Source organism: Eubalaena glacialis, chromosome 1 (assembly GCF_028564815.1).
Source record: "Eubalaena glacialis isolate mEubGla1 chromosome 1, mEubGla1.1.hap2.+ XY, whole genome shotgun sequence".
NCBI lineage: Eukaryota > Metazoa > Chordata > Mammalia > Artiodactyla > Balaenidae > Eubalaena > Eubalaena glacialis.
Window position 1 is genome coordinate 57,099,540 of NC_083716.1, and position 1,153,433 is coordinate 58,252,972.

A 1,153,433-nucleotide genomic window follows, 5' to 3' on the forward strand; every position below is an offset into this window, starting at 1 on the left:
CCTGCTTTCACATACCTTCTCCCATTCTCACTCTCCCATCCATGCTGCAAGGGAGGCTCATTTCTATTTTGTATGGTCTAGAAATTAACCAACAGATGCACGCCTGTCCATTACCCCATCTTCATTGGTGCCCCTCCTTACTTTTTATTCTCTTTTGCTAACCTCTCCTCCCTTCTAATTTTTACCAACATGTCTCTTCGCTTTAGATTTCTCCTCTTGTCCTGAGTCTGCCTGTCTCCTCCTCCTCACTGCCCCCACTCCATCTCCTTTCCTTCCTCTCCCTTTTCCTTTGTGGCTCCTGTGCCCTTTTCTGACTCCTCTTTCTCCTCTCCTCTCTCTTTTCTTTCCCTTTCTCTCTCATTCAGCAGTCCCTACTTCCCAAGGTCAACAAGCAACTCTGCGGAGATCTTCACTCAAAAGAGCTTGCTTGGCTTTAATTAGGATCCTTTCAGAAACCCTGACCTCAGAGAAAACCCTGCACTCAAGCTGCAGGTTTCCTTTGCTCCGTCTTACCTCCCTCCTCCATGCCTTTAAGAGCAATAAAAGAGATGTAGAATAGACATCTGGAGGAGGAAAGGACTGAAGGCATCCCACCTTCTCTTCCTCAGTTGTATAGATGAGAAAACTGAGGCTCCGAGAGGGACCACGACGCTCCACGTCATATAGCCAGTGAGACAGAGGTATAGTGTCAGAACCGTGGCTCCCCAAGCACCACCTCCATCAACTTGCCCCTGGACCTGGCCACAGAGGGACTCCAGAGAGCACTAAGAGAACACCTCCCAGGACCAGACTCTGCTTAGCAACAAGTGCTGACATTTTCCCAGACATGCCCCGAGGCATCCTGGGAAGAAGCTACAAAGCTAAACAAAAACAAAGGGGGGGCTTCCCTGGTGGCGCAGTGGTTGAGAGTCTGCCTGCCAAAGCAGGGGACACGGGTTCGAGCCCTGGTCTGGGAAGATCCCACATGCCGCGGAGCAACTAGGCCCGTGAGCCACAACTACTGAGCCTGCGCGTCTGGAGCCTGTGCTCCGCAGCAAGAGAGGCCGCGATAGTTAGAGGCCCGCGCACCGCGATGAAGAGTGGCCCCCACTTGCCGCAACTGGAGAAAGCCCTCGCACAGAAACGAAGACCCAACACGGCCAAAAAAAATAAATAAATAATAATAATAATAAATCGTTACCTTGTTAAAAAAAAAACAAAAACACAAAGGGTGAACTTAGTAATTGCATACACTCTTATTTTCTTAACAAACCAGCTAGATCTCGTTAAGGGAGGCTTCTGAATGTAGACAGAGAGAACCTTGTCGTCACCCATTAAGTATGTCTAATTTCACACACTGTCATGTAGCTCTCCATCCAGCTGGCTCTCTGCTGAAAAGGAGTAAAAGATTGCGTCCTGGCCCATTTCTTAGCACATAGGGATCTTTCACAGGGAATATGAGGGACCCTGCTGTCATTGTCTAGCATTGGTAATCTTGCATAGTTGGCATCCTCGGCAGGCTTTTAATTTATCGAAAACAGAGACCTGGCTATTTCAGATAATGTCATCTGCCCAATGCAGACATGGCAGTTTATCTTACCTGAGTGCTGCCCCATCTCCTGTCCTCAGTTTCCCCAACTGTAACACAAGAATGGACTAGAACCTCCAAGGGCCCTTCCAGTGCTAAGCTTTGTTGTTGCCCAGACTCTCTCTACATTTGCCAAGACCTTAATTGCATAAAAATGTGAAGCAAAGTCTGGTTTTTGTTACGGCCTTTGCTTATAGAGCCGTCTTCCAAATCAAGGACCTTCCTGATGCCTCTTAATATGCCGATACCTTAAAGAAAAATGGAAATTAAAATATTGAACCTCTGGGTGCACTCTGCTCCCTGTAATGAAATATGTGTGGAGGACATGCATCCGGTTCAAGGACTTCATACAAAGTTATAATAACTTAACAGTAATAAGCTAATAGTCAAATGGAATTAATAACAGCAATGTGGCCATTTAAGCAGTGAGATGGCCCCGTGTCGTGCAATTTTTGAAGCTAAACCCTCTTGAGTTTCTATAAGCTAATAGCAATTAGCTCCTGAGTTAATGGCAGCTGCGGTCATAATGAGATTGGAATTGATCATTTAGAAGCGGGCTCCCGTAAGCTGGTCTTATGAGGCATTTCGGTCATAAAGCACAGCCTTGACCCCTTCTTCTCATACCTTTCATCATGACCCCATCTTCTTTAAGGCTTTCTGGATCAGTGTGCTCCTTTCCCCATTCAGCACACAGCTCACCAGGGCTCCAGGAGTGAAGCATTAAGGTGGGTTGTGCAGCCTGCAGACCAAGAATTCTGAGTCTTCAAAGGACAGAATCCACTCCTGCTGCCCAAACCCTTCCCTTAGCAGGTTAAGTCCATCTTAGCTTCAGATTCTATTCCTGGCTCCACTAATTCTCTGAACTGGCCAGTGGAGCAACTTCTCTGAGCCTCAGTTTCCTCAACTGTAAAGTGGGGAGCATATTATCTACCTCTTGGAGTCATAGTAATAATGTAATAAGGAAATCTATAGAAAAGGTCTTGTGTAGTACCTTTCATAGAGAGAGGCTCAATAAATGTCTTCTTTTCTGTATTGGTTAGCTTTTGCTGTGTAACAAATCATCCCCAAAATTAATGGCTTAATACAACATAACAATTATTTTATGTAGCTCATGATTAGATGGGTTTGCTGGGTACTTTTCTGGTCTGGGCTGATATAGCTGATCTCTGCTGGGCTTTCTCATGTGACTGTGGTCAGTCGATGGGTTGGCTGATGGCTGGATGGTCCACACATGCTGGTGGTTGGCAGGCTGTCAGCGTGGGTCAGAGGGGTAACTGGACCACATGAATCTCATCCTCCAGCAGGCTAGGCTGGGCTTATTCACCTAGTGGTCTCAGAAATCCAAGCACAGAAAGAAAATGCAAGTCCCAGTGTTCAGGCAAGTGCTTTACAAGTCTCTGCTTAAGTCACAGTTACTATCGTCCCACTGGCCAAAGAAGTCACATGATCAAGCCTAGAAACGCTCTACTTCTTGATGTAAAGAGAATCTATTCAGAGATGGAAAGAATATATGGTCTTTTTTCCAGTCTCCCATACTTCATTTTCCTTTCATTAGTATTGTTTATCTACATACTGTGTCTGGTAGCTAGTAGGTGTTTAGTAAGTGGTTATTGAGTGAATGAATGAATGAATAGGTGAAACCAGCCTTCTGACAGTAAAACTGAGACGCCAAGACATGACATGGCTTGCCCAAGACATCCCTGCAATTTGGTGGTAGCAGCAGTACTCAGACCCCACTCTCCTGACCTCCAGCCAGACAATTTTCTTTACGTGGGTGAGGAAATCAGTTAAAATAAGAGATATGAATATGCTTTATAAAACATAAAGTGCTCCAGCACTTCAAGATATTTTTGGTATGTGCCTTTTCTGAGCAACAGTTTTCCTCATATATTCATAGGCATGGGTTGGTATCAGTGATCCTCCCACTCTGTTGTCCGGGGTGATTTGGAAGGTGTTGTGGTCCAGAAGCAGCTTTCTGTCTCATGCTTCTCCAAGGAGGGGAGGGGGGAGTGGCAATAACGCTCCCTATGCCCCTTCTGTCTTTGGACATTGTTGGGAATTCAGTACATGAGTCAATATTTAGATCCTCCTTGAGCTAGCTCTGAAGAGTTTGAACAAAAGGTGATTGAATCACTTAGGAATCAGTTCCAAAGCTGTTTCCCTTTTCTATTTAAATAGCACAAATGATTTTCTCCTGAGGATGAAAATCAGTATTTGAGGAAAAATTGGGCCGTATACCATCCCTATCAAAGGCTCCAAATTTATGGCTGGGGGAGATGCGGGGAAATTGAGGCAAATGCCAACTTTACCTTCCTGTTTGAAGTCAGTGAAGGCTGCAGAGGGAAGTTGGGGGAACAAAGCTCCCATCTCTGGGTTTACCTGCAGGTACTTTCTCTCTCTTCCCATACTTCCTGGGATATTTGATCTGAAGGGACCTCAGTGCAATATACCATCTCCTGCCATGTCTGGTGCATGAGTCAGCATAGTCTAAGTTATGCTGCAGTAACAAATATCTCCCAATTCTCAGTGGCCTACAGCAACAAAGGTTTACTTCTCACTCACATTATATGTCCTTTAAGATCAGCTGCAGCTAAGTTCTAGGCCATCTTCCTCCTAGTACCAGGCTAAGAGAGCAGCCCCTATCCGGGGCATTGTTAGTCTCAGGTCTGGGGGAGAACAGAGTAGAACTCAATAGCTCTTAATGCTCCTGTTCAGAAGTGGCACAATCCACTTCTGTTCATATTTCATTGGCTAAATCAAATCAAATGGCCAAGCCTAATGGGGTAAGGAGGAATAATCTTCCATGGAAAAGACCAGCGAATATTTTAAACAATAATATAATCTAACACATATGGCCTCTGCATGGGTCTGCTTGGTGCTGGTGTTTAGATAAGGGTATGTGTTTTCCAGGGCTGGGCTGGGAGGGAGGGAGAATGAGACCCAGGAGGAGCGTGGGGGGCGGTGGGAGGCCCACTGGCTTTTGCTCTGTCTACTTCGGTCTCAGCAGAGGAAATTTTAATAGGTGCTTCCATAGAGCCATTTGCTCATGAACTCCACACATTTCCAGACACTTCTCCTTGAAGTAGCCCCAAGAATTGCTGAAGGAAAGCCAGCAGCCTGGGCTATCTGGCCCTATTCTGAAGAAAAAAATGTCCCCTCCTCCAAAGGTCACACAAGGTAGAGGCTGAGTGCTATTTGGAAAAGGTGTGATGGGGCCAAGTTCCATGTCTCGCCATGGGTCATCCCAGAACCCCTTGCAACTGACCCCTCAGCCCCACACGGAATCAGAGAGCCTTGGACTGGAGAGCAATCACTTAAAATCTCAGCTCAGCTTCTTCAACTTGTCAGTCATGTGGTTTTTGACAGTCAGTTCTCCACTCTGTACTTCTAATCAATAAAACGAGGATGAGAGCACCAGACCTGCCTTCCTTTGTTAAGAGATGGGAAATTTCCATGGAAGAGAGTGAACAGCAGTTTGCTTTATGGTCCCTAGAGGTGTGGGAAAGGTGATGCATCTCAAGTCTGCTGTCACCACGTGTCTCATGAGGACTCAGAGAGCGGGAAAGCCTTCACCTCCAAGATCTCCTTTGAAGGGTGGTCGTGGGGTGGGGAGAGTGGGTGCAGCCCCAAGAAGGCAGAGGTTGTAGCTCACACGAGAAACACTGTCTAACAAGGCCAGAGCCATAGGGAGGGGGAATGGGCAGACATGGGGGATAATGGTTCTTCATCATAAGATGTGTGCAGGTAGGGCTAATGTCCGCTTCCCAAGGATGCTGTAAATGATGGTAAGCATTGGATAGATGTGGAGACACAATGCCTGAGGATCACAGACTCTCAGAATTGAAGGATATCTAGCAAACTCAGGGCATAGGAATATGACCTCATGGATGAAACCATGAAAGACCATGTAGCATTAGGCGTAGCACATGCTCTTGCCTGACCTCACTTTGGTCCTTTTGAGGCTCCATCCTCCCTGACAATTCCAGGAAGCTTAGACTGTTATTAATGCTCCAGCCCCTTAGTATTTCCTGCAGGTCTCATGGAAACAAGGCATCAGTCTTCTGCCCCCAGGAGCCAGGATATGCCATTTGAGCTGCACCCAGGGAACAGTGAGGGGATACACTGCGGCCCCTGATGGCCAGGGAGCAGTGGTGCCCCAGTGCCCAAGGCACTGTACTGGCCCCGGACTGAAGGACAGTGGCAGAACCATGAAGGTGTGCGAGGGTGAGGAGGGGAAGTGGGGAGGGAGGGGAAAGGTGTTGTTAGGGAATGGATTGTGTCACCAGCCTTGGACAGGCCGGGCTTATAGAAGAGTTCAGGGTTGGGGTTTTATAATGATCACTTTCTTGGACTTGGGGCAATTTGGTTCTCTCCTCCCTCTCCTCCTATATCGCCATCTTCTTCTTTCTTACCACTGAAAATGACTTTGGCATTCCCCAAGGGCTGTCAAGTTCACATCCTCCTGAAGGGCTCGTGTGGCAGCCAGAGTCAGGAGCACAGTCCTCTTCTGGTCAAGAAGACAGCTGTGGCTGGGAGGATGTGAGACTTCCCTACTCGAACCCTGGACCGGCACCAAGCCTTGAGTAAGTCCGCGGCCCGGAAGCCGGCCACTCCATTGGGGAGCATCCTCTCAGACACCCAGGCAGCCCTTCCCTCCTCCGCTGGAGGTGGGAACCATCAGGGCTGCTGGGACTGGTTGCTGCACTGCAGCATGACCGTGGGTGTGGCCCTCAGGTCACTGCCTGCTGCGGAGTCCCCAGCCCCGGCCTGGATGCACACTTCAGGCTGCTCTCTGGTCTCCACAGGCGATGTGGTGGTGTCCTTCCATGGGTGAGCCTGTACCCAGCCACACCAGCCTGGGGGCTGCACTGAGCACTCTTGGACTTGCCTGAGCAGTCCTTACAGCCAGGGATGGGGTAGGCATGCTGCCATGTTCTCGGCTTGCCCCCAGTACCCCTGAAAAGAGGAGTGTTGGTCTCCATTTCACGGATGAGGAAATTGAGATTCAGACAAGTAACTTGATCAGGGTCACCCAGGGATCAGTGACCAATGCCCCTCCCAGGGTTACGGAGTGCGGACCCCCAGGCCAAGAGATCTCCAGCCTGTTCACATACGGAACATACAGGGGAGCCCTGGAGCCACTCGGATGCCTGGACCCCCATGCAGACCTACCCACCAGGTCACACTGGGGTGGGGGAAACTGCCGCCCAGGTGACCCTGATGCAACAGAGGTCTGGGAACTTCTACACCACACGCCCCCTCTGCTGGTCTAACCTGGCCTGGTCCACTGGGGATGGACCTGCAATGACAAACATGCCCCTTCCAAAGTGCAGAGTTTGAGGCAAAGAGAGCAAGGCCCTGAGTGGTACAGCTCCTCCTGGGAATGCATCTTAGGTGCTCAGGAAGATGGGGAAAAAACAAGGCTTCGCTCCACTCCAGCATCTAATTTGCTATGTGAACTTCAGCAAGTTCCTTCCCCTCTCTGGGCCTCAGTTTTCCCACCTATAAAATTAGGGTATGAAGGGCTATAGGCTGGAGTTGCCCTAAGCTGGAAATATCTGGACATTTTCCCCATTCCCCCAGCCCGAGAAGGAGGGGTCACTGCAGAGAAATTAATGTTGTCGGCCCTGCTCAAGCCCCATTGGTGTCTCTACTTGCTCTGGGCCTCCCACTTGGTAATAATGACATCTATCTTCAACTGTCCTCAGGTACTGTGTTAAGCACTTTATATAATTGGCTGTATTTAATCTTCGACCACTATGTGGTCGTATACTCCCATTTTACAGCCCAGAAAACTGAGGCTCAGCAAGGTGAAGTGATCTCTCCAAAGTCAAACAGCTGGGAAGTAGCAGAGCTGAGATTCAAACCCAGGGCAGTGATGGGCTGTGCATCCTGCCTCGAGCCAGCACTGCTGCTTTGCTATCCCAGCTAATCGTGGACAGTTCCTCCCTGAGGACGGGTACAGCTGAGCTGCCTCTCTCCTCCTTTCTTCTGAGCCTGCCATGAATCAGGAGAGACAGAGCAACAAAATAAACTGAGACGGATTGGAGCAGAGGGTTTCAAATGGAATCATTTTGCAGAACTGCCTTTTTCTGCAAGCTGCCCCTCTTAGGAGGTTCAAAGAGAAACCTGCTCCCAAGCAGGATCTTTTGCCTGAGCCAGAAGCCATTTATCTGGAATACTAATATGCCAGCAGCTGCCTGTGACGGTGCCTGCCGCTGAGCACACACTCCCAGCAAAGATTCCTCCTGGGAATGCTCCGGGAGGCTCCAGGAAGCTAATGGGCCCCCTGTGGCACATTCTAGTTACCTTTTGTTTGGCTTTCCCAGAGCCTCAGATGGGACCTCTGGGTAAGACAAGGCCTCTGGCAGCACAACCACGCCCACTGCACAGCAGGCAGAGGCCCGCCTTGCTCACGGCATTATGCTTGGAAAATAAGAACAGAAAGACCCTCCAGATCCGACCCCCATGCTACATCTAGCACCAGAAAGAGTCAGGCTGGGGACCAGCCTCATCTTGAAGTAAGGGGGGTTGAATTTAGAGGAGGAGACCCAGCTTCCAGCCATACCTCAGCCACGTCAGTGCTGGACAACCTTAAGCCAGCCACAGGGCCCTCGGACCGCAGTCTCCTCTCCGTAAACTGAGCAGGTTGTACTTGATGCTCTCCAAGAGTCCTCTGGATGGAACACATGCTAATGATGTGCTAGGAAAACAAGGCAGAGACTGAGGCCTTGGGTTCGAATCCCAACTCTGCCACAGGGAATCTTTGTTAATTTACTGAGGCCCCTATGTCATTGTCGTGACACAAACGGAATTGAGATTATCGCTGCAAGGGCCAGAGAAGGGCCTGGTCTGTAGAATCAGAGGGCATTTGCTGAACCTGAAGCTGAGACTTCATTCACTACCTAAAGCCAATGCAGAAAATCCAGCTGGAATGATTCTACTTCCTCTGAGCTCCTCACTTCACAAGACCGGTGGTTCTTAATTAACCACCATGAACAGTAATGAAAAGATGTTTCCTGGAATGTCACAGTGCAAAACATCTCCTCCCACGGGAATGTCTTGAATCAGATGGCAAAATTTTATGACACCAATTCACATACCCACCCCTGGCAACTATGTGACCCAGTCCTTGTCACATAGTAGGTCTCAGTAACTGTTGCCCTACTTTGCCCTTTTAGTGGAAATTCAGAGAAACTACTAGATAATGGTAAACACTCACTGGCAATTAACACATTGCATTACTGTTCCAAGTGCTTTGTATATTTAAATTCACTTAATGCTTATGACAACCTTGTGAGATGGGTACTATTTCACAGAGAGAGTTTAAGAAATGCACCTAAGGTCACCAAGGTGCTAAGTAGCAGAGGTGGAATTTAAATCCAGGGAATGTGGCTTGAGTTTGTTTCTTACGCAACAGGTCAGTGGTTCTGCTGAGAACTTGCAATTCCAAAAAATTCCTAGATGATGTTGGTCTGGGGACCACACTCTGCGAGCTACTGCTTTAAGCCATGCTGCCTCAGAGTTAAAGGGAAACTGAACTCCATGTGAACCTCATGGTCTCTGGGGGCTCCTGGATCCCAGTCTTTCCTGAAGTGTTATCCACAGAAAATTCTCCCACAAGTTGCTGATCAGCATTATACGGGGAAAAGGGGGATGAGACCCGCAGTCAAGTATGTTTGAGAAATTTAGGTTCAATAGATTTAAAAAGGTTGCTTTGCTGGCTTTCTGCTTTGTGTTTGTTTATGTAACATCTGAATGTACACTGACATAGTTTGGCAAGTTTTCTAAACATATTTGACCTTGGTGTCTTTTTTGCACAAAGTAGCTCATGGGAACAATGTTCCCCAGAAGACCCCTGGAAAAACGCTGGCCCAGACTGATGCTCACCATCCTCAGTAGGGGAGGCCTTGGAGGCCTTCCATGGGAGGCCTAGAATCGAAGCTGACTATTTTGGGTCTACTAAGATGGTCTTCCAGATAGACTCCTAGACGTGGGTCAGAACCAATATGGATTACACAAGACAAAGACTCTACCTCTCTTCTCCAGCCCAAAGGATCACACTTACACCTTCTGCAAGTCCCTGAAGCAAATACTCTTAACTGCAGAGATGTTTAGGGACAACTCCATCTCAACTTCCACCTATTGCAAATGCAAAGGCCTTCAGGACCCAAGGTTAGAACACAAGTACCATTCCCTATGAAAGGGGAAGGCCAGTGTTTTACTCAAACCAGCAGGAAGAAAAGATGAGCTCCATTTCCCAAGTCTCTAATGAAGATTTATGCAGTTCTAGGCACTGGGAAAACACAGTGTGGTGAGGGAGGCCACCCCAAAACCAAATAATCCATGTCAAGGTAGGCTGTGATCAGAGACCTCCAGAACATTTGGAGGACAGGGAGTCACTTCTCACCAGGGATCAAGGAGTTATGTCAAGAGATAGATGGTAGTCTAGAAAGGAAGTGGCTTCCCTCTCCATCTAATCCAACCACAACTCCTTCTCCAGAGGTAATGAGTGCTGGAGTCAGTAAGCAGCAGGATCTGCAAACTGGGAGCAAATTCCCAAGGTTTGACAGTGAGCACAGAATTTCATTTCCTCTCTGGTCCAGGCAAGAGTTTGGGTCTCAGCAGCCAAGAACACCGAGAAGAAGATCAGAGCAATAGCAGGTCTTGGAGAGACCTCAAACTTTGGAGATGCCAGAAGAAGAACCTCATAGGCCAGCCTGAGTGTTCCTGAGAACATCTGCTGGTCTTCCTGGCCACCTGAATAGGTGGGCTGAACAGGTGGACTGGGTCCTCACCAATCCTGTGGCTGAGGAGATAACAGGAAGATGAAGACAATTCTCCTGGGTGCCTCAACATGGGGTCTGCAATTTGGCAGCTGCAGTGATCTGAAGACTTGACTGGGACTGATTGGGGGCCTGCTTCCAAGATGACACACTCCCATGGCTGATAGCAAGAGAACTCCATTTCTCACCATGCAGATGTCTCCATAGGGCTGCTTGAGAGTCCTCAAAATACAGCAACTGGCTTCTTCCAAAATAGTGATCCAAAAGAGACAGCAAGAAGGAAGCCACAGTGCTTTTTACGGCCTCATCTCAGAAGCCACACAGTGTTGCTTTTTACATTCTACTCACTAGAAGCAAGTCCAGCCCTACACAAAGGGAGGGAATGAAGCTCCACCTCATTAAGGGAGGCATATCAAAGGATTTTTGGACTTATTTTAAAACTACCACATCATCTAAGGACAACAATTAAGGAAGAATTCAGACCATAAAAATGAATCAAAACAGAGACTGGTGGGAGACTGCAAAAAGGGAGAGACAGAGAGAGAGAGAGATAGAAACAGCAGTGAGGAATTAACCTATATATAGTTCAGTTTAAATGGATAATTATAGAGTTTCTTGGAATGTGTAATGAAAGTGCTAAATAAAGATCTTAAAACAGAAATGACACAATATTAGAGGAAAAACCTAATAACGATCTGGAACTAATTATAATAAAACTATCTTGGGAAAAACTAGGACTTGGTGAAGGGGGGAAAAGGGAAAGATGGTACAAGAAAAAGGGTTCTGAAGGTCCCATCTGTAGGAATAGGAGGGAATTAAAAGAGTTTTAAAGGCCATACAATATTGGAATGAGGAGAAAAGCAGTAGGGGTAATATTTGGCATTTTGTTTTCACAGAATATAGAAGTGTGTATTTAATTATGAGTGTGGGGAAACAGAAGGAAACTGTTAGTAGAATAGAAAAATTGAGTCAAAATTACAAAGGGGAAAGGAGAATGAAGAATCACAAAAACTAAAAAAAAATAAGAAAAAGGAAAAAGAAGAAACAAAATAAAATAAGTGGTAAATATAAAGTGAACTGTAAGAATAAAATTATGTAAAAATGTTGCTACACTAAATGTGAATGGACAAAATCTTCCTATTAAAAGGTAGGGGGGGAGCTTCAAGATGGCGGAAGAGTAAGACGTGGAGATCACCTTCCTCCCCACAAATATATCAGAAATACATCTACATGTGGAACAACTCCTACAGAACACCTACTGAACACTGGCAGAAGACCTCGAACCTCCCAAAAGGCAAGAAACTCCCCACGTACCTGGGTAGGGCAAAAGAAAAAAGAAAAAACAGAGACAAAAGAATAGGGATGGGACCTGCACCAGTGGGAGAGAGCTGTGAAGGAGGAAAGGTTGCCACACACTAGGAAGCCCCTTCACTGGCGGAGACAGCTGGTGGAGGAGGGGGGGAAGCTTCGGAGCCACGGAGGAGAGCACAGCAACAGGGGTGCGGAGGGCAAAGTGGAGAGATTCCCGCACAGAGGATTGCTGCCGACCAGCACTCACCAGCCCGAGAGGCTTGTCTGCTCACCCGCCAGGGCAGGTGGGGGCTGGGAGCTGAGGCTTGGGCTTCGGAGGTCAGATCCCAGGGAGAGGACTGGGGTTGGCAGCGTGAACACAGCCTGAACGGGGCTAGTGCGCCACAGCTAGCTGGGAGGGAGTCCGGGAAAAAGTCTGGAGCTGTCAAAGAGGCAAGAGACTTTTTCTTGGCTCTTTGTTTCCTGGTGCACGAGGAGAGGGGATTAAGAGCACCGCTTAAAGGAGCTCCAGAGACGGGCGCAAGCCACATCTATCAGCGCGGACCCCAGAGACGGGCATGAGATGCTAAGGCTGCTGCTGCAGCCACCAAGAAGCCTGTGTGCAAGCACAGGTCACTAACCACACCTACCCTCCTGGGAGCCTGTGCAGCCCGCCACTGCCAGGGTCCCGTGATCCAGGGACAACATCCCAGGGAGAACACACGGTGCGCCTCAGGCTGGTGCAATGTCACGCCGGTCTCTGCCACCACAGGCTCACCCCACATCCGTACCCCTCCCTCCCCCCGGCCTGAGTGAGCCAGAGCCCCCGAATCAGCTGCTCCTTTAATCCCGTCCTGTCTGAGTGAAGAACAGACACGCTCAGGTGACCTACACGCAGAGGCGGGGCCAAATCCAAGGCTGAACCCTGGAGCTGTGCGAACAAAGAAGAGAAAGGGAAATCTCTCCCAGCAGCCTCAGGAGCAGCGGATTAAATCTCCACAATCAACTTGATGTACCTGCATCTGTGGAATACCTGAATAGACAACGAATCATCCCAAATTGAGGTGGTGGACTTTGGGAGCAACGACATATGTATTTTTTCCCCTTTTTCTCTTTTTGTGAGTATGTATGTGTATGATTCTGTGTGTGACTTTGTATAGCTTTGCTTTTACCACTTGTCCTAGGGTTCTCTCTGTCCATTTTTTTTTTTCTTTTTTTTAGTATAGTTTTTAGCCCTTGTTATCATTGGTGGATTTGTTTTTTGGTGTGGTTGCTCTCTTCTTTCTTTCTTTCTTATTTTTTATTAGTTTTTAATTTTTTTTAATAATTATTTTTTATTTTAGTAACTATTTTATTTTATCTTTTTCTTTCTTTCTTTTTTTCTCCCTTTTATTCTGAGCCGTGTGGATGACAGGCTCTTAGTGTTCCAGCCAGGCATCAGGGCTGTGCCTCTGAGGTGGCAGAGCCAAGTTCAGGACATTGGTGTACCAGGGATGTCCCAGCTCCACGTAATATCAAATGGCAAAAATCTCCCAGAGATCTCCATCTCAACGCCAAGACCCAGCTCCACTCAACGACCAGCAAGCTACAGTGCTGGACACCCTATGCCAAACAACTAGCAAGACAGGAACACAACCCCACCCATTAGCAGAGAGGCTGCCTAAAATCATAATAAGGTCACAGACACCCCAAAACACACCACCAGACGTGGACCTGCCCACCAGAAATACAAGATCCAGCCTCATCCACCAGAACACAGGCACCAGTCCCCTCCACCAGGAAGCCTACACAACCCACTGAACCAACCTTAGCCACTGGGGCCAGACACCAAGAAAAACAGGAACTACGAACCTGCAGCCTGAGAAAAGGAGACCCCAAACACAGTAAGTTAAGCAAAATGAGAAGACAGAGAAATATGCAGTAGATGAAGAAGCAAGGTAAAAACCCACCAGAACTAACAAATGAAGAGGAAATAGGCAGTCTACCTGAAAAAGAATTCAGAATAATGATAGTAAAGATGATCCAAAATCTTGGAAATGGAATGGAGAAATTACGAGAAACGTTTAACAAGGACCTAGAAGAACTAAAGAGCAAACAAACAGTGATGAACAACACAATAAATGAAATTAAAAATTTTCTAGAAGGGAGCAATAACAGAATAACTGAGGCAGAAGAACGGATAAGTGACCTGAAAGATAAAATAGTGGAAATAACTAGTGCAAAGCAGAATAAAGAAAAAAGAATGAAAAGAATTGAGGACAGTCTCAGAGACCTCTGGGACAATATTAAACACACCAGCATTTGAATTATAGGAGTCCGAGAAGAAGAAGAGAAAAAGAAAGGGACTGGGAAAATATTTGAAGAGATTATAGTTGAAAACTTCCCTAATATGGGAAAGGAAATAGTTAATCAAGTCCTGGAAGCATAGAGAGTCCCATACAGGATAAATCCAAGGAGAAGCACGCCAAGACACATATTAATCAAACTAACAAAAATTAAATACAAAGAAAAAATATTAAAAGCAGCAAGGGAAAAACAGCAAATAACATACAAGGGAATCCCCATAAGGTAAACAGCTGATCTTTCAGCAGAAACTCTGCAAGCCAGAAGGGAGTGGCAGGACATATTTAAAGTGATGAAAGGGAAAAACCTACAACCAAGATTACTCTACCCAGCAAGGATCTCATTCAGATTTGACGGAGAAATTAAAACCTTTACAGACAAGCAAAAGCTAAGAGAATTCAGCACCACCAAACCAGCTTTACAACAAATGCTAAAGGAACTTCTCTAGGCAAGAAACACAAGAGAAGGAAAACACCTACAATAACAAACCCAAAACATTTAAGAAAATGGTAATAGGAACATACATATGGATAATTACCTTAAATGTAAATGGATTAAATGCTCCAACCAAAAGACACAGACTGGCTGAATGGATACAAAAACAAGACCCGTATATAGGTTGTCTACAAGAGACCCACTTCAGACCTAGGGACACATGCAGACTGAATGTGAGGGGATGGAAAAAGATATTCCATGCAAATGGAAATCAAAAGAAAGCTGGAGTAGCAATTCTCATAACAGACAAAATAGACTTTGAAACAAAGACTACTACAAGAGACAAAGAAGGACACTACAGAATGATCAAGGGATCAATCCAAGAAGATGTAACGATTGTAAATATGTATGCACCCAACATAGGAACACCTCAATACATAAGGCAAATATTAACAGCCATAAAAGGGGAAATTGACAGTAACACAATCATAGTAGGGGACTTTAACACCCCACTTTCGCAAATGGACAGATCAACCAAAATGAAAATAAATAAGGAAACACAAGCTTTAAATGATACATTAAACAAGATGGACTTAATTGATATTTACAGGACATTCCATCCAAAAACAACAGAATACACTTTCTTCTCAAGTGCTCATGGAACATTCTCCAGGACAGATCATATCTTGGGTCACAAATCAAGCCTTGGTAAATTTAAGAAAATTGAAATCGTATCAAGTATCTTTTCTGACCACAACGCTATGAGACTAGATATCAATTACAGGAAAAAATCTGTAAAAAATACAAACACATGGAGGCTAAACAATACACTACTTAATAACCAAGAGATCACTGAAGAAATCAAAGAGGAAATCAAAACATACCTAGAAACAAATGACAATGAAAACACGATGACCCAAAACCTATCGGATGCAGCAAAAGCAGTTCTAAGAGGGAAGTTTATAGCAATACAATCCTACCTTAAGAAACAAGAAACATCTCAAATAAACAACAGAACCTTACACCTAAAGCAATTAGAGAAAGAAGAACAAAAAAACCCCAAAGTTAGCAGAAGGAAAGAAATCCAAAAGATCAGATCAGAAATAAATAAAAAAGAAATGAAGGAAACGATAGCAAAGATCAATAAAACTAAAAGCTGGTTCTTTGAGAAGATAAACAAAACTGATAAACCATTAGCCAGACTCATCAAGAAAAAAAGGGAGAAGACTCAAATCAATAGAATTAGAAATGAAAAAGGAGAAGTAACAACTGACACTGCAGAAATACAAAGGATCATGAGAGATTACTACAAGCAACTATATGCCAATAAAATGGACAACCTGGAAGAAATGGACAAATTCTTAGCAATGCACAACCTTCTGAGACTGAACCAGGAAGAAATAGAAAATATGAACAGACCAATCACAAGCACTGAAATTGAAACTGTGATTAAAAATCTTCCAGCAAACAAAAGCCCAGGACCAGATGGCTTCACAGGCGAATTCTCTCAAACATTTAGAGAAGAGCTAACACCTATCCTTCTCAAACTCTTCCAAAATATAGCAGAGGGAGGAACCCTCCCAAACTCATTCTACGAGGCCACCATCACCCTGATACCAAAACCGGACAAAGATGTCACAAAGAAAGAAAACTACAGGCCAATATCACTGATGAACATAGATGCAAAAATCCTCAACAAAATACTAGCAAACAGAAGCCAACAGCACATTAAAAGGATCATACACCATGATCAAGTGGGGTTTATCCCAGGAATTCAAGGATTCTTCAATATATGCAAATCAATCAATGTGGTACACCATATTAACAAATTGAAGGAGAAAAACCATATGATCATCTCAGTAGATGCAGAGAAAGCTTTCGACAAAATTCAACACCCATTTATGACAAAAACCCTCCAGAAAGTAGGCATAGAGGGAACTTCCCTCAACATAATAAAGGCCATATATGACAAACCCACAGCCAACATCGTCCTCAATGGTGAAAAACTGAAACCATTTCCACTAAGATCAGGAACAAGACAAGGTTGCCCACTCTCACCACTATTATTCAACATAGTTTTGGAAGTTTTAGCCACAGCAATCAGAGAAGAAAAAGAAATAAAAGGAATCCAAATTGGAAAAGAAAAAGTAAAGCTGTCACTGTTTGCAGATGACATGATATTATACATAGAGAATCCTAAAGAAGCAACCAGAAAACTACTAGAGCTAATCAACGAATTTGGTAAAGTAGCAGGATACAAAATTAATGCACAGAAATCTCTTGCATTCCTATACACTAATGATGAAAAATATGAAAGTGAAATTAAGAAAACACTCCCATTTACCATTGCAACAAAAAGAATAACATACCTAGGAATAAACCTACCTAAGGAGACAAAAGACCTGTATGCAGAAAATTATAAGACACTGATGAAAGAAATTAAAGATGATACAAATAGATGGAGAGATATACCATGTTCTTGGATTGGAAGAATCAACATTGTGAAAATGACTATACTACCCAAAGCAATCTAGATTCAATGCAATCCCTATCAAACTACCACTGGCATTTTTCACAGAACTAGAATAAAAAATTTCACAATTTGTATGGAAACACAAAAGATCCCGAATAGCCAAAGCAATCTTGAGAAAGAAAAACAGAGCTGGAGGAATCAGGCTCCCAAACTTCAGATGATACTACAAAGCTACAGTAATCAAGACAGTATAGTACTGGCACAAAAACAGAAATATAGATCAATGGAACAGGATAGAAAGCCCAGAGATAAACCCACGCACATATGGTCACCTTATCTTTGATAAAGGAGGCAAGAATATACAATAGAGAAAAGACAGCCTCTTCAATAAGTGGTGCTGGGAAAACTGGACAGCTACATGTAAAAGAATGAAATTAGAACACTCCCTAACACCATACACAAAAATAAACTCAAAATGGATTAAAGACCTAAATGTAAGGCCAGACACTATCAAACTCTTAGAGGAAAACATAGGCAGGACACTCTATGACATAAATCACAGCAAGATCCTTTTTGACCCACCTCCTAGAGAAATGGAAATAAAAACAAAAATAAACAAATGGGACCTAATGAAACTTAAAAGCTTTTGCACAGCAAAGGAAACCATAAACAAGATGAAAAGACAACCCTCAGAATGGGAGAAAATACTTGCAAATGAAGCAACTGACAAAGGATTAATCGCCAAAATTTACAAGCAGCTCACACAGCTCAATACCCAAAAAACAAACAACCCAATCCAAAAATGGGCAGAAGACCTAAATAGACATTTCTCCAAAGAAGATACACAGATTGCCAACAAACACATGAAAGAATGCTCAACATCATTAATCATTAGAGAAATGCAAATCAAAACTACAATGAGATATCATCTCACACCAGTCAGAATGGTCATCATCAGAAAATCTACAAACAATAAATGCTGGAGAGGGTGTGGAGAAAAGGGAACCCTCTTGCACTGTTGGTGGGAATGTAAACTGATACAGCCACTATGGAGAACAGTATGGAGGTTCCTTAAAAAACTAAAACTAAAACTACCATATGACCCAGCAATCCCACTACTGGGCATATACCCTGAGAAAACCATAATTCAAAAAGAGTCATGTAGCACAATGTTCATTGCAGCTCTATTTACAATAGCCAGGACATGGAAGCAACCTTAGTGTCCACTGATAGATGAATGGGTAAAGAAGATGTGGCATATATATACAATGGAATATTACTCAGCCATAAAAAGAAACGAAATTGAGTTATTTGTAGTGAGGTGGATGGACCTAGAGTCTGTCATACAGAGTGAAGTAAGTCAGAAAGAGAAAAACAAATACCGTATGCTAACACATATATATGGAATCTAAAAAACAAACAAAAAACAATGGTCATGAAGAACCTAGGGGCAAGACGGGAATAAAGACGCAGACCTACTAGAGAATGGACTTTAGGACACGGGGAGGGGGAAGGGGAAGCTGGGACAAAGTGAGAGAGTGGCATGGACATATATACACTACCAAATGTAAAATAGATAGCTAGTGGGAAGCAGCCGCATAGCACAGGGAGATCAGCTCGGTGCTTTGTGACCACCTAGAGGGGTGGGATAGGGAGGGTGGGAGGGAGGGAGACGCAAGAGGGAAGAGATATGGAGATATATGTATATGTATAACTGATTCACTTTGTTACAGAGCAGAAACTAACACACTAGTGTAAAGCAATTATGCTCCAATAAAGATGTTAAAATAAATAAATAAAAAATAAAAGATAGGGACGCTCCAGTTCGTTTTCAGAAATCAACAGGAGGAAATTAAAAAGCTTTCTATATGACAGGAAGACTTTGAATAAAGGTAAAGATGAACAAAAACAGAACAAAGGTGGGGGCAGTCTCTATGGCACATGTGGGGACCTGAAAACCTGTCACTACTTTTGCCAGTACTGTTTCTTCAATAGTTCCTTGCCCTACTGCTGCCATTAGTGTCAAAAGTGAACAAATAACCAGGAAAGAACTCTATTTAAACTGAAGGCTCACAGTTGTTATAAACATCCCAGAAATTAATACCACAGAAGAGTTGCAGAAAATTGCTTATTTCATTTCTTTCAACCCCAGCTGTGGTTGAAGATTGCTTCATTTTTAATTTTTCTAGCTCATCAAAAAGAACTGGAAGTTCAATATCACAGAATATAGTTATTCATTCATAGATGTTTGTTAGGCAGCTGCGAAGTGCTAGGCACTACAGCAGTCTTTTGTGGACATAGAAGTCAACAAAACAGAGAAAGCCACTGCCCTTGTGAGGCTTACATTTCAATAAAGGTAACAGACAATAAATAATATAATATAATATAATATAACATAATCTAATATAATATAATAATGAAATACTGGTGGTTTTCAGTGCCATAAAGAAAAATAAAGCAGGACAGGAGAGCAGGGACTGTGTATTATTTTAACCCATCAACCATATGCTCATTAAGGGTAAAGTTTGTTTACCTCCGTGCCTATAGGGCCTCAGTCCAGACAGAGATGGTATATAATAATGAAGAGAAAAGCAAATATAGATAAAGAGCAAAGGTAGTTTTAGATTTGTGCTTATTTATGTGGCAGATAACAGGTAAGAGAGAATCAGTAAAGGTTTGGGACTGGTGTGATCAATATGTACCTCCAGGAGGTTTGATTCAACCTCAGTATACAGGATGAGTGAGAGTTGGGGGATGGGGAGTGGGGGGATCCACACCAGAAGTGAGGACACCAGCTTTCTTGAGCAACATCGTCCAATAGAACTTTCTGCAATGATGGAAATGCTCTATGCCCTGATGTCCAATACGGTAAACACCCGTAGTTCTGAAGCACTTGAAATGAAGTGACTGAGGTGCTAAATGTTTTATTTTAGTAAATGTAAATGTAAATATCCACAGGTACCTAGTGGCTGCCACGTTGGACAAGGTGGTTCTAGGGCGATCCAAGCCAGATCCTGGGTGCTGATGGTGTGACTAGAATGGGGAGCCAGTAGAGAGGCTAGATTAAGTTTAAGATCTTGGGCAAGTCACTCAATCTCTCTGAGCCTCAGTCCCCTCCTGAGAAAATGGAGCTAATTAGACTTATCTTCCATCTACGAGAACTCACCCAGAACTGTGAGAAAATAAATTTCTGTAGTTTGAGCCATGCAAAAAAAAAAACTCACAAACCACAAAGACTGTCAACTATCAAATGATGCCTTGTGATCAGCATCTGAGTCTACATTGCACTAGAAGTGTAATTGTACAATCTTCTTGGGGGGCAATTTGGAGATAGATAGATAGACAAATATATTTATTTATCTATCATCTATTTATTTATTTACTTTATATTGTCTCTTATATATGCATTAAAAATGTTGATGGCCTTTGATACAGTAAGTTTCCTTACTTAAATATATCCTAAAGAAATAATCAGACACTCAGGCAAATATGTAGGCGGAAAGATGTTTATTAAAGTGTTATATATAGTAGCAAAGTTAGATGGAACCTAAATCTTGAACTATAGATTACCTCAAGAAGTAAAGCCTCATCCATATATTAGAATACATACACTAACAAAATGGTGATGTCAAATAATATTTAATAAGATGCCTGTGGAATATTATTGCTAATTATATAGCTCTATGTATTGACAAAAGACTGAGAGGAAAGCAATCCAACTACCAGCGGTGGTTATCATTAGGTGATGGGATTACAATTCGTTTTATTTTTTTCTTGTATCTTTTCATATTTTCCAAGCTCTCCATGATGAGCTTGCATTGTTTTCTTTTGTAATGAAGTAGCGGGGGTGGGAAAAGATTTTTAAAAGAGGAAAAGTAACATTTAAAAAAAATTCTTTTTTAAGATTTTTTGATGTGGACCATTTTTTTAAAAAGTCTTTATTGAATTTTTTACAATATTGCTTCTGTTTTATGTTTTTTAGGTTTTTGGCCATGAGGCATGTGGGATCTTAGCTCCCCAACCAGGGATTGAACCCGCACCCCCTGCATTGGAAGGCAGTCTTAACCACTGGACCGCCAGGGAAGTCACAACATTTTATTTTTAAAGAGATACTCTTTTTGAAATAAATAGCACCACCCAGAGCCCCCAAATCTTGACATCAGGATGAAGGCAACTTCCCAGAGCTAGAGACAAGGGATACGGGTCCCAAAACCTCTGTAGGTTCCAGAGGTCCAGGAATTTATTGTGGCCACTGGCCTGGCATGAGGCACCTCTCTCCCTTCTCCCCCGCTGGGCCAGGAGCTGGGCTTCCAGGCAGGAGAGCTGTCTGCAGGACATGGGGAGGGCCCAAGGGAGGGTGAAAGTGACAGAGGACAAATTGTTTGGCATGTCCATCTCCACCTGTCTCCATCAGCCACCCCCTCTGACGTCCTGTGTCCCTGTGCCTCGCTATCCACATCTCTCTCTGCCTCGTGCCCCTGTCTCTGCTCTCTGCACCTTCTAACTCTGCCTCTCTCTGTGTCTGTCTTTAGCCCCCATCCCCAGGCAGCCTCTGCCTCCCCACCCTCCGCCCCCTCCCGCCTAGGGACGCTGCTGAGCTTGGCAGGGTGCTGAAGGTTCTGGGACCTGTTGCAGACCTGGGAGCTGTTACTATTACTGGGAGCTGCTTCTGTCAAAAGCACGTTCTCACCTGTTACGAATCAGAAGAGGGTGTCTTGCTTCGTTCTGCCTGATCTCAACAAATTCTACATATAGTCCCCACACTGCTCCCCGCTACCCGCAACTGCAAGGAGCAAGGCAGGAGGCATTCTGAAGGCTGTCCTAGAACATGTCAAGTCACTGAGGGCACGGAGTGGGGAGTCACATCTGAATTCTGAATGGAGAGATCTGCCCTCACCCACCCTCGCCTGCCCTTGCTGAGCGTTCTCTGCTGAAAACATTTCCCCGGGCCGAGAACAGCAGGCCTTGGTCCAGAAGCTGAGCCACTCGTTAAGCACTCCCCAGAAGACCTGATGCTGGGAAGGAAGCTGCCAGGGCACAGGGCATGGCTGGGCTTGGAGGAGGGGGAGGGATCTCACATCTGGGCTGGGCAGCCTCCTCTTCTGCTGATAAAAACTCAATGCCATCCACCTAGGGACCCCAAGAGCACATCTGCAGCTCCCCTGCCTGCTCCCCAGCGGCCAAGTGGGGTGGTCGAGGGAGGGTGGCCCAGTGGGCAGACCCTTGTCTGGGAGAATGATCCTCAGAGGCAATGAACAGACCAGGTGAAGCAGGCCTTTAGGTCCCAGGGGTTCTTCAAAGAACTGCTCCCCTGTGAACACAGGGCCATATTCTGTTTTACTGGATTTTATTTTGCTTTTCCTTTGCTGCCCTTCCCCTCACCCCTTACCTTCCCTCCTGCCCATGAACTTGCAGTGACTCTGGACAAAGAGCTACCCTCTCTTGGTCCTTTAGTGTCCCCACCTGCAGGGTGACGGAATTGGAGCCTCATGGTCCTGGCCCCATAGTGAGGGCACGTCCCTGCCCCAGCCCCCAGGCCTTGCATTGTAAATACTGGGCTTCTGCACTTCGTTGGGGGAAATCTGCTGCTAGAGTGTTAGAACTAGACGGTTCTTCAGCCTCCACAGCTTCACCTTGCCCTTCTTCTGAAGAGCCTCCTCTGTGTCTCACCACAGTGCGTCTCGGGGGCAAAGGACCTCACTCTCTAGAAAGAGTTGTCATCTGTTTTAACCTTTGTTACTCCAACTGTGAAATGAAAGCAGCCTGGGCTAGAGGATCAAAGCAGGACTGAAGATGGAGGGTTTGCCCCAGGGCAGAAAGCCACTGACTGTCAGCCGATTTGAATTAGAAAGTGCTGGGTGACTGACTTCTGGGTTTCCTTTCAAACAACCGAGTTGGTTCTGTGGGCCTGTGCGCTGGTGGCAGCAGGGGCGCACGCTAACTCAGGGAATCCTTTGGGAGGCTGCGCAGTGAAATGAAATTGGTCAAATCAGTTTTCAAGTTATTAAGTGGGTACTTTAAACATTTACTTCTCTGAGAGTGGAGTACAATAGCAGACACAGAGAAGCTGTTTGTTGGATGAATTGAATGAATGAAACAATCATTGAATCAGTGAATCCACAAGCAGTACTAGGCATGGTGCTGTCATATCAAATCATCCAGGATTTGGGACAAATTTTGAGCTGGAAGAAGATCTAGAAGTGGCCCAAGGCAGTTTCCCTTTCACAGACCAGCAAACTGTGGCTATGTGAAGTGGAACCTCTGGCCTGGGGGTCACACGCCTAGCGATATCAGCACCAAAATATGTGGCCAGTGTCTTTTCTCTTACCTGCTATCTTCAAAAGACAGCATGTTAACAAGACTCATTGTGTTGAGTTTCTCCAAATTTGCCTTGGAATTTCCAGGACAGACACCTAGGAGAAGGTGACAGTCTTATGCCCCAGGGAGTTGGTAGCATCCTGGCACTGGAGAGAAAGTTTTTAAGTTGGTCATCTGGAGTCACAAAACCCATCAATGAGGGCTTTGGAACCAGACCCCTGGGGTGAGTCCTGGCATCACTCATTTAGGAACTGTGTGACCTTGGACAGGTTGTGGACTGTCTCTGAGTCTTCAATTTCTTAACTAAAAAATGGAGAAAAATAGTCCACTGAGCTGTTGGGAAGATTCACTGATATAATTTGCAAGACACTCAGAACAGTTCCTGAGTGAGAGGAAGTCCTCAATCACCGCTGACTGCTAGAGTGGTGCTGCTCTAGCCCTTACGTGAGCTCTGAACATCAGCACGCTCAGAATCACCTGGAGAGCATTTCAAAGCAGAGCTCCCTGGGTCTCTGCAAGGGAACAAGGGGGTCAAGCATCTGGATTTTTAACAAACACCTGTGTCTAGGTGTCTAGACACCTCATGTTTCACACGAGTCTGATGTAGGCAGCTCTCTGTGCCCACATCTGAAAAAATCAAGTCCACACCTACGCTTTGTACTGTGATATGAGTTGCCTTCCCTGCAAGATGGAATGCCAGGAGGGCAGGAATCAGGTCCACGGCTACATGGTTTTCACAGCACGTACATTATATGGTCATCAGTCAGTTGAAAGGTAACATTTGGTCCCAAGGACTGCCACTAATTTCAGGGGCCAGAGGCTCTGGAAACCAGGTTTTCAGCTACGTATATAAAATCCTGAGCTGTTTCTGCATCTTCTTCCAACTGGCTCTTGATGACATCGTCTGTTTCAGTCAACGTGCAATGACTGTTCTCTAGAAGGGATGCCACATAATTCATCTTACAAGTTCAGTCCTAGAAAAATGTCATTCCTCCTGACAAATGTATATGCTTCCTTTTATCCTGCTGTGGCAGATTATTTTTCCAAAGATGGTCACAAAAATATCTCCCACTCCACATGCTCTTCGGCAATGTGACCTGCTCCTCCAGCTCAGTCAGGATGTGGAGTCCACTTCTTGAATCTGGGCAGGTTCTCTGGCTGCTTTGACCAAGAGAATCTGGTAGAAGTGATGTCGTACCAGTTCTGGGCATGGCCCTTAACTGGTCTTGCAGCTTCTTCTTCCTATCTCTGAGAAACCAGTTGCCATGTTAAAAGTGTAACTACTCTGAGACCATCATGAGGTGAGAAGCCCAAACCCCGTGGAGAGGCCCTGGAGGATGAGATGCATGGAGAGGGAAGCCAAGGAGCAATGATGCAGCAACACAGGACTAAAGAAGCCATTCTTGGAAGTCAATCCTACAGCTCCAGCCACCCCACCTGCTGCTGTGCATCTCAGAGATCAACTGCCCAGCGAGATGCTCCCCCAATTCCTAACCCATAAAATTTTGAGCAAAGTAAAATGATATTTTAGGCCACTAAGTTTTGAGGCAGTTTGTTATGCAACAATGGATACCCAAAACATATGCTATGAGAAAAGGTAACCATCATGTTTTCCTTTTTTCCTTGGCTGCCAGGAAGCTCAGAGCTAGATTTCTGACTCAACTGTACCAATCACCCTTAACTTATCCCTACCTCTTGCTTTATGTATATAACATTTGATATTTTAACCCTACGGTAATTAGATTAGATTTGTATCTTTTATTATAAAACTCTCCCACATTCTTTTGATAAAGAAATGGGAGGATGTTGGGAATTTTATTGCTTCCTCCACCCCTTCTATGTATTTAAAACCTCCCATGTGTCAAAGTTCTATTTAATTTCCAGAGCTGGCCCTGGGTACAGAACTAGTGCTGTTGCCCAGTGGGTCACATTTTCACCTCCGTGATTCCCTGTCTTGCCCCCATCCTTCTCTGGTTCTGGTTTATGAGTACCTCTCACTCTCAACATTCAATCAACCAATTTTCAATTTTCATCTTTACAAGTGGTCTCTCAAGAACCAAAGAGCTTGAAATATCTAAAGAAATGGATTTCTTTTGAGGAAGTTCAAGTTGAATAGTCAAAGAGATATTTTTGGTCAAGGTCATGGTTATAGAATAAATAATACCTGAGGACAGTGTCATATGCAAACAAGTCTCTGTGTGTCCTTGGGCAAATCCCTGAAGCAGAACTGATGATGGCTCTCAAGTACTGAGCAGTTAACACAGCCAGATCCTCTACAGGTCCACAATCCTTTGCATGAAATCTTTAGAGCTATATGCATTTTGGAAATCAAACCATTATAGATTTTAGAAAGGTTATAGATTTTAAAATTTATAACCATTATAGATTTTAGGGTACATATAGCATTTAGCTTACGTTACCTAACACTCCCAGTGGATACTGAGGTATTACCCTGTGATCAAACGCATCAATATTTCTACAGCAAAATACATGAATAGTCACAGTAACAACTCTAAATAGTTTAACTTAAGTTCAGGTCAGATTTTTGTTGCCAAGTGAGTTCAAGTGAGATCAGATTTTACTGCCAAATGAGTTATGAAAAATGCTTTCAGTTCTCAGAACTTTCCAAGTTTGGCATTGTGGATGGAGTTTGTGGTTTCATACTAAATACTTGCTTGTACTGATCTCACTATCTCATAAAACTGCCAAATGATTAATATTAGTATTATCCCCATTGTATAGATGAGAAAATGGAGACTCAGAGACATTAAGTCATTTGGTAGAGGTCAAAGAGCTCATAAATGGCAAGGCTGGGTTTAAGCTCAGATGTGCCTGATTTTTAAACCTAGATTCTTAATTATTATCCTATCCTGTCTCCTTTGCTCTGTGCCCCTGGTCACATGAGAAGAAACCTTCCGATAGAGGTCTCTGGGAAGCTAATTTGTTAGGTTGAGGGATTACTAGGGAAGAAGAAGGAAACAGGGAGAGAGAAATTTCCTTTTACAAAGTAAATAGAATATAACCTTTCCTCTCCAACCCCAGTCCTCAATGGAAAAGCTAAGCAACCTGAATCAACATACAAAAGAGAAGAGTCTTCCAGAAATGCTCCAATTCTTTTCCCCAACTTCTTTTGGCTTGTGGACATTGGACTTTTATCCCACTGCTGCCACCACATGTAAAGAAATAGGTACTTTAAAATGGGCTTTGCTTTATAGAAAAATGAAAGTCCTAAATCTTTATTAAAACATAATGCTTAGAAAGAGCTCTGGGGGACTTCCCTGGTAGTGCAGTGGTTAAGAATCCACCTGCCAGTGCAGGGGACATGGGTTTGATCCTTGGTCCAGGAAGATCCCACATGCCGTGGAGCAACTAAGCCCGTGCGCCACCACTACTGAGCCTGCGCTCTAGAGCCCATGAGCCACAACTACTGAGCCCACGTGCCACAACTACTGAAGCCCGCATGCCTAGAGCCCATGCTCCGCAACAAGAGAAGCCACCACAATGAGAAGCCCACGTGCCACAACAAAGAGTAGCCCCCGCTCGCCACAACTAGAGAAAGCCCACGCGCAGCAACAAAGACCCAATGCAGCCAAAAATGAAATAAAATTTTAAAAAATACATTAAAAAAAAAAAGAGCCCTGCACTTAAGGCCCATAAAGATGTGGCTTCCAATATCAGTAATGTCATTCACTGGCTCTAAGGTTTGAGAATGTTTTCTCCTACCTAAAGGGCCTGCCTAGAGAAATCCCTTCTTTGCCTCTACCTCTTGGTCCACATGAAAGGTTGGGCCTGGGACAAGCCCTCTAGGCCTTCAGACAGCCTGCAGGAGAGAGGGGATGTGTGTGCTCTGGGCTGAGGGAGCGGAGCCTCACACTTCCCCATGGTCATTCATTCAAAGTAATCCTCTTACGGAAGTACCCTCTCTGGACCTCTCACCCTCGGTCCCACAGTCACAAAACAAGTCTTACCTCTCCGTCCAGTGTCAGGACAGACCTCTTTAGAGCCAACTGAGCTGTGGACACCTTTGTACTTCAGCCTGTCAAGCAATCCATCCTAATGAGCTTTCACTGTCCAGACTTTATGCCAAAACAGAAAAATCTCCCTTCGACCTTACATTCACTTGAAACAAAATTGATTGTTCATCATGCACCAGACACTGTGTTAAGCATGGGGAATTCATTTCTTCATTCATTCATTCATTTAAAGGACATTTATTGAGAATCTTCTATGTGCCTGGCAATGTACATGGCACTCTGAATACAGCTGTCAATGACAGAGAAAACAATCCCTGTCCTCACGGAGCTTAGATCTTAAGTAAGTCAGGCATGGTCTCTGACAACCCAGAGCTCATTGTTTTGTAGAGAAACTCTCAAAATACAGTGTGATGTCTAGTACAATTGATGTAGCACAGGACTCTATAGAAATGTAGACATCCAACCTGGACATGGGGGACAGATATAGACACAATATCTTTCTGGGGAAATGACAGAGACTCTCAATCTGAAGACTGAGTAAGGACTATGGTCAAGAGCAGAGAAGAGTGTTTTAGGCAGAAGCAATGTGTGCAAATAGAAGAAATATCATGGCTCACACAGGGAACAGAGTGTAGCCCTCTGAGGTCAGGGCAGAGGGTTTGGGGTAGAAATTAATGGACTTGTGGCTAGAGGATAAGGAGGAGTACATCCCGCATGGCCTTTTCTGACAGCAGTGGAGAACTTGGAGCAGGTTACATGTAGAGGCAGGACAGAAAGAAACGGGTTCTTTGTTATGATTGTTACAAAGCTTCACTAATGACACATTTGGAGAATGACCTCACCCTCATGTGGAATGGGCAAGGGGGAACCTCCTGACACCTACCTGGACCGCTGATGCCCTTGGGGATCCTCTGCCTGAATTTGAGGCCCTGAAACAAAGCTGTAGCCTGCAAAGGTGGTGGCTGTGACTGAAGCTGTGGCGTGTGCATTCCTCTAATCATTAAGATGAGTTTCCGAGCTGCTGGGTAGCTAACTCTAGTTGGTGTCAGGGTAATTAACCAAGCTGCCTGAACTTTATTCACAGCCTGACAAGGTGCACTCCTGGGACTTGTCACTGTGGTTAGTCGTGGGGCGGGGGACTTGACATAGGCTGATTAGGGAGTGTTTTACACAGCAAGAAGCTCTCTGATCTTCAGCTGAGTGGGGCTCCCCCCTCCTACCTCATACCAGAGATGCCTGCGAGGCTAGAGAATAAAGATCATCCAGTCCAACCCCCTCATTTTCAGATGAGAGAACAGCCGTTCTGAGCATGGCTGTGGTTTTCCCAAGGCTGCACGGCGAGTTTGTCCTGGAGATGAGATTACCACCAGATCCTCAAGTTTCTGCTCACAGCCTTTTCTCCGTTGTGTCCTTGCTTTATTTTTTTTTTTTTAAGGCTATTTCTTAAATCACTGCTTCTCAAACCTAATGTACATAGGAATCGCTGGGGAACTTGTGAAAATGCAAATTCTGATTCAGGAGGTCTGGGTGTGGCCGAGGCTCTACACCTCCAACGACCCCCAGATATTGATGCTGCTGGTCCAAGGACCATATTATGAGCATCAAGCTGCCCAAAGACCCTTTCCCAGAGACCACCTGCATTTTCAGTGAAACTGGCATGAGTTACCTGTGCTTATGGCTCACTAGCTCCAATAGGCCCTGAACCCCAAGACCCCTGAAATCAGACTACCTCTGGTTAAAGGGTTCTCAGAGGCCCTACAGTCCAGCTCCTGTGCACAGCTGAGTCCCCTTGTTCTGGTCAGGGCTTTTCTATGTTTCAACAAATCAACTCAGTTCATTCCACTAAAGCAGGGTTTAAGGGACTGCAGGGAAGCCAGGGCACGAAAGGCATCTCTGCTCACCTGCCCTACTCCCAGCTCTCTAAAGACTTACGTACTCATCAGTTTATTCATCCCAGCAAAAGCAAACAAACAAACAAAATCTGCCACCCAAGTTCTCAAGGCTGTGTGACCTTCAAAACCCAGTGCCCGTCATAGCTGGAAACTTTCCTCTCTACTCCTTGTTTCCTTTCTGAACGAGAGAATCTGATGGGCACACCTCATCTGTTTGAGTCTCTTTTCTTCTCTGGGTCTCAGAAACACCTGCAACAAAGTGACAGGACTTGACTAGGTGGTCTTCCAGGTACTCCCAGGTGTTGATTCTCTGTGACTCTAAGGTTTTTTGCAACCAGGTACTTTAGGAAAACACCTTTATCCTGCTCGCTGGGGAGGACATTCACTCAAAGGAACTGCATGGGGTACTGTTCTCTCCAACTGGTGAAGTAATGACAACAGGTACCCAAGAAAATGGGAAGTTTTCATATTTCATTTACATGACTGATGCCAGGATACCATTCCCAAGTGGTGACCATCCCAGCAAGAATATGAGGAGATACAATTCTCAAGGCTCAATTCTCAGACAGGGGGTCAAAGGGCTTGGGCATTACCTCTGTGGGTAAGTCTTGTCCCCTTTCCAGGCCACTGAGACCATTCTCATCCAAGTCACGTTTTCACAGCTGAGAAAACCAAAGTTCTTCTTAGAGCTGGTCTTCAATGACTCCATCATAATTCTTATTTTACTTTTAAATTCTAAGTCCTTTCTTAATTGAAAGAAGTTTGAAGAGAAGGCAGATATTGCTACTCCCACCACCTCTATGCCCATCTTTGGCTCAGGCCCTATTGGGTTCCCACAGGCCACAGTTGCCGGGGGATGTTTGAATATGTGACACAGGAAGTGTCATGGCACTCCCCAATGGCGGATTATTTTTCAGGTTGCACTTAAGAAGAAAGGCTTCTTTGTGTCAATACCACAGAGGGTTTAAACCTCCTTTTTTCAGCCCTCTGCCTTCATATTTCCACTGCAGCCCCTCATCCCCAGCACAACGGAGAGTGACTGTCCCACAGAAAGAACACAGTTACTAGAAAAAAATGACAAAGAACTTTCAGCAGCCAAGGTCACCCAGCCATGACCAAGGCTTTCAACACTTCAGTTTTTGAAGTCAGAAGAGACACTCCAGCTCAGACTGTGTTATACGGAACCAGGACACTGTGAGACACCTGAGGAGGATAAAGACAGAGCTAGGATGATGCCTTTAGATAGCTACATTATGGCTTCTTAAACTTCCGATTATTCAGAGTTGAAAATTTAATGAAAGATAGGGACTTGTTCCCAGATAAAAGCCCATGCATAAACATGGGTAAGGTGTTCCCTGCAATTTCAGAAGCTTTATACCCACCCTAAGCCAACTCGAGAATCTACCCATGGACCACCATACTTCAGGATGGCCACTTTTTTATCTATAGCCAGCCGTGTTGGACTTGACTTTTAGATGCAGATGCTACAGCCCAGTCAGCAGCTGTCCCCCAGGATTATCTCAGGCTGTGCACACGTGACACTCCATTGGATATCCTTGGTCTTCACCATTCAACCAAGCGTTGACTAACAGGAGAATGTATGACTGACTGGTGTTAAGAGAGCCAGGCCAAGCAGGGGCTGCTTCATACAAACTGACTTCGCTGTTCAACAAATCTCGCCCAGTGGCTGAAACCTGCTTTGGCCGGACGTGTGTGTGAGCATCAGCTTACAGGAAGGAACGGCACTCAGCAGGATCACAAGGAGTGTGAAGGAGGCCAGAGGTAGGTGGGCTGTGGCTTGGCCTGCGACATGGTGACAAAGAGCTGGGAACTTTGATTTGTGTCTCTTTTCTCAGTCCCCATGAGCAGTGGACTGAGAATCTGGAGACCTGGTTCCAAGCCTCATGTGTGACACTCTCTGATGCCCAGAGGTAAGTCTCCTGATGCTGCAGCGTCTCGATTTTCCTGTCCACGAAACAGGGAGCAAGTGGGTTACCCAGTCTCCACCCCTAGCCTGAGCATGTCCTAATTCTGTGTGGAGAAGGACAGTACGAGATAAGATAAGAGGTCCCACTCCAGCAGTTTCCTCCTCCAGAGTCTGGTCTGGGACCCTTGATACCCAATACCAATGGTCCCTCTTACCCCCTCCCCTAGGCATGAAAGTTGAAGCTTTGTGGCAGGTAACACAACTTGCCTTGTGTTCTGCACTTGAGTGCTCTTGAGTTTCTGCTCCCCAGAAAGATCAGTTTCTTGCCAATGTCATCACTTTTAGCCAGCAGGGACCTATCAGTGGCTCCATCAGGCGCTGGAGGCCCCAACCCCCCTTGGCTTTAAGTCTGAGCCCTGGGAACACCGGGGAAACTTAATTCTCGAACACCTTCCACTGAAAGAGACACTGTTCTGCAAAACCAGTGCTGGCCCCTGCATTTCAACAGCTTTCGGGTGGGTTTCCCACCCCAGACGTCGATAGGGCCTAAAACGCCTGTGAATGTGTTGACCTGACTTCAACCGCAGGTTCGGTTTCAAAGGGTTGGCTGAAATCTTAGCCCGCCCTCATTCCGTGTGAGGCTTGCTCCTGGAAGCCTCAGGCTGGATCTCAGTTACTGGGAAGGCTTTCCCTGAATGTGGGTTTTCACCCAGTGGCTCCTGATGAGCCATTTCTCGTGGCAGGATGCCCACCTCGTAGGGGAAGCAGCCTTGGTTCTGGGAATTTCTTGCCTCATTCCTCCTTCTTTCTGTGCCACAGGTTGATAGGAAAGCGCACCAGATGTGCCATCAGAGGAACTGGGGTGCAGCCCTGCCTACCCTTCCTACTTGCCATGCAACCTTGGACAAGTCATTTCTCCTCTGTGGGTCTCGGTTTCCCCTCTGCGCTAAGAGTATCTGGTCTGCCTTCCTCATGGGGAGGAATAAAAGTGCTTTGTAAACAGGAAGCACTACAGAGTGCTATCAGGGAACCCACTCAAGGACTATTTTGGACTTTTTGCTATTTCCCTTCCTGCGCCTGAGAAATTAGTAGGCAGATTGTGAAAAACCAGCCCTGACTTTGTAATTACAAATGTGCACACGTCCCACTGAGCATCATTTTCAAAAGGCATATTAAGCAGCGCAGACCGCAGGGGGGACCCATGTAAACAGGCCTCCTCAGATCCTGGCAGAAAGGGCCCGGAGAACGCAGTGGTCCCCGGGAGCGGCTGGCTGTCCCTGCAATCCCAGCCCCGCCTTGCAGCCCTAGCAGCTGTATGTTTATCTCCCGTGAGCAGGGTTCTGGTCCACGGCGAGGGGGTGGGATCCTGGTACTCCGCAGGATTCGTGCTGCTCCAAGTCCACACCATGCCTTCCAGATTCAAATCCCCCAGACTAGAAGTCTTCCAGGAGCTCGCCCTCAGAAAACTCTCCCAAAGCCCCAGTGGCGCCCCTCTGCAGGACTGGTCATTTACCACTTTGTATCGTAAGTTTGCATGTCCAAGTGTCACTTCTTATACTAGACTGGGAGCTTTCGAGAGCAGGCTGTGTTTTCTTCCTGTTTTCTCCCTCATGGAGCCCAGCATACAGTTGGCATTTGGTACATTTTGAATTGAGGAAGAAAGAGAGGCGGGGCAGAATCAAGGCTGCATTAAGTCTCTCATTTATGTTATCTCATGTGACTGCCATGCCAGCCCATGGGGAATGTTGCCTCTGCTTGGCCAGTTAGCACACTGATGCCCCATGAGTTTATGTCACTAGCTGAAGACCACAGGGCTTGTCGTGATGTTGGGATTTGATGCCACATCTACTCAAAGTCCTTGCTGTTCCTTGCACTCTCTCGTCAAGCTGTCCAGAGGCAGGAACGTAGGCTGTGAAGTGTGGGCAGCAAAGAGCCTTAACCAATGAAGCCAAGTGTCAACTAAACCCAGGAGTCCTGCCCTGACACAAGGGCAGGGTCTTCTCAGATATCAAGGCACCATGGCTATGCTGGCTGGACCACCTCTGCTTTTTAGCAAGGATTTCGGGAGCTATCGCCATGTGCTCCCAGAGCCCTAGGGACCATAGGGATGCAGGACGTGAGGGCACACTGCGCTTGCCTGAGCTGCTGAGGGCCATGCTGGGCAGGCCTCTCCTCCCTCCCATGGTGACACTCCACATGACTAGTTTTACAAGCCAGCTCTCCTGAATGGCTGAGGGGGTGAGAGGGTCTCATCAAAGGTGGGGACACTGCCTAGGATATCCAGGAAGCCGCCGAGAGTCAAGACACAGCGCCACCACCTTGCTCCCACGGGAGGAAGGAAAGGAGAATGTAATTCAACTTGGGGGTGGTTAATGGAAGGCTTCCCAGATGATGGGAGGGTGAAGATTAATTCTGAAGCGGGCATAGATGTTATTCAGGACGGGAAGGGCATTCAAGGCAGAGATGAGGTGAAAGACGGCATCGATCATTCACCGACGACAAACAGTTGGATCTGACTGCGGTAGAAAATGAAGGGAGCAGGGCTGGAGGAGAGGGGAGGGGCAGCGGGTAGCAGAGGCAAGGGAGCAGGCAGAGGCCGACTGTGATGGTCCTTGTGAGCCATGCTGAGGAGCTGGATCCCCAAGGCAGGGAGGTGTAAGGAGAGTTTTGAACAAGGAGTGGTGTGCTCAGAGGCAGGTTCTAGAAAGATCACTCTGGGAGTTGGTGGGAGATGCTGGTCCCTGGGAGCCAGTCTTGGTTCTGTGGACAAAGGGTGTCCCTCTAATGAAGTGCTAATTGCAAACTGGTCAGTCACACTTTGGAATGCTCTGGGTCCCAAGACCCCAGGTCTAGCTATGCTCATATGAGTGTGGATGTTGACCAGGAAGCGGGGCCAGCTCGTTTTCTCGGAAAGAAGCAGTAATTAAAATGCAATCCTAAGACATCAAGGACCCCTCGAGCTCTGTTTATTTTCGCGTGCTGATAGAATCCTCAGAAAGAGAAGCCAAGCCTTTCAGAGCCTGCCTGGATTGCTGCAGGTCTGCGAGAAGTCCGACTGCGAAGTGTGGGTGACGATTTCAGAGGGGATGGAATATGAGCCGGCCTGAGGAAGTGGGCACATGGGGTTGAAGGAGTTCTGAACACAACTGCACAGCTCAGGGTCCCCAGAGCTGCAGCTGCAGCCAGTTCAACTCCGCCAGCATGGCAGAGAGTACCTACTGTGTGCAGAGACCTTTCAACATACGGGTGCGGAGCCAGGGAGCACTGGGGGAGAGGAAAGGGCCATTCTGCAGTGCGTGCCTTTTGGAAGGGATGACCAGCTCATCCTCTTAGTGTGGGTCAAACTGGGCTTCTCTACGTGCGTTTATAATAAATTCTGCCCTGGAGTTCCCACCAAAGGAACCTACACATCAGATTCCCATCCCCCTTACCCATTTCTTGCTGGAACAAAAATTCCCAATAATTTAGGAGGTCATGCGGGGTAGGCAGCCTCTGAGATGGCCTCTCTGATCCCCGTTTCATGTATTCACACCTGTGTGTCGTCCCCTCCACATTGTACCAGGGTTGGTCTATGTGACCAATTGCATCCAGTGGAAGTGAAGGCATGTCACTTCCAAAGTAAGTTACAAAAGACACTTGGCATCTCTCTCTGTCTTGGATCACTTGTCCTGGGGGAAGCAGCCACATCACAAGCAGTCCTAGAGAGAGCCGACATCAGGAGGAACAGAGCCTGCCAACAAAAGCCGCCTGAGTGAGCCTAATCCAGCTTTTAAATGACTGCAGCCTCGGCTGACATTGTGACGGCAATTTCATGAGAGAGCCTAATATTCTCTCTCTAGAGAGAGAAGAGACCTGGGTCTGAGTCCACACCAACCTTACGATCTTGGTCAAGTTACTTAACCTCAGTGATAGTATTTCCATCCCTAACATGGAGGTGACAACAGTACCTACCTCAAAATGCTGTGATGAACAGATCAGTTATCAGGGGTAGTGCAATTAGCCCAGGGCCTAGTATTTACTAAGCTTTCAATAACCAGGACTAAACACCCTCACTGCTTTTCCAGCCCCTCCTCCCAGACTTTCTGTGGCTGCTTCTGCTGGAGACTCTTTCCTGCGTCTCTCCACCTGTCACCCTCACCCATCAGGCTTACTCAGGTGTCTCTTTTGCTCCACCCCCAGTTCCTCTAGGTAGATAATCACTCCCTCTTCGGGGCTCCTACCACGCATTGAAGATTGTCCTGTTGTTGTTGTTTTTAATCATATTTTACTGTCATTTTTCTGGGTCTGCAAGAGCATTTGTATCCCCAGGGACACGCACATAGTAGGCATTCGGGAGAAACGCATTAACTGAATGGCTTTCTTGGCCTTAGGTAAAAACGCCCAGGAGGGAAGGAAGGTTGCTCTTCTGCTGACTTGAATATTCGCTTGCAGCCTACTGCAGCGATAATTAGGGGGATGTTTTTCACTCTCATGTGTTCCTTTTACCACCACAGACAGCTCTTGCTATTTCATCCAGTTCCTTTTTGAATAATATCTTCGATTTGCTTTTATTTTATCTCTTCTCATAATTTCGTCTCCCCTTTCAACCTTATCTTTTAAATGGAGACAGCAAGTGCCCGTATAATTGAGACCGTAAATGCACACATTCATTAAAGCAGTTGACACAACTTTACTCCTTCAATTTGGGGTCTCAACCTGGCCCGGGTTAATCCCTTCATGTGAAGTCGATCAAAGGTGGAGACTCTTACTCCCAAATCCTTGTGCCACCTCCCCCATACTTGCCCTAGATGCAGAGAACACCCCGTGGAGGCACCACGTCATGTGGCTTCTTCACCTCAAGACAACTCTGCTTCTCAGAGAGGAAGTCGGAGCTCCAAGAGCTGTGGCCTCAAACGCAGGACCACATGCTCCCCAGCAAGCGGAATGCCAGGAGTCACCCACCTTGGGCTTTGGCCCAGGCACCATCTCTAACTCACTGGGGACACAGGACACATAGCCTGGCCTCCGTCACCCTCCATTTCTTTGTCTGTGTGCTAGGGACAATGACACCACCCTCTTGGGATTTGTTCACCCAGTATTTCTTGGGTGCAGACTCTGGGCCCTGCTCTGTGCGAGGTCCAGCAACTGCCTGGGGCAGGGGGACACTTCCCTGCGCTCCAAGGGCCTCTCAACCTTGACAGGAGAAGGTCTGTCATCAGACCCTCTGCAAGGAGACAGTGGGTGCATTGACTTGAGGTCCAGAGGACACCAGAGAACAGGGAAGAGGGACAGCCAGCCAAGGCAGGAGCCCTCAGGGAGTGGGTCAGGAGGTGGCGGCACCAGAGCTGAAGGCAGTCTGAAAGGAGGAGGAGGAGGAGCCGGAGGCCACGGGAGGCATTGCGGGCGCGGGGCTGAGGAACAGGAAGGTGGATTCGCATGTATGCATCTGTCTGCGTGTGTGCAGGGCAGAGCTAGGGTACAAGACAACCGCAGTGTGGTGTCCCAAGTACGTGAAGCAGGAGTGGGGAGGGAGAGAGGGAGCCCGAGAGCCTGGCACCAGCCAGAACACTGGACAAAGATAACACAGATGAAAGTGCTTTGGGAACTCTGATGTGTGGGCCATCGTCTGTTCCAGAACACTTTTCTTTCCAGCTGCCCATTCTCACAAAAACATGCTGAAGCCAGCAATTTTTTTAAAAAAAAGCAGTCATCCTTCCTACAGATTTGCAGAGGACAATGAATTACGTGAATGTTCACGAGTTGTCATATAATCAAATGATTGGTGATTTTCTTTCTAATTTCCCTTTCTTTCCCCAGTTGTGTTTCTACTGATTTCATGTTTCAGGAACATAAACGCCACTTCTCTGTGTTTTTAGGAATAAACCGAGAGGCACCCATTTAATTCCATTATCCAAGAAACAAAATCACTCTCCCTCCGTCCAGTCCTGCAATCCAATCACCTGCACAGGAGATGAGAAAGGAAATCATTCTGTCTTTCTTTTGCTTTTTTTCCTAACTAGTGGTATTTGAGAAAATTGAGTATGTTGTGCTTGATATTCAGGGCCCAGGTCCTCAGACAGAGCTGGGGATTGAAATGGGAGAATGTTGGTTGGTTATAGAGGCAAGTATTTCACAGCATCCTTCAACCCCTATGAATGTCTTTGTAGATGAAATAATCCATTTTGTTGTGACACTACCTTAAATATTTCCGTTCAGGTAAGACTCAGAGCATTGTAAATAGTCCCTTTTTATCACACATGTGAAAATTTCACTTTTCTTGTTGGGATTGTGAAAGCAGGATGCCTCACCCCAGTAACCCAGTACTGTTGGCTTGAGTCCTGGCTCTGTTCGTGGTATGACCTCCATCATAGACTCCTGGGTCAAGTGGGGACAGCTGGAGGCAGTAGAAAGAGCACTGGACTTGGAAGTGGACAGACTGGATTTGAACCACAACTCTGCTGTTTACTAGCTGTGACTTTAAGGCAATTTACTGAAATTTTATAAGCCTTAGTTTTCTCATTTTGTCAAGCAGGGATAATAACCAGCCCACTGGATCACTGCAGCAACTAAAAGAAAGAGATGGCACATGCAAAGGTCTGAGATAGTGCTCGGCACATGGGGATGCTACATACAGTCGCATGGTTTCTACCCTGCCCAAAGATGCCCAGCCGAGGGGCACGTGGAGCTGACATCCTGCCTCACTTTTTAAACCTGCTGGTCACTCATACAGGGTTCTTTAAAAAAAATTCATCCACCCAGAGAACTTGCGGATGATTCACCCCCAGAGAGAGAGCTTCTTTGTAATTTACACGAAAGTGCAATGTGGAGAGAGCGGTCCCTGAATACAGGAGGTGAATCTCCACTCCACTCCGTTGGTTTCTGCTCCACCATCCTCCTGCCAAAAACCATCCAGCCTCAGCTACAAATCTGTGCAAAAGCAGACTTCGCACCACGTCCTGAAACAGCCCAGCTCATCTTCAGATGTCTCCATTAAAAAAGTATTATCTTAGAGTTTCAGTTTTGCAAGATAAAAAGAGTTCTGGAGGTAGATGGTGGTAATGGTTACACAACATTTAAAAATGCTTAAGTTGGTAAATTTTAAATTATGTGTATTTTATCACAATTTAAAATAATAATTTTTAATTTTAAAAATATTCAACTATTTAAAAAAAGAGTCTACCTCCATTTGGTGCTGAGAGGCAATAAACTGATACTTGGCATAGCAGGGGAGTGGGGACTTGCCCTCTGATAGTCAGAATTGTGTACCTATGCAGGGGAAAAAGTACTTTCTTATGTTTGAGCTGAAATCTGTTTTCATGTAACTTTTCTCCATGGTGGTCTTTGGGGCGCTAAAGAACAAATGAATCAGTAAATATCGTGGGCTCACTGGGCTAATTTAGTGTACTGTTTAGGTTAGGTTAGGCTGTATTATGCTGCAGAAAAAAAATCTTTGGGGCTTAACACAGCAAAAATATATTTCTATCCCACACTGTGAGTCTGTGATGTGTGTGTGTGGTGCAGAGGTGGGGGAACCTATGCAAGACCCACACGCAGGGAGTTTTCACTCTGTGGGCCACCGTTCCCAGTCGTGGCCGTGGGAGAGAGCCTGGGGAGTCCTGCACGGGCCTTTCCCTACTACAGCCAGCAAGGGGCACCTTTCCCTCCAGTGGACTTTTCCTTGGCCAGTCACATGACCTTGCCACTTACAAGGGGTCCAGGAAATGTCGGGGAGCAGATGGCCACTCCAGGGAGCATTGCCTTCTCTGTGACTGATAACTGTGGGCTGATCTGGCTGGGATCTTAGACAAGGTGCTGTCCTCAGGCTCTGGTGCTGGCCTGGGTCCTGCAGGCAACCCCCCATCCCATTGCCAGGACTCAGTTTTCCCATCAGAGAACAAAGTTATTAACTACCACCTTGGCTATAGATGGGGGATAGAGCTTGGGTGTTCCACACCCCATGGTTCTCTAACATGTGCCCCCGTGGGCTTGAGGCATTTGAAAGCACAGTTGGGAAAGACCCCAAAGAATATGGGAACATATGAAAAACAGAAATCTGTCCAAGAAGCCAGGGCCCTTTTTCAAATGTTTGGCCCTAGATCCCTCCGAAGCAAATTATGAGTGTGAAGAGAGACCGCATTTCCGTTCCTATTTTACCCCAGCCTGTGACGCCTACAGCCTACAGAATCGCCCCACTTTTAATAGTGCCTGGGGTGGAAGGAAAGGCCTGGTCTGTGGCCACAGAGAGAACCTTTGTCTCCAGGGGTGTCTGACCTGCCTCCATCCTGAGGGTTACTATAACTTTTTTAATTAAGGCAAAGTTTGTAGGGAGTTCGCTCTTTTGATGTGGCAGCTGTAGCTGGAAAACAGGCCTATGTATAAGAGTTTACTGCCTGCCGGTGGCCCAGCAGCCTGCCACCCACATATCAGAGCCCACACCCCATAAACAGCCCAGATCATCTTTCTTTAGAACAGGGTGTGTGAGATGGGCCTGGGACCACCATGGCATTGAAGGACCACCTGTGCTGACAGTCTCATGGGGCCTGGACCACCCAAGGGTCCCCCCCAAAATGGGGGTAGTGTTTTGAGGTGGCAGAGGAGTGGATAAGGTGACCTCTAGAGACCCGTGACTAAGTGTTTATTCTTGACCTTGATGTTCTACAAGACCCAGGCAAGAACCGAGTGAGGAGGGGCACGGAGCCAGAACGATATTTCAGCATCATCCAATCAGAGCACACGTTTCTGGCCCTGCTCAATGGCGGGAGGGTAGAGGGGGCTCCTTCGGGCATCTTTATATCCCAGAATCCCACATGCAGTAGGCTGGTAACTTAGATGTGAACAGAACTGACAGCTGTATCTTTGGGGAGAGTGATGAATAGAGTGAATTTTGAGCATGTTGTTCTGTTATATTCAATACCCATTTAGGAGCCCCTACTATGTACCAGGTATTTGTCCTAGGCACTGACAATTCATCAGTAAATAGTAACCCTGCCCAATTAGAGCTCATATTCTGGCGGATCTGAAGTTTATGGCAGGCAGGTCACACAGTTAACCAGTGGCAGACCTGAGACAAGAACAGGTTTGCCAGCTCCCATGACAGCAGTGCTTCTCAAGCTTTCCCATTAAAGAGACCCCCATGGGGTGTCTGGAGGCAGAGCCCAAAGCAGCCAAATACAGATGTGACATTTCTTTGACTTTCCAATGCTTTACTTTAAAAATTCATACAAATGGTGACGTCTATGCCATTTCATATCCATGTTTGTTTTACTATAAAGTAATGGTGTAGGTTACTTAGTATATACATGTATATATATATATATATATATATATATTTATTTATATATATTTTAAGTTTCCACCTTGTTGATCCTGCATCTCTGTATTTCCCTTGGCACACAAACGTACACTCCTGGGGATCCACAGGGAGGGAAGTACATTTCCAGCTCACGTGGACTCTTCTAAATGTCTACAGGCCTTATGACCTGGCTCCTCTTTGCTTTTGTTTTTAAAATGAATTGCATCATAAGCAAAGTTAAAAACAAATGACACACTGGGGAAAAAAGTTTTGCAAATTATATTGCCTTGGTCTCCCAAATATATACCCTACAAATCAATGAAGAAAAAGGACCACCAGCTCAATACCATCTATAACCATTTACATAGAAAGATATACAAATGGCTGTTAAACATAGAAGACTGTACTTAGCCTAATTCATAATAAGTGCAAATTTAAATTATGTTGAGATACTAATTTTTAGCTCTCAGACTGGCAAAAATCCAAATGTTGGCTAACACACTGTATTGGTGAAAGTTGCAGAAATGGTCGTGTTCACCCGCTCCCGCTGTTGGGATGGAGAATGGCTCAGGCCCTGTGGAGGGCAATTTGGCAATATTATAGAGCAAGCACATTCATGAACAAGATTCTTGTATTAAGTCAACCACTTCCTTCTGAGTGTCAGTTATATTTTTAGCGCTGGCTAGAAACTTTATGAGAATAATGAGGTGTACACACAGAGCCTGACCCCAAGGAGCTTGTGACCCTACTTAGAGACATTGGAGATAGGACATAGTAAAAATAACAATATTTTAACTCTTGTTTATCAAGAACTTCCACATGTAATATAGGTCATCGAGCATCACAGAAATCCTGCAAGGTAAGTATTTTTCTTTCTATTTTTCAGCACAGAAAACTGAAGTAGAGCATAATTTGCCCACGGCCACGATAAGGTAATCCCAGAGCTAAATAATCCCAGAGCTAAAGTAACCCCAGAGCTAGAGGAAGATTCTGGGATCCCCATGTTCTTTCCACTGGGCCAAGTAGCCGGCCCAAAGGACGACATGGCCACCAGCAGTACCCAGTGTGTGAAGCGTCCTGAGAAATGGCAGGGAAGGTGAACCCGCGTAGGGGCATGTTAAGAGATGGCATTTGCATTGCTCTAACCTGAATCTGAGGTTTCTCTCTATTACTTGCTTACGAGTATGATCCTAGATGAGTTGCGAAACCTCTCTGAGCCCTAGAACTTTCCTCCATAACGTGCAGGTGATAATAAGATTTTTGTGGGGATTAACTGAGAAAATGTCTTTAAGGTACTTCACCTATTGCCTGCCACGCCGTTTGCACTCAATAAGTAGTGGTAACGAAGGAGGAGGAGCTAGTGGTGGTGATTAGAGGCTTCATGAGCAGGGGCAGACCTGGATGGAATTCAAGTTTGTGGCACACACGTGAGCTTGTGCATCAGGAACGAGAGGCTCTTCTCTGAGTTGAGTTCCTGTTGTTGCCCAAACACAACCCAAGAAGGAACCATTCTGTCACCCTCAGCAATGTTTTAGGAAGGTCATGGCAGTTGGTCCATGAGATCAAGGAATCACAGTGTTTCCAAGCTGGGAGGACCGAGGCTCTCAGTGCTAGTCTGGTCAGACCTCTGCTTGTCACAGATGGACAATGTGAGACTTCGCCCCAAGTGGCATCGTCTCCCCCAGCCAGCCCTCGGACCCCTTCCTCCAGCTCATCCCAGGGCCCACGGGCTGCAGACGGCCTTGGCCTTGATGCTGGAGGAACAGCTCTGCATTTGGGAAGCTGATTCCCCTTCACCCTCAGGTCTCCTAGAGCCCAGCAGTCGAGCTACTTAGAGGGGAAGTCACATTATTGTTAGGAGAAAGGGGGAAATATCTTTCTTTATGACTTCCCACGAAGGGTTAAGCGCTAATGCGGATTCGAGAGGCTTCTGGTGGAGTCCCCAGAATTGCACTATATCCCTGAACCTCTGCCTCGAGGTGAACTTTTAACTCCCAGAATGATCCCTGAAAGCTCTTTTTTCCTCCCTGTCTCGGCTGCCAAATTGACTCCCCAAGTCTGCCCTCCGCGTAAAAACACAATGAAACCTTATACAATCAGGAAGGTATTCAAGGCTCGTAATAAGTAATTGCCCTAGGACCAGCGTTTTGGATCCCCCGGCACACCCTCAGTGGGCCTTTTTCTTTAACAGAACAAGTAAAAGGAACAGACGCAGGGCCTTCCGTGCCAACACCGCAGTGGCCTCGTGCGGGCCTGACAAGGGTCCCTGGGGGAGCATCATTCCCACGCTAACAAACACACATGGGGAACAGCGGCACAGCATCCGCCCCAGAACACTGCTCTGGGGACACCAACGCACCTTTGGCCAGTGGCAACACTTCCTTCCTGTGTGCTCCTGACCTGTCCTCCTCCCTTGCTGATGGGGGAGCAGGTCCACAGAAGAATCACCATGGCCCAAGTGGAATTCCGATATTCCATGACTAACTCCTCTTTCCCCTTACACCCCCTTTGATATCTTTTATCTCTGTCCCATTTCTGCCCCCTCCTCTTCTTTCTGCCTGCTTCTTCCTCTCTCTCACCCTCGTCAGACTGTAAGCTCTTCCCAGGTGAAGTCCACACCTGATTATACTCGGGACCCTGGCATAGTGCCTGGACACACTAGGAACCCAGTAAATGTCGGTCAGATCAATACATGAAACGAAAAGCACGGTGTTGTTGAAAAATAGGAAACGGAAGTCTACTTTACCAGACGCCGGGATATTCTTTTCGAGATCAATTTCGCTGCGTTTTGCAGATTTCGAGGTCTTTGCTTCTATTCCCCAAGTGGTTGGTGACAATGTCCGCCAGCCTGGCTCTTCCAAGAGGAGTCCTGTGAGACAGAGTGCAAGGCATTTCTGAATCTGCTGTTAACAGCACGTAATGATTGTGGGAGGACACATGTTGGCTCTGCCCACCCAGTGCACAGCCCCCTTCTGCTCAGAGCACCTCTGTTTTCCTCTCCGAGGCTGGCCCCCTGCCCCTCACATGCAGGTCTGGAAGCACCTGACCTCTGGCCAGCGTGGGCCCAGCCCAGGGCAGCCAATCAGACTCTCTCTCCCAGGCATCTACATCCCCTTGCTAGTGATGAAAGGGCAGGAACTGGTGAGCCTTCAGTGGCACTTGGAGGAGACTGGCCTAAAGTCCCTTCCTGCTCCACACTGGAGAGGCCTCATCCCTACTCTTTGCAAGATCTGGTACATCACCACTTCCCTCTATTCTGTCTACTAACCCCTCCCCTTCCAGTAAGTTCCCTTTTATATTTAGGTTGGCTGGGGTGGTTTCTGTTGCTTGGAACCCCAGCACTCTAATCAGGTTTTCTCAACCTCGACACGATGGACATTTGGGACTGGGTACTTCTTTGCTGTAGGCATCTTGTTGGGAGCCAATGTGGCAGATATCCAGTGGACGGTGGGTCACATCGGTATCCTAATGCAGCCTAAGCCTCTACCCTGGGTTTCTCAACCTCAGCACTACTGATATTTTAGACTGGATAGCTCTTTGTTATGGGCACTGACCTGGGCACTGTAGGATGTTTATCAGCATCCCTGGCCTCTAGCCACCAGATGCCAATTGCAGCCCCCTGGTTGTGACACATGTCTCCAAATACAGCAATACTGTCCCTGGGAGGTAAAACCACTGCTGTAAACTGATTTAGTGGTTGAGAACCAGTTCGATGAGGCATTGAGTCAGAAGTCAGAGGGTCTGGGATTTATCTGGCCCTGAGCCCCTTGCACTGTCCTTCTCCCAGGTCCACAGCCCAGCACCAGCATAAGTTTGAAGAAATCCAAAGAGCTGCACAAAAGATGACGTTGGAAGATACGTTACCACCTCACAGTGGGTCTTTACTTGTCAAAGAAGTTAAAACCTGCTCCTTGGCCAGCTGGCTGAATTTGATGATAACTAAAGAAAGTGAATAAATATCCTGACCAGTGGAGTCTGAAGTATCGACATTTCACTTATCATATTGGGTGGCATTCTACAGACAACAGAGAAATTGTTCTTGCAGGGACAGACCTGTCTTTCTTCCATCAAGTGCTCTTTTTGCTATAATGACTAGCACGGCCGGGGTGGGAGGCAAAACAAGGTGAAATTATAAACCTTGGAGATATGAAGGCTCAGAAGCTGCCCTTTCAAACAAAACCAAGCTCCGACCCTTTCTCACACTTCAAATTGAAACCTCTTTGAGCTTTGATAAAACATCAACAGACATTTTGTTCCTCCCTTCTCGGGCAAGGTCTGCTCACCTCCATGCTTTCTGAGACCACTAGAGCACAGGTCTGCCAAGGACAGCCTGGCCGGTCCAGCTCCAAACAGGTAACACTTAATATGCTGATCTTTGAGCTCCGTGCTTTACCAGCACTGGAGGAACAGCTCAGGCTAATGTGGGGGACAAGATTTAGTGTAAACTGGGAGTCTGGAGACTGGAGAAGGCTTCCAGCTCCACCACTCACATGAAGCTTGGGAACCCTTTTTTCCCGCCTTGGTATCAGTTTCCCCATTTACGAACTGGTGTTGGAATAGATCAGTGAGTCACAAGCTTATTTTGGTTTCTCTTTGTTAATCTGAACCCACCCCCAAGAATAGACCCTTGGCCACACTCCCATAGACACATCATTTCATAAAATGTATGAAGGTTCTTGGAGTCCTCCACAGCCATGAAGTCCAGGGTGAGGCCATCAGACCAGATGGTCCTTAAGGAGCCAGCCCTTTCTTGACCCTACTTTGCAGTAGCCCAAGCCCATGGTTAGTTTCATGCTAAGACAGACATGAATTCTAAACACATCTGGCTTGGAATCCCAGCTCCTTCTCTCATCAGCTGTGAGATACTGAGCAAGTTTTCTAAACTTTCTGAGTCTATTTTCTTTGTTTACAAAACAGTGAGATAATATCCCCCAGTAGTTAGTTCTAAGCATTAACTACGTATTATATGACACCTAGAAAACGCTCGATTCATTTTTGCTTTCCAATCCTCTCCCTCTTCCTCCCTTGACCCCTTATTGGTATTAAGTTCCTCTTAAAACAGGAGCAGAAAAGCAGTTCATCAGATTATTTTGGTATCTGGGCAGGTCTGGGGGAAGGCATGATTACGTATCAATTGTTTACAGAGAAAAGAACTCCACAGTGGTCCCCCCAGAGATGAACTGAGATCGTAGGAAGCAACTCTTTATAGGCTGTGTGGCTTTAGTTAATTGGCTTAACCTCTCTGAGCCTCCCATCTGTAAACAAGGATGAGGATAACACCTCCTTGGTTACCATCCACTCCACTCAGAGAATCTCTCCTGGATGCCAGGCAACGTACTGAGCACTTCACATAGAGTCCATCATGAACGTCAGGTCTATTGGAAAATGACGTGAAATAACGTACTTGGAAGGGCTTTATAAACAGTGAAACATGAGGCAGACACTTCATTTTCACCATGATCAGGGAGTCTCAAGAGCTTGTTTTCTATTGTGAAAATAGGAGTGGCTTTTCCAACCAGAAGATCAAGCACATAGAGCAGAAAGTGACAAGTGACATGGAGTTAGGCCGTCTCAAAAACAAAAGGTGAGCGCCAGTTGTAAGCTTCTTTCCTGGAAACTTGGTGAGAAATACAAGGAGGACAGAAGGCAATGCGATTTCTTTTCCTGTGTGTTTCACATGACATACGTCTCTCCTCACTGAAGCTCCAATTCGCCCATTTCTCATTTAGCACTTGATTTATTGGATGCTGCAGCAAATGCCGGGTGAAATGGTAAATCTAGTAATAAAATATCTAAATGATTTATAAATATGGTTTAGAGAGGCTTGGGTAGGTAAGGTGGCACACGGCTAGTCTAACGAAATCCCTGTGCTTCAGAAACCCTCCCCCAGACACCTACATCCAACGCACAGAGCTTTTTGTCTCTATTGAGTGGAGCTGACAACTCCAACGTGTGCAAATACAGATTTAACAGGCAAACGTGCAGCCAAGCCCAGGACTGTAAGTGTTTGAAAAGGCAGATCTGTTTGATGAGCAAATAATGCGTCATCAATAAAGACTTGTCGAGATGAAATGAATGAGAGCAGCTGTCGCTGAACATCTAGTCTGGGGTAGAGAGGATGCAAACTGAAGGAGGAAAAGACAGTGTGGGTGGGGGTGGGGATGGGACGTGGGAGGCCTAAGCAGCATGTTTTAGAAAGATCATGCTGGTGTTCTTGACCAATGTGGGCCACCTGGACTGAGTGGGGTAGGCTGTACTAGAAGAAGGCCCTACCTGGAGGCACCCGGTGTCTTACTACCAAGGAAAGAAAGATGATCGGGAAATGCCAAGAGAGCAAGGCCAGGCTTTGCAGAAATTAACATCTTAATTCATATAATATGATATCTCTTATATGTGGAATCTTATAAAATGATCCAATTGAACTTACTTACAAAACAGAAATAGACTCACAGACATAGAAAGCAAATTTATGGTTACCAAAGGGGAAAGGGGAGGGGAGGAGTAAATTAGGAGTTTGGAGTTAGCAGGTACACACTACTATATATAAAACAGATAAACAATAAGGACCTACTGTATAGCACAGGGAACTATATTCAATATCTTGTTAATACTCTATAATAGAAAAGAATCAAAAAAGAATATTGAGCTCCCCTGGTGGCGCAGTGGTTAAGAATCCGCCTGGCAATGCAGGGGACACGGGTTCGAGCCCTGGTCTGGGAAGATCCCACATGCCATTGAGCAACGAAGCCCATGCACCGCAACTACTGAGTCTGTGCTCTAGAGCCCGCGAGCCACAGCTACAGAAGCCCGAGCGCCTGGAGCCTGTGCTCCGCAACAGGAAAGCCACCACAATGAGAAGCCCGTGCACCACAACGAAGAGTAGCCCCCGCTTGCTGCAACTAGAGAAAAGCCCATGCGCAGCAACGAAGACCCAACACAGCCAAAAATAAAAACAAATAAATAAAATAAAATAAAATAGGAACATTAGGACACGGAGAGAAGGGGGTTGTCTGTAAGCCAAAGAGAGAGATCTCCAAAAAAAAAAAAAAGAATATATATGTATATATATATGTGTATATATAACTGAATCACTTTGCTGTACAGCTGAAACTAACACACATTGTAAATCAACTATGCTTCAAAAAAAAATTTTTTTTAAATAAAGTCTAGGAAAGAGCTGAAAAAAAATCTTAATTCACAACAGCCAAATGGTGGAAGCAAGCTAGGTGTCTGTGGATGGATGAATGGATAAACAAACAAGAGGTGGTATAGCCATACACTGGACTATTATTCAGCCCTAAAAAGGAAGGAAATTCTCACTCATGCTACAACATGGGTCACCCTTGAAAACAGTGCTAAGTGAAATAAGTCAGTTACAAAAGGCCATTTATTATATGATTCTACTTATATGAGGTACTTAGAATCATCGAATTCAGAGAGACAGAAAGTAGAATGGTGGTTACCAGGGGCTGGGGGTGGGAGAAATAAGGAGTTATTGTTTAATGGAGACAGAGTTTCAGCTTGGGAAAATGAAAAATTTCTGTGGATGGATGGTGGTGATGGTTGCACAACACTGGGAATATACTTATGCCACTAAACTATAAAATTTAAATGGTTAAAACGGTAAATTTTATGATATGCACATTCTCCCACAATAAAAAAATTAACATCTTTTAGTATTTGTCCCGTTTGGACTTGGATTTCAGTTGCCAGCATTTCAAGCTCCAACAATAGATGATGAATAATTTGATGTCAAGAACTGGATCTGACTTATCTATGAATCCCCCACTGCATCTAATACAGTAGTTCTCAAAATGCAGTCTGTGGGCCACTGGGGGTCTCCAGGACCCTTTCAGGATGTCCACAAAATCAAATGCTTTTCATAATGTTACTAAGCCATGGTTTGCTGTTTGCTATGATGGTGTTACAGTTTGCACTGATGCTACAAAAGTAATGGTGGGTAAAATTTCTGGTGCCTTCACGAACCAAGGCAGTGGCACCAAACTGGACCAGCAGTCATGTTATTCTGATGCACTCACAATTAAAAAAGAAATTGTGCTTACGAATGTCCTTGATGAAGCAGTACAAATTATTAATTTAATTAAAGCTCAACCCTTGAACATACATATTTTTAACATTTTGTATGACAAAATGGGAAATCTTTAAAAAGCACATCTGTTACATACTGAAGTACAGTGCCCACATCAAGGAAAAGCACTTGTGTGATGGTTTGTGTGTCAAGCAGAAATAGCCGCTTTTTTTTCATGGAACATCATTCTTACTTGAAAGCACAACTGACAGACAAACAAAGGTTATTCAGATGGGGGTATCTGGTAGACATTTCCTCAAAAATGAATGAAGCAAGCCCGTCACTTCAAGGAAAACAACTGACCATATGGTTGCCAAATCTAAAATCCAAGCTGTCGAATGAAACTTAGGAATTTGGACAACGCATCTCCACCACTGTGAGCTCGAGCGTTTCCAAATACTTAACGGCTTACCAATACATCATACTCCAAAATCACATGTAGGTAAAAGATCTATTTAAAGCCCAAGACAGATCAATGAATTTTAATGTAGCCAGGTACCAAAAGTTCACTAACATGGTTTCAGATTCCACATCACAACTAAACTTTAAGAGACTTCCACTTGTTGAGTTTTGGTGTAGGATCAAAGAAGACTACCCACAATTATCTGAAAAGGCTCTTCTCTTTTCCAGCTACAACTCTGAGTGAGGCACGAGTTTCTCCACACACTTCAACCAAAGCAACATATCACAACAGACTGAATGCAGAAGCAGATACAAGGATAATTTGTCTTATTGCATTTGGCAAATATTGCATTTTTTATAAATTGAAGGTTTGTGGCAACCCTGCATTGTCAAATGATGGTTAGCATTTTTGGGCAATAAAGTATTTTTTAATTAAGGTATGTAAATTGGTTTTTTAGACATAGTGCTATTGCACACTTAATAGACTACAGTATAATGTAAACATTAACTTTTATATGCACTGGGAAACCAAAAAATATGTGTGACTCACTCTATTGCAAAATTTGCTTTATTGCAGTGGTCTGGAACCAAACCCACAATATCTCCAAGGTAAGCCAGTATAAGAATCCAGCTGTCTTCTATTAAGCCAAATATCAAAGGGATTTACAAAGGCATCAATGCCATTCTTTTTTTTTAAGTTTTTTTAAAATTTTATTTATTTTATTTATTTATTTTTGGCTGGGTTGGGTCTTCGTTGCTGCACGTGAGCTTTCTCTAGTTGCAGTGAGCGGGGGCTACTCTTCATCGCGGTGTGCAGGCTTCTCATTGCGGTGGCCTCTCTTTGCTGCAGAGCACAGACTCTAGGTGCGCGGGCTGCAGTAGCTGTGGCTCGCGGGCTCTAGAGCGCAGGCTCAGTAGTTGTGGCGCACGGGCTTAGTTGCTCCGTGGCATGTGGGATCTTCCCGGACCAGGGCTCGAACCCGCGTCCCCTGCATTGGCAGGCGGATTCTTAACCACTGTGCCACCAGGGAAGACCATCAATGCCATTCTTCTCACTAACTTTTTTTTTCTGTTTTGGAAAATAGTTGCTTTTAAGAAAAAAATGTTTATGTTAACATGCGATAGATTTTTTTATTGCTATTGTTAAATGCATTCTTAGATAAGTATTATTAACATTTCTCAGTATTCATTTTCCATATCAATAGATATAACCTACATAAGCAAAAGCTCTTTGGGTTCCTTGGTAATTTTTAGGAATGAAAATGGATTCTGAGATCCAAAAGTTTGAGATCCTCTGGTATAACACAAAGTCTTTAATAAACATCTTAATAAGAAAATAAATGAATGAATGTACAAATGAATGAGTGAATGAGGATGTTGCTGGCAAAAAAATATGGTTATGAGCGGTGTAAAGGAAAGAGGTGGGTTGATGACCCTTCCAAAGGGTCAACCAAGGTAGGAGAGTTAGTTGTTCTTGATTTGAGCATTTCACAGGTGGATAAAATTTTCAAACCATTTTGAGAACCCACATAGAATGGCCAACTTTTTATTTGGCCAAGTAAAAACATTTGGAAAAATAACTGCAGTTTACCATCACCATTATTTTGTAAAAGTCAAGGCATTTTAACAGAAAAAAAAAAAAAAAGGAAGGATATAATCTTGGTATAAAGGGCAGTCTCTATATTGAGTAAATTGAGCTTTTTTGGAAGCTCACCTTCTGGTCCTTGATTTTCCTGCTTTGCTCTGGACCAGTGGACACTTTCCCCTGCACCAGACTTTGTAAGCATCAACCTAGAGCAGGGGTTGGTACAATTTTTTATAAAGGACCAGACAGGAAAGATTCTAGGTTTTGCAGGCCATTACATTCTCTGCTGTTGCTGCTCAACTCTACTGTTACAGCATGAGAGCAGCCACAGACAGCACATAAATGAATAAGCACGGCCGTGTGCCAAGGTAATTTTATTTACAGAACCCATGGTGGCCGGATTTGGCTCACTGGTTGTTGTTTGCTGACCCTGATCTAGAGAGCTGGGTAGAGATGCGTGGGAGACTAGAGCGAGGCCATTCCTGCTCGGTCACCATGGACTTTAGAACTGTCAAGATGACCAGCATTACCATTTCCCTGACCAGCAGACCAGGAATATCTGCTCAAAAAGCTGGCTGTCCTACAAGGATACACTGAGCCTGTCCTTTCTGGCATCTGAGCAGTAGGGGGGTTGACAAAGTCATCAAACCTCCCCTGGAAGAGCAGTATTGAAGCACAGTGACACAGCCCACCACACTGGCATCCAGGGACAGTAGCCAAATAAAGAAATGGAAGAAAGGCAGGTGAGATGGCCTGTCCACAGTGACACGGGAAGGGAGGTCAGTGACAGACTGGCACTTGAACCAGAGCTCTCTACCACACGTCACCATAGTTCTAGCAAGGGACACTTACATCTTGCTCCACAGTGTGGGAAACAAACAGAATCTTCGCTTGATTTAGAGGTGTGTTTAAATGCCTTAATCTCCAGAAAACCCCAAATCCTTTCTTTCAGAATAGAGGGATGCAGTTTTAGAATGGAATCTCCATTGCCCATCTTCTCCCTTGCAAGATGTCAAGATTTGCCAGGCAGCCCTCTGCCAGCCATGGGCACATCCTCCGCCCCCCCAGCTGCCGATCTGCCCGTCAGATTAGGGGTGTGCGCATATGGTGGCAAAGGCAGGGAGAATGAGCTCCATCGTTTCTGACATGTGAGCACCAGAGCTGTGAGCATATGGCCTGGAAGACTCTCCAGGAATTTCACGGGACATTTCATGCAAGTTGAGACTGAGGCATTCAGGAACCCAGATCCAGAGAGAAAAAGAGAAACTGCAGAAAATATTTTCCTCTGAAATATTTACAACAAATGTGACAGAGAAGAGTTAATTTCTGTAATGTACAAAGCTCATTTGAATCATTTAAGAAAAAGGTGAAAACCCCAAAAGAAAATCGGAAAATGACACGAACCAATAATTCATAAAATAACCACCAATGGCCACTAAACTAAAAATGAAATTTATCTTTACTGGTAATAAACAAATGCAAATTGCAATGTGACACATTTTTACTTATGTTTTAAAAGGATAATACTTAATGCTGGTGTGAGTGCAGTGAGAAGGACAGTCTTTGCATATTGCTGGTGGGCATGTAACTGGGTCGGGGACACACCAGCTGGAAATCAATCTGGTAATACAGGCAGAGAATTATAAACACATTCATAATCTTTAACTCAGCAATCCCACTTCTATGAATATGCAAAATAAACTAACGTCATCACTTCCCTCTGATGGAATATCTACCTCTATTAGCAGAATCCATACTGCTAATAACTTTTTCTGACAGTTTCACAAGTCATTCATTTTGAACTACAAATTAAAACTTGAATGCCTCCTTTTTTCCCTCCAAAAATGTTGCTATAAACTCATATACTCATAGCTGCCTTCCTATGCAGGTATAGGTTTGGGAGATTTCCCTGAATAGAACTCGGCCTTTATTCTTGGTTGAGTCAGCCCGTCACTCAATCATTGGGATCCACACCTGTCATACAAAACAGCCTCAGCTTCTCCCAGCTAAATGTCATCTGCAAATGACAGCCAGCCCTCCTGCTCCCGCACTGCAGTCCACATTCCCAGGAGGTGGTGTGGCAGGACACGGCTGAGGATGGTGCCTGGTGGCCAGCCACTAGACAACTCCTTCCGTGTTGTTTCTGATCCATTATCAGCAGTTGGAGTTGTTCAACCCGTTACAAATCTGCTTTGTTTAACTGGGATTTGGACACAGTCCTCTGTCTTACCCACCCAGTAATCATGAAAGGTAATGTCAAATGTCTTACAGAAGTCTAGGAGAACAACTGCAAAGGGGATGAGGGGACAGTGCTTCCCTGGGAGAAATCTCCCCAGCTCTGCCTGACTCTGTGACACCAGCTTGTCTGCGCCCCCACCTGCCCAGAAGCCCCGCTTCCTCTCTCTCCAGCTATCACCTCCTGGCCTCCCCTCTGGGCCTGGCTCACAGCTCCCTTTGGCATCACCGTAAGTAGCTCACCCTGGCTAGATGAGCAGAAGCGTGTCTGGAATGGGGGTTCAGGCTCAGGGATGAGAGACCTTGTTTTACGATTTATTACCCATACGACGTGTCACTTCACCTGTCTGATCCTGAAGTTCCTCACCTGTAAAATAGACATAATACACCCTGTGCGCCCCACCCCCAAGGGTGCTTGTAGAGCTCAATGAGACAGTGGACGGCAACGTGCCTTGGAAACCAAAGGCCTGCACAGGAAGACGCTAATTTGTCAGGGTACCACTAGTACTACTAATAAATTGTATTCATCCTATTTGGTGCAGGGAAAGGGCAAAGCTTCTCTAGAATGCTCTAGGACCTGTGATGGGATCCGACCAGTGGTGCAGCAGCCGGAGACTTCCTAGGGTACCGCTAGTACTACTAATAAATTGTATTCATCCTATTTGGTGCAGGGAAAGGGCAAAGCTTCTCTAGAATGCTCTAGGACATGTGATGGGATCCGACCAGTGGTGCAGCAGCCGGAGACTTCCTGGTGATTTCCTAAACAAAAGGGGTCAGACACCTGAGAAATGACTGGGCCATGGTTCTGGAATCCTCGAAAATGGGCCCCTCGAGACCCAGCCTAGCCCCCAGTCCCTGTAGGTGTCTCAGAAGCGTGAGCCCTAAGGGAGGAGGGGACATGTCAGAGGTCACACCGCCAGTAAGTGGAAGGTGAGGCCGGGTCCTCTCACAGCGTCCAATACTGCTCTCCCTGTCACTCGCCTCCTACAATACTCATTTGAAGGACCTGGAAGGAAGTTCTGGGAGATGAAATTAGAAGCCACTAAAATGCTGATTTAAAATATGTGTGTGTGTATATATATATATATATATATATATATATATATATATATATATATATATATATATATAAATAAAATCCAAGGGAACAAAGCCACCCTTGCAGCCTCCACTGGCCACTCATCACTATTTGCCTGGTGGCCTGTCTCAGGAGATGCCATCCTGAAGGTGGTGGAGAAGGGGAGGTCTGTGCGGTGCATTTCCAGTGAACCCAGCAATCTTGAATTTGCCCGGGAGACCTCCAGCCCCGGTCCTATTTCCAGATGAGGAAGCTTCGGGTCGTCCTATTTCCCCCTTTTTCTCTCACACCACAAGGCAGGGACCTTGGACTGTTGTTCTGACTGTTGTGGTTTCTGAACGAATGAACTAGTCCTAAGGGTGAGCTGACTTTCCCAAGAACGCCGGTACCAGGGGCAAGGGCTGGGATGAACTGCTCCCCGCTCCCTCCTGTCTCCTGCACTCACTTTGTAGAATCACAGGGTACAAACGGACCCAAGGAGAGCACATCCTCTCCCAACAGCCTTTGAACCCTTGCGTTTCCACGTGTACTTTTCTTGGCCGCCACACCCAATATATTCAGCCTCTCATCATTCAACGATGAGGACTGCTTATTTTATACAAAGCAGTGAGTTAAGGACTATCACATCTCTGACCTCCAAATCCCTTCCCACCTCCGATTCTGAGGTGGAAATCCCACTGGACATGGCAACCTGCCCTTGGCAACCAGGCACAACACGGGACCCCCAGCAGGCATGTTGTTCTGTCTCTTGTCAAGCTCCCATTTTCCAGGGAGGATATTTTGACAAGAAATCCCCCCTGGCCTAAGATGCCAAACCGCACATAGGGACGAGGGTGCAGCTGTGTCACAGCTATCGGAGTTTTAGAGAGGAGGAGATGGGATCCGACAGACCTGTCACGGGTTCAGCCTGGGAACACAGCATCCCCCAGGACTTGGGAGTGTCAACATAGGTGCACTGAATTCCTCACAATAACACAGCTCACGCCACAGAGGCACCTCCTCCTGTAGCCTGGTTGGGAAGCCAGGTTTAGCTATCAGCATCCTTCACAGGGAAAGAACTTCAGCAAACCTTCTTGTCTTAGAAAGGAGGAAACTGATGCCCAGTGATATTAAACAGCACATGCTGGGTCACAGCTGGAGCAATGACAGTGACAAGAACTTAGACCTCTGGGGCATTTGGGCCACTGCTATATCAAATGCCACCAGGACACACACGTTTCAGGGTTCATCTGCTGTATGGTTTCACCCCAAGTTATGTGAGTCAATTCTCTCACATGTGTGGTTGAGAAATCTTGTTCTTCAGTATGGAAAGGATTGAGTCCAAATGGAGACATCCTTAGGATGGAATATTATGTAGCCAGTAAACCTCATATCTTCAGAGCATATTTCAAGGCATGTGGCAATATTCATAATGTAATGTTAAATGAAAGTTGCAGGAGATCGATTATTTATGCACAAAGAACCCTAATATTCTAGCGTTATACTACAGTATTTCCTCTACAATGGTAGTGATTTTAAGATGCACCACTGACTTAAAAATATTTCAAAAAAGGAAACATTAACTATAAGAAGCACATTGATTTCAGAAACATTAAAGATGAAACATGTGTATCCAAGAAGAAAGGAAATGTGACATAAATTTAACACACAAATGTCGTGTGTGTGTGTGCACGCACACACATGCGTATTAGACCAAGAAGTGCATTAAACATTAATACTGGTTATCTCTGAGGGGAGATTTTAATTTTTATTTTATCTATTCTTTTCAGTATTTTTCAATTTTGTCTCTAATGTGGAGATACTAATTTTATAATCCTAAAAAATAAACTCTGCATGTAGAACATTAAAAGCAAATGTAAGAAAAACGCACGTTACTTTTTGACTCACACAAGGACTGCAATTTCCATTCCCCAGTCTCGACACATTTTTAGCCCTTCTTTGTTTTGCTATGTTTCTCCCCTCTGGTTTCTAAGCACAGTTTAACATTCCATCTTCCATGAACCATTAGAAGGCTGCCGTCGTGCTCTCCCCACTCAGCTGCATTTTAATGGGATGCCCTCGGTCTTCAAGGAACGACTCTCAGGAAAGTCAGGTATAATTTCTTGGTGCAGGTGCCACAGGCACGTCTAAGATGCCACCCTGCACTGCAAGCAAAGATCTCTGTAAAAAATGCCTCCTGGGAAAAAATTGTTTAGACTCTAGTGCTAAGAGAACCTTTGCTTTCCTTTGAGATAATGGTATGCTTCGGTTTTTTACTCTAAAAATCATGAATATTATCTTAACTGTATATTATTTCCCTTTTTCCCTACCTGCTAAGAAACTCAACTATGATAACTCTGTTGGTCCCTAGGGTGGGGCTTTGCATGCTTTTTTTTCCCCTTTGGTTCTGATTCTTCAAATAAAATCTTTGATTGTACTGTTGGTGTTCTTTTGTAAGAAGTCGCAAATCATTGGTGGCAGCAGCATAGAGTAAATAAATACGTGCACTCAGTGAAATCTTTTTCTGAGTTCACCTTCGACTTCTCCCCCACCCCGTACCCACTGTATCCAATCTATCAACAAATCTTGTCAGTGATGCTTCTAAAATATGTCCCACATCTGTCTGCTTCCCCCGCCTCCACTGTCACCTTCCTGGCCCAAGGCACTGGTCAGGGACAACAACCTCCTGGCCTTTCTGCATCTTCTCTCATCCCTCCTCTGTTCCATTTACTCCCTCAAAGTGTACCTTTGCCCACTGGATAAAAGCTGCCCTCTCCCACTCATCCTCCATCTCATCACCCTATTTTACTTCCCTTACAGCGCTTAGGATGCTGGAAATAACCTTCATGTATTCACTTGTTTGTTTTTATCTCTCCCTTTCCCCATCCCCAAAGTGAAAGCCCCATCTTGTTCCCTGCTGCATCATCAGTGCCTGGGACTGCCTGGCACATTGTAAGTCCTCAAAATATGTTGGAAAAATGAAATCCTGGCTCATCTCCAACATGCTCCTAACTGCTGGTGCTTGCACAGGGCCCTAACTCCCCATGCCGGTGTTTGCATTTTCAAACAATGAACATATGCCATCCTACAAAGCCCTTCGGCTCTCAGCATGGGGCTCACCTAACCTGTGCGCCAGTGGTGAGGGGGTGGGCAGCTGCTGAGATCCCATCCACCTCCTGGGAGGTGGGAAGGAAGGGCTGGGAGGGAAGAAGACTGCAGGGGTGATGAGAGCCTGCCCAGGACAATCGTCAGCAAGATCAGGGTCACTGCTGAAAGGTCCAGAGAGTCGTGCAGCCCCACAAGTTGTCCCAAGGGTTATTCTCTGTCCGTCCCTTTGGATTACTTCATTTGCCAGACATTCAAATACCATATTAAAATTCTTTGCCCTGAAGGAGCAAAGCTTCCCCAAAAGCCCTCACACACTCTAAGAGGCTTGTTCCTGGAGATGAATTTTCTCCTAGGCAATAAGAAACCACGTTCTTCTTTTCTCTGGCTGTGTCCTCCCTACAAATTAGACACATGGGTCCAACTGAGGCCAGAGCTCATGCCTTCACATTCTCTTTTTTCCAAGAAGTCTTGCTGGCTCCCCAGACTGCAGGAACCCCTCTCTGCTCTTCATGCCTTGGCCCCAGGAAGGTCTCACTGGCCCCAGAAAGACATTTATTGGCATGCCGGGTAGAAGCCCCCGCCCCTTTCAGAAGAGGTTCTACCCAGTTATTCTAGGCACTGGTGACAATCCCTAATTCCTCGTTCCATCACCACCTAGTCCGGTCACCAATGTAAATCAAGGCCAAGGAATAGCCCCTGGGAACCTATGGTTTTTAAGCTCAAAAAGCAAATCGCTCTGGTTTCTCCAGATGGGTAACTTCATTGAGAGTTTGCTGGGGCAGGGATAGGTCTGGTGGGTGCAGGCCCTGGGAAAATGCGCCATCCTCCATGCTCCAGGAATATCATCACTCAGAGCAAAGCCAGAGCAGCTGGAAGGGGAAGAAAGTGCTAGATGGTAGTCCGGTGAGGGTACAAAGGAGGTGGGGTGGGAGAGGGGTACCTCCTCGTCCTGGTGGGATTGAGGCTTGGAGAATTTGAGTCTCAGAGACTTTGGTTTATGTATCCCAGTCCCAGTGGGACCCCCCCCCACCCCTGCCCTCAGGCCCCAGACACTGCCCAGAGCTCCTGGGAATCTGGGAAGGGGACCCCAATCCAGGCTGATTTGGGGGGACTTCCAAAAAATTCTAGGAGACTAGTCATAAACACCCTTTTCCCCATTTTACAGCTAAGGAAGCTGAGGCAGAGAAGGTTATGCAGCAGCATGTAAAATCAGCCCATCCTCTGGCCTCCATCTGCCACATTCCAAGGCTACGCTGAATCTGGGTATAAGATTCCCATTCCCTGCCCGCTTCCTGCAGGGCCCAGGTGAAATCTATGTCATACACACATATGAAATATTCAAGCCTCTCCCGAGGAGCCTTGTGTCACTTCTAAATCAATTTATTCTAATCTAATCTTCATCTGCCATGTTTTTCTGGGCCAGCGCCATCAAGGAAACTTCTTGGCAGGTGAGAGAGACTGAAAACACAGAACGTTTGTTTTTAGCAGTGCCTCCATAGCCAGCAGTTTCCAATACGGCGAAGTCCACGCAAACCATGAAATATGACTGGTCCTTGGAAATGACCCCTGATGCACTCTGAGATCCATGCAGATGGGTGCTAGCCAAACTGCAAGCATAAAGTTGTCAGGAGCCCCCGAAAACTCTAACAGGCACCGAGGTGAAGTCAGGAAGGTCCAAGAGCCAAGGGAAGGCCGGGAGGAATCCTGGCAGGAAGGCAAGTCGCAGCCAGCCATCGTGTTCTTAAGTGGACTTTTAATAGCTTCAGCCATAAAAGGCACAGTTTTCTCCATCTCTGCCTGGGCTTCAACAGTATTCACTTTCCCCCAGCTCCTTTTATTTTGATAGCAACAGTCCAAAATGCAGAAACTGGCCTTCCCTTGCTTTTCCATCAGGCTCAGCTGTGGAACTCCAGAAGAAAACTCCAGAAGAAGGTGGGCACAGGGCCCAGGAAGCCTCAGGAGTCCTTCTGGTGGCTGCAGTGCCCAGATTGTAATGTGCCAGGAAGGGACGCATGGACACCTCTCCTATGAGACACAGGAACCTCCAACCTCTGTCTGATGCTTTCCTGCCATATCGAACTGTCAGCTTCCTGCTTGCTGCCAGGCCCTCCCAGCCAGAATTCCCACCAGGTCCCCGTCCCTGGGCCAGGGCAGGAAGTGCATCCACAGCTCTGCTCCAGGGGGCCTTGGCCTCCAACCTGAGAGCCTGGCAAAAATAAGCTGGGACTTTTGAGTCCAACTTTCCACCCTCGGTCAGTCCTGCCCAAAAGTGGTGGGGTTTCTCCAATACTTCTCCCACCCTGAATTCTCTACCTCTGGGCTGTGGAGTGAGGTCTCACCTTGAACCCAACCTGAGGGAGTGGCTGTGTCTCCAACATTCACTGTTGCAGGCTCAGGGACTATCACAAACGGTCAGGAACCCAATGCTTCCCATCTGCCTGGGATTTAGTGTTGGAGAATGCAGGCTTGAACAGAGTGGAGTAAGGCAGAATAGTGTTCAAATTCATCTCTGGCACATCTTAGTCATGTGACATCAGAAAATCAGTCTACCTCTATGTGCCTTAGTTTGCCTATCTGGAAAATGGGTATAATAATGATAATCCCTACCCGAGAAGTAAATGAGATTGTTCACATAGAGCATACTGCACACGTCCATATACGGCAGTTGTTGTGAGTATCCCTTCATGGTCCTAGATGTGGTTCTCCTTTTTATAGGCACAAGGAGGACATTTCTGCCTCTTACCGTCAGTGACTACTGGCCAACTGGCAGTGAGCAGAAGTGTAGGACAGGTAAGAACAGGCTTGCTTTTAACAGTCTCTCCCCTTCTTTGGTGAGCCCTGAAGGCTCCTGTTGCAATGGCAGCTTCGCTAGATGATGGGGCCTTCACCAGCCTGGGTCTCTGACAGAATGTGTGGAGCAGAGCCCTCCACCAGCCCCTGCAGTGCCTGACGTGTGAGCCAGAAACAAACCTATATTGTGTTAAGCCACCAAGACTGGTGACCTCAGTATAACTCAGTGCATCCTGACAAATACACCATCCAACTCTCCCCGCCCCTGCGTCAGCACCAGGCCTAAGGTCTTCATTCTGCATTTCGGACATGGTGTTTGGATTTGGGATGCCCTGCACCTTCTCTCTCCCGCTCCTGGCAGTGAACGGCAGCCTTCAGCCGCCCCCAACCCCACTGCCTCCCATCCCTCTGGCCCACAGTGCTGAGGACTGTAGCCCAGACCAGGGTGGGGGCAGTAGGAGAAGCCAGGGAGGGAGAGAGCTGTCTGGAGCTCCAGATGGATCTGCCCCCTTGGGGGCCAAGGTGGTCTGCTTTGACTCAAAGCCCAGAGGTGCCCCACACAGGCTGGCTATAGCTGCAGCCCCCCTGCCCACTCCCCCAGCTCCATGGCCCTAAACTCCTTTCCAAGGATATTCAGAGAAAGGGCACCCTAACATTGGGTTTCCTCTGACTCGGCCAGATTTTCAGGCCTCTGGAATGAGAATCTGGAAGCTAAAACAGGCAAAAATTTCCATAAGGTTGTAGAAAGTCAGAGCTAGAAGGACCATGCACACCAACCTCATCGTGCAGAGCAGGAAACAAGGACCAGTCCTGCACAGCAGTACAGCAAGGCAGTGACAGCGGTGAAACAGAATCCTGCTGTCAGCTTAGATACTGAGCACACATGTCATCAAATCTGATTCTTCTCAAATCTAATGTCCCCTGGCCCCAGCTAAGCAGTCTGGCCAAGGAGGCAGCCTCCACCGATCAGGGATGTTCATTCCCAGAGACCAAAGATTCCTCCTAGACAGAGAGAGGACCCAGAGAGGCTGCCTGCGTGGCTGTGCCTGCCTGGGTATCCAGCAGGGGGTGAGATTTCCGTGTGTGCAGAAGGGAGGCCTCCTGGCAGGTCCACGGCCCTCCCCTCCCATCAGTCTCCACCCAGGCTCTGACCCTGACCCAAGTGCAGAAATGAAAGACCCCAAGGATCCAAGAGTCTGGGGCAGGGAGGGGCCTTGAAGGCTGTGGATGGATGACCACACCCAGGCCCTCTCCCTGAGGGATCATCCGGCCCCTGGTGAGAGCCCCGTTGTGATGCTGGGATGGGCAGCACACCACCTCCTACGGCAATCGTTTTTCATCTTGAACTTTGTCTCAGTACTTGATGGTACGTCTCCTTCTACCCCAGACCTGCCCTGGGGGGCCATGCTGAACCTCCCTATCCCACGGCAGCCCTCTACAAGGGGAAGTTCCCCTGTGAATCCTCTTCTCTCTGGTACGGACAGTCCAAGGCAATCATGGAACTTGCGGTCCTATCCCCTCACCTCCCAACCCCTTACTACTCAAAGTGTGCTCCAGCACATGGACATCACCTGAGAAACGCAGAGAATCAGTTCCACCCCAGACCTGTGAGAGTTCCAAATGAGTTGGCACCTGCATTTTAACAAGATCCGCAGCTGCTTCTTGGGCACTTTAAGTTTGGGAAACTCAGGCCTAGACATACCTCACACTATCCACATACCTCTTAGAGGAGAGGACTCAGAACTCAGGTGTGTAGGACAGGACTCCCACCTCTCTTCTCCTAAGGCTTCTTTACATCTCGAAGACCCTGATAACACAAAGTATCCTGGGTCCACTCAGATCCCTGAATCTCCTTCACAGGAACTTCTCTCAAGCCGCATCTCCCAGAGTGGGAAGGAGCTGGTGTGTGCCAATTCAGGGACAGAAACTTCCATTTAGCCAACTTAATCATTGTTCTTTCAGCTGTGTCTGGTCTACTACTTAATCCACAAGTTTTCAAACCTGCCTGCACATCAGGATCACCTGGTGGGCTTTTTAAAAAATGCTGATGCCAAGACCACATGGCAGAAGAATTGAATAGACCCTCTGGGGAGAGTTCTGGGTGTCTAGCTTTGTTATGCTCCCTAGGAAATTCTAATATGCAGTCAGGATAGAGAGCCACTGGTTTAATACATAGAGTAAGGAGTGGATTTTTTTGGTCAACTTGAGGCTCTAGGGTCCATTGGTGTGGGCAGCTCACCTCCCACAGTGACCCTGAGTTCATGGCAATATATCTGTTAGCTATTGCCACAATACTGTTGTGTAACAAATAATCACAAAGTCAGAGAGGATGCAATAAGAAACACTCATGTAGATGACACATCTGTGGGTCAGCTGAGACAGCTCTGCCTGCCTATGCATTGCCCAATCAAGGCTGTAGTGGCATGGTGGCCCTCTTCAGATTGCAGCTGGGTTGGCCATGCTTCTCTTGGCAAGTGTGTGGCTAGGGTGACTGGCTCGTACTGGTTTTCCCAGGACTTTCTCAATTTTGGTGCTGAAAGTCCCACATCCCAGCATACCTCACAGTCCTGGGAAAACTGGGACCGTTGGACATCCTATCTGTGGTCAGCTTGGGTAGCCCTGCTCTCCATTCTCTCATCCTCCTTAGACCAGCAGAATAACTGGGGCAGTTACCTTTCAAGACTTCGGCAGAGACTCAAGACAGCCAGCAGAAACAAGGGAGACTCAGGCCCAGACTGGCATGCTGTCACTTTCCATCATGTGTCAGCTTTGTCCACCATGTTGGACAGAAGTCTCCAGTCCCAATTAAACTTCCTCCTATTAGATTTAGCCTCACTCCAGGCCGTCACCATCTTTCTGAATCTTTATTCAGGCATCTGGTACATTGGCCAAAACAAGTTTCACAGCTGAGCCCAAAGTTAAGGGGCATGAAAAAATACTCTTCCCACGATGAGGTCATGGCAGGCGTCTGGCTGCAGAGAGGGGTGCATAATTGGGGCCAATCATCCCACCTCCCACAGGATTCTGGCTTCCAAATGCAGATGACCTAATTCCTTCCTGGCTACTGACTCTCCCCAGGGAGCCCAGTTCCAGGGCCCATGACCCTCTCAACCCCAGTTTGAATCCAGCTCCTACAGCGCAGATCTGCTCCGGTACCCAGTCTCCTGTGGCTTCCACTCTGTCTCCCCCTTCCCCTCCTTCTGCTCTTCCTCCTACTCCATCAAGCATCTGGAAAGGGAGGGATGATCTCGCATCAGCCTCGTCATCTATCTTGACAAGATATCTCCTGTGCAAATAAACGTCAGCTTCCCAGGCTCAGTCTCACTTCACCCTGGCAGGATCTCTTAGATCCTGATTCACTATCCAATACATTCCCCAGCCTCCAGCTCTGCATCCTGGGCCATATTTTTTGCATATCCATAACCCAGATGTCAGCTAGGGCCTCCGAGCCCTGAATATTGAGGCACGCTTGGGTGGAACCCCCAACTCCAGCATCAGTGAGCACACAGATCCCTGCCCTTGGCTTTTTCCGCTCTCTCAACAACTTCATGCAGATATCTGTGAACCAACCTGGTGCCCACACATACACAACCAACGAGTAAGAAGTTAGTGACTTTGATGAAGCCATCAGGGGGCGGGGCGGCTCACATCACAAACCTCACAGTCCGCACGATGCCCTGATGCCTGGCCCCCCACCTGCTCCCTTCCTTCCTCCTCGTCCCCCGCCTCACCACACACAGCCCTGCCCTGTACCTCTTGTTGGGTCCTTCTGCCTCCACTGGGACCCATAGGGATCTAAGCTTTTGCCTCAAGAGGAATGTAGGAGAATGTACCCCCATCTCATTGCATGTTAATCATTTCTGACTCAATTTTAGGTCCCAGGGCTCTTTTTTTCCCCCAGCCACCCAGCAAGCAACTGGGCTCTGATCCCAGTTAAGTGCAGTAGAGCACAAAGAATGAGTAGGGCTTCAAGGGACAAAATTTAAAACACCTTCATTGCTTGAAAAATTATGTAGGCTGACTCACCCCACATCCCTAAATGTATGATGCAGACTCCACAAAATAGGAGAAAAAGAACTCCTGACCTTGTACCCAGCCTCGCTCTGCAGCCCACCCACAGTCTGGCCCCCCTAACTGGTCAGCCATGATGGGACTATAGAGTTCCAGGGGCCAGCGTGGGGCTCTGTACCTGCTAATGGGATTCAGCTCCTGGCGCTGACACTTAGAAGTTGACCGTGCCTAGACACCTCCCTTACCTCCTGGGCCCCCGCTTTCTGCTGCGCTGACACCCAGTGAGCAGGGATGTTATGGAAAGTGCATCAAAGGAAAGCATCATCGGGGAGGTGCCTCAAACCCAGAAGACACTGCCCCAGAGTGAAGCGCTGTTCTTATTTGTGGAGCTCAGAAAATGCCACTGATTTCGACACACGTCTCAGTAAGTCTCTAATTAGAAAGGAGATCCACTGTCACGAAAACCACGTCTCATCCCCAAGCCAAATGGAATGGGTTTCTGCATGGGTCCCACCGGTGGAATATGAAGGGTTGCCTCCCTCTCCGGCAGAGATGACCTCCGGAGGCCCGGCTTTGCCACTGGCTCCCCCAGCTCCCTTTCTCAGCACGTGAAGGGGGACTGGGGGCTGCAAGCAACAGAACAAGAGGGCTGGAGCAGCTGAGCTTGGGTTAGGTGCAGGGGCTTGGGCTCAGCAGAGACAGCCAAATGCACAGCCCAGCTGCCACCGCCCCATGCTGGGGCCCTACGCTGGGCCAGTCCCTCACGGCCAGGCTGGCAGGCTCCCCTCTGCAGCTGCGAGGCTGCCTGGACCCCGCCTGCCACCTCCAGCTTGTTTTCCCTCCCCTCCCCTGGCTGTCTCTTGCTTTGCCTCTCTGCCTGTATCTCCTCACTCTCTGTTTTACTTTGTTCCTTTTCTCTCTCTGTCTCTCTTTGTCTCTCCATGTTTGTCTGTCTCTGTCTCATCCTATGTCTCTTTTTGGCATTTTTCTCTTCTTCTTTGTTTCTTGGCCTCACTCCATCTCTCTATCTATCTCTCTGTCTCTGGAGTAGAGGGTCAGGGAGAGGAGATGGGGCAGGGCTCAAGAGGAATCCCAGACAAAATTGAGCAGGGATCTCATTCCCTCCCATTCAAAACTCAGGCAGGAGGGGTGTTGGGGTCCCGGGAGCAGACTGAACTTGAGTTGGGAGGAATATGGGGCCTTGGGTCTTTTAGACATCCTCACAGAATGAGGCCAGGGCCCTGCGCCGTCTTCCAGGGCGGCAAGGGAAGCCCAGCACTCACTTCTCACTGATGTCACAAGGATCTTCCCTGCAGCAAATGTTCTTGGGGCTGGGGCTGGGGAAAAGGAGGACTGAGGCAGGGAGGCTGCTCTGATGGAGCTCCATGCACGCAGGTAAAGGGTTAAATAAGCTACTACACAGTTCTGCACCCTGTAGCCAAGGGGCACCCAGAGGGGAGGACCATGGGTCCAGCAACTCTGCTCACTGGAGAGGCAAAGGTAGAGCTGCGCCTGGAATAACTTAGAGCTTCCTGGGCTAAGGAGGAGGGAGGATGCTCTAGAGGGTGTGTCTGGGAGCAAAGGGCATGCTCCAGCCTAAGTGCAGGAGGAGCACGGGGTTATGGGGAAGGCGACACTGCACTGGGAAGGGGATCAAAGTCCATCCTGCATTAAGAGTTTCCTGAACCAGCGGCAGGGGCGGTCCTCCGATGCTGGAAGGCTTTGTCCTTCTGTGAAATTGGGAAGATGACCCTTCCCTCTCCCCTGCCTTCTGTGGAGAAGGGGAACTGGAGGAAGAGGTCATGTGGACAGCGCTGTCTGTCGCCAAGCAGAAGGGGGAAGGCGTCTGCCTGGCTCTCAGTGCTGGCAAAGGGCGTCACGACGAGCTAGTTGTACTCATAAGGGAGGTTGTGGTGGACCACACACTGGGGCTGAGTTTCTAAGAGCAGAACCTTATTTAATGCAATTTCTTCTGTAATGGGGCAGAGGCGGTAGCGGCTCTGAGGCCAGGGGACAGAATATTAGTGGAGGATGAAATAAAGTGGTGCCTTTGGCAATTGGAGTTGACGCTCACTTTGGGGTCATTAGGCCACCCTGCCACGCCTTTCCCGGCTCAGTCACACCCTCAGAGTGCTGTGAGACTGAAGATATCCAGCTGCCACTGTGCAAGTGGGGAAACCGAGGGCAAGGTGGGGAAGGTGCTCGCCGAAGGTCACGGCATCTGCTGGAACTGAGTCAGGGCTCCTGGCTCTGCAACGCCCATGTGCACCCGTCCACTCCTGGCTTCCCTGGGGGGTTGGAGGTGTGTGGCCCGCAGGTGGATCCCGAGCGTGAGCTGGTGACCTGTACGTCATCCGTGCACAGGAGAGGCTGGGAAATCCAATCGCAGGAGAAGAGCAGCTTCTGAAGACCATCTCTCACGCCCACGGCAGGTCCCCTTTGCTACCACTCTCACTGCCACTTTGGTCTGTGAGGATAGTCAACATGTCTGCATCCCCGATGAGGAAACTGAGGCTCAAGGAGGGCAGGGGTCTTGATTAAATGCTGAGGCCCAAACCAGAGTCTCCAAGCTCTAAAGCTGATGCTTTTTCTCCATCCTGTCAGACGTATGTAGATACTTGCACTTGAACACTGCCACATGATGTGGGCGTGGATGGTGTGTAGGTATGTGTAGTATATGCACACACACCTAGGCACACACAGGCACAGGCAACATACACGTACACAATTTTTTTTTAATCTGTACTGCCTCTTCTTGCCCTGTGCTGCATGGAAAATTAGTATATTGCTGCAGTCACTAATCGCTTTCATTTGGATCCAAGCAAATGACAGGATCAGTCTCCATCACTGCCATGGCTAAACCCCAGGGCTCTCCCTGGTGCCTTGAATAAGAGTCAAGATGACCCACTTTCCCCAGCTATCCCCTGTCTCCAGGCTGCTTTGTCTGGGAAACTGTCAGCCTGGTAAATATCACGGGCTTAGCAGGCTGGTTCCAGCTTCCAAGCCTGCCCTCCTTTTGGCTGCCCAGCCTGGCTTATGGGACCAAGCCCCGGGGTCCTGCTCCAAATGCCAGGGTTCAGCTGCCCATACACAGACAGGACCTGTCTGTGCAGCATGCCAGCATCCACAGAGCTGCTGTGCGCTAGCACAGACCAAGGGCACTCACTGCCTCAACCAGCATTTCCTGGGTGCCTGGTCTGCATCAGGCACATGATGAGCCCAGGCTAGGGGCTTACAAAGACGCAAGCTCTGCCCTTGTGAAGATTCCAGTTTGGAAGGAGCTGGTCATGAAAACAAACCCAGAAATAAATAGCAGAACAAGCCAAGTTTTCTCTGAGCTCAGAGAAGGGAACAATTACTTCTGCTGGGAGGATCAAGGAAGGCTTTTAAGAAATCTCTAGAGTTGAGACTAGAATGAAAATTAGAATACACCACATTGAAAAGTGAGGTAGGGCCCTCCAGGTGGCAGGGACAGCATGAGCAAAGGCAATGTAAACAAGAGTGGCAGGAAGGTCAGCTGGAGCCAGACCCCGACTGACCTTGGATCCCAGAGCAGGGGACACCTTTGTCCTTCACACCAGGGTCAGAGGAAGCAAAGCAGAGTTTTAAGAGAAGGCACTGCAAGATCCAGACAGCCTATCAAGCGGGCTTGCCCTCACTTTGGACCATCGTGCCACCCCATACCTGAGACTTTTCCACCTCCCAGTGATCTCACTCCCTACTGATGGGTGCCCTGCCCCTCTCTTCTCTCTTCCTGGGATTTTCCTTCCCATCGAGTGTAGAACATTTTCTCCAGACAGCAAACACCACTCAGTGTGAATGTTGGTAACTGCAACCTTCCTTGCACGGCCAGTTGCTGGAGGCGGGAGAGAGGGAAGGATGCTCAGAATTCACAAAGGCTGCCACCGCCAGGGGTACAAAGCCAGCCTTGCAGGGAAACAGACCCTAAGGCTGACCTTTGACTTTGCCCTCAAACCTCTAGGAGCCAAGGTTGATGGAGGGCTCTGCCTGCCTCTGTGTTACTGGGGCCCTCTGGAGCAGGGACCAGCTACACCTAAGAGCCCAGATTATTCAGGGGATGGGCAGCCACCTCTGAGCCTGGAGCCAGAGTAGTCTCAAAGCAGGTGACAGTAAAAGCTGTTGCTTTCTGCAAGGCCTCCTCACCAGGGTGGACACGGAGACGTGGAAGTACAAATGGGAACAGGCTGGGAAGGCAGCCACAGATACAGCCTCAGTGCCTCCCTGGCTCTGAGATCCTCACACACAAGCAAAGCCCTAGAGGTGCTCTGGGTCAGGGCTTCCCACTCCCAGTTAGGTGGGTGGCCATGGGCCCCACTCATCTCCCTGGTTCTGGGGGCCACAGGGAGCCAGGATGAGCTGCAGGTGGCCTGGAGGAGGAATCAGTTGATCTCTTACATTGATGTGATGGGGAGATGTACTTTTAGTATAATAAACCACAGCCACCCAAAGGTATACTGTGACAAGTTTGGATAAATGCAACCACTAGCACAATTAGGATTCAGAGCATCTCCATCACCCCCTAAAGCTTCCTCCTCCCCCTTTGCATTTGCTCTCTCTCTACACCTCCAGCTCCAGGCAACCATGTTCTGCTTTCTGTCATTATAGATTAGACTCTTCTAGAGTTTCATATAAATGGCAAAATATGCTATAGTTTCTGTCCTTTCGTATCTGGCTTCTTACGCTCAGTATTCTGTTTTTGAGAGCCATCCTTTTTGCCTGTATCAGTTACTCACTCCTTTTCACTGAGAGACACTTGGGTTGTTTATAGTTTTTTTGGCTTTTTTGAATCAAGCAGCTATGAACATTCATGAACAAAATTTTGTGCAAACACATTTTTCTTCCTCTTGGGTAAATACTTAGGAGTGGATTTCTGGAGCATATGGTAACTGCCATGCTGTTTTCCAAGTGACTGTGCCATTTTACATACCCACCAGCAGCGTAGGAGAGTTCCCTTTCCTCCACATTCTTGCCAACACTTGTTATGATCAGTCTTTTTAGTTCTAGCCATTCTATTGGGTGTATTTCACTGTAGGTTTGATTTGCATTTCCCTGATAACTAGTTATGTTAAGTGTCTTCTCACATCCTGATTTGAGTCCTGAGTCTGCCACTTGCCAACTCCACCCTTGCATAAGGCACTGCATTCACCTCTCTGGATCTTAATTTCTGAGTCTGGAAAAGCTGAGTACCATCCCTGCCCTGCCCCCATCCCCAGGCCTTTGTAAAGATGGCATCAGATAATGTACCTGTATATCAAAGTGCACTGCAATATTTGCAATATGTAAAGCTCTAAGTTGCCACTTCTCATAGCCCTCAGTTCGTTGGTCTTTCATTTCACCTTCATCATTTCATTGCAGCAGCCTCCTTACTAGCTCTCCCGACTCTAGTCTTCCCTCCATCTCATCCTCCACGTGGCAGCCAGGTGGTTCATCTAAAGCACCACCAGAACCTGACCTTTTGTGCTTAAAGCCATTCCCAGGTCCTGCCATAGGATCCATTTCATTCTTTCAATTAATAATAACCTTGATCAAAACCTGTTACATGCCAGGCACTGCTTCAGTGCTGGGCTTAAGGGCTAAACAGAGCAAACAGTCCCTGCCCTCACAGAAGGAAAACCCATTTTCCTTATTTTATAAAGGCAACAGAGGCCCAGAGAGATGAATAGACTACCCAGAGTCACACAGCAAGCTAGCAACAGAGCAGAGATTAGAACCAGAGAACTTTCTATCACTTCCAGCAGCCTCCCTCTCCTCGGGTTGTTTTCTCAGAGCCACATTGCCCAGAGCTAAGGGGAAGCAGCCTGCAGGGGACACCATAGACATCCACCCCCCTCCTTGTGGGGAGCCCAGGAGAAAGCTCCACTGGGGCCCTGAGCCCAGCTGCCCCTTTCTTCAGGAGCCTTGTCTTGAATAACTGCTTCTTGTCAGAGCCCAGACCTGTGACTAGTTGGTAAATGGTGCAGTCTGCTCCCGCCTCCCTTTCCCAAGGCACCTCTTGATTTCCAGCTTGTTGAGATGCTCTGTCTGCTAAGAGGAGGAGCAGAGCGGCAATCTTGTTAGGTTGCTTGTGGCTGTCAATCTCCCTTTAAATGGTAAAGCCTTGCACCGTGACATTTAAAGAGGGCTCTGCTGAAAATCCCAGCCTGCGTCCCACCCCCTACAAGCTCCCTCGGTTATTTCAGACCCAATGCCACAGAATGTCAGGGTTAAGAGTAAGACCAATTGAGACGCCTGAGTTCAAGAAAGGGCAACAGACTCACCAAAGTTCGCGCATCGAGCAAAGAGAAGAGAGGCAGCTAGGGACTCAGATCTTCTACCTTCCAGCTCAGTATCTTTTCTGTACCCCATCGTGGCTCTCAAGAGAAATACTGGCGGCGTTCTCACGGCCCTCCCCTCCGCAGGACCCCAGATCCCTGCCCACAACCTGCCCCTGGGCTGGGAAGGAACCTCCCCCAGCTGCTTCCCCCCCACCCCCTTGCTCCCCTTCCTTGCCGGGCATGTATCAATCAGTATGCCGCAACAGATCATAGACACCACTCTGGCTGGATTAAGCAGAGAGGGATTTAATACAGGGATTGGTGCTTACAACATCCTGGAAGGGCTGGAGGAGAGGCTGCAGGCTCAGCTCCCAGGAATGAGTCTCAGACACCACCACTGACAGAGGAGCTGCTGCCCACGCCATAATCAGAAAGCTGGAGGCCCCAGCTGCTGTCTCAGTGAGCCACACTCTCTCTGCTGTGACCTGGAGATCACAGGCCACTGTCCCACATGTCTGCTCCAGGACTGCACTGCCTCAGAGCCCAAGGCTGGGGGGCCTGGGACGGAGGTACATGAGCCCATCTGTGACATCTGTCCCAGGAGCTCACGGCGGCTTCGTCTAGAAAAAGCTCATCCCTTTTGCTACGTTAAACAAATCTCTTTGCTCTACCTAGGTTCAAGCTATGGTGCCGGGCTTTCTTTTATTTATTCTCAGGCTGTATCTTGGGCTGTAAACTTGTAAAAGGAGATGAGGTACAGGGAAGAGCTTAGGAGAGAGCTCAGGACAGAGCCGGAAACCTGGATTCACGCCCGAGCCCCTCAGAGAAGTGCAGCCTAGTGGTGGAGAGCGCAGACGCTGGAGACTCTTGCTTGGTGTACACCCTGGTTGCACCCCCATACCCTTGTCATCCCAGGTAAGTCACTGGTCCTTCCCTTCATCTCGATTTCCATGTCTGTCACGGGGTGATAATAACAGCACCCATAAAGTCCTCAGAACAATGTCTGGCACGGAGAGAGCAATTGATATGGATGGATTTTGTCTCCCCAAAATCCATATGTCGAAGCCCTAACCCCTAATGCGACTGAATTTGGAGATGGGGGCTTTAGGAAGTAATTAAGGTAAAACAAGGTCATAAGTGTGGGGCCCTGGTCCATAGGATGAGTGTCCTTGTAAGAGGAGACACCAGAGCTCTCACATTCATGTTCATGCTCACCATCTCTCTCTCTCCCTCCCCCCCCCAACAAGCACACACAGAAGAAAGGCCATGTGAGGACACGGTGAGAAGGTGGCTGTCTGCAAGCCAGGAAGAGTCCTCACCAGAAACTGACCATGTTGGTACCTTGATCTTGGACTTCTAGGCTCCAGACAATGAGAAAGTAATTTTCTGTTGTTTAAACCACCCAGCCTGTGGAATTTTGTTATGGCAGCTCAAGCAGTGTAATACAGCTATTAATCAATGTGAATTATCATTGTTATTCCTAATTGTCCAGCTCTGCAAAGTAACACAGATAATTTGAAGTCTCTAAGCCTCAGTCACCTACCCTAGATCAGGGTTTCTCAACCCTGGTACTATTAACATTTGGGGCTGAATAACTCTTTGCTCTGGGGCCTGTTCTGAGCATCACGGGACGTTTAGCAGCGTCCTTGGCCTCTACACACTAGACACCAGTAACACCCTCCCCCACCCAGGTTGTGACGGTCACAAATGCCTCCGCACATCAGCTTACATCCTCTGGAGGTCAGAATCACCCCTGACTGAGAACCGCTGCTCCAGAGATGAGGACAGTTTTATTTGTTCAGAGCTCTGTCACGTAGATTAAACAAGGCAAGAGATGTGACTAGCTGTGTGTGAACTAGAGGTCACCTCACCCCTAGAGTAGTAAATAAAGTTAGCTCAAACCTTACCTCATGTCCTGTGGGAGCTTCAACGTCCCCCGCAAGATTTCAGAAAATTCTTGGGAGTCGACATTCAGTTTCCTGCTCCAGTTTTCTGTTTCTGAAATATTATTGATGTTGCTACTTTTGTCTTTGCATTACGGGTGGCCCCTAATGAGAAAGATGGACTCTTTTCCTTAATTTCCTCAAAATACCACTCAAAGAAGGCAGTTGAGCACATCAGTGCTGTTCCTGGAGGTTCATGGTAACCACAGCCCAGTTGCACAGATGACCGGGGTTTGTGTGTTAGCCGTCCCCAAATCGACCCACCGTGCAGAAGTTCTCATGTCCACTATGTCACTCATCTCTATCCCTTGGAGTCGTCTCCCAGGTTTCCCTTCTCAGGCTCCTCCAGGACTTCTGCATTTAGCACTCTTGCTAGCTGCGCAGGCCCGAGGGCCAGCCCTTATAGCCAGAATCACCACCACCTTCTGCTCTCTACGGAGCACGAAGCTGCTGCGGAAAGCATCCTCGCCACCTGCACCAAAACCATCACACCCCCTACAAACATGAAGAGATGCTGGCTAAAATATAACATGAGCAAATTTACAACCACATCGATGAACTCGAATGCAAGAAGGGAAAATCCTCCCATGCCAGAAACAAAAGAAAATTCAAAGCCAGAGCAGTGAGCAGGAGCTAACACAAAATAGCCCGCAGGGGCGTAAGAACTGGACGGAATCGCTCATGTTTTAGTACCCAGGAGGGATGAGGAGGTGAGGCACCAGGCCCTGTGCACAAAAGAGGCTAGGAATGATCTTTCTGCTTAGAGCCAGGAGCCTGGGAGAGCCGTCCCTTCAGTAAAACTAAAACAAGAAAACCACCACCCATCTGCTCACAAAAGTGGGCCCACCTCCCCAGGCCATGAATGAGAAAGGAGACACCTGAGGCAAGTCAGAACTCTAAACCTGCTCCATATGCAATGTAGGGTCCCAAAGCTGCACCACTCACCAGGTACAAGACCCTGAGGAAAATATTTACATCAAAGCTTGCCCAGGCCCAGGGAAATCCCTAGGCTGGGGTGGAGGCAACTGTGAAACCAGAAATTCCCATATGGGAAACAGCACTTTCTGGAGATGAGCTCGGAATAAAACACAACAAAGCAGGTGAGGAAAGTGGAGCCCATGACCAGCATCTCCCACCTGGTCAAACAGGAGTAATAGGAGGAGTAAAGAGGATGGGGAGAGACAGTATTTGAGGAGAGAGCCGATGGTCCTCGAGAATTGAAGATATCTATTAGGTCTTAGGTCAAACATGTAGAGTAAGTTCCAAGCAGGATAAATATGAACACATACTCACGTATGAAGAAAAGCGTCAACACATCTGAAGCTGATAAACCAAGCAACTGATGTACTGTAGAAGGATATTATGTAAAGTATAAAAGAACTAATAATAATAATAATAGTAATATACCCAAAGAGAAATGGGAGAAAGTGAAGTAGAGGAAGGAAACTAACTTGCTTGCTTTTTATGGTGGGAAAACCTCTTAAGTTATAATTCGAGAAGTAAGACATAAAAGAATATTGTATATAGTTACAAAGTAACCACTGAAGGAAATAAAAATACTCCACAAACCTTCCAAATTATTAGAGGGAAAACTAATACGCAAAGCAAACCATGGAAATACAGACCATGAAGTAAAAGACTTTTAAAGGAAGCATTAAAATCAGAAAGCATGATATAAAATAATATGACAGAACTGAGACCAAATGTACCCTATAATATCATTAAATATAATGGGATAAACTCATCTATTATTTATTTTAAAAACTCTCATTTTTGGATCAAAGAGTGAAACAACAAATATAAGCTTGTTGAAGATACCTCTGATTCCCCAACTGAAATCTTCTCAGCGTCTCCCCTGATTTCAGCCATGCCAGGGTAGACAGTTCTATGGGGCTTGGGCTGACTTCAAGCTGACAGAATCTGGATGTAGCAGGCATGTGCATCTTTTCCCTCTGACCCTGGGCTCCTCCAGTGTAAGTGGGAGCTCTCTGGGTCCACACATATGTGAAGCTTGAAAGTGCAGGAAAATCAACACCTTCAGGGAAACACCCACCCAATTTTAAATGAAGCCCATTTGTGAAAAGGTGTTCAGCCCCCTTAAGCCATCAGGGAAATGAAAAGTAAGCCCCAGCCAAGATGTGATATCATTTTATACTCATTTTAGGGGCAAAAATCATAGTCCATCAGTGCAAAGGGATGGAGAGAATATACAGCAACAAAGCCTTTTATATGTTACTAATGGATACGTACATTTGTAGAATCACATTAGAAAACAACTTGACATTATCTTATAAAATTGAATATTCCCATAGCAAGTCCATGCCTAGGTATATTCCCAAGAGAAATTCTTTCAAATTTACCCTAAGAGATATTGATAAGTATAATCATGGCAACGATCTTCATAATAGCAAAACCATGGAAACAATCAAGTTATCCATAGACGGGATAATGGTTAAATAAGTTGTGTCATATTTACACAATGAAATAGTATATAGCAGCCAAAATGAATGAACCACAGCCACATGCAGCAATACGGCCATATCTACAAAATAGCATATCAAGAAAAGTAGGTACCAGAGGTGATATACTGCCTGATACCCGTTTTATAAAGTTACTAAAAGCAAATACTGAACAATATAAGTTTTAGAAGAATATAGATACAACAGAACTACATTGAAATAGGTCTGGACAGCTAAAATTATACTTAATGGTGAAAGACTGGATGCTTTTCCTTAAAATCAGGGACAAGACAAGGATTCTCCTTTCAACACTTCATTCAACATTGTACTGGAGGTTCCAGCCAGAGCAATTAAGCAAGAAAAGGAAAAAAATGACACCATATTGGAAAGGAAAAAGTAAAATAATTTCTATTTGCCTATGACATGATCTTGTATTTAGAAAGTCATAAGGAATTCACTAAAAACCTATTCGAATTAATAAATGAGTTCAGAAATGTTGCAGGATACATGACCAATATAAAAATCTACTATATTTCTATAAACTAGCAACAAACGATACAAAAATGAAATTAGGAAAATAATTCCATTTGCAAGAGCATCAAAAAGAACAAAATACTTAAGAATAAATTAAACAGAAGACTGTAAGACTTGTACACTGAAACTTCAAAATACTGTTGAAAGAAATTAAAGATCTAAATAAATGGAGAGATATTTTATGTTCACAGATTGTAAGATTTAATATAGATAAGATGGCAATATTCCCCAAATTGATCTACAGAATCAACACAATCCTTATAAAAATCCTAGCTTTTTTTTGGTAAGGGACTAAGAATAGTCAAAGCAATCTTGATCAACAATTTATTTCTGGACTCTCAATTCTGTTCCACTGATCAAGATTGCTTTGACTATTTTCAGTCTCTTGCATTTCCATATGAATTTTAAGATCAACTTTTCAATTGATTCCCAACAAGTTTACCAAGACAGTAAAGTGGGAAAAAAATAGTCTTTTCAACAAATGGCACTGGGACAATTGGATACGCAAATGTAAAAGAAGGAAATTAAGCCCCTTGCTGACACCATACACAAACATTAACTCAAAATGGATCACAGACCTAAACGTAAGAGCTAAAACTATTAACCTCTTAGAATAAAACATAGGAGTAAATCTTTATGATCTTGGGTTAGGCAATGGTTTCTTAGATATACTACCAAAAGCACAAGCAACAAAAGAAAAAATAGATAAGCTTTTGTGATACCAATGATAACATCAAGAAAGTAAAAAGACAACCCCTGGGATGGGAAGAAATATTTTCAAATCATATACTTGATAAAGGACTTGTATCCAGAAAACAAAGAACTCTCACAACTCAACAATAAAAAAATAATAATAACCCAACTAAAATTGGGCAAAGGGTCTTAATAGACTTTTCTCTAAAGAAGATACACAAATGACTAATAAGCACATGAAAAGATGCTCAATATCATTAGTTATTAAGGAAATGAACATCAAAAGCACAATAAAATACTTTACATCCACTAAGATGGCTAAAATATAATAGATAGAGAATAACAAGTGCTGACAAGGATATGGAAAAATCGGAACCCTCATACATTGCTAAAGGGAATGTAAAACAGCGCTGCCACTTGGGGACACAGTTTGGCAGTTCCTCAAAATGTTAAACATTGGGTTACTGTATGACCCAGCAATTCCACTCCTAGACGTATACTCAAGCAAAATGAAAACATGTCTCCACAAAAATTTGTATATGAATGTCCATGACAGCATTATTCATAGATGCAAAAAATGAAAGCAACTCAAATGTCCATCAACTCATGAATGAATAAAATGTTATATATCCACACAATGGAGTATTATCCATCCATAAGAAGAAATGAACTTCTGATACATGCTACAATATGACTGTTCAAAATAGGCAAATCCTTAGAGACAGAAAGTAGACTAGTTGTTGCCAACTAGTGAAAGGAGGGGAGAACTGGGAGTGACTGATAATGGGTATGGGTGTTCTTTCTAGAGTGACAAAAATAATCTAAAATTAGATTTGAGTATGGTTGCACAATCCTGAATATACAAAAAGTATTGATTTGTACACTTTAAACTGGTGAATTGTATGGTATGTGAATTATATCTCAATAAAGCTTTTTTTAAAAAAAAAAAACAGGTGGGGAAGCAAGAAAACATCCACACAAGATTTATAATGATGGATAACTGAGGTGAAAAGAAGAAGGAGGATGTCTATGACAGGACCGCAAAAGTGGATACAAGTTATAAAATTCTAGTTTTTCACTATGTAATAGATCCACAGATCTTTATTATCAAAAGCAAACAAACAAATATCCAACAAAGAAATACAGAACAGAAGAGAGCTATGCATGGACCAATAATGGAGTATGTAATAAACCAAGGAGGTGATTGATTCACTTCTGAACACCTATAGTCCAAGCAAAAAAATTAAAATGAATATCTAGGAAATAGCAATAATATACACATTGCCAATCATGACCCATGCGTACAGCTCAAACAGTGCCCATAAGAAACTTTACAGCCTTAATGAAGTTATTTTACCAAATAAGAACAAATGAAAATAAGTCAATGTAAAAGTTAGGCAAAGAACAAAATATTGGGCATGAGAAAAGCCTAAGGAAGAAATTAGTAAAGATAAAAGCACAAATTAATCAATTATAAAATATGACACAGAGTAAATAGCACAGACAAAAGTAGGCCCTTAAAAAAGCAAAATCTAGTTTTTTAAAAAAGAAAAGCTAGCCAGACTAATAAGGGGAAAAAAGGAGTGAAATCACAAATACACAAAAGTAGAAATGAAAACGGAGACATAACCACGGGTACAAAGAAAAGTAAACAAACCATAGAGATTAATGTCAACCCTGGTCCCTCTTTGCCTGTAATAATTTCCAATGCTCTGGAGCCTCCTTTATCTGATATTAATATATCAATAGCTAGTCCTGCTTTTTTAAATTAATATTTGTATGGCATAACTTTTCAATTCTTTATTTCCAGCCTATCAGTGTTTTTGTATTTGTGGTCAGTTTCTTCTAGGCAGGATATTATTTGATCATGTTTTTTAATCCACTTGCCAATCTCTGTCTTTAATTGGTATATTTAGACCATTTATATTTAAAGTAATTATTAATACATTAGAGTCCAAGTCTTCCATTTTATTAACTTGTTTCCTGTTTCTCATGTCTCTGTTTTACTTTTATCACCTTCTTGTAGATTATTTAAACATTTTTTAAATTCCATCTTGATTTATTTATAATTTTTTTTAGTGTCACTTTGTGTAGTTATTTTAGTGGCTGCTCTAGGGATTACAATATACATGTATAGCTTATCACATACTACTTGGAATGAACTTACAATTAGGCCTATTTACCATCCCCACATTTAACTATATTTTTGTATTTCTTCGGCATACATTGATCCCCACATCAGATGGTATCATATTTTTTGCTTCAAATGTCACACATGACTTAAGAAACTCATGAGAAGTAGTATAGCCTATTTTTACCAATCCAACGTTCTTGTTTCTTTTCTGAAGTTCCAAAACTTCCATTATTACTTCCTTTCTGTTTAGAAAAATTCCTCTAGTCATTCTCTATGGGTAGGCTTGCTACCAAAAATTCTTAGTTTTCCTACATCTGAGAATCTTTATTTGCCCCTTCATTTCTAAAGGATACTTTCTGTAGATATAGAAGTTGCTGATGACCATTCTTTTCTTTCAATACTTGAAAAATGCTGTGTTCTTCTGGCCTCCATGATTCAGATGAGAAATTCTCTGTTGTTCATATTGGTGTTCTCTTATACATTGTTTCTCTCTGGATATTTCTGAGATTTTGTTTCTTTGTCTTTAGTTTTCAGAAGTTTAATTGTCATGTATCTTGTTATATATTTCTTTCAGCTTCTATTCGGGATCCAGTCTGCTTCTTGAATCTATACCTTTCTGTTTTTCACCAAATTTAGGAAGTATTTGGCTCTTTACTTCTTTGAGTTTGGTTTTTTGTTTTTTTTTTCAGGTCTTATCTCTCTCTCTTTTCTGGGACTCCAATGAAACAAATATTAGTTCTTCTGTTATTGTCACCCAAGTCCCTCAGACCAGACCGTTACTTTTTTTCTCCAGTCTATTTTCTCTCTGTTGATTAGATTGGGTAAATTCTATTGATCTGTTCTCAAGTTCTCTGATTCTATCTTGTGTCATCTTGACACTACTACTGAGCCCAACTAGTGAGTTTTTACTTGTTATTGTATTTTTCACTTCTATAATTTCCACTTAATTCTTTTTTATATGTTCTATTTCTTTAATGCGATTTTCTATTTTTTCATTTGCTTTAAGAGAATTCTTAATTGCTTGTTGAAGCATGTTTATGACGGCTGCTTCAAAATCCTTGTCAGATAATTCCAACACCTGATCATCTCAGTGTTGACGGTCTATTCTCATTCATAGTGTGGCTTTCCTGGTTCTTGGTATATGAATGATCTTTTCATTGTATCCTGAATATTTTGGACATTATGTTATGAGTCTCTTTATCCTATTAATCTTCTTTGTTCAGCAGGCAATCCCTCTGTTAAGGTGCAGCAGAGGGATGGGTGGGTGTCTAGTTCAGCTTCCTCCTGTGCCCCACAGTCACCAAGGATCAGGAAAGCACAGGGCTGACTCATACTGTGTTGTTGCTGCAGGCTGGGGGAGGAAGCTTAGTTATTACTCCCACCGGCTGGGCCCTCCTGACACGATGACATCAGGGAGGGGAGGGAGAGAATGGAAGTGCCATGTAGCCCCGCCTACCACTACCTCATTCTCCCTAATGATGCTGAGTAGCCATGGAGGCTCACCTCCTCACCGGACCCCACTGACACCCTCCTGGTGGGAGTTTCAGAGCACTGACTGCTTCTACCAGGCAGGGGATAGAAGACCAGCTCCCTGCTCTGCCCGGCCAGCACGGGAGCATGGGAGTCCCACCCAGTTCTACTGGGGAGAAGTGGAAGATTACCTGTCTACTCGGCACCACGAGGAGGAGGGATCGCGTGCCATCTGCTTCAGTGAAGTGGAGGGGATGCGTGGGTGTGTGTGGACGTTCAATTCCTGGCTCAGCCCTGCAAAAACCACAGCTGTGGGTGGGTAAGGTTTTTTCACTGGTGTTTAGCTGGAATAAGACAAGTATTGCCAAAAGGGTTTCCTGTTGTTAGGTCATCCCTATCCCAGTCCTTTGGCTAGGGATAACAGTTTTTCTTGGAGCTTTTTTTTTTTGGCCTATGTCTGTTGGTGGTTCAGGGTTGGAGGCTTCTGTGGCACCCTGATGGTGATACATGAGAGGCAACAAGGAAACCCAACGAACTCTCTGCCATGTTGTTCCTCAAGGATCCATCTTCCTTCCACCTTCCAGAGTCTTTCTGTGCTTCTTTGCTATGTTAGGGCAACAGTATTTTAGTTGTAAGAGGGAGGACCTGGGAAGAACAGAACTACTCTATCTTGACACAACTGGAACTAAGGGATTTTTTTTTTTTTAATGTGGACTTTGTTTTGAAGAATAATCTACTTATGGAAAAAGGTACAAATCATAACTGTCCAGCTGGATGATATTTTGCACACTGAACACATCTGGGTAACTAACAGCCAGTTCAAATAACAGAACATGACCGCACCCTCCGAAGTTCATTTTCTGTCCCTATTAATCACTACGCTTCCCCAAAGCTAACTTCTCTCTTGACTTCTCATAGATTAGTTTTGCCTGAGAGCTCTCATCCTTTCTTCTAATAAGCAATAGAATAGTGACTGATTATCTATTTCAGTCCAGGGTGAAGGCTGGATATCAGCTCTGCTGTGGCTCAGTCTGCCTCTAGTCTGCCCTTGCTTCTTGGGAATAGTTAGCTCTCTGTATGAGAGGCTTTTCTCCCTGACACCAAATACGTGTTGTCTTTTCCAGCATCGGTTCTCTGATTCTCCAACACCAACTGGGTATCCAATGACTCAACTCAATTCTGACGCTATCTGGACTTGGCGCAGGCCCCAGAGGTCAAGGGTTCAGTTGCACAGACTGCCGTCACTACAGAAGCCAGTAGCAAGTCCCAGTACTTCTGACCAAATGCCTATAAGTGTGGGGATTTCCACACCTACTCCTTAAGGTTCAATAACTCGCTTGAACAACTCACCGAACTCAGGAAAATGCTTTACTTACATTTTCCTGTTTATTATAAAAGATATATCTCAGGAACAGCCAAATGGAAGAGATGCATAGGGCATAGTATGGGGGCGAGGGCAGTGGTGTGGAGCTTCCGTGTCCTCCCCAGGCATGTCACCCTCTCAGCTCCTCAATATGTGCCACCTGGCCGGATAGAGGTCTGCAGGTGGGTGGAGCTGAAAGTTCCAACCCTCTAATCAAGGCTTGATCTTTCTTGACCAACCCCCATTCTGAAGCTTTTTAGGGGTTCTCAGCCACCAGTCATCTCTTTAGACACAAAAGACACTAATATCACTCAGGAAGTTCCAAGGGTAGTAGGAGCTCTGTGTCAGGAACTGGGGACAAAAACAAAATATATATATATTTTTTAACACACCACACCATGGTTCCCAACTAAGAGCTGCCTGATGGATCTCAAACGCTCATCTTTGTGTTGCAAGACTGGCAAAGCTCTGCTGCTCTGTATAGCCTTTCTACTTAGGTTCTTAACCTAGTTTTTACTAGGTTAAACCTCCTCCAAAGTCTCTGTCAAAATTTCTTTGCTTTCAGCAGCATCCCTCTACCTAGATTACCAGCCTAGATTACTAGCCTCCTGTCCATACCCAGAATTAGCAAATGCCCCTGCTGTAAAAAGGATGAAAAGAGTCAGCTCACTTTTCCAAAACCATCCCTTCTCCAGAGCTTCGGCTTCTCTACTTTTGTTGCCTCAATGTCCTCTGACACCTTTCAAAGAAATTATGTCCGTATTTTTCAGCCATTATTGATGTTCTTGGTGAGACAAGAACATGTTGTTCTTGGTGAGACAAGAACATGTTGTTCTCGGTGAGACAAGAACATGTTGTTCTCGGTGAGACAAGAACATGTTGTTCTTGGTGAGACAAGAACATGTTCTAGTTTGCCACAAGTTATTTCATCCCACCTGGAAGATAATCCCATTGCTATTTCAACTGCTCCAAAATTCTTCATTCATTAGACTAGGACATAACTAAAGCGGCACAAAACAAATACCAGGTAAAACTTATTTATGAATTTTGATGCAAAACTACTACTAATATTTTCAAATAAAATCTAGCAGCACATTAAAAGTACAACACAACATGGCAAAACACGAATAATGGCAGGAATGCAAAGGTGGTTCAAATTTACCGTAATAATAAGTAAGTTAAGGGAGAGGAAAAAAACATATGTTTATCCATACAGATAAAATAATAATGATTATTACAAAGGCAGCATCCAAGCATGAAAAAACTCAGTAAAATAGGAATATTTTAACACTTCCTTTATATAATAAGCCAAAAGTCAGCATTGTACTTAATGTATAAAGTTGTGAAAAAGAAATATTCCCAGGATCATGATATTATTTACTATTCTACCAGAAGTAATTATGCATTGAAATTTTGTTAGAGAAATATATAAGATATAAAAATCAGAAAGAAGAGGTTTAAAAATTAGCCTTTTTGTAGATGCTATAATTTTTTATCTGGAGATCTCAAAAGAATGAACTGAAAAACTATTAGAAAGAATAAGAGAATCTGCAAAATGGCTGGTTACAAAGTTAATATGTCAAATCAGTAGACTTCCTATATATAATCAACAAACACTTAGAAAATATAATGGGATAATAGATCCCATTTACCAAACAGGAAAAATGAACATATAAAGGAATAAACATAACAAGAAATTTTGAAGATCCATATAAAGGAAGCTTTAAAATAGCAGAAGACATGAAAGAATGCTTAACAAATGGGAATATATATCTTTTCAGTTCATCAAAAATGCAGTATTGTAAACATGTCAATCCTCCTATAACCTATAAATTTAACACAATTCTAATAAAAATGACCATGTGATTTTTTTCCTGACTAGACAGTGTGACTTTTGTATTTTTTATTTTTGAAACAATCTCAAATTTTCAAAAAGTGAAAAGTGCCCTGCAAAGAACTCTTATCTTAACCATTTGAAAATAAACTGCTGAACTTACGACCTACCACTCTTGAATACTTTGGTGTGTTTTGTGTGTATGTATTCTTGTAAAAACCACAATAGTGTCACTCTAATCAGGAAATGAACATTTTTCATTACTACCATCAAACCCTCAGATCCCATTCAAGCTTTACCACTTGTCTCAATAATATTCTTTACAGCAAAAGGATATAGTTCAGAATAGCATGTTGCATTTAATTGTCATGTTTTGTTAGTCTCTTTCAATATAGCATTGTTCCTTAGTCTTTCCCTGAGTTTGATGATCTTAAACTCTAAAAGATTACAGGCCATTAATTTTTTTAGAATATTTCTCAACTTTGGATTGGCTGCTTTTCCTCATAATTAGATTTAGATTACGTATCTTTTATATGAATCTTCCAGATGTAATGCTGTTTTCTTATTGCATCTTATCACATGGCATTTAATTTCAATTTGCCCCATTATTGAAGATACTCACGTTGATCACTTGATTAAGGTGGTGTCTCCAGGCTTTCCCACCATGAAACTACTTTTTTCCTCTTTGTAATTAATACATATTTTGAGGGAAGATACTTTGAAACTATATAAATATTTCATTCCTCATCAAAGCTTATATTTATTCAAGCATTTATATCAGTATATATTCCTATTTTATTTAATGCATTATAATCTGTAACTGTCGTTATTTATTTTGGCCTTTGGGAGTCCCTTCAAGCTGGCCTATGTGTCCTTTAGAAAAGCCCCCATTATTCTTTGAATCCTTTCTTATTTTCTGGCACAAGATGCTCTGACCCTTCAATCAATCATTTCTCCAAGGACCCTAATTCCTTTAGTGGAGAATGGTGTGGTAGGCAGAATACAGTGCCTAAAGATGTCCACATCCTAATCCCCAGAGCCTGTGACTATGTTACCTTACATGGCAAAGGGACTTTGCAGATGTGATTAAGGACAATGAAATGGGGAGTTTATTCTGGACTATCCAGGCAGGCCCTAATTGTCATCATAAGAACGCTTATAAGTGATAGAAGAAAGCAAGAAATTCAGAGTCAGAGAAAGAGGAGTGAAGATGAAAGCAGAGGTCAGAGTGATGCGATTGCTGGCATGAAAGATGGAAGGGGCCGTGAACCAAGGAAGGCAGGCAGCCTCTGGAAGCAGGACAAGCAAGGAAACGGATTCTTCCCTAGAGCTTCCAGAGTGAACTGATGTCCTCTAGCCCTGCCGACATCTTGGTTTTTAGTTCTATGAGAACTATTTCAGATTTCTAACCTCCATAATCGTAAAATGATAAACAACAGTTTAAAGCCACTAAGTGTGTGGTAATTTGTTATAGCAGCAGTAGGGCACTAATACCAATGGATGTACTCATGGCTATTGGAGTGTCACTGCTCCCAGGCCCTTTCAGTAAACAGAGCTAGAGTACAGTCCCTATACACACATTTTCATGTATGTTTATTTCTATAGACCGAGATCTAAAAAACCATGAATTCACAGCGATACCTTCAATTCTGTCCAACACCACAAGATCCATTCCAGTTTTCTCCCTTTCTGTATTTGCAACTCCCTGCTCCAACAGACAGAAGCCTGGCTTCCGTTATCCTAACAATTTCACTTCTTTGACCAATCCTCCTGTGTGTAACCGATCTCTTACTTTGGCCACCACCTCCTCCCTGCATGAGCACCTTCCTCGCCCAGCTTGAGCAGTGTTTCCCCATGGCAGGCCAGCCTCCTGCACGGATGTCCTCCTCACATTCCTTGAGCTAAACAATATGATTTGAAAATATATGGAAAAATAAACTTTCAAGAAGAACCACAAAAATTATGAAACTAGGAGTGCTAAGAAGGAACTAATCTAATTATATCATAAAGCTAGGATGATTAAGTATTAGATATTGGTACATTAACAAAGAGACAGATCAATGATAAAAGAATAAAAATTCCAATTTTTAGAAAGCTCCCAAATAGTTTAGTATATAGTAAATGTGACATTCTAAATCAGCAGGAAAAAGAGTAATACAAAAAATAATTTTGGGACAACTGACTAAATATAAGAAAACATAAAGTTTCTGGATCTCTACTTCTTAACCCAAAGCAAATTCCAGATAGATTTAATTTAAACTTAAAAATAAAACCATGAAAATTGTATATAAACATTATATTGTTGATAAAACACAAGTGATCTAGATATAGACACAGTATAAAAAGATAGAGATAGAGATATATCTAGCTAGCTTTAGACTTATAGAACTTATGGAAAAGAACTAACATTCTTAATAAGTAAAGATTACTTGCAAATTAATAAGAAAAAGGCCAACTGCCAAGAGTAATATGAATGGCTTATGATCACGTGGAAAAAATATGCAAAGCTACTTATAATTAAGTAAATAAAAATTTAAATCATGAATAAAATTTTTCATCTACCAGCATAGAAAAAATTTTAAATTTTAATAATACACAATGTTGGCAAGAATGTGAGTATAAACTGATGCAGGTGTAATTTGACAATTTCTCTTTAAATATATATATACATATCACTCTAGCAATGCTACTTCTAGGAATTTAACCTACTGATATACATTGTGCAATGATAAATATACAAGAATATCCACTGCACTACTGTTTATAAGAAAAAAGAACATAGTGAACAATCTAAATACCCACCAAAATCTGACTACTAAATATACTATGATATAACTGTAAAATCTAATACTATGTACATGTAATGCTATCCAATGATACAGGCTCAGTGCCTTGGGAAGTCTTCCAAAGGCATAAGAAAATGTCTGAGACCTGGGGGCGGGGGGGAAAGGTTTTTTAAATGTGTAAAGAAAACTGCAAACTCAAAATTAAAGGTTCAGTTTTTTATGAAACATGGCAACAAACAAATCAAGTTTAACTCAACTCATATATAAATGTAATGACGTTTAAATCAAAGAACAAAATGAATTATTCATCTATTGATTGATTTCTCGCTCCTCAGGGGCAGAGGTTTGAGTTTATCACACTCCTCAGATCAGGGAAGACTCTCCCCATTTGCCTGGCCATCGAGCTTCTCTTGTTTTGTTTTCCATCCATAATGGGTTCCCTTCCCATTACCTTTTCCACAGTAGGAGTGCTTCTAACGTGTTTGATGTATCACTCTCCAGTAGGTAGTGAATTTTGTGATTGTATGTGTTTTAACTGTACATAAAAGTTAGCATGCTAGATACCTCATTCCTCTTTAATTTTTATTCGCTCAACGCTATTTTTTTAGGATCTATCCATGTTGCTCTACGTACATTTGGTTCATTGTTTCTAACAGCTGCATAGCGTTTCTTAGTAAATCTATTCATTTCCCTGGTGGTGGATCCCTAAAGAGCCTCCACCACCCCACTCCCACAAACATACAGCAATGAACAGCTTCCAGGATGAGTGGGAGCTCTGGAGAGGATTCTAGATCGTGAAGTATCTGAACATTGAATTTCCCTACTACCAGACTGCTCTCCAGTCACATTTCCCAGAACAGTGGATTAGAGGTCTCAGTTTCCTGTGTCTTTGGTCAAACTTAATGATGGCCAACTTTTGACATTTTGGCCAGCTCACGTGGATGAAGTCACACCATGTTCTAATGTGCATTGTGCTGTTAGGAGTGATACACACTTCTTTGTCTCCTTCTTTGTCTCCTGGATTTCTCCTTTTGTGAATTGCCTACTCATAGTCTGTGCCCATTTATTCTTCTTGGATTTCCTATCTTTTTTGCAATGATATACAAGGATTTGCTTGTACAGCGTTGATATTGATTACTTGTCAGGTGTTGTTAATTTTGTCTATGGTGACCTTTATTGAACAGAAATCCTTAATTTTGATTTTGTCACACCCGTGCATTTTTTTCCCTTGTGGTTGTGATTTTCTGGTCTTGTTTAATACATCCTTCCCCATCTCAAAATACATAAAGATATTTGTCTATATTTTTATTTATATTTTATCTTTCACATTAAGGTCTTTAATCTATTTTGAATTCACCTTTGTTTATGTTGTGAGATAGAAATTCAATTTTATTTTTCTCCACGTAATAAATAATTTTTCCCACAGTCACCTAATAAACAAAAATCTTTCCCCTAATTTGTAGGCACCTTTATCATGTATCATTCCACATACATGGGTCTGGTTTCTGAGCTCTGGGTTCTGTTCCAATGCTTTGTGATTATTGTCACTAATATACCTTCTTTCCACTTGTTACTACAGCATTGTGACATGGCTAATCTATGGTAGGGGAAATCCCTTCTCTTTGATTTTAGTGTTCAAAATTGACTTAGTTCTTTGTATACCTATACTCTTACACATAAATTTTTGAAGAAGGTTATCAGTTCCTTAAAATTTGTGATGAGTATTTTTATTTGGAATTGTATTGAATGTACAGATTTATTTGAAGAACACTGACATAATTATAAAGCTGTCCAATCTATGAATAGGGTTCACATATATAATTGTGCATGTTTTCATTTACACCTTCTAATAGAATTTTTACATTTTTTTCTCCATTAAGCCCTTGTACAACATTTTGAGGCCAAATTCTAAATATTTTATAGTTATTATTGTTATAGTGAAAATTATAATATTTTATAACCAGTCATTGTAGGAGAACATTATTTATTAGAGTAAGTTGTGCTATTTATTTTTGTAAGCACATGTATAGACTGTGTCTGAAAGTATACCTAAGAAGTTTATTGGCATTGTTGCCTGTGGGGAGAAAGGTCTGGGGATCGGGTATAAAAGGGAGACCTACTTTTTTTTTTTTTTTAATTAATTTATTTATTTTTGGCTGTGTTGGGTCTTCGTTTCTGTGTGAGGGCTTTCTCTAGTTGCGGCGAGCGGGGGCCACTCTTCATCGCGGTGCGCGGGCCTCTCACTGTCGCGGCCTCTCCCGTTGCGGAGCACAGGCTCCAGACGCGCAGGCTCAGTAGTTGTGGCTCACGGGCTTAGTTGCTCCGCGGCATGTGGGATCTTCCCAGACCAGGGCTCGAACCCGTGTCCCCTGCATTGGCAGGCAGATTCTTAACCACTGCGCCACCAGGGAAGCCCGGGAGACCTACTTTTAATTGTATATACTTTGGGACTATTTGAATTACTCATTCAATGAGAGATTAGAATATATATTATTAACATATTAGTGTATATATTAAGTATAATGAATGTGCGTGTACTGTATCTATCTCTCTATGTATGTGATATATCTATATCTGTATCAGTATCAAGAGGGAGAGAGAAAGAGATAAGAGATCCACAGTGGGTGAAAGTGAAAGTCTGCATACCCCATAAGTTTTCCCCGTCGGTGCAAAATTCATCACCAGCTACACGAAGATATAGAACTGTGTGCTGTCTGTCATTCGCTTGAATTCGAGAAGCCTGCATCTTATTCTCATCTGAGCGACGCCTTTTGCTACCTACTTCATTTTTTTCCCAATATTTCTGCATCTGGCAAAACAACTGAGAAAATGTATGTGAATAGGAATTACTCTCTAATCTTTTGTCTTAGCAACCACCAAAGAATTATTTGCATACTTTCCTTCTCTAATTGTCTCCGTGTCAGAGATGAATAGTTTTTTTTAATAAAATTTATATCATACATGCACTTAAGAATTGCCAATCCATCTCACCTGTTAGAGTTTCACACTGGAGAATCTAGAATTCCAGTTCATATATGCTGAGTGATATATATGGTACAAGGGATGAGGGCATGAACTGAGACAAGGTTAGAAAGTGCTCATGGGTCATCTATTCTTTTGGAAATGAGTAATGGAATATCAGTGCTCTTGACTATTTAAAAAAAGGACTGAACAGATATGACACCATAAAGCTTCTAGAGGAGAACATAGACAAAACATTCTCAGACATAAATCGTAGCAATATTTTCTTGGATCAGTCTCCCAAGGCAAAAGAAACAAAAGCAAAAATAAACAAATGGGACCTAATCAAACTTAAAAGCTTTTGCACAGCAAAGGAAATCATCAACAAAATGAAACGACAACCTACGGAATAGGGGAAAATATTTGCAAACGATGCCACCGATGATAACTCAGATGTTGACAACATTTGATAACTCAGATGAAATGAGCCAACTCCTTCAAAGACATAAATTATCAAAACCCACACAAAGAGAAATAGATTACCTGAATAGTCCTATATCTATTTAAAAATTTTAATCTTTCTAAAAAGAAAGCTCCAAAGGGTTTCACTGATGCGTGCTTCCAAACCATTAAGGAAAATATAATATTAATTATCCAGAACCTTTTCCAAGAATAAAAGCAGATTATACATTACAAGAAAAGAAAGCTACAGACCCATCAATATGTTAGATGAACATAAGTGGAAAAGCCTCAACAAAATATTAGCAAATTGATTCCAACAATGTATAAAAAGAAGTATACACCACTACCAAGTGGGACTTATTCAAGATATGCAAGGCTGATTCAACATTTGAAAATCAATCATGTACTCCACTACACCAACAGGCTAAAGAAAAAAATTCATATCATACCAATTGATGCCAAAACATTTTGCAAAACTCAACACCCATTCATGATTTAAGAAAAAAAAAAAAAAAAACTCTCAGCCAACTAGGAACATTGGCAAAATTTCACAACTTAATAAAGAACATCTACAAAAAACCTATAGCAAACATCACACTTTATGGTGAGAAACTAGATGCTTTCTCCCTTAAATTTGGAACAAGCAAGAATGTCCTTTCTCAGCACTACTATTCAACACTGTACTGGAAGTTCTTGCTGGTTCAATAAGACAAGGAAAAAAAATGTATGTATTGAAAAGGAAGAAATCAAGTTGTCTTTATTACCAGATGACATGATTGTCTAGGTAGAAAACCCCAATGGATCTACCAAAAAACTCCTGGAAAAAATAAGTGGTAAAGAAAAGTCACAGGACTCAAGGTCAATGGACAAAGTCAATTGCTCTTGTATACCAGTACTGAGTGACTGGAATTGAAAATTTTAAAAACACAGCAGGCTCAAAAATCTCTTTGCATCTTTTAGTTTTAATACTCCATAATGCTACATTTTAAATATCCCATCACTGTATATTCTACGTGTTTGATTTTTTTGGCATCCCAGAAATCAGATAAAGTTGTCTTATATCCTTTGAGATGCAAATAAATTTGGCTGAAACTCCTTTCCACATATAGGGTTCCCTGCATCCTTCTTGATATCTCTAGGAATTCCAAAGAAGGGGTGTACTAATCTTGACTCTTTGGATTGCATGTGAAAGAAACATAACTCAAACAAAGATCAAATACTATGGGGCTTAGGAAAGGACCTTTGGATTTAGCAAGGGCACTGTGTGACCTTGACAAAGTGGTGCAAAAGGCTGAATGAAATCCTCCAGGACTCAGTCTCTTCTCTTTTGTTTTCAGTCTACTCTCACTACCTTAGAAATCTCAGAGATGGAATTGAAGAAAGCCTCATCTCAGGGTTTTAAAACCCTCATCTCAGGGTTTTAAATTCCATCTATAGGTTGATGATTCCCAAATTCATGTCTACACCCTGGAATTTTCTCCTGAATTCCAGACCTCCATACCCACTGCCTCCTTGATATTCCATAATAATAATCTATAATCCTATAATCATGTTACCCCCCTTCCAAGTAGCCTACCCAGGATATAGGAAGCAATAGCTTCCTAATTGGTCCATCTGCTTCCACCCTTATGTCCCTCACAATCTATTGTCATGCTAGCATCCAGGCAGATCCAGAACTGCAAGAGCAGCTCCTTCCTTTGCTCAGACCCCTGCAGTGGTTCCTCATCTCACTCAGAACAAAGTCTTAATAAAAGCACAAAAGATGATGTAGGGACACCATCCGCCTGCTACCTCTGTTGCTGCCCTGACCTCATCTATTACCTTCTACAAAGTAGTTGCTCACTAACTATTTCTTGGAAGAATGATTCAATGGTTAGGCAGGCAAAAGCAATCAGTGCTCTCCATGGTGGCTGATAATTTTGCTAGTCATGTCTATCTGGAAGATTTTGCTTTCCTTAAATTAGGTTGTGTAGGGATATTCTTACAACATCACCCAGAGAGAAAAACATCTCCTTCCTTTGGTACACATACATGTACACACATACACACACACACACACACACACAAAGGCAGACATGACTGAGATTAAGAAAGAAGGGCTTGGGATGACAGCATATCACAATAATACAGGGAAAAAATGAAGCAAATACTAGATTTATCTTTTAAAGGATTTCATGATCATTTCTGGCAATGTATTGGTAGGCTGGTCTCCGTTCCCCTTTATTTTCTTTCTCTTTTCCTCTCTCCCCACAACGAAAACTCCTAATCTTTTTTTGCCATGCAGTGGTTTAGCTTCTCTATGTTTCTTCCTCTCTTTCCAACTCATACTCTTAGAGTTTTACCTTCTTCAGTCAAGCAAGTTACTACTTTTTTATTAAACCAAGAGAGTCTTCTCCATGAGAGGAATTCCTGCATCAGGTGTTAAGACGACAAACATTCTTTTCACCCCATCACACTTTCTCTTCATTTCTAAAGCCAATGAGTCTACATGCCACTTTGAGTATCGTGTGGTTTTTTCCACTAATTTTTAAATTGAGATATAATTAACATATAACATTATATTAGTTTCAGGTCTACAACATAATTATCCGATGTTTATATATATTGCAAAATGATCAACACAAGAAATCTAGTCAACATCTGACACCATACATAGTTACAAAGTTTATTTTCTTGTGATGAGAACTTTTAAGTTCTACTCTCCTAGGAACTTCCAAACATGCAATACAGCATTATTAACTATCGCCCTGTGTGTTCTAAAGGGAAGAATTAGATAACATTTTCCCCTAAAGACATGTTAATGTTCATTTTGTGGCTTCCCCTTTGCTTTATGCCTTAGTTTTGCCTGTTTCTATATTTGTTCATTTAAAACCATAGGCGTGTTATTTCATTAGAAGTCAGTTTTTCTGCGGATTTTCCTCGACTGACGTCTGTAGAATTACTTTTGATAAAAATGAACTTTGCCATCTAAAATGGTTCTTACAGGTTAAGACTCCCACATATCTGTCTTTTAGAAGGACACCTATATCTTTAAAAGAAAAACGTCATCATTAGGTACCTTAACTGTTATTTCTTCGTGGTATGAAACTAGGCAGTTTGCTTTACTTTTCCAAGTTCCAGGAGCCACTTACCTCTCAGAAGTGTTATGAAGTAGTTAGAAAAAGCCTCTGGTAAAAGGTATTTAAAGACCAACTAATACTATTGGTCATTTGCCTGAGCTTGGAGCTTCAAAAAAAAATATTTGAAAGAACTATGTGATGTAGTAAGATGTCGTTTGGTGCTGTTTATCACAGGAATCAGTGATTGTTTAAAACATTTAACTTGCTCTAAGCGGTTTATGCCAAGAATGGACTTAAATGTTATTTCTATTAGACCCACGTTTTACCCGTTAAGCTTATAAATGTCCAGCTTTCTGTTTTCTGTCTCATTTAAGAGACAGTACACTTCTAAAAATAATACCTATAGTTTAGGATAAATTTTTGGCCAGCCAGTTTTTGGTAAAAGGCAAGTACGTTATACTAGAACCTACTTCAAGAAATGTCTTTTTATAAAGGAAAGGTCTTTTTCGACTGTGAAGAAAAGTACCTGAAGTCAGAGATACACAGTTGCTGGTCATTTTGATTGGAAGGTTCCAGATATTAGATTAATTTTATCTTTATAAAATCATGTATTTTCACAAAGAGTCTTACTACCTGAAAATAATAAAGTCCCTGCACCTATACAGTGCAGTTTGGAAATAAAATTTCAACTCACCTATATATCATAAATCTGTAATAATTCACAGTCACCATCAAATGTTAGAATCATTAGGTTGACTTGCATACTTGTCACTCATTCTGGCCACATATCACGGAGAGTTTAAAAGATTTTACTTGTTGTTGTCTCTAATGCAGTTGTGTTGTCTTTGTTGCTTTTAATAATGATGTTAAGTGAGTTTCGTTCATGCACATTCCATGCTAATAATCATACTTTTAAAAGAAGAAATCCATGTATTCCAAAATCCAGGAGTCCAAACAAAAAAGCCCTACTCCCATGTAAAATGTATACAGAAATAGAAGAAGTAAGAGTTCAGCATTCCAGGGTTGCCTTGTTGAACCAGCACAGACATCTGGCTCTATGCTTCCAAGATTGGAAGTGTTTCTCTTTATTGTACTCTCAATTGTGTTCTCTTCAATAAATCTCTTACAGAAGCCTCTACCTCAGGCACTAAGTGTTAGATATGATTGGCATATTGATACCGAAAAACTTAGCTAAGACTTCCAACTTTTTAAGATAATTTAAATGTAACATTCAACTGTTAAGCAGCAACTTAATGTCATGTGATGTGCGGTTTGGATATTGTATGAACAGCTAAGGAGTTACCCATTCTAGTGTCAAAGATCACTCGTTGCTAATTTTGTTCTGTACAGTTGATAATAAAACTTTATGGTGGGGACACTCTGCTCAGGGCCTTGTCTCTAGGAAGATTTTTGTCAGTTCCAAATACAGTTTAGAGGATTCAAAAAATAAAAAATAAAAATAAATAAAATAAAATGAGTGACTTTGCAATTCTGTCTTCCCTTCCAAGTGGGATGTCTGGGGTGGCAATCCACACAGGTATCCATCACAGGAACTGATCTACAGGTAACTGAGTGTCCACAACAGCTTTTCTCTTGCCTGGTGCAGCCTCAGATGTCCGGGGAACCCCTTTATGTGCAAATTCTCTACGTAGACAGTGTGCAGGAGAAGGGAGGGGCACGGGCCGTGGATCCAGATGCCCAGGCTTGAGCCCTGGCTCTGCTGTTTACAATCTGTGTCAGATGTTGAGCAAGCTCGTTAACTTCACTGGCCACAGTGTGGTCATCTTTGAAGAGGAGGTAGCAACAGTGCCTACATCACAGAATTGCTGTAAAGACCCAATGAAATAACAGATGCAAACACTTAGAAAAGTGCCTGGTAGACAGTGAATACCCAATAAACAGTAACCATGGTGACCTGTATCAGTTCCTCGGACAGGGTTGGGATAATCATAGAGACTCATCATATTTGGCAAAGGTGAGACATCAGCCCCAGGTCCTCCCACACTAGCTTTGTGCTTTTCTCAATGCCAAGTAGCATATGTAGCTGAAATGCCCTGCCATGTCGTGTTGATTTATCTCTGACACCTCTATATGATCTTGGATAAGCTGCTTTCCTCCTCTGGGCTTCAGTTCCTCCATCTACAAGATGAGCAGTTGGGACTAGATTAGCTCCAAGGGTCCTGCTAGTTTTGACCTTAGGTATGTACAACCTGAAAGAAATAAAAACTGGTCTGTGCAATATCTTTATAGAAGATGTCTCCATGCAGAGCCTCGGGGCTGATGGGATGGCTCTAACACAGGGATTTTGTAGGGCTGAGAAGACTCTTCTGGAAGAGTTGGCATTGAATGCAATAGTGCATGTTGCAAAGCCTGGTGCTTCTCAATGTAATGTGCACCCGACTCACCTGGGGATCCCAGGTAAGGACTTAGTGTTACCAGGACTTGGCAGCTGAGCCTGAACTGGGAGAGAGGGGGTGTGCTCTAAGGGGCTCCCTGGACTCCTGGACTTCAGAGCCCCTTCTCATAAGGCCCAGGAACTGGACACTCCTCGTAAACCCTGCAGCTCGGGAGCCTACTTGAAGACCAGCGAGGTCCATGCAGCAAACAAGGCTGAGAGCTGGAAAGGGCGTGCAGAGCCCAGCACCTCCACCCAAAGGCTTGCTGTTAGGAGGGGCCTGGGCACAGTGGGTGTGCACACAGAGAGCGGTGCATCAGCTGTGCACGGGCTGCTCTCTACACCGGGAACACTCTCCCCGGGGGCGTCTGAACCTGGCTCCAGAAGTCACTTAATTCTAAGGTCAACCTCCAGGTGCTCAGTGACCTCCCTTGACTCCTCAGGTGAAAGTGGCTCCCGTTGTATCTGTCTGTTTTCCTGTCTTTATAAAACTTTCCACAAACCAAATCATCGTGGTATCTAGTTGTCTATTGGGTGGTTGGTTGCCTGCCCCCACTAATGTGTGAGCCCCATGCCATCATCAAATCCCTGAAACTTGGGACAGGGCTCCCCCAGCAAGGAGACACTCCATCCATTCTTGTTGAGTTAATTTTCTCAACAGTCATTTATTGAGTACCTGCTAGATACAACACAAAAGCCAAGAGCTGGATGAGGAGAAAAGGGTTCATAGGAGCCCACTGCTCCCCTTTGCAGGTCACAGTCCAGTGGCAGGGAGGGTCTCATGCAAACCTCATAAACAGGATGCAGATTCAGCTAGGCTGGGTCAGATCTCTGGGATGTACCTGGTGCTGTCACATTGTCACACTGACCCTCTTGTGTCTTCCCCATTGTACAAAGAAGGACAGAATCTGAAGCTTGGTGCTTTGCTCAAGGTCATACAGCCAGTAAGTGTCCACACACACACACACACACAGACACAATTTGAACCAGATCCCTCTGATGCCAAGCCCAGGGTTTCCTCCACCAGACCAAGCTGCCTGGTGACCAACTGCCACTAAGATAGTGTGATGAGCCTGAGGAAAACAGACAAAGTTTCACCTGAGCTGAGAGGCCATCCTGGGCCATGAGTGATGGGTCTGAGGGGCCACCAGGGGCTCCATCCAGGGTCCAGTAAGACCCTTCCAAGTTCAGTGGTTCTGTGCATCATGCTAACCCCAGACATCCCTGGACCCTAATACATGTGTCCAGAGGACATGAGCTGGGAGGGTGTCTACTGCACGAGTGCAGGCGAACAAGGATGAGGGCCTTTGCTAAGGACGAGGGGAGAGACAGGGGAGGGAGGGAGGGGGTGGCAGAGGTGATGCAGCAAGACACAGACGTGGGGATGGGAACTCAAGGAACGACTTCCCAGAGGAGCTGGACAGGGTACTTCTTCAGCCCCAGTGGCTCCCGTTGAGGTCCTACACTGCACTGAAAACCTTCCCTCTTCAGGTGGTCCAGAGGCCCCTGGACTCCTCAACCAGCAGCCATGGCTTTCCCAGCTCTCTCTCCAGGAGTGGGGTCTAGCAGGGTGGGAGGCCTCAACAAAGTGCGAGGAAATTGCCAAGGTTGATGGCTGCCAGTGCTCAGACGATGGGGCCGTGAAGGTAACACTTCCTCCCTTACACTGGCTTTTCAAGAAAAACAGAGGTGATACTGTGCCACATTTCATGAAATGGAAAATGTTTGCCTGAATTCACGGAGATCTGCTTGTATGAGTCACAGTTGCTGGGAGATCTCGGATACTTTCTGCTCTGTCAATCCTACTGCAACTCAGGTTCATTTATGCAGGATCTTGCCCATTGCATAGGCCGGGTCAGGGCAGTGTAAGCACCGAGCTACGTCAGGTCACCAGCAAGGTGCAAAGAGCACTGAGCAGGGTTCAGGAGACCGATCGAGACTCTGAGGCCAGCAATTTCAGGGTTGAAGGAAACCTAGATCATTTAGCCCATCAATATCCCTGTCAAGTGGTCATCCAGTATCAGCTTACATGCCTCCAGGGACAAGGAGCTCACTACCTCTCAAGCACCTGGTTTCCTTCATTACACAGTTAAAACTTGGACGTTTTTTCTCATGTCAAACAGAAACCCATCTTTATTGAGGTTCTATCCATCCATCCCAGCACTACCCTTTGGTGAGCTACTTCTTCACCAGAGTCACATGTGGAAATGTGGAGGCAGCTCTCCGCTCCCACCCACCCCACACCTCTTCTCGCAGGCCAGAGCCCAGTTCCTACAGCCACCATCCTAGGACAGACAGGGCAGACTCCCCATCTGCAGAGGCGACTGACCCACTCACCACTGCTTTCCTTACAGTGGGCTGTGATGGCCATCTAGCAGGGGTATGGTGAGGGGCCAGTGAGACAGCAAGTCCACAAGACCTTCACAGCCAGGGAACCCCCATCAGATGCATGCCCCGGGGCAGCGTGGGATTACCCAACTTACACAGAGGGAGGGGTGAGAAGTCATTGCTACATCACTGATCCCGCCAGGGCAGGTTGAAGGCAGTTAAAAAGCCGTGTGCCCTGAAAAGATTATGGTTCTCCCCTACATAACGTAACATGAAGTTAGTTCTAATCTGTGAATTATATGCAAGGATGTCCAACAGTGTTACGATTTTTAATTTAAAGACTACTTCAGTGGTTTTTGTGAAATTAACAAACATCAAATTCTTCCCAAAATGGCTTCATATTTTTCTAAATTTGTTTCTTTTGGTTTTGGTGCCCCTGCTTTGCTGAGGCCCTGTTAAGTTCTAAGTCTTCTATTCAGCCAAAGAGTTTAAAACATAGAATCAAAATGTGCACAACGTATCTTAGAATTTAGCGCTCAGAACAGGCGTTCTTATCAGGATTCTTGGGCCTGGGTGAGTTTCACAGGCTCTATGAAGCTACTGAAATCAGATGCAAAATTCTGAGTTTATTTCTGGGAGAAAATTCTTCAGCTTCCATCAGATTATCGAAGGGTCTATAACATCAAAAAGCCCAGGACCAGTGACAGAGGTTCACGGAATTGAAGGCACTCCTACAGAGACCTGAGTCTCCCAAAAACTAGTGATAGAAGTTAGTGCAACCACTTTGGAAAACTGTCTATCAATAGCTCCTAAAGCTGGGCATACATAGATGTGATGTTTCCACTCCAAGGTTTGTAGCCATCAGAAATGTGTACATAGGCACAAAAACAACATGTACAAGAATATCCATAGCAGCTTTATTCATGAAAGCCCACAACTTGAAACTGGCCAAATGCTCATCTATGATGAATGGATTCATGAACTGCAGTATCTCCATGCAATGGAATATCATGCACTAGTGAAAACAAACAATCAGCAATCGCATACATGATATTGATAAATATCATGCATAATACTGAGTGAAAGGAGCCAGACACAAGAGTGTATATGATTCCATTCCCATAAAATACAAAAGAGGCAGCACTAGTCCATGTTGTTGGAAGTCAAGGTAGTGGTCACTGAGGGGGAAGGAGGTACAGAGGGCCTTTTGTTTCTTAATCTGGGGGCTGGTTACATGGCTGTGTTCAGTTTGAGAAAATTCATCAAGCTGTGTCCTTACACAGCTTATATAAGGTGTCCATACACCTTATATGCACACACTTCAACGCACAGTTGAAAGAGATTGTGATATCTGCGATGAAATCCAAACTCATCAAAATGGCATTTCAGACCTTCCCCAAACTAACCTCAACTTTCAAGCTGAGGGCCTCCCAGCCCGCACTGCCTGGGGATGAAATGAGCTGGCTAAGGGCCTGTCTTCACCCTCTGACTTGGAGCCGGGTGAATGTGAAGAGCCCCTCTTCTCCCTCTGACATGCCCAGAGCCTGTCCCCAGAAGGTGCCTGGCCACATCTGCTGGAAAAAATGTGTTGCTAATGTTATCCCTTCTTGAGGACATGGGAAAAGCAGAACCTGGGAGTCCCGGGCTGGCCCCTCCACCCCAGCTGGGAGTCACCGGGCCTTTGACCTCCTCGGATTACAGACAAGGACTCAAATGAAATCACAGCTGGAAAAACACTTTGTGCACCCACTGTAAACCAGCCTCCCGTGTGCGGGATTATTGGTATTGTTATTGTTGTGGCTAATGATAATAATAATAATTATTATTATTATAATAAATTAAAACAGCATATTTTGTTCCCCTAACTGTGAAAACTATTTGGAGCCCAAGAGGAATAGCATGCAGATGACTTTCATTTTTTTCCAATTTGGCTTTAGAAAAATTCAGCATGAAGAGATAGATTGGTCTGGGCAGTGGTGTAGACATCACCCCCAAAAAAACAGAGTGGGGGCTGAGGGGAGGGCTGGGATCCCTGCTTGGTTTTCAATCATCCTGCTGCTGCGGGCCCAGAAGCCAGCGCCTGATTTCCAAGGGCTGCAAAACCTGCCCGCTCATTAGCGCAGGCATCCAAGTCTGGCTCCAAGGCTCAGAGTGGACTACTGTTCTCTGCTCTCCGTGCAAGAGGTAGAGGAGATTGGTCATTACTGGGCTCAGAAACTGGCCCTGAGTGGCCTCCGATGGATGGGCAGCAAGCTCATGGTCCCTGGGGTGCTGGGGTGACTCTTGGCTGTTCAAGAGCCATTTGTTTTGGTGATGGACGTCAGTGGGAGGGGACAGGCCTCAGGCTGCCCTGTATGAAGGCCTGGAAGTTGCCTGTCTCAGAAGACAGATCCCAGGCCCTGCTTTCCCTCTTGAATGAGCCAGAGGTGGCTCTGAGTGTGGGGGAAGGGAGGAGGTGATGGGAGGAGAGAGGGACAAATGGGAGGCCCAGACTCAGCCTCAGACCTTGGCACAGGCCAAGAGGCTCAGAATCCAGCAGGTTTACTCAGGCTGCCAGGGCCCCAGTGACGCCGTGAGTCAGATCAGAGCAATGAGCATTGCACTCAGGCCCAGGCACCAGGAGGGCTTCCTGGGGTCGGCTCAGGGGTGGGGCGAGGTTATCAGTGCTAGGAGACAGGGAGGAAAAGAGGGAGGGAAGAAAAGAAGGAAGGAGGAAGAAAAGAGGAGGAAAGGAAGGCAGAGGGGAGGGAAAGAAGGGGGAGAAGAAAAGGAAAGAGGGGAGAGGAGGGATGAAGAGGCTGGACTTTCAGTCTTGTGGACTATATGACTTGAGACAGCTCACTTATTCCCTCTGACCTTCATTTTTTTTTTTTTTTCCATCTTTAAAATGAGAGCTGGAGTTTACTGAGCCAGATACTGCCCTACATGTTCTATGAATTACCTCATTTAATGCCATAAACTGGATGCCAGTCATTCCTATTGGACAGGGGAGGAAATTAAGGCACAGCAAGGTGAAGTGATGTGCTCAGGGTCTGGCAGTTAGTAACTTACAGGGCTGGGATCCAGCCTGGGCCCAGGCACCCTGGTCCCAGACCCCCCATCTTCACCACCACACCACACCCTCTGTCAGCACAAGGCTGGGGAACAGCTTCCCGCCTCTGCCCAATTCTCCTCCACGGTGTTTCTGCCACAGAGCACAAGACCAAGGCCCTCTGCCTGGAGCGCCTTCCTCTGGCGCCCAGCCCTCCACCTCCTCCTCCAGGACCCAGCTCACCTGACGTCCCCTCTGCAAAGCCTTCCTTGACATCCCAGGCTCAGGCTGTGTGCCCACGTGGCCCTTCCTCACCTTCTAACAGTGCCCTCACGCTGCAGGACGGTCATTTGCACATCTGGTCCCCCTGCTGGATTAGGAGATGCCGGAGCTATGGATCCTGTCTTGGCCTCTTTAATATCCCCAGTACTAGCACAGCAGTGAATTAATGACTACACGCCCAAAGTCACAGAGTTAGGATAAGAGCCCCAGGCCTGCAGATGGCCAGTGTCCATCAAGCTGCTCCTCCCTGCCCTCTCCTCTAGAAGCAACAGCAGATTCTAGAAGTGAAAAGGAAGCAGTAGGTCATCGTGTTCAATGCCTCGGGTTTGCAGATGGAGAAACTAAGGCCCAGACAGGGCAAGAGCCATGCCCAAGCCCTCCCGATGGCCTGCCCATCCTTCTGCAATCTTGTGGAGCCAGATCCCGATGCTGCCTGCAGGGGACTAAGGAAGTGCCTGTGTTTGGCTACAGCTGTGTGGTTTTACAGAGGATGCGGCTAGAAGCTGGCCGCTGTGGCCCCCACTCAGAAGGCTCTTTGCCCATGGGTAGCTTCGTATGAGAGTGTGTTATCAAAGCGTTTGACCTGGACTGAACCAGTGGTCAATTACAATTTCCCATGGTGGGCTGGGCTTACTCAAGGCAGACAGGCTGGTGGGAAAACAACAGTGAATGGGCATGCGATCCAATGACTACACCTATTCGTGCCTGGCATGTGTCCAGGGATCCATTAGCCGTGTTACTCACTGGCTCTCCTTCAACTCTGACAATAACTCTGGGAGGTACACATTATTACCCCAGTTTTAAAGATGAGAACAAATACAATTCAGATTGGGTCAGGAAGCTACCTGAAGTTACACAGCTGGTCACTGGATAAGGAGGGATGTAAAACCAGGCCTGTCGATTGCAAACCCATACTCTTCCCACTTGACAGAAATCCCTACATTCTGTAAGAGAGACACTGGCCCCCTTCATCTGAGCTTTATAGATCATATTGCCGCGAAGAATGCCATGAGCTTCCTTGTACTCTGATAAGGGTCTCTACTCACTGCACAGATGAGAAAACTGAGGCACAACAGAATGGGAGACAACTCCTTCTGGAGCCAGCAGTCAAAGCTGAGACCCCGACAGGCTGAACAGTGTGCCCCCAACGCTCACCACCCTCTCCTGCCCGTAGCAGTATCAGTAACACGTACCTCCGGTCCATGTAGAACCAAGGCAGTGACCTGCCAAGCCCATTCCTGGGGAATCCTCTCCCCCAGGAACTGTTCGCCAAGGCTTCCCCTTCCTCAGGGCACACAATCTCTGATGGGTCCCTACCTCTGTTCCCTCCCTCACCCTCGCCTCCCAGAAAACAGGGCTCAGAGCTCTGTAACTGTAGCTCCTGTTTGTGTAACTCTTCATAGGTGCAAACCACTTGCCCACACATTCTCATTTAACCCTCAGAGAGCCAGGTGACAGGAGAAGCCATAACTCCATTTCACAGTTGAGGCTGCCAAGACCAGAGAGGTTAAGTCATGTGCACAGCTGGGAAGTGATAAGTGAAGCTGGGCTTCTCTAAACCCATTCACATCCTTCTCCCATTTCAATCCACTGCCCTGCCCACCTCTTTGGGGGGTCCTCCCTGGATCATACGGCCCCCTCTGACCTTCCTTCTCAGGGAGAAGAACCATGCCAACATACGTCTTCTACCCCACCCTACAGAGTTACCCCTGACAGCAGCCATGGCCCACGAGCCTATGGAATGTGAGCTGCCCTTTCCAAGCAGGGACCTCCCTGAGAGATATGGGTGTTCCCAGCCCTGGTGCCAGCCCCGTAGCCCACTGTAGGAACGATGGGCCGGACGTTGGGTACCGTCCCAGACCCTCTGCACCTTATTGTGCTGAGAATGTCACAGGTTTCACAACAACCTTCCCCTGTTTGGAAAACAGCCTCTCCTCGGAGTCACCTGTGAACTGGCTCTTCTATCAACCGGGAAAATACTCGTGGCCAGCCACGGCAAGGCACTAGTGGGGGCTGAAGGGGCGTGAACCCCCATCAGAAGCCCTCCCTTCATCTCCGAGGGGCGCAGTGTCAGCTACCAGGCTCAGCGATCATTTGTCCAACTGAAAGCCTGTTCACCAAGGCCCAGTAAGGATCTGGATGCCCAGGGGAAAACCCAGCCTGGATGGAGGAAACGCTGTGTCAGAGAGTCACAGAACCAGTAAGCATGGAACAGCAAGTCAGGTGCGAGGTCCCCCGTCAGCATCACCAAGAGTGCATGCAGTGGAAATATCCAGTCCTCCAGTGTTAGGTAAAGGGAAATGCAGATGAAATGCAGATTCTGTGGACAATTGGTTTAGGGAAACCCTGAGCTGAATAAAGCTAAACAGGTGACTGTAGAACTTTTCAGAGCCTTTAAAATGCTAATATGCCTCACAGCTCTCCAAGACAAGGATAATGTGCAATATTTTCTGAACGTGCAGTTTTCCAGAAGATTTCAAAAGAACAATGTGGAATTCCCTTTAGAAAACACTATGCTGTGGGTCCTCTGAGGAGGAATAAAGCAGGACTAGCTACGTGGGAAGGTGGCCTTTAAAGTCTCTACTTAATTGATGGTGCTGGGACAGGTGACTAAGAGGAGGTCATACATTACCAAATGGGGGTTTGGTGTTTGCAAAAATGCAGCACTGAAAATGCACAGGCTGCGTTCAGGCAGTAAGGGTTCCTCCAAACATACCCTCCTACAAGCTGGCATCCCCAGAGCAGCCCCACTTGTTATTTGGTTTGCATGCCTGGCTTCCCAGTAAGATTTTACTTGACCAAAGCGTTCTGCGGCAGAAGGGGACATCTGTTGTTTTTCCTGCCCAACATCCATTCTCCCTGCTTATGGTAACAGAACTTCCATTTTCTTTGGGGAACGCACCCTCTTCTGCTCCCAGCACATGTGGTTCGGGGGTATTCCAAGCCCCAAGCTTCTGGCGCTGCCAGTCAACGTATTACATCTCTTAACACCATCTGACACCCACCTTGGTGATTGGCTTACAGGTGGGCAGATGATCAGTGGTCCAATGAGACCCAAGCCAGGACTTCTGCTGGGATTATTAGGAAAGAGGTAAGCTTATTGCCCGGGTTCCTAAACTGGGAGCTGCTGGAGGCCGTCTCTGCCACCTCTTAGGGACAGCTTGCCTGAAAATGAAACCCTCATAATGGCAAACAGAGCCTAGAGATGGAGTGAAATGGATTTCTATCAACATCCTATGGGTCCCTGCTCCCAGCCACACCTGAAGTTTGACTGTACCTCTGGGGCCTGGACTTTTTAGTTACAGGCAATAATAAATTATCTTGTTTCTGAAGCCAATTTGAATTAGGATTCTGTCACTTGCAATTCACAGAATTAACAATAGTTGAAACCTGTACAGATTCTTTTGCTATTAAACAAATTATTCTTCATGCATGTTTTTCATTTAGTCATTCAGAAGAAGATATATTAGGCATATATCACGTACATGTAAGCTGTACAGGTAAGGCTGCCACGTACAGCCCTTCAGCTTGTGCACTACACAACTCCTCAAGTGGTTCCCTTTCACATGGCAGCACCCTGGGGTGACACAGTGCAGCAACCTAGGGTCTGTGGGATACAAGAAGATATACATCAGCCCACAACCCAGAAGGGTCCATGTCTCACTCACACCCACTGTCCCTGCCACTCTCTGAATGACAACAATCTTCCTCCTCTCCCTGTGGAATTCTTCCCACCCTTCAAAGCCCAACACGACTGCCACCTCCTCCAAGAAGCCTTGCCCGATTGCCTCACTGATCACAAAGTGGTGACTACGGAGGAAAACAGAGGGGAGGAAAAGTACATCAAGAATGAAGAAACGGCCTGGGAAGCTGAAATCCGAGCCCAGCTAATGCAGCCTATTTTTCTTAGTACTTTCTCAAAGCAGGGTGGAGGTAGGAAGAACAGGTTCTGAGCTCTGCCATGGGATGATTTGCATAGTACCTCCCGACACCCCAGAGCGCTGCCTTGAGTTAGGGAAGGACAGCTGTGCTCTTGTCTACACCTCCAGAGTGACAGGGAGGCCTCTCTGTCACCTGTGCCACCAAAACCCAAGCACTCATCAACTCTGGCGGCAGTGCCTGTACTCGCCACCCAGACAGGAGCTAATTCCCCAGGGCACCAGGCTGCATTCTTCTCATTTCTGCCTGTTTTTCCCATGGTTGGGGGAGGGAGGTGACCTGTGGGGGGCAGAGATGTCACATCTGGCTTGTCATTCTCCCCCAGGTTTCAGGGCAGAGCGACTCCCCAGTCACCCAACCTGCATTCCCCCTGGGACCCCCCCTCCCATCCAGGCTCACCAGCTTGCTTCTGGGCAAGACAGAAAACACCATTCCAGTCCCTGGGATTTGTTCCTTTCCTTCCCCCTCCATTGGGACACAGCATGCCTCCAGTCCAGCTCGTGTTCCAGAGCCTTCCAGACTCCCTGATGTCTGCATTTACATGGAATCCAATCTTCCACACCCCCTCCCTCCCAGCCCAGCCCTTTCTTCAAATCCCCAACCTAGGTAAACAGCGAATAACCCTCATTAACATTTCGTAGATGTTGTATTATGCTTTTTTCCCTTGTATAAAACATGATACAAAAGACATTCTAAAAAGAAACAAAATGCCCTTCTTGTGTGTTATTTACAGCAGGGCTGCTTCTAATCTAATCATCTTTCTTCTCTCCCCCTCCACCCAATACTCCCCCCTCCCAGGGCACTGCAACTTTGCAGGCGTGTTATTAAAATGAACACGTTGTTTCTGCAGCCCAGCTCCCTCCCTTTCAGGCCTGGCATAAATAATTTATCTGAAAGCTGATTTGGTTGGCTACGCTTCTGTAATTGAAGGCCGTCCCCCACAGTTTACTGGCGAGCGCCGGGCCCAGCCACTCAGAGCTCAGGCCCCAGATGGAGCAATTCAAAGGCCCACCGTGGGCCCCTTCAAAGCCTGGGGAGGCCCTGCTCATTGATGCTGGCTCCCGCCCCGCCTCCCTTTGCAGCCCACTCAGCCCCAGCAGCCCTCAATCTGTCAGGAGGTCAGGCTGCCAGGCTCTTCCCCAGCCGAGCATGCTCAGCTGGCCACAAACCGCCCTGCGTCGTGGACTCCCGTGGCCCACAGTGCAGCCCTGCCTCAGCATCATCCAGCCTGCTGGGCAACCTCGGTGGCCAGCATGTGCCACGAGTGAGCCCTGGGGCGCAGGACAGGCCTGGAGACACTAAGGAGAAGCAAAGGAAAAGCAATCTAGACTTTGAACTCATGGCCTCGAGTCTTAAGTGGGCCCTGCGCTGCCAGGCAATGCCCCAGTGCTTCCCTCCTGGCTCATGGAGCATCTCCCCTGCAAACTGCCAGCAACCCCTCCACCCCCTCACTCAGGGGAGGGCTGTGCTGATCTTAGGAACTGGCACAACAGCCTACAGCATCCTGCCCTGTGCCTGCCTGCCTGTGCTCCCAGCTAGGACAACTCCTCCATTTGCCCACCCAGCCCCATCCATCTTGCGTTTCTCAAGGACGACATTCCAGCAAGCCTCCCCTCGCTAGCCTGTGTCATTGATTTTCCCCTCTCTCCTTGAATTCCTATCAGGTGGAAAGATGCACGTAGCAAGGTGGTTAAGGTACAGCCACAGAGTCATATTGCCAAGGTTCAAATCCTGGCTCTGCCACTAAACTGTCATGTGACCTTAGGCAAGTTACTTAACCTCTCTGTACCTCGGTTTCCTCATCAGCAAATTGATGAGAAGAAATAGTAACTACCTCACGGTGTTGGTGGTGGATTAAGTGAGTTAATATGTACGAGGTACTTAAGGCAATGTTCATCCATAGAAAGTGGTCCATAAATGTTTACCATCCACATTATGTCAAAAATAAAACTGCTCTTTACCCCACCTTCCCCTCCAGCTATCACCCCAACTTTCCTGCTATCCATTCATAGCAAAACTCCTAGAAAGAGACATCTGTATGCCTGTCCCCAGCTGCGTTCCCCTCATTCCCTCTTGAAGCCACTCTGATCAGGCTTCCCACCTCCCTCACAGCTCCAGAGCAGTTCTCCTCACATCCGGGTGACCTTCACCTTGCCCAATGAACCCCAGGCTCACGTGCAAGTCCCCTCCGTTCAGACCTGCAGCAGTTACCTGACGCGGGTGGCGGGGGGGTGGGGGGTCAGTCTCCTCCTCAAACCTCTAAATGTCAGATGCCACAAGGGCTCAGTGCTGTGACTTCACTGCCTGGGTCAGCACTGTCCAGTGGAAATACAGTACAAGCCACAGACGCGATTTGAAATTGTCTAGTAGCTACGCTAAAGGCGTAACAAGGAACAGGTGAGATTAATCGTGATAATAGACTTCATCTAATCCAATATAGTCAAAATATTGTCAGTTCCACATGTTAGCAATCTAGTTATTATCAATGAGATATTTTACATTTTTTGTTCTAAGTCTTTCAAATCTGGTGTGTATGTAACCTTTCAGCACATCTCCATTAGGACCAACTATGTTTCATGGGCTCAATGGCCAGGTGTGGCTAGGAGCCACCATGCTGGACAGTGCAGCCCTAGGGGATCTGCTCCGTCCTCATAGCATGAATGCCATTGGTACTACCAGGACTCAGGGATTTTTTTTTTCACCAGTCTGGACCTCTCCCTCAAGCTCCAGATTCTTGGATCCACTTGGGTGCCTCAAAGACATTTCAAACACAAAGGATCCCCATAGAACTCTTCGAAAGACTTTTGAACCACCCTGACTCCTCTGGTTCTCTCAAAGCCCACATTCCATCCAAATCCTGTGGGCTCCACCTTAAAAACAGACCTGGAATCTAAGCCTTGATGCCTTCCCTCCTCCTCTCCTTTGTCCACGCTCCCACCATCGTTCCCAGGTTTACTGCAATAGCCTCCAGCCTCATCCCCCAGCTTTCTTCTCAGCCTGTGGTCCATCCCCCACCCTGAGCCAGAGGATCATTTTAGAGAAGTCAGATGCTGTGCTTCCTCCACCCAGACCCCCAGTGGCTTCCTCAGCTCTCTCAGACCAAGAACCAAAGCCTCGCCTGGCTCCCTCCCCCACCCCTTCCCATTCCTTGGACATGGACGGGCCAGACTCACTCCCAACCCAAGGTCATTGCACCTGTCCTTTTATCTGCCTATAATGCTTTCCTCCCAGACATCTGCAGGGCTTCCTCCCTCCCTGCCTTCATGTTGTTGCTCAAATATCATTTTCATCCAGTGTCCTTCCCTGTCCACACTACAGAAAATTACAAACCCAGCCCCACACAGTATTCCCTACTCCCCTTCTCTGCTTTCTTTTTCTTGACGGCATTTAATACCAGCTTATATACTGGACGTTTGTTTGTTGTCTCTCCCCCTATTAAAACATAAGCCCAGTGGAGGCAGGTCTATTTTGTTCCTGCTGTTTTCTCTTGCACCAGAAGAGTCACTGGCACATAGAGTGTGCTTGATAAATTCTGTTGAATAAATAAATGAGTGAATGCTTGGAATAGTAAGGGAGGAAGGAAGAGGAGTCAGAGGCCTTTTCACCACTGAAAAAAAGATCACAGCTATCTTTGCTCTACCTGTAGGGTGTACCTTCCCCCCAAATGTCTTGGGAGCTCAATCAGCATCTTCAGTAAGATAACCAATGAATACTCCTGCTGAGGTGTCAATCCCTGCCCTGCCCAGTCCACTCCACTGCATGGAATAATGGTGATAATTGTAACCACCAGCACCGAGATGCTTACTGAGGGCTAAGGACTTTCCATGCTTTAACTCATTTGAGTCTTCACAACAAATCTCTATCATGACCTAGGCCAGTAGCGGGGAGAATCTGAACCACCACCCAATCCCATCCTCCCCCAGAGAGAGGGGTCTGGAGTCATCCTGGGCTCCCCAACACTGGCCTTCTGCCCAGTCTTTGTCCTGTTCCTTGGTTTGCAGCCCTTGGACCAGCCACGTAGAGGGAACAGTAAATGTTAGTTCTCCTTGCTCCTCCCCAGCCCTCCCCAGAATCCCATCCAGCTCGCCTGGAACTCCACTTAGTCTTCGCTACTCCTTGCCCTTCCCTGGAGAGCTGACCCTATCCTTAGCCCTCTGATTGCTGTTTGGAATCTTGTTTGAACTTAAGGAAAGCCCCACCCCTCTCAATTTCATTTCAGAATCAGGACCCGGTTTCCAATCTTGGGAGGATATTCATTACACGTGAAGGTGTGCCACCTACATCTCCCTGCAAGGAAGGACTCTGTTCCAGCTGTTGGGAGTGCAGTCCTCAGCTGTCAGCCCCCTCGGGGCTGCGTGAGCTTCAGAGAGCTGCCTTGCCCAAGGTCATGACCTTTCCGGGATGCCCTGTACCAATGACTGATAGAGGTAAGGTGCAGAAAGCTGGCTGTTTGAGCCCACGCGGATGACTCTGGTGGGCATCTGAGCTCAGATGATTCTGGGACTGTCAGGACTGTCACCAAGCCTGCATCACAGCTCAGCTTCTCCCCTGCCCTGGCCTGCCACCTGCTTTCCCTCCCGCAGGAATTTGTCACAAGTGCCCCCTGAGATGCATTCCGCACAGTAAATCCCTTCTCGGAGACTGCTTCCTGGGGAACCCAACCTACGTCACCCACCCCCCACCAGATCCAATTCACAAATTCTCCTGGACAAAGCAAAGGGGCAGTGGGCCTTTCTCCCTGGCCCCAGCACATGGGCCAGCCAGGCCCTGACACCCACACAGTTGACTCCTGGCTTTGACCCCCTCCTTTTACCAGAGGCCCACATATGCTGAAGGCTTTGGAAGCGATGATCAGTAAAGACTCTTAAAACCTACCACCTTGGCTTTTGTCATTATCAACTAAATTTCAGGGGTCATGATGCCCAAGGCCTATGGACACTGAGGGCCCAGAGATAAGAGGTCCCCTGTCACTGTGCCCCAAGAACAACTGGCCCAAGCCCCAGGCAGCCCCTCTTCCTCCAGCAGAGACTGTTGCTGCCTTTTGCCCTGACAAAGGATATCATCTGACCCACAGAAGTGCAGGAGGCCAGACTGCAGCATGGCCAAGCAGAACCTGGAGACCGCAATGAATTTACATTTCTAACGAGTGCTCCCCTCCTGCTGGAGGAGAAGCTTACACTGGGATTGCCAGTAAAAGGGTCTGCTAAGACCAATCCGAGTGAGTAATTGCATCTGGGAATCTGTCCAGTCTTCTAGACTTTCTCAGGAGACAGCACAGGCTTGTTTTGAAGAAAGAACTAAAGACAGAAGAAGTTAGACAGGGCCCTTGCTGGGCAGATGGTGACTTTCTGCCAGCATTGCAATCCACAGAGAGGACTTCCATGAGACCAAAGGGCCACAGTCTAGGGACAACGGGCAGGTAGGCCAGGGAGGGGAGGCCTCAGTGAGTTAATTCACAGATACTCACTGGCCATCTACCCTGGGCCAGCAGCTGCTCATGGAGGAACTGCTGGGGGGAGTGGGGATAAAAGTACCTCTGCAAAGAGCAGGGCAGGGGGCTGGGATTCCAGAAACCATGGCCAATTCCCAGAGCGGAGCTGAGCACAACCTATAAAACACAAAGAGCAAGAGAGCTGGGGCCGGAATGCTGAGTGAGGCAGGCCTGCTGTTCTTGAAAGCCCAGGCCCCTGGGGACCCTATACCCAGTGATACAAGGCCCCTGTCACTCAGGACCAAGAACAACTGAATACAAGCCCTGGGCGGCCCCGGACAGGACAGATACTCTGGGCTTTGGCTATCAAACGAGGAGTGACACAGAGTCCCCAGGAGTACTACGGCATCCTTAGGGTGCCACCTTAGGGAATCCCTGTGCGATCTTTCCCCCTCATCCACCCTCTACACATAGTAGCCCATTTTAAAAAATGAAAGCATCCAGTAGGCTATAGGACCCAATAATTGGCTCGATTCATGGACCAGGAACCCCTCAAAAGCAAAGAAGTGTCTCCCCCTTTGTAGCTCCAGCAACTAGCAGGGTTCTCTTGCAGTTGAACAAGCATAGCCGGGCTTGCATTCACCTGCTTGTTCCCGAGTTCTCCTGAGACACAGTGTTGGACTGGTGGGCACTCGTATAGTCTATGCACAAATGCTGGAATAGCGCTATTTCAAACAGCTTAATGATAGTTGTACATGTGCCCTGAGCAAGGCTGCATGAATAACTAAAATGTCACATGTCTTTGTTTTAGCTGCTATTCTATCAACTCTGCAGGTCTCATAAGCATGAGCCACATGCCAGTTAGAAACTCTGATGGTTAAGTATAAATGTCTTTGTTTCATAAAAATGAAAGAATGAGTTCATTATTACTTAAACTCTCTCTCGAAGAAAAAATCTTTTAAAAACTTAAGATCCATGAGTAGTAGGAGGGAGGGTTGTTAAAGGGGCCCCTTCCTAAAGATTATTTCCTTGCATTTGAATAGAACAAATCCAAGGGCAGAGTTCCCTAGGTCTGAACTGGAATTCCCCTCTGGAGCCCAAACCCCAGAGAGCCCTGGACATCTCTCTATTTGTCAAAGCTGCAGACACAGACACACATCAAGCCTGGAGAAGGGAGGATCTCAAGAGTGATGGTGTCCACAGGGGCTTCTGAGATAAGACGAGGAGTCTTTATGGTTTCCAAAGGGAGGAAGCCCAGCTACAATCTCCCTGGCACCAAGAATTGGAGAGGTCAGCGGTCAAGGGCCCAGGGAGACAGCTGCTCTCTGAAGACCCTTCCCTAATGATCTGTGCCTCAGCTACAAAAAAATACAACCACAAATCCTGTGTTTCTAACACAGTTCCAATTCCAGGAAATTTCATTCTCTTTAATCAATGAAAGTATATATGTTGCACATACATACATGTATGCATTTGATACACATATATGCATATATGTGTGCATATATGGGTACCATCCTCTTTCACCAAGGGAAGTCTATTACATACATACAAATATATACATGCATATGCAGGGATATACTTGTATATACAGACACATATATACATGTGTGTGCATAAAATGATTTGAGTTATAGACTTATACCTGTCTTTTCACCAAACAAATAAATAAGTAAACATGAATTGATCCATCGGGAAAATTCAGTTGTCAGGATCCTTGTTCAGCTTTTACTTGGGAAAATATCACTTGTCATTTTGTGGGAGGGGTGTTGTCTAGAGCTGAGCAGAGGGCTGATGTGGGTCACTGGAGGCATGGCAAGGATGAATCAAGGCTGTTCTACTTTCCCCAGGACTCTGCTCTGTTGCCGGGTATGTGTGTGGGTGAGGGTGGGGAGAGGAGGTGCGGGTCCCAAGACCTGGGTCCCTCAGGGAACTGTGGCGCTCCAGGAAAAGCCTCAGTCCTGCGAATCACTGCCATGTGGTGCCTGTGGGATCAGACCGCCTGCCTTCTAGGCCCATCTCCTCACTCACTAGCTGTGTACCTGGGTCTCAGTTTCCCCATCTGTCCATTGAGGACAGTCATACTGACCTCGTGGAATGGTCAGGTGAAGTCAGTGTGAAAATGACCAAAATGCAAGACAATTAGTGGTGATGATCAGATGAAGTCTAGAGGGAGGCACTGACCCACAGAACACAGTTGGTCAACAAAGGACCTACAATTGAAATCTACCCTTGGATTCTCAGACCAGAGCTCTTTTAAATGTACCAGGGATTTCAAAGTGGGATCCACAAATATACCATTAGAGGTTTCTCGGTGGTATGAGAAATTTTTTTAATTTGATGTTTTCATTTCAAAAATGGAACAATGTTAGTGTGACCTTATTGGGGTTGATGTGGATGATCATGTAACCAAATAAAGCCTCGGGAATTCAGAGCTCAAGTTTACATTTGGGTTTACGATCACGTTTTTGCAAAATGAAGGCCAAATAACTTCAAGGGCTGCCGTGCAAACAAAGGTTTAGAGATTGTTCAAATAGAGACAAGTAGAGGGAGGATTGAGTCATCAAACAGTAGAGGGGACGCTGACAGGCCACGTGCAATCAGCTCTGTGTGCTGAAGGGGGCAGAATCATAGTCACCACTTTGCAAGCAGGTGCTGGAGCGAATGCCATCTTAGTTTATAATGACCTGCAAGACAGTACTAGCAGTAAAGGTACACAACTGAAACTGTCTTGCTAAATGGGATATATTTAATATTTTTAAGTTGTTATATTTTCGGGTGCTCTATTAAATTGATGGGCCCACCAAAATCCTAGGTCTGTGGTTAAAAGTTTCTCCACTGTAACATATGAGAAATGATAATATTGATAAAATTTCTATATTAAAATACTAATAATATTGACAATCACTCTAATGACAGCCCAGCATGTTCAAACATCAAGACAATCTAGTTGATAACAAGCAGAACTTAAAATGGGAAGACATCCTCCTTCTATTATTAAACCCAACATTGGTTATTTTACTCTCAGCAAAACATCATCTGTCACATTAAATTAATGCCATTAATTTGAATTTTAATCGTTTTGTGGTTTTGTTTGCATTAAATCTGTAATTGTGTTTTGGTTTTATAGCTGGGTAAGAGCTAAAAGCATAAGGAATTTATACTTACTTTTATGTTTATATATATTTAACTAACAATATGATCAAAATAATTTTAGTCAACACTGGGGGTCTGTGATAATGTTTTCCCTTTAAAATGCATATATTAGTCAATTTTAAGAATTATTGAGCCTGCACCATAGCACACTGCTAAATGCACAAGAACGATTTAATTTAAAAAGTCATGGGTGAGTGACTTCCCTGGTAGCGCAGTGGTTAGGAATCCACCTGTCAACGCAGGGGACACGGGTTCGAGCCCTGGTCCGGGAAGATCCCACATGCCGCGGAGCAGCTAAGCCTGTGCACCACAACTACTGATCCTGCGCTCTAGAGCCCGCAAGCCAGAACTACTGAGCCTGCGCTCTAGAGCCCGTGCGCCACAACTACTGAGCCCACGTGCCACAACTACTGAAGCCCGCGCGCCTAGAGCCCGTGCTCCACAACAAGAGAAGCCACCACAGTGAGAAGCCCACGCACTGCAATGAAGAGTAGCCCCCGCTCGCCGCAACCAGAGAAAAGCCCGCGCGCAGCAACAAAGACCCAACGCAGCCAAAAATGAATCAATCAATAAATAAATTTATTTAAAAAAAAAAAAAAGTCCTGGGTGAGATTGCATTTGGCCCAATGCATTGTGGGACGGGGGTGTGGGGCAAAAATTCCTCAGGAATTTAGACGTGAGCTTTTCAAAGTGCTAAGCCAGTTAGTCCTCATCTCAGATGGCTCAAGGATCCTAATAGGCTACTGATATCTTTTTGGCCTCTTTCTGCTGTTCCTTTCCTGAACAGTTCAGAGCAATTCCATGCAATTTGGTGATCAGCTGTAGAGCGCCCAGAAACTCATAACCTGAATCATATATGACAAACTTTGCATACATGCACTTTGCTGGAGGAGAAGGTCCACAGCACTCGCCAGTGTCAGGTCCACACTTCCAACATCCTTGGAGGTTGGTGACCAACTCCAAACACAGAGGGCAGTGGCTGGGCTCCCCTTGCCTGACTCCACCACAGACCTTTCTTCATTACCCTCCATTCCCACATGAAAGCTGAGGAAACAGAGGTTTGGAAAGGCTGGGTTGCTTACCTGAGACCCAAAGCTGACTAAGTGTGAGCAGGGACTTGAACTTGTGTCCCTATGATTCCAGAGCCTGGACTCCTAGCCCCTTGGCTTCACTGCCTCCCTCTCTCCCAGTGGCTGTAGGTGAAAGTAGAAAAAAGTAGAGATGGGGGCCCTTGTGCTCAGGAAGGAGCTAATCTCATGCACACACAGTACTTGCTCAACTATGTAAAGGGTGGTAAGAGCAGTCCTTCACTGAAACCCCAAAGCCAGGGGCCGGTGACAAATATCCCCATATTCCAAACGGTAGTTGCCAGAGTCCTGCCCCCATGTTTGTTGAGAAGTGTCTACCATGTTTTCCTCCTCACTTCCTCAGCCCACATACAGCCTATTTAAGGGAAGAAAGGGAACTGGTGTGAGCATGTGAGGGCAATTCTATGTTAGGTAAGGTGCCACGACATTACTGCTCCCCGCACCACCGTAGCTTTCAGCAGGGGCTCTGGAGAACCTCTTGTAGAGATGAGGAGACACAAATGCATTCCCCAGTTGGAGGCCCACGGCGCTGAGGAAACCCCAGCCCCAGCCCCGGGCACAGATACTTCCCAGAGAGTTTATCACACAGCCCCCCAGGTTGGCGTGGAGGGCACCTCTCTGAGTAGGGACTGAGCCTTTCCTGCTGAGAGCGCCCAGGACAAGAGCTTGTCTGGAGGATGGTAAGGTCAAGGGCAAGCTGCACAGCCTGCAGGCCCCCCTTGGCCTGTGGAATGAGAATGTGAGTTTCTCCAGGACCAAGAGGAGGCCACAGAAGGTAACCCAGTTCTAACACTGTGATGGGGACCACCCCAGAGACAGCAGAGGACCACCAAGGGAACACCTGCACCCCACAAAATACCCAGCATTGACAGACACCTTGAAAGCCAGGCAAGAATTCAGGCAGCCCTGGCCATCTGAAAAGATAGGGCCCCCTCTCCTCCATTCCCCCCTCATTTTGCCTGGGCCCTGGAGAAACCAGAAGCAGAAAGATGGGTGTAATCGTTTCCTAGAGCTTCCATAAAAAAATACCACAAACTTGGTGGCTTAAAAAAAAAGAAATCAATTGTCTCACAGCTCTGAAGGCTAGAAGTACGAGATCAAGGTATCAGCAGGGCTGTGTTCCCTCTGATGGCTCTCAGGGATAATCCTCCCTTGGCTCTTCCAGCTTCTGGCGGTGAGTGGCAATCCTTGGTGTTCTTTGGCTTGTAAACACATCACTCCAGTCACACAGTCATCTTCTCCCTGTGTGCCTTCAGGTCATCTTCCCTCTGTGTATATGTTTCTGAGTCCAACTATCCCCATTTTATAAGGGAACAAGTCATATTGGATTAGGGCCCATCCTAATGACCTCACTTTAACTTGCTTGCCTCTGTAAAGACTCCATTTTCAAACAAGGTCACACTTTCAGGGAGCAGTTATTAGGGTTTCAACATATCATTTGGGGGGGCCAGCAGGGGGAGGCTACAATTCAACCCATAACAGCAAACAAGGAAGAAGAAAGAAAGAATGGACAACCCATCCCCAGGCCACTGCAGGGCTCCACCCATCCACATGGTCAGGCCTGAGCTGCAGGGAGAGAGAAACTATGAGCTGGATGGAGAGGGAGGCTATGCATGGGCTGGGCTGGACCTTTTGAATATGTGAGAGTAAAATTTGTTCTGTGCCTGAAAATGATTGGGATGCTCCAGTATGTGCCTGCCATATCATCAAGGGGATGTAAAGGAGATCCAGCCTGGCATGCTGGAAAGCACTGAAGGGAGAAAAATAAAGCCATTTCCTGTTCGTACCCCATCGAGTTCAGCCCATTCAATATATGGTTATATATACAAGAGGCGACTAGGGACCAAGGCAGAACAATATAACACCAAGTGAATTAAAAAATGCACAGAGAGAAAGTACTAAGATAAGGAAGAAAGACTCGGTGTGGGTCCTTGCAAGAGACAGGTCTGGATGAGCCTTCAAAGATGGGGTAGATTCTGCCCAGTGGGCAGAGAGACAGGTGAGGGCAGGATCCGTGTGAGCAGAGGCCCAGGAGCCAGCCCCTGTGCCAGAGCTGGAGACGGCCTGGATTCCATCCCAGGAAGGTCTACGACCCTCTTAAAGAACTTTTATGTCCCCCATCCTGGGCGGCGGATGCAGATTTTATGTGTGTCTGCAGCAGGCTAAAACTGTCTTCAAACACAAAATTATAATGATCAGATGTCTGTCTCGGGGATGGGAGCATTTCCTTGAGCTGAAAGAGCACACAGACAGTGCCAGAAGTGGATTATAAATAACCCACTACCACTTCGTTCTTTCCGACCACCGAGTCTCCCGGCCCTGAGTCTCTTTCTCCCACTTGGCAAGAACCCAGATTGATTTTAATTAACAGTTTTGCTTTCTCAGCTGCATGCATCCAGGTTTCTTCGGATCGAAAAGATGTGCTTCTGCCTCCTCTTGTCTCCTGGCTTTCAAGCAAAGCAGAGGCTCTTTGGGGGTCTTAGAAAGTTGGAGAGAATAGAAGGGTACCACTCACCCGTCAGGAAGGAGTGTTTAGAGGGAACTACCCTATGAAGAGGAGGCCTGAGGTTTCGCAGAGAGGTTCTCAGCCAGGCGCTCACCTTCATGTCTGAATTCAGTGGGTCACAGGAAATCAATGGCAAGGTGTCTCTAAATGGAGGCTCCCACGCTAAGCCCCCGAATTCTGCTGTGATCAGACCCAAGCCGGAAGAACTGATCTAGCCTCTTTTTTCAACCCTATGTCTGTTCTCCCTTTTAAGCCTGCTAGGTAGATTCAGCCAAATGGGCCATGTCCTTTTCACACCCACTGTCCTTGAAGGCCCCACCCTCTACAGTTGGGTCTAGCTTTTCTGCAAGACCCTTCTCCCACCCAGGTCCCCACCTCCAACTCTAAGCCTCCCTCCAAGCCCAGGACTCACACAGCCAGAAGCTGCCTCCCTGGACCCAAGACCCCATCTCCTGTGCAGACCCAGCATCTTTATCTGTTGTCCTTCCTAGGGAGTCTTTTCTACTGGCCATCAGAGCCTTGTTTCCCAAAAGGGGTACTGCTGCAGACATAGAATGCCCTTTGCATTGCAGAGGGGAGGGGGCATTTAGGAGGAAGTGAAGTAGAGAGCCCAGATTCTACAGCCCCCTCGGGAGAGTAACAAAGCACGATGCATATTGAAGCCTCTAAAGATTCTTGCATAGGAAACACACTTAACCCCATTTGAGTCAGTATTTCCCAGGCTCTTTTATTTTTTTTAATTAATTTATTAACTTATTTATTTTTGGCTGCATTGGGTCTTCACTGCTGGGCGCTGGCTTTCTCTAGTTGAGGCGAGCGGGGGCTCCTCTTGTTGCAGAGCATGGGCTCTAGGCACATGGGCTTCAGTAGTTGTGGCACACAGGCTCAGTAGATGTGGCTCACGGGCTCTAGAGCGCAGGCTCAGTAGTTGTGGCACACGGGCTTAGTTGCTCCGCGGCATGTGGGATCTTCCTGGACCAGGGATCGAATCTGTGTCCCCTGCATTGGCAGGCAGACTCTTAACCACTGCGCCACCAGGGAAGTCCCGTCCCAGGCTCTCTGATCATGGAAACCTCTGTTCCCATAACGTCTACCAAAGGCCCCCAGGTGTGGCATGTGGTGTGTCACGGACCCCACTTTCAGAAGAGCCACATGAGGGTCTGTGGTACAGCACAGCCCACCCTCCCCTGGCAGGTCCCTGAAGGCAGTGGGGTCCAGGGGTATGAATCCATGCCCTGTGTCTGATCGGCCTTTCTCCTGACACCATGCCCTGCACCCATGCAGCAAGCGGACACAGGGAGATGTTAGCTTGGGTGCTGAGGTAGAAAGAAGGCATGGGCTCCCCTTTTGCCTTTTAAGCCCACTCCGCAGTACCTTGTCATGTGTCCCCTCTCTTCTCCACAATCAGAAGGACACTGAACCTCGCCAAAAGGTGGCCAGTTTTTAGTAACCACATAAAACCTCTCAGATGATGAGGTGTAGAGGGAAAACCATGGGCTCTGGGACCAGACAGACCAGACCCTGCTCTTCTCATTTGGACAAATTACTTCACCCCTCTGAGCCTCAGTTTCCTGATCTGTAAAAGAACCACTGTCACACCAGCTGCACCAGGTCAGCATGAGGTCTACCAAGATACTCTACAGGTGGGAATGGGCACCAAGTCTGGCACAGGGGGGAGGTGGGGCCCACAACATGCTGTGATTCTGGATCTTGTCTGTTGGCAGACTCCCTTTTGCTGACACACAGGGTGTACATTTGGGTCTTCAATACTCCCCTTAGAGTCTCACTTAAATTAGCAACAGATTTGGTGGCTCCAGAGCTGATTTGGGGCCCTGGTGACATTGTGGGGATCTCCTTCTGTTTGCCAGGCCTGCTGGAATGGAACAGATCAGAGGTGCCATGGGAGCACATCTGAGCCCTGGATGAGGGGGCCATGGCCCTGGGATGGAGATCTGGAGAAGATGTTGGTTCGGCAGCTCTGTCTCCATGGGCCCGGCATGGTTCCTCCCTCGAGCCTCTGCCTCTGTCTACATACACAGTGTTCTCCAGGTAGAAGCTCTTTCACCTAAGCCCTGGAGGTCTGTCTAACTGCCTCGGGGAGAGGATGGAGCTGGAGGAAACAGAGACTGGACATCTCTTTCTAGTGTGGAACTCCAGAGAGCCATCCCATCAGAAACCAGAAAGACTAATGGTCTCTGATAAAGGCAGTGGAGGATACACAGTGAATCAGAGCCAGAGTTCCCAGATCCCATGTCTGGGTCTCCCTGGACACAGAGGGGAAGGGGAAACTGTAGGGAGTGATATCAAAAGAGTCGTCACTAGGTCCCAGAGAGATGAGCCCTACATACCCCCATTCCCCCACCAGGAAGGCAGCAAAATTCCCACATCGATTCATGGGATCAAGAAGACAAAAGCCTGGGCCCCATGGCCAGAAAGACCTGGGGAGGAGGAAAGGTTCTGGAAAATAAATGGTTATAGGATATGTCTAGGCAGATGGGGCGTCAGGCAGCCTCACAGGTTTTCAGGCCCCAATGGATATCAGAAAGAGCACATTGGTTCTGTGAGTGCCCAAGCCTGGTGAGAAAGCGGCAGAGGACACTGCCAGGCTGCAGGCGGCTTACAGACCATGCAGCCACATCTCAGCACCACCTACAGTGAACACACCTGAGGCCCCGTTGCCTGAAGGACATGTCCAGGAAGCCAGGTGTCCCACCCACCCCATCACCTTCATAGGCTCCCAGGACTCACACATCCCAAGGAAGGAAAGGGCCGCAAATGCACAGGGCCCTGTGTGTATCCCCTTGGTGGAATGGGAACCAGACACAGAAATTGAATTGTTACAGGAAATTTGAGGAAATTCCATTTCTGGCACACCTGAGCAATTTGACTGACGTTCCCAGCCACTGAACCTGCTCTGGTTTCAGAACCATCCCCCCATGACCATCAAAGACACACAGATCCAGAAGGGGATGGGCCGGGGTCTAGCTGGGAGCACGGAGCACTCTCTCCAACACTGTCTACCTCCTGGGGGCCTGGAGAAGAGCAGCGGCCGGTTTCTTCAGGGCCTTGCACTGCAGCCTCACTCCACCTTCTGACTCCCTGAGCCTTGGGTCACAGGTCCTTGTTGTGGATGAAACGAGATGCTGTGTAATGTTAAGTCCTTAGTACTGTGCCTAGTGCAGATTAAGAGGCCCTTGGTCAGCGGTGCCTATTGTTCTTATGATCACAGAAGATACCCCTGTGCCTCTCCCTCTCCTTGGCATTTTGCTCACCTCCCCACCCCACCCTCCTAAAATGGGCCACCACTAGTCGGTTCAATTTGTGCTTGGTGGGTGATTGCTAACGTTTCTCTTCTCTCCTGGCTGTCATTTTCCACTGAGGACAAGTCATGGCCATCACAGCCCCCATCCATAGCACCTGTCGGCAGGGAGGGAGAGGGGACCTGAGCGGATGTGGAAGCGAGCCCCAGCTGGCCCATTTGGGGGCAGAACCGGTCGCCTCTGGTCCCTCACTGTCACCTGTTGGAGGATGGGACCTGGAAGGACCCCCGGATAGAAGGGCGCTCACACTGGTTCTACAGATGGGAAGGCAGCCAGGAGGACGCAGGGCATGTCCCTGGTCACACTCGGGGCAAAAGCAGAGCCCGGGCTGGAAGCCAGAGCTGCAGGCCCAGCCCACCGCCTTTTACCCGGGCTCACGGAGGAGAAGGAGGGAAGGACTGCTGACGCCTCACATCTAATGACGGCATCACTCACTTCCTTGGATCGAGTCCCAAAGGGGTGGTCTTGGGAAGTCAGCAGGTGGCAAAGCAGCCAGTTAATCCCCCCGCCTGCCCTCCAGAGACTAGCACTGAGCTAATGGACTCAAGTCTGCCTCCTTCCCCATGCCCTGCCAAGCAACAGCCCAGACCCTGCAGCTGCCTGGCAGCTTGTACGACCCGGAGGCCCCATCAGTGGGCAGGTGGGAGAGACACTGTCCCCACCTGCTCTGCAGGCCCTGCCATGGAAATTCCACCTGAGAGGGATGTCACCTGTTTTCATTAACACTGCCAGTGGGCCTGCCCTGTGCCAGGCACGGAAGGGCTAAGAGGGAAGGAGAGGGGGCCCTGCTTGGGAGACCCCCACCGGGAGCCCCCGTTTCTGTAGACGGCTGCACCTCCGCCACGCCCTTTCTCATTCTCCTCTTTGCTTTCCCATCCTGTCCCCACACTGGCCCTAACCATCTGACTGCTTCAGTATCCTGCAGCCATCTGCACACTCAGGGCCACAGTATCTTGTGCCTGCAGGTGACAGCCCACCTCGCCCTCCTCTCTACTCATCCTGGCCCGTACACACCTTCCTTTGCCAGGTGGCCAGAAGTCTGACATCCAGGTGATGTCTCCCCTTACACGATCATAGGCGCTCCAAGGAGCCCTAGCCACCAACCTCTGTGGCAGTGATGGAGCCCAGATCAGCTTATTCCAGACCTGAGGGGGGCCACATTCTCTCCAACCCTCTGCTCCATTCCCCACCCCCAAAGGGTGTTACTAATTTGGTTTTAGCGCATCAAGCTCATGGCTCTGGCCTTTGCCTCCTCCCTCTAATAGTTTTGCTGCCTGTGATAGATCATGCTCAGGCCTCCTGTGAGCTTGAGGATCCAGTAAGAGGTAGGATGCAGAAGAGCGTAACTACAGGGCAGCAAGGCATTGCCTTACAGGTGATAGGTAGACCTTGGACCACTGATATCAGCCTAAGCTATAAAAGGCAGTGACACGCAAGGGAGCACCAACAACAGTGAGAAGGAGTCAAGTACAACCAGACTCAACAACCTAGAGACATCTCACAATATTGAGACAGAAGCCAGACACAAAGGAGCACCGCGATCCCTGGAATGCTGGCCGCAATCTGTTTCCGTTCTGTTTCGTGTTCTGGATCTCAGTACCGGTTACACGGGTGCATTCACTCTGTGAAATTCCATCAAGGTGGACATTTGCTATTCATGACCTGTTCTGGAAGTATACTGTACTTGAGTAATAAGTCTATAGAAAAGGCAGTGAACCTGCAGTTCTGGGCTCCTAGGGCCTGGCAGATCCCCTACTTCGTGCAGGATGTGCTGAGTTCTGTACTTCGGGCACACTTCCAAAGTAAGGATGCCAGGGACCCATGCTCACCTCTGCAGCCTGCTCTGGGTCCAGCCTCAGCACTGCTTGCTTGCTGTTCAGCAGCAAACTCAGGTGAGAGCATCCAGGAACCGAGTCCAAGTGATTCTCACCAACCTTTTCATCTAGACCCGGCAGCCTGGCTTAGATCACCAGCAGGCCAACCTCAAAATCTCAAAGGCAGGACCGTTTCCTGTGTGTGAGGACAAAAGTCATGCCACTCAGCTCCCCTCTAACTATCAAACCAATTAACTATATTAATCACTCAGTATCTCATGCCCACTCTTGTATAAAATATGATCTGTCCAAACTCCTTCCCTATTACAGGTGGGGAAACTAAGGCAAAGAGGGAGGAAGGATCTTGCCCAAGGTCATCCTGTAACTCTTCTGCAGGCATGTCCAGGGTCCTCGTCAAGGGCTCAGACTGGGTCTCTCACCCCAGCAGCCGCCACGTGCCCAGCATATGATTGCCCTTCAGTGATTGGGAGTGGGGTTAGTTAGAGGCTTCCTTCTTTTAAAAGAAGACTTCTTAGAGGGCGAGGCTTAAGCCACAAAGGGAACCTCACTGGGTGGATTCCAGGCATCGGGGAGATAGTGGTGGGGAAAGGGCATTTCCGGGGCATCTAAGGGGACCCACAGCAGGCTGGCAGCCTTCATCCCTCTCTGCAAGAGGCAGGCACAGACACGATCAGCCCCAGACTACGATTTGCAAGGTTGTTCAACACTGCAGGCTGCTGTCCGAGGGAAGGAAAGGCAGTCCCTCCCCAGCCTGTGCTCCAGGCCCCAGTGGCCCTGGAGAGGACGCTCCTGCAGCAACCACCCAGCGGCTGCTCGGTGCAATTCTTGGGATAAATGTAGCCTGATTGGAGGTGGTGAGGGGAAGAAAAGGAGAGAAACTTTGCTTGCTGTCCTTCCAAAGCAAATGAGGACCAATGCCCTCCCTCCTCTGCTTCTCCATTCTCACTTCTGCTCATCCATTCACCCCTCACCCACTCTTGGCTCCATCCTTTAGGCCACACTCATCCATTATTAGTCCTTCATTCACTCATTCAGTCACTAGTTCATTCACTCCTTCATTTCTCCTTTCACTCCTTGATCGCCCTCTCCTCATTCTCCCCTCCCTTCCTTCAATCGTGCCCTTGACCCATCTCTTCTTCCCATCCCTCTTCTTCATATCCTATGATGGGCATTACTACATTCAGATATGCCCAGCTCTCCCGCTTCCAGGCAGGCAGTGGACTTTCACTTGCTGGGTCCCTTATGGTAGATGATCAGCTCTGGCCGATGGGCTACCAGTGGAGTTGACATGCATCTCCTCTGAACTAGAGCCTTTAGTTGCCAGTGGGAGGCCCCCCCCCCCCGACCAGGGTATCTTTTTAACTCTGTCCCGGTGACCAACGACACTCCAGACAGTGGCTTCTCCAAAGAGCCTGGGTTCAGAGTGTGGAGTGCATGGATACTTGCTAGTATCCATGTCTGGGATACTAGAACTGGGCCATTCCTGCCCAATGTGGGATTCCACTGATGGGCACCTTGGGGTTTGGGGCTCCCCATCAGCCTGCTCCAGACTTTCTTGGTCCTGCCCTGTAGTCAGGCTCTTCCTGCCCAATCTTTCCTTACCTCTCCTTTCACAGGTCTCAGACCTGCATCATAGTTGCCGGTTCTCTCCGCCTTCTCCTGCCCCCTCCACCTTCATCTTCCATAGGCATGACCCTCAGTAAAGTCCTATCCAGTCCCATCCTGGAGTTCCAACCGAAACAGGCACCCAAGCTCACAAAGGACACGTAGCGCAAGCGAGAACTAACCCTCACTCTTTGTCACTGCAGCATGATGTAGCCTTACTCACTCCTCGTTCTCTCCACCAGCCACTCAGCCTACACTCCTCAGCTGGCGTTTCCCAGCTCTACCCAATCCCCCCGCCCCCTCCCCGTTCACTGACTCCCCTCTCACATCCACATGCACCTGTCATGGGTGCAGCTCTGGCTCTTGGTGTGGAGGCTCCAGTGGTAGCCCAGGTTCCTGATAAATGTGAGCCCTCTGTCTGCCCCACTCCCAGCCCTTTCTAACGTCTATGGGACATGGTCAGGGTGAAGCCAGTGCTTGACTCCACTGAGTGGAGCACAGGACATCAATCCTCCTAGACATAACCACCCATGAGAAAACTTAAACCATGTCAACCCCGTCCCAAGCAGCGAAGGGACCTTGCCTCATGTTGGAGATGGAGCAAGCAGCGATTGAGACACAGCAGCGATTACTGCCATTAAATCAGCCCCTCATTCCCGACCCCTTCCTCCCTCCAAGTGATAGATATCTATGGCCCCACCACACACGTCACAGGCTCCGTGCCCTTCATCAGCCTGTGAGGTGAGTTTTCATAGGGTGAGTATTTGGGAATCCAGCCACCTTACCAAGGCCCTTGGGACCTGGATCCCCCTTTTTTTGCCATCCTTTCCTGGGGGTGATAACTGGGGTCAGGGGATCAAACAGATGAGTGACTACTGACCCTTCTTGCCCTGATCCATCCTCCAGATGCCTCCAGAGCATTCCCCTAAAGATCCATTCATATCCCATTAAGCACCCTAAAGAGCTCCCCTCACCCTAAGGAGCTCCCCTCACCTTAAGCAGTTCCCCTCCCCGAACTGCTTAGAAGGATGGTTCACAGCCCTCCTCCTGCCGGCTCCCCTCCTGCCCCTTCCCCTGCACACACTACGCGTGTCCCATCGCCCCGGCCGCCTCCCTTTGCTGAGGGAACATGGATTTGGTGGACTTCTGCCCTTCTGACTTTGCTCCTTCCTTCTCTCCGCCTGAAGTATCTTTCCCACTGCTTCTCCACCTGGCACAGTCCACCTTGTTCCTAAGGACACCATTCAAGGATGAGCTTCTTTGTGACCCTTGACTCAGCTGCCCTGAAGTGAGTGCAATGGTCTGGCCCCTGTCGGGTGTGGTTAAGTGCTGGAACAATCCCTTGTTTGCCCACCCGGCTCCCTCCTAGACATCAACGTTGAGAAAGAGCTCTGGACTTGCTATCAACCTGGCTTGGTGTTGCATCACAGTCCTACGACCTTGAGAAAGTTACCCCACCTCTTTTGAGTCTCTATTTTTCCATCTCTAAGGTGAAAATAATGACACTAACAACCTCATAGAGTGGTTGCGAAGACTGAGAAAGATAAATAGTATATACGATCCTGTTTTAGTTCTATGTTTAAGTATGCATAACTGTAGTCACAGGAAATGGTCTGGAAGAATACATACCATAGCACGAACCCTGGTTGTCTCTGGATGGGTGAGATTTATGGGGATCATTTCTGCCTTTGTTTTCCTTAGCTGAGTCTTCTGTATATATTTTTAAGATAATAAGCATGAACTGCTTTCATAACGAGAAAAATATAAAAGAAATATATTTCAGGGGGTAAAATTAGTAAGTGAACGTGCCTGGCTTGCAGCAGGTTACCTGCCTGCAGGAAGGCTGTGGGCTCATCTTCCTGGCTTTGACCCTCAGCACCTCCCCTAGTGGCTGGTACCTAGTGGGCACCGATGAACTCATCTGGTCCACCTCCCTCATTTAGACGATGGGGAGTCTGAGGTCCAGAGAGGGAAGAGATTCACCCAAAGCCACGTGTGAAATGAGTCTCTGAGAAGGGGCTGAACCCCAGACCTTAAGTCCCCCAGCCTAGGCTCTTCTTCCACTGACAGAAACCAAGCTGAGGGGGTTGATTGATAGAAGCCCATTAGCCCCTTTCCTCCTGCACCACCTGCTCTCCAGTTGAGTCATCAGGTCCCGTCTGGCCAAGGTTGGGCTGATTCTAGCTTTGGAATGATTGCAGCCTATGTCCTAAATCTGACGGCAAGATCATAAGACCCACCAAGGTGTTGGAGCACATCCATGGGGGCAAAATCACTGAGACGTGCCGAGGCTCGTGTCAGGATTGGAGACCCCAGAGGAGGCAAAGCCACCACACCACAGGGCAGGACAAAAGGGAATCTAACTCAGAGATCCAGCCTTGCCTTGTCCTGCCCCCACTGCTACCTCCCCTTCCCCTCCTCCTCTTCCTCCCCTTCCTCCTCCTCCTCTCCCTTCTCCACTTCCTCCTCCTCTCCCTCCTCCCCTTCCTCCTCCTCTCCCTCCTCTTCCTCCTCCTCCTCCTCCTCTTTCTCCTCTTCCTCATTTTTAGATTAACCTCAGGAAGACCCATTTAAAATAAAGGCCAATTTTACGAAGTTCATATAAATACCCACACTTGAAAGTAGCATTTAATTTTCAAGGGCAGCAGAATAGCTCTCCGGTGACATTGAAACAGGAGTGGCTGGGCGCTCTCACCCTGAGTCTCTAATTCCCCTTTCATGATAAAATCCTAGTAAAACATCAAGGATTCCCAGCATTCAGGAGACTAAGACCTGCTTGGATCCGCTACTTTTTCAATCCTAAGGAAATGGAGCCATTTTAATATCAAGACCCCCATTCTGGTCTACCCCATATAGTTGAAGGTGGCTGGGATGGGGTGGAGAGCGCTGGAGCTGGTGGGGAAGAGTTCTCTAATGTCTGGGTCTTGTTGTGGGAGAGGAAGCCCACATATGTGGATATTATACATACACGATCATCTCCCAATAATCCCAGAATTCCAATACTGCCCACCTTGAATGTAGTTGGATCAAACCCTGGCATCCAAAGGTAGAGGAAGCACCAGTGTCCACTCTATAGCACTAGTGCCCTTTGTATTCCTTCTAGCAGCTTAAACCTGCCCAGAGCCCAGCACTGGACAGCACCAGTACCACAGCTCTGCAGAGCGAACAGAGGACTAGGAAGGGCTCCATGTGAGAGCAGGTGTCTCTTAAGCAGGGCATGTTCCATTTAGAGCCCTTCTCTTTTTGAAAGAGAGTGAGAGTGAGGAAAGAAAGAAGGGAGGGAGGGAAGAAGGAGAGAGGGAGGGAAGAGGGAAGGAGGGAGGGAAGGAGGAGGGAGGGAGGGAGGGAGGGAGGGAGGGAGGGAAGGAAGACAGGCAGTTGCAAGGAAAAGAGCATGAACTCAAGTGAGAAGACTGTTAAGGACTGAATCGTGTCCCCTCCAAGTTTATAGTTGAAGTCCTAATCCCCAGTACTTCATAACAGACTGTATTTGTACATAGGATATTTAAAGAGGTAATTTAGTTAAAATGTGGTCATTAGGGTGGGCCTTAATCCTAACCAGTATAACTGATGCCCTTATAAGAACAGATGATTAGGACAGAGACAGGTACAGAGGGAAGACCATGTGAAAACACAGGGAGAAGGCAGACACCTGCAAGACAAGGAGAGGGGCGTCAGAAGAACCCACCCTACCCACACCTTGATCTCAGACTTCCAGCTTCCAAACTGGGAGAAAATAAGTTTCTGTTATTTAAGCCACCCAGTCAGTGGTATCTGTTATGGCAGCCCTAGCAACTAAGCAAGATCTGAAGACCACTATCACTTACCCAGGAACACACCAAGACGCCATCATAACTTTGGTGGGCACTTTTTCTCTTCATGGGCCCCTTCATATATATATATATATAAATATTAATTATAATACTGATTATATACTTATATATAATTAATATTAATGTATTAATAATAAATATTGATATTATATCATTATTTTGCAATGCATTGGTATAAAGATTTCATATATTAATATGATATACTGAAAGATTTTCTTCAGCCTAAAAGTTTTTCTTTTCTTCTGATTTTAAAAGAAATTTAAGCATTTTTGTGAGCGCCTGAGAGTACCATGGGCCCCAAGCACCGTGCCCACTTGCCTGTTGGAGCAGTGGTCCTGCACAGCCCTCTTTGAAGCGCCTGGTGCTAAATCCATACCACTGGCTGGGCTGAGACCCAGCTCGGGCAGCTAGCGGGGAGAGAGCTGAGCTTTTGCGCGAAGGTGGCCCAGTGCGGGTGGCCGGAGCCGGGCCTGCGCCTCGGCAGAGTGCACAGAACACGTTCCACCTCCCAGGCAGGCTGCCTGCCTCCTGGTTCCTCGCCAGTGAGCTGACCCAGAGTTAGAGAAGCACACTTTGTGTGGCTCCTGGCCGCATCGTTGACTGTTTCCAGGACTTTTTCTCCCGGGTCACAGCAGGCAAAGCCAACAGGGAGAATGAACCGCTGCCTCTCGGCAGGCTGCCCTTGCACTCCCCAACCCTGACCCAGCCCCTCCTGCTCCGGTCCAGTTCTCCCTCCAATGATCCCAGAGCAGTGTTGGGAGGAGAGGTCCCAGTCTCCTCCTCTGCAAAATGCACGGCTGGACAACATCAGTGGTTTTAGACTTTTTTTCCTGCCACAAAGCCTTTTCTCCCAGTGAATTCCTATGTGGGAACCCAGTGGACAAAAAGAGTAAATAGAGAGCTGTCCTGGTTGAATCAGCGGCACACTCCCTAAGGGGCTCCCTCAGAACCCCAAAGGCCCTAAGGGACACTTTTTGAAAACCACTGCGCTGGATAATCTCTGGGCCCCAGAGTGGGGAGGGAATGGCCTAAGTCTCACACCTAGTGGCCAGCAGAGTCCTCCTACTTCTGGGCCAGGGAGACCAAGGCTGCAGCAGGAGTGGGAACAGGAGGCCAAGGCAAATTGATAGGGGTGGGGCCCCAGAGGGCTGAGCAGGGGAACTAGAGCGAGGGTGGGACCTTGTTCTGGGGAGTCCAGAGGGTCTGAGCCTCTGTACACAGCGGTCATGGGTACAGTGGTCATGGACACAGAGGTCACAGACATAGCAGTCACTGGCACAACAGTCATGGACACAGTGGTCATGGGTACAGGGGTCACTGACACAGTGGTTATGGACAGAGCAGTCATGGACACTGGGTTCACGGTCACTGCAGTCAAGAGCACAGGGGTCATGGGACAGCAGTCATGGACACAGTGGTCATGCACACAGCAGTCATGGACACAGAGGTCATGGGCCAGAGGTCATGGCCACAGTGGTCATGGGCACAGTTTTCGTGCACACAGCAGTCACGGACGCAGAAGTCATGCACACAGAGGTCAGAGGCACAGCGGTCTTGCAAACAGCGGTCGTGGGCATTGCACTCACTCATGCACACTGCAGTCATGCACACGCAGTCATGCACAGCCCACAGGGGCACTTCTGCAGAATCCATTAGCAGACTGGCGGCAAGTCCCCACCCCTCCTTGGGAGCTTTCTGGCAAGCTAATCCCCACATAGCTGGGATGTTAAATCATTGCTTCTTCGGCCTGTGGGCTGGCCAGGTACATCTGGCTTCATTTAGTCTCCCCCATCGAACAGAAACACATGTGGGTCCTGGCGCGCCTCTGAGGGGAGTCTGTGTGTCAGGGCTCCCGGGGTAGGCAGGGCGGTGGAGCTATGAGGAGGGATCCAAGGCATCCCTTTCAAAAGTGTGGGTTTTGGCACACAAGTGTCCTGCCAGATGTTAATTAGGTACTATGGAAAAAAGGTTTCCTCGGTCAAGTAAATTTGGCAAACTCTGCATTGAACAAAAGTAAGCAGAGAATTGTGGGATTTCTCAGAGACTTTGATAGGTGACCCTAAGCAGAGGAGAGAAAGTACAGTGTTTCCCAAGCATCTTCTGCTGGGGTATCAGGTAGGATGCTTTCTGGCTGCAGGTAATAGGAAATCCACTTCTAAACAGGTTAAACTCTCCGGGAAGGTATTCGTTCGTGCAACAGGAAATCCGAGGCAGGCACCAAACAATATCCCCAAAGCCAGAGCCCCTGCATCTTCCCCCTCTGCCACCCTCAGAGCGTTCTCCTTCGGGTAGTTACCCTCACGGGACCAAGATGGCAGCTGCAAGTCCAGAACTCCCACCGCGTGGACATTATAACCACCAGCAGTAGAGGGAGACGTCTCCTTCCCAAATGTGTTTATGAGTGAGGTAAGCCTTTCCCACAAACCTCCTAAGACCTTCCTTCCCATTTCATTGGCCAGAGTCGTGACACATGCTCCTGCCCAAACCAATGGCTGATTGCTTTAGAGCCATCATTCCCAAACTGTGGGCTGAGGCACTCCAGACCACCACAAAAAACTCAGGGGTGCTGCAGGATATTTAAAATTTTCAAGGGAAACACAGCAATACTGGCCACCACGTGAGCTACTAGTTCACGTTACTTCATAGTTTCCACGTTAGCTCACGCTGCATTCCTCTGATGATACTATAGCCTTGAGAAGCAGTTTTTGGTGGTTGCTGTGATAAAAATCAAGCCCTGTATGAAAACCAATGTGGAACAGAAAATGGTGGTGATGTCCAATCCAAATCCAAAGTTTGAGACGTTGTGCAGTGCCCAACAGGTGCACCCATCCCCTTAGCACGTAACTGTAGTTTTAAAAATAAATTTAAATGATTACTTTTTCTTTCCATTCATGTACTTTGTTTTTTCAGTTGGCTAATAAGTTGTTCCAGCATAAATATTAAGTTGTTTGAGCCTAGCTAAGCAGGCACACTGTGAAAAAAAATCACCGAGACAAAGGACCAATGAACAAAGTTTGGGAACTTACAGCTTAAACTTATCATGGTTTATTCCTTGTGACGGGGCTGGGGCTCAAACCTGCCTACCTGAAACCCATGAAAGGTTTATATCTGCGCAAACCCTCATAAAGAAAGAGAAGGGGTATGTGTTAGGAATGCAACCGCCAAGGGCTACTAAGCTAGGGCATTGTTCCTGCCCCGTGCAGGGAACTGGTGTTCAGCAGAGCACGCTTTCAGAATTGCTGATCCAAGCAAGCAACTCTGTTCTGTAGGTTTCTCTCTTCCCTCTGCAATGTCACTCCTGGGACTTGGTGTTCCCCGCCACCCCAAGAAAGCCTGTGACGTGTTAGGAGCTCCAGGGGCAGCTGACTGCAGCAATTCTCATCCCTCCATCCTTCAGCCTCACCAGCTCTGCTCTAGCCTCCTTAATCCTTCCCTCCATCCACCAGAGGCAGACTGAGACCTCACAGCCCCCCAGACATGCTCAAACACCAGCTCCCATCTTCCCTCCAGGCCTGGACCGGACCCCTGTGCTCTGACAGAGGCTACACGCTAGCCTGTGCTGCCCACACTCCTGCCTGAGCTTGCAAAGTGTGGGGTACCCACGGTGGCTCCCCTTAGCCTCCTCCTATGTCAGATCGAGCCTGAGCACATTTGAGCATCCACTACTGGCCGGGCCCGGCTCAGCCCTCATAACTGGCCCCAATACTTCTCCACCGCATCCCTCCCCACCCCCGGTGCACACCAGCTGCTGGCCTCGTTCCTGCCCCAGGATCTTGACACTTGCAATTTCCACAACCTAGGATGCATTATACATCCCTGCCTCCCTCTCATCCCAAAACGGCTCCTAACCCACCCAGGAAATTCGCTTGTGTTCACATTGCTCTGTTATATCATAATCTCAGTGTGAAGGGATCCTCTTTATTTCTTTTTTGCTTGTCTTTTGGCTGTCTGCTCTGCTAGAGAGGGAGCCTTGTGAGGATGGATCCCCGATCTAGATCACACCAGTTCCCCTTTCTGGAGCAGCACCTGGCACTAGACGATACCGCTCCAATCTCTGTTCGATGAATGTCTGATGCACACAACAGCCCTAGGAGGTCAGAGTCATGCCCCCATTTCACAGATGAGGCAGGTAAAGCCCAGGAAGTAAAGCCACATGAGCCACGCCACAGCCTAGACAGGCGAAGCTGGGTCTCTTCCTCCTCTCCCAGGTAATCTGGGAGCCCCCTCTCCGCTGTCCAGTTGACCCCAGTGCCTGTGGTCACTTTTATAGGGAAATGCAGAGGACAGGCCAAGGAGGCAAAACATTCTGGACTCCTACAGCCATCTGCAGGCCAAGTGCCCTCACAGGCGGAGTCCAGGAAACTGGCAGGTCAGGCCTGACTCGGCCACTTCCCTTTCTGTGGCCTTGAACAGACGCGTACCACCCCACCCCCGCACGGTGGGCCTCGGTTTCCCGATCTTAGCAATAAGGGTGCTAGCTTGACTTCATGAATCACTGGCTTCCCCTCCTGATACCAGATCCCCAAGTCCAGGAGAACACAGTGGATTGGCAGCAGGAGGAAATGAGAAGAATCTGCCCCTACCAGCCCCTTGACACTCCACTCTCTTTTCTTTTCCCAGGGCCATTCCTTCACTCTGCCTAAGATCCAAGAACCAGCTGTGCTTTGTTCCTACCCACTCAACTATACCTTCTTGAGGACAAGGTCATACATGACCAGCCCCATTTGCCAACAAGGACCTCAAAGCCCAGGGGGGACCCAGCTTTCCTAAGGTCATACGGCAGTAGGTGGCACAGCCAGAGTTTGAACCCAAATCCGGGGATGGCACCCGTGAGCTCTGACTGCCGCCGTCTGTGTCTGCTACCAACTCCTAGGCATCCCCGCATCCTGCACGCCACACTGCCCTCTTTGAGCTTCTCCGGATGCCAAACTGCCTGACGTATGGACTATTTTCTCTGTAGGTGGCAAGTATCAGGCAGAAATGTTTCCCAGCAAGTTATTTATAGAGCTTCTCGCAAAGGCAGAGCTTGGAAGAGTTTTCTTAAAAAAAAAAAAAAAAAAAAAGTACTTCCACGAGGGGCTATAATGAAAGAGGACGTGGAGCTCACTGGGCCACGTTCCTCACTTGAACCCAGAGGGGACAGCCGGCCCCTCCCACAGGCATCTCTGCCAGTCCCCAGGCCACTAGGCCAGACTGATATAATTTTGGAAACATTGCTGGCAATTCAGATGGTCTCTGCATCTGCTTTGCTGAGTGATCTGGGCTTCCTCTGTGGGTAGGGGGATTGCTGAGCTGTGTCTGCTTTTTCTCTCCTCAGACATGCTTTGCTGGGCTGCAGGGCCTTCAGGGGCTGCTGTAAGCCGATTTTCACATCCGCTTTAGATCCTGGCCAGGTGGACAAAGGCCCAGTGTGTCTGTGGCCCAGGGAAGCCCCAGTGGTCCTGCTGCAATTTCTGTGTTCTCAACAAGGACACCCCACAATGGACACAGCACTAAGTCATCAATCATGTCAGCCACGGGCCCTTTCCCCACCTGATGAGCCAGCTGGTCACCACAGAGGTTCTCAGGGAAGGAATCAGGGCCAGAGGCCAGAGTCTGGATTTCCAAGACTGGCCTGACTACCAAGTGCTGTGTGACCTTACACATGTTACTTGAACTCTCTGTGTCTCCAAGATCATTTCCCGGTTTTACTGGAGAGGAAATAAATGTACCTTCCTACTTTAAAAAATACAGTTGCTCCACAGTAGTCTGGGAATGGGGAAGTGGGGTCAGGGAAATGACATTGTTTGTGTGTTTTCTCCTGGACTGGGCAATCCTGGGGCATGGCTGGGCTTCAGCATGGGTTTCCCACCAAGGAAGGGGGTCCTTTGTCATGTGCTGAGTCCTGGAAGAGAAGCCAGAGAAGGAAATGGGGAGAGGCATATACAGACCCTCCAAGGGCCACGAGGGAGCAGGGCAGCAGGACTAGGGCAGGAAGAACGCTGGGCCTGTCTTCAAACCTCTGGTGGCCCATCGCCAAGCAGGGGGACCCACAGGACACAAACAAGATAAATGTGCAGAAGCTAAAAGGAGGCAGACGCTCTGCTCCACGGAAGGAAGACCTTTCTAGCGCCTGCACAGTGCAGAGTCGGGGGGAAGTGGACTCGGGGATTGTGCCCAACGCCACCCCATCCTTCATATGTGCACACGAGGTCCACAGCAAATCGGCCACCACATGGCAGCCGCCGTGGCAGAGGGCCCCGTGGCTGTTGCTGCTGTTGCTGCTGCTGCTGTAGGACACTGCGGAGCAGAGCAAGTCACCCTGAAGCTTCTCCCCGAGACCAGAGAGTTTGCGTGCGCCTGGCCCAGGCTGATAGTGCTGCACCCCCTCTCCAAACTGCTAAGTGACGGCGCTCAGGCCCAGGCAAGTGAGCCACAGACGCCTGGAACAAAACACCCAGCGCCCCCAACTCTCAGCAGCCTTTTCCTGGTAACATGTCCCGCCCAGGCCATCGGAAGACATTCAGCAAGTACATTTTATGCTGCCACTTGGGTTCTAGGTACCTGGCTTTGTCAGGAGTTAGAGATACCCTGTCCCTGTCCCTGTCCTGGGGAAGCTTCCCCGGCATGGTACCCTGGATAGTTACAGGTGGGGCGGAGAAGCAGAGCAAACGAGGTCAGAGTCGGCAGGGCCCACCCCCAGCCTAGTGAGCCCTTTGATGCCGTTTGGGGAGGGGGGTGCCGAGGCTGGCAGGGCTGGGCTCCTCACTCCATGTCTCCCAGCTGAGAAGTAGAGTAACCAGCCCCCGAGCCCTAGGCTGTCAGACTCCAAAGCCTTCCAATGGCCAGGCTGCCTCGTGTCAGAGACAAAGTCCCATCGGCTGGGGGCTGGATGGGGAGGGAAGAGGGGGCAGGTGGGCATATGCCTCGCCCATCAGCTGGGGACAGGAAACCCCCAGGCTTTCTCTACAGGGGTCCTCTGCGTCACACCTCTAGGACCGGGAAGTGCGCCCCTGCCCCCTCTCCTACAGCGTGCTCAAATCCCCCACATCATCTCCACGGAGCAGGTTCTGCCCAGGCAGCAGCTTGTCCCACAAAGAGCGATGATTTGCATTCTGCTTCTGCCAGTCATTCGAGGTTTACGCAGCCTGACCTCTACCTCAGCCTCCCGTCTAGAATACAAACGCGCGAAAACCCACGTGGATGAACTGGAGGCTTACAGGAGGGTCCAGCATGCCAAGGACAGGCCCAGAACACATTCGGCGGGTGCACAATAAACACACACTCGCACACTCCCTGCCACCTGTCCAATGACGGGGAACTCGCTCCATTTACAGGGCCACCCTTCCAACATTTCACCTGATTCTGATGGATAGTGACGTCATCTGAGCGTAGAAAGAGGCCTCTCTTTTCCATCTTTGGTACAACATACACTCCTTAAGGACAGTCTTTCCCCCCTGCTCCACGATGACCCTGCAAATGGGCCAAGATGAGACAGGGCTTGGCTCCCCCTGTGTCAGTACTCCCCCCCGCACTGCCTCAGGCTAAGCGCCCCTGGATCCTACCATCCACCTTCCAAACATGTGGCTTTTAGGACCTGCACCAGCCTGAGCACCTTCTTTTGGACTTCACATCACATACCCCCCTCCACCCTGCGCCCCCAGTGTGCATGAGGCTCTCACCCGTGACGCCCTGCTCCACGCACAGCCTGCCCAGGGCCGAGGAGAGGGCAGGGGTGCCCTGAGCAGGACCGGGGAGAAGCTGGGGGGCTCCACTGCAGCCCCAACTGCTGAGAAGAGGGACTCTCCGTCTGCTCTGAGAGCCTGCACATGCTCCCTGAGTCTGGAGCCAGGGCCCCAATTCTCCACACAGCCATCTTTCTGAGAAGCCAGATGCTCTGCTGCCTGCCTGCCTGCCTGTGCTTCATCAGAATTCAGCAAAAGGGACGTAAATAAATAAAGGAAACTCTGCTTAGTTCTTTCCTCCTAACGATCACCAACATGCAGACGCTTAAAGAGACAACTTTTTTCCAAAGGAACAATGGGTGAAAAGCATCCAGACCGGGGAAGAATTTGCTGTCAGATATTATTGTTAGCTGCATTTTTTTTACAACAGGATGAAGCAGGGGGTGGGGGGACATCACTGAGATTTCCATCAGACCCAGGAGGCCTCCTGCATTTCAACTTTTGTTTATTTGTTTGTTTTTGTCAATACGTTAGCGTCTGAAATTTGTAACACACCCGCTCGCAGCTAGAAAAATTCCCTAGTCGGAGGGCAGTGTTTGAAAACACCATCTTTTTAATTTCTTTCAGCTGGGCCTCTGTCGCTGGCTCTTTGGTTAATACGGATTCTTTATTCATGATCTTTCCCCCTCCCCATCTCTGTGCGGCTAATCAGCCGTTGGACATATGGGATTGTTCATGCTCAAAGCGGTTCTCAACACCCCAGGCCAGAATGGCTTCAGACCAATGTGTCACTCACCTTTGGGCAGAGGCCCTCAGACCCTGTTAGGCCTTCTTGGGCAGGAACCCCCATAGCCGCAAACAGAACCCTCAGAGAAGACTGTGCAGGGCCGGGAGCATGTTTTCCCAGGGGGCACAGGGCAGGGCATTGGGTGGCTGGAGGGCTGCTTCTGGCTCCCCACTGCATGCTGTGTGACCATGGCAATCCTCTTTCCCTCTCTGGCCTCCTTCTGCGGCAGTCAAGGGCAAGGTTGAACTAGAAGCAGGGAAAACATTGAGAGGGACAGACAGCCCAGAATTTCTTTGTAGGGGGACCTCTGGTGACCTAGGACTATCCCTGTGCAGGTTCTCTCATGTAATGACAGCCAGTGGCTCACTCAGGCTGACCTGTTCCATCGGGGAGAGATAAAAATGGGGGTCTCACAAGAGCAGGTCTGACTCATCGAACACCCAGACTTTTCTCCATACACTTTGAAGGCATCAATCCTGCCCATCAGGTGGTACTGAGCCAGGGGCTAGTATGAAACAGGCAGTCTGCCCTCCATGGAGGTGGAAGGTCCTTGGCTCTCACTGGCCCCCCTCCTCACCTTAGTGGTGCTGATGAAGCAACAGACTCCCAGAGAGGGTCTGCCATACACTTGCCCAGACCATAGGATTGCCAGACAAAACACAGGGTGCCCAGTTAAGTCTTAATTTCAGATACAGAACAAATAATTTTTTAGTATAAGTATGTCCCAAATATTGCAAGGGACAAACTTATTCTAAATAATTTTCACTGTTTATCTGACACATAAATTTACTTGGGAGTCCCGTTTTTGCTTTGTTTTTGCCAAATCTGGCAACCTTACCAGGACATAGAGTGTGTAGGCACCAGACCTGGGGCCAGAACTCAGGCCCCACCCCCAGCTCTTACCTCTTTCCCCAGCACCTCCCACCCCCTCCCTTCTTATATCCTCTGCCCCCAAAGCTCTGCAGGGAGCAGGTCACTATAATGATGCTTGGGAGGAATTGTCCGCATCCTCCCCAGCAGTCAATTCTTAAAACTCTGGAGCCAGAATTGGGTTCTGAACAAATCCAATGGTTCTTTATTCATCTTGAATAAATGATGGGGCCCTGCCAGGGCCTAGAACAGGTTCTAGGATGCTATAAGCATCAAGAGAGGTTTATGGAATGAATGAGGGGGATGTATGGATAGAGGGAGGGGCTGAGTTGCAGTACCTCTGACTGGCTCTTGGGAATGGAATTTATAGAGCCAAGGAGGATGCTCACATCAGTGGAATTTTCTCACTAGGCACAGCATCAGCCTCCCCCATCCTGTGACCTTCCTGCCTCCCAGGCCTTAGGACCTGGGCAGCACAGACATGAGTTCTCTTCAATGAGAGTCTGATCATGGTGAGGGGGCAAAGCTCTACCATGGCCCAGTCCTGTGCCTGAGGCCCCTGCCTGTCACCCCTAATGCTTCTCCATCCTGGCCCAGCACTCCTTTCAGAGTCCATAGAGCCAGTGAAGCAGAGAAGGAGGGGAAGAGAAGGTTGGAAGTGAGCACTGGGCCGTGTCCTAAAGTGCCAGCCAGATGGCCATCTGTGCAGCTTGGCCTCCCCAGGCCTGCAGGGGAAGGAAGTATGAAACCAGAGCCAGACGAGGGTGGGGATCCAGCCGAGTGCCTCTCTGCAGGCTCCTCCAAGCACATGCCACTTCCTCGCCCTGCAGACGTGCACACACACGTGTGCACACATGCCACTCGGTCACCTAGCTGTTCGACACTGATGGGTCTGGGGGAGGGCCCCTCCTCTGCCCAACCCACCCAAGATCATGGTCCACCCTGCAGGAGCATGGGGAATGCTCGAGGGCTTTCCAGAGCACCTACTGAGTCTTAGGCACTGTTCACCATGGCTGGAGATGAGTCAGATATGGGAGGACAGGCCCCAAAGACAGGATGGTGTCATGGAATAGCCCAGAACTCAGGAGTGGGAAAGCCTGATTCTTTCTGGAATCATTTGCGCTCCCCAGAGAAGGCCATAACCCCTTTCTCTTTCAGGCCTCAGCTGCAGCATCTGTAAAATGGAGACCTCCCCTCCAACCCTTATTCTCCCCACCTCTGTAGAAAGGAAACTCCTTGTAGACTAGAAAGGACCAGCAGAACTCACAATCTCTGCTTTCTGCGTGTGCTTCCAGGACTGAAAGGAGGCTTTTCTATTTTCGTTGGGTGTGGTATGTCTCCACTCAGCCCAGGGTCTAGTGCTTGTACAAACAGTCAGGGCCAGAAGAGCTCAGATACTGAAGTTGCTATAGGCTGGTCTCGTGTGTCACACCAGCCTATCCCTCCTTCTGCCCACTGGACCTCTATTAATGTAGCCCCTGACTCTCACAGAACTTATTGTCAGCTTCAACCCTATGCCTGTTTCCCATGCTCTGCTGCTAGCATTCCAGCTCTGGCTTGGGTGGGCCTGGGGCCGCATGGAGCTCTGTTCCCAGGCCTGCACAAATCCTCTCTGGGGGCACCTCCAGTAGGCCTGGGCTGAACCACGTTCCTGAGCCAGGAGGGGATTAGAGGCCCCCACTGAGCCAGAGCTGGGGATTTGGCAACGAAAACCCGTCCCTTTCAGCTGGGCAGAAAGGAGAGGGAGCAGCGCCAATAGCCCCAGGGCTTCCTGAAGAGACTTTGTACCAGAAGCCTCCTGTTTCCTGAGTTTCTGCTGATGGAGCTCACTTCCCTCAGCCCGTAGCTGCCCGGCTCCTGAAACAGGCTGCCCTGCAAACAGGTACCGCATGGGGGCCCAGGGCAAGGCTAGGATGGCAGGGACAGGGCTCCGGCTCAGGTCACCCCTCCCACCTCACCACCCACCCAACTTTTTGCTCAGTGGCCCCCAACAGCCCCTTCCGTCCCTGAGGCCTTGATTTGCTCAGCTGTAGAATGGAGCAGGGAAATAGGGCTGTCCAGTGAAATTCCAGAATTGAATGGGTCTTAGAGAAGCAGATTCTATATGGGGAAGGGGTCTCGGGTGCCACCATCTCCCCTCTCACTTCTACTCCCCTTCAAGTTGCCCCCTCTCACAGCCTGGCCCTTGCTGCCCCGAGGTGAACTCTGGGCTTTCATAAACCCTGGCCACAGGTCCAAAGGACAGAGGAAACAACCTGAAAGGCCAAGGCTGGGACAATGTGAGCAATAAAATAAATAATGAGAATACCAAATTATAACTCATTCATCAACTAAATACCCACAAGTCCATATGGTTATAAATAAATAACTGAATCGATAAGTAAATGGGGGCAGCTCTTTCTTATGGAAGAATTCCAATTAATAAATGTAGAATGGATGAGGGAAATTTAAGTATTCACCATTGCAACACCACAGTAATAATTATTACAGACAAGGTGCTAAAATTAATGGGTGAAAATTTGAGGAGAAATAGAATATTTGAATTATCTCAAAGTATCTCCTCCAAGATATTTATCAATACAAAGGCCAAAACACACACAGTAATCTGCAGTGGAGAAACCCAGCCAACCCCACTTTTACCACGTGATCAAGGTTAACATCACCAGTAATGGGACATATAGACACCACCTGGCCCCTGATATGATGCACTAAGAAAGGTGCATCACATATGTGGTATTCTTGCCAAAAAAATATAACCTCAATCTAATCATGAGGGGAAAATCAGACAAATGCAAATTGAGGGGCATCCTATAAAATAACTGCTCAGTACCCTTCTAAAAGGTCAAGGTCATGAACAGCAAGGGCACACTGAGGCACTGTCACAGATTGGAAGGAACTAAGGAGACGTGACAACTAAATACCACGTGGGGTCTTGGACTGAATCCTGGAACAGAGAAAGGACATGAATGAAAAATACAGTGATATCTGAAAGAAATCTATAGTTTAGTATTAGTGTTTCCCAATACTAATTTATTGGTTTTAGTAATTATAAATTATGTAAGATGCTAACATTGGGAAAAGCTAGTAGGGTACACAGAAACTTTCTGTACTATATTTGCAAATTTGTATTTCAAATAAAAAGTTAAAAATAAAACATCTGCCCATATTCCATTCTCTGGGGCTCTTCACTGATGCCAATCAGCAGATCACAGTGCTTCCTCCCGTGGTTCCATCCCTTAATAAATGGTGGGTCCTCTGTGCCAGGTGTTTTACATACACAATTTCACTGAATCCTTACGATGATCCTCTGAAGGAGGTATTAGCAGCCCCATTTTACAGATAAGGAAGCTGAGGTCCAAGGCCACAAATTAGAAAGTAGAGGACTTCTGCATTCAGAGTCCATCTGAATGCAGAAACTATAAGTGATGCCTTATTCAAATGCAGGAGCTCATAGAGGAGGTTGTAGACATATGACAGGGCATCAGGGGCAATGCCTTTTGGTCCTTCAAAGCATGGCATTCAGATGCCACCTACTTAATCCAAACACAGGGCTGTCCTCTGACAGTCAGGTAGTGGTTTAGATCAAGTCTCTAAGCTTTAGTTAAGAACTGTTTCGGTACAAATCCCAGGTCTGCTACTTATCTATCATGTTCTTTCAAAAGTTACTTAATCCCTCTGTGCCTGAGTCTCCTCCTGTATAAAAGGAGGGTAATGTTTAGTGCCTGTCTATAGTCTGGCTCTGAGGGTCAAGCACTTAAAACAGTTATACACACTTCATAAGTGTTAACCATCACTTTTTGTTTTCACTCTCTGCATCTGTCTTCAGCCACCTGTAAAATGCCAGCTTGATGAGTGGGTTTGTCTAAGCCAAACAGTGAGTCAAAGCCCAAGCAAAAGCTAAGAGTGTGCTGTGGAGAGAGGAGCAGAGAGGGGAGTCATCTGGCTGCTATTATCAGCCTAAAATCTGAAACTGGGTATCAGCCAAGAATCATCTAGGGGCGTTATGGAATTAGAAAAAATGTCAAGGCAGGAAAGGAGCACTTAATAATCCAGTTCCCTACTAACTTGCATGTGGTCCCCAGGCAGAGGCGTCTCACCACTCCAGGTGTGACCAACCTAGGGTTAACTTTAAAAAGAGAAAGAAGAAAGAGAGGGAAGCAGAGAGAGAAAGAGAAAAAAGGGGGAAAGGAGGGGAAGAGAAGGAGGGAAAAAGGGAAAGAAAAAATTCTCACCTAAGGATCTCACCAAAGAATCCTATATAGAATCCCTGAAATTTTGAACATGAATCAATAAATCTCAGAATGCTACTCAGTATCAAAATCTAGATAATATTTGCCTCCTGCTGGTTCAGTGAAAGCACTATTTTTTTAATGCATAGAATGATTGAAACCAAGCTGAGAACATCTTTGCTAATGTAAACCTGGAGATGGAATTGATAGGAACACTGGCAGAATATGCCCTGGGGTTCTCCAGAGTGCTGAAGTCTGTTAAATAGCAGAATTCTCATCAACTTGATCAAAACCAATCAATGACTCATACCAGGTCTATATGTGGGCACTGCAGTGGTAATAGGCTGATTTAAATGATTTGGGGACTGCAGAAATCCATAGTTTTTGTATAGCTAATGGGTTGGCCTTAGCTACTATGTTTGGAGGATGTACATCTTGAATTCAAATGCACTGCAGACCTCCTGACACAATTGCAAATACCTGGATGCCAAGAGACAATCTCCTGGGAGGAGATAAGGTATTATACATATCCTGTACTCTGTTTTAGGTGGGCTTTGCAACAGACTGTGATCTCATCTACACTTGCTTCTAACCATTCTTTGCTTCGGTGGCCTCAGCTCTAACTTGGGAAGGTTGGATGAGGTCAGTGGCTTTCAACCCTGCGTGCACATTAGAACTAACTGGGAAAATTTTTTAAATACTAACGCTCCTACTCTGACCAATTAAGTCAGAATATTTGGAGTGGGTCACACTCCAGTATTAAGTTTTCTACCAAATGTGTAATTTGGAGTCCCCAAAGAAAAAGCACACAAAAATTATTTGAAGAAGTAATAGCTGAAAGTTTTCTAAATTTCATTAAAAATATAAATTGACATATCCAAAAACTTCAGCAAACCCCAAGGTAGGATAAATACAAAGAAAATCACATCAAGGCCTATCATAATCAAATTTAAGAACACCAATGTTAAAGAGAAAATCTTCAGAGAAAAAATACTCATTGCTTACAGGGAAACATAACTAAAAATTACAAAGACTACTCAAGTGAAACTATGCAAGCCAGAAGACAATGGAATGACATCTCTAATGTATAAAGAGCAAGGGGACTTCCCTGGTGGTTCAGTGGTTGAGAATCCGCCTGCCAATGCAGGGCACACGGTTTCAAGCCCTGGTCCAGGAAGATCCCACATGCCGCGGAGCAACTAAGCCCATGCGCCACCACTACTGAGCCTGCGCTCTAGAGCCCATGAGCCACAACTACTGAGCCCACGTGCCACAACTACTGAAGCCCGCGTGCCTAGAGTCCGTGCTCCACAACAAGAGAAGCCACCTCAATGAGAAGCCTGTGCACTGCATCGAAGAGTAGACCCTGCTCACCGCAACTAGAGAAAGCCCACGCACAGCAACGAAGACCGAATGCAGCCATAAATAAATAAATAAATATTTTAAAAAATGTATGAAGAGGAAGGAAAAATGACTATCAACCTAGAATTCTATATCAAGTGACAGAATCCTTCAAAAGTAAAGGCAAGGGGCTTCCCTGGTGGCGCAGTGGTTGAGAATCTGCCTGCCAATGCCGGGGACACAGGTTCGAGCCCTGGTCTGGGAAGATCCCACATGCCGCGGAGTAACTAGGCCCGTGAGCCACAGCTACTGAGCCTGCGCGTCTGGAGCCTGTGCTCCCAACAAGAGAGGCCGCAATAGTGAGAGGCCTGCGCACTGCGATGAAGAGTGGCCCCCGCTTGCCACAACTAGAGAAAGCCCTTGCACAGAAACGAAGACCCAACACAGCCAAAAAATAAATAAATTAATTAATTAATTTTTAAAAAAAAAAGGCAAAATAAAGAATTTTCAGATTAAAAAAAAAACTGAGAGAATTCATTACCACTAGCAGACCTGCATTATAAGAATTATTAACTAAAGCTCTTCTGGCTAAAGGAAAATATCAGATGGAAATCAGGTCTACACAAGCAAATGAAGAGTCTTGGAAATTCTAAATATGTGGGTAGATAAAAATGTACATGTTTTCTCATTTTTTTAAAGGTAGCTGACTACTTAATATAAAAATAACTGTATACTGTGGGGTTTATAATGTATGTATAAGTAAAATATATAACAACACTGGCACAAAGGACAGGAAGGGAAGAGGAATTATACTGTCGTAAGATTCTCACATCAAACGTAAATTGGTATAATATTAATGGAAAGTAGACTTGGTAAGTTAAACGTATATTACAAACACTAGAGCAATCACTGAAAACATAAAATGAAGAGGTACAGCTACTAAACTTACAGAGAAGATAGAATGGAATTCTAAAAAGTACTGAACTCATACACAATAAGGCAGGGAAAAAGTGAAACAAGGAACAGATGGAAAAAATAGAAAATAAATAGCAAGATGATATATTTGAACCCAATCTACCAATGACCATTCCAATTCAAAGGCCCAAGATTGATAGACTAGATAAAATTCAAGACCAAAATACATGCTGTCTACAAGATATACACTTTAAATACACAGACACAGATAGATTAAAAATAAAGGATGGAATAAAATATACCACCCAAACACTAATTATAAGAAAGTTCTATTCAGCATGGGGTATATAGTCAATAATACCGTAATAAATTTGTATGGTGACAGGTGGTAACTAGGCTTATCATGATGACCATTTTGTAATGTACATAAATACCAAATCACTGTGTTGTACACCTGGAACTGACATAGGTAAATTATACTTAAATTTGTTTAAAGTAGCAGCAAAAAAAAAGTTCTATTGTCAATATAGCTTAATAAAATAATAACAAAATAATTGTTTTAATTTTTATAAAGGAAGTTCTATTGACTATATTGATATCAAGTAAAATAGACTTCATAAAAAGGGATAAAAAGGAACATTACATAATGATAAGGGGTATGGTAAAGATAAACAGTATAAACAATTTTACACCATAAACTCAAGAGCTTAGAGAAAAATGCACAAATTCCTTGAAGGGTACAAACTACCAAAATTCACTCAAGAAGAAACAGAAGGACTGAATAATCCTATATCTACAAAGTAAACTGAATTTATAGTTATAATTTTCCTTCAAAGAAAGTATCAGTTCCAATAGCTTCACTGGTAGATTCTATTTTTAAAAATTAGAAATTTTTAAATTGGAAAAAAAATACCAACTCTGTCAAACGCTTTCAGAAAACAGAGAAAGAGAAAACTCTTTACAACTCATTTTATGAAGCCAACTTATCTTGATGCCAAAACCAGAAAAAAAAAATTATTAAAATAGAAAACTACAGACCAATACTCTTCATGGGACAAAAATACTTTTAAAATATGAGCAAACTGCATTCAATGATATATAAAAAGGATAATATACCATGACTCACAGGGATTTATCCTAGGAACAAAAAGTTAGTTTAATATTCCAATATCTGTGAAATCATGATTATCTCAAAATAAAATTTTTTTAACTCATTTGACACAATTCAACATCATTTATGGTAAAAACTCACCATATAGCAGGAATATATGCATTCACTTGCCGGACACTTGTCTTTGCATGAGGCCCAGGACCTTGCTTTCCTCCCTGAACTGGCCCTTCTCCCCAGGTTTCAATCATGCTGAGGCCCAGCAGTCCAATGTCAGCCCTGGGGGAAAAAAAAAGGGCAGCTGAACACTTAACTGGGATCATTTTCCAAGTCAGAGGCTGAGTCTTAGAACAGCTCAGAAGTGGCCCAACAGGCCCTAACCTAAGGCTCCGGGGTGGGGAGAGCAGACTGGGAGTTCCAAAGCTCTTTCTATTGATATTCTAGAATTTCCAGTGCACTTCAGAAACTGTTCACTGACCCACAGAGCCTCTGAGTGTGGCAGATCTCAGAAATCTGAAACAAAGCTGTCCTTCATTTACAAGCAGAGAAACTGAGGCCCTGACAGTTTTGCAAAGTCACACACAATTTGGAGGCAAGGCCAGAGCTCCAGCCAGGGACAGAAAGAAGTAGCCACCACCCAGTCACCAAACACAAACAGATCCCAGCATCACCCTGGGTCTTCTTTTTGATTATGAACATTTTCAAACTTACCAAAAGCTAGAGATAACAGAATTAACACCCACAGATATATATCTGTCATCTAGATTGAACAACTGCTAACATTTTGTACTATTTGCTTCATCCTTTTTTTTTTTTTGCTAAAATATTTTACATTACAAATATCACTACCTTTCACGCTTAAATTCTTCATAACCCATTTCTTTAAAAAATAAGAGCATATTCTTATGTTTATTGCAATGTCATTAAGGTGCCTAGCAAAATTTTTTAAAATTCCTTAATAATGCCCAGTCTCAATTTGTAGCAGATCCTGCTGGTGTCCATCCCACCTCTCCCGGCCCTCCTCTCTGGAAGGCAGCTGCTGCAGCAGTGGGATGCACCCTTACACACTGACACTTCCAGCTCAAGCACCTGCATGTCCATCTGAGGGCAAGCTAGCGCTGCAAGACTTTTCACCATAATGGGGCAGGCTCAGAGTGCTAGGCAGTTAAACCCCAGGAGGGACAGGACTTGTTCATTAGATAGCCAAGCTTCCTTGCCCCTTGGAGGAACCCTTCTGAGTGTGCAGTCACTAAGGGGGTCCCAATGCAACTGAATTCCCATGGCCCACAGCAGGAACCCACCCACTAGCTCAGCCTGCACTAGTTTTCCTCCGGAGCTTCCCTGTGTCACTCTGCAGCCCTTACTGTGCTTCGTGGGGTAACTTCCCAGGCAAACATCTCACACCCTGATTCTAGTCTCAGCATCCACTTTTAGGGACCCCAAACTAAGACAATGTTCAAGTTTTCCAATCGTCTTAATCATCCTGTGTTTTCAATAGGTCAAAACCAAGAGCCTAAGCAATGTGGGGTTTGGAGGGGGCAGGAGTGCGGTCAGGGAAGATAAGAAGCCACCCTAAGTTCTGTCCCTGGGCCTGGGCTCCTTGACCAGCGGGACTGGACATGTCTTGGGTTTGCCCACTCAGCTTCTGAGCCGCCTTCCTACAGAAACCACCCCTCCCTGACTCTCTACTCCTGGCCCTGGGGTGGGCAAGTGAGCCAGGCCTGGACGGTCGGGGTTCCCCACTCCCCAGACCACAGGCATTTGTTCAGGGAGGAGCAACGACCCTGGTGAACCAAGGAGAGTCACTACTAGGCTTTGGTTGCCACTGGGGAAGAGAGGTTTACTGCCTATCAGGCAGGATGTGAGCCTGGAGCTGCTGGGGCCATTTCTGCCACCCTGTGGGGACAGCTAGCCTGAGGATGAAGTCGACACAGAGGAACAAAGGCTGAGAGATGGAGCTGACAATTCCATACAAAACCTGGGCCCAGTCATGCCTGACTCCTGGTATGTGAGTCAATCACCTCCCCTTCTGCTTAAGCCAGGCTGAGCTGGATTTCTCTCCCTCCCCGACAAAAAGCGAGTGCTGACTGCTACACAATCAGAGTTCTCCATTCGCTGGGAACCCCTGATTCCCGAGCTCAGTGGCTGCGCCTGTGTCATGCACCAGGTGTTCACCAAGGTGGTAAAGAAGATTGTTTTGAATGGACAAGGACCTGCAAAAAAGGCAGGTCAAATTCTCTCCATCATTGTCCCTTGCCTCCTTCCAGCCTGTTGTCTGCACTGCCTACGAGAATGGCCCGTGTGTGCCCACCACTGTGCTTTACAGGAAAGCAAAACCTTGATGCTGGAAGGTATTATAATTTCAATAATTTGTGAATTCCCTGAAGGCCCATAACAGATACTAGTTTATACTATGCTGAAGCCCAATTTGTTTTAAATACAATAATAGCTGGTGAACGGAGCAAGTCACTTCCCTGGGGAGTGAGCCTAGCCTACTGCCTACATCCACGTCTCTTGAAGGGGAAATTACACGCTCTGGGAATGGCCAGCTGCTTGGGGACTCACAGAAGCCCAGGAACTGTCCCTGTAGGGCTGCTGTGGGTTTCCTCTGGCAGGAACAGGCTACTGCTGGTTGAGCACCTACTTCTGTGTCAGGCATTGTACCAAGTGTTCCACGTACACACCATGTATGTCTCCTCAAGACAGTCTGGAGAGAGGGACCACTGTCCTCATGGGACAATTGAGGGAACGCAGGGCCAGAGAGGTAAGTGACTTCCCAAGGTCACGAAGCATTTGTGATGGAGCTGGTATTCATTTCTAGGTCTAGAAAACATGCTTTTCCCGTAACTCCTCTATCTTTTCCCACTAACTTTAGTAGGGGTTCAATAAGCACGTATAGGGCTATGAACAGAATTTCAATTGTCTGCACACTGACCCTCTGGCCAGTGAATTGGGAGATGAGACCACACAGATGTTGTCCACATACAGAGAGCGTGTTTAGAGAAACAGGGCTTCCTGAACTGGCTGGGCTTCTTTTCAGTAAGTCTGGAGCAGGTACTGAGCATCCCTACTTTTTTAACGAGAGTCCTAGGTGGTTCTTGTGATTAAGCACTGTTGACAGCTGTGCCATGGGGAGCTATGACAGACAGAAAGTGGCTGTGACACTCCTCTTACTCAGATTGAAGTGGAGGGAGTAGCAGTGCCTAGTTACCGATCAAGGTGAGTGCAAGTGGGGGCGAGTGAGGGCGGGACCAGAAATCAAGGAATTTTACTCCTGCCCATGACAGCGAACAGAGTGGTTTTTTTCTCCTCCAACCCTGAGGGTTTTAGAGGGTTTTTATCTGTACTGAGACTACAGCCAGGGCCATGGGTATGGGGCTGTTGAGCGGCTCACACTATTCAGGAAAATAAGACATTTGCATTTTTTATTACTATTTCACTCTCCAAGTCACCTCTGCTGCAAAGCTGATGAACAGAGCCTTCAAGACATCAGCTCAAAGCTCAGAGAAGAGAAAGCCCAGGAATGCCTTAAATGTCTGCTGCCAACTTCCACACCCTGGTCCCCTGGTCGGGCCAGGGAGCCATGTGGTAGCGTGTGACTCTTCCAGAACCAGTGAGGGCCCTGGGAGAACCCTGGGCTGGGCAGGTCAGGGCAGCCTTACCTGGAGTTATTCACCCGGAAAGGAGGGAAAGTCTGTGGACTGGGAATTATGGCACCATGGAAGGGCATAAGCCTCCATTTCTACAACTGAAAATGGGGATAACTATATTTTTTCATATGCTATCTGTTGTTAGTATTCTCACCTCATCTAAATGCAGATTCTACCTTCAAAGATCCATTCATTTTTCACCTGACTCTGAGCACATAATTATATAGTGTCAGGACTGGAAGAGCCTTCTAGAGATCCCCCATCTAGTCAAAACCATTTATGCCATAGATGGAGAAAAAAAACAGAGAGGTTCAAACACTTAAGAAGGTCACACAGAAGTTGGTCTAGAGCCAAGACAAGCCCCAGCCCACCCAGCTCCCGGTTCCTCACCACCCCACCAGCAGGCTTGGCAGTTTCTCATACTGCAGACATGGTGAGTCTAACAAAAATTTTGGTGTATCTAAAAGAAAAAAAAAAAGATTGATTTTGATGTTTTGAGGCTTCGTGAAACCAGCAATTTTAATCAATTTTTCAAAATTGCTAATTCCATCCATCCAAGGAACTCACACACAAACAGAAGGGCTGATTGAAATTTAAATGGCGGCTGGCTTGTTAGCTGCAGGCACCAGGCTGGGTATCTTCATATGCAAGTCTGCAACTGTGTCCCGGCCTGGCAGCAAGAAGAAGCAATCTCCCTGAGACACTAGAAGGCATTAAGAATTCAGGCAGCCAAAACGAGAAGCAACAACATGAAATGATAAAACAAAGACAGATCATTATTAGCGCCAACATAATGTGTTCCCGTGTCCTCCGATCTCATTTAGAGCCCTGCCCGTCGTCTATTGAAACTATAATTAGGCTGATAGGAACCAGAGGATTAAAGTAACTTTCTCCCCCGAATTGCGAGGATTTCAAACAAGCAAAGAGGGGGAGGAGATAAACCTGAGAATGATTTTAATATTCTGGGCTGCTGCTCCCACAACAGCACAGGTTGACAAACAATGGCCGGTTCCTTCCCGAGGTGGCCTGGGGAGGGATGTTACATCATTGTCCAGCCCACCTCAGGGATGGCAAGCCCACCTCCCTCCCTAGCCAAACCTTCGCCTTTGTCCTTGACACCTCGCGCTTAGTGACCCCTTCTAGGGTCTGACTCAGAAACCCTTTGCCAGTCCGTCCTCCTCTCACTTCTCACAGCCTCTGCTGGTGTGACCTCATCCTAACACACCTGCCACAGCTACTGCATCAAACTCCTGTCTGGCCTGGAAGATCCAGAGGGCAGGGACCCCTGATCTCTTACTTCAGTCTCTGGTGCCTTTAGTTAGATGCCACTTTCCCGCCTTAGTCGGGCTCCTCATGGCCACCAAGGTCACCTTTCTCATCCCTTCTATCTATAAACCAATTACGGGACCCACTCCCCCACCCACGAAATAGCACCAACCCCAGCAAACATTGAAGCCCCTTCCCATCTGTCCCCACGCTGACTCTCTGGCCCCTCCTATCCCTGGCTCTGGTGGCATGGGACCACTTGCCCACCAGAATATGCTGCACACTTTGCCCCTCAGGCCAGCGCACACACACAGCTCCAGCCCACCGCTCCTTTATGTGGCAAAATTCTACATGTCCTTCCCTATTCCCTTCTCTTCACCAGAGCCCCTTGGGAGTCTATCATTCCCTCCTCAGAGCACCCACGGGACTGTCCTCACCCTCCTCCCAGATGTGGCCCTCAGTGTTAGTGACCCCGTGGTGACCCTCCAGTGGACTTTAGCTCTGCAAGGGGAAGGACCAGACCATGCTCAGGCTCACATTGGTGGAATCCAGTGCTTGGCTGGAATCATGGGATCAAAGTTCATTTTAACACTGATCAACCTGGACATGCTATTTGGGACCCCAGAAGCACTCAGCCTGGAAAACTCTTACTGCCCCTCCCTGTATCCTCTTTTCCCTGCAGGTCTCATCAACTGGAGAGTGTTTCCTGTGTGAGTGTGAATGCATGTGCAACAGAGTATGCGGGAGTATGTGTGCATGTGTGTGTACCTGGGGTGGGTGCACAAACATGCACATGGAGAGTCCGGACGAGCTGGGTGAAGAGGAACTCTCACCTCCTGACTGAGGCGTCTGTACAAGGGAGGAAGAGCGACTGTCCTCACCTGGGATCAGAGGAGCAGGTCAGCATCCAAATTTCCCACAATCACTTGCACAAAATGTAATATTGCCTCATCCAGGCCTTCACATTCCAAGTTCTCAGATGCCTCAAGAGCTGATTCGAAAGTGGTAAAACAGCAGCATCTGACAGTCCTTCACCAAGTGTCCACTGAGCAACTAGGAAGTGCCAGTCATGGTGCTAAGCGCCCAGTCCTTCCCTTCCCAGCCTCAGTTCCCCCACCTGTGAAATAAGGGGGAATCTAAATAGCTAAGGGCCTGTGCAGCCAGGAAAATCTGACCTCTACTTACTGCCCCTTGAGGGTGTGACTGCTGCATTCCATCACCTGGGCCAGCAGGGGAAAAGCTTTGTGGCCCATCAGGGAGAACTGGGCCTTTCTAAATGGCCTCCACATGCCTGCACTTAGAGGGGCCGAATAAAGGGGGTGGAAGTGCTTCATCCCCACTTGAGTGATGTGGAAACTGAAATCCAGGGAGGTAAAGGTGAGGACCAGTTCATCCCTGGAGAGGTCCAACCAGGCCCTCAGGCCCCTCCCACCTGCCCTTTTTCTTTTGTTTCCCTGCATAAAACTACTCATTGTCTCTGAGAGTTGTGGGGAGGGCAGAAAGCAGCTGAGAACTGTTGGCTCACTTTCCTCATCCCCTCCTTTAAAAGATAAGATTTCTTTGCTCAGAGAAAAAGCATGTGCAAATGTGAGTTTTCCATCTATGCTTGATGTGTATGCGGGTGAGCGTGTCCACGAGAGGGAATGTGTGTGTGTGAAGGCAATTTGATGTGGGTTGTGTGCATGAAATCAAGTCACATGGGTACACGTGTGTGCATGTGAGTACACCAGCAGGTGCATGTGGGCGTGTCATTGTGTGAGCATCGTGACTGTATTTCAGATGTACAAGTACGAATATGTGTACCCACGTAGGTGTATGCGTGTGTGTGCTGTGTTACACAAATATGTTGTATTTTGGATTGAGGAGAATAAAAGGCCATAAAACACACATGCTTCCAGAGATGAAAACCACATAGCCTGATCCCAATGACAAGTGTCGATGGCTTTTCCCAAGACCTCTGTCAAATAAAATCATCCTCATTTAGGCTAACTTACGATTCCCACATGACCCCAAAGATCAGACAAGTAGCATCAGCTAATGTCACATGCAGGCTCCCACTTCCTGGATGGGTTCATTGGATTCAGGGTACCAAGGAAATCATAATGCGGTTTCCTTAGAGTTTTATTAGAGGTAGATTTCCTTACAGTCAGGCTGATCCAGAGGCAGCTTCTTCATCTGCAAACTGGATGGATGGTGCCTGCCTGGTGGGGGTGTTGTGAGGGTGAAGTGGGGTAGCAGATGTGTGAGGCCCAAGGCCAGCACCTGGCACATAGTAGGTGCTCAGCCCACGTCACCTGTACTTCATTCTGACAGCTAAGGGGACTGCGCTTTGGCTGCCAGGCATCATTAATGCCCGCTCCTCTTGTGCTGGACCAAACAGGCTTTGGCAGGGTCACCCCCGCCCAGCAGCCCCTCATTGTACATGCCCCATTAGTTGCACAGTGCCCCAAAGTACAACGGGAATGCTTCCTACACTGTTTCCTCTGCTAAATACCTCTGTGACAGCTTCTTGGCAGGAGCAGAGTGCCAAGGTTAACATATGTTAAGAATATGTGCTGCAGGCATCCCACCTCAACGTGGAAGCAAGAGAGATCCACACCTCATCAGGGCCATCCCTGAGCCCGCAGCCTGGAAATTTGGTTTCCCCAGTGCCCCATGCAGCCTCACCCAGGAGCCCCCAGGGGAATCTCAGCCTGGGACAAATCTTGGTTATCTCATCTGCCCTTCTCAGAGTTCAGAACACCCTCTCCTGCATCCCTGCCTAGTGACCAACCAGCCTCAGCTTACACAACCACCAACAGGACACTCACCACCCCCAGGGGAAGCCGAGTACCCTTCCAATACTTCCTCTGGGTCAGGCTCTGAATAGGACACTGGGATGAGACTGTGAAAAAGTTACAGCCATGCCCCCAAAGGGCTTACAGTCAAATGGAAATTTCTAACCAATATCATTGTGAGGGTAGGGATTGCTGGTATACTCTCCCTTCAGGGGTCCTGCCCCACCTTTCCAGCATGTCCTCCAATCCCAGAAAAGGCAGTGACTAGACATATGGCAGGCCAGTCTGAAGCTTCATGGCCCCAAGAAGGGCCTCTCCCTGCTACATCACAATGTTACCTTCTTTACATCTAATATCCAGGAGCTGGGGGAAGCTGGGTATCACACCTACAGAGCCACAGTAGCATTTGGCCCCAGAAGCCCCCGTCTTCTGGGGAACATGCTGGTCTTCCTAGAAGGGCAGAACTGGGGAGTTCCAGGTCCCTGGAGCAGACATAATTTGGTCATTTTGTGGGTGATTAACTCAAGGCTTTGAGAGGACATGTGATTATTCCAAAGTCATACAGCTACGGGGATCCCACGTCTGGTTTTACATCTAGGTCAGCATGCTACAGGGTTCCAGGCTTTGGTCAGTGAGGTCAGTGGATGGTGGCCTTTCCAGGAGGCTAAGTTCAAGGGTGGTTTTTACTGGGCATGGTGCTGCTGAGAGCATCCTCTTAAGTTGTTCCATTTATGAGTTCCATGTCTCAGTTACCATCCCATGAAATTCATCATTTAGACTAAAAACCCTCACTGACTGAATCTATACTAGGTGACATCTGTGCTCAGAGCTTCCAGGAAGAGGGACGTGAAGATGGTTGGGAAGCGGAACAACAAAGGAGATGTACTGTTAATGTTAAACAATGCTAGCTGCTGCATCAGAAAAATCCCCAAATCTCAGAGACTTAACAGGATGAAGTCTGTTTCTTGATCATATTACATGTCTAATGCAGTGCAGTAGGAAGCTCTGATCCATGCAGTCATGCAGGGAACCAGGCTGCCAGAGGATCTGTCATCATGTAGCTGTGCCACCTGGATCACACAGCATCTGTGGTTGCTGCAGAAGGGGAAGAAAGGGATGGAGGACTTCTGCCAGCTCTTAACTGCCTCCACCAGGAAGTGACACATGTCACTTCTGCTCACAGCCTAGAACTAGTCACATGGCCCCACTTTCCAGCCAGGGAGGCTGGAAATGTAAGGGATGACATGGGATCTTTGGTGAGCACTCACTGTCTCTGACACAGACATTTTGGCCTCACTCCTCCAGGGGCTTACAAATTGGCCAGGGAGAAAAGAAACGTCTTCTGGGGAAGAGAAACTGGTCCATGGGTTTGTGTGACACTGGAGGCCAGAGAAGGGAGAAGTCCATGAAGAGGATAAAGATAATCAAGGAAGGCTTCCTGCAGGAGGTTGACCTAGAAAGAGGTATTTATTCAACACCAAGGTGGGAACAGATAGAATCTTTCACTAGTCTCAGAAGAAGGAAGGTGGAGGCCCTGGAGAGAGGGAGTTTGGTCAAATCTTTGGGGCCAAAGAGAGGCCCCTGATGAACAGCCTGGGGAACTGGATTGGGAGGGGGTGGGCAATTAGTATGAAATAGGCATCAAGGGAAGGAGAGGCTTCCTAGGGAAGGATTAGAAGCAAGGGACATTTAAAGGGCTCTTCTGGGAATCCTGGAGAGGGGAAATGAAGACAGAGAGGATGGCATTGAGCAGGGATCAGACAGGAGAGACATCTTACATGGAGCCAGCTAGTCTCCAGGACAATCACCCAGCTGGTGATGGAAATGCCTCTGAGCCTATAAAATCCTGACCTCCATCCCACACAAGGAGCTTCTAGAAAAGCTGCAGCATTAACCCCACGAGAATGTCTGTTCAACAACTGTGCTGAAAATGATATGATTTGATTTCGGGTGGTAAAGCACATCTTGAAGTTAAACTCTTGGCTCTACTTTTAAACCCTCTCAAGTGGGTTAGAATAGCTGGCTCATCCTTAATGGATGGAGCTGGGCACTCCCTTCCCCTACCAGCCACTCGAGAGGGTGTGAAGACACACAAGGTCTCCCTTTTGATAGCACATTTCTCCCCTGCATGGGGGTCACATTGCACTAGAGCTTGGAGGCAGGGAGGGGAAATGCTTGAGGACCTGGATTCTGGAAGGCAAGAGGGAGCAGGCCCATCTCCTCTGCACAGGAGTCTCTCATACCTCAAGTTAAGCTTCTGTTCTGGAGCCAATGACCCTCCTCTACCAGCACCTGGACTATGTCCTGAGGTCACAGGTGGGAAAGGAGGGTGAGAGGACGTGAAGTCATGACCAGCAACGACCTGGGAGGTTGCTTGGAGGGTACGTGGTCAGGCTTCAGTGGTCTGATTAGCTGATCAATATCATATGCTTGGCTCCGCAGGGTAAAATTCCAACTGACAAGTGGTTCATGGGATTTACAGGGAGGCCCAATTTTCTGACAGTCAAACTTACCAATGAAATGTGCCGCCTCAAGGAAAAGACTGTGGTCTCTATCACTGGAAAGCCCAGACAACCACCAATTTCTCAGCTGGTATAAAAAGGGGTCAGACAGGAGTGAATCTAATGCCCTGGCAATTCTGACGTACTAAGCGGCTTATTCACAATCCCGGTTACCTGACAAGTCTGCACATTGTCGTAGGGTGGTTAGTTTGACTCAGTTTGCCCAGAACATTCCCAACTTTAGTATTGAAAACCCTTAGTCCCAGGCAAACCGAGACAACTGATCACCCTACTTTGTAGGCCCCATAGGTGACAGCCTTGAAACTCACATTTAATCCTTTAGGACCGGGTAATTCAATGGTTCAAGGTTGTGACGTGCCATGCGTCACCATCATTTGTTATGCATGCTAAGGTTGAAAAAAGGATCAAAGTTTGCAAAGATTTTTTTTTAATGAGTGGATTCAAGGTTGTTCATAGACGAATACCATTCTAACCTACACGCATCCTAACGTGCTTTCTTGTATGGGATGAAAAGAAGCAAAACTCTGGGTAGTTAGCGTGCCAGAGCGCTGCTTTATCAGCAGCTGAAGTGAGCAGCCAATCCTGATATGAGCCGGTTGGGAAATCACTACAGAGCGTTACTACCTTGAAAATAAGAAAGGAAGCACCACCCGTGAAGCATTCTTGGCAAAAGAAATGAACCTGAATCTGGAGAAGCCTTTAGATCTAGACTCTAGTGTAACAGATACCAAGGAGAGAGGAACCAGTTCTGCCACCACAAGAAAGAAGGCAACCAAATCCTGAACGTGGGACATTCTATTCTTCATCAAGCCAAAAGCAGGAGAAATAAGGGGGTGGGAGAAGGGGGCAGAGAAGCTGCTCTGTTTAGAGCCATGAAAACCAAATACAAAGAGAGGGTTGAGTTTGGACAGGAGTCAAACAAACTGACTGAAAACAAGGACATATTTTCTGGACTTAGCAGAAATATTTGAATACGGATGGGACATTAGAGTAGTAAACTCAATGCCTTCTGAGCTGTGAGTTTTCCAGGCTGGCTGGTGGGAACAGAAACTATAATCATCCCTGTGCAAGCTCCATGCTCTATTCCCGCTAATCCTCTGGGTGTTCCCCCTCACCCCCCCAGGTAATTGCCTCACGTGCATATGCTGATGAGAACTCTGCCAGTACTGGAGGGGGACCTGGTGCAGCTCTATCAACTGCAGTCTCCCTGCACCCTTGGCTCCATCCCCTCCAATCAGGGAGTCCACCAGGCTCCTTGGGCCCCCCTCCTTGTGCTGCAGGCTGGGATTCACTCCAGGCAGGTAACCAGGGACAATCATAGGGCTCACCTCACTTGTCTCCCATCTCTCGTAGATCACAGCACTTTGCTTCCTGATGCCCACCGTCTTGAAAACCGTGGTTCTTATGTTCTGTTTTTTCTTCAGACAGGAGGCTAGATCCAGTGCCTGTTATTCCATGTGGGCCAGAAATGAAGTCCTCCCAACAGCTTCGACAGGTGGACAGAGCAGGAAGGACCATGTCCATTTCACAGACCGGGACCCCGGGGCTCTGAGAAGCGGACCAGCCTGCCAGCTCTAACTTGCTATGGACTTTAGCCCTGGGCTCTAATTTCAGGGCACTTTCAGCAGGCTCCTCAGGTAGGCTATCCTGGCAGGCCTCAAGCACCCAAGTTTGGGCCGGGCCTGGCCTGCTGGGGGGAGGCACTTTCTAGCTCTTTCCACTGGGGTCTGAAGAGCTGGCGCTAGCCTGTGCTAGTTGTGAGTTTCCGTCAGCATTTTTTCCCCTGTTATCAACACTATATAAAATAAACATTTGTCTGACTTGAGGTTTTTGGCTTTCATGGACTGTTTCCCATCTGTTTCTTTTTTTCCTTCCCTCTGCCCCACTCCCTAACTCTCATTCTCACCTCCTGGCCCCGCAGGCCCAGGAACGCCATTCCCACTCACCCCTAACACAACACACACTCACACACACACTCACACACTCACACTCTCTCTCACTGGACTATGTTCTTTGTTTTGGGAAGCACTGGTAGTCTCTTTCCCTTCTTCGCATTGCTTTGCTTTCTTTTGCCCTTTCTCCCATATCCCAGCTCTTCTCTGAGCATCTTTCTATATTCTGGTGTGAAGCACCACCGTTCTACTTCCAGCTCTGCTCCTTGCTGTGTGGCCTTGAGCGAATCACAAAACGCTCTAAGCTCTTATTCTCTCTGAGCCGTAAACCCCCACCAGGTCCTGAGGGTGTGCGTCCCAGAGCACCTTCTGCTGACCGCCAGAGGCGGCACGGCATGAGGCACGCTGGGGCTGGAGGTCCGAGGACCTGGGCTTGAGCCCAGGTCCTGCTGCTCCTGACCGTGTGGCCCTGCAGAGATGCCCAGGCTCCCCAAGTCTCTGGTTCTAACCTGTAAAGTGGAGACAAGGATCCTGCACAGCTGGCATTGTGGGCGGGGTGTGAGGGCTCTCTGCTTCCCTGGGGCAACTCTCACATTTGACACGAACGGTTCATGGGGTTCTGGCGGCACGTGGACACATATGGCAATGAGATGACCCCAATCAAGCATGCTCAGAGAATGGAGGGGACTCTCTGGCGACACAGACCCTGGCCTAAAGCCTTGCTGTTACCCAGCACACATCACCTACTGGCCCTATTTCCCTGACACGAAGAACATAGTTCATAGCTAAGAAAGAATACAGATATATAATTATTTTATCTTTTTGATCATCTTCACTTGAGAAAATTAGAAAGATACAGTAGAGTATATTAAGGAAAATTTTTTAAATAGCTCACAGCCCCTTCACCCAGAGATAACCAATAAACTGATCTATTTTTTCTTTCAATTTTTAGAAGGAAAACATGTAGATGCATGCCGTGGTAAGAATTTCATAAGCCACATAGGCATGTATGCAAAAAATATCATTTTCATGATATTTTTCTACATGTGCAGTTCATTTCTTCCTTGAGTCCCATTTTCCCTGACAGCAGAAGTGATAACCCAGTCAGTCCTGGGTGAATTCAGTCACTTCAGGTTTTCTCCTCAGTAAATGCAGATTTCAATGCAGTCAGCTCAGAACTTTTCTCCCTCCGTCTCACCATTCCTAAAAGGCTGGTCTAAGGTACCCATGAGGCTAGGATGGGGGCTTTGGACAGGGGTCCAGAGAAGGCACCTGGTCAGCTGTCCTGCACTGGTGCTCGGCTGTGGACATCCATCAGGCCATCCACACGTCCCCTCTGACCCGGGCCACTTGGTCCCTCAGCTCAGTCCCAAGTCCCCTTCATGGCTGCTGCCTCCGTCTCCTCGTGTCACCTCTCAACGAATATACACTACACACCTTGCTCGAAGGAACAGGAAAATTCAGCGGCCCTTGGGTGTCCCACTGGGCTGTGGGAGAGGCCATGGAGCCGAGGCGCACAGAAAGAAGACAATGCACTGCTCCTTGCTTTACAAGGCCAATTCGTCACGTACCCTTAACGACATACCTATCCATCTATCCAGCTCCCTCCATCTCTGTTTACTAATTACAACAGCAAACACTTATCTAGTGCTCACTAGGGCAGGTGCTGTACTACGTACTTTATGTGTACTAACTCATTTCATCCCCACAACCACCCTGTCAAACAGATATTGTTATTATCCCTCTGTTACAGAAAAGGAAACTTAGCCCTCGAGAATTTAGGCATCTCACCCCAAATCACACAGCTGGAAAGATGCAGAACTAGGATTCCCCCCAAAATAGCAGGACCCAGAGCTCACACTCATGACCAACATGTCACTGTGTCCATGACTCCCCTGCACAGACACACGTGCACACACACACACACACTTTAGGTTCTACTTTCTCATTTAAGATTATAACAGTAGAGCAAGTGTCCTCAAATTAGGCCGATGAGAAGGGTCAGAGTCCCAGAGACTCCCTTATCCTCCCTTTGTTTGGTCGACCAGCATGGAGCACCCACCAGGGGCCGCAGTACAGAGTGGAACCAGGCATGGTCCCTGCCTGCCCAGGCAACTCCAAGCCCCCAGTGAGGGAGCCAGACGTGGAGACAAATGAGATTTCCCCCGGTAAGACAGGGAGGGTGATCGTCGTGCCTCTCTCAAAGGGCTGGTGTGCAGACGAGATTAGATAATTTGCCTAAGTGTGCACTGCATTGCCTGCATGTGCCACTGGATAAATGTCCGCTATTAACAGTATTTTAAAATGTCACCACCCCATGATCCAGGGCAAAGGAGAAGGGCATGTTTCCCTAAATAGGCCCAGTTGAGGGATAACCTAGGGAGGGCCTCGTGGGAACCAGCGCTCCCGCCCGGGAGCCGCCCAGGGCTCGCCCTGGCCTCCATGCTGTGATGTGATGTGAGCAAGGCAGGTCAGACAGCGCTCCAGCCACGGGTCTGCCGCAGCACCGGGAATCCCGTGGTCACTCAAGGGTTCCTCCTCAAGGCCTTGCACAGTACCAGGCAGGCAGGTGACCTTGGTTCCTGGGCATCCCCTCCTGTGTCTGCATAGCATGAACCGAGCGAACACACAGGAGTGCCTCCTAAAAGTTAAAAGCTCTGTGCAGGTTCCCTCCCTGGGGGCAGCTAGCTGGGCATTGGTGGAGAGGAGTTCTGGCCTGTCCCACAGGACGTGGAGCAGCTAGTCCTGTGTGTGGATCTGGAAGCACCAACCACGCACCCCGTTTCACAGCTGGGGCGAAGCAGACAGAGGCCAGTTGCTGGGTCTCTTCCAGCCCCCATGAAGTCGGTCTTCCGGCTGCTGCTGAGAAGTGCTCAACACAGAACGCCTGGAGGCCCTCCAGAGGCTGAGGCGGAGCCTGCTTGGCACCAGCTCCTGGGAAAGAAAGCTGCAGATAGCAGCCGATTCCCAGAAACTGGAGACTGGGGTCTTCTGCGAGGGCCAGACTGCTTTCCCGAGCTACAGGCCTGGGAGACAGGGTGCTGTGAGTGGCACATCCAGGCCTGAGAGTGGCTGTGCCAGAGCCCCCCAGGGGAACAGCGCTCCTGCCACCTGGCACAAGCCCGGCCCCCTGCCCGTCCCCAAGTCCTAGCAGCTTGCAGGCCACGCAGGGCTTTGGCCCTGGGGCACTGGCCGAGGCTGACCTCCGCGCAGGGGCTTCATAGCAGGAAAGAAAATCTGCCCCTGCCCATCTGCAGAGCTGGTCCCACACTACGTCTTTGTCCTCAAGGAGAGCTGGTCACAGATTCCTGTCCCCAACTGACACCTAAGGAAGTAGAGGCTCAGAGGGTGGAGGTGAATTGCCCAAGTTCACAGTAACAGGACAGGCCTCGAAGCTCAGCCTCCTGCCTCACCCCTCACTGCCCTCTTCTCCCGCGGTCCATCCACACTAGTTCTCTGGACCAGGTGTTAAGGCCACATGGAAAGCTTTATGTGATTAGCTAGAAGTGGCACAGAGTGGAATGAGCACCTGAAAGGGACTCAGAGAACCTGGCTTCCGATCCTGGTTCTACCACCCAGCTGCTGTGTGGACCCGGGAAAGTTTATTCACCTCTCTGATCTGTCTCGTCATCTATTATAGGAGAATGATACTTGGGACCGGCCACACAGACGAGGCTGTGGTGGAGAGTGAAGGAGCCCAGGCATAGAACAGTCTTGGCCAAAATCACTCTTTCGTGCTCCGTGATCCTAAAGAGAGGCAGGACCGCCCAGCCAGAGCCAGCTGGGGCCTAAGCCATAAAAACACAGGCAAGCTCTCCACTTCCTCAGCAGGAGATGATGAGCCCAGCCACTCACCTTTCTGGACACCAGTTTTGTAAATGGAGACAATAACACTCAGAAGGTCACTTATGATTAAAGAGCACGTATAAAACAGCCTCAAGAAGGGGAGCTATTAGCATCAATATTATCCCATTTGAGATAGCTCAGTAGCCCCATTTGACTTCTTGAGGCTGTGAATATAACAAACATCTTGTGACACTGAGTTTAATATTTAAAAGGTTGTCCTAGGCCAAGGCCACCCCATTCCCACCCTGTGAGGCAGGTAGATGAACCCGATCATCTTCAGTTTCCTCAGTTTCCAAAATTGAAGACTGAGGCCCAAACTCCGGGGGATGACTAAGCAAGCCCGGAGACTAGGATTCCCTTGTCTCAGGTGAGAGGAGTGCACCGACTTCATACAAGACAGGGAGACCTGGGGTACACTGGCCCCATGCACACAGGGAAGGGGACCCAGGGTCACACTGGCCCCATGCACACAGGGAGGGGGACCCAGGGGTGCACTGGCTTCAGGTAGACTGGTTGCAGGGGAGAGGAGCTTTTCAGAGCAGCTTCACAATGAGCTAAGTTGGAGACAGAGAACCACCCAATCCCCCACGTGGCACAGGCAGGCCCAGCCAAAGCCCCTCCCCCCACCCCCTGTGGCTCAAGCCCATCTGGCAATCCCCTAAATGGGGCAGGAATGTTTACAGGCCAAAGGCCCTGGCCCAGAAGCCTGTAACTCCTCTGCCTCCTCAAGGCATCCGGCAGCCAGGTGGGGTGGATCCAGGGCGGCGGGATGCAGTGAGAAGACCCTGCTGGGCCCAGGCCCTCCCTAGGTAGAAATCAGGCCCGCTATTGCCCCTAGTTGGTTCTTATATTGTGACACTCTGAGAGGTCATGGGGGAGGGGAGCAGCAGAGAGCTGGGTAGGGATGCGGAAAACCTAGGGTGGCAGGCGGAGCTAAGCAGCTCATTGGCCTGCGGGTGTGTCGATCATCACTGCCCTGTAAGGAGGTGAAGAGGAGCCACAGGAAGGAGGGCAGGCACCTGGGAAGCTTTGCACGAAAAAGGCTTCTGGGAGCTGTTGGGAGGAGCAGAAGAGCAGCTGGACCCAGGTCCTAGGCCTGCCCGGGAAGACACACGGGTGCAGAAGCCTTCACTCAGGTATGGGGGCAGCTTTGCCAGCCCTGCTGTGAGGTGCCCCACGACTGGCACCCTCACCCAGTGCTCGAACCAGCCACCTAGGGGTCCACCTTTGTCACCTTCCTCTCCCTCGCCTACCTGCCACAGCCAAGCTTGCCGAGTTTTCCTACTACCTGCTCTTTGGATCGGTCTACTTTTCCTGGCCCCGTTGCCACCTTCCCTGCCCACCCCCGCATCATCTCCAACCTGGACACTGCCCTGACTTCCCAGCGTTTCCTCCCACCCCCTACAATCCATCCATCCCTCCCCTCTTCCACCCTGCGGGGGTTCCCCACTGCATTTATTTTGCTCACCCCCGGGTCCTCCAAGACTTAGCACATTGCCCAGCATAGTAGATACTCAATAAACATTTGCTGACTGAATGGAAGGAAGAAGGAAAGGGAGGGAGGGAAGAGCAGCAAGGCCTCTTGCCCAAGAGAAGTCAGACACCGAAGGGGCAGAGTAGAGGAAAGCTGGGAGGTTGGCATGAGCACCAGGTCAGCCAGAATATCTTAATCCCCTCATTTTAACCCAGGTGGCAAACCGTGCTGGGCCAGGCTGGGCTTGTTCCTTCTCAGAGCCTGTGAACCAAGCATTATAAGGGGTCCCTGCAGTTTCCTGGTCCCTTCTCCTTCTGTGACAGGCCACTCCACAGAGCCACATGGGCAGTCAGGTCTGCTCAGACACCTCCAGTGGCAGCGTGCTCACTACCCATCAGGACGGCCCATGCTGAGGGTTATTAAGATCACTGGGCAAAGGGCAGTGATGCGTTCAAGCTGACCGGCACTCTCACGGTAGAGGCCGGCTCTCCAGGCCCCCGGCCTCCTCGCCCCACAGACCCGGGCCTCTGCTTTGCCACGGTCAGCGCCCCTCCCCACACACCCTGGCTGCCCGCTCTGGCCTCGCGCCAGTTGGTTAACGCCACTGCTTGAGTTTGGAGCCCAGAACTAAACACAGCTCTCCCAGGAGCCCCGGAGGGAAGCTGGCCAAACGTGGGGAAGCTGATGAGGAGAATGAACGCACCCACATCCGTGCCAGGGGCGGACGCCATGGGCTGGGGATTTAGATGTTCTCTAGAGCTGCCCCTGGGTGTGGGGAAGCTCGACCTCAGGCAGGGGTTGGGGCTTGTCCCATGCCAGGGCTAAGGATCTGTCTTCACTGTTTTCCAACCCCACCATCGGCTCCATCTGGAAAGAATGGAGAGGGACCCACGCTACAGCCCTCTTCTGGTCCCACCTCTTCTCTTCGCACCTGCAGGCAGTCCCTCGCCCCACAATTCCTCCTATCAAAACAGACTCCCAGGGGAGAAACTGGACCTCACTGCAACCAGGGTGAGCGGTTAACAACATCTTAATGCATCTTCCTTCCAGAGGGATTAGCATTGGCAGGATCCAGGATTTAACCCAAAGCAGCAAAGCAACAGTGAGGGGATTTCAGGCTCTGGCCAACAGATCGGGACTGAAGAGAGGACCTGGGAACCCTCCCAGCACGCGCGAGACCATTCCAACATTATCAGCAGGACAGACGCAGGCCTGGGCTTTGTCAGCTTCACTATTTGCTTGCTGTGTGGACCCATCACTGAACATTTCTGACCCAGTTTTCTCATCTGTACAATGGGAGTAACGCTCCCACTTTTATCAAATTGTTGTGAAGGGCAAGAAAATAATGAGGTCAGCCCCCTGGCACAGAGTGGGCGCTCCATCGCCATTTTCCTTCCTCCTGCCACGTTTCAAGCATCTAGGCCATTTTTCTGGAGGAGTGGACAGAGAACAGGCTGGGGCAGGATGTGGGCAAAAGCATTGTATCTGTGCACTTGAATCGTGGTTATTTCCTACAGCCTAAGGTAATCCCAACCCTCCCTCTACCTTCTGCCCCAGGGCAGTCTGCAGAGGCTAAGGGGGCCTTGGAGATCAAAGGTGTCCCACCCCCTAGTTCCTTCTTCCACATCCTGAAAACTCAAAGGCCAGAGGCCCTCTGGAGTCGTCCCCAGAGACAGGGCTCAGCAGTCATGTCCTCGTCCTCCTCCAGTCAGCACCGAGTCCAACATTCCGTTAATCTAACCGCCACCCCAAAGCTCAGTGACTGAAAACAAGCATGTATCATCACCTCTCATGTTCCTGTGGATTGACTGGGCTCAGCTGGGCAGTTCCCACCCCAGGTCCCAGATGGGACTGCAGTCAGATGTCCTCTGGGGCTGAAGTCATCTGAAGGTTTGACTGCTTGGACGTCCCAGATGGCTCCCTCACATGGCCGGGCTGTCACCTGGGAGCTCAGCTGAGGCCGTCCGCCAAAGCACCCGCACGTGGCCTCTCCATGTGGCTTGGCCATCTCATAGCATGGCAACTGGCTTCCCAGAGGGTGCGTCACATCCGAGGAAGCCAGGCAGAAGCTGCAAGGCTTCTTGTTGCCTATTCTTGGAAGTTTTGGTACATCACTTTCGTCACATCCTATTGGTCAAGCAGGCCAAGCCCAGCCCAGATTCAAAGCAAGCAGGATAGGAGTCCACCTCCTGATGGGGGATGGGCAAGGTCACACAGCAGAAGAGCATGTGGCATGGAGATAGTGTGATGGGCATCTCTGGAAAATACAGTTTTTGCGCCCCAGCAAAGGAACTTGTGCTAATGGGGGAGGAGAATCAGCGCTGTCCCAGGGGTCAGAGGGAGCTGGGCCTTACTTGCAGTCCCCCCAGAGGCCAGCCAGCTGTCACTCACACTGCCAAGGCAGCAGGTCTGTCCCAGCTAGCTTCGAGTGTTTCCCCATCTGGGTTAGCGGTGGTTGTAAAGATGAAATGAGATCTCCTGCTTCTTCATTCTAGTCCAACAGGTGTTCATCAAGCGCCTTGTTTATTCATTCATTCAACAACCATTTGCTGAGGGTCGACTTGTACCAGCCCAGAGAGGAAGCCAGCATGGCCAGGGTTCGATGGAAGACACGCGCTTGCTCAGACAACTACAAAACACTGCTCAACCCAGCAGAGCCAGGGTGGACAGAGTTGATGGGGTGCAGGCAAGAGAAAGGCTGGCTTTGGTTGGGGAAGGAGAAATCGGGGAGGGCTCCTACCTTCAAACACAGACCTGAACCTCTTCTTGACAGACCCATGCAGGTCTCCCAGGAGGTAAGGAGGGAAGAGGAAAGGTCCCCAGATGGAGCAGGGTATGAGAAAGTATAGCAGGTTTAGCAAATGGCAGGCCACCTGGATGGCTGTAACGCAGGGAGAGGAGAGGAGTGGGTGTGGGGATGCAGTTGGGAAATGTGATGGGGGTGGGGATAGAAAAGCAGGGGTCTGATGGTCATGCAAAAGTTTAGACTTTAAACCAAGGGGAAATCCATGAATGACTTTATCATAATCAGACCTATCTTCTAGAAAGTTCAAAAGGATACATTGCATAGAATGGATTAGAAGAGAGTGACACAAAAAGTAGCACGATGATGTTACTTACTATTCGATCATTTAATTACCAGGTTCCAGGCCCTGCTCCAAGCTCTTTATACTCACTAGTCTAACAAACTTCATGACAACTGCATAATCTAGGTAATATGATAATCCCCATCTTATAGATGAGAACACTGAGGCACAGAGAGGGAAAGTTTCCTGCCCAAAGTCACCAGGCAGGGAAGCGGCAGAGCTGAGAGCTAACCCAGGTGTCTGGCTCCGGGGTCTGCCTGTTTCAACACGGGCTTGCTCTGCTTTGCCATAATCCGGGTGAGAAACACAGCAGGGCCTCAGCAAAGGGGATGGAAGGGGCAGGGCAGGTGTTTCCTGCCCACCACTGAGTCCCCAGGGGCTGGCCCAGAGCCTGGCAGGGAATAGGTGCTCAATGACTACATGTGGGCACAGAATAAGTGAAAGGAAGGAACCCCACAACCCATTCTGAATCTCCACATCACAAGGATTACTAGCCTTCCGTTCATGAGGCAACATGACCGTCACACCCACCACCAGCCCAGCCCACTGGGCACCGGAGATGCTGATTGAGAAATAGGGTGCTGAGCCGGCCTGCAGACTGACAGGCAAGGCCCCTCGGATACCCGGGCAGACAGATGCAGGCTCGTTTTGCACTGTCTGCCGCAGCATCCAGGGACCCCAGAACCAAGCGGCACCTCCTCCACAGGGAGCCCTGGCCCCCTCCTCCATCCCCCCCACCCACCTCTGTCCCCTCCCGTCCCCTGTGGAGAATGCTAACAAAAGCACTGAAATGAAGCCCATTTTAGGCTTAGAAAGAGTCCCCTGCTGGAAGGCTGTTTGCAGCCGCGCTGGGGAGCCGGGGAGGCTTCACTCTGCGGCACACACAGAGGGTCTGCTGGGAATTTCCTGAGGGGCTGGTGCTGAGGGAAGCAAAACAGATGCTCAGTGGGGACAAATTGCACTTCACAAATACTTAGCACCGTCTGGGTACAGAGACGGGCTCTCACTGGCGCCGCGAATTGGAGGCACCTGACTGGTCGTCTCATGAAATCCTCAGTGGCTGTCCCGCCCCATCAGGGCTCCAGCAACCGCTCAGCTCTCTGGCTCCGGCTCTTCTGTCCTCCTTCTCGCAAGAAGTGCCAGTGGGCCCCAGCCCATCAGGCCTCATCACCTGCTCTGTGCCCGGAGCCTTTGCACACTGCCTTGCCCCTTACATCTAGCTGCCCAACAAGCCAGGGTGAGAGAGGTATAATTGGCTCCATGCAACAGGTCAGAGAAGCCAAGGAGGTGAAGCAACCTGGCTCAGTGAATACATGGCCAAATCAGGATTTCCAACCTGTCTTCTGACTCCAAGTGCAGTGCCCTGTCCCCCTCACCCCTTTCTTTCTCGTGGTGTGGGACCTTCACATGAACCATGTCTTATTATACACCTCTAGAGAGACACCACTTCTGGCTGAAGATCTCACAGAGGGCCAGGCCATGGGCATGGGGGAATGGAGGAGGATGTACTGCAGAGAAAGGCTCAAAAGGGGAAGGTACAGACACAGTGCTTGGGGTTGGTGAGCAGAGAATGCCTGGGCGGGTCAGAGCATCCTTCCATTCTGAGGTCAGCAGAATGGAGGAGTGATGGAGGGAGGGAAGAGGAGGACTTTTTCATCCTTGACCAGCTACCTGGAAGAGTGATCAGAACCTCACAGAGCATGGCCCAGCAGAGGGTCTATTAAAAAGCCTCTAGTTTATTCCTTTGGCCCTGGGGGGAATTTACTGCATGGACCATTCATATATTTTTTTCTTTGAAGCAAGTTCTGCATCTACAAAAAAGGAGGTCTAGGAGAGAAGACAGACCTGGATTTTATAGCTGAGCTCGTGAAGCAGAGTATAAATATTCAAAAATGCAAGAAGCAAGTTCCAGAATCTCCTCCAAAGATGCATGTCACCGAATCTAACCCTTTTATATTTTTAAATACACTTGGATAAGATGCCACAGAGCAATATCCATCAGACCTATGGATCCCCCCTGTCATATAGGTCTGACCCTGGGACACCATTTAGCTCCTGGGACGCTGTCCAGGGTCACTTGCCGAGGACACTGATGGACCAGCAGGAAGCAGTGTGACTGCTAGCAGCAGCGGTGGGAGCTCCTGAGCCTGGATTTCCTGAGTGTTACCATGGCCAGGACACAGCAGCTGCATGGCTGTGAGATCATGGCCAAGTGTCTTCATCTCATACACTCATCTCCACTCTAGGTCTCAAAGATTCCTCTAGACACTAACATTCAATGATTCTTATCACATAGCCCTGGTCAACCCTAAATCTCCAGAGAGATGTCCAGAAAAGAGACTGTGAGCTGGACCCCAGGGCATCAGTTTGGCCCAGAGATCAGGGTGGGGCATTTCTGGGCCTGACCAAGAAAGGAGTTCAAGTGCTGGAGGCTGGTCCAGGTGCCAGCCAGGGATGGGACTCATCTCATCCAGCTGGCCATTTGGGCTTATACGCTGCCCCCCCAGAGCCTGAAGGAGCCAAGTTAACATGGCCTTGATGTTCTAATCTGTAAAATAGAGTTTTATATCTTTGTTTTATCATAAAACGGAGTTACTGTGCCTGTCAGGCTCCACCAGTTATGTGTTCCTAAGCTTCCTGTCCTTTCTGGGTTACCTATTTTTCCACATGGTGGGTGGAAAGGCTTCCAGACAGGAGTCAGAGTTGGGGGGAGCCTTCTCGAAGGTCTAGCCCTGGCTGACTGTGGACCACAGCAGGTCATTGGATTCTCACAACCCAGAAGGAGGCCAAGCAAGGATTATCAGCCCCATCGCTTAGTCAGAGCCCCTTCAGCTGCTATAAAAACTTAAGAGAACCAACTTTTTCAAAAAGAGGAGAGATCTGGCTGGCCACAGGAACAGTGGGATCCAGGCACTCAAATGCCCCAGGATACTCTCTCTCCTTCCTCCATCTCCATCCTCTGTGCTTCTCTGAGTATTCACTTTATTCTCCCATTTTCAGGTTTTCAGGAGGATGAAATACTGGCCACAGGCATCTCTGGCTTATATCTAAGCAAATTGGTATCAAAAAAGGATTAAACATTCTTCTAGGCCAGCTCGAGTAGCAAAAATCCTGGGGAAGGGCTCTGATTGGCCTGGCTTGTAGCACACAGCCACCACAGAGCCCAGGAGGAGTAGACGGGCAGTGACCAGGAGAAGGCAAGGTTAGGGGTCAGGGCAAAGGCAGTAGCCACCATACCCCAATCGGCAAAGGAGGCTAAAGAGGGTAAGGAAGGAGGAAATACTCTGAAAAGTGGCAAATGCTGCTCAGATGCCAGCAGGCTGTGCCAGCAGGTGCCACACTTGGCCTGGAGGAGTATACTGTCTTTTAAGTGCTGGGCCAGTCCGTTAGAGGGTGCAATTCACCTCCTCTCTCAAGTGTCCCCAGTATTATATCCCCAAAGTGGTGACCAATATGAGGGTAACTTATTTTCTCAATTTCAGCATCCACAAGGTCCCCCCAGGATCTGAATAGAGCAGCCCAGGGGAGAGGCTGCCCTCAGCCCTGCAAATGAGCAAAAGAAAGATTTCTGGCCAACAGGGACACTCTGGGGATCATGCAGGCAGAGGGAATGGCAGGTGCAGAGGCAGGACGCAGCAAGTACTCTGAGGCTAGCTCCCCAGGATTTTTCAGCATTCTCTGCTGCTGGCCCCAGGCAAGCAGAGCTGGATCTCAGCCCCGCCACGGGTCTGTGCCTCTGTGCTGATGGGTCCTTATCAGATAGAAATGTGATTGCCACTAGCATGCTCACTTCTTGCTTCTCCTACCATCCACCCAACATTCAGACAAATTCTTCTCTCTGCTTCATGTTAATTCTTTCTCCTGGTCCTCATTGGTCCCAACTCATCAGAGGCAGTGGGGTATAGTGGAAAGACTACGGGTAGAGGATCCAGGAGCCTTGTTTTTCATTCCGCCTCCAATTTACTGTGTATCCTAAGACAGGAGTCACACCCTCTCTGGGCCCTACCTACTTCCTCTGCAAACCAATGGAGTTGAACCATTCAGTGTTAGAGGCCCTTCCGGCTCTTTCTGGAAGAACGTGGCATAGCTGGGCCTGGCATTGCCACTTTTAACCCCTCTCCATCTCACTTCATCCCCACATGTCAACTCAGCCACACTTAATTCCAGCCAATTAGCCCCTTACAAGTTGGGCCACTGACAGACGAGCCACAGGCAAGGACATTACCAAGGCAGTGCTGAAAGGGAGAGATACAGCAACACTCTAGTTCATCCATACCAAACCTCTGGGCAGGAAGCATCTCAACTTAGGGCAGCTGTAGACCAGGTTGGTCACCAGAAGGGGGTACCTCTCTCCCATCAAGGGTTCTCTCCCAGGGTTTGGTACATTAAGCAATCCCCAAGGATACCATCAAAGGGCCTACATACTTGGAGCTGTTTTTGCGCTAAGTTACCCATTGTACAACTACAGCATTGAGCCTCAAGGAAAGTGACATGACCAAGATCACACGGCACACTGACGTCAGAGCCAGGCTCAATCTTAGGGTTCTCAAGCCTTGGTTTCCATTCTGGGCTAAAACCCAAGATGCCTTTTAGATGGACTGTGATATAACCAGAGAGCAAGCCAGCCCATCCCTGGAATCGGCTCCCTCTCTTCTTCTGTCTTGCTCCGCAACACACCCATTTGCTCTGTAGAGCCAGCCCCGACGCTGGTGCCTTTTTCCTGCTGCTGCTCCCACGTGGCTTGCTTCCCTCTGCGGTCTCAGTTTATGCAGATTCTCCCTGCAGGATTCCACTCAATTCCTGGACTTTCAAGACACCTTCTGTGTCTCCTCCAGCTCTCAATAACCTTTTTATTTCCACTCTCTAAGCCCTCCAGCGACTTGCATCACACTCAGGATAAAAGCCACAGTTCTTCCTGTGGCCACTGAACCCCATGGCCTGGGCTCTTTCCAACGCTGCAGCTTTCCCACCCTTCTCTGCGTCCATCTCCTGTTCCAGCCACACTGGCCTGCCTGCAGTTCCCCAAACCCTGGAGACTCTTCCCACCCATGGCCTTGCACCTGTTGTCATCCTCCTCTGGCTCTCCACTCAGCCCATCCCACACTTCACTCTGTCCCCAAGCCACCTCATTAGAGAGGCCTTCCCCACCACCCCATTTCATCTGCCTTCGTGCCCTTCAACTCCCTAACCTAAGGCTAATTCATTTTCTTTCAAAGCACTTGTGATCGCCTGAGATTATATTAAATACTTAGCTACTTGGTTTATTATCTGCCTTCCCCATTAGAATACAAGCTCCATAAGGGCAAACAGATGCTTTGTCCACTGATATACCCATCGCTCTTAATACAGTGTCTTGCCCATGGGGGTCCTTAACTAATAAATCAGTGAATGAATAAATGAACTGTTGTAATAAAATAACAACTCAGAATTAGAAAGAGCTAGGATGCCCCTAGTGTGTTCAAGGTAAATCTTTTTCAGGAAGTCCTTGTCTATATAAATAATTTGAGTCATTCAAAATCAGTGTGTCAGCACCATTCTGATGACCCAATCATCATGTAATCCCACAAAAGAAATACCGTGTAATGAAGAATCTGAAGATGAAACTAAGAAAACAATTCCATGTGACACTATTCTGCAATAGTGTCAAAAGGAATACTTAGGAATACATTTAACAAAAGAAATACAAAACTTATACTCTCAAAACTATAAAACATTGTTGAAGGAAATTAAAGCTCTAAATAAATGGAAAGACATCACATGTTCATAGATCAGAACACTTAATATTGTTAACATGGAAACATTCCTCAAATTGATCTACAGATTCAATGAGATTCCTATCGAAATTCAAACTGGCTTCTTTGCAGAAATGGATAAGATGATCCTCAAATTCATATGGAAATTCAAGGGACCCAGCATAGCGAAAACAATCTTGAAAAAGAAGAAGAAAGTTGGAGGAATCATTCTTCCCAATTTCAAAACTTACTTCAAAATTACAATAATCAAGATAGTATGGTACTGGTATAGGATAATTATATAAATTAGTGGATTAGAATTGAGAATCCAGAAATAAACCCTCACATTTATAGTTAACTCATTTTTTAACAAGCATGCCAAAATAACTCAAAGGAGAAAGAACAGTCTTTTCCACAAAATGGTGCTGGGACAACATGCAGAAGAATGGAATTGGATCCCTACCTCACACCATAAACAAAAATTAACTAAAAGTGGACCAAAACCCCAAATGTAAGAGCTAATACTATAAAACTCTTAGAAGAAAACATACGGATAAAATTTTTGTGATCTTGGATTGGACAATGGTTTCTTAGATGTGACCCCAAAAGCACAAATGACAATAGAAAAAATTAAAAATTGGACTTCATCAAAATTGAAAACTTTTCTGCTTTAAATGACACCATCAAGAAACCGAAAAGACAACCCACCCAATAGGAGGAAATATTTGCAAATCATATATCTGATAATGGACTTGTATGTGGAATACATAAAGAACTCTTATAACTCAATAATAAAATGAAAAATAATTAAAAATGAGTAAAGGATCTGAATAGACATTCCTCCAAAGAAGGCGTAAAACGGCCAAGAAACATATGAAGAGATACTCAATATCATTAGCCATTAGGGAAATGTAGATCAAAACCACAATGAAAGAGATCTTCACACCCACTAGGATGGCTAGAATCAAAAAGTCAGATAATAACAAGTGTTGGTGAGTATGTAGAAAATTAGAACCCTAATACACCACTGGCAAGAAAGGAAAATGGGACATTTTCCAAATGGCCACTTCGGAAAAGAGTCTGACAGTTCCTCAAACAATTAAACATAGAGTTACCATATGACCCAACAATTCCACTCTTAGGTATACACACAAGAGAAATAAAAATATATGTCCATAGACATATGCACACAAGTGTTCATAGAAATATTGTTCATAATAGCCAAAAGGTGAAAACAACACAAAGGTCCATCTATGGAGGAATGGATAAACAAAATGTGACATTTCCCCACAATGGAATATTATTTAGCCATAAAAAAGAATGGAGTACTGATACATACTATCACACGGATGAACCTTGAAAATATTATGCTAAGTGACAAGTAAGTCACAAAAGACCCCATGTTATATGATTCCATTCATATGAAATGTCCAGAACAGGCAACTCTACAGACAGAACATAGATTAGTGGTTGCTTAGGGCTGGGGGAGATAGGAGAAATTGGAGGATAACAGCTAAATGGTACAGGATTTCATTTGGGGTGATGGAAATGTCCTAAAATTTATTCTGGGGATGGTTGCACAACTCTGAATTAATACTAAAAACCATTGAATTACACACTTTAAATGGGTGACTATATGGTATGTGAACTATATCTTAATAATACTGCTATTAAAAAAGTAAAATAGAAAAGAAATACCATGCTGGCCAATGTAAGTAATCCACTCGACAGATGGCCCTCCCAGAATTAGGCTCTGGTCAGCCTCATAGGCCTGAGTCCTGCAGCCTACCTAACCTACCTGACGTGGGGAGAGTCCCAAGTGGAGAAATTGGGACCAGGGTCACCGTACATTTCCTGAAAACTTCAAGGAAGACACTGCAGAGCATGGGGCCTGGGCAGGAGCCAAGCTTGTCCAGGTCTAAGGACAGGAGTATCCCAGGGTATTCTGAGCATTTTCAAAATACTAAATTATTTCTTCCCCACAATAACCCTGGGGTGGTATACTAGAGCCAACTCATATCAGCTCCTAGGAGCCAGTTGTTACATTTCCAGGAATTCTACAGGATGTGTATTAAATACAGCTATTATTTAAAAATTAAATTACACAAATTCAAAACCCATCATTTCCTAATTATCTTACTACATTTTATTGTTATCTATGCTTTTCGAGGTTATTGTATTACATCTGTGGGGTGGAAATACTATATAATGGTGGCTATCAAGTCTCTCTTCCCAATTCTGCTTTAGGTGATGTCACACGGAAATCGTTAAGGGCTGCAAATCAGGACTTGATTATTTTCTTTGTTGATTTCCTAGACTTAAGAAAGTGATAGAGAAAATATTAATCATGCAAATGAAACTTAAAGGTGTACCTGAGTCTGCAGCTGTTGCTTTGTGACTAGCACCCAAAAAAAGAGAAATATTCTTCTATATTCAAAAACAATCATCCGATTCATCAAAGAGGTCCCTCAGGTCTTTGAAGGATGAGTGAAGTTTGTATATACCTTTCACTGTTTCACTTTCACCTTACCCATTACTGTAAACAAAAGTGCCAACCAACTTTCCGGCTGGAACTACACCTGGAGAGTCGGCTGTTAAGTGTTTACCGGCACACAATGCCTCCGAGGTAGGTGCTATCTGTAAGCCCACTTTACAGACGAGAAACTGGTTGGGGGTGGGGGCAGAGCAGGACTCCTACCAGGCAGCCTAGGCTCAGAGTCTGAGCTCTGAAGCACACGGAAGGGGAAGGGGCATCCCAGACAGTCCCCGGCAAGGCCCAGGGAGAGCCTGCTTCTGATCCAGGATGTCTGATTCCCCCACCCCAGACAAGGAGCACAGGACAGACACAGGGATGGGCAGGACATGCCAAGGGCAGCGAGGGTGTCTTGAGGGCCAGAGGAAAAAAGGAAGCTGAGTCAAGCAGCATCAGGCCTGGGCTGAGATGGCACTTGCTGGAACGAAGCCGTGGGTGTGCATTCAGGAAAGCAGGGAGTGGGAGTTGGGGCTGCCTGAGACTCCCAGAGCAGAGGCCAAGGGCCTCAGTCACTTTTCCGGGGCCTGTGGGCATGAACAGGAGGGTCCTGCCATGATGCCAACCAGGTTCAGAAACTCTCCCATCTCCTGGGCCATTTCAGGTGCCTGTGACGTGCCCTCCACAAAGAGCAGCCTCCCCGCAGGACCATGAGCAGACAAAGATAAAGGGAGCAGATTCGGGGCCATTGCAGGGGTAAGCAGGGCTGGCCCTGGCACCTCGTTCTCACCACAACGATGGAGCCAAACTTGCCGGGCCTCTGAGGCCTATCCCCCACCACTCAGCTCCCTTTCCAGCCTCTCCCCATAGTGCATTCGACACCCTGGCCACACAAACCTCCTACTGTCTCCCAATGAGCAGGGCCCTTTCCTGCCTCTGCGCCCTTACACGGGTGGATGCCTCTGTTGGGGAAGTCAAGGAAGGCTTCATGGAGGAGGGGTATCTAAACTGGATACTGAAGGAGTGAGCTAAGGTTTGGGGGAAAGGTATTTAAAATAGCCCATGGCTCCCTCTTCCACGTGCACACAGCACCTATAGTATGAACAGCCCCGCTGTGATGCTGTAAGTGCTGTAACGGAGGTGCAGTCTCTCCAGCACACAGTAGGCGCTCAGTAAATGTGCAGGCTGCACAGCTCAGGCAGGTTGCCCAGCTGTGAGACCCGCAGTCGTACTAGCTGGGAGCCACATGCATTTGCTGATACAGAACAATGTTTGGCCTACAAAAGTAGCAATTTCATGTTTTCCAACCTAATAGCCTCTCTGTGACTCTGTAAGTGGGGTTAATTGCAGTACCACTCTCATAGGATTGATGGAGGGATGAAATGAATTAACACCTGTGCATACACCTGGCCGGTGCCTGGACCAGAAAAGGAGGTGCTCACAGCAACCACTCACACTTCGTGGCTCCCACTCTATGCTGGGCAGGGTCCTAAGTGTGCTGCCTTGTTAACCCATGAGCTCCTCCAACACTCAGGGCCAAGTCCTATTTTTAGCCCCATTCACAGAGGGGCTTACCCAGTCGTGGGTGCAGCTGGACACGTGAAAATCTGGGAGAGGACCCAAGGGAGGCTTCCGTAGCCCAAAGCACTGGCACAAGTGGGTGCTGGCGGGAAACCACAGCGCATCTGGCTACTGAACGGGGAGCTCACAGAGAGGCTGCCGCCTCTGGGGGATCTTCTGTCCAGCACTTGGTGGGGGGCTTGGGGCCGCCAATGATCCCACTGGCAAGGCCGGGTGTCAGACAAATGAACTGGAATTTGACGTATCTGGGTCTGTCTGTCATCATATCTGATCACCACAACCTGCTGAGAAGGATGAATTCTTCTTCGCTTCCACCTTCCAAATCTCACACAATTCTACTTTTGGCCAATCCTAACTCAGAACCCCACAGAGAAGGGGATTCTGGGAAATGCAGGTCCCCTCCTTGGCCAAGCCGGCAGAACCCAACCCAGCACAGATGGCGATTCCAGGAATAGCATTATGGAGTGAATGGAGGTGGGGTGGTGTGGGCCTGCCCCGCACGCTTCCCGTTTCCCCTTCTCCTGGTAACAGAAACCCACCGTCCCGGGGAGAGCCCGCTCCCCACAGGGCCAGGGCGTTCAGACTCTGCCACCATTGGGCGGCTGCTGCTCAGCCCCCTCTCTAGCTACCCCCCACCCACCTGGCTCCTGCCACCCCCAAACACACGATGCCCATTCCCAACACCACAACTTGGCATCGATGGTTTCCCCAGCCAAAAAGGCCTGCCCATGCATCTTCCCCTCCCAACCCCCCACCTCTGTGTGGGCTCTCTTCATTGCCTACCCATCTCCCATTCCTCCTAGCCTCAATTTGGAGCTGGTATCCTGTCCTTTTCACAAAGTCCAGTGGCTCAAGGGACGTGGAGCTCATTCTCCCCAGGCATGGTTCCTAGTAGTCTAAGCCAGTTAACACAGGGGATCGCCATGGTGACTCACTGGTCCAGGGCAGGTTCATCTCTGAAGTTGCCCCAATTGAGTTACAACCCATGCTTGGGGGAGTTATTTCTCCCTCTCCCACTAGACCAGAACAAGAACACACACAGCCTCCAAAGTTGCTCACAGCCATCTTCTGACTATGGACTGAAACCAACACAGTGGATGACAGTGTGGAGAGAGAGAAATAACCTGAGTCCCAGGTGACACGACAGAGATGCTGAATCAACCAGCCCTGAAGCCTGAACTGCCTCTGTTTAAGATAACAAATTTTTTTTCTGTCGCTTGTAAATCTAAAAGCATCCTGACAGATATACCTGCTTCTTGACCAGATGTACTCTTATTCACCCCCTCCAAGCCCAGTACAAAGGTACTTCTCCTTCTGGAAAGTCTCTTCCAGCCTCTGAGTGGAGTCCCTCCCTGGAGTGCCCACGGCACCCTGAGCCTCCATCTATTCCAGCACTTTGTTACATCCTTCATTCCAGTCCCTGAGCTGTCGTCTCCCCTATGAGTTGCTGAGCTCTTTAAAAGTGAATCATCTCACTGAGACTAGAGCAAGATAAGCGTATCCATTTAATCTCATTCACTCCACATTCACTCAGCAAACATTTGCTGAGAGCCTGGAAGACAGTACTGGTTTTGCATATACTTTGGGGGTGGGAGGATGGAGTACATTCATTGCTGGAGAGAGGGAAACAGACAGACAGACAGACTAAAGGGCAGGATTAAGATACCAGCAGAGACTTCACTTGAACCATGGACTTGGCTCAGTGGTAGGGAGGAGTCACCCTTGGGACTTGGGGTCTTGACCCTCCTCCTATGTGTCTCCTCCTGAGTGTGTGTGTGTGTGTGTGTGTGTGTGTAGGTGGGGGGGTTGGGGGAGAGGGGGTTGAGAAAGCTTTGGGAAGAAACACAGCACCGAAGCCAAGATCGCTAGGACACCTGTGAGAGGCAGCATCCTTCCCCACAGCTTTGAGCCAAGAGTGAGCTCAGAGGATTCAAGCATTCATGCATTCAGCTCACATTATAGCGTCTCCTGTGTGCCAGGCACTGTACTCAGTACTTCGGATTAATCCATGAACACGGAGTCAGTTGACCCTGCTCTGGCTCAGGGGGTCAGAAACTCCCTTCCCTGAGATCTGGAGATATTCCTGTTCACCCTCCAAGGTAAAGACAGAGATGCTGGAATCAGAATCAGCTTTTGGGGTCCAACCCCAGACACAGAGCTAGGTGACATCTGGGGGTCCCTTCACATCTCTGAGAGTCTATGATAAGCTCGTACAAACCTATCCTCTCCAGATGGCTCCTGTCTGCACCCCAAATCTCTGAACAGAGCCTCCCTGCCCCCCCTGCCCCATGCCCTTGCAGCTGTGAGGAATGCCAGGAACACAGAGCAAGCCCTGTAAATATTTCATTCCTGTATGATGGCAAATGCTCCCTCATGAACCACATGTCATAGTCAGGACTCGTGCTGCCAGTGACAGAAACCCAACCTGAACCAGCTGAAGCCAGAAGGGGAATTAACTCTCTCACGGAATCCAAAAGAAGACTGATGACAAAATTGAGAAAAGGCAGGACCCAGCCGGACCTCAGAACAACGGGAACCCAAACTGGACCAGAACCTTCTCTCTCCATCTCTCACCTCTACCTCTCTCTGCACAAGGCTTCATTCTCTCTTCTCAACATGGCTCAAAACCCCGAGGCTGAGTGCTCCTGGCTTTTACCATCCAAGAGACTTCACTGGAGACTTCTTTCCAGTTCCATCCTGAAAAATCCCAGGCAGAGACTCTGATAGGCCCAGTGTGGGTGCAATGCCCACGCCAGAGAAACTGAGTCCTCTAAAAACACAGCAGCATCTACAGGAGTCTAGTGGCGGGAGCAAAGAGAATAGAAACTTCCAGAAGTTGGAGAATGCTTACAAGAAGGGAGGTGTCCCAAATAAAGGGAGCAGACACTGGTGGATGACGCAGTAGTTGTCCACTGTAGTCCAGAAGCTGAATCAGAGAAAAGATTTCTAGGGAGTCACTTGCAAAGCCATTCACCTCCCTTGCAGTCTCCCGGTCTCCAGTATCTAATAACAGAATTAGCTGGTTACGTTAAAAAGTTCATTGAACCTAGAGCCAAAGAACTAAGCTTAAAACAGAACTCTGCCACTTACTAGCTAGGGCAGGTCGCTTAACTTCTCTCCACCTTGATGTCCTCATCCATTAAACAAGTACAGGTTCATGTGGGTCATGTGCAAGAATGTTATCAGCAGCTGCTTCCCTCATCAATGGTGGTGAAAGACCCCAATCAGAACATCAGTTCCGGGTCAGCCACATGGACTCCAAGGCTCCTAGTTCAGTTTAGCTCCACGGAGCTACACGTATCAGCCCCAACAAGGAAACCTGGGAACCCTCTGCTCACTGCATCTGGGACATCCATCCCCCTTCTCCTAAGCGTCCTCCAGCTTCCAGAAGTCTTTGTTCTCCTTGCTCCCACCACTAGACTCCTGCAGATGCTTCCAGGTTTTTCAAGGACTCCATTGCTCTGGACTTGAATGACTGCTTGGTAAGTGGGAGTAGGAAGGTAAGTGATCAGCTTCCCCTACCCCCTGGGCCAGGGTGTGCACCTGGAGAGGGTCCCCTTTCTTGCAGTTACCAGGCTGCCACAAATAGCAACACTGCCTCCTTTGTCCTGCTCAACTTGGCTGACTAAAATACAGATTTTCCCATGTCATTCTCCTGCTCGGGGACAACAATGGCTCCCACTGCTACCGGCTCTACCCAGATTCCCAGGCCCTCCAGGGTCAGGTACCAGACTCGGCACTCAGCTCCACGTCCTCACTCTCCTCAATCACACGCTTATGCCCCACTCGACACTCTGCTTCCTGATATGCCCTCCCCTCTGCCCTCCACCCGCCCCATCTTGCCTATCCCCCAGGCACCTGATGGGCCCTCCCCACCTCAGGAAGCTGCTCACTGCACGCTCTCGCTGACTTCTGATGCCCCACCTTCTTTCCTCCTGAACTCTGCACGTAATTAAAGGCTAGACTGGGCCATGCTCCTGAGAGTCCTCATCTTTGAGTTCTTACACACAGTGACTAGAATACCTACTCTCCTGAAACTTAAAATCTGGCCAGGAAAATAAGTTTCTTTTTACTGGATCCTTTTCTCCCACCTTCTCCTCCAGCAGTTAGTGTAAGCTGATCTTAGCATAGACCCTTGGAGAAGTTATGTACCTTGATCACAGGTTAGAGGGCAAAATTCAAAAAGATAAGAAGATCCTAATTGGAAAACAGATGCCAGATAAAGAGATCTCCCTTCTTTAGGAATCGCCAGTACATGGCACACATGCTACTGAGGCCTCCTATATCACCTGCAGCAGACATCACCAATGGATGTCTTTTCCAGTGAACTTGCACCCAGCCTCAGTATCTACAACATTGCTCTCAGAGTAGGTATGACCAATCAATGGGATTTGGGAAATGAATTGAAACTCATTTGCCAATTGTTGTATAATTTAAAATATATATATATATATATATATATATATATATATATATATATATATATATATATATATTTGGTCTTTGTCCCCCATTCCTGACTCAGAGTTTCAAAAGCTCTTAGATTTTCTGAATGAGAGGAGTATCTTTTGTTACTCACGATGAGCACCTTTGGGTGATACCTGAGTTTATGCGAATGAGATGACTCCTTGTGGGCTCCTAGATCATTTCCAAGGAGGGACTGGCCACACCAGAAATACCAAGCATGTAACTACAGGGATGGAACTTTCAGCCCTACCGCCCAACCTCCGGTGGGGGGAGCGGCTGGACATTGTGTTCAATCACCTAGCCAATGATGGAATCAATCATGGTGACCTAATAAAACCCTAGATAAAAACAAAAACAACAGAAGACATACAGATGGCCAAAAAGCACATGAAAAGATGCTCAACATCACTAACTGTTAGATAAATGCAAGTCAAAACTACAGTGAGGTATCACCTCACACCAGTCAGAATGGCCATCATCAAAAAAATCTACAAACAGTAAATACTAGAGAGGGTGTGGAGAAAAGGGAACCCTCCTACACTGTTGGTGGGAATGTAAATTGGTATAGCCACTATGGAGAACAATATGGAAGTTTCTTAAAAAACTAAAAATAGAGTTACCATATGATCCAGCAACCCCATTCCTGGGCATATACCTGGAGAAAACCGTAATTCGAAAAGATACATGCACCCCAATGTTCATTGCAGCACTATTTACAATAGCCAGGACATGGAAGCAACCTAAATCTCCACTGACAGAAGAATGGATAAAGAAGATGTGGTACATATATACAATGGAATATTACTCAGCCATAAAAAAAGAATGAAATAATGCCATTTGCAGCAACATGGATAGACCTAGATTGTCATACTGAGTGAAGTAAGTCAGACAGAGAAAGACAAATATCATATGATATGGCAAATGAACTTATTTACAAAACAGACTCAACAGACATAGAAAACAAACTTATAGTTACCAGGGGATAAGCAGCAGGAGGGATAAATTGGGAGATTGGGATTGACATATACACACTACTATATATAAAATAGGTAACTAATAAGGACCTACTGTATAGCACAGGGAACTCTACTCAATACTCTGTAATGGCCTATATGGGAAAAGAATCTAAAGAAGAGTGGATATATGTATATGTATAACTGATTCACTCTGCTGTACACCTGAAACTAACACAACATTGTAAATCAACTATACTTCAATAAAAATTTTTTAAATAAATTAAATAAACAAACAAACGTTTATGGAAATGAAAATTTAAAGAAACAAAAACAGGCACTTTCCTGGTGGCGCAGTGGTTAAGAATCCTGCTGCCAATGCAGGGGACACGGGTTCAATCCCTGGTCCGGGAAGATCCCACATGCCACGGAGCAACTAAGCCCGTGTGCCACAACTACTGAGCCTGCACTCTAGAGCCCGCGAGCCACAGCTACTGAGCCCACGTGCCGCAACTACTGAAGCCCACGCGCCTAGAGCCCATGCTCCATAACAAGAGAAGCCACCGCAATGAGAAGCCTGTGCACCACAACGAAGAGTAGTCCCCGCTCTCCGCAACTAGAGAAAGCCCGCGCGCAGCTATGAAGACCCAATGCAGGCAAAATATAAATAAATTAATTAATTTAAAAATAAAATAAAAATAAAAAAACAAAAACAGCAAGGCTCAGGGAGCTTCCAGATTGGTGAACACATCGATGTGCTGGGAGGGTGGTGCACTGGGATTCCTGGAAGAGAGGGTATAAAAGCCTGCAAACCCCCCACCAAAGACCTTGCTCCTGTGACTCTTTATCTCGCTGTTCATTTGTATCCTTTATAATAAAATTATAAGTACAGGGCTCTCCTGAGTTCTCTGAATCATTCTAGCAAACTTGAACAGGGTTGGGGGAGGGTAGTCTTGTGAGACTCTAAGCCTTTAACTTCTGGAGTCTGTGCTAACTCTAGATAGTTTGTATCAAAATTGAATTGAATTATGATATACCCAGTTGGCGTCAGAGAGTTGGTGTTGGAAAGTTCCACCTTCACCCCCCACACACTGCTCTCAGACTTGTTTACTAAGGAACCTCTAAGACAAAGCAGAGTGCCCACACAGACTGAGAGCAGGGCTCAGCAACTCTGGCCCCTGAACCAAGTCCAGCCCACCTCCTATTTTTGTAAAAAAAAGTTTTATTGGAACACAGCCATACCCATTCCTTTCCATGTTGTCTATGGCTGCTTTCAAGTTACAAAAGCAGTGTTGAGCAGTTGCAACAGAGACTAGACAGCCTGCTGAGCCTGAAATAGCTACCTCTTCCTTTATAGAAAAAGTTTGATGACCCCTGACCCAGAACACCAGGAGATGTTATCCAAGCCAACATTATAACCCCCAAATCCCTTTCAAGTCTCATGTTTTATGGTGAAGACTCGGGTTAATGTTGCATTCTTTCTGTTTTATATGTCTATGTGTACACATTTCACATGAAAGTAATTTTTTAATTACCACCAGGTATATAAACATGCCAGGAAGATGCTCCACATTTTAAAGACGCTCCAAATTTGGGTCAAACCACAGTTTAGGAGGCACCATCCACAGCAACAAGCTCTGTTTGCTTGGTGAGTGGGAGTCAGTCTTCAATTTCCAAAAAGTTTGTGATTCCAAGATGGGAGATAGAGGGCTGAGTGAGGCTGAGGCTCAGGGTGTTGCTTGGACACACATCAGAAGCTTCACACTTTGGGTTCTTCTAGGAAAAAATGTAGAAGTGACGAGAAGATGCAAACCACGGGCTTAAGCACTGACTCAGATACTCATTTTCTATGTGAGCATGAGCAAGTCAGTTGTCCTCTCTAGGCTTCCCCTGGAGCCTCTAAGGGCTTCTCAAACTCTGCTGGTCTTGACCTCCAAGGTGTTGGTTCCAGGCAGGGCATCTTCTGTTGAATTTCTGGGGTCCATAGGATGTTGCCACTTATTTGTTCTCCGTGAAAACCATTTGTAAACCATGTTCTGTGGGCTTTCCACAAATTTCAAAGGACTACTGGGATGGGAGGTAGAGTCCAAGTGAGGGGAATCCCAAGTCCACACCAACCTTAACCATGAGATTCCCTATCACCTGCTTTATAGTTTGAGAAAAAGGATCTGCTGATAAAATAAGATTTGAAAATCACAAATCTAAATGACAAACTCAAACACTTATGGGGACAGACAGATAATACAAATTAGCAAATTAGGCAAAGCGTGGGACAATAGGGAGCAGTGAGGCTTGTGGCAAACTGTCTAAAAAAAGCAAGTGGCCCTGAGATCTAGCCGTGTGGGGCAACAAATTTAGTGTGTCCGGGTTCTTCAAATTTTCAGTAAATCTGAAATTTTATGTGGATATTTTATAGTTATTAAGACATGTGTGGGCCAAACAGATTCATAGCTGTGAACCACATAAGGCCAGTGGACAGTAAGACTGCAACTCTTGGCTTGGGCATTGTCTTTGAGAAAAGCCAGCCAGGAAGAGTTGTTATTTCCTCGAATTCATTCCTGACATTATGGGGCAGCAGGAAGACACACCAAAAAGACAGAAATTACAGTCCTGGCACTGGCCCTTATGGCTGTGTGAACTTGGATAAGGTCCTGGAACTTTAGCAGGTTTCTGCGCAAATGTGATGATAATAGCAACCAAGGCAAGAGGTAGGGAGGGAAGAACAGAGAACACGGTAGGTAAAGGCACCTCCTGGGACATGTGGTACAGGGAGGGTACCCAACGAAGGGTGTGCTCCCTGTTTTCCTTTACTGGGTGGAGCAGGGTTGCTCAGTATGAATGGAACAGGGGCATGGGTGGGGGTTCTCCAGATCAGCCCCAGGGGCGCTGCCAGCCCAGAAAGCCCCAGTCCACCTACTAAGAGGGATGAGAAATGGCCATCTTCCGTCTCTGCTCATCAGTAAACAGATGAGATGCGAGAGCCCCATTGGAGTGGAGCTGGGCGCCTGGGCCCGCGGCTGTCTGGAGGGATCATTAATAAGATAGATGCTCCTAATGGCTCCAAGAAGGATCATGGAGCTACTCATTATCAGGGACTGAAATTGCTAATTATTCGTTTCTCTGCAGCTGTCACTGGCCGCACCCACCCAAACCATGAGGCCCCAGCAAAGGTCCTTTCTCCCGTGGCCAACAGGGGGCTGTGAGCACGCACGGCGGCCTCAGGGCTAGGGGCAAAGTCTTCTTCCTGCATTAAATACTTATTAAAGTTGATTAGAACTCAATGCACCATAAAATCTCTTTCAAGTCAGTGAAATGCCTTTGGCTACAGATTTTTTTTCCCCCAATTCTATCCAAAAGAAACTCCCAAGCACTCAGAGAGTATTGGAAAAATTAGATGAGGGTTGAGGAGGGGGAGTGTGGCATTCCAGATGGGGAGGAGGGGAGGTGATTTAGAAGAGTTATGGGAGAAGATAGCAATGCCTGGAATGAGGGGCATCCAGGACCAAAAAGGGAGTGCGGATTCAGGCGGGGTGGGAAGGCTGCCGGATGCATGTATTTTTAGGAATGATATTACCCTGGACCTAAAAATATGAGACATGGCTTTCTTTAAAAGCGATCTAGGCCCTATTTACATTTCAGAGCAAACAGCATATTGTTTTCATCAGGGGGAAATAAGCACTCATGTTTACCTTATGTTTCCTTCAAAATATTTGCATTTCAAAGCCTTCTGAGTTTTAAGTTTCAGAGCTGTTCAAAACGTGGCACCTGGGCTTCTCCCAGATGGGCCATGTTTACGGCAGAAATCCATACCACCCAGCCAGGATGGCACCCCAGAAAAGGGCAGTGCCCCCGTTAAGACCCATGGTGCATGCCCAGGGGCACCGCAGCTGTGACCAAAGGTGGTGGCCAGATGAGGGATGGAAGGGCCAGGCAGCCCAGGCACAAAGCTTCTGTGTGTCCGCAAGTCTTCCTTTGTGGACTGTGAAGGAGAGAGGAGCCTTGGGGGCCTGAGCTAGAGAAGGAGGAAAGGGGACGTCCTGGAGCCCTCGGGAGACGTTACAAGTGAGGCCGTACCGAATGAACAGAGTAGCCATCCCACTGCCAGTGGGTTGGACCAAATGACCTCAACCACCTCCTCTTCCCCCAAACTTTCATTCATTCATTCAACAAACAATTAGTGAGGGCCCACTGTGTGCTGCGCCTCACGCTAGGGACTAGAGTCACAATGAGAAACAAAGTAATCAGACGTAATAACATTTATTAGAAGTTACTCTGTGTCAGGCACTGTCCTCTGCTATACATTAAAATCAACTAGAGGGCTTTTAAAAATCCCAATACCCGAGCCACACCCCAGACCAGTTAGACTTGAGTCTCTGCAGGTGGGCCCAGGCATCAGTAATTTTTAAAACTGACTATGTGACTCCAGTGCACAGCCAAATTTGAGAACCAGCATTCTAAGCATTCCACACACAGGAACTCATTCAATCCTCAAACAACCTTCTGAGGCAGGTAAGAATTACCATCCCCTGTTTAACGATGGAGCACAGAGATACTAATTCAGCCATGGCAGAGGAGAAGAGCCAGAATTTGAACCCAGTAGTCGGGTTCCAGACGCTGCCATCCTAACAGCTCTGCTGTAATATCTCCTGGTAACACTCGCTGTCTTCACAGAGCTCCTGCTTTGGAGAGAAGCCAACAGACAGTTGATCCCAGTGTCGGAAAAGCAGTGCCCAGAGGGGCAATGTGGAAGGCACCGTGGGTTGTCCAGCCATCAGCCATTTCCACCTGCCTCCCACTATAGAGGCTGAAACTCCAGACTCCCTGTCCCAGCCTCTCTTGCATCTAGGGTTCTGGCCAATGAGATGCCATGGGAAGTCAGCTTGGGTGCTTTTGGGAAGGGTTTTCCTCCAAGGTAATGGGACAGGTGTGTGAGGAGCACTCCTATCACCTTTTAACCCATCCTCATCCTTCTGCCTGGGACGTTGCTGCTGTGTGAGGACACCAGGTTTGGAGCTGCTGAAGCCGTCCTGTGACCAAGAGAATCGCAGAGACAGTGATCCAGGCTGCGGAAGCAACCATGGAAGCTCCTCCCTCCAGATTTCTTGTTAAAGGAGATAACTAAAAAGTCTTCCTCGCTTTCAGGTATTCAGTTACTTGCACCTGCATCAATTAGAATGAGCTCTGATAGAAGCTTACTTCTCTTTCATATAAAAGAAATCTGAAGATAAGCAGTCCAGAGTGATAGACAAGCATTAAAGTCATCAGAGAGCCAAGCAACTTTTCTCTTGTTCCCCTGACATTTTTAGCCTGTGACTACAACTCACGTGGATCAAAGATAGCTGCCCAAGCTCCAGGCATCACATTTGCATTCCAGCTAGCAGGAAGGAAGAGGAGAGGTGGAAGAAGGGGGTGCACCCATCCTTTAAAAAACACTTCCCAGAGCTCTTCTGTTTATATCCCATTGGCTAGAATTTAGTGACATGGCTACATCTGAGGTTGGGGACCATGTTTATTCTAGGTAACCATCAGCTTAACCAAAATGAGAGATTCCACTGATGAGAAAGGAAGGAAGGATATTTGGGAGCAGTAAGCAGTCCCTGCCATCCAGCCAACTAATTAATCCAGGTGGTTGGCTGACACTTGGGTGAGGAAGGGCTCAGAGATCCTTCTCTGATGAGGAAGGACGAGGACTTGGGAGTTAGCCAGGCCAAAGGTAGGGAGAAGAGGGTTCCAGATGGGAGCAACAGTTGGGGCGGAGGCCAAGAAGTGAGAGAAAACTTAGTACCTTTGGAGAACTGAAAGAAATCCCATCACTCGATGATAAAATCAAGGTGGGTGAGAGGCAAGGAGGCTCGAGGCAGCAGGGGACCAAGTTGTGCAGGAGCCTTTTCCTACATGGAGGAACTTGGGCTTGACCCTAAGGGTAACAGAGACCCACTGGAAAGTATTTGGCAGGAAAGTGACGTGACCAAGGCTGCACTTTGGAAAACTCATTCTAGCTTCAGGGTGGAGGATGCATGGGGGTGGAGGAGGGTAAATCTAGAGGCAGGAGACCCACTGGGAGGCTCCTGGAGGCCAATATGCAGGTGATATTGGCTTGAAACAGCACTGGGGCAGGTCCTGTCTCACACTGGGAGGCAGATGAGGGATGGTGTCAAGAGTGCTGCTCAGCGGGCTTGTCTGCAGTGAGATTCCCACCTTGCACTAGAACATAAGTCAACACACTGCTTCCTTCATTGAGAAAGTCTTACTTCAAATATTTCACAAATATTTTATATACGTGTGCTTTGTGTTGTATTTGCTTTACACTCTGGTGCAAGCTCCTTCCTTCTTTGTGAACCATTAACACTTTGCAGAACAGCACTGATCTCTGCAACCAGGCCACACTTCGAACATCACTGGTTTCAGGCGAGAGGACCCTGAATTCTTCATGTTAGGCTGCCCTCCTCAACCAGGGAAAAGACTGGTTTCTCTGTGTCACACACAAACCATACTAATTCTTAATTGCTCCAGTGTCCAATGCCAACCCACGAGCCTAGACTAAAGGCAACCAGGTCCTCGTGTAGAGATTCATCCTCATGTCAGCACAGACTTCCCTGCAATATCCTGGCCGCCAATGTGTCAGTCAAGGTACCTGGGAGAGGGGCTCTGGAACCTCTAAGCAGGACTCCAAGGAGAGGTGGGGTATGGAACCCCACCAGAGTGTAAGGGACAGATTCTCAGAGCAGGATCTTCCAAGAGCATCCAGCCTGACCTGCTCATTGGACAGATGGCATATCTGAGGCCAAGAGGGGGAAGTAGCACAAGGTGACAAGTAGAACCCAAGGTGACTCCAAGGATGGCAGGTCTGAGGCCAGGTATTGTCCCCAAAAAACTTCACATCTTCATGCACTGGCTCCCCCTCAATGCCCAGAACAGTGCTACACAGGGAAGAAGCCCACACAGTTCTGCTGAACACATGGGGTGATCCAAAGGGGACACCAACCCCTCGCTGAGGCCCTTTGGTAGCACTGACCAAGGAGGAGGGCTGGAATGTCCATGATCTTTACTTCTAAATGCTACCCTGAGAAATCAGGTCAGTGACTGGGAAGCAAGCCAAGGAACATCAGAGGACAGACCAGCCACCCTCCCTGCTGGCTGACCTCTCAGTCAGAGGCCAAGGCACCCACCCCTGACCTGGCCTCCTAGTCCCTCTGCTGTAGGGGAAAGCCAGCTCTGCACACTTCCACCCTGGCCAGTTGAGCCCTGCCCTCCCCGCAGCTCCTGGTCTCCAGCTTCATGTTTTATGTAAAGGAGACTGGGACTTGGGAGGGGTGGGTAGCCAGTGGCAGGCCAGAGAGGCAGGAGAGAGGCAATGAATGAAATTCTTTGTTTAAGAAAGGCATGAGCCACACGTCGGCAAGCCCGGGAGAAGCATGTCATTTTGCTGGAAATGCGATTTTCCCTAACAAGTACAGAATTCTACATGACATGTTGAAAAGTGTATCTCTTTGAGAAGCTGCTCTGTATCTCAGAGGCATCGCCAGTACAGAACCATGTAATGTGGCAGTTGCCATGGCAACGCCTCGTTTCCCATAGACAGGAAAATCAGAGTGGCTGAGTCGATTGAGAGGCCCCAAATAATGCCTTGAGAGCAGGCTGAGATGTGGTGTAGGCTTTCATGGCGTCTGGGGTGCTATTTGGTGGTCTCACGGCCACCTTATATATGCTTCATGGACAATCCCCAGGATAATGCTGAGCGCCTCCTCCTCTTTTGTCGGGGGCTTGGAGATTGTAGAAGAGGTTGCCTAAGGCCACCAGGCAAGGTGGTGACAGGGCCAGGATGACCAGGCCCCTGCCTCCTCGGGCAGGCAATGCTCACAGCGAGGGGACACTGGCCTCCACCCTCCCTCCCACCAGTGTCCCCTTCAACCACTGGCTCAGCAGAACTTTCCTCTGTTGTCCTGAAGACAGTCATTGCCCCTTGGTACCAGCTGAGTTCGATGAAAACATGCCCCCAGCATCTCACTCATGCATGCCCATGGACACACATGCTCCCAGTGTGAGCTCTCCGAGCACAGGGACGGGCCACAGCACAGGTCATATGTACCCAAATACACCCTGGGGAGACCTTAAGCTCAGAGGCCACAGCTCCATCACCCCAGGACCTGGCACAGTGTCTTACAAGGGGTGGACATGCATGGATGTGACACCTTGAACTCCACAAACACACACACGCTGCTGCCCCTGCCCATTAGTGTCATGCCCGTACTTCACAAGGCATCAGCATAAAGCAATGTACCCCTTGTTCCTCCCTGAGCACAGTGCTTTGAGGTTCACAAAGGGAAGAGATGGGATGCTCAGAGGGAATCAGACCAATTTGGAGCCCATGGATGAAGCATCTTGACCCCTATGGATTCCTGAGTGTACAGGGCTTGGCCCGGTGGTCCTCTCCACTCTCCAATGTTCAGGGCTCCTTCACGTATCTGTAGGTTGTGTACTTCACCCTCCTCCTTCCCAGGGGGTGGCTGGCAGCTAACATGGGGGCAGGACAAGAAAAGCAACCTTACTGTTCTTTCCTCTCCAAATACAAGTTAGCATGGGAAACCGGGGACTAATGGGGGGGGGACGGGCAGGGGGAAGACGCACGCCCCCTTCTCAACTTCCCAGAGGAAAAATTTTATAAAACTGTCAGAGATGCAATAGAACTGTCAGAAGTACAGGGAAATCAGCTACACAGATTACAAAAACATATGTCAGGGACCTATTGGTTTCATGACAGTGTGAAAAATCACAATTTTTCTGTCAAGATAGAAAATAGAAACAGAGAAAAACCAGGAACACTTTAGCATACACCAGCTGACAGTGGCAAGTGCAACCTGCCGTCATGACCAGAGATCCCCAGGCACAGAAACAAGTGATCCAAGCTCCCCAGCCCTAACCCCAGGGAAAAGCCACACTGCCTTCCGTCCCCTGTCTCCCTCCTTCTGAGTAAGTAGAACTGGTTCCTCCCCGCGGCCCTGACAGCTCCTCCCCGTTGCCCCACCTCCAGCTAGTAGCCGTCCTCCAAAGACAGGCCTCTGAGGTTCGGAGAATCCCAGACAGTAACTGGGTCACATGCCAGCCTGGCTGCCTGCAGTGGAAAAGCCAGCCATGAACTCAGGCCTCCTTGCTTTTCCCTTTTGGGGTCAGTGGGCCCCTGGGAGTGCGGAGGAGGGTGAGGCAGGGTCTTGGGGGAACCCACGGTGCTATGACAGTCACCACTGGCAGGTCCCTTGGCCTCCTAGTGTGGGGCTTTAGAATCCTCTTTTCTCTAAAAATCTTCACATCCCAGGCTGACCAGCAGCATTCCTGGGGTTGTAACCAGGGTTTGGGTGGAAGCATCCTCCTCTCAGAGCCCACAGGAGGTGACGAATGTTGGTTGTGCATCAGCACATGGACAGTGAAGAAATACCTCAGAGCAAACGCTGAGATGCGCTTTACGGTCGGACAGACCTGGGTTCGAATCCCAGACCTAGAGTCGGTGTGCCCTTGGCCAAAGCACTTGACATCTCCCAGCCCAATTTCCTCCAATGTTCATGGAGACAAGAGCGCAGTACCTTCCGGATCCACTGGGTGGGTTTCGGGAGGTAGCAAATGCGTACTCCGGTTCCCAGCAAGGGCTTGGCCTAATCCCTAACCCCTGCAACAGCAGTCGACACGGCCCCGTCTCTGAACACCACGCGGCAATTGGAAAAGCGTTTTACATCTAGAACTCTGCAAGATGACAGTTCCACTCTCACGCTTTCCCACGAAACTGAAATGAACCCTCAGTTCCCGAAGCACTTCCTGCTTGTGATCATCGCGGCCTTGCGCACGCAAACACCACATGGGATTCAACACGCCAGGGATTTATTAGGGAACCCTCCTCCTCGTGAGAAAAAATGCAGAGGGAGACAGGAAAGCTGGGCGAGCCCTCAGATCACAGCGCAGGTCCGACCATGAGCAAAGGAGAGAAGGAGGGCACTACGCAGGCGGAAGAAGGTTGCCTCCTGGGCGCCCCTGCCGCACTCAGCCGCAGACACAGCCATGGAGGTCAGAGCGCAGACCCCGGGGCCCAGGGTGGTTCTGCCCCCGCAGTGGGAGGTGTGCAAGGCTTCTCCTTGCCACTCTCACAGCCCTCTTCCCACGCACTGTCCCCCTCTGCCTGCAATACTCTCGTCTCCTCATGGCCTGACCAATCTCAGCTTGTCCAGTGAGAGTCTTGCAGTAGAGGTCCCTTCCTCCAGGCAGGCTTCTCGGATCTCTGCCCCTTCCCCCTGGGCCGGAGACTATGCCAGAACTTGTGAATATTTCTGAATGGTGAGAACGGATAAATGGCCCAGGGGCTAGCAAGGGAATTTGAATTTGGAAGTGCTGATTCCAGAACCCCTCACCTGCCCCAGTGTGAAGCCCCCTGCTCAGGGAGATATGCAAATGATTAGTAACAGGAAGAGCATAGGTACCAGCCAGCCAGAATGGCACTAGACATCGGTAGGCATTTGCCCCGCCTCTGCCTGAGCCCAAATCCAGAATGCTGGGGTCCATGCACTCATGTGCCAGGACATAAACAGGTACTTAGGACCTTTCTTAATGCTGGCTCAGTAAAGACAGCATCCAGGAAGCAGGCATTCCCATCAACGAGCTGGGAGACACTTAGAGTCACCAGGCATCACCCTAACAGGCACGTCTGGCTCATCTACTTGACACTCCCCGCTGCTGTGCCAAGGGTGAGCGAGTTACTACCTTTCTGAGAACGTCGATCTCCTTACCCTCTTGAGGGCCAGAGCATCCCTGGGGCGTCCACAGCCCCCAAGCTGGCCTCTCCTAGCTGTAAGCAGCCTTGCTTGTTGACCCTATATACTGCACAAAGTTTATTCTTCTCTATGTGTACCATGACATTAATTACCAAAAGGTCAGGAGGCACTAATTCTAGTCCAATCCTAATATACAGACGAGAAAACTAAGGCCCAAGAAGAGAAATGGCACTTCCTCAGAGGCACCAAGAATGAGGATTCTGGTTAAACTGACTTGGCAGGATTCTTGCTAAAATTGGACGATGCAGAGATGAACACGAAAGCCCAAAAGCTGAGGTCTAGCTGGGAGGAAGATTCAGAAGAGCCCGGCTAGAATATGGCCAAGGAGAGAATCTCTCTTCTGGGTTCTCATCCCAGGGCTGTCACTGGGTCCACCATCCCAACTCAGTAGGGCACCTCAACTCTGCTCCTACCAATCCCAGGTCCTTGTCCACTCCAGATCCATCCGGGCCTTCATCCCCAAAGCAGCTCCCCTTCTTCCACGAGGGCCTGGAGATCCCTGAGTCCCTGCTGAGAGCCTCCCCAAAGAGAAAGCTCAACTCTCGGCAGCTACCTCCACCTCCGGTTTCCCTCTCATTGGGGAAGGCATCACACGGAGTAGGATGTTCAGCTAATACATATGTATGCAGGATTTTTATTACTTAATAGTTGTAAGGTTAATCGTCGTGGTGAACGCCTATATTTAATATGTCAATGGAGCTGCAAAATGCCAAACTGAATAGCTTTAACACACATTAGTTCTACCTGTGAATCTACAAATAGGAAGCTTGTCAGAAAAGTATTCAAACCAAGATCAGTATTGATTTCGGTCCTCGGGAAAGGCACTGGACTGTGACAGTTTAAAATGATAAATGTCTAGAGAATTATTTGCCCGTATTGATAAAAAGAAGCAGATATAAAGCTGACAGTCTCAGAGGCGTCGCCACTGAGTGAGGGCAGCACGTGTAACATTGTTAGGGGCTCTGAGCTAATCTCCCCTTTGATATGGAGAAGATCCTCATCTGATCTGGCCCTGCCCTGAGACCGGGCTTGTAATTGCAGAGGAGGGGGCCCTCTGAGCGTGTTCAGTCGGCTCCAGGCTCCCGCCCAGACCACCCCCACCATATTTTTGGAAGGTAGCATTCTGCAGGGGCCCAGGTACCTTTCATTCCATCCCTTCCCTCCTGCTCAGTAACCTTCTGTGGCTCAGAATGCAAAACTGAGGTCCTCAGCCTGGTCTTTAACTCTCATCCCAAATGACACCACCTCCCTCCCAACCTCAGTACTCAAAGCTCACCCTATAGACCCTCCGTGCCAGCCAAGCTGGCGGGTTGCAGCTCCTGTCAACTCCCCTCAAAGGCTTGGCTCACACCGTTTCTCTCGCCTGGAATGTGCCCCTCATCCATTTCAGCTGTCTGAAGTCGATGTTTTCTTCAGGATAACGCAACCCCACATTCTCTTCATTCTTTACTCCGGTGCCACCAGTACTTGAGCAAGAGAGGGCACAGACCAAGGTTCTCTCCTTGGCCAGATTCTAGTCAGGCTCTTCTGAATCTTCCTCCCAACTAGACCTCAGCTTTTGGGCTTTCGTGTTCATCTCTGCATCGTCCAATTTTAGCAAGAATCCTGCTAAGTCAGTTTAACCAGAATCCCCCATCCTTGGGCTTCCCTGGTGGCGCAGTGGTTAAGAATCTGCCTGCCAATGCAGGGAACACGGGTTCGAGCCCTGGTCCGGGAAGATCCCACAGGCCATGGAGCAACTAAGCCCGTGGGCCACAACTACTGAGCTTGAGCTCTAGAGCCCACGAGCCGCAACTACTGAAGCCCGCGCACCCAGAGTACGAGCTCCGCAACAAGAGAAGCCACCCCAATGAGAAGCCCGCGCACCGCAGTGAAGAGTAGCCCCCACTCGTCACAACGAGAGAAAGCCCGCACGCAGCAACGAAGACCCAACACAGCCAAAAATAAATAAATTAAATAAATTAAAAAAAAAAAAAAAAAAAAGAATCCCCCATCCTTGATATCTGATCACCCTGCATATCTGATCAGGTTCCTCATCCTCCATCATTCTCCCGCCCCCCCCCCCTCCCAGTGATGTCTGACCACCCTGGCCTGCCTGCAACAAGAATCCTGCTGCAGGTTAGTTTAGTCAGATCACCCTCGTCCCTGATGTTTCCTCTCAGTAATTTTCCATCCATTGACCCCCACCCTGCTCCTTGCCCATAAATCCCCACTTTTCCTTGTTGTATTTGGCATTAAGCCCGATCTCTGTCCCCTACTACAAAACCCCTTTGTGGTAGCCATATCCCCGAATAAAGTCTGCCTTACCTTCTTTAACAAGTGTCATGAATAAATTTTTCTTTAACACTGGACCCCCAAGCAAAAAGAGCATCCCTCCCATTCTCAGTCTCCTTACTCTACTGAATTTTTCTTCTGAGCCTGTTTCACCACCTGGTAGATATGTTTATATGTTGGTTAATTTCTGTCCTCTCCCCCAACCACCTGTAAAGACAGACACTTTATTTTCTTCATCGCTGTGCAATTGTGTCTGGCTCTTGGAAGGTTTGAGATAAGTATTTGTTGAGTGAATGAATGAATGAATGAATGAGTCCTTCAAGAAGCCTTCCAGACACCCTCCAGCTCAGTGTTTATCTATTCCTCTCTATTCTTCAAGCGGACCAGGATATTTCCAGTTCTCTCACCACCCACTCCTCTGCTCAAAAACCTTCCATGGCTCCCTACGACCTAAGGACCAGGTGTGAACTCCTCAACCTGAACTGCAAAACCATGCCCCATCATGGGGCCACTCCCCAAGCCCCACCTCTTCCCTTCTCTTCTGAATCTCAGGCTGCTGCCCAGGACCTGGCTGCCCCCTCTCTGCAGGGCACCTTGAGACTGCGGCTTCTGGTGGACATCCTGCTTGGTCTGAGTGTGGCTTCATGATGTTTTGCCTTAATGGACAGCTCCCAGTTATGCAGCCAAGGACCTGTGCTGTCCTGTGTCCACTCCAGGGCCTGGGCCAGAACAGCAGAATCCAGCCCATGTCTGAGCTCCTCTTGTTTCACGGGGACCTTAGTCATGAGCCCAGTCACAGGCACTCATGTTCCCATATGTTTCCACCAAATGGTGTGCCTGGCTGCTATTTTAAAACACCAACTCATGGAATCTTTTCCTTCCTGAATTTTCTGCTTTCCTTTCCCTGCCCCTGGTCTCTGTACATCCTTACTTCACAAGAGGATTGCTGCACAGCAGAAAGCAGAAGCTGCCTCCGGACATCCAGACTTTTGCTTCCCAAAGCATAAATCCATTAGAAGAATGTGGAGGGTTTGCAGAGAAAAAAAGAGGGAGAATCACATTCTCAGCAAGAGATCTTGGAAGAATCATGAAAGGGGAAGGGTTTCTCCCCAAATCCATGGAGATTTCTCCAAGCTGGAGGGAGGAGGGCAATGAAAGTTGTTCCTCCAGGAGAGGGGACCTGCACGCTGCTTCCTGGTGCTGCCCCCAGGGAGCAAGAAAGAGCCCAGGGCAGCAGCTCCATGGGGGTCAGGACCATGACAGCCCCAAAAAGAAGCCCTTGACCTAGACACGACTTCTACTAGAAGGTGGCAGACAGCAGGTTGTGCCCTGAAGTGACCATGCAGGCAGGGCGAGGGGCAGGTCCTAGGTGCCTGGGGGTGATGACCAGAGGGCCCTCCCTCTGATGTCTGGGCACACTGGATGGTGCCCTCACCTGGGAGGCAGGAGAAACCCAGAAGAGCTGAGGTGAAGCGTTTCTGCTAGGCCCACAGGATGAGCGGAAGAGGAAGCCATGAGCTCTAGGGAACAGGGACAGGTGATTTGCCTAAGCCAGCTAAGTGTGGATGAAGACTCATAACCACGGTGACAGTACTGCCAGCTCCCCCACCAAACTAGGCATCTCTGGGGGCAGGAGCCGAGTTCCTTCCTCCCTGTCACGTCATACCTGTGCAGCCAGGTGCCCAACAAGAACAGGTGGGACTGCCTCATCCAGAGTGCCGGCTCCCTTGCACTTTGGGAGATGGTTCATGCCCACTTCCCATCAAGAAGAGCCCATGAGTAGGTGTCACCGGCAGATTCCCAGGAAGAACAGTGGGACAAAGACACAGGGCAAGATGTTGCTCACTGAGCCAGCTGGGGGCAACGGGCAGACCCACATGCCGTGCTCCCTCCAGGGCCCCCAAGACAGGGAGGCAGTGAGGAATTCCTCCACGTCCTCACGCTCTCTACCGGAAGCTTCTCCCTTGTCCCTCGGGAAAGAGCCTGACATTACCTAGAGCAGGGGTCCCTGAAGAGACCTTGAGAGATCCCAGCGTCAGACCGCTCGCTGCACAACTACGGCGCTGCGGGTGAGAGGAGAGGGCAAGCTTCTCACTCGTCATCACGCAGTGGCTGAGCAGATCTGACACCGCAAGGCCAGGCTCTGGCGGCCCAGGAAGTGACTCCTTCTAGCACCCTCAGTACCTCACAGGAGAGTGCTTGTGTCCCCACGTGACTTTGACCTCCACAGCCACAACCAGCCAATATAACAACTGCCAAGGGCACGCAGCTTAGCTGGGCTGATGAGAACTGCACGGAGAATCGGAGACCTGGGTTCCAGCACCACCTCTGGCTCTTTCCCTTTCTGGGCCTCCAGGACCTTAGAAGCCTGGTTTTCTCAAGTGGGAAGGGAAGGTCATGGAGTAGGTCAAAGGGAACGTGTGTGTGTGTGTGTGTGTGTGTGTGTGTGTGTGTGTTGGGGGGGAAGGGAGTGCATCATAAGAAAGGAACCCAGAATCCCACCCCGCTGCTTTCACCCAAGCAGCTCTGCTTTCAAACGTCTTACATCTGGAGCCTCTGCTTAGAGTCCTTAGAAAAGGGATTCCACTACTAAATAAATGCGTGACACTCCCCTGTCCCAACACACGTCCCACCTCTCGTCCCCAAGGAGGCAGACTCTTTAAGAGGCTACACTGTGGCTCCGTGGGAGGAACTTCACATGGGCAAAGGGTCCCCCAACAGCCTCTCACCAGGGGCGCCCTCAGCTTCCGAGCCATCCACTGACCCAAGGCAGTTTTGAGAAGAACCTTGGACAACAGGCGCTCGTTACAGGTGACACGTGAGCTCTAAGGAGCTCTTTATGAGAGGTAGCAGTGTGTCCTGGGAAGAGAGGTACTGTCACTCCTTCTTTGCCACATCCAGAGCCTTTGGCCTGGTCAGAAACAGCTGCGCAGCCGCAGGGCTTGCTGGGAGCTGCTGCCAAGGAGAACAGGAGAGTGCAGCAGAGACCAGGGAGAGAAATCCGGCCAAGCAGGGGGCTCGAGGGAAACGGGCATGGTCCTGGGTAACCAGATGAGCAAACTCCCTGAGGCCCGGCCTGAAACAGACATGGAGGGTCAGACGGGCAGAAGTTTCAAAGATTCCAAAGCTGGGAATTACGGGAGCCCTGGAATCTGAAATGCCCTGCAATTTAGGTGGAGGAGATGGTGAGTCTTGTCATCATGAGGGCCTGAGGCCCCCACCCCAGAGGAATACAGGGAGATGGCAGTGGGATCAGAGAGAGACAAATGGCCAGGAGCCTTCAAGTGGCCAAGAGCAAGAGGTCAACAGCAGAGAGTCTGCAGCTGGGCTCCCCCATCAGCCCAGGAGGCTGATGGACCCCAGGAGCAGCCCCAAACAGTTCCCAGACTCGGGCCGGTGTCCTCACTCCCTGCTTGTAATTACCCTGTGATAGACATTGGCATTGCTGCTAAAGGTATCTGCGTGTAGCCTTTATGGTCATTTTCCAACAGCCCAGACCTTTACTCTCTTGTGGGAGCAGGTTAAGATGATTATGCAGATAGATGGACCCCAGTGCAATATTATGTCAGCAATGGAGATGTAGGAGCTGCAGTCAGGGCACGATTACCACCAAGAAGAGGCTGCCGCCACTGGTGCGAGACAGAGGGAACCTGCACGGGAACCCTGGGCTCCTGAGCATTACACACTCACACACACATACTCACACACTCACACCTCAGCCTCTATGGTTAGTTCTCTGGCTACAGCTGGACTCTGTTCCCATGGAAACATGAAATGTCAGCCACGTCTGTTGGGATGCCGGGAAGGCAAAGGTCTGCGGGGAGGAGAGGCAGCCAGGACCCAAGGAAGACCTGCTCCCAAGCTTGCTTGGCAGGGATGGGGAGAACGAGGTCACATGAGTAGGCAGACCCCCAAAGGACTGCCCAAAGTGTCACCCAAAGGGACCAGCACGCTCCCTTCAAGCCCTAGGCAAGGGTGAGGTCGGCACACAGAAGTGTTGACGCTATAGTTCTGGGCACCTCCTAGAGAGGGCTGCACGGCTCTGTGCTTCCCTGAAGACAAAGCAAGGACGAAGAAACAATCAAGTCCAGACTCATTCCACTAGACAATAAGAAACTCCCCGTGATCCACCCTCCTTTTCCAGGTTCTAAGAGTGAGAGAAATGCCTCCCAACAACTTCCTTGGCAGGACCCCTCCTAGAGAAGCACAATAACTAGCTTCTTAGGGCTGGTTCTCCTAACACTCTGCCTTCAGCACAAGCCAACAGCCGAACACCAGTGTGGAGCTCAACAAGGCAGTTCTATTGGAAATGACACAGGCAGTGGGACAGGGAATGGTCTGCAATGAAGGTGGAGCACAGATGCCCCTGGGGGACAAACTGAAGCACAACCTTCCACAACCCTCCAGAAACAGTATCTTCTCCAGACTGCAAAGGGCTCACAATCGTCCTGAGAGGAGCCAACAGGGCAAATATCCTGTGTGCCAATGAAGGGTGGAGCCGTACCTTCTGACATCACCAAGCAGAGAGTATGAACTACCTGTATAAAGCACCTGGCACATAATGGGGGTCCAAAACAGCAAACATTATTAACAGCAGAAGAAGTATTTACAAGCCTGGCTGCCCGTGGCCCGCCCTGGACTTGGGCCTTGTAACTAATCCTAAGACCACCGTGAATCAGGTGGAGGCTGCTTCTCTGCTGACAGCCCATGTCTAGGCTAAGTTGAGCCTGAGCCGGAGAGGGAACAGCCACAGGGAGCTGGGGGACAGGGGCAGGGGAGCAAGGACTGGGTTGGTGCTGCATTTCCCATATGGATTCCATTCCCTGGGTCTGAGTATAGAAGCATAAGCCACGACCTGTATTTTCTAAAGCTGGGAATTGGAAGCCGGTAAGAGAAATGGATTCTTTGTAAGAATAGGAAGCAGAAACCTAGCACCAACTCACATCACCACTTACTACTATTAGAAGCTCTTACTGGCCAAGCACCCACTAGTGCCAGGCCTGAGTAATTTACGTTCATCCTCCCCACTCCTCACTACAAACCTGCAAAGGATGTGTAATTACCCTCTTTTTACAGGTGGAGGATACTGCGGCTCAGACAAGCAGTGTGACTTCGCCAGGGTCACCCAAGGAGGAAGGGGTCAGGCCCGGCACATCGTCTGCAGAGCTGCCCAATAGACCAAAAGAATCAGCATCGGAGGGCCCAGCCTTTGGAGCCAAACACATCTGGGCTTGAATCCCAGTATAGCTGCTTCCTTAACTGTGTGACCTTAGCTGAGTGATTTAACTGCTCTGAGCCTCCAGTTCTTCATCCATAAGTTGGTGTTAATAATGCACGTCTCCAAGAGTCATTGTCAAGACTAATGAGAGTGTGTACAAAGTGCGGCCAGACCACAGCCATGCCCACTAACTGGGAGACAGTACCACCCTCTGGGACGTAAGGGCCAGCTTGTCACATGTACCACGGGATCCACGGGGTTTTGAAAGACCTGGCACTGAATAAATAGCTGTGGAATGAATGTGGGCTTTTTCCCCATTGAAAAGCAGCATATGCTCATAGGACACATGAGAAATGGAAACTTGTTTTCAAAATGTCACACCTAAGTCCCACCTCTGCAAAAATAATTGCTTTTCTGCTTTTTCTTTTAGGTAAATCATTTGAGTCTTATGAATTCCTCACCTCCCAGCCAAGTTTTCTGCTGCTCAGATTTCAGCCAAAGACTCCCCAAACTGAGCCAGTGATTGTCCAGATGCTTGGGCCTCCTCCCGTGCGAGCCCATCTGAATTAGGATGGAAAGGGAGCTGTTTCTTCCTGGGCCCTGCCCAGTCTCCGCCGTCCACCGTCCCCCAGCCCTGCTGCAATCAAGATGGAAGACTCCTCTCAGGAACGGTGGCCACTCAAGGTGGCCCAAGCTCAGGAGTGGGGCTTTAGAGCTGCCACTGTGTGAAGAAAGTGGGCAACCAGACCCTTCAGAACAGAAGGCTTGGGGTGGAGGGAGGGGTGTTTAACCAGATCCCCTGAAGGTGCTTCTGAGAAGTGGTCCTGGCCCCTAGCATGGTCAACATACAAGGCCCTTCATGACCTGGTCCCTGCCTGTCCCTCACTCCTTCCTGCCATCTCCTCGATGCTCCAGTCACACCAAACAACCACACAGGTCCCCAAACAATCAGCTTCCCTTTTGTGTTTATTCCCTCAATTTAAAGGGTTTTTCTATTCATCCTTTAAGATCCCACTCAGATACCACCTCTTCCAAGCCAGAAAGCTTTCCATAAGCCTGCAAAGTTGGTGAGGTGGCCCTGTCCTGTGTTCCCTCACCCCTAGGCTTGCCTCCACTACAGGCTGACCATGTCATTGTCACAGCCTGGTCACTTGTCAGACCAGGAGCACCTGGAGGGCAGGAGATGGTGTTGGTGACAGTAGGATAGTTCTGCCATCTCTCAGTGAGTCCAGGGGGATAGGGGGAGCTGTCCAGCCCCAATTCCTTAAAGACAGGTCTATACCTCCCAGTATCTAGAAGTGGGCCTGGGAGGCAGTCAGGCTCACTGAATGTCCAGGGTAGGAAGGAAGAGATGACAGAAAGCAGAGAAGGATAAGGGGTGAGTTAATAACAGGATGCTGGTTGGGACTTGCCCATGGGTCTGGGGTGGCCGCTCGGGCTCATCCATGGAGGTGATACAGGAGGACCAACGACACCACACAGAGAAAGCTGCTGACAAGCTAGCCAGGTCCCCACAGGACTGCCACCAATCATCCTCCCCTTCTTCTCACCCTGTCTTCCATCTAGGAGCCTCAGAGAGGGGGGTGGGGACTGCTGAGACCCTTGGCCTGTGGAAGAGCAGAATCCTCTCCTCTGCCAAGCCAAGGGGAAGAAAAGTCTCCAGGAGAATCACTCCGAGAGACAGGGATGCCTGCAAGAAGAGGAGACTAGCATTTCCCCCCAGCTGGATGCTGGCTGAATGCAGAAGTGTGAAGCATGGGATGAGGGCAGTCCTTGGAGGGCTTAAAATATGTCCCTTGGAATTCAAGGGAAGCGTGAATACAGGAAGTGGTATCTTACTTGTCTGGGGGTGGCCGCAGAGCCCTGTACTTGCCAAGGGAAAAGGGGCCAGGGCTTAGAGGGTTGGGAGAAAGATGGGGGACCACTGACCCCATCCAGGCTTTCCCAAGTCCTAAAGAGCGCAGAAGAGGACCTCAGGGCTCCACACACGTGAGCACAGAGGTTCAAGGACAGGGCAGGGTCATGGGCTTCCCCGGGTGGCTGCCACCCAGATGAGGCCACACCTGCCCAGCCAGGGAGATAGAAGTGTGGACCTCTGGTGGCTGGAAAGGAGGCTCCCCGGCCCTTCCTTGGGAGCATCTCAGGGATGGAGGGGGCCAGGGTAATCTGGACACTGCCCCTGAGGCATTCGGATTCACCTTCTACCCCGAGACCACCTCTAGGGAGGAGGCCGCCACTGGGAGGTGCCCACACACAGCAGGGAGGCGGAGTTTATGGAGCCAAAGCAAAGCCAGTCCATCTCACTGACAGGAGATGAATGAAGCAGGGACGTCTCACACCTCCCTTCCGGGAGACACAGGAGGAGGAAGAAATGTTGCAGATGAGAAGGTCATTCCTCCCTCCCACTCAAGGAGAGAGCTTTGACACAGCTGCGAGACTGATGTTTCCAACCAGGCCAGAGGAGGTTCTAACAACTGAAAGTGGCCAGAGGTCATGAGACTGCCCATGACATTGTAAGTGACAAAGAGCGAGATGCAGCAGAGGAAAGGGGTAGGAGAAAAAGAAAGCCGTGGAATGACTCCACTCCACACAGCTGGGGTCCTTCACTGAACTAGCTGCAGGAGACAGAAAGGGAGGGAGGGAGGGAGGGGAGAGGGGAGTCCCAGGAAAGGAAAAGAAGGAGAGAAGAAGGACAGGCAGACTTGGCATCAGAAGCCAAGACCAGGAAGCTGGTACCTAGGCGTCCTCATCCTATTACTCCCCGGCCTTCTTACTCCTATTCAAGCTGAGCTTCTCAGAGACTGGACAAGGGCTCCTCTGATCCCTAGAAAGTGGGTCCTTGTGTGCCAGGAAAGGGCCTGGCTGGTGTTCTCACCCCCAGCTGCGCATCCGAATCACCAGCAGAGTCTTTTCTAAATATCCACCGCATGACCCTCTCCAGACCAGGGGACCCTCGCTTGGGGAACAGGCTGGAAACTGACGGTTTTTAAAGCTCCCCAGGTGATTCTCATGTGCAGCCAGGGATGGGAACCAGTGGACAAGGAAGTTCTCAAAAGGTGGTCTTTGGACCAGCAGCAGCGGCAGCACCTGGGAATTGGTAGGAATGCAGATTTTCAGGCCCTACCCCTTACCCATGGAATCAGACACCCTGGAAATAGGGCCCAGTGATGTGCTGGTAAGCACTCCAGGTGAGTCTAAGCCCGGTCAGTGTTGAGACCCACTGGAGTAGAGTATATCTGAAGAGAGGGTGAGGGAGGAGGAGGTGGTAGATGGACTGAGGGGTAAAGAGGACATGGGGGTGGGAGCGGTAAGGGCCTCTGCAGCCAGCACCCAGGACCCTGACATCCCATCCAGGCCACGTCCCTCCTCCCCAGCTCTTCAGCTCCCGGGAGACACATGGGCACTAGGTGCCATGCACCCCAGAGGGGCTCACTACAGCACAAAATGCTGAGCTCCCCAGAGCACCATCTATTTACTCACTCTTGGTTTCCCAGGCGTGTGGGGAGTGAGGGGAGCTGCTTGTGCTCCCATTAACCAGCCCTGATTAAATCAGCTGGGCTCCTCAAAGGACAGCACCACACAAATGGAAACTAATAATAATAATTTACTAATTGTCTCCAAGCTGGAGTCACTCTAATCGCCCACGGACAAAAGAGAACAATTAAAAGTCTCCCAAATTCCAGGAACCAAGGCTGTGCCCCTCCCCCAGCTAGATGGCCTGCAGGAGGAGTGTGCAGGTGGCAGGGGTTCTGTGCTGAGGAGTCAAGATGCAGAGCAGAGGGAAGTGTACAGGGAGGGGTGCATCCTGGATGGTGAGAAGGGGACAATGAGTGAACCCAGGGAACCAAGGCTGGGAATGGACTCACCCATACCCCGCAACCTTCCCCTACCCCACCCCCCTCCTTCGTCGCAGCTTGCTGCTGCTGAGAGACACACAGAAGCTCAGCCTGCAGTGGTTGAACTCCCAGCTTCATCTTTTATCCAGCAACCCCCTTCTGTACCTCCTCCTCCAGGAAGCCCTCCCAGGCTCCTGTGTGAGGAGATGGGCTGAGCACACAGGTGTGGAGCTACACAGCAGGAATGATCTGTTCCCATGACCAGTAAGCCTTAACTCTATTTTACACATTAGGAATCTGGGGCTCAGAGAGGTGCAGTGACTCAGCCAAGGTCACACAATAAACTGATTAAAACCCAGGTCTGCAAACACAAGCCTCTTCCCAGACACAGAGCCAGAGGAACAGGCAGGAAAAGTAGCTGTTCTTTCTAAGCGCTTTCTCCCCAGATGTCATCTTTTCAGCTATTTTTAAGGTAATAAGTTGACAAGAGAGTTGTTTTCACTGTGGTGAAAAGTCATTAAAGAAAACGGTAAAAACAAGCCTGTAAGTCATAGAGAGCAGGCTGGCTGAGGGGTCGGTGCTTTCCACAGGCTCTCTTCCCCAGGCAATAAACAGGCCCAGCCCTCCCCACCTGGACCGCCCCCAGCTCCCTCCTGCCCTGTCTAAAGCCCTCCTCCTCTCTAGGAGCCCCCTAATCTCCTATTACCAGCTCCCAGACCCACTTATGTGAGACTTAACAGCTCCCTGTCTAGACTGCAGACTCCAAAAGTCTTAATTGCTCTTTCATCAGCGGAGAAGGGCTGCTTCTTCGTCAAACAGCCAACCACTCAGTGAGTCCTTGTTGAGCTCCTACGGGGTACCAGGTCGTGCAAGGGATTCACAGATGTCTGAGGATTTGATGGATCATCCAGGGTCAGAAGAGGACAGCTGCCTGGGCTGGGCCTCACGCCAGATGTTAGGCCTCCAACAAAAGGGAGAGCCAAGTCATCCAGGAGCTCCACTAGCTGGAGAGGGAAGGCAGGGGGAGACACCCGGGCTGCAAATGGCCTCCCTAAGCTGCCTTTCCACAACCTGGTCCCAAGACAGCATGGCCTGGGAGTGCTCCAGACTGATGCTTGGGCACTACTCCCCTCAACAGGGATTCTGAGAACTTACTGTGTGCTGGGCACATGCTCTACAGAGGGAGAGTAGACACAATGTACGTGCTCCTTGACCAGGTAGCGTTTATCCTCTAGTTGTGGCCAGATAACTTGTCCTGACTCTCATTCCCGCCCTGCCCCAGTGATAGGCGGATTTAAGGGTAGGTGTTAATGGGTGATGATGGCTTCGTGGGTCCAGCTCCTGCTAGCTGTCTGCTCTCTCTGACATCTCCCTGTGAATGGGTTCCAGCCTGTCCCGCCCTCTGAGCCCATCTACGTGGCTCTCCTCCCACAGCACTCTGCTCTGGGTACCAGCGCTGCCTTTTCTCCCACCAGGCCCCTCGCACACGATTTTGGTTGTCCTCCTCAGGCTCCATGAGCTGTAGCTACGGCCAAGTGATGTTCCCACATCTCCTGGGGACAACTAAGGCCGGAGGTCCGTGGGCGCCTGTGATGCTGGTCCCCAAAGGACAGTTCTGAGGGGCTCAGTGGAAGAACAACCTCTCCTTGGCATTCAGCACAGAAGAGAAGAGCCCTCCTTTGTCATCATTCTGGAAAGAATGGCCCCCTGGGAGCAAGGCTCTGGGTTGTCACAAACAGGATTGTCAAACTGAGAGCCATTTATTCATCCCACGATCTCCTAAGTGCCTCTGTTGTTGTTTTTTTTTTTTTTTAATCATCGATTGTGTGCAACATGCCAACCCTTGCTTCTGCCTCAAACCCCCACCACCACCCCCTACAGGGAGGAAGCTGGGCTCAGAGAAGGGAAGGGACTCGTTCAGGGCACCCAGCAAGTTAGGGCACTCTGGAACCCAGCCCCCCTGGCTCCAGGTCCAGGGCCCTGGGCACCCTGCCTGCAGTGGCTGCCTCTGCCGCTGCTCCCGGCCCCTCCAGGCAGGGGAACACATCAGCCCTGCTGCAGGCGCCAGGGGACCTCGCGGTGGATTAACTACCTGAGGTCGTGCCTCGCTCTCTACCAGCCGCCACTGCGGCAACTGCAGTCAGGATGAAATAGAGCTGCAGAAAAACCAGCAGAGCCTCGGCCATAAACCATCTCTCTCTGCCAGGAATGGCCCAGTGCCTCTCACGGGAAGGGGGGGACAACGGTCTCCGGATATGGCAGCTAGGATGGAAGAGGGGAGGGTGAGGGGTCACTTCTAGGTCCACATTGCACCCTGGGAGGTTGGAAGCCAAGCCAGGAGGGGAAAAAGGATGTTCTGCTAGACAGAGGCCAGGTGCTGTTCTATTGCGGGAGGGGGGCAGTCCCATCTGAGTGGGGACCGTATTTTCCCCATGACATTGGTCGTATTTCTGTAGGGGAGCCCCACGGTGGCCTCGTGATGGAAAAGTTAGGGCTCTGCTGTGCTGATATGTCCATCAAATCTGCCCCTGAGGGGAGACATTGTGCCTTCCAGAGCAGAGAACAATGGACACCCAGCTGTGGGTGTGTGTGTGTACATGTGAGCGTTCTCCCAGACATCTCAAAGGAAGAGATCAATTTAGAGAATTAGAGGCCAGCTCACTTTGCATGGCTTCTAGGAGGCTTGTATGGTAAATAAGGATTCAAGAAAAGAAATGTTGCATCATTCAATTAATTTCAGCCTTGAATCGCAGTGGCTGGGTGGGGATGGGGGGGGATTGTGGGGGGAGTGTAATCAATACCAAGCATTCAGCTTGCTAACATGAAGCACATTTCATACAAAGCTGGACATTTTTCTCCTTGTCATACAGAATTATCTTAATTATTGTTTCAAGGAACAGCCTTATATAGCATCATCTAGTAGTCCAGGAGGCGGCTCAGAAACTCGTCACTGGAATAATTTATGATTTTTCTTTCTAACATCTTGGTCTTGTTTGATATGCTTGCCATTTCTCCCTGACAGGGAGGTCGATTAAATCACATTTATATTGTAAACGTATGCATTGCTTTTTACCCAAGGCGCTGGATGAAGAGATACAGGGGCCCCGAGGGAGGGAGAAGCCAATCCACTTTCATATTGCAAATTTCTGCTGTTCGGAAGAAATGAATGGTTGCCAGGGAGAACTGGGAATTACTTGAGGATGCAAAATGTTATTTTAGAATCCTTTTGAGAGGGTTTTTTCCCCCTCCCCCACCTCTTCCAGAATTTTCACTTCTCTGGCTGCTAATGGAGGTCAGGACCAGTCTCTGTGCAAACGCCGAAGGAATGCACTTCACCGGCATTCTTCAGGGGATCGGCCGGAGCCAAATTTCGTGCTGGCCAACCTTAAGCAGACTGCTTCTTGGCCTCAAAGGAGAGTGGGGGACACGTTTAGAAAAAAGGAGCTATTCACATTTTGCAAAGCACTTCATCCTCCCGTCTGGGGCTAGATGGGGCCCCTCTGGAAGCTGGTTGGATTTGATGGAGGTTTTTGGAAATTACAGAAAGTGTTCAAAATCAAGAGGGGAAAGGTCATTAGCAGAGACCAGGAAGAAGGGACACTGCACCATCATTAACCTAACCGAACTAATTAGGAAACATTCAGGTTTTATAAATTATGCAAGACGCTCAATTTATACTTTTTCAAATTCCTACCATAACATAGATAATGAGGGAACATTTACAGTAACAGCGTAACCTAATCAAGAAACCCTTTCATTAGCATGAAATCTTCCAACACGGTGTTTGCGAGCACAACAAACGGAATTACAGATGTTGGGGGAGGCTGGGGGAGGCGCAGGCTGCATGCAGGGAAGGTGGAAGGGGGCTGCTGATTTCCCTTCTGGCCAGGCCTGTGGTTCTAAGAAACCTCCCCCACCCACCCCCAGCATGAAACAGATCTTCCCCAGGGCTCAGTCTTGCAAAAGGGCCAGAGAGGTATATCTGGAAGGTCCCTGTGACTCCCCAGCAGCCCATCCTGGGGTGTGAGTCAGCCAGTGGATGATTTATATAAGCACCTCTGTCTTGACCCTCTAATCCTGGAAGAGTGATAACCAGGGAGCATGGCAAACCAGCCCTTTCTTCCAGTGGAAATACCCGCCCACCCCCAGAGGGCATGAGTCAGGCTCCTGTTGACAGTACTGTCCTCTGTAAATATTGGACAAACATCTTAAATGCCATTCACCAGGTGACTTTGCCTGGTACTTCTGAGATCACTGCCAGTGGACAGAAGACAAAGAGCACACTCCAGGCACCATGAGGAAATCCCAGGACTCAAAGGACATTTTCCGAGATCAACAGAGCCAGTTGAATCCCTACGGTAAGAACTCACTACCTCCTAGCGAAGTACCTTCCATGCTAATAGTGACAAAGCCTTTCAAAGGCTCTCATAGGCTGCATACCATGGACGGGGCAGCTTAAACAACAGAAATTGATCCCTCCCAGTTAGGAGGCTGGGAAGTCGAAGATCAAGGTGCCAGCAAGGTAGGTTTCATTCTGAGGCCTCTTCTTATGGCTTATAGGCACCCACCATCTCACTGTGTGCACACATGACCTCTTCTTTGTGTGGGCAGAGAGAGAGAGTGAGAGAGACAGCGAGAGAGAGAGTGAGAGAGACAGCGAGCTCTGGTGTGTCTTCTTATAAGGGCACAAATCCCCTCATGAGGGGCCCACTCTCATGACCTCATTTAGCCCTATTTCCACTCCAAAGGTCCCATTTCCAAATACCATCACTTTAGGGGTTAGGACTTTAACATAGGGATTTGGGGGAGACACAAATATTCAGTCCATAATACCCCCCAAATGGTATGTCTACCCAGAACGTGTGAATGTGACCTTATTTGGACTAAAGGTCTTCCCAGATGTAATGAAATTAAGGATCTTAAGATATCACTCTGGTTCTAACCCTCCAGTGCCAGGGATAACAGCCTGCTCCCCATCCTGCCTTCAGAAACCTGAAGTCGGGGGTACTTTATGCTCACAGATAGAGACCCCTCCCCTCGTTCTTTCTACTGTTTCCTATACAACATAGTTGTATATGACCTCACGATTCTGGTAGCTATCTTTTGGGCAAACCAAGGCACAAGCCATGAGATGAACATGGGTGCAATATAGTGGAGCTGTCACATCACTTATTCCAGAACCATTCATGTAGTCACTCATCATTCATTCATGCATGTGTGCATTCATTCATTGAACAAGAAATTTTAAGGAACTCCTAAGCATGAGGGCCCATGCTTGGAGCTAAGGGTATGGTGGTGAAAAGACACAGTCCCTACTCTCAAGGAGTTTTCAGACTAGCTTGCACCCAACTTCTACCCACCCAGCCAGGACTCCATTGTGTGGGAAAGGGCCCAATGGGGGCAAGCCCTGCCTTAGTTCTGAGTTCCTTGAGACCCAAGGGCCTTGTATGAGTCCAAGCCAAGGGCTCCCTGGTTCTGTCCCTCATCCAAGTCTGGCTTCCCCAGCTCTGCAGTCTTCCCAGTGCAGTGGGGATATTTGAAACACCGTCATGGAAATTACCTTTGCTATAACCATTCAGAGCATGAGCTTCAATTACCCAATCTCTGGTTCTCTGGTGCAGGGAAACCCACGACAGTGCAGGAAATGTTCTCCCCTATCATGACCCACATTTCTATATTCCCTCCAGTCATTTGCAAGCAGCAGACTGTAAATTCTGCCAGGAAGAGGCCAGAGGCGATGGTGTCCGCTTTACCTTCATAGCTGTGTGGGAGGGATGGTTCTCGGGCTTCTCCCCTCTGGTTTTACCACTTGCAAAGCAAAGAGAAAGGAGCAAATGTGTCCAAATTACTCCCAAATGTTCCTCTGAAAACCTTAGGCTGACCCTGGCTGCCAGTGAACTAGTCGTAGGGTGACAATTTCGTTACATCTTGGTCAGTGAGCATAAACCTCTGGTTGGAGGGTGGGGTGATGGTGACTCCAGTTTGGGCAAGCTCTCACGCAGATGTTCCCAAACATCCAGCTGTTTGGCACCAGAATGGCGCATCTGGATAAGAAGCTAGAGGTTTCGTACCCAGCAGTTTGGGGGTCAGGCCAAGATAGTGCCAACGAGGGGCTGGGATGACTGCTTTCTAAAGGTGGTCGTTGGAAGAAGAGCCCGGGCAATCCACATCCAGCCGCAGTTCCCACTGCCCACAGACCCAGTTAGCGGAAAAAAAACTTCTGTTTTACAGAGGAGGGAACCAAGGGCCCCAGAGGCCAAAGAAGAAAAGAGCTTAGAATTAACAGATTTGGGATTAGATTATTTTTGAGGCTAGATGGAATGATTCAAGCACCGGGCCTATCCAGTGGGGTCAGCAAGACACAATGACCATCTCCATCCTATGTCAGGGCAAATAGAGGCCAGAAGAGGTGAAGCCCAGGACTCAGGGTCCTGGTCAGTCAGGGTAGAACCAGGTAGGTATTCAGACTCCAGTCCGTTGCTCATACATATACCCCAGTAGCAGCCTCTTCCTACACCAGGCTAGACCGAGCTGGAATGTGTGCCTAGCTCCAAAGGAGATAAGAAAAGTCACACAGCCACATCTGGAAGTTATATCTTAGATATTTCATGACCATAAGTAAAAATTCAAGGGGAAACATATGTTTTGATTACATCATTTTAGTACCTAAGATTTAACAAGAGGAAGAGGTGAGGGTGTGGAGTGACAGGGAGTATGAGGAAAGAAAGAGGAGGGCAGAGCCAATGTGTGGGGAGAAGCAGGAACACCATACAAAGAGGCTGCTCCCTGCAGCTCCATATTAAATATAATCACCCTTTGGGCTCAATTCCCATGAGGCCCCACCAGGGTACAAGTCCTGTTTCTGGAGCTCCATGAAAGCCTGTATCCTTCAATAAGCCCTTTTTAAGAGCTGCTTGAGCAGGCCTCTATTCTTGGCAATTAAATGGACCCAACTGAAGGCGTCGGTGACCATCTCCCCTACCAGCCCTTGTCAATGCACAGTTTTCATCCTTCCTTCCTCCCAGATGCACATGAGCATCAACCCTCCAATGGACAGCCCTCTCCTCTGGGGCCTGTGTCCAGATCCACTCCTAAAGTCATTCACTGCAGTGTTTTTTCAACAGTTACAACTAACTCGAGTCAAACTCCCCTGATGGTGAGATGCTAGTTGCTGCATCATGGTGGACATACGCTGTGCTATTGAATTTTTGTTACAGGCCAGGGATGCAAAGGTAAACAACATTGAAGATGGAACAGAGGGGCAAGCAGAGTTTATTGGTAACCAGAAGAGATATCAGACAGTGGAGTCAAGGTGGCTTCCCAGAGGGGATGCCGCGGAGATGGACCTTGATGGAATGTCCGCTTGTAGGAAGGGTGGGGAGAAGGTGGGAATGGCATAAGGTAAGGGCACAGGACCATGAATGCATCTAGCTCATTTGGAGGATGCTGATGTTTCTTTTCCTACTGACCTTAGCTGGTCTCATCAGCTATCAGCCGTGGCCACTAATACCTCTGGGGCACGTGGGTGGTAGGGGACAGGGAGGAAACACAGACATATTTTCTTTCTAATTTCCTGCTTTACTCCTATCAGTTAAAGGCCAATGGTGTCACCAGATGTTATTATTACATGATGAGATATCCTGGGGATGGGGCTCTCTCCGAATTTCACAGATGAGGCTCAGAAAGGTGAAGCAATTTACCTGATGTCACCCAGCAAGATCATGAAATAGCCATAACAAGGATCCATTTTTGCTGACCCCAGACCCCTGGCATCTTCCACTGCACCCTTCTCAGGGCAGCCAGCTGTGAACATCTTTTGATTCTCTCCCCAGTGGACTCTACGGCAAGGCCTTCCAGGGCCTGGCCTATCATTATTTTTAATGCTGTTTACATATGAGAGAGAGGTAAGACACATGGGCAGTCAGAAGGTACAAAAGGGCACCCGGTCAAATTTAAAGCCCTGGGGGCCACAGCGCCCTTCTCTCCCCTCTCTACCTCTCCACCAAACCCCTCTGATTGTTAGGAAAATAACTGAGGCTGCCATCTGACTCCCAGCTGAGGGGCTGAGGCTGGGTCAGGGAATTGATGGCCTCTCCTGGCAGTGATGGAGGGGCTGGAGGCAGCCAAGGTTAGAAATGCAATTTCACAGAGGAGTTGAAGATGCAATATGGGGGGTGAGGGGGGGGGGCGGAGAGGAGACATCATGGTTGCAGGAGGAGGGAGAGATTCGTGTGGAGAGCTGTTGAGGGCTGGTGGCAGGCTTCCCCAGCCAAGCGTGGGGCTCCCCAGGGGGCCTGTGGGAATATGAACACTCTCTGCTGGTTTCTAGAGAGAGTTCCTTCTTAGGGGACTAGCTTTTCCCTCTTCTAAGTCTCTCTGTCCTTTAAGACTCAGCTCACCTCCCCCAGGAAGCCCCCTTGAGCTCCCTCAAGACTAAGCTATAAACACCTTCTCTCCACAATCCCATATAATCCCTCTATCTCAGCGCTTATGGCTTGGTACCAGGAGTGTGTGTGTGTGTGTGTGTGTGTGTGTGTGTGTGTGTTTCTACATGTGTGTATGTGTCTACATATGCATGTGTTTGTGTGTGTTGTGTGTTTGTGGGTGTGTTATTATATGTTTGTGTGTACATGTATTTGTGCATGCCTGTATGTACACAGTAAAATCTCAACACGTGAACGCTGAATGAGTGAATGAATCCATTGAATGAATGAACTAACAAATGAGCTGTCTCTGGGACACAACTTGGAGGACGGGACCTGCCTCGCTGATTGTCCACCTCCCCCACTAGGATCTAGCCTCCTGGAGGGTAGGGACTTGGTCTGGATTGCACACCACTGGGAGCCCAGAGTCCTGAGCAAGGTTTCTCAGCCTCAGCACTACTGCCACTTGGGGCAGATAATTCTTTGCTGTGGGGGCCATTTTGTGCCCTGCAGAATATTTACCAGCATCTCCAGCCTCTACACACTTGATGCCAATAGCAGGCCCCGCCTCCCAGTTGTGACAATCAAAAATGTCTCCAACATTGCCAAATGTCCCCTGGAGGGCAAAGGAGCCCCCGGTTGAGAACCATAGAGGGATGCTTGGCACAGGGTCAGCACTAACTAGTATTGATGACTAACTAGCTGGCCTTCCTCAGCCTTGCAGCTACCTCTGGCTTGCCCAGGATGACTGCCAGCCCAGGGGCATTGACTCTTGGGTCAGGGGTGAAATGCCAGAAGAGTGTGAGGGCAGGACTTCAGTCCCCCACCAGCAGGATCAGTGGGCAGCACTGCAACAGGATAGGCTGTGGACTCTAGGCTCACTGCTTTCCCCCTGCAGGCAGAAGCCGTCTTTAACATCCTCCCATCCTGGGCCTGGGATGTTAAGGATGTCACTTCCTGCCCCAAGTGCTCAGCACCCATGTACCTAACAGGAACTGGATTCCAGCTCTTGAATAGAGAATAAACCATCCCTCACAACCTCTCCGTGGAGCCTACTTATCCAACAGTGCCGAAGGCAACACCCAGTTCCTGCATGAGCTCAGTTAAACCAGGCCAAATCTCTTGGCCTTTTTCCACAATGGCATCCATCTGAGACCAACGTGGAAATGTAGTTTCATGAAGAGGCTATCAAATTCTCCAATCCCTACGCCACAGTGGGTAACAAGGACGTGACCTGGAGGTTTTTCACTGGTGGGAGAATTGTGATTGTGTGTGTGTGTGTGTGTGTGTGTGTGTGTGTGTCCCATCTACCTTCCCCAGGGGATTAGAAGATTGAGACCAGAGGCTGGTGAAGGCAACCAGGACAATGTCCCACAGGTCTTGATGGGAAATGCGTGCAGGGAAACAGTTATGACTTGGCCAAGACAGACAACTGCAGATATACAAGGTAGAATGAAGCTGGAGCATTTTGGAAATTGGACCACCCACCAAAAAAAGTGGAGAACAAGAGAAGTCTAGAGGGCTAAGGGGCTTTCATACATAGTCCCTGCACCAATTGGCATCAGCATGCTGGACACTCTTACTGGACCAAGAATATAAGAACAACGATAGTCATCATTATGGGGCTGAGACAGAGAGGACATTTGAGGACTCGCTCAACTGAATCTGCTGGGTTTTTTCCACTGACTACATTGTTAAGTGTTTCAAGGGCAGGGACCAAGGGCCTTACGTTCCATTATACTCCACAATGCCTTGCATATGGTGCAGAGTGCAATAAGTATTGTGCATTTGTGGCTGATGGTTAAGATAACCGATGCACATTGACTTAGAAAAGTGGACTTTCAAATAAAACAGTTTGCTCCCTTTAGTTCTCTCACTTCAGACCAGGTCTGCCTGCTGGTTGCTGGGAGACAAAAACCAAGAGGCAGCTCTGACCATTCTTTCATTCAACAAATAATCCTGAGAACTCCCAGGCCACCTCAACCCTGGCCATACACATACATGCTCTAAAGGGCACTGGGGGTAAATGAAAACAAGACAGAGGGATTTCTTTCCCTCATGGAGCTAAACAAGACCCAGAGCCCTAGGGGCACAGCCACCATTTGGGAGAGAGGGTGGATGGAAGAAGGGCCAAGGGGGTACCAGCCTAGCTACTGAGTAACAGTCCTTTTGCACAGAATTGGTATACATGCTCATCCCTCTCACTTAAGCTCCCTAAAAGCCCAGGCTGCACACTGCTGTCCCAGAACTTCTCCCAACCCTGCCTGCTGTGCTCACCATGCACACCCACATGCAGAGTCTTCTCCAGCCTCTGGTGGACTAATCTGCCCACATCACAGCTTGCCCTCAGCCTAACCCATGTGGATACCCAACCAGAAGTTCCCTGCTGTGGCACCAGGGACTCACCAGTGACCACAATCACCCATGGAGACTTGGGTCCCTGAGATGCCTTTGGCTGTGGAAGGGCCCACACCCAAAACTATATTCCCTCTATGGACAATCTGAATAGACCTATAACAAATGAAGAGTTTGAATCAGTAATTTTGAAACTATTTTACAAAGAAAACCTCAGTCCCTGATACCTTCACTGCTATATTCTAAGAATTAATACTAATTCTTCATAAATTCTTCCAAAAAATAAAAGAGGTGAGAATACTTCTCAACTCTTTTTATAAAACTGGTATTACCCTGATACCAAAACCAGACAAAGACATTACAAGAAAAGAAAATTACAGGTTAATATCTCTTACGAATATGGGCACAATAATCCTCAACAAAATACTAGCAAACTGAATCCAGAAAGATATAAAACATATATCCTGCAACATATAAAAAGAATTATACACCATGACCAAGTGAGACTTATCCCAGAGAGGCAAGGTTGGTTTACCATTCAAAAGTCAATTGATCATCATATCAATAGAATAAAAATGAAAATCACATGATTATCTCAGTAGATGCAGAAAAGGCATTTGATAAAATCCAGCAGCTTTTCCAGTCAACAAACGAGAAATAGAAGAAAACTTCCTCAACCTGATAAAGGGCACCTATAAAAAATACAAACGCTAACATCATACCTAATAGTGAAAGACTTATCTTCCCCATAAGATCAGGAACAAGACAAAGATCTCCAAACTCACCATCTGGATTGGAAAGGAAAGAGTAAAACTATTTCTATTTGCAGATGAAATAACCTTGTATCTTAAAAAATCCTAATGAATTCACTAAAAAGCTGTTAAAACTAATAAGCAAGTTCAGCAAGGTTGTAGGATACAAGGTCAATATACAAAAGTCAATTCTTTCTACACTCACAATGGACAATCCAAAAATGAAATTAAGAAAACTCCACTCACAATAGTATCAAAAAGCATAAAATACTTAGAAATAAATTTAACAAAAGAAGTACAAAATTTATACTCTGAAACTATAAAATACTGTTGAGAGAAGATAAACGGGGGAAAAAATCTCATGTTCTTAATTTTGTTAAGATGGCAATTTCCTTCAAACTGATCTACAGATACAGCATAATCCTGATCAGAATCCCAGCTGACTTCTTTGTAGAGCTTGACAAGCTGATTCTAAAATTCATATAGAATTGCATGAAACTCAGAATAGCTAGAATAATCTTGAAAAAGAAAAAGTTGAAGGACTCATATTTCTCAATTTCAAATCTTACTACAAAACAACAGTAATCAAGACAGTGCGGTATTGGCACAAGGACAGAGGTATAGATCAATGAAATGGAGAAGCCAGAAAGAAACTCATATGTCTACGGTCACTGATTTTAAACAAGGGTGCCAAGACCATTTAATGGGGAAAAGATAGTCTTTTCCACAAATTATGTGTGGACAAGTGGTTAACTATATGCAAAAGAATGTAGTTGTACCCCTACCTCATACCATATACAAAAATTAACTCAAAATTGATCAAATACCTCTGTAAGAGAAAAAACTAGAAAACTCTTAGAAGAAAACATAGGGGTGAATCTTCATAACCTTGGATTTAGCAAAGAATTCTTAGATATGACACCCAAAGCACATCAACAGAAGAAATATAGTAGAATTAGACTTTATCAAAATTAAAAATTTTTGTGCTTCAAAGGACACCATTAAGAAAGTGAAAGGACAGCCCACACAATGGGAGGGAATATTTGCAAATCATATATATGATAAGGGTTTTTATCTAGAACATACAAAGAAGTCTTACAACTCAATAATAATAATAATTTTTTAAAAAACAAATAGCTCAGTTGAAAAATGGGTGAAGGATCTGAATAGACATTTCTCCAAAGAGATATACAAATGGCCTATTGGCCTACTGGCACATGAAAAGATGCACAGTATCATTAGTCATCAAGGAAATGCAAATCTAAACCACAGTGAGATACAACTTCATACCCACTAGGATGGCTAAAATCAAAGTCAGATAACAACAAGTGTTGACAAGGATGTGGCATAATTGAAGGCTTCATACACTGCTGGTGGGACTATAAAATGGTACAGCCACTTTGGGAAACGGTCTGGCAGTTCCTCAAAAGCTTAAACATAGAGTTACTATATGTCCCAGAAGTTCCACTTCTAGGTATATACCCAAGAGAAATGAAAACCTATATCCACACAGAAACATGTACAGAAATGTTTATAACATCATTATTCATAAAAGCCAAAAGGTGGAAACAACTCAAATGTCCATCAACAGCCAAACAGCTAAACAAAATGTGATATATACATACAGTGGAATGCTATTCAGCCATAAAATGGAATAAAGAAGTATTGACACAAGGTACAACATGGTTGAACCTTGAAATCATTATGCTAAGTGAAAGAAGATAGTCACAAAAGACCACATTCTATATGATTTCATTCACATGCAAGTCCAGAATAGGCAAATCTATACAGAGAGAAAGTAGATTAGTGGTTTATTAGGACTGGGGGTGAAGGCCAGGGGTGTGATAGCTAAAGAGTATGGGGTTTCTTTTTGAGGTGATGAAGATTTTCTAAAATTGACTATGGTGATGGTTGCACATATTTGTGAGTATACAAAAACCATTGAAGTCTCAAAGTGGGTTTTTTTTTAAATCTTAAAAAAAAAAACCTATATGTCCTCTAAAACATTGGACTGGTTAGAATTTTAGAAAAGCCATCATCCAGGACCTGTAGATTATCATACTAAGTGAAGTAAGTCAGACAGAGAGAGACAAATATCATATGATAGTACTTACATGCAGAATCTTTAAAAAAAAATGATAAAAATGAACTTATTTACAAAACAGAAACAGACTTACAGACATAGAAAACAAACTTATGATTACAAAAGGGAAAAGGTGGGGGGAGGGATAAATTGGGAGTTTGGGATTGACATATACACACTACTATATTTCAAATAGATAACCAACAAGGACCTACTGTATAGCACAGGGAACTCTGCTCAATAATCTGTAATAACCTAAATGGGAAAAGAATTTGAAAAAGAATAGATATATGTATATGTATAACTGAGTCACTTTGCTATACACTTGAAACTAACACGACATTGTAAATCAACTATAGTGCAATTGAAAATAAAAAATAAAAGAAAATAAACAAAAACAAAGAAAGAGGGACTTCCCTGGTGGTGCCGTGGTTAAGAATCCGCCTGCCAATGCAGGGGACACGGGTTCAATCCCTGGTCCAGGAAGACCCCACATGCCGCGGAGCAACTAAGCCCGTGCGCCACAACTACTGAGCCTGAGCTCTAGAGCCCGTGAGCCACAACGACTGAGCCCACGTGCCACAACTACTGAAGCCCACACGCCTAGAGCCCGTGCTCCGCAACAAGAGAAGCCACGGCAATGAGAAGCCCGCGCACAGCAATGAAGAGTAGCCCGCGCTCGCCGCAACTAGAGAAAGCCCGCGCGCAGCAATGAAGACCCAATGCAGGGGAAAAAAAGAAAGGGAGGGAGGGAGGGAGGGAGGGAAGAAAAAAATAAAAGACATCCTCCACTGTAACTCTCTCATTTTACAAATGTAGACACTCTGGCCCAGAAAGGGGTGTTAACCGTCACAGAGCACATAAGTGAGAGGGCCAGAACTAGAGCTGTGCTCCAACTGCCACAGATTGGAGGCTGCACTAAGCCTCTGACTCAGTTTTTTCATTCTCAACCTGGGAGCTCCCCCTCATCCCTTATTCCCCAAACCCCGGCCCTAGTGCATAAGACGAGAGGATGTGCATAATGGTTCAGGAATTCCAGGAGAGGAGGAACACTGCTCCCTGTAGCATGTTTTGGGATGTCATTCTTATCTCTGGTGAGTCTGATGGCCCCCATTAGCCTGGGCCTCTGTCCTGGCTCTGCTAAGCCCCAGGATGAAAGCCCAGAGCCTGGGTCTTTCCATCAGCATCTCACAGACTCTCTGGGTTACTGCTTCTGGAGAATGGCTGTGATGGATTGGTGATGACTGGAAGCACTTTGCAACCAGCGACAAATCACGCTTAATTCCTCTAGCGTTCATTAGTGTGACATTAATCCTGATGGACTCATTTGGGGTATGAGGTGAGAGCAATATGCATGCCCAGTTCCCCTGAACATCTCAGGCTGTTGAGTTTCATTCTGGACTAGCTGGGACACCCTTTTCTAAGAGCCCCCCAGAATTCTTCATCAGGGGCTGGGGATGTGATTGGAAAGATGCTAGTGTCTCAGTGTCCCACTAGGGACAGAGTGGAGGAGAGAGGCTTAGGACCCCTAGGTGTGGGTGGGAAGCCAACGCTGGCTGCAGTGAGCCGGCCACAGTCTGGGAAGCCTGCGCATACTGGGGAGCTGCAGGGCTCTGGTGACCAGACACCAGCCTGGACTTAAGCCACAGTGTGGGCTGCAGGACCCACAGCTTCCTGCCTGTATGATGCCCAGGCCCCCAAGGCCTCACTGCCCTGCTCTGGGGTTTGCAGGGGCTCCCCATTATCCACACGGCCCTGCCCAAGCTCCTCCAGGAGCCCTGGACCAGGCAACACCAACCTGGGATGGAATCATGCTGCACCTCTAACTCTGTGTGTAGTTGGAGCAAATTATTTCCACTCTCGGGACCCCGATCCCCTCACTCTGAAAACTGAAATAGACGCTTGATTGAGAGCACGGACCAGGTAAGCAACGTAATGAGTAGAGTAGAGGGGACTGGGGAAACTGGGAAATGCAGGCTGTATCTAAAAGATTTTGAAAATTAACAAAATAATAATAATTAACACTCAATGGACCAAACAAAATATCTGCAATGTACATTATCTGGCCCAGGACCACCAACCAGTTGGTGACCCCCACTCTAGACATTTCCCAAGGTCCCTTAAAACATTGATGCTCTATGGTGTTAAAAACAATCTATTGCACGAGCCTCCCCCCACCTCCTGCCTCATTCCCTCCCTCACTCCCCTGCCACAGGCTGACTTTTTCACCATGACCCTCTGCGCCAAGCTTGCCACCAACTCTTGTTTTTGCACACGTTGTCCACACCCCTTCTCTCTACCATCTCTCTCCAAACCCTCCCACCCTCCCAGTCCCGGTCAAGGCTGACCTTGTCCTATTGACCTCCCATGGCCAGAGTAGCCTTTCCCTTTCCTGTTCCACACAGCTGTGCCCCTGCAGATGTGGCCTCCAGGGGCTGATTCATGACTGAAGCCTTCTGATAGCACTTGTGTGGACTGCCAGCAATGTGACGGCAGGGACCACGTGCTGGGGCATGCACCAAGATGGCATTGAGGCCCGAGGTGCTGCCCATCACTGTGGCAAGGAAGAGGAAGGGGCACCAAACTCCCATCAGGCAGCTTCCCGGTGTGAGACACGGGTCTGTGTGATCATCTACGTGAGCCCCCTTCACCCTCACAACAGCATCTGTTCCGTGACTCCCATTTTACTTATGAGAAGACTGAGATCCTAAGAAGACGTAACAGAGACCAAAGGGGATAGTGGTTTAGATCAATATTTGCCTCTGTTTTTTGGAAAAACAAAATGGTCACAATCTCCTCTTCTCCACTAGAGTAGGGAAAGGGGTGGGAATGGAAGAACGGAATTCTCACTGGGGCAGCCAAAGTCATCAATATCCTGTTTAAGAGGGAAATATGGTTGACAAATTATGACATGTGAAAAAGGGAATGGAAACAACAGCATCCAACTCTCCTTAGCAATCCCTTCTCCCACATCATCAAAACATTTTGGCATCTTTAAGATTAAGGCAGGAGATAGCCCCTGGCCTCTAATTGCTCTCAAAGACTGTAGCTAACATGTTATTAAATATGTAAATAATATGAAAGCCAGAAGAGAATTAATATTTCATATATAATGAAGTTAAGATGAATCCTCCTGTGTCTAATTTTCTGTTTTTAAATACATAATGCACTGTGGAGTCCAAAGTGATTCATGGTATTTTATATTGGTTAAAGATGTTCAAGGTTTCTCTAAAGCAGCTTCCTAAATGATTAACCTGAATATTACTATGACAAATAGGATTTGTTTTTTAAAAAATTAATTTTGTAGTTAATCAGAATGAAAAGCATGGAGTTCTTTGTTGGTGGGCCTACTTTAATGGGGAAAAGGAACTGAGATAGGGGTTGCAAATACTAATGCCTACAGGGGTCTGGCAAGTAGATGAATGAGGCCGGCTGGGTGGCAATAGGGAGAGGTGGGGACTGCAGCAAACTGTGAGAGCCCAAGCCCCATCTAGAGGAAGAACCACAGTTGCCCATCAGAAATAGGAGCCAGAAGTTCAGATTTTTATGTGAAACTTACTGATTTATCAAGTTGGTTCCTAATTCAAATATTTTTAAACATCGTGGATTCAAAAGAAGATGATCTGGGGGCTGCCAGATTGCCACCTCCAGACTGAGACATGTAGCTTGAGGGAAAGTTGCCACCAAATCCAGGTCCTTTAGGTTCAGTGGAAACAGTTTGCTCTCACCTTGCCTAGATGGTGAACTAGTGAATATAAAATCTGATTAGTCAGGCTTTGGAGAGGGCAATTTGGCAAGATGTGAACAAAGAGTAAATCCTTCAACCTACCAGTTCTACTTCTAAGAATTCATCCTAAAGAAATAATTAAGAATTGCCAAACAACAAGGTACTACTGTATAGCACAGGGAACTACATTCAATATCTTGTAATAAACTACAATGGAAAAGAATACGAAAAAGAAATACATATATATATATATACACATATATGTATAACTGAATCACTTTGCTTATACCAGAAACTAACACAACACTGTAAATAAACTATACATCAATTTTTTAAAAAAAGAATTGGCCAAAACTTCAACTATAATCATGTTCTTCATAGTACTGTTTATAATAGCAATGTTGTTGCTAAAAAAAAAAAGGAACCAACCTTAAGGTCCAACACTCATATGTGATTACTGAATTATATTATGGTGCACCTAAGAACATTACATTACAAATATGCAGTCTTTGACAAACATGAATAGGCATTCAAAAACAAATTTAAAAAGCATGGATGAAATATATTTTAGTATAATCATAATACTGTTTTTTAAAATGGACATACATTTAATCTGCCCAGGGAGAAGGTGGGAAGGTGATAGACCATGCAATCAGCAATGGTCATCTCTGGCTGGGTGGTGTAATTGCTAGGTGAATTCCATGTGTTTCTGTTTGCTTGTCTGTATTTTGTGAATGATTTCAACTGAACGTTCAGGGCTTCTATATAAAATCAATAAAAGCAATAAACTCCGTATGACATGGTATGATGTAAAGAACACTGGCCTTTGGAAGTTCCCCCACCTATATCCCCATCTTCACTCTGTTGATGACTCTGTGTGGACCAATGAGGGCTTTCACTCCCTGAACGTTACAGTCCTTATCTATGTAATGAATGGTTGAGCTACATCATTTCCAAGGCCCCTCTACAATTTGAGACCACAGTCAAGGGACTCTGGGGACATGGCAGCTCACCTATCTATTTCTTCACAAGAATGATGGACTGCTAGATGGATGCCAAGCCTTGGGCTGGGCTGTGGACCTGACACTGTTTTCTATGAACACCCAGGTGGGAGGCAGACAGGTATAAGTAAGCATCACTCGCCTGTACCTTACCACGCTGTGTTTATACACAGGATTCTATAGAAGCACAGAGGAGGGGCACCTACTTTTAGGACTAGTCAGAGAAGATTTCCCAAAAGAAATGATACTTGAGCTGAGTCATAAAAGATGAGTAGGAATTAGCCATTCAGATAAGGAGACAGAGAAAGGCCTTCCAGGTAAAAGAAAGAGTGCGTACAAAGGTAGAGGTGAGGGTGGGGTGCTGAGGTGGGGGAGATGAGGCAGGGGCTGATCAAAAAGGTGCTCTGTTCCCTGCTTACGAGTTTGGATTTTAAACTGGGGTGAAGGGAGCCTTAAAGATTTTAAGAATGAAGGAATTCATATGGCCAGATATTTAGAAATCCCCGTGGCAGCAGGAAGATGGATTGGAGGGAACAGGCACAAAAGAGCCTGTTGTAATAGTCCAGGTTAGAAACGGTGGCGATGGAGGGGTCAGACTTCAGGACCCACTGTGTCGGGGAGGCAGAGGAAAGAAGCTAAGATGACTCCCAGGCTTCTGGCTTTGATGGTTAGTGGATGGGTACGCCATTCACCAGGACAGGAATAACTGGAGAAAATGCAAATTTGGGGAAAAATCCCCCGTTAAGTTGTAGGAGTTTATGAAACATCCAAGTGGATGTGTCAACTAGGCAAATGGATGAAAGCAGCTGGAATTCAAAAAAGGTCTAGCTTTGGGATTCATCAAAAGATTGGTTACAGTAAATATGAGGGATGACATGGCCTAAGAGGAGAGAAAAGTGAGCTGTGCCCAGAGCCCGGAAACCACAAGCACAGAGGGACCAGCTGGAGAAAGAGGACGAAGATGAAGGAGGCTGAAAAGGAGGATTCAGAGAGGCTAGAGGAGAGTGTGGCAGCAAAGAAGCCCCAGGGGAAGATCATTCCAGGAAGAGGAAACGGTGTCCAATGCTTCTGCAAGGTCACGTAAGATGAAGCCACTGGTGGCTTAGGGGAGGAAGTGGCGTCCGTGGGGAAGGGAAGAAACTCTCTCAAGAATATCGGAAGTGTGTGAGATGGGGTGGTTGGGCAGGTGTGAGTAACAGGAGATAATGCACGTGCAAGCAACCAGCAAGGGCTGTGTGCCTCCCAGGGCCAGGCACAGAGCTGGGCTCCAGGAAAAGGGACTGGCTTTCTCCCTCTGCTGAGTTCCTACGTAAAAGCACACTCCTCTGTTTCCTGAAATTGTGCCACTGAATTGGGATCATAGGGCAGCAATTCCATCGGGATGCAATCGGGGGTCATGGAAGGAAAAGGGGCCGCGCTGCCAGTTTTCCAGCAGCCTGAGTAAGTGACTTCATCTGGCCCTTCAGGACACGCTTCCCAGCCTTCCAAGAGCACTCACAGCTGGGAAGACAGCATCGGAAAAGGATCCCTCCTACAAAACAGTGAAGGGTTTTCCATGTGTGGGAAAGCGGGTCGGGGAAAGTGAAGGACAGAAACCCAGGGTCCTGAAGGCCAGTGGGGCACCAGACCCCTCTCTCCTGCCCTCAGCACTCTCTGCCTCATCTTCTAAATTGGCTCATACCACCCAGGCACGTCTTTCTCGAGAACCGCTGGTTTCCCTGGCATCCTGCTTAGGTGGTCTCCGAACAAGACCTTCAGGAAATCTGAGACAGCTGCTGTTCCAGGCTTTTCCCATTCTGTTCTGATGCTCCTTCAGCCTCTGCTGGAATAGGGCACCCCCGGAGCAGTGGGAAGAGCTCTCAACCTGGAGTTTCCTAGGCCTGAAATAAACCCATGGCTCATGTATTGTAGCCAACAATGCTGTTCATCAAACACTTCCAGCTCTCCACCTTCCGGACACACACTAAGATCGCCCACCCTGGCCCCTCAGCTTGGCTAGGGTCATGTAACCAACTGAGTCAATGAGTTGTGAGCAGAAATAAGATGTGCAACTTCCAGGCCAAGCACTTCCTCTCCAGTGTGAGCCCCCATGGAAGGTCTCTCTTCCCTCTGCCGTGGGAACCAGTAATGCATCAGATGATGGCTGCTTTGACAGTCTAGGTCCCAGAGCGAGGGAGACGAGAAAGCAGAGTTCCAGCCGACCCCAGATGGCTTTGTAACATGAGCATGAACTAAATCTTTGTTGTCTGGAGCCACAGCGGGGTGTTACAGCAGCAAAACCTAGCCTATCCTGATTGCTACAGCTTGGCTCCAGGCGACCCTGGACAAGTGGCCTCCCCACTCTGAGGCCAGCATCCTCACCTGCAAAACTGGGAAGTAACCACCAATCTCCCTGGGACACTGGTGAGGATTAGAGGAGGGGGAGCACACAGATGCATGTAGCAGGCCCTCATGCACGGTAGGTGCGCATTAAAAGAGCTCAGCGCCTCCCGTGACAGAGCTCAGTGCCTCTGGAGCAAGCCAACTCCAGGATCCGTGGAATTCTGCCAGCTACACAATTTGTCCTCAGGCTTCCCCTCAGCCCTCCCAGAACATGCTTGCTCTGTCTTCCTTCTGACAGCCATTCAGAGAATTGAGAAATGTGGGGTGCGTGTGTGTGTGTGTGTGTGTGTGTGTTTGTGTGTGTGTGTGTGTGAGAGAGAGAGAGAGACAGAGACAGAGAGACAGACAGAGACAGAGAGAGACTCAGAGTTGGAGCTACCGACTGTCAGGCTGTCACATTCCAGCGCCTGTGCTGGGACTTTCACACTCCTTATCAATAACCCTCCTTCCGAGCGTGTGGTGGTCCCACTGCAGGGAAAGAGGAGTGCACTAGTGATTGTTTGCCCCGCCTGCCCCATCCATTCACCACCCTCCACTGCCCTGCTCTGGCCTGGGAGGCGGGCCCTACTGAGTGCACCAGCCGCCCTGTGCCAGCTGGCAAGAGTCTGGAGGGAGAGGAGAGAGGGTGGGTGTCTCTCCCCCACTCCCTTCTCGCTCAGGCCGCCTCCCGGCCGTCACTCCAGGCAGCCCTCCTCTGTGAGTCCAGCCCTCACAGCCCTCTGCCGGCACTGTCTCCCAACCCCCGGTCCCTTCAGCCTCGGGGACGGTCATGACGTCCGCTGGCACTAGTCGCTGAGAGCATCATGATCTCTCGTGTGTTCCCCTAACGCTGCCGACAGCGCAGTTCTCTCTTCACTGGAACCATCTGGGGTGAAATCTGTTTCCTGACAGAGCCCTGAATTCACACCCAGGCCTCTAACGCCAGGCCCTGACTCTCCTATGACCCCACCACACCTCTCAGAGCCCCTATGCCTCCCCTTGTCACCGACACCTCCCTGCACCCCCTCTTCTGCACATGGCAGTCTGGAGGCCCCTCACCTCCACCCCGCTCCCCAGGCATGTCAAATGCGGAAGGAGGACGCCCAGCAGCAGCCCGGGGCACAGCCTCTGCTCCGTGAACCCCCGCTGAGTTGCTCCTCCTGGCTCCCTCCCTGGCTCACGCCCAGACTGGCGAGGTGCCGTGGGGCGCTTCCTCCACTCTGGCTGACCTTGGTGCTCCGGGATGCCAGGATCCCGGCCTGGCGGTGGCAGGCTGAGAAGGACCTGTGGACGCAGATTTATGGGAACCCTCAGAGCCAAGACAGCCCAGGGCCGGGGCACCCAGCCCTTCTCCAGTTTGGGCTTCCTTTGTTTCACTCCGGTTTCTACTGTGGCAAGTGTGTCAGATCCTTGTCACCCTTAAACCAACAGCGCTCATGGAGCAATGGCCCCCAGTGACCATCAATTACCACAGGCCTGTCACCTTTGAAAACATCACCAGGCCGGCAGCATCTGCCCTGGCCACCTGCACCCTGCAGCTGAGCAAACACGGAGTGACCAGAACTGGCCAGGGTCAGCCAGGGGTGGCTTTGTCTTCCTCTCCCTCCACGGCTGATCCCTAAACCAAGGCAACAGAAAGCTGGCCTCCTTGTGAGAAAGGCCCAAAACACCTCCAGGAAAGCAGGTATCTGAGCAACTCTTGGAGTAAAGGGAACAGTTACTTCGGGAAGAGATTTCTGGGTCGGGCGGGTCTCTGTCACTATCAGCAGTGGGATCCAGAGCAAGTCCCTCCACTTCCGAGCCTTGTCCTCATCCCCATGTCACTGCTAAGGAACGAAGTCCTGACTCGGAGGCTGGCGTAAGGTGCACATGCAATCAACAAAATAATGCAAACACTTCCGGAAAGCCTCCTGTGTGCCCAGCCCTGGGCTAAGCACTTTGATTCTACCATGTCATTCCTCTGCCATCCTATGAGGTTTCATGTAGTGATACCTCCATTGGGCAGGGGAAACCAAGGCTCAGTGTGGTTAAGTAACTCGTCCAAGGTTACACAGCTAAAAAGAATAAAGCTGAGATCCGAACCCCGGAATCTCTGATCCTAGAGCTCTCATGCTTTATTTTTTCATTTATTATTATTTTTTAAATTTTGGATCTCTATGGCTTTCCTTTTTAATTTTTAAGTATGGAAATTTTCAAACATACACAAAAGTAAAAAGAGTGATACAATGGAGCCCCATTGCCCATCACCCAGTTTCAACAATTATCAACATCCTGCTGTTTCTGGTTCACCTATCCCTAACCCCACAACTTGTTTTTTTTCTTTTGGAGAATTTTAAAACAAATGCCAGGCATGGGATTTCATTAGTAAATAGCTGAGTGAACATCTGCAGAGCCCTTATTCCTCATCATCACTTGACCACCTTGATTACACTTCATAAAGGACAATGAACAATTCAAAAGGCTGGGCCCTTTCTTGAAAGGCAGGGTAGACAGGGCAGGGGCCAAGTCAGACCTGGGCTCAAATCCCAGCCTTGTTACTGTGCCTCTGTGGACCTCTCTGACCATCCAACTCTTCTGTAAAATGGAGATTGTAATTGGAACTTCAGTGACTTGTCATCTAATTGAGATAATGACTGCTGGTGACCAGGAGATGGGATGGGCTCAGAACGCTGGGTTCCCCTACCTAGGCCCAACATATTCATTTCCTAAGGGTGCCACAACAAAGTACCACAAACTGGGTGCCTTAAAACAAGAGAAATTCATTCTCTTACAATTTGGAAGCTAGAAGTCCAAAATCAAGGTACTGGCAGGGTCATGCTCTCACCGAAGACTCTAGAGAAAGATTTATTACAAGCCTCTCTCTTAGCCTCTGGTGGTTGTTGGCAATCCTTGGCATTCCTTGGCTTGTGGCAGCATAATTTCAGTCTCTGTGTCCCTCTTCACATGGCCTTCCCCTCTGTGTGTGTGTCTGTATTCAAATTCCCCTTTTCTTTAAAGATGCTAGTCATTGGATTAGGGTCCACCCTAGTCCAGTGTGACCTCATCTTAACCTGACCACATCTGCGAAGACCATATGTGGAAATAAGGTCACATCTGCAGGTTTTGGGTGGCCGTGAGTGGGAGCGGCAGGGACACAGTTCAGCTCAGGACACTCGAGCTGCTGTCTGCTGCTCAGGGCTGGGCGTGGCTGCCCAGGGCAGGTCCAGGAAGCAGCTGCTTCTCCTGCTGCTCACCTGAGGCTGAAGAAGCCGACTCCTGGGAAAGGAAAGAAGATTCTCCCTGATACCATTTGCCCTACACCAACCATCCTGGCTCCTAGTTGCTCAGAAATCAAGCACTGAGCCCTGGCACTTTGGAGAAGGAAACCCATCCTGAAGGATGTCCACCTGCCGCCTGCTTCCTGCTGCACGCAGAACAAAATCCTGCTCTCTGGCCCTGCCACCCTGGCTGGGCTCACCCCAGCCCACCCTTTGCTCCCTGCCACCCACCCCCGACCTTCCTCAGTCAGTGACCCTCCTCGGGTGCCTGAATGCACTAAGGCTGTCTGCCTCTGCGCCCTCATTCATGCTCTCTGTCTCTGCGACCCTTTGCCTGGGTAATTCCGATCACACTTGGGTCTCATTTTCACCATCAGCCCCCCATCCTGAAGCCTTCCTGACCCCTCGTGCTAGTCTCTCTTGCAGCGCCCTGCTCTTCCCCTCCAAAGCACTGAGAACAGTATATATTTATTTCATCGTCTGATTACTTGTGTCCTGACTTGCTCCCCACTGCAAGCCCCGCGTGGGCACTGACCAGATGTGTTTCATCTGCCTTTGTATCCCCAAGACTCAGCACAAGGTCTGCACCTAGCAGGTGCTCAATAAATACATGTTGACTAAATCAATAATGAGGTTACCTCTTCAGAAACATCTAATTGTGCAAGGAGAGAGTTCAGATCAAAGAGAGAGGGGCTTCTTCTCCTCCTGACAAGATAGATCCTCCATCTGGAGGCCATTAACACTCCCTTGTTATAAAGCTCCACCTCCCTTTGGCCTCCACACGGCTCTAGGCTTGACCTCCGCATCACACGGAGCCCGCATGCCTCTGCCCATCTCCTCCTTTCCCTCAGGTGATACTGGCTCTCACGGTCCTCCACGTGGGTCTCCTCTTTCCCCAGCAGGCTGGCTCCATGCATCAGGGTCGAGGCCTCAGCCCCCTCTCCACTGCTCCATCTCATCCAAGCCCCTCCTCAGGTTCTACCTCCAGGTCTAAGACCTCAAGGGGAGGCATTCCAGGCTGTCAAGGATGGGGGATGCCTCAACCTGAGCCACCACCCCTGGCTGGCCTGGCACTTATCTCAGGCTGGCCTCCCATTGCTGATGTGTAGGATTCGTGGTTAGAAGCCCTGGATCCGAATCATGAAGTTAGCCGTAGGGTTGGCCCTCGACATGAAGATGAGTGGGAGGTGCCCGTGGCCCACGCAGCCAAGGCATGGGGGCCACGTCACAGTGTGACCCGCCCGCACGCAGCACAGGACAGCCTCGCCTCCCCTGCACCCAGTGTTACACTCGATTGATGTCGCTGATTTGGCCGCCGCACAACACAAGAGCTCACGGGAACCGCCAGCTAGAACCCTAAAGAGAGAAGGCAAAGAAGCGCCTATCCCTGAGGACAGACCCTGTCCTTTATGATCCAGGTTTGACCAGCAGGGCCTGGCCTGGGCCGAGTTCTACATTCCTGGGGGAAAGGCCTGCACTCTGATGACTAGGAAGAACCTAGGGGTGTGATCACCCAAACTCAAGGCATGAAAGGAAAATGCCTGCTAGAAACCACGAGCTGGAAAACACAGGTAGCAACATTAGACGCAGCTACCTGCCTGCAGGCAAGCGAGGGATACTCCTGAGACTCCTGACACCTCAACTGGGGAATCGTCTTGGCCAAGTTTCCCAGCAAGGCAGGCTGAGAACCAGGTCTGGCGAGCCCTGGGCTAATTGGCCCCCTGCTCCTGCAGGAAAAGGCACCGGGATCCCACACCAAGGAGGAGGCAGGACAAGCAGAGGAACAGGTAGCACCTTGGTCACACCTGTGCTGCCTCCCTGGAAAGGGTCCCCACCTCCTCTAACCCGACAAGCCCACTTCCCCATGCTCTGAAGGCTGCCCCCGGTGCTACTCTCTTCCAGTAAATGAAGGTGACCACTGCATGTTAAGAATCTAAAAATCCAAGGAAACAACAAAGAGATCCAGACTTTGGCCCGTGCTTAAATAAACAGAACCAGACCTTGCATCCTGGCCTGCACTGTTTCCCTCTTCCCTGGTGACGGCATCTCCAGCCCAGCTCTCTTGCCCTGACTGTGCCGTGGCTGGCACTGGAAAACCTGGGCTGTTTTGGAAAAGAGCCAGCCCTCCCCAGCTGCACCCCGTGGGGCAGATGTGGACGAGTCAGAGCAGGCGTCATGGAAACGTTCCTTCCGCCAGCTGTGCCCCTCCTGCTCACCCCCACACGGCAGGTCCCTTCTCCCCAATGTCGCCTGTCTGAAATGGGAGGCCAGCCCTGGAACTTCTCAGTCAGAGAGAATTCCCACTGCTCCAGTGTTGTTTAATTTTTTCTTTCTCTTTCTCCTCCACTATGAGTAATAACTGGCTCCGATGCCTGCATGAGTCAGCCTTGCTAGAGGCCCAATTAGCTCACGCACATGCACCCATGAACTCTCCCCTGGACCCCGGGTATCAGGCAGCAGGCACCTCTCTTCATGAGCCTGGAGCCTGGCACATTCAGAGGCTCCTCCCTCTGCAGCCACACACATCCACCCCATCCCCCTCACCTCCTGCCACTGCCCAGATCCGGCCTCATCACCTCTCTTGACTTGTTCCCACCTTCTAACAGGTCTCCCTGCCTCTGAGAGCAGGTCTGTCCCCTCCCCAGCTGCTTGCAGGGTGACTGTCTGAAACCAGACCTACCCAGGTCACTACCATGCTCAAGAACCTTCCATGGCTCCCCATTGCCCTAAAAGATAAAATTCACTCTCACTGGACTTGCACTTAAGGCCTTCTCTAGAGTCTGGCCTCTTCGTCCTCTACAGCCCTCCCCAGAGCTCTTCTTCCCTGAACTAAACACCTAGCCCCATCCCCAGGCTCTGCACTTTTGCTATGGCCAGTCTTCCTCCTGTGAATATACTCTCTTAACAGGTTAATCCAGCCCCTCCCTGCTCAGGCCTGGTTCCCACCCTCCCTCCTCCTGAAAGCCTCCCTCCACTGGCTCTTTCAAGGGCAACTCCGTCCCTCCAGAAATTCTGTTTCATCTCTGTCACTCGGCCACAGGCACGTTCCAACTGCACTTTCATCTAACTATTTTTTATAGGCCTAATCGTCTTCTCAACAACATTGTAACCTCTTAGAATAAACCTAAGTAACCAACAATGGGGGACTGTTTAAATAAATTACAGAATATCCACATAATAGATGACTAGGTAACCACTAAAAATAAGTGGTGGGAAGAAAGACTGATATGAAAAGATAATGATTATACATTAACCTTGGGGGAAAAGGGTTACAAAACCAGATGCACCCGGAGTGACCATTTTTGTTTCCGATATACGCTTGCATAGGAAAAGAATCTGAAAGGTTCTACCACAAAATGCTGATCACTGTTTTTTTTCACTTGGGTAGTGGGATTATGAGTAATTTTTATTTCTTCTTCTTACTTGTATTTTCAATAGTCAATGTGTATAACTGTATAATAAAAAAAACAATAAAACATGTATTTTAAAGATTGGTTGGTTATATATTTTAAAGCATTTTGGAACAAGGCAGGTTAGTTCTTCACCGTTTTCTATGTTCATCATAGGACTGGCGTGCAGAGAACACACACAGTGTGTGTGTGTGTGTGTGAGAATGAGGATGGAAGGCTATGAAGATCTACACCTTTCCGTGTTCATCACTCCCAACCCCTTCCTTCCCCATAGGAGGAAGCTGCTGCTGAGAATTCCTCGGGACATGGCCCTCTGCAGGGCGGCCTTCACCCCTAGTCCCAAATCCACTGCTCAGGAGTGCCTCGTGGCTTTGAGAAAGCTACTTCCCTCCCCCACACTTTCCTTTAGGTTTTTCATCTGTAAAATGGGGGAAATGACAGTACCAGCCTTTTTTCAGGATCAAAAGAAGCAGCACAAGCAAAATACAGCTGAGGACACAGTAAATATGTAATAAATGTTTGCTCTTGTTACTATAATATAGTCGTGTGGCCATTACAATCCTGTAAGCAGGCACTATCACCACCCCCATGTCACACTTAAGGAAATTAAGAGGATTGGAGAATTTAACACACACACACACCAACAACAAAACACAAAAACCTGCTCAAGGCACCGTATCTAGGAGATGGAAGGGCAGAATTCAAATTCGGGTCTGTTCCCTCCATAGCCCATGCTTCCAGCACTAACTGCTCTGATACTGAGGTATGACGTGACCCAAGGTCACACAACTAGTTGGGGCAGAGCTGGGATTAAACCCAACATATACTTCAGAAAGTCATGGATCGTCATAAATCTTTTGTTTTTGTTTTGTTTTATTTTTGTTTGTTTTTTTAATAGATCTTCATTGGAGTATAATTGCTTCACAATACTGTGTTAGTTTCTGTTGTACAACAAAGTGAATCAGCCATATGCATACATATGTCCCCATATCCCCGCCCTCTTGAGCCTCCCTCCCATCCTCCCTATCCCACCCCTCTAGGTGATCACAAATCACCAAGCCGATCACCCTGTGCTATGCTGCTGCTTCCCACTAGCTGTCTATTTTACATTCGGCAGTGTATATACGTCGATGCTACTCTCGCTTTGCCCCAGCTTCCCCCTCACACCCCGTGTCCTCAAGTCCATTCTCTATGTCTACATCTTTATTCCTGCCCTGCAACTAGGTTCATCAGTACCATTTTTTTTTTTTTAGATTCCATATATATGCGTTAGCATACAGTATTTGTTTTCCTCTTTCTGACTTACTTCACTCTGTATGACAGAGTCTAGGTCCATCCACCTCACTACAAATAATTCAGTTTCATTCCCTTTTATGGCTGAGTAATATTCCATTGTATATATGTGCCACATCTTCTTTATCCATTCATCTGTCGATGGACATTTAAGTTGATTCCATGTCCTGGCTATTGTAAATAGTGCTGCAATGAACACTGTGGTACATGTCTCTTTTTGAATTATGGTTTTCTCAGGGTATATGCCCAGTAGTGGGATTGCTGGGTCATACGGTAGTTCTATTTTTAGTTTTTTAAGGAAACTCCATACAGTTTTCCATAGTGGTTGTATCAATTTACATTCGCACCAACAGTGCAGGAGGGTTCCCTTTTCACCACACCCTTTCCAGCATTTATTGTTTCTAGATTTTTTGATAATGGCCATTCTGACCCGCGTGAGGTGATACCTCATTGTAGTTTTGGTTTGCATTTCTCTAATAATTAGTGATGTTGAGCAGCTTTTCATGTGCCTCTTGGCCATCTGTATGTCTTTCTTGGTGAAATGTTTATTTAGGTCTTCTGCCCATTTTTTAATTGGATTGTTTGTTTTTTTGATATTGAGCTCCATGAGCTGTTTGTATATTTTGGAGATTAATCCTTTGTCTGTTGTTTCATTTGCAAATATTTTCTCCCATTCTGAGGGTTGTCTTTTTGTCTTGTTTATGGTTTCCTTTGCTGTGCAAACGCTTTTAAGTTTAATTAAGTCCCCTTTGTTTATTTTTGTTTTTATTTCCGTTACTCTAGGAGATGGGTCAAAAAAGATCTTGCTGTGGTTTATGTCAAAGAGTGTTTTTCCTATGTTTTCCTCTAAGAGTTTTATAGTGTCTGGTCTTACATTTAGGTCTTTAATCCATTTGGAGTTTATTTTTGTGTATGGTGTTAGGGAGTGTTCTAATTTCATTCTTTTACGTGTAGCTGTCCCGTTTTCCCAGCACCATTTATTGAAGAGGCTGTCTTTTCTCCATTGTATGTTCTTGCCTCTTGTCATAATTAGGTGCCCATATATGCATGGGTTTATCTCTGGGCATTCTATCCTGTACCATTGATCTATATTTCTGTTTTTGTGCCAGTACTACACTGTCTTGATTACTGTAGCTTTGTGGTATAGTTTGAAGTCAGGGAGCCTGATTCCTCCAACTCCATTTTTCTTTCTCAAGATTGCTTTGGTTCTTTGGGGTCTTTTGTGTTTCCATACGAATTGCAGGATTTTTCTGCTCTAATTCTGTGAAGAATGCCATTGGTAGTTTGATAGGGATTGCATCGAATTTGTAGATTGCTTTGGGTAGTATAGTCATTTTCACAATATTGATTCTTCCAATCCAAGAACATGGTATATTTCTCCATCTGTTTATGTCACCTTTAATTCCTTTCATCAGTGTTTTATAGTTTTCTGAGTACAAGTCTTTCGCCTCCTTTGGCAGGTTTATTCCTAGGTATTTTATTCTTTTTGTTGCAATGGTAAATGGGAGTGTTTCCTTAATTTCTCTTTCTGATTTTTCATTGTTGGTGTATAGGAATGCCAGAGATTTCTGTGCATTAATTTTGTATCCTGCAACCTTATCAAATTCATTGATTAGTTCTAGTAGTTTTCTGGTGGCATCTTTAGGATTTTCTATGTATAGTATCATGCATGTCATCTGCAAACAGTGACAGTTCTACTTCTTCTTTTCCAATTTGTATTCCTTTTATTTCTTTTTCTTCTCTGATTGCCGTGGCTAGGACTTCCAAAACTATGTTGAATAAGAGTGGCGAGAGTGGACATCCTTGTCTTGTTCCTGATCTTAGTGGAAATGCTTTCAGTTTTTCACCATTGAGTATGATGTTTGCTGTGGGTTTGTCATATATGGCCTTTATTATGTTGAGGTAGGTTCCCTCTATGCCCATTTTCTGGAGAGATTTATCATAAATGGGTTTTGAATTTTGTCAAAAGCTTCTTCTGTATCTATTGAGATGATCATATGGTTTTTATTCCTTAATTTGTTAATGTCACGTATCACATTGATTGATTTGCTTGTATTGAAGAATGCTTGCATCCCTGGGATAAATCTCACTTGATTATGGTGTATGATCCTTTTAATGTGTTGTTGGATTCTGTTTGCTAGTATTTTGTTCAGGACTTTTGCATCTATGTTTATCAGTGATATTGGTCTGTAATTTTCTTTTTTTGTGATCTCTTTTTCTGGTTTTGGTATCAGGGTGATGGTGGCCTCATAGAATGAATTTGGGAGTGTTTCTCCCTCTGCAATTTTTTGGAACAGTTTGAGGAGGATCGGTGTTAGGTCTTCTCTAAATGTTTGATAGAATTCACCTGTGAAGCCATCTGGTCCTGGACTTTTGTTTGTTGGAAGATTTGTAATTACGGTTTCAATTTCATTACTTGTGATAGGTCTGTCTATATTTTCTAATTCTTCCTGGTTCAGTCTTGGAAAATTGTATCTTTCCAAGAATTTGTCCATTTCTTCGTGGTTGTCCATTTATTGGCATCTAGTTGTTTGTAGTAATCTCTTATAATCCTTTGTATTTCTGCAGCGTCAGAAATATGTTGGATTAAACCCAACATATACTTCAGAAAGTCATGGACCTTCATACATCTTTTAAAGCGTTAACAAAATAATCATTGTCACCCTTTTCATGGAAAGCTGCTCTTTCAAAAACATGGCTGCCAAGAGCTGATTCTGGATTTTCCAGAAATGAGTTTGAACTGAGCCAGATCCCCAAGGGTTGGCTGAAAGGCTGGTGAGCACCATGCTTCAGACGGGGCTCAAGGAAGCACTCCTTTGGGAACCATGGAGCCAACGGACAAGCATTGCCAGGGCTGGACACTACAAGATACGGCAGGGGGTAGACATGCCCCCCCCCCCCGCAGTGCCACCTGTTTCTCAGGAGGTCTGCACACAGTTCAGGGTCCATGCAGCCTGCAGGAAGTAAGGAGCCCTCCATGTCAATGGGAACTGCATGCAGGCTGCCTTTTCAGGCTGGTAGAGGGGCTATGTCTTTACTCAAGAGTCTACCAATGACCACCATGAGAGAATGGTCTTGCTCTGCCACAATGACCTACTTCTGCCCTCAGTTTCTGGCTGCATCAGTCATGGCCAGTCCAGGTTGGTTGGAACATCGGGTTGACTCTGCCGCTAGCCCTTTTGGGGCAAGAGAAGGAGCAAATAAGATACCCCTGAGATCTCTTGTGTGAGAAACTGTGAAGCAGTGAAACTTGCTTTCCAGCCCCCAGTCACTTCTTGGGACACAGCACTGTTCCCCCCTGCTGCCCACCCCTGCTCTGTCTCCCCAGCTCATTTCTGAAAACCACAGCACAATAGAGTCACACACACACTGTGCGAGCCCAGCCACCAGGGGTCCAGGTCCATGGCCTGGATCCACTCTTGAAGCTTTCTCTCTCACCATTAACTGTAAGCCTGCCAAATAAATTTCACAGCAACCAGGAGGCGAATGGATACATACAGTCACGTGTTCCTGAAATACTCTATCATTCAGGATGCTATACTAGGTATAGGGAGGAAAACTTTCATTTGTCAGACTTTGATTGAGCACCTGATGGGTACAAGACACCAGAAGCAGCCATTCTTGTCCTGCCTGGAAACCTCACCAGGAGGAAGTCAGATGCCACCTCCATCAGTCTTGATACTTCTTGGAGTTACCCTCGGTTGTGAGAACAATGCCCACAGGGGTGTGAATTGCCCACACAACATTAAAGATTCCCACTTTTTAAAATAAAAACTGTGATTTGAGAAGTAAGCTTCGGCACACAGGACATGGGTAACACATCTTACAATCTGATACACTCAGCGTCCTTGCATCTCCTTCTGATGACCAAGTCACCACATTATCATCCTTTCCTGTTTCTCTCATGAAGACAAGAATGTCCTTGTGGGGCAAGTAATTGCTGTTCACTCCACACTGAACAGCCCAGGGTGCCTGAGTTTCTTCTGTCTCCCCTCACGGTCTGACTCTGCTATTCTGACAGGTTTTCTGACGCCCCAACAAGGAACCAAAGTACATAATCCCTGCCATCTTCTGATCATACAAGTCCTATAGTCATCATTCACTCATTCGTGCATTCATTCATTTACTCATTCAACAAAGGTTCTCTGAGCACCTGCTCTGTACCAGGTTCTAAGGTCTCTGCATAAGAGGTCAGAAATGAATTAAGCCTGTCCCTACTTTCTTCTGGACATGTTTGCTGACCTGCGGAAAACCCACCTAACAAGGTGAAGAATTAGGGTTGGAACAGTCTTTAGAGATGATCTAATTCAAGGGTCAGCAAAATACAGTCCTCTAGCCAAATCTAGCCTTCCATCTGTTTTTGTACAGACTGGAAGCTAAATATGGTTTTCACATTTTTAAATGGTTGAGGGAAAAAAGGAATGTTTCATGACACATGAAAATTGTATGAAATTCAAATTCCAGTGCCATGCTCATTCATTTACCTATCGTCTGTGGCTGCCTGTCTCGCTGCCACAGCAGAACTGAAGACTTGCAAGAGAAATCGTATGGCTCACAAAGCCAAAATCATTTTCTTTATAGAAAAAGTTTGCTGGCCCTGCTCTAGTCTGGTGTTATATGATTCATCCAACTCCACCTCCTCCCAAAGCACCAGCTCACCCCAGAGGACCAAAGATGGCCCACAGAAACTAAGCAGCAAGCCCCAGGGTTGGGGGTGCATGTGCACAGACAGGCCCTGGAACTTGAGAACCACAGTCCTCTCCCAGGGAGCCAAGTTTGCTTAGCGAGCCCTCTTCCCAATCCTGCCCAGAGACTCGCAGGTCTCCACACTCCTTCTTCGAGAGGCCTGGGTGCCCTCATGCTGGGCTGCCAGGGCCCCAGGAAATGCAGCCCAGTCCCAAAGCCGAGCCCTGGGTCATGCTGAGCGTCGGTCGCTTTGGCTCACGGGCTCCCTGGGAAGCTCCCTGGGCGCAGCTGCCATTCTGGCACCACAACTTCCACTCCCATGGGCCAGGTCTCCTGCTCTCCTGTTTTTACCCCATTAAAGCCTTCACGTTGAAGCTTTATGGAATCAAGAAAAGTTAACAAGACCTACATCATCAAAGAACACACAGCTCCTCCTAACTCCTAGGTGGCCACTTCTGCACGGCCCTCAGGCTTCCTCTGTGGACCTGGGGACCTGAGTCCTCTGCCATGTGGCACCACAGCCAGGCGACAAGGAGGCAGCGGGGGGTACTATCTTGCTCCAAATTGTATTCCTGGAACCCAGACGCCTGCCCTCCTGCTGCAGGCCCTTTGCCCTTCCTTTGGCACCTTAAATCTTAAGGTCTGCCCATACCTGACAACTCAACCACCTTCCTGTCACCTGAGATCTCACGCTGCCTTAGTCCCATGTGCCACACCCATTCTCTCTGGGATAAAACTGCAGCCAGAGAGACAAAGAGGTGAGAAAGGGCATCCCAACAGGGAACTCTACTCGGTGCTCTGTGATGACCTAAATGGGAAGGAAACCCAAAAAAGAGGGGCTATATGTATACGTATAGCTGATTCACTTTGCTGTACAGCAGAAACTGACACAGCAGTGTAAAGGAACTATACTCCAATAAAAAAAAAAAAAGGAAAGAAAGAAAGGAAAGGAAGGGAGGAAAGGAGGAAGGGAGGAAGGAAGGAAGGAAGGAAGGAAGGAAGGAAGGAAGGAAGGAAGGAAGGAAGGAGGGAGGGAGGGAGGGAGGGAGGGAGGGAGGGAGGGAGGGAGGGAGGGAGGGAGGGAAGGAAGGAAGGAAGGAAGGAAGGAAGGAAAGAAGGAAGGAAGGAAGGAAGGAAGAAAGAAAGAAAGAAAGAAAGAAAGGGAAAGAAAGTAACGGCATCCCAACCCATTACATCAGGAATGACCGGGAGGGGGCTTATTTTATAATCTCATCAAGTAAAGAAACAGACCTCTACTCCCCAAAACACACTGGCCCAGAGTTGGAAGGGGGCTGGTGCATGAAACCACTGGAAGCACTGGCAGCACCCCAAACAAAGTCCTGTGCTTTCAGCCACCTACAGAGCAGACAGAAATCAAATAAATAAACTCCAGAATGGACAAGGCAGTTTCAGGTGGGGATGAGTTCTGTGAAGGAAACAAGACATGTGGACGTGGTTGTGCAGCAGAGAGTACGTTAGATTTGATCATCAGAGATGACGTTTGAGCAGAGAAGGAGCCAGCTTTGAGGACATCTGGAGAAACACCTGCAGACAGAGGGTGCAGCAAGTGCAAAGGCCCTGAGACAACATGGTGAACACTCAATCTGGGGTCCCAGGGCCCACTTCCTTCCAGAGGACGTAAAGTGTCAGATATTTGCTCATCAGCCTCCCTTGCAGCCAGCACATGGCTCCTGTAGGCTCCTCAGTCAGATATACTGACCCCAGACTTTGAGTCAGAAGTGAGTGACACACAGAAATGGGGGCTGGGCAGAACGCAGGCTGGCAAGGGTGTCCCCAGTACAGTGGTCATCCTGTCTCTAGGAGGGTAGCTGTGGTTATGGCTCTAGCGGCAGAATCCACATCCAGTGCCAGCACTGTTGGTGGGGCCTGTGCCCGGAAGCAGCCTCTCAGAGGTGCCCTGCAGCATGATTTGGGGCGTGATTTCTAGTTGCATACCCTCTGATCTTAGTTTTCTGGCCCTCCAGAAAATTCACTGCACTCCATAATACTGTTTTATTAAATTTCTTTTCTGCTTACAACACTGGAAGTCACTTTCTGTTGCTTGCTACTCAGAGCCGTGACTGGTACAGGCAAGTATGGCAGGGACAGTAGTGCCCACTGAATATCCATGTGCTCCCTTCCATTGCCCAGCCTCCCTTCTGTTTATGTTGGGACCATGTGATTAGTTCTAGCCAACAGACTGTGAGGACCGGTGACAAGTGTCATTTCAGGGTCTAATATATTTACCACCATGGCCACTTTGGAAGCTACCAGTTGAGACAGCAGCATCATGAAATGGAGGGAGCCTGGATCCCTGGGTCACCAGATGAAGAAAAGCCCTGCCAGCCCATGTCAGATATTGCATAAAGAAGAAACAAGTGCATAGGAGCTGAGCCACTGAGATTTCGGGGTTTGTTACTGAAGCACAGCCCAGTCTATCCTAACTATTACAGCAAGTTTGAAGATCAGATAAAAAAAGGCACGTGGCATGAAGCATAATGAATACTGGAAAGAGGAGAATAGGTGGGAGAATGGTCTGAAATAACATTGAAGTTATTAATAATATGAGAAGTTTTTCATGATTTTATTCTAAGTGTGATGAAAAGGCACTGGAGGGCTTTAAACAGAAACTGACATAGCCAAACGCTGGGGCAGACTGCCTTTCCCACAGCTTGTAGGAATGAGGAGCTTGAGGTGGGTGAAGGTGTCTCAAAAGACATCTAATCAACCCTCAGCCACTGTCACACACTCCCCCACTTTGATGCTCTTAAGGAGAGACCTGGCCTCTTCTTGCATATTTTCATTGACAGGAAATGCACTTCCTTCTAGGATGCTCATTTTATTCTGGGACTTCCCTGACCTTTTTCATTTTCCTGTAGCCTCTCTCTCCTGGTAAACCCCAACAAGTGTGAACACACTTCCCATTCCTCAGAGGTCCCCTCAGAGCTCGCTGCCCTGGTCATGCTCTGCTGAACACACAGCCCCTGGACACTGGCCTCCCGAAGTTTGTAGAAGAACTGGATTCTGAAAGCAGAGTTAGAGTATGGGCTTATGGATCCAGGATCTCTGCACTGAGAGTATGATCAGCCCAGCAGGAGAGTAGAGCATGCCAGGAGTGGGTTCACACAATCTGCTATGTTCTCATCATGCTCCTCACATGTCCCCCTAGAGAGAGCACAGGGAACATTTGAACCTCTGGGCCTGACTGCCTCTGCCTGCCCTTGTCTACATCCCCAGCCTAACCTTCAGCTCCATGAGCTGATGCAGCAGGAATTTATTTACAAGCTCATTATCCCTGTGAATCATGTCCAGCTTGAGTCGGGGCTTAACAAGGAGCTAAGGGGTGGTCCTTCAAACAGCTGTGCCCATGCAGCCTGGGGAGGGGATGGGCCAGGACAAGTAGGGCCTCACTGTGCCAAGAGCCAAGAGGGCAGATGGAAGCAGGGGATGGAAGATGGCTTGTGCCAGCCCTGGGGTTTGTTCTGGCTCCAGCAATTGTAGGGCTTTTCCAAACTCTGGCTTAATTCCAACACAGAGGTCCCAGATGGAAGATCTGGCTTGCAGTCATTCTTGACTCCTAAGTCCCAAAATGTACCAGCGTACTTGAGAGGGTAGAGAAGCAGCAACCCAACATCCTTCTGACTTCTATCTCATCAGGAGTGCCCCTGCTCCACCAGCCCCTAGAGTGGAAGGTTTTATACTATAGTGTTATTCAAATGCAAATGATGACCATTAACTTATTCAAACTTCTCTTACAACCAGCATTTTATTTGATCACTGCACATAAGTTTATCCATCTCCATTTGAGAGAAAAGGGTTCAAGGCTCTGAAAGGTGAAGAAAGTGGCCCAAGGTTGACTACAGTAAATGGTGCAGTCCAAGACTTAAAGCCAAATCCTTAACTCCACATCCACATTAATCCAAATCTTAATACCTGCTTCTGCTTTCTGATCGCCTTCTGAAGTGCAGAATGATGCTATAACTGTCACAGTTTACTCAGGGAAACAGAAACTCTCCAGGTCTTTCAAGCAGAAAGGGATTTAGTTCAAGAAATAGATGCCATGGAAGATTGTTTGCAACACTGGCCATGATTATTCTCCTCCCTGTATCCAAATGATGTGGCTTTGAATTTGGGCTGGTCTTATAGCTTAGTTTGGTCAACAGAATATGGCAGAAGTGATGTTGCTCCACTTTCAAGCCTAACCTTCAAGAAATCTTGCATTCTTGTACCTGCTTTCTTAGAACCCTGCACAGTCACCATGCATACAAGAATGAGAGACCATGTGGAGTATAGACTAGTCATTCCAGTTAAGGTCACTCTGGACCAACCAGCCTGTAGACCACCTTGCACCTGACTTCAGATGCATGAGAGAGCCCAACCAAGACCAGAAGAACCGCCCAGCTGAGCTGGCTCAAATCCTGATCCACAACTTTGTGAGCTAAATATATCATTGTTGCTTTAAATGACAAACTTTGGGGGCTACTTGTTATTCAGCAAAAGCCAACTGATACAATACTTACAAAACTTTTGGAACAGCTAAAAAATGAAGGCTATTGGATACTTAAAGAGTGAAGTTTCTCTGCGAGCTTTCAGAAGTAAAGAAGTTGGAGGATCTGCTGGAAGTACTACAGTGCTCACAGATGCTCCCAACATTGCTGACTCATAGGAAAATTCTGAGGTTGTTTTAAAACCTCACATCTGCCAAAGACCACCAATCTACCCACCACAGTTAGAGAACAATGATATGGCTTCTGCTTCTTTCCTTCTGAATCTCAATTACCTCTCATTGAAAGAACCTGGAAACTGTTTGGTAAGTGTTCTCCGAAATGTAGTTCTCAGGCTTCCATCCCCTGGTATAGAAAAGAGAGTATGGAAGCAGAAAAGTGAAACTAGGTTGCCAAAAGCACAGGGGTCTACTCTGCCTCAGACATTGCTTCTGAAGATACTTAATATCAGGAAGGACTTCTTTTTCCACTGCTCCCCATTGGCACTAGTTCTACCTTTGGCATCACACAGGCATTATTGGCTCATTTCATTCTCATTTAAGGTCTGCAATGAAGGAATGGCTGAACGTTCAGGTACCTGAAATTACAGAAGGATAAGTCCCTTCTGTAATGAAGACAATCCTCAACTTCCCCAACTACCACTCTGATGACTCCATTCTTCTTGTGTCTATATCAGCAACTTTGGGATGGACGAAGGTGACAAAATCCACTTCTCCCTATTGTAGAGATGGGAAAACTGGTCCAGGAGCATTGACAAAGCATAGCGATGACAAGGTAAAAGTAAAGAGCTTGGGACCCTGGGTTTTCTCTCTCTACCTCTAAGTCATTAAGTTATGCTGGGGCCTAATTATAACAGCCCATGTTTGAAACAGACAGAGAGGAAGGAGTTGAGGGTTTCCGCCACGGAAACCAGTTCCTCTGAAAATTTGAATTTATGAGAATTTGAAATTCTAAGTCCCTGCAGAATCTCTGCTCTAGCAGGAGGATTCTCTTTCCTGCCTCCCCTCAGGGGTCAAGCTCCCCAGGTTGCCTTGGTCTTGACCCTCTTTGAACAATCCCATTCACTCTTATGGATTCAATTTCCATTGAAATACTGATGGCTCCTTGATCTCAGTCTCCAAGCCCATACATCCAACCGCCTATTGACTACTGCTACTTGGACTGCCCACAGGGTCCTCCACCCTGTGGAGGTCCTTCCCTCTAACCCAGCACCAATCACCATCAATTCAGTTGGTGGCATCACCAAGTCACCCAAACCAAGAATTTCCCCATCTCCTAGTTTGATTTCATAACCAGCTCCCTGCCTGGTCTCTTGGTCTCCAGTCTTGTGTCTCCTCAACCAATGAGTCCCACAGCTGCCAGAGGGAGCTTCCCAATCACACATCTGCCATGACACTTTCTAGGTTGAAACACTTTATTAGCAACCTGTGACCTATAGAATAATATCCCAACTTCTTGGTCTGGCATTCAAGGCCTTCCCTGTGCTGATCCCTGCCAACATCTTCAACACTATCAATCTCACGTTATCCCCCAGCCACACTGAACTGTCTGGGATACCCAAAGCTGTCAAGCACCTTCATGCCTTTAGTCTGCAACACTCTACCTCCACGCCCCTCTGTCCAGGCTCGGAGCTCTTCCTGTGGGCTGTCACAGTACCATGCTCTTAACATCCCTCTTTGTAATTACCTATTAACTGTATCTACCCCACAAGATTGGAAACTCCATGAAGGCTGAGGCCATACAACCAGATTCATCTTTATATCTCAGTCCCCATTGGGAGTGGACACCTGTAAATGACTGTTAAACAGATCCATGAGCTCCGCCAGAGGCTGTGAAGTGCACAGCAGCGAGTGTGTTCAATCCATCATAACACAATAACAACAGTAATAGCTAAATATTTTTAGCACTTACTTTGGACCGGAGAGTTTACAGGCCTTATTAGCGCATTTAATCCTCCTCGAAACCTCAAGAGATATTACTGTTATTATCCTGATTTGTAGATTAAAAAACTGAGATTTAAAGAGGTTAAATAACTTGCCCAAATCATTCAGCTAGCATGTGGTGAAATCAGACACTAGTTCTCCATTTGGGATCACACAGGCATTATTAGCTCATTTAATCCTCATTTAAACCCATCCGCGGGCTCCAACCCTGGGTGATCCCGGTGGAGATAAGAAGATTTCACCTGTATGCCTGCACTTCTCCAGGCGTAAGAATAAAAGGAAGGGACAGAGGACCTGGATGTGTTGGCTCAATGCTGTGCAGTGGGATCTCCTCACACCCTCCCTCACCAGGCTAGCCTAGTGCTCACTCCAAGTCAGGTGGTCCACACCCTCGACCACTAGACATACGGCCTCTATAGTGTATCCCCTTCACAGTAAAGTCATCTCCATCATGACAGGGTGAGGGCCGGGGTGACATGGAATCCCGTCTTCTTTGGTCACATTGTTAACAAGTACAGTCAGCCTCCATATCCATGGGCTTCACATCTGCTGATTCAACCAACGGCAGATCGAATTAACAGTCTGCGGAGCCCATGGATATGGAGGGCCAACTGTATACCTTACTCTACAAATATCTGGGGGAAGTGCTTAGCTAATTAAAAAATCTTTCTTGCTGCAGGACTTACCAGAGGCTTTAATATGCCGGTGTATCTTAAACAAAAGATATGTAGCATTTCCTAAACTCATTGGACCACAGTGCTCTTCATTTCCTCAGGCATCTGCCAGGACTAGGGACCCATGGAACACATTTTGGCAGACACTGATTCCGGGTTCCTATCCCTCCAGAGGCCTGGCTGCACTTGTCTTCATGAGATAAACCAGATTCTTTCCAATGAATTTTCTTCCCTGCTGAAGTTAACTCAGGTCAGTTTCCATAACTTGCAACAATAGACCTTGACTGAGACATGTCCTCACTTGCCCTCAGAAAGGCCATACCTTTGGCGACTGCTGGGATTTACACTCAGAGGTGGAACATGAGAGGAGGATTTGGGGAGGCCCAACCAGTCAGATGTGGTCATGGCAGACTGCAACTGACACCCACCACTGACAGGTCATCCTCAGAAAAGCATGCTAAAGGGCTCCTAGCACTTTTTTTGTTTTCAATGTCCTTCCTGATTAGAAATTTGCCATTTTTAAATAAAGAGAACTGTGACTTACGTTTTTGGATTCCTGTGGCTGAGTTCATGTACTTTTGATCTTTCTATCATGTTTCTGGCTGTTGCAGAGTTGCCCTTCTTCCAGGATGTTGAGGTAGGGAGTCACAGGTCCCTTCCAATCTCCACTCACCCCAACTCTGACACATATACACACAAGCAACCTACTTCTACTTAATTTCTCCCAAGTCCACTCTCTGGGCTGAGGAAGGGTTTATGGGTAGAGACAGTGCCCATCCTTGACCAGTGAATGCTCCATATTGGTTTCTAGGAGAATCAGAAGCCCTGGCTTGCAGAATATCCCCCCTTCTCCTCACCATGCCCCCACCCCAGGTGAGCTGAAGCTGTGTTTTCTTAGCTGACAGAGCCCATTTAGAATGTGAATGGAGATGGGCTGGTTGCCACCAAAATGTCATCAAGGGTGGACAGAATTGTACTAGGTTTCTCCAACTCTCCTCCTGCAAACTGTCCTCACTGCCTGAGCCATGCTGCATGGCCACGCTAAGAGAAAAGGGGGTGACTTGGAGATACAGCCAGACGTGGTTACTCCATGTGGGAGGAGACGCTGTTCCCCAGAGCCCTGGGCAGCAAAGACCACTCATTCCCATGCTCCCCAAATCGCAGGCTGGGAACAGGTCCATCCTGTCTCTCACTCCACACCATGACTCACCACCACATGTGAAAGCCCCCTGCTCCTTGAGGCTTGTGCCACCTGGCGACAGTACCACACTGCACACATCCTATGTGAGTCATCCACCATCCTTCCAGTCCGTCACCAAGATCATTGAAGGCTTTGGCACTGGGATGCAGCCCCCATCTCCACCCAGACCTTACCCTGGTGACTTCAGTTCCCACATGAATGTCCCATCCAATACCTTGGATGCTCGGTTCCTTAATCTCATCCATGATGACCTTCTCCCTCTCTCCACTCCAGCCAGCCACCACATATTTGGCCATACGCTGGGCTTTGTCATCACCTCAAACTGGCCTACTTCTACTACTCTGAAATCATAAATTCAGCCCAGCCCATTCTTTCTGTTTTGCAATTTTTTGTTATGATAAAATACACATAACATAAAATTTACCATCTTAATGATTTTTAAGTGTACAGTTCAGTGGTATTATATATATATTCATATTGTTATACAACCATCCTCTGTAACACTTGTTATTTTCTGGGGTTTTTCTGGTTCTTTTCTTTTTAAGATAACAGTCATCATATGGGTGTAGGGTAGTATCTTATTATGGTTTTGATTTGCATTTCCCTAATGATTAATAATATTGTGCATCATTTCATGTGTTTATTAGCCATTTGCATATCTCCTTTGAAGAAATGCCTATTCAAGTCCTTTGCCCATTTTTGAATAGGATTGTATGGGTTTTTGTTGTTGTTGAGTTTTAGGAGTTCTCTATATGCTCTGGATACTAATCCCTTACCAGGTATATGATTTGCAAATATTTTCTCACATTCTGTGTGTTGCCTTTTTATTCTATCACTAGTATCTTTTGATGCACAGAGTTTTTTAATTTTCAGGAAGTCCAACATGTTTATTGTTTTGTTGTGGGTGCCTTTGGTGTCATGTCCAAGAAATTACTGACAAACCCAACATGATGAAGCTCTTGTCCTATGTTTTCTTCTAAGAGTTTTAGACGAAAACTCTTAGAAGAAAGAGTTAGTGAGTGCTCCAGCTTTGTTCTCCTTTTTCAAGATTGTTTTGTCTATTTGGGGTCCCTTGAAATTCCATATGAATTTTAGGATGGATTATTCCATTTCTGCAAAAAACATTCATTGGAATTTTGATACGGATTGACTTGAATCTGTGGATCATTTTGGTACTGTGAACATCTTAACAATATTAAGCTTTCCAATCCATGAACATGATATGTCTTTCCACGTAAGAGTTTTCATTCTTAAGTATTTTTATGCTATTATAAATAAAATTGTTTTTTTAATTTCCTTTTCTAATTGTTCATTGTTAGTGTGTAGAACTACAACTGATTTTTGTGTGTTGACTTTATTGAATTTGTGTACTAGTTCTAACAAATTTTTGTGGGATATTTAGTGTTTTCTACATATAATTCATATCATCTGTGAACAGAGATGATTTTACTTCTTCCTTGCTGATTTGGTTGTCTTTATTTTTCTTGCCTAATTGCAGTGACTAGAACTCCTAGTACTGTGTTGAAGAGAAATGGTAAAAGTGAGCCTCCTTACCTTGCTGCTAATCTTAGAGGAAATGCTTTCAGTTTTACACTATTGAGTATATGCTCACTGTGGGTTTTTCAAATAAGGCTTTTAGAATGTTGAGGTAGTTTTCCTCTATTCTGGTTTGTTGAGTGTTTTTATCATAAAAGGGTGTTGAATTTTATCAAATGTTTTTTCTGCGTCAATCGAGATGATCATGTAGGGTTTTTTACCCTTCATTCTGTTAATGTGGTGTATTACATTGATCCATTTTCATATATAGAACCATCCTTGCATTCTAGGAATAAATCCCACTTGGTCATGGTCTATAATCCTTTTAATATGCTGCTGAATTTAGTTTCTTAGTATTTTATCAAGGATTTTTGCTGCAGTGTTCATAGGATACCAGCACATTCTTTAATGAGCATCTCCAATTCTTCTGCATCTCTCCCTCACAAATGCTCTAGGAAAATTTTTAACCTCATAGAAGCCTATTTTCTCTTGATCCATCTACATTCTCCCAAACTATCCCCCTTTTGGCCTTATACTTTTCTCTACCCATTGAAGGCCCCAAGGTTCATTATTTTATCCATTCTCTTGTCAATATTGTTTACTTTTTGACTCTTCTCATTCCTAATAAAACCCCAACCCCATATATATTTCATTCTCTGATATTTTTCACTTCAACACTTGGGGACACAGAGCATAACCAGAAAAAAATCATATACAACCATGACTGTGAGTGTCATTGTAAATTTTGGGGCTCTAACTTTGAGTGAGCCTCATTATCCTGGTTCTAGTCATTTATTTCTCCCTCTCCCTGCAACTCTCTATAAACTCCACCATGAGCCCTCTTGTGTAAGCAGAAGACCATATTTCCTTGAAAATCAGAAGCATCAGACATTCCCTTTCAGGCCCCATTCATTCCCACTTGAACCCACCCTTGCCTTTTTCCTCCCTCTTCCAATAAGAGAGGTGCTCATTCCTGCCCAAAACTATTCCCACCCCTATGTTCTGGATTCCAACCTTGTTGGCCTTCACCAAAAAAAAACCACTTTCTTGATGATCCCTTGTAGTAGCCAGACTTCAAAGATATGTCCCACCACCAATGAACTATTCCTTCTGGTATTCAGACCCTTATGTAGCCCCTGCCACACTAAATTTGTCCTGGCCACATATAACTAAAAGAATGCAATGAAAGTAACTCTACATGACTTCCAAGGCTAGGTCATAAGAACCTTGTGACTTTTGCCCTGAGTTCTTGGGACACCTGATCTTGGGAACCCTGAGCCACCATGTAAGAATTCTACTACTCTGAGACCACCATGCTGTTAGGAAGCCCAAGTTAGCTATGTGAAGAGGCCACATGGAGAATGAGTGATGCTGGCCAGATTCCTGGCTGTTCCAGCCACCCCAGCCAAGATGTCAGACATGTGAGTAAAGAAGCCATCTTACACATAGAGGACTGAGGTCCCACACAGCCCCAGCTGACAAAGGCCATCTTCTTTCCGCAAGGCCATCTTCTGCTGCAAGTCTCCAAGCCTTTATCTAAATCCTTAATCTCTCTGTAGTATTCCATGCCGTGAGCCACTCCCCCTTTCTTGAAATGTTCTCTTTGCCTGGCTCCTCCAGTGCCATTCTCTTCTAGCTTTCTAAGAATCTGACTGCTTGTTCTTAGTCTCCATCATGGCCTCCTTATCTTCTGCCACTCTCTTTTTTATTTTTGTGGGGGAGCATATAGAAGTAATATGTTTTGAACATTCAAAAGATGTAAAAGTGTGTACAGTGAAAAGTTTTCTTTCTCACTCCTATCTCTCAACCACAAGATTCTTCTCCCTGGAGGCAATCTTTTTCAAATATTTGTCCACAGACATATTAGGTATAAACATGCATATATCTACAAATTCTCCCTCCACTACACACACACACCTTTTTTCCCCACAAGACTGGCAGCATTCTATATACAATAAAATACACCTTGCTTTCTTCACAACAATATATCTTAGAGGTCTTTCCATATCAGTACGTCACAAATGTCTTCATCCCGTCTATTATACCTACATAGTATACTTTTGTATGCATGTACCTGATTTATCTCATCATCCCTCTTTTTGTGCCTGTTTGGGGTGCTTTCCATCTTTTGCTATTGCAAGCAATGTTGTAATAACTAATTTCATATGCATCATTTTTCATGTGTGAGAATCTTTCCATAGGATAAATTCTTAGAAGTGGTTAGGTCAAAAGCATTTGCAATGTCAGAAGATATTGCCAAATTTCCCTCCACTGAGCTGTACCATTTCCACTCGCATCACCAATGCATGAGCGTCTGTTTCCCCATACAGTGTGTTATCAAACGTTTTGATCTTGGCCAAACTGAGAGATGAAATGATGTCTAAGTGAAACTTTAATTATATTTCTCCTATTATGAATAATGGGGCATCTTTTCTTAGGTGTCAGTAACTCTGTACACCTTGTCCATCTTCCTTCTGTGTTGTTGATCTGTTTTATATTGATTTGTGGAAATTCTTTATATAACAGGGAAATAAATTCTGTCAGTGGAGTTGTAAATACTTCCCAAGTTTGTCTTTTGACTTTGTGTATGTTGGGTTTTGCTGTACGGAAGTTTTGTTTTAATAGTTAAAATTATCAGTCTTTAGTTTTATGGCTTCTGAGTTGTGTGTTGTGTTTAGAAAGCTTTAAAACTCTCTCATGTTTCTGGTACATTTAAGGTTTCATTTTGTTACATTTACATCTTTGTTTCATATGGAATTTATTCTACTATAAAGTATGAGGTATGGATCCAACTTTTTTTCCAGATGGTACTCCAGTTGCCCCAACCCCATTTATTGAATAACGCATTTTCCCACTCAATTTGAAATGCCATATTTACCTTAGACAATATTCTCCTGTATAATTTCTGGAATTATATTTTATTCCACTGAGTTGTCCAGTACTATGGTTTATTCAATATAGCTTTATAATACAATTTAATTTCTGATAGGGCTAGTTATCCCTCTTTACTATTCTTTTCCAGAAATTTTGTGGCCATTATTGCTGTCAAGGAACATGAAGAGTCTGAGGGAGCTTTTACTCTGCTTGCAAGCCAACAAGTTAGCCTGCCCTGTTTCCTGGATGCTGGCAGAAGACATGAGACTTCTGGGTCAGAGACAGAGGACTTTATTACTCACGACAATAGCAGCAGCCAGAGTATCAGCGTTTGTGACAGTCCCATGAGCCCCAGTTCTCACAGGGTGTCATAACAAAGTCCAGGTGATGCCTGCACATGCAGCGGGTTGTGTTATAGGAGAAGAAACTTGAGTTTAGGGAACCCAAATCTTCTATAATGGGCAGTAAGCCTGCCTGGGTTTTGCTCCAGAGGGAGACCTTATCTTTATTCTACTGGCCAGTAAGCAAATTTGCCCAGTTCTCCAGAGGGAGACACTACCTCTACTTTCCAAGTGTGTTCAGTACACAAACATCCCTGAAGAGACAGTCTGGAACAGAGGTAGTCACTGCTTCTGCTCACCCAGAAACATGAGAAGCCCATGGAGAATCGTCTTTTCAACACTTGTTTATTTTTCCATATGAACTTGAGGATCAGTTTGTCTAAAAACAACAAAGGCTTCGTTTTTATGGAGAATCCTATTGAATTCTAAAATTATCTGAGGGAGAAAGGACAATTTTATGATGTGAGTTTTTCCTATCCAAAAACATTCAAATGCTTTTTTGTCCCTTGGAAGCATTTTAATGCTTTCTCCACTTAGATTTTGCACATTTCTTGTTATGTTTATTCCTAGGATTTTTAAATCTTTTTTTTGTTGCTATTGTCAATGTTTTCAATTCCCATCTTGTCTCTAACGGGTTGTCATTAATTCCTGCTCTTTAAATGAATGGTTTTCCTCCAGGGTCCCTTCTCGAACTTCTTCTCTTCTTACTAAAAGACTTCCCTGGATGGTCTCATTCTCTCCCAAAACTTCAATGAGCATCTGGCAGCCGATGCCTCTCGTTCTGTCATCTCCAGCCCTGGTCACTCTCAGGAGCTCCTGATACATATGCTGTGGATGCCCCCTGAGTACTTCACACCCAGCCAATGGTGAAAGTAAACTTCTCATCCTTCTCCCCAAACCAGCTCCTCCTCTTTTACTCTAGCCTCAGTCAATGGCACCAGCATTCCCCCAGGTGTCTCCCAGCAGAAGGGGGAGGCTTTCCTTCACCCTCTTTTCCAATCAGTCGCCAAGTCCTGTCTATTCTTCCTCCTCAGTTCCTCTTTAACCTGTGCCCTTACCTCCATCCTCACTGCCATGACCTGAGCTCCTCGCAAATGACTGGGGAGCCCACTAAGTGACCACTTGGTCTTGCATCTCCTCTCTGGTATCCATTCCTATCCTGCTGCAGGAGTGGCCCACAGTTTGGATCACGCCATCTGCCAGAGGTTCCAGGATAATATAGAGACCACCATCCCTCCCTGCCAGCTTGGTATCCCCTGGCCATTAGCGACCTGGCCCCTCCCACCTTCTTGAACTTCAAGTCTTCCATTCCCACGCTATCCTGCACCCATGCATTTGCACATCCCTGTGCCTTAGCCCCAGCCTTCACCTGGAATATCCTAACCCACCATGACCCTCTTTACCCGACTACCTCCTACCTCTCCCTAAGGTTTCAATTCAGACATCAGCTCCTCCAGACTTCCTGACACCCTCATCTGCATGAGATGCTTTCATTCATTCATTTATTTCCTCATTTCAGCAGGCATTTATTTGGTTCCCCACTTGCCAGCTCGGTACCACAGATACTAAGATGAACTGAGAACACGTCACTGCCATCTCGGAATTCACTATCTCAGTTATTGTCATTCAGAATATAGTCTGGAATCAGCATACCAGGGAGCTCATTAGAAGTTAGAAAACAGAGACTCAGGCCCCATCCTAGACCTGCTGAAGGCAATCTGCATTTGGACAAGATCCCCAAGTGATTCAGGTGCAAAATAAAGTTGAGAAGCACTGATCCAGGTGACATGTAAACAGAGAAATACAATAAACACAATAAACGAGGTAAGTGTAACCTTAGAGCAATGCAGAGGGTGTTCTGAGAACATGGGGAGAGAAAACTGACTGAACATGGAGGGAGGGAGGGAGAGAGGGAGGGGCTGGAGAGGTGAGCTCAGGACGGAAAAGCAAGTTGAAGTTGGCGAGAGGGGTCTTCCAGGCAGAGGACACAGCTTGTGCAAAGGCATGGAGGGAGGGAAGTGTGTATGCTGGATTGGGAATGCAGGAACCATTGGGTGCTAAGTGCAAGGTCCTAACACAGACTCCTGAGAGAAAAAGCACACTCCAGCTTCACTTCCTAACACTCCACCCTAAACTCATGGCCCATCCCTTCAACCACCCACGGCTGGGGGCGGCGGGGTGGGAGGGGGGTAGGTACCACTTCCTCAACTGCCAGGCCAAGGAGCTTAGGCATGCACTATTAAATCCCTGCCAAATAAAACAGTTTGCATTTCAAAGGCACAATTTGCTGGATTTGAGTGTGAGGTGTCTTCAGCGGGGAACCTGATTAGGGATCACAGCTGTGCAGGCCAGGGGTGACACCAAACCAAACTCAGGCAGAGGCAATTTGGGTGGAGAGGAGAAAACAGATTCCAGAAAGATTTAAGAGGTCAAGTGGTAGGGATGGATGTGGGAACGATGCAAAGAAAGGAGCAGGTATAATTCTCATGACACAGGTTTGTGTTCATGAAAGTAAAAACCAACCAAGGCAGGGGCAATAGGAGAAAGAACCAGCATGGGAGCGAAGTTAATAAGTGCCAGTATTTACTGGTCCAGTGTTGAGCACCAAAATCAGTACTTTGCATGGATTTCCTCGCAGCAGGGACTATTACTGTCCTCAGTTTACTGAGGAGGAAACAGACACAGAGAAGTTAAATTATTTTTCCAGAATCACACAGCAAGAAGTAGCGGAGCTGGGATCTGAGATGGGGCCATGACCACTTTGTCACCCTACTTTGTGGACTGCTGACGTGCTGGGAGCTAAGGGCCTGCAGACTTGCAGCGGGAGAAGGATGAGAGGGACAGAGGCTCAGGTGGGCCATCCGGTAGGGTGTCAACCCACAAAGGTTGCCAGAGCCCTTGAGTGGATGGACAGGACGATGCAGGAAGTGGATGAGGGCGTGCTAGGGTTGGTGACAGTGGGTGGGGCTCCACAACCACAAGGCTTCTCAGTGCCCCTTGTGCTGCCGTTTGCTGGTTTAGCCAGAGCCCAGCATTAGGCAGATAACCCAGGAAACTTAGAAACCAGCCTCTCCTTCTGGGACCCAGGGCAGAGACTAGGGAGAGCAGGAGATCCTTATCAAAGAAGGGAGACAGATGAGCCAGAGCCAAGCAGGAGATGGGCTTCAGGGGTCAGAAAGCAGACATAACACTTCACAGACCCTTCACCTCCCACCTCCCACCTCCCACCGCAGGGATTCCACAATAGTGGCACTCTGCCCCCACCCACCCCACCCCAGCTGTGTTGACAGCAAACCCTTTCTGTACTTTCTGACTAGGTAGTAATACCACCTCCAGACCACCATCTTCTCAACTGTAAGACAAAGGCTGTGACACCCTCCTCTCAGTAGGACCAAATGGTCCCTCCACAAAGAAGGTACTAGACAGATTGCAGGGAGTTTCCACATCACCGGCAGTACCCTCAACACCCCGCAGTGGGGAAGGTCTCTTCACTGTGGGTATCAGGGCCAAAGCTAGCCAGGAGAACCAAGGCCCTCGCACTCCCAGCTCAGGCCCCAGTGGCTGGGCGTCCAGGCTGGGACTCCTGGCTAGCTGACAAGGGCTCCCCAGGGAGCCCCTGCCTCTCACCTGGGCTGGCAGCCTCAAATATTCATTGAGGGGGGCGGGACAGCTGAGGGGGGAGAGCACAGCCTGAAGGGGCCCCTGCGGTTCAGCCCCAGCCCATTACAGCCGCCTGAAACAGGCCTCAAATTGCCAGAGCTTCTGGTTTTGCAAGGAAATGCAGAAATTCAAATCTTTATGTGAATCACCAGGTTTTTAAACGTAGACAACTAATTTATAAATAGTGTAAACATTGGGGTGGCTAGTCTAGTCTAGATCATGTCTAGGATTTGAATTAGGTCTTACGTCACCTCAGCCTTTGGCAAGGACAAGGATGGCACCTGGCCGTGCCTCTGAGTGTGCACGGACACGGCCATGTGTGTTCCCACATATGAGCATGTGAGTAGGGCATGGCCACAGAGTCCACAGTGATGGGTGTGTCTGTCATCACACGCAGAGATGTGTTATAGGTAAGCCCGTGAGTGAGCACGTGTGCTCGGTTCTCACGTGCGCATCTGTGAACCGCATGAACAAGCACAGGCTTAAAATGTGTGACAGCACGTGTGACCATGAGCTCGTGTGTTCGTGTGAGTGCGCACATGTGTGTTAATGCACTTGCACGTGCACTCCAGAGTGGGCCCGTGTTTGCACACGTGAATGAGCCACTACCCCAGAGGGGAGCTGCGAGCACACGGGTGGCCACAGGAGCGCGCTCGGGGACGCACGTGCGCGCTCCCGCGGCGGGGGCGGCGGCTTGGCCTTGCGAAAAGCAGAGCCTCCCTCCTACCCCGCCTGGGTGTCCCGCGCCGGCCGGCTGGGAGGAGGGGAGGGGCGGCATGACAGCTGCGCCCCAGGCGCTGCGGGAGGGAGGAGCGCAGCGCGCAGCCGCGGCCATTAGTCACCAGATGTCACCTTCTGCTGCCAAGGCGGCGCCGGGCGCAGACAATGGCCTCGCGGGCCGAGGGGCGGGCCGGGCTGGCCCCCGACCGACCCCAAAGCCGCGGCTCTGCTGACACCTACAGCCCCGTGACCACCCTCGGCCTGCCTCTCTGCGCTCCGCGACGCCGGGCTGCCGCTGCCGAACCCCTCGGCTCTTTGCCTTACCGCCAACCACCTTCTCCACGTCTGCTCCCGTTGTCTGCTTTACGCCTCATTTTTCACGATGGCAGGACAGGTGTCACCTCCTCCAGGAAGCATTTCCTGGCCTGCCCCTCTCTAGTTCTCACAGCCCTCTCTCCCCCCCGCCCCAACTTGGATACCAGTCTTGGGGCCAGCCCTGTCCTCCCAGACTGGCTCTGTGAGGTCAGCACAGACTATCCTTTCTTCCCCTGTGTCTGGCACAGCGCCTGGCACTCAGGGCTGAGTGCCTGGAGTGACATTTGGTGCCTTCTAATTTGCAGGGGAATCATGCGAGATGTTGAAGATCACTGCCATCCACGCATTGGTGCACTAGACCCTTCATCCCAGAAATCCAACCAGGGAATCACTGAGCTTTTCCCTGGGCACAGATACCCCCCGAAATTAAAGTGGTGGCGTGAGGCTACCTCCTTTGCAGCAGGGGCCTAAGCGGTGGCAGAATTTTGGGGTATCATTTTTAAATGCCCACCACTGCCACAGTCACAGCTTTTGGTACACAGCCTCTGCTCACTGGTGACATTGGGATAGCCAAGCGTGGAGGATGAGGTTGCAGGCCCAGAGAATCCTCCTTGGACCTCAGGATCCTAGGCCAGAGGTGCTCAAACTTCCTCCGTAAAGGGCCAGAAGGTAATTAGCTTAAGACTTTGCCAGCCACTCTTTCTCTGTCACTTATTTTTCCTTATGTAAAAATCATTCTGAGCTCTGAAGCCCTACCAAAACAGGCTGCATTCTGAGTTCTGAGGTCCTACCAAAACAGACTGCAGGCTGGAGTTGGCCCTAGTTTTGCGATAGTTTGCCGCAGCTGTCCTAGCCCTGCAGAATATCAGTTGCCAGGGAAGCGTGGTAGCATGGCAGAATGCTTGGGTCAGGATCAGGGCCAAACCAACCCAAACTGGAATCCCAGTTTTTACTCCTTGAGTGAATCCCTTCACTGGCCAAGCCTCAGGAGTAAATGGGAATGTCATTAGAACCGACTATGCAGGTTTGCTAGAAGCAGAGCATGGGTTCTAGCACGGTGCCTGGCACGTGGGCACCCGCCAACTGCTGCCCTCCCCCTCCCCTACTGCACTCACCCAGTACATGTGTGTGTGAATGTGCACGCACGCACGCGTGCACACACACACACACACACGGCCCTCTAGCAAGAAGAGGCTGACCCATGATCTCTGGAGATATTGCCACAAGGTGAGGATGTCATTCGAGCCAGGCAGACTGGGGTTGGAATCCTGGCTGTGTGACCTCCAGCAAAATAGTGAACCTTTCTGAGCCACAGTTTCCCCATTTAAAACCAAGATAATATCAGTACCAACTTCCTGGCATTGTCATGGCGACTCGCTGAAGTTACCAGTAAAGGCACTCAACAGAGTACCTGACATAGGTTAAGCTGGACAAGTGCAACAGTGTCATTGTGGCTACTGTGGTGTTCCCTGATGGGAAAGCAGACTGCTTGAGAAGAGGTATGGGATCCTCAGCCCCATGAACAGGGCAGGTGAGGGGCAATGACAAACCAGTCAGGGGAGGCTGCCTGGAGGAGGTGCCAGCACTACCTCAGCCCTTGTCTTGGAGTCACCTGGACTCCTTCAGTCAAAGGAGCAGTGACTGGATGGGAAGGATGGTGGATTTGTGGAGCCATTTCTTTCCCTTGGGGACAAGAAACCCCAGAAACAGTGATAGGGAAGAGGCCTCCATTTCTGATCAGTTGGGATCAGACTAGCTGAACTGTGCGAGTTAAAAAGCCAGACAACTAGTAGAGTAGTTTTGGTTTGGTTTCTTTCTTTTTTCTTCATTACAAAAGTAATTCTTGTCCATTGCAGAAGATATAGATAAGCCAAAAGAAGAAAACAAGTAACACCCAGTCACACCATAAAGAGACACCATCATTAGAACCTTGCACCAAAGCTCCTCTTAGGTCAAGAAATGGGAAGAAGACCTAAACAGACATTTTTCCAAAGAAGACATACAGATGGCCAACAGGCACATAAAAAGATGCTCAACAGTGCTAATTACTAGAGAAATGCAAAGCAAAATTGTAATGAAGTACCACCTCATATCGGTCAGAATGGCCATCATCAAAAAGTCTGCAAATAATAAATGCTGGAGAGGGTGTGGAGAAAAGGGAACACTCCTACCCTGTTAATAGGACTGTAAATTGGTGCAGCCACTATGGAGAACAGTACAGAGGTTCCTTAAAAAACTAAAAATAGAGTTACCATATGATCCAGCAATCCCACTCCTGGGCATATATCCAGAAAAGACAAAAACTCTAATTCGAAAAGATACATGCACCCCAATGTTCACAGCAGCACTATTTACAATAGCAAAGACATGGAAGCAACCTAAATGTCCATCGACAGATGAATGGATAAAGAAGATGTGGTGTGTATATATATATATATATATATATCACAATGGAATATTACTCAGCCATAAAAAAGAGTGAAATAATGCCATTTACAGCAACATGGATGGACCTAGAGATTATCACACTAAGTGAAGTAAGTCAGACAAAGACAAATATCACATGATATCACTTATATGTGGAATCTAAAAAAATGACACCAGTGAACTTATTTACAAAACAGAAACAGACTCACAAACATAGAAAACAAACTTATGGTTACCAAAGAGGAAAGAGGGGAGGGATAAATTAGGAGTTTGGGATTAACAGATACACACTACTATATATAAAATAGATCACCAACAAGGTCCTACTGTATAGCACAGGGAACTATATTCGATGCCTTGTAATAACCTATAATGGAAAAGAATCTGAAAAAGGATATATATATGTAATATATATACATAGTATATATATATACTATACATATAAAAAATATATATATAAAACTGAGGGCTTCCCTGGTGGCGCAGTGGTTGAGAATCTGCCTGCCAATGCAGGGGACACGGGTTCGAGCCCTGGTCTGGGAAGATCCCACATGCCGCGGAGCAACTAGGCCCGTGAGCCACAACTACTGAGCCTGCGCGTCTGGAGCCTGTGCTCCGCAACAAGAGAGGCCGCGATAGTGAGAGGCCCGCGCACCGCGATGAAGAGTGGCCCCCACTTGCCGCAACTAGAGAAAGCCCTCGCACAGAAACGAAGACCCAACACAGCCATAAATAAATAAATAAATAAAACTGAATCACTCTGCTGTGTACCAGAAACTAACACAACCTTGTAAATCAACTACACTTCAATTTAAAAAAAAAATGAAGGTTGGCAATAGTGAAAATAAATGATATTCCATTAAATCTAAAAATAAATTAAAATTAAAAATAAAAATTCAAAGCACTATAGCTAAAAAACCAAATAATCATATTAAAATGGAATTTTGAAACAGTCACTCTGACTCCTGGGTGGACTGCAGGGGAGAAGGGTGAGATCAGGGAGACCAGTTAGGAAGTCACTGACATAATCCAGGAAAGTGATAATGTTGGCTTGGACAAGGATGGAAGCACTGGAGGTGGTGAGAAATGTCAAGATTCTGGGTGTGTTCTGAAGGCAGAGCCGAAAGGATTTGTTAATGGGTCGGATTTGTGGTGTGAGAGAAAGAGCCAAGGGTGACCCTAAGGCCTGTGATCTGAGCTATAGGGATGGAGTTACCATTTACTGCAATTCCAGCGAAGGTTCTTCTCCTGCCCGCCCTCCCCACTCCTCTGTGGTATCTGAGAGTTGAAGCAGCCCCTGTGCTTGGAAGCCGAGTTGGGCTGGAGGCCATGTGTGGAAGGAGACGAGGACAGAGTCATATGCCATCCACAGTAGCCCTCAGGTTGGATTGGGGAGGATGGGGCATATGTGCCTTTCAAGGTTCACGCCAGATCAAAAAAGTCATACTTATGGCTTCTTCCATAAGGAATTCTTGGGGATGGGGCTTCTTCCAGCTTACAGAGCCCCAACCCCAAGAATTGCTTTCCAGTTGGGAAGTAATTGAGAATAATTGCTAATATTTCACAGAGATGGCAGAAGCCTCAGCCCCAGCTTCTGGTGAAACAAATTAGAGATGAAGACGAGGTTTAGCCCTGCTTCTCACTAGCAATTGCAAATAAGATTACGGGGAAAATGTTTCTGCCATGAGGATGGTGTCTGCCTGGAAAAAATTAAACTCATTTTAGGGGTCAAGTGGAGACCCTGGACCAGGATTCAGGAATCTGGGTCTAGAGTAAGGCTCTAGGATTGACTTGCCCCAAGTCACAGGGCAGCTTTGCCACAACCTGTCTGAGCCTCAGTTTCCAAGTCTGTTAAATGGAAAGAGGCTGCAGGACTCAACTCTGGAGCTGGACAGTCATTTCTCCTCCATGTGAGATGCTTTTTGCAGCCAGACAGCCTGGGCCCACCAGCTCAGGCCCACAGAGCTGGATCGTGAGGAGTGAGGAGAGAGCCGAGAGCACTGGCTTAGAGATCTACGCCTCACCGCGGCCTTCCCCAGTCTGGCCTAGTTCCTGTATCCGCCTCCACCCCAAGTAGCAAAGGCTGACACTTACTGAGAGATGGGCATTGTTCTAAATTTTCTAATCTGTGTTCATTCATTTAATCCTCACAACAACCCTAAGAGGTAGGTACTACTGTTATTCCCATGTTACAGAGGAAGAAAGTGAGGCACAAAGAGGCCAACCGACTTGGCCAAGTCCACAGAGCAAGCCTGTTGCAGAGCCAGGATAGTGAACCCAGTCTGACTTTCAAACCTGTGCCCCTAACCATCATACCATCCTGCCTTTCAAGGCTCGTGAGTCTCCTTAACTCTGCCCCAGACTTCCAGAGCTGAGGGGGTTTTGGCAGTTAGCCCATAAAAGGATCCCAGACTCTGACATCCCACAGACTTGGGTGTGAATCTGAACTCTACCACTGGTGGCTGCGTGACTGAGCCTGTCTTCGCTGTGTATGTTTTTAAATTGGTTATAGATTCGGCACAGATTTGCTCTAAGGAAGAAAGCAGGCCTGGGTATAAGATACCAGGCTCTGTCTGAGGGTCAGTTCCTCTCCCCTCCTCTGCAGCCCCATCTCCAGCCTGGGGCTAAGGGATACTCAGGACTCCTTGAAACGCTCTCTCCCTCCAGGCTTCTCTGTCGTTTTCCTGACCCAGCACCAAGGCCACCTCCTGCTGAGCAGCTCTCCTATTCCCACTCCTTTTGCCTGTGCATCGGTGCTCCGTCCTGGGCCTCTGTGGCTTCAAGTGTTGCCACCTGCGTGGCCCCCTTTTCCACCCATAAATGCAGACCGTGGCTACTTGGTCCTTGGGGGTTCTCCGTTCCCTGTTGCCACTAAAAGTGGTGTTTGAGGAAGACCAAGTTCTTCAGCCTGGCATTCAAGACCTTCCCTACCCCTGCACTCTGGAATGCTGACCTCATTTTGGTAACCTCTCCAGGCTGCATTTTCCCTACACACACAAGAGCCTTTGTCCAAACTGTGCTCCCCCCAGCCCATACCCAGGGGCCAGGAGACAGGGGTGAAATCTGAAATAAAGGATATTCTGGCCAGAGCTGCCCTGGGGACAGGCTGTGAAAGAGAGTCCTGAGGCCAAGGCAGAGGGGTCAGGTTACTGGAGAGATAATCTGATTATATCTAGTCAAGGGAGGAGGGGAATGGGGGTGGGGGAGATCCTTGAGCCTAGAAAAATGGAGAAAGAGACAAACCAGGATGCTGAAGCCAGAAGTGGGAGCCGAAAAACAAGAGGACAGAAGAGAACACAGAAGGAACAAACGGTCCTGGGTTCCAATCCCAGCTCCACCACCTACCTCTACCTGCCAACTGGGTGACCCTGCACAGGTCACCTAACCTCTCTGAGGCCTAGTGTCTTATTCTAAAGTCAGGCCAACCCACTCGGTGACCCAGGCTTGTTGGGGTGATTCCAAGAGAAAGCATAGGAAAAAAGAGACCAGGGGCTGTGCTTTCTAAGTATCTCTTCCCCTTGTCCCCCTCTCCATGCACAGAGCCTTCAAAGTGGGCCCACCCCACCCTGGGGGCTAGCAAGTACCCACACAGCGTCCACTGGCAGCTGGCCTGTCAGCCTGAGCGAGAATCTGCCCCCGGGGAGGCTCCTAATTTAATCAGCTTCACAAATCAGCTCGATGGGCTTAATTGATCTTTTTCACTCCTAATATTGTCACTGTCACTTTCTGAGCTGTGCCTCCTCCAGCCACCCCATGCGCCCGTGCTCAGCCAGCTGGAGAGGGAGAGGAAATACTGCGAGTACACAGCCGAGGGAGGGAGCTGGAGCACAGGAAGGTGAGAAGGGTGGGTTCGTGGGGAGGGTCAGGACTGACATCCCGAGCCAGACCTCGTGGACCAACCACGCCGCGCCCACAGTGGCCATGGTGGGAGTGCCGAGCAGAAGGGGTCCTAGTGAGTCATTGGCTGGAACCTCAGGAAAACCACTCTAGGGCCCCTCTGGGCCTTAGTTTCCTCATCTGTACAGATCACAGCAATACTCTGCCCTTCACGATTTATTCATTTGGCAAGTGCTTATGGAACGCCTCCATATCTCAGGCACGTGCTGGGTGTAAGGAACAATGGCAAGCCAAAACGAACCTGTTCCAGCCCTCATGGGGTGCTCTAGACAGGCTGTCCTTCCCTGGGTGACTCCCCCCATGGAGCACATAGACTAATGGGGGGGCGACTGACATTGATTCAATAGCACATGAACCAATGTCAAATTGCAACAGGGAGGATAAAAGCTGGAAGAGGAGGTCCATGGTGCCATGGACGCAGATAACTGGGGGGCTCCCTGAGGAAGCCACGCTTGAGTTGAAATGCAAAGGATGAGGTAGAGTGAGCTCAATGAAGAGGCAGGAGGAACATTCCAGGAAAAAGCCCTGTGTCTTTGACTGAAAGCTGAACACACTTACAGCTGACCGCTGTGGCTAGGGGCGGAGAGCGAAGGGCGTGGGCAAGATGAGGCTAGACCAGGAGCTCCTAACCCAAGCTTGGCTTCCCGAGTCGTTGACATTGCCATAAGGAAAACATTTTGCATGGTGACCCGGACCACAGAACACACACGGGTGCACACATACATTACCTGCATATATCAATTTTTAAAAATTGGTACAACAAAGTTTCTTTTGCCACATTAAATGTGATCCACTCTGAGAGTTTCTATTTCTATTCTCCTGTTCTACTTCTTTGACTTAAGAAATCGCAGGTCACCAACCACTACATTGATTTCCCAGCCCCCTAATGGGCCACGGCTTTAGGTTAAGAGACACAGTGCTTTGCGGGGCCTTGGGGGCTGCGTTCAGGAGCTGTTTCTTTACCCCACAAGCAATGGGAAGCCCCAGTTCTCTTCTGCGGGGCAACACAATGAGACTTGCATTTTGGAAAGGTCTCCCTGGGTGCTTCATGGGAGTCCATTGGACGGGGCAGGAGCAGAGGCAAGGAGACCAGAGAGGAGGCTGCTAATAGCCAGGATAGAGATGGTGGCGGCTTGGATTTGACAGTTTTCCAAAGCAAATAAGGTAATAAGTATGACAAATTTTTGAGCCATTTTATAAAATGTTTTATGAAAAGTTGCACAATGAAACGGCAAAATCTCCAAATCTAGATCCAGGCAACCTGGGTACAAACAGCAGCTGCATCACTTCCCAGTTATACCATCTTGGGGGAATACTTTGCCCCAAAGGGTCTCAGTTTGCTAACTGTAAAATGGATCATAAGAGTCCCTACCCACTAGAGCCATTGCCAGGTTTGGATTCAACGGTGCATATCCTCAGCCAAATGCCTGACCTGTAGCAAGAACTCGATAAGTCCGTTATAAATATGAAGAAAAAAAAAAAAGCTAGAACTTACTCACTCATCGATATGCATTCAGTCCCTGTTCAGTGCTAGGCATGGGGGATATGGTGGGGAATAAAATCACACAGCACCTGCCCTGTGGGAACTCCTGGTCCAAGAGGAATTTCCAGAGCCATAACAGATTTATCAGGGTTCAAATTAATTTTGAATCTCTGACTGAGCTGCCAAGCTCACCTGGTCAAGCTCTCCCATTTACAGGTGAGCAAACTGAGGTCCAGGCCAGCTAAGGTTCATTTTTAAACAGGTTATACCTTCAGACAAACAGTTATCTGGAGCCTATTACCTGAGCCCAGTTCACTTCTGCAGGGAATTGTGCCCTCCCTGGTATATCTGGTACACCTGTGTGGTATCTCTTAAATATACAGCTCCCCACTCATTCCCTCTCCCTCAGAGGCTTCCTTGGGGCAGATTTAGGGACAGGCCAGAGCAACAGCAGGCTGTGCAGCCAGAAGCTGGCACAACCGGCTAGGCTGTCTGTTCCCTGCAAGCCAAACTCAAGCGAGCAGACGGGGGTGTGGCTGGGAACTCCCTGAGGGTGAGCATCACCACCTCCCCTTATACTTCTGGGGCTCCATTAAATGGCCCTGGGCAGGTGGATACAGGTCTGTACTGCCCACCTTGGGCTGGGCTCTGAGCACCTGCCGGGCATGCAGAGAAAAGGTACATCTTCACCACAGCACCCTCTCGGCAGCCAAGACTCACTGGCCCTGAGCGAGCCATGTGGCCACTGAGCATCAGGCGACTCTAGCTGAGAGCCTGCCAGGTCTGCATCTGACTTTCTCTGCTCTTTGGCCCGATGCCTGGGACTAGGGGAGAGACTCTCAGGTGTGTACGGCTGGCTCTGTCTCTCTCCCAATACCACGGTCTTCACTCCTCCATAGCCATGTGTTAATGTCCCCTCTGTGTCTCTGCCTCCTTGGGTCTCTGAATGCATCTCTCTGGCCTGTCTCTCTAAGTCCGGGCAGATCTCTCGGGCTCTGTCTTGGGGTGTTTGTCTCTGGCTTGCATCTCTGTGGATGTTTGGGACCGACCCTCTTGGTTGTCCCTGGTGGCTCTCTGTGCATTTTGGATTGCCCTCAGCTTTCCTTTTTGTGCTTTCTTGTCTCTGTGTTTATCTCTTTCTTTGTGTGGCTGAGTGAGTCTCTCTGTCACCTACCCGGGTCGGGGGAGTGGGAGGTGCCTCTCTCCAGGTCTCAAAGCACCTGCATTTGAGTGAAGGGCTGTCTTTGGAATGAGCCAGTCAGACTGTAAAAGTCACTTCCCTGCCTGCCCATCTGGCCCTCCAGCCCCACCAACACACACCTGCTTCCCTAAGCTTTGTACCAGCAAAACGCCTGGGAGACACTGACTCTGCACAGCAAATCACCCCCCTCCACACTCCTCACAGTCAACATCCTAATTCTACTGCTCTCAACCAGCCTTAGATGCTGCTCCCACACACCTCAGCTGTGTGACCTTGAGCAAGTTACTTAACCTCTCTGTGCCACCCCCCCACCCCCCGCAGAGGTTCTCTACACAGCATCATGCTGCCTTCTCAACTGACTCCTCATGTAGAGGATAATTAGCACTAATTACCCTTGGAAGGCCTCTTCATTAAAGGAGGAAAACCTAAATTTGCCAGTGTGTGATCTCCTCTCCCCTCCCCAAGAGGAATCTCTGCACTGGGGCAGTAATAGCGCTCTCTGTATCAGGAGTGGGATCAACCACTTTACCTGGAGAAGAGCCTGGCTGTCTTTCAGCTCTTTGCTAAACAAGAGAGAAAGACTTCTTCCTTAAGAAGCTGTTGCTCTGTGAAAAATAAAACTAAATAGAGCCACAGATAGCACACTGACAGTGGGAAAATCTTATTTGATCACCCCGATGCCATGCCTTTCCAAGGGCAGGAGCAAAATGGGAGCAGCCTTATCTGATGGTTTGTGTCTGCAGAGGGAGGAAAATGCCAGCTGGTAATAGGCCTCTACTTGTTTACAGACATCCCCACAGATGCTCCCAGCATCCAGGAGAGGCCGTGGAGGGTGATGCATGTGGTCTGCGTGGGCAGGCTTTCTGGACGAGGGGGCCTGGGCTACTTGGTCAGCAGAGCTGTAGCGGGCATTTGCGGACACCATGCTCTGGACCAGGGGCTGCACTGAAGCCAAAGACAGACAAGGTCCCTGCCCCCGCCCATGACAGGGAAAGCTTTAGAGCACAGCCTGATACCAGGCACTTGACCTAGGATGCTTCATTAGTGCTCACAACCTCTAATGACGTGAGTGTTTGTATTAGCCCCCGTTTTACAGATGGAGAAGAGGAGGCACAGCAAGGGTAAGAAACTGGCCCAGAGCCACCCAGTCACCCAGCTAGACTTGAACCCAGGCAGTCTGGTTCCAGAGTTTGTGCTCTCACCTACTGTGGAGTAAATACAGACTACAAGGTACAGCAGAAAACTGAGCCAGTAAATTCACAGGGTGGGGTGCAGGCACCTGTCAGGACTTCTTGGGGATAAAGGGAGGACCTTGCTATCCTCACGTTTTGGTTCTCCTAATACAATGTCTTAAATAGTCAAAACAGGGTTACCAAAACTGTGGATGGTTTTAACTGTTTACATCTCACAAATTAATGCTTTTAGTCCTCGAAGTACGATGCAATAAAAATTAGACTCTTTCCCAGATAGTTACATTACCTGCAAAAATAATGTGATTTCATAGTGCATTACAAGCACTGTGGGCTGGTAAGGGGGCAGAAGAAATTTTGGATGATGATTTCCCTTTGAGGTTGCTTTGAGGCCACTAGTCTGACCGCTTTAGGGGATAACATTGTAAATCTAATCTGGGAGGAATCAGCCCAATTTTGCTAGCTCTGAAGTTGGAGGAAAGCGGCCATGAGCCAGAAATCCAAGGAATGGATTTCTGATCTACCAAAAATGGAATGGGACACTGAAGTGGTAATGAGTTCCCCAGCACTGGAGGTATTTAAGCAGAAGCCAAGGGCCATCTGGCAGAGATGTTGACAGGAGATTCAAACATCAGGTAAGAGCTGGACTAGTTAATTTCTGAGTTTTCTTCCAGCCCTGAAAATCTCAGATACTATTTTGTCTTTGTATTAGAATAGATTCAAGATGTTGCCTTTGGGGGGAAAATAGTAATCAAAATGTAAATACCATGGGAATAATAGATTTGGCCTAATTATCAGCGATTACTCAGAGTTTGTCATTATTTCCGTACAATATATCCCAAAGTTCCGGAAAACAAATCAAAGAAACTACCACGGGCCAATGCCATTAATAGAAGCAAAACACTTCAAGATGAGAATTTAATTTACTGGGTGAGTTCTTGAGGCACGTTTTTGTTGATGAATATTTATAAAAGTGGGTTAGGCTGGACTTGGTAAAGATTGCAAAAAATTTTAATGCTGTCCCCCTCATTAATTTACTTTTAATGAATGACTTGGTAAAGCGTAACCATTCGTACGTAATGATTTCATTAATGGCTGTGGCATATGCAACCGTTTTTTCACACGTTTGAATGTCACTTGAATAAAATGATACCTTAAATTATACAGTATAATAAAGTATGTTTGTTGAAACATGACAAGCTTCTGCCTCTTTGTACTCAGGCTCCAAGGACTCCTTGCATTTGGAATGGCAACAGTTTAACGGAACTGGAGTGATGGATTTCTTCTTCCATATCTGAGGTTTCTCTCAAAACTAGACGCTGGGCTTCCGCCCTAAAAAAACCCTGTGCATGAAAACTTGGAGCCAGAGAGCGCAGTGAGTCCCTCATACCCCTGCAACACCACTCTCCTCGCCTCAGCCGGTAGGATTTGCTTAAAACTGCCCCTCGGAGCAGAGACTCAGCCAGACTATCCCATGAAAGAAGGGCATCTGTGGGCAGGACCCAGCTAGGGGCGGTGCCAGGCCTGGGGAGGGGCCAGGAGAGGGGCGTGGTCAGGAGAGGGGCGTGGTCTGGTGGGTGGAGTCTTGGCTATTAGTTGGTTGGGGGAGGAGCACAGGTGAGAGCTGACTTTCCAGCGTTGGTCAAAAGGGCTGCCAGGCCAACATACTTCCTCAAGCTTTGTTGAAGCCAGTTTAGGAGAACAGAGAGGCCTCGTCCTATTTAAAATGGGTACCCTTGATAATTTCTTAGCTTAGTCCTGTGTCTGTTTCCACAGAGTGCTGATCCAGTTTATAAGTATTTCATTTAGCTGTTTATTTCTTTAGGGCAGGGACCATACCACTGTGTTCACTATTGTATCCCCACCCCTAGAACGTTAACAAGTGGTCAGAAAAAAAAAAATTTTTTAACATCTTTATTGGAGTATAACTGCTTTACAATCGCGTGTTAGTTTCTGCTGTGTAACAAAGTGAATCAGCTATATGTATACATATATCCCCATATCTCCTCCATCTTGCATCTCTCTCCCACCCTCCCTATCCCACCCCTCTAGGTGGTCACAAAGCACCGAGCTGATCTCCCTGTGCTATGTAGCTGCTTCCCACTAGCTATCTATTTTACATTTGGTAGTGTATGTATGTCCATGCTACTCTCTCACTTTGTCCCAGCTTACCCTTCCCCTTCCCCGTGTCCTCAAGTCCATTCTCTACGTCTGCGTCTTTATTCCTGTCCTGTCCCTAGGTTTATCAGAACCTTTTTTTTTTTTTTTTAGATTCCATATATATGTGTTAGCATATCGTATTTGTTTTTCTCTTTCTGACTTACTTCATTCTGTATGACAGACTCTAGGTCCATCCACCTCACTACAAATAACTCAACTTTGTTCCTTTTTTATGGCTGAGTAATATTCCATTGTATATATGTGCCACATCTTCTTTATCCATTCGTCTGTCGATGGACACTTAGGTTGCTTCCATGTCCTGGCTATTGTAAATAGAGCTGCAATGAACACTGTGGTCCATGACGCTTTTTGAATTATGGTTTTCTCAGGGTATATGCCCAGGAGTGGGATTGCTGGGTCATACGGTAGTTCTATTTTTAGTTTTTTAAGGAAACTCCATACTGTTCTCCATAGTGGATGTATCAATTTGCATGCCCACCAACAGTGCAAGAGGGTTCCCTTTTCTCCACACCCTCTCCAGCATTTATTGTTTGTAGATAGAAAACATTTCTTGGCAGAGAGAGAGAGAGAGGAAGGGAAGGAAGAAGAGAGCAGAAGAGGGAAGAGGAAGGAAGTGGGGGGAAGGAGTGAATGAGGGGAAAGGAGGAAGAAAGGCTGACTGAATTAGATTAGAAGCATAAAGCAAAGCAAGCCACTGGCCAAAAAAAGAAATGTTGAGATCAATGTCACGGGCTCTGTGGAGCAGCTGTTTCCCTTCCTGCCACCCTCCACCACTCCCCAGCAGGGCACAGGCCCCCTCCCCAGGTCTCATCAGCCTTGCTACCCACGATTATTTATTCCCTCCTGTCATGAAAGTGGTCCCAGAAAGGAATAAGGTGTTTGGACAGCAATGAAAACAATACTCTTCTGCAGGTGTACCACGGTATGTGGTTTTCAAAGTGTCCTCCTATCTTTGATCTCCTCAAATTCTTGCCAGTCCAGTCTATCTCACAGGCTGTTTCATTATTCCCATTTTTTCCGGAGAGAATGGTCTCCATGGAATTAAATGCTGGCTCAAGGTCACAGAGCCAGGAAATGGCTGAACTAAGAAGACTTCAACTCAGGTCCTGGATTATGTGGCTGAGCAGCTTTTAATGGTTCTCAACAGTTTAATAAGTTACCTTTCCCAAGGGTGTTTGCATTTTAAAAGAGAACTAAAAAGAGAGGAAAATGTATAATCCAAATGAATGAACTGTGAATAGTAAAATGTCCTGTACAAAAGCATGTGTACAGGAAAGACTGACACTGGGGCCGGAGGGACAAGGTGGTCCCAGAAGATTCTCAACACACAGGCTTTCAGGGTCAAACAGATCTGGGTTCAAATCTCTTACATTCCATTCACTAACCCAGTGATCTGGAACCAGCAGTTTCCATTTTCTGAGTCTCTTTCCTAATCTGTGAAATGGGGATGACAATCCCACCTCAAAAGGGTGATGTGAGACTGGCATGCATAGAAATTGGCACATAGTGGGAGGTCAGCAAAGATTGGCAGCCTTACATGGAGGGTCAGAGGAATGGGACCCATCCCAGTTGGCCTCCACAGGAATCAGGGTGCTGGGTGGAGCTGGTCCTCACCCCCCAGCTCCACAGGGGAAGGGGAAGGGAAGATAGGAGATGACGAGCCCAGGGCTGCTGCTCCAGGGCCATCTCTGTGCCCAGTGCTGGGCTAGACACACTAACCCTCATGCTAATTGCCCAGCCGTTAGGATCAAGCCGGGATAGGAAGGGCTGGGGTACCTACAGCTATGCTGCGGCCCTCATCTCTTCTGAGTCCTCCCCCACCTCCTCGGAGAAGATTTATGGAAAGATTAAGGGGCCTTTTTTTTCAATACCTATTAATATTCATGGCAGTCTTCACAGCCATCTGCTTTTAACGATTTTGTTTGCAAAGACCTGAGATTAAAATATGGCCTGCTAGTGCTCTGAAGCATCTGAACTGAAGGCGATAAAACAAAGGCCTTTTCAGGAGCTCCGATCTGGCCTGTCACTCTACCTGCAGCGGGGGAGACTAATGACTAGTGGGTGGGAGGGGCGGCGGAGGGGGGCGCCCAGACCTGGCTGAGATTGGATCCAGGGCCAGTGCTCCCCCTCAGGCCTGGCAGTGTTCACTGCGGGTGAGTGAACAGCCCCAGCTCCCTCCCCACCACCTTGCACAGGGCCCTGGGGATGAGGGGGCTTAGTTAGGGCAGGAGGAAGATGATGGCTAGAACGTCCAGGAGACTCAGGGCTTTGAGGACTCCCAAACCCTGGGATCAGCAACCTGGAGAGGGGGCTGTCCACACTGGAAATGTCCAGGGGTACAGAGAGGGCAGGGGGAGCCCCTCGCTGTGATGCTGTGTCCCAGACCCATCAGTGTCACACCACACCTCCTCTATACGTCAGTGCAACGCAATCCAAAGCCTGTGCCTCTGTCCAGACTTCAAAGTCAGTCACTTCAATCTAGCTCTGTCTTGGGTGGATCCCGATTTGCCCACCAATATCTTGGGATTCCCGTGGCCAAGCTGGTGTCCTTCTCTTTGCCTCCTCCTGAAGAGGAGTTTCAGTAAGCTGTTAGGAGGTAGCCTGGGGACAAGGGAGGGACCAGCAGTGGCACTCGGGCCAGCATGTGTGACAGTGCAGATTGTGCCCTGCACAACTCCAGGGGGCACCCTTCCTAGCCTCTGCGATGGTCCTGAATAGGCCTCCAGGACCCCACCCTGAGCAATGCCAGGGCTTTCTGCTTTATGCTTTATATGTCGAAGCTCCACGCAGGGCTCATTTGACTGAAGGCTCCTGCTGCTTAGGAATGTTTGAAAACCAGCAGAATTCAAGTCACCTCTCTCATTAGACAGGCGCCTCTCCCCTCTGGCTCCTTCGATTCTAGGTTCCACGCTTCCAAAACATCCCCAGCGGGGCAAAGCCCAGTTCCTGGGCAGGCAGGTGGACAGACATGGTGGGTTTCCATGTGCCTGCCCAGCCCCTCCCCATGCCAACAGGGTCACCTCCTAGTCTAACCATCAACCTTCCTGTCCCAGGCTCCCACCCTCCGGGCGTGGAAAAGTCACCGTCTTTGTCCGTCCACCTGCCTCTGTGAGCCAAGACCTGACCCACGAGTGCCAGGAAACACCCCCTGCTTCTCCTCACTGGAGAGGACCTCCCCCAGGGACCGCATCAGGCCTAAGGGAACAGGTTCTGTTTTCCATCTCACAAGTCTTGGAAGTCCTCCTTGCATTCCCACTCCTGGCCAGCCTGCTTATGATTCTAGAGCAGGACGGCCTTCCTAAAACACCGCGGATTCCACCTGCCCTGGGCCGCTTCCCCGTGGCCTTCCGACAGGAGTACTGCCTTCCCCAGCCCTCAAGGCCCGAGCAACGGACAGGCGGCTGCCAGCCATGCCCCCTCCTCTGAGCCCTGCTCAGCACCACAGTCCTGTGAGGGCTGGGACCCCACCGCTTAGTCAGACCTGATTAGACCAGGCAGGCCCCATCAGGCTCTCTCCCCAGAGAACCCAGGGCTGGGGCCAGAGAGCTCTGGGCGCTTGGTCCAGGTGGTGGCAAGCTGAGGTGGGTGCCACTTCCAGCATCAGGAAGGAAGGAGAGCAAACCAGAGGTGACAGGTGGGACTCGTCCAGAGCAATCCAGAGGTGAGCCTTAGCGCAAGACTGGCCAGTGCCGCAAGACGGCCCACTGCCCCTCCCTCCCTGGGGCCCCGAAGACAACCCATGGAGCCTTCCTGGACCTCCCTGCCTCCAATGAGGCCACTTGGGATGTGTCTCTGTTCCTTGAAGCTAAAGAAAACCAAGATGGAGGCCTCCAAATATCTGCTCCAGGTCCCCCATTTCTCTGTGACAGTGAGACCCATCCCCAGCCCACCCTAAGCCTCCTCTTGGGCTCTGGCTGTGCCCCCTGCCTGGAACACCTACCGTCCCTGCCCCCAAAGGCCCAGCCAGTCCTCACACACTGCCCCCTCCCCATACAGAATGCCACCTCCGCCTTGCCTGGTGCTTGGAGACCCCAGCATCTCTTCTGAGACAATCTCTGTACTCCAGGGCCCCCTACTCTCCTTGGAGGGCCAGGGTCAGGAGCGAGCAGGATGCCGACTTCCTGGTCTGTCTTCTGACTCAGGTTTAAATACCCTGAGGCTCCTGGCACTGGGTTTGGCACTCAGTAGACTTTCCTCCAAAAACATTTCCTCTTTTTGCCTTGAAATGAGTCTGTGGGCATCTCTCTAGTGCACGAAGTGTTGGTTTACCCTCGAGAAGATCCTAGAATAATATCACTAGACAGACCCTTGGAGAATATGTTCAGCTCTCCCATTTTACAGCTGGAGAGACTAAGGCCAGAACCAGATGCCAGGTCTCCTGACCCCACCTGCCTAGGGCCATGACCAGCCCAGCCCTCTGCCTCCAAGGCGCCCCCTCAGGATCACACAGGAGCACACATCACAGAGCAAAGCCCTTGGAGGTTTATTTTGGCAGTTTCTGCCATTAGTCACATCTCTGCCAACCCACTGCCAGGTAATTAAGGAGTCAAGAGCCACTGCAAAAAAAAATTAAAATTAAAAAAAAAAAGGAGCCACTGCAGAGAAATGAAATTGGACTTAAAAATATCCATTTACATATTCGGTTTGGGAGACAAGAGTAAAAGAAAGTGTGTGTGTGTATGTGTAACTAAGCATGTGTGCAGGTGTGTTCACACGTGACTGTGTATGAGTGAGTGTGAGTGTGTCGTGTGTGTGGGAGCGCGTGTGTGGTGGGAGACCAGCCTCCTCTCTGGTTCCCCTGCCCTCAGGCCCACGCAGGCCGGCCCACCCTGCACCCTGCTTGTCCCTGGCCTTCCTCTCTTCTGATGACATGACTCAGCTGCAGCCTCAGCTTCTACAGGGAAACCCACCCCTGAGAATGAAACACAGGGTCTGTCACCATCAGGACCTGCCTACCTTTCCAGAATCTTCTCCCACCCAAGCCTCACACTAAACATGCAACATCCAATCACACCAAACATGCAGCATTCATGGGATGCGCATGCCCACCGTGCCTCTAAACCTGTTCCCATGCTGTCTTCTCTGCCTGGGATGCGTTCTCCCTCTTTTCGTCCAACCTTCAAGGCCCCAACCTCAAATATCACCTCCTCCATGAAGCCTCCCCTAAATGCCAGGCCACTTCCCTGCAGGTAGAGTCAACCGCTCTGCATGACCCTAAATGACAGCTAGCATTTGGGCAACACTTTACCTGTATTACTGCATTCCGTCCTCACAGGGCCCTGAACAAGATGTCCTATTCTCATCCCCAGTTTACAGGTAAGGACACTGCAGCACACAGAGGCTGAATGACTTGCCCGAGGTCACACAGCTATAACACAAGAGTGCTAGGATTCAAACCAGCCAGTCTGGCCCCAGAGCCTGAGCTCTTACACCCTCCAGCACACTGTCCCCGCACACCCACATCACACGGGACATCAGTGCAGTGCGACATGAGCACAAGCAGAAGACGGGCTATGGTCCACCCACCTGTCTTCCCTGCTACCCAGCGCAGAACCTCTTGCATGCCTGTTTCCCAGCACCCGGCACGGAGCCTGGCGCAAGGCGGGGTGTGGAAGGCTTCTGAACAATCAAATGAAAGAAGGAATACTCACCTGTGTGTGTGTGTGTGTGTGTGTGTGCGTGAGAGACAGGTATACAAGAGGGTGTGCGTGGGTGGGAGCCTGTGAAAGAATGTGAATGTGAGGCTACGAATGGGGCTGAGTTTGAGGGGTGTGTCATGGGGACTGAGTGTGAACATATGTGATGATGCTATGGGGCGACGTGTGGAGTGTGTGCTGTGTGTGAGTGTGTATGAGGGTAGAGGGGATGGGGTGCTTGTGGGGGGGGGCTTTGTGAGGCGGGTCATGAGAGTGGCATGGACAGTGCGGGTGGCGTGTGAAGGGGTCTGTGCACAGGGCATCCTCAGACACCCTTGGGACCCCTCACAGAGGGCTAGAGGCCCATCTCAGCTGCATGAATAGTTAAAGCCCTTAAACTGTGCCGCTTCATCACTGCTATTTTTACAAAGTTGTCACAGAGAAATATCATTTTTCTTCCTCCTTTATTTCATTTTCTTTGGGATATAGTAATTAACAAAAGCCGTTAAATGCCAGCAAAACTGTTTCTTTTGAAGTTTCTACATGGCTGTCACCCGGGAGATAAAGGCAGATTATTCAATCTTGACATTATAATTGTGGATGCCAGATAAAAGCCTGGATTAGACACTTCACAGCCCCACTCGGAGGGGAGGGGGAGATCACGGGAGGGCGGGAGGGCCGGTGGGAGGGGCGCCCCCAGCAGGGGGAGGGGACAGCTCGCCACATGGTTGGCTTCTTTTCATTTTGAGTTGGACAGTCCCCAAGTCACACAATGTTAGGTGGGAAGGAAGCATATTCCACACCAAGGTGCAGCAATCCAGAAGTCAGGGGCTAAGCTCCTGAGCCTGGCAGCTCTCCCTCCCGGGGCTCCCCGGGGTAGCCCGCCCCACTTGCCTGGCAGGATACTTCTCACCTGCCATCCTGGGTGCCCAGCTCCTCGAAGGCGGGGCTGGGTCTTCTCAGTGAGGCTGTCTCCAGCCCTGGCACTGAGGGTGGCACATGGTAGGCATGGGATGTGCACCTCCTGCTGGAAGGAGCCCCGGGTTCTAGTCCTGACTCACACTCCCTCCCTTTGGCCTGGATTTTGGAGAAGGCAGGAGAGGCAAGTGTGTGAGAAAGTCATCTGCCTGCTCCAAGCCCACCCGAGGCCCTCGCAGACCAACCTAGAGCAGTGCCACCTGTTGCCAGGAGGGGGCGCCAACCAGGGAGAGGCTGGGCAGGGCAGAGCCAGAGGAGGCCCCAGCATGGAGAGGGAGAGGCCGGCTTTTTAGTGGAGGCGGAAGGGCCAGAATCCAGATGCCCCGGAGACTTTGCTCACTCTTAAGACTGGAAGCTTCTAAAGTGCAGGGACCAGTATTGTCTGATTTCTCGGGTCAATCCTGAACCAAGTAATGACCTTGAAATTCAGTTTATCCAAACTGGGGCTCCCCATACTCCCTCCAGCCCACAGACGAGCCTTCACTGTGTTAAATCATGATAATGATAATAATAATAATAATATAATTTTTAACTGTTTCAGTCAGGGTCCAGCCAAGAACCAATCAACCACTCTCGGTATTTAAAGCAGAGGGAACTTAACTCAAGGACCGGTTACACAGGAGATGAAAGATGAGTAAGACAACCCAGAGATTAGCAGCAGCTCTGGAGGAAGGAAGGCAGGAGGTAGGGTAACCAGGGCCCAGGGGCCACGATGACCTGGCTGACCTGGAACCCCGGTAGGTCACAGAGACATGAGCATTGCCAGAGATGGTGCCTGAGGCAGAGAGATGGGGGAGACACCCTGGCTTCTCCTACCTCCCACCCTCTCACCTTCCCATCTCCAACCAGAGCCCCTCACTGACTCCACGCAACCCACCCAGGAGCCTGAAGGGGCCAGTCCCCCAGGATACAGAGCAGAACAGGAGAATGGCGAGGAGGGGACCTGAGGGCAAATTAACCAATGGCTGGCACCCTTGCCAACATTTTTAAATCTTGAGCTGGATTTCCAGCGTCTCGTGAAAAAGAGCAACATCGGGTCTGTGTTCCTAAGTTCCCAGATGCAGCAAACATCTGGGGGGGATAGAGGCTGTCCCCTTCAGAAGGAGCATCCTCTTCTCCAGTCTTTCACAAATTCCATCAGCCCTGCCTTATTTGTTCATGGCACCTGGAGGTACTTCACTGTGCAACTCCTGTTCTAAATCAATGTTCCCATTGTGCAGAGAGAGAAACTGAGGCCCAACCAAGGAGAAGTGATTTACCCATGGTTACACGATGGAACAAGAACAGAGGCAAGACCAGAACTGAGACACCCTGGATTATATTTCCTATGTGCTGAATTGATCAGCAAAGAGCAGAAAGCATTTGCGAAGTAACCGTGTCTGTCAGTGGGGAAACGAGTGGCATTTACTGGACCAGCACTGGCAAAACAGCAGCGTAGCTGCTCGTGGTCCCCTGGTCAGTGAGCCTTGTCAGGAGGACGGCAGGAGAAATGCCAGCAGGGATGACCAGGACAGGACCCGGGCGGCAGAGGCTGTTCTGAGCCTGGCGCTGCCACTCAACTGCTGTATGACCACAGCAAAGTCGCTCTCGGCACTCTAAATGCAAGGAGGAAGGACCAGACGCCCTCCTGGAGCCTTCCCCACTCCACCAGGCTGGGACTCGATTTCCTGAGCAGAGACGGGAGGAAACCATCCTGCTAGAGAAGTCAGCCAACTGCATGAGGGTCCTTAAAAAGGAAGGTCGAGGGGAGACACTGGGAAACATAAATCTGCTGGCACGGCTCTCTCAGAAAGGGTTTTAATTAATTGTTTTTATACGACATAAGAGCAACTCATTACCGAACAGCTTTGATTTGTGACACCTGCATTATAGATGATTTTTAAATTAACATTTCCCCAATAAAAGGTGTCAGTAGAGAGCTGAGGGCGCCCAGAGAAGTATAAAAGGATAATAATATGAAAATACAAATAAACACCAGTCCAGCCTAACAAAGGGGGCTGCTTAATCAATATTACAATTAATTAAGGCTGCCTGGGGTAGCTGGGGCCCTGGAGGCAACTAGAGGTACTGGGTTGAGGTTCAGGCATCAAAAGCTAGGAAGAGGGGAAGTGTCTGAGGCTTAAGAGAGAGAGACACAAGGAAAATGAAAGATGCTGCCAGGCTTCCCCTTAAGGGGAGAGAAATACTCCTCCTGAGTATTCTTTCTCCCTTTGTTCTCCTGGATTTATCATTTATTCGTTCAGTAAGTATTTATAGAGCTCCTACTACGTGCTCCAGGCAGAGCGATGAGCCCAGGCAAAGGCACCAAGGTGAGAGAGAGTGAGTGGTTCCTTGGAGATGCTGAGAGCCCCATAGGTCTGGACCAAAGAGTCCAGGGCAAAGCAGTCGAGAAGACTGGAACGGTAGGCAGGGACTAGACTATAGAGGCCTCTGGAAAATATCAACCGCATTTGGAGTTATTTTCAGATGCCGTTTGAAGCGTTTCAAGTATAAGAGACACAGGCTCAGATTTCCATTTTAGGTAGATGCAAGTGGCTACTGCACTGGAAGGGTGGAGGGAAGAAAAAGAAGTCACCCAAAGTAAGTCAGACAGAGAAAGACACATACTGTATGATATCACTTACATGTGAAATCTAAAAAATGCAACAAACTAGTGAATATAACAAAAAAGCAGCAGACTCACAGATATAAAGAACAACTAGTAGTTACCAGTGGGGAGAGGGAAGCAGGGAGGGGCAATATAGGGGCAGGGGAGTAAGAGGTACAGACTACTATGTATAAAATAAGCTACAAGGATATATTGTACAGCACAAGGAATATAGCCAATATTTTATAATAACTATAAATGGAGTATAACCTTTAAAAATTGTGAATCATACTATATTGTACACCTGTAACTTACATAATATAGTACATCAACTATACTTCAGTAAAAAGAGGAGAACACACCAACGCATCACGAAAAACTATTACCTCATAAATTACATTTTCATGAAAAATAACTATTTTCCGGAAAAAAAGATCACCCAAGCAAGACATGCTGATGCATTGAGTTCAGAGGGAGGTGGCTGAGGTAGGAAACAGACCGATCCCCAGGGAGACCTCAAAGCTGGAGCCCACAGGATTTGCTCCTGGGGATCCTGCAGGAGAGAGGGGACGGGGGAGTGGAGGAGAATGCTGGGGAAGCAGCCATCCACAGAACAAGGGCTAGGTCCCTGCCTGCGGGGGTCTTAGGTTCTGGTCAGGAGAAACGGGAAAAAGATGCACACAGGGATGCAGAAAGGATTTCAGAGAGTGCCAGCGGGTGAAGAAAATGGAGCCCGGTGCCATGGTGGGACTCCTGGGGGAGCAGAGTTTGGGGTGGGGCGGTGGGGGAAGGCCTCTCTGAGGAGGTGTCATTTGAAGTAGACCTGAAGAATCAGGAGCCAGCCAGGCCAAAGGTGGGGCAAAGGTGGTCCAGGGATCAGTTCAGCAGTTGCAAAGGCCCTGAGGCCGAGGGGGAGGAGGAGGAGGCGCCAGGACCGCCCTCGCCCATCTACAGCTGCTACCGCTCTCTCGGTTCTGTCTTTGCTTTCCCTCTGGTTGACCAAAGGGGCTGTGAAATTGGTATATAAATGAGGACTGGTCTCCTCTATAGACAGAGGCCATGGAGCGTTGATAACTGTTTCCCAGGCCTCATTCCAGGCCTTTACACTCTCCTGTGGAGGGATCTGACCGCTCCAGGGGAGTCAGTGGCCGTCTCCATGCCAATGACTCCCTATTTTTATGGATGCCCCAGAACTCACTCCTAAACCCCAGATCCACTTGGGTGTCTCTCAGATATCTCATAACACATCCATCCTCCTAAAGTCAGCTTTTCCCTCTGTGTCCCCGTCTCAGTTAAAGACGCCACCATCCATCCAATTGCTTACACTGTAAGGTGAGAAAGGAAGGAACTTCAATCCTCTTTATGCCGCTGCATTATCATGATAGAGCAGCCCATCCTCACCCTGACCAGTATGGATGTTTATCTCCAGCTGAGCACTGTCTCCAGAGACCTTTACTTAAAAGTCCTAGTCATGTCATTTTAGGATACTGTCCTTGTGCAGGAGGAGATGCACACCATAGATGGGGTTGCGCCCCTCCTCGAATCATCAGTACCCTGTAAACCTGATAAGAGAATTGTTCATCTTAGAGTTCTCCTGCTTACAAGGAAAAGAGGGGCACTAGCTCAATAAGAGAGACTCAAGGAGAGAGACTAGTTCAGTATAAAGCAGGTCCTCAGCAGGATCCCAAAATAGAAGGCCAGGAGCAACCAAGCTCCATGGGAACCAGCATTGTGAGTCACCCCTCCAAGACCAGGGGTCTCTCTCATCGCATCCATGCAACTCTCTGCCCTCTTTCTTGGCTGGCCAGCTCCCTCCAGCCACTCACAGCTGGTGACCATGATTGGCCCCCCATCCTAACTGTAGCTCATCAGCTCTTTCCCCTCCCAGGCTCAGCCTATCTGACACCTCCACCAGTTAGGAGTCAAATGGGCCCATCTTAGGCTTTTGAGCCATAAAACCCAAAAGCATATAGTGTGGGGAAGCCTTTGCTTCAAGTGCCCACCTTGGATCAACCAGCTGAGGTCTGGAGGATACAGACACGTGACATAAACACAGCTGCTACCCACGCAGCATGCACTGGGGGACAGAGGGTTCCCTTAGCCAGGAAATCGACCCCTCTAAGGGGCTGAGGAGTTCCATGACTAAGGGCTTGGACTTGGGGCTAGGATGCCGGGTTCAGCTCCACCTCCTTCTTAGGTGACCATGAGCAAGTTTAGTACATTCATTTTCGCTTCTACGAAATAGGAAACATAACTAAATCACCTGCCTCATAGGGTTGTCAAGAGGATAAAATAAATTAATCCATGTAAAGCACTTAGAACAGTACCTCCTGACACACAGTGAGCTTACAGGGAAGGTGAGTGATTGGAATTATTATTAACATTATCTCTAAAACAAGAAGGAAATAATAAGTCAAGGCTCTATTCCTTTGCTGTAAAACATCTCAATGTTTGCTCAGTGAATGATTCAAGTCAGCTTGAGAAAAGCACAATGATTGGGCCACAGGTGCACCTTCCTAAGGAGCCCAGGGTACATGGCTGCCATCTACTGAGGACTCACTCACTCACTCTATGCCCATCCTATGCTCGGCCCTCTACACACATTAGCCCACTTGCTGGATGACATTCCAAGAGGGTCAATAAGTTGTCCAAATGCACACACTTCAGGCTTAATTCCACTCACTATGTATTTCCATCAGCATGGATAACCCAAAGGGTCCACTGCAGGCCAATTGCTGAGTCCTGCCCATTTGGAGATAAGCCTGCTAAAGACAGAGAAAGGGGTTCCAGGAGCAAGGAGATGGAAGGTAGAGTGATGTGGACAAAATGTGAGGAGGCCCACAATTGGGAAAGGAAATGCAGCACCATCTCGGGGAAAGCGCATCGGGTTTGGGGCAGGGGGAGTAGGGGACATGGCTATGTGCATGGTCCAACCTCCCCCATCAAGCTATCCAAATGCATGCAGCAGAGTCCCCAGTTAGTAAACAGAGCCCTGGCCTGGAGCAAAGTCAGCAGCCCTGGTTGCCTGTCCTAGCTCTGCCTCCCTGTCTCTGTGTGACCTTGATAGTGAGGCCCCTCTCCCAGGCACAGTAGTCATACGTGGTAGACCAGATGACTCTAAGGCCCTCCTGACTCTGGTCCCACTATGGTGATTTTCTAGTTTCTGTTATGTTCTTAGGGGCAAGCCCTGAGCACACACCACCCCAAGACTTCCATCCCAACCTGGGATCATGGACTTTCACTCCAAAATTTATTGTGTGCTTAAGAGTCATGGGAAAAAAATACTATTATCCTCAAAACCCCAGCAGGTCTCTTAATGACTACTCTGCTAATTAGTAGCAGCTGTTAATGAAGTGTGCAGGTACAAGCCTAGCCTCGTCAATTAATCCATACATGCTCCTGGGCTGCAGTAATATTTAAAGGAGAAATCAATACCTGGCAGCTGGGCCTGGAGAGGTCGGTCCAGGTGGGCAGGGAAGGTGTAGCATTTCAAGGAATTTGTAACTAAAATAGCTTACGCCTAGAGCACAGTGCAGGGGAGCAGAAACCAGGACAGCCCTTAAGGGGCACAGGGATCCAGGAATGCCTGCAGAGTTGGGGGCAGAAGGGACTGGGTGGGCAGGGCGAGCTGGCACCTGCTCCCTCCATGGGCAGGTAGGGAGCTCCAGCCAGGCCAGCAGGGGTGTACAGAGGTAACCTCCCTCTCCAATTCATCATATCACAAAATCCACTTATTCCTGCGGGGTGTGGAGGCTAGGGGACCTACTATTACCTCCTCTCAGCAGATGTAGGGATCAAGGCTCACTCCAAGCGAGACACCATCTTGTCCAAAGTTGCAAAGCAAGTGAGAGTAACAATCGCTTTTGTGACCTATGCTGTGCCAAACACCCTACACGCATCATCTCATTTGATCCTTACATGTCTATGAGAGAAAAACGACTATACCACTGCTTTGGAGATGTAAGTACTGCAGCTTTGAGAAGTTAGAGCACTCCCTAACAAGGCTGGTCATTGGCAAAGCGGGTGTTCAAACCCAGGCAGCCTGACTTCAGAGCTCATACACTTAGCACACGTGGGCTCCTGAGCAGCAAGAAGCCTTCAACTCTATAGAACAAGATCCAAACTCCTTTGCATGATTTACAGCATCTTGAACTCTGGCCCTCTGTATTAGTTTCCTATTGCTGCTATAACAAAGTACCACATACCTACTGGCTTAACACAACATAAATCTACTACCTGGCAGTCCTGGAGGTCAGAAGTCTGTAACGATTTTCACTGTGTTAAAGTCAAAGTGTTGGTGGGACTACATTCCTTCTGGAGGCTCTACGGGAGAATCTGTACTCTTGCCTTTTTCAGCATCTAGAGGCTGCTTGCATTCCTTGGTTAATGGCTTCTTCCTCCCAGTCGAAGCCAACAATCCAGTCACTCCAACCTCTGCTTCCATCACCACATCTCCCTCTCCGACTCTCTTCTTCTGCCCCTCTCTTATAAAGACCCTGTGTTTACATGAGGCCCACTGAAATAATCCAAGATAATTTCCTGAATAATCCTGGATAATAGAGTCCCTTTTGCTATGTGAGGTAACATAGTCATAGGTTCCAGAGATTAGGACGTGGACATTTTTGGGGGTATATTAGTCTGTATACCATACCATCTCACCGTCTACTCTTTCCCCTAGTGCCACCCGTGTTCTACCCTCCTCAAACATCTGTATCAGTCAGCATCCAGTCAGAAAGACAAGACCATTCTTGGTATTTCAAACAGAGGGAATTTAATATTCCACAGGTGATGGAAGAGCTGAAATGCCAAACAGGGGCTGTTGAAGCAACCTAGAAATCAGCAAGAAGCCTTTTCTCACCTTCCCCACTCCACTCACACAGCCACACGCAGTCAAGGTCAGTGGCACCCTCCTCCAAGCTACAGTGATCTATGTGCCAACGAAATGGCTGAGATCCCTAAGCCTCTGTCTGATCCATGGCATGTCCCAAGCACTGAGCCCAGAGCCTTGCACAGAACAGGTGCTCAGAGAAAGTCACCTGGGCCAGGGCTCCTCCCTCCACACCAGAGGTGAGAGCACAGCCACAGCCCAGGGCTCCCCAGAAGAGGTCATGGTGTAGGTGAGGCAGGCAAATAAAATGTAGCCACTCAACAGCTGACTGTCAGCCCCTGAAACCAGGGACTCAGTGTTGAGTGCACTTTGCTGCCAATCACAGGCTCAGGCAACATGGGTCTTACCTTTTCGGAGAAAGCGTTGAGGGCAGAGAGATCACTCCTCTTTGGGAAGAGACCTTGGGCCAGGGCGTGGGGTACATGCTCCGGAGGGCCTGGCAGGAACCTGTGATCCACAGGCTGCTTGAGGGGAGTCCCGAGCTTGCTTTCAGCTAAGCCATCGAGTCCACCTTCTTCCCCTATAAGAGACATGGGAAGCCACCATGATTATAATCCTGGGTTAATAACCTTTCCCTGAGTGCATGTTATTCCATGGCTCCTCTTCCCCAGCTGCTCATCCTAAGATGTCTGAGAAAGGGGAAAGGAGGAGATTGAAAGAATATGCCAGGGAGGAAGAAGGAAAGGGAGGGGCAGGAGCCGGGAACCAGGCTTTCCCAGTGAGCCTGAGTCAGGGCCGGAGGGGTACATGTACTCTACAATACGTAACTTCCCCTCACATCCACCCAGGGGTGCAAGCATCCCCCTCCCCGGCCTGGGGATGATGTCTTACTCCAGGGACCCCTATCCTGGTGAACGACACCACGCGCTAGCACCTCCACCAGCTAGCAGACTACACCCCTGGGGGTGGCAGGGAGACGGGCGGGGTCGGGGGGAGGGGGGCTCCAAGCCTCACTTCTCTCCCTAGGGCTCCTCCTTGCACACTGGTCAGTCTCCAGCCCTGGCCAGTCTACCTGTCCTCCATCCTGTCCTCAGTGCCACAGCCTTGATCAGTCTCCTGCCATTCCCTCTGCTGGCTTCCTCCATCGGCCTCCTAACTAGTGTCCCTGCCTCCAGCCTCACCCCTAATCTATTCTTTACATGCTGCCAGGACTGTCTTTTCTGAAATAGATCTGGTCATGTCACTCCCTTACCTAAACACATCACTTCCCGCCATGTCCAGGGGATTCAAGGCCTTCACAGCCTGGCTCCCTCACCCCTCCCCTCCCACCTCCTTCCCTTCTCCCTCAGATCACCCTCCAGGAAACTACCTGTAGGTTCTCTCTCTCTCTCTCTCACACACACACACACACACACACACACACACACGACTTACACTTGCTGCTCTCTGTGCCTGGAATTCTCTCCTTCCCCCACCCTGGGAATAAGCTCACCAAATTAAGAATCTTTAAAATCCTATTCCAAATCTTGAGTCTTTGGAATCACCTTCAGGAGTCACCTCAGATCTGAAGATTCCCCTGTGCTGTCCCCACCCCGACGCCAGCCCCTCCTGCTGCCCCTGTCCTGCTTCTCCACGTGGTCTGTACCTGGTCCCGTCCATATCAGCTGCACCACCTCCAGGTCTGGCATTTGGGGAAAGATGGGCAAGGCAATCCCCTGAGAGTGCCCACAGGCATGGCAGGAGCAGGAACTGGGCTAGGGCAGTGGATGTCCATTCATAACCACTGATGTTCCACTACATGTTCTATCAGGACCTTCCTTCCTTTACTATCCCTGGTCTCATGGGGACCCGAGTAACAGAGAGAAGACAGAAACCAGTCTGGCTGCTCACTGAAGATTAGGAAATGTTACTGACGTCATGATACCTACCAACACCGTGGGAAAACGATATACCCCTTTTCAACGTTATTTCGAAGGATTTCATTTGAACCAAGCCTGTGGATTAGTCAAAAGCCCCTTCTCCCTTTGTGCCATTCAGTTCAGCCATGCCATCACCATAACAATCAGCACCCCATGACAAGCCAGGGTCACCAGGGGAGATGAGAGGAGTCAGCCTGCCAGTGTAGCCCTTAGCATAACTTCAGGATCTATCGTCTCCTTGGAAGCTTTGAGCATCCTATAATATTCACCACTCAACCATGAGCATCACAAGATCTCAGATGAATTTGGGCTTGGCTGATTCACTCAACATCTTGCCACTTCAACGTGCCCCATGTCAAGTGATCCAAGAATCATCAACCCAACTGCCACTCATTCAATGATTCTTCAAATATGCATTGAAAGCCTAACAGTTACAGCAGTCCTTAAAGGGCTGGGGGTACAGGAGCAAAACAAACAGCTGGTCCATGCCCTCACAGAGCTGGGACTGTAGTGTGGGGAGCCAAAAACAAAGTACTAGTCAACGTGGGGAAGACAGAGAGGTGTGCTCTGGAGAACAAAAAGGCAGAGAAGGCAACAGGAAGGCTTTCTTCTTATTTTGCAAGAAGAAAGGGCAGATTATTCCAAGACCAAGCAAATGGCAGTTTCCCCCATACTTAAGAGTTGAGATAAAGTAAAATAATAAGGACCAGAGACCTGTGTTAACAGTGTCCAGTCCTGGAGAGTAAGGGAGAAGGAAATATTACCCCAAGACTGCTGTTCTGTACGTGGAGACCCCAGGATAGGGCACCCCCAGCTCTCACGACATAGTGGTCCGAACAGGCCTCCCCCAGAGCGTGCACAGAAGCACCATCCTGCCCGGCATGCTCGCCCTCACGCACCCCCCATACAGGCTTCTTTCTCCTCCTCCTCATCCCTCCCAAGCTCTGTGCATCTGTGCCTTTACTCAAGCTGTTCCCTGTCCCTGCACTGACCTTCCTCCCTTCTCCTCCAAATGCCGGCCCACTCCAGGCTCAACTCAGCGCCATCCCATGAAACTGCTCTGGTCACGCCTCTCGCTCCTCTGAGTCCCCAGACTACGGTGCACTGGTCCCTCCTCTGTAGCAAAGCTATTTGTGAACACGCACCTGGCTGCCCCGTCCCGGGTCCACACACACTTAGGACAGTGCGTGCAGAGGAGGGAGAAGGGGACAGCGTGCAGGGAGGCCCACACCCCACCAGGAACACCGTCTCAGCTCACCCTCACGCCGGCAGCACAGGACAGGCAAGTACACGGCCACAGCCCAGCGGCCGGCAGCCATCTGTCCATGTCACACTTGAGTAAGAGGCTGAGCTGAGGGCAAACAGAGCTCCGACTGACTGCGGACCTTCTTCCACTCTCCCATGCTCCCTGATCCCAGGAAGCACTCAACAAATATCTGATGGGTGAGCGAGTGTCTGAACAAAGGAACATCTGCCCTGTCCCCTCCCCAGTCCCAATACCCTCCTCTGCCTCCCCCTAGACACACAGGCCACACTGGGCTTTGAGTCTCCAGGAAGAGAAGCTCTTCTGGTGCCTTGAGCAGCATCGTATCTTGAGGGAGGGCCTTTTACCAACCGCCGAGCTGGCTTCTTAACTCTGTCTCCTAGAGAACTTTCTAGACTCTTCCTCCAACATTGAAAACGGGAACCTCGTTTTTATGAGGTTCTAAGGCTATACTCAGTGAGAGCCTGGAATCAGCAAGTATCAGACTCAAAAGCCCTTCCAGGTCTAATGGGCCAGCCGTTTGCTCTCATGAAGGGAGGGGACTCAATCCCAAATACACAGCCAGCAGACAGACCTGACCGGGCCACCCTGCTCCCAGCCTCGCACTCCTCCAGCCACACCTGTGAACAGCTTCCCCCTCTCACCTCCAGTGCTGCTAGCTACACGGTGAGGGAAACTAGACTGTCTTCCTGACCCTGTCCTATGGCTGGGAGGAAGCGGGCGTTGTCTGCGGATCACACGGAAGGTATGGATGCACAATGTTTGCCAGTTAATACGAGGGAGCTTTTGTCACGCAGCCCAGGGCAGGCAGGTGGGGATGCTCCCTGAGCATAATCAGACCAGGGTTGTCATTTCACAAGATACGGGGTCACGCTCATGTTAATAGGAGGCACACACATTTCTCACCTATCTGAAGGGGAGCTTGAGAAGGGAATTAATTCTCACAGTGGTGAGGCGTGTTTGATTGCTGCTGGTTCAGAGGAAACCAGCCCCAGCCTGGGGTGAGAGCCTCCCCGCTCCTTCCCACGCTCCTCTTCCCCTCACCCCTCCTCAGAGCAGGGCTCAGCCCTCCCTCTGCAGAGCCAGCAGAAAATGGGCAGAGAGGAAGCCACCACGGTCGGGGGATGGAAGAGACAGCAAAATCTGCAAAATGCAGGGGTAGGAGGAGAGGAGGGAGGAGTGACAGGGGACCGCCCCCCACAAAGACTTGGGAGCATCCACATGCCATGTGCACATCAAGGGAACACGGCTCCACCCTCTCCTACACCCTTCTTCTCGACACCCTTCAGTCCAGAGCCCATCAAACTGTCATCCCCGTCAGAAGTCGTACTTTATTTGGGCATGGTGGCAGAGGTCGGATTTGGGGCAGGAAGGGGTGACTTTTCGCTGCCACCTCTCCCTCATGGGGACTGAAGCCACCTCGGTGGGAGATACTGGGTGATGGTGAGTGCTTCCTGCAGACAACTAGGAATAATACCCCCACCCCTAGCCCAAACTCCACCCCCCCCCCAGAGGCCCTTAGAGACGAGCTACATGAAACAGGAACGAAATGGACCGGCCTCATGGGTTCCAGCACTAGTTTGCTGCAGAATTAGCAGATCTAGGTGCAAGGCAACGTTGGAGGGAAGAAACCTTGTGAAAATGTACCACTCCACCGCCACCCCCAGAGGCAGAGCCGGCGCTGTGCCCCAACCCTGCACAGACAGTGGAGGGCAGCAGAGGAGGAGCAGGGAGGCTTAGGTCTGTTTCCAGGACCCTGATCTCCAGTGCCCGCTGCCAAACTCATCTGGGCCCTCCTGGTCCCAATAGCGCATTAATACAAAAATTCCAATGTAAGTCGACCTCCCTTAATATCGCCCATCTCAACTCCATCCAAACCAGAAACCTCTGACTCAGGGGCTCCTCCCTCCTGCTCACCCCTCACCCACCCCCCATTTAACGCGTCCACTCATTTAATATCGGGAACCTACTCGGCTGGGCGCTGTTCTCAGTGTTGGATATACTACCCAAGCCAGAATGGCCCCTGCCCCCTGATGCTCCCAGTCCCACGACGGGTCCCAATATGGGACCTGGCAGTGACCACACAGCTGTAAAGTGCTCTGATGAGGGAAAGGCAGAGCACTGCAAGTGTGCAGGAGACAGAAGGAGGGTGCCTCAGGTGGAGGTGGGAGAAGGGAGAAGAGTCTTCCAGGCAGAGGGGAGGGCATCGGCCAGATCCTGACGGTCAGAGGAGCTGAAAGTTTGGTGTGCCCGGTGGTTAGCATTGGAGGTGGGGAGTCACGGGGAACAGGTGGCAGCCAGCTAAGATATCCAGCCTCCTAAGCCACTCTAAGGAGTTTGGAATTTATCCCAAGGGCAGCGTAGAGTCTTTCAAGGCAAAGGCAGAATCAGATGTGTAATTGAGGGGCACATCTCCGGTGGTGGAGGAGAGCAGAGATTAGCGGGGCCACACAGAGGGGGCCAGATCAGGTCTAAGGTGTTGTCACAGGTGGAGGCAGAGATGGGAGCACGGAGAGGATGGTGAACACAGAGAAGGGGCCCTGAGAGGGTAGAACCTATAGCATGTGGTCTTGAATGGCAGAAAAGAGAAGAATGGCAGAAAAGAGGAGTCAGAGACACTTGCTGATAGTTTCTGAGCACGTACTGTGCCAGCCACTGTGATAAGCCCTCATCACCTAATCATTACCATCTCATCTCATCCTACAACAGCTCTGTGAAGCAGATACTGCTATTATCCCCATTTTACACCTGTGGAAACTGAGGCTCGGGGAGATTATCCTCTCTGACTTACCCTAAGTCAAAGAGCTAGCAAGTAGGAGGACCAGGATGATTCAAGGTTTGGGGGCAACCAGGTGGATGTGGGTGCTTTTGCCCTGAGAGGGGCGCCAGAGGAGGAGGAATGGATCTGGAGAGGCAACAAGGGGTCAGCGATGGCATGTATTTTGAGGACCTGGAGGACATCAAGGTGCTGGTGTCTGGCGGGCAGTGGAATGTGTGGGTCTGAAGGTCAAGGGTGTGAGATATGGATTTGGGAGCCTCTGTTTAGAGAAACGAAGCCGCAGGAATGGAGGAGGTCTTCCATGGCCCATGTGTCACGGAAGGAAGTCAAGGACAGAGCCCTGGGAACACAGACATGTGTGAGGTAGGCAGAGCAGGACTGGGGAGGAAAGAGTTAGCAGCAGGCCATTCTCAACCTTGACTGGGGAAGAAAAAAAGATGACCCGGTCATATGCCCTCATAATCACTAATGACAGAGCCCCTGGCAAACACACTAATGATATTGGCTAGCAGAAGAGTTCTTATCTATGGAATGCTTTTAGCAAGATGTACCCTATCTGTCTAGCACTGCTTATGGTAAACAAACCTGGACCTTATGGATTTATGGGGTCTGGCTCCTGGGAAATGTGCGAACTATGTAACTATCAGAGAATAAAATGGAGATATTGCGTGACCAAGATAGCTCCCTTTTTAGTAAGGGATACCTCACATGTATCACAGATAGACCCCTTTTGATAAATCCGAGCCAGGGCACTTCCGAATGTGGCAAAAAAAAAGGTCCTGGGGAGCAGTACTGGTGGTTCTAGACCTCATGCTTTACCTGTGCCTCACAATTATTTGTATCCTTGCAATTATTAGTAGAGCTTAATACTGGGTAAGAACTCTGATTCTTAGGAAGCTGATTTTTCAGTCTGACCCATTGTATTTTGTCTCAAGGACAGAAATTTGCTAAACTTGGCCATGATCTTTTGAATTTTCTGCCCAGCCCCAGGACTGAGCCAGGCTTGAGAAGTGACTATTTGATCTTGCCAAGGAATGAGCACCTGGGGACGGAAGAGAAGCCATGAAAGGCTTTTTGCCAGGCTAAAGTGGCATTTTGTCCAAACAGAGGCAGCAAGACACTACTGAAGGCCTGAATGTAGGGGAATGACAAGGTCAGACTCAAACTCTGGAAAGGCCCCTCGGTCACTGCAGAAACCGCATGGGAGGAAGCAAGCTTGGGGGCAGAGAGCCCAGATAAGGGGCTCAGCCAGGAGAAAAATCACAGGGCCTTGGACAGGTCAGAGGCAATGGGAATGAAGAGCAACTGGTGAATTTAAGACCTATTTAGGAATTCGTGTACGGGCCTTGGAAATCGATTGAGTCTTTGGCAAGGGGCCATGAGGAAAGGGGAGCTGAGGTTTCTCACTTGGGTAACTGGGTGGCTAATGGTGCCAGGGACAGAGACGGGGAGCATGGGGACAGGCAGGCTTGGAGAAGATGAGAGGTCCTGCTTTGAACGTTTCAAGTATCTTTGGAAAATCCTCACAGAGGTAGTTGGATAATGTGGTTCTGAAACTCAAGAGCAATGACTGGGCTGGAGACAGAAAGTGGACCCCAGGTGGTAGCCGATGCCTTGAGCCAGATGAGATTTCAAAAGAAATGCAAATGGTGAAGAGTGAACAGGCTCAAGCCAAGGACCACCAATGATTGCAAAATGTAGTCCGAACACCACATGCATCAGATGGCCAGGAGGGTTTGCAAAATGCAGATTCCTGAGCCTGCATGAAAAGCACAAAATCAAAATGTGTGGAGTGTAGGCTATTCTCTCAGTAAGTTTGGCTGTGAATGGAGACCAGGAGGAGAAGACAGAGCTGAGAGTGGGGAGGGGTGGATGAAGCAGAAGAACCCCACTGTGAATACGGAGAAGACACAAACGTACCTAAACGCTGATGGAATAGTTCAGTAAAGGGAGAGCATGAAGATAGAGCAATGAGGGGCCCTTAAGACAGCAGCAAGTGGTGGCATTAGCCTTGGTTGAAAAAGGTCTGGAGAACAAAGACAGGATGGTGGACAGTGTCTGAAAATTTAATTGGCACTGCCAACTGACATCTTCTATTTTCTCTGCAAAGCAGGACATGGGATTAACTGCAAAGAGAGAGTGAGGTGGAGGTGATAGCAGAGATTTGTGGAGGGAAAAAGCAATAGAAGCGAGGCAATACTAATGATGTCCACGGTTCTGATAGTGAGTATACTTCGGCTTAAAATGTATTATGCAGTTGAGATGATTTTGTCCAGATCAATAGAGCCTAGCCAGGGAAATGTTCTACTTTCTACAATCACCATACTTGTGAGCTTCTAAGTCACATAAAGTAATAGAGCCCACAGTGAATAGACTTTTGCTTCTCCGGTTAGCTCCTAGGAGGGTCCGGATGAGTGACACCACCCCTGATCCAGCAGTCTTAGGAGAGCGGCCAGAGGAGGACTCGCCGCTCCGGAGCACAGGAGTAGGGGTGCTGCTTCTGTGCTCAGCCCTAGTCACTCAGAAATGCTTCAGAGAGACAACTCACAACCTCCGCAGTTCCACAAAGCCAAGTCACTGCAAAGGGGGATCATCCCAGCCAAATCCTGATGCGCAGAGGATCATGGAAATGGCATCTACCATAAGTCACGCCCGTTGCGGGGAGAAAAGCCCAGATGGTACAACACCCAACTACGCGTCCAGAGGTGGAAGATTCGGAGGAGAAGCAACTTCTGGCACATCCTTTCCCACTCTGTTCACAACTTCCAAATAGAGAGCTCACTTTTTCCTTCTCGAGTGCCCGGGGCTGCATGGTTAATTTCAGCAAAGCCTGCACAGGACCTTGGGCGAATTAAAATGGCTCTGTGGATTATCACTCAAGTGAACCCATTAGCCAATCAGCAGCACCAGTGTAGGGGTTCCATGGAGGCTGGAGGTTCCAGTGGGTTCCATGCGGCCTGGAGCAGTGTGGTCACTGAGTCTGGCAGCCGGTCTCCCCTTCCTTATGCTCAGAGCCTCCTAAGGAGCTGTTTAATGGAAAGGCCTGCCCCACCCCAAACTCATCTATCAGAATCTCTGGTGTGGAGCCCACCGGTTACACTGATAACCTCCCAACCTTGGGAACCCTGGGCCAGGGCCTGACCCAGACCTGCAAACCAGAAACGCAGAGTCATCAGCACCCAGGCTCGACAGACTCCAGGATGCTGACTCACAGCTCCCAAGGATGATGACCAAAACCCAAGCACCAGTGTATTCATTTGCAGATGGCTCTGCTGTCTGACCAGCACATTCTCTCCCCAAGGACCGGCAACAGAGGGGAGCCAGTGGCACCAGGCTCTGATAAGTCCTTCTTCATGACAGAGGTCCGGTGCAGCCATCCTGGGCCCTCCAACATGTGCCCCGGGGACACCCTATTTCCTCTGTTCCTATGGGTTGATAAGGCTCCTTTCTGGAAGCACCACCTTCACACACATGCAATCAGTAATTTCCAAGCTTTCTTGGCCCACTGCCTCTTGAAAGGGAATCTGTGTCTTTGCTTTGCTCCATTTTATGGGTTAATGTCTTGGTTGAGTGGTCAGAGGGCCATTGTATCCCCCCACATTCAAATTCTTGGGAACACTTCACATTTTTAGGGTACTGCCTCATCCCCCTTCACAGGTAAGGGAACTGAGGCCACCCAAGGTAGGTGTCAAATCCAGCCAGCCACATCGAGGCCACATGGCTTCCTCCTGGGAAAGGTTGAGCTTGGTAGTAGTGGAGACAGCCAAGTGGGGAGAGGCTGGAGCCTTACTGAGGAGAGCAAGGAGGCTAGGCTTCTAGCTTGGAGACCGGGCGGGTGGAGTGATACTAAGGAGATGGATGGTAGGAGGGTGTTCAGGTGACTGGGTGGTAGTGAGGAGGGCTGTGCTACCCCTGGGTCAGCCGGACAATCAACACATTTCCTGAGGACCTTGCTAGGTGCTGCAAGAGGGGCGTGGATGGGGACAGGAATGGACGTGTGCCCGTTCTGACAAAGCTTTCAGAGTATAACAGGCTTATGATTAACCCTGTTATAATTACCTGTTTTGTACCTGTTCTGGTGAGCATTCATCTGGGCTGTTCTTCTAGGACCATAAGGAGCTCACAGCTGACTAGGTAGTCTGCCTGCAGCTCAGACATCCCTGTTGAGGGACCCACCCTGCCAGTATCAAGTAAACTATCAATCAAGACTCTGAGTTTCAGCATAAATCAGCTTAATCCAAAAAGAGAATGTGAGACTCAGATAGCAGAAAAGTCTACAAACAGTGTTCTGGCTTCAGATCCAGCTGGATCCAGAAGCTCAAACCACACCCTCTGGACCTCTGCTCTCTCCCTCTTTGGTTCTCTCTCTGGTCTGTCTCTAGGCTTTGTTTTCCTCTGAGCTGTGTTCACTCTCAGGCACACTCTCTCTACATGTGGGATTCCAAAAGCTCCAGGTTGACAGCATCACAGCCCCAAATCCAGAAAGAGAGAGCTTTCCTCTCCACAACTCCACAAGAGTGCCAGCATTGGACTAACTTTGCCCTGGACCAATTACAGTGCCAGGGAGAACCTGATGCACTGATTTGCCAGGCCTGGGTCACATGCACACTCTGAAGTTATCACATCCATCCACATGGACTCAGAGTGGGGATGGAGTAGATTTCCAAGGAAAAGAGTGTTCTATTGCCAGAAGGAGATGAATACTGGGCAGACAGCAGATGCCTACTGTTGTAATGAGCAGAGCTCCCTGTCTGGACCAAGGGGAGGCAGTGAGGACCAGAGGCCTTCTGGGTCCAGGCCACACCCCAGGAGCAATAGCCCATTCTCCTTCTTATGGCTGAAGCTGCTTTGCTAGCACCTGCAGAGTGCACTCTCCCCGCCAACAGAAGAGACCCCAAAGGTTTTAGGGGTTGCTGTTTTGGGGAGAAGAAAACATGGAAAGAGGAGAAAGATGGGAGAGAGCCACTCCCAGGGCTCTTAGTCCTATTAACAGTTATAGCAAGAAGGAGCTGAGTTTGCCAGACATGGTCACAGTCAGAAAGAGCCACAGGTGGGTGTTCTGGGGCAAAGGAGAAAGGGGGTTGTGAGAAAGCAGGTCTGTAGGGAGCAGGACACAAATGGAAGGGAAAGAGGAACCTTGGAGGAAGACAGAGAAGTGAGGCTGGGCTACGGCTGTGGCCCTTTCAGAATGATGAAAACAGAAAACTGTTCATAGACCTCACTGCTGCAGAGGAGGGAACCACATGTCTCAGGTTTAGCCCCTGACTTTTAATAAACTTCCTTCCTGGCTAATTAATAGCAGAGTACAGGATGGGGAAAGAGACTGACAGCTAGAAAAAGCCAGGTTAGTGCTGTGACAGCTCAGATTTCCCTCAGGGCCAGCGAGGGCCCTCCTCCACGAAGCCTGCCCTGCACACACACTCTCCCCCAGCTCTCGGGAGCCTCCCTCATCTCAGCTCCTAAGCCCACCCTATCTAATCTACTGCTCCTGTGGTTCATGGAAGATGATCTTGTCTCCTCGACTGCATCTTATACCAGTTCACAACACTGCATACATAGGTCAGAATCACCTAGGGCACATGTTAAAAAATGCAGACTCCAGGCCTATCTCGAAGATTCTAATTTGGAAGTCTGAGGGGGTCCCAGGCATCTGTGTTCTCGACAGGCTCCTTTGGGTATCCTGAAGCAGAGCTGAGTTGGAGAACCACAGTCAGAAATACAAGGGTTGCTAAAGCTGAGAGGGAGCTTCTCCTCCAAGAAATGAGAGCAACCTACTAGAACAACTTTGATCTGAAGGCCCAGTCCAGGACATGCTGCTTGTTCTTGTAAATAAAACTTTATTGAAACATGGCCAGAACCATTCATTCACATCTTGCCTATGGCTGCTTTCAGGTCTTGGCAGAGTTGAGTCTTGTGGCAGAAACCATATGGCCCAGAAAGCCAAAAATAGTCACTGTCTAGCCCTTTCTGGGGAAAGTCTGCCAGCCCCTGAATTAGAAGGCAATCTCTGAGCTCCAGAAATATGTCTCTTGGTCACAGATTTAGAGACAGAAAGGCCTGCTTCTTCCTCTCTTTGTCTAGTGGTCATGCCACCTCCACTGTTCGGACTGTGCAGTGGGCATCTGTTGTTCTACATACTCAGAATCCATTACCTCCTTCTGGAAACAACCTCTTACTTTGGGGAACCCCTTGCCCTGACTGGATGAAATATTAATACAACCGTCAGTCAAAACACCCTACCTTCTCCTTGGGCATGTGACCCAAGCTGAGCCGATCCCATGCTCTCTCCCTGCAATTTGAACCTTGAGCTGAGAGGAGGACCACTGACAGCCTTTAGATCTCCTTCCACCCACCCATGGAGCCCAAAGAGACAGGCTGGGACCCTGCTCCCAGGTCCCCAGAGCTGCCCTGCTCTGCCCCATCAGGGCTGACTCTTCAGCCTTTTCTGTGGTTCTGTGGGTGACCCTGACTCCTCCCAAATATTCCTTTTACCATAAGTTAGACGGCATTTAAGCCATATGCTAATACCCAAAAAAGCCCACTTGATGCCACATGCGGGGGTTGGACTAGGCGATGGGGTATGGATCTGCCCATTTCACAGGTGGACGCCTGGCCTCTAGAAAGGAAAGGGAACATGGGGACAAGACTCTAGGCCTTTGTCCTCTGTCCTCACATCTCCTCTTATCACAATGCTACCTACCCCTGCGATCAAAGTCAAGAGCATCAGACAGTGTCAATCCCAAAATCTTTTTAAGAAATTAATAAATACATAACAAGGAGCACTCCTCACACAGAGAGCAATAATGACAACTCCACAGAAAGAACGAACCCCAACAAGAGCTGTGTGTGTGTGTCGTGTAATATCAGGAATCAAAGAGCGTCAAAAGATCAAGTGGGAGGAACATGAAATATGAATGGGATGAAAGACACATTTCTACACACAGAATAATGACTCTAATGAGTTTCCTCACCAAAGTCCCGCATCATAAAGTACAAACGCCAGGAAGGGATTGAGGAGGGGAGCGGGGAGTGCAGGGGGAGGCTTGTGTGTCGAAACGAGATTAGCAGGTGGGTAGGGGAGGAAAAGGCAGAGCAGAAAGAACTGTCTGTGCAGGACTGTGGCCCCCACACCATCACCAGCCTCCCAGGAGGTGCCTCATGGGCACGGGGGCAGCTGGCAGCCCCCAGGGTACCTGGAGTCCCACCACCCTGTAGCAGATGACCCAGGCCCACCCCAGCCCACCCAGACAGAGGCAGTGTAGGTTCCTCCCAGCCGGCAAAGCCCCTCTGCTGACACTGGTCACCCAGGTGGGAGCCTGTGTTGGCATTTCTCGGATACTATACTGTGGAGTTTCCCCAACAGGCCAGGAGCAACTATACAAAGGGAGACATGGCATGCGCTTTAAAGGCAGACAGAGCACGGCTAACAGCCCTGGCGCTGTCACCTCCCGGTGTGGGACTCTGAGCAGGTGACTTGATATGTTCCAACTTCTTCAGCATTACTGGAGGGTTCAATGGGACGACACACATAAGCCTCTCAGCCCACTCAGAAACGTCTGCCTGGGGACTTCCCTGGTGGCGCAGTGGTTAAGAATCCGCCTGCCAATGCAGGGGACATGGATTCGAGCCCTGGTCCGGGAAGATCCCACATGCTGCGGAGCAACTAAGCCCGTGTGCCACAACTACTGAGCCTGCGCTCTAGAGCCCACAAGCCACAACTACTGAGCCCATGCGCTACAACTACTGAAGCCCGCGCACCTAGAGCCCGTGCTTCACAATGAGAGAAGCCACCGCAATGAGAAGCCTGTGCATTGCAACGAAGAGTAGCCCTCGCTCGCCGCAACAAGAGAAAGCCCGCACGCAGCAACGAAAACCCAACACTGCCAAAAATAAATAAATAATAAAATAAATAAATTTTTAAAAAAAAGAAATAAGAAACATCTGCCTTTGTTTGCATCATCAGGCCAACATGCTGGGGAAATAGTAATAATGATAGCAAAACATAAATGGCACTTACTGTTAATCAAGTACTCCACATATACTATCTCATTTAACCCTCCTGAAAACCTTACAAGATATATATTACTATTATCTCCATTTTACAGAAAAATAAACTGAGGCACAGAGAGGTTAAGCAACTTGTCCAAGGTCACACAGCTAGTAAGTGGTGGAGGTGGGATTCAAACCCAGGTCGTCTAGTTCCAAAGTCCATGCTCCTAACCCCAAAGGACTGCATGGTACTAAATAAGCCTATCAGAGAAGGGGGCTGGTGAGAGGAAGCCTGAGAGGTAGGCATTGATAAGCCCCACATAGAAAGAAAGCAGAGGGTGAAGTTGGAGGAGGCGTCTGTTTGCCGTCCGAGACGTCACTCAGGAGAGGCAGGTCAGGGACTGGGGCTTCAGAAGATGACCAAGTCCTGAAACTTTTGTGACATCTCAGAGTTGTTCTTTCCCTTGTCCCCTAACTGTTCTGCAGTGATCAGCAACAATGCAGTTAAACTACAAAAGCCCGTGGCTTGTCCAGGAAAGAAGCCGTGGGGCCAGCTGGTGGGGTGGCCGTTGGGGGATGAAACGGACTTCCATACCGCACAGGAGCCAGGGCAGGATGGGCTGGGGCATCAGGCCGGGCTCAGAACTGGGGGAGGCGATCCAAGCCTGTTCTGCTGTCAGCATCCCAGCTGCACTTAAATAATTTGGTTGTATAATTATTTGTTTAACTTCACCCAGCTGGCTCTAAGTGAGAAAGTAAACAGATGTACGTCCATCTTGTTTAACTCATGTCCCCAGGTCCTTGGCTTAGAGCCTGGTGCACAGTAGGTACTCAATGAATATATATTTATTAAATGAATGAGCAAAGAGAATAAGTATAAGCCCGTGTTTCTCAACCTCAGCACTACTGATATTTGAGGCTGGATAATTCTTGTTGTAGGGGGCTGTCCTGTGCATTGTAGGATGTTTAGCAGCATCCCTGGCCTCAAACCACTACATGCCAGTGGTATCTGCTCCCAGACGTAACAACTAAAAATGCCTTCACACATTGCCGATGTCTCATGGGGGAAAAGGTTGCCCCATATTGGGAACCATTAATATAAGCCAATATCCTTGGCTAGTGCCATTAATTGAACAAAGGAAGCCAAACTGAATCTACTCATCCAATGGGCAGGAGGGGATCTGAGTACCAGGAGCCAGAAAGAGCTGAGAGAAGGTGGCGTGAAATCATGGCAACACATGGAACTCCCAGATGATTAGCAAGAACAGAGCCCAGTTCGCCTTTTCATTTGTGAGGCATGGGGGTGACCTGCACCTATTTGAACATACAGAATTGGGGCAGGTGGGGATGAGGAGGGTGATCAGGAGGAGGAGGACGGAGACCAGACAGTGGAGTGAGGACAGAAACAGTCCCCAGCTTGGGCCCGAGAACAGACTGGGCACAAGAAACCCCTACGCAGTTCCCAACACAGGGACCTCTGACAGGTGGCCTTGCAACAGAGACCCTCTCTTGTCTGCACTTTGAAGCCTGCCCCGTGAAATGCAGCCTCGCGCCCAGGAGGCCTGCGGATCAAGGCGGTCTCGGCAGATCTACTCGGAGGGATTAGCCGGTGACATTACAGCTACATGACAGCCTCGTTATTATTACACACACACACTCTCTGTCTAAGCTTCTGCACCCTGATTTGTTTATTTCTGAAAACTGTTTCCACCAAGACACCAAGCTGGGCTACGAGAGATAGCATTGACTCAGCCATTTCCCCATCCTCAGCATGAAAGGGTCTAAAAAGAATAATTTAAGCTCCTCTGGAGTGAGATCATTTAATGAATCTTCTCGATGCTAAGAGGTTTTATATGCCTTTTTAAAAACCCTTCCCCAAGCACGGGGCTATGATATTACCTTGGAGAGGGGAGAGATGAAGTGATACACGTATGCACAGCATACGGGGAGGAAGGAGGTGGTTTCCTTGGCAACAGCATCCATGTTCTGGCTTCCCTTGGCTAAACTGGAATATAGTGAAATATCTGCTTTGGGCGCCTCTCTTGCGAAAGGAAATGAGTGGTTTTCTATTCAGGCACTCTCACAACCATGGGCCCACAGCTGGGGAGCCATGTTCTGTGAGTCTGACACATTTGATGAGGGCAAGGCAGTTAGCAAGCTGGCAAAAGTCCTCAGTCTTGGTTTGCAAAACCAAACCATCCTTTCCGGAGCCAAAGGAAAATGAAAGCAGCAAATACAGGAGGTTCGACTGGCCCAACAGATAGGACTCCATTGCACATGGCCTTTGTATATCCACTGTTCTGCAACTTTCCAAACATGCCCAGCTCAAGAGATCAGACTCTGAAAGTCTACACACAATGTGCTTCAAACGAGAATGGCTCAAAGACAAATGGAGAACTACCAAAAAATATCCTCAGCTGATCCGCTCATATCTTTGGCAATAAAGAGGCAGCTATGGACCGAAAGCACAGTGCCTGGCACACAGTAGGATGCCAACACCCACATTTGTGGACTTGGAGTCAGATAGACCTGGGTTTTTGCCCTGGCTTCACCGTTAATGTTCCACATGACTTAGTACAAGTTCCATAAGCCCTGAGGCCTCAGTCTGCTCATCTGTAGAGTGGAGATAGAATTGCTGGGAAGATTATATGTGGTGACCCATCAAATGCCTGGCACAGAGGAGGCATTCAGTCATGTTTTCTTCTCACCACCAAGAAACAAGTAGCATCCTGTTTCTTTAGGACAGTGAAATTTACAAAAAACCAGAGCAGTGTCTTAGGGAGCAGGAACAACTTCACCAAAGGAAACCATCTCTTTTCTATTTGTATATCTTTGTTCCCAGGGTGCTTTTGCAGAGATGAGATGGCCCAGGCTGGGAAGGATCTGGATAGGCAGGACAGAAGGACCAACTCAGGCCATACTGGAGAACGAGCTACAAGCCTGAGAGGATGTAAATGGGCCAAAGAGACTGTAAGCACTGAGGTCCAGGCAGGCCAGTGGTGGACAGCACTGTGGATGCCAGCGGTGGCTGCCAACCAAAGCATCAGCCATCAGCAGGGCCGGAGGTGGGGGGCTAAAAGAATGGGGAGGAGGACTGGCTCTTTGTGTTTGGGACATGGTCTTTATTTTATTTTATTTTTTATATTTATTTATTTTATTTATTTATTTATTTTTTGGCTGCATTGGGTCTTAGTTGCGGCATGTGGGATCTTTCATTGCGGAGCATGGGCTCCTCTCTAGTTGTGGCGCACGGGCTCCAGGGCGCCTGGTCTCTGTAGTTGTGGCGTGCAGGTTCCAGAGTGCATGGGCTCTGTAGTTTGCGGCACGCAGGCTCTCTCGTTGAGGTGCACAAGCTCAGTAGTTGTGGCGCGTGGGCTTAGTTGCCCCGCCGCATGTGGGATCTTAGTTCCCCAACCAGTGATCAAACCCGCATCCCCTGCATTGGAAGGCAGATTCTTTACCACTGGACCACCAGGGAAGTCCCAGGGACACGGTCTTTAGAACCAGATTCTCTATTTGAAGACCCTCACAGAAGATGCCCCACTATTTTTTGTTCTATTATTTCACACCCCTTATTCTTATGAAGGCCTTTCTGGAGCCTCAGTTAAAATCGTGCTTCAATTTAAACATACATATCAGGACCAAAGATTTCCCATTAGAAGCACAGACTTCAGTCCTGATTCCTAGATTGATGCTCTTTCTAGAGACCCTTCTGAATACAAAACTGCATTGTTGTACTGTTCTGATACTTACTGTGTGACCTTGGGCAAAACCTTTGTAAGCCTGTACTTGTGGTCTATGTAATGACCACCTATTCCTAAAGTCACAGGACTGCTGTGAAGGTATATTTAACAGGCAGGCAGCATCGTGAGTGCAAATACACCATCTGTGTCTTTATATCTCCTGCTTTTATGTCTTCTGGCCATCTGTGAAACAAGGGTTTGCTACTTAGCTGAAGAATGTACAAGTAGGGGGCTTTTCCCCCAGGGGAAGGTGAAAAGGAATTAAAAATGCAATAATTTAAAAGTTCCTCTAAGCCAGTCATTTATAAATTTCTGAAAAAGAACATCATTAAAGGGATATTTGCACCATAGACATTAAAATGAATGTTAAACCTACAATAATTAAAACAGTGTGGTACCAGCAAAGAAACTGGCAGACAGCAATGAAACAGACTCAGCAGATTTGAAATTTTAATATACTTTTAAGACAGAATTCCATATGGTTGTGGAAGAATATGGAATATCCAGTAAATTATGGTTTGGGATATTGATCAACCCATCAGGGAACAAATTTAAATTCTATCCCTACCTCACACCATACTTCACAACAAATTCCAGATAGGTTAAACATTAAAATAAAAATCAACCATATTAAGAGAAAATGCAGATTAATGCTTATATTATCTTTGGATTGTGTGCCAGACATCTTTTATGCCCCTTCTCACATCCTCTCAGCCCACTTTTGCTCTGGCTATAGCTGTAGCAGCCACTATACTAGGTGCGGTCTGCCAACCCCTTGCCTCAGCTACACCATCTCTCTCTCTCACTCTCTTGCTCTCGCTCTCTCTTTCTCTCCTCAGCTTCTCTGACACAGCCCTGGGGGGCACTGGCATTAGCCCACTCAGCCATTCTGGTGTTGCACAAACCTGGAAGTGCAAGGGATTTAACACCCCCTAGGGCAACACTTGGCTTTGGGAGATAAAAGCCTCAGGAAGACAATTTTGGGGCACGTTGCACTCAGTTCCTATAGTGAACCAGCAGGACTGAACCTCCACTTCCCTTGTTTTGGCTTCCCCTCCTTCCCTGTTTCACTCTTTCCAGCCTCCCACTCCTCTTCCCTGGGATCATTTATCAAAATAAACTGCATGTGAACCCTGTCACAAGTTCTGCTTTTGGGCGACCCAGGCCAAGATGACTGGGTAAGGCCTAAGCACAGCACTAAATGGAGAAAACATAAAGAAAAATGTCCAGAGATTCACTTTCTTTAAAATGTTAAACTTTTGTACATCAAAATATACCATGTACATGCTTCCCTTCTCTTCCAGAACAACTTAGGCCAAAACCATTAGTGGGGTCAAGCAAGGTAGGCATCCATACAAGGTGGGCAACGATGGGGTGTCAGGGGGCAACAAGGGGTCTCAAAGTCTGAACAGGTCAAAGGGGGCACACCTGAGAGTGGGATGTGGACCAGTGGGGGTGTCAGAGCTCACATGCAGTGAAGGGGGCATATGTGAGGGCAGGTGGCCTATGTGGGATGTCAGAGCCCAAGTGGGGTGAGGAGAGCATCTGAGGAGTGGGGGACAGCCCAGAATGGGTTATCACAGTCTGAGGAGAGTGAGGAGATAGCCATGCAGAGGGGTGGGCCAGCATGTGGTGCTGGAGCCTCAACAGGATGAGAAGGGCATCCGCACTGAGAGGGAGGGGGGGTGTGCTAGGCAGTGACAGTGATGGGAAATTGATTACATACAAAGTATTGATAAAACAACAAAACATATTGTAGATGATGGGATGGGAGCCACGTTTCTCACGTCATAGAAGACAGTTACAACAATGGAAAGAGAGAAAGCTAGAATGTACCCCATGGTGTATGGTTGGAATCTGAGACCTTAAACTCATGGTTTTAGGAACATATATATGTTTTTAACATATGTAGATACATAGATATAAATATAGATATAATAAATGTAGATGTAAAGGTGTGAATGTATGCTTACATGTTTATGTCCATGAAAGAAAACTGGGAGAAGTGACACCCCAATGGTAATGAGCACACCTAGGACCCAGGTTTTGGCTTCTAAATACTATTCTCCACTAAAAGGTGCCAGGGTTCCTTCAAGAAATGGCTGATTCCAGGGCTGAGGAGGAACACCTTGGCTTGCCAGAAAACGAGGAAGTACTCAAAGAATGATGGGGACAAAATCAAAAAGACACAGAACCCACTTGAAGGGGCACCTACTGGCCAAGCCAAGGACAACTGGAGCATCAGAATAAACAATGACATGAATGGATTACAGACCACTGCATAAAACAGAAGTCCATGAGTTTATATGATAAAAATATACAAATGAATAAATTGAAAGTTTGAAGAACAAGATATTTACATAGTCTCAAAATATCTCCCCACAAAATATGTACTAATTACAAAGGGGAAAGGTAATTTTACAATGGGGAAACCTGGCAGCCACCACCTTAATCAAGTGATCAAAGCTTCACTCTGTAATGAGACCAATCCAAATCATATGTGAGCTGATGGGATGCAGTGAGAACTCCGCATCACTTCTGATGTCCTGCCCAATATGGATAAGCCAGAGCAAACAAGAGGAAACATGAGAAAACGCACTTCGATGGATATTCAACAAAACAACTGGCCTGTGTTTTTCAACAGTGTGAAGGTCATGAAAGCCTAAGGAACTGTTCCAGACTGAGAAGAATAAACAGACATGACAACTAAGTGCAATACATGATTCTGAACTGGATCTTTCTGCTACAAACGACACTGGGACAATCAGCAAAGGTTGAATGATGTCTGAAGAATAGCTTGTACCCATGTACAAGGTCAGCTTCCTGATTTTGATGGTTGTACTGTGGTCGTGTAGAAGAATGTCCTTGTTGGTAGGAAGTACGCACTAAAGTACCCAGGGATGATGGGCATCAGGTCAACAACTTACCCTCAAAAGGGTCTGGGAAAAAAAAGGTCTTTGTACTGTACTTGCAACTTTTCGATAAGCCTGAGAGTATTTCAAAATAAAAGTAAAAAACAAAAAAAAATATAAAAATGTAAAAGACAAACTGGAAAAATGCAAATCATATGGTAGAAAAAGACATATCCTCAACATAAAAACAATCCTTCAAATTGCATTAGAAAAAATATGAATGCTCAGACGGAAAAAAAATGACAAAAGATGAACAAACAATGCCCAAAAAATAAATGTCCAACAAACATGAAAAAGTTTACCTTCTCTGGAAACCAAAGAAATGCAAATGAAAATGAGACACTATGATTTTTGGCCCTTCAATTTGCAAAATCTATTTTTATATAATAATATCTCATATTGCCAAGAGTGTAAGAAAACAGGTACTTTGATTTACGGCTGGTGGGAGTGTAAATTCACACAATCGTGGAGGACAGTTTAGCAGTTTGTATCAAAAGCCTTAAAATTTTGCAAAGCCATTGCCCCAGTAAGTCTATTTCCAGGAATGTCTCCTTAGGAAATAATCACAAATGTTCACAAATATTTATTGCAGGGTTGCTTGTAAAGAGAAACAATTAAGGGAACAGATAAATTTGCCACAATACATCCAAACAATAGAATACTATGGCAACCATTAAAAATTATTCAATCAAATATTATTTAATGACCCCTGTGCATATAAATGTAGTTGTATTTACATTAATATTCAAATCCTGGTGGCTCTGAGCTACCACCTGCATAACTTCAAAGTGTTATCACCTCCCTCCACAAACCTCCCCCAGTTGTTGCTGGGAGACACTGCAGGTGCCTCACCTGTCCTCAGGAGCAAACCTGACCCGCTCTCCTGCAGAGACTGCCCACCTCGGGAACTGCTCCCTGGCGCCATCCCACACTGCCACTCAGTTCTAGCACCACACTGACACTGTGTTGGACCTGACCCCAAAGCGGGCCTCCTTGAGCTCTGAGTCTCACCACGACTTTTATTAATGCTTCTCAGTCAGCTTCTGCCCCATCCCCTCTCCCATCTGGGCCAAAACCCAATTCTTCAGGCCAGACAGGGGTCTCCCTTCTTGTCCCACCCACGTGCCACCCCTCCGAAAAAAAATCTCCAAAATCTCCTCCATTCAACTACAAAGAAGTAAATTCCCTTCTGCATAGACAGTTTCTGGGGGTGGGGAAGGGGAATCAGCAGGTCTACCCCCTGGAAGAAACAGGCTGGTCCCAGCTCTGTCTCAGGATGGACACAGGTACAAGTAGAGACAAATGCATGAACAAACAAAAATAAGTAAATAAAAGCCCAGAATGTTACCTACAGCAAAAGGTTACCTGTATTCATTGCCTTGGGGTGAAAAGAATGAGTGATTTATAATTTTTGTTTGCTTGTTTACCTAGATTTCATAAAACTGTCCCTTTAAATCTGTTATTTATTGGAATACAGAATAACAATTATAAAATATGTGTAAGTTTAAAACAAGAACACCCATAACCCAAGCATATACCCATCACCCTATGACTCACTCATAGACTCACCCACGTACCCACCACCAGCTGAATGCACTGAACCGACCACACTTTCAGGCCCCTGTATCCCTCATGATCCCTGTCCCTTCCCTTCCCACAGCAGTAACCACACAGCACCACCCGAAACTTGGCTCTTCTCATTCCTTTGCTCTTCTTTGTAATTTTACTATAGTATATGTTTGTACCCCTAAACAGTAATTTTGCATTTGATTTAATTTCCCATAAATAAAATCACACTCTGTGTATTCCTCTGAGACTTGCTCTTTTCACTCAACATTCTGTTCCTGAGATATAGACAGGTTGTTTGAAGCTGTGATTCACTCATTCTCCGTGGTATGAACACAGGTGAGTTACTAATCCATTCTACTGTGATGGGTATCTGGGTCATGTCTTTCTATTTTACTATCACTGGTAATGCTGTGTTGACATTCTCATCCACATCTCGCGGAACACATGGCCACGAGATTTTCTAGGTTCTACTCCGAGGAACAGACTTGTGGGACACAGGGTGTGAGCATCTCTGACTTTTATGGATGATGTCTAATTGTTTCCCATAATGATGGGCCAATTCACTCTCCCCCCACCCCCCAGCAGTATTTAAGTGACAAGACTGGGGTCTATTTAGAAGGTTCAAAAATGAGGACTGTCTCCACCATGAAGCCCTCCTCAGGCACATCTTCTTTGGCTGCTGGAGTTGCTCTTAGGAACAAAAAGTGATCAAATGGCACCCCTTTCTTAAAAACACAAGTGGCAATCACGTCCTGCTCTCCCAACTCATCTTCAGTTGTTCTTGGTCCTCTCTGGTTAATCTGAGCCATGTTCTTGGTGGAGTCCTTTGCCCTCCAGAGCCAGAGAAGCATCTCTGAAGTGCCCTGACAGGAGCCCTGGGGTGGGCCAGTCCCTGCCCCCACTCACCAGGTGGTCCTGGGCAGGTCACTTCTTCCTGGGGAGTGAGGCAAGGGGATCGGGCTGGACAGTCTCTAAGGCCCCTTCCACCTTCAAGCTGCATGACTAAATCTTCCTGCTGCCTTTGCACCTGCCTGACAACATCAGCCATAAATGAGGCAACCGCTGGGGGCAACCGCATTCCTCACCAATGCCCTCACCCCAATACATCCTGCAAGTTGTGCAGTAGGAAGATATGGTGATTTCCCAGGGTCACACCTCTGTCTTGCCTTGGCTCAGGGATGAAAGCTGCAGGGACCCCCATAGCCCCATCACTCTACCCTGGTTCCCTGAGGTGCCTACTGCCGGGAGCCCCTAGATAGGAGTCCCAAATGAGAACCTTTGTGCCCACCTTCTCTCTTGTTTTCTTCCTATTGTGTTAAAGAATGGAGTCATCAGACCTGCATCTGAGTCCTGGCTGACTTTTCAGCCTGTGTGACCTTGACCCGATCACTTAACTTCTCTGAACTTCAGTTTCCTCATGCATAAAATGATGACAACAATACCTAGCCCATAGCTCTGTTGCGAGGGCATGATCTCACATATGAGATCACATACTTGGAGCACTAAGCACAGTGCCTGGCACAGAGAACACGTTCAATAAGTAAATAAATAAATAAATACTATTAAAATATGGCTCCGTTTGGACAGTATGGACCCCACCATGGCAAGGTTAACCTGAGCTGGGAGAATTCAGCTCTTCCCAATTTGTCACAGAGAAGGACTTTTTGAAACTCCAGCCTGCTGCTCAGCATTGAGCAAATGGAAAATGGTTTCAGCGTGTCCTTGAGAGGAGGACAGAGCAGCAGCAAGGACCAAACGGTGCTGGAGAGGCAGCAGCAAGGACCAAATGATGAGGCCCACCGAGGGAGGCAGAGGCTCAGGCAGAAACATCCAAGCCCACATGCTTGTCCAAAGAGGCAATACTCCAACACCTCTTATGAAGGCTTTGGTGTTTCATTTAACTAGATTTGATGGAAGGTTTTTTTCTCAGAAATTCTCCTTGCACACTGTGTGTCTCTATCCTAGTACACTGACCACAGTCTGCATGCACAGACACGATGTGTGTGTGTGTGTTTGTGTGAGCACATGCCCACCCAGGAGCGCACATGAGCACCCTGGTGGGTCCTCACCCCACCTTATGTAACCACCCTAGTGCAGGGATTGTGTTGGAATCATCCCTGGATTTCCATGAGACTAGTCCAGAGGTTTACACATGAGCACACTCAACAAGCACATGTGTTTATCAAGAATCTTCAAGTATTGATTGAACACACACCTACCACGGGCCGGGGCTTGGTAGGTGCTGGGCAAATAGATGTGACTATGCCTTAACTCCTGACCTCAGGGGCCTCACAATCCAGTGGGAAAGGCAAGCCAAGGTCAACGGTGGTAGCAGCCAATGCGAGAAAATCCTAGGCAGAAGCAGAGCAAAGGCACAGAGGCCAGAGGTTGCTTCGTGTGTGCAGTGTGACGAGTTGGCTGGAACAGCTGCAGCTTTGGCTACCCAGAGAGGCTTAACGTGATAAGACTTGAGAAACAGGCTGGGCCTGTAGGTCACCAAAAATAAGGGACTTCTTGAGGCAATATAGACCCATGGAAGGCTTCAATACGATGAATCTATGTTTTAGCACAATCATTCAGGGGCAATATGGAGAATAATTTGAAAATTAAGTGTATAAATAAACAACAAGGTCCTACTGTATAGCACAGAGAACTATATGCAATATCCTGTGATAAACCATAATGGAAAATAATATGAAAAGGAATATATATGTGCATAACTGAATCACTTTGCTGGACAGCAGAAATTAACACAACACTGTAAATCAATTATACTTCAATAAAATTTTTTAAAAAATTAAATGTATAAGAGTGGTAAAACTCAATAAAATGATTGAAAGCTGAAGAAAGATTTCAAAAAAGAGGTCAAAAATACAAAGGGAAAAGGAAGAAAAAATGATAAAGCTAGAGGACCAATCCAGGAAGTCTAATATATATAATTATAAGAGTTCCCAGAAAGATAGAAACAAAGAAACAGAGGGAAGGAAGTCATCCAAGAAATAATTTGGGAAAATTTCCCAGAAATAGAGGGCATGAGTTTGTAAACTAAAAGTTCCATTAAGTGCTCAACACAATGGATAAAAATAGAACTTCAGCACAGTCTGAAGGTCAACTTTTAGACTTCTGGCGACAAGAAGGGCCCACAAGCTTTCTCAAGCTTTCACAAGGAAAAAAAAGCAGGTAATATACTCAGAATTGTGAAGCAGAATGACATTGACTTCTTCACATCACTGGAAACCAAAAGATAATAGCGAAAATTTTCACATTTTAAAAAAAAGGAGCCAACTCTCAATACCTAACAAGTGTGATTTTCCAAAAGGCAAAATTTTTGCCTCTCGTGGATTTTTTCTTAAAAGCTATTGGAGGATGTGCTCTGACAAAGCAAAGTTGTAAACTAAAATAGAGGGATACTGAAGATATAGGAAACTCTGACAAAGGAGAGATAGGAAGGGCATCCCTAGGATGGTAGTAAAGGAAGACCTCAAGATGAGGCAATGGCCAGGCATAGGGCACTGCCAGTTCTGAAGGCTCAGGTCAGAGAGTCTGGGTGACACTATTTCAGGACAATGAAATTGATAGAGTGTCTGATGTATGTGAAAGCCTGGGAGAAGGCACAGGCAGCAAAGACTTTGGAGGTGAATTAGTGATCATCACATATATAGGCAAGCAAGCAAAAGAACAAGATAGTTATTAGCTCTGGGGAAAACAAAAAGAAAAGTAAAGTATACTACACAGAAGTAGTTGCCTCCTTAAACAATAAACATACATGAATTTGACAAAATTTAAAAATGGAAACAGCCCACTTATTCAAATATACACATCCGAATCCTCTTCCCCTCCTTCCTGCTTCCCCAAAGTGCCCAGAATGGGCCAAGCCAAACTCAAATACCACCCTCTGTTCATTCCCAAGTAGGCAGTTTCCCTTTCAGGAACAGGAGTTATTTGGCCCCAGTTGGGGGAAAAAAAACAAGAAAATAAATTTGAAAAGAGACCTGTAAGACTAAAAGGGAGAAACGTGGTAATTAGCGCTTCAGACAGATAATAAATTCTGAATCTCACAAATAAGGCTTTACGAGTTGAGTGTGCATAATTGATACCCCAGCCTGGAGAGCCTATCAGATCACCTTAATCCCACTTTTTGTCTTATGCATTTTAAATTATGCAGTTCTTTTGAAAACCAGAAATACTGCCTTTGTATAATCAGACAGCTCACTCCACAGGGTGCCAATTTAGGATCTCCACAGTGGGTTTGGCCAGAGATGCTTGCCTTGAAGTCTAGAGATGTGTATGCAGTCAAACCACGGTGATCAGTGCCGGGGCTCAAGTCTGCTCCATTCTGTCTGCATCTGCTGCCTACAGACCTCTCCAACCCGGCGACTCCACTGGGAGACAGCCATCTGCGGGGCACCAGGCAGAGTGAGAATGGTGCCAAGACTAGGCAGGTGAAAGGCTCAGAATTCTCAGGCTGCTCAGATACTCCCCGAGGATCATGTCCAGCTCCAGCCACCCAGGTGCAGCAGGGAACACATGCTGGTCACTTCTCAGTTCCACATGCTTCTCACTGCAGACCGGGTATAGGACTTGGCATTCTCCATTCATGATGCCATTTGATCCTAATAACAGCCCTGTGTAGTAGGTGATACTATTAGACCCATTTCACAGATGAAGAAACTGAGGTTCAAAGAAGCACAGTGCTTTGCCTAAGACCCCACAGCTAAGAGGCAGTAGAGCTGGGATTTGAATGCAAGTCTGTCTGACTCCAAGGGCCACTTTATTATGCTACTCTCGAGGACATCCTCTGGGCCAGACCCAGGGCTGGGTCCTAGAGATTCAAAGAGAATTAAGATGAGGTCCCCGGGCTTCCCTGGTGGCACAGTGTTTGAGAATCTGCCTGCCAATGCAGGGGACGCGGGTTCGAGCCCTGGTCTGGGAGGATCCCACATGCCACGGAGCAACTAGGCCCATGAGCCACAACTGCTGAGCCTGCACGTCTGGAGCCTGTGCTCCGCAACAAGAGAGGCCACGACGGTGAGAGGCCCGCGCACTGCGATGAAGGGTGGCCCCCACTCGCCGCAACTAGAGGGAGCCCTCGCACAGAAATGGAAGACCCAACACAACCAAAAAATAAATTAATTAATAAATAAATTTAAAAAAAAAAGATGAGGTCCCCACCCTCAAAAAGCACATCTCATGGGGGAGTCAGGCACATAAACAGTTCCAACATGATATAGGGTTCTCCTTATTAGAGGGCTGGTGAGCACAGGTCCAGAGGAGAATGACCTGGGGGTAACAGTGACGAGTAAGGGGCTGCCCTACCCTTTCCTTGCTGGGACTGACCTGAGAAAGAGTAGACTTGAGGGTGTAGGAATTTGTCTTCAAATCCCTGATGGGCATGGTCGTTCTAAGCAACCCCCAAAATTCAACCTGACCCAGTGGGCAGAAATCACAGGAAGGCCAGCTGGCTGTGTGGGAAAAGAGCTGAGCTGGGAGGGGTCGCTTTGCAAGAGTGCAAGGTCCCTGGACTGGAGAAATCTTTGAGCTAAAGCCAGGCGTACTTTGTCAGGAATGTAGCTCAGAAGGTTCTCGAGCTGGGAGAAGGGGGCGAGAGTGACTTGTTCTCTGTTCTGATCTATCTTCCCCTTCTCAGAACATCTATTACCACTTTCAGTCATCTGAAAAATTGGAATGGTTATAGCCCCTGCCTCACCAAGTGGTTGGGAGGACTAAATGGGAAACTAGGGCTCAGAGCGATTAAGCAATTTGCCCAAGGTCACACTGCACAAGAGCAGGGGAGCAGGGTCCCTTTCACTGCATGATTTTCCTTTTAAACCAGCAAGGTCATCCGTCTTCCGCAGTGGTCCCATTGTGTTGCTATTGGTGCTCAAGGTGAGGGATTGAGAAGGAGGAGCTCAAGGTGAGGGAGAAAAAGATTGGAGTTAGAACTCTCTAGCTGGCAACTGACCTATAATCACCATTCATAGATGCTGGCCCAGGCTTGAGCTCACCCTTAGTTTCAAAATTCTGCAGGCTGGTAAAGCAGGAAGACTTGAATCTCAGAAGATATGGTTCATGTCCCACATTTTCCACTTACAAGCTCTATGACTTCAGCCTCTGTTTTCCGTCTGTAAAATGGGGATAATAATTCCCACTCTAAAAAAACTGCCAGGGTTAGCATACACTTCCAATGAACAACCTATTTGAAAGCCCGCTATTAACTAATACACTTGACAAATGGAGCGGGGCGCAAAGGGAACCAGTGCACACTGAAATCCTGCTATGTACCACGTCACAAGCAGATCCTGAGATGAAGATTCCTGTGCAAGTGATGTGTTACAAAATTTCTCCTGGGAGAACCCACTAAGGGAGTGGGGGAAGCAAGACAGGGAAGGGGAAGAAGCCACACACTGATACAATTACAGGTGAAGTCTCAGCACGGCCTGATCCTGCAGGGAGCTCTAGAGGGTAGGTTATACCGCCAAGTTTGCTCGACCTTGAATCAAAGGAGTTAGGTTTCCATACTCCTGCCTCTGTTGATCGTTGCTTATAGGCCACTCTGAGGACACTTCCTGCTCTCAGCACCTCTTGGGTGAAGTTACTGCAATAGCCTAAAAGTGGTCCTCTCAAGAAGCTTGCAATGTTGAGATATTAGGAGAGAAGCCAACAGAAGCCGGGATGGACACACAGAACTCATAACGGAGATCCAAGGGGATCCAAAGCAGAGAACTGATAGTGTCCACTATACAGATCCTCAGTATACATGTTCTCCTTTAATAAACACTCAACTCAATGAGGAGGATATTATTACCCCACTTAACAGATGAGGACACTAAGACTCAGAAAAGTAACTCACTCAGGAGGTCATCTCTATCTACCTCCAAAGTCAGGCTCTCACTGTATTGATTTTACTCTCCTTTCCCTTTGCTTCATCCTCCAGATCCCTCATGGCATTGGTCACCTTGGCCCTGCTCTCCTTCAGGGCTGCATTCAGTTTGCTTATTCCATCAACATCACCAAGGGTCAAGGTACTCATGGAAAGGGAAGAAATGGAGATAGCAGTGTTGATGGCAGAGATGATGGCAGTGGTAATGATGAAAACAGTGATAATTCTGATGGTGATAATACTGGCTGTGGGAGTAGAGGTATTGGGGTGGGGCGGTAGAGGTGGTGAGAGCAATGGAGATGGTGTTGGTGTTAGTGCAGTGGTTAGTAACGGTGGTGGCATAGTGGTAGGGGTGATGATGGAGGTGATGATAATCATGGTTGTGGCCATGGTAGTACCAACATGGTGGAGGTAGCAGAGGTGATGAGAGTGGTGGTGACAGAAGTGATGATGGTGGTAGTGGAGGTGGTGGTGGTAATAATAATGGCAATAATGGCAGTGGTGTTATGATGGTGGATATACTGTTTGGGCAGTGATAGCACTGTTGTTATTAGTGATGCCTCGACTGTCCAAAAAGGTAACAGTCAACCCTTGCCTCCCTGGCTGCATTAGAAAATGGCGCCAGTGGGTCCCCACCTGGCGGCCACAGGAAGGCAGAGAAGCCTTCTAAGGGATCAGGGCTAGAAGGAGAACACAGCCTGCCATGATGAGGCTAAGACTGTCCCCCTCAACAGAGCCAGAAGTCTGCGGAGGGGCAGAAGATGACAGAGCCAGCAAGACAGCACAGCAAGTCAGTCACATCATATTTCAGTAACAGCGTGTAGCTGCTTGTTAGCAGAGATCTGCTTTCCAACGGCAAATAATAAAATTATGCTTTTTGTGCAGCTAATGAAATGCAAATTGAAGTTGGATGCACATTAATGCAAAGAGTTGAATATCCATTTAATCAGCTCCTCCCTGCAGGGGCCAATGATAAAAATGACAGAGGAATTGCATTGCTAATTCCGGCCTGTCACATCTTATACGCTCTTACCTTGTAAACCCACTACTCCTGTGGCCGACACCTGCCTGCAGGGCCCCAGGTTTATGGATCAGGGTTCTGGGAGCCTGGGAATCCCTTTGGGGGAAAGGGATTAGGCGATTTGGTCCAGAGGGGGAGTAGGGAGGCCTCGGGGGGAGTACAATGAAATAGATGAGATCTCTCCTCTGTCCCCCACCAGGCCAGCCTCTCTCCTATGGGGGTGGGTGGGATGATGGTCAGAGTATTTCTTCCTGTGGTAGTAATCAGACATCAATGGTATCATAATGCCAGCTAACACGTATCAACTGTTCACTCTGTGCCAGCTACCACGTGTAATTTACATGCATCTGCTCATTCAATCAGCACCCGTAAGGTGGGTAGTTACTCCTGTTTACAGACAAGGAAACTGAGGCTCAGAGAAGTGAAGCGCCTTGCCAAAGGACACACAGCTAGTAAGGGATTTGAACCTAGACGCTATAACTCTGAAGGCCATATTCTTTACTATAGTATCCTGTTTCCTTTGAAGAAAGTGACACTGGGGAAACAGTCCAGGGCAGACTGCCCGATGCTTGGTGTCCAACAATAGAGAGGAGCTTGGAGGAAGGAGAGGTGGTCAGGAGTGGAGCTGAAGGAGGTGAGACTAGTGCTGGGGAGTAAAAGACAGGAAGCATCTACCTAAATTGTAAGAGGGGCTGGAGGTCGTTTCTACCTGGCTCTGAGAGTTGCCCAAACCAGCGACTTCGGGGCAGATGAAGCGACCCAGCCTGTCTGGAGCTAGCAGAGAGGAATCAGGCCAGACATGCACTCCAGTAAGCCCAGGAGAAAGGCAGTTGGCGCTGATCTGTGAGTCAGTGATTCCAGGGACAGCGAGGAAGACAGGTCAGAGAGGACAGAAGGAGCAGTGAGGGCCTGCTACGGTGGCAGGGGCCAGAGGTGGTGGGCTGGAGGTGGGGTCCATCTGGGCGCATCCTGTCTGGGCCTCCACTCTGTCATGCCGGAGGAGGGCAAGAAAACGTTCAGGCCTTGGGGTCCTCCCCCTGCCTCTTCACCAGCACTGAGAACAGCTTTGGTGGGCTCTGAGGGGCTCTAGTGGACACGTGTAAGTGCACCCAAATGACGCTGTGACAAGGGGGTCCTTAGCCTTCCTAGAAGCCCTGGAGGTAGGGGTGGGGGCAGGCATGCTCGGGAGCAACACACGCTGCCTTCACAAGCCTCTGCCGTGACAACCTGTCTCCGGATCCAGATCGGGCCTGACAGGCTCCTTCCAACTGTCACACCGCTACTCCGGCAGAATTTACCCATAGTCTGGCCTCTGACAGGACACAGATGAGGAGGCGAGAGCTCCCAGCTCTGCTGTAAACAAGGACCGGAGTGAGCTACACCCCCAGACCTGCCCGCCCCACCAGCTAAAGGGGAGACGCCAGGTCCTCCGAGCCGCCCTCCCAGCCCAACTCTGCCATGGCCACACTGATGCCACTCACCGCTCTTATTTCTGCCATTTATTGAGCACCTACTGTGTGCCGGGCACTGTACACTCGGCACTCTATTGCGTCATGACAACAGCAACCCTCTCAGAAAGGGATTCTTATTGAGCCCATTTTACGATGTAGAAACAGAGGCCACCAAATTCACCAAGAAGACGACTCCACTGATTCCAAAGGTCTGTGCTGTGTCATGCTGTGCTCAGCCCTGGGCCATGCCCTGAGGGGAGCCACAGAAGAAGGGGGCACAGTCTCTGCTCTCAGAGACCTTGTGGGTTCATCCGGGGCAACTGTCTTTCAAAAGAGTGACTATCTCCCACGTGCACAGCATCCTGTAGCTTGAAGCACGGCTCAGAAAACAACGCTCACAGCCACGTGCTCACTATGCTACTGTTGGTGTACAACAGAGAGAAATGAATATACGTTTGTGTTTGCTTTAATGTAAACACATTAGAAAGAAACCCTCTGGGACATGAGAAATTGGCAGTGGTGTCTAGTTGGGAAGAAGGGATGCACAGATGGGGGCAGGGGGGCCGGAGGAGGTTTTACTCTACCACCCTTTCGTTTTATTTTTATTTTCGAATACACAAATATACCAGCTACGCAAACTTTTAAATAGAGTTTTTAGCTAAAAAGGTTAAGCATCCTTTCACGTAACGTCCACAACAGGACCGTGATGGGGGCATTCACAGCAAAGGAGCCTGAAGCTCAGACAGGTTGGACTGTGGGTCACGCAGCTGGTCAGCAGGGGAGCCAGGGCCGAGCCAGCCCATCCAGCCCCTCATTCCACAAGCACCTGGTCTTAGTGCAGTGCCCAGGGGGGCCAGGCACAGAGTAGTTCTCAGTAAGGAAGACGTCATCCCTCCCCCCAGGACATCAGGTGGGAGGCCATGGTAAAGTAATCTTGCTCCCCTAAAAAAGCGCAAAGGAAAAAGAGCTAAACCTCAGAGCCTGCAAGGTTTGGCCAGAAGGGCCCTCAGTAGGAAGGGCGGCTGGGCCAGGGCACACAGACACCGTCACCTTGAGACCCAGCTTCTGGGGGGAGGTCTGACCTCGGCTCCCACTGCCTCCCCAAGAGACACTTCGGCCTCGCTTAGCGCCGGCGAGACCAACGTAACTCCCCAAAAAGCTCCACTGAGGGCATGAAGGGCACCGAGACCAGGAGAGAGAGGTTCTGCTACTGGGAACTTGTTTCCAGGTATCCCATCCGCCTGCCTGCTGGCCTTGTCCTGACTGCCACCTGGCGTCCTCGCCAGCCCACCCGCCAGGAACTGCCCTGACTCCCTGCTCCCAGGTCAGGCTTCTGAGCCTCATCTCCAGGAAAAACGCACCGATCAGGGTCTGGGGTCCTGCCTGGGTGTGCCTTCCCCTCATAGGCCCACACCCACCCACCCCCTAATGCCAGGCGGTGACAAGTGCTAACTAACAGGAGTTACGTGTGGGCAGTATGGGCAGGGCAGGGGTCACTCCCTCTGGGGACACAATGCCTTTGAGTTTGTAATTTTTATTTGGCCGTGCCACGTGGCTTGCGGGACCTCTGTTCCCCACCAGAGATTGAACCCGGGCCCACGACAGTGAAAGCGTCGAGTCCTAACCACTGAACCTCCAGGCAACTCCCTTGAGTCTGTCTTTGACGTGCCCAAGTGTGATAAGACAGACGTTGAGCTGGGGAACAAGGCAGATGAGAAGGGAGAAAGGCTTTCACAGAAGTTTTGAGCTGGGACTTCTCCACCAACGTTCTAAATCCTGGCCTGTGATTGGGGGTCATGAGATGAATGAAACGGGGCTCCCTAGGGCTAGGGGAGACTGGAGTGAAAACGATACAGGCAAAAGAGTGTCATAAGTACATGAGAAGAGCAAGGGAATGGTGACCACTGGGGATGTCAGGGGGATCTTCCTGAAGGAAGGACGAATAGAGGTGCATTCACCAGGCAGAACAGTGGGGAGGAAACTTCCAGACAAAGGAAACACGCTTCCTTTCACTGTGATTGTCCAGACCAGGTCTGCACCAGAGAAGCAACACTGTCCACTGTTTATGCGGTGAAGATGTTCTGTATCTGTGCAGCCTAGCATGGTAGCCACTAGCTGTGTGCAGCTCTAGAGCACTTGAAATGTGGCTAGTACACCTGAGGAACTGAGGTTTACGTTTTTTAAGTTTTAATTCATTTAAATGTAAATAGCCACACTATTTAATGGCTAGTGGCTACCATATTGAACATCGAGGTTTTGAAGTTTCCAGAAGAATCAAGGCAAGAAAAGCTGCTGGTGCCCACTAGTCACTTGTTGGCTGTGTCACAAAAAGAAGAAATCTCTGAGAATTGAGGCTGTCAAGGAAAAGCCTAGTCAAGGAGAGAATGTGAGCATCAGTGAAGTTCTAGACATCAAACCAAGGCTGGGGTCAAGCTCACCTCACACACCCAAGCCGAACATGGGCCATCTGGTTTCCGTGAAGCCAAGGACAGTGGCTCTCCCTGAAACCATCAGTCAGCTGAGTTTGGGGTAGCCTGAATTGTCTTTGTTTGGGGCTGTTTGTTTTGAGTGGTGTCATTATTTTATTTTTAAATTACCTATAATGCACCCGTTAAAAATTCCCTAATTACAGATAGGATAAATACATAATTGTAGACTTTTTAAACGCACGTATTATTTACTCAATGCTCCATAATTACGGTCTTTTCCACGGAAGGTATTATTTCCTGGATGGTCCGTAATCGCTTCTTTGAAGCCGGCTGTGGAAGGCCGAACTGTTCCTGGGATTCAGTTCACAGGTCACTGGTCCCCTCCCATCAGGCAATTTATGCGCCCCCGAGGCCAGCTGTCGGAGCCCAGCAGGCCTGCACCCACCGGAAGGACTGTGCTCAGCTACTGCACCAGCCGATCGCTCCACCACAAGCACAGGCCAGGCTGAAGACCGGTGGGGTTTGGGGTTTGGGGTTTGGGGTTTGAGGCTGAGGTCTCCTGTTTCTCTTTTGATTCTTCTGCTGACAGGCAAGATGGTTAGTGGTCGTGAGCTCAGACTTAGGCTGGTAGCCTGGTGTGTCTCCCAGCTCATCACTGACTCACTCTGCAACTTGAGACAAGGGTCCTAGTTCAGGTTATACGAAGCAGCCCCTGAGCTCAGGATTTGGGCGAGGTCATCCCAGGAAGTCCAGGTGAGGGAGTGGGAAAGTGTGACAGCAAAGAGGGAAAAGCCATATGCGTGTGCATTTGTTCCTACTGTCATGCACACCTTGAGAGACTATAGAAGACACCTCAGAATTGTCCCCTGAGGGCCAAGGAAGCTGGGGTGTTTATCCACCAACTCTTGAGGGTTGTCACCAGGCACATTAACTTCCAGGCACTCCCAGGCTGCCCTGCACATAGGTAACCTGACGCAGGAAGCTACTGGCATGTACAGCCACTGTCCACCAAGGCTGCAGGCAACCTCCAGGAAGGACCAAAGGGCTGTGGACAGGCCTCAAGAGTATCTGCTAAAACAAGTTACTTGTCCTCTCTCTGCCTCAGCTTTCTCATCTGCCAATGAAAATCAAAATAGTACTTACCACTTAGATTATGGGGGAGAAAAGGTGAGGTTGGATAAATGGAAGTTACTACTGAATAAACACAAGTTGCTATTATCGTGAGCAACTGCGGACAAGGCTTTTGCTCGGTCCTGGCGTGCTTTCTCCAGGCCTCCATCTGAACTGCCTTTGGCAGCCTAGGTGGCAGCCAGCACCAACTCAGAGAGGCTTTCAGGACTAGCCAAAGACTTATCTCAGGGCCTGCAAAGCCGAACCTGGCGTGATGGCAGATCCTTTGCCACACTGCTGGGTCCCCACGTCTGTTACCCTAAGTCAGACACTGTTGGCTAATTCATCATTCCACTCGCTCCTTTATCCCTATACACCCCCAGTTGGCCCAAGAATGAGTGGTTCAGAAAGCAGAATCTGGGTTAGGCTCAGCCAATCACAGTAATTCCATTCTCCTCTCCCCCAAGTGGTTAGTTTACACATTTGATCCATTTCTAGCCAATGAGATACCAAGAAAGTCATTTGGGAAAACTTTCTTTTCTCTAAAAAAAAAAAAAAAAAAAGATATTCTCTCTTCTGGCTCTGGATAGTGTTGTATGAGGAGTGATGCTTGATGCAGCTGCAGCCATCTCGCACCATGAGGGTACAAACCTGAGGACAAAGTCAGAGGCAGAGGGACAATGGGAAAAATGACCGAATGACAATGGCAGAGCAGATAACGGAAAAATTCAATGCCTGCTCACGTCACCGAGTCCCCATATTGATGCGCCTCAGAACCATCCTAGCTCTGCCATAAATAACAATCAATGCTTATGTACCACTTATCATGAGCCAGGAGCTGTTCTAATCACTTTGCATTTATTAATCCATTTAATCCTCACAACAGCCCACTAAGGAAGGGACTACTGGTAGCATCATTTACAGAAGTGAAAACTGAGGCCCAGAAAGATTAAGTAACTAGTTCAAGGTCATAAAGCTAGCAATTATTCCTCCTTATGCAGTCTGGCTTTGGGCTCTGAACTCTTTCTGGTTACAGTAGATGCTGCTACCACTCTACTATTCTTGTAATGTGCAAAAATAAATCTCTCTATCCTTTAAGCCATCTTACTTGGTTCTCCTGTTAAATGCAGCTGAAAGTATCCTAACTGCTACACCTCATTGGGATGAGGAGAAAAAAAGAAAGAAAAAAAAAAAAAAGAAAGAAAGAAACCCAAAATTTTAAATTAAAGGGGCCAGGATAAGTCTCTGATATGTTTATCAAGAAAGTGGTACCTGGGAGTTTGTGTCTCATGCACTTCACTGGCAGGACCCTCCCTTTGTGATGGTAACATGAGTGACAAAGTACTATTGTCACTATGAGGCCAATTTTGCTATGAGTCAAAATCTGGGCTCAGCACTTATGTAGTTCATCTCATTTAATCCTCAAGATGACTCGGCAAGGCAGGTGCTACCACCCCAAGCTCACAAATTAGGAGGTCATAATAATACTACCTAGCATGTATTGAGTTCTTACTCTGTGCCAACCACCAGGGTAGGCACTTTCCAGACCTTTTCTCACTTAATCTTCTCAACAATCCAATAAAGCTATCATCATTTTACAAAGGAGGAAATCAAAGGCTCAGAGAAGCTAAGTATCATGTCCAAGGTCACAAGATGAGACGGAAAGCTACAAGTCATACTTGATCTCCCTCACTCTCAGCTAGGCAGGCTGGGGGTCTGCAACAGGGAGGAAAGTCATGGCCAGAGAACCAGCCACCACCAGCCGAGAAATGGTCAGGGAGCTCAGCCAGCAGGGGCCCAAGTGGCCCTGAGTCCAGAGTGATGGCCATCAGTTACAAGGAGGAAGGAAAGAGAACTTGGTATTAACTGGTATGGCCAACAATGGGGAGGGGTGAGCTCCCCATTGCCAGAAGTATTCAAATGAAGGCTGGGTAAGGATTTGTGCCAGGAGTAGGAGGGTCTCCAAGAGACAGAGATTTTAGCATTCTAGAATTCTGTCCATGTCCCATGTCCAAACTCTCTCCAAAGTCACAGAGACCTTGCAGCCTGTGTGTTTCCTGCTTATTCTAGAGGAAGGCCACAGAAGGAGCACTGGACCAGGAGTCCAGCAATCTGGGATTTGCCACTCTGACACTCCCTGGCTCAGGGTTTCCAGACCTCTTCATGTTGCCTTACTGAGTACCCATCTGGGCACAGTGCCAGGCGTGGCTTTCTGCTGGTACAACAAAGTACAAGAATAAGCTCGAACCTCAAGGGGCTTACCATTTAAACACCAGCCTGCAGGGTTTCCAGAGAAATCCATCTACTGGCTAGCAAGCCCTCCCAACCCTGTCTGGTCTTCAGGCTTGTGAGGGCTGCTCAGGGGTAGAGAGCAGTCATCTTAACCTTGGCTACTCCTCAGGAGGAATCTGAGGCAATTCTCTATTCCAGCCTCAGTCTTCTCCTCTGTAAAATGGGGGTGTAAACAAGAAGTTCCTACGGTCATTTCCAGTTCTACAGTGAAGGATGCCAGAGGTCTACACAGGGTTGCCATATGGTCCCAGACCTTGGGAGAGGGTGAGTACTTCCCTGGCTTCTAAGAGCACACTCTGGGGAGTGGAAAATCGTGGGGTCCCCCTGGGCTTTGTCAATCCTTTGTACTCACAAATGGTCTCCAAGACTCACCCAGAAAAATAAGTTTTAAGGTGGTCAGGTTCACTCTTCAACTTCATCACTCTCTCTCTTAGGAAGGCAGCACAGACACAGAAGGACCCAGATTAAGGTCCCTGGCCCCAACCCTTCCTGGCTGTATAATCCTGGGCAAGTCTATGTAAGACAAAGGTAACTTCGGTTTCTCATCTTTGAAATGGGAATATAATATCCCATTATCCCACTATTGGGAGGATGAAATGAAATAAGGCATTAAAGGATCTGACACAGTATACAAAGCACACAGCTGGTACTCAGTAAATGCTCATTTTCTGCCCACAGGCGAGGGCACAGCTCCCCCCTTCTCCCCATGGAGAAGGGCAGCTGGCCTATGGGCAGCTGCAGGGCCTGTTTTGATGCTGGCCAGGACGGAGGTGACATCCCTGCCCCCAGAGGCAGGACTCCTGCAGTGGGGGAGCCAACTGGGATGCAGCACGTTCTCAGGCCAGATAAAGGACAAAGGAGGGTCCAAGGCAGAGCTGCATCAGCAGTTAGGAAGGGCAGTGCTGTGACGGTGACACAGCACAGCCCACTCTTCTGAGCAATGCCCAAAAAAAAACACACTTGGCCAGAAGTGTGTGCACCACCTAACAATGAGCAAGAATGACTGCAAGGCCCCCAGACCTCTTCCTGACAAATCCTGGATTCCAAATCACAGGAAGATGAGGACAACTATGGAGAGAGGCACGGAGAAGGGACAGTGAAATGGGGTGCTGGGGTTCATTCAACAGTGATGGAGGACCTGCTCTACTGAAAGAAACACAGCCTTCTAGGAGCTCCCAGTCCAGGAGGGAGACAGGCATGAAAGCAAAGAATCCCAACTCAGGGTGATGAGCGGGAAGCCGGAGGTAAGCAGGAGGCACAGGAGACAGCAGGTGCCTGGGACGAGGAAGGGCTTCCCAGAAGAATGATGTCTGAGGGTGGCTATGTGAAAAGGCCAAGAAGAAAGGGGAAGGAAAAAGAGAGAGCAAGCCAGACGCATCGCAGCCAAGCCGTGAGCGGGCTGGCCTAGAGCCAGTCTCAGGATAAATCATGACTCAGTGTCTGTCTCCTACTATAAATCTGGGAGACAGGCGCACTCTGGAGGGCTGCTGCTCTCTGGGGAGGGCCCTGACTTTGTCACCAGCTAATAGGAAATGCAAACATGTCCATTTGTGTGTGCAGAGATACGTTAAGTCTTCACGCACACACACGCACACACACGTACTCCAAAAAAGGGCACAGAGCAAAATGGCAATTCGCTGCCGATGGGTCTTTGTAATAAGAAGTCATGAACAGAAGGGGATTCATCCCTGTCTTCAAGGTAGGAGCTTCAGGGAAAAGACCTGCCCAGTCCAGGCCCAAAGCCACCTCTCTCAGCAACAATGTTCGTTTTGCCTTTGTTGCTTCTCTTAAAGGGAGAGATGAGAGTGTGGGAGAACAGGAGAGTGCAGGCTTGGGAGGCAGACCACTGGGCTTCCAGCCTCAGCTTTTCTAAACTGTTTAGGTGGCCTCCCCTAACTGGGCCTCAGTTTCTTCGTCTGTACATTAAGGATATTAGTCTAGATCAGCAATGGCAAGGAGCTGTCATTTTACATACCAACCCTAATCAACTGGTAGTGGCTGCCTGGAGCACTCTGATGAGAAGGATCTGGGGTTTAAGCAGAGACATGATTGATTAGTGATGTCTGCCGTAAGCACAGATAGGAGTGGAGACGGCATGTGTGCTACTTTCCATCCCTTGCCTCTTAAGCCTTGACATACCGTGAGTCTCTGATCTGACTTAAACTGGGCTTAAACGGGGCTCCAACCTGTGATGTGCCGGAGCTAGCTCATACCCAATCATAAGGGCCAATTGTGTATCTCTTCCCAACTCCACATTCAGTGACATCACATTGCTAACTTGAAATCAGCCAGGATGGGAGTATTTACACCGTGGAAATTGGCAAATTATACAAATCAAAGTGTTTTTACCCCCAGAGGACTTGTTGCTAAACATTTATTAGCACACCACTGGCTCTATCCCTCCCCACAGCCCTGGGCAGCTGTGGGGAAAAGAAAATCCAGGCAGTCCCTTCAGTCCTGAGAGCCGCGGATAACCCTTTTCCACTGGCGAGTGACTGGTACCTGCAAGTGCTAAAGTCCAGAGCATTCTATCAGAGACTCACAAGCCCCACAAGCCACCTTATTCATGATCCTTGTTACTGCTTGTCTCAGTCCACTGGAGCTGCTATAACAGAATACCGCAGGCTTAGTGGCTTATAAATAACGTTTACTTCTCACAGTTGGGAGGCGTGGGAAGTCCAAGATCAAGGCACCAGCACATTCAGTGTCTGGTGAGCCCCTGCTTTCAGGTTCACAGACAGCAGTCTTCTCCCTGTGTCCTTGCACGGTGGAATGGGTGAGAGAGCTCTTTGGGGTCTCTGTTATAAGGTATTAATCCCGTTCATAAGGGCTCTGGTCCCATGACCTAGTCAACTCACAAAGGCCCCACAAACATTCAGTCCATAGCACTGCTCTTGCTGCACACACCCCCATTCAAGGGTCCACCCCATCTCCCTTGAGAGCATCCAGGTTCTCCTCTTCCAGGAAGCCTTCTCAGACTACTTTAGTTTGCAGTGAACCCCCCACTGCAAGCTCTCATTTCACTTTCTGTGTTTGTTAGTTCTGGGATGAAAACTACCTCTCTGGAAAAGCTTCTGGGTTCAAAGCCTATGTCTCCTCCTTCTTCAGCACCCACAGTCAATGCCCCATGTTGGTCTGGCCATGGAACAGACGCCCAGGGAGACACCAGCTGCGTCATCCCCTGCCTAAGACCGAGGCCTGAAATGCCCATAGCCCTCATCCCAATCAGACTCTCATTTTCCAAATAGAGAAACTGAGACCCAGAACAGCATGTACTGCCTGTTGACATCCGAGCAAACTCAAGAACCGAGGTTTCCAGACTCCCCACCACACTGCCTGAGGAGTCCCATTTACAGAAGCAGAGACTGAGGCCCACACAGGGCAAGAGATATACCCAAGTTCACGGCGTGACCCAGTAGCAGAGCCAGGGTCCTAGGTCCCCAGCATCCCTGAGTGGGGCCATGCCCTCTACGCCAGTGCCCCCTGCCTCACCTTTCACTTCGCTCCCATCCTCCCTAACCAGGCCTTGACATGTTCAAGGCAGGGCACTGGGGCCCACTCCCACCTCTCTCTCCACCTGCAGCCCTGGAACCCAGCAGAGAGCAAGGCCCCGTCTGGGTGCACAGGCTGCACTTGGGGCCGTCTCCTCCCTGCTCTTTCTCCTCAAGCTGCTGCTTAACATGCACACAGGAACCTCAACACTGAGCGTATAGATTTCTCTTTGTCTTTGGTAGTAATTATTAGCTGTCTCGGCGGGTGAATGCAGGCAGAAACAAAGGCAGCAAGGGTTGTAAAACCTTTTATCTCGATCAAGCCGCATTATTTGATAAGGTGCTAAGCTAATAGCAACGCATGTCAAATTGTGTTTAGACAGATCGAGGGGCTGGGAATGGAGGGTATATTTGTCTCCGGAAACGTGCACCTGGAAGGATAAAAAGAAAGGCACACTGATATTCGCAGCCCATGCAGAATGCAGACAGCCCAGCCTCTGGGGCTCATAGCATACAGACTCCCTGGAAAGGGGGTGAAATCAGAGGCTGGGGAGGGAGAGAGCAGGCCCACATTGTGCTCATTCCCATTCAAGCCCATCTCAGGGCCTCTGCCCTGAGGCCCACGGGCCCACCCCCAGGGGTCAACAGGCAAAGGTGGGATTTGAATCTGGGCTCCCTGGTTCCCAAGCCAGAGCTCTTACCGCAAGCATTTATTAAACCCCAAGCACGTAAATCTGTCCTGTGCATAACACTGACTCTCACAGACAGAACCTCTACCCACAGGATGTGGCTTGGACCATACAGGTTAGTACTGAATCGTGTGCAGCCTCCAGGGGAGGCTCACAAGGGCTAGAAAAGACAAGAAAGGCTTCCTGGAGGACGTGGAGTTTCAGATAGGCCTTGCAGGATGAGAACGGTTTGGAACAAGAACCTGGGAAGAGGCACCCTAACCACCAAGCTCCAAACCCCTTACTGTGAACTCCCAGGTCAATATTTGTCTGTCTCCCTGGATCCTGCCAGGCACCTCCTCTAATCTGCCTTTCCCAGTCCCTACAAGAGATCCTCATCGACCTCCAGATCCCCTGAGCACACCCATTGCTGGCCCCTCTGGGCCCTTTGTGGGCTGCAAGGTGGTAATAGAGCAAGACAAGAAGGGGACAATGCAGATGCCACAAATACTTCCCAAAGCCTTAGAAAAATGCACGCCTTTGAACCAGTGTCTTTATGTCGAGGAATAGTCCCTAAAGAAATAATTAAGAATTGAGCTTCAAGGATGTCCACCACAGGATTGTTTACAATAGCACAAAAAAAAAAAGAAAAAGAAAAAGATGGAAACAACCTTTAACGTCCAACAGTGCAGGATGGGTTGGGTTGAGAAAAATACTCGGGACATTCACATGACGCCATTAAGAAGTAATCAATTATCAGAGTCTTAGTTAGGGGTCTCCCTGGAGCAGACCCAGGACTCGAATGCAGGTACACCTGAATGAGTGGGAGGCGAAGGTAGAGAAGTGGGGAGGTGAGACATGGAGGGCAGTAATGAGGGGTGTGTTTTCAAACCAGCCACCACGGTGGGTGGTGGGAGTCTAATTCCTCTGGGTAAATTCTGGGACCAACTTAAAACACTGACCTCAGAGTCGTCCTACCCAAAGGGTGAGGGAGCTGGAGTATTGATATACCGATTCCCTGCAGTCATTGATCGAGGGCTGTTGGAGACAAAAGCATGGATTCCTGCCCGCCACAGGGCAGCTGAGCAGGCCCCTGCAGCAAGAGGAAGTCCTCAGGCCACAAAATGCAGGTGCCAGCAGGTGGAGGGAGGGCCAGCCGTGCACTGAAGTGGCAGGGCCAAGGGGATGTGGGGAGGGCACTGCCACTGTCGGCTACAATCTGTGTTTCTTACACCGCAGCCCTCAACTTGAGAGAAGCCATGCCAAATGAAGACAAACTTGTTTCTTTACTTCAGGACATCTCTTGACATACTAATGTGCATTAGTGAATTTCCAAGAGCTCAACTATACACCTGCCCTGATTTTTTTCCTCCCCAGACACACCTATTAATGTCTCACTGGACTTTAGTGCTGTCTAGAGCAGACTTTGGGAAATGCTGTCACAGCTGCCTTTTTATTAACATGGAGAAGTGAAGAAGGCAAGTTCCTATGGCAGTTGGTCCAAGATGCTCCCATTTTCTTAATGGGTGTGAAAAGAGAGTGACCAGCAGTTTCTCTTCTCAGCTTTGATCCTAGAAAATTATTCTCACCTAAGGAGGCATGTTCAAGAGCATGGAAGGCAGCATTGCAATAGCAAAAAAAAAAAAAGTGGAAGCAATCTAAAAGCCCATCACCAGGGCGATGGCTAAATAAACTCTGATATATCTGTGCTAAGGAATTCTACCCAGCAGTTAGAACGAACGAGTTAGAGCTATAAGTACTGACATGGAGAAAACTCCAAGACTAATAGTTAGGTGACAAAATCAAAGTGCAGAACAATACATACAGCATGATACCATTTCTGTTGAAGAAAAAACATCTGAACACACTAAAAATAAAACCATGTATCTCTATATGTACAGATACAAATGCGTGTGTACACTTAGAGAAAGATCAGGAACGATACACATCAAAATTATAACTGTGGTTACCTCTGCGGGAAGGGAAGGGAGATGGCTAGTTTGGTCTGTATTGTGTGAACGTTTCTAACAAGAATGCATTCCTATATTTTATGTGTAATTAAAAATAAATGAAAACGTTTTAAAGAAGAAAAAGGGAAAGCCTGGCAGCATATCCACCAAAATACCAAAATATTTACAGGGTTTATCTCTGAGCGCTAGGATTAGGGGTGTTCTTAATTTTCTTCTGTTTGCTTATCTGTATTTTTAAATTTTCTACAAAGAACATGCATGCTTTTGTAATAAGAGGGAAAAAACCTGAAGTAATGTTTAATTAAACTAGCCTCCGGAGGGGAGAGCTGTCCCCGCCTCTGAGCAAGTTTTGTGTTTTCTTCTTTGCTTGCACCCCTCCCAAGCCATTTTGGACTTCGATTCCAGGGTTCCTAGACATTACATTCTGTGCTGACACCCAAAGGACTGAGGTGCAGGCTCTCCTAAGAGCCAGCTCTGTTCTTCCCTCTCTGTGCAACCTTGGGTCCCACGACGCCCTCTCTGAGCCTCTGTTTCATCCCCTACCTAACAGGAGTCCTAAGACCCACCCTGCCTTCTCCACACTGCAGCCCAGGAGATGAGAGCTGGGCTCTTCTCGTTTAGAACCCTGTCTTTGTATGCAGGTCACCATTCCAATGGTTGGCAGAAGGAAGAATGACCTGACCGGAGCCATCACCGCCAAGTCCCAGGACCCTGGACCCTGCCGAGGAGGCTGTGGGCCAGTTTCGGGGAGTCCACAGAATTCGAAGTCAGGCTGCCTGGAGAAATGTGAAGGATGCAAATCAGACACGTGAGCGATGCCCGGGTGGAGGAACTGTGTCTCCCTCAAAGTGGGGCTCTGAGTGTCAGATTTTCCACTCTATTTCTCTGTAGCATGTTCTGCACATCCCAGCGCTAAAAATAACTGCAGCACATGAAGGGGTGGGGGGCGGCCCCAGAGTGGCTCCACGAGCCGTTGGGGCTGGCTTAGCATGACAGCTCCCTTCATCTGGGCAGGCCCCCCGCTGCACAGACCCCTCCCCACGACCCTCTCCTCTCCCACCCTCACTCCCCAGACCCACCCTCACTCCCCAGACCCACAACTCCTTCCTCCCCTATGACGCCAGGGACCCTGGGAGCTGGCAGCCAGGAAATCACAGGAATGAAAACCCCCAAAGAGGTCATCTGTTTCCCCACCAGGAGGGGTGCAGCCACCCCTAAAGTCCCTAAGGATGACACAGAAGGTCCCCTAAGCCTAAGACTTGTCCCTGAACTCTAATCTGTCAAACGGCCCACAGTCTCCACGAGCTGGAAAGCTATTCCCGAGTCCAGCTGGGGTCTCTGCTGCTCAGCTGGAGCCACTTCCTCTTGTTCCTATCTCTCCTAGGGATACATACGGAGGGAAGTGCTGGTTCCAAGTTCAGCTCAAACCGAACATGGGACAGATGTATGGAACGGGGATGTGTACTGTCCCAAGTGCCTGGGACTCCGACACCAAGGCCAAGAGTGAGTCACCAGTCCCTCTGCACCTCAGCATGAAACTCCAGCCATGTCAGCCAGTTACGAGGTATCAAAATGCCTTTCCCTCCTCAGCTTTCCCAGTGCCCGCTGCCCACCAACCCAGCCACGAGGATGAACAGTGCATTCATCCGTGCTGGGCCTGGGAGGGCATCAGGAGACACTGCAGCCTGACAGGCGCCTGTGTCTGCAAAGAGCTCAGGTTTAGTTCAGGGCGCAAGACTAACGCATGAAAAAGCGACTAACACGGTATGTAACCCATCACAGAGGGAGGCACGGCCGTCACAGCCCACCCAGGGAGGTGAGCCCTGGCTGGGGGTGTCCCTGGAGGAGTGAGTGGAGACGTCTGAGTAAAAACTGGGATGGGAGAGGCCACGGGTCCTGTGTAGACCAGGGAATGCGAGGAGAAGGATTCTTTGGGATCCAAGAGAGAGAAAACTGAAAACAGGGTTGCATCCCAGCTATGCAGCCCTTCCTTTGAATACCAAGGGTAGAGATTTGGACTTTACCGCTTAGGCCACATTTCTTAAAGAATATTCCAAAAACAGGTGTTAAAAAGTGATTTTGTGAAACAAAAGAAGGTGTGTGCTGTGTGTGTGTGTGTGTGTGTGTTGCAGGGTGGGATGCTATGATTAAATTTGGCAAACTTTAGCTTAAACCCGAGTGAACCCATCTGTTTACCAAGGATCCTCAGGGCCTTCCATTTATGACACACAGCGTGGGTCCTGAGAAGGGAGGGGTGAAGGAAGCCACGTTTCCCAGATCATTTGACCACAGAGCCCTTTCGTCACCGAGCTTCTCGTGGGACTAGAGCTCCAGCAAGCACAGTTGGGAAACGCGGCAGGGCTTGGAAAGCCAGGAGCGTAAGGGGACCGTCATTTTGGGGTGCGGGTCTGGAAGCATGTGCAGGCCTGCTGGAGGGAGAGAAGAGAGCGGGGGCAGCAGGCCATGCCTAGAGGAGTCAGAGCTGCAGTGGGGCCAGCCCTGGGGGACCTGGAGGAGCCGCGTGACTTCTCCCGGCCTCAGTTTCCTCTCCTGCGGAAAGGGCTGCTGCCTGGGTGGCTGGGAGGACACGGGGGCCTGGGTGGCTGGGACAGTATGGGAAGCTGTGAAATGACTCCCGGCCCAGAGAAGTCTGGAGCTGGTCCCAACACCACTCCGGGAATAGGGGCTGTAATCAAAGTGGGGGGCTTGGGATGGAAGGACCAGTGATGAATCAGGAGACAGTACATGAGTCTGGACGTCCCGGGAGACACAACCTAGAACTTGAGATGGGACAATGTTTCCCTCGACTCCTCATCTTCCTATTGTTTCCTGCTCCCCAGCCCCTCTGATCCTTCTCCTGACAACACAAAGCCTCCGAGGGAACAGTGTGGCGTTTAGAGGGGGAACGCTGGCGTTCCAGGCCCGGCTCTGGCATCTCCAATCTGTGCAGCCCTGGGCAATCCCTTAACTTCTCTGAGCCTCCGTTTTCTCAGCTGAAGGGCAGACAAGGATGACGATAGTGACAAGGACACCTCCGAGGCCTTGCTGTGTGCCAGGCCATGTTCTGCATGCTGGATGGGGTGGGCTCTAGTATTATCCTCCTATTTTACAGATGTGCAACCTGAGATGCTGGGGAGCAAAGGGAGCTGCCCGAGGTCACACGGTGAGTGAGGAGGTGGGGAGAGCCCTGCCGCGGAAGGCTGCTCCAAGACCTGGATGCGGTGACAAAGAGGAACGCTCTGGAGGCCGGCACTGTCGTCCCCTTACAACGTCACTAGGATGCTGTGGCATCACTAGGATGTTGCATTTTCAAAGATGCCCATGCCACCATCACCAGCCCCCCCAGGCTCACTGGCAATACCACCTTGCTCTCCTCCATGAAGAAGAGGGTTCTATTTCTCTACCCTCTTGAACCTGGGTGGGCCACGACTGCTTTGTCCAGTAGAATACGGAAAATGCCATGGCCAGTTCAAGGCACAGCCCTTGACAAGCCCAGCTGCCTCCACTTTCTGTACCCTGGAGCCAGCCTCCATGCTAAAAGTGCAACTACCCTGAGCCCACCCTACTGGGAGAGGCCCAAGTCATGTGGAGGGGCCTGGAGGAGGGGACACTGCCCAGACAGAGAGGCCAGGGACCCTGAGGAGCCGGGCATAGGAGGCAAGTGGCCATTCCTCAGGTGACCTCCAGCCTGGCCACTACATGAGACCCCAGCTTAGCCCAGTCAACCCATGGAATTGGGCACAATAACAACCAATTGTTCCCAGACACTAAGTTTGGGGAAGATGTTACACCCCAGTAGATAATCAGAACAGATGTCTCCCCCCACCGCTTTCAGCTGTAAGAGAGAAGGTCACCACAGAGATGAGGAAGAGGAGGAAGAGAGACAAGGGGAGGGAGTCAGAGTTACAAGGAGCTGCTCTGCCCTCAGGCCCCAGGCTGGGAGTCGGCCTGGCTTAGTGCCCTCAGACACTGGCCTGGTCCTGACTTGGTCCTGGCCCCTCCAGGCTGCCTTCTCCCCTCCTTACATGAGGAGCTGAAATCATGACCCCTGAGGTCCCCTCCAGCTCTTGCATTTTGGATCTCCACCATGGGGGTCATTCCAGCCCTGGTTCTGTCCTGCAGACCCAGAGGCCCTTGGGATGTACCCCCAGCCACCCTGGGCCTCTAAGCCCCTGGAGAGAGTAGCACTTCAAGCCTCTGGGCCCAGCAAGCCCAGCCCAGCCAGCCAGTGGAGCTGGACAGCAGGAGGCTGTGCCCTACTGACCCGCACACTGACGCACTGTGGCCCTGAGCCTTTGACGGTGCCCTGCCAGACCCTTGACACAGATGATTCTATTTCATCCTCACATCATCCAGAGAGATAGATATTATTATTATCTCATTTTTCAGATGAAGAATCTGAGGCTCAGAGATGTTAGAGGACTAGGTCAAAATCACACAGTTACAAATGTGAAGCCAGAATTTAAACCTGGAGGCCTGAGTCCACGGCTCTCCCTCTTATCCACTATGCTAAACCACCACCAGCGGGCATGTGTGAAGACACAAATACCTCATCTGTGCTCCCCACACAACCCCACTGGTGCACCTACATGCTCACACACTCGCAGCTACACATACGCATAGGCACAGACCTGTGGGCCCAACACTGACAGCTGCGCATGTAAAGACGCCCCTCACACTGGTACACACTGAGCCATGAAAACCCACATTCACATAGCTGCACACAAACACTCCTACACACACATCTCTACTACACATGTACACATGGACTCAGGCACACATGGCATGTGCTCACACACCCGCTACACTTCCAGCCCCATAGGCTCATATGCAGACATCTGCATTCACACATACACACACGCACGCACACACACACACACACACACACACAAACACTGCACCTTGTTTAATGATGCCCGGGAAATGAGAGTCATTATTTTTATTTTTTTTTTAAAAAAGGGCTCTCAAATGCCAATTAGATTCCAGTGTGTTTTTCAGTTCTGAAAGGTTTCACAAGCAAAAGTCGCCCAACAGTGCCACCTGCTGAAGGCCAGCAGTTCTCGTCCTCTCCCTTCTTGCCCCTCCCACCCTCATCAGAGACCCTTCCTCAGTTTCCCCCAAAGTGCTCATGACTTGGGAGCTGGGTGGGGGAAGGTGGGGTGGATGCAGATAGGAGAAGACAGGAGGTGCGGAGGCGGGAGAACATGGAGGAGGGGAGAGGGAACTGGGCTTCAGAAGCCAGGCAAGAAGAGGGAGATGGAGGGAGGGGTCCCAAGAGAGACAGAGGCAGGTAGAGCAGGTAGGAGGAGAGCCAGACCCCGAGAACGTGAGAGAGAGCACAGAAAGAACCACACCCGGAGGACAAGTCAGGCACGCAGGGAAAGTAGACAGGGAGCGGGCAGGAGAGACAGGGAGAGAGAAAAAGGAGACGGAAGAAGATAGAGGGGCAGGGCATCAGGATGTGCAGGGCAGGCTGCGAGCCACCCCCAGGACCCACAGATGCAGCGAGCCTCCCTCCACAGGGTGGCAGGGACCTGAGGCCGCCATCTGTCCTGGAGGCCTGGACACCCATGCCACCCCCGGCTCTCCAAAATGTTTGTGCAGCAGCCGCTGCCCCAAAGGGGCTCAGGTCAGGATGGGGTGACTCTCAACAGGGAAAATTTCTTATGTGAAATATCTGGCCTGGCTTCCAAGAGGCACAAAAATACTGCAGGGGGACTCGCCCAAGGCCACACAGCAGAGTAAGAAGAGTCGGCCTTGTAAGCTTCCAGGGCCTGGGTGCTACCCCACCCCCTTGTCATAGGAGGCCGGGGGGCTGCAGGGGTCCTTGCCCTCTTGTTTCTTGATCGAATCCCTGCAGAAAGAGGGAGCTTGGGATCGAAACCTCCTCTGAGTTGCTCCCAGTTTTCCCTCAGTGGCCCTGGGGACCCCAGCCCACAACGGCTCTCCAGCACAGCTCACAGGCATACGAGGGCAGGGGGTTACCCTCAAGTGCCCTGTGAGGAGAAACAGCCTGCAATACCATCACCGTCTCAGTGATCACCCCACTGGGGCTCAGGGGGCAGTCAGCACTGGACAATCAGCAGAAAACCACAGACCCCCGACTCACTCACCGCAGATCCTCCTTCGCCCTTCCTGAGGGGCACACTGAGAGCAGAGGAGTGGGGGGTGCCGAAGGGATGAGAACCCCGGGCTCCCAAGCCAGCCTCCCAGCCCATCGGCCTCCCCGAAGGAAACCACATCCCAAAAATCCTGAGTCCTGGGCTCCCTCCCAGTGGCAACTGTGGGGACTTCATCCTACCCTTCTGGGGCCTAAACTCTGGTCCTTCACTCTCCCAGTAAGACACTCCCCTCTACAGAAGGACCCGTGGCAGGGAAAGTCTTGGGGCAATTCAATTTTTCATGCAGCCTCATGAAGTGTCCTGTAGCTCAGCTACTTTTGTTCACCTTTGTTGAAATGCACAGGACCCTCCCTGCTGCAGAAAGCCAGCTGACAACACAATACAGAGCAGGTGCTGGCTTGCATCTCATTTGCATGTGGTTTGCATATGCGTCCTGACTTCTCAAAATACCAGGAAACCCTCCTCCATCCTATAACTTCTTGGCGTTCACAGTCCCTCCTGACTGACGAGGGCCATTTCAGAGCTGTGGACTTGCATTTGCTTAGCTAGAAAAGGAGTTCAACCGTAAACCAGGCAGAACCTAAATTCCTTAAAAGAGGCATCCTGGCTCCACCCTACCTCCAAGCAGTCATGCCGCCCACCCCTCCTGCCAGGCCTGACAACAGCACCCCTCACTGAAAATGCCCTGCTCCTCTGCGCAAGAGTTGGCTCTCTCTGCCTGGAATGCCCTCTCCTCTCCTCCTCTACCTGAAAAATTCCTACTGACTCTTCAAGGCCCAGTTCAAACGGAACTTGTACAAAGCTTCTGCCTATCATCTTCCCCCACCCAGCACCGCTGAGCAAAACTATTGCCTCTCAGTGGGCCCCAGCACTTCAGCTCATTAACAGCCGACCATTAAAGGAGTGATTGACTATATCACAAAGTGATGGTATTTAGCACATGTCTTTCCTATTAGACTGTGAACTCGTTGAGGGCAGGGACCGTGGGGCATGCATCCATCACAGCATAGCCTACAGTTCCTCGCTTGGGAAAAACTGCTGTTTAATCAACTGTTTGATGAACAAATGAATCATTTATTAGTTTTCTCCAAGGGCCTTCCTGCTCAAACACACTGATTTTCCCCCATAATGGCTCACCCAGATTAGTTAAATAGCGGTGCTACTCCACTCAATATTTTACAACATGAAACAGCACAGAATAGAGGGCCCTCAGGGATCCAGCTCTGTATAGATCCCCATCTACTTTTGAGCACCCAAGTCTTCACAGACAAAACCCCAAATCAGAGTCTACAATCCCAGGTAGGGCCTTGGGCCCAAACACAAGTGAGGCAACAGGACCAAGGCTGCTGTTTAAGAAGCAAACAACCAAGGGGGGAAATTTACAGTCAGATAATTGGCAGCTCTGGTGCATAGTCAAAGGCAGTAAATTAAGTGTTTTCCTGTAAATCAAGTTTATGATTTGCACTGGAGATGTAATTGTTAAAACTGTTCATTTTACCCGCAAATAGCAGTTGAAAGAAACCAATTTAGGAGTGACAGATTGGTTTTGATTCTAAATGTAGTGCTAAAACAGTTAATTTTAATAACATCCATTGGACAGGAGTCTGCTTGTTACTTAATATCATAGTCAACAATTTGAAAACTGCACGTTCAGCCACTGCTGCTTCCGCTAAAAATTAATCCCATTTTTCCCCCGAATGGAGGCATTTCTCAGCAGGAAGTGGCATATCCAGGCAGGAGGGCTTTCCTCATTCATGAGGTTAATGGCCTTCCCACCCTGGAGAAGAGAGGCCACAAGAAGGTCAGCTGTGGGCTGGAACAAAAAGTAGGAGCGCCCTTGTTGGTAAGCAGCACCACGGTCAGCCGCTTCTGCCTACACACCTCCAGTGATGCAGAACACGCTCTCTTATTTGCCTCTTTTCTCCCTGGGGCATCTCTGAAGCTGCGGAGACGTCAACTCCATTATCAATGGTCCAGACCTCCAGTATATGGAAGACAGTCTCCAGGTCTCTGCCTCTCCTGCGTGGCTTCTTTTATTCTCCAGGTTAAACACACCCGTGCCCATGCCCACAGCAATGTGGTGTGTGGGAGCACCTTGGGGGCCAGTGGGTATCTCTATTGGGTAATTCTGAACAAACAGGACAAAGTCTCATCTTCCAGATTTTTCACCATCCCCCTTGTCATCTCAAGACACACACTCCAGTCTTTCAAATATCCAACCTTGACTTGTGGTGTCCAACACTGAACCCACTATTTTTGTCATAAGCCAACTTGGGTCCTAAGCACACAGAGGGGCCTACAGTTTCCCAGGATTGGGAAACCTTTTCGCTAAAGGAACTTGTGAACTCTTTCAGTGGCTCGCCCTGATGTTTCACAGGCTCCCAGCTCTGCTCCCAAGAAGTCAGAGCATATTTTAGCATGCATCAGAATCACCTGGAGGGCTGATAAAACTGATCGCTGATCACTGGGCCCCACCCCCAGATTCCGATACAGCAAGTCTGGGCACAGCCAGAGAAACTGCATTTCTAGCAAGCTTCCAGGTGATGCTGATGCTGCCTACCCACAAACCTCACTCTGAGTAGCACTGATACAGGGGATTTGTATTATTGCCACCGCCTCCGCCCTGTTACAGATGCAGAAGCGGAGGCCAGAGAAGATGCAAGAGGGAGGACAAACAGCCCCTGGACATCAACACATCAGCACCACACCTCCTGGGCCTCACCTCCTACTGTGGGAGAACCGTCCTACCCCAAGACATTTCCAGGAGCTCCAGATTCCCAGCAAGGAAGGCACACAAATCAGCCCGTTTACCCAGTTTCGTTCAATAATTTCAAAAGGTATTTAAAAAGGAAAACTTTTGTAAAAGAAGCAAAAGCCTGTTCATTTTCATGGCCACCGCTTGGAGGAATGGTTCTTCTGGAGCCTAGGAAATCGCTTGTAAGAGTCTATTAGAAAGGGAAGCCTAAATCACATTTATGGCTCATACTGTAAGGCAAATGTAGGTATTAAAATTGTTCCTTTTAAATGATAAACACCCACTGAAATGGCGCAATAGAGCCACATCAAAAACTGTTTTCACCCAAAACTAACTGACTCAGGTTAGGCAGTGAATACTGAATTTGACTGCAGTCCCATAACAGCTGTTGATACAAGGAGTGGGAAGGGACGGGGTGATGGAGAGAAATTAGCACATGGAGACCATGTTTGTTTTAGCAACATTCACCACCTTGCCTAGCCCAGCCTTCTCCAAGGTCTGAGAGGTAGAATTTCACCCCAAAAGGGACACTGGCTACTTGTTTTCTCTCCTGGTTTTAGATAGCGGGGCCTCCGTTTTACTGTGCATATCACAATCATTGCAGTTTCTATTCTGAGAAGGAAGTAATGGAAGAAATAGTTAATCACCCATTCATAATCTCTTAAACATTATTTTTAAGCTGATAGTTGCAAAACAAAATGCAATCTTTCTAACATCTTCAAACAATTACTTGTCATCTTCCCAGTTTCCATAATAAAAGGAAATGGGGGGAGTGGCAAACTCTGCCTTTGACTTTGGGGAAGATGAAGGACAGACTTAAAGTAAATTCTGCCTAAAGTTTTCCCATCAAAAAGGAAGACAAGTGCCAAACCAGAACAAGTGATGGGAATTGGGGACGGGGCTTCTCCTGGTCCACCCCACCCCACCCCAAAGATAATGTAATGTGTGTCTAATTACCTGAGCTTTGTTAAGCAAGTTTGCCTCTGCCCACCCCCTGGAGGAAATGGGGAGACATGCCTACTTTCCTCCCTGCCCCAAGAGACTCAATAAATGAGGAGTCACAGCCAGAAGTCAATTTAGCTCCTCTGAGCATCGTAGTGAGGGCTTAACTCATGATGAATAGATGGAAAGATGGATGGATGGATAGATAGATGAATGAATGAAAATAGTTTCTTGAGACTTCCATGCCAAGGTAAGTCTCCTCAAATTCTCAGTGTGAAAGGACCACATTTCATTTGCAATCAATTCATTCTCTAATCTGTTAAAGATACTTCCGTAAAATAAGTTATCATGGTAATGCCAAGTTGCTGTACCAGTGTCTAATTCTTACTCTCAGTTTCTGTAATAAACAGTGTGGAGATGGTGCTGGTCCCAAGGCCAGGCTTGGAGCAGAGCTGCCCTCAGGCTCAGCACTGGGCAAGTCACACACGTTAACCGCCTGTCCTCCAGGCCACTCTCGGAGATGGGTGCTTTCATACCTACTTTCCAGATGGGGAACCTGAGGCCCAGGGATGGTTAGTGAGTCACCAGATTCCAAAAGCTAATGGCTAGAGAGCAAAGCTTTACACCCAGATCTCTCGCACTCCAAGCCTTTGTCTTTCCTGACGCTTGGCTCCAAAGGTGGACTTAAAGGGTGAAGCAGAAGGATAATCTCCCTGCTCGTCCGGGGAAGGCTCCTCCAGGGACACAAGCTCAGCTCGGGAGCTCGGAGAGGAGGGGGATCCTCAGTGGGAGGCAGGGCACCCAGGAATCCAGAGGCAGGAACGTGCTTGGTGCGAGGTGAGGAGGACCACAGAGGAGCCAGAGCGGGTGGGGACAGGGGACGGGGAGCCTGGCCCGTGGCTGGCCTGGTAGCTACTCTCCCTGGGCAGCCGGGCAGGCAACGGCCCTCGGCCCAGAGCAGGGAGTGAGGAAACAAGTCGCCCCTGGATCTCTCCCTGTGCCTTGATCCTCACCATGGAGCCCAGCTTTCCCATTTTGAAACCCGTGGAGCGGTAGTTGGCATTAAAAACATGTAAATCTGACAGGAGACTCTCTCGTCAGGGTATTACTCCTTTACAAGAGTTTTAAGAGACTAGAGGGGTCAGAGCGACTCTCACTTCCCGCTGAGCTGCTTCTGTGAAGCTTTGAGCGCGGAGGACCAAGGGCGTAGGGCTGGATGTTCAGAGAGGCCCAAAATGAAAGGGAGGATCAAAGAGTACGTGCCAGCTGCCCCAGCCTGGCTGAGCCGCTCTCTGTGGGCCCCGAGGGACGCAGCAGGGTTCGTTTGGGAAAACCAAGGGCTCCGGCAAAGCCCACGAACAAAATCAGGCCTGGGAAACGCAACTTAAAATCTCACTACCCTCAGAGGGGGAGGGCCTCACCTCTCTTCTCCCGGACACCCACCCACCTCTGTCATTCAAAGATGCTTCAGGGAGGGGCCTCACAGACTCTGAAAGCAGGGCCTTCCATTCCCCCTGGCCCCCAGGAAACTGCCCTGATCAGAAAGTCCAGAATCTCCTCCCATTGTCTGATGTTATGGCACTTCACTAATACTGAGTGAGGTCCTCTCGGATCAGCCTCTCTGCTAAGGATGGAAATTCCAAGATGCAGGACACCCCACACCTGCCCTCAGGATGCTCCCAATCCAAGGGCAGAACAAGTTGCCCCACAGAGAGACGGGTGCCTTGTAGAAGGAAGCCCAAGGTTATGGGTAGCCAGAGGAGGGGCCCTAACCCAGCCAGGGAGGGTGGTCAGGGAAGGCTTCCCAGAGGAAGAAGGCATGCCTGAAGTGAGCCCTTCCTGAGCAAAGGAGGGAGAGTGGCATTCCAGGCAAACACATACACACAATAACAACAGCAACAACTTTGAATAAAAGAGTCAGTTTTCTTTTCCTGATTAAGAGAAAGAATTTTCATAGTTTCTTGGAGAGAGAGTTCAAGCTTTTTATTCCCCAGGTAAGGAAACTGGAGCTCAGAGAGGTAAGGCGCTGCACCCAAGGTCACACAGCAAGCTGGGGGTGGGACGGAGGGTCAGAGGCTCCCCAGATTCCCAGGCCAGCTCCTCTCTGCCATCGATTTCTGTGACTTGAGCTGTGCTTTCCCCAGCCAGGCATTACCATGCAGAAAGCAGAGAGAAGGCCTCTGGAGGGAGCAGAGGTGCCACTCCCAGGAGCTCCCCTGAGAGAAGGGAACTCAAGGGAGCCAAGAGTCCTGCTCTGTCCCCAGGGAGCACATCTGATGAGTAAGACACAGGGAGGCAGCACACAAGCAAGTCACAACATTAAGGTCCCTCACAGCAAACAGGAGACTGTTGTTTCAACATCACTGGCCACTCACCTGCCCCCTTCTCCAGAGCCACCCCCCGGAGGAGAGAAGGGCATTGCCAACTCCCCTGGAGAAATCCCAGCACATGCTCTATTCTTAAAATCTGGCTGCTGAGCCAGCCTCATAGGTGGGAGGGAGATAGGTGGGGGCAAACTGGCTGGACTTGGGCACCAGGTGACCCAGTCTAGCCAGGATACCCCACTTCCCTATTTGCTATGTGGCCTTGGGAGACTTGATAACCACAGCGACAACAATAATAATAACAGCAGCTCACTCTTAGCCCTTAGGAGAAGCCACCTTCTGACAGCAGCTCCCATGATCTCTATGACAACGTGCCAGGCAGATGCCATTAGCATCCCCATTGCACAGATGAGGACACTGAGGCTCAGAGACACAAGGTTTCTTGCCCCAGGCCACAGAGGTGGGAAGTGGCAGAGCTGGGAATTGAACCCTCTCTTGGCCTCAGTTCTCTGTCCCTGAAGAATGGGGCCGGTCACCTCCTGGGGCTGGAGAGGCAAGGGGCCTGGTCTAGGCACTCACTGGCCTCAGGGGAAGTGAAGCGGGGGAGAGACACGCAGGGGGCACAAAGAGAGAGGGCAAGGCCCCTGGACTGGTGGGAGAGAGCACACGGGAGCCAGCAGAGAGGGCCTGCAACATAGGGTATGAGGCCCTCAGGGGGCACCCAGAGGAAAAAGTATCCAGTCCGGAGGGATTCTGAGAAGCAAGGCAGGCCAGCAGGGCTGAGCCTCGAAGCGTGAGCAGGTGGGACTCTGATGCACAGGGGCTGCAGGAGGACATTGCGGGGCAAAAGGAACAGCACGTGCAAAGGCTTGGAGACACGATAGTCCAGCTGCACAAAACGCTTTAATCTTTGGAGCTCCTGGTGCCAGGATGGGAGCAATGATGCTAGAAAGGTAATAAAAGCAACGGCCACACTTCCAGAACATTTACACACTAGGCACTGTGCCAGGTACCTGACATCATCTAGTCCTCACGGTAGATGAGAAGGAGATGAGATTACCTGCCCCATCTGACAGGGGAGGAGCCTGAGGTTCACAGAGGTGAGCAGGCTGCCCCAGCTCACGCCGCTGGTCAAGGGCTCTCTGTACCATCCCACTGTCCCACCGCCCACTCCAAAAGCAGCGTTCAAGCACAGAGGTTAAAGAGGCAGAAACTGAGGCACAGAAAAGGGAAGGGACCGGCCCAAGGGCACACAGCCAACGTGTGTAGCACTGGGACTCACACCCTCGTCTCCCTTGAGTTCCCTTCTCTCAGGGCCTCTCACCTTGGGAAGAAGGCAGAGGGGGTCCTAGAGGCCCTGTTGCGGCCCACATGCCTGTTTGAGGGTTCGGTGAAGGTGTGCGGAGCAGGCTGGCTGCAACAGCTAAGAACACCATTAGTACCGTACATGGGGGCCACGGTGAGTGATGGAACCAAGCCAGGCAGTGGCTTGGAAAGATGATCTCATTCCTGCAAATGTGACAGTCTGCCACACTCTGAGCCCCCCGCCCCACTCCAGCCAGCACCACTTGGTCTGGTAGGGAGGGAAAGGGGTCCCACAGAGGTAGGCTGGCCCAGAGCCCCATGTCAGGCAGGGTGACTACACTGTTCATCCAGCTGACATTTCCTGAGGCTCTGCTCTTTGCTGGGGTGGGCCCACCAGCTATGCAGCCTAGTCTAAGCCCTTGCCCTCTCTGGTATTCATGAAAGGACTGGGCCAGATTATCTCATTAACGTATGCATCCACCCATTCATACATTCACCAAGGGCAATATAGACCACAAGACCCAGATCCTGCTCTCAGATGCCTGTTTTAGTTTTCTACGGCTGCCATGACAAAGTATTACAAACTGAGTGGTTTAAAACAAAAGAAATTTATTCTCTCACAGTTCTGAAGGCCAGAAGTCTGAAATCAAAGCGTCAGCAGGGCTCTGCTCCCCTCAAAGGCTCTAAGGTAGAATCCTTCTTTGCCTCTTCTAGCTTCCAGTAGTTGCCAACAATCCTTGGCATTCCATGGCTTGTGGCAGCATAACTCCAATCTCTGCCTCCGTCTTCATATGGAATTCTTCCCTGTGTCTCCTCTGTGTCTTCAAATCTCTCTCTCTTTATAAAGCACCAGGCATTGGACTTAGGGTCCATCCTATTCCATATGGCCTCACCCTAATCCACTAGGAACTCATCCAAACTTGATTAAATCTGTAAAGACCCTGTTTCTACATCGTCAGGTACTGGCATTAGGACTTCAACATATCTTTTTTTGGAAGGGGTGGGGGAAAGCAATTCAACAAACAACAATGCTCAGCCTCCCTCCCTGGAGTCTAGGTGTCCTGGTGCAATGGATAGAGCCCAGCCTGGGTGGGGGAAGGGGGCAGAGCCCTGGGTTCCTGTTCTGGTTGTCCCTGACTTCCCAGGTGACCTCATTTATTCATGCATTCAACAAACATTTACTGCGTGCCTAACCATGTACCTGACAATGTCCTAGGCCCTGGGGCATGCATTAGCCCACAGAACAGTCGCAGTTTCTGCCTTACTAGAGCTCATGGGAGTGGGGAGAGAGACTATAAAGAAATTAACAAGTAATCTGCCCTCCAAACTTTAATTTCCCAAACCTTATACTGAGATACTATCGGGTGGGACTGATCGAGCATGTACTACATAGCAGAACAAGATGACACCAGAAGTCAAGAGGAACTCTGTACCCCAAACTTGATGTGTGATCTTGGGCAAGTCACTTCACTTCTCTGTGCCTTGGATTTTTAATCTGGGAAATGGGGACACTGTGTTCTCATATCCACTAAAAAATATATCATCTATTCTCCATCGCCTGAGAACATGTATGAGTTTGAGTACATGAGGCCTGGGCCCCATCCACAAGCACATTTGAGAACCCTCACCCCTCCAGCCTCATCCCCAGTTCCTCCTCTGTGACTCTGAAACCTGACCCCGCACTGCTCCCCATGATCTTTCCTGCCTCAGGACATTCGCACATGCTGGTTCTTCCACCAAGTAAACCATCCCCTGGCCCATTTCTCTGCCTGGGTGATTCTTTAAGGTCCAGCTCCACTATAACCACTTCAGTTAACCTTCCCAGCTCCCACTTCACTCCAGTCAGAAATAGCTTCCTCCTCTGCGATATATGTGTGTGTGCGTGCGTGTGTGTGTATTTAACTGATTTTGAAATAAAAGTTAAAAATGCCTTTGATAAAAATTTTGAACTTTTTTCTAAAGGTATAAAGTAAGAAGGAAGTCTCACCTTAACACATGGATCCCCTGCCTTCAATACCCAAACTAGCCCCTGCTAACATTTCGTGTTACTTTCAGGGAAAAAAAAAATTATATAAGTATATACAGTAACAAAAATAGCTGATGAGGACTTACTCTGGTCCCCGCCCTGGTCATGCTTTATGTGTATGAAACACACTGAACCCTCACAACAGCCCTATGATTAGAGGCTATTATTAGCTCTGTTGCACAGCCGAGGTGACTAAACCTAGAGAGGTTAAGTGACTTTCCCAAAGTCACAGAGCTGGTAAGCGGCAGAGCAGGAACTCACACCCCGGTAGGCTGTGTCAAAGGCCACGCTTTCAACAGTCCTTTTTTATAACACAAATGTGTTCATATATACACTGCTCTGTTTCTGGCTTTATTTTGCTGAAAATGCAACTCTGAATCTCTCCATGTCAGCACAAAAGCAGCTACAGTCTCTCCTGCAGCCACTTGGCATGGAAGCATCACATCTTATATACTCAGACCCCTGATGGACATTTTGGTGGCTTCTAGTTGCTGTTACAAACATTTATTAACACTCAGGCTTGCATCTATATCTCGATGCACTTTTCCAAACACATCTGTGGAATGTGGCCCTGGAACAGCTGGGCCAAAGGTCATGGGCTTTTCAAATTTTGAGAGATGTGGCCAAACCGCCCTCCAAGTGCTTGGGCAAGTTCGCATTCTCACCAAGGCTGTTGTACCCATAGTGCTGTGTACCCACTTCTCCTAGGATACCAAGGGGAGGGTTGGTCCGTCAGGGTCCCTTCCTGATCTGAGCTCCCCGGGGGGAGGGACTTGTTCTCCTCTGGAACCCCAGAGCACCTGGACCGAGCTGTGGAAAGGTTTGAAAGAAGTCCAGGACCTCTTTAGGGAACCATCTAGAGTCAGTTTCATGTAACAAACAGCAAGAATTTCTTTGGCACCTTCCTTTGGTACAGGAAGCAGAGACTGATTAAACCCGGGTTCTCAAAATCAAGTGCCTGCAGGGGCCAGGCAGGCCGCCTAGAGGAGTGACATGGGCTAGATGAAGGTGATGCTAGGGCGGGCAGCCACAGCTCAGTACCAGCGCCGGACACCTGGCAGGAATGCTGGGTCGTGAGCCAGATCTACGATTTTTACAGAAAGCCAGAAACCTGGATTTTTAGGTGAATTTATCCTGATACACAGCAGAACAGCTGGCACTTGAGGACTCCATATTTATTTAATGAATAAAGAAAAGAATGAATGGCCCTGAAGCCCGTGTTCTTCCCTCTGCAGCTCAGTCTGGTAGAGGGACCCACCTCTCCAGTAAGAGATGCAAAGCCCTATACTCACTCTGCACAGGTGGGCAGGGCAAGGCCTAAGCTTCCTGCCATCTGTGTCCCCAGCAGCAGCGGCTCCCAGAACAGGGCTCTCGGGAAGCCATTCCCCCCTCACCCCAACACACACATACCCACCATCAAGTAGGTATGTGTTTTCCTGGGGGCTGCAGGGGGAGAAGACACTTCCCTGTTTGGCAAGGTCACTTTGGGTTTAAAATCAGCCTTGTTCAGCAAATCCCACACCCTGACCTCCTCCCCTTCTGAATTCCTTCCCCACCCACCAGCAATTGCACAAGGACATAAATAAGGGAATTAAAAGAATCAGCCTCTACAACTTGAGGGACATTCATCCTGTCTCTCCTGTCAAGAAGGCAGTGATCCTAGCTTACTCCAATTACGTATCAGTTGTCAAGACGAATGAATGGTCAGTATGTGGTCCTCATTCCCATGCTTATGTGTTTTGGGTGATCAGGACTGATTGATAGGCAGTGGACGGTGGTGCTATGGCCAGGGCAGCACCCCAGAAAGTATCAGCTCAGGAAAGCAGGGACAGAAACTAGGTGTGGCTCTGAGGTTTGCCTTTCAAAGGGACAGCAAGAAGCCCTCAGGGCTGAAGACACAGAGGAGGCAGGTATGGTTTGGATGTCCTCCAAGAGGAAAACACCTGGCTCGGGAACAGGAGCATGGGGCACCCAGGGAACCTGGAACTCAGCCTCTGTGAAGCTCAGTGGCCCCAGGCAATGCTTCTCAGTTCTCTGGGCCTCAGTTTCCCCAAGGGCATATTTAGCAAGAGATATCATTTATCATACAAACCAGGCAACTTTTCTATGTTTTGATTAAACCATACAAAATTGCTATCTTATAGATCAAAAATAGTTGGATATTGGCAACCCCACATGATCCAATCTCAGAATAATTACTCCAGGACACTGGGCATAAAGCAGGGCTGTTCTGAGCAAACTGGGGCAAGCGGTCACCCATGGCTCAGGACCACACTGACTGCTTCTCCCCGTTACTTGCAATACAAAGCACCACCCCCTGCCCCCAGCCCCTCTGTCATTAGGCTGAGGTATAAAGATTAAGTAAATGGCGGGCAGAGAAAATCAGCTTTGCTGGCAAATTGTCTCCGATATTTATTTTGAACATTAAAACGAATCATTCCGACTAAAGAGGGCTGCAGTGCGTGGCCCATTAAAATGCATGCATTATGTATAACTCTCCCGGCTTCACCTCCAAGTATTATCAGCCTAAAAAGCAAACATGGTTTTTAAAGCCCCTTGTTTACGACATCCCGTGACAGCTGATTAATGGCCACAGTTTCCAGATCTGAAAGCTTAGTAACCCAAGCTAGAAAATTCAATCTTATTCTAATATAGCTGGTGGGGGGGGTGGACAGGGGGAGCACAGCAAAATAGGAACAGAGCAGAGCTCTTCAAAGGGACCCAAGCTGAGGGTTGTAACCATCGGAGCAGCATCAGGAGGAGTCTCTCACTGGGCACTGTATTAGTTTCCTAGGGCTGCTGCAGCTAATGGCCACAAACTTGACGGCTTAAAACAACAGAAATGCATTGTCCCACAGTTCTGGAGGCCAGAAGTCTGGAGCCAAGGTGTCAGGGCCACACTCCCTCCGACTGCTCTAAAGGGAAACTCCCTTGGCCTCTTCCAATTTCTGGTGGCTCCTGGAGTTCCTTGACTTGTGGCTGCATCACTCCCATCTCTGCCTCCATCTTTACATCACCTTCTTCCTTGTGTTTCTGGATTTCTTCTGTCTCTTATAGGGACACTTGTCTTTGGATTTAGGGCCCAGTCCAATTCAGAATGATCTCAGCTTGAGATCCTTACCTTAACTACATCTGCAAAGACCCTTGTTCCAAATAAGATCACATCCTGTGGTTCCAGGTAGACACATCTTTTGTGGTGGGGACACCATTCAACCCACTGCAGTTCTCCTTCCGCCTCCCAGAGTACTCCCTCTGTTCTTAGGAAGGTCGTGGGACCAACCAGACCCGCAGATCCTATCAGATCCTAGGAAGCTCTCTGATCTGTCCACATCTGTGCCCTCTCACTGCCATCCCCTGGCTCAGGACTCCAGCTGGCCTCCTCGATGGTTCCCTGCTGCCATGCCTACCCCTACAGTGGGTTCCCCACCAGCAGCCGGAGCAGTCCCTCTAAAGAGCCCACCTGACCCTGTCACTCCTCCTCTTGGCCCTCCAAGTCTCCCCAGGGCCAATAACTCTCCTTATCACAGCCAAGAGGGCCTGCCAGGTCTGCCTTCTGACCATCCTGCCAACCATACTCACAGGGCGCATCCTTTACTGGGTCAGTTTTGGCCGCAATGTGCCACTGCCCAGTAGGAATGCTGCACCCCAGTGTCCCTACCTGGATGCCTTGAGATCTCACCTCAATGTCACCTCCTCTGATACAGTCAAGTCCCCCACAATCACCACCAGACATCGTTTACTTCTCCTTCATAACATTCATCACACTTAAATCATTCGTTAGTGGATTTGCTTAGCTTTTCAATACTTGAATAGGAGAATGTTGACGGGCCTGCCCAAAACCCTACTATAGCAGTTACAGAAACTCACACCACCTTGTCCTCACACAGCCCTGCATGATGGGTCCCACCTGCCTGCATCCTTTCCTCCCACTGCCTCCCTGATCACTCACTGCCCAGCCATAGCAGCCTCCTCCTGTTCCCCCAGAATGCAAGCCCCTGCCTGCCTCAGGGCCTCTGCACATGCAGTCTGCTCCACCTGAAATGCTCTTCCTCCAGATCCTCCCCATCTGGCCCATTTGCACCAAGCAGGATTAGTTCAAATGGCATCTGTCAGGAGAGATCTTCCCTTAACCCCCCTGTCTAGAACATCCTCCAGACCGATCAATCTTACCCGCCTTTATTGTCTTCATAGCAATTATCACTAAAATCATCTCACACCTCTGGTTTCAGGGGGCTTTTCTGCTTTCTGATTTATTCGCTGTGCTACCCACCTAGTAAGCTACTGAGGACAGGAACCTTGACTGTTTCATTCGCTGCTGTATCCGCATCTGTATCCCCAAAGACTTAGGATGCTGCTGCCCCAATCCCACCAACATTCGTCGGATAAGTGAATGTTTATCCCAGAGTCTTGCACGGGTCCTAAGACAGAGCAAGGCCTTACAAATTCCCTCCGTGCAGCTCTCTTTGTTGTGGGTGAAGGAAATACCCTTCTTAAAATTCCTAAGGCCATCTACGTCTTAATCTAAAGTCAGCACTGCCAACTTCACACACACATATACATACATAATGCTTGGACGACTCCCACATTCATTCATTTGTCCATTCATTCATTCTGCAAACATTTACTGAGCACTTGCTGTGAGCCAGGCATCGTTCTGCCCTCAGAGGTATGGTGGAGAGCAAGCTGGCCCATCTCTACCCTCTCTGAGCTGACACCCCCATTCTGTCAGTGCCTAGCCTAAGCGATTTCCAGGACGAGAGCAAAGCACTGTCTCTTTCTGAGTCTCAATTTTCTCATCAGCCCAATGGGAAGCAAGATCCGGCCCACTGGCCAGGAAGCCCCAGGGCTGAGCAGGGACTGGGAAACGACCTCTGGAAGGGCAAGGCCCCGGGATGTCCCTGGCCCGTTCCTTCCCTGCCTCCCAGCTGCCTGCTGACCATGCCTACCCAGGACCTCCACCCAGGACCTGTGGTCCCCCTGGCCTGCACAGGAGCACAACCCTAGGCCTTAGACACACCTGAGCTCAAACGCAGCTCTGTGAATGAGCCTGGAAAATCACCTAACCTGGCGAAGCCCGAGTTCCCTCGTCTGTAAAACGGGGATAATAACGTCTACAAACTCTGTTGGGAGGATAGAATGGGACATGCTTCCTAGAGATCCTGTACTCCCCAGGCACTGGGGAATGTTGGTCATTCCCCTGGAATGTCCCCATTCTTCCCTGCTGCCTGCCTAACCCCTGTCCATCCCCAAGGCACAGGCCAAGTGCCCCTCCCCAAGAACCCCCCCCCACCGCCCTTCACCCTCTGTCCACACTGCTCAACCCTGTCAGCCAACCAATTCTCCTCCTGGGCACACGTTTGGGGCAATGAGCAGACCAGTCCTCAGCATCCCACACAGTGCCTGACACTGCTGGGCACACACTAGGGGCTCAGCAAGGATTTCCACTTAACTGCTTGTTCACTGAGCATCTGTTCCTGCCGGGCCCTGTTCCATGTTCTGTGGACAGCAATAATGTGGTCCCCATGCCAGAGGCATCCACAGCCTGGGAAGGACACAACCAAGCTAGCAAATGAACCTCCTGTGCAGAGGTGTAAGCAGAGGCATGGCATAAGGAGAAATCGGGGGCCTTCCTAGAGAAGCTGGGCCTTACAGGAACCACCCTCTTGGCCGAGGGGAAACATTCGCTTAGTAAGTGTATTCCTGGGAAAGGTCACGGGGATTAGCATTCCTGCTGGCATCTACGTCAGCCTACAGGTCCTAAATCCTGATTTATGACGACTTCTTTAATTGGCAAAGGCTGTTGTTGTTCCCAGTTCTTGGTCATGTAATTAAAGACCTGTGAACCAGCACACAAATGGGGTGGGATCACAGGGTCCATTTCAGGGACTCCTTGATGTGGGAAGGAAGGCTGCTGGCCTCAGTCATCCCCTCCTTACTACGTTTGTTATGACTAAAATTATACTGCCTCTAAATTTTCCAAAACATTCAAAAGACAGAACATGTGTCTTGAAAGCTCTTTCTTATGCAATATCAAAACATTTGGTTGCCCCAGTAGAAGTCATTTTCTCCGTTTGTTAGAGAGGATACTGAGGCCCAGAGAGAAATGCTGGACCCAAGGACCCTCTGTGAATCAGGGCTGGGCCAGGACCAGAATTGGGGCTCCCGCGGCCCAGGCCAGGATTCCACCCACCACCTCCGGGCCTCACTCCTGGGCCCCGGGGGGGGGTTACCCTTGTTGTGAGCACGCACCTTAAACAACCTTAAACAACCTCTTGACTCCCCCCCACCAACAGGTGTGTCTTCTCCCCCCCCCCCCAGCAGATGGGGGAGGGCATCCTTTACACCTTCTGAAGGCCAGGGAGGAAGGCAAGGTGGCGCCAGGGGATAAAAGCCGGGCTCCCAGTGAGCTCTGAGAATTGACGGAGAGTCGGTGCCATGCTGCACTCTGTGGAGGCAGTCATTTCACTTAATAACTGTGAATTTGGGACTGCAGCTAGTGCTGCCACTGTGCCTGGGCCCCCGCAGGGAGACTGCTGGGCTGAGATCTTAGCAGGGCTGCCCCCCGCAGAATGCCCTTTGTGGCAAGAACAACAATTGCCTGCTTGTGCTGTCTGCTCTTATCTAGTCATCAAGCCGAGGTCCTAACAGTCATCTCACGGCATCTGTCTTGGAGTTCGGAGGATGGGGGGGATGCATTTGCACCAACCCCTGCTGGTCCCTGCAGTCCCCAGAGTATGCATCATTAGGACATGTCGCAATACTGGCCAAACCCTGTGCACCTCCAGCTGTAGGGACTCACATGCAATCTGCCCACTGGCGGGAGAATGTCAGCAGCCAGGCCCTCAGACAGCACAAACTCCAACCTCCAGACTGGCACTCAAGGCTCTATCATTCTCCAACCCCAGGCTGGCTTCCAGCAATCCTGGCTACTCTGTTCCCATTGTCTAAAATCCCATTCCCTTCCCTTCTCTATATATATCCAAGCCCTCTGGCAAATCCCACCCCAGAGTCCTCCTCCACCAAGAAGCTTTCCATGATTGCTGCAGCCCCCCGACCCAACCCAAGCCAGCTCTCTCCTATAAATGGCTGTAAGGTTCCTATCTCTCCCACCCACTTCACACTTATAAGTTTCTTATTCTGCTTTCATTAGTTATCTTTTCATGGAGGTTGATCGTGTGCTTACCTGAGCTATGAGCTCCTAGGGAGTAGGGGCTCTGTTTTACTAGTCTCTGAGTCCCTAGGGGATAGCAGATAGCTTATCACAAAGCGGTTCTCAATATGTATTTGTTGTTTGCCTCTAACTGGGCAGTCAGGCCTTGGTAATTTAGATTCAAAGGAGGAAGGCTGTCTGAATGCCACAGCTGAATTCCAGGATGTCTAAAAAAAAAATGCAGGTTATTCCTGTACATCAGGCCTCTGTCTAGAATTCCCTTCCCGCTCCTCCACCTGGAGAATTCCTGATCTGTCCTCAATGCCCAGTTTGAACATTACCCTCTCCAGAAGCCCCCCTGAATCCTCTAGGCAGACTCATCATGCCCTTCTCATGACTTCCAGACACACCTGGGTTTGAACTCTGTTATGCGTTGAATTACAACCCCTCAAAAAATGTTGGAGTCCTAGCCCCCAGTACCTGCAGATGTGACCTTATTTGGAAACAGGATCTTTGCAGATGATCAAGTGAAGATGAGATCATTGGCAAAATATACACACTATTATATATAAAATAGATAACCAACAAGGACCTACTGTACAGCACAGGGAACTATACTCAACATCATGTAATAACCTGTGATGGGAAAGAATCTAAAAAAAGATATATATACATAATATTCATATAACTGAATTACTGTGCTGTATACCTGAAACTAACACAATATTGTAAATCAACTATTTTTCAATTAAAATTATATATATATATATATGTATCATGCCAAAAAATATATATGTAATTAAGGATGAGGTCATTGGAGTGGGTCCTAATCCCATATGACTGGTGTCCTTACAAAAAGAGGAAATTTGGACACAGAGACAGACATGCACAGAGGGAAGACGATGTGAAGACCCAAAAAGAATGTTATCCACAAGCCAAGGAGCACCTGAGGCTACCAGGAGCTAGGGGAGAGGCATGGATCAGATTGTCTCCCACGGCCCTCAGAAGGAGCCAACCCTGTGACAAAAAAAAAAAAAAAAGGTATGTCTCACCATTCTGGAGTCTGGCCTTGATTTCGGACATGTGAGATAATAAATTTCTGTGGTTTAAGCCACCCAGTTTGTGGTACTTGGCTATGGCAGCCCTATCAAACTAATACAAATTCTGACTCTGCTTCTTAACTGACTGGTTGACCTTAAGGCAATCTACGTAAGTCCCTGAGTCTCAGTCTCTTTCTCTTTAAAATGGGAACAGCAAATCTACCGCAAACCCCTTTCTCTTTTCCCATCTTCATACATCCAACCAACATTCCCAGCGTCCCTTGCTGGTAGGTGTGGCCAGGTGGCTGAGTCCCGGCCAGTGGACGGTGGGTGGAAGTGATAGGCCCCAGCTGACCTGCTTCACACAGTCCTCCACACTGGCTCTCGTGTCCCCATCTGCCAGCAGAGAATGGTGAGGCCCTGGCAGGTGGCAGAGCTACAAGAGCCCCTGAGTGACTGCAAGGAGGCCCCACGTGTGGAACACTGCATTACACTAGTACAGGAAAGGTTAAGGTTGCTCACAAACACAGTTACCATACCCCCACTAATAGAAATACGAGTCACATAGTATTCTCATGAGGATTAGAAAGATTATGGTTAGGCAGGCAGTTAATAGTAAGTTTTTGGTATCACTGCTACTCTTTCTAACTGCCCTATCACCTAACACAGAATCTGGAATAAGTAAGGAAACAAAAAATTCCTGGTGAATTATTGTCAGTTAAAGAGCACTTGGCATCACAAGCCCTTGGCTCTAGCTCCGCCCCAACCTTTGACAAAGGCTTAACCCTCTGGGCCTCAGTGTCCTTGCTTATAAAATGAAAGAGTCAAACAGGATTTAAAATTGCCTATATGCTACAGCTCACTAATCAATGAAAGCTTGCTTTCTCCTTGATCAAAGACTCCACCTCGGAATCCTTCTCAACACAGAGCCCTAGATAGCCTCTCCCAATTAATCTGAGTTGGCTCTCTAGGTGATATACATTAGCCATCTCTGACCACCTGAGACGTGATTCTGGCACTGACCTGCTTTACTATCTATTCTGAGGACCAGAATCTCAGTCCCCAAACTCAAGCTTACAGGAAGAATCACATTTAGCCTTTTCTATAAATCATTTTAATTTTGAATTCTGGAGGCCTGATCCTGCTGTCTAGAAATGTAACCCCAGTCACTCATGGCCAGGAGGCCTTCCTCCCAGGCAAAAATTATGCAAAGGTCCCTGGGTCTTAAACAAGGTGTAGGCTTGGGGAGCACCTCCAGGCCTCAGCAGCTCTGCACGCTGCAGACACAAGCACTGTCCCCAGTCTCAGTCCCTCCAGGTGTCCCACACTCTGCTTCTGTCCCACACGGGCGTTGGAAACCTTCAGGGAGGCTGAAAACCACCCAGCCATTCCCCCTGGGGCCTCTGCAGAGAGAGACACATTCCTACTGCTGGCAGGCACTCTTTGCTCTGGTCTGGAGACTTCGGGGTTTAGGGGAGGGGGACAGCTTCTTTTCTCTCTTCTCCTGTTTCCCTCAGGGCTCTCCCATCCTCCACCTCCCAGCATCATTGCCTCAAGATAGCTTTAGAAAGAAAAGCCAGGGATGGAATTATCTTCCAGACAACTCTTTCCTCCTGGCCACAGCTACCCGTAAGGGCAGAAAGCCAGGTGCTACTGCCTGATTTGGGGAGAGTGAAAAATATATATAACTGGGACTAAAAAAAAATACACAGCCTCAACCTGAGAAATCTCCTTCCAGTAAAGGCGTCAAGTGTTTTCAGGGCACGAGGGTGCTGTGAAAGCACAGGCAGCTAAGTCCCCTCTGTGGAAGCTTCACCTCGTAGGCTAGGCCTACCTTCCCCTAGATGGTTGGGGTGGAGTCCGCACTGAGCTTCAACTTCCCCCAAAACACCAGTGAGAGGTCGAACCAAACACGATGTATGGCAACGTCTTACGCGACAAGCCCTGATGTCACATCATACCTGGTGTCCCACTCAGGTGGGAGGTGTGTCACGAGTCCTTTTATAATAAATGTCAACATTTGTAACAATTCACCTCTTTCACAAATGTCACTCTCACTCCCATTCTGATATGTTCTCTCGAGGGGAAGCGGAAGGACTCGTGGCATTTTACAGCCACTCCCAGGAAGTTCCACAGGACCCACTGAGAGAGACCCAACGGTCTCAAAGTCAACTGTCTCCACAACAGGGCTGCTCAAATGTACCCCTTAGAGCCAGGGCAGGGACAGGCTCTAATTCGCCCCCAGGATGTCAGCCTACATCAGAACATTAAACATTCTCAGACTGTGGACAGCCACAGGGCTCTGCTTTCTCTCAGTTAAACCAGGTCCCAGATGAACCAGAGTTAACCCAACAGATCAGCTGTTCTAGTTAAAGTAACCATCTTGGCTCTGCTGAGCCCACATCCTCACCTTTGAAACAGGGGCTAGATTTAGGTGCCATCTCAGTTTTTTCTGGGCCTGTCCCTCTGAGGCTCTCTGTAAGTGACTCGTCACTAAAAATGAGTCCTATGTGGCCCATTCTTCAGCTTCCAGAAGTCCTCCCCATTTGGTCTCTCCACGGCTTGCCAGCAGGCGACAATCTAAATGAGACTGGTATGGGAGACAATGTCCCTAGCCAGGGGCCAGCATGAGGCCACCATCTGCCCAGTTCATGGACTAAGGGTCCCAGGACCCACAGGCTCCTGGAGGGCTAAGTGTAGGCTGGAGGCCAAAGGAGGAAGGGCTGGATTCACTGAGTGGTGCCCTGCCCCTGTTCTCATGGAATCACTGCATCTCAGAGCCCGACAGATGACCCAGTCTGGGGGTTTGTAAATGCAGGAGCATGGAGCACCAGATGCTAGGCCAGGCCTCTTGCATCCATACCACCTGGGAGCTTACAAAGAGATTCTGATCCTATTGGCCTGGAATGGTGCCTGGGAGTCTGATTTTTCAAACCCTCAGAGGGTTCTGATACAAGATCTCCACGCACCCTTCTCCAAGAGGAAATTTTCTGACTTCAACACACCCAGGGTGTTGGCAGCCTGTGCTTGGGCACCTCTCGGCCTGCCCAGACCTCTGCACTGTGCAGCGTCTTATTTTCTCTGCACATAAAAGCCCTTTCCCTTAGTAAGGGTTATATATAGTGTCATTACTTGGCTCAGAAAGGGTAAGCAACTTGCCCTGGGTTGCCCAGCAGAGTAGACGCAGAATCAGGACCCGAAGTGGGTCCTCCTGCCTCCTAGATCAGCGCCACCACAATTCAACCAGCAGGGCTGGCACGCCTGCTCTATGCCAGGGCCCCAGCCGCCCGGCCGGCTCTGCAGCGCAGGAGGCTGCTTATGTGAACTGACAGCTCTGATCTGCAAAGGCACCCGCTTCCAGCTCAGCCTCTAATAATAGCTCTTCCTCGGAATTCCTCCCGTCTTGGTGGGAGCGGAATATTTAGACATATCAAAGATTCTTTCCCCTTCTTTCATCGAGCCAACAGTGATATGAAAGCAGTACAATGAAAAGACGGGTCTCTGTGACAAGCTTCAGAGAGCAGCCAATTCCCTGACATCCCTCTAGACTCCAATTGACTCCATGCTTCTCTGTCGGGAATCAGTGTGGTTACATAACAATAACACCTTCCATGTCTATGGCGCTATTGTGGGGCTTTCGCCAGAGTGCTTTCACAGGCATTAGCTTATTGAGCCCACAAAGCATGAGGGAGGCGGGCAGGGCAGGGATCCTTCTGCCAGTTTACAAATGAGAAAATTGCTGTGCAGAGAGGTTAAGTGACTTGCCTAAGGTCACACGGCAAGTTAGTCGTTAATCACGGAGTCCTCGTAGGCAGGGAGCCTGGACAGCACTGAATTCTACATGGTCTTCCCTGGAAGACGCAAGAGGGCCTTTGCTGGCCGGTGGGCCCCACCTGTCCCACCCACACCTCCTCTCTCCCTCACATTCCCTCCCTACCCTGCTCTCAAGTTACACAGAATTCCTTTCAGTGCCTCCAAACCTGTCATCCTTTTAATACTTCTGTGTCTTTACACATTTTGTTCCCTCCACTGGGCACACCCTCCCTGCTTCCTCTTCCCTGTCCTTATGACCAGCTCCTCCTCATCTTTCTGCACCTAGCTCCCACACCACAGTCTCCTCCAGGGGGCTTGCCCTGATGCCCACCTGGCTGACCCAGGTGCCGCCCCCCTGCGCACACCTGTATAGTGCTGTATCATCATCAGCGACCTCAGTTTCTCTCACCAAACTGTGAGCCCCCCTGCATTAGTTCGCTCAGGCTGACATTACAAAGTACCACAGACTGGGTGGCTTAAACAATAGAAACTTATTTTCTCATAATTCTGGAGGCTGGAAGTCCAAGATCAAGGTGCAGTCGGGGTTGGTTTCTGGTGAGAGCTCTCTTCCTGGCTTATAGCTGCCATTTCTTGCTTCTCACAGGGCCTCTTCTCTGTGTGCTCTTGGGGAGGGAGATCTCTGGTGTGTCGTCCTCTTCCTATAAAAACACCAGTCTTATGGGATTAGGGCCCCACTCTTATAACCTCAGTTAACCTTAACTACCATCTTAAAGGCCCCATCTCCAGATATTGTCACACTCGGGGTTAAAGCTTCAACATATGAATTGGGGGTGAGAGGGGCGACTTAATTCACTTTATAACAACCAGGTCTGACTCTCTTTCAAGGAGACAGTGTCTAGCCAGGGCCTGACCCACATGAGGGCTGGACACATGTCCCATGCAGGAGTCCCTGTTTACAAGTGCCTGACACGTCACCCAGCATCTGCTTGACACTCCCCGGATAGGAAGCTCACCATTTCATTCTTGTCAACTCTATCATGACTCTGCGGTAAAGCACAGGAAAGAACAGATAAGGAGATAACAGCTTAAAAAAGATAACACGTGCCCACAAAGCCCAGTTTTTCCTATTGAAATCATCAAAAAAGTCCATTCCTCATTCCCAATATTTGAAAATAACATCATTCTGCCCCTAAGTCTTGGCTCTTCTAGGCTTATCACCCCTAGGCTATCCAACTGCCCAGCAATTGTCTACTCCGACCATCCTCTGACCCACATCCCCCTCCCAGAGAGGTGCACGAGGCCTGGACAGAACCAGACAGAAGCACCACCCCTCTAGAGTCCCTTCTTCCTCACTGCCAGGGATAAACTGCAGACAGTCTTTGGCTCTTGAAGGTTAAAGCAAGGCCAGGCCTCAGAGATGATCTATCTGTTCCCTCATTCAGTGACAAACTGGTACAAAGATCAGCACAGATGCCTCCTCCTCCAGGAAGTGCTCCTGATTGCCTCTTCAGTGTTCCTAGGACGGCAGTACTCCCTTCTCATATGTAGCACATATCCCACCTTAGTGTACATTTTTCCAGTCATCTGCCCCACCACTGGAGGCCCATGAGGGCAGAGTCTGTGTCATGTTCATCTCTCTGCCTCCAGCACCCAGCCCAGCTGGGAGGTCTTCAGGCCAAGACCCCAGGATCCACAGTTCCCACTGCAGGGGGCTGCCCCCTTGGCAAGGGTGTGGGCAGGACTGGCCCCTGGAGAGGTCACATGGGCCACCTCCCCGTCCAGCCTCTCAAACCCAGGCCAAACCTAGGGCCTCACCACTTAGCAACGGCTGAATTTTGACAAACACTCCAAGAGGTAATGGTTAATTTCACAGAGCCATGAGTGGAGGCTGTTAAAATGTTAATATTATTTAAATTGTTTTACATTTTCGACAGTTTGAGCTGCAAATATAAATGTTTTCCGTGCTTTCCACGGAGCTGAGCTCACAAAAATGATTGATGAGGCGCTGACTATGGAATTTCCCACTTTAAATTAAGAAATGCAACGTGAAGGCAATGAGAAAAATACAACCCGCCATATGCAGCCCCCCTGTGGCTCCAGAGGCCAAATTCCTCTGCATGGGGCCCAGGCCAGGTCACTTGTTCCTCTGGCCCCTAGTGGGCTCCTCACCTCACCTCCCTGCGCCTAACGTCCTCGTCCGGAGATGACAATAACATCTACCAGCATGCCTTTCCAAAGATTCCATCGTGGGCTCACATTTACGGGCGCTGGGTATCTCCTCTGCACTGTCACTGAAGCTCACCGCAATGACCAAGGGGGTGCTATTTTATTCCCATTCTATACAGCGTGTGCACAGTCACACACCCAGAACTGGAGGTACCTTCCTGACGTTAAAGTCAGTGCTCTTAATCATTGAAGAGTAAAGTAAAATTAAAAGTGCCTGCATACAATAGTGATAACTAGCAAACGGTGGTCTGCTCCCCTCCCCACGTCCCACCTCCCTCACCTCCACATGGCAACGTTCCAAACCCTCTCTGAGTGAGACCGCTCACTCCCTGGGCCTCCGCTTCACCACATCGTAAAACCTCAGTCTGCCAGTTCTAACTCTGGCTAAATCCAAAGGAGGGATGAGCAGCGAGGCAGCCTGTGGGCAGTGTGGGAAATTGCCAGGCCTTGTGCTGCCCCCTCTTTCACGCTCCCTCTCAGTCCAGGCCTCAACGCCCTCCTGATTGCATAGCCTAGACCCGCCAGCCCCACCTCCAGGTCTCAGAGAAGCTTCCAGCTTGGCCCTGGTCTCGTGCCCACGGGGGACGCCTGGGTTCCCTACTCAGACCCAGAGGGACCCATCTTTTATCCTCTGCCAGGCCCAGCACGGAGTTCAGCGCTGCACAGGCATTGTGTCCAGGGTCTCTCCCGACAAGTTCCCAGCAAAGGAGTTATTATTATTTCTGTGTTGCACGTGAACAAACTGAGGCTTGGAGAGGCTAAGCCCAAGGACACACAGCTTGTAAGCAGTGGGGTCTGGTTTTAAATCTCAGTATTCAAACTCCAAAACACCACACTGCTTCCTCCTGCTGGGATGCCACCTGGGTCTGAGCCCCTGACCCTTGCCACACCTTCAGGGCCCCATCTTAGCCTTATCAGTCATCCTTCATTCATACATTCATCACATCAGTCGTTCATTCACACAGTGCCTGTTGCAGAGCAGGCCCCGTGCTAAACCCCGGGGGGAACACCGGTGGTGGGGCACACTCACTACCTCCCTGTATGTGACGGTCAATAGAGGGTGACAAACAAGCAGGGAAGCAATTGGGGATAGTGTGGTTTGTGCCATGATGGAGGGAAGAACATAAAAGGGCCTCTTTAGCCCAGTCTGGCATATCAGGGAAGGCTCCCTGGAAGAAATTCCATCTAAGCTGGGGTCTGAATGATAAGTAGGAATTAGCCATGCAGTGAGGCATGAGATGGTGCACCGACTGAAAGCAAAGCAGAAGCAGAGACCTCAGCATGAGCCGGAGGTACAGGCAGGGGTGAGGGGCAGGAGGGGCCTAGAGAGCTGAGCAGCCCTGCAAGTCAGGCCAAGTAAGACATGTGGGCTCTACCCCAAGGCGGGTTTGGGTTTTTCAGCCGAGGGGTGAGTGAGCAGACGTGGGGTCCAGAACAGTCCCCCTGGCTACAGTGGGGAGAAGAAACAGAACCTGGCAAGATGAGGCCAGGGAAAAGCAGGAGCTGGAGCAGTCCCCATGAGCAGCCGTGACTTGGGAAAGGGGGCTGGGTTATGGATTTAAGAACAGTTAGCAGGGGGAGCTGAGAGACTGGGGACTGACTGCACCAGGGACCGAGGGGGAGCCCGGTTCTGACTGGGGTAACTGGGTGGAGGGAGGGATGGGATCATCCCATGCCGGTGTCCTCAGACCTGCCGTGGCTGGTCCTCTGCTGGGCACTGACCACCACGTGCACTCTGAGCCTCAGGCTCATCCTCCACCTCCCTGCTGAGCACCTGTCCTCCCAGCCCATCCCCAAGTAGAGAAGAGGGGAGGGGAGGTCCCGGGCACGCACACCTGGACCGAGTGTGGCTCCACCACCCTCACAGTGACCAAACCTTCCAATGTCAGGCTCCGCATCTATCAAAGGGCAATAATAACTGTACCTGTTGGTGATGGGGGAGTTCAGGGAGATAAACTACGTAAGGCGCTCAGGTCTGCCCGGCACACTGAGCATTCAACAAATGGTGCTCTTGTTATTATCACAGCTCAGCCAACCCTGAAGCTTCTCCTCGGGCCCCTGTACAGGGGAAGGGGTGGCCACGGGCACCTGGCCATGGCCATGTCCCCTCTCCCTCGCTCCACTTCCCACACGCCGGCGGTACAGGCTGAGGCCCCTCTCTGGGAGCAGGTCGGGAAGGCAGGCAGAGGGGGATGGCTGTGATGGATGGCTTTCAGCAGCTCGGCGATGCGTCAAATGTTTAATGGAAGTCAGCGGAGTGAGCCGGCCCTTCCCGCAGGGCGGGATGCGGGTCTGGGGGCTTCCTCGCCTTCCTCGCTGATGTTCCCTGATGTTCCGGGAGCGCAGAAGGCACTTAGGTGCTTTGCTGAGGAGGGAGGGAATACCAAATGAAGCTGAGACCTCCTTTCCTCTGCTCTGGCTCCAACAAGGACGCTTTCCTCCAGTAAAGGAGAAGGGAGCTGGGCCAGGTGCCCTCAAAGGCAAGAAGGCAGAAAGGAGCTCCAATGCCAGACACCTGGGCCCCTCTTCCTGGCTAGGTGACCTCGGCTTCTTCATCTCTAAAATAGGTATGATAATAATAATAATCCCTACTTGATAGGGCTGTGGTAGGGTTAAATGTGGAAATACACACAAAGAACTAGAACAGTACCTGACACACGGTAGGTGCTCAATCAAAGCTAGCTTCAATAACGGGAAAGAGGACTTCCCTGGTGGCACAGTGGTTGAGAATCCGCCTGCCAATGCAGGGGACACGGGTTCGATCCCTGGTCTGGGAAGATCCCACATGCCGCAGAGCAACTAAGCCCGTGCGCCACAACTACTGAGCCTGCGCTCTAGAGCCTGCGAGCTACAACTACTGAGCCCACGTGCTGCAACTACTGAAGCCCCCGTCCCTAGAGCCTGTGCCCCGCAACAAGGGAAGCCACAGCAATGAGAAGCCCATGCACCGCAATGAAGAGTAGCCCCCGCTCGCCGCAACTAGAGAAAGCCCGCACGCAGCAACGAAGACCCAACGCAGCCAAAAATAAATAAATAAATTTATAAATTTATAAAAAACAATGGGAAAGAAACAGGTATGAGGCACGCTAGGCCTCTATCCTGCCCTACTGTTGACTTGCTGTGTGACCCTGAATAAGTGCCTTGCCCTCTCTGGGCCTGGGTTTCCTCACTCTAGACTGGGGGTGTTGGCCCCCCCCAGGGTCCCTCCAGGGCTTTAAGGCTCCTCTCTGCACACAGTCAGGGCCATGCCTGCTTATGACTGACAGGGACTTACGCATCTGGGCTCAGCGTGGCCCACCCAGAGAACTCTCTCAATTCTGGTCCCCTCTAAGGCGAACTCATCCTTTGATGAGCAATGATGCCCACATGGTGAAAAGCAACGAAGAAAGGAGGGGCTGCCTTCCATCACCCCCGACCCTTCTCTCCCCCTTTTCCCAGCACGTCCCCCTCCCCTCCCCGCAGGCTGGCTTCCTGACCCTCCCTCTCACTCATTCTTACCCCCAAGCCTTTTCTCTATGCTCCTTGTTCCTCCCATCCCCAAGTCCTTCCCACCCTTCAGGCCCAGTTCAACCCACACCTCCTCCAGGCAGTCTTCTAGCTCAAACTGACACTCCCCTTCCTGGCCCCTCCCAGGACAGATGAAGTGGGGCAGGACAGGGCAGAACAGAGTGAGGCAAGGTGGGCTGGACCTACCGACCAGAAGTGACACACCAGAACCAGAGCAGTGGGTAGTGTCTGACAAGCCGTGCGTGGAGATGGGGCAATCCATTACAATATAGTAATAGCCGACCTGCGTGGGGCACAGTTGCCCCACGAGGCACTATCTCAGCCAGCCCTTACAACCCATGTGGATGGGTTAATGGGCAGAGGAAGAAACCTGAGGCTCTGGGGTAGTAAGTCGCATGCGGATTAGAAAGTTAGTAAGTGGCAGAACCAGGGTTCCCACTGAGGCCATCAAGTCCGGGGCCCACACGGCTAACCACAGTCACAGGCTCTCCAGCCTCCCCCCCAGAATCCATGAGGAGCCAAGGCGGGAAGCTCAGAAACACAGCTGGTCCTGGAGGCAGAAGGGTGAGCTTAAGCACAGGGCTTGGTCAAACCATGCCCGCCCTCCTTGCTTGGGCCCGTTTTTATGAGGGAAATTTTTTCCACTGGGTCTTAACAACCACTCCACCTCAAACGAATACTGCTGGAGCGACGAACTTAGCAGGGCTCTAAGATGTTTCCAAGAGAGCAACGGGCAAGGCTTCGGGCTGCCAGGAAGCCCCCCAGGGCACAGTGGTCACCGCTGCACACTCCCTTCTCCTCCACCCACAACAACCTAACCAAGCATCGCCCTGGCCCTAAGGTGGTCTTCTGAGAACCCAAAGACTCTCCCACCCACTCCATGGAGGCCCCCAGTGCGGGGGTGTGGGTCCACCCCTTGAGCAGCTGATTTCTAACAGCCAACTTCAATTCTCCTTTTTCCGTCTCTGGCACCTCTCTTTCTCCCAGTAAATAGTCCTAAGCTGACTGTCCTGATAAACTGGGGGCTTGGGGACTTTTTTCAAGTGCTTTGTAAATGGAAGCGTCTAAGGCCGACAGCTCGCGGTGTTCAATGAGATTATATTTCTTATTTAAATAGCTGATTGGAGGATTGGTTTCAAAGTAAGACGCCATATGCCCGTGGCCTCCTCTGGGCTCCTGGGAAGAAGTAATATTGCGTGGCATTGTACAGTGGCAGGAGCCTCTCCTTCGAGCTCCCGCTCCCATTCAGATGCCTCCAGGATTGGAGTGGGGGGAGCCGGGTGGGGGTGGATAAAAGCCTCCTGGTTTAGGGAGCCAGAGATTATGCCTTTCATTCGAGAGCGCCTTCTCTGGGGCTTCCCACCATGCTGGGTGCCAGTTGTCTCCCCTCTCAAAGCGACAGAGAGATAAAAGGCAATGCATTTGGCTTCATCCCACATCCGGGGAGAGCTCAAATCAGCCTTTTGTCAGCGGACGATAAGCGCCACCGTTTTAGGAAGGGTTGTTGTTCAGCTGCTCTGCTGGAAGGGTTCATGCAGGCTCTCCCCCACCTCCCCTATGCTGTGGTTTCCCTGCCCCGTGTGAGGGCCTGGGGAAGCTGGTGCATGCTTTCTGACGGGGTGCCCACACCCAGCCCCAAGAGGGGTGGTATCATCGTGGGTAGCAGGCGACCCCTGGCCCGTAGGGAAGGGCAAGGTTTGCACTAGACCAAATTCTGCCTGAACTGTGCAGTGCAGACCCTGCGAGGGCCCGAGCTCTTGCTTAGAGCAAATTTGCAGTTAATTGTGTGTCAAAATAATGTATTAGAAACAGCAGGCCACTGGACCACGTGCAATTCTTCTCCTTTCAAGCCTTTGTCTGCCCGGGGCCGAAGGGGCTTGTCAGGGCATCTTTGAGACAGGCTGGTAGCCCCCCGTCAAAAGCAGCCCCAGAATCTCAGTGACTGTCCCAGAGCCCTGGGCAAGATAAAAGGTCAGTAGTGGCCTTGAAGGATGCCTAGCTCTGTCCATGGGGCCAGGCGGGGCCGGTGATCTTCGTTACTGGCAGCTGTGGCGCTGAGCCAGGCAGTTTGGCATTCCAGGCACATCCGGCGCCTCGTGCATCCAGGGACCGCAATCAGGTAGCTTATGGGGATGCAAGTCACATCGCCTGGACCATTGCCGCAGTGAACTGATTCATGCTGCTACTCTGAGGCGGGGAGAAGGGACAGCAGGGCCCAGAGATGAACCAGCCTGGCTTTATTACACAGCTGCTGTTTTCAAGCTGGAATATTCCAGCCTCTCCTGCTCCCTCTCTTTCTGCCAAGCCGGCACTGGCTGCCTACCTGCAAAGACAGTGCTCATTCTGGCCCTTGGCTCTGGCTGAACAGTGGCATTATGCGATACATAAAGAGTACCCGGGCAACAGAGACAGGCACGGCTTAACTCGCTCAGTGCCCAGTGGCTTTTGAACACCCCTGCATTCAGCCTTTATCCCCAGCAGCCTGGGGCCTCCCTACCCTTTATTCCCCAGCCCTCCCCATCACAAGCTTCCCTTGGTTCCTACACAGGTCTGCAATGGAGCTGATAGCCATGAAATGAGGGGCACAAAGAAAAGGGGAGACAAGAGCGCTCTCGAACTGGGAAAGACTCCTGGTTGTGGGTAAGGAGACCTGGAATTTGGTCTCAGTTTTGCCATCAACTCACTGGGTGGCCTTGGCAAGTCCCTTCCCAGCTCTGAGTTCCAGGTCTGTGTCTGCAAATAAGAGAAATGAGAACAAAGCTCCAGAAGGGCTTTTCCACCTCCAACATTCTATGATTCGGATTCACACAGCTCGATGGCTTCGTTCTGGCCTCATTTATTGATAACAAAGGGTCTTCCACTTTATCAATGATATTCTCCTGCACTGTGACCTTAAGGCCAGGCCACAGGCCAGGGCAGTCAATGAGTGAAGCAAGTCAGGTGACACCAATGGCACACGGGTGCCCACCTGCCCTGTCTAGAGCAGCAGTCACTGCTTGGCTTTAGCTTGGCGCTGCCTTATAGGGAAAAAAGCCCAGTCTTATGAGGTCTTCCAATTTTTTTAAAAGAAACCAGAAATGTAAACTTTTATGCAAAGTCTCACAATTTTTCAATGTTAGCTCCACTTCTTGCAAACACTAGCAGCTCAAACAAAGTCCCTATCAGGGACTTATCTGCTTGACAGGCTTTCAAATTGTAAAGTCAGGACCTGACAGGGCTACTGGGTATCTGAACTCCAGGGCCAGCATCATATAGAACCCTGGAGTTGTGCAATGCGGTATTCCTGGGACTGGACGAATTATACTGGGCAAGGATACCCCTTTATGTTTTAAGAAAAAAGAGAAGAGTGGAGAAGAGAAACCCAACTGGGCCCAATACCTTCAGATCTCCTGCCATCTAACATCCAAGCTAACTCCAGACTGGCCCCTTCCCAGAAGTGAGAGAAATACTCCTATGGAGCCTGCTAAATCTCACCACGTCATTGCCCCTGCCACCCACCCCAGTAGGACCAGACGATGCACCTAGATCCCCAGCACCCACATCTCTGTGTAGCCAAGGAAATGATTCCACCACCTGCGCTCCTACTTGCCCATCCAGACACTGGGCCCCTGCACTTCAGGGCCTTAGTCTCTGAATCCCGCCTTCCTGATGCAAGCCCCCCTCCCAACAGGGGGCACCTCCAAGCAACGCCACATGAGGACCCCAGGACCTGGAAGGGACTGTAGGAGAATTTCAAGCAGACCTCTGCTCAGGGAATCCCAAACTGGCTGTGATGTCCCATCAACTCAGCATATAAAAATACATCCTGAGGAAGAGATGCCACATCTTAATAACATACCTGGTGGTCTCTGAAGCCACAAGTTCATATTATTTCAACAAGTATTGAACAACTAATATTTGCTGGCAGTGAGGAAAAATATTAGGTACAAGGAGCTCCTTGAGGGTCAGGAGAAAAGACAGACTCATACACATGTTCAGTTAGATAGTAACCAGGGAGCAGGCAATCTGGGGCTAAAAGCAACCATCCTCTCTGTTGATAGTGGGAACACTATATTACAGCACCAGACATGCTGTCAATAACGTCTTCACCAGACACAGCATTAATATGAGGCATGAGGCCGACTCCCTACTCACCACTGAAATACAAAATCAAAAAGCCTCTGTAGGACAAGGATCTGACTGCCATGGGAGGTGAGAGGAGAAGGGGGTGATATTTGATCTGTTCTCTAAACAGACATGTGGAGGTAGAGGAAGAATGCCCCTCCACACCAAAAAAAAAAAGAAAGGCACCAGTGGGAGCCAAGATGGGGGGTGGTATGCAGAAAGTGGAAGGGCTTGGACAGTCCATTGGGTGAGTGGTCTCCAACCCCAGGGTCACTCAGGCTGGCTGGAGCAGTGAGAACCCGGAAGGAGAGTTCAAAAAATAAATGAGAGAGGTCGATTAGGGCCCAATCAGGATGTACCCTAAGCAAACAGAAGGGTTTGCATTTTATTCTGTAAGCAATCGGGAGCCAGTGATTGTTCATCAAAGGAAAGATTCCATCAGAACTGGGTTTCAGAACGAGTCTCCACTAGCTACATGGAGAGCAGACTGGGGGCTAGGAGAGTGGCCAGAAGATGAAAACAATAGGCCAGGGAAGAGGATGACAGCTTGAGCCAGGACAGGGATGATGGGATGGAGAAGAGGAGACAGATATCATAAATGCTGTAAAGAAAGAATCCAAACAGCTTGGTAGTGGTTGGACCTTGGGAATAACGATCAAAGATGCCTGCAGTGTCGGGGAGGATGATGGTGCCACCCTCAGAAAGAGGAGGAAGAACAGGTTTGGGGGAGAAGAGGATGGTTTCAGACGCATGCTCTGGACAGAGGATTAGTCAAAGACCAATGAGCAATCTCAGGGCTTGGCTGTGTCAGTTGGAGGGTCCCAGAAGAAGGGGTCTGGAGCTGGGGGATACTGGGCAGCGGAACTCCCAAGGGGGCACCATGGGGGAGCCATCATCCCACCAACACTCCCCATACCCCTGTCCACTGGGCCTGGAGCCAGGGCATGAGCTCCAGTCTCTGGGGACCTGCAAGGCCCTGAGTGCCAGATGGAGACAGTCAGTACTCGCCTGGTTAAGAGCCCCAACTGGAGACCCAGCAACAGCTCTTCCACGTGTGGTAATCGACATCTTTCATGGAGGGCTCAGGAGGGGAAACCGTCTCAAGTGATGCCACTTCACACTCAGCACTTGACATTTCCGAGGCACTCCACAGGCATTAGCTAATTAATCCTTGAGTCTGTTTAGCCCCAAAAGAAATCCCAGAGGCTCCACTTGTACCCCATGGACGGGGAGCTTCACACCCTCCAAGGCTCAGGATACCCAGCATCGGGGAGACAACCTTGCAGATAGCCACTCGCCCGCCCCTCGCTTGCTGGTGACTCAAACGGCTGCCAGGCAAACAGCAAGAGAGCCTGAGAAAAGAGGTATTCACTGGGTCAGATGCTTCCTGGGGAAGAGACAGGAAGATGAAGAGAGGGACAGGAGACCGGCATCTATTCAGCTCAGCCCCTACTATGTACTCTCACTGTGCACTTTATTTTTCACCCAGCAATATTTAGTGTCTGCTCATTCAACACTCAAAATGATCCTGTGATAGAGATATCTGTCTTAGGTTGGATTCCCCTCAGGAGTCCCTGAGACAAGGATTCAAGTCCAAGCAGTTTCTTTGGGATATGATCTCAGGAAGCACCAGTTTGGGAGAGGGAAAGAGAAACAAAGAAGGGACAGAAGTCAACAGAGGGCATGCTGTGAGGCACACCATTCCTGTGGGCAAGCGAGGCTGCATTCGACAGAGCACACCACAGTCGTCCCACTGAGGGGCCAGGGAGCTAGGGGATTTATCCTCAACTCCCACCAGTCATGGGTGAGGGCTGCAACCAGCGAATTAACGCCCACTACATCTGGCCTGTGCCAGGTGTACACTCAAATCAACTCCTTAGACATATACTCCCAGGTGCTTGCATCAGATGCAGCCAGGTCAGAGTGCAGAGGGGTGGTCACTGCCAAGAGATACAAACAAAACACCAGCAGCATCCGTTACAATACCACTATTCCTATTTTAATAGATGAGGAAACTGAGGCTCAGAAATGGGACCTACTTGGTCAAGGTCACACAATTAGAAACTGACAGAGCCTAAATTTGAACAAAGTCAGTTTGCCGCCAAAGTCTTGGTTCTGTCCACTGTCTTCCAAGTCTAGCTTTCCTCTTCTCACCCTCTTCCTCCCCATCCTGGAGACATAAAACAAGGGACAGGCCTGTCTGCTGACAATGTTCCCTCCCCCTGAACCAGCCTCTCAGACAACTGACTCTTTCAAGCAGCTTTCCCTGAGATAAAGGATTGATGACAGATCTGCCTATTGACAAAGTCTGGAACCAAGCAGGGCACGCTTCCTCGGCAGCATCTATTTCTCCTTTAATTCATTTGATAATGTTGTGAAGTGCAGACCTGCAGGGTTTCAAGGAGCTGTAAATTCCCCATCCTGATACCACAGCTCGTGCTGCTGGGTTTGTGCTCTGCTTTTGCTTGCACAAACCAGTGGTGAGCACTTATCGCCGGCTGGAGGATTGAATTTGGCAGGAAAGATTTCTGTGCATTTGGGAGATTCATTTGCCAAGCACCAAGGATAGCCGTCAGATGTTGAGGGGAGCAGGCAAACTGGCAACCATGAGCCAAACCCTCTTTCATAGCTGGTTCACTCTAACCCTGAGAAGAAATACAGCATTTCTCTGCTTTCCACCCCAGAACACACTGTCTTCTTGTCCCCCAGTTAACACTGTCCCATCAGGGTCCAGCCCAGGAGGGAAGCTGGGCGTCAAGGAAGTGGTGGGGTGGCCAGAGGGAAAGAGGAAGGTACCAGGGACCAGGCATGTCCCCTAGGGTGGGGCACATACTTAGCCTGGCTACCAGTGTGGCAGTAGGTAAGGATGGCCAGCACTGAGCATCAGATAGGGCCAGCTACAGGTAATGGGCAAGAGGGTGACCAGAAGTCTCAGGTAGGGAAATAGGAAGAGCTCTGGCAGATAGACAGGCAGGCATAATAGCCATTCTCTTTCAAAGGGGTGCTGATATGGCTTATACTGCTGTCAAAAGGCAGCTGTTAAATTTTCAGGAAGTCTACCAGTAGTTGCTAAACACAGTCATTAGTAAAAATCAAATTATATAAACTATAATTAAATAAATTATATTAAGAACAAAGGTAAAAAGTACTCAAAACTTATTACTTCCTAATTATTTTACTATATCTTACTATTATCTATACTGTTGCATTTATTTATATTTATTGTATCTGTATGATGGAAATTCTCTATCACAGTGGCTGCTGTGCTTCTCTTGAAATGAACCACGTTGGTGGTACTTACACCATGGAATTTGGCAAATAATAAAAGTGTGGGCTCTTTTTCTTTTCCTGAAAAGCCTGTGCGCGCTAGCATTTACCAGCACACTGCTGGTATTTCTAACCCTAAATCAAGCACTTCCTTCCTACCTGGCACCATGTTAGACACCTCACGTTTGTTACATGACAACCTGGGCAGCACACACCTGTATGGCATGTGAGTTGTTACAATATCAAATAAACTTCATTTTGGTTGGTAACTAGCTGCTGTCCCAAGGCCCCTGTGTGTCTTCCTTCCATCCTAGCCATCAGCCCCTACCCCAATGCCACTAAAGGTTAGTGCCTGAGCCTGCTCTAGCACTGGCTGATGGCCAGTGTTCACGCACTACAAGTTGGCAGTATTTTTACCATAACCTTTGTTTATAACTAACCTATAAGTTAGGTATTATTATCATCCCCATTCTATAGATGAGGAAACTGAGGCCCTGAGGAAAAAAACCCAACTCACCCAGAATCACACGGCTAGCACAAAGCAGAGCTGAGATGAAGCCTAAGTTTGCCTGAGCCCAGTCAGAGTTCCCAACCACAAGACCATGCCATTTCTGCATGGAAGTCTGGAGGCTGGTAGCCCAGGCTGGGCTCTAAGCCCTGGGAGACAAATAGGGCAAGGTGAGGCCTCTGTTCAGGTTAGCTGCATAGGGCCCTGGACTCAGAGGGACCAAGTGAGTAAAACAGTGGGGCTTGTCTCATGAACAAGGCAAACCCTAATTATTAGAATCACATGGCGCACCAGAGAGGGCCCACTAGCAAGGGTGTTCTTGGGGTGAGAGCACAGCGATCCAGCCTAGAACTCCTGAGGTCTCATGACAAGACTTGCCTGTGAGGCCAGGGTGGTTCAAGAGGCCTCACAGCTGAGCCACTAGACACTCCTCCCTCCGCTCCCCTTCTCTTCCCTCCCCTCCGCTCTCCTTTCCCTTCCTCCCCTTCCCTTCTGCACCCAATCTGAGTCCTTGAACAGTGAAGTATAAAATGCCATGACAGCCTTCAGGAAGCTTACACTCTGAGCTAAGGAGAAGCCGCTCATATATATGAGCAATATAAATACTAAATATTTGATGAACACAGCACAGGCGAGGTCACAAAGCCCATGTTATGGCTGAGAGACAACAGGAAAGCTTCCAGAAACCGAGGGCCAGATGCCCTCATCTGTTAGACATGTCATCTATTGGACAACACAAAGATTTTTCTATTACTTCAACTCTCAGACATAATGTGTACCATTGTATGACTGAATCACCAAGTTAGCAGTTTTCTGAAGGAAAAATACTGCTGCATTAAACATATGTGACAATTATAAGAGCCACCCTGATTTTGGAAATGCAACATTGTAAGACAGAAAAATATATTCTCATGCTCCAAGGTCACTAGGACAAAGGACACATACAGCAAAGAGTCAGTCCCCCTCAAAGCTCCCCTTGAGGTTCAGTCATTCAGCCATTTGACAAATATTTATGGAGAGCCCAGTGCTGGGGACACCACACAGAGCAGTAAATGCAGACTTGCTCCCTGCAAGACCTCCCAGCCAAGTGGAGGAGACAGTCATCACATAGTAAAACAAGCACATAAAAATGCACTTATAGGGACTTCCCTGGTGGCGCAGTGGTTAAGAATCCGCCGGCCAATGCAGGGGACACGGGTTCGAGCCCTGGTCTTGGAAGATCCCACATGCCGTGGAGCAACTAAGCCCATGTGCCACAACTACTAAGCCTGGCTCTAGAGCCCGCGAGCCACAACTACTGAAGCCCGTGTGCCTAGAGCCCGTGCTCCACAACAAGAGAAGGCATCGCAATGAGAAGTCCGCACACCACTACGGAGAGTAGCCCCCACTTGCTGCAACTAGAGAAAGCCCGCGTGCAGCAACAAAGACCCAACTCAGCCAAAAATGAAGAAGTAAATAAATAATAAAAATAAATTAATTATTAAAAAAAAATTTTTATTGCACTTATAAATAGAAATACACTCTAAGAAAGTGCTGGATGCTGTTAAAGAAGTTAAACAGGAAGGACCCATTGAAACAGGTCATCAGGGAGGGTGGAGGGAGGGTGCTCCAGGGAGAGGGAAAGGCGAGGGGATGCCTTGTGGTGGAGTCTGGTGCGCACACAGTACTGAAAGAAGGTTAGTCCAGGGAGAGCAGAGTGTGGGAAGGAAGCGTACGTAGCACGGAACCAGATCAGAGAGGTCGGCAGAAGCCAGATCAGGCAGAGCTGAATAAGCCATGGCAAGGGGTTTTGATTTTAATCTGAGTGTAACTGGGAGAACTTAGATAAAAGTTTTATGCACAAAAGTGACGTATGCTGATGTAGGTCTTAGATGTACCCTCTGGGCACTGGATTGAGAACAGACCCATTGGGGGTGGTGGGAAAGGTTGATACAGGGAAACCAGTGACAAGGCTATTGCAGTGACCCAGGTGAGCAATGGTGGTGCCTGGGACTAGGGTCATGACCACAGAGGAGAAGCTTGACTCAAGATTTGGAGAGAGCCAAGAGTATGTTGTGATTGACTAGGTATGGGGGAGAGAGGGATGCTTTCATGGGCACTGCCCTTGGGTAGGTGGAGTTGCTGCTGACTAAAGAGATGCTGGTATGTACACATACTAGTACATGTGAGGGGAGGTGGAAAAACTGCCAGGACAAGAGTGGTGGAAGCCTTGTGAAGCATCAGGAGAGCCTGAGAGAGTTGGTACTGATGCTGGACTGAACACTTCTTATTTGTTTCCTAATCACAAGACACACAGTCAAAGATCTGAGTAGTAACATACAAAATAGATGTTACATGAGCATATAAGATGAAAAAACACTAGTCTGCTGTGGTCCTAGAAGGCTTCATGGAGCAGACAATTTCTCCCCTAGATCTAGAAGGACAAGTAGATTCTAAATAGGTGAGGTGGATTGGGAAGGCATGACCTGACAGAGGGGGCAGTGGAGGAGAGGTGGGCAAATGCAAAATAGGGAGACGTCAGAGCCAGTAGTCCATTCCATCTCGCCCCCTTCCCCTGGACAGAACAGCTTTCTCGGGTTGCCTTACCTGGTCCAGGGGTTGCTGGTAGAGATACACCCTCCCTTTCTTTTTAAAACAGCATGGTTAAGATATAACTGACATACAATAAACTGCATGTAATTAAAGTACACACTTTAATAAGTTTTGACATGTATAGACACCCAGGAAACCATCACTGCAATCAAGATAATGAGCATATCCATCCCCTCCAGAAATTTCCTCCTGCCTCTCCCTGCCAGCCCCCTGCCCTCATCCCCCAGCAACTACTGATCTGCTTCCCGTCACTATCAATTCATTTGCATTTTTAGAATTTTATTTAAATGGAATCATATAGTATTACACTTTTTTCCTGGCTTCTTTCACTCAGCATAACTATTTTGAAATTCATCCATGCTATATAGCATGTATCAGTAGTTCATTCCTTTTTATTACTGAGTAGTATTCCATTGTATGGATACACCACTCATGAATGGATATCCATTCATCTGCTGAAGGATATTTGGGTTGTTTCCAGTTTGGGGCCATTACAAACAAAGCTGCTATGAACATTTGTGTACAAGTCTTTGTGTGGACACGTGCTTTCTTTTCTCTTGGGTAAATAGCTAGCTTTGGACTGACTGGATCACATAGTAAGTGTCCATTTAACTTTATAAGAAACCGTCAAACTGTTTTCCAAAATGTTGCAGCATTTTATTTCCCACCAGCAGCATATGAGAGTTCCAGGTCCTTCACATCACCAACACCTGGTGTGATCAGTCTTTTTAATTTTAGCCCCTCTAATAGGATGTGTAGTAGGACCTCACTGTGGTTTTAATTTGCCATTCCTAATGACTAATGAGGTTGAGCATCTTTTCATGTGCTTCTTAGCCATTTGCGTTATCTTCTTCAGGGAAATGTCTACTTAAATCTTTTGTCTGTTTTTAATTGGTTTGTTTGTCTTATTATAATTGAAAGCTCTTTATATGTTATGGATACAAGTCCTTCATCAGATATATGATTTGTATTTATTTTCTCTGTCTGGGGCTTGCCTTTTTAATTTTCTTAACAGTATCACTCAAAGAACAGAAGTTTTTATTTTTGATGAAGTCCTATTTATTATTGTTTTTCTTTCATGGATTGTGCTTTCAGTGTCATATTTAAGACGTCTGCCTAAACAAAGGTCACAAAGATTTTCTTCTGCTTTCTTCTAGAAGTTCTATAGTTTTAGGTTTTACATTTATCATCCATTTTGAGCTAATTTTTGTGTATGGTGCAAGTTATGGGTCAAAGTTCATTTTTTTGCATATGGATATCCAATTGTACCAGCACCATTGGTTAAAAAAAAAAAAAAAGACTATTCTTTCTCCACTGAATTGTCTTTGCACCTTTGTCACCAATCAGTTGTCCATATATATGTGGAACCACTTCTGCACTCCCAATTCCGTTCCATTGATCTATTTGTCGGTCTTGATGCCAATAGCACGTTGTCTTGATTACTATAGCTTAATAATACGCCTTAAAATCAGGCAGTGTTAGTCCTCCAACTTTGTTCATTTTCAAAATTGTTTTGGTTATTCTAAGTCCTTTTCATTTCCATATAAATTGTAGAATCAGCTTGCCAATTTCTACAATTTCCATGCTGCTGCCCACCCCCTCTTTGTACTTGGACCATTTGACAAGAAAACAAATAGGGAAAATCTGAGCTGGGGGTTGGTGCCGAAACTCTGAACAAAGCGAGGATTCAGGAAGACTGAACTGAATGGAAGGAATGCTCTCCCCGTCACCAAGACAGAACAAGGGTGGTTTTGTGCTTCAAACAAAGCATCCCATGGTCAAAGGTGATGGACACGTGAGCCCTCCACAGCCTGGCCCCTTCCTCTGGGCACAGGGCATTGCCTCTTATTCCTCCACTGGAACACTCTCTCTTCTGCTCTGGTCTTTCCTGGTTGTTTGGTGTAGCTTCTGGCCCTGAGGAGCTCCCAGGCTGTATGCTTCTACATCTGGGTAACCACAGAGTCCAGAACAGAAAAAAAATGAGCCCTCAGTGGACGTCAAGGGGGAAAGACAGTAAGAAAAGGAAATGGGTATGTACGTTGGGAAATCCAAAGGAATAACAATTGCTGGGCATTGCTTTAGTAGCTATAAAGGCTGTTTGGGGAGTTTTCTAGAAATAATAATAGCTACTACATAGAATATGCTATGCTCTGTGCTAAGCTTTGCTCTCCATAATTTTCTCATTCAGTCCTCAAAAGCATCCAGTGAGAGAGGAGTATAATTACATCTATTTTCCAGATGAATCAAGACATGCAGAGGTTGAATAACTTGCCTAAGTCATTGCTTGCAAGTAACAGAACCAGAACAAGAATCCAGGTCTGTCTGATTCCAAAGCCCACACTCTAGACTGAACCCCAGGATGATTCTGCCTTTAGGGATGAGGAATGGAAAAGCCTCATAAATGTGTGCAGTCAGATTAGCATGATTTAATGAGCTGCTACTATGAGCCAGGGTTTTACTCAGGACCATCTGACATGACCATATGTGACACAGCACACAGGGAAGATGACTGACTCTCCTCTAGCCAACTTGGGAAGTCACACCCTGACCAGAGAGGGAAGGCCTTCAGTGACGGATTTGAAAACAGAAAGGAAAGACCTGGGGGTACCAGTCTCTTTGGGAAGAGGGTCATCTGGCAGAATCTTCACCCCTGGAGGCTTCTCAAACTGACTTAAGCACAAAAGAGGATTCATGGTATCAGGCAAGCAGAGGTGCTGTAGCTTTGGACACAGTGGGAATCATTCTCAGCCGGTTCTTTCCAGGTGGCAGCCGTGTGGCCACCCACACCTCTAGAGTTCATTTCCCCTGCTCAGAAACCTCTCTTAAAGAGTTCCAGCAAAAATTCCAAGTCAGACTCTTACTGACTCAAGTAGACTCATTTAGAACCCATCCATGAGACACTACTGAACCAGTTCTGAGTTCCATGACACTCCTGAGTCAGAGGATGGGAGCCAGCTCAGTCAGACTGCCCTGCCAGAGAGCAGGAGAGTGGAAAATCCCTGAAGGAAAGCAGAGGTACCATGCCAGAATATGGTCAGCTCTGCAGGCAGAACAACAGATGTGCACTCTGACTTCTCCCCGACTCAGACATCCACAGCAGTCCCGCCCAGCCCACAAGGCATCAACCGATAACATTGTGTTTGCTTTGCTGGGCTCTCCTTCTGGTATTGATCTTCACAAAAACATGTGTCTGCATCCAGCTGCTGGATCCTCCTTCCTTGTCCTTTTCCAGCCAATGAAGCCCAAGGTTTGGCACCTACAACTTTCAGAAGGCATGGGTTTCTTTCTACTTTAACAGTGATCCTATTTCAGATTTATACACTCCTGCCCTCCGTACACAGAAATTGTATGTTCTCTCCCAGAATCTGGGCCTGTATTGTGATATGCACCATTAGGGACAATGAGAAGGGCATTTGGAACTAGAAATGTCCCCAACACCTAAACTGAATGGTCACTGTACCCACTGTCCTCTACCGAGTAGCATGTGCAGGAAGCCAGGAAGCAATGCTTGGGTTGGCAGCTCTTTATCCCTCGCCAGGTGCCCCTGCAGAATCATGCCTTATCCCAGGTCCCAAAAGGTCCAGGGGGCTTCTCCAAAAGCTACTGTTGGCTCCAATTAACTGGACAATTTTACACAGGACAGATGAGACCGAGTGAATCTCCAGGACAGCCAGGATAAGGGACCAGGCCCCAAACTCCTAGGTCTTCCCTGGCCCACCACTGCCCAGCCTCCGGGGCAAAGGAACCCCAAAAGGGGTAAGGCAGACCCCTCCCTCCCATAAAGAACTGAGTATGTGAGATGTTTCACATGCAGCAATAACAGCCACTGCAGCAAGAAAGGCAAGTTCAAAGGTAACTGGACGAGGGGTTTTAAGCACGGCTATTCCCGCAGCAAACTGTTTCATGAATACCCATCGGGATCTGTCCATATGGACAGCAGAAGGGCTCCTGCTGTTCTTTTGCTAATAAAAACTGTTGTGATTACATTTCCAATCCTCTCGGAATGGGGCCTTCATGGGGCCGCAGCGTGGCATGCCGAGCCGAGAATGTGTCTTCCCAGCTGATAGGCAGCACCCCTCCCTGCCATGGAGACCAGCACCCTCAGGATGCGGAAGGAGGATCCTCAGGGGAGTTGGGGACAGAACAGGTGGGTGCATGTATCTGTAACTGTGTAGTCTCACACCTGCTACGCACACACACAGGAAAATCTTAATTAATGGAACAACCTTCCATAAGTGGTTCCAGTTATTGGCATTTTCCAGTTAATTAGAGGTAAACCTGCTATCGCTTCTTTATTTCACTCTCCTCGTGGAAGTACATTAGTCTAATTTCACCCCTACCCTCATGCCTGAGCTCCAGCCAGCATCTTTGTTGAGAATGGCCTCCCCTACCCCTCCATCCTCTATGAAAATTCTACCTGTCCTTCCTGCCCTGAGTCAATTTGAACGCTGTCTCCTCCATAAGGCTTTCTTAAATTCCTAGCCTTAGGTGGGGAAATTTTCCCTCCTGATTTTTCCTACCCCTCAAAGACTCCTCTTATAAAGCACTTACCACATTCTTATCTTCTCTCCCCTAGGAAGCTCCAGGCTCCTGTAGGTCACTGTCAGGGCCTTGCCTCGGAAGCCCCAATGCTAGCGACATAGGGTTTGGGATACAGTAGGTGCACAATAACTTTTCATTAAATGAATGAACATTCATTCTTTTTTTTTTTTGCACACCTGAAACTAATATAATACTGTACATCAACTATAGATATAGTTGATATACAATATTCAATTTGTATTGAACTATATTCAATAGAGTTCAATTTTTTAAAAAAATGAACATTCATTTTCACTGTAATCTGAAAGTTTAGGAGCCTGGGATCAATCAAAATTTAAGACCTCCATAATACTAAAAATTTTTTAGTTTTCAAAAACAAATTCCTGCTTTTCATTATTTTCTTCATTCTCATAAAATGATTAAACCTTATTAAAAAGCTCAATTCATCGGGTATGTATTGATCAAGAACATATCCTCTGCACATTCATTCTCTTCCCTTGGAGTCGGCACACACAAGGTATTCAGAATACACGTACATACATACATACACACAAGTAGATGGGGCATCACTATTTTTTTTTAATCTCCAACATACAAAAATTATTGTTTGCAAAACATATCAGCGAGAAAGCCACTATTTACCTTCTTAAAGAGTTCTCGTTTCACTTAAGGAGTCATCCTGGTGTCCCCTTCAGGGTGGGCTCTCCCACCACATCTGAGGGTTTGTTCATTAACATTAACTGCTTGACTACAAGGGTAAGGAAGCTTCCATTGGCTGTGGTTCTTTAAACTTCACTTGAGCATAATCAAAATGATGATGAATCACCTCTGAGAGGATTGAGTAAGGCCAACAGGAAAATGAAGTTCTCTTTGCAAAAGCACATCCATTTACACACAGCTTGTTAAAGCAGAGGTTGTAAAGGAGGACTATGCCGCTAAACCAGTCATGTAAACTTATGCTTAGGACTTCACCTCTCTGGGCCTCGACTTCCCCATCTGTTGAGTGAGATCAAGAGGGTTGGTAAGGCAGCTGAGGTCTAGGGTAGGAATTTATCCCTAGAACACAGTATAAATGGTACTTGACCAAAAATATTTGGCTGAGTCTATGAAACATCAGTATCCTTGCACATTATGGCCACCAACGATCAGTCATCCCGAGTGCTCACTTTGCTGTGGAAACAACTCCAAAATCTCTGTGGCTCAATGAAACAAAGGTTTATTGCTGCTCCTAGAGCCAACTTAAGTCTCAGGAGAGCTCTGCTCCACAGAGTCACTCAGGAACCATGGCTGACAGTCTCCTCCATGTTAGAGCTGCACTACCTCAATGTCTTAGCCTCCGCCATCACTGCAGCAGAGGGAGAGACAACTGTAAGATCTTCCATGCTTCATCCCAGAAGGGATCCCCCTCACTTCTGTTCATAGCCCATGGCCAGAGTAGTCACATGGCTCTAGAGAAGCAGATGGACTATCAGTGATGTGATCACCTCAGTCTCTGCCACATCCAAGGACGCTCCCCACTCCTGCGCCCCCATCTACAGAGTCAACTAAGTCACTCCTCCGTCTCCTTAGAGTAAAGCCAGACTGTCCTCCATAAGATTGTTCTCCATAAGAAAGCCAACGGGGCATCAGTGTCCCCAACCACAGGGCTAATGTCACCAGCGCTGGCCATTAGGTCAACAAAATCCTCTTCGATGGCAAAACGTGCCTGGTTGGTGCCACTTCCAAACTAAGTCAACCCAGCCATCCCCAGACTTCAGAGCAACCCAACCCCCACTGCCATGGGGCCAATAGGACTGGTCCCCAGCTGCATACCACCTGGGTCTTCTCTACCTCTGGGCCAACCAAGTCACCCAATGACTACACCCACCACTACAAAGGGCTGTCCCAGACAGACCCCTGCCTCTAGCTCCTACTATCCCTGACAGTTGCCAGTCTCTGCCCACTGGGAGGCCCTGTGCCTCCCAGCACACACTGGCCATCCCCCTGCCTCAGATGGCAGCCTCCCATGGCAGATCCTCCTCCCAGGCTACCAAAGCCCTCCCTCTTGTCTAGTCCCCGGTCCTCAGCCCACAGTCCTGGTGGGATAGGGAACAGCTGGAGAGAGGGGCCCATTCACAGCCCATCAGTCCTTTGGGGGATTTTTTTCATATAGTATGTTTTTATTCCTCTTACTTCCTGGTCCATCAGGAGGCTACATTCATCAAGTTCACAATAAAAAGAGGCTGAAGGGAAATGACTGACCTCTCTATCAACAAAGCAGAGAAGTCCCCCCTTCTATGGCCAGAGGACAGATTTGACCATGAGACAGAGAAGACATGGGGTAGCTCCCACCTTTTTCCAATGCCCCCAAGTGAGTCATACCAACTCTGAATGGGTAAGAGAATGAGACAATGAATGAAAGAATGTCACATGATAGGTGCTTAATGAATATCCATTCATTTATTCTTCGTAGTGCTGGCTGATGTAACATGTCAGCAGATCCTTGGTCCTGCCAACAGAATTGGACAAGATTGCTGAGAAAAGAACAAGAATCTCCTGCGATAAATATTTTTCAGCATTCATTATGCACCAGGCTGTGTAACACACATGGTCTTTATTTGCATTAGCGCTCTTGAGCCTCACAACAACCTCATGAGGTATACGATTCCTACATTCTGATTATTCCTCTGATTATAATTCCTATGAGATATTATTCCTATGATTATTCCTACATTACAGGTTGAGCAAACTGAGCTCTAGGGTTTGTTATGAGAACAGCCGAGGTCATCTAGCTAGCAAATGGCAGAGCCAGGCTATGAGCTCAAGGATCTAGGTGATCTTTGGGGAATGCCCAGTTACAGAATTTGACTGGAATTAAATTCAGTCAGAACTTCTTGGGCTCCTACTGTGTGCTCATGCAGTCTACACTAGGTGAATGTGGAAATGGAGAACATGGAAATGATGGGTCATGATCCCTGCCCTAAAGGAGCTCGCGATCCAGCAGAAAGGATGGTGACAGTGATGCCTCATCCCACACCCACCTGGAAGACACCACAGGTGACAGCTGTAGAAGCACTGGGTAAACAGAAACACTGAACCAAAATGGATCATCATAGTTGCCATGGCTACCCACAGGGCACCGAGGGGAGCCACATCCCAGCAGAAACCACTAGGGCTCAGAGGGAAGCAGACTGTCCCCTGCTGCCACCCCCAGCTCAGAAAGCTGGAGCCAGAGGGTGAGTCAGGAGGGCCTGCCACTCCCGGGGGGCCCGCAGACAACAAACACAGCTTAGGCAGAGTGATGTGTGCCCTCGAACACCATGATGGCTAAAACCCAGAGACGTGGGAGGGACAGTGCGACGCAGCTGTGCCTCCTAAATATAGCCTGACTTCAGCTCCCACAGAGCGGGAGCCAGAGCCACCTTCCAGGGGTGGCTCTAAAAATAAAGCCGCAAACAGGCCTAGCGCTCCCCTGGGCTGCTCAGGGCCCACAAGTTGGCATCTGCACCTGAGGGGTTGCCAGAGAGAGTGGAAATGAGGCAGTGGACCATGGGCAGACTTCGTGGTCCCTGGGACCCTCCTGAGGACACCTGGAACCTGTCTAAAGGACACCTGTCTAAAGAGCTAAACGGGTGAATGAATCAGTGTCAGTGACTTCAGTAAGTACACTAAGCATCTGGATTCATTATTCCCATTTTACAGATGAAGAAACTGAGGCTGCTCAGAGGGGAGACATGACTTGGCCAAGTCACACTAACAGTAAAGAGTAGAGTTGGGGGCTTCCCTGGTGGCGCAGTGGTTGAGAATCTGCCTGCCGATGCAGGGGACACGGGTTCAAGCCCTGGTCTGGGAAGATCCCACATGCCGCGGAACAACTAGGCCCGTGAGCCACAATTACTGAGCCTGCGCGTCTGGAGCCTGTGCTCCGCAACAAGAGAGGCCGCGATAATGAGAGGCCCGCGCACCGCGATGAAGAGTGGCCCCCACTTGCCGCAACTAGAGAAAGCCCTTGCACAGAAACGAAGACCCAACACAGCCATAAATAAATAAATAAATAAAATGTTAGTTTAAAAAAAAAAAAGAGTAGAGTTGGAACATCATTGCATCTTCCTTGGCCAGACCCGCTGATTTTTACACCCCACAGCCTGTCTTCACCCTCTGCCTCCTCTCTCTTCACTGCCTCCATCAATTGCACCTGCCACCCCTTCACCTTCTCATCCCACTCCTACTAGAGCCCCACACCACCCCAGCCTTCCCCAAACAGGCATAGAAGAGATGTAGGCTGTAAGCTCCATGGGGGAAGAGATCACATCTATTTTATTCTCTACTATCCCCTCAGCCTCTAGAATAATGCCAGAATAGAGAAGGCATTCAATATTTGCTGAATAAATAACTCTTCTTTCTCTCATATCAGATCCAATCCATTAAAATTCCCATAGGCTCGACCTCCAAAAAACATCCAGAACATTTATTAGAATGGCTGAATTAAAAAGACTGACCACACCAAGTATTGGTAGGGATATGGGGAATTGAAACTCTCATACGGTGCTAGTGGGAAGGTAAAACAGTACAATCACTTTGGAAAACGGTCTGGCAGTTTCTTACAAAGTTAAACATATACTTACCATATGATCCAGTCAGTCCACAGCTATTTACCCAAGAGAAAAGAAAGCACAGGTCCACACAAAGACTTGTACACAAATGTTCATAGCAGCTTTATTTGTGATAGCCAAAAACTGAAAACCACCCAAATGTTCATCGGCAGCAGAATGGGTAAACAAACTGTGGTGTATCCATACAACGGAATGCTACTCAGGAATAAAAAGGAATGAACATGCAACAACAACAGAAGGAATGATGCATGCAACAACATGGTTGCAACTCGAAATAATAATGCTGACAACACCACTAATTATTAGAGAAATGCAAATCAAATGGACAAAGAAGATGTGATATATATATCACAGTGGAATATTACTCAGCCATAAAAACAAATGAAATATTGCCATTTGCAGCAACATGGATGGACCTAGAGATTATCATACTAAGTGAAATAAGTCAGACAAAGACAAATACCACATGATATCACTTATATGTGGAATCTAAAAAAATAATACAAATGAACTTATTTACAAAATGGAAACAGACTCACAGACATAGAAAACAAACTTACGGTTACCAAAGGGGAAAGGGGAGGGATAAATTAGGAGTATGGGATTAACAGATACACACTACTATATACAAAATAGATAAACAACAAGGTCCTACTGTATAGCACAGGGAACTATTGATATATTCAATATCTTGTAATAACCTATAATGAAAAAGAATCTAGGTATGTGTGTGTATGTATCTGTATAACTGAATAACTTTGCTGTACACCTGAAACTAACACAATACTGTAAATCAACTATACTTCAATAAAAGAATAATAATAATAATGCTGAGTAAAAGAAGTAGAACAAAAAAAAGAGTATACACCTTTTGTATGATTTCATAGACACAAAATTCTAGAAAATGCAAACTAACCGATAGTGACAGAAAGTTCAGTAGTTGTCTGGGACTTGACTGGTGGTGGACAAGATATGGTGAGAATGAGCAGGGGGTGGGGGGATACAAAGGGCACAATGAAAGTTTTTTAATTATAAATTCATCCATTATCTTGATTACTGTGATGGCTTCATGAATATATACATATGTTAAGACATCAAACTGTACCCTATACATGCAGTTTATTGTATGTCAAATATAGCTCAATAAAGCTGTTTTTTTTGAGGGTTTTCAGTTCTGTTTTGTTTTTTTAATATCTAAAATCCAACCATTTCTTGCCACCTCCACTGCTAGCCACTCTGATCCAAAGGCTACAGCCACCTGGATGCCTCACTCTGTATGCCCCAGCCCTGCTGAAATTTCTCCTGTACCAGAATATTCCATCCTCTCTGCGGCAGATGCTGTGGTTCCTGCTCACAGATCCACCCACCCACCCCCGGCTACTTTGCTGATTGGCTGATGACAATTCACAGCTGCCCCTCTTCCAGAGACTTGCTCTTGGCTGAGCCACGTCACCTTGCCAGGGAGGTTACAGCTCCATCCCAGGGACACTGACAGCCAATGACTACTTAATATAGGGATACAAAAGTCTAGCCCCCTTGCTCCAAGAGCAGATGATTCCTGCTGCAGAGCCCCACCACCACGCGTCAGGCCAAAGCTAGACTATCTGCAACCACAGCCTTGCTCAGCTTCTTCTTTCCTATCCTAATTTACTCCCCACCCCACCCCAGGTTGTACTGAAAAGCACTCCCTGAATAAAGCACAGAAACCTGAATCCCTTCTCAGGCTCTGGGAACCCAGCCAAAGACAGGTGGTGCCAGGGGTGGACCTAGGAAGCAGATCTAAGGATGGGATTCTGGGGTGGATCACTCACAGCCAGGTGGCAGGTAAGAGCTGGGAGTCCAGAGCATGGGATAGCTGTGCACTTGCTGACTTTCGCCTGTGGTGACTGGGATGGGACACAGGTGGAGGGGGAAGCACAGACTCATGAAACATCTGTAGAGTTTCAGTGATACAGAAGAAAGGGTAAGTATATGGGCCATCCAAGTGGCTGCTGCCGAACACTCAATGCTTTGAAGAGAGAAAATGGCAAGCTTGGGACAATCAATCATTAATTTAAAGCAATTATGAGAGGCAGACACCTTCTTCAATGGCATTTAAAGAGTTAGAGAGACCCTCACCTCCTGCAGTTGGACAACAGAGCTAAAACTAGACCCAAGACACAACTGTAAGAGTAGCAGAACTTTGGAGAAAGTTGCTTTCTCAGGCCAAGCAAATTTCATACACCAAGTCAAGGCCCTGAGAGGAAGAAGTGGGACCCTGAAATTTGGGATGGAGACATTTAAGTAGATACACTTGAACACCCTGACTCCCCATTTCCCCTGAACCCTGGGTCTGCTGAAAAGGCCTACTCCCCTCTGCTTTAAGTCTGTACAGAAGCCTCAGATGAGGCAGATGGCTTAGGGGACAGTGCTAGCCCTCCTCAGGATGTGCCCCCACCTCCTTCCCTGGCCACCAGAGCCATAACTAGGACCAAACTGCAGCATGGCTCACTGGGCAAGTGCTCAGCCTGCTGAGAGAGAGAGAGAGATTATACACCAAAGGAGCTATAAGACCCAGCTAACACGAACCAGCAGAAACCTGAAGAGTATATCTGGAAGTAGGATGCTGAAGGAGGAAAGCTGAATGTAAAGCTGGATTTAAAAGTTTATTATTGCCATGGAGGCACTCCTATATCACAGGATTTAACACCCTGGCAAAGAGCCCTAGAGGGTGGTTCTGACGTGCTGCTGGTATGGCTCTTGGAAGCTGCTGTCACACACTGTAGGGGAAGGGGTCCAAAGACTCAAACGGGACTACTATTCGACCAGCAATGGAGGACATATGGCCCTTAAAACCTAAACCATTTACTCTCTGGCCTTTATAGAAAAAAACTGCTGACCTCTGATGCATGGGGTTGGCCAATAATTATAACAGAATGTTCCCAAGAGCTAACAAGGTTATTGTTTAATATGTAGAATCGAACTAGATGAAGAATGGATGAGCCCAAAGCCAAGATTAGATACTCCAGTGGAGATTTACATTCCCTTGCCCAGTTTCCAGACTTGAGCCAGTTCTCAGACCCAGAACTCATTAACTGATCCCCATAAGACAGATCTTGAAACATTATAGTAAATATATATGGTAGTCATTCCCCACTGGAACTATGATCATTTACTCAAGAGAAAGGAGAATTACAATGGGGAAATGGAATATCCAGACCATTTGGGGGATGTTAGATACAGGATCTAAGCTACCATGGGTATCTTGAGACCCAAAGTCCCATTATGGTTCCTTCATTTTAGTAGAAGCATTTGGGGGTCAGATAAAAAATGGAGTCATGGCCCAGGATCACTGGTCACTTTTCAGTTCCCAAACATATAATTGGAACATATCTACATAGCAATGATTCCTTGACAAGTAGAGTAAAAGCTCTTTTAGTACAAAAGGCCAAGTGGAAGCATCTAAAGCTGCCCACATCCCTGGACCAAGATGGCAAATCAAAAACATTATCACTTCCCAGGGGAATGGCAGAGATTAATGTCATCCTCAAAGACTTAAAAATGCAGAAGAGATGGTCCCTATCATAGTTCCCACTTAATACACTAGTCTGGCCTCTGTTGTGGCAGATAACAGTGAACTACTCCAAGCTTAACCAAATAGTAGCCCCATTTGCAGCTTCTAAGCTGTATGTGGTATCTTAACTAGAGCAAATTAGCATAGCTGCAGGTAAGTGGTAGGCAGCTTTTGATCTGACAAATGCTTTCTTTCCCATACCCAGCAGAAAGGAGGACCCAAAACAGTTCACATTCACATGGGATGAATAGCAGTATCCATCCACAGTTCTCTGTTCATCCTCTCACAGGACTCTGTTCATTCTCCTTCATTCTGTTATAATATATCCAAGGGGGCCTGAAACATCTAGATATTCCACAGAACATCATTGGTCCACTATATTTATGACATCATGTAAATCAAACCTTTATGAGTAAGCAGTAACAAGTATGATAACAAGTCAGATACAGGTGCCCGAGGTGGGTGCAAAATAAACCCTACAAAGAATCAGAAATCTTCCAGTCGTTGTTTCTGGAATTTCATGGTCTTGGGGATGCTGGGACACCCATTCCGATATAAACAGCTAGTTATTGTACCTTGCACCTTCTACCAACCAGAAAGAAGCACAATGCTTTGGAGGCAACATATTTCACACTTGGGAATAATGCTCCAACCCATTTGTCACGTGATACAGGAGGCTACTAGTTTTGAGTAAAGCCCAGAATACGAAAGTCCCCTGCAGTAGGTTCAGGCTGTGATACAAACAGCACTTCTACTTGGGCCATATGATATAGCATACCTCAAGCAACCAGAGGTATGTGTGGTGGGAAGGACATCTTGAGGAATCTCTGGCAAGTCCTAACAGGAGAGTCACAGGCAGACTTATGGGATTTTGCAGCAAAAGCTTGCAATCGGCAGCAGAGAACTATATACCATTCCAGAACAACTCCTAGCATGCTAACTGGTCCTGGTAGAGACAACAGTTTTTGATCATGGGACACCAAGGGGCCAGGAGTCCAGAACTACACACTGTGATCTGGGAATGTCAGCAATCCATCAGAAGTTGGAAGTGGTACATCCAGGATCAGGTTCAAACAGGTCCAAGGACAGAAGTAACTGAACAAACAGGAGGCCCATACTCCATGTCACCAAACATATTTGCACCAATGTCTCTCCCTCAGCTCACACCTATGGTCCTATGAGAGGTTCCCAAAGGCCAGGTGATGGAGGAATAAGGAGCCCAAGTTTGGTTCACAGATGTTGGTACAAGCAGAAAATGGACACTGTTGCACTACAGACCCACTCAGGGGACCCTAACAGACAATAGTGAGGAGAGATCCTCCCAATGCACAAAGCTTCAGGCAGGGCATCTGGTCATCCACTTTGTGTGGACAAAGAAGTGGTCTGAGGTAAGGACATATGTAGACTGATGGGAAATGGTGAACAGCATGGCTTGTTAGTCAGGAGTCTGGAAGGAACAAGATTGAAGTTCAGGGACAAGGAAGTCTGAGGTAGAGGCAAGTGAATGGGCTTATCGGAGTGGACACAAGGTGTGAAGATCCTTGTGTCATATGTTAACACACACCAGGGATCAGCCCCTGTGAAGGACAAGACAGGATGACTTAGCCAGGCAATGTTAGCTAGCCTCGGTTCTTGACCACCACCAGTTTGCACAACGTGCTCGTAAACAAAGTAACCATGGTGGCACAGACTGAGTTATGTATGAATGCAACAGCATAGGCTTCTTCTCACCCAGGTTGATCTAGCTACTATCACTGTTTCCTGGGTTACTAGATCAGCAGGCACAGGAAGAGTTTCCATACTGTCTGGGGTCGCTGGCCCTGATCATCATAAGGAAGTATGGCTTGCTTCCATATAATGGGAGCATGGAGAAATGTGATTGGAACTCACGTGATCCACTGGATTGTCTCTTGGCATTTCCATGCCTACTGTTATCTATAAGTAGCAGGTATACCAACCACAGCCTGAGGAAGGCATGGTAACCAGGTGCTCAGACCCCTTAGAGAAGAGTGACTGGGTCACCCCACCTGGCAAGCCACCCAGACCAGGAAAAGTGCTACCCAAGATAAGAAAAAGCTAAAGTAGATAGAAGAGGAGGAAGATAATGATGATCAATTGTGGCCTTGAGACCAGCTACAGCAATAGGGACTGTAGCTTGTCCCACTAACCCTCCTCTTGTAAGTTTCCCCAGGAATTGTGACCATAGAATTCTAGAGAAGCTGGGACCAGGTGGACTGTACTGAATGTGAGAATCAAGAGGATCTAAGTGGTGCAAGTGGGGGGCTGTGGGAGACATTGTCAGTGCCCAGCACAGATGCCCTTTACCTGGCCAGGATACCCATCTCCCAACTGCTGTGAATGTTGGCTACTAACAGTCACAGCTGCCCCCCTTCTCCATAGAATTGTCCTTGGCTGGTGGGAGCTGCTTTGCCCAGAGATTACACAACCCCAGAATGCAGTCCATAGCCAAAGCCTGATTGGATCAGAAGTATAAAAGGTTGCTCCTCTTGCCTGAAGCGGGGACACTTTGCAGGATGGTTTACACTTCAGGGCCCCATCACCACCTTGTGGATCAGACCTAGGGAAGATTTGACCTCAACTTTTTCACTCCCTCCATTAAAGTATTTCCTAAGAACACTCCCTAATAAATCACATGGACCTGAACCCCTGTTTCAGGCTCTGCTTCTAGGAAACAAGACCAAGACTTTCTTTTGTCTGTGTCTTATGCATCATTGAAGCCTCATCACCCAGTATCATTATGCCTAGCAAAAAATAAATGCATGCATGAATGAATGGAACTGGGGCAGCTCAGAAGTCAAATGCTTGGCCAAGGTCACCCACATCTTAAGCAGCCAAGCCTTGAACTTGATTTGAACCTGAACTTCATCTTGATTTTTTGAGGCCAAACTCTGGCACAGTAGTACCTGAATGAATGAATGGCAGAAGGAATTCATGCTTAAACAAATGTCCTCTAGAAAAAACCATTCTCGGTTCCTATGACTGACCCACTGATACAAACGACTCCAAGTTTTGAAAGCTTTAGGGAGACAAAAACCAATATTTTTGAACCCCTGCCATGTGCTGGGCACTTTACATGCATTGCATTATTTCATCTTAATAATAATTCTTTCCTAAAAAATTGATTTATAATGGCAAAGCAAATCAGTGCTTGCCTGGGGCTGGGGGTGGGAGGAGGGGATTGACTGCAAAGGGGACACAAGGAAACTCTGGGGTGATGAAAATGTTCTAGACTTTGATTATGCTGGTGGTTATGTGGGTGGTGGTCACATGGGTTACATTTGTCAAATCTCATCAATCTGTACACTTAAAATGGGTCTATTATATGTAAATTATCCATCACTAAAGTTGATTAAAAGAAAAATAATAATAATTTTTTTAGATAGATTTTATTAACATCCCCATCTTACAGATGTTCAACGGGTTGCCAGTAAAACAAAGATATCAAATGCAAGTGCCTACAAGGACTAGGAAGGTACGAAATAAGCAAAGGGGCCCCAAAGGTCCTTCATTGCTCTGATCATCAGGACTGTACCAAGAGGCCTTCTCCTCCCCTGCCCCAGACAGGACCTCCTCTTACCCCACAATTTTCATGTCCACAAGCCTGGAGACATCCTCAAGGCTTTGGGGAGGAGGGGAGGTTTTCTCACAGCTTCCCGAATCTAGTTTGCTTTCTCCAGGGACAGGCGGAAGAGCATTAGAGGCCAAAGAAGGAAAGATTCCTAACCCCTGACATTGTCATCATTCCTCATGCCTTCTGGACATCCGCGTGCTCTGATCTCTTTTATCCCTCAGCTTGGCAAGGTGGGTGTTACTACCTATCCGACAGGTGCAGAAGCCAAGGCTCAGAAAAATTCAATGGCTTGCCCAAGGTAACTCAACAATGTTGCTTGAGTTTCCTGAGATTTCATCTAGAGCTCTTTTTACAAAGGCACACCATGTACAGAGCTGGAGCAGCCACATTCAGCCCTCCAGCCCAGGGACGACCAGCCAGCATCATATGCCACGTGTACTTGGGAGCCACAGAGGGTTCTGCAGGCCCTCCTGCCCTCACCTTGGGCCCTCTGGGAACCCCTCTAAACACAGCACTGGATGTGCTGGCTTCCACTGTGGCCCTGCTATCTGTCCCCAATCCCTAGTCTGTACTGACAGGTTCATTTGCCTCCTGAAAACCTTGGGCGTTGAAATGGCCGAGGAGGACTCTGTAATCACTGACTGCTGCTGTTGCTAAGAAACAGGCCCTTTAAATTCAATTTACAGAAAAGATAGAGCGAGCGAGCAAGTGAGCGAGAGCAAGAAAGAGATGCTTGAACATCTGGTTCTCCTCCCTGGCTGTCTCCGGTGACTGTGAAAATGAGATAAGTGCATTCCAAGATGGATGCTGGCCCTCTCCAAGCCATTTTCTGACTTTTCTCTAAGCTAATGTTTCAGATCAGCTCTGGGTTTGATGGGCTGGAGTGTGGGGGAGTGCCCTTGTGGGAAACTTGGTGGGTGTGAAAGAATCCCAGTCACCTTGTCTCCTCCAGGAACGACTCAGATGCCCCAAGACGCTGAACTAACCTCGTACTTATATCTAGGCCCCCCCATCCCACTTCCACCCTCAGAATAATCATTCCGCAGATTTGTATAATCCTCTTCAGCTCACTCAGGATTTTCACACATGTTACGCTAGCTCTTATGGAGGAAATACTATTTTCTGCATATCACAGATGAGGAGGGAAGTATGGCAGTTAGAAAATGCACCTGCACCAAGAGAGGAGGGGGCATGAGTCCGATCCCCAGCTCTGCCAACAACAGGTTCAGCTACTCACTTCCCTCTTTGGGCCTCAGATAACTCAGCTATAAGCTGCAAGGTAGGGTTAGATCATGATTTCCCATAGTGTGTGCTGCAGATCAGTGTTCCATGGGAGGTTACTGGGTGCTAGGTAAAAAAAGAATTCTCCGGTCAAACAAGTTTGGGAAACACTGTGTTTAAGTTGGATAGGTCTCACTGCAAGATTTCTCAGACCCTTGAATGCTTTAATGTGCTGTAGCAATCTCCCAGAGCAGCTATCTTGGCTTGGGTTCCCCCAGAAGCAAGCTGAATATACCAGGATTTGAGTGCAAGCAGTTTATTTGGGAGGTGATCCCAGGGAACCCTGGCAGGGAAATAAAGACAGACAGAGAAAGGAAGGCAGCCATGAAGGAGGAGTTACCAAGCAAGTTACCTCCATGGGCAACAGGGGCTTCATCCCACTGAGGATCTCTGGGAGATGGTGTGGGACAAATGCCTCAGAGTTATCCCACCAAGAGCAAGGGAGCTGGGGTATTTACACATCAACTGTGGCCAGTCATTGGTTCAGGGCTGCTCCTGCTGGGCTGGGGAGGGGTGTCATTAATTGTCATTAAATGTCCAGTACTTCCTCTTGTTTCCCAGGCACAAGAAGAAAGACCTTAGACAGGGCTGCAGATGCTGGCAGCTGGAAGTCCAGCCCAGTGCCCTGGCTTGGCAGAACCTGGGAGAGACTTTTGGGGCCCTGACAGCAGCTACTATGGGGGAGAGAGCTGCAGTTTCCAAGGCTGATTCAGTCACAAAACTCTGAGGAGAACAGTTCCCAGGACTCGTGTTCTGTGGAAGCGTCCATGGAAATATCAAGCTAGGAGCTCTCCAAGGGGTGGGCCGCTCTACAAGTCTGAGGCAATAACCTTATAATGACCAAAGAGTCATATTTGCTCACCACCTCCCAAAAGCTGGACAGATGAATCCTCACAGACATGAGACAAGTTTGCCTCTGATCTGCTCCCAGTTCATCCTTCAGCACATTCAACCCAATTTCTGAGACCCTGCCCCCTGACCTAGGTCCTAGTCTGGACCATCCCAGCCTGACCACACACCCATATAGTAAGCTCCTGCTACGATATGCAGGCTTATCATATGCCTACCCCCAGGAGTAACCATCTCCTCCTGGGTTCCTTAGGTTGGCTGGAAACAGGGAAACTATTTTAGAGTGCCCCCTCTACTCACCCCTCTCCTCCCACTGGCCGGCTGGACCTCCAGCCTGATTTTTGAAAACCAAATAACAATACTTATTCCAAGAGAGGTGGTAGCAGGGTGGTTAAGAGCATAGGTGCCCAGAGTCAAATTGTACCTCTACTACTTAACACCTGTGTGGCCTTGAGGAAGTTACTTAATGTCTCTGTGCCTCAGGTTTCTCTAAAAGGAATGATAACAATACTTCCCACATAGAATTATTATTACAATGTGTTAGTTATTACTAGAATGTAATGCACGGTGCCTGGGGACAGTAAGTACTCAGGAATGATGTCATTAAGACAGCCATATGATAGCAGCTAATGTTTCTGAGCTCTTATCCTATGCCAGACACTGTGCTAAATACTTTATGTGTATTAAATCATATAATCCCAACTATCTACCTACATACCTACCTATGCTATTATCCTCATTTTACTGATGTGGAAACAAGGTTCAGAATAGCCATGCTGCTGGTCCAAAGTCACTACATGGGTAAGCAACCAAGAAAAATCTTTTATGTCTCCAGGAATGGTTGCCTGATGGTGGAATCCTGGGCAGTGTGAAGCAAGGTGTGGTGTGGCTCAAAGGCCACTGGGGGTGACTTCTAGATGTTCAGGCCATGGCCAGTCCTTTCTCTTCCCTCATCCCAGAAATCTACAGAAAATACATGGTTCTCCTTGGGCCCCAAGATAAATGCCTGATATTTGGAAGTAGAATCTTTCCACCTCTGTCCTCTCTGCCTGCCAGAGCTTGGCCTGTGCCATATGGCCCTCTTCTTCCAGGAAACCTTTTACGATCCTTCCCACACCCAACTGCAAGAGGTCTGCCTCCTTCCCTATTAGAGTACTACCTCAGTGTGACACTCCTTTGGTATTATTAACCTCCTGACACCTTCTTTGTGTAAGTCTCTTTGCGCATTTGATCTCGTGAGCAGATATGGCTACCCCACACAGGCAGAGGCATTGCCTTAAACCCTAGGCTACAATGCCTAGCCCAAGTGGTATCTGTCACAGGCACTCAGTAAAGAGTCAAGCATCCTAACACTGAGTGGGAACTGAGAAATCATCTCTCCCTGCATTTTACAGCGAAGGGCACCAACCTGTTTCAGTCACCCAGTCAGGAAGTAGAGGAACCAGACTCATACCCAGGACTCTTGACTCCCAGGCTACAGCTCTCACACTGACGACCTGGAGGACTGTCTCCGGAATGATCTAGGATACTGAACTAATAGGTAATATATCCAACAAGGGACTCCACCCACACACCCACCCCCGACCACCACCATCCATCAGGACACTGAGTCTCCCTCTGGCCCGCTCACTCCTCTTCTTGTGATTTCTCTGCAATTACAGCCCAGTATCTGTAGGTCTGCATCCCACCCATGAGACTGAAATGTCAGCCATTAGTCTCCATTCTCCACACTCTTAAATAAGAGAGCCAAGATTAATGAAGCATCGTCTCTCAATCAGAAGGACATTTCAGGCTGTGCTTTTTAAGCCCAGTGAGTTGTACAGATGAATTAATACTGTTTGACCTTTTTATTTTCCACGGGAAGATTTGTGGTGCTCCCCCTACCCCTACACTGTCTGAGCTACCCCTACACTTGCTCCCAGCTACTTCGTTCAGCAGCCGTGAGTGTGGTTCCAGAGGGAGGGTGTCACCTCTCAGCACTGTGGGCAGATTACTCCTGGGAGTAGTTGGGTGAGGGGAAGTAGGTCGATGTAGGTTCTAGGGGCTTCTCAAACTCAATACACCCGCACCTAACAAAACACAAGAGACCCACCTCCCTCAACGGGCAGACAGAGGAGGGCCCCCAACAGGCAGGTTTTTCCGAGCCAAGTCCTTGATGTGTAGTGGAGGTCCCAGAGCTGAGTCTGGAGCTAAGCCAGGGCAACATTCAAAACAGCTAACAACAAAGTATGGCACGAGCACCGACCAATCAGGGCAGACGCCCACCGTGAACGACCATAAGGCCAGCCAGGCACACCCCAGGGGCTATCAGCTGTGGACAGAGCATTCATTCTTCCCAAGAAATGAAGAAGGTTGGGGTGTTGATCCAGAGAGACAGAAAGAGTGAACAAAGAGGGAAGAGGATCAGGTAACACAATGGAAAGCTAGAAGCCAAGTCATGGAAACAGTCAAGGGACAGTAAATAAAAGAAAGAAACACCTAATCTTAAATCTTAAGTTGTCTGTGTTTTTGCAATATAAATCACTGCTTCACAACCCTTCAATGACGGCTTCTGCCCACACAAATACCTTGAGAGAATGGTGTGTCTGTCTGTCTGTCTGTGTGTGTGTCTGTGTGTGATGTAGCAGGGGTGGGAGGGGTATAGGGGAAAAGGCTGAATTCTACATCTGATCTCCCACATTTCTGGACAGGAAGGCTTTCTAGAGTAGGGGGCATATGAGCCTGACCTTAAAGGATGAGTAGGAGTTTTCTGGTGTGAAGGGCTCTCTCCCCTATGCTTCAGAAGCAAATCTGTTCCTATTTCTACTGAAGTATTAGCAAAGCTTTGTCACTATCTATACACATCTTTCCCTTTAGGATGTGAGTTCCTTGTTGGAGGGGTCCTGTTTCTTTCATCCCTGTATCCTCAGCACCCAGTACATGCTCGGCCCAGAATCATTGGCCTGTCTTTCTCACTAGGATATAAATGTATTCAACTAGGACAGTGCTGGAAGGCGAAAGAGAGGCTGATAATAATCATGATGAGGGAGAGTCCATAAGTAAGATGATGCTGATGAAGGCTATGCTCAAGATAGAAAGTTCCAGAAGATGAAACTGTGGCTGTTGGGTGGTTGGCTAACAATTTCTGGTTCATTCTCTCTTATTTCCTGAGTGAAACTTGTAAATGCTCCGTTTCCATGTAGACCTCATGTCCACTGAATGGACCAGTGTCATCACACATGCAGTTACACACACCCACAGACACACACACAAACCGATAACAATAATGAGGATGATGATATGAGTAGATCAGCGTTTGTTTCCAAGGTCAGAATCGTAATATTTGAGCTTAGTGGTACAAGTTTCAAAAGGAAGCCAGTACTTGCATTTTTGTTTATTCATTCAGCCAACAGAGCACCTCCTAGGTGCCAGCAGCTGTGCTAGGTGCCAGGCTTAAATACAGTCCCTTGACATCAAGGAAAGAAAGCAGTCACTTCATACAGGAGTCACATGAGATTTTTCTCATTTGAGACATGTCATAGGAGCACAGAGAAGGAAAGGAGGAATTGTCAACTAGCTGAACCTGGAAGGAGGGTGGGATCTGGGCAGGAAAGGGAGCAGGAAGGGAGTCTTGGGCAGAGCAGGATCACGAGTGATCGCCTGCTTTTCCTTGTATTTGGTACTGCTTTTATAACTTGTTAATAAATATTTTTCTGCTTAAAAATAAAAAGCAGGGGCTTCCCTGGTGGCGCAGTGGTTGAGAATCTGCCTGCCAATGCAGGGGACACGGGTTCGAGCCCTGGTCTGGGAGGATCCCACATGCCGCGGAGCGACTGGGCCCGTGAGCCACAATTGCTGAGCCTGCGCATCTGGAGCCTGTGCTCCACAACAAGAGAGGCCGCGATAATGAGAGGCCCGCGCACCGCGATGAACAGTGGCCCCCGCTTGCCGCAACTGGAGAAAGCCCTCGCACAGAAACGAAGACCCAACACAGCCATAAATAAATAAATAAATTAATTAATTAATTAAAAAATAAAAAGCAAATAGCATTTAGAGCCTGGAGCAAGATACAAAAGTTGTAGCGAGAGATGAACCACAAAAAGGGGGTGCCCTGGGGAGGTGGCTATGCTTACTGCCTGCAGTGCCCTGTCAAGGAATCTGGACTTTATTCAGCATGACTCCATGGAGGGTTTCTAAGCTTGGTGAGAAGGGAACGGAGGCCAGAGTCAGGGAGCTGGCCATTTCTTTGAGGCTGGGAAGACCTGTTTCCAAGGTAAGCTCCATAGTCCACCCATTGTTCCCAGGGCACCGCCCTCCTGCGCAGACATTAGCGTTTGGGCTGTGTGAGGGCCAGGAAACACTTCACTCATAAAAAATCATCCTTCTCCTCATTGTTTCCCTTTTCCAATAAGAAACAAAAGCCTCTTGTCTCTACCCACGGTTGTGTCACTCACGTGTGGCCATCCTAGTGAGACCAGTGAGCTGGGGTGGTCTCCACATAGATGCCGTGTTAGTGCAGGGTGGAGGGGCAGAGCCGTCCCTACACCTGTCTGAACCCACACCTGGGCAAGCTTTGCATTTCCCAACAGGACAAGGTAGAGCACATCGTCAGGAATGAGTGGATCCACTCAGGAAAACTCCTTGCACTAAAGACAGAGTTAGAAAACCAACCAGCAGGAGGCAAAACCCATTCATAACATGAACAGAACCCAGCCACTCGCCATGCGCCTATGGTTCACTCACAACTGAAACACCCAATCTAGATGTCTGTCTTATTTGGAGCCGCTTTTATAGCTTGTCAATAAATATTTTCTGTTTGAAAAAGATGTTTTGACTTCCTTGCAGGAACGTGTACTCTCCTTATACCAAAAAAACTAAAAGCTTAATGATTAAATTCTTTAGCAAACTGATAGAAATCCAAAAGGGAAATATATTCTGAAACATGCGAAAACAAGCCTACACACACACACACACACGCACACACACACACACACAACTCACAGCAGCACACAAGCAACTCCCCAGCTCATTCTCCAGAGCCCCAGAAAACCTCCCTGCCCTTGGCAGCCAGGCCATGGAGGGCCCCCCCAAATCCCCCACCATCTGGCATTTTTGTCTGCAAAGCACAGGCTCTTCTACCCTGGGCTGCCTGCCCACCCTGTGGATGAGGCCAGGCACTGGCGAGGGCTGCCTGGGCTTTGCCTCCCTGCCATGGTAACCACACACACACACACACACACACACGCACACACACACGCACACACACACATATACACACACACACACACACACACATTCCCAGCCCTGCCTGCCTCCTGGCCCTGCCACAGTGGGCTCAGGCCAGGCCAGCTTTGCCTGTCAGCTCTATCCTAACCCCACCTTCCCCACACACAAGCCAAAAAGGTACAAATGTCAGGGAGGGGGCCAGGGAGGGAAGAAGAAGCCATGGGGCAGCAGCAGGACTGGAGGGAGGAAGCAAGGCCCTGAGGGGGGCATGCAGGCAGGTGGCAGAGAGGGCCTCATTTGCTGGACCATCTGTCCTGAGTGAAGGAAAGGCAGCCAGCTCTGCAGGCCAGGGCCCTACTATACATACACTCACACATGTACATACCCACACACACATATATACACAACTACACACACACATAGACATCCACCCACGCACACATACCCACAGAATCCTACACACACAGAGATACACTCACACACATCCTCTCCCACATATGCACACATAAATGTACACAAATGGCAACTGCACACACATACACAAACATGCATACCCACCTATATGTAGTCATATACTCATACCCGTGCATACACCCAGGCACAGAGATAAACATAACCATATGCACACATGTGCTTAAACTAACACCCATATGTAGTCAAACATGCATGCACAGACTTCTGCACATAATCACATACTCCCACATGCCTACATTCTCTCTCACATGCACCCACACACCCGTGCACAAATACATCCACAGCTCTTTCCCCATTGTCATCCTGCCAGGCTTTGAGTCCTCTGCCTCCATTCTCTGTGCCCCCTTCATACTCCATACCCCTTTCAACCACCCAGCAGTCCTTCAAGGCCACGCCAGACTGCCACTCTTGTCAAGAAAGCAAGGGGTGGCAAAGACTTGATGGGTAAGAGTTTAACACCATGGCGAGAAGTATTGATCACAGTCTTGTTCTGGGGATGCTTAAAATGGAGGGAGAAAGAGAAGGCAACTAACACAATCAAAGAGGGAAGGAGGGGACAAGACCAGTACTTCCAGCTACCTCCAAGGCCTGAGGCACTGTTAACACACTACTTGATTGTCGTACGGAAGATGATAGGGTACACAGATTCAAGGCACTGAGCTGGTTTGAGTCTTGGCTGTACCACACCCTGGCTGCATGATCTTGGCTTCTTAGAATCTCTGAGCTAAGATGGGGGTCACACCTTCCTCACCAGGGTACTGTGCAGTCTCACGAGATCACACCTGGACTGTGACCACCTGGTGCCTGGCACACGCTAAGAACTCAATAAACCTTGACTATTTTACTCTCATTAACTATTGTCCATATTTCAAAGCTTTATTAAAGAACCGTAATCCAGGTGAGGGCTCCAGGTTATTTCAAAGTATCTTCTATTTTGAATGAACCAAAATGGTGTCCATGGGCTAGACTCTTCAATCAGTACTGCCTGGTGGTATTGAACATCCACTGTTACCTGATTATGTTCCCCACATGCAGCCCTGGAGGAGGAATAGCCTCTGTTCCCAGAAAGCTTAGCTTCCCCTAGAGAAGAAAGAGAAGTTTGGAAGCAAATACAATAAAAGGAAATAGATGAAAAATGAAGAAAACAACCCACATCCACTTGCACATAAGGAAAATGACACTCGGAGAAGCAAAATGAAAATTTGCCCAAGGACACACAGCTGCATAAAGGGCAGAGCAGGAACTTGAGCTCAGGCTTGTCTTGGTGTCAAATTTCATGCTCTTTCCTCTGTACATAAGTGCTCAAGCAACTTCACTTTTAGAGCAAATATAATCTCTGGCAGATTGGGTGGTGGGTTCCTAGCAAGCATGGTCTAAACCTCTCAGAGTGACTCAAACTTGATGAAAATAAAAAGTCATAGAGAATGGATAAAGAAAATAAAATGAGAAGTTTTAAATTTCTCATCCATAAACAAAGCAAAATACATAAACAACCCAGGAATGGCCCTCGCAGGAGATAACACTATACATTTTTACAGAAGGACTTACAAGACCTGAATAAATGGGAAGATATGCCGTATTTCTACGTTTGAAGACTGACTATGAAGAAAATGTTCATTTTTCCAACTTTACACAGAACTTTAACCAACTCTAATCAAAATCCTAAGGGAATTTTTTTTGAACTTCGAAAAATGAGTCTAAGTTTCATATGGAAGAATGAATAAAGTTGGGCAAGAAAATATTGAAAAAAGAAACAGTGATGGAACTAGGCATACTGGATATGAAAACTTATTTATACATCTATAAAATTTAAAACGTCGGTATTAGTGCAAGAACACACAGATCAATAAAACAGTATATGTAGCCGGAAACAGATATTGGTACATGCGAGAACTTAATATCAAATCAAGGATGCTTCACAAACCAGTGAGGACAGGATGGATGATTCAATAAACAGACCTGGGGAAACTGGATACCTGGGGGAAAATCCTGTTAAGAGTCTCACTTCACAGCATATATTCAAAAAAGCAAACCTAGGAAGAAATATAACTGAATATTTATCTAACTTCTCTCTAAACACAACTACAAATATTGGGAGGAGCCACAGTAGAAAAGAACAAGATTGAACTATGTACAAATCTGAAACTTCTGAAAGACAAAAATCAACATAAGACAATGGCTGCAGCTGGATGATGTGTACAGGGAGGTGTTCATTATTCTTTTCACTCTGCTTTTGTGTATGCTTGAAAATGACCATAGTTAAAAAGGAAAGTTTTTTAAAAACATAAATTTAAAAGGCAAACAACCATAGGGAAAAATACCTTTACCACCTGTATGGCATATAAACATCTTTAAGGTGTAAAGTGCTCTTCCAAAATGACTAACATAAGCATCAACAGACAGGAAGTGATTGTTTGTGGATCACCCTCTGAGCATCCAATCCCCCTTCCTTCTTCCTCACAGTCCTGGGTTTCTATTGAAAATCCACAGGTTCTGGGGATGCTGACTCTATCCCCAGCCCTGAGGAGATCTTGTGACCTGGCTACACCAATCAATGCATCCCATTCCCCAGCCACTGTGATTGACTTGGAAGGGGCATGTGACCAAGCCAGCCCCAACAGGATGAACCTCAGGGCTTCTAATAGGAACAGGGACTGAGAAGTTCCTTCTTTCCTGCTGGACTTTAATGGATCCTCAGAAGCTCTGGAAGAACCCTGGGTACTGGGAGTGGTGAGAAGTCTCTCCGAAATAAAGCCAACACTGGGAAGCTGAGCCAAGAAGAGATGAGAGAGGGGAGGGCTCTGTGATATTTTATTGACTCCTGGACCAAGTTTCACCTAAAGCTATACCTACTCCTATATAAATGCAAATGGACAAAAATTCCATTTTTTATGGGTTTCTATTACTTGTAACCAGAAGCAACCAAACTAAAATGAATGAGCTGAATGAGCCTGAATGTGTAGAGATCTCCAAGCACGCCCCCCAGCAGAAGGCAGACGGCAGATGTGGCACGTGCTCCACAGGTGGGCAAGGAAGCTCAGCGAGCGCTGGTGTGGGTAGGCTTCCCCTCACTCGGAGGTTCGGAAGGTCTCACCTACGCTCTGGTTCCAGGCTCCCCACAGCGCCCTTCTCTCTCGCTCTCTCTGAGGGAGTAGACTCAGACACCACTTGGGCCCCCGGAGTCACCACAGCAGGCAGCCCTCCCTCAGTAATATAACTTGCTGTGCCCAGGAAGGTGGTGAAACATCTGGGGGCAGGTGCTCTTGGGTTATTTTACTAGGGATCCATAATATGCAATCTGAAGCTTCCTTCTCCTGCCCTGAGTTTGGAAAGCAGATCAGAGACTCTTCCAGCAGAATGCAGCCTCACTGGGGTGATCAGCGTTGCATAGGGGTGACCAAGAGCAGCGGCCAACTTTACCAGCCATCTGGGTGGGACGTCTTCAACTTCACAGGGCCAGAATGGAGCCTTCTCTATACACCCAGAGAGGACCAAACTCAGGGGCAGTTAAATCAAGACACCTGTTGGACAAACCCAGTGGCCAGGTGTGCTCATCCACGGTGGTGGACCTTCCTTTTTAGACCTGGAATGTCCAGGCCCATATACAGGGTGCCTCCGGGCATCTCAGTCCCCGAAGTGGCCTAATGAGCATGATGTTGGGGCCAGTGAGGACGCTGATCCTCCCCCAGGCGTGGGGAGGCCTGACGGTGTGAACTGCCCCCTGCACAGGGTCTGTGCTGAGAGGCCAGAACCTCAATGCCCCACCTTCTGTTCCAGGCCCCTGAACTCTGCCCCAAAGTGTATTGGCCAAATTTGCTTCTAGAAAGCCCACTTTTTAAGACAGCTCTTTTCCATAATCACTCTTAACTTTTTTTATAATTATTTATTTTCCTAGTTGTTATTTTTGCACTCTAATTCCATTTTGAACATAATATTTGATAGAGACGAAAGCATCTAACAAATGTGTTAAAATGTATAGTATGAAAATGACCCCCCCACCTCACCACCCAACTTAGAAGCTAGACCATCACCAGTAAGGTGTATCCACCTATCCCATCCCCATACTCTCCCCCACCCAAAGCAGCCAAATCTTGATTTTTGAGTTTATCATTCATTTATGTTTTGCATAATTTTTTTCACATGAGAATGATTTAAAAAATTGGAATCAAACTCTGTGTAGTCTTCTGTAGACTTGCTTACTTCACTTAATATGTTTCTAAGATGTATTCATGTTGTTCCAAATAGCAGAAGTTTGTTCATTTTCATTGCTGCCTTATATTCCTTTGTGTAAATGTCTTCTAATTTAGATATCCTTTCACCAGTCTACAGACATTTAAGATGTTTGAGTTGTTGGGGGTTTTGTGCTGTACCAAACATGCTCCTAGAAACATTCCCGCATGCATCTCATGGTGCCCACATGCAAGAAGCTCTCTGGGCATTGCTGGGTCAGTGTATATTCAAATGTTCAGTTTCACAAGATAAGGTCTAATTGCATTCCCACATTCTCCCTTTAAGTGTGTGGTTACCTGTATTATTATTCCCCGTTACTCACTCCCCAACCCATAAGGGGACTGATTATAAATCTCTCCTGATATCTGTGGCATGCAGTGTCTTGCTATAGAGGACACCTCCCTGCCAAGTGACTTGCATTGACTAATGGAACATGAGAAGAAGTGCCAAGTACCTTATCTAAGCAGGAACTCTAAGAGCCATCACAAGGTTCCGCCTTTGCTCTTTTTCCCTCTGCCATGAGATTCTCATGTCCCAGATGGGAGCTCTTCCATCAGTCTGGATCCTAAGATGAAGATACATGGAGCAGAGCTGCAACCAACATAAATGACAAAAGATTTTGAGTGAGAAATAAAACTTTGTTGTTATAAGCCATTGAGTTTGGGGGCTGTTTGTTACTGCATCATAATACAGCAAAACCTGACTGATACAAGATGTTCCACTAATATTTATTGAGCATTTCCCATATGTCGGGCACGTGCTGGGTTCTGTGAAAGCAATGATGCCCAAGAGAGACAATGTTCGTGGCCTCATGGAGTTCAAACTCTACCAATAAGCATCAAGTCCCAAAGGCTCTAGAGATTTCCTAGTATAACTCTCAGGGACAAACTCATTAGTTAGGACTCTTTCCACCAGAAGCGACATGCTTGATAAAGAAACATGTTCACTGATTCTCAGAAAGTCCAGAAATTACACTTGAAGCTGGGATAGATCCAGAAGCAAATAATATACCCAGGGCCCATTCTTTCTATTCTCTCTGTCTCTCAGCTCTGTTTTCCTCTGCGTTTATCTTCATTCTCAGACAGCCTCTTCTCTCGTGGTGGCAAACTGGCCACCACTAGATCTAGGGCACTCCTTCATAGCTCTAAGACCACCAATTCAAACAAAGGTCCTGGGCCTGACTCCCAGAGCCAAATTGGGCCACAAGCCCATCCCTGAACCAATCATTGTCCAGGGAGATTAAAATACATTTATTGGCCCAGGCCTGGGTCACATGCCACTCCTGGACCTGGATGGGATCACCCTACCCAAATTATGTAGGTCAAGAACATGGTAGGGGTGGATGCCCTCAGGAAAAATTAGGGCACTCTTACTAGAAGGGGAAACAGATGCTGGACAGGCAAACCACAAATTTCCCTAAGCAATTTCATTCCCCTTAACAATGGTACACCGGAACCACAGAAATTGGCTTGTGAGAGACAATTGTATATCCCTTCCAAACTCCATATTCAGTGGCATCGCATTGGTGTGAAATCACCACCATGAAAGTATTTACATCATAGGAATAGACAAGCACTACACGTCAGGGCTTTGATTTTCCCAGAGGTTGTTACACGTTTACTAACACACCACTGCCCCAACCCTAAGTTTCCTATTGGTTATAGTTCCAGCTCTGCCCCCTGTCACAGTGTCATTGGGACAAGTCCCTGGCCCTCTCTGGGACTTGATTTTTCCCAATTGTAAAGTGAGGAAGTTACGCTCACTCCTTTTGAAGGTATCCTCCATCTCTGACGTCTGTGAGACCCTGAAGTGTGTGTGTGTGTGTGTGCGCGCGCGCGTGCGTGCGTGCATGCACACATGCACGGAAGTTTCTATTTGCTTTCTCTGCATCATAAATCACAAATGCAGTCCTTGGCTATAAACTCCAGTATAATTTGGTGAGCTGTACCTCTTGACTTGGGCTATTAAATCATTTTCCCTCCAAAGGTACACATGTTGTGGCATAAGGAGCAAACTGCTGACAGATGGTGGAGAAAATTCACAGGCCCATAATTGAGACTTATTTTCATACACACATGCCAGTTTGAAATCTAATTGCCAATAAAATAATACTGTGATACTGCCACATCTAATACCTCCGCCACTCTCCAAAGTTACACTTGAATCCACTAGTAAATTCTAATCTCCCAGAGAAAAATATTTCCCGCTCTCCATCGGAAAAGCAGTGCAATAAATCCAAGTACAGTAATTCATTTTCAAATGTGAGCCTCCTTTCCCTGGTCCCCAAAGAGCCCTCACTTGGCTAATGTTAGTGCCTGCCTGAGAGCTGTAGATATTCTTTGTTTACTTGACAGAGCACAGATGTGGCTTGGCGAGTCTGCAATGAGATCTTTAGCAGAGAAATGCTCTGATGGGCCAGGTTCCTCCCCCTTTTGGAATGACCCAGTACCATGCTTTGGAGATATTTTACCCCAACTGTGGGAAAGTGGCCAGAGACCCAGCACCACCTGCTGAGCAAGGGAAGGTAGAGGAGCCCCGATCTCCCCTCCCTGCTTTTCTAGGTTCACCCTCCTGATGAAAAGGTTTGAGGATAGATCGATCCAGATCAATTGGGGCTGTAAATAAAAAATGGGCTTTCAGTGGGATGAAGGCGCGCAGGGGCAGGGTTCATTTGTGTCTACTGAAAAACGCAACCTGTCACCCAAACCACAAGCCTGCTGCTAATAGCAGTAATAGCCATCCTTCACACATCAGAGCTTTGCCTGGTTTACAAAGAAATCGTTATTGCGGGCTGAATCTATGCCAGGTCTGTGCCGAGCTCAGAAAGGGTGTGGTAAATACAGTGAATATGGTCCTTGCCTACAAAGTCTTTACATTAGCCCTGGCAGGTGGATTATTATTTTCCCCATTTTACAGACAGTAAACTGAGGCTCAGAGTGGCTAAGTAATTCTTCCTTCAAGATGCACAGTGATTAGCAGTGGTGAGATTCAAACTCAGATTGTCTGACTTAACTCCAAGTCCAGTTATTTTGTAACAAGGATTAAGTGAGACTAACTACGGAAGCTCTAAAAAGTTCAGTTCCCTTTCTCCCACCCCAGCCCTACCTCCACCTGTGGTCTTAGTTTTTCCACCTGAGACCACATCTTTCCCACCTCCCACATACAGGCCTTTAAATATTTGAAGATTGTTATCACAGTCTCCTGAGGCTTCCTTTTCCCATGCAAAACACACTCAGTTTCTTCAGAAATTCCCCAAATCATCACCTGACATCTAGATCACTACTTCTCAAATGGTAGTGAGCACAGGAAGCATCTAGAGAATTTGCTGAAGTGCAAATTTTGACTCAGGAGTTCTGGGTGGGGCCTGAACATCCGCATCTCTACCCACCTCCCAGGGGATGCAGATGCTGTTGATCCATGGACCGCACTTTGAGTAGCATCCACAGGGCATAGACCTGCACTGTCCAATATTGACAGCCACTGGCCACATGGGGCTACTGAGCACTTGAAGTGTTGCTAGTGCAACTGAGGATCTCAATTTTTATTACACTTAATTTTAATTATTTAAATTTTAAATTTAAAAACAAAAGCAGTATGAAATACTTTCCCACTAAATACACACTTCTGTTTCGGTTTCACTTTGACCATTGAAAATTTAGAGTCTGAACTGAGATGTGCTGGAAGTGTAAGATACACATTGGATTTCAAAGACTTAGCACTTAAGGGGAAAAAAAGAATAATATCTCAGTAATAATTTGTTTATATTGATTACATGCTGAAATGATAATGTTTTGGATAGATTGGGTTATCTAAAATATAATACTGGCTACTAGAAAATTTTTAATTTTAGACAGATAGATAGATATATAGATAGATAGACAGATAGACATGGCTTGCATTATATTTCTGTTGCACAGCCATGGTCTAAATCATTCGCCAGCCTGACCACTTTTTTTTTGGCTGAGCTCCATCTTACCAACATTCCACTGATACGTGGTCTAGACACTGTACTCAAACTGATACCACCTGAGGTTTATTGGGTTGTTTTGCATGAGTTTGGGGGGCAACCACATCACATCCACCCCTGTGTCTTTTTGGCATGACCTGACATTCATCCAGCTCTCCTCTAGCCCCAACATGTATAGTCTAGATTTAGCATTGTTAAGACAGTACAGTTTTCCCTATTCAGTCTCTCCTGTTTGCTTCAGCCCATTCTTCCTGCCACTAAGGGTCTCCCTTGCATCTTGATTCCATTATTCAACATATCCTTGTCAGCTTCACAGCTCCCTCATATTTGGTAAGTTTGTCTTCATGTCTTAAACCAGAGCAGCAATTAAATTGTTAAAGGAGAAAGGCCACATCTAGAGATTTATCTCAGACCCCCAGAGCCCTGCTTCCAGAACGACAGCAACCCATTCATCAACACCCTTTGGGTACCACACTTCACTCTACCGTCTGTGCTATCCCCCAAATCCTCTTCTTCCTCTATCTGTAGCAAGGTAAAAGAGCTTGCCCACAGTTCAGCTGAAATTCCATTTCCCAAAAACTTCCGTAGGGAAATAACCATGGATGTATGAGAAAATACAGCCAAAAGGAAGTTTGTAACAGTGCTATTTATAATAGAAAATAGTAAGGAACAACTTCTATGATGTCTACAACAGGAATTGGTTAAAAGGGAGTATGGTAAGTCCACCTACTGTAATGATCTGCATACATTTAAAAAATGATGTTATAGAAAAATATTTAACGACATGGAAAATTGTCCTCAATATATTTAAGTGCTAAAAGCATGTTACAGAACAGTATGTAGAGAACGATAGTGTTTTTAAGTATGTATTTATATTAAGTTGGAAAAAGACTGGTGCAAAAATATATCAAAATGGTAAACATGGTTGTCTCTCGATGATGGAATTGAAATCACTTTTATTTTCCATGCCAACTGTTCTGCTTACATTATCTTGTTTAATACTTGCTGCAACTCTGTGGAATAGGTAAAATCATCTTCATTTTACAAGAAGACCAAAACCAAAGCTCATAGAAGTTATCGAGCCTGTTCCAGGCCCCTCCGGAGGAAGCCCAGGGCCATTGGAGATCCAGTCCCCCTGGCTAAGTCCAAGGCTCTTCCGCAAGACCCACAGTCTCCCTCCTATGGGGTAGGGCCTGGAGGGTTCTGTAAGTATGGGATATCCAGATTTCAGCCAAATGTCTGATTACAGCCATTCCTTCAATCTGTGCTTTAAATCTACTCCCCTCTCACCTACTTGAGGACATAGCTTTAGCCATCTTTCCCCTCTCTCCCATCCATCATATGCCTCCTCACTACTGATCATTCTTTTCAGCATACAAACATGCTCTTATTATTTATTTGTTTATTCATTCATTCATTGGTTTATTTATTAAAAAAAAACAAAACAAAACAGCCTCTCTTAACCTCACTTTTCCCTCCAGGTACTACCTCATTTCTCTCCTTCCGTTTAGAGCAAAACTCCTTGAAAAGGAGCACAAGGGAGTATTCAACAAATGGTATCAATTTTTAGGAACCCCATCAAACATGGAAACGAGATGATAGGGTGGCCAGCTTTGCAAGACACAATTATCTCATTTGCTGCTCAGAGCCAACGACAGGACATTCTGCCATTTTACAGCTGATGCCCACTTGCGAGGAACAGCTGAACTGGCAGAAGCAGCTTCAAACCCATGGCCCCTGGTTCCCAGAGGGCATCTACAGAGAGGATATGAAGAGGCTCCCAGGACCCACGCCCCAGGACACACACCGCCTCTTTTAGAAGAGCAGCAGTGACGGCTCCTCCCCAGGATGAGTATCAAGCCCAATCCAGCCTGTTGTGTAAATCATAAGAGTATCATCATTTCATGCTTTCTGAGCACTTCTGTTACCTGCCTAATGTAAGCGCATAGTCTCTGGCATCAGACAGACCTGCATTTGAACCCTAGCTCTTACCATCTGTGTGACCTTGGGAAAGTTTTCTAACCTCTGAACCTCCATTTCGTCAATTGTAAATAAATCGTCATGAATCAACAGAAACGACAAAAGCACACTGAAAACTTGGTGCCTAGCACATAGATGTCCCTAAAACCGTACTGATTAACAGTAGCTATTGACCTTCACAACAGCACTGCACTTCAGGGTAGTGTAGTGGTAGGGTCCCTTTCTGTGGGGACTGGCCCTCCAGACAAATGCCACCTTCAATGAGATGTTTCCCTTTTGGTCACCAGCCTATCCCCTGTATAGGGTGAAGCCTCTAGTCTCAAGTCATACAGAAGAACACACAACTCTGTTAGAGTACAATGGGATTAATTCCCATGCAAAAGCTACCATGGGATTATAAGAGCACATTAGGATTGCAGTGACATAATTCAAAAGGATTCTAGGGGGTTGACTCCTAGGTACTCAAGCTTGTGAAGACTTGGTTATCTCCATAAGAGCATGGCTACTCCCAGGCAGCCCCATAAAAGCGACGCCTCTCCAGGGCACACAGTGCTGTCTGAGATCCTGCTATTACACCCAGTGATGGAACTTCCCTCCTGCCCCTGAGCACACATGGTGGACACAGAACTTTCTCTGCAGAGACCTTCCAAGATCAGGCCCCACCATCATTGTGTGCCACACCCTGCCTGGAGGAGTAGGCCTAGTAATTCTTTGCTCTCCCCGGGGATGGGGCTCCTCCCCATCTTCCTCGGCTACATCTAAAGGGGCTAGAATCTGCAGCAGTCCTCTGTGTTTGCTTTACTGACATCTGGGGAGGGTATGTTCTCTGGGTGAGGGCCAACTTGGTTAGAGGAAAAAGGATCTGATCTTGGTTTCTCCTTTGGACTAAGAGAGAATCCTCTGACTCCATGCTTGAGAAGGAGAGGTCTACCCCTCAGTGCCCACAGCCACCTGCAGACCGCTGTCCCCTTACAAACTTTCAGGAAAGTCTCTTGTTCCTGGCATTCCCCAACCTCATCACCATCTACCATGTTTCCCAAATTGTGTTCCACAGATACTAATCCTACAAAATGCTTCACTGACTAGAGGTTCCATGGTCCCATATGTTTGGGAATCACAAATCCTATACCTCCATCCTGCAGATTCACCAGATACAGAGATGTGTTAAAAACTAGAATTTCGTAGTAAAGATACCTGGCATTTCCCAAACTTCCTCCTCCACAGAACCTTTGTCACAAGAACGCCTATTAACATTTGATTGAATTGGAACTCAGTGGAACACACTTTGGGAAATATTCTACCAGCCTATGTGACACTCTCTCACTCTCCTAGTAGCCTCACCACCTGGCACAGATTCTCCTTCTGCTTGCCTCCTTTCCTCCACAGCCCTTCTCCATTTTGCCGCTTCTTCAGGTGTAGTAGAAATGACTTTCTACTTGCTCAATATCCTTTATTCTTCTTCTGATAAAAATACCTGGGACTTCCCTAGTGGCGCAGTGGTTGAGAATCCGCCTGCCATTGCAGGGGACGTGGGTCCGATATCTGGTCCAGGAAGATCCCACATGCCGCGGAGCAACTAAGCCTGTGCGCCTAGAGCCCGTGCTCCACAACAAGAGAAGCCACCACAATGAGGAGCCCGTGCAGCGCAATGAAGAGTAGCCCCTGCTCGCCGCAACTAGAGAAAGCCCGCACGCAGCAACGAAGACCCAACGCAGCCAAAAAAGTTAATTAATTAATTTTTTTAAAAAAACAACTCATTTTCTTATGGGACTATCCCTCCTCCCCCACCCTCAGACCATGTGGTTCAGCTCTAAAGGTTAAGTGGGACTTGGGCCTAGCCAACAGCACTGAATTCCCCTGGCCAAAGTAATCAGATAATTCATGGGCTGGGAATACCAGCCAGGTCAGTAAGACCCAACTCCAAAGTCTTTGCTGAAGCTTCAAGAAAAAGGAGCTCTGACTTCTGCTGGCATTGCTCAGAAAGTAGGATGTAAACACAGAGAAGCTGTTGGCCATCTTTTGGAAAACCTGCCTGAGAAGTAAACCAACACAGAAGAAAGCGAAGCCTCAAGATATTCCTGATAATAAAATGGATCTAGAAATGCTTGGTTTCTTATACTTTTCAGTTACAAGAGTCACTAAATCCCTCCCTTTTCCCTAATCTAGTTGTGTTGAATTTCTGTTACCTGTAACCAAGTCAGTCATAATAATAGCTAATATTTTTTAATGTTTATTAGGTTCCATGCACTGTTGTATATGCTTAACATAGATTTTTAAATGTAATCCTAATAAATATTAAGATATCAATATTAATATCATTGTTTATTCTATAGTTGAAAAAATCAAGGCGCAAAGAGGTTAAGTAATTTGCTACAGTCCTCAGAACCAGTAAATGGCAGACCCAGGATTTGGATCCAGACCATTGCCCCAAACCCATCTTCTTAAGCACAAAGCTATCCACTTCTATAAGTATAATTAAGAACTCTAAACAATGCAGCCGTCTCCTAGCCCAAACACTGTGCCCTATCCTACCCTTAATCAGGAAAAATTTCAGTGGCTGATTAATTAAGGAAAAGTTGGCCTCAAGTAATCCCAGGATCAGAAAACCCTTTCAAGTCCCAACCAAATTCCCAACTCTTGTCAACTCCCAATCAAATGCCCCACCTCAGCTCTTCTGAAGTTTCTCTCTTACTTTAGATTCCCTTTGATGTGATTTTCTTCAACAGCATCCTTCTCAACTCAAAATTTCTTTTCAGGTATTCACTCCTCCAACACAACTCTTAGAGTAAGGCCAGGCACTCCTCCCTTCCAGGGCTAACCATGGACAGGTGTTCTTGACCCTCTACTGCCCCCTTCCCTGGGAGCTGACTCCTTCAGTTTAATTGTCCCAAAATGGAAAAATGACTTGGTATATTAGAGTACCACAGCATGATGAGATACTCTGTAACTAATTTACATGATGCTATCATGTAAAAGGATATACTAGTATACTAGTATATATACTACTATATACTATATATACTACTATACTAGTATACTAGCAGCAAAAGGAAATACTAGTATTCAGTGTAAAAAGTGGAATACAAAGTTGTGTGTGAAGCAGAATCTGATATGTGAATACAGAGAGATCAACAGGTAAATGATAACGACTGGCAGGAAATGCATGAAAAGACTGGCACGTGTCCTTTCCCAGTAGGACAATGGGTGATCGTTTGTTTGTGTTTTTCTACTCCTTTTTATTTTTCTAGTTTTCAACTTGTAAGTATGACTTTTAAGTGAAAAAATATTTTTTAAAAATATTGAAAATCACGTGAGACTATAGAAAATTGACTACTTAATTAAAACTATTTTTAATAACCATCCTTTCTGTTGTCTAACCTCCAAATATTTTTTTAAAGACCTCTATACTTACCGCCTCCACTTTCCTCACCCATAACCCCATCACTCCTCCCCTTTTGCTTTCTGACTTTTCTCCACAACATTCTCCTAAAGAGCCCCTCTGGAACATCGTCAAGTCAACTGGCACATTTCTGATCCTCTGCATCAGATAATACTGTTGATCACCATTCACTGTTTTAATGGAAAATTTTTAAGTGGTGATAATACTATAATGAACTCCCATGAATCCATCCCCCAGCGTTGACCATTATCAACTCTCGGCCAATCTTGTTTCATCTATATATCCCACTCACTTCTCCCACCTGTTTTTTTTTAAATGTTATATTATATACATCACATTTCCTCAAGTTTTCTAAAAAAATTTTTTTCCAATTTGATGAGGAATAGATGCACATTGTGGAAAACATAGAAATTCAGAAAAGTAGCACAATTAGATAAGAATTCTTTCTTTATTTTTTTTAGCCCAGGATACCTGCAACCACTGTGCCCAGTGGAGGGCCCTGAGTAGCATGACGGTCAAAAGCAGGATTCCCTGCGGAATCTCCCGCTGGGTGACCCCTGGGCACAGAGCTTGGCCTCTCAGAGCCTGCTTCACTATCCCAGTAAGTATTCTTTTGGCTGTAAATAATAAAAACCCAGCTCAAATCAACTTAACTAGTTTATGGAATGAGTAAATCCAGAGTGCAATAGTTTCAGGCATGGCTGTTTCTAGGAATTCAAATAATGTCACCTGAGTCATATGTTTCAGGGTTTGGGGTGGGAAAAGTGGGGAAAAACAAGAACTCTGGCTGCACAGTCCACTACAAAGAGCCAGAAGCAAAATGATGGCTCATATTCCCATTACTCAAAATAATCACACTTGATGTTTTAGTACATTTGCTTCATCTCTTTTCCATGCACATTTTATCCTGCTTACATGCAAATTCTGAACCAGTCAAGTACTGCATCCTACAAGGTGCAATAAAGAAATGGATATTTTCAACAGCTTCATCACAAGAAGTAACCACAGCACTAATATGTTACTTGCAGTCATTGCAAGTGGATGTCCAGGAGAGCATGTTTGTAATGCCTGCCCTGGCTCTCTAGAGCTGCCATTCTACAGCAGCAGTGCTGCCTAAAGAACTTTCTGCAATCACCCCTACTGTACAATATGGTAACCATATAAATATTTTGTTTGTTTTGATGTTATTATAAATAGAATTGTTTTCTTAATTTCATTTTCAGATTGTTCATTGCTAGTATTTTGTATTTTGATCTCGTATCCTGTAATCTTGATAAACTGGTTTATTAGTTCTAATAGTTTTTTTTAATTCTTTAAATTTTTCTATATATAAAATCATGTGATCTGCAAATAGACATAATTTTACTTCTTCCTTTACAAGCTACATTTCCTTTTATTTCTTTTTCTTGCCTAACTGTCCTGGCTAAAATACAAGTGATGAGAGCAGACATCCTTATGTTGTTCCTGATCTTAGAGGGAAAGTGTTCAGTCTTTCACCATTAGGTATGATGCTAGCAGTGGGTTTTTCATGAATGCGGTTTATTAGGTTGAGAGAGTCCCCTTCTGAATATAGCTGCCAAAACAAATTCCCACAAACTTGGTGGCTTAAAACAAAAGAAATGGGGGACTTCCCTGGTGGTCCAGTGGTTAAGACTCCACACTCCCAGTGCAGGGGGTCCAGGTTTGATCCCTGGTCAGGGAAATAGATGCCACATGCAGGCCACAACTAAGAGTTCGCATGCCGCAACTAAGGAGGCTGCCTGCCGCAACTAAGGCCCGGCGGAACCAAATAAATAAATAAATAAAATTTTTTTAAAAAAGAAAAAAATGTATTCTCTCACAGTTCTGGAGGCCAGAAGTCTGAAATGAAAGTGTCACAGGGCCATGCTTCTTCCAAAGGCTCTAGAGGAGAATCCTTTGTTGCCTCTTCAAGCGTTTGATGACTGCAGGCATTCCTTGGCTTGTGGCTGCATCACTCCAATTTCTGCCTCCAACGTCAGATGGACTTCTTCCCTGTGTCTCTGTGTCTTTTCTGTCTCTTAGAAAGATACTCATCATCGGATTTAGGGTCCACTTGGGTAATCCAGAATCATCTCATCTCTAGATCCTCAACTTAATTACATCTGCAAAGACACTTTTTCCAAATAAGGTGACATTCACAAATTCTGGAATCTGGACATTTGTGGGGTGGGAGAACCAGTCAACCACTACATCTTCTATTCCTAATCTGAAATTGTGTTTCAAATTCCTAGTATGAAAAAGTGCTGGATTTTGTCAAGTGCTTTTTCTGTGTCTACAGAGATGATCACATGGTTTTTGTCTTTTATTCTATGTATTGATATATTACACTGATTGATTTTCAGATGTCAACCAATCTTGCAATCTGGGATAAATTCCACTTGATCATGGTGTATAATCCTTTTTATATGCTGCTGGATTTGATTTACTAGCATCTTGTTTGCATCTATATTCACAAAGGATACTGATCTGTAGTTTTATTTTCTTGTGTTGTCTTTTTCTGGTTTTGGTATCTAAGTAATAAGGTTATCTGGCATCATAGACTGTGTTGAGAAGTGTTTCCTCTCTTCTGCTCTTTGGAGGAGTTTGTGATTGGTATTAGTTTCTCTTGAAAAATTTGGTAGAATTCACCAGTGACGCCATCTGGTCCTGGTATTTTCTTTGTCAGAAATTTAATCACCAATTCAATTTCTACTTGTTATAGGTCTATTCAGATTTTCTATTTCTCTTGAGTCAGTTTTGGTAGTTTGTGTCTTTCTAGAAATTTGTCCATTTCATCTAGATTACCTAATTTGTTGGCATACAGTTGTTCATAGTATTCCCTGACAATCCAGTTTATTTCTGTAAGATCAGTATTGATGTTCTCTTTTCCACTCCTGATTTTAGTCACCTAATTCTTCTCTCTTTCTTTCTTGGTCAGTCTAGTCAAAGGTTTATCAATTTTGTTGATCTTTTCAAAGAACCAACTTGCAGTTTCACTGACTTTATTGTTTTTCTATTCTCTATATTAAGTTTACTAAGACTTGTTTCATGGTCCAGGATATAGTCTGAACTGGAAGATGTTCCACGTGTACTTGAAAAGAACATGTATCTTGTTTTTGTTGGATGGAGTCTTCTATAGGTATCTGTTAGGCCAAGTTGGTGTAGAGTATTGTTCAAACTTAATTTTGTTGATCTTCTGCCTCATATTATCCATTATTGAAAGTGGAGTACTGAAGACCCCCAACTATTATTGTTGAATTATCTATTTCTCACTCCAATTCTGCCAGGGGTTTTTTTTTTCCTTCATGTTTTCAAAGTTCTGTTGTTACGTGTATATATTTTTATAATTGTTATGTCTTCCGGATGGGTTGAGCTTTTTATCATTATAAAATGTCCTTCTTTGTCTCTGATAACAAGTTCTGTCTTAAAGTCTATTTTGTCTGATAATAGTATAGCCACACCAGCTCTCTTTTGGTTATTGTTTGCATGGTATATATTTTCCATCCTTAACTTGCAACCTATTTGTATCTTTGAATCTTAAGTGTGTCCCTTTTAGATATCCCACAAGTTTATTTTAAAATAAATACCGGGACTTCTCTGGTGGTCCAGTGGTTAAGACTTTGCCTTCCAATGCAGGGAGTGCGGGTTCGATCCTTGGTCGGGGAGCTAAGATCCCACATGCCTCACGGCCAAAAAACCAAAGCATAAAACACAAGCAGGGGCCTTCCCTGGTGGCGCAGTGGTTGAGAATCTGCCTGCCAATGCAGGGGACACGGGTTCGAGCCCTGGTCTGGGAAGATCTCACATGCCGCGGAGCAACTGGGCCCGTGAGCCACAACTACTGAGCCTGCGCGTCTGGAGCCTGTGCTCCACAACAAGAGAGGCCGCGATAGTGAGAGGCCCGCACACCGCAATGAAGAGTGGCCCCCGCTCACCGCAACTAGAGAAAGCCCTCGCACAGAAGCGAAGACCCAACACAGCTAATAAATAAATAAATAAATAAATAAATTTATTTTTAAAAAAAACACAAGCAATATTGTAACAAATTCAATAAAGACTTTAAAAATGGTCCACATCAAAAAAAAATCTTAAAGCAAATACCAAACACCATATCATTTCATCTGTAAATCCTTCAGTATGTATCTCTAAAGGATTAGGACTTTAAAAAAAAAAAACCAGACACAATATCATCACATCTAAAAAAGAAGTCACATAATTTCTTAATATCAACAAATACCCAATCAGTAATCAGCATTCATTCTTGAAATTCTCACCTCACAGTCTCCTAGACAGTGCTCTCCTGGTCTCCTGTTATATCACAGAGTGCTCTCCTCTTTCCATGGGCTACAATTCTAGCCTAAAACTTCAAAAGTTGTTACTCTTCACTAAAATCCTGTCCTCAGCACTCTGATCTGTCTCCACATTCTCTCAGGCATCTCATCCTTTCCTAGGGTACCAACAATCAGCTCAACACAGGAGACATCCAAGACTCCTGTCCTCTTGGTCACCTGCCTACTACCTCCCATAGGTGACAGTTCCCCTTGGCCAACACTACCTGCCTCTGCCAAGTCCTCTCCAATAGATCCTTGGGGTTTCATCTCTCTTAACCCCCCCTACCTGCAGAGAATCCTTGTCACCACTGCTCAGCTTGTCTCATTATCAGCATGTTCTCAAAATCCTCCTCTCACAGTTCCTTCGGTTTGCACAAGGTTTGGTATCTTATTTGAGTCTTAAAATGTACATGAGGTAGTGGTGGACAACAGAAGTTAATTTAGTTACCCAAGGATGCACAGTTGGTGTAGTTGAGACCCCAATCAGGTCTACCCATCTTCGAGTTGTTCCATTCTGCTTATTAGCAGATGTGAAGTAATTCACCAGCCTTCTGGAGGAAACCAAGATGACTATGCCACAGTCCTTACCTTCCAGGAAATTTTGATGGGCGTCAAGAGGCAAATAGGACAAAAGTCGATTTTGTTAAACAGATTTAAAGTTCAGCAAAGGCAGCAGCAAAAGAGACAAGAGAGGGATTCTCTAGGCAGTTGATGGTGCCATTAGCTATAATACAGTTATCAATGTTGGGCCCTAGGGACTGCATGTAAAAGCTATTCCAATCAGCCATGAAGAAGCAGGACCAAGGGGATCAGCCTAGAAGGCATGGCTTGGATAGGGCAAGAGGGGGAGGAGTCTGAGGTAACAGGAGAAAAGGCTAGGTGAAAGACACTGTGGAGGGTTTGAGCTACCAGGATGATGACTTTGCACTTAATTTAGCAATGGCTGTGTTTCTATTTGTTTAGAAACTTCATGTGATAGAAGCTCGTAAGACATACTGGTGCAGGGCCTGAGTTGGCTAAGATCTGAAACTCACTGTTTAAGTTTCTCCACTAATAGACAACTCTTCGTGATGGGCCCTATTCTAAGCACCTCATATATAGTAACTCACTTAATTCTCACAACTCTATAAGGTCAGTATTTTTATCCCCATATTATAGATGAGAAAACAGAGACACAGTGAAGTTAAATATCTTTCTCAAGGTCCCATGGCTAGTAAGTGATGGAGCCAGGGTTCAAACCCAGGCCAACTGGTCTCAGAGTCTATGCTCTAAACTAATATACTCTACCACTTCCCTACTAGGCCATTCATCCTTGGCCAGCTGCTATACCCATTCTAATTTTGGTTTCCTCATTTCAAACTGAGTCAGTGTTCTCTAAAGTCCTTCCCAGGGCAGGAAGGCAGAAGCACATAGTCTGAACTTACTGTTCTTAATGGTAGACCAGCCCTCATCTCCCCTGCCTGATGAGATCCCTGTAAAATGACAGTGAGAGAATTTAAAAGGCATAAACCCAATATGACAAAGAGAACAGAGGTGGGACATCAATGCAAAAGGAACTTCATGTACTTCTAGAATACAGAAACTGGCTGGAAACGGATGGAGTCAGACGGAGGAAGCAGCAGTCCGGAACACATGAGAATGTGGTTACAGACAATGAGGAGGCTGTCCTGCCGTGTCCAACCACAGAGAGGTTCAAGATTCAAAGTTACCAAGTAAGAAGGAGGGTGAGAAGGTAGATCAGGGAATGAATAGAGGGGGTGAATCCGAAGTCTTTATAAGGCTCATTACCCCTCCTATACCACTCCATGTGCAGTGGGGCCCTACATCAAAGTGTGCATCACCCAGTGACAAGGAAGAACGCACTCTCGGGGGCTGGAATGAACTATCTGGGACCACCAAAGACAGCTCATGTGGGTGCTGCAGCCTACACCTATGGCACTCGGGCTCTTCCAGGGTAATAGCTTCCTGTTCACCCACCACAGGGGAACCTGCAAGCCCTACGTCCTCAGAGCTCCCGAGCTGCTCCTTCTTAAACATGAATGGACAACTCAGAATTGCCAGACATTTGAGGCAAGCTACCAACATGAAAGCAAGAAACTAAGAAATACAGAAAAACAGACCCACAAGGAAGCTATGATAATTCAGCATAGAGAAGAGCAGAGAGATTCAAGAAGCTACTTCATTCACGAAGCAAGAAACATAAAACATGAAACAAGTACAAGATACAGTGAAAAACAGAATAAGAAAGGGCTGCTGGAAATTTAAAATGAGATTATCAAAATAGAATTTTCCATAGGAAGGGTTGAAAGGTAAAGTCAAGGAAATTCTCCATGTAGAAAAACAGAGACTATGTACAAAAACAGGAGAAGGAGAGGGACTTCCCTGGTGGCGCAGTGGTTAAGAATCCGCCTGCCAATGCAGGGGACACAGGTTCTAGCCCTGGTCCGGGAAGATCCCACATGCTGCGGAGCAAGTAAGCCCGTGTGCCACAACTACTGAGCCTGCACTCTAGAGCCTACAAGCCACAACTACTGAGCCCATGTGCCACAACTACGGAAGCCTGCCTGCCACAACTACTAAAGTCTGCATGCCTAGAGCCCATGCTCCGCAATGAGAAGCCATTGCAATGAGAAGCCCGCGTGCCTAGAGCCTGTGCTCTGCAACAAGAGAAGCCACCACAATGAGAAGCCTGCGCACCGCAACAAAGAGTAGCCCCCGCTCACCGCAACTAGAGAAAACCCGCGAGCAGCAACGAAGACCCAATGCAGCCAAAAATAAATTAATTAATTAATTAAAAAAAAAAAAAAAGACAGGAGAAGGAGAGAATACAGTGATTAATCTAAGAGGTCCAACATTGGGCCAACAGGAGTTCGAGAAAGAAAAACGAGAGGAGAAGGACTTCTCCACAGAGGAGTCTTCTGATAGGGACCCAACAGGCATTCCAGGCACAGGGAACAGCACACACAAGACACAGAGGCCTGAGAGTATGAGCTGTTTATGGAGCTGCAAGCAGTTCTGTGTGACAGAGGATAGAATATCCAAGAGGAAAGGCAGGGAGATGAGATCTCAGAGGTAGAACCTGAAAGGCCTTGAATACCACACAGGGAAGTTTGGTCTTTAACCTGCAGACTTTTGAGGACTTTTTAAGCAGAGAGGCAAGATGATCAGGTTTGCAGTAAGGAAAGATTAGCCTAGAGTCCAAAATATGGGAGATGAACTATTCTAGGTATCAATGGCTGTATAACAAATAGCCCCAAACTCAGTGGCTTAAAACAATAACAATATTTGCTGGCAAATCTGTAATTTGGACAGGTCTCAGTGGGGACAGTAGTCTCTGCTCCATGTGGCATCAGCTGGGGAGACTCAAATGCTGGAAGTGACCCAGTGGCTTGGGGGCTGGAATCACAAAATGGCTGCTGCAGCTCCTACCTCACATCCTTTGGGAAAAGTAAGAGAATGGCTTTCCCTAGATTCCCAGGAAATGTCTCATCAAAGTCTCATGGAATCTGACTGGGTCACAAATGTACATCCCTGAACCTATCACTGTGGCCCAGGCAATGCAGTACACTGATTGGCCCAGCTTTGGCTACATGCTCTCCCTCCCAACTTGAGCTGGAGAGGAGCCCCACCCTTGCTTGGATTGAGAATGACAAAGGGGAGCATCTCCAAATGATAAAGCAGAGGAGGAAGGGAGATGGATGCTGGGAAGGCAAACATCAAGTTTGCATGCCTCTGTCTCCCTGTTCCTTCCCTCCCCGTCTTGCCTGCTCTTCAATAGAAGGAAGCTCCCTGTTCCCATGTCTTGCTGGGTGGAAGGAATGCTAATTCCTCTAACTGGAGAGTTCTGTACCCAGAGGGCCATTTACACTCTGCTCAATACAACTGATGAAGCATAATCTAATTAATTCTTAGAGTGAGAGCATCCCTATCAGGTTTTTCCCAAATAGTAATGAATCATTATCAGCCCAAACCTTAACATCTGCTTATTCAATCAATCCATGGCTAGTCACATGCTATTAATGTCATCTGCACTGTTGCCCCAGTACCAGGCAGCCTGCATCCCCAACCCCCAGAGTCTCATTAGCCTTTGTAGCCAGAGGACCTCAGGCCTGTGAGAGGAAGAGGACTTTATTATGGGCGCTGGGGTGCAGCTTGTTGCAGGGATGGCTGTGTGTGCTGTCAAACAATGACCTACTTCCAACTCTTATAATCAAAGTATCTTGGAACTGAATGGATCTTAGAGCCAAAAGGTCCTCCAGTCTCTTCTTACATACCTCTGATGCTGGTGAGCTCATGACCTCACAAGGCAGCACATCTGTTAGAATTTCTCAACCTGTGCCCCCATTAATTAGATAATTGCATGCAAATTTGAGGCAGCTTGAATGAATATGTCCAATGCAAAGGGTTAAAATAAACAGCAAAGGGACAAAAGGGCAGGAAAAAAATAAAGCAAGGGGTAAGATTAACATGCAGAAAGGCAGACCAGTCATTCTACAGAAGGCAGACCAGCCATTCTGTAGAGCCACAAATTTGACATTAAGCTTCTTTGTGGCCAAAAGGAAGAGGGAACCATTATCAGTTACAAATTTACATCAGTGAGAGAGAGAGAGAGATCCCAAAAATTGGTTGTTAAAACAACTTGTTATAGAAACCTGTTTTTCCTCAAAGTGTTTGCTCATCCTGAACCAAAATCTGATTTCTCTCTAATTTCTACCTATCAATTCAACTCAACAGACATTTAAGAAAGCCCCAGTGACTCTTTCACTCCACAAACTTCCAAAGTTTTTCTGTGATGGGAAAGACATTAGACTTTGAGCTCTGGGGGGGCTCATGTTCCCCAACTTCTACCATTTATTACCTGTGTGACTGTAAGAAAATCCCTTAATTCATGTGCCTCAGTTTCCTCATCATAACACGGAAACAGCACTGGAGATGCAAATGGTATACAAGCCCCACTTTGCTCCAGGAGGAGTTAGTCCCTCTCTACCCTTCTAACCTTACTGTCAACCACGTCCTTCACAAACTCTCTGCTCAAGGTGAATCTAGCTTCCTGGTGCATCCCCAAATTTCAACCTCTCAGTCTTTCTTTGCAAAAGCTGTGCCTTCCACCTGGAATGCCTTCCTTCCTACTCCTACCCCCACCTCCAATCTCTAAATCCTGGGCACCCTTCACAGCCCAGCTCACATGGCGGCTCCTATAGGTAGTCTACTGTGAGTTCTATGGCTGCCCATCATATTTATCTTCCGCAAATCCTCTAGCTTACATCTGCACCTCCCTCGAGACCAGCATATCCATTCAGAAATTCCTTCCTGTTACTTCTCAGGGAATTTAAATGCTTTTTCAAATCTCAACTCCAAGAAAAATCAAGCAAGAAAACAAGAAAAAAATAGCATAATTCTCCTGTGAAAATTAAAGTGTATCAATATAGAGACTTTACTTGTTCAAAGGAATCCACCAATGTCAAGTCAGACCAAGAGCAGGAAATGCTGATATATAGAGTTGAAATTCAGGGTTCACATGAGTCAGTCTTGCTCATGGCTGTTGTCGTGTTATCAGTGTTTGTTTGAGGCCCGTTTTGCTAATGATGGTGAGTTATTCTTGCAAATAAATAAGTTTTTATGCATAGTATACTTTACGTAAATCCTATGAGGGGTGTTCCAAGAAATAACAAGTTTTGGAAGACAAGTACTTCCTTAGTGCTGTCAGCCTTGCTAGGACATCCCAATGTTACATTATTCAAACACTACCCAATAATATTCACTGGCATTTTCCTGTGAAGCCATTATAGACTGTAGTTCTATTCTACTAACTTAATAGTAAGGGAGGGGAGGGAAAGAGAGGGAGGGGGAGAAAAGAGTTTAGCAACAGGCTCACTTAATAGGTCATCTAGTGAGGAAACCAGCAGTCTCACAGCTCTCACTCATGGGAAGATGGAATAAGAAGTGGTGACCCATGTTTTTTCTTTTCTTCATAGGCATGGAACTAGTCTTCATAGGCATACACACTAGTCTGCAAGTTTGGGCCAAGTCAGACATTGGATTAGTCAGGACTCTTTCAATTGCAAGCGACAGGAATCCAGCTCAAAATGGCTTCATCAAAAACAAATAAATTTATTGTCTTCAGTGAAGTCCAGGATATCTCCTCTCTCTCATTCACTCTTGCTCTCTGTCTCTCCCCCTCTCCCTTTCCCCATCTCTCTTTAGCTCTCATCTCTGCTCTCCTCTTTTGAATTTACCCTCAGGGAGACCGTCTCCCCATGGTAACCTTTGCATGCTTTACCTCCCACCAGCTTAGCAAACACTAAAAAGAGAAATTTTATAGGAGCAACAAACAAGTGGAAAATGAAAATTTTGAAAACCTTTTACAGTAGCATCACAAAATATAAAATACTTGGGGATGAACATAATGAAAGAGGTCTACACTGAGAATAATACAACATTGCTGAGAGAAATGAAAGAAGAACTAAAAACATGGAGAGAGATATCATATTCTTGGATTGGAAGATTCAATATGGATAAGATGTCAACTTTTTCCAAATGGATCTATAGATTTAATTAGGTCCCAATCAAAATCCCAGCATGTTGTTTTTTGAAGAATTGGAAGTGTTATTCTAAAATTCACATGAAAATTCAAAGGACCTAAATAGCAATATATATATATATTGCAAAAGAACAAAATTAGAAAATTCATACTGCCTAACTTCAAGGCAGTATGTCAAGGCAGTGTGATATCGAATAAAGAATAGACAGATAGGGGCTTCCCTGGTGGCGCAGTGGTTGAGAGTCTGCCTGCCAATGCAGGGGACACGGGTTCGAGCCCTGGCCTGGGAGGATCCCACATGCCGCGGAGCAACTGGGCCCGTGAGCCACAATTACTGAGCCTGTGCGTCTGGAGCCTGTGCTCCGCAACAAGAGAGGCCGCGAGAGTGAGAGGCCCGCGCACCGCGATGAAGAGTGGCCCCCGCTTGCCACAACTAGAGAAAGCCCTCGCACAGAAACGAAGACCCAACACAGCCATAAATAAACAAATAAATAAATAAAATTTAAAAAATACGTTTAAAAAAAAAAAAAAAAAAAAAAAGAATAGACAGATAAGTGGAACAGAATGAAAAGTCCAAAATGAAAAGTTCTAGAACAGGAAAAGTAACCTATTGTGATAAAAGTCAGACTAGTGATCACCTCTGCTGTGAGCACTGGGGAGCGAGTGGTATTGACTAGAAAGGGACAAGAGGACACTTTCTGGGATTGACTGGAAAAGAGCCTGAGGGACCCTTTTAGGGTGATGGAAATGATCTATACCTTTATTTGGGTGTTAGTTACACAAATGTGTATACAGTTGACCCTTGAACAACGCAGGGGTTAGGGACACCCCATACAGTAAAAAATCCTCAATACCTTTACAGCCCTCTGTATCCACAGTTCCACATCCACAGATGCAACAAACCGCAGATGGTGTAGTACTGTAGTACGTATTTACTGAAAAAAAATCCTTGTATAAGTGGACCTGTGTAGTTCAAACCCATGTTGTTCAAGGGTCAACATGTTGTTCAAGGGTCAACTGTACATTTGTCAAAACCCTTCAAACCAAACACTGAAGATCTGTGCAGTTCACTCTATATAAATTATATCTCAGTGTTAAAAAATTTAAGAGAGAGCTTCTCTATTCTAAGTTCTAATAAGTTCCCAGAGCTGTGTCTCAGTGCACAAATGTGATCACATGTTCATCCCTGAACTAGTCCCCAGCCAGGGGAAGGGACTAACCTGGTCATCCAGGCCTGAGTAATCTGTCCAACCCTGGAGTTTAGGCATGGAGTCAGCACCCCGAACCACATGGCCTGGGGTGCTGTATTTCCCGAGTAAAAGTCAGGGTGTTCATCCCTTCACATTCAAGAGGTGGTGAGAAATAAAAGATGGATGGAGGAAGGGAGAGAGGAACTGAGGGGAAGCTGGCATTCAGGCCATTGTGTTCTACCTTTCCCTTCTAACTGCAGTCTCACCTTGAACAGATAAATTAGATAGGTTGAAGGGAAAGCCAAGACCGTCCAAAGAAGTAAAGACCCACTTCCCATGTCTACTGGCAGGAGTCTGTAAACCTCCAGGAAAAGCCCCTCATAAGAGCATTCCGGCATGGCAGAGGGTGGTGGCACAGCAGGGTCTACAAGAAATGGCCAGAGGGATGAGCCTGAGGCAGCACCCCTGACTCTCCATCCAGGAGGGGAGCCAAAGAGGGCACACAAAAGTACTGAGAGGGCAGAGGCACAGGATCAAGAAAAAGAGGGCAGGGCTTCCCTGGTGGCGCAGTGGTTGAGAATCTGCCTGCCGATGCAGGGGACACGGGTTCGAGCCCTGGTCTGGGAAGATCCCACATGCCACGGAGAAACTAGGCCCGTGAGCCACAACTACTGAGCCTGCGCGTCTGGAGCCTGTGCTCCGCAACAAGAGAGGCCACGATAGTGAGAGGCCCACGCACCGCGATGAAGAGTGGCCCCCGCTTGCCGCAACTGGAGAAAGCCCTCGCACAGAAACGAAGACCCAACACAGCCATAAATAAATAAATAAATAAATAAATAAATAAATAATAATCAAAATACCAAGAACCTCCCACATATAAAAAAAAGAAAAGAAAAGAAAAGAAAAAGAGGGCACCATGGACAGGAACTTTGTGACCCGAGGACAAATGGCCAAAACCGTAGACTCCACCAGTACATCACCCAGAAGGCTAGAAGTGACCAGTCATATCCTAGTGGCTAGCAGTCCAGGGGAAGAGCAGACCAGCTCTTGGATATGGAGGACACCTCTCCCCACTGCCATGGGAGTGCACTAAAGCCCTCAAATACCCGGGTGTCATCCTGGAGAGAAGCAAGGGAAGGAATGAAACGGAAAAACCAAGCATTGACTTGAAGAGCTATTCAGAAACCCACAGGGACTATTAAATCAGCTCTGAGAGCAAAATAAAATGAAAAGTGGGGACATCTGCACTGAGAGGAGACTGAACAGACTGGGAGAGACTGTCACCTGCATGTTGGGTTTTCCTATTCCCCTGCAGGAAAGGGGCTCGGCAAGAAGGTCAGGTAAATGAAAGCGGCTACCTTTTGGAGCATGCCAAAGTAAAGTGAGAAAAGCTGCAGGTTCTACCACACAGACCTCATTGAATTTCAGCATCATAAAAGCAAAATTATGTGCCCAGTATCACATAGATAGTAAAAGACACAGCTGAGACCTGAAAGAGGCCTGTCATGTGCCAAAGACACATTCTTTCTGCTGCTTTATGCACCCTCCCTGCTTTGGTGCCTTCCATTGTCTGTCCTGCTGTGTCTGGAATCTTCCCCCCCCATCGTCTCCCCCAACCCCAGCCATGCCTTTGTCCTAAGGGATGTTCCTGCCTAAAGTAGCCCCTTTCTGTTTTCCACCTGTCTAGAGGACCGTGGCTCTATGGGCAGAAAGCCCCTGCACTAAGGCTCAGGGGCAGCCCCAGAAACCGCAGCCTCCAGGCTTCCTAGTCCTCCCCAGCAGCACGCCAGACCTCACTGCAAACGGTCTCCCAGGGTCTGCAGGAACAAAGCCAAACTCCTCAGCCTGACATCCCAAACTAGGCCCCTTCTGGCTCCGCGCTGCCTTTCCTCTCACCCCCACTGTTCTTACACACTCTGGGTGACGACCAGACCTGCCTACTGTCCCCCAACTCTCACATCTCTGCACCTTCACTTGCCACGCTCCTTGCTCCATTACACCCTCTCCTCCCGCAGGCCCTCCTCAACTGTTCCACCTGAGACTGCCCCCCACCCTCCTCTAACTCCTCCAAAACCCATTCATGGGGAACTGCTGCTGGGTGGAGAGAGTTCTGCAAAACTGACAGAACTGGATTCAAATCTTGCCTGTTAGTTGCTTGACGTTGGGCAAGTCACATTATGCCTTGATACCTCCATTTGGCTCACCTGCAAAATTGGAATGGAATTGCTTACCTTATAGAGTTGCCTGGTGAGTTAAATAAGATAATGCCAAGTATGTGGCACACGGCAGGTGTCCCAGAAACGGCAGGTCCCTTTTGCTACATCCTGAAGCTCCTTCTAATTTTACCCTCCTACCCACCAAGGGGTAACTCACAGTGTAAGTGCATCTCTCCTTGCCTACTTTAGAAGGGTCACTTACATCAGAATACTATGGCACAGGAAGCAAATGTGGCTTTTAAAAGTATACTTAGAATCAGACAAATCTGAGTTTGAGTTTTGGCTAGCCACTTGAGCTGTGTGCCACTAGACATGTTACTTAACCTCTCTGAGCCTCAGTTTGGTGATATGTAAAATGAAGGTAATAAGAGTTACTACTTCAAAGGATCATTTTGAGGATTAAATGCATGGGTAGTTGGTTTAGTAGAGTCTGAGTTAGTGGGTCACGTAAAAAAATCACTATTTTCTAAGTACTGCCTTCATCCATGCCCTGATGAATCTAAATTTCCTATTTTGTAATGACATGTCAGGAAGAACCTCTCCCCATCTCCTTTCATTTTCAAAATCTAAACGGAAAGTCCAGTGTGATTTAAATTCTCAGTTGCAAATCTAATTTAGCTCTCACATCCTCCCCTTCCTCCCATACTGCCAGGCATCAACCTGAGAGTCATGCCATGAGGGAGGGCACATGCTCTGCTCTTTCGCCCATCTCCCCTTCCTGTCCTGGTGCCCTTTCTCTTCCGGAGCTTCTGGGCCACAAAAGGATAGAAAGGAAAAGGGGGATTGATGGACATTTGTGCTGGTGGATAAATATCCCCAGTTCTAACCCCAGGCACATAGTAGGATTACACTTTCCTGTCCCCATGTGGCTCCCTTTAGCAAATGACATGTGAGCATGGATCCCCCTAGGATGAGTAGAGATGGACATAGAGAATGGACAGGGAATATACTACATTGTCTTAAAGTGCTAAGATTTGGGGCTGTTTGTTACTTAGCATAACCTAGCCTATCTAACTGATACAAGTGGCTAGTGGCTCTTTCACGGTCCAATCTTCACTGTTCTGGTAATAATCTGTATGTGGCAGGTCCTAAACTGATCTTGGAATGAATGCATCAGCTCTTCAGGAAACCCTACAGGAAGGAGGGCTCTCCACTACACATCCCCAAGAGCTGCTCCAACCTGATCTCATCTGATCTTTCTCAACTGTCGCCCTTGGTGGTCTACCCCAAAGCCTCTTGCTGCTAAGCTCCTTTCTCCTGCATCTAGTCTCTTGGATGTGTCTTGGCAGAATGGCCCAAGCCTGGCTGTATTCCAAGATGTCCACTCAACTCACGAACAACTCATGCAATTTTACTGTGCCAAAATGCTGTACCCTCTCTCCAACCCCATGTCTCTCTCTGTATTCATTTCCTATTGCTGTCATAACAAATTACCACAAACGGTGACTTAAAACAACACAAAAACCTCACAGTTCTGTAGGTCAGAAGTCCAGCACAGATTTCACTGTGCTAAAATGCAGGTGTCAGCAGGGCTGTGTTCCTTTCTGGAGGCTCCAGGGGAGAATGTTTCCTTTCATTCCCAGCTTCTAAAAGCTATCTTCATTGCTTGGATCATGGTCCTCTTTCTCCATCTTTAAAGTCAGCAATGGCAAGTCAAGTCCCTTTCATACCTCTAATTTTCTTGCCTCTTTTTCCATCATCCCAGTCATCCTTTCTCTCTCTGAGGACAGCCAGGAAAGGTTCTCCACTTTCAAGGATTCCTGTGATTAGATTAGGCCCAGATGGATAAACCAGGATAATCTCGCTATCTCAAGGTCTTTAACCTTAATCAAATCTGCAAAGTCCCTTTTGTCATGTAAGGTAACATTTTCACAGGTTGCTGGAATTAGGACATAGACATCTTTGTGGGGGGAGGGGTGGATTTTTCTGTCTACCACACTCTCCAATTATCTTTTCCCCCTGTTCAAATCAGCAGAGGGAGCAGGTTAGCAATTCTCCTGCTAAGGAGAAGTTAAGCCAAGAAATAAGATTCCAATCTTCCTTCATCCAGCACCCCTCCATCTCTATTAGTGATGCTCTTAGAACCTCTTACAAACTCCCTTCTAGCCTCCCCCCATAAGAAATGGGAGGGGAGAGCCACATCACCACCCTCCTAGTACTCTCTACTCCCATGAGATAAATTATTTGCACATTTAAATATTTCTATTTCCAATAGAAATAAAATGTGAGACATATATATTTTTAGATTTCCTACTAGTCACATTAAAATAAGAAAAAAGAAACAGGTGAAATTAATTGTAATATTTCATTTAACTCAATATATCCAAAATATTATTTCAACATCAAATCATATAAAAATTATTAATGAGATACTTTACATCCTCTTATTGTATTAAATCTTTGCAATCCAATGTGTAGTATACATTTACAGCACTTCTCAATCTGGACTGGCCACATTTCAAATGCTGAATAATTTCCACCTGGGGCTAGCGGCTACCATATTGAACAGCGCCAGATCTAGACTTTCGTTTGTATAGTTTGGGACAATGTGGGGCCAGGGGCCAGGCTACAGTGATGGATGGAGATAGAAGAGTCCACTTAGTAGCTTCTGGAGGGGGGGTCTGTACCTCTCTGCTTTTGGTGTTCTTTATAATACAGGTGTTTTCTGCCCCTTACCCCTACCTTTACTTCATCATGGCCCATTCCCACGCAATTCACCATGCTCTTAAACATGTGAAGTGTTCAGTTCAGTGCTTGGTACATAGTCTATATTCATATATGTTACTATTATCCTATGTAATGCCAAGTGTAGGGACAGACACACAGTAGGTGCCCAAAAAAGAAGTTGATGAATGAATTGGCTTTTACATAGTCCCCAAGTAGAACTTTCCAACATCCACCAAGTTATACCAATACCAGGCTCAGGGCCAATCACAAAGTAGGACTCACTGAGCATTACCCCCCTCACGTGTACACAGGGCACTGACCACAGAGGGTGCTCAACAAGAATGCACTTTCACTTCACAGAGAAGTTAGAAGGCAGCGTTACAATCTGGATATGGAAGTTAGACCGTCTTCCTCAAAGTATGAAGCCATAGCCAAGTGAGGAACTTAGAAAGTAGATGACAATGAGGACTGTCAAAGCTAAAATAAGTGGCATGTAAAAGGTCACCTCACCCAACTGCTCTGTTGTATAGGTTGGAAAGGTGAGACTTGGAAATAGAAAGGCACTTGCACATCCAGGGAGGCAACCCAAGTCCCCTGACCCGGAACCTAGGGCTCAGATCGGAAATAAAGACTCAGAAATGCTCCCCATGGGACTTCCCTGGTGGTCCAGTGGTTAAGACTCCATGCTTCCACTGCAGGGGGCGAGGGTTCGATTCCTGCTCAGGGAAGTTCCACATGTCATGCGGTGTGGCCAAAATAAAGAAAAGAAAGGAAGGAAGGAAGGAAGGAAGAAAGAGAGAGAGAGAGATGGAGGGAGGGAGGGAGGGAGGGAGGGAGGGAGAAAGAAAGAGACGCTCCCCATGAATTTTAGTGCAGACAAAAATAAAAAATTCTGGCTTAGGAGGCAGAGGGGTCATGAGAAGTGGGTCTGAAAGTTCTCATCTTGATTCTGCCTCCAACTCCCCATGTAATCTTGAGAAAGCCCCTTCCCTCTGGGGTCCCCATCAGGTTCAAGAGGACAAGGAGAAGAATCCAAGCAAATGAGATGCTGCTGAGCTTCTACCAAGCTCAGCCCAAGACCCACTTTTCAAATGGGAAAACTAAGGCCCAGAGATGAGAAGGGACTGATGTAAGATTACCCAGCAAATTAGTGGCAGATCCTCACTTAGGGCCCTTTCTGATATGCCAGGAAGTATCTCCCAGATTACAGCACTCACTTCCTCTTTACTTCTGAGCTCAAAAGCAGGGGCAGGCATCCCTTCTTTGGAAGGCAGAAGGGGAGTAAGTGGCATCTGGAGGACAGGTGGGCAGTCAGCTGACTTTTCTAAGCAGGGTTCTGACACTGGGGAAAAAAAATGAAAGTTCAAGGGCCAGGCTGGGACGAGAGCTGGCAGCCAACAATCAGGCCTAGAGAAAAATGCAAATGAAATGCAGTCAAGGAGGAGAAATGTAGAAACCTGAGGCTGGTTCCACCAAGTACACACACACATACACACACACACTCAGCCTCGCATCCCACGTCATTCAATTCCCCTGCGTGTTCTAAACCTAGATGATCAGATAATAAGAGGTTGAGTGGTATGCATAACATCAAGTTGATTAAATTTGTTTACTGATAATTCTTTCAGGTTCCCATGAATATTGTGTAATTTCCTTGCTGTATTTCAAACAGATTTGGGCTAATGCATTATTGACAGCACCCTTGCAGACTATCTCCACAATGTCATTCAGGATAATTACTTCACAACAGATTTCCAGAGCCCCTGGTTCCTGTTGGGATTCACTTGGGCATAAATTACAGAGCCGAATATTTAATCAGTGTCCCCATTAGAACCCCGTGGCTTATTTTTAGGAGTTGAGGAGGGAGATGGGGTGGGGGAGAGGGTATTTGTATTATTACAGCATGAATACATTTCTTCTGTTCTGGGTGGGTTTTTTTTTTCCCCCAAAGCTCAACCAAGCTGAAAAGCAGCCTGAAGCATCCTTGCCTTTTTTTAGAAATAAACACAAGCATTAATCTTTTGAATGCATTAAATTAAATATTAGTGTTAACGGATCACATAATGTGAAGTTAAAAAAACAATTAACATTTACACCACATTCTCTCTCTCCTAACCAATAATTACACAAATTAGTCCCTCTCCTAACTAATAATACCTAACCAACGGCACCTTGGAAAGGTAGGACCAGGAGGCAGGGGCTGGATGATTGTTTTGGGCATTTCTTAAGGAGAACTGGGGGAAAGGTGTCAATGGGCAGCCGCTGACCAGACCTGCCTCCCTCTCAGGTAGTTCAGCCGTAACTGAGGTGTGATGTAGTTGCTCCCTTGCAAGGAATAATCTCAGGGCTAATTAGCAATGCCAAGAGCTGTGCCAGGATCGGGCAGTGTTTACATTTCCAGCTATTTGTGTTGTTCAAGCAACAGAATCAATCAAGCAGCAAGCCTGTGCTGGGCGCCCACTCCCAGCCCACAAGCGATGCCTCGGCTGCCTGCCTTCCACTGCTGTCCAGCTTTGCCACCATCATGCCCAGAAAGCCATCACACCAGGCTGCAGTGGCCTCCTATCTGCCCGCTCCAGCCACCTCCCCCCAGCCCTGCACAGACTGACCTCCTCTGAAGCCTGTGAAGTTGGCCATCACCCCTTCGTTTTAAAAGGGTGTGCCCCTCAGTTTTTGAGATTTCCTTTGACCCCTTTTTTCATTTGAAATTATGTATTACCCCACTGCCTGGCCCATCAGAAGCTACCAGACAATATAGGTCCTCTCCTGCCCTTCCTTTCTTCTCCTCCTCCTCCTTCTCCTCCTCCTCCTCCTCTGCCCTAACTGCTGATTCCAGCTCTGGCTGCCCCTCTCTCACGATGCCTCCCCCACTGCCTAATTCAGACCTAGCCAGCATCCCAGACCCGCTGAGTGGCCTGGTTGTCCACGTCCAGGCTCTCCCTGTACCCGCGGGCTTCCCACCTTACCGCTGCCTGAGACCACAGGTTAATTCAGGTTAATTCACCTCTACTGGCTCCAGGATAAAGTCTCCCACAGCCTTCAAAACCAGCCCCAACTCTGAGTCACTCACTGCCATACACCCTCTGTTCTAGCCATATGAGGCTCATCATCATAAATGACTTCTGTCTGCAGAGAGGAGACATGAGGTCAGGAGACCTTTCCACCTTCACAAAACCTTACTGTGCACCTAGTTTGCCATAGGGTGGGTGATCTCAAGGAACCCAAACCTGCCCCCCTACTCTGAGGAGGGAATTGACTGTCTCACTCTGCCTGGGGTTCCTGCTCTGTAAGAATAAAGAGATCTAGTGTACTGGGGGTGATAAGAGAATCTTCGTGGAGGATCAGCATTTGGGCTGGACCTTGGAGAAATAATAGGATTTCAATAGGCAGAGAATTTTCATTTTGTTCATTTATCTGTCCTGACTGGCACTTGGCAACGATAAGAGGGAAATGGGACCAGGCCGTGGCAGAACCTCTCGCAGGGTCCCAAAGGTATCTTCCTCCTCTCTTTGAAGCAGCAGCGATGGTCCCAGCATGAGGAAGTTCCTCAAGGTCAGCAGCTGCCTGTGAATTGTCTGCTTTACCAAATCTGCTTCTTGAATCTGGGACCCTGAGGTCTTTCAGCCTGGGCCAGAAGAGGGTGACACCCATTCCCTGCCCAAGTAATCGGCAACCTCTTTCCACCATTCACTACATGGGATATGGAGCCAGTAAACTGAGTTCCAATCCCAGCTCAGCCATTTACCTGTGATGCGATCTTGGGCAGGGCCTTGGAACAAACAAGCCCCCAATTCTTCATGTGCAGATAGGGGTTAGCAATACTCCCCCATCACAGGCATGAAGATCACGCAGCAAGGAGGGCACGGTGAACCCAGAGCCCTGTGCTCCAGCATAGCCTCATGCCCCCGGCACCTCTGGGGTCCTGGGCTCTGGCATGGAAGGCCCTGGCTGGAGTCCATGGTGAGGCCAGTGCCCTGACTGCCTGGCAAGCACAGCTCTGTCCTCCAGAGCTTCCCTGCTCAGTTCACTCCACAGCCTACGAGCAGGGGCCCTCTGGGCCTCCACATCTCCCTCTCCTTTGCAAGGTGCAGACAGAGGCCTGGAGAGCTGGGCCATTTGTGAGCATGTAACAGTGAACTCCGCCAACATCTGCTGCCACATTCCCCCTCCTCCTCTCTCTCTGGGCACCACACGAGCCTTGCTCGTCTTTGACTTGCAGCCTTGGCTGCCAGTACTCCAAGGACCAAAACACCAGAGGCCCAGACAGGCCTGTGGTCCTCTGTTGTTGCTGCTTTTTGTTGTGTTTTCATTTTTTGAGTAGTACATATATATGCTTTAAAAGCTCAAATGGTACCAAAGGGGATATAGTGACCAGTAAGTCTCACTCCCATCCACCTTCAACACCAGTCCCTAAAATGCCCTTTCCAAGAGGCATCTCCTATAGCCAGAGATATCTTACATATATTCAAACATATTTATATCTTCTTCACACAAATTTTAGCATATTATATATACAGTTCTCTACCTTGTTTTTTTCACTTACTGTATCTGAGAGATTGGCCCAAATCAATACACACACATTCTCCTCATTCTTTTTGACAGTGCAGAATATTTGATTGCATGGATGCACCACAATGTATTTAACCAGTGTCCTATTTGTGGATCCATAGCTGTTTCCAGTCTGGTGCTTTAAAAATCAGAGCTGCAGGAAGACCCCCTGCAAACACATCATGGCACACACCAGGTCCACAGTCGGCCCACAGAAGTCATCTATCCAGTCCATGCCCCAGGTACCGCCTCCTCCATGAAGCCATCGAATACCTTTCCTTTGATGGATAAGTAAACTGTGCCCAGAGAGATTCTGTGACTTACCCAATGATGCTCAGCTAACTGATAACAGAGTGAGGAACCCAGGTTTTTCCACTCCAGGAATTATCTGATTTTGCAATTTAAAAAATCATCCAAATTCTCCACTTTACTGATGGGGAAACTGAGGCCCTTCAGGAAGGAGAACATCTCCTCAAAACCCTACGGCAGTGGTTCTCAAGCTCAAGCATCAGCATCCCCTGGAGGATTTGCTACAACAGTGCTGGGCCCCACCCCCCGAGTTTCTGATTCAGCGACTTTGGCGTGGGGTTTGAGAATCTGTGTTTTTAACATGTTTCCAGGTGATGCTGAATTCAGCTGTTGACACAGAGGCAACACTTTAAGGACCACTTTCCTAAGGGTTCATGGTGTTGTTTCAGGTGATGCAGGGAAGGCTATGTTCCGGTCCCCCACCCAAGCATCCACCCACCCTGGATTTGAACAGAGCAATGCTACTTTTTTTTTCTTTTTTTTTTTGGCTGTGCCACGTGGCTTGTGGGATCTTAGCTGCCCAACTAGGGATTGAACCTGCGCCCTCAGCAGTAAAAACGCAGAGTCCTAACCACTGGACCGCCAGGGAGTTTCCGAATGCTACTTTTTTGTGGTGTGGATAAGATTCGCTTCCTTTTTTTAATTGGTGTTTGACTGCTTAAACGTTGTTCTGTGGAAACAACCAGAATATATCATGGAGAGGCCTTATCATTTGGTGACGGGAAGTTACCTGTCATTTCCCTGGAACATGGTGGTCACCCACTGCGTGGAATGGGGTTGGGGGTCGGGGGTGAAGCCCCAGGACATGAGCGATGCTGTCAGAGCAGGAAAAGGACATTTTCAGCCAGTCTCCTCCCTAGTGGACACCCTACATCATACAGAGTGGGGCCCGGTGAGGACGGGTGTCACACCCAAGTGTCTCCCCACAAACGCAGCATGGCAGGTCCCCACCATGGCTGCACTGCCGGCTCTCCCGCTGCCCTGCAACCTTGGCTCTGACTCACTGTCTCCCTAGACAGCTGGACTCTGCCCATGGCCTGAACTTGTTGACCAGCTGCCTTAAAGGCAGGGATAGATCCAGCCATCACCGATTCCCTGCTCCCTCACCCACCCCAAGCTCCCAAGCAGCCTGTCATCTGAAGATCTGGGCCTGGACTTCCAGGAGTCCAAGCCCCTTTCTCAACACAACAGGAGGACAGAAGCAGCAGTTAACGCAGAAATACACCAGAAATGTGCCAGGTAAGGTTTCAACATCACCATGGTCCACTGCATGGAGATTTTGAAGACCTCTAGCATTTGCCGTTGACATACACCACTTTATGGCTGCCCCACAACCAAGTCTTCTTACTATGTAATATCCACCTGTGTGAGTCTTCAGGAGGCAGAGCCCTCCTCCCAGTTCAGAAAACAATGAAGGCCTGACAGTCGTTTAATATTTCCCTACTCGTTTGTGCAGCTGAAGTCCAGTATATCACCAAGGAAGAGTGGGTCTGATACCCAGGACGTGTAGAGGCACAGAGAGGCAGGGCCAGGAGAGAACACCTGCCAGAAGTAGAGGCAGCTCCTGTGTCCCCAAGGTGTCAGTGTGTGGCCCCAGGCACATACCCAGTGAGGTCAGAGGTCGCACAGCTCCACACCAAGCCTTCCCTGCAGCACAGTTCTGACTGTGGTCCTGGTGCCAGCCACCCTTACCCTGGTTCCCCAGCTTTCTCTGAGATACCATATTCTCTTTCAAGAAATTCCTTTCCTACTTAAACCAGCCAGAGTCCCTTTCTGTTGCTGGCAACAGTGAACTTGGACTAATGCTCACCCCAATGTCAGAATCCTCTGAAGCCAAGAAGAACATTTGTCCTGAACTTCCATGTCATCAGAACAAGCTAGCCATCCCTGGAGGATTCTGGGGCTTCTACTTAGCTTATTGGCAACCATAATCCCTATGCTTAAGCACCAATTATATCCTCTTCAAAGCTGTGCCGTCCACTATCCTGCCTCACTATCACGATGCACGGGTTGAGGTAGACATGGCAGGTCTTTGTTATTGGCAGGTGAGGTTGAAGGAGGACAAAGGATAGGAAAGCAGAGAGACTGGGACTTAGGGCACATGAGGACATTTTGTTCTATTAGCACTACTATTAACGATAATAATAAAAACTGCCGTTCTGAAGAGCTGGCTATGTGCAAGCACTGTGCTAAACACTTCATATACATCATGCAACCCTGTAAGGTAGATATTGTGATACGCATTCTGGGAATAAGAAAATAAGCTCAGCGAGGTTAGGTAATCTGCCTAAGGGCATCCAGCTGCTAACTACAGAACTTGGACTTGAATCCAGATCTGTCTAGCTCCAAAGCCAGAATTCTCAGCCATTATATTGAATGGCTTCCCACTGTCCTGCCACTGTCCCTGGACAAGCCATCTAAGTCCCTCTGGACTCCAGGGTCACCAGCTATGGTAACTGCAACAATGAAGTTTAGATTCTCCAGGAGGAAACTGAGTGTCCTTGAGACAAGGTTCTCATGAGCCAAGCTCTGGTGGGGGAAGGAATTTAATTAGAAGCCAGATGTCCTGAAACCCAGCACCTAAGCTTACTGGACAGGTTCATATCCAGCCAACCATACAGCCCTGATTTTGCAGCCTCAGCATTAGTAAATCCTCTCTCCTGCTCTTTGGGCTGTCTTAAAGGCAAGGTAGCTAGCTGGACAGATGGGTGTGGCCATATTAACTTGGATGCTGATTCACTCGGCCTCCTAATTGAGAAGGATTCTAATTACAAAGCTTGGAAAGTCGCAAGTCCTGGTGGCTGGTGGGATCGGCCCATTAAGCTCCTTCCCTTGCCTTGCCTTGCCTTGCCTTGCCCCGGGGGCAGTGTGGAAAGGTGGCACAGAGCACGGGAGTGCTGGCTGGAGAGGGCACATCTCTGCCAGCTGAGGGACGGGGTGGCAGGCACTGCTTGGTACAGAGGAGGGGGCCTGGGTTCCAGGCAGCTCAGTTGGGGGCCCAAATAGCTGCCTCGGCCTTTCATGGTGCTCAGAGGAAGTGGAGCCACACCCCACCCTCAGCCCAGTGAGGCCAATTAGAGCATTTACAGTAAAACAAGGGAGGGGATGTACCTCCGTCTCCATCTTGCCGAGTTTGCTGAAGGAGCACCTATGTCATTACACAGATTAATACTCCACTGAGCAAATTAATCCTTGGGATTTCCCTCACTACCTATGGCTTATAAATTTTAATTGGCTCTAAACCACCACCTGAATTGATGCTAGAGTGTGGTGATGCAAGAAAAGACAACAGGGGCTTCCCTGGTGGCGCAGTGGTTAAGAATCCACCTGCCAAGGCAGGGGACACGGGTTCAAGCTCTGGTCCGGGAAGATCCCACATGCCGCCGAGCAACTAAGCCCGTGCGCCACAACTACTGAGCCTGTGCCCTAGAACCCGCAAGCCACAACTACTGAGCCCGTGTGCCACAACTACTGAAGCCCACACGCCTAGAGCCTGTGCTCCGCAACAAGAGAAGCCATCGCAATGAGAAGCCCGCGCACTGCAACGAAGAGTAGACCCCGCTCGCTGCAACTAGAGAAAGCCTGCGTGCAGCAATGAAGAACCAATGCAGCCAAAAATAAATAAATAAATAAGTTAGTTTAAAAAAAAAAAAATCAGAAACAGTGCCAACTACACGTGTAGCTTCTGGAAGAAGGAAGGAGGAGGCACAACATTCCAGGTGCCAAAGGGGTGAGGGAAGGAGGGAATGTCTTTCAGTTGCCCGCAACATTTCCATCTGCATTCAAGGGGGTGGGAGGAAAGATGAAGAGGAAACTCGTGGCCTCCTCTTTGCCTCTGCTTCCCTCATCTTGTCCATGGTTCAAATCCCATGCTCATTCAACACCTCAACAAGCTTTGACTGAGCACCTGGTATGTGCCACTTCCTGGGCTGGGTGGTGGGGAGTCTATGTGCTTAGATTACTGGGTTGTAAGAAAGGGAAACCCACTGAAACTCCCTTGGTTGTGAAGATGCCCAGGTGTCACAGGGCGGGGAGAGGGCCTCGTGGGAAGTGACAGGGGATCAGACCCATACTCTCTCAGGCTCTGTTACTTTCAGGGGAGTGGGCCTCTCCCTTCCTCTCTACACACCTGCTATGCTCCTCTCTCACCATAGACTGGCTTCTCATCTTCCGGCACGCAGTCTTCCTTGTAGCCTCCCAAACATGGCAGCCTCAGCTCCATCCCCTAAGCTAATGACCTTCCAACTCAGCTCCTGCAGTTAATGGGCTCAGTCACTGTGTCTCAACTCAAATATCCAGGAGAAAGGAACCAACTCGCCCAGGTTAAGTCTCCTGACCACCTCTGTTCTTGCTAGGCTCACCAATGGCTTCTACTTCTTGAAACTGTCCTTCTTGGCTTCTAGGACTGAGCTTGAGCCATCTTTCCTCTGACTCCTGACTATCCCTTTCCAGCCACTCCCATTGTTTCTACACTCTGCTAGTGGCAGCTGGGCATGGATTCCACTCCACCTATGTACTATCCTTGAAATTGGCATCTAGCACTTTGAGAGGGCTCCACTCTGGCCCTCCTCTGCCACACCCCTCTCTCCCTGTGGTGAGGAGTCCATGGATCCAAGGAGATGTGCCTACCCAGACACTGGGGTTCCCTTCCGGACTAGCACTGTCCAACAGAACATTCCACAGGAATGTTACATAGGCACTGGCCAATGGTAGCCACTAGCTACATGTGGCAAAGAAGCCCTGGAAACATGGCTACTACAGCTAAGGAACTGAAGCTTGTTTTATTTTAATTAATTTTACCTCCCAACTAGTCTCCCAGCCCTGCCTGGCTTCTTTTCTAATCACTCTCCACTCAACAGCAGTCTCGAGTCACTCCCTCGACTATAAAATACCAAGTGACCTCTATCACCAGTATTTCAGAACAAAGTCTAGCTTTTCAGCCTAACAGTTTTTTTAATCCTGCTTCATCTCTCCCTCTTCCTTCCCACTCATTGCACACAGTCACACAGCAATGTCTGCACTATGCTCTTGAACAATCCTTGCCTTTCTCACCTCTGTGCCTTGCAAAGACTGTTCCCTCTGCCCAAAGCGATTCTCTACCCTGCACTCACTCCAGTGCTAGAAAACTCCTACTGACCCTTTAAGCCCCAGGTGCACTGTCCCCTCAACAGCTCCCCTGTGACCTGCCCTGACCCTCTTCTCCTCTCTCCAGCCTAACCATGCCCTCTTCAGTGCCCAGATCCCAAGCCCAGGCCTACATAAGCTTTGGGTAGACCTGGACCTGTGTAGATTTAACACTGAGATGATATCCATATCACTGCTATTTAAATATCAATTCCTCTCAAGGTCCCATATACATGCGAGCATCCCTGGAGGCCTCTGCAAAGGAGTGTTTGTCATTTTGCACAAGTGTGTTTGAATCTCATTCTGGAAGGCTAGTGTGCAGGGGGAATTTCATGAGCCCAACTAGCCAGTTGACATTCATTTCTCAACGCATACTGGTTATACTCTATTATTTATAAGGCAAAGTGATTTTTTTAATGGAAAAAAACCCTTATTCATAAAGAAAAATGCCCCTCTCATCTGCCAGCCAAAAAAAGCTCTACGATAGTGGTGTATATATATATTTAGATACAAATCAAGATGGTCTCGGGATTTAACCTCCTAAATCCCATGAGTCTCCTGCAGTGGTTCTCAGAGGGTAATCCCTGGACCAGAGCATCAGCATCACCTGGGAACTTGTTAGATATGCAAATTATCAGCCTTCCTTAGACCTGCTCAATCAGAAACTCTGGGGTGGGGCCCAGCACCTTGTGTTTTAACAAGGCTTCCAGGTGGTTCTGGTCTATTTATGTATTAGGAGAGCTCCTGAAGGTAGGAGCTCTGCCATCCTCAGTTCTCCAAGCCCAGCCCTTGGTCCAGTGCTCTAGAGTGATGGGCCTTCCATAGCTCGATATGTGTGCACTGAATGAACAAATGAATGCATGTATAAGAGAATGAACAGAAAGTTAAAAACAAATAGAAAAGAAATTGAGCAACAAATGCAAAAGAAACTAAGAGAACTTGTTAGGTATCCATTCAGACCTTCTGATCCAGTGAGTAGAAAGATAAGTGTGAAAGGACAATGCAGGCATTGCAGACTCCCCCTCAGACCTTCTCTCTATCTCTTCATCCCCACCCCTGTTGTACTGACATCTGAGTGGCAAGGCTTGGCCACTCAGCCTCTCCAAACCATGTCCCAGGTGAAAACTCCTGTCCAAACAACTTCCTCAAAAAAGAACCCCAGAAGCAAGGGAGCACTTGGTCCTAAATGACCTGTGCAGGACCCATAAATTACTTACTTAATATCATTTACAGAAGGCCAGCTGGTCTCAAGATGAACGGAGCTAATGCTGTCCTTGGCACCGAACTTAAAGATTCAAGGCCAGAAATACAAAGGAAGGCCTCTTTCAACTTCCAGACTAGCCTGCTGAATAAAGCTGGAAGGGTGGGATGGGGGAAGAGGGGGCCTATTCGAAAAAGGAATAAAGGTTTCTTTGGTGAAGAAATATTAATCTCAATATTCACATGGTGTTAAAATGTATGTTTGAGATCTCCAGAATGAGATGTTCATAAATAGATAAGCTCTAAGTGGATGATTTTTTAGCCTTGATTTTCCTTTACTGAAATATAATTAACACTTCCTGAAACCAGCTAGCTTGGAATAATTTAGTTCAATTGTAAGTATGCAAAACACTTAACAATTAGCTCCATGAAATGAGACCAGCCAGCACTGAGCCGACTTCATTAATGCCCTAAAGTGCATATGCCCTATTATAAGAGCTTTCAGAAATATTGTATAAATCTGTAATGTCCCCATAGAATGGAACGGGGAGGGAGTTTCTGATTATTTTCATTCACTTGAGATCTATGTCTCATAAACGCAGCGGTCTGAAAGGTGACAGCAATTGGTTTTAATATTTTTACTGCTGCTTCCAAGGTGGTAAAAAGAAAAGAAACCAAGGTATTACAATGGGGTCTTTAAAGCCAGCATGATTTAACCTGCCATAAAGAGGGGTAGCTTAGGAAGCAGGAAAAGCTCACGGGTCCTCAGAGTCAGGGGCCCTGGGTTCGGCTGTGCAGCCTGGCATACATCCTTCACCTGAGTTTTCCTCTGTAAAGTGGGGATAACCAGGGGTACTATTCAAACAGGTAAACATCAGTGCAGCACGAGACATTATCAATCAGAATGGATGCTGGCAGCAAAGGATCAGGACTGTGGGCACAGTGGTATGGTCTGCATGCCCCGTACCCTCACCTGTTCACCCTGGTTGAACATCGGAGCAGCAGCAGAAGAATACCTCTCTCAGAAGGCTGTTGACAGCGTTACAGGAGATGCTGAATGGGACAGGGCTTCAAAGGAGGAAGACTCTATTCAAATACTGGAGACTCGAAAACTTTTTTATTTTTTCCTTCTTTTTCAGACACTGGCCGGAGACAAAGCCTTCGAGAAGTTAAGATCAACTTAGGCTACTTCCATTTTTTGAAGCTCTGAGTAAAAAAATGAAGAATTGCCAAAGCCAGAATTAAAAAAAAAAAAAAAAATAGGAAATTTTTAACGTGTACATTTACCAAAATATTGTTTTCACCCACCAATCCAAAACAAAATGCAATGCAATGTGATTTTGCTAGTCATAAAATGAAGCCTTTTTGAAGTCATAAAATGAATTTTTTTAATTGAAGTATAGCTGATTTACAATATTGTGCTAGTTTCAGGTGTACAGCAAAGTGATTCCGTTATATATATATTTTTCAGATTTTCCATTATAGGTTACTACAAGATATTGAATATAGTTTCCTGCATTATACAGTAAATCCTTGCTGCTTATCTATTTTATGTATAGGAGTTTGTTAATCCCATACTTCTAGTTTATCCCTCGCCCCCAACCCCTTTGGTAACCATAAGCTTGTTTTCTATGTCTGTGAGTCTGTTTCTGTTTTGTATATAAATTCATTTGCATTATTTTTTAGATTCCACATAAAAATGATATATATTTGTCTTCGTCTCACTTACTTCACTTAGTATGATATTCTCTAGGTCCATCCATGTTGCTGCAAATGGCAATATTTCATTCTTTTTCATGGCTGAGTAGTACAACATTGTGTGTGTGTGTGTGTATATATATAGATATATGTGTGTGTGTGTGTGTGTGTGTGTGTGTGTGTGTATATATCTCACATCTTCTTTATCCATTCATCTGTTGATGAACACTTAGGTTGCTTCCATGTCTTGGCTATTGTAAATAGTGTGATGAACACTGGGGTGCATGGATTTTTTCAAATTAGAGTTTTCATCTTTTCTGGATATATGCCCAAGAGTGGGATTGCTGGATCATATGTAGCTCTATTTTTAGTTTTTTAAGGAACCTCCATACTGTTTTCCATAGTGGGTGCACCAATTTACATTCCCACCAACAGTGTAGGAGGGTTCCATTTTCTCCATATCCTTTCCAGCATCTATTATTTGTGGACTTTTTGATGATGACCATTCTGACCAGTGTGAGGCGATGCCTCATTGTGGTTTGGATTTGCATTTCTCTAATAATTAGTGATGCTGAGCATCTTTTCATTTGCCTGTTTGGCCATCTGTATGTCTTCTTTGTTGAAATGTCTATTTAGGTCTTCTGCCCATTTTTTGATTGGGTTGTTCAGTTTTTTAATATTGAGTTGTCTGAGCTGTTTGTGTATTTTGGCTATTAACCCCTTGTCAGTCACATCATAAGCAAATATTTTCTCCCATAGGTTGTCTGTTTTGTTAATGGTTTCCTTTGCTGTGCAAAAGCTTTTAAGTCTGATTAGGTCACATTTGTTTATTTTTGCTTTTATTTCTTTTGCCTTGGGAAACTGATCTAAGAAAATACTACTATGATTTATGTCTGAGAACGTTTTGCCTATGTTTTCGAGTTTTATGGTATCATGTCTTACATTTAGGTCTTTGAGCCATCTTGAGTTTACTTTTGTATACGGTGTGAAAGAGTGTTCTGCTTTCACTGACTTACATGGAGCTGTCCAGCTTTCCCAACACCATTTGTTGAAGAAACTGTCTTTTCTCCATTATACATAAGATGTTACGGAAAAACCCGAACGACTTTTTGGCCAACCCAATACACTCTTGCTTCCTTTGTCATATATTAACTGACCATAAGTGTGTGAGTTCATTTCTGGGCTCTCTATTTTGTTCCACTGATCTATGTATGTTTTTGTGCCAATACCACGACGAAGCCGGTATACTTGAGAAGTACAGAGAACGACAAGTAGTGAAGGCCAGAACACACAAGTTCGAGACTACAAGATGCACATCTTTTTTTTTTCTTCAGTCCCACCAGTGGGCTCTGCGACTGTATACGTGACCCTATGGGGTGATGACATCCAAAGTCCACATCTTAAGCCCTTCACAATTTGGCCTGAGCCAATGTCTCTCCCAGGCCCCTGTGGGACAGGGCCTGGGGGAAGGCAGTCAAAACACCTGGGTCCTCCCACAAACAAGGAAGGTAGCAAGGAGCTGGTTCTACCTCTGGAAAGTCCTGGCTAAAAGTGAATTCTTCCCCACTGTCTGGCCCTAACTCTGTCCATGGGACAGGCCACCTCTCCTCAGGAGAACCAAAAAAACATGAGGCACTGAACACGACCCCCACCAGACAAGAGGGTTCTCCTGGGGAAGAAGGATATGGTGCATCCAAGTCAGGCAGAAGTAGGCAGCAACATTAATTGGGTTAGAATCTACTGAGTGCTGGGCCCATGTCAAGTATTTCTCATGTGTTGAACCCTACGCTATAGATACGGAAACTGAGCCTCAGAGAGGTCAGGTGACTGGCCCAAGATCACACTGCTAATGAGCAGTAAAACTGATATCCCTGCTCGCATCGTCTACATCAAAGCCCACACTCTCCACACGCACTCATCACACTGCTTACAGAAATCCATTTAGGTGGAAGTACCTAGCACAGTGCCTGGCCTGGAGGAGGTGCTTATCATTGCCTGTGAAATTTGAGTAGAAAATATTAAATAAGGATCTTTTACTGATTTCCTACTGCTGCTGTAACAAATTACCACAAACTTAGTGGCTTAAAACAATACCAATTTATTACCTTACAGTTCTATGGGTCACAAGTCCAGAATGTGTTGGCAGGGCTGCATGTAATACCTTGTGGAGGCCCTAGAGGAGAACCTTGTTTCCTGGCCTTCTCCAGCTTCTAGAGGCTGCCCACATTCCTTGGCTCATGGCTCCTCTCTCCATCTTCAGAGCTAGCAGCAAATCATCTTCAAATCTCTGTCTCTCTGAACTTTACTTCCATCATATCTGCTTCTCTAACTCTGTCCCTCTTGCTTCCTTCTTATAAAGACCCTGTACTGACATTGGGCCCACCCAGATAATCTATTGGATAACATCCCCACCTCAAGATCCTTAATTTAACCACTTCTACAAAGTCTCTCTTCCCACATAAGGTAACATATTCACAGAGTCTGGATTTAGGATGTGGACATTTTGGGAGGTTCTTTATTCAGCCTACCATAGACTTTAATAAAAGAAATCATAAGAGCCATTCCTTCTTTAGAAATTAGCCAAAAGCTTTAGCATATGGTTACAACAAACTTAATTCCAGATTTCCAGGACGAGACTCAGTATCAAATATTGGCATTCCTAATCAATAATAATAATTTAGTGGCTACCACTTTCGTATTTGGTATTATAAGTGACTTCCAAGAATTGTCTCATTTCACCCTAAAAAATGCCCTGTGATTTAGACATTATTTATTTTATTTTATTTTATTTTATTTTATTTATTTATGGCTGCATTGGGTCTTCGTTGCTGCGCGCGGCTTTCGCTAGTTGCAGTGAGCGGGTGCTACTCTTTGTTGTGGTGCACGGGCTTCTCACTGCGGTGGCTTCTCTTGTTGCAGAGCACAGGCTCTAGGTGCACAGGCTTCAGTACTTGTGGCACGTGGGCTCAGTAGTTGTGGCTCACGGGCTCTAGAGCACAAGCTCAGTAGTTGAGGTGCACGGGCTTAGTTGCTCTGCGGCATGTGGGATCTTCCCGGACAAGGGCTTGAACCCATGTCCCCTGCATTGGCAGGTGGATTCTTAACCACTGCGCCACCAGGGAAGCCCGGTTTAGACATTATTATCCTCAATTTACAACAGAAACTGAGGCTTCAACAACTGTTTGACTTGGTCAAGGCCACAGTCAGTAAATGGTGGAGCTGGGATTTGAACCTGGGCTGTCCCACGTCGGACTGGCCATCCAGATTGTTGGTTCAGAAATTATGGTCACCAGATAGCCTGTGCATGGAAGAGAACGTGCTCTGGAAAATATAAAGAGAGCCTAATATACTGAAAGGAAGCACAAGGAATACTAAGGAAGCATTTGGGGCCGAATCCTGGTTCTGCCACTTTGACCTCAATTTCCTCATCTGTAAAACTGGCTTAATAGCACTCCTCTCCTGGGGTTGGTGTGATTAAACAGAGATAATGCATGCAAAGCACTAGTGCTCCATATATGTTAGCTGGGCAAGGAGAAAGGCCAAGCGTTGTCCTAAGAGTCTCAGCACAAGGACTAATGCTGGTCAACCTTGAGCCACTGCGTTCTCCTGTCTGGACCCAAGTCTCCCCCAAGTGCAGTGAAAAAGATAGACTAAGCTGCTCTCCAAGGCCCTTCTTCCCTGATTTCCTGGGAGAAGACTGTACAGACATCCTCTGACTCCAGACCAAAGGCCTTTGGAGTGCAGCTTCCCAACGCTGCATTCTCATTTCTCAGTCCCAGGGCAGCCTCAGAATGGATGGGAATGTGTAAAAACGTCTTAAAGAATCTTGCTGAGAACCACTCTCCACAGATACGCTTCAAGCCTCTTCCAGCAGAATCATTTATCAGGCATGTGAAAACATGGCTGTGACTACGGGGTCTGGAGCCTGGTCCCAAGCTGTGTTTTACATGGGGATTAATGACTAGTGTGATCAACCAGGAAAGCTGTGCAAGCTGGCTCTCACAGCTTGTTGATGACGTCATCTGGACAGCTCCTCTGTCCCTAGAAAGAGAAGCTCCACCCCTCACCATCTCACACCTTTGCAGAGAGTCCCAGGGCCAAACACAGCAGCCAACAACAGGCAGGGCACTGCAACACATACAACACAGAAAGAGGCCAAAGCCCTGCCCCAGGTCAAGCAGCAGACTTGCACATCTCATGACTGTCTGATAAGCCACTAATAGGCAATGTGACCTTGGGCAAGTCACTTACCCTCTCTGTGCCTCAATTTTATCAACTATAAAACAGAGACAAGGATGTACCTATTCCATAGGGTTGTTGTGAACCTCAAATGAATTTAAAACACGTAAGGTGCTTAGAAAAGTACCCAGCCCACAATAAGCGCTATGTTATTATCAGCTACTGTCTTTTTAGAACTTGGCTCCAAGCCTCCTAACTCCTATATTCATGCTCTTTCCATGACATCAAAGCACGTCCTTCTGCCAGGTCAGCTCTCTGACCCTGCCACGTCTTCTCTCCTCAGCCAACAGAGACCACAAGGTCTGCTTTCATTCTCCCAACTCATCCAAAATAGGACCATTCTTTCATCAGTGCTCTCCCTGATGGCTTCTGGGCTCGTTATAACATAAAGGAGTTAGTTATAACAGCCTAGGAGTTAAAAACTCCCAGCCAGAAGCTCCTTCTCTATGTAGTGATGAAGGCAATCAGGCAGAGGGAGAAGGCCCTAGACCCTTTCCAGAAAGCTGGCCGAGCCTGTTAGTCCCTGTTGGGTTTAAGTCTCCTGGATTCCCAGGGCCAGAGGGAAAGCTGTCCCTTGCTCTCCAGCCCCGCCCGATTCTGGCTCACCTCCTTCAAGGAAGCAGGAGTCCTGTATAGATGCAGTAGGGCCTGGTTGGCTGTTGTGATAGCCAATTAAGGACAGTCACCTTGTCACTGTGCCCATTAAAAGCCCTGATACTAAGGCCTTCTTTGATGTCTAACTCTCTCTCTCTCACACACACACACACACACACACACACACAGGGCTTGTTTCTCCAGCGAAGACATGACCCTGACACAGGAGAGGTCCACAGGAGCATGGGAGAAAAGGTTGGCAGGGGCAGCCACAGACAAACATGGCCCTGCACAGCCAGCTGGGCCACCAGAGCTCCCAGACATGAACACAGGGTCCTAGTCCATTGGAGCTACTATGACAAAATACCACAGACTGGGTGGCTTATAAACCATAGAAATTTTTCCTCGAAGTTCTGGAGGCTGGAAGTCCAAGATCATGGCACTGGCAGTTGAATGAGGGCCGTCTTCCCAGCTGCAGGCTTCTCATTCTGTCCTCACATGACAGAAGGGGTGAGGGAGCTCTCTCCTTCTCTTCTATAAGGATGTTAATCCCGTCCATAATGGCTCCGCCCTCATGACCTAGACACTACCCAAAGGCCAAGCACCTTCTAAAAGCATCACCTTGGGGATTTCAACATATGAACGGGTGGGTGGGGGGAGGGGGGTTGTTGGCAGACACACACCTTCAGACTGTAGCACACGGTACAACAACGCAGCCTACAAATGGGCCAAGAGTCTTTGTGACCTAGAATGGGGAACAACACACAGGGAGGAGCAGGAAGGGGGCCAGGAAGCAGAAATGAAGCCCTGGGTATGAAAGAGGAAGGTGGAAGGGGCATATCCAGGAACCCCACTCCCCACCCCTCCTTCAGGAATTGAAGTAAGCAGCTGAAGCAAAGGCCACGAGAACATTAATTCCCAGGCACCCCTTGAACAGCGAAATCTGTTTTTCAGAATTTCCAAATTACATAAGAGGGCATTAGGCCTGGGTTCAAATTCAGATTGTGCCACTTACTGGCTGTGTGACCTTCTACAAGGAACTTAACCTCAACCTCTCTGGACTTCAATTTCCTTATCTGTAAAATGGATTAAAAACAAATTCTCTCATAGGATTGTTCTGACGATTGAAAGGGATAAAATATATACCACCCCCTTCACATGGTCTCTGGTCTACAGTTAGCTTTCAGGAATGGTACCAAGCACAGCCCTAGCACTGTTAAGCACTCAATAAATACTTGATGAACAAATGCGTGTTTCTTCTTCACTTGTGTGATGGTAGTAATCAGGCCCATTTTTCCTGCCGAGTTATGGGAATTAAATGAGATTCCATGGGTAAAGTGTTGAGCACAGTGCCAGGTATATGGGAGCTGCTCGGGAAATAGTATTATGAGATTCTTGACTAATGTGGATACGTGTCTCTCACCGTGCCCTCCCTCCCTCATGGGCTCAATATGATGTGAACTCAGAGAGAAACCCACCAGTGAACTGTAGTCTTGTGGGCCTCCCCTGCTCAGAGCCTACAGAAGGCAACTGCCAACTTGGAGAAAACAAGACCACAAAAAAACTGAACATGGTTCTGCTCTCCTGCCCATGGTCTGAGTGAGACAAATGGCTTCAGCTTGGCCCTCCATAGCAGATGTGTTCAGACATACCTGCCCTGCCCACATCCCCAGCTGAAGAGGCAGCCCCAAGTGGCCATGTTTGCACCACATGTTCTGTTCTGAATGGACGAGAGATAGATACCTAAGGACATCTAAGTTCACTGGCTAATCAGTGACCAATCAGATTTTTTTCTCTCAAGAATTTGGACCACGTTAGACAGTGATGGGCATTTGGGGTTGTGTAGAGTCATGTTGGCCCTATAACAAAACCAAGCAAGAAGGCCGGAGGAGAGGGGTGTGCCAAGCAGAGAAACCATGAGTAAGCAGAGGAATCCTGCCTGCAGAGAGGAAAACAAGAGAGAGGCAAAGAGCAAAGCCCAAGAGAGATGGAAAACTTGAGACAGAGACAAGCTGCCTCACTCTCGGGGGGCGTCCCAGATCTGATTCCCATGAGCTGGCTGGCCTCACTTTCCACCTAAGAACTCTGTACTGCTCCAATAACCATGCCCTGCCCTACTACTCCCAGTGTGTGAGCTGGCTCACAAGGATTGCGTTCCATGCAACCCAATGATCCCCACCTACAACAATGATGCCAAAGGGCATCCGCCAAGGAGAAGGGGTGCATCTTTCAGGAGCCTCTTGGCCCTGGTGTAAGGGATCAGACTCCACGGCTGTCTGAATGTCCTTCTCTCCACCCTTCCCATGGGCCCAAGTCTCACATGCCTGTAAAGACATTCCCGAGTTCCTGGGCAGTATGCAGATTAGGCAGCCACAGAATTCAGGGTGTTACAGCCGAGCTGTCTTTAGAGATAAGAGGAGATATCTGCAAAAATATTCCTGGAGTTACTGCCCTTCGCTGAGAAAGCTTCAGTGCAGCCACAACATGATGGATTGTTTGTTTTGGTCTCCTGGAACTGAAAGAGTCTCCTCCACCAAATAAAAATATAACCCTTCAAGGCCACTGCATCATTAGCCAAGCAAGCCACTTGGAGTCAAAAAACTTGGATTCAAATTCTGGCTCCGCTACTTACTAACTCTGTGACTTGGAGCAAATAACTTAACCTCTCTGTCGCTCAAATTTCTCATCTCCTGGGAGATGGTATCTGACTGGTATGGTTCGGAGAGGATTCAGCAAAATAAAGTATCTAATTAAAAATATTGTAAGAGGTTGTCTATCTGTCTGCCTTTCTTTGTAAGTGACTGGCAACAAGTAGGTATTGTCTGGACAGGGGCAGCTGCTTGGTTGACTGGTTTTAATAAACCCATTAATGACAGAGAAAAACCCACTGAAACAGTAGAAACTCAGGTAGAAGTGTGAATAATGTTTTATATTTTTGTAGGAGTTGATCTTTTAAAATACCGTCTCACAACCACTCTGGGATACAAAGGGAGGCAGAACTACTATCCTCAACTCACAGAAAGCATCTGACTTCCGCACTGCCTTTTCCATCCCTCACCAGGGTGACCCAATTCTGCTTTGTGCCCAGAGGGAACCGTGAGTAGACTCAGGTAGACCAGCTGTCCCTGTCTTGAGCACTGTCTCTTTTCCAGATTCAAGACTACAGGGATGTCCGAGAGGACTGGGGAGCTGTTTTTTTTTTTTTTGGCCATGCCATGCCTTGTGGGATCTTAGTTCCCTGGCCAGGGATAGAACCCGTGCCCCATGCAGTAGAAGCGCGGAGTCCTAACCACTGTACTGCCAGGGAATTCCGTGGAGCTGCTTCCTTTTGTCCCTGGGCATTCAGAGGGACCCCTGGCTCTGTGGATCTCCGAAAGCCAGGCTGGGGAGCCTCTGCCCAATGGAACAACAGATCACTTCTGCCAACTACAGAACCACGCTTACGTGGACGCAGTTCAGCACCTTTCCCCACAAGTAGATTGGAAGCCACCAGGAATTAAGAGTGGGATCTCTACAAAAAATCTACAAACAATAAATGCTGGAGAGGGTGTGGAGAAAAGGGAACCCTCTTGCACTGTTGGTGGGAATGTAAATTGATACAGCCACTATGGAGAACAGTATGAAGTTTCCTTAAAAAACTAAAAATAGAACTACCATACGACCCAGCAATCCCACTACTGGGCATACACCCTGAGAAAACCATAATTCAAAAAGAGACATGTACCACAATGTTCATCGCAGCTCTATTTACAATAGGCAGGACATGGAAGCAACCTAAGTGTCCATCAACAGATGAATGGATAAAGAAGATGTGGCACATATATACAATGGAATATTACTCAGCCATAAAAAGAAACGAAATTGAGTTATTTGTAGTGAGGTGGATGGACCAAGAGTCTGTCATACAGAGTGAAGTAAGTCAGAAAGAGAAAAACAAATACTATATGCTAATACATACATATGGAATCTAAAAAGAAAAAATGGTTCTGAAGAACCTAGGGGCAGGAAAGGAATAAAGACACAGACGTAGAGAATGGACTTGAGGACACGGGGAGGGGGAAGTGTAAGCTGGGACGAAGTGAGAGAGTGGCATGGACATATATACACTACCAAATGTAAAATAGATAGCTAGTGGGAAGCAGCCGCATAGCACAGGGAGATCAGCTTGGTGCTTTGTGACCACCTAGAGGGGTGGGATAGGGAGGGTGGGAGGGAGACACAAGAAGGAGAAGATATGGGGATGTATGTATATGTATAGCTGATTCACTCTGTAATAAAGCAGAAACTAACACACCATTGTAAAGCAATTATACTCCAATAAAGCTGTTAAAAAAAAAAAGTAGAAATAAAAAAAAAATTTTTTTAAAGAGTGGGATCTCTAGAAATTGGCTGTCCAAATTCAAAGACTGCCCCTGTGTGACCTTAGACACTTTGCTTACCCTAAGCATATTTCCTCCGCTGGAATAGTACTGATCTGATGAGGCAGTTATGAGGATGAAGTGAAATAATTATTCAAGAGAGTTCAGCCCCGAGGCAGGTGCACGGTAAGGGGCCGACAAACATCGGCCCCCCCTTATCCTATAGAGGTGGTTATCTGTGACACCAAGTGCCATTAAACATGCGCATCACATAACCCACTCTCCCAGCCTGCACCAGACTATGAACCCCTTGGGAGCAGGAGCTGTATCTTATTTGTCCTGCTATCCCCCAATTCCCAGCACAAGCTCTGATACAAATTGTAAGAAAGAAGAAACAAATGAATGGGTTCCTTATAGCACCTTCAGCTCTCAAATTGTTTGTCTCTGGTTATCATGAAAATGCATTCTGTGAGTCCACACCTGTCACCTGGGAAAGTCAGGGGCCTACGCATGGGCTTGGGACTAGGACTTCTATCCAACCAAAATGTAATACTCCCATCGTAGATAACGCACATGTAAAAGACTGGAGCCAGGGCAAGTGGGCAGGGACGCCCAGCTTCCTCTGAGTCCCAGGAACAGATTCTCAGCTGGGACACTGGCTTCCTGCCAATCTCTCTCAACACAGACAGACACAAACACGCATTCATATGCACACGCATACACAATCAGGCCAGGGAAGAAAGTCTCCAAGCTGACCTCACCTAGAAGATCCCAATCCTCCTGGACAGTTGGGTAGAGGCCAGGGGTTGTGGGAGTTGGGTCAGGCATGGATCTATAAGGATAACTTGGGCTCCATAGGTGGGTCCTTTTCTCTGAGGGTGTGTCCGACCATGTGCAAAATGTCAATGCCAGCAGAGATGGATCTGCCTAGGCTGCCTACTCAAGGAATCAGATGGAATCTGGAAACCAGATTCTGAAACAAACTCAGAGGCTAAAAAGAAAGCAAAGGGAAGTCACGAATCAAGGAGATTCGGAATTCAGACCAAGAACTGAGCCGAAAGGAAGGTCAGGGTGACGGCCTTGGGATAGCTGCCTTATCCCAAATAGCTTCCCATCCTCAAATGGTTCCTCCAGGCCACCTCCCCCAGGGGAAGACATAACCATACTTACCTATTGGTGGCATAATGTCAAAGTAGGAAGATACCGTGTGATCAGCCACCCCACTCCATCATTCATCCTATGGTGGGATGGATGGCAGTGGGTGAAGGCTTGTTGAAGAGCTGTCAGCCACAACTCTTTGGAGGAGGACCGGGAGGAGGAAGAGGCCAGGACAGAGACAGGAACCAACCCGTCTCTTACCACTGCCTACCCTGCATATTAGACCCCAGGAACACAGAACTGTTACAAGTTCTCAGCATATTCCATGCTATTCCATGCCTCCATGCCTTTGTTCTTGCTATTCACTTTCCCCAGGATGCCCTTCTTACATTTCTTACCCTGCTAGTTATTACAATTCAAGACTGAGCTCAAAGATCATTCCCTCCAGGAAGCCTTTCCTGAGTGCCCAAGTGCTTAGAGGTTAGTGAAGTAACCTCTAAGACCTCTCCACCCACATCCCTTAGATCTTACCTTCTCATACCGAGACTCTCTCCCTTAGGTCTATGGCCCCCACTGGACCAAGAGCTCCTTGAGGGCAGGCACCATTGGGCAGGCACCATTTTTAGTCATCCTTGGATCCTCAGTACCTATCACAGGACTTGGTGTATAGTAGCTGCTTGATTAAGTGCTTGTTGAGCAAGTTGTCATGACAGAGAAAACACTGGTTTGGATTGTGGAGGTGAGAAGGGAAGGAGAGATGAGGAAGTTAGATACGAGCATAATGAAATCTGGGGGGATGTCCAAGTGGAGACAGAGTCACAGAGAGCTCAGGGCTGCTGACAGAGGCTTGGAGGTCTCCCACGTGGAGGTGATAATCAGAGGCATTGAAGCATTTGAGCTCTTTGGGTTGGGAGGTGTCTTACAGGGTAAGAGAGAAGGATGGGAACCCTCATGATGTTCCTAAAATGGTTCCAGTCATACATAAACCCTCACTCTAAATGTGTGCAACAGGATGTCAGGGCCTCAGCTGCTCCTGTGAAGCCACGTGGAGATGCAAAGGAGAGATGAGCTGGAGCCCAAGGACATCCCAAGAAGCAGTGCCCCACCCAGAAAGGAGATGGGGCATGCACCATTCATGGGGCTGAAGGGAGGCCTGCTGCCTCTCTCTGGGGGCATCTTCAGTGATGGATGGTGCTGGCATGAGATGGACTCTGCCCCAAGGACATCAGCCCCCCATCTACACACAGACCACCAGGTCAGCCATGGCAGCAAGCCAAAATAGGGATGCCTCCCACAACCCTGGGGACTGCTTCCCTAGGACACCCTGCCTCCGCAGCCCATGGTCCCTGCCTGTGAATTTGAAGGAGTGAGACCCAAGGCTCTGGAGCTGGAGGGGGAATCAGAGAGCCACCACCACCCCCTCCCCACTTCAATCATCTGAGAAGTGTCTGGCCTACTGCAGGCCAAGGGGAGGGGTTCAATTCAGAGATGAGCCAGTAGTTTTGAACCAGCCTGGACCATAAATGACCATAAAGCTATGGACTCCACTCGAGCTGATGTTAAGGGTAATTTGACAGAGTTCAGCAGAAAGCAGTGTCTGGAGAAAAATAAACTCATTTCACTTCTCTATGCCACCAAGTTGATACTTGTCAATATACCAGTTACACGGAGGCCAGTGTGAAAGCCCCTCTCTGGGCTGACGGGCAAAGGAAAGAGGGAAGAGGTGGAGAGTTCTCGGCCCCCACCTCTGTTTCTCAGTAAGACAGAACTTAAGTCAAAACCTCCTCCGTCTTAATTACCAAACAAAAAATAACCAGACAAGCCTCTCACTGTATGTCTTTATTTACACTGTCATCTGCTCCGGCATTTTAATATCCAAATTTCCGTTGGAAGACAGCTGCCTAGATGTTCACACCCCGTTCTAATGGTTTAATACCCTGGGTACGGGAGCACGGAGGGGGCTGCAAGGAAGGAGGGGGGGATGAAAGCCGCCACCACACTGAGCACAACTTTAGAACAAATGGGTTTGAATATTCATTAAACAACATTTAATTTAAACACCCAAACTCTGAAAGCAGCAGCATATGGCCTGTTTTATTTTACATAAACTGAATAGGAGGTTGGGCCATTAGCTTCTGCAGACACAATGTGCATCACCAGTGAAGAATTCTTTCCTTTGGGGACGTCCCTGCACTGTGCTGACCCCGCGCCCTGCTGCCCCCGTGGGCTCAGAGAGCCAAAGCTGAGGGCTCCCTGGCAGCCCACTCGTGGTGGTACAGCAACATCAACCAAATACCCATCACCCAACCCATTAGGGGACAGATCAGAACTTCATCAAGCAAAGGAAGGTTCTGGAGGCCTCCTGGCCCCTTGGTTTACGCCTTGGGAAAGTGGGTTAGACAGAATTCTGGTCCTCCTGGACTGGGCCTCCTGGGGGCTGGGTGGCAGTACCCAGATGGCATGAACCTGGCCTCTTCTGCCCTTGCAGTGGCCATGCTAGGCCCTGAGGCTAAGGATTGTGCACGTTTATACAGAAGGCTCTGGGTACAAAGCTGGATGTGTGTGTCCACACACTTGTGCATGTGAGCATGTGTAAGTGTGAGCATGTGTGTGCACTTCTGTGGGGGGATGTGTACACATGGCCCCAAGTGTCTGACCTGCATATGTCCATGTGCACATATGTACAGTGTCTCTCTGGGTGTGTCGGCAGCTGGGTATGTGTGTGCACGCACAAAAGGTTCACCTGGGAGGTAGGAGGTGTCCTCCATAGCTCTTTGTGCAGGTATGAGGATCCCAGGTGTCTACATCTTCGTATGCACCTACATGCACACATCCTCATAATGTGTGTGTGTGTGTGTGTGTGTGTGTGTGTAAGGGTTTTGGTTGTGTTTTGTTTTACTCAAGGGTTCTTAACTTGGGGCCCACAGACATCCCCCATAGGGTCCACGGATAGAACGCAGGGGACCGTAAACTTGGATGAGAAAAAATTACATCTTTATTTCACTATCTCTTTTTTAAATTATGAATGTAGACAACACCCCCCAGTAGTCTGATCAGATCCAGTGACTTTGCTGCCAACAGAAAGCACAAATATTTTCATAGAACATCACAGCTATTACAGGTATCTTGTTATGTCCTTTATGCTCACCATGACAACTCTGAATTATATAGTAGTTATTGGACCTGCCACAAGATACTCTTATTATTGCATTAACAAAGAAGCATATATGGGACTTTCCTGGTGGTCCAGTGGTTAAGACTCCGCACTTCCACTGCAGGGGGTGCAGATTCGATCCCTGGTCAGGGAAATAAGATTCCATATACTGTGTGGCGCAGCCAAATAAATTAAAAAAAAAAAAAAAAGAAGCATATATGGCACTTCATCACAATTTTTTAATATTTTGCTACGTGTATTTGAACAGAATTGGTTTTCTTTGTAAGTTCATGTTTTTTATGCATTTATAAATATTCCAGGAAGGAGCCGTTGGTCACCAGCCTACCCAGGAGCAAAGAAAAGGTAAAGGCCCCGAATGCGGGGATGGCATGGAGTCACCTGTGGTCCAGCAAGCAAGCACTCCCAGCAACCCACATGGATGTGTGCATGGCCCACTAGCAGAGGCAGGACTGGGGCCTTCCCCTCTGAGCAACACACCCCCGCCAAGAGGGCCCGTATCCACAGGGAAAGGGGGTTAAAAAGCCAGTGACTCTAAAAAGATAGATATCTCTCCATGGTCCCAATACTGCTAGAAACCATACAGACAGCCCCAGCTGGCCCACTTTCAGGAAGAAAGAGCTCAGAGTGTCTCCTGGGCACTTATCCTCAAGGCCTGGTGGGACAGAAGGCTTCTCAGAGGGACTCAGGCAGGGCTGTGGAGCATGCTTCCAGCAAAAGCCACACCTGGCTCTCATCATGTTCACTCATGCCTCCTCATCACTGTCTAGCAACCAATTAACAGTTAGGCTTTCTTCAACGACGAGGACAGAAAAGTCAACTCAAACTACCCTAAACTGTAGACAGCATGTGCTAGCCCCCATAACTGGGACAACAGGTGCTCCAGGTAGGTCTGAGCAGGGCTCTGGCTGTTTCCCTGCTAGGCTCTTGGCTCGCCCTGCTATAAATCTCAACTCTGTCCTCAGGCTGGCTTCCCTCATGACAGCAAAATGTCTGCAGCAGTTCCAAGCCTCATATTTGCATATCACGCCACGTGGAGCAGGAGAGATCTCCTTCCAGCCATCAAACAGAAGCTTTCCAGCCAACTCCGAGTGGTCCAACCTCAATCAGTCACTTTGGCCAGGGGTGATTCCATACACTGATTGGCTTAGGTCTGGGTCACTGCCCATCACCAAGCTATCACTATGGCAGAAGTGGATGCCATACTTTTATTGGCTTAAGCCAGTCAAGACCCCATACCCCCCGCAACCAAGAAAAACAAGTGGGGAGAGTGGTAGGGGGATAGAATGGATGCCTGGAGAGGCAACTGGAAGACCCTCCAAGATCTGTCTTTTCATGAACTGCTAAGCAGGCATCTCAACTTTCAACCTAACTGGCAGTGCCTGGGGCAGGAGCCATCTTATGCCCTTCTACTCATCAACCCCAAGGTGACCACTAAGAAAAGCGTTTCGTACATGAACTCAGTCACCATGGCAGGCCCTCAACCTGCCATCGAGTACAAAAGCAGCTGCTCTCAAGTCACTGCCACACAGCCCCTGAGGCTTCTCCTCTCCCCACCAGAGACCAAAGTTCTTTAATAAGATGCCGTTGGGGAACAGGAAGGCTGCATTCTGTCCCTAACTTAGCGGGGAATTCTTTCGTGGGTCGCAATTTCCCCAAATGATCAAAGAGGGGATTAGACAAACTTAAACCTAAAGTTCTTCTCAGTTGACAGTTCATGCATCACAGCAAGGGGAGAGCTGCTAAACCTTGCCATTTGGTAGACCCAAGAACCCTGACCATCTCCTGTCTGAGATTCTGTCACAGCCTCCCGGCTGGTCTCCCCACTCCACCCCAGTCCTGCTCCCCAGCCCAATGCACTCCCACACAGCCACCATGAGGTCAGTCAATCATTCTGAAAGTATTTATTTATCCTGCTGAGCTCCAGGTACTGCTCTAGGTGCCAGGATAAAACAGCAATGAACAAATTAGACACACATATTTAAAAAAAGATCCCTGCCTTCATGAAGCTTCCTTTCTAGTAGGCAATCAATAAACAAAAAAACAAATTAGAAGTAAATTCTGAGGGCTTCCCTGGTGGCGCAGTGGTTAAGAATCCGTCTGCCAATGCAGGGGACACGGGTTCAAGCCCTGGTCTGGGAAGATCCCACATGCCGCCGAGCAACTAAGCCCATGCGCCACAACTACTGAGCCTGCGCTCTAGAGCCTTCGAGCCACAGTTACTGAAGCCCGTGCGCCTAGAACCCATGCTCCACAACAAGAGAGGCCACAGCAATGAGAAGACCCCACGCAGCCATAAATTAATTAATTAATTAATTAAAAAAAAAAAAAGAATCCGCCTGTCAATGCAGGGGACACGGGTTCGAGCCCTGGTCCGGGAAGATCCCACATGCCATGGAGCAACTAAGCCCGTGCACCACAACTACTGAGCCTGCACTCTAGAGCCCGTGAGCCACAACTACTGAAGCTCGCGTGCCTAGAGCCCTTGCTCCGCAACAAGAGAAGCCACCGCAATGAGACGCCTACACACTGCAACGAAGAATATCCCCCGCTCGCCATAACTACAGAAAGCCTGCACGCAGCAACTAAGACCCAACGCAGCCAAAAATAAATAAAAATAAATCTATAAAAAAAAAAAAAAAGAAGTAAATGCTGAGAAGAAAATATTAAAGCCAGGAAGGAAATTTGAGGAAGGTTACAATCTTTGATAAGGAGGCCAGAGTAGTCTTGAGCGAAGACCAAAAGGAAGGGAGAGCATGACCTATGAAGTTTGCTGGGGGAAGAGTGGGCCAGGCAGAGGGAACACATGCAAAGGCCCCGGGGCAGGAGCAAGGCTGACAAGCTGGAAGAGCAGAACCAGCAGCTGGGAGGGGAATGGGAGACCAGGTTTTGGGCCATGTGGATCATGGAGAGCCTTTTGGCGTCTCCCTGAATGACATGTGCAGCCCCTAGAGGGTTCTCTGAACAGAAGGGTGACCTCATCTGACTCTGACTTTCACCCTGTACTCCAGCTGCTGCATGGAGAATAAATTGAAGGGACCAAGGTGTAATCAGAGTGCAATAAGTGGATCAAGGCAGTAAAAAAGTAAGAAATGTGGGAGCTTGAACCAGAGGAGCCGTGGAGGTGGTGAAAAGCAGTCAGATCCTGGATATATTCTGAAGGAAGAGCCAAAAGACTTGTGGAGGGACTGGAGATGTGGAGGGTGAGAGAACAACTCAAGGCCTTTTACCAGGTTTTCAGCCATAGCAAGCAGAAGACGAAGGTGCCATCCACAGGTGGGGAAGGCCAGCAAGGCACAGGGGACGCTGGGAAAACCGGGGGCTCGGTTTCTAGCCAGTGTCCTTTGTAAAAGGAACCATTCCTCTGCTTAACATCTTCCCGTGGCTTACTAGAGCTCCGTCACTACCCGGTCCTGCCCACCCCTCCGGCCTCATTTCCATACACTCCCCAGTCCCGGCTCTTCTACCTTTCACAAACCCATCTGCTTTCTCTTGCCTCCAGGTCTTAGCACCTGCTCTTCTCTCACCAGGCTTGCAACTCCAAGCCCCAATTCCCTCATCTGCAAAAAGGTGACAGGGAGTATAGTATCAGATGATTTTCAAGGGACCTTCCAGCTGCAGTGGTCTCCAGTCTGTAACCTTGGGTTTCTGTGCCCTCCTTGCCTGGTGCCAGGGAAGACTAGCAGCACTCAGAGTCCAGACAAGAGTGTCCCCACTGCAGACTGGGCCACTCGCCGAGGGCCAGCCTGAAACAAAATGCCAAGGCTTAAAGGGAAAGAGCTTGGGAGGGATGGAGAAGCCAGACAGATGCCTGTGAGACTCTGAACAGAGGTAGGAGTGACAAACAGCATGGTCTGGAGTAGACAAGAACCCCAAAGCCAATATGCCTTTGCCCAAGCAGAGCCCTTCACCTGGGGTCCTCTTCCCTTCATCCCTGCTCATCCTTCACAGCGGTTCCAGCAAACCTCTTCCCTGAGCTAGTCCACAGTCTCTCCTCTGCATGCCCAGACTCTTTAGCCATCCATGCAACAGCACTCGGCTCACAGGCTCAGAATCTCAAAGAGCACCCTAGGCAAGCCCTCTCCTGGGGAGAGTGAGTCAGGGGTGGGGGGCAAGAACTTGACCCACGTCGCATGGCTAGTTGGTAGGAAAACCACTCAAACTCTGAGCTCCAGAATGTAAATCCAGAGTCCTCGCCAAGACTCTCCAAACTTTGCTCAAATCCCCTCCCTGAGCAAGCCCTCCTGCTGCCTCTGGCCCCTCCCCTCTGCTAGAAGTTAGTGGTGGACACATTGGTCTTCCCCCCTCACCTTGGGGCTCAAACTTCATCTGCTCACCTCCATGCCCACCCATTCCCACTCCTGACTGAGTTGACCTGGAGCCATATGCACCATGGGTGTGTCTTAAACTTTTTATGGAATCAGATCACCAATATACTATTTCCAAGACCTGAGCTTCCTGCTGGGGAGACACACCCTTTACCCAGTGTGCAACCTGGCTGTATGTGGGAGTGGGGGGGTGGGTGGGGAGCCTGAGGGTCTGTGATCCAGGCCACGCCCCCAGCCCCAGGCTAGCTCCTAAACCAGCCATCTCCTCTCACCTTCAGGATGTGAAGAAGTCAGAGACAGATTCCTTCTCCTCTCTGGCCCTCCTTCACTTTCTGCCCAGGGATGTTATGAGGATTAATGGGATAACAGATGAAGTGCCTCCAAGGAAAAAGGCCAAAGTGTTGTTATTAAACTCCGAATTTAGCCCTCAGGATGAGTGAGGCATGACAGATCTGAGCTGGGAGCAATCCCAGCTGCACGGATAGGAAGTCCTGTAAAACCAGAAGCCATGACATATAAGCTTTGGGGGTCAAAGGAAACCTTAAAAAAATCCCATAGGCCTTCACCCAAAGAGCCTCTAGGACAATCCACAAAGTATGGAGCTAGACTCTGTTTGTATAAAACCAGTGACAAGAAGCTCACGACTCCCCAAGGCAGCCCCTGCCACCTCCCATTAGCTCTGAGTTTTAAAAACTTCCTCCTGACCAGCCAAACCATTTTGCCACATTTTCCACACTCTGGCACAAATCTCACCCTTCCTCTGCGTGATAGCCCTTCACCAACAGCACCTCTCTCGGCTCATTTCCAACTTAAGTACCTCCAGACCTTTCAATTGGGCCTCACAGGCCATTATCTGAAGGCAGGCCACCATCCTGATACTCTTTTCTCAATGGGCTCTACTTCATGGCTTCCAAAAATAACATAACTCCCAGGAGTGGTCCAACAGGACAGGGCAGAACAGGACTCACCCACCATTCCTTCAGTCTAGGTGCCCACTTCTTACAGAGGCAGCTGGAGGCAACAATTGGCTTTTTTTTTTTTTTTTTTAACATCCAAAGCACACTGTGAAATCATATAATCTTATTCAGGTTTCAGGCCATCATCCTTGCCACACATATATCTGGCTAGTCATGGCCCCAAAGAACTCCAGAAATGACACCCAAGCTGGGTGGGACCTCCTGGGAACAGAGAACCACAGCACATGGCTGGGCTTAGCCCTTGGAGCCACACTGATCTAAGTTCAAGGCCCAGCTCCACCACATTACTAAAGGACCCTCAGCAAATGGCTGAAATCCTAAATTCCAATTTGCTTATCTCTGAGATAAGGATACTACTACTCACCTTGAAGAATTATCGTGAGGACAAGAGAGAATATATATAATGTGCCTAGCACTGTAAATAGTAGGTGTTCAATACAAGAAAAGCATTATTCTTTATATTCAAAGTCTCATGGGAACCCTGACAGCAGTTTCAAAGGACAGAAAATCCAGGAAGTGGCTACAAAGAACACTGATTTTCCACAAAGGTGTCAATACAGTTCAGTGGGAAAGCACAGTCTTTTCAACAAGTGGTGCTAGGACAACTGAGAAGCCACATGCCAAAAGAATGAAGTCAGACCCATCCTAACACCAGCTACAAAAATTAACTCAAAATGGATCATAAACCTAAATGTTAGAGCTAAAACTATAAAACTTATAAAAGAAAACATATCCATCTTTGTGACTTTGGGTTAGGCAATGGTTTCTTAGCTATAACATCAAAAACACAAGTAAAAGAAGAAAAAAAGTTTCGAATTCATCAAAATGTAAAACTTTTGCCTTTTAAAGAACACAATCAAGAAAGTGAAAAGACAACCCAAAGAATAGAATACCTGCAAACCATATACTTAATAAGAGACTTATATCTAGAATATATGAAGAATACTTATAACTCAACAAATTGCAGCAAAATGGATGGATCTAGAGAATATCATACTACACGAAGTTAGAGAAAGACAAATATTATACAGCATGACTTATATATGTAATCTAAAACATAATTCAAATGAATCCATATACAAAACAGACTCAAAGAGACAGAAAAAAAACTTACGGTTACCAAAGCTGGGGGGTGGGGGGGGGGCGGTGCAGTGACAAATTAGGACTATGGGATTAACAGATATAATAAACTACGCATAAAACAGATAAGTAACAAGGATTTACTGTACAGCACAGGGACTATATTCAATATTTTATAATAACCTATAATGGAAAATAGTCTGAAAGATATATATATATAACCGAATCACTCTGCTGTACACCTAACACAGTACTGTAAATCGATTATATTTCAATTTTAAAAAAAGGACAAATAACCCAATTCTAAAATGAGCAAGACTAAACACTTTTCTAAATAAGACATACAAACAGCCAACAAGCACATGAAAAGATGCTCAGTGCCACTGATTTTTTTTTTTTTTTTTAATGGGGACCACTTTTAAAGTGTTTATTGAATTTGTTACAATATTGCTTCTGTCCTATGTCTTGGCTTTCTGACCAGATGCACATGGGATCTCAGCTCCCTGACCAGGGATCGAACCCTCACCCCCTGCATTGGAAGGTGAAGTCTCAACCAATGGACCGCCAAGGAAGTCCCACCACTGATTATTATCAGATGCAAATCAAAACCATAATGAGAAACTACTTCATACCCACTTGATGGCTAAAGTCAAAAGTACAGATAATAACAAGTGCTGACAAGGATGTGAAGAAATGAGGATCCTCATACACTGCTGGTGGGAACATAAAATGGTGCTGCCTCTGTGGAAGATGGTTTGGCAGCACCTCGAAATGTTAAAACACAGAGTTGCCATATGACCTAGGATTCTACTCCTAGGTATTATATATAATCCAAGAGAAAGAAAAAGATATGTCCACACAGAAACTTGCACATGAATGGTCACAGCAGAATTATTCATAAAGCAGAAAAATAGAAACAATTCAAATGTCCATCAACTGATGAATGGATAAACAATATATGGTATATCCATACAACTGAATATTATTTGACAATTAAAAGGTATTAACTGTACTGCTGTCTGTCACTACATGGGTGAACCTTAAAAACATTATACTAAGTGAAAGAAGCCAGACACAAATCATATACATGGTATGATTTCATTTACATAAAATGTCCAGAATAGGCTAATCCACAGAGACTTTAAAGCAGATTAGTGGTTTTCAGGGGCCAGGAGGGGAGGAATAGGAGAGACTGCTAATGGTTAAGAGGTTTCTTTTCTGAAGTGATGAAAATGTTCTAAAATTAGATAGTGGTGAGTGTTGCACAACTCTGTGAATAAACAAAACACAACTGAGTTGCACACTTTAAACGGTGAATTTCATGGTCTGTGAATTATAACTCAATAAAGTTATATTTTTTTAAAGGAATGAAGTAATGATACATGCTAAAATATGGATGAAGCTTAAAAACATTAAGTGAAAGAATACAACCACAAAAAGACCACATTCTGTATAATTCCATTTATATGAAATGAGTATGTCCCAAATCAGTAAATCTATAGAGACAGGAAATAGCTTAGTGGTTGCCCAGGGTTAGGGGTAGAGGCTGGAGTAAATGGGGAGTGACTGCTAATAGGCACAGGGTTTCTCTCTAGCATGATGAGAATGTTTAAAAGTTAGGTGGTGATGATAGTTGCACATCTCTGCAAAAATCTTGACGCCCACTGAATTGTACACTTTAAAAGGATAAATAGGGCTTCCCTGGTGGCACAGTGGTTAAGAATCCGCCTGCCAACGCAGGGGACACGGGTTTGCCCTGGTCCGGGAAGATCCCACATGCCGTGGAGCAACTAAGCCCGTGCGCCACAACTACCGAGCCTGAGCTCTAGAGCCCGCGAGCCACAACTACTGAAGCCCGCGCACCTAGAGCCAGTGCTCCACAACAAGAGAAGCCACCACAATGAGAAGCCCGCGCACCACAACGAAGAGCAGTTTCTCACCGCAACTAGAGAAAGCCCACGTGAAGCAACAAAGACCCAATGCAGCCAAAAATAAAATTTAAAAAAAAAAAAAAAAGGATATTTTGGTATGTGAATTGTATCTCAATAAAGTTATTTTTTTAAATAAAGTTTTTAAAAATAAAGGTTTGGTTTTGTTTTTTTTTAATGGTAACATGGTGGTCTGGGAGTGACAAGGAAAGCAAGTCTTAGCAACACGAGGGGCGGCTGCTGTGGACACATCAGCAGCCCCCTCTGTCTTCATTCCTTCTCAGCAAGTGCTCCCTCGGCCCTGGTTAAGTGGAAAGTGGGCTCCATGAGCTAGCAGGACCAGGAAGGGACCCTTCTCCCAGGCCAGGCCAGTCAGCGTCTCATTCTTGGGAAGTGACAAGTGGGATGCAGGGTCAAATCAATGTTGTTGGATGCTTGGAATAGGAGGGAATGGGAAGCTGGAAAGGTAGCCATGGGAAAGAAAGGAGAGCAAAAGAAGCAGGCCTGCAAAGGAGTGGAGTAGACTCATAGAGGGGGAAGGGTGGAAGAGCTGATTTGTACTGGAACACTTTCCAGTCCCACTCCCACGGGGGCCACCAGCACTACCTACATTCTGGTTGTTAAGACACCTCCAGCTTTCCAATAAATTCCCCCATTTCCTTGAGAGGCTTCTGCTCAAAGGGTCCCCATAAAGCATCCATTTTCTTCCTCCTGCCACGGCAAAGACCAATAGATGTCCCCCCAAACCACTCTCCTCGCCTCTGCCTGGGCTAGAGCTAGGCTACATTCCCCAGCCCCGTTGCAGTTAGGTGTGTCAGGAGACTAAGTCCCAGCCAACAGAGTAGGAATAGAATGATGTGGGTGACTTCCTAGTCAGGCCTTTGTGGAGAATGGGTGTCTCTCCTCTACCTCTTTTTCCCACTCTGCCAGGCGGATGCAAGTGACCATGAGGCCCTAAAGATGGCAAAGGCACAGGACAGAAGGAAGCTGTGTTCTTGAATTACCACACGCAAAGGAAAGCTTCCTGCTGACCAGGAATACCCTGCCTTGGACTTCTAGAATTAGGAATACGTCTGTATTGTGTTTATGCCAATCACATTTTGGGGACCTACTTGTTGCAGCAGTTTAGCCTACTCTAAGTGAAATGAGGCGGTGGGGGTTGGCGGCGGGCAGTGGCAGTCTCTCTCCCACGAACATGAAGGAGGGCAGGGTTAGCCCCAAGGGCCAGAACGAGGGTGAAGTACTCCTGGAGTCATAAAAGCGTTAACCCTGCACTGTGCCCACCCCAAGTGAACACCTCCTTAGGTTTCACGTCCCAAGTGTCTCACCACGCCACCCTAGTCCCAGCCCTGTTAGCCCCAGTGGTACTTGGCAACCACCTTGCAGAATGGAGCCAACACAGTGAGTAGCAAAGCAAAGAGAGAAATGTTTAGGTCCTGATGACACTGTTGAACTGCTGCATCTACGTAAGAAGCCATCTAGATGCAAAGGGGCCTGCAACCTTGAAGGACCCGCTGCATCTAGATGGCTTCTTATGTAAGCAAATAAATGTCGTAACTGTTCAAGGCAGTCTGAGTTCTCAGTTACCTGCAGCTGAAGGCCACCTACCTAGTATACCATCTAAACCAAAGACAAAGCTGGCTCAGGGAGCACCAGTAGGAGACATTTAAATTCTCGGCCTCAGGACTTCCCTGGTGGCGCAGTGGTTAAGAATCCGCCTGCCAATGCAGGGGACACGGGTTCGACCCATGGTCCGGGAAGATCCCACGTGCCGCGGAGCAACTAAGCCCATGCGCCTCAACTACTGAGCCTGCGCTCTAGAGCACGCGAGCCACAACTCCTGAAGCCCGCACGCCCAGAGCCCGTGCTCCGCAACACGAGAAGCCACTGCAAAGAGAAGCCCGCGCACCACAACAAAGAGTAGCCCCAGCTCGCCGCAACTAGAGAAAGCACGCACGCAGCAATGAAGATCCAATGCAGCCAAAAATAAATAAATAAATTTAAAAAAATTAAATTCTCGGCCTCTGAGGGAACATTTCTGTACCAGCGACTCTCTTGACAGCAAAGGGCAATGAGCTGGACAGCGTGGAGAAGCACCCCAGACAATACTACAGTGCTCTGTAACCTTAAAAACAGAAGGAAAATGGTACTGGGAAAACTGGACAGCCACATGCAAAAGAATGTGGACCTATATCTTACACCCTACCCAAAAATCAACTCAAAATGGATTAAACACTTGAACAGAAGACCTAAAACCATAAATCTCCTAGAAGAAAATACAGGCTGTAAGCTCCCTGACATCAGTCTTGGCAATGATTTTTTTGGATTTGACACCAAAAGCAAAGGCAACAAAAGCAAAAATGAACAAGTGGGACTATATCAAATAAAAAAGCTTCTCCACAGCAAAGGAAACCATCAACAAAATGAAAAGGCAACCTACCGAAAAGGAGAAAATATTTGCAAACCAAATATTAGATAAGGGGTTAATATCCAAAGTATATAAAAAACTCATATAACTAAATAGCCAAAAAAAAAAAAGGCAATCCAATTAAAAAATGGGCAGAGGAACTGAACATTTTTCTGAAAGAAGACACACAAATAACCAAAAGGTACATGAAAAGGCGCTCAGCATCACTAATCATCAGGAAAATGCAAATCAAAAACCACAATGAGGTATCACCTCACACCTGTTAGAATGGCTGTCATCAAAATGACAGGAGATAACAAGTGTTGGCAAAAATGTGGAGAAACGGGAACCCTTGTGCATTGTTGGTGGAATGTAAATTGGTGCAACCGCTACAGAAAATAGTATGGACGTTCCTCAAAAAATTAAAAATATAACTACCACATGATCCAGCAATTCCAAACATGGGTATATATCCAAAGGAAATGAAATCGCTATCTCAAAGAGGTATCTGCCCTCCCATGTTCACTGCGGCATTATTTACGATAGTCAAGACATAGAAACAACTTAAGTGTCCATGACTGGATGAATGATTAAAAATGTGACACACACACATGGAATATTATTCAGCCATAAAAACGGAAATCCTGCCATTTGTGACAATACAGATGGACTTGGGGGTAATATGCTAAGTGAAATAGGTCAGACAGAAAGACAAACACTGTATGATCTCACTCATATGTGGCATCTAAAACAAACCAAACTCACAGAAACAGAACAGGTTGGTGGTTGCCAGAAGCAAGGGGTGGGTGAAAATGGGTGAAGGTGGTCAAAAGGTACAAACTTCCAGCTGTAAGTTCTGGGGATGTAATGTACAGCATGGTGACTATAGCTAACGATACTGTATTATATACTTGAAAGTTGCTGGGCTTCCCTGGTGGCGCAGTGGTTGAGAATCTGCCTGCCAATGCAGGGGACACGGGTTCGAGCCCTGGTCTGGGAAGATCCCACATGCCGCGGAGCAACTAGGCCCGTGAGCCACAACTACTGAGCCTGCGCGTCTGGAGCCTGTGCCCCCCAACAAGAGAGGCCGCGACAGTGAAAAGCCCGTGCACAGCGATGAAGAGTGGCCCCCGCTTGCCACAACTAGAGAAAGCCCTCGCGTAGAAACGAAGACCCAACACAGCCAAAAAAATAAAATAAATAAATAAGTCAGGAGGTCTTAAAAATATATATATATATACATTTTAAAAAAAAAAGTTGCTAAGAGAGTAAATCTTAAAAGTTCTCATCACAAGAAAAAAAATGTTAACTGTGAGATGATGGATGTTAAATAGACTTATTGTGGTGATCATTTCACAATATATAGACATATCAAACCATTATGCTGTATACCTGACACTAATACTATGCTATATGTCAATTACATCTCAATAAAATGGAAAAAAACCCAAACACCTAAGGGTGGAATATTTTCTTAAAAAAAGAGGAGGAGAATATGGCACCTGAGTAGCAAATGGCTCACCTGCAGTCAGGAGGGGAGCCAGCTCAAGGTGAAGAGGCCTGAAGCTCAGTCCTCCCCCACACTGATGAGCTACGGGACTTGGGAAAAGCCACCTGACCTATGCCTCAGTGGCTTCATCCAAAAACAGAAGAAAATGGAGCGTTATGTGCATGCAAAACAGAGATGCCAGATCAACTGAAGAGCTTTCTTTCCTTCTCCAAGGGGGCCTGATGGAAAGAAGCATCTTGTTTAACGAGCTTCCTCCACCAAGGAGAGCTGCAGCTTGACAGTGTTTGCCTATTGGGCTGGGCAATTTCTAACCAAGCTCTCTGAACATCGTCATATAAAGGGGGAGCCAGCAAGAGAGCTGAACCAGACCCTCTCTTTAATCCCCTCTGGCTCTGAGATGAGCACATCTACAGCTCTCTGAAAACACAATTCCAGAAACTAAGTGCCCAGGCAGAGTAGCTCAGCTGGGTGAGCAGTCACCATGAGGTGTTGGAGGCCAATCCCTTGATTAATGAGGTGAATGCCAGAGCCCCCAACACTGTCACAGCCCCTCCTTCAGAGGCAATGTATTTTCAGAAGAAATACACGCTGCAGCTGAGAGGACAATAAGGTGTAAATCTCCCATTCTTCCAAGCATATGCAGAATAGAAATCTATAGAGGCAGATCCTTGCCTAAAGATCTGGTTTTTAAAATCCAACTTGATAGGTTCCACCTTCTGCCTTGTACCAAGTACCTGACAAGGCTTACTTAAATGGATACAGGAGATGGATGTCATGCAGCAGGGCTTACAGCTGCCCTGCAATCCCAGCTCCTTGAGTAGGACAAGCCTATCTCCTCCTCAACCCCCCAGGGAAGCATTTTATATGTGGAGAGAAAGATGCTGAAAGCCACCTTCTCCATACCACTCCCTTAACTAACACAAAAGAAAAATGAGGCCCAAAGAAAGGGGACTTGCCTGCGATCACAAAGCATGGCTGGGGCAGAGCTAAGGCTTGAAGACAGGTCTTGTGACCCATCACTCCACCCTACTCCCAAACTGTGAAAGAACCAGACAGAGGTGTCGCCTATAGGGAGCACAATGAACTACAATCGGGTAGCTGGGGTTCAAGCGTTCTTTCTTCCAAAGAAACTGCAAGCGCCTTGGCTGGGGAGCTACAAGAGGAATGCTATTTGCACAGGATCTGCAGAGACACTGCAGCACGGACGGGTAGACATTGCCATGCACGTGTGAACAGCAGAAGGCCCTGTAGGTTCAGCTTCCCTACAAGGGACCAATCCTATAAACAAGATTACCACCCCCATTAGACCTTTTCTGAGAAGAAAGAATGACCTCTCCAGTTGATGTGGCACCAGGCTTTTTTCACGCTTCCACCAGGGTAGCGGCCATGACAGCATAACAGGCAGCATCCAAGCCTGTGCCCACAGTGCCCCCTCGTGGGAGTCTGCGTGGCTCACGTGACCTCTTGATTCCACCAAAGGGAAGGCCAGTGATGGGCCAGTCTGCAACACTGCCCTTCCTGGTCTCCACGACTGTGCCCCCTGTAATGTCCTTCTCTCCCCCCAACTCAGTGGTTCTCAAACTTCAACCTGCATCAGTACCTCCTAGAGGACATGTTAAAACACAGCTTGCTGGCCCCACAGTTTCCGATTCGGTGGGTCTGGGGTAGGGCCCGAGAATTTGCATTTCTAACAAGTTCCAGGGGGATGTGGATGCTGCCAGTGTCAGACTACATTTGGAGAACTACTGCCTTAGCTAATCTCTCTGCACCCATCAAGACTCAGTGCAAATTCTAGCTCCTTACTGGGAAGTTCCACAAATGTCCCCAGGTGTACCACAGGCAGTCAAACCTGCATAACTTTGACCAAATGCACTAATCTCTTTGAGCCTCAATCTCTTCATCTGTAAAACAGGGATAAGAATACCTCCCTGGTAGTGGTTATAAAAGGTAAATGAGAGAAATGAGTTCAATACCTGGCACATAGAAAGCACTCAATAAATGTTAGCTATTCTGTATTACTTTTATTAGCAGTAGTAACAGTAGTATTACTGTTTACTTGCCAGCTTCTTAAGGACAGAGACCACATCTCCCTCAGAGACACAGAATTCTCAGAGGCAGAAGGGACATTAGAGACTTTTTAGTCCAGTTTCCCTAACCTAGCTCATCAGTAGCATCACCTGGAAGCTGTTAAAACGTCAGATGCTTCGGTGGCACCCAGAACTAGTAACTCCGGAAACTGGGACAAGAGACATGGGCATTTGCATTTTTAATAAGCCCCCAGGTACCACGCTTGGGACCCACGCATCCGGCCCTTGTACCTCACCTAAACACAGGGAAATGGAGGCCCAGGAAGGGGAAGCCCCTTGCCCATCCAGGGCCCCAGCCAGCTGTCAGCTGACTAGGGATCAGAAACCAGGTCTCCCGATTCCCAGTCTAGTCCTTTTCCCACTAAGCTAGACTGCTTGGATGCCATCTCAACAACCCCTAACCTCCTGCACAAATCCCCTCTCCAACATACATGAGCAGTCCAAGGGCTTAAGTACCCTCCATGCAAAGGAATTCACCATGACAAAGACAGTCAATCCACTGCTGAACATCTTCTCTCTAAAGTTTTCTTTTATTCAACCAAAATACTGAACAAGATACATCCTTAGCCCAGCATACAAGGTTCCTGCCTGACCTGTTCCCTGCTGACCCCTCCAGCCTCATTTCCCACCAGAACCTCACTTGTCCCTAACTCCCAACCAGACCGTGGACACTGTTGTTCTGGGGGGGTCTCACTTCCACAATGTCTAGCATACAGGAAAGGAAGTTCAAGGGTGAGTGGAAGGGGAAGGACAAATGAAAGTGAGATGTCTTTACTCCCTAGGCTCACACTATAGGGCTCCAGAACTCAGGAAATCCTCTGCTTTGCCAGCATAAATAAATCAAGTGTCACTGATGAAAGAAATTAAAGATGATACAAACAGATGGAGAGATATACCATGTTCTTCGATTGGAAGAATCAACATTGTGAAAATGACTATACTACCCAAAGCAATCCTTATCAAACTACCAATGGCATTTTTCACAGAACTAGAACAAAAAACTTCACAATTTATATAGAAACACAAAAGACCCTGAACAGCCAAAGCAATCTTGAGAAAAAAAGACGGACCTGGAGGAATCAGACTCCCTGACTTCAGACTATACTACAAAGCTACAGTAATCAAGGCAGTATGGTACAGGCACAAAAACAGAAATACAGATCAATGGAACAGGATAGAAAGCCCAGAGATAAACCCATGCACATATGGTCAGCTTATCTTTGATAAAGGAGGCAAGAATATACAATGGAGAAAAGGCAGCCTCTTCAATAAGTGGTGCTGGGAAAACTGGACAGCTACATGTAAAAGAATGAAATTAGAACACTCCCTAACACCATACACAAAAATAAACTCAAAATGGATTAAAGACCTAAATGTAAGGCCAGACACTATCAAACTCTTAGAGGAAAACACAGGCAGAACACTCTATGACATAAATCACAGCAAGATCCTTTTTGACCCACCTCCTAGAGAAATGGAAATAAAAACAAAAATAAACAAATGGGACCTAATGACACTTAAAAGCTTTGGCACAGCAAAGGAAACCATAAACAAGACCAAAAGACAACCCTCAGAATGGGAGAAAATATTTGCAAACAAAGCAACAAACAAAGGATTAATCTCCAAAATATACAAGCACTCATGCAGCTCAATATCAAAACCACCAACCAAATCCAAAAATAGGCAGAAGACCTAAACAGACATTTCTCCAAAGAAGATATACAGATTGCCAACAAACACATGAAAGGATGCTCAACATCACTAATCATTAGAGAAATGCAAATCAAACCTACAATGAGGGGCTTTCCTAGTGGCGCAGTGGTTAAGAATCCGTCTGCCAATGCAGGCGACACGGGTTCAAGCCCTGGTCTGGGAAGATCCCACATGCCGCAGAGCAGCTAAGCCTGCGCGCTACAACTACTGAGCCTGTGCTCTAGAGCCCGCAAGCCACAATTACTGAGCCCATGTGCCACAACTACCAAAGCCCACGCACCTAGAGCCCGTGCTCCATAACAAAAGAAGCCACCGCAATGAGAAGACCATGCAGCGCAACAGAGTAGCCCCCACTCACTGCAACTACAGAAAGCCCACATGCAGCAACAAAGAACCAATGCAGCCAAAAATAAGTAAATTTATTACAAAAAAAAAAAAAAAACTACAATGAGGATCACCTCACACCAGTTGGAACCAATGATATGATTAATACTTTTTCTTATAATCTTTAGTAAAATCTGAAACAATTTAGTCCTCAGAGTTAGAGATAATCCCTCATTCTTTGTGTCCTGTTAAAAAGAAGTACAGTTCTATATTTCAGTAAGAATTCTGAGATCCCAAATAATATTATTTCAAAAAAAAAATCTACAAACAATAAATGCTGGAGAGGGTGTGGAGAAAAGGGAACACTCTTGCACTGTTGGTGGGAATGTAAATTGATACAGCCACTATGGAGAACAGTACGGAGGTTCCTTAAAAAACTAAAAATAGAACTACCATACACCCAGCAATCTCACTACTGGGCATACACCCTGAGAAAACCGTAATTCAAAGAGTCATGTACCACAATGTTCAATGCAGCACTATTTACAATAGCCAGGACATGGAAGCAACCTAAGTGTCCATCGAGAGATGAATGGATAAAGAAGATGTGGCACATATATACAATGGAATATTACTCAGCCATAAAAAGAAACGAAATTGAGTTATTTGTACTGAGGTGGATAGACCTAGAGTCTGTCATACAGAGTGAAGTAAGTCAGAAAGAGAAAAACAAATACCGTATGCTAACACATATATATGGAATCTTAAAGAAAAGAAAAAATGGTTCTGAAGAACCTAGGGGCAGGAAAGGAATAAAGACGCAGACATAGAGAATGGACCTGAGGACACAGGGAGGGGGAAGGGTAAGCTGGAACGAAGTGAGAGAGTGGCATGGACACATATACACTACCAAATATAAAATAGATAGCTAGTGGGAAGCAGCCGCATAGCACAGGGAGGTCAGCTCAGTGCTTTGTGACCACCTAGAGGGGTGGGATAGGGAGGGTGGGAGGGAGACGCAAGAGGGAGGAGATATGGGGATATATGTATATGTATAGCTGATTCACTTTGTTCCACAGCAGAAACACACGAGTGTAAAGCAATTATACTCCAATAAAGATGTTAAAAAATCAATCAATCGTCACACCTCTGTGCTCTTGCAGCCAACCTGAAGTCTATTTTTGAAATAGGATTTCTCTTACCAGTAATGCATTGGGCAACACTCTGCTGGAAGCCACCAGTCACCACAGCGCCTTGCACCTCACTGAGGATGACAAAGCCTACCTGCACTCTGCTCCCGCACGCTCCCACCTCATCCCCACTCTTCCCTGCAGGATGACTGGTGCATCTCCGTGTGATCTTTCTCTACTTTCACAGCCCCAGTGAGACACCTGCTCCCGTGTGCCCTCATCAGATCACATCTTACCCCAGTTAGTGTTACTCTTGGAAGACTTTCTCGCCTCTGGAATCCCACCACCTAACTTAACATAATTAGTCTGCTGCTTCATGCTAAGGAGCAGAAACCAGGCCATGAGACCCCAGACAAGGTGCTTAAGCCCCTCTGAGCACTGGGGGCAGGGACAGCTTCTTCACCCACCTCCCCAGCTACCAGAACAGGGACTAGTGTGCACAGCTGTTCAGTAAATGGGGAATTCAGATGGTCATCTATGACTTGTTCAGTAACACTACTGGCAACAGGCACCCTAACTACTAGTTAGACAAATACAGTACGTAGTAGGTCTAGTCTTGCACACCATTATACACCCTGTGGAAGAAAGCTGCTCAATTAACATTCGTTTCACAATGGGTAAATGCACGACAACAAAGACTGCAGTCAAACAACTGCATTCTAATCCCACCCCACTGCTTAGTTAAGTTGCTTAACTGCTCTAAACCCTCTCCAACATGGGTCCAATGAGACCTACCTCTTAGGATTATTGTACAGATTAAAGGAAGTAATTGTTTATACAGTAACTGCCTCAGCTACAAGAGTATGGTGTATTTGTCAAGATGCTACCTTTAAGGAGAGCCCAGAATAATCAACTTGCCATTTAACCTCTTCTTTGGAGGGAAGAGAGCAGAGCAATTAAATGCTGGCTGACTATCTGGGCACATGCAGCTACAAGTGGAACGAAGGGGTGCAGTTCTAAACTTCTCGCCAGACTCTTCCTTGCTATCCTCATGAAGCAACAGCCTCTCACAAGTGCCAAGTTGAGGGAAGCGATGTGCCCTCCCTGACTGTTGATGAGTAAAGTCAACTTTGCATTTTCACGGAGGCTCTTTCAAAGCCTGTTGACAGCTGTATGGTCTGGTTAATGTCAGGGCCGACAAAGTGCTGAATCTCCAATCCTAGAGTTCCACAGCACAACTGTGCACAACTGAACGCTAGTCCTTGCTTCCCGTCACACAGTTGCTCAGCACTTCAGTTTCCAAACTATTCTCACAGGTGCTTTATCATCTGAGACTCAAAATAGCCTTGTGAGTCAGGTCAGCAGAGAAGGTACCCTTGGGGGCCCCAATTTAAAGAGAAGTTAACCCCCAATCAGGGGACCAAGCAACTTGCTCAGACACCCAGCTGGACTAGATGGAAGTTAAGCGGCATGCAGAGGGGACACAAGACCAGAGGGCAGGTGGACAAGGGTGCAGGCTAGCTTGCAAGAGCAGAGGCCACGGGGGACGACAGAACAAACACCTACCCTGAGGCACACAGCCCACCCTCTAACCTTGCCAACTGTCACCATGCAGGAAGGTGGGCCTGCTGTTGATTCTTCTGATAACTCAAGAGGCTAGGAATCTGGATCTGGATCTTCATGTTTGTCCTATTTTGAAATGCTTTGCCTGTCCATAAAGCTTACTGACAAGACTGCCAGTTCGTGACGTTTGTAATATCCTAGCCCAGGCAGTTCCCCTAGAAAAACAGGCTCAACCAGAGTTAATCACGATTCCCTTCAAAGAGACTACTGGCTGAATGACTGCAAACTTTGCCCTCCCCGGGCATATCCCAATGGAAAAGCCTACACATCTTGTGACTTGGTTGCCAAACTTCACCTCATCAGGCTCCCTGCAGCTGTGCCGTCTTCACACCAACCCCTAGTACCTCACCCTGAAGACCACCTCCTACCCTTCGGTTCTTGCTCCATTGCTTCTTCTAGCCCTGCTCCTGAACTTTGTGACCACAGGCCCCTGGGGTCACCCCCCACCCCCGCCCACCACTGCTCAGCTTCATCTCCTGCCCTGTCCTGAGCCATCCCAAATATAACCTCTCCCAGCATCTTCTGCTTCTTGCCCCTACATGCTGCTCACCAGCCCATCTCTGCTCCTACACCCTAGATCAGTCCTGGGGAACTGCATCTCCACCAGGCATGGATGATCTCTGGCCTCCATGCACTGCCCATTTAAAAATGCCACTCACCTCAAATCCCTTAGGGATTCCACACCACCCATTAGCCATTTTGGTGAAAACAGAAGTGTGCAGACCTAAATCCCCCACTCCTTCAAACTCTTCCTATACAAGTAGACCATCTGATCTTATTTCCTGGTCCTATTAAGGGAGCACAAAGCAGATTCCCTAGCAATGGAACCCACAAGGCCATGCTTTCCACAAACCCAAGTATGCAGCCTCAGCAGAGCCACAAATGGAACTACACCCACCCCGCCCTCTGCACCCTGGGCCAGCAGGTTCAGGTTCCTCACTTACCTGGTCACATCCCTGCCCTCCCAGGCTATAGCTCCTTCTTCAAGTCAAGGCCTCTCACCAGGCTCTCTCCAAAATATTCAACCATTCCTTCCTGCAACACTCACATGCCTTCTGCTATCGTGATTCTTGCTTTTTCCTGGTTCCCCTTTCAACCCAACCAACCAAGCAGTCCTCTACTGCTTCCCGAGTTTCCTCTGAAGCTTTTCATCCACTGACATAGTTCTTAATAGCATTTATAAGCTTGACTCCTACATGGACCCACTTAAGGGAGAAACCAATCACACACCAACCTCAGGGAAGAATGACACCCAAAACCCATAAACCATTAATGCCTCTTCTGTCCCCTCCCAAACACCCAAGCTCTCCTACTCATGTTTCCTATCCTCTCAAAGGGCTCCCCAACCCCCCAGCAACCTTCAAACAACCCCCTCCTCAAATCCCCCAACCCCACACAACTGACCAATAACCCACCCACATTTCAGGTTCTCAACCTTGATGCCTAAAAAAGCCAGTGTGAGAATAAGCATCTGGCAAAGAAAAAGTAGCACTAGATAACCCTCAATGCTTCATAAAACCCATGCACAATCAGATTTACCAAGCAATTACACATTACACACAAATATTCACCACTCTAGAGCCTTTTTCAAATTCCCCACCCACAATAAACCACTCATTTATCACATAAGCACAAGCCCGCAATAGACAAATAACAATTTTGACAGATCCTGTTTACTTCAGGATAAATGATGAGAGTGCAATCTAGTAACTTAATTTCTATCAAGGCCAGCAAATTTTTTTCCGTAACAAAGACTAAGTGGGGTTCTAGTAAGACCAAAAAGGAATTCAGGTTTCAAGAGTCTCTTTCAGAGACTGACCAACTGTAATACCAAGTATTAACATGAGCACACCAGACTGGCCCTACATGCTCCCACGTTGCCAATACTCTACACCCTGACATCTTTGTGCCATTAAAGGGAAGGACAAACACCACCCCAACATAGCAAGTTTTCACTGAATGCTTAATGGAACATGTGAACTTGGGCAGCACTCTAAATCTGTTAAACAGCAAACCAATTTTACAGCACTCCCAGTAAACTTCAAATATATTCCAAACAACCAGATATGTAAAAAGTCTTAGTTTATTAACTCTCTCATGAAAAATCTGCACAATCACCACAGACACAGTCACTGCAGAGTCTTTATTCCTTCTGTGAATTAAAGAAAAAGAAAAATTTAGTTAGCAACTGCCTTTAAAATTAAAGTTCAAAGTCTTCAACAAACCCCAAAATTAATGACACTCATGCAGAACGAACATTAGTAACCTAGACCATATTAAGTTTGTGTGATCTTAATACAATGTAAGCATCAAGATATAAAACTCACAAACATTCAAGTTAGGGATGAGACAAAAGTTTTGACAACAAAACCATGTCACTGCTAGTTTTTAAGAGGCACAACTCTTGACAGCATTTGTAAATATACTTCTAAATCATTTCACATGCTCTATTTTTAATGACTGTCAACCAAGGAGTCTAGCAATCTAAACGAAAAGCTTGAATTATACCTGTTGTCCAATCTCCAGCTCACTGAATCAGTGGCAGGGAAGGGGGAAAGGAGGGAAGAGGGAAGAGAAATATTTCATTAATAGTCCCTTTTCAAACTCCTAAATAATCTGCATGCAATTAGATACCTTAATGACTATTTTGTTCTTTGCAATTGTATATAGAGCACTCCCTAGACACACTCACTGATTTTATTCCACCCAATTTTGAGAACAGCCTGCCTGATTACTATGGTTCGTAGGCTGCCACTGCCTACTTACAAATGAAGGCGCCTCTGCTTTGCTCAGCAACACCGTGCTGGGCACGCTAGCACCATCAACAGACCTGAGAATCATCGCAGACTGAAGTCTAATTTAACCACAAGGGGAGAGCTCTAAATGATCAAGCAAGTCTTTTAAAACCTGTCTCAGTTCAGTACTTTAAAAGCCACCATTCACAATCAACACAAGTAGTGTGAATTAGTATTTAAAAAGGCAGAAAAAAAAAAAAAAAAAAAAGGCAGAACTCAGCTGATGTAAAAAAAATTCAATTGCTCTTCAAACATGAGACTATTCCTTAATTTAAAACAACTCTATTATACCCAAAAGGTGCAACTCCAACGTCTGAATTCCAACATCTAAGTTCAAAGGACATTACTATGCCTTTTTTTATTTGAGCCAAGGAATACACGTGCTCATTTATGCATTCCTTTTCCAGCCGCTTTTCAGAGCAGTGCTAGCGAAATGCACTAGTGCAACCTGAAGCAGGAATAGTGATAGCTCAGGTCCCCACAGGGCTAAACTCTGCACGTCACCGCTGAGCACTAACACACGGGACTCAAAGGCCGAATGAAGAAAACAATGTGTAAAAAAGTTCTTCAGATCTAGATCAGAACACAAATATTGACTGTTTTTCAACTTCTGGAACTTCTGTCAACAGGTATTCTAAGCCTCACAAACAGGGAGCGGTTCTTCTAACTAAGCAGCAAGCAGTTCCTCAGGCAGTCCATTACCACAACTCCGTGGCACCCGAAAGTCAATGCGATTACAGCCCGGAGCAGGCACACCACGTTTACTGCCTGGTCTGGCGGGGAGTCACGGTGAGAGGAAGCACGTGGAGTGGTGACCACCACTGTTTCAAAACCTTACCAGCCCCAACCCACTCTCAGCCCACTTTACATGTTACTGGTTTAGGCTGCTCAGATGTGCAAAATTATTTAAGTACCTGTGGGAAAAGCGTATTTATCAAAGGCTTTAATGTGAATACTCAATTATCTTGGAAATTTTCCAATTACAAAAAAAAGGGCATCAGGTGGAAAGCTGGAGATCAACTAATAAAAAGCAATGGGACAGTAAAGGAGACAGTAAAAGGCAGCTTTGGGTGTGTGCTCCCGGGACAGAGGCTTTGCCAGATTTTCTGGACCAGTTTATCACCAAAGCTGCCTGAGAATCAACCAATCTCCAGAGCCCCCAAGGGAAAGACTGCTCATGACTGGATGAGAGAACCCTTCCCAAGCCCTGTGTTAAGTAAAGCCACTTCCTGGGTATGTGGCGCTCTGGAACACAGCATTTCCCAAGTGCCAGTTAAAAGCAGCTACCTTCCTCCACTGGGGCACTTCACAACTTAACATGCATTTTTGAGTTTCCAAAATAAACGTCATTTAAAGTTTTTCTCCTTTGCCCACAATATACTATTTTAAACCATAGCAGTGGTGTTATAATAGACTATACTACAGAACTCTCTTCCGAAAGCCAACATGCAAAGCATCAAAGCAAACTTAGTGAAGGTGATGCATCCCCACACCGTGCTCACAATCTCAGTACCTGCTAGGCACTTCATTTCTGATGAACAAGAATTCCAAGAAAGTAGACGGAAAAGGCAAAAAAAAAAAAAAAAAAGTTCACAGAACACTTGATTATTTGTTAATTTAACAACCCAACGCCTTAATTCCATTCAACTATTTACAATTAGCTAGCAAAGCTGGTAAAAAGCTGATCATTAAAATCACTTAAGTCCTGACTAACTGGAGAGGAAAGCAATGGAGGACTGTGCTACCTCTCCAGCATGCCAGGAAAACACGGGCCACATTGATTCACCTGCTTCTTCAATCAGCTGTCAATTTTAAGAAAATAAGTCTTGGGAAACTAGATCGGCTCCCCCTTTAACAATCTTTGTAATTAGCAGTAAAATGAAAACTTTCCTGATAGGACTTGCAAGGCACCCACCAGGATCACTCTACCGATCACTGAACCGATGTGGCCCCATGTGTGCTAATCTGTGAGCTGACAAGGGGTGGGCAAAGCTACTCTACTGAGGTGTTAAGATACTACGTTACGTGGCTTCTCAAAACAGGTTACCTTCTGTAATCCAGAAGAAGTGGGAAAAGAAGAAACATTAAGAAAGGTTATTAAGAAACAAAACCCCACCTTTCTACAAACTAAAAACCTGGAATTAACATTTCTGTATTTCCCTTGATAAACTATACCTTTTTGCCAGCACCAACGTTGGCCTTTGCAGTCCCCCTGACTTTCTTCATTCTGTTCTTGCGTTCCTTTCGCTGTTTTCTCGAGGTCTTTTTCTTCTCATACAGGCCATGCTGAAAAAGAAAGGAACATATATATATATGTAGGTGACTTGCAAACATCAACTTATCGTTACATACTAATTTGGTAGGGAAAGTGACCATGCTGGAGTTCAAGAAATACAGCTTCAGAAGTCAAAACTCTTCAAGTACATTTAACAATACTTGTTTGTGCTAGAACAGAAACGGTCATCAAATTGAGAGATAGCACGAACAGAAAACAGCACAGGAAAAGTGTGCACTCAAAGCTCCGTGCATGCTGTTATGGTTCTGAGCCTACAGTTCGCTAGGTCTCCACATTTTCAGGGTCTCTTCCATTTCAACTCCCTGTTTACTACTCATAGCTGACAGAGGAATCTTTCCCAAGAACTCTACACCCCCCCACGGAGACCACATCCAGCTACTCATCTTCACTCCGCCCACTTCTGCATTTGCTCTTCCTGCTGCCTACAGGAATGCTCCCCAATCTTTACAAGGATCTTGGCTTCACTTCACCTCACCCAGGTCTCCCAGACCACCCAACTAAGAGTGCAGCATCTATCTACCACATACCTATTCAATGGAAAGATTTTATCTAATAGCAAGGAGAAAAAAAAGTTAAAAGGGGGCAGAAACAAGAACTATTTCAAAGTAACAATCCATTTGCTCATTCACAATTTAGTATGTAAGCTATGGAGTTTGCCCGGTCTACTGCTGTACAGTTGAGCCCTGAACAACTGCGCGAATATGGGTGCCAACCCTCAACACAGTTGAATATCTGAGTATACCTTACAGCTGGCCCTCCACATCCACACTTCCCTTCGCAGCTGTGTAGTCAACCAACCTCGGATCGCTGTACTACAGATTTTACTACTGAAAAAAATCTGCGCGTTAAGTGGACCTTCATAATTCTAACCCGTGTTGTTCAACAGTCAACTGTAGGTCATTGTGTAGTGCTTGGTACTCAGGAAGCGATTCAAAAGCTTTCATGGCTCCTGGCAACCTATGACGTTAAGCCCAAACTCAGACGTTTGGGAATAAAGATTTCACTTAATTGGGTGCCAACCTACCTTTCTAAAGTCATCCCCCTACCTACTTCCAGTTCCTACCTCCAGGAGCACTGCTTTACCTGCTCTTCTAGACCCAGCTCAAATGTCACCTCCTCAAATCCTGCAGACCCCATTCTGAACTCCTGTACTCTATCTATGCATTTATCAAAGAACTTTTTCTCTCAACCCCTTAAGAGTTCTTTAGTATGTTGTCCCCCCGCAGACTGCTTGCTTTTGCTCATTCCACTGCACCCACAACACAATGTTACTGAAAAAATGTCTTCAGCAGCTGTTGAAGAGAGAGGACACCTACTCTTGCAAGCCTGTGTTTGGGCTCATTCTTCTTTGCGTAATCCAAGGAATCGTAAATCATGCCAAAGCCAGTTGTCTTGCCACCACCAAAATGGGTTCGGAATCCGAACACAAAGATGACATCTGGTGTGGTCTTGTACATTTTGGCTAGTTTTTCCCGAATTTCTGTCTTAGGTACTGTTGCCTTCCCAGGATGAAGGACATCGATGACCTAAAAAGATTATCAAGTTTAGTGTTTATTATAATGAAATACATCTTCAAAACTGAATACCAACCAACCTTTGACGTACCCTTCCTTACCATTTGTTTCCGCTGAAGTAGTCGGTTGGTCATGAACTTCCTTGTCCGGATAGTTACCGTGTCGTTCTGAAAACATAACAACACTCGTTAATAAAACTATTCAACCTTTTCTTGACCCGCTGTGACTTTCCAAGAGCTAGAATTGCAATGTCCAAATCAGTAGACCCTGTGGCTATCCATCTGTGGATAATTAATTAAAAATAAACAACATTTAAAACGCAATTCCTCAGCTGCAGGAACCACATTTCAAATATTCAGGCGCCACATGAGTTAGTGGCAAGAAAGCTTCAATAAAAGGAAAAAAAAAAAAAAAGCACAAATTCCCATCTCCTCCTAACCCACTTAGCACAGTGCCTAACTCACAGGTCACCCCATCACAAAAACTGCATCAAGAAAACACGCTCAACAGCCACATTCTGAAGCTGTCAAGATTTTAAATCTGGAAACGTCTTACTTCACTTCATTACAGAAATCACTCTGCAGCAAGGTTTCTCAAACCTCTGATATTTTGGTCCAGCTACTTCTGTGCTGTGGGACTGTCCTGTGCATTGTAGACTGTTTAGCAGCATCTTTGACCTCTAACCACTTGATGCCAGTAGCACCCGCGCTTCCCAGTTGTGACCAAGAACGTCTCCAGATTTTGCCAACTGTCCCCTCAGAGGCAAAAATCACCCCCAGTTAAATCCCACTTCTCTGGAGTAAAGCTGTGATTCTATAAATATCATTGTCACGGCACCCTGTTTATTGCATCCTGCACAGATGTGACAAGCACTGCACCACCTACTTGTAAACTACTACCCTTCTTCAATGACCAACGCTACACCCCACAAAAAAAACTGTACCCCCTTCTCAATAGCCCCGTTGCTCTTTTACACTATGAGTGACTACCAAGGAATATGGGCATTCAGCGTGCTTACACTGACTAAAAAAAATCACCAAAAAGGAGAAGAGGAGCTCTCATAGTAGACTGGTTGCTAGTTTTCGACTGCAGTCTGAAAAACCACACCACACTAAGTTCACTTCAACAATATTCAATTCTTGAAAGTAAGGGTCAAGAAAAAAACAGCTCGCAAATAGAGTGGGATTAAAAACAGGTGAACCTTCTAATGAACTAATCATGACAGGGCAAGCCTTAAAGTGGCTCCTCTTCCCGGGGCCTCAGTTTCCCCCCTGTGAAACAAGAGGATCCATTCGTCTGACAATATTCTAGCTTACACGTGGGAACGGTTTCAGTCGTCGCAACTCGCCCGGGCGCTGCCGACACCCTCTTCTCCTCCTGGGCTGCCTTCACCGGCGAACCGCCTACCCCAAATTAAGCGTTCAAGTACGATGTGTCTCTCCTCACCCTACCCCACCCCACCCCACCCACTAGACTCCACGAAGCCGAAAAACGCAGCAGCCGCTCCCGCAGTCCCCATTCCCTGGACTCCGAAGCCCGGCATGTCTGGGTCGACAGCGCAGCCCGGACTCCCCGCCGGCGGCTCCCCGGCCCTCGGCAACCGGCCTCCGTCAGACACGGCCAGGGAAGAGCAATCGGGCTTCGGGCGGCCGTAGTGCTAACGGCGGGACCAGGTGACGGAGGATGGCCCAGATACGCATCGGATGATCCTTGGATCCGCGGAGACTCACCATAATGGCGGCCAACCTTCAAGCAGCCAGGAAGGAAAAGAGGACTATCTTCCGCCGGCCAATCATATCAACGCTCACGGAAGGACCCCGGGAGACGCCGGCGTGGGGGCGTGGCCAGACCGCGAGGCCGACCGCGCCAATGCCTGATTGAAAGTGTCTAAGACCTGGTTTCTTTGCTCTTTCGCCGCACCCCCGGAACGTGAACAGCCAATCCGGAGGGGGAACAATTTGGGCCGACCAGGTTTACGCAAGCACGTGTTCCACTTCAATTCATTATCTTGAACTGTCTCTACTTAAAATTCCGGTAAACCGGATTAAAGTTCAATCCTCTCCACCCGCGTTAGAGGTTGGTAAAGCTCGAAGGCATCCTTGGAGGTCCTCTCGACCAGTCTCCTCATTTTACTGCTAGGGAAACTGTAGAAACCCGGACTCAAACTTTTATTTCAAGTACGCAAAACTGACCGTTTTAATTTATTGCTATTATTTTTTCTGAGCTTAGAGAATCTGATTTTCTAATTAAAAATAAAAAATTCTTTAATTTGTCTTTTTCTGAAAGATCTTAATCCCTACAAAAGTGAGCTTTTAATAAGTATCTGCTTGATACAGAAATTTGTTAGTTTACAGTGAGACATACGTGTAACAATAAACATAAGCATGCAGGTTCAGAGACCGACAAATCAGGTTGCAGGCTTTTGAGAGCAGCTTTGCTATATTCATCGGAATAATAAGAATTGTTAATATTCATTGAATGACTGCTATGTGTCTGTTACTTTCTGATTACTTTTACCTTTATTTTGCCATTTAACCTTCCCACCAACTCTAAGAATTAGGGTACATATTACTTATCCCTTTTATAGATGGGGAAACTATGACAGCACGAGGTTAAGGAACTTTCCCAAGGTCGCTCAACTTTTAAGCAACAGTGCCTAAACACCCGTGGATACTGTGGTTCCAGAACCTTTGTTTTTAACTTCTAGATAATGAAAGTCACTCACCAAATCTTCAAAGACATATTGATTAACTGCTGAAATAGGTTAGGAAAATCTGGTTTGCTTTGCTTTCTGTCTGTGACATATGTGTTTTACTAGTGGGGATCCATAAAGTCTGAAGACAGCATCCCTTAAAATTCAAAGGTGTTGAACCACTTTATTGGGTTCTGTTTAGAGTTTCTCACAAATAGTAAAGAAGTAAGTTTCAGGTTCTGTAGCACTGAGTCCTATGGTGGAATGGTTTTCTTTCTAGTATCATGCGCTAAGATGTCACACTAGGATCACCTCCCACAGGGTGTGAGGTGTGAGACAAAAAATGTACTTCCTCAGTACGTGAATAATCACTTCCTATTCTCCCTTCATCTTGTTTCCCTAGCTCAGCATGGCTCACTTTTCACACTAAACTCACAGATTTTCATCTTCTGTTTTTGTAATCAATAATATAAGTTTGATTCTTCTTCTTTTTCCAAATAACTTTGTGAACTGGAGGTGCATGCATGGCCGTGTTTTCTGCCCTGTTTACTTCCTTTGTTGATAATCTAGATGAAGTCCTCTGTTCCTTGGGCAGGTTCATTTTAGCCTCCACCTTTCCTTAAATAATTAGAGGCTCTTAATTAAGATGGTATTGATGTTGGTAAGACGATTTTCCATTGTATGCAATTTTTGGCTCTCTGGTTTTCTAAAAGTTTTGAGGCAGGGGGTTGTAGTTTCTTTGCAGGTGTTAGGTGACAAGAAGAAATGGACCGGAAACGGGACTTTGAAAATACCATGCAGGTTTCGGTACAGTTTCAAGGAGGTGCCGCCAGATGGCAGTGTAGAAAGAAGGCGAAAAGCGGCGTGTTCGAAGCCTCTCTTAACAGAAGCGCCGGCGAGTAGCGGAAGTGGAGGCGGGCACGTGGGGCGAGCTACGGTGGCCGAAAAAATGCTGGGGATGTGTTAGCAACCAGTCAAAAATTAGTCCCGGGGGGGTGCGGTGAGCGTCGTATTTCTAATCTAGCTCCGCGAGTCTCGAGGAAGGGAGCCCCGGCAGCCGTCACCATGGTGAAGGAGCAGTTTCGGGAGACGGATGTGGCCAAGAAAATGTAAGATGGAGCAAAACTCCCCAAAGGGCAGAGAAATTAGGGGCAGAGGCGTCCGAGGTTAGGGAAGGGTCAGAGGTGAGGTCGGTCGGAAGGGAAGGGCCAGGAATCAGTGGGAGGTGTGGGCACAGCTCAGGAGTATCAGGTTAGATTAATGGATATTGATCGGGCAGAGGGCTTTCAGGACCTGGGGAACCTAGGCCAGGGGTGGTTCCTTGGGCGGAGAAGGGGGGATGTGGTGGGAACCTGGGGGATGTGGTGGAAACTTTGGCGATCCGTGCACCATGGGCCGAAGCTCGAGTTCTCCTGAGGTGAGACGATGACCCCTTTCAGCGAATCTTTGGTCATTGCAGTGAATGGGAGCAACCTGGGGTGGGGACTCATTTTGCTGCACAGCACATGACACGGAGGTAGTATTTGCTGACCAAAAGAATGGAGTTGCCAGCTAGAAAGCTGTATCACAGGCAGATGGATAGCAGTCTCAGAAATGAGGCTGTTATTCTGGACCTTCTTCAGAGCTAATTTAGTAGGCCACAGCCTCTCCTTAGACCTTCCAGTAGAGAAACAAATCAATCATTCTTGCAGTAGATGCTTAGTGAGGAAGGTACTGTGTGCTGAGCCCGATGATAGACGTGAAGATATGACATGAGTAAGACCTTACTGCCTAGTCTAGCTGGAGAAGGTAGACAAGTCAACGTTGGACAGGACAAGTGTGAGGGCAAGGATAGGCATAGGGGGTTCTGACAGCACAGGTGGGCAAGGGGTTCAGGCAGAACAGCCTTCTTCCAGGAGCTTACAGGAGGGAGAAAGTATAGTGATGAGAAGGAAGCAGATTTGAAGCTTTGTTCCAGAGCCATCTTGCAGGCAGTGAGGAATCTTTTTTTTTTTCTTTAATTGAGGTATAGTTGATTTACAATGTTGTTTCAGGTGTACAGCACAGTGATTCAATTTTATATATATATTCTTTTTTTGATTCTTTTCTCTTATTGGCTATTACAAAATGTTGAGTATAGTTCCCTGTGCTATACAGTAGGTTGTTGTTGGTTATCTATTTTATATATAGTATGTGTATACTTTAATCTCAAACTCCTAATTTATCCCTCCCCCCCTTTCCCTTTGGGAACCATAAGTTTGTTTTCCATGTCTGTGGGTCTATTTCTGTTTTGTTTTTTTAATAAATTTATTTATTTATTTATTTATTTTTGGCTGCATTGGGTCTTTGTTGCTGCACGCGGGCTTTCTCTAGTTACGTTCAGCAGGGGCTACTCTTCGTTGTGGTGTGTTGGCTTCTCATTGCTGTGGCTTCTCTTGTTGTGGAGCACGGGCTCGAGGCGCACAAGCTTCAGTAGTTGCAGCACGTGGGCTCAGTAGTTGTGGCTCGTGGGCTCTAGAGCGCAGGCTCAGTTGCTGTGGCTCAGGGGCTCTAGGCACGCAGGCTTCAGTAGTTGTGGCTCACGGGCTCTAGAGCACAGGCTCAGTAGTTGTGGCGCACGGGCTTAGTTGCTCTGCGGCATGTGGGATCTTCCCAGACCAGGGCTCGAACCCGTGTCCCCTGCATTGGCAGGCGGATTCTTAACCAATGCACCACCAGGGAAGTCCTATTTCTATTTGGTAAATAAGTTTATTTGTATCTTTTTTTTTCCCCACATATAAGCAATATCATGTGATATTTGTCTTTCTCTGTCTGGCTTACTTCACTTAGGATAATCTCTAGATCCATCCGTGTTGCTGCAAATGGCATTATTTCTTTCTTTTTTATGGCTAATATTTCACTGTGTGTGTGTGTGGGTGGGTGTGTATGTGTGTGTATATATATATATATATATGTATGCATATATCTATGTATATCTACAGCACATCTTTATCCATTCATCTGTTGATGGACATTTAGGTTGCTTCTATGTCTTGGCTATTGTAAATAGTGCTGCAGTGAACATTGGGGTGCATGTAGCTTTTCAAATTATAGTTTTCTCCGGATATATGCCCAGGAGTGGGATGGCAGGATCATATGTAGCTCTATTTTTAGTTTTTTAAGGAACATCCATACTGTTCTCTATAGTGGCTGTACCAATTTACATTCTCACCAACGGTGTAGGAGGGTTCCTTTTTCTCCACAGCCTCTCTGGCATTTTTTATTTGTAGACTTTTTGATGATGGCCATTCTCTCAGTTTGAGGGGTGTGAAATTGACAGGATTGGTAGGGATGTGTAGGGAGAAATGAGATTGACACACAGAATTTCTTGCTTGGGCAATCTTACAGCTGGCTCCCTTTTAGTCAGAATTTAGCGGGAATGTCAACTTTCCAGACTTTCTGACCACACGACATAGTCTCCTCAGACTCTCCTCTACCGCTTCACGTCATTTTCCTTCCCTGCGTCTGTTCACTTTTTTTTTTTTTTTTTTTTAATTTTTTTTAAATTTTATTTATTTATTTATTTTTGGCTGTGTTGGGTCTCCGTTTCTGTGCAAGGGCTTTCTCTAGTTGCGGCAAGTGGGGGCCACTCTTCATCGCGGTGCGCAGGCCTCTCACTATCGCGGCCTCTCTTGTTGCGGAGCACAGGCTCCAGACGCGCAGGCTCAGTAGTTGTGGTGCACGGGCTTAGTTGCTCCGCGGCATGTGGGATCTTCCCAGACCAGGGCTCGAAACCGTGTCCCCTGCATTGGCAGGCAGATTCTCAACCACTGCGCCACCAGGGAAGCCCCGTCTGTTCACTTTTGTGTATCTATTTGTTTATTCTCTGTCTTACCCTCCCTGAAATTGAGCCCCATGTTGGCAGAGAATTCCCTGTCTTATCTAATCTGTATTCTCAGCCCCTCAGGATGGTGCCTGGCACATCATACGTAAACCCCCAGTTTTTTTGGAAAATGAACAAGGAACAGATTTGGGAGAGAAAGTTCTGGGTTTTGTTTTGGATGTGCTGAGTTTGAGGTGCCTGTTAACTGTCCAGAAGAAGTATCTGTATGGTCTCCAGCTGAGCAGAGGTAGCTGGCCTGCAGACAGAGATTAGATAGACACCGCTCAGAAAGAATGTGTAGAATGATAAAAGTTTGAGGGTTGTGACCCTATGTAGGGAGGGATGCCAATATTTAAGAGAAGGCTGTAGAAGAGACCACAAAAGAAACTGAAGAGGTAACGAGTCGGCAGGATGAAGTGACATTTAATAATGAGAGAGCAGAGCCTATATGAAGGAGTTGGAAGGGTAAGGTTGCTTATGGTGGGTCATATGCGTAAATGCTATTTTTGGTAAGTGGTTCTGATGTAACTGTTCCCCTGTCTCTTTCCATTGCAGAAGCCACATCTGTTTTGGAATGAAGTCAGCTGAGGAGATGCGCCAGCAGGCTCACATCCAGGTTGTGAGCAAGAACCTGTACAGCCAGGACAACAACCATGCCCCGCTGCTGTACGGGGTGCTGGACCACAGGATGGTAAGACCCCTGCCCTTCCCGGTTCCATGTGTTTTGACTTGCTGATGAAACTGGTGACTTACCAAAGAGGAAGAAGCAAGGGCTTCCTTCCACCTCCCCCATTCCCCTGCGCCTCTCAGGGACTCCAGCCTCTTTTGGTCAGGCGGATGTGAATACCCTGCAGTTTCCCAGGTGATTCTGACTCTGAGTCCCCTGGTCACCTGCGAGGACTGGTCCCACTTTCCTGTCCACTGGTCTCCATTGATCATGGTGTGCTTTTATCCATAGGGTACGAGTGAGAAGGACCGTCCTTGTGAAACCTGTGGGAAGAACTTGGCTGACTGTCTGGGCCACTACGGGTACATTGACTTGGAATTGCCATGTTTTCATGTGGGGTACTTCCGAGCAGTCATAGGCATCTTACAGGTAAGCATGTATGTGTTCATCTCCAAGGTATAAACCTGGGAGTTATTGACCTAGGGACATTGGAGTGAGCTTGGGAATGATGAGTGGTGGGAGATACATGTAGGGAACATTTTTATACTAAACACATAATATTTCATCTTGCAATAAGTTAAATTGCTTAAAGATTCTTTTTCCTTGGTTTTCCTTGAGTAGGTGGTAGATGTGCATTGTAAAAGATATTAGTAATTCAAGCAGTACAGAACAGCACCAAAAAGAAAAAAAAGTTAACAAAAACGCTACCAGCTGGCTATGACTATGGCCAGCATTCTGGTGAACATGAGCTGCCTTTGCGTGTCTTCATGTAGATCTGTACATTGTAGTTAAGTGTCCTGGGCAAGGGGTGATGGTGGCTTTTTGAGAAAAGAAGAGACTTAGAAAAAAATCTATTACTGGCCAAAGCTCAAGAGATGATATCAAAAAAGTTTGTTTTAAAAGAATTGAAAGTTCCCAGGCTCCAAAAGTTCTAAGATGTTCTACTCGTGGTTCCCCAGAACCAGAAGGCAACCATATTTCAGATGTATCACTTCTAGATAGTCCCAATCTCTGACTGTGTTCTTCATTGCCTGCTCCTTCCGTGGTGGCCCCAGTCACTTTTGCATCTATTGTAGAAGAAGAGCTACAGCAGGAAGCAGCTCTTATCAGAAGTCGAAAAAAACCCGTGGCTTTGATTCAGATTGAGGCGCGTGCAGTACAAGATTTATTAGCTTTCTGTGAAGCATTTGGCAACCCTGATGAGTTTGTCATTGTTGAAAGGACACCGCAGGGACCACTGGCAGTACCTATGTGGAATAAGCACAGATGCTAGTTCACCATGGAGTTGAGATACAATTTTCATAAGTTGTGATTGTTATAAATAAATGCTATGGGAAAAGAGTTCTTACAAATTTGATAACAGATCATTCTAGATAGAATAAGAAAGGATTCAATTTCTTTACTGAATTTTAAGCATGTACTGTTTGTATGATTAAAAAGAAATTCCTCAGAATTGTGATTTTAGTAACCTTTTATGTAAAAATGTGTGAGAGGAAAAACTTATTAGGTTAAGTTTAAATAAAACTATTTCTTCTGAATAGTCTTAAAAGGAAAACATGAGTGATTGAAGTGTAAAATTTAAGAGTGATGCATTAAAAATAACTTTCCATTTGAGAATTTGGGATAAATAATTTAGAAGATTTTTGCCAAATATCTCTTTTTTTTTTTTTAGTTTGACATTGATGAGCTTAAAGTAGGAGCATCAGCCATTACTTTTGATCCATTAATGGCCAAAATTTTGTGTTTGCATAGTAGTTATGCCTCCCATCTTGTGTCTTTTTCCATCAGGCTTTGAACGTTCTGGCCTGATTTTTAAAGCTTGAGCTGCTTGAATGCCATATTATTTCGGTTTGGACAGCAAATTCTCCATTTTGCATTGAACTGTGGAGTATAGTGGAAAGGAACTAAGAATACTATTCTGAGCAGCTTAGTCTAAGATAATAGTTCCTTATAAGATTTGGAGTCATTGTGGGGATTGTTTTTGGATGGGGAGAGGAGACCTTATAAAAGCCTTATTGTGAGAGAATCCATTTCTGAAAGTGTTAAAGTTTTCTAAGATAAATGCTTAATTATAAAAAAAAAAATAAGAAAAAGAAAAGACTTTGTCACCCTCTCTTATCCTTTTACCTGTTTTGTTTAATTTTTAAAAGATGATCTGTAAAACCTGCTGCCACATCATGCTGTCCCAGGAGGAGAAAAAGCAGTTTCTGGATTATCTAAAGAGGCCCGGCCTGACTTACCTCCAGAAGCGAGGGCTGAAGAAGAAAATCTCTGATAAATGCCGGAAGAAGAACACGTGCCATCACTGTGGCGCCTTTAATGGTGAGTGGAATGCACCTCTCATCTTTCATCGTGGTGGCAGTTTCTGTAACTGCATTTCCTAGACCGCAACCTCAGGCCAGCCTAACCAAGAACCTGATTTTTCCAATCGTGGTAAAATAAATTAACTCTTACAGGTACTGTAAAGAAATGTGGGTTACTGAAGATAATCCATGAGAAATACAAGACCAACAAGAAAGTGGTGGATCCTATCGTGTCAAATTTCCTTCAGTCCTTCGAAACCGCCATCGAGCATAACAAAGAAGTAGAGCCTCTGCTGGGGAGGGCACAGGTGAGCCTGGAACGCAAGCCTGCCTCCCTGTGCATTGAATGTCCTCTCCCTCCCACTCTGGGTACACAGCTTCCTCCAGAATGAGAGGTCCCCTGGAGCTAGATCTCTGGGAGTACTCCACATGACAGACATTCATCTGGCACTAAGTTCAATGTGCACCAGCCTCATAACTAACACGTTTTTAATTGTACAGCGCGTTACATTTTCATTGTAGAAGATTGTTAAATTATAGCTGTGTAGAGCATACAGTGAGCGATCCCGTTTCTCACATGCATAATGACATAGAAGAATTTGTAGGTACTTTACCTGGCACAAACTTAATTAGTACAATTTTATGAAGTGTCTTGTTCTGAATTTGATTAGCACTTAAGTCACTTGGTACCTTCTAGAATTGATAGTATACCAAACTAAGAAATTAGTTAAGTGGCTGCTGAGTACCAAACTGTCAGACCTGCAGGGGAGTGTCAGGAACTGTAAGGCAGTGGGTCTGTGCTCAGGGAACCCACGGTTTAGATGTGTCGTAGGTCACTAATCTGTGAAAACATAGCCAATACCATGGGGCACAGTGCCAACTGTCACAGGAATGGCAAGGACAGTGAGTTCAGTGGGAAATCAGGAGGAATATGTCACTTTGGACTTGGCTGGGGAGGACTGTGAAGAAAGGTGTGGTTTGTTCTGGTCCTTAAACTTGAGTAGGGTTTAGAGAGTCAAGGGCAACGAGCTCAGCACGTCCAGGTGGCAGCGTTCAGGCTTGTTCTGAAGCTGAGGTTCTGTTGGAAAGTCCTGACGGTGCTAATAAAAGCACCTTGCAGGTAGTGACTGCTTTTGCCTTCCAACACCATTCCAAGTTCTTTCTGTGGATTGCCTTGTATTTAATCCTCACAGCAACCATGCGGCAGCGTCGCCCAAGATAACAGTGAGTGGTGGAGGGAGAGTCCTAGCCAAGGCCCTCGGAGCATAGCCTGTGCTGTAGGAGGGACGAACAGCTGAGTCTGCTTTCCAGAGGGCATCCCACTCTGGGGAATGTGGAGCCATTGAGGTTTTGAGCAGGGAAGGGACATGAATAAATAACGAAATTTTAGAAGAGCCTGACTGCTCATCAGAAGACACCATTACAAAAATGAAAAAGCAGGTCACAGAGTGGGAGCAAATAGTCACACTTCATTTGTCCGATAAAGGACTCTCATGTCCAGAATATAGGACACAGTTCTTATAAATCAGTAAGGGGGGGAACCCGAATTTTTTTTTTTTAATTTAATTTTATTTATTTATTTTTGGCTGCGCCACGCGGCATACAGGATCTTAGTTCCCCGACCAGGGATCAAACCCATTCCCCCTGCAGTGGAAGGGCGGAGTCTTAACCACTGGACCACCAGGGAAGTCCCAGAAAACCCCGATTTTTGAAAGCAGAAGCAAGACTTGAATTGGCACTTCACAAAAGGTTATATTCAAATGGCCAATCAATGGATGAAAAGTTGCTCGATGTTATCAGTCATCAGGGAAATACTAATTAAAACTACACACACACATACCCTCTCAGAAAAATTAAAATGTAAAACAACTGAAAACCGAGTGCTGGCAAGGATCTGAAGCAGCTGACCCTCCTGCATTGATGGTGGCCGTGTGAAACATTTCCACCGCTCCAAACAACAGTTTGGCAATTCCTTATAAAATAGACCCACACTCACCCTGTGATCCAGCAGCTTTACTCTTAGGTGTATATCCAAGAGAGATGAGTGCATATGTCCACAGAAATATTTGTACAAGTATGTTCATTGCAGCTTTATTAATAAAAGCCAGAATTAGAAACAGCCCCGATGGCTGTCAACAGGAGAATGTAGAAATTGTCACAGATCTACACAGTGGGATAGTATCCCGAAATGAAAGAAATGAGCTGACACACACAGCCTGGCTGAATCTCAGGATCCTGCTGAGAGGAGGCAGCTTTATACAAGAGAGTACAAAGCGTATGATTGCATTTAGATCAAGTCCAAGAACAGGCAAGACTGATCTGGGGTGAGGGCTTAGTACTGACTGGGAAAGGGGGTATCAGGGTATTTTCTGGAGAGAGGGACATATTTTTGATTTGATTTGAATGGTGGTATATGTGTACCAGTGTATACATGTAAAAATTTATCAGTCTCTTTAAGATTTGTGCAATTTTCTATATTTAAATTATGCCTTGATTTGGGGGATGGGGATGCAGAAAGAAAACAGATCCTGAACCTGGGTAGTGATAGTGGAGCCAGGGGCAGAGTCATCATATGCAGTCAGAATGGACAGGAATTGATGACCAGCCACTGTAGCGCTGGGTGTGAGAGGGTGGTCAGAGGCGAGCGGGTGCCCGTGTGCAAGCATCTGGAAACATGGTAGTTCTCCTGGAAATGGGGGGGGGCATCAGCAGTGCATTCCAGTGGAGATGTCTTCAAGGCAGTTAGAACTAAGCTCCTGCAGAGGAAGTTAAGGTGCAGGCTGAGAAAGTTGATCTTGTCCTTTTACTGTCATGAGTGTAGAAGAATTCTACCCTCCAGGCTGATGGCTGTGTAGAAAGCAGTCAGAAGCCTGGCTGGCAGCCTTGTCAGTGAGCCTGAGCGGTACCCCGGCTCTCTTGGGTGTGGCCTTACTTGCAGCCTCCCCTGCTGCTCCGAGATCAACCTGCCTGACATCCACTACCACTTTCCCCTGCCAGCTCTCTGCCTGGACCCCTGTGGCCACTGTCCTTACTTGCTGAGGACCACTTCTCTGCTCCACATACTCTCTGCAATAGAATTCTCTTCTGGGGCCTGGAAGGCATCTTGTTTGGAAAAGTCTCCAAGTGACTAGGCGTAAATGACTGGGCCCAGGAGGTAACCCCCTCCCACTTAGGAGTCACTTGTCTAGCGTGTCTAGCTCGCCTCTCAGAGTGTCCCCCACTGCCACCATCTCCCTGTCCACCCCAGCCCACCTGACCCAGGCGACACCCTAGACATGGTTTAGGGTGGTGGTTAAGAGCTTTGGCTTTGGGGTCAGACAGACCTTAGATTAGAGCCCAGCTCTGCCGCTTATTTATTCTGTGACCTTAGACACGTGACCCAACCTGGACTTGACAAAAACTCTGGACTCTATCCCCAGAAGACTAACATATATCCATTCCCAATTTTAATACAAATCCAGGGGGTGGTGGACCTGCAGATAAGAGTCTCTCATAGATGGCATCATCCCTGCAGACTGAGTGTTAGGCTGCCCTGGCTGACATCCTTCTAGCCGTGTCGTCTCACCACCACCCGAGGCAGCCACACTGCGTTGCTGGAGAACTCAAGCTGTTAGGGTATTCCGCCATGTACAAAGCTGAGCCCTGCTCTACTGTCCATCAGTCCCTGACTGATGTTTCCTGGCACGTAACAATAAGTCAGCAGCCTCTTCCACGTGCCTCTTGGGATGCAGTTGTTCTATCACTCTTGAGTAACTGCTCTTGCTGAGAACTGGTTTCCAGGCTCTTGCCAGTCCTCCTGCCTTCCTTGCCCTCCTGGACGGCCTTCAGCTCCATGATGTTCTCATCTAGGACTGACTGTGGTACTGCAGGTGACATCTGGCCTTCATGCCGTTCTAGAATTCTATTAGTTTTAGACTTCCTCCCTGATTGCTTCTGGTGGCAGCGAGGTGCCCATCGCTCGGAGACAGGGGTGCTGAGGAGGGGCATTCTTCTCTGGACAGGGACCCAGACCGGAAAACCTCTAGAGGGATTCCTAGAAGAACCCAGCTGCACTGCCATCTCCTCCAGGGCGGGACCACAGAAACTTTTCATTGGCAGTGTTCTAAGAGCAGTAGCTGGCTGTTCAAACGTTTCTTTCTTAACTTTGTTCCCCTTCTCATTAAGTTATTGCATAGCAAATGCTGCTTATAACGTATAGTCTCAGTCACAATTTTGATCCCAAGAAAATTTAATAACCAGCAACGGCACAATCTGACCATTCTTAGCTGTGATGTTTGAATATCTATGATAATTTACATAGTTCTTATGAGTAAGTTGTTAGAGCCTAGCACTTCTATTAAGTGAAGTTAATACAAAGACAATAGAAGTTCACTACAGAAAGTTTAAGTGTAAAAACAGAAGCGAAAAGATGATAATTCCACTCATCTAAAGACAGCCCTGTTCACACCTTGGTAAACTCTTCGATTTCCTCTTTTCTATATAGGTGTACATTTTCCCCCAAATTAGATCACATCATAAACATACTTATCTCATTTACCAATATTTTGTGAACACCTTTCACGGCAGTAGCCACATTTCCGTAGCTTCTTTTTTGTTTGTTTTTAATAGCTTCAGAGTTTTCCATGTATGGATGTACCATGATTTTATTGACTCAGTCACCTGTCAGGCTGTTTCCAGCTTTTCACCATTAAGAACAGCTTTAGTGAACATCCTTGAAGCTGAATCTTTGTGTTAATTTCTAAAATCATACCCTTTGGAATAATTACGAGGAGTGGAATTGTTGGCTTAAATTACTGGAGTAAAAGGCATGAACATTTTTAGGGCCCTTGCAACGTAGCATGTTATCAAAAGTCTCTGTCATCACTTGTGCGTATTATCAGTTAAGTGGCAGATAGGTTAGAGAACATGCAGAAGTAAACCTTTGCCTAAGCTGTGGAAAACTAACATGTATCTCCACTCCTTCCTTCCCTCCTTTCCATAGGAAAACTTGAATCCCTTAGTAGTTCTGAATTTATTTAAACGAATCCCAGCTGAAGATGTCCCTCTACTTCTGATGAATCCAGAAGCTGGAAAGCCCTCCGATTTGATTCTCACACGACTTTTAGTGCCCCCTCTGTGTATTAGACCCTCTGTCGTGAGCGATTTGAAGTCTGGCACCAATGAAGATGATCTGACGATGAAACTGACAGAAATCATTTTCCTAAATGATGTCATTAAAAAGGTCAGTGCTTCCCATTAGCATTTCCAAGCCCCAAGTTCTGGAATATATCTATGAAAACAGAAGTGTCTGATGGAGAAAGTCAAATAGACCAGGCTTGTTTCTTTTTTATCCTCTGCTTATTCTTAGCATCGGATATCAGGAGCTAAGACCCAGATGATCATGGAAGACTGGGATTTCCTGCAGCTGCAGTGCGCCCTCTACATTAACAGCGAGCTCTCAGGCATTCCCCTCAACATGGCGCCCAAGAAATGGACCAGAGGGTTTGTCCAGCGCCTGAAGGGAAAACAGGGTACGTGTCCAAAGATGTGTGCAGGAGACGGTCTACTGCCTTTGTTTCATTTTGGGGAACGTATGTCCAGCTTATCTGGTTGGAGGTCACGGACTCTCCTTGGGCCTTCTGGTCACATTGCCCCCAACAGCACACGTTGTAGCTTGGAGGCCTGTGATATATTGTTATTTGTTTAGGTCGATTTAGAGGCAATCTCTCAGGAAAGAGAGTGGATTTTTCCGGCAGAACAGTCATCTCACCTGACCCCAACCTCCGAATTGATGAGGTAGCTGTGCCAGTTCACGTGGCCAAAATTCTAACTTTTCCTGAGAAGGTAAGTACATTGAGCTGCTCAATATATTGTCCGAATCCAGCCTTTTGTGTCATGTTCTGAGATTCCAAACAACAGACAGTGGAAAATCCCCAGTAACCCACCCGACCCACAGTTTGGCATGTGTGTTTATCTTTCCAGCTTGCTTCATACGTATGTCACCATGTGTAATATCTACAACACGTACAGCCAGAGCTGTGTCTGCCTTTATGTATATATACTCAGATATACATTGAACAGACAAGTCTGCAACTTTTTTTTTCCAAATAATATCATCGTTGACATCTGTCTGTGTTAGTTCATACCTCACGTGTTAAAGTAACTTATGATAAACACAACGCCCAGTTAATTTTCTTGGGATAAGTTATTATTTTTAAAACATTAGAATCAGTGAGTCAAAGACTTTGAATATTTTAAGGCTATTGATGCATAACCAGAAAGGCTGTACTGCTTTACACTCAATTCATATTCATCATGAGTGTAAACTGGTATCTACAGTATTTTTTTTTTAACCGAGGTGTAGATAATCGAAAGGCCTGATAACAGGAGGATATTGATTGGCCTTGGCTTTGCCCTTGAGAGTCATAATTAGCCCAAACCACAGAGGCTTCTGGTTAAGCTTGTGTAGAAAGTGTCCTCGGTTGAGTTACTAATGATCCAGAGTTTCCTCTGAAGTGGTGCCCCATGAGACTGTTGTCCAAGAGGCTACAGGACGTGGCAGTACGGACCAGGGCCTATGGTGCTGGTGTCACAACTTTTAAACCTTAGAAGCCCATGGAAAATCACTGCAGATGAAGTTGGCACCTGTTTCTAGGATTACAGAATGCTGGAAGGTCCCTATAGATCATTCCAGTCCACTCGTTGTACCACTAGGGAAACCAAAGGCCAGTAAAGGCCTTGGCCCTGTCACCCAGCAAGTGAGTGACCAAGTTCAGACTTGAACCTGGTGCCATCCCGTTGTTGTCCTTACACTCAAGACCCTGGCAGCAGGGTGCCTGCAGGTGCCTCTCTTTCTCCTAGGACAACATAAGGAAAGTGAAGACTGAGATCCAGTTCAGTGTAGTGTACTAGGTTACAGAAACCTTAACAGTATCTCATTCTGCTTTATATTGTGGTCCTCCAGGTGAACAAGGCAAACATCAACTTTTTGAGGAAGCTGGTTCGAAATGGCCCTGAAGTTCACCCAGGAGCCAATTTCATTCAGCAGAGACACACGCAGATGAAAAGGTAATGCTTTCCCGATCTGGTTGGATGTAACTGTCTTCTCGTGACCAAGTCTACTGTCACCATACTTAGCACAGAATGCACTCCAAAGTACAATTGTTGTGATATTGTAGCACGTGGAAAATATCTATTTAAATTGCAGTGAGCCTAGGTACATTGCTCGTTTGCTCTGTTTGGCTTGTTGAATGTGCGAACAGTGTTCATTTATTCCATAGCATTTAATGTTATTGGATCTAGAAAGACAGAAGGCATTGGGATATGAAAGCGGATCATTTTCTATTGTCACCTGGGCACTCTGGGGTTACCTCAGTGTGCTCATGACCCAGGAGACATGCCTTTTGCCAGTTCTGGCTTTTCACAGCGAGATGAGCTGGTCACCAGTGCCTTTTTATCTCATGAGATTTAAACATATCACCAGGGCCGTGTGCGAGAAGCTGGTTTATTACTCTATTTCTGTGATTCCAAGACATGCTTTTATCATATCTTGACATTTCTAAAATTAAGATAGATCTTACAAGCAGATTGTTGTAGTTTAGGGAATTCCCTGCAGGTCCAGTGGTTAGGGCTCAGCGCTTTCCCTACTGGGGGCCAGGGTTTGATCCCTGGTCAGGGAACTAAGATCCCACAAGCCATGCGGCTCAGCCAAAAAAGAAAATAAAATAAAATTTTGTTGTTGTTGTTGTAGTTTAATTAATGGCTTATGGAGGCACCTTAAATACAATGAAATGTGATCATTTTAGAGACTGAATCCTGATATGAAGAGGGAGAAACTTGCTGAGGAAACTTTGTTCTCACAGATTATGTCTATTATTGTATGTTAAGGTTTTTGAAATACGGGAACAGAGAGAAGATGGCTCAGGAGCTCAAGTATGGGGACATTGTGGAGAGACACCTCATAGATGGAGACGTGGTTCTGTTCAATCGGCAGCCTTCGCTGCACAAATTGAGCATTATGGCACATCTGGTGAGCATGAGACTGGTTTTTATTTCTGTTGGGTGGAACTTTGCTGTGTGTGCCATGCTAAATTCCAGACTTCTAAAATTTAAATTGCCAGTAATCTCAAATTTTCATAACTTTTGGCTTTCCTCTTCTCTCATTTTTAGTTTGAGTGAAACTCTTAAATTTCAAACTTCCCTTCAATGTTTTTAATATTTGTAACATACTGTTCATACAATAGTAAAACAGGAACTAATTGAAAATTAGTGTGAAAGTGACTACCGTGATTTCACGTGCAAACAACATATATACATATATGTGTGTGCACAAAGTTATGTAAAATAGATATGGCAGAAAATTGACTTGATTTAAAATAGCATATCAACTAAGGAACTAAAATGCTTACAGGATTTCTCTTTGCAATAGTCCTCCAACTAAGACCTTGAACCATATTTTTTGGGGTGGTTTACTTTTTGCAACAGCAGCAGTTCCTTTTTTGGAGATTTAAAATGGAAACAAGATGCAACTTTAATTTGTTAAATATTCATAAATTCTCCCGTCTGCAAAGCCATTAAATCCCTGAACATTTGCAAACAGTGTTTAAACAGGCTCCTAAGGTAGTGTTTTTCTAGATTCCTTTTTTTAGTAGTTTGTGAAAACATTACACCAGTCTTTTTGCTCAGTGGTGGAAATACCAAAGATGCAGTTTATGATTATGGAATTATGATTATGGAGATCTAGGAGGCAAACAGAAGCCTTCCCTTTCTGGACACTTTTGCTTGGCTTTGGGGCATTTTAACATAGAAATATTTTTGTTTGAAAATTTTCAAATATATACAAAAATAGAAAGAGTACTAGATGATGAACTCACAGTCTCATCCTCTATAGTCAGTAATTTTCAAGATTTCGCCACACTAGTTTTCTCTCTCTTTTTTCTTTGTGAACCCAGATGCCATGTCTTTTTTCCATGTGTATTCAGTTTACTTCTGCAAGACACACGTAATTACAGTGCCAGTGTCACACCTCACAAAATGAAGTCATTCCTTGGTATTGTCTAGTACCCTGTCCATAGTCAGATTTCCCCAAGTGTCTCAAAATCTTTTTGCAACTAGTTTGTTCAAATCAAGATGCAAAGTCTACACATTATGTTTAGTTGATACATGTCTGAAGCCTCTATTGATCTGGTAATGTCCCACCTCCTTCTTTTAATTTCAGTGTCATTGTTGAAAAAAACCAGGTCATTTGTCCTGAAGAATGTCGCATGTTCTCTGTCTGCCTGTGTGTGGTGTAAGGGTTCCTTCGTGCTTCATTTTATTCCTGTAAACTGGAAATTAGCTCTCAAAGGATGATCAAATTCAGGCTCAACTTTCTGGCCAAAATAACTCATAGGTGGTGCCGGCTACTTCCTCTTGCCATATTTCAGGAGGCACACGTTGGCTGGCTGGCCCACTTTAGTTATGCTGAGAAGGTTAGGGATTCAGATGCTTCAGCCTGGTGCCTTATTAGCCTTTTCTCTAATGATCTCTTCCATTTATGATCATTGCCTACATTATTTCATTGGGGTCACAAAATGGTGATTTTCTAATTTAACATTCCTTTCACATTTAGTACCTACCACTCTTGTAATTAATAATTTTCCCTTGTTAATTAGGGCTATTTACTTACCCCAAAAATAGAATTCATAAAGGAAAGGAAGAATAAGCGTCTAATTCTTTTTCCTTTTTTGTCAGTTTAGGGCATAAAACTTTGGTGCTCAGTTTCTTCCAACTAGGTTGGTTTGGGGTTTTTGTTTGTTTTGGCTTTCCCTTTTTTCAGTGTCATCATGTTTTTATTTAGTCAGTGTGTTTTGTTCAATTTCTGCCACTAACCTTTTAATAGCAAATTGTGACATCATTGGCCAGTGGGAACCCCTTTCTCATGGCTTCTGTGTTGACGTTTGCCTCATAGTATTAAAGCAAATTCATTGTGTTGTTTTGATCTAATAAAGCTACTTGAATGAGACCACAAGTGACATGTTACTTGCCAGAACATACTAGAAATTTACTTCCTTAATGTAAAGTGTCCAGTTCTCCAGTAAGCCATTTTTTTTATGTTGAAACTAGGAAGCTTTTATTTTTATTTTTTTATTTTATTTGAATTTTACTTATTTTTTTATACAGCAGGTTCTTATTAGTTATCCATTTTATACGTATTAGTGTATACATGTCAATCCCAATCTCCCGATTCATCACACCACCACCACCCACCCCCCAGCTTTACCCCTTGGTGTCCATACAGTGTCCATAAGTCAGAAAGAGAAAAACAAATATCGTATATTAACGCATATATGTGGAACCTAGAAAAATGGTACAGATGAACCGGTTTGCAAGGCAGAAATAGAGACACAGATGTAGAGAACAAACATATGGGCACCAAGAAGGTTTTAGATAAATGACTTAAGTCCTTCTCCTGGTTTGTTTTGTTTTGTATTCCACAGGCCAGGGTCAAACCCCACCGCACCTTCAGATTTAATGAGTGTGTCTGTACACCCTACAACGCGGATTTTGATGGTGATGAAATGAACCTTCATCTTCCTCAAACAGAAGAAGCTAAAGCAGAAGCCCTTGTTCTCATGGGGGTATGTAGGGTGGTGCAGCCCAGCTTCTGAGGAAAAGCGCCTTAAAAGGAGGGAAAGGGGAGCCTGTCCTGTTTGCAAACACCCTGCAGTATGTAAGGGAGTTAGTTTCTCTGATAGGTGGGGAGTTGAGCGGAGTGGGTGTCTTCTGACCTGTAATGTGGGTTCCTAGGAGAGTAGATATACTTGAGCGCCAGTTATGAAAGGGTGAGACAAGGGTATAGCAGAAACTTGACTGTTGGCTATCATGGTCAATTACACCTCAGTTAAAAGATTTGAGCAAATGCACTTTGATGCACAGAACCTTCTTTAAATTGGTTAATAATGCACTGAACAAGTAGCACCCATTTTTGCCACTGTAGGCACTCATTACATTTTAATTAAAATCCTGTTGTTCAAACTTAATGTCTGATGCAAGAGAAATTCGACAATTCTGCCATCATTGTAGAGAGTGTGGAATTGACTGACTTCAGAGATAACACAGTGCTGCTCATCATTCATTCACAGAAGTAAATTTTCTTTGGAGGAGAGCATTTGTTAATTACAATAACATCTTATACCCAAAGTGTTCTTCATAGAAACTCAAAACTACTTCATGCAGTATTTGAGTGCAGGAACCTCTGAGGTCAGTCTCGCTGGTAATTTTTCTCTCCCCTTGACAGATTAAGGGATGGAAGTTAGTGACAAAGCTGCAGTTAAGGACCCTAGCTTCCAGTTCTCAGCCTCATCTTCCTGCTACTCTTCATTTATTCCTAACAATTCAGAGTCTTTGTGGTGTAGGTCTTTGGGGCTGCATCATGCATCCAAGGATGGCTAACTTACTGTGTTCCTTTTTCCTTCAGACTAAAGCAAATCTTGTAACCCCAAGGAATGGAGAACCACTAATTGCTGCTATTCAGGATTTTCTGACAGGTGGGTTTGTGGAATTCACTTGAAAGGAGACTTTGGAACACGAGGATTCTCATTCACCGTGTTCATGTGTCCACTTGAAAAGCTGTTTAATTGCCTGTGTTTAATTCTGTTGTTTGTTTACTAGTGTGATTGTGAACCTACTTGAGATATTTTGCATTGGTTGGTTATTTAGTGAACTCCTGCCATACACAAGACATTTTTATTTTCTAAGTGCTGGGGCTATGGCGGCGAGTAAAACAAAGTCGCTTTCCCTGTGGAGGCTGGATTCTAGTTGGAGGAGAAAGCCAAGAAGCAGCTGTGTTTTACTTTTACCTCACTCTTTTAGTAATAGTCCACGTTTATTTTAAAATTGAAACCTTGTGATTTTTCTCACAATTTCATTCCTTTTCTTTCCTCAGGTGCCTATCTCCTCACTCTTAAGGACACTTTCTTTGACCGAGCCAAGGCTTGCCAGATCATTGCTTCAATATTGGTGGGCAAGGATGAGAAAATTAAAGTTCGCCTCCCACCCCCTACAATATTAAAGGTTTGTGCAGGAGCTGTGTGTGTACGCACACAGGTGTGTGTGTGTGTGTGTGTGACTGTATGGACGTACCAGTGGCCTTAGTGTACGCACGCTGCTGCCCGGTTGGTGTGTGACCACTGTACCATCTTGCCTCACTTGCGTGAAGGATGGCTGAGACCAGGCTCAGCCCTCCGATGCTCTGGCTTCTTTCCTCCTTCAGCCTGTCACCCTGTGGACGGGAAAGCAGATCTTCAGCGTCATCCTCAGACCCAGTGATGACAATCCAGTGAGGGCCAACCTCCGAACCAAGGGCAAGCAGTACTGTGGCAAAGGAGAAGACCTCTGTGTCAATGACTCCTGTGAGTTAAAGCAATGGGGTGGGGCCGGGGGTCAGGAAAGCAAGCGACCAACAGTTACCTTCGCTTAGCCAGCAAACCCCAATTTTCTCTGTAGCCTTAGGCAGGAAGTTTGTTCTTCAGGGAGATGCAGGTGGTGTTTCTCTAAAAGGTAGAGATCTTGTAGACACATGACCAACCCAATGATTAGAATGTTCTGCTCGTGTTTTGTCTCAGGTGAGACTCGTTTCTACCAATTAATGCAAATTCTTTTTTCTTCCTTTTTTTGTTGTTTTTTTTGCCGTACAAAGGTTATTTAAGGCATTTAATTTACTATTTTATGTCCAAAAACATGTTCATTGTCTAAAAGTGTGACTAAAAAGTAAAACTGAAGAGGCTAATTTTTTTAACCTGCCTCACCTGGTCAATGGAAGTTTTTTTTTTTGTTTTTTTTTTTATTTTTAGCTGTGTTGGGTCTTCATTTCTGTGCAAGGGCTTTCTCTAGTTGCGGCGAGCGGGGACCACTCTTCATCGCGGTGCGCGGGCCTCTCACTATCGCGGCCTCTCCCGTTGCGGAGCACAGACTCCAGACACGCAGGCTCAGTAGTTGTGGCTCATGGGCCTAGTTGCTCCGCGGCATGTGGGATCTTCCCAGACCAGGGCTCGAACCCGTGTCCCCTGCATTAGCAGGCAGATTCTCAACCACTGCGCCACCAGGGAAGCCCCGGAAGTTTTGATAACATGAAGATCAGGTGTAACAGTGAGAGGATTTATTTATTTATTTACTTATTTATTTTTTAATATCTTTATTGGAGTATAATTGCTTTACAATGTGTTAGTTTCTACTGTACAACAAAGTGAATCAGCTGTACGTATACATATATCCCCATATCTCCTCCCTCTTGAGCCTCCCTCCCACCCTCCCTATCCCACCTCTCTAGGTCCTCACAAAGCACCGAGCTGATCTCCCTGTGCTGTGCAACATCTTCCCACTAGCTATCCATTTTACATTTGGTAGTGTATATATGTCAATGCTACTCTCACAGTGAGAGGATTTAAATGCGAGCCATCTGAGTCCCCTAGACTGATTCAGCCCAAAGTGTGGTCCACACACCAATGCCGTTCAGGCAGCATTTACTTTCTGGGTCCCAGGCTGCTAACAGGCAGTTCCCCAGCAGGCTGCTTTGAGTAGCACTGATTTAGAATGGGCTTTGCTAGCAAGGCCTAGTGACGAGAAGTGGATCTGCAGGGCTCTGTACTAAAGAACTGAACCGCAGAGTCTCTCTGAAGGTCAAGGGTTTTCTGCTGTCTCATGATGAAGAATAAATGTTTTGAAGAGCACTGATTTTTTTTCCCCAGGTTTATAACCATTCTTTTGAAAATATACTCTCTGGTCTTAACGTATTTTGGCTTCTTGTTTTAGATTGTGTTTTGTTTGTTTCTAGATACAAATTTCATTTGTTGTTTAGGCTTTTCATGATGGTGCCACTGTTAGTCTTCAGTGTCTTAGGTAAATAACAAAGTGCTTTATAAACAACACTTCGTTGTACATGATTGAATTGATGCTCAAAACATCCCCATGACAGCAAGATGGCAAGAGCTTGATACTGTCATCCACAGTTCACAGATAAGGACAATGAGTGTCAACTAGTACCTTTCAGAGTTAGGGCTATAGGGTAACTAACTAGACCTTTCATGCTTTCCAAAAGTTCCTAGATTTCTCTTTTTTTCCCCCTCAAAAAAAAAATTTTTTTAAGGGCATATCTATTTGTTCTGCTTTAACTTTTAATACGAGAACAAATTTTCTCAACTGCCTCAAATTCATTTTGGAATGAGGCAAAGTAGTAAATAATTGTCTGTGTAAGTCCATAATCGTTGTTTCCTTCCAGACGTCACTATCCAGAACAGCGAGCTGATGACTGGCAGCATGGACAAAGGAACGCTGGGATCAGGATCCAAGAACAATATTTTTTACATTTTGCTGCGAGACTGGGGGCAGAACGAAGCTGCCGATGCGATGTCACGGCTCGCCAGGCTGGCCCCCGTCTACCTGTGTGAGTATCTCAGCATCCTCATTTTATTGCTAGAAGTTATTGGTGTTTCAGGGGTTTCTTTTACTGTTTCATCCTCCTGCCCCACACACATACACACACACAAAGAAAAGGATACTTATTCCAGGCTAAACTATTTATGCTTTTCTTAATGAAATTAACTTGATACTGACTAGTTTGGCTGCAAATTTGAATTTGCTTTTCAGATCTCTTCTCAAAAACTACAGTAGCTCCCTAATGCCCATCAGGTAGGGTTGTTACATAAAGGGTCCTTCATGGGCTGCTTCCAAGGTACCTGTGCAAGACTATCACCCTCTGGGTCTTCCACGGTTCAGCCCTACCGGGTTACTCAGTATTTCTCTACCATCCTTGAACTATTCTGTTACCTTTGCTTGCTCACGCTTTGCTTGAACATACCACAGGCCAGGAGATTTTTTGCATGCCCAAAAACATCTTTAGTCTACTCTTATACTTGACTCTTTGTCTGGGTGTAGAATTCTAGACTGAAGATTATTTTCCCTGAGAATTTTGAAGGGATTGCTCTACTCTGTTCTAACTTTAACGGTTGCTGTAAAGTGTATTTCCGTTCTTATTCCCAAATTTTTGTATTTGAATTGTCTTTTTTTTTTTTAATTGAAGCAATAGTGGATTTACAACGTTGTGGCAGTCTGCCGTACAGCACAGTGACTCAGTTCTACACATACATCTATTTTTTTAACATTCTTTTTCATTATGATTTATCACAGGATATTAAATATAGTTCCCTGTGCTAGACACATTAGGACCTTGTTGTTTATCCTGAATTGTCTTTTTATTCTGGAAGCTTTGAGACTCCTTTTTGTTTCTGGCATTCTGAAAGTTCACAATGACACAACCTTGCAGTGGGTCTGTTGTCACTCATTGCGCTGAGCACTGTATAAGCTCTCTTAATCTGCAACATGTGTCCTTCAGTTCTGGATATTTTCTTGTACTTTTTCTGATCATTTTCTCCCTTTTACTTTCTCTGTTCTTTCTTTTTTGAATTTCTGTTCATTGTCTAGTAGAGTTTTTGGATTGATTCTCTGATTTTCCCTGTTCATTTCTTTGTTTCTGGATTCAGTTTTCTTTTAACAACTTCATTGATTTTTAAAAGTTTTTTCACTATCATATATTTAATTTCCAACCATTGTTCTTATTTGCCAGTAGTTCTTTTTTTTTTTTTTTTGGCTACATTGGGTCTTCATTGCTGCACATGGACTTTCTCTAGTTGTGGCGAGCAGGGGCTACTCTTCGTTGCAGTGCACGGGCTTCTCATTGCGGTGGCTTCTCTTGTAGTGGAGCACGGGCTCTAGGCTTATGGGCTTCAGTAGTTGTAGCACGGGGGCTCAGTAGTTGTGGCTCACAGGCTGTAGAGCACAGGCTCAGTAGTTGTGGCGCACAGGCTTAGTTGCTCCACAGCATGTGGGATCTTCCCGGACCAGGGCTTGAACCTGTGTCCCCTGCATTGGCAGGCGGATTCTTAACCACTGCGCCACCAGGGAAGTCCCTTGCTGGTAGTTCTTTTCTTTTCCTTTCCTTCTTTTAATTTTTTTTTTTTTTTTTTTAAGGCTTCCTATTCTTGATCCCCAAATTCATCTTCTCTATCACTCTGTCTCCCACAGGGGTAAGGATCTGGGGCCTGTTTCTTGTAGGCAGACCTCAGAGACATTGCGGGTTCAGTTCCAGACCACCACGATAAAGCAAATACCACAATCAAGCAAGTCACATGAACTGTTTGGTTTCCCAGTGGTTACAAAAGTTGTTTACACTATACTGTAGTCTGTTAAGTATGCAATAGTCTTGTGTCTTAAAAAACAATGTACATACCTTAATTAAAAATACTTTATTGCTAAAAATGCTAATGCTAATTAGCTAATGCTAATGCTAATCATTTGAGCCTTCAGTCAGTCATAGTAGTCACAGTACAGATCACCATAAAAAATATAATAATAATGAAAACATTTGAAATATTATGAGCATTACCGAAATTTGACACAGAGACACAAAGTAAGCAGATGCTGTTGGAAAAATTGTGCTTTTAGACTTGTTCAACACAAGGTTGCCACAAACATTCAATTTTTTAAAAACCGCTATATCTGTGAAGCACAATAAAACAAGATATGCCTGTCCAAACTTTCCACCGGGTTTCCCCGTTTCCAGCACCTACATTACCTCCCACAGAACCTGAGGATTTTGTTTCTGAGACTTTCCAGACTCGTGGCCCTCCTTTCTGCAGCCACTTTTAGGCATCCCCTTCCCCACCCTACTAAGCCAGTAGCCTCTCGTAGGCAGATATTAGGGTTAGGATTACTGTATAGTTCCATCAACGGTGCAGTTTACATTTGTTTCTTAGTCTTTGTATTTCGGAATAATAATTTCTGAAAGAGAGAATCGGGCAGAGAGGTCTCTGCGATGCTGAGAACCAGCAGTCAGGTGGCCCACTTTCCATAGCTGGCTTTCTCAGGCGCTCCTTACTATTTAGTGGCTGTCTGCTTTATAGTGTAGTTAGTTGGGACATCACTGTAGGTTGTGAGGTCTCAGAGGGGTTAGTGAGTCTTAGTCATTTTTGCATAACTACCTAGAGACTGATACAGGAACATTTTGTTTAATTGGGTTGTAACAAGTTCTCTGAAGGTATAAACTTGTTTCTGTGCAGCAGGTTGACTAACATCCGTGGCTCTCTCTTCCTGCTCTCCCGGGCAACTATTCTGCAGCTAACCGTGGATTCTCAATTGGGATTGGTGACGTCACACCTGGCCAAGGACTGCTGAAGGCCAAGTATGAGTTGCTGAATGCTGGCTACAAAAAATGTGATGAGTACATTGAAGCCCTGAACACAGGCAAGCTGCAGCAGCAGCCTGGCTGCACTGCTGAGGAGACCCTGGAGGTGAGTCTGGCTCTTCGGGTCAGTTTAGCCACTTCATCACTGGGTGGCGCTGTAGGCCCTGAAGAGAAGGAGCAGAGGTGAGTGGGAAGGAAAGGCAGTGGCTCTAGCCCATCTCCGTGCTGTGCAGCTTGTGTGTGTTCTAAAGCGGGGAGGGCCTCCCGTTAGATCTGTTACATCTCTTCCAGCTTTCCTGTTCTAGGTGGTAAAAACACGGCCATCTGTTCATTTGGCTACATGGGGCTGCTCTTGTTCCAGCATCACGCTTGGGCCCCTTCTGTACCTGGTACTTCAGTGCTTCTGCCCTTCCTACTTCCAGCATCCTGTGACTAGAGACTGACACCACAGCTCTCTGAATGGATGGTCTTTGAAAGAGGCGTGGCTAATTCCTGTCTGAGAGTCACATACCAGTCTGCTGCCCTCTCACATTTGGAGCTAGGTTAGCTGAGAACTGGGCCAGCACATGGCAGAGTCAGAGTTGCCTGAGAGTCCTGCATATTCCCTGAAGCAGCCTGGCTCAGCAGTCCGCCTGCACCAGGGTTTTGCCTGGCTCCCTTCTGCCTCCCCAGTAGCCTGGGGCTCAGAGCTTTAACTCACCTAAGCAGACAAGAAAGGTTTTTTGAACAGTAAGAAATTTTCTGATGAAATGAACTTTTTAAAGCAGACAGAAAGCAGCGTTGTGTGAGGTGTTCACAGTTAACTCATTCTTTTTGTTTTTTTTTAAAATTTTTATTAGAGTATAGTTGATTTACAATGTTGTGTCAGTTTCAGGTGTACAGCAAAGTGAATCAGTTATACACATATATATATATATATCTCCACTCTTCTTTAGATTATTCTCTCATATAGGCCACTACAGAGTATTGAGTAGTTCCCTGTGCTATGCAGTAGATCCCTATTAGTTATCTATTTTATACATACATTTAGCTTATTCTTTTTTTTTCTTTTAAATTCATTTTATTAGTTATCTGTTTTATACAAATTAGTGTATACATGTCAATCCCAATCTCCCAATTCATCCTACCTCCACTGCTCCCCACACTGCTTTCCCCCCTTGGTGTCCATACGTTTGTTCTCTACATCTGTGTCTCTATTTCTGTCTTGCAAACTGGTTCATCTGTACCATTTTTCTAGATTCCACGTATATGCGTTAACATATGATATTTTTCTCTTTCTGACTTACTTCACACTGTATTACAGTCTCTAGGTCCATCCATGTCTCTACAAATGACCCAATTTCGTTCCTTTTTTATGGCTGAGTAATATTCCATTGTATATATGTACCACATCTTTTTTTTTTTTAACGTCTTTATTAGAGTATAATTGCTTTACAATGGTGTGTTAGTTTCTGCTTTATAACAAAGTGAATCAGCTATATGTATACATATATCCCCATATCCCCTCCCTCTTGCATCTCTCTCCCACCCTCCCTATCCCACCCCAAAGCCCCAAGCTGACCTCCCTGTGCTATGCAGCTGCTTCCCACTAGCTATCGGTTTTACATTTGGTAGTGTGTATATATATACGTGCCACTGTCTCACTTTGTCCCAGCTTACCCATCCCCCTCCCTGTGTCCTCAAGTCCATTCTCGAGTAGGTCTGCGTCTTTATTCCTGTCCTGCCCCTGGGTTCTTCATGACCATTTTTTTTTTTAGATTCCATATATATGTGTTAGCATACGATATTTGTTTTTCTCTTTCTGACTTACTTCACTCTGTATGACAGTCTCTAGGTCCATCCACATCTCTACAAATGACCCACTTTCTTTCCTTTTTATGGCTGAGTAATAGTCCATTGTATATATGTACCATATCTTCTTTATCCATTCATCTGTCAGTGGACATTTAGGTTGCTTCCATGACCTGGCTAAGTAGTGCTGCAAAAAACATTGGGGTGCATGTGTCTTTTTGAATTATGGTTTTCTCTGGGTATATGCCCAGTAGTGGGATTGCTGGGTCATATGGAAATTCTATTTTTCATTTTTTAAGGAACCTCCATACTGTTCTCCACAGGGGCTGTATCAATTTACATTCCCACCAACAGTGCGAGAGGGTTGCCTTTTCTCCATACCCTCTCCAGCATTTGTTGTTTGTAGATTTTTTGATGATGCCCATTCTGACTGGTGTGAGGTGATACCTCATTGTAGTTTTGATTTGCATTTCTCTAATAATTAATGATGTTGAGCAGCTTTTCATGTGCCTCTTGGCCATCTGTATGTCTTCTTTGGAGAGATGTCTGTTTAGGTCTTCTGCCCATTTTTTGATTGGGTTGTTTGTTTTTTTAATATTGAGCTGCATGAACTGCTTATATATTTTGGAGATTAATCCTTTGTCAGCTGCTTTGTTTGCAAATATTTTCTCCCATTCTGAGGGTTGTCTTTTCATCTTGTTTATAGTTTGCTTTGCTGTGCAGAAGGTTTTAAGTTTCATTAGGTCCCATTTGTTTGCTTTTGTTTTTATTTCCATTACTCTAAGGGGTGGGTCAAAAAAGATCTTGCTGTGATTTATGTCATAGAGTGTTCTTCCTATATGTTCCTCTAAGAGTTTTATAGTGTCCGGTCTTACATTCAGGTCTTTAATCCATTCTGAGTTTATTTTTGTGTATGGTGTTAGGGAGTGTTCTTTTTTTTTTAAATTTATTTATTTATTTTTGGCTGCATTGGGTCTTTGTTGCTGTGTGCGCGCTTTCTTGAGTTGCATCGAGTAGGGGCTACTCTTTGTTGTGGTGCATGGGCTTCTCATTGCAGTGGCTTCTCTTGTTGCGGAGCACGGGCTCTAGGCACACGGGCTTCAGTAGTTGTGGCTTGTGGGTGCTAGAGCACAGGTTCAGTAGTTGTGGCACACGGGCTCAGTAGTTGTGGCTTGCAGGCTGTAGAGCGCAGGCTCGGTAGTTGTGGTGCACAGGCTTAGTTGCTCCGCGGCATGTGGGATCTTCCCGGACCAGAGATTAACCCCACGTCCACTGCATTGGCAGGCGGAGTCTTAACCACCGCGCCACCAGAACAGTCCTAGGGAGTGTTCTAATTTCATTCTTTTACATGTAGCTGTCCAGTTTTCCCAGCACCACTTATTGAAGAGACTGTCTTTTCTCCATTGTATATCCTTGCCTCCTTTGTCATAGATTAGTTGACCATAGGTGCGTGGGTTTATCTCTAGGCTTTCTATCCTGTTCCACTGATCTATATTTCTGCTTTTGTGCCAGTACCATATCGTCTTGATTACTGTAACTTTGTAGTATAGTCTGAAGTCACAGAGTCGGATTCCTCCAGCTCCGTTTTTTTCCCTCAAGATTGCTTTGGCTCTTCAGGATCTTTTCTATCTCCATGCAAATTTTAAGATTTTTTGTTCTAGTTCTGTAAAAAATGCCATTGGTAATTTGATAGGGATTGCATTGACTCTGTGGATTGCTTTGGGTAGTATAGTCATTTTCACAATATTGATTCTTCCAATCCAAGAACATGGTATATCTCTCCATCTGTTTGTGTCATCTTTGATTTCTTTCATCAGTGTCTTAGAGTTTTCTGAGTACAGGTCTTTTACCTCCTTAGGTAGGTTTATTCCTAGGTATTTTATTCTTTTTGTTGCAATGGTGAATGGGATTGTTCCCTTAATTTCTCTTCCTAATCTTTTGTTCTTAGTGTATAGGAATGCAAGAGATTTCTGTGCATTAATTTTGTATCCTGCAACTTTACCAAATTCATTGATTAGCTCTAGCCGTTTTCCCGTGGCATCTTTAGGATTCTCTATGTATAGTATCATGTCATCTGCAAACAGTGACAGTTTTATTTCTTCTTTTCCAATTTGTATTCCTTTTATTTCTTTTTCTACTCTGATTGCTGTGGCTAGGACTTTCAAAGCTATGTTGACTGATGGTGGCGAGAGTGAACATCTTTGTCTTGTTCCTGAACTTAGAGGAAATGCTTTCAGTTTTTCGCCATTGAGAATGATGTCTGCTGTGGGTTTGTCACACATGGCCTTTATTATGTTAAGGTAGGTTCCCTCTGTGCCCTGGAGAGTTTTTATCATAAATGGGTGTTGAATTTTGTCAAAAGTTTTTTCTGCATCTATTGAGATGATCATATGGTTTTTATCCTTCAGTTTGTTAATATGGTGTATCACATTGATTGATTTGCATATATTGAAGAATCCTTGCATCCCTGGGGTAAATCCCACTTGATCATGGTGTATGATCCTTTTAATGTGTTGTAGGATTCTGTTTGCTAGTATTTTGTTGAGGATTTTTGCATCTATATTCATCAGTGATATTGGTCTGTAATTTTCTTTTTTTGTAGTGTCTTTGTCTGGTTTTGGTATCAGGGTGATGGTGGCCTCATAGAATGAGTCTGGGAGTGTTCCTTCCTCTGCAATTCTTTGGTAGAGTTTGAGAAGGATGGGTGTTAGTTCTTCTCTAAATGTTTGATAGAATTCACCTGTGAAGCCACCTGGTCCTGGACTTTTGTTTGTTGGAAGGTTTTTAATCACAGTTTCAATTTCATTACTTGTGATTGGTCTGTTCATATTTTCTGTTTCTTCCTGGCTCAGTCTTGGAAGGTTATACCTTTCTAAGAATTTGTCCATTTCTTCCAGGTTGTCCATTTTATTGGCATAGAGTTGCTTGTAGTAGTCTCTTAGGATGCTTTGTATTTCTGCGGTGTGTGTTGTAACTTCTCCTTTTTCATTTCTAATTTTATTGATTTGAGTCCTCTTCCTCTTTTTCTTGATGAGTCTGGCTAATGGTTTATCAATTTTGTTTATCTTCTCAAAGAACCAGCTTTCAGTTTTATTGATCTTTGCTATTGTTTTCTTTGTTTCTATTTCATTTATTTCTGCTCCAATCTTTATGATTTCTTTCCTTCTACTAACTTTGGGTTTTGTTTGTTCTTCTTTCTCTAGTTCCTTTAGGTGTAAGGTTAGATTGTTTGTTTGAGATTCTTGTTTCTTGAGGTAGGATTGTATTGCTATAAACTTCCCTCTTAGAACTGCTTTTGCTGCATCCCATAGGTTTTGGGTTGTCGTGTTTTCCTTGTCATTTCTCTCTAGGTGTTTTTTGAATTCCTCTTTGATTTTTTCAGTGATGTCTTGGTCATTTAGTAATGTATTGTTTAGCCTCCATGTGTTTGTGTTTTTTATGTTTTTTTCCCTGTAATTTATTTCTAATCTCATAGCGTTGTGGTCGGAAAAGATGCTTGATATGATTTCAGTTTTCTTAAACTTGCCGAGGCTTGATTTGTGACCCAAGATGTGATCTATCCTGGAGAATGTTCTGTGTGCACTTGAGAAGAAAGTGTAATCTGCTGTTTTCAGATGGAATTTCCTAATATCAATTAAATCTGTCTGGTCTCTTGTATCATTTAAAGCTTGTGTTTCCTTATTAATTTTCTGTCCATTGGTGCAAGTGAGGTGTTAAAGTCCCCCTGAATTATTGTGTTACTGTCAGTTTCCTCTTTGATAGCTGTTAGCATTTGCCTTATGTATTGAGGTGCTCCTCTGTTGGGTGCATATATATTTATAATTGTTATATCTTCTTTTTGGATTGATCCCTTGATCATTATGTAGTGTCCTTCCTTGTCTCTTGTAACATTCTTCATTTTAAAGTCTATTTTATCTGATATGAGTATTGCTACTCCAGCTTTCTTTTGATTTCCATTTGCATGGAATATCTTTTTCCATCCCCTTGCTTTCAACGAGTTTTTGTGTCCATTCAGCGAGCCTGTGTCTTTTGGTGGGAGCATTTAATCCATTCACATTTAAGGTAATTATCAATATGTATGTTCCTATTACTGTTTTCTTAATTGTTTTGGGTTTGTTTTTGTAGGTCCTTTTCTCCTCTTGTGTTTCCCACTTAGAGAAGTTCCTTTAGCATTTGTTGTAGAGCTGGTTGGTGGTGCTGAATTCTCTTAGCTTTTGCTTGTCTGTAAAGCTTTTGATTCTCAGTTGAATCTGTACGAGAGCCTTGCTGGCTAGAGTAATCTTGGTTGTAGGTTCTTCCCTTTCATCACTTTAAATATATCATGCCACTCCCTTCTGGCTTGTAGAGTTTCTGCTGAGAAATCAGCTGTTAACCTTATGGGAGTTCCCTTGTATATTTGTCATTTTTCCCTTGTTGCTTTCAATAATTTTTCTTTGTCTTTAATTTTTGTCAGTTTGATTCCTATGTGTCTCAGTGTGTTTCTCCTTGGGTTTATCCTGCCTGGGACTCTCTGCGCTTCCTGGACTTGGGTGGGTATTTCCTTTCCCATGTTAGGGAATTTTTCAACTGTAATCTCTTCAAATATTTTCTCGGGTCCTTTCTTTCTCTCTTCTCCTTCTGGGACCCCTATAATGCGAATGTTGGTGCATTTAATGTTGTCCCAGAGGTCTCTTAGGCTGTCTTCATTTCTTTTCATTCTTTATTCTGCTCCTCGGCAATTATTTCCACCATTTTGTCTTTCAGTTCATTTATTCGTTCTTCTGCCTCAGTTATTCTGCTATTGATTCCTTCTAGTGTATTTCTCATTTCAGTTATTGTATTGTTCATCTTTGTTTGTTTGTTCTTTAATTTTTCCAGGTGTTTGTTCTTTAATTCTTCTAGGTCTTTGTTAAACATTTCTTGCATCTTCTCGATCTTTGTCTCCATTCTTTTTCCGAGGTCCTGGATCATCTTCACTGTCATTATTCTGAATTCTTTTTCTGATAGGTTGCCTATCTCCACTTCATTTAGTTGTTTTTCTGGGGTTTTATCTTGTTCCTTCATCTGGTACATAGTCCTCTGCCTTTTCATTTTGTCTGTCTTTCTGTGAATGTGGTTTTTGTTCCACAGGCTGCAGGATTGTAGTTCTTCTTGCTTCTGCTGTCTGCCCTCTGGTGGATGGCATTTAGCTCATTCTTTTTTTTTTTTTTAAATAAATTTATTTATTAGCTCATTCTTAATCTCACTAACTCTTAAAGAAAAACAGAGAGAGAGAGAAATGGGTGTTTCTCACATAGAAAATTACTTGAGGCCTCAGCTGCACTCATTTTTAATGGAAGCATGACTCCTAACTGCTTCAGCATTGTAAGTTGTGAGTTGAGAGATCACAATCTGGGTGAGCTCATGGACTAGAATATTCCTATAGAGTCACCCCATAACATGCTTAACTGGTGGTAATTCAAATGTGTTCTTAGCAGAGAGACAAATTTTACAAATAGCACAAGCAACTCTCTTTTACTACATATTACATAATTTGTTATGAAGTATAAGATATTATACTTGTTTAGACACAGTATACACATGCATGAGTATGTACAGTCACATATATACGGATACATTGCCGTATAGGGTACTGTACACAAAGCCAAGCAAGCACATTTATTGGCCGTTTAAAGAATTTCCTAAGGTTTTGTTACTGATCATTTTTTCCTTACACACCGATTATGGCAGCCTGTGGAAGATGTCAGTCTGTAGAGACAGGGCATCTTGGTCTTCTAAGGCTCTGAAACCTTTTATCTGCTGACATCTTGCTGAAATCTGACATCTTGCTGAAATTCTTCACGTTTCCTTAAACGTCTCATTGAACTTTGGTAATCACAGAGCCACCACGCATCTCCCTTTCTCCTGCCAGGCTTTGATCCTGAAGGAGCTGTCCGTGATCCGCGACCATGCGGGCAGCGCCTGCCTCCGGGAGCTGGATAAGAGCAACAGCCCCCTCACCATGGCTCTGTGTGGCTCTAAAGGTGAGTGCCCCCCTCCGGCCGCTGCTGTCACTGCGCTGCATGTGGGCTGGCTGGTTGTGTTCTAGGAAATGCGAGTCAGAACTTCAGGCCTGGCAATTCCCTGGAGGTCCAGTGGTTAGGACTCTAGGCTTTCACTGCCACGGCCCAGGTTCAATCCCTGGTCAGGGAACTAAAATCCCACAAGCTGCGCTTCAAAAAAAAGAACTTCAGGCCTTTTGTTTATAAGGGCCTGAAGTTTTTTAAATAATACGTAGAGAAAGAGACTTAATTATTTGCATTTTTAGAAGTCTAACCCCTTTGGAGAAACTTATTGGTCATGTGTGTGGGTTTCTGAGTTTGAGGGTGCTTTGAGTAAACTTGACGTTATTTTTTAAAGAAAAGAAAGAAAACCTGCGGATTTTTAAAATAATGTGTTTGATGATAATTAAAAACACTTAAATGTCATAGTTAGCCAGAACCTAAAAGCATTAGGTTTCATGATACTGCACTCAAATTCAGAACCTCCTGCTTTTCCTGTTTCTGTAAATTTTTGCCAGAATATAGTCCAATCTCTTTAATCTTGCTGCCTTTCACCACATATTCTCCTACTCCCTGCTCCTGGTACATACCCTACACTCCTATCCTGTGTCTTTGCTTCCCACTCTCCCACCCACTTTGGAATTCCTCCCCCACATCTTCTATGTCTAAGTCATAATGTCCTCCAGATGTCCAGCTGGTTGCCGCTGCCTTCTGGAAGACTCCCCTGGAAGTCTTTCCTCCAACCCCAAAGTGCTCGTTCGCCCCTGAGCAGCTCTAGCCCTGCTCGGCCTTTCTTGTGTTACTGACAGCTCTACCCTGTGTTATTCTAGTTCTGACTTTTACTGTCCCTAGACTATGAACTTGTTGAGGATAGGGGGCTGTGCCATGTATTCCTGTTTTATCCCACAGATCTGTTTGCACTTCATTTAATGTCATTTTGGTAAATGAATGTTACATTCCTGACCTGCTTCCCCAGGTTCCTTCATTAACATATCACAGATGATTGCCTGTGTCGGACAGCAAGCCATCAGTGGCTCTCGAGTGCCAGATGGCTTTGAAAACAGGTCCTTGCCTCACTTTGAAAAACACTCAAAGGTAAGCAGTAGTGGATGAGGCAGAACTTTGAAGGACAACCTTCAGCAGTGCAGAAGAGAGTCACGGAAGCTCTGGGGCTGCCAACCAAGGGGCTCCTGGAGCTGGTGTATAAGGGTGGCGGCCGCTCGGGGTTATTCCCTCTGCAACCCAAACTTGAGTCCTGTAGAAGGAGCCTTGTTAAACTCAGAGCTGTATAACTTGAGTTTGGACCAAGAGGGAGGATTTCAGATTCCCATCCAACTTACCTTAAGTGTTCAAAATGTGTAGTTATCATACATGTGCATTCAATCTGTATGCTTACTTGGGGGGCACTTACATAAAAGTATAAGGATTTTTAAACAGTGAACATGTAAAACGACCAGGAAATTCCAAGTTTTCCTCTCTGGAATTCTTAAACTCTGCTTGTAAATGACTTCTGGGTTCCATTGGCCCTCGTGGTCTAGACACTAGTGTCAGCAGAGCACAACTTAGAGCAGATTTGGTCACTTAGTAAATTCTGGATGGAGTCAGCTGTTATTCGCACTGAAGCAGAGATGCCCCAGCTGTTCCTGCCCGGTGGAACTGTAGGATTTCTGTCCAGCCCCTCCTGGGGAGATAGGACTACTGTACTGAGAATGGACAGATATTCTCTGTATCAGGCGGCCTCAGGAACAACTCAGGTTCTCTGCCCAAGATCAGAAATCACTAGAGGTCAGGCAGCCAGCTGGTCACTGGAGTGGTACCTGACTATGCTTATCTGGCTCAGAGTCAAAGCCTGACCAATTTAGAAGAGATACCAGGGATATCCAGTGCTAGACTTCGGAGTAGATGGTGCCTGCCTAGAAATGCCAGCTGCCCCTTAAATGAAATAGGGAAGCAGGAGGTTAGCCTGCTCATCTGAATTGTCCCCCAAGGAACACAGACCTATCCAGATCAAAGGCCATTTGGCATTTCATATGGTGTTTTATATATGTTTGTTTCTTTTTGCAGGTTTTTTTTTTTTGAGATACATTTCATTTATCATAATATTCACCCATTTAAAGTGTTGAGTTCAGCAGCTTAGTATGTTCACAGAGTTGTATGATCATCATCACAGTCTAATTTTAGAATATTTTCAACAGCCTAAAAATGAATCCCCATAAACATTAGCAGCACACGGTTATGTTTTGGAGGTGGACAGGTCTGGCCCACAGGAAGGGTGTCTTGGGAGGAGTCGTTTCCCAGGGGAGGGGCAAGCTGTCACAGTCAGCAGGGTGCCCTCTGAACCGAGGTTGGTAACTGCCTCCCTGGTCTAGGGGTAGCAGCCCAAGCTTTGGTTTCTCTGTCACGAGCCACCTGGCTGCCAGTGGCACCAGCACCAACCCTGGCTGGGGCCTCACCCTCCTTGTCTCTGGTAAGGATGGTCTGGGCTAAATTGTTTCTCCTTTAGGAAAGGGCATAAAACATGAGAGTGCATTGGCTGGGTATTTATAGTCTGAAGTTGAGGCATTTTCTGATTTGAATGGGCTTTGGAATTGTGGACCTTGAACTTTTTTGTTAGATTTTTCTTTTTTTCCTACCTTTCTTTAGCTCCCAGCTGCCAAAGGCTTTGTGGCTAACAGCTTTTATTCAGGTTTGACACCAACCGAGTTTTTCTTCCACACGATGGCTGGCCGGGAAGGTCTGGTTGACACAGCTGTGAAGACAGCTGAAACAGGATACATGCAGGTAACCTGAAGAAATGTAGGCCATTAGCAATGAAGCAGGATAGGGTCTGCAGATCTTGACTGCTGAGTGTTTGCTTATTTTGTACCTGAGCTCTAATTTATCCAGTCTCGGTATTTAAAAGGAAAAATTGAGAGATGTAGGGTACCCTAGAAATAAACAACATACAAAGGTAGTATGTTCCAAATCACACAATGTCCTTCGAATGATGAAGACCAGGCCGGAACCACATGTACCAAAGCATTGCTGGAGGAGAGCATGGACCCAAGTGCATCCCAGAGCACGTCATCGAACCTCACTGAGCCTCTGATTCCTAATACACAGAGGTGGGGTAACAGTACCTACCTCGTGATTATAAATTGAGAGGACTCTGCTTCTCACTGTGCAACTATTTATATAACCCATTATTAATATCACTCTAAGGGACTCCAAGAACCTATTCCAGTGCCCGCAGGGGGGCTTGGACACACTTGGAGGGCTGGCTTTTTCTCCATTGTATGTACAGGTGTAAGATAGTAGTCTCCGGGGACAGGGCTGAGCTAGACACTCCTCTGTGCCTGTGCTTCTCAGACTGCTGCAGAAGTACCCCTGATGGCAGAGGGGTGAAAACACATCCTACCTTGTTCTTCCATAAGACCACAAGGAAAGGATTTCTCGCCAGTGTCTAATTCTCATTTCTACTCTGTACTCCATAATCTCTGTTTGTTTGTTTTTAATTTTTTGATGTATTTATCTACTTACAACACATGATGAAGTTAACAATCCAAGTTGCTAGGCCATGAACTGCTGTGGCTTTGTGTCCCTTTTCTCCCCACCGTGGATTGAGAAACACGGCCCTTTGCATACTGGGAAACCAGGACTGATAAACCAGAGATGCGAATGAGTGAGCCAGAGCACACAATGATGAGGGCGAAATGGACCCGAATCAGTACACACCTATTTCCATAACCTCGTCTGGACCTCCTGTAGCATTACTGATAACTGCTTCCCTTTTAATCATCTTTTGATGGGAAATTGCCCTTTAGCTTTGGAGTGTGCTGCTTTTGTCAGAAACCTAACAGCCTGTGAAATGCTTTTACCACTCTTGCCCAAATGTCTGTTGACTTTATTTTTTGTCTTCACCTTTTTTGAAGTAGAGAGTATGGCTTTCCCAGAGCAATGTGTTAGCCTAGAACAAATTAGTTGTGGCATGAGGGATTTTTGTTTTGAAGTTGCCTGGAGGAAGATTTCTTTCTTTTTAACTCCCTGAGCCCCCATCACATTGCTGGCTGGAGTGTTCTGCTGGTGGGAGGTTCTCCCTAAGCAGACTTGAGAAATCGCTGCTGCCTGCTGGTTCAAACGCAATGCCATTCCTGTTCTCTCTTCTTCCCCCTCTGTCCCGGAAGGTGGCCTGCACCTGATCCTCTGTAATTCATATTGAAGTCTACAGGGGTCCTGGATTAAGTTGTGTTTAGAAATGCAAAGCAATTGCATTAATTTATACCTTAGGGAGACAGAGAGGGAAGGCGAAGCAGCCTAGGAAAACAGTGTTTGCAGAGTCCTTCGGGGGTGATGGGGTTTAAATTGCATGTATTCTAATACACTGAAGTCCTGGAGGCTGGAGCATATTCTAAATCCCACTGCACAGGCTAGTGAGGCCCTTGTGGGCCTGTTCTTGCAGTCAGGGGACTCTTTTTAAGGGATTTCTAATAAATTGTTTTTATGTGATTAAAGCGCTGGTAACCTTGAAACTCAGAGTTGCAAATCTCAACCTCTGTATGCGTGAGTAGTCTTCTCAAAGCAGCTGAGCTTTTGTCTCCTCTCCTCCTTTTACTTTAGAGGAGGCTCGTAAAGTCCCTTGAAGATCTTTGCTCACAGTATGATTTGACAGTCCGAAGCTCTACAGGCGATATCATCCAGTTCATTTACGGGGGAGATGGCTTAGATCCTGCAGCCATGGAGGGAAAAGATGAACCCTTGGAGTTTAAAAGAGTTCTGGACAACATCAAAGTAAGATTTAGCATTATATCTGTCAGTGTTTTCAAGGCCAGTTCTTTAGAATGGAGGTGCCCTTTGGCATAGCACACAGTTAATGCTGTCATATCTACCCAACCACTGAGTTAATATTTTTCTTTTTGTGTTCCTTTGCATAATTTCCCCCAAGTATTAAAGGAAAAATAGTTTCTCAATTTCAAAGTCTAGTTATTGGTAGTAATCAAATGCCAATAGAAGAGGGCTTTGTCTTCTTGTCTGGATCTAGTAAAGTGTAATAGAGACGCTGTTAAAGCCATGGGTGTGGAGAAGCAGGCACATTTCACACACTTTAACTGGGGGTATAATTTAGAACAATCTTTTTGAGAGGTAGCTGGACAACACTGATCTGAATTTAAATGTGGGTGCCTTTGACCAACATTTAAGTTCCACTTATAGGAATTTGCCCTACAAAAATGATCTAAATGTGCCAAGAATGTTCTTCCAGAATTGTTTATAGCAGACACAGACCATCAGTGGAGGACAGGTCAAATACAGACTGGTCCGTCCATTAGGGTGATGTGCAACCATTAAAACTTTAGGGGAAACCCCATGAACTTGGAGGTGGGGGAATATTTTCACTCTTGAAATTTTGGGCTCTTTTTAAAAAACAACAATTTGTGATTTTAGTGCAAATCTGGGGTGGGGTGAAGGTTGGGGAGAAATGGCATGATACCCACTGAATAGCCCACAAGCCTTTGTATAAGATGGAGTATCAGTTTATCCCGTTTTCACCTTCATATTAAAGGTAGAGTCTACAATTTGTTTTGGAAGAAAAAAAACATCACAGGTTGCTAAAAGCTCACTCTGAGTGAGGTCGTTTTGTCTCTTATAAATTCCTTCCTCCAATACTGCCCCCCACATCACTCTATTTCCTTTTGATACCCGAGGCCGTCTTCCCGTGCCAGAGCGAGCCTGCTCTCAGTAAGAATGAGCTGCTCCTGACCGCTGAGTCCATCACGAAGAAGAATGAGTTTCTCTGCTGCCAGGACAGCTTCCTGCAGGTGAGCTCCGCGGGGGCCATGCACCCAGCTCTGCTGTCCCCAAGGAATTATTTGCCAAGTGCCAGCAGTGCAGTTTATAAGCTGGGGGGGTGTTTATGTAAGAGTGTTTCTTGTTAAAAAATTTAAGACTGGCCCAGGCAGAATCTCAGCAGTCAACATAAAGAATTAATCTCATGTCTTTCTTAGTTTGTCTTTTGCGCAAGTGTTTCCCTGGTAGAAGAAAAATGCTTTAGTTAGAGAACTGATTTTTTTTTAACCCTGTCCCTGTCAACCCCCTACAACCCACTTTTTCATCCTGTGGGTCGTCTCCTTCCTCGGTGGTTCTGCATCCCAATCATTTGTAATAGTAGTAGCATTGTTTTAACGCCATTTATCGTGTCTTGTACAGTAAATGATGTCATAGCATTTACTTAATACCATTATCATTTTAAATTGTTTTTTTTCTTACTGTAACATGGGTTAGAAATGCACAGAGTCAGCCTTCCATTTTCTTCCAGGGACCTGTTACCTTGACATCCTCTTAAGGTTTTTTTGGTTCATTTTTATTTCACTGACCTGCTCCTTCCTGTTTATAATCATGGTTATGATCAAAAGTAGCGTGGCCAAAACAAAAAGCAAAAGGATACAGGAATCAATACCTGGTTCCCTTTGTGTACTGATTGGTGATTCAAATATAGCACAAATGTATCCCTTGAAGTATATCAAAAATAAAAATAGTAAAAACCGTAAATAAGAATGTTTTAGCTAAAAGCGCTTCACTCTGTTCTTTCACATGACAAGATGTGAAAGGTGAAAAAGAGACTCTTCCAGATCTTAATATATTTAAAATTAAGAGTCTGGCTAGGCTGAGTGCCTTTGTTTTGGTTTTGGTTTGGTTTTTTCATAGCTTTTTTTTTTCTTTTTTTTTTTTTTTCTTAAGTAACAAATGAGAAGTGTGATTTCATTTTTCTTCACGATTATATTTACTTATTTATGTTTCTGTTTCTCCTTGAAGACCTTAACTGAGACAGGCTATGAGAAATATAACGAGGTAATGTGCTTAACGTGCTGTGGCTGCCGGGCGTGGAGGAGTAGTTCTGCTGTACCCCAGCTGTCTGCCAGGCCCGGGGACCACAGATTTCTGTCCCGGTTCTGGCAAACAGGGCTTCCCTGTTCATCACCTTGGACTGGTCCTTTCTCGTCTTAGACGCGGTTTGACGGTAACCCCCTGACCAGCAGCACTTGTGGGTTCAGTGAGCACTTGTTCAGCCGTCCCCTCGTGCTGTACGCCCCACAGATCACAGGGACACAGAGGTGATTGAACATGTCCTCGCCCTCCAGTGGCTCACAATCTGGGCTCAGATTGATTTGCCAAGAGGGTCCGAAATCCACTGGCCAGAGCAGATTTTTCTGAGCTGCTGAAATGTTGTCCAGCCATGGCCCGTGTCAGAGCTGAGGAGACAGAGGCAGCTCCTGGGTGGTGCTGAGCCCTGGCCCTGCCAGAGGCCGACAGCTGTGCTCACAGACGCACTGTGGACTGAGTATGAGAGTTAGCTGCTGGTCAGTTGTGTGATTAACTGCCTGCCAGCTGCCGTGTTCTGAGTTCCTGTAGTATGCATGGGTTGGTCCAGCTGAATTCTTAGTAGCTTATTTCAGTTTTCATTTCCAAAAAGTGAGCTTTTTTCCTTTTAACCTAACTTCCAGAATATCTGCCCTAACTCTTGTGTAAGGGAAGCCATTCCTTTCAGCAACGCCACCAGAAGCATGTCCACGTGGGTGGCAGCTGAAAACTGTCCTTTCCAGCACCTGAGCTGGGGAATGGTTTGAGGTGTGTGCTCTTGACTGCTCATGTGTGCGGAGTTTCTCACAGATGAAAACCCCCTGGTCTGCTTGACCTTGGGCTCTGGCAATCGAATGGCAACATCTGGTTAGCCTGTGCCTTGAACACCTGGCAATCGAATGGCAACATCTGGTTCAAGAGGGCTTTCAGAAGTTCGCCCTAAAGGACACAACCACAGCTAGACAAGTAGGCTCAGGGAGGACGTCACCCATGTAAAGGAGGCTCTTAATACTGAATAATACAGGGGAAAAATTAAGTGGAAGTGGGTATTATCGCTTTTGAAGATTCACAGTTTTAGGCAGAGCCACACCAGGAGAGATTGTCCCACTGCCCTCTCCAGCTCTAATTTCCACCTGTGGTTTGTAATAACTAACTGTATCTGAAAACGTGGCCTCAAACCTGTAATTAATAAGTAAGCCTGGAGAGTTTCTCTTTAAAGAGTCTCTTGAGAATTTTCAAGTTCTTGTAAATTAGTAAAAGTCCTTTCTTAAATAAAAGTCTTTTCTGCATAGAATGATGGCTGAGCGGCATGGTAACCCTCCACGTATTTCCACGCTTTGTCAATGAGGAGAGTTGACCAACAAGGACAGTCATGGGAAACCTGTGTTCATGAGCAAGGGGGAGCCAAGATGTGGTGGATTCCACCCACGTAGCCCCCTGATCACCTGGGCTCCTAGGAGACAGACTGAAATGCCCAGTGGGCAAAGATGACATTGCAGAAAACCCCTGCCCTGAGAGCAGACTGTGGAGAAGGCATTTGACTTTGTAGAGGGGCCTCTTGTCTTGGCCAAGCCCCTGACCTTATTCAGCCCGATTGGCCTGTGCTCTAGAGCAATGGGGCCAGTGCCCTGCCGCCCCACAGGGAGAGCTTGCCAGGCTGGGCAGCAGCTGACGAAGAAGAGCTTGTGAACATGGACCATGTGGACCTCAGAAGTTTTAGTGGTTTGCTTTTAGCAAAGATAGTAATTAGAAATTGCTCGTTAGTCTATGGGAGGCTAAAGAGATTTATTTTTGCAGTGTTAGGATAAAACCTGGCTAGTTAAGTGTTAAGCTCTCTGTAGGTGCCTTATGGCAGCAAGCAGTCCCCAACCTTTTCAGCACCAGGGAGCGGTTTCGTGGAAGACAGTTTTTCCATGAACGGAGGTGGGGAGGTTCAGGCAGTAATGCGAGCGACGGGGGGGCAGCAGATGAAGCATCGCTCGCTCGCCCGCCCGCCCGCCGCTCACCTCCTGCTGGGCGGCCCGGTTCCTAACAGGCCGCGGGCTGGTAGCGGTCCGTGGCCCAAGGGTCGGGGACCCCTGCGTTAGAGGAGTTTGTTTTTGCAAAAGTGGGCTTCTGTTCAGTCTACTTTTTGAAACATTTGTTTCAGACAAAACTTGTGATGTTTTCAACTATGTGATATAGATTGAGCAGACTCTGGGCAGGCATGCTGGTCTTCCTGGGGCCCCTCAGCCGGCCTCGGAATCAAGAATCAAGACCTCATGAGGCTTTGCAGCCACTACAGCATGCATCCAGTCCTCGGGCCCGCCCACTGGTCCGTCCGGGTGTGTGGATCCGCCCTCAGCCTGCCGCGCGGAGCAGCTGGACGCCTGTAGTTGGCCAGAGTGCCCGCACAATTTGTCCGAAACCACTGAGGGGAATTATATTCCCCTGAGGGCTGCTGAGGGGAAGTGCAGTCTCTCCACCCTTTCCCATACTCTCAAAAACGCCCCTGGATCAAACCAGAGCGGCTGATGAGCAGCCTGGGAAGGACACTGCTACTGCACCGGGTGTGCCCCCAGCTCACCTGAGAAGTGCTCTAAGAGTCAGTCCCACGCTGCTGGCCCCCTGGCAGCAGGACATGGATGGGTGTGCTTCGTGAAAGCGTACCATACCCTCCGTGAGAACTCCCCGAGAGGACCTGCTAGCTGATCCTGGTTCTAGGAGTGACCTTGAGGCTGGGTTTATTTCACAGACACACTATAAATTGTAAAGCAGATGGGTTTTCCCCTCAGAGCAGTTTCCAGAAAACTTAGGCCTGTCGTCTCTAGCCGTGCCCTATGGATCCTCCACATGGTGTGCTTTTCCCCTTTTTCTTGCTCCATTTTGTCATCGTCCCGGGACGTAGAGTGCTGTTCTTAAATACAGTGGGAACAGCAGATATGCCGATGTTTCATTTCCAGCTTGGAGAGTGGTTTCCTGGAGACCTTACAAAGTTCTGACTGTGTGGGGGAAGGGAGCATGATGGGGGAACCAGTGCAGAGCTGAGGGTCAGAGACAAAGCTGGGACTTGGGAGTGTTTCCTTTGAAATGAAGGCAAGTGTTTGAAATGTACATACTGTCTACAAAACCATACTTCGTAGTATTTAAATTGACCAGCACAACTGCAGAAGAAACCTCAAAAAGTTATCAGTCTAGAGACTAAAAGTACAAGTGGTTCAATTGTACTTACTCTGGGCTGCGTGAATGTGGGCAGCAGGGTGTGCCAGGGGAGAGAAGAGAAGGCAGCAAGTGGGAAGGGCTATCCTGCCATCACGCTATACATATGAAGCATCATCAGAGTAAAAAGGCCTTAGAAACACTAAACCAATGAACGATGTGTCCAGGGTGTGGATGGTGTGTCGTGTTCCTTGGAAAAACATTTTGTAATAGAACCTGTATCCATTTCGTACCCTTTACAGTGTCATATTTAGCTGCCACTAAAATAGGATGGACTCGTCACGTTACTGAAGTTTACAAAACGAATCATGTCATCCAGATTGCTGAGAAATATGTATCTGATGTTTGTTGTGTAATCTTTCAGGAGATAAAAAAATTTATTAAGGAGGTTTCTGAGAAGATCAAGAAAACCCGAGATAAATATGGCATCAACGATAACGGCACAACAGAGGTAACGGCCCTCCCAGATGTGTCAGGACATGGAGGTATTTTCCATTGCTGCCAGCCCTGACTCATACTTGGCTTTTTTCCTTCCAGCCCCGGGTGCTGTACCAGTTGGACCGGATCACCCCCACCCAAATAGAAAAGTTTCTGGAGACGTGTAGGGACAAGTACATGAGGTAAGGATGCTAACTGTCTTAGACTGCCAGGCAGTCACGTGGGTCTCTTGTATGCTTCCTGTTTCCCCAGGAAACAAAATCATGCGCCCACACCGCTTACTGACTGCCAGCATTGAGCAGGTTCTGTCACCTCTTCCCTAGGGACTCCAGTGGGTAGACAGGCTGGGTGCTCCAAGAGTGGAAATAATTGCAAAGAAATTTCCTACTGCCCTCTCCCCACAGAGAAACTACCGATATATTTGGCAATTGCCAGCTGCTCTGTCCACCTTCAGTACCATTTGTTAGCAGAGCTCTTAGATCTTCTCCAGTCATCCCGCTGACCACCAGTAGCCACGCAGTATTCACTGTCATCATCGGACCCCTCTGAGCATCACGTCCCCTCATCTGCACCTGTAACTGATTTGTGCCGGGTTCTTCCTCGATCACAAGCCTAGCCTGGGTCCTTGCCAATTCCTTCCTGGCCCTGATGGCATCTGTATTTTTTCTGTTGAAAGGAGATAATCAGAAGCCTCCCCAGCAGTTTTTGGTTTTGTCTTTTTTGGCCCCTTTTTTTTTCCCCCCTTGCATCGTGAGTGTTGCAGGATCTTACTTCCAGTTCCCCAACCAGGGATTGAACCTGGGCCCACCCGGGCCCTGGCAGTGAAAGTTTGGAGTCCTAACCACTGGACTGCCAGGGAATTCCCTGGTTTTGTCTTTTTAATTGAAGTATAGTTGATCTACAACACTGTGCAAGTTCCAGGTGCACAACATAGCGATTCGATATTTCTATATATTGCAAAAGGATCACCACGATAAGCCTAGTTACCATCTGCCACCATACAAAGATATTACATCATTATTGTCTATATTTCCCACGCTGTACATTTCACCCCCGTCTCCTTAGCAGTTTTACTGGACTTTTCATCCCTACCTTGTCCTTTCAGGGCACAGATGGAGCCAGGTTCTGCGGTGGGCGCACTCTGTGCCCAGAGCATTGGTGAGCCGGGCACCCAGATGACCCTGAAGACTTTCCACTTCGCGGGCGTGGCCTCCATGAACATCACCCTGGGTGTGCCCCGCATCAAAGAGATCATCAACGCTTCCAAAGCCATCAGGTGCCCGCATCCGTGTCCCTCTTGTTCTCACACTCACCTTTCATGATCCTTGAGAAACAGTGTTTCTCTTGGGGGGGTGTGTGTGTGTGTGTGTGTGTGTGTGTGTGTGTGTGTGTGAGAGAGAGAGAGAGAGAGAGAGAGATGCTAGCGGGCAGTTTCTCAAACTCCAGAGTGATGCGTGCTTGTGTTAATCATATCTTGCCTTTTAAAAAACCCAAACTGGAAAAAAATAAGTCCAAACTGGATAGAGTCAAAATTGATGCAATGGTTCTTTATGGCCACAAGTCACATGAAAGAGAGAAACCTAAAAAAAATGCCTGGAAAAATTGGAACCATGTGTCAGTGTAGATTTCATCCTTTTGATGTCATTATTCGCAGCCTCACTAGGCCTGACTGACGTGTCTACCGCTTGAGCTATGGTCATATGCTGTGACACACTCCCTGTCCGCCCACACCCCTGCCCCGGTGATTTCATGATAGGATTTGTGGGTGATGTGAGACTAGGAAAGATAGAAATACCTTATGGCGCATTCAGTGACAAAATCACGTTTCACCTCTGATCCGAGTCTAACGAAATGACAGTATAACATTAAATGAAAGAAAGCTGTACCTGGTTCTAGAACAGCACCTGTAGACGTCCAGGGTGGCAGGAGTTCTGCCTACGTCCACTAGGTTGGTCAGATCTCCCAGGAATGTGCGTTCGGGGGATGCCGTCCAGGACAGCGAGGATGGAAGCTCCTAGCTGGTGGTTGGAGGAGCTGGAGGTGTCCTGAAGAGGGGATTGTAAGGGTGGCGGTGGAAGTGGAGGAACCTGCAGTACACGAAGGGTCAGTTTACTCAGGGAACAGAACTGAAATAGCTACTCATTAGGACCAAAGAGGAAAAGGTAGGTTCGCTTGGCCAGGAAGAATGTTGTGAAAGTCACTCAGTGACTGATCGAGTGGGCTGCCTCACGAGCACGTGTATGTGAAGCCCTCAGTGGCATGCCTGACTCCAGTAAGCGCTCAGTAAATTGCAGTCGCTGTTAACGTGACGACTGCAAGTGGTACCCGGGCTTAACAAAGCGGTGGTCTTCAAACAGCCTCATTCCTTGTGCTGTCATCATTTGCCCTTCCTTGCCACAGCACTCCAATCATCACAGCACAGCTGGACAAGGACGACGATGCAGATTACGCTCGCCTCGTGAAAGGGAGAATTGAGAAGACCCTCTTGGGAGAGGTAAGAAGAAATCCCTCTTAATAATAAGAAAACCAAACCAGCAGCATTGCCAGTAAGCGTAAGAACCACTTGTAGTGCATTTACTAGTCAGTGTGTCCACACTGCTCTGTATCCTTAAAAAAACAGAGTGAGCCTTGTATGCTCTGAGGGAAGGGAAAGTGACTGATGAACATTCTGATTTTTTGACACCACAGATTTCAGAGTATATTGAAGAAGTGTTTCTTCCTGACGATTGCTTTATTCTCGTCAAGCTCTCCCTGGAACGGATCAGACTTCTGAGGCTGGAAGTGAGTCATGTAATTAAATGCGTGGAGGAAGTCATCCTCTTTTAGCCCCAAGATAGGCGCTGATAAACTAGGGCAAGAGCTATGCAAGGCACAGGAAACCCTGCAGAGGCTTTCACTCAGTGTCTGTTCTGTGAGTCTGTTGTACCTTCACATTTTCTCTCTACACCTGACCCCGGCACAGACATTGCCACCCAGGGGCACACAGGAAATCAGTGGAGGTTTTGTGCAGGCCATAATACCCATTTGCTGTGATAACAGCATTACAGCATCTGGAAGGACTGTAGTGCCAGCTGTGTCTTACTCACCTGTGGGCCCCCAGCACAGTACCTGGCTGGCTCAGGAGATGTTTTTGGGTGCGTGGATTGACCTGGCTTAATTATCGTTGGTGTTTATGCACAGGTAGCAATGGCAAAAAAAGGGTTGGGGGGTGGGGATCTACTCTTTAATGAATAAGGCAGAGGTATACATTACGGTACATAAATACACAGTATATCTCCGGTATTAAAATATCGTGGTGTGGAGAGAGATCGGGGGGAAAATGACTGAAAAGGCTTCTTAGAGGGGCAACGATGCAAAAAGACCAAGAAACACTGGAACCGCAGCCTCCACACCCTGCTAGTAATGTCCTGGGCGTGCGGTCCCTCACAGGTGAACGCTGAGACGGTGAGGTATTCCATCTGCATGTCCAAGCTCCGCGTGAAGCCTGGCGACGTGGCCGTGCATGGTGAGGCTGTGGTGTGTGTCACCCCCCGAGAGAACAGCAAGAGCTCCATGTACTACGTGCTGCAGTTTCTGAAAGAGGATCTCCCCAAGGTGAGACACAGGTCACCTCTCCAGGACCGCGTCTGGCCTAATACCTGGAGAGGCGTAAAGGGAGGGACCGCGCTCACCTCTGACCTGAAGAGCCAGGTGTCAGGAAGCCACAAGGGCGTTGTCACTGCTGAGACCGAGGGTGGCGCCCTGTTTCTTCGTTTCTTTGCTGCACCCCTAAGGAGTCAGGCAGGTTCCGATTTCCTTCTTAGCACTGCCACACCAACTCTGCCTGTTCGGTTTCTCTTTGTTCTTTCATAAAACTGGTGGTGGAAGGGGGCATGGTCCCCTGAGCTTCTGCTTTCCCCCAACCACTAGAACAGCACACAGGCACTCCCAAGTTTGGCATGTTGCTGACAATCACCACTGAAAATGGGGTGATCAAGGTCACAGACCCAGGCCATGACGTTCCCAGTTCTCACAGCCACTGTGGTTTCCCAGGCTCCCGGGTGGGTGGGGGCCGTAGGCACTGTGGGGTCTGGAGACTTACCTGTCTGTGAGTCCAGGTGGTGGTGCAGGGCATCCCGGAGGTGTCCCGAGCTGTCATCCACATCGACGAGCAGAGCGGAAAGGAGAAGTACAAGCTCCTGGTGGAGGGTGATAACCTGCGGGCAGTCATGGCCACCCACGGTGTGAAGGGCACCCGAACTACCTCTAACAACACATATGAGGTACTGCTTCCGGCCAGGGGCACCTTGCCGTCGTCCCGTCTCCCTCCTGGCACGCTCCTCCGACCCTGCCGTTTGCTCTCGGTCTGCACTCCCATCTCTGGGGAAGCGCATGGGGTGCCGGGAGCTGCAGGGTAGAGGAGGACGTGGCTGCCTCTGCTCATCCTAGCCCTCCGCAGGTGGAGAAAACCCTGGGCATCGAAGCTGCCCGGACGACTATCATCAACGAAATCCAGTACACGATGGTCAACCACGGCATGAGCATCGACCGGCGGCACGTGATGCTGCTCTCCGACCTCATGACCTACAAGGTTCGTGGGGGCCTGGCAGCCAGGCGTCGCAAACCCAGTCTCGGGAGCACGAAGCTTGTAGGACACATAGCGTGCCCAACTGTGATGACCACCGTTACCCAAGACCGAAGTACAGTGGTCAGGTTTGGGTGTACTGGTAAAATTCCAGCGTGAAAATTTCAACCTCATGGCAGGAGGCAGAGCATGGTTTTTGTCCTTTTTAGAAATTTTATCCTAAAAGAAAACTAGCCATTGCCAAAAGCCCAAGGATTCCATGGCAAACTGAGGTTTATTCCCTGTTAAACCCATTCATCACGCTTCTTCTGTAGCCATTTCCAGGTTAAAGAACAAGTTAACATAATCTGAGGGGGGAACTGAGGTTGGTATTTTTGGCCGTGCTGGGTCTTCGTTGCTGCGCGCGGCTTTCTCTAGTTGCGGCGAGTGCAGGCTACTCTTTGTTGTGGTGTGCGCGCTTCTCATTGCGGTGGCTTCTCTTGTTGGGGAGCACGGGCTCTAGGCACGTGGGCTCAGTAGTTGTGGCTCACGGGCTCTAGAGCACAGGCTCAGTAATTGTGGCGCACGGGCTTAGTTGCTCCGCGGCATGTGGGATCTTCCCGGACCAGGGCTTGAACCCGTGTCCCCTGCGTCGGCAAGCGGATTCTTAACCACTGCACCACCAGGGAGGTCCCAAGCATATCATTTTTATTCTGGCTTTTTTCTAACATTATAAATGTTTTCCATGTTGTTTCATAGTTTTATAAATACACTTTTTTAATGATGGCACAACATACCTTTAAATGAAAGCACCTAAATTTACATAACTCTTTTTCTACCTTGAGGCTTTTAAATTATTTGAGTTTTGAGTTCTTTGAACCATAAGAAACATCTTCAGAAGTACTGCCTTTTTAAAAGTTAGATTCTTAATTCTACTTTTCAGGGATTTTTTTTTTTGACCGTGCTGTGCAGCTTGCAGGATCTTAGTTCCCCAACCAGGGATTGAACCCAGACCCTCAGCAGTGAAAGTGCAGAGTCCTAACCACTGGACCGCCAGGGAATTCCCTACTTTTCAGTTCTTTTTTTAATTAATTTTTATTGGAGTATAGTTGATTTACAATGTTTTGTTAGTTTCTGCTGTACAGCAAAGTGAGTCAGTTATACATATACATATATCCACTCTTTACTTCTCAGTTGTTAATTCTTTGTTCCAATGGCACCCGGCTGTGAGTGTAAGGATCAGTGTTGTCAGTGGCTGATGGCCTCAGAGGGACACAGGTGGGACAGATAGTTGTTAGGATCCTATTTAAACCTGAGATTGTGACTTGCGGCTCTGCTGATTTTTGCTGCTTCTGTTGAGGGAAGGCGGGGCATGCATTTTGTAAGTGGCATGAGTACCACTCTGGCTCTCTCTCCCGTGGCGCAGGGTGAAGTCCTGGGCATTACTAGGTTTGGCCTGGCCAAGATGAAGGAGAGCGTGCTGATGCTGGCCTCCTTTGAGAAGACAGCCGACCACCTCTTTGACGCCGCCTACTTCGGGCAGAAGGACTCCGTGTGTGGTAGGTTTGGTGTTCGTAGCAGCCTCCCCAGAGGCCTTTGTTGATGCAGCTTAGATCGTGGGCGGGGCTTCTCAGGAGGTGGAGAAACTGAGCAGGCAGAGCTTTTACTTAAGAATAAAGTCACAGATCATGGAATTGGAACTGACCTATCTTTTATCTCCAAAGCCTGACTGTGGCAGCCTGCATCCCTCACATTTGTAGAAGGCTTCTCTGTCAGTACAGAGAAAAGATCGCCGCTGGGCATGTAGGAATTTTCTAGTCCTCAGAATTACAGTCGGCCACTCTGACCCTGCGCCAGGCACCCGCTGTCCTGACTTCCTGAGCAAGGCACCCAGCATGCCTGCGCCAGGCACCTTGTATGGCGTCACGGCACATCAGTGAGGCGCAGGTATCAAACCCTTTCTCGGTGAGAAGACCAAGGGAACTGACTCGCTTGTTGTTAGCGTCTTGCCCTGCCCTAGCCTCCTCTCCCACCACACAGCGCCTCTCTGACGGGCCTGGGGGAGAGGGAGCACGAGTTGCAGTTGTCACAGCAGATCCCCGCCCACCCGGAGTGGCCACTTTGCTCTAGACTTTCTCATGCTGCAGCAAGACCCTGTGGCCTGAGGTGGGAGTTTGTGAGGGCCTGGGGCTCCAACAGCGACGCCAGGCCTGGCCTTCGTCCCCGCCGCCAGAGCTCTGCTTCCTAGTGGCCATTTCGCCTCTCACCTCCTTGTGTGGATTGGCCACCCAAGACAACGGTCAGGTGGGGCCCCAGTCGGTATATGCCTATTTTTTGCTCCTGAGATTAACTCTTTCTTTCCCAAGGGTCACAGGTTGCAGATAGAGGGAAAGAGAAATTACATGATTCTTTAAGATAATGAAAGGTAAAAGGAAAGAAAAGGGAGCAGAGATTGGGGCAGGAGAAGGGCAAGGCCAAGGCAAAAGTAAGAGCGAGTCTGCTTGACAGCAGGGCTAAGACCCAGCTCCCCAGCTCTACCACCAGGACGCTGGGCCTGGTCTTTGCTGCTGCCCTGCTGTGGCCCCGCCCACCGCCCCTTCTCCACCACTGACCCCTCTGGGCATCTAGTGTGGTCACCCTACCCCAACTTTGAAATCTCCTGGTCCTTTATATGTTGTAACTCAATGTCAGCCCTTACTACGTGCTGGTTTTTAGTTTGGTTGTTTGCCTCTCTGGTGCCCTGATAGCACAAAGCCCAGAACATAGCAGGTACACACTTGCTTGTTGTAAAACCAGAAGCCTGACGCAGAGCCCAACATTTAGGTATTAAAAATCTGAAAAGGAGCTTTGAGAATCTGCACTGTCACCTTACTCCTGTCACTCTACGAGGGCCCTGCCTTCTGAGTGTTTCTGATTCAGGCTGTGGACTCCGAGGTTGGGGTTCTGTTAAGCCGCGGTGACCCCTGGGCCCAGGGAACAAGTCTCTGCTGCTGTCTCCAGGGGGATGGGCATCTGCTTACTATGATCCCATTTGCTTGTCTCCTGGGCCCTAAGTTAAGGAAGCGCTGGGTGGCAAACTTGGGGTTTCCTGAGTGTCATTCAGTATATCCCTGCTGTCTGAGTGTAGTGCTCACGAAGGTGAGGCCCACACGGTGCCTTTGGCTCAGATGGAGAGACCTCTGAGCCAGCAGTGGGGCTGTGGGCGGGCACTGCCCTTCGCTGGAATTCCCCCAACCCGTCCAGGAGCGCCATGCCATGCCTTCAGCATCTATAGATGAGGCGTGAAGCGAGCAGCCCAGATTCAGTCCGTCGATGTGTAGTGGGGCTGGGACTCCGAGCCCAGTTTCTGACTCCCAAGTCAGTAGTCCCTCTGTCCTGAAAACCTACCCGTGTGTCGAGAAGCTCTCTAACCTCCTTTCTGGTTGGTTTCAGGGGTGTCTGAATGCATCATCATGGGGATCCCCATGAACATTGGAACCGGGCTCTTCAAGCTGCTCCACAAGGCTGACAGGGACCCAAGCCCTCCCAGGAGGCCCCTGATCTTCGACACAAGCGAATTCCACATCCCCCTTGTCACATAGTCCAGGGAAGAGGGGACCGTTCCTGACCTCGGCTCCTTGTCGTCTGGAAAGGGGCTGGAGGCCAGCAGCTGACTCGTGAGCTTTGTGCTCCCCAGGACCGAGGCCCTGCCATCCCCACCATGCTGGCAGTCAGAGAAGGCCCCCGGCATCCTAGGAGCAACTCACCCAGTGACCCAGACCACAGCACAGTGCTTGCTGGGGAGAACCGGGATTTGTCTGTTTGTTTGCAACCTAATTAATCTAGGGACAGCTCAGCACCTCCTGCCCACTCCACCTCCCTGGACTTGCAAGGAGCCCCCAGCCCAGCATCTTTGCTCGTTCCCACCTCACCTGTCCCTGCATCCACTCAGAGAGGTGTCCCACCCTGATCGGGAGCCAGGTCTAAGCCGCAGGGCCAGGGCACATTCTCAGTTCTTCCGTTCCGCAGTCATGCTGCAATCTCCAGGTGTGACATACTAATGTAAATATTGTTACTATTATTTATTTGTCCACTTTGAAGAATTTGGAGTTTTTATTGTTATTTTGGTTTTCCTTTTGAAACCAAGAAGCTATAGAAACCAAGAAAGCCAGCTTTGAAGCGTCACTGGAAAAACTGGTTAAGCAAATGGGACCGTGTAGGATTTGTAACTGAGCTGAAACTGTCGTGAGGCCGCGCTGCTCTGAAACATCTTTTGCAGACCTCCCAGCTACCCTCTTTTTGTCTACTTCCTACCCCCATAGTCGGGGCTGAACCTCATGACAAGAGGCAAACCCATCCTTCATGGCCTGGAGACGCCTCCCTGGAGTGCGGGGCCTGCTGAGGTGGGGACTGTCGTGTACACAGAGAGGAGGAGTGAGGCTGGTCCAGGCCCACACACCACCTGCACGGCATCCACACCCTCCTGCGGAATCTGCATGTGTGCCCTGCCACCTGCGGCCGAAGAGCACGCAGGGCAGTTGCAGAGCTGGGGGCCTAGAAGGTGTCCCAGGGGAGTGGCGGGGGAGGGTCCTCCCGGAGGGTGCAAGCAGACACCAGCTCTCGGGGCTGAAGCGGTCACCCAGACAGGAAGGGCGAAGGCCTGCACAGGGGTGGGTGCCAGCTAGGGTTGGGGACGTGCCCCAGGTGGCACAGCAGGCTCCTCGAAGAGGAGATCTGCGGCAGTAGAAAGCACACGTCGGGCTATGAGGAGAGAACCAACCGGGCATCCCGGGAAAACCTATGTTTAACTGCCTGCTTGGGCTTCTGCCAGTGACTGCACCATCAAGGGTGGGTTTTTCAAGGCTTATGAGAGGGTTTTGTGCAACATAGGAAAGAAATGTGTGTAGCTTGTCTTCCAGAGAGCACAGGGGTTTGCTTCTGGAGATGGTGGTTCTTTGTGCTGAATTTGCTCCTGGGGATTGGCCCAGGGCCACGGAGAAGGAACTGTGGCAGCTGCAGATCTACTCCCTCTGGAGAACGCTCCATGGATCCTGTCCTCCTTCCTTCCCTGCCCAGAGCCAAGTTTATCGCTCTGGCTCTTCCTTCCCTCCCATGAGGCCTTGGAAAAGCAAGGCTGCTTGGTTGGAAGTGAGACGATAGTGAAAAGTGGGGCTTTGACCCTGCTTTCTGGCTCCGTGCACTTGAGAAGGAAGGTCTACTTCTGAAATGACAGCCTGTTCATCTCAGTGTATCAAGCCACTGGAAGAAACAACAGCACAAACCAAAGAGATGGGCATCTGTTGAGCAAGAAGATGGTTTGGATAATTAAAGAGATGGATGTGGTAAAAGAAAAAGTAGAGGAGAGTCAAAGAATTCAAGCAGTATAATGTACTTACCTTCTTTGGTCATTCCCTAGTTGACTCCCCAGGTTCTGAGTTAATGCCACTAAGGCACTTAGCGTAACCCTTGGTTCTTGGGTCTGTGTTTGGGATGAGTGCTTTCCCTCCCATACTGACGTGATTTTGAGTTAGGAATTCCTGACCTGAGTGACTTTTCGTCAATGCTCAGGCTTAAATTCTGTTAAAATTAGTTTGATCCCCACGCCCATGAGGTTAACCTACAGACTTCTCTTAGGGTGCCAGTGATGTGGAAAAAGGCCATTTTTCACATTCAGCCCCCCCCCCCCCCACATCTCTGAACTAAGATGGCCTGATTGAAGACAAAGTGTTGAGTGCATTAACACGCTTACTCAGGGTTGCCCCATGAAGCCTCACCACGGACTCTGCTTCTCTCACCCAACCTGCCAAGAGCCACAGAGCCACATGGCTGGCTTCCTGAAAACTCACCTGGGAAGTAAGCCGCAGGCCTGATCAGATCCAGGACTGCTGGAATCCACGCAAGGGCCAGGGAGGGTGGAATTGGGTGGCGGGAGGGAACACCAGCGCCCACCTTGCTCTGTGTGACACATACGTGAAGTGGGGGGGAGGGACCGTGGCATCCATGTGCTGCTGTGAGGAATAAAGGCGGCACTGGGACTTCCCTGGCAGTCCAGTAGTTAGGACTCTGCGCTTTCCATTGCAGGGGGCACGGGTTCCATCCCTGGTCGGGGAACTAAGATCCCACATGCCACCCGTTGTGGGTGGCCAAAAAAATGTTTTTAAATAAAAAAATAAAGGCAGCACCGCCAGGAGCCTCCTCCTGCCTCGGCGAGCACTCCCTGACTCCCTGCGTGACACCTGTAATTGCAGTGGCTGCAGGCCCGGGGTCGGGTTCAGAGCAGCACGCGGTTCCGGGAAGGGGCACACCCCCAGTGAGGAGTGAGATACCCTCGTGGTGCTGCCAGCCCTGCTGGGCCCATAGGCAGCGCTGGCCAGTAAACCCTACTCCAGGTTCCCCACTGTGCATCCCAGGGGTGGGAGTTAAAATTCTCCCTAATGTGATCATCCGCCCTGCCCTGGCCTCGGGCTTTGTGCAAGCACCGAACTCAAACACCAGATAGCAGTGTGTTCTCAAGAGTGAGCTCAATAGAATGTTAGGGTTTTATTCTGGCCTATTTGGAAGAAATAAGAAAAACACATTTAAATTCCGTCTCATCCATTAGCAGACACATGTTTCTGACTGGTGATCTGTCCAGTTCTTGACCCTTTTTCCATCCTTCGTACCCGGGGATCAAAAGAGCGACTGACTCAGTTACGGTCCCCACCCCCTACCCCCTCATTCTCCCCGCTTTGTTCAGGACTTTGGGGGCGGAAGAGACATTCTGGAGTCTTTCAGAGTCTGTGTCAGAGTTAAGTAAATTACAGTGCTGTGTTTCTATTTCAGGGTTTATCCATTTGTATTCACATTGATTCATGTCTGATTGAATCTGACACTATGGAATGATGATTTTTCTTGAATTTTTGTTGTCTCTTGGCAGAACTCTCTTTTTCTACCAAAACTCAAAAGAAGAAAACTTGTTATACAAAAAAGTGTAGCAGTTCATCCCTGTGGGTTGTGAAACAGGGTGACTGGGATACATGTGAGCTGTAACTCCCAAGATAATTAATGTTCCCGCCACAAGCCTGCCTCTAGAGGTAAGCAGTGAGCACCCAGCGCTCCCCCCGCCACCAGTGTAGCTAATTCAAACCCAGTGGGACGCAGCAAAGTGACCCCCACACCCGTGCCCTGGAGATGCCACCTGGCCAGGATCAGGTGTCTAGCTTAACTGTTCTTTCTTTCATTCGACTAGTAAAGGCCTGCTATGTCCAGAGTCTTGTCATAGGTACTAAAAGTACAGCAGTAGACAAAACAGCTAAATCTGATACTAATGCATCTAAAAAGAATTCTTCAGCAGAAGGGGGTGGAGCAAACTTGATAAAAATGTGTCCAGCACAGAGTAGGGTTAAAGCTGCAAAATTCCATATGACCTAGCAACCCCACTACTGGGCATATATCTAGAGAAAACCATAGTTCAAAATGATATATGCTCCCCAATGTCCATTGCAGCACTATTTACAATAGCCAGGACATGGAAACAACCTAAATGTCCATCAACAGATGAATGGATAAAGAAAATGGGGTGCCTATACACAATGGAATATTACTCAGCCATAAAAATGAATGAAGTTGTGCAATTTGCAGAGACGTGGATGGACCTAGAGACTGTCATACAGAGTGAAGTAAGAAAATTATCGTATATTAATGCATATATGTGGAATCTAGAAAAATGGTAAAGATCTTATTTGCAAAGCAGAAACAGATGTAGAGAAGGGGGTGTGGGATGAATTGGGAGATTGGGATTGACATATATACACTATTGATAACTACGTATAAAATAGATAACTAATGAGAATCTACTGTATAACACAGGGAACTCTACTCGGTGCTCTGTGGTGACCTAAATGGGAAGGAAATACAAAAAAGAGGATATATATATATATGGCTGATTCACTTTGCTGTACAGCAGAAACTGACACAACAGTGTAAAGCAACTATACTCCAATTAAAAAAAAAAAAAATGCAGAGTTGAGGGCCTGGCTCCTTTGGGCAGGCTCAGTACATCAGGCCTCACCAGGGCAGAGAATGGTCCCTCTGAGCCAGCACAGCCCCCAGGTTCCAACCCTTTTATATAGGCCCTCCATGCCCCATTTGGCCTTCCCTTGGGCCTGGATTCTGGAGGGTGTTCCCTGAGCAGAGGACGCGAGCCTGTAGTTACTGAGAAAGGATGCAGCTATCCTTATCCCACCACCAACATAATAAGTGGATATTACACTTTTGTTCTGTGCCAGGTGGTGTCCTGAGCCCTCAGAGAAAGTCCCTGCATGCATGGGGTTTACCATCTGATCAGGTCGTCAGGGTCGTCTTGTGGTTAAGAGCCTGGGTTCAGACTGTCGGAATTCAAATCAAAATTTCCCCTTTTTATCTGGTGGCCTTGAGCTAATGACTTAACCTCTTTGCCTCACTCATTTATAAGATAGGAATGCCATTTATTGGTACCTAACTTATAGGGTCATTGTGAGTTTCAACATGATTATGCATATAAGGTCTTAGTACAGTGCCTGGCACAGAGTACATGCTCATTAAGTATGTTTGCAATTATGGTGACTATCACTATTTTTACTGAAAAATATGATTTGCGAATTCACAAGTAAAACCCAGTCCCCTGACCCTTTTTAATTCACTCAGGTGGAGCTGTCTTTTGCGGCCTTGGAAATAGGGTCTCCCTAGACATAACTCCTGGCTCACTCTCTGCTCAGTCAGGTCCTGGGAAGTATTTCACACGAGGGACAAAGAAGGCTAGGGAAGGGAACAGACATTTGGCAGTCACGTAGCTGAGGGCTTGAATATTTTCATTTAGGCCATGAAGTAAATGTGATCTCATTTGAAGGGTTGTGGGTAGTAAGACCAAAATAACTCAGACTTTTTATACAGAGATGTGGATATTGACATATTTATTTACATAGGTGTATTGTATAACAGGGTGTCCCTTTCTTTAAAAGAGAGGTTGCCATTGAAAAATCATCAGCAAAGAATATATTAAGAAATTGGTAATAATGGCCACCTCTGGGGATAGAAACTGGAAGACTGAAGGGTAGAGGCATGAGGTGACTTACTTTCCACTCCTTTCTAATGTTGTACTTAGGTACTTAAGTACTTAGGTATTGCCTTTTTTTTTTTTTTTTTAAATCAATATCTGATGGTAAAGGAATCAAGTCATCTCAGAGCAGACTTTGTTCTGGAAAGTGATGAGTGTCCTGTCCTCAAAATAGCTGAGTGATCCCTTCCAGTTATATAAACATAAATCAAGTAGGCACCAGATACTCAGGGAGGAGGACATCGTTATCAGGACAAGTTGACAAGAAATCTAAGTTAACACAGCCTTGGGACTTCCCTGGCAGTCCGGTGGTTAAGACTCTGCATTTCCACTGCAGGGGGTGCGGGTTCCAACCCTGGTCAGGGAACTGAGATCCCACATGCCGCGAGGCGCGGCCAAAAAAAAAAAAGTTAACACTGCCTTAAATACCTAGGATTTTCTTTTCTGACATAAAAAGACCACAGAGGGCATTCCAGGATTGATATAGCAGTTTCACAAAGCTGTGGGGGACCCCTCCCAACCTCCCCTTCCACCAGCCCTAGGATACGGCCCAGCCCTCATTCCTCATGGTCCAAGGTGGCTGCTTGAGCACCAGGCGTTACAGCCAGAAGAAAAGGGGAAAGAAGCGTAGCACTTCCCTTGAAGGAAAGTTCCCAGAAGTTAACTTGGCATTTCTGTTTACATCTCCTCAGCTGGAACTAGCCAAACCGAGTTCCCAAGGAGGCTGGAAGATGGTCTTTGGGTTCTGGGTGGCCATGTAGGGGCTTCTGTTAGCAAAAAGCATGGAGAGGAGCAGAAGTGGGCAACAATTGTGTCTGCCTGTGGAGTATCAGGACTTTTTGTTTTTTTGTTTTTTTTTGCTTGACAAAAGTTGGGAAATTTCCCTAAACCCCTCAAAACTGGAATGTTGCTGGGGGGTGCAACCATGGAACCTCTTCCTCTTCAAAAGGGACTGAGACAGCCCCCCCACCCCCCCGCCGGCCCTTCACTCTCCCCTTTCTTTTCCCTTTCTTGCAAATTTTATGCCTGAGTTTTTGTTGTTGTTTAATAATCTGACATTTAAGGGACTTCCCTGGTGGTCCAGTAGCTAAGACTCTGCACTCCCAATGCAGGGGGCCTAGATTCGATCCTTGGTCAGGGAACTAGTCCCACATGCCGCAACTAAGAGTTCACATGCCGCAACTAAAGATCCTGCACGCGGCAACAAAGATCCCGTGTGCTGCAACTAAGAACCAGGGCAACCAAATAAATAAATATTAAAAAAAAAAAAATCTGACATTTAAATTAGATCACATTCCTTAGCAGACTGTTCAAGATGTCTCTAGACTGATGGAAAATGTAACGGTCAAGCGTTCATTCAATAAATAACACTGTTTATTGCTCACCTACTATGTCCTGGCCCCAGTACCAGGTGCAGGGTATTGAGTGGTGAACACTTCCATGGCTCCTTTCCTTACAGAATTAATGTAGTCACATCACTATCCAACAGAAATATACTAGAAGCCACATATGTAAGTTAAAGTTTTCTAGTATCCACATTTTTTAAATTGTGAACTTAATTTTAATAATCTACATAATTCAACATATCCACAATATTTCAACATGCAATCGATATAAAAATTATGAATGAGGTATTTTACACTCTTCATACTAAGTTTTCAAAATCCAGTGTATGTTTTACTCTTAACAGCACATCTCAAGTTTCAAGTTCTCAGAGCCCATATGTGGTTAGGGGATACTGTATTCAGATTGAAAAGCAGTCTGGACGAGACAGTAAACAAATGGACAATTACAAACCGCGCTAAGAATCGAGGAGACAGCTGCAGTGATGGAGAAGGAAGAGGAGGCCTCTGCGAGCAGTGACAAAGCTGATTCCTGAAGGATGAGCAGAGCAAGGGTATGAGCGTTTCCAGGCAGAGGGGCCAGTGTGCAGGAAGGCCTGTGGAAGGAGGGAGCCTGGCCCCCCAAGGGCCGCCAGTGGGCGACCAGCCACATCATCTCCAGGAGCTCTGACCTGGGGTCTGAGCTGAGGCCAGGCCCCAGAGAGTGCCCACGGCCTCCTGTCCCTCCTGAAGCTGCCCACTCGGCTCCTCTACTCACTGCCCGAGGAACTTGCAGTGAATACCTCTTGAGGCTTAAACTGGCCTGAAATCATTTTCTGTTGCCTCTGAACCTGGCCCCAAACCCAAGGCCTATTTTTTTTTTTTTTGCCGCACCACACAGCTTATGGGATCTTAGTTCCCCGATCAGGAATTGAACCCGTGCCCTCAGCATTGAGAGCACAGAGTCCTAACGACTGGACCGCCAGGGAATTGTTCCCAAGGCCTATTTAAAGGTGGATAATCTACACTAAGAGAAGTCAGAGAGAGGCTAGTGTAGGACTCGTCTCACCGCCTCCTTAGGAAGCTCGTTGGCACAGAGTGACACTTGGTATGCACTGTGTGCCTGGGACCTGTGCTTCCGAACTTCTCCATTTCCTTGAGGAGGGGAAGCCAGGAGTGAGAAGAATCCCGCCACTGCGCCCTTCCGTCTGCGCCACCGCTGAAGAACGGGCCATCACATACCACTTGAGGTTGACATTAGAAATAAAATAAACCGGACTCCCCAGATAGACTCCACCAGTCTCCCAGGCGCTCAAGACAAGCGGTTTTTTTCAGTTTTCTGTAAAACAGTACTCAGGGTAGGTACGAATTTGCAGGTTTGCCGATAAATCCATTGGTCCAGCAGAAATACTCCTGGACTATCCAAGACTCAAGCTGTAGTCCTCACTCTGCCTGCCATTAGCAGCACTGCCTTAGGCACGCTGCTTCCTCCTTTTGGTCTCAGTTTCCCAGTCTGTAAAATGGACATTAAACCCTCAGCCATGCCTGTCTGCTTTAATGCATCTTCTGAGGCATCCAGGAAACTGGAAGACTAAACTGTTAGCTGTGCTGCCAGAACACATGGAAGGAGCCGGTCACAACTGATGGAGCCTCCAGTCTTCACCAGTTCTTCTCACACCTCACTCTTAGTCCCTTGGGGGAATTGTCCCAAGACCGCTGTCCCAAGAGCTGGGCCCCAGGAGCCCCAGCCTTTGTGGCGGTGCATGCCACCGCTTATCCTGGCACTCCCTAGCCCCCTTCCCTAACCCTGCGGTTAAACCACCGTTTAGCCTACAGAGTTAATTATTTTGCTAATTATATCTCCCCCAGTAGAATGTAAGCTCCAGAAGGACAGGTATTTTTGTTTGTTTTATTCGCTGCTGTAACCTCAATGCTTAGCACAAGTACCTGGCATGTAGTAGGTGCTTTAAAAATATTGTGGTTTTTTGTTGTTGTTGTTGTTTTTTGGCCGTGCCGCTCAGCATGTGGGATCTTAGTTCCCCAACCAGGGATAGAACCTGTGCCCCCAGTAGTGGAAGTACAGAGTCCTAACCACTGGACCACCAGGGAATTCCCTAAAAATATTCTTTGAATAAGTGGGGTGGATTCAATCTGAAATTCCCTCTCAGTAGAGTCAGGGAGTGAGGGCCTTGGAGCCCAGCAGGCATGGACTTGAATCCCTGCTCCGTCACTTTCCAGCTTCCTCGCAGCTGCCCCTCGTCCAGAGCCCCCAGTCCCGTTAAGCATCTCCTGCTTGCTGCAGGATCTATTCAGGGACTGCAGGAGCCTGACTGCTGCTTGTCCTTGCACCACTTCCCAAAGGCTCAAGTCCACCTTTGCCAAGGGAGGCCCCCTCGTAGCACTAGAACCAAGGGCGAGGGGCCCAGACCACCGCCTCCTCCCCTCCTCCCATTTCTGCCTGCAGGCCTGGGCCCCAAGCCTGGCCCCAAACATAAGAGCCGAAGCCAAATGCTTCTAGCATGTACCACCGTGGGTGATTTATTTAAGGGTCTCCAAATAATCACTTAAGTGTCACCATGGCAACCTGAAGAGTTGCCATGGAGATTGGAGCAGGAAACGTCCCCATGGAGACCCCTGGGAGACTCTCTAGGAAATCATTACCAGGTGGATGGGGCTTGGGAAAGGGGAGCTGGACAAATAAGGGAGCCCCACAGTTCTGTGTGCTGGCAGGAGAAAGGGGGGCTGAAGGGCCAGGGTGGGAAAGACCAGCTTAAAAAGGCAGCAAGTTAATGATCTCCACCAACTCTAAGGCACCCGTGTGGTAAATAACTTCTATTGTATGCACAGAATATATCTGAAAGAAAAGACAGGAAACTAGTAAAAGTGGTGGCTCCCAAGAAGGGGGTGGAGGAGAGAGATTTTTCACTGTATGTTCTTTTGTATACTATTTGAATTTCTTTTATTATAGGTATGTAGATATTAAATATTCCAAAATTAGGGACTTCCCTGGTGGCGCACTGGTTAAGAATCCGCCTGCCAATTCAGGGGACATGGGTTCAAGCCCTCGTCCTGGAAGATCCCACATGCCGCAGAGCAATTAAGCCCGTGCACCACAACTACTGAGCCTGCACTCTAGAGCCCACGAGCCACAATTACTGAGCCCGTGCGCCTAGAGCCCATGCTCCACAACAAAAAGAAGCCACTGCAGTGAGAAGCCCATGCTCCGCAACGAAGAGTAGCCCCCGCTCGCCGCAACTAGAGAGAAAGCCTGTGCGCAGCAACAAAGACCCAACACAGCCAAAAATAAATTAATTAATTAACAAAAAATAATAATAACAGTTTGGTAATGTTGTATAATAAAGTTAATCTCAAAAAAAAATAAAAGTTCTCATCACAAGAAAAAAAATTGTAATGATGTAAGGTGATGGATGTTAACAAAACTTACTTAAAAAAAAAAAAATTCCAAAATTAAATAAGTTATTTACAGAGCATTTACTATGTTAAATATTTTATATCCTCAAAACAACTCCATAAAGTAGGTATTATCCCCATTACACAGATGGGGAAACTGTGGTTCAGAAAGTGGCCCACAGTCACGCAGATCAGTGGGAATCAAACCCAGGGCTCTCCAGCACCCCTAAGCAAGTCTGGATTCTCTGATCTGCCACTGACATGCTGAGCATCTTTGGGTAACTGTCACCCCTCTGGACCTCACTTTCCTCACCTATAAAATAGCTTGGCACTTTGGACTGGATGAAGGCAAATGTGCTGCTACCTCTGGCATCCTGTGACCATGGCTCTTTAGAAGGATTTCTAAGCGCTCTTATCACAGCCTGTCTCTTCCTTTTCCTCTCCCTCACCCCACTCTCTAATCCCACCCACAGCAGTGGATCTTCAGGGTTCTAAAGGAAACACATAAAGAACTCAGAATGTCAAGCCAGAAGGACTTGGGTTTTTAAAAATTTTTTTTAATTTATTTACTTTTTTTTGGCCGCGCTGCACAGCATGGGGGATCTTAGTTCCCCGACCAGGGATTGAACCCACACCCCCTACCGTGGAAGCGCAGTGTCTTAACCACTGGACCGCCAGGGAAATCCCCAGAAGGACTTTTGAAGAACCTCTAGATCCTGTCTTAGCAAAGGAGGAGGGTGTGGCTCATGAGAGGGAAGGTGAGCCACCAGGGAAATGCAAACCCAAACTGTGAGATCCCTCCGCACACCCATTAAGATGACTACAGTCAAAAAGAGGAAGGGTAACAAGTGTTTGTGAAGCTGAGAAATTGGAACCTTCATACACTGCTGGTGGGGAAACTGGAAACTTCATACACAGCTGTAAAATGGTTCAGCTGTGTCTTAGCTTGAGCTGCTACAACAAAAACCCACAGGCTGTATGGCTTAGGCAACAGACATTCATTTCTCACAGTTCTGGACACTGGGAAGTCCTAGATCAAGGTGCTAGCATATTCAGTTCCTCATAAGGGTCGTCATGCTGATTTGCAGACAACCACCTTCTTGCTGAGTCCTCACATGGTAGAGAGAGGAAGCTCTGGTATCTATTCCTCTTCTTAAAAGGACACTAATCCCATCATGGGGGCACCACCCTCATGACCTCATCTAAACCTAATTATGTCCCAAAGGCTCCACCTTCTAATATGTTAAGGCTTCAACATATGAATTGTGGGGGGCAGGCAAACATTCAGTCCATAACAAGCCACTTTGGAAAACAAGTCTGGTAGTTGCTCAAAAGGTTAAACATAGGTTTACCACATGACCCAGCAATTCCATGCCTAGGTATATCCCCAAGAGAATTCAAAAATATTTTAACACAAAAACTTGCACATGAATGTTCATGGCAGCATTATCTGTAATAGACAAAAAGTGGGAAGAACCCAGATATCCATCAGTGGATGAACAGATAAACAAAATGTGCCATACTCATAGTGGAGTATTATTCTGCCACAAAAAGGAATGAAGTACTGACACATGGTACAATGTGGATGATCCTCAAACACATTACACTACGTGAAAGAAACCTCTCACAAAGGATCACACACGACCACATATTAAGTGATTCTATTTATATGAAATGTCCAGAATAGGGAAATCTATAAAGACAGAAAGTAAATCAGTGGTTGCCTAGGGCTGGGGGGATAGGAAGGTTGGATGGTGACTGCTAATGGGTATGAGGTTTCTTTATGGGGTGATGAAAATGTTCTAAAATCGATTGTGGTGATAGATGCACAACTCTAAATATTCTAAAAGCCACTTAATTGTATACTTTAAATGGGTAAATTGTAAGGTGTGTGAATGATATCTCAATAAAGCTGTTTTAAAAAAGAGAGTGAGATGGACTTCCCTGGCAGTCCAGTGGTTAGGACTCGGCGCTTTCACTGCCATGGCCCCGGGTTCAATCCCTGGTCGGGGAACTAAGATCCGGCAAGCTGTGTGGCACAGCTAAATAATTAATAAATAAATAAATAAATAAATAAAAGAGAGTGAGAGGGAAATTACTACCCCAAGGTCACACAGCCTTAGTGGCCACTCTAGGATCTGCCTCCTGGCCAGCCTCCTCTCACCCCTTCTGCTCTGTATGTTTTGAAGAGCACTGATTTTTTTTCCCCAGGTTTATAACCATTCTTTTGAAAATATACTCTCTGGTCTTAACGTATTTTGGCTTCTTGTTTTAGATTGTGTTTTGTTTGTTTCTAGATACAAATTTCATTTGTTGTTTAGGCTTTTCATGATGGTGCCACTGTTAGTCTTCAGTGTCTTAGGTAAATAACAAAGTGCTTTATAAACAACACTTCGTTGTACATGATTGAATTGATGCTCAAAACATCCCCATGACAGCAAGATGGCAAGAGCTTGATACTGTCATCCACAGTTCACAGATAAGGACAATGAGTGTCAACTAGTACCTTTCAGAGTTAGGGCTATAGGGTAACTAACTAGACCTTTCATGCTTTCCAAAAGTTCCTAGATTTCTCTTTTTTTCCCCCTCAAAAAAAAAATTTTTTTAAGGGCATATCTATTTGTTCTGCTTTAACTTTTAATACGAGAACAAATTTTCTCAACTGCCTCAAATTCATTTTGGAATGAGGCAAAGTAGTAAATAATTGTCTGTGTAAGTCCATAATCGTTGTTTCCTTCCAGACGTCACTATCCAGAACAGCGAGCTGATGACTGGCAGCATGGACAAAGGAACGCTGGGATCAGGATCCAAGAACAATATTTTTTACATTTTGCTGCGAGACTGGGGGCAGAACGAAGCTGCCGATGCGATGTCACGGCTCGCCAGGCTGGCCCCCGTCTACCTGTGTGAGTATCTCAGCATCCTCATTTTATTGCTAGAAGTTATTGGTGTTTCAGGGGTTTCTTTTACTGTTTCATCCTCCTGCCCCACACACATACACACACACAAAGAAAAGGATACTTATTCCAGGCTAAACTATTTATGCTTTTCTTAATGAAATTAACTTGATACTGACTAGTTTGGCTGCAAATTTGAATTTGCTTTTCAGATCTCTTCTCAAAAACTACAGTAGCTCCCTAATGCCCATCAGGTAGGGTTGTTACATAAAGGGTCCTTCATGGGCTGCTTCCAAGGTACCTGTGCAAGACTATCACCCTCTGGGTCTTCCACGGTTCAGCCCTACCGGGTTACTCAGTATTTCTCTACCATCCTTGAACTATTCTGTTACCTTTGCTTGCTCACGCTTTGCTTGAACATACCACAGGCCAGGAGATTTTTTGCATGCCCAAAAACATCTTTAGTCTACTCTTATACTTGACTCTTTGTCTGGGTGTAGAATTCTAGACTGAAGATTATTTTCCCTGAGAATTTTGAAGGGATTGCTCTACTCTGTTCTAACTTTAACGGTTGCTGTAAAGTGTATTTCCGTTCTTATTCCCAAATTTTTGTATTTGAATTGTCTTTTTTTTTTTTAATTGAAGCAATAGTGGATTTACAACGTTGTGGCAGTCTGCCGTACAGCACAGTGACTCAGTTCTACACATACATCTATTTTTTTAACATTCTTTTTCATTATGATTTATCACAGGATATTAAATATAGTTCCCTGTGCTAGACACATTAGGACCTTGTTGTTTATCCTGAATTGTCTTTTTATTCTGGAAGCTTTGAGACTCCTTTTTGTTTCTGGCATTCTGAAAGTTCACAATGACACAACCTTGCAGTGGGTCTGTTGTCACTCATTGCGCTGAGCACTGTATAAGCTCTCTTAATCTGCAACATGTGTCCTTCAGTTCTGGATATTTTCTTGTACTTTTTCTGATCATTTTCTCCCTTTTACTTTCTCTGTTCTTTCTTTTTTGAATTTCTGTTCATTGTCTAGTAGAGTTTTTGGATTGATTCTCTGATTTTCCCTGTTCATTTCTTTGTTTCTGGATTCAGTTTTCTTTTAACAACTTCATTGATTTTTAAAAGTTTTTTCACTATCATATATTTAATTTCCAACCATTGTTCTTATTTGCCAGTAGTTCTTTTTTTTTTTTTTTTGGCTACATTGGGTCTTCATTGCTGCACATGGACTTTCTCTAGTTGTGGCGAGCAGGGGCTACTCTTCGTTGCAGTGCACGGGCTTCTCATTGCGGTGGCTTCTCTTGTAGTGGAGCACGGGCTCTAGGCTTATGGGCTTCAGTAGTTGTAGCACGGGGGCTCAGTAGTTGTGGCTCACAGGCTGTAGAGCACAGGCTCAGTAGTTGTGGCGCACAGGCTTAGTTGCTCCACAGCATGTGGGATCTTCCCGGACCAGGGCTTGAACCTGTGTCCCCTGCATTGGCAGGCGGATTCTTAACCACTGCGCCACCAGGGAAGTCCCTTGCTGGTAGTTCTTTTCTTTTCCTTTCCTTCTTTTAATTTTTTTTTTTTTTTTTTTAAGGCTTCCTATTCTTGATCCCCAAATTCATCTTCTCTATCACTCTGTCTCCCACAGGGGTAAGGATCTGGGGCCTGTTTCTTGTAGGCAGACCTCAGAGACATTGCGGGTTCAGTTCCAGACCACCACGATAAAGCAAATACCACAATCAAGCAAGTCACATGAACTGTTTGGTTTCCCAGTGGTTACAAAAGTTGTTTACACTATACTGTAGTCTGTTAAGTATGCAATAGTCTTGTGTCTTAAAAAACAATGTACATACCTTAATTAAAAATACTTTATTGCTAAAAATGCTAATGCTAATTAGCTAATGCTAATGCTAATCATTTGAGCCTTCAGTCAGTCATAGTAGTCACAGTACAGATCACCATAAAAAATATAATAATAATGAAAACATTTGAAATATTATGAGCATTACCGAAATTTGACACAGAGACACAAAGTAAGCAGATGCTGTTGGAAAAATTGTGCTTTTAGACTTGTTCAACACAAGGTTGCCACAAACATTCAATTTTTTAAAAACCGCTATATCTGTGAAGCACAATAAAACAAGATATGCCTGTCCAAACTTTCCACCGGGTTTCCCCGTTTCCAGCACCTACATTACCTCCCACAGAACCTGAGGATTTTGTTTCTGAGACTTTCCAGACTCGTGGCCCTCCTTTCTGCAGCCACTTTTAGGCATCCCCTTCCCCACCCTACTAAGCCAGTAGCCTCTCGTAGGCAGATATTAGGGTTAGGATTACTGTATAGTTCCATCAACGGTGCAGTTTACATTTGTTTCTTAGTCTTTGTATTTCGGAATAATAATTTCTGAAAGAGAGAATCGGGCAGAGAGGTCTCTGCGATGCTGAGAACCAGCAGTCAGGTGGCCCACTTTCCATAGCTGGCTTTCTCAGGCGCTCCTTACTATTTAGTGGCTGTCTGCTTTATAGTGTAGTTAGTTGGGACATCACTGTAGGTTGTGAGGTCTCAGAGGGGTTAGTGAGTCTTAGTCATTTTTGCATAACTACCTAGAGACTGATACAGGAACATTTTGTTTAATTGGGTTGTAACAAGTTCTCTGAAGGTATAAACTTGTTTCTGTGCAGCAGGTTGACTAACATCCGTGGCTCTCTCTTCCTGCTCTCCCGGGCAACTATTCTGCAGCTAACCGTGGATTCTCAATTGGGATTGGTGACGTCACACCTGGCCAAGGACTGCTGAAGGCCAAGTATGAGTTGCTGAATGCTGGCTACAAAAAATGTGATGAGTACATTGAAGCCCTGAACACAGGCAAGCTGCAGCAGCAGCCTGGCTGCACTGCTGAGGAGACCCTGGAGGTGAGTCTGGCTCTTCGGGTCAGTTTAGCCACTTCATCACTGGGTGGCGCTGTAGGCCCTGAAGAGAAGGAGCAGAGGTGAGTGGGAAGGAAAGGCAGTGGCTCTAGCCCATCTCCGTGCTGTGCAGCTTGTGTGTGTTCTAAAGCGGGGAGGGCCTCCCGTTAGATCTGTTACATCTCTTCCAGCTTTCCTGTTCTAGGTGGTAAAAACACGGCCATCTGTTCATTTGGCTACATGGGGCTGCTCTTGTTCCAGCATCACGCTTGGGCCCCTTCTGTACCTGGTACTTCAGTGCTTCTGCCCTTCCTACTTCCAGCATCCTGTGACTAGAGACTGACACCACAGCTCTCTGAATGGATGGTCTTTGAAAGAGGCGTGGCTAATTCCTGTCTGAGAGTCACATACCAGTCTGCTGCCCTCTCACATTTGGAGCTAGGTTAGCTGAGAACTGGGCCAGCACATGGCAGAGTCAGAGTTGCCTGAGAGTCCTGCATATTCCCTGAAGCAGCCTGGCTCAGCAGTCCGCCTGCACCAGGGTTTTGCCTGGCTCCCTTCTGCCTCCCCAGTAGCCTGGGGCTCAGAGCTTTAACTCACCTAAGCAGACAAGAAAGGTTTTTTGAACAGTAAGAAATTTTCTGATGAAATGAACTTTTTAAAGCAGACAGAAAGCAGCGTTGTGTGAGGTGTTCACAGTTAACTCATTCTTTTTGTTTTTTTTTAAAATTTTTATTAGAGTATAGTTGATTTACAATGTTGTGTCAGTTTCAGGTGTACAGCAAAGTGAATCAGTTATACACATATATATATATATATCTCCACTCTTCTTTAGATTATTCTCTCATATAGGCCACTACAGAGTATTGAGTAGTTCCCTGTGCTATGCAGTAGATCCCTATTAGTTATCTATTTTATACATACATTTAGCTTATTCTTTTTTTTTCTTTTAAATTCATTTTATTAGTTATCTGTTTTATACAAATTAGTGTATACATGTCAATCCCAATCTCCCAATTCATCCTACCTCCACTGCTCCCCACACTGCTTTCCCCCCTTGGTGTCCATACGTTTGTTCTCTACATCTGTGTCTCTATTTCTGTCTTGCAAACTGGTTCATCTGTACCATTTTTCTAGATTCCACGTATATGCGTTAACATATGATATTTTTCTCTTTCTGACTTACTTCACACTGTATTACAGTCTCTAGGTCCATCCATGTCTCTACAAATGACCCAATTTCGTTCCTTTTTTATGGCTGAGTAATATTCCATTGTATATATGTACCACATCTTTTTTTTTTTTAACGTCTTTATTAGAGTATAATTGCTTTACAATGGTGTGTTAGTTTCTGCTTTATAACAAAGTGAATCAGCTATATGTATACATATATCCCCATATCCCCTCCCTCTTGCATCTCTCTCCCACCCTCCCTATCCCACCCCAAAGCCCCAAGCTGACCTCCCTGTGCTATGCAGCTGCTTCCCACTAGCTATCGGTTTTACATTTGGTAGTGTGTATATATATACGTGCCACTGTCTCACTTTGTCCCAGCTTACCCATCCCCCTCCCTGTGTCCTCAAGTCCATTCTCGAGTAGGTCTGCGTCTTTATTCCTGTCCTGCCCCTGGGTTCTTCATGACCATTTTTTTTTTTAGATTCCATATATATGTGTTAGCATACGATATTTGTTTTTCTCTTTCTGACTTACTTCACTCTGTATGACAGTCTCTAGGTCCATCCACATCTCTACAAATGACCCACTTTCTTTCCTTTTTATGGCTGAGTAATAGTCCATTGTATATATGTACCATATCTTCTTTATCCATTCATCTGTCAGTGGACATTTAGGTTGCTTCCATGACCTGGCTAAGTAGTGCTGCAAAAAACATTGGGGTGCATGTGTCTTTTTGAATTATGGTTTTCTCTGGGTATATGCCCAGTAGTGGGATTGCTGGGTCATATGGAAATTCTATTTTTCATTTTTTAAGGAACCTCCATACTGTTCTCCACAGGGGCTGTATCAATTTACATTCCCACCAACAGTGCGAGAGGGTTGCCTTTTCTCCATACCCTCTCCAGCATTTGTTGTTTGTAGATTTTTTGATGATGCCCATTCTGACTGGTGTGAGGTGATACCTCATTGTAGTTTTGATTTGCATTTCTCTAATAATTAATGATGTTGAGCAGCTTTTCATGTGCCTCTTGGCCATCTGTATGTCTTCTTTGGAGAGATGTCTGTTTAGGTCTTCTGCCCATTTTTTGATTGGGTTGTTTGTTTTTTTAATATTGAGCTGCATGAACTGCTTATATATTTTGGAGATTAATCCTTTGTCAGCTGCTTTGTTTGCAAATATTTTCTCCCATTCTGAGGGTTGTCTTTTCATCTTGTTTATAGTTTGCTTTGCTGTGCAGAAGGTTTTAAGTTTCATTAGGTCCCATTTGTTTGCTTTTGTTTTTATTTCCATTACTCTAAGGGGTGGGTCAAAAAAGATCTTGCTGTGATTTATGTCATAGAGTGTTCTTCCTATATGTTCCTCTAAGAGTTTTATAGTGTCCGGTCTTACATTCAGGTCTTTAATCCATTCTGAGTTTATTTTTGTGTATGGTGTTAGGGAGTGTTCTTTTTTTTTTAAATTTATTTATTTATTTTTGGCTGCATTGGGTCTTTGTTGCTGTGTGCGCGCTTTCTTGAGTTGCATCGAGTAGGGGCTACTCTTTGTTGTGGTGCATGGGCTTCTCATTGCAGTGGCTTCTCTTGTTGCGGAGCACGGGCTCTAGGCACACGGGCTTCAGTAGTTGTGGCTTGTGGGTGCTAGAGCACAGGTTCAGTAGTTGTGGCACACGGGCTCAGTAGTTGTGGCTTGCAGGCTGTAGAGCGCAGGCTCGGTAGTTGTGGTGCACAGGCTTAGTTGCTCCGCGGCATGTGGGATCTTCCCGGACCAGAGATTAACCCCACGTCCACTGCATTGGCAGGCGGAGTCTTAACCACCGCGCCACCAGAACAGTCCTAGGGAGTGTTCTAATTTCATTCTTTTACATGTAGCTGTCCAGTTTTCCCAGCACCACTTATTGAAGAGACTGTCTTTTCTCCATTGTATATCCTTGCCTCCTTTGTCATAGATTAGTTGACCATAGGTGCGTGGGTTTATCTCTAGGCTTTCTATCCTGTTCCACTGATCTATATTTCTGCTTTTGTGCCAGTACCATATCGTCTTGATTACTGTAACTTTGTAGTATAGTCTGAAGTCACAGAGTCGGATTCCTCCAGCTCCGTTTTTTTCCCTCAAGATTGCTTTGGCTCTTCAGGATCTTTTCTATCTCCATGCAAATTTTAAGATTTTTTGTTCTAGTTCTGTAAAAAATGCCATTGGTAATTTGATAGGGATTGCATTGACTCTGTGGATTGCTTTGGGTAGTATAGTCATTTTCACAATATTGATTCTTCCAATCCAAGAACATGGTATATCTCTCCATCTGTTTGTGTCATCTTTGATTTCTTTCATCAGTGTCTTAGAGTTTTCTGAGTACAGGTCTTTTACCTCCTTAGGTAGGTTTATTCCTAGGTATTTTATTCTTTTTGTTGCAATGGTGAATGGGATTGTTCCCTTAATTTCTCTTCCTAATCTTTTGTTCTTAGTGTATAGGAATGCAAGAGATTTCTGTGCATTAATTTTGTATCCTGCAACTTTACCAAATTCATTGATTAGCTCTAGCCGTTTTCCCGTGGCATCTTTAGGATTCTCTATGTATAGTATCATGTCATCTGCAAACAGTGACAGTTTTATTTCTTCTTTTCCAATTTGTATTCCTTTTATTTCTTTTTCTACTCTGATTGCTGTGGCTAGGACTTTCAAAGCTATGTTGACTGATGGTGGCGAGAGTGAACATCTTTGTCTTGTTCCTGAACTTAGAGGAAATGCTTTCAGTTTTTCGCCATTGAGAATGATGTCTGCTGTGGGTTTGTCACACATGGCCTTTATTATGTTAAGGTAGGTTCCCTCTGTGCCCTGGAGAGTTTTTATCATAAATGGGTGTTGAATTTTGTCAAAAGTTTTTTCTGCATCTATTGAGATGATCATATGGTTTTTATCCTTCAGTTTGTTAATATGGTGTATCACATTGATTGATTTGCATATATTGAAGAATCCTTGCATCCCTGGGGTAAATCCCACTTGATCATGGTGTATGATCCTTTTAATGTGTTGTAGGATTCTGTTTGCTAGTATTTTGTTGAGGATTTTTGCATCTATATTCATCAGTGATATTGGTCTGTAATTTTCTTTTTTTGTAGTGTCTTTGTCTGGTTTTGGTATCAGGGTGATGGTGGCCTCATAGAATGAGTCTGGGAGTGTTCCTTCCTCTGCAATTCTTTGGTAGAGTTTGAGAAGGATGGGTGTTAGTTCTTCTCTAAATGTTTGATAGAATTCACCTGTGAAGCCACCTGGTCCTGGACTTTTGTTTGTTGGAAGGTTTTTAATCACAGTTTCAATTTCATTACTTGTGATTGGTCTGTTCATATTTTCTGTTTCTTCCTGGCTCAGTCTTGGAAGGTTATACCTTTCTAAGAATTTGTCCATTTCTTCCAGGTTGTCCATTTTATTGGCATAGAGTTGCTTGTAGTAGTCTCTTAGGATGCTTTGTATTTCTGCGGTGTGTGTTGTAACTTCTCCTTTTTCATTTCTAATTTTATTGATTTGAGTCCTCTTCCTCTTTTTCTTGATGAGTCTGGCTAATGGTTTATCAATTTTGTTTATCTTCTCAAAGAACCAGCTTTCAGTTTTATTGATCTTTGCTATTGTTTTCTTTGTTTCTATTTCATTTATTTCTGCTCCAATCTTTATGATTTCTTTCCTTCTACTAACTTTGGGTTTTGTTTGTTCTTCTTTCTCTAGTTCCTTTAGGTGTAAGGTTAGATTGTTTGTTTGAGATTCTTGTTTCTTGAGGTAGGATTGTATTGCTATAAACTTCCCTCTTAGAACTGCTTTTGCTGCATCCCATAGGTTTTGGGTTGTCGTGTTTTCCTTGTCATTTCTCTCTAGGTGTTTTTTGAATTCCTCTTTGATTTTTTCAGTGATGTCTTGGTCATTTAGTAATGTATTGTTTAGCCTCCATGTGTTTGTGTTTTTTATGTTTTTTTCCCTGTAATTTATTTCTAATCTCATAGCGTTGTGGTCGGAAAAGATGCTTGATATGATTTCAGTTTTCTTAAACTTGCCGAGGCTTGATTTGTGACCCAAGATGTGATCTATCCTGGAGAATGTTCTGTGTGCACTTGAGAAGAAAGTGTAATCTGCTGTTTTCAGATGGAATTTCCTAATATCAATTAAATCTGTCTGGTCTCTTGTATCATTTAAAGCTTGTGTTTCCTTATTAATTTTCTGTCCATTGGTGCAAGTGAGGTGTTAAAGTCCCCCTGAATTATTGTGTTACTGTCAGTTTCCTCTTTGATAGCTGTTAGCATTTGCCTTATGTATTGAGGTGCTCCTCTGTTGGGTGCATATATATTTATAATTGTTATATCTTCTTTTTGGATTGATCCCTTGATCATTATGTAGTGTCCTTCCTTGTCTCTTGTAACATTCTTCATTTTAAAGTCTATTTTATCTGATATGAGTATTGCTACTCCAGCTTTCTTTTGATTTCCATTTGCATGGAATATCTTTTTCCATCCCCTTGCTTTCAACGAGTTTTTGTGTCCATTCAGCGAGCCTGTGTCTTTTGGTGGGAGCATTTAATCCATTCACATTTAAGGTAATTATCAATATGTATGTTCCTATTACTGTTTTCTTAATTGTTTTGGGTTTGTTTTTGTAGGTCCTTTTCTCCTCTTGTGTTTCCCACTTAGAGAAGTTCCTTTAGCATTTGTTGTAGAGCTGGTTGGTGGTGCTGAATTCTCTTAGCTTTTGCTTGTCTGTAAAGCTTTTGATTCTCAGTTGAATCTGTACGAGAGCCTTGCTGGCTAGAGTAATCTTGGTTGTAGGTTCTTCCCTTTCATCACTTTAAATATATCATGCCACTCCCTTCTGGCTTGTAGAGTTTCTGCTGAGAAATCAGCTGTTAACCTTATGGGAGTTCCCTTGTATATTTGTCATTTTTCCCTTGTTGCTTTCAATAATTTTTCTTTGTCTTTAATTTTTGTCAGTTTGATTCCTATGTGTCTCAGTGTGTTTCTCCTTGGGTTTATCCTGCCTGGGACTCTCTGCGCTTCCTGGACTTGGGTGGGTATTTCCTTTCCCATGTTAGGGAATTTTTCAACTGTAATCTCTTCAAATATTTTCTCGGGTCCTTTCTTTCTCTCTTCTCCTTCTGGGACCCCTATAATGCGAATGTTGGTGCATTTAATGTTGTCCCAGAGGTCTCTTAGGCTGTCTTCATTTCTTTTCATTCTTTATTCTGCTCCTCGGCAATTATTTCCACCATTTTGTCTTTCAGTTCATTTATTCGTTCTTCTGCCTCAGTTATTCTGCTATTGATTCCTTCTAGTGTATTTCTCATTTCAGTTATTGTATTGTTCATCTTTGTTTGTTTGTTCTTTAATTTTTCCAGGTGTTTGTTCTTTAATTCTTCTAGGTCTTTGTTAAACATTTCTTGCATCTTCTCGATCTTTGTCTCCATTCTTTTTCCGAGGTCCTGGATCATCTTCACTGTCATTATTCTGAATTCTTTTTCTGATAGGTTGCCTATCTCCACTTCATTTAGTTGTTTTTCTGGGGTTTTATCTTGTTCCTTCATCTGGTACATAGTCCTCTGCCTTTTCATTTTGTCTGTCTTTCTGTGAATGTGGTTTTTGTTCCACAGGCTGCAGGATTGTAGTTCTTCTTGCTTCTGCTGTCTGCCCTCTGGTGGATGGCATTTAGCTCATTCTTTTTTTTTTTTTTAAATAAATTTATTTATTAGCTCATTCTTAATCTCACTAACTCTTAAAGAAAAACAGAGAGAGAGAGAAATGGGTGTTTCTCACATAGAAAATTACTTGAGGCCTCAGCTGCACTCATTTTTAATGGAAGCATGACTCCTAACTGCTTCAGCATTGTAAGTTGTGAGTTGAGAGATCACAATCTGGGTGAGCTCATGGACTAGAATATTCCTATAGAGTCACCCCATAACATGCTTAACTGGTGGTAATTCAAATGTGTTCTTAGCAGAGAGACAAATTTTACAAATAGCACAAGCAACTCTCTTTTACTACATATTACATAATTTGTTATGAAGTATAAGATATTATACTTGTTTAGACACAGTATACACATGCATGAGTATGTACAGTCACATATATACGGATACATTGCCGTATAGGGTACTGTACACAAAGCCAAGCAAGCACATTTATTGGCCGTTTAAAGAATTTCCTAAGGTTTTGTTACTGATCATTTTTTCCTTACACACCGATTATGGCAGCCTGTGGAAGATGTCAGTCTGTAGAGACAGGGCATCTTGGTCTTCTAAGGCTCTGAAACCTTTTATCTGCTGACATCTTGCTGAAATCTGACATCTTGCTGAAATTCTTCACGTTTCCTTAAACGTCTCATTGAACTTTGGTAATCACAGAGCCACCACGCATCTCCCTTTCTCCTGCCAGGCTTTGATCCTGAAGGAGCTGTCCGTGATCCGCGACCATGCGGGCAGCGCCTGCCTCCGGGAGCTGGATAAGAGCAACAGCCCCCTCACCATGGCTCTGTGTGGCTCTAAAGGTGAGTGCCCCCCTCCGGCCGCTGCTGTCACTGCGCTGCATGTGGGCTGGCTGGTTGTGTTCTAGGAAATGCGAGTCAGAACTTCAGGCCTGGCAATTCCCTGGAGGTCCAGTGGTTAGGACTCTAGGCTTTCACTGCCACGGCCCAGGTTCAATCCCTGGTCAGGGAACTAAAATCCCACAAGCTGCGCTTCAAAAAAAAGAACTTCAGGCCTTTTGTTTATAAGGGCCTGAAGTTTTTTAAATAATACGTAGAGAAAGAGACTTAATTATTTGCATTTTTAGAAGTCTAACCCCTTTGGAGAAACTTATTGGTCATGTGTGTGGGTTTCTGAGTTTGAGGGTGCTTTGAGTAAACTTGACGTTATTTTTTAAAGAAAAGAAAGAAAACCTGCGGATTTTTAAAATAATGTGTTTGATGATAATTAAAAACACTTAAATGTCATAGTTAGCCAGAACCTAAAAGCATTAGGTTTCATGATACTGCACTCAAATTCAGAACCTCCTGCTTTTCCTGTTTCTGTAAATTTTTGCCAGAATATAGTCCAATCTCTTTAATCTTGCTGCCTTTCACCACATATTCTCCTACTCCCTGCTCCTGGTACATACCCTACACTCCTATCCTGTGTCTTTGCTTCCCACTCTCCCACCCACTTTGGAATTCCTCCCCCACATCTTCTATGTCTAAGTCATAATGTCCTCCAGATGTCCAGCTGGTTGCCGCTGCCTTCTGGAAGACTCCCCTGGAAGTCTTTCCTCCAACCCCAAAGTGCTCGTTCGCCCCTGAGCAGCTCTAGCCCTGCTCGGCCTTTCTTGTGTTACTGACAGCTCTACCCTGTGTTATTCTAGTTCTGACTTTTACTGTCCCTAGACTATGAACTTGTTGAGGATAGGGGGCTGTGCCATGTATTCCTGTTTTATCCCACAGATCTGTTTGCACTTCATTTAATGTCATTTTGGTAAATGAATGTTACATTCCTGACCTGCTTCCCCAGGTTCCTTCATTAACATATCACAGATGATTGCCTGTGTCGGACAGCAAGCCATCAGTGGCTCTCGAGTGCCAGATGGCTTTGAAAACAGGTCCTTGCCTCACTTTGAAAAACACTCAAAGGTAAGCAGTAGTGGATGAGGCAGAACTTTGAAGGACAACCTTCAGCAGTGCAGAAGAGAGTCACGGAAGCTCTGGGGCTGCCAACCAAGGGGCTCCTGGAGCTGGTGTATAAGGGTGGCGGCCGCTCGGGGTTATTCCCTCTGCAACCCAAACTTGAGTCCTGTAGAAGGAGCCTTGTTAAACTCAGAGCTGTATAACTTGAGTTTGGACCAAGAGGGAGGATTTCAGATTCCCATCCAACTTACCTTAAGTGTTCAAAATGTGTAGTTATCATACATGTGCATTCAATCTGTATGCTTACTTGGGGGGCACTTACATAAAAGTATAAGGATTTTTAAACAGTGAACATGTAAAACGACCAGGAAATTCCAAGTTTTCCTCTCTGGAATTCTTAAACTCTGCTTGTAAATGACTTCTGGGTTCCATTGGCCCTCGTGGTCTAGACACTAGTGTCAGCAGAGCACAACTTAGAGCAGATTTGGTCACTTAGTAAATTCTGGATGGAGTCAGCTGTTATTCGCACTGAAGCAGAGATGCCCCAGCTGTTCCTGCCCGGTGGAACTGTAGGATTTCTGTCCAGCCCCTCCTGGGGAGATAGGACTACTGTACTGAGAATGGACAGATATTCTCTGTATCAGGCGGCCTCAGGAACAACTCAGGTTCTCTGCCCAAGATCAGAAATCACTAGAGGTCAGGCAGCCAGCTGGTCACTGGAGTGGTACCTGACTATGCTTATCTGGCTCAGAGTCAAAGCCTGACCAATTTAGAAGAGATACCAGGGATATCCAGTGCTAGACTTCGGAGTAGATGGTGCCTGCCTAGAAATGCCAGCTGCCCCTTAAATGAAATAGGGAAGCAGGAGGTTAGCCTGCTCATCTGAATTGTCCCCCAAGGAACACAGACCTATCCAGATCAAAGGCCATTTGGCATTTCATATGGTGTTTTATATATGTTTGTTTCTTTTTGCAGGTTTTTTTTTTTTGAGATACATTTCATTTATCATAATATTCACCCATTTAAAGTGTTGAGTTCAGCAGCTTAGTATGTTCACAGAGTTGTATGATCATCATCACAGTCTAATTTTAGAATATTTTCAACAGCCTAAAAATGAATCCCCATAAACATTAGCAGCACACGGTTATGTTTTGGAGGTGGACAGGTCTGGCCCACAGGAAGGGTGTCTTGGGAGGAGTCGTTTCCCAGGGGAGGGGCAAGCTGTCACAGTCAGCAGGGTGCCCTCTGAACCGAGGTTGGTAACTGCCTCCCTGGTCTAGGGGTAGCAGCCCAAGCTTTGGTTTCTCTGTCACGAGCCACCTGGCTGCCAGTGGCACCAGCACCAACCCTGGCTGGGGCCTCACCCTCCTTGTCTCTGGTAAGGATGGTCTGGGCTAAATTGTTTCTCCTTTAGGAAAGGGCATAAAACATGAGAGTGCATTGGCTGGGTATTTATAGTCTGAAGTTGAGGCATTTTCTGATTTGAATGGGCTTTGGAATTGTGGACCTTGAACTTTTTTGTTAGATTTTTCTTTTTTTCCTACCTTTCTTTAGCTCCCAGCTGCCAAAGGCTTTGTGGCTAACAGCTTTTATTCAGGTTTGACACCAACCGAGTTTTTCTTCCACACGATGGCTGGCCGGGAAGGTCTGGTTGACACAGCTGTGAAGACAGCTGAAACAGGATACATGCAGGTAACCTGAAGAAATGTAGGCCATTAGCAATGAAGCAGGATAGGGTCTGCAGATCTTGACTGCTGAGTGTTTGCTTATTTTGTACCTGAGCTCTAATTTATCCAGTCTCGGTATTTAAAAGGAAAAATTGAGAGATGTAGGGTACCCTAGAAATAAACAACATACAAAGGTAGTATGTTCCAAATCACACAATGTCCTTCGAATGATGAAGACCAGGCCGGAACCACATGTACCAAAGCATTGCTGGAGGAGAGCATGGACCCAAGTGCATCCCAGAGCACGTCATCGAACCTCACTGAGCCTCTGATTCCTAATACACAGAGGTGGGGTAACAGTACCTACCTCGTGATTATAAATTGAGAGGACTCTGCTTCTCACTGTGCAACTATTTATATAACCCATTATTAATATCACTCTAAGGGACTCCAAGAACCTATTCCAGTGCCCGCAGGGGGGCTTGGACACACTTGGAGGGCTGGCTTTTTCTCCATTGTATGTACAGGTGTAAGATAGTAGTCTCCGGGGACAGGGCTGAGCTAGACACTCCTCTGTGCCTGTGCTTCTCAGACTGCTGCAGAAGTACCCCTGATGGCAGAGGGGTGAAAACACATCCTACCTTGTTCTTCCATAAGACCACAAGGAAAGGATTTCTCGCCAGTGTCTAATTCTCATTTCTACTCTGTACTCCATAATCTCTGTTTGTTTGTTTTTAATTTTTTGATGTATTTATCTACTTACAACACATGATGAAGTTAACAATCCAAGTTGCTAGGCCATGAACTGCTGTGGCTTTGTGTCCCTTTTCTCCCCACCGTGGATTGAGAAACACGGCCCTTTGCATACTGGGAAACCAGGACTGATAAACCAGAGATGCGAATGAGTGAGCCAGAGCACACAATGATGAGGGCGAAATGGACCCGAATCAGTACACACCTATTTCCATAACCTCGTCTGGACCTCCTGTAGCATTACTGATAACTGCTTCCCTTTTAATCATCTTTTGATGGGAAATTGCCCTTTAGCTTTGGAGTGTGCTGCTTTTGTCAGAAACCTAACAGCCTGTGAAATGCTTTTACCACTCTTGCCCAAATGTCTGTTGACTTTATTTTTTGTCTTCACCTTTTTTGAAGTAGAGAGTATGGCTTTCCCAGAGCAATGTGTTAGCCTAGAACAAATTAGTTGTGGCATGAGGGATTTTTGTTTTGAAGTTGCCTGGAGGAAGATTTCTTTCTTTTTAACTCCCTGAGCCCCCATCACATTGCTGGCTGGAGTGTTCTGCTGGTGGGAGGTTCTCCCTAAGCAGACTTGAGAAATCGCTGCTGCCTGCTGGTTCAAACGCAATGCCATTCCTGTTCTCTCTTCTTCCCCCTCTGTCCCGGAAGGTGGCCTGCACCTGATCCTCTGTAATTCATATTGAAGTCTACAGGGGTCCTGGATTAAGTTGTGTTTAGAAATGCAAAGCAATTGCATTAATTTATACCTTAGGGAGACAGAGAGGGAAGGCGAAGCAGCCTAGGAAAACAGTGTTTGCAGAGTCCTTCGGGGGTGATGGGGTTTAAATTGCATGTATTCTAATACACTGAAGTCCTGGAGGCTGGAGCATATTCTAAATCCCACTGCACAGGCTAGTGAGGCCCTTGTGGGCCTGTTCTTGCAGTCAGGGGACTCTTTTTAAGGGATTTCTAATAAATTGTTTTTATGTGATTAAAGCGCTGGTAACCTTGAAACTCAGAGTTGCAAATCTCAACCTCTGTATGCGTGAGTAGTCTTCTCAAAGCAGCTGAGCTTTTGTCTCCTCTCCTCCTTTTACTTTAGAGGAGGCTCGTAAAGTCCCTTGAAGATCTTTGCTCACAGTATGATTTGACAGTCCGAAGCTCTACAGGCGATATCATCCAGTTCATTTACGGGGGAGATGGCTTAGATCCTGCAGCCATGGAGGGAAAAGATGAACCCTTGGAGTTTAAAAGAGTTCTGGACAACATCAAAGTAAGATTTAGCATTATATCTGTCAGTGTTTTCAAGGCCAGTTCTTTAGAATGGAGGTGCCCTTTGGCATAGCACACAGTTAATGCTGTCATATCTACCCAACCACTGAGTTAATATTTTTCTTTTTGTGTTCCTTTGCATAATTTCCCCCAAGTATTAAAGGAAAAATAGTTTCTCAATTTCAAAGTCTAGTTATTGGTAGTAATCAAATGCCAATAGAAGAGGGCTTTGTCTTCTTGTCTGGATCTAGTAAAGTGTAATAGAGACGCTGTTAAAGCCATGGGTGTGGAGAAGCAGGCACATTTCACACACTTTAACTGGGGGTATAATTTAGAACAATCTTTTTGAGAGGTAGCTGGACAACACTGATCTGAATTTAAATGTGGGTGCCTTTGACCAACATTTAAGTTCCACTTATAGGAATTTGCCCTACAAAAATGATCTAAATGTGCCAAGAATGTTCTTCCAGAATTGTTTATAGCAGACACAGACCATCAGTGGAGGACAGGTCAAATACAGACTGGTCCGTCCATTAGGGTGATGTGCAACCATTAAAACTTTAGGGGAAACCCCATGAACTTGGAGGTGGGGGAATATTTTCACTCTTGAAATTTTGGGCTCTTTTTAAAAAACAACAATTTGTGATTTTAGTGCAAATCTGGGGTGGGGTGAAGGTTGGGGAGAAATGGCATGATACCCACTGAATAGCCCACAAGCCTTTGTATAAGATGGAGTATCAGTTTATCCCGTTTTCACCTTCATATTAAAGGTAGAGTCTACAATTTGTTTTGGAAGAAAAAAAACATCACAGGTTGCTAAAAGCTCACTCTGAGTGAGGTCGTTTTGTCTCTTATAAATTCCTTCCTCCAATACTGCCCCCCACATCACTCTATTTCCTTTTGATACCCGAGGCCGTCTTCCCGTGCCAGAGCGAGCCTGCTCTCAGTAAGAATGAGCTGCTCCTGACCGCTGAGTCCATCACGAAGAAGAATGAGTTTCTCTGCTGCCAGGACAGCTTCCTGCAGGTGAGCTCCGCGGGGGCCATGCACCCAGCTCTGCTGTCCCCAAGGAATTATTTGCCAAGTGCCAGCAGTGCAGTTTATAAGCTGGGGGGGTGTTTATGTAAGAGTGTTTCTTGTTAAAAAATTTAAGACTGGCCCAGGCAGAATCTCAGCAGTCAACATAAAGAATTAATCTCATGTCTTTCTTAGTTTGTCTTTTGCGCAAGTGTTTCCCTGGTAGAAGAAAAATGCTTTAGTTAGAGAACTGATTTTTTTTTAACCCTGTCCCTGTCAACCCCCTACAACCCACTTTTTCATCCTGTGGGTCGTCTCCTTCCTCGGTGGTTCTGCATCCCAATCATTTGTAATAGTAGTAGCATTGTTTTAACGCCATTTATCGTGTCTTGTACAGTAAATGATGTCATAGCATTTACTTAATACCATTATCATTTTAAATTGTTTTTTTTCTTACTGTAACATGGGTTAGAAATGCACAGAGTCAGCCTTCCATTTTCTTCCAGGGACCTGTTACCTTGACATCCTCTTAAGGTTTTTTTGGTTCATTTTTATTTCACTGACCTGCTCCTTCCTGTTTATAATCATGGTTATGATCAAAAGTAGCGTGGCCAAAACAAAAAGCAAAAGGATACAGGAATCAATACCTGGTTCCCTTTGTGTACTGATTGGTGATTCAAATATAGCACAAATGTATCCCTTGAAGTATATCAAAAATAAAAATAGTAAAAACCGTAAATAAGAATGTTTTAGCTAAAAGCGCTTCACTCTGTTCTTTCACATGACAAGATGTGAAAGGTGAAAAAGAGACTCTTCCAGATCTTAATATATTTAAAATTAAGAGTCTGGCTAGGCTGAGTGCCTTTGTTTTGGTTTTGGTTTGGTTTTTTCATAGCTTTTTTTTTTCTTTTTTTTTTTTTTTCTTAAGTAACAAATGAGAAGTGTGATTTCATTTTTCTTCACGATTATATTTACTTATTTATGTTTCTGTTTCTCCTTGAAGACCTTAACTGAGACAGGCTATGAGAAATATAACGAGGTAATGTGCTTAACGTGCTGTGGCTGCCGGGCGTGGAGGAGTAGTTCTGCTGTACCCCAGCTGTCTGCCAGGCCCGGGGACCACAGATTTCTGTCCCGGTTCTGGCAAACAGGGCTTCCCTGTTCATCACCTTGGACTGGTCCTTTCTCGTCTTAGACGCGGTTTGACGGTAACCCCCTGACCAGCAGCACTTGTGGGTTCAGTGAGCACTTGTTCAGCCGTCCCCTCGTGCTGTACGCCCCACAGATCACAGGGACACAGAGGTGATTGAACATGTCCTCGCCCTCCAGTGGCTCACAATCTGGGCTCAGATTGATTTGCCAAGAGGGTCCGAAATCCACTGGCCAGAGCAGATTTTTCTGAGCTGCTGAAATGTTGTCCAGCCATGGCCCGTGTCAGAGCTGAGGAGACAGAGGCAGCTCCTGGGTGGTGCTGAGCCCTGGCCCTGCCAGAGGCCGACAGCTGTGCTCACAGACGCACTGTGGACTGAGTATGAGAGTTAGCTGCTGGTCAGTTGTGTGATTAACTGCCTGCCAGCTGCCGTGTTCTGAGTTCCTGTAGTATGCATGGGTTGGTCCAGCTGAATTCTTAGTAGCTTATTTCAGTTTTCATTTCCAAAAAGTGAGCTTTTTTCCTTTTAACCTAACTTCCAGAATATCTGCCCTAACTCTTGTGTAAGGGAAGCCATTCCTTTCAGCAACGCCACCAGAAGCATGTCCACGTGGGTGGCAGCTGAAAACTGTCCTTTCCAGCACCTGAGCTGGGGAATGGTTTGAGGTGTGTGCTCTTGACTGCTCATGTGTGCGGAGTTTCTCACAGATGAAAACCCCCTGGTCTGCTTGACCTTGGGCTCTGGCAATCGAATGGCAACATCTGGTTAGCCTGTGCCTTGAACACCTGGCAATCGAATGGCAACATCTGGTTCAAGAGGGCTTTCAGAAGTTCGCCCTAAAGGACACAACCACAGCTAGACAAGTAGGCTCAGGGAGGACGTCACCCATGTAAAGGAGGCTCTTAATACTGAATAATACAGGGGAAAAATTAAGTGGAAGTGGGTATTATCGCTTTTGAAGATTCACAGTTTTAGGCAGAGCCACACCAGGAGAGATTGTCCCACTGCCCTCTCCAGCTCTAATTTCCACCTGTGGTTTGTAATAACTAACTGTATCTGAAAACGTGGCCTCAAACCTGTAATTAATAAGTAAGCCTGGAGAGTTTCTCTTTAAAGAGTCTCTTGAGAATTTTCAAGTTCTTGTAAATTAGTAAAAGTCCTTTCTTAAATAAAAGTCTTTTCTGCATAGAATGATGGCTGAGCGGCATGGTAACCCTCCACGTATTTCCACGCTTTGTCAATGAGGAGAGTTGACCAACAAGGACAGTCATGGGAAACCTGTGTTCATGAGCAAGGGGGAGCCAAGATGTGGTGGATTCCACCCACGTAGCCCCCTGATCACCTGGGCTCCTAGGAGACAGACTGAAATGCCCAGTGGGCAAAGATGACATTGCAGAAAACCCCTGCCCTGAGAGCAGACTGTGGAGAAGGCATTTGACTTTGTAGAGGGGCCTCTTGTCTTGGCCAAGCCCCTGACCTTATTCAGCCCGATTGGCCTGTGCTCTAGAGCAATGGGGCCAGTGCCCTGCCGCCCCACAGGGAGAGCTTGCCAGGCTGGGCAGCAGCTGACGAAGAAGAGCTTGTGAACATGGACCATGTGGACCTCAGAAGTTTTAGTGGTTTGCTTTTAGCAAAGATAGTAATTAGAAATTGCTCGTTAGTCTATGGGAGGCTAAAGAGATTTATTTTTGCAGTGTTAGGATAAAACCTGGCTAGTTAAGTGTTAAGCTCTCTGTAGGTGCCTTATGGCAGCAAGCAGTCCCCAACCTTTTCAGCACCAGGGAGCGGTTTCGTGGAAGACAGTTTTTCCATGAACGGAGGTGGGGAGGTTCAGGCAGTAATGCGAGCGACGGGGGGGCAGCAGATGAAGCATCGCTCGCTCGCCCGCCCGCCCGCCGCTCACCTCCTGCTGGGCGGCCCGGTTCCTAACAGGCCGCGGGCTGGTAGCGGTCCGTGGCCCAAGGGTCGGGGACCCCTGCGTTAGAGGAGTTTGTTTTTGCAAAAGTGGGCTTCTGTTCAGTCTACTTTTTGAAACATTTGTTTCAGACAAAACTTGTGATGTTTTCAACTATGTGATATAGATTGAGCAGACTCTGGGCAGGCATGCTGGTCTTCCTGGGGCCCCTCAGCCGGCCTCGGAATCAAGAATCAAGACCTCATGAGGCTTTGCAGCCACTACAGCATGCATCCAGTCCTCGGGCCCGCCCACTGGTCCGTCCGGGTGTGTGGATCCGCCCTCAGCCTGCCGCGCGGAGCAGCTGGACGCCTGTAGTTGGCCAGAGTGCCCGCACAATTTGTCCGAAACCACTGAGGGGAATTATATTCCCCTGAGGGCTGCTGAGGGGAAGTGCAGTCTCTCCACCCTTTCCCATACTCTCAAAAACGCCCCTGGATCAAACCAGAGCGGCTGATGAGCAGCCTGGGAAGGACACTGCTACTGCACCGGGTGTGCCCCCAGCTCACCTGAGAAGTGCTCTAAGAGTCAGTCCCACGCTGCTGGCCCCCTGGCAGCAGGACATGGATGGGTGTGCTTCGTGAAAGCGTACCATACCCTCCGTGAGAACTCCCCGAGAGGACCTGCTAGCTGATCCTGGTTCTAGGAGTGACCTTGAGGCTGGGTTTATTTCACAGACACACTATAAATTGTAAAGCAGATGGGTTTTCCCCTCAGAGCAGTTTCCAGAAAACTTAGGCCTGTCGTCTCTAGCCGTGCCCTATGGATCCTCCACATGGTGTGCTTTTCCCCTTTTTCTTGCTCCATTTTGTCATCGTCCCGGGACGTAGAGTGCTGTTCTTAAATACAGTGGGAACAGCAGATATGCCGATGTTTCATTTCCAGCTTGGAGAGTGGTTTCCTGGAGACCTTACAAAGTTCTGACTGTGTGGGGGAAGGGAGCATGATGGGGGAACCAGTGCAGAGCTGAGGGTCAGAGACAAAGCTGGGACTTGGGAGTGTTTCCTTTGAAATGAAGGCAAGTGTTTGAAATGTACATACTGTCTACAAAACCATACTTCGTAGTATTTAAATTGACCAGCACAACTGCAGAAGAAACCTCAAAAAGTTATCAGTCTAGAGACTAAAAGTACAAGTGGTTCAATTGTACTTACTCTGGGCTGCGTGAATGTGGGCAGCAGGGTGTGCCAGGGGAGAGAAGAGAAGGCAGCAAGTGGGAAGGGCTATCCTGCCATCACGCTATACATATGAAGCATCATCAGAGTAAAAAGGCCTTAGAAACACTAAACCAATGAACGATGTGTCCAGGGTGTGGATGGTGTGTCGTGTTCCTTGGAAAAACATTTTGTAATAGAACCTGTATCCATTTCGTACCCTTTACAGTGTCATATTTAGCTGCCACTAAAATAGGATGGACTCGTCACGTTACTGAAGTTTACAAAACGAATCATGTCATCCAGATTGCTGAGAAATATGTATCTGATGTTTGTTGTGTAATCTTTCAGGAGATAAAAAAATTTATTAAGGAGGTTTCTGAGAAGATCAAGAAAACCCGAGATAAATATGGCATCAACGATAACGGCACAACAGAGGTAACGGCCCTCCCAGATGTGTCAGGACATGGAGGTATTTTCCATTGCTGCCAGCCCTGACTCATACTTGGCTTTTTTCCTTCCAGCCCCGGGTGCTGTACCAGTTGGACCGGATCACCCCCACCCAAATAGAAAAGTTTCTGGAGACGTGTAGGGACAAGTACATGAGGTAAGGATGCTAACTGTCTTAGACTGCCAGGCAGTCACGTGGGTCTCTTGTATGCTTCCTGTTTCCCCAGGAAACAAAATCATGCGCCCACACCGCTTACTGACTGCCAGCATTGAGCAGGTTCTGTCACCTCTTCCCTAGGGACTCCAGTGGGTAGACAGGCTGGGTGCTCCAAGAGTGGAAATAATTGCAAAGAAATTTCCTACTGCCCTCTCCCCACAGAGAAACTACCGATATATTTGGCAATTGCCAGCTGCTCTGTCCACCTTCAGTACCATTTGTTAGCAGAGCTCTTAGATCTTCTCCAGTCATCCCGCTGACCACCAGTAGCCACGCAGTATTCACTGTCATCATCGGACCCCTCTGAGCATCACGTCCCCTCATCTGCACCTGTAACTGATTTGTGCCGGGTTCTTCCTCGATCACAAGCCTAGCCTGGGTCCTTGCCAATTCCTTCCTGGCCCTGATGGCATCTGTATTTTTTCTGTTGAAAGGAGATAATCAGAAGCCTCCCCAGCAGTTTTTGGTTTTGTCTTTTTTGGCCCCTTTTTTTTTCCCCCCTTGCATCGTGAGTGTTGCAGGATCTTACTTCCAGTTCCCCAACCAGGGATTGAACCTGGGCCCACCCGGGCCCTGGCAGTGAAAGTTTGGAGTCCTAACCACTGGACTGCCAGGGAATTCCCTGGTTTTGTCTTTTTAATTGAAGTATAGTTGATCTACAACACTGTGCAAGTTCCAGGTGCACAACATAGCGATTCGATATTTCTATATATTGCAAAAGGATCACCACGATAAGCCTAGTTACCATCTGCCACCATACAAAGATATTACATCATTATTGTCTATATTTCCCACGCTGTACATTTCACCCCCGTCTCCTTAGCAGTTTTACTGGACTTTTCATCCCTACCTTGTCCTTTCAGGGCACAGATGGAGCCAGGTTCTGCGGTGGGCGCACTCTGTGCCCAGAGCATTGGTGAGCCGGGCACCCAGATGACCCTGAAGACTTTCCACTTCGCGGGCGTGGCCTCCATGAACATCACCCTGGGTGTGCCCCGCATCAAAGAGATCATCAACGCTTCCAAAGCCATCAGGTGCCCGCATCCGTGTCCCTCTTGTTCTCACACTCACCTTTCATGATCCTTGAGAAACAGTGTTTCTCTTGGGGGGGTGTGTGTGTGTGTGTGTGTGTGTGTGTGTGTGTGTGTGTGAGAGAGAGAGAGAGAGAGAGAGAGATGCTAGCGGGCAGTTTCTCAAACTCCAGAGTGATGCGTGCTTGTGTTAATCATATCTTGCCTTTTAAAAAACCCAAACTGGAAAAAAATAAGTCCAAACTGGATAGAGTCAAAATTGATGCAATGGTTCTTTATGGCCACAAGTCACATGAAAGAGAGAAACCTAAAAAAAATGCCTGGAAAAATTGGAACCATGTGTCAGTGTAGATTTCATCCTTTTGATGTCATTATTCGCAGCCTCACTAGGCCTGACTGACGTGTCTACCGCTTGAGCTATGGTCATATGCTGTGACACACTCCCTGTCCGCCCACACCCCTGCCCCGGTGATTTCATGATAGGATTTGTGGGTGATGTGAGACTAGGAAAGATAGAAATACCTTATGGCGCATTCAGTGACAAAATCACGTTTCACCTCTGATCCGAGTCTAACGAAATGACAGTATAACATTAAATGAAAGAAAGCTGTACCTGGTTCTAGAACAGCACCTGTAGACGTCCAGGGTGGCAGGAGTTCTGCCTACGTCCACTAGGTTGGTCAGATCTCCCAGGAATGTGCGTTCGGGGGATGCCGTCCAGGACAGCGAGGATGGAAGCTCCTAGCTGGTGGTTGGAGGAGCTGGAGGTGTCCTGAAGAGGGGATTGTAAGGGTGGCGGTGGAAGTGGAGGAACCTGCAGTACACGAAGGGTCAGTTTACTCAGGGAACAGAACTGAAATAGCTACTCATTAGGACCAAAGAGGAAAAGGTAGGTTCGCTTGGCCAGGAAGAATGTTGTGAAAGTCACTCAGTGACTGATCGAGTGGGCTGCCTCACGAGCACGTGTATGTGAAGCCCTCAGTGGCATGCCTGACTCCAGTAAGCGCTCAGTAAATTGCAGTCGCTGTTAACGTGACGACTGCAAGTGGTACCCGGGCTTAACAAAGCGGTGGTCTTCAAACAGCCTCATTCCTTGTGCTGTCATCATTTGCCCTTCCTTGCCACAGCACTCCAATCATCACAGCACAGCTGGACAAGGACGACGATGCAGATTACGCTCGCCTCGTGAAAGGGAGAATTGAGAAGACCCTCTTGGGAGAGGTAAGAAGAAATCCCTCTTAATAATAAGAAAACCAAACCAGCAGCATTGCCAGTAAGCGTAAGAACCACTTGTAGTGCATTTACTAGTCAGTGTGTCCACACTGCTCTGTATCCTTAAAAAAACAGAGTGAGCCTTGTATGCTCTGAGGGAAGGGAAAGTGACTGATGAACATTCTGATTTTTTGACACCACAGATTTCAGAGTATATTGAAGAAGTGTTTCTTCCTGACGATTGCTTTATTCTCGTCAAGCTCTCCCTGGAACGGATCAGACTTCTGAGGCTGGAAGTGAGTCATGTAATTAAATGCGTGGAGGAAGTCATCCTCTTTTAGCCCCAAGATAGGCGCTGATAAACTAGGGCAAGAGCTATGCAAGGCACAGGAAACCCTGCAGAGGCTTTCACTCAGTGTCTGTTCTGTGAGTCTGTTGTACCTTCACATTTTCTCTCTACACCTGACCCCGGCACAGACATTGCCACCCAGGGGCACACAGGAAATCAGTGGAGGTTTTGTGCAGGCCATAATACCCATTTGCTGTGATAACAGCATTACAGCATCTGGAAGGACTGTAGTGCCAGCTGTGTCTTACTCACCTGTGGGCCCCCAGCACAGTACCTGGCTGGCTCAGGAGATGTTTTTGGGTGCGTGGATTGACCTGGCTTAATTATCGTTGGTGTTTATGCACAGGTAGCAATGGCAAAAAAAGGGTTGGGGGGTGGGGATCTACTCTTTAATGAATAAGGCAGAGGTATACATTACGGTACATAAATACACAGTATATCTCCGGTATTAAAATATCGTGGTGTGGAGAGAGATCGGGGGGAAAATGACTGAAAAGGCTTCTTAGAGGGGCAACGATGCAAAAAGACCAAGAAACACTGGAACCGCAGCCTCCACACCCTGCTAGTAATGTCCTGGGCGTGCGGTCCCTCACAGGTGAACGCTGAGACGGTGAGGTATTCCATCTGCATGTCCAAGCTCCGCGTGAAGCCTGGCGACGTGGCCGTGCATGGTGAGGCTGTGGTGTGTGTCACCCCCCGAGAGAACAGCAAGAGCTCCATGTACTACGTGCTGCAGTTTCTGAAAGAGGATCTCCCCAAGGTGAGACACAGGTCACCTCTCCAGGACCGCGTCTGGCCTAATACCTGGAGAGGCGTAAAGGGAGGGACCGCGCTCACCTCTGACCTGAAGAGCCAGGTGTCAGGAAGCCACAAGGGCGTTGTCACTGCTGAGACCGAGGGTGGCGCCCTGTTTCTTCGTTTCTTTGCTGCACCCCTAAGGAGTCAGGCAGGTTCCGATTTCCTTCTTAGCACTGCCACACCAACTCTGCCTGTTCGGTTTCTCTTTGTTCTTTCATAAAACTGGTGGTGGAAGGGGGCATGGTCCCCTGAGCTTCTGCTTTCCCCCAACCACTAGAACAGCACACAGGCACTCCCAAGTTTGGCATGTTGCTGACAATCACCACTGAAAATGGGGTGATCAAGGTCACAGACCCAGGCCATGACGTTCCCAGTTCTCACAGCCACTGTGGTTTCCCAGGCTCCCGGGTGGGTGGGGGCCGTAGGCACTGTGGGGTCTGGAGACTTACCTGTCTGTGAGTCCAGGTGGTGGTGCAGGGCATCCCGGAGGTGTCCCGAGCTGTCATCCACATCGACGAGCAGAGCGGAAAGGAGAAGTACAAGCTCCTGGTGGAGGGTGATAACCTGCGGGCAGTCATGGCCACCCACGGTGTGAAGGGCACCCGAACTACCTCTAACAACACATATGAGGTACTGCTTCCGGCCAGGGGCACCTTGCCGTCGTCCCGTCTCCCTCCTGGCACGCTCCTCCGACCCTGCCGTTTGCTCTCGGTCTGCACTCCCATCTCTGGGGAAGCGCATGGGGTGCCGGGAGCTGCAGGGTAGAGGAGGACGTGGCTGCCTCTGCTCATCCTAGCCCTCCGCAGGTGGAGAAAACCCTGGGCATCGAAGCTGCCCGGACGACTATCATCAACGAAATCCAGTACACGATGGTCAACCACGGCATGAGCATCGACCGGCGGCACGTGATGCTGCTCTCCGACCTCATGACCTACAAGGTTCGTGGGGGCCTGGCAGCCAGGCGTCGCAAACCCAGTCTCGGGAGCACGAAGCTTGTAGGACACATAGCGTGCCCAACTGTGATGACCACCGTTACCCAAGACCGAAGTACAGTGGTCAGGTTTGGGTGTACTGGTAAAATTCCAGCGTGAAAATTTCAACCTCATGGCAGGAGGCAGAGCATGGTTTTTGTCCTTTTTAGAAATTTTATCCTAAAAGAAAACTAGCCATTGCCAAAAGCCCAAGGATTCCATGGCAAACTGAGGTTTATTCCCTGTTAAACCCATTCATCACGCTTCTTCTGTAGCCATTTCCAGGTTAAAGAACAAGTTAACATAATCTGAGGGGGGAACTGAGGTTGGTATTTTTGGCCGTGCTGGGTCTTCGTTGCTGCGCGCGGCTTTCTCTAGTTGCGGCGAGTGCAGGCTACTCTTTGTTGTGGTGTGCGCGCTTCTCATTGCGGTGGCTTCTCTTGTTGGGGAGCACGGGCTCTAGGCACGTGGGCTCAGTAGTTGTGGCTCACGGGCTCTAGAGCACAGGCTCAGTAATTGTGGCGCACGGGCTTAGTTGCTCCGCGGCATGTGGGATCTTCCCGGACCAGGGCTTGAACCCGTGTCCCCTGCGTCGGCAAGCGGATTCTTAACCACTGCACCACCAGGGAGGTCCCAAGCATATCATTTTTATTCTGGCTTTTTTCTAACATTATAAATGTTTTCCATGTTGTTTCATAGTTTTATAAATACACTTTTTTAATGATGGCACAACATACCTTTAAATGAAAGCACCTAAATTTACATAACTCTTTTTCTACCTTGAGGCTTTTAAATTATTTGAGTTTTGAGTTCTTTGAACCATAAGAAACATCTTCAGAAGTACTGCCTTTTTAAAAGTTAGATTCTTAATTCTACTTTTCAGGGATTTTTTTTTTTGACCGTGCTGTGCAGCTTGCAGGATCTTAGTTCCCCAACCAGGGATTGAACCCAGACCCTCAGCAGTGAAAGTGCAGAGTCCTAACCACTGGACCGCCAGGGAATTCCCTACTTTTCAGTTCTTTTTTTAATTAATTTTTATTGGAGTATAGTTGATTTACAATGTTTTGTTAGTTTCTGCTGTACAGCAAAGTGAGTCAGTTATACATATACATATATCCACTCTTTACTTCTCAGTTGTTAATTCTTTGTTCCAATGGCACCCGGCTGTGAGTGTAAGGATCAGTGTTGTCAGTGGCTGATGGCCTCAGAGGGACACAGGTGGGACAGATAGTTGTTAGGATCCTATTTAAACCTGAGATTGTGACTTGCGGCTCTGCTGATTTTTGCTGCTTCTGTTGAGGGAAGGCGGGGCATGCATTTTGTAAGTGGCATGAGTACCACTCTGGCTCTCTCTCCCGTGGCGCAGGGTGAAGTCCTGGGCATTACTAGGTTTGGCCTGGCCAAGATGAAGGAGAGCGTGCTGATGCTGGCCTCCTTTGAGAAGACAGCCGACCACCTCTTTGACGCCGCCTACTTCGGGCAGAAGGACTCCGTGTGTGGTAGGTTTGGTGTTCGTAGCAGCCTCCCCAGAGGCCTTTGTTGATGCAGCTTAGATCGTGGGCGGGGCTTCTCAGGAGGTGGAGAAACTGAGCAGGCAGAGCTTTTACTTAAGAATAAAGTCACAGATCATGGAATTGGAACTGACCTATCTTTTATCTCCAAAGCCTGACTGTGGCAGCCTGCATCCCTCACATTTGTAGAAGGCTTCTCTGTCAGTACAGAGAAAAGATCGCCGCTGGGCATGTAGGAATTTTCTAGTCCTCAGAATTACAGTCGGCCACTCTGACCCTGCGCCAGGCACCCGCTGTCCTGACTTCCTGAGCAAGGCACCCAGCATGCCTGCGCCAGGCACCTTGTATGGCGTCACGGCACATCAGTGAGGCGCAGGTATCAAACCCTTTCTCGGTGAGAAGACCAAGGGAACTGACTCGCTTGTTGTTAGCGTCTTGCCCTGCCCTAGCCTCCTCTCCCACCACACAGCGCCTCTCTGACGGGCCTGGGGGAGAGGGAGCACGAGTTGCAGTTGTCACAGCAGATCCCCGCCCACCCGGAGTGGCCACTTTGCTCTAGACTTTCTCATGCTGCAGCAAGACCCTGTGGCCTGAGGTGGGAGTTTGTGAGGGCCTGGGGCTCCAACAGCGACGCCAGGCCTGGCCTTCGTCCCCGCCGCCAGAGCTCTGCTTCCTAGTGGCCATTTCGCCTCTCACCTCCTTGTGTGGATTGGCCACCCAAGACAACGGTCAGGTGGGGCCCCAGTCGGTATATGCCTATTTTTTGCTCCTGAGATTAACTCTTTCTTTCCCAAGGGTCACAGGTTGCAGATAGAGGGAAAGAGAAATTACATGATTCTTTAAGATAATGAAAGGTAAAAGGAAAGAAAAGGGAGCAGAGATTGGGGCAGGAGAAGGGCAAGGCCAAGGCAAAAGTAAGAGCGAGTCTGCTTGACAGCAGGGCTAAGACCCAGCTCCCCAGCTCTACCACCAGGACGCTGGGCCTGGTCTTTGCTGCTGCCCTGCTGTGGCCCCGCCCACCGCCCCTTCTCCACCACTGACCCCTCTGGGCATCTAGTGTGGTCACCCTACCCCAACTTTGAAATCTCCTGGTCCTTTATATGTTGTAACTCAATGTCAGCCCTTACTACGTGCTGGTTTTTAGTTTGGTTGTTTGCCTCTCTGGTGCCCTGATAGCACAAAGCCCAGAACATAGCAGGTACACACTTGCTTGTTGTAAAACCAGAAGCCTGACGCAGAGCCCAACATTTAGGTATTAAAAATCTGAAAAGGAGCTTTGAGAATCTGCACTGTCACCTTACTCCTGTCACTCTACGAGGGCCCTGCCTTCTGAGTGTTTCTGATTCAGGCTGTGGACTCCGAGGTTGGGGTTCTGTTAAGCCGCGGTGACCCCTGGGCCCAGGGAACAAGTCTCTGCTGCTGTCTCCAGGGGGATGGGCATCTGCTTACTATGATCCCATTTGCTTGTCTCCTGGGCCCTAAGTTAAGGAAGCGCTGGGTGGCAAACTTGGGGTTTCCTGAGTGTCATTCAGTATATCCCTGCTGTCTGAGTGTAGTGCTCACGAAGGTGAGGCCCACACGGTGCCTTTGGCTCAGATGGAGAGACCTCTGAGCCAGCAGTGGGGCTGTGGGCGGGCACTGCCCTTCGCTGGAATTCCCCCAACCCGTCCAGGAGCGCCATGCCATGCCTTCAGCATCTATAGATGAGGCGTGAAGCGAGCAGCCCAGATTCAGTCCGTCGATGTGTAGTGGGGCTGGGACTCCGAGCCCAGTTTCTGACTCCCAAGTCAGTAGTCCCTCTGTCCTGAAAACCTACCCGTGTGTCGAGAAGCTCTCTAACCTCCTTTCTGGTTGGTTTCAGGGGTGTCTGAATGCATCATCATGGGGATCCCCATGAACATTGGAACCGGGCTCTTCAAGCTGCTCCACAAGGCTGACAGGGACCCAAGCCCTCCCAGGAGGCCCCTGATCTTCGACACAAGCGAATTCCACATCCCCCTTGTCACATAGTCCAGGGAAGAGGGGACCGTTCCTGACCTCGGCTCCTTGTCGTCTGGAAAGGGGCTGGAGGCCAGCAGCTGACTCGTGAGCTTTGTGCTCCCCAGGACCGAGGCCCTGCCATCCCCACCATGCTGGCAGTCAGAGAAGGCCCCCGGCATCCTAGGAGCAACTCACCCAGTGACCCAGACCACAGCACAGTGCTTGCTGGGGAGAACCGGGATTTGTCTGTTTGTTTGCAACCTAATTAATCTAGGGACAGCTCAGCACCTCCTGCCCACTCCACCTCCCTGGACTTGCAAGGAGCCCCCAGCCCAGCATCTTTGCTCGTTCCCACCTCACCTGTCCCTGCATCCACTCAGAGAGGTGTCCCACCCTGATCGGGAGCCAGGTCTAAGCCGCAGGGCCAGGGCACATTCTCAGTTCTTCCGTTCCGCAGTCATGCTGCAATCTCCAGGTGTGACATACTAATGTAAATATTGTTACTATTATTTATTTGTCCACTTTGAAGAATTTGGAGTTTTTATTGTTATTTTGGTTTTCCTTTTGAAACCAAGAAGCTATAGAAACCAAGAAAGCCAGCTTTGAAGCGTCACTGGAAAAACTGGTTAAGCAAATGGGACCGTGTAGGATTTGTAACTGAGCTGAAACTGTCGTGAGGCCGCGCTGCTCTGAAACATCTTTTGCAGACCTCCCAGCTACCCTCTTTTTGTCTACTTCCTACCCCCATAGTCGGGGCTGAACCTCATGACAAGAGGCAAACCCATCCTTCATGGCCTGGAGACGCCTCCCTGGAGTGCGGGGCCTGCTGAGGTGGGGACTGTCGTGTACACAGAGAGGAGGAGTGAGGCTGGTCCAGGCCCACACACCACCTGCACGGCATCCACACCCTCCTGCGGAATCTGCATGTGTGCCCTGCCACCTGCGGCCGAAGAGCACGCAGGGCAGTTGCAGAGCTGGGGGCCTAGAAGGTGTCCCAGGGGAGTGGCGGGGGAGGGTCCTCCCGGAGGGTGCAAGCAGACACCAGCTCTCGGGGCTGAAGCGGTCACCCAGACAGGAAGGGCGAAGGCCTGCACAGGGGTGGGTGCCAGCTAGGGTTGGGGACGTGCCCCAGGTGGCACAGCAGGCTCCTCGAAGAGGAGATCTGCGGCAGTAGAAAGCACACGTCGGGCTATGAGGAGAGAACCAACCGGGCATCCCGGGAAAACCTATGTTTAACTGCCTGCTTGGGCTTCTGCCAGTGACTGCACCATCAAGGGTGGGTTTTTCAAGGCTTATGAGAGGGTTTTGTGCAACATAGGAAAGAAATGTGTGTAGCTTGTCTTCCAGAGAGCACAGGGGTTTGCTTCTGGAGATGGTGGTTCTTTGTGCTGAATTTGCTCCTGGGGATTGGCCCAGGGCCACGGAGAAGGAACTGTGGCAGCTGCAGATCTACTCCCTCTGGAGAACGCTCCATGGATCCTGTCCTCCTTCCTTCCCTGCCCAGAGCCAAGTTTATCGCTCTGGCTCTTCCTTCCCTCCCATGAGGCCTTGGAAAAGCAAGGCTGCTTGGTTGGAAGTGAGACGATAGTGAAAAGTGGGGCTTTGACCCTGCTTTCTGGCTCCGTGCACTTGAGAAGGAAGGTCTACTTCTGAAATGACAGCCTGTTCATCTCAGTGTATCAAGCCACTGGAAGAAACAACAGCACAAACCAAAGAGATGGGCATCTGTTGAGCAAGAAGATGGTTTGGATAATTAAAGAGATGGATGTGGTAAAAGAAAAAGTAGAGGAGAGTCAAAGAATTCAAGCAGTATAATGTACTTACCTTCTTTGGTCATTCCCTAGTTGACTCCCCAGGTTCTGAGTTAATGCCACTAAGGCACTTAGCGTAACCCTTGGTTCTTGGGTCTGTGTTTGGGATGAGTGCTTTCCCTCCCATACTGACGTGATTTTGAGTTAGGAATTCCTGACCTGAGTGACTTTTCGTCAATGCTCAGGCTTAAATTCTGTTAAAATTAGTTTGATCCCCACGCCCATGAGGTTAACCTACAGACTTCTCTTAGGGTGCCAGTGATGTGGAAAAAGGCCATTTTTCACATTCAGCCCCCCCCCCCCCCACATCTCTGAACTAAGATGGCCTGATTGAAGACAAAGTGTTGAGTGCATTAACACGCTTACTCAGGGTTGCCCCATGAAGCCTCACCACGGACTCTGCTTCTCTCACCCAACCTGCCAAGAGCCACAGAGCCACATGGCTGGCTTCCTGAAAACTCACCTGGGAAGTAAGCCGCAGGCCTGATCAGATCCAGGACTGCTGGAATCCACGCAAGGGCCAGGGAGGGTGGAATTGGGTGGCGGGAGGGAACACCAGCGCCCACCTTGCTCTGTGTGACACATACGTGAAGTGGGGGGGAGGGACCGTGGCATCCATGTGCTGCTGTGAGGAATAAAGGCGGCACTGGGACTTCCCTGGCAGTCCAGTAGTTAGGACTCTGCGCTTTCCATTGCAGGGGGCACGGGTTCCATCCCTGGTCGGGGAACTAAGATCCCACATGCCACCCGTTGTGGGTGGCCAAAAAAATGTTTTTAAATAAAAAAATAAAGGCAGCACCGCCAGGAGCCTCCTCCTGCCTCGGCGAGCACTCCCTGACTCCCTGCGTGACACCTGTAATTGCAGTGGCTGCAGGCCCGGGGTCGGGTTCAGAGCAGCACGCGGTTCCGGGAAGGGGCACACCCCCAGTGAGGAGTGAGATACCCTCGTGGTGCTGCCAGCCCTGCTGGGCCCATAGGCAGCGCTGGCCAGTAAACCCTACTCCAGGTTCCCCACTGTGCATCCCAGGGGTGGGAGTTAAAATTCTCCCTAATGTGATCATCCGCCCTGCCCTGGCCTCGGGCTTTGTGCAAGCACCGAACTCAAACACCAGATAGCAGTGTGTTCTCAAGAGTGAGCTCAATAGAATGTTAGGGTTTTATTCTGGCCTATTTGGAAGAAATAAGAAAAACACATTTAAATTCCGTCTCATCCATTAGCAGACACATGTTTCTGACTGGTGATCTGTCCAGTTCTTGACCCTTTTTCCATCCTTCGTACCCGGGGATCAAAAGAGCGACTGACTCAGTTACGGTCCCCACCCCCTACCCCCTCATTCTCCCCGCTTTGTTCAGGACTTTGGGGGCGGAAGAGACATTCTGGAGTCTTTCAGAGTCTGTGTCAGAGTTAAGTAAATTACAGTGCTGTGTTTCTATTTCAGGGTTTATCCATTTGTATTCACATTGATTCATGTCTGATTGAATCTGACACTATGGAATGATGATTTTTCTTGAATTTTTGTTGTCTCTTGGCAGAACTCTCTTTTTCTACCAAAACTCAAAAGAAGAAAACTTGTTATACAAAAAAGTGTAGCAGTTCATCCCTGTGGGTTGTGAAACAGGGTGACTGGGATACATGTGAGCTGTAACTCCCAAGATAATTAATGTTCCCGCCACAAGCCTGCCTCTAGAGGTAAGCAGTGAGCACCCAGCGCTCCCCCCGCCACCAGTGTAGCTAATTCAAACCCAGTGGGACGCAGCAAAGTGACCCCCACACCCGTGCCCTGGAGATGCCACCTGGCCAGGATCAGGTGTCTAGCTTAACTGTTCTTTCTTTCATTCGACTAGTAAAGGCCTGCTATGTCCAGAGTCTTGTCATAGGTACTAAAAGTACAGCAGTAGACAAAACAGCTAAATCTGATACTAATGCATCTAAAAAGAATTCTTCAGCAGAAGGGGGTGGAGCAAACTTGATAAAAATGTGTCCAGCACAGAGTAGGGTTAAAGCTGCAAAATTCCATATGACCTAGCAACCCCACTACTGGGCATATATCTAGAGAAAACCATAGTTCAAAATGATATATGCTCCCCAATGTCCATTGCAGCACTATTTACAATAGCCAGGACATGGAAACAACCTAAATGTCCATCAACAGATGAATGGATAAAGAAAATGGGGTGCCTATACACAATGGAATATTACTCAGCCATAAAAATGAATGAAGTTGTGCAATTTGCAGAGACGTGGATGGACCTAGAGACTGTCATACAGAGTGAAGTAAGAAAATTATCGTATATTAATGCATATATGTGGAATCTAGAAAAATGGTAAAGATCTTATTTGCAAAGCAGAAACAGATGTAGAGAAGGGGGTGTGGGATGAATTGGGAGATTGGGATTGACATATATACACTATTGATAACTACGTATAAAATAGATAACTAATGAGAATCTACTGTATAACACAGGGAACTCTACTCGGTGCTCTGTGGTGACCTAAATGGGAAGGAAATACAAAAAAGAGGATATATATATATATGGCTGATTCACTTTGCTGTACAGCAGAAACTGACACAACAGTGTAAAGCAACTATACTCCAATTAAAAAAAAAAAAAATGCAGAGTTGAGGGCCTGGCTCCTTTGGGCAGGCTCAGTACATCAGGCCTCACCAGGGCAGAGAATGGTCCCTCTGAGCCAGCACAGCCCCCAGGTTCCAACCCTTTTATATAGGCCCTCCATGCCCCATTTGGCCTTCCCTTGGGCCTGGATTCTGGAGGGTGTTCCCTGAGCAGAGGACGCGAGCCTGTAGTTACTGAGAAAGGATGCAGCTATCCTTATCCCACCACCAACATAATAAGTGGATATTACACTTTTGTTCTGTGCCAGGTGGTGTCCTGAGCCCTCAGAGAAAGTCCCTGCATGCATGGGGTTTACCATCTGATCAGGTCGTCAGGGTCGTCTTGTGGTTAAGAGCCTGGGTTCAGACTGTCGGAATTCAAATCAAAATTTCCCCTTTTTATCTGGTGGCCTTGAGCTAATGACTTAACCTCTTTGCCTCACTCATTTATAAGATAGGAATGCCATTTATTGGTACCTAACTTATAGGGTCATTGTGAGTTTCAACATGATTATGCATATAAGGTCTTAGTACAGTGCCTGGCACAGAGTACATGCTCATTAAGTATGTTTGCAATTATGGTGACTATCACTATTTTTACTGAAAAATATGATTTGCGAATTCACAAGTAAAACCCAGTCCCCTGACCCTTTTTAATTCACTCAGGTGGAGCTGTCTTTTGCGGCCTTGGAAATAGGGTCTCCCTAGACATAACTCCTGGCTCACTCTCTGCTCAGTCAGGTCCTGGGAAGTATTTCACACGAGGGACAAAGAAGGCTAGGGAAGGGAACAGACATTTGGCAGTCACGTAGCTGAGGGCTTGAATATTTTCATTTAGGCCATGAAGTAAATGTGATCTCATTTGAAGGGTTGTGGGTAGTAAGACCAAAATAACTCAGACTTTTTATACAGAGATGTGGATATTGACATATTTATTTACATAGGTGTATTGTATAACAGGGTGTCCCTTTCTTTAAAAGAGAGGTTGCCATTGAAAAATCATCAGCAAAGAATATATTAAGAAATTGGTAATAATGGCCACCTCTGGGGATAGAAACTGGAAGACTGAAGGGTAGAGGCATGAGGTGACTTACTTTCCACTCCTTTCTAATGTTGTACTTAGGTACTTAAGTACTTAGGTATTGCCTTTTTTTTTTTTTTTTTAAATCAATATCTGATGGTAAAGGAATCAAGTCATCTCAGAGCAGACTTTGTTCTGGAAAGTGATGAGTGTCCTGTCCTCAAAATAGCTGAGTGATCCCTTCCAGTTATATAAACATAAATCAAGTAGGCACCAGATACTCAGGGAGGAGGACATCGTTATCAGGACAAGTTGACAAGAAATCTAAGTTAACACAGCCTTGGGACTTCCCTGGCAGTCCGGTGGTTAAGACTCTGCATTTCCACTGCAGGGGGTGCGGGTTCCAACCCTGGTCAGGGAACTGAGATCCCACATGCCGCGAGGCGCGGCCAAAAAAAAAAAAGTTAACACTGCCTTAAATACCTAGGATTTTCTTTTCTGACATAAAAAGACCACAGAGGGCATTCCAGGATTGATATAGCAGTTTCACAAAGCTGTGGGGGACCCCTCCCAACCTCCCCTTCCACCAGCCCTAGGATACGGCCCAGCCCTCATTCCTCATGGTCCAAGGTGGCTGCTTGAGCACCAGGCGTTACAGCCAGAAGAAAAGGGGAAAGAAGCGTAGCACTTCCCTTGAAGGAAAGTTCCCAGAAGTTAACTTGGCATTTCTGTTTACATCTCCTCAGCTGGAACTAGCCAAACCGAGTTCCCAAGGAGGCTGGAAGATGGTCTTTGGGTTCTGGGTGGCCATGTAGGGGCTTCTGTTAGCAAAAAGCATGGAGAGGAGCAGAAGTGGGCAACAATTGTGTCTGCCTGTGGAGTATCAGGACTTTTTGTTTTTTTGTTTTTTTTTGCTTGACAAAAGTTGGGAAATTTCCCTAAACCCCTCAAAACTGGAATGTTGCTGGGGGGTGCAACCATGGAACCTCTTCCTCTTCAAAAGGGACTGAGACAGCCCCCCCACCCCCCCGCCGGCCCTTCACTCTCCCCTTTCTTTTCCCTTTCTTGCAAATTTTATGCCTGAGTTTTTGTTGTTGTTTAATAATCTGACATTTAAGGGACTTCCCTGGTGGTCCAGTAGCTAAGACTCTGCACTCCCAATGCAGGGGGCCTAGATTCGATCCTTGGTCAGGGAACTAGTCCCACATGCCGCAACTAAGAGTTCACATGCCGCAACTAAAGATCCTGCACGCGGCAACAAAGATCCCGTGTGCTGCAACTAAGAACCAGGGCAACCAAATAAATAAATATTAAAAAAAAAAAAATCTGACATTTAAATTAGATCACATTCCTTAGCAGACTGTTCAAGATGTCTCTAGACTGATGGAAAATGTAACGGTCAAGCGTTCATTCAATAAATAACACTGTTTATTGCTCACCTACTATGTCCTGGCCCCAGTACCAGGTGCAGGGTATTGAGTGGTGAACACTTCCATGGCTCCTTTCCTTACAGAATTAATGTAGTCACATCACTATCCAACAGAAATATACTAGAAGCCACATATGTAAGTTAAAGTTTTCTAGTATCCACATTTTTTAAATTGTGAACTTAATTTTAATAATCTACATAATTCAACATATCCACAATATTTCAACATGCAATCGATATAAAAATTATGAATGAGGTATTTTACACTCTTCATACTAAGTTTTCAAAATCCAGTGTATGTTTTACTCTTAACAGCACATCTCAAGTTTCAAGTTCTCAGAGCCCATATGTGGTTAGGGGATACTGTATTCAGATTGAAAAGCAGTCTGGACGAGACAGTAAACAAATGGACAATTACAAACCGCGCTAAGAATCGAGGAGACAGCTGCAGTGATGGAGAAGGAAGAGGAGGCCTCTGCGAGCAGTGACAAAGCTGATTCCTGAAGGATGAGCAGAGCAAGGGTATGAGCGTTTCCAGGCAGAGGGGCCAGTGTGCAGGAAGGCCTGTGGAAGGAGGGAGCCTGGCCCCCCAAGGGCCGCCAGTGGGCGACCAGCCACATCATCTCCAGGAGCTCTGACCTGGGGTCTGAGCTGAGGCCAGGCCCCAGAGAGTGCCCACGGCCTCCTGTCCCTCCTGAAGCTGCCCACTCGGCTCCTCTACTCACTGCCCGAGGAACTTGCAGTGAATACCTCTTGAGGCTTAAACTGGCCTGAAATCATTTTCTGTTGCCTCTGAACCTGGCCCCAAACCCAAGGCCTATTTTTTTTTTTTTTGCCGCACCACACAGCTTATGGGATCTTAGTTCCCCGATCAGGAATTGAACCCGTGCCCTCAGCATTGAGAGCACAGAGTCCTAACGACTGGACCGCCAGGGAATTGTTCCCAAGGCCTATTTAAAGGTGGATAATCTACACTAAGAGAAGTCAGAGAGAGGCTAGTGTAGGACTCGTCTCACCGCCTCCTTAGGAAGCTCGTTGGCACAGAGTGACACTTGGTATGCACTGTGTGCCTGGGACCTGTGCTTCCGAACTTCTCCATTTCCTTGAGGAGGGGAAGCCAGGAGTGAGAAGAATCCCGCCACTGCGCCCTTCCGTCTGCGCCACCGCTGAAGAACGGGCCATCACATACCACTTGAGGTTGACATTAGAAATAAAATAAACCGGACTCCCCAGATAGACTCCACCAGTCTCCCAGGCGCTCAAGACAAGCGGTTTTTTTCAGTTTTCTGTAAAACAGTACTCAGGGTAGGTACGAATTTGCAGGTTTGCCGATAAATCCATTGGTCCAGCAGAAATACTCCTGGACTATCCAAGACTCAAGCTGTAGTCCTCACTCTGCCTGCCATTAGCAGCACTGCCTTAGGCACGCTGCTTCCTCCTTTTGGTCTCAGTTTCCCAGTCTGTAAAATGGACATTAAACCCTCAGCCATGCCTGTCTGCTTTAATGCATCTTCTGAGGCATCCAGGAAACTGGAAGACTAAACTGTTAGCTGTGCTGCCAGAACACATGGAAGGAGCCGGTCACAACTGATGGAGCCTCCAGTCTTCACCAGTTCTTCTCACACCTCACTCTTAGTCCCTTGGGGGAATTGTCCCAAGACCGCTGTCCCAAGAGCTGGGCCCCAGGAGCCCCAGCCTTTGTGGCGGTGCATGCCACCGCTTATCCTGGCACTCCCTAGCCCCCTTCCCTAACCCTGCGGTTAAACCACCGTTTAGCCTACAGAGTTAATTATTTTGCTAATTATATCTCCCCCAGTAGAATGTAAGCTCCAGAAGGACAGGTATTTTTGTTTGTTTTATTCGCTGCTGTAACCTCAATGCTTAGCACAAGTACCTGGCATGTAGTAGGTGCTTTAAAAATATTGTGGTTTTTTGTTGTTGTTGTTGTTTTTTGGCCGTGCCGCTCAGCATGTGGGATCTTAGTTCCCCAACCAGGGATAGAACCTGTGCCCCCAGTAGTGGAAGTACAGAGTCCTAACCACTGGACCACCAGGGAATTCCCTAAAAATATTCTTTGAATAAGTGGGGTGGATTCAATCTGAAATTCCCTCTCAGTAGAGTCAGGGAGTGAGGGCCTTGGAGCCCAGCAGGCATGGACTTGAATCCCTGCTCCGTCACTTTCCAGCTTCCTCGCAGCTGCCCCTCGTCCAGAGCCCCCAGTCCCGTTAAGCATCTCCTGCTTGCTGCAGGATCTATTCAGGGACTGCAGGAGCCTGACTGCTGCTTGTCCTTGCACCACTTCCCAAAGGCTCAAGTCCACCTTTGCCAAGGGAGGCCCCCTCGTAGCACTAGAACCAAGGGCGAGGGGCCCAGACCACCGCCTCCTCCCCTCCTCCCATTTCTGCCTGCAGGCCTGGGCCCCAAGCCTGGCCCCAAACATAAGAGCCGAAGCCAAATGCTTCTAGCATGTACCACCGTGGGTGATTTATTTAAGGGTCTCCAAATAATCACTTAAGTGTCACCATGGCAACCTGAAGAGTTGCCATGGAGATTGGAGCAGGAAACGTCCCCATGGAGACCCCTGGGAGACTCTCTAGGAAATCATTACCAGGTGGATGGGGCTTGGGAAAGGGGAGCTGGACAAATAAGGGAGCCCCACAGTTCTGTGTGCTGGCAGGAGAAAGGGGGGCTGAAGGGCCAGGGTGGGAAAGACCAGCTTAAAAAGGCAGCAAGTTAATGATCTCCACCAACTCTAAGGCACCCGTGTGGTAAATAACTTCTATTGTATGCACAGAATATATCTGAAAGAAAAGACAGGAAACTAGTAAAAGTGGTGGCTCCCAAGAAGGGGGTGGAGGAGAGAGATTTTTCACTGTATGTTCTTTTGTATACTATTTGAATTTCTTTTATTATAGGTATGTAGATATTAAATATTCCAAAATTAGGGACTTCCCTGGTGGCGCACTGGTTAAGAATCCGCCTGCCAATTCAGGGGACATGGGTTCAAGCCCTCGTCCTGGAAGATCCCACATGCCGCAGAGCAATTAAGCCCGTGCACCACAACTACTGAGCCTGCACTCTAGAGCCCACGAGCCACAATTACTGAGCCCGTGCGCCTAGAGCCCATGCTCCACAACAAAAAGAAGCCACTGCAGTGAGAAGCCCATGCTCCGCAACGAAGAGTAGCCCCCGCTCGCCGCAACTAGAGAGAAAGCCTGTGCGCAGCAACAAAGACCCAACACAGCCAAAAATAAATTAATTAATTAACAAAAAATAATAATAACAGTTTGGTAATGTTGTATAATAAAGTTAATCTCAAAAAAAAATAAAAGTTCTCATCACAAGAAAAAAAATTGTAATGATGTAAGGTGATGGATGTTAACAAAACTTACTTAAAAAAAAAAAAATTCCAAAATTAAATAAGTTATTTACAGAGCATTTACTATGTTAAATATTTTATATCCTCAAAACAACTCCATAAAGTAGGTATTATCCCCATTACACAGATGGGGAAACTGTGGTTCAGAAAGTGGCCCACAGTCACGCAGATCAGTGGGAATCAAACCCAGGGCTCTCCAGCACCCCTAAGCAAGTCTGGATTCTCTGATCTGCCACTGACATGCTGAGCATCTTTGGGTAACTGTCACCCCTCTGGACCTCACTTTCCTCACCTATAAAATAGCTTGGCACTTTGGACTGGATGAAGGCAAATGTGCTGCTACCTCTGGCATCCTGTGACCATGGCTCTTTAGAAGGATTTCTAAGCGCTCTTATCACAGCCTGTCTCTTCCTTTTCCTCTCCCTCACCCCACTCTCTAATCCCACCCACAGCAGTGGATCTTCAGGGTTCTAAAGGAAACACATAAAGAACTCAGAATGTCAAGCCAGAAGGACTTGGGTTTTTAAAAATTTTTTTTAATTTATTTACTTTTTTTTGGCCGCGCTGCACAGCATGGGGGATCTTAGTTCCCCGACCAGGGATTGAACCCACACCCCCTACCGTGGAAGCGCAGTGTCTTAACCACTGGACCGCCAGGGAAATCCCCAGAAGGACTTTTGAAGAACCTCTAGATCCTGTCTTAGCAAAGGAGGAGGGTGTGGCTCATGAGAGGGAAGGTGAGCCACCAGGGAAATGCAAACCCAAACTGTGAGATCCCTCCGCACACCCATTAAGATGACTACAGTCAAAAAGAGGAAGGGTAACAAGTGTTTGTGAAGCTGAGAAATTGGAACCTTCATACACTGCTGGTGGGGAAACTGGAAACTTCATACACAGCTGTAAAATGGTTCAGCTGTGTCTTAGCTTGAGCTGCTACAACAAAAACCCACAGGCTGTATGGCTTAGGCAACAGACATTCATTTCTCACAGTTCTGGACACTGGGAAGTCCTAGATCAAGGTGCTAGCATATTCAGTTCCTCATAAGGGTCGTCATGCTGATTTGCAGACAACCACCTTCTTGCTGAGTCCTCACATGGTAGAGAGAGGAAGCTCTGGTATCTATTCCTCTTCTTAAAAGGACACTAATCCCATCATGGGGGCACCACCCTCATGACCTCATCTAAACCTAATTATGTCCCAAAGGCTCCACCTTCTAATATGTTAAGGCTTCAACATATGAATTGTGGGGGGCAGGCAAACATTCAGTCCATAACAAGCCACTTTGGAAAACAAGTCTGGTAGTTGCTCAAAAGGTTAAACATAGGTTTACCACATGACCCAGCAATTCCATGCCTAGGTATATCCCCAAGAGAATTCAAAAATATTTTAACACAAAAACTTGCACATGAATGTTCATGGCAGCATTATCTGTAATAGACAAAAAGTGGGAAGAACCCAGATATCCATCAGTGGATGAACAGATAAACAAAATGTGCCATACTCATAGTGGAGTATTATTCTGCCACAAAAAGGAATGAAGTACTGACACATGGTACAATGTGGATGATCCTCAAACACATTACACTACGTGAAAGAAACCTCTCACAAAGGATCACACACGACCACATATTAAGTGATTCTATTTATATGAAATGTCCAGAATAGGGAAATCTATAAAGACAGAAAGTAAATCAGTGGTTGCCTAGGGCTGGGGGGATAGGAAGGTTGGATGGTGACTGCTAATGGGTATGAGGTTTCTTTATGGGGTGATGAAAATGTTCTAAAATCGATTGTGGTGATAGATGCACAACTCTAAATATTCTAAAAGCCACTTAATTGTATACTTTAAATGGGTAAATTGTAAGGTGTGTGAATGATATCTCAATAAAGCTGTTTTAAAAAAGAGAGTGAGATGGACTTCCCTGGCAGTCCAGTGGTTAGGACTCGGCGCTTTCACTGCCATGGCCCCGGGTTCAATCCCTGGTCGGGGAACTAAGATCCGGCAAGCTGTGTGGCACAGCTAAATAATTAATAAATAAATAAATAAATAAATAAAAGAGAGTGAGAGGGAAATTACTACCCCAAGGTCACACAGCCTTAGTGGCCACTCTAGGATCTGCCTCCTGGCCAGCCTCCTCTCACCCCTTCTGCTCTGTATAAGAGGGGCCAGCAGGGCCTCTAAGGCTGCCTCCGAAATGAGCAGGTGCAAACTACCGGGGGCTTCATATTGTGCCCTCCTACCCCTGCCCACCAGCCACAGCAGCATTCTTTTTTTTTTTTTATTGAAATATAATTGACTTACAATGTATTTGTTTCAGATGTACAACCTAATGATTCGATATTTTTATACATTATGAAATGATCACAATGAGTCTAATTACCATCTGTCAGCATCAGAGTAGCAGTCTTTAATAAACTGGACAGCCTCAAGATTTCATTTGGAGAAAGATTTCCACAGCCAAAAGGAAAAAAAAGTAAAATTTCAAAGCCATCAATGAGAGAAGGTATTAAGGAGGGAAGGCAAAGTGATTAAGAACCTGTGCATCAGCCTTGTAGGAAGCATCTCTTCTTATTCTGATGCTTTGACATCTTGGGGCCTATGCTGACCCTGAAGAGACTGTGCTTCTCAGGTGTAGCCAATTCCGAACGATAGTAAAGGGCTCTCCAGTGAGTACACCTTCTGTATGCAAACTAGTCAATTCAGACAGAGTCCATACACCAACCATCCTCTTTATCAAGACCTTACAAACTCTCACACTCTAGGTGACTATTTCCCTGTCCTAATCATCCCAGAGCCAGGTATCAGACAACGAGGGGCAGCCCTATGCCCCAGAGCCCACTGAAATTATTCAAACTAGTCAGTCCTATGGCTGCATACTTGTCTCACCTGTGTTTCCTGCAGAAACCACAATAAAGGCTCTTGCCCATGTTCCCTCTCCCCTCCTGCCTCCTGACTGACTGACCCTGGTGCTTCCTGGCGTGACCCTGCATGGTGTGCCCCCTCCTCTTGGGAACTGTGAGTAATATACTATCTTTTCTTTCTTTTTTTTAATTGAGGTTTAACTGACATGTAACATTATATTAGTTTCAGGTGTACAACATAATGATTCAATACTTGTATGCAGTCTGCCCTCTGTATCCAAGGGTTCAGCAACCATGGATTCAACCAACCATGGATCAAAAATATTCACACACAAAAAAATTCCAGAAAGGTCCAAAGAGCAGAACTTGAATTTGCTGCACCGGCAATTATTTACATTGCATTTACATTGTATTTACGACTATTTACATGACATTTACATTGTATTAGGTATTATAAGTAATCTACAGATGATTTAAAGTATACGGTAGGGGCTTCCCTGGTGGCCCAGTGGTTAAGAATCCGCCTGCCAATGCAGGGGACACAGGTTCGAGCCCCGGTCCCGGAAGATCCCACATGCCGAGGAGCAACTAAGCCCGTGCACCACAACTCCTGAGCCTGCGCTCTAGAGCCCGTGAGCCACAACTACTGAGCCACGTGCCACAACTACTGAAGCCTGCCCGCCTAGAGCCCACGCTCAGCAAGAAGAGAAGCCACCGCAATGAGAAGTCTGTGCACGGCAACGAAGAGTAGCCCCCGCTCACCACAACTAGAGAAAGCCCGCGCACAGCAACGAAGACGAAACGCAGCCAAAATAAATAAATAAATAAATAAATTTTTAAAATAAATAAATAAAAAATAAAGTATACGGGAGGATATGTGTAGGTTATATGCAAATGCTACGCCATTTTATATAAGGGACTTGAGCATCCGTGGATTTAGGTATCCTCAGGGGTCCTGGAACCAATCCCCAGGAAATATCGAGGGATGACTGTGTATGCAAAATGATCACCACAATAAGTCTGGTTAACATCTGTCACCATACATAGTTACCAAAAAAAATTTTTTTCTCGTGATGAGGACTCTTAAGGTCTACTCCCTTAGCAACTTTTTTTCTTTTTGGCCGCGCCATGCAGCTTGTGAGATCTTAATTCCCTGACCAGGGATCAAACCTGAACCCCCGGCAATGGAATCGTGGAATCCTAACCACTGGACCGCCAGGGAATTCCCTCTTAGCAACTTTTAAGTATGCAATGCAGTATTATGAAGAATAGTCACCATGCTGTACATATACTATCTTTTCAATGACAATCGTCTCCTGATCTGCTGGCCTCATCATACCTAAATAAAGTCTACATTTTAAAGCAGTCCTCATTCTGCTCTAAGCTTGCCTTGGCTCCCTATGACCTCAGGCAAACTCCTTCACCTCCATGCTTCACTTTCCTCATCCATAAACCCAGGTTACCCAGTTACCCACTGTACCTGCCTCAGGGCCCTCATATATAGTTGTGTTGTATATATAATTGGCTGTGGTTCGCACAAGGGGGCCATGCCGAAGACCCAAGTGGACACTTCCGTCTAGACCCTGCTCTGCTCGCCGAGCTATGGATCTGCCAGGAAGAATGAGCATCTAGACCTAATTTGTAAAAAGGCCCAAATGGGTCAGAAGTGGTCCTCATCCACCTCGTGGGGCTGCCGTCAGTACTAAAAAGAGGTAAGAGCTGTGAAGCACCTAGCACCTAGTACAGCACCTCGCACTCCAAAAATAGTGTCATTGTGGTCTCTGGAAGGCAGGAGGGGGCTCCTAGGTACCGTGACAACATCAAGGAAGGCGTCCATTCTTTTTTCTTTTAGGGGTGGAGGGCTGTAGGTGTACCTCAAGTTGATTTTATTGAAGTCTCAAAGGAAGATGACCTGAGTTGACACCCAGGCTATGAATTAACAGATATTTGTATGATCACATTCATAGCAGCTTTATTCACAATAGCCAAAAGGTGGAAGGAACCCAAGTGCCCACTGATGGATGAATGGATAAAGATGTGGTGTATCAGATACAATGGAATACTGCTCATCCATAAAAAGAACGAAATCTTGCCATTTGCAACAACATAGATGGACCCAGAGGGTATTATGCTAAGTGAAATAAGTCTAAGAAAGACAGATACTGTATGATTTCACTTACATGTGGAAACTAAAAACAGGGACTTCCTTGGTGGTCCAGTGGTTAAGACTCGGTGCTCCCAATGCAGGGGGCCCGAGTTTGATCCCCGGTCAGGGAACTAGTTCCCGAATGCCGCAACTAAAGATCCGGCATGCTGCAACGAAGGTCCTGTGTGCTGCAACTAAGACCAGGTGCAGCTAAATAAATAAATAAATATTAAAAAAATAAAAACAGAAACAAATGAACAAATGTAACAAAACAGAAATGGAGTCATAGATACAGAAAACAAATAGGTGGTTGCCAGAGGAGAGGGGGGTTGAGGGAGGAGAGAAAAAGGTGAGGGAAATGAAGAGGTACAAATTTCCAGTTACAAAATAAATGAGTCATGGGTATGAAGTGTACAGTGTAGGGAATATAATCAATAACAATGTTATAACTTTGTATAGTGACAGAGGACAACTAGACATCATGGTGATTATTTTGAAATGCATGGAAATATGGAATCACTATATTGTATACCAAGAACTAACATAGTGTTGTAGGTCAATTATGCTTCAAGAACAAACAAACTCATAGAGAAAGAGATCAGACTTGTGGTTATCAGAGGCAGAGGGTGGGGGGAAAGAGAATTGGATAAAGGTGGTCAAAAGTTACAAACTTCCAGTTATAAGATAAATAAGTACTAGGGATGTCATGTACAACATGATAAAGATAATTAACACTGCTGTATGTTATATATGGAAGTTGTTAAGGGTAAATCCTGAGTTCTCATCACAAGGAAAATAACTTCTATTTCTTTAATTTTGTGTCTATATGAGATGATGGCCGTTTACTAAACTTATAGAGGAAATCATTTCATCATGTGTGTAAGTCAAATCATTATTCTGTACACCTTAAACTTATACAGTGCTGTGTGTCCATTAAATCAATAAAACTGGAGAAAAAAAAAAGAGAAAGGAAATTCTGACATATGCCTCAACAGGGATGAACATTGAGAACATTATGCTAAGTGAAATAAGCCAGTCGCAATAAGACAAATACTGTATGATTTCTGCTTATAGGATGTACCTAGAGCAGTCAAATTCATAGAGACAGAAAGTACAATTACGGTAGTCAGGGCTTGAGGGGAGGGGGGAATGAGGAATTATTGTCTAATGGATGCAGAGTTTCAGTTTTGCAAGATGAAAGGGTTCTGGAGATCGGCTGCACAACAACGTCAATGTACGGAATGCCACTGAACCGTACCCTTAAAGATGGTTAAAATGGTAAATTTATGTTATGTATATTTTATCACAATTTTTTTAAAGGCATAGCCAAGTCGTACTTCCCAACAAATCCATGCACGTGGTAGTGATTACTGTTCCCCATCTTGTCCTATAGCAAAACTGCTCAAGGCAGTGGGAAGTGATCTTTAAAGTGTTTCTCCACTGGTGAGGTCACGACCCTTGTTTAGACTCCCTTGGGACTGGCGGGCTAGCACTGTCTGTGACGTGGGTGGGACACTTTGCTCCCCTGCCCATAGCCGCTATTACACTTTTATTTTTGTTTTGTTTTGGGGGTTTTTTTTAAAGATTTAATTTTGTTTATTTTTGGCTGCATTGGGTCTTCGTTGCTGCGCGTGGGCTTTCTCTAGTTGCAGGGAGCAGGGGCTACTCCACATTGCAGTGCACGGGCTTCTCATTGTGGTGGCTTCTCTTGTCTCGGAGCATGGGCTCTAGGTGCGCGGGCTTCAGTAGTTGTGGTGCACGGGCTTAGTTGCTCCACGGCAGGTGGGATCTTCCCGGACCAGGGATTGAACCCGTGTCTCCTGCATTGGCAGGTGGATTCTTATCCACTGCACCACCAGGGAAGTCCCTATTACACTTTAATTACACACACACACACACACACACACACACGCACACCCACACCCCTGTATGTAGGTGCATTTGCTAGTAGGACAGGAGAAAATGATACCTATTTTAATTCGGAGTTCTTTGTCTTCTCCTGAGGCTCAACTTTTTGTTGACCGTTTGTTTTCACTTTTCACAAGTTACCTGTTCTTAACACACGAGATTAACCAGGAGAGCAGGTGGAACCACTTTGTTTCCTAGTCCCATTGGCGTTTCAAACTTCATTACCCTTGTTTTGATAACTTGCTTTGCCTTTGGCCTCAGGTTTATTCATCAGAGTTCCTGGTAACAAGAAATAGAAACCAAATCTTGCTAATGACGTGGAAAAGTTTTGTTTTGTTTTGTTTTTGGAAACATATCAGGCAGCTCACAGAATCATCACGAAGGCTGGAAACCCACAATGAGAAAATGGGCAAAGCCCAAGGGCAAATGGCAGCAGAGAGCCAGTTGGGTCTGATTAGGATCCGAGGCACTGTGCCAGTGGGTCTGGTGCTGCCTTAGTCCCTGCTGCCAAAATAAGGAGGGCATGCAGGAGCATGCAGTTGGTCATGACAGCCACCAGGGACCAGGAGACAGGGATAGTGAGGGTCTGTAAGTCCTGTCCTCAGGAATTGGAGGCAAGGAGAGGCCTTCACTCAATGGAGGAAGGGGGGATTTAGATGCTGGGCTGTCCAAAAGGTGATGCCCACCAAGTACTTAACAGGGTACAAAGCATCTTCATGTCCATAAAAATAATGGTCAGTGGTCACCATTTTCTTGAGCTTTGCCATGTAGGGAGCACCCTGCTGAACCTGTTAAATGCTATGTCTGTTAACTCTTACAATGGTCTTCTGAGGTTGGTATCACTCTCACTGTTTCATAAATGAAAAAACCAAGTTCTAGGAAAAAACAAAAACAGAAAACAGAGAAAATGGAGTGGAGGAAATGATCAAATAAATACTTGAAGAAACTTTTCCGAAACTGAGGGACATGCGCTTCCAAATTAAAAGGGCCCATTGAGCACCTGACATAATGGATGAAAATAAACGACCCATATCAAGACAAATCATTATAATTCAGAACACGGAAGACAAAGAGATCTCACCAAAGGGAGAGGGAATAGGTCAGGAATTAAAATGGCTTGAATGTCTCAACAGAAGCAGCAGAAGTGAGAAGACACTTAAGCAATGCTTTCAAAATTCTGCAGGAATAGTACCCACAACTTGGGACTTCCCTGACGATCCATTGGTTGAAACTCTGCGCTTCTACTGCAGGGGGCACAAGTTTGATCCCTGGTCGGGGAACTAGGATCCCACATGCTGAGTGGCAAGGCCAAAAGAAAAAGAAAGAAAAAGAAAATTACCCACAACTTAAAATTTTATATCCAACCAAACTATCAATCAAGTTTGAAAGTTAAAAAAAAAAAAATTTCTGTCACTTAAATGATCTTTGATCAAAAAATTTTTTCATGTACTTTAGAGGCTACTGGAGGATGTGTTTCACCAAAATAAGTTTGTAAACCAAGCAAAAGGCTGACAACAGGAAAGAGAAATCTGACTCAGGAGAGAGGTGTAGAGAATCCCCCAGGATGTTGGTGAAGAGAGATTGCTAGATTAAAAACAGGCCTAGAGGGCTTCCCTGGTGGTGCAGTGGTTGAGAATCTGCCTGCCAATGCAGGGGACATGGGTTCGAGCCCTGGTCTGGGAAGATCCCACATGCCGCGGAGCAACTAGGCCTGTGAGCCACAACTGCTGGGCCTGCACGTCTGGAGCCTGTGCTCTGCAACAAGAGAGGCCGCGATAGTGAGAGGCCCGCGCACCGCGATGAAGAGTGGCCCCTGCTTGCCACAACTAGAGAAAGCCCTCACACAGAAATGAAGACCCAACACAGCCATAAATAAATAAATTAAAAAAAGAAAAAAGGCACATACTCATAAAATACACTCTTAGTTTCCTTTAAAAAAAAAAAAAAAAAAAAAAAAACAGGCCTAGAGGGCACCCAGCCTAAATCCAATTAGGTCAGGAAGCTCCAGGAGAGATTGCTTCAAGAAAATGAAATTGGTAGAACATCATCTAAAGGTATTGAGGGGAGATTTCAACAACTGGAAGAGTTTGGCATTGAGTACAAAGAATACTAAGTGAATTGGGGTGAGGGAGGATGATTATTAACTCCAGGGAAAATAAAAATTTATGCATGAAAAGAAGAAATCATAGTACATCCCATAGCTTATAGTGTAAACACATGGGAATAGTGTTTACCTGGAGGTAATAATGTAAACACTGACTGTTGCTCTAACCAAATTATTATATGGTTATATTGGGAGGATTGGGGCCAGGAGGGTGAGTGGGTTGTTGGAGTGGGGAAGACGATAATAAATAGTCCCTGAAACTGAAAAATCGTGAAGTAGTAATAAAACAATATTATTTAGGAAATTATGGCAGATGCCAAAAGAATGAGCCATAAAAATTGAAGGGGGAGAGCTCTGATGAGGGAGAGAGCTTTTTCATAAATTTTGCACCACTATTTGACTCTTCGAGCTATGTGAATGAATAACTTTAATAAAAATTAAAACTGTGCCCTGATTTCTATCTTAGGATGTACAAGCTGAGGCAGGCAGACACAGGAAGCAATGGTAAAGAGATACAGACGAAGAATCTGGGATCCTAAAAGAAAACTTTAGTTGTAGACAGGGAAGGAAAGAGTACATACAGGTAAAAGGAACAGCTGTACTTCCAGAAACAGGCAGGCTCTGGCTAATATTGTGACCTCTGTAGACTCATCCAGGAAACTGGCACACAGAAGATGACCTTTGAACTTGACCTTCCAGGAGGCAGCCGTGTTCTTCAGGGCAGGTAGCACGGGATGGAGGTCCCTGGAACGCAAAGCAGCCATGTCCCTACCCTTTCCTCCGCTCCTCTTCATCCTCTCCTCCTTCCTCCACCGGCCCCTGCTCAGGCCCCTCAGGAATCCTGCCTGGAGGTGACAACTTTGTGCTCAGACTTGCAGAGATCAAACTGGCTGAAGGGATTAGGGTGCTCCTCAGAGCCAGCAGACAAACCTGGCTTTGCTTTTGCGCCCCACTCCCGCCCCCCACATCCTCTGTCCCCAGTCATGGTCATGTTTGCAGTATCTAGGCAGACAGCTCAGCTGACCCAGCTGTGCAGCTTCCCCAGACATTCCTCACCCAGACAGTGGTGCCGGGAGTGAACCTGCAGAGAAAGGGAAGGTATTAGGGGAGAATTAAGGTGAGGAAGTGACTCAGCCCAGCATAAGCCTGCAGGCATCCGGAGAGCTCTCACAAGGCAGTGTGGCCGCTTGCTTCAGCCTTCCAGTCGGCCTGGGAGTGTTGCTGAAATGTGACTCTCCCTGCCCCACTGAGCACTGAGGGTGGGAGGGGAAAGTTGGCTGGGTTCCTGCTCCCTTCCTCCACCCCCAGAGCAGGGGAGGGGGTGGGATGGGGATGGGCTTGGGGGTCCTTGGATTTTGCATGCTGCATGCCTGGTGAACTTCTTTCTCCTGGATTTGTTTGCTTTATGCAGAGTGGAGCCAGGTTGTAGAGGTGACCCTAGGGAGGGGCTGCATCTCCCCCACCCTCAAGGAGCTACCTACCAAGGGGACCAAGGGTGGGCCTTTGGGGCTTGGTAGGCAGGAACCATCTCCTTGGGGCTCAGAGGAAAGCCCCAGGGAGTGTTCTGTAGAGAGTCCACGTGTCTCGAAGTCAATTCAAATTCAGGTTCTTGACCTTCATCAAGACACCAGTATACTGGAGACTATTTCTTCATCAAACAAACCTTGGTAGCCGAGACGACCCCATTAGTTTGTGGTGAAGTCACTCATTCATTCACTCCACAAACACTCTGATATGCCAGAGTCTGTGCTCATTTAGCAAGAATTTAAAAAAGAAACCACATCACACCCATTAGAATGGCTCCCGTTTAAAAAAAATGTCAACTGTACAATTGACCCTTGAACAACGTGGGTTTGAACTGCGCAGGTCCACTTATATGCAAAAATTTTCAATAGTAAATACTACAGTTACTACACAGTCCATGGTTGGTTGAATCCGAGGATGCAGAGGAACCTGGGGTATGGAGGGCTGACTATAAATTACACAATGATTAACCCTGTGTTGTTCAAGAGTCATTCTATTTCAATTAAAAATTATAAAAAGAAAAACCCAGAAAATAGCACGTGTTGGCAAGGATGTGGAAATGTGGGAACCCTCGTTCACTGTTGGTGGGAATGGAAAATGATGCAGCCACTGTGGAAAACAGTATCAGGGTTCCTCAAAATATTACACAGAGAATTACCCTATGATCCAGCAATTCTGCTTCTGGGTATACGCCCAAAAGAATTGAAAGCAGGATCTCAAAGAGATATTTGTACCCCCATGTTCAAAGCAACATTATTCACAATAACCAAGAGGTGGAAACAACCCAAGTGTCCATCGACAGATGACGGGATAAACAAAATGTGGTAAATACATACAGCAGAATATTATCCAGCTGTATAAAGGAAGGCAATCCTGTCACATGCTACACCATGGATGAACCAAGAGGACATTACACTAAGTGAAATAAGCCAATTACAAAGGGACAAATATCGTATGATTCCACTTATATGATGTAGGGTACCTGGAGTAGTCAAATTCACAGAGACAGAACGTAGAATGGTGGTTGCCAGGGGCTGAGGGAAGAGGGGATTGGGAAGCTGTTCTTTAATGGGTGCAGTTTCAGTTTTGCAAGATGAAAAGAGTTCTGGAGATTGATTGCACACCAATGTGAATATACTTAACACTACGGAACTGTATACTTAAAAATGATTAAGATGATAGTTTTTGTTATGAACGTTTTAAGCACAATTAAAATAATAATAATTTTAATTTTTTATTTTAGAAAAGAGACACAATTCCTCCACTAACATACCCAGATCTAGCTGGGTAGAGGGACAGGAGCACAGCCACACAATATAACACCTGGCACGTAACAGGCGCCCAGAGACAATTTGTTGAATACTTGGTAGAAAGTGCTGTAAACAAGAATGAAAGTATTATAGGGAAGCACACAGGAAGCAGCATTTCATTTTGCTTGGGGTGGAGAGGGGTGGGTTACGGAGGAAAGGACATTTGAACTGCATTCTCAAATACTGGGTTTGACCAGACCAGAGAATTCTGGTTATCACATCAGTTTTAGGACTTTGGGGAAATTCCCTTTGAGCCTCAGTTTCCTCATGTGTAAAAAGGCAAAAATACCAACACGGTAAGGGTGCAGTGAGGATTAAATGAGAGAATGTATGTCAATAGACTAACGGTAACTGGCACATAATGCACACTCATTTAATGGTAACCTCCAGTATCACTGTTTTTATTGTTATTATCATCATTATTGCCATTATTATATTTTGGCCCATGTTGGACAATGGTTGTAAGTTAACGCTAAAAAGGTAGGTCAGGGTCAGATTATGAAGGGTCTGGGAAGAGCCAAAAGTTTGGTCATATTTTTCTATCCATTAGAAGCCTTGGAAGACTTTCGAGGCAGAGAATTTCTGGGATGTTAAAAATGGATTTGCTTGCAGTTAAGTTTATATATTTACCTTATTTACCTAGGCTGGATGTGTGGGCTTCTAGGCCATCCCATCTGGGTTTCAACGCACTGTTTACGTATCAAGGGGCTTTAAGTACCAGTTAATTAGGAGACGTCTGGGAGAAAAGCTCTAGCCTTAAAAAATCAGGACGAGAGGACCCAGAGAGGAGAATGGCAAAATTATAACTAGAGAAAAAAACTTACTTTGAAACTGACCATGTGGGCATTACAGTTTCCTAAGTGAACAGATAGTATAACTTGGCAATGTTTAAGAAAGTGGCCTTGTTAAATATGTATTTTACTCTCCAATATTTTGTGTTGGGGGTTATGTCCGTGTGTGTATGTTTGTGTGGCGAGGGAATTAGGCAGATCTGCTTAGAAGTGCTCTTCTGAGCAAGGCCAATCTATGGCAGAGATTGTTCATTGTCCTACAAATCCATTCTCTCTTCTTCCTTAATGATGGAACCCACAGCTTTCAGCTGGGCATATGGGCACCAAGAATAAAGACTATATTTCCTAGTATCACTTGCAGTTAATTGTGTCTATGAGATTAAGTCTGGCCACTGGGAAATAAGAGGAAGTGGCCTGTGTGAATTTCTGAAAGTGTATTCAAAGCAAAGGGGTGAAACTTTCTTTTTCTTTCCTCCTTTTTGTTGGCTAGAATCTAGATGTAATGGCTGGAACTCAAGCAGCCGTCTGGGAGTTTAAGCAGCTCAAGCCCTGTGCAGAGGAGAGTGAAACACAATGGAAGGAACCTACACCGTGGAGCACTACACCAGCCTGGGTAGCTGACTAGGGGTCTTCATTTATGTGGGAGAGGAATGTACTTCTATCCTGTTTAATCCACTGTTATTTTGGGGTTTCTGTCACTCACAGCAAAGCATAATCGTAAGTGTCATAGTAGCCAGTAAACCTTGGGTTTATTCGCTTCGGTGGCCTCTGAACCATTTTTTGCCTTCAGCTTCCCCCAAATTCTCAGCCTGATGAAGCCAGGGAAGTTCAGTTGGCGTCACAGATCTGTTTTAAAGAGACTACCCTGGCCCACTGAGTGGAATGAGCTCCAGATGGGAATGCCTAGACTTAGGTGCAACCATTTCAGAAAACAGGCATCAACTGGTAACGTTAAAAAAATCACATACCCCATGACTCAGCAATTCCTCTTAAATATATTAAAGAGATTTGCGCACGCATGCCATAGTACTGTAGGAGTTACATACAGCAGCGTTGTTAATATCACCAAAGACTGGACACAATCCTACTGACCATCAGCACGAGAATAGCCAAGTAAATGGGGAGGGAGGTTGTTTATACAATAGAATGGACCACAGAGCAGTGAGAAGGAATGAACTACCACCGCAAGCATCAACATAGGCAAAACTCCAAAAAATCATGTTGCACAAAAGGAGCACGCCGCAGAAGAAAATGTGCAGGTGTAGAAAACTTAAAACCAGGTAACTCCAGACAATGTGTTGTCCAGTGGTATATGCATTCGTGGCTCAACTATAAAGAAAAGCAAGAAACTGGTTCACACCAGATTCAGGACAGAGGTTGGAGGAGGGGAAGAGGCGGTGCGGTGGGGGGGGTGATGGCGGGGAACACAGGAGGCTCCTGGGGTTCTGGCAAGGTTCTATTTCATAATTACCCTAGGGAGCTGGAGAGGGGGTGACGATGTGGGTGTTTGCTTTGGAATTATTAAAACTGTACACAATGCGTGTTCTGCTGTCTTCTGAATGCGGGAGAGACAGGAAGGGAGGAAGAGTTAAGACTCTGTTTCGACAGTGCAGGGGAGAGAGGATGAATGCCTTTCCCCCTCTTCCTTCCCCGTCAGCAATAATGACTCATTCCACCACCATTTAGCACTTACTCCATTCTGCTTGAATTACTGTTAGCTGTTAACACGTCTGTCTCCCTCTGTCATTAATTTATTCATTCAGTTGACAATTACTAAAGTCTCCAAAGTGTCAGCAGGAGGGAGGGGTGACAGGAGGGAGTTAACCAATAAAAATGAGCAAACCCGGCTTCTTTCCTCCCCGCAGCTTGGAGACTTTTCAGGCATACAGACAAATCTCCAACAGCGTGGCCTCATTTGGTCCTGTGCCTTCGGGGTCTGGGTTCTGATAGAAGTGGCAGCACTGGAGCTGAGGGGGGTGACTATCCGAGGGCCAGAGGGGCCTGCCTGCAGCTCTGCAGGCTCTCTGCCCGCCCAGCACAGCAGCGAGGTGCCCAGGGGGTGTTGGCTGGGGCCGGCATGCTAGTCAGCGGGTAACACAAGTGGCGTCGACTACCCCTAGGAAGGGACTTCAGAGAGTCCCGGGTCTGGGTTCACTGTTTACCAGACTACAGACGAGATTCAGCTGGGGTGGGGTTAAAAATTCAGCACCTCTGGTCTTGCAGGTTCTGGGTGGGGTCCCAGGAAACTGGATGTCAAACTCACTTCTCTGGTGTCACATGTATTGGCTAGTGAAATGTACATTCTTCTCTCTTTTGAATGTAAGATGTGTTTCCCCATTTGGGAGGCCCTGAAGTGATTGGTGGGGTGATTAGCAGGGCAGCCTTCCCATTCCCAGAAAAGTGCTAGACCTGAGGTGGACAGGGTCTTCATTTCTGTCCTGGTATTTCTCTTGGGTTAACAAATGTTTATGGAGCCAAAATTAATAAACAAGAGAGAAGCCAGCATTTCTCTGAAATGTAAATGAATCCTGCTCCCAACTTTGGAACACCCCAAAGATTCTTCTGTTAGCATCTGTGTCCATCTGAAAACATTCAGAGGCAGTACAGCAAGGTGGTGCAGAGTTTACCTCCAGACCTGGGCCCTCATTGCTGTTCTCCTACTTGCTACTTGTGAGACCTTGGGCACATCATTTGACTGCTCCATGACTCAGTTTCCCCATTTGTGGTACACACTTCAGAGGGTTGTTCTGAGGATTAATACAGTCCATACATGGCACCGTGCCAAAAAGAATGGTAACTATTACTATTGTGTTTTTCTGGCTTTTGTCTTGCGGTGAGAAGGTGGGGCTAGCCTTGGGTGGAGCCAACCTCAGGAAAGAAGGAATTCATCTGGAGCCAGCTGGCCTCCCGGAATAAAACAGGCTCGGAGAGGCTGGGTGGGGCACCCTGAAACCTAGGAGGAAAAACTCCCTGCAGAGGGCAGAGCTCTGTGTACAGGCCACGACTGGCCTTCCCTAGTTGGGAAGCTTCTGGCTCCTGGTAACTCACTACTGGGTGGCTTTTTGCCCTCTTTAGCCAGCTTCAGTTTCACCATAGGTATAAGCTGACACCTGTGGGGTTCCTGAACGGGCTCACGTGCTTGCTGTTGGAGTCTGGAAGTCAGAGGGGAGAAACTGAAGACCGAGACTGGTTTCTCGGAGACCTCCAGAGGAGAGGACTTTGGGTAAGTAGGCACTTTTCCCACCTGGGCTTCGGGTTCTTCCCTTAAGAACAATGAAGGAACTGGACGTGTCGATGCACACACATATGCACAGAACAAGAGGGGAGTGGGTTATGTGGCTGCTGAATTGAGATGAGAGGTGACCCAGGGAGTGGGGGCCTTATCAGTAGGCTCCCCCACTATCCAAGGCAGTTTCCTCCCCAAAGATTCATGCCCCAAATTAGTATCCTATTTTTACAAGTAAGAAAACTGAGTCACAAAGCAATTCAATAATTAGGAGTTGTGGAAACACATGAAGATAACTCAAATGAGAATAAGCAAATGCTATCTACTCTGAGTTTGATGTAACAAGTGAGCCGGCCACCATTGCTTGCTTTTGGTGTGTAGAGAAGGGGTAAAATTTTATAGTGGAAAAAGGGGACGACTTTCAGGTATGCTCTGATTGGAGGCTGTTGGCATGGGGTGGATTAACTAGAAGCAGACATCCTACGTGATTGGTTAGGGGGGCATATTTGGCTTGCTCCAGTTGGTCCTAAGTTGTAACTAGATGCAGAATTAGGGAAGCTGTCAGTTATTAAGTCCTGGCTGTTTGAGGCTCATTGCTACAGGGGTTGTTGTTTAGTTTCTGCAGACAGATTGGCTGGTTTTCTAAACTGGTTGCTTCAGATTGTGGGTCAGAGTTCTATTTTTATATATGGTTTGGCCATTGTCCATTTGTATACTCAGTCTCTCAGAGGTCTCCATGGCCTTGCACTTAGGCAGCTACCTGTGCCGTGACCTGTTGCCACCAGTGCAGGAACGCCTTGTGTGACTATGCCTGCCTAAACAAGGCCCCTTACGGAGGGCTTTCCCACCAAGGAACAACTCCAGTAAAACTGCACAGAGCTGGTGGTTCCCAGCTGGAAACTGAAGGCCAGTGTTCCATCCCTTCTAACATGCTGTTTCTGGCATGGGTTCATTCTCACTACCTCCAAGAGTCTTACTGGGCCATGGATCCATTTGCATCTGATTTACATGTGTCTGCAGACAGGACAGCTGTTGATTTCTAGCTTATTCTGCAGCAGCTGGATTTCATTCCTCTGAAGACAGGGTAGTTTTTTTAAAAATAATTTTATTGAAGTATAGTTGATTATGTTGTGTTTAATTTCCTCTGTACAGCAAAGTGATTCAGTTACATATATTCTTTTTCATGTTCTTTTCCATTATGGTTTATCACAGGATTTTTTTTTTTTAACAAATTATTTTTGGCTGCTTTGGGTCTTTGTTGCTGCACGCCGGCTTTCTCTAGTTGCGGCGAGAGGGGGCTACTCTTCGTTGCAGTGAGTGGGCCTCTCATTGCGGTGGCTTCTCTTGTTGCAGAGCATGGGCTCTGGGTGCACTGGCTTCAGTAGTTGTGGCTCGCGGGCTCTAGAGCGCAGGCTCAGTAGTTGTGGTGCACGGGCTTAGTTGCTCTGCGGCATGTGGAATCTTCCTGGAGCAGGGTTCGAACCCGTGTCCCCTGCATTGGCAGGCGGATTCTTAACCACTGCGCCACCAGGGAAGTCCCTATCACAGGATATTGAATATAGTTCCCTGTTCTATACAGTAGGACCTTGTTGTTTATCCATCCTATATATATTAGTTTGCATCTGCTAATCCCAAACTCCCAATCCTTCCCTCCCCTTGGCAACCACAAGTCTGTTCTCTATGTCTGTGAGTCTGTTTCTGTTTCATAGATATGTTCATCTGTATTGTATTTTAGGTTCCATATATGAGTGATGGTATTTGTCTTTCTCTTTCTGACTTACTTCAATTAGTATGATAATCTCTAGGTCTACCCATGTTGCTGCAAATGGCATCATTTCATTCTTTTTTATGGCTGAGTAATATTCCATTGTATATATGTACCACATCTTCTTTATCCATTCATCTGTCAATGGACATTTAGGTTGTTTCCATGTCTTGGCTATTGTAAATAGTGCTGCTATGAATATAGGGGTGCATGTATCTTTTTGAATTATAGTTTTGTCTGAGTATATGCCCAGGAGTGGGATTGCTGGATCATATGGCAACTCTATTTTTATTTTTCTGAGGAACGTCCATACTGTTTTCCATAGTGGCTGCACCAACTTACATTCCCACCAACAGTGTAGGCTACTGTGTTGGCTATTGTAAATAGTGCTGCTATGAACATAGGGTTGCATGTATCTTTTTGAATTATACTTTTGTCTGGGTATATGCCCAGGAGTGGGATTGCAGGATCATATGGCAACTCTATTTTCAGTTTTTTGAGGACCCTCTATACTGTTTTTCATAGTGGCTATACCAATTTACATTCTGGCAGGCGTGGTTTTGATGCACTGTCAAAAGCTCTTCTGAGGCTTCTCAGCCACTCTCTGACCCTAGAGATTCTCTCTCCTGCAAGATGGCAGACAAACACAGCTAGGAGGGCTAGGAGGGGCCTTAGGTCCCTCATCTGTAACACAGAGCTGATCGTAGTACTCACTGCCCATAGGTGTAGTGGAGAGGAATTGGGGACTGCAGGAGAAGCCTTCAGTATAGTTCCTGGTGTGTACTTAGCACTCAGGAAAGGGGAACAGTCATAGTTTTCTCTTTGACTGGGGTTGTAGTAACCCCAGAGACACTGGGCCTCCCAGACTAGAGTCTCTGGTCTAGACCAGAAAGATGGAGGTGCTCCGTTAGGGAGTTCCTGAGTGTGCTGATGGGCACCAGGAGCAGGTGGGCTCCTTTCTAAGGTTCTTAAATGCTTTGAATCTCTGATCTCACTCAGAATTTTGCCCTCTCCTGGTACTCTGGGCAAGCTTTATCACTAAGTATGAGCCTCTTTCAGATTTCTTGTTTTAAAATCTTAGGGCATGGGACTTCCCTGGTGGTGCAGTGGTTAAGAATCCACCTGCCAATGCAGGGGACACGGGTTCGAGCCCTGGTCCAGGAAGATCCCACATGCCGCGGAGCAAGTAAGCCCGTGTGCCACAACTACTGAGCCTGTGCTCTAGAGCCCGCAAGCCACAATTACTGAGCCCATGTGCCACAACTACTGAGCCCGTGTGCCACAACTACTGAGCCCACATGCCACAACTACTGAAGCCCGCACGCCTAGAGTCCGTGCTTCGCAACAAGAGAAGCCACCGCAATGAAAATCCCACGCACCGCAACGAAGAGTAGCCCCCGCTCGTGGCAACTAGAGAAAGCCTGCATGCAGCAACGAAGACCCAACACAGCCAAAAATAAAAATAAATAAATTTATTTTTTAAAAAAATCTTAGGGCACTTGCCTCTGAGCTATTCCTGAACTAAGAACAAAAACAGTCTGGATGAAAAATGTCTTCATTATTTGAGAAGCTACCAAGAGCCAAGCTTAAGCTGATTTTTTCTAAACAGGTGTAGTTCATTTCATTGTCATAGCGTCCTAAAGAGTTGTGTGAAAAGTGGCGTTTTCATAAACAATTCCATTTTCAGCATCCTGGGGGAGTTCATTCTTTTAAGGAACTCTGTAAGGAAATCCTTTCAAATGTCACATCTCGGATGTTGGGCCACCTGCAATTTCCAGGGTGCAACAGCGAAAAGATCCTAGGAAGGCTTGCTTCTCCACTCACACACATCCAAGTGTTGGTACTAGTGCAGTTTGTCCTCACAGACACCCACACTCATGCTGAAACAGCCCTACTCCTGCCCACAACGCCCTCACCCTTGTTGTGCATGTGCGCACACGCAAGCTCTCATGTGCATGCACTCACTCTTGAAGGCAGCCTTGTTTGCCGCCAAAGGAGCCACACAAGGGGAGCAGACACCAGGATCTGTTTCTTCTCCAGGGAGCAGCTGCTGCTTAAAGCCCAGGGTCAAGACATAAAGCCCAGGGTCAAGAGGCCCCTGGGGCCCCAGCTCACTCAGCCTGCAGAGGAGGCCCAGTTTCTAGGTATTTTCCTTTGAAAGCTTTCCCTCCAATTGCTGGTGGAGAACTGGGTTCTGTTTTCCAAAGATACCATAAATAATTACTCCCAAAGCAAGTCCTGGCGGACGAGTAGGTTTCCATCGGTTCATACAACAGGGTTTTTTTGGTGCCTATTACGGGGCAGGCACTCTGGCAGGAACTGGGGGTTCAATAATGAACAGTTGATATTGTTTCTGTCCCTGAAGAACTCATAGTCTTTGGGGATCGTTAGTCTTCTACTGCTGCCATAATAACATTTCCACAAACTTAGAGCTTTAAAACAACCTGCATTTAAGATCTCACAGCTCTGTAGGTCCGAGGTCCAGATGGCTGGACTGGTTTTCCCCACTCAGGGTCTTGCCAGGGTAAAATCAAGGTGTCGGCCATCTGGGCTCTAATCGGGAGGCTGTGGGAAGAATCCAGGCTCGTTCAGATTGTTGGCAGAATCCAGTTCCTTGCTGTTGCAGGACTGCGGTCCCTTTTACTTTGCTAGCTGTTGGCTGGGGACTGCCTTTTGCTCCTTAGACCTTCTCTCTGCCCCCTTTGCATGTGGACTCCTACATCTCAGCTGGCAATGGCATGTCAAATCCTTCTTGTGCTTGGAATCTCTCCAACTTCCCCTTCTATTGCCTCCAGATTGAGAAAATTCTCTGCTTTGAACGGTTTGTGTGATTAGATTGGGCCCACCTGGATAATCCAGGCTGCGATCCCCATTTCAAAGTCTGTAACTCTAATCACATCTGCACAGTCCCTTTAGCCATGTAACATAACACATTTCATATTCAGAGCTTCTGGGGACTAGGGCATGGACATCTTTGCGAGGGTGCATTCTGTGTACCAAGGGGATAGAGAGAAGTAAACTGGCAATTTTAAGAATACATGTTGATAAATGTTAATAAAGGGGGAGGTAAAACGTTGCAGTGATAGCTAGGAGCAGAGATATCTAGCCCTTTTGAGAGGAGGTCAGGAAGGCATGTCTGGCTTCCTAAAGCAGGTAACATTTTAAGTTGAAATGTGAAGAATGGGCTCTGAATCAAAGGGTTAAGGCTCCCGGCAGGACTGTGCTTGCAGAAACTGGGAGGGGGCCATGACCTCCCTCAAGACTACACTAAGCTGGGGAATGTATTTCTGAGCAGAGGCATCTTAGTGGGGTCTGGTGGGCCAAGCTTGTAGCAGGGCAGGGCAAGGCAGGAAAGGGTGGGGGTCCTGCTGCTTAGCCCCCCAGGGATAGAGGCTTTGCCTGGAGCTCCCAGCCTGTCCCCCATGTGCAGGTGTGAACCTCTCTCACGTTGCTTCTGATGCTGTTCCTTTTTCAGATGCTCTCCTTCCCAATCTTTCCATTTTTAGCAGATATTTTTGTGAAGCAGGGCTTCAGTGCAAAACTCTTTTGTTCATTCATTCATTATGTTCGCTTATTAATTAAAAAGTAACTGTTGAGCACCTACCACATGCCAGGTATTGTGGGAGGGGAATACAGAGAACAACATAGAAGGGGCCCCTGCCCTTACCTGTCGTCTGAATACAAGTGAAATAGAAGTCTTTCAGCTGGAGCTCGCACCATTCTTTCAGGAGCCTAGAAACATCTGTCGAAAACCAGTTGCTACATGCTACGGGGAGTCTTTCCTCTCAGATGGATGAGACAGTGGAAGCCAAAAGAACAGTGACACCTGCCATTGATAGAGCACTAACTCCTTTGATATTATTCTTGATGATAATGTCCCTATTTTACAGATAAGGAAACAGACACAGAAAGGTTTACCCAACATTACCCAGCTAATAAGGGGCAAAGCTGTTATTTATTTATTTAAAATTTATTTATTTATTTATTTATTTTATATTTTTGGCTGCGTTGGGTTTTCGTTGCTGCGCGTGGACTTTCTCTAGTTGCGGCAAGCAGGGGCTACTCTTCGTTGCGGTGTGTGGGCTTCTCATTGCGGTGGCTTCTCTTGTTGCGGAGCACGGGCTCTAGGCATGCGGGCTTCAGTAGTTGTGGCACGCAGGCCCAGTAGTTGTGGCTAGCAGGCTCTAGAGCGCAGGCTCAGTAGTTGCGGCGCACGGGCTTAGTTGCTCCGCGGCATGTGGGATCTTCCCGGACCAGGGCTCGAACCCGTGTCCCCTGCATTGGCAGGCAGATTCTTAACCACTGCGCCACCAGGGAAGCCCTAAAGCTGTTATTTAAATCAGGCATTCTGACTGCAGCAGTTGCCTGCTCAAGCACTACATTATGGGGTTTATATGCCTGCCACATACCGGGCATTGAGCGAGGGCTTTGTATAAATCCTATCACTGAATTCTCCTAGTAACCCCACCAAAGGGTGATGTTTATTCCCAGTGTTGAGATGCAGAAATGGAGGCTCAGAAAAGTTAAGTAACTAGCCCAGGGATACCTAGGGAGTGAGTGTCAGCATTGAGATCTGAGCTCATGTCTGCCCTGCTCTGAAGTGATTACCCTTTGAAAGGGAGGGAGTGTGGGCAGAGAAGAGGGATGAAGAGCCAATGTGGAGAGGAAGGAGCCAGTGGGGGAGAGAGGAGATGTTCTCAGGGTGGGGTGAAGCAGAGCAGGGTGGAGGACGCTGGAGGAGGTGTGAAGGAAAGGCCTTGGGGTGGCAACAGGAGGTTTAAGGGAGGGGAAAGCAGTTTTCTAGGGGGAGTTGTTTTCAGAAGTCAGATTGCAAAGCACCAACCACGGGATATGAGGTCCATGAGCATCTGGAGGTTCTGGTGGCCAGGCACTGGTTCTTCGCTGAGGACGTGAGAGAGGGAAAGGGGGCCTTTGAGAATGGGGAGATGCAGGCCTGTTTTTTGGCAAAGGGGAGGGAGGCCTGAGCCATAGCACAGAGGGAGACCGTGTGTGTGTGTGTGTGTGTGTGTGTGTGGCTGTGTGCATGGAGGGGGTGCAAAGATTCTATCCATAGGACGGAGGGCTGTTCCGAAGGTGGAGAGGTGCTCTTTCTCTAAGATCAGAAGGAGGAAAGGTACGTAAATCTACAGAGAAATTCTTAGGCAGTAGAAGAGTGAGGTGACAGGGTGATTCGTAAAATGGGGACACCCGTCTTTGTCCACTGTGATGAGACTCTTATTAGTTTCCTGGGGCTGCCATAACAAATTACCACAAACTGGGGCAGCTTAAAATGACAGAAACCTACTAGCTCACAGTTCTGGAGGCTGGAGGTCGGAAATTAGGGTGTTGGCAGAATTGGTTCCTTCTGGGAGGCTCTGAGGGAGAGTCTGTTCCAGGCCTCTTTCCCCAGGTTCTGGAGGTTGCTGGCAATCCTTGGCGTTTCTTGGCTTGTAGATGCATCATTCCAACTTCTGTGCCTGTCTTCACATGGTAGTCTCCCCTGTGTGTGTGTCTGTGTCCAAATTCCCCTCTTCTGTAAGAACACCAGATGTTGGATTAGCGCCCACCTAATCCAATATGACCTTGTTTTAATTTGATTGCATCTGCAAAGAACTTATTTCCAAATCAGGTCACGTTCACAGGTGCTGGGAGTCGGGGCTTGAACATATCTTTTGGCGGGGACACAATTCAACGTAGAACAGGGCACAAAGGAGATAGTATGAGAAAAGGTGCCCTGAAGGATATAAAATGGTACAGAAATACAAGGTCATATCAAGGTCACTGGCTAAAGGGCACTTAAGGTCGAATATGTTTATAAAGTAAACAATTTCCTCCAGAATTTATGTTTTGCATAATACCCCAGAGTTTCCAATAAAGGGTTTGCTGAAAGTAGTCATCTATCAATCTGCAGCCGCTGAGAGAAAGCACTCTTAGCAAATGGACTTCCTCACTGCTTCCCAGGAAGGCTTCCCTGGGCAAAACATCCATGCTCCCCACCACTCTTTTAGGGGTTACTGGGAGATGACGCATTCCTCCTGCCCTCTCCTATCTCAGGCACCATTTGGACCTAGGAGTTAGTCACAATTTGTTCTAACTACAAACCAAATTAGTCTCCAACTTCTCTTCCGTTCCACCTTCCTCCCACCCCTAGATTTCTAGTTAATCCAGTTAAGAACAGAGGTCCAAGTGCGCACTGAAGAGTGGATGCCTTTGCAGATGATTTAGGATGTAGGGGAACAGGTGGCCAGAAGGGGGAACCATCTCTCAGGGGCAGGAGTGGGAGGGACAGCTAGGGAGCCTATCTAGACTCCTGGCACTGTGCAATAGCCAGCCTTCCCCTCCCCTAGAACCTCACTCAGCCATAGAAGCCCAGACTACCTAAGCAGGGAGATCTCTGAAAAGAGTTGAGTTCCACCATTTTGGAGTCCATTTTGGGTCATGGAGGCCTTAAAGAATTTGATGAAAGCTATAGACTTCCATCCCAGAAAAATACATACATGTCTACAAAAAAGTGCAGATAATTTCAAAAGCTTCACTGACACCCTCGAGCTTATTCATAACCCCTGATGGAATACACTCTCCCCACCCTGTTTTCCTGAGGAGAAAACTGAGAACAGCCCGGGTAATTGATTTGCTCCCACATCGTGTAGCTATTTAAAGGGAAATCCAAACTGAAATGCAAACTGCTGCTTTTGTTCTAACCACTATATATAGTTTGTTTCCACTAAATAAAAAAGACTCCTCCCCTTACAGAAGCAGACTGGAAGAAAACTGCTTTTGGGGGGAGGACTGAAGTTGTGGGGTGGGAGTGACAGCAGAAAAAGCACCTGTGGTCCCCAGTGTTTGTAAATGAGCATCATTCAATGGAACACAGACATTTGCAATGGCCTTGGGATTTCCACTCCACACTGGCGAGGTGGGGTTATTGGGAGTCATCAGCTGGGATTCCAGCTTTTAAGGACCTCCTCCTGCAGTCAGGAGGTAAGTGGTTATGTGTCCACAAAGGGCTACAATGGAAGGCAGGAGGCATTCTTGGACTTGGAGCCCAACTGTAGATCCTCATTGAGGGTATCAGGGGAGCAAGGTTTCTGCAGCCCATTGATTTACCTTCTCCTGAGACTAGAATCTGGGATGACATCTAGGGAGGAGAGCACTTCTCTTGCCAAAAAGATGAACTGGCTCCACTGCAGACCCCGCCGCTCTCTTCCTCCTCCAGTAACACATCCCCTCCCCAACATCCAAGCCTCTTTAGACACTGGGGGCCAACCCATCTAAAATGGGGGTGAGGGGAAAGATCCTGATTAATCGAGTCTCGGGATTATACTGGGACATTTTCTATATAAGAGCTCCTCGGAGTGGGGAAATCTCACAGATTTGGGGGAGGTCTAAATTTGGAGATGGCCAAGTTTAGGGGACGTCCTCTCTATTGTCTCCAGGCCTGATTTTGGAGTTCTCAGATTAGAAGACCCTGGATGGGGGCGGGGCAGGGTTTTGTTTGAGAGGGTCTCCAATAGCTTGGGGTCTGGCCGTGTGCCTGGCCGAGGGGGCTGGGGGTGCGGGCTGCTTCCCTCGGGGCCCCTGACTCCGCGTCCCCCACCGCCGGTTGCGCCTGGGCCTCGGAGACCCGGAGAGCCAGCGCACGCGAAGTCCCCGCCTCCGAGGCGGGCCCGGGGCGGGGAGGTGGGGACCCCTCCCCTTCGCCCATCCCCTCGGGGCCGGCCGCCCGGGCGCTTGAAAGGCCGGCCGGGGGAAGGGAGGGGAGGGGAGGGGATAGAGAGGAGACGAGAGGAGAGGAGAGGAGGGCGGAGGGACAGACCGGCGGCGGCGACGCTGGGGCGCGGGCAAGGCAGAGCGGGCGGCGGCCGCGGGGCCCCAGTGAGCCGGGCCGGGGCGAGGCGGCTCCCGAGCCGTCGGGGGGCCTGGCGAAGACGGCCGGGCCACTTTCCTTTCCGAGTTGTGATCGTGTTCGGGGGGCGGCGCCGGGGCCGGCGTTTCGGGGAGAGTTTTCTCGCGGGGCGGGCGGGGGAGCGGCGCGCGCCGAGGGGGAGGGGAGGGGGAGCATGCCCGACTGGAGCCGGGCCTCGGGGCGCGCCCCGGCCGCCGTCCCCACCTCCGCCTCCTCCTTCTCCTCCTCCGTCTCCTCCTCCTTCTCCTCTTCCAGTCCCGCCACCGCCGCAGCCAACATGGCTGCGCTCCTGAGCCCGGGAGGCGGCCGCTGCTGAGCGCCGCTCGCCGCCCGGGCCCCCAGCCCGCCCAGGCCCCGGCCCATGGCCCCCGCGGCCTGGCGGCCCCCGGTGCTCTAGGGCTGCCGCCACCGCTCGCCGCCCCGAGGCGCCCGGGGCCCGTCGCCACCCGCCTGCTTGCCCGCCCGCCCGCGCGCCCGCGCGCCCGCCGGCCTCCGGGAGTCCGGTAGCCGTCCGGCGGGGCGGGGCGGCCGCCACCATGGAGCCCCAGCGCCGGGAGCTGCTCGCCCAGTGTCAGCAGAGCCTGGCCCAGGCCATGACGGAGGTGGAGGCGGTGCTCGGGCTGCTCGAGGCCGCAGGAGCGCTGAGCCCCGGCGAGCGGCGGCAGCTGGACGAGGAGGCGGGAGGCGCCAAGGCGGAGCTGCTGCTCAAGCTGCTCCTGGCCAAGGAGCGGGACCACTTCCAGGACCTGCGGGCGGCGCTGGAGAAGACGCAGCCTCACCTGCTGCCCATTCTCTACCTGAACGGCGTCGTCGGGCCGCCGCAGCCCGCCGAGGGCGCCGGTGAGTGTGAGACCCCCGCCCGGCCTCTCGGACCCACCTTCCACGACTTCTCTCTCCGGTTCTCCGAGGGGGAAGTCGTGAGGGCCATTCATCTACCTGGCGCCTGCCGCGGGGAGAACCTTCCCTCCTTCAGCCTGCCTGGGGAGGGCCCGATGCGCGGACCCCCACTTCACACCTCCTCCCCCAATCCCACCCTTGCTGTGAACAATGCCCCGCACTGCAGGCCTTGATCCTCCAGGTGCCGCGGCAGCGGGGTCCTCCCGAGACCACCAGGTCCAGCCGCGGGGCGATCTCGGAGGGATGTCCGTCAGTCCCTTTTCTAAGACTCTTCACCATCCACCAGTCCTTTGAAAGCCTCTGCTAGCCTTCAATCAATGATAAGGTCTAGAAGAATAGAACCTGGGCCAGGGCCGGTACTTCTGAATTTTGGTGCCTGGCACCCCGTTTCAGGACCACTGGTGCCTTTTCACTTTTTGATTTTCTCAGCTCCCTCTGCCCAGAGCTCAGTCTGTTTGTTCGCCCAGGCTTGTGGTTGATTATGCACAATGCCTGCTAGGTTTCTTTGGAAACTGTGGGCCGGGAAAAGTTGGGGAAGTTGCATTGCATCATGGGAAAATCCTGGTTGTAGCTGCTGGGGCTCAGTTCCCTCCCTAAGGGTGCCGAGCTGCCTGAGGAGGGAAGGCTGGTGACTGGTTCCCTTGGGTGGTGGTGACGGATTTGTGAGTATTCGTGTGTGTGTGTGGGGGGGTGGGGGGTACTGCTGGGAGTTTGTGGCAAGTGGTAGGCTTGGTGTGGCCTGGTTGCGGAGTGTGGAAAGCCAGGCTTTTAGACAAGGAAGCTGAGGAAGAAGGCATAGCACTGAGGAAGGAAGAGCCAGCATTTATTGGGCACCTACTGTTGTGGCAGGCACTCGGCTGTATCACGTTTGTTTACCACTCTCTGAGCTATTATTCCTACTTTGCCAGAGAGAAAAATCCAGCTTGGAGTGGTGAAATTGCTCAAAGTACTGGGCACCAGGAGTTTTCAATTATGACCCATTGTTTTATTTAACCCATTTGGAACCAGGAAGCAACAAGTGCTGCTTTTCTGTGTCTTGTCCGTGTTTTAAAAGTGAACAGAGAGGGTTGATGAACTGCCTTTAACAACTTGTAGGCCACAGGCTGATGAAACGTGTTTATTTGGCTGTTAAAAGCCTCACTTATTAAGGAGATGATTTTATAAGCTGTTCCTGGTAACAGCTCCATTGGATATTGGCCACCTGTTTTTTGGTAGTGAAGACAACTGGCATACAGAGAGACTAAACTGCTGGCCACACAGCATATCATTTCATTGATGGCCCTTCTGTCTCCACTTTGGGTTTCTGACTCTTCAGCATTTCTGTTCCTCAAACCTACGCTGTCCCCCCAGTTATGATCGTGTCTGAGTTGCTGGGCAACCTAGTCCTCTCCTGGGATGATGCTGAGAAGAGCTGTCAGATGTGGCCTTGAGGATAAGGTCAGAGGGAAATCTCTTCGGGGTAACTTTTTTTTCTTTTTAGTTGCCTTTTTGTCTACCTAGCTCTCTGTGTTTGAAGGAGGAGGTTGATCAAGGAAGCGCAGAAGTTGGAGTGCAGACTTAAGTCCTCATTGGGATGTGTTTGAATCAGCGCTAGCTTTAATCTCTGGAATAGATAGATGAATTGCCATTAATTAGGTCCTTCCCTTTTCCATGCCTGGTAGAGAAGGTGGGGCCTCACAGGGCTGAAGTTCTGGAAGCTGGTCCTGACATCTAAGGAAAGGATGAAATAGGGTTTGGATTTTATCCTCAAGGGCAGGATTTCAAACCCTAGTTTTACCACAATGCAGAGCTGTGTAGCTTTTCAAGGGAAGTTAAGTTCATTTTAGTTGATACTTCAGAAAAAAATTAGGATAGCATTTGGTCTGGCAAGATGCCATGTAGAGCTTCTGGGGATGAGGAGTGACACGGTGTGCAAGGAAACCACAGAGCGTTGGGATCTTTTAAAGGATGAATTACTGTGCAGTGGTTGCCAGCTTTTTTTCTGTTAGCCAGGGAGCCCCTCTTATGGCACAAAGCTCAGTGACTAAAAGGACTGCTCAGGTTGAAGGAATGGAAGCACCCGTTTCATCCCTGAGGAGCCAAAGTCAGGGAAACTCAGCCCTGTGTCCTGGTCTTTGCTCTCCCAGCAGGTTGCACTCTGCACACAGGTGCACACCTCTGCCTGTAAGTCAGCCTTAGTGCAAGCATCTTGTGGGAGCCCCAGAGAGGAACCAGTTGGCTTCCTAAAGATCCATAGTCTCAAGGGGAGGCCCCTTTGTCACTGTTTCTACATCGGAGGTGCTGCCATCACCCAGTTAGGGGCTCCTTTGGTGGATTCCACATCCCATGTGGGCCCCTGGTCTAGAATGCCCGTCCCATGGCTGGCACTTGTGTACTGTGGGAGTTTGTTGTGCTGCAGGCAGATGATGTCTGGCCGCTCCCCACGTGGGGCCTGGAACTGGGAGGAAACTGTTCTAGGTGGTACGGGGCAGGTAAGCAAACCAAGCTCATCTGTTCTGCTCATGCTCAGTTAGAGCCCCAGACGTTTATAACCCACCATGCTCAGGCCTGGGGTATGAAGGTGAGTAAGAAGACACAGAGTTGTTTTATTTTGGGGGCAGGGGGACTTCTCTACCAGAATTGATAGTACATTGCCATTGAGCATTTTCGATCTTATTGCGTACTTTAATATCTCACTTAGTTCTGTGGCACCTAGTGCCTTTTCTGCGTGACACTGGGTTCCATGCCCCCCATCTGTGAGGTCTGAGGACAGGCCAGGAGTTGCAGGGCAGAAAGGAGCTGGAGTCAGGCTAAGTGCAGTGCTCCTGATTCCATGTTGGGGGTGGTTTTTCCTGTTACCTGGTTAGGCCCTCCCATTACAGTTTTAGGCCCTCCCATTACAGTTTTAGGCCGTTTCCTGCATTGGGGAACTCTGGAATTTTGTAGCCTTTCCTTGTCCCAGTACATGCATCTGTAAGGAAGGAGTGAGCCCCTTTGTCCCCGCTCGTGGTAGAGAGAGGAGAGAGCTGTTCTCCTCTGACTGGCTCAGGTCTCTCGAGTTTTTTCCATGGTAGTACCAGGATCTCGTTCGTTCACTCGGAACCCACGAGGTCCTTTGTTTTTTCTCTTTGATTCAGTTGCTAACATCTGGGTTTTCTCACTTGAAGCTCCTCAACCGCCTGCCCCTGGAGTTAGGGGCCCCTTCCTGGCGCTGAGCCTCAGCGTCCTCATCTGTGAGATGGGACTGGGGGTGCTGCATGGCCTGTCTCAGCCACTGGGAGGCAAAATGAGATTGGGGAGGACTGAGGTGCCTGGTCCTCCTGTTCTTGGTGCAGGTGGGGCCGGGGTGCAGAGGATGTAATTCCAGCCTGCAGCTTGCTGCCTCGTTGGGGGAATGGGACACTCAGGAGAGTGACATTATGAGCCAGATCAATTGAGTGATACAAATACAAACAGGCTTTTTCCTCCTTTTAAAAGTCTACTACATGCTTTCCCCAAATACTCTCATCCACCCCTAGTGGCTCTAATTACCATCTAAGTGTGGAGGGCTCCCCAAACCATTTTCACAACAGGTCTCTCTTGTGGAGTGGAAGTGGCAGAACATGGTGACTGCCGGTGGTACTCTCTACTGTGTGCTCAGAGCTGAATTTCTCCTCCTCGTCCCCTCTGTGCCTCCTCTTTAGTTTCCCGGAGAGCTGGCTGACTTGGCTTCGCTACAGTTAAGAGGATGGAGACAGTAGTGTTTGCTGGAGAAGCTAGGGAAGGCTTCGAGGAGGGACTGGGGCTTGAGCTGGGTGTTGAAGGGGTACTCTGAATGTGCAGAGGGAAAGGAGGATGTCTGGGTGGGAGATGCAAGAACAAACTCCTAGCTATGAGAGGAGCAGTGTGTTTCCAGGTTGCAGAAATTAGACCAGCCTGAGTGAGCCGGGCATTGGCTCTGGGTGGGTGGGGATGCAGAGGTAATCTGAAGGACCATGATGGCTAGGCGGAGCAAGGGGTTTGTACACCACCTGGAATTTAGGCATTGTACACTTGTCAGAAGTTGAAGCTGGAGGAATTTTTAAAAAAGAATAACCCCAGGCGTTTCCAGTGGGATGAGTGCAGTTGGCTGCTGATTGTCAGGTGTGGATTATCTATTATTCATTAGAGGTTACCTGGGCCTTTTGTTCTCTCCCTACTCTCTTCAGGTACCAGCCCCCTTTTCTTCATCCACTCTGTCCTAGATGGTCATAAGTAAAAGCTCCAACCATTGTGGTTTTTCTTTTGGTTCTGTTAATTGTGTTGAGAGGAAGTAGTGGAGGAACTTGAAAGTGATGGTTGAAAAGAGGTTTCTAAGAGAAAGGCAGATTTTATTTATCCTTCTGTGTATTAGTTCAGGCACCCTTATTGCAGGTGACAGAAACTTAGCTCAAACTGTATTAGGCAGAAAAGAGAAATTTATTGTATAATATTCCAAAACCTTGGGATGAATTGGAGTAACTGGCCTTTGGATGATTGATCCTGAATGCCACGGGCTTTTCCCGTGGGCCTGGAACATGACCTCAGGCCCCTCTTGGCTTCATCTTCACAGCCCCTGACCAGAGAATAAAGGGAGCTGTATCCAGTAAACCAGGCAGAAAAATCTCATGGAAGGATTCTGATTGGCCTGACTAGGGTCACATGTCCATGTGAGACCCAGTCACTGTGGCTGGGGCTAGAGGACTAAGATTGGCCCAGCAGTGGACCCAACCGATAGGGTAGGGTGATTGGCAGCTCGTACCAGTACCATGTGGTTCTTTAGAATGGGGAGAAACAGTTCTCCAAAAAAAGAAGAGCAGAAAGGATGTTGTGCAGGTAAAGCAGCAGGTGAATGTCCAAGATGTGGTCTCATCTTTGTGTGATGATGCAATTAGCAGATGAGGTCATTGCTGGAATGGGGTGGTTGGAGGTTGTCAGATTTCACTAGGTTTTAGACCTTGAGCAAGGCAGTTAACCTTTCTGAACTTATCTCCCTCTCTACAAAATAATTAAAACAATAACTACTTCACTCTGCTATTTGACAATGCGTGGTAGGAAAAAAGGAGCATTTATTAGTGTGGTGAGTAATGCAGCCTGGAACCAACCTTAGGACCAGAAGCCTGGGATTCTCCTGATATATCTGAGGGTTATGTGAGAGCTCCTGGTAAACTGTGCTGAACAGATGTCAGGGTTGCTTTTACTGTGGCTGTGGGTCATCAAGAGTAGAATGTAACCTCCATGAGCCAAATTCACTGTTGTATTCCCGATGCCTAGAATAGAGCCTGGCCCAAGATGGGCGTTCAGTAAATCTCTGTTGGATGGATGACTAGTCAGCTGTGTGGCGAATGAGTGGTGTGTCCCTGCATAAGTCCAGATTCTCTTCAGAAATAAGTGCAGATTCTTAAGTGGTGACTTCACGGTGACAGAAGGCTGTGGGAGTGCAGGTAGGCTAGGGTGAGTTCCACAGGCACACACGGATGTCCCCACCCACAGTGTGTCTGTGATGGAAGCAGGTGGTGTGACACTGGTGTCTGAAGTCTCCAAGGCCACCCCTCAGGTATCAGCATTGTGGGACTGGCTGCCAGGAGCCATGCGGAGTGACCACACTGCCTGTGCAGGATTGGAGAGCCCTTCACTTTTTGCACTTAGAATTTGAAAGTCAGCTTGGTGTCCTCGAAAGAGTTTTGGATGGGGATCTGCTCCTAACTGTACAACATCTTGACCTTGGATGAGCCTCTTAACTACCTGGGGCTTGTTTTCTTCCAAGTAGAAGGCTGGAAGAAGTTCAGTGTTGACTGAGGACTTCCTCAGTCCTGTAGGGTTCTCAGTACTTGCAGGGTGGCCTTAGGTCCAAGGAAGCTTGGTGATGGGGTTGGAGTAGATTTCTAAGACCTTTCTTCCAGGTCCCTACCATGATTACTATTTTTTTAAATTAATTAACTAATTAATTAATTTATTTTGGGCTGCGTTGGGTCTTCGTTGCTACGTGTGGGCTTTCTCTAGTTGCGGCGAGTGGGGGCTACTCTTCGTTGCGGTGCGTGGGCTTCTCATTGCGGTGGCTTCTCTTGTTGCGGAGCACGGGCTCTAGGCGCGCGGGCTCAGTAGTTGTGGCTCGTGGGCTCTAGAGTGCAGGCTCAGTAGTTGTGGCGCACGGGTTTAGTTGCTCTGCGGCATGTGGGATCTTCCCAGAGCAGGGCTCGAACCCGTGTCCCCTGCGTTGGCAGGCGGATTCTTAACCACTGCGCCACCAGGGAAGTCCTGATTACTATTTTTTGATTTAGTGTTAGTGTTGAGTGATTTTTGTACTCTGGCTTTCTATTTCCTGAAAAAGTAAGCAATGTAGGAGAGTTATTTTGTCTTAATTTTTTTGTTCCACCTCATTCCAACCACCTATACATTCTGCAGGCCATTTTGAGGGGGTTCTTTATTAATTTCCTGTAACCTTGGGAAGATGTGAGCCACAGAAATAGTGGGCATAGAGCAAGAGGGCTGAACTCCCTATCAGTCTGTGCAGTAGGCATGCCGAACATGTTCAGCAGAGAAGAATTTTAAATGCAATTGAGTTGGGGACATATTGCATTTTTTTTCACCTTTTCCCTGGGGCAGATTGCATATCTCTGAATTGTGTGTGTCTATTGATCTTTTTGAGACAGAGTTCCACGAAAGTGCTACAGAAATATTTAAAATTAAACATGTTTGGAGTGTTCCATGTTGGCCATCCAATTCTAAACCCTTGGTGGGTAATTGTGAGGTGACTGTTGACCTTGATGTTCGTTTCACACTAAGGGTCATAACCCGTTTGCTTTGTACGTTTTTTTTTGTTTTAAATACCGTGGTAAAATATACATAGCGTAACATTTACCATTTGAACCATTTTTTTCTATTTTTGTAATTGTGGTAAAATTACAGGCGGATTCTTAACCACTGGACCACCAGGGAAGTCCCTCTAGAACTTTTTCATCTTTCAAACCTGAAACTCTACCAATTAAACAATAACTCTCCATTCTCCCCTCCCCCCAGCCCCTAGCAACCACCATTCTACTTTCTGTCTCTGTGAATTTGACTGCTCTAGGTATCGCATATAAAAATGGAGTCATATAGTATTTGTCATTTTGTGACTGGCTTGTCTTCACTCGGCATAAGGTCTTTATGGTTCGTCCATGTTATAGCATGTGTCAAAATTTCCTTCCTTTATTTAAAAATTTTTAATTGTAGTAAAGAACACAAAATATAAAACTCACCATCTTAACCATTTTAAGTGTACAGTTCAGTAGTGCTAAGAATATTCACATTGTTGTGTAAGAGATCTCCAGAACTTTTTCATCTTGCAAAACCAAAACTCTGTATCCATTAAACAATAGCTCCTCATTCCTCCCTCCCCCACCTCTGGGAACCACCATTCTACTTTCTGTTTCTATGAATTTGTTTACTTTAGATATCCCGTAAAAGTGGAATCACACAGTAGTTGTCTTTTTGTGACTGGCTTATTTCACTTAGGGTAATGTCCTCAAGGTTTATCCATGTTGTAGCATGTGACAGGATTTCTTTCCTTTTTAAGGCTGAATAATATTCCATTGTATGCATGTACCACATTTTGTTTATCCACTCATCCACCAGTGTACTCTTGGGTTCCTTTCATCTCTTGGCTATTGTGAATAAAACTGCTATGAACATTGGTGCAGAAATATCTCTTTGAGGCCCTACTTTCAGTTCTTTTGATTATATATCCAGGAGTAGAATTATGGATCATGTGGTAATTCTGTGTTTATTTTTTGAGGAATTTCCATATTGTTTGCTTTGAGTTTTAATTAAGGAAATCCCAACTGTCCACAGCACCTTGACTCAGAGATGAGTGGCCTGGCTGAAGTCCTAGTTCAACATTTTATTGTTTTCTTCTAAAAATTGTGTATTTTTCCCCCCAGACTCATTTTGGAAAGCCTTAGGACAATTCCTTTGGACCAGAAATAAAGATTTTAGTTTCAGTAGTCATCTGTGACTCTTTTGAGGGCAGAAGTTGTTGACCATAGAATCCCAGCAGCATTCATATCTGGCAGCCAGGGGATGTTCACACATTTTCTTCGTGTTTGCAGTAGTACTAATATCTCCATCCCCAAAGGACTCGAAGTATGTTAGTTATTTCCGCTTTGTAGACACTTGCTCCTTACCCCATTCAGGGTTGGTTTGGTTATATAGACTTGAATCCAGGGTAACCGGCTATCAAGATTTTCTTTAGAAAAACCTAGATCAGCATTTCCCAAGGAAATATCTTCTAAACAGTAGTTTGGTGGGATGTCAATGGTGCTATTTGTAAAAGGGTTCTCTGGTCAAGTACATTTGAGCAGTGTTGGTTTGAGCAGGTCATGCAGGCTCCTTTACTGGGAGCCTCTCAAGCACCAGTAAGCCAGTGTGCTTTGGGACTTCACTGGAGTGGGTTCACTATGCAGCGTTTCCCAAACTGATTTGACCACAAAACCCTTTTTCACTGAGAATCTTGCAACATCAGTGTTCTGAGAGGTGTGCTCTTGGGAAACTTCAGCATTAGTGCAGGGAACTGGAACATCAATGTTATACCATCGTTTTTTGAATTTTCCCCCAGCTCTTTCATTCAAGGAACCAAAACGTTAAACGTTCCCATTCTTTTGAATTCTGATACCAGCTGAAATGGGCATATGTGATTCTGGGGCTAGTAGATTTTTTTGGATATGTTGACAATTCAGATGTGTAGTGGATTCTGGGACCAGTAGATTTTTTCGGTGTGTGATCTTGCACAAGATGTCTGACCTCTCTGGGCCTCAGTTTCCCCAGTGTGGCTTAACAAGAATGAAGTCTTGTTCGTGATGGTTATTCTTTGAGATGGTTAAACCTCTTGCGGTCTTCTCTAGAGCTGGGCTTTGGTCCATAGTTGGGGTTTCCAGGGGCACCTTGGAAGGATGTGTAGAGACCTGTTCAGGGGTTTGGTGACTGTGGGTCCAGGACAGGTTAGCTCTTGGGCAGATCTTTTCTGAGCCCTGGGGAGTTGTTGGGCTGGAGAGCTGGAAGATGGCCTGGAGAGTGGTAAGTTATTACTGGGAAGATAGGTGATACAGATGAATGACCCGGGTGGCCTGAGCATCATTGGTGTGTTTGGAGCCCAGGAGTAAGGACACAGAGAGAGAGCTGAGTGTCATGAGCCCAGACTTGGGGACCCCCACAAGTTTAAATCTTGGCTCTTTCATCTTAGTCTGTGTGACTTTAACAAGGCACTTAACCTCTCTGGGTTTTCTTTTTCGTTATCTATAAAAGGGCTGATATTCTCCTCCTAGGGCTTTGGTGAGGATCGAGGTGGTTTATGTGAGGTGAGGGCAAGCTGTTGCTGCTGCTTCTGCTCTTGGGGGTAGCCTGCCCTTGAGCAGAGAGCCAATCCCCTTCTTGTCCTTGGAATCAGGAGGTGTCACAGGGTACAGAGAGATGCTCAAGGGAGAGTCGAGAGTGTGCGTGGACCAGGAAGCCAACATTCCTGGGGCTGCTCAGAACACACTTTCACAGTGTTCTGGTCCTGGAGCCTGCCATTAAGGAGGGCATTGCCATGAGCTATGAGGAGTTCAGTTCCAAAAGGACCTTGGGAAGGGTTATTTATTTATTTATTTATTTTTATTTTATTTATTTATTTATTTATGGCTGTGTTGGGTCTTCGTTTCTGTGCGAGGGCTTTCTCTAGTTGCGGCAAGCGGGGGCCACTCTTCATCGCGGTGCGCGGGCCTCTCACTATCGTGGCCTCTCTTGTTGTGGAGCACAGGCTCCAGATGCGCAGGCTTAGCAATTGTGGCTCACGGGCCTAGTCGCTCCGCGGCATGTGGGATCTTCCCAGACCAGGGCTTGAACCCGTGTCCCCTGCATTGGCAGGCAGATTCTCAACCACTGCGCAACCAGGGAAGCCCGGGAAGAGTTATTTTAAAGGAAAGGAGACTTAGAGGGGCTTGGATGCTTGTTTTCAGATGGACATGGGCAGGTGATGAGACCCGATTATTTCTGACCCCAGAGAGATGACTGGTAGAAGATACTGGGAGGTAGAATTGAGCTCAAGATAAGGAAGACGGCTTCCCTGGTGGCACAGTGGTTAAGAATCCGCCTGCCACTGCAGGGGACACGGGTTCGAGCCCTGGTCCGGGAAATTCCCACATGCCGCGGAGCAACTAAGCCCATGTGCGCCACAACTACTGAGCCTGCGCTCTAGAGCCCGCATGCCACAACTACCGAAGCCCGCGCGCCTACAGCCCATGCTCCGCAACAGGAGAGGCCACCGCGATGAGAAGCCCACGCACTGCAACAAAGAGTAGCCCCCGCTCGCTGCAACTAGAGAAAGCCGCGCGCAGCAACAAAGACCCTACGCAGCCAAAAATAAATAAATTTATTTAAAAAAAAAAAGATAAGGAAGACCCTTTCTCCCTTCCTCCCTGCCTTAATTTTATACTATATATTATAAAAATTTCAAACATATGCAGAGATGGAGAGGATGATATAATGAATACCCAGCTCTCCTAATAACTTCTGTTTTCTGTAATTTAAAAAAAAATTTTTTTATTTGTTTATTTTTGGCTGCATTGGGTCTTCGTTGCTGCGTGAGCTTTCTCCAGTTGCGGCGAGCGGGGCCTAGTCTTCGTTGCGGAGCACGGGCTTCTCATTGAGGTGGCTTCTCTTGTTGCGGAGCACGGGCTCTAGGCGCGCGGGCTTCAGTAGTTGTGGCACGCAGGCTCAGTAGTTGTGGCTCGCGGGCTCTAGAGCGCAGGCTCAGTAGTTGTGGGGCACGGGCTTAGTTGCTCCGCGGCATGTGGGATCTTCCCAGACCATGGCTCGAACCCGTGTCCCCTGCGTTAGCAGGCAGATTCTTAACCACTGCGCCACCAGGGAAGTCCCATTTTCTGTAATATTTTAAAACAAATCCCAGACAGCATATCACTTCCTCCATAAATACTTGAGGAGGTATCTCTAAGAGATAAGGCCTTTAGAAAAAAAAATATAGCCAGAAGACCATTTTTACACCCAACAATCTTTTTTTTTTTTTTTAACATCTTTATTGGAGTATAATTGCTTTACAATGTTGTGTTAGTGTCTGGTGTATAACAAAGTGAATCAGCTATACATATGTATATATCCCCATATCCCCTCCCTCTTGCCTCTCTCTCCCACCCTCCCTATCCCAACAACCAACAATATTAATAATTTCTTAATGTCATCTCATATCCAGTTGATACTCAGTTTTCCTTGTTGCAGAAATGCCTCTTTATAGATGGTTTGTTCAAATCAGGATTTTCATAAGGTCCACACGTTGCCTTTAGTTGATGCTGCTTTCCGAGTCCCTTTTAGAATCCCCAGCAGCCCCCCTTCCCTGGGCCTTTTGTTTAAGGTAGAACTTGTTTTAATGGTCTGTGCCATCCAGCTGTGGAGTGGACTGTTGTAGGTGGTGACGTCCCTTCCCCGAGAGTCCACATAGATGGTGGGTGAGCATGGGATGGTTACGTTAGAGAATGGGTTGTGGCGTCTGATCGTAAACCCCTTTAGCCTCAGTTTTCTCACAGGGCTGTTGGGAACAATTAAATGAAATAACATATGTGAAATGTAACTGTTCTTTATGAGTTAAATTATTTTATTTTTGCCTTTTTTTTTTTTTTAAGCTGTGGGATTCTTTTCATTAACTGGACTCTTACATGAAAGCCAGATATATAAGATAGACAGGTGCTGTGGTGAACAGGTATGGAGGCCTGGAGCTTGCCCCTTTTCCCCATGGACTCCCTGAGGTGCCTCCGCACAGTTCCCTTGGGTTCTCCAGAGTTCTGTGGAACAGGGTTTGAAAACCAGTGTGCTTGGATGCTTTTGCTTTAAGATGCTCTCCATGAAGAGGGAGGTGAAGAGCTACCCAAAGCCTCACCTTCCTTTGCCTGAGCTGAGCTGGGTTGGTGAGTCACAGCTGGACCCAGAGGCTGCTGCCAGTGGCAGCTGTGCTTCCACCAGATACTCTTGTCTTTGTCTGCTTCCTCTGTTTACCTTTGTAGGTTTCCTTTCAGGATGAACCATGCTGTCAAAAATGACAAGTGACCACAGTGCAGCTAATAAAAAAAACCACTCTCTGCAGTGATTGGGAAGGAGCAGAGTGAAATCCCATCAGATGGGGTCAGGTGGGAAGTGGTTACCTTTTTTGAAAACTTCTTTTTTTTTTTTTTTTTTAATACTATCACTGACTGGCCCTACCCCTACATTGCATAAGAGAATTGTTAGTTGTTGATGCATAAATAAGCCCCTTCCGATATGCAGCCTGCAGGTGGGATTTGTGGAGCTGCCTGTGTGGAAGCCAGCAGAGATAATCGCTTGTGACTCTGAGCTGCAGCCTTGGTGGCCGTCTCAAGCCAGGGCGTGTTTTCTCTACCCACAGTGTTTTTCTAGGTATGGTCTGTCTCTCCCAGGTGGCTCTCAGGCCTCTTTCTGAGTCAACTTCAGGTTACTTGTCTGGATGGTAACCGCCAGACTCCTTAAGATGGCCTGGGACCCCCAAACGAATATTCTTGTATATCATTTTGACCACTGTAAATCTGCTGTCCAAATGTGGTGAAAAATCTGTCCAGCCAATAGTGAGTGATGGGATAACAAACACACGGGAAGAAACTTAATTGTATTTTTATATTTTGATGTAAGAAGTCATACTTTAAAGAGGTATAATGACCTTTTCAATACTCACGATAACCTCTATTCGTCTTGCTCAGGGTAACCTCTTTTTCTTCTCGTCTGGCCAGAATTTTCATTTACTGTTTATGTTTCTTAAGCAGCTTAAGATTGTCGAGTATCGTGGCTGGAAGGGATCTTAGAGACCAGTTTGCCCAAACTGCTGATTTTACAAATGAGAAATAGCAGTCCAAAGACACAAAGGGGCTCCACCAGGCTCTCATAGCATGCCTCGGTGCAGCTGGACACAGGATCCAGGTTTCTTCCCAGGCCGGGGCTCCTTCCAAGGCATCTCCGCCAGCCACAGGCTGGGCAGGGAGTCTCAGGAGCCTTGACTGGTTTTTCCTGACGCAGGCCTGGCTTTGCAGGCACCAGCCTTTCCAGCATGTAACAGGGCATCGCAGCCCATGGAGTTGTGCTGCAGCTCTCCTTCCTGACCACTGAGAAAAACCTTTTATCAGACCATGCAGTTGGTGTTTATGTTCCACAAATGGGCAGACTAGGCCAAGAGAGGTTTGTCAGCTTGCTCAGGGCCTCCAGCTGCTGAGAGGCTGGGCAGGCTTTGGAGTCTTTGTCAGTTTCTTTATAGAATCTGCATTTGTTCTGTATTCTGGGCCATCCTGTGAAGGTCCCCAGTGATATTTCTGTGTCCTGAGCCTTGGACACCCCTCCTCTTCTCCGTGACAGGGTTCATTCATTCAGCAGACATGTTCTGAGCACCTGTCACACAGGGGGTACTATCTGAATGCAAACATAGGACGTGACATCTAAATTTAGTGCTGAGTCAGAGAATGGGTCGGATGTTGGCAGGAGGTACCTCCTTGTCTCATTCTTTTTATGACACAGCAAAAACTTCTAGGGCTGACTGATGTGGTTTCTTATTGCTTAGTCACAGGACAGAGTTCAAAAAGCAAAATGACGCCACTGAGCCTCTTGCCCCAGAGGAAAAAACCTTTAATAAAGATAAGAGGGTAAAGGCCCTGTGGACACTGAGCCGGCCACCCCCATGGCCAGCCTCAGTGGGAACTGGATCCAGGAAAAAGCAAGAAAATAACAATACGAGAATGTGCTGGCTCTGGGTCCTTCTCCTGGAAAAAATAGAGCTGAACCTGAAGCAGCTTAGAATTTCGGGCCCGTGTGTGAGAGTTTATTACATATGACTGTCTCTTCCGTAAGATGTTAGGGAAAAACCCGAACGAGCTTTTTGGCCAATCCAACATTAAGACTTCCCATGTGAAAATTCAGCAGAGGTGGTCACTGTCTTCTTGCATGAGATCACTCAGCCTTTAGGGTGGAGACCAGGCTGAGTCGGATCCAGGTTTTATCTGTCCAACTGCCTGTCCGTCTGCCCACCCATCATCCATCCAGTGTGTACCTGGTCAGTGCTCCGGCCAGGCACTGCTGAGTGCTGAGCCTGCAGAGGTGAGAAAGACATGAGCCTCGCTCATGAACGACGCCACAGTCCCATACTGGACGCCCCGACTTGGATTTGCTCTTTTAGGTGGAAGGTATATCCTATTCTTCCTCAGAGGTTTTCACTTTTGGTTGCACTGTCTATTCTGGAGCTTTTAGAAATGCTGGAAAGTAATCAGCTTAGCTTATTGACTTCCTACTCCTCACCTTCCATTTTTTTTAAAAGGATATTATTTATTTATTTATTTATTTATTTATTTATTTATGGGTGTGTTGGGTCTTCGTTTCTGTGCTAGGGCTTTCTCTAGTTGCGGCAAGCAGGGGCCACTCTTCATCGCGGTGCGCGGGCCTCTCACTATCGCGGCCTCTCTTGTTGCGGAACACAGGCTCCAGATGCGCAGGCTCAGCAATTGTGGCTCACGGGCTTAGTCGCTCCGCGGCATGTGGGATCTTCCCAGACCAGGGCTCGAACCTGTGTACCCCGCATTGGCAGGCAGACTCTCAACCACTGCGCCACCAGGGAAGCCCCTCACCTTCCATTTTGTGGCTTATAGCAGATGACAAGTGTATTTGCAAAAATCTGTAAGATTCTCAAAAGGGTGACAAAGAAGATAGTTCCTGCCCACCAGGAGTTTATTGTCTCATTGGAAAGCCCAAGCCCGAGGGAGCAGGTATCCAGCAGAACAGGTCATGCAGCACAGAGGAGGCCGCCCAAAGATCAGTGTACTATGAGCTGGGTGAGGGTGGGTGGCTGGCAGGCTGGGTGGGCGCTGGAGAGGGACAAGGAGGAAGGCCAGCCTGATGAGGCAGCGTGCAGAGCAGGGGCAGGAGGCTTGGGAGAAAATCCATTCTGTGAATAGTGGGTCTTCACAGAATTTTGGGCTTCTGTTTAGGGCATGTACGCAGCAGGCCCTGGGAAAATAGGGTCAGGCTAGCCAGCCCCCGGAAGGCACAGGGCAGGCCTGGCTGTTGCGTCCAGTCCTTCTCCCTGCATTCATTCTCTGTGAGGCTGCCTGAGCCCGAGCCTGCCTAGAGGAATAGGCGGGGTTGGCATGGGCTAGAGGGTGGTCTGTAGAATGTGGGAGAGGGCACTGTGGCCAGAGGAGGGTGGGGTAAGGGGGTGTAGACCGACTAGCCTTCTCGGAATCCCCAGAGGTGCCTCATTGGCTTTCTGTGAGCCGTTAGATGGATTGGAAGGCCTTCTTTTTCCTCCTAAGTTTCAAGTCTGAGAATTACAGCTGGGGTGTTTAGAAATCAGAGTCCCTGAGTCCTCCAGGGAACTTGAAACCCGTTCCCATCTGCTGGCCTTCTCTTTGGGGAGGAGAAGGGAGCGGTTGAGGAGTGAGGTGGCTGAGGAGAAATAAGTGACCATTGCCCTCTAGCTGTGTCCCCATGGCCACCTCACATAGCCTCACCAAGCCTTATCCTTCTCTCTCTGATGGGACCTGTGATGCCACTGCCTTCCGAGCTGGTGTGAAAGTAGGTGGATGGTGCAGGGAGATGGTCCCATGCACATAGGTCGTTGTGCACTGTGCAGATGGTAGGTGTTTTTATTGCACAGGATACTTTGTCTATTATTTTTGTATTTCCTCATTTGATCTCAGCAACCCTTTGGGGGTCCTTACTCCACCTTACAGTGAGGGAACAGGTGGGAGGGGTCAGGTCACTCAGGAATCAGCTTAGTCGAGTGGTTAAGAGCCTGTGTCTGAGTCAAGAGTTGGGTTCAAATCTTGGATCTGCTACTTACTGTGACCTTGGGCAAGTCACTCTCCCTCTCTGTGCCTTGGTTTCTTCATCTGTGAAATGAGAATAATAAGAGGACCTTGTCTTGTAAGGATTAAAGGAGTTACTATTTTTGAAGTGTTGAGAGCAGTCCCTGGCACCCAGTGAGCACTGTGTGAGCATCAGCTGTTATTTGTATTGTTATTGGTGCCCCAGTCCCAGGGCTTTTAAGTGCCACCTTACACTGTGACTTCCAGGGCAGGTTGGTTGGTTTGTTCCCCGCTCTGTCCCACACTCAGGGTGTGGTCTACAAACAAGTGCTGGTCTGCAAACTCTTGGCTCCTGATCCGTGATGAAGTTAGCACAGAGATTGGAATCAGCGTTTAGCAATCTTTAGAGCAATTTGACCTTGCTGGGACGCATTGAACAGGTAAAGACTGCTTCAGGTGCTGTCAGATCACATGGGGTGTCACATGTGGTATGAGCTGTGCATAATAGTCCTCGGTGGTGGCACTGTGTGATTGCAAATAAAGAAGTGAAGTAGGCTGAGAGCCCATCGCTGCCCATTCCTGAACAGTCGGCTTCCTTGGGAGGCTCCTCCACTGACCACAGCAGGCGGGATCCAGGGCATTTTGCAAGGCGGTGCGTGGTGTTTGTGCTCTAGCAGTCTGTGACAACTCCAGGGAGTGAGGTTTCCCAGTGGAGATTTTTATTAATGAGCAATTGTTTCCATCAGCGCCACTGACGCTTACCGTGGCAAATGCCTTTCTTGCTGCTCTCCTGGGAGGCATGGTTCTGGCAGGTTTGGTAAGAATCCACAGTGAACCCTCTCCTTCCCCACCTCCTAGGCTGGCAGAAACTAGAAAGCTAGATGATGTCAGTGGACAGCGGGGTGTGGGGATGTGGGAACTCACCCCTGCTGGTGCAGCCGTCCTGGAGCCTCTGGCTGGGCAGCCGCCAAGCCCTGACCCTGCAGCCCCTCTCCTGAGTGTGAATGCCCCAGGCTCCCTCACAAGTCCCCAGAGGTGAAGGTTCGCTGCAGTGCTCCGTGGGTGGCATCCATCCCTGGGAGAGCTGACAGTGCAGTGGTTCCAAGTGACTGATGAGACACACACATGGCAATGGGATGGAGCTTAAAGCATAGTGCTCCTTGAAAAAGTAAGAAGTAGAGTGAGATGGATACTGCAGTGCTATTATGTAAATTAACAATACAAAACAATGCCCATTTTTCAAGAACACACAAAAAAAGAGAGACAAAACAATGGTTGCCTAAGTGCCTGGGGGAGTAGAATGGGAAGGGAAATGGGAATAAAAGGAAATAAATAAGAGAGGGAGGAAAGAAGCATCACTCTTCTGTGGGCTGCTGTCCTTGAGGGAAGGGGCTTTTGCCTGCTCCCGACTGGGCTGCTCCTGATGGCCCGGCTTCTGGTGGTGTGGCGTCTGTGTGTCTTGGCTGAGCTAGCAACCTCAGGCAGATTGCTCACCTGCCAAAAATGGTCTTGGTGAAGAGTTGCCCATGCCATCGCGGGGCTGTCGCAGTCACCAGCGGGGGAGGGCCAGCTGTAGTGCGTGGAACAACTGACTCAGTAGGGACATGGATGTTTATAATACTCATCTAGGTGATTGTGGGGGGGTGACCAGCACTCTATTTAAACATGGCATTGGGAATATGCGTCAGCAGTGCTTGCAAAAACCCACATTTACATCTTGGCTGTAGTGGGAAGATATGGCTAGTCACCCTTTAAGTCAGTTGATTAGAAAAATAGCTCTGTTCTGTGTATTTATTGAACTTTTGATGTCATGTGCTGCAAGAGAGATGGGGAGTTCAGCTTCAGGAAGGTAGAGTCCTGCTCAGACTAAGGAGCAACTTTTTAATTGCCAGCAACCACTGCTCTAGGAAAGGAAATGAGCTCCTGACTGCTGGAAGTATTCAAGCAGAACCTCGGGCGTGGCAGGGAAGGTGTTCTTTCTGTCACCTTCATGGTTGAACTAGATGCCATCTGCAGTCCTTCCTCCTCCAGTTGAACTGGGCTTCATGCTTTAGGTCTGATGCTAGTAATTAAAACAAAATAATTGCTTGGTTTTAAAATACGTAATTCGCCATGCTTATGGTAGAGAATTTAAAAAATGCAGGCGACCAAAAGAATAAGTTGCAGGTGCTTTTACTAACGGGAGGTAACTACTATAAAGCTTTTTTTTAAAGAGTGAACAAAGGAATCACTTTTTATGGGTGTACAGTATTGCCATATCAAGATGTATGTCACCAGTTCCCCTTGATTGGAGATTTAGAAATATCCCACTTTTCAGTATAAGTCATGTCGCTGTGAGGATCTGTGTACTTCTTCATTTCCTCGGGATAAATACCTGGAAGTGGGGCTACTGGGTCAAAGGGTATGGACGATTTTAAGGCTGGTGTTACAAATTGGCAGGCAGATGGCTTTGATTCTGAGTCACTGCGAGGTCTCTCCAGGTGCAGTTTTTGGATCCTTGTCTTCAGAATCCCTTGGGAAGCTTCTGAAAAGTGAAGACTCCCCAGCCCCTCCCTAGGTCTCCTGAAACAGAACCTGGGTGTGGGCTGGTCTCATCTGCAGTTTTACCAGCAGCCGGAAGAGCCTTCTACTCGGTGCCTGGTGCTTCCTCAGGGTCCGAGCCTGCCCAGGGAAGGGAAGCAGAGGAGCTTGTCTGTTCTGTCTCACGTGAGGGAGAGCTGTGATGTACTTGCGGGTCAGTGGGGGCAGCAGAGTGGGGAGAGCGCTGTTTAGGGACCTACCTCTAGGTGCCGTTTTCCTTGTCTGTGAAGTGGGAGTCTCAGTGTTTTGTTTTTTTTTTTTAATTTATCTTTTGGCTGTGTTGGGTCTTCGATGCTGCGTGTGGGCTTTCTCTAGTTGTGGTGAGCGGGGGCTACTCTTCGTTGTGGTGTGCGGACCCCCCATTGCGGTGGCTTCTCCCGTTGTGGAGCACGGGCTTCTAGGCATGCAGGCTTCAGTAGTTGCAGCACGTGGGCTTCAGTAGTTGTGGTGAGCGGGGGCTACTCTTCGTTGTGGTGTGCGGACCCCCCATTGCGGTGGCTTCTCCCGTTGTGGAGCACGGGCTTCTAGGCATGCAGGCTTCAGTAGTTGCAGCACGTGGGCTTCAGTAGTTGTGGCTCGCGGGCTTCAGAGCGCAGCCTCAGTAGTTGTGGCGCACGGGCTTAGTTGCTCCGCGGCGTGTAGGATCTTCCCAGACCAGGGCTCGAACCCATGTCCCCTGCATTGGCAGGCGGATTCTTAACCACTGCGCCACCAGGGAAGTCCCGTCTCAGTGGTTTTGATGAGCTGAAAGTCTTCTGTCTATGACTATGTTATGTGAGTGTTTCTCTCACTGACGTCACAAGGTGAGAAGGAACTCGAAGGGCCGGGCCGGGTCTGGGAAGGGAGCTCTGGGAAAAGTGGGTCAGGACGGAGAGCTCATCTTTCCGTCTCTTCCCCACAGCTACCCAGGGCTGATAAACTGTTGGAGCAGGGTGCTGTTGGCCGAGGCCCCCTCCAGGCCCAGGCGTCTTTCTGTCCAGGGCAGCAAGAGGAGCTGCTTCTGCCCCCGGATTGCTGCTTCCTGTGTGTAGGAGTGAGCCCCGTGTCGGGCTCCCTGCCAGTGCGGGGGCGTGAAGGCCCAGATGTCCCTCGTCAGCACGGTGGCTCCCGGGAGTCACCGATGCTGCCTTTTGCCACAGCTTCATGTTTGGATGTGCTGCTTCCTAACGGTGGAGTTGGTGGTCCCGACGAGCTTGCTCAGGTGTACCCACCCGAGGACGAGCTCTTTGCCAGGTGTAACCTCCAGGAGGCTACTCTAGATGGGCTGTTTACCAATGGTCCCTGCAAAGGTCAAGGCTCTGACTATCCTCTGTTTCCTGGTCTGTAAGTCTAGAAGGGAGATCATTCATTCACGTATTCAAGCAAACACACTGAGCCGTGGTGGTATCAAGATGAGTGATGTACGTTAGCGAGCAGACGGCAGCGCTGCTGGCCTGGGGACTGGTCAGTCACGCTCTAATGTGGGTAGAGACAAAGTGCCTGGGAAGCACGTCCAAGGAAGGGTTTGGTTTTGTCTCATGGAAGGGGGAGTTGGGCTGAGGGTTGGTCTCACGGAGGAGGAAACTTGAGGGCTTTGAGGGTTGAGTAGAAGTCATCAGATGATGGGTAGGTAAGTTCCAGGCAGGGGGAGAGAAGCCTGAGGAAGAGCAGCGAGGCAGGAGCCAAGCGTGCTGGGTGACTGTGGGCCCTGTGGTGGCTGGATGGTGGTCTGGTCAGGGAGGGACTGGAGTAGACGAGCTGGAGAACAGAGCAGGAGCTGGGCCATGGACCTGGCCTCCAGGTCTGCTTTTGATGCTTCTGAGCCATGTGGCTTAGGCGAGGCTTAATGTTTTGGAACCTCACCTCCCTCCCCTGTGAGATGCAGTAATAAGACCAGCCTTAGAGGGAGTTTTTAAGAGGTGTAATACATATAAAGTATGTAGCCGAGAACTTGGCCCAGAATTGGGTACTCAACAAGCGTTGAGTACCTGATTTCCTTCTTTTCAATGCTCGGGTGAGGCTTTTTGACTTTATCCTAATAGGCCAAAGGGAGCCATGGAAGGTTGTAGAGCATGGAATTGACAAGATTATATCTGTTTGCTCAGGTGTTTGTGTGTTTTTAAGGCAACTTTGGTGATCTGGTGGGGATACTTTTGGGGGTCTGTGGTGGTGAGGCTAGAGACTTGGGCCAAGACCAGGAGGGGTGAGAAGAATCCTCCCTGTCATGGTGTGTTTCCTGCTGCATTTCTTGTGTGCTAGCTCCACTGGGCTGCTAGGATGGCCTGCCTGAGCTCTGGGCAGAGGTTTTTGGGGAGGGGCTAGGGTTTGAAATGTGTCCCCAGAGACAGCTACCCCTAAGGGAGGCTGTAGAACTGGACGTTTGCCAAGCGCAAGTCTGGTCTTGAGAAAGTGGGATGAGTGTCAGGAGAGGGACAGAGGCTGGGCCAGGACAGAGCTTGTGGAAACAGGCCTGATACAGCGGTGTGGTAGATGGTAGGGATTGTAGATGTTTATTGGCCACTTACAGTGTGTGCCAGGGAGCTTACATGGATGTCTCATGGGTCGTCCCGGCAACCCGAAGGTGAGGGGTTTTTATTTTCCCCATTTTACAGATGAGGGGACTGAGGCACAGAGAGGGCAAGCTACTTGCCCAGAGTCCCAGCTGATGAGTCAGGATTTCACTTCTGGTGGTTGGGATCCAGAGGGCACATCCACTGATCTGTGGTGGGAAATGGGAGCACCCTTCGGGGCCGCTAGATTTGTTTGGTGTTTTGGCTGCCAGTTCCTGGTGGCAGATTTCAGTTGCCCACAAGGAAGAGCACTGCGCACGGAGAGGCGGTCAGCGATGGGACGGCTGCCTTAGGAGGTGGTGCGCCCGAGGCTGGGAGGGCCTGCAGGGCTACCTGTCAGGTGCTGCCGGAGCTGGAGGAGACGCGCTACGTGCCACCCGTCCCTGCCAGCCTCGAGACTTCTTGGTTGATGCCCAGCTCCCCACATCTTCTTCCCTCACACCCCCCGGGAGCTGGGGTTTTGAACTGGGGCTGGAGGTGTGGGTGGGATTTGGATGTTCGCAGAGGCAGGCGCCGAGACAGCCCCTGGCATGGAGGCTGGGACAAGCCCACTGCGTCTTAGAGAATGTTGCTTCTGTGTCCTGGGGGACTGCAGGGGCCTCGGAAATCAGCCTTGGAGGTGGGCACATAACTGCAGGCTGGTCCACGCGTCGTCAGGGCGCGTGGAGTGGAGCAGGCCGGCGCTCACTCGCTCACTTGCCTCACTCATCTGTCAGCATGCTCTTGCCTGCTATGCTTGCCCAGGGCCACAGAATTCCTCTTGCCCAGAATTCCAGGCAGCCTGCCACAGCCAGTTGAGCTGTTCCTGAGCTGCAAATCTCTTTGCCACATCTGGGTAGAAGGAAGATCCTAGGGTTGCTGCCTCTTCCTGGCATGGTGCCAGCCTGCCCGGTGACTTGGGGCCAGTGACTTCCCTTCTCAGGTCTTTGCATTTGGTGATTCTGCCCGGCACGGCAGCTTTCTCCACTTCCTCAGCTGCTGCCTCGCCCTCCTAGGCGTGCACTGGCCTGTCGGGAGCCAGGTCTCGGCGGGGCAGGGGCCTGTGCTTCCTGGGGATCACAGGGCAAGTCCCAGCCTGAAGGGACAGACCGGGGCCAGCCTCATGACTCGTGTGCCCTCAGAAGCTGCTCCTGTGCTGGTGCCAGATGGTGTCATCCGGGGGTTGGATTAAAAGGTAACTCTGTTGGCAGGAAGAGCGGCCCTTTCCTGGCTTTAGTAAGCAGGCCGGTGGTGGGCTCTGTGCAGGTCTCCTAGCCCCCGCTCTTGGGTGCCTCTGCCTCTCCTCTTGCTCCCCTCCCGTCCTCTTTCTCCCCCTGCCGGGACAGCCCTCCTCAGATGCCCTCCTCAGATGCGCCTGCACCTCTGTCTCCCTCTCTTTGTCACCAGCCTCCCCTCTGTGGACAGGTTTCAGGATCTTAACGAGCAATTCAGCAGGGTTTGCTTTGCCTTTTCTTCCCCGTCTCTGACAGCAGGTCAGTCCCCGGCATGGAAGTGTGGTGGGGCAGGGGGAGATCAGGAAACCGAGCCCAGGCCTTTGGGGAGGTCAGGTGGATGTGGGGAGTGCAGGGCCACCTTGGCCGAAGTGTGGGGGCCGGCTGTGAGCCGTGTGTCTTGTAGAACTGATGGAGGGGCCGTTCTGGTGCCTCGAGGAGACACGAGTCCCGGGAAGAAGGTGCTGCTTTGAAGCTGGCGGGGTCATGGGTGTTTTGGGGGGCGGCGGCGGTGGTCCCACACTCCTGGACCTGCATAGGCAATCACAGGACTCTCGAGGACCTCTGGGGAGCCCCAGAGGGCTGTACTATCTATGGGTAGTGGAGATGGGGGGAGAGCCCTGCCTGGAAGTTCTGCCACCATCAGCTGACCCAGAGGCAAGGGGTTCAGAATATTTTGGTAGAATATTTCTCAGACTTCGTCCCCATGTCTCCCTATCTTTGGACAGGCCCTCGTTTGGGGAATCACATACTTTAAAAAAAAAAAGTTCCTTCTACTATTAAGAAATGGTACAGTAGACTTTCTTCTTTATTATTCTTTATTTGCCTAAACTATTAGTTTATTAAGAGAAAAAATATCCTCTTAGAGTACTTTCCTCCTTGGGTAGATATACAGCATTATATATGCACACATACAGCATTACTCACCTATTTTTAAATCAGCTAAATAGCAATAATTTAGAAAAATTATTTAGGCAGTGGGATTATGAGCCATTTTATTTTTCTTCAAGTTTTTCTGTTTTAAACAAATTTCAAATGGTACTATTTTTTTTTCTGATACTCTGTTTTGTAAATGTTCAGGTACACAAAAAAGTTGAAAGATTAATACAGTAAACATTTGTGTAGTCTTCACCTAGTTTCACCACTGAGTAACAGCCTGGCATATTTGTTTTTTTTTTCATTGTCACTCCATATTTATTCACAAAATTTTTTTCCTGATTCATTTGGAAAAAGTGGTGGATATTGGAATACTTCACCCCTCAACACTGAAGCGTGCATCACCTGTGAGCCAGAACATGCCCCTACATAACTCACCACCATTATCACACCCAAGAATTCAGCACTGATACAGTAACATTATCTAGGAGGCGGTGCATGTCAATCTCCCTGATTGTCCTACATATACTTTTTATAGATTTTTAAATTCTAATAAACATGTTGTGTTTGGTTGTTACGCTAATGCTATTTAAAAAAACTTGGATTATAAGCTTGATTATCAGCGACTGACAAACCTTTGTTAGAACACATTGTTATAATATAGATGTGTGTACGCACACTACTGATTGATATCCGTTAGGCAATCTTAGAGTTCTTTTATCTTGGGAGGGGCTTGGGAGATCTGCTCTTTTCTCTTTACAGAATCTGTGGTCTGAACAGTTGAGAGACCTTTCCAGTGTCCCAGTGTGGAGGTCTGCATATGTGTTCTGAAGTTCTTTGGTTTGTGAAATCTGACACCTCCAAGTCTGGACATTTTAAACTGTCCTGCTAAATTCTTCTAAGTACCCAGGGCTCAAATGTACCGTTGCCTGGGGTGTTGTAGGTAATTTGACATAAAACAGAAAAACCAGAGGCATCTTGTACAGAGCTCAAAACCCCCCGTGGGGTCGCTGGCGTCCTTAGCTCTGGACACCCTCAGAAGGGCTGACTGCTGCAGTGGGGCTGCTGAGGACCAAAGCCCAGCCAGCGGAGAGGAAGGAGGAGAGATGTGAGCACTGGGAGGCGAAGGGCAGGGGGAGGTGCCGCCGTGGCCAGTGCAGTTCTGCCCTGTGCAGCCAGGCCGCTCAGTTGGCCCTGGGGTCTGTTGGCTGAGGGCCTGCCTGTACCTCCCGTGGGAAGCAGTTCCATATTGGGAATGAGCCCTGGAATGGAGCTGGTCAGACTGGCTTTCATCCAGCTGCAGGCCTGGCTCATCTCTTCCCGTCCCTGAACCCCTCGCCCACTCGTGGGGTTGGAGTGAGGAACCAAGAAAAGTCTGGCGAGTGCTTTGAAATTGTAGAGGAAGCAGGTGGCCCACCCCTCAAGGTCGTCCGTCTGGGGGGTTGGCAGGCTTCTCACCACTGGGACTGTCAGATTGGCACGGGGCAGGCTTGCTCTGGGGTGGGCAAGCTCCGGATGGGGAGGGTAAAAGGAAAGGGGATGTTGCCAAGGAGGAAGGTTACAATGTGGGCCCACAGGGAGGGCTTCTTGGATGAGGTCAGGCTTGAGTCCTACTGGATGGGCAGGGTGGAGAACAGGTATAGCATGGGTCAGGGAGCAGAAGAGTCTGGGGCCGCTCTGGGCAGTAGGGCTCCCTGCCCCAAAGGGGATCTCCCATAACAGACCAGCGGTGAGAGGGCTGCTTCAGTTCTGCGTGTTTGGAGGAAAGCGTGACTTAGGATACTGAGTTGTTCTTCCTACCCTATCTCAAAAAAACAAAAACAAAAACGTTATTCTTTGCTGATAGTAAAGCATGTACGTTCATGTAGAAAATTCAGTTAATGAAGAAGAAAAAAGAAAAGCACACAAAAAATCCCAGAGGCAACCCTATTAACATTGTGCTGGGGGAAGATGGAACTTTTATTGTATGCCAAGTATTGTGCCAAATGTTATCTCATTTCATCCTCACAAAATCCCTGGGAGGTGGGTACTTTTATTATCGTTCTTTTATGGGTGAGGCAAGCAAGGCACAGAGAGGTTAAGGAAGGTGCCCTGAGTCACACAGAATGTGCATGAGCTCGGATTCCCAGCAGGCAGGCGGGCTCCAGAGCTCATACGGGTAACGCCTCTGGGATACTGATCGCCCTTGCAGAGATCTGACACGTCTGTATACACACACAGGCTAGGATTCAGCCTCTGAGTGGGTGATAGAGACCCCAGCCGCCGTGCAGTTGGTACGGATAGACATGGTGGTCCTGCACATCTTCTTCCCCACAGCTCCCTGTATGAAAGCCGTAGTCAGTGGCCTGGCGTTTAGCAACAGGTTTTGTCTACTTGCTCTGGTTACCTGAGGGATAGAGAGGTCAGCCCATCTGTGGGAGGGACCCAAGATAGCCATGTTGGGAAGAGGAGACAGTGGGGAGTGGAGGAGGGGATGTCCCAGCTCAGATCCAGGGGGGCAGGTGGGACCTGAAACTGCCCTCCCACTCCCTCCATCTGCTGTTAACAATGTTTCCTCCAGGGAGAATTGGAAAACTAGGTAATGGTGTCTGTAGTGACTTCTAGGTCATAGGGTATGGGTATTTTTTTGGTTATTTTTTACTTGGTCATCTGAGCTGCCTTGGACTTCTGTCCAAGGCATGGAACAGTCTACAGCTGATGCTTCCCTGTGGCATTCAGGGACTGGTTGTGGACTTAGCAGGTCACAGCCAGGAGTTGCTGCCCAGCTAGATATGGGATTGCCGGGTGTTGCTGTCTGAGGGGCAGGCACTCCTGGAACCCTTTCTTGCCCCTGCCCTGGCCCGGGGCAGTTATCAGAGCCCTAGCGAGTACCTGGGTTTTCAGGGGGCACTGCAAGAGCTGGCACGGCCTCTCGGGACCTTGTTTTCCCATCTGTACAGCTGGGCTGACGGTGTCTGTTCTCGCTGGGGAGATAAGTGTTAGGGTTAGGGGAGAATAAGTGGGCTGGTGGATGAGGGAGATGTGGGTTATTGGGGATCTCTGTTCCACTCGTATGTTGTATTCAGTCTCTCCTTGCTCAGATACTGGCAGGTAGGCAAGGTGAGTTTTCTTTATTCTCCAGCTGATAAGGGCAGAAACCGAGGTTCAGAGAGGGCAGCTTATGTGGTCACGTGGCCTGCACGCCTGTGTCAGAGGCAGGGCTGAAAACAGGTCTGACCCCCAGGCCACTCTCCTAACCCGGCAGTATACAGCGTACGGGTCTTGCCATTCTCGTGTTCCTTCACCCAGTTATGCAGCACCAACTGCATTCACTCTGAGAAAAGAGCAGGAAGGTGGTGACACAGGAAGCTAGGGCTCCAGATTCAGCTTTGTTTGCCCTGACTGTGTGGCTTCAGGGTGTCTCTGTGGGTCGTTTGTTTGTTCACCAGTTGTTTATTGAGTACCTACAGTTGCCAGGCCCTGTGAGAGATGCTGGAATTACAGAGGTGAAAGAGGTAACACCGTGGTCTCAGGGAACTCACCGTGGGGTGTGGGAGGTGGCTTGTAAACAGCTAGTGCTAATACAGTGCACAGGTGCAGTGTCCAAGTGGAGCATGGTGGGCCTCTACGAGCTCGGAGGTAGGCAGTCCCGACCCTGCTGGAGCCTCAGTTTCCTCGTCTGTCAAATGGGTGCGTTGGATTACTTGATCTTTGGGCTTCCCTTCTGTCTTTTTTTTTTTTTAAATTGAAGTATAGTTGATTTACAGTGTTGTTAGTTTCTGGTGTACAGCAGTGACTCAGTTATACATATATTTTTTTTTCATGTTCTTTTTCATTATAGGTTAATACAAGATACTGAATATAGTTCCCTGTGTTATATAGTAGCACCTTATTGTTTATCTGCCTTCTGTCTTTTACGTTCTGTGATTCTTCATGAAAACAGTATTATCTTGAGGGCTAAAACACACCTAGCGTCAACTGAAATTTTATGTTTAAAGTGGTCCCAGGTCAGACGGAGAGGGAGGAGTCTATTGTGTTCTATATCTGTCTTTTCACAAATGATTATTCATTCTCTGATGTGTCAAATACATTTGTATGGCCTGGGAGTGCTTTTCTCACAAGTTGGCTTGGCTTATGGCTGTGTGCCAGTGCCAGCAGGCTTCTTATGGGTCACGGGGTAGGGGGGGGATTGAGGGCACGTGTCAGATGTGCTCCTGCAGATCTGAGCCAGTATTGAGTGTGAGTCCATTAGCTTGGCGGGGGTGGGGGTGGGGTGTCCCTTCCCTGGGGAAGTGGCCGCCATCCCTGTTTCCTAAGGCCACGTCTGGCCTGCGGGTGTGTCTGTCTTCCTGAGTCTGGTGCTTGTGGGCACCACAAATATGGACTGTGAGAGCGGGGTGAGGTGGTCACGGTGGGCCCTAGCCACCCAGCCAGGCTGCAGAAAGGGGCAGGGCTGGAACCAGGTCTGAAGGCGGGGCGGGGAAGGGGTGGGGAAGGCTGGAGAGGGCCTGTCCACAAGTCCCCCTTTCCGGGCCTCATGGGCGAGGTTGTGCAGTCAGTAAGTGGCAGAGCCGGGATGACTCGTGAATCAGTGTCCTGCATCTTAAAGCTCTGCAGGGAGTGAGCTGTTCAGCAAACCAGTGTGTCATTAAGATGCTGCATTTTAAGGACTTTTTTCATGGTGTCCTGTGGAGTGCTGTGTAGTGGGGATGGGAGGGGAGTGTGGGTGTTGGGCATGATCTGAGGTGAATTGCGGCTCCGTGCTCTGTCCTGTGTGTGAGTGTGGTGGTGGGGAAGGAAGGAAGGGGGAAAGGCGAGCCCCTCACATATGGATGAATCGCCCGAGGTGGCAGACACCCCTAGACTCTCACTTCCTTTCCTGCTCCTGTGAGTCCCTGCTGTGTAACAGGCCCCACTGCACACTGCTGCAGGGAATGCAGAGATAAATAAAAGCCTCTTCCTTGGGGAGTTCTCAGCAGGACTGGATACTTCATGTGCAGCCCAGTGCAAAGTGAAAATGCAGGACCCCTGGCTCGTAAATCATTAACAGTTTTAAGACGACAACAGCAGAGCATGAAGCCACGCTCAGGGCCTCGTGACTGCGCAAGCCATGCACCTGTGATGGCCGGCCCTGGGCCCCAGTCTCACAGGTACAGCCAGGCCTGCTAGATGTTGGTTAGAACCATAAGGAGGTATAAGCAGGCTGATAGCAGAACAGGTAATTTCCAGATGGAGGGATCTGGGAAGGCTCCTTGGAGAGGTCCCACTTAAAGCTGGGCCTGGAGGGATGGCTAGGACCTTGGTAGAGGTGGTGGTGATGATGGTGGAGGTGGGAACATGTGGGCATAGGCAGGGAGTGATGAGCACATGGCCCATTAGCCTGGCCGGAGGCCTGCATGGTAGGGAGAGCAATGGGAGGGGGGTGCAGATAGGCTGGGCCTAGCCCTTGAGGAAGATCCTTGAATGCCAGCCTCAAGGCAGGCTTTCTTCTGTAGCCAGGGACTCCTGGGAGCTTGGAGATGGTGCAGAGCTGGGCCCTGGGAAACGCTCTTGGGAGGTGGTGCTCGCTGGTTTTTCCAGTAGCTCGGAATGACTCTGATGTTAAGACACTTGACATTTGTCACTCACTTAATCCTCCCGAACCATGGTGGGTGAGGAAGCGAGGTACAGAGAGGTGTTATGTATCTCCTCCATAGTGGCAGGTGGCAGAGCTGGGACCCTGGAGACTCGAGGTGAGTTGGGAGGTGGAAGAAGCAGTTGAGCTGGGAGAGGTGTCCTCAGGATGGTGGCAGTAGCAAGAAGTGACTGGTGAGGGGTTGTGGAGGTAGGTCAGGTGGACGTGGACACCTGAGTGGGTCTCATAGTCAGGAGTGTCCACCAGCCGAAGACATCTGTAGTCCTGGTGGGTGGCCATCCTGCTGCAGCTCAGTGTCAGCAGTGATGGGAGCACCCCACTCTAAGAAGCTGCTTGCCTTTTCTATGGGTAAATCCAGCCACTTTTTACCTTTTGGTGTTTTGGCCCTAAACTGTCTCTGAGTTTTCCCTTTTTCTCATCATCACCATTTGGCCATGTAAAGATGGTAGTCTTTTCCTCCAGACCTTGTACTGTTTCCTTCTTGCAACTCTTGGTTCTTTCCCACCTCCCACATTTGTTGTGGTTTTCTGCCAAATACCGTGGTTCAGGTATGGTTAGAACAGCCAAGATAGATGGAACCGACTTTCAGCGTGTCTAGTGGATGCTATTCGGTTTTGGATTTTTCTGCACTTTTAAGATGTTCATTATCTTTGGCCCCACCCACTGGCGGTCAGTAGTGCCCCTCCCCATCGTATGTCCACTGAGCCATGTTCCCAGATTTACAAACACCTCCTTGGAGGGCTGTCCTCCTATATCCTGTGCTCTAAGACCTCATGTGACAAGGTCTCATGTGACAAGTGCTAAATTCCTTGTGACCACCTTTCTTCTCCTGCCCCCCCCCCAGGGTCAGAGGAAATAATGCTTAGTTTCTGTCCCTCCATTTTTCTAGAGGGACAGAAACGGAGGTGAATTAGCCTGCAGCTGACCTTGCCTGACCCCTTCTTGGGTCTGCAAGCCGAATCCTACACAGTCTCCCAGCCTGGTAGGTGACCTGCCAGAACTTGGTAACTCAACACTACCTTGCTAATTGTCTGCTGAGGTCAGAGCAGCCCTTGTCATCACCCATCCACCAGAACCTCAGTCCCCGACTGGGCCAACTGGTTGAGCCGCTGTTCTGGGCACTCATGGGAAACAAGTGGCCTTTGTGGTGAGCTAGTGGACAGAGTGGCCATCAGCGTGGGTGAGGTGGCTGCACACGCAGGCTACCAGGCTGGGTGGGGCCCTGGGGCAGGGCCCTGAGCTGGGAGGCCTACAACAGGCTCCAGTTTTCTTGATGGTGCAGGGGACGGAGTTGCAGGGACTGCTTCTCTCCCTTTTTGGTTGCTGTTAAAGACAGTGTTTCCTGGTGTTTTTATCGTGCCTGTATCAAGAGACTTCACTGATTCTTCTGCCTGGCCCAGGCCCAGGCCCAGGAGGTTATGATCCTTGAGGGGTTGTGATCCTTCTTCTTGGCTAGGTTTTCATCATGTCTCCTTGAGATGCAAACACAGAGGGGAAACGAGACTTTGGAAGATTGAAATACTTCAATTTTGGCAGTTCTTCCTCAGTTATCTTGAGGGAATCTCTCCATCACTCCCCACCAAACACAAACCCCAAACACACATCTCAAAGGAACTTGGTCAGTATTAGGTGACTTGGTTTAATGAGGTTTAGTGCATCAAACTTGAGAGGAAGATGATTTAGTAACAGGGGCTGGAATGGTCCTTACAGATGTCCTTGCCTCAGAATTTCATCTGCTTGAAGCACACCGATGGTGTAAAGGTGGATTTTGGCACAAGCCTGTCGTTTGAGAGTATTTAAAGAGGCTCCAGTGAATGATCTTAGAATGAAAAAGCTACTGGCCCTTTAAAGTCGTTCCAGAAGAATCGGTATTGTTAACTAAAACTGTGTCCAACAGCTTTGCCCATGAGTATTAGTAATACTTTTAACCCACTCATCTGATCCTATTCATATGGGAATATGGGAATTGTGCTTTCACTGTTGGCATAGGGGCCCTTCACTGCAAAATTTATTTTTTTTCTTTTGCATATTCTGTCGTGTCATTTCCCTTTCCACGACCTTGTAGATCATCTGGAGGGAAACTGCTAACACAGACTGGGACACCCATGCAGGAGCTGCAGAAGGGGGGGGAGCTCTCTTCCCACGTGGACCTAGCCCTGTCGTTTGTCTGTGATTGACAGCCAGGGGCAGAGCAAAGAGGCTCCTGCTGCATTTCACCGCCTGGTAATTCAGTTGGCTCTTCCTGCACTTTGTATTTGCTCTGTTCTCTGGTGCTCCCGACAGCCCTCCCCACCCGCCTCTCTCATCTTTGATGTTGTTGCCATGGACAAAAAGCTTGGAAAATGAAAGAACAGGTTGTAGACTCAGAATGTTTGCCCCCAAGGAAAGCGCATGTTTGCACAAAATCCTGTCTGACAGTTTCCATTTAAACTAAGAAGTTGGGGGCCCAGCAGGCCCTTGGAAATATGAAAATTGGCACTTTGTTGGGCTGCATGCTGATGGTAGCTCTGTATCTGAGCTCCATCTGTCACTGGAGATTCGCATTTTTCAGATGAAAATCCCTGGCTGGCCACAGGCGACCTCGCCGCTGCTGTAAGCGTGCGTGCTGCGTGTCGCTTCGGAGCCTGCTTGTCTGCCCCTCAAGGTCTCCTCTTTGTTTTCCTGAAATGTGATGAAATGGAACATGCTTTTAAAAATAGATATTTTCTGGAGATGGCCTGACTGGGATTATTGGCCGTGGCGGTCTTATTTCTGCCCCATGAGTCCCTTATCTCATCTTGGCTGATGGGACGCTGGCAAGGGCTCCTTGCATTTTTTCTTTCCTTTTTATTCTTAATTGTGTTTCCAAAGATATCCCTTTTGATCATCTATTTATTTGCGCACAGGCTGAAGATTCTATAGAATTCATTAACTTAACTTTTTAAGAATTTTTTTTCTGAATATCAAAGCAATACTCATTTAAAAAAGAAAAAGAAAGAAAAGATTCCAAAACTATTCATGGTAGAACGTGGAGTTCCCTTACGTATCTGCTGGAGGCCTGAGGGTGGGGAGGAAGGCAGTGGTCTCATACAGTGGTCCTCCGGAGGGGCAGGGCCACCTGGATCATACTGGGGCTGCTGAGTGGGTGGGGGACAGGCAGAGGGAACAGGGTTTGGCTTAGAGGCAGCTCGGGGTAGTTAAAGGTGCAGGGCTCAGAGGTCGGTAGATCTGGTTCCAAGTCTAGCTGAATAATCTAGGGCTAGTTCCTTCATCTTTCTGAGCTTCAGGGTCCTTGTCTGTAAATTGAGACTGATAGCAGTACCTCCTTCCTGGAGTGCTGTGAATTTTAAGTAGGATAGCATATGCATTTGACGGTTTTCCACGGCTCTCACTGTGGATGATGTCTGTATTGGAAAGGGCTGTACAGAGCCTGGCACGGTAGCAACTGGATTAGTGTGCTAGGGCTGCCGTAACAAAGTACCACAGACTGTGGGGGCTCAAATGACAGCCATCTATTGTCTCACAGTCCTGGAGGCTAGAAGTCCCTGATCAAGGTGTCGGCAGGGTTGGTTTCTCCTGAGACCTGTCTCTCTCCTTGGTTTGTAGATGGCTGTCTTCTCTCTGTGTCCTCACAGGGTCTCTGTGTGTGTGTGCCTGTCTGTGTCCAAATTTTCTCTTCTTAGAAGGATTAGGGCCCACCCTACTGACCTCGTATTAATTTATTAATTACCTCTTTGAAGACCCTTTCTCCAAATACAGTCACATGCTGAGATTCTGGGGGGTAAGGACTTCGACATGTGAATTTTGGAGAGGACAGTTCAGCCCTTCACAGCAATTATCTCTATTATGCACGGTTCTGTAGTGATGAGGGGCCCTGAAGCTGGCCTTGACACCGTCTTCAGCTTGCCACGTGACCTGGCTCGGCGTGTCTCATCTGGACATCTGCAGAACATCAGGGCTGGGCGGTATAGGGGCCCCGTAAGCTCTGAGGAGTCTGGAGTGTAACTGAAAACGGGGATCCAGTACTTACTCTTCAAGCTTTAACTAAGCATGGGCCTTGTGCACGGCAGGTACAGTGATGCCGGCGCCGGGGTTTCCTGTCGACGGGAGGACACTGGGCGTGTGCGCTGTCAGGGCCACCTGCAGATGGCCAGTGCTCCAGGAGCCGGTGTGCTTTGCTTTCGTTTGCTACACTCTGTGGTTAGGGATGTGGATTTTATTTTTTTTTCTCCTTGCACAAAATAGTGAAATATCTTCTCTTGTTATCAAGATCAGCTTTCTCTCCTGAGGAATGCCTGTGTGTGTAAGATAACCCACATTTGTGCATTTGAAATACTTCTCTGATCGTCTCCCGCATTTCCCGGGGCTGACTGGGGACAATTTGAAGACAGTGTGTGACCAGATTTTGCCTGAGATGGGGTGTGAGGGGGAGCTCTTCTTTCTGCATTTGAGGAAAGAGTGGCCATGGGCCCGTTTTCTGAGGGGTGGAGTAGACGACTGGTTATGCACTCAAGCTTAAGGTAAGTGTGAGCACTGGATTTGCTGAAAGAATAGGTGTGAAACTGGAACATGGTGGACGGCTTTGTTGTGGGGGGTTTAGTGAGAAGGATGCTGGCGGTGTTTCATCTTTATTTGGTGGGGTAGGGTGGCTGGCAAAAGGAACACTCACTGCTTGAGTGTGTTGGTGCAGTGGGTCTGTTGCCCAAGGCCCTCCCCCCTGCTCTGGGTGTGACAGCATTTGATACCTGAGTGGATTTCTGCAGGTGAGTGCGTGCAGCTGTCCTTTCTGTAAAACACTGTAAAAGGTGCCTGTGGTCTCAGGAATGGACTCTTTTTCACCGGCTTCTGAAGGCCACCTTTTCAAAATCCACAAAAGCATTGTGTAAATAAGGTTGAACCCTTCTGGTGATGTCACCTTATCCAAGAGGAAGGGTGCATAAAAGTGTCCCAGGGCTCTTCTTGGATGGGAAAATCATCTGCTTGGGGCTGGGCCTCTGAGAGCCTCCCTGAAGGGCCAAACTCTTCTTTACACTCTCTTTCTCAGGGCCTCAGAAAAAGAATAGATGGGAAGAGATCATTGTCCTTTTATTTTTCGTGAGGGCGCTTCCGGTCCTGCCTGTTTAAAGAATGTTAGAGAAACCGGTTGGGTTTTAGAGTTAGTTCTGATCAGTAATCAGTTACAGTAAGCTTGCCAAGGGCTGGGCGCCGTGAAATAGTGCTTCTGTCGGTGGGCCGGCCCTCAGGAGCCACCCAGACCAGAAGTGATGCATGCCTCCTCGTCTTGCCCTCGGCACACATCACTACTCCATCCTGGGCTCCCTTCCTAGTGAGCACAGGTGTGGCCTCACACTCCTTAAACACAGCAGGCCGTTGTCACTAGACATAGCAGTCCATTCATGTTGAACCTCTTTCCTTTCCTGGTCTAATCCAAGCCCTGCAATTCTGGTGGAGAAACCACAGCCAATCAAGATCAATGGCCTTACTTAATTAGCAGAGCATCACTGACCTTTGCCTTCTGTGTCCTATTGCAGCATTTGGTGTGCAAATCAAATGTGTCTTTGCCTTCTGTGTCCTGTTGCAGCATTTGGTGTGCAAATCAAATGTGTCTTTGCCTTCTGTGTCCTGTTGCAGCATTTGGTGTGCAAATCAAATGTGTCTTTGCCTTCTGTGTCCTGTTGCAGCATTTGGTGTGCAAATCAAATGTGTCTTTGCCTTCTGTGTCCTGTTGCAGCATTTGGTGTGGCAGAACAGCCCCTCTGACCACTTTCTACCCCATTGCCTTCTAGAAGACTTAATTCTCTTATTCCTCCTGTCTCCCTGAGTGGGCTTTGTGTGTCTCTTCCTGAAATTCGTATTCCTTCTCCTGTCCTCACAGGTCGCACGTCCTAGGATTTTGTCCTGTATATGCTTAGAGCAATACTTACTGCGTGGGTGCTGTTCAGGAAGTCCTAGATCTGGCCCTCCCCTTCCCCTCACCTTTTTCTTACCCAAGGGCTTCACATTGCCAGTGAGCCGCTCTGGGCTTGTCACTCACATCCTCCAGGCTCTGTGGGGTGACTCCCAAGTGGACTGGGTTAGCCTGAACCTTGCTCCCTAGCTCCAGACTCCAGTTTCCGACCATCAGCAGGCCACCTGCCCAGAGATTTCCTTTAGCACCTTCAGCCTGAGCCTCAGCAGTGTCTCCTCATTTCTCTTCACCAGCCTTCTTCAGTTCTGCACCTCCATTAACTGCAGTACCTTCCCGCACACCCCAACCCAGCATCCTCCTCCCATCCTCCCCACCCCTGCAGTCTCTTGTGTCACCGCTCAGCTTGCACCCCTGACCACTGGTTCAGGGGAGCCCTTGTGGGAGCATCCCAACTGTTTTCTTTACTTCCAGGTCTTCCCTCTTTCCACCTTTCCTGTTCACATGCTGGAGACAGTTTCCTGAAGCTCATGCCTGCTCTCTTACTCTTGTGCTCAAAAATCCCAGGCATTTTTGAGTCCCAGGGCTGAGGAGCTGGGGCTTTACTTGATCAAAGTCGTTGTAGGATTGTGTGAAGCTTGGTGAGGTTTGGATCACTCTGAAGGCCCAAAGATTTTGGATTACTTTAATGGCGAGAGGGAGGGAGATAAAGCCCTTGCCTCTCCCCGCCCCCCCCCCCCCAGTGTTGGGTTTTTTTTTCTCCCAATTTTTTTTTGTGGTAAAATAAACATAAAATTTACCATGTTAACCTTTTTTTTTTTTTGGTCCTGCCACATGGCTTGTGGGATCTTAGTTCCCCAACCAGGGATCGAACCCGGGACCTGGCAGTGAAAGAGCTGAGTCCTAACCACTGGACCACCAGGGAAGTCCCCATCTTAACCATTTTGAGTATACAGTTCAGTGGTTTTAAAAACATTCATAGTGTGCTACCATCACCACCATCCATCTCCAGAACTCTTTTCATCTTGCAAAACTGAAACTATACCCATTAAATGGTAACTCCCCATCTCCCCCTCCCCATCCCAGCTTCTGGCAACCACTCTTCTACTTTCTCTCTATAGGATTTTGTCTGCTCTATGTACTTCATGTAAATGGAATCAAACAGTTTTTGTGTCTCTGTGACTGGCTTATTTCACTTAACATAATGTCTTCAAAATTCATCCATGTTATAGATACAAGTCCAAATTTCCTACCTTTTTAAGGCTGAATAATATTTTATTGTATGTATATATCACATTTTGCTTATCTTTTCATGTATCAATGGACAGCTGTGTTACTTATATGTTTTAGATATTGTGAATGATGCTGCTAAGAACATGGGTATAGGATTATCTCTTTGAGACCCTCCTTTCAGTTTCTTGGGGTATATGCCTAGAGTGGATGTATTGGATCGTATAGTAATACTGTTTTTGCTTTTTTGAGAAACTGCCATACTAGTTTCCACAGTGGCTGTACCATTTTACATTCCCACCAGTAGTGCCCAAGGGTTCCAATTTTTCCACATCCTCACCAACACTTAACTATTTTCTGGCTTTTTGACAGTAGCCATCCTGAGTGGTATGAGGTAGCATCTTATTGTGGTTTTGATTTGTATTTCCCTAATGACTAGTGATACTGAGCATCTTTTCAGGTGCTTATTGGCCCTTTGTATATCTTCTTTGGAGAAGTCTCTCAAGTCATGCCTATTTGTGAATCAGTTTTTTTTCGTTGTTGAGTTTTAGGAGTTCTCTATACTGATGTTAATTTCTTATCAGATATGCGATTAGCAAATATTTTCTCTGATTCTGTGGGTTGCCTTTTTTTACTCTGTTGACAGTGTCTTTCCATTCACAAATTTAACAGTTTTCATGAAGTCCTGTATGTCTGTTTTTTCTTTGGTTGCTGTGTCTCTGTTGTCATATCCAAGAAATCATTGCCAAATTCAATGTCTTGAAGCTTTGCCCTGTATTTTCTTCTAAGAGTTCTATAGTTTTATTTTTTAAATTAATTCATTCATTCATTTTGGGCTGCGTTGGGTCTCCGTTGCTGCGCGCGGGCTTTCTCTAGTTGCGGCGCGCAGGGGCTACTCTTCACTGCGGTGCGCGGGCTTCTCATTGCGGTGGCTTCTCTTGTTGCGGAGCACAGGCTCTAGGCGCACAGGCTTCAGTAGTTGTGGCTCGCAGGCTCTAGAGAGCAGGCTCAGTAGCTGTGGCGCACGGGCTTAGTTGCTCCGCAGCATGTGGGATCTTCCCGGACCAGGGATCCAACCCGTGTCCCCTGCATTGGCAGGCGGATTCTTAACCACTGCGCCACCAGGAAAGTCCAGTTCTGTAGTTTTAGCTTTTATCTGTAAGACTTTGATTCCTTTTGAGTTAATGTTTGTATGTGGTGTTAGATAAGTGTCCAGATTCATCCTTTTGCATGTGGATAGCTGGTTTTCCCAGCATAATTTATTGAAAAGACTGTTCTTTCCTCATTGGATAGTCTTAGCACCTGTCAAAAATTATTTGGCCATTATGCAAAGGTTTGTTTCTGGGCTCTCTGTTCTGTTCCATTGGTCTGTATGTCTGCCTTTAAGCCAGTACCACACTATTTTGATTACTGCAGCTTTGTCACCAGTCAGGAAGTATGAGTCCTCCAGCTTTATTCTTCTTTTCCAAGATTGTTTTGGCTACTTGGAGTTCCTTAGTATGTGGCCAGACGAGGGAGAGCCCAGGCCCATCCAGTTTCTGATCCCATGCCCTTTCACTGTACAGTCACTTTGTACCTCCCACCCCTTGGCAGGGGTCTTAGTAGGTTTAAACTCAACACGGATATTGGGGTGGGGGAAGTAAGCGGTTCTCTGTGACCTCAGAGTCCTGGGGACACAGACTGAGTTGCCCTGGTGGTGAGTAATAGTCAAGACACCACACAGACCATGTAAGGGGGCGGTGCTGCTGCTGTTGAGGGAAGAGGGGGCAGAACAGCAGCTCATTGCTGATGAAGACAAGACCTTTCCTTTGCAGTGGCCCTCTTTGGCCTTTGTGGACTGAATGTCCCCGACCTGTCCAGCCTGGGGTGTCACGTCCTTGCCTACTTTCCGGTCTGACCCCGGGGCCTTTGCACTTGCTGTTTTTCTACCTGGAACAGTCTTCCTCCAGCACTTTGCTTCATCCAGACTCCTTCAGGTCTCTGTTCAGATGTGGCCTACGAGAGAGACCTCCCCTGACCCTTGTAGCACAGTAGCCACCTCTCCACCCCGCCCCACTCACCCTCCATTTTACCCTGCTGTATTTTTCTTCACAGCGCTTACTACCTGATGCATTTTACATTTGTGTATTGGTTTATTTCTCTCCCACCCGCACTCCTGTGAGCTCCATGAGGGCAGGGACTCTGTCTTGTTCTGTGCTGCATCCCTACTTTGTTCACTAAGCATTTGGTGGAGGAATGGGCTTTGTGTTCCCAGGGCAGACATGCCTACCAAGGGGTGGTGTCTTGTGCAGAGCGCTGTCAACTTCCTCTTTCTTGAAGGGCTGACCCATGCCCATGTTATGTGCAGGTGGCGGTGAGGGTCATGAGAAGGTCGGGGCGTGGCCTGGTGTTATCCCAGCACGCAGTGAGCACTCTGGCTTGTTCTGTTTGAATCAGAGAACAAGAGACCCGCAAGAGAGGTGGGCTGGCTTGGAATTGGGCGTGGCCAGGCGGAATGGTGGAAGGGGAGGGGAGGCCTCCTTATCCTGAGGGGAAGAAAACAAAGGCAAAGCAGGGCTGGATTCAGTTATTGGGCAGGGACACTCATGGTTGAGGGTCATATAACAAGAACAAGAGCTAGCGTTTATGGAGCGCTTGTCTGTGTGCCTGGCTCGGTCCTCATTCAGTCCTCATAGCCCATCATTCTTCCTATTTCATAAACCAGGAAATGAGGTGCAGAAAGTGGAAGCAACTTGCTCAAGGTCACGCAGCTGTTGGTGGCAGGCCTGAGCCCAGGTGGTGTGGCCCAGAGCCGGCACTTGTACCAACACCTGTGATGGTGGAGGGCAGCACATGCTGCTTGGTCACAGTCCGTGCAGGAGGAGGCAGCCTTTTCTCCCTTTACTGAGTCGTGGAGAGGGAGTCCAGATGGAGAGCAGGAGGGAGCCAGTCTGTCGTGACTCCTGGTGCTGGTCAGAAGTTTATTCCAGGGCACATGCGCCCACCGGGGGATGTCTGGCTGCAGGATTAATGGAAGCTTGGCTGCCTGTGCTGCTCTGTTTCCTGTCCCATCTCGGTGTGTCCTCTTTGCTGCTATGCTAGCGTCATGAGCTCTCGTGAGGGTAGCAGGGCAGTGACACTGCGGCCGGCCCCTCCTGCACTCTCATCTGTTTTGGGGGTGCCTGTCAGGTGTGGCTGTGTTCACTGATGATGAACATGCCCCCCTACATCATTGCATTTTAGTAGGAGACCCTTGAAGTCTGCCCCAGTCTCCTCCCCACCCTCTAGGGCATAAATGACGACCGCCCAGCCTCCCTCCCGTGGAGCCCTACAGACCTTGCTTTGGGCCACCTCCTGGGCCTTCTAGGTCAGGTGACAACTGTCCTCCAGCCTGGCCAGGAGGCATCAGCCTCCCTGTGCATGTCAGGGGGAGGATGCTTTCCCACCCTGAGGTGGGCGTGTCAGCTGCTTGAAGCAGGACTTTCTTGATTGATGCGGCAGGCTTCGTGGCTGCTCCATTCCAGGGCCATGGAATTTCACCCCCTGCCTCCTGAAGTATCGGGGCTTGTCAGCCTCCAACTGTGGGTCTCAGTGTCCACCGTCTGGGGCCATGTTGTTAAAGGGGAGGAAGCTGAGGCCCTAGGGAGGGGCATGGCTGCACTGAACCATGATTCTGCAGGAGGACTTCCCAGCAGCCAAAGGAACCACCCTCCCAGCACCTCCCGAGATCCGTAGAAGCCGGGAAGGTGAGCTCAGCACATAGCACTTTTCACCCTCTTGCCTCCTTCTCATGTCTGTAGCTCACGGAGTCGAGTGCCTCTGTACCCACCATGGTCATGGGCGTTGGGGTGGGCAGGAAGTAGCAGCATGTGTCAGGGCCATAAAGCCATGGCTCACCCCTATTTCTTTCTTCCCACTTTTAGTCCCCAAGCCCCACTCAGCTCACAATGTCTGTTGAGTGTCTCGGTGTGGGGAGGAGAACAGGGAGGGGACAAGCCTACGCTGGGGGCTCCAGGTTGGGAGGCTCTGGGCAGGAGTGGCCCTGCTCTAATACTTCTCACTTGCACAGGTGGATGGGTTCTGCGTACGTCTCCTCCAGGCTGATCTGGCTTCTTGGTGCTTGTCCAAGTCCACCGTCCTCCAGGGCCAGCTCCAGGCCCCTTCCTCTGTGAAGTCCCCCCGGACTGCTAGACCTTTAGAGCTGGGCAGCAGTGTTGTGTATAGGGATCTGGAGCACAGGCTTTGGGCTAGACTGCCTGGGTTTGAATCCTGTTCGCCCCCTTAGTGGCTCTACCGTGACCTTAAACAAGTTACTTAATTTTTCTAACCCTTAGTTTCCTCCTCTGCACAGCCGGCGTAATGACAACCTCAGGGTTGGTGTGGGACTTAACTGAAACAACACATGCAGAGTCTAGTACATCCTGGCACTTAGTAGGGCTCAGTGCCTATTAGCTGCTGCTATTATTATTTCTGGTATTGTTGTTGTTAGTGCCATACGGTCTAGCGGTTTGTCATCGTGGACTGTGCAGCCTCGTCACTCTGGTGGACAGCTTTCTGAAAGACAACTTTCAGTTTGGGTAACCAAAGGATTGAGGACGGCAGGGTTGGAAGGTCTGGTTTGACCGTAGGAGCAGCAGCTAACACTTCGAGCACTGGCCGTGCCAGGTGCTGTGTCAAGCCCTTTTCATATTAACTCAGTTGATCCTCCGTGGGGTTAGTACTCCTGTTATCCCATTTTGCAGATAAGCACATGGAGGCAGGGAGAGGCTGAGTGACTTACCCGAGGGTACACAGCTGCTAAGTGGCAGAGTTGAGGGTTGAACCCAAGCAGGCTGGCAACCTGTCAGTATTCTAGTCACTGCTGCCTCAATTTGCAGACGAGGGCCGCAGGCTCAGAGAGGGGAAGGGACTTGCACAGAGTCTCACAGCAGGTGAGTAGCCTCCTGAGCTCGCAGGGCTCAGCCACGTGCCAAGACCCCGATGGACACGTGTGGGTACTAGAGTGACTGGGCACCCTCAGCCGTCCGAGGCGGGTCAGCTCTGAGCTAGAGGATGGTTCCGGGGTGGGACAGGTGGCCTGGTGGTGACTGCCCCCCGCCCAGGCAGCACCTCCCCGCCCTGTCGCACAGCCCCCGGGGAAGAGCTGCTTGCTTCTCCCTCCTTCCCTGGTGCTCGGTGCTTGCGGGAGGTGCATGTCCTCCCAGCGCCCAGAGCTGTCTCAGGGCAGCGCCACGGGCTGCAGCACAGAGAGGACTCTGCGTGCTGGCTCGAGGCTGGAACAAGCCCCTTCAGCGTGGCGGTTTCATGGGGAGGAAGTGTGAGTCACTGGGGCCTTTACAAGCCCCAGGTGAATGGAGGGGTGTGTTAGGGGCCCCGCAGCCACAGCCACGGGATGGGGCCTTGGAGGGCTGGGCGTTCTGTTATCGCTTGGGTGATTTTACTGGAAGTTCTTTGAAGTGGTCTCCATGACCCAGTGGGGCTGAGTCACCGAGTAAACACAATTAGCAGGGGGCGGCCTTTTGGGAACAACGCAGACAATGCTTGTGGCCCAGGCCAGTCCCAGAGAGTCTGCCAGCTCTCTCCCAGGGCTTCTGCCATGGCTTCCATGTACATGCCACCTGCTGGCTTGGGTCAGCCTTGGTACCTTGCTTTCAGTACCCACTGTGGGCTTGTTGGAAATGCTGAGTCTCAGGCCCCACCCTAATCTGCCCAGTCAGAACCTGCACCTTGACCGGGGCCACAGGTTATTGCTATGGTAGAGAACCCCCTGTATTATCACTCTGCTTCACATGACCATGAAAACCTGGACTCCTGCTCTGCTCTCTTTTTCTTTTTCTTTTTCTTTTTTTTAATATTTATTTATTTGGCTGCGCTGGGTCTTAGTTGCAGCATGTGGGATCTTTTTGTTGAGGCATGCGGAACCTAGTTCCCTGACCAGGGATCGAACCCGGGCCCCCTGCATCAGGAGTGTGGAGTCTTAACCGCTGCGCCACCAGGGAAGTCCCTCTGCTCTCCTTGTCTGGAAACGTTTCCCAATCACATGACTTTCTCTGGGTCCTCTCTGGATCTCTGCATAGGCTTGTCTGAGTTTGTGGTGACGGTCCTGAGTGGCAGTGCCCTGCTGCCCTGTGGGGCTCAGGGGGAGGCAGTGGGGGCAGAGGAGGCCGGCCCTCGTTCATCCAGGCCTCTGTGTGTGTGATGTGCAGGATGTGCCTTAGGGCCCGGGTCGGGGTGCAGGTGCCTTCAGGGGAGCTCCCACATGGTCAAGGGTGAGGGGCTGTGCGGGGCAGGAGAGCGTGCGCATTGAGATGGGACCTCTGTCAGGCTCCAGATTGGATTGTGAAATCCCAGGGGTAGATGACGACCGTCCCACCTCTCAGAAGCCATCGCTTTGAAAGGATACTGCGTGACTTCGGAGGAAAGCGACTCCTTTTGCCTTTTCCCGAAAGTCCTGACCACACAGGCTTTTTAAGACAACAATAGCTGCAGAGACAAAGCATAACCAAGACAGCGTCGTCTTCGGGCCTTTTTTTCCCCCGAATGACGTCTAAGGCCCTGGGAACATCGTAGAAACTGGGCCTTGTCCAATTTTAACCGTTCCCTGTCACCCCACCCCCACCCCAGCTCCCAGGAGCCCTGCCAGCCGACTCGGGGGAGGTGATGCCCAGAGATGCCGATAAAGATGTCACACCGCCCCCGGGTCAGGCCCCAGAGCCCTGTCAGGATGTAGGGGACAGGGAAGAGGAACAGAGTGTGTTGGTTGGCCAGTTGACTCCTCCCTGCCAGGGGGGAGGTGGGAGGAGAGAGAGAAGGGTGTCTGCCAAGTTTAATTAACAGTGGAAATTTGCCACGGGGGAGGAGAGAGATGATTTGAAGGGGAGGGGCGGTTTACTGGAAGATGGGGCGCTGCTGATGCCAATAGTGAGAAAGAGGCGAGGCGTTGTGCAGGGAGCATCCGCCAGAGTGCTGGCTGTGGTGTCGCAAGCAGGGCTGGGCTGAGCTCACATCTCAGAGGTGTGAGTGGGACAGTGTATTTGTGCCCGCTTTTCTGAGCAGGCGTCTTTCAAAAACAATCCACCAACACACCAGCCGGCTAGCCTTCCTTGCCCTCACATAACAACAACGAAAAATTATTAAGAAAATGGCAGTTGAGTTTAGAACATAGGCATCGTGTTAACATTCTTGTTTTTTGGAGATCCGATGGATTCGCTGAATTGCACCTGACTTTATTTCATGGATCTTTATGCAATGCTTAATGTTTATGATATGGGAAGAGAGATGCTTTGAGAAGTTCGTGATGCTCATTGTTGAGACAAAAACGCAGAGATGTGCAAGGGGCAGCAAGATGAGTAGCGTTGATTGAACTTAAATACAGGCGATATCTCACTGAACACCGCTTACTAATTTTTTAGTAGGATCAAGGACTTTCAGGGCTGCACGGGGTTTTCTGGTTCCGTCTCCCTTCAGATGATGTGCAGGTACCACCTCTGATGTCTCTGCCAGGTGTGTGTGGAGTGAATGCATGTGTCGTGGGAGCCCCCCACCACCCAGGTCTTCTCAGACCGAGGCAGCACTGACCGTTAGGCCCCCTTCCTGACCTGCACCCACCAGCTGTGTCAGGGCTGCTGCCGTAGGCCAGTCGAACAAGTTGCATCCCTTCGGACAGTCCTGCCCACTCCCCGAGCCTTCCTCTTCCATCCATGCCAGACACCCAGAGGTTCTTAAGAGGTTCTTGGAAAATGTGATAATGAGGCCACTGGCCATTCCTGGCCACTGTCCCACTTCTTGCCATTACCAAAGTCCCTTTTTCTGGTTTTCTTTTTTTTCCTCTCTCCTTTCATCTCTCTGCCTCTCTGGTGGGTACACCAGCTAGCTCCCCTGCATGCTGACTCTTATGCCAGGGCTGTCTGTTTCCCTGCCCTCTATGTGGTCTTCATCTTTCCCCCCACATCTTCCCCTTCCCTTCGGGGTCTCCCCTGTCCCCTGGTGCACTGCTCCCTCCCCCCGTCCATGAGTTTCCCTCCTCCTCTCCCTCTCCCCTGCTTACCCCATCTCTTTATCCCTTTTCTTTCTTTCCTTCTTTCTGAGGGTGTGCAGGTGTAGGGTAGCTAGTCAAGAGTTGAGATCAGAGAGAACGCCTTAAATTTGACCCCGCATTTCTGGTCCTGGAGCCCAAGGTCTCATTAGTTCTCGGCTGCTTTCTGACACCAAAGCCCTAAGCCTCATTCAAAGGCTTTATTGCAAAAATCTCATCTCTGGCTCACTCACTCTGCCCAGTACACACACACCTTCATTGTACAGGTCTTTCGGTTCTAAGAGCAAAACATTGCATTCTTCCCATTGTCTTGTTTTATTTGACCCACCATCTCTGCATGTTGTGCTTTTTTCGACTCCCATTCAGCCTCTGGGTTGGGGTTCGCCTGCCCTCTTAACTTTTGTGTCATCTGTAGTCTTGATAAGCAAAGCACACCTTTGTTTCCATTAATCATGGAAAATGTAATCTCTGAAATGGGACAGGGGAAAGGACCTTGTGAGCCATCTGGTTGAACCCCTTCATGTTACAGACTGAGAAACACAGATCCAGAAAACTGAGGCCACTGGCCAGCTACTTGCACGTGGACGAGAACTGCACTCAGAGCTGGGTTTCTTGACCCAGAGGTTTTTCCTGATGCCGGGCAGGTAACATCCTGGCTTTGAAGATATTTGAATGCAAACCAAACCGTGGTGGTTGTGTGGCTGCCACCAGGAGTTAATAACAAGTGTCAACACCTCCACCCCCGAAAAACAAAACAAAACAAAACACGGGGCTTCCCTGGTGGCGCAGTGGTTAAGAATCCTCCTGCCAACGCAGGGAACACGGGTTCAATCCCTGGTCCGGGAAGATCCCACATGCCACGGAGCAACAAAGCCCGTGCGCCACAACTACTGAGCCCGCATGCCACAAGTACTGGAGCCTGCGTGCCTAGAGCCCGTGCTCTGCAACAAGAGAAGCCACCACAATGAGAAGCCCGCGCACCGCAACGAAGAGTAACCCCCACTCGCCGCAACTAGAGAAAGCCCGCACGCAGCAACGAAGACCCAATGCAGCTAAAAATAAATAAATAAATAAATATTTAAAAACAAAAATCAAAAAACAAAACAAAAAACAAAACATGTTACTCCCTAGCTTTGGTGACAGTGTGATTGCTTATAATTTTATCAGTAACTTTTAATAAGGGGGCAGCCACTGACTAAGTTATTAAGGACTGAGCTTGAACACAGTTAGAACCTAAGAGCAGAACAGCCAGGCACAAAGAACAGAGAGTTCACAGATGTTTACCTTAGGCTCTGTTACCCTCTATACGGAAGCCAGAATCACACTGATACAAATCTGTAGGAAATCCCCAGACCCCTTATTGCCCTGGGGCATGTTGCTCCCTTGCTGAGCCCTTCCCCAGATGTCCCAATAAGAAGCCAGCTGGCTGACTCCAAGCTCCCCTCTGCCTGTGCGTAGATCAGTCGGAGGGTGGCCGAAGGTGAGGCAGAAGCACCAAAGGCTAGGCCCTGCTGACCGCACCTCCCCTGCCCAGCCTGTGGTTCCGATGTCTGGTACCCCATGTGGTGCTGGTTCTCAGCCTGGTGCCGACTGAAGTCATTTGGTCTGACAGTGGTTTGGGGTATAAGATGAGAAATCCCTTTGGGGTTAGTAACAAATGGCCTCTCTTTCTGTCTCCAGGCTCCACCTACAGTGTCTTGTCCATCATGCCCTCAGACTCAGAGAGCAGCAGCTCCCTCAGCAGTGTGGGTGAGTACCACCTTCCTGGCCACCCCTCCTTCCTGGAGGACACCGGCCGGTCGGGGGTCTGGGTATGAGCTGGGGCGGCGCTGGGTGCATGGGGTGGGAAAGTTGGCCCGCACCTGTCAGATCATTCATGGAGTCATCTTCCATTGGTTCCATTCACATTTTCTCTCATCAGCACGTCCTCTTAATGGAGGAGGGCAGAACGCTGTTCCTGGTGTTAAGAGGGAGGTACATGCACAGGTGCATGGCACAGAGGCACCTGTGTCACCATTTCTTCACTTTGTCAGGGCATAGCACTTCTCAGAGAGCCCATTGCCTCCCACCCCCAGGCCTCGTAGTACACAGTGACCACTATCCAAGAGACTGGCCCCTTTGGGGACTGTCGTTTGTGAGCAGGAATGGCCCACTGGGAGTGTTGTCTTGGGGCAGGGGTCGCCAGTCCATGCCGAATTCGGTGTATCTCTGGACATGGGTTCCAGGAGCCCATGGAGGGAGGCCGGCCCTGCTGTCACTTCACTGAAGACGTCCCAGAGGAAGGTTGTCATAGTCTCCCAGTCTTCCTGCGCCTCTGTGGCCCATCTTCTGTGTCACATGCCCTCTATTTAATGCCCTAGTGTAGCTCTGTGTCCTGGTTTGACCTTGATGGATGGGTACACCTTCAGTGGTGAGTCCTGGAGTTTTTGAGTTTGAAGGGCTCACAGAGGTCATCTGGTCCAATTCTTTCCGTTTCCTCCAATAGACAGATGGGGAAATGGACACTCAGAGAAGGTAAGTCTCGTGCCTGAGATTCTAGAACGTGCCAGGGGCAGGCCTCTTATGTGTTAATTTGACTCATACAGAACACCTCCAGGGGGCCAGAAGTGGGCTTGCGATATAGTGGTGAATAGGCAGACCTGGTCCCTGTGCTCATGGATCTTAGGGTCTACTGGGGAGACAGTCAGATGAGTAGATACAGTAAGTGAGGTCAGAGTGACAAGAGGGGTACCAGTAGGGGGCACTGTATTTGTTTTCTAGGGCTGCCCTAGCAAAGTGCCATAAACTGAGTGACTTACGCAATAGCGATTTATTCTCTCACAATTCTGGAGGCCAGAGTCTAAGATCAGTGTGCTCTGAAGGCACCAGGAACGGGTCTTTTCCAGGCCTCTTCTCCTTCTGGTTGTGTGCCGGCAATCTCTGATGTTCCTTGGCTTGTAGATGCATCACCCCAGTCTCTGCCTTCATTTTCACACGGTGTTCTCTCTATGTGTGTCTCCAAATTTCCTTTTTTAAACAGGACACCATTCACATTGGTTTAGGGGCCCGCCCTACTCCAGTATGACCTCATCTTAACTTGATCATCTCTAAAGACCGAATTTCCAAATAAGGTCACATTCACATTTACCGGGGATTAGGACTTCATCATCTGTTTGTGGGGCACAATTCAGCCCCTCACAGGTCGCCTCGTCCTGTCTAGGGTTCAGGGAGGACTCTGCTGGGACCACAGTTCACTTTGTCCTGCCTGCTTTGGGTTGGTGAGACACAGGGATTGAATGATGGGGCTGCTGGGATTTTGAACACGGGGCTGGCTTTCAGGAAGTGCTTGGGCCGGGCAGGCAGTCAAGATGTGTGGAACGGTAATGTGGGGTTTTGTAAAACTGAGCTGGTTGAGCTCTGAGGGCACCTCTCTTGGCCTCACCCTTTTCCGGCTCCATATTCCGCTTGGGAGCAAGGTACAATGATCTGATAGCTGACAAACTCATTCACATTGACCCTTCAAGGCTTAAAGTGTTACCTTTCCAAGGAGCATTTGCATTTTAAAAGGAGATTCTAGAGAAAGATATTGTTTAAACCACAGCAGGTATTGTTAATGGTGGAATTTCAGGCCTGAGTAAGGTATTTTTTTGTGCAGCTGGACCTTCATATACTTTGGAAGAGCATCGTGTCAGTGACCCACCCTTTGGCCCTTGGGATGGAGGGGTCACCAGTGTCCCCGGATACTTGTTGGCAGGCAGGCTGCGAGCAGAGCTCTACTGTACTTCACTGTCTGGGCTCCTATCTTGGATGCTCAAAGACCTGGTTGCATCCCTTCAGGTCAAAACCTCTCCAGTTCACCGGTAGCCAAGTTTTCCTTCTCTTGCTTTTCTGTGTAGAGTTGACGTTGACCTTGGGGTGAGTAGCCCCATTTTTCTGCAGGCTGACTTGAATGTCCCCGTGGCTGTATTGGCCAGAAGGGCTTTGGCTGCAGCAGTAGGGAATACCTACTCATACTGCCTTAGACAGCAGAGAAATGTGTGATCTCATGTGGTAACTGTGCTGAGGGTGGGCTGAGTACATCGGGTGTGGCTTTGCGGGCCTCTGTGTGGTGTCTTCCCTTGGGCTGATGGCAGGGGTCAGCCATCACATCTAGACCTGACCGTGTCCAGGGCTACAGTGTTCATGGTGGGAGCCTCTAGCCACACGTGGCTATTTAAATTCCAGTGAATTAACGTGAAATAAAATTTAAATCACTAGTTTCAGTAGTAACACTAGCCACATTTCAAGTGTTCTATAGCAGGGGTCCCCAACACCCAGGCCACGGACCGGTACCAGTCCACGGCCTGTTAGGAACCGGGCCGCGCAGCAGGAGGTGAGCGGTGGGCAAGTGAAGCTTCATCTGTATTTACAGCTACTCCCCATCGCTTGCATTACCGCCTGAGCTCCGCCTTCTGTCAGATCAGCGGCGGCATTAGATTCTCATAGGAGCATGAACCCTACTGTGAACTGCGCCTGTGCAGGATCTAGGTTGTGCGCTCCTTGTGAGATTCTAATGCCTGATGATCTGAGATGGAGCTGTGGCGGTGATGCTAGCGCTGGGGAGCAGCTGCAAATGCAGATTATCGTTAGCAGAGAGGTTTGACTGCACAGAGACCATAATAAATCAGTTGCTTGCAGACTTATATCAAAACCCTATCAGTGGGTCTTCCCTGGTGGCACAGTGGTTAAGAATCCGCCTGCCAGTGCAGGGGACAGGGGTTCGAGCCCTGGTCCGGGAAGATCCCACATGCCGCGGAGCAACTAAGCCCGTGTGCCACAACTACCTAGTCTGTGCACCACAACTACTGAAGCCCACGCACCTAGAACCCGTGCTCCGCAACAAGAGAAGCCACTGCAGTGAGAAGCCTGCGCACCACAACGAAGAGTAGCCCCCGCTCGCCGCAACTAGAGAAAGCTCGCGCACAGCAACAAAGACCCAACGCAGCCAAAAATAAATAAACAAAACAAAACAAAACAAAAAAACCCTCTCAGTGAATGGCAAGTGAAAACAGGCTCAGGACTCCCACTGATTCTGCATTATGGTGAGTTATATAATTATTTCATTATATATTACAGTGTAATAATAATAGAAATAAAGTGCACAATAAATGTAATGTGCTTGAATCATCCCCGAAACCATCTCCCGCCCCCCGCCGCCTCCGGTCCGTGGAAAAATTGTCCTCCACGAAACCGGTCCCTGGTGCCAAAAAGGTTGGGGACCACGGTTCTGTAGCACCCGTGGCTAGTGGCTACCGTATTGGACAGATCAGATAAAAGAACGTCTCCATGATCACAAATGGTCCAGAGGATGAAGGAGGCCATCTCCTCTCGTGTCTCCTGACGAGCAAAGAAGCCTTCCCCAGAAGGTCCTCAGCACAGTCCCCAGTCCCCTGTCACTTGTCTGTGCCCAAACCATGGCTCATGCAGTGCGGTCCCTGGACCAGCAGCACCCAGGTACTTGATAGAAATGTAGGTTTCCAGGCTCCAGAAGCTCTGAGGATGGGGCTCAGCATCCATTTTAACAGCCCTCCTGGTTGGAGATGAGTTGACCTAACCTAGCCCCTGGCAAAAGCACTGGAACGTCTGTGGCTGGCTTGGACCAGCCCCTTGGAGTGGAATGAATGGAGGATCATCCGTGGCCCACTGCAGCACCTCCTGGAGGAATCCCTCCTGGCTCAGCCTCAGCACTTCCTTTCCTGGCCATCTCAGGCACACCCCAGACCGAGGGGCTGATGAGTCAGATGGAGACTGGCTGTTTGTGTTTGTTAGGTCTTTCTCCAGGAACCTAAGGAAAGGCAAGGTCTTAGGATAAAAACATCGCCTCCACTTTCCCACTTATATCTCCCTAACCAAGAACGTTTGGGCAAAGAACAGCAAGTTATATTTAGCATAAGAGAAAATTGGTAGGTGGAGCCTTGGGTATGCTATTTTCTCTGCAACAGCTGGTACCTGGCTGCCCCTCCCCTCTTCCCGGCTGGCATTAGGTCCTCAGGTGGTCCGCGCATTTCACCTCTTCAGCCTGACCCTCCTAACAACAGACCAACAGCCTTAAAGTTTGCTGTGTCTTTCCAGGCAATTTTCATCAGCCAAGCACGCGTGGCTTCTTTGAGGCTTCCCCCAACCCCGTGTGGCCTGTTATTTAAGTCACCTGCCTGTGGGTAGACCCCATGGATCTGCCCAGGGGATGCACACTCATTTCAGGCAATCGATGTTTTTTTCCTCCCCATTCATCCTGATCTAATTTCTCAGGTACCTTTTTTTTTCTCAACTTGGATAACTGGGAAAGTTTTAAGAAGAGGAGACATTCTTGGGCAGCATTTATAAAATGAGCCTTAGATTTCATGCAGATTGAAGTAACAGGAGAGCTTTCTTATTAAGGAGAGAGATCTGGTTTTGTTGGCAGGAGAAGGATCTGGAGGGCTTCTTTCCTATCCCAGCAAAGATTCCTTGGAAGTGCAGCTTCTAGTTGATAGAGGATGGTGGGGTGAATGAGCATGCAGGCAAGGCTGCACCCTGACCCCTTGCCTTCTGACCCTTCCTTCTCTGATCCTTTTGGATCCGGGGCCTGTTTTCTCTCAGTGCATCAGATGGACGGGAGCACCTTGTCCTCTTGGAGCCCATGCTCGGCACTCATAGGGATCACAGGGGGGCCTGGCTCCAGGCCTTACAGGCTAGCCAGGTGTCTTAGTCTGTCCAGGCTGCTATCACAGAACACCACAGACTTGGCAGCTCAGAAACAACACACATTTATTTCTCACAGTTCTGGAAGCTTGGACGTCCAAGATCAAGGCAGAGTCAGTGTCTTGGGGGGCCCACTTCCTGGTTCATAGATGGTGCTTTCCCGTTGTAACCCCTCATGGCAGGAGAGGGAAGAGCTCTCTAGGGTCCCTGTTATAAGGCCACTGATCCCATTCACGTGGGCTCCACCTTCATGACCTGATCACCTCCCAGAGGCCCCACCTCCTGATACCACACGGGGTGGGGTGGGTAGGACCTCAACATAGGAATTTGGTGGGGTACACCAGCATTCAGACCAGAGCACCAGAGAGAGAAGCGACTGGCCATTTTGCCTTGTGTAAAACAAGGAGACAGGGCTTCCCTGGTGGCGCAGTGGTTGAGAATCTGTCTGCCAATGCAGGGGACACGGGTTCGAACCCTTGTCTGGGAAGATCCCACATGCCGCGGAGCAACTGGGCCCGTGAGCCACAATTACTGAGCCTGCGCGTCTGGAGCCTGTGCTCCGCAACAAGAGAGGCCGCGATAGTGAGAGGCCCGCGCACCGCGATGAAGAGTGGCCCCCACTTGCCGCAACTAGAGAAAGCCCTTGCACAGAAATGAAGACCCAACACAGCCATAAATAAATAAAAAACAAAAACAAAACAAAACAAAAAAACAAGGAGACAGAGGGGAAGGAGCAGCTCTTTCTAATGAGGGGTGTCACAGGAAGCTTCAGGGAGGAGCTGGCCCTCGAGTGGGGTCTTCCAGGAATGGCGCTCCAGATGCAGGAGCAGCCTGGAAGCAACAGGCCGTCGTCACCTGTCTTGGTTTGGGTTTCGGCAAACTGACCCTGAGTCAAGGATTCGAGAGCAAGTAGCTCATCTGGAGGGAGATCTGGGAGCTGGGCAAGGCTGCAGCTGCTGCACTGCAGTCTAACCTCCTTCCAGCCCAAGTCCAGGAGGAGCCCAGCTGCAGTCCTGTGCTGACCAAGGAGGGCATCCCCTGGGCGTCAGTGGGCGGTGCTTTTAAATGTAGTGGGTATTGGACAGCCGAAAAAACAAGGGATTGATAAGCCACTCTGGCCAGACAGTGCAACTTTGGTCCAGACCAGAGGTTCTCAAACTTTATCAGGCATCAGACTCACCTGGAGGGGAGTGCTGGCTTCTCCCCCAGGGTTCCTGATTCGGTAGGTCTGGGTGGGGCCTGACCTGTGCATTTCTAACAAGTTCTCCAGTGAAGCTGAGGTGCTTTTGGAAGCACTGGTTCAGGACGTGGGATTGTGTCTGCCCGCGACGGCTCTGGCTCTCCTGGGCTGGAGGCGAGGATGGCTTGGTTTTGCTTGCTGCGGCCTGTGATGACCACGTTCTGCTGCTTTGCTTCTCTCCTGACAGCCAGGGCCTGGAGGAGGCCGGGAAGTTTACCTGGGCATCCTTGCTCCACCTGACCACTTTGGGCCAGTGCCCATTTTCTCCTTGGCCTCTGGTACCACAGGCCCACAGGGCTCTGAAGCAGAGCTGTGACCTTTCTAGCTATAAATAAGACTAGGTGGGGGAGTGGCCTTCAGGGTCAGCTGGAGTGTGGTGTGACAAGGGGGCTAAGGACAAAGGGCCTTATAGCCAAGAAGCCTACCCAGCTGCCAGGCTCTGGCTGAGCCTCAGTGGTCTACAGAGGAGGCTGCACTTGCATCGGCCAGGGTGACCGGGAGGAGGAACCAGGACTCGTGATGGCGAAGGGGCTCTGCTCCCCTTGGCTGCAGTTCCTCTCACACCAAGGCCCAGAGGAGTGAGAGCTCTTTGTCCAAACTCCAGGGCCTGTGCCGGCGCTCCTGGCATCTTCCAGCACTCGTTTTGGGGCCATTTTAGTCCAGTCCAAATCCCTTAACCCCAGAATCCCATCCTGAACATAAAAATGAAAAAAAGAAAATCTTTCTTAAGTTTTTCTTTTTATTATTAATTAATTAATTAGTTTATTTATTTATGACTGTGCTGCATGGCTTGCGGGATTTCAGTTCCTGGACCAGGGATTGAACCCAGGCCACAGCAGTGAAAGTGCCGAATCCTAACCACTAGACCACCAGGGAACTCCCCTGCCTTCTTTTCAAGTGGGTTCCAGATTTGGGAAGAGGAAGGAGTGAAGTGGGAGGAGAGTGGACAGTTTTGCATTTGAGTCCCAAAGAACAACTGCACAAAGATAGAATTTGAGGCTTCTGTGGACAACTCACTTGACGTTAGTTTTGATTTTGCTTGTTCTTGAGAAGGTTTACTATAAACACAGTGAGTAGTCGGGGGTGACAAGCCACACCTCTTCATCGGTCACACCTCTCCTGGGATGGTCACTTCAGTTTAGGGCACCACAGTGGTGGTGTTTTTTTTTTTTTAACTTCAAATTTTTTTAAAAGTCATGTTCCTTGAGGTATGAATTACATACAGTAAAATTTATCCTTTTTGGTGTATAGTTTGATGAGTTTTGACGAACACATTGGTTATTTAACCACTTCCACAATTAAGATACAGAACAAATCCTCCACCCTGAAGAACTCCCTTCTGTGACTTTGTAGTCAGCCTTTCTTCCCTCCACCCCCAGCCCCTGGCAACCACGGATCTCTTCTGCCTCTGTAGTTTTGCCTTTTCCCAAATGTCGTGTAAATGGAATCATATGGCGTGTGGCCTTTTGAGTCTGGTTTCTTCCACTCAACATAGTGCATTCGCGAGTCCCTGTTCCCCTTGCCCTCGTGTGTACCGGTAGGTTGTATGATAGTGCCTTTTTGTTGCTGAGAAGTATTCCATTGTATGAATATAACACTGTCGTTTATCCATTCAACAGCTGCTATAAACAGTTGTGCGCTAGCTTTTGTGTGAACATAAATTTTCATTTCTTTTGTGTAAATATCCAGGAGTGGGATTACTGGATAGTATGGTAAATGCATGTTTAACTTTATAAAAGACTGTCAAAGTGTTTTCTGCAGTGGCTGTATGATTTCATATTCCCACCAGCAGTGTTTGAGAATTCCAGTTTCTCTGCATCCTTGCCAGCATTTGGTGTTGTCACTTTTTTTATTTTAGCTCTTCTGGTAGTGATAAAGGGACTTGGCAGTTGTCTTCAAATATTTGCATGTCTGTTGTTTAGAAGAAGAATTACAGTTGTACCTCGTGGCCTTTGGTTTTTTTTTTTGGCTGCGTCGGGTCTTCGTTGCTGCGCTCGGGCTTTCTCTAGTTGCAGCGAGCGGGGGCTGCTACTTGTTGCAGTGTGTGGGCTTCTCATTGCGGTGGCTTCTCATTGTGGAGCATGGGCTCTAGGCACGTGGGCTTCACTAGTTGCAGCACGCGGGCTCAGTAGTTGTGGCTCGCAGGCTCAGTGGTTGTGGTGCACGGGCTTAGTTGCTCTGCGGCCTGTGGGATGTTCTGGGACCAGGGATTGAACCTGTGTCCTCTGCCTCGGCAGGCGGATTCATAACCACTGCACCACCAGGGAAGTCCCTACCTCTTGGCCTTGGGGGGTAGATAGATCTAGGGTCAGAGGGAGAAATACAGATTTTTAACTCAGTACATAGAATAATTATCTGGGGAGAGATTAGATGGGCTTTGCTGTTAAGTAGTGAGCTCCCTCACTGTGCAGGAGTTCCAACAATCTTGGTAGCTATTTAGGGGATTCTGGCTACCATTTTCCTGAAAGGACTGCATCATCTTCAAAATGTTTTTCAACCCTGAGATGCAAGTAAAAGAGAAAAACTTTATTTTTAATTGAATGGATATGGAAAGGGTTTTCTGCAACACTTGCTGTTATTTTGGAACTTCCTGGCTTAGCACATCTTGGGATTTTTCTTGAGGCTCCCTGTGGCCCTCCTCTGCCCTCTGCCCTCCTTATTGTGAAAGGACAGGGGTATCCAGGCAGCAGTTTCCCTAAGTCAACCTGCTATTTGATGGATTCACAGGCCTGGATGGCCTCACTTTTTGTGTGTTTCATGTATGCTCAAGCCTTTGGGGCAGGGGAAGGGAAACAGGAGGCCACTCCCGTCGGGAGGCCATGCAGGGTAGTGGACGAGGCCCTGGGTCTGGAGGTGAAGCCGGATTTGCGTGGGTATCCGCCGGATTCCCAGCTGTGCAGTTTTGCTAGACGTCAGTTTCTCACTCGGTGATCACAGCACGTATCTGGGGGGGTACTGTGGGTATTAATGAAGTGAGGACCCAGGTGCATTTAGCACAGAGCCCAGTGAGTAGGCTGTGCTCAGCAAATGACAGCGCTCACGTCCCTGTGTGTGTGATCGGCTGCCCCCAGGTCCTACCAGCTGTAGAGCCAGTGGCCTCATCCTGCTGGAGACAGACAGGAGGCGGTGGCTGTGTGTGGTGACAGGTCTGGTGACCCCTACTTCTGTCCTGCTGCTGCTTCTCTCTCCAGCCTCCGCAAAAGCCAAGGGCTACATCTTTCTGTTGCTTCATTTTTAAAATGGGGTGGAAATTCTTTATCTCCCTGGAGGCAGGTTGCTGGGCCTGGTGGTGCTTTTCAGTTCTGAAATTGAGATCTGATGTTTCTCTGATACTTACTGAACTTGACCTCAGCTCAAGTCATTCTCAAAGCATGGTCTGAAAAAAAAAAAAAAAAAAAAAAAAAGCATGGTCTGGTGTCCCTGAGGTCCTTTCATGGACCAAGTGAGGTCAGAACTGTTTTCATAATGATACTGAGATGTCACTTGCTTTTTGCACTCGCGTCCTCACACAGACTCTACTGTAGAGTGGAGTTTTCTACAGGTTCCATCCACGGTGTGTGATGTTGCACAGATGTGAGACTCCGGCTGCCTTTATTAAGCCAGATGTCAAACAGCATTACGCAGATGCAAAGCCATGCCATTCTTTTCGCTGTGTTTTTTGTTTTATGGTAGAAAGTGTAGTTAATTTTTCACGAAAAATCTTAATGTGAATATGTAACGGGTTTGGTTATTTTAAAATTAGTAAATATTTTAAAATACCTTTTTAGTTTTAATTTCTAATCTGGTAGATATTGTTAGATATAACCCCTGTAAGCAAAAGCTCTTCGGAGTCCTCCCTCATTTTTAAGAGTGTCAAGAGGCCCTAAAATCAAACCATTTGAGAACTTTTAGGTTGAGGCCTCAGGCACTGGGGTCAGGCGGAGGGGCACTCCATACGCCATGCTGTCATTTACTGGCTTGGTGACCTGGACCCATTATTTAAGCTTGATCAGGTTTTGTTTCCTGATCTGTAAAATGGCAATAACAGCAGTATCTTCCTTAAGGGGATGGAATGGAATAACGTATGAAAAGCATCTCATAAACTGCCAGGCATGGAGTGAGTGCTACTCACGGTTGTCTTTGGGAGGCCGCAAGGCACAGCAGCAGAGAGCACGTGCTCCGAATCCAGGTGCCTGGGCTCTCATCCAGGGCACCACTTGCTGTCTGTGGAAGTTTAAGTTGATTCCTTAACCTTGCTGGGCCTCAGTTTTCTCACCTGTAAAATGGAGATGATAATATTCTTACCACCTCTGGGATTGTTGGGAAGGTTAAATTAATGCCTGGGGCATCTGTGTTGTGTGCTGTTGTGTGGTTGGTTGTGACTGTTTACATTGAAATCCTTCTTTTCCGGGTGCTTGTTGGGTCTGTTCATCCCACTGTCTTGGGTTTGTCAGTCCTCCGCAGATCATGTCCCGCCGCCGCCCCCCACCACCGGGGCTGGTTAGATGCCGAGTTCGTTGTAGGCCTCTCTAGAAGGGGGTGTGAGGCACGTGTCCAGAGGAAGCCCCACATGTCAGACAGCCGGGTAAGTTAGTGCAAATCAGATGGCTGTCGTAGAACTAGAGCTCATAGAAGTGCCTTCATTTGCCAAAGAGGAGGACGTTACACAGCCGCACAGAGCTGTAACCAGCCTGTTTTCCAAAACTCCTGGGAGCAGGGGTGAGGATCCAGGGTCTTCGGGGAAAGGCGAGGGAAGGCTTCTCAGGCTGTGGACTAGAACCCATGGAGAGAGGGAGATGCTCGTGGGAAATGGTGATCCTGGGCCCCACCTTAAAGAACATTTTGGCCGCAGAGGTCTGGCCTGAGCACAGGAATCCTGGTTGTTACGGAGGTGCTGGCTTTAAGATAACATGCATTTTGAGGGGTACTAGATTCAGTGGTTGGCGTACCGACATTGGATAACACTGAGCTGGGAGCTCGAGTCTCCTGCCTCAGACCATGGTCTAGCTTGTCACCCACAGTGTCGAATTCTCCATCCTCCCTGCCACTCCTGGAAGATGCGAGGCCACACCTGAGTGCCTGTCTTGGGGGACACTTGGTTTGCACAGGCAAATCAACCAACAGTGGTCCACTGGGGGGCAGCGGTCAGGATGACACAGAGTCAGAAGACATTCGTCTTGCCTTTTACACATTACAGGGCTACTGGGGAGACAGGTACTGTGTCCCTGGGGTGAGTCAGCCTCTGGATCACATCCATAAACTGGGATGACTGTTGTGGGTTACTCTGACCCCACTGAGGATCTCTGAGGGTTAGAGGGCTCAGGGGAACACATGGACAGAGTTAAATATAAAAGCACCATGGATTTGTCTCTTTTTCTGGGACATTTGAGTGAGGTGCATACTTCCTAGAAGCAGATTGGGATCTCGCCAGAGGTGCTGGTGGTGGCCACTGTTCCTTAGTAATAGCATAAGACATGGGATTCCCTTCAGGACATGTCTAGTCCTAGGGACAAGTGATGAGGGCCTGGTGTGGGCTGGGCAGTCAGAGGTCCTGGGACTTAGCTGCACCCCGTCACACTTACCTTGGCCGTGGGCGGCTCTCCCTGTAGCTCCTCCAAGCTGCACACCTGGGCTGGTTGAGCAGGTCCTTTAGGCAGCTGGGCAGCTTGGAAGAGGGAACTGTGTGGAGTGTCCAGCCCTGATCAGGGGAAGACGGGACACGGCCCTTGGGCCCAGCTTTGGAGCTGGCTGCCTCTGTCCTCTGCCAGCTTCTCTGGGAAGCTGTAACTGTGTCTTCCTCTTCAGGCCGTGCCTTCCACCTTGCTCAGGCTGGCATCTCCGTGCCCAGGGGTGGGTGACAGCTGGTGTTAGCAGAGCAGGCAAGGATGCAAAGATCAGGGCCAAAACAGTTCCATCCTGGAGGTGCCAAAGCTAGGTTGGAGGGAGAGAGGGGGACCTCAGGGTCCTCAGCCAGGGCCAAGGTAGTGGATGCTGGAGCCAGACTGCCTAGGCTCTGGTCCCAGCTGTGCCTCTTACACTCTGACTTGGTGGTGTCATCTGGGAAAGGGGGATGTAACAGGACTCACCTGGTATGGTGGTTGTGAGGAGCGAATGCAGGCTGAGAGCCCAGAACAGTGCCTGACTGCTGGTGGGGGCCGTGTGAACACGAGTCTCTTTGTCACCTTCCTCCTGCAGGCACCACCGGGAAGGCGCCGTCCCCACCGCCGCTGCTCACTGACCGGCAAGTGAATGAGAAGGTGGAGAACCTCTCCATTCAGCTGCGGCTGATGACCCGGGAGAGGAATGAGCTGCGGAAGCGCCTGGCCTTCGCCACCCACGGGACCACCTTTGACAAGAGGTGGCGACCGTGCCCCTCCCCCGCCGGCCCGATGGACAGGGTCACCACCCTGATGCCATGGCACCCCCCTGCCCCGAGGCGTACCCTTAGCTCCTGAGAGCCCTGCTGCCTGCCCGAGTGTCCTTCCCGCCACCCGCCCTTGCAGGCCTGGATGCGGGGAGCGGGGCAGAGGCTTGTTATGCTTCCTCCAGATCAAAATCGGAGTCTGTGGCCTGAATCATACAACTTGGGGATTGAGAAGTGTGGGTGGGTGTGTCCATCCTATACTTGGCTCCTGGCAGTGGTGTGCTCTTGCTTGCGTGTGCGTGTGCGTGTGTGGACCGGCCTCAACGCCTTTCTACTGGCCTTGCAGATGATCATTTGGTGGGTGGTCTGGGCAGCAGCTGGAGGCTCCTGGTCCCACTTTGGTGCCTCCTCCCTGGTTGGTTGGATGGCCTTGGCCTTGTCACCAGCCCTTTCCCAGGCCTCTCTGCCTTCCAACCCTGGAGACAATATGCTTCTCTCTCTGTCCCCTGTTTGCTGCTGTGTGCAGCCCCTGCCCTAACAGAGATAGTCACCCTGTTGCCGAGCCTTTGGTCTGTCCGTGGACAAGGGCACTGCTGTCTCCTGGATACCCCGGCCTACTTCATTGTTGAGTGGATCTTTATGTGGTTTGTAAACACGTTAGTTGTTTCCTGCCACGTGTGTGTTTTAAAAAGGGTTGGTCCCACCTGGCTTTTTTGTTATTTTGAAGAAAACGTTTGACCACTTCTTTTGTTGGGATTGAGAGGTAGATACCAGGGAAGGGCTGGGAGATGCTGGCAGGGGTTCTGAGGGGAGCAGGAGCAGGGTTGGTTTAAGCTCTTTCCTTCAGGAGCATCAGGGGTGTGTGCCTCATCCTGAGGAGGACTTTTCTGGGGTGATGTCGGGGCTCAAATCCTGCTCCTAGAGGTCGCTGTTATGAGGATGTGTCTCTCAGACAGACAGCTCGAGGGCAGGGCAAGTGAAGACAGTGTGCGAGTGTGTGCCGTCCACATCTGCTTTCATGCCACCGAGGCAGAGTAGTGGCTGCACAGAGACTGGCCCTTTACAGGAAAAGGTTGCTGATGCCCGCTCTAGAGCAGGGGTTCCCAGGCTTGAGCTCGCACCAGGGTCACCTGCAGGGCTTGTTAGAGTACAGATGGCTGGCCATTCCTCCCTCCCTCCTGAGTGTCTGATTTCGGAGGTCTGGGGCTGGCCTGAGAATTTGCATTTCTAACAAGTTCCCAGGTGATTACAGTGCTGCAGGTCTGGGAACTCCTGCTCCTGGCCACTTTTCTCAATCTTGGCTGCACATTGGAATCCCTTGGGGAGCTGAAAAATCCCCATGTCTGAGTCCTACCCTCAGGGATGCTGATGTTATTGGTCTGGGCCTTGGTCTCTTCATTATGTACCCAAGATTGAGAATCACTGCTGTAAGGAGAGGAGGAGCTTCATCACAGGGACTGCTGGGCCCACTGTGCGTGCAGGCCTGGCGTGTGGCCTCCCGGGGGCTCCCAGAGAACAGGAGCACCTTCCCAGCTCTCCAGGCCCACGCAGGGAGTTCAGCAATCGAGGCCCTCCGTCCTGGGGATTCGGATTCTGTTGGTCTGGCTGTGGCCAGGACACCTGGGCTTAGCAGGCACCGGGGGCGGGGGGGGTGGGCGGACGGTGGTGGTGGTATGCAGGAGACCAGTGTTCGGGAACTGCTGGGCTGGAGTGACCTAGGACGTGGCTTCCCAGGGAAAGACATTCTTGTCATTGTGATCCCGGGGCCGGTGTTCACTGGGCTGTTTGCCGTCTGGGCCAGGCCCTACCACAGGCTGAATCCGGACTACGAGAGGCTGAAGATCCAGTGTGTGCGGGCCATGTCAGACCTGCAGAGCCTGCAGAACCAGCACAGCAATGCCCTGAAGAGGTGCGAGGAGGTGGCCAAGGAGACCGACTTCTACCAGTGAGTGCGGCCTGCCTGGCCAGGGTTCCCAGCGTCCAAGGAACCGCTGCCTCTTGCCAGTCTTCATTTCTGGACCTGGAGCCTGGGGTTCTGGTCCCATCCTGCCTCTGCCACATAGCAAGCGGTGGGCCTTAAGCACGTGGGTTTGTGGCTTTGGGCCTCAGTTTTCCATACCATCCATTGCCAGCTTCAGAAGCACGGTTGGTAGGAAAGTGGTCGAATGTGCGAGACAGTAGGCCACGCAGATCACTGTGGACCTCTGGGTCCCTGCTGGGGCTCTGCTGCCACAGGAGAGGCAGATGGGGCATCTTCCCCTTTGGTCTCCTGGTGCCCCTCTGAGGGCATTTGCCTGCCCACCTGCTGACATTTGCCCAGGCCTCAGCACTTGGAGGTGCCAGGTCCATACCAGGTAGGGGCTTATCTCCCTTTCTTGGCCACATGTGGCCATTGTGGTGTCAGGCTCTTAAAAAAATAGTTTGGGTCTTTCTGGCATCTGGCTGACAGCAGGCTTTGGCCTGCCTCTGCATGCTGCTCACCTGTCTGGTGTGTTGGGGGTATTAGGACCTGGAGGGGGTGGTGGCGCCTTGGGTGGGAGTTGGAGGCTGGCTGGGCTCATTGTGTCGTGTGGGATTTCAGCACGCTCCACAGCCGGCTCCTGAGCGACCAGACCCAGCTGAAGGATGACGTGGACATGCTGAGGCGGGAGAACGGACAGCTGCTACGAGAACGTAACCTGCTCCAGCAGTCGTGGGAGGACATGAAGCGGCTCCACGAGGAGGACCAGAAGGAGATCGGTGACCTCCGGGCCCAGCAGCAGCAGGTAGAACTGGGCTGGGCGGTGGGGGGCGGACCCAGGTCAGGCATTCACCCACTCACCATCCATTTACCAACCCCCCACCCCCCCCAACACACCTACCATCTCATCTACCCACCCACCCACCTACCTACCTACCTACCTACCGTCTACCTGCCTACCACCCACCATCCACATAGTCATCTACCCACCTACCACCCACCATCCGTCCATGCATCTGTCCCCTTGTCCACCTACTCATCTGCCACCCATCCATTCCCCCGCCCACTGTCCGTCTACCTGCTGACCTACGCACACCCATCTTATCCACCCACCCGTGTGTCCATGTGATTACTTAGCAAGTATTTGTGGTGTCAGCCTTCTGTGAGGCATCGGGCCATCTGTGAGCAAACACTCAACCCTTGTTTTCCTGGACTCTGCAATCCCAAGGGGGGGTACAAATGTTAATCAAATAACCACACACATTCTGTATCATTATGAATATCGCAAGGGCTACCGAGGAGGAGGTTCTATGTGGTATGTGTGCTGTGTCACAGGAATTCGACGTAGTCTGGGAGCTTTGGGCATCTATAGCTTCTTTCCTTTGTATGGATTGTGTGAGATTACAGATGGAAAGAAACTTGCAAATATTAAAATCCTGTGCAAATACAAGATGGTGACAGTTACCATCGTTATTTTGGGGTGAGAGTATGTCCTGCTGCCCTTGCTGCTCTCTGCGTTCGAAGTTAGTTGCTTCACTTTGTTCAGCTCTTGTTTCACATTGACAGCAGCGCGTGAGGAGCAGGCCGGTCAGAACACTGCTTCCTGTGAAGGATGTAGGCCAGTGCCTCTCCTCTCATAGCTTATGGTCTGGAGCTGCCTGGGCTGCCCAGGGACGTGGCAGGGACTGATGATGCTCTGTGTCCATAGATGGTTGGACGTTTGGGGTTGGAAGACAGTCCCAGGCAGAGGCAGGGTGTCCTCCTAGCATTGCAGCATAGGTCCGGTTAAGCAGAGCCCCTTCCCCATCAGAAACATTTATGGTTCCCCAGTTAAAGCAGGACCATTGGGGCTTGATTGACACAAAGCCAGTATATAACAATCTGAACTCACCTGGTAATTTAGCATGATGTTGCCTTCGTTGCTTTTGTTTTCATTTACAGTTAAAATTTTTTAAATTGTGACATTATTGCAAACTTACAGAAGAGTTGCAAATACAGTACCAAGAATTTTTCTCCTGTATCATTCAAGAATAAGTTGCCAACCTGATGCCCTGCCACCCCTGAACATGTAAATGTGTACTTCTTGCAAACAGGGATAATCTTCTGTATAACAGTGACACATCAGGAATTAACGTTGATATGTACTACTGTCTAATCGTCAGACCCCGGTCAAGTTTTGCCAATTGTCTCAATAATGTCTTTAATAGGAAGAGGATCCCATTCAGAATAACGCACTGCATTTAGTTGTCCTGTCTCTTTGGTCTCCTTCAGTCTGGAACAGTTCCTCAGGCTGTGACCTGCATGACCTTGATGTTTTGGAAGATTACAGGCTAGTTATTTTCTAGATTGTCCCTCAACCTGGATTTGTTGGATCCCCATGGTTGGGTGAGTTTTTGCATCTTAGGCAGGAATGTCACAGAAGTGATGCTGCCTTTTTCTTATTGTATCCTGTTGATTGAGACTTGGCTGGATACGACTTATTACTAATGATGTTCACTTTGATCATTTGACTAAGGTGGTGTCTCTAGGCTTCTTCTCCACTGTAGTGATACTTGTTTTCCCTTTATACACCCCCATACATACAAACACACTCATGGTTTCCTGTTTTACTCAGTGGGTTGTATACCACTGTGGCCACGGGGAGCCCCTTCAAGCTTGCTTGTCTGTCTTTTTGACATGTCCCCTCATTCTTTGAGCGCTTTCTTGATTTCTGGCACAAGAAGGTGTTCCAGGTTCATTTTCTAATTTCCCTGCCCTAGTCCTGGAAATCAAACATTTCTCCTAGGAGTCCTCATTCTTTTTAGTGGAAAATGGTATTTAGAAGCATGATCTGAGTGCTGGGTGTATTTGATGTACTCATTGCTCCTGGGGTGTAATGGCTCCAGGCCCTCTCAGTGGACAGAATAAGGAATATCTGAGTACACCGCCACCTCCCCCCCCAGCCCCCCGCCACCACACTCACTCACTCACTCATACCTCTTTCCATGTGTCTCTCTCCCTCTTCCTAACATATTTATACCTTCAATATGTAATATGTATATTGGACATTTCCAGTTCCAGTCCAGTACTACAATATAACAGGGTTCATTCTTGTTTTCTTCCTTTCCATTTTTGTAACTCCATTTCCTAGTAGTGAGAAACCTGGTTCTGATTATTCGTAATCTCTTTACTTGGTCGGTCTCCCGGGAGTACCTGCCTGCCTTCCCCTCTGCCGCCTCCCTCCCACGCCATCCCCCCTTCTGACCCGTTGTGGGACCCCCATGCGCCTCTGCAGGGCCCCTCCTCATCCCATGCAGGCTCCGATGGCCACTCTGGGGCACCCCTTGCCCAATGGAGCCTCCTGCCCTACTCTGCCTTACCAAATGGCTGTAAGGTTAAATAGTTCAAAAAGGAGAAGGGCAGCGCTATCTTCATGTTTCTATACTATTTTTTAAATTGCAAAATTAATATGCATTTTGTCAAGATGGTGGAGTAGAAGGACGTGCTCTCACTCCCTCTTGCGAGAACACCAGAATCACAACTAACTGCTGAACAGTCATCGACAGGAAGACACTGGAACTCACCAAAAAAGATACCCAAAGACAAAGGAGAAGCCACAATGAGACGGTAGGAGGGGCGCAGTCATAATAAAATCAAATCCCGTAACTGCTGGGTGGGTGACTCACAAACTGGAGAACACTTATAGCACAGAAGTCCACTCACTGGAGTGAAGGTTCTGAGCCCTACGTCAGGCTTCCGAACCTGGGGGTCCGGCAACGGGAGGAGGAATTCCTAGAGAATCAGACTTTGAAGGCTAGCGGGATTTGATTGCAGGAGTTCGACAGGACTGGGGGAAACAGAGACTCCACTCTCGGAGGGCACACACAAAGTAGTGTGCGCATCGGGACCCAGAGGAAGGAGCAGTGACCCCAGGGGAGACTGAACCAGACCTACCTGCTAGTGTTGGAGGGTCTCCTGCAGAGGCGGGGGGGTGGCTCTGTCTCACTGTGAGGACAAGGACACTGGCAGCAGAACTTCTGGGAAGTACTCCTTGGCCTGAGCCCTCCCAGAGTCCGCCATTAGCCCCACCAAAGAGCCCAGGTAGGCTACAGTGTTGGGTCGCCTCAGGCCAAACAACCAACAGGGAGGGAACCCAGCCCCACCCATCAGCAGTCAAGTGGATTAAAGTTTTACTGAGCTCTGTCCACCAGAGCCACACCCAGCTCTACCCACCACCAGTCCTTCCCATCAGGAAACTTGTACAAGCCTCTTAGATAGCCTCATCCACCAGAGGGCAGACAGCAGAAGCAAGAGAAGCTACAATCCTGCAGCCTGTGGAACAAAAACCACATTCACAGAGAGACAAGATGAAAAGGCAGAGGGCTATGTACCAGATGAAGGAACAAGATAAAACCCCAGAAAAACAACTGAATGAAGTGGATGGAGATAGGCAACCTTCCAGAAAAAGAATTCAGAATAATGATAGTGAAGATGATCCAGGACCTTGGAAAAAGAATGGAGGCAAAGATCAAGAAGATGCAAGAAATGTTTAACAAAGACCTAGAAGAATTAAAGAACAAACAAACAGAGATGAACAATACAATAACTGAAATGAAAACTAAACTAGAAGGAATCAATAGCAGAATAACTGAGGCAGAAGAACGCATAAGTGACCTGGAAGACAGAATGGTGGGATTCACTGCTGCGGAAGAGGATAAAGAAAAAAGAATGAAAAGAAATGAAGACAGCCTAAGAGACCTCTGGGACAACATTAAACGCACCAACATTCGCATTATAGGGGTCCCAGCAGGAGAAGAGAGAGAGAAAGGACCCGAGAAAATATTGAAGAGATTATAGTCAAAAACTTCCCTAACATGGGAAAGGAAGTAGCCACCCAAGTCCAGGAAGCGCAGAGAGTCCCATACAGGATAAACCCAAGGAGAAACACGCCGAGACACATAGTAATCAAATTGGCAAAAAATAGAGACAAAGAAAAATTATTGAAAGCAGCAAGGGAGAAACGACAAATAACATACAAGGGAACTCCTATAAGGTTAACAGCTGATTTCTCAGCAGAAACTCTACAAGCCAGAAGGGAGTGGCATGATATACTTGAAGTGATGAAAGGGAAGAACCTACAACCAAGATAACTCTACCTGGCAGGATCTCATTGAGATTCAATGGAGAAATCAAAAGCTTTACAGACAAGCAAAAGCTAAGAGAATTCAGCACCACCAGACCAGCTCTACAACAAATGCTAAAGGAACTTCTCTAAGTGGGAAACAAAAGAGAAGAAAAGGACCTACAAAAACAAACCCAAAACAATTAAGAAAATGGTCATAGGAACATAACATGTCAATAATTACCTTAAACGTGAATGGATTAAATGCTCCCACCAAAAGACACAGGCTTGCTGAATGGATGCAAAAACAAGACCCATATATATGCTGTCTACAAGAGAACCACTTCAGACCTAGGGACACATACAGACTGAAAGTGAGGGGATGGAAAAAGATATTCCATGCAAATGGAAATCAGAAGAAAGCTGGAGTAGCAATACTCCTATCAGATAAAATAGACTTTAAAATAAAGACTGTTACAAGAGACAAGGAAGGACACTAAGATAATGATCAAGGGATCAATCCAAGAAGAAGATATAACAATTATAAGTATATATGCACCCAACATAGGAGCACCTCAATACGTAAGGCAACTGCTAACAGCTATAAAAGAGGAAATCGACAGTAACACAATAATAGTGGGGGACTTTAACACCTCACTTACACCAATGGACAGATCATCCAAACAGAAAATTAATAAGGAAACACACAAGCTTTAAATGACACAATAGACCAGATAGATTTAATTGATATTTATAGGACATTCCATCCAAAAACAGCAGATTACACGTTCTTCTCAAGTGTGCACGGAACATTCTCCAGGATAGATCACATCGTGGGTCACAAATCAAGCCTCAGTAAATTTAAGAAAATTGAAATCATATCAAGCATCTTTTCTGACCACAACGCTATGAGATTAGAAATCAATTACAGGGGGAAAAAAACGTAAAAAACACACAAACACATGGAGGCTAAACAGTACGTTACTAAATAACCAAGAGATCACTGAAGAAATCAAAGGGGAAATCAAAAAATACCTAGAGACAAATGACAATGAAAACACGACGACCCAAAACCTATGGGATGCAGCAAAAGCAGTTCTAAGAGGGAAGTTTATAGCTATACAAGCCTACCTCAAGAAACAAGAAAAATCTCAAGTAAACAATCTAACCTTACACCTAAAGAAACTAGAGAAAGAAGAACAAACAAAACCCAGAGTTAGCAGAAGGAAAGAAATCATAAAGATCAGAGCAGAAATAAATGAAATAGAAACAAAGAAAACAATAGCAAAGATCAATAAAACTAAAAGCTGGTTCTTTGAGAAGATAAAAAAAATTGATAAACCATTAGCCAGACTCATCAAGAAACAGAGAGAGAAGCCTCAAATCAATAAAATTAGAAATGAAAAAGGAGAAGTTACAACAGACACTGCAGAAATACAAAGCATCCTAAGAGACTACTACAAGCAACTCTATGCCAATAAAATGGACAACCTGGAAGAAATGGACAAATTCTTAGAAAGGTATAACCTTCCACGACTGAACCAAGAAGAAATAGAAAATATGAACAGACCAATCACAAGGAATGAAATTGAAACTGTGATTAAAAATCTTCCAACAAACAAAAGTCCAGGACCAGGTGGCTTCACAGGTGAATTCTATCAAACATTTAGAGAAGAGCTAACACCCATCCTTCTCAAACTCTACCAAAGAATTGCAGAGGAAGGAACACTCCCAGACTCATTCTATGAGGCCACCATCACCCTGATACCAAAACCGGACAAAGATACTACAAAAAAAGAAAATTACAGACCAGTATCACTGATGAATATAGATGCAAAAATCCTCAACAAACTACTAGCAAACAGAATCCTACAACACATTAAAAGGATCATACACCATGATCAAGTGGGATTTACCCCAGGGATGCAGGATTCTTCAGTATATGCAAATCAATCAGTGTGATACACCATATTAACAAATTGAAGGATAAGAACCATATGATCATCTCAATAGATGCAGAAAAAGCTTTTGACAAAATTCAACACCCATTTATGATAAAAACTCTCCAGAAAGTGGGCATAGAGGGAACCTACCTCAACACAATAAAGGCCATATATGACAAACCCACAGCCAACATCGTCCTCAGTGGTGAAAAACTGAAACCATTTCCTCTAAGATCAGGAACAAGACAAGGATGTCCACTCTCGCCACTAGTATTCAACATAGTTTTGGAAGTCCTAGCCACGGCACTCAGAGAAGAAGAAAAAGAAATAAAAGGAATACAAATGGGAAAAGAAGAAGTAAAACTGTCACTGTTTGCAGATGACATGATACTATACATACAGAATCCTAAAGATGCCACCAGAAAACTACTAAGAGCTAATGAATGAATTTGGTAAAGTTGCAGGATACAAAATTAATGCACAGAAATCTCTTGCATTCCTGTATACTAAATGATGAAAAATCTGAAAGCAAAATTAAGGCAACACTCCCATTTACCATTGCAACAAAAAGAATAAAATACCTAGGAATAAACCTACTTAGGGAGGCAAAAGACCTTTATGCAGAAAACTGAGACACTGATGAAAGAAATTAAAGATGATACCAACAGATGGAGAGATATACTGTGTTCTTGGATTGGAAGAATCAGTACTGTGAAAATGACTATCCTACCCAAAGCAATCTACAGATTCAGTGCAATCCCTATCAAATTACCAATGGCATTTTTGACAGAACTAGAACAAAAAATCTTAAAATTTGTATGGAGACACAAAAGACCCTGAATAGACAAAGCAGTCTTGAGGGAAAAAAGCGGAGCTGGAGGAATCAGACTCCCTGACTTCAGACTATACTACAAAGCTACAATAATCAAGACGATATGGTACTGGCACAAAAACAGAAATATAGATCAATAGAGCAGGATAAAAAGCCCAGAGGTAAACCCACACACCTATGGTCAACTAATCTACGACAAAGGAGGCAAGGATATACAATGGAGAAAAGACAGTCTCTTCAGTAAGTGGTGCTGGGAAAACTGGACAGCTACATGTAAAAGAATGGAATTAGAACACTCCCTAACACCATACAGAGAAATAAACTCAAAATGGATTAGAGACCTAAATGTAAGACTGGACACTATAAAACTCTTAGAGGAAAACATAGGAAGAACACTCTTTGACATAAATCACAGCAATATCTTTTTTGATCCACCTCCTAGAGTAATGGAAATAATAACAAAAATAAACAAATGGGACCAAATGAAACTTAAAAGCCTTTGCACAGCAAAGGAAACCATAAACAAGACGAAAAGACACCCCTCAGAATGGGAGAAAACTATTTGCAAACGAATCAATGGACAAGGGATTAATCTCCAAAATATATATAAACAGCTCATGCAGCTCAATATTTAAAAAAAAACCCAATCCAAAAATGGGCAGAAGACCTAAATAGACATTTCTCCAAAGAAGACATACAGATGGCCAAGAAGCACATGAAAAGCTGCTCAACATCACTAATTATTAGAGAATTGCAAATCAAAACTACAATGAGGTATCACCTCACACCAGTCAGAATGGCCATGATCAAAAATCTACAAACAACAAATGCTGGAGAGGGTGTGGAGAAAAGGCAACCCTCTCGCACTGTTGGTGGGAATGTAAATTGATACAGCCCCTATGGAGAACAGTATGGAGGTTCCTTAAAAAACTAAAAATAGGGCTTCCCTGGTGGCGCAGTGGTTGGGAGTCTGCCTGCCAATGCAGGGGACACGGGTTCGAGCCCTGGTCTGGGAGGATCCCACGTGCCGCGGAGCGGCTGGGCCCGTGAGCCACAATTACTGAGCCTGCGCGTCTGGAGCCTGTGCTCCGCAACAAGAGAGGCCGCGATGGTGAGAGGCCCGCGCACCGCGATGAGGAATGGCCCCCACTTGCCGCAACTGGAGAAAGCCCTCGCACAGAAACGAAGACCCAACACAGCCATAAATAAATAAACAAATACTTAAAAAAAAAAAAAAAAAAAAAAAAAAAAAAAACTAAAAATAGAATTTCCATATGACCCGGCAATCCCACTCCTGGGCATATACCCAGAGAAAACCGTAATTCAAAAAGACACATGCACCCCAATGTTCATTGCAGCACTATTTACAATAGCCAGGTCATGGAAGCAACCTAAATGCCCATCGACAGACGATTGGATAAAGAAGTTGTGGTATCTATATACAATGGAATATTACTCAGCCATAAAAAGGAACGAAATTGGGTCATTTGTAGAGACGTGGATGACCTAGAGACTGTCATACAGAGTGAAGTAAGTCAGAAGGAGAAAAATAAATATCGTATATTAACGCATATATGTGGAACCTAGAAACATGGTACAGATGAACCGGTTCATCACAGTGTTTGGCAGAAATTGAAACACAGATGTAGAGAACAAATGTATGGACACCAAGGGGGGAAAGTAGCAGCAGGTGGGGGTGGTGGTGTGATGAATTGGGTGATTAGGATTGACATGTATACACTGATGTGTATAAAATGGATGACTAATAAGAACCTGCTGTACAAAAAATAAATAAAATTCAAAAATTCAAAAAAAATATGCATTTTGTAACACAATAAAAGAATCAAACAATACAGACATTTAAAAAATAAAGGAATTCTTCATGTAGTCTCACTCCACAGAAATAACTAACCATAGCTATGTTACTTTGAAAGGTTTGAGATTTATATCTGTACACATAGAACCCTTTATATCTTGTTAACGTATTTGAGAAAATGGAATCGCACCGTTCCTTTTGTTGCTAACATTGTTTTTTTGCTGAATATGTCACATGCATCTTTCTATTTCAGTACAGATTCTCCTTCCTTGTTTTTAACTGCTGCAGAGTATTGAGTTACATAGGAGCATCACCATTGATTTAACCAGTCTCCTATTGACTGACCCTTGGACTAGTTTCAGTATTTTCCCATTTTAAACTGTTCTATTGAAAAATTTGTTTCTGTGCCGTATTTTGTTTCTCTGATATTTGTTGGAGCCTTATGTGGAGTACACAGTCCAGGCTCCGTGCAGGCCGCTAAGCTGGATATACTTGGAGATACCTGGCGTCTTGTCCACGAGCCCTCTGATTAGGGGGCTTGGTTGTGTGGGGGAAGTCTGGTGGTGGGCGTGAGTAGGCCTGGCCCAGCGGTGGTAACGGGAAGGTTCCTGGAAAGGGAGGTGAGTGCAGGCCAGCGCAGCAGGAGTCCGGCTGGGGCAGAAAGCCCCGCAGCACAGCAGGGGCGTCCGCAGCCTACCTGCTGCACCATCTCAGAGAAGCAACTCACACTCTCCACCTTCCTCTCCTCCGCCCTTTAACCTTCCAGCCCTGGAGGGGGCGGGGCGGGGGCGGTGCTCTGGGAGCATTGCTTGAAGGATGAAGTGAGGCACCAAGGAGAAAGTGCTGGACCCGCATTTCTTCTGGGGGTGGTGGAAATGTTCTGCAGTTAGACAGTGGCAGTTGCTGCACAGCTTTGTGGATTCACAACCTTGTGAATATTCCAAAAACCATTGAATTGTGCACTTTAAAGGGTGAATTATATGGTATGTGATTTATATCTCAAAATAAAAGACTCCAGTTACCACTTTGTCATAAAAAACCAAAAACCTGCCCTCTTGAGGCATGATGTTTTATTGCCTCCCATTCTCTGACTTCCCTCAGGACCCAAACAGCTTGTACGCGCATCCAGGCCAAGATGATCGCCTCCTGTCCCCCCCTTCCTGCCCCCCCACAAGTGACCTGGGAAGGCTTTCTCCCCGACGCTTCCATCTCACTCCTCTTCTCCTTTTCCTATAGCGCTGACCCTTGGTGGGGGGGTAGTTGATTACAGTGGTCAGTGACTTTCCCCGGTTCTCTTCAGCTGGACCAGTGCCCCTTAGCAAGTGGCCTCGGGGCCACCTCAGGGCCCCCCCAGGAGAGAAGGGCCCAGTGCCTCTGGTGGGGGTGAGGGGTGAGGGGTGTGTCTGAGCTACCAGGCCACCTGCTCTCCCCAGCCAGCGCCTTAGCATTTTCACCAGGTCTGGGACGGGTGCTGGGCTGTGAAAAGCTCAGGTCTTGGGTAGGCCAGCAGCCGAGAAAGCAGGGCACATGGCGGTGGCCACAGGTCTCCTCCCTGCAGGCCCTGGGGCCAAAGGTTGACCTCGCTGGACAAGGCCGGTTTTGTTGCCTGGTTCCTCCCACGCCTTGTTAACTTGAAGAGGCCCTTGCGGGGGTAAATGGTGCTGTTTGACTTGCATGTTTGCTTGAGGGATTTGTGGGCTTCCAGCCTTCTACATGATTTATCTCAGAGGAAATGAGGCAGCTGTGTGGGAGGGCACCGTGGGCCTGGGGCCTGGGACCTCTCCCTCTCGAGAGCAGCAGACAGGTGGTTTTTCTCATGTGTTTGCGTGTGTGCGTGCGTGCGTGTGTGCGTGTGTGTGGCCGGGGGGAGCACGGTATGGCAGTTCCATCTCCAGGGGACTGCAGTCAGAATGCATCATCTGGATGCCCAAGTGTTCTGGGGCGGAGATGGCCAAGCCTTGGTCAGGGAGCAACATAGAGTGTAGTTTTGCATGTCCTTTCTTTACAATAATGCATATTATTTGGTTAAAAAACAAAAAACTTCAACAACAGTGAAGTCACCCACCCCCACCTCCGCCCTGGTGTCACTCCCTGGAGGTGACTGACCTCTCTGAACCACTTGGGATATTTTCTTGTGGACATTTGCTATGTCATACTTAACACACAAAGTTTTGTTTTTATTTTCTGCCACATGCCTTTTTTGTTTTTGTTTTTAACTGTGCAGTATATCATGGGTCTCCTTGTATTTTCTGTAAATTTGGAGCATACAACAAGATATTTCATAGTTTAGTTGTCAGTAATTTATTAACCCCATTCTGTGTGTGTTGGGAATCTTGGTAGTCTGCACTTTTTCCCGTTGCAAATAAATTTTTTTTTTTTAAACATCTTTATTGGAGTATAATTGCTTTACAATGGTGTGTTAGTTTCTGCTTTATAACAAAGTAAATCAGTTATACATATACATATGTTCCCATATCTCTTCCCTCTTGCATCTCCCTCCCTCCCACCCTCCCTACCCCACCCCTCTAGGTGGTCACAAAGCACCGAGCTGATCTCCCTGTGCTATGCGGCTGCTTCCCACTAGCTATACATTTTACATTTGGTAGTGTATATATGTCCATGCCACTCTCTCACCCTGTCACATCTTACCCCTCCCCCTCCCCATATCCTCAAGTCCATTCTCTAGTAGGTCTATGTCTTTATTCCCATCTTGCCACTAGGTTCTTCATGACCTTTTTTTTTTTTCTTCTTAGATTCCATATATATGTGTTAGCATACTGTATTTGTTTTTCTCTTTCTGACTTACTTCACTCTGTATGACAGACTCTAACTCCATCCACCTCACTACAAATACCTCCATTTCATTTCTTTTTATGGCTGAGTAATATTCCATTGTATATATGTGCCACATCTTCTTTATCCATTCATCCGATGATGGACACTTAGGTTGCTTCCATGTCCTGGCTATTGTAAATAGAGCTGCAATGAACATTTTGGTACATGACTCTTTTTGAATTACGGTTTTCTCAGGGTATATGCCCAGTAGTGGGATTGAGACCCCAAACACAGTAAGACAAGCAAAATGAGAAGACAGAAAAACACACAACAGATGAAGGAGCAGGGTCAAAACACACCAGACCTAACAAATGAAGAGGAAATAGGCAGTCTACCTGAAAAAGAATTCAGAATAATGATAGTAAGGATGATCCAAAATCTTGGAAATAGAATAGACAAAATGCAAGAAACATTTAACAAGGATGTAGAAGAACTAAAGAGGAACCAAGCAACGATGAAAAACACAATAAATGAAATTAAAAATAATCTAGACGGGATCAATAGCAGAATAACTGAGGCAGAAGAACGGATAAGTGACCTGGAAGATAAAATAGTGGAAATAACGACTGCAGAGCAGAATAAAGAAAAAAGACTGAAAAGAACTGAGGACAGTCTCAGAGACCTCTGGGACAACATTAAACGCACCAACATTCGAATTATAGGGGTCCCAGAAGAAGAAGAGAAAAAGAAAGGGACTGAGAAAATATTTGAAGAGATTATAGTTGAAAACTTCCCTAATAGGGGAAAGGAAATAGTTAATCAAGTTCTGGAAGCACAGAGAGTCCCATACAGGATAAATCCAAGGAGAAACACGCCAAGACACATATTAATCAAACTATCAAAAATTAAATATAAAGAAAACATATTAAAAGCAGCAAGGGAAAAACAACAAATAACACACAAGGGCATCCCCATAAGGTTAACAGCTGATCTTTCAGCAGAAACTCTGCAAGCCAGAAGGGAGTGGCAGGATATACTTAAAGTGATGAAGGAGAAAAACCTACAACCAAGATTACTCTACCCAGCAAGGATCTCATTCAGATTTGATGGAGAAATTAAAACCTTTACAGACAAGCAAAAGCTGAGAGAGTTCAGCACCACCAAACCAGCTTTACAACAAATGCTAAAGGAACTTCTCTAGGCAAGAAACACAAGAGAAGGAAAACACCTACAATAACAAACCCGAAACATTTAAGAAAATGGGAATAGGAACATACATATCGATAATTACCTTAAATGTAAATGGATTAAATGCTCCCACCAAAAGGCACAGACTGGCTGAATGGATACAAAAACAAGACCCATATATATGCTGTCTACAAGAGACCCACTTCAGACCTAGAGACACATACAGACTGAAAGTGAGGGGATGGAAAAAGATATTCCATGCAAATGGAAATCAAAAGAAAGCTGGAGTAGCAATTCTCATACCAGACAAAATAGACTTTAAAATAAAGAATATTACAAGAGACAAAGAAGGACACTATATAATGATCAAGGGATTGATCCAAGAGGAAGGTATAACAATTGTAAATATTTATGCACCCAACACAGGAGCACCTCAATACATGAGGCAAATACAGCCATAAAAGGGGAAATCGACAGTAACACAATCATAGTGGGGGATTTTAACACCCCACTTTCACCAATGCACAGATCATCCAAAATGAAAATAAATAAGGAAACACAAGCTTTAAATGATACATTAAACAAGATGGACTTAATTGATACTCATAGGACATTCCACCCAAAAACAACAGAATACACATTTTTCTCAAGTGCTCATGGAACATTCTCCAGGATAGATCATATCTTGGGTCACAAATCAAGCCTTGGTAAATTTAAGAAAATTGAAATCGTAGCAAGTATCTTTTCTGACCACAACGCTATGAGACTAGATATCAATTACAGGAAAAGATCTGTAAAAAAAACAAACAAAAAACAAATAATTTTTTGATGGGCACCCTTACATATCTCCTTATGTTCCTTTGTGCGTGTTTTTCTGAAGTTTGATTCTTAAAGGTACAATTGCCAGGTTCAAAGCAGTGCTTTTCTTTTTTTAAAAAAATAGGTTCTGCCAATTTATTTGGGAAACTTAAGACTCCAGGAAAGTTCCCTCTCCTCCTTCTGGCCCTGTCACCTGTCTTTAAATATACTTTTTTCTTTGGTGATTCATGAAAGTTAATTTCTTTTCTCAGATAACCCAAGAAAGGGGTTTCTTAGTCTTCAAAGAGCATGGCACTCAGAGAAGCCCAGAGTGTTTCTGACCAGTGTGGAGCAGGATATAAGTACAGCTCTGTTCTTGGCCTCCCTGAGGGGAGCAGCTCAGGCTGTGGCTGTCTTGGTGTGTGGATGGGACCAGACCCTGGGTTTGTGCCTCCCCTGGGTCACTTTCACCCCCTCCTCACAGGCCGGAGGAGAGTCATCTCTAAAGACTGCTGTCTGCATGAGCTGAGAAGTTTATCACCTTTTTCATTTTAGAATTCTGAGCCAGATTTAAATATTCTGTCTCTCAGACTACTGTTAGCCTTAGCTGGGAAGCTAAACATTTGACTGTTAGTGTGTGTGTGCCTAACTGTCTACCAAGAACATAATCTTATAACAGTAAAAGAAAAATCCTAGACTGATAGGATAGTTTTTCAAATCCTCTGGAGTTAACTGTGACTGTGGTTTTCCCAAATTTCTTCAGAGGCTTTTGATTACATTAGCACAGGCATGATTCTCAGCCCTGCTTGTAGAGAAAAGTTGAGAAGTGTTAGGGGCCCCATGAGCCTTTGAATATCCGGGTGCTGTCGTGTGGGAAAGAGACTGTTCTTGTGACTCCAGGGCTAGGACGAGAGGTTAGGAGTTGAGGAAGATGGATTTCAGCTCATAATAAGCAAGGCCTTCTCATGCAGAGCTTTCACCTGTGGAATGGGCAGCTGAGACAGCACAGGGTATCAGTCTGATCTCCCCAGGGTCGTCTCTTTTGATCCCGGATCCTACTGTGTTAGCAGGGCTGGGTTGGGCATCAGAAAGGATCCCAACCTTTCTGATTTTGTTTCTGGGTTTGTTCTGGGATTTTTTCTGATTGACCCTGTCTCACTGGAAAATTGTGACCCATCCTGGCAGCAGATTCACTCTGCCCTCAGTTGCCTCTGGATTGTCATACAGACGCCATCCAAGCACCTCACGGTTGGGGCATTTGGGGGCTATTTCCCAGTGAAGAGAGGCCAAACCGCAGTGTTGACTCCAGATTCTGTTGTGGACCAGTGCAGGTGGGCTCTGCTGGGCCAGTGCCCAGAACAGGGTTTTTCTTTGCATCGTTTCAAGGCAGTCTTTAAAATTAGGTTTTATTTTATTAATATGTGGGGTGATATTTAATTTAAATTTTATTTATTAAATTTTTTTTAAAAATTGAATTATAACTGACATGTAACATTGTATTAGTTTCAGGTGTACTACATAACGATTTGATATTTGTATACATTGAGTAATGATCACCACAATAAGTCCAATTAACATACATCAACTTATATAGTTACACCTTTTTTTTCTTGCGATGAGAGCTAGTTTCTTTCTTTTCTTTTTTTTTCTTCTTCTTCTTTTTTATAATATTTATTTATTTATTTGGCTGCGCCGGGCCGGGTGTTAGTTGCGGCATGCGGGATCAAACCCAGGCCCCCCTGAACTGGGAGCACGGAGTCTTAACCCTTGGACCACCAGGGAAGTCCCAGAGCTAGTTTGTTTCTTGAATGAAGCTTGGAAGGCTGGACAACCATGGGAGTGCATTTGGCTGTCTACTCAGGCCTGCCACCTTGTGGGACACTCTGGGAATTGTAGCAGTGCTTTTGTTCTGTAGTAAACCACATGGGGCTCTTTTAGAGCCCTGGGCTTCTCACCTGGCTTGGCGATGTTTAGAGAATAAAACATTTGGAGTGATTTTTAATTGGAATGTTTGAGGTACTGCCCACAAGACAGGGCAGTCTGGTCTAGAAGCTGGTTCTTTTCCAGATGTGACCCTGAAGGCAGGAGAGCTCTCCACTGACGCTGTGTGTCCTGGGCATGTGTGGGCACGTCCTTGTGGGATGCCCTTCTCACCTCTCAGTGGTGGGCACTGTGTCAGCTGATGTCCTTGCTGTCCTCCAACCCTCATTGTCTGCACCTGGACAAATTCAGGCGTCCTCAGTTTGTCCTGCACTTGGGGACCCAGTTCTCCTTTGTCTAGTAATTTATGGAAAAGAATAATGTTACATCTCTATCTTGCAACATATACAAAAATATATTCCAGTAGTTTAAATAAATAGTTTAAAGATTTAAATGTGAAAAGTAAAACTAACACTTTTTAGAAAAACTAATGAGAGAGAGTATCCTCATGATCTCAAGGTAGGAAGGAAAGAATTTCTTAAGTAAAACAACCAAACCACAGACCATAAAGGAAATGATTGATAGATTTTACCACATTAAAACATGAAATTTTAGTAACAAAGGGTACTCAGGAAAATTTAAAAGCCACATATTGGGAAAAGATATTTGTAATGAATATAACTAGAAAAGGATCAGTACCTGGAATTTAAAAATAAGTCCTGCAGAAAGAAAGGAAGGGAGAGGAAGGGGGAGGGGGGGAGGGAGGGGCAGGTGGGGAAGGAAGGAGAAAAGGAAAATAAAGGATATGGACAGGCAATTCATAGAAGAGAAAGTGTGTATAGTCAATAAACGTAAGGAGAGTTGCTCTGTCTTTCTAGTAATCAGGAAACAAGTTTTTTAAAAAGATCTTATTTTTTGTCCATGAGATTGGCAGTACTTAAAAAAGAAATCTGATTGTTTCACGATAGCCAAGAGGTGGAAACATCCCAAGTATCCTTTGACGAATGAATGGATAAGCAAAATGCCGTACATATATACAATGGAATATTTTTCATCTTTAAAAAGGAAGGAAATTCTGTCACATACTGCAGCCTGGATGAACCTTGAGGACATTATGCTAAATGAAGTCAGTCAGTCACAAAAAGATAAATACTGTAGGATTCCATTTATATGATTCTATTTATAAATACTGTATATACCTCCAGAGTAGTTGGATTCATAGAAAACAAAGTAGGAGGGTGGCTGCCAGGGCCTGGGGGAGGGGGAACAGCTAATTGTTTAGTGGGGACAGTTTCAGTTTTGCAAGATGAAAAAGTTCTAGAGATTGGTTGTACAACAATGTGAATATACATAGTGCTACAGAAATGTATACTTCAAAGGTTAAAGAAGGCTAAGACAGTTTTGTGTTATGTGTATTTTATCACAAGTAAAAACTAAAAGAAAAACCTGACCATATGAAACCTTGGTGAGGATGTGTTGACGACAGTAACTTTCAGAACTCCTGCCCATAGGTTTTGAGATATAAATTGGGATAGCCACCCTGGAGAGCAATTTGCTATTGTCCAATCAGCGGGGAAAAGTCCGTATTCTGACCCTTAGCTCTACTTCAAGGTGTCCACCCTAGAGGAGAATCTCACCGGTGTGGGAGAGGAGACGTGTACAGGGTTCACAAGAGTATCATTTATAACAGCAAAAAAATGGAGACGATGTAAACATCCATCCACCAGAATGAGAATGTGTGATGCAGGCATAGAGAACAGACTTGTGGTTGCTAAGGGGGAGGAGGGTGTGGGAGGGGTGGATTGGGAGTTTGGGACTAGCAGATGCAAACTATTATATATAGAATGGATAAACAACAAGGTCCTACTGTGTAGCACAGGGAACTATATTCAATACCCTGTGATAAACCATAAAGGAAAACAATATAAAAAAGAATATATATGTATAGCTGAATCACTCTGTTGTACAGCCGAAATTAACAGAATGTTGTAAATCAACTATACTTCAATTTAAAAAAATCTATCCACAATGCAAAATAGATAACCAACAAGGATCTACTGTATAGCACAGGGAACTATACTCAATATCTTTTTTTTTTTTTTTTAAGTTTTGCTGTTTATTTATTTATTTATTTATTTATTTATTTATAGCTGTATTGGGTCTTCATTTCTGTGCGAGGGCTTCCTCTAGTTGTGGCAAGCGGGGGCCACTCTTCACCGCGGTGCGCGGGCCTCTCACTGTTGCGGCCTCTCTTGTTGCGGAGCACAGGCTCCAGACGCGCAGGCTCAGTAGTTGTGGCTCACGGGCCCAGTTGCTCCGCGGCATGTGGGATCTTCCTAGACCAGGGCTCGAACCCGTGTCCCCTGCATTGGCAGGCAGATTCTCAACCACTGCGCCACCAGGGAAGCCCCTCAATATCTTATAATAACCTATAATGGGAAAGAATCTAAAAAAGAAAATATATATATAAAACAATCACTTTGCTGTACACCTGAAACTAACACAACATTGTAAATCAAATATATTTTAATAAAATTTTTTTAAAAATCTAAAAAAAAAAAATGTGTGATGTACTCCTACAGTGAAACACTACCTGCACCACTGACTAAACCTCAAAAGCAGCATTGAGTAGAAGGAAGCACATGTAACACCATTAGGAATTTTCATGAGTACATAAGTAGTATAAGTAAAATATTGTGCATGGTGATGGTTGACAGCAAATTTAGGAGAGCAATTCTGGAGAGGAAGAGAGGGGTACTAGATAAGAGAAGGGTGTATTGGGGGCTTTGGCTAAGCACCTATACTATTTTATGTCTTTGGAAAGCAATTTGAGACATGCGACAAGGTAGAGTCGGCCCTCTATATCCGTGGGTTCCACATCTGAGGATTCAGCCAACCAGGGATTGGGGGAAAAAAAAATTCCAGAAAGTTTGAAAGAGCAAACCTTGAATTTGCCTTGATGACAGCTATTTACATAGCGTTTTTGTTGTGTTGGGTATTATAAGTAATCTAGAGATGATTTAAAGTATAGGGAGGATGTGGGTAGTTCGTATGCAAATACTACACCATATTATATGAGAGATGTGAGCATTCATGGATTTTGGTATCCGTGGGGAGTCCTGGAACCAGTCCTTAAGATGAGAGCTAAGTGGTGGGTACTTAAAATTCTGTTACCTTATTTGCTGTGCTTTGCTGTATGTTTGGAAGATATTGCATTGTGTCTTTTTTTTTTTTTTAATTTTATTTATTTATTTTTGGCTGCGTTGGGTCTTTGTTGCTGAGTGCGGGCTTTCTCTAGTTGCGGTGAGCGGTGGCTACTCTTCGTTGCGGTGCGCGGGCTTCTCATTGCGGTGGCTTCTCTTGTTGCAGAGCACGGGCTCTAGGCACGCGGGCTCAGTAGTTGTGGCGCACGGGCTTAGTCGCTCCGTGGCATGTGGGATCTTCCCGGACCAGGGCTCGAACCCATGTCCCCTGCATTGGCAGGCAGATTCTTAACCACTGCGCCACCAGGGACGTCCCTGCATTGTGTCTTTAAGAAGACTTTAAATGATCGAGTGAGGCTAAGTCAGTGGTTTTCTGACTGTTTCTCAGCATGCAGTCCTGATCTGCAACAGTGACGCATTTTTATAAAATGGTGAAGATTTTAACCGCCTGAGGAACCTGTGTACCACTTTTTAAAGTGAGTGTTGTAGTTTGGTGTCCTCGTAAGATTTCCTTTGAAGGAAAGAGTTTTGCTTAAAAAAAAAAAGAAGAAAAAGAAAAGGAAAAAGACTAAAAGCCCTGAATGAGCTGATTTCTGAGATTCCCTTTTTCCCCATTAATCTATAGTCCTAGGAGCTAATGTCTTAGAGGAACGAACTCACTTTCATTGTCTCTAAAAGATTTTGACATTTGAATTAGCTCTTTCCTGTTAATCGTATTTATTGAGAGCTCACCCTCCCTCCACAGGGAATATTCAATAGTTCCAGGTTCTGGTTCTCTGGGCTGCAAAGATCTTCTGATAACTCAGGGTCCATGTTGGATGAGCCAGGTGATTCCTGGACTCTTGGACCTGGAACGGTTAAGCAGGCCTTTCTGGCTCAGTCGTGTCATGGCAGAGGTGGGGCCGGCAGGAGATGTGAGCCCTCAGCACAAGGGCTCAGATCCCCTGAGGTGCTTAGCAGAAGTCAGCAGGCCCTGACCACCTCTTAACACATCTTGTATTTTGTTCTGTAGAGCAGCACCCTGAGTGAGCGTTAGTACCACCTGTAATTCAGAGTAGAAAGCTCTCTTGCTTAAACCCTCCCATGGTTCCCATCTCACTCAGGATACAGTCTTTGCTGTGAGCCTTGAAACTGTGCCCACTTCTCTGGCCTTTTTTTTTTTTTTTTTTTTAATCTGCACTCTTAACCTTACACTTTTAAAAATATATATATTTATTTATTTATTTGGTTGTGCCAGGTCTTAGTTGCGGCAGGCGGGCTCCTTAGTTGTGGCCGGCGGGCTCCTTAGTTGCGGCCATGGGCTCCTTAGTTGCGGCATGCGTGTGGGATCTAATTCCCTGACCAGCGATCGAACCCGGGCCCCCTGCACTGGGAGCGCGGAGCCTTAACCACTGCTTTCTGGCAATTTTTTTGAATCCACTTCTCCTTGTTCACTGGGTTCCAGTCACTCCTCCCTGCCCTCCTGTTTGTGCCTAGAACATGGCTGGTGATTCCTGCCTCGAGGCCTTTGCACTTGCTCAGTCCTCTGCCAGATGTGCTGTTGACTGCTGGTCTTCACTTGCACCCAAGCTCAGAAGTCACCTTCTTAGAAAGGCCTCCTCAGGCTATAGACTCTCTCACAAGCTACTCTGCTGCCCAGAAGTCTCTCTCCAGCTTGTTATCCTGTTTTATTTTTTATTTCCTTGACAGCCCTTATTATGCTCCCAAGTTATTTTATTTGGTTTATTTCTCTATCTACCGATCTCTGTCTCTGTGTGTTTGTATCGTTCCATCAGGATAAGAGGTCCACAGGCCACAGTCATTGTGTCTGTCCAGCATCACCAGCATTAAAACAGGGCTAGAATATATTAGGTACTTGTGTCGGGGATCCTCAGCATCACCCTCAGGTTTGGTGATTTGCTAGAAGGACTCACAGGACTTAGCATATAATCCTACTCACAGCTAAAATTTATTTCGGTGAAAGGACACAAAGCAAAATCAGCAAAGGGAAGAGGTGCATGGTGTGAAGTCCAGAGGAAATCAGGTGCTAGGTTCCAAGAGTCCTCCCGCTGTGGAGTCTCACAGGACAGGCTTAGTTCCCCCAGTACCAAATCGTGACAACGCGTGTGACATGTAGCCAGGGAAGCCCATGAGATACTCTCTGCCCGGGGTTTTTACTGGGAGCCGGCCACGTAGGAACCCCCTGCTTAGCATGCTCTGAAATTCCGGACTCCCAGAAGAAAGCAGGTGCTGAGCCTAAAACACACAGTTCGTCCAGCCCAGGCGTGGGGAGCCCTTCCTATCACTCGGGAAAGGTTTATATCAGTGCAGGGAACTGCTTACTGTTCACGTTCCCAGACGCCAGCTAAGGGTCAACTTGCAAGCAGGCCTTTCCAAGGATGGAAGTCTCAGGCCTGCTATGGTGACTCTTTCCTGTACACTACTTAAGAAATGTTTGTGAACGAATGAATCAACTCAGTGTGACTGCAGGGCCTGTGGAATCAGACCTCAAGACTCCTGAAGGCCAGAGGGTGTGACCTCCCCTCCCTTGTCAACAATCCTTCCCCCAGACAGACGGAGGCGAGTTTGTCCTTCCTCCTGCCCTCAGACCTTTGGTAATCGTGACTCTCTGGTCCCCAGGTGTTGAAGCACAACGGGTCATCAGAAATTCTCAACAAGCTGTACGACACGGCCATGGACAAGCTGGAGGTGGTTAAGAAGGACTATGATGCCCTGCGGAAGAGGTATAGCGAGAAAGTCGCCATCCACAACTCGGACCTGAGCCGCCTGGAGCAGCTAGAGGAGGAGAACCAGCGCCTTCTGAAGCAGACGGAGATGCTGACCCAGCAGAGGGACACGGCCATCCAGCTGCAGCACCAGTGTGCCCTCTCCCTGAGGAGGTAGGAACCTAGGCCGTCACGGAAGGGAGCGAGCTGGCCTGTCTCTTGCACTCAGAGAATGGCCAGAGGGCCAAAGCATCCTCTCTGCCAGGGGCCACTCTCCTTTGTGGGCTTGTGGTTATCTGCAAGGCTCTCCGCCACTTTCTGGAGGTTAAAAAAAAAAAACATAAGCAATTGAACTTTTTCAATCAAAAATTACTTACGTCCGGGAAACATTTTCCTGACACTCAGCATGTCTTGGCAGTTGTGCTCCTTTCTTCCATCTGAACGACTCTGGTGCATTCTTACCGTCCTGTTTCTGAGGTCACCCCAAAAGCCTCTCCCCTCTGTGTCAGTCACCCACCTGGCAGATAGGAAAGTTAATTGTCCTAGGCATTGTTCTTCTAAAATTGCACTTTCTATTAAGGTAGATAATCTGTAGGGATGTGACCCCTGCCCTCCAACAGTGTTTCTTAAGGTACATTCCTGCAGAATACCTGTTCTCTGGGGTGCTTATCAGGTTTATATGAAAAGTGTTCTCTGGCTTTAAAAGGGTTTGGGAATTGCCGGGTTGCACACAAACAGGTGTCTGCGCTGCAGGACTTCTCAGAACCTTTACTCCGATACTGTGCGCTAGAATCTCCCAAGAGGGGACAGAATGCAGTGTTTTTCCCAAACATCAGTCATCAGAGAGCACACTTTTTTTAAATGGAGCTCCGTGCAGGGTTGGTTTCTAAGGAACCCACGTTCAGAAATGCTGCTCTAGAGCTGCAGGCTGTAATTTGCAGGGCCGCCTGCATGGAAGGTGCTTCCTGGCCTGGAAGGACCGAGCGGTGCTCTCACGCTAACCTGGAGGCTTTGGGCCAGTCACCTGTGTCTCGAGGGCTTATCCCCTGTATCTGTAAAATGAGGTGCTCAGACTCAACGATTGTTCAGGCCACTTTTGTCTTTCATAGGCTGCGATTCTAGCATTGTTTTGTTCTTATTTTTAAAGATAACGTAGCTTGACTGTGGAAGAAATAACACTGTTATTTCCAGTAGAGCAGAGGACATGAAGTTCTCAGTCCATCTTCCAGTATTTGTAAAAGGCGGAGAAAAATTGCCGGTCCAGGGGCACTGGTCCTTCATGGCTTTTCTCTCTTGGGGGTGTGGAGAATGGCCGCGTTCGAAACTTCATGCTCGACTGTCCGGCGCAGCAGAGCTGGCTGGGCAGGTCCCCACGCCCTCGTCCTGGCTGCCTCTCTCCGCCAGGTTCGAGGCCATCCACCACGAGCTGAACAAGGCCACGGCCCAGAACAAGGACCTGCAGTGGGAGATGGAACTGCTGCAGTCGGAGCTGACGGAGTTGAGGACCACACAGGCGAAGACCGCCAAGGAGTCAGAGAAGTACAAGGAGGAGCGGGATGCGGTGTACAGCGAGTACAAGCTCATCATGAGCGAGCGCGACCAGGTCATCTCCGAGCTGGACAAGCTGCAGACCGAGGTGGAGCTGGCCGAGTCCAAGCTCAAGAGCAGCACGTCTGAGAAGAAGGCGGCCAGCGAGGAGATGGAGGCGCTGCGACAGGTAGGAAGGTGGCGAGGGAAAAAGGGCTGTGATGCACAGGTGTCTGGAGTAGCAGGGAGCAGCCTTCAACCTGCTGCTGCCTGGGTTATTGGATGCCTACTGGGTAACTGCTGAGCTCACGCTCGGTGCCCAGCTCTATTTGGGCTGCAGGGGACACAGGTGAGGTTCCGCTGCGGTCCTGGGTGTCCGGAGCTGACAGCGTAGGAAGAAGATTGGATGACATGCACGGACACTCACGCACGCCTGTCGTGATGTGGTGGTAGATCAGTCTTTTGCTGGAAGTCAGCTCAAGGGCTTGCTCATTAAGAAGCAAGATCCCAGGGCCACGTTCCCAAAGCCATAGGTACCTTTGGCCTTGTGAGTCCAGAAGGGTGCACTCAGTGTTCCTTCACCCCGACATCTGAGGAGTCTTCTCTTTAGAGGGGTGGTCTGGGCTCCTTCTGGGAAGCTGTTCTACTAGGTTGAGCCCAATACTCTTCTCAAGCCTCGCTCCCTGGGGGGCATGCCTCCAGGGTCAGGGGAGTGGCGCTCAGCAGCATCGGAATTGAGGCACTGAGCTCGACTCCCAAGTGATCAGTGGGGACTCTCTGCATCTTTCCTACCTGACCACCCAGGCCTCATCGCTGACACTGCTTACCCCCAAGACCAGGTGTGCCCTGCTGGGGCTTGGACAGGCCTGTGGACTCCCCCTCTTTGAGACTGCCTTCCCATTCGGTTAGTTTGTGTGTGGCTCTGTTTAGGGCTGCTGAACTTGATCAGAGCAGACTTTCTTCCCGTTGGAATAGTTCTCTGTTCATACCTCTCCATTCTACTTTGTGCCGGTCAGTTAGAGTGAAGGCTTTAAAACTGGCCTGTGAGAAGTGAAAAGCAAGGTGTTAAAGGTCGGGCAGCTTAGTAAGGGACGGTGTGTGTGTGGATTGTTGAAGCTAGGGCTCTCTGGGCCGAGCATGAGGCAGGGCTGATGCCCGAGGGGCGGCCAGGGCCTCGTGGGCCTCTCTGCGGACTGTGATGCTGCCTGATGCCCAGGCGGTGCTGGGGACTGTGTCTGGAGAGTGGACCTCCTCAGCCATGTGACCTCTTAGCTCTCCTAGCTCTCTGGGCCTCAGTCTCCTTACCTGCAAACTGGAAATGATGACAGCATCTGCTTCACAGTGTGGTCATGATGATCAGATGGTTTAACATTGAACACACACTTAGGATAATATCTGCATAAAGTAGGAATGATTTGAGTCTTTACTATTAGGATTATTTTTATGCCCATCTGAACCTTACTACCCTGTTAGGATTAGGGTGCACCCTATAAAATTGTTTTCATAGGCAAAAATGGACCAAATAGTGACAATTTCATACAAAGGGAGTGAGACTTCTCCAGACGATCAAGGTGAAAGCCATTGTGAAAAGGAATATTTTCTTTGATGAAATTTTTAAAAGACTGGAATGAAGAAATTCTTAATGAGCAAATGTAATGCGTTAGGACTTGGTAATTGCCCTGGAGAAAATGTCACCTCACTTTCACATTCTGGTTTGAGATCTTAATTGTTGGGGAAAATGTTGATACCAAATAAGGAAAACAAAATGATGAAAAATAAAACATTAAAAGTGCCTGAGTCAGTCAGTAAGCTAAAAAGTCGAGGACAGTGTGTTAAACCCGTAGAAGATGAGCCTGTGATAGGCCAGCAGCCCCCTGGAGGGGGCTGAGATGATGGATGCCCCCCAGGGAGCAAGGGGGGCAAAGAGCAGTCGTGCTCTTTGTAGGAATGTGGAAGCACAGAGGAGGAGGAAGACCCCCGACTGCCCCGTGGTGCTAGGTCTGGTGGCCTGTGTCACCCCCCTCCCATTGCTCATGTGTGCCTCCAGCCTGGAGCCCGGTTCCTGGGCCTTGGCAGGGGGGCCCTGGCAGCGTGTGAAGTCTGCCTGTCAGCTGAGGCAGGAGTCTTCTCTGGGCACCCATCCCAGTCAGCGGGCAGGAGAGGACAGCCCCAGCCCCCCACCCCTGCAGCTTCCAGAACTGAAACCCTCGGCTCCTTCTTGAGTTTGTCTGGCTTCTGGGACACGACCACTCCCCGCCTGGCCAGAGTAGGCCAGGTCTGTGACCTGGGCCATCCTGGCTCTGAGGTGTGGGCAGGAGGGTCTTATCTCCCCACGGCCTGTGAGACCCCTGGGGATTGATCCCGCCCCTCTCCAGCAGCCACTTCTTGGGGGGGTTTCGGCTGAGGTGGGCCTTCAGCCCGGCTAGCTTCCTGGTCTCAGAACTGTCCTCGTTCTGCTCAGCCGGGGCGGTGGTTCTTTTTCCCTCTGACACCTGATGGCTTCCTACACTCTCCTCCCTTCTCTCGGTACCTCGCTCTTTATTTACCCTCTTTTCTCTGCCACTGCCCTCCCTCTCTCTACTGTCTTCTCCAGAGTGGGTTGTGCAAAGAGAGGGCAGTCGGGGGGCCTGTCAGGGTCTTTGCCTCACTCTGGACACCAGGTCAGCTCTGACCCCTCTCTCCCCTGCTTCCCACCTTTCCGAGTGGGCACATCTAGGGGCTTCCTTCACAAGGGCCGGTGTCCAGACTCTGACCATGGGCAGGCCAAGTCCACTGAAGGTTCGCCAGCTTCAGGAGGACGTGGTTACCATCTGGGGCAGCTGGTCCCTGCCACAGGGAAGCTGTGAGGTGCTGCTACGTGTCACAGAGGTCCTTCCAGATACTAGGTCGCTTCCCAAGACAGGCCCTCTGGCAGAGCCGCTGTCCCCTAGAAAGGCCAGCTTGGTCACTTGGGCTGGCGGTGCTTTCTGCTGCCCCTTATGCACTTGCATCTCCTGTGTCCAGTCCTGCTTGGGGAATTGAGTTTGCTAGAAAGTGGGGGAGCACTGTATGAGGGAGGAAGTGCCGTGAGAGGTGGAGGACGAGCAGAGGGGCATTCTTGTGTTGTGTGTGTTTTGCTTCTTCAGAAAGCCTTGGAGCTGGACTAGGAGTTACTCTTCCAAGAGATGCTCACTTTGTCATTTCTCACATTCTTCATTTTTCTGAGGATTATAGAGGCACAGAGGGAGCTTTCTGTATGAGTGCTTCAAAGAGTTTGATTTGAAATTTTAATGGAGCGTGTAAAGCTTTAGGGAGGGGTCCAGATGCAAATCCTTTAGAGCTCAGCTTTTTAAAGGAACTGAAACACATAGGACTTCACCAGCAAACATAGTGGTGTATTTTCAGATTTAGAAATAACTCCATATGCTAGAGTATAAAAACTGTATTGTAGACACAGCGGGTGGGGAGCATGATGACCAGTGCTGCACCCTTCACTGCAGTGGGGCCTCATGTCACGTTTGTCACGAGAGCTCTTTAGGGAGATGTAGTGGGCTCTCAGCAAAACATATACCATGTAAGTGGCAGGGCAGGGTCTGGAAGGAGCCCTCCAGGGGCCATTCCACCTGGGCCCCTGAGACCAGGCCATAGAGGGGCTGGGCTTCCGGTCCTGGCTCTGTGTGGCGCTGTGAGAGTTTGGGTGGACCCTAATATAGCATCACTAGGGGTCTGAACGTGGCTGTGGAGCATGTAGTCATGGGGGGCGGGGGGCGGTGTCGGAATGGCCTCTGGCTGAGATCCCGGTGTTTCCCTCCATCCAGCTCCCGAGAGTCCAGCCCCAGCTCCTGTATCAGTCGGAGGGCACTTCTGGGCCAGAAGGCCTGGTAACCTCCCCCTCTACTTGCCCCTCACCCCCACCAGATCAAAGACACGGTGACAATGGACGCGGGGAGAGCCAATAAGGAGGCTGAAATCCTTCGAAAGCAGTGCAAGGCTCTGTGCCAGGAGCTGAAGGAAGCCCTCCAGGAGGCGGATGTGGCCAAGTGCCGGCGGGACTGGGCCTTCCAGGAGCGGGACAAGATCGTGGCGGAGCGGGACAGCATCCGGTATGGGGCGCCCCGGGGCCGCATGGGCTCGGGTCTCCCCATGGGGCACTGGGTCTGTGGGAGGGTCGGAGTCGTAACCACTTACTTCCAGGTAAGGTGGGCGTGACCTGGGTCGTCCCTCCTCACCCTAGGTGATGCCCCAGCCTCGCCTCATAGTGAGAATTTTAGAATTTTCCATCATGTCTCGACTTCCCATTTCCCTTCACCCTAGAGGTCTGAGCACATGCTCTGTCCACAGCGTGGACCCCCGTGAAGTGGTATAAGGCCAGGCTTTTTTCTTAGGGGGTTTCTGTTGCAACTAACATTTCAAAAATGCATTCTTTCAGCCAGTATTCATTGGGCACCTACTGTGTGCCAGGATCTTAGGTCCCTCAAGCAAGGAGACCCTGGGAGAGTAACAGCCTTTGAGGTTCCTGGGCACGTGTGATGCCCGTGAGGGGCCGGCACCGTGGGAGCTACAGGCAGCTTCGTGGGACAGGGTGGCCGGGGGGAGGGGGGTGCGTGGACAGTGAATTCGTGGGGACGGGTAGGGAGGTCTCCCCAGAAAGCACGGCGTTCGTGCTAGAACTAAAGCTCGAGTGGCATTTTTCCAGGTGGAGAAGGGGGGATGGGCGTTGCAGCCTGAGGGACCATCATGAACAAAGGTGTATGGTGAACTCAGGGCAGAGCTGGGACTGGTTGTGGCATGAGTGGGGTGCGCACTTGGTGAGTCACAGGAGAAGCGACTGACAGGGCTCCTGAGGGCAGGTGGTGAGGGCCTGTGAAGGGAAGCCCAGGAGTGTAGACTTGGCCCTTGGCCTGGAATAAAGCCAGGAGAGGCCCTGGTGGTGGTGGTGGTGGTGGTGATGATGATGATGATGGCGATAAGTGAGGACTTGGTCATTGAGAGTTTCTGCAGGATCCCTTGTGGCCATTTGGAGAGACTGATGTCCACCTGGGCTGGTCAGGAGATGAAGGTTCAGGATTGGAGGGGATTTGGGGCCATGGAGAAGTGGGGACCAGCCCTCAGGGTCCATCGAGTGGCAGGATGCTGTTCTGGAGGTGGCACAGAGCACAGCACAGACTCTCCTGCTGCCTGGTCACCTGTCCCCACCACCTCTCTGAGTGACTGAGGTGATCCTGGGAGCCCAGGGGCCACACGTCTGTTAGTAGAGAGCTGTTAAGCCTGCACTTGCCACCTGCACAGAGCTCCGGGCTGCAGAGATGCATAAGACATGATTTCTGTCCAAGTTGGGGGATCAGTCTAGTTGTGGGGTGGAGGGCATCTCTAGAAAAGCCTGCACGTGGGTAGTTGTGCAGTGTCTGGTCGGTGCTGGAGCACAGGGGCTTGCCAGGTGGGCTGCGGGTGGGGGCGTGGTCGTTAACCCCAGGCACACTGAGGCAGAACCTGTGGGACGCACACTGGCCATTCAGAACCGCATGCTCGTTGCCTGGTAACCGTGGGGGTGTTTCCTCTGCCAGGTCCTCAGTGTCCCCTCTGTCCCTGTATGGGATTGGCCTGGGTGGTCTTGCCTCCAGACTCTCAAGCACTCCTTCTATGCATCTGGGAGTGAGGCAAGCACCTGGGGTGTTCGGGAGCATGGGCTGCAGGCCTCACTGCAAGCCGTGAGTCCTCCGTCCCCTGCCCCTCACAGTGACCTTGCCCTCTGCCCCCTCTGCCAGGACGCTCTGTGACAACCTGAGGCGGGAGCGGGACCGGGCGGTGAGCGAACTGGCTGAGGCCCTGCGCAGCCTGGATGACACTCGCAAACAGAAGAACGATGTCAGCCGGGAGCTGAAGGAGCTCAAGTACGCTGGGGTGGGCGCCTGCTGGGGTGAGCTGGCGCCCGGGAGCGTGGTGTCCGCTTCCGTCAGGTCAGGGCAGCCCCATGAGCAGGCCTGGCAGTCTGTCCCTTCACTCTGCCTTACTCGGTCAGTCCGTAAAATGTGTCCGAGTGTTGCCTCTCTGTTGAGAGTTAATTAGAAATCCTTAGACCAGCACAGAGCGTGGCAGCGGCCCTTTGGTGAGCGAGTTGGGGTGGGCAGGCACTGTGTGCCAAGGCTCATCGGAAGGAAGGTCCCTGCCCCGGGCGGTCCACTGGGGGACAGGCAGGCACGTGTTGTCTATTCATTCCCTCCCTCCCTCCCTCCCTCCCTCCCTCATTCATTCGGCAACTCAGCAAGGATTTGCCAGGTGCCTGCTGCGTGGGGGCCAGGCCCCGGGGGAGGCACAAGCCACCGGGTCCCTGCCCTGTGGGGCTCACGATACACGGAGACAGACCAAAGGCAGGGCCATCCGAGAGAGCAGCACGCAGTCGGACAGAACGATGACAGATTCTGATGCAGCGTTTTTGAAGGCGGTTGTGACTACGCTCAGCAGTCTGTTCTGCCTGTGCGTCCCCTCAGTTACAGCGCTGCTCCCAGGGGTGTTACTTCAGATTGGGTGGCCCCTAGCAGTGTCCTGAAAACACCGAGATCCAAGTTGAAGAAGAGAAATCGGCAGATGCCAATCGTCAGTGCAGTCCAGAGCCAGACCGGGTAGTTGAGAAGCAGTGGCTGTCTGCCTGCTCGTGAGGCTTCCTGAACCGATAGGGTGGTTGGAAGCCGGTGAGCGTGCAAGCCTCGCACACTCGAGGGACGCCTTCCGGAAGTGGGTGACAGCTTCCCCTTCTTCCCCGTTCAACAGAACCTCCTAATGTAAGGCAAACGGCTTCATTTACTCAGTGAAAACCCAGAAGCCCTGGGGCTTGAGCACTCTAAGAAAATCCCGGGGGTTAAGCGGCAAAGGAACAGACTCTCTCCAGGGACCCAGTTAGGGTCTAGCAGGTGGTGGAATCAAATTAAGGCAAAGCCTGGAACCTCGGGGTCTTGAGCGCTGGAGGAGGTTTTGCGCGTTAATTGAGCTGGAGTTGCCTGGAACTTCTAAGAAATGTCAAGTTCCGTTTGTTTGTTCATTCAGCACGTTTGTATTTGCACCTTCTCTGAGCTAAGTTCTCTAACCAGTGGGATGCAGGTGAGGGAGTCCTTGCCGCTGCCCAGGAAGCCCCCCGTCTGCAGAAGCAACAGATGTATGTGCCTAGTGGGTGAGAGGTGAGCCGCGTGCAGTGAGCATGAAGTGCAGAGCTGCTTCTCTGTCGGGGAAGAAAGCTTGGAGAAGACTACCCGTGGGCTGAGTGGCCTCCTAGAGCCGGCCTCACATTCTTGAGCACGGTTCAGGCAAAGGTGTGGACGTGGGGGCGTGTCCAGTCGAGCAGGAAAGGACAGTAGTTAGGGGTGTGCCAGGAACCCACTGGGCAGTGCTGAGGAATTGGAGAGGTCATCTGGGCCCAGGTTCTAGGAAGAAGGATGTTACTGGGGGATGTTACAAGGTTTCTGAGTCTTTTTTCATCCTCTTCACTGGGTCTTTCTGAGAACTAAAGCTTTTTATTTTGATCGAATCCGATTTGCTGATTTTTATTTTTTTTACTTTTAATGGATTGTGTTATGTCTAAGAACCCTTAATCCAGTCCTAGATCTCAAAGATTTTTCTCCTATACTTGCCTTCTAGAAGTTTTATAGTTTTATGTTTTATATTTAAATCTGTGATAGATCTTGCATTAATTTTTATATAAGGTATGGGGTTTAGGTTGAGTCTGTTGCCAGGATGTCCGCTTGCTCCAACATCATTCGTTGAAGACCGTCCTTCCTCTACTGAACTACTTCTGCACCTTTTGTACTTTGTGGGGCTATTTCTAGGTCCTCTGTTCTGTTCCGTTGATCCATGTGTCTGTCTTCGTGGCAGTTCCACACCGTTCTGATTTCTGTAGCCATGTAATAAGTCTTGAAATCAAGTAGAGTGATTCCTCCCATTTTATTCTTCATTTTCAAAATGGGTTTAGCTGTTCTAATTCCTTTGCCTTTCTGTGTATATTTTAGAATAGTCTTGTCTCTGTCTACAGGAAGTCTTGCTGGCATTTATGTAGGAATTGCATTAAACCCCTAGATAAATTTGGGGCAATTTTCTGAGACTTAAAAAAAAAAAAACTATGAAAACTCACTGATACCCAAGAAGCCTTCGGTTTATGAGGCAACTGGTGTGAAGTATGAGGGGGAAGGGAACGGTCCACCTCATTTCCGAGTGGACTTTGGTGGGATGCTTTGCCTCCCAGAGGGCCGTTGCCATGGCTCTCTCTTTGTTCACAGGGAACAGATGGAATCCCAGTTGGAAAAGGAGGCCCGGTTCCGGCAGCTGATGGCCCACAGCTCCCACGACTCGGCCATTGACACAGACTCCATGGAGTGGGAAACAGAAGTCGTGGAGTTTGAAAGGGAGACGGTAAACCGCCCTTGCGTCTTCTCTCCCCAGCTCTCCTCAACGTGACGGCTTTGGATGGGGGAGGGAGAGGATGGCCCTCTTGCAGGGCCCCCCAGTTTCATGGCTGCTAGTTGGGAGGTCAGCTTTTTCTCCCAGGGTGTGGATGCATCCTTTCCCTGCACTTGTCCAAGCCCGATGCAGTAGCAGCTTGGTCTCCTGTGTTACCCGGCGGATGCTGGCAGTGCACGGAAAGCAGAGGCAAGAGCAGAGCGCCAGGGGGCTGTGTGTGTGTTTCCAGTGGTGGAAAGGGGATCACAGCCGCTCAGAGGTTTTATCCTGGGGACCAGGTGTCCCGTCGGGGTGAAGGGACAGCACCCGCATCGGAGTGAGTGTCTTGGGGGGTGTAAGAGCCAAATGTTTCTCATCACTGCTGTAAAGTGAGCTGTTGCTGCTTTTCTTTTGCCAGGAGGATATTGACTTGAAGGCACTTGGTTTCGATATGGCAGAGGGTGTGAATGAGCCTTGTTTGCCGGGGGACTGTGGCATATTTGTCACTAAAGTGGACAAAGGAAGCATTGCTGATGGCCGCTTACGGTAAGTGTAGAGGGCTCCAGGCTCTGGAGGGAAGGTGGCAGTTTCCCTCTGACCTAATGCAGAGGACCTGGAGAGCCAGGTGGCATTTAAATGAGCGCATCCCGGGATCTGGGGGCCTCACAGAGGCTGTTGAGGCTTTCAGGCTTAACTGCTAACATTGTTCTTAAAGGATGCTCGGACTCCAAATTGCCTCTGAATCTGATCTTTCTCCCGTCACCAGGTGCTGCCTTTTGCTTCTCTGTGTAGTAAGGGGCTCAGGTGAAGTGTGTGAGAGTCTGGAATGTGCATTGCCTGCTCATCCCATGAAATAGTGATGATAATAATTAGCACCTACATAGTGCTTGGTATTTGCTAAGTTTAGGTACTTTATATAATTCATTAATCTTTACAGTCCCATGAGGTAGGTGCTTCTATTGCCCCCATTTTACACATGAGGACACTGAGGGACTATGTCATACGGCTAGTAAGTGGTAGAGCTAGGATTTGAAACCAGGCTCCAACCCTTGCCAGGTTAACCACTCCACCTTCCTAGAAGAGGAAACCTTTCTCTTTTTTTTCTTTCTTTTTTTTTTTTTTTAAATAAATTTATTTATTTGTTTTTATTTTTGGCTGTGCTGGGTCTTCGTTGCTGCGCGCGGGCTTTCTCTAGTTGCCGCGAGGGGGGCTACTCTTTGTTGCGGTGCACGGGCTCGTTATTGTCGTGGCTTCTCTTGTTGCGGAGCACGGGCTCTAGGCGCGCGGGCTTCAGTAGTTGTGGCACGTGGACTCAGTAGTTGTGGCGCACGGGCTTAGCTGCTCCGCGGCATGTGGGATCTTCCCAGACCGGGGCTCGAACCCGTGTCCCCTGCATTGGCAGGCGGATTCTTAACCACCGTGCCACCAGGGAAACCCCGAGGAAACCTTTCTGAATGTGTTTGTGGGGTACTTTGTGCTTTCTGGTGTTCTGCTCCCTGAATGGGAGCAACAGGGGCCGGCCCCCTGGTCCCAAGGCCTCCGCTGGCAGTGACCTGGCTGTCCCCCTCCTCAGGGTCAATGACTGGCTGCTGAGAATCAACGACGTGGACCTCATCAATAAGGACAAGAAGCAGGCCATCAAGGCGCTCCTCAACGGGGAGGGGGCCATCAACATGGTCGTGCGTCGGAGGAAGTCCCTGGGCGGGAAGGTGGTCACACCGCTGCACATCAACCTGAGCGGGCATAAAGGTCGGGGCTGGGGAGGTGGGCAGGGCACCCTTTTCTCGTACAGAGAGATTGCACGTGTTTTCGGGCACCCTTCATTCCCAGAACTAGGTGTTGATGTGGTTTCAGTGCAGCCCATGTGCTTCCCGCTAGGGGGCCGTCTGGGTCCTGGGTCTTGCTTGTCTCTGATTGTTTGATTCACCAGACCAGACTTGACCGGGTCCCTGGGTGGTGTGACCTGGGCCGGGTGCTGGGATGGACAGGTCGCAATCTGCCAACATCCTTTTTAAAAGTTTATCTCGTAAAGACAAGATGAGACAACCAGAGGGCCGTGCAACCCGGGCGGGGGTTAACCGGGGACCTCTGGTTTGCAGACAGCGGCATCAGCCTGGAGAATGGAGTGTATGCTGCTGCCGTGGTGCCCGGAAGCCCGGCTGCCAAAGAGGGGTCCCTCGCCGTGGGAGACAGGATTGTGGCTGTAAGTCTCGGGGAACCCTTCCTCTGGTTCTAGACTCCCCATCTCCTAGTTCCCATCCTGACAGCAACTACTTTTAACAATTCATTGTGTTTTCTCCCCCAAACGTTCAAAACTTATATCTCCCACTTTTTTTTTTTTTTTTTTTTTTTAAACTTAGATGTGATCATAATATACTGTGCTGCTGCTAACCTTGCTTTTTGTTTTTAACAGCGTGCCTTGAGGTTCTTCCAGATTCACATCTTTAGATCTGTCTGGGTCATTTCAGTAACTGCATGTTCCTTAGTGGCCTTTGAGCCGGTCTCCTGATGGACAGTCAGGACATTTTTGCCTTTGTAATAGTGCTTCATGGCCACTGCTGTGTCCCGCCACGGGATAGAGTCCTGGTGGGGGAATTGCTGGATCAGAGGGCATAAGCATTTAACATGTGATGTGATTTCCCTCCTTGTACTTCAAAGAAGTCCCACCTGCCATGTTTGGGGGGGCTCATTACTTCACATCTTTGCCAGTGTATTTCAGATTTGGGGGCGAGCTAGAGTTTGAAAAGCAATATGGCCATTACGAAAAACTGTAAGATGTGGGGAAGTTATAAAGAAAAACAAAACCAACCAAATTAATCTACCACCCCAAGATAATCACTCTGAATATATATATATTTTTAACTTTCAATTTTGAAATAATTACAGAAATAATTATAATTCAGTTATAGTGTTAAACAATATTAAAAAATAAAGTGACAAAGATAGTACAGAAAGGTCCTACGTACCCATCATCCAGTTAACATCTAATGGTTACATCTTACGTAACTGTGAAATCTGTTATCACATTTTAGGATAAAAAAAAATCAAGACACAGAGCTGTCCACCACCACAAAGGTCTCCCTCGTGTCACCCCTTTCTATTAACCCCCGCAGTCCTAAGCATGCCCCCTCCCCGCCATCATAAGCCCTGGCAACTAATTTGTTCTCCAGCTCTATAATTCTGTCATTTGGAGGATATTGTATAAGTAGAATCTACAGTACTTGCCCGTTTGAGATGGCCTTTTCCACTTGGCTTCGTGCTGTGAGCTCCATCACGTGGTTGGATGTGCTGGTGCAGTGGTCCTTCTCGAAGCTGGGTAGGACTCCATGGTATGGATGCACCCCAGTCTCACCGTTCACCTATTGCACATACACTTTTGAAAAGGACTGGAACGTGTCTGAGAGGGGTGCGGACAGAGACTCAGGCGTGAGGGGCTGTAGGAGTCTTTGCGATGATACTTCACGTCACGTGGGTCCAGCCTCCCACATCATGATCTCGTTTTCAGTCTCCTCGCGCCCCTGGGGGGGCGTCCGTGTTTGTTTTCCTTTTTGCTCTGGAAGGAACTCTGAGCCGTGGTCCAGCATCACGCAGCAGGAAGCGGCAGGTCCGGGATGTCCCTCTGGGACCCGTGGTGTCCTGGTCCCAGTCAGACAAGTCCCTTCCCCAGAGTGCTTTTAAGGCTGTGTGTTTCATTTGCCTCAGAAGCCCCATAACTGGACTTTGAGGGCCTTAACTGGGGAGGGGCTTTCTCTCCTTTTGCCAGCTCCAGACGGGGGCACCTTACAGAACAAGGCCCACTGTCCAGCGTGGGTCAGCAGCTAGGCAGAACCCCTATCCTGGTGGTGGGCCTGACGGGCTCTCTCTTGGCCCTAGATCAATGGCATTGCACTGGACAACAAGTCTCTGAATGAGTGTGAATCTCTGCTGCGGAGCTGCCAGGACTCCCTGACCCTCTCCCTCCTGAAGGTAAGGGCCCCCGCCCTGCACTGGCTCTGCTCTCGCCCTCTTTGGGGCAGGCAGAACCCCAGCTCCTTGTACCCAAGCCACTTCTCCGCATCACTGGGATCCTTGGAAAAAAGGTCTTGATTTATAAGTGCAAGGTATGCATGAACCCTGACTGGATCCTGGTTTAAAAAACAAAACCAAAACCAAAAACCAAAAAACAAAAAAGCCTAACTATGAAGGACGTTTTTGGGGATGGGGGGTACATTTGGATCTGGACTGGATAATTAGATGATCTTAGGGAATTGTTACTTTTCCTGGGTATAATGATGGTATTGGTGTTTTATATAGGAGAATGGCCTTATTTGGGAGAAATGCATGCTAAAGCTGTTAGGGTGAAATGTCATAATATTTGTAACTTATTTTAGAATGTTCTGCAGTATAAATAGATATAGACAATTGGGTAAAATATTGTTGAATCTAAATGAGTTTAAGGGTGTTTATTGTACTTTTTATCAGCTTTTCTAAGAAGGTTGGAAAAAGGCTCATCTACTTCATTAAGAGATATTTTTAAAAATTATTTTAAAATTAATAGACTTTTTGGGGAACAGATTTAGGTTTACAGAAAAGTTGAGTTAGTACAGAGAGTTCTCATATTTTCCACTCTGTAATATTGATGAGCCAATATTAATACATTAGTATTAACTAAAGTCTGTAGTTAATGTGAGGATTCACTCTTGGTGTTGTACATTCTACGGGTTTAGACAAATGTATAGTGACATGTATCCACCATTACAGTATCCTGCAGAGTAATTTCAGTGCCCTAAAGATCCTCTGGGCTTCACCTGTTCATCCCTTCCTCCCCCTCAACCCCTGGCAACCACTGATCTTTTGACTATCTCTGTAGTTTTGCCTTTTCCAGAATGTCATATAGCTGGACTCACATAGTATGTAGCCTTTTCAGATTGGCTTCTTTCACTTAGTACTATGCATTTAAGGTTCCTGCATGTCTTTTCATGGCTTGATAGGTTGTTTCTTTTTATCATTGAATAATATTCCATTGTCTAGGTGTACTGTAAGGTGTCTTTTTTTTTTTTTAATTTTATTTATTTATTTATTTACTTTTGGCTGTGTTGGGTCTTCGTTGCTGCACGCGGGCTTTCTCTAGTTGGCAGCGAGCGGGGGCTACTCTTCGTTGCGGTGCGCGGGCTTCTCATTGCAGTGGCTTCTCTCATTGTGGAGCACGGGCTCTAGGCATGCGGACTTCAGTAGTTGCGGCACGCGGGCTCAGTAGTTGTGGCTCACGGGCTCTAGAGCACAGGCTCAGTAGTTGTGGCACACGAGCTTAGTTGCTCCGCGGCATGTGGGATCTTCCCGGACCAGGGATCGAACCCGTGTCCCCTGCATTGGCAGGTCCGCCTGCCAGGTCTCAACCACTGCGCCACCGGGGAAGCCCTAAGATGTCTTTAATAATGAATTTTTTATATTTACATTTAATAATTTTAAAAAATAGGCAGGACACAGTGCAGGTGATTTCAGAAAGTGCTCAAAGTCAAGGGAACTTTGTGTCTTTCCTGTGGGTTCCCAGTGGCCTGGCTGTGAGCAAGCCTCACTTGTTGGCGAGGTGTACATGCCTGTCCATCTGTCTGTCTGTCTGTCCATCTGTCCAACGCTGGGGTGTGTGTGGCCCATTCCCGACCATCGCTCTACCTCCAGGGATGTTTTTCGGTGGCAGCTCCAGGTCGTGCGGTCTCACCGCCTCTCTTCCTCACTCCTCTGCAACCCCTACTTAGGTGTTCCCTCAGAGCGCCTCGTGGAGCGGCCAGAACATCTTTGAAAACATCAAGGACTCTGATAAGATGCTGAGCTTCCGAGCCCATGGCCCGGAGGTCCAGGCTCAGAATAAACGGAATTTGATGCAGCACAACAACTCCACGCAGACGGACATCTTCTGCGCCGACAGGCTGGAGGACAGGAAGGAGTCGGGCCCCCCAGGAGGCAGCAGCTCCTTCCTGCACAAGCCGTTCCCCGGGGGAACCTTCCCCGTCTCCCCCCAGGCCTGTCCCAGCGCCTCCGAGCGTAGCCTGAGCTCCTTCCGCTCGGACGCCTCGGGGGAGCGTGGCTCTGGGCCGGTGGACGTGCGTAGCCGGCGGCCACTGCTGCCCTTCGAGACGGAGGTGGGCCCCTGTGGGGAGGCAGAGGCCCGCCTGGACAAGGCAGAGCCCGAGAATGCCAACAGCGGCGGGACCTGGCCCAAGGCTGTGCTCAGCTCCACGGCAGGACCCGAGAAGCTCTCCGTTTACAAGAAGCCAAAGCAAAGAAAGTCTATCTTTGACCCAAACACTTTCAAACGCCCCCAGACGCCCCCCAAAATAGACTACCTGCTCCCAGGCCCTGGGCCTGCTTACTCCCCCCTGCCCTCCAAGAGGGTGGGACCTCTGACGCCCCCAAAACCTCCCAGGAGGGGTGACTCCATTAAGTTCCAGCACAAACTGGAAACCAGTTCTGAGTCAGAGGCCACTCTAGTGGGCAGCTCCCCATCCACCAGCCCCCCGAGCGCCCTGCCCCCCGACACGGACCCCGGGGAGCCCATGCACGCCTCGCCCCCTCGCAAGGCCAGGGTCCGCATTGCTTCCAGCTACTACCCTGAAGGGGACGGGGACTCCTCCTGCCTGCCGGCCAAGAAGTCCTGTGACGAGGACCTCACCTCCCAGAAGATGGACGAGCTGGGGCAGAAGCGCCGCCGGCCAAAGTCTGCTCCCAGCTTTCGGCCCAAGCTCGCGCCAGTAGTGATCTCTGCTCAGTTCCTGGAGGTAGAGCTCAGCCCTGGAGTGGGTCAGGGTGAGGTGGAGGTGGGGCGGGCCACTCAGGGACCTGCACCCCCCCGCAACTGGCATCCTCCAGCTCAGGCTTGGCCCTGGCTCCTTTGCCTCTGCTCTCAGCACCTGCCCGGGGGACGGGGAGGGGATGGCAGGTGAATGCCAGCAGGAAGCAGTCTCCCTTTAGGAGATTAGAAAGTAGCACGGGGTGTGCATGATAGCGGTAATATGATGCCAAGAGGGGAAGGCTTTCTTGGGCGTGGGGTTTGATTTGCTTATTCAGCAAGAAGCTTTTGAACTTGTATTGCAATAAACCCAAGTGGCAAGGACCCACCTCAAAGGGTTTAGGGAGTCAAGATAGCACACGTGAATCTGTTAGCCGGCAGCAGGACAGGCCGTCTTGTTTTTGTGGGTGCTGTGGTCATTTCCAGAAGGGAGAGATTGCTGTGAGCGGGAGAACAAATCCGTGCTACTGTCAGCAGACACAGAGCTTCACACGGCTGGGCAAGCTGTGTGGAGTTGCTACCTACATGTGCCCGATGCACCCACGTGTTCCACCCTCTACACACAAAAGCTGTTTATTTGAAAGAACAGATTCTTTCTGTGTGGTTTTCTTCCAAAGTATTTTTGAAGGAAGTTCTTCTCCTCCAGATGTGTAAGGCAACATGAATGAATAAACGAGTTACGATCTCTCCCGAATGTCACTTCATGTGTCTGAGTGGGAGAAGCTAGGTCGTAAGGGACAGAAATTGCTTGCAAATGCCTGTGTGTTTCCCTGTTTCCAGCCACTGCCTCTTGCCTTTGGTTCTGCAGGAGCAGAAGAGCGTCCCAGCCAGTGGAGAACTCTCCCCAGATCTCCAGGAGTGGTCCCCTTACTCGCCAGGGCATTCCAGCCGGCACAGCAACCCCCCCTTCTACCCCAACAGGGCGTCTGTGGGTGAGCTGGCCGGGCAGGGCCGGGGAGGAGGGTCGATGCGGGCTCACAGGGCTGCCCTGTCCCAGGGAGAGTGGAGACTGTCATTTCAGGGGGCTGCTGTGTGTCCTCAACCCGGCGGTCCAAAGATCTAGCCATTGCTGACCTATCTGGAGTGTTCAGTCTTCTATCAGTGATGTTTTTTAGCTTTTCAGAGTGCTTTCTCCCCATAGCAGCCTGGGAAATGGGAAGCATTAAAGAGGTTCTCCTGCCTTACCGGTGGAGCAGGGCCAGAAGCTAGCATAGATCTGGGGCTGGCTGGATGCTTTGGGGCCACTGTCTCACCCTGCCCATTTGCAGGCACTGTTCCCCGCAGTATGACCCCGAGCACCACTGTGAGCTCCGTCCTGAGGAACCCCATCTACACCGTGCGCAGCCACAGGGTCGGCCCTTGCAGCTCTCCGCCTGTCCCCAGAGAGGCTGGCCCCCAGGGTTTGCATCCCAGGTATGTGCAACCACCTGTGCTTCCCTGTACCCCAGCCATCCAAGCCCACCTGGGCATAAAGCCACTGTGTATAGAGGGGTTCCCTTGCCTAGCTGGGAAGAGGCCAGGTAGAGCAGCACTGGGACCCGGGGGAAAGTAAACTTTAAGGTCGCTCTCTTTATTTACCACCGTGGAGCTTGAAAAGGTATTTATAGGACGATGGTAGAGATGGCAGCTGATACCTGAGCGCTCACATGCCAGGCACTGTACTCAGACCTTTATAAGCATCATCTCACTTGGTCACCAGAGCAACCTTACTATTACTATCTCAGGTTGATAGATGAGGAACTGAGCCTTAAAAAAATGAATGGATTGGCTCAAGGTCACTCATTCATTCGATTACTTGACAGGTTTTAATAGAGCACAGACTACGTGCCAGGGACTGCTATAGTTCTAGAGGGCTACAGTGAAAAATTAAGTAGACAAACTTCCTCTCCTGTGGCATTTGTGTTCAAGTGGCCGGGGTGGGGGGGGGACAAAAAAAAGAACAGAGTGATACCAGATGGTGCTGAATGGCCCTAAAGACCCTAAAATGTTGACAAGCTAGGCTGTGACTTGGAAGAGGGTGGCAAGTTATATTGGGCGGTGGAGAGGGCCCCGTGCAAGGGGATGCTGCCATGACTAGAAGGCTGAGAAGAGGCCAGTTGTACACGACTTGGGGAGGAGCCTCCAGGAAGGAGGGCTGTAGGTGCTACAGCTCGGGCGTCTGAGAATGGTGCAGTGGGCTCGAGGGACAGAGTAGGGGAGCTTGGCAAAGAGACGGTGAGTCAGGAGGAAGGCCCACGTCATAGGGCACAAACCCAGAGTTTGGGTTTTATTTTGAGTACAGTGAAGACCACTGGAAGGCTCTAAGCAGGCAAGAGATGTAGTCTCACAGCTAGAAGAGGTCATCATTGGGCCTGACTGCAGGCCAGCCTGACGTGGGCAACGCGGGCTCCCTGCCCTCAGCTCTCCCGTTTCCTGGGACGGGCTCTCCTGAGGGGGGTGCAGGACTCTGCCAGGTCCTCGGTGCCGTCCTGCCCCTCCCTGCCTGCCCAGGATGCAGAGCCTCTGTTTATCCCTGTAGAAAGTCCTCTGTCCTGGTGAGCCTGGTCCTGGCCCGGCGCTTGCAGGGCCCTCTGAGCGTGGCTGCGGGCAGTCACCGTCCTCGGCTGACTGGGAGCCGCTTCTGGGCCTCCCTGAGCTGGCAAAGGGCCTCAGGGAGGCCAGCCACTTGTATCCTGACCTGGTCCTCCTCCCGAGCCCCTCACCTGTCTGCTTTTCGACAGCGTCCAGCACCAGGGCCGCCTGAGCCTGGATCTGAGCCCCAGGGCCTGCAGCGACTGCTCTGAGATGAGAGCCTCCCACGGGTGCAACTCCCTGCCCTCCAGCGCCCGCCTCGGTAACTGAGCCACTGGCGTCTTCTCGCCAGAGCAGGCACCAGCCTTTCTTCATCTCCACCCGCATCCTCGTGCCCAGACCTCCTGGCGGCCCACACACACAGCCCCTCTCCCTTCTGGGGGCTGAGGCCGGCTCCACGCTGCACCCAGAGCCCTTTCCTGTGGCCTTCCTGCAGCTTCCCACAGTGGCTGTGTAGTTGTTCTGGTGACCCCTGTCCCAGGAGCCTTGCTCCCTGACCCTGAGGTCATTCTGGGGGATGTCGTGTTGCCGATCACTTATGGAAAACGCAACCCAGAGTCGAGGCTAGCAGTTATCTCAAAGAGACTCTGGTGGAGCTGCTTCCGGCGTTGTGGACACAAGGCCGGCAGTCGCCCCTGTCACGTGGGGTACTGTCTCTGTTCGGGGCTGAAAGCGAGACTTGTGTGATGCTGTTCTGGAGCAGCCTAGCCCTGCACGGTTTATTCACATATTGGGGCTAGGCATCTGCTTTCCCTGACTGTTCCACATTGAGACCCCCTCGGGGATAAATGGCAGGGCCCACTTTCATTCTGTCATAACCGTGTATGTTTCCTGACTACTAGGATGGTGGTGAGGGAGTGAGGGGCACTGTTTAATCGCAGGCCTAAAGTTTTGTCCCCTTGTGGAACCACAGGGTCTTCGAGCAACTTGCAGTTTAAGGCAGAACGCATTAAAATCCCATCAACGCCAAGATATCCGCGGTCTGTCGTGGGCTCTGACAGAGGTGAGAACTTCTCAGTGCTCCCCTCCCCCTGCTGACCCCCTCCGTCCTCAGGGTGGGGTGTCTGGGCACCGCTCACAGTTCGCTCACTGTCTCAGCCATCAGTCATGCTGGCGGGGCCAGGCCCCGGGCCCTGGCGGGTGATGCAGGGGAGTGCGAGGCACGAGGCACCTGCACGCACAGCCGTGCGTCTGGGCTGCGGGAGCGGAGGTGCAGGCCCGGCCCTCACCCGCCCCTCTCGGCAGGCTCGCTGTCCCACTCGGAGTGCAGCACTCCCCCGCAGTCTCCTCTGAATGTCGAAGGCCTGTCCTCCTGTAGCCCGTCCCAGACCTCAGCCGCCACATTGCCGAGGATTGCCGTCAACCCCGCGGCCCTCGGGGAGCGCAGAAAGGACAGGTGAGCGGGCACAGGGGAGGATGGCGCGCTGCTGCAGCGGGCCAGCCCTCGGCCCGGGGTGTGGTGCGGTTTGGGGAGTACCGACAGTTGACCTCCGGCGAGGCCGCCGGTGTTTGGGTCGCCTAGCATCCCCTGGTGTCTTGCTCCAGGACGTCACGAGGAAGTCCTGTGGACACGTGATGCAGGAGGAGGGGCGCACGTGGATGGCCAGTTGGAGGAGCAGGGTGAGCTCCTTCCACTGAGTGCCCACGGGAGGAGGGGGGCTCCAGCACGTGATGCTGGGGACGACCTGACAGTGACCATGACGGAGTGATGCCATTCACTGCTTCCCAGACCCTTGTTTAAGCACGTTCCACGTAATAAGTCGTGAAATCCTCACTTAACCCCGTGATCAGCGGCATCATCATCGGCCCCATTTTAAAGATGAGGAAACTGAGGCCAGAAAGTTGGAGTGGTCTGTCTGTGGTCACATGGTTAGTGACTGGCCTACCCTAATTAGAATCAGGACTCTTTTTTTTTTTTTTTTTTTTTAACTTTTGGCTGCGCCGCGCGGCATGCGGGATCTTAGTTCCCCAACCAGGAATCAGACCCGTGCCCCCTGCAGTGGAAGAGCGGAGTCTTAACCACTGGACCATCAGGGAAGTCCCAGGACTCGTTCTTATCCTTTGCTTTTTGGCCCCAGAACACAGCTGTATCGCTTGCTCCCTCCCCCCGCCCCCCAAGCTTTTTGTTGTGAGATAAAATACACATAGGAAAAGAGTATGTGAAGCATACATGTACAGCTTAGCCATTTATTGGTTCATTTTGAAATGCAGGCCGATCTCAGCTGTCAGTCCAGACGTGCCTCCTCTCAGGGCTGGTCCCTCCCTGCACAGGCTCTGCACGTTCCTCATCCACCGCTGTTGTTCTTCAGAGTGGGATTTACCGGATCGTATCTATATTTAAAGGGTTCTGTCTAGATCCTAGTGGGAGATTGGATTAAACTTGAACTTACCTTTATTTAATCACTTAGAAGGACTAGAGCTACTCTCCACCACTTACATCCAGAAAGCTGAGGGCCCTTGTAGCTGCAAGCCATGGAAGAGACACTGCTGGGTGGGCCCATCATTAAGAAAATCTCATTTACGATCTGAACCAGTAAGACAGCACACCTAGCAAGTGTAAACTGGAGAACAGAGTGTACCCATAACCGCCAAGGCGCCTGGGCCCCCAGGGGAGTCAGCGCAGTTCACGTGGACGTGTTCATGGCGGCCTCACCTGCGTCGTGCAGACAGGAGCACAAACCGGCCCTGGGGGGGTGGGTGGGAGGTTTTACTGAACCCCCCAGCTCAGGTCACTGAGAGAACAAGACCTTCCCCCCACTGAAGGGGGCTCCTTAGAAGCAGAAGGGGCCTTATCCCATGCGGTTCATACATCCCCTTAGCTTCCTCTGCGGTGCACAGAGAACCGGTGTGTGTGAGCGAGTGTGTGTGTCAGTGTCGGTGATTCCTGCCTTCACAGCGCTTAGGTGGCATAAACTTTAACATGTGTGACCTGACTGAAGAAATGGGTTACTTACTAAAAATAGTCCCTCTTTTCCTCAGTCTCAAGTTAACTATCATTATAGAAAATTGGGAAAACTAGAAAAGTAGAAAGAAAAAAGGTCACATAATCTCATCAACCCGAGATTCAGTTGCTATTATTTCACCTTCTGAGGTGTGTGTGTATGTATATATACAGTTTAAATACATGTTTTATTTATATTATTTTACATACATAAACACTTCCTCCTTAATGTTATGTTTTAAGCTGTTTGTAATGTTAAGTATACTTTATGAACTTCTTTTACAAAGCAGCCTTATTGTTCTGACAAAACTCTTGTGCATATTATAAAAAATTTAAATCCTTCAGGAGATTAAAAAGTAAGGATTCCCTCCAAAAGGGCCCCCCCCCCTGCCTGCCTGCCTGCCTGCCCGCCCTTGAGCACGTGGACCACCCCCCCGACGTGTGCTCTGGAGGAGGGAGCCCTCGGGGGTGGCGCTCTGCTTGTCCCCTCCCCTGGCCTTTGGCTGCAGTCTTGTCCTGAGGAGGAGCTCGGGCAGCATGCAGCGCGGTCCTGGCGGCTCGGGGTCACTTAACTGTCTGTCTGTCTGTCACGTTCCAGGCGTCTGTGGTTGTCTTCCTCCTCCGATCACCCCGCTCTGCTTTCTAACCCTTTGCACCTTCCAGATGCCTCCACCACCACAGATCCCTCCTGAGACTGCCTGTGGCTGCCAGGCCCAGGTCCTCCTCCCTGAGGAGCGTGAGGTTGGCCCGACAGGAGGTCCCCACCCCAGCCCCCTGCGCCCCTTGTCCCCCGCGGTGCGGTGGGCGGCTCCCCGGGGCCAGTGGGTGCATGGTGCCGCCTTGCTCCCAGCCTCCCCGCTCCCTTTTTAATGCCTCGGGTTTGCAGCAGCTTAATCTCATGATCATTTTGCATCCTCCTGTGTACTGGTAAATATAAAAACTGATATTTTATGTTGTCCCTTCTTGGGTGAATATCATCCCAGAAAGCAGTCCTTTTTCCCCAAGGGCGTCTTGAGACCCCATTGGAGGTTTGTACATGGCACATTGTGAGGCCACTCCTCTCCTGTTAGGGAAACCTGCGTGCCTTTTCCCTGCGTATATCAGTGTTTATAGTTCACACAGACCCTTCTTGGTGTCTCTGGGACTGGGTGCTTCTGTGTCCATCTGCGGGTGGGGGGTCGTGTCTGGATTGCATGAGGTTGTGTATCACCGTCGTACAAAGGTGGACTTCATCGTGTTCCCATCCAGCTGTGTCATCATAGGAGCGTCTGTGCTCCCTGGCCCTTTCTGCATAGTGATTGCATGCCTGACCTCAGATCTTCCCCAGACCTTTCCTTTGAGTCTGAGTCCCCAGAACTGTTGGCTCTCTTCCAAGGCCCTACGTGGAGGAGCCACGCCATGTGAAGCTGCAGAAGGGCTCGGAGCCGCTGGGCATCTCCATCGTGAGCGGGGAGAAGGGCGGTGTCTACGTCTCCAAGGTGACCGGGGGGAGCATCGCTCACCAGGCCGGCCTTGAGTATGGGGACCAGTTACTTGAGGTGAGCGGGAGCTGCCGTCCTCTCCCTCCTCTCCTCCCTTCCTAAGTCCCCAGGGCCTCCTCCGTGCCCTCCTCTCCCATCACTGAGCCCGCTCTCGGTGTTTCCTAGTTCAATGGCATAAACCTGCGGAGCGCCACGGAGCAGCAGGCCCGGCTCATCATCGGGCAGCAGTGCGACACCATCACCATCCTGGCCCAGTACAACCCACACATGCACCAGCTCAGCAGCCACTCCCGGTCCAGGTGAGGCCCTGGCCTCCTAGGGGGCATGTGGGCCGCAGGAAGAGAGATGGGTGCGGCAGGTGTGTGGCTCGCTGTGGGGAGACCTACGTGCCAGCTGCAAGTTCTGGGGATTCCGCTGCCATGAGAGAAGAGTTGACCAGCCCTGGGTTTTGGGGAAGGGACATATGGAGGGATGGTTTTCCCTCCTGAAATAGGGTGTGGAAACAGGTGGCTGGGTCCCCTGTGCAGCCCGAAGCCCCGGCATGGGTATGTGGTAGCCAGGAGCTGTGGCCCAGGGCGGACGCTCACACAGAGTGGTCTGGCCCCACTCCACGAGCAGACACTGGACACCTGCCCCCATCTGCCTCTGTGCTGTGGGTGACAGGACAGGTGAGGAAAGGGTGAGACGTGCCCCTGCAGTGCAGCGCCTGTGAAGGGAAGGGCTGAAAGGCACATGCAGGGGAAAAGAGAATAGTGAATTCATGGGTCCCCAGGCTGACCCCTTTGCAGAGGATCCCCGAGTTGAGGGCAGGCAGATCCTGCAGCTGGATGACCGAGTCCAAGCTCCTGAGGCACCTGCTCTTCTCAGGGTTCGGGTCCCAGAGCTGCGTGACCTGGTCCTTCTTCACATCCCAGACCTGGTCACCACCAGAGAGGGGGTGGCTCTGGCCGGCTGCATGCCACTCCTTACTCTTCCTATCCTCTGTCCCCAGCTCCCACCTGGACCCTGTCAGTCCCCACTCCACTCTCCAGGGCAGCGGTGCCACCACCCCGGAGCATCCCTCTGTCATTGACCCACTGATGGAGCAGGACGAGGGCCCTGGCACCCCCCCGGCCAAGCAGAGCGCCCCCAGCTCCAGGTCAGCAGATGCGTGCCATGAGCCTTCCGTCCATGCACCTTGGCTGAGTGGGGTGGGTCCGGGGGGGGTCATTGTTGGGGCCCAAGCACATCCTCTGAGGGACGTGGGCCCCAGCGCTGCCCCGCGCTGCAGACGGCACGCCGGCTTGTCGGGATTTGGGGTGGGGAGCACGCCAGTCCTTTTCTCCTCCCTCCGTCCTGCCCTCTCTCCCTTTGTTTCTCTAGTTTTCTCACTGACTTATTCTTAGCTCTGCCTTTTTTCTTCCTCTCCTCCTTTTCTCACTCACTTGTTTTCTGGTTCTGTCCTTAGACAGAATCCCACAGTCATCCCCCAGCCAGGCCCCGGGCTCTGGCCATCAACGGCAGTGTTGCCTCCAGGGAGCTCTGGGTTTGAGGGTGGCAGACCAGTGTCCAGGCATGTGCAGCACAGCCAAAGTGCTGGGAAGGGCACCAGGGGCCACGATGGAACAGTCATGAGGAGCATGGCAGGGCAGTGACAGCTAAGTCACAGTGTTCAGGATGAGCAGGGGTTAGCCGTGCAAAGGGCGGGCGTGAAGAAATGTCCGGAGGAGGGACTGGCATTAGTGTGGGCAGGAGCAGGCAGGGCTCTTGGCAGAGGCTGGCGGGGAGGTGGGGAGAGGGTCACATAGGCTGGGTCGTGAGGCACTCACTCTGCAGTCTTGGACAGAGCCCTTTCTCGGGTACGACTTTAATGGACTGTTCACAGAAGTTTGAGGCTGGAAGCTGGGACATCTTCAGGGCTTTCCTGCTTGTGACTGTTCACTGTGCCCATTATGGCTACACTTACCTGCAGCAAAATTTTCGTCACTGGCTGGCTCCCCCGCTGAGGTCCTGCTCACTCGGTTCCGTTGCTGTCCCGTCTCCTTCACTCAGTTTGTTTGCCAGCCTTTCAGTGTCCCTGTGCTGTGAGTTCCTTGATGGCAAGGGGCCCTGCTTCTTGGTTTAGTGCCACCTGAGCCATAGAAACTACTCAGTAAACATTTGCTGGATGAGTTGTGCCCTGGATGGTGAGTCTGGCTCTGCATTTCTTAGGAGAATAGAGTTAGGAAAACAAGTGCAGTCCAGGTGGGCAAGACACAGCCCATGGTATGTGATGGGACAGCTGGGCTGGAAAAGCAGGGGCGTTGGTTTCCACTCTGTTGCCAAATGGCTTTGTGACCCGGGGTCACGTGTTCACCTCTACCAAACCTCAGCATCCTGCCTGTAAACCGGGTCACTAGAACTAGAGGCTGTGTCGGCCCGCCTCCCGGCTCCTGTGGTTCTGAGAGCTCATGAGACCGTGGCGGGGCAGCAGAAGACGGTTAGGGTGTCACCACTGTTTCATCTTTCTCATGTCTTCCTCCCTCCCTGTGCACAATTGAAGAGCTTCATTTTCCTTCCCATAAGGATGGTGGGAGATGCCACCAAGAAGACCCCAGAACCACGAGTTGTCTTCATCAAGAAGTCCCAGCTGGAGCTTGGCGTGCACTTATGTGGTGGGAACCTGCATGGGGTGTTCGTGGCCGAGGTGGAGGACGACAGTCCTGCCAAGGGCCCCGACGGCCTCGTGCCTGGGGACCTCGTCCTTGAGGTGAGCTCTGAGCCCCCTGAGCAGCAGCTGGGCTGCTCTCCGCCCGCCTGTCGGGCTTCCTGCCGTCTCAGTTGGCACAGGAGGTGGAGGAGCGCAGCCTCTGCTGGCGACCGCTGTGTGTGGGTGTTGAATGCCGCGCAGACCCCCTCTAGGTAGATCATGGGGAAGCGGGCAGGGCCCTGGCTTGGGCACTGGTGTCTGGAGGGGAGATGCTCTGCTGTTGTCAGTGGCAGGCCTCAGGACTGGTCTGATGGCGAGGGCCATCTCCCGCTCATTGGGTCTCCTGTTGGATGGGGGAGGTGGGTCGTAGGTACTGAAAGATACAGGGAGCATAAGCAAGGTGAAGTGCTGTGTTTCCAGTAGGCCTTACTTGCTGGGGGACTAGAGCAGGGTTTCTCCTGGGAGCAGCCGTCGAGGGTAGAGCAGGTGGATGCCCGGTGAAGGGGATGCTGAGTCTCACCCTTACCCTACACCCGGCCTCTCACGGGTGCCCAAGATGCCCAGCTTCTGCCCTCTGACCCCAGTTCTCCGTCTCTGGGTAGTACGGTGGTCTGGACGTGCGCAACAAGACGGTGGAGGAGGTCTACGTGGAGATGCTGAAGCCCAAGGACAGCGTCCGCCTGAAGGTGCAGTACCGCCCTGAGGAGTTCACCAAGGTCAAGGGCCTGCCTGGCGACAGCTTCTATATCAGGTACCAGTGGCCAGGGTTGCCGGGGTCTTGGGGCTAGGGGAGGGGCTTTCGGTGGAGGCTGTTCCCTGTGAATGTCCCCATGTTTCTCGCCCCCAAAGGGTGGGCCCCAAATTGGAAGCTCACGACGAGATGCTTGTGACTTAGAAAAACCCTCGAAAGCTCCCAGGGCCGGATGGGCTCCCTCTTTAGGGTTTAGGGCCTGGTGGGGAAGTTTGAGACCACAGAGCCTCATTTTCCTGTGGGCTGTGCTCTTCTCCGGGTCTCCTCTGACCCAGGTCTGCAGATCCCTGCAGTGTGTGTGGATGTCCAGGCATCCACGGTGCCCCGAAGTACTATATGCAGTGTGTGTCTGAGGCAGGCGTTGGGCGTTTTCCGGGAGATGCTCAGCTTTCTTCATGTCCCCTAAGATCTGAGGCCACACGAGAATGGAAAGCACTGATCGACCGTGTACCGTGAGGTGGGGGGTCCCTGTCTCTAGGGAACCCCTCCTCAGTTGAATGGCATGTTTCCCTTCTGGGAAGTTTCTAGTCTGTAGGAACCGTCAGCCTTGACTCAGGGGAGGGATACAAATGGGAAAGGCCCATCTGGAATGGAGATAACGGCCTTGGTCCTTGGCAAAAAGTCTTTTATGTGATGGGCATGAGGCAGCCCTTGTCTCCAGGGAGCCCGGTCTCAGGGGAGGAAAGGGAAGTCTCTGTCCTGTCATGTAGAGCCCGGGCTCCCCTCTTTGGGAACCACTGCTAGGTTGGGGAGAGGCTGGTCCTGATCAGCCTCTGGGGTCTGGGGAAAGTTCAGAGCAGGAGAGCGGCTCTAGGAGAATGGCTGCAAAGGGCAGCCAGCGGCCTGACCTGTCCTCTCCATCGCCCGGTCCAGGGCCCTCTATGAGCGGCTGGCAGAGGTGGAGCATGAGCTGAGCTTTAAGAAAGATGACATCCTCTACGTGGATGACACCTTGCCCCAGGGCTCATTTGGGTCCTGGATGGCCTGGCAGCTGGACGAGAATGCCCAGAAGATCCAGCGCGGGCAGATCCCCAGCAAATACGTGTGAGTGTTCTCGAGTCTGGGCCTGGGGCTGGGGCGGGCAGCACCTGTGGGGATGCCCCATGGGATGCGGGCTGGGGCTCATGGGGGTTTATTCTGATGCTCGTATCAGCTTCTGGTCTGTACATTTTGCCACAATTGCTTGTCCGAAAAGCAATTTTGGTCCTAGTGTAGGTCAGTGCTGTACTTAAGTCAGTGCTACACAGAAGCACAGGGGCAACTTAGGAGACAGCACTTTTTTGGTTTTAACAGATTTGTTGAGACATAATTCACATACCGTACAATTTACCCAAAGTGTACAGTTCACCGGCTTTTAGTATTTTCACAGACATGCAACCATCACCGTAGTCAATTTGAGAACATTTTCGTCACCTCAGAAAGAAGCCCCATACCCTTTAGCTACACCCCCCTTGTCTTTCTGTCTGCCCTGCCCCCTCCCGTCAACCCTGAGCGACCACTGATCTTTCTGTCTCTATAGACTTCCCTGTCTGGACTTTCGCATGAATGGAGTCATATAGCACGTGGTCTTTTGTGACTGGCTTCTTATACTTGGCATGATGTTTTTCCAGGTTCTTCTGTGTTATAGTGTATATCCGTGCTTCGTTCCTCTTGGTGGCAGGAAGCATAACTTGTAGTGGTCACGAGTGAAGGCTGTCTTAGCAGCTCCTTCTGACCCTCGTCTGACTATAGGAGGTGGCCCTATATTCTGAGAGCTTGCCCAGCACTGGTGTGTGTGTATCACCCTCACAGCAGTGGCACCATGCCGTCCTCAGTAGCATGGGTGGTGAAGCGGCCAGGAAACCTGTAGAGAATGTGGGAGGAGCCTGGAGTCCCAGCTCTGGCTCTCCTCGCGGCTGGGCATGCGGGGAGGTGATGGTCCCTGGGCCCTTCGCAGCACTGCTGTACTCTTGTCCACAGGATGGACCAAGAATTCTCCCGGAGGCTCAGCATGTCTGAAGTCAAGGATGACAACAACACCGCAAAGACGCTCTCGGCGGCTGCACGCAGATCCTTCTTTCGAAGGAAACATAAGCATAAACGCAGCGGGTCCAAAGATGGGAAAGACCTCCTTGCCTTGGACACCTTTTCCAACGACTCCATTCCACTCTTTGAAGGCAAGTGGCTGGGCTGGCTTTCTCCAGCAGGCTCGCAGGATGAGGTGTGCTGTTGACCACAGAAGCCTCACCACAGTGACTTAAACAACATAGAAGTTTGCTTTGCTTTCGCACATAACTGATCTAGGGATGTGTGTCTGGGTTGGGATGGTGGTGCTACTGTCTTCAGAGTCTACCACCTGTAGGATGTGGCTTCCATCCTCAAGGTCTCCCCGTGGTCATTGCAGCTTCTGCCATCACGTCCACGTTCAGGCAGCAGGGAGGAGGAAGGGGCACGGCAAAAGTGTGCCTCTTTAAACAGCTTACCTGGAAGCCCCACCGTTGGTCTCCCATTTATTCCTCGTTGGCCTCTCAGTCTGCGAGAGAGGCTGAGAAGGCAGGATTTTCACTGGTGACCTGCTGGCTTCAGTAACGCAGGTTCTGTTAGTAAGGAATAAAGGAAAGATGGGTATTGAGTGGGCAAAAAGCAGTCTCTACCCAATGCATTGCTTCTAGTTTGTTTTTGGGTTATTACTGGCTGCTTGGTGGTGACCCAGGGCCACTGTGCAGATCTTTGGCCATTTTTGGCCTTACTCCTGTGTGTGTCCATTCTTTTTTTTTTTATTTCTTTTGGCCGTGTTGGGTCTTTGTTGCTGCGCGCGGGCTTTCTCTAGTTGTGGCGCGCGGGCTTCTCATTGCGGTGGCTTCTCTTATTGCAGAGCATGGGCTCTAGGCGTGCGGGCTTCAGTAGTTGTGGCGCGTGGGCTCAGTAGTTGTGGCTTACGGGCTCTAGAGCACAGGCCCAGTAGTTGTGGCGCACGGGCTTAGTTGCTCCGCAGCATGTGGGATCTTCCCGGTCCAGGGATCCGACCCGTGTCCCCTGCATTGGCAGGCAGATACTTAACCACTGCGCCACCAGGGAAGTCCCCTCCTGTGTCCATTCTTCCAAGATCCTCCCAGGGCCAGGTGCCCACCCAGTCCTGGAGTTGCGTTATTAGGCAGCGTCAGACATCCTTTGGCAGATTGCCCCATGGAAGGGTGCATTTGTCCTGTGAAGCAGGAGCCTCCTGTGAATGCTGCTCCGAGGACCCCCGTGTGTGTCCACTGTCCTAGAAGGTGTGCCCTCCCTGGTAGCAGGGTGTGGAGGTGGCAGTGGGCATCAGAAGGTGGGACAGCTGGTTTCCTCCTCCTCTCCTTCCTTATTTATTGTTTCAGTGAGGGCCTTAGTCACAGTGAGTTGAGTGAGTCCCACCTTTGTTCATGGCCCACAGGTCACTGTCAGTGAGGACAGGGGTTGGCAAGCCATAGCCAATGGGCCAAGTCTGGCTGTTTTTATATGACCTTCGAGCTAAGAATGGGCTTTTACATTTTTAAATGTAAAATAGACTATTCACCTTTTGGCAATAATAGTTGCTTGATTCTCCCTTCCCTTTTCTTCTGTAGACACCATCTCTGGTGTATTTGGTGTATGTCTAGTGGATGTCTTTGGAAAACAGCCATATGTCTAGTCTTCCTTTCAGTTCTTCCGTGGGTTTTTTTTTTTTTTTTCTTTCGTTATGTACTTTGAAGTGGTCTTTAAATTGTTATTTCTAAATTGTTATATCTTATTTTTGAATTGACTCTTTTATCATTATGTCCTTCTTTATGTCTAGAAGTGTTTCTGGCCTTAAAGTCTATTTTGTTTAAGTATTATTATCACACCAGTTTTCTTTTGGTTAAGTGTTTGCATAGTTTGTCTTTTTCCATCCTTTTATACTTTTCTGTAACTTTATATTTACGTGGCTCTGTAGGCAGCATGTAGGGTTTTTTCAACCCACTGTGATACTTCATCTTTTTTCATTTTATTGAGATATAGTATATGTATAGAAAAGTGCACATACATCTACAGAAAAGTGTACATCCTGAGGCGTTTTCACAATTTGAACACGCCTGTGACAATCTTTATCGTTTAATCAGAGTATTTAATCACTGATTAAATCATGACTGATACATTTACCATCTTCCAGTTTGTTTTCTGTTGTCCTGCCTGTTTTATGTTCCCTTCACTTCACTTTTCTTCCTTTTGGATTAATCAAGCATTTTTATTATTCTGTCCCCCCATCTGTTAGTTTTTAGTTAATCATCTTGTTTTACTCTTTGGTGGTGGGGGGTGGATTACAGCAACCCTCATGATATATGTCTCTGACTTACTGCTAACATGAATCATTACTTTGACCACTTCTCTAATAATTCTAAAACCTCGGAGCACTGTGACTCCTTTACCTCCCTCCCACCTTTTGCATTATCATTTTCATTTTACATGTATTTTAAATCCAACAGTGTTACTGATTTGCACGTCAGTTACTCACTTATATTTATCCTTTCCATTATTCTTCATTCCTTCCTGCAATTCTCTTTCCTTCTGATCTTTTCTTTCAGCTGAACACTCCCTTCAGCATTTCTTTTTTTCCATCTTAATTGAGATATAACTGGCATATAATATTGTGTGAGTTTAAGGTGTACAGGATGATAATTTGATAGGTGTATATGTTGCAAACGGTTTACCACAATAAGGTTAGTTAACACATCCTTTACCTCTTATAATTACCATTTTCTTGATGTTATGGTGACCTTCAGCATTTCTTGTAATGCAGGTTTCTTGTAATTTAAATTCTCTATTTTTTTGGGGTCTATTTTCCCATCATTTTGGAGATTTTTTCACTGGATATAGAATTTTAGATTGGTAGATATTTTACTTATGCATTTTAAAGATATAATTCATTGTCTTCTGGCTTTCATTGTGTATTCGTTTCCTGGGGCTGCTATAACAAATGTCACAAGCTTTGTGGTCAGCACAGCATACATTTATTCTCTCACAATTCTGGAAGCCAGAAGTCCAAAATCAGTACCATTAGGCCAAGATCAAGGTGCTGGCAGGTCCACACTCCCTTGGAGGCTCTAGGGGGGAATCTGTTAGGTCCATTGGTCTATAGTGTTGTTCAAGTGCTGTTTCCTTATTGGTCTTCTGTCTGGTTGTACTATCCATAACTGAAAGTGGGGTATTGAAGTCCCCTACTAACACTGTGTTGGTGTCTGTTTCCCCCTTCAGTTTCATCAGTGTTCACTTATTTGGGAATTCTAATGTTGGGTCCATATATGTTTATGATTGTTTCATCTGTCTGGAGAAGTGACCCTTTTATCATGCTATAATGTCCTTCTTTGTCTCTTGTGACAGTTTTTGTCTTAAAATCTATTTTGTCTGATACAACTGTGGTCACCTCTTCTCTCTTTAGGTGCCCGTTTGCATGAATTATTTTTTTCCTATCCTTTCACTTTTAGCCTATGAGTGACCTTAGAGCTAAGGTGGGTCTCTTGTAGACAGCATATGGTTGGATCTTTTTTATTTATGCATTCAGCCAATCTACGTCATTTAATTGGGGCATTTAATCCATTTATATTTAAAGTAATTACTGATATGGAAGGACTTACTATTGCCATTTTGTTAGTTGTTTTCTGTATGTCTTGTTGCTTTTTTGTCTATCTTTTCCTCCTTTGCTGCCTTCTTTTGTATTTCATTGATTTTTTTTTTTTTTGTAGTGACATGTTTTGATTCCCTTCTCGTTTCCCTTTGTATATATTTTATAGATATTTTCTTTTTGGTTACCATTGCAGTTACATAAAACATCTTAAGGTTATAACAATTCATTTTAAACTGATGGTAGCTTAATTTCAATCCTATATAAAAACTCTACTTTACATCTCTGGGATTCCCCCCCCCCCCCACCTTTATGTTATGGATGATACCAATTACATCCTTTTTATATTATGTGAACATTAGTGTAGATTTATTATTACCTTTATGCTTTTGGTTTTAATATCTATACCAGTTTTAAAAGCAGTTTACATAACTACATTAGATTACTTCCAGATTGTCTATTTGTCTGTATATTTACCCTTCCCAGGGAGTTATTTTCTCTGGACCTCTGACTCTTGTGGGATTTAGTGCTTGCGAGATGCTCTGTAGCCCCCCTATGATTCTGTAACTATGAGGACTTCCGACAAAGCAGATTATTCGGGGAGGAAAAGGAATCTTCTAAATTGGCGCCCCTCAGTGTGGAATGTTAATAATCATTAGGGGAGAAGATGATTCTGTTCAAGTTAAGTTGAAGACATAGTGACTTAGTGTCCATACACAGGGAAATGGATAAATAGGTGCAGGGCATCCATCCCGCAGGATGTTCAAAAGGAGTTAGGGAGATCAATGTGGATCACCAGGGATGCGGTTCAGGAACATAAGACTGAGTAGAAGAGGGAGTTGCGGAATATTGCATGTATCATGTATTTTTGCATGTATCATGATACAGAAATGTATCTTGTCATTTTTGTTGAGCACATAGACATACATAACATATTTTCTAGGTATTTTGAGCCTGTAAAAGTCAACATGTAAGAATGACATCTGGCAGGATGTACTTTGTATCCTCATAACCAACTATGACGGTGGTTGTGAGGAAACCGTTGGGGACCAGGACTGGAGAAGAGGTGTTGGAGAGGATGCATGGCTTTATCTGTAATGTTCAAAGTTTTAAAAGAGGGGGTGTTTTTATGTCTTCCTGGAGGAAGTTCTTTGCCCTGGGACTCCGCAGAGCCTTCAGTCAGAAGTGTGCGGGCGTCTTGGGCAGTGAATGTGACCACCAAACCCTCCCCCTGCCTTAATAACAGATCATCTGGTCACCAGGTTGAGAAATGCTGTATAGAAAGCCATATAGATGAACCTGGATAATCATCAGACCGAAAAATCGCATGCGGTTCTGCCTGTGAGCTCGGCGTTTGTGGAGCTGAGGCTGCACCGAGCACCACCCTGTGTGTTCACCTCTGAAGCTCTGCCTTCTGGTCCCTCTTTCTTCGTCTCCTAGTCACGGGCCTTCCAGGCCGGACCTCTCATTGACCCTTCCTCACAAGCCCACCTCAGGCGACCCTCACCTCAGCTCTGCCCCTCCTCGTCGCCACTCCCACCCCCCGAGGGTGAGGCTTCTTGTCCTGGTGCCTGGAGTTGGCAGGCAACTCTTATATGGTGGTCTTGTTTCTTACCTGTTGCCGTCTGTGAGCCTGGTTAGAGCATGAGCTCTGCAGTGGCAGGGACTGTGCTTTGTACTCTTTTTAAAAGTGTTTCCGAGATGCCAGCACAGTGATTGGTACAAGGGAGGTGCCAAGAAGATATTTGCATGCTGGTTTTTAGGCGGTCACTTCCTGCAAGGATTTTTTATTCATTTGGTGGAAGGGGAGGTTTTTACTACGTGTATCAACTAGGATATTGGTTTGACTGCTGTAACTGAGACCAAACAACAATGGCTGAAGCATGGTAAGAAGCTTATTTCCCTGCCACATAACAGTCTGAGCTGGTGGGGGGATCCCTGGGAGGCAGCTCTGTTCTGGGGATCATAAGGGAGCCAGGTCCCTTCTGTCCTGTGGCTCTGTCATTTCCTGAGGGTTGTTCTCATCTGCAGGATCAGAGCTGGCTCACTGCACCCGGTCCTGTCCTTTTCAGCTCATGGGAAGGGGGAGAGTTTGCTCACCCCATGGGGCAGGTCTGGGTCACATGACCACACCTACCTCAGGGGAGGTTGCCTCTCTAGAGAGCAGAGAATATATACTAGGGGTGAGGGGAGCACGCATTGGACACGTACGGAAGAATTTGAGCAGGATGAAGTGCTGCAGTGTCTTGGGTGTCCGTGGAGCAGGGACACTGTGCTGGACTCCAGGAGCGGCCGTGCCCTGGTGTGCCCGGGGTATGGGACTCTCAGTGCTACAACTGGGCAAGTCCCAGACAAACCAGGGTGAGCTGGGTACCTGGCTCTGGATGTGTGGAGTGAAGGAGCTGGGCCTCCCTGGGGTCAGCAAGGTCAGGGGAGCAGTGGGTCCCCAGCCCCTCCCCTTCCTCCCTCTGCTCCAGGTGGGTGTCCATGACACTGCTCCCCTCTCTCCCTCAGATTCGGTGAGCCTTGCCTATCAGCGGGTCCAGAAGGTGGACTGCACCTCCCTGAGGCCCGTCTTGATCCTGGGGCCTTTACTGGATGTGGTGAAGGAAATGCTCGTGAACGAGGTGCCCGGCAAGTTCTGCAGATGCCCCCTTGGTAAGGGATGCCCTCGTGCCTGCTGGGCTGTGTCTGTCCCTGTGTTTGCGTTCAGCCCCCTGTTCCCGGGGATGGATCCCATGATGTTTCAGAGTCCTCTGGACTTGGCTCAGATCAGTGTGCAGCCTCTGGTTCTTTGTCCGGGAGCGAGGACAGCAGGGCTGGGTTCCTAAAGTCTCTTCTGTGCGGCGTTCTTCCTGGCACGTGCAGTGACGGCTCACGGTGCCAGGGCATCCTGATTCCTGTGTCTGTGCTTTGCAGAGGTGATGAAGGCCTCCCAGCAGGCCATCGAGCGGGGCGTCAAAGACTGCCTGTTTGTAGACTATAAGCGGAGGAGTGGCCACTTTGATGTGACCACAGTGGCTTCCATAAAGGAGATCACAGAAAAGGTACCTGTTGCTTCAGACCAAGGGATGGGGGCGCCTCTCTGAGTCCGGGGTTTGGACCCCAGTGTGTGTGTCCAGGCTCTGTACCTTTGCACATCTGCCCTGCATGTCTCTCGGGCCTTCATGAGCGCACCTGTGTCCCGTTAGTCTGAGTTAACCTACTGATTGGCTGGCCCCCGTTGCTTCTTGTGCTTCCGCTTTCGTGAGTAGGAAGCTAGTCCTGGGCAAAAGTCGCCCTGTGCGTGTGCCACCTCTCCCTCTCTGAGGGGCTCTGACGAGAGCTTTGAACTCTAGGAAAGGCCCGTCACAGGGATTTCTACAACAGGGTCCCAGAATGCATCTGCTGAGCTTGTGTGCTGAGCTGATGTGCCTTATTCTAGGGACAGGGGCACAGCTTCCATCAGGGCCACGACCCTGAAAGGATAAGAGCCGTTGCCGTGTGCCTTTAGGTTTGTGAACACGCTGGGGTCTGTTTGCCAGGTAGTATGGGGGGAAGTGGGGCAATCTTTTGGAAAAGCATCCCTCACAAGTCTGAGGATGTGGGCGCTTTTTGGGCCCCATCCCTCCTGGGTGGTCAGTTTACCTCGCCAGGCTTTGGATCCCTCCTGTTACGTGAGGGAGTTGATTTCTTACAGCTGTCAGTGCAGACTGCCCAGTTGAAGTGGACGAGCTCCAGTCAGGGGTGCCCCAGGACGTTAGAAAGCCTGCCAAAGGGTGGACCTCCTCAGTGGAGCTTTCAGGGGTCAGGGAGAACCACAGGCAGGGCACCCGTGGCCTGCCTTTGGCTCATACTCTGCCTGGAGGCTCAGGGGATCCATGGGATGCGTTTCAATCACAGCCACGCAAAGACCCACACTCTCCCCTCCCCTGCTTCAACCCCCCGCCGAGTCTCCGCATCTTCTTTTGCCCAGACTGGCAGAAGTAAGGTTTCTGAGTCCAGGTGGGGTAGCGCTTTAGGAAGTTCCTATATCTGGGTAAAGGCAGGAAAGGGAGTTTGGAGTGGGGTCGTCCAGACCCCGCTTGGCCCTGGTTCCCAGCCTGGACCATCATCACAGCTGACGGCTTGTGGGGAGAGATTTTCCCAGATGAGGTTTCCCCTCCGTGTATCATGTGCAGTCTTAACGAAAGACTGGTTTTGCTGCCTTGTTTGTTGGTAGAACCTTGTATGTTCACTTACAGGGCAAGGCAGGGCAGTGTCAGGGGAGGGGTAAAGCCCATCGTTGGCAGAGGAAGGCTGGAGTGTCCAGTGCCCCCGAGGCCCCGGCCCCGCACCTGCCCAGGTGTTCACTCTCTCCCTCCCCCCAGAACCGGCACTGTCTCCTGGACGTCGCCCCCCACGCCATTGAGCGGCTGCACCACATGCACATCTACCCCATCGTCATCTTCATCCACTACAAGAGCGCCAAACACATCAAGTAGGTGACAGGCTCCTCGGGGGCTTGGCTTGGGGCCTTGCTGGGGAAGCGCTGCTGGCTCAAAGCCGTGGGGCAGGGGGCCCCTTGGCCTTGAAATAGGCACCCCATGTAGGAGCGGCCTCCCCCCTCGAGCCCCCAGCTCACACTGAGCCAGGCGTGTGAACCCAGCACAGCCTTCCCTCCACACCACTCTCCGTGCTGTTTGGATGCTGCCACCGCTCCCTGAGTATGTCCAGCTTTGTCTGCATAGCTCCCCTCCTGACTCCCAGGCCCTTTCCCCTCTCCTGCCTCTCAGCTGGGCACTCACGACAACACAGGAGCTGGGTAGCCTGGCCTGGGTCCAGCTCTGCCAGGAGCTGGCTTGTGATGTGGATGGGCCTGTGGTCCCGCTGAGCTTGAGTTTCTGTGCTGGTTGGGCTAACGGCTTGCCAAGGCCCTCCTCCACTTTGCCTTTCTGTGCTTCCAGGCTTCTGGTACCTGCACTCGGGGGCCAGCTGAGGTGTCTGGTCTCCGTGTGCACACACTGGGGTTCCCACCTTCCCCCTCTCTGCCTGGAGCTCCCCGTGGAGCCTGCAGGCTGTGCTTTACCAGGGGAGCACATGGGGCCCCTGTGGTGGTGGAGACCCCTGTTACTCTGGACAAAGAAGCAAAGAGGAGGGCCTGGGGGGAGGTGAGAAGCTCAGCCTGGTTCCCTGGATGTCCCAACAGGGAGCAGAGAGACCCCATCTACCTGAAGGACAAGGTGACTCAGAGGCATTCCAAAGAGCAGTTTGAGACGGCTCAGAAGATTGAACAGGAGTACAGCAGGTACTTCACAGGTAGGTGTGCGTCAGGCCTGGAGAGGAGGAGCAGGCAGCGGGGACGGATGCAGGCTTCCCAAGGACATCCTTCTTAGAAGTGGTAACAGCCCGCACTTCCGGGGTGCCTGGTGGATGCCGTCACCGTGAGCACTTTCATCACAGATGATCTGATGGCAGGCACAGGGCAGCGTCAGGAAGTTGCAGGTCCAAAGGTAAAGTTCACTAGTTCTGGCCTTGGGTCACAGTCTGGCCTTGTGTGGCGGCTGCCCAGGAGCCATGTAGCACAGCTCCAGCGTTCCCTGGGCGGGTAGCACGGCGGTGGTGGCTGTGACCATCTGTCCCCAGCACCTTCCAGGTCAGGCCAGTTTTGCAGTGAAGTCTGAAGATAAGCTGCACCTTTACTATCTCTGGTCTTTGAAACAAAGCAAACCAAAAGAAGCAGGGTTCCAGTTTACCAACTGCCATTTTACTTTGTGACTTTCAACTTCTTCCATAAAATCAGTCATTTGTAGGGGGCATAATAACACTGTGGCCACAGAGAGGTGGAGACAGTGATTGTAATGAACTTGTAGAGAGTGTTGTGATCTAGTTTGGCGCTTCTCATGCAACATTTGGCCTCAAAACCCAGCCTTGGTGCTTCTGTCTATGTATGTGTTATGTGTGTTTGTGTTTTAATTTCCAGTCCATTACAGACCAGTATTTCAGTCAGATACATTGACAATTACTAGAGAAAAGAACATTAAAAACTCCAAAACTTAACAAAATACAAGCCTTGACTTTCTGTTAGATTCAACAGATGTAAAATTACTCTGTCACGTTTCCATAGCAGTTTCTAAACCCTCGCTGTCCATTTCTGTGGCAAGCAGCCAGCGCTCGGCGCTGTTCCGTGGAGCACGCAGAGAGCCCTGGTCTAGTGTCTGCCGGGCTGTGGTGCTGAAAGCCTGCAGAGCAGGCCTGAGCCAGAGCTGGAGACATTCCGTCATCTTTGCTGGAAATCTTCTCTGGGCCATGGGATGCCCAGCTTCCGAGACCCAACCTTGTCACCTGTAGAATCCTGCTGCCGATTGGACCATCACAACACAGCCCAGACTGCCTTCCAGTGTGCTGGGACTCCCCATTGCATGACTAGGCAAAGCAGCCCAGAGCATCATTGCAGTGGGGCCTGGCAATTCATGTGTGTGGTCAGATCCTGTCACCCCTGTTACAGGGACCAGGGCAGCCTGGCAAAATGGGACACCAGCCTTCATTTGAGCGTAAAATTTTAACATCCTATGGAACAGTTGCCGAGAGGGATAGGTAAAAAGCCGAAGTGATTTGCACTCAACTCTTTTTTTCTTTTCCAATTTCTCACTGATGGAAGAGAGTGAGGCGGGAGTGGGGCAGGAGGGCCAAGTAGCTCAAAACAGGCAGAACGCCAGGAAGAGTAAAAGATGTGTTTGTTTGCCTTCACCCTGGGGTCTTCCTCTGAGCCAATGACGTGTGTGTTTGGGGGCTCTCTTGCAGGGGTCGTCCAGGGAGGAGCCCTGTCGAGCATTTGCGCTCAGATCTTGGCAATGGTCAATCAAGAGCAAAATAAAGTCCTGTGGATCCCAGCCAGCCCTCTCTAGAACTCGGTGCTGGGGACAGCTGCAGCTTGGCCGCCGGCGTGACTGCCTGGCTCAGCTCTTTTTAGCGACTAAAGATAGACGTCTCTGTATATAAACGTGAAGGGGAAGGATCCATGAAGCAGGACTCCAGAAGCACCTCCTTTGTAGACAGAGGGCCGCAGACTCTATTCCTCTCACTCGTGCGCTGTAAGACAGAAGACTCTGTAGAGGGGCTCGACACCAACCTTTCTCGTAGCCAGCTCATCAGAGATGCTGCAAAGAGAACCTTTCAGATCACAAGTTTACAAGCCTTTTCTAAGTATTCGGTTGTTTATGTTTACTTGAACGGCTCCATGTTGTCGCTGCCCAGCCCCTGCCCTTTCCTCACTGTCGCTTTGGTGTTGGTTTTGTGCCTGTTTTCAGCGAGACGACTCTGGAACCTCGCTGGGGGCCGCTTTGCTTTGGGAGGTTCTTGTCAGTGGGACCAGAGCTTTGACAACCTTCATGCTCCTTGGTGGCACCTCTCCTGGAAGGACCTGCGACTGCAGATGCTTCGACCATCGGCGGGCGCGGAACCAGTGCCTTTGTGGGGCAGACTCTCCAGCGGCAGTGTATTCCCCTCCTGCACAGAGGAGGGCGACTTGGGCCGTCTTGCGGACGCGTCCCTCAGACTTTGTCTCCTGCCCTCTGCGTCCTCTTCTCGTCCACCTGCGTTCATTATTCCAGCGTTCTCTCTGGTCCTCGGAGCTTCATGGGTGCACTGTGACACAGCCAGTCCCAGGCAGGGTGTTAGGCTGGGGCTCATGCATGCCACTGGGTCCTCTTTAGGTTCTGTGAATAGTGACAGCCTTTACCAGTGCAGATTTTGCAGGGTAATTCCTAAGCGCTCTAGAGTGGGGCAGGCACATCAGCTCTACTTGATATAAAAACATTCGTGTTTCAGACTTTGAGCAGAGAACTCTTACGGAAGCTTAAGGATTAGTGCAGTCACTGTCAAAACTCAAAAAAAGAGAAACTGGGATCTATCTAGTCTTGGCTCCAGCACTTACAGCATGAGCAGTGCTCCACGAGGGTGGCTTTGTTTGGGGTTTGTGTGTTTTTTTTTGGTTTTTTTTTGTTTTTTTTTTTAACGCTTCTGACGCTGGATGTTTCTGGCTGAAGGTTTGATCTGGTTCCTCCTTAAACTGTGCGTCCTCTTAATAATAGGTACTGTACGGGGCTCCGGGTAAGTGTCACTGGGGTAGGACCTCTATTTTAATACTGTTCCTAACATTTCATTTTACTAGCAAGAAATCGCTGATTTCATTTTATTCTTTGTAATTCTAGACACTAGATTATAGTTTAGTCATAGTGACATTTTTTTAAAAAGGGATATATTTTCTTGCACAGTTGTTCGAAGAGAGACATGTTTCAGTCCTCAGTGCTGCCCTTCGTTTCACAGGTACACGCGTTCTGGCTCAGACAACTAGGACCCCCTGCAGGCTGTCGAGGGGTCTCACTGGCGCCCTGCGGGGCTGCTGCTCTGGGCGGCGGGGGTGGGACGGTGATGGTACAGTGTGCACAGGTACTGTTCGGACAGACTGGGATTTTCTGTACTAAAACCTTCCTTTGTATCGAAAGTTAAACAGACTTTAGTACAATAAATAAAGGTCAATTTCTGTAACTTGTTGTGGTGAAGAGACCTGCATTCATTTAGTTTCCACCTGTCCCTGCTTCCGGCCCTCTCTTTGTTCCTAAATCTGAGGCAGCCTTCCTCCCCTGCGGCAGGTGGCTGGAATTGGCCGCCGCGTGAGGTTCTCGCCAGCTCTCATGATGGTCAGGAGCCCCTCTTACCTGTGGCCTCAGCCCCTCTGACTCCCTCCTTCCCTCCCATGTGTCCCTCTGTCCAGCAGAGCTGTGGGTAGTGCTTGCAGCCAGGCAGCTGATTTGTGCAAGATTCAGATCCTGCCCTGGGGGCTCCCATTCAGATCTGCAGGTTTGGGCTGGGCCGAGAAAAGCAAAGGGGGTTTGAAGGACACCAGTATCCGCTCCTGTTCTCAGTGGAGTCTCTGTCTGCCAGGGGATGAGGCCCAGACCGGGCCCCCGGGGTGAAGAAGGCCGAGCCTGGCCCAGGGGCTGTAGTGTGAGACCACCCACGGCTCTCCTGGGTAGCCACTTTGGGCCTGAAAGTCTGTTCCAGGGTGGCAAGAAGGCTGGGAGAAGTGGCCAGGAGGCCGGGGCTGCCTCACTAGCGCCCCGAGGCCCAGGTCAGAGCAGAGCCCTCCTCCTCTGCTCTGCCCTCCTCTCTCTGCTCTGCCCTCCTCTGGAGGGCAGACTCTCGTGGAAAAACCTTACACTGCGCCAGAGGCTGGGCCAGCAGGGGCACACTCGGCGCCAGTGCCTCCCTGCTCATGGCCCACGGGTGCAGCTCCACTGTGGACCCTGCAGTCTCACCTGCAGGTCCCGCTGGCCTCGCCTGCAGCCACAGGAGTCGCCGAGCTGCGTCGGACTGTGGCTGTGGAGAGGAGGGGAGGGCCCGTGCAGCTGGCCGGGTCCCAAGCCCGCCGCTCCTCAGCCTGCGTGAGGCCAGCCTCAGGGTCACACACATCTTCTTGACAGACTCAGCACCGACCTTGGGGGAGGGGGTGCGCCGCGGCCTGGATCCTGTGACCCACCCAACAAATGCTCGTTTTAGGAAATGGTTTCTTGTAAAAGAGGTCCATGACGATGCCAAAGCCATCCATAGCAGCTCACACTTGTTGCATTATGAGTGATTTTTATTTTCTTCTTTAGACTTTTCTGTACTTTCCAAGTTTTCTACAGGAAACTTGGTTTTTTTTTTACAATTGCAGGCTAAAACCGCTACGCCTCTTTAAACGGAGGGCAGTTAGGTCGCTGAGCTCATAGACTGCTTGTTTCTGGATGCGCTGAGGCCTTACAGGGCAGCCCCTGGGACACCGCTGAGTGGCACTGGGTTGGGGCGGGGGTGTGCAGTTGTGTTTGTCTCTAAACCATGCAGAGCCCAGGCAGGGGCTGGAGGTGCGCAGCCTTTGCCCCCAGTTGGTGTCTGTCTCACGCAGGCTCAGATCCTTCTGGAAAGGCAGAGCTGACTTTCAACTCCAGCCTTGAGGCCTTGGACAGATCTCGCCTGGGCCTCCAAAGACAGTGCAGACGAGATGACCTCTGAGGCCCCCTCCCATGCTGACATCTGAGTTATGGGGGGGGAAGTGGGACTTCCCTCCTGGCCTTGCAGAGCCTGAGCAAAACCCCAGCTCTGGGAGCCTTGGCACACGTGACTTTCTGAGACTGGAGGAGTCCTTGACACCTAATGCACAGGAGCAGAAACTGAAGGGGTCTGGACCAGGAGCCAAGCACTGGCCCAAAGTCCTGGGCCTCTCTGGCTGGAACAAGGCTCTGAGGCTGACCAAAGTGGCTGGATAACTGGAGTTTGGGGCTGGGAAGCTGAGCTGCCGCCCCTCTCGGGGTTGACAGGGCAGAGGGCCACCCGGGTCACGGATGCCAAGGACGGACGGAGAGAAATACGAGGAATTGCCGGGTGGGGGGCAGAGCAAGCATGATCTCACAGTTGGGAGTGTGTCTGGCATGGGGACGATTATCTTCTTGCAGGGGATGGGGCTCCGAGGCCCGGGCCTGGACAGCCGGGCCTTCTCCCCTGCTCCCTTCTGCTGCTGTTCTCCCTGTGGCTTTCCTGGACCTTATTTCAATCATGCATACTCTTTCTTTCATGTGCTCATACCTTCCAGAATGTAGTCTCTGGCTTCTTGATGGTTTTCCCTTCAGTTCTCCTTGCTATTATGAGTTTGTATCTTTTTTTTTCAACTGTGAAATGTGTCATACATACGGAAGAGCATATACAGTATAAATATACGGTCTAAAGAATAATAAAATGGACAGTGCGTCCACTGTTAAGGAACACTACCACTACTGTAGAAGCCCTCTTAACACCCAACAGTAGCTGAATTCTCCACCTTTTACCCCAGAGTGAGCACTGGACTGACTTGTGGTTTAATGATTTCCTTGCTTTTCTATTTTCACCCCCAGTGGAGGTGTTTTGAAACAATGTCCTGTGTGGTTTTGAAAACACTGGGCCTCAAGCACACACTGAGCTGTGAGGGCACGGGGCGGCGCTGCCACTGTTCGATGACCTTGGCCAGACAATGTAATGGGCTCTCGGGGGAAGGGCGAGCCTCCGCTTCCCTGGGAACTTTGAAGAGCCCTTTCCCCTTGGGGAAGTCAGTGAGCAGGGACTTGAATGAGTCCTGGGGATCCCGGGGCCGCCACACTCAGGGCGTGTGGCCGTGCTGTGCACAGACCGGCTCCTCATTGTCTGTCTGGCAGAAATATGGTCAGAGGGCGTGGACCGCTGACTGCAGTTTTCAGGCTCACCCCAGCCGTCCTCTGGATTTCAGCAGTAAGCCAAAGATGAGCACGTCTGTGGGAGGAAATGCTGGTTTCTCTTGCTGATCTGGAGAGCAGGAAGGTCTCCAGCTCATGTCGATAAAAGCCTAGGAGAAATAAGACCCGGGGACTGCATCACCATAACGTTCTGTTCTTAGCTGAGCCCTATGAAACGAGCAGAGACTTTGGTGCTAACAGCTCTGGACATTTCTGTCTTGAGTCCCTGCTCCAGACCAGACTTCTTGTCTTCCTGGTCTGGTGCCAGCCCTCATCCTGGTACCTCCTCTACTTTCCTGAGAATTTCCTGGGAGTTTTCTTGATTTCTTTCTTTGACTTTCCTCTCCTCTCTTTTGATGGATCTCCTGTTTCTTGTGCTGCTTTTGAGGAGAAAGGATTAACCCCTGATCCGAATTCTTTCTTCAGAGGAAGATGACTCCATTTACCTTCTCCTAGGATTGTTTTCTAGAAAAGTTCTGGATTAAGAAAAAGGCAAGGTCTGTATTCACCATGGTCTGCTGACTGGTGCATCTGGGTTGGGAGGCCTGAGGGTCAAAAGAAAATAACAAATAACTTGCTGTCGGGTTTCCTCCTCGTCCTCCCTCCTTTCTGGAGCTTCCATTATTTATATGTTGCACACCCTGGACGGAGTCCCTCAATTTCTGATCTCCTATCGGCATCATTTTGTCATTTTGCTCTTCTTTTGAGGGGATTCACTCAGCTTTATCTTCTGAGCCCTTCTGTTGAATTTTTCAGCTTTGCTATCCGGTTTTTAATTTCCAAGAACTCTTTCTGAATGTCATTTTTTTATATCATTCTATGCTTGTTTCTTGGATATAATATCTTCCCACATCTGAAGATAGATTTTTTTTTCTTCTCACATAATTCTAATTCCTCCAAGGTTTAAGGTTTTTTTTATTTGCTTGTGGCTTATTTATTTATTTATTTATTTATTCTGTGGTCTGGGGGATACCAGGACTGGGGATACCTTGTCTTGTATATCAGCGCTTTAACCTCAGGTATCAGGTAATCCTTTTGTGTCAGCTAATGATTAATCATGGGCATTTAATTGAATGGTCCAGAACAAATGGGGAGGTGTGTAGTCTGAGTTTCTCTGTAGAGTGGCCTGGTTGGGCTGCTCACTGGGGAATCTTAGTGATGGTCTCCTTAGGTCTGTCTTCAGATTCCCCAAAGGAGTCCTTCCACTCCTGATGGGATGGGTCGGCCTGGCAGCATCTCTGAACCCACTGGGGGAGAAGGCGGGGACTCTTTGCATTCAGGATTCAGTACGGCAGCATCCAGTCCCTTAGTCCTTTTCTCTTCAGTATGGTACCAGTTCTCTGATCTGTGCCTGGTGTCCCTAGTCCAGGAATCCTCTCTTACATTCTCCACGCAAAAAACCCTCCCGGCTTCTTCAGCGTTGAGGGCAATGCGGTAGCCCTGTAGCTTGGATTGAATCATGCCTGCCCAGATTATCCAGGGTGCTCTCTTACTCTTTTTTTTTTTTTTTTTTTTTTTATTTATTTTTGGCTGTGTTGGGTCTTCGTTGCTGTGCACGTGGGCTTTCTCTAGTTGTGGCAAGGGGGGGCTACTCTTTATTGCGGTGCGCGGGCTTCTTATTGCGGTGGCTTCTCTTGTTGCAGAGCACAGGCTCTAGGCGCACGGGCCTCAGTAGTTGTGGCACGCGAGCTCAGTAGTGGTGGCTCGCCGGCTCTAGAGTGCAGGCTCAGTAGTTGCGGCGCACAGGCTTAGTTGCTCCGCGGCATGTGGGATCTTCCCGGACCAGGGCTCGAACCCGTTTCCCCTGCATTGCCAGGCGGATTCTTAATCACTGCGCCACCAGGGAAGCCCATCCCTTACTCTTAATGTTGACTGATCGGGGCTTTAATCACATCTGCAAAATGCTTTCACAGTAACACCCAGCTCAGTGTTTAACTGAATAACAGGACTGTGGCCTAGTCAAACTGACACATCAAAAGAACTGTCACAGTGGGTTTACCAATAACTTACCTAACCAGTTCCCAACAAATGGGCATTCGGATTAAGTTTACTGTTGTTGTGTTTGTATATAGACTCACTTAACTTGATAGAAGCTTCTGTGTTGGGTTTATGGCTTACAGATAGGACATCAAGGCTTTGGGCATTTACAGGAAATTGCCTCAGCCCTTTCTTTTTGCCACGTTGCCTTTGGGATAAAAGCAGACTTGTGCTTAGTTTGGAGATGATCTTAGCTTCTCACAGATGCTACCTGCTCTGAGGAAGTTACCCATCTAAGAAGCTGCTTTATGCCTACTTATGTCAAAGATGGACAGAGATGCCCTGAGGACTAAGCGACTGTGGGACTAAGAAGAGGGGCTGGCCTGCCCAGATGCCCACTGGAGGGTTCTGTGGGGCCAGGCTGCCCCCCAGGCTGCCCCTGAGCACGTCATGGGGTGTGGCTGGCATCTGCCATGCATCTCAGGACACACAATGATAATGAACAGAATCAAACAATACCTGCTTTGAGCCCAGCAATGGTGTGTGCTGGTGTTGGTTCTCCATGGAAATAAAAATGATAAATCTAAACTTGCAAGACATTTTGCTAGAAATGACAGTGGCTATTTTTGACTAACAGCTTATCTTTATTAAGATTATCTGCTAATAATTAGAGTGAAGATAATATATGTTTAATTTGTGCATTTTACAAGTTTACATTTTCCTTGAAGTACAGTAAGTTGTTTTTACATTTTTGTGTTTGAAATATGTTAAATACTTCTGATAACATTTTATAATTTCTAAACAACTCCCTTGTTCCTAAAAACCAGCGTATTTTTTTAAGTTAGCTTTTGTGACATCCTGTGTCATCTCTTGTTTCTGTGTGTTGCAGGGTCTAAGACTAAGCGGGTGATTCTCTAGGATGCTGCTGCTTGAGGTCATCTTCATTTATGGGAAGTACAATTGTTTGTTTAAAACCAAAAATCTCAGAGTTGAATCTGAAAGGCGTGTGTCTGTACAAGAAGGTCTTTGTTTCAGGTCACAGCCCAGGTAATTGGCCCTTAAAAATGCAGAAGAACATGGGATGGAAGCCCATCAGAAGAGCTTCTCTGGGTCCCTCGCAGGCTGCACACTCGTTTCCCCAACAGTCCAAGGTTGAGGGCCCAGGGCTTGGGGAACTCGAGACTGTTGGCCTCCGTGCCAAAGCAGTGCTTCATCCTTCAGTCCTGTAAGAGCAGGCTTGACCTCCTGTGGGTTATATGGGTTATATGACGCTCTTGACGCTGCTGGTATCCCCAAGAGGTCAGGCATTACTGCTTACCATCCAACGACCCAGTCAGCAAGAGGCGGAGCGACAGCCATCCGGCACAGGACGGGGGCTCAGGATGACGGGCAGTTGACGTTGCGTTGATATGTACATGTGTTTCTGATACATTCTTCAGCATTGTTGTCGGATCTGCAGAGAAGATCATTGCTAGTACTGATCATCTTCCAAGAGCGTGAAGGTCTTTATTGTGTCTGTCCACAAGCAGGACTCTTGACCAAGTCAGCAATCTGATCACTTACAGCTCTGCCCCAAATATCGATTGGGTCAGCGTGCAGCCCTGAGTCATCCTCGTAGTGGCCGCCATCGTGAAGTCACTCCAGTCCCCGGGGAAGTTACTAGCTGGGCAAGTCAAGATGTGGCTGCATCGCCCAGACAACAGCAGCTAACGCAGGTAGGGGGTACCAAGACCACTGTAGGGATGGGACGGTTGCAGCCCCCCACGCAGCAGAGATTCAGCCACTCTTGGCCGCAGAAGAAGAGGTTGAGGCCCATAAGTAGGCACTATCAGCTACCCCGCAGGGATTAAACTCTCACCCAAAAGGTTTCCTGATCTCCCTACGGCAACCAACTGGTGAGACAAGAGGCACTCACCATCACGTGCTAGGTTCAAAGCCCTGGAAGGACACCAGGAGCTACAGTCACAGCGCCCGGGCTTGTCACTGCCTCTGCTGGCAGGATTGAGCATGTGGGCTCTAATTAGGGGTGAAGACACCCCCAGGAGGCAGTCAGTGCCCTCAGGCCAGTTCAGATAGTTGGATATGACAGCTGAACCAATCTTTGGGGGGAAAAAAAATGCAGGGATGAAAAGAAGCCAGAACCCCACAGTGGGGGAGTTGCATGTCCCCCTGTCCTGAGCACCCTCCATCCAAGGATTCTTGGATTCTTTGTTGTGGTTTTGCCCCTGCAGGCCTCAGATGACCCTGTAGGACCAGGTGGAGGCCTGTCTTCCCTATGACATTAAAGAACATGGCGTGAAACACATCAGTGATGGGCTAGGGGATGGGTGGATAAAGGGTTTCAGGATTCCAGTGGGTGGGATTGAAAGTGCCTCCTTGGCTTAGAAGACCTCCCTCTGGAAGGATTTGGTGATCAGATCTTGGAGTTTTTTTTTTTGTTTTTTTTTCTCTTTTTGCTTCAAAAGTAGAAAAGACATTAAAATGTATACACTGAGATGTCTAATTCCACTTCTCATCCCAGAAAGATAACACATTGTTTGTGTTTCTCTCTACTGCTTCTTGATGCAGATACCAGCTAAATCAAACTCTCCCCTTTCTCACCCAGGAGAAGTAAGCACAGTGCTCTGTTTCTTAGTTTTCTTTACGTAACCCGAGATGCTAGTGTAGCCTTTTGCCCTATATTGCAGCCACTACTGCGGTGGCAAATGGAGCTATTATAGTTGAGACCAAAAATGCAAAGGACCGCCAGGCAGGCGAATAGCCTAGACGCAGGGAAATACAAGCCCACGTCAGGTGAGCACAGAGATTCAGTCCCATCACGGGGAGCTTGTTTCTCTGACAGGAGGCGCTGCTAAAATGCTACACAGCCCCTCAGAGAAGGTCGGAGATTGGGATAGGTGTTTGCTGGGGGGTAGAGGGGGCATCCCTGGGGCTCTGTGAGCTGCTATCATTTTCTGGTTTTCTTAGGCAGTTGAGAACAGGGAATGTAGTTTTTAAAAAAGGAAACAGAAAGGTTTTAAAGATGTTTTATGTCGGGCCAGACTGGAAGCCCTGCTTTGTGCCTACACTGTGGGATAGGGCGCAAGCCCTGCTTTGGGGTTTGTGGGTAGTCATTTCTGTGCATACCCTGGGGTTACAGGAAGTGGAGATTTTCTGCTGGGATTCGAGAAGTAAGCGTGCCCACCTTGCCTCACGTCCTTGATCCTCACATAACTTCCTGAGCCTGGTGCACTGGCTGAAACCTTGAGGCACGAAGGGAGGAGCTTGGAGAGAGGGACACCAAGTGACCTTCTTCAGGGGTCTTGGGACGTGAGTGGAAGAGTGTGTAATGGCCACCCACACATGAAAACGGCGGTGCTGTTTCCTCGAAGCACTACGAGGGGTTGTTGGTCCTCTGGCAGTGCCGCTCTGTGTGGGGATGGCAGGGCTGTCCCTAAGGATGCACTGTGGGTCATGACTGAGCATAACCTGAAAGGAAAAGGGCTGCCCTTCAGTGGTCCTGCGCCGGGTGCACCACTGTGGGGGTGGGCCCTGATATTTGCAGAACACCCTCTGTGTGCCATATATCATTACTAACTGACTTTCATACGCTCTATACTATACATCTTCCCAGGGTTAAAGTTCTTTATTATTATTTTTAGTGTTGGTGTTTGATTGTAGCATTCTTTTATTCAAATTAGATTAAGATTAAACTCATTTTTATGAGATCAGTTTAACTGACTACATGTTTAATGAAAAGAGGGCCAAACCCTGTCATTTTAAAACAACAAACCATTATTTCGATGCATTGAGCCAGAAGTGTAAAGGTTGACGAAAAATTGCATACTTGGGAAGCATTTACTTAAGATTAAAATAAATTCTAGGTGCAAAATTAAACCATCTTTTTCTTGCAAATATTAATGAAGGCACATGGCAAAACAGGCAAATGTTATAGCAGGACATGAATTGAAAAATCAGATTCCATTCTCTCTGACAATATAAGAGGTTATAAGCCACTATAAGGTGGCTATTACCACCTTAAGTGTGATCGCACTTAGCATCAGTAGTAATTGTGGAAAGAAATAGAGACCGCTCAAATTAGAACAAGCAAAAGCTATTTATTCCCAGCTTGCTATAGCAAAGGAGTCAGCCGCCATCACTTGCCTTTGGCAGACACTCAAAGGCAGGTGGCAGAGTGAGAAAGCCTTATAGTGGAAAAGGAAGGTCTTCAGGTATGCCCTGATCAGAGTCTGTTAGCCTGGGGAAGCCGTTAGGTGGGTTGACTAGCAATGGGGCATCCTATGTGTTTGGTTAGGAGTGCATATTTGGCTTTCTCTGGTTGGTCCTACTAAGCTGGAAGCTGGGGCAAAAATTAGGGAAGCTGGCAGATATTGATCAAGTCGTGGCCATTTGGGACCAAGTGTTAGAAGTGTTGTTTGGCTTCCAGAATTAGCCATTAAATCCAGCTGCTGGCTTACAGGAAGTTAGGGAATGAAGAAACATCAGGAATATTCTTCGAGACAATGACCCAGTCCCTTGGATGCAACGTATGAAGAAAAGGTGTTTGTTGGGATAGATGGGTGGAGGGCCTGTTTTAGATTAAAAGAATCTTAAGAGACTTTTATAGTCAAATACAAGAAAAAAAGTTGTAAGAGACATTTGGGAAACAATTGAGATTTGAATATGGATTCAGAGTTAAAAGACATTAGGGAATTGTTTATGATGTTAGGGTGCCAATGGCATTGTGTAGGGGTTATGTGTGGCGATGCAAGCTTAACTCTTTGAAGGTGCAGTGTCTGATTTCCCTTTGAAATGGTTCAGGAAAATGTAGATGATGCAACATGGCAAAATGTTGTAGTTTTAGATCTAGATGGTGAGTTCATGGGTTTTCATTGAAGAAAAGCAAACTAGTCTGTGTTTGAACTTACAATAATGCTTAGAATGGAGTCTGTTTTGATCTAGCCTTATTAGTTCTACTTACTTCATGCAACCACCATTACAGTTTATGCCTACACAAGCAAAAAATAGATTTGTGTTTCATATTTTTACCTAGACAAAATCATAACCTAACTACTTGGGTTTTTCCCCCACCCAATGCCATGGGGTTTTTTCCATATCAGAATATGTGAATCTGTTTTTCTTTTTATGACTACACACAGTATTTATTTGGATGAGTAAACTTTTTTTTTTTAAACCATAGATTTAATTAAAAAACATAGACTTAGTTTTTTTGTAGTTTTTCTGTTAAAAGCATTGTCTAATTCTACTGTCAAAGAAACTGTGAAGGAGGTGTTAATGGAAACAGGCTGGTTGCTTGACCAAAGATGCACAGCCAAGTAAGAGAGAACCAGGCTCTGAAGCCACGTTCGTGTTGTGTCCAGAGCTCTAGAAATGGGGCTCATAAAACTAGGGCTTTCTCTGGCAACCCCCTTTGGGGACTGATTTATCTTTGGCCTCTGAGAGACTGATCTGTCGCCTGGTGTATAATTTTGGGGTGCTTACTTGATCTAGAGTCGAAAAACCTCAACTACTGGTTTGTATCTAACAGTGGTTGAGTTACTTTAAACAATTATCTCTGATTTTTAGTTTCCTTTTCTGTGAATGGGGCTGCTACTTCCTTACAGCCAGTAAGATAATATCTTTGAATGATGAAGGACAAGCAGAGACCACTGCCACCAGTAGAGACTTCGTCCCACACAGTGCACTGCTCTCATTCTGATTCAGGTTTCTTGCAAGTGTGTCTGGCAGAGGCATCTGCCTGCCTCTAGCTGCAAGGGAGCCTGAGAAAGCAAATTTGGATGTCTGGCTTGGAGAGGCAGGACCCACTAATGTGAGGACTTTCCCAAATAGAGGAAAGATATTCACAAGTCGAGCAGCTTCAAACATAACAGATCTATACCATGAATCTAAATGTCTTTAAATAAATAATGGTGCATTCATAACATGCAATATCATGTGGCCATTTTATAACATATTTTGAAGAACATTTAACAGCATGTGAAAATGCTCAAAATGTTTTATGAAAAGATATGCAAAACCATACGTTGAGGATGGTCTCAATTTTTAAAAGAATGCATAGGGGAAAAGCCTTGTGTCTATTTGAGTCCCCTGAGAAGCAGGTGCCAACATGGGATTAGACATACAAGAGGGGGATGTGAAGGATGAGGGGGAGGGAGTTGGGCCCGCAGAAAAGCCTTCAGACTGGAGGCAAGTCTGCCTCCCGTGAAAGGAAAGAGGAAGGAAGGGCTGAGTAGGAAAAGCCTCAAACCGCAGTGCAGTTCAGAGAAAATCTCAGCCAGGCCAAAGGCCCTGAGCAAAAGCTGCTCTTTAGAAGAGTCCCGTGTTTGGCAGGAATGGGCCAGCACTACGACCGACCTATGTCGCGCCCAGTCACTGCCTGGGAGCAGCCCAGGGGAAGCGTGGCCTCAGGGTCACGGGGCTATAGCTGGAAGCTGTCAGTCTGGGGGACTGTGTGCCCATAGCAGGATAAAATGAGGGTGACTTCTGAGCTGTGCTTTGCACACAAGAAATACCACGTAGCAAACGACGGTTATTACAACTGCCTGAGTAACCCATTAGCTACTCTTTTGAACCCCTTATTGCTGGGAAATACCACGCGTGTGCACAGTGTACATAGATCACAAGTGTGTGGACAACAGTCACCCGGCAAGCATCCGTGTAACCAGCGTCGGGTGGAGAGCAGAGCACTGCCAGCCCCGTCCCCGGAGCCCAAGCGGTCCCCTTCCGTGGACACAGGGATGGCCCCGGGAGGTAGAGCAGTTGCTTCTGTGCTTCCTTAATAGCTTTACCACCTGCGTTTGCTCTCTTTCCCCATGTACCACCTTTTAAAATTCAGTTTGTAATTTGGTTTTTCTGAAAATTTGCCTTGAAAGAGATTGAGGAGGTTTCTGAAAACACTAAAGCTGTTTTCTTTTCTCCCGTTCTTTAGCTTTGAGCTATACGTCTTGGTGCTTTGGACAAGTGAGGGTCAGTCATCTGGAAAACTGGACCATTTGTATGGAGGACCTCATTTTGTGATTCTGATTTTAATGAACTCAGATTTCAAACCCTCATGTCTTCTGAGGGTTTCTTCCTCTATCAGGCAGATCCCACCGTCCCTGAGTTTAGGTTCTGTGGATTATAAAGATCCAGAGGTAACTCGGGGACCCTTTAGAATAAGCCAGATCCTAAAATGTCAGCACTTAAAGGAAACTGGAGATTATCTGGTCCCAGCCTCACAAATCAGGAGTAAGGAAGGAGACTTCTGGAGAGACTTGTGGACTTGCCCGAGGTCTCAGCCCTCGAAGGCTTCTGCTGCTTCCTAGGAGACGTGGTCTCCTGGCCTTCCTGACATCAGTGTGACCGCAGGGTTAGTGGGGTTGGCTGTGCTCCTTTTGAGGCCAGGTGCGGGCTCCCTATCCCTTGTCGGTGCTTCCACCCCGAGACAAAAAGAAGCGTAGGAGAGGAGAGATCCTTGGTAAGGGCAAGTGAGTCTCTCTGATCTCTAGGTATCCAGTCAGAAGCTCTCATAGTTGTACGGCACAGCCATGGGCAACTAGAGGGACGAAGAGCTAAGATGTCCTGAGGAAGCAGTAATAATAGCAATGAAGGCAGTTATGTGGGCCTTATCATGGGCCAGGTACTTCCCTAAGTAGTTCATATGTATTCACTTCCAACCCTATTTGGTAGGTACTGTTATCCCCATTTACAGACGAGGAAACTGAGGCACAGAGAAGCTGAGAAACTTGCTTAAGGTCATACACTAATCAGTGGCAATGCCAGAGTCTGTGTTCTTAACTCCTCTTTTGGAACACCTGCCAGGCAGTTGAGAAGGGGGTCCTTCCCAACCCAGACCTGGGTGCCTGGGCCAGGCCCGGGAGGAGGTCCAGAGAAGTAGGTGGTTGTGCTAATCCAGCAAAGGACAAAGCTTGGCCAAGGGAAGTGGGAGCCGGAGGAAAGGGCAACCAAGCAGGAGCAGGAGGCTATCCTCAAACTCAGCTGGTCCTGCTCCAAAGTCATGCTTAGCTGTGGGGCATGTGATCCCTCGGGGCAGTTCTCTGCTGGCTGGCTGATGCCATGGCTGGAGGCCTGAGATAGCCAGCCTTGCCAGTGTCCACTTCCAACATGGAAGCAGGCTCGGCATTGGTCATTAGGGAAGGGCCAGAGAGGCTGTGACCCCATGCCCTGGTCACTGTGGCCCAATCTGCAGACAGAAGTATCTGTTCAGTTAGGACAGTGACACCAGTACTTAAAATGTCATCTCACGAGAGGCCCTCAGCTTTTGAAACTTGCCAAGCTTGATGGCCTCTTCCCTCCCACTCCTCTGGCCCTCGCCCCCCGTGGACAATTAGGAAGTAGAGGTGATCCACTTCCAGAGTGGACACCATTGACTGTGAAAGAGGTAGGCTCTTTAAAAATCCTTTTAAGGAATTATTTTCAAGAAATTTTTTTTTTTAGAATTTAACTAGAAGGGACTGCTAGAAATATACCGTCAGTTGCCTAGTGGAGTATATGTATTTTTCAAATGTTTTATCAACAAAGCCGCAATTTTCAGGTGTCCTGCTACTACTGTGTGTAGGTAGGAGCCCAAGTCAGGATTTTTGCTTGGGGGAAAACCTCCCAAGAAGCCCCTCTTAGCTGTATCCATGTGAGATCAGTGGCAGCCTTGCTTCCGTGTGTGTAAAAGGTCTCGAACAAAACTTCCAAGCTTCCAGGGACCAGGTGGTTCAATGTGCTTTCCTCTGGGGAGGCAAGTTACTTGGATTTGCCCTTAGCCTTAAGCCTCTGCAGCAGAAAGCCACAGTGAAGAAAGGCTCTCCAGGGAGATGATGTCATGGTGAGGGCTCTGGCTGGCCCCAAGGACAAGCTGAGGACACGACAGAGCCGCTGAGGGTACGTGGGATCTTGGTATCTGCTTGTGACCTCGGTGGGGATCTGAACCATCAGGAACACCATCCTATTTGTGGGCAAGAGTGTGTCTTACTGTTCGGGGTCAGTGGTCAGAGGCAACATTGTATAGAAGCAGCAGAAGTCATGGAAGCTAAAAATGGCAGCTGATTCCTGATTCTCGCCCCCAGGAGCCTGGGGAAAACAGGCTGAGCAACCTCGGGATTCTTGGGCAACTTTAGGGTGATAGTTGGAAGAGATCCTGGGCAGGCCTACTAATCTGGAAAGCAGAAGGTCAGGCGTAGGTCTACATAAAAATGCTACAATAAAATGTACTGCCACCCTGATTTCGTAGAGCAGGCCAAATGCTCACACAGAGGTAGGAGATAGACAGTCAGGTTCCCCGAGTCCCTGGGCTATCCTCTGAAGACTTTGCACAGTTCGGCCCTACAGCAAACCCTGATGATGAATCCTAAGACTTTTTAGGGAGACATGATGCTGGGCTTCAAACATCTGAAGGACCATTAGAACCAGGCCCAAGGAGAGAAGTTCCCAGAGGGAGAGGAGATTTCTGCTCAGTGTGGGGAAGAGCTTCCCGACCACCGCACCTGTTTCACGGTGCAACGCAGCGCTGAGACCCCAGGCCAGGTGATGGCTGGCCCGTGAATCAGCTAGGCCACGTGTTCCCAATACTGCCCACCTCACCCTGGGCCCATTTCTGGCTGGGTTTTCAGGTTGCCACTCCCAACCTATACACAAAACTAGTCTGGGGAATCACAACAGCTCCTGACCCCATTCCCCAGATGTTCCTCCATGGCTCCTTTCAGGTGGAAGGACCCCATGTCCAGGATGACATGGGACCCTTCTGTCTGCTCTCTGGGCTCCCCAGTCCCCGGGGCAGGACTGCTCCCATCAAAGGGAACGCAAGATGAGGCAGACTTCAAATTCTCTCCTGCATTGACTCTTGGGAATGCATGTTTGGGTCCCTGAAGATAAGCCCTGTTGGGAGAGGCTGAGAACACAGCCTAGGATGACCAATTAGTGCCTACTTCTTAAAAATGACTTCTTACTAAAGTCTTAATGACATTCCTTGGAAGTAAGAGAAACAGCAGCGAAGAGGATTGTTGGTATGTTTCCACCTGAGGCTGCCTTCTAGAGAGAGACTCAAAGAATGACTGACACCTGCTGTCCTGGCTTCCTTAATAAGCCTGACTAAACTACTTGTATGAAATTAGTGGGAATTCTGACCTGGCTTAAGGTATGTACATTGAGTAAACCATTTGAATTTTCTCTTTTGTATGAAGCATTGAAATATTGCTGAAAACAGAAATCCCTTCTAGATGCCAGAACTTTCTTTCAAGCCAAGGGAGTTGGTGTTAAAAAAGGGTTCTGCCTCTGAATCACTGTGACCTTGATAAAGTCACCCCAGTTCTTTGGGTCTTGGTTTTCCCATCTGTAAACATAGGGTTTGGGGAAAGGGAACATGGAAGACTCCCCCTAGGAGAGCAGTCAGCCTCGTGAGGAGTCCTTGACGATGTGGAGTCTGGGGAGGAGCCCATCGCCAAACTGATGCCGATTGCCCACGTGGTCAGGGGCTGCTCGCCCTTCGGATAGGGTGGCTGGCACTCTGTGTGATGGTAGTGATGCCTCTTGGCCCCGACTGGGATGGCTTGAGTTGGGGTCTTGGGGAAGGTCGTTTGGGGTTGAGCTGGGTCTCAGAATAGGGTCTGCCTGTAGCAGCTGCACTCTGACTAGGGCTGGGCCTCCCTCCTGCATCCCCTGTGCTTGGCTCCAGAGCCTTAGAGCAGAGCTGGCACTCCACTCTCCCTCCCCAAGGCCTTATTGCAGTAGGGTCGAGTCTTCCACTTCACTGGCTAATTTCCTCCTAAGGTCCAGTGGGCTGAATGAGAATCTGATTATGATTCCTACACTTTTTCATGACTTAGGACACAATTTTGTGAAGATAAAAGCACTTCCCTGCCCAAGTTATACTGACCGGCAAAAAATTATTCCTGATCCATGATACATTTTGAGTTAAACATACCCCTCTGAACTTATAACAATATGGCCTGAGTGAGCTTCAATTTCTGATTCTTTTTGAAATTGGATTTTTTTAAATCACAGAGATAACATATGCTTACTGTGGAGCATTCAAATAACACAAAAGAGTATAGTGTGAAGAAGCAAAGTCTCCCTTTGTTTCCAGAACCTTCCAGGATGCTCCTTTCCCACTGTGACTGCTATAAGAGTTTGGTGGGTACCTGCCCAGAGTGTCCCAGTGCTTTTACATGCGTATGGTCTTTTTACACTTATGTGGGATCATACTTTACTGTATTACTTGCTCTTTTTTTTTAAATAAAGCAAACGAAATTTATGTGAACTCACTGCAGTAAGAGAGACCATCACTTTGACAATCTTAGCAGTGTCTCAGAAGGGGAAACTCAGAAGCTGGGTAATTGTAAAGCTTTGGCTCTAGGCTCAAGTTGTTTAAGACAGACTGGAAACTCAGATTGGCACAGTTCATGGGACAATAGTTTAGGATTGGTAACAGTGAGGAGAGAGTCTTGAAATGAGTCTTGATAAGTAAATTGTAAATTAGTTTGCAACTGACTTGAATAAATTGACTTGTAGGAATTTTTCTTTCTTTTCACCATTTTGGGCACTTTTTGTTTCTTTGTGTAGATCCAAGTTTCCATCTGGTATCATACTCCTTCTGCCTGAAGAATTTCCTTTAACATTTCTGTAGTATAGGTCTGATGACAATGACTTTTCTTAATTTTTGGTGGCATGTAAAAGTCTTTCATCTTCTTTAAAAAAAATTCAAGTGAATTTTATTGTAATGTTTTCTTTGTGGTAATTTTAAAGCCAGTCAGTGTTTGTGAAGCTACTTGTGAGGGTATTTGTCTGTTAATGACATAGATATGTCTTTTCACAGTGTTCCATACTATAAAGCTTAAGTACCTGTACTTAGTTATTTCAAAGCAAGGAATTATTTTTTTTGTCTCTGATTTTCTCTGTCTTTTAAAAAACTGAGGTGAAATTCACATAACATAAGACTTACCATTTTTAGAGCTACAATTCAGTGGCATTTACTATATTCACAGTGTGTACAACCATCACCTCTGTTTAGTTCCAAAACATTTTCATCATCCCCAGGCAGTCACTCCCCATTCTCCCTCCCTCCAGCCCCTGGCAACCACTAATCTGCTTTCTATCTCTATGGATTTACCTATTCTGGATATTTCATATAAATGGAATCATACAACACACAGCATTTCTGATTTCTTTGATTTAGCATAATGTTTTTGAGGTTCATCCACATTGTAGCATCTATCGTACTTCATTCCTTTTATGGCTGAATAATATTCTATTGTATGGATATACCACATTTTATTTATCCATTCATCCATTGATGGACATTTGGGTTGTTTCCACTTTTTGGCTATTATGAATAGTGCTGCCGTGAACATTCTTTTACAGATATCTGTTTGAATACCTGTTTTCCATTCTTCTGGGTATATATCTAAGAGTGAAGTTTCTGGTCATATGATAATGCTGTGTTTAACTTTTTGATGAACCTTTATTTTTTTAAAGAAAGAAATGCAAAATTTTATTTGAGTCAAATTGAGGATTATAACCCAGGAACAGCATCTCAGAAAGCTCTGAGAACTGTTCCACCGTTAGAAGTCAAGGCACAGTCATGTAAGTTTTTTGAGACAGAGGGCTGTACATTAAATGATGTATTATTGACAGTTTACACACCCCAGATTTAAGCGTCATGTTGGCCCCTTACAAGATCAAGAAGGAATGTTATCTTTTAAGGAGTTGTTTTGTTGATGCTGGGAGAATGTTGCTCTTCATGGTTGAGTAGGTTCTCATCTTCCTTTTTTTTTGGCTGTGTTGGGTCTTCGTTTCTGTGCCAGGGCTTTCTCTAGTTGTGGCGAACGGGGGCCACTCTTCATCGCGGTGCGCGGGCCTCTCACTGTCGCAGCCTCTCTTGTTGCGGAGCACAGGCTCCAGACGCGCAGGCTCAGTAGTTGTGGCTCATGGGCCCAGTTGCTCCGCGGCATGTGGGATCTTCCCAGACCAGGGCTCGAACCCGCGTCCCCTGCATTGGCAGGCATCATCTTCCTTTTTTTTTTTTGATATTTATTTATTTGGCTGCATCGTGTCTTAGTTGTGGCTGGTGGGACCTTCGTTGCCATGTGTGAGATCTTCATTGCGGCACGTGGGATCTTTGGTTGCGGCATGCGAACTCTTAGTTGCAGCATGTGGGATCTAGTTCCCTGACCAGGGATCGAACCCAGGCCCCCTGCATTGGGAGCTTGGAGTCTTAGCCACTGGACCACCAGCAAAGTCCCTCATCTTCATTTTTGAAAGATGTTTTCATTGTTATAAAATTCTAGGTTGATAGTTTCGGGATTTTTTCGCTTTCTGCTTTAAAGATGCCATTCTGTTGTGTTCTGAGTTGTCTGGGTTTATTGGGTATATGATTTGTTGCCATTAATTTTAGAAAAATTTTGACCATTAGTTCAGATATTTTATATGTTCTTTTTCTTTTCAACTTCTATTATGCTAGACTGATGTTATTCCACAACTTTTGAATGTTCTCTTCTGGGTATTATTTTTTCCCATTCTCTTTTCTCTTTGTGTTTCAACTTAGATCATTTCTATTGACCTGTTCTTTGAGTGCAGTGATGCTTTCCTCAGCTGTGTATAGTTTGCTATGAGCCTGTCAAAGCAATTCTTCGTTTTTGACATTAGTTTCTTATATCTAGCATTTCCATTTGACTATTTTATAGTTTTGTGTCTCTGCTGAAGTTCCCCATCTGCTCCTACAGGTTTCCACCTTTTCCATTGGATCATTTAACATATTAATTGTAGTTATTTTAAATTCTCTGATAGTTCCAAGATCTGGGCAATCTCTGAGCACAGATCTGATGATTACTTTACTCTTTTGAAAACAAGTTACTTTATCTTCCTTTTAAAATGTGTCTTGACATTTTTAATTTAATGCTAAACATCATTTTAGAAGACTAGAAGGGACTAGATAAACAGTATTTGTGCCCAGAAATGGGCATGCCTCTTCTGTCAGGTTATTAGTATGGTGCGTGGAGTCAATCTAATCATGAGATGGGCTAGGTTTTGATTTCTTTAGTGATGTCATTCCCCCGGTGTATCACAGACTTCAGATTCCTTTAGCAGTGGGCTGCTGTTAACTTCTGCTGAGAATGGTTTCTGGGGTGCCAGAAGGTTTTTCTCAGTGTTCCTGCTGTACCATCAGGTTTGAGAAGTCCCTGCATACCCATGACACAGAGAGGGGGTTTCTCCATGCATTGCCTCTCCTTCAGTGGTAGACTGATGTTACTTATTACTTGGTGCCAGGTTCATGTTGGGAGTGGTAGGGGGATTTCTGTTTCCCTGGTCATCCTTAGTCTTAGACAGGCTCTGTGTGTGTGGATTGGGGACTGGGGTTTTTTCAGCATTCCCGCTTCTCTTCCTCAAGGCAGTCAAACTCTGCCTTGTATCTGCAGTTGGTCATGGGCGGAAAAGAGTTTCCTGCTGCTCTCCTGGTGGTAACAGACGTGTGCTTGATATAAGCCTAGGATCTGGAGTTCAGAAGGATTTGCTTTTTCATTGCTGCCTAGTAGTCTAATAGTTTGGGTGTGTCCTAATCTAGTTCATTATTCCCTTACTAATACAGACATTTTTGCCATAAAATGTTATAAAAATGGTGCAAGCTACTTTATCTACCGTGAATGTTTCCCTAGAATAGATGCCCAGAGTGGAATTTCTGGGTTGAATGGTACACAGTTTAAAGTTTTGTTAGATAAAAACTGAATTCCTTGATTTTTTTTTACTTAATATATTTATCTTCCTTCAAATTAGTATATTAAAAAAAAGCTTTTATCAGAACGCCGATATAAAAATTATATGTGCCTCTGATATAGAAAAAAGGAGAAATTGTCATTTAATGGGGTTTTTGTGACATTGCCATTCCATGTCCTAAAGTGCTACGTGATGTTCTTACCATCGCTCTTGATGTCTCCTCTGTACGCCCTGCTGGTTAAGTGCAGAACCTCCAGGTCTCATTCTCTGATGGCCTGGACCCTGCTTGGAACACCTGTCCCTTCACACTGTTTCCAGAGCACCTCACCCCTTATCTCTGTGATGGCTAGTGACGGTTCAGATCTGTTTGAACTTTTCTATACCATTACTTTAATTTAAAAAAAAAAGCTTAGGATCCCTAGTTTATATCATAGTTGAGAATATTTAGCAACACCTCATTTGTGTAAAGATTCTTTTACCTAGCAACCTCAGTTGTCTGAAACAGTCAAAAAAAGGAAAAGGAAAAAAGGAGTGAAAGCAGATGCCACAAAGCCCATGCACTAGACTTCATGACACTGCATTAAAAAACCCCAAACCCTTCCAGGCAGAAGTGTGTTTGAAATAGGCCTTGACCTATGCGCATAGCATCTAGTAAAATGACAGGAAATGAGAAGAAGTCTCTGGGGGTGACTATCAGAAGCCCAGCTCTTTAGACTGTTCCATCTCTTAGACAGCCTGTCTTCACGCTGGGCTGGGTGGACCAGGTTGTTATTTATCGCCTAAATCCGCATTGCCTCTTTCATCCAGAGACCCACTCAGTCCTGGTTGATGGTGCAGATTTGGATTAGAGAATCCTTCCTTGTCATGTCCCACCCTCCCTGGTTCCTAACTGGCCCTTCCAAGTGCCAGTCATTGCTCTTATTCATTGAACACCTGCATGTGCTGGGCACAGGGGAACAAAGGTGAATAAGACATGGTCCCTGTCCCGAGGAGCTCACAGCCTTGTGGGGAGACAGGCCTGCCACGCAGCTATGCGTGGACGCCTGGGCACCGTGGTAGAGCTCTGTTGAGGATTGTTCCAATTCTGGGATTTTCCAACTGTCCTGTTTATGCTGAATATGGGACAAGGGCAGGCCCTAGGGCCACGATGGCTCCTACAGGCAGGATCCCTGAGTGCTTCTGGGCAGAGGTTCTGTCACAAGATGAGTGACAAGCAGGAGATAGGCAGTGGGCAAGTGTTGTAGCCCATCTCTGCAGAGAGAGCCCCTCCTTGCCAGCATCATTTGTGGTGGTGGGGGCCATGGTAGTTGAAAGAAGGTAGAAATGGGGCAGGGTGGTGAATTGCTTGTCTGGGGAAAGGGATTCCCGTGAGTTGGGTGAATTTTGGTCAAAGACACCCCTTTGAGACAGGTCATTCTGCTGTGATGCCCTAGTCGGGGGTGGGGAGTTGTCTCCCAAGGGCTCACCAGCCTTACTGGTTTGTGTCTTTTCTTCTCTTTTTTAAAGTCACTTTTGGGACCCCAAAGGACAAGGACCATCAAAAGGGGACACTGACCGTGATGACAGAAAATTACTTCCATCTGTCTGAGCTAGTTTTAGAGGTTTTCACAGGGACGCTAAAACCTCCTGGATGACAAATGAGACAAGTGAGAAGGGTTTGCTGCACCAGCAGTGAGGCTGGGCGGGAGGGGTAGTGAGGGGAGGGCAGTGCAGGTAGAAAGGCCAGGAGGGCCAGGGCACGGATGGGGTCAGGAAGGAGCCCAGCTTTAAGGATGGTGGGACAAAAGCATGTAGAAGGGAGAAAGTGGGATAATTAATGGTGACAGACAGAAATGTGGCGTTTTCCCTCGGAGTCTAAGAATTTCACAGCGATGAGTGAGGGGACTTATACAATCACATTTGTGTTTCAGAAAAGCTCATGCGAGGTTAGAGATAATGGTTGTCTCTTTCAGAACTAAAAATGCTCCTTCCTGGAACTCCCTGCTTCCTCCCTTCTCTTCCTGGCCTCCATGTCTGTAAACATTGTTTTGAAAGGCTACGCACAGCGTGCTGTTTGGGCTCAAGGGGCCAAGTCCAGCGGCAGGAGGAACATCACTTCAGAGAGACTCCCCAGCAGACAAGGTATGATAATAACAGAAGAGACGGGGTCCGTGGTGCCCCTTCAAGGTTGGGGCAGTCACTCTGCCATTAGCATTGGGAGTGGGAAGAGGCCTTGAACCCAAGCGGGTGCCGCCTAGCTGCATTTCAGCTCCTGCAGGCTGTCACTTTCTAGAGGCCCTGTGCTCTGGGCTCAGCTCTCCAAGCACATAGCATCAGCTCAGTCATGGCAAAAACCTTCATGGAAACCACAGTGGATCAGGGTGGGAAAAAGCTGCACGAGAAGAGCAGTTGGTATCATAGGGAAACTTGTAGCTGACAAGTGTGGGGAGAAGACATAAGCCAAGGGGTGGGGACCTGTGAGCCCTGAGAAGGGGCACTACCATCAGTGCCATGCCCATTTCAGGGTCTCCACCTAGACTGCCAGCCCTGGTGGCTGTGGGTAGAGGGTTCAGAGCCTGCCCCATCTCAGGGCTCTCTCTTCTCCTCCTCTCACATGCCTGCCTTGAACATGGACTTGCAGAGTCGGGGATTTGTAGGTTATGCTAGGCTGGGGAAGCGGCTGTCACTCCGTTGCCTCTGGACAGACCCTGCTGTGTTGTCGCCCAGGTCTTGCATCCTCCAGTTGGCTTTCTGATGGAGCGCTGACAGTGTGCCAGGGTCTTTTCTAAGAGCTCAAGATACAAGGGTATTGAATCAGACATGGGCCCTGCCCTTGAGATGCTGACAGCTCCCTGATGATCCCGATGCTAGGAGGGTTCATCACCCTCACACAGAGAGTCATGGGGAACGCTCAGCCTCTGTCGAGACCGGAATGTGCACTTCATTTAGAGATGAGCTCCCAGCAAAAACAGGCCTTTTCCTGAGCATCACTGTCATATTCCGTAAGCTTGAGATTGCAAACAAATGTATATGCTATTTATGGAGTCACTCAGTGTCATTTAAAATGATGCACGGGAATTAGCAAGGGTTTAGTGGTTACTCTCAGGGAGGGAGGGAAGAGACTAGGGGAGGGGCACACAGTTCTTAGGGCCCAATTCTGCTGCATAACAGGAGCAGTTGGTATCCCACAGCAGGGGCATCTTGTAGCTGAAAAAAGTGGGGGAAGGTATAAGCCAAGGGGTAGATTGTTTCTTTCAGTGTATTACCGCCTGGCCTCTGAGCTCACCTTTAACAGGGCTTTATCTGTGGGATCCTTGTGAGGCCTGGCTTGTGGGTGGGTCCTGTACAGAGATGTTGCATTTGCTTCTGCCGGGTAACCTAGGGACATCATCGACTCAGTGTCAATTTTTTGAGTTCCCCAGATATGAGGGGAGTGTGTATTTCAACTCCAAAGCCTCTGAGTCCTAGACCTCGGTTAAGAATTCTCTGGGGACTGTCTTCCCGTGTGAACTTTTCTAATTTCCCCTTTATCTGAGAGTTAAGTATTGCTTTTAGAGAGTCCCAATTTTCTGTGTCTGTATGTGGAGGGTCTTGGTCCCAGCACCCACCGGCAAGGCCAGAGGCTCTGTCTCCTCTCCCTGCATGGGCACTGAAGGTCAAGCTTCCTAAAACATAGCCCTTCCTACCACATTCTCCCACCTTAGGCAGCTACGTACGGCAGCTGCTTATGGTCAGTGCTCTGGACTTCTGTTCCCTTGGTGCTCCAGCCCCTGGGGGTGTTTCCCTTACCTTCTTGCAAGCTCAGCTATGCATTAAAATTCAGTTTTCTAAATCATACCCAACATTTTCTAGGTGTTTTGTTACAGAAAGCTCTTCTGGTTATCCTGTTTGCCCTCATGCCAGAATAGAAGCCTCATGGGCATCGGCATCTTGTTTAAAAAAAAAAAAAAAAAAAGATCTGAACCATAAGAGTAAAATAGTTGGGTTTGCTAGAGTTAGGTAGGGGTGTGTGGGCATTCATACTCAGTATTTTTCAGTTTGTTAAAATATTTCCTACTCCGTAAACAAAGGGATCCTACTTCATATCGAAGGCCCCTTTCTGTTTCCAATTAGGAAGAGCTTGAAGTCTGTGAGCAAGTTTCCCCCTGCAGCAGGAAGGGTAGGATTCTTTGGTGTGAGAAATGTTTCAAAGCTCAGGACAAGAAGCTTGGCTTTGTGGATACAGGGCAGTAGAAGTTACAGGCAAAGTCCCTGGGACCTTAGCCCCTTATCTCTGGCTGAAGGAGTAGGAGCTGATTCAGCACGCATCACCGGGTATACATTCAACTGTCCAAGAAGTAACCAGCTCTTCATGTCAGATGGGGCATCTCTCCATCAATATGAGGTGTGACCATTTGGGGAAATGACTGCAAACCCTCATCCTACTCGCAGCCTCAGCCTCAGATTGTACCCTGGTGGCCTGGTGGGAATAAGTGGCAAAATTAATTTGATTGCTACTTCCTTCCTTCTTCTGATCCTTCCTGTATTCACTTCATTCAGGGCAGGTAAATAAAACTCCTAAAGAGACTAAAGGCATCCAAGGAGACACAGAGTCAGAATAGTTAGATGTGGCATCTCCGGGAGTACTACCGTCTCTCAGGTATGTTTGGGAGGTCTGCAGTGAATCGGTTTTTTTCTTAAAAGTGTGAGGACACACTGCTTGACTAGGAATTAAGAGGAAAATCAAGTCCCGTCAATTTCAGATTGCCCTCTAAAGTGGCTACTTTTAAATGTATGTGTTATACACATTCACATAAAAAGTTCAGGAAAGGGTATCATGAACCAAGGAAATTGAAACACATAACTTCAGTGATAGAAGTTAAAAAAAAAACCCATGGAGGAGATCATATCTCTTCATTTTAAATTACTGCAAAAACAGCTCTGGTGAGCTCGCTGCTAAGAAAACGTCTTCAAGGTTGAATTTGGGAGTTTCAATTCACTTAAATATCCTGGAATTGTTGCCCATTCCTCCCGGGACCCTGTTGTTCCTGTCTGCCCACCTCTGGTCCTCATTTCCCCTTCTTCGTTTCCCACGTTTTCTTCTTGGTGAAGCCTTTCCAGACAGAGGGAGCAGCACGTGGAAAGTCAGGAGAGCTTCCCCGTGGTCTCCCGTCACCTTCCTAGGGGACGTCTTCTGTATTTTAACACAGCTGCCATTTGGAAGGCTGTTTCCTCCTCCTAGTAGCTGAGGTTCGGGGGTTGAAGAGGATTTCCCAAATATCAGGTTGCTTTCTAGCAGATGGCAGTTGGCAGTTACCTCTTAGGGCCAGGTCTGCCCTCCCCCTCCTTCCATTCCCCTTAAGCCAGCCCCTCAATCACTTAGGACTCAGATCCAGTCCCACCTTCTCCAGGGTCCAGGAGCGTTGCCCCAGCTGTGCCTCCTCTCATAGGGATTTCACCGTTCTGAGAAGGGGCATCGCTTTTATTGTCTGCACCACTCATTTTACTCAAGGGACCCTTGACCGGAGGACAGTTGTGGCCTCTGGGAACACTGTTGTCTTCAGAAAAGTCTGCCATTTGGGGAGGAACATGAGTGGAGTGGAGGAGAAGTAAGGGGATATCCACATGACAGCAAGTCACTCGAGCAGAATACTTTCTAGAGAACAACACAGTGACAAATGTCACAGCCAGCCCCCCACCCGCACCTCCGGGTTGCTCATCTGTAGACACAACAGACCCTGCCTTACTCAACTAGTTTCACCTCTGTCTCTTCTCTCTTGAGATCCTAAATTTAATTCTTCGGAGGGAGGGAACACTTTCATCCTTTACATTCCTTTGACACCTAACACAGGGTTGGGTGTGCCAGAGGTTACCAACAAATGCATGTTGAGTGAATGAATCAATTAATGAATGAATGAGAGCTCTGAGTACCAACGAAGACCTCTATTCCTCAATTCCCAGGCATCAGGTGACCATCTCAACATCCATAGTTTGTTTTTTTCAATCACCTCAAATCCAGGATGTCTCAAATTCTCCTCTTCTGTTTTTCTCCTTCGACTCTGCCCTCCTTCCTGACTTTCCCAGAAGAACCCTCAATAATTTTGGAATCTTTCCTCTCTTGGTACCTAAATCACCAAAGCGCGAGTTGGTTATTTTCTTTTGCTTCCATACAGCCACAGCCTAGGTTCAGGCTCTTATCACCCAAGCCTGGACTCTTGTAAAAAGGTTTCTGCTTCATTGCCTTGTACAATTCGACTGGGCTAATCTTCCTAAAACATTTCTTTATTCAAGTCACTCAACCACATTTAAAAAATAAAAACATTGACGGCTCCCGTAACCAGCGAAATACCATTCAGATGCCTTAGCCTGCACTCAAGGCCTCCCCAGTCTGACTAGCTGGTTCCTAGCCTCCCTCTCTCTACCTGTACTTTGCAAAGTTCCTGTCTGGCTGGACTGGTTTGCTCACTGGCTCCCCCAGCAGGTCTCTGGCATTCTTACATCTCTTTCTTAATCTCATCCTGCCACACAGCCCATTTTGGTCTTTCCAAAGGCTGCCCGGTCAAGGCTCAGCAAGTTTAGGTCCCATCTCTTTAACCCCTTTAGCGCCAGCCACTTGCAAAGACCACAGGCTATTTACCCTTGAAGTTTTTGAAGCTTAACCTTCAGGACCCCACACTCCCAAGCTCTGGGCCTTATTTTATATTTGTAATCTTACGTTATTTTTCTTAGAGAAGATCTCCCAATTTTATAAACTTCCAGCCTCCACCAAACCCACACCCATCTCTGCTCCTGACCATTGGAAACTCATTGCTGTGTAACTGATCACACAGTTACACAGCAAATGAGTAACTGTGGGGCTGAGTTTGCTTACAAGTGTCTTATTACAATAGGACTGGAACTTCTGGAAGCTCAGAGCTCACAGTCTCCTATTTCTTTTACTTCCGTTTGGATCAAAGCCCCAAGAGTGTGTTGACATGTATTTTGTGCAAAATTTAAGAGCTCCTGGATGGAGCAGAGACATGGACGATTTTGCCCTTGGCAACGAGGGACATATTGTTGGGAAGATTAAGTACACATGATTATGAAAGGAGGAGGGAAGGTAAGTACCATAAGAGAACTACATATAGTGCGCTCCTGGGCCTGGTGTTGTACCCACAGTATCCCCACATCCCAGCAGGGCATCCTGTTTATGCTGAGAGGGGGCAGATCAGCAGCCAGGCCTCCAGACTGACAGTAAGGTAGTGGGGGGAGGCTGAGCTTCTTCGTGGTGCTGGACCCACCACCCTCCAACCCTGGACCCCTCCACGGTAGCTCATGAGGCCCTGTGTCCCTGGCCTTGCCAGCCAGCTCCTTCCTGGCTTCCCCAGCAACTCGTGGTCCAAGGTCAAAGTGTTTCCCAGGCTAGCTTGCCAATATGCTGGGCTTTTAGGAGAGCACTTACTGCTTTTGCTTTTGTTTCTAAATCCCGTTCTGTGTCCATGAATCGATTTGAGTTTGTAAAATCAGTGAAAGCAAAACACCGAATCTCTACAGTTTTCATTGGACAGACAGAAAAAGGGGAGAGAACTTGGGGAGAGGCCCTAGGTGTGTGGGGTTTTGAAGTTAAGCTTCATTAGCTTCAAGGCTATAGCCTCTAGTCAACCTCGTTCTTCCTCTTGAGCTAAACTGTTCCTCATTTTCCTTGATTTGAAACCCCTCACTATCATCTCTTTGAAGAATTCCCTTTGCTACAGATGCTGAATCCCCATTTCAAGTGGAAAGAAATATAAGGAGAAGCTGTGGCTTGCTGTCTTGCTTGGGAGTCAGGAAATCAATTTCCTTTCCTGAAAAATTGGTACTTATGCTGCCTTCTACTAGGGAAGTCGAAGAGTCTAATGTCACCCATCTGCTCCTTTCTCTGCTTTCACTGCCAAGAAGCTCAGAGCTGCATTTTGTGTGCAGTTAGTTAACTCCAGTCTCCTGAGGCTAATTCTTTGGGATTTTATTTCTCTACTCCCTCTCTACCACCTGGCTCCCCCTGCACTACCCCCCATTTTGTGTTAACAAGCTTTGGTTCTGTTATATTTTAATAGGTTTATATAGGTCAGTTTGAAGCTTTTGCTGAATCCTCATTTCACCATTCCCCATGCCTTTTCATCTACTCCCTTTATGAGAAACCTGGGCCCACGCCCAGCTGGGGACCCATGGTGGCATAGCTTTCTTCCCTTCAGGACTGAGAAGGGTTTTCTCCTCAGCAGTGGCTTCTCATGGTGGCTCCTTCCATGCCTGACAGCAGCTCTGAGGCCTTCTTCCGACCCAGCTTCTGAAAAACAGCTTTAGGAGGCTTTTGCGTTTGTGGGACCCATGTTAGGCCCTGGCTCCCTAAACCCTTGAAAGGACTGCCTGTTTCCCTTTCTCCCCATCTCCCAGCCTCTTTCCTGCCTTGGGGAGGAGAACAGCACCGTGAGGGCTTCTTTGTAAGCTCTTCTTCCTTGCCTTCCTCTCTCTACTGGTGACTTGGGCCTGGGAGGCGGGGCCAGTCTCAGCAGGCCTGGTTGCCCTGGCAACATGGGTGGGGCTAAGCCTACCAATGGATGAGAGTTATTCAAAAACTTTCAGTTGGTCCACACCAGTTAGAAAGGTTGCCAGGGCAGCAACTCTAACTGCATTTCACAGATGAGGGGCGTGGCTTGATCAGAGTCATTCAAGCTGGGATTAAAATGAAGAGAGGGTATCACACTGTCTGCCATGATAGCTCCAGTATCACCTCCTGCTGTAAATTGGAAATGCCAGGCCTGAGTAAATCTCAGAGACGCGCTTACCAGATGGCCAAACACGGCCTTATTCTGATCCAGGAGAAAAATCTAATGCCACAGTCCACTTAGGGCAAGTCTTCCAAAGTGTGGACTTGAGGATGCCTGAGTCAGAATTATCTAGAATGCTTGTTTCAAATGTCAAGTCCCAGGCCCCCTACCTACTCCTGGGGATGGGCCTGGGAAGATGAGTTTTTAAACAAGCCTCCCAGGTGACTGCTGTTTTGGGGACCACAGATATGGGGGATGATATATCTGCATATATAGATATGCAGGGATGAGCAGAAGATTATAATATTTGCAGTTAATTTTTAAAGATCAACTTTATTGAGGTATAATTTACATACAATAAAATATGACTATTTAAAATGTACAGTTTGAAGGGCTTTGACAGATGTTTACACTTTTGTAACCATCATCACAATCCAGATAAAGGACTTTTCCCTCATTCAGTCATTCCCCACCATTCACCCCCAGCCCTAGACCCACTGATCTGCTTTCCGGTCCAACAAATTAGCTTTACCCTTTCTAGAGCTTCATATAAATAGAATTATGCAGTGTGTCCTCTTTTGTGTCGGACTTCTTTGCTTAGCATGATGTTTTTGAGATTCATTCATGTTGTTGAATTTATCAATAGTTTGTTCCTTTTTATGGCTGAGTGATAGTCCATTGTTTGGATATACAAGACTCTGTTTATACATTCACTTGATTTGGTTTGGGTTGTTTCCAAATATTGGCTATTATGAATAAAGTTGTTATAACCATTCTGCAATCCATCCAAAGTTAATTTTTGTGTATGGTATGAGGAAAGGATTGAGTTTCCCTTTTTTTCCCCTCAACTAGTAAGGGTGTACAGTTGTTCCTGCACCATTTACTGAAAAGACTCTCCTTTCCCGCATTGAAAGTCAATTGACCGTATTTGAATGGAGTCCATTTCTGAACTTTATGTTCCGTCAATCACATGGCTTACCCTTAAGCCAATCCCCCACATTGTTTTTTCTTTTTTTAAAAATAATTTATTTATTTTTGGCTGCGTTGGGTTTTGGTTGCTGCGCATGGGCTTTCTCTAGTTGCGGCGAGTGGGGGCTACTCTTCATTGCGGTGCGCGGGCTTCTCATGGCGGTGGTTTCTCTTGTTGCGGAGCGCGGGCTCTAGGCGCGCAGGCTCAGTAGTTGTGGCACGTGGGCTCAGTTACTCCGCGGCATGTGGGATCTTCCCAGACCAGGGATCGAGCCCGTGTCCCCTGCGTTGGCAGGCGGATTCTTAACCACTGCACCACCAGGGAAGTCCACCCCCCCACACACACATTGTTGATTACTGTAGCTTTATAATAAAACTTAAAATCAGGTACTGTGAGTCCTTCAAATTCTATTTTAGGTTCTTTGCATTTCCATGTAAATTTTAGAGTCAGTTTATCAGTTTCTACAAAAAGGCTGCTGAGATGTTGATAGGGATTACATTGAATCTGTAGATCAATTTGGGGAAAATTGACATTTGGTGATATCAAGTCTTTTAATCCATAAATATGGTATATCTATTTATTCAAGTCTTTTTAAATTTTAAGATTGCTTTGTAGGTTTTCAATGTGCAGATCTTGCATGTATAGTTTTGGCTGTTCTTATATCATTTTCCAGTTGTTTGTTGCTGGTATGTAGTATATGGAAATACTATTGATTTTTGTTTATTGACCTTGTATCCTGCAACCTTGCTAAACCCTTATTAATTCCAGTAGCTTTGTGATATGTTCTTAAGGATTTTCTACATTTACGATCATGTCGATGAATAAGGACAATTTTACTTCTTCCTTTCCAATCTGTATATCTTCTTATTTCTCTCTTCTTGCTTTATTGTAATGGATAGGGTCCTCAGTAAAATAATGAATAAAACTGGTAAGGACATTCTCCTGATCTTAGGGGAGAAAGCATTTTATCTTTCATCATCCTGATGGTGGCTGTGGGATTTTTGTAACATCTCACATAACCACAGTACAATGATCTGAACCAGGAAATTGACATAGATTCAATACCATTAGTGATCAGATTTCACCAATTGCCCCTCTAATGTTGTTTTTCTAGCCCAAATCCAATCCAGGACCCCACTTTGCATTTCACTGTCATGTTTCCTTTGTCTCCTCCAGTTTGAGACAGCTCATGACCTTGGTACTTTTGTAAAGTGTTATTTTGCCCAGTGTTCCTCAATTGGCTTTGTCTGATATTTTCTCCTGACTAGGTTGAGGTTATTCAGTTTTGGCAAGAACACTGCAGAAGTCATGTTGTGCCTCTCAGTGCATTTTATCAGGAGGTACAAGGTGTCAGTATATGTTATTACTCGTGTTGTTAACTTTTAGCATTTGCTTAAGGTGTTGTCTGCCTGGTTTGTCCACATATAAAGTTGCCATTTCCCTTTTACAATTAATAAGTATCTTCTGAGGACATTTTTTTTTTTGGAATTTTTATTTTTTATTTTATTTAATTTTTTTAAACATCTTTATTGGAGTATAATTGCTTACAATGGTGTGTTAGTTTCTGCTTTATAACAAAGTGAATCAGCTATACATATACATATATCCCCACATCTCCTCCCTCTTGTGTCTCCCTCTCACCCTCCCTATCCCACCCTCCCTATCCCACCCCTCTAGGTGGTCACAAAGCACCGAGCTGATCTCCCTGTGCTATGTGGCTGCTTCCCACTAGCTATCTATTTTACATTTGGTAGTATATATAAGTCCATGCCACTCTCTCACTTCATCCCAGCTTACCCTTCCCCCTCCCCGTGTCCTCAAGTCCATTCTCTACGTCTGCATCTTTATTCCTGTCCTGCCCCTAGGTTCTTCATATCCTTTTTTTTTTTTTTTTTTTTTTAGATTCCATGTATATGTGTTAGCATACGGTATTTGTTTTTCTCTTTCTGACTTACTTCACTCTGTGTGACAGACTGTAGGTCCATCCACCTCACTACAAATAACTTAATTTCGTTTCTTTTTATGGCTGAGTAATACTCCATTGTATATATGTGCCACATCTTTATCCATTCATCTGTTGATGGAAACTTAGGTTGCTTCCATGGGGACATATTTTGAGACCAATGAAATATCTCCTTTTTATCATACTTTTAGCATCCATTGAAAGGTTTTGCCAGCAATAATTATTACCATGGTATTTCCCAAATGATTTTCTATTTTCATTTCTTCTACATGTATAAATTGGACTTTTACTGAAAGGAAGAGCTATCCCTTCTCCTTCATTTATTCATTATAACAGTGTGGACTCATGGATATTTATTTCATTCTATGGGTTGTAATCCATTACTACTATTATATTTTCTTATTTAAAATATCCCTGACCTGGCCTTTGGGTGCTCCTTTAATTTGGCTCCTGACAACTTGACATGCTCCCGTCATATATGTGATTTGGATTTTTTTTTCACTAACTGATTTTCCCCTGGTTATGGGTAGCACTTTCTTTCTTCTTCATATGCCTAATTTTTTATTGTGTATGACATTTTAAATCTTGTGTTTAGTAGTGCTTTATTTTGTTGCATTACTTTAAAGAGTGTTTGGATTTGTTGTAGCAGGCAGTTAAGATACTCATGGTTCATATCAATCCTTTTCAAGCTTATTCTTTAAGTTTTAAAGGGCAGGTATAGATTTTCCTGTACTGTAGGGTTATTTTAGCCACACTATTAGGACATGACACTTATGTGATTTCTACTAAATCCCCTATGTATTCAACAAAGTTCCTCCACCTGTTGTAGGAGCTAGAATGATTCCCAGCTTTGTGTGAGCTCTGAGAATTGTTTGGCTTAGAGCTCCCTGGAAAATTGTCTTTCCTTGTTAGTTGTTTTCTACCAATCTCATTGAGTTTTACCCTATGCATGCTCAGATTTATATTCAGCCAAAGATTTAGACTCCTCTGCAGATTTTTGGAGCTCTTTCTCTGCAAAGCTCTCTCCTCTCCAGGACTCTGCCATGCAAATTCTAACTGCTTCAGCCTCTCCATGTAGTAAAAGCTCATTATGGTCTTAATTTGCATTTCTTTGATGGCTAATGATGTTCAACATCTTTTTATGTGCTTATTTGTCATCTTTATATGTTCTTTGCTGCAACATTTCTTCATGTCTTTTGCCCATTTTCTAATGGGATTATTTGGATTTTATATTGTTGAACTTTGAGCATTCTTTATATATTTAGAGATGAGTCCTTTGTCAGATATGTGATTTACAAAAATTTCTCCCAGTCTATAGCTTGTCTTTTCATCCCTTTAACAAAAGTTTTTCATTTTGATAAGTCCTATTTATCAATTTTTTTCTTTTGTGGATTGTCATGTCTAAGGACTCTTTTTTGGTGTTATGTCTAAGAAGTCTTCACCAAGCTCTAAGTGCTGAAGATTTTCTTCTGTTTTCTTCTAGAAGACTTATAATCTTACATTTGAATCTATGACCCATTTTGAGTTACTTTTCACATAAGGTGTGAGGTTTAGGTCAAGGTTCATTTTTTTTTTCTATGGGTGTCTTTTAGTTGCTCCAGCACCATTTGTTGAAAAGACCATCCTTCCTGCATTGGATTGCTTTGACATTGAAAAAAATCATTTGGCTGTACTTGTATGGGGTTATTTCTGGGGGCTCTATTCTGTTCCATTGATCTTTGTGTCTGTTACTCCACCAGTATCACACAGTCTTGATTACTGAGCTATGTAATCAGTCTTGAAATTGGGCAGAGTTATTTCTCCCACTTTATTCATCATTTCCAAAACTGTTTTAGCCATTCTAATTCCTTGGCCTTTCCATATACATTTTAGAATAACTTGTCTATATCTGGAAAAAAATCTTCCTGAGATCTGGATAGGAATTTCTATCTATCTATCTATCTATCTATCTATCTATCTATCTATCTATCTCTCTATCTACCTATCTATCTATCTCAACACTGTGTTGAGTGTGCTAATCCATGAACATGCTATGTCTATTTATTTAGAACATTCTTAATTTTTTTCATCAGCATTTTCTGTTTTATATTCAGTCCTGTATGTTTGTTATATTTACACTTAAGTATTTAAAATTTTTTTAAGCAATTGTAAATGGTATAGCATTTTTTTATCTCAGCTTCCATAGCTATATAGTAATACAGTTGATTTTTGTAAGTTGAACTTGTATCTTACAATCTTACTATTAGCTCTAGGAGATGGGTGTTGTTTTTTGTTGGTTTTGTTTTGGTATATTCCCTAGGTTTTCTATGTAGATTATTATGTCATCTGCAGATGGCACAGTCGTATGTTTTCCTTTCTGATCTTTATGCCTTTTATTTCCTTATCGTATGTTATTTAAGCACTGGCTAGAACTTTCAGCACCATGTTGACTAGCAGTGATCAGAGCAGACATCCTTGTCTTGTTCCTGATCTTAGGGGGGAAACGTTTGATCTGTCACCATTAAGTATGATGTTAGCTATAGGGTTTTTTTTATAGATGTTCTGTTTTTCAGCTTTATTAGGGTATAATCTCAAATTAAAATTGTATATATTTAAAGTGCATGATGTGATGATTTGACATACTTATACTTTGTGAAATGGTTACCACAATCAAGTCAACACAACCATTACCTCATATCGTTACCTTTGTTGCTGTTGTGAGAATGCTAAAAGTTTACTCTCTTAGCAGATTTTATGTACACAATGTAGTGTTGTTAACTATATTCACCATGCTGTACCATGCTCAGATCCCTAGAGTTTATTCATCGTATAATGGCAGGCTTGTATCCTTTGACCAGCATCTTTCCATCTGCCCCTGGTAACCACTATTCTACTATGTTTATATGAGTGCAACTTTTTTTTTAAAGTTTTCACGTATAAGAGAAATCATATGGTATTTGTCTTTCTCTGTCTTACTTATTTCACTTAGCATAGTGCCATTGAAGTTCATCCATGTTGCCACAAATGGCAATATTTCATTCTTTTTTATGGCTGAGTAATTTTCCATGGTATATGTTATACCACAATTTCTTTATTCACTTATCCATCGATGGACACTTAGGTTGTTTGCATGTCTTGGCTATTGTAAATAATGCTGCAAAGAACATGGGGCACGTACATCTTTTCAAGTTAGTGTTTTTTTCTCTTTGGATAAATACCCAGAAGTGGAATTGCTGGATTATATGGTAGTAATTCTATTTTAAATTTTTTGAGGAAACTCCATACTGTTTTTCATAGTGGCTGCAGCAGTTTACCTTCCCACCAACAATGCTCAGGGATCCCTTTTCTCCACATCCTCACCAACACTTATTTCATGTCTTTTTGATGATAACCATTCTGACAGGGGTGAGGTGATATCTCATTGTGGTTTTGATTTCCCTCATGATTAATGTTGTTGAGCATCTTTTCATGTTTTTGTTGGCCATCTGTGTCTTTTTTGGAAGAAAGTCTATTCAGATCTTCTGCCCATTTTAAAATCAGATTGTTTGTTTTTTACGACTGAATTGTATGAGTTCTTTATATATTTTAGATATTAGCCTCGTATCAGATATATGATTTGCACATATTTTCTCCCATTCAGTAAGTTGCCTTTTCATTTTGTTGATGGTTTCCTTTGCTGTGAAGAAGCATTTTAGCTTGATGTAGTCCCACTTGTTTATTTTTGCTTTTATTGCTCATGCTTTTGGTGTGATATCCAAAATATCATTGCCAAGACCATTGTCAAGGAGCTTTGTCCTTATGTTTTCTTCTAGGAGTTTTGTGGTTTCAGTATTATGTTTAAATCTTTAATCCATTTTGAATTAATTCTTGTGAGTGATGCAAGATAGGGGTCCAATTTTTTTTAACATTTTTTTTTTTTTTAAACTTTGGGTTTATTTTATTTATTTATTTATTTATTTATGGCTGTGTTGGGTCCTCGCCTCTGTGCGAGGGCTTTCTCTAGTTGTGGCAAGCGGGGGCCACTCTTCATCGTGGTGTGCGGGCCTCTCATTATCGCGGCCTCTCTTGTTGCGGAGCACAGGCTCCAGACGCGCAGGCTCAGTAATAGTGGCTCACGGGCCTAGTCGCTCCGCGGTATGTGGGATCTTCCCAGACCAGGGCTCGAACCCGTGTCCCCTGCATTGGCAGGCAGATTCTCAACCACCGCGCCACCAGGGAAGCCCCAGGGGTCCAATTTTATTCTTCGGCATGTGGTTATCCAGTTTTCCCAATGTCATTTATTGAAGAGCTTCTCCTTTCCCCATTGAGTATTCTTGGCTCCCTTGTCAAATATTAGTTGACCATATATGTAAGAGTTTATTTCTGAGCTCTTGATTTTGTTCCATTTGTCTTTGTATCTATTGTGATGCCAGTGCCACACTGTTTTGATTACTATAGCTTTGTAATATAGTTTGAAATTAGGACGTGTGTTGTTCTTTTTCCTCAAGATAATTTGGTTATTTGTGGTCTTTTGTGATTCCACACAAATTTTTGGATTTTTTTCCATTTCTGTGAAAAATGCCATTGAAATTTTGATAGGGGTTCCATAAATCTATAGATGGCTTTAAGTAGTAGAGACATTTTAACAATATTAATTCTTCTGATTAATGAACATGGGATATCTTTCCATTTGTTTGTGTCTTCAATTTCTTTCACCAATGTCTTGTTGTTTTCAGTGTACAGATTTTTACCTCCTTGGTTGAATTTATTCCTATCTTATTCCTTTTGATATGACTATGAATGGGATTGCTTTCTTTATTTCTTTCTCAGATATTTCATTGTTAGTGTACAGAAATGAAACTGATTTCTGTATGTTGATTTTGTATCCTGCAAGTTTACTGGATTCGTATATTAGTTCTATGACTTTTTTGGTGGGCTCTTTAGGGTTTTTTATAAATAAGATCATATCATCTGCAAACAGAGACAATTTTACCTCCTCCTTTCTGATTTGGATACATTTTATTTCTTTTTCTTGCCTAATTGTTCTTACTAGGACTTCCAGTACTATGTTGAAGTGGTGATAGTGGGCATCCTTGTCTTGTTCCTGATCTTGGAGGAAAATCTTTCAACTTTTCACCATTGAGTATGATGTTAGCTGTGGACTTGTGATATATGGCCTTTATTATGTTGAGGTATGTTCCTTCCATACCCAATTTGTTGAAGGTTTTTATAATGCAAGGATATTGAATATTGTCAAATGCTTTTTCTGCATCTATTGAGATAATCATATGATTTTACATATCATTTTATTAGTTGGTGTATCACATGTATTGATTTGCATGTGTTGAGCCATCCTTGCATCCCAGGGATAAATCCAGCTTGATCATGGCGTATGATCCTTTTAATGTGCTATTGAATTTGATTTGTCAATATTTTGTTGAGAACTTTTGTACCTATATTTATCAGGGATGTTGGTCTCTAGTTTTTTTTTTTTCCTTGTAGTATCCTTATATGGCTTGGTATCAGATTTCATTCTGGCTTCATAAAATGAGTTTGGGAGTGTTCCCTTCTATTCAGTTTTCTTGGAAGAGTTTGAGAAGGATTGGCATTAATTTTTCTTCAAATGTTTGGTAGAATTTGCCAATGAAACCATCTGGTCCTGGGCTTTTCTTTGTTGGAAGGTTTGTGATTACTGATTAGATCTTCTAACTCATTATTGGTCTGTTCATATATTCTGTTTCTTCATTATTCACCCTTAGAAGGTTGCATATTTCTGGAAAGTATTCCACCTTTCTAGGTTTTCCAATTCATTGGTATATAATTGTTCATAGTAGTCTTAGGATCATTAGTATTTCCATGGTATCAGTTGTAATGTCTCCTCTTTCATTTCTGATTTAATTTATGTGCATCTTTTCTCTCTTTTTTCTTAGTCTAGCTAAAGATTTGTCAATTTTATCATTTCCAAAAAAAAAGCAGCACCCCAGTTCTTTATTAAGAAGTTCCCCCTTGGACTTCCCTGGCGCTCCAGTGGTTAAGACTCCCGTGCAGGGGGCACGGGTTCGATCCCTGGTCGGGGAACTAAGATCCTACATGCCGCGGGGCACGGCCAGAAAAAAAAGAAAGGGCTCAATAAATGTTAGCTGTTACTATTTTTTTAAAAAAGAAGTTCCCCTCTATTCTTAGTATTCTGAGAGTTTTTATCATGAATGAGTATTGAATTTTGTCAAATGCTTTTTCTGCATCAGTAGCTCTGATCATATACTTTTTCTTCTTTAGCCTGTCAATATGGTAGATTGCGTTGACTTTCAAATATTGAGCCAGCTTTGCATCCCTGGAATAAACCCTACTTGGTCATGGTGTATAATTTTTTTAACATATTATTGAATTCCCATTGTTAATATTTTGTTAAGGATTTTTGAAGGATATTGATCTTTTTTTTGGCAATGTGTTTGTTTTGTTTTGGCATCAGAATAGTACTAGCTTGATAAAATGAAGTTGGATCTTGAAGAGCTATATGCACCTCACTATTCATTGTAATATTATTCACAATAGCCAAGATATGGAAACAAACTAAATGTCCATTGATGGGTGAATGGATAAAAAAATTATATTTATATATACAATGGAATATTATTCAGCTATAAAAAAGAAAGAAATCCTGCCATTTGCAACAACGTGGATCAGCCTGGAGGATGTTATGCTAAGTGAAATCATCCAGACACAAAAAGACAAATATTGCGTGATGTCATTTATATGTGGATTTTAAGAAAGTAGAACTAATAGAAGCAGAACGTAGAATGATAGTTGCCAGGGACTGGGGGCTGAAGGAAATGGGGAGATGTTGGTCAGAGGATACAAACTTTCAGTTATGAGATGAAATAAGTTCTGAGGATCTAATGTACAGCATGGTGACCATAGTTAACAATACTCTATTGTATACTTGAAATATGGTAAAAGAGTAGATCTTAAGTGTTCTTACCACACACACACACAAAAGGTAACTATGTAAGGTGATGGGTGTGTTAATTAAATTGATTGTGGTAATCATTTCACAGTGTATACATGTATCAAATTATCATGTTGTATACTTTGAATATATACAATTTTTATTTGTCAATTATACCTTAGTAAAGCTGGAAAAAATGAATTGGCAAGTTTCCTCATCTTCTCTTTTCTGGAAGAGATTGTGTAGAACTGGTGTTAATTCTTAAATGTTTGGCAGAATTCAGTGGTGAAGCCATCTGTGCCTGGAAATTTGTTTTTGGGAGTTTTAAAATTATGAGTTCAATTTCCTTAATAGTTACAGGGCTATTCAAATTATCTATACTGTATTGGGTGACTTGTGGTAGTTTGTGCTTTTCAAGGAATTGGTCCATTTCATCTAAGTTGTCAAATTCATGTGTGTAGAGTTGTTTGTAGTATTTCCTTATTATTTTTTGATGTCTGCTGGGTCTGTAGTGATATCGTCTGTTTCATTCCTGATATGGATAATATATGTCTTCTCTCTTTTTTTCTTTGTCAGTATTGCTAGAAGTTTGTTGATTTTATTGAGCTTTTCAAAGAGCCAGTTTTTGTGTCATTGATTTTCTATGTTTTTTCTGTTTTCAATTTCATTTATTTCTGCTATTATTATTATTATTTTCTTCTTTCTGCTTGCTTTTGGTTTAGTTTGCTCTTATATTTTTAGTTTCTTATTATCGGACATTAAACTATTGATTTGAGGCTTTTCCTAAATGTAAACATTTTATTTAGTGCTATAAATTTTCCTATCAGCACTACTTTAGCTGCATCACACAAATTTGGGTTATATTGTATTTCCACTGTCATTCAGTCTAATGTTCATCCTTTGGGCCAAGGGTCAGTAAACCTCAGTATAGGGACAGATAGTAAATACCTTAGGGTTTGTGGGACTATGATCTATGTCACTCCTACTCGTCTTTTTTTTTCCTTATAACATTTAAAAAAAAAACTTATTTTTTAGAGCAGTTTTAGGCTCACAGCAAAGTTGAGAGAAGGGTACAGAGATTTCCCATATACTTCCTGCCCCCACATTATTAACATCCCTGACCAGACTGGTACATTTGCTACAATTGGTGGACCTACATTGGCACATCATTATCATCCAGAGTTCATAGTTTACATGAGATTTCAGTCTTGGTTTTGTATATTCTATGGGCTTGGACAAATGTATAATGACGTGTATTATAGTATTATACAGAGTAGTTTCACTGCCCTAAAAATCCTCTGTGCTCTACCTACTCTTCGCTCCCTCCCCTCAACCCTGGCAACCATGAATATTTTTATTGTCTCCATAGCATTGCTTCTTCCAGAATGTCATATAGTTAGAATCATATAGTATGTCGCTTTTTCAGGTTGGCTTCTTTCATTTGGTAATATATGTTTAAGATACGTCTTTGTCTTTTCACAGCTTGATAGTCCATTTCTTTTTGGCTCTGAGTAACATTCAGTTTTCAGATATACCATACAGTTTATTTGTCTAGTTACTCAGGGGTAACTTGGTTGCTTCCAGGTTTTAGCAATTATGAATAAAGTTTCTATAAACATCTGTGTGCAGATTTTTGTGTGGACACAAGTATTCAATTCCTTTAAGTAGGAATATAATCGCTGGATCATATGGTAAAAGTAAAATTAGTTTTGTTAGAAACTGCCAAACTGTCTTCCAAAGTGTCTGTATCATCATTCTACATTCCCAACAGCGATGAATGAGAGTTCCTGTTGCTCCACATCCTCACCAATATTTGGTGTTGTCAGTGTTCTTGATTTTGGCCATTCTAATAAGTGTATAACATTTTAAAACTGTAAAACCATTCTTAGCTTGCACATTATACAAAAACTGGCTTGTGGAGCTATAGTTTGCCAACCTCTGCTTTAGACCCGTTTCCCACCATTCACTTCCTGAGTATGTCTATAGACTAGAATGGTACATGTCCTTGCTGCACTTTTTTACTACTACTACTACTACACACACACACACACACACACACACAGTTAATGCCTTACTTCTTCCAATTTCTCTACAACTTTCTCTTTTTCCAGGACTCATTTCAATTCTTACCACAACTTTCATGAAATTTGTTCTGTCTGATTCATTCTACACCTGACTGTCTTTCAGAAAACTTACTGCATATAATTTTGCTAACACTATTTTATGCTGAGTGCATACTGCCATGATTTACCACTTTACTGTTCCAGGTATCTTAATTTATTTCTGCAACTAGATTGTAGGTCCCTGGAGAGCTAAGATTTGTCTTAACAACTGCAATGATAACAATGCTTTGTTTTAAGACAACCCTTTCTGGTTTATAAAGTTTTCTCATGGCCTTTTTCTTTTGAGTTCATCAGGAGAACCTTGTGAAGCAGTCTGGGCAAGGAATTTTATCTCTAGTTGACAAATGAAGAAACTAAGGCTCAGACAGTTGACATTGTCCAAGGCTCATGACTAGTAAATGACAGACCTAGAGTCCAGTGTTGGCCATTTGCTGCGTCAGCACCCTGGCACCCAGCAGTGGATGGGCACCCCGAATGCCCTTGGCCCAGCCTGTTGAATGAACGCCTGATGCTGAGAGTCTTTGTTCGTTTCCCTGGCAGTGTCATCGAGTCCCCCACATCCATACCTCTACTTCCTCCGCGCTTCCCCTGCTCTGTTTTCTGCTGCGTGCTACTATTATTTTAGGGAGAATTTGGGCTGTCACCCTCTAGGAAGAGATTCTCAAAGTAGGAACCTCGATCCTTTCATATCTGGAAAATTTTTCTCCAGAGAAAGAGGATTCAGCCTGAAGCGTGCTCATTACCTGGAACTGTTCTCGGCTAGAAAAAGGCCACATTCCAGGGGAAGCCTTATCCCCCAGGGATATCTTACAGCTGCCCCGAGGAGAGACCTTCCCCACTGTCACCATGTCCTCCATGGGAGCGTACTGAGGGTGGGGGGCTGGGCCTGTTGGGCTCTGGCACAGGAAGCTGCCTCTTTCATAGTGTGGTCTCTGCATTAACAGAGGAGATGTTGGTGGAAAAACTAGGGATGGGGTTTTCACAGCGTCAGCAAGCAACTTGGCAAACACGGGAGTGAAGGCAGGCCTGATCACCTCTGCTGTGCAGCAACGACCCTGTACCTGTCCCCACAGTGAGCCCAAATGCCTTACACTTAGAAGAAGGTCTTCAGCCTACGCCTGGGATTTCAGAATGACCATTTTCCCTCTGGACACCCTAAGCCCAGACCTGGACCTGCCTGGTGAGGGGCCAGCGGCCTTGCTCTTTCCATGCAGGCGTGGCTCCCATAGGCTTGCCCACCTCCACCCCAACTCCAGAGCCAGAGGACAGCCTGGGCAAGATAACCGGCCCTGCTGGCCGTAAGTCCAGCTCCCACAGGTAGGACTTTAAAAGGAGAAGCTTGGGGAGTTCCCTGATGGTCCAGTGGTTAGGACTCGGCACTTTCACTGCCATGGCCCTGGATTCAGTCCCTGGTTGGGGAACTAAGATCCCACAAGCTGCGTGGCATGGCCAAAAAAAATAAAAGGAGAAGCTTGTCTGGACTCAGGCAAGGAGGTTCCCTGGAGCACATGACAGACAGACTCAGGTCCTGGGGGGCCCTTTCTTTGGGGCTCAGCAGTTATATTAATTCAAAGAGAACACAGCATCCTGCCTGGAGAAACTCATTTTCCTTTAAGGTCCCTTCCTTTGTTCTATCCTCTACAATCCATTGTTTCACTCGTTCGAGTCTTCCTGACTACCTCCTCCTGGAAGTCTCTGAGGGCTGGAGACTTCGAAGTGGGGGAATAAATAATAAACGACGCTATGGAGTGCTGAGTGCAGGTGACACTGTTCTAGGTGCCTACCTCGCATTAACTCAACCCTCACGACAACTTCCTGAGGCAGACACTCGACTTAATCTGGAATTTTCGGAGGAGCCCCGCCTGCCTACCAAAGCACGCAGTAGGGCAGGAGCCTGGAGTGGAGCTCAGGCCTGTGCTCTTGACCCCCACCTTCTACTATGCCTCCAATTTGTATGTCAGTCGGGGAGATGAGGTGCAGATAGAGAAACCAAGCCTGGCTGGGATAATCATCAAACGGATTTCTGAAGGCTAAGGGGGGCTCGTGAAATCTCTGGGAGGGTGGATTCTGGCTGGATGCTCCTGATCCCATTTCTGCCCCTAAGCACTCGGCAAGACAGTGCTTCTCAGCCTACCTTTCAGTTAGGCCAGTGGAACGTGGGGGGAAATAATGCACAGCACTTCCAGGCCTGGCCCTAAAAGTTCTCGCCAGATCCTTGGCTTTCACTCTCCTGTGAGAGGGAGTCTGGGACAGGGGAGCCACGCTGTAGAAGCAGCTGGGCCCTGAGTCACCGCTGGGACGAATGCTGCCCCGCGAGCTGCCCAGCCTCCATGGACCTGCGTGTGATTGGGAAATAAACTCACTGCGTGAGCTGCTGAGAGGTCAGGGTTTGTTTTCTGGAATGACCTAGCCTATTCTGACCAATAAAGCTAGAAAACTAGGCTTGGTGCCTTCATCCTCAGACACAATGCCCTAAATCATATTCCAAAGCTGCTGCCGTGGAGATATCAATGCTACTGCTGCCAGCGTAGATACACTGACTTACATGACCGTCACTGTGACACCAGCCAGTGGACCCTGTGGATGGAGCCTCTGCTGGGCCGCGTCTGGAGAGCGGGGGCTGCCCCCCACCTGCTCGGGTAGTGGAGTCTGCACAGCCTAGATGATTATGATGTGGTAGTCCTGCCCTCAAAGGGCTAACTGTCCAGTTGGAGGCGTGAGAACTCATAAAAGGCCACTGTAACAGAAAAGGAGGTGGTGAGTCTGTGAGAGAAGAGAGATGCTGGGCTCTGATTCCTGCAAAGAGAGAGGCTTTTAGGTCAGGATGAGTGACGTATGTGCTCTTGGGTTTCTGGGATATTGTCTAAATCTGTGTCAAATTAAGTCACTATCTTCTGTAATTTAAGAACCTAAGGAAAAATATTGAAGATAAAAATGGGCACAGAAATTATATTTATTAACAACAACAGAAAGTCCCTACAACCCCAAACTCAGTGTATGTATAGATATGGATGTACACAGTTCACCCTGCTCTCTCAGTTCATTGTTAACTTCCTCCCCTTCCTGACAGCCTTATTTGGCAGAGTGAAGTGAAAGGCAACTTTATTTGCTGTTGTGACTCTAAGCCATTACATTTTTTCAGGTCTTTTATTAACGAACCCAAAGTACTACTCTTTTTCTGTCGGTACTTTCATTAATGACATAATAACAACAACATCATGGGTGGCTCTACTACTATTCTTGATCATCGCTTATTGCGTTCAGTGTCTGTTAGAGTTCTGAAAACAAAATTCCATTGTGTTAAAATGCTCTTTCAGACAGGTTTAATGGCTAAGACGGAGGGCTGTTAACATTGACTTCCCCGCACACATTCTTGTTTTTTCGTACCCACCAATCATTCATTGTGAAGTCTATTTCCCTGGTTAATAACATAAAACATTGCATTCATTAGTAACCATTTCAAATATAATCCCTGACAAAATTATCACCATATTAATTTCATACTTTTGTTATATGCTTGTGTTCCCAAATCTTCCTGGGTCCCTTGAAGGTTGCTATTCTGCAGATCTTAATAAAGGACAGCAAAAGGTTGGAAACCAATTTTATGGAGCCTAAATAAATTATGGTACATCTCCCAGTGGAATACTACATATTTGTAGAAAATAGTGAGGGGATGGTTCATGTTCTGATACGGAATGATCTCCAAGATATATTCAGAAAGAGCCAAGCACAGAACAGAGTATAGAGAATGCTCCCATTTTTGGTGTAAAGGAGATGTTAGAACATGTGTTAGCTTGCAAAAGCATGAAATACCTCTGGGTGGATGTATACAAGAATGAGGAAACATTTATTGCCTGTTGGGGCAGGGGGAAATTGTGTGGCTGAGAGGCTGGGTGGAGGGGGAGAATTTTCAATGTATCTGCTTTATTTTTACACCCTAAATCCTTCAGTGTGTATTTGCTAAGTGTGAGACCTTCTCTTACGTAACCACCATGCAATGATAAAAATCTGGAAATTTAGCATTAATATACTATCATCCAATCCACAGTCCATATTTTGGTAATTTCAGCTGTCTCAATAATGACTTAATAGCCATTTTTTCCCAAGTCTAAGACTCAACTCAGGAGCATATGTTGCATTTAATTTCCTTTAATGTGTATTTTAGTTTCCTTTAATTTGGAACGCTTCCTATGCCATTCTTTTTTGTCAACAGCAGCAGTGATTAAGCCTCTTTAAGCAGCTTCTCAGGAATGCTGAGACATTGTCTAGATGTAGGCAAGTGGGAGCTAGAATAGCAGAGCCTGAGGGATGGCTGTCAGCTTCAGCCTAGTTTGTGGCCTAACATGTGGAACCCTTTTGAGGACTCCTTGGAATAGTGGAGTTCTTCTGGAGAGGGTGAGAATATGCTCCTGGTGCACAGGGATGGGTGAGTGGGCTTACAGTCATCATAAATTGGGTCCAAGTGGAAATTTAACCTTATTTTGAGGGCACAGGCTGGTGAGGCTAGGTGACATTCAGATTACATTCTTAGGTACATTTATAAGGGGAGGTTGTCTATACTTTTCATTAGAATATTTTTTAGGCTTTTTATTATGTGACATTTTAAACACATATAAAAGCAGAGAAAACAGTTTAATGAACCCCCATGTACTTACTCATCACCTGGCTTCGACAATTATCCTTCTTCCATTGAGCTCTCCTTCTACTTTTTTCCCATGAAAAATTTTAAGTAAAATCCCCCATACGTCTTATCTTTTTACCTTCAAATACTTCAGAACATATTTCCAACAGATAAAGGATTTTTTAAAAACAGGACATGCTACCACTTCATTATCACATCTAGTGAATTAATATTGTCTTAATAAAATCTAGTATCAATGCACATTCCATTTACAATCTCTCATGAATGTCTTTTTGCAGTTGGTTTATTTGTACTGAGATATAAATAAGAAGCCATTCTGATGTGGTCGTACAGGACAGCAGTGGAGGAAAATACTCCCACTGGGCAGAACTTCACTCAGTGCAACTGGCTATTCATTTGCCTGAAATTAGAGGTGACCAGAGGTATGGATCTACTTTGATTCATGGGCAGTGGCTAATGGTTTGGCTGGCTGGTCAGGGACTTGGAAAGGACACAGTTAAATGATCACAGTGGGGAGGTTCTGGGGAAAAGGTGTGTGAATAGATATCTTTGAATGACCACAGAATGTGAAGATCTGTGTCCCAATAGTCACCTAAGAGTAATTATACAAGAGAAATATTTTGATAATCAGGTGGATAAAATCATCTGTTCTCTGGATGTTAGTTTCTTTCTCCAGCAACCTCTGTCCTTACAAAGGCCTCATGATCAAAGTGGCCAAGGCAGCAGTGATGGAGACTGTGCATAGGCTCCACAACATGGACTGTCCACCTCCTAAAGTCTCTGTCTACAGTCACCGCTGAGAGGCCAACCCGCCAACAGCAAAGACCAACACTGAGCCCCCAACGTAGCACCATTCTTCGGGAGAATCAGTGAGCCACCTCCTCCATGTAAGGGGTGGTATTTTAATCTCACTGACACAGACACCTACTTTTGATATAGATTAGCTTTTCCTGCCTGCAATATTTTTTTCCCAAACTAGTATCCATGCACTGACAAAATACCTTATTCACCAAGATGTTATTCCACCTTGCATTACTTGTGACTGAGGAACTCATTTTACAGCCAATGAAGTACAGCATTGAGCTCACGTTCATGGAAGTCACTGGTCTACCGCATCGTCTTGATTACCGTAGCTTTATAGGAAGACTTGAAAATCAGGTAGTGTAAGTCCTCCTACTTTGTTCTTCCCTTAAATAGTTTTCTGGCTATTCTAGATTCTTTGCGTTTTCTTATAACTTTTAAAATAAGCTTGTCAATTTCTACCAGAAAAACCCTGCTGGGATTTGAATGGGATTATGTTGAATCCGTAGGTGAATTTTGAGCGAACCGACATCTTAACAATACTGAGTCTTCCAACACATGCACATGGCATAACCCCTATTTATTTGTCTTCTTTACTTTCTCTTAGCAATGTTTTACAGTTTTTTGGTATACAGATCTTGTGCACCCATTCTGTTAAATTCATTCCTAATTATTGTATGGTTTGTGATGCTACTGTGGCTTCGGGCTGGGCTTCCAGAAGGGCTATGACTTCTACTTGGACTAATGCTGGGGCTGCTTTGACTCTGGCTCCTGGCTGACTGCCGCCGTGTCCAGGCTCTTTTGCTTCCTCCATCACTTTATTGTTCGGTTCCTTAGACAAGTTTCCTCTTCTCTTACAGATATGTTACTTTCGCTATCACCTTCATTATAGTCTGGTTCAATAGCAGCTTCATCAGTTTCTCTAGTTAAGTCGGAGGAAGGTCAAGAGGAGTGGCTTAGCTGGGGTTTAGGCTGGATAGCATTCCTGCCAATTTGCCCATTAATCTGCACATTTTCAATCTGTGTCTGGTGGGTTAAGAATATGTATCATGTAATGTATTGCTACTTGATTCTTTGTCGTTCCTTGCTTCTAAGATGTGCTTCTCATGATCCTTATAAGGATTTTTATCTACAGATTTTGTCTCTTCACTTGAGCATTTAGTGTCATAGTGGCTTGTGATCATGAATTTTTTTTGTCTCCTGTGGGAATAGAAATACTTTTGGGGGGAATGTTCTATTCTTTTTTAGGCAACTCTTTCTCCTCCCTCAGCTTATTTTTCTGTTGACATGCAGGAGCTATAGGGTTTTTTTTTTTTTTTTAATAGATTGAGAAAGTTTCCTTCTATTCCAGTATTTTGCTGAGAGTGTTTTTTAAAATCATAAACAGTTGTTTAATTTTGTTAAGCTTTTTCTGTGTCTCTGTTTTTCTCTTTTATTCTGTTAATGTCATGAATTACATTGATTTTTTTCAAATGTTAAGCCAACTCTGGATTCCTGGGATAAACCCCACTAAGTCACATGTAGTATCCTTGTTATATTTTGCTGGATTCAATTTGCTAATGTTTTGTTAAGGATTTATGGTCATGAGAGATATTAGCCTGGAGTTTACTTTTCTTATAATAACTTTTTTTCTTATCAGGATAATGTTGGCATCATAAAATGGATGTGGGAAGTGCTCCCTTCACCTCTTTTATGAAAGTGATAGTGTAAGATTGGTGTTATTTCCTTAAATGTTTGGTAGATTTCACCAGGGAAGCCATCTGGGCTATTTTTTTCTTTTTCTTTTTCAAAAGAATTCAATTTTTTCGTAGACATAGTATCATTTAGATGATCTCTCTTAAGTCAGTTTTTATAATTTGCCCCTTTGAAGGAATAGGTAATTTCATTATGTTGATGAATTTTGGGGGCATAAATTTGTTTATATTATTCCTTTTTATCATGCTAATGTTTGTAGGACCTGTAGTTTTGGCTCCTCTTTAACTTCTTTTTTTTTTTTTTTTTTATAAATTTATTTTATTTATTTATTTTACTTATTTATTTTTGGCTGCATTGGGTCTTCGTTGCTACGCGTGGGCTTTCTCTAGTTGCGGCGAGCAGGGGCTACTCTTCATTGCGGTGCGAGGACTTCTCAATGCGGTGGCTTCTCTTGTTGCAGAGCATGGGCTCTAGGCACACGGGCTTCAGTAGTTGTGGCTCGTGGGCTCTATAGCACAGGCTCATTAGTTGTGGCACACGAACTTAGTTGCTCCGCGGCATGTGGGATCTTCCCGGACCAGGGCTCGAACCAGTGTTCCCTGCATTGGCAGGCAGATTCTTAACCACTGTGCCACCAGGGAAGCCCCTCTTTAACTTCTGATTTTGGGTTTTTCCTTGGTAAGTCTAGAGGTTTATCAATTTTATCACATTTTTTTAAAGACAGCTTTTCGTTTAATTGGTTTATGCTGCTGATTGTGAATTTTCTATTTCATTATTCTTATTCTTGCCTTCATTTTCTACTTTATTTATTTTGGGCTTAAGCTGCTCTTTTCTTTCTACTTTCTTACTGTGGAAGCTTAGATGGTTGCTTTTGGACCTTCTTCCTTCTAAGCACTGCTTCACCTATTCTACAATTTCTTTTTCTTTTACAGTCCTACTTGTGTCTGTTCCTGGGAGGGCACTGAGGAATTTCAAAACCTGAGCAGCTGTACCCCCCTCCACTGAGTCTCTTCATCAGATGTTAAAAAGGGTTTTGTGACCTTAAAGTTTTGGACTATTTAAAACCAATTAAGTGTGGATTTTTAGGTAATTTCTTACTGAATCTACCAATTGTATCCTTCTACATAATAAGACCTAGAGCAGTTGGCTGAGTGTTCTGGAGGAAGAAGCTTTGTGTTTCAGATTTTGTCTTCTCTCTCCTGCATCAGAAAAGTTGTTGCTAAACAGGGCCTCTCATGTCAGCCTCCTTTTTCTCTTCTAGTTTTCTTCATGTGAAATAGCATAAACTCTAGCTGTACCCAAGTTTTTTTGGTGTGCATTAAGGAAACTATCTCTTCATACTCATCAATTTTGTTAGAGAAATGGGCTTCTGGATTTGGTTCCAATTCAGCAGGATTAAGAAGTGGAAATGTATTGAAATGAGGATAAAAGGCATTTTAAATGATATCAGAAATCCTATTTGGTGAAATAAGGGCAAATTAGTTTCTACTCCATTTCCCCCACATCCCATTTTAAAACAGGTGGCCTTTTAAAGACAGATGTTTTTGTGGCAATGGGCATTTGATACATTAGCCTTCCTGGACTTTCTCAGCAGGGATACAAACCTCGCCAAGTGACCTGGGGGTGTTTCCCCTGAGTCAATTTAGCAATTAAATATGGAGAGGAAATGGATAATCTTATAGTCTACAGATGTCGGAGGCTTCCTTCTCACCCTTTCTCTCTGTATTTTCAGTTTATAAGTCTTTTTGAAAAACGTTTGGACTTCCATTTCCAGGATATAGAAATTTGCAAGAGATCATTACTCTCTTTGTGACAATGCAAGTAATCTGGATGAACTGCAAAATCTTAGTTGTTAAAAATCCACCAGAATTTAAAATGAACTAAATTCCAGAGTGGAAAGAGCCCTTGCTAGGAGAGTGAGACATGAGGCTGCTTTCATCAAAGCAGTATGACGGATAGAAGAGCAGACCCACCATAGACAGGGGATTTTTGAATGTGCATTGAGAAACTAGCTGAACAAGCTAAAATTTCCATGAGCTGTCATGATGTATTAAAATCCCACCCCCAAACTTAAATGCTAAATGGCATCTGCCAATTCTTGTCTGTAGGGCTTCACTAACTGCATGACCGTGGCCTGGTGAAGGTGAAGGCCAGGAAATGAGGGTGGATAGAGATTTCTTTTGGCGCACTCACCTATTGTTTCCTTCTAAGTCTTCACTGAGTACAAAACAACAGCAAGGACAGGAAGGAAGATAGGGGGAGAACCCCTCAAGGCACACATGCCCACCAATTCTTTACCAGTGAGCACACAGTCAAAGGTAGAAGACGTGTGAAAAAGCAGGAAGATGTGACCCATAATCAAGAGGAAAAAATAGCCAATTGCAACAGAACCAGGAATGACCCAGATGTTGGAATCAGCAGACAAAATCTTTAAGCATTATAACTGTGTTGAAGTATTTACTGGAAAAGATGAGCAAAATGAATGAAAAAATGGGAAGTTTCCGCAGAGAATCTGAAGCCCTATAAAAGAATGAAATGGAAATTCTAGAACTGAAATGAAAATTTTAATTGAAGGTCTTACCAGCAGACTAGATACAGCAGAAGAAAAGATCCGAAACTTGAAGACAGGTTAATAAAATTTATCCAAACTAATGCATAAGGAGAGAAAAAGTAAATTGAATTTAAATTAAGTTTTAAAAGTTATAGCAGAGTTTCAGAGAACAGTAGGACAACATAAAACACTATAGTATGTACATATTTGGAGTCCTTCAAAGAGAGAAGAGAGAAAATGGGGCAGAGGGAATATCTGAAGGGATTGTGCTTGAGAATTTTTAAAAATTAATGGGAAATACTAATATATTAATTTGCAGATCTTAGAAGCCCATGAAAACCCAAGTAGAATAAATATAAGGAGGGACTTTCCCGGTGGCTCAGTGGTTAAGAATCTGCCTGCCAATGAAGGGGACATGGGTTCGAGCCCTGGTCCAGGAAGATCCCACATGCCGCGGAGCAACTAAGCCTGTGCACCACAACTACTGAGCCTGCGCTCTAGAGCCCACGAGCCACAGCTACTGAGCCCTTGCGCCACAACTACTGAGCCCGCGCGCCTAGAGCCCGTGCTCCACAAGAGAAGCCACTGCAAGGAGAAGCCCGCGCACGGCAACGAAGAGTAGCCCCCGCTCAGCCGCAACTAGAGAAAGCCCACACGCAGCAATGAAGACCCAACACAGCCAAAAATAAAATTAATTAATTAATTAAAAAAATAATAAGTATAAGGAAAACCACACCAAGGCTCATCATAGTCAAACTGCTGAAAACCAAAATTAAAGAGAATATCTTAAGCACAGTCAGAGAAAAAGGACACATACATTTAAGAATACAATAATAAGAATGATGGCTGACATCTAATAAAAAAACCAGTAGAATCCAGAAGACATTGGAATGGCTTCTTTAAAATGCTGAAAGAAAAAAAATCATTCAAAATGCATACTTCAAAAATGAAAAAAAAGTTAAAGACATTTTCCCACATAAAAAAGCTGAGAGAGCTTGGCTCTAGTAGACTTTTATTACAAGAAATCATGAAGTTCTCAGGCTAAAGGGAAATGATTTTTTTAAAAATTTTTTTAATTTTTATTTATTTATTTATGGCTGTGTTGGGTCTTCGTTTCTGTGCGAGAGCTTTCTCTAGTTGTGGCAAGCGGGGGGCCACTCTTCATCGCGGTGCGCGGGCCTCTCACTATCGCGGCCTCTCTTGTTGCGGAGCACAGGCTCCAGACGCGCAGGCTCAGTAATTGTGGCTCACAGGCCCAGCTGCTCCGCGGCATGTGGGATCTTCCCAGACCAGGGTTCGAACCCATGTCCCCTGCAATGGCAGGCGGATTCCCGACCACTGCGCCACCAGGGAAGCCCGGGAAATGATTTTTACAGGAAGCACAATTTTTCCTCATTATTATAGTATGATTAGCATCTTTGCATATAGTTATTTGTCTGGACTGCTGAATATTTTCCTAGGATTTATACTCTAAAGTGGAATTACTAAGGACAAAGAATATGATTAGAAATGTTATTTTACAACAACAGGAACTACTAGTAAGCTGATCTATCTCTTTGCCAGTCTTTCCTCAGTACAGTCAGGGCTAATGTCAGTCTGAACTCACTGTGAGTTATAAGTTTAAGGAAGCTTATAATTGCAAATAAAGTGTATCAGTCTTATTTCCTTTACCACTTCAGAAAAGTCTTCAACTGAGTAGGCAGTTACAGACAACACTTTAAGACAATGGTCCTCAGCTCCCTTTGCACATTAGCATCGCCTATTTCATAGGAATATTATTAATTCTTAATACATGAATGTTTTAGTGTGAATTAATATGAATTCAGTTTAATATGAATCCTCAGGGACAGTCATGGGCATCTATGTATCTATATTTTTAAAAATTCTCAGCTAATTCCAATGTGTAGCCAGGCTTAAAGGACCACTGTTTTAAAATTTTAAAACGTTTGGTCAGTGTCTAGTAGCCAAATGAATTTTTTTTTTAATTCATTTTATTTTTTAATTATTTTTGGCTGCGTTGGGTCTTCGTTGCTGCACGTGGGCTTTCTCTAGTTGTGGCGATCGGGGGCTACTCTTCGTTGCTGTGCGCGGGCTTCTCATTGCGGTGGCTTCTCTTGTTGCGGAGCACGGGTTCTAGGCATGTGGGCTTCAGTAGTTGTGGCACGCAGGCTTCAGTAGTTGTGGTTCACGGGCTCTAGAGCGCAGGCTCAGTAGTTGTGGCGCACGGGCTTAGTTGCTCCGCGGCATGTGGGATCTTCCCGGACCAGGACTCGAACCTGTGTACCCTGCATTGGCAGGCGGATTCTTAACCACTGCACCACCAGGGAAGCCCGCCAAATGAATTTTAACTGTTGACCTGTTAAGTACCTTTGATCTTTGCTTTCTTAGGACTTGGATTTACTTCTGATCATGGTTATACTTCAAGACTAAGGTTGATGGATAAAATACAAGATGCTCAGTTCAATTTGAATTTCAGATAAACAGCCAATAATTTTTTAGAGAAAGTAAGTCCCATGTATTGCAGGTGACATGCTTATCCTAAAAATTATTGGTTGTTTATCTGAAATTCAAAGTTAACTGGATATTTTGTATTTCTATTTGCTAAATCTGGCTGCGCTTATCATAGTTATACTTCAGGATACAACCTGATTTTCTGTGGCATTCCGCTGCTCTTGCCGAAGACTGGTGTTGGGACTCTTTGTTTTATGAAGAGGTTTGTGTTTATAATAAGTGTCAGCTTCAGATTCTCTCTGCTCGGGACAGAAAACTACATTCACCAGCCTTCTGAAATCAGCCCACAAAGAAACTTTCAACACACTCCATGAGGTCTTGGTGGCCCCTTGGCTTGTCCTAATGTCTGTTGTGGGAAGCTTTTACTTGGTGTAGGAGAGGGTTCCTAATGGCCATAAGGTATGCAATCATCTCTTTAGACATAGAGAAGGAATCTTCTAGCACTTCTGCCTGCCAGTGAACAGAACATGTGCTATAGAGTAGGCTTTTGTTCAGACAGCAGTCCCCGGAACCCGTTAGCTATGAGTAGGTGAGGGGAGCTGATGCCCATTACCCCAGGAAAAGGGTACAACAGGGCATGTTGTTTGTTTTGTTTTGTTTTTGAGTGTGTGTGTGTGTGTGTTTAGAAAATGCTCCTTCTCCCTCTAGTAGTAAATCGCGGAGGGGGTGGACCAAATTGTACAAGCTGCCCCGGGGTAGGCGGGGGGGTGGTGGGGCTCCTGTGTGTAGGGTATTTAGACCTTAAGTTCAGTGGCTCCCTGAAACTTGAAGTTAGGGGGACCTGGTGAAGTCAAATGACACGGCCCTGCCCACAGCATTCTGGTAGGGAAGAACCCCAAGGGATCCAAAAAGAGACCAGCCAGAAAGGAAAGGGGAGTCTGGAAGCCCTGTTGGATTCAGAGGCCCCCACCCCCAGAGTGGTTTGATGAATGATAGCTAAGTGCGTGGATGAGAACTACAGAAGGAGTGAAGTCTCAGAACCAGTAAGAGCATCAAGCCACCAGTAGACCGCCTGAACCAACCTTGTAGGATTGACTTTCAATAGCGACACCTTGTGGTGGCCTCTAGCAATGGCAGCAGAGAGCTGAGCTTTTTTCCTTGTCCACCTAGTGCCAGGAAGCAGGACCCAAGGAGTAGGATTCTTAGTGCAGGGGAGGAGGGAGGGCTCCAGAGGGAGAGCCTGGACTTCCTGTAGAGAAGGGTAGGCGGGTGCTTAGGCAGTTATGGCAGGTGGTATACTGGGTTCACATCCTAGTTCTGCCTCTGTGAGGAGTTGGCAAGTTACTGCATCTCTTTCTGACACAGTTTCTTTATCTGCAGAATGAGGATAATAATAGTACCTATCTCCTGAGGTTGTTGTGAGGGTTAAATGAGTTGATGCATGCTAGAATAGTGCCTGGCACATAGTGAGTGCTCAGGAAATTATGCAGGCTGATGACATTGTTGTTAGGAAAGATAAAAAGAGATGAGACGATACTGGTGCCCAAGTGAGCTGACGCCATAACAAGCTCAGAGGCAGAAACCTTGATTCTCACTTCGCAGATGATGCAGCTGACTTTCAGAGAATGAAAGTGACTTGCTCAAGAGCATGTTGCATGATTTGATGGACATGATTTGAACTCTGGTCCTCTGATCTGACTTGTGTTTCCTGGAAGCTTGAAATTAATTAACCTAAAAGCCAGGTCTCTGTGATTCTTCAGGCATGATTGGAGTCACATCCAAAGCTATTTTAATGGCAAATGAACCTGAAGCTGAAGTGAACCACACAGAAGAAAAAAAGCCCCGTTTATATCACCTCTGATTTTTTTTCCTTGATCCATTGTTTCTTTTCCATCTTCAGTGCTTCTGCCTTAGTGTAACCCTCATCTCTCATCTGGACTCTATAGTCATCTCCTAACTGGTTTTCCTCCTCCTGGTCCTTCTCTCCTCCACACATCTAGAAGGGTGGTCTTTCTAAACTGTACCCCCTCTCGAGGCTTCCAGTGTCTCCTCACCTCCTCTGACACTGTCCGGACTGTTGAACTGTGTGCAATCAAACCCCAGTCTCCTCAGCTTCTTTTCCTGCTACTCTCCCAAGAGCAAGTTCTCTTTCTTTCTGTAACCAAAGCATTTGGAGCCTTCTACAGTACCACTCCCTGTGTTATATTTTAACTGTTATTTGCACTCAGTGGTTCGAGGAGACTGTGAATTCATTGATGGCAGAGATCATATCTGATCTGCTGGTGTCCCTCAGTGGCTGGCACGGCACCAGGTTGATGAGTGGGACACATCATCCTTGGGCTCATTTAGGATACAGAGGCGGCTACTCCTTGAGTTTAGGGTCAAATGCAACTCTTCAGTGCATCATGAGTAGTATGAAAGGGATGGGAAGAAAATAAATGACCCTTATATACTATATTGATGTGCCAATTCTATATCTTTTAAGAAACCTAAAACATTGCAGTTTGGTCTATATAAGAGCTCTCTAGTCAACAAGCAAAACAAACAAAAAATTTAGCATTGCCAGAATTTATTGAGTTACTTTGTGGTGAGATCAGCAACAGTTCGAGTTGGAAAGCTTAGGCAGGTCCCAAATGGCAGTGAGAAGCCAGAGCCCTGGGGTACTCTGAGGATTTCTCTGGGCATGCTGGGGTGCCCGCAGCAACCCAGCAAGCCTGCTAACCAGACCACCTGGCTTCAATCCAAGCTTTGTTGCACTGGCTGTGTGACTTTGGACAACGTCCTCAGCCTCTCTGCGACAATTTACTTAGCTATAAAATGGGGATAATAATAGCACCCCTCATAGTGTTATTGTGAGGTGTTAATATCTACAAAGTTCTCAGAACAATGTCTGGCAAGTAGTAAGCGCTACACACGTGTTAGCTCTTATTACTGCCAACCCAGGAAGCTCAGTGCTGTTTTTCTGAAAACGGGGCACCATAAGATCAGATCTGTCCCCTGAGTGGACTAGTTCATGAGTAAATTTGCCCCCTTTTCTCTGTCTATCCTTTGCCTCACCACCTTTGCTTTTCGTGGTATAGTTGAGAGTGCTTTGGGTTTTAAGACAGGAGGGGACCTGAGCTCTGGATCCTGATTGTCGTCTGTCAACTGTGTGAACTTGAGCAGTTCTTTCATGTCTTGGGGCCCAGGGTCTTCTGTTAAATGAGATGGTTGGACTAAGGTGATTGCTAAGGATCTTCCAGCTTGGGATTCTTTGATGCTTCAGCTCTTCCCTCCACTGCTGCCTCAGAGCTGACCATTCATCAACCCCTTAAAGAGAGTGGCAGGGGGAGCCCCCATCTGCTGCGGCTGAGGGAGCCTCAAGAGCGCCAGGCTCCACATCACACCAAAGAGATGTGATGCCAGATGCTCAGCCTGTGGGTCCTGCCTCCCAACCTGGGTTCTGCTGATGCAGAGGATCCAAGGGTTCCTAATGGGTTAGGTGATGATCACTCCTTGGGTGTCCAGTGTGGGATTGGGGGATCTTGTCCAGTTGCCAGTTAAGCAGCATTTCAGCAAGACTAATGTTGCTTAACTGGCAACTGATGGCAGCCCATAAGAGACTGAGACTGGCCACTTGCTTGACGTGCGCCCCTCAGATGTATAGCACAGGGCTGGATGCACTGTAAATGTTCACTAAATATTTTTGAATAATGGTAATAAGCCAGTGGTAGGATGTGGCTACTGAGAAACCTAATGTCATCTCAGGCTGCATTAATAGAAGCATGTTTAGTAGAATGAGGGAGGTGGTAACCTCGCTGTTGCATGCTGTAGAGACCTTATCTGTCGAACTAAGTTTCATTTTGATTACCCACTAAGGCTCCATGAGAGCTGGTGCTTGCCTTTTTTTGCTACTGTATTGCCAATAAGAACATTGCACCTGTCAGATACCAGGCCTGCAATAAATCTGTTGCCTGCCGGACAGGGGGAGATCTTGTTCTCCTTCAAGATTGCAAGGAGGGTTGTCGGCCTCATGAAAAGCAGCAGAAGGTAATTCGTGGATATCTAACCCACCTACACAGCAAACCCTGAGAATCTTCCCCAAATATCCAAATAATGCACATCTGTGTTTTCTCCTGCCTAGCTAACATCCATTCCCCCTTTTAGTCACAGTATCCTGACTTTATTTTGGGAATCCCATTGCGGAGAACCCTATGGGACTTGTTGATTCCGTTGAGTACAGCCTTGGTGGGACCATTTCTCAAGGAGCCCTGGGCTCCCCGTCTCAGAGTGACACACAACTCGGGCTAGGTTTTTCCAGAGCAGTGGCTCTCACAGCTTGGATTCCGGACCAGCAGCACCAGCCCTGCTTAGGAGCTTATTAGACATGCAAAATTCTGGAGTCCTACCTCAGAATCAGACACTTTGGGTGTAGAGCCCAGCAATCTGTGTTTTAGCAAGCCCTGCAGGGCGTTCTGATGTTAAAGTGGCTCTTATCGTTATCTGAGGGTTGACTCTTGATTCCACCCAAACACTGAAATCAGTTGGTACCACGTTTTCCACTGGTGGGGAGTGGGGTATAGGGCCTCGGGGGGTGTGACCCTCAAGACACTGCCCAAAGGCAGAAATAGAGACCCAGTGTCTTTTTGCTCCTAAGATCTCTGGAACCTGACCTGTCAGGGACCCAAGTCTTCAGATTTTCTTCAATTCTATGAGCTTCCCATCTCCAAGTAAGTTCTTTAATTTCTTTCTTTTTAAAAAAAATTTGCTTCAGTTAGCTAGAGTCAATTTCTGTTTCTTAAAATCAAAGAGCCCACTGACACTGGATGGGAAAGATTTGGTCAGATGACTCATGGGTCCCTTCCAGACTGGCACATGTTGAATGAATGAGTCAATAAATGGCAGATTGATGGAATTGAACCAGATCTTCTCTAGTCTGAGCTCCGAGAGAAAGTAAAATTAGGGCAGGGAGAAAAAAAAAAAGATTAAGAGTGTGACTCAGTACAGATTCCAGCCAGAATCAGAAGCGTCTTTCCTAGACCAGGATTTTCGAACAAGCACTGGGAAACCTGCCCCAGCAAGAGCTTCTTTGCTGACTGGCCGGTGACCTTAGGAAAGTCGTGTAACCTCCCTAGGTCCCATTTTTCTCTCTCTGAAGGAGAGGATTATTCTGTGCTCTTTGCTCATCCCTCTTCTGTAGCTAAATTAAAATGCCTGTGTGACTAAGAGCAGCCTTGGGGAGGCCCACGTGGATGCTGCCTGTTGGGCTGTGAGCGATTTGACGAAGCAGTCTCCATCTCAGTAACTGGGGCCAGATGCTTCAGCGCAGACCCTGCTGACTCATCAACAGCCCTGCCTTCCCGAGGGCTGGGCTGGGGTCAGCTCTGAGCTAGTACCATCTGCCTTCCCAGAAGCGCCCTGCTGGGGTGGTGCGGTTTAGTGTGGGCAGGAGGAATAGGTATTTAGGGGGAGCACACAGGGGTTCTGAAGGATGGGGAGTTTTTGTAGCTGGTGTGAAAATTTATTGGAAGTGAGACTTTTCTAAGGAGAAATTGGATAAATGAGTGTCTACACGTGGAATTCAGAAGGGTTGTGAAACTCACATACATTTGGAACTGGAAGTGTTCAAAAGCGCCAGTTCACGATGTTTTCATGGCTGTTTGGGGGCCGTCTGGGGGCTGGAGAACCAACCAAAGTCAGGAACCTGACAGCACTGGAGTTTGGAAGGATGGGCTAACAGCTCTCCTATCTTTGTGCCCTTTGGTGCTCTGTCTGCCTCTCTCACCTTCTCTTTGCCTCTCTGTCGTTCTTCCTGGTCTCCCAGTCTTCTGGTATCAGCTTCTTGTTTCTGCATGCTGCCTTCTCTGCAAGAACCCATTTTGGTTGCAAATGACTGACACCCAATCATAACAACTTGGGGACACAGAGAGGCTTTATTGGCTCTTGGAATCAAGTCCTAAATTTGAACGACCAAATCTTCCAAAGGGGAGGATGCAGCTAGACTTCAGGAATGGCTGGAACCAGGGCTTGAATCTGCTGGCAGTCTCATCTTTGCTTTTCTCTGTGTGATGGTTTCACTGTCTCTCAACACTGACTAGCTTCTGCCACCTTGTGCATGGGAAATATGGCTGCCAACAGGGCCCTTGGCTCATCGTTTGCAGTTCCCACTACTGGAGCGGGGCTGGCTTTTACTTTCTGGATCCCAAGTTGAATTAAATAGGAAACTCAATTGACTAAAAATCATAGCTTAAAATCATGACTGTCCTAGCTCTGCCAGTGACTACTGTGTGACCTTGCAAAATTTACTTTGCGTCTCTGAACAGCAGTTTTCTCATCTGAGAAATGGGGATGAACACAGTTCCCAGATCAGAGGCAGTTATCGCCTAGTAGTTGGGGGTAGAGAGGCTCTGGGGCCAGACTGCCCTGCTCCAATCCTAGTTTTCCTACTTAGAAGCAGTGTGACCTTGGGCTGGTCCCTCAACCTCTGGGTGCCCTAGCTTCCTCATCTCTAAATAGGGACAATAATAGCACTTACTCATGGGGGTGTTTGAGGATTAAATGAGTTCGTGCACCTAAAGAATGTAGAGTAATGAGTGCATCTCCCAAGCCATCAGTGCTGCCATCTGTCCCTTGCTGCCTCCCTAGCTCTTGATGACATTTTTGCAGGGTCTCTCCATGGCTGCTGCTTAAGTAGAATAGACGGTGACTGGTGAGCCATCCTCTCCTCCGCTGGTTGCCACTCTACTCCTTTCTCTGCTACTCAAGAACATGAGTAAGAACCGAGATGTTCTTACAGGAATAAATTTGAATCTCTTCTAATTTACATTTTAAAAGTAATCATTCTTGAGCCTTGGTTCCCTGTTATTAATGGATTGCTTTTAAGGATGGATTCTGAGCGCTGTGTCAGGTGCTCCACATCCATTATTTAATTTAATTGTCACAACAACACAGCAAGGCAAGTGTTCTTAGCCCTCTTTTACAGATTCAGAAAATGCACCTCAGAGAAGAACAGTAACTTGCTAGAGGTCACACGTCTGGCTTATGGAGAAGCTGAGATTCAAACCTCCTTGTCCAGCTCCAAAGCCCACGCGTATGCTCACCTCCTGTCTTAGAGGCACCTTCTGCTGGAGGCTGAGCCAGGCCCTCCCATCTGCCCGTCTCTCCTCTCTACTCTGGGTCGCAGACCTTGTTTGCACATAAGCTGATCCTCTGCTGGCTGGGGTTTCGTCTTGTTCACCTTTGCGCTCCTTTGGCCTGACAGCTTTCCCCAACTAGATGATAGACTTTGCGTGCCGTACGTTGTGCCTTCAATCTCCATCCCCCTCACATCCCTCCCAGAGGTCAGGGGACATGGCAAGGGCTCTGAAAAAGCCCCCTGACTCTGGAGACTTGGGTGGAGGAGGCAGATGAAAAGGAGCGTGTCAGTCCCTCTCCCCTCCAGGCGATGGCGCCAGTCTGCAGGCCAGGCCTGGTCCCGGAGCCGCTGTCCCTGGCTTGGAGGGGGCAGCACAGCCCCAAGCCTCCTCAGGGCCCCCATCTGGAGAAGCAGCAGCTATTGGCATTATCTGTGGGATGAGCAGCAAGGAGAGAGACCCAGGGGAGCAGCAAGACAGTAGCATGGAGTGCGACCATTCGTGAGCCCCGCCCTAAAGTGCAGCGAGGGCTCAGGGCTCCTGCTTTCTTGGGGACAGCCAGGATGGCTGTGCAGCCCCAGCCCTGCAGTACTCAGGGAGCTGGGCCACTCTGGCCTGGGCGTCACGACTTTTCTAAGCCTGAGATGCTCTGAGCACAGCCTGCACCCTGAACGCGGATGGTAAGAAGTAATAACTGAGGCATATCTCAGCCCGGGGCTGGGGATGTGCAGGGGGTGGGATGGGGAGAGGACCCTTGGACCCAGGCCCCCAATCACAAAGGGCCACAGATTAGGCTTGAGACATAATCTCCAAATCAGAGCATGTGTACGATGAGGGAGCTCCCCTGACAGGGTACATGACAGGCCAAAACAAGTCCAGTTGTTAAATATGAACACTTACGATGGACCATCATTTTTGTAAGGCTTCCTTACAAGACATGATCACATGTCTTCATGTTTGTGCATGCCAGGGGCCTCAGAATGGAAGAGACCTGGGCCTCCACCCGCCTCTCAGAGCCCAGGGCGCTCAGTGTCCCCTCCCCCGTCTTCGTTCTGCACAGGCAAACCCGAGGCCCTGGGCCCTTGCCCGATTGGTCTTCCCTCACATGGCAGGAGGGAACTATGTAACTCCAAGGTCCCCTGTATCTCTATTTCCTTAAAAAATAAAATGCAGAACCCTTCTCAGAGATGTGGGGCTTCTGAGAGTCACGTAAGTTAGGACTACTATTCATCCATTCACTCATTCGGGAATGACTGGTCACTGCCATGTGCCAGGCCCCCTGTCAGGGGCTGAACCCGACAGATACTGCTTCAGTGGGATCTGAGGTTTCGTGGGGGAAACAGACAATTGAGAAGGCAATCGCCACACGGTATGAGAAGCACTCCAATGGGGGAAGTACACATGGAATATCAAGGAGAGCTTCCTGGAGGAAGAGGCACCTAAGGTGAGGGGAAATGAGCCAGGCTTGAGAAGTGAGGGGTGGAGTTGGACACAGGACTTCAGAGCCTCCTTGTTTAGCTGGGGCAAGGCCTGCCTCTTTCTCCTCCTTTCTTGGCCACTCTCATTGCAGGGACCCATGACCTGGGATGGCAGGAAGTCTATTTCCATCCGTCCATGTCACTGCAGTGTCTTGTGCAGAAGGGTCAAGAATCTTATAAAAGCCGCCAGCCCTCTCCACAGGAAAAATATATCCATATGGGTCCACCCCCAACTCGGCGCACACTGCAGGGTTCCTCGGCGCACAGAGGAGTCTGGAGAGGACCCGCGGATAGAGGCGGAAGAAGTGGTGCCTCGCGCTCCACTTTGGGAAGCGCCTCCCATTCTGAGCCGCCCGCCTACCGGCTCCAGTGACTCTGACACCGAGGGTCCTTTCTGCTGCCTCCCTTGTATGGACAGGGTGGGGAGGGGGTGGAGGTGCCTGGCTTCTCTCCTTGCTGCCCTGGCACGGCTCTGCTGGGTGGGCCTCCTCCCCAGGGATTCACATGTTTTTGGTGAAGACAGGCCCCCTTCTTGGCCCCCAGTAAGCACCCACAGGATGCCTGGTGAAACACTATTTGCAAAATGCAATGGGCCCCACCGGGGCTGGCACGACTGGGTGAGCTGTGCCTGGCTGGGCCGCCTCCCTGCGTCTTCATCTGGGGACTCAGCAGGACAGGTTCCGCGCTCACATCTCCGGGCCACTGTGGGCTGGGGCTTGCTCTCTTTTGTCCTGCTGTTTGTTCAAGGGCCCTGCAGCAAGTCCTGGCAGAGTGCTGAGGATGACGACGGGTCTTAATAGCAGAGATTCACGGTCATCACACCAGGCCAGCATCTCATCCTCTGAGGCTCTGTGTCCCAGACCAGAGGGCAGAGAGAGGCAGCACCTCGGAGCAGAAGAAGTCTCAGGGCTCAGCGTGAGAAGGCTGTGGTGCTGGCCTTGCTGTGCTGTTACTATCTGCTGGGTTTGGAAAAAGTCCTTCAGGCACCGTATGAATGTTAGTTTCCCCTTGTATAACAAAAGGCTAATATTCACCATGACTTGGGGACGCTGTGAAGGTAGGAGATAATAATAGCTACCAGTAATAACAATAGCTGCCAGTAATAACAATAGCTACCAGTAATAACGATAGCTACCACTTATCAATGCTCGCCATGCCAGCTTCCATGCTCAGGACTTTCCATACATGAACCATGCACGTGGGTTATATGTGTGAGCCTTTGAGAGCCATCTACATATGGAAGAGCACGTGGCTACTGAGGGGAGGGGACGAACGCTGTCATGGGCTCCCCAGACCTAGGTGAGCCCCAAAGCAACCTCAGGCCTCCTGTGCAAACCTGGACTGAGTTCTTGTCCTCTCTGGTCCTCAGTGTTTGTCAGTGAGGAGGCTGGGCCAGACCACTCCTAAGGGTCCATCCAGCGAAACAGTCTGCAGAGATGCAGAGGGCAGAGAAAGAAAGGAGGAGAGCAAGGTTAGTGATGACGGGGGAAGATGGGGACCTGGTCCAAGATCTGACTCCCTAAGGGGCCCAAATCCCACTGATCCTCTTCAGCAGTGATTCTCAGCCCCAAGGAGAGTGTGGTCCTTAGCGGCAGTGACCAAAATCACTGAGGGCCTTTTGCAAACGAGCACACTGTCCGCCACTCGATGGTGGGGATGCTCCTTCTTGGGGGGTCAGCCGCAGGTATCACAAACAATAAAGGTGGACTCCGGCCGCAGGCTCTGTGAAAGTCCTGGAAGGACCCTTAAATCTAATCGAAAACCTTACTGAACACCTTGCCTGCCCAAACCTAGGTCTGGTGACCATTGTTCACTGTTTGCAATGTTATTAATATTCACAAAATGCCCCTCAATCCTCCCCACCCACAATTTCATCTTCCTTCTCTTTGCAGTATTTCCCATCTCCTGCCCTTCTCCCCGACCCAAGGCAAGTAAAAATAAGAGCCTTCATTTAACGAGCACCCACTGTGCGCCAGGCACTGTGTTAAGTGTGCATCGTCTCATTGAAGGGCTCTGTGAGGCTGTGTCATCATCATCACAGTAATCTGAGGCACAGGAAGTTTAAGTAGCTGGTCTGAGGTCACGCTTAAGGAGTGGCAGAGCCCAGATGCAAAGCCAGGGCTGTAAGACTCTATTGGAGAGAATTTTTTTGGCTCTTACTGTCCCTTGTGTTGATCTGACATGGCCGGTGTTCTGCTTCTGACTTAAGGTTGGTGATGATGTCTTCCCCAGGAGACTGGACGGTCCACGTTTTGTTCCTCCTGCTCCTGCCCTTCTGCCTAATAAAGCTGGGGGAACCCAAACGTCCCCAAGAGAACCACAGGCAAGTTAACTGCTTGTAGCCTCCACCTTTGGCTCAGGGCCAGCCCCTCCCAGGCACAGCAGGACTCAGACTTTGGGATGAAGGAGACTGAGAACAGTGGGTGGAAATGGACGTGTTTCTTCCTGTTGGCATTGCTCCCTGCGTGTTGGGGAGGACTGAGGAGGAAAGGTAGGAGGGGAAGGAGTGGGTCCTCCGAGCATCAGACTAGCTCAGCGAGCTTGTCTGTGTCTTTTCCAGGCCCATAATGATGGCCCTGTGCCTGTCAGAAAAGAGAGAGGCCCAGCGACACCCAGGGAGCAGGTGTTCCTGGTGCCATGGAGGAGTCGTTACCTTCCTTTTGGGGATCCTTCCTATCTTGCTCAAGACTCACTCTCCCTGTCTTTTAGGAAAGGAGTGATAACCCATTCACAGTACAGAACAAATGGCAGTCAATGCCTAACAGCTCGCTGCTCCCCAGGGGTGGTGAGGGGCAAGGTGGGAGTTGCATTTCAACTCTAAAGTTCGGGGAATGGCCTCCATGGGTGGAATATCAAGTGTCAGTGAGTGGCTTGGGGGAGGGTTATTCTGAGGCTGAATGCGGATGCTGCCGATGTTCTCAAAATATGTTTATTTAGCTTTTAGGTTTAATTTACAGATGCCTACCTTCAGGCCCAGACTCAATGGATTCTCACCAGACTCTCCCAATCTCCTTGATCACTGACTTCTGGTATCCCTGTGCTCTGGAAACCCCTCCCTGGCTCCTCCACGGGTGTCTCCATTAGCAAGTAGGATCCCCATCCAAATCTCCATTGTTGGGGGCTTGGTTCTGGGGGCCACCCAGTCTGAGATCCCAGGCCCGATGGGGACAGAGGGGTGTGACTTGGGGAGACCACGACCACTGCCCTCTCTGATGTTAGCCCCAAAGCCTTGGTTGCATCCCTAGTATGTTGTCTGTAGTACGGACCACACCTCCAGGTCATCAGAACACCTTCTGCTTGGCCATCCACACAGGCAGTGTGCTCCAGTGGAAAGAGCACTGAACTCAGAGTAAGGAAACCTGGGCTTGAGTCCCATCCCTGTCCACCATCTTTCTATCATGTGATCTTGAGCAAGTTGTTTTACATTTTGGGCTCTCAGTTTCTCCTCTTGACCCACTTTGAGAGAATCAAATGAGATAATAAAAGTAAAAGTACTTTCAAACTGAATAGGGCTTATGTTGGCTAGGATGCTCTCACTGACCAAGTAAAAGAAAGCAAAATTCAAACTGGCTTACATAATAAAGGAGATATATTGGCTCCCGTAATTGGGAAGTCCAAAGACTGGGCAGGTGTTGGCATGGCTTCTCTGTACTTCTCTCAGCTCTGTCCTCCCCCTGGTGCTGGCTTCATCCTGAGGCTCGGACTGAGGTGGCTGCAGGAAGCCTTGTTCTCACTACAGCCACAGAGAAAGAGAAAAAGAGATCCTTGAGGAGGGAGAAGTTTCCCCAAGTCATCCACCACCTGCCCTTGTAGATCCCAGGTCTGAATGGGGTCATGGTCTCTGGGGAGGCCCCGCAGCAAGTAGCACTCCTTATCTCCATCTGAGTCATTCAAATTTTGATATATAAAACAAAAGAGTGGGACTTCCCTGGTGGCGCAGTGGTTAAGAATCCGCCTGCCAATGCAGGGGACATGGGTTCGAGCCCTGGTCCAGGAAGATCCCACATGCCGCGGAGCAGCTAAGCCTGTGCGCCACAACTACTGAGCCTGCGCTCTAGAGCCCGTGAGCCACAACTATTGAGCATATGTGCCACAACTACTAAAGCCCACACGTCTAGAGCCCTGCTGTGTAACAAGAGAAGCCACTGCAATTAGAAGCCCGAGCACCGCAACGAAGAGTAGCCCCTGCTCGACGTAACTAGAGAAAGCCTGCTTGCAGCAATGAAGACCCAAAGCAGCCATAAATAAATAAATAAATAAATAAATAAATAAATAAATAAATATCCTTCTTAAAAAAAAAAAATTAAATAATAAACAAACAAAAAAACCAAAAGAGTAAAATACTACCTTTAGTCCTGTATTCTTGGAGGCTATAACCTAGTATAAGAACATAGCGGACCTGCTTCCGGAAAGCTGCTGTGCCCTTCCCTGGGATTCCCAGGTCATGGCTGAAGCTCCAGTAGCCATATGGTGGCCTTGAGGGTAGAAGCCACCTTCCAAGGATGGCAGAACAAAAGGACTGAAGGAGCCTGAGCCTCTGATCATTTCAAGGAACTGCCACACCAACTTGGGCTGTCTGTCTCTGACTTCTTTTATGTAGAAGAATAAACCATTAGTCTATTTAAGCTACTGGGCTTAAAAAACTACATACCCCTGTGCACATTTTTAAGTTGACATCCAAAATTTTTGATAAGTTTAAATAGTTGCAAAGGATGTAATTCTGACTTATTGAAACTGTTAACATTCTAAAACTGTCACATCACTTTAAAATGTATTTAAAGACATTAAATTTCATAGTAATCTGATATCATCATCTATTTAAAAATACATGAACAAAATCTTTAACAGTCTATTCTATGTATCTTACAGAATTTCTTTCTAACATATTTTTATGCTTGAAAGTCTTTTATAGATTACATCTTGTGTGTCTGCAATAAAATTAAACACATACATGAATTAAAATCTTTTTTTATTTCTTGTGATCATATATCTCCAAAGATTGAATATGTGTCCTGCATTGAGCCATATTATAATTTTTTAAATTAATTAATTAATTAATTTATGGCTGCGTTGGGTCTTCATTGCCGCGCGCCGGCTTTCTCTAGGTGCGGTGAGCGGGGGGCTACTCATCGTTGCGGTGCGCAGGCTTCTCATTGCGGTGGCTTCTTTTTTTTTTTTTTTTTTAATTAATTAATTTATTATTTATTTTTGGCTGTGTCGGGTCTTCGTTTCTGTGCGAGGGCTTTCTCTAGTTGCGGCAAGCGGGGGCCACTCTTCATCGCGGTGCGTGGGCCTCTCACTGTCGCGGCCTCTCTTGTTGGGAGCACAGGCTCCAGACGCGCAGGCTCAGTAGTTGTGGCTCATGGGCCCAGCTGCTCCGCGGCATGTGGGATCTTCCCAGACCAGGGCTCGAACCCGTGTCCCCTGCATTGGCAGGCAGACTCTCAACCACTGCGCCACCAGGGAAGCCCAATGGTGGCTTCTCTTGTTGCAGAGCATGGGCTCTAGGCGCGTGGGCTTCAGTAGTTGTTATTACAATTTTAATGAATATACAATTGAGCAAAACAATATTAGTGGGACTTCCCTGATGGCACAGTGGTTAAGAATCCGCCTGCCAATGCAGGGGACACGGGTTTGATCCCTGGTCTGGGAAGCTCCCACGTGCTGCGGAGCACCTAAGCCCGCGCGCCACAACTACTGAGCTTGCGTGCCCCGACTAGAGAGCCTGTGTGCCACAAACTACAGAGCCCATGCGCCCTGGAGCCTGCACACCACAACCAGAGAGAGAAAACCCGCACACCACAACTAGAGAGAAGCCCACGTGTTGCAAGAAAGATCCTGCATGCCTCAACAAAGATCCCACGTGCCTCAAGTAAGACCTGATGCAGCCAAAAATAAATAAATAAAATAAATAAATAATAAATAAATCTTAAAAAAAAGAGGTAAGCACTAGGAAACTTTGCTCACATCAGCAAGTAAATAGGAATGGACATTTTATTATAAAGTTGTCATTTATATAATTCTTTGAACTTTTTATGAGTTACATGCTTAAAAATCACTTGATATATCATCAAAAACCATTTTTAACATTACATCAGCTAATAGTTTGACTAAGTCCTCAAGTTTTGTTGAAAGCAAAGAATTAGGAATCATTGATTTGCGAAGGATTTGCAACCCAATCATTAGAGTAATTCATGTTCTCAATTTCTGGGAATTATATCAAAAAGGCTATGTACCAAGACCTATCAAATGACTATTAATTACCGTCTCATTCCTTTACAGAGGGACGTTTGTTTAAACTGATATTCACAAAAAGAGCTGGGAAATATCCAAACATAAATTTCAGTTTACCCTTATCATCATAATATTTTTGATGAAATGCTTTTGTCTCAGTGAAAGCTTTAATCATATTTTCATCTAAACCTTGGAAAATGATCATCAGATATCCTAGGTGGCAAAGCTAGTTCTCATTGCCAAACCAATTAACCAAGTCAAGTTTACTTATTTTGAAATATGATACACATTCAGAGAAGTTCACTACATAAAACTTTATGGGTCAATAAACAACAAACAAGCAAACACACGTAATTATTGCTCTTTGCCAGCATCCCAGAAGCCCACCTCATGCTTCTTCCGACTCACACTGCCCTCCCTTTGTCCTAGAGGATTCCACTATCCTGACTTTATGGTAATCATGCTTTTCTTTTTTATAATTTTTCCATGTACATACTCACCCTTGAACAATACAGTATTGCTTAATTCTGATTTTTTATAAATAGAACCTTACTGTATGTTTTTTAAAAATGTGTGTCTTAACATTATGCTTGAGAAATTCACGCATATATTTATATGCAATGGTAGTCTGCTACATTTTCATTTTGGTATAGTTGTCCATTGTACGAAGTTACCACAATATATTTATCCATTCTGCTATTAATGAACATTTGAGTAATTTCCATTTGGGGATTATGAGAATCATGTTTCTATGAATAGGCATTTTGTTCCACCTAGAAGTAGAATTGCTGAGTTCTAGCTTATGCCTATCTTCAATCATAGTATGTAGTGCCAACCTGTTTTCCAAAGTGGTCGCACCAAAATTATACCCCTACTCTCATTATGAGAGTTCCTGTTGCTTCACATCCTCACCCACACTTGGATTCATCAGTTCAAACAGTACACATTAGTACATTTTTGTATCTCTTGTGTATTTGTCATTCTTCGTACTTCTGTACTTCTTGTACATTCTGGTGGGAATATAGTGATATTGCACAGTGATTTTAATTTGCATTTCTCTGATATTGAATGGGGCTGAGCTCCTCCTGTGAATTGCTTGTTCAAGACTCTTGCCATTTTTCTACTGGAATGTTTGTTTCTTGCCGTTTTGTAGGAGTTCTTTATGTATTTTGGATGTGATCCCATCATCAGTTGTATGTGTTCAAAGATCTTCTCCCTCTCGGTGGTTTGCCTTTCCAACTTTTAAATGGTTGTTTTTGGTGAAAATGTTCTTAATGTAACGGGGTCCGAATAGCGATCTTTTCCTTATTTGTTACTGCTTTTCGTGTCCCGGTAAGGAAATTTTCTCCTACACTGGATCCATGAAGACCGTCTCCCATATTATCTTCTAGAAGCTTTATTGTTTTCTTTTACATTCAGGTTTAGAATACACCTGGAGTTGATTTTTGTATGAAGTGTGAAGTAAGTGTTGTTTAATACCCCCCTCCCGTACAGATAGCCAATATTCCAGTTTTATTTATCAAAATATTGTCCCTTTCCCACTCTTTATAGAGCCACATTTGTTAACTTGTGTGTGTGTGTCTCTGTGTGTATGTGTGTGTGTGTGTGTGTGTGTGTGTGTGCACATTGCAAGGTATATGGATTCTCTGTTCTATTCTTTGGATCTATTTGTCCAAACCTGTGTCAAAACACTGTTTTAATTACTGTGCTTTTATAACAAATCTTGATGTTATGTAGAGTGCATTCCCCCAACTTCTTCTTGAACATCTTGGCTATTGTGTTAATTTAGGTTCTCCAAGAAGCAGACACCAAGATGGTATTAAAAATTAATAAATAACTTTTATTAAGGGAAATGTTTATATGAGAGAAAATAAGGAGGGAGCTTGCTAAGGCTGGGAGAACTGTCAGACTGTAGCACAAGTCTGATTCCAAGTAAAGTGAAGAGAATATTGGGAGGAATCTTTCTAGGCTACTGTGCAGTCAAAGAAAGTCTTGACCAGATTATTGAGGATTCCTAGAGCCAAAGCTGTGCATCAGAAGGGTCCTGTGTCTCCCAAGAATAGGTCTGCTTTGGTATCCCTGAATGCATTCACTGACTGGCTGGGAGCAGCCCATGAGAGGTGTGGCCTCAGCACAAACTTGGTGATGAATCTCCAAACAGTAGCTGGGGCCTTTGGTTGTATACAATCAAATAATCTGCTCCTGGTTTTTTTATTTCTTCTCTTTTAATCATTATGTCTTTTATTTCTTCTTCTTGCCTTATTGCACTGGCTACTTCCTGTACAGTGTTGAATAGAAATGGACATATTTGTCTTGTTCCAAATCTCAAAAGGCCAACTTTCCATATTTTACTAGTAAATTACATTATGTTGTATACTTTTTGTTTACTTCCCCAGATTCATTCTCCACACTTTTCCCTCTGCATTGTGCCCTGGGAGGCAACTTACAGAGAATCAACGGGCTCCATTGCCCTTTCGCTTTAGATTGTTTGTGGCCAATCTAAAGACACTGATGTGAGATAGGGTAGGGAGGGAGGAGAACTGAATTGTGGTATTTATACCCCATACTATCTCACTTCCATGTCATGTAGATTAGGTGTGTCCTTCTACCAAAGGCCACAGCTTATGTCATGTAGCCTTCTCCTTACAGCCACTTTTTCCATTTGATAGTAATTGCTCTCTTCTCTTCCCTGTTCAGGTCCTTTCACCCATTTACTAGCCCAGGATGATACATTATCCATTGTTAGTTTCTTTAAATTCTTTGCCACCTATGTAAACAGTTGCTGTATAAAACTCTCTTCAGGACTTCCCTGGCAGTCCAGTGGTTAAGATTCTGTGCTTCCACTACAGGGGACACGGGTTCAGTCCCTGGTCGGGGAACTGAGATCCTGCATGCCTCGAGGTGTGGCCAAAAAAAACAAACAAACAAACAAAAAAACAACTCTTCAAGTCACCCTATCCGAAGGTGCCGTTTGCTTTTCTGCTGGGTGTCCGGAGCAATTGAAGTTTACTGTACATTGTTATGTAGTTTGCCTTTATCAGATAAGGGAGTTTCCTTCTATTTCTTTTTGGCTGAGGGTTTTTTTTTTTTTAAATGTGTGAATCGATGTTGAGTTTTCTCAAATGCTTTTTATGAATCTATTGAGATGATAACATGATTTTTATCCTTTGTTTTCTTAATGTAGTATATGGCACAATATTAAATCATCTTCGTATTCTTGGAATAAACTCAATGTGGTCATGGTATATTATCCTTTTTATACACTGTTGAAATTAACTTGCTAATATTTTATTAATGAATTTTGCATTAATATAATATTAAATCTCAAGAACAAGATTTGGCCTATAGTTTTCCTTTCTCATACTGTTTTTTGGTCAGTTTTGGTATCAATATTTTATAGGCCTCATAATATGAGTTGGATTGTGTTTCTTTTTTTTCTAATATCTGGAAAAGTTTGTAAAGATCAGTGTTATTTCTTTCTTTTTTAAAAATTTTATTTTGTTGTTGTTGTTTATTTATTTATTTATTGGCCATGCCATGCAGCTTGTGGGATCTTAGTTCCCTGACCAGGGATGGAACCTGGGCCCTCGGCAGTGAAAGCGTGGAGTCCTAACCCCTGGACCACCAGGGAATTCCCCAGTGTTATTTCTTTTTAAATGGTTAAACTCTACGTAGAAGGCAAATGAACCGGAAAACTGAAGCAGTTCAAATTTATTTGCACTTAATAACATAGCCTCAAATAAATAAATTAAAAATTGACAAAAAGGGAAAAAATGACAAAGACATTACTGTATTTCTCTAATAGATATGGACTTTTAAAAAAAGCATAGCTGTGAAATCATCATGCCCAGCTATATTAACACTAGTTCCTTATTGTCATCTACTACCTTGTCCAATTTAAGCTAATTGTGTTTTGTCTTGGTTTTATCATCATCTGCCTGAACTTTTCACTCAGTTGGTGAACTCAGTAAGAAAGGGCTGCAGTGGGTGCAAACGACCCCTAAGGCTCCATCTTAATACCAATTGCCTAAATTGGCTAAGGTGCCCCTTCACACGCTGGTCTCGGCCCCTTTTCTTGCCTCTAGACCATTCCCACAAGTGACACTCCCCCGCAAATGACAACCCTCGTGAGACATAGTAATTCTCACCTGGGGAAGACAGGCGCAGCCCAGCAGGGGTGGGGGAGGAAGAGGAGCTGGGAGGATAAGCAGATCTGTCTGCTGGAGACGGGTGCCTCCCTCCACCCCCTCCCCACCCCTAGGAAATCACTGCTTGACCCAGCCTTTCCCGGAGTGTGGACTGAGTGACGCAGATAGTACACAAGACGGTTCTAGATGGGACACGGGCATGGCTATGATAATAGCGTCTCACAGCGCGAGATAGTTATTTCCCTTTCCACTCTCCTCAATACTTCTGAACACGGTAAGAAGAAAGTCTTGTTTGGTGTTTATAAGTTTTCAAAACTGCTCCAACCTTTGTTCATCTCTGTCTCTGACAAAAAGAAAACTGGGCTTCAGGCAGGCAGTGTCTGGTTAATATTTAATAAACTGTTTGCTTTTCTTTGTGTTTGTTTTTGCAGTTATCTCCTAAGTAGCAGCTAACACCAAGTTACAAGCATTGTTGTGAATTGATCCTCACCAACAACCCTATGAGAGAGGTTCTAGGCCCCTATTTTTCAGTTACAGAAACTGCAGTTCAGAGAATTTTCGTAAATACCCAGAGAGTCACAGGGAGGAAAGGGCCGAGCTTGAATTCAATCCAGAACCCTTGTTCTTAGCAGCTACTCCATACCATCTCCTTCGGGAGAGTGATGCTGTTTCCTTTAAAAATTCTTCAAATTAAAGTGAACCAATTTAAATATTAATTCTTAAGTAAAGAGTTAAAAAGTAGAGGTACTAGTTGAATAGGGCAAAAATTGAGACAGAAGTCCTGGGAAGATCCAAGTTTGGGAAACATCAGCTTAGCCCAGGCTCCACCATCCTGTCCCAAGGGCTGCAAGTCTCTGGCTCTGGTCTGGGTCACAGCCAGGACTCAGTGCAGAGCTGGCTGGGCTGCAGGGAGAAAGCAGGGGCCCATTCTGGTCCCCATTTAAAAGCTGTTGCAGGGTAGCCCATCCTGGATATGGACTGACATATCCTTTTATCTCTTTTGTATTTTTCACCATGAAATTGAATAATATGATAGGATATGATGTGATACTATGTGATAATATAATACAATAACATAAACCAGGGCTTTTCCTAGCAAACCTAGCCTAATGGTGATTGTGAGGATGAATGAGTTAATACATGTCAAGCATTTAGAACGGGGCCTGGCACTACTGATGTGCACTTAGAAGGATGTTTGGGGTGAGGATGGTTAAAGGAGGTTGAGAATGGGCTGAGGGCTGGGGACTAAGGGCTCTCTGGGTCCCAGAGGAAGCAAATCCTTAATGAGCTCCTACCGGTGGCAGCTCCACAATTGATCTGTCTGATGTGTTTCAGGACTTGCTTGGTTTCAGGTGGTTGCACAGACCTGCAAGGGCCAGCTGGGGAAACGCGGAAACAGTCTGCCCTGGCACCTGAAGAAGCAGCGTCTGATGAGGCTGCCACGCACCTCCAGAGGCAGGATTCCACCTCCAGAGGAGTGGAACGTTAATGGGTTCCTGTATCAACATTCATCAGATACCTATCCTGTGTTGAGAGCTGCACTAAGCTGGCTGCCGAATCAAGGAGTATGTATCGTTTCCGGAGATGGGTACCATCAGGCAGAAGTGGTCTCTTAAAGCTGGAAGAGGGACTTCCCTGGTGGTACAGTGGTTAAGAATCTGCCTGGCAATGCAGGGTTCAATCCCTGGTCCGGGAAGATCCCACATGCCGCAGAGCAACTAAGCCTGTGCGCCACAACTACTAAGCCTGGGCTCTAGAGCTGTGAGCCACAACTATTGAGCTCGTGAGCCACAACTATTGAGCCTGCGAGCTACAACTACTGAGCCCACGAGCCACAACTACTGAAGCCCGCGCACCTAGAGCCCGTGCTCCGCAACAAGAGAAGCCACTGCAATGAAAAGCCCGCGCACTGCAACGAAGAGTAGCCCCTGCTCGCCGCAACTAGAGAAAGCCCGCGCGCAGCAACGAAGACCCAACGCAACCAAAAATAAAAAGTAAATTTTAAAAAAAGGCAGGAAGAGATGGATTCTTCTATACCTCTGAATGAGTCAGCCTAAGACCAAGAGGACGGGATTAGGCAGGAGCCCAGGCTGCTCAGTAAGACCAGGTGCTGGGAGGCGGGATGTGTTTCCATTCACCTGCTGGGCCCTTATCTTCTGCAGAGCTCTGCAGGGCGGCCACAGACCTGCCAGTGGTTCAAGAGCAAGGCCTTGTATAGAATGAACATGGGCATGCCACTTACTAGTTATCTGACTCTGCACAAATCATTTATCCTTCTGGGCCTCAGCTTCCCCATCTGTAAAATGCAGTTTGTTATAGTACCTCCCTTCCAGGGTGGCTGTGTGGACCAAATTAGATAAGGCAGGAAGTGCCTGGCACTTAGCAGGTGATCAATCAGTGATAGACTTATCTGTTATCAGATCACTGTTATCAGCAGTGTCATCTCTGCTGTATTGAGGGCGGGGCAGGGCTCTAGAGCTTATTTGACAGGTTACCCCAGGACACAGGCTGCTAAAGGACAGAGCCCTATTTTCAAGCCCCAGTGCCCCCTACACTAGGTAATATGTTCCAGGTATGAGGTGATGTCCAGCCTAGGGGTCCTCTGAACTGACCACGAAATGAGACAATGAAGTTCAGGACCCAGAGGGTAGCCTGGGACCCCTGTATGCTCAGATAGACAAGGATTTGTTTTGTTTGCTTTATGTCACCCCTGTGGACAAAAACGTGGCCAAAGCATTCATTTGGGCGTGGGCAGGGGATTAGTAAACTAGTGAAGAGGGACTTTGCACCTTCGTGGCTCAAGCTAATCATATAGGTTTTAAATGAGATGTTCCTTGAATTTCCATATGTGTGTTAGATGCACACAGGCTCAGGAAAAAGTCTTTTATAGGGTGAGACCTACACTGACAGTTCAGCGTGTGGCTCTGGAATCGCACTGCCTGGGTTCAAATCCTGGCTCCACCACCTACGAGCCAAGCTGGGCGGCTCTCTGGCAGGCATCAACCTCCTCGTGTGTAAGACGGTGATGATAGCGACGTCTGTTTCACAAGGCTCTTCAATTCAGACGAGGCTTAATTGAGGCTGTGCTGTATAATGCAGTTAGCACAGGGCCCGGCAAACAGGAGCTGCTCCATAATGATAGCTATTACCATATTTAAGACACAGAATCTCACTTAAACTTACAAGGTATTATCTTTGCAGGCCAAGTATCAACAAATTGTTCTCTCCGGTTGTGGACATGACTGATAGCTCAGTCTGGAGCCCTGGTGTCTAAGCTCCTAGATGCCTATTACCTTCTGGAACCCAGCCCCTGCCTCTTGTGTGTCTTTATATCCCCCAGTCTCCACCCCCTCCCATCCTGCCCCAGGCCCAGTGCTTAGCACAGTGGGGGTCTCCATAATGCCTGCTCTCTAGAGCTGAGTATGCCATCCATCAACTGGGGGAGGTGTTCCAGAGGACCGGCACAATGACAATGCCTGAGTCTGGGGCCAAGGAAAATGAAGCGAAGGAGGACCCTGTCAGACAGACACCTGGCTGTGACTTCAGCAATGCCCTGTTCTGATTAAAAGTGGTGCTTTCAGGGAACTTTCCAGGCATGTCCCATAATTGATGGGATGCTAATAGCACACAGCAAGACTTAATACAGCTGACATGGGTAGGTCATTTAGTCCCTTCTGACTCAATTCTCATCTCAAAAAAATAGGAATAAAAAATACCCGCCCCTTTAAGGTTTTGTAAAGACTCTCTCTCTCTCTCTCTCTCTGTGTCTCTGTCTCTCTGTCTCTGTCTCTCTGTCTCTCTGTCTCTCTGTCTCTGTTTCTCTCTCTCTCTCTGTCTCTGTCTCTCTCTGTGTGTCTCTCTCGCTCTCTCTGTCTCTCTGTTTCTCTCTCTCTGTGTCTCTCTCTTTCTCTCTCTCTGTCTCTCTCTGTTTCTCTCTTTCTGTCTCTGTTTCTATCTCTCTGTCTCTCTCTGTCTCTGTTTCTCTCTCTGTCTCTCTGTCTCTCTCTGTTTCTCTCTCTCTCTCTCTGTCTCTCGTGCACGCGTGCGCACATGCACACGGTTTACTAGCGATGAATTTTCCATCTTCCATCCTGACAGGCTGGTGGGAAGATAGGAGAGCCCAGAAGTCCCTTTTCCCTATGTTAATTCGATCCTGTAAAGCTTCCCTCTTGACCGCAGCCTCCAGAAAGAAGGGTTCGGCATGCTGCTTGCTGGGCGACAGGAGATGGATCATTAAATATGGTGGTGATGATCCTAGTGATTGATCACCCCAGTAGGGTGATGTCAGGAACGTGGGAGATTCATGAGCTAGAGGTAATCCCTCTCTAAGGGCAGACACCTCAGAGGCAAATGCAGAACGCAGCTCAGGTGCTTGCTGTGAGAAAGAAGGGCCTGCTCGTGACTCCATCCTCCCACTCCTGTGGGGTCTGGACAGCTCTAGCTCAGCTCTGATTCGTCACGACTCTGCTGTCCTCTGGGCTTCTGGCCCTAGCCAAACTCCAGCTTCTAGCCTTGTCATTTACAGAGCTGTGTCACAGGGACTTCCCTGGTGGTGCAGTGGATAAGACTCCGAGCTCTCAAAGCAGGGGGCCCGGGTTCAATCCCTGGTCAAGGAACTAGATCCCACATGCATGCCTCAACTAAGAGTTCGCATGCCACAACTAAGGAGCCTGCGAGTTGCGAGGATGGAATGAAAGACTCTCTGTGTAAAACCGCGTTTACATGTTTCAAGTGTCAGAATGGACTAGAATATTGTCATTGTTAGACCAGAGTTTGTCCCCTTCAGAAAGAAGTTTGTCCTCTCTAAGTTGGGCCTTCAGCATCTCTGGCATCTTGCGGAGGCTCCCGGAGCTTTTCCATCTTCCAGGTCTGTCCTTACCCCCAGCTCTAAGGCTTTTCTCTCCCTCTGGGATGTGAGGGAAGTGAGACTACACCTCAGAATGGGGAGATTCAGAACTTTCTGCCTTTGGTCGTCTCGCTGCTCTGTGTGACCTTGGGTGAGTCCCTTACCCATTCTGTCCAAAACCACCTTCGTCTCTGATGTGAAGGTCGCCCTGCCCCGCCGGCCACAGGGCTGGGAGGATCTGGGAGAGCCTGTGTGTCACGAACCTGATTCAGTCACCCGATGTCAGGAGCTCTGTAGCCGCAGTGACTGACGACAGCACAGACGCAGAACAGTTTCCTTCACTGAGAATGTTCTGTTGGACAGCGCTGCTTCCGAGTTTAATATTTGTTTACAGTTTTTTTTTTTCTTTTGAGTTAAAACTTGCATACATTGAATCTTATCACTCCAGAACGTTCCCTCATGTCCCATCCCAGTCACTCCACCCCCAACCCCAGAGGTAACTGCTGTTTTTTTTTTTTTTTAATTAGTTAATTTTATTTTTGGCTGTGTTGGGTTTTCGTTGCTGTGCGTGGGCTTTCTCTAGTTGCGGCGAGCGGGGGCTACTCTTTGTTGCGGTGTGCTGACTTATTGTGGTGGCTTCTCTTGTTGTGGAGCACAGGCTCTAGGCTCGCGGGCTTCAGTAGCTGTGGCTCGCGGGCTCTAGAGTGCAGGTTCAGTAGTTGTGGTGCACGGGCTTAGTTGCTCCGTGGTATGTGGGATCTTCCCAGACCAGGGCTCGAACCCGTGTCCCCTGTGTTGGCAGGCGGATTCTTAACCACTGCGCCACCAGGCAAGTCCCGTAACTGCTGTTTTGATCACTTATTTTAACCATAAATTAGTCTTGCCTGTTTGTGAAAGACTTCGATTGGCATTGCCAAGGGTCCCCTGAAAGATTGCACCATTCTTCACTCCCCTCAGGAGAACGAGAGAGTCTTGGGACTAACGATTTCCATCTTCTCTCCTCCTCACTTCTCAGCTTCCCTACATCTGACAAGCAACACAGAGTCGAGCGGGTCTTTGGGAATTTGAAAATGGCCTGCCTTCAGGGGGCCTATGCCATTCTGCCTGCCTCTGGGACTGGGCTGGACATATTTCCCGCTGTGTCCCTTTATAGGAGCATCTGATTGGCATCCCCAATGCAGGCTTTCTGGCACCATTTGCAGGATTGCCAGGTGGATGGGAACAGGCAAGGAGGGCAGGGGCTCTCACCTTCTAAGGACTGTCAGAGAGGGAGTTGACCCAGAGGACATTGCTCCAGGTCACACCAGCTGGTTGGTCGCTGATGGCTCTGATCCTATAGTGGGGGAGACAGGAGATTTGAATCAAGTTTGAGCTGGAAAGCGGGAGCTATAAATTACTTTTGGCTTAAAATTCTGAGTAAGGGGTAAGGAGCCACATTTTCCCTTTTTGCTTCAGATCAGTTGAAAAAAGGCTCAAGAAGGAAAAACCAAATCCAACTCTTTGCATGGATATTACCCCCAAGGCTTGGAAAATTCCCAGCTGTTCAGAGCCTGTCCCCGGGCCAGCCTCTCCTGGTGCCTGCCATCCCCGGGGTGGGGTGGCCAGAGAAGGCGTCCATGTGCTGAAAGCCAGCTGGGAGGATAGGAGCTGTGATTCCAGGGACTCCTGAGCAGCGCAGAATGACATGACTGACCTCAATCGACTTTTCCTGGGCACGGGAAGCAGCCCACAGCGGGAGAGGTGGGAGGAGGGTGCAGGGATGAATGTCACAGCACAGAGTTGGAGCCTTCCTGAGCCATCAGAGGGAGTGGTGGATGGCTCCGGCACCCAGCGGGCAGGACCTCTATGCAAAGCCTGGGAACTATTACCTCCTGCGGTCTGTTGGTCGTGCTCAGTTGGGTGTGTACTGATTGGCAGCTAGGCCAGGATGAAAGAAAAGAGCCTCCGTGACCTGAATCACAGGAGGGGAAGAGAGGGCAGCGAGGACACTGGGGCCAGGGAGGAAGGAAGGTGCAGCTGGGAGCTGCCCTGAGGAGTTCCCGGAGCCGGCAGATTCCTGAAGCTGATGGCAAGGAGGCGGGCCCAGGAGGGGAGGGGTCGGAGGACTCACCTGGCCGCAGGAGGACCGCAGGTATCCCTGAAAAGGCATGGTGGCCAGCCTAGAAAATGATGAGTCAGATGTGGAAAGGGAGACCTTTTTTGCTCCCTGTTGCGGAGCCTCTTGAGTGAGTGTGTATGCATGCGTGTGTGTGTGTGTGGCAGTGAGAACTTTGGGGGCTGACCCAGGAGCTTCAAGGTTCCTCTGTATCAGAGGCGTCCACAAAAATGGAGGAAGTCCGAGAGGTCTGTGTTCAGGGCAGTCACAGCCCCTCTGCGGCCCCGGAACTCACAGCACGCAGCCAGCTTGCACCTGTAAGGCCAGCCTAGGCAGGAGGCCACGTGGCCCACCTGGCCTTTCCCCTCCCCCCAGCCCAAACACAAACTCAGAGAGAGAGAGAGAAAGCTCTTTCTCTCCAGCTGGGACCTCAGAGTTATTATCAAGCACTTGTCGCCAAACTCAGGTTTGCCCTGTATTGGGCACCAGTGACCCATGGAGCTCAGCTCTAGACGTGCCAGGCAGATGGCCAAATCCTACCCATTCAACAAGGGGCGGGAATAGGGCCAGTGTGTTGGGGGGGGGTTGCTGCTGAGAAGCATTAAATAAACACTTTATTTTGAGCAGGAGCTCTCAACCGTAGACTGTAGAATCTCACTAGAAAGCTAGTAAATGCTCCATCACTGGTCATATCCAGGCTGAGACTGGATAAACATCTGGCAGGGATCGTGTGTGTGTGTGTGTGTGTGTGTGTGTCAGAGGAAGAATACGATTCACACAACTATTGTAGGCTTGCACTAGATTAATATTTCTCATCCATGTACCATCTTCTGGATTTTTGACATATCTGGGACCCATTTAATTATTTATATATAATTTTTTCTTTAAATAATTCACTCTTGTGGACACAAATATTTGTTTAAAGAAAACTTGAAATCAGTACCATAAAAGAAAACCAGAATCGTGTGGTATAAAAGGAGGATAACGGTTAAAATCACCATCACCACCACCACCACAAACTAAAACAGTGTTATCAAATCCTAGCTGTGTACTATCACCTGCCTTGTTGTCTAGGTCAAAATGGAGATAACAAGTTAGTTGCTAAAGAGAGATCCGCTCCCCAAAAGGCTTTTCCTTAAGATCATTAGAAAGATTGGGGATGAATTGAAAAGCGAGCAGGCTGCTCCCTGAGCAGTTCCATCCAATGCCCACTTGCTCAGGCATCAATCCAGACCAGTTGCCCTTGGTTGTTTCCTTCCCCTGCAGCCTGACATGGCCCGGGGAAGATGCCCCTCACCCCTGTCCCGCCATCTATAAAAGGAGGTGCTTGGCTGGACAACCATTGCCAGGGTCCCTTGCAGCTCTGACATTCCTTCCACCTTCACTCTTACAGGATTCTTCAACTCCTGTATGGTTTCTCAGGGTGGGTTTTCAACAGCCATTGTCCAGGGAAGGAGATGGGCTCCACCATAGGTACCTGCTGGCCCTGCAGGAGAAGCCTGCTCTGCTGCTGGGCTTCCATCTCCAAACTCCCCAGAGCCTCACCTTCCCTCCCTGCCCCCAGCCCCCAGCCCCCAGCCCCAGCCTCCCAACTCCCAAGTCTGGCTGCATCGGGAGCTTCACGTAAGCTAAATGTTGGTTTGAAAAACAGGATTCCATTAAAAGATGATTGTCTGCTTCCTTACTCAGGCCTCTGAGATGGAGCCTGTCCTTGTTTGATTTGGTCCAGGGGCACTTTCAAAAGAAGGGGTGGTAGCGGAGGGAGCCAATTTATCACGGAGAGTGAGACAGTCAGAGAAACAGATTTCATTTGGGGCCTTGTTTATAACCTGGAAAAGTGCTTTGAAATATTTTCTCCAGCACGCGGTCAGCAGGGGGATGCCCTGCTAAGCACAGCACCTATGCGAAAATACAGCAACACCTGGCTTGAAGCAAGCTCACGATGTGAAAACTTGGCTAGAGGAAGGAGAGGTAAATTAGTAGGTGCTTATGCACTTCACGCAGGAAGGGTTTCTAAAAGGAATCCTTTAATCCCTGGTGACTTTTAAATACAGTTCTGTTTCTTCCCAGGGTGTGATAAGGACTTAATAAGAAGACCAGGTTTCAACCAGATGCATTTCAGGGATGGATTTCCTCGGGGAAACCACTTATCTCCTTTCTGTGTCTATGGATTTGCCTATTCTGGGCATTTCACAAAAATGGAATCATATGCCATGTGGTCCTCTGTGTCTGGTTTCTTTAACTTAGCATAATGTTTTCAAGGTCCATCCATATTGTAGCATGTATCAGAACTTCATTCCTTTTTATGGCTGAATAATAATATTCCATTGTGTGGGTATACCAAGTTTTATTCATCCATTCATCAGTGGATCAATATTTGGATTGTTTCCACTTTTTGGCTATTGTGAATAATGCTGCTATGGACATTTGTGTACAAGTTTCTGTGTGGACATATGTTTTCATTTCCCTTGGTTATATACCTAGGAGTGGAATTGCCGAGTCATATGATAATCCTATATTTAACTTTTGGAGGAAGGGACAGACTGTTTGCCACAGCAGCTGCACCATTTTACATTCCCGTGAGCAATGTATGAGAGTTCCAGCTTCCCAATATCCTCGCCAACACTTGTCATTGTCTTTTTGTTTTAGTCATCCTAGTGAGTGGGCTGTCGTATTCCTTGTGGCTTTGACTTGTGTTTCCCTAATGCACACCTGGGATTTAACCCCAACTCTCCCTGAGCAGGGAGCAGGCAACTAACGGGTTTGGTGACATTTTCTCCCTGACTGGGGTGAACTGTGAATGTCCTCCGGGTTTCTCGCCGTAGAGGGTGGGTGGCCCATCAACGGCTGGTCTCAGTACCTTTCCTTCTGTCATTTCAGAACAGACCGTAGAAGTGCCTCTGAGCAGGAGTCAGAGGATGGAGAAGTATGCCCAGGACCCTCAGACTCCAAGAACCCAGGCTGGGAGAGCTTTCTGCTAAGCAGCAGGTGGGTAGTGCCTTCCGAGTCTTGTTCATGGCTGTGCCCCACTGCCTAGGCAGGGCCGGCACCCAGTAGGCACTCGGGGAATACCTCTTGAATGAAAGGGCTGAAAAGGAAAGTAAATGCTATCTAGTCCAACCCTTTTATTTTACGGGCAGGAAACGCCCAGAAAAGGGATGTGGCCCAGCTAAGCCAACATGTACAGCCAAGAAATGGGAGAAGCTGAGATGCAGGCCAGGCCTCTGGCTGCGCACTTGAGAAGAGGTGCTCTTTCCACGGCCCCAGGTGGCTGGGGCCTGAGGGATGCATCTCCCAGAGGAAGCCCGTGCACGCAGCCCCTGCCTCTCCTCCCCCCCACTCCCTCTCATCTCCAAGGACATCTGCTCATTAGCAGCTGGATAGTTGGAGAGTTGGGAGGCAGGAAGAGCTACTTAACCTTTGCAGTTTGAAATGCTTTCATGGGAGGAGGGGAAGGAGAGAAGGAGTGGGGGAAAAAGGGAATAGTGACAATTATGTTAATAGCTGTGACTTATTAAAGACCTGCTAAGGACCAGGCACTGTGAACAGGCCTCTTCACATGTTTTAGTTTTACTTCTTCAACATTCCTAAAATGTATTATTGCCCATGGTCCTGGTTGTTGCTTAAAAGAAAGCAGATGATGGAAGCTTTCTAAATAGAAATGGAAAAAAAAATATAGGTGGACCCAGGTACACTAGACAAGTGCTCAGCCCAGCAGAGGGGTTGGCAGAGCTCCCAGTGCCTGAATTGTGGGCTACCCCCGGTCCTGGCGCCTGCAGCCCCATAGCAAGAGCCAGCCATCTACGAGGTCTTGGGGTCTGATTCTAGTCCCACCACGTGCGACTGACTAGTTCCCATTCACATCTAAAAGTAAGTGGATAAGAATCCCTACCTCCCAGCATTGTAGAGAGGATGGAATATGTGTGATGAAAAGGATCTCAGGTTCACAGCATGGCAGATAGTAGGGACTTGGCAACGGCTGGTTCCCTTTTGTTCCCCCACCTGCAAACCAACGTCTCCTTCCAAGAAAGATGATGGCCTTGCATCCTCTTACCCCAAGGAAGCAGCATTTTAAAAATTTATTTATTTATTTTAAAATTTATTTTATTTTTGGTTGCGTTGGGTCTTTGTTGCTGGGCGCGGGCTTTCTCTAGTTGCGGTGCGCGGGCTTCTCATTGCGGTGGCTTCTCTTGCTGTGGAGCATGGGCTCTAGGCGCGCGGGCTCAGTAGTTGTGGCTTGCGAGCTCTAGAGTGCAGCCTCAGCAGTTGTGGCGCACGGGCTTAGTTGCTCTGCGGCATGTGGGATCTTCCCGGACCAGGGCTAGAACCCGTGCCACACTTTTTCGTCTTTACCAGTCTGATAAATAAAGAGTGGTATCTTATTATTGTTTTTATTTTAACTTTTAAAATTTTGAGTGAGCTTTAGCATTTTTCATCATTTCATCATTCATTTTCCATTGTAATGGGTATTGTCACTTATTTGTCTATGAACAGTGAGTTCATATCCTTTGCTCTGCTTGTCTTTTTTAAACAGATTTGTAAAACTCTAAGTTAGCAATATTTGCCTTTTACTTTTCTGTGTGTGACATAAACTCACAATGAGGCTAAGATAGTTGAGTATTCATCAAAGGAAAGTGTGCTCTCTCTTCTGATGTGTGGAATTCTCCTGGGAAGAGGTTGCCAGCTAGGGCTCTATTTTCCAGCCCCTTTTAGGGTAGGTGGGGCCATGTGACTGACCTCTAGCCAATAGGCTGCAAGCAGGGATGACATACACTATGGCGGGGGCCTAGCCCATTAGAATTTCCCACCAACCCTCCTCCGTGATGCCAAGGGTCAAAGCTGGCAAGGCCCCTGTCAGCCTGGCCTCTGGATGATTTAGAGGAGGAAAGCTGCCCTGTTCATTGAAACCACTGAGCTTAAACCATTATGCATTTTAGGGTCTATCTTTTAAAAAAATAGTAGTTAATCTCTGCTAACTGGTATACAAAATACCTAGCAAATAGCCTATTCTAACATTGTAATAAGTATGTGTGGTGTTTACTTTTTGACCTTTTCCATGCTATTTATTTTTTAACCATACAGATCTAGAATTTTTCTTACATGGTCTTTTTTTTTTTTTTTTTTTTCCCCAGTGACTGTTGGGTTTTGTGTAATGCCAGGAGAAGAGAATCTCCCTACCCCAAGATTATTTTTTAAGTCAAATATGTATCTTTCTAGAACTTTTAAGGTTTACATTTTTCTTTAAAATTTTGCTCCACCTATAATTTATTTCAATGTAAGGTGTTAAGCAGCTTAGTTTCTCCGCACCTCCCCCCCAATGATTAGGCAGTTTTTCCCATCCCATTTGATCGACTAATCTAATTTTTAATTCTGATTTGAATTACATTTTATTTATACCAAATTCCAGTATGCATTTGGGTTTAATATATGGACTCTCTTCTGTTCAGTGATTTGTCTTTTAATGTACTGTCCCAAAGTGTTTTAGTTATTGTAGATTTACAGTGAGTACTTTTAAATATCTGGTAAGGAAGTCCATCTTCATTTTCCCCCATCACTTTCCTGACAAGTCTCTTATATTTGTTTTTGCAGGTAAACTTTAGACTAAGTTTGTCTCATCAAAAGAAATTATGTTGATACTTTAACTGGAATTGCTTTGAATGAGGAAAACTGAAATTTTTATAATACCAAGATTCTGTATTCAAGGATTTATGTCTTTTAATTTATTCAAATATTATTAAAATTCCTCCATGGAGGGCTAAAGTTTTTTTCATATAGCTCCTGCACAGTTCTTGTGAAATTTATTCTTAGGTGTTTTATCATTTTTCTTCTGATTGTAAATGGTATCTTTTCTTCCAGTATATTCTCTAACTGGCTGTTGTTTGTATAAGAAGAAACCACCCAAGTCAATTCTCTCTCTTTTTAAAAAAATTTTTTTAATTTTATTTTTGGCTGTGTTGGGTCTTCGTTGCTGCACGCGGGCTTTTCTCTAGTTGCGGCGAGCGGGGCCTACTCTTTGTTGCGGTGCGCGGGCTTCTCACTGCGGTGACGTCTCTTGTTGTGGAGCATGGGTTCTAGGTGCACGGGCTTCAGTAGTTGTGGCTCACAGGCTCTAGAGCACAGGCTCAGTAGTTGTGGTGCACGGGCTTAGTTGCTCCGCGGCACATGGGATCTTCCCGGATCACGGCTCGAACCCATGTCCCCTGCATTGGCAGGCGGATTCTTAACCACTGCGCCACCAGGGATGCCCTCTATTCTCTTTTTCTTTCTAAAGTTTTTCAGTTTAATTGGATATATAATCATATCATCTGCAAATCATATTACATCTGCTTCCTCCTTTCTCATACATGTGCCTCTTATTTTTCTCCTTATCTAAGTGCACTGGCTTGTACTTCTGGGACGATGTTCAACAATGATGTTGGTGGCAAGAATCTGCCAACCAATAGGAGGGGGTCTTCCGTTCTCCCTTGGCTGCCATCAAACTCTCTCAGGGGAAGGGAGTTCGCAATGGGAGGCCTCTGCGGACAGGCAGTCCTGCTGGAAAGGCCCTCCCTGACCACGCCCTATACACCAGTAACCCCAGCCTCCTCAGCTTCCTAACCCCCACCTGCTCCACCCCTCATAGCCCTGCTCCTATGGCATAGGACATATTCACTGTCTCTCTCCTTCATGAGAATGGAAGCTCTTCCATGGCAGAAACAGGTCCTTCTGTTTTCGTCCAGCCTAGTGCCCTGCCTGTCACATAGGAAGCACATAATCTGTACCTGGTCAATGAAACGACACGTTTCATAAGCAGATAGCCTTAGGCTGTCTCCTGTAAAAAATGTCCCTCCTAACAACAACCCCTCCCATTTTTTACAGCCCTTTCTGGTAACAAAGCCCTTTCATATACATTATCTTGCTTTATCCTCTCACTAAAAACCCTGCCAATTTTTCCTTCTTAATTCTCTTTTTTGCAGATATGGAAAAAGAGGCTCAGAGAAGTTAAGCGACTGGCTCAAGGTTGCTCAGCTAATAAATGGCAGAGCAGGATTCTGTCATAGCCTTCTGGTTCTTTCCATTGAGCTGTTCTGCTGCTTAGTTGACCGTCCCTTGGGAAGCAGCTCTGGAGATCTTCCGTCTTGATAATGAAACATGACTTTTAGAAAAGGTGTCAGCACAGGGGGAAGAAGGGAGTGAGTGAGGGAAGTTGTGCCCCCCCAAGAATTTGCTGCTGATTTTGCCCCTGCCAGCAAAGGATAGGTTTGTGTGGGTGTCTGGGAATGTGGTGTAGGGCTGGGGGGGATGGGGCTGGTGGGTGAGAGGGGTGGCAGCCTGGGCAGTTCTCAATTCATTACCCAGATGAGCTGCCATGTCTTGGAGCCCGGACAGCGATGCTACGTTGACCCCTTGGGTTGGTGGTTCTATGGAGGGTAACGCAGACCTCTGGGTGCTGGCCACCAGCCCACCCTGCATACACAGTCCTGTTCTAGCCCCGTTGGGATGGCACAAAGGAGAGAGGAAGTGCACCCAGTCCTTACTCTCAGGGGCCCATGTTCTGAAGAGAGAGAAATAATGTAGCGCCTACTATGTGCCCGGCCAGAGGCTGGCCACCTCACTTCCATCACATTTCACTTAGTTCTCGCTGCAAATCAAGAGTGAGCTGTAAGGATGTCCATGAACAGAGTCTCAGAGAGTGAGGGTTACAAGTTCCCCCCGCACACGAGTGTCAGAGCTGGAATTCCAGCCCTGGGTCTGCAGCACCCGTGCTCTTTCGTTGCACCTTGCTGAGTTCGCTAATGCAGACAGAGAAATCCAGCGTGGCAGCGCTGGGTCCCACCGGGGGACAGAATCAGGGAGGTTTGTCCGGAAGGCGAACTGGAGGAGCATGCATGGCCCTGGGGAAAGGCAGAAGAGAGGCTGCAGCAGGCTCTGAGCAGGATGGGTAAACAGTTTGGTCTGGCAGGAAGGAGAGCTGAGAGGGATTAAGCCCAGGCTCTGTGTTAGAGGGTGATTTCTGAGTCAGCAATCCCGAAGGCCACGTTCCCTGAATGCTGACCTTGGCAAAATGGTAATTAGCTACTTTTTCATCCCCTTCCTGAGCCCAGACTGGCTTCTGATCCCAAGAGGCCTTTGTCCTGCCCCATGCTGACTTGGAGACAGCACTGCTGGTGGCTTTTTCCTTCCCTGGCCTGGTACAAGTCCTCCTGGTGTCATTGACTCCCCTCTAACCAAGCAAAGTGGAGCAGCGATCCCGAGCGGTGGCCCGCCATTGGGCGACTCGATTTCACTATCAGGATGGAAAATCTTCAGGGGTTATTATTTTCCAAAGGGCTGGCCACCTCTCTCCCCCATCTCCATTAGTGGCTCCTTAAACGCCATCCAATATCCTGGTGAAGATCGCTTTGAAACCAAATCTGGTGTCCCCCGCCTCGCCTTAATTCCTGTAAGCCTCCTGCCCATGGCTGAGAGCTGACCCAGCACTGGCCCCCTGCGGCTAGATCCTAAAATGACTTGGCTTGGGAGGTGGGGCAGAATGAAAGTGGAGGCTCATACTTATGGGATGGACAAAGAGGGACGAAATCTGAGGCCACTGCCCTTAGGAATTTGGCTCTCCTTAAGCTGTAGGGAACAAGTGATCCCCAAATACGGACACCCTCAGCAAGCATGAAGAACGCCCAGTCAAGGATGAAATTGACACAGAAGAGTCCTGCCAAATTGGAAGATGGGGTTCTAAGCTATAAAACAAGATTGCAGGAGCCAGTTCCCCTTAAACTTTCCTGAGAGCAAGGGCCTCATTAGCTTCCTAACCCCTGTCTGTTTTACCCCCAACTCTTTAATCTACCCCAGAGAACAAGGGCATCAGATTAGCGCCATGGAGACCTGTCGCGTTTCTCATCAAGATTTACACACGCGTCCTCTCTCTCTCTCTCATCCCTTCTCTTTCCCTCTGCTCACAGAAGACCATCCTCCCTGCTTCTACCCCCTGCCTGACCCATTCCTCTAGGCTAAACCCAATGTCTACTTCCCCCCTAGGTCTCCCCCGATGCACTCTCCCTTCTGTTCTCAGAATGCCAGGAACATTTGGAATATGATTTTACCCTCCTGCTCTCCTGCTGCTGCCACAAGGAGCACCTTGTTCTGTGGGCACTGAGCACTTCTCTCTAACTCAGTTACAGACTCCATGAGGACATGTGTTCTCCTTCTCTGTTATCCCCCTGTGCCTACGTCAGGCTTGGCACTTGATCAAGAATTTTGAACACTTGATTGAGAATTTTGAACACTTGATTGAGAATACTTGATACACTGAATACTTGATTGAGAATTTTGGTTTCCTATCTCAAGAAATCATTCCTAGTTGCTTAAAAAAAAAAAAAAAAAAAAAAAAAAAAAAAACCCAGAGAAGGCGAAATAGAAGAAATGTAATCAGGAAGTGTTTGGATATTTTTCACAAGATGTTCTAAGAATGCCTGCCTCTGTGTACGTGTGGGCGTGCTTGCCCTCAAAGATATACATGTGGTACTTTGGATCCAAGGCAAAATGAGGCTCATTAAGAAGATGCTTGCTGACCACCTGCATATGGATGCATCCTCACAGACCTGAAACTGTCCTCATTTGAGATGCTTTTCTTTGCATGTGTAACAAGCTCACAGTAACCACAGGGGGCTGAGGCTGGAATGCCTAATGAGCTGAGGATTAAGAAATGATGTGATAGCATCTCGCAGATTGTAATTAACACACGGCCTCTATTATGTCCTATCAGAGCCGAGTCTTCTTGCTGACAAGTAATTCCCCCAAACTTGTCTTTCAACATCGTGATGAGAGGACTAATTGTGAAGAACTCTCGCCTAGAAAGGCTACTGGAGCAATTTAGGGACAATTACACGGGGCCCGTGGCTGCTGGGAACAATTACCTGGACTTGAATATGTGGTGAGTGAGACCAAGCAAGGGGAAGGAGGCCTTGGCCAGGCATTAAGATGGCACCTGCCCAAAGCTGCTGGCTTCCTAGTGGGTTTTCTCAGAATTAACGTGATGCCCTAGAGTAGAAGAATCAGGCTCTCATCAGGAGGATTTGAAAGGACTTGAATCATTTTTTTTTCTTAGATGATAGTAGTCTGTAGAAAAATTAGAAAATATAGATAAACAACAAAACCACTACCAACATCTCGGTTAGTATAGTCATCGTCATCACCAGTACCACCACCACCATCATCTTCATTGTCATCAAAGTTGTTGCCATTTAAGAGCTTATACTCCATTCCACATACTTTGTGAGGCACCTTAAATATGTTATCTCTAGATCTAACAATAATCTTGCAAGGGGGGTAGTTACAGTCCCATTTTATAGATGGGAAAACTGAGACTCACACCTGTCCCCGCTCACACAGAGCAATAGCTATTAGAGGTGAAATTTCAGTTCAGGTCTCTGTGTCTAAAATTTGTGTTGCCATGCTTGTTTTTGTCCTCATCTTTAAGGTGGGATAAGGACCGTTTCTCTTCTAAATAGTTGTGAGAGTTGAAGATGCTGCTGAATGTGGAAGTTTTGCAAACTGTAAAGTCTTGAATAGATTCAGGGCTTGTTAGGCAGTGCCTGGCATCCATCCAGGTACCATACCCAGCTGCCAAGTAAATAAGCAATATTCATTGAGTGTGTTTAATTGGGTCTCATTGAGAAGCTGAGCATGGGAAGGTCTGTGCAGTGTTCTTCTGGGTAAGGGGAAGGAAGGGAGAGGAGCAAAGCTAAGTCCATGGCATGGACATCATGAGTTGAGAGGAAAGAGAATGACTCAACCAACTGGAGTGGCGATTGCTGGGCAGTGGGAATACCCTGATCGTGCCTATCAGTCACCCCCAAGAAGTATTTATTCAACATCAAGATACTGTGCTTAATAAGCCACTGTAGCCTCAAAACAAGTCCCCTAGCTCCTCTTCCAATCAGATTCTCAACTTCTTATATAAAAATTCTAGAGCCACCGTGGGTGCTGGGGAACAGGAGGGCTGTAAGTTTGAAGTGTGGAGTGAGCACAGTTAAGGGTCTAAGTGTGAGAGATAGAACAGAGCCAAACTTGAAGTGATGTTCTCTCTGCTTCTGTGTCTGCCTTCCTCACTGCCTCTCTCGCCTTCCTTTCATTCTGCCTCTTGACTTAGGAAGTATGTGGAATTCAAAAGCTTTTTCCCTGTCATGTGTGTATGAGTGTTGGAATCAGGCATTGGTTCTAGTATTGAAAGGCAGAGGTAAAGAGGCCCCGATATCCTAAATGTCTACCTAGTATGCCAGCCAGGTGACCTGCCAGGCTTGGACGCTGAGCTCTGCTCCCATGTTGGAGATCCTGATGGCAACTTGAGAAATTAATTGAAGTTCTGTTAGGCAACTCTCTGCCAGGGCACCTCTCCAGCCTCCTGTGGCTTCTGCATTTGTCTTGGAAGATCACCAAACCAGGAGTGGAGTTTGACCAAAAGTAGGTGGAATTGACTCATAAGGGCTAACTCAGGCAGTCACTACCATCCAAAAAAGAAAAGAGAAGGTGGATGGGGAGAAAAATTAGGCAGAATCAATAAAGATGGTACATTGCTGGGAAGAACTTACGGCCACAGCCTGGAGAGGGCAAGGCTGGCTATGTGCAACACCTATCCTCCACCTGGGGCCACAGAACCTGAACTTGACCTCCACATCCATACACTGTGTAGGAGAATCATCCAGGCCCCAATGCCGAGCCACCGATCTGTCCTGGCACGCACAAGTAACCCAGCTGGTGATGTCATGGGGACTGTTCACACCGACCAAGTGTCTTGCAACTGGCTGCACGACCCTGTGGTTAGTGAACTGGGAGAAGCAGGGAGCCAATGATGGCTATTCTGCTCACAGTTGTTTGGTGACACCCTTAGAGGAGACACCAGTGGCCATGAACTTTCTTTCTTGGTGCTGTGTTCTGTGTATCAAAGACCACTTGTGCCTTCATTCTTGAAATTGTTGCTGGGCTTAATAGAGAAGGGGGTGTTTGTGGGCATTTGCTCTAGGGAGGTTTTTAGAAGAGTGGTGTGAGGAGGGAGGATAATGGATGGAGGAGATTTTCTCCATGGGAAGCAATGAATGAAGGTTTAGGAAATTAAGCTGCTGAGTTGCAGTAGTGAACACATACTTGGGTAATTTGAGCTGCAAAATCACATGGGACAAAAAAAAATGTGTGTAGACATATAATCTAATTGGAGTTCAGCACCAGGAATCTGCCAACCTATTAACCACTGTTGATTAGTAGATCTTGATGCTGATGCTGTCACTCGCCCACAGGCAGTGGAGTCTGCAGGGATTTCCAGGGGAAGAGAGAAAAGCTGTACTCAGTGTCTCCTCCCTGTTCTACGGCACTTTGTTCCTCTACTCTGACCTGTCCTGCTAACAGGTTATCACAGGAAAGAGAGAGAAATCTCTTCTGGTCAAAGTGGGACTTGGCCCCTGGAACGTGAAATTCAAAGTTATCATACCCCAGCTTAATTCTCTACCTAAAGATAGAGAGGGTGGCTTTGAGAGGGTGTCTCCCTAATATCCCACTTAGATGGGCTCACATGAGGTGAACCTCAGAAGTAGCACACTTAAATAACAGAATCTCCGGGGATTCGGCCATGGAACCCTATCAAGCCCTGGTCCAGGGCTGACCCAGCCAAGAGTCCAGTGTTGGTGCCCTCATGGGTCTCCACTCTGGAGTGAGACGTCAGGAACCATTTCTTTGAGCCTCTGAGCCAGGGGGTCCCTCACTTTTCATCCTGTTCCCTCAGCCTCTGTGTCCATCAAGTTCTACCTGCTCCTCAGCTGTGTTCCATCTCTATGTTTCACAGGACAGGAACCACTCCCTCCTTGCCTCCGTCGTTCCAATCTGTCAAAAGACTTGATGAGGCTCTAGAAACCAAGTTTTATGAAGGATGTGTGAAGAATGATGGCATGTTCCAACTGGAGAAGAGGAGATGCCAGAAAGAACCATCATCACTCTCTTCAACCCACTGGTAGGTGGTGTGTATACCTGGAAGGGTAATCAGATTTTGGGTGGCTCAAGAGGTAGAACTAAGATCTATGGGTGGGAGCTGGAGGGGGACAGGTTCCAGGTCAGAATAATGAAGTTAGCAGCTACAATAGAAAGGAGCTGAGCCATCGTTCAAGCAGCTGATACCGGAGGAAGCTTGTCCATTATTTACATTATCATCGTCTTCATCATCTGTATCATCATCACCATTTACTGAGCACGTACTGGGCGCCAGACCCTCTGCTAAGCACTTCACCTGCATGATCTCAGTCAGCGTCCCTTCTATGTACTGTCACCTCCTTTTCTCTCCCTATCCCCTGACCCCTCTGGCTTGTAGTTTTGGAGAGGTTTGGAGATTGGAACAAGGAATCTGGACAAGGCTGGAGAGTCCGGGGAGAGATTGGTCCTGGTAGGGAGGTGCTTACAGAACTGTAGGGCTTAGGAAACAAAGTATTTGCCTGTTGCAAAAATAGATTCACCCTTCTGTATCTGATAACCAGGCCTTGTCCTTAGTGGAGTGAGCAGATAAATGTGTCCTTTGGCTCAGGCTTCCCTTTTTTTTTTTTTTTTGGAGAGGGTTTGGAGCGGCTGTGATGGGTTCGATAGGGTGTAAACAACAAGATGAATCAGAGAGATTCTTTTTTTTTAAAATTAATTAATTAATTAATTTGTTTTTGGCTGTGTTGGGTCTTCGTTTCTGTGCGAGGGCTTTCTCTAGTTGTGGCAAGCGGGGGCCACTCTTCATCGCGGTGCGCGGGCCTCTCACTATCGCGACCTCTCTTGTTGCGGAGCACAGGCTCCAGACGCGCAGGCTCAGTAGTTGTGGCTCACGGGCCCAGTTGCTCCGCGGCATGTGGGATCTTCCCAGACCAGTGCTCGAACCCGTGTCCTCTGCATTAGCAGGCAGATTCTCAACCACTGCGCCACCAGGGAAGCCCCAGCCTTCCCTTTTTGATCCTCTTAGCTGCACATGCCATGAGATATACCATCATCACTCCCCTTTCCAGCATCCTCCACCCCAACCTGCATGGAAAGCTGCACATAGAAATGAGTTATGCACCAGTTTATGTGTAATTTTAAGATTATGGTTTCCTCTTCCAGGGCAATTTTTTTCTACCAAACTGATTTCTCATAATACGATGAAAATCTCTGTTCCCTTATTACTGAAAGAATGTTACGGTTCTGAGAGCAAATGGGAGTATTTCAGGGGACTTGGCAGGGGGCTTGGTTCCCTTCAAACCATGCTACATGGATAAGTGCCAGGACAGGATAAGGATGGATAGAAGGAGGAATGGGGAGTTTTTGTTTAATGGGTACAGAGCTTCAGTGTGTGATGATGAACGGATTCTGGAGATGGGTAGTAGTGTTGGTTGCACGACATTTTGAATGTACTTAATGCCACTGAATTGTACATTTAAAATGGTTAAAATGGTAAAAGTAACGAAACAGTAGCTAGTCATAACATTTGGAGACATGGGGTGGGTAGCTAGCAGAAGAAACAGTGAAAGCGTTCAAAGGGATTGTTTCTTTGTCAAAATCTTGTCCATTGCTGGAGGAGGTGCAAAATGGTACAGTCCTGATGGGGAGCAATTGGCAACATTGATTAGAATCACAGATGCTCGTGTCCTTCGATCTCATTGCTATTTATTCTGTTTATTCTAAGAGCATTTCTGCTCTTGTACAAAATGACAATGGACAAGGGTCTCCACTGTAGCAGTGTCAGGAGTAATGGAAGGCTGGCCTTGGGAACAGCCCACGTGTCCACCCAGAAGGGGCTGGTTAAAGAAACTAGGATAGAGCCACACCATGGAATTTAGTTGTAGGAGCTGTCCATAGTAAAGATTTATCGTAAGGTAAAAACATCAAAGAATAGAATAGTGTAAATAGAATGCTACCTTTGTGTAAGAGAAGGGAAAGTATCTGAATACATGCATACTGTGTGTGCATAAAGGAACACTGGAGGGAATTCCCCAGCGGTCCAGTGGTTAGGACTCTGTGCTTTCACTGCCCAAGGCCCGGGTTTAAAAGACAAAACAAAACAAAACAAAACAAAAGGAACACCGGAGGATACATAAGAAGCTAAAGAAAGTGGTTGCCTGAAGGAGCAGCGGTGAGGAAGGGAGCGGGTGTACAGACACAGGTGGGCACTAGACTCTCATTGTGTATTTGTATATTGTTTTGAATTTTTAATTGCATGAATAAATGACCTAGTTAGTTTTTCTAAAAAAAGAAAGGATGATTAGGAAGGCCCTTTACAAACTCTAAAACACTCTACAGATATAAGAAGTTAATATGAGAAAATAGTTACGATAATAATGCTTTAACAGCTACTGTTTCTAGGTGCTATGCTAAATACTTTATGATCTTCTTTGTTCCTTACGCAATGATCTTCATTTTTATAGATGGGAAACTGGCAATCACAGGAGTTAGATTGTCCAAGGCCACACTTCTAGAAAGGTGCAGAGCTGGGATTTGAACCCAGATCTGTCTGCTGCCACACGTGGCTCTTGACTGTGCCATACTTCCCATCATGCCATTGCCCCATGGTAGATTTTCTTACATGAGAGCTTTCTTTATTTTCCACACTGCCAGCGCTTCTCCTGGCATGGACAGGGCCATTTTCCAAGTAAAGCTCAACCCTTAGTAGTCTTCTTCTATGTGCCATTCTTGGAAAAACCCAACACCTTGACGCTGCCAGTCGGCCCCAGGCCATGTAGTCATTCTGTCTTCAGGAGGTATTTTTGGTTGCAATTTTCCTACTGTATCCAGACGGGTGCCATGATTAGGCACAACAGTTCTTTGCGGTTGCTCCTCACCTTCCTGAAATATCCATCCAGGACCATGCTGGCTCCACCGCCTAGGATGGAGCCCGGAAGAAGGTTTTTATGGAACACATCTTTAAAGCGGTTAACGATCTAGGAATGACTTAGCAATGAAGGCATTATGCACACATACGCACAACAAAACCTTTTCCTGTGTTCAGACAACCTCAGAGCCGTGCACTTAAACCTGCAGATAGGGCTGAGTAATTACATAGTCCCAGAGGAGGCCGAACAGTCAAATGAAAATTTGGTTGTAAAAATAATTAGATCACAGGACATTTAAAAATAGGGTCCAGCGGTAAAGCAGCAGGCTGCATCCTCAAATGACTTCACGGAAGGGACCCCAAGTTGAGAGTAAGTTGAGATGCAAAAGCCCTGGTGTTTGGCAGATGGAAATTCCAGGCTACATTTCCCAGGGCACATGTCTGCTGCTGGTGGGATTGCCAGAGGGAAGGAGAAGCCTTTTCAAGATTCCATCGAAGACGTTTGCAGCCTGCGAATGCCTGGTGTGTTTCCGTAAATGGACCCCAAACCACCCTTTCCCCAGCACCATGCTTGATGACCTGTCTCTGCCACAACAGTTCATACATTTTTTAAGTTAATGGTGCTCTGTGCCCAGACAGCGAGGCAACTGACGTGCAAGTGCTTCCCTGGAGGGGTGAGTTATGTGATGTCTTGTGGAAACTGAAGGACCAGTTTGTTTCAGGATAAATGGCCTTATTGTGTTCTCTTTTTCTTGTCTCAGCTGATTTCCCACAGCCAGACTAGCAGGTTTGGGCGTAGCATTGGGGTAGGAAAAAGAAAAAGCAGTGTTTTGTTTTGTTTTGTTTTTGGCCACCACTGTCAGCCAAGGTATCTCAGAATATCATCTCCCCTCAGGCCATCTCGTCCACCCAGGCTCCGAGCACAGGGTGACAGTTCAAGTCTTCCTGGCTAAACCAGCGTTTCTAGACCTCTTCCTGGTAAAGTTTGTTGGTGGTGGCCTGGCTTTTCCTCTCAGTGATGGGTATGTTGAAAGCCCATGATACTTCCTACAAAGATGTCTAGGGTGGCCCGTGCTTGGATGGGGAGAGAGAACTCTGATAAACAAGTCCCTGAAAGTAGATACTCTGTCTGACCATCTCGGTGGGGGGTTGCATCAGAAACTTCGGAAGCACTGGCTCCTGTGTCGCTCTCGGGCACAGCTGTGGGCTGTTAGTGAGGCCCGGAGGTCTCCCCTGGTGGGTGACAGTTGGTAGTGGTCGCTCCCATTGGCCTATGCTGGGAGGGGTTTCTCTTTCCTGCAGCAACTTTCAGTAAACACCTCAGTGAGATGCTGCTTCTGCAATTTTGTGGATCTTTTCATAGAGTTCCCAGCCTGCTTCCTGGCAGCTCTTTTTTTAAATTGAAGTATAGTTGATTTACAATATTGTGCTCGTTCCAGGAATACAGCATAGTGATTGAGTTATTTTTTTTCAGATTATGTTCCATTATAGGTTATTACAAGATATTGAATACAATTCCCTGTGCTATACAGTAAATCCTGATTGCTTATCTATTTTATGTAGAGTAGTTTGAATCTGTTAATCTCATACTCCTAATTTATCCCTCTCCCACCTCCCCTTTGGTAACCGTAAGTTTATTTTCTATGTCTGTGAGTCTGTTTCTGTTTTGTATAGAGATTCATTTGTACTATTTTGTAGGTTCCACATATAAGTGACATAGTATTTGCCTTTCTCTGTCTGACTTAACTAAGCATAATATTCTACAGGTCCATCCATGTTGCTGCAAATGGCAATATTTCATTCTCTTTTATGGATAATATTCCATATATATATATACACCCCACATCTTCTTAAGCCAGTTGTCTGTTGATGGGCACTTAGGTTGCTTCCATGTCTTGGCTCTTGTAAATAGTGCTGCTATGAACATTGGGGTGCATGTATCTTTTTGAATTAGAGTTTTTGGGGTTTTTTTCCAGATCTATGCCCAGGAGTGGGATCGCTGGATCATATGGTAACTCTACTTTTAGTTTGTTAAGGAACCTCCGTACTGTTTTCCATAGTGGCTGCACCAATTTACATTCCCACTAACAGTGAACGAGGGTTCACTTTTCTCCACACCCTCTCCAGCATTTATTACTTGTAGACTTTTTGATGGTGGCCATTCTGACCAGTGTGAGGTGATACCTCATTGTGGTTTTGATTTGCATTTCCTGACAGCTCTTTTAAGGAAAGTGTTCCCATATTCCTAGAGTTGGGAACTCACTGTAGAGACAGTTACACCTGGAGCTTCTTTCTCCTGAAGGAAATGTTCCCGGGTTTGCAGAGGGAATTCCGCAGTCCTTGGTGATCATGTCTGATCCCAGATGGCCCTTGGGAACAGCTCCAGTTCTCCTTCTTGTGTCCCACTGTGGGCTAACCAGGCGAACCAAATCCCGTGGATAAACTGGGTGACCTGCTGCTCCCTGGGATGGGCGTACAAATCGTCTGCATCATGGCCCCCAGGTTACTTTCTGTTGGTACAGCAGAGTCTTGTTCAACAAACACAACTGAGGTATGAGTGCAGACGTCAAACTGGATCCAAGAATTCATTTATACTTTCACTCTCCAGAATAGACCTCTCCCACTCGTTTCTTCTGCTGATGTGGTGCAGGTCTTGTATCTCTGCTTTAGGGAAGGCAGGTCTGATGGCAGCAGCTCCCCAGATACAGGAATATTGGTTTCCCACAGGTGGCCGCTCTCCTATTCACACTCCATCCTCCAAAGCAGGCTTCTCAACACTATTGGCATTGTGGACCAGATAATTCTTTGTTGTTGGAGGCTGTTCTGTGCATTGAGGTATGTTTAGCAGCTGTCCTGGGTTCTACCAACGAGGTACCAGTAACAACACCCCTCCCCACTAGATGTGACAACCACAAATGTCTCCAGACATTGCTAAATGTCCCTGGTGGGGGGTTGGGAATGGGGTGGCGAAATCACCCTGGTTGAGAACCACAGCTCTAGCGATACCTGCTCAGGGTTCCCAGCACAGGTCACTCCACCTGTGTTTGGGTCTTTGCTCATGTTCCTGCCGTCAGGGATACTTCTCTCCTCCCCAGAGGAGAAGCCACCTGATCCTCTTTCCACTGAAACTTTCTCTCCCAGGAATCCTTCCCTTACCTCCCACTCCTGCCAGCGTTCATACAGGACCTCTGCACGTTTCTATGGTAGCTTTGACCGTGTTAGAGTGGTCATTGCTTACGCATCTGTCTGAGCTCCTAGGGATCCAGGACAGGGTCCCTAGTCTAGTTTGTAGCCCCCGTGGCCAGCGGAGTACTTGGCACATAGCAGGCGCTCAGCTGAGCAGGAGCCATGTAGCCGACCGCAGACTATGGGGTGTAACTTGAGGGTTGGCACATCCTGGTCACTTAAGACGGTCACATATGAATTGGCCCCATGCTTTGGAAGTTGATTAAATAGCATGCAGTACTATTTCTTGGGGGTAATAAAAGTTCTCTTCTACTCTTGCCGAGGCAGTTCTTAACCCCCTTAATTAATGAAGTGCATTCTTCATGAATGTACTTCAGGGGGCCTGCAGAGCCACTGAAAGTTTTGTGTATAAGTGCAAACAGGCATTGATTTTTTTCCCCCCTGGGGGTGGGATCCCATAGTTTTCATCCATCTTCCAGATTTATCCATGAGTTAAAAACTGTTACACAAAAAAACCTGTTACAAATAATTGCTTTAGCCAAAGAACCTAGAGCTAACAGTCTAAATACCTACTACTGGCTCAGCTGAGGGCTGTGGGAGACACAGGGACGCCCTAGACTCAGACTAGCTATGAAACAATGAAAGATGATTTCAGGGCTGAACTGCACAGTACAGATTATCAGTGCAAAGGGGTTCTAGACAGGAGGATCAATTATGATGCCAGGTTCACTGGTGTCTGTGGAAGACACTGGGAAGGCCCATATGCTGTAGGGTTGTTGGCTTTCAGGTTCTTTGTTCCAAAACTTTTAGTGACTAGGAAGAAAAGTGGTTAATTATCATTATTTGTGATCGCTTCTTTAACATCGACTCATATATATCTAGAGAACCTGCTGTATACAAAGTTCTGTGTCTATTACTTGGAGAAAAAGTACAGCTTTTTTAGAGGAAAAAAAGCTTGGTTTCCCATTGGCTCTGCCATGTGGGAGCTTGGGGCTTTGGACAAATACTTCGCCTCTGAGTCTCAGAATTTCATTTGTAAAATGATGATAATAAAATCTAGTCTTGTGGAACCCATTCTTGTGTCAGTCCCCTTCTATCGGAGAAATGCCCCTTCCCTACATCGGTCATGAGGTTTTAATTGGGCGTCTTGATTGTAATACCCCACGTCCCAGGCTAGGTAGACACTTGACCGATGCTGTCACATCACAGTGGCCTGTCCTCCTGAGCTCACTTGTGGGCTGGGAGTGGGGCTGTGACTCAAACTTAGCCAGGCAGAGCCCTTCCATGGGTTTTTTTTCCAGTGGGAGCTCCATCTCTGTCCTTACTTTCCACTTAGACTGATTTAAATTGAGGTGGTTTTCTGTAACAAAGTACCTATATTGTGAGGTTTATCAAAGAAATAGAAAGAATATATATAGAATAGTTAGCAAGGTGCCTGGCATCTAGATACTAAAAATATACATTTAAAAAAATAACAAAAAATAATGTTACAATTAAGAAGGATCTCTATTTACCCCATGTTTGAATTTGGGCTCCTGAAATGTGTTAGGTACACCCTTCTTTTGTGTCTTTGCTCACGCAGTGTTCTCTGTTTGCAATGGCTGCCCGTCTTCACCCACCAAGACACTTATGTCAGTTCTACTTATTCTTATCTTAAAGTCTATTTTGCCTGATAATAAAACAGCCAAACTGCTTTCTTTTGCTTAGAATTTGTCTGCTGCGTCTTTCCCCAGTCCTTTACTTTCAGCTTTTCTGGATCTTCAAGTTATAGATGTGTTTCTGGGAAATAGCACATTCCTAAATAATTTAAACCCACTCAGGTGATTGTTTCTTTTAATTGGTGGGTTGAATCTATTTACACTTACTGAAATTTCAGATCTGTTTGAATACATTCCATCATTTTCTTTTATTATTTCTGTTTATCCTACTTTATGCTGCCCTCCCCCACCCCCTTTTCTGCTTTCTTTATTTGCCTTTCAACCCTCTTTGATTTGGGAGTGATCCATTCCATTTTTATTCTTTCAGTGGTTACTCCTAAAATTTTAACATGTTCACTTGACTTAATCTCAACTTGATTCATACCTCTAACCCTCTTACAGACAAATCTAAGTATCTTGATATGGTCAACCCTGTTGCACACTCTCTAACATGTTATTGGGTCTGGTATTTTGGTTCCATCTTGTTTGGTCCTGCCCAAATTGGTCATTAATATTGCTGTGGTTGTTTTAGAAATTAGTGCATGCAGACTATTACCCATGTGGTAGTCAATATCTTTACTCATCAGCGTTTCTTCTTCATTCCTCCCTTCTGTGTTCCATTTCTTGCCCCCTGAAGTTCATCCTTCAGAAATTCTTTCAGGGAGAGTCTGTTGGTGACAGATGCTTTCGGTTTTCATTTGTCTAAAAACATTTTATTTCAGCCTCACGGTTGAGTCACAATGTCGTTGTGCATAGAGTTCTAGGTTGACAGTTATTTTCATTCAGTCCTTTGAAGATACTGTTCTACTGTCCCTGGGTTCAGTTTTGCTGTTGAGAAGTCCGCTAATTGTCATTCCTCCATAGGTAATTTCTCTTTTCTCTCTTGTTGCTTTTCATATTTTACTCTTTGATGTTGGTGAATTATGGTTTCTCTACAAAGCATCTATAGGGTTTATTTTTTTATTTATCCTGCCCAGAACTTGTGCTTCCTGAATTTATGAAGTCTTGTTTTTCATCAGTTCTCAGCCATTATCTCTTTGAATATTATCTCTCCTTATTCTCCATGATCGTTTTCTGGAACTCTCACTAGATACCATATGATAGACATTCTCCTTCTATCTGCTCTGCCCGCCAAGTCAGTGCTCTTATTTCTGTCTTTTTCTTTTTGTGTACTGCATTCTGGGTGTGTTTCTCAGATCCGTTTTTATTTGCCTAATTCTTATAGTCCAACCGAGTCTAATTTGCTATTTATCCTAATCACTGAGTTTTAAAATTTCAGTGGCTATTAAATTCTTTTTCCATAAATTCTTTTTGGTTCTTTTCCAAATCTGCTTGTTTTTTGTTCCATTGCATTTTTTCAGTTTATTTCCTTCTTTTATACCTTTAATAATTTTTAAAATTAATTTTTATTGGAGTATTGTTGCTTTTCAATGTTGTATTAGTTTCTGCTGTACAGCAAACTGAATCGGCTATACGTATACATATATCTGCTTGTTTTTGGATTTCCTTCCCATTTAGGTCACCACAGAGCATAGAGTAGATTTCCCTGTGCTATACAGTAGATTCTCATTAGTTATCTATTTTATACATAGTAGTGTATATATGTCAATCCCAATCTCCCAATTCATTCCACCACCACTTCCTCCCTTGGTATCCATACATTTGTTCTCTACGTCTTTGTCTCTATTTCTGCTTTGCACATAAGTTCACCTGTACCATTTATACCTTTAATAATTTAAAATAACTAATTTTATATTCTCTCTTATTATTCATTTACCAGAAGTTCTTGACAGCCCTAGCTGATCTTGCTTTCCTTTTATCTATTGACATTTGCCCCTGATGTGATTGTTTTTTCATGGGTTTTGAAATTTTGGATTGTGAATTCCTATTCAATGAAGCCTTATCTTTGGGAATCCTTCTCATTTTGAGTTGAGGATGTGTATCTTCTTTTACAAATTTTTAAAATTCTGGTCAATTAGTAAGCTTTAATGTGTACACCAGATGCCCAACAAAGTCTTGTCTTTGTTGATGATATGGACAACTTACAAAAAGATAAATAAATCTCCTTACCGCCCCCTCCTTTTACTGGGAGCGGACCTGTTTCTCTTCCACATTCTCTCTAAGCATTTTTGCTTATGAATCTGAGATTTTCACTGTTGTTGAGACATACATTCGTGGGACAAGAGAATGTGGCTGCCCTCAGGAGAAGAGAAATGAGCAAAAGTTCTGGAAAGGGGGAAAAGAGGATGGAACAATCCTTCAGTCGCAGGAAGAGAGAAAACATTGAGCAGGAAACAAAGAGGAGTAAACAAGACTACCGTCATCTCTGGGTTGAGAGAGGGGAGCAAAGACAAGGGTAGTATGCTAACACATATATATGGAATCTAAAAAAAAATGGTTCTGATGAACCTAGGGGTAGGACAGGAATAAAGACGCAGACGTAGAGAATGGACTTGAGGACACGGGGGAAAGGGGAAGCTGGGACGAAGTGAGAGAGTAGCATGGACATATATACACTACCAAATGTAAAATAGATAGCTAGTGGGAAGCAGCTGCATAGCACAGGGAGATCAGCTCGGTGCTTTGTGACCACCTAGAGGGGTGGGATAGGGAAGGTGGGAGAGAGACGCAAAAGGGAGGGGGTATGGGGATGTATGTATACATACAGCTGATTCACTTTGTTATACAGCAGAAAGTAACACAACATTGTAAAGCAATTATACTCCAGTAAAGCCGTTAAGAAAAAAAAAAGACAAGGGTAACATGGCAAGGGACCAAAGGGGGGGCAGGTATCTCACTGTGTGGAGGATAAGAACTTGGAGAAAGTGGGAAGAGGTATATACCCATGTTTCTGCTTTTATTAATGATAGCAGAGCACAGCGAAAAGCCAAGAGTTAACCATGTGCCAGGGACTGTGCTAAGAGCATTATCTGGATTCTTTCCTTTGATCCTCATAACAACTCATTGAGGAGGCACTTCTATTCTCCCTAATACACAGATGAGGACACTGAAATTCAAGAAGCTAAGAAGCGTAACCCACACCCCCCAGCCAGAGAGAGGAGCAGAGCTGAAATTTGAACCCAGCTCTGTCCAACTCCAGAGCAGGAACATGTAGGCACTTCAGGGCTGAGCTGGCACTTGCACTGGGTTATGATTCAGAATACTTTAATATAGGTGGTAGCTCCTCCAGGGAACCCACACGCGGTGGTAGGGAGAGCTGCTGCGGACGGGGAGACCCCGTTTATGGAAATTGTCAAGAGCACAAAGCACATGGCACGTGGTGGGTGCTTAATAAATATTTGCCTAATAAACAACCAGGTTTTTTCCTTTGTAGAATTGAGGGGCTGAGTCCTGGAGCAGTGGAATAGGATGTGTTAGGTTGAGATGCTTTCCTCCCTGGCTCCTCCCTTGGCTTTATTATTATTATTATTTTTTCTATCTACGTTCTTTTTTTTTTTTAACATCTTTATTGGAGTATAATTGCTTTACAATGGTGTGTTAGTTTCTGCTTTATAACAAAGTGAATCAGTTATACATATACATATGTTCCCATATCTCTTCCCTCTTGCGTCTCCCTCCCTCCCACCCTCCCTTTCCTACCCCTCTAGGTGGTCACAAAGCACAGAGCTGATCTCCCTGTGCTATGCGGCTGCTTCCCACTAGCTATCTATTTTACGTTTGGTAGTGTATGTATGTCCATGCCACTCTCTCACTTTGTCACATCTTACCCTTCCCCCTCCCCTCCCTTGGCTTTAAAGTCCTCTTCAGTCACCTGGAGAGACCAGTGTCCTGCTCATTTTTCCTGGTGAGGAAGCTGGGCTGGATGGGATTTTTGAGAAGCATGTCATACTGCAGCTGACACGGTGATGAGGAACTGCTGCCTGGCCGTTTGGACACTCTCTCGGCTGGGTGACAGTTTCTAGATATCGATCGTGCTGAGTCCTATGATTATCAGTCTCCATCTTGGTGACGAGAAGAGACCACATAATGAAGGGATTCCTCCCTTGTCCCCATCTCCTGCACACACAGCCCAGGGTCACCCCCAACCAGTGCAGACCCCGAGTCTTTCGGGTTGGAATGTCCAAGCTGTAGGGTCTCCCCAGACCTGTGCTTTGCAGGTAGGCCCAGCATCTCAAGTATTTATTCTCCTGGGAAAGGAGAAAACCCAGAGTGATGGGAGTTAGGAGGGTGGGGGATAGTGGGAAGGTGCACTGCCAGGAATTTGCCACCGGGATTCTGTGTCTTTCCTTTAGAAGGGAGACGATTTGTTTCCTACTGCAGAAGCTTCGGAGCCCCCTTATACTACAGCTGCAAGCTGTCTGCTTTGCCAGGGAAGCGGAGCACCCAGAAGAGGCCACCAACTGGGCAACTGTGTGTCCCTTTGTCTTCCTTGTATCTCTGGTCTCCTTATTGTCCTTCCTTCCTTCCCCCCTCCCTCCCTCCCTCCCTCTTTGTGTCTTTCTCTCTCTCTGTTCCCATCTCTCTCCCTCTCCTTCCTTTAACTCTTCCTGTTGTCTCTCCCTCTCCTTCTCTGCTCTCCCAGTCCCTCTCCCATGCCTCACACTTTGCTTTCTGTGAACTTTTCCATCGCTCCATCCACCTCCCAACGCCTTCTTTCTCTCCAAAGGCACAGCATGACACCAAGTCCTCCCTCCTCCCTCGCCCCACCATGCCCTGAGAAGGTCCTGGCTTGCCTGAAGCCCCAGGGCTCATACCACAGAGGTCCTTCAAAGCTCCCTTCTGGGCTTCAGGCTGCATCCGGGCTCCAGGGAGAGGCCAAGGAGCTGGGCTGCCAGATGCACCTGCTGAGTTTAAAGTCCCCCACTGGGGAGCGTTTCCTGGGCTACCTTGGATGCCTGGCCCCTGCAGGGTGCCCAGAGGCCCCGATACTGTGGGGACGAACTCCCTGGGTGCCTGCTATCAGCCCGGGGGACTTCCGAGGCCCTCTGTGCTGACCCACCGCGGGGGCTCCCTTGGCAGTGGGCTCCCAATGGAGCAAAGGGCCCCATGGGGCTCAGAGACCCAGATCAGCATTTTAAAGAAAGGTCAGCCAGAAGGGATTTCTGAGACCTGCTGGGAACAGAGGGGATGATGGCCAGGGAAGTTCACCAGCCCCAGGCCCCCAGCAGGCCCATCTGCTGCCCAGGTGGCATTTGAGAGGGCAGGAAAGGCACAGATAAGAACGGGGGAGAGTTGGACTCCAACTTCAGCTCAGTCCCTGGTGAGTGAAGATTTGGGCAGGTTATATAATATTTCCAAGCCTCATTTTCCTCCCTTTCAAAAGAAAAAGTCAGAGAAAATGATCTCTAGAGTCCTTCCAGCTCTAGAGTTAGGATGGTCCCAGGAGGGGGCTGAGGGCTGGTTGACCATGAGGCTGACGTTGTCCACTGACCCCAGGAAGGCTTTGGAACAAATACCAGCTCTGTGTGACTCTGGGTGAGGCGGGTACATAACCTATTTGAGCCTCAGTTTCTACATCTGTATAGTGAGGGTAATACCTACTTATGGGATCCTGTTAGAATTATTAAACCAAGAAAGAAAACACAGCATTTCTCGAAGGATAAGCTGTGTGGCCCCAGGTGGTATACAGGCTGACTTTAGCTCATCCTCCATCCTGGCACTCAATGACGAAGTCAGGCCCTGCTCAATCCTTTCTCAAACCCAGTTGTCATGGAGACAGTTGGAGTGACTACAACACATCGATATCATTCGCCAGTTTCTCCGTTTAGCAAAGGGAGACCAGGCCTCAGGGTAAGGGCTGGCTGTTGACAACATCAAGTTCTGACTTGATAGCATCGTTTTTATTTATTATGTCTGTTTTTACACTTTCCTTCTATTTATTATTTATTTCTATGTTTGTATTTTATCTTATTTATTTTAATTTTATTTCTTATTATTTATTTACCTTCTGTGCATAGCAATGCTGGTTTTCCACGAAGGCAGTGTTATAGAATATCCTTTTGATATAAATTTGAGTAAGTAAAAGCAATCAGTTGGAGACAAATATTAAGTAATAGTTCAGGCAGCATGATGATATGGTAAAAGTTGTGAAGGCGATGTAAGAATTGGGGGAAATGTTTGCATTAAATCTGGTGACATGTCAAGTGCTTCTTATGGTCCCTGACCTCTTTAGTGGGTAATCATGACTATTCCTGCCCTTGAAGGAAGGGCATGTACTGCCACATGCCATTTCTCTGCCTGTCACCTCAGCTCCCAGGTAGTGCTGATGACACCGTCTCCCCAGAGTGAGCCTCCTGGGCGTTGCAGTGTGGGGATAAATCCTGTTCAGTCTTTAGATTGGTTCTGATTCAAATGGTCTCTCCCACTGAGTTTAATGGGAAGTCATTTCAATGGGTCACCAGATTATGAACCATTGAATTTCTACACTAATGATAAAGGGGTTGGAATTCCCATTTGAGCCATTGTACTTTAACCAGAACATGTATTACCTTCTGAAGTAAATGCCACTTATGCATATCAGCCAGTATGTCTCAGTATAGTGTCACCAAGACAGATCTTGACAGAAGAGTCAGGAGCAAGTGAAATCAAAAGCTGTTAAGTCCATGACTATCCATCACCCAGGGAGTTCCCAGAATGGTTAGGACAACTTGTGCGTTACTTTGTTCAACTCACAGCTTTCAATTTTGTTACAAGGAGGGAAGAACAAAATGAGATTTACAGATAAGCAAAGGGATGTTTCTGTAAGCCTGCAATCCAGCACAGCGACTCGCAGGGAATGCATTTAGCACAGCATCCTGGGGGTCCCCGGGGCTTTCTGAATGCAAAGACTCAGCCATGTGCCCCGGGGTATCTGCCTCTAACAGTCTGCTCTGTCCCAGCTGCATAGTGCAAGGGATGCATACTTTTTGCATAGTGCATACTTTCTAGAAGTATCTAAAGTATCCAAAGTTGGTGCTCATATAAGCCTATGTCAGAGGTCCCCAGGGAGGAAGAGCTGGTGGGGCACTCAGCAGATGCCGCCAAACAGCTTCAGCACCTGGAGAAGCCAGAGGTCACTGCTCTCTGTGTTTGGACTTGTAGGCACTGGCACAGCACTCTCTCTGGATTAGTAGGACAACTGTGCAGAATTCCCCTTGGTGGCAGACTCAAGGACTCAGCTTGAAACATGGCAAGCTCCTTCCATAAAGACTTGTAATGAATTTTCCTCTTGAACTCAGCCACCAGTTTTTGGAGCTGTGTTTCCTTAATGGCTTATTCTTCTGTGACTCCCAGGATATTGCTGGATTGGGATTTTGTCTTATTTTGTTTGTTTTTGCAAAAATATTGCAAAAGCAGAATTTCTTGGTTTCACACAGGTAGCCTTAACTCTCATTAAAATACCATGGTTTATAATTTGTTAAGCCATTAAATTATGATCTCATCTTTGGGAAGCAGGAAGCTTGGCAACTGTGGGATAGATACTAAAGTTAAAGAAGGGATGTGACTTCAAGGGGGGCCAATTGTCAGTGTGAAACAGGGTGATCCTGCTCTGGATAATGTTACCGCAAAAGCAGACACCAACAGTGTAAGTCAAAATTAGAAGTCAGTGAAACCCACAGAGACGTCTGACTTTTGACTCATCTCTCCTTATTCTCAAGAGGGTTTGTAAGTGGGAAGGATGGCCTCAGCATTGTCCTTTTTTGCAAAAGTGGCAAGAGCTTCTAGGCAGAGGCAGGATTAAACCCCTTGATTCATCTGCACAGTCCATCCCGTTTATTTTTATATTTTTTTTCTTTTCTTATTTTTTTCTTTTGGCTGCACCGCACAGCATGCGGGATCTTAGTTCCCCGACCAGGGATCGAACCCGTGTCCCCTCCAGTGGAAGCACAGTCTTAACTACAGGACCGCCAGGGCAGTCCCTCCATCCCTTTTATAATGTAGTCAGTCGAGTACCTTGGAGCACGAGGGATGAGGAGCTGAGTTCTAGACTGCCAGGATCTTGAACCAGAGCTTTCGCAAAGATCAAATCAGGGACCTTCTAAGAAAAGGATGAGCAAGTCTCTTGGTCTGGGAGTCAGAAGAACAAGTGAGGAGTACCGAGGAGAACCTCTTTCCTTTGGTGCCTTCTTTTCCCACCGTGAAAATGGGTGGATGAATTTTTGCCCTGCCTACCTCCCAGAGGCAAGGTCCACAGTACTGATGTCCTGATGGGGTGACATTGCTCACAGAGATGAAAGGGAGGCGGGAATTTCCAGAAGTCTGATGGGATGGAAGTGGAGGACGAATTCTAAGCAGGGCATGGTCCATGAGTTGGGCCTACTTTGACCCAGCCATGGATGTATCAATAGTTTAGGGAAATGAAGGCTACATTCTTTCAGTTTGTATCTTGGCTGGCATTGGGAACAATGACTGAGAAAGATATGGTGGGACCACAGACACTATTTTCCCCAGAACCGTTGGCTTTCATGTGTGAGAAAAGGGGAGAATTTTCTCTGGGTGCCATGTCCTGGCTCCCAAATTCTTCACTTGGAACTGGCTGATATGAGGTCCCTGATACAGGGCAAGGCTGGGAAGTAGCCCACAGGCAGGTTGGCTTGGACATACACCCTCTCTAGAAGACAGGTGCTGGGGCTAGGAGTAAGAATGTCTGTGGAAATCTTCAGGGCATCTTTTTGACTAGTATGAATCACTGACACAGGTTTGGGACTTATTTAAAAAGATGTTAAGTTTTGGAATAACCTAAGTGTCAGCAGTATGCCATCTAATAGAATATTATTCAATTATTAAAAAAAAAGTATCTATGATATTTAATGACATGGAGGAAAATGCTTACAGTGTAATGTTAAGGGAAAATAGAATAAAAATTAGATGTTCAATCTAACCCTAATTTTGCAAAAATACACACTCAAGAAAACACATGAAAGAAATATATAAAAATATCAATAATGGTGGGACTTCCCTGGTGGCTCAGTGGTTAAGAATCCACCTGCCAATGCGGAGGACACAGGTTCAATGCCCGGTCCAGGAAGATCCCACATGCCTGTGTGCCACAACTACGGAGCCTGGGCTCTAGAGCCCGTGCTCCACAACAGGAGAAGCCACCCTAATGACAAGCCCTCCCACCGCAACGAAGAGTAGCCCTTGCTCGCCGCAACTAGAGAAAGCCCATGTGCAGCAACGAAGACCCAATGCAGCCAAAAATAAATAAATAAATAAATTTATTTAAAAATATTAATAATGGTTATCTGTTAATGGTGAGATTCTAGGTGACTTTTTTTTTTTTAACAACTGAAAATAATAAGTTCCTTTATTAAGAAATATACTTTGGCTGCTGTTCCAAACCACAAGATAACAGGGACAAAGTGAGAGTTTTTTTCCCCTCTCACTTAATAGGGTGAGCTAAACAACCATGGGCTGATGTCCTAGCTCTTTGGTGTTTGGGGGACCAGACTCCTTCTATTTGTTGCGTGCTAAAGAGGCAGTTATTCAACCTCATGAACTAAGATCACATCCGTAATTCCAGCCAGTGGGGAGAAGAGATGGGAAATAGAGGGAATGTCTCTTCTTTTTAACCGTACAACCTATAGAGTGCATGTAGTATCTGTTCAGATTCCACTGGCTAAAATTTATAGTCGCATGGTCCACACCCACTGCAAGGGAAACTGAGAAATATAGGGTTTTTTTTTCAAATTAAAGATGGGTTGATAAGGGTATAAGGTCAACATATAAAAGACAATTATATTTGTATATATCTAGGTGATTTTTATACTCTTTTATGAAACTTTATGAGTCTGAATTATTCTTATAAGTAGAAAAAGATATTTATAGTAAACAAACCCCTCAAAGCTTGCTCTCTGAGTCCCTCTCTCCATCCTGGGGACCAGTGCTCCCTTCTGGTACTCAGAGGCCCTTGAGCATGGTTTCAAGGGATGTGCTGCAGTGGTCTTCTTTTGTTATAAATCACAAAGAGAGAAATTTCTCCAAAGGTACAGTCTCTCGTGATAACTCGACAGATCTAAGCCTCAGTTTCCTTGCCAGTAAATGGGAGAATAGCTACTGCCCTTTCTGACACTACAAAGAGATTATAAAGACTAAGGTAAGGAAAGTGAGAGTACTATTAGCCGTTCAGAAGATAACACAGTGGTAATTTAAGGAGTGTTAGGTTACCAATAGTAGTCATAGCTTAGAAGATCTGACATCAAATCATGGTGACAACGTGAACCCTGTTAGCGCCTTTATCACAACAGTGTATATGCTAGTAGGACTGACAACTGGATAATTAATATTATTGTGGTTGTAGATTTTTACAGCAGAGTTTTCTCTTTGGAATTTTCATATCTCAAATTTCTGTTTTAATAAGCTCCTTTTTTGAACATTCACAAAATAATGTCATGTGCCAAGAAGAACCACCAGAGGGCGCTAAATCACTTACAGAGTTCACCTGGCTTCTTTAGAGCGGAATCACCCAGATTCATGTCAAGAGTATGGGAAGTAGATCCAGGCCTGAAAAAAATGAAATCTATGTACGTTAATTGTGATGTTGGGCCGACATTTAAGTAAATAAGCTTCTTTGTTCTCCTTGGCTATTACTTCAGTCTCTCTGCCTTTTTAGTTTGTGTGTTTATGCACTTTTATTTATTTCTTTTAAATCGGTTGGGATTGTTCAGAGTAGAATAATTTAGAAACGTGAAACCCCAGTTTGCTGTGATGCCTGCCACAGGCACATGTTGACATGATAAAGAGGCTGCCCTCCTCGCTGAGAAGCTTATAAATGTGACTAGAAATAAATAAGTGGCTTGTATTGTTTTCAGAACGGGGGAGGTTGGAATTTCTACTTTCATAAAGACTTTCAGTTCTTGTGCAATGGCTCTCAATTCCCAGCCTGCAGACACACCTACAAGAGGTGAAATGCACTGGGGCAATTTGTAGGTGCTTCTCTATAGCCTTCACATTCCCAAGGCCATCCCAGGGAGTGGGAAGGTGGGGAGTCGGCGTGCGTGTCAGGGTTCTGAGGGCCCACCGGCCTGGAGGGGCTCTGTAACGCCCTGGAGTCTGTCCATACCCAGCTGTCTGTGGGTCCATGTGGGCTGCTGTGTAACGGCTGCAGCAGAAGGCAGAGGCACTGTGCTTCAGTTCTCATCCCAACTGAGGGGCCTCATGGGGTGCAGGACAGCAGTGTGGGTCAGGGAGCGACAATCTTGCCTGTACCCATCTCCCCCGCTACACAAACACAGGGACTGGCTTGGGGGGGGGTCAGAAGCTCTGATCTATGTTTGGCTGTTTGTTTTTGGGTCACAGTAATTACAAAGAAGATCTGTGTGTTTTCTTTTTCAACCTTAGAAACAATCCTTTGAGGTAGGCAGGGCAGTTCTTATTTTCATTCCAATTTACAAATGAGAAAGCACAATGAATGAAGGGGTACCTAAGGTTCCCTTTAAGTTTGAGGCCTAAATTGGTGAGGTCAGGTACCAGGTTTTCTGAAGTCTGTGGTTGGTAAGGAGGTAGCGGGAGAGCTGGGCCATGGCCTGATGAGGTCTATTTCTGGTGCGTGGTGGTGAATGGTGGCCACTCTCTCATTTGGTGCCCACCAGTCAGGAGGTGGTGAGAACTGGGGATTGTAGGAATAGTATTTTCTTGACTTTGATGGTGAGGGTCTCTGAGAATCCTGACTAAGCCTCATTTTTGTGTAACACGGAAGTTGCTACAAGCTTCAGTCGGCACAGGGACGAGTGATGAAGAGAGCAGAGATGATGTCTCAGGGGCCTCCCAGAACCTCTGCAAGAATGATGAGATGATGAAGGTGATGATGGAGGAGAAACATAGCTGGGGATTCTGCAGTTGGGGCGATAGAAGTCACAGCAGTCAGCGGCCTCTTGCTACTAGCCCCCGGACTGGTGTCTGAAGGGAACCCAGGCTGTGGGGAAAGTCCAGGAAAGCCTGGAGGGCATTCATTGGTTTGTGGAAGCTCAATTACATGGGGGGAGGGAATCCATTCTGGGGGTTTCATATCCCACTGGGGAGACAGTCCTATCCTTTGCTGCTCTTTTCGTGTTACGGGTGTTTTGTTTTTAAATTTCAAATCTAAAACGTAAGGAAAGTCCTTAACTTTCCTGGCATATGCTGAGGCCCAAAGGCAGCGAAGTACAGCCATTTAGAAGGCTAATAAATCAAGGAACCACAGGGCCTCAGCCACCTTCTTGCACATCCCCCGAGCACTTCTGGGGCTGATCCCCCCAACCCAGGGCTGGAAAGGACCCAGGGCCTCTGCATGCATGGGGCTGATGCGGCAGGGATGTGCCCAGAGTGGTTTCTGAACGTGGAGGACCGGGCTGCAGGTACCATGTGGGTGACAGACAATTTCACTTTCTGGAAAATATTGTTTGGAGCTCCCTTTTACATACTGCTTTTGAGGACCAAACACTTAAGCACTCTTACCTCATTCGATTTCCCCTTTGACTTTGTCCTTGACTGTACTAATGGATGTGTGTCCTGAGCCCAATGAATGTACTCTGAATCAAGCAGGAGAAGGAAGCTTCAGACATCCCCTTGAGCTTCTCTGCCCAGCTTGGCCTCCCTTGCCCCATCCTCCCCTGCATCCTAGGGCCTCCAAGGGCAAGGGGAGGGGCTGAACTCTGGCTCAGGCAGAAACAGCACAGGCCTATACAGTGAAGGATGCTAACTTGGCCTTCACCACAGAAAGGCCTGAAAGCAACCCGAGAATTCCAATTAGGCTTAAACTAATGAGCTGGAAACTTTGGGGAAACCACTGTGGGCAATGAGGGGAGAATGTGATCATCTTCCGTTTAATTAGCGCTGGAAAAACTTGTGGTCCAGCTGGTAGCATAAGGAAGGGCAGTGTCCAGAGGGAGCAAAGGTTGAGAGTATCAGAAGGGTGATTTCCCCTGGTGGTTAGGGAGAGGCTGCTGAACAAACCCAGACACCTTCTTCACCTCTAAGTGGGGAGGACAGAAGACCCTAAATGGGGAAAGGTGGGCTTTAATGGAGCTTGGAGCTGCCCTTCTCACACGATGGAGTCTGAGGCTGAATAAAAGGGGAGTGACTTTAGGGAACTCTGTTGTCTATAGGAGCTTTCACTGTCTCTGAGGTCAGGTCTGCCCTGCCCATCTTTGCCTACTGTCTTAGGCAGCCTCTGTCGCTTAATAAGGAAAAGGCAGAAAAACCACCTGCTGCTGTCAAAGGCCACAGACCACCTGCCAGGCCCCTGCATGGCCCTGCTTTCCAGAACACAGGGGGCACTGGGGCACCTAGGAAGGCGACAGGGAAGAGCGACAGGGGTTGGTAGGGGTCGAACGAGGGTGTGTATCCTGGAGAAGGGTCCTCCTCACTCCCGAAGCCCGAGGAGCTTGGGGCGTCCGGCCTGTGCAATCAACAGCTGGTCACTTCTCCCCTCCCCACTGGGGGCTCCTTTGGGAAAAATGGCCCGCCACCGGCGCCCGGCCATCCTCCTCGGGTCCCCCAGGGCGCTCGGCTGGGGGCGCAGCACCTTGGAGAGAGGTGTCGGGTCCCGCGCCTGGATTTGAGGCTCTCTACCTTTCGCACTGCGGCTCAGGGGTGCGTGCCAGGCTGTCGCCAAGGGGTCTGCCGGCACCCTGCCCAGCTCGGAGCCGAGGCGAGCCAGCGCGGCGAGCCTCCTCCCCTCCCGTTCGGGCGGCCTGAGCCCGCGCCCGCTCCAGTTGCTGCAGCTGCTGTTGCTGGCGGCTGCAGGGAGCGCGGGGTGCGCGCAGGAGAGGCTCGGGCGGCGAGGACGGGGACGAGCAGGAGCCTGAGGAAGCGGGGAGGAAGATCGAGCGAAGGCCGAGGAGGCTCAGCGGCGTGGCGGCGCGGCTCGGGGATCCCGGGAACATGGGCTAGCAGCGGCGGCGGCGGGCCGGGCCGGGCGCGGTGAACCTGCAGCGGCCCGGCGCACACCGGGGCGGCGAGCGGGAGCCGAGCGCAGCCGGGAGAGGAGGGCTGGCGCGGGGGCGCCCGGCAGGGGGCTGATGAGACATTATTAACGAGTAGCCGCCTAATAAGCCCAGAGAGGCGGGCTAGCGGCGCGGGCTGCGTGCGGGGAGGGGTCCCGGGCCGGAGCGCGCGGCGCAAACGCGTGGCGCACCGCGGGCGGGCGGCGCGGCGCGGCGCGGCGAGCAACCGGGCCGGTGCGCAGAGCCGGGGCGGGTCCGGGGGCGGCCCGCGGCGCCCCCTCGTTCTCGGCGCTCTGGGCCCGCGCAGCCCGGGGCTAGCGGGGCTCGGGCCGGGGAGGGGAGCTGCCCGCGCGCTCCGTCCCCCTCCCCCCTGGGCGGGCGGGCCGGCGGCCGGGGGGAGGGCGGGCGGCGGCGGCGGCCCGCTGTATATATCTCCGCGCACCCCGCCAGGTCGCGCACAGCTCCCCGAGCCCAGGCGCCTCCCCGCCCCCTCCCCGCGCTCCGCGGCGGCGGCGGCGGCAGCAATAGCAGCAATATGGCTGTTGATGGGTGTTCGGCGTGGCGCTGGCGGCGGGAGGAGCTCCCCCGAGCCCCTGCGCCGGCTGCCCGTTGCTAGCTATGGCAAATGGTGGCGGCAGCGGCGGCGGCAGCGGCGGCGGCGGTGGCGGCGGAGGCAGCGCTCTTAGAATGAGTAGCAATATCCACGCGAACCATCTCAGCCTAGACGCGTCCTCCTCCTCCTCCTCTTCCTCCTCCTCTTCTTCCTCCTCCTCTTCCTCCTCGTCCTCGGTCCACGAGCCCAAGATGGATGCGCTCATCATCCCGGTGACCATGGAGGTGCCGTGCGACAGCCGGGGCCAGCGCATGTGGTGGGCTTTCCTGGCCTCCTCCATGGTGACTTTCTTCGGGGGCCTCTTCATCATCTTGCTCTGGCGGACGCTCAAGTACCTGTGGACCGTTTGCTGCCACTGCGGGGGCAAGACGAAGGTAACGCGCGCCCCGGCGCCTCCCCCCTGCGCCAGCCCCGCCGCTTCTCGGCGTCCCCTGCAGCCCACCTCCTCGCTTCTCACAGCGCCGTGCCTCCCTCCATCCCTGCCTGCCTTCCCCTCGTCGCCTTCCCTTTCCCTCCGCTCTCCTGGCGCCCGCCTACTGGGGATTCGGGCGGCGCGTCGGGGGTGAGGAGTTGCCCCCAACCGGTGCGCTCCGGGACGCGGACGCCCAATCCCGTCCCCTTGTTTATGGTAGGGTTGTTTGTGGCTGCGGCTGGGGCCGGGGTGGGAGGTAGGGAGAGCCGACCCGGCGGGCACCGAGCAAGCTGGGGGCCGCTCGGTGCGCGTTCCGCGCGGCTCACCTGCCCGGGCTCGGCTCCTTGTGGTGGGCGAGGGGGAGCACGTCAGCCCGCACTTTAGAAACCTGTTGGGGAGATGAGTTCGTAAAATCAGAAGGGCAGGAAAATCCTTTGGGAAAGGGAGGACATCTTTTGGACTAGGGAATCCCAGGGGAGGAACATGACCAGAGGACGGGCGGGGGACCTGGAGGGGCGAGAGAAAGTTGGGGAGATGCATCCCAGTTTTGGAGGCAACCCGCGGATGCTGCCACTTTAGGAATGTGGCGAGGTCGCAAAACTGATGTCCCCTCCTTCTCCGACTCTTGGAGCAGATTCCCACCCCCACCGCAAGTTCTTCGGCATCTGTATTCTCGCCCCCCTGCCACCGCCTTCAGGTCCCCGGAAATGCCCCCGGCAGCGTGGAGCTAGAGCGGGACGTCCGCCTGAGAGCCCGCCGAGGCCGAGGTTTTCACGCGAGCCTCGTCCCCGACGCTTTTGAGGTGGCTGGATGTCGGCTTAAGCTATTCCTGGCGCAGAGACGCCCACCAGCACCGAGGCTCACTACACCTTATGTATGGTTGCTAGGCTGACTGCCTGGTCTGTCGCCATCGTGGCCCTAGAGATGTCTCCCCCCCCCCCCGCCAACTGGCTGAAGGTGTGAGGTGGCGGGCAGTTTTTCATAGAAAACTGCAGGATAAAAAAGAAAACTGGAAAAAAGAGTGACCAAGCTGTTTTCTGTTTGACTAATTTTTAACCTAGGGGACTAACCAGCACCAGCATTTTCAGAGGGAGGGGAAGCTCAAAGGGGGATAGGGCACAGTGCAAGGCCGTGGCACATCTCGGTGGGAATGCTCACACCTTTTCTAATAAAGTTAATCCGAGGACACCTCAAACTTCCACGGGGCACAGCAACTTGTAGCAGCCTCCTGAATTGCTACGGGGAGGGAGTAGGTAAGATGGGGGCTATGGGTGACACACAAGGGTGAAGGGAAGCTCGCTCTCTCTCTCTCTCTCTCCCCTGATCATTAATTATACATTGTGTTGGGTGCTGGAACTCAGCTGTGTTTTGTGGTAGCACATTTGTGTTTTGGAAAATACTGGTGTGTTGGAAATAAGGGAGAAAAATAAAAGCCATCATTCGCTTCCTCCTCCTCCTCCTCCTCCTACTTGTCCGGAGACCTCCAGATGTTAGTCAGTCAGTTTTCTCTGGAGTTACCTTCTTGGCCTTAGCAGTTTCTCCTTACTTGTCAAGGTGGAAAACCACCCACATTCCAGAGAAGCCATTAGGTTAAGGAAAATGCGAACCCTGAGACCCCCTAGACCCAACCCCTTGCCTAGCCCTCCTGACCAGTGCTTATTCATATAGTCTTCTTATTCACACATTCCCTCTCCTCTGCCTCCCCACCAGTCTTTAGTCTGCGAGTGTTTTTCCTTTACTGAGATTCCGTGCTACCCTTAGAAGAAAGAGAACTTGTAGTCGCATGCATCTCAAACGTTTTCTAGACTGAGTGATTTTGGGGAACTTTTTAACGACCTCCTTATTCTTCAGGAACTGGGTAGGCTTGATCATAATGAAAACTTTTTTTTCAGTGAGTCAAAATAAGCTTCAGTGTTTTTGTGATCCTGGGGTTTTAAACACAGCTTCTAAAGTCTTTTTTACTCTAGGGGGTACATCAGTGCTATTGCAGTGCTTCTGATGAAATGCTGATTGGATCGTTCACATAAATAGTCTCTTTCTTAAATGATGACCAAGCATAACTTCTGTAAGTTTTCTCAAGAAAATACGTTTTTGGCAATGATCATTAGAAAAAAAACAATCCCTATATATTAGGCTATATTTTGTAGCTCCAAGACATGCCGAGTTGACTAAACTGGAACTTTCTACAAAGAATCATCTGGGACGAGAGATGCTTGCAGTTGGTTGGGAAGATGTGAGGCCAGTATAGAATGAGATCACGTCACTTTTGGTACCATTAGAGTCCCCTTTAAAACATGCCCAGAATCTCTTAATACTTGCCCCTTGATTTGCTCAATTAAACAGTGTGTGTAGCCATCTCATTTTGCCCAGTAGTAGTTACTTAGGCCTTTTATAAGCTTTTCTTTCTACTCTTGAGGACTGTATTTTTACTGCAATCATTCTTTTTTTGTTTTTTTTGTTTTTTTTTTGTCCTTCATTCTTTTCGCTTTCCAAGTATTTGGTAGTCATCAAGACGCTGTTCAGAAGAATGCATTTGGCTTCAGTTTGGAATAATTATTTTAATGTTGGGTTTCTCAAGCAAACTAAGGCTGCTTTTCCTTAGTATTCTACCAGGACTCAGATATGTTCACCCTGATCCTGGTTCAACCCCAAGATGGTTTGACCTGGAGCTAGGGTCCAGAGGAAGGCTGGTCTTTTTAGCATCTGAAATTCTAGGGGTATAAGTTTCAGCAGGAGCTCCAGAATCACAAGCATTTGGCCTCTGGGACTGCACCATCCTTTTTGATCAAAGGAACCTGAAACTGGATGTACATCATGAGGCGTCTCATCCTTAGTTCCTCTGGCCTCCGAATTTCAAATCGTGAATGACTTTACTATTCTGAAAAGAATAGTTATGTGGACTTCTTTAGGAAATAAAGAAGAAAGAGAATCCCATTTTCCCCCAGTTGGGAATTTGGGCACAGTCATTCCAGTACTATATTCTTTGCTGTACTTTTTCACATCATTGTTTCTTTCTCTGTTGGGTTTCATCAGAGCCCTCTCTTTACTTGGCCGTGACATTTCAAGGTCTAAGCCAGTCGTAGACTGTAGTGAACAAGGAGTGGCTCTGGCAGCCTGAATAAGGTTGTGACCTTGAAGAAGTAGTTTAACCTCTCTGGTCTCTTTCCTGGTGTGTAAAATGTGGGATTGAATTCTGTGAGTGCTAATGTCCCTTCCTGCTCTGGGACTCAGCGGAAGACAGTAGAAGGAGTTGGTGATCTGTGGGTAAAGTTTCTAGCTCAGAACATGTTCTGTAACTCTCCAGCCTCGGAGTGCTTCTGTGTCTTTATTCCCATCTTCTGCTCTTCCTCCAGCCCACAGTCTGCTTTTCTTTAAATGCCTGGGGAAACTGAGGCCAGCTTCCTACGGAGCTGTGGTTTGCTGTGGGTCATAGACTCATCCTGCTCTCAGTTGGAGCCGTCCTCCCTGTAGAAGTTTGGGCTTGATTAAGGTTGGTCTGCATATAATGAATTATGGAGGTTTGTCTCCATGGCTGTGTCTGAGAAAACAACACGTTTTCTCTGTTAGACTCGTGACTAATATAAACATCAGATCCCATTACGGCTTGGTAATTACCCAGGGTCTGGCCTGATGCATCATCCAATCAGGGCTGGAACTTCAGTGCCTCAGAATTCTTGATTCCAGATTGGCCCTGGTGCCTCATCTCATCCTGGAGATAGTCTGCATCGGACGACCTTCAGATGCTCCTTCGGATCACTTAGGGGGGCCTTGGAGAAGTGCTCAGGTCCCAGGCACAGGGGAGTTCCAGGTGACCTTCCCTTGTCCTGAGAACTTTTGCTTCTTGTTCCTGGCTCTCCCTGTGGAAATGCACACTTCCGTAGAGATGCTGCAGTCAGACAGACCCGAGTGCAAATCATGGATTCCACACTTGTTAGCTGGGCATCTGTGGCTGGCGGCCCTGTTAAGCATGGTTTCTTCACATGTAAGAAGAGCATAATGATGCTTACTTTGTAGAATTCTTTTTTTTTTAAACATCTTTATTGGAGTATAATTGCTTTACAATGGTGTGTTAGTTTCTGCTTTATAACAAAGTGAATCAGTTATACATATACATATGTTCCCATATCTCTTCCCTCTTGCGTCTCCCTCCCTCCCACCCTCCCTATCCCACCCCTGTAGAATTCTTATAAGGAGTGACAGTGCTGGGTATACAGCACCCAGGAAATGCCTGGCACTTAGCAGGCCTGTAAATGGGAGCTATCATAGCTCCACAAAGTGGCAGGTTTTAAATTTTCTCCTTGATTCCTTGAACTTCTGGCCCTGGAAGGGCACAGACTACAACAAATAGAACTTTTGAACCAAAAGGGACCTCTAGACCCTGGAGTCAATTGTCCTTGGGTCAAACAACCAGCTAGGGTCAGATTGAGATTTGGGCTCATAGCTCTTGGGTGTTGCAAGGCTGGCAGGTCGGGGAAGGGCAGCCTAGGAAGGCTCCATGGCTGAGGGCTTGGCAGGATGGCTAGTGCTTTGATGGCGGGCAAGTCAGTGGATGAGCATTGTCATCATGGGGCTCCAGGAGCTGCAGACCTAGCAGAAGTGGAAAGTTTGGTGGGCAGGTGTGGCTGTCTAATTTCCCTTGAGAAAGGATGAATTCCACCCCTGTTCTCCCCAGTCCAGAGCCCACAGACCTGTTCCCCTGACGATGTAACAGTTTCCCCGCCAGGGTGCTCTCTACTCAGACCAGCTTTACCCTGATGGCCTCCAGAGTAGTATTTCCCCAAGTGTGTTCTGTGGAGCACTTGCCCTTGCAGTTCATGCGCTGGGAGAAGTCCCAAGGGAGAGGAATTGGTTAAACTGCTCTTGGCCGTGCTCACTTTGAGCAGCAGGGCCTAGATGTCACGCTCGCCGTGTAGCACCCAAAAGTCAGCCTGGGACCTTGGGCAAGGACTTCACCGCTTTGTGCCTCAGTCTCCTCATCTGTAAGCCGGGGGTCCTAGTAGAGCTCAGCCCTTTGGAGTAGGTACTCTCAGGGACCCCACTTTATAGCATTTCCTAGGAGGACACTGGTGACTGCAAGCTATGCGCTGGCCCTATTTCCGGGTGCCCAGGGGCCTTGTCCAAACATGCATCAGGAGGAAAGCAAGAGCTGCCCTTGTGTTTGGCCTGGGGGAGAAAGGATTCCAAGGGCAAGGCTCACCATTATCTTCTTCCCTGGATGGGGACATTCACTGTGTGGCTGGTACAGAGAGTGCTTGCTTTGGGTATCTCTTTCTGACCAGGGCAAGAGGAGCCTGGTGCTGAAGCAGTCAGGTTGGCATTGGATTCCAATGCCAGGACCTCCTTCCCAATGTGGGCAGCAGCGGTGTCCCAGCTCACAGTGGCCGTGGCCGTGCTAGCCTGCGAATCACAGCAGCCAGCTCCACCTTCCTGGGACTTCAGAGCTGTGGAGCCCCTGCAAGGACGCCTCTGTGGTTCCGGTGAGAAGGGCTGTGTTAGTGCCGTGATGCCGCAGCTCCTGGAGCCCTGCGGGGAGCACTGGTCTCCATGAGACCTGCTGGGGGGTCAGGCAAGGTCAGCGTCCCGCAGGACCTCTGAAATCACACAGCCTTTCTGTGCACAGCAGGGAGCAGATCAAGAGAGTGCCCTTTTTTGAGATGCTTCTGAGTGGGTGGAACCCTGGCCCTGGGCACATGGAGAAGGAAGCTCAGGGGCCCCAGCCTGAGAGGCAGGGGTGTCCCAGCACTCCGGGGAGAAGGCTCAAGGGATGTTCAGTTGGGGTATTAGATCTCTCCCTCCCATGGCCAGAGAGCATCTAGTCTGTCTACTCCTGGGGCCTCTCGCACCTTTACATGTACACGAATCACCTGGAGAGCCATTAAAATGCAGATTCTGATTCAGAAGGTCCAGGGTGGGGCCTGAGACTCTGAATTTCTGACAAGACACAGGTGATGCCGATGCTGAGCAGACCATGCTTTGAGAAGCAAGGATGTGGTCCTTGCCTCAGTCTCCAGGCAGTCCCTCTCTGAAGACAGGGCTATTTTTAAATAAGGAAATTCTCAGCTCTTCAGCAGTGGGGAGGGATGAGAAGAGGAAGGTTCCCTGTGCCAGGACAGCCAGGTGGAGAAAACTCGGCTCAGGCCTCTCCGCGCTGCTGCAGTTCAGTCTGGGTGCTCCCTGCTAAAGCTGATTGTTCGGGTGTCTGCTCCCTAGGAACCCACAGCGCTGTTGGTTTGGGGTTGGGTTGTGGTGACCAGAGCAGCATCCTGCAGATCTATGGGGGTGTGGTCTGTGCGTCGCCCATCAGCCTGTGGGCTCTCCCTCGCGCCAGTGGGTCACGCTGCAAGGGGACTTTCCGCAGTCCCGGATGGCAACTCAGCCAAACCACCTTCTTGCAGAATTAGAGGCTCGTGGTGGAGCCAGGGCTGCACTGTGGCGATGCTCCGGGAAGCCAGCTGTTGGCCGCTCCCTCCGGACTGTTTGAAGTCAGCAGGCAGTAAAACTGCCAGCCTGATTTTCCATAGGGACCTCGGTGGGCTTTTCCAAACGGAGGGTGCAGTGTGAAAGGATTGGGCTCAAGACCTGATCACGGAGTGGGGAGAGACGTGCGGCACTGTGCTGTGCCACCCTCCAGTGGTACTTCTTGAGAATTCCAGCAGATGAAGCTGGAAGTAGCTCCTTTTCTCAACATACTGTCAGGGTTTTCACAGCTCATACTGTCAGGGGCTTTTTCCTGGAGATGTGCTTTTTGGGTTGTTCCATCGTCAAAGGGGAGAACCTGGAATAAACATTTATCATGAGCATCGTCAGCTTAAATGAAGGCCTTAGCATGATGCCCGGCACACAGTAGATCCTCCAATAAATCTTGTGGTTATTAGTGTTGTTGTTTTGGCTTTTATTACATAGGGAGTGCATCCTCTGTTCCAGGAACCGAGCTAGGTGCTAGGGATAAAAATAAGACCCAGTTTGTTTGATGGAAGGGACGGAAAAATTCAGTTATCTTCTCGTGGGGTATGCACATGTCTGGTCTCCAGGTTGCCTCAAACCCCCTGAGGGCAGTAACTGAGTCATACAAATACAAGCACAGATATATGTTGGGAGGGCCCTTCCACAGTGGTCTGTGGGAGGCTGCGTGGGAATGTTGTAGGTGCAAATACATTTTGCTGCTCTTTTGGGTAATTTGTTAGACGCTATGGAGAAACTCTGGGTGAAAGGGATGGGCTTGAGTCATTTCTGGATTTTAATTATTCATGCCACCCCGGTCTCCCCTGACCGGTGGGTGACAAGAATTTGTTCACGATGAGCACTTGTTCATGAGGTGGATGAGTCAGGCGGGGGGCAGAAGGACAGCTTCAAAAGAATGGCTGCTTGAAGATGGAATTTGCTTTGTTTTTGGCATTATTTGGGGCATTATGTCTAATTGCCAATTTGGAAATGTAATTGGCTCTCCAGGTCCGGAAGGGATATACTTCACGTTGTCAAGCCGAGCCTCCGAATCATCTCCCCATAAGATCTCATTACCTGTATGACTAATGCTTCTTTACATGGCCAAAAGCGAAATTATTTAAAACATCTCATTTACTTGGTATTCTTTATGCTGTTTTATTGGCCTCCCTACCAGGTTTTCCCGGGGGCCAGATCCGGTTGACGCTGGGTATTTCGAAGGTAATTAACAGGAACGCCGGTGTTCCTTCTTTCTGCGCTTCATCCTTTCCTTGATTTCCTTTCTTTCCTGGTGATTCGTGCCAAGTCCAGGAGCAGGGGGACTGAAGTTTGCAGGTTAGTGGACAACAAATAGAGGCTTGATCTCGCGAGCTGAGAAGCACGTGGAATTGTGACGTCATAGGGGCAGAAAGGTGCTTTGGGGTTGGGGTCCTACCTCCTCCCCAGCGCCAGTGCTGGGAGCCCTCGGCCCCATCTCCAGAAGGGACAGGGGTGTTCATGGCCTTCTGAGGCCACCATTCCATGGGGCACAAACCCACCTAAGCATGAATGGAAAGGTCTTTCTCCTTGCACTAGCCCCTCTTTGCTTCTCGGCTGTTTCTAGGACACACAGAACATGTCTTGGTAGGTGATAGATTTCAAATTCTAAATCCGGCTCAAGAAGGCCCAGAGCTGGGTGGGGTTTAAGTGTCAGCAATGTCCTTGAGATGTAGAATGCCCTTAACTTTTGTTGCTACCGTGCAAGCCACCTTCTTTTTCTCTCTCGTGACTGCCCAATGTCCTTCTTCCCCAGAGGCGGTGAGGTTTCCCCGTGCCCTCTTCCCCAGGGTTTACACAGCAGCCCATCCTGGCTGTTGGTTCTGGTCGTTTGTCCTGTGCAATGTGTCAGGTCTTGTCAGAAGCTGTGGGTGAGGATTTGGCCATCCCTGAGCCATTGGGTCGCCTCTTTGTCACTGGAATGGGCCCAGTGATTCCAAAGTTCAGCTTCTTTCAGAGTTTAGTCCTGGGCTTGGCCGAGAGCAGATGTGATTTGGGGGCAATACCAGGGATCCAGATGTAGAGTGCAGATCCTTTGTTAAGAAGCCCACATTGGACTCTGCTTTCTAGGTGTTGGCTCTTCCTAAAGGAGAGAGAACAGACAGTGATCTTAAGCTTCTTTTTGGATCATTTAAATACAGCTGCTCCTAGAGTTGAAGATTATTCCTTTCCAACTGCTCATCTTATCTCTTCTCCTCTGGGCTTCTATACACTACTGCTGCCATTTCTATTTTGCTGAGCAGAAAGAAACCAGAAAAGAAAGAGAAAATACAAGAGGGGAGGGTGAGGGAGGGCAGGGGGGAGAGGGAGATGTTCACACAAAGAAAAGTAGAATTTCTCGTCTGGGAGCTGGAGGTTGGATAAATACATAACTGGATGGATTTTGTTTTTAGTCCCTTCCCCTTTGTCTTAATGAATAAATCATGACAAGTGACCTCATGCCCAAGGTGTGCAGCATTATATAAAGACCAGTGGAAAGAGTGCTTTCCCTTTTGGAAGAGTTTAGCTTTTCAAGTGAGTTCCCTCTAATGAACTGCTAGCGTGGGGCCTGTGTGGCCCTGTGGCCCAGACACCAGGGGTTATAAGGTTTCTGGGGGCTCTTCCTCTTCGTGTACCTGTTTATGCAGGAGCAGAATTCTTCTCTTTGGGAGAAATTGCTGCATGAGTTTGTTTTCCCTTTACATGACTTTGGAAAGTAGACTTTTTGTGGCTCTGGAAGGGGAAAAAGTAGATGCACAATGATTAGCGAATGGAGAACTCAGAGACAAGGGCCCTTAAGGCTCGGAGGAAAGATCTGGAAGATGAAAGGGTTTATGTGAGGGCTGGGGATTTTCATGACCAACATTAGCTGGCCACCGCTTAATACATTGTTTTTCTTCTTTGTGCATCTGGGAGCACTTTCCTCCCAGTGTTTAGAGGAATTGCTTTAGCTACCCATAAATTATGGCCGTTTCCCTCATAGATTGTGGCAGCCACAGCTGACCAGGTGGTAAGACTCTTGAAGAGTATAGGAATGGTGTCTCCAGCTGAACCCATAAGAGAAGTCAATAATTTGCCTGTCTTAAAAAAGAAATCCATTTCTTACGTTCATGTGCAACCCTATTTTCCCCGTAAGATTTCTTTTTCAATTTGTGTTTTACACTTTTGTCCTTAATCCTAAGTGTATATATATTCACTGTAGAAAATGTAGGCAAGACAGAGAGGTGTTTAAAGAAAAAAAGGGCACCTCACACCCACCAGGATGGCTACTACATCAAAACCCAGAAAACAGCAAGTGTTGATGAGGATGTGGAGGAATTGGAACCCTGGTGCACTGTGTGTGGGAATGCTCCATGGTGCAGCTACTGTGGGAAACAGTATGGTGGTTTCTCAAAAAAATTGAAAATAGAACTACCATATGACCCAGCAATTCCACGGCTGGGTACATATCCAAAAGAAGATACTTGCACATCCCTGTTCATAGCAGCATTATTCGTAATAGCCAAAAGGTGGAAGCAACCCAAATGTCCATCGATGGATAAATGGATAAACAAATGTGGTATTTACCTGCAGTGGAATATTATTCATTTGGAAAAAGGAAGGAAATTCCGATGTGTGCTACAACATGGATGCACCTCGAGGACATGATGCTCGGTGAAATAAGCCAGTCACAAAAGGGCAAATACTGTGTGATCCTACAATACTTATATGAGGCACCTAGTTGCACAGACACAGAAGTAGAATGGTGGTTACCAGGGGCTGGGGGAGACGGGGGGTTGTTGTTTAATGGATATAGAATTTCAGTTTTCCAAGACGAGAAGGTTCTGCACAATAATATGAATATACTTAATACTACTGAACTGTACACTTAAAATGGTTAAGATGGTAAGTTTTATGGTATGTCTATTTTACCACAATTAAAATTTTTTTAAAAAAGGAAAAAAAGTCCCTCTAAACCCCACTTCCTGGAGATGACTATCATTATCTTCAGACACATTCTTCACCATGCTGCTTGTGTTTGTTGGTGGGGCAGCTGATTTCTTTCCTCTGAGGAGTGGTAAATGGCAGTCCCAGGAGAAGTGCCCCCCGGCTGGCCTTGTTTGATTTAGATGGTACCCACAGTGAGAGAAGAACAGCCGAACAACGTTTCTGCCCATCAAGTCTGGTTTGATGGTGTGTGAAGTTAAAGGACCACTGGATTTTTGATTTTGACATATGAGTAGTTACGGTATCTTAGGCAAGTGATTGTCTCTGGGCTCCAGTTTTCTCATATGTAACATGCTCTCTGATTCAGTGATTTCAATATACAGCCATTTCTTCAATCAGATTTCAAAGCTATCATTTTTACCTGATAAAGAACCCAAGACTAACTTACTCAAGGCAGTGGGCCCAGGGAGTAGTTCTGGTGCCTCTATGAATCCCAAGAGTGAAATTTGATTGACATGTCCCCAGAACTTCCATATTGACTTCGATGAGGTGGCATATTTAAGAATTACAGTCTGGGGACACGGGCCCCATTGGAGATACAGTCAAACTTGTCATTAAAAAAAAACCAACTCAAATAGTTTTCTGTGACTGTGCTACTACTTTTTTTTTTTTTAATAAATTTATTTATTTATTTATTTATTTATTTGGCTGTGTTTGGTCTTCGTTGCTGTGCGCGGGCTTTCTGTAGTTGCAGTGAGTGGGGGCTACTCTTCGTTGCGGTGTGCGGGCTTCTCATTGCGGTAGCTTCTCTTGTTGTGGAGCATGGGCTCTAGGCACGCGGGCCTCAGTAGTTGTGGCACGTGAGCTCAGTAGTTGTGGCTCACGGGCTCTAGAGAGTAGGCTCAGTAGTTGTAGCGCATGGGCTTAGTTGCTCCGCAGCATGTGGGATCTTCGCGGACCAGGGCTCGAACCCGTGTCCCCTGCATTGGCAGGTGGATTCTTAACCACTGCACCACCAGGGAAGTCCCTGTGCTATTACTTCTAATGACATGGCCGCACCACTATTGAGGTTTTAATTTTAATTTCTGGTGTGGGGGAAAGGTTGAAAAGGTCTTGGATTATAGACTAGACTATAAACAGTACACTATGATAGGTTGGCTTTGTTGAGGTTGGGAATAAAAAGAAACATCTGATTAAAGAGGAGGTCATGCAAATCCACTTACTTTCGTGTTTTTCCTTAACTCGCACCAAAAGGCAACCCCAGAGCGAGAACGTTCATCACAGCCCTGTTCCACGAAGCACTCCAGCTGCCAAAATCAGCAATAAGATGACCACAGTTTCTGTGGCAAAGGAGAGGGTATCTGATGGGGTCAGTAACTTCTGAAATACCTATCTCTCCCGCAAATCGTAAGCAGCTAGCACATCAGACCTGCTGAATAGTCTCTTAGGTTATATAACATTAATCAGATTATGCTACTGGGGCCATGTATTAAATTTCAACTTGTCACAGCTACATTACATTAACACTTCACAGATCCACAGAGTGCCAGGTAGTTTTTGGGTGTTACTGAGCAAATTGGTGATGATGGTCAGTCTTGACGAGGCCCAGACAAAAAATACTTCCTTAGATTTTCTGTATTGTAGTTTAACTCTTATTGGAGGGTGCAGACATCCTGCAAGTATTCCTTACAAAATGAACTAAAAATTTAAGACCGTAGTTTTTGTATCTGCAGGACCGAACAGTTGATTTATGGCCATGAACCGGATAGGACAGAGATTTTTGAAAACTCTGGGAAGCTTTTCATTTTCCAGCGACAGGCAATGCAAGCACTCTGTTCTTAATTGATCCCTTCTTTAAGTCAGGAGCTGAAATGTCATCATGCAAATCTCTCCTGAGTTGCATGGAAACTAATAAAATCACGAAGATTTCTATTTGTACTCTATGAACACAGACTGTAATGAAACTGAAACAGCTATCTCCAGGGATGATGCTGTTTAAATGCTAGGCAAGGCTTGACAGCAATTTTAATGGTGAAAAGAGAAGCCAGGAAGTGAGCGCTTCCGTTCTTTCCTCCCTGCCCCACCAGTGACTTTTCATCCCTGCTTCTCTTTGCTTCCTGACCTCTGAAATAATTTGCTTAAAACAGAGACCAGTAGGGCTTCCCTGGTGGTACAGTGGTTAAGAATCTGCCTGTCAATGCAGGGGACACAGGTTCGAGCCCCGGTCCGGGAAGATCCCACATGCCGTGGAGCAACTAAGCCCGCGCTCTAGAGCCCACAAACCACAAGTACTGAGTCCGCGCACCACAACTACTGAAGCCCACGTGCCCTAGAGCCCGTGTTCCACAACAAGAGAAGCCACCGCAATGAGAAGCCTGCGCACCGCAACGAAGAGCAGCCCCCACTCGCCGCAACTAGAGAAAGCCCGCGTGCAGCAGCGAAGACCCAACGCAGCCAAAAATCAGTAAAATAAATAAATTTATATAAAAAAGAGAGCTGTAATTGCTAGTACAGCCTGTCTACCACCTGTTTTATTTTATTTTATTTTTAAAAAGTATTTATTTATTTGGCTGCGCTGGGTCTTAGATGTGGCATGCAGTATCTTCTTTGCTGCGTGCGGGATCTTTAGTTGCAGCATGCGGAATCTAGTTCCCTGACCAGGGATAGAACCTGGGCCCCCTGCATTGGGAGCACGGAGTCTTAGCCACTGGACCACCAGGGAAGTCCCTACCACCTGTTTTAGAAAACAGCACCTGATTCTCAAATATTCTCTCTTGGCCTTTTCTCTCCCTCTTCAGACATTGCATTGATCTCCACACTTACTGACACTTTTGTTTTGCTAAGTCTTTCTATGTGAACTGGAGTAACTGGCTTTTTAGGGAAAAAAATTAATAAACTCTTGAAAGTAGTTACTATGCATGAAGCACTCTTTTAAAACTCCTTATGTTTATTATGGTGTTTAAACCTCAACACAGTCCTGTGGCGTGAACACCTTTATGATTCCCAGTTTACAGATTAGAAGACTGAGGCATACATAATACTTTTTTTTTTTTTTGGATAACAAACTTCGAGTGTTTACTGTGTGTCTTGTAGTTTCTAAGCTCTTTATATTATTTAATCCTCACAACAACCCAGTGAAATAGGTGGTATCATCATCCTCCCTTTACAGGACCGAGGTGTGGAGAAGTTGAGTGACTTGCCCAGGGTCACACACTAGTGAGGGCAGAGCCATGTGTAAATCCAGGCAGGTGGGCAGTGGAGCTCACGTGTCTAACCCCTGCACTGTTCACCTACAGTCATACGTCATACCTCCTGTAGTGGTAGGTGGGCTCTGCTCAGCTCATCCCTGCCACGGAGTGAAGGAAGCTGTGAAGACATAGGACTGAGGAGAGGAGTCATTGTGTGGAGACTCAGGCATCCATCCCTAGGTGAGATGTGAGATCCCTTGGACAGGTTCAGAGAGTTCTATACTATCCAGATAGAAACAAACCTTAAAGGTTATCTAGTCCTTTTACTTTCTCTATGCCTTGGTTTCCGTTGCTGGAAAGTAGGTTAATTCACCTTTTCTCTACCTGGTAGGCAGGTGTGCTGTGTGCAGTTGTGCAGGTTGCTCACTGCACAACTGTAGGGCTGCTATGAGATTCACATCAAATAATACATGATTGTACTTTATGAACCAGGGCACATATACCATATCCCTGTGCTGGGGGGTAGGTGGAGGCACAGAACACATACTGGGGTATTTTTCTGAGTATCAGTCTTCCTAGAAATTTTGGATAAAAACATAGTTTTTTTTAAAAAAAATTATTTATTTATTTATTTATTTATTTATGGCTGTGTTGGGTCTTCGTTTCTGTGCGAGGGCTTTCTCTAGTTGCGGCAAGTGGGGGCCACTCTTCATCGCGGTGCACGGGTCTCTCACTATCGCGGCCTCTCTTGTTGCGGAGCACAGGCTCCAGACACGCAGGCTCAGTAGTTGTGGCTCACGGGCCTAGTTGCTCTGCGGCATGTGGGATCTTCCCAGACCAGGGCTCGAACCCGTGTCGCCTGCATTGGCAGGCAGATGCTCAACCACTGTGCGCAGGCTTTCTCTAGTTGCGTCAAGCGGGGGCTACTCTTCGTTGCGGTGTGCAGGCTTCTCGTTGCAGTGGCTTCTCTTGTTGCGGAGCACAGGCTCTAGGCATGCGGGCCTCAGTAGTTGTGGCACGCGGGCTCAGTAGTTGTGGCTAGCGGGCTCTAGAGCACAGGCTCAGTAGTTGTGGCGCACGGGCTTCATTGCTCCGTGTTATGTGGGATCTTCCTGGACCAGGGACTGAACCCGTGTCCCCTGCATTGGCAGGCAGATTCTCAACCACTGCGCCACCAGGGAAGCCCAACATAGTTTTAATATTAACACATATATGGAAGATATTAGGAGAGTAGGATGCAGAATTCAAGCGTATTTTAAAAACCTTGAGAGGTGTGTGTGGGGTTATGGGGACACTCATACGCAGAAGAGCGCAGAGTAGTGAAATAGTTTGACACCCACCAGCAAAGGCTTATCAGTAAACTCTGAACCAAGCATCCTAATGTGGAATGATGCCTTATTATTCCCACATGCTATTTGCTCATATCTCAAGCTCCAAAACTGTGTTATTAAAAGAATGGAAATTCTATGAAAAGCAAATAAATATCTCTGAATTCCCTGGCCTGCTATAAATAAAGTGCATTTTGAATGTCAGTGGGACAGAGAATTTAATCTGCACACTGAGAAGGAGGTAGTGGTAGCTTATTCAGTGGTTATGAATCTTTCTCTTAGAAAGATCGATTCTTTGCCCCTCTCCACCTCCACGGCCTGAAAATACATTATTGTATCACATTATGGATTTCTTTCTAGACCATTGGGCATTGCGGCCTTGTGCCTGCCAAACTGCCTGCACAGACTATTTGGTAGCAGAGACGAATGGGTTGGTCCACGAATCTTTATTTGCGTGGCTGTCCTTTGTCCACGGACACAGGGTTGTATAAGACATCATTCCCTCCTTGGCAACACCAGTAGCCACATTGCATGATTCCAGGGGCACCATTCACATCACAGCCATGAATGATGCCCCTGGAGTTGTGCAGTGTGCAGCTCACGTGTCCACACATGTGACTTTTCTAGACATCTGGCTGGGTGGGTATAATACACTCACACGAGAAATTAAAAATACAGTGCGAGGCCCGTAATTCTTAACGGTCAAGCAAGTAAGAGAAACATCAAGAACCTGAGATTCAGGAAAGGTGGAGAACACTGAGAACTGGTCCGAGTGGGGTGGCCAGAGAGAGCCCAATGCGGGTGGTGGGGGTGTGAAAGTGGACCCAGCCTGCCCATCCCTAGGCCCAGCCCCCAGGACAGGCTGTTTCCATGACTTCTGAGCGCTGTGACATAGGAGGCCTCCCTGGCCCCTATGCTTGTTCTTAGCCCAAGCCTTTGAGAAGGGTGAAAGCTCGGGTACCAGCCCATGAGTGTTCCTAAGGTCCGTGGACAAAGGATAGCTCTTTCCCACGGCCCCTGCTGTCCCCAGGTGTTTGTCAGCAGAGCATCCTGTGCCTGCCCAGAGAATGGTAGTGGGAGCCCGGGCCGGCCTGCTAGGCTGCAGCAGTCCAGCTACCAGGCCTAGTGGCCGGGCTGGGTCTCAGAGGCTGGCAGGCTGCTGCAGGGGTGGTTGCACAGCTGGCCTTTCTGCCGGTCACTGCTGCTGGTACTGGGTGAGGAGGCTGAGCCGGAGTAACCAGGTCCACAGTTCACCGCTCCTCCCCGAACCCTGGTGCGTTGGACAGACTCACGGGCCTGGTGATGGGCTGGCACGGGCGGGAGCTTCTTCTGCTCTGGAGCTGCCCGACCATGGCTGCAGGGTGCCCAGGCCTGGGCGACATGCCTGGACTGGGAAATGTGGAGATGGTCTGGCCTGTTCTGCGGCTGGTCCAGATGTGGTAGAAGGCTGGTAACGACCTCACGGGTGGCCCGCTCCTTCCCTCCCAACTCTGCACTCTGCCTCCCACGTCCTTCAAGGCTGGCTCCTGTGCTGGGAAGGTTAGCTTCCCGGGAAGCGTTCTCTGCTCACCTGAGTCAGGGCTCTCCCTCTCCTCTGATACGCCCACCTTGTCCTCTCCATCGGTGTGAGCATCGTCCATCAAATGCTCTCTGTGGACAGGGCTGGTGGTTTTCCTTTTCTGAGCTCCTGTGCCTCCTCCAGGTAGTCCTGGGGAGTGGGCAGTGAGTGTTGGCTGATCAATAACAGTGTGGCCTTCTCTTGTCTTCAGAGAAGGCCCCCAGTGAACCATGAGCCCTGCTATTATTCATGCTCTTGGGTAGTGCTGCCTTTTGAATCAGGGCTGGCTCCGTGACTTGCTCATAATCAATAGAACGTGGCGGCAATGATCCTGCAACTTCCAAGACTAGGTCAGAAGAACCCTTGCAGCTTCCCTCTTGGCCTCTTGGAACACTGGCTTAGGAGAAGCCAGCCGCCATATGAAGAAGTCTGACTCCCCAGAGAGCACCATGTGGTGAGAAGTCCAGGTCACCTGGAGAGGCCTGGAGGATGTGCTGCCTTGTGGGGGGAGAGGGACACTCTCTAAGGAGCACCAAGGCACCGGACGTGGTAGGAAGAGTCCATCTTGAAAGTGAATTGTCCAACCCCAGCTGACATGAATCAGAGCTGAGCCAGCCAGCGCATCCCTCCCTGAATTCCTAAAAAGCATTAACAAAATAAAATGATTGTTTTAAGCCACTGCATTTTGAGGTGATTTGTTATGCAGCAGTAGATGATTAGAACAAATAACTACTATTAAAGGGTGGTCCTTCCACAAGATCTGGCTCTTGCCCTCTCTCTGGGTTCCTCTTAGACTTTCTTCCCAAGCTCCCTGCACCCAGCCATATAGGACTTTCTTCACTTCATTAAACTTTTTGTTTCTATACCTCTGGGCCTTCACACATGCCATCCACTCTAGCTGGAATTCTCTTTCCTTATCCTCTGTCTCCTGTACCACTTAGCTGACTCCTGTTTATCCAGTGATGTGCTGGTAAGTCTTTAATCTCTAGGAGGGAAGCCCCGATTTGTAGCATTTGTCAGTTCCCATGGTGTAAATATTCTCACCGTGGCTGATTTCAAGATATCAGCATGATGGCACAGAACATGGAGGCAGGTATCCACGTTATGTGGAGGCTGAAGCTCACAGAGGTTTACTTTCTTCTGTAAATCATGGGCAGGTATGGATTCTGGTCTGCTTGGCCTCAAAGACCATGCTCTTTCCACTCTCCTCCTTTGTTCTCATGAAGGACCTGGAGCCCACCATGAGCACAGGTAACACCACTGCTGGGCTGTCCCGTTTCTTCTAGACTAGTGGTCCTTCCATGGCTTCTCTTGAGTTGCTGCTGGCTCTTCCTCGTGCTTTCCACACCTAACCAGTCACAGATGCTAACTTCTCTCTTGGACCATATTATGGTATCTAGGTTCTTCTGTGGTGCATGCAGTAGTCATGGAAGCAGTGAGCTAAGAGGGGCCTATGAGTCTACTTTGAGGCTTGATTAATTATGTGTATTAGGCTAGGCCAGCTGCTGTAATAAGCAACCCCAGCCTGTCAAGGACTTAATACAGAAGTTTGTGTATTGCTCGTATAAAGTACCATTGATAGCGTATGTGGAGGTTTGGGGGGATGGGGTAGGGACTTGCTCCAAGCAGTCATTCAGGGTTGGCTCCTTATACCTGTGGACCTGCCATTTCTAGGGGGCCCTGAAGGTCTCTGCTGAATCCCCCGCATCCATCTGACAGATGCGGAATGACAAGTAAGGATCATGAGGTATGGTTTTGTGAAAGTAGTCCTGGAAGTCATTCACATCACTTCTGCCCACACAGTCCAGTGGTCAGAACTCTCACATGGTACCTTAACTGCAAGGCATCCTGGGGAATGTAGTGCACCCAGGAGGAGTAGGAAATGGATTTAGAGAACACCCAGACGGCAGAAGGGGCTCCAGAGTGCCACTGGGTGAGGGCTTTTGCCGTCCATAGCTGGCTCTGCCATAATTAACGATGACCAGATGACCATGGCCCAGTAGTAACTCTGGATGTTAATACTGAATATTAATATTCAGTGTTAAAACGGAATATTCAGAATATAACACCGAATATTAACACGGGGTGCTGTAAGGCATCACACACGCTGTTGAGCCCTCTACATGCTTTATCTCACGTAATCCTCTCAGAAAGCCTGTGTCGTAGATACTATTACCATTATCCTCATTTTGTAGCTGAGCAAACGCTGTGGCTTGCAGTGGGTATAGCAGGTGTCCAAGGGGTGTCACTTAGTAAGTGGCAGGACTCCATTCAAACTCAGAATTTTCTGGCTTCAGAGTGTTAACTCTTAGCCACTTCCTCGCTGCTCTGGGGTTCCCTCAACTCTCCCCATTCTTGTCCCTGCCTTCAGCTTGTAAGCTATTCTGCTTCCTAAACACCTTCAGAAACAAAGGGACCAAGGGGCTTAAATGCCCCCTCCCTCCACATCCCAAGGAGAACAAAGAGAAAGGCGTCTTGGCTGTCACCAGGTGACATTGGCCCTTGTTCTCCACCAGGGTAAGGGGTGGTGTGAATTGACATCCTCCCTATGATGTGAAAGGATTGTCCTCCCCTCAGCTGTCTCCCGCTTTGAGTGTTACCTTGAGGGGCTCTTTGCCTGGAACGTCAAAAGCAGAAGGGGGATGAACGGCAGAGGCTGGTTCCCAGGTCCCTTGCCTTCCCCCACCGTGGTGAAGCGCTTCACCCTTGGAAATGTCACTTCCCTTTAGCCCATTCCATCCAGTTCAGATGTCATGTTTTAGCAGAGTGAGTTCAGGAGTGCACTGCTGAGACAACAGGGGATATCGAACGTGAGTAATAACGTGAGTGACGTGGCTGCTCTTTTAAAACCCAGTGGAGGGAACCCTCTTGCACTGTTGGTGGGAATGTAAATTGATACAGCCACTATGGAGAACAGTATGGAGGTTCCTTAAAAAACTAAAAATAGAACTACCATACGACCCAGCAATCCCACTACTGGGCATATACCCTGAGAAAACCGTAATTCAAAAAGAGTCATGTACCACAATGTTCATTGCAACCCTATTTACAATAGCCAGGACATGGAAGCAACCTAAGTGTCCATCGAGAGATGAATGGATAAAGAAGATGTGGCACATATATACAATGGAATATTACTCAGCCATAAAAAGAAATGAAATTGAGTTATTTGTAGTGAGGTGGATGGACCTAGAGTCTGTCATACAGAGTGAAGTAAGTCAGGAAGAGAAAAACAAATACCGTATGCTAACACATATATGTGGAATCTAAAAAAAAAAAAAAAAAAGGTCACGAAGAACCTAGGGGCAAGACGGGAATAAAGATGCAGACCTACTAGAGAATAGACTTGAGGATATGGGGAGGGGGAAGGGTAAGCTGTGACAAAGTGAGAGAGTGGCATGGACATATATACACTACCAAATGTAAAATAGCTAGCTAGTGGGAAGCAGCCGCATAGCACAGGGAGATCAGCTCGGTGCTTTGTGACCACCTAGAGGGGTGGGATAGGGAGGGTGGGAGGGAGGGAGACCCAAGAGGGAAGAGATATGGGGATATATGTATATGTATAACTGATTCACTTTGTTATAAAGCAGAAAGTAACACACCATTGTAAAGCAATTAAACTCCAATGAAGATGTTAAAAAAAAAAAAAACCCAATGGACCGAATGTACGTGTCCAAATGGACAGCATCTCTCATTCCAGTTAGCTTGATGTAGTTAGCAAGAGCATGCCCTCTGGAGCCAGACTTTGTGGGCTTAAATCGTAGTTCGCTAGTTGCTGACTTTTAGACCTTTTATGAATTGCCTAAACTCTCAGAGCCTCAGTTTACTCACCTGGAAAGTGGGACTAGTATTAGTAATCACTTCATGGGGTTGTTGGGAGGATAGTGTGTGTTAATTACTTAGAGTAGCATCTGGTACATCACAAGTGCTAGATAAGTGTTAGTTATTATTGTTATTTCACTTTGGTCGCCTTTGGGAGACTGACTCTCCCTAACATGGACCGTGACAGTCACCTCCTAGGTGGTCACTCTGTTTTCCAGAGGGATGGCTGGCATGTCTGTCCCTCTGCTGGGATGTAGCCTTCCTGAAGTCTGGGACTCTATGCTGTCCATCTTTGCATCTGTGGTGCTTGGGATTGGAGGTCCTATGCAAAAGTTGCCTGAAGTATTGTCCCCATGTTGAGGGCTCCAAGATGACAGGGACCTTTTTATGTTTATCTCTGTTTCATTAGCAACCCACAGCAGTATCCAGCATCACAAAATTCTTCTTGAATAAATGTAGGACTGAACAAACAAATGGTTTCATCCTTACTTGGAAAATGAAGGTCTCTCCTTGGGAACAGGTTGGTGATAGCATCGTTGCGTTCTTTTGAATGTTGCTGGGGTGACATCTCTCAGCATTTGAAAGTCAATTTGATTTTAGAAAACTGTCCAAGGGAGTTTGCAGGCAAGTATAATGAACAAGAGAGGAAGCCAGTGTGGGTAAGGTATTTCTGGTCTCTCAAATGTGTAATTATGATTGCACATAAGAATCTGAAAGTTCTGGGTGGTGTGTAAATTACCTCTGTAGGTGTTTTCCAAAGAAAAGTTCTGGAAATGCTTTGAGTTTTGGCAGCATTGGAGCAAATGTGTCATTGCCCCTCCCCCCTCCCCACTGCAGAGGGGCAGCACTCGTTTTGAATGTTAACTTTGGCCTCTTTAAATTCAGGCTTGTGAACTTTATAGCCTAGCCTTGGAGTTGGACAAGGGTGGGCTTGAATCCCAGCTCCACCTTGCACTAGCTTGGTAGCTGTGGACAATTAACCTTGGCAAGCTCACTCTCTTCATCAGTAAAATGTGAGTATTGAAAATACCTGCCACGTAGGGTTTTTTGTGCAGGTTAAATGAGATTATCACCTCGAGCACTCAGTGCCTCTTAGGTGCTTAGTAGATGGCTCCTATTATGATAAGATGGAATGTTATTTTGACCCCTCTCCGCGATCCGTAGCCATGGATGAAGATGCCACTGAGATGAGGAGGAAGAGACCATTTGAGGGAACATGGTAGCCGGCAGTGAGTACCAAATGAGGGTTGGATGAGACAATTCCGAGGGTCCCCGGTGTTTTTGTAAGGATTTTGATTTTGCCTCTACGTGTTCTGCCCTGCACCACCTCTTTACTCAACCTCAGCGGATGGAGATAATAGCAGAGGGATGAAAGGGATGGAAAGTGTTGGAGGGCCCAGAAGGTGTTTCTACCAGAAGGCTGAGGGTCTGCGAAGAGGCTTTTGAGTCTGGTGGGCTCATCTATCTTCTACTCCTGGGCAACCTTTCCATCCTGTGAATGCCCACAGGGGCCCAGTGAGCTGTGAATGGACCAGGGAACCTCTGGGGCTCTAAGGGCCAAGAAGAAGGCTCTTCTCCAGCCTCAGCCTTCCTGCCGGGGTTACTTGTTATTTGAGTTTCCCCCATGGAGGAACACATGTTACTGCTGCACTGAGGCAGGCCAGGTGCCTGATTTAAGGTTTACATAACCTCTAGTATTTGTCCTCAGACTTTTTCCTCCATTGGGGATTATGTGTTCTGAGGCACCAGAAACATCTTTCTGTACACCGAGCTCCTCCAGGAAGACTTCCGGATTGTCTTTCTTTCCCCTCCCATGCCCTCTTATCTCAAGTGTATCCTGCCACAGTCACTCAGTTAAGCAAATAGTTTGTTTTTCGGCAACTTGTCCTACACTGGGGTGGGCTCTGAAGAGGATCCCCCGGACATCACTCATGGTGGTGCTTCCTTGGGGGAGCCCACAGTTGATTTGGGGCTGAGCGGGGGACGGACATGGGTGATCTTTCTTCCGCCTCTGCAGTGAGGTGGGAAGGGTGTGGGATTTGGGCGCCAGGACCTGGGCTCAGCTCTTGCCTTCCCCACTGATGGGCTGTGTGGTCTTGGGCAAGTTGTCTGCTTTCCCCAAGCCTCAGCTTCCTTTGCTTGTAAGATGAAGACCACAGAGGAAGTTCTACCTAGCACATGAGAACTAGTCAATAGATAGTGGCCACCATGTTGATTATGGATCCAGGTGTAATGATGTCACTTATCAGAAGCAAATGTATTCAAGCCACCATGAGTCACCTTATACAAAGCACTGTGTTAGGTGGGGGATGGAGACCAGCCCCAGAGAATGCCACACTGCTTCACTTGCCCAGCCCTCTGGCTAGATTTTAAGGTCCTAACTCTGGATCCTTTGGGATTTGGCACACGCTGGCCTGTGGGCTTCCTTTACCTCCGTATCCCCAGAAGCAAGCACGCAGCCTGACACAAGGTGGGCACTTGGTGGAAATTGGCGAATGAATGAACAAATGGGCATTCAACAAACTCCTGATGAGTTGACCAATAGTACACACTGGTTACCTTTATATTTTGGGCACTGAGTCTCTTTCTTGTCTGTGGCTTCGTGAGCACTGAGGGTATTTAATTCCCTCTTGAAGCTGAGGTTGAACCTTTCAGGACACCTCCACCAAGAGGAGACAGGCGTTTGTCCAGGCCGGGTGGTGGCAGGGGGTGGGCGCCTGGGGTGAGCCTTCCAAGGTAGCCTCTCCCTACCCCACTTGCCCGTCGCTTGGCCCGGGGTCCTGAAGTGTCTCACGCCCGGCTTCCCCAGAAGAAAGGGTATTTTGTGTGCTCTGTGTGTCAGACAGCAGCTTCCCTTCCACAGACAGCCTCTGCCTGTGTTTGCTAAAATGACAAATTCGTTCTTTTCTCCGCCTGCTCCACCACCTCCTTCTTTCATTCCGCGCGTGAAAGGGCCTCTGTCAGGCCAGCCACCAGCTCTGGTGAGGGGAGCTGAGTTCCTCATCACACTGTGCTGAACAGAATTACCGCAAATGGGACGGAGAAGGCAATTTTAGCTCGAATGCAGACATCCTGTCAGAGAACAGAGCGATTATCATTTTTGTTTTGGGGAGGGTGGGGATGACCGCGCAGAGGAGAATCAAGGCATCTGTTTATGCTGATTAACCCCTAGGTGTGCACTTATGCTGCGTGAGCCAAGCCAGCCTGCAGCCTGAGCCACCTCCCCTAAGGAAGGCCCCTTGGAACCCAAACTCGGCCCAAATGCCTCCACGGGCTTCCTGATTTACTGTTACCCCATTGGGTCTGATTTTAAGAGTTTTTTAGAAAAATTATTTGGCTGCGTTGGGTCTTTGTAGCTGTGCGCGGGCTTTCTCTAGTTGTGGCGAGCAGGGACTACACTTTGTTGCGGTGTGCGGGCTTCTCAATGCGGTGGCTTCTCTTGTTGTGGAGCACGGGCTCTAGGCGCGCGGGCTTCAGTAGTTGCGGCACGTGGGCTCAGTAGCTGTGGCTCATGGGCTCTAGAGCACAGTCTCAGTAGTTGTGGCGCACGGGCTTAGTTGCTCCGCAGCATGAGGGATCTTCCCGGACCAGGGCTCAAACCCGTGTCCCCTGCATTGGCAGGCGGATTCTTAACCACTGCGCCACCAGGGAAGTCCCGGGTCTGATTTTAGACAAAAGCATTGTTTCGGGCCCGATTGGCTTTGAGTTCTTTAAGGAGGCACAGTGTGTATTGAGGAGAGGCACAGAGCACCCTGGGTGGGGCCCCGCTCAGTTCCAGACAACCAGGGTTTATTGGGCTCCTGGGAAGTTTTAAACCCTGTACTGTGACTGGGGGAAGGTTGAGGCAGGGGAGTTGGCATTTCTTGAGAGCTTAAAATATGTCGTCTTCTGAGCTGGCTGCCTTGCAGCTTAGCTGGTAAAATTTTCACAGCAACACTGAAGGGCAGGTGCTGTTCAGGAGCTTAGACTCAGATAGGTTAAGTCATCACTCCAGGGTCACACAGACGTCCCAGGAGGTGGAAGAGAGACCTTGAGAACTTCCAGCCCTATTGTGTGGGAAAGAGTTCCAGACCGTTTGTAGTTTATGCCCACAATAAACAGTTATTGTATGCCTCTGCCTGGTGCAGGGGATCCAGAAATGAATCAGCCCCAGCTTTGTTTTCCTGGGAGCAAACAGCCTCTAGAGGAATCTTCACTTTCATTGTTTCGTTTGGGGCTGGGAGCTGTGTCAGGGATGTGTGCGGGGCAAGGCGAGGAGGTAGGGACTCATTCTCAGTGGTGAGAGAGGAAGGCTCCTCCTCAGAATGTCACATTTGAAACATGCCTTGAAGGATGAGAAGGAATCTGCCAGTCTTTCGACTTCCTTTTTTTTTTTTTTTTTTAAATTTTATTTATTTATTTTATTTTTGGCTGTGTTGGGTCTTCGTTTCTGTGCGAGGGCTTTCTCTAGTTGTGGCAAGCGGGGGCCACTCTTCATCGCGGTGCACGGGCCTCTCACTATCGCGGCCTCTCTTGTTGCGGAGCACAGGCTCCAGACCCGCAGGCTCAGTAGTTGTGGCTCACAGGCTCCAGACGCACAGGCTCAGTAGTTGTGGCTCACGGGCCCAGTTGCTCCGCGGCATGTGGGATCCTCCCAGACCAGGGCTCGAACCCGTGTCCCCTGCACTGGCAGGCAGATTCTCAACCACGGCGCCACCAGGGAAGCCCTCGACTTTCTTTTTTAAAATGGAGGTCTAAATTCACACAGGGCATGCACAGATCTTAAGTATTGAGGTGAGTGAATTTTCAGGTATGTATGTACCTGTGTAACCTCCAGTTCTTGGAGGCAAGAACCCCGCATTGCGTTATGTGTTCAGGCAGAATGATGAGATGCCGACCGTGAATTCCTCTGAGGAATTCAGAGGAAATGGAGCTCGATGATCCTCCACAAATCTGGTTTCCATCATAAGGGAAAGGAAGATGAATATTCATGGATCTTGATCTCTTTCTGTATCATTTACATTTTGCTTTCTCTGGATTTGAGGCTCCCCACCTGCCCCTGGGTTCTGAAGAATAGTTGTTTCACGCATCACGTTCTTCCTGCATTGGGAGGAAAAGGGGAGAAGGGGAAGATTAGGGGAAGAGAAATTGACTGGACTCCTTGAATAGTTTAGTCAGCTTTGTGCACGCGTCTCAGGACGTGCTGGTGTCTGGCCACATACATGGAATGTGTACGTTGTCTTTGGGGTTTGTGGGATCGAGACCTGGTACTGAGCCTGATTGTGCTGTTTCCTCCATACGTTCTCAGAAGGAGTGTGTTTGGATCTGGCCCATGAGTGGGACCAGAGGGAACCAACCAGGAGAAACCAGAAAGCCACCAGGACTCCCATCTCTTTCTTCCTTGAACCCTTTTAGCTTTCAATGTAGAATCACTTAAATCATGTAAGGAGGCAACTGTATGCTTGACTGTTTTGCAGACCTTGATCTCCTCTGCTGGGTTATGATCACATACCTTGTTCTTCTCTCATACTCCTCCCCCTGCTCTCCTGGTCCTGTCTGAGCACACAGTAAATCACCCCATGAGTGCTTGTTGTGTGCACTGATTTTAGTGTCTTTGGTGAAGTTGTCTGTGGTTTGCCATCACAGGAACATGGAATTGGATTATAAGGTGATAAGCCCATATCTAGTTACAAGCCAATAGTATTCAGCTCTAGACATCTGGGTGAACATTGACCCTGGTGAAGAACGTAGGACAAGTTTAGAAAAAAAAATCGCAAGCGCTCACACTTTTGAGAAATTACTGTGTACCAGGCCCAGAATGAAGGAGTTTATGTAGCTGAATCAGTTATGATGCTTTTGATTGCAAGTAGCAGAAATGATGACTTTAATTGGCTTAAACATTTAAAGGACTTCATTGGCTCATATAATTAGAACGGTGGGTGACTTCATGTGAGGCTTGATCCAGAGGTTCAATGATGTCTCCAAGGACCCAGTTTCTTTCTGTCTCTCCAATCTACTTTCCATAAAGGTGGCCTCATCTTGAAGCTGCTTTGCCTCTGGGTTCCAATATGGCTGCCACAGCTCCGGAGGGTACGTGTTGTTATGTTCGTGCATGGCAGGAAATAAAGCACCTTTATTCCAGCATACCTTGCACAGGTCCTGAGGGTCACTCTAATCAGATAGGCTGAGGCCAGGGGGTATGGTCAGAGTCTTCAGAACATTAAAGATCCCTGAATGGAAAATAGGGTCTGCAAGGAAGGAGGAAGATGGACATTTGGAAAGCAGTCAACCAAAGTCCCCTACACATCAGGGTCGAATTTAATCTTCACAGCACTCTCTCGAGGTGGGCACAGTTACTTCTCCCGTTTACAGATAGGGAAACTGAGGTACAGTGAGGCCAAGTAACTTGCCTGAGTTCACACAGCTCGTGGCTTGAGCCAGGAGTTGAGCCTGCAATTCTGACCGCTTCATGGCATTTTTCTTTTCTTTTTTTAACCGAGATAAAATTCAGCCTTCTAACATGCACAATTTCAGTAGTTCTTAGTATATTTGCAAAGTTGTGCAACCATCACCGTCATCTGATTCCAGTTTCATCACTCCAAAAGGAAGCCCTGTACCCATTAGGCCATCACTCCCCATTGCCCCTCCTCCCAGCCTCTGGCTAATCTACTTTCTATCTCTGTGGATGGGCCTAACCTGGACTTTTCATATAAATGGAGTCACATAATATGTAGCCTTTTGTATCTGCCTCCTTTCACTTAGCCAGCAAGCTGTTTTTGACTGGAATCTGCTGTGCCTGACCTCAGGATTCTTCGTTCCCATCTTACCCATCGTGAAACGGACAGTGCTGCTGGTGGGCTGGGGAAGAGAGAGATTCTGTGCTAGAGAGAGAGAGACAGAGAGAGGAAGAGAGGCTCCACAGATGGGCTCTCTGTTTATTTTTGGGGAGCCACCAGGCTGGGGCTCTGTGAGGGGGGTCTCTGTACCCCAGTATCTTCCAGAGGTACACAGTGAGGGATCATTCTGCTTTCTCGAGCACCCCCATATGCCAGGCACTGTTTGAAGCCCTGGGAGAACAGTAAGGAAAAGGGCTGGGGTGGGAGCAGGGGTGGGGTAAGGGTCACATAATCAACAATCCGTCAATAAATGGATGAGATAATTTCCAGTGGCACAACGGAGGAAACTGGGGGATGGGATCAGGGTGCTTGAGGGGCTCCCTTGGTGGGTGCCCAGGGAAGGCCTTTCTGAGGAGGTGTCATTGAGCTGAGACCTGCTTGAGGATGGAGGCGGCCGGGCAGAATTGGGGGGCGGCACGTGCTCCAGGTCGAGGAGCGGCCGGTGTGGGCCCCGAGGGTGGGGACCTGGTGGAGGTGATGGTGATGCTGCTACCTTGTTTCCACTTTTCCCAAGTGGTGCCTCCCTCACTGGGGCCTTCTTTTACCTGCATCTTCTGTTCTGAAAGGGTTTGACCACTGCCTGAAGGTCATGGTGAGATTCCTCCCTGAAGGCTTTGGCGTCTGTTTGGGGCTTTATCTCTATGTGTTTTGAGACTCGAGCCCAGACTTCCTCCTGTTTCTGACTCAGACCCGAGGGTGCCGATCAGCTGTTTATTTATTTCCGATCAGCTGTTTATTTATTTATTTATTTATGTCTTAAAGGAAAATGTGATCAAAGACTTTCATGCTCTTTCTCTTTAAATGTGTTGTCGTCCAAATTCCAGGGACTGTCGGCCTAGTCTAGATGAACACCTGATGTCACGCGCCCCTGGGAGCTCTCTAGGCTAATGTCTTGAGTCCGCTCTGTCGGTGAGTGGAGACAGAGGGGAAGATGAGCTTCCTGCCTTTAGGGAGTCTGTATAGTCGGGAGGAAGGACCTGGCACACAGCATAGAGCCCATAGCCCAGCAGTCCTGGGATGGCTTGTTCTGGCAGAGATGGGAAATAAAGCAGTTCCGGGCAGGGGGCATCGGGAAAGTGCCTACCACGGGTGGTAGTGGATTCAGGAGTGGACGAGACATCCCTGGCTTCAGGGTCAAGTAATCCCGTTGTCAGGGTCTGATGGAACAGGTAGTCTCCCTCTTATACAGACATGTGCGTGCATGGGCTGGAAGCTGCAAGGATGGGGAGGACTTAGACAGGCGGATGGCAGCGTATTCCAGGCCACACGGACTCTAGGAGGGGAGATGGAGGAGGGGTGAGAAAAACCAGAAGCTCTGGGAGGGCAGGGACGGGTCTCTGTTGCTCATGGCTTTACCTCCAGTGGCTAGTATGGTGCTGAGCCTGGAGAAAGCGCCCTTCCTCCTCAGGTGGACTGAGTTTGTGTATTAGTTTCCTATCACTGCGATGACAAATGACCATACACTTAGTGGCTTTAGACACCACGAATTATTCTCCTCCAGTTCTGGAGATCAGAAGTCTGTAATCGGTTTCACTGGCTGAAGTCAAGGCATCTGCAGGGCTGCTTCCTCCTGGAGGCTCCGAGGGGAGCATCCTTTCTTTGCCTTTTGCAGCTTCCATCAGCCTCCTGTGTTCCTTGCCCTGTGGCTCCTTTCTCCAGTTTCCAAGCGCATCACTGCGGTCTCTGTTTTTCCCATCATATCTCCCACGTTCTCTTCTGTAGTCAAATCTTCCTCTGCCTCCCTCTTGTCAGGACCCTTGTGAGCACATTTAGGGATCATCCAGGCTACTCTCCCCATCTCAACAGCCTTCAGTTCATCACACCTGCAGAGCCCCCTTTGCCATGGAAGAAGCCTTCTCACGTTCTGGGGATTAGGACATGGACACGGCGGCGGGGCATGCCGACCACAGCGTGTAAAGGAATGATGTTTTTAAGGGAAGGAGAGGGTAGGGGACTCCAGGAAGCGCGTGCAGCAGGGGGATATTCCCTCTCCAGGACCCCACCCAGCTACAGCCCAGGGACATGGGATCGCAAGGTCCTCCGAGGACCGGACCGAGCAGCACCTTGAAGACAGAGATAAGGAGACCAGTCCTCCCCTTGGCTGCCTTCCTCCTCCTGGGCTGCCCCGCCTCTCCCCCTTCTCACTGCTGAGTGAGACTAGGTTGCTTCTTCAGTCTCAGAAGCATCCCACTCACACCCTGTCCTGACATTCAGCTCCTTCCTGACTCCACAGTTCTTCTTCCTGTCTTCTTTCCCTTTCTATCTGATAAATCCCTGTAAGTATTTGCAAAAGGTTGCCTGAAGATCTCACCCTGGAAGTGTCCTAAGTACAGTGTCGCATACCCTGTCGGGTCAGGTGAGTCAGACTCCAAGCTGGCCAAGGTGATTTATTGGAGACAAACAGTCACAGGGAGGGAGAATGGGGCAAGGCCACTGCCATGGCCGGCTGCGGGTGGGAGCGAGGGTCCTTGGGAAGGTCAGCATCCCCAAAGTTCTCATAGGGTCTTCCCCTTGGTCAGTGTGCCCAAGGTGGCACCGGGACCGCCAAGATGGCTCTTTGCAAGAGTTTGTTGGCTGAACATGGTAAATCACGGATGGCTCTGCCTGCTTTAGAAAGGGAGGGCTTCAGGTCACCAAGGGGGCCCAGTGATGGAGTGGTGCTGTCTGCTCATTTCCTCTCTACTTGGGGCCCCAGAAAAGACTTAGGAAGAAGGGAACTGCCAGAGCAGACATGTCTTTCTTGACTCTAAGGAGGGGGTGCCATGTCAAGGACCTTTGGGGTCTGGGCGTTTCTCTGGAGGAGGGGCTGGTACCTGACTGTCTCATCTTTTCTTTACTGACAGTGGGGGTGGGACACAGGGCAGGGTGACCCTAAAGTTAGAGCCAGTCTGGCCTTTTAGCAGTTTTAGCTGCAAAGGGATGAGGGCAGGGGAGGCCAGGGGGTCTGGGGAAGGGTGGAGGGTGGAACCTGAGGAGGAGACCCAGGCCACAGCTGTTGCACTGTGGCTGGAAAATGGTACAAGTAGACACATCTGTGGCTGTGTCCCCGGAGGTGGGGTGGTGTTGCGGGGAGTGTGGATTCAGCCCTGGCCCTGCCACTTGCAGCTGCACGACCTTGGACAAGCTGTGTATCTGTACATGTTGGTTTTCTGTAAGATGGGCCTCTCCCTCGTAGAGTGTGCGCCCATGCGGTGAGCTGACACCGGGGAAGCAGGTGGCATTTGGGAAGCACCCTAAGTATGCTTTTAGGAAGCACCCTAAGCTGCTTCTATTAACGTTGTCATGTTTCTGCGGCCCCATGGCCTGCAGGCCTTTCTGGCCTCCAGAAAGGGGAGTGGGAGATGGTGCCCACCCCCTCCCCCAGCCATGGCAGAGTATGGGGAGGCTGCTCGGGCTTACGCCCCTGAGACACTGCTGGGGACTATCCCAGCAGAAGCCAGACGTTGCCCCAGAAGCCCACATGCCCTGTGTGTGGGGGGCACTTAGCAGAGGGCCGACAGGCTGCCAAGCCCCATCACCCGGCCTCTCCAGGGGCCGTCAAGAAAGAGGGATGTGGGCAAAGCCTATGTTTGGAGACAGACCTGGCTTGGAGCCCAGTGCAGTCCCTTCCTAGTTCTGTAACTTCTCTGAGCCTCGGTTTCCCCATCTGTAAGGTGGGAATCATGCCCAACTTGCTGGGGTGCTTTTAGGCTTAGGAAAGATGAGGGTGCCATTCACGGAGTCCTTCCTGGCAGCAGGCAGGGTGCCAGCTCTTTCCTCGTTATCTGCTTGCCCTCCTTGCAGGAGGGCCTCCCGTGCAGCCCATGGCAGCTAGTGAGCACCCAGTGAGGGACCTCTTCTTCCAGGTGACCTCAGAGGACCTTGCAATCCCGTGTCCCTGGCAGCAGCTGGGTGGAGTCCTGGGGAGGGAACATCCCTCTGTGGCTTCCTTGCTCCAGATGCTGGGGTGGCTGCAGTTAGAACTGCCCGTTTTTATGGCTGTTTCCTTGTGTTCAGCCTCCAGGCTGTTTTATGGGTCACTGTGTTCTTAGAGCCACACCTCAGGTGGGGCCAGTCCTCTGGGATGTCCCAGAGCCTGTACGGGCCTCAGTGGCATATGGTGGCCACCCCGAGCTGCCCGTGAAAGGAAGGGGCTGGGGGAGGACCAAGGCCATAAAGCCAGGACCTAGGGTCAGACAAATTGTGGTTTGAACCCTGTCCTTCCCGCTCAACAACTGCTTTGACTGTCACCCGGCCTAGAGGAGCATTTACTTGGCTGTGAGCAATTACTTCCTAGGGGCCAGGAAGAGTCAATGTCCTGCCATGTGTGGGGTAGCCCCGGACAAACAAGAATTGCCCAGCCCCCAGGGCTGGCAGCTTCCTTAGAGAGACACTGTTAGCGGGTCCCCAGTAACATCTGGCGTTTATTGCACACTTTTATGTGTCGGGCACTTTTCTAAGAGCTTCAGATTAACCCTGTGAAGTAGGAAACGTTTTATCCTCCTTTTAGAGATGGAGAACTGAGGTTCAGTACCTCATCCAAGGTCACCCTGCTAGGAAGGGGTAGAGCTGGGATTGGAAGCCGGGCAGTCCGACACAAGGTTTGCACTCCTGTCGCCAAGCTGTATTGCTCTGAGGCTGTTCTCTCTCCAAGAGACTACGGTTCTGCATGAGTATTGGGTAGCCCTGGGAGTGGGGGTCTGGGGAAGGGGCAAGAGGTGGCCCTTCCTGCTGTGTAACGGGAGAGGGTGGGTGTGAGCTCAGGCCTACATATTGCCCCAGCTGTTCTCCACCCGCCCACTTTTGACTCCTTCCCCTAAGCAATGGCCAGGACCCCAGAGGGTAGGGGCGGGATGTCCAATCACTGAATGGATCTGCATCCCACCCCCCACCCCCAGCCCCACTAATATAGATGCTCGGTTGAGCATCTACATGTTTGAGTCTCAAGCTCTGGACCACATCCTTGCAGTGCGACATCTGTCCCAGCCTCCTGATCAGTGGAAATGTGTTTCTCAGTCCTGGACCCCTGGCTGCCCTCCTGGTGCTGTGGAAATCCATGCTGAAGTGGTGGAGAAAGGGAGGCAAGCATGATCGAAGGAAGCCCAGAGGGAGGCTGGCCCTGCAGGGACTCCTGAGAACTCCGGCATCACAAATACCAGGGCCTGTTGCTTTATTTTTAGCAGTTTGAGGGGCCCTGAGGGTAACAGGGGGATGGGGGAATCCTATTTTTTGCTCTGTCTTGCTGATGGAACCTCTAGCAGTTTTTATGCCTGGTTTGTTTTGCTCTGTAGTCTCTCTTGCCTGCAGCCCCACACTGTGTTTTTCCTTCGACACAGCTTGGAGGAGCACGAATGATGATGTCACCCTTCGGGCTTGAGGTCTCCCTTCCTACCAGCTCCCACTTCTCCTAAGAGGAAGGTGGCCGTCTCTCTGATTTCATGCTCTCCCCCATCCTGGGCTCCAGCAAAAGCAGCCAGCTTTTCTACCAGATGACTGAATATTCCCAGAGGTGTTTCCTGGGACTGCTCTGAGAATGTTCCCATGCCTGCCTTGGTTGCTTAGAACCCTTGAGTCCGTGGCAGGGATGAGGGCTGTCGCTTGGCAGGAGGGGCCTGCTGAGGGCTGGACAAGTGAAGGACAGCATGTGGGGTGCTGGTCCCACAGCTTTAGGACTGCTCGGAGTGCTTAGGAGATGGGGACCCAGTGCAATGGTAGGATGTGAAGCAGGGAAGCACTTCCTAACTTAGTACACTCATTTTTTCCCTCTCCACCATCAACATTAAAAAAAAAACAAAACAGCTTTATTGAGACATCACTTATATACCATAAAGTTTACCCATTTAAAATGGTTTTTAGTATATTCACAGAGCTCTGCATCCATCACCACTATCTAATTCCAGACCATTTTTATCCCCCCACCAAAAGAAACCCCTTATCCCTGGGCAGTCATTCCCCATTCCCCACCTTTCCCCAGCCTGGCAGCCTCTAGACTGCTTTTGGTCTCTATAATTTGCCAGTTCTGGCCATTTCATATAAATGGGATCATACAGTGTGTGACCTCTCTGATCTCCGTGTCATGCTGCAAGAGTGAGCCTCATGTCCTTTTCTCTGAGCACTTCTGTCTACAGTAGACACGAGAGTCATCAGAACCTGAAAAGTTAGTATCACAAGGACATCTTTCTCTCCTACCCCAGGCTTTAGTGCCCTGGTGGAGATGGGAGATGCCATCAGATTTTGCTGTCATGCATTGGTGAGTTTCACGTGCCTCGCAAGTTGGAATAAATTCAGAAGGCCATCAACCAACTGGAATGGTGAAACGTATAAAGGATGGTCCCATTCTCAATGCCCCTTAGTGTGGTATAGTTTTGGTGAGAAGCAAGGTTAGTTTCTTAGGTGGCATGGATCATCTTGCAAACAAAGGAGCAAGGGCTAGGCATCTACTATTCATTGCTTGGAATTCAGTGCTGCCTGGATGTAAACATTAGCCTGGTCTGTGCCATCTGCTTTGGCTCTTGGTCCAAATAATTGGCTACATCTCTTGACCAGCTTGACTTTGGCCATGTCCTTGAAGGCCAAGAAATTGCTTTGAGGTCCACATGGTTTCTGGTTGAGGCACTGGCCAATAAAGCGGCCTTGATACTTACCAGGGCCTGTGGGGAGGGGAGGCACCATGGTGATGACCTCTGACAATAAACATACCTTTGGAACTAGACTCTGGCCTCCAAATGCAGGAGCTGCTTCATCCTGGGGCTGGTGGGAATGAGCTACCAATAGATACTTTGGTTCCTAGATTATATAAGAGGTGCAAATGTGTACTCCAAGGGTTTAAAGGTCCGAGTCTAAAGTGATGGCACCATTTGTGCTTGATTGGCCAAACCATGGGCTGGCTGCTTCCTTATCCATGTCACCAAATAGTTACGGAGTGCCTGTCACCCACTCATCCATGCCACAAACTTGGCTTTGAACATAGGTTTAATTGTTGCTGCTTTTTGATGAAATGTTTGCGATTGTCCTTTCTTTTTACCCACAAGGCCTTGGTGGGGATGAAGATCAGGATGGTCCCTGGTGTCCTGGGACGTGAATGTGTTGGTGCAGCCGTGGGAACTTGGGCAGACCCTTCATATGTGAGCCTCAGTGAGCCTCTCTGTCAAGAGCTGTGAAGCTCAGATGAGATCATGTTTCTGAATATATTTTGGAAAGGTGGAAAGGGCTGGCCGTAAAGCCACGTGGTCAGACCTCCTGTGCATGAAGGGCCAGGATGAAGTCTCTCCTTTGCTTGGCAGAGGAGAAAATTGCCTTTGCTCAGAGGGAGGGACCTTTGACCATCTCAGTCTGGGGAGAATCGTTAAGTGCCCATTAGGTGGCTATCGCTGTGTTAGGCAGCTTAACAAGCAGTTTCATGCCCTGTAGCAGGAGGCAGAGTGGTGGCATGGAGGGGGCGTAAGGGCTGGAGCAGAGGCCCTTGTGCATACCTGGCTCTGTCACCTTGAACACTGGGGGGGTTGTGTGTGTGTGTGTGTGTGTGTGTGTGTATGGTAGCAACTTCTCTATGTATCCTAATACCTAAAAGGGCTATTGTGAGGACTGAGGAAATGTGTATAAAGTGCTTGGAAATGCTCAATAAATCCTGCTTCCGGCTTCTCCTTTTCGTTTTGATTCATCTGTTACCCTCATTTCACAGGTGGGGAGACCCTGAGCCACTCTTCATCTTGTGTAACAATATCGTGGGGGGGGCATTCCCACCTCTGTTTAAATACCCCCGGGAGTGGGGAGCTTACTACCCACCGCGGCATCCTGTTCCAGTTGGGAACAGCTTCATGTGAATCTTGGATTATGCCGAGGTGGATGGTGAAGTGTTTACATTAAAATAATGGGCTGTTCATCTTGAGAAAATGATATGATTGGCCCCCTTCCCACACGTGTGGGATGATTTTTCATGACATAGAGATGGGTTGACAGTCCAGTTTGTCTTGACTTGATGTCTCCTTCATAACAGGTGAAGGCCCGGGGCATTTTAGGGACTGGTGAGCGTTCGGGGTGGAGGTGGAGGAGATTAGCTTAGGGAGTTGTAGGGTTGAAGAGAGAAGGCGGCCATCAGGAGAGCACTGGAGCCGAGGTAGGATGACATCATTATGACTACGGTCACAGGCTTGCACTTGACCATGAAAAATCAGCATTGGGTTGGGGTGTCCAGTGCTGTGCAGTCCTCTGTTAAAAGACATTAAGGACCTATTGTATAGCACAGGGAACTGTACTCAATATTTTGTAATAAGCTTTATAGGAAGAGAATGTGAAGAAGAATATCTATCTATCACCTATTTATCTATCTATCTATCTATCTGAATCACTGTGCTGTACACCTGGAACTAACATGATATTGTAAATCAACTATACATCAGTTAAAGCAAAAAACAAAAAAAACACATTAAGGGGGAGACAACCATGTGATGATCTCTTTAATTGCTGAAAAAGCATTCCAATATAATCCAGTTGACACTTCATGAGAAAACATCGCAAATTCGGCACAGAAGAGAACTTTCTTAATTTGGTGATGGATAGCTACTAGAATCTGTAGCCAATGTTATTCTTAATAGATAAACGTGGGACAAATTTCCTTCAAGTTAAGAATAAGACAGGAACGCCCACTATTACCTCTGTTTGACGTTGGACTGTAGGTCCGAGCCAGTGCAGTAAGACAAGAGAAAGACAAGAGAGACACGAGCCATGGACAGGAGGAGATAAAAGTGTTATTATTTGCTGGTGATCTGATCATCTGGCTAGAGGAAATCCTAGACTCTGAATCTATAAATTATTAGGAGCAACAGAGTTCAGCCAGGTGGCCAAAGGTCAAGTATGAAAATGCATGGCTTTCTCGTAGACCAACGGCAAGTAACTGGAAAACAGAGTAGAGGAAGCCAGGGCTCTGTGTAGTGAGGGGTTTTGACACTGTCCACATGGCATCCATGGTGGCGATTGTCTCCTTACTTGTCTGTGTACAGTGCGATAAAAGACAGATACCTTTATTTTGATTTTCACAGGGGAGGAACCTGTGGCTCTGAGAGGTTCAAGTGACCTTGCCCAAGGTCCCTCTGTGCATAGGAGGCAGCGCTGGGACCCGGCTTCGCAGGGAGATCAGCGCTCCTTCCCCTGTGCTACTCTCCACCACCCTCTTGAGACCTCATCTTCTCTACCAGTTAGTCTCGTCCTCCGTTGCCCATCTCCAATAGAGGCAGAGCTGGGCGGGGGCAATGGCCCAGAAGCGTTTATACTCAGGTTAGAATGTACTCTGTGATTTCTTTTATGAACAACAGCTTGTCCTTCCTAATGTGCTTATGGGTGAGATGCTGGGTGGGGTTGGCTTTGAGGGTGCCTGGCCTGAGATGGGAGGAGGGAGGAGAGAGGCCAGCAGTTGTTGGGCGTGCTCTGGGTTCCGTCTGTCTCCATTTTGACTTGCCTGCTTTCCACTGCTTCCTCTTAGTCCGATTTACATCTTTGCTTTCTTATTTCCTTAAATGCCTCTTCAACAATTATAACAATAACGTACGTTCACTGCAACTGGTGGAATAATAACAGGAGAAAAGGTAGTCCTGTTTCTTCTTTGACAGCTCTCTGCTGCAGCTTCACGCACTGGTGGTAAAAGCCTCATATACATTCTCCCAGTCATTTCTCCTGGTGCAAACAGGTTTTCCATTCCTTCAGCGGGAATTGACAGGCGCTGTGCTAGATGCTGGGGATACTATAGTGAGCAAGAGACAAAAATCCCTGCCCTCATGGAGTTTACCGTCTAGAAGGTGGAGATATCTAATAGTGAAATGTCTAAAGTGTCAGCCAATGGTAAGTTCTGTGGAGAAAAATAAAGCTGAAAAAAAACCCCCACCCCACCTTGTAATTTTGAATGAAGAGGTCAGGGTAGAATTTACTGAGAAGGCAAATTTTGTACAGAGACCTAAAGGACGTGTGGGAGACATGAAGATCTCTGGGGAGGAACAGTGAGGCTGAGGGTAAGTGCAAAGGCCCTGTGACCGGTTTGTGCCTGGTAACACACTCTGGAGCAGAGTGTGTGACAGGAAAAGAGGTAGGAAATGAAGTCACAGGGAGAGGGGGTAGGAATTGGAGGAGGGAAGACTGGGCAGGGCCTTGTGGGCAAAAAGGGCATCTTATTACGCTATTTTCCCTCACAACTTGCTTTTCTTATTTAATAATGCATCACAGACATCCCTCCAGGTCCACAGATAAAGATCTCATTTTTAGAAACAATTGCCAAATATTCATGTACCATAATCGATTCAGCCATTCTCTTAAAAATTTTTTTTTTACTAATTTTTATTTATTTATTTTTTAACATTATTTATTTATTTATTTATTTATTTTTGGCTGTGTTGGGTCTTCGTTTCTGTGCGAGGGCTTTCTCTAGTTGCGGCGAGCAGGGGCCACTCTTCATTGCGGTGCGCGGGCCTCTCACCATCGCGGCCTCTCTTGTTGCGGAGCACAGGCTCCAGACGCGCAGGCTCAGTAGTTGTGGCTCACGGGCCTAGTTGCTCCGCAGCATGTGGGATCTTCCCAGACCAGGGCTCGAACCCATGTCCCCTGCATTGGCAGGCAGATTCTCAACCACTGTGCCACCAGGGAAGCCCCTAATTTTTATTTTATCTTATCTTTTTATTGAGGTATAGTTGATTTACAATATTATATTAGATTTAGGTGTACAACATAGATTCAAAACTTTTATAACTTATACTCCATTTAAAGTTATTATAAAATATTGGCTATATTTCCTGCGTTGTACAATGTATCTTTGTAGCTTATTTATTTTATCCATAGTATTTTGTACCTCTTAATCCCCTACCCCTGTCTTGCCTCTCCCCTCTTCCCTCTCCCCACTGTCAGCCGTTCTCTTTTAATGGGCTTTCAGGTTGTTTCTTTCCCCACTAGGGCAGTGCTGTAATAAATATCTTCGTACATGTTGCCTTCCATTCTGGTGCTTTTATTCTACATGTTGGAGTGTGGGATTTCTAGGTCAGGGGCACGTGTATATTTAATTTTAATAGCTAGTGTTAGATTTCTCTCCAGAAAGGCTGTAACTGCTTTCTATGATAGAACTGTTCCTGAGTCTCAGACGGCTCGCTTTGTACACAAGTTGCTAAATAGCTACTCTGAAAATAGGGGAAATCACACCTACAAAAAAAAGGACAGCCCTGGAATCCTTCCTCTGGTGGGAAGGTGTGTGGCCTATTGGAGTGTGCTGCTGGGAATAATATCATTTGCTCCTTTGGGGAGCTTGTATTTGATGGTTGTGACGTCAAGATAGCCGAGAAGATGAAAACACAGCTGTTGCTGTGTTGTTTGCATTATGGCTAATTTTCCATATGCTGAAAATAAGCATAACAGCGAGGAGCAGCATGGCCACAGATTCACACCTTGTCACGGAATACCGACTCCTGTTCCTGTTGCATCTTAAGGGTAAGGCTTCCTCCTAGTGTCCCATCTCGTGCGCCTGTGAATGCTGGTAGAATGGCGGTGGGCGTGTGCTTGCGCCCCGCCCCCATGCCCCCCAGCATTCCCAGTGGGATCTCGTAAACGTTGAAGTCGACTTCTCATCTGCTTCATAGCTGTATGTACTTGGATGATTTGTACTGTTGGACATTCAGGCCGTTTCCTGTCTGTTGCAATTCAAACGATGAATAATCTTGTGCATGAGTCTTTTGGCACATGGATGAGGATATCTGTTGGGTAGATTTCTAGAAATAGAACTGCTGAATCAAAAGGGATTTGCTGCTTATGTGTTGATAGATATTACGAAATTGACTTTCCTCTGGAGAGGGACCGGTGTCCCCATCCGAGAGTGCCGTCGGCCACGTGGTGTCTTGTTACACGTTTTGATTTTGCCAATCTGATGTGTGAGATGTATCTCATTGCCGTTTCATTTTGTATCTATTTCTCAGGAGTCAGGACAAACATTTCATCCGACAGTCAAGAGATATTTCTGTTTTATGTTTGTGAACCGTCTTTCAGATCCTTTGTCCTTCTTATTTTCCTGGTGGATTCTTAGTCCCTTATCTGGCCCCTTCCAGCACGGTCTGTCCACATTATGCGGACATATAACCCTCTGATTAGATAACCTAATCTGTCTGACTAGTTAGAGGTCGATCCACATCGCCTTTATCGTCAGGAGTGAAAACCTAGGTGTTGGAGAAAAGGAGGTACGTCTCAACAACAAACTCAGTCATGGTCGCCTTTGGACAAGTGTGTGTACTGACTGTTCCTCAAATAGCTTAACCCAGACATAACAGAGAACTCTTTGACCCTGGCGTCCATCAGCCTGGGAACGTCTTTCATGTGGTCTCATTTTTATCCTATCACAGGTTTGAGGAACTCTGAGGAAACTTGGTTGTTTGTTACTATAACTTTTTTCTCCATTTGCTTGAATTTACAAGTAACTCCCTTGCTGGAGTTTTTGAAGCAGTGACTTCACTGGGTCACTATGCCAGTCCAGGTGGCTTACCTGCTATCGTCAGCGACCCCCAACTTCAATAACTTAACACAATCAAGGGCATCTTCCACGTCTATGATATTTATTATTAACACCATGTGAGTGTTTCTGATGGGGCAACCCCCCAAGTGTCCGGTCAAGGATCCAGGCTCCTTCTGTCCGTGGCTCTGCCCTTTCTAGGTCCCCAGAGGCTGCCTCTGGGTCCCCAGCTGCCAGAGGGGGAAAAGAGAGAAGAGGATTGTGTGTGGGAAGGTTTCATGGGTCAGATGCTCTGCCCATGCGCCACTGGCCAGAACTCAGTCTTGCGTCCTGATTAACCAGAGGGAGGCTGGGCAGTGGAGGCCAGCGTGTGCCCCAGGTGGTCAGTCCTGACCCCAGGTGCCTGGTGTGCCATGATCTCTGAGCGCCGTGTGGGACTTGAAAGTTTCCAAAGTGTCTTCTCAAGTGTGATCTCACTCCATCCTTTGACAGTTCTGTAAGGGAGAGGTAAAATGGATGTTTTTAACCCTTATTCAGAGCTGAGGAGGCCACGGCCCAGGGAGGTTGGTATCCTACACAAGGTGGGGCATTTAGGTCTGGACACAGGTGCAGGGAGAGTGGACTCAAGAACAAAGCTCTCACCTGGCTGGCCCTTTCTGACATGACACCAAGCAGTCACCTACTGTGGGCATGCCTGAGCCAACATTTGTGCGTGGGAGAACGGGGCTGTTTGTCAAGGGGACAGTGGAGGCTGGCCCGAGCGTATCCTCTACCCTGGTGTGTGGTGAGAGGGGAAGGTGTCTCTTACCCTTTGGACATACCAGCCAAATGGCGAGGGGTGACAGCACTGCTGCTGGTAGGAAGGCTTGGCCAAGGTGGCCCAAGTAGGACAGAACCGCTGTAAACCTGGCACCTGCAGGGGAGCTGCCCCTCACCTTGACGTTGTCCACCGTCCCTTTCTTATCATTTGCCTGGGACAGTAGCCTGGAAATTGGGGCTCTCCTCTTCACACTCCCATTTCCTTTTATGTAATTATTTTGCAACATCTGATGCTGCGGTGAGATCAGCATGTGAGCTGTGATATCTCATCTGTTCTGTTTTGAGCAGCAGGGAAGCAAATGTGGGATGATGCCATCACCTCCCCTTTGAGTAAGGACTGTGCCTCCAAGGGTCCACTGGGTGGACTGAGCAACTTTGGATGCTTTCTTCTCCAGGGTGGACTCCTGGGTTTCCTTGTAGGGTGAAGGACCTTGAACTAACCTGGTCAAAGCCTATAGGGACAGAATCATAGGTGGATGCATGGATCATCGAGGTAGCAAAGACAGCACCAAGCTACAGAAAGAAGATGAGGTGTCAGGAGGCCACTGTGCAGGGCTTGGCACTGTCAGGCCTAGTTGAATGGGACTAGAAAACCACTGAACTTGGTTTTCTCATCTGTGCAAAAGAAATAGCATCTTTCCCATCATTCTCACTGGTTCTTATGAGGATCACATGAGATAATGCGTATAAAAGTGCTTTGTAAATGGAAAAGCACGCTGCAATATAAGGTATTATATTAATAGTAACAACTGTCATTTGCAATCGTGGTGATTCATTTGGGGTCAGAACTCTCATCATTTTTACCGTTACTGCCCCACATTGTACTTCAAAGCTGCAATTACCATGTGCAATTTCTTTTGATACTTAATGATCATGGAATGTTAGTACTGGAAAGAATCTTGGGGATTAACTAGTCCAGCCTTATCACTGTGTATGTGGTGAAACATCTGTGGAGGGGAGGGACTTGTCTGAGGTCCCTGGAGCCCAAGACTCAGACTTTTCAATGCTACAGAGTGGGCTGTTTTGCTTTTTTGGGTTAACGATACCCTGTGCTTTCTGAAGAGGCTAGAAACCAGGAGCTTTGGGTGGGATATTTATCCTTAGTCATGAGGTGGAGTTGCTGCTCTGACTCATGTCTGCTTGCTCACACTGACCCCACTCGGAGCTCCACCGCTTGAGGTTCTGGGCGAATTTGGACAGTGCTCTGAGGAGAGGCTCAGATGCTGAGAGAGCTGGGCATAGGGTCCAAGAAAGAAGGGATAGGAACTGAAGTGGTTTGCCGGCAAGGAAAGGAGACCAGGGCAGTTCCAGAGCAAGGCAGGCAGAGGTGCCCCTGCTCCTGACTGTGGTCCTTAGCAGACCCCATCCTCCTCGTGACTCTCTGTCTGCCCTCCCTGGGGGGCACCAGCCACCAGGGCGCTGTCAGGAGGCATAGCTGCAGGATGGGGAGGCCCCTTCGGGAGGGAAGACGGAGGGATGCTTTAAGTATTCAGAGGGCAGTCAGGCTTACTTTAGATAGAATAGGGACCAGTGGGAAGAGGCTCTGGCAAAGCTGACTCTGGCCTCATATTCATTATTCATTCACCCCTTAGTTGAACCCTTCACTGCTTCCAGGTCTTGCTCCCATGTCACCTTCTAGATGAGGCCTACAGGAACCCTGCTGTTCCAGCATGTGACTTGCACCCCCATGCTTTGACCTCTCTTTCTGAACTGGATTCACCATACAAAATGTACTGAAAAATTGCAAGTTTGTACGGAGAGCTCCTGTCTACCCTTCACCCAGTTTCCCCTGATGTTCACATCTTAAAGACCACAGAAGGAGGCTAGGCTGGAAACCAAGCATTGAACGTTGGTATAATGCTACTCTCTGAACTACAGACCTTCTTCGAATGTCACCAGTTTGTCCACTCACGCCCTTTTCCCTTTGCAGGGTCCGATCCAGGATCCCACTTTGCCTCTCCCTGACACGTCTCCTTAGTCTCTTCCAATCTGGGACATGACTTCATCTTTTGTGACTTTGACATTTGTGAAGAGCCCTGCTTAGTTCTTTTTGTAGACTGTCCTCCAATTTGGGTTTGTCTTGTGTCTTCTTGTGGTTAATACGTACCGATTTTATTTACTGTGTATTGGGTCTCTCCCTGAACTGGATTGTTGGCTCCCCCAGAGCAAGCATCCTGGCCTGTTTGGTTCGCTGATGTACCCCAGCCCCCGCTGGAGTGCCTGGCACACGTGCTGCATTGATATTTGCCAAGTGACGGATGAGGTGGTGAACTCCCCAGCTTTAGCCGAGCACCTGACCTGGAGTGAGAGAAACCCAGAGCAGCTGGGTGCCGGCAGAGCCTTGGTAGGTGGCTGGGCTGGGTGGGACCTGAGGCCTCTTCCAACATTTCAGATTCTGTGATTTTATAATCCGATTCTGTGATAGATGAACTCAAGTTCATAAAATTCCACAGGTGTTAGCTGAACAGGTGCTGGCTGTGGAACCCTGTGCTGGGCACCTAGGATCCAGGCTCTGAAGTGCATTTATATTTCCTGTGGGCCAAGAGCCCAGGGAAATGCATGAGAAGGACCAGTGGCCATGATGCAGACAGTTAATGGTCTAGAGTCTGGACTCTACATCAGTGGCTCCCAAATTCCAGCCTGGTTCAGAATCATCCAGCGGACTCTGTGAAAACACAGATTGCTGGGTCTCACCTGCGGAGTTTCTAATTCGCTTGGTCTGGTGTGGGGCCTGAGAACTTGCATTTCCAGCAAGTTTCCAGGTGATGCTGATCCTGTTGGTCCAGGGACCCCACTTTGAGAACCGCTGCTCTAGATGTTCAGAGGAGAAATAGGCCACTGCCAACGAGCAAGGACCAGGAAGGCTTCATGGAGGAGGAGGTGAGGCTGGAGTGGGGTGGGATTTACACCGGTGAGGGTGGGGCTTCAGTCACACACAGCCATCACATGCAAACCGTGGGTGCCTTTTGCCTGCCTTTGCCCCATTGGCCTCTGGCCTCACTGTGGCCTTGTCTGGCCTTCTCGGTACCATGAGCAGTCTTGGCCGGGGGGATCCGAGCCCCCAGAAGAGGAGTCTGACTAAGCCTTTGACAAGAGTTGACCTTGGCTGGCTTGGATGGAGTCACTCTAAGGCCTGGATACGCCCCGTGTTGCACAGGCTGTCTGCATGTGTTTATTTGCCTGGGCCGTGCCCGCTGCCTGCTGGCACCGTCAGAGGTGTTGCCGTTGGTCTCCGTGGCTCTATTTCTGTTCTCCTGTCTGGCACCAGCTCAGCGGGGGCAGATGAGGTGTATGGCTACCCTTGCTTTCTTTCTGGCTCCATGTTCTTCTTGAGGCTGGCCCTTGGTCAGGTAGAACATTTCAGTCTCTCTAGAATATCTGTTGTGGAAGCAGATGGGTTCTTTTCGGGAGAGAGAGATTCTGAAGGAGGAAGAAAGCCTTCAGGGAGATAAATAATTAAATTATGTTTGGACTTAACACACAGTGATGATAGGAATGTTTACACGTGTGTGTGTGTGTGTGTGTGTGTGTGTGGGTTTAAACTTCCAGAATCATTTAGGACTTTTAATTCCTTTAAGTGGCATTCAAAAATTGGCGTTAGAGGTGAGGGGAAACATCAGCAAGCTTGGGGAGGCCATATTGCTTGTGCTGTTGGAACACCCTGGGCAGGAAGGCAGCATGTCATCCAAATCATAGAACCACAGTTGGGACCAGAGGGACGTCAGGGTGCTTCTGGTTCAACCCCATCATTTTAACCAAGATCTTGAAAGGCTAGCTCTGCTCAGATGTCACCTCCTCAACGATCCCTGGGCAGACCAAATGGCTCTCTCTTTCTTCTGTGGACCAAAGTTGCTTTATAACAGACTTCTCTTATGTATGGGATCAGGGATCAGCGAATTACAGCCTGCAGATCCAATCCAGCCCACTGCCTATTTTTGTAAATAAAGTTTTATTGAAACACAGTTGTGCCCATTTGTTTATGTATTGGCCACGGCTGCTTTTGCACTACAGTGGCAGAGGTGAGTAGTTGCTACAGAGACCCGATAGCCTGCATTTTGACTGTCTGGCCCTTTATAGAGAAAGTTTGCCAGCTCTGGCACCAGAAAGTGAGCTCCTGGAGGGCAGGAATGGAGTTTCATTTACCTTTGCATCTTCTGTTCCTCGCTCATAGTAGGTGCTCAATAAATATATGTTGACTGGGCTTGAAAGGCAGTGGGTCACTTGGTCAGTGGTTGAGTGTGCAGGGCTGGAGCCACCACCTGGCTTCCCCAGGCTTCATCCCACTGTTGGACCACTCTGCGCCCCAGTTTTCTGTTTGGAGAAAGAGGATAATATTGTCTGCCTTGCTGAGTTCATCGATTTACGGTGAGGATAGAGCAGAATATTAGAAGACACTTCTAGTAAGAACTGCAGGCCTAGCTTCCAGTCTTCCTGATGATTCTAATGTAGCTCAGCACTGGATTTCTCTTTCCGAAACTCTTGCACCCCGGGCACCAACCTCTCAGTGGCTTCCTTTCGCCTACAGGCGAGAGTACACACTGAGCCTTTCGTTCGTGACCCTTTTTTTTTTTTTTGCACTCCTTTTAAAAAAGTTTTATTTTATATCTGAGTAGAGTTGATTAGCAATGTTGTATTAGTTTCAGATGTACAGCAAAGTGATTCAGTTATACATTCACATGTATCTATTCTCTTTCAAGTTTTGTTCCCATTTAGGTTACTACAGAATATTGAGCAGAGTCCCCTGTGCTGTACAGTAGGCATTCATGACCCTTCTTATTTTGACCCTGACCTACCTGTCTGTCTTGATCTGTCACTGCTCCAGTGCTACCTGCTGCATCCAGAATTTTCTGCATATTTATAGTTCCTTTACCTGGGACCCTCCCCCCTCTCCCCTTCCTGCTTCTCTGCTCTCTGGTCTTGCAGGTCCCCCTTATGCTGACCCTGCTAGAGTCCTCTGACCTTGACCAGCGTGAGTGACTCTCATTGCCACCCAGTGTAGTGTTTTTTGTTGCTGTTTTTTAATCCTTGTTGATGCTTGTTAAAAAAAAACCAGAAGCCCAGCCCCCAGCCCCATGGAAGTAAATCTCCAAGGGTGGGATCCAGGCTTCTTTTTTTTTTTAACAAGCTCCTAGTATGGTTATGATTGTGACTGAAGTTTGAAGAATGCTAAGTTATAATAGAGTGCTTTGCAGTAGTAATCTTTTTTTTTTTTTTTTTTTTTAATAAATTTATTTATTTATTTATTCTTGGATGTGTTGGGTCCTAGTTTCTGTGCGAGGGCTTTCTCCAGTTGCGGCGAGCGGGGGCCACTCTTCATCGCGATGCGCGGGCCTCTCACTGTCGCGGCCTCTCCCGTTGCGGAGCACAGGCTCCAGACGCGCAGGCTCAGTACTTGTGGCTCACGGGCCTAGCCGCTCCGCGGCATGTGGGATCTTCCCGGACCGGGGCACGAACCCGTGTCCCCTGCATTGGCAGGCGGATTTCCAACCACTGCGCCACCAGGGAAGCCCAGTAGTAATCTTTTTATGGGACTCTTCGTTTTCTCTTCAGATAAACTGGAAACATCTTGACAGCAGAGCTGGGTCTTATTTTTTTTCAGAGTAGCACATTTATATGGAGATTAGGGCTGGGAGGTGGTTTGTTGGTGAGATTACCTCCTGCATCAGGCCCAGCATCTGGGAGACGCTCTGTAAATGTTTGCTTGTTGATCGAGACAAGATAGGAAAGTGCTTGGGAAAGCAAAACAGGCTCTGCAAAGCAGGGGATTATCCTCAGGAGCAGGCCTGACGTATACCTTCTACTCATTCTGTAGAAGATGGCCTCAGAGCCCTGGATGCTTGGCAGCCCAGACACAGAAACTCAGCCCCCCTGAGAATGCTCACCAAGCAGAATCCTGTGCGTCTCCCTAGCTTTGTTCTCTTTACTTTGATCTCCAAAGGCTGATGTGAAAAGACTCCTTTTTTTCCTCCCACTTTGATTTATCCCAATAATGCAAAGCCATAGAAGTGCATGCTGCCGGGGAAAAGTTTGCTTGGATGTTTAAGAATGTAGAAGAGGGTTTAGCTTGTATAATGAGTTTTGCTTTCCCATTGAAAATGCTCAGAGAGAAGTGCAAATGTTTCATCTCTGCTCAGCAAGTTCTCCTGCCTGTTTACACAACCCTGTCCTCTGCGGCCTCAGAAAAGGCTTCTTGCCTTCTTCAGGGTGTGACAGCACAACCTCGGTGCTGGGTCTCCAGGCAGACACAGTGTTCATGTCTTCTTTCCAGTTATGTGGCAGGAAGGTGATATTTCAGAACAAATAATCAAACAGTGCTTTGTTTAGAATCATTGTGTGAGTTTATTTAGAACACGATGTTGCCTTCATACTGTGAGAAGACAGTGGTTTATAGACCACCCATCAGGGTTGTAAACCTGCATCCTGGTTAGGGCTCTGTCTAACTGGAGTAGACAATTCTTAGTCTGTAGTGGAAAGAGATAAAACAATAAAAACCAATTAAATAAGAACAAGACTAGGACTCAACAGTGAGGGCCGATTTAGGAGAATTCTCTATACTTCCTTAGACATTTACAACCATCTAAGCATATATGGGAACCTTGACTTTGGCAGGTAAGTTCTTCGATGGCGTGTGGATAAAAACTTCTTTCTCCAGTTGTTTCATTATCAGCATGTTTTATGTGGGGGAAAAAATGTAGGTTCTAGAACTGGCTCCCCTCCTCGCTCATGATTTTGCTCCGTTAATAGTAGGCTTAATCGTTCCAATTTATTGTATTAGAGGCTTATTGCTTAATTTAAAAAAATTGAATGGATTATTAGCTTTTTAATAAACAATAACATTTACTGTCTACTGATGAGGGCGCAAATCATTTAATTTATTACTGCATCCCTGTTTGTTCATGAAACGGAGCACAAACTATTACCTATCAGAAACTGGGCTTGTTGGCTGTGCTCCTATGAAAGTGGACAGCAGGGGAGGGGTGGTCTGTGTAGGATCCAGGATATGTTTCATGTGGAGCACAAGACGAGGCTGTCAAACATGGGACACTACAGTCTGTGTCTAAATGCTAGAATCAGTTTTTCTCCGTCATCACCAGAACCAAGAGCACGGGTGGGTATAGCTCCATGGAGTGACCACGTGGTGTTTCAGTGAAGACAGACCTGGCATGGAGTCCAATGATGGCTGTGAACTGACTAGTTTCAGAGTTGCAAGTGGAGAGTGTTACATACCGATTTCAGAAAAATGTTGCATGAAAATTGGAGCCCTTTAGTATATAGAGTCGACAGAAAATGTGTGTTGATAAACACATTGTTTGATCTGGACATTCAATTTCATGGTGATAGAAAGTGTGCTTGGTCAAATTGGCTTCTATTTTTGACAAAAATGAGGTTCTGGAAGGCCAGTCTGGCTCATGCGCTGTGAGAAAGAGGTTTCAGAAGGGAGTTTTGGTGTGTTCCCCCCTCCCCAGAAACAGCACTGCTCTAATCATTTGATCACTGGGGGCTTGGTGCTGGAGGATGAAAGCATGAGTCAACTCAGTCTTTGTCCTCGGAAGGGCATGTAGTCTGATGGGACATGCAGCACACCTGCAAAGAAGGGTGTAACCAAAGGTGGTGAGGACCTGGGTTCTTGGATGCCAAAGACCTCTGAAGACAGGACAGGAAAGCCATTCATCCAGAGACTCACGAAGCATGTAAGCTGACTTACGGAGGTGGCATCTGAGCCCATCCTTGATGAATATACATTTTATAAACAAACAGAGATGGAAGAGGTAAAGGGAACAGAAAAAAGTGATCATGTGCACAGCTTGTTCAAGGCAGGTTAATGAATATTTTTGGAGAGCCTGTTATGTGCATAGAGCTCCATCAAGTGAAAAGAATGAGATAAAAGCTTGGTATAAAACCAAGCAATATTCCTTGTACTTATCTTCACTCTGTACAGAAATTATTGACAATAATAAACGTTGTCTTTAATTGCATTAATTTATTTGATCATGACAGCAGCCTGTTGCAGTAAGAATCATAATTGTTCTCAAATTTCTGAAGAGGAAGACGAGATGCTTGCAGTTAAGTGACTTGCTTAGGTTCACGCAGCTGGTGTGTCATGAAGCCAGGACTCACAGGTGCTAGCCTGACCCTGGAGCTTGTGCGCTTGGCCACGGCCCCATGCACTGCCACTTCTCACCCCGAGGTACAGTGATTCACTTGTCTACCAGAGTGTGAGCAGCTTGCGAGCAGGGATGCGTTTCACTCCTCTTGGTTCCCCTGTCATCCTGTTCCGCATGTGGCCTGAGCTTGGTAAATGTAGGCTGAGTACAAACGATGTGCTATGGAGACTTTAAGGAGCACACCTCTGGGTTTAGAGGGACAGCTCAGAGAAGGTTAGGGAGGGCATTTCTGGGCAAGAGAAGAATGCGAACAAAGGGCCAGAGTGGGTAAGTGACAGGGCAGTGCACGGAATGAAGGAGGCTGGTGTCCCTTGGGCAGGAGCATGGGGTACATATAGGGAACTGGAGGGGTTGCTGGAGAGGTAGCTGGAGGCTGTGGTGGGCCCTAAGGACCAGGGAGTGCTGGCTTTTCTGGGAATTTCTCAGGGTCTGAAGGATGGGGTTAAATCTCCAACCTCTGAGGTGACAGCAGATGGCCAAACCCTTCCTCAACTCACTTGTTGGTGTGTCTATCAGAGAGAGAGGCTGGGACTGAATGACCCACAGCCTGGATTCCAGGGAGCATTTTCTTGGTTACCGACATTTATTGAACAACTTCAATGTACCACATTCTGTGGCTAGAGAGGCAAATGAGGATTGCTCACAGACTAATGCTCTTATCATATATTGGTGCTTGTTGCTGAGGGAAGACTTGGTGGGCGGTGGGGACCAAGGCTGGCCCAAGGCATTCAGGGGGCTATAAAAGAACCAGCTCGTAAACTGACAGCAATTCTCTGATCTTGAGTTGCTGACTGGTACGGTACCAAAGATCTGCTCTCTGGGTTTTTGTAACTGAGCTAATCACCTGAAGACATCAACCAGTTGTCACCAAGTCACGTCCTTGGTAAAGGATGATAAAGCTTGACAAACGAAAGAGGAAACAAGTTAATCATCCTATCCCATAAATCAAGCCCCTGCAATCTGTGTCATTTGTGAATGAGACTTTACTTTTCAGAAATGGAAAATTCCTTTGAAATCTACACCTCCTCAGTGCCTCCTACCTGGATGTGGTCATGACTGAGGGTTGGAGACCAGGCCTTTAGGAAGTGGGGTTGGATGTGTTGGCCTTTCCTGTTGAGCCAGTGCTGAGGCTGAACTTGGAAGGTGGGTGACAAGGATGGGCTGTCTCTGGAAGAACCCCAAAGAGCAAAGAGGCAACACCCCTGTCTTCTGCCACAGAGCCAAGGGGGTTACCCCAAAACTCAGGACTCACCTTGACCCTGCTCTGCCTGTGTGGAAAGTTAAGTCACTGATCAGAGAATGGTGGACCAGTTTCCCTCAAAGATGGTTTTTTTGTCATGAGACTGATTATTGTGTTACAGATTTCAGATCTTAGAAACTTACAGCAGCATGGGCTCCAAGGCCAAACCTTTTATTATCATTTCTTCTTGGGATTAGAATCTCCAGGTATTAGACCAGTCCCTGGAGATCTTGCCTTCTGCACTGGTGTCCCTGTGTGAGAAATGGTACCCACCCAGGCTCTGTTAAGCCTGAGTTTGCCAGGACCTGGATTCCAGTGCCATCTGTGTCCCCATCCATCTTTCTGTGAAACTTGGCCAGTGATATACATTAACCTGATTTCTGATGATCTCCAGTTGCTCAGAATGGAGTCAGCTGTGGTCAGGCCACGATGGGGCTGAAAGGAAGAAACCCATCCCGGGAGTCCAGGGAACAGAAGCAAAGGGTCAGGACCAAGGCGGAGTGGGCAGAACCACGAGGGCCAGGCTCTGAGTGGTCCGAGGTCAGCCAGAACAGCCCTGCTCATGAGTTTGGCACGGAGATGCCCATTAACCATAACTGTCCTGGACCTGTCAGTGATATTTGTAGCCAAAGGAAGGTCGGAGGCCCACAGTGCTGCTGAATGAAGCAGGAGGGGATGGAGATGCTGGAATTCTGTCACCTCGCCAGAGTCAACTTTGCCCTGAAAATTGGCAGATGGGGCTGGTGGCCAGGCATGGGTGCAGGCAAAGCACACAGGAAATGGGGCCTCCCCTGCTGGCCGCTTGCCCCATGCTTTAGGGCCATGCCCCTAGCTAAGCAGTCACATGTCTGTTAAATAAAGTCGGCTGAGAGTCTCATCTTAGCTAGATGGAACCAAACACCTGGGTGTCTGCCAAGACCTCAACCACTCAGGTCAAGAAGGCCCCCCAGAGGGGCACGGCTCTGAGAGCTGCCCTCGTGGGTGTCCTGGCAGGGGCAGGTGCTTCCTTGCAGTTGGTCAAGAGAGGGCAATACTGCTTGCTTGTCTTGGGGATTCCAGATGGGAGTGATGTAGGGTGTGGCAAAGCAGAGCCTGCTTCCTGGCTCGTGTGCGTTTCTTCCAGCTCCTAAATTCCAGCTTGAAGATAATGATATTAATACTAATCACCAGCAATTGTTAGGCTCTTATTCCACGTATATTAACACGTTTACGCCTCATAACAACCCTGTGTGGTGGGCCTGGTTGTTTCTGTCTTACAGAGGAGGAAGCTGAGGAACTAGGAGGCTAAGTGACTTGCCAAGGGCACTCGGCTAGTGAGTGTCAAGGCGGGGGGACAGTGGAGGGTGGGGTTGGATTCAACCCCAGGCCTACTAGCTCCAGAGCCGTGCACCAGGCTCAGTGTCAGTGTCGATGACCTTGAGGATGGGCTCTGCTTTGGCCCTGGTGGGGCTGGGTTGAGGCACGTTTGTTCTTGCTGGAGAAATTGCCAATCATCTCAACCCTTGAAAAATGTGAGAAGTGGAACCTCAGCGCCATATCCCAAGGGCATGTCTCCTGGTTTGCTGAATTTTTAAAAAGAGGTTTTACTTTCTCTTGCCTGGTTACAGGAGACGGATGAAGGCTTGTAGAACCGCTCTTTGTCCTGGCTCTCTTGCACCCCTCCTAAAACTCAGATGCCCTTTGAAGTTCTCCCTTCACCTGTCTAGGGGTGTGTGCACCTGTAGTCAGAGCCAGAGAGCAGGGCTGGACTGGACAGGGCAGGTGGTCCTTGCAAGGCCGTCCTCCATGTGACCCCTGTGAAGCATTCCCAGTCACCAGCCCAAGGTCGCTATGGAATAAATGGGGATGGCCACGTGAGGAGGGATGCCTGCTCCCCACGGAAGGAGAGAGTGGTGGAAGGAGGCAATTTGGGCTCAGGGCTGATTGGGCCAGGCCACTGAGCCTTTGTTCAGACTGGGGTGTCAGATGGATCCTGGTGTCTGTGCTGCCTTTGCCTTCTAGAAGCCTGGAATCAAGTAGGTACTTCACAGATGTAATTTCTAACTATGCATGGTCGGGCAGGCAGGTGTTAGAGTCCAATGCCTGGGGTCACTAGTGAGCCATGTGACCTGAGCCACTTGCCTTTCAGCAGGACCAGCTACATAACTTACAAGGGCCAGTGCAAAGTGAAAATGCGAGCCCCTTGTTCAAAAACTATTAAGATGGTGACTTAAACCAAGCATGGGGCCTTTCTAGGTGCAGGGACGTGTGTGACTACACAGATTGTACTCAGTTTTCCTCCTTTGTAAAATGGGGATAGTCGTATATCCTTCACAGGCTTGTTGTGAGGTTTAAAAAAGATAATAGTGCACGCAGAGCATTAGGCCACAGGGTGAAAGCTGGGTGCGTGTCAGTGCACTTTGATAAGTGCAGTGTCAGAAATGTACAGCCTCTTTTTGAACAAAGGACTGTGGAAGGTGAAGGGAACCTCGGTAATGACACATGAAAATTATGAGAAATTCAAATTTCAACGTCCATAAATAAAGTTTTATTGGAACACAGCCATGCACATTCATTTTTGTATCTTCTATGGCAGAGATGAGTAATTGCACAGGTGGTTACAGAAAAGTTTGCTGACCCCTGAGGTGTAGGATAAAATTAGGCTTCTCGGCACAGCACCTAAGGCCTCTGTCACTGCCATCAGCCGCCAGCCTGCCTCCCCACCCCTACCTCACTTCTTTTGCCCTTTTTGCTCTTAAGAACACCCGACCCTTTCGAGGTCCCCTGCATGGGCCATTTTCACCTCTGTGCTCTGTCCCTTCTTTTCTCTCCATCTTTCCCCTTCCTTGGCTAGACGTCACTGACTCATCCCTGCAGAAATCATCTCCTCCAGGAGACCTTCCTGACCTGCGTCTCTGGTTTAGTGACACCCTGCTCTGGGACTCACTGTTTGGAAAGGAAAATATAGAGAAGCCCGAGAGCTTAGGGGTAGGGAGCTCAGCACAAGGGAAGCAGCACAGGGGGTGGAAATGACTCACCCAGTGAGCAGATGTGGATGGGGTGGGACACACCATGCCCTTGAGGAGTGGACACATAGACTCACAGCCTGTGGCTCTGTCCCCGTGGGGCTTCCATTCCAGTGGGCGAGACAATGAACGGGAACATTAACACACATGTGAGGAAGAGTTTCCAGTCCTCATTCGTGCTCTGGAAGCGAGCAGGGTAGGATTGGTGGAGGGGCGGGTGGTCTAGATGAGGAAGCCAGGAAGGCCTCCAGGAGGTGACGTCCAAGTCCTGAATGAGGCAGAGTACCGGGCAGACAGGAGCTCTGGGGGGAGGGGAAGAGGAGGTCTCTTCTAATGCCATCCCTCCCCTTCTGCTCTTCAGCCCGAGGAGATGGTGAGAGGCGGGGTGTGCTTTTCTCCTCCCCAGGCCCAGAGCGTCAGCAGCCTGAGGAATCACGCCAGGCTCCCAGGTCAGAGCCCTCCCTTGGGGGTGGGCCGCTCCTTCCATTAGGCCCCTCCCCAGAGCCTCCTGGCATCAATCTGAACCCTGGGACTTAACCGGCAGCCCCTTTTTGAGATCTGGGGAACGACTCTAGGAACTTCAGCCGCAGACTCGGTGCCACTTCAAGAGGCAACACCGAAACCCAGAGAAGTTGGGTCCCTTGGTCACTGGGCTAATCAGAAGCAGAGCCAGCACCAGTATCCTGGTTTCCTGACCCTCAGAAAAAAGAGATCACTCATCTTTTGATTCCACTGGGGGGAATACCAGGAGAAATCAGTCCCCAGGGCTGAGATAGGCCAGTAGAGGCCATTGGGAAACCCTTCGGATCCACACACCATCCAAGAGAGAGGCCCACTGGCCAAGACAGGCGGCTTCCTTGAAGAGAATCCTCCCACGTCTCACCGCTGCTCTTGGCTGGAGGTGGCCTGAGGCACTGTCCGAAGCTGTTGGCCTCTCATCCCACTGGTTTAATTTAGCTCCAGTCCTGTGGAAGGCTGTGCTAATTATAGCCCACTGGCCATGCTGGGAGCTATAAATAGGGTGGGAAACACCTGTTTGGTCATTAGTAGGCATTTATCAAGGTACCTACAAAGGCTTCAGGCTTTGGGCTGGGCCTGGCATGGGCACAGAAAGCACCTAGAACCCTTGAACCTTGCTCTCCATATGTAGGGGAGTCAGAGGAAGCCAGTGTGAACAGTGCGGGCGGGGGCAGGTCTAGAGCACGCTTTGGGCACCAGACTGTGAGAGCTCAAATCTTGGCTCTTCACAGCTGTGAGACCTTGGAGAAGTTACTCAAACTCTCTGTCCTTCAATTTTTTTCATGTAGAAAATAAAGTCTTAATAATATGTACACAGTAAGGATGTTGTACCATTAAATGAGTGTATGTGTAATATATTGTACATATAGATTTATATAAGTATTTACTCCTTATAATACATAATTATTCTATTATATATAATTATATATAATTAATATATATTATATATAATATATAATTATATAATTATTCTATTATATAATTTAATTATATATATTATATATATATTCATATATATAAATAATGTATGCATATATATGTATATATATTTAGAGAAGCCTGGTATCTTAGGTATAAGAAAATTATTTATTGTTTATTACTGTTTGAAATGGCATGTGGACATTAATACACCACCTGCCCAGGAGTGAGCATCTTGTGCGGAAACCTTGATCTTGGAAGAGTGCTGAGTCTGGGGCCCTCCCAGCCTTTGATGACAGGGTGCTGTGTGACAGTTAAGAGTATAGGTTAAATTTCAGTTCTGTTACTTCCCATTAGGCATGTTACTTCCCATCTGTAAGTCTCCATTCTTCATCAGTAAAATGGGGCACCATGATAATGAGCATTTCATGGAGTTTTGGCAGGATTAAATGAGATGGTACCTGTAGAGCACTTAGCACAATGCCTAGTACACAATGTCAGTTAAACAGTGTAATTCGTTATTGTTGATTCTCCTCTTCTCTTATGACTTTGGCTATGACAGCATCTCCAGGCTAATGTATTTATGTCCCCTGGAAAATGGGGCCAATACCTTAGTGGGCAGAGGGCAGCAGTCCTGAGATGCCCCAGCCTGAAGATGGGAGGCCGGGTCGTCTTCCTTTGCAGTGCTCTTATCCAGCTGTTAGCGCCTCTCCTGGGCCCCAGGGCACCCTCTCTTAACAATGCTCTTTGCTTCCTGTGTCTCTGTCCTTGTGGCCCAGGTGGGTTCTGAGTGCCTAGCCCTGGACACAGCATGTGGTGGGAAGCATGTCCCAGCGGAGAGCTGTGTTTGTCGTGACAGAGGAAGAAGAGTTCAAGGGACGGGGATTGTTTGCTTTGTACGGAGAGAGGCAAGGGGTGGAGGTAGGGACAAGATACCTGGGAGCTGTCCTGGGAGAGGGACCCTATTCGTTTTATCCTGTGCCTCAGAGCAAGGATATCAGGTGGAAGTGTCAAGGAGGCTGAGTTCCATTACGGAAAGGGCAAGTTGCTGGGCCCTGGGGCTGCTTGAAGGAAGAGGCCTGAGTGGAGCTCCGACCTGGGATTTAGGCAAGCTAGTCAAGGCATGCAGCATGGGTCCCACCCCACACCTACCGAGCCCCCATCTGATTTTTTTTTTTTATGTACAAAAGACATTATATATATATATATATTTAACATCTTTATTGGAGTATAATTGCTTTACAATGTTGTGTTAGTTTCTGCTGTATAACAAAGTGAATCAGCTGTACGTGTACACATATCCCCATATCCCCTCCCTCTTGCATCTCCCTCCTACCCTCCCTATCCCACCCCTCCAGGTGGTCACAAAGCACCAAGCTGATATCCCTGTGGGATGCAGCTGCTTCCCACTGGCTAGCTATTTTACATTTGGTAGTGTATATATGTCCAGGCCACTCTCTCACTTCGTCCCAGCTTACTCTTCCCCCTCCCCGTGTCCTCAACTCCATTCTCTATGTCTGCGTCTTTATTCCTGTCCTGCCCCTAGGTTCTTCAGAACCATTTTTTTTTTTAGATTCCATATATATGTGTTAGCATATGGTATTTGTTTTTCTGTTTCTGACTTACTTCACTCTGTATGACAGACTCTAGGTCCATCCACCTCACTACAAATAACTCAATTTCGTTTCTTTTTATGGCTGACTAATATTCCATTGTATATATGTGCCACATCTTCTTTATCCATTCATCTGTCGACAGACACTTAGGTTGCTTCCATGTCCTGGCTATTGTAAATAGTGCTGCAATGAACATTGTAGTACATGACTCTTCTTGAATTATGGTTTTCTCAGGGCATATGCCCAGTAGTGGGATTGCTGGGTGGTATGGTAGTTCTATTTTTAGTTTTTTAAGGAACCTCCATACTGTTCTCCATAGTGGCTGTATCATTTACATTCCCACCAGCAGTGCAGGAAGGTTCCCTTTTCTCCACACCCTTTCCAGCATTTATTGTTTGTAGATTTTTTGATGATGGCCATTCTGACCGGTGTGAAGTGATACCTCATTGTAGTTTTGATTTGCATTTCTCTAATGGTTAGTGATGTTGAGCATCCTTTCATGTGTTTGTTGGCAATCTGTATATCTTCTTTGGAGAAATGTCTATTTAGGTCTTCTGCCCATTTTTGGATTGGGTGGTTTGTTTTTTTGATATTGAGCTGCATGAGCCACTTGTATATTTTGGAGAATAATCCTTTGTCAGTTGCTTCGTTTGCAAATATTTTCTCCCATTCTGAGGGTTGTCTTTTCGTCTTGTTTATGTTTTCCTTTGCTGCGCAAAAGCTTTTAAGTGTCATTAGGGCCCATTTGTTTATTTTTGTTTTTATTTCCATTTCTCTAGGAGCTGGGTCAAAAAGGATCTTGCTGTGATTTATGTCATAGAGTGTTCTACCTATGTTTTCCTCTAAGAGTTTTATAGTGTCTGGCCTTACATTTAGGTCTTTAATCCATTTTGAGTTTATTTTTGTGTATGGTGTTAGGGAGTGTTCTAATTTCATTCTGTTACATGTAGCTGTCCAGTTTTCCCAGCACCACTTATTGAAGAGGCTGTCTCTTCTCCATTCTATATCCTTGCCTCCTTTATCAAAGATAAGTTGACCATATGTTCATGGGTTTATCTCTGGGCTTTCTATCCTGTTCCATTGATCTATATTTCTGTTTTTGTGCCACTACCATATTGTCTTGATCACTATAGCTTTGTAGTATAGTCTGAAGTCAGGGAGCCTGATTCCTCCAGGTCTGTTTTTCATTCTCAAGATTGCTTTGGCTATTCGGGATCTTTTGTGTTTCCATACAAATTGTGAAATTTTTTGTTCTAGTTCTGTGAAAAATGTTATTGGTAGTTTGATAGGGGTTGCATTGAATCTGTAGATTGCTTTGGGTAGTATAGTCATTTTCACAATGTTGATTCTTCCCATCCAAGAACATGGTATATCTCTCCATCTGTTTGTATCATCTTTAATTTCTTTCATCAGTATCTTATAGTTTTCTGCATACAGGTCGTTTGTCTCCTTAGGTAGGTTTATTCCTAGGTATTTTATTCTTTTTGTTGCAGTGGTAAATGGGAGTGTTTCCTTAATTTCTCTTTCAGATTTTTCATCATTAGTGTTTAGGAATGCAAGAGATTTCTGTGCATTAATTTTGTATCCTGTTACTTTACCAAATTCATTGATTAGCACTAATAGTTTTCTGGTAGCATCTTTAGGATTCTCTATGTATAGTATCATGTCATCTGCAAACAGTGACAGTTTTACTTCTTCTTTTCCAATTTGGATTCCTTTTATTTCTTTTTCTTCTCTGATTGCTGTGGCTAAAACTTCCAAAACTATGTTGAATAATAGTGGTGAGAGCGGGCAACCTTGTCTTGTTCCTGATCTTAGTGGAAATGGTTTTGCTTTTTCACCATTGAGAACGATGTTGGCTGTGGGTTTGTCATATATGGCCTTTATTATGTTGAGGTAAGTTCCCTCTATGCCTACTTTCTGGAGGGTTTTTATCATAAATGGGTGTTGAATTTTGTCGAAAGCTTTTTCTGCATCTACTGAGATTATCCTATGGTTTTTATCCTTCAGTATGTTAATACGGTGTATCACATTGATTGATTTGCATATACTGAAGAATCCTTGCATTCCTGGAATAAACCCCACTTGATCATGGTGTATGATCCTTTTAATGTGCTGTTGGCTTCTGTTTGCTAGTATTTTGTTGAGATTTTTGTGTCTATGTTCATCAGTGATATTGGCCTGTAGTTTTCTTTTTTTGTAACATCTTTGTCTGGTTTTGGTATCAGGGTGATGGTGGCCTCGTAGGATGAGTTTGGGAGTGTTCCTCCCTCTGCTGTATTTTGGAAGAGTTTGAGAAGGATAGGTGTTAGTTCTTCTCTAAATGTTTGATAGAATTCGCCTGTGAAGCCATCTGGTCCTGGGTTTTTGTTTGTTGGAAGATTTTTAATCACTGTTTCAATTTCAGTGTTTGTGATTGGTCTATTTATATTTTCTATTTCTTCCTCATTCAGTCTCAGAAGGTTGTGCTTTTCTAAGAATGTGTCCATTTCTTCCATGTTGTCCATTTTATTGGCATATAGTTGCTTGTAGTAATCTCTCATGATCCTTTGTATTTCTGCAGTGTCAGTTGTTACTTCTCCTTTTTCATTTCTAATTCTGTTGATTTGAGTCTTTTACCTTTTTTTCTTGATGAGTCTGGCTAATGGTTTATCAATTTTGTTTATCTTCTCAAAGAACCAGCTTTTAGTTTTATTGACCTTTGCTATTGTTTCCTTCATTTCTTTTTCATTTATTTCTGATCTGATTTTTATGATTTCTTCCCTTCTGCTAACTTTGGTTTTTTTTGTTGTTGTTGTTCTTCTTTCTCTAATTGCTTTAGGTGTAAGGTTAGGTTGTTTATTTGAGATTTTTCTTGGTTCTTGAGGTAGGATTGTATTGCTGTAAACTTCCCTCTTAGAACTGCTTTTGCTGCATCCCATAGGTTTTGGGTCATCGTGTTTTCATTGTCATTTGTTTCTAGGTATTTTTTGATTTCCTGTTTGATTTCTTCAGTGATCTCTTGGTTATTTAGTAGTTTATTGTTTAGCCTCCATGTGTTTGTATTTTTTACAGTGTTTTTCCTGTAATTGATATCTAGTCTCATAGCCTTGTGGTCGGAAAAGATACTTGATATGATTTCAATTTTCTTAAATTTATCAAGGCTTGATTTGTGACCCAAGATAGGATCTGTCCTGGAGAATGTTCCATGAGCACTTGAGAAGAAAGTGTATTCTGTTGTTTTTGGATGGAATGTCCTATAAATATCAATTAAGTCCATCTTGTTTAATATGTCATTTAAAGCTTGTGTTTCCTTATTTATTTTCATTTTGGATCATCTGTCCATTGGTGAAAGTGGGGTGTTAAAGTCCCCTACTATGATTGTGTTACTGTCGATTTCCCCTTTTATGGCTGTTAGTATTTGCCTTATGTATTGAGGTGCTCCTATGTTGGGTGCATAAATATTTACAATTGTTATATCTTCTTCTTGGATTGATCCCTTGATAATTATGTAGTATCCTTCTTTGTCTCTTGTAATAGTCTTTATTTTAAAGTCTGTTTTGTCTGATGTGAGAATTGCTAGTCCAGCTTTCTTTTGATTTCCATTTGCATGGAATATCTTTTTCCATCCCCTCACTTTCAGTCTGTATGTGTCCCTAGGTCTGAAGTGGGTCTCTTGTAGACAGCATATATATGGGTCTTGTTTTTGTATCTATTCAGCCAGTCTGTGTCTTTTGGTGGGAGCATTTAATCCATTTACATTTAAGGTAATTATCGATATGTATGTTCCTATTACCATTTTCTTAATTGTTTTGGGTTTGTTATTGTAGGTCTTTTCCTTCTCTTGTGTTTCCTGCCTAGAGAAGTTCCTTTAACATTTGTTGTAAAGCTGGTTTGGTGGTGCTGAATTCTCTTAGCTTTTGCTTGTCTGTAAAGGTTTTAATTTCTCCATCGAATCTGAATGAGATCCTTGCTGGGTAGAGTAATCTTGGTTGTAGGTTTTTCCCTTTCATCACTTTAAATATGTCCTGCCACTCCCTTCTGGCTTGCAGAGTTTCTGCTGAAAGGTCAGCTGTTAACCTTATGGGGATTCCCTTATATGTTATTTGTTATTTTTCCCTTGCTGCTTTTAATGTTTTTTCTTTTTATTTATTTTTTGATAGTTTGATTAATATGTGTTTTGGCGTGTTTCTCCTTGGATTTAACCTGTATGGGACTCTCTGTGCTTCCTGGACTTGATTGACTCTTTCCTTTCCCATATTAGGGAAGTTTTCAACTATAATCTCTTCAAATATTTTCTCAGTCCCTTTCTTTTTCTCTTCTTCTTCTGAGAGCCCTATAATTCAAATGTTGATGCGTATAATGTTGTCCCAGAGGTCTCTGAGACTGTCCTCAATTCTTTTCATTCTTTTTTCTTTATTCTGCTCTGTGGTAGTTATTTACACTCTTTTGTCTTCCAGGTCACTTATCCGTTTTTGTGCCTCAGTTATTCTGCTATTGATTCCTTCTAGAGAATTTTAAATTTCATTTATTGTGTTGTTCATCATTGTTTGTTTGCTCTTTAGTTCTTCTAGGTCCTTGTTAAATGTATCTTGTATTTTTCCATTCTATTTCCAAGATTTTGGGTCATCTTTACTATCATTACTCTGAATTCTTTTTCAGGTAGACTGTCTATCCTCTTCATTTGTTTGGTCTGGTGGGTTTTTACTTTGCTCCTTCATCTGCTGTGTATTTCTCTGTCTTCTCATTTTGCTTAACTTACTGTGTTTGGGGTCTCCTTTTTGCAGACTGCAGATTTGTAGTTCCTGTTGGTTTTGGTGTCTGCCCCCAGTGGGTAAGGTTGGTTCAGTGGATTTTGTAGGCTTCCTGGTGGAGGCGACTGGTGCCTGTGTTCTGGTGGATGAGGCTGGATCTTGTCTTTCTGGTGGGTAGGACCGCATCCAGTGGTGAGTTTTGGAGTGTCTGTGAACTTATTATGATTTTAGGCAGACTCTCTGCTAATGGGTGGGGTTGTATTCCTGTCTTGCTAGTTGTTTGGCATAGGGTGTCCAGCAATGTAGCTTGCTGGTCGTTGAGTGGAGCTGGGTCTTAGTGTTGAGATGGAGATCTCTGGGAGAGCTTTTGCCGACTGATATTACGTGGGGCCGGGAAGTCTCTGGTGGACCAGTGTCCTGAACTCGGCTCTCCCACCTCAGAGCCTCAGGCCTGACACCCAGCCGGAGCACCAAGACCCTGTCAGCCACACGGCTTCTTCACAATTAGTTCAGTTTTCACACCAGGCAGAGGGAAAAGACATCTTTAGATGTAGCAGCAGTGAAACAGCTCTAAGAGGCTCCATTTCATAGATTTCTTTTCCTTTTGTGATTCATCTAGTTCCACTTGCTCATAGGGTGTTTTGTGCAGAGGCCTCGCACCCGGCACTTCAGACCAGAGTTCCTTGTGGGAAACTCCCCCATCTGATTTTTAACAAGGTGCTCAGCTGTGGGCATGGAAATCGGAGGAGCCCTGTTCTAGACCAGTGCTCCTTAAGCCAGGAGCCACTCTTCCCAATCCACCGCTGGGAAAACTCAGGCTATTTTGGGCCTTGAGCCTGGTTCTCAAAGTTCTGCTTCTCTCCCTGGGTCCACGGGAAGCACTGATTCTTTCCTGGACCAGCAGCGTCAGCCCTCACCTGTTAGAAATGGAAATCCTCAGGCTCCCCTCCAAAGCTGGGGAATGAGAACCCCTGGGGTGGGGCCAGGGTGGCTTGTTAACCATCCCTCCAGGTGGCTCTGAAGCACTTACGAGATTGATAACCAGGAGGCTGATAACATGTCAGCCCCAGCTGCATGCTGGAATCACTTAGGAAGATAAAAAGAGGAAACACCTGGGTCAGGAAGAGCATCTCGGTGTGGCAGGGACGTTGGGAACGTCAGAAGCTCCCCACGTGATTCTCATGCGCGGCCGGGATTAAGAACCAGTGCTTTAGGCCCATGGACTAGGCCTTAGTTTTCTCAGCTGTATATTGGGTAGAATAACCCCCGTTTCCCTACCGGTGCAGTGAAAGGGCCTGGGGGAGCCTTTCATGTAGCTGTCTGGGACTTGGAAAAGCACACAGGAGACAGGCTTCCATCTGTCAGGAAGGGTGCACCGAGATTCCTGTGCTGAGGGGAGGTGGGATGGGATGCCCACTACGGCCTTAGGGGTGGAATTGTAACGTGGTGGCTGGCTGATCCAAGTACTAAGCGCTGTAAAGACGATCCCCTGCTTGCTGCAATAGCTCTGTTTCGGGGAAGGAGATTGCTGGTTCCTTGAGAGCCCAGTGTAAGCTGCCCCCGCTGCCTCCAGTGCCTAATTCTGGCGCTTGCTCTTAGTGGGGTCCTTTGCTCAGTGTTGGGGAGACGATGAAGCCTGCTCCATCCCGGGCTCCCTCGGATTAGCATGGGTGGGGCCTGTTGCGGAGCTGGGCCCCCTGCCTCTGAGCACGGGCGGTGGCAACAATGAGGTTTAGAGAAATATTTACCCAAAGTAATACCTCTGCTCTGCCACTGCCCGTCTCCCAGGAAGCTGGGTAACAAACACAGAGTTCTGGTTGTAATTTATGGTGGGGATGAGCTGAGCCTTCCAAGGGCTGGGACAAGGCAGGAAAAAGGGTGGTGGTTATGGTCTCCAGTCCTAGGCCCTGCAGTGGCCGGCATCTCAGGGCTCATGGAAATAGCCGTTAGTTCCAACTGCAAAGGGGCAAGCTGCACGTGCATTTTACGTTGGCTTCGGAACCAAATGTGGAATGTAGTCATAATCTAATGTTAAAAACAAGATTGCATGCTGCTTCCCATGCGCCTGGAGGTGCTGTTCTAAGCGTTACCTCATGTGATCCCCAACGACCACCCCATGACCTATGTGCCATTATTTCTACCATTTTACGTAAGCAGTTGCTCCTCATGGGTCTGTGATGGTCAACCTCTGCATCTCGCAGATGGGGAAACCAAGACCCAGAGGTTAGGTACGTGCCCAGGGGTCATAGTGTGTGAGCAGCAGAGACAAAATTAGAAATCGGGTCCTAACCGTCAAAGCATATCTTGAAAAACAGAGGGTTTAGTGAAACCTCTTCTTAATTTCCAGTCGGGAATGACTTAATACAGAGTGCCTGGATTATGTAACACCAGAAAAATAATTCACAGGATATTTGTTCTGAAAAGATTTACAGGAGATCATCTAACACAGTGTATGATCGGGTCACCCAAGATGGCTGTTCTCTTACTCTCTGTGTATCCCCTGCTTCACCTACATCCTACTCACCTGACCTTCCTACATGCTTGACCCCAGCCCCAGCTAGTGATTGTCCTAATCTTTAGGCCCGAACAGTTCCACCTGTAACTTATCAAAGGATCATTGAGGGGCGTGCCCCTGAGTTAGTTTCCCTGGTAACTGATGAGCCAACCTGATGTCAATTACCCCTATAAGAGGGGAGGTTTCTCCTTTCCCCTTTGGTGAGTGGCTTGCCGCCATGTTTTGCCCGCCGGCTGCTGCGCACGGTGGAGGTGACGCTCCAGGACCTTGTTTGTAAGTTCCCCCTTAGCCCTTAAACCGTTGACGTCTCTGTCACAGACTGCGGGCTCCTTCTTTGGTCTTGAACCCGGGCAAGCCCAGGCCTCGCAGGCCTGCGGGGTGCAGCACAACATTTGGCGGCGTCAGCCCAGAGACCGAGGAAACACCCGTGAGTGCCCAGCTGTTGGGAAAGAAGGGCGGGGAGTGGAAGGTTGGGCCTGTCCACGACCATGTGGGGCCCGGAAGTTGCGGGGTGATCGCGGGGTGGCCGTACACTGATGTTTCCGAAAATGGGGTCTGGCGGCTCGCCACCCAAAAGCCAGTAAGGAGGCAAGGTTGGTGGAAAGTAAAGTTTGCTTTATTTCGGAGGGCAGACTCCTGTCCGAAGACTGATTTCCCGCCGCTGACAACCGCTAGACAACAGCTTGTATAGGCGGAGGGAGGGGGTTACACGTGGCAACAGCACAGTCAGCTCTGACGGTCGTCGTGAAATTGGTCGTGCGGTGGTCTGACCAGTATCATCTTGATTATTTTAAGTACAGTTAACCTTCCATTCCAGGGTCGGTTTGTTCCCATTTCCTTGAGGCTAATTCTCAGAATTGTGGCAGCTTATGTCCTGAATGTGGTCTGGTCATCACGTAGTTAACTTCTTCCACCTGGTGGGGGTTTCAGCATCTACAAGACAGCTCGCAGGATACGGCTCAGAATATTATCTATAGCCCTTGAAGAGCAACCGAAGGTCCTTGACTGTGCTTACTGACTAAACTGTTATTGTTTTGTTCTGTTTGAACGCTTGTCTTTGCTTTTGCGTTTTCTCACGTCTCTGATTAAACTTATTCTTTGGCTAAAGTTTTTCTACAGACAAAAGGCAGGTGGAGGACATGGTGGGGAGGGACCATAGTGCAACTGCTTCGTTGCATTAACTCATGGAGCCCAAAGGTTGCAGGGGGAATCCTGCGTTGGCTGTCCACTAGTATGGGGGGCCCTGCGGTGGCTGTCCTTGATGAATGGGGGCTGCCAGGAGATCTGGAGAAGAGTGGCCCCTAATGGCTCTGCTGTTGTATCAAAGTGAGCCTTTTGTAATTGGTTAAGCTAGCTTTCTAGAAGGAATTGGTATTTCTCTGCTTGTACCTTTAAGATGTAAATGATCTACCAGGGCTCTCAGGAACTTTAATCCTACGTGATCTCTAAGAGTAAAGAAAAATGAGAGAAGTCTTTTAAAACTCTAGGAATAATTGTTTTGGGAATGTCTGTCTATAATAGTCTCTGTAGATACTGGTAACTTGAAACTAAACTAAGTTAAATGAAGAGAATTCATTGACTAGCTGGGTTATTTCAAATAGGATAAACTATTGGAACATTAATTGCTGGGTGGGTCTAAGTTTACCTACCTTTGCCTTCGTAGGAGAGGAAGGCTAAAGCATAAGTTTTCCAAACAGGAAATGCTGGTATGACAAACAGTTAACAATTACTTGCTTCTTAGTTTTTGCCAGAGATTTAGATTTTTAAGGGTTAAGATTATAATCAGTCATCTTTCTAGTTATTGTAACCAAGTCTCTTTATTGATTACATTGTAATCAGGTGTTTAACCGTGCCTTTTTAAGTCTTTTGTCATATATAGTTAGGTGTTGTACTTCAATGCTTTTGCGAAGGTGCTTCATCTTCAAGAAGGTTCATAAGAAGGGCTTTTGACAAGTACAGGTCTCTGATAAATTTCAGATTATACTGCTGAACTGGGTAAGAAATTAAAGAATCCTAATGGAAAACCTAATGGCTTCATTAAAAGTTAACAAAAGGATTTGTTACTGAGTGAACTGTTGAATATGGTTATAATTTTTATGGTTTTTTGTCTGGAGTATTACTGGTTTTGATCTGTTTTCCAGATATAGGGAAGCCCTTCCGCTCGAGTTAGTTATGACTTAACAGGAGTTGGGTAAACCACACCTGTGGGTAGAATTGAAACATTTTCCTTTTCTCTCTCCCTGGTTCCTCCAGAAATTAGAGGCTCTTGGGTTCCCAGCAGCCTTATCAGGCAAATGGGAAAAACTGTCTCCTGGCATATGCAGGAATCTCGATATTTTGAGAACCTCTAGAAGAGAGGAATCCACCCAGGTGGAGTCTGATGGCTTTCCTGGCCTTGAGAGGCCTTTTGGGAATTCAGCCTGAGGCTCCATTTGAGGAGTTCCATGAGAGCCAGTTTGGAGGAGCCTATGTGGTCAATTGACCAGACTTAATTTACAAACAAATTAGTCTTGATTTGGCTATGTTTGGTGGAGGTGAGGGTAATTTTAGAGAGAAAAATACTGTGTTTCAGTGGGTATTAAATTCTAGTTCTGCTAATGAGACTTTCAGTGCAATCAGACTTTTAATGTGACTGCTGACACCTGGCTAGGCCAACAGAGTGTTTCTTTTAGAGCTGGGGCCTTCCCTTCCACATGGGGGTGGCTCTGGGTTTGTGAGAACCAGGGGTGGCCTTACCTTCCTTATAACTGGACAGGGCACTTTTGCCATTGACTCCCTCTCCATTGACCCCGTAAGCACTTGGCTGCAGAATTTGCCCACATGCTGGCGAATGACTGTTCTGAGCATACTGGGTATACAAGGTGTACCCGGCATACTAGGTATCGTACTCTTGATCCTCTCTGGCTGCTGCTATCTGCATTGTGTGTGTGGTATCTGGTGGCAGTGCCCCCTACATACCTGACTCCAGGGATATGGCAGAAGAGGGGTGGACCAAGGATGTAAGGGTCATGCAGGTTATGTAGGGGGGGAATGTATAGTCAAGCCTTCCAAGATGGCTGTTCTCTTGCTCTCTACATCCCTTGCTCCACCAGTGCTTGCTTCACCCTACTCACCTGACTGACCTTCCTACGTGCTTGCCCCTTCCGCAGCTGGTGATTGTTCTTATCAAAGGGGTGTGCCCTTCTGTGAGCTTTCCTAGTAACTGATGAGCCAACCTGATGTCAATTACCCCTATAACTGGTGACCTCCCCCTGACCCCAGGAACGAAGGCTGCAGCCACGTCCCGCTCTGCCTTCCACCGCACATGGTGGGGTGTCGCTCCAGGACCTTGCTTCAGATGTGTAAGCTCCCCCATCCGTTAAACCACTGATGTCTCTGTCACTGACTCCAGGCTCTTTCTTTCATCTTGAAGCTGGGCAGGTACAGGTCTTGCAGGCCTGGGGGGTGCAGCCTAACACACAGTAAATTTGAAAGATTTTAGACCGTGTCCCACAGTAAGAAACACATCGTACATTGTGTATATATGTGTAATGTGTATATTATATATACGTATATGTATATACTGTTCTGGATTATATTTATGCGTGTGTGTGTCCGTATATCTCTATAAAACATTGTTCTGTCTGTCTACCTACGTATGTATATATATATAATCACAGAAACGAAAGTTAATGGAATAATGGCTGTTCTTACCACATGGACCAACTTGATGTATATTCGGTTCTGTTCCAAAAGATACGGCTCACAGTTCATTAAGTAGATTTCATGATCAACTAGTGGGCTACGTCCTGCCATTTGTGAATTAATGGTGTGGCCCAGCTCTCTCACACTGCAGGAGAGGAAGCTGAAGCTTTGCCTCACATTACATATGAGGCACAAATCTGAGACTAGGGTCCAGCTTTACTGATGGCCATACCCACCCTGTGCCGACCCTGCCCTACCTGAGACTTCGCCAAGAACCTTTTGCAGCCATTTGCTGACTTGTTCTGCAGTTTCGTGCCCACTCTTTGCCTCCTCTCGTGGATGCACTGTGAACCCGAGGCTCCCAGGCCTGGCCAGGCGCTCTCTGGCCATCACCCATCCCAGTGCTTTGCACGTCTCCTGGTCGCTGTTCTTTTCTGCCCCTTCTGAGAACCAGAGTGCGGATTTTGAGATGGAGTCCCAAGATTCGGGGATGGTGGATTTCAGTGTAGGCATTTTGAGAGAGAACTCATTTATCTGGGTCCACAACCCCTGGTTCACAATTCCGAAATTCCCAAAGCTCTGAAAAGTGAGAGTTTTTACATATTGTGCAGGCAAACCTGCCCTGAGCTGCTGTGGGGCTGATGATGGTCCTTGTTCACCCAGCTCAGTCCAAAGAGCCAGACGTCTCCCTGCAGCAATGGGAGTGCGTGTGGCTGGAGCGTGTGACCCAGACCCCACAGGTACACCTGATTTATTTTCTAAAATCTGAAATAGTCAGAGTCCTGCCCCAGGGTAAGGGACTGTGGACCTGTAGATATATTTGACGTGTGTGTGTGTGTGTTATTGATTAATCAATGAATGTTTATTGAGAGGAAGGAGTGCTAGGTGGCAGAAAGTGCAGAGGACCAGTTATCAGAAAGTTGCCTGTTAACAGCTACAAAATGAAGCTCGGAGGGGTTTTTTGGGGGTGAAGTGAGTGATGGCTATGAAAGCATTTGGGAAACTAGAGTGGTTTCTACCTATGTAAGGTGTTTGGTGCAGTGTGGTTTCTTTAGAAAATTGAATTGCAGTCTCTAACAATGCACTTATTTCCAACTTAAAGGCCCACATCGTGTGTGTGTGTGTGTGGGGGGGCTGAAAATGTGTCACTTTATTTTGCTGAGCCACAGATGAGGAATAACAAAGCAAAATACAGTGAGACAGAGGAATGTCTCTGTGTTCGTTGTAGATTCTTCTCACATCTACTCTGCTCTGTTCTATTCTTCTTTGTTCTTCCTTCTTTGTAATATTCAGATGCCCCTTCCTAGAAACTGCTGACTGCACACAGTCGTGCACTTTTCTTCCTTACTATTAGTCTTGTAGGTCATTAAAACCTCGCTGCTGCTTTCTTTCCCAGTAAAGTCAAAATTTCAGTTTTTAAAGCTTCTGCCTTCGAAGGCCCTGGGAACTCTGGGCTCCTGAGACTAGAGGAAGGTGTATCCAGTGTTCATTTATCTACAGGAAATGGCACAGAGGCAGGCTCTGAGAAATACTCGGATATGTCTAAAAGAAATCAGGCTGAGTGTACGTCAGACTTTAAGCCAGGAATGAAAGTGTGGCTTTTACCAAGGCCCAGGAGACCAAACTTTAGGCCCTTGCCAGGTGGGAAGTTGGAAGTGAGAGTCCTGCATAAAACCAGCCCCACCAGGCGGGCTCCATCCTCAGAAAACAGGTAGTCAGCAAACACCTGCCAGAGAGCCAAGAGAACACACCAGGGGACTTGCCTGTTTTGATTTTGGCTTGGTGGTGGGAGGATGAAGCAGTGTCTCCTGTGAGAATTTGTAATCGTAGATCTGCGTTCATGCAGTTCAGCTTTGAATTTGTACTACCTGTGTGGCCCAAGAAACCCCAAGCTGTTAAATTAGTCTGATATAATTTGGGGTTGGTAGCACCCCATTGTGTCTGTCAGAAGCAAATGAGAATCATCTCTGGAGGGCTGTACTCATAGCTCAAGCCCTGAAAGATTCCTATAGGTAAAACCCAGCCATTCTGACACAAGTTTTTACCCTCAGTTACAGAACAGATGAGGCAGCAAGTCCCCATGAATGAAAGTCAGCAGAAACAACAAACAGAAGAATCAGACCCCCAAGGGTTTCAGATAGAAGACCAACTGGATATATTGATATAATGGTCTTTAAAATGTTAATAAAGTAAAACAAGTTGTTGAAAAAAATAAGCAGGAAACACTATACTAATTTAAAAAAATCTACAAATTTGAATAAAAACAAATAGGACATCCAGAAATGAAAAATATAATAACTGAAATTGAGCATACACTGCTCACCATTAGGTATGTGCTTTCACAGGTTCTTATTAGAAACATCAAGATAGCAATGCTGAATAAGGATACATCAAAGAAAACATTAAAAATGTTAATTTGCACAGTTTTGTACGATTGAATGCATTATAATGTATCAGAAAAAAAACAGATGTGGAAGCCAGGCAGTCTTTCATTTCATGGCTGTGTGACCTTGGGTTACTTCTTAACCTCTCGGATTCTTGGTTTCCTCTTGTGTAATCTGACCCCACAGGTTTGCTCTGAGGGTTCAATTAGATAGTTTTTGCAAGGGTCTTGATTTCCCTTTTCCCTGCACTTCCTTTGATTCTGGAGACTACATCTCTCCCCCACCTCCCTCTCCCTGGGGAAGGGTCCTGCAGTTTCCTGTTAATTAGCTCCTGAAGTGAATGTGAGGGGACTGTGTCATAATCGCTGAGAGTTCCTCTGGGGACTTGTATGTGTTCAGGAGCTACACACATTCATCTGGAAGCTGGTGGGGGAGTGTGGGTGCTCTATAAAGAGGGGGCTGGGATGGCTGAAAGGCAGGCCGCCAGCCAGAGGGGTCAGTTCCAGGTAGCAAGGCTCTGGCTGGAATGGGAGGCCTAGCCTCCCCTGGTTAGTGGTTACACTCTCTGACCTTGAGACGGGCCTGAGTGTGCTTAATACGCCGACAGATACGGATTTCAGTCAGATACAGCCTGCAAATCCTACCCCCAACTAACCTAATCCCGGCCCTTGGGAAATCTGAATTTTGCATTGAACCTGAACTCTACTTCAGGGCTCAGGCCCAATCTGTTACAGTGCCCTGCAGGCATCCTGTGTCCTGTCCTCTTGGTCAGCTCGCCCAGAGAACAGGACCTGCCAGGACTGTCCCAGGGCCTGAGTGCCTTGGACCGTGGGGAGGAAGAGGGGGGATGGCAGGAACCTGGTAGGGGTGTCCAGATCTTCTTCCCTCCCTTTCTCCCTCCTTGCTTCCCTCTTCGCCTCTCTCCTCTTTTCACTTTCTACCCACACATTCTTCTCCTTTTTCTTTCTCTCCTTTTTTCTCTTTCCCCTTTTATCTCCCGTCTCCTCTCTCTCTCTCTCTCTCTCTCTGGCTGAGAACTGCAAGAGTGTATTTTTTTCATTCTGGGAAATGAGTACAGTGAGAATTTGGGGGGTAGGTCTCATCTGGGCTTGGCCTGGACCCAGGACAATGCTTGGCACACGGTAAGATTTTAGAAGCTGTCCAGTGGGGTTGTCCTGGACCTTGGAAAAGCTTCTGGATCTTTCCTGGTGTGAGTCCAAGTCATGACAATGGAATTCTACCCAGGAAGGGCAGTCGTGAACCTGAGCGGCGCTGGCCTCAGGGAGGAAATGGCAGGTCCCTACTCCCCAGTGACGTGGGCCCAGCCAAGCCTTGGAACTAAGCATGGTCAGGCCTGTGGATGACGTCGTCTGTCTTCCGTGGGACAGCTGCAGCCAGCAGGACACTCAGGAAATGCCAGCAGTAACTGGAAACTTTATTTTCAAATGCTTCCCACAGTATTCGTGCATGGCGAGAAGTGTTTGTGCCATGAGACTTTTCAGGTGGCTGCCCTGGACACCAGGGGGATGTGAAGCCCCCATCTTCCCTGGGGCAGGGCTCCTGGGGGTGGGATGCAGGGACGTTCCCCAAAGGGCTGCAGCTTTATGTCAGTGGGATTCTGTTTAAACAGGTCTTCAGAGCCCATGGGATCCATTCCTAGGCAATACTTTTCAAGGCCTCTTTTTGCTATTCCATTAAAAAAGTATTTTATTTACCTATCTCTGCTGCCTAATCTTCTCTGTGCAGCAGGTGAACATAAGAGAAATGAAGCAAGAGAGAAGCACAGAGATTTAGGGAATAGACTATTCTGTGGAGACGCAGCAGCTGCCTTGCCATATCTGAAGGTCTGTAATGGGGAAGAGGCATCGGCTCGTTCTGTGTGTCCCCTGATAAGAGAATTAGGGCTGTGGGGAGGCATATTTCATCTTGGGATTCCAGTGGGGGTGGGAGCTCACATCGCCGCACCTGCTACGGAACAGCTGCAGTGCAGTGGACTTGCTCATAAGCCTCAGGTGTTAGAGACAGTTTATGCTTTAGCAGACAACCTCTAGCACAGTACCCTGATAGTACTAGTTCCTGGCCACTTATCAATCAGGCCCAGTGCTAAGTGCTGTACTGATCAACTCATTTCATTCTCACGACTCTTCCGTTGGGTGGGAATGATCATTAACATCACTTTACAGATGGGGATAATTGACTCATAGAGTCCAGTGGCCCAAGGTCACAGGCTGGTAAGTGGCAGGGTTCTGAGTGGAATCAAGGTAGTCTGACATTGGAGCTCCCCTCCCCCTAGCTCTAAAACCACCGGGATTTACTTCTCAGCATGGTTTTAATGTGGGTTGAACCCGCCAGCCTTTTCTTGCACACTTTTTTCTCTGCCCTCTTTTTGTTGTAGTCTTAACTGTCACATTAACCTATTAGTTTCTTCAGTTGTTGAGAAGATACCACTTTGGGAAACTGTGCTCCGCCGAGGAAGCTCTGTCCCTGCCTCGTCAGTGTTTATCTCCTTGAAGGGAGCGCGTACTATGGGAGCTGTCATCTAAAAATGGACTGGCTCCGCGCTACAGGGATTCAGGAAGGGGAAGGTGACCGCTTGCAGGAAGCCCGTGCCGGGTGTTGGGCAGGAGGACTAGAGGACATCTGAGGTCCAGCCAGCGAGGACAGTCACCGAGCATGGCCCTCGACGGGGCTCCCACTGTCGTAGAGATGGTGCTGCCAGAAGTGTGACTCGGCTGGGGGAGGCGGTGGCACCCCGGCCCTTCTCACCACCTGCCTGAGTTATTGCAGTTGCCGCCTGGCTGCTCTGGTATGTTCACTTCACTCCCTTCTTCAGGCTGCCCTGAGTGCAGCTGCCAGATTAATCTCCCAAATGCTGATTTCATGATGTCACTCTGAACTCCCCTTCCTCTCCGCTGTGCTCAGAAGCCTGAGCTCCTCTGCCCTCAGACACCCCCCTTGCCTTTCCGATCTCCCCTTCCTCGTCTGCCCCCCACAAACCCCACTCCACCTGGCCTGGTCTACAGAGTGCCCTGAACAAGCCCTCCTGACACACTTGTCCTTATCTGGGGTTCCTTCCTCCTCTCCCAGGTGTCCAACTTCCTTGTTCATTCGGGGCGCCGTTCATTCTTTCATTCACTCAACACTCCTCTGTTATGAGGCGACGCAGGGCCAGGAACAGGCTGGGAAAACTGAGACATAACAAGACAGGTCGCCTTGAAGAGGTCTCAGTCTAGGCTAGCGGCATCTATGGAAGCGCCTTTGATCAATACGGTGAGAGCTATTCCAGGCTGTGTACAAAGCCTCCTCTTCCAGGAAGCCCTCACAGATTGCTCCACCACTGCGAACTCATCCTTTGCTGGAGTCCTATAGATTCCAGTCTCTGTTCTCTTTCAGTGCCTTGTTTTCTGCCCTGAAAAATTCACTTTCTTTTATTGGCAGTATCTCTTGGACTTTATCCTAAAGGAACATACCACACTGCCGCACCATGTGCCTATTAATAGGAATATGTGTTTATATTGGGGTCTGATTACAAAGTATGCTCATATTTGTGATTCCCCCTGATTCTCATAATAACAGTATGGGACAAGCAGGACAGACATGATCAGCCCCGGTTTGCAGAGTGGTAAGGCACATGGTTCACAACTGGCGGAGCCTAGACTAGGGCCTGGGGTCTTACCATGTGAGTGCCACACAGCCTCACAGAAGGATGAATGGATGTAGTCCCTTCACCCTGGACTCTCCCCTGGCCCTGCAGTGGGTGTCAGGTGTATGTTAGGGTAGGATGAGAGAGTGGAGAGGAGAATCTTGCAACTGAAATCCAGGGCATCCATTAAGGAGCAGGGAGGTACATGGGGTGACCTAGCCTTGTTAGATAAAGGGTGCTCCGTTCTCCTAATTCTCATTCAGGCACTCCACTCCTCTTCTTCCATGGAGACTGAGAATAGCTGATGGAGCTAGACGAGAAGGAATAGAGGGCTGGGAGGTGGGGCTGGACTTGGATAGGATGGATAAGCAGAGCAGGTGAGCAAGGCCTGGGGACAGAGGCAGTCAGGGGACCTGTCACCTCTCCCTGGAGTTGCATGAGCCCTTGGGTTTCCTTAGCACCTAGAGAGGAGGAAAAGCTTCAGTCCCGACCACCCAGCTTAAAAGTTTCAGAATTCCATGCGGTTCTTTAAAGTATTTACTGGAACTGAAGACAAGGTAAATAGAAAATGGAATCCCAGCTCCCTCTCGCCTTGGCTATTGATTGTTGGTTTTGCAGTTACAGTGAAGGTGCTGCCTCTGAACACTAGCTGGTTGGAATGCTCGGGCTTTTGAAGCTCAGCTGTTTGAGCTACCTACGTGTTTTAAAAAAAAAAAAATCTTGCCTTGCTTTAACAAGAACAAAGTGTGTTTCTTTAGCCCAGGCATGAATCAAAAATAGTTGAACTTTTTTTTTTTTTTTTTTTTTTTTCTCAAGTTTAAAAATAAAAGTCACCTTTGAGCTGAGATCAAGAATGGAAAATTTCAGGGCATAAGAGTAATTTTTTTCCATCTGTTCTGGCAAGGGACGTTAAGGCATTTTGATGGAAAGTTGTGTGTAAACGTCAGTTGTGAGTCCCACTATGTTGCTGCTTTGCAGTGTCTACTTGGTTAAGCTGTCCTCAGCAAAAGCCCCACTCCCTCCTCCTGGCCCACCTGAATATGCAGAGTGTAGGAGAGATGTGTGTAATTGAATATAAGCAACTAATTGGAATAGGCAAAGGAGGAAGTTATTAAAATTAATAGAAGCTTCAACTTCTACAAAGGTGGTTTTATCACAAAGTACAGGTTAGTACCCCCCAAAAATTAATTACTAAAGCTCTAGATTAGGTAGTGACAAGTGTCTAGAGAACTGTCAGGTCTAGGGAATTGCATTGGCAAGTGAGAATAAGGATGGGGACACGTCTGAGTTTTTATTAGAAAAAAAATTCTGGATAGTCCTTGACTACTGTAGTTAATTTTGACGTGTATTATGGTTAAAGCTTTGTTTGAGAGGCTCTAGTTTTGCATTTCAGTATTATTAAGGTATAAAGAAACTGTTTTACGTATGTCAATTTTACTGTTTCTGACCACATCTTCTGAGCAAGTAAACTTTGGTGCAACAGACTGCCTTGGATGTTAATTCTAAACTTAGAAGCTGCCTCCAGTGGATGCTGAAGTCAGTCGCACAAAATTCAGGTGCTTAAAAAATCCCAATACTCGGGAGGCTGGCACAGTCTCTGGTGGAAATTTGGGCAGCTGAGCCTCCCTTAGGATCCCAGGATTATTAAGGTGTGGCATATCAGCTGTGGACCAGGCTCTAGATATACACATCAACACATAATTTTGCTGCATCAGCATGCACAGAGAAAAGGCAAATCATGATGGACAAACCCTCAAAGCACCAATCCAGGCCCCCTGGGTTTTCATCTCAACTTTGTTACTTACTGGCTATGTGACCTTGGGCACAATGAGGCACATAGCAGCCTTGGTTTCCTCATCAGTAAAATGAGGGTATCTAATCATATATGCTCTATGGTCCTTTCCAGATCCCCAACCCTGTAATTAACAAGCCCAAGTTCAAAGATTCAAGTAAGAGCTTTAGCTCTTCCTTATCTGGGCTGTTTGTAGTGGTCAAAATTGATAACATATTTAAAAAAAAATTTTTATTGGTATAGTTGATTTACAATGTTGTATTAGTTTCAGGTGTACAGCAAAGTGAATCTGTTGTACATATACATATATCTACTCTTTTTTAGATTCTTTTCCCAGATAGGCCATTACAGAATATTGTGTAGAATTCCCTGTGCTATACAGTAGGTCCTTATTAGTTACCTGTTTTATATATAGTAGTGTGTTTGTGTCAATCCCAATCTTCCAATTTATCCCTCTCCCCCTTACCCCCCGGTAACCATAAGTTTATTTTGGACATCTGTAACTCTGTTTTGTAGATAAGTTCATTTGTAGGCTCTTTAAAGATTCCACATATAAGTGATATCATATGATATTTGTCTTTCTCTGTCTGACTTCACTAAGTATGATAATCTCGAGGTCCATCCATGTTGCTGCAAATGACATTATTTTGTCCTTTTTTATGGCTGAGTAATTTTCTATTGTATCTATGTACCGCATCTTCTTTATCCATTTCTCTGTTGACGGACATTTAGGTTGCTTCCTGACAACATATTTTAAAAAATGCCCCTTCTGGTTAAAATAGCCATTGCCCTAAGCTCTGGGATTGCCTTCCTCACTCTGGCTCCTTCCTTGACAGCCTCTGGACCTCCCCTGAGGCAGCTCCTGAAGGTTCAAGGTCTGGCAGTGCAGGGGGTCTTCATCCTAGGCTCACATCCATCCTGATGGTCGTGGCCCGAACTTACCCGTCGTTAAACATATTGACCGTCCCCCTGGCTTAGGAGTACAGTCTCTGGGTGGACTCAGCACAAACAGTAAAACTTTTCTCGGTCTCTGTTTCTGCACCTGAACGTAGAGCCAATCATAAGCAGTAGAGTGGAGGGAATTGTGAGGGTGGGTTTTGAAGTGGGACCACCTGGGTTCATGTCTTGGCTCTGCCACCTGTCAGCCGTGTGATCCTGGGCAAGTCACGTAGCCTTTCTTACCTCAATTCGTTGCCTGCAACGTGGAGATTATAGTAGCACCTACTTTATCGAGCTGGTGGTGAGATTGAATAATATATCATATGAACTACTTAGAATAGAATAAACATAGTAGAAGGGATAGCTCTGTGTGTGTGCGTGCATGCGTGTGTGGTCTCCATATACGCACCTGTATCACAGGGCTTTGCTGTATTCTGTATCGAGTGAGATAATGTGATCCGAAGGAGCTTTCACCTGTCTCAGGCTCTCCCAAAGGTCATGCTCTCCTCATTCTCCCAGTGGATGCAGGGTGGGCCTGTGGGGACGGGGAGGCTGGCTAAAGAGCCCTAGTTCCTTTGCTGAAGCCTCAGCTTGAGGGAGGGCCCAGGCTCCATGGCCCCCCGGTTTCCTGGTGTCTTTCGGGACTTTGGCGGTGCAGGTGAGGGTGCTCAAGGTGGAGGCTGGGCCCAAACCGCCCACCCCCCCCGCCCCAGCCTGGCTGTGGGCCTGGCAGCCCTGGAAGTATGTCTCTCTTAGAGTGTCCTGGTCAGAGTCAGGAGGTCCAGTGCTAAGGTTTAGTCTGCTGGCGAAAGTCGTAACGGCACTAGAGACCGCTTGAGTGTAGCTCTTGGGGGCTGAAGAGCCAGCCACTTCAGTGTCCAGGAAACCCGACACCTGCATCCAGAGCCACAGCCACTTAGAAGAGAAGTGAGGGCCGCAGACTGCGTGGACCGGAAGCCACCTCCATGCTCCCGGTATAGGTCACGCCGCTTCTCTGGTCCCGGGTTCGTCATCATCGATAGGGTGGAGTTAGCTAGATCAGGGCCTTCCAAACTTTTTTTCCTTGGGACCCACAATGAGAGATCCATTTTCTTCTTCAACCCAACACACCCATCCATGTATGTAGTGAAAGGTTTCATGTAGCAGCACTTCCTATATGCAATGCTTTCTATTTTCTATGCTGCTAGGTGGTTTCCTATTTCAGCTGAAAAATGCCAATTGTGAACTATTAAATTGATTCTGTGACCTCCTCATGGGTCATAACCCGCAGTTTGAAAACATCAGGCTAATTGAGAGTTGAGGGCCCTTGAGTGCTGTGTGCTGTCTGTGGTTCTGTTGGGACAGCATTGGGGGAGCAGTGGCTTCTGGCTGTTGGGCCAGAGACTGTGTGAAATGTCTAGTGGATGATACCAACCAGATTTTTAATTCCAGAGGTGGAGCCAGGAGCTGCTGCTTCTGTTTTGGTCTTTTCCTCGAAAACAAGTGGGTATTTACGTAGACTCCAAGGTTACAATACATGTAGGGTTATGGTTCCTCCTCTGGTATTCCCAGGCCCAGTGGGAATGAAGGGAGGATCCCTGGCTGAAGAGGAGAGATGGGGGTGACCCCTTCTCACCCCGTGGAGAACAGTAGATAGTGTGGTCCCAAGTACTTCTCAGCAAAGCTGGAGCCTCCAGTCTTTCCACCGCGGTGGGGGTGAGCCCAGCTGTAGCATCATGGACGGGGCACATGCAGGGAGGGGATTCATGTTCTTTCTCAGCTGCACAGCCCGGGCACCGATTCGGTCCTGGAGAGGCATCCACCTGCCCCACCAGGTGGTGACTCTTGAGTTGCTGGGAAGGTCTGGGGTCACTGGGGAGGGGTCAGGGTCATGGTGGTGGGCATGCAAGAGTTTGGAGCAGAAGCTACTTACTAACATGTAAAAAGCATTTCAGTATTTTAACACTGGTAGTGCTGCGCCAGTGCAGACATCTGAATTTCAGCCCTGGCATATGCCCTGTTGCCTTAGGTAATCTTAAAGAGACCACCATTATGGACCAGCTGAGGGTGGTCTGAATGCCTACTGAGTGTTGACAGGGCATGGGCTGACCAAGGGCATGGAGAGTGACTGGCCTTCTGGGGCTGAAGCCCCCAGGCAAAAATAACCCATCAGGCCTTTTCAAGCATGTGGCCCGAAGTCAGTCACCACATTTCCCGGTGTAGCATTGGAGCCTTTAATATACACTGCTGTGTTATGATGAAGCTGTATCAGCGGCTCTCCTTCTAAGGCTTTTAGGTCACAACTACTCTAAAGGAAGAAAGACTCATTAGAAAGTGTATTGCTTGGGGAGGCCCTGAGGCCTAGCAAATGGGGACTGCCAGGAGTTCTGTCAAGACGCCTGGCTTGACCCTTACGTCCAAGCCTCTGCCTCTTGGGTTTATTTTGTGTCTCTGCTCTCTTCCACCTGGATGGGCAGAGATCTTATTTGGAGTTCCAAGACTGCTCTTGAGGTGTGGCAGTGTTCTCAATTGGTAGGGGCAGGCCTAAGGACAAAAAGGTATACAGTTAATACCAGCTGTATTGTGTAGGAACCTATCTTCTTGGAACTGGTCAGAAGCCTGGCTTCTCTCCCTTGGGACACCTGTCATCTAAGGCACTTTCCGGTACTGCATTGAAGCTGGTGAACCATGGGTGGGAGGTCTCAGTTGCTCTCTTCCAGGGCTTTTGATGGGTCCCCTCCCCCAGCATCATTATGGTCAAATGGATCTGATGAAATAGCTGTCTACTCATGGCTGGGAGGGGAGTGGTCCTCAGCACACCCCTGCCTCTATAAGTCTATATGCTGAGGGAGGTGCCGCCTGGGCATCACCTGACTCCTGGCACCTGTCCTTCCACTTGTGTTCTTGTTTTTGTAAGATCAGAATTACAAACATTCCTAGGAGTTACCTGCCAGTTACCTGCCTGGAGACATGAGAACCCTTTCTGAGCCTTTTCCTTATCCTGACCCGGGGGCTAAGAATACCCGCTTCAGAGCTTTGTTGTGAAGATCCAGTGAGATAGAGAACTTAAGAAAGCTTTGCAGATTATTCAGCTCAAGGGGAAAGAAAAGAATTTATTATTAATTACTGTTGTGACTGTTTAGCATTTCTTATCATCTGAACACCCAAATGTCTCATTTGACTGGTACAGTCTTTCTATAATTCCAGTCTGGAATGTTAGCTTGCTTGTTTAGAGAATGATGTAAAGAGAAAAAAATCACTTCCTGGGCAGGCTGAATTTCTTAACCTGGCCAGATGCTGACTTTTTTTTTTTTTTTTTTTTTGAGAACATGGAGGAGGGGGATCCCGAATCTCCCAGCCCTTCTTCTGGTAGCACATTATTACTGTTTTTTTTCCTACATTTTCTGTTCATCTCTGGAAACCCTAAGGAGGATGAGAATTACATTCTCCATCACTGCCCAAGAGTCTCCCATGAACCATATAAACAGTATTGAACTGCACACTTGTTTCCTATAAACCCAGTCGGGCTAATGTTATAGACCTGTTTCTGTCACCTCTGGCTGTCTGGGTATTTGTATTTATCTACACATTCTTCTTGCCCAGGGCACACGCCATATAGGAGAAACTTGTGCCCTCCCAGCTGGTGGATGCCCATAACTCATGAACTCAACATTGAAGGGCCAATTGTGGGCCTTGATTTATAGTGCTTCTGAAAGCTTTGGGGCAGGATTAAACTGCTTTTTGGCAGTGAGTGACAGCTGCCAAGATTGAAATAATGAGCCCGGAGCCCCTGATTCCCTGCAAACCGCTCTGGAGTTAATTTCCTTGCATAGCTCTCTTTCCCTTCCAGAAACCTGCCTCTTGTGCTGGTCTTTGCTTAGTATATGTCACAACCATCTCTGGCTCTTTTGCCAGACTTAATTGCCAAGATTTTCTGAGTGAGTTATTTATCTTAGTCTCCAACCAACCAACTATGACTGCTAGAGGACCATCAAAGTGATCATATGCTTGATTGCCTCCGTGACTTTCAGTCTCCGTCCTGGCAGGGCCCATAGGAGATGGGTTAGAGGCATCGGGGTATGATTGTGCCTGTGGTCAATGGGCTGGAGGCTGGAGCTGGGGCAATGCTCCAGCATTTGTGTTTTCTTCGGATGTTTTTGGCTCACAGATGCGCATCCCACCAGCGTGACCATTGGGTGTTGACGGAAGATGGTTCCCTGGTGTTGGGCATGGGGCACTTGGCTGGGTGTGTCCATGCTCATCTTAATCCTCAGTTCTGGATGGATCTGGTCCATATCTCCAGGGTCCTGGGTTCCACTTGATGCAGCATGATCATGGCCTTGAGACGAGTGAGGAGTGGAGGCCCCGCCTCATTGTATCAGCATCTTCCTCATCAACAGCACAGCTACTTCCGTAGCAGCACCTTAGAGGTGACAGAAGTCTACCAGCTGAGTTATGATTTTTAAATTTTTCCTAATCACTTTGAAGGCTCTCATTCCATTTTTAAAGAGGAAGAAACAGGCTCAGTAAGGTTGGGTGATGGACCCAAAGTTCCCCAGATGGTAGGTGGTAGAAAGTGGCTTGGAACCCTGATCTGAAACCCAAGCTCTTTCCCTGGCCACACCACGTATTCACTCTGGATTCGCGTCCAGACCTCTTTGAGAGGAGCTCAAAATGCTTTAGAAAACCTGCATTTTGCTATTGATTCTTTATAGAATATCAGTGTTTGCCTAAGTTAATTCTTGGGTAGTGATAATCAAGACTGTAATAGTTCATTGGGATTGACCTGGCCGATTCCAGCACAGAACTGGAGGCCCAAAACATAGCCCAGATTTTCTGGCTTCTCTGGTACCACCTGCATCTCTCGGTGCCCCCCTCGTGGGGTTGTATGTGTGTCCAAGGGGCACAGGGGAGCAAAGTTTGGATCTCTGTACTGTTCCCTTCTCATCTGTTTAGTTTAACCTCCAAAGCGTTATACCACCTGCTCGGTGCCAAATGGAAAATGATCTTTTTATATTGCTTCGTACATCATTCTTAGCTCCAGCCTGGGGGTTGGGATCTTGGAACAATTCAAGATGCTCGGTACTGGGCTCTGTACAGCTACGAGAAGCTCTTGGATTTTTTTTGTCATTAAGTTGGCTGAACCAGCAGAACTTATGGTTTTACAATTGCTTTTTTTACGTTCAGTTCAGAAAGACAGGCTTTAAAAAGCAGGTGACACTGAAGTGTCATTTTAGTAAATGATTTTTTTTTTTCGTGTTAAAAGAGAGGTTGACTCTTCCTTGATTCTGATTTTCAGGTTCTCTCTCCGAGGTCTACATTTCTGGTTTTTTTCTCCTGATTTGTGGTGTTTTCAGTTCTGGATACTCACTTCTTATAAGAGTCGGAAATGACCTTTGATACATAGTTTTATTTGGGTTCAGATCGAGGCCCAAGAAGCACTGAAGGCGTTGTGACTCTGCCATACAGTCACCTGGCCCATGAGGAAGGGTCCTGCTCATCCTTCCCCTGAAGGACATCAGCCACATCTCAGCAGCTCCCAGTTATGACCCACACACCCAGCTCACTTCACTGGAATGAGTGCCCTCCCCTTCCCGTCAGGGGAATGCCTGATAAATGCCTGTTTCTGTGGTGTACACCTGTGTGAGGCCTCAGGGAGACCTCTGTCGCTGGCATTTGACCTCCTCCTTGCCACTTCAGGCTTTTCAGTGGGGCTGGGCTGTGCAGGCATCTGTAAGCTGAAAACCATAGTGTCCCCTTTGTGGAAATCACCAGAGCCATCCCTGGAAGGAGAGGGTGACTTCTGAATACACATCTGCTGTCTGGGTGATGGCTGGAGTAGGTGAGCTGGCTAGGCTGGACCGTAGGGTCCTGATCTTCCCTCAGTGCTCCACACATGTCGTCCTCGGAGGAAGGGGTCTTCCCTGAAAGATCAAGGCTGCAGCATCAGCTGAACCCTGGCTGGAATCTCAGAGCATCACTGTACTCATCAAAAGCATTTAATTAAGACTGCCTCTTAGTAGCGTGCTGTTCCAGTCACTGGGCAGGATGAGTTAAATTGGAGACCGTTCCTGGCCCCTGTGTGGGGGGCTCCTAAATTTGGGTGGTACTTTCCTGGAAAGAGCATTGATCGTGGGGCTCAGGGGCTTGGGATCCAGTCGGCTTCTACTCTTTGTTTTCTCTGGGTCTCAGTTTTCTCATCTGTAAAATGGGGCCATTAGAAATTGGGTGCACAACATGACCCTTAACGTTACACAATATTATAGGTCAATATTACATCTCAAGAAAGCTGGAAAAAAAAGACATTTGGTGTTTCTGAGAATTTTCTACTGAAGTCCTTAAAAGGGAGAGAAGGATGAAGGTAAATCAGCCCCACCTCCATCTCTTCCCTCAAATATAGCAGCAAAATCCAAAGTCACCCACACTGTGCAAAACATTTACTTAATAAACTTGTGCAGGGTTTTCTGTCCCTGCATGATGTGTGTTTTATTCAGTATAAAAATTGTGTCCTCCCTGCATTTTTTTCCCCCTTTTCTCTTACCCGGTTACGCGTGGGGATCTTTCTTGCAGCTTTGCTAGTATAAGAGATCTGTTGGCAACTTTCAGCAGGTATTCTGTGAGAATTGTTCCACAGGTAGATGTACTTTTGATGTTTTTGTGCGGGATGTGAGCTCCACGTCCTTCTACTCCACCATCTTGGTCTCCTGCCCTCCATCTTTGAATCAGTTTTGTACTCCCCAAGAGTTTGTCCCCTGAATGGCTGTGTTGACCCCTGACATCAAAATCTTGGGGCCTTACCTCTGGGAGGCAGAGCTTGGGGAGCAGGGCGTGGGACATGCTTGGATTGGAGGGGGCAGCATATAGTACCCCCCATGGACTACTACCTCCTCTGCTTGTCTCAGGGTCTTATTCTCACACTGCTTTAGCATCTTTCCTTTCCAGACTTAACGATTATGTCAACATCTTACCTTAAAAATGCCCCATCTGGGAAAATGTACTCAGAAGGCACATATGCAGCCCTTGCCACTCCCCAGCCTCCTCCTGCCTAGACACAGCCTGGGTCCCTGGGGAGAGGCATGCCCGAGTCTGAGATACTTGCTCGGGAATGTTTTCCAAGGCCTCCTCCAGCTCTTCTGTTCTGTGGGTCTACACGAGGTCACACTGCCAAGACAGGCATGCTGACAACTGTATCGATGGCACAGCAGTACGTTCATCCGAGAGATACAAGAGAAAGCAAGGCAGGAGAGAACGGTGTGAAGTCCCAGAGGAGCCCGAGGCCCCGGGGGCTTCCCAGCGCTTCCAGCAGCAGAATGAAGACAGCTCCGGATGCCGTGGCACCCCTGGGGAGCAAACATGCTCAAGTCTACACTGTAGGCGTTGAGAGAGACAGCTCCAGCCAGAACCAATATGGGAGCCTCTGGGGAGAGATCATCCAATACCGCCTGGGAGCAGGGCCAATCCTCCATGTTTTCCGACCCCCATCCTCCCCACCAGATGCACCCAGACTTCCCCCAGAGGGAGTTCTGTCTCTGCCTTCTTTTCCTTTTTTCTTTGCTCTACCCTGGCCCTGGTGGAGAGCAGATCAGCCATGAGCGTCATTGCCCGGCTCGGGAGAGTCTCTTGGATGGCTAGGGTCAGGGCGCCTGCACGGCCCCTGAATCTTACATCTTTCTTCATCATTCTCTCTCCCCTCTTAACAGCTTCTCTTTCAGAAGAGGAGGATGCTATCTCCCTGGATAAACTAGCACTTTCACCCTCCAGCATTGGCAATGGAGAAAAATACATCAAGTGGGCAAAAGGTAGCTGGATGTCAATGACTGTCCAGTTTTATCTATTTCCTGGGGAATTTCTCAGCTCTTGCTGCTACCACCAAGATACCAGTTTTAAGGGGGCACCATTTTCCTTTAACTATAGTGACCCAAGCTTGAGGCTATGGTTCTTTCACCTTTGCCTAATTCCTTATGCACGGTCACACCAGGCGTGTTGGTTTGGCCTCCCAAAGGTGGTGTACAGATTGTTGTTTTTAAATTTTTAATTTAATTTTTATTTTGTACTGGAGTATAGTTGATTTACAATGTTGTGTTTCAGGTGTATAGCAAAGTGATTCAGTTATACATATACATATATCCATTCTTTTTCAGATTCTTTTCCTATACAGGTTATTACAGAATACTGAGTAGAGTTCCCTGTGCTGTCCTTGTTGATTATCTAATTTATATATAGTAGTGTGTATATGTCAATCCCAATCTCCCAATTTATGCCCCCCACCTTTCCCCTTTGGTAATTATAAGTTTGTTTTTGAAGTCTGTGAGTCTGTTTCTGTTTTCTAAATAAGTTTATTTGCATCATTTAAGATCCCACATATAGGTGATATCAAATGATATTTGTCTTTCTGTCTGACTTCACTTAGTATGATAATCTCTAGGTCCATCCATGTTGCTGCAAATGGCATTATTTCATTTTTATAGCTGAGTAATATTCCATTGTATATATGTATCCACGTCTTCTTTATCCATTCATCTGTTGATGGACATTTAGGTTACTTCCATGTCTTAAATAAAAGCTTTGTAAATAGTGCTGCAGTGAACATTGGGGTGCATGTATCTTTTCAAATTATGGTTTTCTCCGGATATATGCCCAGGAATGGGATTGCTGGATCATATGGTAGTTCTGTTTTTAGTTTTTTAAAGAACCTCCATACTGTTTTCTATAGTGGCTGTACCAATTTACATTCCCACCAACAGTGTAGGAGGGTTCCCTTTTCTCCACAGATTGTTGTCCTGTAAATAGGACATCTGTCACCTGAGGCACTGAGTACCAGGCACCTGGTCCCTTCTTTGGCTTCCTATGGGGCTGGAAGGACCCTCCAGGGACATTTTTTCCATTCTTCTTCCTCCATGCAATACTGTACCAATTATATTCTAGAGATATTATTTGCTCTTAAATGGTCTCAAGAAATAGGCCCAACCACTTCTGAAAGTTTTTCTAAATTGAGGATTGCAAAAAAAAATTTTTTTTTCTGTGAAGGGCCAGATAATATTTTAGGCTTTGTGGGCCATGCTGTTGCAACTACTCAAACGTGCCTTTGTAGCATGGAATCAACTGTAGACACTGCATAACAGATGAGCATGGCTGTGTTCCAATAAAACTTTATTTACAAAAAGAACGGGCCATATTTGGCCCATGGGCTGTTAGTTTGCTAACCCTTGTTCTAAATGATCGTCTTTGTGGTCAGCCCATTTCCTTTGGTCTTGCTGGTTCTGGGTACTGCCTGAGTCAGATCATCCAAGGGGAAGGCAATTCCATGTTGACTTCCCAGCTGCTGCTTCAAAACCCTTCTCCTAGAATACCTGCGCAGGAGAGGGCCTGGGAGGTTCTGGAAACATGTGCCTTCCATGCAGAAGGCTTACTGTGTATGGAAAGGCTGGCTGTCACCCCAAATTCCAGTTGATCTGGAAAAGCCATGCAGAGGTGGGCCTGGGTGGGGGGCCCAGTCTTGGGTGAGGCTGAATTACTGTAAACGCTCAGACACTTGGGTTTTTGGCTCCATACCCCTTCCCTGCCTTCTTAAAGCCAAGAAAAACGAAAGGCAAGGCCTGTCCAAACTTAGGCATAATATTTAAGGTTTAGTGGGTAAAGTGAAATATAATTGACCAGTTCCATTCCTTTAGCTGAGCGTGCATGATTCCTTAATAAATCATGGTGGGGATTGCAGGTCGGTGGGGAAGCAGGGGGGCTCTTTAGTAAACTTGGGGTAGACGTCCGGATGCCAGGAGGGTAGTGGCTTCTAAGAGGCAGATTCAGCATGATGTTTTTCAGCTCATCTTTGCACAAGGAGATTTTTTAATGCAAATTTGAATGCTCCCAGCTAAACACCCTTGCTGTTAGCCTCTTTCATTTTGACAGAGGAGTTTTCTTCCTCTACTCTGATGGATTATCCAGGCTGGGCTGGGTTCCTGTGTGGAGTTATGGGCACTCTTTAGGGGAAACGTTTGGTGTGGTAGGAAGATCATGGTTTCTGGGACTAGATTTATGTCTTGGCTGTGGGACATTACTTGTAATGGCCTCAGGCAAGATCCTTAACCTCTCTGAGCTTCAGGCGTCACCTGCACGAGAGGGTGATGACACCATCCCCACCGTTGCTGGAGGACTGAATGGGAGTTGGTGTGTGCACACAGTAGGTGCCCTATAGAGGAGAACAAAAATTCACTTGTAAGAGGCAGGTCTGGTTCAACTATCCAGGTCTGTTTCAACATCTTTGAGGTTGTCTGTGTGCTTTCCTGACAAGTAACCACCCAGCAGTAATATTTTGAACTGTGAAGGAGGCCTGAAAGGGCCGGCTACTGCATGGTGAACGGGCATTTCTGAGAGTTGGCCTGTCCCGTTCTCTTTCCAGTGAAAACAGGCAGTTTGGGAGCCAGGCAGCATCAGGGGGAAGGGGCATGTGTCTGAGAATCTTTTTTTTTTTTTTTTTTAAACATCTTTATTGGAGTATAATTGCTTTACAGTGGTGTGTTAGTTTCTTCTTTATAACAAACTGAATCAGCTATACATATACATATATCCCCATATCTCCTCCCTCTTGCGTCTCCCTCCCACCCCTCTAGGTGGTCACAAAGCACCGAGCTGATCTCCCTGTGCTATGCGGCTGCTTCCCACTAGCTATCTATTTTACATTTGGTAGTGTATATATGTCCATGCCACTCTCTCACTTTGTCCCAGCTTACCCTTCCCCCTCCCTGTGTCCTCAAGTCCATTCTCTAGTAGGTCTGCGTCTTTATTCCCGTCTCGCCCCTAGGTTCCTCATGACCATTTTTTTTTTTTTTAGATTCCATATATATGTGTTAGCATATGGTATTTGTTTTTCTCTTTCTGACTTACTTCACTCTGTACGACAGACTCTAGGTCCATCCACCTCACTACAAATAACTCAATTTCGTTTCTTTTTATGGCTGAGTAATATTCCATTGTATATATGTGCCACATCTTCTTTATCCATTCATCTCTCGATGCACACTTAGGTTGCTTCCATGTCCTGGCTATTGTAAATAGAGCTGCAATGAACATTTTGGTACACGACCCTTTTTGAATTATGGTTTTCTCTGGGTATATGCCCTGTAGTGGGATTGCTGGGTCGTATGGTAGTTCTGTTTTTAGTTTTTTAAGGAACCTCCATACTATTCTCCATAGTGTCTGTTTCAGTTTACATTCCCACCAACAGTGCAAGAGGGTTCCCTTTTCTCCACACCCTCTCCAGCATTTATTGTTTGTAGATTTTTTGATGATGGCTATTCTGACCAATGTGAGGTGATACCTCATTGTAGTTTTGATTTGCATTTCTCTAATGATTAGTGACGTTGAGCATCCTTTCATGTGTTTGTTGGCAATCTGTATATCTTCTTTGGAGAAATGTCTATTTAGGTCTTCTGCCCATTTTTGGATTGGGTTGTTTGTTTTTTTGATATTGAGCTGCATGAGCTGCTTGTAGATTTTGGAGATTAATCCTTTGTCAGTTGCTCCATTTGAAAATATTTTCTCCCATTCTGAGGGTTGTCTTTTCGTCTTGTTCATGGTTTCCTTTGTGTCTGAGAATCTTGAGACGTAGCCTTCTTGTGTGAACTTTTCCAGAAGAAAGGGACAGGAGTGGCCTGGGACTCTGGATATTTTGGACTACTAGCTTTGCAGAGCTAGTTTTTTTTTAATATTTATTTTTTTATTGACGTATAGTTGATATACAATATTATGTAAGTTACAGGTGTACAATATAGTGATTCACAATTTTTAAAGGTTATACTCTATTTATAGTTATTACAAAATACTGGCTCTATTCCCCGTGTTGTACAGTATTTCCTTTTATACATAATGGTTGGTACCTCTTTTTCTTTTTTTTTTTAATTGGAGCATAGTTGCTTTATGATGTTGTGTTAGTTTCTGTTGTACAACAAAGTGAATCAGCCACATGTATACGTATATCCCCTCTTCCTTGGATTCCTTCCCATTTAGGTCACCACAGAGCATTGAGTAGAGTTCCCTGTGCTATACAGTCTATTCGCATTAGTTATCTATTTTATACACAGTAGTGTGTATATGTCAGTCCCAGTCTCCCAATCCATCCCACCTTCCCTTCCCCCTTGGTATCCATACGTTCTCTATGTCTGTCTCTATTTCTGCTTAGCAAATAAGTTCATCTATACCATTTTGCTCCTCTCCTTGTACCGGTGTTTTTATAGACTCCTGGAGGCTGAAATGTTCCCTTATTCTTCTCCTGTGTGAGGTACCTTCTGTCCAAACCCTGTCTACTTCCTCTGCTCCCTGTGTCCTGAGAATCTGTGCTGGGCGGGGGCTATGCTCACCCTTTCCTGGCCGGTGGACCAGGGCTTTCTGCAGGCTTTCCGGGGTGCCCCCGGCCCACGGGGAGCCAGTGGGAGGCAGTGAGCTGGGAGTTCAGTGGAGGAGAGAGGCCTTGCAGGCCCGGAGCCGGGACAGGACGAGGAGGAGGGGAGGGGCAGGAGATGGCCGTCGAGATAAGCTCTCACTTCCACAGAGAGTGTGTGATCCCAGCCAACCTCACAAGACTCCCCTAGAAATGAGAAGGGAGTGAGAAAATGTAATTTTAGTGTCTGGCTTTTGACTGATTCCCTGCGGCGGTTCCTTCTGGGCTGTGGCATTGAGTGTCTCCCCTCCCCTGCGAGGGACTGAGGGGCCGGGATAAGTGAGTTCAGATGTCTCCTGGGGAGAAGCTGCCAGGAGGAAGGGAGAGTGATATGTGTGTGCCCGAGGGGCCTGGGGGCTGGGATTTCAGGACACGGAGGTGACATCAAGGACACTGCGGGAGAGGATTTGGGGACAGGGTAGTGGGGTCGGCAGCCCAACTCAGTCTGGGCTGAGCTATATTGGGTCTCTGTTCCTCCACCGAGGCATCGGGCGATGTTTTCCAGGCCCTGTTCCATGGCCCTGCTGCCAACACAGGTGTGCATTTTGGTGGAGGCCTAGTGGCCTCTGTGCAAAACTAAGGCAGTGGAATCTTTCCCTGGAACGGAACCCTGCTGGGAAGTGCGCAGTCCTGGGAGAATGTGTTCCGGGCAAGGCCTGGTGGGGCCCCTGTGCCCAGCTGCCTTGTGGCTCGCGGCACAGGAGATGCCAGGCCGTGTACACTGCCTGCTGGACGCCTGTTGCGTCTGTATGTGAAAATCAGACTCGGAGAGATTATAAACCAAAGAGAGGCCCCTGCCAAACCCCGCAGCCCCCTGCTAGCCCAGAGAGCACTTGGTGATGGTGTAGGGAAAATCTACTTAACATTTTCATCCTACTTTCCGTCCCCTCACTGCCAGCCAATGCGTGTTAGGGGAGTAGAAACTCATTTAAATATGAGTCAGTGAAAAAAATATTATTCGGAAGATAAATTGAAAAATGCATATAATACACGTCTGTGCCAGATATAAATTACTTTATCCACATCACTACACCCGTCCATTAACCCGGAGAGTTGTCTGTGGCATGAAACTCTCTTGGGAGATCTTCCCAGGGAACCCAAGTATTAGGAAATGTTGCAAGTGGAACTTAAATGATAGCATATAGACAAGAGCATCTTGGAAACTTCGTGATTTTGTTTAAATTCATCATTCAACAAGTTCATCATGGATCAGGAAAAAATGCCATCTCTTCCCTGTGTCTTTTGCGTCTAATGTGGGATGGCCTGGGGGAGGAAGGCTGGGTAGATGAGGGTCACGTGATTTTTGTTTTCCTATATTGGAAGGCAGTGCTGTATGGAAAGGGGTTAGACTTTTTTGGTGTGTCCCCATAGAGCAGAGTAAGGTGGATGTTGGATGAATACAAGACATCACTTTCTAGCAAAGCATTTTGATTAAAAACATGGACTTCAGAGTCAACTGGAGTGTGGCTTGAAAGCCAGATCTAGCACCTACTAACTGGGGACCCTCGGGAAAATTCACTTCTGTGGGTCTCAGTCTCTTCAACAGAAAAATGGGAGAACTCTAATGAAACATTGTAACCTCATGCTCTGAAGATGAAAGGAGAATGTAGAAGAATATGATTAGCTCATAGTTAGGGCAATTCAATAAAGAGTGGGCATTATTTTTTTTTTCTCCTAGTTTATTTTTTTCCGTTCTTTTACTTCCAACCTTGTCATATCTTTTTAATGCTAATGTATCTCTTGTAAGCCCCATATTCATGAATTTCTATTAATCTAGTTGATCATTGTTACCTTTTTAAAAAATTTTATTATTTATTTGGCTGTGCTGGGTCTCAGTTGGGGCTCACCAGCTCCTTAGTTGTGGCATGCAACTCTCAGTTGCGGCATGCATGTGGGATCTAGTTCCCCGACCAGGGATTGAACCCAGGCCCCCTGCATTGGGAGTGCGGTGTCCCAACCACTGTGCCACCAGGGAAGTCCCCAAGAGTGGGCATTATTGCTAGAACATATGATAGTAAGGGTAGCGGCAGTAAGAAAATTAGCTGTACTATAAAATTAAAGTTGCCCTGCGGTGCTGCAGTGGGATGGGACAGTTGGGGGGTAGTGAGTGCATCATCATCCCTGGAGATTTTGGCAGCAGCTGGGAGGCTGGCTTCTCAGGAGTGCTGCCTGGAGATATATGGGCGAGATTTAGGAGTCACTGCTAAGTAGATTCAGTGGTCCTCAAACTTGGCTGTGACCATCTCGACCACCTGGGAGGTTTTTTTTCCTCTAAAACAGTTGTTTTTGAAAATACGCACTACAAATAATTCAAGCAACACCAACATTCATAGAGGAATTTTAAAAATAATTAATAATCTCACCATCTCAAAATAACCATCTTGAACAGTAGGAGAGAAATCACTAAAGAATCTTTCTATGGATATACACAGCTGGAAGGATTCATAGATCATAGATTGGCAGGAATAATTTTGGAGTAATAGGATCACACTCTACAACCTAATTTTAACGAAGAGTATTAATTTCTTTGGCTTAATTTTCTAATAGGACACATCTGAAGGAAGTGTTGAGCTCTGGGTAAATATTTCTTCATTGAAACAGATTCTCTAAAAGATCTCACTAAGATTATGAAAAATATTAAAAGGTTGGAGTCATTACTTTCTTTTTAAAAAAATTTTATTGAAGTAGAGTTGACTTACAGTGTTTAATTTCTGCTGTACAGCAAAGTGATTCACTTTCTGTTAACTATTTTCAATTTTAGACTTTTGTAGTCCATACTATAAATGATGAAGAAATTAGCATTCATGTACTTGCTCCTACTTCCTGCCACTGCCTTATTTTAGCAATGGTATTGTTTTTCCATTGTTAAGGTTGATAATATTTAATAAGTCCCACAGTTGTTTAGTCTCAAGCCTTTCCCCTATGTAGGAATTCAATTTTCACTTGTATTATTTATGTCTCCAATTTATTCAGCAATCTGAAATGGTGTTATTTTGGTCTTCAGTATGTTTTCTTTGATCTAACTTCTTTGTAATCTAACTTTTCTTGTTTTATTGAATATATATTCTGATGAATTTCTTCTATAGCATTAAGCACTAGTTGGAAATTTCCTCTGTTTCTTTGGTTTTATTCTTTCAAGACAGGGTTTTTCGTCTTCTGGTATGTCATGTTCTATATTTTTTCCCCTGTAGTATGTGTATACGTACAAGTGCCGTGATATTTTTTAATTTGCTTATGCTGAACGTGGGTAGCTTTGTCTGGTCCTTCTAATTGTTCTGATACTGTGGGCAAATGCTTTATGACTCCTTTTGGAACTTATCTAAAACCCCTGCCTTGGTATCTGAGCTGCAGTTTGAGATGGTTTCTGATGTCTGATGTGGGGAACGTGGGCATCTGGGAGGGTCAGGGCTCAGAGCTGTGTGTTCCTTTGGGTAGGATTACATTCTGCTTTCCTGAGATCTTGTTAAATGTCCTATTCTAAGGTTCATTCCACCCATGGGGGATGTACCATTCTTCCATGAGGAGGTGCCCTTGACATTTAGATGATCCCCTCAGTTAAGCTTTGAGCCCTGGTGTCTACGCTTCTATGAGGGAGATAGAGGAGGGATCCCTAACTCCTCACACCCTGTTTTATCGTCCTCTTCCTAGCAGTTTCCAATTTGTCCCCTCATCTCTTTCCCTATCATGTCGGAAAAGGAAAAAATAACAATGCAACCATAGCCTCCTTCTTTCCAAACATGTAGTAATTAGTGAAAAGTCTCATGATTTTGGCCTCACCAGTAATGCTCCTGGGGGGTGGGGTGGGGACAGGAACCTCCCAAGTCATGACAAATCCTCTCCCCCCAACCCCACCCAGGTCTTCCCTTTTAGATGTTGGTGGCATTCCTTGTTTGATCACTGCTGGTTTTCCTCCCTCCTTTGTGTTTTTGTTTTCTTTTGCTTAATTGTAATTGTGTGTTGGGACAGGGAATTATTGTGATCTGGCTCCACTCTGCCATCCTTCTCCAAAAGACTGTCTGAGTATCTTTTGAAGAATATTGTTTCCCATGCTAAAGCAGATACATTGACTCAGATTCCCCTAGGGTTGGAGCACAGAAATCTATATTTTAACCAAGTTTCCAAGGCAGTTTTAACAGTCAGCCAAGTGTAGGATCCATTTTAAGTTTCCTATAAGAGTCTTTCCACCCCTAAGATGCTGTGATTCATTCTGTTCTCTTTGAGAAACAGGGAGGGGGAGTTAGCAGAGGGATTCTGTCAACTCTTTTCCCAGATATTCTCAGTCGTGGTCTCCCCTCATCATGGAGGAAGGGGTCACATGTCTCTTATTCTAATTTTTTCTTTTTTGAACGGTAGGTAGGAGGGATGAGGTTGGTGGGTCATCTAATTTCTGCTTTCCACAGTGACCTAAAAGTACCCTCTCTCTTTTAGGAGACTTGCCCTTGAGTTTGTGTTACAGATAGTTGTTCTCAACTCTGCCTGTGCGTTAGGATCACTTTAGAAGCTTTTAAAATACTGATGCCTGGGTCTTACCCCCAGAGATGCTGCGTTAATTGGTCTGGGATGGGGCCCAAATCACTAGCCTTTTCTTAGAGCTCTCCTAGGTGTTCTAGCTACCTAACCTGCTTCCAGGATTGAGAACCAATGGTTTGTTCTTATTTCTTTAGTGACTCATGACCCTTTCTCCATTTCCTTTACTTATCCTCCAAGCCTTGGTTATGGAACATGTATTTTCCACCCACTAAATATTTCCCAACATAATGTTACTTATAACAGTAGAGTGTTGTGGTTGAAAGCGTGGGCTTTGGGGTTATAGACACCTGAGTGTGGATCCTCTTTGTGCCCCTACTGCCTGAGTGACCTCGGGAAAGTAACCTGACCTTTCCATTCCTCAGTCTCCTTGTGCAAAAAAAGGGATTTCAGATCTACCTTGTGCCATTTTGAGGCTTGTTCTGAGGAGCCAAATTAGTTTTGAATGACATTAACTACATGTTATACCAGTTTTCTTTTGTTTAGTGCTTGCCTGCTATATTCTTTTCTGTCTCCTTATCCTTAGCCTTTTAATAAAGTTTTGTTTTAGATTTGTCTCTTGTAATCATCTCAGTTGAGTTTTGTTCAACTTTTTAATCCAATCTGATAATTTCTGTCTCTTAATAGGTAAATTTAATCTGTTTGTTTATTATAATTGCTGATATTAATTTCTGAGCTTTTTTCTACTGTTTTATTATGGGTTTCTGTTGACTAGGTTTTTTTCTTTGCTCTTCTTTTACCTTTCCTGTCTTACGTGGACGGACGGTTCCACATCCATTCCTTTTTTCCTTTGCCGGTTCACAAGCTGTAGGTCACATTCTATTCTCTTAGTGATTCCTCTTACATTCTTAGCATACATACTTAACCAAAAATTTTTCTAGGAACATTGAAAGTGATACAGTATTATTAATAAAATACTGTATATAAAGGATGCACAGTGCCTGACAGTCATTAAAATGCATATTAATTTCCAGATACTAGTTTTGCTCTTACTACTGCCAACACTACAGTTAACATTAATATCATCATTTTACCCAAAGAGCTGCTAAGCATCATTTTTATCCATGAGTACATTATCAAGATGCTGAACATGATGAAAATTATTCAGAAGAATATCTAGTCTGAATAGTGACAGTTTTTCCCAAAGGAGGGTCTGTTAGGCAGAAGCACTGTGTCTCGGTGCATTTTGTGTCTGGGCTCATGACAACTTCTTTTGGCAGGAGTCTTCTCGTTTACAAAATGTTACACTGAGTGTTCAGTGAGATAAATCTTTTCAAGTGCTTAGCACACAGTAGGTGTTCAATAATCGGCCACCGTTTTATGGATACCACGCTGAACTTCCCTTTTCAAACATCTTAGCCTTGACTCATTATCTTACCTTGTTCCCCTGAAAGCCGGTTCTGGTTGAGTGTCCCTCTGGTTCTGTGTGCCTCACCCAAAGCTCCGGTGGGCTGAGCATTGAGGTGACTGCTCAGCGCCACCCGGTTGGGACACAGCCAGGCAGGGGGCAACGCAGCCCTGGGAAATCGATCATGATTCTGGGAGGAATTATTGGTGAATTAGCGGAATGCTGCGAGGGACAGTCCAGAAGGAGGTAGGTGTAAAGTAGAGCTTTGTTGGATGGAGTTGTTTCTGCACAACATATTGATCTCCTTGGGGTGGGAGAAAAAAGAAACAGCAGCTCCTTGCCACTCTCCGGAGTGGCAGGTGGGAGAGGACAGGTGGGAGTCTGTGGGCCCCCTCAGCTGGCTTTTTTTAGATGTACCATCAGGTACTGCAGCTGTATCCCCACTGCTCCCCGGTAATGCAAAGGGCAGATTACTTAGCAGGGCTGGGCTGGCAGCGAGCTTTGCTCTGTTTTCCCTCAGCGGCCGCAGCGTTCCCAGAGGTAGCTGGTGCAGATACTCTGAGAGGGGGCGATGCCCATGTCGGGTGCCCACAGGCTGAGCTCAGAACAGAGAAGCACGCCTGGGAATCCAGCCCGTGGCTCCCCAGTGCCTGGGTCGCCTGCCTCTGATGGACCCTGGAAATAGCAAGGGCCTGTCATAGGGTGAACCTGAATGTTGGGGATGAGGGACCTTGCCAGAGCCGGGTCTCATCCCTGAAGATGTCTTCCAGATCGACCCATTAGAGGACAGAGTTCCGGTCCCCAAGCCTCAGTTCTGCTTTATGTCCACAATATATTGTCTGGGATGTCCTAGGCCACTCACTTATCCTGCCTCGGTGTCTGTCTGTTCCCTAACCTGTAAAATTAGAATTACAGGTATTTTAGTGGATCAGGGGTCAGGAGTTGAGACCTGGGTTTTAATTCCAACTCCATCACTGCGTGATCTTGGATAAGCCATCTGACATGGGTGCTCCAACATCTGTAAAGGGCAAGGTAACACCACCTGCCCTCGCTACCTGGGCCAGGGAAGTTGGGAAGGGCAGGTGAGAGAGTGGCTTTCCAGGCTCTGGAGTTGGGAGAGAGTTAAAGAGAAGAGGGTTTCTTGGGGTCATCTGCTTCTTACCTAGGGTAAGGGGAGCTGAGATATGGATGGTGCAGGTCACAGTTCCCAGCCTCTTCCCAGGGGTCCTTCTGGACTAGCCAGCCTGTATTTGAATCTGTCCAGCCCCGCAAGTAGATGCAGGACCATGACTGGAGGCATGAGGAAGACAGGTCACTGCTCTGCAGGAAGAGGGACCCGCTGGCCGAGCAACTTAGTCTTGGAGGTAACTTCTGCTAAGCAGGGACTTGGTGCCAGGGCCTGTGATAACCCCTTCTCTTGCAGGATCCAGTATCCCACCGAATCAGCATCCTAGCAACCAGCCCTTCATAGGCATGGACCAGTCAGATTAGATGCTGCTTGTGGAGCTGGAACAGGATCCTAGAGACCCCCTGTTGGGTCCGGCTCTAACCCTTTAGTCTTTAGGCTGTGGAAGATCCAGGGGGGTCCATGGAGGAGGGAGCAGGGTTGGCGCACTTGGGGACTCATAGACTGGGAACTCATGATCTGGCTGGGCTGTTGAGAACTGGCTTCATATTAGCCGTGGAGTTTGGTACTGGCACGCTCCCAGATGCATATGAGGAAACTGAGGTTCAGAGAGGTTAAGTGACTTTGCCAAGGCCACACAGCTAGTAACCTGGGATTTGAGCTCAGGTCTGGCTAACGAAAGAGTAAGCCGGGGGTAAGGATACCAACAAAGGCCCTAGGGTTGGAAGGGGACAGAGAAAAGGGCTTATGGGGCTGCTTCAGTGGCCAAAGAGCTTGGCAGGGAATCCTGGCCCATAAGACCACAGTGGGAGTTCCTGGGTGCTGGTGGCCAAGGGTGAGAGTCTGAGTATGTGTGAATGTGTGTGCAGAGTGTAGGGTATAGCATATGTATAGAGTGTGTGTGAGTGTACGTGAGTAGGCTGTAGAGTGTAGTTTATGTCTAGAGTGTGTGTAAGTGTGTGTGTAGGGTGGGGATTGTGTATGTGTAGGGTGTAGAGTGGGTCTAGAGTTATGTGAGTGTGTGTGTGTAGAGTGCCTCCCAACGGCCCTGCTCTGCCGGTAGCCTGCTCATCCATCATCATAACAGAAGCCCATTCCATTCCCTCTGAGCCCCACCAAAAAATTAGAGTGAAGGAGAGCCATAAAGAACATTCACAACCGCAGAGGATCAGGCAGCGTTTTATGGTCCTAGTGGCCCATTGTGATGATTTGGGTGACAGTGGGGCCAGCGTTGCCACCAAAACTCTTAATGGCTGCTTAGGAGCGGTTATATTCTGAATAACAGATTGTTTCCAGTTTCTCAGTGCTATGTAGATTTTTTAAAAAGTATACTTTTTAAAGCAGAATGGAAGGAGGAAAAGATGGGGAATGAGAGAGATTTCAGGTATCACGGAGTCAGTTCTGAAGCTCTCAGAAGAAAGAGGGTTCTGAGTGATTTTTGTTTTTTTTGCAATCATGGGAGGATCCTAATATGGAAGACACTTTCTAAACAGGCTCACGTGCCTCTGACTGTGGAAGAGCCCTTCTCAGGCCCTTCTGGGCTCCGTCCATGGTTTGGGGAAGGTGGGCCAGGGTGGAGCTGGCGGGGATGGGCTTTCTCCCGTGGCATGGCTTTGGGCACTGCAGGTTCATCTTGATTCTGCTGAAGATACACATCCCTCGAGTTGGCATGTGGTGAGGCATGGCAGAGGATGGATCAGAAGGAGGGCATTTCTTGTCACTGGAATTAAAAGTGAAGAGGGAAGGTGATACAAAAGAGAAGCTTGGTTCTGGAGAGAATTTGCAGATCTTGAGAGTGTCAGAGTTAGGTGACACATTTCCTGCCAGCTCTGGGGTTCTGTGTGTTCCCTTGTAGATTTTAGAATCGTTGCTACCCAATGTTTAGGCCTGTCTCTGGGGAATAAAAATGAACACAAAATAATAAGGAGCACAGGAACTTCCCTGGCAGTCCAGTGGTTAAGACTCCACGCTTCCACTTCAGGCGGCACGGGTTCAACCCCTGGTCGGGGAACCAAGATCCTGCGTGCCTCGCAGTGCGGCCACAATAATAATAATAATAACAACAACAACAATAATAATAATAAGGAGCACCTCAGAAGGAAATGAATGAGAGTCAATAAGCTTTTTTCCATTTCCTTCTCTGTGTTAGGCATTATACTTGGTTGTCCAAATTGCTCAGAAATGAATGAGATACAACATTTGCCCCTAGGACCACACACTCAGTCCCTAGGACTCACAGGAAACTATGAGTTTGTTTTCTGTTTCTTAGTCATTGGCTGCGTTGAATTTTGCATCCTCCCTGTATCCAACAGGAAGCATCGTCAAGACGACTGTGGAGAGAATGGTACAGAGTTTGGCTGTTAGGAGGAAACTAGCACTACTAACTATTTATTGAGGAACTACTGTGGTGGTTTAGATAGTTGGTTTTTAAAGTCCAGATGATGACCTTGTCAGATGGGCATTTCCCCACCTCCAATTGACAGTGTAATGGTAAAAGCATGGGGGACAGACTGCCTGGTTTCAGTACTCTCCCCCTCCTGCCCCCACCAACTAGCTGTAGGACCCTGAGCAAGTTACTTAACTCTCTCTTCCTCCACTTTCTCATTTCTACAATGGGAGTGTTAGTAATAGTACCTACTGCCAGTCTCATAATACTGCTCTTGCAAAGAACAGATACGTCCTTAGATGTAAGGCCCTTAGCTTTAGTATCTAGTACATTCTAAGTGCTAAAAAAAAAAAAAATATATATATATATATATTGGTGTTACTATTACCAGTGAGGAGATGGAAGCTTGGTGAGGTGAGGAGCTTGCCTACAGGTGACTGACTGGTACCTAGAGGAACTGGAATTCACATCCAGCTTCACAGGGAGGCCGAGAGTAGGGATCATGCCCCAGCCTTGGCCTCAGCTGCTTCAGCTCTTACCAGCCAGATAGGGGAGAAGAGGCAGGATCTTGACTTTTGAGGTGACATCTGATAGAGAGCGGAGAGGCCCTTTGTCTTAGGGGGCTCAGTCTCCGTGGCAGTGTCTTCATCGCGTTTTGAAGAACACTGGGAAGAAAGGCCACGGCAGGATGTAAACCCTCTGTGAAAGCCATGCTCTCAGATTTTAACAGGAAAAGGTGCTGGCTTCCCTCTGATCCTAGAAGCCAGCTCCCAGCCCTTACCTGAGGGAAAATTCTAGACCATTATCCCTAGACAGAGAGTAGTTTTCAAACTGAATAATTACACACAATGCACCTGCATGGTGCATTTTCCTCTTCTTTCTTTGTCTTTTTTTTTTTTTTAAAGCTGAAGTAAAGCTTCTTCTATCTATATTTTCAAAATGAAGGTGATAAACTTCTTGAACCAAACCCGGGAGGCCCTGAGAAGTGCTGGGTACATGAACAGGTACATGGTGGCCATTTGGACTTTTGAGCCCTCTTAGGAATTTTCTGGTATGTTAGTGTTTTTTTCTGGAATCAAGATTCACTTAGTGCACTGATACATTGTTGATACTGGAGTGTGTATGTGTGTGTAGATCTCAAGTGATTATAATGATTTCATGCCTCACCTTCATATAACATCTTCATGTAGAGATCAGTGCTTCGGAGAGTCCCACAACCCTAATAGCAACCCTGTAGGTTGTAGGTTGTAGATTTAGGCTGTAAGTATGGGTGTAGGTTGTGGTTGTAGGTTATAGGTATGGGCATAGTTTGTAGTTAGATATAGGGTGTAGCTGATAGCTTGTAGGCATAGGTTGTACATGTGCATTGTAGGTATGTTATTGGTTGTAGATATAGGTTGTAGGTTATAGGTGCAGGCTGTAGATTGTAGGCTGTAGATTGTAGGTGTAGGTTGTGGTTACAGGTGTAGGTTGTAAGTATAGGTTATTGATTATAGATGTAGGTTGTAAATTAGAGGTGTAAGTCGTAGGTGAATGTTAGATTGTAGGTGTAGGTTGTAGGCTATAAGGATAGGTTGTAGGTGAGAAATGGAACAAAGCACTTTTCACTTCTCAGAGTCACATGCCTTTGGAAACGGACACACCTGAACCTAGAACCCAGATCTTTTGATGCCACGATCCCTGATCTTTCTGGGTATATGTTCCTCCTTGAGAAATGAGATGTTTCAAAGGCAGTGTTTATTTTTGGCTGTTGTAAATACACATAAACATAGATAGAGGAGGGGCCTTGTCTCTGGTTACCTTTTGATGGAATTCCTTCAAGCCTCTTTACTTTGTACAGATTTTCAAATTATTTTAACTTCCTTAGCTATGACTGTACTGTTGATCCAATTTTGTATGCTGCCTCCCCTCCCATTATTATAACAGACATTTTCTGTGCTGTTATAAGTCTGTAACATTTTTTGTGACTGCATGCTATTCAGTACCACCATTGGTGGTAAGCAATGTACCACCATTGCTTAGCTTTTCTCTTGAGTGGGGTATTTAGGCTGTTTGTACCGAGGGGCTTTCTAACTAAGGAAGCAACAATCATCTTAGAGCTGAGTTTTCTTGAAGATGGTATCTTTAGGTTTCCAGGGGTGGTGTGGAGCTGGGTGTTTGTCATGCCCAGGAGAGGCTGGGGAAAGCCTGGCCTGGGGTTACACGGCTGCCTGGCTCAAGTGTGCCCTTGGCAGGGGCTACCCACCCCAAGACCAGCACTGGGTAGTATAGTGGGCCAGCCTTGGGGCAGATGGAGGGAGAGAGGGGAGGGTTCCCCTTGTTTAGGCAGGAATAGGATTTTCAGGCACAGAGCTAGGGGAAATGAATGCCTCTCGGGGATTTGGTTTTATAGAGGCAGTAGAGGTGGGCACAGGGTGGGAAGGAGCAGCCATACATTTATGACCTCCCCACATTCATCCCTCTGGTATTTCAGCCCTGAGTTGTCAACAAGTAACAGGCAATTCTCTCCCACAACCAAAGCTTAAGCAGGCGACGATCTACCCTCCTGTGTCAGGGCTTGGGAAACCCTACTTTGTGCTCATCAGAGGGATCTAGAGGGCGGTGTTTCCAGGTTTCAATGAATAAAAAAAGATCTGGGAAGAAATATACTGACCCCAGTTCCTTCCCACCCGTTGGGAGCATGCTTTGTATGGGGTGCGTCTCTCTTTTCATTTGCTGGCCAGTCCCTCATCTGCTGCCAGCCTCTTGCCCTCCTCTCTCGGTCAGATGGTCCAGAGAGCCCCCTGCCCTGCAGGGGACAATATGCCCCTTTTGACACATCATGGGGAGGCTCAAAGGCATCTCGATGGAGTCAAATGATGTGTTAGCACATGCCTGCTTGGGGAATCCTTCTGCGGTTGACATATTGTATGACACCCGGCAGGGTTTGTATCGTGCTGAAATGCATGGCAAGCCTCTTCTCTCTCCCAGCAGCAATTCAGTGCATTTCCCCCCCAGTTGCTGCTTTTTTAGGCGATTATTTCTGATGCATATTGACTTGTTACTGGAAAATGTTTGAGAGGGATAATGAGCTGGGTAGTTTTCCTCTTCATTTTTCTTTGTTGTTGTTGTTGTTGAATTCATATGGGTAACTGGGTTCTCCACTTAACACTTCATTGATCCCTGAATTTAGGGGATGGCTCTGTAATTGACGATTTCCTCCACCCATTGTGGCAGAGAGAAGGACTACACCCGTGGATGCCGACTCTGCTGGGAGCTGTACCCCTCCAGGACCAAGGTTCTTGTCTGAGACGGGCACTTCTGCCCAGCCCTGGCTTGATACAGACGAGTGCTTGTCGGCAAGTCCCTCACTGCCTCTTGCCGGGCTCTGGTTTTCCCTTGCTGCCCTAGTGGGTATCAGACCAGATGACACTGGGTGCTGGCCCTCCCAGTTCTTACAATTTCCAGGCTGGGGTGGAAGCCCTTTTCTTTGGTGGCTTGGTTTGCGAAGACCCGGGCATTCCTGCATTCACAGGTGACACCGCCGACCCTGTGTGGTCTTGCCATTGTTTTCCCAGGAGGCCTGATAGATGTGTGCTGAGTCACACATACGCTCAGCCAGAGTCCCTTGTGACTAAGCTGTGCGTTTTCAGGAGGGTTGGCAGGGCTGGTGGTGCAGCCTTGGGACTGGGATAGCCTGAACCCAGTGTTGCCCAGATGGGGAATAAACCGTGACCTTGCCCGTGTGGTTGAGGGGCTGCACATACTGGACTCACCTCCCCCCCATTCCGGTGCTCTTAGCTGTCAGCTTTGCTTATGCATAGCTGAATTACTCTTGTTTCAGATTATCATGGAAAATCTTACTGTCAAGTTCTTAGGACAGGATTAAGTAGAATAGGTGATAAAGGTTGCCAGCATTATTTACAGTCTCTCGACTTTTTATTCACCCCCGTAGGCTGTAGAGAGGCTGGATGCTTGCAAGAGTGGCAAAGACTTGGCATTTGGAATCAGACACACCCGAGTTTGAAGCCCGGCAGTGATGCTTTGGGCTGTGTCACCTTAAACACGAGCCTCCCTGAGCCTCTGTTCACCTTCTGTAAATGGTAGAAAATAGCATTGACCTAAGAGGTTTGCTGGTGAAGACAGAGTGAGCGACTGCTGGGGTTTGCAGCATCCCGACACCCGTGGGATGCTTTTAGGTGGGACCCAGATGAATTTCTTATTATAGTTGTGTATTTGAATACGCTCGTGAAAAAATAGAAACGGCACATCAGAGCTCGTGATTTCACAGATATTATTGCTTAGGACATGCTAATTTTACAAGAAGTGAGACAATTTAAAGTTGATTTAAAGAATAACGGGCAGTAAATTTTAGTGCAGGGCAGGCAGACAGGAATCAGGAAGGTGGGCGAGTAGGACAGAATTTTGGGTACTACCGAGCTCTGTTGTACTAAAAATCTCATATAGAATACATGGTAGGAGCAGAGTCAGTGTGTCTTTGCTTTCTTGTCTGCTCCTGGTTCAGGGAAGGTGTAGGGCGCTGGTGTACGAAGCTCAGAGAGAAAAATTGCTGGTAGCTCAGCTTTGTATGTTGCATCAGCCTGACAGGGGATGCTATGCACTCCCAGCTGTGAGTCCTGCTAAATGAGTAAGGACAAGACAGCCACTTCTCCAGATCCTTCCAGGCAGGTGTTAGTCATTAAAGAATTAGAGCCCTAGAGCCAGAAGAGATCTTTCAGACAGTCTACTCCATTTTATAGTAGACTTTGGTGGTTAAAAAATAGTTATTTTACCAAAAAAAAAAAGGACCCAGAGAGGTATAGACTTACTCAAAGACACACAAGTAGTTAGTGGAATGGCTGGGACAAATCTTTAGGCGTTTTTCCCCTGAAGATCTTTCTTTCCTCTGTGCTGCTTCCCGTCATGGGCAATAGCTTCATTGTTTGAAGTGTGTTCTCAGAACAGGACCCACCTGGACTCAGATGTGTGTGGATGAAAAGCGTTGCCTGCCATGTCAGCAAACAAAGGATGCTGTGGCGATAAAGCCATCCGCTACTACCACCTCCCCCCATGGCGAACCTGAGGGAACTCAGGATGTGAAAGAACAGGATACTGGCCCTAGACAGCTAAGGTGCATATCAGAGGAATAATTGCAATGAGCCCAGACTCTTGCATCTACCCATACATAGCAAAGTGCTAAATTCATTAACTTGAGATACCTGGTTTTCTTTAACAGTTATCTTTTGATGTTCCAACTACCTGGTCTTTGTTGCAGAAACCCCCATATGTCCCGGCTCCTTCCTCACCTCTTTGGAGCAGTCCCTCAGAGCTATCTGAGAGGCTGCCTCCCGCGCTTGAGTCCTCAGAAAGTCCGCCAAATAAGACATAGTTCTCACTTTTAGGTTGTACATTTTTTCAGTCGACATGTGTAAGTCCAGGACCATGAGGATGTACTCTTCAGCATTGCCTGCGTTTCTGTGTTTCTCCCGTTGGTGAGAGGATTGGAGATCCAACTGTTTAGACCCCGTGGGAAGGAGAGGAAATGAATTTTAAAATCATAAGGGTTGGCTTTTTGGGCCGGCAGTGTTGCAGACTAGCCGTGTGACCTGGGGCTGCTGCCGACCTCCCAGAGCCTGAGTTTCATCCTCTAGAAGATGGTTTGACCTCTGCAGGTTTGAATGACAAGATGGGGGGAAAGCCTAGTGCCTGGCTCCCTCGGTCAATGTAGTTGAGACTGAGGTTGATCTATCAACTGTAGACTGAGCTCACGACCTCCCGGCTCCCCAACCCACGACTTTCCTGACAGGCTTATTCTGGTGCCTTGCATTGGCCTGGTCCCTGTCAGCTTGGGGACTCGTGGTCCTTTTGCTTGGGGAGGTTCTGGCATGGCGGGTGGGGTGGGTTAGGTTGTCTAGGAATTGAATCTCCCTTACTTACACTACTTATTTCCTTTCTCAAGATTTCTAGATAATAGTCTGTAATTTTAACTCAGTCATTCGTGTGTGTAATTATTTTGGGCTAGGTTCTAGGGATGCAAGGGTGAATTAGATATAACCCTTGCTTGGAACAAACTAACAGTCAGGTTGGGAGCGCTGTCGGGAATGCACAGAACATCATGCTTTGAAGAGGATAAGTGTGGGGTGCCGAGGTGGGGGCCCAGAGGAGGAAGCCACCTAACCCAGCCTGGGAGAAGGCGGCTGGAGGGAAAGGCTTACAAATGAGGCAGTGCCTGAACTGGGTCCTGGGGTGTGAGGGATGTTGCATGCCGTGCTGATGGTGGTGGGCATGTAAGAATAGTACATGAAAGGCCCAGAGGGGATAGGCTGCAGGGCGTAGGTGAGAAACCCAGGCAGCGTGGTGCAGGGAGTGAGGAGGGGCAGGCAGGAGCACAGGAATGGAACTCAGCATGTGACAGCTACCCCCCAGCCCCCTAACCCTGTCCCCCTGTCCTCCTAACCCCTCATCAGGTAGGAGGTCTCAGGGAAAAAGGGTCTGCATGCTGTGCCTTTTCTGAGTTCTTATTTTTTTGTGTTGCAAAATATACATACCATAACATTTGCCATTTTAGCCATTTAAAAATACATGATCACAATGTTGTACAACCATCACTGTCATCAAGTTTCAGAACTTTTTCATCACCCCAAATGGAAACCCCATACGCATTAGCAGTCACTACCCATCTCCTCCTTCCTTTAGCCCCTGGAACCACAGATCGTCTTTCTGCGTCTATGAATTATTTTGGATATTTCATGTAAGTGGAATCATACAATATATGGCCTTTTGTATCTGGCTTCTTTCACTTAGCATAATGTTTCCAAGGTTCATCCATGTAGTGTGTGTCAGAATTTCCTTCCTTTCTGTGGCTAAATAACACTCCATTGTGTGGATATATCATGTTTTGTTGATCTGATCATCTGTTGGATGGACATTTGTGTTGTTTCCACCTTTGACTACTGTGAATAGTGCTGCTATAAATGTTTGTGTACACATTTTTATTTTAACACCTGTTTTTTAAAAATTAATTAATTAATTGATTTTTGGCTGTGTCGGGTCTTCGTTGCTGCACACGGGCTTTCACTAGTTTCAGTGAGCAGGGGCTACTCTTCGTTGCGGTGCACGGGCTTCTCATTGCCGTGGCTTCTCTTGTTGCGGAGCATGGGCTCTAGGTGCGTGGGCTTCAGTAGTTGTGGTGCGTGGGCTCAGTAGTTGTAGCTCACGGGCTCTAGAGCGCAGGCTCAGTAGTTGTGGCTCACGGGCTTAGTTGCTCTGCGGCATGTGGGATCTTCCCGGACCAGGGATTGAACCCGTGTCCCCTGCATTAGCAGGTGGATTCTTAACCACTGTGCCACCAGGGATGTCCTTAACACGTGTTTTCAGTGCCTCTGGGTATATGCCTAGGAGTGAAATTGCTGGGTTACAGTGGTAATTCTGTGTTTAACATATTGAGGAAATTGCAGGATTCTTGAGGGTACATTTTGGCTCCACCCTCTGCTCAGGGTCGCGCCCTGCTCACGTGTGCTGTTAGGTACAAGCTCTGAGAGATGGACTGAACAGTTACTGTGTGCCAGGCAGGGTTTTGCATCCTCACTAGTAACCCCAGGAGGTGGGTTCTATACCTCTTCCCAGTTTTCAGATGAGGAAACTGAGGCTCAGAGTGGTTGAGCATCATACCCAAAGTCATGCTGCTGGTGAGTAGTGGATCTGGGTCTGGAACCCAGACAGCCTGTCTCCAGAGCCTGGTCTTGCCCTGACACACCTCATGATGCCTCAGGATGGCAGTGTCCACAGATGAGGTCACAGGCTGAGCCAGGTGGGCGGTGGGCGGGGTTCCTATTGTGGGAGGCTGTGTGTAGCGTGGAGCCCCCAGGAGCCCCTGGGTTTGAGGGCCACCTGGGGCCCATTCAGCTGTACCCTCACCCTTGTGTCTTTTTTTTACCGTGTGTCTCCACCCCCCACCTTGCTGCCAGCCTCACCACCTCTCTCCTTTTCAATAGATGAAAACGGTCTGTGAGCTCTCCTAGAAATAATACCATAGGAAGCCCCTGCCTTCCAGTTCAGTAGGGCTGGGGGCAGGGATGGGAGGGAGAGAGAAAGCGGTCCTCCAGCAGATCTGCAGAGAGCCCAGGGGACCACCAGGCCTGTTGCAGAGGTGACTCTGAGTTGGGATTGGGCTCTGGTGTCTGAGCTCTCCCCAGCCCCCATGACTGTCCACAGCACGGTCTGCTTCATCTGCTGTTGTATTAGCAGCACTTAAAGAGGCTACTCCACGCCAGGGCTCTTAACTGCTTGTTGAAGAGCCCTTGCATGTTCCCCTGGCTGAGGCGGAAGGTGGGGAACCCCGGGAAAGGGATGGCCTGGCCTGAGAGAGGGGGAAAGCCCTCCTAGGAAATGAAGGGGAAGCCCCAAACCAGTTTGTCGTGTGGGAGCTGGCCCAGATTATGGTTCACAATACAAATCTGGGAGCATGCCAAGGGCCATATTAATATGGCATGAGGCAGTAAGGGGACCGCAAGCTTGAAACCAGAGCTCTGGCCTAGAATGGAACTGAACAGTGGGCCTTGTCTTAAAGGGACATGACATGCTCCCAGAAGTATGTGCGACATTATTTCCCTCTAGTGCTGTTTACTATATTTGCACACAGTGCCCCGAAGGGTATAAAAAGGAAATGGCAGTGTAAGATGGGAGGTGTTTTGTTTTTGTTTTTGTTTTTTTTACTGCACATGGTAGCAGTAACAACATTTAATGCTGTTTGACTTTAATTATTGTTTCTTTTTGTTACCTTGGTAAGAGGTTGAGGGGAGGTGGCGGGGAGAGAGAGGGAGAGGAGGAAACCTATGTGCCTATGTCTGTCCTCTCCCTGATATTTTGCTGAAATCTGTCTCAGCTAGTAAGCAGATTGAGAAATCTGGGACCCATTTACAGGTGAAACAAAACGAATGACACTTCAAAAGCTTGGAACCACTAATACAACATAGAATTCTTTGTTCAAAGTGCCAATTTGGACTCTTCTGCTCTTGTGATTGAGTTCATGGCTGTGCTCATTGTTTCCATGGACAAGGGCAAGTCAGTGCTGTTTCTTGTTGGAATATTTGGGCCCCTCACATTTTTCTGGAAACCAAGCAACTACAGAGTGCAAATGTCTGGATGCTCTTGGCTTATGAAGAAGAAAAAGAAGGGATGTCAGGGATTCACTTGAAAGTGTAACCTCCATCCAGATGGTGTCCTAGAGCATCATTCCTAGACACTAAAGGAAGATTCAGCTGTGTATAGTATAGTTTTAGTGTTAAGTTCGTTTCAGAATACTTCTATTCTTTTCAAATTGGTGGTCCACTATGGTCGTTAGGATGCTTTTGGCCGCATGTAATGGGAAACGCTGACTCAGATCAGCTCAACCAGTAAGGAAGTGTATCTCCCATAAGTAGAACAGAGGTGGCTGGGGTTGGGGTGAGGGCTCTCCAGTGTGGAGGGCTCAGTGGCTGAGTGATGTCTGAGGCCCTGGCTCCTTCTGTGTCTTTGCTCTGCTGTCCTTAGTGACAGCTTCATCCTAAATCTGGTTCCTCTCATGGCTGCAAAATGGCTGCAGCAGTTCCAGGTATCACATCTGGACATAGCAATGTCCAGATGGAGGATGGGGACCATCCCTTCTGGTGAGGACTTTATAGAGAGAGGAAACCTTTCCTGGAAACCCCTCCAGCAAGTTCTCCATCTGTCTCATGGACCAGAACTAGGCCAATTGTCCACCCCTAAGTCAATCAGTGGAAGTGGGATGGGAATGCCCACTGATATTGACTACGCAGGACCTAGCAGCTGGCAAGGGAGTGGGCTCAGCTTGCCTGAGGCCCAGGGCAGTGGAGAAAAGTGGTAGGAATCTGACAAAAGGGGGCCAGGCTAAAAAAGAGGAAGAGGGTGATGTGTAGCTGTCTCTTTTATCCATAAGTAGCAAAAGGCAGCTCCCATTTACCTGAATGTACAGGGCATCATGGAATGCTAGAACTTAGAAGGGAAATAGAGACGATCTACCCCAGTCCTTTCATTTTACAGATAAAGAAACTGAGCCCCAAGAGTCGGGGCAACTTGCCCAAAGTCACCCAATTCACTGTGGAAACCAGGCTCCAACTGTGTGGGCATGGGTGGGCCGGTGGGGGTATTCTGGCTGATATTACACAGCTTGTGGAAGAGGACCAGAACCCAGGGTGGGAGAGTGTTGGCAGGCCTTTTGGAAACTATTTGTAGGGCCCGTCATTTTCATTCAGTGAATGTATCGAGCCACCATTGAGTCTCTAATCCTGCATTCTCTGGGTGCTACAAGGAAAAGTACAGAAGGAAGCCTCAGTGTGTCCGCAAGAGAAGTCCAACCCACGAGGGCATAGCCAAAGCTGGTATGTGTTCTCTTCTGGGGACAGTTCTCATTTTGTTCTCATTTTTCATATTCTCACTTCCTGATTCCAAGGACTTGCAACAGATTCTAGAACACAACAGGCCCTCCATAAATGCATGTCAAATTGCATCAATTAAAGCTGCACGAGGCCCAGAAAATGTTGATTTCATCTTATTTTAACCTGTACAAGGCGGCTATAAAATTAAGTCGTGGTAGCAATTCTCTAGACAAGATTTTCCAAAGAAAAATATTAAACCACCCACCTTCGGGGAAAGTGAACCTGTTTGGCCTCATTTGGGGACTGTGGTCTTGATGGTTTTGGGTAGTGACCTTGCTAGGGAATCAGGCAGTGATGTGGGTGCAGCCCGCTGGTGCTGAGAAAGCCTGCAGCTCGTATCCCTGCAGGTCATCCATGACTGCCCTTGACCCCAGTGTCTAGAGGAAGTGTATCCTCCTCTTGCCACCTGCATAATCCTCAGGGCACTCCTCAGAGCCTTCTCTCATTGTCAAGGTGGCTCTGGTTGTCTCTTGCGGTCTGCTGTCAGTTGCAGAAAATGGAGGTGGGGAGTAAGCTGGCGGGCAACTAGACCCAGATCCTCGGTCCCTGGGTTCCACCCTAAATAAAGCAAAAAAGCAACCCACAGCTGCCTTCGTGTGCCTGGCATTTTCGTTTTCTCCTCTAGAACCGAGGCACCATGGCTATAAATCATTCAGAACTCAGAACGTCACACCTCCCCCCTACCCCGCCCCACCCACCATGTCAAGGTTTCTAAAATCAGGCTCTGGTTTCTGTGCGATCTTGAGAGTGTCATCAGAAGCTCCAAAATATTTGAAGGTTCCCAGAGGAGAAAGGAGTAGCCTTCTTTTTTTTTTTTTTTTTTTTTTTTTTTACCAGTATCTAAAATTGTTATTTTAATTTTTACTGATTAAGCATGAGTAATGTGAAAATGACAAGGAAAATATAGTATACCATAAACTATGCATGAAGCAGAGATTTAATGAGAGAGTGTAGTTTGCACACTCTTGGCTTCCTCAGCATTTGGATTCTTGAGTCCGGTCAGTCTGCGGAGGGAGAGCAAACACCATCAACGCTTCTTCTCTAGTCGTGCAGATGGAAAGTTCTCCGCATCTGTTTTATTACTCATGCATTCCGCGTTCTCTTCTGACGCCTCACATGGTCCTGCTGCTTGCCTTCGTGCGGTGGAGACCCGTCTTACTTTATAGGTGGTAACAGCTGAGCTCTCTGTAGAGTGAATTTTTATAAAACAAATCCTGTTCTCACATCAACTTCAGTTGGACAGTGAAGGTAAAATTCCATGGGGGAAATGTGGTTTAATCATTTCTTTTTTACTCTTTAATTGAACTATAACAAGATACTGAAAAGTGACCATAAAGTCCAGGCATCTGTGCAAATGGACCACACCCAAGTAACCTACACTGAAATCAAGAAACAGGACATCTTCAGAATGTCTTGAAATACACGTGCCTTGTATCTCTAGTCGTTTATGTTCTCTCTGGAGCATTTCTGCATTCCAGTGTTCACTCCTCTGACACCCTCACACCTGCTCATCACAAGACTGTGGGAATTTCTCTCCCACGTGGGGTTACCTGGCTTGCATTTCCTATGTCCCAGCTTCTGTCTTTGTCTTTTTGTATGCGTATTCATGTACCTCCATTTTAAGCAAACCCAGCATATGAAAAGCCATATTTACCAATGAGATCAACTGCGGGCAACCTTATTTAACACCAGTGTTGCTTTCCATTTTTTTTTTTTTTTTTTTTTTTTTTTTACTGTTCAAAGGGGCGAACTCCTCTCTAGCATTTATAAAATGATTCACCTTAGGAACCCATAACTATTTATCAAGCAACTACTATGGGCCAGGCATTTTGGCAGATACTGTGTGTTTATCTGCGATGTGAGTGCAGTGGAGACAAGATCAAAGCTTGAGTAAGACATGGCTGCTCTTCTCAAAGATGTGCTGGTATAGGGGGAGACAAAATGTGCTTGACCGTGAACTTGCTACATAAGCGAGATATCAGAAGAGTTATGAGAGAGAGGGGAGGGAAAAACCACCCCCACCTGAGGGTGGGGAGGGGGATTCAGGAGAGTTGGTGAAGGAGGGGACATGTTACATGACAGCATGGAGACGTCACTCTGACCATTGATGGAACTCGCGCTTACATTTCTGACGTGAACAACAGGGAAAGGAGTCTTACTGTACTTTGAGGGTAGGTGCTGCTATTTAATGCTTGAAGCTGACTCAGGGGGAAGATTGGGGGTTTATTACAGGAAATTAGAACTCTCTGTGTTAGCAGTTCTGTAAGTTCAAAATGGGATACAACAGGTTTACTTAAACAATTGGCTGCCCTGAGACCCATTTCTCATGCAGTTGGCAGCTTGGCAGACTTTGAACCTTTGGAGATTGCCCTCCGAGGGTAGAGGCCGGAAGCAGGACCTAAGCTAGGCTCCTCAAACTCTGCTCCCTGCAAATCCCGCTCCCCTGCCGGCTTCCTCAAGCCCTCCTCCTGGGCAGCAGCAGCTGTGAGATGTTGGTGAGGGCTGTTGCTAAGAAGGCTGTTTCAGCTCGCCTTGTCTGACGTGTGTGTTTAAATTAGCATCTTTAAATGCAATTCCCAACAGCTACTTGATTTTGAAACTACTGGGGACTTGGGGGCAGGTGGGGAGTGTTGAGGCGGAGAAGAGACGATTTGAAAAGGCAGAACATCTTGGGGGTGTTGTTTTAAAAAGTTAAAGGAAAGAATGTCAGCTGGGAGAAGTGCAAGTGTCAGGCATGGCTGTAGAAGCCCTCTGTAGGATCACAGAGTCCCCCCTCCTCTGCCCCAAGACGCTAGGGAAGGCTCCGAGGAGCCAGTTGGAAATGGCTTACGGGAACATATGGGAAGCCCTGAGTCCCCTTAGGGTCCCCAGAAGTCAGTGTATTGAGTGAGGATTTGGGATGGGCATATCTGATGGATAACCCACCTCCAAGGTAAGAGGGGTGTGGGGTGTTTGGGAATCTGGATGTGGTACCGGGGTGGGCGAGTGTCATTCATCTACCCAGTCATCACTCCCAACAGGCCAGATGAAGAAGGGGAATCTAATAATAAAAATGATTATGCTTAAAACAGATAATGACAGTGCGCACATTTATTGGGTACCTCCTATGTGTCAGGAACTAAGAGCTTCATATCTTTTAAGTTGTCTTATCCTTATAGCAGCTCTCAGAATTGGTTCTTTGGTACCCATGGTTTACAGATGAGGGAACTGAGGCACAGAGAGGTTAAGTTACCTGCCCCAAGTCAGCACAGCAGTAAGTGGCAGAGCTGGGGTTGAAATCCTGGCTTCCCGGCATTAGGGTGCACGCCTCTAACTTTGCACTTTGCTGTCACCAGGAACTAGGCACCAGAATGGAAACTGAGGAAACCAGATGAGAGTAAGAACGTGGAAGGGGAAGACAGGAGATAGGGCTCAGAGAGATTTGCTGAGTTGAGGATGGTGTCTCCTGTGGCTTTTTAAAGGTTGCATTTGGATGAGAGTGACACAAAGGTGTCAGTCTGTCCTGGACATTATCTGCCCCTAGAATCCTGTTCACCCTGAACATTCCAAGCTGTTGTATACCTCAGGGCCTTTGCATGTGCTGTTCTCTGTGGCTACAATGATTGTTCTGCCTACTTTTTGTATGCTGGCTCCTTCTCATTGTCATGTCTTAGCTTAAAGCCACTGGGATAGAGAAGCCTTCCTGACCATCCAACAATACTCATTCAACAAATATTTGTGTGCCCATGCACATTATTCTAGGTACATGGAATGTAGTAATGACACAAATCAGTAAAGACACAGATCAGTGCTCTTAAGGAGCATAATCTATTGAGGGGAGACAGAAAATACATAATAAACACACCATATAAGAAAAATTTTTGCAGTGTGTGATTTTGTTATTCTCTATTTCAGCAGCCCGTTTGCTTCTTTCAAAGCCCTTAGCAAGTTTTGTAATTATTTTCTTTGTTTACTTGATCCTTGTCTGCTAACCTCCCATGGTAAGTCCCATGAGGACAGGGACCTTGGCTGCCTTGGTCACCGCTGTATCCCAAGTGCCCAGCTCAGAGCCTGACACATAGAAGATGCTCAGTAAGTGTTTGCTGAGTAAGCAGATGAGAAATAAAGCTCTTGGACCTTTGGGGGAATAACCGTACTGAGAAGTTTGGAAGAATTTTCTGCAGCTGAGCCTTTTGGGAATTTGATGTCTTCCAGAGGCCAGGGTGATTCGGGTAACTGATACCCATGCCAACACGGGGACATCATCTGAGCCTTGGTTCATGCCTTTCCCTCAGGGCAGTCCTGGAGAAAGTCTCTTGGATGCCTCACAGGCTGCCTCTTTAAAATGGGGATGGTGATGCCTGCTCCTCTCAGTAAAGGACAGGAAAGAGGGCAAGGGAGCAGGCTTGGGGTGAGCTGGCTCCCGGGAGCAGAGGAGTGTATGGTGTGGGACGCCCAGTGGCGTCCCCTGGGGTGAGTGCTGCACTAAGGCCAGGCTGAGGGACAGTGGAGGAGGACACGCCATCCTCGTCTCCATTCCTGGGTTGGCGTGGGGACCAAAGAGCTCCCATCACTGTGCTTGAGATGCTATTACACTCATATTAACTATTATGATAGAAGCTAATGTTTAGGGAGTGGTGCTACATGCTGGTTGCTATGCCAAGCCCTGTATGTGCGTCCTCTTGCTGAGTCCTCGCTGGCACCCATGTGATGTGGGAACCTGCCAGGTGAAGGGACTTGCCCAAGGTCACACAGCTGGTGGAGCTGGGAACCCCACCCCTGCCAGGCCCAGACCTCACACTATATACCCCCTCAAACAAGTCCCTTTTCTTGTTTTTAGTGTCACCAAGCAGAAAGCACTTACATTGTCAGAGACTCCTAGCTTGAACCTTAGAAAAAAATTTTGCATTCTGTGTTTCACCAAGGAAGGCCTTGACCTGTTGAGACAATAGAATTGCTTGGCTTTATAAGCACTCATGTTATTTATTGTTCTTGCTATTACTAATAAAAGCTATAATAACTCAGTCTTTGGGTTAGAGAGGCAGCAGGAGGAGCTGGGTGACCTTGGTTGGGATGTTAATACTCTTTTGCATTCTCTTCTCTATTATCCAGGCTAAGGGAATGAGAACCGGTGCCCACAAATAATCATAAAACAAAAACAATTGATTATGTGCTCCCTGGGGTGTTGACTAACAAATACAAATACGGACTAAGCCTTTTATGAGGCTGGCCTTCCAATGTGACTCCCTTCCCTGGTGATCTTTAGCAAGTGCAAGATGGGAGTTAATCCCTGCTTTGCTAGTCAGGGTTGGAGAAGCAGCTTTTGCTCTGGCCTTTCATCTCAAGTACAGATAGTGTGTGGATTTTGTCTGCAGCCAAGGTGGAGCTAGTGCTGTTTTTCCCTTTTCTAAAGCATCTTGGGTGATGGAGCAAGTTGTTTTAATCCCCCCTGAGTATTTTGCTGGCTGGAAAATCTCAGTGGGCTGGTCCAGGCCAGCCCCACGCCAGCGTGTCTTTGAGCTCTTGCAGGGCTGACGTGGCGTGCAGCTTGAAGGGAATGGAAAGGTCATAAAGGCCGGGGACGAGGGAGTGGATGGAGCCAATGGCACTGTCCGGTAACGTTATATGGAAGATGAAATCGTAGCGTGGAGTCGTGAGATGCCAGGCAGGGGAAAGAGACCTCAGCATTTTCCATGATTAACTTTCTAATAGTAACTGTGTGTGTACAGCCGGTGCTTAGCAACTGGGAGATGATCTCCCCAGAGTGTGCATTAATACAGGCGCACGTGGCTTCCCACCGTGGTTGGGTTTTCCCCACTTTGCTTCTATTGCCGTCCCACTGTGAGCCATTGGGGAGGTCATACCACAAACCTGCTGTCCCTGATGGCAAAGCGGGCAGGCAGCTGAACTTGTCTCCTCTCCTAATTGATCTATTCCCTCTCCCTGAAATCCCCAAGCCTTAGGTGACCACAGAGCTCCCTCTCAGCAATAAGGCAGAAAGAACCATGCTGAGTGAGGTTACCCAGAAGTGGGCACAGAGCCCCCGGGTCTCCCTTCCGGTCCTGTGCTCTGGAAAGCAGCCCCTTGCATTTTCTCTCCTGTCTGCAGTCCCCTCCACGTACAGGTGATGGAGAGGCTGAGAACACCTCTTAGGCATTTGTGTCTTGTGTCATGGCCTGCTGGGCGGGCCCCGTGAGCCCCAGCTCAGCAGAAAGACCAGCAGGTCATTGCCTCTCTGAGCTTGGCTGTTTCCAGAGGCTGCGATGTCTGTTAGCTGTGTAGCTAGTAATGAAGTGCCCATACCCTGCACTAGTGCTTCTGTTGCTTCCTGGAATCTCCAGGGATCCAGATCTATGTGTTCGGCCTTGGTGCAAAATCACTAGGAGCCTGGGCTCCTTCCGAGGGACGCTAGTGACCCCACGCCCACGGAGCCCAAGACACCCATGCTTGGCGTTGGCCTGTGTCTTCCAGGGGCTGATTTGATTGCCCGGTTGCAGCTGTGTAATTGCCTTCTGGTCCTATAATAAAGGAGGGCTGGGTTCCGGTTACATTATCTCCTTCCCATACAGCGTGATATAGGTCTGGCGGCAGGAAAGGGAAGGAGAAATTCTTGCCGAGGACCCAGGGCAGAGCCCTTTTCATCCCCATCTTTGTCCCCCTCCAGCCGAAGTTTGCAGCAGGGGGAGAAAGCACCAGCACCTTCACCCACCAACACACCTTCCCTGTGTTCACACTCGTGTGCACACCCACACATGCTTGCCTGCCTCTCTTCCCCCTCGCCTTTTTTTACCCACATCCCCATGTCCACAGACACCCTCCCCCTGCCCCGCTCACTTGTGCCCACATACTTCCACTCCCCGATCTTGCACACTTGCTCACACACCGGCAGCTCCCCAACCACACCTCCGTGGTGGGCCCTGCCCCCCTTGGCCCACTACACACTCAGATGCTCACCCCACACCTGGTCCCCTCACATGGGCATCCCCACTATATCCTCTTGCACTTACACAGAAGGGGTTCCTGACCTGCTTTGCAGCACCTGAGCCACAGAAATGTGATGAGACGTGAGAAATGGAAAGTTCTGCAGGTGTCCTGCTCACTGATAGCAAAGGAGGGGGAGGAAGAGGCAGGGGGTCTCGGCTGCTTCTCGGGAGTGTCAGGGGCTCAGAGGCTTTGGCTTCGTGCAGTGCTTCTGGGGGAGGATCTTGCGTTCACTTAGCCAACGTTTGTTGTGCCCCACGGTGTGTCAGGCACTGTCCTAGGCACTGGGGACACTGCAGAGAGCAAAGCAGACACAGGCCCTGCGCTCCCGGGTTTGCGCTCCAGCGGTGGAGACAGACCATAAACGGGATGTTTAAGTAAACAGGATAAGTCAGTTGGTGATAGGTGCAAACAGACAAATAAAGGTGGGAAAGGGAAAGAATAGTGATGCGGAGGGTGCTGGTTTACACAGGGCAGTGAGAAAACGCTCTGTGGTAAGGTGAGTTTTAGGCAGATAGATACTGGGGAAGAGCACTAGGGAAAGAAGGAACAACAAGTACGGATGTGTGGAGGGGACCCGGGAGGGCTGGAGCTCTGAAAACCTTTGCTCCTTGATGCTTCGTCTGCCTCAGTTCTGCAAGGGGCTGCTTCTGTGTTCTGAGCTATCCGTGTTGGCTGCGGGCATGACCAGATGGAAAGACCCAGCCCTTCCCTGGAGCAGCTCCTGGCTAGTAAAGTGGCCAGCAGGATGCATGAATGTTGTGCTTGCCCGAGAGGGATGTGCCTGGGCTGGTGGACCCAGGGGCTGGCAGGCGGGCACTGCATAGGGGGCAGCTCTCTGGAGGAGCTGAAACTTTACAGAATCTTCAGGAAGGAGAGGAAATAGCCTTGAATGAGAGGAAAGAAAAGACATTGCCGGCAGAGGGGTGACCCACAAGGATTTGGGAAATGCCACCCGCACGATGTACGGTGCGGGAGCGCTGTTTACGCCTACGTTCCTGCCGTGTTCGTGCCGGGCCAAGAAGGGAGCAAGACAGGTCTAAAATGCTTCCCCTGGCAAGCGAGCTGACGCCGTCAAGGGGCAAGTCTTGAGGCTGCCTGTCCCCGTCTCCCAGTGCCCAACTGGGAATTCGCCATCCCTCCTGGTCATCATCCTGGTTCCTTCCTCAAAGTGGTGGGGGCCAAATTTCATGTCTCATCGGTTGGATCCCACCTTCTGGCCGGTGTTGCTGTTTGAGAGGCAGTCCAGGAAGGCCTTTCTGGGGAGAAACAGAGAAGGATGGAGACCTCTGTATCTGCTTCTCAGAATCCAGTCACCCGCCTCTCTTTTTCAGGGGGGACAGACTGGTGGTCTGCATAGCTTTATGGGTTATTTCTTTTTTGGCATTAATTGCCTATATTAACAAACAGTTTTTCAGATAAAAAAACTGGGTTTCTAGCTTTCCTTGAAAAAAGATGGAAGATGGACACTTAAGGGCCTGTGTTCTCGTGGTGAGGATTGGTGAGGGAGAGCACTCACGGTTCAGCGAGTGACTGAACCTTTACCAATTCAACATGAGGCTCAGAAATGAACATATAGATGTTTAACCACCGAAGCTCGAATCACATACACAGTAAAAGACAAGACGTGGAATGTTTCTTTTTTTTCCCCCCCTCTAGCTTGTTGTTCTGGTGAAGGCTCAGCTACTTAAAGGTTTGCTCCTGCCTGTGCGTATAGCACAAAGTGTTTTCCCTTTGTTGAGTGATAGCAACCCTTCACTTGGAGAAAGGACCATAAAAAAAACAAAAACAAAAAACCGTGCCACGCAGAGCCCCTTTCTTGCCATAGCAGCCTGGTTCCGGGGGGGCACATGGGCAAGCTTGCACCCCGTTTTTTGCATTAAGGAAACAAACCAGGATTGTGCTTCTTCAAGTTCTCAGGGATTGAGCCCTCAAACTCTTGCAGGTCATTCTCATTTCTCAACTGGAAGCCAGTGGGTGGGAGCCCCTCTCTGTTTTGACCTGCTCTGGGACAGCTGGATGTCATTGTCTATCAGGAATAATGGGGAGAAGTAGGAGTGGGCAGGGTTCTAGACTGCGTTGTTGAAAGACACAGGCCACATCTCCCAACATCTGTAAAAAAATGGTGTCTAGATGTGGGTCAAGATGTGAAGGTCAGAGGTCCCTTCTCAAAGGCTGAGCAGAGAGAGCTCACGGGTACAGAGGGTGGGGACGCCAGGGAGGCCTCCTCTGTTACTCCGCAACTGCCCTCTCATCCCGGTGCATTCACCAAGCTGGGTGCCCAGTGAGCCTTTCTAGGAAGGAAGAAGACATGACTGAAAAGGTCAGGGTCTAACCAGATGGTCATCCCTCCCCTGCGCCTCAGAGCACTGGGTTGCCTTTGGCTTCTGGGATTCACACATGGTCATTTTCAGTAAGTGGGTAGCCCGGGGGTGGGCTGGGAGGAGGCACTGCATTGGGAGCTTGCCTGTTGAGTCTTTACTGTCATGGGGAGTCTTGTTCTGTTCTGTGGTCCATGCTCTGAGAAGGAGACTGAGGTCACAGCACCTGGGCAAGCTGCTTTGATGGGACCACGTGTGGATTAGGTGTCAGATGACCACCTGGGGAGTGTGCCAGTTGGGCAGCCAGGACCCAGAGCAATTTGCTTCCTCCTTGCCAGTGCTTTCCAAGGTCTGGTGTTGGCCTGCAGTTTTTGGTGAGACCTGGCCTAACTCTGAGGGCAGACCAGCATGTCTTTGGGTACAGAAGTCTAACAGGTGGCACTGCCAGGCCCTCCGGACTTTGAACAAGGCCTGATGCACCAGGGTGGGTGGTGGGAGGAGAAGCCATACGCTGCCCGCCGCTGATGTTAGTGGGGAGGCTCCAGGCCTGGGTGCCAGGTGGGTAAATTGATTTTCCAGCCTGCGGAACTTCTAAAGGTAGGCTCGGGTGGTGCTCTGCTGGCACCGGGAGTGATGGGCCATCTGTGAATCACAGGCCCGCCTGCTGTGGGAGTGCAGGCTCCGGGCAGGCAGCGCTGCGGTGAGATGGACCCAGATGCAGGAAGGGAGGGCTAATGCGATGAGGGTGAGTCAGCCCTGCTTGCCAGGCCAGGATCCCCTCCCGGGCCACCCCGAGGAGGGGTTCTGCTGCCTGGCTCTGGAAGGACTGCGGCTGCCTGTAATTTACGTGGGTCCTATGGCTGGGTGGAGCAGATAAAGCCCGACTAGAATTAAATGGCTCGTCAGTGTGGTTTGTGCTTCTCTGGCCCACTAAGCCTCCTATAGTTAAGAAAATGGGTTGCTTGGTTTATTTTTTAAATCACCGTTTGAAGTCCCTCCACATTCACCCTGAATCATCCATTCTCCCCTTCCTTTTCCACGCTACTTTTCTTTGAATTACTTGGTTGCTTCTTTCGGGTGCTTGTGACACTCATCTTTATGCAGCACTTTACAGTTTGCAAAGCAATTCCAGGCAGCATATATTTCCTGAGCTCCTTCTAGGCGCTGGACAGGTGCTGGGGAGGCAGCCCTGGACAGACAGACACGGTGCTTGCTCTCAGGAGGTGGGGATAAGCTATTGCTAGTAATACCTAGGGAGACAACAGCGTGAAGTGATACCACGTGTTTCTTTAGGATGGGTGGGAAAGGCCTCTCTGAGGAGGAGACATTCAACCAGAGAGGAAGCCAACCAGGTGGAAATTTGAGGGAAAAGCCTTTCAGGCAGTGGGAACAGTGAGTGCAAAGGCCCCTGAGGTAAGAATAAGCTGGCTTGTTTCGGAAACAATACAAAAGCCACTCTGAATGGAGTTTAGAGCATGGGAGAGGGGAAGGTGCTATGGAAGGAGGTTGCAGGGGCTGCTGCTTGTACGGCTTTGCAGGCAATGGTGCAGAGTCTGGAATTCCTGCTCTGTGATGGGGCGTTAAGGGTTTAAGTAGCCTTAAGGGAAGGATTTAAAGTAGCCACGCACGTGATCCGATGAACATTTTTAAAAGCTTGCTCTTGCAGCAGTGAGGCCAGGAAGTGAGGGTGGGAGTGAAGCAGAAAGACGTATTAGGAGGCTACTGCACTTAACCTTGGTGAGCTAATGGTGCGACCGTGGATTGGACTCTAAGGCTCATTTCAGATAATCCGTCTCCATCCTTACAGCAGCCCCAGTAGGGAGAGAAAGGAAAAAAAAACAGGTTCAAAGAGTACCAATGACTTGTCCCATGGCTAGAGAGCAGCAGGGCTAAAAATTGCCACCAGAGCCCCTGTGTGAGGACTTCCACACTCTCCTCGCCTCAGCTGTGGTGCCTCAGGAGGCCTCCCACCTCTCTCTTGCACGACGTGATGCTGGGTCATGAGCAGGAGTGGGGAGGGTCCCTGTAGCCCCTGTATTAGTTTGCTACAGCTGCCATAACAAATACCACTGACTGGGTGGCTGTTAGTTTGCAAACCAGCCCCTGTACGTGGAGGGTAAGGAGAGAGAGAAGAAAGAGGCAGAGCACTCCAGATTGGTAGGTGGCAGGTTACATAAGCAAAGGAACTTACAAACCAGGCTTGCCTTGGGCGGCTTCTGGATGAGTAGATCTCCCCACCTACCCACCAGAATCTTAAAGTTTCTATGGAGGCCTTAACTGGGTTTAGTCACATACACCATCCAGATGGTCTCAACTCCTTGCTCTCTCAAGGCTGTGTCCTTGGATCAGCTCCCACTACGGGAACAGTGGGCAGAATGTACGTTCTAAGGACAGAGGAAGGAGTGAGGAGCCTCTGATTGCCCGGGTGCAGCTCACGGGTCAACCGGCGGTCATGTCCTCTCCATGACCTCCTCTAACAGTGGCTTAGACAACAGAAGTTGATTTTCTCATGATTCTGGAGGCTGGAAGTCTGAGATCAAGGTGTCGGCAGGGTGGGTTCCTTCTGAGGCCCCTCTCCTTGGCTTGCTGATGGCTGCCTTCTCCCTGTGTCCTCACATGGGCTTCCCTCTATGCTTGTCTGTGTCTGCTCTTCTGAGGACATCAGTCATACTGGATTAGGACTCACTGTAATGAACGCATTTTAATTAATTACCTCTTTAAAGACCCTGTCTTCATATATAGTCATGTTCTGAGGTCCTGAAGGTTAGGACTTCAATGTGTTGATTTTAGGGGGACAGACACAATTCAGCCCTTAACAGCCCCTATCCTTATAGAGCCAGCTCGGCAGGCAGCATGAAGTTTACACGAGATACTGCTCTCCCTTGAACACTCAGGACCCATACTCGGTTTGTCTCCAGGATGATGATTGGCCAGCATTAAGATATTTGCAAGTGTTCACATGCAAGAGTCCAGTCCCAGTGCCATAAGCGTGGGAGGCCAGATGGTGTCCCCAAAGAGAGCAAGTGCCTTGTGTTTGTGCAAGGTGGTGGGTGGGAGCAAAAACAAACTACAGCATCTCTCATAGCCACCTCACAGCACACAGATGATGACCTGTTTGCCAGGTCAGGTGGTTAAAGAGCAGAGTTACCAAAAAGAATATCCAGTATTTATTGAGCACTTACTAAGTGCAAGGCACTCTCCTAGTCATCCTGCATGCCTTATTTTGACTAAACAGAAATTCTCTGAGCTAGATGTTATCATTATTATCATCCCCATTTTAGAGATGAGGGAACTGCACCTTGGTAAATTTTAGTAACTTGTCTGTGCTCCTTTGGCTGGGTGGTGGTGGTGGAGTGGGGATTGGCACAGGTGCTCTTTTCTGATTCCAGAGTCTGTTTATCAGACTCCTGTGAAATGCTTCTTTTAAGAACTTGTCCCAGAAGAGAATGGATGTTTCAAGTTTTGAGTTAGACTTGATTTTTTTGGTGTTGCAGAAAGTAGATTTCATCTATGTCTGGTGTTTAACGTACATGCGAGGAGTTTTTACAGTCAGTGTTTCTCGAAGTGGGGTCCAGGGAGCAGCAGATCAGCATCACCTGAGAATGTGTTAGAAATACAAATGCTCAGGCCTGACCCTGGGTCTACGAAGTCAGAATCTGAGGCTGAAATCTATCCCACACTCTGTGGTTCAACAAACTCTCCAGCTTATTCTCATGCTTGCTCAATTTTGAGACCACTGGTCCACATCAACCCCAACATACTAGCAGGAGTTTGCATTTATAAATCCAAGGCCGCGTATCTTCAAGGGGCCAGATTTCAAGCCTTCAGATAGGATGAGGACTTTCCCAAAGTCAGTTCTATGTGATGTTAGTAGGTGTTATACCAGAAAGGTGTTTGTGGTCAATATGTTTGAGAACCATGGGTTTCTTTATTGCAGACCTTTAATTGTTGATTTTTCTTTTGCTCTTTTTGGAGATACTGATGTTAGTGTTTCCCAAACTTTAGTTGACCAAGAAATCCTTTTTTTTTTTTTTTTTTTTTTGTGGGAGCAAATAACAGGACTAATGTTTGTGAAACGTTGCACTCCCTAGAGGCTTCTGGGGGAGATACAAGTGATTGAATTGGGATCTTCACGATGATGAGTTTCAATCAGTCAGTTAAGCAGTATTTACTCGTAGGTGTGCTGTGTTCCTTCCTGTGGCAGAAGCTCCGAATGATTCCAGAAATGAATAGGGATCATTATATTTATCAAACACCTCCTCTGTGGCAGGCAGAGCGCAAGGCCCTACAGCTTTAAGGGGTTGATACCATCAGTCTCAATTACCAGATGAGGAAAACGAGGCACAGAAAAGTGAAATTGCTTGTCTTACAGCTGGTAGGTGGTGGAGCTGGGACTTTGTGAACCCCAAATCACATCCCTTTCTCTTTCTGTATCACCGCATGAAGCTTGGTGGGGGAGGGAGGCAGGAGCCACTCTTGGAGCAGAAAGTCAGACCCCGCAAGTGACAGCTGGGAGTTGATGCTGTGCAGGATGAAGCACGAGGAGGCCTGAAGCCCTGCAGCATTGATAATAGATGAGGTGGGCAGCATTTGATGAGCCTTCAACACAGTTTCAAAAAACAACAGTAATTATTTTTCTGACTTAAACATAACACGTACTCCTGGTAGGAAACTCTGAAAATACAGAAAAGTATAAAAATGCATACCCATTAAGATGACTTTCATTAAAAAAAAAAAACAAAACGGAAAATGAGTTGAGGATGTAGAGAAATTGGAACCTCTTGTGCATTGCTGGTGGGAATGTAAAGTGGTACAGCTGCTAGGGCTGTTGCTTAGAAAATGAAGCATAGAATTACCATACGATCCCACAATTCCACTATTAGGTATATACCCCAAAGAAATGCCAGCAAAGACTCAAAAAGATATTTGTATGCCTGTGTTCATAGGAGCATTCCTCACCATAGCCAAGTGGTGGAAGCAACCCAAGTGTCTATTGACAGAAGAATGAATAAGCAAAATGTGATATATACACTGGGATATTAGACAGCTTTAAAAAAGGAAGATTTTTTTAAAAAAATTTTTATTTATTTATTTATGACTGTGTTGGGTCTTCGTTTCTGTGCGAGGGCTTTCTCTAGTTGCAGCAAGTGGGGTCCACTCTTCATCGCGGTGCGCGGGCCTCTCACTATCGTGGCCTGTCTTGTTGCGGAGCCCAGGCTCCAGACGCGCAGGCTCAGTAATTGTGGCTCACAGGCCTATTTGCTCCGCGACATGTGGGATCCTCCCAGACCAGGGCCCGAACCTGCGTCCCCTGCACCGGCAGGCAGACTCTCAACCACTGCGCCACCAGGGAAGCCCCAGGAAGGAGATTTTGACACATGCTACAACATGGGTGAACCTCGAAGATTCTATGTCAAGCGAAATAAGCCAGTTACAAAAGCACAGATATTGTTTGATTCTACTTATATGAGATACTTAGTCACATTCCTAGAGACAGAAAGTAAAAAAGTGGTTGCCTGGAGCGAGGATGAGGTGTGGGGAGGGAGAGTTATTGTTTAATGGGTACAGTGTGTCAGTTGGGGAAGATGGGTTCTTGAGATGGGTAGTGGTGATGTCTGCACAACAGTGTGAATATACTTAATGCCACAGGACTGTCCACTTAAAAATCTTTAAAATGGTAAATTTTATGGTATGTGTATTTGACCACAAGTTTTTAAAGTATAAAAATGAAAGGAACTATTATACCCCGGAGACGATTGCTGTTAATATTTTGATGTTTCATATCAATCCTTTCTCTGTGCATTTAGATGCATATAGAGATCTTTTCCTATTTAATCAACACTTCTTTGAAAGTATGCTTTTTAGTGATGCATATTAGTTTTTCAAGTAGTTGCACCGCAATCTACTTAAACAGGTGGTTAATCTATGTAACCATCTCCCTATTGTTGGTCCTCTAAGTTAGTTTCGGTTTTTCACTGCTTCAGGCTATGCTCTAGCTAAGGTCTGTATATGTCCATTTTTATTCACATCACAGATTGTTTCCTTAGGACAGACTCCTAGAAGGGGAGAAGTGCATGTTTTTAAGAATCTCTGTACACGTTGCCAAGTTGCTTTCCAGAAGGGTTGTGCTGCTTTCACGTGGTCTCACCCAAAGTGTGTGAGAAGGAGTGTCTTTTCCCATTAGCTTTTTCCCCCTTCCTGGAAGGGGAACCTATAGGATGCAGAGAGAGACAGAGACAGAGAGAGACAGAGACAGAGAGAGAGAGACAGAGACAGAGAGAGAGAGGCAGCCTGGTCCCTGCAGACCTCAGAGCTGGGTCTTGGTCTGTGCATGTTTTCTCTTGGGCAGTGAGTGGGCACCTGGTTAGTGAGCCAGGACAGGGCTGGTTAGTGCTGTGAACGGCCAGGGGTTCTGAGCCTGCCTGTGGGAAAGAACAGCCCGTTCAGGGATAATCCCTTGATATTGGCGCTGTGGTTCCAGTCTAGAGATTTTTATCAAGGCTGATTGCCAGGCCACTTCTGGGCTGGAGCAGTGCCGGCAGGCTGAGCCAGTCAGATGGGTTCACGGAGCCTCTTGGTTTGGCCCCTCTGATCTTATTTCGGGGTTGGGGCCGGGAACATTTGAAAGCCATCTCCATGTTGCTTTTCTCCAATTTACCCTGGTATTCCATTTGAAGGAGTGAGAAAACAGTGCCCACTTTCTCATGGACATTTTTCTATTTAATAGGGAACTAAACTAAGTTGCAAGCGTATATATATCTTCCTATGATGTTCCATATAGTCATTTACATTTTGAGCGAAAGAAAAAGAGAGGCTGCAAAGCATTTTCTGTTTTTTAAATTTTAGAAGTTTTTTTTTGTGGATTGTAGAAAAAAACGTTTGCTTACCCCAGCCCATTGGGGAACTAGTGTGCTGTTCTTTATTCTGAGCTGACAAGATACACATGGGTCTGGAATGAATGGCTGGTTCCTCTGGAATTAAGCTCTGTGATGGGTGGTGGGAGGGGCTTAGAATTCTGAGCCTGGGAGATGGCTGGGAGCTAAAGGCTTTAGAGGAAGAAATCTATCTCCATCTTTCTTTTGCTGTCCTTCTCCCTTTTTCTCTCTCTGCACATTTAAAAGCCCATCCCCCCCCCCACACACACGATACTTGGGAATGTCAACTCTGTGTCCTTGGTTTCTCTCTGTATGTAGGAAGTCCCAACAAGGCCCCCTAAAACATCCTTTTGATTTTGGATTGTTCTGGAAAGGAGTGGGGCTTCCTTGAGCTGCACCCCTTGGATGTGGAATTGATGGAAGGAAACGGGATAAGTCATGGGCCTGACGATCAGGTCTGTCCAAGGAGGCTCACTGTTGGTCGTTTCAGAACCTTCAGAAGAAAGTCTAATTAGCTTTCTAACCTCACATGAGCCAGTGGGGTTGAATTCACCAAAGAGGGATGGGGAGCCATGCCACCATTTCCTAAGAGGAAATGAGAAAAAAGAGTATGTCTCTCCCAGGCAGCATGGTTTTCAGGACCAGCTTTCCCTGTGCCTTTTCTAGTCTGTTGCCAAATCCTAGTGATTCTCCCTCAGTCGTTCCCTGTGTACATTCCTCCTCTCCAGTGGCTAGTTCAGGCTTCCATTGCTCCTTGCTTGGACTATTGCAGTAGTCTTCCAGCTGGCCTCATAACTTTCTCATTTCTGATTAGTCAGACATCTGACTACCCAATTAAACTTTCTCAGTGTTAGCTGATGATTTCACTTTCCTCATCAAATACTCTTTCCTGGCTCCTCATTAGCCAAAGGGAAACAGAAAGCCCAAACATCTTTTCTTGGTGTTCAAAGATCTCCGTAATTCCTCCCCGTCTCCCCTTCCCCTTTATGTCCCTGTCCATGCACTTCTGTTTCCTGCCTCATGTGGTAGCATATTCTGTCCTTTCTGCTTCCTTGTCTGTTTACCCCTGAGTCCCACTGATTTTCATAGCCTGGGGCCAAAGCCAGCTCTTCCAGGATGCTTCTGTTTTTGGTGCTCAAACCAAAAGTCATCTCACCCTCCTCTAACCAGCAACCTCCTCCTCCACTCCCTCTCTTAAAGCACTAAAATTTTTGGACCTTCTGTTAGAGTTTTCTGAATACTGGTCTTACGTCCTCGAGTTTTGTAAAGCTCTGATTCACCATTGCAGGGTGCCTTGTGCATGGCAAATATGCCATAGTATTTGATGAATAAAGGTACAGGTGACTGAGGGTGTCTGGTGGTGATCACCCTTTATTTTCACCCTGCTCTTACTTGGACTGGTTCCTGCTGGTGACAGCTTGCTGCCCAGGTACCACTTCACTCAAGCACACTCGTGTATTTCCAGGCACATAGCAAGGGGCAAGCGGGTTAGCGATTCATGGGTAGGTGGAAGAGGTGATCGCCTTGAGAGCTGCTGACTCAGCCGCCTGCTGCTAACCTGGGGCTCCTCCGGGCTGTGAATCAATGAGTGGATGGCATGAATGAACAGTTGGTCATGGAATCTCAGGGGACCCAGATCTTCTGGATCTGGATTTCCCAGCTTTAGAAGTACACAGCCCAGGGCCTCATGGGGAGTGCTAGAAGCCTCAGTATAAACATGGCACATTTTCCTGGAGAACCAGTTCTTCTTGAGGGTTTAGGGATACATATTCTTTAATATTCAATCATAGTTACCACCGGGAGGGATGCAAATATGCAGGTATTTTAAAAGAGAAAATGTAACACTTTAAAGAAGCTTCCTGCTTGCTTCAGTTTGCAGCCCGGGATCTGAGATAGGGAGGTCGGTGTTCATTCCTCTCACCTGCAGGGGCTGTGATGGAAAAGTCTGTAATGATCTGGCTTGTTCAGCCACCCCTGCACCTGGTTGCTAGTTTCCCCATCACCACCTGCCTCCCCACCCCATGGCTGATCTTCAGCAGAGTGTAGACTGTGATGAAAAGTTAGACTTGGGGAGTGCACAGAGCTGGGTTTGAATCCCTCCAGCTGTACAGACCCTGGATCCAGAGAACGACGGGGGAAGGGACATTGGTGCTCTGTCTTCCCAGAGGCGAGACATGAATGCTGGAAACATGGTAAGACTGTGAAAAGTACATGTGGAATAAATTACATAGCTAGTAAGGTGTATGCCCATGGGGATCAGTATGAGAAAAACACTTCTTTCAGGCAGGAACATAACCAAAAAAAAGGGACAGTTTGGAAGCACTTCAGCTGATGATGCCACTCATTGGTACCTGCTTCTGGAGAGACCCTCCAGGGCCACAACCCAGCAACCTGTGCTCCTCCCCTCCTTGCACACGACCCATCTCTTAGGTGTGCTGAATGTTGCCTGGCTGTGTGACCTTGGGCAAGTCTCGTGCTCTAGCCCTCAGTACCTGACTTGTAAAATAAGTAAACACCTAAAGATGCTGTAGCAAAGTTTTTCGGTGCTTGATACCTTGTAACTGACCCTTCCTGCACTGGAGAATCCCACAGCACTGCCAGCAGTTCCAACATGGGGATGGACCAGTCGTTTGCTCCCTGGGGTTTTCTGAGAAACTGTTTAAAGAATGCCCGCTTCCATGCAGGCAGGGACTTGCTGATAATTCACCCTTGTAGCCTTACCTGCTGGAGCAGTGCCCCACGCAGAGTAGGTGCTGGGCTGATACCTGATGGCCGGATGCAGGAAGTAGGCCCATTAACATAGGGGGGCAGCCAGGGCCCAGAGGATGTCCTCAGAACCTATGAGAAAGTTACTTGCTAAAATGGTGTGAATTTAATGACCTCTTCAATTCGAACTAAAGCTACCAGGCTTTTCTGGATCTGTCTTTAGGAGCCTAAACTAAACTCTGGGTTTCGTGGAATGCTCCAGCTGGGTGGGTGGATGGGAGTTCCCACATCTAGCTGTGTCTAGAGTTTATGCGAAGTGACCTTTCTCTCCAAGCCACTGGTACTGGGGGGAGAGATGAGTGTGATCTCTCTGTAAGGTGTTGAACTAACTTTCTGAGCCTTGGAAGAAAGAAAGAAACTTCGACATGTGTTAAAGCAGAGTTTGATGTTAAAATTTGGCCAATTCATTTTTTTCTTTATAAATCAACATCAGTCTGGCTATATCCACAGCGTTCATTTCATTGGCATAATGAAATCCTTCATTATTGTTTCATGGTGAGTTTTCAAGTATAAGAGCAAACTAAAATGCCTTTGCTTATTTTAAAGTGCCCAGGTAGATTGGAGTACTATGAAGACATATTAGAAATTAATTTCATAATTAAAGAACAGAGTTAAAAACAAAAAACCAGTGTTTGAGGGGATGAACAAGTCAGTCTTTGGGAAGGCTGCCATGCTTCTCCATGTAGATTGCTTTTGTTGGGCCAGTAATTACGTTTAGTTATTGGCCATCAGCTATTTACTAGTGAATCACTGACACTCTCAGTTGTGTATTACCTTTGATGTATTTTCCTCATATGAGTTTGGCCTCCTTCTCCAACAAACTTTTTTTTTATTAAATATAGTAGACTTACCATAGTATGTAGTATACTGATTTCAGATGTACAACATATGATTCAATATTTTTATAATTACACACCATACAAAGTTATTACAATGTTATAGACTATATTCCTCATGCTGTATTACATCCCTGTTATTTACTTTATAACTGGTAGTGTACCTCTTAATGCCCTTCACCTATTTCATCCGTCTCTCCACCCCCTCCCCTTTGGCAATCACTAGTTGGTTCTCTGTATCTGTGAGTCTGTTTCCATTTTGTTATATTTGTTTGTTGGTTTTTTTAGATTCCACATATAAGTGAAAACATAGTATTTGTCTTTCTGTATCTAATTTTACTGAGTGTAATACACTCTAGGTCCATCCATGTTGTTGCAAATAGCAAGATTTCATTCTTTTTCATGGCTAAGTAATATTCCATTGTGTGTGTGTATATATATATATATATATACACACACCACATTTTCTTTATCCATTCATTTGTTGATGGGCACTTAGGTTGCTTCCATATCTTGGCTATTGTAATTCATGCTGTAGTGAACATAGGGGTGCATGTATCTTTTCAAATCAATGTTTTCATTTTCTTTGGATAAATGACCAGAAGTGGAATTGCTAGATTATATGGTAGTTTTATTTCAAATTTTTTGAGGAACCTCCATACTCTTTTCCGTAGTGGCTACACCAATTTATATTCCCACCAATAGTGCATGAGGTTTCCCTTTTTTCCATATCCTCACCAACATTTATTTCTTGTCTTTTTGATGATAGCCATTTTGACAGATAGATATGAGATGATATCAGCCCCAGGTGTGATGTGTCTTTTGTGCCTTTGTGTACCCTATGTATTCATTACTCAAAAAAAAAAGACAACAATTCCTAAGGTGAAGAGATGATAGTTTCCCCTTTGAACTATCCTTTGTATACTTCCCTGAGATACTTGAAGTGGCTAGGTTAGTTTTCGTTCAGAAGATGGATTTTATTATTACCTTTTAAAGGAAAAAGTCTGTTACTACCTCATCTCCTTCCTTAACCTAGAAGGTTTGGAGTTGATGTATCTGCAGCATTTTTTAGCCAGCAAGAGTCTTCACTTGTCTGTGCTGCTTTGATACAGTTGCTAAGTGGTCTTGGACAAACCAAGTTGAAAGGTCTGTATTAAACACTCATGATGTTTACCTTCATCATTGTCATTGCCTTTTTTATTATAGTGACTTCAGTATCTATTGGGGGGGTGGGTCCTTGGAGCTTTACCCAAGCTCACAACAGCTTGGCAGGCAGGTATTATTATTGCCACTTTCCAGGAGGGAAAAATGAGACCCAGAGAACTTAAGTGGCCTGCCCAATTACGCAGGGAGGTTAATGGTAAATGTGAAAATTGAACTCGGTGAGGTGGGAGTTTAGGCTTTGCCATCAGACAGACCTGGTCCTTTTCTTGATGTCCATGGTGGTGCCAGAGTTGTAGGGGCCATGTTCTCTACTTCCAGATCAGACACAGCTGGAAGTCTGAGGGTGAGCCAGATGGTATGTGGTTAAATCTGAGCCCTGATTCCTCTGGGAGATCCTGGTGGAAAAGCGTAGGGTTAGACGAAGTTTGCAGAGAAGGCTTCCTGGAGGGAGAGGGCTCTTTAAGGGCCTAAAACATGGGAGCTTTGGGGCAGGTAGGGTGAGGGACGGGCATTTTGAGTGGAGGAAATAACCCGAGAAAAGGGTTCAGAGGCAGCTCACTCAAGCCTTCTGGCCTCAGTCTTCCCATCTTCCTGGGTACGTTTAACTAGGAATGAAGCAGTAAGAGAAGCATTTTCTCCACGTGAGAAAAAGCGCTATGAAGAACAGGCGTTTCGGTGTCAGCATGATTATCAGTAGGAATGTCAGGTAGAAACTTCTTTTGTGACTTTTTCTCTCTCTTTCCGGCGCCACAGCTGTTGTGTTTCGTGGCAACCTGATATAGCAGAAAGAAGTTTCTGGCGTCCTCAGATGTGTGTTTTAGTCCTCACTGGTAGATTTTTCTGCTGTGTGACTTTGGGGCTGCCCCAGAGCCTCTCTGTGTTTCTTGGATCTCACTTGCCAGATGAGGGGTTAACACTGGTTATTTCCTTGGGCACTTGCAGCTCTAAAATGCTTGAGTGTATGATCTAATCGTGATGACACGCAGCAATAGTGAAATCCCTGCCATATCTGAAATTTGAATTACATCTTTATGAGGGGAAAAATTGTCTCCTGGGACATTTTCATTTCACTAGGACATACCTGACCCTGAACTTGCCCTGTGGTCTGAGGCCTCTGCCTGCTGCTGGTCCCTCCCCCCTGGGTAGCAGTGCCTGTTTGGTATTTGAAGGCTGTGTCCTGTGACATGCCTAGGGCTCCCCTGTGTGTTGGCTTTCTTTCCTCTGCAGAGACCAGGGTCTGGGAGGCAGGGATGGAGGGCAATGTGGGCTGGGGAAGGAGGCCCTGAAATGACAAGCTCAGTGAGTCACTCAGCGTCTGCTCCAGCTGCGGAGAGTCAGGGAGGGGGTTATGGCACTGCCTCATGCAGTGGGCAAGGGACCAACCATGAGATGGCATTGGTTCATTGTCAGGGGGTGGCACATCCTTCCAGGGCACAGGCACGGAGGAGTGGGTGCAGAAGAAGGTTCACTGAACTTGGAGGCAGGAGAGCAGCAGGGTTCAAGGGGGGCTCTGCTGTGTATCCCTGAATCAGAACGAGGGGCCGTCAAAGTGAGGTCACACTGCAGGCACCATGAGTGCTTTACAGAAGTGATCTTATCCCATCCTCACAGCCATCCCAAGAGGGAAGCACTACTATTAGTCTCAGTTTGTGGATGATGAATCTGGGGCACAGAGAGGTTAAGCATTTTGTCAGAAGTCACCCAGCAATAATTAAATGGGGCTGAACGCTCCTGGCCCTGGGAGCCTGTGGGCTTAATCACTGCATCAGTCTTAAACTTGTATTAGAACCACCTGGAGGGCTGGGTCCCACCCCCTAGTTTCTGATTCTGATTCTGATTGAGTCTGGGATGAGCTTGAGAATGTGCGTTTCTACTAAGTTCCCAGGTGATGCTGATGCTGTGGGCCAGGGACCACATTTTGGGAACCACTGTTCTATACTCATCTTCCCCATCCCAGTCTCCTTGCCTGTGAAACGAGAGGGTTGGAGTCTCCTACCGTGAATGCCATCCTCTAACCATTCATAATTATGTTTAGTTTTGGCCAATTTAATTTATAACACAGCAATAGCAGTTTGATAAACTTGCCTGCTGCTACTGTGTTTCTGTCACTTGTCTCCTTTTATTTTTGACAATTTGCTATTATATGTTTTGATGCTTTATTAGCCAGTGCATAAAGTCCCTGACTTCTAGACGTTCACTTTGGATTATACTCTTTCTCAATATAAAACCTCTTGTATTATCTAATCTAATATCTTTTTTTCTTTAAAATTTCTGTATTTGGATACCAGTGCCTCCAACATGGCATCATTCCTTTTACTTGATTTTTGCTCACATATTTTGGTCCATTCTTTTAATTTTAACCTCATTTTATCACTTTGTTTAGGGTACATTTTTTATAAAAAATATATAATTTATGTACTTATTCACCATATATTATACCATATGTTTTATAGTATATATATATATGTGTATGTGTGTATTCTGAAAGTGACTATGTCTTGGCTTGCTTCTGTGTTTTTTTTTTTAATGTTTCTTTGTAGACTCCCTTTGTCTTGCAAAAATGAACCATTTAAAATTTTGTTTTATACTTTTTTCAGTAAATTAGAATGATAGCTCTACCTTCGTTGCTTCTCAGATGCTTAAAATTATTCTGCAACCATATTTTGCTAAGGGTTAATGTCCAGAATGAAACAGCCTCTGTTGACTCCCTACCATGTGAGGTAAATAACTATGAACTTTTCCATCTTTTCATCCCCCACCCCTATAATGTTACATTCATGCTTTTACTGTGTAATCTGGTATTTTAAATCTCTACTGTGTTATTACTATATTTTTTACCTTGTTATCTTCTCTTTAAAGGAGTTTTATTTTAATTTTCATTTGGTTAGTGATATATCACAGGTACAGCAGTTATTTAGACCTAATGGATTTGAGTGTTCGTTGCCAGATCTTTATTCCCAGGGGCATCCCCTACTATTGAATTCCTTATTTTGATTAATGTCTTGGTCATAAATATGAAAAGCTTAACACCTATGGAGCCTGCCTGAGAATTTTATCCTGATTCGTTGCACTTCCCATATGAATGACAACTTGGCCCTGTTGTTGAGTTTTGCAGACGCCAGATACTCGCCTTGGTTTTCTTCCTTTCATAGGTAATCTGCCATCTTCTGTTTGGATGCTTTTATGTCTTCATCATGAAATAAATAAACATATACCTAGTTGTCACTGAGCCTTTTGACATTCAGACCTAGGTCTGTCTTCACTGTTAGAAAGTTTTCTTGTATTTTCATTTCAATTCAGTTCATTCTGAATTGGCTGCCTGTCCTCTATATCTGCCATCTTTTTGTATAACCTGCTGTCTTAGATCTTCAGTATTTCTGCTTACATCTTTTCCTCTTCTTCTTCATTTTGGGAGTGCTTTTTAAATTTGTCCCGTACAACGCATCTTGTTTTAGAAGTAAGTTCTCTTAACTTTTATTGCAGACAGAGAATAGATGGTTTCTCAATGCTCCAGGTATTGTAGGAGTTCTTGTGTACTGAGAACTATGCTCTAGGTACTGTGCTAAGCACTTGCGTGCTTTACCCCATATAATCCTTAGAACAAGTCTGACAGGCATGTGCTTTGAGTGTCCTTACTCACTGTATAGATTGGAGAAAACAGATGCTCAGAGAGGTTGAACCCTGCTCAGCCTCACCTGCTAGTGAGTGCTGGCGCCGGGATTCCAGGTCATCCAGTTTCACAGCAGAGGCTGTGCTCTCAGCCATGATGATAGGATGCCTTTCCAGCCAGTAATTCTTTTCCAAATCTCTTTTTCTTCATTTTGAGTGCTATGTTCTCTGCTTTTTGTGTTGAAGAATGCTTTCCTAGCTCTGGTGGGAGGTTTTTGTGTCTTTCATCCATGCACGTGGACAGTGTTTGCCCGTAAGTCGGGAGGGGCAGTTCTCCTGGGTCCCTTTTACTGTCCACCTCACTGCTGATACAGTGCTCTTCTCGGCTTTTCCACCAGAGCACAGGTTGATGAAATATGAGGTCTTACAAGATCCAGCGGACTGTAAGGCCAAGCGAATGAGCTCGAGCTATGAGTCGTTCCAGAAGAGAAACTTAATCCCTGTGATATTTCTTCCTTGAGTTTGGTAAGCCCCTTGCATCACGAACCAACTGTTTACATCTGGCTCGCTGTTTGACCTGGCCACTGTGCCAGGTACAGACTGTGCTCGGACTTGTGCTCCTTCCTGGAGCTGCCACCTGCCATGTCAGGGACAAGTCCCTGCCCCCAGCCAGTTCTCTTCTTGGTGTATCTGCCATGTGATTACTGGGGCTTCCCAGGGCTGTGCTGACACACGTCGCTGTGCTGAGGCTCCCTCGTGACAAGAGGGACCTGGTGTGTGTGGCTTCTCCGCCCTGCGCCTGGCTCACCGTCTGGTTCTGTCCTCCAGTCTGGGCAGCTCTGCTGTGCGGGTCTCGATGGCCTCCACTCCTGGTTGCACAGCCATTCTGCCACTTCTCACGCAGCACAGCTGCCCCAGGGGCCCACTGCCTTCTCTCTTTCCTCATCCCTTTTTTTCCCCCAGAGATTCTTTTAGGTTTCTGGCACAGGACTGGCACCTATCCCAAGTTTCCTGAGCTGTGCAAGTTCCCCAGGCTTGGTGTACTCGTTTGGTTATGTCAACAGGAATCTGGACAGGAGGGCATCACAAGCGTGTGCCAAGTTGCCGTGGTGGCTCCTCAGTGGACAGTTCCCTCTGAGGCTGGCTGAAGGGCTTTTCTCCATCCACTGGCTGTGCCTCCTGAGTGTGGGGATGGGGCCACGTCACTGCTTCTGCCTGACTTCTCCTCTCCTTACCTTCTACTTGAGTCTTCCACTTTCTCCCTTTCTCTCCACCTTAAATCTTAAGTCTTAGCAGGAGAAGATGACTAGGGCCTCTGGATTTGACATTGAGTTGGATAAAGCCATTGCAGCCTCAGCTGCTATGACTCTGTGGCAACATTGGTCCTGGTGATCGAAGTCAGGTAAAAACTAAGCTCTCTTTTGGGAGATCAGGAGACTTTATAATAAGGAGTAGGTCCTTTGCCAGCTCTCCTTACACGTCACAGGCTCTCAGGCGAGGAACTCAGGGTGTAGAAGCCTGTCTGGGGGTTTCTGGAACCCAGAGGTGGATGTCCTCGTGTGGCGTTGATTCATTGTCAGGAGGTAAGAACAGCAGTGTCGGGAGTAGACTGTGTGTGTGAGCTCACTCCCTCTCCCAGGGTGTGGACTTGGTGTACCATTTCCAAATCCATCTGGGTCAGGTGCTAGGCACGCTCACATCCTTGAGGTTTCGTTGATTGACAGTCACTTCTGCCAAGGTATCTGACACTCCAGAGGGATCAAATGTGATATGCAAACAGCCTTCGCTCCCAGGCCAAGAAAGGATGATCTTTCCCCATTGGATGTTGATTATTCATAAATGACAGTTGATAATAAAGCACTGTCTGCCTTCAGAAAATTCATTAAGCATGATGGTGGCATTTTTCCAATGAAAGCTAGGACAGAAAACCAAGAAGGGGGCACGGTCAGATCAGTGGTTAACTCCCAGGCGAGTCTGAGGTTTGCTCTCTGAGATGCCGCTCGCTGTCATGCATTGGCCTTTATGTAAAGACCTGGGTGGAGCGGGGTGGGGGTGGGGGCCCTGGTCCCTTCGTGTGCTTTGCCAGCAGAGTAGATGGTGATGACCTTGCGAGGAGAAAGAATCCAGGGAGAGCAAGGTCAGTGGGCGGGGGGCTGGTGAGAAAGGGGCACAGGAAGCCCAAGGAGGGGAAGACAATGAGTGGATCTTTGGCGAGGTTGAGTTTGAGGTACCCACGAGATACCAGGTACAGACAGCCAGTAGGCAGCAGGAGTTGGGTAAATATGTCCACGGGGGTGCAGTGGGTGGCACCGGCCTCCTATTTAGCCCTCTTCTGGGAAGCCCACTTCACACTTTGGAACGTCACTTACCTTCCCTATAAAGTGAGAATGTTCGGAGCTCCCTCACGGTGCTGTTGTGAAATCAAGTGAGCCAGTAAGTACAGTGTTGCTTTGAGTGCCTGCTGGTCTGGCAGGGTGCTCAACATCTCTTCCTCGAAGGATGCTTTTTCTGCAATAGTCTCTGTAACAGTCACGAGGAGTTCTCTTCTTTGGAAGGCCTGTCCCCCGGTGAGGATTTTGATGAGGAGGGTAACAGGTAGATGGGATTTTGTTGTTGTTTGTTTTTGAGGTGGCAGGGAAAGGTCTGGAATCCAGGATGGAACTGAGGGCTGGCCAGGCCCTGTGGTCAGGTGGGTACAGCTGCATCGAGGACAGTTCAGGCGCCCCGGGGCCAGGAAAGTGGAGGCGGGTGAGAGAGTCGTCAAAGCAATCTTACTGGAGACTACGTGCCATTTAAGACTGTCCACACCCAGTGAGCCTTCTTCCGAGGCCTCCAGGGAGGGCTCTGCTGCTTGATCAGACTGCTGCTTGCTGAGAATCTCGGGCAGATGGTCTCAGCCAGCCTTGGTGGCAGCGAGCCTCCCAGGGAGGAAGACTTCCAGAGACGGGCAGCCTTCTGGGAGAAACCACAGGCAGCAAGGCAGAAACGGCGCAGCAGCCCTGTGCTTCCTCCGTGGAGAGACCAGATGTCTATCTCTGGCCTGAGGTTTCTTCCCACCCTCTGCTCAGCCCCTTGGGCTGGGGCCAGAGCATAGCTACTGTGTCCACCTGCACCAGCCTCTAGGGCAGCAACCTTGGCTTGGGCTTCCTCGTGGGTGTCTCAGGGGAACATTCCAGGGAGTTTGCTTTTTCTCCCTTTCACAAATGAGAAAACAGGGCCCGAGAAGTCAAGGGCCCTTGTCGGCTAATGTTCTTGTTGGAGCACTCACCAGGGGTAACGGGACAGGCCGCGTTCTGTCCTCTGGGCAGTAGGCAGCCACTGGGGGCTGAAGAGCAGGACAGGTGGTATGACAAAGCTGGGACTTGATGGTATGACTCAAGGTCGGACAGCCTGATGCTGGAGGGCACAGAAGGGAGACAGACCAAAGTCAGGGCAAGCAGCGAGGAGTCCGTCTAGTGATGCAGGCATGAGACCACAAAGTCCTGGGTTAGGGTGGAGCTGGGAAGTTTTTTCAGACGTCTAGCCTGTTTCTCGGGGCTCAGCCCCAGTATATTAGTAATGCTAGGAATTCCAACTTGGCTTTTTAAAAAACTTTTTTCTTTGGCGGACCCAAGTATTGTGGGTTGATTTATGTCCCCCTCCAAAAGATGTTGAAGTCCTAGCTCCTGGTACCTATAAATGTGACCTTATTTGGAAATATAGTCTTTGTTTTTTATTTTTTTAATATTTTTAAATTGAAGTATAGTTGATTTACAATGTTGTGTTAATTTCTGCTGTACAGCAAAGTGATTCAATTATACATACATATACGCACATTCTTTTTTTATGTATTCTTTTCCATTATGGTTTATCATGGGATATTGAATATAGTTCTCTGTGCTATACAGTAGGACCTTGTTGTTTATCCATTCTATATATAAAAGCTTACATCTGCTAACCCCAACCTCCCATTCTATCCCTCCCCCAAATGCTCCCTCTTGGCAACCACCAGTCTGTTCTCTGTCTGTGATTCTGTTTCTGTTCCATAGATAGGTTCGGTTGTGTCATATTTTAGATTCCACATAAAAGTGATATATATGGTATCTGTCTTTCTCTTTCTGACTTAACTACACTTAGTATGATAATCTCTGGGTCCATCCATGTTGCTGCAAATGGCATTATTTCATTCTTTTTTATGGCTGAGTCGTATTCCATTTTATATGTACCACATCTTCTTTATCCATTCATCTGTCGATGGACATTTAGGTTGTTTCCATGTCTTTGCTATTGTGAATAGTGCTGCTATGAACAGAGGGGTGCATGTATCTTTTTGAGTTAGAGTTTTGTCTGGATATATGTCCAGGAGTGGGATTGCTGGATCATATGGTAACTCTATTTTTAGTTTTCTGAAGAACCTCCATACTGTTCTCCATAGTGGCTGCACCAATTTACATTCCCACCAACAGTGTAGGGAGGGTTCCCTTTCCTCCACACCCTCTCCAACATTGGTTATTTGTAGACTTTTTAAATGATGGACATTCTGACTCGTGTGAGGTGATACCTCGTTGTAGTTCTGATTTGCATTTTTCTAATAATTAGCAATGTGGAGCATCTTGTCATTTGCCTATTGGCTATCTGTAGGAAATACAGTTTTTGCAGATGATCAAGTTAAGATGAGGTCATTAGGGTGGGCCCTAATCCAGTATGGCTGGCGTCCTTATAGAAAAGGGAAATTTGAACACAGACAGGCACAGAGGGAGAACGCTACGTGAGGATGAAGGCAGAGATCAGGGTAATGCACCTACAAGCCAAGGGATGTCAAAGATGGCCAACAAACCACCAAAAGCCAGGGGAGAGGCATGGAACCAGATACTCCCTCACAGCCCTGAGAAGGATCCAACCCCGCCGACAGCTTGATCTCAGACTTCTGGCCTCTAGAATGTGAGGCAATAAATTTCTGTTGTTTAAGCCACTCAGTGCGTGATATTTTGTGACAGCAGCCCTTGGCAAATGAATACACCAGGCTTTCCAGATCCCATTTTTCCACGCCCTGGAAAACTGCTTCCACTGATGTCAAAGGATCATTGTGTGACCTCCTGACCTGATAAGCCCCTCCCATCTGGTTGGCAGAAGCTACTCTCTGAGCCCCTCCCATCTGGTTGGCAGAAGCTACTCTCTGAGCCCCAGGGAATCCAGGTAGCTCCTACGGTCAGAGGCTGCCAGTTCATAGCCTGCCCTTGGCCCTCAGCTCAAGAGGGGCTGGGAGATGAAAGCTAGGGCCTTGTTGTTGGCGAGTTCACAGTCTGGTCAGCGAGACGCCCAGACTGAACAGGGGCCACCTTTTAAAGCCAAGTGCTATGTGGTGAGTTTCTTTGGCATTCAAAGTCTTCTGCGTGGTTTTCCCATTCTACTGAGTGACACGGTCAGTTGTGTGTTTATCCCCCCAGCCCTGTATTGATTTTTCAATGTTCGATTCCATCCCCTTTATATTAGTTACAAGGTCCCCGGGGGCAAAAACCTCTCTCTGTCTTGTTCACTCGTGCACAGGGGAAGCCAGCATTTGCCCGGGGCTTGCCTCCTTCAGCAGGCCTGTGTGGGGTGTTTTATCAGGATCATCCTCATTGTGCAGGGGAAGAAACCAAGACTCCAGGGTGGAGTGATTTCTTCACTGTTTCACAAGCAGAGCTAGACACAGGGGTCCCCTGGCACACAGCAGGTTCACAGGAACTGTGTGACTTGATTGGCACCATATCAGAGTTGCATGTTTAAGGCTGCCCTTAGTGTTCCATAGGTGCCAAGCTCGTGTCCTTGGCTAAGACCATGAGCCGTCAAGGACAGGGAAAACCTCTTAGCTGTAGCCCCTGGGCTCCCAGCCCTGCTTGGGCACACACTCCCCTCCTGTGCCGACTGACGGGCATGGTGTCAATGTGCGGGCTTTTGCAGGCAACGGTAGGAGGGTGATGAGCTTTATAGATCTACCCGCTGCCTAAAATTGAACCACACGCATAATTCACTCTGCGTACTTGCTCAGCCGGGCCTGCATTCTCTCTGCCATCCAGCCTCCAGCCTCCAGCTCACGCTCGACGCCTTACAATTCTGGACTTCTTCAGCATACGGTGGCATGGCCAGATTGTCCCAAATTCCTGACCTTTGGGCCTTGGGTCCCCATGGGTAGCTTGTTGTCATCTGAACAGCAGGCTCTGGCCCAAGGTGAGGCTTCTCCAGTGTTCTGCAGCCTCTCCTCTGCTTTTGAAGCACTGTGCCTGCCTGGGGGCTGATGGAGAAGGAGATGAGAAGCTGGGCCCCCCGGGAAGAGGCAGGGCTCCTGGTCTGCAGTCAGGGCCCCCCACTTAGCCTTGCTAGAAACCGACAGTTGTCATTGTTTCCGTTTAAAGGACCCGACCCAGTGCCAGGAACTGCGGGGATGTGAAAACACAATCGCTATTTCTAGAGAGACAAGACCAGCAGAAGATTCTAGTTAAAACTCAGACTTGTGTTCAAGTACCAGTTCAAATCCCTCTTTACTAGCTTTGATCTGAAGTGAATGATTTCATTTCTTTTAAGTTCATTGTAAACTTTTACAAGGTTTCTGTGAGCAGTCGCATAGCACACGGCACATTGTAGGTACCCAGTAAATATTAGCTTAAGGTACTCTGGCCCCTCCATCTCCACTGCAGCGATTAGAGCTGACCCAGAGACAGTGCCTGCTGTGTGCCAGGCACCTTTAAAGGGGCTTTATAAGTGGTAACTCATTTCATCCACACAGGAGCTCAGGGAAAGACCGAGGCACAGACTGGTTAGAAGCAACTGTCTAAGGTTCCAAGGTGTGAAGCTAGGGTTTGATGCAGGCAGTCTGGCCCCTGATCTGTACCTTTAACCACTACGCTCCGTGGCCTTGCTGAGACCGACCTATGGGATCTTGGACAACTTCCCGATACCTCAGTTTCCTCATCTTTAAAATTGGGATGACGTGGGTACCAATTGGGGACCCTTAGGAGAAATTTTTGAGCTTTGTAGAGGGTTTAGGAGGATGCCTGGCATATGTCCTGGGCACTCAGTAAATGGCAGCAGTTCTTTCAATAAGAAACACATGTGCACAGGTGACCAAAAATGCAAGCTGTCATATGCAGAACGCCCACAGGATGATACAGCTCTTTTATCATAGGTGTTTAGAGTGTGGAACTCAGTGTGGCTGGATTAGGAGAGATGGGGCAGGGATGTTCTAGGTGAGGGGGGTCAGCTTGGGCAGCGGAGGTGGGAAAGCAGAGAGCCAGGAGGCCAGAGTGCCAGGAGCGCAGTCTATGTGGGAACGCTGGGTTTGGGGAGTTAGGCTGGGGACTTTGGCTGTGAATTTTGACCTGTGAGCCGTGGGGAGACTCTGAGGGTGTCATGCTTATGGCGGATCATTTCAGAGTCTGCTGGCCTGTTAGCAGTTGGCTGTCATGGTTGGGAGGGACTTCTCATTCATTCAAATGTGCGCCCATCTCTGGTGAACAGAGCAGTATTCACAAAGGGAGGGAACAGCAGGGCACATGGGATGCTTGCCCAGTCCTGCCATCTGCTATCCCAAGGGGCTGGTCCCCAGATCCTGGACACATCCAAGGCTACGAGTTTACTGCCTCTCAGCTGCTGTTTGTGTCACAAATGCCTGTCCCACAAGGGGCATTAAAAATATCCCAGTGGCTAATAGCATTTCTCAAAATAACTGCTTGCAAAGTGCTTTGCTGGGGCGAATGGCTACTAAAATTGGACTCCCTGGAGTGAGCGAGTGTGTGTGTGTGTGTGTGAGAGAGAGAGAGAATTTTAAATCCATTTCCCCCTAAGTGAGGCCCACAGTTGGTGCCCTTTTGTTCTGTGATTCCTCCTGTTGTCACCGGGTGTCCCAGAGCCCTGTTTACCGGCTCACCCCTGCCACGCCCTCTTCCAACCCCAGTCCTTTGCAAACTGGAGCGGCTGCTGCCCTACATTGCCTGGTTGTCCTGCTCCGAGGAGCAGAAGTTTGAAGAATCTTGGTGGGGTGGGGTGGCCTTATTGTGGCAGCGGCCTCATTCCTTGGTGTGCCAGGTAATAATAGCATGCGGTGGGGGGAATCTTGCTCAGTGCGCAGTTCAGGGGGGAAACTGGGCCACAGAACAGCTAGGCAGCCCCGCTCAAGGTGCCCTAGTAACGGAGGGCACAGAAACACAATTTTCCAGGCCCTCATTCCAGGCCGAGGCTCTTTAGTGGTCTCCAGGCCCAGTCCTTGGGGCCACCAGGTGAGCGGGTCACACAAGGCCAATCACTTCTCCTTTCACTCATAATACAAAAGGGAGTGAGGGTGTCCTTAGAGCAGTTACAAAAGCAAAGTGAATAGGCACTCGGGGGGAATTTGGTTGAAGGACAAAGGGAATTTGAGAGCCAGAAGTCGGTTTTCCCTTAGGTTATAGCTGCATTGAATGAGGTGGGCCTCAGTGTCCCCATCTTTGAAATGGAACATTCAGTGGCTCATTTAGCAAGCGTCTTTTGAGTGCTTGTTGTGGGCCTGGCTCTGTAGTAGACACTGGAGTTGCAAAGAGTGGTTTAAAGTAAAAGCCAGGTCAGGAAACGTTTACAAGCCAAGCGTACTGTGTGTGTGTGTGTGGCAGCTCCAGAGGGCCCGGGGTTCTGTGTGGTCCAAGGCGAGAAGTGGCAGCTGCATCGCTGTGTCTGCTGGTCTTGTATCGTCCCTAGAGATTTGGGTCCTGGAGATGAGAGCCTTATGAGTGTTTGACCGGGAATGGAGGCCCAGGGAGGAGTGAATTTCCCATTCCGCATAGGAACTGGCTGTGATGGAATGTTTATATAGTAGAAGGAGCACAGGCTCCGGAGTCAGGTGGGCTCCCTGACCTTAGGCTAATTGCTCAAGCTGAAGGAACTGACTCCTGGCAGGGGAAAGTGACTTGCCAAGGTCATGTCTGAGGTGGACCTGGGACCCAGAACTGCGTTGGTTGACCAGAGGCCAGGCCTTTTCCTGTTATACCTTGGCGCCTTCATCTCATTATATGAAGCAAATCATCAACTTTAATCATGCTTCTGAGATCTTATTTTATACTTCATCACTTTCAAGTCGCTTTCTCTTGTGATCTCCGAAGTTCTGCTTTGGGAAAGCCAGATTTCCTTATTCTGGGCCTGCTGATAGGGAAGGGTCGCTAGATTTAGCAAATAAAAATACAGGATGCCCAGTGACATTTGAATTTCAGATAAGCAAGATAGAATTTTTTGGTTTAAGTTATGTCCTCTACAATATTTGGGACATACTATTTTAATAAATTATTTCTTGTTTATCTGAAGTTAAAACATAAGAGGGTATCCTACTTTGACCTGGAAACCCTATGGTGTCTGCCCACTGCCCCGAGATCACACACAGGCTGTGGGACCTCTGTGCCCCTGCCTGAGCCTTCTGGCGTTACTCAGAGACCCCTCTGCCTGGAGGGGGAAGGTGGAAAGAGGAGGGTGGCCCTGAGCGTGGATCAGGCATCCCCAGCTCCTGGCCCAGGTGTCAGGGAGGGACTGGCCATCCACACTGGGCTAAAGGGAGATGGCCTGTAAGCTGAGAGGGTGGCCGAGATGTCCCTTTTTATAACTGGAGAATAGTTTAAGTGAAGTGTCAGCAAGTGGCCTGTGTCCCTGGAACACGAGGTCTGGGGAAGTCCTGGCAACTTTACCCCTGAATTAGGAGCAGGGTCCCCTTCATCCCACTGGCTTCCTGAGAACACTGCCACCTGGGCCTTAGGAGCACCTGGCTGTGGGCACTGGCTGCTCAGCTGGGCCATGGCATCTTCCAGGACTGAGGTGATATCCCTGTGTGGCCCTTGGGCTCTGGGTCTGTTCCCTGGGGTTGGAGCGGGGCAGCTGCAGTCAGCTCAGGGGAGGGTAGGGCAGGAGGATACACCCACGGAGCTGCCTCTGAGCTGGTGAGCCCAGCTGCTGCCAGCTCCTGTAAGCTCAGCCCCTTTGTTTAGAAGAGGCTTAGAGGTGGTGGCTGTTAACAGGCTAGGTGACAAAGGGATGCTGTCCTGGCTGCTCCGCCCTCTGAGCCTCACCCTGCCCTGCCCCCTCTGTCTGTCCTGCATCTTTGTCTTCGCTAGCCCAGACACTGGGCTCCAGAGCAATTAGAGGTCAGCTGCTGCTCTGCCCCATCCCCTCCAGCTCCCCACCCAAGGTCCAGGCTTGCTGCTCCTGGGTGTCAGGATGCTGTCTCTCCCCTCTCCCCAGAGCAGCTTCCTGCTGGGGGAGTTCATCCCCACAGCCATCCCTGAAGGGTGATCAGCTGGCCATAGCCTTGATATGGTGGCTTTTCTTCATGTTGACCAGGAACAGCCTTTGAGGGTCTTCAGGGGTAACTGATTTACCATATTGCCTGCCATCTTGTGGACATCCATGGGCCACTTGAGGACCAGTGGCCTTTGCTGTGTAGGTGCATAATAAGTGCATGGTGAACCAATACATGGGAGAGAAGCACGGAAACTCCATATGTAGGAAGTGTCTGATGATAAAGGTTGAGGCCACTGGTTCTCAAACTTGAGCGGGCATCAGCATCACCTGGAGACCTTGTTAAAGCAGACCAGCCCCAACTCAGGATTCCGGGCTCCATAGTTCCGGGGTAGGGACCAAGACTTTGCACTTCTAACAAGTTCCCAGGTGACACTGCTGGTCCAGGGCCACACTTTGAGAATCACCAGCTAAAATGATTGCCCTTCTCAAATGCCTTGCATTTCAATTCTATTTTTATTAAAATATTCATTAAGTAGCTAATTAAACAAATCTTCATTGTCCTACTGTGTCCCATGCACCAAGTTTGGGGGATAAAAAGATAAAAATGGCCTCATGGAACCCAGTGTGCAACAAGGGAACTGCACATTAAAAACAATTGCCAACTAATCTAATTGCTTTTACTGGGGCATTGTGTGGGAAGTACAGTTAGGAGTACAGGGGAAGGAGCAATTGGGAGGGACCTCTTCGAAGGCAAGTGTGATAGTGTTTCTTTCTCTCTGTGTATTGCACTTCTGTGTGGTTTGTCTCCCCAGTTGACCTGTGAGATCCGTAAGGGAAGAGGCTGAGGTGAATCTTGATCTTCCTTTTTAAAGTGTGTTCTAGTTCTGGGGACACGGTAGGCAACCAAAAAAAAAAAGTCTTTGCCCAAAAAAGAAGACATGTTAGTATCAAAGAAGTGAATGCCTAATGGTGGACTTTCAGACCCAAGTGTTTGTGGGGGCCTACAGATTTGGATTCTATTATATACGCGTACTTCTAGGGCTGACCTGATAGAGACCAGCTTAAGCAGGAGGGCACCCTCCCTGGTCCCCAGCATCACCTCACCGCCTGAGTTCATGAGGAATGCTGCAGGATTCTTGAAACCTGCCATGTTCTTAGAAAGCTCATTTCCAAGAGCCTTAAGTGGTCCTGAGCTGATGCTTAACTGGGACTTGTCTTGGCCTGAGGGGAAACACTCTCAAAGCAGGGGGAAGAGGCCCAGGTAATTTTCTTTCTTCACAACCTTGGGGGCTGAGGAGGGATGAAAGCCCCTCCGTGGTGACTGCTCAGAGCTATGAGCTCCAGTTGGAACGTGTGCTTCTTGTTCTGAACAGGGCCAGGAGAAACCCTTGGGCTTTGCCCGGGGCCAGAGCCACCTTCCCTGGGATTTTTCCTCCACACACCCTCAACTGTGTCCTCTTTGGCTTCAGGAGTAGCAGACAGGAGCAGAACTAAGCCTGTCCTCCCCATCATTCATCACAGAAGTATTCATAATAGCTTTTACTGTGTGTTAGAGCACTGTTCTTTAAAAACACCTTAGGTTCATAATAGATTGAGAAGGATTAAGAGAGGTGAAGAACAGTCAATGTTGATGGAGCACACGCCCTCAGACACAGTTCTGAAACACTCTGCCCGTGTTCCTTCCTTTAGTCTTTAAAACAACTCTCGGAAGTGGGGGTGCGGTTGGCCCCATTTTAAAGAAAAGAATACTGAGGCTGTGGGAATTTGAGTACCTGTCCCAGGATCTCTCCGAAAATAAAAGGGCAGCATCAGGTGTGGATTCCGTGAGAATCCAGAGCCTGGGTTAATTGCTCTGCTGTCCTGCTCCAGACGATAGTGGGGAGGGGCAGGAGGAAGATGAAGGCGAAGATGAGGGGAGAGCAGACTTTCGTTTGTGCTCTCTGCTCCTCCTGGATCCTGGCTTCCTCCATAGAGTCTGTCCAGCTGCTGCAGCCTACTTTAGCCCCTCTTTCCAACCTCTGTTTTGACCTGTTATGGACATTTAATTTGGTTTGGATGATGATGATTACTACCATTACTATGCCTCTATCTTAGTGCGATTGCAAAGCCCTCGAGAACAAGCACTGGCCTCAGGCTCCCTCCTGCTCTCTCAGGACACCTTATAGCAGAGGTCAAGGTCAAGGGGCTGATCAACAGTCTGGCTCACCCAGAGCCGGTACCTGGTCCACACCTAGGGTGACCAGTCTTCCGGTTTGCTTGGGACTATTGTGGTCTTAGCACTGCAAGCCTGGCATCATGGGAAACCCCTGAGTCAGTCCTGGGCAAACCAGGACAGCTGGTCACCCTATACCTCATTTGACAGATGAGGACACTGGTGCCTGAGGCGGGGGGTGGGGTGGGGGGAAGCATGCCCCGAGCCTCACCATGGTTCTTAGTGGAGGCTGGCTCCAGGGGCTGCTTCCTGATTCCTGATCCAGTAGTCTCTCCTCCTGCAGCCTCTAGAAGTGAGGCTCGGTCTCCTGCTCTGCACTTTTTTTTTTTTTTTTTTTTTTTTTTAATTTATGGCTGTGTTGGGTCTTCGTTTCTGTGCGAGGGCTTTCTCTAGTTGTGGCAAGTGGGGGCCACTCTTCATCGCGGTGCGCGGGCCTCTCACTATCGTGGCCTCCCTTGTTGTGGAGCACAGGCTCCAGACGCGCAGGCTCAGTAATTATGGCTGACGGGCCCAGCCGCTCCGCAGCTTGTGGGATCTTCCCAGACAAGGGTTCGAACCCATGTCCTCTGCATTGGCAGGCGGATTCTCAACCACTGTGCCACCAGGGAAGCCCCTGCTCTGCACTTTTAAGGCACAGCTTTTATAGGCAGCTGCTGTCTTCTCTCTGGACTCCTTGATGCTTCGCATCCTCTTTTGGAAAAACAACCCCCAAAATCAAGAAGCTTTGGCCGAAAGCTCCTGGTGGAGCACTTGTGATGTGCTGGGGGGTTTATTGGGGTAACTCTTTGAGGGGCAATATGTGTGCTCTAGGGGCTTATAGTTAGTGAAACGGAACTCGTTCTTCCTGAATCACAGACACAGTGATTGTTCAGCAGGGGCAGGGGGCAATTGACAGGTTCTCACGCTCAGATCCTGGAAAACCCTGAATTCTAGGCCAAAACTCTCTGAAGTGGGAGGTACAAAACTGTCCTTTGGAATATGGGAAGAAAATATTAAAGCATCGGTTTCTATGTTTATGATCCTTTTAATGACTTTCTGTGTACACTTTATAGTGTATGTGATATTCACGTAGTATTGTGTGTGATGCACATACATATGCACACATGGGCGTGTATGCTGATGGGGGCTGCTCTTCCGGAATGCTCCCCATACTTCTAAAGAAGAGATGTTTTAATGCTATTGAGATCTCTTGGCTGGAGGATAGATGTTAGAATCTGTTTCAGCAGGGGGACGTCCAGATGAAGAGAGTGAGTATCAGTGTGAATTGGCTTAGAACATCCCTCTGTTGATGTTTAACTGATGCAGATGGTACTTAAGTGCCTCTACGGATGGTGTGTACCCTATTTATGTTAACAAGTCTCAAGAGAGCGGTTCTGTGCACCACAGAGGTAGCTTCCTGCAGTCAGCTTCGTATACCTTGTGTCATCACATCTCTAACAGGATGAACGTGTTAGTTGATGAGTGGTGGGAGGCAGTGGTTGATAAAGCAGGGGTTCTCAAAGTGGAGTTTCCAGACGAGCAGCATAGAGAATCACCTGGGAACTTGTTTGAAATGCAAATGCTTAGGCTTCACCCCAGACTCCTAGAATCAGAGACTGGGGGAGGGGACCCAGCACGCCACGTTGAGGCCAGCCCTTCAGGTGATTCTGATGCACAGGCAAAATTGAGAACCTCTGAGATACCCCGGCAGGAGCATGGGGTTTGAGTCCTGGTTCTGCCCTGCTGGCTCTGTGGCCTTGGGCAAGTTACTAATGGCCTTCTCGGAGACTTGGTTTCCCCATCTGACTAATGTGGGTTGTAACACCTCTCTCCTAACTTTAGTACGAGAATGGAAATAGGAGATAATTGGTGTAAAGTGCCGAGCACCATGCAGAGCAAATAGGAGTGTTTGGTATCCGGCCTCAGTTATTGTTTTTCCCATTAATTGGATGCAATTGGATGGGGGTGGTAGCAGCTTCTGTAAAAAAAAAAAAAAAAAAAAAAAAAGGCCCAGAAACATCTGGTTCCCAAATTGCTTCCCTCACTAGCTCTGTGACCTTGGGCAAGTTGGTCTCCTTCTCCATAAAATGTGCCTAACCACACCTATCTATCAATAATAGGATCAAATGACATGAGTGCTTTGTAATTTGTAAAATATCCAATAGGAGACATTTCTAGAGAGTTATTTACTGGGGTGGCTTGTCCTTTGTCCTCCTGGAAAATATATCCCCTTTCCCCAAATAATAAAAGAAAGTCAGAAATCCCACCATGCAGGACCTGCAGGCTGGGTCACAGAAGGCGTTTTTGCCCCCAGGACCACTTTATTTTTTTTCTCCGTGCCATTTCTGTTCCCTCCCATCCTGATCCTACCCACCAAATCCTGTCTTCAACTTGCATTCCCTTGTGCTCGGATGTTGAGCCCCTATTAAAATGTCAACGGCAAACCACGAACACTGCCTGGCTTCCTGGAGGAGGGGAGGGTGGTGGGGACTGTCCAGCATGTCCTTTCGTCATTACGATAATTGCTTGGGTGGGCCCTGCCAAGACATCAGATAAATTGCCTCCTTCCCTTAAGTGTCTCAGCGCTGTTTTTTGCAACGTGAATTGTCCCAGTGCGGAGATAAGCTTTGCTCATAATTTCACCAGATTCTTAAATGAGGAAAATGGGTAAACAGCTTTCCCTTCCCCACACACTCCCACTTTTTTTCCGTGGTGGTGTCCAATGACAACACATCCATCACCAGAGAGGCCCGGAGCCAGCCAGCGCAGGCTGCTGGAAGGTTCCTGTCTTCTCCTGAGAGTGCTGAGGGCCCGGAGAGGGTGTCTGCAGAGCAGAGATAGAGCCAGAGAGCTTGGGGAAGAGAGCCCTCCACCCTGGGATTTACCGTGGGGAGGCAATAGCTCTTCTCTCTGGGAGGAGAGGCCTGCCGCTGTCCTCCTGGTCGCCTGCCTCAGTGAGCCACACATTGATGAAGTGAGGGCCTATGTCACAACCACGACTCCTCATTAGGCTGCTGATGAATAAGGACAGCAGGAAAAATGAGTTGGGCTCTGCAGTGGCATTTCTTTACTTTCCTAGCAAAATGCCGGGACATCCTTCCCCTGGAAGAGTGGAGGGGAGAAGGGTCAGAGTGGAGAGATTTCTGATATGCTGTTAGTGGTGCAGCCAGTTAAAAAGAAATTAAGACAGAAATCTCTGCTGGCTGCTGGAATGCAAGGATCTGCTCTCCTGGCCCCTCTAAACCCTTGAACAAATTAATTGAATGGCTGTTGACTGGGGGGGATCAGCTGAAGGCTTAGATACCAGTTCTTTCTGTGGTGGGCAGAGAGGGAGGGGTGTGTGTGTGTGTGTGTGTGTGTCTCACAGCGGGTATGGGGGTGAGTTGGGGGCAGTTCAGAAATTGAAATGAGATTTGAGCATTTGGGGGTAGAGGAGACAAAATCTGCTGGAATTTCATCTTGAAGAGAATCAAAGGACTGGGAGGGAGACCCTCTCTAGCCCTGGAGAAAAGAGTTTTCAGGATGTGAAGCACTCATGCCTCCAAATTCTTTTTCTCTGTAGACTCCCAAGCCTCATGAGGGCTGAAATGAGTATAAGGACGTCCTTTGTGACTGAAGAGGGTTGCTGGAAGGGGGAGGGAAAGGTCCAGAATGGTTGCATGGCGCTGTCAGTCGGCGGGGAGATGGACGGGATGACTTTGCCCTTTTGCCGTGTCACACGTTCAGAAGCTTTCTCCCCTGTGTGGTCAGGGGACCTGGGAAAGAGGCAGAAGGGGGAGACTGCTTCCCCTTCCTGGGGCCTGGACATTTTGGGTCACCTGGGTTTCCTCCCTGATCTTGTCAGGTTCTCAGCCTGCCTTCCCTACAACCTCTCTTTGCTTTTCTAGATTCTCTCTTAAGAACTTAGAAAACAGCAGCTGTGGCCCTTTGGCCCAGGGATCCAGAACGAGCATCTTATCGTGGTCAGGGTAGGTGAGCAGGCATGGAGCAGAGCCCTGCCGTGTCTGCTTCTGGCTGCTGCTCTGTCCCAGGGACAGTGGTGGCCTCCCTGGGAATGCTTCTCACCACACACTGAGCCATAAAAAATTCAACTGCAGGGTTATCAAATATTTATCTGCCTGATGAATGAATGCTTGCAGATTCTTAGGAATTCTTTGCTCTGATTAAATAAAATTGAAGGATGGGAATTGGCTTCTCAGCACTTTAGCAAAAGACAAGTCAGGGCAGTTACTTTCTGCCTGGGATTTGTCCCTGGGAACAGCTGGCGTCCTGTAGAACTCATCTGCTTCATGTGTCATCACCGACTCTATACTCCAGAGTTCTGGACTTTGCCCAGGTTGTGGTCAAGAAGGGCAGCTCTAAGACCAGCATCCCTTTACAGCTGATAAAGCAGTGTCCCAACGGATCCCGACTCAAATGTCCTCAACCTTGGATAGCCCTCTGTCTTCATTTTTCTTACCAGTAAAATGGGAATAATAGTAATACCTTACTTAAAAGATGATTATGTGATATATATCAAATGCCTCACCTAGTAGGTTCTAAGACATTTTTACTATGATTATTACTTTATTTCTACAATACCGTGGTTGAGTATCTCCTTGGATTTGGAAAGGCATGATTTTGGAGGCCTGCTTTGTAGGCTGCTGCCTGCAGTTCCTTGGAGTTATCGATTGATCGGTCCATTAGCATGCCCGCTTTTTGTTCATTTATTCATTAATTCAAGGCTGTTGGGTCCATTCTTTAACAATTGGATCCCTGCTCTTAAGAAAAATACGCTTTCATTGGGGAAATAACACGTTTACACTATCTCCGTATGTACGTATGTGTGTTTTAATACGTTCCTCATGCAGGAAGAGAAAAGGTTCATAACGGTTGGGGTTACTAGAGGTGGGGTTAATAGGAAGGCTTTACCGGAAGGGGAAACCTGTGTAGGGCAAGGCATGAGGCCAGCACTTAGGAGAAGCCTGTAGCAGCCCCTGTGGTTTCAAAAGGATTTAGAGAGGGGAGTCACAGCCTACCTTGCAGCAACTTTGAGGCAGGCTTAGGCTTAAAAGATACAATTGCAGATACAGTCTTCTGCCCCAGGCCTGTGTTTGCTGAATGTCCTGCCCCTGGAGAGAGGGGGACCAGTTCCTTATGTGCCTGGGGTGTTTAATAGTATAGCAAAAGTAAACACACCTCTGCCTGAGTGCCTTTGGCTCAGCTGGAAGAGCCCCTCTGCTGCAATTTAGGGGGGAGCATGGTGGGTGGGATGGGATCAGACCAGAGTTTTACGACTGGGATTTGCCTGCTGGAGCCCTGGGTCACCGTGCCATACCCACCTGCAGGTCAGAAACTGGAATTGGATCCCGTGGCCAGATGGGAGGCAGCAGGGCCAGCCCTTCCCTTTCACTGGCCTGTAGCCAGCCCAGGTCTGGTGGGAAGGAAGGGACACATCCTGATGTCTGAGTGCCCTGCGATTTCTTCGTTGGTGGCTCTGTCCCGCTGGGGGCAAATGCCAGCATCACAGTTGATACCCCTTGGTGTCCTGGCTGGCGAGGCCAGCGGGTCCTGAGGGAGGTGCATTTGACTTTTGTCTTGGTTGAAAGCCAATGTGTCCCATGGGACCATTCCCCTCGTGAGCCTGTTCAATCCGTCCATCGATGAGCAAGTATGAGCGAGTTATTTCCTGAGACTCAAGGTGTCAAGTACTGAAAAAAGTCTCCCGGCCTGGCTCTGTAGGGGGCACAGGAGTTATCAGGCCGGGATGGCCTCCTCTACCCAAGGAGCCTCCACTCCAGTCAATCGAGGGAAGCGAGAGAGAGACACACCAGGAAAGGTTCAACAGCAACTCGTACTGGCCTCACAGACGAGATGCGTGGGCAGCAATTCAGATGTCCTAAGGCAGCACCTACTCAGTCCAGAGCAGGAGTTACTGGCTGGCCATGGGGCAGGGGGTGGGGTGGGGGGTAGGGGGGAGCCTGCCTGTGTGCTCAGCATCTGTGTCTCTTCGTTTCATTAGCTGCTTAATGTGAGAAGAGAGAAATTCTGTGTCTTTCCAGATCCCAATGAGGATGCGTAGTATCTGAGGACATTCTTTTCTATTTCCTAGTCCCCTCCTACTGCCTTCGGACGTCTTATGGGCACAGTGCAAAATATTTGCAGAGAACAGAAGAGTGCAGAGAGGCCTAAATAAAATCACTCATAATCACACCAGAAGCATCTACTACTCTAAACATTTTGCTTCATTTTCTCCTAACAATGTTATCATGCATTTTTCTTCATAGTGCTGAGATCATAGACTACGTGCAATTTAGTGTTCTGCTTTTATCCTTAACATCATCATATTATCAGCGTTTCCAGGTGTTACTGAGACTATAAACATATCTTTAAATGGCTTATATGCCATGATTTGGATACTCACCCCTTTTCTTCATATTTCTCCTTTCATTTTTCCTTTTTTTTTGTTACTATCATAGAATTACACTGGATATCTTTCTACAGAATTATATACATTACTTCATTTGTTCATTTATTTAAAAAACTTTGAGTATCTGTAGTGTGCAAGACAATGTGCTTTTTAGCCATGAGAGAAGGGCTTTTAGACAGTTGGACATTGGGAATGCTATGGAAGGACTTGGGAGGAAACCATCTGAAATAGCAAAGAGGCACGTAGATGCACTACTTAAGAACATGCAGTTTTGTGGCGCTGTTATCTGTAGTCACTATCCCTGGCTTGTCATAAGACTATGGGCAGGTTAATTGTTCTGGGCCTCAGTTTCCACGTCTGTAGTCACTAGATGGGTTTGAAGCTGCTTCCTGCCTCCAACAGTCTGTGGTTCTAACTGGAAACGTAAGATCACCCAAGGGGCCCTCTTTCGCGATATCTCACTGAGGCTGTGTTTGGAGCGTTCCTGGTGCACGGATGCTGCTGATGGGCCTGGACATAGCCTGTCCTCTTCCCCGCTTAGCCGTGATCACAGTGTTCATTTGCTCAGCTCTGTTTTTGCATAAGTAGTTCAGGGCTTGACTGCAGCCCAGCTCTGTTTGGAATTAGCACAGACATAGAGTTTTATAAACTCGTGAGCAGAGCAACCTAGGAAGGAAGACTCTTCACCAAATGCTGACATGCCAAGAGAGAGGTCCCCTTTAAAACTCGAGCAGGGTAAATCTTGGACATAGGGGAGGAATTCCTATGGAATTCCTGAGCTTTAATCACAAGAGCAGCTCTGGCTGGGAGGCCGCCCTGGCACATGCATCTGTGCAGCCAATGATGACATTATCTGTTCACTGGAGGCTTTCTTCCCCACAAAGAGGCTAGTCCTTAAGTCCTTATTTGCAGCCCTTGACAGCAGGAGCCACAAGCCTCTAACCAGCTCAGGACCCAGGGTGAGATCTGCTTGGGTCCCGAATAGAGGGATCTCTGCACAGAAGGACTTCCAGAAGAGTGGCAGCACTTCTGCTTCAAAGGGTGGAGGACTGGGGGAACAGGGACCCCCATGCTTGGCGCTGGGGCAAGGCATCAGGAAAGAGGCCCAATACCAGGAGGGGTGGAGGGGCAGGAGGTAGATTGGATTTAGGGCTGGAGGGAGGGGTAGGAGGGCCAAATAGCTTAGCTCCCCAATCTCTCTCTGGACCATCTTTGTTTTCAGAGTTATAATGTTTCCTTTTGGGGATGGTCTTTGGACATGTGCTAATTATAAATTGTCCATTGCATTCTGAGAGTTCTAATAATTAGAATTTCTAATTCCAGTCCTCTGAGCTGCTCCCAGCAGCCTTATCCTGTGAGAGGAGCACTTGACACATTTGCTGTCCTGCTGAAAGTCACTGGAGGAGGCCAGCGGCATGCGGCCTGGAGGAAGGATCCAGATTTGGGGAGTAGGCATGGAAACCTTTCCCCAGAACCCAATACAAATGTCCCGGAAGCTCTTCTCTTTGTGGTCTGTTTTTAAAGAGGAATATTTTCAGGGCAAATGGACAGGGCAGGGCGGTCTAAGGAATAGACCCCTGGGCTCTGGTCCTAGCCTGGCCAGAGCCTGTGGGACTGTGGTCAGTGAACTCTTTGGACCTCAGTTTGCTCTCCTGTAGACTGAGGGAATCAGATCTGTGATCGTCCAGGGCCTTACCAGTTCTGAGATGATTTGAATCCATGAAATGTGGAAATCATGAGTTCTTAGCTGGAGCCATCAGATCACATAGTGACTCTGCCTGGGTCAGCCACATGACTTCATTTGCATGCAGTTTGATAAGAAGATATTAAATAACTTTGTTCAAGGTCAAGATAAGAGCCTAAGCCTTGTGTTTTTTCCCACCCTACCTCATTGTCTTACTTAACCTCCCCCTAGCCTTGGTTTCTTGGTCTGTAAAATGGGAATGATAATACTCAGAAGATAGTTTCAGGAAAATATGTAAAATGCAAAGCGCTAGGCACGCATGAGGGCTCTTCATATGGTCACTGCTGCCTTGCACCCATCCTTTGGAAGAGGTGCATTATGGTTTCTTCACTGCCTCATCCCTCAGGGCTGCTCTCCTAAAGCATCTTTAGGCCCTCATGGCAGTTTGGTGCCCAGGATTTTGGTGGGGAGAAGATGGGCGCTCCAGGTCCTACTCTAACCGAAGACTCACGCTGCCTTGCCAGGGAGTCGCCTTGTGGGGACTCAGACGTGGATGTTAGTCCTGAGATACCCCTAGGAGTACGCCCTTCCTTCTTGCCCACTAGTAATGGTGAGCATGCTTGGAGAGGTAGGATGTTTTACCGGTACACAGCATATACACTCTTGTTACTTTATTTACAGATGGGAGTAGGATATAGTGAAGGTACCCAAGGCCATGCAACCAGTAAACCAAGAAACAAGACAGGGGCAGGTCAGGAATGGAAGCTTCCACCTCCAGGAAACAGCCCAACAACCCGATCGCATCACCCTCCAACCTCTGTGTGCTTCTCTTGCTGTTGTCGCAACCTGCCTTCCAGGCTCGTCCTGTCAGGGCTCGTGCCCCAAAGCTGCCCTTGCTAGTTAGCATCCTCAAGTCTTAAACTTGCAGGGAGAGAGTGTTGGTGCTGGAGGGACCCTTAGATGTTGTTTGGCTCATCTGTTTCAGTTAACTGATGCTAGAATGGGGGCTAAAATGATTGAGTGGCTCCATGACCACAGAGCTTGTTGAAATAGCCTGGGATGACCAGCTCTCCTGATTCAAGGACCCTTGAATCCCTTGCCCTTTCTCCTATACCCTACTGCCTTTCTTTCCTTGAAATTCCATCAGGGGTCATACACTGGTGAAAGTGAGGTACAAGACTGTTTTGTTTGGCTGATCTGTAGGAGAAAGGAAAAAAAGGATTTAAAGTCTCCAGACAGGGCATGCAGCACACTTCCCGTATTAGTCAGCTCGAGCTGCGGTAACAAATACCCCAGATTGGGTGGCTAGAGGACAGACATTTATTTTCTCACAGTTCTGGAGGCTAGAAGTCTGAGATCAAGGTCCTGGCAGAGTTGGTTTCTTCTGAGGCCTCTCTCCTTGGCTTGTAGATGACTGTCTTCTTCCTCTGTCTTCACAGGGTCTTCCTTTTGTGTGTCTGTGTCCTCCTTTTCTCATAAGGACACAAGTCAGGTTGGCTCAGGGCTCACACTAGTGACCTTGTTTTAACTACTCACCTCTTTAAAGACCCTGTCTCCAAATACAGTCATATTTTGAGGTATTGGGGGTTAGAACTTCAACATATGGATTTGAGGGGAATGATTCAGCCCCTAACAATCCTTCTCATATTACCTTGTGTCTGATTTACACCATTTGGGCATTTGCATCCAACCCTGTCTTTATGGGGGTCTTGGTGAATGATCAGGAGAGACCCCAGAGTGGAATGAGCATCCCAGGGGCACTGGAAAGGGGAAGCAGAAGGGGCTGCCCATGACCATCCCCCCCCTTACCCCACGGTGACTGCTCCGTGGACCTGCTCAGAGAGGACAGGAGGATCCAGTCTACTCAGAACGCATGCATTTCGGGGCCGACGAGGGAGCTGGTAGTCCTTCTAGGGAGCGTAGCTGATTAAAATAATCATATTAACTGGCTCTTAAAGAGACATATTTATAGCCTTGGTGACACATTTATTAAGGATCTAATTTGGATCAGGACTCTGGGAATCTTATTTTTAGGCCTAGAGGAGAGCCCTGCAGGCAGGTGACCAGGAGGTCTCCTAGGGACTTTGTGTTTATTCTGTCCCACTGGAGACTCTAAAGGTTGGAAGAAATTCACAAGGTCCTGTCAACGCACCCTTCCACCTGATGCTTGAATCACTGCTCCAAGTAGCCCCACCGAGGGACCATCCAACCTCTTCTTTTTTTTTAAAAAAATTAATTAATTAATTAATTTATGGCTGTGTTGGGTCTTCGTTTCTGTGCGAGGGCTTTCTCTAGTTGCGGCAAGTGGGGGCCACTCTTCATCGCGGTGCGCGGGCCTCTCACTATCGCGGCCTCTCTTGTTGCGGAGCACAGGCTCCAGACGCGCAGGCTCAGTAGTTGTGGCTCACGGGCCTAGTTGCTCCGCGGCATGTGGGACCTTCCCGGACCAGAGCTCGAACCCGTGTCCCCTGCATTGGCAGGCAGATTCTCAACCACTGTGCCACCAGGGAGGCCCCCAAACTCTTCTTAAATGCCTCCCATGTTCCATCCAAGAGGGCCATCCTGTCCTAGGTAAGTGAGAAGGAACTTTCTTCTTTTTTTAAATCTTCCATCTGCTGGTCTGGGTCCACCCTGGGGATGGAGAGAATATGTCCCCCTATTTGGCAGCTCTTCAGAGGCCTTGGAGACAGGGCTGAAGGTCTGCTGGCCGTTGCTGCTCTAGGCTGACGGCCCCGCTTCATCCTTCAGCAGCTCCTCTCAGAATATAGCTACACCTTGTTTGTTTTTTTTAAAAAAATAATTATTTAATTTATTTATTTTTGGCTGCTTCGGGTCTTTGTTGCTGTGCACGGGCTTTCTCTAGTTGCGGCGAGCGGGGGCTACTCTTTCACTGTGGTGCACAGGCTTCTCATTGTGGTGGCTTCTCTTGTTGCGGAGCACGGGCTTTAGGCATGCAGGCTTCAGTAATTGTGGCACACGGGCTCAGTAGTTGTGGCTCACGGGCTCTAGAGCGCAGGCTCAGTAGTTGTGGCGCATGGGATTAGTTGCTCTGTGGCATGTGGGATCTTCCCGGACCAGGGCTTGAACCAGTGTCCCCTGCATTGGCAGGCGGATTCTTAACCACTGCACCACCAGGGAAGCCCTCCACCTTGGTTTTTTGAAAAATGTAAATGTTCAGTTCTGGGGTCCAGGACCTTCCCCAGGGCCTGCCTCATGGCACTGCTCCAATTCTGGGTCCAGATGAAACTTGGCCATTTGTAGTCAACTGGCCTTTTTTGAGGAATTTTGGGGAAAACAGGCTACTTCTAAAGAGAAGTCACTCAGCAGGTGCCTGTGTTATTGGTTTGGTGAGGAGAAAGATGGAGACTGAGGATTTTGATAGAGGGGGTCTGACCCAGGTGAGGGGCAGCACTGTGTCCCTGTGGGGACCCACTCAGGCCATAGCACTGAGGGGATTGGCCAGAGAACCCTGATGTGTGATCCTTCTGAGAAATGAGCACCTGGGCAGCTCTGGTTTGCACATTCCACTCTGCCCACCCTGAGAATGATGGAGTCTCTTTAGCCACACTTGTGGTGCCCCTGATGGGGGGAGCCTAGGGTGCGTCTCGCGCAAGGCTGCTTCCCCTGGATCACAGTGGGCATCCGCAGCGTCACACAGTGAATTACCTGCACTTGAGCCCCAGCTCTGCAGCGGACCCACCCTCCCTGAGACCTTGAGCGAACACCCTCACTTCCCGGATCTCCAGCTTCTCCCTGCTTCCTTTGTTGTTTTAAGGCTGAAACACCATGATGCCTGTGAATACACACCAGCTCCAGAGTTCTCCACAAATGTCACGGATGGAAGATTGGGAAGCTGCCTCTGTGTGCACAGATACTTATGTTTTAGTGCCTAACAACAACAACGGAACAAAAATAAATAGTTTTCAGATGTGGGAAAATCAGACTTCAGAGGATATTTTGTAAAAGCGGTCATAGTATAGGATTGGGCTGATGGTCCAAATACCACTTTTTCTCTGTTTCTTTTTAAAGCTCTATTTTCTATTAAAGGCAAGAAAACTGTGTGTGTGTGTTTGTGTGTGTGCACATGTGTGTGTGGTGTGTATGTAGTGCATGCATGCATGTACATGTACTACATTATGTGTGTGTGTATGTATGCATGTGTGTATTTATTCTTTGGACAACCCAGGAATGTTCCCTGTGAGCAGGAATGCCTTCTTGCCCATTCCCACTCCCCACCCCAGTTTCCTCCTCTCACCTCCTCAGCTGGCATAGTTACATTGCCTAAAGGAACACAACAGAAGGGTCCAAGTTTTGGGACAAACAAATGGCTGGAAATTGCACTTCTCAGGGAAATGGCTTTTGGTGACTCCTCTAGAGAAATTCTTGTCATTTGACATAAGATGAGAGTTTCCCAAGTGAGACGCCACCAAGATGGCAGATCCTGTGGGCGGGCTTGTAAAAAGGATTAAATGACTCGTTCTGTCTGTATGATTGGGATTTTCTAGTCAAGTGGCTTCTTCTGCTTGGCTTGCAGCTGAAAGTAAGATTCAGGAATTAGGTTTTTCTTGTCTGTCCTCACCATAGAGCCACCCCTGTGAGCTCTGGTGTTGTTCCCAACGGGAGTCCGGTCCAGAGGCTTCGGGTGGCGGCTGAGCCTCTCAGAAGCTCTGGGTGCTTAGGATGAGGTGTGTGGCTTTTGGTTTACATTTCTGGGTGAAGCTCTTCTCTTTTTTTTTTTAAATCTTATTTATTGATTGATTGATTGATTGATTGATTGATTGATGGCTGTGTTGGGTCTTCGTTTCTGTGCGAGGGCTTTCTCTAGTTGCGGCAAGTGGGGGCCACTCTTCATCGCGGTGCGCGGGCCTCTCACGATCGTGGCCTCTCTTGTTGCGGAGCACAGGCTCCAGACGCGCAGGCTCAGTAATTGTGGCTCACGGGCCTAGTCGCTCCGTGGCATGTGGGATCTTCCCAGACCAGGGCTCGAACCCGTGTCCCCTGCATTGGCAGGCAGATTCTCAACCACTGCGCCACCAGGGAAGCCGGAAGCTCTTCTCTTGACTCACTCTTCCTCTACGTGGAGACTCCCTCTGGGTACCCCCCACCCCCCCGTCCCAGTCCTCCCTTTGCAACGTTTAATGAGGGCCTTTAATGACATGGTTCTGTGGCATCTCCTCCTTGGTTTGCTCTGTCAGATTCATTGCTGGACCATCGAGTCAATGAGCTCAGAGACTGAGTCCATCTTAGTCGTTGCTGTAGTCATGACGTAGTGTAGGCCGTCCATAATCATTTGTGGGGTAAGTGAACATATTTCCATTTCTAACGTCCTCCGCAGAATGGGCACAGGGATGAGAGAATTCCACCTGCTTCTCTCTCCCGGTTCCCTGCAAACAGTCTGTGACTGGTGGAGAAACTGGCCCCTGGGGTTTCTGCCCCAGCTGCCAAATCCTACATCCCTCCAATAGAGAGAGGCACAAGTAGGCACCTGCCCTTTGCACCCTCGCTCCCCCTGACGGATGGGATTAAAAGAATCTTGGCCGCATCATCAGGTGTTCATCTGCTATTAGCTGATGAAAATGAGGGAAAAAAAATCTGCATCCCCGGACAGCCTGTTCTTGATGCAGTTGAAGAAAGACTAAAGAGCTCTCCGTGACTTGCTGGCTTATGGGGCCCTATTTTTGCCTCAAACCCATGGTGAATTGCTGTCTCTCCCCCACCAACCATCAGCTGGAAAATCCATTAACAAATTAAAATTCCCTTCAGAGTCAGATCAGCTTTAGTTTCTAAATGACCTTAATTTTCATCCCCAGTGCCGTACAGGCTTGGAAGCTTCAGCAGTCGCCGAATCTCTTGCTACTTGCTGAGGCAGCAGAGAGCTGGGGTTTTACAGTTGGGCCAAGCTTCCGGGTTCATGGGTGATCCCTCTGGAAGCCTTACTGGTTTCTGAGGATCTTTGTGCCCCTTCCTTCACTGGCCTGTCCCAGGTCATTTCTCAGTCAGCTTTAGGTAAGTTCACACCCCAAGAGTTTTCCATCACTGCCAGTTAACTTAGTCTAGGCCCTCAGGAGTTCCTTCTGGTGACTGTTAGGTTTGGGGACCTTCTGCAAGACAAACTGAGAACGAGACACGGTTCTCAAACCGCCACCAACAGGCTGGGTTATCCTTGGGCGGCTGGAACGTCGCCCAGAGCTGTGTCAGCCCTCCAGCTCATCCCAAAGTAGAGAAGCCCTCCCTCTCCAATAAACTGGAAGGCCAGGCCTCTGATTCTCATAATTTGGGGATTTGGATGTTGTGTAGCTGTTTTCCTATCACCTCTGTTTTCTGGAGCTGCATCCTGTGTTGTCTAACTTTGATAAGCTGGAGGAGAATCAGGCTTCCTATTGGGGCCTCCGTGGTGTTGGGTGGGGAGAGGGTAGGGATAGACAGGCAGGTCCTAAAACAGTGCTGGGGGGGAGCGACAGCTAGCCGAGAGCGAGGAGCAAAAGGAAAGTCCTGTGGGTGCAGGTCTGGGGGTTCAAACCGCTTTGCTTTGAGGGACTTGGGGTGAAGGGGTCGTTCGGAGAGAGGGGGATTGTGAAGAACTTGGGCTTGCCTGCCAAATTTATCATTCTGCTTTCTGCTCACACAGAAGAGTGAGAGAAAACAGTTTGCCAAGACCAGGCTGGGTTAAGGTTCTGTGTTAGTAATAAGTGTAAGAAACATTTATCGGGCACTTACTAAGTGCCAGGAACTGGGTACTCAGCACAACTCCGTGAGGAAGGCCCGAGTATTATCTGCATTCTCCTGATGAGGAAAGTGAGGCTGCTAGGGCTGCTGTAACAAATACCACAGACTGGGTGGCTTAAACAGCAGAAATTAAATTTCTTACAGTTCTGGGGGCTGGAAGTCCGAGATCTAGGTGTCAGCAGGATTGGTTCCTTCTTAGGGCCATGAGGCAGGGATCTATCCCAGGCCTCTCTCCTGGGCTTGTAGATGGGCCTCATTTCCCTGGGTCTTCACATTGTCTTCCCTGGGTACATGTCTGTTTACAAATTTCTTCTTCTTAGAAGGACATCAGTCATATTGGACTGGAGTCCCCCCAGATGGCCTCATTTTAGCTTAATCACCTCTTTAAAGATCTTATCTCCAAATACAGTCACATTCTGAGGTATGGGGGTTAGGACTCCCATGTGAATTTTTTTAGAGTGGGACACAGTTCAGCCCATTACAGGCACAGAGAGGCTCAGTAGCTTGCCTGAGGTCACACAGCTACAGGATTAGAGTTCAGACAGTCTGATGCTAGAAAGCCCTAGTTCCGTCCATATAGGAAAAAAAAAAAAAAAAATGAAGACAGGCCAAAGCAGGGTTATGCAAATTGTGGTCTATTTTAAATGTTTACCTAAATTCAATAAAGGAGTGCTTTTGAAAAGAAAAAGAAATCGAACACATTATGATCTTGATATTCAAAGGATAATTACTTAATATGTAAACTTAATATTAATCCCTAGAGTATTACAGGGGTGAGATCTGGTAACAGGATAAAGTCTGAACTTGATAGGCAGTGGTACCTTTTCCCCAGCCCATGAGTGCATCTCCTTGGATGCGTATATAACCTCCTCAGGGATAGCTTTGAGGTCTACATTCGAGGCCCCCTGTGAACGGAGAACTTGTCTAGTGGCCTTCTGCACCTCCCTGCCTGCTTCGGGCAGCCTTTCTGAAACTTTGTGACTCCCCAGTCTCTGGTCTCGAACCACTGTGCTCTGCTCCCTCCCAAGTCTGGAAACTGGGGTTCTGGTCTCAACTCTGCCAGGAAGCAGCAGTGAGTGACCTTGGGAAGGTCAGACGTCTCCAGCCTACCTTCCCTGTCAGCAAATGGAGGTGTTGGAATAAAAGGTGACCTTTATGGGCTCTGGCAGCTCCAGACATCCCCACGACTCTGATGCTGTGACTAAGAGTCATTGGATTCTATGGCTGCATATTAAGCAAAACTGAATTGCAATGGGTGGAACCCTATTGGGTCATCCTCGATGGCACCCAGAACCCCTGGGTCTTCTAGTCGCCTGGTGTGACATCCACTGAACACTTCTCTGCCAACATCATTGTGGATGACTGTGAGGGAGACAGACCTTCCATAGTGAAAAAACGCAATCAGTCAAGAGGGCTTGGTTAAAGCAAATTTATTTGGTGTGGAGCCTGCCCTACCAACAGTGTAGCAATAGCCTCTACGATGTAAGATTTGTTTTAACAGATGGGTGTATAAGTCCAGGAGCCATGGGAGGTGAGTGTGCCTGTCAAGCAGAGGTGGCAATAGCTTTATCACATGGTGTCCTTCACAGCCTGGCCCAGAGGTCACCCTGAGATCTTGAGAGAGGCTCTGCATTCTTCCAGCTGGGTTTTCCCTGTGCAGGTCTCTATCTTCCTGTTTTCCTTTTCTCTATTTTTATTTACTTTTTTCCTCCTCTTCCTTTTCCTTTCTTTTTCTCTCCTCCATCCCTCTCTCCTTCCTTCTTCCTTTTTTTCTTGTGAACCCTGTTTATGTGATTTAGGCTTCACTTTCTCCAGCCTTCCAAATCAGAGGTGATAACTCACCTCGCTGGTGGGCATCACCATTCCACGTGTCATAACGTGAACGCCCTCTGTGCTATGAAGGGGCATCACAGCATAGGGAAGTCTCTTGCGTAGATGGGTTATCTGCTCACATTCTCCCCTCTCTCTTACCTCTCTAGCCCCTTACTATCTTACTGGAGCCAGATTTACCCTGTGTCATGCACTACTCTTTCTATAACTCTTGATGCTGTCAATGATTGATTATAAAGCATACTGACTCCTTTTTGGAAAGCTGTCACAATTGAACACATACATGATATTTATGTTTGTGTGCTTGGTTGATCTTTGTCTCTCGCTGGAGTGTAAGCCCTTTGAGGACAGGGACCCTGTCTGCCTTTCCCACTCTTACACTCCTGGAGCTTTGCACAGTATGTGGCTTATACTAGGTTCTCAGTGCACGTTTGTTAAAGGAGTGAGTGAGATCATCTGGGCTTTCTAACCACCCTGGGAGGTAGGTGGGTGGGTATGTCAGTCTTCTCTTGGAGCTGAAGAACAGGTCAGATAGCTGGGTGGCTTGCCCAAAGCATCACCACTAGCCAGCAGATGACACAGGCCTGGGCTTGTTCCATTCAAGGGGACCACAGTGACACTAGTCCCTCCCCTGCCTGTGGGGAGCTTCCTATCAAGTTGGGGAGACCAGGTGAAGGAGGAGAAGGGTCATGTTAGGATCCTGTTCTCATTAGTGTGAGCGGTGAGGCACGGGAGCTCTGAGCCAGGGGTGGCGGGTCAGCCCTGAGCCACATGGCCCGTCGTCGCCTCCCCCTTTGGCAGCTGTGGTCAGTTCCTGCTGCTCTGGCCAAGGGTGTGCCTTTGCTGGACTCCCCACCTCCTGCTAGTTGAGCCCCCGCCAGAGTGCTTGCTGGGGTGGCCTCCTTCCCTACCAGGGCAGATTTCAGTCTGTCCTTTCCCTCCCAGCATCCCATGGACATCTCTGTAGGTGTGGACTGCCCAGTCCTGGGTGAGGGGCACCGTGCGTTAAGACCACAAGACCACCCCTGCTGAGGGGTGGAACTGGAAATCTGGCAGGGGCTGGCCACTCTCTTAATATAATATAGGCCCAGGAAAGGCCCATCCCTAAAAAGTTTTTGTTTGTTTTACATTGGAGGAAGGTACCAACGCTCATTAGATGCCTGCTGTTTGCTGGGTGCCAACAAGATGCTTTGTATACGGTATCTTATTTAATCCTCCCTACAGCCCTTTGAGGCTGGCATTGTTATTATCCCCATTTTAGAGATGAGAAAGCTGAGGCTCAGTGTGTTTAAGTGACTCACCCAAGGTGGGCACAGCTTGTAAGTAGCAGGGTTCGGATTCAAACTCAGGCTTCTCCAACTCCACACCCCCCCTCAAGTATTTCCATGATACCATGATGCCTCCTAAGACATGAGAAAAGCCAGGCAGCTCCAGAAACAGGGGTGCCATCCTGAAGCCAGAAGGGAGGGCCTGGCCAGGATGTCTTTCTTTCCATTTGCATTAAAATGTGCTTGTAGCTGTAGACTGCCTGGTGCCTTTGGGCCAGTGGCTGCCAGCTTTGTCCCTAGCTGAATCTCCAGCCTCAAAGAGCCCTTCCCACAGCCCGGGAAGACCAAGCAGTTTGCTCCCAGCATTCTTGGAAACCAGCTATGGGCAAAGAACCCCGTTTCTGCTGAGTTCTCCCTGCTACTTCCAGCCTCACCAGAGACTGTTTTTGGGCTCCAGGTAAGGGCCCAGAAGGATCCAGGCCTGGCCTTCTCAGAGTTTAACTTCTGGGTTGCTAGTGTGTGTGTGTGTGTGTGTTCCATTTTGGGCATACTTAGGTCTCTCGTCTGGTTTTGGTTTAGAATTTGTGCCATATCCCTTTGTTCCCTTCCCCTGTGGGTTTACACACAACCACAGGCCTGTGTATTGATAGAAGACAGGTGCTTGGCCAGCTCAGCCCCTGGAGCTAATGGAGGGAAGCAATGAATTTAATGAAACCAGATAAGCAATAATTTAGAGACTTTCTATCTAAGCCCTCTGATGTAATTTTCTCCCATGGCAGATTTATCTTTTCAATTCTGTTCAACTCAGACCAGTATTAGAATGGCTTTCCCCTTACTGTTCGCATACCGGTCTGGGTTGGCTGCCAAGGACATGGGTACCCTGAAGTCCTGAAGAGAGTTTGCCTTAGAGGACAGGGAGCCTGGCTCCTTCTTTTGGCCCTGCCTCTCACTGGCTGTGTGACTTCGACTCACTTACTTAACCTCTCTGAGCCTAGGAAGCCTCATTTCTCAAATGGGTATTCAGTAGTGATACCTGAATTATGTGAAGGCAAAGGACAGTGCCAGACCTAGGATTTCTAGATGGAATGCTCTAGCTTACTTAGCATGCCTTAGATTTGTTGCTTTCCCATTAGCAAGAGGCTACGTCTTTTTTTTTTTTTTTAGCCCCCTCTCCTTTTTTTTTTTAATTGAGAGCCATTAAGGTTTTTGTTTGTTTGTTTGTTTATTTATTTATTTAATTTATGGCTGTGTTGGGTCTTCGTTTCTGTGTGAGGGCTTTCTCTAGTTGTGGCAAGTGAGGGCCACTCTTCATCGCGGTGCACGGGCCTCTCATTATCACGGCCTCTCTTGTTGCGGAGCACAGGCTCCAGACACGCAGGCTCAGTAATTGTGGCTCACGGGCCTAGTTGCTCCGTGGCATGTGGGATCCTCCCAGGCCAGGGCTCGAACCCGTGTCCCCTGCATTGGCAGGCAGATTCTCAACCACTGCGCCACCAGGGAAGCCCGCCATTAAGGTTTAAAAGAAATTAGGAGACTATCTTCCTGGCCTCCGTGCGTCCTTCAAGTATCATCTCCTGACCTCCCTCTCTGTGCACTAATAACGTCCAGAAGGGGAAAGGGTAGGATTCCTGGTAGGAATGGAATCATTACTTGTAAAAGCCCTCCCACGTCTCCAGGGGCTTGCAGGTGGAGGATCTGACATAAACCTCCTGGAATCCATGAGAGAGAAACAAAGCTCACTCGCCCCATAGCCCAGATGAGGAAACTCCAGTGCCCAGAGAGGTCAAGCAATTCCCAGAAAATCACACAGCAATCTGATGGCAACAGCTGGGCCAGAATCAGGGGGTTCTGACTCCCGATCTGGTGCTTCTCAAACTTTAATGCGTTCAAGAATCTCCTGGGCATCTTGTGAAAGTGCGGATCAGGAGGTCTGTGGTGGGGCCTGAGATTCTGTATTTCTGACAAGGGCCCAGGCAATGCTGATGCTGCTGGTCTGTGGACATGGCTTGGAGGAGCAAGGGGCTCCATAAAGCTAGGAGGCTGGGCTCTTTGCAGCCCGATCAAGTGGAATGAGCTCTCCTGTGTAAAACTTCCGCCACCTCCTTACTGCTTTGTGTACCCTCAACTCTTTCCCGAGTTTTCTTTCCCTTGTGCTGGGAAGGCCTGGGCTGACGCCCCAGTGCTTCCCGGGCCATTTTCTCCAGTTTCATCTTGCTCAGGTCGCGTCTCGGTCGGTTTCTGGGGGGCCCCCTGGCTCACAAGCCTGCTGCTCTAGGCTCACATTCCCCGTTCCATGGAGAGTCGACGCCCGAATTAACTCCCTCTCGGAGCGATCTGCCACCCGGAGTGCTAACCCAGTTTGTATTTTTAGAGTGTGCTCCGTCAGTTACTTAACTTGCAGAGCGGCTCCTCCGCTAAGTGGAGAGGTACCTGCAAGGAATGTTCTTCCTCGGGCTTTTGCGAGCTGCCCCCTCCTCCTTCCCATCTCTCCAGAGGTCAGAGTCCTTTTTCCTCGGCACTGCATCCTTATCATTTAGGATTGAGAGATTATCCACCCCGTTTGGTAGATGTGGCGTAAACACTGAGGCCCAGAGCGGGTGTCGGGCAGGCTCGGGCTGTGCTGTGTGATGGTGCCAAGAAGTAGGACTCCTGAGCCCTTCACCTCCCCACCGGGGAGAGGTCATGGCAAAGGGGCACCTTCCCAGGCGGAGCAGAGCCAGGGTCTCTGTGAGCCACTGTTTTGGAAACGGAGTCTGAAGGGAGGTCAGGTGGAGGCCGTGTCCCCCTCAGGTAGAGTGAGTGCCTGGCTCTGATTTTATTTATAAAGTTCAGCTGGAAAATCCACACGCTGGGAGACAGACGCCAGGGCCCCCCCTTTTTTTTTTTTAACATCTTTATTGGAGTATAATTGCTTTACAGTGGTGTGTTAGTTTCTTCTTTATAACAAAGTGAATCAGCTATACGTATACACACGTATCCCCATATCCCCTCCCTCTTGCGTCTCCCTCCCACCCTCCCTATCCCACCCCACTAGGTGGTCACAAAGCACCGAGCTGATCTCCCTGTGCTATGCGGCTGCTTCCCACTAGCTAGCTATTTTACGTTTGGTAGTGTATATACGTCCTAGAAGCCAGGGCCACTTAAGCCTGTGGTTTCTGCCACACCCTCCCCACCCCAGGGGACCTTTGACTGCAGCTCCAGACAAGTGGCCAAGTGACTTGGTTTGAGTTTCATTAGGTCCCTGCCACCCCCGGCAGAGGTGTTAATGAGCAGCACCCTGCCAGGAGGCCGGCAAGAGGCAGACTGGTGCCCAGGCTGGTGGGGCCGGGGAGGCCTCTCTGGGTTGGGGGCAGAGAGCTGCTTTGAAACTCAGGGGGGACAGGGCCAGCAGCTGGGCCTTCTTAACAAAGCTCTGCCCCTGGACCCAAGGCCCCTGGATGTGACAACGTCACCTGTTGTCATACCAATTAAACACGAACACCAGCTGTGTTCACAGCACCAGGCAGGATGCTAAGAGTGTTAAAGTCTTGGAGAGGAGAGGGGAGGGGAATGAACAGGGCACAGTCCCTTTCTGGGAAAGCACGCTGTGTATGTCTGTGAAGGTAAAACCTAAAAGCATCAGGCAGGGTGTGCATGCGTGTGTGTGCATGGGTGTGTGTGCACGCCCATGCGTAAAGGTGTGTATGGGTCTGTGTGAGGATGTAGGCATGTATAGGGATATGTGTATGTGTGTGTTTGTGTCTTTTCAAGTGTGCACATTTGTGTTTATGTGTGTAAATATGTCTGTTAGTGTGTATGTTTATGTGTTAGTGTGCATGTGCTTGTGTGTCTGTGTGCTTATGTGTCAGTGTGTGCATGTATCTGTCGGTGTTTGTGTACCTGTGTGCTCATGTGTTGTGTCAGTGTCTGTGTGTATATGTGTATATATGTGTGCATGTCTGTGTGAATATTTGAGCCTGTGTGTGTTTATGCTAATGTGTGCCCATGTTTGTATTTCTGTGTCTCTGTGTGCATGTGTGTGTGTACAGGTGTGAGTACATGCCCGAGTGTGTGTGTGCAAGTACTTGTGTGTATGTGTCTGAATTTGTGTGTCTGTGAGCTCACTTTGGGTGCGACGCTGGAAATGGACAGTAGGTGGACAGTGGAGAAATCTGTACCCCGTCCCATCCAGTATTGTAGCCTCGCTAACCCTAAGACTCAGGACACCCCATGTCTGATCCTGACCCTCACTGTGTGACCTTGAGAAAGCCACTTAGCCTCTCTGGGCCTCATTTCCCTACCGATAAAAAAGAAGATACTGAATTATCTTCTCATCTTACAGGAACCATTAAATTCTGCAGCTGAACAAGTTACTCTACAAATGGCAGTCTAGGACAAGTATTATGATAGAAGAGCAAGCACAGTGCTCTGGGTTTTGAGAAAAGAGGGAAGGTCTAGGAAGGCTTCTTGAGCTTGGTCTTGAAAGATGAGTGGAGGGGGAGGCAGAGGAAACAATGCAAGGAGAATCTGAGAGGGAAGAGGGCACAGCATACTTTATTCATTCATTTAACCAACATTAATATAGCATTTACTATCGAGCAGGCATTGTTCTAAGATAGAGGTTGGCATTTTCTAAGAAACGGCCTGCTGGCAATCTGGCCCACCCCCTGACTTTATAAATAAAGTTTTATTGGAACATCCATGCCCATTTATTTACATATTGCCTATGGCTTGCACTGGGCTCCAGTGGAGAGATGAGAAATTGCAACAGAGACCACATGGCTGGTAAGGCCTAAAATACTGACTGTTTGGCTCTTTACAGAAGCAGTCTGCCACCCCATTCTAAATCCTTTACAAATGTGGACTCATTTAATCCTCATAATTTGAGAAGGTATTATTGTACCCACTTTACAGATGAGGAAACTCGAACTCAGAGATATCAAATAATGTGCCTTAACTCCACACAGTTAGGAGGTACATGGGATGTGAACCCAGGTGGCTGGGGTCCAGAGAGCCCGAGCTCTGGCCACCGTGTTGTGCTGAGAGCAGCCCCTGGAGAAGAAGAATAGGCTGAGAAGATGTTGAGTGTTGGTCTTCAGAGCACTACCTTGACCTTACCAGACTTTGAACCAGGGCAGTGATATCTCAGAACTCTGCTTTGGAAATTGCCATAACTTGAATATTCAGGGACTAGCCAGCCTGGTGGGAGTATCAGTCTCCAAACTATATCTCTTAAGTTCTAGATAGTTCTTAGAGGCAACACCTGCCTGCCATTGGCTGGGCACTGCTCACAAGGGTTTCTCCATAAGACTTCCTAATTTAGTTTATTGGTCAGTGTTTGTACAGTTGCCATGTGCTATGATCTGCATCTTACTTGCCTGTCATAGATTATAAATGCTTGGAAGGCCTGGGTTGTGTCTTTCTTCGTGTGTTGTCCAGGGGAGAATGGCTTCTCGTGAGGCCGGGGGATTCCAGGACCACAGTCCTATCAGGACTGTATCCAGAGGGCCTTCCACAAGAGCAGAGAGTCATGTGCAGGAGGGACCAGTGATGGTAGCAGATGCTGTTAGTGCCCTGCCCGTGTTCCCCGGCATTCTCCATTCCTATCCCGCCCAGCTGCTCCTACTGTCAGCACCTCCCATGCCTCTACCCTTGCTTCCTGGAGCCAGAGTGAGCCAGGACGGCTGGAAGTGCCCAGGGCCGAAGCCCCCAGGAGCAGCCCCAATCATAGACTCCGATGGGAGTATAAATACCCCAGATTCTGGCCCTCAGGTGGCACAGCTCTGAGGCATGTTCTACCCCTACGCTGCCCACAGAACTTCCTGTGATGGTGGAGATGTTCTATGTCTGTGTTGTCCAATATGGCAGCCACTGGCCCATGTGGCTATTGAGCTCTTGATATGTGGCTAATAAGACTGAGGAACTGAATTTTTAATTGTAAGTAATTTTTATGTAAGTAGTCAGTAAGCAGGCACCAACATGGTGCCTGCCATGTTGAGCAGGGCCACTCTGCGGGGCCTCCCAGAGGTCCCCAGCAGGACTGAGCCCCTGGGAATGTCCATCTCCGCATCCTGACTGTCATCAAACTCTGCATTGAATCTCACCTCCCCCCTCCCTAACTGGTTCTTCCCTGGAATTGCTACCCAAATAAACTATAGATCTTCTCTGATCTTCTATGATGGGGTTACATCCCAATAAACCCATTGTGAGTTGAAAATATCATAAGTCCAAAATGTATTTAATACACCTAACCAATTAGACGCCATAGCTTAGCTTAACCTACCTTAAACGTGCTCAGAACACTTACATTAGCCTACTGTTGGGCAAGATCATCTAATGCAAAGCCTGTTTTATGATAAAGTGTTGAATATCTAATATAATTTATTGAATCTTGTACTGAAAGTAAAAAAAAAACAGAGTAGTTGTTTTGTTCAGTGTGGTAAGTGTATCAGTTGTTTACCCTTGTGATTGGGTGGCTGACCGGGAGCCGTGGTTTGCTGCCACTGCCCAGCATCATGAGAGTATCGTTCCGTACATGGCTAGCCCAGGAAAAGATCAAAATTCAAAATCTGAAGTATGGTTTCTACCAAGTACCTATTGCTTTTGTACCATCGTAAATTCGAAAAATCATAAGTTGAACCATGTCAGGTCAGGGACCACCTGTATTCCTCCAAGCCGTATGAAATTGCCCTTTTTTTAGGTGAAAAAATGGTTGAATGTCAGTACTTTCATGATTCAGTTTGCACTGAAGTCCCCGCTTTGGGTCTGTGTCTGGGGGAACCCAGCCTCACACATGGGGTGTCGAGGTTTATGTTGGTTCCTGTGTGCAAGCCGTGGGAGGGCGGCTGAAGTCATTCCCTGCTCTGGGTTCCAATTCCAGCTCTGCGTCAAAGTAGCTGTGTGGCCTTGGGCAAGCCACTGACCCTCTCTGTGCCTCAGTGAGGATAATCCTGCCTGCACGTCTACCCTACCTGCCTTGCAGAATGGTTGGAAGGAACAAGGGAGCTTATGGAAGGGGCTATTCATTAAAAGAAATGAGCACAGTGAGAATGTAAGGTACCCTCCTGTGTGGGGCTGCTCCAAGGCGCAGGGTCCCAGCTGTACTCTCTCTGGGTGGAAGGATGCCTGCTCATGGATGATGGAATCCAGACGGTATGTGTCTTTGATGCTACAGGCCCTGGCTGCCCCAGGCCTCCTGGATGGGAGTGCCTGAACCTGCCTTTGTGCACTTGGGTCTCTTTGGCAGGGAGCACTCAGCAGCTAGCATGAGCTCCTGAGCAGGAATGCTGGGAAAACTCACCCTGGCTGCTGTTAGATCAGAGAAGGGCCACGACTGAACGGATGGCTGCTGAGAGCCTCACATTTGTTTCCCTTGTCCACAAAAAAAGTTGTAATCAGTTTAGCTAGGTGGTGGTTGTGAGGCTTTTAATTTTTAGCTTTTTCCTGAAATGGCACTGGACAGGACAGGGGCATTGTGCTTGCTGGCATTGTGGGTTTGCCTAGCCCCCTCCGTCTTCTTGAACTTCCTAGGGGTTTGTTCTTTCAACTCAGACTGACCTTTCTCAAAGCTTAGAGCCTTCCAGAATGCCCGTGCTGGAGGGAGGCCGATCCATCAGGGACTTTCAGGAAACCTTTGCTCATGCCAATAAGTGTAGTAGATGGAGTTTATATGGGGAGCTGAGTATACAGGTGTTGGAAGACATCCAAAGTCAAGCAGGAAACAGAGAGGCAACCAGGAAACCGCAATAGCAGGAAGCTGCTAGCATCCCTAGGGCTGGAGAGACAGTGGGGAGCTGGTTTCCTGGAGCCCAGGATCCAGCAGCACTTGGAGATGTGAGCCCTTTGGAAGGCCTGCTGGCTGGGACAGGACCACAGAGGGAGGGGCTCTCTGGGGAGGGCAGGAGACCCAGAGGTGTTAGAGCCACTGTGGAGACACCACCCAAAGCAGCAAGAGGTGGGAGAAGCACCCTGGTTTCTCTTCTTCTTCTTACAGGCGTAATAGTCTTCTACCTGGATTCCTATTGGCCAGACCTACCAGAAGGCAGAGGAAGGGAGCCAGAGGAGTACAGAGGAGGAGTCAGGACTGGGTCTGAGGGCAAGCGGGCAAACGACTAGCATGGGGGCCTGAGAAAGAGCCTTAGGATAAGATGTTTTCATCCTGGGGCCTGTGGATGAGCTTCGAAGTCTGTGCACCTCTAGGAAGTGTAGGCACTATTTTTCTATGTATGCTTGTGCATTTCGCTGGAGTCAGTATCTTTCTTCAGATTCTCAGGTTGGTCTGAAACCACCAAAAGATTCAGCATAATCAGTAATCCAACCGTCTTGTCTTACGCTTGGGAAATCCAAGGGCACAGATAAACACCCACAGGTTCCTGTTCTCTTGGTACCTATATGTATACATATATCTATATATCTATATCTATTATATATACTCTGCTAACTGGCTGTGGTCCTTCAATTGTCCCAGCTGAGCAAGCCTGTTAGGGAAAGTCGCCTCTCTGCTCTCTGCCCCTCCAGAACCAGCTATGTGTCTCATCAGCCTTCCCGATCTCAAGCACACGGACATGCTCCTGCAGCCCGTGGCAGCCATGCATCGATCTGCATCCTGGTCTAGGTGCACCACACAGTGTGTGGGGCAGGCAGAGCCGGCACTGGAAATAGAACCCAGTTCTCCTTCATGCAGTCTCCCTCCTTCAATAAACATGTGCCTTACACCTACCCTGTGCCAGGCATTTTGCTAACTAACTCATGGGGAGACAGTGCTGATCAGGAGAGATGATGTCCCTGCTGTTATGGAGGTAGACATAGAGTCAGAAAGTAAACAGAGCAAAAACTCAAGATAATTCCTGATTGTGATAAAGGCCAAGAAGATAACAGAAAAAGGTGATGGGATAGAGTATTGAGAGTGGAGTATGGGAGCTAATTTGATGGGGGAGGCCTCTCCTAGGAGATGTGAAGGATAAGAGGGAGTCAGTTTTCCAAAGTCTGGAGAGAGAGCATGTCTGATGGGGATAAAAGCCAGTGCAAAGGCCCTGGGGTGGGAATGAGGGAAAACAACAACAACAAAAATGGGCCAAATGAGAGCTCCTACCTTAGAGTTTTTGACTTGTCTGACAGGCCCTGCCCTGCCTCATGTAGAATCTTCTTGCTTTAATGGGTGAATGGGTGGCAAAGCACCCCTTCCTTAGCCAAGCCCCGTTCTCAGCAGGGTGTCTGGCAGGTGGCTGAAAGCTGGCATTCTGCCTCCTGAGACAGTGGCTGAATTTTTCTGTTCTCTTTGAGATTCCAGGAGGATGGAGGATTGCTTCTGTTCAGGCCATCAGTTGCACAAAAGCCCCGAGATCAAAGAGCACGGGCTTAATTTATTTTGTGTATTTTGCAGAGGAAATCATGCTTCCTTGGACTGAAAGCTCTGAAGACTAAAAGCTGAATGGAGAAGGGGGAGTTTGGAGTAAATGAATGGGCTGGCCGGCTCTGACCCCGTTTCCAGCCAGCACAGCAGTGATGGGGGAGGGAATTGCATTTCGGCTCTTTCTGTGTTGGCCACGGGGCCGGTCACTTCTCCAGCCTGCCCTTTCATGGGGGACAGGCCTTCTGTGCTAGTCAGGCTTGCTGGAAGTGTCCTTGAAGGGAGCGCATGAGGAGGGGTGGAGGGTCCCAGCATGTGACGGCCTCATACCCTGCCTGAGTTCATCTTGGTCCCTTTAGGCCTGCCTGATGTTACCCTATCCCCTTAGCAATGAGGGCAAGTATAGATCTAGGTGAAGGTCACTTTAATTTTTTTATGAACCCACAAAGTGTGAATGAATTGGGAGGAAAAAAATTACTAATCCTCTGGCCTGCAAAGAAGCATCAAAACGGGGAATTCTGAGGAGTCCTGGAGTGGGGAGGGCAGGGGGCATTCTGACCCATTGCTGTGACCAGTTAGGGCTGTGATTGCAGTGAGTGGGCAAGACGTGTCCACAAGAGGCTTGGTTCCAGGAGTCCTGGGTTGGCTGCATGTTTCATTAGCTGGGTGACCTGGAGCAGGTTACTTGGTCTCTTTGAGAGGCCTCGGCTTCCTCACTACTAAAATGGGGGTAGTGATACCTGTCTGTCCTCCTTCTCAGGATTGATGTGAGGCTCCAAAGGGTTATAGGGCTTGAAAGTGCTGCCAGGCTCATAGTAGGTACTATCTGTTTGCTTAAATGAAAGCATGCACAAATCACTGCAAGAGATCAAAGCTGGGGCTTCCCTGGTGGCACAGTGGTTAAGAATCCGCCTGCCGGGCTTCCCTGGTGGCGCAGTGGTTGAGAATCTGCCTGCCAATGCAGGGGACATGGGTTCGAGCCCTGGGCTGGGAAGATCCCACATGCCGCGGAGCAACTAGGCCCGTGAGCCACAACTACTGAGCCTGCGCATCTGGAGCCTGTGCTCCTCAACAAGAGAGGCCGCGATCGTGAGAGGCCCGCGCACCGCGATGAAGAGTGGCCCCCGCTTGCCGCAACGAGAGAAAGCCCTCGCACAGAAACGAAGACCCAACACAGCCATAAATAAATAAATAAAATTAAAAAAAAAAAAAAAAAAAAAAGAATCCGCCTGCCAATGCAGGGCACACGAGTTCGAGCCCTGGTCCGGGAAGATCCCACATGCTGCGGAGCAACTAAGCCCGTGCACCACAACTACTGAGCCCGCATGCCACAACTACTGAAGCCCGCGTGCCTAGAGCCTGTGCTCCACAAGAGAAGCCACCGCAATGAGAAGCCCGCGCACCGCAAAGAAGAGTAGCCCCGCTCGCCGCAACTAGAGAAGGCGTGCATGCAGCAACGAAGACCCAATGCAGCCAAAAATAAATAAATAAAATAAATTTTTAAAAAAAGATCAAAGCTGTTATATTATTCTAGAACTTTATGACTATATGGAACCAGGGTTAATATGACAGTGACAGGAAGTTAAGGTGGATGGTTACAAGGTACCCACGGAGATCCCCCATCCCAGGGGCTTGGCCAACTCTTTCGGGCACCCTCATTGCAAGATGATGTGTCTTGGGACAGATTGCAGATTGCCCTGCTCACATAGGATGGGTGCCTATGAAGCACGACTGGGGTGCTAGTCCTCTTCATGGGTGTCTTGTTCCTCTAGACTGCTTTAGAAAAGTGTTCAGAGGAGGACCATAAAAGAGAATCGAGCCAAGAGTGATGGAAGGCTCTAAACATGGCATTTTGAGTCTGTTCCATGAATTAAGCAATTACATAATTAATCACCAGATGAAGAAGGAAAGGATGAAGGTATCAAGAGAGAACATGTTCATATGCAGTGATCGCCAGCAAACTCGGATTTTAACATACCCTTATGAACAAAGGATGAAGAATCATCTATGTTAGGGCTGATTGAAAGAGGTTCAGCACAGCTTTAACACAGAATGAACTAAAACTGGTGAAAACAGCTAAAGATAGCCACAGACCTTTGTAAAACAATAGGCCCAGGGTTAGACGATGAAGAAGATGGGATAGTATCTCTACTCAGGAAACGTGTCAGTGTTAGCAGAGAAACAAAATGGAAAGTGAGCATTTCTCTGGCCCTTTCTGTCGTCACCTAGAATGACCCTCTTTAGAATGAAAAAGAGCAAGTCTCTTGCAGGGAACTGGAGAATCGCTTTAAAATGCATTTCTGGGTCCAGGTGGGTCCTGTGGCAGGGTCTTGAAATACAGTGCGGATGTGATGGTAGAGTTGCTGGGGGAGGGGGGGAGTCTTTTGATTGATCTTTCTTTTTATTATGGGTTGTATTTCCCAGCTCCTCTGCTTGCCTGGTAATTTTCGATTGGATGCCAGACATAGTAAATTTTACCTTGGTGGGTGCTGGATATTTTAGTACTCCTGTAAATATTCTTGAGCTTTGTTCTGGGACGTGGTTAAGTGACGTGGAAACAGTTTGCTCCGTTTCGGTTTTGCTTTTAAGCTTTATTAGATGCCTTAATCTAGGACTAATTTTTGTCCCCACTACAGAGGCAATAAGTAGTCTGAGTACCTGCATTAGTTTGCTAGGGCTGCTATAAAATATCACAGATTGGGAGGCTTAACAATGGAAATTTATTGTCTTACAGTTTTGGAGAGACTAGAAGTCCGAGGTCAAGGTGTTGGCAGGCTTGTTTCTCCTGAAGCCTCTCTCCTTGGCTTACAGATGGCTGTCTTCTTGCTGTGTCCTCATGTAGTCATCCCTCTGTCTGTGTTATCTGTATCCTAATCTCCTCTTAAAAGGACTTCAGCCATATTGGATTAGGGTCTACCCTAATGACCACATTTTGAATAAATTATTCCATTAAAGACCCTGTCTCCAAATACAGCCATGTTCCAGAGGCACAGTGCGGGTGGGGCGGTGGGTGGGTTAGGACTTCAACATAGGAATTTTGAGGGAACCCAGTTCAGCCCATAACAGTGTTTTTATTTTTGAGCTTTTCTGCTCTGGCTGGTGCGACATGACCTATTCCCAAACCCACGCGAGTTCCAGAAGATGTTCTCTGTGCTGCTTCAGGGTGTTTCTCTCCCCCAGCTTGGGTACTGAGTCTCAGTACTTAGCTAAAGACTCAAGGGGGCCCTTCTGCTGGTCTCTGGAGTGTTTTCTGGCCAGCTGTCTCCTCTCTGGTGCCCTGCCCTGTGAACTCTAGGTGCCTGGGCCTCCCTGGAATCCCAGCTCTGTCTTCTCAACTCAACAAGACCCCTGGGCTCTGCCTGGGCCTCTTCCTCTGTGCTGTAGCCCAGACACTCCCCAGGCTGGAGGCTGCGGCAGTTGTGGGCCTATCTCGTTTGTTTCGCAGGGATCTCTGTCCTGCCCTATCTGGGCTCCAGTGTCTGCAAACTCTTGTTTCAGGTGTCACAACTGATTTTTTAGTTGTTTCAGGAGAGTGGGTAAATCTACTCCCTGCTACTTCCTTTGGGGAGTCTTTGAATTGTGGGGAGCACCTCTAGTGTTCCAGAACTTCTTGTTTCTAGTATTTCTCAGTGGGTGTTAGAAGATGGATTCTGGAATTTCTATTCTAATGATGTTGTAGCTTATCACTGGGAATAATGTTTGATTGGATTGTTAAGCTGAGTGCTTGTGAGCCCTTGGAGATGCAAGTGGTGGTCACAGGAGCCAGCCTGCTCGCCATATAAACAGGTCAAGCTGGACCCACCAGTTATTAAGGAACCAATGTCAACATGTAGGGCTTCCTTCACCTTAAGTCACGGCTATGAGTTTTTACTACATACCAGGATTTTCTTTGTGCCAGGTTTTGTCTTTATAGCAACCCTGTCAGGCAGGTGCCGGCATCCCTGTTTTCCAGATGAGGAAACTGCAGGGTGATGAAGGACATTTCCCAAATCTAAGGTTTGAACTCAGTTCTGCTGGCCCTTAAATGAGATGCTATATTGCCCAACATCTTCATCAGCATCTTGATTAGGGAGGATCCAAGAGCTGGAACTTCAACCCAAATCAGCAAAATAAAAACAACAGATCAGATGCAAGATGAAGGCTCCTTCTTTGTCCCTGCATTGAGATAAGAAAACATCCCCAGAAGCAGATGGCGACTGAATACTTACTCCAGGAAAAGGCCTCATTTTTAGAAGGGAACTTAGAGATTATTCAGTCCCCAACTTATAGCTAGGGTTAGCAGTGGCCGGTGGCCAATAGCTGTTGTGGCGGTGTCACTCTCATGGTGTGGTGGTTTCACACCAGCTTCCCTGGCAGGACTTCCTCTTGATGGTCCCAGTCTTCATTGTGTGAAGGGGCTTTTCGTATAATGAGTGTGCATTTCTAAAGTGTATAATTATCCCAGTAGCTGGATGGATACAACCTTGTAGATTATAAATAAATCATTGCCTCCTCATCACCGTCAAAATGTCTTTCACGCTCCGGGACTTCCCTAGTGGCGCAGTGGTTGAGAATCCGCCTGCCAATGCAGGGGACACGGGTTCGAGCCCTGGTCCGGGAAGATCCCACATGCTGTGGAGCAACTAAGCCCGTGTGCCACAACTACTGAGCCTGCGCTCTAGAGCCCGTGAGCCACAACCACTGAGCTCACACGCCACCACTACTGAAGCCCGCGTGCCCAGAGCCTGTGGACCGCAATGAAGAGTAGCCCCGGCTCGCCACAACTAGAGAAAGCCTGTGTGCAGCAACGAAGACCCAGTGCAACCAAAAAAAAATAAAAAAAAAAATAAAAAAAAAAATCTTTCACGCTCCAATTAAATTAACCCATTTACTTTATTCTCTAAGAAACTTTTCTAAAAGTTTACCCTCGTGACTCCATCTAGAGAAGAACCCTGGTTAGATGTCAACTGCTTGCTCTCCTAGGCGCCCGCCTCACTCTCTCCGTTGAGTGTGACTCCCTCCGTGTGATCCTGGCGCCTGATCGGGGGTCCCGTGTGTGGTCTGGGTGACCGCACGAGGCATGAGCAGCCTTACCCCATTGTGTGGGGGACCCAGACTGAACCGGGACGGGGGGCAGGCAGGGAGAAAATCAGAGTCTGGTAACTTCCTCCTTCCAGCGGCCAGGTAGGGAGAGGTAGGGGAGGGCAGAGTCTTGCTGAATTTTGTTAAAAGAGCACTTTGCTCTCTTGGAATGCCAGCTCATGTCCAGAGCACCAAGCAAATATAGGATCTGTGCTTTTATTTTCACTACAAAGTTTTCACTAGCAAAGTTTTGGTGGGAAGGAGACATACATTAAGTGGGGTGTTTGGTCAGAGTCAGGGGTGTTCCACCGAAAGAACGTGTTAGGCCTAGTTGCTTGTGGTGAAAAGATTTGTGAATTTCAAAAAAAAAAAAAAAAAAAAATTTTGTGAAAGTACACAAACTTTTGTTGACTGCAGGTTTGTCATTGAGCTATATGCCCTGGGAAGAAAAAAAGCAAGCACACAGGTCTCTGGAAATACAGGTGCCCCGACGTGGCAATGGCTGGCAGCCTTGCCCATAAGCAGGAGGGGCAGTCACTAAAACATGTGGTCCACGTGCTGCAGAGACTGCCCACACCTGGGCAGGTGAGCGCCTGGCCTCTGCTTGAATACACCCAGAGTGTAACCCAGTTCGTTCGCCATGTCTTCTGGAAGCCGTCTGTGTGCCCCAGGCTGGAAGTGAGCTTCCTTCCTCTGAACTGCAGTCGTCCTTCACCCATATCTCTGCTGTTAGGGCTCTGGTCACTTTCTGCCTGGGTTTGAGTTAATACCTGCTTACCCCCTTGTCTGCACCCTCCTTTGAGGGCCAGGCCCAGGACTAGGTCATCTTTGTGACCCCTTCAGGGCTGTGCACGTAGCAGATGCCACCTCTCGCTGGTGGGACAGAGCGCCTTCAGGGTCCAGTGGTTCCTTTTTTTTTTTTATCTGCCTAATGTCCAGCCAGTGTATTGCCCAGGGTGAAAAATAAGAGGATGATTCTTCCCTGTTTGATTCTGGGGTGCCTCTGGGTCGGGCAGCCCTTGTATTTCAGGGGCCCAGGGCTGATGCGGAGTGGCGTCAGCTGGGATTTGGGCTAAGCCAGTGAGGGTTTGGGTCTGCTGCGTTAGCTGGCTTTTTGTCATGGGTCTCATGTGCCTCCTTCCCTCCCCTGGACTCAGGACAGTGTGACCCTTTGTGTGGATCTTAGGTAGGACATGACTGGTGAATCTCTGAAATTTCGAAGATCTATTAGAGGCAGTACATCCTCTTACTAATAGGATGTCTTAAAGTTGGGGAAAAAAAGGCTTTTTATAATAATAAAATTACATGTTTATGATATAAAACTCAGAAAATAAAGAAATTATAAAGAGAAAGCAATCTCATGTGTAATTCTGCAATGCAGTGATCATATTTGGGTGTATTCTATTATTATAATAAAGTATTCTGAAAACATGATCGGATCATACTGTATGTAAAGCTTTAAAATATTACTTAAAATATAAGTAACATATATGGTAAACATTCAAATGATTCATGAAGATATAAAATGAAAAGTAGAAGTTTTCTGCCCACCCATCCACCCTAATCCCTGAAATTTCTCTCCAGAGGTATCTACTCTTCAAAGATTATTTTGTATCCCTCCATATGGTGGGGGGGAAGGGATGTGGAAAAAGAAATGCATATACTAGCTTTTATAATCACCAGTAGTTAAGGCTTATTTGTTACTTTCTAAACCTAGAAATACATAATGAGCATTTCCTCCTGTTGCTACTGATATTTCAAAAATATTTTAAATGACACCACCACAGTCCATCATGAAGATGTCCCATCTCTAGTCTCTGTGGGACATTTAGTTCCTTTCCAGTTTATGTTATTAAAAGTAACGCTTTAAAATAAAAACATCTTTGCATATAATTTTGCTTTCCCCCCAGCTTATTTTTTTAGGACGGATTTCCAGAAATGGAATTATTACAGCAAAGGACAGAAACTTCTATGGCTGTTGATAGATACTGTCCAATTATGATACATTTTTTTTCTATAGAAATAGGACCATTTTTCTCGCCCATAAATTCTTTTTGATGTTTTGAAGATTAAAAAAGTAAGACCTGAAGACCTGCTGTTTATAAAAAAAATTCAAACAACACAGAAGTATTTGCAGTGAAAAGTAAAAGGCGCCCCTCCCTCCTCAACCTCCCATATCTACTCAGAAATAAGCCCTGATATAGAGCCAAACTGGGAATTGGACAGACCTGAATTTGAATTTGGATGTTGCTGCTCATTAGCTGTGTGATGGTGGATTAATTATGCACTCGCTGGGCCGTGGTTTCCTCATCTGTAAAATGGGTGTGCCAACAATCGCCTTGTCGGATAGTGTGAGGAGGAAATGGGTGTGTGCAGAGGTAACCACTGGCCAGGGGTAGCCACTCTTATCATTACCGTCTTTGTTGAATGTCTGATCGCTGGTCTCTGTGTGATGTGTAATCCGCAGACTCGGTCTGAAATTGTGCTGAAAAGCAATCCACTCGTTCTGATGAGTGCTGGCCCTTCTCCGCAAGAAAGCGTTTAAATCTGAGCTGACGGAATCACAATGCTGTGAGCTCCCCAAGTAGGAGACAGTGTTTCCAGCGGCTTGGGGAGCTGCATCTGTTCCACTGAGGTTTGGTTTGTGACCTAGTGTGGTTCTCCAGGCCCTTTGAGTAGCAGGAAATCATCACCCCATTATTAGGATGGACACCCTGCGTTACTATTCCTGAGAAATATGACATTAGGAAGAGAAGAGTCAGGCAAGAGAAGTCCCAGCTTAGCTGGGCACTCACTGAGCGTCCCCTTGAAGTGTCAGCTTGCTCAAAATTGTAGGCATGACACCGTAAACCCTGCTATTTATATGGTACTAAACTCTGCACATATCTTTAGTAACACTAAGCCTTGGGTTGTTTTAATAGCATCTCTAATTATAACCTTTTTTTTAACACTTACCACGCCGCCGCGCCGTCCTGATTCGAGTGTCATGGTGAGCAAGGCAGTTTGCACCCAGTGGCGGCACTGCGGATGAGAAGGTGCCACTAAAGCTGACCTTCCAGGAAAAGAAGGTTGAGCCACGACTTAGAAGGCTGAGGACCCAATAGACCACTGTCCTGGGTCCCAGGACCCAGAACATCCCATGTGGTCCTCAGGCTGCACTTGTGAGATGAAAGAGCGAGGGTCCAGTGTGATTCTGGGGGAGCCACAGGAAGGCATTTTCTTGTAACGGTGTTTCCGTTTTATTGGCCTCAGCAACATTTTGTCAACCTGATCAACAAGTACTCTGAGTGGGCCTGGAAGAGGGGTGTGTGGGCTCTGTGAGAGCTCTGTCAACAGGTGGGAACATGAAATTATTCCATCTGTTTGTTAGACATTTATTGAGCATCTTCTGTGGGAGAAACCAAGGTTGTAATATTAATGGCCAGCCACTGAATACTAAGAGTGTGAGCACTGGTGCAGACTGGGTTCTCTGGAGATGGACCCGAGTTTGGGCACAGGATGTTTATTAGGGGTCAACCCCTGTGAAAGGAGGGGCAGAGGCAGGAGTGGCCACAGGGACAAGAAGAGGGCTGGTACAGGCTCCAGCAAGCCTCGGCCAGCCCAGCAGGGTTCTCAGAGTGAATATTGCCCAATAGAGTTGGTCCCTTTGGGCCAGAAGGGCTGGTCCTCTATCCCCCCACCTCACCAGATGCTGACGGTCCCAGGAAGGGTGTGATCTTAGGTGAAGCTACTCCCTGCAGCTGAGGCTGACCCTGACGGAGCCAACAGCTAGAGGCTGTCTGCTGACCCCCCTCCCTGGAGCTGGGCAACGCATCCTTCCTTGGCAGGGTATGGGACCAGGGCATCCTACAGGCAGGCACAGCTGAGGACGGAGCTGGAGCTCCACCTGTACCCTGAAGGACACCTTGGGCTTTGGCTATCATGGAGGAACAGGGAGAGCTTCCGGGGAGGCAGAATGGTGTGGGCAAAGGCATGGAGGTAGGAAAACAGCACATCTCGAGCCAGAGTCAGTATGAAAATCATTGCAGCTTGGGCATCTAGGTAGAGGCCTGTCATCATTGAGAAATGGCCCAGGGGGCCACATCTTGTGTGTGACCTTCCCAGTTGTTTGCTCTCTAGTGAGCCTCTGAAGCCTGTTATTCCCATCACCTTTATGGGATGTGTCTTTCCAAGTGCCCCGGGATGGCCTTGGCTCCGTGTCCTCCAGCCTGTTCACTTGGGCGACTGGGGAGATTATCTGCTTCTTCCTGCACAGAGCCTGGATTTTCAGGGCTCAAACTTGATGAAGGTGGAGGTTGACTGCTGGGCAGTGGACCAGGGCCTTGAGCATCTCCTTGACCTGGCAGCTGGTTTTGGTTCACCGCTCTTCTGAGGTGGGTGTGGGGGATCCCGGTAGAGCACCCCACCTTCCAAGTGTGCAGGGGCTGCCCTCGCCCTCTGACCGGCATCTAGGAGAAGCCGCCAGCCAGGCGATCGTATTTGCTGGGCATCTCATAACCCCCGCAGATGAAGAAAGACTGGTCTTTGGCCTGATGGCTTGGTGGTTTTGATTCCTGAGACAGCTCTGGTGCTGAGGGTATTTTGGTAGGTGGTGACTCTGTTCAGCTTCACTGGTGGTCTGGGCATTTCCTTAGCCAGGCTCTTGAGGCATTAGGGGCTGTAAGGAAAGAGCATGGGGACAGAAGCCTCATCCCTTGAGACAGCTTCCCCGGGCCCAGCCAGCTCCTTCCTGGCACCTGCCTTCCTGCTCAGCATCCTCGTCTTTCCCTGTTCCTCTCCCAGCCTCCCGCCTTCCCCTGGCTCTCTAGCCATGCTGCCACTTGGCCAATGAGGTCCACACCTTGAGTCCTTGCATGAAGTTGGATTTCCATTCGAGTGTCCTCAGAGGCCCTGGCTTGGGTGCCGTCGTGGTATTTTGGAATTTGACAAAGGAGGAGAGATGGAGTGGCCTGGTGGCCCGTTTGTGGTTAACTTCCCTCCTCCTTGATTGATGACTGCAGTGGCATGTGTGGACAGCAAGCAGGTCCCCAGTGCAGCCCCGTGGGATTGAGTTTCCTGAGTTATTCCATATCGGCCGTCAGGAAGCCAGACCGCTGGCTGCTAAGTGTGCCAGCTTGTACCTGCGTGGTGTTTGGGTTTCAGCCCCTCCCTCGCTCCCTCCACTAAATGCTGAGTTCTCGTAGGAGATGTTGCATAGCTAAAATAACTACTCTACAAGTATAGTGATAGAAGTGTCTGAAGGTAAAGTTAATTAGAAATTTTCATTGAAGGATCTTGTTGAAATTGGTCCTTCATTGATTCTTTTTTTTTCTGATCTACAAATGAACTGTAGGGACCTTGATATATTTTAAATTTTCCATATGTACTTGCATCGTGTGTGAGTGTGTGTGTGTGAGAGAGAGAGAGAGAGAATTTTTCTATGGAAGATCCTGAATGGGTGTTTCCCTTTAAACTCCTAGCACGGCTCAGCTAACCCATAGGGCCTGCATCAGCTCAGCGCACAAGATATTCTTGGAGCTCGCCTTGATAGAACTCTGAGATACTCGCCACATTTTTTTTTCCTGTGGTTTTGTTCTGAACCTGAGCAAAGCTTGTTTTCTGTGTCTAAATACTGCTGGGTGGTTTTTGCTTTTAGGATTCTGCATCCTGGGCCTGTTTAAGGCAAGCCTTGGGCATCTCATAGGTGCTCCTGCAGCTGCAGTTGTGTTGCTATAGAAACCCAATCTCATGACTTGCCATGGGGCCTTTTTAGTTCTCCATGTGCTGCCCCTGACCTGGGAATAACGGTCATGGTGACCTCTTTGCTCCTGGCCTGAGTTGGGAATTCCCTGTGCCAACCAGCAAGGCTTTTCAAGGCGCCGAGCATGGTGACCACCATGGGGAGTCAGGAACTCTTGGGGGGTGTTTTTCCCCTCGCTCAGAGGCAGTCTTCACCTTCGGACAAGACGCCCAGCTGCTCCGTCAGGCTCAGCAGCGCTCACGGGGGCAGGGAGCCCTTGTGCCTTTGGGGCTTCCTGGGAAGCCTGCAGGATAACCTGTGGGGTGGTTGGGAACATGGGCTGATAACCACCCTAGGGACAGCGTCCCCCTCGTAGCATGGAGACGACCAAGGCATATCACGTGGCATTTTATATCTCACGAACCAGCTGATAGGGTAGTGAATATAACTGCCGTGTGTCAAATTAAGGTGGCTCCAAGTCAGCTAACAGGTGCCGTTTCATTAGTAATTCCAATCAGAGGCGTTAGTTACTGTCTAAGGGTATAGCGGCTTGGCCACCTACACCACACTTCATCTGGCTGCCTGAAGCTTTTGAAGGAGAGAAGGGAAAGGTCTCTCTCTTCCCTGCAGCTCGTCCTTGGAGAATTTACTTCGGTGAAACACTGGGTGATTCTCAGGACTGAGTCTTTCCCCAGAGCAGGAGGAGTCTGGACAAGTCACCACAGTAGTTCCTCAGGTGGGAAAGTCTCAGCCCTATTAAGTAAGCTGCTACTATGTGCTTGTCACCTTTCTAAATTATATCCTTGTGTTCTCAAAACAGCCAACTGTGCTGGTCCCATTTCTCAGATGAGGAAATTGAGGCTCAGAGAGGTTAAATGGATCACCAGTGTTCACCCAGCCAGGAAGTGGCACAGCTAAGATTTGACTCTGGTTCCAAACCCCGATCCCTTCAGTTCCACCTTGGAGCCAGTGCAGGGCCAGGCAGACCTGATTCCGTGTGAGCTGAGGTCTCCGTATTTCCCGAGGGCTGTCATGCTCTCTGATGGGCAGGTATCTTACCCTGTCCTCTGGCTCCCAGGAAGCCCCGCCTAGACGAACTCCCCTACGAAGAATTTTCCGAGCCACAATCACCACTCATAAGTGGCTCTGAAAATGCCCACCAGGGGTTTAGTGATGGGTCTCAAGGAAGTAAGTGTCTTTGGTGGATTCTGTGGATGCAGGGGCTTCAAGACCAAGAGGAACAGAGCCCCTGCCAGCAGGAGCATCCCAGGAGCCTGCTGGGACCACTGAGAAGACCTTTCCCTTGGGAAAACATGCGTTATGGAGGCAGTCTGGCCCCTCAGTGGTGGGGGGGACTGGTGGCCCCCAGGGCTTTTTCTCTTGCCTGGTTGCCCTTCTCTCTGTGTGTATCCATCCACTCCTGAATCCTGGGTGACCCTGGGCTGTCACCATGGCATCCGTGTCGCTGGGCAAACACATCTGCTGAAAACCAAACATGTTAGGAAGGAGTGTCCTCCCTGCACCTTGGCCACCTGTGCAGAGCGAGCCCCCCTGCGCAGCCAGGACAGGAGGAGGGGACAATGACGGGGTAGACAGCAGGTGTCAGACACGTAGGGAAATGGGTTCAGATGCACACTGGACAGGATCTGGAGCCCCAGGTACAGAGGTCGAATGTGCTGCTTCCCGTTGCCACCTGCCCTGCCTCTGACTTGGCGAGGGGAGGGGGGAGGGAACCAGCCACTCACAGTGCTGAGTCAGTGCATGTGTGGGCGGGGGGGTGGTGGTGGTGGTGGTGGTGGTGGATGAAGGTAAAAACTGCCAGTGACACTCCTTAGGGAGCATTGCCACGTGCCAGGCTCCAGGAGAAACCCTTTACGTGCTCTCTCTTGCTGGTCCTCATAAGTAGCCCTGGGAGGCCAATGCCCATTGTACAGTTGAGGAAACAGACGTGCTGAGCCATTAAGCCACTTGCCCAGGGTCTTATGGCTAGTAAAGTGGCAGATCCAGAAGGCCAGGCCAGGCTCATCTGACTTTAACCCTGGATCCCCCTGGGTGGTCAGGGCTGGAAGGACCACTTAGGAGTTGGGGCGAGAGAGGGCTAACGTGTGGAGTGCAGACAGCCCAGCTGGGACGGTGCAAGGACCAGTGGGGCAGCAGTGACAGCCAGCGATGGAGGTGGGGAGGTGGCACAGGTCCAGGTGGTGAGGGGAACGGGGGGGCCCTGGGACCGGGAACCCAGGACAGGTGTTCCTGCCCTTGAATGTTCGCTTGGCTTACCTCCTGGGTCTGGGTCTGGGGAATTCAGTCCTTGGGGCGGCTGCTGTAGCCTGGGAGTGGGTGGGGCCCAGAGTGCAGGTTGAACGGGGCATGGCGGGTGGCGAAGAGGAATGGCCTTGGGTGGCTGGAGCCACGTCTTGACCCCATGGGCAAGGAGGCAGCTCAGAGCAAATGGTCCTTTCCAGTCTCCTGGGGGGTCTCTTTCCTGACACCCCAGCCCCCTTTAAGAGCTGTGAGTGGCCAAGCCATCTCCACTGCTGGCTCCTCGAGCAGAGGGGGCTCCCCAGCAGAACCCCCAGCTGTTCTAAAGCCGCCTTATGCTGTTGTGGCCTTGATGGAGTGACTGGGCCCTCGCCACCCTCACTCTGCCAACTGGGGACCCTATCTTTGTATGCGAGACAGACCAACCCTTCCATTTATAGCCACCAAATAATTAAGCAGATCAACCTGTCCTAGATCATCAGAAGGGGCCACCTGGCTGGTGGGCTACGTGGTGAGTCTGCAGGGCCGCCACGTGGCTAATAGGTGGAGAGAGGAGAGTTTGGAAAGCCTCTTGTTGATGTTCACGCTTCATTTCTTCCCATTGTGTTTTTGGTCAACAGAAGGATTAAAAATAGTACTTAGAAAAAAATGCTGTTCACTGGATGTGACCCTGGAGGGCTCTTTGTATCATATTTGCTTGTTTCCCAGCTGACACAGTGTGCTCAATTCTAAACAGCCCTAGGAAGAAGCCCAACAGAAGACTTCAGGTGTCCCCCTCCCTGGTTGGGTCTTACTTTCCTTTGTCAAGACCCAAGGGCTCCTTGGCCAAAGCCTGTGATAATTCATCGGGTTCCCCCCTTGGTACCCCCAGTGTATCCAGTGTATCACCTGGAGACATTCTGTTTATGATACTTCTCTACCCTCACTCCAACTCCTCCATGGTTCCCTGTTACCTACAGGGTAAAATTCAGACTCTTGGCTTGGCGTCCAAGACCTGGCCTCAGCCCACTTTTCCAGCTTCATAACCCTGCTCTCCTAAGCCACCTTGAGACATTCAGGGCTCCCCACGTCTCTAGTTAGGGGGGCTGCCTCTTTGAATTTTGACTTCTGCTGGAATTCTCTTTCACGTCCTCTTTGCCTGTTCCGATCCTGCTCACCCTGCAAAAGCCAGTTCACATTCAATCTCCTGGGATTCCTCCAGTCTTGGAATGATCTCACTTTTTTTTTTCTGGACCTTTAGAGCAATTCTGTCTAAACACTTTCATTTGGCAGTTAATCATGTTCTGCCTGGCAGTATCTTCCCCACTATTATCTCAAAGAGTTATTTAAATATTTCATCAGCATTTAAATCTTCATATTTGTCCTGCCACCTCAACTGGACTGAGTCTTGTTAGAGGGTGAAGAGAGGGTTGTAGGCTTCTCCAGCAGGCAGCCGGGTGTGGCGGTCGCCCTGCACTGATTCCACAGCCTCCTGTGTTATCATCCTTGCTCTGCCTCTTACTAACCATAGGACCTTAGGAAAGTTTTAACTTCTCTATGCCTCAGTTTCCCCACCTATAAAATGTGGATAAAAATCACACCTACCTCAAAGAGTTTGTAAGGATTCAAAAAGGCAAAAAAGAGCTTAGAACAGGGCATGGTAGTGTCTGCTGAGATCTTTTGTGTGCCTACTTCTCCTCCACCCAGCCCCAGCCCACTGCCATGGACATAGAGGACAGGCCAGATTTGCTTATTTGTTTTATTTGGTGTCTTGTCATTTATACAGATGAGAAAGCTCCAGCCCAGAGAGGGTAGGAGGGTTTCTTAAGGTCACACAGCAGGAAGGTGGTGGAGAGCCTAAGGTGGCAGGACTGAGACTCCAGTGCTTCCAGGGCCCCAAGGCCTTGCTTTGCATATGCTGCCCCATTGAGGGGCTTTACTTTACAAGGGGCACTGAGAAAAAGCTGTTATTTTATGCTTGAACACCCTTCCCCTGGAGCGGATGGACGGGGGTTGGCAGGGATACCACTGCCCTGCAGGACTCCAGGGGGAATCATTCACATCATATTCTATGGGAATGGCCTCCCCTTGAGGTGTACAAAGAGGTCCTGGGATGGGAAATTTCCGACAACCCTCTCATCATACTCCTGGGCATGGTGATGGAGCCTGAGGCCTCCTGCAGCTGGAAGGCACAAAGGCATCAGAGCCTAGGGGTGCCATTCATCCCACTTGAACAGGTTAAATCCTCTGAAGGTAGGCATGGCTGCCCTTTCCTATATACTGCCCATCCTTCTGTCCCCTGGCTACTTTCTGAAAGACCCCTCAGGGCTTGGGGGGAGGCATTTCAAGGTGGTGAGCTATTCCCAAACACCTTCCCTCCCTGCTTTGTGCCAGGGGAGAGATCAGAGGCTGGCTGGGACATGTGGTGTGATGAGATGCACAGGTGTTCCCAGATGGATATTCCCCTTCCTGCTCCCCCAGCCCCACCCCTAGCCCAGGAGGGAATGAGGTGAGGGGGTTCAGAAATGGCAACATCTGAGCCAAGCCTTGAAAGTGTTTTCCAGGCTGCTTTTCAGATGGAGCCAAAGGTGCTAACTTTCAGATAGATTTGTGATAAAGCAATACAGTAAAATATAATGAGATTCATGATAGAATCTAGGTGGTGAGTATTCAGGTGTTCTCTGTAAAATTCTTTCAACCTTGTTGTGTGTTTGAAATTTTTTTTATAATAACACATTGTGGGGAGAAGGAGTGAGGACTTTGTAGCTGACTGTCCGAGTAGCCAATCCCTGCTCTGCTCCTTTCCAGCTCTGTGGCCTTGGGCAAGTTACTTAACCTCTCTGAGCCTGTTTGCTCATTTGTAAAAATGAGGCTAATCAAAGAACATATTTTAGGGTGGTAAGATAGTGCATTTGAAGTACTTTTTAGGCAAAGACTTGGGACAGTGACTGATGCACTTAATATCCAACCGATAAATATCAGCCGTTATTATTATTATCGATTAGACAGCTTTGTTTGGATGGGCTCTTAGAAGAGGACTTTGAATTAGGCAATTAGAAGGTTATTAGTAACCCGAAAGAATAATTCTAGGAACATGGTGGGGTGGGGGAGGAGAAGCCAGAGAAGGGGTTTCAACAGAGAGGAAGGCGGTGGAGGAGTCAAGGCAATAAGTAGAGTCCTCTCTTGCAGAAGGCTTGTTAGAAATTGGAGAGCGAGCTGGGGTGAGAGCTTGAGAGGAACAGGAATTTGGGGGACAGAGGTGACTTGCTTGTGGGCCCCAGGAAGAGAGAAAAAGGACAGGAGGGAAGGGAAGTTATAGATGTGCTGCCTTGCTACTCAAAGTGTGGTTCCGAGGACCAGCAGTAGCCGCGTCACCTATGAGGTTGTTAGAAAAGCAGAATGCTTGTGCCCGTTAGAGGAGCTCTGAGCTGGACCACACTGGAACTGCGGGGCGGGAAGGGCGTGGCCAGGCTCCGGCAGGATGCTCAGATGCTCAGATGCTCAGCCTCACAGCCTGAGTCAGGAGGCAGAGTCAGATGGTCCAGGCAGGCATTTTGTCACCTTTCCCTGGGGTCAGGGAAGCTCAGATGGGGCCACCCGGAAGTGGTCTGTTGCTCTTTCTCTTGTCAGTCTGCTCTGACAGAAGTGGTGTCTTGGAGGAGCCACGGGGCCAGTGCTCCTTGCACTGTGCAGTAATAAAGCAGGGGACGTCTAGCCGGCGGACTTGACACTCTGCACTTCTAGGGAGTTTTGGAACATCTAATCCAGGGAACACTTCCAGGGTTTGTGCCATCTTCCAGGGTGTCTACATTTTAAAAATTAGATGCCAACAGGGAAATTGAATGTCCATATGAAGGTATAGATTTATCGCTTCTCTTGAAAAAAATCAACTCATCTGGCCACATGGGACCTGACGGTGATCTGGATCTGAGTGGCAGCTGCCTCCTTGGCCTGGGCATGTGGTCTCTAGGTCACCATCGTCCCTGCTGACCCTTTCAGTCCTATGTCTCCAGCCTAACCCTTTAAAGCATTTGAGTTTGTCACCCCTGGTGTCACGCAGCCTCTTACTTTTAGGAAGTGGCCGGTGGCCAGCCAGGTTAACGGACATGCCCAAGGTCACCCGTTTTGTCCACAGAGCACGGTCCTGGATCCCAGTGCAGGTCTCTTGCCTCTGTATCTTGTAGCCCCTCCCTCTGTGGGTTTCTAGGCCCTGCCACCAGAAGCCCCATTCAATCTTTGTTTTAAAATTTATTTTTATTAATTTATTTTTGGCTGCATTGGGTCTTTGTTGCTGCGTGCAGGCTTTCTCTAGTTGCGTCGAGCAGGGGCTACTCTTTGTTGCAGTGCGCGGACTTCTCATTGCAGTGGCTTCTCTTGTTGTGGAGCACGGACTCTAGGCGCGCAGGCTCTAGAGCGCAGGCTCAGTAGTTGTGGCGCACGGGCTTAGTTGCTCCGCGGCGTGTGGGATCTTCCCGGACCAGGGCTTGAACCCGTGTCCCCTGCATTGGCAGGCGGATTCTTAACCACTGCACCACCAGGGAAGTCTCCCCGCCACATTCAATCTTTATGAAATCCCACAAGCCTGCTCCAGTGGGCGTTGGTTTGGGCTCTCAGGGGCCCAAACAGTTGCATTAGGTACTGTATGTACAACTTTTATGAAATTATCACGAACCAAGTTCCCCTTGGTGAGTTGCTCTGAATTTTCTATCCACAAATGTTCCTAGACCTTTTCACTCCAAAATTTTACCTGTTGAAAAACCTGTTTAATAGGAACTTTAAAAGACAGTTAAAAAACCAACCATAATCCCACCAGCATAGCGTAGCAGCTGTCCCTGTCTTTCATTAAAAAAAATGCTTTCAGTCACTGAAAAAACTATTCTTATTTTTATCCTGCGCCACTGACAATATATATTTTAAGTCAACTTCCTGCCTTCCACCCTCCTCCCCTCCCCTCCCCTCCCCTCCCCTCCCCTCCCTCTTTTTCATTCCCTTCCCTTCCATCCTTCCCCACCTGATAACCTCTGGGTAACACAATGCTTCCATCCTACATTCAGAGTTTATCTCCTGAAGGAGGATACAGTCGCCCAATCCCGCTCAGAAAGCATCCCAGGCCCACCCTTGGTAATGGAGCTCTCTGTTCTGCAGTCTGGCTGACCAGATAACTTCCAGCTCCTCGGAGGCAGAGGAGGAGAAGCTAGGCCTCGGGTGAGCTGGAAACACCTCTCTAGCCCTTACTTTTCCATCTCAAGTGGAACATTTTGGCTGAGGGATTTTGTGTGTGTGTGTGTATGTGTGTGTGTGTGTTGGATAGGACTGGAATGGTAGAGTTTTAGGCACCAGGAACCCCCTCCCTTTCTAGCCTGGTACATTGAGGTAATTTTCTTTTGATGCTTCTGACCCATAATAAGTTGTATACTTGATACAGTCATCTTTACTATGTATGGCATTCTTAGCATGTATGTATGTTCATTTCAAACAGTCATTGAATTGTATGCCAGAAGGCATATTTCAGTACACGGTCATAATAAAATGCAAATGGCACTTCCCTGGGAAGGCCATGCTGTGTGCTGCTAGGAACAGCCCATGCTTTTGGTGCTGTAGTAGCTGTGTGACCTTGTGTGAGTTACTTCTCTGTGCTCAGTTTTCTTTTCCATAAAATGGAGCTGATCATGCCTAACCCTGCTGGGCAGGTTACTTAAAGAAGATACAGTATGTAAAGCACTAAGCAGAAAGCCAGGCAAACAAACAGAGCCAGGGATTCCAGTTCCCTCCCCCTTCCTTTCCCTGCAAGTTTTCTTCAGAGCTTGAGAACCTGCCAAGGAGTTAATAACCTGTTAACAAACACTTAAGTGTTCCAGGGAAGCTCAGACTACAAAGGACTGCTTTTCCAGAGGGAAGAATCTTCTTGAAATGTATATGGTTAACTCCAATTTAGGTTTTTAACGTTGGTAAGCCTCTAGTTTAACCTGTTAAGTTTTTTTTTTGCCCAGTTCTACCTGAGATTCTGGGAACTCTTCCCCAGTTGGGTCTTGATTGAGAAGTATGCGGCTTGTGAAGGTCAGCTTTGCTGGGGTCTTCCTGATTTTCTTAGGAATGGACTTTGGACTGGGAGGTTGTACAAGCCTCCTCCAGCAGCATTTAGGGGCTTCTCGGGATCCGGTTCTGGCTTCCCTTCCCGGTTCAGACACGCTCTTCACCTGCCAAGACTGATTCACTGCCTCCATTTATTGGGGGTCCTTTGGTGGAATTCCAATCATGGTCTAAAATTGGGAATAAAATCATTTAAAAAGCCCTCTCCTCCTTCAGGATTCTGGGTCCCGAACAGTCGAAGACTGAGGATTCTTCACTCTGTCACTGTCCGCTGGCTGAGCTGGGCTCTTTCTCTCCCCTCTCTGGTCTTTTTTGTCCTGGTTTGTAACCTGAAGCCTGTAGGATATATTTAACCTTGGAGAGCTGGAAAATTTGGAAACCTAAATCAGCCAGCAACCCAGTGTTGTTTGAGCATTGTCTGACATCCTTGTGCCTGATATCTTTGATGTTAAGTCGTAAACTTGTGGTGTTACAGATTCTGGACATTGACGGAAACGTTCGTTCAGGCTTCAGGGTTTCTCCAAGTGCGGGAAGCACACGGTGGGTGGTGTCAGTACCTTCCAGTGATACGTGGACAAGACCTTGGATCACGAGGCAGAAGAGAGTCCCTTTTCACTTTTCTTCCAGTCCTGATTATCTCAGGGAGAGTGTCTCATTTTGGTGTTTTGAATACGTCTCAACGCGCTGCCATATTGCTTTTTTTTTTTTTTGGCCATGTCCCCTTTGAACAAAGGCACGGCCAACCTCAGGCTGTGAGCCTTTGCCGGCAATGGCATCTAGCTGGAATTTCCTGACCTGGTTTTGTTTTGCATTGTGGTTATTTTGAAAGTTATCGTCTGTTTTTTCATAAGTAGCATCAGTTTTTCACATATGGCAGCGTTATAAGGTTTTATTAAAATATATTAAAAAATATGAGTCCGCTTAAAGAAAAGGCTTAAGAAGTTAGTGGTGCAGGCGGCATGCAGGTAGGGCAGAGGTTGTGATGGGTAGGTGTGAATAGTTTAGGAGGCACTGACTGAGTCCTTCTCCTGGATTAGCCCCCAAACTGCTGACCTTGACTCCATTTCTGACCTCACCACTGACAGATCACATTGGGGCAGCTTCCCCCAGCCAAACAGTTCCTTGAAGGTGGAGGCACCATCTTTTTCATCCTTGTCATCCCGTGCTCCTCACAGGTACCATGACATATTGTTATTCAGCTATTTAACACACATATTGAGGGGCTTGTGCTGGTCCTGGGGGTCCAGGAGTGAGAGCCAGCATGCCTCTGGCTCGCGGGGCTTGAGAACACTTGAGATGAGATGCTGTGTTGAACGTGGATGGTCTTCCTGTGAAAGAGTTCCTGCTCCATTCATAATGACCCAAAACACGCCTCCCACAAACAGGTTGGCCTCTCCACAAGGAGAGGGTTGACCTGGCATCTCGATGTTGGCTGAGAGATGTGTGTGGGGACGGGGTTTTCAGTAACGGCTGCTTCTCCAGAACATGATATCACTTGGTTCTGGTTGCCTCCAACTCTATTCCACACTGTCCGGAACCAGGATCCTTGCCCAGGGGCTGGTCAATGCGGCAGGAGGGTTACGTGTTCTGGCGGAGGCTGATTTCTTAGCAGTCGCTTCTTCCGTGGGGGAAGTGGTCCAGAAGGTGAGAGGCGGGCGTGCTGCAGATGTCAGAGGATGTGCTTGAGCCCCCCCCCTCCTCAGTGCTCCACACGGCTCTAAGCCTCGCCTTCCTGTATTACTTCAACGAGGCAAGTACTGTGGTTGTGTGGTTGGGAAGCAGAAGGAAGCCCACACTAGCTGATGATGTGGGCATACAAGTCCTGTGTTGGGTGAGGGAGGGGTTCCTTTGAGGCGATGGCACATTGGTGCCAGAAAACGTTTAGTGGCGCTTCCCAAAGCGGGGAGGCATTCTCTGGCTGGCTGTGGCTCTGATTGCATGGCAGTTAACCTTTGTGGCCTGGGATCCAGGCTTGGGACAAGTAGAACATTGTGCTATACTCAGGCTTGATGTCACTGTAGGTTGGTGATGCCAGAATGATCTGTCAAAAAATAAAATCACTTTATTTGAAAGATTAAAGCAGGCATTATGATCGTTGCCTGATTCTCGAGTCCCTGACCTTCCTCAGTTTTGAAATATGAAGTCATTGTTTCTTTCTTATTATGAAGAGACTTCGCTGATCTTTCCTCACCCCTGACCCTACTCTGTCCCTGACCTTGACCCCTCCATGACCCTCACTCAATCCCTTGCCTCACACCATTCTTCACACTATCCCTCTTCCCCGTCCCACCCCTGGCCCCTCTATAAATAGTCTCTTTCACCCACGCATAGGATAACAAAGTCTGTTTTGCATCTTGCTTAATAATAAAAAGAATGTTGAAAGTTTAACAGTTTATTTTTTAAGTTGTACTAGAATGTCCCAGCTTTGAGATGGCAGTGTGAGGAAAAGGCTGGATTGAAAGTGGGGGCCTTTGAGTTCCCTGCCTTCTGGGCCTGGCAGGGCCACCGCCTTGCCATGCTTAGTACCTGGGGCCTTTCATGTTCATGGGGCTCCGTTTTCTCATTGGCCATCAAAGGGATTTGGGCCAGATGAATGAGTCTCTTTATTTCCGGAAGTCAGTCTGCTCCTTGGTGCGACAAGGGCTGCCAAAGCTAATCTCCAGGGCCTCTTCCCATTTTAAAGTTGTGTGAGTCTGACCCTGGATGGTTGGGCTTGAGTTCTACAGGTGTGAAATGAGGAAGTACAATCAGGACAACCGCTTGTTGTGGATGAATTTCATGAGGAAGGTATCATAATAAAGCTCAACAAGTGAGCAGGGCCGTCTTTGTCTCGTTCACCACCATAGGCCCAGCGCTGAGCCTATAACAGTGCCAATAAAAATAGGCTGATGAAGTGAAAGAACACGAGGTGATTGTGTGAGTTTTGTGCAAAAAAGGTAAACGAGCCCAAAGGAGGCAAAGTCCTTTTGGCTTCTCCTTAAGCATGACCTCACCCTAGTGACTTGAAGGTGCCGGCATGGGAAAAGGAAAGAGAAAGCAGTAGTGAAGATGTGACTCTGAGTATGGAATCCTACAAGGGGGAGGCGCTGGCTGTGTGCTCTTCCACTCCAGGGTCCCGGCCTCCCAGTTCTTGTCTGTCCGTTGCCGAACAGCACAGACTTTGCGGGGGGGGGGGGGGGGGAAGCTGCAGATAGCCGGCAGTTGCTGCTGCATTCATGTTGCAGCTGTTGAGACACCCGTTGGCTGCAGCTGCCCTGGGGCTGAGCCCTCAGCCTCCGCTCAGTGGTCTGCGGTCACCGCTGGAGTCTTCAGACTGGCTGGAGCCGAGGTAAACCAGCAGAGGGGTCCCAGGCCTGCCCTCCAGCTTGGAACCCTCCCCATTCCCTGTCCTTACACCCTCTCTGCTTGGAGAGTCACAAAGGGCCGGGAGCAATCCCTGAGGTCCTCTTCTGCTTCCCAGGGCTGAAAGAGTATTCCTGGGAAGCCAGAGGCCTAGAGGTAGAATTGTATTTCAGTCCTCGTGCAAAATTGTAGAATGTCACAACGTCAGCCGTTTCCCTCTCCATACTATTTTGATTGTCTTGCAGTCCGAGAATGAGAGCCATCTATGGTCCCTCCAGTGCTCGGTCTGGGCAGCCGAGACCACCAGGAGAGTGAATTATCAGCTGCATTTGGTTGGGCCCAGAGGGGCAGGAAGCTGACGCCTTGATACACTGCCTCTAGGAGGGCCACCGGGCCAGCTGATCTGAGCTGGAAATTGATCTCTTACCTCCTGGAACTGGTGCAAGTGGGGAGATGGACAGTGGACAGTTCAGAGGAGGGGGCAGCTGCTACCCCTAAAAAGAGTAGTTCTCTGCAGCCTGGAAGGCCAGGGTGGAATGGGACCCAAGAAAAACATGAAGAGGGCAGAGAGGAGCGGGGAGGCTTTATCGTGATTCTTGGTGATCTGTGAATGGTAATCAAGGCATGTTGATGGTCAAGGCCTTGACCTTTGTCGGTTAACATACTCCCTTCACCAAACTTAATTGAAGCCCACTCTGTGCCAGCCCTGATATGAAGGTGCATTGTATTGAGACAGAGATGAGTTAGGTTGAGTGACTCTGGTGGGAATTGCACTTAGGTAGGCTGGTGAGGCACGTGTGGATGTGATGTTGAGTGGATGGCTCCTCCCTGCATCCTCCATGGTCAAGGTGATCCCCTTTGTGAGGTCCTCCTCGACTCTGCCTCCAGAAAGTGCCTGTTTTGTTTGTTCCCCTGGGGAGTATCGTGCTGATACTTCACTAGCTTTAGCTTTCCAGGTGGATGTTCTCAGTGGTGTTGGTAGAACCCAATTGTGACATGGTTGTGAGAAGACGGACTGTTATCTTATTGTGGGTAACATCCAAATCATTTACGCTGGATGAGGTAGACTGGGAATCAGCATCCAGGCTTCTAGACATGGCTCTGCCACGCGTCTGTTAATGGGACTTAGGAACGGGACTGGCTTATTGCTTCTCACTTCATCTAGTCAATGGGAGGAAGATTGCCTGGTGTATTGTGCCTGTACACACACATATGTAAAAATCTCACAGTATATTCTTTAAGCTCTGAAAGATGAAAATAGATAATAAAAGCATTTTGTTTGAGAAAGTTTGCAAAATACTAGGTTAAAGTTATTAAACAGTTTTCTTCTTACTGTGGAACTTTTCAGAGCCCTTAATATACTAATAGGGGAATCACTGCCGTGGGGTACAGTATGCAGTGATTCCCAAACTCAGTTGACCATGGAATTACTTGGGTTATAGAGGAGCTTACTGAACTAATATTACTTGGAATCCACTTTGGGTACTGCTAGTCTAGATAAGTGCTTCTCAATCCATGGTGATTTTGTCTCCTAGGTGACTTTTGGCAATGTTCAGAGACATTTTAATTGTGACAACTAGGGAGGGAGGAAGAGTGCTACTAGCATCCAGTAGATGGAGGCCGGAGATGCTACCAAACATTCTAAAACACACAGGACAGATGCCCACAACAAGGGTTTATCCCGCCAAAATGTCATTAGTGTCGAGGTTGAGAAACCCTGGACAAGGTGGTCCCTAAAGCAGCCATCCCCTTCCTAGCTCTAACGCTTGGGGGAGTGGGTCATTTGGTGACACTCCCCAACTTGGTACACCTGTTTACCCAGAGGGATGTCTGGCCCTTGAATGCCATTGCTCTCTGGAAGGCAGGAGAGGTGAGGTGGTTCTGCTCCATCCTTGTCGATACTTGCGCACCTGGCTCATGAGCCATATACCCGTATATCCATATATTCAGTAACCGTGGTCCGCATTTCTGGCAGCTCAAGGGCTGGTGACCAGGTGAGCAGAACACAAAGTCTCCCTTTCCTGGGTTTTGTTTCCACTCTCAGTGACCAAGCTGGGGGAGCTCACTTTGCTCTGTTGCCTGAGAGACTTGGATTTCAAAGCCCACACTGCCTGCCAGGAGCCATTCCCGCAGACAGAGCTGAGATTCCAAGAAGAATCTTCAGCTCACAGAGATTCATCGTCTTTATGAAGTTTTAAAATCACAGATGGGTTTTACAGATACTCAAGATATTCCCGCTTTTCCTGCTTCTTCTTGACCACACCCCCTTCTCTAAACACACATTTTCCTCCAGTAACCAAAACACAATAGGTAATGGAAATTCCATCGCAGGCTGACCCACAGAGACCCAAATGGGACCACTGCAATTATATCTGAAGCACGGTGCTGTTATGACTAATTAGCCTCTCACAGAAATGAATTCTCCTATGTACAACTTCAGGGAAATCAGCCTGCCATGGCTCAAGGTAGACTCTTTGTGTAGCATCCCTTCCTTTTCTGGGCTTCGGAGGTACACGTTCTTTAAGGATTCTCTGCCACCGTTGGGCCACATGAACAGTCCAACCCAAGGTGGAAATACACTTCCTGCCTGCTTCCCAGCCCATCAGTCCTGTGCTTATTTTCATCACAGGGGGCCTCATTATCTTTAGGAGTAAGAGCCATTTACGAAGAAGCTTGTTTTTCCCTGGGAAGGCAGTGTAGGCAAGGATCGGCAGGCTTAGCGAGGCCAGGTCTGTCACCAGTAGCAACTTAGGAAGGCCTTGCGGAAACCATGTTGGAATCTGTCATCTCTGTCTTTTCCATCCTAGAGGGGGGGAGTGTTATCCTGTGTCCAGAGATGTCAAATGAGATCAAATGAGTGGAATTTATGCAACAAACGTCACTGACCACTGGCCCTGGAGTGGGTTGTATGAAACACCTTTTCCAAAAAAACACTCAGTGACGGGTGACTTGTTGGGCGAATAAGACCCAGGCTCTTGCGTAATTGATTCAGACATTTATTGAGTGTTGACCATGTGCTAGGGAAGTACCGCTCTTTCTCCTGAAGGTTGTAGAGTCTGCAGCTATGGAGACACAGAGAGGGGGACTGAAGGCCTTTGTAAGGTTTTGGGTCAGGCATCAGACGGGGCAGCAAAGATCTCCCACCACTGCAGTCAGCACGATTCAGCGTTACGGGTCCTGGCACTTTGCTGAGTGCTTTCTGTGTCTCAGCTAACCCACCCAGACCCCTTCCCAGTCACTCACCCAGCCACCCTCCCAGTCACCTACCCTCCCATCCACCCACCCATCCATCTACCCTCCCAGTCACCCTTTCAGCCACCCTCTGCAGTAGACATTAACAACCTCCACTTCTGGGTGAGAAAACTGATGCTCATGGGAGGTTAAGAACCCGCCAAGTTGTAACTAGACTTTGAACCCATTTCCAGCAGACTCTAAAGCCATGCTCTTAATTCTGTGCCTCCCATGAGTGCTGATTTGAATCCGGGTCCTTAGCTCCCAGGTTGTACCCGGTCTCTGCGGCCTCAGTGCTCCAGGCTCGGGGCTCTGGGGAGGGTCTGACTGCCTGCCTAGGCTGTGATAGCACCATGGTGCTCACACGAAGTAGACAGGGCTTTCCAGTTTTGGGAAGGGTTGCTGTGTGCTCAGAAATTGCATGTGCACACGTTAGAACTGAACTACCCTAAGAAGAATTTTTCAGGCCATGGCCACAACCCGTAAGTGGATCATAAAATCAATTTATCGGGTCACAATCAATGCAAAAAAAAAAAAAAGATATGAAAGTATGTCCTATGTAATAGGTTAGATGTTTTTTCATGAGTCGTTTGTTGCTGTTAGTTATGTACTAGATGTGTATGGGTCACAATGTAAAACAAATTTCTTACTTTGGGTGAAGGTTACAAATTTGAAAGCACCACCCTGGAGGGGAGTTGGACATGCAGCCAGCACTCTGAAGACAGGCATGCTGTGTTTGCTCTTTGAATCTCTGCTGGGGGATGGGTTGAAGGGGAAAAAGGGTACAGCAGGTCTTGGCAGGTTGGTCAGCAAGGGTTAGCTGACAGCCCACTCTGAGCTGGGCTCTACTGGTGCTTCGGGGGCTTCAGAGATGTCAGAGAGGAGGCCCCTGCTAGCCCTTGAGTTCTTCCTTTCCATTCAGAGGGAACAGCTCTACCCAAGAAGACAAGAGGATGTAACAGACAACATCTACAAGAATAATAATGGAGCAGTGCAACGTAGCTGTGGTTCAGAGCATGAACCCCAGGACAGCCTGCCTGGGTTAAAATCCCAGCTCAACTCTACCTCTTACAACTCCATGGCCTTGGGTAGATCACCTAACCTCTCTGTGCCTCAGTTTTTTCATCTGTAAAGTGGGCATAAGAATGGTACACACTGCATAAAGTTGTTATGAAGATTGAGTTAGTATTCACAGAATGCTCAATGCCTGGCATATATATATATATATATATATATGTATATGTGTATATGTATATATGTATATGTGTATATGTATGTATATGTGGGTGTGTGTATATATATATGTATATATGTTTGTTATATAAAAATGAGCATACGAGCTTTATTTGAGTGCCTAACAGAAAGCTTTACCAAGGCAAGACTTCGAGAAGGCCTTGACGGTTACTTTTTAATATTCTTCTTCCCATTATGATCATCCATAACCACTGTTTTCTTGTCATTAATATATTCTAGACACTGTGCAGAGTCTTCCATGTATGTCCTACAGTCCAGAGAAGTGGGACTCGTTATGCCCATTTTACAGATGGGGATGTGGAGTGTTTAAAGAGGGGCCAAGCCAGGGCCCAGACCCAGGTTGGTCTGGCTCTGAAGCCTGTGCTCTTGACCCAGAGGACACATTCTGTCCTTGGCCTGCCACCACTGCTTCCTTCGAAGATGTGGCTGCTTTGGTCCCTTCCTGGCCCTGAGAAAGGGTACTGTTCTCCCCAGCGAGCGGAGGGAGGGTTTTGAAGCACACTGGCTCTGTGGAGTGCCCAGGCCCACCCTGAGGGGTGACGCACACAGCCAGTGGGAGACCTGGCTTCCTGACGGCTCTTGCAGCTGCTGCGCCTCCCACACGGCTTTGTTGGGCTGTGCTGAGGTCTGAGATGTGTCAGCAGCCTGCTCTGCCCCAGGCCTGGCTCATCCTCTCTCAGTCTCAGAAGCAAGGCCCCGCCTGGGCTGGGAGCCCGTGACAGACTCAGGCCCCTCTCTTTGAAGTGCTGTAGTGAAGAGACTTCCAGACAGGAAGTGTGGCCCAGCAGAGACCCATGCATTTTTAAACGCTCTCCTGCCTTTGGAGGAAGGTCCTCGAGAACGGCCGGAATCATTAGGGTGCTTAGTCATCTGGCTCAGCTCCAGGGAACCCAGGATCTCGGCTCTGTTCTCAGCAGAAGTCCTGCCACCTGGGCAAAGCCAGAGGGCAGCCTACCTGAGCCACCAGGGTGCTAGGCCTGCATCCTCTTGGTCCCTGACTTGTTAATGAGCTTTGATTGCTTGTTGCACACCTACTGCATATTCATTAGGCACAGTGCTAGATGTAGATGTGTATTTATATCTATGTCTGTAGAATATATATTCTAGATAAATATAAATATATATTTATATCTACGTAATATAAAATATATACACATATAAGGATATATGTTCTTATTGATTAATATGTATTCTCATTAATAAATATATGTTAATATATTCTTATTAATATATATTCTTATTAATTCTTACACCCTGGAAGGAGAGGCTATATTTTATTGTCTGAGGACCTCCTGTGAGCATTCCTTCTGTGAGCAGTGCAAAGGTAAATTGTTGAATGAATAAATAAATATAGGCCTTCATTTCTAACCCCAGAGACCCCTTATGGGGATATGGCAGATCCCTGTGATGAGAGCACACGCCCACTGCCAGCTTGGCTGCTTTTTTTTTTGGCTGTGTGACCATGGCAAGTGCCTTGACTTCTCTGTGCCTCTGGGTCCTCATCTGCAGAATGGGAGATGTTAGTCCTAGCTGTAAGGATGAAAAGGATGAGTGCATGTGCATGGCTTAGATTCATACCTGGCCACAGCAAGTGCTTTATGCATTAGTAGTAATGTACCAGACACATCCAACATCTCGCAAAATCCTCACAAACTCCCTGCAAAGCATCTCTTATAATTTTTATCTTACAGCTCAGAAACTTGAGGTTTTGAAGGGTTTACTAATCTGCTACAGTTTGCGTGGCAAATTTAGATTTTAATATAAAACAAAGCAAACAAAAAATGAGGCAGATTTGTCCTCTGTGACAGCATGCCATTTCTCTGGCTAGATTAATTCTCGACTCTAAGTCAGAGGCAGAGATGTGGATGTTCCAGAAGTCCACTCTCCTGGCCAGAGACTAACATGCTGTTCGTGGGTCGACTGGACATTTGAAATTAGATGCTGGTGTTGGAAAGGATGAGGGAGGGGACACTTAACTTCCAGGTTTTGGGGAGGGGAGGGACTCTGCTCCGTCCGTCTCAAAGAATCAGACCCCCCTGTTATTTCTCAAGGGCCTTAGAGGGGGAACAGCATCCTGAAAATCTCATGATCTGCGGCAGCAGAAAATACGGCCTTGACCCACCTGTAAAATATCTGAAGGTTTCCAATTTCACACCAACTCTGTGTGAGCAGCCAGCCCTGGGTTGGCATAGATTGGAGAGGCAAAGAAGGTGTTTGGTTGTTTCTCTTTTTTTTTAATGTTGTGGCCTCTGAGCGTGACAGTACAGAGTCCCCATCCCCTGGTGTCCCCTTTTTCTCCATCAACAGTGACAAGCTGTGTCCACATTCCCTTCCTGGCACCTTCCTAAGGTATTGGGCACATAACTGTGTCTGCCTCTTTCAAGAATAAAGATCATACCCCTTATTTTTCCAAAAGGAGAGGGGTATAATTTGTGACTAAAACCAAGGTGCTCAGACTGTGAAAGTATCTACTGCTTGGACTTTTCCATGTCGATTAGAGAAGGCATTTCTAGCTCAGACCCAGAGGAGAAAAAACTCTTCATTTGTCAGCGAGAAGCCCTTTATGAGTGTCTCCTAGTGAGAAATGGGACCAGTGGAGCCAGGATGGGGGAAAACCAAGTCTCCTTAATTTATTCATTGACTCTTTTTTTAGACTAGAAAATAATCACATGCTTTTGGCCAAAACCAGCCCTGGGGCAGAAATCCAGCAAAACATCATACTAATCAGATAATCTAATTTCCAAAGAGAGACCCTAACTCAAACTCCCCCCAGCTAGCAGTGATTCAGAGATGACAAAAGGATCAGAGAACAGAGACCCATCGTTCCCTTGAAGTTCATATGGACACCAACCAAGGTTAGGGCTTGGCCAGAGCTTCATCTGGGTTCTGTGCATGTGTGTGTGTGTGTCTCGTATCTGTGATAGTGAGAAACACTGTATTTAGGGGAAAGGGTGCTACCAACTGGGTGGCTTGAATAAACAGAAATTCATTCTTTCATAGTTTTAGAGACCAGAAGTCCAGAATCAAGGATTCACAGGACTGTGCTCCCTCTGAAACCTGTAGGGGAGAATCCCTCCTTGCCTCTGTCTAGCTTCCGGGGTGGCCGTCCATCCTTGGCACTCCTCGGCTTGCTGCTGCATCACACCAGTCTCTGCCTCTGCCATCACATGGCCTTCTTCCTGTGTCTCTGTCTTCACATGGTATCCTCCTTCCTGTGTTCCTCTCCTTCTTTCCTAAGGACACAAGTGATATTGAATTAAGGGCTCACTTGATTGCATCTCCGAAGACCTTATTTCCAAATAAAGTTATGTTCACAGCTATGGGGTTTAGGGCTTAAACAAATTTTGCGGGGACATGGTGCAACCCACTACATGTGCTTTGCCTGACTGCTGGAGAGATGGGTCAGGGTTTCTTCTGCCAGTGTGAGGAGATGAAGAAGTTGGGGTTCTCCTGACGATCAGGGAGTCCCTGGAAGGAGGAGGAAACCTCAGGTGGAGGACTTAAGCCTTGAAGGTCCTTTTTTTCAGATCTGTGTTTCCCTAAGTGGGGTCCTGAGACTTAGTAGCATCAGTTGAGAACTTGTGAGAAATGCCACATTCTTAGGCCCCACCCCAGACCTATTAAATTGGAAACTCTGGGGTGAAGTCCAGCTACCTCTGTTGTAACAAGTCTTCTTGGTGGTTCTGATGCTACAGTTCAAGAACTATTCTTCTAAATTCTTACCTTTTGTCCTCACTGCAGTGCTTTCTAATAGGGTTGCCTGTGGATGCTGGTAGATGTTTTGGGTTAAAGTAGACAGTTCTTTGGTCAAATGAGTTTGTATTGGTCTAAGTCAAACAAGTTCCTTTACTAGTTCTGAGCTTTTGATATGCTTTATGGTGCAAACATTGAAAATGTCCAGGAAGGGAAACAGTAGCATTTCCAAATATCATTGATAAAAGAACTGTCCTTTTTGTGCGGAGTATCCCATTGGACTGGTGTTCTGTAGAGTACACACTGGGAAGCACTGCTGTCATCTGCATATGAAGGCATTCAACAAACTTTTTAAGAATCACCTTCTAAGAACCAGGCCCTGTGGTGGGGGAATATACCAGTGAAGACATAGTTTCCCTCTCCCTGGAACTGAGAACTTGTGCCAGGGCTGGCAAACTGCAGGCTGCAGGCCAAGTCTGCCTGACCATCTGTTTTTTTTATGGCCTGCTAGCTAAACAGGGTTTTTACATTTTTTTAAAGATGTGAAAAAAATTTTAAATGAAGGATATTTTATGAAATGTGAAAATTATATGAAATTGACATTTCAGTGTCCATAAATAAAATGTTATTGGAACACAACCACTCTCGTTTGTTTACATTTTATCTCTGACCACTTTTGTTCTATGGTGACAGAGTTGGACATTTGCCAAAGAGATTTTAGGCTCTGGTAGAGTCTAAAGTATTCACTATCTGACCCTTTACAGAAACAGTTTGCTGACTCCTGGTCTCCTGAAGCAAAGAGGCTGTGAACAAGTATTTGCGGGTGCCTTGAGTGTTCTGGAGGGAGGAGTCCAAGGATCACGTGACCGAAGAGCTTTCCTCACTGATGGTGGAGCTGGAGGGGCCGTTAGGGAAGGCTTTCTGGAGAGAGATCTTAAGGATGAGTGGGAAGTCTGGAATATGACCGAGTGGAGAAGGTTGTTAAAGGAAATAGTACATGCAAATCCATGAGTCATAAAAGAGAACCATCCATGGAAGGAACGGAAGAAAGTCCAGTATGGCTGGAGAATAAGGAAGGTGAGGCCGAGAGTGGTTTCGTACGTGATCAGATGCCAGGCAAAAGCCGAACATCCAAGAGCATCCTTGAAGGCCATGCTGAGGATTTTGAACTTTACCCTGAGAGCAGCGGGGCGTTGTAGAAGAGTTTAAGCGCAGGAATGATGTGAGTGATGGCAACTTTGCGAGATCTCTCTGGCTTAGTGTGGAGGATGAGTGGGGCACTGGAGCAAGAGTGGACACCTTATAAATAATTATGAAGCTTAGCAGTCGATCAGGAGAGAGAAGGTGAAGGTGGAGAGAAGTGTGTGGACTTGAGATGCAGAGGCTTTCTGTGAGGCTCACTTCCCCTCCCGCTGGGCCCTGTGTGCTCCGTGATGGCCTGAAGAACCTTCTTTCCTACATGCTGGGTCCGCATCCTCTTGGACCTGATTTATTAATAAGCATTGATTGCTTGCTGCATACCTACTGTATGTGCATTAGGTAACAGTGCTAGATGTAGAGATATATTTATGTAGAATATAAATTTATATTCTATAGGTGTAAGAATTAATAAGAATACATATATTCTTGTTATATATATTGATATTATATAGATGTAGTTATAGTTAGATATTTATCTAGAATATATATTTATATTCTATAGATATAAGAATTAATAATAATATATATATTCCATTGAGTGTATTCTATAGAATATATATATATTCTGTAGATGTGAAAATTAATATGATATGACCAGGTATCTGACCTCAAGATTCTTAGTTGGGAGGAGAGCTGGATACTTGAACATAATGAGGGCTAATAACCAAAGGAACAAGTAACACTCTGAGGGGACAGAGAGTAAGGGTTGAGTGAACACACTGGGAGGTGTTAATTCTGATGAAGAGATCTGGAGAGGCTTCGTGGTGGAAGTGGCTTTAAAACAGAGTCTTGAAGAATGCGCAGGATTTGGAAAGGTGGGGAGATTTGTAATTAATCCAGCTGGAGCAGAACAGTGGACTTGTGACAGTGTGAGGTGTGTACAGGGAACGGCTCGGGGAGCAATGTTGCTGGAATGAGTGATGAGTGGAGGCTTATGGAGGGTGAAGAGGTGGTCCTGAGGCTCCTGATCTGGCTTGGAACTTGACCCAGACTCCTGATTACTTTAACGTTCTTGCCACCTTAATCGAGGCTGTGCTGAGACCGTGAGCAACTCTCAGGAGTGAATCGGCAGGGGAGGGAAGGCTCTGTCTTTCTCTGATGACCAGGGGCCTTGCGTACCTAATTTCATGATCTCCCAAGGCAGGTATAAAGGATAAAAACACACCCCCTCCCCACGACCTTGTTTACCGGCTCAGCCCCTTGCCTCGAGCCAACAGCAAACTGTTGTATCAGCAAGTCCTCTGGGGGGTGGGGGTTCCTAGCCCATTCATCTTATGGCTGGTCTGACTGTGCGTCATCTCTGTTTCGACTTTCTTCTTCTGGGGGGTGCTTGCCCCGGCTGTGCCTCAAGACCAAGGACTTTCTCGTCCTTTCTTCCTTTCTTCCTTTCTTCCTTTCTTCCTTTCTTCCTTCCTTTTCTCTTTCTTTCTCTCTCTCTCTTTCTTTCTCTCTTTCTCGCTCTCTTTCTCTCTCTTTTTCTCTCTTTCTCTCTTTTTCTCTCTTTCTCTCTCTTTTTCTCTTTCTCTCTTTCTCTCTTTCTCTCTCTTTTTCTCTCTTTCTCTCTTTCTCTCTCTTTTTCTCTCTTTCTCTCTCTTTTTCTCTCTTTCTCTCTCTTTCTCTCGCTCTCTCTTTCTCTCTCCCTCCCTCCCTTCCTTCTTTCTTTCTTTCTTTTTTCAAAACAAACAACTTTTTATTGAAGTATAGTTGATTTACAATGTTGTATTAATTTCAGGTGTACAACAAAGTGATTTAGTTTTATATATATATATATTATTTTTCAGATTCTTTTCCATTATAGTTTATTACAAGAGATTGAATGTAGTTCCCTGTGCCATACAGGTCTTTGTTGCTTATCTATTTTATATATAGTGTGTATCTATTAATCTCAAATTCCTAGTTTAACCACCCTTCTTTCCCCTTTGGTAACCATAAGTTTTTCTTTGTGCGTCTATTTCTGATTTCTGTTTTGTTTTTAGATTCCACATATAAGTGATATCATTTGATATTTATCTTTCTCTGTCCAACTTCCTTCACTTAGTATAATAATCTCTAGGTCCATCCATGTTGCTGCAAATGGCATTATTTCATTCTTTTTTTATGGCTGAGTAATATTCCATTGTATGTATTATATGTGTGTGTGTGTGTGTGTGTGTGTGTATATATATATATATGTACGTATACATACCACATCTTCTTTATCCATTCCTCTGTCACTGGACATTTAGCTGGCTTCCATGTCTTGGCTATTGTAAATAGTGCTGCAGTGAACATTGGGGTGCATGTATATTTTTGAATTAGAGTTTTCATCTTTTCCAGATATACGCCCAGGATTGGAATTGCTGGATCATATGGTAACTCTCTTAGTTTTTAAAGGAACCTCCACACTGTTCTCCATAGTAGCTGCACCAACTTACGTTCCCACTAACAGTGTAGGAGGGTTCCCTTTTCTCCACACCCTCTCTAGCATTTGTTACTTGTAAACTTTTTGATGATTCTGGCCATTTTGACTGGTGTGAGGTGGCACCTCATTGTGGTTTTGGTTTGCTTTTTTCTAGTTATTAGTGATGTTAAGCATCTTTTCATGTGCCTTTTGGCCATCTGTATGTCTTCTTTGGAGAAATGTCTATTTAGGGTTCTGCTCATTTTTTGCTTGGGGTTTTTGCTTTTTTTGATATTGAGATATATGAGCTGTTTGTATATTTTGGAAATTAATCACTTATCGGTCACATCGTTTGCAAATATTTTCTCAAGTGATGCAGCTGACAAGGACTTTCAATGAAGTTCTTTCTGGTTCTTGGTCCTGTTGTTCAGGGCTGTGACACAGGGTTATTTGCAGTCTGAGTCTTCTGTCCTGTGCCAGAAGATACTTAATAAATGTGGGTGATGATGACAGGTCCCTTAAGAACAGTTTGGCTGATTTATTTTTAAAAGACTTCTCAAAAATTGTGAAATACAACAAATATACAGAAAGGTGTATAAAACATGAAAGTAATAAAAGTGAATAATCATGAGAAAATTCATGTAACCAACTGGGTCAAGAAATAGAATATGCTGGTATCCCCAGAATCTTCTCCATGGGTCCCTTCTCCTTGTCTGGCTTCTCACCTCTGATGCATCAATGCTAAGAAATCCTAGTAACAACTCTCTGTCTGGCTTCTGGTCAGAAAATCAGCTGCAGAAGAAGAAAAACAGAGCCTTGGGATTCAGGCAACCATCTGACCTTTCTTCCAGAGCTGCCCACACAAAGGAGGTCCCGTCTCCATGAGTTCTTCGGGCCCGGCTGACAGTTGTTACGGAAACGTGGGCTCACAGGATGCTGGCTCAGGTGATGGCCACAGCACTCAGACAGGAGCTCCCATCCTGTAGGGCTCTTCTCTCCTTGCAGTTGTTATATCCTTACAGTAAGAGACTTCTGAGATTTAAAAGACGCTTCCTCTCTCGTGTTACCTTTCTCCCGGTGCCCACCTGGTGCAGCCACACCTCAGCATGGTAGCTGGAGCACTAATGGAGGGAGAGAATGTTGCTTTTGTTCTAGGGGAGATTGTGGGTCCTCAGGTGAGAATATAGCAGAACTAAGAGTTCAGTAATGATTCACTAACAAACTTGACTTGCAGCCTTCCGACATTGTTTGCCAACTGCTTTTTCTAACAATGGCCTTGGGCGCCTCTCTGATTAGAGTTTGTATCTGTGGAAGGAGGCCCATCTGAATAGGCACGAGGGGAAAAACAATTTCCATCGGAAGAGAAGGCTGAAAGGCTTTGCCCTGTCTTCCAGGAGAAAGGTGTGTGCCTTTTGAGATTTCAGTTCTCGAATCACTTCCCCTAGTAGCTCTTCAATATTTATACTGGGTGCATCACAATTAGATTTGCAAATTCAGAAAATTGGGGGCATAGGGAGGGCTGCTGTGAGGAGGGAGGGAGGCCCCTGTGTTCGCAAGTATGTGGGCTGCACACACTTTCTTTTGGCTTCCTGTTGACTATTTCTGACTTCATCTTTGGGCTGGACCTGCTACTTTGTCAAGTGTGCCCTCCTGACAGAGGTCCGGAGACAGGGAAAGGGCGTGGGTGCCCCGGGGGGTCGCAAGCCGCCACGTCCAGACACTCGGTGTGCTCTGTCTGGGTGGAAAACCTCATCTGAAGCCAGACTGAATCACACCAGTGTCTAAGACATTCTTCAACCATGTTAGGCAAAAGAGTCCCCCGCTGACAAGCTGGGGTAGAAGGAAACCTGATATAATTTTGGAAAAACCTTCTTCGAGAAAGAAGGTTCTCACAGCTGCTGAGCCTCTCCCCAGTGTTCAGAGTTGGAGGGGGTCCCAGGCCACAGGGAGGAGATTGATGGGTCCAGGGGTGCCAAGGGAGAGCTGAGGCTTTGCAGTGCTGGGGTGCTCGCCATTCCTAACTCCCAGTTGAAGGAGAAGGAGAAGCAGTTGTCGGAACCCCATAGAAATAGAAGTCCCCTCCCCTCTTCCCTGGCTGTTGAATTATTGTCATTATTTCACATTAAGAGCCAGGCCAGACTCTATTGTATTTGGCTGCTGTGTTGGAAACCCAGATCCAGACTAAGGTTGTGGGAACCCAGAAGCAGGGGAGCCTGGGGTTTCAGAGCCCAGCCAGGCCTCCGAGGCGGGTACGAGCTCAGAGCACAGGGAGACAGGCCCCTGTGCAGACCCGGTGGTCTGAGCCTGGGTCCTCATGCTGGGCGGCTGGTAGCATTGCCGGGTCCTGAGTAAATCTGTATGCCTGGTCACGTGGCCGTCTTCCTGCCTCCCAAGGTCTGTCTGACCTGCTAGGCCTTGGTTTCCTGAATGAGGGTCATGTTCCCCATTGGGAAAGGCTGTGGGGGACGACCTCATTGCAACAACTCTTTTGACCTGAAGCCAAACCACATCCAAGTTCAGCAAACGGAAGAGGTAGAAGAATATTCAGTTGGTGAGGTCTATAGGCACATATTGGATTAGGTCCTAAATCGTGGTAGAAATCTTCCTGGAACGGGACAAATCCTTTTGTAAACAAGAACATTCATCTTTGTTTGACTGACGTGCCTGGTGAGGCACGTGCTTCTCAGAAGCCCAATGACATCTATTCCTGTTTGGGATTTAGTGTTTGTATTTGAAAATGTAGCCGCTCTGCGGAGCAGCAGTGTGGGAGCCAGCACTCCTGTTCAAGCTTCGAGTCATGGAAACTGGCCTGGTTGAGCCAGGACATCAGCGGTGCCCGGGAAAGGGCTTGCTTTTCCAGTGCCTCCTGAGCAGACTTTTAATGTACTCAGTCAGTACATACCTATTCATCACTTGCTGTATGCCACGCACTCTGGATATTTAAAAAAATGGACCTTGACTTCAAGGAGCTTTCAAGCTAATTGGGGCAATCTGACATGCATGGATGAAAAGACAGCTAAGGCTGCCAGCCAGGGCCTGTGCAGTGTTGAGAGAGAGGAGTATATTGTGGGCACTGGAGTTGGGACAGGGGGAGCAGTGGGGGTCTGTCACCAGGAAGACGGCTTCACTGGGCCCCTGGGATTTGATGTAGCAGGATGAAGATGGGTGGAGAGAAATGCAGAGGGCATCCCAGGGGTGGGAACCGCTGGCCCAAAGCTGTGGAGGACCAAGTCCTCTGAGAGAAGCCTGGTGGGTGAGTGGGCTTAGTGAGGAGCAGGCAGGCCTGAAGACCAGGCCTTGAGAGTCTGAGTTGTGTGCTGTGGGCAGTGAGGACTGGGGAGAATGTTGAGATTCCAGAAAATGTGAACAGAGTGAAAACAAAGCAGAATAGAACAAAACCCAGGATTCTTTCAATCACTTTTTAAACATGCTGTTAAATCTCCACTATGTGCTGGCCACTGTTCCAGGCTCTGAGAATATGGAATGAGCAAATCTGGCCAAGGCCCTGCCCTCCTGGAGCTTACCCTCTAGTGGCGATTGATGGGGAATAAGCACCCCCGGGTATAATGTTTAGGCAGTGGTAATGGTTATGAGGAAGAGTGCAGCAAGCTAAGGGGATGGTTTGGAGCCATGGTAACAGTGGCACTGTTTCTGGGGAGATTGTTTAGGTGCTGTGCATTTCCTGCTACAGATGCAATGAGGGCTTCAGAACTTTTAGTGAGGCTGGGAACTCAGGGCCCTGTGGTATGACCCTGAGCTGTGAAAACTGATGCATTCCCTTCTCCCCTGCTCTCTGGGCGTGCGCTAGCTGAGCTGTTGGAGCCCCGAGGGACCTCGTCTCCGTCCCCTGGGTCCTACCTTTCCTGGCCCCAAGGCTATCCCTGTTTGACCTGACAGACACACCCTGGGCTCCATGTAGGGGAGGGCTGGCTACTATGAGCATGGCCTCTCTGGGCCTTAATTTCCCCTCTAGCATGAGGACTAGGTGAGTGGTCCCTAGACTTTCCATGGGGCACTCAATTAAACTTTAAAAACCATAGAGAGTATCACAGGGTTGCCAGTTGTTTATTTTGACAGGCAAGAAAGAAACTGTCAAATGCCAGCTCTACCATCATTGTCATTTCATTCAAAGGGCATGTTAATATCCAACCAAGGAGTGATGACATAATGTCAAAGAAAAGGACAGTTCTTCCCTGGGGAGGAGTGTTGGCTGTGTTTCGCCGACACACACACGTTACATTGTGCTGCTGTTTTCCATTTCCACACACTGTCCTGGAGAAGCACTGCTCTGGGGACCACGGGACCAGAGGGCCTGAGAGCCAGCCTCCCAGGATGCTTTGCTGTGGGGAGCCAGATCCTTCCCGATCCTCAGGTGGCGATGGGCTCCCTTCCTTCTTCTGCTTCTCCCCTCTTGACCCTTCCACTGTCTCTCTCTCAGTAACTCCTCTCCAGAAGTGGGGACTCTCCAAACTGTCCCGGGCTTCTTTTCAGGAGGTGGGAGAGAGGAGGAGCCCGTGACCTCCCTGACCAGATGAACTGGTCCCTCAGACGTTGAAACTCTGCGTCTTTGGGTAGGATTCAGTTGTTCCCCAGTCATGTTCACATCCTTGTTTTGATTCCATCTGCCTTTTCCCCTCTAACTTGAGTCATACAAGTTAACTTGGCTGTGATTTGGAGATTTCTGCCTTTTTTTTTTTTAATGAAAATGAGGGTCTTGGATTTCCCATGGGTCTTAGTTATCCATATCCAGTCTGTCTTGATTAGAAACAAAGCTGGCCACCAGTTTGGTGAAGAGGAGAGAGATGGGGTTTGCTGTCTGGCAAATCTGAATTCCCATCCTGATGAGCTCTTTATTAGCTGTGGGACCTTGGGCAGGTCATTGTCCAAGGTCACGTAAGTGCATACTCTGGCACTTAGTGGATAATACTATTTACTGAGCTCTCACCACCTGCTTTGCCTTCATCATCATGGTTGCTCCTCACAGAGACTCTCTGAGGAAGGTATTTGCAAGCCCGTCATTTGGTTGAGGACCCTGAGGCTGGATGGGGTGGAGTGACTTGTGCCGGGTTGCATAGCTGGTACGAGGGGAAGCCAGGAGGCAGACTCCGGGGACAACACCTGTGCCTCCCACCATTCTTGCGCTGTCTCTCAGCCACGTGTGGGCCTACCCAGTCTCTTATGTGAACAAGCTGTGTTTCTTTGAAGAGGCCCCCAACCCTTCTCTGACCCTAGGCTTCTTATTGAAGGGAGGGAATCAGCCTACATAAGTTCTCAGGTCCCTCACAGCTCTGGCCTCTACAGATCTATGACTCTGAGATGCATTTCATTAAAAAACAAACAAAAAAACAACAACAACACATTTTTTGAAGGGGTTTGAGTGCTCTTCTTGAAACAAGAACTCACACTGGATTGCTTTCCCATACAATGCCAGATTCTTCCTACAAGGAAAAGGGATTTGTATTGAGCGTATGGGCCTGAGTGGGGTTTATAAGGCTGCTCTGCTAACCGTAGACCTTCAGAGAGCCTTAGCGCCTCAGTTGCTTATCTTTAAAATGGGCATAATAGTGCCTAACTTGCAACCTTGTTAACAGGATTAACCAAGAGAATACAAGGCATTCAGAAAGTTACATCCATTATCACTCTTTCTGAATTTATGGTCCTGCCTCAGACTTGCCTGCTGTGGTTACAAGTGCTTCCTCAACTGGAAAACAAAGGTGATTTTTGTCTTCTGACTGGGGCCCCTGTGATGGTTTTCTTGTGTCTGTGGTTCTTGAGCCATTCTCCCAGGACAGGGCAGGCTGCCCTGCAGAATGGCAGCTCAACCACCGTGTCTTTGCAGGTGAGCAGGCCGGCTTGGAACCGGCCCGGTCACTCTGGCTGAGGGATCAGAGCTGAGGTCTCGGCTAATCCAGTTCCAAGTCTCTGAGGTCCAGATAGTGAATTCTGGACTGTCACTTATATGTTCCCATTTTATTAAGCTAATTGATTGAGAAGGAGATCTTTATTTTGCAGACGTGGTGTATTGGCTGAGATGGATGCATCAGTCCTGGATTTTGGACTGACGGGTTGACTTATTAATTTTAAGCAGCAAATGTGGCCATTTGAGAACCCATCTCACCACGGGATATGGTGTCTAATGGGTCAGTTTATTCCCAAATTGGCACCCCCCCCCTCCCCTAGGCCATTTCTCCAACTCCCTCTCCAGTACTAAAAAATTTTGTTATTTAGAAGCCATAGGGTATAAGATGATTGTTTCAGTGCTAGTAATAAACAGCATTTTATAAGGAGATTCCATCTCTTCTTTGTACATTTTGCCTATCCTGAGGTAGCAAGGAACAGAAAAAAAAGACATGGCCTTCGGTCTTAGAAGAGACTGGATTTAAATTTCAGCTCTGCCGCTTACAAAATGAGTGATCTTGGAAATTACCCAACCTCCCTGAGCCTCGTTAACATTCCTACCTTGCAGGCTTGTTCTGAGGATTAAATAAGATGGTGTAAAACTGCCAAGGAGAGAACATGGCTTGTAGAGACGAGAAGGAGTCAAGGATTTCCTGAGAGCCAGCTGACTCCCCTTAGTCCCCAGGGCACTGGTGAGCAGCTTAGAATGACCCTGAGAAGGGCCAGAAAGGACCCCCATCCTCTCCCAGCATCTTACACCGCTGGGATGGGGCAAGTGCAGGACTCACAGTCTAGATGTCAAGGTCAGGCGGTTTCAGAGCTAGACAGAACCTTGGGGAGCGTTTACACAGCCCCTTTGAGTTTGAAGCAAGGAAACCTGAGGCACAAGATGGTCATCGACTTGTTAAAGCGCACCTGGCCTTTTTCTGCTGTCACCTGTTTCCTTCCGCAATGACCTGTGTCTTCACACACAGCACAGGGGACTCCTAGAAGTGAGAATCTGGACACTGCCCCTGGAAAGCCATAGCTAAAAATGCACGTGATGTTGAGGTGTCTTACCAGGCAACACGATGGTTTTCTGACAACCCAGAGCAATTGGCTTTGTCCAAGCTTCTTTTTCAGCTCCTGCAGCCTGAATCTGTAGTCACCCTGCCCCTTCCCTGGATGTGTAACCTGTGGTTAGCAGATGCAGTAGCTGCTGGGTGGGTTCGTCTGGCACAAACGTGGTGCCCCATGTGCATGTGGGGTCCCGGGGGCTGGATGAGGAAGCTGCAAGGTGCAGGGGAGGCTCCGTCCTGACAGAGAGAGGTCGGATCATCGGAACTTCCCAAGGGCAGAACCCGATTCCACCACCCGCTGATGGCAGTTCCTGGTGGGGGCCTGAGTCTTCTGGTGCCTCGTTTCCCCATCCCTGAGTGCCAGAGTACCTATCTCCTCCCTTCTCTCCCTTTGCAGAACTCTCACTGTGAAAATCCCAGCTGGTGGTGCCCACATGCTGCTTTATTTGCTTGAGCTGCTTGAGGTAATCGGCCTAATCCCTCATACGCAGGATTATCGGTACCTGGGAGAATCCCAGGGCTGGGCCACCCTTCCAGGATATGAAAAAAGCCGTTGGGGGCAGGGGAGGACATTTTCCTCTTGGCCTGTTTGGAAGGAGTCGGGGCGGCTGGAGGACCGTTCCCCAGCCTTTAGGCCTGGGGAAGACCTGGGGCAGAGGGACAGGATGGTGGCCTGCACGGAGGTCCTGGAAGCCCCGTGGGTTTATGGGTGTTGGTGCTCAGGCATTTCTGGGTCTTAGGGCACAGGATGCCATCATCATTGCCATGAAATAGAGCCTCTTCTAAAAGCTAAAACAGGCCTATGGATTTTTACTCAGTGGATTTCAAACGTTTTTTCCTCAGGAAACCCCTTTACTCAGGTGCAGTCTGGCACAGAACCTTAACAGGTGAAAACCGCTCAGCGGTAGTGGTGCTTTGATTTTCACGGGGGCCGGGGGCCTTGCCTCCTCTGCCATCCCTTGCTAACCCCCTAAGGCACCCGACAGAACACAGTGCTGGCCTCTAAGGGACAGAAAACTATGGGTTTAACCCACTGTTTCCCCTCATTTCCCAGATGGGGACTCTGCTCACTCAGAGAGGTTAAGCGACTGGCCAGGGCCACAAAGTGTGTGCCTGGCAAAGCCGGGGCTAGAATGCAGGCCTCCTAACTTGCAGCCCAGAGCTCTCGGCCCTGCTACTATCCTTCTAATAGGAGACGAGGACTTCTGGACTCCTGCTTTGTGGTCAGTTGAGGGCAGCTGCACGCCAGGCTGCTGGGTCGGTTTTGCTGGGTGAGAGGGGGCAGGGAGAGGCGGGGAGCTGCTGCTGGGGATGGGGGTGAGGATGGGGGTCTCAGGCAGACTGAAGCAGGATCCGTCAATGCAGGCTCAGGAGAAACGGCTTTTTGATGTCGAGCAGGGAGATTTGAGGACAAAGTGGGACTGTGAGACACAAGGGGAAGACAGATGGAGGTTTCCGGGTCCTTCCTTTCCCCACAGCCCTCTGGAAGTTGAGCAACCAGGAAATGCCCCATAGCACCAAGGCCCTGGGCAGAGAGAGGTGCAGGCCTGGGGCTTCCAGGGACGGGAGATGCTCTGGTCGCCGTCAGTGCCCCACCCCTCGGGTGCCCCAGGCCCTGCAGTCTTGGGCCAGGATTCCCTGTTAAGGATGCAGACGGCATGAGGGAAGCCGGGAAGCCGGGAAGCCGTCTCCTCCTGCAGCAGCATCTGTATAGAGAACCTCAGTGCTGAGCGGGAGGGCTCACAGCCTGTCAACTCGACCACGTTCGTTTCCCATCTGCTGCTCTCCTCCATGAAGGGTGATTTTTGGTTCCAAGCTGGTTCTTGGTAGAGAAAAAGAAACCGTGTTCCTCTGTCCTTGTTTTAACCACCGTCTTAAGGCACAGGGACCTTGAAGAAGGGTCTCTGCGGTACCCGCAGTACCCAGACGTGGGCTGAATTAAGTGTTCCTGATGGTAATAAACCTCTCCTGGGCGCTTTGTGACAGCCCGTAATCCTTTTGCGCGCATTATCCCTGGGAGGAAGTCAGCTCAGGTGCTTGTCTCTTTCTGGTGTCAGACAGCGGGGATTAAGTTCCGACTGTGTCTTCCTGGGCCAGCTGCTTAACCCCTCATCTGCAAATGAGCGCATTCAAACCCGCCTCGTAGAGTTGCTGTGATGATGCTCAGAAACGGTGGCTGGGTATTGTGATCATCATTACTTATTAGTAATGTTATCTATTCTAGTTATCGTGCCTGCCAACAGTTGACTTCCCATCTGCTACAGCTCTCCTTCCCTCCCTCCTTCCCTCCTTTTTTTTTTTTTTTTAAATTTATTTATTTATTTATTTTTGGCTGTGTTGGGTCTTCGTTTCTGTGCGAGGGCTTTCTCTAGTTGTGGCAAGCGGGGGCCACTCTTCATCGCGGTGCGCGGGCCTCTCACTATCGTGGCCTCTCTTGTTGCGGAGCAGAGGCTCCAGACGCGCAGGCTCAGTAGTTGTGGCTCACGGGCCTAGTTGCTTCACGGCATGTGGGATCTTCCCAGACCAGGGCTCGAACCCGTGTCCCCCGCATTAGCAGGCAGACTCCCAACCACTGCGCCACCAGGGAAGCCCCCCTCCCTCCTTTTTATACTTCTACCCTCCCTCCCTCCCTCCCTCCCTCCCTCCCTCCTTCCCTCCCTCTCTCCCTCCTCCTCTCCTTTCCTCCTTCCCCCTTCCTTCCTACATTTCACCAAGATGTATCAAGTGCTTACTTAGTCTGAGCTCATAATGTTTCATTGTTGAGGATACAGCAGTGAACAAAAGAGATGAAAATGCTTCCCCTCATGGAGCTTACAGACAGTCGATGATGATTAAAGTATTCAGGCTGCCAGATGGCGGGATAAATGCTCTGGAGAAGCATGGAGCATAGATGAGGAGTGATGGGATCGGGGAGGGTTGGAGGGCTGGGGTGTCATGTTCAAGGGGGGTGGGCAGGGAAGTGCTCACGCATACGGTGAGGATTTGAACAGAGTGTGAGGTGAGGGAGCAGCCGTGGCTGTCTGGGGCAGGGGGAGCAGCCAGTGCAATCAGCCCCAGCTTGGAGAGGACCTGGAACATTCTGGCAGCACAAGGAGGCCAGTGCAGCTGGAGCGAGCAAGGGAGTGAGTGGGAGGCTTGTAGGATGACGGCAGGAGAGGGTAGATTGGGGGGTTGCACTGTGTGAAGTCTATGACTTGTGCTTCGACTGGAATGAGAAACCCCAGGAGGGGGTCGGCACGGCAGCGACATGATCTGACTTACATTTTGAAGCGTAGTTTTCCTCCCAGGCAATCACTGCTTAAACAGCTTCCCAGATCTAACTGAAATGTAACTAAACCCGAGGCAGACTTGGAGCTTTGCAGGGGGTGGGTGGCCTCAGCAGGGATGATCAAGGTGACTCTGGAATCCTCCTCCATCCCTACAGGTGTGGTGCCCAGGGTGGCCTTGGTACCTGGCACCTGTGGGTGAGTGAGCCCAGCTGGGCAGGAGTGGCAGAGGCTCATAGGGAGGGTGTGGCCAGCACAGCGGGCCACCTGGAAGGACTTGGCAATGCCAACATTCTGTTCGTGCCCAGGGAGATAACCAGGCCCTGCCCAGCAAGGTGCAGGCAGGTGGGGATCTGAGAGTTGAGCCATGATGCCATCTTTGCCCACCCTTCATAAAGCAGTTAGTACTTTCAGAAAGTGCTGTGCTCCACCTTACCCCAGATTATATGGCGGGATGTATCCCTATTTACAGAAGAGGCTTTGAGACATGAAATGACTTGTCCAAGGCCATCCAGAAAAGCTGGACTTGGGTATCTTTTGATCCTCAGAGCTCTTCGTACCACACCACAGCCTTGAGGCTCCCAGTATACTGGGTCCAGGGAAGGAAGGGTGAGGGACAGAGAGACAGCCTGGATCTGAGGACCCGAAGCGGTGGGGTCCTGGGGTTAGCACAGGCCTGTTCTCTCACGCTGGGCCAGGGCAGCTCCCACTGCTGGGGAAAGCTGGGATGTTTGAAGATGAGACGTGTTGCCCTGTGGGGCTCCCACACCCAACCCCCCGTACCAGGCCAGGTGGAGGCTTCCTCTGGCCCTGGGAACGCTCGGGCTCCAGATTACAGGCTGGCGAGGCAGGGATCTGCTTGGGAGTGATGGGTTCCCTTGGGCTAGATTTGGTGGAATCATCCTCTTGGGGAGGCAAAAAGAGGGAAGAGAAATAGAGCCAACTGGGGGTTTGTGTCTTGGCTTGGTGGTTCCCAGGTAGGCAGGGTGGCACTGGGCATGTGACTTCCCTCCAGGCCCTCCGTAGTCGGGGTTGGCATCTGAAGGCATGGCTGAGGTTCCGCCTCAGGCTTTGGTCTTTGACCTGGTGCTTCGGGGGAAATGCCCAAACATCCAACAGGTATGTGCTCCGGACAGTGAGCACCTGTCAGGTGACTATGGCAGGTCCAGTCAGACCTTTGGCCGCAGGGGACATAGGAGGGGCGAGGCCCTCCGTGGCCATGTCAGAAGTCACTGAGGGGGATGGGGAGGAGGCAAGAAGGGGTGAGGACACGTGCCCAAGCCCGGCCCGTGAGAGGCTGCCCGTGTGGGCCTGCGATGGCGGGGGGACTGCCGGCCACCCTGCTCCCCAGTGTCCATGCAGCCTCCTGTACTTGCACCCTCACCCTACAGCCCTCCCCATCCTGCAGTCCAGGCACTGAGATTAGAGACTGTCAAGTGTCGTCCTCAGGAGGCAGCTATGGCTTCTTTTGCGCAAGACTCTGGTGGGAGAGAGGGCAAGACGGAGCCTCAGGAGGGTGGCTGCGACTGGACCTCCGCTTTCCAGGACATCCCCAGGCCCCGCCCAGTCTCATCTTTTCCCTGCTCCTCCCTCCTCCTTATTCCTCTCTTCCCTCAAAGGCATCCTTTTCTCCGTTTCAGAAAATCTCTGATGGTCTGTCTGAGGCTAGGGTAGCTGGAGCCTGTAACTGGTGGGGTTCTCTCTTACACACACGCACACTCTCTCTCTTTCTCTCTGTCTCTCTTTTTTTCCGGAGGATGAGCAGGAATCAGGGCCAGTTCACTCCTGACACCAGGGGGAGCCTGTCTGGCCCAGCTCAGGAGTCCTCCCGGCAGAGTGGCGGGGTCCTTCTCTACAGTGGGAAGTGGAAGGCGTGGGGATGGAGGGATGCCCACTTTGCGGGGCACAGGAGAGAAAGCAGTGTACTGGGACCCAGGGGGCAGCCTCCCTCTGGTCCTCAGTCGCCTCATCACAATGGGAAGTTGATCTAACGGAGCTTAGAGTCAGAGGGATCTAAGAGGTCACTTGGTCCAGGGATGACTCTGTGTAGGCATCCCTGCCCCCACTGTCCTGGGGGAGTGCCACACAGCTCCTGCTGGAACCTGTCCAGAAGTTGGGCATCTTACCTCCTGGTGGCCTGTTACCTAGCTGAAGCCTCATAGCTGTTAGAATCGACGCTCATTTATCCTCTGTTCTGTAATTATTTATTACGGTGTCCCTCCCAGAGCCCCCAGTCGATGGCGCAATTTTAACTGAATATCCTTGGAGCCAACCCGTCCCACAACAGCTGTAACTACCACGCCCCAAGCCCTGTGCTAAGCACTAGTGCATTGCTTATCTCACGTAAGCTTCACCACCACCTTCCTGGGGCCTGCGTGCCTGTCCCCAATCTTACATGGAGGAGGCTGAGCTTGTGAGCTAACATGTCCCAGGTAGCCAGCTTGTAAGTGGCAGAGCAGACCTAAGCCCAGATGGGCTTGCTGCTTCCAGCCCGAGTTCTCAGGCTCTTTGTGCCTTCCCCTGAGAAATACCTGCTCTCAGTTGGCTGTCTGTAAAATGGGGATAATTCCACCTGCCTGTCGTATTTAGTACAAGGTCTAAGCAAGATAATGCAGAGAAGGCACTTAATTTTTAGTTGCTGGCCCCCAGTTCTGGCTTGGTAAATGGTGGTCAATCGCTATTGTAATGGGCTCTGTTCCTTACCACTCCTCCCCGCAAACCCACCCCGTGTGTCCCCAGCAAGACCACTTAACCTCTCTGGGCCTCCGCCCCCTTTCTCCGGAGCAGGAGTTACACCTGCTCCCTATGAGGGATGCTTGGCCAGAGTGAGGTCAGTGGTGCAGAGGGGCTTTCCCTCCAGGCCGAGGAGCGCTGACGTGGTGGCCTGGCATCAGGCTCTGTGATGTGCTCGCCTCCCTGCTCCCCCAGCTCCCCACCCCCAGTCCTGCCTCCACAAGTAATTAATTACGCTCACAACATCTTGTGTAAGCAAATAATAATGAGAGCATTATCTCCCTTTAGTCTGTGTTTTTCCTTGCCTATCATAAAGTAATTAAAATAATGAATGACTTGTAAAACAGTAGGTAAGAGGGCTGGCAAGACAGCGTTATCTGCCATATACCTCTTGTGCTCTGAATTACTGATGCATTGAAACCACTGTGACTGGAGAGGACTCCCTGACTCCCGGCGCTTTGCATGCCGATTCCCTCCTCCAGGGTCAGCCAGGTGCCTGGGGAGCCTGCACCCCCAAGATTGAGGAGCAGAGAGCTATCTGGTCCTTCAGGCCCCCAGGCTGTGGCCCTGGACCAGCTCAGAAGTGTCTCTGGGAGGCACTGCTCAAAAGGAGACATAAGAGCCTCTGATTTGAGGGCCTTCTCTTTGCCCTGATCTCTTCCCTGTCTGGGCGAAGGGAGAGGCCAGGATTGAGCTGAGGGTTACGATTCATGTTCCATTTCACATCAGGGCAGTGACGACCGAGTCAGGTCAGAATGATTACAAGCAGTGGTGCTCAAACTGGGATTCCCAGGGCAGCAGCTGCAGCATTCCCTGGGAACTTGGTAGAAACGGGGGTTTGGAAGTGGGGCCCAGCACTCTGTGTTTTCACGAGTCCTCCAGGTGGTTCTGACGCTGCTGAAGTTTGAGAACCACCGCTAGAGTGTCTGTGCTTCCAGGAGAAGAGGGAGGTGGTGAGACTAATTCATGAAACGTGTACTGTGTGCCGTTGGACACTATCTAATCCGGCCAGCACCTATGGGGCAGGCAATATCGTCCCCATCTTACAAGGGAGGGGCAGGAGACCTGCATCTACACCTTCAGTTACTAAAGGGTGCCACGCAGCAGGGTCTCTGTCTCTTCCAGACACCCACCTGTGCAGTCTCCACGTGGCTGAGACTCGGGGCCCTAACAGGTCATTGGGACTGGCCTTAGGTGGCTTGGGCAGCTGGCTCCACAGATGTCGGCAGGCGGCCCCCAAATACGCCCACCCTGTGCCCCTGCCCCAGGCCTCCTTTTGGACTCTTCCAGCGCTGGGGGGCCCAGTACACTTGGAAATTAAACATGAGCGCCCGGTGTTACTGATGCTCCATCTGTTTGCCCAGCGTCCCTGAGTCGGGGTGGCTGGCGGGGGGAGAACCAGGCATGAGGAGCAGCTTCCTGCCTGCCGACAAGTCCCCAGGAGGACGACTCACTCAGTGCCTCCCAGCTCTCCTTTCCTCATTCTGGCCCACCCCCACTCACTGCAGATAAAGATTTTCACCTCTGCCTCTGGATTTTCCTCCTCACTCCAATTCACAATGATCCCCAGGGTCAGTTTGTTTTGTTAATTAATTCTAGCATTTTAAATGATGAACGTAATTTTGCTGGCATCTTTTTAAACATCTGTGTCTGCAAAAATAATCTTAGTGGTTATTTGAGTAGGGGGCCCAGTTACATTTAAATTTTAGACAATGAATGTGTTTTTAGTATAAGTATGTCCCATGCAATATTTGGGACATACTTCTACTGAAAAAGTATTTGTTGTTTATTTGAAGTTCAAATTTTGCTGGGTTTCCTGTATTTTATTTGGCAACCCCTAAGCCCAGGCTCTATAGTCGGTGAGGGGCTGACATTCATAACCCTTTTTATTCCTTCTTTTATATTTATTGAGCCAACCATATACTAGACTCTCTTTTAGGCACTCAGGTTTCAGCAGTTGGGGGAGGCAGACTGTAAATGAAATAAGTAAGAGAATTATGGAGTGTGTTAGAACTTTTAAGTGCTTTGGAGAAAAACAAAGCAGAAAGGCAGTGCTGTCAGAAGACAGTTGGAATTTTAAAAGGGTAACCAGAGAAGAAGTATTGAAAAGGTGATATTTGAGCAAAGATTTGAGAGAGGTGAGGGAGTAAGCCATGACCCTCCGTGGGAGAAGAGTATTCTAGGCAGAGGGCACAGTGCACGCAGAAGTGTACAGTTTAGGACCCCATGTGGGGCTCAGTTATCTGATGAAGTCAGCCTTGATCCTCAAGCACATTTTTAGCTACAAAGGGGAATTTATTTCCTCCTGTAACTAAAAAGGTCTTGTGTGGATTTCAGGCACAGCTGGATCCAGGTGTTCAAAATGATGACATCAGTATTCTGCCACTTCTCCTAGTTTCCTTTGTGGTGGCTTCATTCTCAGGGAAGGATTACCTTTCTTATTCTTTCCAGCAAAAGTCCCAGGCTTGAGTCATACTGGGTTGGCATGGGATCACATAACCATCCTTGGCCCAATTGCTGTTGCCAGAGGGATGGACTGGTCTGATTGACCAGTCTCCATTCCTGGAGACAGTGGACCTTCAGTCCCTTTTGAACCACACAGACTGAGATGAGGAGACGGGGATTTTTTTTTAGGAAAGTAGGGTGCATCTGTGAGAAGGGTATGAAGGCTGGGCAGGTGGAGATCACAGAATGCTGACCTCACTTCCTGTCTAGCCACTCCGTGACTCTAGACAGGATGGTTTCCCTCCTGAGTTTTATGACTTTTTTCTTTAAAATAAGAAGAGAATAATTTTATTCTTCTTTCTTTCACAAAGATATTTTAAGAGGAAACAAAGGAAAGATCCTTTTTAAAAAGATTAAAAAAAACAATCAAAGCCATAATCCGTCCCTTCTTCCCAACCCCTGTACCTTCAAGCCAGTGCCCACCTCAGCGGGGTCTCGTCTAGCTTTGATTCTTTTGGGTAGGTTGTGTTTTTTAAATCCACTTGGTGGCTACGTCTCAACCCTTGTTCTCTCTGTTGCCAGGAGGCCCAGAAGATTAACAATGGCTCAAGCCAGGCAGACGGCACTCTCAAGCCAGTGGACGAAAAAGAGGAGGCGGTGGCAGCCGAGGTCGGCTGGATGACCTCCGTGAAAGACTGGGCAGGGGTGATGATATCTGCCCAGACGCTGACCGGCAGAGTCCTGGTGAGTCCCCAGCTCCCTCCTCACACGAGGAAGTCTGCTATCTGGTCCGTGATCTCTCTGTTTATGGGGATGTGATGTTTCGCTGGGTTTTCTCCAGGCCATTGGCTATTGGGAGGTGGGGGTGAAGGGCGAGTGCTTACATGTGGTCATGGAGGAGAGGCTGGGGTCTTTGTGCTCAGCTGAGCCAGTGATTTGTGGGGCATTTGCAGAGTGGACCAGTGTTTGGGGCAGAGAGGGTCTGTTGGAGAGGATGTAGAGCATTTCCTCTGCTAGCAGAATAGGTGTGCACGTGCACACACGCAGTGCACACACAGACACACACGTGCACACAGCTTGACAGTCTTGGAGAGGAGAAAGGGTCAAAGAAACTTGTGCTCAGAATTCTGCAGAGGCTCCATAAATGCCGGAATCCAGGGAGCTCTGAGTGAGCGTGCGCGCGCGTGCGCGCGTGTGTATGTATGTGTGTGTGTGTGTGTGTGTGTGTGTGTGTGTGTGTTTGGTGGCCTTCTGGGAATGTTACTGTTGTTCTCTGGCCGCCATAGTTTTCTAATCTCCTGCCCTGTGTCATCAGGATCCTGCTCCTGGTAGAAATCCTCCATCATGCTGGTGGTGAAACTCGTTGGCAGCCCACCTGAGACTACTGGCCCCGTGCTTGGAGCGTTGCTCCTGTGACCTTACTTCTAAGGAGGCTGTCTCCTAGCCCCACCTGCAGCCCAGGCTCATCCTGCCCCTCCTCTGTTTATTTCCCGCATTCTCTCTGATCTGCTTGTGTGGAGCTTGGCTTCACTGACGGGCCCTCCTGAGCTCCTGCTTCTTGGCAAGGATTGTGGGTGGGACAAGCCTGTAGTGACCAACCATCCCTATTTACCTGGGGGGCCTGGGGCATGGTTCTTTTGGTGCAAAGACTGGGAAAGTTGTGGGCGAACAGGCATGAGTCGGTCACCCGGGTCAGGCCAGGCTCCTGCCGTCGGTGGGCTCCGTCCCTGGGTAGCCCTGTCCACCAGCTTTCTTGAGTCTGATCAGAGTCAAGAGTTTCCCTGAGAAGGATGTTGCATTCCAAATAACTTGTCGTGATTCTGGAAGCTGTTTTGTATGGGCTGCCCTTCCTGGACCTGATGCTGGGGCACGGTCACGAGTCATTTGGCTCAGAGGTAGAATGAATGGGGGTGTCCAGATGGTTGGGGGAATCAGAGATCAGGCAGGGAAGCTGGAAGATAGATGCCATCACTCTTGATGTTTCATGGCAAAAACTCAGTAGAAGGTGACCATAGATGTTGGGAGATGGTGAAATTTCACCCATCAGAATCCTTCTTGGGGGGAACTCTACATTATGTTTGGGATAAATATCTCACAAACCTCTTGAGGGAAGGAGTAAGTCACTGAATGTCATGCTTGAGTCACAAAGGTGGTGGCCAAAGAGCCTTCAAGGAGAACAGGGCTCTGTTAACTGAGGGACCACTGGGAGCTGAGCCTTCTGAAGAATCTGGTTTTGAAGCCCTGGCTGATGTTAACTGGTGGCAAAATAGAAAGCAGAGCAACTTAAAGCTGGGATTTTGGAAAGGAGGAGAGAGAAAATGGTGAGGCCAGTTGCTGTGTGGAGGAAGACGGAGGGGGACAGTCTGGGTCGGTGGGACCCACGAGAGACTGGGCAGCCCTGAGTGTCTTCATGAGGAATTGAAGGTGGCTAGTCGTGGGCTGTGCTGTGTGACCACCACCCTCATCTCCCCTCCAGAGTCTTCTGTGAAGTCCCTGTTGCTTTTTCATACTTGTGTGTGAGTGGATTCTGTGTGGAAAACTTAAGGAGGTTGAATTCTGGGTCTGGGCATTCACATGGGATGAAATAGAGGCAGTGCGTTCTATATGTATGGTGGTGATGGATGGGAAACAGCAGACTGGTTGTACACATGTGATGCCTGGTGCTTCCCTGTGGCCACCGAGGACCATTCTGATTACCTTCATCAACATCATCTAAGAGATACTGAACACCAACCCTGGGCTAGGTGTTTTTTCATCCCCGTGAAAAACAAGGAATGATCCTGATTCCATTGCACCGTGGATGGAAGCTATTGAAGGAATGTCTGGAGGAGAAATGCTCTGAGTACACACATTGCGTGTGAGTGTGTGGTGGGGAGGCTGAGTGTGGGGAAGAAGGGGGTCAAGAAAGCCTTCACAGGGCTTCATGGGGGGGAAAGCCTTTGAGCTGAAACTTCCATTTCAAGATGAACCGAGCACACTTGATGATAGAGACATCAAAAATAAAAACATAGCCGAGCTTGAAAACAAGGGACTACTTAGCAGGCCAGAAGCTGAGAAGAACACCTAATAAAACAGAAGGCATTTGAGTTGAGCTTGGCAACATGGGTTAGGATCCTGAAAGTCAAAGGAGAGGAAGTGATTCCACAGTGAGGGAGCAGCAGGAAAAGAGCAAGTGCATGGTGTGCTGTGGGAATGAGGCCTGGGCTGCCAACACAGAGGCACCTGAGGGGCAGTGAGACTGGGAAAGTGGGCTGGAGACAGCTAGTCAGGTCTTGAAATGCCGAGCTAAAGACTTTGGACTGAATTTTGCAGGAAAAGGAGATTTTGAGGGAGGGGCATCATGATTGGTGATTGTGCCGAGAGAAGCACAAATGGGCAAGTAGAGACTAAATTGGTGAAGCAGGAGCTCAGGGATGCTAGGACGGTTGGGACAGTGAGCTCCTGGGTCAGGACACAACAGGAGAGGATTGCTGCAGTGGACCCCGTGAGGCAAGGCCTGAACTAGCAGCACGCAGTGGAGGCAGGTAGGTGATGTGTGTGATATTTGGAAGTAGAAGCCACAGGCCATGTGCACCCAGCAGCCACCTGGATACTACTGCTGACAACGACATTATTAAGAGCATCTTGGGAGCCAGGCACTGCGCTAAGCCCTATACATTATAATCAGGTTGAGGGCAAGGACCATGTTGTATTCGTTGCATATCTCCCATTTTGCTGTTGTGTTGTAGGGGTTCATGACGAGGAAGCCGCAAAGCCAGTCTTATCAATGAATTCATGTCCATTTTACAGTTGAGAAAACCGAGGCCTAGGAAGGGCAGTGAAGTGACAGAACCAGGCTAGTACCTGCAGGCCTCCGGACTCCCCGTCCAGTGCTCTTCCCGTGTCGTTACTTCCCGTTTGAAGATGATACCTTCTTTTTGAAGCCACTGTCAGCTCTTGCTTTGGCTATGACATTTTGACATTACTGTCTCTGAGCCAATTAGGTCCTGAGGCTGCTTGACCTGATTGTTTTAACATTTGCGTGGAAAGCATGGTGCACCCAGGCCTCCTTGCCTGGGACTGCCCATGAGGCTAGCTGCTCTCCGAAGGTCTCCTTGGAGAAAATGCTGCCTGGGCTGCTCTGGTGCACTCAGGATGGAGCAGTCCCACTGCCCAGAGAGCAGGCAGCTCAGAGTTCAGGTGGTACCTTCAGAACAGGCCTTTCCTTTAGACAAGGCAGGTCCTTGCTCTGAGCAAGGAACAGATTTCATATTGCAGGCTCCATGCTCAAGGGAAAGTAGCTCTGCCTGTTCAGAACTCAAAGCTGTGTTTGTCCTGAACTGCCCCAGTGTTTATCCTTGCAACAATGGGACTCAAGCGAGACTAGACACCAGCTGTGCAGTTTCCCTTTTCAATGTTTAATGTGTTTTCCTTGGCGCCCAGCTCAGGAGCTTGGGCCCTCCACATCTGGGCCCCTTTCTCACCTGTCTCACTGTCACAGGTGAGAGTTTCGAAACCAGGGCATGGTGGGTAAGGCCCAGCTGGGGAAGGATTTGCCAAGACAACCTCAGCATATCAGTAGATTCACTGGTTGTCCAGGATCTCTCAGATGAGCACATCATTCATTCAGGAAGCACTTATTTCTCACCTGCACCAGGCACTATTCCAGGCACTGGGCATGGGGCAGTGAGCACCAGAGATCCAGGGTGTGAATTATTTACGTTGATAAACTAGATAAAAAGTTGTAGAGCTCAGTGTAAACAATGACAAATGCGAGTCACCATTTGCAGGTGCTTCTAATAGTTAACACTTGGAGCTTCATCATCAAAGTGAGAAACATTCCTTGACCAGTTCGCAGAATAGCCTGTCTTTGTCTTGTCTCTCTCCTTGGCACTCAGGCTTAGCTTTACAAAAACAGCAAGACTGCATAGGGCCTTCTCTTGGAGCGATGGCTGAGGGATTCTGTTTCAAAGTGCACCCCCAAACTGTCAAGGATTACTGCTTCCCTTATCGTTTTGTAAAAGTAAAAATATTTATTATTTTCTGATTATAAAGTTGGTGTGTGCTTAATTCAAAATTTGGGAATATACCAAACGATGATCATTTCCACTTTGGGATTTGGAGTTGGTCCACAATGAGGGACATTTCAGTGTTGCAGTAAATGCCATTGAGATGCCTCCCAGCTGTTTGGGTGTTGCTGGGGACTTTGTTCACTACATCTCACGTTATCTGCTTATGCACAGACGTGGGTAAGTTCTTCGTGCCAGGAATGCTGTGGTCCTCCTGGTGAACCTCCAGTGAGCAATCTAAATTGGGAAAGGGATCCTGGCCCTTTTTCTGTAGTGGCTGCTGGGAGCCAAGTTTGTGGCCCATTGAAAATACACAGCATCTCAGGGTTTGCCTTCTATGTATTCACAGCCTCCCGGCTTCGTCTTCAAGTGTATTCTCTCCTTACCCTTTTGCCTCCTGTTTGAACTTTACACGTGTGTGGTTATATGCTCCATAGAGTTTTGTGAGCTGAATGAAATCTTTCTAAGAGTAAGGCAGTATAGGCAGACCTCGGAGATATTGCAGGCTCAGTTCCAGACCACTGCAATAAAGCGAGTATCGCAATAGAGCAAGTCATACGAATTTCTTGGTTTCCTGGTGCAAATAAAAATTATGTTTACACTGTACTGGTGTCTGTTAACTGTGCAGTAGCATTATGTTTTAAAAAAACACTGTACATACCTTAATTAAAAAATACTTTATTACTAAAAAATGCTAATCATCATCTGAGCCTTGAGCGAGTCATTTACTAACATCAAAAGATCACTGATCACAGGTCATCATAAGAAATGATGAAAAAGTTTGAAATATTGTGAGAATTACCAAAATGTGACACAAAGGCATGAAGTGAGCAAATGCTATTGGAAAAATGGCCCCTATAGACTTGCTTGAGGCGGGGTTGCCACAGACCTTCAATTTATAAAAACAAACAAACAAAAACAAAAAACACAGTATCTGGGAAGTGCAGTAAAGCGACTTATGCCTGGATATATAAATAAAAAGGGTAAGAAGCACAGAGTGGGCTTTTGTATTGTTTGGTTGTACTTTACAGAATCATAGGCCAAAATTAATATTAGAGATACTCTAGTTCAGGGTTAAGTTTTTCTGTAATGGGCCAGATAGTAAGTATTTTAGGCTTTGCAGGCCATAGAGACTCTGTCACAACTATTTCACTCTGCCATTGTAGTTTGAAAGCAGCGCAGAGAATACATGGGTGTGACTGTGTTTCAATAAAACTTTATTTATAAAAGCAAGTGGTGGGCCAGATTTGTTTCATGGGCCATAGTTTACTGATTCTTGGTCTAGTTCAACTCCTTATTTTATAAACTAAGAAACTGTGAGGCAGAAATTGAAAGAAAATTTTTAGGAAGTGATTTCCTAAGACAATATAGTACAAGAGTGATACTACCAGAGAACCCATTTATAATGGGGAAATTTATGGACATACAGATACATACAGATAAATATAGGCACACACACACTCATACCATCTCCATTAGCACCTTGTTTCTGAATATTCGTATTAATTTCCACATTAATCTCAGAGTGACTGTCTCCTTAAAAAAACTATGTATTGTGGACAAGCATGACCTCACCTCCAGGTGTAAGCAAAGTCTATAAATGGCTGGGCTGTGTAGCTGCTCAGCCCCTGTACAGATTCAGTCTTTTGTGCTCACTTCAAAGACTGGTCTTGCCAATATAGCTGTCAGCTCCTTGAGCAAAGATAGAGCCTTTAGAATGACTCTTTTTTGCTTATTTTCCTCATATTCCCATGCTACTACATTTAAATATTGCTCCAGGAAACATACACATCTAATCCATGAGCTGAAAATATATGCTACTTGCTTTACTGTCTGGGGGATGATTTGTTGAAATGAGGAAGAAAAATGCCAGTCTTTCCCTTTATCTTCCTAAATATACTGCATGTGTGGCGTTTTATATTAACATAGTATGCATAGCCTGGACCATTCTATCCTTATCTCCTAGGGCCCCCCAAAAAAATAAGTAACAAGTACGCCTTTCAAAGAGAAATAATCCTATTCGTTTAACAGAGTTAAACAGATATGTTCACCGCTGTGCTGTTTGCACCTGAAATTGGACAAGTTGAACAAAATGGAGGGCACATGGGCACAGCTTAATCACACAGGTGACATCATTGACTTCGTTTCTCTCTTTAGGTGCCTCATGGTGCTGGTGACAGTTCTCATTAGCATCCTCTACCTTTTGTTTTCAGTGGTGCCTGGTTGCAAATTCACACACACCTCACATTTCCATCTCACTCTCTCTTCCTCACCCCTGCAGATGATGCCCTATGTAGCAGAAAGATCATAGGTTGCATGGGCCTGTATTTTTACTAAGAATGCCCCCATAGTGAACAGGTAGATCCTGCTTTATGTGCAGTTGGGAATAAATTGAGATCTTGTTTGAGTTTATTTTAACTCTCCTAAGTGAGGCTTCTTTTAAAGGAACAGAGTGGTAATCCACCCCCTCCCAGGACTTAATAATGGCTCTTTATTTTATCCTGTGCATAAATAGAGTTTATATTTGGGGTATGAATCAGTAATTCAAAGAAGGTATGCTTTATTTATATTATTAAACATGAAAGTTTGTCTTTGATGAAAGGTGCACTAGATTGCACTAGATTTGTTACCTGGGACCCAGCATCATGGGGTGAGAAAATGAGTCAGAGAAGTCACTTGAATTCAGCCGGAACCCATGGTAGGTAGTGAGCTGCCTGTCACTGGAGATGGTCAAAGAGAGGCAGGATCTCGTTTGGTGGCGCCGTTGCTGACGATTGGTCAGACTTCATCCTCATGGCTTTAGTTAGGTTATACAGAAAACTAAGATGTCAGAGATGCTCCAGAATAAAAATGCTTACCTGGAAGTTGAACAGACTTCGTTTCTCATCCCCTTTTTGAGATTGTCCAATGTGTATCAGCGTGTGAGGCTCGAAGAAGTCCTGTAGTAAGAAAGCAGAAAGACTTTGGCCCAGCATTTCCCACTCCTGTTTTACCACGGAACCCTTTCCCCATGAAACATCTGTGGGCATCACAAAGCACACACTTTGGGAAACATTTAACCAGCCCAGGGATTGTCAAACTGTAACCCATGGGCCAAATCTGGCTCACTGCCTGTATTGTACAGCTCACAAGCTCAGGATGGTTTTTACATTTTTAAATGGTTTTTAAAAGAAATCTAAAGAAGCATGTTCTCTGACATGTGAAAATTATATGAAATCAAATTTCAGTGTTCATAAACAAAGTTTTATTGGGCCGCAGCCATGCTTTCATTTACATATTGTCCATGGCTGCTTTTGCAATGCACTCTACAGCAGCAGAATTGAGTAGTATCCACAGAGTCCAAAATATGCCACCCCAAAATAGTCACTGTTTGGTCCTGAAACAGAAGGCACTTGGCAACTCCCAAACCAGATCATCAAGTTCCCCTTCTGGTCTGTGACTGGCCACTGTAAGTGGCCAACAGGACTTGTTCCCATGATTCAAGGCAGTGGATAAAATGTACCATCTAGCCCCTTCTTACGGAGTCCCTCTACATTTACTTCCACAAGCTCAACTAAATGATACGGTAGAGATGGGGACACAGAGGCCAGAGCCAGGTGGCCCCCCAATTCTTATGCCAGCTGGCTCAGCATAAGAATTTCCCCTTCCCAAGGTCAGTGGAATGTGTCTGGGAATTCTCTAGCAGGGTCACTTTCTGTCTCCCCCTCCACCTGCCTGCATCCCCTGCAGTCAGTGTCCCCCAGGCCCCGCCCGGTAGCCCAGCGTCTAGTCCCTACCATGGAAGACACCCCTGATCCAGACCTGCAGGCCAGGGTGCCTCAGCCATGCCAGCTGCCGGACTGTGCTTCCGGTCTGCAGGCCCTATGCTCTATGTGCCAGCCTCTCCAGCATCTTCTGTCAAGAGCAGCTGTTAATTTTACTAGCTGGTGGGTTGGCTCCTCTAGCCTCCCGCCGTGAGAGTGAAGGAGAGTTTCAGAAGTCAGTCCTCGCAGAGTTCTGGAGAGAGGAAGAACCTCCTGGCGCAGGAGCAGCTTGCTTCGTCCCGGCTGTTCATCCCTGGCTCCCACGGCCTCTGGTGGCAAGCATTGGGTTGGCCAGAAAGTTCGTTCGGGTTTTTCCGTAACACCTTACGGAAAAACCCGAACGAACTTTTTGGTCAACCCCATACTTGCGCTGCTGCCGCTTCTCTCCTCTGGGGATTTTGCTGGGAGTGGGTGTCTGTTTTGTTCTTCTGTCTCATCTATTTGTCTGCTTATCCATCTATGGCCACTCATCCATCCATCCATCCAATCCACATAACTTCACTGGTGTTCCCTGGCACACAGAACTGAATGTAGCACCCAGTCAGTGGATGCCCGATAAATAAGGCAGGACGCTCAGGGCTTTCCCTTGTCTCTGTTCACTCTGTTTCAGCTTCTCTGTCTGGGTTGGGAGATAAGAGTCCTGCCCATGGCTGATCCAGCATCATCTGAATTGGGGCTTTTACTCTCTTTTGCTCTCCATCTGGCCTGGTGTCTCATTTGATTGGAACCAACAAGAAGGATAGATGGAGCACTTAGCATCCCCAAATCGCCAGCTCCTGCTTTTCCTCTCTCCCTGGGACGTGCATCCTTGGGAAGGGATGCCTTGGCCCGTGGAGGGCTGCTATGTGTGGTACTGCAGGGCAGTTAGGAACCCAGCTTCTACAGTCATTCTGCTGAATCTCAGCTCTACCACTCTGTAGGGGTTTTCCTCTGGGCTAGTTGCTTCATTTTGGTGCCTCAGTTTCCTCATCTGTTCAGTGAGCATAATAATAGTTCCTGCCTCTTAATGTTGTTAGGAGGATTTGATTCATCAACATACGTAAAATGTTCAGAATAGTGCCTATTACGTGGTTAGTGCTTAATAAACATTTGCTATTGTTATTTTTGTTATTATTGAGTGAGCCTAGTCACCATGTCATGGAGGAAACATGCTGGTATGGAGACACACAGGGGTAGGGAGTGGAGGATAAACCCTTTCCTGTGACAGGGATGGAGCAGCCCTTAGACCTCACCAAACCTCAGATGTCGTCTCAGAGTGCTGAGCTACCTCTGGGCATGGCCATCTGAAAGGGGTCTGAGTATCCTAGGCAGGTCTGAGTATCCCAGGATCCAGGTTTGGGTCCAGCTAGCTGATGATGTTTGGTCCATGCACACAATTCAGGCTCTGTCGTTTCTGAAGCTGGCTCATACCAGCCTGACTCATCATCGTCCAGTCAGCCAGGAAATTCTCACTTTATATAGCTGTCCTGAGCTGGCGGGGCCAGAAGGCTGGCTGCGCTTTCCCTGGGAGCTGTACATTGTAGGCACGTGTGTCACAGGAAACACCCTGGCAGTATGACAGATGAATCTTGTGGAAAGAGGGTCAAGTGTACTCACTGTGGTTCCTGTATCCAGTCATCCCTGGATATGGCGTGAGACTGACAAACACAGGGCTGGTTTCAGAGGGCACGTCAGCACCCTCTGATGTGGGGAGATGTCTTTAATGCCCATTTTGGCAGGCAGCAACCACAAATCCGTTGGAAGGATGCAAGGAAGTGTGTTAAGTCACCAGAAGATAAGGACACAGGTTCTACTGTACATGCCAGGCATCTCCTCCGAGCCATTCATCCGTTTCTTCAGACATTCCTGGAGCACGTGCGAGGTGTCAGACGCTATTGAAGTCACTGGACACATATTGGTTCTTCTAGTGAAATCTGTAAAGTGAAATCATCCCAAGTGTTGAAAGTGAAAATGTTACATTGCATTTTGCTACAGTGCTTCTGAGTGGCAAGGTTTTTGAAGTAGTCTGGTGATAAATCAGAGTCTGTGACCTCTCCATCCATCCTTGGACAGGCCTGGGGGCCCAGGTCTTCTAATCCTGATCATATATCCTGTGTCTTCCTGCTACTGGACACAAGCGACCTGAGTTTAACATTATATGACTAATGTTAAGCTAACTCCCTTCCTTCCTCCCTCCCCCGTCCCCCACTCCCTCCCTCCCCCCCACTCCCTCCCTCCCCCCCTTCCCCACTCCTTCCCTCCCCCTTCCCTCCCCGTCTCCCAGCAGTAAAAGCTGGCGCCCCCTGGAGGCTTTGTAGGAAACGGAACACCTGTATTTGGAGCCCACCATCTTGGGCTGGGACACTTTTCTCACCTAGCTTTTCCCCCGGGGCCTTCGGGGAACGCTGATGGTTTAGCAGCCCCTATTTGTCAGGAAAATATCCTTGTGGACTGAGACTCTCCTTGGAGCCTCCGCTTCAGCTGTGAAGAAGTTTGTTTAACAGGGAGACTCAAAAATAGAGATGATGATGACGATGACAGAGTTACCAGCCATTGTCATTGCCGGGAAGCATGTGCTTGGAAAGTCACACTTGGGACCACAGGCGAGCTGATGCTTCCAAGTTTATTTACTAGGCCATGTTTAGGAGGAGGCAGACTGACTCGTGCCTCCAGGCCCCAAACACCCCAAATTCGTACACTAAAAGCCTCATTTTTAGGGTCTGGGTACAGAATGAGGCTTCTTCCAAAAAAAACAACTACTTGAGAAGAATGACAACAACAGAAATCCACCATTTGCCCTAAAAATTTTATTGCAGAAAATGTTCCCGTGTGTTTGAGTAATGAGAGAACTAGGACAGGACATTTGCTTCTCTGTCTTTCTTTAGGAAATTAGGGCACTTGAAAACTCAAATGCACCCAGGCCTCTTAAGCACCAGGGCTATCTTTCTGCTCATCTAATTAATTGTAGTTCATAAAATTGGCCCCGTGCTGACATGGAAGGCGCAACAAAGCTGAGGGACCAGGGGCCTGAGTGGAAGCTTGGTTCCTGCTTCACAAGCCTCTGGGGACACAGGTCTTTCCTGAGGCCATCCGGGTTACCTGTAAACTGTACGTGCCTTCTTCCGGGGCAAGCAGACCTCTGGGCCTTCCTTGTTTGTTTGTTGGAGGTGGGTTAATCAGGACAGTAAATGGACTGGGCATACTGGTTTCTTGTACCTGTAGAGAAGCCAGGATCCAGAGAATTAATCTGAAGGGTTGAGAAACCATCACCTTCCCAGACTGCTTTAGTGAAGAGGCTGAATTTTGATCTTTTCCCCATTTTTCTCTTTTCAGCATTTTTTTTTCCCCTTTATTTCTTGGTGGCTGTTGAGGAAGCAGCTGTCCTAAGGGAAACAGGGAGCTGCTCATTGAAAAGGAGAGAGGAAGACAAGGCCCTGTTCCCACATCAGCCTCCCTCAAATTTTGGCTTTGCTTACACTAAAAATAGCTTGAAACGGAGGCCAAATGACAAGAAAGGGGCATTTCACAGGGCAGAGTCTGCCGGCTCCCTGGCGGCCACATGAGGCTGCTGGGTGTGTTAGCCTCTGGGCCCCAACTTGCACAGGAGGGCGAGGGGTGTGGAATCCCATTGGGAGGGGGCCAGACCATTCTTCTGTGCATGCGAGATCTATCTGGAGTTAACTCTACTAGCCGGGCACTCACAGAACCTTCTGCCTGGGCTTATGCCCCGGGGGTGACACATAACTTCCTGTGAAGGGGAGCGGCTGATTTCAGGGGCTGCTTAATCCCACAGACCCCTGCCTGGGCTCCCGGGGAAGCTGCCATGAGGCGGGCGGTTTGGTTTCTTGGCCACCTTCGACCTCTGCAGGAAGAGAGCTTAGATCATCAGAAAGAAGGAAAAGAGTTTACTCACCTAGCTTCACGCAGTGTGTCAATCTGGGCCTTGGGGATTGGTGATGGTGTTCGAGATTAATTTGGGATATGAGAGCAGAGGTGACCATCACTTCCTTTCATCTGAGGAACTGTGACCAGCAGAAAACTGTGTTCTTTTTTTTTTTATATAATTTTTTTTTAATTAATTTTTTTAATTTTTATTTTTTGGCTGTGTTGGGTCTTCGTTGCTACGTGTGGGCTCTCTCTAGTTGCGGTGAGCGGGGGCTACTCTTCATTGCGGTGCGCAGGCTTCTCATTGCGGTGGCTTCTTCTGTTGCGGAGCATGGGCTGTAGGCGCACAGGCTTCAGTAGTTGTGGCACGCGGGCTCAGTAGTTGTGGCTCATGGGCTCTAGAGCGTAGGCTCAGTAGTTGTGGATCACGGGCTTAGCTGCTCCACAGCATGTGGGATCTTCCCGGATCAGGGATTGAACCCATGTCCCCTGCATTGGCAGGCGGCTTCTTAACCACAGCGCCACCAGGGAAGTCCCAGAAAACTGTGTTCTTAATCTGGGCTCTGTCATGACATTTCTGGTGACCTTGGACAAGTCCGTTCCCTTTTAAGGTTTTGATGTGTCTGTGGATAAAATGAGGGAGTAGCAATAGTCTGTTCCCTTGAGTCCAAAATGTTTCTATGTTTTCTCATTCCCTCTACTGTCCTTCAGTCAGCAAAGGCAGCGAGGGTCTATCTCAGACCTGTGATGCACTTGGCAATGTGCTAGGCACTGGGAGAGCTGCAAAAGGAGAAAGAATAGTCCTTTCTCAGCTGCCAGAGCAACTGGAGAGATGCAGGAAATAGTCAAGGACCGATCCTGCCTGGCCCTCCCCTGGCTTTGCGTTTCATTTAAAATAAAAACATAAACTCTCCCTGTGTCATTAGGCCTCTGCCTGTCATTTGTCTCCTGTGATTCTTTTCCTCCTGGACTCCTTTCCAGGTGTATCTCCATATGCAGAGAAGGGAAGCATCTGGCAGCAGGAGCAGGGCCTGTGACCATGGAGTTGGGCAGGAGGAAGGATGCCTTGGGAGGAGGGGTCACATCCTACAGGGCCAGTTCCTCCCTGGAGAAGTTGGCTTCTTTTAAATCATATCAGTCTTGGATGCCCCTCCTTGAGCCATCTTCAGATAGTCAGAAACCTCTGAGGGGATCACATTTTGACTTGGTAACCGCACTGGCACCAGAATCGACTTTGAAGAGCCTTCTTTCCGATTGAGCAGCCTCTGCTTGGGACGACCCTGGTTGAGATATGGCCTCTGTCCTTTGCTGTTTGCATCACTTTGATGGAAGTGCTGTTGGAGAAAATCTCGGAGTTCCTGCAAAGTCTGTTCCTCTTCTGGGCAGAAGCAGCTCCATCTCTTTGTACCTGTAAACATTTCATAAGAGGCACGTTTATTTAAAATAGGGACTGGCAGAGGCCCCCAGGAGGGGTTGAGGAGCAAGGAAACGTTACCATGGTAAGAGTCATTTTTTTATTTTGGGAGCAAGGTAACTAATGTACCCAGGGGGCTGGCGGGAGCTTCCAGGCTAACCCCCAAATGTACAGCAAAGGTGTGAATACTGTGGGTATGAGTGGGTTTGATGTTGCAGAGTCTCCCCCAAATGAAGCTTTATTTCAGGTGGACTTCTTAGATGAACTTGAAAAACAACCACAACAAACCCTCAATTTGCTGCCTATTTCAAGTGTTTCCAATTTGATGAACATGATTTAAGCAAAGACTGTCCATATCCTTGGGAGTTAGGACTGAGCCCTTCCTTGAATGCTAAATGACTAAACATCATTGTTCCTCTTCTGTGTGCCTGATTTGCAAACAAGTAGATTTTTCTGGTGGTTTTTCCTAGAAAGTTTCGTGCTGAAGCAGATTTTCATAGCTCCCTGGACCAGAGGGAGTTACTGTGCTTCTGGGGGCTCAGGGTTTTCTCCGACAGACCAACCTCGTAGAGGCAATTCAGCAAACCACCCTTCCAGCCTCGAAAGATCCAATTCTTCTTCCCCGGGTTACGATGGAGAGATCCAGATACAGAGAACAGAAATAAATAAGTAACCCGATTCTCTTTCATTTAACTCTCTTTTAGACACAGCCTCTGGTGTTAATTATTTCTGCTGTAGATTTTGTCAGCTCTTGAATCCCAGTCCTTTTGCCAGAGGTGGTATATTTTAGAGATGAAAACTGACATGAAAAACAATCTGCTTTCCTGAAAGATTATTTTGTGTACATGAAACAGACACATTAAGCCATTTACAAGTGAGAGATGTTTGTTCTCGGGGATTTGGAGGAAATCTGAATTTCTAACTCTGGGCTCTTTAATAATTTTCAAAAGAACTGAGGGTAATAATTAAATGTCTTTGAACTTCCCCAGGCTGTCTTTTCTTCAGTGATCTGGAAGCATTTGAAAAGGAACAGAATTCTCTACCTTGATGAAATCCTTAAGAGGATAGAGGGGACATGGGCCCCAGGAGGAGCTTTTTAGCAGAATGAGGGAACCTAAGGTAAAGAGGTCCAAGAAGAATGCACAAGGTCACTTTCGGAGCTTCAGACATGGGTTTAACGGAAGGGCCTTCCAGCCAGTGTTTTTCTTCATAGCCTTGGTTGCTAGGGCTTGGAAAAAAGACCAAGGAGAAAAGGAAAGAGACAGACCTTAGTTAAGGGTATCTGTAATGAGAACACATGTGGCATGCAGCATTTTATAGCTGTGGTGTTCAAGGATTAGAAGAGATCTAGTCCAGGGATGGTGAATAGGTTTCATCTCCGGGGCCCATTGTGATTAATCAGTAGCGGTTACTGAGGATGCTTTGCTGAAGATTCAAGGCTCAGCAACAGTGTAATTGGGGCTCCTGCTCTACAGAATGCTGTGATTGATTAGTGATGTCTGCCATGAGCAATGGCTTGGAGGGTGGCAGTACCCGTGTTATTTCTGCCTTATTCTGCCTTAGTTATCTCCGTTCTCGATCATTTTCCCTAAAGTTTACTTTATGAGTGATTTAAGTGAGGCTTGTCCATGGTCAGTCAGTCCCAAGCAGCAAATGGTCAAGAACCCATGTTTCCTGACTCTGTCTAGTATTTGATACCCTAGCTCCATAGATTAGATCTCAGAGGAGCAGAAAGTTGTCAGCTTCCTGGATGAGACTTCTTTTTCTTTTTCTTCATATTGCAGCCTGACTTCAGAGTTTTCCATCTGGAGACTTTCTTTAGTGTTTGGAGAAGTGGGAGGGGGTAGATTTCAGATCCACAGTGATCCTACAGACAAACAGAAATGCAGGCACGATTTTCCCATTTATTAGGTCTACTCTCAAAACTCTTTTAGCACAGAGCACAGGTTGCTCACAATCCTCCCTCTGCAAAGCTTTCCCCTCGGCCCACTCCCGGGGTTCCATTCTCCCCATCTCTGAAGATGCCTTTCTCCACATCCCACTCCCCCTGCACCGTAAAAAGCTTTTGGTGGGGGTTGTTCTGTCATCATTTCCTCTCTTGCTTCAGAAGCCTCACCTTCTTTTTCTTCCTGTTTTCTCCCTTTATGTTTTATCTCTTCAGGTATTCGTGCTCACATCTTAATGGCTATGCTTGCAAAGATAAATACATTTTGCCTCTGACCAAAAGCAATTTCTGCCCTGACTTGAATTGAAAAGTCTGTAAGCGTTGCTGGGTGGGAACAGCGGTAGAGTTCTCAGCTTCGTCCTGGGGGCCATAAAAGTTGGCTAAGCTTTTATTGCCTCCATCAAGATGAAAATGGGATTCCAAGCCTTCAAATATGGTAGATAAACAATAAGGAAGACTCTAGCTTTTGTCAGAGCAAAGTTCTCTGTACCAGTTTTACGAGTCTACCAATTATGTCATTCTCTGGCATCTATTTCATTCTGATGTAAAAGAGAACCTTCTCTATGAATTCATGCAACACTGTGTCTGGATAGAGGATTTCAGACAATTGGTAGATCTTGGAAGAAGGCTGACAAATCATGTTCTTGAGCCATAACTCACCCCCACACTCCTCACCCATTCCTCAATTCTTGCTTCTTCCCTTCTGGTGTGATGGGAATTGGAATAGAAAGCTCCATTAGCTGTAAGGCCCAGGCTGGGTTTAGATTCTTTGGTGGTGATTGATAGGGCACTATAACAGACAGGACTGCAGTTTGAGGTACCAGGCTGTCTTTCACCTTTGAGGTGGCTGGGATTCTTTGTCACGATTGAATTTGCCATCTTGGCTTCAGTAACCAGCTGCATACAAATGGGAAGAGCTCAGCCTACATTTCCAGGCACTGCTTAGCAAAGCCCCATGTTTCACCTTTACAAGTTGCCCCTGTGCCACTCTGGATGGCTGGGGAAGTGTCCAGTGAGCGCTCCCTAGGACTTGTTTCTAATTTGAACGATTTGGTGGGAAACTGATATAGACATCTTACATCATAGCAGTAGCCACGTCCTGTGGATTTGCCCTCCATGCTTCTGCCTCCGTGGTCCTGGTTTAGACCCCGTGACCTCTTCTTTGACCCATTATAACAGCTGCTGTGTCACACTCCCCATTTGCTCCATCTCCTCCCTTTAGTCCACCTTGCATGCCCTCCAGGCATGTATCTATGAGACAAGGATGGTTTTAGTTTCTGCTCCTTTGGGTAATACCCAGGACAAAAGGTGGATTGACGATGGAGAGAACAGATATGTAACCATTCCCTCTTTAATCTTTCATCATAATGGGACCATTTGGAAGGTTTCCATAGGTACAGGGACAATGCCTCTCCACTGGGCTTCATCAGCCACCGAATAATCAAGACGTCAGGGTAGAGTCTGGAGTGAGGCTGGCTGGTTTCCATGGCAACCACTGCTTGCCTCAATCCTGCTCACACACTTCCCGATTTCCACGCAGGCATGTGTTTGTTTATTATTGGCTTAACCCGGGAGTGCTCAAGTGGCTATGTAGGTGCCGTCTCCACCCTCACTGCTGAGGTCACCCTCTCAGTTTGGAGATGGACCCACAGGTAGATTGGCCAGAGGCACAAGATTTGCCCCACCAGGAAACGCTCTCCTTTAGGGCCTAGATCTTGTGCTGACGTCATCATGATGATGGCGATCGGGGGTGGGGAGACTTAGAGATACCCATCTAGAACCAATAGAGTCAGATGCCATGCAGAGTCTTGCAGTGAATCACAGACTGCCCTGGAGAGCTGATGGCGATGTGTGTACCTTTCATAAATGGATGGCTTGTTGTTCTTCCCTGGGGATGCCCATGGGCTGGCTGAGCATGCATGGGCTGGAGAAGCTCTGGACATGGCTGTCCAGCATGGGAGCCACTAACCCCAGGTGGGTATTGATCACTTGAAATATGGGCAGTCCGAATTGAGATATGCTGTAAGTGTAAAATTTAGTACAAAAATTTACTATGAAGACTGCAAAATATTACTGATACTAATAATTTTTATATTGATTATATCTTGAAAGGATAATATTTAGGACGATCTAACCAGAACCTAATCTAGGTTAAATAAACTTTTATTAAAATTCACCTGTTTCTTTTTACTTTTAAAAAATGTGCTCCTAGGTGGATGGGGTGATGATTTTACAACAGTGTAAATGTACTTAATGCCACTTCACTGTTACTTAAAAATGGTTAACATGATAAATCTTACATTATATGTTTTACCACAATTAAAAGAAAGCAAAAAGGGGACTTTCCTGGTGGCTCAGTGGTTAAGAATCCGCCTGCCAATGCAGGGGACACAGGTTCGAGCCCTGGTCCGGGAAGATCCCACATGCCGCGGAACAGCTAAGCCTGTGCACCACAGCTACTGAGCCTGCGCTCTAGAGCCCGTGAGCCACAACTACTGAGCACACGTGCCACAACTACTGAAACCTGCACGCCTAGAGCCCATGCTCTGCAACAAGAGAAGCCACCGCAACGAGAAGCCCGCGCACGGCAACGAAGAGTAGCCCCTGCTCGCCACAAGTAAAGAAAGCCCGTATGCAGCAATGAAGACCCAACGCAGCCAACAATAAATAAATAAATAAATAAAATTTTATATATTAAAAAAAAAAAGCAAAAAGAAAAAAATGCCCAGTGGGAAAGGAACCATCTCTTCCAGGCCTCTTTCTTAGAAGTCTGGACCATTTTTCCAAAAGCCCGCAGGACACCTCCCCATTTTATCTCGTGAGCCAGAATGGAGTCACATGCTTGGTCCTAAAACCAACTGCTGGCAAAAGAATGAGACCACCTGGCTGGCTCAGACTGACTAGGGCTACCGAAGAATGAGGCCAGGGTCTCTGTGATGAGTCACCTGCATCCCTGAAGCAGGGCTCTCTAAAGGAAGGTGCGGGGGGGGGAAATGGTAGCCAACACTGCAGTCTTAAAGCACAATGTACAAGAAAATCAATGTATGTGAGCTTCGGGTAAAAGCGATTTAAAAACTTCCTTCTCCTACTTGGAATATTATTATTTGTCTTTAAATCTGGGTACAGTTGTAAATAAATCAGTTAAGTGTCCAAAAAATGGGCATCCTAGAAAATTTAAACTTTACGTACGTGGCTTGTATGATATTTCTTTTGACAGGGCTGCTCTGTAGCATTCGTGGTTAAACACGGTCTGGGATAGTCTCTCCTGTTTGTAAAGTTTGTGACCCTTGGACAGGCTGCTTTACTGGGTCTCATTTGCTTCGTCTGTAAGATGGGAATAACGGTAACATCTACATCCTAGGGTTGTGAGCTGAGCTGATACATGTAGAGCACTCAGAACCGAGTCTGGCCCATAGGAAGAACCTGAGAAAGCTCAGCTCTCATCAGAAGCAGGGTGGGGGGGGGCAGTGGCCGTTCCAGAGCCAGCTCATTACAGCTCCTCCAGCAGGCAGGGTGCTGACTCTGAGAAGCAGAGGAATCACCCCACAGTGGGGAGCTTTCAATCAGAGGTGGCTGATGAGTACCTGATGGACGGCTTTCCTTCTCTGGATGGTCCCCAGATGACTTTTCCTAGAAGAAGGGTCTCCTCCTGAGCCTTGTATCAGCTCTGAGGAAAACAGAGAGGAAAATAAAAGATCCAAAAGAGGAAACCCCTCGTTGGGTGCCGTGTCATCAGGACAGGTCTGAATTCATTAAACTCAAGCCCACTGTGCTCCCGCACTCGGCTCCCGGATGAGGTGCTGCATGAAGCTGGGTTGCTCAGCATCCTTGCTCTCAGAGTCCGCTTTCTGACCCTTTTTAGGAGCCCTCCCTATCAGGAAGGTGTCTGGGGGGAGGCAGGACCTGCCTTTAAAGTTGTTTCTGAGTCAACAATTGAAGAAAATAAAATCACAGTTAATTTGTGTTTGCCCTCGCAATTGTTTGGGACCAAGAACACACGTGGCGGATTTGAGGGCACGTCCGGGGAACGTCGGGGTGTTCTTTATGTCCTTGAACCCTAGATCACAGTCATTAGGTCTCGACGAACTCTAGTCTCATTTCAAATTGCTACCTACTGCTTAGAGAAATAGAATTTCAGTGCTAGGAGGTACCATACAGAGTATTGCAGGGAAGGAAACTGAGGCTTGGAAGGAGCAGGCTATGTGCCCATGTTTACACAGCAAATTAGCATCAGTTTTCTGAAGGAGTTTTCCTTATATTTTCTGTAACTTTCAATCATTTTGAAATAAATTTCCTCTATTTTAAATTGCTCCCATTTCCTATTCTCTGCATCTTTCATTTTTCTTTATAAACTTATAATTCTCTACTATAGTACATACTTTGCTTATTTATTTTATTTATCATCTATCTTCTCCCATTGCCACTAGAATTCCTACTAGCTCCATAAAAGCAAGGATTTTTGTCTGTTTGGGTCATTGCAGTATCATTAGCATCTAGTTCCTGGAATATAGTAGGTGCTGAATGAATGAATCTGTTGAAGGAAGGATTGAGAGCTAATGGGTCTCAAAGATCTAGCTAGTTCAGAGTCCCTGGAGAGAAATAGGAAAATCACTTCCACCCCAAACGGCACTCTAAGGTCAGAAAGGCATAGAGTTGCCCAGGACTAAGTTATAATAAATAATCACTTTTGAAGAGATCCTTAAGTTTTGGAATTTTGTGCTCTTTTGAAGTAGAGAAGTCATTTCCCATCATCATGTTCACTATACTGCTTGATGTACAGAATACACAGGGTGGATGCTTGGGGCATCATTCCTTCAAAACAGAAGGCATCTTTCCTATGAAGTTCCAGTAGGGTTTCACTAGGTCAGGGGAAGAGGCACAGGTGTTCCAAATGAAGGGATGCTGGAATCAAAGCTGTGAACACAGAAGCCTGCTATGTGCTAGGCTCTGAGCTGGTTGTGGACCTATGGCTTGCGTATGAGTGAATTTGAGGGAATAAGCGTTCGTGAGTAGGAGAGGGAGAGAAGGATTAATATTTTTTGGTGGGTTCCTAAAATGTGCTTTCATTCTTTGGAAAGGTAGGCTGAGCAAGAAAGTAATGCAAGAAGAGAGTCTTTTCAGAGGGCTCTAGATGAGAGGATTCCTTTGTGAGGGAAATGAAGGAAGGAAACAGAGGTGATTCTGTGGCTGAACCACGGGCTGAATGAAGACCTGAAATAAGAGAAGTGCTTGTCAAAATCAGAGTCCAGACTGGGGTTCCTAAGAAGACTGGTGGGGAAGGGGCTGACCAAGCCGGAGGGCTGGGTGTGGAAGCCCAGAAGGAGATGCAGGGTAGAAAATGCGGAGTGTTCTTCAGGTGGGGTATGAGAGGAGGACGGCTCTGAGTATGATGCCTTCAACCTAATGCAGAATTTTCAGATGATGCTATAAAATTTCTGAAATACTTTTTTATTTTATTTTATTTTTGGCTGTGTTGGGTCTTCGTTTCTGTGCGAGGGCTTTCTCTAGTTGCGGCAAGCGGGGGCCACTCTTCATCGCGGTGCGCGGGCCTCTCACGATCGCGGCCTCTCTTGTTGCGGAGCACAGGCTCCAGACGCGCAGGCTCAGTAATTGTGGCTCACGGGCCCAGTTGCTCCGCGGCATGTGGGATCTTCCCAGACCAGGGCTCGAACCCGTGTCCCCTGCATTGGCAGGCAGATTCTCAACCACTGCGCCACCAGGAAAGCCCCTGAAATACTTTAAAAACATCTACACACACACGTTCCTTCTTTTTCTCCATCTGAGATGAACTGTAGCCCCAGCTTATAACAGATGCTAATATTTATTAAAGATTTACTAAGTGCCACATAAGATGCCAGGTGTTTTCCCTGTGTTACCTCTTTAATCCTCAGATGTCTACCATGAAGTGAGTGCCATGTTCATCCCCGTTCTATGGACCCTATAGGTGAGGGCACTGTGGCATGGGGGAGCTGTCACTTGCCTTAGTAAGTGGCAGCCCTGATAAAGATGCTCACCCATGTAGACCTGAAATGTTTACATGAGAGACGGTATAGCATGGCGTTATGGGACAGGGATGAGGACCTGCTAGCCCTTGAGCTGGATGTAGTCTTGATATGATTTTATCTCATTAAGGAAGTAGTTACCAAGAGGTTACATACCCTTTAACTCCTGTAATTCTAAATCTGTAAGATAGCTTTAAAAGCTTTCAGTGTTAATCTTCCAAAATTAGAGGTTGCTTTATGAAAATTTCTCTTTATTTCTCATTTTACTGTTGTTCATTGGGTTGATTATTTTCTGCCTACTTTTGTCTGATTTTCTCCTGTCTGCATCCTAGAGGCCTTTCTCAATCATTTCTGTCTCGTTCTTTTGTATCACTCTTGTTTTCTCCTCTTAGGTATTTATCCAGCTGTTTTCTTTACTTTTCCCTTTTCTCTCTGTATCTATTAGTATCCCTTAAATGCCCATGAAAAAGAGTTCAAGTGTGTTCTTATTGCTTATTGAGTAGAGAAGAGTTTTATGCTTTAATTTTAAAATTGTTGATGATTTACTACGTCTCTCTTTTAAATACAATAACGTCAAATTGCTTTTTAACTTAATTAGTATCAGAAGAATATTCTGATTCCCTAGTGGACTGTGTCCTTGTTGGGGGTGGGGAGGAAGACTCACAGTTCTCTGTTAAACAGAGAATTTGGTCCATTATCTTTCTTGATTATTTATTATTCAATTTAACATAGAAATCGTTAAACAATTTTTTTTTTTTTTTACAATGTCAGGGGAAGGCCTTGTTATTCCCCAAACATCAAATAAAACAATGTTCGTGGACCAAGAACTTCTGAATAGAAACAAGACAATCACCAAGGGTTTCATCAGCATCTCATCTTGGTGACTGTAATTGAACAATGAAAACGAATGTGCGCGTGAGGGCCATGGAATGAAGCTTTTAATTTGAATCAGAGGATGGGGTGAAGAGCTGTCACTTACAACATTACACAAATAATCCTACAATGAATAATAATCCTGTCTTGAAATTACTTCCTTACATCCTTCCTGGCAAGTGATCACCATAGATTAGTTGGTTTATAATGAAGATAAGAGTGCTTTATATTTGCATACAGTGATGTTCACTTGTCAAGGTGTTCTCTCATACGCTATCTTGTTTGGTATTTGAATGTTGCAAATGTCCTGGAAGTAATGAGATTGAAACCAACATCTCTCTTTACAATGTGGAAGCTGAGGATCAGAGAGGTTATATCACTTGCCTTACGACATACAGCAAATCAACAGTGACAGTTGACCTAATCCAGGTCACCAGACTCCAGAGCCAGGGCTTTTTCCTGAGTGCATATGGCGGAGGGTAGACCTCATCCTATCCATTGTGCTGAAAGTAGAAAACGGAGAACTCGGTGAGGTTAGCTCCCCAGCTTTGCGCCCCTCACCTTAGCAAGAGACAGATACTCCTTCCTTTCCCTGAAGAGTCAAGACAAAAGCAAATGTCTTAAACTCTTCCTAGCTGAGCCTTTGGCCCACCCCAGGCACTTGTGAGATGGGGATGGGGCAATGAGGAGGCGCAAACGGAGGAATCCCAGAAAAGCGGCATCCTCACCACCTTGGCCGGATCCCGATGAAGCCCTTCCTCCTGGAGGGGAGAGTCAGTGCACTTATTTTCATGCCTTGACTCCGGGGCACCCTGGGGCTGTGGTGACCAGCACTGCTTCTGGTGGATGAGGACAGAGCGCTCTCAGAGCTAGGCCTTATTTTCTCAGATTTTAAGCCATTTAAATGCTGGGGACTTCTTTGAACTCCGTCTCTTCTTCACCTCGCTGCCAGGAAAGAACTTCCTGGCATTTTAGATCTCAACGTTCCAGTGCTTCATTTAAAAAATGAAGCATTTCATTTTTTAAAAAGCTAACTTAAGAAAAAAAAACAACGTATACAGAAGTCAATAAGATAATTATTTTGAAATTAGACATTTATTTTCTAGGAAAAAAAAAAAAGGTTTCTGGCTCTTCTGGTATTGGTAGATGCTTCCTCCTCCCTCAAGGTGACTTTCCAAATAATGCCCTGAGGTGACCATGCTTCATCATTTACATTTATCTGAGCCATTCAAGGTCCTCAGTGACGCCTGGGATTAACAGGTGGGTGCTGTCCCATTGCAGGGCTCCCCCTTGTGTGTTCCGTTGCTTCATTTATCTCTCCACCCAGTACTGACTCTCCCAGCTACATGGGGAAATTGAACCTGCTGGCTTTTGTGGTGGAGGTCTACAGCACCCAACCTCTACCTGAAACTTCCCAGCCCCTGTTAGAATACAACTGGGTACCCCATTTCCCTGGATGCTTGCCGTCTTGTGGCTCAGACTCTAGCGTGATGGATGCCAGCGTGGAGGGATGTACCTAGTGCCGCTCAGTAACCCCATGCATGTACCTGATCCTCCACAGCTCCAGGACTCTCCTCAGCATCCCTGTGAGGTATATGCTAGCACCCCATTTTGCTGATAAGGAAAATGAGGCTCTGAGATGTTGAGGAACTTGCAAAGGTCATACAGCCATTTGGGGAAGGCATCAGGATTCAAACTCAGGTCCAACTCTGAAGGCTCTGGGCTTCCCCATATTCAAAATTGCCTGTGAAATTAGAGCCAGCAGGGTAGTTGCGATTGTGAGGGTTCAGTAGCCACCCCTTGGCCCTTGCCCAGTCTCACCGCTGTGCCTTTGCTCCAGCCGTTCCCCCGCCTGTGATGCCATTTCCCCATGCTTCCTCCAAGAAGCCTTCCCCACTTCTCCAGCCCATGTGGCTTCTACCTTTTCTTGTCTTTTGTTAGCTGGCCATAATTATGTTCTCTATTCGCTGCACTTGATGTGTCCCACTAGTCCCAGGAGACTGCACACTTCCAAAGGGCGGAGCTGTTGTATGTGTGCTGATTCAGGCTTTGTGTGAGGCTCCCATGCTCATAGCCCAGGACGTTTGGTGTGGGCAGCTTCCTTCCCCCTAATAGAGCTACGTCTCTAACCCTCCCTTCTGGAAATAGGGGTGTTGTGAAATGCTGGCGCACACTCTGCCCTAGGGGTCATGGGGGAGCCCACCGGCTTGCCCCCTAGAAGCCCACCTGGTAGAATGCCCTCATGTCTTCTTGAGGGGTCTGTATGTCTCCTACCTCGTGTACCTGTGAAAGCAAATGTGGGGCAGACCAAGGCATCAGCAAGGCTGAAGGAGACCAGTGATCCCCATGTTTACTGAAGGCGGGAGGCCAGCATTAAAGGCTTTTGAAAGCAGGTCTGGATAAAACCCAAAGGTTCCAAGGCCTTGACGTCCAGCCTCTGTGACCTACCACTTCGTCAAATGACCAAGGACGTGTTAAGAGGGAGAAATGTGTAAATGTTTAGAGAGCAGTGAGTTGTGAGCTGTAAATGGCCCTGGCACGTTTGTAAGAAATGAGCAGTCCAGAAAAGAAACCCGAATAGCTTTTTTTCCCCCTTGGATAGAATTAGGGAGTGTTCTGGTTGTGAAATATTTGGGCCTTGGGAGTCTTTTGATGTAGCGCCTTGTGACAACTGCTTGCAGGGTGAGCTCGGGCTAGCTTCAATTAGCTCGGGGCCACGTGTTCCGGAAGGGAGGCTAGAGGTTGGCGTAGATTCCCTTTGTGGTTGTTTGCAACTCTACCATCCAAGGGTTTAGAACTCTGGTCATTGGAGTGCCCGGCTTTGACACTGGAGAAGAGTTTGTCTCTACTGATTTTCCACTACGCGTGGTACTCCAGGTCTGGATGATTGTGGAGAAGCATCCAATGAAGGACACTTAGGGTGATGCTCAATAAGACATTGACATATATCAGGACCAATCAGTATGTGTTTCCATCTCTGTCTGCCGCCATCCATCCTTCCTCAGCAGCCTGCCACTGTGCTCCCTGGTCACTGTGCACGTCCCCCTCCTCCTCCCTCCGGTCCTTTCTGCCACCAGGGGTTCCTTCAGCCAAGGATGCTAGTGTGACCTCTTTCTAAATAGTCCTGCTCGAACCTTCAGGGGCAAACTCGAAATGGCACCTCTTCCACAAAGTCTTCCTGGACCCACCAGCTAGAAGCAATCGCTGCCTCTTCTAAATGCCATTTCGGTCAATTAGATTCAGTGTGAAAGTGGGAACCATCTTTGTTTTGTATCAGCTGGCTGGCTGGCTAGTGAGTAGACAGGTGAAGAGATGAATAGAAGGAAACATGCAGGGAGGGATGAATGTAGTGCCTCCTGATTTAAAAAACACAATGTTTCAGCTTTCTTAATCTCATCTGTCAGTGGGACTAGTAAAATAGCACCTACCTCATTGTGTGGGAATTAAATGGGATAGTGCTTGACAACCTGGGCTTGGATAAGTGTTAGCTATTGCTATTGTTGTTGTTATTTTTGGAAATAACTCCATAAGATGTGCAACCCGATGAGAAAATAATTCTTTTGAAAATTCTGTACTAAAATAAACAATTTCTAGGGCTTGTATTTCCCCATCTAGACTCACTTCCTTATGTTACTGATGAGGAAACAGAGCCCAAAAGAGGGAAGGGAGAGACTTGCCCGCACTCTCAGAGTTGGTGGCAGGCTTAGTGTTAAAATTTAGTTTTCAGAAGTTAAAAATGTGACTCATACAAATATAGAATGTGCACACATCAAAAGTTTCATTTAGCTCCCTAATGAGGGAATCAACAGAAGAGCAAAACGGAGTTATAGGTGCTAGGGAAAGAACATTGGAATAGGATTGCTAGATTAGATATAAAACTAGTTAATGTTTTACAGGACCATAAAATCATAAACTTTGGGATTATCTTTTCCACTGAACAGAAATAATTTGCATTTCTACCGGGCAAAACTCCATTCTTGAACATGCAGCTTCACAGACTCTGAGCCTTTAATCGAAAGTAAACAACAAATCAAACAAAGGCACTTTCCCCTATATAATTAAATATTCCTTGGGTGGCTGTCAAACAGTGGCCCAAATATGACATTGAAAGGATGTGCTGCCTTTCTTGTGCTTTAATCCTGATGATAGAACCAAGTCTTCTCACCAAACCCACTCCTCCTCCCTCCTCTTTCTGCTTTCTGCATGGAGTCTGGGTCCTCATTACCATTTCCTCATTGGCAAAATGAGGAATGTAATACCTCCCTTGTGGGCTGGTTCTGCTCATATATGGCTTGGCATTGGGCAGGTACATGGAAGAAGGTCACGTAGTCCCAGCACTGGAGGAGCATGGCATCCACAGGAGAGGCAGACTTGTGTGGATAATTGCACCACCATTTGGCAATGGCTGGGACAGGCAAGGGCAGAGTGCTGCAGGAGCCTAGACAGAGGAGTTAGTTGGCAGAGGAAGGGAAGAGAAAGGACCAAGACGGAATGTTAGATACGGAATTTCCAAGCCCCATAGAGCAGGTGGTTGGGGAAAAAAAAAAGAAAGGCATGCTTGACCAGGTGAATGGCATATGCAAAGATGTAGGGAATAAAAAATAAGGTGCTTTTCATTGACTGGATCTGTGTTGAGCTTCTGTCATGTGCCAAGTTCTGTGTTTGACCCTGGGGTATGTGAAGGGAGTGGAGGAGATGAGGACACTTATTGGTGAAGTACAAAACAAATCCTAGTCCTTTTGGAGTGTTTATAGGACACCGGAGTCTTGGGTACGTTTGGGAGAAGGGGAGAGAGGTGGGGTGGTGTGGAGACCAGTCAGGCTGGAGAGATGGGAGAGCCTGGCCTTTAGCTGAATGATGATATGGATGATAACCCTTGACCAAGTAATTCATTTTTGGCTAGAACCTTCTCTATGCAGAGCCTACAGGTGCCCTCTAGGGAAGGTGAACACGTGTAAGCAATGGTGAACTCCTCGAGAAGTTTACAATTTAGCTGGGGAAACAGGACACACTCACAGGAAGAGCCAACAGTGTGTGATGGTGGGTAAAGTGGCTGTTGGCTCAAGGCTCTGGGGGGAGGGGAGCTCTTTGTGGCTTGGGTGGTCAGGAAGAATTTCCAGAGAGGAGACCCTCTTGATTGGCTTGGGTAAACCAAAGAGCAGGGAGGCATTCTGGGCAGGCGAATGGCTCCCAGTAGAGGCCTGGAAGCAGGAAGCTTTTCCAGGATTCCTGGGGGAAGAGTTTGAACAGGTGCAATGGGCCAGGTGGTGAAGCACCATGAGTGTCCAGCAGAGGAACCGGGGTCCATATTGTATCTTGTTAAAAACTCAGATGCTGTTAGGGGCTAGGAAGGTCATGCAGCTAGGGAAGAGGGCCTGGTAGGGGCCTTGATCAGTGGAGCGAGAGTCTTCCCAGGGGGAGGGAGCAGCTGCCTCGGAGCTCTAGCCAATGTGGCCATGTGACCAGTTTGTGATTTTTCAAGGGAAGTCAGAAATCTGCATTTTGGTGAAGTCTGTTGGTTTTTTTACATGTTGTCAACTAAGTGAAAAAAAATTAAAGTCATTCCATGGGTCAACAAATAGATGTGACCTGCGGGGCTGCATCCTGTCACTTTTCTGCAGGCAGTGTGGTCATCGAAGGTCCTTACAGCCTTGGGTGTCACAGGGCGGATGGTGGAGGCAAGAGGGGGTTGCTGACCTGGAGAACTGAGTAAGGAACAGACAGCTTCGGGGTCGGGACCATGTGCAGATGTGGCCAGGGTTCACAATACCGAGCAGGGCTCAGCCCGACCAGGAACCACAGCCCCAGAACAGAAGAAAGACTGAAGGAAAGGGAGTGAGGTGTCTGGTTCAGGGTTGGGTGAGCAGTGCGAATCCAGTTTCTTGTTGTCTTTAAAGAAGCCTGGCTGGTACTGGCCTGTACTTGTGAGGAGGGCAGGGGACCTAGCCCTTAACACATCTGGGCTTATTGGAATGGTTCAGGGTCTTCATATGGTGGGATTGTGAGAAGAGCCCTAGACTGTGAGTTGGGAGGTCAGGGTTGTAGAAGTTCCTGCTGTTTACCGAGTACCCACCATGTGTCAGCCACTTTGCGCACATTCTCACTACCTCTCCTAATTCTCCAAGCTGCCCGGCAAAGTAGAGAATACTGTGACTCGTTCAAGGTCAAGGTCACAGAGCTGATCAATGGCAAGGCTGGCATTGGAACCCAGGTCAGTTGATTCCACAGGCCAAGTCCTTTCCCATGGACCCCAATACTGCTCTGGCGCATGCTGCGTCCCTCCCTGTGCTCCATATCTCACCCATTGACCTTGGATAGGTCATTTCCACCTCCTCACAGAAGAGCAAGAGAGGAAACCTCAGGGTTTCCTGACGTTGCTCCAACCTCAGGGTGCCATGGTTCTGCAACTGAAGTATTCATATGTTGGGATTTTATGATTCTAAAGGCCTTTGAACATTTAGCTTCAAACAACTAGGAATCAGAGATGTGTCATCTTCAGATAGGCAGTGGCAGCAGTGTTGAGAATGAACTTGGCAGCCCTGCAGGAAAGAATGTGTGCTCATCATTCTTGGAAGGGCTTTTTGTAGGAAATAGGTACAAGAGAATCTAAAAAACAGATATTCCTGCTTGGCTGTCACCGAGGCCCCAACCTGAGGGCCTAGCATGCAGCTTCTGCTGTTTTCATCATTCTGCCCTTCTGTCTTCTATGAATGTTCATAAACCCCCCAAAGGACCTGCAACTTCAAAGAGAAATATAATTGATGCGTTAAGTCTATTTTTGGCTGGCTGGGGTTGGTGCACATCCAAAATGAAAGCATTAAGTTTTACATCTATTTTATCTATATCAGCTCCTCTCTACCCCAAATTCATTAAAAGATAACAGAAACAGAGCTCTCTTCAGACAACATCCAATTGGTTCATGTTTGGGGGACCAATATGTCATGTCCCACCTTGCTGTAGCTGAGACACGCATTTGACCTTTACAAGGAGCCACAGAAAAAGACACAGCAAAACTTCCTTTTGCCCTTAGAGATTAGAGGAGGATTTTTCTCTCAAATATGGAACTGTTTTTCTGACTCAGCAGGGGAAGGAGGTGGATATGAAAGCAAAAGATCTTCCCTTGCCGTGAAGCAAGTATTTTGGGTCATGGATCTTATTGATCAGACTTATGCAATTGGACATTTCTCTTGTGCCCACACATGTTCTCTCTCTCCTCTATCTCCTGCTGCCTCAGTAACTTCCAGAGAGATTTGTGAAGATAGGAGGCAGCCAGAAGATGGGCTTCTGGAATCTTGCTCCACTTACTGGGTTGGGTAGAGAAAGGCAATCCTCAAGGAAGCACATTGGACCAACAGAGGGAGTTGGGTAAATCCATCAATCAGAATTGTTCCTTGAAAATTCTCAGTGAGATAACTCCTGTCCTCAGGTGATTCTAATGTGCAATGGGGCTGAGAAGCAATGGACCAATGGCCTCAATCAGACTGACTTAATGTGCATCGGCCAGAGCCATGGGAGCCCAGATTCACATAAGCCCTCACCTGAGTCTAGAGTAGGGGTTCACACCTGTCTGCTGCTTGGAATCACCTGAAGAACTTTAAAAAATTCCAGTGTCTAAGCCCACCTTCAGAGATTCTTACTCAGTTGGTCTAGTTGGGACCCAGGAAGCCATGTTTTGTAAATCTTCCCAGAGGACTCTGTTGTGATTTCCACTCTAGAGCAGAGTGCTTCTCAAACTCTGATGTGCAGAGTTTACATGGGGATCTTGTTAAAATGAAGATTCTGAAGACCTAAATAAACGACAAGACATACCATGTTCATGGACTGGAAGACTCATCAGTAAAGATGTCAGTTCTCCCTCAATTTCTCTATAGCTTTAACACAATTCTAATCAAATTCTAAGCAGGACTTTTTGTAGATAAGAATAAGCTAATTTCTAAATCTATATGAAAAAGCAAAGTAGCTGGAATAGATAAAATAATTTTGAGAAAGTATATATTTGGAGGAATCACATTACCTGATTTTAAGATTCATTACAGACTACAGTAATCAAGACAATGTGGTATTGGCAAAGGAATAGACATGTAGGCCTATTCCTACATGTCTGTATAGAGTCCAGAAATGGACCCACAACAAATATGCCAATTGTTTTTTTGACAGAGGTGCAAAGGCAATTTGATGAAGAAAGGATAATATTTTCTACAAATGGAGTTGAAACAATTGGACACCTGAAAGAAAAAAAATATATACCTCGACCTAAACTTCACAGTTGTACAAAAATTTACTCAAAATAGACCACATATATATAAATGTAAAACTCTAAAACTTTTAGAAGAAAACGGGGATATCTTTGTGGCCTGTAATTAGGCAAAGAGTTCTTAGACACGATGCCAAAAAGATAATCCATACAAGAAAAATGGATCAATTGGACTTCATCAGAATTAAAAACTTTTGCTCTGTGAAAGACTATTTGAGAATGAAAAGACAAGTTACATACTGTGAGAAAATACTTAAAAATCACATATCTCACAAAGGACTTTGTATATAGCCAGGATATATGAAGAACTCTTCAGATTTCTCTCTTTCTTTCTTTCTTTCTTTTTTTTTTTTTTTTTTTTTTTTTGGCCATGCCGCACAGCATGCGGCATCTTAGTTCCCCAACCAGGGATTGAACCCGCACCCCCTGCAGTGGAAGCATGGAGTCTTAACCAGTGGACAGCCAGGGAGAACAAATGTGTGGACACCAGGGGGGAGAAAGGGCAGGGTGGGATGAATTGGGAGGTTGGGATTGACATATATACGCCGCTGGGTATGAAATAGATAACTAGTGAGGACCTGTTGTGTAGCACGGGGAACTCTACTCAGTGCTCTGTGGTGACCTGGATGGGAGGGAAATCCAAAAGGGAGAGGATATGTTTATACATATGGCTGGTTCACTTCACTGTGCAGCAGGAGCTAGCACAACATTGTAAAGCAACTATACCCCAATTAAAAAAAAAAAAAAAAACTCTTAAAATTCAATAGCAAGAAGACAATTGAAAAATGGCAAAAGACTTGAACAAACACTTCATCAATTGTTAGTGACTAACAATTTGCAAAGCGCTTCCTTGGAACTAGCTCTAGACTAGGTTAAGAGGGTCCAAGGAAGACAAAATTGCATTAGTCACCTCAGCACAGTCTGTCAGAGTTTTCTACTTTTCTCAAAGCTCTTATGTATTATTCTCTTTAGATACCCTACATTTTTGTGGACTCCTAGGCAGGGGTTCATCTCCCTATCTTGCAGGTAATAATCACGAGACCCTGGACAGTTAAGGTCATAGAGCTTGTTAAGGAAAGGAGGAAGCTGGTTTCTCACCCACCAGAGTGCCCGGGATCCCTGTGAGAGGCATGTCAAGTGGGCTGAGTCTTCACAGAGCACAAAGCACAGGCAATAGGTTCTCAGGACTCTTCCGGGGAGTCTGCTGCAAGCTCACACACCAGCTCGAAGATGGCAATATCAAAGGCTGGATGGAGGTAGAGTAAAGAGCAAGGGGAGGGGGAAAGAAGAGAGGAAACCAAATGTGACTGTCAAGTGTAGGTTCTAGTCTAGTACATGATGACTCTGTCAAGTGGCGAGTCTGCGGGAAGTCATACTATCACCAACTCCTAATTATCTTTCCTCTGCCCCCAATTAGAGGAGGTCCTGCATGAAAGTTCCAGTGTTGAATGAGAGGCTCTGTAGAGTCAGACCATCCAGGCTTCACTCCTCCTGCAGCTGATGGCTACCTTGTTGAGGGATCTTGAACAAGTCAGTGAAAGCCTCATCTCCAGAAGGTCCCTGGAAAGGGTATCTGGGTTGCTCAACGTTTGGAAGTGGAAGATGTCCATGAATTGCCATTGCCTGCCCTGGAATGGCAGTGAGAGGAGCCAGGGACCTCCAGGACAAGGGAGACCTATTTCCTAGGTTCAGGCATTGGGGTGTGACATTTCATGCCTCTGTCATTTGCTCCAAGTGTCATTGCCCTCAGTTGTGCTTTGGTTGATAACCTTAGTTGATTCTTCTATGCAGACGGCTCTTGCACCTCAATTTTCTTGACAATGACTCCTCAACAGTAGCTTCCTTGCAGCATACAACCTCAAGTAATCTTTAGTTAAAACACCACAGAGATGAAAGCCTTTTTTCCCTTGTTCCCTTTTTCCCCCAGAGCAGATTGGACTTTGTGCAGCTCCCTTGGAAGAGGAGTCAGCTTTGAAAGCAGGTTCAGATTCTAGCCCAGTTCCTATTTATTTATAGCCCAAGTTATTTCAGCAACTGCTGTCAAGTAAAAACTGGTGAGAGGGAGGTAAACATGCCAATTCCATTTCATTGTCCAAGCAGCCCTCTCTGCTGTGGTGGAGGAACCGTGCCGCGCTGGGGCTGATCCTGGCTGCTGGAGGGTTGGAGACCAACACAGTTAAGACCTACTCCCCATTCAGTCCTGGGTATTCAAGTTATTGTCGCTTCTATTATATGGTGGAAAAAGCAAGAAGTTATGAGCCAGAGCATCCAATTCTGGTTTGGCCACTTGCTGGTTCCATGACTTGTGAAAGCTACTTAGCTTCTTCGAGTCAGGATTTACCCATTTCAAAATGGCAGCGTTACTAACTACAAACACAGATGAGCTCACATAAGCCTCCAGGACAGTGCTCGGTAGACAGTGGTTTCTTAATTCCTGGTTCACTGAAGCTTTTTGAATGAATGAAGTCAGACTGTGGAGAATGGAATGAATAAATGAACACATGTGTTCATCAGAGATCATTGAGAATCTGCTAGGCATCAGACATTATGCGAGCCGGTGGAGAAAATTAGATATTGTCCCTGATTTCCTAGAGCTTACGTGGTAGGGAGGAAGAGGACAGTGAACCCAGAGATGTACAATCATACATACTGATCAGTCTCTTTTTAAAAGACCTGGAAGAGAGAAGAGGGTGGGGGTAACTTGTCCTGGCGAGTAGTTAAGGGAGTTGAGGCGGCAGCCTTTGAGCTGAGACCAGCAAGGGGGGTGGGAATTAACTGGCAAAAGAGGAGGGAGAACAAGTGTCCAGTCCTGAGCTGTGCATTTTTCAAGGAAGGAAAAATAAGGCCAGGAGACCCAAGTGTGGTGAGCAAGGAGGGGCCTGGCTGAAAGGAGGCTGGAGAGAAGGGTAGGAGCACACAGGCCTTGCATCTTATCCTGGGCACCACAGAAAGCCGTAGAAGGGTTTTAAACAAGGAAGTAATGTAATTCTGTTTATTAGGACCAGTTGAATTGAATAAAAGTTTGTAAGAATACAATGCCTTTTTATGAGAAGAGCCCATGCACTCAGTGCTGAGGGCTGGCCTAAGGCAAGGGTGGTGGCCGTTGATGATTGTCTTTGGTTCTCCCTGACTCTGGTCCTTTATGGAGCTAGGGACAGGCTCAGCCTCTGGGGTCCGTGGGGTTCTGCCCATCTAAAGCCATAGACTTTCCCATGTCTCGGGAATCCCTAAGAGTGGGAATGCAGAAGATGTCAGCTGTGTGGCCTGAACTGGAATTCCAGCTTGATCATTTGATTCCACTATTGCTTGGAAGAGGAACAGTGAAGCTGTGGCTTCAGCTGGAATAAGCTGGGTTGAGGAAGCTCACCATGTATTTTTCAGGGGGAAAAGAAAAGTCTTTAGAAACTCGGAAGACTCTCAGTATTGTGAGTCACCTGACAGCGTAGGGTTAGAATTGTCTGCCTCTTGGCCTAGTGATCTTGGTGCTTTTGTCCCTACTGGGAGATCAGTCAAACTAAGTCAGCTGTGCCTCTTTCCTCCCACTGACGGGAGGACCCCAAACACTCTGAAAGGGGACGTATGTCCCCTGTGCCCACTTCAGCCTGATCTGTGGAATGGCTTGGCCTAGAGAGAAGCAGGGACTCTTTTCCCCATGTTCTTCCTGTTTAGTTCAGTAAAGAGTCCAGGGAGAGATTCATCAAAGGCCCATTGGACAGATGCATATCTCTTTATAAGCTAACCATCCAGGGGAGAGTCCCCTCTAACTAAGAAGAGGGTGTATGGCAGAGTGAGATAGGGGAACTCAGGCAGACAGGCAGCGGCTCCTGGGTCCTGCAAGGCTGCCGCTGCCCTATGAGCTGGTGGCCAGGTCTGATGCAGGATGTCGGCCACGATCCATGCAAAGAAGTTCTCACATTTATTCAGAGTCTGCTGTCTTCTGGCCTTTCCTCATGCCATCACATTTATCCTTCCCAGTGATGTACCACTTTTAGATGGAACGATTGAGGCTCACATAAAGTGCCCAAATTCACATGGGCAAGAAGGGGTTGATATAGACTAAATGTTTGTGTCCCTCCCACACCCCAAATTCATGTGTTGAAATCTAATTCCCAGTGTGGTGGTATTTGCAGGTGGGGCTTTTAGGAAATGATTAGGGCATAAGGACAGAGCCGTCATGGGATTAGTGCCTTTATAAAAGAGACCCCAGAGAGCTCCCTTACCCTTTCCACCGTATGAGGACACAAAGAGAAGATGACCATCTATGAACCAGGAGGCAGGCCCTCACCACATCCTGAATCTGCCGACACCTTTATCTTGCACTTCGCAGCCTCCAGAACTGTGAGAAATTGTGCTGTTTAAATCACCTAGCCTCTGGTATTTTTGTTATAGCTGTCCGAACAGACTAAGACACAAGGTAGAACTGGATTTGGGTGCAGATCTTTCTGGCTCTTTCCACGTTGTCTCATAGACCATTCCAGCTTCCTATTTGTGTGTGCACGTGGAGGAAAGGGTCCGTGATGCGGTCCTCCCAAGCATGTCCTGATGCTAAAGCAGTGTCCTTGGGTGGGGACGGGTGCAGTGAAGGAGCATTGGATTGGGAGGGTCTGAGTATTGCCTTTGGCCTGTCAGCAGGCCGTCGTTTTCTCCCCAGTGAAGCAGGGTCAGCATACCCACCTTGCCGGCCTGCCCTTGCCAGCCTGCTGGGAGCCTGTATGAGATAATGGACGGGAAAGATCTTTAGGGAGGAGAGAGCGCAGGAGAGGAGGCTGAGGTGCGAATGGACAGCCAGGACTGCCGGCAGCCTGCTGGGGGAGACCCTGGTCCTGGCTCAGCTCCAAGGGGACTGAGGATCGGGCCATGCTTTGCCTGGGCTGGGTCAGAAACTGCGTTTCCCGAGCGCACGTCACCAGCTTCCATTTGCACGGTGGAGGGAGTGCCGGGGCGTGCTGCTCCCTGCAGGGCTGTACGTGTGGACCCTCTCATCCCTGCTTCCTCGAGCCCAGAATTAGCCAGGGGCGGCTCTTGGCCCGCAAGATGGACCACATGGGCTGGCTTTGAGCAGTGGTCGCCCTGTCCTGTCTGGCCGTAGAAAGTCCCTTGAGCCGCTCCCAGCTGGAGCCAGTGTTCCCGTGGATAACCTGGACCGCCGGCCCCTCCAGCTCGCCTCCTCCTGCTCTCACCTCCTCCTGCTCTCACCTCCTCCTTGCAATTTCTCTGCAGCTGCAGTGGGAGGTGGTGGAACAATTAGACGGCAACACCCTTCCAATTGCCTCTAATCTTCAAGCTCTCAGAATCTCATGAGTTCCTGTGCTTTCCTGCTCTGCCTTCCTGTTCTTTGCTGCAAGCATATCCAGGGGCCAGCCAGTTACCTTGTTGCTGGGGGAAAGATGGAACCCCGGGCATGTGGCATGGAGACCTCCCCGGCAGATAGGTCTTGGGTTTGGGAGCACACACTGGGACTCCTCCAGGCCTGTCCCACTTCAGGCCCACCTTCTTTTTCTTGTCTGCCAGAGCAAAGGGCTCTGGATTCAGAATTAGGCAACCTGGGGCCTGGTCTGAGATACGTCCAAACTTGATGATGATGATGGTGATGATAGTGATACCAATAGCAGTTAAAATAGCTGTCATTTACCACTTGCCTGTTTTGTGCCAATTTAGACCCCATGTCGTTTCATTCTAACAACATCCCTGCAAGACAGGCATTATAGCCACCTTACAGATGAGAAAGTTAATGCTCAGAGAGGTTGAGTGACTGCCCAGTTCAAACAGCTGGAAGGTTACTGAGCTGTGGTTTGTGCCCACATCTTGGTGACCCCAAGCCCAGCTCTGTCCACCAGGGCACGCTGACACATGACTTCATGGAGCCCCAGGGTCACTCACTCAGAAGCGCCCCAGGGCTGGCAGGGCTCCAGACCATTCCAGTTCCCTCACCCTGGCAGTGAGGAGGCTCAGCCCCCTGACCACACCAGTGTCCTGGCTCCTTAGTTCCTCCCTCACCCTCCATGTGTCTGTGCAGAGCCCCACTCTACGACTGCCTGAGCTGGGCTGTGGGCTTTGGAAAGTGCTGGACATGAAGGAAACTCAAAGCAGCCTGACCCAGCTTCTCCTGAGTTTCCCCTTGGAGGCCTGAGAAACACATCTGGGAAGTGGATAGGAAGGTGAGAAGAAGCAAGAAAAATGGGAAAAGAAGACTAAAGACCCCAGAAGTGCAGAGGGCACCCATCTCCCCAAGTGCTCAGGGAAGTATCCATCTTAGAGTGGCCTGAGCCTGGGGGAGGGGGGGGTGGTGAGGGGAGGGAGGGGGTGCCCTCCCTGGTACTGCAGAGGCCAAGGTGGAGTGAGATCCTGCTGGCCTTGACTCCGTACTTCCCCGAGGTCATTAGAGACCCGAACCAGGAAGGCTTCCTTAGCCTGGACAAAGCCTCGTGCTCCACCAAGAGCTGGGCTCCCCCATACTTGGGAGGACTTGGGAGGCCCAGCAGCTCTCCATCCCCTGGGCCCACAGAGGAGACAGTTCTTGGAAGCTGTTCTCTCAGTCTGCAGTGGCTATCCTGCTTCTCCCCCAGGCCCCCATCCTTCCTCCAAGGCCCACTCACTGTCACCTCCTCTGGGAAGTCTTCTCTGCTTGCCCCAGAATCATGGCTCCAGACCTTATTCTAGAACATCTGTTGCATTGCAGTCTACCTACCACTTTATATATGTTTTTTCCTTTTCTCTAAGATAAGACTGTGAACTCTTTTAAGCCTGGGACAGTCTCTTCTTCTGTGCTTAGTCAGTCCCATGAAATATTTAAAAAACCACTGGCATAATTCAGCATACACAGTGAGTTTATACTCTTGTGTACTTAGATCAGATTATTCTCTCTTTCTTTGTAGTAGGTATTACTAATTATTCTTATTATTGTTTTGCGCTTAGTTGTTTCTTTTTTACAGCTTTGCTTCCCACTGCTTTTCCCTCCTTGGCATTTATTTGTTTATTTAATAGTCAGCCATTGAGCAACCACTACGTGTCAGGCACTGTTCTAGGTGCTGGATGTGCAGAAATGAACACTTTTTAAATTGTTTTATGCAATTGAAAAGCACAGAATTAGGGCTGACTTAGGGTGAGGCTTAATTCCTCAGCTTAATGATGTCACTGCTGGAGCTGAGATCCCGTGCGAGCTCAGTTGGGTGTTGAGTATTTGAGGGGCGTTTTCCTGGATACACCTCAGGTCTTTTTTGAATGAGTGGTACATCTGGTAATGAATGAGGCCATCCAGGCTCACACACACTTGTTCCTGCAGTTGGCGCCTCCTCCTAAGGTTTCATGAGAACACGCTTTTTTTAGGGGAGCAGGTGTGTGGTGGCTTCTGGATCCCTACACACTGTCTTCCGAGGATTCTCCGAGGATCGCACCTCTCCAGTCTGGTTTGGCTGAGGCTGTTTTTGTCACCCCCACAGGGCAGTGTTGTTTGTTCCTGGAGCAGAGAGACATCTGTCATCCTCACTGAGCCTCGACAGATGCCACATTGAAATAAGCAGCACCCGTGTAAACACTCGCACAGCAGCAACAGCTTTGTCACTGCCACCCTGGCTCAGACACTGCACCCTCATTTACCTGCCCTTCCTCCTGCTGGAGACACCTTGTTGCACCTCCCTGCCAGCCCATGTTCCCACACTGCAGGTACAGGACCAACGGTACCTGTGTGTGCTGTGACGCCCAGCAGACTCGAGCAAGAGGATTTGAGCCTAGGAGATGCAAAGAAGGGTCTGTCCGCAGAATTGCAGGTTGTAAGCACCTGCTGGGCAGTGAGCACATCTCCGCCTCTCTGGCTTGGAACGGGGCTTGGATGGTTGATCCTGGGCATAATGGGAAAAGCACACAGAACATCACCTCCTCTGGGATATGAACGAATCTTCCTAGAAGAAGCGTCTCACTTGGCCCTTGTTATCTTCAGGAGCGAGAGCTTAGGGAAATGGTGCGGCCACACACTGAAAATGGGGCTTACATTCAGTATTAACGAGGAATTGAGGATGCTCTGCCCATATTGTAAAAGAGGGAAGGCTTGACTGAGGATGGCTTCTAAAGCAAGACTTACGTGAAGGATCTCTTAGATGAAGAGAAGGATGAGGGTGGTGGGATGAGAAGAGAAGAAGAAGCAGGCATACCTTCTTGGACAGTTGTATGAGGGTCTTGCAGATATTTTATAATGATGTAGAACATTTCCTCTTTCTTTATAAAATCATCCTAGTTTTTGCTACTTTATCACTCCCTCCCTGTGGGTGTAGCGGTAATAATCCGAAAAGGTGTCTGTGGACTTGTTTTGGAGAAGGCTAGGTTGAATGTAGGGGTAGTAGGGTGTATCCTCCTCCTTGGCCGGCTCCTGGAGGGAGAGGGCAGCCTGGCAAAAGATGCTGGAGGGCCAGGTCCCTGGGGCCTTTGAGAGGAAAAAGAAGAGGTGAGTCCAGGGACGGGGGGGGGGGGGGCGGCGGGGCAATCATTTGTTAGGTCCTAGGCAGTATCCCGGTGCAGTGTCCTAGATGGGACGGTGGGGGAGATGTCGGTTCATAGATAACATCCTGCTCTGGTGGTTGGGCGTGGGAAAGTGCGGAAGGAGGCTGTCAACTGGATTTAACCAGATCTACTCAGTCAGTAAGTGCTCCTCTTTACCAGGTATACTTATGGAAGATCCTAGTGGAAGAAGACTGGTCTCATCATGAAAGCTCCCTGGAAGGACTTCTGATGGGTGTGGTTATATCTCAGCTAGAGTTGTGTAGCTCTGGGATGCTGGAGAACAGTACGGAGGAGCCCCAGTTCCGTGGCTGTCAGCTGGGCTGTAGGGGGTCCTCGGGGCTGCCTCTCAGCTGATCCTCACTGCTTCTCCTTAGACCCCCCCCCTCTTTGAAAGAGCTCTTCCACTTATATATTTTTCTTATATTGTGCTTACGCTTAAATATTTTATTTGGAAAAGGGAATCAGGAACTGAAACATTTCTTTATATCCTGAATCAGATCATCGTCAAGCTCCCCCTGACTCTAAGCTGATTTTGTGACTTGCTGTTTCAGAGACCCCAGCCCTCTTCACCTCATCTTGCATTTTATCTTTAGGCTACTCTTTCTTTCTTAAACTGACATTTGAATTCCTAAGTGGTTCTTTCTGCATTTCTCCAGATTATATTTGTGACTAATCCTTCTCATGTTGTTTTAAGTAATGGAGAGTATCTGAACCCAGCAGTAAACCTGAGGGCCTTCTTCATAACTATGGAAGTTTCTGGAATCTATAAAACATTCATTTGTGCACAAGAAACTGAAGTTTAAGAAATACTAGCTTTTCCCTTAATTTAAATGACTGCATCCCATGGGGAATCTAATTTTTTTAAAAAAATCGTATATTCCAATAAAGAAGAAAACTCTTGGATTGGATAAACAATGAAGCTGTTTACTTAAAAAATGATTCTTTATTCAGCTATAGAGAAACCTGGGGAATAGAGGAGGAGAAGAAGTACTGAAAGGAATTTGCAAGACTAGATTTTTAAATCAAGGCTAAATTTTTGTCATCTGTCCTTTTCAGTGAACCCTACCTAAGCAGAGTCAATCAGACCCTCTTCTGGACCCTTCCAAAGCCCAAGAATGTCAGGGTGCAAAGCCTGGGTGCAAAGGGATGGAAAGTCTTACCAGCATGAATGCATGTACTGTCTGGGATTTTTTTTATGCAAATGAGAGAAATCTGGTTCAAGCTGCTTAAGCACAAACAAAAATAAAAACAAAACCAAAAAACAGAAGGAAAGGGTAGGGAGGAATTTGATGACTTTGGTAACTGAAAAGCCCAGAGGTTAGGTCTGGCTTTTCTTTTAGCTGACTCCAGGCACTTGAAGGATGTCTCTGTGTCCCTTGTTCTCACTGGTTCACTCCATTTCTCCTTCCATCTCACATTTCTGCCTCTGTGTTGGTTTTATACTTTCTCCACGTGGGATCCTGCAACAGAATCAAATGCATTTCATATTCACTTCTTACCCTTAACTCTCAGTGGAAAGACAACTTCTCTTTTACATACAGAAGTTCCAGCAAAAATCCCAGAACTGACTCTCACTGGAACAGTTTGTTCACATGCTTGTTTTTGAACCAGTTACCATGGCCAGGAAGATGGGTCTCCTGCTCTTATTGGATAAACCTGGTGGACACTCACTCCTGGAGCTGGGACCCTTGCTGAACCACGAGGATTGAGAGCGAGGGATTGTTTTGTTAGCAGAGGGGCAGTGGGTGCTAGGCAGGTAAAGACAATAGCTATTCACTATGATATGGTTTGGTTAGGTAGATTAGAGGAGCCAGCCCTGGGGTGATCCATGTTTGCCAGCCGATCCTGTTAGGCAGTGTCTTCCTGTTTGGTTACCTGCAGCGTATCTCAGTTGTTTGCATGGTCTTCCTGCCGTCTTGCTCCTAGATATTGGAAATTAGGCAAGCAGAACCTAATTTACCACTTGGATCTGATGTATATAAGACAAGGCAAGCTCTGTGCCCACAATTCTTCCCCAACTATAGAGTTAACAAATTACTTCCACGCAATATGATTAATATTAATTTTTGGCCGTCAGTTGAGAGCTGATAACTATTGGAGATTTAAGAAATTATCCATCCAGTTTTACTCTTTGAACTATTTAATTTTATTAATTGAACAAATTTTTATGAAATACCTACACCTCCCTGTTATTAAGTACTTACTATGTCCCAGGCAGTTGTGTGAGTGCTCTGTAAACATTAAGTCATGTCTTCCCAACAACCCTGTGAGATGCACACTTAGCCCTATTTTGCAGGAGAGGAAACAGGGTCAGAGTGTTCTGTGACCTGTCAAAGGCCACGCAGCCTGGAGCGGGCAGCATGCTTATGTGCTTGTGCTGGGCTTGACGCTTACAGGAGGGATGCATAAGCCATGGTTCTCTGCCTTTGAGCAGTATGGAACTGCTGTGTGTTTATAGTTACATAAAAGAATGAGTAATATGCTTCTTTGGGCATAAAAAATAAAACAGAGGGAAGTGATTAATTTTGCCTGAGTGTAGTCTCGGAGGCAGGAAGGGACATTTGAGCTAGGCCTTGATGAATGAGTAGGAGTTTCCCATGGGGGTACAGTACAGAGGGAATTTGTCCTTTAACTGAATAATGCATGAGTTTTATATGAGATGGAGCTGCCACTTTTAGGAGATGTAATATCACCTTGGACTCTGCCTTCTCATTTTACCACATGGCCAAAGTGATATACATTTGTATAAGTTCAGATGCTTTCATTTGAAAAGAATAGAAACCCCAGTACAAGGTGGATTAAACAATAAAGGAGATTTAATGTCTCTCTCATTGAAAATCACAGAATTCGGGCTGGTGTGGGGTGAGCCTTCCTCTGCTGGTTGAACACTCTCACGAAGGGTCTGGTTTCTTCCCATCTCCCTGTTCTGTCTTATGAAATGACATTTTCTTCAAATGCTGGCTCCTTTTAGAGCCCTACAATGGCTGACAAATCTCCTGAGGCTGTGTGCTTCCTTCGTTATGCCCACCTGGAAGGAAAGGTGGTTTTGTCCCAGCATTCCCAGCCAAAGACCCGAGAGTCACTCTGATTGGACTGGCTTAGGTCACAGGCCCAGCCCTGAGCTGATCACTGTGGCCAAGGGACAGAGCACACTGATGGAGTCAATTTCTTTGGAACTACATGAATCCTTAGATGAGATTTTGGGGACTGATGGAAGGAGGAAGTGGACAGTGGATGCTGGGAAAGCTTTAAAGAATGTTCACCACGGCACTCAAGTTTGTATATTCTCTTTCTTTTGAGCAGTGAAGGTGGCATATACCTACTGCACATAACCTTGGATGCTCAAGCTCTGGGCTTGACTTTGGGCAATCCGGTCATGAACTACCTTTCTTGTCTCCATTGTCTCTCCCTAGTTTGTCTTCTGGGCCAGCTTGCTTTGATTTGGTGTGAGGATGCCCACTCCCTGTTAGACTACAGTGAATTTTGTGGACAGACCAGGGTTCTCTGGGCAGGATGGCAGAAATACCACACCAAATGGTCTAGAACTTCATAGCAGCTAATTTCTGAGGCCTTTTGCAGAACGTCTTTCTTAAAAGAGGGTAAAAAATTCTGACACAGCATTTTCTAAAACTCTTGCCAACCTCCCAGACCACCACTCTCTCCTTCCTAGTGGGGTAGTTAAATTTATTCTCAGTCACAGAATGGCAAAAAAAGGGGCTTCCCAAGATGTCTTGCACTGATGAGAGGAAGAAATATGCAAGGCCACTAGCCAGAGGTGGCGGATCATGGATTAAACTGAGGCGGGGTGGCTCTAGAAAGGCTGAGTAGTTGGAAGAGAGCAGGCCCAGTTTCAAGCCGTGGTGCTGTCACTTTTTAAGAGGCAGTATGGGTGTGGCGTGGGGAATACCGACTGTAGCCAGACTGCCTGAGTCTGAGCTTGTCTCCAGGCTGTGCCTGGGTTCATGTCCCGGCACTGCCATTTACTAGGCCTGGATCAGGAATAGTCACCAGGTTCATTCTTCCGTTCAAGGGGGTGTTTTCTGATGTGTCCTCTTGCCATTTGGCTTCCAATCTACTTGGGAGGGTGACGTCTGTCATTTTCTCTCTTTGGCCTCAATTGTTTCCTCTGTAAAATATGGATAAGAAAAATATCCACCTTATAGGGTTGTTGTGAGGATTAAATGAGTTAGTATGTGGAAAACACTTGGAACAGCGGCTAGTAAGCATTAGCGGTGAGGATATTTAGATATGTCTTGTACGTCTTGTAGGGCTGCTGTGAGCCTTACAGTCATTGCATATATATTGTCTGGCCTATAGCAGACACCTGATAAATGTTAGCCATTATTAATAATAATTATGTTGATTGAACTGCTTAACAATAATGTGAGTCATTGCAATAGAACTTGATCATTTCTGGGGTGTTTGCTGCTAATACTGTCCCCTTGGACCTCACAACTACTCAATGATGGGGCTCCTTCTTTTGTCCAGTGGATCTCAGGAGAGGGTTGAATGCCTTCCCAGGGTGTCCTAATGGGACTAGGACAGGACCCATGGAGAGGAGTTTCCCTGTCCTGACCTTGTCCCCTTCCCGTCCCCACCTAGCCTGGAGGCTTCCCAGCCATTTGTCACAGCCTCTTTTGAAATGCATGTGGTTCTCATCTGTAATACCCTGATTGTCCCATTCATCTCCTTTTAAGCTTCATGAAAAATACAGAGGGCTGGATCAGGAAATAGTCACCAAGTCCTAGTTTTGCATTCAGGGGATTGTTTTCCAGGGACGTGAAGAGACTGATGTTTCCCATTTGGCATTTGGTTTTCCAGCTAAGTCGGGGAGAGCTGTCACCTTCTGAATTATCTACCACTTTACAAGGTTGCATCTGTATTTTGCCTCTCGTGTGTCTGTACCTTTTGTTGCTTCTCTGTATGCATGTGCTCCTCTTCCTAATGGATGTCAAACTGTACTGCCCAAAGGGAGCACTAAGAAATTTCTTTTGGTAAAACCTTAGAGCAGCAAGAAGCCTAGAACTTCAGGTACCCACCTTGTGCATATTCCTTAGACCCTGACCACAGAACAGTGCTCACTGCAGAAAGAGTAGTGTTTCTTTCTTTCTTAAAAAACAAAACAAAACAGGAGAAAAGGTTTATTTCTATGCACACAGGAGCCAACCGAAAAAGTAGCTAACATGTTAAATGGTGCAAGTTAAAGGCTTATAAATCTAACTTAATAAGGGAAAGGGAGAGGGGAGAATTGGCTTCTCTGGGAAGAACAGATAGGTTTCTTTTTTTTTTTTTCTTTGGCTGTACCTCGCGGCTTGTGGGATCTTAGTTCCCCGACCAGGGATTGAACCCAGACCCTCAGCAGTGAAAGCACAGAGTCCTGACCACTGGACCTCCAGGGAATTCCCACAGATAGGTTTCTTCAGGAAAGATAAACGGGTTCTTTGGAAAACAATAGGATATAAGGACGTTTGTGGTAATATTTGTCTGTACATGGATGAGTGGTCTTTGCATCTCCTTCGGGGTTGTAAAACACCCCACAGAAGGGATTTATGGTAGGTTTTAGAGTAGTGTTTCTTGTACATACTCTCTCTCTCCCTCCAAGGTCCTGAATTCTAGATCAGTTCACTGTTTAATATGGTAGCCACTCGCTGACTGTGGCTATTTAAATTTAAATGAAATTACACGTTCAGCTACCCAGTCGCATTTGCCACATTTCAAGTGCTCAATAGCCACAGGTGGCTAGTGGCTACCGTCTTGCGCAGCACAGAGAAAGAACGTTTCCATTGATACAGAGAGTTGTGTTGGACAATGTTTAGCATAAAGGAGAAAGGGAGAGGGAACTGGCATATGGGTGTTAGCGTTTAGCTACAAAGTACCACAGACCAACAAATGTTAAATATTCCTCTTTTTTAACTCTCTGCATCTATTTCCCCTGCAATTTTCAAGCACCCATATACCAGGAGAAATGAGAGACTATTGTTCCCTGATCTAACATAAACATTCCCTGAAAATGGGATTTATTTTCTCTTACAGAGAAATATAAATGCATATTTTGTTACCTAATATGAACAATGAACTTGGACAGCATATTACATGTGTTTCAACCCATTGCTGACTGGTATGCATGTGGCCAGAAAGCAAGTGTAGAACCTTGCTTATCTTAGAGAAAGGGGTTCAGAAAAACTACTAGATATTAAGTATTTCTGTCCAATCAGAACTATAACATTTTTGTCTGTTGACTACTTGGTGGGCAAATCTACTTGGGACAGCCCAATCTACTAATTCATCTCAGAAAGCATACACCAGAAATGAACAGACATGCTTTTGATGATGCTTCCTGCTGTTTTGTTGCTATTAGTAAATTACCAGATACCACCAGATCAAAGAGATAAACATCTTTGCATGAATATTGCAAAAAGTCTGTGGATCTCTTGGGGACCCACCAGACCTAATTTTGAGAATGACTAATTTAATCAGTTTGCAGAGTTTAATACACATACTTGGACAAGGGTTCTGAATCCTTCTGTCCTTGGGAGGAAGGAGAAGCAGAGGGTGGCACTGGCTGTCTGGGCTGACAAGAAAGCACAGGAGGATCCAGGGCTGCCCCTGAGAGCTGAGATCCGACGGCCAGAGCCCAGTGCAGGGAAGGGCTGATATCCTGCCTGAGACAGGCTTCTCCGGCAGTGCCTGGAGCCTCTGGTGAGTATGAGGGTCATTGTGTTCCAAATCGTCTGTGGTCAGCTTACCAAATAGGCTGGCGTCTGGTGGAGAATCTCTGTAGAATTGTCCAGAGACCAGACGTCTCAGGACAAGAGGATAATCTTCCCCATATGTCTTTGTAGTCGTGAGCTAATTATTGGCATTTTGGGAATTTCAACCCCTGTTAAGGGTCATCTTTTTGGTGCCATTTGACCTTTAGTCCCCTCAGAATTGACTGATGACATTGAGATGAGAATTTCTTGTCACTGATAAAGCTCTTAAAAGATTCACAATACTCTAAAAATATCACAGTAATAAGCATAATAATATCTCTAGATTTTTGCAGCCTTTGAATAAAGTCCCCCCCCACCTCCGCGAAGCATTATCCTAGTAGTTTTCAAACTCTCTTGGTGTCGGTGTCCTTCAAAATCTTTGTTCAAATGAAACCATAGCTAGGACCCAATGTATAGTGCAGATAAAAGTGGAGTGTGCCGAAGGGAGAGAAAGGGTAGAGCCCCGCTCACTGAACCTCTACCCCCCCAAACCCTCCCCGAGCCTTTGAGTCAGCCCATGTCTCCAACAAATGATCCAGAGCATCGCCCAGTAAGTGCTCGCAGTCGCCCGGGTGCGTGTTCTGTCCTCCTGTCATCGCAGTGATGTGGTGCCCCTGGAATTAGGGAGGCGGCTGATGAGGAGAGAGTGGCCCACATACTGCTTGGCCCCCTTCAAGGAGGGTATGTTGTGACAGGAATGCAGTGGAAGGGACTCATCCAAGGTCACTGTGGGGTAGGGTCTAGATTCTCTAGAGGCTGTTTTCTAGAGTAGAGCATGTGCTCATAGAACTTGGCTCCTTAGGCTCATAGAACTCTTAACTCGTAAGCAAGGTAGAATTTTTGAGCACTGGCCTCCACGTAGCCTGTCTTCAGAGTGGCTGTGTGCTTCACGCAGCGATTCTGCTGCGAAGACCCTCAGGAGATTTTCCCGCCTACCTTGAACTTCATCCAGGCTGCTCCAGTTCCTCTTGCTTTGCAGACTCAGGCGTGGTCACCTGGAAGTCCCTGCTGTGGTCATCCGTTGTACTCGTTTGGCCTCTCACTCTGCCACCAGGAACAAAACAACTGCAGTCCTAGTGTTAGCGGGTGCATTTGGCTCTTGCACGAGGATGAATGAACCTTGTCTTCAAAGGACTCTTTGTCTCTAACGTGTCATGTGCCAGTGCCTCAGTCTTCTTGCCTGTGAAATGGGTATATAAATAATTCCATGTAAGACTCACTGGAAGATTGAAGTCTTTGAAAATGTTGATTGTAGGTCCAGAGAGTTGGAATGGCTGGCCTCTATCCTAGAGCCAGTTAACTGCCATGCTCCATAAAATATCATTACTGCCCTTGTTCTGAACCTGAAAAAGAGAAACCAAAACTATGACCTCTTGTCTAAACCTTGTTAATGATTTTCAGATTGACTCTATATGCCAAAGAACTGCTGATCAGTTTCTTACAGGGGAAAGCTGATGATGGGGAGGAAAGGAACTGCGTTTATTTACTGAACTTGGTTTCCCTGCTGACTCACCCAGAGGTTGGGAACAACATCCTGAGTCTCCATATCCACCATAGAGATGAGGGGGGATGTTACCCTTTTGCCCAGCCAATGGGGGATGGGATAGAATTCCAACGATTGCATTAAGAAAGTGAGTTGCAGAGCAAAGGAACTTCTCCTCAAAGGCCAATTCAGTCTTAGTAATCTTATGAGAAAAGCCTTCCCGGTTTAGAATCAGCTCCAAGAAATTTGGCACTGGATTTTAGATTTGCTCAGTGAGAGCAAAAAGGAAGGAGATGCTGCTTTTGTCTGGAATTCCAGAACCTTCCTTTGCAAGGCCAGCAGTGCGGAGATATACCCTAAAGAACAGTGGCTGCCTATTCTTGGAATGGAAGCACTTAATTTGGTCTAATTGTGGCAATTTCTAGGAGTCACTGGGAAATTCAGCAGCTAATGAACGTGCCCCTGTTCTGTCAGATCCCTACTGGAATATTCAGTATTCTCTTTTTCATACTTATCAGCTAAGTGAATTACAGAAATACATTTCAGGAGCCTGCTGGGGGTAAGAGCAGGGATATAAAAACCTCCTTCTTTCCCCCCAGATGAGTCCCAACAGTACAGGTGAATGTCACACTTGTGTTAAAAAAGGCCACTGATTCCCAGCAGGCTGTGAGCAGGGCCTCTGCTTCCCAGGACTGTGCCAGGCTGACCTCCTTTTCCTGGTACCACCCCTTGCTGGGGCCTCCATGGGTCTTCCATTCGGTGAGGGGCTTGTGGGTTTCCAGGTCTGCAGGCAGACACACTTCTACAGATCTGGATCAGAGGACAAAAGACAGAGGTTGAAGGACATTGGGCTGTTCATTTTCCCTTCTCTCTCTTTTTGCCTTATGCTTAGTGTTTCCAGCAGCTGATGGGGGACTGTTCTATCTAGAGTAAATGAACCAGATGTAGTATTTCTCAAACCCTATTTCAGAGCATACTGGTGCCCTTCAAATGATGGGAAGGCTGCATATTCTGTCTCCCTCTTGATGATTTTTATGCACATTTACCTTAAAGACCGTGCAAGTCCTGTAGTAAAGTGACCTGGACAAGCTTGCCTCTGTTTATCCCAGCAGTTCCCAGGGAGACCAGGATGCTGGGGTCCTGATGTTGCTGTCCTGGACTGCCTCATCCTTTGAATAAAGCTCAGATGCAGCCAGGTAAATAGCAAGCTTGGAAGTTTTCAACATCTAGTTTTGTGCCTTTGAGCAAGTTACCTAACCGTGGCATGCCTCAGTTTCTTCATCTGTAAAAGAAGATGATAAAAAGTACCTACTTTATAGCGTTGTCCTGAGGATTAAGTGCTTTAGTTAGGCTCTTAGGACAATTCCTGAAATATAATATGGCCTATATTTACTAGCTGTTATTATTCATCTCATAAATTATTATTTTCTAAAGGCTTTTAACACTGTGCTGAGTATTGTTATTGTCTTCTTTTCATGTCACAGAGCATGGCATAGTTTAAGAATCCTACCTTGGGTGAAAAAGATGGCAAGGCACCATTGTTTTATTTAAGCCTCACGACAGTCTTACAAGGAAATTGCCGTTGTCCTGTTTTATGGCAGAGGAAACAAAGCATACCTGAGCAGTAGAGAGACTGGTCCTAAGTCACACAACACATGGAGGGTTCAGAGTCAGGCCGGCTGGCTCCAAGTCCATGATCCCCAGCATCTCTGTAGAGCTGCCTGTCAACCAGCCCTTGATGGGGCCCACAGACAGGAGGCTGGTGTCAGCTCTGGTAGGAGGCACCCTCCCAGTGGGTCCTCCTCATATGGCGAGGGAGCCCTCAGTTCAGATTCAAATTCCACCCCTCCCTAGCTGTTTGCCCTTGTGCAGGTTGCTTGACTTCTCTGATCTTCAGTCTCCTCTGCTGTAAAATAGAGAAGGTAATATCCACGTCTTATGTGCACAGTGAGGCTAATGTGCACATGCTGTGTAAGGAGCAAGTACTACAGGCCCAGCATATCATTAGTGCTCAGTAAGTCTCAGCCCACAATGATGCTCTGCATTGGCTTTGCACCAGGCTGTTTTACATACACGATCTCGTGTACTCCTTTTGACACCCCTGGGAGATCTGTACTCTTCATTTTTCAGATGGGGAAACTGAGGCTCTGTGCGATTAAGTGACTTGCTCAAGGTCCTAAGGCCACAGATTATGAAGTTGAGATTGAAACACCAGCAGCCTTACTCTGTGGAAACCCCTTCCCCATTCGTCTTCTTCAGAGCCATGTGCTAGGATGCTTACAGGGCTGGTGTGTGGCCATGTTCCTTGGTCAGCAGTGCAGACTGGCAGTGGGCACTTGAATCATGTCTGTGTAGGACAGTGCTGTCACTTGGGCTTGAAGACAGTGTTCCTGGGCCAGGAGAATGAGGCAGAAGTCTAATGCTGTTTCCCTAGGAAGGATGTACCAACTCTGGTCTTGGGTCCAGCAGTTCCGTCAGAGATGGTGGCCCATTCGTATGTGCATGCTTGGCTGGGTCAGAGTTCTGTGCCACAGTACAGGACCCAGAAACCCCAATGAACCTATTTACCTATTTAACAGTCCAAGTAACCAGAAGAGACACCTTCCTGCAAGATGAACTGAGGAAGTCCTCAGCCAGTCTTTTAGCTGATTGGGGAAGAGCCCAAGCATTGCAGCACGATGAGAGAGAGATTGCACAAGTTCCTAATCTGAATTCTCCAGATAAACTCTAGTTAATGATTTCAAAACCATGGATGCCCTTCAACTTGAGGGACAAGAGCAAAACAAATGACGAGAGGTTCAGATGCAAGACAGGAGGAGGGACGGAATGCAAGGGAGAGTCTGAGATTACTAGCATGGCTTTCCTACTCAACTGGCTTTCAGAGTCCAGGGAAAGAACCAAGGTGGGTTATTAAGGGAGTATTGACTTGGATGTGCTGAGCAGTTGGAATGTTTTTGTTTCCTAGACATGAAAACACACTTGGCTTTGCATGACTGGGCTTTAAAGTGCTCAGTGAAGCATCACTTGGTGTTGGCCTAAGTCTGTAAAGACCCGCAATTTGGGAAGAACTGTTGCTGCAGTATTCTCACGTTTCAGGGATGGTTGTGGAGAATAGCAAGTTCCTTCACTCAATGAAAGCACATTTTCTCAGGATATCCCTACTCTACCTTCTTTGGCTCAGGGTCCTGTAAGCATCCCTGTGGGGAATGGGAGTACATACCCAACGGTGGTCAGTACCTGAATGTGCCCAAGATTTGGGTCCGGGGGGATGGAGCCAGGTGCAACTGTGCAGCCATGGGGGTGAGGGATGAAGGCAGAGCCAAGGCTGGAAGGGAATGGGGCTGTCTCCCTCATTCGTTGATCCAGTCAGCATTGACTGAGCACCCACTGTGTGCCAGGTGTTGTTCAAGGCATGGGCATAAAGCCATGATGGATGAGAATGATGATTGGTGATGGATGTGTCCAGCAGGACCACACTCAGCCACTCACAGAGTCAGCCATGGGGACAGCAAGAGGGAGGGGAGGGCGTGCTCCAGTGGGAGTTGAAGACCTGTATGATGGTGATGCTTCCTTAATAACTCACTTTGGTTCTGCTCTACTCTCAGAGCCAATTTAGCAGCAAAAGCACTTTACTTCTTCCTTCCCTCCCTCCCATCCTAGCATCTAGCATTTGGTATTTATTTTGCCTTTGTCCGTCGGGCTGAAGGGTGGACACAGGCATGAAACCCGTAACTTCATCTTTTTGGATTCAGTTTCTGAATGGAGTGACGGGGCGGGGAGGGGCGGGGAGGGGCGGGGGGGTGCGTCTTCCAAGACCCGCCGTCAGCCACATGCTTCTCAGGGGAAGCACCTCCCCCTGAATCTTTGGTTTGGTTTTTCTTTCTGAAGGAACTGAGTCCATGATTGCAGATCAGGGCAGCATCACCTGGTAAAGTGGAGCCAGGAGACCTGAGCTGGAGAATGAGGCACAGTTCTAAGTGTCAGGGAGAGCAGGGTAGGTGTGAGGGTTCAACCGAATCATACATGTAGAGAATTTAGAACCATGCCAGACATGTAGGGGGTCCAGGAAAAGTTGGAAACAAATAACACTGGGAAGGAAATCAGGAAACCCATGGCAGTCATTCATTTAATATTCATACATTCAGTCAAGAATCATTTCTTAAAAACCTAAGTCAAAAAGAGCATGGGGAGGGCTTCCCTGGTGGCGCAGCAGTTGAGAATCTGCCTGCCAATGCAGGGGACACGGGTTCGAGCCCTGGTCTGGGAAGATCCCACATGCCGCGGAGCAACTAGGCCCGTGAGCCACAACTACTGAGCCTGCGCGTCTGGAGCCTGTGCTCCGCAACAAGAGAGGCCGCGATCGTGAGAGGCCCGCGCACCGCGATGAAGAGTGGCCCCCGCTCGCCGCAACTAGAGAAAGCCCTCGCACAGAAACGAAGACCCAACACAGCCAAAAAAAAAAAAGAAAAAAAAAAAGAGCATGGGGAAAAAAAAAAAGAGCATGGGTTCTGGAGCCAGACTGCCTGGATTCAAATCCTGGCTGTTTTATTTACAGCCTTGAGCTGTAACCTTGAGCAAGTTACTTAATTATTCTCTGTGCCTCAGTTTTTTCATTTGTAAAATGGGAATAATCAATAATAATAAATTGAGGTTGTAATAAGGACTAAAAGAGGTTAGGAGTTATGTATGTTTGTTAGTATCTTTTTGTTCATTTGTTCCATTGCTGTTCATTGGTCTGGTGGTGTGATCTAGCCAGCGGAGACAGGCAAGGTCCCTGCTTTTACCAGGGGGAAGAGCCGGTGGAAGAGCCAGATTATCAAAAAAGCAAATAAACTGATAAATAATACATTTTAAGATAGTGATAAGTGCTCTAAGGAAACAAGAGAATCCTGGGAAGTGAATGATTAGGGGTGAGGATCAGTAATACATAGAGAGGGAGAAGGGAGAGGGAAAGACCCACACAAAGATCATTCTGTTGAAAAACATGAAATAAGCAAGTTTTTGGAATTTATCACATACACACACACAAAAGAGGAAGGGAGAAAGTACTCCTTGAGCTTCCAAGAGAGGCAAGCAGGATGAGCGGCCCAAAATAAATACAGTTAAATAAATACAGCTAAATAAAGATTGATTCTGGGGCCAAACAAGCTTCAAGATAATTATTTCTCCTGGTAGTGAATCATTATGGCTCACAAATGAATTCATCTTTTATGTGTTCAGTTCCAAAGGTCCTTGATAGATGGATTAATCCTCCTTTTCACCTGGCTTCCTTCACCTGATCCCCTTACCTCCTTGAATTGGAATGAAGGGCCATTCATTCGGAAAAATCTGTTAAATCCCAGCTCCTAGACTTTGCACTCTGTCGGGCTTGGGTTCTGCCTCTTAGGGCTTGAGCCCTCACGCATCTCTGCTGTCTCCATTTGTGCCCTCTTTGGGTCTGTGGCTGAGGCAGGAAAGCTCACCAGATGTTCCAGTGGCTCGTGTACCTTTCCTAGCTCCCACAGTTAGGAAGGACGTGGGAACCTAGGAGCTGGGGAGAACATCACTTCCAGGCTGAGGCAGGGGATGCCCATGTGGTCCAGGGCAAGATGGCAGAGCTTCCGTCAGCCTGGGCCCCATCCCCTTGTCTTCATGGGTGGGTGGAGCAGCCCCCTATCCTCTTGTCTTCGTGGGTCACTAACTTCCTGGCTTCTCTGGGCCTGAAGGACTTGTTACTCCTTGTATTTTGTAGGCATTCAAAAACTTCTGCCAGTGGGTTGCTCAGCCTTGGATAGGCCTGCTTCTATTAAAGTTAACTTTTCCCCTCTTAAATCAACTTCCACACCTCTTCCTGCCTAATCACTGTATCTGACTTCTCTGCTTTATTTTCTTTCCCATATTTGCCATTCATGTGATATTATCTTATTTAAGTGTTTATATATATTTTCTGTGTCCTCTCACTAGACTATAATCTTTTGTCTGTTTATACATCACCGTCTTCTCAGTGCCTAGAACAGAGTCTGGTGCAGAGAAGCTGCTCAATAAGAATGTGAATGAATAAAACAAAAAAGAAGCAGACTCACAGATAACAGAGAACAAACGAGTGGATCCTGGGGGTGGGAGCAAGAAGGGGGCAGGGGCAAGACAGGGGTAGCGGGAGAGGGGGTTATTATGGGATTATATGAAATCACGTGTGCAAAACTTTTGAAAATTGTAAAGCACTATAGCATTTAAGAATCTTTAATTTGATTTTTTAAAAAGTGGGAAAAAAAAAAAAGAATGTGAATGAATGAATGCCAATTGCCAGGGAGGCACCTCCCCTCCTACCTGCCACTTCTCCCGTCCCCTCTCCCCTTCTTCAGGGCTCAGCTGTGTTGACTCATTAGGCAGTAGAATGTATGGTCAGGACGATGCACTTCAGAGCCAGGCTGCTGGGGCTTCAGTACAACGTGCCAGCTTTATGACCTTGGCCAAGTTCATCTGTGCCTCGGTTTCCTCATTTATAAAATCCGAGAGGAGCAGTACCTAATGCCTAGGATTGTTTTTCAGATTAAGTGAGTTAATACATGTAAACAGCTCAGGAAAGTGCCTCACTCATAGTAAGGGGCCCGTCAGTATTATCGTTGCCAATTGTCGGGGGGAAGAGAGGGGTCTGTCCCCTTGGCAGCCCTATCAGTAACCTAGAGGCCTGGCCTCACTGCTCACCTGGGAGCCCTTGGGGTCCGTTCAGCAAGAAGATACAGCCACACTGAGCCCTGGTCCTTAGACCCCATCCAACCTAGGGAAGGGGTCCCTGAGAAAAGTGGCTGACCTGGATGAGGGCAGAAGGCCCTTTTCTCAAGGTTAAAGCTCTCCACGGCACAGGGAGGCCCCATCCTCAAGGCGCTGTCCTTTTCCCTGTCCTTCAGCAATATTTCATAATGTTATTAAAAAGTGAGGTATGCTGGCCGGATGAGTGACACTTTCCAGTGCTGGGGCTTTGCTCTGCTCCTCTGGGCACGGAGAACTTGTTCAATTATGTACCACCCCTGCAGTGGGCCCAGTCACAGGCACACACATTAGCTTCTGATTATATCCTTGTTGAGTCTCTCTTGACAGGAAGGAAATGAATTTACCTCGTGTCACCTCTGTAGTTTGCAAGCAGCCTTGGCTTCTGTGATACTAGCACCTTTTGCATTTTGTGAGAGCAAGCAGGAAATGTTCGCTTGGTGACCAGCCCTTCGTGGTCTGCGTGTTCAAGCCTAGAGGTGGCTTGAGCTGATAATCAATGAGTTTGTGCACGAAAGGCATTTGGAACAAACTGCCAGGACAGAGTAAGTGCATAGGGAGGTTAGCCGTTGTTCGTTATTATGGGTGAGTTGCTTCCCTCACCAAAGGGGGAAGTTGGGGTGCTGTGGAGGCCTAGAGAAGCAGGCAGGGAGAGCGGTCTCTGCGGGCTGGGCTACTTTATGTACATAGGTTTTGCTCTCCTTTTGGGGGCAGTCAGCTTCTTGAGAGAAGGAATTCTCCCTACCATACGGTTCTGAGTTCTGGTTAGGAATCCCCCGGCAGGCCAGAAAGGGAGATGGGAGTGAAGTCTGTGGATGCTGTGGTTCCTTCCAGAGCTCTCAGGCTGAACTGATAAATCTAGCCTCGAAGGGAGTGTGGTTCCTGGTGAAGGGCAGCAGCGCTCCTCTCTCACCAGCCCATGCCCTCTCCACTAAAAGCCCTGACCCTTCAGCAGCCTGTCCGGCAGGAAGCCACACCTCCTCTCCCACCCCCTCACAGCACTTAGGAACACAAGGGCTCTGGGGGACTTGCATCCAAAGAACTATGCCTGAGAGCCCGGGAAGGGCTTTCCCTTGACCTGGAGGAAGACAGGATTCCATCAGCCTATCTTCTGGAAAATTAGCAAACCAACATTTCCCCAACCGTTTCCTTGTAGTTGTTTGCTGTTTGATTTTTAAAGTGGATACATTTCCTGTCCCCAGTGAATTCCTGGGGGCAATGTCAGCTTGTCCCTGTGTGGATGGGGCCATGAGGTTCTGGAAAGCACTAGCAGTTTGGTCTGATCTAGGTTCAGAGGCTGAGTAGAGGCTGGGCACTACCTCTGAGCCCTTTCCTGCCCTTCGCGGCTGCCCTGGCTGGGCGTCCTGGGACACAAGGCACATCTGGAAGCTCCACTCTCGAGGGAGGGCACGATGGCCTCCTGGAGGTTTGGGGCCCAAGGTCCATGGGTTCCACTCATCCCCCACCCCCGCCCCCAAACCCACAGCCTCAGCCAAACCCAGTAGCTGTAACAAGAGACTGGGTCTGGCCTGTGTGGGGACCTGATGCTCTGCTTGCAAGGAATGAGATCTTCAGAAATTGAGAAAACCAGGCAAACTGCCATGTCCTTCCACTGTGAAAACAAATGGGAGTGGGGGACGAGGGAGGGGAAAAGTCAGAAACAGAGACACCTGCAGAGAGATGGAGGAGGGGAGAACTAGAGAGACAATAGGCAACGAGAAAACTCTTGGAGAAAGAGTCAGACAGTGAGACAGACAGACTCACAGGAAGGAAGGTAGTAAATGGTCACGTTAGCCATGAAGTACATAGCGAATAGGTACCAGGCGCCGAGATGAGCTTGCGTATTATATCTCGTTAATCTTCACAACAGTACTATTAGGGTATAAGTGCCATTCTCATTCTCTTTTTTATAGTAAAAACAATGGGCATTCAGAAAGGTCAGGTATCTTATCTAAGGTCACACAGCATTTGGTGGAGATTCAGGACTAGAACCTGGGTCCACTTGACTGCAAAACCCATATACTTATCCCCCTGCAGAGATGCCATGACCTCGGGAGTGTGGCCAGTGTGGCAGAGCACCTCTGAGCCCTGTTGCATGCCCAGACAGTGAGAGACATATGGCACTCCTGTTTGTAGTAGAGATGTACTTGTAAAGAGATGCCAGAGAAAGCAGGTGGGGGAGAGTATTACGCATCTCACCTTTGACCCCTGTGTTACTTAGGATGCTTTGGGGGACCAACAGAGAGAAGCGTTTTTCTGCACAAAAAGAAGTCTAGACGTAGGTGGCTGCTGCGGCCAGTTCAGCTGCTATATCATGTCGAGGCTGACCTCTCTAGGATGTCAAGATTCTCTGGCTTTTCCCTCGTGGTCACAAGATGAATGGGCGGCATCAGACTTTGTGTGTATTTTAGGAAGAAGAGGGGGGAAGGGCAGCATCAGGTTAAGTCGTTCCCTCCTTGTTATCAGCCTTCTTCCCATGCAGAGTGTATGACATGGCTATCCATAGCTGCAGAAGAGGTGATTAGGCAGGCTTTAAGCCTCTAGGACAGGCAGGAATCCACCTTGGGTGAGCCCAACTACAGTGTCTGACATATTCCAACAAACCAATGACGCCCACACCCACGGGCAAGCCTCCCACGCACCTCTGTGCCCCGGGGAGCGGGTGGGGTTGGGGGGGGCTCCTTTAGCTCCCAGGGAAGTTGCAGGCGAGCCTGGACCGGTGGCCTCATCTGGGTAGAGGCGAGGGGCAGGAGTGGGGGAGGCAGGGGCACTCAGCTCCTTCCAGCCCTGCTGCTGCGGGAGGTGGGGATGAGCCCCACCCTGTCTGTCGTGTCTGGAAAACCAGGACTGGAGTCTCTCAGCTCTCCACTGCCTGCTTTCTCGGCAGCCAGCTGCGCGGCTCACGTCCCACGAGAGGCAGCAGATTAGATCAGTGAAGGAGTGAAGAAGCTGGGAAGGGAGCGGAGGAGGAATGAATGTGGGTTTGATGGAAGTTTCGAAAATATCATATTATTGATTTGGAAGAGACACGGGAGAGGAAATGTAAGAGACGGGTGGTGAGAGGCTCGGCTGAGCTGGGCGTGAGAGAGGCTGCCTGTTGTTTGCTTGGAGGTAGCATCTGACCAGCGTTTCTCAACCAGTTTTTCATTGCTGCCTGCCTAGGGAGCCTTGTTGTACATTTTTTTCCCCTAATCATCATCCCCACCCTCCCCCGATGAAATTTTATTTATTAATTTATTTATTTTATTTATTTTTGGCTGTGTTGGGTCTTCGTTGCTGCGCGCGGGCTTCCTCTAGCTGCGGAGAGCGGGGACTACTCTTCCTTGCAGTGCGCGGGCTTCTCACTGTGGTGGCTTCTGCTGCGGAGCACAGGCTCTAGGCGTGCGGGCCTCAGTAGTTGTGGCACGCGGGCTCAGTAGTTGTGGCGCGCGGGCTCAGTAGTTGTGGCGCACAGGCATAGCTGCCCTGCGGCACGTGGGATCTTCCCGGACCAGGCTTGAACCCATGTCCCCTGCATTGGCAGGCAGATTCCTAACCACTGCGCCACCAGGGAAGCCCCCGATGAAATTTTAACATCATAGATACGCAATTTATCTGCTTACATACTGTATGTATATCTGAGCTTATACCCAAGAGGAGTGAGGTGTTTTTTTTTTTACCCACACCCCTCCACCCCCCGCCCCAATACCCGTTTGTGCCCCCTTGGAGGAGATATGCCCCATTGAGAATATGTGCACTAGACACATCTCTGGGGGGCACATATGGGCTTCCTTGGGGAGGGGAAGAGCTGGCCCCACCCTCTACGCTCAGACCTCCTTGTGCAGAAGGGGAGTGGGGAGGAATCTCCCATTTCTTGAGCAGCTGTTATGTGCCAGGCATCAAGACAGGTACTTTAGAGACATGATCTCACCTGATGGGTCAGAGCTGTGACCCCGTTTCACAGATGAAGGCATCAAGGTTCAGAGGTGCACCCCTCCTTTGAAGAGACCAAACTTGCCCAGATGAGCGAGGTGACACTCTTCCTATGACAGGGTATGGCTGAGTGTCAGATGGGTTCAGAGCTGGTGAGGTAAGGGAACAGAATGGGCTGGAGTCTGTGCTGGCACTTTCTGGAGGAGGTGGATGGGAACAGGCTTTGAAGACCCAGAAATGAGAAGGGGAGGCAGGCAGGCAGTGGGGACAGCAGGGAGGTAGGAGGCTGAGGGCCTGGATGGGACCCTGGCCAAAGCTGAGGATTCTCACTCGGGAGCTGAGGGAGCCCAGGGTGGAGCCATCCCAGGAAACAAGAGGAAGCCCCGGGGAGGCCTGTTTATTCTACGGGGTCTGGATGGAACGTGGTCTTGAGCCAGGAATCCAGACCTGATGTTGAGCACAGTTGGCAGGAGGCACAAGGACATTTTCTTCATGGGTTAGGGCAGGAGATGCAGACATAAAAGGCAGGAATCTGGGGTTCCTAACTCAGAAGATTTTGAAAATTGGGTGGTCTTTTCAGAATGTCCCGGTAGAGGAAATCTCTGAAAGAAAGTAGCAGAATCTGTGACTGAAAAAGACTAGAATCTTGTTTGCTTGTTTTCCAAAGACCCTCCGGCTCACTCACCTTTTCCCGTACAGGGTGATGTACCTCTACAGCAGGCAGGTAGTTACATGGGCTCTTTTGGGTGTGATGATCAATGAGAACGGGCTCCTGTAGCAAACAACCCCCAAATCTCAGTAGGGCGGTGCCACAAAAGTGTGTTTCCCACTCGTGCTCTTGCTCTCCATGCTTTACACTGGACAGGCTTCTGGAGCCTATGTTGTCTTTCCCCAGAGCCTTATTTCCACACGTGCTTCCACTGGTGCTGTGGTGGGGGAAGAGAGCACGGGAAGAGCTGTGCACAGCTCTGGAAGTTTCTGCCAAGATGTGACTCCTGCCACATCTGTTGACATTTCATGGGCCCTCGTAGGTTTCCTGGCTTAGCCTAATTTCAGAGGGGGCAGGGAAACATCATCCTGCATGTGCCCGTAGGTGAAGCGCAGGAGATATTTGTGAACAGCACTAAGGATGACCACAATGGTAATAATGAAGGATGAAGATATTAAACTGATTTTTCAGGATCGAGGAGAAATCTTTTCTCCCTCTGTTTTCTCTGTGTAGCACTCTGATTCCCTCTCCATTAATGCTCGTATGTGCTGTTTGGTAAATATTTATTTGTTGCCCCAAGTAAAGTTAAAACACCTAAGAGCAAGGAATATGTTGAATGAGAGGGAGGCCTACAAATACTTATTGAGGACCCACACACTGTGTACCGGGCACAGTGCTGGTAGACAGAGCAAAATCCCAGTTGCTCAGCTCGGTGCGTCTCCTGAAGGTGACAGATGAGTTGCCTCTGGCTTCCAGGACACCCTGGGCATGCCTGTGTCCTAGCACTAGTCCAACCGCTTGTTGATTGACTCTCTAAGTTAGAAATGGGAAGTGGGGTGGAGGAAGCTTCCAGAAGAAATGGCCCGTGAACCAGTGGCAAGCACAGCCCCACACGTGGCAGGTGTGTGATGCATTCTTCCCCTTCATAGTACTTTCCTTTTATGATGGCTCCTTCATCCTCTTATTCTGCCTGTTCTTTAGGTAAGGCAGAGACTATCTGTGCTAGTGAACAGGTGGCTACGCAGTCTTAGAGTTGGCCCATCAACCTGGTCGGCTAGTTCCTTAAAGATGGGAGCTCATCTCTCTGGCTGTGTCAGCTGAGCTGCACCTGTCAAGTTCAGGCTTCCCATTACTCAGCTCCCAACGCCATCCATCAAATGTTCTCAAATTGGTGGAGCTTAAAAATGACAGCCATTTGAAACTGAGTAGAATTCAGTATTATTAAAATAGCATTCTAAATTTTAATCTTGTGCACTGACTCTTTAATAGCTTCTACTTTTGCTAAAAATTATGGGCCATGCTCACAGACATTCAATTTAAATACTGTCAGGCAAGACTGATTTCCCTTCCAGTATCACCAGATTCTTCCTTTCTCCCTCTCTCACTCCCCCTCCCCCCTTTCTTCGTCCCTTTTTTTTTTTTTTAAAGTACTGAGTTAATTTTTCACTGCTTGGTGATTTGACAGGATAAGAACTATAAGAAAGAGAGCATATCTTTATTTACAGCCCCTTTATTCTTTATCTTCTGGTCGTTGGCCTTCCTTCCAGTCTGTACGTTGACGGGGGAAGGCAGGCTCCCCTGTGGAAGCCAGATAATGATTATTTTTTTCTGGGGCTTCTTTTCTCATTGTCATGATACCAAACAAGTTTAGTGATCGGTACTGGTGCCCTCCCCACACATGCTCTTTCAATATTCAGTCTCTTTGTACTTGCAAAAGTCTCCCAGGAAACACTGGCCCTTTCTGAAGGATGCCTCTCCCTTCCTGATGCATCCACTACTATTTTTCTTTCCCACCACCCCCTCTGCCCCGCCCCCAACCTCTTCCTGCCTGGTTATCTTTGTCCTCTCATTCCCATCCCAGTTTCTCACCTTGAACCAAGATTGGGGTGGGAGACATGGGGGGTGGGATAGATGATGAGGGACCGACAAGGGCTGATAAGGGATGAGCATGAATTTTGGGGTCAGATATGGTTTGAATTTCTTTCTTTGCCAATTGCTGACTGTGTGACCCTGGAAAAGTCACTTAGCCTCTCAGAGCCGCAGTTTCCTCACCTGTAAAATGGGGTTAGTGATACCTGTCTCATAGGGGTATATTATCTCATATGGATCAAATGAGAAAATGTACATAAAGTGCAGTGCTGAGCACTGTACATAACAGAGTCTATAGTGAACAGGCTATTTTTTCCTCTCCTCTACCCCATAGTTCCTACACCCCAGCCCAGCAGGTCTCAGCCCTAGACACCATTAGAATCACCTAGGAGCCTTTAAAGTGTGCCAAAATCCCCAGACTTCACTCTAGACCAATTAAATCAGAATCTGGGGGTGTATGCTTGTGGCATCATCACTTTAAAAATTCCTTCTAGGTAAGTCTGATGCTTGTAAGGGTTGAGAACAACTTCAAGTCCCTCAGCTTGCCTAAAGCCTGAATGTTCTTTTCTTTAGAGATCAGAGGAATCTTACATTAGTGCTTGTAGGCAAAGACCCAGATCTCTCATTAGTGCTGGGATGGGATTTTACCTTTTCTGACTGTGCCTGAGAGAATAAAGACAAGAGATGGGATGGAGCCAGGGTTCTCAGTGGGTAGGACTAGGCACTCCTTTTGTTCATTTTCTTCTTGGGATGCCTGTGCGTCCCTGCCACCATCATCCTTGCTTCCAAGGGGTGGGCGGAGGGGGACGGGAGGGAAGGAAAGAGGAGGAAGAAAGGAGGGAAGAGAGGGGTGTCCCTCATGGGGCCTTCTCCAGACTTTCCTGCCCCCTAAGGTACACCTCTCCTCTATACTCTGAAAACCCTTTGGTCTAACTGAAGCAGTCCAATATGGTGGCCGTTAGCCACATATGGCTATTAGACACTTGAAATACGGCTACTCTGAATTGAGATGTGCTGTGTCATATACGTATTCAAAGATTAAGTACAAAAAAGAGAAAATAATACATCTCATTGACAAAATTTTTAAAATATTGGGTACACGTTGAAATGATAATATCTGTTGGGGTTGTGTAAAATATTACTAAAATTAATTTCACCTGTTTCTTTTTACTTTTTAATGTGGCTACTAGAAAAAAAATTTTTTTTTTTAACAGGTCCACCGAATTCTATATTTATTTATTTATTTTATTTATGGCTGTGTTGGGTCTTTGTTTCTGTGCGAGGGCTTTCTCTAGTTGCGGCAAGTGGGGACCACTCTTCATCGCGGTGCGTGGGCCTCTCACTATCGCGGCCTCTCTTGTTGTGGAGCACAGGCTCCAGACGCGCAGGCTCAGTAATTGTGGCTCACGGGCCCAGTTGCTCCGCGGCATGTGGGATCCTCCCAGACCAGGGCTCAAACCCGTGTCCCCTGCATCGGCAGGCAGATTCTCAACCACTGCGCCACCAGGGAAGCCCGAAAAATTTAAGTTAACCTATGTAGTTCACCTTATTCCATTTCTATCAGACAGCACTAGTTTAACCTCTCATTTGACAGTATATGTTTCATATATATGTGTGTGTCTTAATGCTTCCTTCAGACAGGCATTTTGAGGCCAGGGACCTCAGCATCCTGTTCGTTTTCTGTCTGCCAAACACTTATTATTAGCACATATTGTACTCAGCAGGCAGTAGTAGATGTTTTCTGTGCTTGTCGTTGATGATGGTGTTGGTGATAGAGATGAAAATGATATAATAAAGCTCAAATGTTATGTTGGGGCCATAATGCAAAGGTTTGAAAAACCGTGCAAGGTGAAACGGTTACATTTCTTAGAATAATGCTCCTCAAGTACATCTTAATTGCTAGATTAATTTACACATACAAAGATCCAGGCTATATGGAGCAGAAATATCTTCAGTCATTTCTATATAGAGATGGAGCCATTTTTTAAAAGTCTTATGATTGAAGCTCTCCCAAAATGTTTCATGAACTGTTGCTATGGGCCAGTACTAGGTAATGGGGCTATAGCGATGAACGAATGAGATAAAAATCCCTGCTCTTTGGACCTTACACAGTGTGTGAAAATAAACACATTTCCAAGTAAAATGTGTGTAGGTCAGGTGGCATAATAAGCATCCCGGAGAAAAATAAAACCAGGCCAAATGAGAGGAGGTGCAATGGGGTCAGGTGGGTGACTTGCACATCTTCCATGGGGCATCATCGAGTAAATAACAAGTGATCAATATCTGAAGAAGGTGAGCAAGTCTCTTGGGGCTCACTTTATCTTCTTGTTTCAGTAATTCACCTAATATCATGTGTCTTTTATTCATTTATTCATTCAACAGATACATGTGTTGAAACCCTTTTATATGCTTCCGGCAGTTGTGAGCTGAGAAGTGGGTTCTACCTCTCAAGGAGCTCATAGCTTAGTCTCAGAAGCATGAAAAATGTGCCAATTATACATCACACTCACATCCTCTTTAAAGCAGATTCTCAATTAGGCAACACTTCAGCAGCTGCAGAGTGACTTTATAGTATTCTCAGGTAACACAAGTGCTTCTCCTCAGAAATATGCTCTAATGCAGGATGTACTGGAGCTGTTGCCTGGGGAGATTCCTCTCAAGAAGGCTGGGTCCTGCAAGCAAATGCTGTGAGGCTCTCGTTATCATTTTGAGCCCAAAATGAGTTGAGGGCTAAAAACGGTGCAATTTCATTGCAGTGTGGTAGTTGGAATTTATGCACAAAGTTTATTTTTGAACTGTAAGCATAGGACTGGTTTGAAGTGATGTGGTTTGAAAGATGTGTGGACCGCTTGCCAGGCTATTCTTGGTACAAGTTGTGTCTCATCCATTTAGTCCATTAAGAGGGGCACCAACAGACCCTCTGTCCAGGGCAGTCTAAGGTATTAAGACTCACATCCTCCTTATTACACCTGTGCCTTTACTATTTTACCTTCTGGAGTTGGCTGGTAGAATCAAGACCCACCTTGACCATGTGAAGCCATCCTGGAGCTCCAGGCAGGAAACAGAATGAAAATAATGTGTTTATTTTACTCATAGCTGATGAGTCTGCATTCTCTTTGTAAGGGCCCCACTTGGTCAAAGAGTGAAGAATCGTTTTTTTTTTGTTGTTAACTTCATCTTCGAAACTAGAAAAGTTGTCTTTAACTAGGTTACGGCAGAGACTCATCGCTAGATGAATCCAGTATCTCTCTGAGTTTGTCTGAAATTTGGAAGCTAAGACAAGGCTAAATGACTCTCTTCTGAGAGCCACGTGCTTCTATGGTTTCTGTTTCTCTCCTTTCAGTCTCTAACCTGTCTTTTCCGGCTTCCTCGCTGCCATCCCACAGATATGTTCCTAGTTCCCTGTTGCTCCCAAACTCTTCTAGCTCTGCCTGGTGACCCCAGAAATCCCCAGTGTTCCATATCTGGTGCTCTGGGGAGGGAAGCAGATGGCGGGGCTGTCCATTCTGCCACCCCGGGAGGCAGGTGGAGGGGCAGCTAGAGTTACAGCAGCAGGTGGGGAGGTGGGGTTTCAGGGCTGAGCCTGAAGGAGATACCAAGTCATCCATGACCCTGGGGCAGAACAGCTTACCTGGAACCAGCCCTGCTGGTGGAAGGTGGCAGCAGCTGGGGGCTGCTTCAGCTCCTGAGCAAGCAAAGAACAACCTTGGGTGGGTGACTGGGAGTTGCTGTGTTAATGGATTACCACTTGTTGCTCACCACCTCATGTCTTTGCAGTGGCTGCACTGAAGTCCCCAAGCTCTCTGACAAAGGGGTTTTTGCCCACGTGTTTCTTTGATTCAGGACAATTTCTCATTTCTCCCCTCCCCTCCCCTCCCCTCCCCTCCCCTCCCCTCCCCTCCCCTCCCCTCCCCTCCCCTCCCCTCCCCTCCCCTCCCCTCCCCTCCCCTCCCCTCCCCTCCCCTCCCCTCCCCTCCCCTCCCCTCCCCTCCCCTCCCCTCCCCTCCCCTCGCCAACTCCTGTGCCCCCTTTAGGTTTCAGCTTTGAGCTAAGTGCCCAGAGTTCAAGCAAAGTGCCCCTTTCTCTGTGCTTCCACAGCTCCAAGCTCTTGGCCAATTACACTACTTCTGAATTTGCCTCTGTAATCCTTTTCCCACACTGGGTGGTGACTTCCTTGGTGACTGGGACTGTGTCTTGTCCCTCTTTGTATTTCCAGAGCCCCGAAAAGTATACCTGGGGCTGTGAATATTTGTAGCCTTGAGTAAATCCCATCTATGTTCACGATATCATTTAATTAATTACAGACTTCTTTTGATTATCCACTAAATGAAAGGACATGGCAGCCTGGAAAAGCCAAAAGAGCAGATAATCCAAAATTTATTTCTTTAAGGCTTTGCAGCCTTCCATAGGGCAATCTGGGGGGAGGGGACAGATTATCTATCTTCTTGATCATTGCCATATTTATTAAGTAAAAATTAGAATATTGGTGGTGTTTAAATATCAATAATTATAAAATGCCTTTCACTGCCTCTGTCTTCAGCATCATTTCATCCTTATTGATTCCAGTAAAGACGGAAAAGATTGTTTATGGAAATGGATATGTTTCGTTGACCCACTGTTGCCATGATGCCATATAACATAAAGCACATTTTATACACTGAACATGAGGATGATCAGGATTATCTAAATTATTAGTTATTATATTCCTCATGCTCAGATCTGCTGCCAGCCAGTGTTAGGAGCCTGGGAGTAGGCCAGGTGGGGTGAGCCAGGCCAGTATGGGATTTAAAAGTTTTCCAGGTAAGTCACCTGTGATCACTGAGCTCTTTGCTGTTCAAGCAGGTGCCTGGCAGGTACATCAGGGAGGATGGAGGGGGAGGGGACAGTAGGACACCAGCACTTGTTTGAAGCCAGTCTATGTTACTGCCTCCTTTAGTCTAGATTCCATGTGGCTATGAACACTGGGAAGAGAACTGAGCTAGACTGATAGTGACAATAATGACACCAGTGTCGTCTTATTTAGCTCCATCTCTGTGCCACGTTAGTGTTCACCCTTCAGCGTTCTGAAGGTACTATTTCCATTTTACAGATGAGGAAATACTGAGTCCTCATAAGTGAAGTCACCTTTCCTACGTCATGCAGCTAGCAAGAGGTGGAACTGGGATTCAGAGTTCTCCCCAGCTACTTTCCCATGCTTTTCTCACTAAACCTTGTTGCCTGAAGAGCCAGCCTGGGCTGTCTTGAATTTGCTGTTCACTGGTAGCTGTGTGACTTGCAGAAAGTCACATCAATCTCTGGACCTCAGCTGCCTTTTCTGTATAATGGGGATGACACTAATTGTCTGCTTTGGAGGGATGTTGAGAAGATTGAAGGAAGTAAGGTGCATGGCAGTGTTTAGGAAAGTATTGGGGGTTCAGGATCAGATGGGATCATTCTCATTGCTTGTCTTCCATACTGACTGCTGAACTTTCTGGGTCGTGGGCTGGGAGCACTGAGCATTCTTCACAGGAGCCAAGCTATTGGAGCCTGGGCTTTGGAGGTCTGCACAGCTTGTGTCAGCCTTTTGAGCCTGCTGAGCTCCTCTGGAGGCTGCCAGAGTGATGGAGAAGCAAGTGGGGTGTGGTCTCAAGCATGGCTGAGCAAGGGGTGGAGAGTGGCTCTGTCGTGATAGGAACTGAGGGCACTTAAGCTCTCCATGGCCTTTAGGGAAATTGTGGCCTTTGTGGTTCTACTGTCTTTCATTTTAAGAAATTTCTGAGTTCTTTTTATGTTGAACTCAGTGGGTGGGTGAGTAAACAAACTTTCCCATCTCTTAACTTGGTCTGTCTCCATCATTTGCTCAGGAGGGGTATAGAGGAAGCTGATAATAGGAGCAGGAGAAGGAAGGACATCCATGCAAACCAGGATGCAGGAGGGAAAAAGAAGCTTTCATCTTTGTTAAGTGTGACTTGGAACAATAATAACAGTGAAGACCATTATAGTATTAATAATAATAATATTTATACTTGCTGTGTTCTTACAATGATACATGTACTTTGTAAGCAATTTAAGTGCATTACTTATTTAATTTTTAAATAACCTTATGAACTGAGTACTATTTTATGATCACTTTTATAGATGAATGAAATGAGACATGAAGAGGTGAAAGAAATTGCCCCAAAGTGCCTCCTCTTAGACGAGGAGTTAGCCTCACTCTTAATAAATATTCTCTGCCATCTCTTTGCAATAGGTGAATTAGAGAATAGAAGAATTAACTCATTTCAGGATAGGAGATTCATGTTGCTCAATTTCTTATTATCCAGGCCAACAGAGGGGAGCCAATGATTCCCCAAGTAATTTATGTTAGCTCTGGTATGCATTATGAGGTTCTTTTTGATGATAAGTTTAGAATCAGGAGCACAATAGGTGGGAAAGCCTAATTACTGAGCCAGAACACATTTATTCTCAATAATTGCATTATTTGAACATAATTCCAAAGAGTCTCTCCCTTTCCGCCTTGGCAATCTCTTAGAAGTCATGACTTCCTACCACCCTTTGTCCACTTGTCTCTTTCAGGACCATGGACAGGGGCCTGGGTGTTGGTGTGGGCAAACATTTTAGTTAAGCTATACCCATGTTCTTGGCTCAGTTTCTTTTCCACGGGACGTTTTTCTAAGCCTTATAGGAAGTCACACTAGCATTTTCTGAGTACACACATGCTGACATCAGAGTGTACAATGCTTTGAACAGTTTCCAAGGATAATCTGCAGAGTGGGTAATGGGCCTTTTTCTGCTTTTTCTGGCTTTATTGGGACTTGATGGGCTTGATCCTTTGCCTTACACTGCGGCCTGCCTGCCTGAGATTTTGGTCCTTCAGTGTGGTTGGTTCTAAAATCAAAGAAAGAAAGAAGCATGTACCCATTCTTCAGTATCATGGGTGATGATAATACACATTTATCGAGTGCTTGTTGTAAACGAGGCTATGCCTTGAGTACTCTGCATGTTTTACTTTACTTAATCCCCACAACCACGACAGTCCTAGGCGACGTGGATATCTATTGCAGTTTTTTTTTTTTTAATTAATTAATTAATTTATTTATTTTTGGCTGTGTTGGGTCTTCGTTTCTGTGCGAGGGCTTTCTCTAGTTGCGGCAAGCGGGGGCCACTCTTCATCGCGGTGCGCGGGCCTCTCACTGTCGCGGCCTCTCTTGTTGGGAGCACAGGCTTCAGACGCGCAGGCTCAGTAGTTGTGGCTCACGGGCCTAGTTGCTCCGCGGCATGTGGGATCTTCCCAGACCAGGGCTCGAACCCGTGTCCCCTGCATTGGCAGGCGGATTCTCAACCACTGCACCACCAGGGAAGCCCTCTATTGCAGTTTTATAGATGAAGAAAACGAGACACAGAGAGACTAAATAATTTACTTGAGATAACCCAGTTAGGTCGTAAACAGTGGAGTAGAGTCCATACTTTGATCCTTGGGGTCATCTTGTGTGTACTCCTCTGGGGTCCTCAGAATAGAAGGGCAGGGATAGCCTTTTCTGGGCAGAAATGTAGGAGATGTGGTCGTATTTGATGATAGGACTGATGCTCAGTCCTTTGTTCTGCTAATGATCCGAGCTTGTCCAGACAGGAGGGCAGTGATACTCTAGAAGCCAGGGATGGCAGGTGAAGTTGCCTCAAGAGTCATAAAGCGTGGGCCCAGAAGCAAAGATGGGTGCGCCGTGCGGAAGGGTTAATAAGCACCGCCAGTCGGGATCATTTTGCTGCAACATCTGTTGCTAACCCACTGCTGGGAGAGGAAATGTGAACCCTGATACTGCCTGGAGTAACTTTTAAAACTGAAAACATTCGCATGTTGCAGTGAGGACTGGTGTTCTGTTGGTTGGCTGACATAAATCCCAGTTTCTGCTGTTTCCCCACTGGTGTGTTTGCATTTGTGTCAGGCATACTGGGAAGGGATGGCCCATATGGATGGAGGGCCAGCTCACTTTGGTGTCGACTAGTCTCATTAATAACCACAGAATTGCAATATCATTACTATATGGAACCTCAGATCCTTCTAGAAAATTCATTTTTATACAGCAGAGGAAGCTGAGTCCCAGAGTGGGAAGGCAGGACTAAAAGTCAGTGTTTGACCCCCTAATCCAATGCTCTCTCCATGACTGTGCTGTCAAACCTGCAAACATGATTAATATCAATAACAATATATTATCAGTGGTATTAACATTATCAATAAACCTTCACCAAGGGTTAAGCATTGGGCTGTATGCTTTGAAGTTTGTCAAGACAAAGAAAGCAGTGGTCCTTCTGTCAAAGAGGGGGTTGAAAATTTGGGGTTTGAGGTACTGGAAAAAAAAAAAGAGATATCACCATTATCATCACCATCATCACCATCAAAGAAACCTATTTTGAGCACTTATTATGTGCCAAGCACTATGCTATGTGCTTTATTTATACTGTGTCTTAATTTAAAACTCACGGCAAACCTATTATTAACCATCGTTACAGATTGGGTTCAGAGGTGTTAAGTAACTATTACAAAACCTTCCATTATGAGGCTCCACATGGGAGATGCAGTTAATCAGGTACAATAGATGCTTAGAAAAAAAGAGAACAGTGAAGAGGCTTCACAGAGAAGGTGAGACTTGCAGGGGACTTGAGCTAAGCTGCAAAGATTGATTAGGATGGTGAAAATGAAGAGGATGGGCAGGACCCTCTAGAGAGTGAGGAACGCCTGAATGGTTTCTGGAGTGAAGAAGTTGGAAGGTAGACCGGGGAACAATGTGTAGGACGGTCTGAGGAATTAATGCATGACCTTCCAGTTGCTACTGAGCACATTCCCTGTTCCAGGCCCCATGCAAGTGCAAGGTGGCCCTGGGCATACAGAGGTGAGAGACACAGACCTTGCACTAAAGAATGGGGGGAGAAGACCCTGAAATAGACAACCATCATCCTGATGATAAGGGCTGGGCAAGGGGCAAAGTGAAGGGATCATGTGAGTTCTGAGGAATGGAGTCAACCTGAGTCCTCAATGGCTTGCTAAGGGTTTGGGCTTTATATTAAAAGCCAGAGGTAGCCAGGGAAGGATTCTGAGTTAGGGAGTGACCTGGGCAGGTCATCCATTTGGGGAGACAGTGCTGATCCTGTGGAGGATGGCCTGAGACTGTTGGGGCAGTGCAGGGAGCACAAAGTCCCAACTGGTTACTGGCCTTGAAGGTCATCCTCTCTCCTTGTCTGCCTATTCCCTGCCTGTGAGCAGGACAGGGGAAACTTCTGTTGGTGTCACTCCCTGGCATGGTCAGCTGCCAGAGCTGCAGCCTGAAGCCCAGAGCTCCCCACAGCCAGATCCGGAGGCCAACAGGGGATATTACTCCACACAAAGGCTGCTTCCCCTCTGCGGCTGAGCTGGTGGTGTGTGCATTTAGTGTGCCAGCCATCGTGCCCTCCTCAAGTCCCAGTGCTGAGGCTGGGCGGCTGCCAAAGGGCGGGCTTCCGGGAGACCAGGCTCACTGTGGGGGGAAGGAGGGGAGGGACGCAGCTGGTGCCAAGAGAAATATTAACTTGACATTTAGCAAAAGAGTGAATCCATTTACCGCGCTGCACCAGTGAGGTGTTTGCCTCCTCAGTCACCTTCTGTTTTCCTATTGTCTTTCCTCCTCAGTGGTTTGACCCAGCTAAGGTCTTGGCAGTTTAAATCAGCATGATAATGAAGGAAAGGCTTCTGGTCAGTTCAAAGTTAATATCTCTCTCTCCTTGTCTCTCTGTCTCTATCACACACACACACACAGGGTCACCAGAGCTATAGTGGTTTGTTCAGAAATCTGCCTCTCCCTGGCTCCTTCTTTGATAACCCTAAATTTGCAGCTCCAGCCCAGACAACTTGGACACTTTGAAATGCTTCCACTTTGGCCTGGCTTTTCAGCTACTAACGAAACCCATTTCCAGGCAGGATGGAGCATTGATTGAACTCTTGCTGTGTACCTTCAGGAAAGCTAAGAACATGACAAAAATCACCTACATAGCCACACAAGGATTTTAGTATTTCCAGGGCTTTTGCCCTTTTATCATCTCCCAGTGGCTTGGTGAGATGGGCAGGATGGGTGCCACTCTCGCTGCAGAAACTAAGACCTGGATACTTACAATGTGCCAGACTCGGTACTGGGTTCTTTCATTGCATTGCGTCATTTAATTGTCACCAGGACCCAGTGGGGTGGGTCTAGTTGTCCTATTTAATAGATGAGGAAACTGGAAGAGTTTGAGAATTTTCTCAGCCGGGCAGTCCAGAGCTAGGAAGGATGCCATATCTACCTGACTCTGAAGCTGCCATCCCACTCCTGCAGGGAGCATGGATCAGTCTGGAGAGTGGGCAGTGTCCTGGGTGCCATGCTCTCTGGTCCCATCCACTCTGGCAGCCTGCGGTGGTGCGTGGTGAGTCCAGGTGTTAGGAGGAAGAAACATTCCTTTTGCTTCAGTGCCCACCCTGCCCCCAGAATCCCCAGAGAAGATACTGCTTCTTATCCTCTTGTCTTGCTGAAACTGGATCATGGCAAGCATCTGAGTATCTACCTCAGGACCAGTCAGAAGCTCATAGAATGTTCTCTCCAGAAATGGCCTCCAGTTCTTACCCATGACAGCTGTAGGCCAGTGGGTGGTTCTGCTGCTTTGAGCCCAGTCTCAACTCTGGAACACTCCTACCCCTGAATCCCCATGCCCCTCACTCTACAGCATGAGTGGAATCCCACAGGCCTGACATGACACCTGACCTCTAAGGTTTACAGTGATATGTGTGGCAGGAGAGAGAAGTAGGAAAAAAAAAAAAAATATATATATATATATATATGTATATATATGTACTATATTACACAACTTTTCTTCAATCACTAAGTTATCACTCTTAGCTTTCCAGAGCTATCTGCACATTCATATTACCCCTCTCACAGCTTAGTAGGTACATGATAAAGCTCTTGCTGCAGAATTATGTTATTAAAAAGTGATGGCCCTGAGCACAGTTAGGGAGGGTATAAGAAGCAAACCCACACATCCAGAGCAAAGTGCTGTTCTTTTGGACCCATCCTGTGCCTGTGTCCAAATGGGTTCCCAAGTTGGTAGGGTAATGGAAAGACCAGAGCTTACCATTGACAAAGGCTTTGTTCGTTCGAGTCTCTTCCCACCTCAGACCCATTTTTCCAAGCTCATCAACGTCCTGCCAGGGAGTTCCACTTGTCACTAAAGGGAAAATCAAACACCTGGGAGCTTTTGTTTCCAAATGAGAGGACCAGTCACTTCTGTGAAGTGCCAGTCTGTTCTCAGTATGAACACCAGCCTCAGACCCTTTGCCCTCCATCAGAGGTTGATGGGAGCCCAGTGGTCTGCTGATCTTAGTTTGGTTCAGCCAATTACTTGGTCCTGGCTATGATTTTAAGACTGAATAAATCAGTCCTACTGCTGGTGGAGAACTTGTATTTTCCTCCAGTGCAATGGCTGCCAAATATGGTTGTTTATCAGGACTATGTAGGGGTGTTTGTTACTATGCAGATTCCTGGGAACTGCTCTACATTGACTAAATTAGAATTTCTAGAGTCTATATATATTTTTAACATCTCAGTCCTCCTTCCAGCGTTTGGGAACAATGATCTCATTTATCTGTTGGCTCCCAGGCAGAGGAAAATTTGCAGTGAGATATCCTCCCAGTGCTCACTCCCTCTCTCACCCTGACAACTTTTATTCTGCTTTTGAGGAGCAGGGCTCTCATCGAAAGCTCAAGGTGACTCTCTTCTGGCCCATCTTCTCTTTCCAAAGCACAAGTGGTAGTTCCGTATGGCACTTCTGGGATACTCAGAGGACAAAGACAAGAAACCTTTGGATTCAAATAAACACACCTGTGCCACATCCCCGGTGAGCTGCACAGTGTTCTGTATCCCCTTGTTACCTCTGGTGATGATTTCATGATGAACTTGGAGCACAAACTTTAAGGGCTGGAATTCAAGAGTTGCTAAGTAGATCACAACATACTAAAGTGTCCCAAGACTGTAAAGTGATAACCATTGTGGAGAGACATTTAATGACCACCAGATAACCATGGATTCTCCCATTCTTCCAAGGCCTCTTGCAGTTGGGTGGACTGTGGAACAGAAATGACATGTGTCTCTTCCAGCCTGAGTCAGTGCAAAGCCCCTACCTGCTTCCCTGTGCCCACTCTTACCCTCTCATGGCGATCGCAGAAGCTGTGTGTTGAGATGCTAGAATCACATGATGAAACCAGCCTGGATTCCTAGTCATCTCTTTTAAAGAAGCTGCCTTGGAGAGCCACCAGACCCAAAGTGACTTTGCATGAGTGAGAAATAAATGATGAAAAGTTAAGTTTTTGAAAGTTTAGAGTTTCTTTGTTACTGCAGCGTAACCTTACCTATCCTGATTAATGGGCTTCATATCATCTGGAAGCCGACTTCCCTCGTGCATGAAGCTACTAGTTCTCAGTATCTGTAGGTTCCTTCTCCTCCTAAAGACTGAATGGAACCAGAACTTTCTAGGAACCCTTTCAAGCTGCAATAATGATTTACTGAAGCAGAAAGAAGATGGTTATTCTGAGCCACAGAAGAAAAAAAAACAAACTTAGGACTGTTGTCTTCCTCCCAAAAAGGAATTAAAAATACAGGCATATGGACAGGGGCAGAAAAAAACAACACTGCCTGATCTGGTGTGGACGTGTTCTTTGAAAGTATTCATTGTGCACTCATGATGTTTAAAAATATTAATTTAAATGCACACAGCTTGTAAGTCTCTTCTTCTTCTGTCTGCTGGATGACTTGGGACAAAGCTAGCTGAGAATTAATTAATGAGTAACTAGCTATGACCTGTGGGTGACAATATCCTCAGAACTTGGGCTTCTTTGAGCTGCTTTTCTACCTGTGGGAGAAGAGGTTTCCTATTCAGGGGAATTTTACCGTGTAGGCAGAGTTACCTAATGTGATCCTTTCTCCTCTGACAAGGGCAAAAGTCACTTATTTAGGAATGGATACTCATGTGGTATTCATGGAGCTGTGTGTAAGAGGCTTACTTGGTATATATGATAGAATGATGTTTAGTGTAAGGTACTCAAGAAGAGGTCTTTTGTGCTTCATAACATCAGAATGGTCGTCTTTCCATTGTGATCCATCGCAAAGCAAAAATTTCCACTGTGAGTAATGCATCTCTTTACCTTAGCGATATGTCATCCCCAGAAGTGATTTGATTAGATCTAAATGCCTTCCTAGGGAGAGCAAAGTAGTGAGTCATTAACAGCATAAATATGAAATTTCTTTAGAGAAATCCCTAAGAGAATGGACACAGTCAGATCCATTTTTCTCTTCAAATATTTTCTCAGGCCGTTTCTCTCTCCCTCCTCCCTCTGGGACCCCTATAATGTAAATGTTAGTGAACTTCATGGTATTGCAGAGGTCTCTTAAACTGTCCTCATTTCTTGTCATTCTTTTTTCTGTTTAGCAGCAGTGATTTCCACTACTCTGTCTTCCAGCTCACTGATCCATTCTTCTGTATCATTTAGTCTACTGTTGATTCCTTCTAGTGTACTTTTCATTTCAGTTAGTGTATTCTTCATCTCCGTTTGGTTGTTCTTTATATTTTCTAAAGTTTCTAAAGTTAGAGGTTGAAAACCTCTAACTTCTCACCGTGTGCATCCATTCTCCTCTCGTGTTCTTTGATCATCTTTACAATCATTACTGTGAACTCTTTCTCAGGTAGATTGCCTATCTCCACTTCACTTAGTTCTTTCTCTGGGGTTTCATCTTGTTCCTTCGTCTGGAACATGTTCCCGTGCCACCTCATTTTGTCTCGGTTGCTATTTGTATTTTCATCTATGTGGTAGGTTAGTTAACGTTTCTCAACCTTGGAGAAGTGGTCCTCCGTAGGAGGCGTCCTATGCACCATAGCAGTGCACTCCCCTCTCATCACCCAAGCTGCATGCTCTAGGGCTTCCCCCTAAGAGGGCTGCACGGGTCCTTCTCTTATGGCAAGCTATGTGGTTGGTCTTGTTGGCTTGGTTGGCCCCTAGTTTGGTTGGTCGTCAGGTCCTGCCTTGTGCGGAGGCTGCTGGCTGCTGCAGTGGTGCCTGGTCACAAGGTGGCTGATTGCTGGATCCTAGGGGGCCCCGGGGCTAGTGCTCGCTCACTGGTGGGCAGACTCAGGGTCCCGAAGACTCTGGGGCTGTTGCCCGCCCACTGGCAGGTGAAACCAGATCCTGGGGTTAGTACCGGACTACTGGCAGGCAGAGCTGGTTCCTAGAGTCTGGCTGCAGGGCCCAGGGATCCCAGAGCTGGTGTCAGATCACTGCCAGGTGTGGGGCGGGAGGGTTCATGTCACAGTTGGGTATGGGGCCCGGGGTGTCCTGAAGGTTGCATTGGCTCGCTAGTGGGTAGGGCCAGGGCCCAGCTGGTCCCAGGGTAGGGTCGGGCCTGTGTTGTGGGACTGTAGTTTTCTTGCTTCTGGAGTCTGCCCCCTGATGGGTGAGGTTGGTCTAGATGCTTGTGCAAGGTTCCTGGTAAGAGAGGCCCGTTCCTGTCCCCTGGTAGGCGGAGCTGGGTCTTGGCCCTCTGGTGGGCTGGGCCATGTCTAGGGGCGTGTCCAGAGGCAGGTGTGGGCTCTTTTGTCTTTAGGCAAAAGGTGAGGCTGATAGGTGAGGCTGCTGATAGGTGAGGCTGTGTCCTCACCCAATTAGTTGTTTGGCCTGAGGTGTCCCAGCACTGGTGCCTACAGGTTGTTGGGCAGGGCCAGGTCTTGGAGCTAATGAGCTAATGGCATCACCAGCGTCTGAGGTAGAGGGAGCTCCCAGATATGGTGGTTGCCAGTGTCTGTGTCCCCAGGGTGACCTGCACACACACCCCCCGCCACCCAAGACTCTCCAAAGCCAGCAGGTAGGTCTGGCCCAGGCTTTTGCCTTGGGTCCCAGTGCCCATGAGATTTTTGTGCATACCCCTTAAGAGTGAAGTTTCTATTTCCTCCAGTCCTGTGGGGCTCCTGCTGACCTTCAAAGCCAGATGCTCTGGGGGCTCATCTTCCCAGTGCCAGAACCCCGGGCTTGGGGACCCAATGTGGGGCTCAGAACTCTCACGCCTGTGGGAAAATCTCTGCACTATAATTATTCTCCAGTTTGTGGGTCACTCATGGGGGAGTATGGGATCTGATTACATTGTGAGTTCGCCCCTCCTACCCATCTTGTGGTTCTTTCTTTAGGTCTTTAGTTGTGGAAGATCTTTTCTGGTAAGTTCCAGTCTTTTTCCTCGATGGTTGTTCTGCAAATAGTTGCGATTTTGCTGTGTTTGTGAGAGACTGTGAGCGCAGTCTAATTGGCCGCTCTCCCATCAGATCCGTTTTTATGGAGGATGTGAAATCACGAGGTGAGCTGCTTAAGGACAGAACGTGGCGGGGTGAGCCTGCGCAGGATGCTGCAGTGAAGGACCCAGGCAGCCTGAGAGCTCTGACCTTGGACAATGAAGTGCATTTGGGCAATGAGAGGTCCACATTTGTTCAGGGTAGGCCACGGGTGCCTGCCTTGGTTTGTCATAAAGGTCCTGTGGGGTCGATTTTTTTTACATTAAACACAGGCTTCCTAAATGTTTTAGAGCTGTGTTCAGGTTTTTTCCTGTAACTTTCAGGCTGGAGTCATGTCATATCATATATTGGTCAAATGATCTGTCTGCTATTCTCAGATGTAGTGGGGTTGACAGGTAAGAAGGAGAGAGAAGTGAGGCAGGGTCCAAATCAGAAAGTGCTTACCTTTGTGGATCCTGGCCTGGCGAGTGGCTGGGAGGAGGGCAGGAGTGGGTAGGCGTGCTAAGGCTCTGACATTTGTATGTCGAGAAGGGTTTGGCCCAGTGACCCAGAGTGCCACCAGAAAGCCACCAGAACTCCTTCTTCCTTCTGTTCCTTCAAGCTTGCCTGGGGTCCAGGCATCAACTTTAGAGTTCAAAGCCACAGACAAATTCAATTCTTAGGGAACTGTTCCCTTCCTTTCTGACAGAAAAACCTTCATTAAGTTTGGGGGATATCACCTCCCTTTTGAAGGCATCTCATATCCAGATTAATCCCACTATTTCTTGTGTCCCCACTGTGTTGACACCCACTTTCCCATGGCACTTACCAGACTATATTTCTTTTGGGCCAGTTAGAAGCTCCTTCTCTGGAATTCCCCTTGGGGGTCTCTGCCATTTTGTTTAGAAAAAATGCGTTGATGAGTCTCTTGAGAACAAGCGGTGAGACCTCAGGGAGAACGTTCAGCTAACAAAAGATGCCATCAACTGCCTTTTGCAGAGTGTGGATTCTGTTACCTGGAGGATCTTTTTTTGTTTGGTGAGCACCAGAATTAGTTGAGTACGACAGTTTGCCTGTAGGTCAGGGCAGGGCTGAATTGTCCTGCATCAAAGAGGCTGTGTCAGTCAGGTTAGGCCATGCTATGCTACAGTAACAAACAGCCCTGACAGTGGCATAACACAAGAAAGGTTTATTTCCTGCTTCTTACATGTATAATATCAATCACAGAGGAGAGGGGGGAGGAGAGGGGGGAGGAGAGGGGGAGGCTCTTCATTAAAGTCACTCAGTGAACCAAACTGAATGAAGCTCCATCTTGGCATTTACTTCCCATATCATCCCAGCCTAAGATAATGGTACACCTCTAGATGGAAAGCATCTATCCAGAAATGGCACACATCACTTTGCTTATGATTCATTGGTCAGAGCAAAGCACTGGCCACACATAACTTCAAAGGAGACTGGAAGATATCCTACCAATTGCCCAGAAAGAGGAAAGAATTGCAATATTTGTAAATATCCCTAATGATGTCCATAGAGGTAAAGCTCAATCTAGTGGGAAGGTGAGGGTCAAGGGGCTTTTGGAGGGAGATTGAGGGACTTAGGCTTCTCAGGACCATGTTTCTACCTTAGGGGCTGTGTGGGGAAGGGTCAGGGAAGGAATCCTTGGTTGTACCATGGCCTAGAAGGAACTGGGTAAACTCAACATCTCCTATTAGACCCACTTGTCATGAGGTACTGGATTTAAATCCCTTCTCCACCTTACCTGTGAAAGCTTTGAATGTCTGTGTTGTTCCCTAGTGCCTGTGTCTGGGAGCATGGGATGGAGGGCAGGGCAGGAGGGAAGGTCTCAAACAAGTGCCACATCCAGGATGTAAGTCATTCAGGGCAAAACCAGAGGCTGTACACATGGCACCAGGCACTGGATAAACCAGATGGCCGACATCTGAGTTAATGTACCTGTTATGTTTCCTCCTAGATCATAAATTCCTCAAGGTCAAGGACTGCTACTTATCTATATGCATGTCCCTTGCAGAGCAGAGAACTACTCTGGATGCAGTAGGTGCTCAATTGCTTGAGGCTGGTTTGTGGGTGAATGAGTAAACGAGTGAGTGTGTTTCTGCCTCTCTTCCCTGTGCTCTGAAGCCGTGCTGTGGACGGGCATCCAGGGGATGATATGGGGCGGACCAGAAAAGGTCTTCACTCAGGGAGCAGCTCTCCTCACTCCACATCCAGCCTTAACTTCTAACCCTGTTAAAGGAACGAAGGCTCCCCCTGCGCTTTCAGTGGGATATAGAAAGCTTCCTCGACTATTCTCGCATGTGCCGATGGACATTTGGCTCCGGAGAGTGGCTCCACCTGTACGCCGAGAGGTGGATGGCAGTGTTGGGGCCCTGGACCAGGACATGGTTGGGGGATGGGAGGCAGCGGAGTGAGACACATGGGTGTTGAGGGTAATGGATAGGAGGCCATCGTTGAAATACCTTCCTTCACTTACCCACTCATTCATTCGTTACTCACCCCTTCATTCATTTATTTATGACATCATTCATCCCCTCTGTCATCCGCAGTGATAACATGGGGTAGTGCGTACGGAGCTCCTGATACAATGCCTGGCACATGATGAGTGCAAGTAAATGTGTTTGCTCATTCAATCATCAGCAATATTTTTAGAGTGTCTGTTTTGTACCAAGCATTCCACCAGACCCTGGGAATAGGGCAGGGGACAAACAGACCAACAAAGGTCTCTTCTCTCATGGAGCTTGCATTCATGTGGATAAATGGGGTTATTATTATTTTGAAGTATTCATGATGTTCTGGGAATCCATAGAAATTGACAGTATGGTCTCGCTTCTGAGAGAGATTAAAAACTAGTGGGAGGGACTTCCCTGGTGGTGCAGTGGTTAAGAATCTGCCTGCCAATGCAGGGGACACGGGTTTGATCCCTGGTCCGGGAAGATCCCACATGCTGCGGAGCAACAAAGCCCGGGCGCCACAGCTACTGAGCCTGCACTCTAGTGCCCGCATGCCACGACTGCTGAGCCCACGTTCTGCAACTACTGAAGCTCGCACGCCTAGAGCCTGTGCTCCACAGCAAGAGAAGCCACAGCAATAAGCCCGTGCACCGCAACAAAGAGTAGCCCCTGCTCGCCACAACTAGAGAAAGCCCGTGCGCAGCAACGAAGACCCAATGCAGCCAAAAATAAATTATTTTTAAAAAAGTACTTTCCTTAAAAAAAAAAACAAAAAAACTCTGGGCTTCCCTGGTGGCGCAGTGGTTAAGAATCCGCCTGCCAATGCAGGGGACATGGGTTTGATCCCTGGTCCAGGAAGATCCCACATGCCGCGGAGCAACCAAGCCCGTGCGTCACAACTACTGAGCCTGTGCTCTAGAGCCCGTGAGCCACGACTACTGAGCCCACGTGCCGCAACTACTGAAGCCCGCGCACCTACAGCCCATGCTGTACAGCAAGAGAAGCCACCGCAATGAGAAGCCCGTGCACCGCAACAAAGATCCAATGCAGCCAAAAATAAATAATTAATTTAAAAAAAAATTTAAAAAAATCCAAACTAGTGGGAGACAAACCACAGGCACGTGGAATATAAAACACAATGAGGCAGCCTGTGAAGGGCCCCAAGAGGTGTGTGGGCAGGGCTGTCAGACCCTGGGTGAGGGAGCGCACCCCGTGGGCTTCACTGCGTGCTCCGCAGGGCAGAGAGGCAGGGAGGGCTCTGCTGGGAGTGGGACGGGGGGAGGGGTGAAGGGGGGTGGATTGTGACTGCAGACTGTTCTACCCCTTCCCAGCTTTGTGACTGTGGGCAAGTTACCTAACCTCTCTGAGCTCCTTTTCCTCCTCTGTAAAACCTCATAAGGCTGGTGTGAGTTAATTTGTGAAGCTTTTGGAGCACTGCCAGATACGGAAAACCACTTTATACAGGCTTTTTTTTTAATCAATACATGAATAAAGGGGGGGGAGTGGGGGAGCCATGTTGGAAGGTGTGGCCGGCCATGTGGAAGAGAGCCCTGAGTAGCCCTGAAAGATGATGGCTAGGCAAGAGCCCGCTCGGATGCCCTTCCCCAAGGAGTCATTTAGTTCCCTTCATTCATGCCTGTCCCTCTCCCTCTGTCTTTTTCACACTTTCCTGGCTATGGTCAGTATCTAATTCATCTCTGGACCCCCAGTGCCTAGCACAGTGCTAGAAAGACAGATGGTATGTCAAGACTGTTCAATGAACCAATGAATATCCTCTCATCAATGTCACTGGGCTTTGCGTCGATTTATTGAGGAACCAATCTCTGTCTTCCAGGTCCCCAAACTCTCACGTGGGGGCTTGAGGCTTGCAGCCTGGAAATCCTGGTATTTCTCCAACTTCCTCATCTACTGAATGTCATCCCATCACTGACCTTTGGCTGTTGGTCTTTCTCTGAGCCTCCCCCAGGGCACAGAGGGGAGGCAGGTCTCCCCTCAGCAGGATACCCCTCGATTCATGGCAGGTGATAGCTGGGAGGTGGGGCCGGACTTGTGGGAGAGGAGGGGCATCCCATCAGCTATTGCCACATTATCCTTGGATAGTTCGTTTTCCTTTCTGTCCTCCTGAGGCCAGTAGTAGTAATAGTAACCATCATCGTCATCACTGTGACAGCAAATAGGGTGGAGTGTCCCCTCGTAACCAAGCACTCTTCTAAGTACTTTACCTGCCTTGAAGCAGATGTTCCCAGTGTCCCACCCATATTCCCATGGCCAGTTCCAGAGGTCTCTTGAGGGTGGGTTCTGAAGGTGGACTTCGTCTGCACAGGTGCCTCCCGACATCTCCTGCCCGAGGGTGCTCTGTCTCCGTGAGAGCCAGGCCTGAAGTGCCAGCAGTGACCCTCTAGCAATGATGGGTGGGTTAGTGGAACAGATAACCCAACTCTCACCCTCAGTGGGACACCCCCCTTGGAGAGCCCCTGGAGGGACTGAGCCCCGGTTGCCTACCGTGGGAATAATCGACTCATCAATGCACCCATCACTGGTTTGTTGTCTGTTTCACCTCCCTACACCTTACGTTGTAGGTAAGGTGTCTTGTTTCACCTCCCTACACCTTACGTTGTTTCCCTGGATCATCTTCCAGATAAATTACTTGTACCAGGTGTTGGACTTCAGGGCTGCTTTTAGGAGGAATTCCGCTGAAGACTCCTATTATTATCCCCATTTTATATATGCAGTAAAAGAAGTAACTTGCCAAGGTGACACAGCTGGTAAGGGGTACAGCCGAGGACTGAACCCGGCCCAGGTCCAGGGTCGCTGTCTCTAATGACTGTGCAGTCCCTCCTCTCCCTCCGACTGTGACTTTTAAGTCAGGTGCTTCAGGCTGTTTGCTCCAAGTCTTGGGGCCCCCAAAGCAGACCAGAATTGCCCCTACATCCCTAGCTCGGGTTCCTTGAAAACAGTCCGAGCAGTAACGCTCCATCTGGTCCAGACAGAAGCCCTGTTCCCTCCTTTTTGTGTCAAGGAGCTGCCAGCCCCTTCCCCCCTTAGTGTTTGCTGGCAAGATACAGTAAAAGCATTCCTCAATTAAAGGCACAGTGAAATGACACTTGAATTCTCTGGGGAACAATTCTGCTGTGATGGATAAACATGTTAATTACTCAGAATTTAACCTCCAGCTGCTGCCTTTGCAGAGCTTTCTCCTCTCAGCCTGAGCCTGAGGCCTGGTGGGGTGGACTCTCCGGGAGCTCTCTGGCCCCCAAAACCTCCCCATCCCTGCACACAGCCAACACCCAGTAGACAGTAAGTGGAGAGATCCAGAGCATGGGCTCTGCATGCTAGATGGCTTGGGTTCGAATCCCAGCTCTACCACTCATAACCCATGGATCCTTGAGCAAGTACTTCAACCTTGCTGTGCCTCACTTTTCCTATCTATAAAATGGGTTGCTGTGACGATTAACTACATTAACATTGGTAAAGGATTTAAGGACTTTGATGCTTCTGCGCTGTGAAAGGAAGTGTTTGCTGTGCAGATAGCCGCTTCGGGGCCCAGCTCTCCTCCTGCAGGATTTGCTGGGTTCTTTTTTCTTTAACGTCCTCACTACCTTGCTCCAATCTTAGTGAACTTGAAATTCACTTTTCCCTGAGCCTAATTTCACCCCTCCCGAAGGAGAGTGGAGTGAGGCACATTTGCAGTCTTTTAGGATGTGAGTAGGCACTGACCATTTGTTCACTTGTATATTCAACATTTAAAGGGTGCCTACTAGGTGCCAGGCCCTACAGCAGAAGCTGGGGCTGCATCCTCCAGGCAGACGTGGCCTGTGACTGCACGCAATTTTCCTACAGAAAGGTGGAAGCACAGGAAAACATGTGCTGCAGCCTGGAGTGGTGGGTGGTATGACAGAGGCCAGAGCATCCCCCCTGGTGGTATCCCCTGCAGCACCCCGGTGATGAGGGCAGCACATGGCAGTGTGGGTTTCGGAATCCAGTTGTAGATTCCAGTACCCACTAAGCATCTTTGCCATGTGACCTCAAGCCGCATATTTAACCTCTCTCCCCCTCAAGTTCCAGCTCAAAAATGGGGACAGTAATAGGGCTGAGCTGATAGGCTTGCAAAAATTCAGACAAAATCTCAAGCCCAGTCACTGAGAAAGCGCTTCGTTAAGTGTCAGCCAGTATGATGACGCTGATATTGCTAAGGATAACCTCTCTAAGTGGGAGTGTCCTCGCCTAAAAATAGCACCTCCCTCACTAAGCTTATGATAATTAAATGAGAAGATGGGTACAAAACATTTAGCACTTTCTGGGTGCAAAACACTGCCTGGTGACATTTACTCAGGGCTTTTTTTGGCCAGTGCCCCTCCTCTCTCAGCTCCTACCTCATCTGGGGGCCTGGGGGAGCCCCACCTTCCCGCTGGAGCCCCAGTTGGGCTTCAGATTCCGCAAGGAGCGGGGCAAGGAGACTCCAGCCTTCAGGTTGCCTTGTGCAGAATCATGAACTTCTGGGCTCCCCAGGCTGGAAATGGCTTGCTGCTGATGGGATCATTAAGAGTGCCAGCCAGATCTGATCTCCGCATTCGGAGGTTTATTAATATCACCTCGAATTTATCTTCCCTGATGGGGAAATTTTGTCAGCATCTGATAAAAGCGAAATACACAGCAGCCTTGTGCCAACAAGAGCCCTTTCTCTGTCATCAGCTGTTAGCAGAAAGCTAGTGCAGCAGCCTGCAGTGGGGCTAATGAAAATGTAGGTGGGGAAGAGAAATGAGTTTTTTATCTTCAGTGCGGAACTTGGACTTCAAAGCTCCTCCAGGGGTCCCCTCCCCCAAACTGGGCTGTGAAAGTCAATTTCAGAGCTGCATTTCCCTCTGAGAGCCTATGCCTCGCCCTCCAATACCCATCTGGACACCACACTCCCGATGAAACCATACTTGTCCCCTCTGAACACTTCCGTGAATCCTGCTTACCTTCCAGTCTAGGATGCCACCATAAAAGAATATCAATGAGTGGAGCTGGCTGTAGATGAGGGGAGAAAACAACATGTTGGAGGAGTGTAGTAGGGCTTCAGCAAGAAGGATGCCGGTTGAACTGCTGAGAAAGTGGGGCCCTTAGCTTGTGTTAGCTGAGTCAGATAGGATATACCTAAGCGGGAAGACCCTCTAGGGCAGAGGAATCAAGTCGTGATTCCAAGGCAGTCTTGAGTTGTCCTGCTGACGACCTGGCAATGGGAAGCCTGAGGTTGGTAGGGAGTGTCTGGGGAGGCTGAACTGATGTACGGTGCTGAATGGAGGAGCAAAGTGCTTTGGAAGCTTCTAGCTCAAAGGCATCCTTGGTCCATTATAAAATGTCCAATGCCCTCATTTTACTAATGAGGGCATGAAGCCCAGAGAGGGCAAGCTGTGTGTCCAGGATCACACAGTAAGTCATTGGTGGCAGGGCTAGAACTAGAATAGGTATCTGGCTTCCCTGTCGAACAGTCTTTCCATCAGACTGTATTTGTACCTTTCTTCCATATTTGGGTAACTTTAATTGAACCTTTCTACCTGCCAAGCACCTGTTAAGCAGGGGATGTTCTTCGTTGACCCTCACAACAACCTTGGGAAAAAGATGCTCTTGGTGCCTTCTTTTGACACTTGACATCATGGGGCTGGGAGAGTTTAAATGACTTGCCTAAAGCCACAGGCTAGTAAGTGGTGGATTCAGGGCTCCAACCTAGCCAACTGGCTCCAGAGCATTGCTTATAATCAGCAGTCCAAACCAGTGTTTCTGGAAGTGGGATGCCTAGAGGAGCAGTGTCAACCTGGGAACTTATTAGAGGTGCAAATTCCTGAATCAGAAACTCTGGGGGTGGGGCTGGCCATCTGTGTTTGAGTACGTTTGAGTTGGTCTAAACTATTTAAGTCATAAATCTTCCCACTTTCAGAGTGAGTCTTCCTTCCCACGCTCTGTAAACCAAATTGCTGACTTCTCACACCCGAGGAAATTTACAAGGTAGCTGCTGCTTCTCAGCAGCCCAGCTTCTGGTGGCCTCTTTTAACAGTGGAATTATTCCAGAATCCTGGGTCTGGCATAGGTTTTCCGGCACCCAGAGGGGTTAAGTGTGCCTCTGAGCTTGAAGACAGCAAAACTGTCATTGCTGAACCTTCTGTTGGCCAGAGGGGATTCTGAGAGTCCCGTCTGGTTTCATGTGAACTTGGACAATCTGGTCTAGTCAAGTGGAAAATTAGCAAACTGGAGAGGAATGGGACACAATTTGAGACCAAATGTTCAATGCAACCAGGGTGCTGCCAGACTTCTGAGCATAGATCTTGTGAAGCCATTAGGAATCCCATACTGGAGATGTTTTCTTCTTGATTCAACAGATACTTATCTTGCACCCACCAAATGCCAGGCATTTTGCTTAGGACTGGGAACAGAAAGATGAAAGGATGTGGTCCCTGCCCACAGGGAACCCACAGTCTAGTGTGATTATCTAGTGGCGGGATTCTCTACTGGGGAAAGTACAATGGCTTTTAGCTGATGCAGTTGATGATGTCTAGTTAATAGAATGTCATAAAAGTAAATTCCCTGATTACCCCATTGGTGATCATTGATACTGCATACTGATGAAGGCAGCACTTTTTTGGTGGTGTGGGATAAAAACACTGCAGTCCAGTGAAGGAGAGTCTGATGAAGACTTCATTATTTAATGAACCATGTCCTTGTAAACAGCTGTGGTATAAACTAGCCAGGACAATTATGCACGTTGGATTATGTCTGCAGTAAATTGATTCTACTTTATTTGATTAGGTTGGTTCTCCAAAGACAAATTCTTCCAAGTTGAGTCGGGGAAAAAAAATCGCCATTCAGACTTTGCTTCTAACCTTTAATCTTTGAAATGCTTTTGCTCTCCGATCTTAAGAGGAAACACCTGATGGCCACTCTGTTGTTATCAGCAAGAGAACCAAGAATAATTATGTGTTTGCAACAGCTATTGGCGTGCTCTGTACAAGACTCACACAGTCTTCTCTGGATGAGCGTGCCCACAGGGGCAGTAAGAGACAGGCCAGAGACTGACCACTCCTTCGTGAGCCCCCAGAGCAGCCGGGCTTCAGCTCACCAGGCCGTTATCTTCCTCTACATATAGTCAAATATAGGCCTGCAGATGGACATAATGAAAAGAAATGGGATCGACGTGAAATTCTTCCCCCAACCCCATTCTGCCATTTTCAGAGTATTAGGCACTATCTAGTCCATGATGCATTAGTAGCTTGTGAAATCAAGTTAATGGGTCATCACCAACATCAGTAAAAAATGAAAAAGAGTAAAATAAAATATTATAGCGCATCTCCATATATTACTCATAGTAAGAGTAAGTATTGCTTCATGAAACTGTATTTTGGTTTGTGTATATATGGGCATGGGTGTGTCTATGTGATGTGATGTGTTCTGAACCGTGCTGGAATTCCCACAGCCAGAGTCTCTGTAAGTGGAACAGGTGACTTCTGGCTGAAATTCATTTCCTATAACAAGAGGAGCCCAGAAAGGCTAGAAAATCACTTGTCCCAGATGTGGTCTCTAAGGTAGTGAAACCAGTGGATGAATATTGGAATCATTAGTGGTTTTGGACTTGTTAAGACAGGGTACACCCAGTACACTTAGCCTTACTACATGTGATGCATTCTGATCTGTTCCATTCCCATTCCCATTTTATTTATAAAATGTTTGTCGAAACTCATTAAGTAGATCAATTTCATGACCCACCAATGGGTTACAATTAAAAAAACCCCACCAGATTAGGTTACATTCAAATTCCCTTTCAACCCCAAATACTGTAAAACCAATATAAATCACCACTATATTAGGGTGTAAAATTCTGTGTGTAGCAGACTCTTAGATAAAGTTGTTTTTAACCTTCCTACTAGCTCTGTGTGGAATGTTTCCTACCTTTATTGTATGTTTGCCTTTACCAGTGAGCCTTTTCCTTTCATAATTATTTTGTTCTAGTTGTGGCCTTTTCTTTTTTGCCTAGTCTGGTTGGTTGCTGGGCCCTGCCTTGTGAGGATGCTGCTGGCTGCTGGTTAGTGGTGCCTGGTCATGAGGTGGCTGATTGCTGGATCCTAGGGGCCCTGGGGCTAGTGCTGGCTGGCTGGGCAGAGTCAGGGCCCCGAAGACCCTGGGGCTGTTGTCCGCCCACTGGCAGGTGAAGCCAGATCCTGGGGTTAGTACCGGACTACTGGCAGGCAGAGCTGGTTCCTGGAGTCTGGCTGCAGGGTCCAGGGATCCTAGAGCTACTTTAAGATCATTCGGGGGGGTGGGTTCCTGATATAGTTGGCTGTGGGGTTCGGGGTGTCCGGAAGGTTACATTGACCTGCTAGTGGGTAGGGCCAGGGCCCAGCTGGTCCCAGGGTGGGGTCTGGCCTGCTTTGTGGGGTTGTAGTTTTCTTGCTTCTGGAGTCTGCCCCCTGATGGGTGAGGCTGGTCTAGAGATTTGCGCAGGCTTCCTGGTGGGTGGGGCCATGCCTGTCCCCTGGTGGGCTGGGCTGTCTAGGGGGCGTGTCCAGAGGCAGGTGTGAGCGCTTTAGTCTTTAGGCAGCCTGTCTGCTGATGGGTGGGGCTGTGTCCTCCTCACCCAGTAAGTTGTTTGGCCTGAGGTGCCCCAGCACTTGCGCCTACAGGCTGTTGGGTGGGGCAGGTCCCAGGTTTTGGCTAATGAGCTAATGGCACTGCCAGCGTGGGCTTCTGTGCTAGAATGAGCTCTCAAGTATGGCTGCCGCCAGTGTCTACTCCCCGGGGTGAGCTGCAGCTGCCACCGCCTCTCCAAGGAGACTCTCTCCGACCAGCAGGTGGCCCAGGCTCCTAACAAAGAACTGCTTTCGCCCTGGGGCCCAGTGCATACGAAGGTTGTGTGCACCCTTTAAGAGTGATGTCTTTATTTCCCCTAGTCCTGTGGGGCTCCTCAGTTAAGCCCCGCTGACCTTCAAAGCCAAATGCTCTGGGGGCTTTGTCTTCCCGATGCAGGACCACCCCCCCACCCCGGCTGGGGAACCCAATGTGGGGCTCAGAACTCCCACTCCTGTGGGAGAACCTCTCCAGTTTGTGGATTGGCCACCCAGGGGGTATGGGATTTGATTACGAGTCTGCTTCTCCTACCCATCTCGTTGTGGTCCTTTCTTCATGTCTTTAGTTGTAGAAGATCAACTGAAAACCATCTGTTATTAATCAGTCATTGGTTGACTTGCTTGCTCATTCATTCCACTTATTACTTACTATGCACCAGATACTGTGCTAGGCCATGGTGATATAAAGTTTGTAAAGTAGATAAAACGTGGCTCCTACCCTCAAAGAGTTTGTAGTTACAGGGACACTGAGTAGGTTTCCTGCTTGCCCTGAGTTCCCTAGGTGGGGAAGGACCCTTGAGCTTCATCTCCAGCACATTCTCCTCGATGTTCCTGGGTGAACTATTTGGCCCTAAAGTCTTAGTCCAATAGCAGAGTTTAAGATGCTGCTGTTAAGGAAAACTAAACTCAAAATGAACACACGTTAGAAAACAAAGGCTGGCTGTGGAGGCCCTGTCCCCTCTTGGTCCCTCTCACATGTGTCAGGAACCCTAATTACTTGGGTATTGATTAATTTCCTATGTAGACCACTGATCCTGTGGACTGACTTGTAGGGCCTAATAAAGTAAGATGGCTCAGAGTTGGGAGCTAATCAGATTTCTTTTGTATAGACCCGCTTTATGCTAGGGTTTAAGGAAGGACTCTTGACTTGAGTCCTGGAAATGCTCTGTTTAAACATCTCCCAGACGGTTAGAGGCGAACTGGGCCCAGCAGGGTGGGGGGCACTGGACGTTCCTTAAGGCTCCCGGGTAGTGAGAATTCCATCCTCAGATGTCCCTGTCAGTGTTGACCCTTGAGGGTGGCCACATGTCAGTTTAGAGTCATGTGCTAAATTTTTTATGATTATTTGATTGCCCTGCAAGACTATATGCTCCTGGAAAGGAGCAGCTCGCTGACTAGGTTCCATCACTCCGTGACTCTGAGTTGCTCATGTTCATACATAAAATGGGAGCAAGTCCGCCCCCCACGCCCCCACTAGCAGGCTCGAGGGGAAGGCTAAGTGACCACTTGGCCCTCAGGAAGGGCCGTTACCCTCTCCCTCCAGCCCCTGCCACCCCTCAGAAGGCCAGCACTTGGCACATGGCTGGTACCCCCAACCTGAGAACTCCCTTTTCTCCCCTCAGTCCAGCCCTGGAAATACCACCGCGTCATTAGACCTCCTGACAGTCTTCATCCATATTTCTCTTTTTCCTCTTTACCCTCATCACATGCTGTACCCCTCATTCCACTTTAGGCCAATCAGCCAGGATTACAAATACTTCCCCAAACCTGAGGGGCTATTGGAGCGCAAAGCTCCCTGCTTCTGCTTGTGGTTTACCCTTTGCCTGGGCGCTTCCCTCGCACTCCCCATGATCGGCTCACCCCAGCACTCTCCACACTGAACAGAATGACCTCTTTTTGTGTTCTTCTCTCGTGAGTTTCTTCACTTGCTCAGTCACAACAGGGGCCAGCCCCTAGGGAGCTGTGCGCATCTGAATTTGAGGGTTGAACCTAATTATGTCATCGAGGTGGGATGCGAGTGGCTGGGTGGGATGACATTCCCGCTAAGTTGCCATACCATGGCTTGAGTGAGCCCCAGGAGACCCGTGCACCCCAGGAATGTGTGAGATGGGCCCACTGAGATGATCTCCTCCAGAGCAGGCCATAGTCAGGGAGATTGCATGGCTTGGGGATTGAATAAGGCTCAGGCCTCTGAATGAGGCAAACAGATTCCCGTCCCGTGGAATGCTGTGCTAGTTTATGTCTCTTACACTGAGGGCTACAAGACGAGGGAAGGCCATTCCCGGTGACTGGCCCGGTTAGGTAAGCCGTTGGATTCTGTGACATTGAAGCTGGAAAGGTTTTGCTGGATCACCTCTAGTCCAGCCCTCTCCCTTTACAGATGAACAGGCCAAGGTCCAGAGCTAGGGCATGACTTGCCCAAGGTCAGTGAGAGCTATCACTGCTAGCATGTGGGGTGGCAGCTGCCTGGGCCGAGAGGAAAGGGGGCCTGTTGCTACTTCTCCTCCCGCTAGTTGCCAACGTCTTTCCCTGGAGCCAAAGAGACAGGGAAGAAGCAGCATCCATTGCCATGGAAACCAGCCCACAGCGTGAGCAGGCTGCTCTCCCCGCTAAGTGTAGCTCCTTTAACAGGCCCTGATGCTGGTTCTGGGGCTGGGCCTTGCTAGGGGCGCTGGGACCAGTCACCGTATTT

The 1,153,433-nt window shown here is 47.5% G+C and overlaps 5 protein-coding genes and 1 pseudogene across 15 annotated transcripts in view; 4 read left to right on the forward strand and 2 right to left on the reverse strand.

Moving 5' to 3' along the window:
• Nucleotides 1–30,234: 30,234 nt before the first annotated feature.
• On the reverse strand, nucleotides 30,235–474,158 carry RPS24 (ribosomal protein S24). 8 transcript variants are annotated; one of them, XM_061180077.1, is made up of 7 exons: nucleotides 474,094–474,151; nucleotides 472,465–472,530; nucleotides 472,166–472,375; nucleotides 470,729–470,839; nucleotides 470,067–470,084; nucleotides 468,267–468,288; nucleotides 467,824–467,910 (listed from the first exon to the last, which is right to left on the reverse strand). In XM_061180077.1, exons 1-5 carry the CDS (start codon nucleotides 474,094–474,096, stop codon nucleotides 470,079–470,081), a joined length of 396 nt encoding a protein of 131 aa, XP_061036060.1. In that variant the 5' UTR covers nucleotides 474,097–474,151; the 3' UTR covers nucleotides 467,824–467,910; nucleotides 468,267–468,288; nucleotides 470,067–470,078. The 8 variants fall into 8 exon arrangements, with proteins under 8 accessions (XP_061036070.1, XP_061036092.1, XP_061036080.1 ...); XM_061180087.1 differs by lacking the exons at nucleotides 467,824–467,910; nucleotides 468,267–468,288 and adding an exon at nucleotides 30,235–30,245 and having other exon boundaries at nucleotides 474,094–474,152; XM_061180104.1 differs by lacking the exon at nucleotides 470,067–470,084.
• A 1,824-nt stretch (nucleotides 474,159–475,982) lies between these two features.
• POLR3A (RNA polymerase III subunit A) lies at nucleotides 475,983–526,008 on the forward strand. The gene is made up of 31 exons (XM_061180148.1): nucleotides 475,983–476,164; nucleotides 479,452–479,587; nucleotides 479,855–479,992; nucleotides 481,714–481,885; nucleotides 482,020–482,174; nucleotides 486,848–487,087; nucleotides 487,214–487,376; nucleotides 487,553–487,689; nucleotides 488,810–488,913; nucleotides 489,733–489,874; nucleotides 492,324–492,464; nucleotides 493,304–493,373; nucleotides 493,772–493,899; nucleotides 494,099–494,237; nucleotides 496,103–496,267; nucleotides 498,997–499,169; nucleotides 506,745–506,856; nucleotides 507,851–507,969; nucleotides 509,518–509,655; nucleotides 511,471–511,641; nucleotides 512,553–512,666; nucleotides 517,268–517,354; nucleotides 517,441–517,523; nucleotides 518,447–518,617; nucleotides 519,742–519,835; nucleotides 520,030–520,122; nucleotides 520,771–520,935; nucleotides 521,439–521,603; nucleotides 521,780–521,911; nucleotides 523,311–523,443; nucleotides 525,317–526,008. The coding sequence occupies exons 1-31, from the start codon at nucleotides 476,121–476,123 to the stop codon at nucleotides 525,463–525,465; spliced, it is 4,173 nt and encodes a 1,390-aa protein (XP_061036131.1). The 5' UTR covers nucleotides 475,983–476,120; the 3' UTR covers nucleotides 525,466–526,008.
• An 11,992-nt stretch (nucleotides 526,009–538,000) lies between these two features.
• LOC133091208 (DNA-directed RNA polymerase III subunit RPC1-like) lies at nucleotides 538,001–568,312 on the forward strand. Its single transcript, XM_061190230.1, has 18 exons — nucleotides 538,001–538,031; nucleotides 538,411–538,575; nucleotides 541,305–541,477; nucleotides 549,053–549,164; nucleotides 550,159–550,277; nucleotides 551,826–551,963; nucleotides 553,779–553,949; nucleotides 554,861–554,974; nucleotides 559,576–559,662; nucleotides 559,749–559,831; nucleotides 560,755–560,925; nucleotides 562,050–562,143; nucleotides 562,338–562,430; nucleotides 563,079–563,243; nucleotides 563,747–563,911; nucleotides 564,088–564,219; nucleotides 565,619–565,751; nucleotides 567,625–568,312. Exons 1-18 carry the CDS (start codon nucleotides 538,001–538,003, stop codon nucleotides 567,771–567,773), a joined length of 2,295 nt encoding a protein of 764 aa, XP_061046213.1. The 3' UTR covers nucleotides 567,774–568,312.
• Nucleotides 568,313–593,735: 25,423 nt separating this feature from the next.
• On the forward strand, nucleotides 593,736–727,919 carry DLG5 (discs large MAGUK scaffold protein 5). Of its 2 annotated transcripts, none has more exons than XM_061180134.1 (32): nucleotides 593,736–593,867; nucleotides 649,871–649,939; nucleotides 662,304–662,466; nucleotides 664,274–664,417; nucleotides 665,054–665,237; nucleotides 686,628–686,887; nucleotides 688,118–688,430; nucleotides 692,138–692,322; nucleotides 693,985–694,110; nucleotides 696,484–696,616; nucleotides 697,062–697,189; nucleotides 698,217–698,392; nucleotides 698,743–698,846; nucleotides 700,517–700,609; nucleotides 702,379–703,398; nucleotides 704,218–704,341; nucleotides 704,678–704,822; nucleotides 706,130–706,242; nucleotides 706,894–706,983; nucleotides 707,226–707,376; nucleotides 710,297–710,459; nucleotides 710,568–710,701; nucleotides 711,394–711,540; nucleotides 712,947–713,130; nucleotides 713,673–713,821; nucleotides 714,695–714,865; nucleotides 715,781–715,977; nucleotides 721,926–722,069; nucleotides 722,331–722,458; nucleotides 723,761–723,870; nucleotides 724,579–724,688; nucleotides 726,174–727,919. In XM_061180134.1, the coding sequence occupies exons 2-32, from the start codon at nucleotides 649,897–649,899 to the stop codon at nucleotides 726,275–726,277; spliced, it is 5,436 nt and encodes a 1,811-aa protein (XP_061036117.1). In that variant the 5' UTR covers nucleotides 593,736–593,867; nucleotides 649,871–649,896; the 3' UTR covers nucleotides 726,278–727,919. The 2 variants fall into 2 exon arrangements, with proteins under 2 accessions (XP_061036117.1, XP_061036107.1); XM_061180124.1 differs by lacking the exon at nucleotides 593,736–593,867 and adding an exon at nucleotides 603,689–604,381.
• On the reverse strand, nucleotides 726,759–785,996 carry LOC133091213 (E3 ubiquitin-protein ligase RBBP6-like; annotated as a pseudogene).
• A 55,221-nt stretch (nucleotides 785,997–841,217) lies between these two features.
• Nucleotides 841,218–1,153,433, forward strand: part of KCNMA1 (potassium calcium-activated channel subfamily M alpha 1) — a 735,999-nt gene continuing 423,783 nt past the window's right edge. For 2 of the 3 annotated variants that reach the window (XM_061197119.1, XM_061197100.1), the window contains exons 1-2: nucleotides 841,218–841,607; nucleotides 1,063,806–1,063,967. In XM_061197119.1, coding sequence (XP_061053102.1) covers nucleotides 841,239–841,607; nucleotides 1,063,806–1,063,967 — 531 coding nt within the window. In that variant the 5' untranslated portion in view covers nucleotides 841,218–841,238. Of the gene's footprint in view, nucleotides 841,608–842,328; nucleotides 842,377–1,063,805; nucleotides 1,063,968–1,153,433 lie in introns of those variants that run through there. The other variant, XM_061197109.1, reaches the window with a different exon arrangement.

Bases quoted from the DNA above. Each gene is read 5' to 3' on its own strand.
- RPS24 (XM_061180048.1), bottom strand. The intron at 472,376-472,464 runs GTAAGGAAGGGT...TAATCTTTTTAG, and splicing joins TACTTCAGCGGAAACAAATG to GTCATCGATGTCCTTCATCC. The intron at 470,840-472,165 runs GTAGGTGTCCTC...TTTCTTTTTCAG, and splicing joins CCAAACACAGGCTTGCAAGA to CATGGCCTGTATGAGAAGAA.
- POLR3A (XM_061180148.1), top strand. From the start codon at position 476,121: ATGGTGAAGGAGCAGTTTCGGGAGACGGATGTGGCCAAGAAAAT. The intron at 492,465-493,303 runs GTATGTAGGGTG...TTTTTCCTTCAG, and splicing joins AAGCCCTTGTTCTCATGGGG to ACTAAAGCAAATCTTGTAAC. The intron at 520,936-521,438 runs GTGAGACACAGG...CTGTGAGTCCAG, and splicing joins TGAAAGAGGATCTCCCCAAG to GTGGTGGTGCAGGGCATCCC.
- LOC133091208 (XM_061190230.1), top strand. From the start codon at position 538,001: ATGGTGCCACTGTTAGTCTTCAGTGTCTTAG. The intron at 562,431-563,078 runs GTGAGTCATGTA...GGTCCCTCACAG, and splicing joins TCAGACTTCTGAGGCTGGAA to GTGAACGCTGAGACGGTGAG. The intron at 564,220-565,618 runs GTTCGTGGGGGC...CCCGTGGCGCAG, and splicing joins CCGACCTCATGACCTACAAG to GGTGAAGTCCTGGGCATTAC.
- DLG5 (XM_061180124.1), top strand. From the start codon at position 604,078: ATGGAGCCCCAGCGCCGGGAGCTGCTCGCCCAGTGTCAGCAGAGCCTG. The intron at 686,888-688,117 runs GTAGGAACCTAG...TCTCTCCGCCAG, and splicing joins TGTGCCCTCTCCCTGAGGAG to GTTCGAGGCCATCCACCACG. The intron at 722,070-722,330 runs GTAAGGGATGCC...TGTGCTTTGCAG, and splicing joins GTTCTGCAGATGCCCCCTTG to AGGTGATGAAGGCCTCCCAG.